Here is an 844,652-nt window from a genome sequence, read left to right on the forward strand (position 1 = left end):
CCCTCCCACAACATGTGCGTACACATTGTCAAGTACACTCACTACTCTTTTCAACACAGCCAGTTCCCTTTAGAAATGACCACTGAATCATATTTGTATGGATAATAATACATTTACATAAAGCAATTATTATACATAAGCCCCCATGTTAGACATTGGGAAGACAAAGACAAAAAAATGTGGTCCTTACCCTTTAGAACAGGCCTGCACAACATTCGGCCCATGAAAGGACTTTGGGCAGCCCACGAAAAACGTAGAGGATATAAAACAGGCCTGCACAACATACTGCCCACGGGCCACTTTGGCAGGCTGCAAGTAGACCACAGGCCATGTATATTGTGCAGGCCTGCTCTAGAAGTTTATAGGTTAGTAGAGGAAAGAAGGGTTGCACAGAAAAGTATAATGAAAGCTAAAATATATATGTGTATAAGGGAGGTCTGTGAAGTAAAATATCCAAGGAGAGAGGGAGTCATTCTAGATGTGGGGAGGGATCAGAGAAGGCTTCATAGAGAAGCTTTGTGAATATGCTTATGAGGACCAAATGAGACAACAGATACTACAGGTGAACATTTTATAGAAGTGTAAAGAAATAATAACAAAACAACAATACTATCTGGCAGTTACATAGCACTTTAAAGTGTGCAAAGTGCTTTTCACATATCACCTTCTTTGATCCTCACAATAATGCTGTTATCTCCATGATACAGATGAGAAAACTGAGGCTGAGTGAAATGAAAAAACATTCCCAGAGTCACATAGCTAATGAGTCATATCTTCCTCTTTATTATTAATTAGAAGTGCTATGGTACAGGGGAAGGAACACTAGATTTGAGTCAGGAGGCCTTAGTGCAACTTCTAGGTCTAATCCTTGTGTGACCTTGGGTAATTCACTTCACTTCTGTAGACTTTGATTACCTCATTTCAAAATAAAAGTTAGAATTCTTTCAGGGTCAGTACAATGATAAACTCAGACCCTCAAGGATGGATTTCTTAAGTGTCCTTCTGGATCTAAATCTTAAGGTAATGCAGATCATTCTTCACCAATAATCTCAATTCTGCCATTTATTAGCTGTGTGACTATTTTTGCCACTTAACATCTCTGGGCCACAGTTTGTCTATATTAAAGTGGAGATCATAGCAACATCTGTCTCACAGAATTATTAAGAGTATCGTATGAGATACTAACAGATAACATTTATTTAAGGCTTTAAAGTTTGCATATTAATTTTCATATATTATCTTAAGTGAAATAATGTATTAAAAGCACATTGGAGTCAGTCAGTTAATGAACAGTTACAAAGTGCTCATTATGTGCTAGGCACTCAACTAAGCATTGAGAATACAAATACACACAAAAGGAAAGACAGTCTTTGCCCTCAAGAAGCTTACATTCTAATGGGGAAAACACAAAAAGGGAAATAAATTGAGAGAGAGAGAGAGAGAGAGAGAGTGTGTGTGTGTGTGTGTGTGTGTGCGCCCATGAAAGGTCATGGTAGCCCACAGGAGAACCAAGGATGGATGGTTTGGGCCCTTCTCTGAAATTGAGGTTCTGGGAAGAACTTGCCCATGGGAGAAGAGACCCCAAAGAAGCAGAGTAAGGAGGAAGCTGGGCCATGGTGGCATGGATAGGAGAATTATTGTAAACCTTGAAATGCTATATAAAAATGAATTTTCATCTTTACAGTCATCATCATTGTCTCTGACTCTCCATTTCTACTTCTGTAGAATGGGGACAGTTCCAAGGTATTGTGAATTCAAATATGACGTATTTTATATTACAAATATTTTGTAACAAAAAATGACAAACTATTTCAGCTATTATTCCTTTATTATCCTTATTTTGTCCCAGGCCTGTTACTTTGTAAAATGCAATGGAACCCCAAGATGAAAAATCACTCTACTAATGCACTTTGGTCACTTGCCTTAGAGAGTTGTTGTAGAGCATTAAGAAGTGACATTACCTGCCTACAGTCACATCACCAGCAGCACATTACCATGGGGACATGTGTAAGAGGCAAAACATGAACAGACTTTTCTGACCCCAAGGCCAGTTATCAATCTACTACACAATGTTCCCTCCCCTTAATCATTATTAAAGAATAATAAAATGATTGTTGCCTAAAGGACACCAGTTGCAAGCTCAGGAGCCCCATTATAAATTCTGTCAATCTGGGTCAGCTTGCTATGGTATTTTTTGTTTGTTTGTTTCCCCCCCTCAGGATGCAGCAAAGAGATTATTCTGTGTTATTCCCCCAGTGGTCCCTTTCTCCATTCTCTCATTATTTAAATGGCTAAATATTTTCCTACTTTCCAATGTACCATGACAAGATCCAATGTATTTTGCTGTTGGAGCACACAATAAATATGGATGTAGATATTGGTCCTTATGATAAAAGCCATCTTTTCATCTTTATCTTAGAATTTCAGCCTCCTCTGGAAAAGTGACCACTTCTCGTTATAGAAAATGAATTTTCAGGAAAAGAAAGATATCTCTTTAACAGGGCCTCAATTTCTAACTGTTGGCCAGAGGCATATGGGGGAATTAGCTGTTTTCTGTATTCTTGGCTTATTCTTATTAAAACTCTGATTCCCCCCTCCCTGCCAAGACAGAAATATCTCTGTACGAATAACTGTTGGACAACTGCAAAGCATGAAATAGAGGGAAGCGTAACCAAAGCAACTAAGATTTTATTAACCAGGAGCTCTTCTACATAGAAATTGAATCTCTTTTTAGAAATATGTATCAAAAGGTCTGTGTATTTATTTCTGGCTGCTTCTGGGCACCCTTTTAATGCAAACGCAATTCGACATGAAATGCTGTTTTTGCAAAAACTGGAGCTTGGGATATGTGGTGAGGTCACATTTAAGCTCTAGCTTCCTGGCTGGCCATATGAAGAGTTACAACGCTAAATACTCTGGGTATATCTGTTTATCAGCACATCCCAATTATATAAAATGTCAGAGTTAGAACCCTGCCTCCCCCACATATGCACCAAAATATTTGTGGTTTGTGTTAGCAAAGAACTGGAAACAAAGTAGATGCCCACTGATTGGGGAGAGACTAAATAAATTATGGATCATGAATAAAATGGAATATTATTTGCCATAAGAAACAAAAAAAATATTAATTCAGAGAAGCACGGGAAGACATACATGAACTGATACAGAGTGAAGTAAGCAAAAACATAATATACAAAGTGACTACAATGATGTAAATGGAAAATCAAAAGCAAATATTGTAAAAGCAGATCAAACATGGCCTCCAAAAAGATATATGCGAATATACCCTCACTCCTTTGCAGAAGTAGAAAGCCCATGGGTGTAAAACTAACATAGCAGATTTTTCAGGGCGTTAATCACTTTTGCTGATTGCTTTCCTCTTTTTCAAAAATATTATTTATTATATGGAGTGGCTCTCTGGGAGGGGGATAGATAATGGGAGATATTCTGGGGATGTAAAGGAAAACATGTCAATAAAATATGTTCTTATCCAAGAAAATAACATGTCAAGCTGCCTTAAGGAATTTTCTTGTTCCTCTTTTGACATCTTCAAGCAGTTGACCATTTTGTCTAGTCTGGTATAGTGAGGATATGTGTGTATGTGCACATACACACATATATACATATATGTATGTGTGTGTGTGTGTGTGTATAATATATTGAGCTACGTGGCTGCTGAGCTCCCTTCCATCTCTCAATTTCTGTGATTCTATGAACTTGTAATTTTATGTTAGTGCCACCTTTCAAAGTAGTCCCCACTGGCAGACCTAACACTTTTTCCAATTATGCAGCAATAAGTTCAATCATGCCTGAGATCTTCTTGGAAATGGCTTTTTCAGAGTCAGTTGAGGGCTACAGAGAAAAGTGTGTCACTTAACCTTCAGCACCAGTTTTCTCATCTATAAGATGGAGATTGTTCTACTCGTACTCCTTATCTCTCAAAGTGGTTGTTGAGGAAAGCATTCATAGTCTTTGAAGAACCGTAATAATGAGAATGCTCATTACGTCAGCTGATAGGTTCTGAATGCCATGCTAGATTTTTTAAGTGGTTCTCCCAGTAAGTCCCTGTCAGTAGAGTTACCTATCTTGGCACTTGCCCTCCCAAGACCTCCTACTGAACTCCCCACTTCCAGTCCCAAGCTTGGCAATATCTGTCTCATGCCGACCTTAATAGTGTAGAATGGAGCTGCTAGATGTATAACCAACAGACCAAGTGCTGTCCAAGGTACTATTCACTTTGACTGCCGACAAGCTGGAGAAACCCTTCTGTGTCAATGCCTACAAGGTAAAAACCTACATCTTCCACAAGTAATCAGTTCCTAAAGTCGCATTGTGAAAAAAGTTGTGGGAGATAGACTAATGAAAATACGGTTTGGTATAGTATTAGAGTCCTGGATTGGGAGTCAAAATCCTGGGCTCAAATACTGCCTCTGATATCTACTCCTGTACAGCCCTGAAGGATTTATTTTGCATCTCTGATAATACATTGTGTTTTGGGTAAAACAGGGGTAATGATAGCAGTATCCTACCCCCCAGGGTGTATTTGTATGTGTGTGTGTGCATATACACATGTGTATGTGCATGCATGCATGAATTAGGTAGTATTACAGAGTATATTGTAATATATACATGTAACACTTGCATGTTAACATGAGTTAATACATACCCACATACACACATACATGCATATGGATTCACATGTATACACATACATATATAACACCCTCCTCTAAGTTCACGCTGGCAGGATGAGGTGTCCAGAGGGCAATGGCCACTAGCCCCATAGGGTTCTAGAGGCACCACCAAGGATAATTGGGGTTTTCCAATACTCATTTCCAATACTCCAATGCTCATGACTCTTCCACTCTCCAGTACTCACTGTGGATTACCTGCCAGAGTTTATGATCATGTAGACCAGCGATATATTAAGAACAATTGGTTTCAGACACATCTCCTACCAAAGGTCTGGGAGCCCCTCTCCCACAAGGCCCTCTCCCCCTCCTCCTCCCATAAGCACACAGGAAGAGATTCCTCAAGTTTAGAGTTCGATGATGGTAAGGCAAATGTGTAGGATATAAATATGCTAAAGAGGAATTTCACAGATCAAAATTACTGGAAGTCCTTTTCTTTCCCATTGTAGAGGCCTCATGAAGTCCCACTAAGTACATCTCTTGGCTAGACTCCGAGGATCAGTGCTCTGGTCCAGTCTGGAAGCTTCTTTTCCTTGGCAGTCCTAATTTGTCTTTTAGTGCCCAGTTGGATTCATTGTCTTCTACTGGTTCATTGTCTCCAATGACCTGGTCAGTGGTGGGACATGGGGTGAAGGGTATCAAATACTCTTGGAGTCCATCCCCTTCTTGCTTTGCTGCCCTCTGATATGGCCATGAGCATATTAGTACTCAAGGTGATACTGAGCATAGATACACAAAATTTGACTAGGACCTTCAGAACTGGCTTTCTGTATTACACAGAAACCTAGAGTAGAGATAACGTTCTTTCAGCCAAGCACAAAATATTTCCTAAATGGCATCACCTGCTTTTATCTAATGACCCAAGTCTTAAGGACTTTTTCATACCTAGTGTATGCCTTTGATTGGCTGATTCAGTGGAGAAGTCTGAGCCTACTCAAGTGAGGATAAAAACTGCAAATACTATGGATACATAAATCCGTATATGTAACTGAACAGTTAAGTGAGTTGTCCAAAGTCACAGTGCCTGCATTTTTAAGAGGCAAGACTTGAACTCAGGTCTTCCTCACTCTGAGTGAAACTCTTTATGAAACCACACTGCTGCCTGTGTATATGTATGTATACTTCTGTGCTTATGTATATAAATAGAGGGAGGGAGATAGACAGACACACACACAGCCAGCCAGAGAGAGAGCCAGCCAACCAGCCAATTTCCTCAACTGGAAAATGAGTGGTTGGACTATATGGCCTTGGAAGCCCCTTGAGCTCTAAAATCTATGATCTTATGCATGGAAGAGAAACAGCATATTATATCAGATGAAGAGTTGATCTCAAAGCCAGGAAGACTTAGGTTCAAGTCCCACTGTCACCTACACTGACTGTGAGACCCTGGATGAGTCACTTCACTTATCAGTGGCCCAGGCACCCCTGTAAGAACTAAGCAATAGAGAAAGTATGTTGTGAGGTGCATTGTCCCCAGGGTATTTCCTCATTTAGAAGCTCCCTATGCCAATGAAATTTCAGGTCCATTCTATCCTTTTCAATCCCCAAACCCATGAATTACAAGTAGCTGTTGAATCAGAATTTGTTTCCATTCAGTTTCATCCAATGAGTATTTATTTATCACCTCTTGTTTGTTAGCAGTAGCTAGCAAGAAAGTGCTAGAAGGAAAGAAACAAAACATGTCCAAATTTCAGGGAATTCCCAGATAAATCACTATATAATACATAGAAAGTCACTTTTAAGAGTGAAAAAACAACACCCCAGCAAATATGATGATAAAGAAAACTTTTTCATAGGAGGTTACATTTGAACTGACCCATGGATGGAACTTAAAGACCCGAAGAGACAGAGGTGAAAACAGAGAGAACATTTAAGAAATGAGAGGTGGGGGCGTTACAACATATGCAAAGCCAGAGGGGTAGGAGATTGGACGTCATCTGTAAAGGAATAATGGGGGATGCCATTGATGGGGAACAGCCAGTATCCAAAACTTTAACTTTTTGGTCTCAGTATAAGAGCAATGGTCCTCATTTGAGTTTCCACCAATTCAAGTCAAATCTCTGAGGGAGAATTCTGGGAACCTCTGAGGTAAGAGTTAGGTCAGAAATCTGGCATTCAAGACTTATTTCTGCCACTTCCTAGCAGTGCGTCATGGGGGAAGTCAGTTCTTTGCTAAGATCCTTAGTTTTAAAGGGAAGAGGCCCAGTGAATGGTACGGTCAGTGATTCAGTGTCTTCAGACATCCTGATTCGGTGTCTTCAGACAAGCCACTTTAAGAAATTCTCTAAGACCATGAAGCAGGCCTGCACAGCCTGCCACCATGGGTTGTTTGGAGCACACCAGAAGATTCCTTTATATTTTCTTTTATATTTCCTCTCCATTTTTTTGTGGGCTGCCTGAAATATTTTGGTGTGTTGCAAGCAGCCTGCTGGCCACAGGTTGTGCAGGCCTGCCATAAAGTCAAAACAAAACAAAACAAACAAAAAACCCCAAACAAGCGAGGAGCCAATGCTACATTGGAAGAGGAAGTTAGCTCACTGAGAATGTCCTATACCTATGAAGTTGTGGGTCTAGTCCAAAACAACACAAATATAATACTACTTGCCTCCATCTACCACACAGAGCTGTTGTAAGGTTCAAATGAGATGAGATATTTGAAGAGAAACGTAATGAGCTATGGTGACAATGATGATGAGAGGATGATGATGGAGAAGACTTGAGTTGAAATACCCTTTCTCACATACTGGCTGTGTGGCCCTGGGAAAGTCACTTAATCACTCAGTGCTCTAGACCATTATGTTTAAGACTCTAAATTGCATAGTAGGTGCTGACCTACATCAGTCAGGGGAGTTTCTGCATTTAGAAGTTTCATATCCTGGATAAGGCCCTACCTTTGTTCAGTTAGATGGCATAGTGGATAGTGCATAGCCTGGATTCAGGAAGATGTGAGTTCAAATCTAGCTTTAAACACAAGTCACTTCTAAGCCTCATTTTCCTCATCCGTAAAATGGGGATGATAAGAGCCCCTCCCCACAGGGTCGTCATGAGGGTTAGATGAGATCATGTTTGCAAAAAGCTTGGCACAGTGCCTGGCACACCCCAGAGGCTTATTGGGGTTTTCCTTCTTTCCATCCTTCTTACTATGGATACCGAAAAGGAGTATATTCAGTCTTCATTATTCGTGTTAACTCCAGGGGCACTATTCTCGAGAAATTCGTTATCTACTGCTATTTATTTGCCCTGGACGTTTTCTGAAGCTCTGTCCCTCACCGTGTTCCCTACCTCCAACTCTTATGGGTTCTCAGTTAAGAATCTACCATAAACGTGCCAATTGATTTGAATGTGCAGTGCCCATTCTACTTCTGCTGCCAATGTCCAGGGCACAGAGAAATTTAGGGGAGCTATGTCCCCAGGGCCATTGTCTGAACCCAGTAGTGTGGAGAATGCATGTCTCTTCTTTCTGGTAGCTTCAGCAACACTCCCTGACCCATAATGAATTCTGCAAATGGGTTCCCTAGGATACCCATGTGCTAGGTATTGCCCACTGCCAATGAGGCTCGGAAAGTTTAATCAGGCCTGGCCCGAGCCCGGCAAATATTTAAAACTTTCTCTGTGGCCAGATGGATTCATTAGAGATGCTATGTCGACTTAGCCTAATTCTTTCCAGTTCAGTGACGGAAATGTCACATATGAAGGCGCTTTGGTGCTAGCTATAAAAACTCATCTAAATGCCAAAGGTAAAATATTCATTTGTTTCCTCAGTGTGGGGGATTCATAATGGCCCTTTTTATTTAGCAAGGCCCAGACCGAAATGGGGTCCTGATTAAAAAATAATAGATATAAATTGCTCTTCTTTGATTGGCTGTTTATCTTTGAAATAGACTCTTCTTTTCAGTGTGTGTGGGGAGGTGGTCCTGGGAAGAGGCTGGCATTGGAAGTCAGGACACATGATACCTCCATGTCTTTGCATATGCTGTGACCAGGCCTAGAATGCTATCTTCTCCTTAATGTCTCTTGGAATCCATAACTCCCTTTAAGCCTCGACTCAATTGGCACCAGCTACCCTATCTGAAGAGGTCTTTCCTGGTCCACAACTTTGAATTCTAATTTCTCTCCACACAATTGCTCTGAATTTGCTTTCTATACATTTTATAGGATTGCAGCAAGGAGTAGCATCTAGCTTACTGACCTTGGAATGAGGAAAACCTGAGTTCACTTACTGCCTCTGATTGACACTGGCCATGTAACTGTAGGCAAGTTACTCTAAAGCCCCAGGCCATTTTCTAAGATTGGGGTTGCAGAAAAAGTGCCAACCTCCATTTGTAGAGGGAGTTTCCACACTGGGAGCTCTGTACACCAAAGGAATCATAGGTTACTTTAAAAAAAAGTTAATTATTTAGCTGGATAATATTTGTCTCCAGGAGAATATTAGCTATTTATTGTCAGGGAATGATATTTCCTTTTATCTTTATATTTCTAATTCTTAGCATGATGCTTAGATTCAACTCTGACTATCCATGAGACTAGAAGAGGGAGCAGGGGGAGTCAATTTACCTCTCTGAGCCTCAGTTTCCTAATTTGTAAAATGGAGGTCATCAATACTTGATAGTTACGTAGCTTGCTCAGCTTTTGCAAAGGATTTTGCCTTAATTATCCCATGTGTGCCTTATAAGAACCTTGTTAGATAGTCACTACCTGTGCTCATTTTATTATCTCTATTTTACCGATGAAGTAAATGAGAATTAGTAAGGATCAATGACCTGTGGTCACAATAGTAAGTGTCAGATGCAGGTTTCCAAGCCAGATGTTCTTGAATCCAGGTTCAGTCCTCGATAGGCTTGGCCTTCACACACTCAACAAATCTGAGATGGAACTCATCTTTACATGTGTGCATGTGCATGTGTACACACACACACACACACACACACCCATCCAAGACATCTTTTCCCCCTAAGCTTACTATTTATTTCAAGGGCACAACCATTCTGCCAGGCACCCTGGTTCATAACTTAGGAGTCATTCTCAACTCTCTACTCTGCCTCACCTCCCATTTCCTCTCAGTTACCAAGTCTTTTCATCGATTCTGCTTCCTCCATATATCTCATGTATGTTCTCTTCTCTCCATTCATATCTTGTACGCCCTAGTTCTGGCCCTCATCACCTTACAGGTGGAAGATTTCAGTTACCACCTAGAACCCTGTCTTTCTCCTCTCTCCAAAACATCCCCCACACAGTGGCCAAATAGACATTCCTAAACTACTAGCTTATGTTCTTCTCCTTCCTGAGAAGTTAGAATGGCTTTCTGTTACCTCCAGGGTAAAATACAAACTTCTATGTTTGTCTTTTAAGGCCCATCATGATCTGCTTCCAACCTCTCTTAGCTATTTCCACCTTCCCCATTCAAGTCAAACTAAGTACACTCTCTTTTCTTTGTATGGTACAATCCATGTCCTGCTCTGCATTTTTGCCTAGGCTGTCCCTCCTGCCTGGAATGCCTTTCTTCCCTATATCCATCTCTTTGAACTCCTAGTTCTCTCCAGCTTCAGCTTAAGTTCCATCTCATTCCAGAGGCCTTTCCTGAACCCTCAGTTGTTAATGCTAGCCCCAATTATTTGTATTAACTTTGTATATATTTTTTCCCAAACCAGGTCAGTTTCTTGAGCTTCCAATACCTCCACTCTGAGGTTACTTTCCATCTATGTCACGTGTGTCGGTGTTGATTTATTGACATATTGATGTCCTTTGTTATCTCCTCCATTACATTTCCTATGGGCAGGGGCAGTCTTTGCATTTCACCCTCAGCACTTAGCACAGACACCATATATGGTGAACACTGTAACAAATGCCCTTTGGTCAATTTACTTATCACTATACATGTTGTTTTCCCAGTAGAGTCTATGTCCCTTGAGGGTAGGGACCTTCATCATTCTGTCTTCATATACCCAGTACCTAGCAGTGTCTGATACATATTAGATGCTTATTTGCTTAATAAAAACTTTTTGAGTTGAGTTGTGTTGACCATACTAAATTTACCACCTTCGGTGTATTTGTCTATTGTGAGCAAAGACCCCCTGAAACCACAAATGACTATAGGAATGTGAGCTATTGTTTTCTTTACTAATATTATCAGGCTAAAAGATGCTGGGGATTCCAGAATTCAGCTAATCAATAAATGTTTCTTATGTACCTATTAAATGACAAGACATTGTGGATACACAGAGAAAAGCGACAAATCCCAAGCCTTCAAGAGGCTAAGAATTTATACAAGAGAAACATGATGCTCATATGTTGAATTATACAAAGTAGAGAAAAAATAGCAAAAAGAGGCACTAGGATTGGATGATCAGGAGAGATCTACTATAGAATAAGAATTCACTGGAGCTAAGCTTTGGAGGAAACTCAAGATTCTAAGAGTGAGGGGTTAAAAAGGAGCATATTCTAAGCATGAGGGGCGTGGGAGATGGACTGTAGAACATAAGGACAAGTAAGAAAATGACAGTCTGAACCATAATGTATTTGAAAGAGAATAATGGGTACTGAGTGAGGGAGAAGATGGGAGTGGGGTTTCACTCAGATTTAGGGCTGCCAGCTGCTTTGGGCAAAGGGGGTTTAGGAGAGAGGATGTTTTTATATATTGTTGTTATTATTATAATACCTCTGGAGGAACTTCTATGTTTTTAATTTATTCTGGAGTCTTCATTGTTTATTGGGCATGACATCTACTACCAAACCAGTCTATGAATTATCAATGAATTCATAGGACTCTGACTCCATAAATTCTCATGTTCTTCTCTAGAAGACAGTTGGGAGCTTGTGGTAAAGGGAATAAGGAAAAGGAGAGAGTTGTATTGTCCCCTCTAGTTAGGATCTCTCTTCTCAACCAGGAAACTTTCCTCATGCCAGAAATTAACCCTTGTGGACACAAGAAAAGTTGACTCCTTCCTGTGGATTTGAACTGGTGGAAAACAAGAAAAAACCCCAGCCATTATTTACTATGGACATATGACATCCTTAGCCTTGCCCACGTGGTGCTGATCTGGATTCTGTAGGATCATAGTTTTAGAGCTGGAGGGAACGTTGGAGATTATCGAGTCCAATCCCTCATTTTTCAGATGAGTGGTCGAAGACCCAAAGAAATGTACCAAGTTGCCAAACAGCTAATGAGTGCCAGAGCTGGGATTTGACCCTAGACCCTCTGACACCTAATTCAGTGCTCTTTCTTCTCAAGATGATGGAAAGGGCATTTCATCTATTCCACCATGGCCCTATTACCTACCTCTCTCCTTGACCACAACTCCTCCATCAGTGAATGTGAGTTTTTTTTTTTGAGGCAGGAGTGGTTTTGTTTTGCTTTCTATCCCCAGCAGTTCTTGGCACTTCAATCATTTTTCATAGACTCACTCATTCTATTGTATTAGTCTCACAGTTCTTGGCACTTCAATCATTTTTCATAGACTCACTCATTCTATTGTATTAGTCTCTTTTCATCCCAGAATAGAGGTGATTTTTTGAAAGATCATTTTATAGATGTAGACCTGGGAGGGACCTCAGAGGCCATCCAGCCCAGATGTCTCACTGTACAGATGAAGAAACTGAGGCCCGAAAGTTCAACTGACATGATATGAAACCTAAGTTGTGGCATACATTGTCTGGGCCCTGAGCTCACTTAGGTTTCAGCTAAGAGTCAAATATATCCAAGTCACTCAGACTGTAGTTTTTACCTGACTCTCTTTCATTCAAGAGTCCTTAAGGGATGGAAGAGGAAATCCCTTCCCCAGGGGTCCTGGAACAAGGTTTGCTGTGGAGAAGCCTCTGCCACTGGCTTTTCCCTCCTTCCCATGTGCTGAATACACTCCCCCTTGCCTAGCAGCTGCAAAGCCCATGTGCCAAATTCCATTCTGTGTGTGTACCCTCCTCCTGCCTAGTTCCTTTGTCAGCCTTTTCCTTCCTCCAACTTAAGTTTCCATGTGTGACTGATCCTTTTCACCCTTGTTTCTAAATAGGCCTTACTTAGATGAGGACTCTTGAGAGACAATTAGAAACTGAGGAGCTGTCCAGGGAAGAGTTCTGATCACCCAACTAAGAGCCAGGTTGTTTTAGGATGACAGGATTTTAGCAATTCATGGGACCTTGGAGGTGATCTAGCTTAATTCTTTCATTTTAGAATGGAAGACTGAACTATTAGTGAATTCCTGAGTGTAGCACTCTGTTTCTTACCTTGATGCATTTACATAATCCATATTTTTTTCCCCAAATGCCCTCTTCATCTGTACCTTTTAGTATTCTTGTTTGTCTTGGGTGTTTTATTCAGGTTCTATCTCTTCCATGAAGCCTTTCCTGATTTCCCCATTTGTTGGTGCTTTTCTCTCCCTCCTCAACTTTGCTTCTGCTATACTTACATGTTCATCCATCACATCTCACAAATAGAACATAATCTCCTTGTGGAGGGATAATTCATTTTTTGTTTTTATATCTCTAGCATCTAGCATAGTGCCTGACACATAGTAGTTACTTAATATATATTTATGGAATTGAATTTAATATCATATATATTTATTTATATTTATTATATATAATATATATATATATATTGAGGTAAACGCATCTTTGGAGAACTCTTTACTTCACTTTTCAAGGAAATATAAGAACTACATCCTTAGCATCGAATCCAGAGATATCCCCTGTGTCTTTCCTACTCATTGGTCCTATAAGGTGATAACTTATAGGGTATGATAATAGTTGATATTTACATAAGGCCTTAAGGTTTACATTAATATTTCACTCTTCCCAACAACCCTTTAAGGTTTGTGTTACAAGTATTGTATGCCCACCTTACAGATGAAGAAACTAATACTCTTGGAGGCTAAGTAAATCACTCAATGCCATATGGCAAATGTATGTTAGAGGCAAGAATCACAAGCAGGTATATCTGATTCCAATTCCAGCCCTCCATTCACTCTTCAATGCTGTTTCTCTGAGAAGGGAAGCAAATTTGTTGGTTGGGAGAAAAAAAATAGAAATCACATGATTACAGAATACAATTGAGAAAAGGAGTTTGCATTAATAGGCTATGTGGCTACCACTCTGACTAAATTCCATCCACAATTCCTGGTTAAAATATCCAAGTGGAGAAATAGTCACTTAGGCCTTCAAAAGGGCTCTTTTAGTTGTAAAAGGTTTGCAGGTATGGATTCTGGGTAGCAGAGAAGCCCTGGATAACAACCAGGGGTCAGGGACTCTGATCTCAGATCTCTTCCCACTCACTGTGGGTTGTCATGGGGAGTTTTATGAGCTGTGTCTTTGTGTCATTGAAACAACCAGTTGATTCTGCCACTTCAGAAACACACGCATCATTCAATTTAGTGAAAATGATTACTAGTATCATAGCTCAGGGTTTTTTCTTCCACTTCTGTAAAAATGAAAGGGTTGAACTGGATGACCGCTAAAGTCCTTTCCCTTGCTGTAACATTCTATAATCCACATTCCTACACTACATTCTGCATTCTAACACTCTATATTTTAAGGACCCTTCCTGCTCTGGCAGCTTCTATTCTAACTTGCTATGTTTTAAGGTCTTTGTAATGCTAACATTCCATGTTCTAACCACTTTCAGCTCTAAAATTGCATCTAATATGATCCCTCCCAACTCTGATATTCTTTTTTTTTTTAATAAATTTCTTTATTTATTTTTAGTTTACCACGCACGGATCTACATAGTTTTGAGTTCCAGTTTTTCTCCCCTCCCTCCCCCCTCCCTCCCCAAGACGGCATGAAGTCTCATATAACTGTCATGTATAACTTCACATTGAATTAATTTATGCACTAGTCAAGTCGTGGAGAAGAATTTTGACCAATGGAATGAATCATGAGAAAGAAGAAACAGAACCAAAAAAACAAAAACAAAAACAAAAAAACCCAAAAACAAAAACAAAAGAGAAGCAGAAAAGGCGAGCATGTAGTGTGCCTCAGTCTGTATTCAAACTTCGCAGTTCTTTGTCTTGATGAAGATAGCATTCTCCATCGTGAGTCCCCTGGAGTTGTCCTTGCCCCTTAGGTTCCTGAGAAAAGCACAGTTTGTCAGGGTTGGTCCTCACGGAATCCATATATCTGTGGCTGTGCACAACGTTCTCCTGGCTCTGCTCCGCTCACTCAGCATTATGTCGTGTAGGTTTTTCCAGGTTGTTATGAAGTCTGCATCATCCCCATTTCTTATGGCACAATAGTATTCCATTACCTTCATGTACCACAGTTGGTTCAGCCATTCCCCAATTGATGGGCATCCCTTTGATTTCCAATTCTTGGCTACCACATAGAGAGCTGCTATAAATATTCTTGTACATATGGGTCCTTTTCCCGCTTGCGTGATTTCTTTGGGATACAACCCTAGAAGTGGAATTGCTGGGTCAAAGGGTATGAACATTTCTATAGCCCTTTGGGCGTAGTTCCAAACCGCCCTCCAAAATGGCTGGATCAGCTCACAACTCCACCAGCAATGCAACAATGTTCCAATTTCCCCACATCCTTTCCAGCATTTATCATTCTCCTGAATTGTTATTTTAGCCAATCTGACAGGAGAGATGTGGTATCTAAGAGTTGTTTTGATTTGCATTTCTCTAATCAGCAGCGATCCAGAGCATTTTTCCATATGCCTGTAGATAGCTTTAATTTCTTCCTCTGAAAACTGCCTGTTCATATCCTTTGACCATTTCTCAATTGGGGAATGCCAACTCTGATATTCTGTGCTCAAAGTTCCCTTTCAGAACTGGTTCTTTATTCCAGGGCAGGGATTCTTAACCTCTTCTTTATTATGGACCCCTTTGGAGGTTTGGTGAAGCTTATCAAAGCGTTTTCCAAAAAAATGTTTTTAAATACATAAAACACCACACATAGGCTTATAAAAGAAACCAATTCATTTGAAATAAAGATGTGATTTTCCATCCAAGCTCATGGACCTTCTGGAACTATCAGGGGTTCATGGACTCCAAATTAGGAACTCATTTTCTAAGTCCTCTCTTAGTCAGTGTACTCTACCATTCTATATCAATAAAACAATTAGTCGATGAGCAGATGTTTGGTTTGGATATAGTATATAATAATACATAGACAACTTACTTAATAACCCATATTTTATAGCTACTTGACATTTCCCATTTTTTGGCAAATTCATTCTATCATTTGGTTTTCACAATGACTCTATGATGTAGATGCTATTATAATGAGTAATTTAAAAGTGAGGACATAGGCCAATTATCTTTCCCAGAGACTTAGAGTTCATTAGAATCTGAAGTGGGGTTTGAGCACAAGTGTTGATGACTGGGAGTCAGGAATCCACCATCCACTTCATCAGTCCCTGCTGCTTGAAGGCAGACTCTGCGTCTTTTTCATTTTTTCATCCTTTCAATTGTCTGCCATAGTGTACAGGAATTAAATTGACTTGAATCAATAAACATTTCCTTAGCACGTATTTCATGAAAATGTTGTAGTGGGTTATGAGGATAAAATATGAAAAAATAACATCCCTGCCCCCAAGAAGATTCTATTCTACTGTAGGAAAAATGCCACATGTCAATAAATAAATACAGAAGGTATACAAAGAAATTCAAAGCAAATTGGTGCAGATTGGGAAGTACAGGGAATAGAAAGTATTATCAGTTTCACCAGACTATTGAATAAGAATGGAAGCGATATATAATTAACTTGAAAATATGAGTCATAGCCAGAATTCATAACCTTTAAATGCCATATCAAGTAGTGATTAATAAATGTTTATTGAATTTTATTAGATGTGATTTCCCTTATATCAAATTATCATTAAATGTTTAGCACTGTAATAAGCACTAGGAATATAAATAAATACAAGGAAAGTAAGACAGACTCTTTGTTTACAGGGTTTACATTCTAACAGAGGATGACAACAAACCAAAAAGAGTTCCAAAGTAGGGATCTGGGGAAGGGTATATGTTCATGGACAGGGCAGAGAATCAATAGTGGAGCCCACAGAGAAGTAAGATGGATGGCCCAGGCATTCTCTAAAATGCTACTTCAGTCACGAATTTACCAGCTTAAGGAGAGGGACGCAGGGGCAGAGGCATCTCCAGAATGAGGTAGTTACTGGTTTAGAAGTGGAAAAATCCAGAGAGTACAGAGTGTAAAAAGCAATAATCTAGAGTTGCTACTACTATACCAAGTCTTCTGATAATGAAATAATATAATCCATCCTTCACCTCACTTCAGATCTAAGTCTAGTGCCATGCTGTCCATGAAACTTTCTCTGATCAACCCAACTGGAAAGTTTCAGTTCTTTACTTGAATCTCTCATGTTAACTGCCTGAACACTTCAATACATGTTGTCTCCTTTGTGTTGACTGGCATTATAGAGAAGAGGTTTCACTTGGTGGGCAGGGATATAGACTTGAAATGATATGCTTAGGCCAAAGTAATATCTAGAGCAGAAACCAAGGTCATGAGCTACAGTTGTTGCCCATGGAGCCACATGGGTCAGTCAATGGCAGTGTTCAAAGAGGGATTGAGTTCATAACCAAGACCATAACCATACTCATGGGAACCAGTTGGGAACAAGGTCCTAGGCTCAAGGATGCAGGATTTGGTGATGAGGAAACTACAGTATTGAGGTAGATAAGGAAAATTCCAATCTTTCTCATTCCTCATGCCACACTTCTCAGTTTGGACATGTAGAGGGTTGCAGCTCAGATACCCTCCATCCCTCCCTCAACTCTTCTCACCTTGAGAGATCCTTCCACAAATGGCAACCTCAAGATCTTCCATGCAACCATGGACTCTACATAGTTTCACACGAAGAATGCCATTTGTCCCTCGAAGTAATGATGGTAGTGATAGTCATACTAATGCTACCAGGACTATCCTAGTAGTATTTACATAGGGTAACTTTACAAAAATCATTCCATTTTAGCTTTACAATAGTCCTTTGAGTTAAGTCCTTTTTATCATCCCCATTTCCCATATGAAAAAGGGAGTCTCAGAAATAGAAGTATGTTAGCAAAGTCACACAGCTAATAGGTACTAAGATCAGTATTTGAACCTAGAGTTCTTCTAATTCTATCTCTAGTGCTTTTCCTCTACTAATTCAATGCTTTGAGTTGCTATAAAGGCTTGTGTAAAATGTGGACAGATTGACTACGTGAGTCCACAAGGTGCGTGCATGTGTGCGTGTGTGTGTACGCGTGTGTGTGTGTGTGTGTGTGTGTGTGTGTGTGTGTAAGTAACTTAGATGCATGACTTTTCAAATGCCATGACTGACTAAGCATTTCAGTTCTAATCAGGGTGGATTACTGTAGTTAATACAGTCTCCCTTAGTGGACATCATTGGGAATGAAGTGTTCTACATAGCAATGTTTTAGTTAACTAAGATCTACTGCTTGATAAGTAAATACTTTTCAAGATAGCATTTTGTGTGTGTGTGTGTGTGTGTGTGTGTGTGTGTGTGTGTGCATGTAAATCTTGCTAAATCAAATAGATTTCCTCGCCTTCTTAATCAGAGGATTGAGGCAGCCTATGCATAGCAGTCTTCCTCCCCATTCTCATTACCTGCCTATCATTAGTGGTCTAGGTAATTTGATAAAATCAATAATGTAAGAATTGTATGCCAACTAAGAGTCAGTAAATTCTGAGTGAGAAGCTGAGGAGCTTCTTATGGGGTACTTATGATATTGAGTAACTATGCTCTTATGACATCATCTTTCTACTTATTCACCTTTTAAAAACTCACTTTACTTCCTCTTTTGTAAATATGTTTCTTTTCTTGGTGGCACTACCGTCATTGGAGTCATCCCTAATTATCCCTTCACCTTCACCTTCATCCAGCCACATGCCATGCGATGAATTGAACTTTTGAAATCTGTTCTTTACATCTGTCCCCTTCCATACACCCAAAACACCACCACCCTGATCAAAGCCTTCAGCAACTTTCTCTTAGATCCTAAGATGCTTTCCCTATAGCCACTCTCTCCATTTTCAAGCACCTCTTTTTATAGGGTAAAAGGAATCTTTTAATCCATAGGTCTGATTAGATAACATCCTTGCTCAATGACTTTCCTGGGCTCCCCGTTACCAATAGGACAAAATGCAAGCTTCTCGATCTGTGACACCTCCACTTAGTTCTGCCCTAAATTCTAGTCATTTCATACCATTCCCTTTTACACACTCTACATTTTAACCAAATTGAACAGCTGATTCTTTCCTGGTTTTATCCATAAGCTTTCAGTCCAGTCATTCCTCATGCATGGTATATGCTCCTTTCTAAACTCTCCCTTTTGAAATTATTCTTTTTCGTCAAGGCTCTACTCAGGTTACACCTTTTTCATGAAGCCCACCATGATTCTTTAAATCAACCAATCCATGAACAAAAGAGCATTTATCAAGCATCTACTCTTTAGCAGACCCCGTCCTAAGCCCTGGGAATATCTTCAGCTAAAAGGTTTTTTTTTTCTTCTTCAAATTTTCTTAGAGCACTTTGTCTAGATCGCTCCTTTGCCCCATTACACCCAACCTTCTGCTACACTTTTCTGTGTACCATGTCATATCCCATCTTAGAGAGTATATGTTTTCAGTGTCTATTAACTCTTCATTGGCACACAATTATCACATCATAAATTATCTGTATTATCATATAACACTTTCCAATCCCCTGTCTAGAGTGATATGATCCCTCTAAAATTGTCATATATATACATATATGTATGTATGTGTACCTATGTATATACACATAAATATACATACACATATACATATAGAGAGAGAAAGACACACACACAGAGAGAGACGGGGGGGGGGGGAGAGAGACAGAGAGAGACAGAGAGAGACAGAGAGACAGAGAAGACTAAAGGTGAAAGAGACCTTAAGGGTTTTCTAGTCTAAACTCCATTTATAAAGGAGGTAACTGAGGCAAGAGAGGGAAATTGCCATCAGATCATGAAATAGCTTGGCTCAGTGGATAGAGGTCAAGCCCTGCTTCTGACACATACTGGCCATGTGAACCCAGATAAGTCACCTTATCAGCACCCCAGACAGCTCTTTAAGATGATAAATTATGTAGCAAGGTCAATCTATTTTAGTAGAGGCAATTTCTTCTAGGAATTTCCTATGCTAGATGTATCTTAGTCCAAAAATGAGATCCTAGCCATGGGTTTAGAGGAGAACTCAGAAAGTAATTAATCCAACTTTCACATTTCACAGATGAGGAAATTAAGGTTCCAAGACATTAAGTGACTTGACTAAGGTCATGCGGTTAGTGAATGACTGAAATGGGGATCTTCTGACTCCAAGTGAGGTGTTCTAATATAGCAATTTATCTAGCTGAGTTTGACTTCACTATAGAGAAAGATTTTTCTTTATCCACTGAAGTTCACTGCAAGCCATTCAAATACCCAAAATATAGCATGCATCCTTCCACCCTGAATGCCTCAGTACTCCCAGGCTTCTAATCTCTGCTCATGATATACTAGGGCAGAGAGAGAAAGCTACCTGGAGAAAGAATCCTGCCTTGCTTGGAAAGATGGAGCTTAGGAGGGAGGTGTGGTTCTATTGTCTGTCCCTGACCTGCACAGAATAGGTTCTTTCCTCTCAAATGGAGTCCTACAAAGAGAGCTATTTTACTGACATGTAACCAGAGCAATCAATTCCCCTTGTCCATGATCCAAGAGAGACCAGGGATAAATCAGGGCAATTTTATGGAGTCAAACTGCATTCAGTGATGCTGGCTAAGACACTTGGCTGAAACTTAGTGGGTACTTTGGTAGAAAAGAAGCTGATGGCTGTTGGGAGTGTTTTTTCTGTGTTATTGTATCAGGCCAAAATATTGCTAATAATTGAGCCCCTGGGTTTACAGACTCTCTATACAAATGAAGGACACTGCTATTGTTAGAAATACTTCAGATCAGATGCGGGTCTGTGCATAGAAGGCACTCAGAGGTACTGCTTGGAGCTTTATTTGTATGAGGTTGTGGGTGGGGGTAGGAAAGAGGTACTCTACCCACTCATTTATCAACTTCAACCCATCACATCTCAGGTCCCTAGTGCTCTAGAACCTATTATCTCTCCCCCCTCCCCCTTATGCCTTTTTTACCTTCTTATCCTCCCCACCCCAAACCCCAGGGAGATGTCAATGATTATGAACTAGAATTTACATTGGACTTTTAGATTTTCAAAGAATTTAAAAATTATTTCATTTTATCCCCACATTTATGCTGGAAGATGGGTGCTATTATTGTCTCCATTTACAAATAAAGAAACTGAGGCAGATACAGATTAAATGAGTTGCCCAGAGTCATAGAGCTAATACGTGTCTGAAGGTGGATTTGAATTCAAGTTCTCCACACTTCAGGTTCAGGGTTCCATCAGTGGCAGTGTTAGCCAGCTGAAAGACCTTAAAGATATTTTAGGTTAGTACCCTTAGGAGAATCAATACATCAGTGAAGAAGCATTGTGAAACATCTATGTGCCAAGCACTGGGATAAACATACAAAAGAGAAACAGTACTTGCCTTCATGTGGCTTGCATTCTCATGGGGGATGTGCAACATTTAAGTAATTTAGGAAGTATATACAAAGTACAGGGCAGCTAGGTGGCATGCTGGATACAGCTCTGGGGCCTGGAGTCAGGAAGATTCTTCCCAAGTTCAAATTGGTCTCAGACACTCACTAGCTGTGTGACCCTGGACAAGACACTGTTTACCTCAGTTTCCTCATCTCTAAAATGAGCTAGAGAAGGAAATGGAAAACCACTCCAGTATGTCTGCCAAGAAATCCCCAAATGGGGTCATGAAGAATCAGACTTAACTGAAACAACTGGACAACAAAAATACAAAATAAATATATAAAGATAAAATGGGGGGAAGGTGGAGGCACTAGCAGTTAGAAATGAGAAAACTGAGGACAGATAGTTCACAGACTTGACCAAGGTCATATAATAAGTTAGTGGCACAGTCCAGATCAGAAACACAAGTTCCCTGGTCTGAGGCTCCTTCCACCCAATCTCACTTGGCTGTAAGCTCTGCCCATCTTTGGGAACTAGTGCTCTATTTCCTCCTTTATCGAGTGGCAGATTGCCCTCCACTCCATATTTACCTAAGGTGACCAAGTTCATCTTATGCTGTGAAGACCAGAACTCTTTAGGGACCCTATATGAACTTGGTATGAGTCTTTAGGGAGATCTATATGAAGCCACAGTGATGAAGTAACTCCATATTATAACAGAATCTTAGATGGATTTGAAGAATTCTCCCCATTCCCTGTATGTTTCTGTTTCATCCCAGGAATTTTTTTACTTGTGGTCTGGGATGAAAACTGGACCATGGACATAAAAGGGAGTTTTCGCAGTAATGTTCCCCAAACCAGCAGAGGATGGATGGTATTATAACAGAATTTAAAATTTTAAAAAATGATAAACTGGAGGTGGTACAGAATTGCAAACTCACTGGGGTAGTGGTAAATCTGAGAGAGGGCTGTACAGGGTTAGAAGACAGAAGAAAGTATTGTTAATCAACAGTGTAGTCAGTGAAAGAGCTGATATTCGAACATCCCAGGAACAATGATCATGAGGAGACTGTTTTCATTGTTTTGCCTAGAGGCAGAATATTTTTCCATGGGAACGCAAAGTTTCTTCAGGATAACAATGGCTAGTCTTTCGACAGAGTTGCAACAAAATAAGGTTGATCTAGGGGTCTAATTAGACCGCTACATCAAGTGGCATAATGTTAAGAATGGGGAAGTGATAGAAAACTTAGAACATATATTGTTATAATGTAGAACCTAGAACTTCACCATTGGAAAACACTTAGAATGTAGACTACTGCCCTATAGAACATAGAAATTTAGAGTTGGAAGTGACTTAGGATGTAAAATGGTATAATGTTGAACATTAAATGCCTGAGTTAGAAGGGGCTTAGAGCACAGAGTGTCACCATGTAGAATGTAGAATATTAGAACTGGAAAGGAGTTAGAATGCAGAATAATGCAATGTAGAACAGAGAATATCAGAGCTACGAGGCCTTAGAATGCAGACTTCTACAGAGCAGGATATGGAATGTTATAGCTGGAAGGGGCAGGAAGATGGAGCTAGTGTGCTAAGGGTTAATTCCCCCAACCGATGGAGATGTGAAAATCAGGAGCCATTTTAAATCTCAATACCCCTGCTGCCTCCGGGATCATCATGTACTAAAGCCCAAGATAAAAAAGCCTGACAAAGATTATTGACGGTTTACCTTTTAATGAGCAGCAGGGATTGATTTTGGTCCCCTCTGGGACGGCTTGCTGTGTCCTTTTTCCACCTGAGAGGCCATGGTGAATAAGAGAGAGAGATTGAGAGAGAGAGAGAGAGAGAGAGAGAGAGAGAGAAGGGGAGAAAATCTTCAATTTGAATAATTATAGGGATGCATTGGCAAAGAAAGTTTCCGTTGGTAAGAAATGGCTCAGAGGCCCTCCAAAATATATACAATTATTATTATTGTTATTAAGCACTCCTGTTGCAGTTAATAGTTTCAAAGAGGCTGGCAGCCCCTAATTGGTAATTTCCTGCAAGATCCCTCTGGGTAGGTCAGCAGTGTTAACTCTTAATCACCCAAAGCAATTATAGGCTCATAGTTCTAGCCCGGCACCCAAGCTACTGAATTCTTAATATAATTATAATGATGGAGGAAAGAGACTGACACCCATCTCAGCACTCTTTGTGAATGTCCATTTTGAGGGGGATAAAGGCCTCAGTGGCAGAGAGGCCCAAGCCAAGGTCTCTCTCCAGGGCGGGGAGCTGTAAGGAATCATTAACAGCACTATGTTGCAGGTTGTCACACACTCCCACTTCCCATATTTTCACTCAGGTTGAGCCAGTGTAAAATTAACAGGCAGGAAGGCCTTTGGGTCTTCATGAAAATAGAGCCTCTAAGATATGTGTGTCGAAGAGAGGAGTGGTCATCCTGATTCTTTGTCTTGATGATTTTGTGTGTGTGTGTGTGTGTGTGTGTGTGTGTGTGTGTGTGTGTATGTTATAGCTTAAAGGATCATGAGATTTTAGATCGGGAATTTTAAAAGAGATCTTGTCCCAACCTCTCATTTTGCAGAAACAGAAACTAAGCCCAAGAGAGGTAGAAGTGATTTTTCTGAAGGCACAAGAGGAGAGGTGACAATGTAGTGGGTAGAATGCTATATTTGGAATCAGAGAGACCTGAGTTCAAGTTCTACCACAGGCACTTACTAGCTATGTAACCCTCGGCAAATCACGTAGCTGCCTCAGTTTCCTCACTGTAAAATGGAGATAAAAATCACATCTACCTCCCAGCGTTATTGTGAGGATCAAATGGGATAGCATTTATAAACAGCTTTGTAAACCTTGAAGAGCTACAAATGATATAAAAGTTCATTATTATTGTTATTAAAATCTAAACTACATCCCTTTTCCCAACTTGCAGTGAATAATTTTCGAGCAGAGAACACATTTGTAACTTTGCTATTCAAGTTAAAAGTGTGGAACACTAGAAAGAACCCAGGATTTAGAACCAGAAAACCTGACGGCAAATCCCACCTCTGACATTTACCACATTTGTGACCTTGGACAAGACACTTACATTTGCCGAACTTAAATCCATTTTCTCATCAGTAAAATAAGTGGGTTGGAGAAGATGGCCTCGGATGTCCCTTCCAGTTCTAGGTCTAGGATTCTTTGACCTTTACTGTTTTACTGCATCAGCTGTCAGGTTAAGCTTTGCTTGTAATCTTGGCAGAACTTTTTGTACCCAAAACAACCAAAGTGACAATACAGGTGTGTTGTTTGGTCCACATCTGAACGGGCATTATTCCTTTTAGGTATGGAATTCATAAGAAGATATCTCTCCAGAGGAATGTTGGCAGCACTGCCAAGGGTCGCAAAATCATGCCATTCAAGGTTGACTTGAAGGAAGTAGGAATTCACCCCCTGGAGAAGAAAAGACTGTCCTGACATATTTGAAAGGATGTCCTGTGGAAGTGGGATTGGAATTGTTTTGCTTGGTGAAGAGGGTATACAAGGATCAATGGGAGGAATCTCTGGAAGGCAGATAAGAGCTAGGAGAGTATGGAATAGGCTGGAAAAGCACAGAGACTCCTATATGTGTGTATTCAGGCAGCAGCTGATTGACCGCTCGTGGGAGATGCTCGTGGATATTCAGGCAGCAGCTGATTGACTGCTCGTGGGAGATGCTCGTGGAGTGGATCCATACCCTAGGTGAGGAGTTGAACTAGAAGATCTCTAAGGTTGTTTTAAGCTTTCTCAGTTCTCTAGAGGCCTTGGCACTCTTGAACTCCTCTTATGAAAGGTAAAGGAAATACACATTTATACAGTCTACTATGCTCCAGAGGAGGCAGCTAGATAGATGACTCAGCTGATACAGCAGTAGACATAGAATCAGGAAGACCTGAGTCAAATCCAGCCTCAGACACTTACTAGCTGTGTGACCCTTAGCAAGTCGCTTTATTCTGTTTGCCTCAGTTTCTTCATCTGTAAAACGAGCTGGAGAAGGAAATGGCAATTTACTTCAGCATCTTTGCCAAGAAAACCCTAAATGGGGTCATGAAGAGTTGGGCATGACTGAACAACTGAATGACAACAACTGTGCCTGGTACTGAGCTAAGCATTTTTACAAATACTATCTCACTTGATTCTCCCAATAATCATGTGAAGTAGGTGTCTTTAATATCTCCTTTTTACACTTGAGGAGGCAAACAGAGATTAAGTGACTTGTCTGGAGTCACATAGCTAGTAATCATCTGAGGCTAGATTCAAACTCAGATCTTCCTGACTCTAGCAATCTATCCACCATACTACCAGTTGGTTGGTTGTTCTCATGTGTGCTTGAGGAGTGACACCATTATGTTGGGGTACAGTGCGTCCAATGGTGAATAATCAGACAAATACGAGCTCAGAAGGTTCTACCACAAATTGAGAACAAGTAGTCCATATGAACATTTGGTGTGCAAATGTCTCTAAATTTGCACATCTCACATTTCTTTGGAACTACTGCAGTTCTGCATTGCTCAATGAGCACAGTGTCTTCTTTGTTGCAGGCATGCCATGCTGGGCAGTCCTTTGCCTGTGTCTCCCATGTCACGCAATTGGTTCCAAAGTTCTTCAGAGGGACCTTGAGAATGTCCTTATATCTCTTCTTTTGACCTCAATATAAGCACTTACCTTGTATGAGTTCTCTGTAAAATAGACTTTTAGGCAAACATACATTTAGCATTTGAACAACATGGCCTGCTCATCAGAGTTGTGCTCTCTGAAGTAAAGTTTGAATGCTGGCAGTTCAGCTCCAGAAAAGACCTTTGTGTCTGGTATCTTATCCTGCCTTCAGAATCTTCCTGAGACAATCCTAATGGAAGCTATTCAGTTTCCTGGCATGGTGCTGGTTGACTGTCCAGATTCCACAGGCATATACTAATGAGGTCAGCACAAGGGCTCCCTGGATCTTGAGTTTGGTTGGCAGCCTAATACTTCTTCGCTCCCACACATTCCTTCTGAGCCTCAAAAACAATGAGCTAGCTCTGATAGTGTGTGCATCAATCCCATCAGCTATGTGTTCATCCTTGAAAACATACTGCCAAGTTAAGTGAACTTAGCCATAACACTCAGTGTTTCTACATTTGCTGTAACTGATGGTTCCACATATGGATGCTACAGTGCTGGCTGGTACAGAACCTCTGTATTCTTGGTACTAATTACCAGGCCAAAATTAGCACAAGCAGCAGAAAGCCAATCCATACCTTGTTGCATCTCAGCCTCAGAGGCTGCATTGAGTGCACAATCATCTGCAAACAAAAAAATCATGAACTAACTTTCCCTCTGCTTTAGTCTTGACTTGTAGCCTTTTCAAGTTAAATAATTTATTGTCAGTGCAGTAGCTGACTGATGCCATTTTAATCCTTTTTGAAGGCAGCTGAAAACATTGTACTAAAAAAATAGGAGTAAACACACCCCAGCTTCACTCCACTGATGACAGCATCGTTAGTTCTCCAGCACCCATATAAGCAGGCTGTCATGGAACTGGCATACAATACTGTTAAATTCTCTGGGTCACCAAATCTTCTCTTGATTTACCACAAGCTGTCATGACTGACGGTATCAAATTCCTTGGTCAGATTGATGAATTCTCTGTACAGACCTCCTTTCTGCCCCTGGCAATTTTTTTCTGGAGCTGTTAGGCATCAAACACCATATATAGATCATTCCTTGGCCCTTTCTCAAGCCATTTTGACTCTTGGGTAGATGGCCATTTTCCAGATGAGGGATTACTCTGTTAAGGAAGACTGTGGCAATGATCTTCCTGGCAATGACTGAGAGAGAGAGACCCCTTGTGATTGTCACAGGACAGCCTATTTCCTTTTCCTTTATAGAGATGGACGATGGAGGCATCCTTAAATTCATTGGGGATAACTTCCTTTTGCCATATAACCCAGAAAATTCAATCAACTGTTGTATGAGCAGTAGACCCCCTGCCTTGTAAATATCAGCTGGAATAGAATTAACACCAGACATTTTGCCACAGGAGAGAAACCTAATGACATTCAAAATCTCTTCTTCAGTTGGAAATTTGTCTAGAGATAGGGATAGACTTTAACCTGAGGGAGGGATGGTCAGTGGTTTCAGCATTGGTTGATGATGGTCTGTTGAGAACGCTCTGGAAGTTTTCAGGTCATCTCTGATCACCCTAATCAATGTGACTCTATCAGCACTAATTAATTGAGATGCACCATAGGTCTTTGGCCCATAAATATCCTTTAAGGCATCATAAAATCACTTTGGATTTTTACCGTCAGTATAAAACTGAATTTCATCTACCTTCTTACTGAGGCAAGAATTCGGTATCTTTCTAAGCTTTGCTTCCACTTTACTTTTTATGGAGTTAAATGCTACCTTCTTAGAGATGGATGAACTAATCTGCTCGTAAACCCTGTAGAGTTCTTGTTCTTTGTTTAACATCTTCTGAATTTCCCCATTATTTTATCAAAGCAGCCTCGATGTTTGTTAGTGTTCTGGCCCAGATGCAGTGCTGTACACCAAACCTCTGACAGCTGCTCACTTCTCTTCTACTCCACTGTTGCCAACCACATGTTGGCTCACCTTTGCCTCCAAGTTAGTAACAAACTTTTCACACTCAGAGAACTGCTCTAATTTGCTGACATGGTCTTCTGATAGTCATCTTGTCTTTGAGCCACTGCTTTTGTTGAATGTAAACCTTACCTTGGAGAGGATAAATCTCTAATCAGTCTAGTATTCTGTGCCACACATTGCCTTTGTCCCTCTCACATCCTTTCTGACTCTTCTCTTTACAGTGACATAGTCTATTAAATGCCAATGTTTGCTGCAAGAGTGCGTTTATGAAGTTTTATTGTGTTTAGGTAAATGGAAATAAGTGTTGGTGATGAGATCATGAGACGCACAAGTCTTTAGTAGTAAGTAAACGTTGAGGCTGCTGTTTCTGGCTTCATTCCTCCCATGGAATCCTTGCTATGTCTGATAGTCTGTGCCTACTCTGGTGTTAAAGTCACCCAGAATTGTGATTCTTAAAAGAGCTCTTTAAGGGGGGCGGAGCCAAGATGGCGGCTGGTAAGCATGGACTAGAGTAAGCTCCGTACCCGAGTCCCTCCAAAAACCTATAAAAATGGCTCTGAACCAATTCTAGAACGGCAGAACCCACAGAACAGCAGAGGGAAGCAGGGCTCCAGCCCAGGACAGCCTGGATGGTCTCTGGGTGAGGTCTATTCCACACGGAGCTGGGAGCTGGGAACGGAGTGGAGCAGAGCCCAGCCTGAGCGGCGTGGACGATCCAGACCAGAAGCCGGGCGGAGGGGGCCCTAGCGCCCTGAATATGTGAGCTGCGGGGGTTACCAGACCCCTCGACCCACAAACACCAAAGACTGCGGAGAAGGTTAGTGGGAAAAGCTGCAGGAGTGGAAGGAGTTCCTGGTTCGGCTTCCAGCCCCGGGGGCAGCGGAGGTGGGGCAGCTACAGCTGTTGTTACTTTCGGCTCCAGGCCCACCTGGTGGGAGGAATTAAGTGGCGGATCAGAGCAGGAGTGCAACAGCCTGCGGATGATCTAAGCCCAGTCTGGACTGGGGGTCCTTGGGGAAGGAGGAGTGCGGCTCTGACAGAGCTGGCACCGCCCCCCCAAACGTAGAACATAGAACTCGTAAGTCTACAAGCAGTCATACCCCACTGAAAAACTCAAGGGTCAAGTTACTTGGTTGGGAATATGGCCAGGCAGCGAAAATGCACCCAGATTCAGTCTCAGACTTTGGATTCTTTCTTTGGTGACAAAGAAGACCAAAACATACAGCCTAAAGAAGACAACAAAGTCATAGAGCCTACAACCAAAGCCTCCAAGAAAAACATGAACTGGCCCCAGGCCATAGAAGAACTCAAAAAGGATTTGGAAAAGCAAGTTAGAGAAGTAGAGGAAAAATTGGGAAGAGAAATGAGAAGGATGCGAGAAAACCATGAAAAACAAGTCAATGACTTGCTAAAGGAGACCCAAAAAATACTGAAAAATACACTGAAGAAAACAACACCTTAAAAAACAGACTAACTCAAATGGCAAAGGAGCTCCAAAAAGCCAATGAGGAGAAGAATGACTTGAAAGGCAGAATTAGCCAAATGGAAAAGGAGGTCCAAAAGACCACTGAAGAAAATACTACTTTAAAAATTAGATTGGAGCAAGTGGAAGCTAGTGACTTTATGAGAAATCAGGATATTATAAAACAGAACCAGAGGAATGAAAAAATGGAAAACAATGTGAAATATCTCCTTGGAGAAACCACTGACCTGGAAAATAGATCCAGGAGAGATAATTTAAAAATTATTGGACTACCTGAAAGCCATGATCAAAAAAAGAGCCTAGATACCATCTTTCAGGAAATTATCAAGGAGAACTGCCCTGATATTCTAGAGCCACAGGGCAAAATAGAAATTGAAAGAATCCATCGATCGCCTCCTCAAATAGATCCCAAAAAGAAATCTCCTAGGAATATTGTTGCCAAATTCCAGAGCTCTCAGATCAAGGAGAAAATACTGCAAGCAGCCAGAAAGAAACAATTTGAGTATTGTGGAAACCCAATCAGAATAACCCAAGATCTGGCAGCTTCTACATTAAGAGATCGAAGGGCTTGGAATGCGATATTCCGGAGGTCAATGGAGCTAGGATTAAAACCTAGAATCACCTACCCAGCAAAACTGAGTATCATGTTCCAAGGCAAAATATGGAGTTTCAATAAAATAGAGGACTTTCAAGCTTTCTCAGTGAAAAGACCAGAACTGAATAGAAAATTTGACTTTCAAACACAAGAATCAAGAGAAGCATGAAAAGGTAATCAAGAAACGGAAATTGCAAGGGACTTACTAAAGTTGAACTGTTTTGTTTACATTCCTACATGGAAAGAGGACATGGATGATTCATGAGACCTCAGTATTAGGGTAGCTGAAGGGAATATGCATATATATATATATATATATATATATATATATATATATATATATATATATATGTGTGTGTATGTATGTATATATCTATGTGTATATGTATGTATGTGTATGTATGTGTATATATATATGTGTTTATGTATATGTATGTATATTTATATATATGTAAAAGAGAGAGAGCAGACACAGGGTGAGTTGAAGATGAAGGGAAGATATCTAAAAGAAATAAAATGAAATTAAGGGATGAGAGAGTAACATACTGAGAGAGGGAGATAGGGAGAGATAGAATGGGGTGGATTATCTCGCATAAAGGTGGCAAGAGGAAGCAGTTCTATGGGAGGAGGGGAGAGGGCAGGTGAGGGGGGAATGAGTGAACCTTGCTCTCATTAGATTTGGCCTGAGGGGGAATACCATACATACTCAGTTGAGTATCTTACCCCACAGGAAAGAAGAGGGAGGAAGATAAAAAAAAATAAAATAAAAAATAAAAGGCAGGGGGATGATGGAGGGGAGGGCAGATGGGGGTGGAGGTAATCAAAACAAACACTTTGGAAAGGGGACAGGGTCAAGGGAGAAAATTCAATAAAGCGGGATGGGTTGGGAAGGAGCAAAATGTAGTTAGCCTTTCACAACATGAGTATTGTGGAAGGGTTATACATAATAATACATGTGTGGCCTAGGTTGAATTGCTCAACTTCTTAGGGACGGTGGGTGGGAAGGGAAGAGGGAAGAGAATTTGGAACTCAAAGTTTTAAAATCAGATGTTCAAAAACAAAAAAATTTTTATATGCAACTAAAAAATAAGATACACAGGCAATGATGTGTAGAAATTTATCTTGCCCTACAAGAAAGGAAGGGAAAAGGGGATGAGAGGGGAGGGGAGTGATAGAGGGGAGGGCTTACTGGGGAACAGGGCAACCAGAATATACACCATCTTGGAGTGGGGGGGAGGGTAGAAATGGGGAGAAAATTTGTAATTCAAAATGTTGTGAAAATCAATGCTGAAAACCAAATATGTTAAATAAATAAATTGCATTAAAAAAAAAGTCACCCAGAATTATAAGCTTGTCTTCTTTCAGTACATTGATGATGAGGATCTATAGGTTCTCATAAAATTTTTCTTTGACTTCATCAGAGTTCATCACAGTGTTGCAACAATCCAGCTAGCAGCTGCTCTCGGGGTGTAAAACCAACAACAACCAGCTCACAGAACACTGCAAGCCCAGGTTCTTTTGGTCTGCTTTACTAAGGAAAGCAACATTAAGGGGTTAACAATCTTACTTTAATCCAGCATACGAATACCATTCAGTCAGCTCAGGGGGAAAAGCCAGCACCCTGAACTTCAGAGCAAATACAAACAAATTACAAACATGCATTTATGAACAGACCAAATACAATTCATAGTTTCCAAGGAATCATCAACATCTGGGTTCAGCTGGGAGCTCCACAAGGCTGGCTCAGAGTCACGTGCCACTCTTGCTGCGACTCAGAGCTCCGAAAAAAGAAAGCCAACCTCTGGTTTTGTATATATTGTTCAGGGTCAAAGGTGAGTCACACATGCGACTCACCCACGTGACCTAAAATCATCACAAAAATGCCACTTAAACCCATGTTATCTAAAAGCCTCTGATGTCACAAACATGTCACTCAAATCCATGTAAACCAGGCTTTCCCTTGAGGCAAGGAGGTCATAAAAGACTCCTAATTTAATCAAGGAAACAAAGGCCAAACTCTTCAAGGACACTTGGTTGAATAAGTGCTAAGAGCCCATCTTGATTGCCAATACACACGGTGGGATCATATGCCCTGATGGTGGTACGTACACTTTCCTGAAAGTGAAAATTGCATTGTCATGAGCCTATCATTCATACCTTTTGTAGACATGCAAGTTTGTTGACTAGATTGATTTTGATTGAGAAACCAATGCCAACTTCATGGCACTACTCTTCACTGTGGCCACTCCAGCTCCAACTTTGGTAAGCTGACCTTCATTTGCTGGGCGTGTTTCAGTCAGGGCTACTATGTGGATATGATACCTCCAGAGTTCTCTCACAGCAAATACTGTTTGTCTTTCAGATCTGCTGTTTTCTTTTGTGTGCGTGGTTCACAAATGTGCACATATTCCATGTACCGATAATGAATAGAATCATCTTTGCATGATTTTGTACATTTTTGTGTGTATTTTGACTGCAGGGTAGGATCCCCACCTGTTGTGGTAAGCAGGCCAGGGTTGGGTGAAGCAGATGATTTTTAGGGCACCTTTTCTAGCCCCATCCTCACACCAGAAAGTGAGCAGTGTGGTCCTTCAAAAAGGCTGCTCAGACTCCCAGGGGGCTAATGAGTGGCACTGGTGCTTCAGTCCGGTAAGAGGATAGCTCTGTGGTCTGGGCTGCCTATGTGTGGAGTTGTGACCATAGCTCTCAGAGTCTCTGCACCTGCTGCTTCATCACTTGTTTGTCACCACAGGACTTCGAGGAAGATAAAAATGGTAAAGCTGATATGGGTGATGTCTTTTGATTTGCTCATAAAGTGGATTTAAGTGAGGTAGAGCTACACAGAGTCATAGGCATCACACTCTCTTCTGGAGTCATCAAAGACCAGAGGCAAGACAGAAATCAAGACAACTGGTGATGGCTCAGGATATGGTGGAGTACTTTGGCATCTGCGATGTCTAACCAAGCTCTGCTAACCACAGCACCTGCTTCAGGAATCTTCGTGGCCATTGTAACAAGTTGTTCTCATCCACCCATTCTACCAGGGGAAGTCCTCACATGCTTGTGCTAGACACCTCCTAACTCACCAATGGGCTCAAGACCCCTTGGTTACCCCTCAACATGATTTAGCACATCTGCCACAACAGGTTATATGGGTGTGGCTGCTGCACATTCTGCAGCTTCTTGGAGCCACAGATGAGAACTGGATGAATCAGGTGGACAACAAAGGTAGAAATCAGCCCTCACAGCAGAGGTACTTGTCTTCCCTGGACACCCATATGCCCCCCCCACCAGGTACCACTTGATGGATGCTAGGAGTTAGGGCCCTAGGTTGATTTCATTGATTCCCCGTACTCATGAGACCGATTTCATCTTAGCCAACGCCTAAAACCTCTCATTTCACTCGGACAGTGATGGTTTTAGAAACCTGTTCCTGTAAAATAAGTCATCTAGTCTGGGGTAGAGCAGGGAAACTTGTTTGGAATTAACTTCAGACTACCATAAACTCACAGTACCATGCAGTTCGATGGATTTCTTCTTGGAACCATATTTTAAATCCCCATTGCCCACTGCCCCTGACAAATAAACTGTCCTCTTGTAGCCACTGCCTCCTATGTTACCACGAAGGTATTTGACAAATTTCCAGGTTTCAAGTTGGCACTTGAGAACCAAGTGGTACAATTAGCAGATCAAGAGTGAAGGGAGAATGGAAATGCGAGCAATGCACTGAGTCTGGCATCCTAACTAAGGGGGATCATGTCTACATGCTTTCAAATAATGAGGAGCTCGAATTGGTGGCATGTCACACAGATCTAGTGTTTGGATTGAGGTGTCACCCCCAAATGAGTACCCTACACTGGGAAAGCATGAGCATCCCTGTCTTCTTTCTTACAGACAGCAAAGCAGAGTACTAATTACATAGAGAGGAACAAGTCAGAAGCAGTCTGGATGGAACACAGTGAGTTATTAGATTATTGGCTCAAAGCCTCCAATGATGGAAATTCATTTCAATTCAACCATTCAATCGAATCCCTAGAGGAGGTAGTGTGGCATGGCAGAAAAAGAAAAAAAAACTTTGGATTTGGAATCAGTGGATCTTGGTATTAACCCTGCCTCTACCCTTTTTACTGAACTGGAACTCAGTTCCCTCACCTGTCAAAACAAAACAAAAACAAAACTGAGATTTGGAATAAATACCCATTATGTTCTAGTAACTGTATTAGGCCCTGGGGTACAAAGACAAGGAGAAAATATAATCCCTGTCCTAAGGTAGCTTACATTCTACAACAACATGTCCACAGATAAGTAAGTACAAGATAATTTGAAGAGGAAGAGCACTGACAGTTGACTTAAACCTGAAAGAAGGCTAAGGACTATACAGTATTTGACCTTAGCAATAAACAAAACAACACAGACATTCCAACACTTGTATTTTACAGATAGGACTGAGGTCCAATAAAACTATTCAGCTAGATGATGGCCGACCTAGGATTCGAACATAGATCTTCTGATTTCAGATAGAATTATTCTACAGTGGAATAGGATGCCCAATCTTTTCTTCTCTCCCTATTATACTACTCTAGAATTTATTCCAAACCTTTTCCTTTCTTCTCCAGCTGCCTATTCTATATGTTTACTCCTCATCTAATCCTTTATTTAAGGCAATAGAGGCCAGCCATCCTGATCTCACTCTCCACCCCAATCCTACACTTCAAATCACCTGAATGCCTTCTCCATTCTTTACTCTCTGAGGACAATCTTAATGGATAAGGTGGTCCTTCTCCTTGTTAACCCCAACTGTTCTATTTGTACCCCTGATCTCAGCCTCTTTCACCTCCTCTGTCAGCTTGGCTCTCTCAGTTACCACCTCCTATTCCCTAATTCTCAACCTCTTCTTAACCATGGATTCCTTTTTTATTATTTATTTATTTAGTATTTTTAGTTTTCAGCATTGATTTTCACAAGAGTTTGAATTACAAATTTTCTCCCCATTTCTGCCTGCCCCCCCACTCCAAGATGGCATATATTCTGATTGCCTCATTCCCCAGTCAGTCCTCCCTTCTGTCACCCCACTCCCCTCGTCCCCTTTTCCCTTACGTTCTTGTAGGACAAGATAGATTTCTATGCCACGTTGCCTGTATATCTTATTTCCCAGTTGCATGCAAAAATTTTTTTTGAACATCTGCTTTTAAACCTTTGAGTTCCAAATTCTCTCCCCTCTTCCCTCCCCATTCACCCTCTCTAAGAAGGCAAGCAATTCAACATAGGCCACATGTGTATCATTATGTAAAACCCTTCCACAATACTCATGTTGTGAAAGACTAATTATGTTTTGCTCCTTCCTATCCTATCCCCTTTTGTTCAGTTTTCTCCCTTGATCCTGTCCCTTTTCAAAAGTGTTTGCTTTGGATTACCTCCTCCCCCTATCTGCCCTCCTTTCTATCATCCCCCCTTTTTATCTCCTTCCTCCTTCTTTCCTATGGGGTAAGATACCCAGTTGAGTGTGTATGTTATTCCCTCCTCAGGTCAAATCCGATGAGAGCAAGATTCACTCATTCGCCCTCACCTGCCCCTCTTCCCTTCAGTCTGAGTCTGAATCTGAGTCCATTTTCACTGCCTGACCATGTTCCCAGCCAAATACTTGATCCTTGAATTTTTTGTCAGGGTATGACTGCTTGTAGAGTATAGAGTACTTTGTCCCAAGCTTGAGGGGCTGTGCTGTTGATTTCAGAGCTTTTTCTACACGGCAAGCTCTGCCGCACCAGCACTCCTCCTCTCCCAAGAACTGCCAGCCTGGACCATGACTCAGATCTGAGCAGGCTCTGCGCTCCCTCTCGAATCTGCCACTTAATTCCTCCCACCAGATGGCCCTGGGGCTGGAAGCAACTGCAGCTGTAGTTCTGTAGCTATACCACCTCCACTGGCCCCGTGGCAGTAGCTGAAATATTATATTAGGAAGGCAGAATTTATGATTTCAAAGAGAATCTCATATGTGCCTAAAAGGTCCAGAACCGCAGGATATAAGGAATTCTCTAGGCAGAAGGCAGGAGAACTAAAGCATGTATTTACACTCCACAGTAACAATCCCACAAACCAGCGTCCCCATTTTGATATTTTCATCAAAAGCTTCCAGGCCCAATAAGTCCGCCTCACAAGAGTAACTAGGAGGCCACAGAGAAGCGAGATGGTATAAGGCAAAATCGTATACATGCTTCCCCTCTACGGTAAGAAGATTACCCACTAGCCTCTAGTCAGCTCTGCTACCGGCAGCTCAGCTTCGGCTGTAGGCGTCTCTGGCTCCAACCGGAAAAGGAAAGGAGGATCTTCAAGCTGTCCTCTCCCCTCTTATAGAGTTTTTGACATCATCAAGTGCCGCCTGAACGACCAGGGCCGATTGGTTCTTGACTTGGCCCCTCCCCCAGCGTAGACCACGTTAACACACCTCCCCTCAGCCAGCGCCACGACTCATCACACAGGAAGCTCTGGTCCTGCCCCGGAAGAGCAAGCCCCAGCGTCCAGGGAAGCTCAACGAGGCGAGCTGAGTCATTCAAAGAAAACAAAGTCCATTCTGGCTACAAATATGAACTCTGCTGCTCTGTCCCTGCAGTTTTTTCCCACTAACCTTCTCTGTTGTCTTTGGTATTTGTGGGCTGAGAAGTCTGGTAACTGCCCCAGCTCACTGATTCAGGGCGCTAGGGCCTGTTCCACCTGGCTCCCAGTCTGATTGGGCTGGGCACAGTCCATGCTGGGCTCTGCTCCGCTCCACTCCCAGCTCCGTGGGATAGACCTTACCCAACAACCATCCAGGCTGCCTTGGGCTGGAGTCCTGCTTCCCTCTGCTATTTCGTGGGTTCTGCAGCTCTAGAATTTGTTCAGAGCCATCTTTATAGGTATTTGGAGGGTCCTGGGGGAGAGCTTTAGGCCAGTCCCTGCTTTCCAGCTGCCATCTTGGCTCTGCCCCCCCCCATGGATTCCTTTTCTATTGCTACTGTGTCCCTCATGCTAAAATAAAAATAAAAGTTTCCCTATTCACCTTACTCTGACATCCACTCAAGAAATTTAGCACTCCTCTATTTCCCAGATACTTTTTTAGAAAAAATCTCTCTACCCTTATTGATTCCTTTTTCTCAATTCCCATTCATTTAGCCCCTTACACTCTGGCCTCCATCTCCACCACTTGATTGAAATTGCTCTCCAAGGTCACCCATGATTTCTGTATTGGCAGTTTCTTAGTCCTTTGATTTCTTTATTTCTGTACAGCATTAGACACTGTTGACTGTGATCTCCTCCTAGGTACTCCACTCTGGATACATTGATCTGTCTTGGTTCTCTTCTAACTGGTCCTCCTGATTGTACTCAGTCCCTCTGCAGGATTACAACCTCTAGCCTGCCTTCTATTGGAGGGTGTTCCTTAGGCTTCTGAACTGAGCCCTCTTCTCTTCCTGTTCTATCTGCTCTCTCCTGGTGATTGCCTAAGTTCCCATGGGTTCACCTAGGATTTCTATGCAGATGATTACCAAATCTCCAGATGCATTCTTCCTCTCTTTCCTAAGCTTGGGCCCCACATCTCCAAATATCTGTTGGACATCTCCACTTGGGCAGTCTATTGTTATCTCAAGCTTATCATTCCCATATTAGATTAACCCCCAAACTCATAACTCCTCCAATTTCTGTCCAGTATACCACCCTGTGTCTGGCTAGTATATCACCATTCATAGAGTCCCTAAGATTTGAAACTTAGGAGTCATACTTCACTCTTTACTCTCAGCCTCCCTCCATATCTATCCATTTGCCACATCTTATGGACCCTACCTCCTTCTCATTTGTCATGTCCATATTCTTTGTTCCATTCACGGACCAACCGCCCTCATCACTTCAGGCTTTCAGGGCCTCTCATTGGGGCTATTTTGTTAGACTCTTCATTGTTACATTACTCTCACTTCATTCAGTTTCTTCTCTCAAAAATGTCCTCTACTCAGTAGACAAGTTGCTATTCCTAAAGCAAAGGTCTGAACAGTTCACTTTGCAAGCTCCAGAATCTTCAGAGTCTCCCTATTGCCTTTAGGATAAAAAGGCGCATTCCTCTGTTTGACATTGAAACATTAACTTTCTGGCACCAACATATCTTTTCCATGTTGATGACATATTAATCACTCACATGCAATATGCACTTCAGCCAAATTGTCTGCTTACTGTGCCATATGGGAAACATCCCATCTCTCAGTTCCAGGTGTTTGTACAGGTTGTCCTTGAACTAGGATGTTGTCCCTCCTCATCTGTATCTCTTGTGATCCTACTTCTCTCCAGGGCTCAGCTCAGGTGCAAGAATTTTTTTTGAAGGGGGGAAGGCAGGGCAATTAGGATTGAGTGACTTGCCCAAGGTCACACAGCTAGTAAGTGTGTCAAATGTCTGAGGCCAGATTTGAACTCATATCCTCCTGACTCCAGGGCCAGTGCTCTACTCACTATGTCACCTAGCTGCCCCATTTCTTTTTTTGTTTTTGGGTGTTTTTGGTGCCAGAATTTTTGAGCTGCCTTTGCTGATCCTGAACCCTGCCCCACCCCCAGAAAATCAGCTTGTACTTATTTTATCAATATGCTGTATTATTTGTGAACATATTGCATCATCTCATGGGTAGGAACCCTCTTATTTTTTTCCTGTGTGCCCTCCCACACACAATTAACACTTTGCCTGGCACATAGTGAGGGCTTAATAAAGATCTATTGATTTACTGATTGGTAGGAGCCTTCAAATGAGAACTCTGTGCCTACTGTTCAGGTACATTGTCCAGAGGATTCTCATTCACTTGTGGAACTTGTTTCAGTTAATTCAGTGCAATTCCTATCCTTGAATTGGTGGGTTCTTCCTGGATCCTTCATTTTAATGAAGTGCCCAGGCCATTCCCAGACTCACTCTTTCATTACTTTCCCACATCTTTTTCGTGACCCCTGCATGGACACTTTTTCATATCCACCTCCAAGGCCTGCTTTTCAGTTCCCTTTTATGTATTCTCTTTCCCCATTAGAAGGTAAGCTTCTTGAAGGCAGGAGCTGTCTTTATTTTTACTTGCATTTATATATACAGCACTCATCATAGTCTGACTTGACTTGCAGTTTAACTTATTGGAGAGGCAGTGTTGTCAAAATGATGTAAGTCAACAAGTATTTATTAGGCACTTGCTATGTGGACGACATTGCTAAGTGCTGGGAATACAAAGAAAAGCAAAACCTGTTAGCCCTCAAGAAGCTTGTAGTCTAGTGACAATTTAGCTGGAAACAACTATGTGCAAAGATCATTTACAGATAAATCATGGGAGGTAATCTGAAAAAGAAGACACTAGTGGAGGAATAAGAGGGGACCAGGACAGGCCCCTTGCAGAAGGTAGGATTTGAACTGAGTCTGGAAGGATGTGCTGTTAAGTAGAAAGGCCCCTGGACTTCCAAAGAGAAAAATCATTGCTTTGAATTCTGTCTCTCACATTTTTTAGTTATGTGACCATAGGTGAGTCTCTTCTGTCTCTGAATCTCACCTTCCTCACCCATAAAATAGAGATTATAATGCCATAGTATGAACCTCATAGGACTCTTGTACGCTCCTGTGGGATGTGTGTACAACAATTTGCCCACATTGGGGCATCATAGTAGTGTCAATTACTGCAACTGGATGGCTTTTAGGATTCCTCTCAATTCTGAGATGCCTCTGATTTTGTCATGCCTGGTCCACTGCCCTCAGGGCTATTTCAGACCTTAGGGGTTCTGTTCCCACCTGTAATTTTACTAGGTAAAGGAATCTTTTTGTCCTGGAAACCCCCAGGCAGGACCCTCATCTGGCCACTTTAGAGGGCTCACATGAAAACAGTAGTCAGAGTCATGAGGAAGAGGAAGAGGGGGAGGAGGAAAATGGAGATAAAAAGTAGAGGAAGAGAAGAAGAGAGAAATAGAGGGAAAAGGAGAAGATGAGAAGGAAGAGGAAGGAAAAGGAGATGAGGAAGAGGAAGATGAGGAGAAAGAGGATGGAAAAGAAGATGAGAAAGATAAGAAAGAGGAAAGAAAAGAAGGTGAGGAAGGGCAAGATAAGGAGAAAAAGGAAGGAAAAAGAGAAGGGCAGCCCACATTTTCATAAACAATTTACAGTTGGATGGTAGTATCATATATTATCTAATTTTATTCTTAGAACAAGCCTGTGAGGTAGTCACCATCATTATTCTCATTGCACAAATGAAGAAACCCAGTGTCTTTGAGGATGAAGATTGCTTTACTATTGTCTTTTTATCCCCAGTTCATAACATAGTGCTTAACTCACAGTAGGTGATTAATTAATGCTTTGGAATTTAATTAAATGCTGTAGAAGGGATTACTGTTTAGCTTTGAGTTGGAAGATAAGACCTCAGAGGAAATGTCTATCATTGGAGTAATGCAACTCTGGAGAGCCCAACACTTCCATGTTCAGAGACTTCTAAGAAAGGCTTCTTTAATAATGGCTCATAACGTTGTTAGTCATCTTCCAGTCATGTTTGACTCTTTGCGACCCCATGCAGGGTTTTGCTGGCAAAGATACTGGAGTGATTTTCTATATTCTTCTCCAGCTCATTTTACAGATTAGAAAACTGAGGCAAATGTAATTAAATGACTGGCCCAGGGTCACACAGTTAGTATGTGTCTGAGGCTAGATTTGAATTCAGGAAGATGACTTCAGATCTAGCATTCTATCCACTGCACCATCTAGCTGCCCCTGATTTGTAATATCTCCATGTCATTTCCAGCCATTGGCATTATTAAAGGGCTACCTTGGTGTTAATAATCACTCCTCAAATGTCTACATGTCCAGCAGCTTTGTAAAGTGCTTTCATTCCTTATCTCATGGGTCTTTAAACATCTCTTTGAGGTATATGCTATTATTTTCTGTATTTTAGAAGGAGGTGGCACAGTGGATAGAATGTTGGAACCTGGAATGTGGAAAACCTGAGTTCAAATCTGAGTCCCCACACTTGCTAGTTATGTGACTCTCGGCAAGTTATTTAACCTCTATCTGCCTCATTTTCCACTTGTAAGTAGGGACAATAATAGTACCTACCTCACAGGGTTCTATGAGGATCAAATGAAATAATATTTGGAAGGCGCTTTGCAATTCTTAAAGCTGTATACAAATGCTAGCTGTTAATATACAGTTGAAGAAACAGAGGCTCACAAATGTGTGTAGTCCATGGTAACATAGCTATTGAGACACCGTGGCTAGATTTCAGTCCAGTGTTAGGTCTGCATCACTCCAAGCCTAAGTATAGCACTATGGCAATCGAGCCCTTAACTAATGGCATGGTCCCTCTCCCCTTGAACTTGAGATCCATTGTGTGTGTGTGGAGGGGGTGGAGTCAGAATCAAGGATAGGATGACTACCCTTGCACAGCCACGATAAGCATGTCTATCAGGCCAGGGAGGAGATAGAGAGTCAATTTAAATTGACTTTGAGTGTTTGGAATCTTTGGGAAGACAATTTCAGCCTAGGTACTGGCAGAGGCCTTAGACAGGCAGTTTGGTGATGTAATAGATAGAGCACCTGGCCTAGAGTCAGGAAGACTCATCTTCCTGAGTTCAAATCTGGCCTCAGACACTTACTAGCTGTATGACCCTGGGCAAGTCACTTAACCTTATTTGCCTCAGCTCTTCATCTGTAAAATAAGCTAGAGAAGAAAATGGCAAACTACTCCAATATCTCTGCCAAGAAAACCCCAAATGGTGTCACAAGGAGTCAGACATGACTGACTGAAGAGTAAGAATGAATGAGAATTTGGGGGTATTTTTATAATGCTTCATCAGTGACCATCTGTTGAAGCCTCTTTGCCAACAAAGAGTATACATTGGGATATAGATGAAAGAGAGAGAGAGAGAGAGAGAGAGAGAGAGAGAGAGAGAGAGAGAGAGAGTTGAGTTAGAGAGAGACAGAGAGAAATATAGATATAAATGTGTTTCCATGAAGTGAAACTTTCCCCTGATCTGTCAAACCAAATGCTAATGGAAGGCAACAAGGCACCCTTATCCACCTATGGAGAAGCCTGCTATTCCCTAATCTTCACAGACAGTCTTGAATGCAAGCCCAGACCTGGAGAGATAAGGCAACTTGGAGTCTAGATTAATCTGGAGTGAAAGATTTAGCACATTAAAAATGTCCCATCCTTCTGCATTATTGTCAGAGAAGGGCATGTTTGATCCTGGTAGGGAAAGCTGTAATAGGAATTAGCTGCCCTGTTTATCTGGGGAGGATGCCGAGGAACCTGGAGAGTAATTGGGAGTGACTTGGAATATCTAATTTTCTGCAATCCAAAAAATTCCAGATGAAATGCATACTCTTGTTTTTTTCTACTATGCTGACAAACTTTTTTTTAAAAGGCTTATCCTTTGAAGAATCACTGAAGATCCGACCTGCTATCATAGAAGCCAGCTTGGCACTGCAGGGAGAACACTCAGGACCTGCAGGAAGGAAAACTGGGCTATCTGAGCAGTTCTATAATCTTCCATTCATCTCTGAAGATGAATTGTATTCATTGGTGCCATAGATATGTTTATGTATATCTAGCTCATAGAATTGTTGGGAATCAGTCTAATAGGAAAGAAATCTACAAACATTTAAAAATAGTTACTTATGCATTTGTTTAACATTCATTTAAAAAATCTGAGTTCCAAATTCTGTCCCTCCCATCCCTGTCCCATTGAGATGTCAATTCCACATGTGAAGTCATGCAAACCATATTTCTACATTAGCCATTCGACAAGCATTTATTGTGTCTACTATGTGCTAGGTACTAGACTACAGAGAGTAAGTGAAAAGTCCTCACTTGCAGAAAACTTTCATTCTAATGGAAGAGATAACACGGGCACCCACATATGTTTATATAGATGTATGCACACGTAGTATGTAAACACAGGTATAGACACATGTACATACACATATAGTATAAATATACATACACATATATAAATACATATACACACCACATACAGAATGAATACGGGGTAGCTTTGACAGTTTGGCATAGCCCTGGGCATATGACAAGCACTTAAATATTTGTTGACTTTTGGAGGGAAGGTACTAGTAGCTGGGGCTGCTTGTACATGAATTGGATTTAAATGAAGCAGAGCTAAACAAAGTCATCAGCTTCACTCTTTCCTCTAGAGTCAGTGGAATCCAGTGGCAAGACAAAAATCAAGGTAACTGGCAATGGTCAATGGGAAGGAAAGGGCTGCTTGGGCTGAATATTGGAGGAAATCAGGAAAAGCGAGAGTAGGGAGAGTACAATGGAGAGAGCCCTGGAGTTTGAATCCGAAAACGTGGGGTTTAGGGAAATGGAATGGAGAAAATGCTGGCCTTGGAGCTGGATTTCCACCTTATACAGGCATTGATTCTTTGGCCCCAGGCCTAAGTATGTTCATCTGTAAAATGGGAGGTTGGGCACAATGCTCTCTAGCGTCCCTTCTGGCTCTACATCTATGACATATAAATATTAGCTCTGTCACTTACCAATGTGTCATCTCAGACAGATCCTTCCCATTAAGTCTGTGGTTTGCATCCTCCTCTGGGCAGTGACTAGTACAATAATAAAGCATGTTACCTCTGCCTGCCAGAAAGGTGGTGGACTCAGGGAGCAGAATGAGACATCCATTTTTGTACATGGACAATGAGGGAATTAATTTTGCTTGACAATGCATATGTGTTTGATTTTTTTTAATTGTGCATACAGTGGAAAGGAGAAAATATAAATGATTGATAATTGAAAATAAAATGAAAGAAAAATAGAAAAGAAAGATGAGGATATTCAACTAAGTTATCACTAGAATGATTTGTGCATTCCAGCATTAACTTTCTGTGAAATGAGAGATTCTAATCAGCATGCTTTGTGATTTCATGGGGCTAGAGAGAGGCATTGTTCTTGGTACTTTTGTCCTAGCTCTATCAGTAAATTACTGTTGTGCATAGAGATGTATGTAGTGACGTTTGTATGCATCCATATGTATGTATATACTTATATATTCTATATCTATACACACATATGTATTATATATGTATGCACAAACATGTGTATCTATACATATATTTGTACAAAATATGCATTGTGTGTGTATGTATGTGTGTATATATGTACATATTCCATATTGTGAAGTGAGAAAGAGGGAGTAAGGGAGTGAAAAAGAGGTAAAGAGGAAGAGAGCAACAAAGACAAAGGGAAGGAGAAAGGAGAAACTAAGTAAGAATAGAGGGAGAATGAAGGGAGAGGAAGAGGAGGGGGAGTGAAGGAAGGAGAAATAGAAACAGAGAGAGGGAGGGAAGGAGAAAGGGAGAGCAAGAGAGAGAAAGGAAGAAAATGAGAAAGATATAAAAAGGTTATATACATGTATATGTGTATATATGTATATATGTATATATATATATATATATGTCTGTATCTGTGTATACATGCATATATGCAAACAGCATATATTGTTGGTGGTCATATTTCAAAGAAATGAACATATGTGAGATGCAGCCAATACAACAATACAATTTACTAGTGAAAGTAAGAAACATGGGAAGTTATTGGTGTCACCAGAAAGAGGTGCTTTTCCTCCTATGGACATGATGCCCACCCTCCTGTAGGCCTATTATATCAATTCCAGTCTGGGTCTTTAATCTTCCATCTCTGGTGCCTTTTCCTTCGTGTGTCTTTTGGTCCCTTTCCCCTTCCTTGTACCCTACAGGGTTACCCACAGCACACTTAAACTGCTGGCAAGGGCTTCATCCAGAGGCTGAAGGTCACTTTAGGACTCAGGTGGGTGGTGGGTGGTATAGTAGAAAAAGTAGTGGCTCAAAAGTCAAAGGGAGTTGATGTGACTTCCCCCTACCACCATGATGCTTATGACCTCAGCGAATGTGAGCAAGTCAATGAAGCTCCCTGGGGCTCAGTATCTGCTCCTACAAAGAAAAAAAAAACAGACTCTATAAGAAGGTTTCTGAGGTCCTTTCTCCCTCCAGATCACTGATCCTCAGTCTAAGAAGGTAATTGCCCTGCTGCACTTGGCCCTAATCAGACTACATCTGAAATTTATATAGTTCTGAGCACCATGGTTTAGGATGGCCTCTCACAACCAGGTAACATCATGAGGAAGGCACTCGGTATGGTGGAGGGTCTCAAATCTGTGCCATATAAGGATCTATAGAATGGAATAGGGATGGTTAGCCTGGAGAAAAGGACTTAATGGGGACATGGTACCTCTCTTCAATTATTTGAAAGCCAATTTTCACAATGAAAGAGGGATTTGATTTGCCCTGCTTGGCCCTAGAGGGCAATGGGCGGAAACTGTAAATAAGAACTTTAGACTTGCTGAAGGAAAACAAAAACAAACAAACAAAAAACCTTTCCTAACCAGAAGGGCTGCTCCACAATAAGGTCAGTTGCCTGAGGAGTTGGTGAATTCCCTGTTTTTAAATGTGTTTAAGCAGAGACCACTTGCTGAAAATGTAGGGGGATTCTCTTTCAGGCCTCAGTTGGACTAGTTGGGTTCCAGGGTCCCTCCCACCTCAGAAATTGGGAAGTCACTAGTGGAAAAATAAGAGAGTCTACATTCCTAATAAATTTCCCTATGAATGACTCACTCACAGGGTCACCTAGTGATGTCATCAGTCATCTACTATTCCATTGGGGAAGCGATAGGCAGAAACCCCATGTCCTAAGGTCACAAAGCTGAAGGGATTCTATCATAAGGTTATAGAGAACTCTGCTGGCAAAGCTCAGGATTCAAAGTCACTGTATCTATCATCTTCTTTTGTTTACTGTATCTTCAGGAAGTCTTAACCACCATAATAACTCACATTTCAATATCACTGTAATGTATACAAAGCACTTCCCCTACAGCAACCTTGTGATGGGGGGCTAATTCAAGCATTTCACCCCATTTTATAGATGAGGAAACTGAGTTTTAGAGTGGCAATTCACTTTCCCAAGATCGCACAGCTACTGAGTATTGGATCCAGGATTCCCACAAAACTCTCTTCAGTATGTCAATAATGTAACCAATATACTACATTGACACATTGGTTATTCATTAAGCTTCACATGCTCCATGCAGATAATGATGCCAGTGCCTGTCTTTCTTCGATCTACCAACTCCCCAGTCTAGTTGGATAATGCCCATTTCTTTTCCTCTCTTTGGAAGTTGTAAGTAGGCTGGATCATAGGATTATAGGGCAGCTAAGTGAAGTGCACAGAGCACCAGGTCTGGAGTCAGGAAGACTCATCTTCTTGAGTTCAAATCTGGCCTCAGACACTTACTAGCTGTGTGACCCTGGGCAAGTCACTTAACCCTGTTTGCCTTAGTTTCCTCATCTCTAAAATGAGCTACAGAAGGAAATAGTGAACCACTCCAGTATCTTTATCAAGAAAGCCCCAAAATGGGGTCATGAAGAATGGACATGACTGAAAAATGTCTCAACAACATAGGATTATAGATCTAGAGGTTGGAAACACCTTAGTGGCCACCTAGTCCAATACCTTCAGTTTACATATGAGGAGACTGAGGTCCATAGAGGCAAAGTGATTTGACCAGCATTACAAAGCAGTAAAAGTCAGAGGTAGGATTTGAACCTGTGTCTTAAACATAGATTGGCAATAGCAATCAATTAATCAGCAGTTATTAAGTGCCTGCTATGTCCCAGGAACTTTGCTAAGCACTGGGGACTCAAAAAGAAACAGAAGATGGTCCTGCCCTCAAAGAGCTTAAAATCTAATGGGGGAGACAACATGCAAACAATATATACAAAACAAACTAGAGATAAGATAAGAGGAAATAATTAATAGTGAGAATGAAGAGAGATTAGGGAAGGCTTCCTGTAGAAGACAGTATTTTAGCTGGGACTTAAAGGAAGCCAGGGAGGCCAGTAGTTAGGGCAAAGGAGTGAAAGTGTTCTAGGCATGGGAGTCAGCCAGAGAACACATCCCAAGAAATGGAGGGTCTTGTTTGTGGAACAGCCAGGAGGCCACTATGTAGGTAGATGGGGACTAGTCTATGAAGGACTTTAAACCCCAAACAGAGGATTTTGTATTTGCTCCTGGAGGCAATGGAAAGTATCATATTTATTGAGTTTATTGAGTCAGTGTGTGTGTGTGTGTGTGTGTGTGTGTGTGTGTGTGTGTGTGTGTGTGTTACATGATCAGACCTGTGTTTTAGAAAAATAACTTTAGGAGCTGAATGGGGGATGTATTGCACTGGGGAGAGACTGAGGCACCAGGCATGAGGCAATGAGGGTATGATGAGGGTACCAGAGCCCCCTACACTAGAATTATAGGACTACAAATTTTAGACTGAGAAGAAGTTTAATGACCATCTACTCATACCAAGGCAGCATGGTGAAGTTGGAGTCAGGAAGAACTAGATTTAAATTCTGACTCAGACACTGAGCTGCTACATGATCCTGGGTAAAAGGCAGCATGGTAGAGTGAAAAGATGACAGATTTGGAATCAGAGGCCCAGGGTTCTCATCTAGGCTCTGCCTCTTACCACCTGTGTGTCCTTGGGCATGTCACATCCTTTGGGGGCCTTAATGTCCTCAACTTTAAAATGAAGAGGTTGAATTAGATGACCTCAGTGTTCCCTCCCATCTCATGGTGCTGTGAGTCATTTAGTGTCTCAGTTGAACCTAAAGACGCTTAAGATCCTTTCCAGCTCAACAGCTCAAAAGCCATGGTCTTATGATCCTAAGTCACTTAACTTGAACTACAGTTTCCTCAAAGGCTCAAAGGCCTTTGAGGTATATTCCAGCATGAGATCAATAATCCCATGATCCTAGTCTAATTTTACAGATGAGCAAACTGAGGCAAGGAGAGGCAGAAATGACTTTATCAAAAGTTATACAATTCTCCAGGCTAAGCCTGTCTGGTTCCTTCATCCAACCAGTTTTCATGTGATATAACCTCTAGTCTCTTCTACATCTATATTTTTGGTGTCCTTCAGATACTTTTCAGCATACTGGTACTTGAGGAATTTGAGCTAAAGTTTCATGAGTGCAGTCCTCAGAAAAGAAGAGTGATAAAAAAGGGGAAGGAAAAACAGAGCTAGCAAAAGTACTCAAAGATAAAGTGATGGATGAGTAGAATTTATGTCTGCCATCCAGCAATAAATATGACAGGAATTAAAATAAATAAATCCAGCCTATACAAACAAGGAATAAAATAAAAAAGGAAAGAAAGAAGTCAGTATAAAGTTCACACCACCCAGAAAACCTGACGAGATTAAAGTAAATATAAGAGTGATTCCCCATGGATAAGCAGAAGCCAAAGTGAGAACTGAGAGGAAGGCTGGGCATAAGACAGAGATAAATAGTTTGAAGTTTTTCAAGTACATGCCAAATAAGTCCTGGGTGGAAGAGATGCCCAGTGTAATTTATTGGGAGAAAGAAAGTAGATATTCGCACACATTTATGTATATATATTCATTTTTCACTCGGTGACCATCAACCAATGCAGTTGGTAGATGAATGCTAGGAACTGACATAAATTTCCTGAGGAAGAAGGAAGGAGCCCTTGGTAAGAGATAAAGAGAATTCAAACAAGGACACATTGGTGTGCCATCCTAATGGACTGTATGCTTATCCATCCTTTAAAGCTCATTTCAATTATTCCCTTCTTCTAGAAGGCTTCCCTGATTGTCCAGGACACCCCTCCCCACCTTGGATGTTTCAGAGCCTCTTGTTTGTACATTTCAAAGTCGTGTTTTTGAAATTGAGTGTTATATATTTTAATCATCTTCATTTTTGTTTTATACTTTATTAGACTAATATTCTTACATTCAGGGATCAAGGCCTAAAAACGGTCATGCCATCTCTAGAGGATCATGGAAGTCTAGGAGAGATCTCAGAGACTATCAAGTCCAACCTCCTCAGTTTGCAGATGAGGAAACTGAGGCCCAAGGAAATGAAGGGACTTAGGAACATAAGATCATGGATCCACACCTAGTTGGGAATTTAGAGTCTATTGAGATAAAGCCTTATTGAAATGCTAAGGAAACAGGACCAGAGAGGTCATGTGCTTTGCCCCTCATCCTGTAGCTAGGAAGTGGTTAACTCCTTATGGGAAAACTTAGGTGTGGGACTTGAGGTCTCAGAAACTCTACTGTAGAGCAGAAAATAAGGATGGAGACATGGTGTGTGGATAGACAGTGTGCATACACCACACACATAGATGAAATTAATGAACATTTAATTAAGTACTTACTATGTGCCAGGCACTGTGCTAAGTGTTTGGGATAGAAGGAAAGACAAATACCATCTCTTTGATCAATGAGTATACAGTCAAATAAAGGAGACAGCATGTGAATGACAATGTACAAAGAAGGCATATGTGTATATATATATATATATGCATGTATATATACATATATGTATATGCGTATGTGATAGAAGGGAGGTTATCTCTTAAGGAAGCCACTAGCAGTAAGGGCTTCTGAGAAATGTTCCTTGAAGAAGGTTAGATTTTAGCTGAGACTTGAGGGAAGCCAGGAAGTGGCGATGAGGAGAGAGCATTTCAGGCAGCCAATTCAGACCCTAGAAATGGAGTGTTTTATAAGGAAAAAGGCAAGGAGGAACAGCAAGAAAAACATGTCACTGAATCATAGAATATACAAGTCAAGAATAAGGTATAAGAAAGAGGAAACAAGTAAGGAACTTACTAGCAGCAGGACAACTGAATCCATGATATGGCTAATTCTATTAAAAATGGGATTTTAATTAATTTTCAGATGTATCAAATTCATTACCGGTGTATAAATATCCAGTCTCTCATTCCCTTATTACTCCTATCACCAGGCTTTCTCATCCATAGTAATGGGCAGCTAGGTGACTCAGTGAATCATCAAACCTGGAATTAGGAAGACTTGAGTTCAAATCTAGCCTCAGACACTTACTAACTCTGTGACTTTGAGAAAGTGACTTAACTGCGTTTGCCTCAGTTTCCTCAATTGTAAAATGGAGATAATAATAGTGCCTACGTTACAGCGTTGTTGTGAGGATTACGAGATATAAGATTGTAAAGGGCTTACTACAGTACCTGGCACAGAGTAGTGTTTAATAAATACTTGTCCCCTTCCTACCCCTACCCTTTCCTAAGGGATAAGTAAGAAGTGGAGATCTACTAGATGGACTGAAATAGGAGGTGGGAAGCTCCCAAATAGAGAAGGTGTTAAAGCAGAATTTGGTACTACTTTGCAGCCCCTGTTCTCAGCCTTATTCTTGGAACTAAAAAGGCTAATGACACACCACCTGCTCTGTGCCAGACGCTGTCCTAGGTGCTCGAGATAGAGACTGAGAAATGAAATTGTCCCTGCCATAAGGGACAATCACATATTGATGCAGATAATAAGCACTTATTAAGTACCTACCATGTACCAGGCTCTGTGCTGAGTGCTAGCAATACAAAGATAAAAATGAAGCAGTCCTTGATGTCCAGCAGCTTTTATTTTACTGAAGCACAACGAAAGGGAGTTCTCCTGCAAAGTTTACAGCCTGTTGCTTACTATGCCTGACTACATCATCTCTACCTAGAGACTGCACCCAGGATACACTGAGGCATTATTTGGCACCCCTCGGTACATTCCTCATTGATGTTCCCGCCAGCCCCTTCCTTCTACTTCAGACTGACCTGAAAAAAGAAAAGACAAAAGTCTCCTCCTTTTCTTTGTCTTTAGCAGGGTGCATGCCTTGCCCTGGCTCAGGCCACCAGCTCAAGTTAGGCATGACAAGGCATCCCAGAAATCTACAAGAGGAAGCCAGTAGCTGGAGTTTGGCCCAAAAGGAGGTCCCAGTTCTTCTGGCCCATGGCCTGAAAGACCCGAGTTCCCCTCCTCCATCAGGGCAGCCTTTTCCCCTTCCAGGCTAATTGCAGTGGTGCTCCCAAGAGCTGAGGCAATAACCCTCAGGAGCAGCTGGCTTGGCCAGCCTGCATATATCCAAAACCACAGCAGAGGACCCTGGCAAGCTTGTGTGTGTGTGTGTGTGTGTATGTGTGTGTGTGTGTATTTATATGCATGTGTGTCTGTGTCTGTGTATCCCTTCTTATGCCTGTGTGTTTGTGTATATGTATCTGTGTGTGTATCTGTGTGTGCGTGTGCATGTGCATATGTGCTTGTGTGTTTGTACTCTTGTGTGGGCCATGGTAGGTGAAATGCTGTATGAGAAGGGCAGAATCTGATTCAGTCCAATGGAGAAAACAGCTCCCATTAGCATCTTGGTGATCTAGCCACACTTTTCAGCCCCTTTCACATGGTTTCACCCTCGCAGTATCTCTACCCCATGGAAACTAGGACTCCATATTTAGTGGAGCAATCCCTCTGTCCCTCCTCATTCCAGTCCCCTTTATGTGTGGTGTTTCCCCATTAGAAGTTAAGCTATTTGAGAGTTTAATTGCATCTGTATCTCCAGCACTTAGCACGGTCCTTGGCACATAGGAAACATTTAATGAATGCTTTACCTGTTTGTCTGTATGTCTTGTCTGTCTGCCTACCTGCCTATCTATCAGCCTGTCTGTCTGTATCTCTATCTAGCCATCATCATTTATCTATCTATCCATCCGTCTATGAAAGGAAAGGGCTTGTGAAATGAACTAAGAGAAGCAAAGCAGGTCTTTACAGAAATGGGTGCCATTGTGGAAGGCATCATCCTCCTCCTCTTTCGTAGTGCTGCTGCTTGTGGCGGAGCCTTTCTGCCCTCACTCCCCAGGGCCTTTCCCTCAATGAAGGATCAGCCTGCTTCCAGAATGTCTCAGGTCTTTCTCCTCTCCCTCAATGAGAGAACAACGGTCATGGAGTCATGATTTTAGAGCTGGCTGGGCCCTTGGAGATTAATTTAATAAGAGCACTTTGAAGTTTGCGAAGAGCTTTGTGTGTCTCATCTGATTGGGTTCTGACCACAATCCTATGAAGTAGGTGTTATCGCTATTCCCATTTTACAGATAAGGAAATTAAGGCTGAAAGAGGTGGACTATCTTGCCTAGGGTAATTCATGTAACAACTGAACCAGGAGTAAAACTCAGATCTTCCTGACACCGAGTCAAGCGCTCTGTTTATTATGTCAAGATCCCTCTGGTCAAAGTCCCTCATTTTATAAATGGGGAAATCAGAAACCAGGAGGGTCGGTGAATTGACCAAGGTCACTCAGTTGCTAAGTGTCAAAGCTTCTCCTGAAACCCGTATCTTCTAACAATTCCATGCGTGTTCTAACAGTGGACAAGGGGTTCATGATGTTAAGTTGCTAACATCAGTGGATAGTCATTGTCTGTACAAGACAGTGAAAAAAGAATGTGAAAAGTGATGAACAAAGATGAATAAGACACAGCCCCTGCTCTCAAGTCCATCATCTAATGGGGACTATAAGGCACATACCCAAAGAGCTGCCAAATGGTATTGCTAGGCTATTTCCTGTTACTTTGGTGATTCTAAAGCTAGAAGACAGACTTCCTCATTTGAGTAGTAGTTAAAGTGGACAATTTAGCCTTACACCAGGGCACTAGTACTTAGGAGTACTGATAGCATTTATGTGCCTTCTAAATCATAGAACAAACTGAAATTAGTATTTACATCTAGTTATCAATAATCCCTAAGAATAAAAAGCTAGCAAGTGATGATCTTCTATGTCTGCTACTAGTCAGCACACCATGGATGAGCTCAATAAAGTCAGCAGCAGACATTTAAAAATATGTTGGGCCCTGGGCTAGACTTTTATCTCTTCCTATCCAGGAAAGCATTCTCCATTTTGATCAGCACCCTTCCCAGCAATTACATCATGGTGTCCTGCAAAGTGTATGCATGGGAACTTATGTCCTTCAAGATGTTACCCAGATCCAATTGAATTTTTGTTTTTATAAAGTGTATTTTGGAGGTAGTGGCTCAGTGAATAGAACCCTGGGCCTGGAGTCAGGAAGACCTGAGTTCAAATCCAGTTCTTAGCTGTGTGACCCTGGGCGAGTCTTAACCTTTAATTGCTTGACAAAATGGATCCACTGGAGAAGGAAATGGAAAAATCACTCCAGCATCTTTGCCAAGGAAAACCCAAATATTGTCATGAAGGCTTAGTCATAACTGAACAAGGACAAAAATTCTATGACAACCAACTAGGTGGCATAGTGGTTAGAGTGCTGGGCTTGGAGTCAGGAAGATTCATCTTCCTAGGTTCAAATCTGACCTCAGACATTTACTATGTGACCCTGGACATGTCACTTCACCCTGTTTGCCTCAGTTTCTCCTCCGTAAAATGAGCTGGAGAAGGAAATGGCAAACCACTCTGGTGTCTTTAACAATAAAAACCCCAAATGGGGAGATGAAGAGTCAGACACAACTGAAAACAACTGAGCAAAATATTTTGTGAATTTTGCCCCTTGGCCCAAATTGATAATACAGTTCTGTCTCAAAATAAGTTCTGGCCCCTCATCTAAGGCTCACTTAAGGAAATACCCTTCTCTATTGACACAATTTGTTCATTTTAAAAAATAGGAATAATTGTGTTGCCTACTCCACAGCACTCTTTCAAGGATCCAGTTGTCTCAAATCCATCTGACAGACCATTATCTCTTTAGCCAAGGAGAGAACATTCACAGCTAGGAGTATTAACAAAAGGAGAATAATATGAAACCAGAGAGGAAAGTTAGTTGACAGTTGGATTTTCAAAGGTTTTAAATACCAGACTGAAATGTCTGTATTTTATCATAGGCAGGGAGTTCTTAACCTGGAGCAAATAAACATTTTTCTCTAATTTTGATAACTATATTTCCATAGAATTGGTTTCCTTTGTGATCTTTTGTGTTTTATGCATTTAAAACAATCATCCTCAGAAGGGATCTCCACTGTCTTCACTAGACTGTCAGACATATCCATGACTCAAAAGTTGTGAAGAACTTTTGCCCTAAGGACATAGTGAACCACTGAAGATTATGAGTAAGGGTCCTTTGTTTTAGAAATAGCAATTTGGTGGTTTTTTTTTTTTTTTTGTGTGTAGCTTATTGTCTTCACTACACTGGGAACTTGCTAAGGGCAGTCATTGTTTATTATCTTTTTAACTGCTTCCCACTCCAGTGTCTGGCACAAGTCTTTATACATCCTGGGAACTTAATACATATTTGTTGAAAAGGAATGAATGAGTAAGTGAGTGGCTGCCATATTGTTTCAGCTGTGCAAGTTTCCTCTTGAAATCTTGCCTCTTTTTTGAACTACTTCTGATGCCTTGAATACAGCCTGGTCTTTACTAATCGCCGCCCCCCCCCACCCTGTTGACTACACCATTTTATATTGCTGATGGTGGGTATTTGTGCCTCTGACAAAAATCAATCCATTTACTGTAATGATTTCTGGTTACACACACCCAATTACCACCATCATTAAGAAAGCAGGAAAGGCAAGTATTGAGTGAAGACACTGGAAAGGGGAACTCAATATCTGCAGCACCAAGGCATGACCTCCTTAAATGGAAAAGCGCCTCATGGCCTTTCTCCTTTTCCTAGTTCTCAGCCTCTTTAGGGGGAGAAAAGAGAAGGAGAAGGGAGGGGGAGGAAAGATCAATCTTAGCCACATTACTTTTGTACAATAATGTTCAACCAGAGAGAGGAAATCATGGAGATAAGTCAAGAATTGACAGAGGTCACTGAATTATAGCATGTTATTGGCATCCCTGCTAATTCAATCTCTAATATAATTGGGCAATTAATTCGATTTAACCAGTCTTTACAGAGCCCTACTATGTCCCTAGCACTGAGCTAGGTGCTGTGAGGGATATGAAGAATAGAAATCCACCAGCTCTGACCACAATAATCTCTTGATCTGGTTGTGAAGACCTGGCATAGACACATGGAAATGTAATCCTAGTATGAAACAGGATATGAAAAAATTCTAACATAGGGCAATAAGATTGAAAAGGCAGAGAAACCATGGTGACTTGGAGTCATGAGGGAAAGTATCAGAGAGGTGAGAATGAAATGGCCCTGGACCAGAAAGGATGAGCAATATTTGAACAGGAAGAAAGCATTTCAGGTAAAAGAAAGGTCTAATGAAAGGCAGAGAGCAGGAGTTAGTGATCATTGAATGCCAGAGTAAAATAAAACTTCAGCTTCAACTAGCCTCATTTTCCAAATGGCGGAATTGAGAACCATTTCCTCCTCTAGGAAATCCCCACATTCATACAGCTAATTAATAGCTATGAAACTTAAATGCAGTCCCTTGAATTCTGTCTATGCTTTTTTAACCAAGTGACAGCATTTTGAGTGAAATGCAAATAAATAGTTGAGCAAAGGCAGATCATAGAGGGAAGAAGGGAGAGGAAAAGCTAAAGAGTCAGGAACTGATTGTGAGAAGCATTGAATGCTAAGCTAAGGAGTTTAAATGTGATTCTTTATGGAGTGGGAAACCATTCAAATTTGTTTGCCTAACAGAAATGGGGTTCTAAATGATTGTCCTGCTATGATGCAGAAGGTGAGCAGGATTGAGATATTATCTACTTATTTAAAATTCAGAACATTTCCTTCAACCCAGTAGCCCCAATGTTTATAAGTATCGTTGGATATGAAATAGCTCTTGGATCAAATTCAGATAATGAAAATATTTCAATAAGAATAGATTTCTTTAAATAGAACTTATACTGCTTTTTGTTATCTTATTTCATCCCAGTATCTTTGCTTCATTTGCCAACAATCTTGGAGCAAATGGAGAGTAATTTGACTTCTGTCTTCTTCTGAAAGTTTACCTTGTATCCCCTTTATGTGTGATATAGATAGATATGTAGATGTAGATATAGATATATAGATCTATATCTATATATCACATACCCACACACGTATATATGCATACACACATATATATGTATATATATATATGCACATATATGCGTTTTGTATATTCCAATATTTGTACTCTTTGCCACCCCAGTTAAAATGGAAGTTTCCTGAGGTCAGGTATTATTTGACTTTTCTCTTTGTATCCCCAGTGCCTAGTACATTCCTGGCACATAGCAGACACATAATAAATAACTGTTGATGGATTGTCCCTAACGTAAAGAATTAATAGCCATAGACAGAAATCATAGAGTAGAAGATTGCCATTCAGTGGAAGTAACCACTTCCTGGCAATGAGAGCTGTCCAAAAGCAGGCTACTTCAGGAGGGACTAGATTCTCCTTCACTGGAGCTATTGAAAGGAAGGCCAGTTGCCTACTTTGTCAATGATGATATAAAAGGAATTCAGTTAAGGTTAGCTGAGATTGTGTGAAGGCAAATAATGCAGTATTATGCAATGGGGAGCACAATGGGTATCTATTCAGAATATCTGAGTTTGAGTCCTGTGGATGATTAAAATGGGGTGACTGATGAGTCTCTGCCCTGTGTACTTTCTAAAGTTATTGTGAGACTTAAATAAAAAGTAACCAATTCTAAAGGGGGAGGGTGTGAATTAAAGTTCTGCGTTGAGAAGAATGTGTGAAGAATGGGTTGGTAAGGTAGAAAGTAGAGAAAGGGATCTCATTTGGCCCTCTTTATCAAGACTGGAATCCCCATTGTGCAGATGTAATGACTGAGGTCTAGAAAAGCTGAATGACGTACCCTAGGTCAAACAACTGGTACTCAAGTATTACTAACTTCTAGATAAGTGTTTTCTCCCTACTTTATGCTGTCATAACCCTTTATTTGGGCAATGTGGACATGGCTTTAGTGGGGTTTATGATAGGCATGCATAGTAAATGGAACTTGTTATTCAGGTCTAATAAAAAGTAAGGGAAGCCATTCCCTTCTGTCATGAAGAAGGATAAGGAGGCCATTGTAGAGTTATATTTTGGGGAAAGACAGGTCATAAATTCAGAGAATGGGAAAAATGAGTCCTGGTTTTGGAGAAACTGAATTTTGCAAGAAAACAAATCTTCATGAAATGTGTCATATATTTCCTATACATAAATAGTGAGTCCAATGGAAAAAGAGGGGGAAAAGCATAAAGGGGGGGCAGAGATGAGATCAGACTTCTTTCTACATGTACACATAGCCCTCTGATAGAAGTAAAAAGCAGTAGAATTTGGGTAATGCTGGAGGGGAAAGGGGAATGGGGTCATTCAGTCAGTCAGTGAACAATTATTAAGTGCTTACTATGTGGTCCTTAAAAGGTGAGAGTAAAGATTAGAAATTGGAACCAATGAAATGTTCAGGTACACCCAGAAAACTCATATGCTGCAACAGAAGCAGAGATGGTGAGTTAAAAACTCCCAGCTTTGCCACTAATTGTGTATCCTTGGGCAATGACTTCAACTCTCTGGGCCTCAGTTGCCTTATTTGTAATAGGAAGGGATGGGAGTAGATGGCCTCTGAGGTTCTTTCCAGATTTAAATCAACAATCCTATGAATAACCTCTCTAGGCCTCAGTTTTCTAGACTGAAAAATGATGTGGAGGGTGACCCTAGAAGACTTTGATGGTCCCTTCCAGTTCTAGATATATGGTCCTAGGAGTCCCACTTAGGAAAATCTTCTGAATAGAGATGATAGCAAGGGCTAACATTAAGGGAGGCTCTGCCATTTGCAATGTGCTTAACAAATTGTATCTCTCTCTTTTTTTTCTCATAGCATCCCTGTGAGGTAGGAGCAATTAGTATGCCAGTTTTACAGATGGAAAAACTTGACCTCAGAGAGTGACTTCCCCATGGGCACATGGCTAGTAAATGTCAGAAATATGATTAGACCTCAGATCCTCCTGAATTCAAGTCCTGAGTACTTTCTATTACAAATTTGATTCAGAATAGTCACAATGTTGTCACATTTAAATGATCTTCACAACAACCCTTAAGGGGGATGTTATTACTATCCCCATTTTATAGATGATGGAACTGAGACAGAGGATAAGTGACTTGCCCAGGATCACACAGCTAGGAAGTATCTAAGGTCAGATTTTAATCCAGATCTTTCTCATTCCTGGCCTGACCCTTCCTCTGCTGCACCACTTACTATTTTCCCAGCTGACAATTGAGAGGGTAGTTATTCAAGTTGCACAAATATTTTTTATTTGATACAAGCATAAGAATGGATTCTGTCCCTATTCCCTAAATAATTAATCACGAAAGGCCCCCAACCCTCAATTTCATTGATCAGTTAACCAACAGAATGAACTAAGTAGTAAGATAAGTTCCCAAAACCTCACTCTGGATGTGTGAACAGTCCCCTAATCATTGTAAAAGTATTATATGACATTAGGCCATTGGATGAGAGCAGATGATGACTCTCAGAAAACATCTTTTGATTGGATGAAAAATCAGGTACACTTCTGGAACTATGTATAAAAATAGCAGTCAGTCCATAGGTGAGCTCAGTTGAGCAGTGAGCCAGTCTACCAGTAGAGGACTCTAAGTTCAGGAGCAGAAAATTCCAAATTCGAAGCTGGAACCAAGTCCCTGACAGGGAATCTGCTTGGACCTCCCCTTCTCTCTCCTTTCTCCTCCTCTCCCCTCCCACTTCCTTTCCTCTCCTCTATCCATTTCTCTCTTCTATTATAAGAAGTTTCAATGGCTCCTTGTTACTTTTAGGAGAAAATCAGAACTTCTCAAGTTGGCATTGGAAGCCTCCCATAATCTGGCTCCATCCCACCTTGCCAGATCTTTTCCATATTATTCTACTTTACGTACTTCATGTTTGAGTCTCATTTGTTGTTCTTCTAACTCAACCTCCACTTTTCTTCCTCTCCCACAAAAGCCTTTGCACAGCCTTTTATCAGCCATGCCTAGAATGCACTGACTCCTTGTGTCTACCTCATATAATCCCCTAACTCCTTTCAGCTCACAAGCCATCTCTCATATGAAGCCTTGCATAGCAGCAAAGATTTCTAGCTAACAGGGACATTAACAACCATCAAACCCAGCTCCGTCATTTACAAGATACTTTTCTTTCGATTTCCCGGGGCTCTGCATGGCACTTAGTAACATAATACATAAAAATTCTTATTGTCATTGTTTACATATGAAGAAACTGAGACACATAGAATTTAAGTGACTTACTCAAGGGCCATGCAGTTAATATTGTCCTTGTTTAGGATTTGAATACAAGTTCAATACTCCAGACATTATACCATGAAGTCTCTCAAGGCTGATGCTCCTAGTTGTTAGCTCCCTCTTTCTCTCCTCTAACAATAATAATGAGGGTAGTAGTGGTGGTGGTGGTGGTGGTGGTGGTGGTGGTGGTAGTAGTAGTAGAAGTAGTAGTAGTAGTAGTAGTAGTAGTAGTAGTAGTAGTAGTAAAATTCATATAGGGACATCTTTTGTCTCTTCCTGAAGAATCTAAGCTCCAAAGGGGCAGAAGAATCTCGCCGCACATGCCAGCACAATACCTGACATTATTTTTTTCTATTAGACTCATGATTTAATTGATAGAGGAAACTCCCTGTACCAAAGGAGATCAGCACTTGTTGTCCCATTTATGATCTGAGAAGAGTTGTTTGGGAGCACTTAGCAGCTAAGTGATTTACGCAGAGTCACACAGCCAGGGTGTATCCGAGGCAGGACTAGAACCCAGGTCTTCTTGAGTCTGAGAAACAAACCTTCACCTGTGCAATATGTTGTAGGTATTTCAGTACCTATGCATTTGACATGGGTTACTTTGAGTGGGAGGTTGAACTAGATGACCTCTAGAATTCAACTTCCCATTCACAGCAACCCAAAGGAAGAATCTTTTATTCTTTGAGTCTATTTTTCAATGACTGGCAAAATACTTCATTGATAAATTGCAAATTATTCCCTCTCAGGGAGAGCAATCAGAGTTGAGACTTCAGTTGTAGTGGATGTTTACATGTAAAACAGTTTTAAGCCTCAAAGGAAATGATAGCATAAGATACGTTGGGTCATGGTCTTCAGGGAAATGTGCCTTAGGTATACAAGGGCAAATTGAGTTTAGTGATTCCTTCCCAGATCTCAGTGCTTCAGGGACTACATGAAGCCATCTGGGATAGAGCCGCAGCTGTGGGGCCTGAGAGACTACAAGCTGTGGGCAATTTGGGCTCCCTCTTTGCTCTACTGTTTTAAATATATTGCTTTCAGAATTTGATTGCAGTTATTAGACATATTCTGATTATCCAGTTGCCACTGGAAGTGCTTTGCTTCAACCAATAATAGAGTTGGAAAGGGAGTTTGCTTTTTAAATATCAGGTCTGAAAGCGAGTCCTTATAGAATCTGAGCAGAAAAGTACAAGTGAATCACCCAATCCTGGTCTCTCAGAGCAGGAATGCTCCTCAGTAGCACCAAGGACAGAGTGAGAAGACACCTTAAGGAGGAGAAAAAGAAAAAAAAGAAAGGTACTTTAGAACACAGAATGTGATAGGCAGAAGAGATCTTGAAGCAGAGAATTTCAGAGTTGAAAGGGATTTTAGAACTCAAAATGTTATAGCTGGGAGGGGCCTTAGAATATGGAGTGTCAAGCCAGGAAGGGATTTTAGAGAATAAAATGTCAGTGCTAGAGGCACATTAGAAAATAGAATACCAGAACTAGGGAAGACCACATACCATAGAATGTCAGAGCTAGGAGTGACTTTAGACGTAGGACATGAAATATTAGAATGAGATGGCCCCTTCCCTGAACTCATGGAACTTATTTTCTCATATTTGGAAAAAGTAGCCAAAATGGTAGCCAAGGAATAAGTTTTGGTCTAAGAAGTCACAGGGATTGTGGGTAAACTAAATAAATAACTGACATTTCCTTTCCAGGAATATTTATTTGATTGATTTATTTCCAGGTAATGTTTATTTGATTGGGACCTTAGAACATAAATGGTCAGGCTCAGATGGAACTTAATGCATAAGACGTCAAATCTGGGAGAGACCTTAGAATATGGAAGGTTAGGGGAATCCCAGATCTATTCAATCCCATTTTCTAATAGGTCTCTTTGTTGAAACATCTTCCATGTAGTTAATAGAATGTCAGGGCTGGAAGGGACCTTGAAGCAATGGGAACTCATGACTTCTGAAACCATCCATTACATTTCTAGATAGCCTGAATTATTTAGAATGTTTGTCATGCATGCTGCATATGACATATGTTCTATTCACCTCACTCTCTTGATCATCTTTTATCCTTGTTCTAGAATCAAACACACACACACACACACACACACACACACACACACACCACAAAGTAAGGGGGAAAGAAAACTTACTCTGGATGACAGAAAAATTATTTTGTTTTTCTGTTTGGTCCTTTAAGGAGGAAAAAAAAAAAACCATGAAGTCATGGGTGGATGTTGAACAAAATGTTTTGTGTGGGGAGGATATAGCCATGATGTCCAGATAAACTTCCTGAAAACCTCCTCAAAGTGGAATGGGCTATCTCTGGAGAGAGTGGGTTTCCTCTCATTGGAGCTTATTCCACAAAGGATGGTTGGCCGCATTTCAGGTGTGTGTAAAAAGGATTATTTATGGGCTTATCAGCTGGAGTAGATCAGGGATTCTTACTGGGGTCCATGAGGCTTGTGTGCATATCTCTATAGATAGAGATATATATGAATGATATAGTTATTGATGTCACATAAATGAATGAGATAAATATAGATCATATATATCAATATAGATATAGAAAATGGTAGCGATATCCATATAGATGATATATAAATACTGATTTCAGTATAACTGTTTTCCTTTGTAATACTATGTATATTATCTTATGCATATAAAAACCATCTGAGAAGGGGTTCCCAGCTTTCAGCAGACTGACTGCCCAGAAGTCCGTGTGACAACAACAGTTAACACCCCCGGTCCATCTTAAGATGGACTCTGAGATACTTTCCATTTCTGCCACTTTGTGCTTCTATCATTATTTGGGGACATTTAAATATTCAGAAAATTCAAAATAAAAAAAAAAACCTTGCTCTATACCCCTTTTGAAAATCCTTATGTCAATAACAGCCAGGGTGAAATGCATACTCAGTCTCTAAGTACTTATTAAGTGCTAGGCACTTTAATAGATGATAGGAGAGAAAGACAATTTAAAAAGAAATGAGGAAAATTATGAGGGGAAAGGGTGTCTATCCAGAGCCAGTGGTTAAAACCAAAGCCTTACTTGGTCTACGTACCCAGCCCATTGCAATGGATGTACTGGCTAAAATGGGGAAGAAACATGAAGGAAAATCAAGCTAATGGAGGCTGTCTTTGCGATGTCTCATTGGGGGTGCAATGGAGGCTGCTGGCTTATTGTGCATGTGGCTGCTTTCTGTGCTTTGAATAAGCTCCTTTTACCACCTGCCCTACCCTTCAAGAAAGTGTCAAGCAGATCATTGAATATTTTGAGGTACTTTTGCTTATCTTTAAGTGTGATAGAGATTTGGGGGGAAGGCATTGACTCAATCCTTTCCTCCAGAGTAATGGGAATGTTCCACAAAGGCAGGGATATGAAATATCAGTTAGAAACATCCCCATCCTCCTGGGCCAGAAGGAGAAGCTGTTTTGCCAATAACCACCACAGGGAGACAAAAACCTTAGTGTTACTCTTCCCAACCCATTGTGGCCCTTTGCTGAGGTGCTTGAGTTGAATAGAAGCACTTTGACTTCTTATATCACCAGGGTGACATTTGGGGTGTTTTTAACTTGGAAAACTCTGGATTCTGTATTTCTGTGGCCTATTTTTACAATCGTGTCATGTGGCTTTGGAATATGAAGCAGGTTAATAAAAGCCATTGAACATGATGAATTCTCCAGGCTTCATAGATCATCTGTCCTGTGCTCTGTTCTCCTGCTCAGGAGCATTCAAATTACATTCCATATGATCTCTGGTGCTTTGTAGCCAGATTAGATATGGTATGTGTATCTATAAAAAAGGGGGGAGGAAGGTCATCTCTTTGCTACTCCAAGAGCAGCCAAATCTTTAATAGAAATGAAATTCTTGATTTTTCAGAAGAGATAGTAACGCAGTAGGTGCGTGACTTGGAGTCGGGAGGACCTGGATTTGAATCATGCCTTAGGCACTCAATAGTAACTATGCAATCCTGGACAAGCCATAATGTCTCTGAGCCTCACTTTCCCCAAGTGTACAATGGAGATAATAAGAACACTTTGCTCACAAGAGTAAAAGAATATACATATATGCATATGCATGTATGTATGCATACATGTATATGCATGCATGTGTATACATACACATACATATAGAGTGATTTGCAGCCCTTAATATGCCTTACGAATAGGAATACATCAATAGGTGTATTGTAGGTGACACAATGCATGGAGCACTAGACTTGGTGTATTGTAGGTGACACAATGCATGGAGCACTAGACTTGGATTCAGAAAGATGTGATTTCCAATTTCTCCTCAGATGTTTACTAGCTGTCTCATATGGATTGTCATCTTTTAGCCTCGATTTCTTCATCTGTAAAATTTAGATAATAATAGTGTCATCATCTAAGGGGTGTTATGAAAATCAATGAAGATAGAATTTAAAGATGCTTTCCAATTTATATGAACTGATGCTGATTGAGGGGAGCAGAATCAGGAGAACATTGTACACAGTTAGAGCCCCATTGTGCGATGACTGACTTTGATAGACTTGGCTCTTCTCAGCAATGCAAGGTTCTAAGACAACTCCAAAAGGCTCATGATGGAGAATGCTATCCACATCCAGAGAAAGGATCATGGAGTCTGAATGTAGATTGAAGCATAGTATTTGCTCTCTTGGTTTGGTTTTGTTTCTTCTTTCTCATGGTTCATTCCATTTGTTATAACTCTTCGTTACAACATGACTAATGTGAAAATATGCTTAATATGAATGTATATATATATAGAGTCTATATCAGATTGCACAGCATCTTGTTATGAGGGGAGGTAAGGGAGGGGAAAAATTTTTAAAACTCAAAAGTTTGTGGAACTGAATATTAGAATCTAAAAATAATTTTTTTAAAAAAATGCTTTCCAAATTTTAGGGTTTTACAGAAATGCTAGCTTTTCTTGATATACTTTCTCATGTTTAAAATATTGAGATGATATAATAACAACTAGCACAGATAGAATATTCATTATCCCATTTTATAGATGAGAACACCAAAGTTCAGGGAAGGGAGCTTGTAAGTGCCCTTCAGGAATGATACAGAAAAAGGAGGAATTCAGCCTAAGTCCTATAGGAAACCATGAGAAGAAAAAGAACACTGTCAACTGAGAGAATTAACAGAAAGGTATCAGCAAGAATCATCTTCCGTTTGTCCCTAAAGAAGTCATGAGCTGAGGCTAGAGGAAAAGATCAGCCTTGGTCTCTTTTGAAATTTCTTTTTTCTTTCCCAAATGATGCTGGAGCCTAAACCCTGCCTGGAGAACAAAGCTGACGTATTTGCTCTAATTGCTGTAAGTAAAGGCTATGATCTAATCACTAATCATATTCCTCTATTTAAGGAAGAAAAATGGCTAATTAGCTAAATCCAGATATGGCCAATATTAAGGATCAGAGAGATGCTTGTGGCAATCAGGTGATTGGGGCGCAAGATGTATATTTAGATAGTGGGGAAGCTTAAGTACAACCACCCCCAGCAGTGATGCCCAAGCAAAAAACCAACGCAAAATGAAGAGGAATGAGGCATTCTTACTAAGGAAAAAAGAATAGGAAGAAAATTCACATAGACCAGCAACTCTCCAGCTCTACATACAGCTATGTTCCTGTTAGCTCAAATAATGAATCCCCTGAAGAGGTCATGTGTATTTGAATTTGCACTATTCGAAATTATAGTTATATAAAGTATGGTAATCAGTTCCAGCCCAGTGGAAATATGCCATGTGAAATCAAATAATTTGATGACTTTAAGGGAATTTATTATTCATACTAATTGGGACCTAGCTGTACAGGGTGCTTTGATAAAGGCATAAGGGATTATACACACCCTCCTCAATTCAGCCTTAGGTCCCTTCAAAGTTAAGTTCAGATGGTACTTCCTAATAAGACATTTCCTGACTTCCTTAGTTATTGCCACTCTCTCTTTCTTAAAATTACTTTGTATTTACTTGTCTCCACATTGTACCCTCCCCCTATCATTCCCCCAACCCCAGGATAGTGTAATCTCCTTCAGGGCAGGGACTATTTTGTTTTAGTCTCTCTTTCCCCATTACCTAGTATGAACCTGGTGATTGTTGGTGTTAATGTAGAACCCCTCTTCTCCTCCCTACCCACTTTGTGTCTGGGGATTTCATCAGTCTTGTAATTTAAAAATAATTAGCTTTCTTTTTAGCCTAGAGGTTCCTCCTCCTCTACTGCTTTATCAATTTATATTAAAAGCAAATTTATGAGTACAATCACAGTAGCTCAGAGCCCCCAGTTAGAAAAAAAAATCCTAACATTTCATTTTCCATATAATTTAGTTACATGTTTATTTCTAGACAACTTCTGGCCTCTTTATGGTTGAGGCAAAAACTCAGGTTACTCAAAACATTGAGTTAAATAAATGAGTAGATTATGTTGCAGTGTCTGTTAATAAAAAGGCACCAGGAGAGGAAGTGGGGGAATTTTCTTGATTTTTCCATCAGACCCTGAAGACTTAGATGGCACTGATAGCTTCTACGTGAGTCTTCTGTCCTAGGATGTCTATAGGGGACAGTGGCCCTCCTTGACCAATCCTTTCTCACAGTTCAGCCCCATTTTTTATTTCTCCTTTCACCTGTTAGCCCTGTTGCTGATTCATTCCAGCTCTCACTTCTTTGTGTTCCCCTTCTTCTCAGTGTGCCTCTCAGAGACACTATGTGCCCCTTTAAAAACACAGAATTATGATTCCTCCATAATAGTCCTAAATTGATTTCAGAGTTGAAAATGAATATTTACTCGGATATTCCAGGATGCCAGTCAGTTATCAAACCTCTATTATACTAGCATGGTGTGTGGTGTATAATATATGCTTAATACATTTTCCAATTTAATCAGAGAGGTCTAATTAGCCCTGGCTTTGGAGTTAGAAGACTGAGAAACAAATTTTGACTTCACTTCTTATTACATGGGTGACCAAGGACAAGTAGGCACTTCTAGGATCCTTGGTAAAATAAGAATGATAATACTTGCACTGCATAGCCCTCAGCATGGCTGTGAAGGAAATCCATGTCCCTTAAAGCGGGATCCCATAGAAATATAATGATACAATAGCACCAGTATCCCTTCCCAGGTCTTGATTTTCTCCTGGAAACTGGGATAAGTGGTCTCTGAGGTCTTTTCCAAGTTGGAGATTTTAAGATTCTGGGAGTCAGAGGATCTTTGATTTCCCATCCCAGGTTCACTGTTTACTTCTAGAATGACTCTGTTTAAATAATGTTGCCTCACTGGGCCTCTGCTTCCTCATCTGTAAAATAAAGGGATTCTGCTGGTTGATATTTGGGCTTCATGGTAACTGTCAAGAGGAGAGTAAGTGAGAGATATTAAATATGAGGAAGCCAATTGGATTTTTTCATTATTCCAAGCAAGAAGAAACAAGGACCTTAATTAGGGTGGTCCCAAAGTTGGGGGAAAGAGCCAGATGCCAGATACTGGAGCATCTCTGTCTTTTCCATCACTATCTATTTACTTAGCAACACATGGTATAGTCCTCGGTATGACATATGATCCCCAAGAACAAGTTGTATCTTCTAAAATTTTCTTTTATGCCAAGATCTCAACACTGTACCTTATACGCAATAGATTTTGTTTAAACAATTGTTGAATTGCTGTCGTCAAGAATGAGCAAGTCGCTTAACCTCTTGGATTCTTAGTTTCTACATCTATAAAATGGGAACAATCATGGATTGAAGAATGGAACATTCTTCCCAGATATTTTAATGAGATTCAAATGAGACCATTTCTGTAAAGCATGTTGTAGATCTTAAGTCTATGCTATTTTCTCTTCCACCTTCTCTTCCCTCGTCCTCTCTCCCTCTACCTCCTCTTCTTCTTCCTCTACTTCTTTCTCTTCCCAGTTTTTCCTTCCTTGTGTCCCCTCTCTTCTCCCCTTCCCTTTCCTCCTACCCTGTTCATGAGAAATCCCACACTGTTCTTCTTGTATTGTCAGGAAAAATAAAGAAATAATCTTCAGCATATTGGTTGAATCTCTGTGGTAAACTCATGGGAGAATGTGGTTGAGGAAGTGGCAGGTAAAGACAAACAGGGATACATAAATGATCTACATTGCTGAAGGGAACATCCACATAAATGAACTTACAGATGCATTGGAATATTTGCATATGCATGCATCATTCACATTTGGCTTATGCAGATGTGGGCAGAACTTGGATTCCTGCATTATAGGAAATTCCCTCATAGTTGAAATCCAAGAAGAATTTCATTTCTTAATGGGCTCTAATAGAATAGAGGCACACAACCAATTAAATCAATCATTAGTTTGTTTATTTGAAGGCTAAATAGAAAATAATTCATTAATTTGCTCACTATCCATCCCTGCTGTGAACTTCAGCCCATAGTCTGCCTTCCATCTGTTATGTAAATTGAAAGCAAACAAGTCTTTCCACTCCTTGCCTCTCTCTTCCATCATTGGGTTCTGCAAAAGTATCTCTTTGATACATACATCTTCAATGTATTCATCTTGAGTATTTTCTCTAAATGATGAAGATCAAAACCCATCCCTGTCTGTCTTTTACAACTCTGGTTCATGTCTTCCTTTAAATCCACCAGAGAAATTCCACCCAACCTTCTGGGGGTCATCCTTTAGATATCCTAGTATTTCCTAGACTTAGGCTAGATGTCAAGACAAGCTTCCTAACATTGAGAAAAGTGGAGCAGCTGCCTTGAGAGGTAATCAGTTCCCCTTCCTTGGAGGTCTTCAAGCAGAGACTGGATGGCCACATGTGGGTTATGTTAGAGATTTTTACCCAACATGGCTCCTTCCTTCCCTTTAAATCTTCTTGCATTTTACTCCCCTTCAAAAATTCTATGGTCTAGCAACACTCACCTTTTCAATATTACTTAGCACACTTCATCTTCTAATTTTATCCCTTTTTGTTGGTTGTCTCCTCTTCCTGGAATGTTCTCCCTCCTTATTTCCAGTGCTTAACCTTTCCAGCATCCTTTACATTGTAGCTCAAACTCCACATTCTTGAAGAGGCTGTACCTGACTCCTTACCAACTTCTAGTCCATTTTGACATCATCTTCCATTTAGACTGTATGTATCTTGGATGAATTTTTTGTTGTTGTTGTTGTGTATGGTTTGTTCTATTAGAATGCAAGCTTTTTAAGGTCAGGGATTGTGGTTTTGCCTCTCTTTGTAAACCCAGACCTTAGTACAGTGCCTGGTGCTTGATAAATGCTTATAGATTGGTTAAATGATTGATTGAACTAGAAGCAATTATTGTGGAAATTACAAAGCAGCAGATTTAAGCTTCATGTTATGATCTGCTTCCTATGAATGAGAGCTGTCACAAAGTGCAATGTTCTGCCTTGGAATGTAGTGGGTTTCTCCTCATTGGAATTGTGTTTAAAAAAATATTTATTTTAAACTTAAATACACAATAATAAAAGAAAAAGAAACATATTATAGACTTAACCATTAAAACAAATACAAATTAAGAAAAGAAAGAAAGCATTATCATGCACAGCAGAATGTGAGAGAATACACAGCAATAAATTTCCATTTCAAGAAAGCCTGTATAACGAATACTACACATTGTGTTCCAAACTGTCCACCTTTTCTTTGCTTCCTTTTAAGTTTTCTTTTGTTCTCTGCTGTGCAGTTTCTTTTCCCCTCTCCTCCCTACAAGAAGATGCACTTAAAAATGGATACACACATACATATATAGATATGTACATGTATATATACATACACACATGCAAGCATATATACACAAAGATATATACATGCACATACACTTACACATGTGTACTTACATACATACTTAGATATCTATAATCATGGTCATATATAGACATATACATTCATACACATCTATGTAAGATCATACCATATGTGTTTCCTCATTGGAATTCTTCAAGTAGAGACTAGAAGAATACTTGTATTTCAGAGAGTATGGTAGAGGGGTTTTTTGGAGTCCTGTGTTGGACAAGATTGCTTCTCTGTTCCCGTCTACCTCTGAAATTCTGTGATTCCTTTCTAAGGAGCAGCTGAGCTAAGATTGTAGAGTGTTTGGAGAGGCAGTGAGGTGGCACAGTAGATGGAGCATTAGATTTGGGTTGGGAAGACCTGACTATGAATTCTGTCATAGACTCAAACTATCTGTGTGACCCAGGGTAAGTCATTTAACTGCTATCAATCTTGCTTTCTTCATTTGTAGAAAGGAGATAATAATAGTCCCTACCTCAGAAGATGATGATAAGGATCTAGTGAAATAATTGATGTGAGATACTTCACAAACCTTAAAGCAGCGTATAAATGCTATTATCTGTATCAGCTGTCATTAACGTCATCCAGAATCTTCCCAACAGGCTGCTTAATTAAATTCACTTAAACAAGTAGTTAATAACATTCACTATATTCAAAGCACCCTACGCAGCATAGGGAATACGGTCATGGAGGGATAGATCCTATAATTCAATCCTATTCTCATAAGGAACTTCCAGGTGAATAAATTCCTTCCTCTTGTGCAGGTTGCTGAGAAACAAAGTGACTAGCCTAGAGACACACAGTGAAGTGGGAAGTAAGAGGAAGGAGCTGAACCAAGTATGTCTGGCTCTGGGGCCAGATTTCCATCCACTACATCATGCTGATGATAGAAATAATTGAGTATCAATAAATCTCATACTCTTTGTCAATTTGTCTCTCTCTCTTTCCTTTTCTCTCTCCCAACCCCCACCCTCATATCAAACTCAATGCCAGGACCATAGAAGGCACTTAACTAAGCCTTCTGCAGAGCATCAGGGTCATATAGCCGGTAAGTGTCAGAGATGGCACGTGAACTCAAGTTTTCCTGGTTTTACGGCTTCAAGGCTGTTTTCCCAGCCCATCACACAGCCTATTGGGTATGACAGATACAAGGAAAAATACAACAAATGGCCCCTTCCTTCAAAAGAAATTGTTTGGGGGGAGGGGACACAGCATAGAAACAGAAGCAAGCACAAGATCATTTGAGGAGAAATTGGATACTGACAATTGGAAGGTGATTAGAAAAGGATTCCCAAAGTTGATGGTCACTGAGCAGATCCTTGAAGAATTTCAAGAAATTGTAGTTAGAAAAGAAGGAATATGCTTTGGCTTTGTGGTCCACTAGGAATGATGCTGTGTTGGCTCAGAGAAATAGGTCAGGCATTGATTCTGTTTGACTAAGTCACTTAAGGTCTCTGGGCCTCAGTTTCCTCATCCGTTAAATGAGAAGGTTGGATAAGATGGCCTCTTAGAGGTCTCTTCCAGTTTCAAATCCATGATCCTATGACATTATCTACTAAGCACTAGTAGAGGAGATAACCACACAGTTACACCATGGATTCATGAAAAATATGCTGTCTGTGCTCTCTCTCACTCTCTCTGTCTCTGTCTTTGTCTCTTTCTATCCATCTCTTGCTCCTTCCTCCCACTCTATCTCCCTTCTTTTCCCTCACCTTTCTCTATCTCTCTGTCTCTCCTTGTCTTTCTGTTTCTCTTCCTCTTACTTTTTCTGTTTCTGTCTCTATGTATCTGTATCTCTCTTTCTCCTTCCCTTCTTCTTTCTTCTTCATTTTTCTCTAGCCTCTGTCTCTCTTCTACCCTCCTTTTTCTTTCTCCTCTCCTTTCTTTTTCTCCTTTTCTCTGTCTCTTTCTTTCTCTGTATGAATGTGGATGTATGTATGTATATGCATGTACATATACATATATAAACATACATATATATCTATATATCTATACATCTTTCTCTGTGTATATGTGTATATAAGTACGTGTACCTATACATACATACATACATACATACACACACACACACACACACACACACACACACACATATATAATCTTGGAAAGAGGTTTCTTAGAAATGCACATGACCTCTATCCTGGGTGACCTGTATTTGGACCAATACAATATGAATAACATACACATGAATTTCCTGACTTTTTCAGGCACAAGAAGACAAAAACTGCTGCCACATGGGCGTCCCAAATTGAAAACGTTTATGAGAAATTAAATGAGCACCAGTGTCCAGATTAGATCTGATTATGGGTTTGCATCTGGGCCTGCCTTTGGTTATCCCTGCATCCTGAAAGATTGCGACTGCTGACGAAATTGGCAGTGTGACCAAGGCCGAAGAATGGAATAAAACGATTAGGCAGAAGGCCTTCAGAGCTGAAGTGCTTTTCTCTGCGATTTCTAAACCATCTCTCTTTCAGTCCCCTAATGTTTCATGAACACCATGAATTTCTCCAGGGGGATTTACACCCAGAACTGATTACATTTGAGAGACACTGACAGCAAGAAATAGAAAGGTTTCATTTATTTAAAATTTAGAAAAAAACAATAAGAAAGAGAGAATTGAATCCACTTGTTTTTATTGTGATAGTTGAGGCATTCAGATAAACATTAAATAACTGTCTAACCTGACTCAGTAACAGTTGCCTGCAGTTCTTTGTGGTCCTTAACACTGGGTTTCGGGAGAGATTTCTCTTTCCATCCTCGACTAACCCTCTCCTGTCCTTCTCCTTCCCCTCTTCCCTTTAGTCTGATCATTCTGTAGCCAAAGTAGATTTGAACTCATATTCAAATGGGCTTGTATAGATTCCTTTGTGATAAGGAGATCATTTGTATAGATTCCTTTGGAATAGGGGGATTTATTGGTTCTCACAATCGCAGAAACTGAGAGTTGAAAAGGTACCTCAAAGGTAATTTAGTTCAGCATGTACTAGAATATATTCTTCAACAGCCCGAGTACTTTTTATCCCAGCTTCTACTTTCAGAAGTCCCAGTGATGAGGAAGCACAGATACTTCTATCCATGTTGGTTATATTCCATAGGATGGGTTGTGGTTTATAGTATAGTGTCAGGTCCCAGCTGTGTCCTAACTGTTCTGTTAAACAGACATAGAAAGTCAGATCTGGAAGGGACCTTAGAATGTGGTTTATTAAAGTAAGAAGATATATTAGAACACAGACCACAAGGTGAGAAGTGAATGGGACCTTAGAAAGAGAATATCAGAACTAGAAAAGACCTCTGCATAGTGAATCACAGAACTGGAGGGGACATTAATACATAGAACGCAGAATATTAGATCTAGAAGATTCCACAGAAAATGGAATGGTAGAGGCAACAGGGATGTTGGAAGACATTTATTTTACTTCCTTCAGTTCCCAGGGAAGCAGAAGGACTAAAATCCAGTTCTGGATATCTCATAAGACAGTCTATGTAGACAAAGGTGCCACTCAGATATCAAAAGTGGTACAATAGAAAGCACCACAATAAATTGTGTTAGAGAACTTCAGATAATCTGTGGTCTGTGTCTTACTTACTTGGTGATCTTGGATAAGTCCATTTACCTCTTTGTGCCTCATCTGTAAAGTGAAGGATTCAAAGTAGACTGGTGCTGTCCAAAATAGAATTATCTATTTTGGGAGGTAGCTAATTCCTCACGTGTGGAAAGTGTCACACAGAACGGGGATGACCACTTGTCTGGGATGTTGTAGGAGGACTTCATTCTTAATACAGGCTATACTAAATGATCTCTGATATCCCTTTCACCTCTGGAAGTCTGTGATTCAATTTAATGCAGTGACTAATGTTTTAGGGAACCTTCTACATAGAAGGCCCTGTGGCAGAAGCTAATGTAGATACAAAGGTAAATATAAGATTTTGGAGAAATTATAAAGATAGATTATGTATTGTCCTTGACCTCAGGTATTTGATTTTTTAATATGCAGATGAGAACAAATACACAAATAAAATAGCATAAAAATAGCAACATCAGTAGAGATTTAGAGAAAAGAAAGCTTATTTCCAAGGAAGGACTAGACCATGGGACAGCTTCATAGAAGACACAATATTTCAGCTGAGCCATGAAAGATTTGTATGATTTTGACATGAAATAAGTGAGAATGATGGAATAATAGATTGGGAGAAGTCTGAGATCATCCAACAAGATCATGGGTAAAATTTAAATATCCTAAAGAGAAAAGGGATACATTTTACTGATGCCAGGTGGGAAGGAAGGGCAGCTAGGCAGTGTGATGCACAGAACACTGGGCTTAGAATCAGGAAGACTCTTCTTCCTAAGTTCAAATCTGACCTCAAGCACTTACTCACTTTGTGACCCTGGGCAAGTCACTTAACCTTGTTTACCTCAGTTATTCATCTGTAAAATGAGCTGGAGAAGGAAATGCTGAACCAATTCATTATCTTTGCTAAGAAAACCCCAAATGGGGTCATGAAGAGTCAGACACAACTGAAATGACCCAACAGCAACAGATGGGAGGGACTGGAAAGGTGTCTAAACAAGATAAAAACAGAATGAATCCATCAAGTCACTGATTCCAGGTGTGGAAAAGCATAAATTCACAATGTCTTTAGTATTTATTTATGACCTTGAAGATATCTTCCCATACTCAGATTTATTTGAAATATCACACATCAACTTCTATTTTTCCTGTGTATTGTTGCTGTATCTTCTCAGTTAAGAGCACACAGAAAAGAGTTCCAGGCCTTTCCCATGAAGGATGGGTAGTATTCTATGCCACCCACCACCTAGCACCATTACCACTTTTTCAGTCTTATTTGACATCACCCTTCATGGGCTCTGTTCTCCAACCAATCTAGCAAAGAGCTGTTTTTCCTTATTCCTAACTGGTATATATTACAGGCCAATCCTTATGCCTAGAGCATACTCCATCTTCATCCCAACTTTACAAAATCCTTCTCTCTTTTCAATATTCAGCACAGATACCACATCTTACCCAAAATCTTCCTAGTATTTCCAGCCAAGTTACCTTGAGGTAGATTTTAATTTTAATTTCTAACAACTATTACTGTACAAAATTGGAGCTGGCTGATATGAAGTAAAAGGTTCCCTGTCACTAAAAGTATTCAAGCAGATTCCCAATGGTCATTTCTCAAGGATTCAATAGAGAGGATAGTTGGAGTAGATAACCTCTGAAATCTTTTCAGCCCTTGTTGCTGTTCAATCATTTCAGTCAAGTCTGACATTTTGAGACCTTCTTTTGAGGGGTTTTCTTGTAAAAGATATTAGATTGGCTTGCCATTTCTTTCTCCAGCTCATTTTACAGATGAGGGAAATTAGACAAACAGGAATAAGTAACTTGCCCAGGGTCATACAGCTAGTAAGTTTTCAGTCTCACTACTTTAAAATGTCATTCCTTTTTTACTTTATACTGTATCAAAACTAGGTGACTCAACATTACCTGAAAATATCTACTGCTCTTTCACCTTTGTGACTTCATTCACGCCATCCTGTATACCTGAAATCTTCTCCCCTCTTCTCTCTACCCCATTTCCCTCTGTTGAAGTCATATCCATCCTTTTTCATAGATTAGTTAATAGTCTGTCTTCTCCAGGATGCCTTCTCTATCCTTCCCCCATCTCCAATTGATATCATTCTGAAATATCATAGGTCTCTGTTTCCACTATTCTTGGCCACTAATATTCTAACATTTACTATAGTTATATATGTATGTGTATCATCTACCTCACTAGCATGCATGCTCCTAGACACACATATATATGGATATGTGTATATGCATACATATACACATATTCAGATGTGCATATATTTATATATTCATACATTTACAATATATGTAAGTACACATACATATGTGTATAGTTCATATTTATATCCCCCGGCACTTAACATATTATGTTGCCAAAAAAGTCCCTGAAATGTATTTGATGACTAATTGGATGAATGAGTAAGTGAATGAGTAAATAAATATTAAGTATGTGAATGAATGAATTTTATAGGTGAATTAATAAATATTAACTGCATATATGAATGAACTTAATGGATGAATGAATAAATGAATTAATGAATATGAATTAAACACACAGATGAATGAATGTTTAATGGGTCATTGAATGAGTGAATAAATGCTAAATATACATGTAGGGGAAGATTTGGTACATCTCCCTCCCCCCTCACACACACAGCTAGTAGATGTAATCATACAAAGCAAGGGTTAGATAGAGATAATTAGATATGACTATGTCAGAAAAGCGCAAAGAAATATTAATACACTCTTATCCCTTCACAAAGTATCAAGTTATCTTCAACAAAATTAGATGAACTGGGCCCTTCATCGGACAAAATATTGGTCATGAATGCCACAGATCTTAAAAGCCATTCAAGAATTAATGGAGTTCTAGGCACAGTTGACATTCGTACAGCAGGAAACAAAGACACATATCTGTGAAGACATAGACACAAAGAATAGCAGAATTTAAGGCAGGCAACAGCTTCAAGAATCACAAACTCTGGCAGTAGAGAAAAGAGCTGGCTATATTCATGATGGAACCAGGTCCTGCTGTTGAGCTACAGAAAGAATCAGACCAAGGCAGCCAAGTGATTCACTCTCCCAGTAGGGATGTTGCGCCAGCTGGGAATAGCATGAGGACTGCCTAAGGTTACAAAGGATAACAAAGTGGTGGGAAGGGAGAAGTGGTAAGTCCTCTACCTAATCTACATCATTGTATAGCAAATTTTGTCACACAGTCCAGGAATTCCATTCCAACAAGAGCCATTCCATAGGCTCTTTAAAAAAAATAAATTTCTGTCATTTGGATTTTTTATAGCCTCTCAAATTCTAAAAAGAGAACTTGGACAGAACAGTTCTCAAAGAGGCACACTTGGGTTGAGGTAAAAAACAAAAACAAAAATAACTTTCTACAAATTAGAAGAGCTTACCTCAGGAGTTACCTCAGGCAGTGAGTTACCCTTTCACTGTAGGTCTTCAAACAAAAATCATGATCACTTGGCATGTATGTTATAGATGAAATACCTTTTCAGTAATGGGCTATGATAGATGCCCCCTGAGGTCCCTTCCCACCCTCAGATCCTGTGAGTCCACATAATCCTTCACAACATAGTCTTTTCCCAACTTTTGAGACTCCTGACACTTCCATCCATACATACACTCTATGATTGAGCCATTTGGTCTACTTGTTCCTCAAACACAATTCTTCCTCTCTCTTTTCCATCCCTTTCCTTTGGCTGCCTCCGTACCTGGAATATTCTCCCTCCTTATCATTGCCTCTCAGTTTGTGTGACTTCCTTCAAGATTCAGGTCAAAAGCCAATTGCAGGAAATTTGTTTGCTTGTATTTTCCCCCTGACTACAGGTCCCTGCCATATTCCCTTTTAGCTACTCTGCATATATCTTGTAGGAACCTAATTATTTATGCATTGATTTCCTTAATAGAATATGATATTCTTGAGAAGGGAAACTATGTTTTTGCCTTTCTTTGTATCCAGGATGTAGCACAGTGCTTGGCACATAGTAAGCTCTTAATAAATTGCTGTTAACAGACTGACTGATCCTGCCCAACTGAGGTCAGTCTCAGTCCATTCTAGGGTCATGCTAGTGCAACCCTGATCTGGCCCATCAAAAATTAAATTAACAGAACAATTCAAATGCTATCTGGTTTTAGCTTGGAATTTTGGCAGATAACTTGTGTGTTCATTAAGACAGATTACAGTCAGCAAAGCAATCAATATCTCAGCCAGAACAGAGAGCTGGAATAAAATGATTAATCAAAATGGCCCAGTAGCAAAATTTCTCCTTTGAAACGTAAAATCCTTCCCTCTTTGTATCTTACTAGAATGTGCCATGTTTCACAAGCAAAGTTAAAAGGCTGAAGAAGGTCATTATTGTGTTGTTGGGCTTCTCACAAAATGGCTAGACCAGTCTCAGAACCAGCTAGATGGTAACGATCTACTTGACCCTTTTCAAGAAAGAAAGATAGATAGACAAGAATATTGGGTTGTGTCTTCACTTAGGAAGCCAAAAATGCAGTTGCTGAAGAAACCATGAGTCTTGTGGTCCATGGATTGCTCAGGAAGCAGGAGCCTCCACAGAGGTCAACAGTGAATGATCTGGGGGTCAGAAATTGTCCATTCAGTGCTGAGATTGATTTGACCTGCCTGTAGGCAAGAAATTCTGTCTCACTGGTCCTCAGTTTACTCCCTATAAAAGAATTTTGAGGGATTATACTGAATAGTCTCTAAAGACTTCGTAAAAAGAGATAGTTTCCCTTTCCTTAGAAGCATAAGTATATGGCTATATGTTCCATACTTCCCCAGATTAATGAAAAATATTGAGGATCCTGAAAATCAAAGCTGGAATAGAATGTGAAATTCATCTATGGATGCAGCATGGTGTAGAGGGGAGGGCATTAGACTTAGCAGGAAATCCCAGGGTTAGAATCTGGACATCGCTGTTTACTAGATAGGTGGCTCTTGGTGAGTCATTTACCTTTCTGAGTCTGGGTTTCTTCTTCTGTAAAATGGAAACAGTGTCTAGTAAGCAGTATGGAATAATGGATAGAGGGTCATCTCTTGGAGTCAGAAAGGCCTGGGTTCAAGTCATAACTTTGATATATACTAGTTGTTTGACCAAATGTGACATAGTGAGCCTCTTATTGACTTCAGGAAAACCTCTTGAATCATAATTTATAGATGAGCTTCTGATTGACATCCATGGAGAGAGTGGAGATTCACACAGAATCCCCTACACAGGTGAAATTTTAGGCACCAACACTTTTCCTCTAACATCAAAAAATAAACAAAAACCCCCATCCTATCAGGATCATTACATAGTAGTTCTACACGATCATGTGTGTGAAGTCCCTTTCAAACGTTAAGATGCCGTGTAATTCTCAAGCAGCAGTATCTGATCCTCTTTGAGAGTGAAGGATGAATGACACCAGCAGTACCAAAAATTACTTGTACTGAAGAAAGAACTGTCCTTGGAATGAGGAAGAGCTGAGTAAAAGCCCTGCTTCTGACTCTTCCTGCCTGTGAGACACCAGGCAAATCACTTCTGTGTACCAGCAACTCTTGGAGAATTTAAGCTGCAGAGCACGTGCTTGTACTTACCTGAAGTGGCTGAGGGTGTTTGTGTTTCCTCACTGCTGGTTCCCCATACCAATGACATTGGGTCAACGTAAAAATTCTTTTAAAGGCAACTATCACTATTATCTAATCCAATGCTCTTTTTCAAAAGATAATGAAATTAGGGACATTAAGGTGATCTTAGCAAGGTAATAGTGGGCCCCCATTGCTGAAGCCAGGTCTTCTGCTGATCATCCCTCTGGTGCATGTTGCTCCAAAGGGCATCAGTTGCTTGTCAAGGCAGGAATGCTCAGAAGAGCAGTATTCTTTGATTTCGAAGACATTGAAGTTAAACTTTTTCACCATCTATTTTGCCCTTGAAACTATGAGAAATAAAATTGTATGTGGAACTAATAGTCTTTGGTTTGCAAACCTGCTATTTAGCTGTCAGTCCCACTGGGCAGTCACCATGTCATTGCCTCTATCTCATGCTGTGCAGAGGGCACTGGCAATCAGATGCGGACCACAACACCCTCCCAGGGATTGCACCTGCGAGTGGCTAATTGTCCTTCCAAGCATGGCTACTCTAGGCCTGACAAAGAACTTTCTGCCATGTTTGGAGGACATAAGTGCATCACAGCTAGTGGTTTGTACAATTCTTTCTAAATGGAAAGATGGTGTGGTGGGGAAATCCTAAGAGAAGGAAACCAGGATCCTGGATTTTCTTTAAATACCTGGGATCCTCTAAACAAAGTATTTATTGTCTCTGAGTCTTATTTCCCATCTTATAATGAGAATAATGAAGTGAATATTTGCCTCTCACATGTGATGCAGAGACCATGATTAATAACTCAAAAGGCATTTTTACTAAATACTATTTGCCAGAAGCCAATAGTAAAGGCATATAGTGCATCTGAGCAAGCTGCAATATATAACCAATGAGGAACTTTGAAGAACAGGAGTAAAGGATATTGGTAAAGAATTCTAAGATAGGAAGAGAAAATTGTCCAAGTACATGATAAGAGTGAGGAATGATGGTGAGATCCACTTATACCTTCTTAATATGAAGATAAAGTGAAGAAAGCCTCTGGAACATTGGATGGATACTAACTACATGATAGACTTTTAGGAAGACATGGATGAGAGCCACACATGACGGCAAAAATGGATGGATATAGAATCTCCATTGGAACCCTCCCAAATTGATAAGATCATAGCTACATTGAGCATTTGTGTCAATCACTAGACTAAGTGATTGAGACACAAAGAAAAAGCAAAACCCATTCAGTGTTGTCAAGGAATTTACATTCCCCTGTACATGCATGATTAAGTACATAAAAGATACATATAACTTGTACTTGTATCATCAGGCTTGCTTCTGGCCCCCACATAAGGAAAAATCCTGGTAAGTTCCAGAACATTCAGAGGAGGATGAGAAGTCATAAGGTTTAGATCTAACAGGGATCCCAGGGATCACCTAGCATATGAATTCATAAGCTGGGGGATCCTTGTATAGATTTGAAGGCTGGGAGGCATGGTTTTAGTTGGGAAAAAAGTCTTCATTTTAGTATAATTGGTTTTCTTGTAATTCTATGTATTTTATCTTGTACCTTCAGAAATATTCTGAGAAGGGCTCCTTGAGCTTATCACACTGACAAAGAGGGACACAACACAAGAAAGGTTAAGAACCTCTGCCTTAGACCAAATCCTGTCTTTGAAAGTTGAAGACACTGGACCTAGGAAAGTTAAGTGTTGAAAGCTCATTTTCTGAAGGTCATTTGAAGTAACTAAGCCTGCTGTTTTGTTTTCTAGTTCCTGGCAGCATTCTTGAAACATGATAGGCCATATAATAAATACTTGTTAGAGGATTAACTGTCAGCATTGAGTTTAAATGTATACATAGCAATCCATTTGAAGGAGCATTTTTTAAAATTAAATGTCTCTTAATGCCAAGGATCCATGTTAGGTGCTAAAGATACAAAAACAAAAAGGAACGATCAGTCTTTGCCTTCAGAGAGCTCAGGGTGTACATGATGGATAGAATATGTGAACAGGGAAGTAAATGCAAGGCAGCTTGAGGAGAGAGAGTGCATTTACACCTAAAGGCACCAGGAAAGAGAAATAGCAGCTAGAGGCACCTGAACTGAGACTTGAAGGAAGCATGAGATGCTTTCAGGTAGAGGTGGAATGGCAAAGGCACATAGTGGGTCTGCATTCCAGGCATGGGGTGCAGCCTGTGCAAAGGAATAGAGACAGGAGATGAGATACTGAGTTCTTGTAATAGCAAATAGGTCAGTTTTGCTGAATACAGTCTATTCTAGGGTGTGGGTTTGGATTGGACCTACAGTTTTATTGGTATAGAAAACTCCTGGGTGAGGAAAGCAATTCCCTGTAATGAGTTGTCTAAAGCAATGAAAGGTTAATTGACTTGCCCAGCGTCATACTTCTAGTTAGAATTTAGAGACAGGTTTTCTTCTGTATGATGCCAGCTCTCTATCCATTATACCGTACTGCATCCGCTGGCAGGAGGTAGGGAGAAGAGCATTAGGGGAAAATAAGAAAGTACTGTCGAAGATAAACTTTGGTGGGCTATGAATGCCAGCCTATAACATTTATATCCCACAACATCTCTCTTTTGAGTGGAGAAGTATCCCTTTTTTTAAATGCCCAATTTCATTAGGATTATTATACATTGTTCCAGATCACGAAAATAAAGTCAGACACATGGATGGACATCAAGTCTCCATTGTACCCCTGTTCTCAGACAGTTGGGAAGGTGGGCTGCAGGGCCATTATTGGCTCCGTTTAATCCTCCCACTAGCTGCAAAGTCTGCTTTTTCCAGCCAAATGACCCTCCAAGGAGGGAGAAATGCTGTTTTTACCTTCAGATCCATCTTCCACTGGGGCTTCGTAACCTAACTGTGCTCTTGCTGTTGAGTGTGACCTAGGGAGAAACCCATTAGTGGTAATGGTGTCACCCTTGGTAGAAGTTGAACTGGACCCAGTGGCTACAGCCTCCATATCAGTCCAAGCAGAAGGCAGGAGAAATTGACATCCAGCAGAGGTCCCTTCGCCGTCATCCATCACATGCCTCTTTTTCAATAGTGGCCTTTAATCTGCTTTTCCCTGCCCTGGTTCCCCTTTGTTTATTATCCATTCAGATTTATTATATTGTTTGCTGGTTTAAGTGGATAAACAATATCCCAAATACTTATTACCTCACAGCCCAGTAAACATAATGATTATGAGACCACGTTGAAAAAGCAGAACGGTAATGATGGAGCCTGTAATGTTAATATCTATTTGTCGGTTTTACCTTAACCACTTAACTTGTGTATTTTACAAATGACGGCATTATCCTCTTCATGTGCAAAGTGTTTCTAACCTCCAACAAAGGTAATTTAGCCTCGCTCTCCATTTGAATTGTAAAACTAATTGAACAATTCATTGAACTTAATGGCTTCAGAAAAGTCAATAATTGCCTCCTCTTATTGATACAGTGGAGGCACATGGAAGAGATTATCCAATAAAGGAATACACCCATTTAAATAAATAATTCAGCCCACTGTCTGGTGAGCTTCTCAAATTCTGAGCTTGAATGATTCAAGGGAGTTACTTAAATATAAGCAATAGAAGAAATGTGTTTCTTGGCAGGACTTGTGTGCTGCAAAGAAGTCCGTTTCTCACGTAGCTCTCCATTCCATGTGGGGTGTGGCCCTTGGAAATGAACAACTTGCTTTTTTGCTATTTGTAGGAATGGCATGTAGCTGTGGGATTAGTATTCACAGACAGTGAACCTGAGGGGGGCTGTCACATACATGTCTCTGATCCAGACAATGGAGCACAGAGCATGCATTCCAGTCCTTTGGGCAGGTATGAAGGAAATGTAAAATCTCAGTGGCAGAGCTAGGCCAGCCAATGTGTAAACAAGAATCAAAACTACTGAATAAACCACAAGTGACCATCTATGCTTTATTTAAAAAGTTTTAGTATTGGGGAACCTACTACTTTTAAGTCATTCTATTCCATTCTTTTTTTCACTTTATTTTATTTTTAAATTTATGGAATAAAACAAGCATTTCTGTAACATAGTTCTTGAAATACCCTATTAGGAAGTTGTTTGTTTGGAGTTTTTTCCTCTAACAAATTTACCTATTCACTTTCCATCTTACTCCTAGTTCTGAGGCCAAGAGGAGCAAATGCTAAGTCTTCTTCCACATTATAGCCTTTGAAGAACTTAAAGAGAGTATCATTTCCTGTTGCTCTCATCACCACCATTTTCCCATTCTAAATAGCCCTCGGTCCTTCAAATGATGCTCCAGTGGAATGACCTTGAGAGTTTTCACCATCCTGGTTGCCAGTCTCTGAACTCTTATCAACTTATCAGCGGGCTTTCCAAAATGTGGGTATATGCATCTTTATATGGCAGGTTATAGCAGAGTACTTTGAAGGCAAGAACATGATAGCTGCTGAAAATCCTAAGCCTAAAATTTGGTGGGAGGATCCAGGAGTAGCTTGAAATATTATAGGAGCTACATAAAGACATGACATTATAAGAGCCAGACATATATAATGTGATGAACCTAAGAATTCATGGTTCCCTACCAAACATGGAAGCTCCATGCAGATGACAAACCTGAGGTCAACAAAATGAGATTGAAGGTCTATTTAGCCATTAAGTTTATTGTTTTCAATTATGGTCAGACTAAGAACATAATATTCTACATATTTAATTTCATCTTATAGGGGTAAGATCCCCATGCTCTATAATTCGACATTTTTTAATTTTCAGGGCATTTATTTGTAAGGTTTTTCTCTTTCCCTCAAATGCTAAAATCTTATATTGAAAAGCCAATTCTGATTTTGAGAAAGCTCTGGAAAAACATCAGACAAGCATGTGAAAAAGGTATGTTCTACTGGCAACAGAAAGTTAAAGTACCTCACTTTTCTGTGGGCCTCATCCTGAAAGTCTCTTAGAAATGATCACATCAGTAAAGATCAGGTTTAATAATGTAACAGAGTGAAGGGCATTTTGGATCCATGATTTAAACACGTGCCCACTCTTCTTTACAACTGGTTCCCATGTGCATTTGTCCGTCTGTCAATTCATTCCACAAACATCTATTAATTGTCCATGTGGAAAACCCTGGCTAGGTACTGATAGAGATACAATGGAAAAGTAGGTCACCATTGTTGTCATCAAGGAGTTTGAAATCTAGGAGGAAAAAATAAGCTACAAGCAAATGCCTATTATACAAAATGGTATCTAACAAACACATGATAGGAGTATGACATTCTGGAGGAGAAGAGCAGGGAGAGGGAGATGAGGGAGATGGCATCTGAGGTGGGCCTGGAAATAAGGGTAGATTGTCAGCAGTCAAAGAGGAAGAAGCCATTTTAGTGTTGGGCAAGAACACGAGAAGAGTTCTGATGAGGAAAAAATAAGAAATGTGTTTGAAGGATAATGAGCAGTGCAATGTAGCTGGAGCATTGAACACAGGAGGGAAAGGCATAGGTGGAAGAGAAGGGTGAAGTAAGGCTGGAAAAGTAAATTGGAGCCAGAATCCTAGATGACCTCCTTAGCACATTAGGGAATGGTATTATAGAAGCATAAGATCTCCAAGGTGAGAAAGGCTGGCATTTCCTAACCAGGTAAGTGACTTGCCCATTATCATATGACTACTAAATGTCAGGGATATGAGAAGCAGAAGTTATAATGAATATCAGAGGTATTCATGACTGAATTTGACCATGCTACCAACTAGGATGAATGCTATGGATGAGGGTGAAGGGGAAAAGGAACAGAATCATCAAATTTCCTTCTTGCCTCAACCTGCATGACTATTATCAGGAAGTGATCCGCAGTTGTCTCAATCACTTAAAGAAGCCAACATTACATCATAGGTTTAGAGGCAGAATGGACTTCAGAGGGCATCTGGTCCAAGCTCCTCGTCTTACAGATGAGGAAACTGAGGCTCAGGAAGCTTAAATACCTTACCCAAGGTCACATAGGTAGGAACTATTAGAGGTAGGATTTGAATCCAGGGTCTCTGACCAAATACAGTGTTCTTTCCACAGCACCATCCTGCCTCAGGTATCAAGCGTATGAAAGTGATCAAGCAAATTTTGTCTTTGTGCTCCTGGTGGCTGCCATATGCACAGAACATAGTGGGTATCTAATAGATGGTGATTGAATTGAATTCAATAAGACTTTGGGATCTTTAGAACTGAAAGGACCTTCCAGGTCATGTAATCCAACCCTCTCATTTGTCCCAGAGATGCAAATATACAAGATGGCAGTCGATTTAAAAAATAATAATCTAAGAGGAGAACATTGGTTGATATCAAATAAGATGAACTTAAATAGGAATAAATGCAAACTCTTACACTTGGGCTCAAAAAATCACTTACGTAAGTGCATTTGGGGAGGCATGCTAAAATAATAGCTCATTGGGGAAGTATCTGGGTGTTTTAGTGACCTGCATGATAAATTTTAGTTGAATATTATATGGCAGTCAAAAGAGCTACATTTATAGAAGGATGATGACTAGAACCAGGGAAATGTTGGGCCCAATGTAATTTACCCTTGTCAGACAAGATCTAGAGGATCACATTGAGTTCCTTGTGTTACAATTTTAAAATTACACTGAGAAGCTAGAGAGCTTTTGGAATAAGGCCTTTGGAATGGTGAGGACTTTGGAGATCATATGGTAAGAAGATAAATGGAAGGATTTATGGATGTTTACTCTCAAGAAGAGAAGACCTAGCAGACCGTGATAATAGCTGCCCCGTGGAAGATAAACTAGGGTTGAACTAGGAACAATGGGGAAAAACTCTTTATCCTTTTGCAAGATGTATGCATTTCTACACCCCTACCTTGTCAGCTATTTTACGAGGAGTTTTCCTATTCAGGCATAAGCTGGACTAGATGGCCTGTGAGTTCTAAGTTGAGATGTGATTCTGGAAGCATCTAATGGTTGACCAATAGGGTTACAGCTTTTTTATGTTCTGCTAGCTTGCTTTGTATTACATGAATCCAGTAAGTAGGTGATTCCTTTAAATTAGAACTGAAAATGATGGTAACTATAGAGCAAGATTTTCAGATGAGAAAAAAGGACAATCGTTGTATCTGGGAATGTACAAGCTGGATATGCAGCCACTACCTCCATGCATTCTAATGACGCAAAGCCCCCTACTACATCTCTCTAGTACTCAGCGTATTGCTGTACCCCAGAAGGTTTTTAATAAATGTTTGTCATTGGCTGGTTGGGTCATAGATTTTGAGCGGGGAGAGATCTTGGAGGTCATCTTGCTCAATGCCCTTATTAACGGAGTTGGAAATTGGTGTACGGAGACATCAGGCAACTTGTCCAGGGTCTTACAGCTTGAAAATGGCAGAGCAAGGTTGACGACTTATGTTCTCTAATTTCAGATCCAGGATACTTTGACTCTACCGCATTGCCTTTGGTCTGATGAAGCTTACTCTAGAGTGAAATGGCATTTGGGTTGTTTGAAAGATTAAAAACAAACCCTCAATTTGAATCAAAAATAAGAAATCCTCAAACAGAATCAGAGGGTGTTGAATCCCTTGATGCATGAATCAATGAAGTTAAAGAGGAATGAATGACAGATATGAAATTAATGGCATTTAAATTTATGCAGTTACAATAGAAAACAATTCCTCCAGAATGCTTTAGCAAAGTCTTGAGCTGTCTAGGTAATTAAAAAATTCCCTTTAAATCATTTATTATACTTATGTTTTAAATGATCTGTTAGTGCATTCAGCTTTCTGTTGGTTACTACTCGTTGGTGACATTTGAAAATGACTTGGTATTTGCCACCATTTGATGGGTTCTCCTATACAGAAAGGAATGGAGTAGTATCTTTGGTTGGGACTGGAAAATAGCCCTGGCTCTGCCAAGGAAAGAAGGAGAGAAATGATTCAGATGAAAGAGATTTGCCACTGAGAATCAAAGAAGAATGACAGGTTATCATCATGCAGGCCTAGTCCCATTCAACTTAATTAATATTCATTAAATATTTATCATGGGAGGCAGAATATTGCAGTGGAAAGACTTCTGGCTTTGGAGTCCTAAGATCTGCATTCAAATCCTGACTTTGCCACTGACTACCTGAGTAGCAACCAGGGCAAGTAATTTCATCTCTCTGGGCCACATTCTAAGGGGGCTATTTGTTGTTGGCTGGTTGGGTCATAGATTTAGAGCTGGGAGAGATCAGGGAGATCACCTTATTCAATACTCTCATCAACAGAGGTGGAAACTGATGTATAGAAACATAAAGCAACATGTCCAGGGTCTTAGAGCTAGACAATGGCAGAACAAGGATGGAAGGCATGATTTCTAGTTCCAGATCCGGTATATTTTGACTCCACCACATTGCCTTTGGTCTGATGAAACTTGCTCTAGAGTTCAATGGCATTTGGGTTGTTTGAAAGATTATTTTAAAAACACTCAAATTGAACCTAGGTCTAGATCCATGCTGTTATTTTCCCATATTTTAGAAATGAGTAAACTGATTTTACAATGCATGGAGTCCTGGATTTGGAGCCCTGAAGAACTGAATGCAAATCCCACCTCAGAAACTTACCAGATGTGTGGCCTTGTGCAAGTAACAGTCACTCTTAGCCTCAGTTTCTTCATCTATAAAATGGGGCCATTAATGGATATGACCTTTCAGGGTTGTAAGGATCAAATGAGATGACATGTATAAATCTTGAAGTGCTACATAAATGCCAGGGGTGATTACTATAGTTCTAGCAGATTTGTGATACGTCATTCTGTTATTTTTGACCTGACTTTGGATGCTGGATTCACCCATTTCTACCTCCGTGATCTGGAACAGGTCTCTTTTCCTCATCTGTGAAGTCAGGGAGTAGATTAATGGCCTTCTAAGTTCTAGATCTATGATACTAAGTCATTTCCCTCCACGGGTTTTCGTTTTCTTAGCCATAAAGGAAGAAGGTTGGACAGCATCCAAGTTCTCTCAGCCAGTGACCCGTGCTTTTTCAAGTCCATACTCCCACACTGAATCCCACATTCAATGCCCCATTGTGATATGGAGATGCACTTGGGTCCATGAAGGTTGTGCTTACAGAACACCAGTTCTGATAAGTCCTCTTAGATTGGTAAGAGTTCAAGTCTAGCTTTGGATATTTGCTACCTAGGTACCGATCTGGGTCAAGCTCACTGAGGCCCATCAGTGGTTTGGCCATGGCTAGAGGGCTGGATTTAGATTTAGGAAGTCCTGGATTCCAGTTTCATCTCTTGATACTTACCTAATGCGTGGTCGTTTCATTTCTCTAAGCCTCAGTTTCTTTTTCTGGAAAATGGGGATAAATATAACGCCTGCTCACAGGGTTGATAGGATGTATGCTAAGTGCTTCGCAGACCAGAAAGAGCTGTAGAAATATGAACTGTTACTCTTCAGTTAGTACTTACTCAGTATTTTTACATAGAATAGTAAAAACAGTCCCTACCTTCAAGGGGCTTTACAGACATATAGGGGAGACAATATATAACTAACTAGGTACATACAGGGCAGCTAGGTGGCACAGTGGATAGAGCATCAGGCCTGGAGTCAGGAAAACCTGAGTTCAAATCCGGCTTCAGACACTTACTAACTGTATGACCCTGGGCAATTCACTTAACCCTATTTGTCTCAGTTTCCTTGCCTGTAAAATGAATTGGAAAAGACAATACCTACTCACACCAGTATCTTTGCCAATAAAACCCCACATGGGCTCATGAAGAATCAGACATGACTGAAATGACCAAATAACCAGGGTACTTAAAAGATACATAGAGTAGATGGGAGGTAATCTGAGAGGGAATGCACTAGCTTTGGGAGCACTGAGAAAGCCCTCTGATGGGATGTGAATTAAGCCACCATGACAGTTGGGTTTGAATGTATATCCAAACTAGTAGCCACCCATCTGTAAAGGTCAGTGAGCATTTCTGCCACAGGGACTTTATTTTCTCCCTATTAAAAGACAATGGAACAGAGAAAAATGGCAGATTCAGGACTAATTTCATTCTGATAATGAAGGATGTGTCCTGTCCCGGGGCAGCTAGGTGGTGCAGTGAGTAGAACATTGGCCCCAGAGTCAGGAGGACATGAGTTCAAATCTGGCCTCAGACACTTGACACACTTACTAGCTGTGTGACCTTGGGCAAGTCACTTAACCCCAATTGCCATGCCCATCCCCGAACTGAAAAAAAAAGAATGTCCTGTCCTCCAGGCCCATTTGCCTGATAAATAATAAATATTACATTTCACTACCAAAACTGCCCAGATATAAACCCCCTTAGATCGTCTACTCTCAAGGACAGATCTAAAACATCATTGCTGGGGTTGCCCCTAAGCAAGACAATAAAATTAAACAAACAAACAAAAACAGTTCAGATTTGTACATCCCTTCAGCATTGAAAAGTCAGTTGCTCAGGACAAGCCCATGCAGCAGGTAGAGCCCATATTCTATTGCTTCTTTTATGATAAGAAAGTATGGCTTATAAAGCTGTGAAGTGACTTACCTGTTATTTTTGAAAAGCTAGTGAGTCAGAAAAAGTATTCAAACCCAAATCTCCACATTCCATTTAGTTTCTCTAGGCAATGGAGGTGAATGGAATTGAATCCTTATTTCAATACGCTGGGCTTCTCTCTCTGTCTCTGGCTCCATCTCTCTGTCTCTGGCTCCATCTCTCTGTCTCTGTCTCCCTCTGTCTCTCCATCTCTCTCTCTCTTTCTCTCTGTCTCTATCTCTCTGTTTCTCTCTCCTTCTCTCTCTCTCTCTCTCTCTCTCTCTCTCTCTCTCTCCCCTTCTCTCTCTCTCTCTCCAGCTCTGTCCCTCTGTCTCTCCACCCAAAGTATTAACTTCTCTTCTTGAATGAAAGAATGAAAAATTATTAAATGGTACTACGGCCAGCCATCGTATTTAGCACTGAGGGTTGGAATTCGGGTGCTGATGCCAAGGAGCTTCTCGTTCCCATATATTGGAGAATGGCAAGCAAGGAAGGGCATTTTGGCCTGGAGAGTCACAGAGATGGTAAGCATAAGGCACTAAGTTAGAATGCTCTCTCCAGGATCAGTGGTAGTATCGAAGTGATTAGTGTTCTCAGATCAAGAGGTGGAAGGTGGAGAGGCCCAAGCATGCCATGGTTTCTTGGTCAGATGCAGTATGAAACATGATCTGGAGCCTAGACTAAGAACAGAGTTAGACTCTTGTTTGGAGGCAGAATCGGTTCAGTGAAAGAACACCAAACTCGGATTCAGAAGACCTGTGTTCAAATCCTACCTCTGATACTATCTTTTTTACTTTGGATAAGTCATATGACTTATCTGAGTCCCAGTGTCCTCATCTATAAAATGAGGAAGTGGAGCTAGACGTCCTCTGAGGGGTCAAGTGATTTGCCCAGAGACACACATCCAGTCTGTGTAAGAGGCAGGATGTGAAAACTGGTGTTCCTGGCTCTGAGATCAGCTCTATCCACTATGCCTGCTTGTGGCTCTAAGGTGGGGGGAGATATTAACAAAAAATGATAATGATGACAGTCATCATGCTTGTCCAGTCCTTGTCTACCATACAAGATTCCCCTACTTATACACACAATAGAGAATGATATAAACAGTGGTGCATAGGGAAAGTCACTCAGAAACACAAAGCCCCCAGAGTTGCCATGCTCTGATGAGATAAGGTCTTATATTGGTTCTCCCCTTCTTCAGTCATAGCAAACGAGGCAGTTTTGATAAACCACTTCATAGATCTCTCTGCTTTTTTTTCTGTTCTGTGTAGGTAGCTTAAGAGTGGGAGAGAAGCCAATGGCCTAGTTAGAACCATTGGCTGGAGCTTCTGTCTTCCTGCCCCCACAGCTCCTCTGCCCTGCCTCCCTGATGGTGCTAACACAGCAGCAGCAGAAGGAAGTAGAGATGGATTGAGTAATTCAAATTCCCTTCTTCTGTTTGTAAACTGTACTGTCTTTGATTGCCCAAGGCGGCTTTCAACATATGCTCCTGGAGCTCAGGAGGACTCGAGTGGGGAGCCTGCTGAAGATGGATAATTTGCTCATTTGCCCATCTTTACAGGCCTCTGTTCTTCCCACTGGCTCAGCAGCCATTTTCCAGATCCTGTTCCTAGACTCCCCTGCCTAAACTGAGCCTGGAATTGGGGCCATGTCTAGAGTGACAGATGGTTTGTGTTACAGGGCTTGGGTGGGGGGGGGGGCAAGGCATGTGGCAAATTGAGAGCTCAGAAGCTTAGACAGTGGCAGCAACAATCTCTCGCATGTAAAGCTTTGCCTTCACCGGCAGCTACAATGGTTCGCAACCACAGTGTATGGTACAACTGTGCACCTCTGAGGCTCAGGATTGGCTGCTGTGTATCCCAGATTAGAATCTAATATGTGGGTATGGGGCCAGTGAGGAATGGGGGCATTCCCACTGTGTTTTCCACCTGTTTGCTTGTTCCTTTTGCCTGTACTCCAGGCAGGCAGGCAGGCAGGCACCTGGATGTTGGCCAGGCTGAGTGATGGAAGATGTTCCTTTAGAAAGGAGGCCCTGAAAGCTCACAGGTCAACCCAGTAATGTGTCATTCCTTCCAAGAACCTAGCACAATGCCTTGTGTATCCTTAAGAAAGCTTCCATATTAATAAATAAGTAATTGCTAATATTTTAAGACTTACGAAGCAATTTACATTTATGATCTCACATAATCTTCATAGCAACTCTGTGAGATCAGCTGAACACTACAATCATTTATTAAGTAGTTATTCTGTGCTAAGATCTGATGCTGTAAAGAAAGGGAAAAAGAGTTTTTGCCCTCAAGGAGCTCACGATCTGATGGAGGGGTGATGCTGTGAGCATCCTTCCTTTAAAGACAATGACATCTAGGCTCAGAGAGTCTAAATGAGTTAAGCAGGGCCACAGAGCTAGTAAGTATGTGAGGGAAGATTTGAACTCAACTCTTGTATCTATTATGCCTTCTGTGTTCTAAAGTCTCTCCATGCTCTGAGTTTCTGTGTTCTAAACTCTCTTTTAGCTCTGATATTCTGTGAGTTTTTTGTTTGTTTGTCTGGTTTTTGTTTATTTGAGACTGGTTCTCCATCTTTCTTCTAGGTTGGAAATACATTAGCTCTCATCAGCGGGGAAGCTTTGACCAACTCCATGTCCAATTTGACCCAGTCTGTCCCTCCTTAGTCAACCTGGTGGCTATCTCCTCCTGGGGGCTTAATATATTGGTGCCAGACTTAGTGCAGCCACTCAATTGGCTTTAGTCTTACTGCATGTCAGAACTCCTGACGAGCATTGGCCTCCCTGTTAGCCAGAGATTACAGGTGTGCACAGGACACAGCCCATTCTATGTTCTAAGGTCCTTTCCAGCTTCAACAGTCTATCCTCTGGGTCCCTACAAGCTCTGACAATTAATACTCTACAGTGTCTTACAGGTCTGACATTCTCTAGTCTAAAGAACCTCTTAGCTCTGACATTCTGTGCCATGCTGTCTTCGAACATTCTATGTTCTAGTTCTCTCTCAACTGACATCTCATATTCTAACATTCTATGTTCTAACGTTCTCTGATTTAGAACTTAGTGTCCTACTGACCCCCTTTTTTGTAAATTGTGGAGGGCCTCTCCTGCTCAGGAAACCTAGCCCTTGTGTGTGTTAGAGGTACCTTGGCTCTTAATGTAAACACCATTGGAGAGGTGGATCTTAGCAGTTAAACAGATGTCCATGCACCACACTCCGTTAGAGGGGGCAGGGGTGGAATGGCAACTGTCTCAGGAGATGTGAGGGAAGATTTGTCTCTCTGTACATTATGAAAGTGGCCTCAATATCCTGCCGGCATTTGGGAAACATGCCCGGCACTCTAGTGACATGGCCAGAATGTCATCCATCAGGCTCCACAGTCTGCCACTGCCCAGCTAACCTGCGATGTCGCCAGATTCCCGATGCAATGGGCAGGGTATTAAGATGTGAGATGGGCTGGCTACTTCGAGCTGAGCTATAGCCCCAACACACGCAGCCTGCCATTCCTGAGGGTTTGGGCAAAGTCACAGAAACAGCTGCTAAGTTTAACACATCCATTGATGCTTGGGAATATGCTTGCTGGAGTGATATTTCCCCCCCTGTGATCCCTGGAAAATGGCAAGGCCTGCCTGCAGGCTTCCACCGCCCACAGCTTCCCTACTCAAGGAGCAGCTGTTTGCTTCGGGGGCAGGAGGCAGCAGAGAGAGAGATGTGAAAAGAGCATCTGACTGAGAGCCGAAAGATCGGGTCCGAGGACAGTTCTAATGTTTGCCAGCTGCATCCGACACTTGCTTGATGTGTAACCCTTCATAAGTCAATTCATTTACCTAGGTGCTAGTTTCAGGGGCAGCTAAGTGGAACAGTGGATAGAGTACCGGGCCTGGAGTCAGGAAGACTCATCTTCCTAAGTTCAAATCTGACCTCAGACTCTCCCTAGCTGTGTGTCCCTGGGCAAGTCACTTCACTCTGCTGGCCTCAGTTTCCTCATCTGTAAAATGAGCGGGAGAAGGACATGGCAAACCACTCCAGTATCTTTGCCAAGAAAACCCCAAATGGGGACATCGAGAATCAAACACGACAGAAAAGAACTGAACAACAAATGTGCCAGTTTCCTTATTTATTAATGGGGATGATAATTATGAGCGTAACAAGTTTTAATGATAGTGAGTGCATTAGAGTCATCTTTATCATTTTAGCCTATAAAAGCCCATGAGGTAATGCTGTTGTCATGGCTGCTCATTCATTTTCAGTGGCATGCTGCTCTCCACGATGCCCTTTGGAGCTTTCTTGGCAGAGATCGTAGAGTGGTTTGCCATTTCCTTTTCTACTTCATTTTCCATATGAGGAAACTGAGGCAAACAGGGTTAAAGACTTGCCCAGGGACACTCAGCTAGTAAGCTTCAGAGTCACTCTCTCCATTGTGCCATGCAGGGATTTCTATTTCTGTTTGCTTAGATACACACGTAGATGTACATGTGTGCGTGCACATACCTGCATGCATTCGTACATGCCTACACACATACATCCACTTGCATGCATCTATCATGTTCTCTCTTTTCATCCAACCACCACCTCTTGCCAGGACCTCATCCCCTCTCATGTGGACCACTTACTGCACACCAATGGTCCTCTTTGCCTCCAGTCTTTCTACTTTGTAATCTGTTCTCCACTCAGTTGCCAGTGATATTACATTCACTTCGATTTAAATTCCATGACAACAAAAAACATTTTTTTGCAGGGTGGAAGGCAGGGCAATTGGGATTAAGTGACTTGCCCAAGGTCACACAGCAAAACACGTATTTTTGTCCCTTTTTTGTACCTTCATTGCTTAGCTTAGTAAATGCTTAACAATTAATGTGTACAGGCTAAACTTCTAGAAGGAAGAATTTTTCTTTGAAATTTTTGACTTTGTTATTCCTGATCATCAGCACAGTATTTCTCAAACAGTAAGTGGTTAATAAATACTTGTTGATTGATTTATGAATACTTGGGGATTCATTATTTATACATTAAGGCCTAGCTGTATTTACTGACTTGCCCAGGGTCACACAGCTAGTAAGTTTCAGAGTCAGAATTAGAACTCATATCTTCCTGATTCCAAGTCCAGGATTCATTCTATGGACTACAGTAGCAGTTATGAAACTTTCTGATCTTGAGAGTCTTTCACACTTTTAAAAATTATTGAGACTCCCCACCCCCACTCCGCCAAGAGCTTTTTATCAATCAACATTTATTAAGTGTCTATTACATGAAAGGCACTGTGCCAAGCATTGGGGATTCAAAGAGAAGCAAAAGACAGTCTCTGCCCTCCAGGAACTTACAGTCTAATGGGGGAGACAAAATGTAAGCAAATATGTACAATGTACACTATAGGATAAATAGGAAATAATTAACAGAGGGAAAGTGCTAGAACTAATAGGGATTGGGAAAACTTCCTGGAGAAAGTAGCACTTTAGTTGGGAGTTAAAGGAAGACCCTAAAAAGGAAGAGGGAGAATGTTCCTGGCATGAGGGACAGCCAAGAAAATTACCAGAGTTGAGTGATGGAGTGTCTTCTTTGTGGAATAGCCAGGGAGGCCAGTGCCAGTGGATCAAAGAATACTTGTCAGAGAGTAAGGTGTAAGAAGACTGGAAAGGTAGAAGGGGGTTGGGTTATGAAGGGCTTTGAATACTAAACAGAACATTTTGTATTCAGTCCTGGAGGCTATAGAGAAGCACTGGAGTTTACTGAGTAGGGCGTAGCGCTGACATGGTTGGAACTGTGCTTTAGGAAAATCACTCTAGTAGCCAAATGGAAGGTGAGTTAGAATGGAGAGACTTAGGCAGGCAGACTCATCTACAGCTATTGTGATAGTCTAGGTTCGAGTTGATGAGGGTCTGCCCCAGAATGGAGACAGGATGAGATGAGACAAAATCTACAGGCCTTGGCAACAATTTGGAAGCGGAGGTGGGGGATGAGAGAGAGTCAGGAGTCAAGGATCGTGGCTAAGTTGTGAATCTCGGAGGGATTGGGAGTCTGTCATCAGTATTTGAAAAGCCATATCTGCCTCTCTTTGTCATTTTGATCATGTGATTTATCCACTTATGAAGGAGAACTTTTTGGATTTCCAGTGCCAGGATGGTAGAGGAAGGAACCCTCTGCAGCCCTCCCAAATTCCCCTCCAAACAACTAGAAAACCACCTCACCATTGATCTAGGAGTAGAGAAGCCGCCTACCAGCCTGGCAGGAAAGGTCTGTCTCACCAAGGTGGGAGGAGAACAAGGTTCAAGAGCAGCAGCAGCCAGCCTCACAGCAGGGGGCCTGCATCAAGGCTCCAAACCTGGGGCAATCTACCAGTGAGGGCCCACCCTCCTACAAACCATAAGCTCCCATGGCCAGTAAGCAGTCTGTGCATCACAACAAGGCACCAGAGACCCCACCCGCAGCACAAGTCACTAGTGAGGCCTTGACCCCATTGCTGAGTAGTAGTGAAGGCCCACCACAGGTCTGGCCAACATGAACACCCCACCCTTGGGGCCTGCCAGTAGGGGACCCTGTTTCCGTAGCAACCCATCAGCAGTCCCCACCCCTGGGGCAGATTAGCAAAAAGATTTCTCTTCCAGGGCCATCCAAAAGAAAGACACCACCCTGGCCATGCCAGCAGCTAAGCCCCATACCCAGGGGAGTCCTCACCCTCAATACAAGCCAAAAGGGTAGCCTACCTTCCTGTAAAAGCAAACAGCTAAGCCCTGAAGCACTGTGAAAGCCAGCAGCAAGACCCAGAGCCCTAGCACACAAAGCTTGGGACAGTGCAGAACCAGAGCCCATCTCTTGCATAAAAAACACTAAGTCAAAAAAGGCAGAAATAAATAAGCAAAAAACAAACCAAAAACAAAAAGAACTTCACTGTAGAAAGTTCCTGTGGTTACAGGAAGGATCAAGGCATAAACTTAGAAGAGGACAGTAGTGTCAAAATGGCTACATGTGAAGCCTCAAAGAAAAATGTAATTTGGTCTCAGGCCCAAAAATAATTCCTGGAATAGGAATCTTAAAAAGCAAATTAGAGAAGAAGAGGAACAATTGGGGGGAAAACAAGAGTAATGCAAGAGAATTCTGAAAAAAGAGTCAATAGCATAGGGAAAGACATACAAGGAAATGAACTCCCTAAAAAATTAAATTGGTCAAATGGAAAAAGAATTACAAAAGCTTACTGAAGTAAATAATTGTTTAAAAATTAGAATTTAAGAAGTGGAAATTAATGTCTAAAAATAGAAGAAAATATGAAATTTCTCATTGGAAAAACAACTGGCCTAGAAAATAGAACCAGGAGAGATAATATAAAAACTACTGGACTACCTGAACATTCATGATTTTAAAAAAAGCCTAGACCATATCTTTCAATAAATTATTAAAGAAAACTTCCCTGATATATTGGAACCAGAAGGCAATATAGAAATTGAAAGAATCCAGCAATCACTACCTGAAAAAAGATCCCAAAATGAAAACTCTCAGGAACATCATAGCCAAATTCTAGAGTTCATAGACCAGGGAGAAGGTACTGCAAGCAGCCAAAAATGAATAATTCAAATATTGTGGAGCTAGTCATCACACAAGATTTGGCAGCTTCCACATTAAAGAATTGGAGGGGTTGGAATTTGATATACTGGAAGGCAAAGGAGTTAGGAGTACAACTAAAAATCACCTGCCCAGAAAAATGGAATATAATATTTTTGGGGGAAATGGATATTTAATGAAATAAAGGATTTTCAAGCACTCAAAGTAAAAGACCAGAGCTGAATTTTAAAAAATACCCCCAAATACGAGACTCAAGAGAAACATAAAAAAGTAAAAAAGAAAGAAAACACAAGAAATTCAATAAGGTTAAACTGTTTATATTTCTATATGTGAAGATAATATTTGTAACTCTTAAGTACATCATTACTACAAAAGCAATTAGTAGTTTATGTAGATAGAGAATATGTATAGAAGGTGAATTTGATGAAAAAATATGCCCCCCCCAAAAATAAAGGGGTGAGAAAGAAAATTGTCCTGGAAGAAGAACATGGGGAGATAGAATGGGGAAAATTATCCCACATAAAAGAGGCATGAAAGAGTTATAATGGAGGGGAAGATGGTGGTGGTGGTGGTAAAGCTTAATCCTTACTCTTCCTCAAATTTGGTTCAAAGATGGAATAACATACACACTCAATTGGATATAGAAATCTATCTTACCCTAAAAAGAAGTAAAAATAAAGGATGGGGATAATAGAAGAGAGAGGGAAGACTTATAAAAGGGCGGGTAGATTGGAGAAAGAAGTGATCAGAAGTAACACGCTTGTGAGGACAGAAATGGTGCTAGGTAAGAGAGAAGGAGGATAGACAGGAGGAAAAAATATCCAGGAGGGAAATACACAGCTATTGTAGCTGTAGCTGTAAGTGAATGGGATGAATTCACCCATTAAGCAAATGCAGATAACAGAATGGATTAAAAACCGGAATCCTACAATAGGTTGTTTACAAGAAACACACTTGAAGCAGAGAGATACACACTGGGTGATGATAAGAGGCTGGAGTAGAATTTATTTTGCTTCAGCTGAAGCAAAGAAAGAAGGGGTAGCAATCGTGATGTCAGACCAAGCAAAAGCAAAAAAAAATAGCTCTAATTAAAAGAGATAAGGAAGGGAAATTTATCTTGATGAATGGCACCATGGACGATGAAGTCACATCAGTGTTAAACATATTTGCCCTAAATGGCATAGCATCTGAAATTCTTGAAGAAGTTCAAAGAGTTACAGGAGGAAATATATAATAAAACTATACTAGTGGGGGACCTCAACTTTCCTCTCTTAGAATTATATAAATGTAATTACAAGTGAATGAGAAAGAACTTAAGGAGGTGAATAAAATTCTGGAAACGTTAGATATGATCGATCTCTGGAGAAAATTGAATGGAAATAGAAAGGAATATACCTTTTTCTTTTCCCAGCAGTACATGGCACCTGCCCACCCAAAAAGACCATGTACTCGGACATAAAAACTTCGCAACCAAATGCAGAAAAGCAGAAATAGTAAATGTATCCTGTTCAGATCAAAATGCAATAAAAATCATATTCAATAATGGACAGTGGAAAGAGAAATTAAAAATCAACTGGAAATTAAATAATATAATACTAAAAATACATAGGTCAAAGAACAAATTATAGAAACAATTGATAATTCCATTAAAGAAAATGTCAACAATGAGTCAACATACCAAAATGTATGGGATGCAACCAAAGCAGTACTTATAGGAAAATCTATATCTGTAGTTGCTTACCTCAATTAAATAAAGAAAATCAGATAAATGAATGGGGCATGCAACTAAAAAAAAAAAACTAGAAAAAAAAAAACCAAATTTAAAATCCCCAATTAAACACTAAATTGGAAATCCTGAAAATCAAAGGAGAGATTAATAAAATTGAAAATAAGAAAGCCATTAAACTTATAAATAAAACTGGAAACTGGTTTTATGGTGAAATAAATAGATAAACCGTTGGCTAATTTGATTTAAAAAAGGAAAGAAGAAAACCATATCACTAGTATCAAAAATGAAAGAAGTGAATTCACTACCAATGAAGAGGAAATTAAGAAAATTGTTAAGAGATATTTTGCCCAATTATATGCCAATAAATTTGACGATCTAAATTAAATGGATATAACATAATGAATATGAAAAGTATCTGGAAAAATAGGAAAAGAAGGAGTCCTACCAAATTCTGTTTATGAAACAAATATGGTGCTGATACCTAAACCAGGAAGAGCCAAAACAGAGAAAGAACATTATAGACCAGTTTCCCTAAAGAATATTGATGCAAAATTTTAAATTAAATACAAGCCAGAATCATATACCAGTATGTCACAAGGATCACACACTTATGACCAGGTGAGATTTATACCAGGAATGCAGGGCTGGTTCAATATTAGGAAAAAAAAATCTCCATAATTGACCATATCAATAACAAAATAAATAGGAATCATGTGATTATCTCGATAGATGCAGAAAAAACCTTTAAAAAAAATCACCCATTCCTATTAAAAATAGTAGAAAGCATAGGAATAAATGGATCTCTCCTTAAAATGATAAGTAACATTTATTTAAAACCATTAGTAACTACCATCTGTAAGGAGGATAAGCCAAAAGCGTTCCCAGTACAAACACTATCACCTCTATTATTTAATATTTTACTAGAAATGTTGACTATAGCAATAAGAGTATAAAAATAAAGTAATTAGAATAGGCAATGAGGAAACAAAGCTATCACTCTCTGAAGACCAGAGTATGTTAGATTTAGAGAACCGACTAAAAAACTAATTGAAATTATTAACAATTTTAGCAAAGTTGCAAGATACAAAGTAAGCCCACATAAATCAGCAGCATTTCTATATATTACCAACAAAGTCCAACAGCAAGAGATAGAAAGAGAAATTATATTTAAAATAACTGCAGACAATGTTAAATACTTGGGAGTCTACCTGCAAGACAAGCCCAGGAACTATAGGAACACAACTATAAAACACTTTTCACAGAAATAAAGCCAGATCTCAACAATTAGAAATATGTTAATTTCTTGTGGATACACTAAGCCAATATAATAATATGATGACTTCCACCTAAGCTATTTATTTAGTGTCACACCAATCAAACTATCAAAAACTATTTTATACAGCTAGAAAAAATAATAAAATTCATCCGGAAGAACAAAAGCTTAAGGATATCAGGGAATCAATGAAAAACAATGCAAAAGAAGGTGGTCTAGCCATACTAGATATCAAGCTGTATTACAAAGTGGTCATTATCAAGGCAGTCTGTTACTGGCTCAGAATTTGAGTGGTGACTCAGTGGAATAGATTAGGTACAAATTACATTATGATAAATGACCATAGCAAGCTAATATATGATAAACCCAAAAGATCAGAGCTTTTGGAACAAAACTCATTATTTGACAAAAACTGCTGGGAAAATTGGAAAATAATATGACAGAAACTAGGTATAGACCAACATTTCACACAAGACACCAAGATAAAGTCAAAATGGGTACATGATTTTTACATAAAAGATGATATTGTAAGCAAATTAAGAGATCATGGAATAGCTTATCTTTCAGATTTATGGATAAGGGGAGAATTTAGGAAGAAAGAAGATATAGAGAGCATTATAAAATATAAAATATATAATTTAGACTACATAAAACTTAAAAAAATAGTTTTGCACAAACAAAACCAATGCAGCCAAAAGTATAAGGAAACTAGAAAACTGGGGGAAATTTTGCAACAAGTATCTCTGATAGTAGTCTCATTTCTCAAATATATAGATAACTGAGTCAAATTTACAAAATATGTAAGTCATTCCCCAATTGATAAATGGTCAAAAGATTTGAACAGTCAGTATTCAGATAAAGGAAACAAAGCTGTCTATAGTCATGTGAAAAATGGTCTAAATCACTAATGATTAGTGAAATGCAAATTAAAACAACTGTGAGGTACCACTTCACACATATCAAATTGGCTAATATGAAGAAAAGGAAAATGTTGGATGTTGGGGAGGATGTGGGAAAACTGGGACACTAATGCGTTGTTGGTGGAGTTGTGAACTGATCCAATCATTCTGGATAGCAATTTGGAACTTTGCTCAGAGGGTTATAAAATTATGCATACCCTTTGATCCAGCAATAACACTGCTAGGTCTATATCCCAAAGATATCAAAAATGAAAAAAGTACCTAATTGCACAAAAAAAATTATACCAACTTTTTGTGGTGGCTAAGAATTGGAAATCAAAGGCATGCCCATCAATTTAGGAATGGCTAAACAAGTCATATATGATTGTATGATTGTAACAGAATATTAATGTGCTATAAGAAAAGACAAGCAGGATGATTTCAGAACAACCTGGCAAAACTTACATGAACTGATGCACAGTGAAGTGAATAGAACCAGGAGAAAACTGTACACAGTAACAGCAATATTGTTCCAAGAAGAATTGTGAATGACTTAGCTATCTCAGCAATACAATGATCCAATACAATCTCAAAAGACTAATGATAAAACATAGTGCCTGCCTCCAGAGAAATAGCTGATATTGTTATGATACAAGACCAAAGCACGCTATTTTTCACTTTTCTTGTTTTTCTTTTATTTGAATGTCCTTAAACAAAATGACTAATATGGAAATGTTATACATAATTGCACATGTATAACCTATATCTGATTGTTTACCATCTCAGGGAGAGGGGAGGGGAGGGAGGGTGGAAGGGATAGAATTTGGAACTCAAAAACTTTAAATAAAAATGTTTTTATAAAAGGAGAAAGTTGTGGCATGTTATGTAAGAGACTTGGGGGAAGGGATTTTCATTTATTGTATACTATCCTAATATGTCCAGTAAAATTCTCCTTAATAAAAAGCTTCCAAGTGTGGATGTACTCTCCACCAATGTTTATTAATGTCTCTTTCTATAAATTATGGTCTTAGAAAGTGGTCTGGAGTCAGTGAGAAATTAAGTGGTTTATCTCTGCCCATATAGCCAGTATCTGTCAGAGACAAGACTTGAACCCAGGTCTTTCTGACTCTGAGTAGGGCCTTCTACCCACTATGCTGCACAACTCAACACCTAGTCATTATCCTAGAGAGGTGAGTAAAGCCTTAGTTTAAGTCTTCAGGTCCAAGGTACCTGGAAGGACCCCCAAAGGCCTCCCTTCATCTATTTCTTCTTTGCTAGAGTTCATCCTTCCCTTAATATTCTGAATTCAGTTTCTTCTTTCTCTGATGCCTGTATATAGGAGGAGCAGATTTGGTTTGGAAGAGAACGAGTCCTGTTTTAGGCATATTAAGGTTGAGATGCTGATGAATTATCGGCATAGTGACTGCCAGTCTTTAATTAACAATGAGAAATTGAGATGAATGAATTAGTGTCCCTGTGAAAAAGTCATTTCCATGCTCTCGACCCCAGGTTTCACATCTGTAATATGAGGGCTTTGGGGTAGATGAAATATAGAGCTCCTGCCAATGTCTAGCATTCTAGGTCCTGTGTTCCAATTTTTTTTTATTCTTGCATTCTGTATTCTATGATCCCTTCCAGCTAGGTCTTACATTAAATGCTGGAGGATTCCTTCCAGCTCTAATGTTCTGTGGTCTAATATTATATTATGAATGAAATGTAAGGATCAGTTTGTTACTGGTAGGGCATAGTTTTACCCCCCTCTATAGTTTTATAGTGAACGTATGGGTAAAGATGATAGCTCCGAAGGCAGCTTGTGCGTGGGAATGACTATGTCATGTGACAGCTGCCTTTTATGGCATCAGTTTTAGAGAGTGCAATATGTATTTTTTTAGAATGTGCTTTCCAACTCACTGGCCAAATGCAAGTGTTTATCTTTTCTGCAGACTAACACTGAAATATGTGGGGGAGGGATAGGCAGGGGAATAGAACAGGCATTTATTAATCACCTGCTATGTGCCAGTTACTGTGCTAAATTCTTTACAAATATCATCTCATTTGATTCTCACAGCCATCCTGAGGGGTAGGTGCTAATGGTATCTTCATTTTACAGCTGAGGAAACTGAGGGAGAAAAGTTAAGTGATTTGCTCAGGGTCACACAAGTAAGTGTCTGAGGCCAGATTAGAACTTCCTGATTCCAGGTGCTGGGCTCTATCCAGTGTGCCACGTAGTTGCCTATGGTCCTATTACAGGATCTCTGAATCGGAGAGTCAGAAGGACCGTTACTGTGAGAGGACATCTGGTCAAATGTGCAAATGAATCATAATCTTCCTCTATAACAACCCTGACATTTGGTTGGTGATTGGTGGTAGTAGTGGTTGTCCTTAATTCTTTTTTTTAATAAATTTATTTTTTATTTTTAGTTTATAACACTCGGTCCCACAAGTTTTCGGGTTCCAAATTTTCTCTCCCTCCCTCTCCTCTCCCCTACCCACCAAGACGGCATGTAATCCAATGTAAGTTCTACATATACCTTCACACTGAACTTATTTACCTAATAGTCCAGTTGTAAGGAAGAATTATAACCAATGGAATGAATCATGAGAAAGGAGAAACAAAACCAAAAAAGAAGGAAAAAAGAGAGAGCAAAAATTTTGCCTGGATCTGCATTTATACTCCATAATTTTTTCTCTGGATATGCATAGTTTTTTTTTTCATCATGAGTCTTTTGGAGCTGTCTTTGAACCTTGCATTGATGAGAGGAGTCAGGTCTATCAAAGTTAGTCCTTACGGATACTGTGTGTTTGTGATTCTGTATAATGACCTCCAGGTTCTGCTCCCCTCACTCACCATCAGTTCATATATGCCATTCCAGGTTGTAATGAAGTCCATCTGCTCCTCATTTCTTATAGCACAATAGTATTCCCTTACATTCATATACTACAGCTTGTTCAGCCATTCCCCAATTTATTGGCATTCCCTTGATTTCCAATTCTTTGCCACCACAAAAAGAGCAGCTATAAATATTTTGTACACATGGGTCCCTTTCCCACTCATATGATCTCTTTGGGGCATGGCTGTAGAAGTGGTATTGCTGGGTCAAAGGGTATGCACATTTTTATAGCCCTTTGGGCATAGTTCCAAATTGCTCTCCAGAATGGTTGGATCAGTTTGCAACTCCACCAGCAATGCAAAAGTGTTCCTATTTTCCCACATCTTCTCCAGCATTTATCATTTTCCTGTTTTGACATGTTAGCCAATCTGACAGGAGATGTGCTACCTAAGAGTTGTTTTGATTTGCATTTCTCTAATCAATAGTAATTTAGAGCATTTTTTCATATGACTATAGGTTTCTTTAATTTCTTCCTCTGAAAACTGCCTGTTCATATCCTTTGACAGTTTCTCAATTGGGGAATGACTTGTATTCTTACGAATTTGGTTCAGTTCCCTGTATATTTTAGAGATGAGGCCTTTATCAGAGACACTGGTTGTAAACATTCCCCATTTTCTGCTTCCCTCCTAATCTTGGTTGCATTAGCTTTGTTTATATAAAACTTCTCAATTTAACATAATCAAAATTATCCAGTTTGTATTTCATAACACTCTCTGTCTCTTGTTGAGTCATGAATTCTTCCCTTTCCCATAAATCTGACAGGTAAATTATTCCTTGTTCTCTCCAATTGCTTATAGTATCAGTATTATTCCTAAATCATGAACCCATTTTGACTTTATTTTGGTATACAGTGTAAGATATTGGTCTATGTCCAGATTCTGCCATACCATTTTCCAATTTTCCCAGCAGTTTTTGTGAAGTAGTGAATTCTTAACCCAGAAGTAGGATTCTTTGGGTTTATCAAAAATAGATTGCTATAGTCACTGACTACTGCGTCTTGTGTACCTGATCTATTCCACTGATCCACCATTCTGTTTCTTAGCCAGTACCAAGTAGTTTTGATGACTGCTGCTTTGTAATACAGTTTAATATCTGGTATGGCTAGGCCACCTTCCCTTACATTTGTTTTCATTAATTCCCTTGATATCCTGGACCTTTTGTTCTTCCAGATGAATTTTGTTATTATTTTATCCAGCTCTGTAAAATAATTTTTGGTAGTTTCATTTTTATGCCACTGAGTAAGTAAATTAATTTGGGTAAAATTGTCATTTTTATTATATTAGCTTGGCCTAACCATGAGCAACTGAGGTTTTTCCATTTATTTAGATCTGACTTTATTTGCGTGAAAAGTGTTTGGTAGTTGTGTTCATATACGCCCTGGGTTTGTCTTGGCAGATAGATTCCCAAATGTTTTATGGTGTCTACAGTAATTTTAAGTGGAATTTCTCTTTCTATCTCTTGCTGTTGAGCTTTGTTAGTAATATATAGGAATGCAGAGGATTTATGTAGGTTTATTTTATATCCTTCAACTTTACTAAAGATTTTTTTTTATTATTTCAAGTAGTTTTTTACTTGATTCTCTAGGATTCTCTAAGTAAATCGTCATATCATCTGCAAAGAGTGATAACTTAGTTTCTTCTTTGCCTGTTCTAATTCCTTTAATTGGTTGTCCTCAATTCTCTTGAAGAGGAATAAAATGACATCATTATGTTGGAAGCAAGGTAGAATGTTCGACTGTGGCTGATCAGACCACTATGAGTTTGGAAGACTTTACCCCAAGACAGCCACAAATAGTCCACATGCACATTTGAAGTGGTAATTTCCAAATTTGTACATCTCATAGTTCTTTTCAGCTACTGCAGTACTGCAATTCTGCTTTACTCATAGAGCACAGTGCCTTCTTTGGTGTGGGCACACCATATTGGGCAGTCCTTTGCTAGTATCTCTCATGTCACACAATCGATTCCGAAGTTTTTCAGAGACTTTGAGAGTGTCTTTGTATTGCTTCTTCCGACCTTCATGTGAATGCTTGTCTTGTGTGAGTTCTTTATAGAAGAGTCTTTTAGCCAAATGTATGTCTGGCATTCAAACAATGTGGCCAGCCCATCAGAGTTGTTTTGAGTTCTTGCCTGGTCAGCTCAAGAAAAGACCCCCGTGTCTCTTCAGGATCTTCCTAAGACAATTCAAATTGAAGCAATTGAGTTTCCTGGTATGACACTGGTATACTGTCCAGCTTTCACAGGCATATTTCAATGCAATCAGCACAAGAGCTCTGTAGACCTTCAGTTTGGTAGGCAGTCTAATACCTCTTCTTTCCCACGCTTTTCTTTGGAACCTCCCAAACATTGAGCTAGCTCTGGCAATGCACCCGTCAACCTCATTATCTATGTTTACATCCCTGGAAAGTATACTGTCATTAAGCTTATCCTTGAAGATTTTCAGGGCATAGAAAAACCCTCCCCCTCCAATTGTAGCTCATTCTACATTTGCCTTACTCTGATCATTAGGAGGATTTACCCCACAATGAATCTTATCAGTCTCTTATTTCTAGTCATTACTTTTTGGTTCAAGTAGAATGTCTATTCCCTCTTTTACATGATGACTCATCAAATATTCAAAGTTTGAAATCCTGTTTCTTACTCAACCTTGTCTCCAGGCTAAACATCTCTAGCCTAGGATGGCATGGTCTTCTTGTCCTTGGATGTCATGGTCTTGTGGGCCTTCACCATTCTGGATGTTTTGATCTATATGTTGTGTAGTTTATGCCTACTGTTTCTGAAATGTGGAACCCTGACACAACACAATGCTCAAGACATTTTCTTTCTAGTACAGAGAACTGGGCTATCACCCGCTGGACGTGATATCTCTCTTAATGTAGCCCAAGATAAAATCAGCTTTCTTAGCTCTCATATCACACTGTGGAATCATACTGGGCTTAGATTATGAACTGCCTTAAATTCCAGCCTAATGAATTTGTACTCTTACCAAAAGGCAATGCATAGCAGTTGGAGATTTTTGAACAGAGATGCCCTTTGGTCTGAAGGGCTGCTTTAGGAAGGTGATTTTTGTAGCTCTATGGAAACTGGATTGGTGAGGGGAGAAATGGAATCTAGGAGATAAATTAGAAAAGGCTTTTATACTGGTCCAAGTGAAGAGGGCTAAAGACCTAAACTAGGTTGACTGCCATGAGAGAAGGAGACAGGTATGAGAGAAACTTTGGAGGCAAGAAATGATCAGCTTTTTGGAAGTAAAGTTTTTCATTCTTTCTACTTGAACCCCAGGTTGAGCTGGAGTCTGTTCACACAGGCTCATGAGAGCTGATTGTTAAAAGTTCAGTGTGAGCATTTACACCATGGGAATTAGTAAATACTACAAGTCAAGGCTTAATCTATTGTTTTGTAGATTGCCTAGATTTAAAGTCTAGAAAATATTAATGATGTAGATGAAATTTAAAAGTGTGTCATGGCTTCTTTTTAGGGAGGCATGCCTGTTGTGAAACATTCACCAGCACATCCCTGCTTATATTCTCATCACCTAACACAGTGCTGACACATAGTGGGTACTTTAAAAAAAGTGGATTGATTGATTAAAAAAAATCGTATTGCGCTTACAGTGCAGGGTTTTTTCCAGTCAAACTGCTTTTTCTTCATATTTCCCCCTATTTGTACAAATGAAATGGATTTTTTGAGCCAAAATGTCAGATTTCACATTAATGAACAAGAATTTGCTGATTTTCCATTCCCTATAGTCATGTTTTTTTTTTTTATATTTTTTGTTTTATTTTCTATCTCCTATGCTTGTCCACTGTTTCCTATAGACCCAAACTCTAGTCCGGCTTTGCCCCTATTTCACTGTTCAATTCTGCACAAGTCACTGCCCCCCTCTGGGATTAGATTCCTTATTAGGAAATGAAGGTCTATGGCAGGGGTGGGGAACCTGTGCCCTGGAGGCCCTATGTGGCCTTCTAGGTCCTCAAGTGTGTCCCTTTGACTGAATCCAAACTTCACAGAACAAATCTCCTTAATAAAAGGATTTGTTCTCTAAAACTTGGACTTAGGCAAAAGGCCACACCCAAGGACCTAGAAGGCCACATGTGGCCTCCAAGCCACAGGTTCCCCACCCCTAGTCTAGGACTATATGACCTCTAAAGTGCCTTCATACTGTCACCTTCCATAGTCAGAGCTCCCTCCTAGTTGCAATATTCCACATCATAGCATTGTTCCTGAGATCCATTTCTGTTCTGACATCCAACTGTTCTATGATTCTCTGTATTCTGCAATTTAAGCCTGTATTTCTGCATGTGGCTCTCTGAAAGTATTTGTGTGTTTGTTAATGTCTGAATTTTGCATATGATGGGTGTGCACATATCTGTTTTCCTTTAAAAAATATAACAGCGCTATTAACCCAAGCTGAGAACCTGCTACTGTTGGTTTATTTTTTCCCCTGCAATGAGGAGTGCTCTTAATTTGCAAGACAAAGCCCCTGCCTAGAGCTCAGTCTTCAGTGAGAAGGTATTTCCACCACTAACTGCTCATGCACCTGCTGTTTAGAAAAGTGTGCATCAGCCCAGGCATGACAGCTTCGAAGAGCTTTTGCTCTTAAAAGCAGGAACTTTTCCAAGTCTCTGTCTACATCCTCTCTTCTCCTCACCTGTGTTCATTGACGCCAACATCCATTGGCCCCAATTAGCTGTTTATGGTTGCATCTCAGGGAGACCAATGCATTTGGTCTTTCTGTTCACAGTGTGTTGGTTTCAGCAGGGACCAAAGTTGTTCTTGGCCACTTTGAACTCAGGCCAATGAGTTTGTCATATTGACATGTCTTGGTAGGGAGTATCATTTGGGGGTCCATTTGGATTCAGCCAGCAACAGCTCCCAGTGGAGCAAAAGAAATAATTGGACTGGTTTTCAGTTCTAATTTGGGCTCAATTCTCTTCCTTGCCCCAACGCTGTTAAAACAATAACTTTGACTTTACTGAGACAAGAGAAAAAATTAGAAAACCATAGAGAATATGTGTAACTTGTTAGCATTCCTTGAAATTACTTAGTATATACTTTGCATTTATTTATATATGCACCTGTTTTAGCTTCCCAGTAGAATGTAAACTTCTCGAGGTCAAAGGTTCTTAATGGTTTATGCCTTCCCTAGTGCATAGCATAATGTTTTGCATAGAGTAAGCACTTAATAAGTGCTTTTGAACTGAAAAGAGTTATTCCACCATGGGCTCTCCTCTTATTAGGTCCCATGTTCTTAATTAAGTCATAAAGATGGCTTAGGCAAAAGAGCATTGGAAATCAAGGACATTGGATGACACAGATGGGTCATTTCCACCTCTCTGACCTTCAGTTTTTCTTATTCACCTCAATAATTCAGTTTTATTCTCATCTCTGCACCTTTGCCCAGGTGATCTCACATGCCTGTAATGCTTTCCTTTCTCACTTCTGTCGCTTGGAATCTCTAGCTCCCTCTATCACTCAGCTTAGGCATTACCACCACCTGGACAGGCTATGTCCTAGCTGTTAGTGCATTTGTACCAGCCATTGTCCATTCTTCAAATGCACTCCCTTCTCAACTCTGCCACTCAGAAACTGTATCTTTCTTCAAGAGTCAGCTTAGATGCCTCTTTCTACATGAAGCCTTCTCTGATCTTCCCCATTGTTAATGCTCTCTCCAATTTCTAATTAGTATAAGGTTGGAAGAGACTTTAGAGTCTTTGAGCCCAACCCACCCATTTTTTAGACGAGAACACTAAGACCCAGAGCTGTTGCAGTGGCTTGCCAGAATCATATAGCTAGGGGGTATCTGAGGCCAGATTCAAGCACAGAGCTCTCTGGTGCCAAGTACAGCACTGAATTCATCTCACCACTGCCTCTGTTATGTTGAGTTTACTTATGTTCACATGCTCCATCTCCCCAGTAGGATTCAAGATTCTTGAGGGCAGGGGTTATTTGATTGTTATAAATTTCATTCCTTGTGTCATTCACAGAGTAGGGTAAATATTCAATTGAATTTAAATTCATCCATTCTCAAAGATTTTTTGAGTATCTATAATGAGTACTGTTCTGAGAGGGATGCAAGGGTGGTCAAGAAATGGTCCCTCCCACCATGAGATATTCCAGCTAGTGGACATAAAAAGAAACAAAACATGGATAATCACAGCCCAAGGTTTGATGGGTTTGGTGCCATAAGAGTGAGACAAACTCATGAGACACTTTGGGATTTGAGGGATGGAAGGCAATTAGAGAAAGTTTCATGGGTGAGGTAGCACCTGAGCTCAACCATGGGAGATAATTTGGATTTTGATAGGCTGGATGGAGAGAAGAAGGATGTGTCAGGCAGTGGGATCAGTATGCACAAAAGTTAGGAGGTAGGGAAAATGTGACATGTATTTAGGAACTTGAAGGCAGACCAGTTTTGTTAAGTCAGATGGGAAGTAGTGAGAGAGAAAGCAAAAAAGGGTCAATCAGTCAGTTAATAAATATTTATTAAATGCCTACTATAGGCCAGACACTGTGCTAAACATCAGCGATAAAAGTCTCTTCTGTTGAGGAATACAATCTAATGGGAGAGACGGTGTGAAAATAACTATGTCCAAACTGAAAACATACAGGACAAATTGGAAATAATCAAGAGAGGGGAGGCATTAGTGTGTAGAGGGATTGTGGAAAGGCTTCCATCTAGAAGGTGGAATTTTCTTTTTTTTTAGTTTTTTTTCCTCTTTTTTATTTGGGAGGAAGGCAGGGCAATTGGGGTTAAGTGACTTGCCCAAGGTCACACAGCTAGCAAGTGTGGCAAGTGTCTGAGGCTGGATTTGAACTCAGGTCCTCCTGACTCCAGGGCTGGTGCTCTACTCACTACGCCTCCTAGCTACCCCAGAAGGTGAGATTTTCACTGAGACTTGAAGGAAATTTGATGAGCCAGGAAGTCAAAATGAGGAGAAAGGGCATTCCAGGAATGAGGAAAAGAAAGAAAATGCCTGGAGTTAGGAGAGTGTCCTGTTGAAGGAACAGCAAGGAGGTCAGTGTCATTGTCTCCAGGAGTACATGGGGGAGGGAGTATAAGGGAAAAGACTGGAAAGGGGAGCAGGATATGAAGAGCTTTGAACCCCAAGGAGAGAATTTTATATTGGAACCCAGAAGTGATATGGAACCACTGGAGTTTACTGAGTAGAGGGTGATGTGGTCAGATTTGTGCTTTAGAAAATCACTGTGATAGCTGAGTGAAAGAAGGCTTGAAGTGGGCAGAGACTTGTAGCAGGCAAAGAGCGTGCTTGGAATCTAATTTTAGAGGGCCTTTAGTACAAGGATGAGGAACCATGACTTGATACCATAGGCAACATGAATCCAGTGAAGTGTTTTCAGTAGCAGTGACAAGATATGAGTTTTTAATTAGGAAGTTTAACTAAAATATATATATATATATATATATATATATATATACATATATATATATAAAACTAAAATATATATATATATATAGATAGATAGATAGATAGATAGATAGATAGATAGATATAGATATGTAGGGCAAATTGAAAGGAAGAAAGTCTAAAAGGGAAGGAACTTAGTAGGAAACTATTTCCCTCCAGCCAACGTTCTCATCTTCCCCTCTTTCCACCATTAACCATGACCTTGGACCCTCCCTTTGGGGGCCTCACCTCTGAGAAGTGAGCTCTCAATTTATCTTACCTTTTCTTAGCAGGCCTCCATTCAACTTCTAGGTCCTCTCTGTGGGTGTGCCTATTTCTCCTATCCCTTTTATGTCATTTTAACCCATCAGAATGTAATCTCTGTGAAGGCAGGAAATAAGTGCTGGACCTAAAGTCAAGAAGACTCATCTTCCTGAGTTCCAGTCCAGCCTCAGACCCTTCCTAGCTGTGTGACCCTGGGCACGTCACTTCCCTCTGTTTGCCTCAGCTGCCTCATTGTAAAATGAGCCAGAGAAGGAAATGGCAAACCATTCAAGTATCTCTGGCAAGAAAACCCCAAATGGGGCTCTGAAGTGTTGGACATGACTGAAAAATGCCTGAGCAGTGATAGGACTTGGTGAATGATGTGATATGGAGGATTTACAGAGAGCAAGGACTGATGCGAGTACTCAGTGCCATAGTCAACACTAGAGTCTAAGTCTCTTCCTCCTTATTTTACTGATGAGAAGTAAGAGCTCAGAGAGGGGAAGAATTCGCTTAAGGTGATGCAGCTCATTACTGACAAGCCCTACTGATGACCCAGCTTGCCTAGATCCTACTGTATTTCTCTTTCCCCTACAATGCAAGGCCTCATTTCTTAGTTATCATGCTGTTACTTCTCTTGCAATTTGTTGCCTGCTTTCCTGAAGGCCAGTACTAATTTCTTTCAGACCCTGGACGTGGAAGTCCATTTTTATATATTGGCTCTCTTTGGGTCATCTGGCCTCCACATCTGGGGAACTCTTGAGACTATCGGGACAGGTTGTCAGTTGCAGAGGTGAGGCTCACAGGGAGGTGGGTGAGAAAATATGCTTGTCAGTGGCAGGGATTCACTGGCCCATGACTGTATCATGGCCCTGCCTTCAGCATCTCTGGCTGTCTGCCGCTCAGCAGTCTCAGCTTAGCTTGGCAGCCGTCACTACTCTGAGAAACTGAATGAGAGTCTTGGGTCAGGAGTGAAGTGGTAGGGGAGGACAAGGTGGGTGGAAAGTTGACTAGAAAATTATAATGTCAATATTGGAAGACAGTCTAATGAAGGATTATGTTTTTCAGATGTCTGTCATGGATTTTATCCCACTTAAATAAGACAGTATATGCTAATCATGATTTTCCTTGCCAATGTCATGACCACTGTCAGCAAAATCCACACAGAGAAGAAAGATCTTAGAAGTAGAAGAGGATTCTTTCTATATTTGGCTTCAGAGATCGACTTTGTGAAAAAAAAATGATTTTTACATGGCACCTAATGTTGCAAAGCATTTCCCCTGTGTTACGTTATTGGAGCTGCCCAACAGCCCTGTATAAGTAACTAGTAGAGGCCTGGGCCTGGAGGCAGAAAGATCAATTTAAATCCTTCTGTACACACTTACTACCTGTGTGACCCTGAGTAAGTCACTTAACCTCTATTTGCCTCAGTTCCCTCGACTATAAAATGAGGACCAGTATAGCACCCACTTCCCAGGGTTGTTAGGAGGATCAACTGAGATAAAATTTGTAAAGTGTTTGGAACAGTGCCCAGCAAACAGCAAATTCTATATCAATGGTAGCTGTTTTCATTGTTTTGTTATTGTGCCATTTACAGAGAAGGAAACTGTGATTACTGTCAAAGGCAGGATTTGAACCCAGTGTGCATGATTCCAATTTCAACAGTGTAATCGCTATCTCCCACTGCTTTGGAAGTGTGTCATATCTCTGGGTGAATTGGAAAAACTAGTCTAGTCTAGGCTTACAAAGGATTGGGTCTGAGGCTTTGAGTAAAGACAAAGCTTTTATTCACTCTGTGTTTTGATTTAAGTTGTTCATATACAAGAGACTTTCACTTTTCTCAACAGCTGAAGAATCACATGCAGGATTCTAGATCAAGAGGGAGAAGTGACCTCAGAGAGCATTTAGTTCAATATCTTTATTTTAAAAATTAAGACAGTGAGACCCAGGGAGGTTAAGTGACTTGCCCAAAGTCATTCAGGTAGTAAATGGCAAATCTAGGACCAAAAGCCAGATCCTGTAGGACTCAAAATGCAGCCCTCTTTCAACTAGCCTCACTATCAGCCAATCCACATTGACATTTTCTCTACAAATTACAGAATATCATAGAATACTGTAACAACACAGGGACTTGTGGCTGTTGTGGAGGTGTAAAACTAATAATGCCAGCACACAGGAGGGCTGCTAACACAGATTCTTTGATCTGCTTCTCTAAAGGAAAGCAACTTTAAAGGGGTCAACGATCTTACTTTAATCAAACTCTCTCTCTCTCTCTCTCTCTCTCTCTCTCTCTCTCTCTGTATATATATATATATATATATATATATATATATATATATATATACACATATATATATATACATACATACACACACACATATTTTATAGATATATATGTTTCTATACATGTATATATAACTATATACATATACACATATGTACATATACACATATACACACACGTATATGAGTGTATGTATATATGCATTTGTGTGTATACATATACATACGTATATACATACATACACACATATAGTTCAGGGGGAAAGTCAGCAACCGGAACTTCAGAGAAAATACAAACAGAAATTACAAGTAGAAATTATATAAACAGAGAAATAAAGACCAACAGACAGAACTTCTATATGACCATAGCAATACATTTTCAAAGCCGGGGGTGGTGGGGCGCTCCTTAATGGCTACCCAGAGTCTCATCTGGCTACATCACACAAACACTCTTCCCATGAGTGAGCCCCAAAGCAAAATGCCAACTTCAGAGTGTATATATATATACACTCAGAGTATATATATATACTTCTTCAGGGTCAGAGGGCATCACAACCCTCGTGACCCAGGTTCCTGTGACTCAGACTTCCATGTGACTCAGACAAGTTACATGGGCTTATTAATGGAGGAGAAAGATCTTTCCATTAAGCAACTCCCATTAAGCAAAAATTCATTAACAACACAAATACCAGGCCCTCAAACTTGTGAGAGGTCTCAGATATATTTGAATTCAGCCTATTCAGATTCAGAATCACCTCTACAATATCCCAAATAAGTGGCTTTCTGTGTACTTGAAGACTTTCAATACTAGAAAATCAAGTGCCTCCCAAATCAACATGTACCGTTTTTGAACATTAATTATTAGGAAGATGGGAGATCTCTGTAAATATTGTTATCAATATTTAGATATAGATATTATAAAGTTGCTTCTAACCATTTAGCTTCTCTACAGTTTCTACCTGTCATCATTCTCTGTGGCCAATCAGGTCAAGTGTGGTCTGTCTTCCATGTAAAAGTGATTGACTCCACTTTCTTCAGCAGATCCCCTTATGGTATGGTGTTCAATCCTTTTGACATCCTGGTCAGCCTCCTCTGGAGTTAATAAAATGTGGCACCCAGAACTGGGAAAATAGTCCTCCATATAAACTCTGACCATGGCAAAAAAAGAATGTGCTAACAGCTTCCTCACAGTTGGATACTCTCCATCTCTTAATGCCTCCTAAAATTGCATTATTTTTTCTTCTTGGCATATGAAACCACTGACTCCTATCATGCTTGCAATCCATTTGAATTTCTTCATTGCTTCTTACAGAAGCTATTGTTCAGCCATCCTGGCTTTGTGAAGTTGATCTTTTGAATGCAAATATAGGACTTGATATTGATAAACCTGGGCAAGAAGTACCTGCTAGGAAATCAAAGTATTTGAATTCTCTTCATTTACAAAAGTTGAGAGAACATCCAGAAGAAAGCTTAAGTGCTACACTAAGGAGAAAAAAAGGCCTCTCCCCACTAGATTCTACATGGGTTGATGGAAGACAAAAGGAAGTGCTAAAGAAACTATCCTAATGACTTTGGAGGCAAGGTCAAGTATAAAGAGAGGAGGAGAATGTCATTTGAGTCTGGCCTAATGTCTTCCCTTCTTGGACTTTAATCTCTTCTTACATACATTTGGCCACCACATCTAGGGGAAGCCAGGGGTCAGCTGTGCTGTCGGAGGGAATATTGAAGCAATTTCAATGTCATGGATATTTATGGCATTTCATCCGTCAACAATGTAAATTAAATTAATTAAAAGCATTGTACATCTCTAATTCCAACACTGGAATCGTTCAGTGGCCATGCAAATTTTGAAAAATGGATAATAGTCATCTCTAATTTCTCAACATATGTTTTTTTACTTACACAGCTGTGAAAAAAAATTATATTTTTGTTGATATATATAATTTCCAGTCTGAAAATAGAATTTATATTAGCATTAAGCTTCCAACAGGTGTCATCATTTTTTTCTGACAGTGTAGCTGAAATGATCTTGTTGGCAGGAAGTCAGTAATTTTGCATCCCTTTGAAAGCATTTTAGCATTATTATATATATGCTTTAAATTCTGCAAATGGCTCTAACATTATCCTCTTGGAACATTGCATTCTAGTGAATGGAGCACTGGACTTCACTTTGGTGTCCCAACTCTGCCTCATAACAGCTCATTATAGCCAAGGCAGGTTCACTTCCTGGTCCTCAGTATCTTATCCTATTAAATGAGGAGACTGGACCATGTAGTCTCCATGGTGCTTATTTTGCTAACATTCTACGCTATATGATTGAACATTTCAATCAAAATTCTTCCGAGAGATTTGTAGCTTCAACCTACACTCATGATTGAACAAGAATATTGGTGTGGGTGTTGATATGATTTTCGAGGGCACTGCTGAGAAAAAAAAAAAGATTCTTGTAAATGCCTGCAAGTAAACTATAAACTCTGATAGTATTTATTTTTATGTTTGGTTACAAGATATCAGATGCTCATATTATAATAAAGGCGAACCAAATTATTATTATTTTGAAGGAGGGGGAGTCAGGATCACTGTTTTCAAATATCTAAAGGTTGATCATGTGAATAAAAGATTATAGTTAATCTGATTGTCCCTATAGAACAGAAATGGGACCAATGAATGGAAGTTGCATGGAAATAGATTTCATCTCAACAGAAAGAAAAGCTTCCTAACACTTAGAGTCAGAAACAAGGGAGTAGGCAGCTTAAGAAAGTAGTCAGCTCCTTATCGTCCAAGATATGCAGTAGATAGCGGTTGACTACCTCTTGTCAAGGTTGTTATAGAGGGGAATCATACTTCAGATCTTGATTAAACTAGGTGATTTCTGAGGTGCTTTTGAGGTCAGAGATTCTACAATGTGAAATATAATCATCCATCGACGTTCTGTGATTGCACTCATATGGGGATGCCCTCCACCAATGCAGATCTAATCATGTCTGTAACTGAATAGGCAAATCTTAGAGAGTTACTTACAGCTCAAATGGATCAAATAACTCGCTTATGCTCCCACAACTAGTGATAATAATAAAAATAATTTATAAAGTGCTTTAAGGTTTACAAAGTTCCTTACAGATGACATGTTATTTCATCCTTACAACAATCCTGGGAGATAGGAGTTATCATTATCCCCATTTTATAGACCAAAAACTTAAGGCAAACAGAGGTCAACCAACTTGCCACAGTTGACACACGGTAAGCAATCATATTTTACAACAATTTCATTAGGGGCTGTTGTGGGGGCGAAAGACCAACACAAGCCCAACAACAAGAATGCTGCCAGAACAGGTTCTTTTGGTCTGCTTTACTAAGGAAAGCAACGTTAAGCGGTTAACAATCTTACTTTAATCCAACATACACATATAAACTCACTTGGTTCAGGAAGAAAAGCCAGCAACCTGAACTTCAGAGCAAATATAAATAAGTTACAAACATACACGACATAAACAGACCAGATCACAATTCACAGTTACCAAGAAACCATCAATATCTGGGTTGACAAGCTGGGGAGCTCTCAGCAACGGCTGGCCCAGAGTCATGTGCCACTCCTCTAGTGGCTCAGAGTCCCAAGCAAACAACTCTGTTCTCTCTTTTTATACAGTCTTTAGAGGCCATCAAATGTCATCTGAGTGACCAGAATTTCAGTGCCTAGTATTGGCTCTGGTCTTAGCAACTCCCCTTTAGGACCCTGAGGACTTCATACCCACTTCCTCTTAGCACCTAGTAATTAGGGGTTTGGGCCTGGGGCATTGCACCTAGTAAGGCTCAATCAAAGACACTTAATTAATTTAGCATTCTAAAACAGTAAAAAAAAAAGTCCCAACTTAATTAATATTACAGTGTGGAAGGCAGGATCTGAATGTAGGTGTCCTTGCTTGCAGGTCCAGCATTCTACTCACCATACTAGCTCACTATCATACAAAATACTTCTCCAAATTCTGAAAGTTTCTTTCTTAGAGAAAATGCAAGAAGCCATGTAAATGTCTCCTAAAATGTATTTCTCAGTACTTAAAGGATGTATTTTTCTAATTCTAGCAGAATTTATGCTTCATGAAGTAGAAAAGAGTTTGGGAATTATGCATTAATTTTGATCCAAATAAAAAGATGTGAGATTCAGGGTCTTCAGCTGATTTTTTTTTTTATTGCGGGTCATTAATTTGATTATCTTGGCTCTAACATAGGCTTTTTGACTTAGAGAGGGTTTTCTCTCTTATTTTCAATGAGTAAATGCACAAGACTGAGAATTGATTACACATGAAAAAAAATGTGTTTTATATATAGCTGGGTAGCCCAGACAGACTTTCAGCAATAGTAGTATGGTCCATGACTCTGACCAAGGTGGAATGCCAACAGGTTACTATGGTGCTGACTCATTTGAATCTGTACACTTAGGGCTATGCGTGTGTGTTTGTAGTGTTGGTTGTGTATGTGTGTGTTTGTATAAAATGTATCTGTTTCAAATATCAAACCAAATAACTCCTTTATATTTGGAAGGGAGGGGGTCAATATTATGGCTTTTGAGGCCTATCAGGCCTATCAGATGGGAGAAAGTATCACTTTATTCAGATTCTCTAATGTGGATACAATCCTAGAAACCAGAATGGGAGTCCTAATATTTTAGCTGAACAAATAATTATTAAATATCTTCTATGTTCAGGTCCTGCTTTTACGTGCTCAAGATGCGAAGGTAAATATGGTACATGCTCTGCTCCCAGAGAACTTAGAGTCTAGCTAGAGATACATACATACATACACACATGCATATATATATTATATATATATACATATATACATATATATGCATGTGTGTATGTATGTATGTGTGTATAATAATTCAGAGGAGGAGACAAATATAAAGAAGAGTACAGGTAACATGCTTTTAAAAATTTCATTAAGGCTTGTTAACATTTGCCTCATAGGAGGAGTTAAAGAAAGATGTATTGAAGAGATCCTACCTGAATCAGACCTTTCAAGAAGATTAATGATTCAACATATGGAATGAGACCAGCCTGGCCAATTCATTCCAAGCTTGGGATGTCATCATCTCAATGTCTTGGAGATCAATAAAGGAAGGAGAAGAACAGAGAAGGGACAGTCTCGGTGCCATTTGGCAGGAATCCAGAAAACACAAAGTGGAACATTATAAGATAGAATTCAAAGGGTGGATTGGTTCCAGATTGTGGGCTCTCTAGAATTCCAGGACCAGTGTGTACTTGCTGATAGATGCCCTCCATGTGCCGGTGCTTCCTGCAGAACAAATAACTCTGGCAAACAGATATGAGGATTCAGGAGTCAGTGTGCTGAGGGATTCTATCCTTGAAGCGTCTGGTGTCTCTGTCCTTTAGTTCTATCTGTGGGAGTTCTGATTATCTTACCTCTGACCCATCATAGGGAAACTGTGTCTTCTGTGTATCTATATGGGTCTGAGCCTTTCGTTGGTCCCACCACGGTCCAGGTACTGTTTGGAGATAGAGAACAGCAGAGCTTTACTGTAAGGCAGTTAGGCCAATTTTAGTCACAAGGTATGTGTTACATAAAAGGTTTATCAATGACTCGAATGAGAACATAAATGCCATATTCATCCACTTTTCAGATGATACAATTTGAGGAGGGGATTGAATACCCTGGATCACGAGTCAAGTTTCAAAAAGAGATTAATGAGCTTAGAATAAATCAAGTCAAATAGAATAAAATCGGGATAAATATAATATACTAATGTTGAAAATAAAAAGCTGTCATAAGTACAATGTGGAGAGGCACAACTATGCATGAGCATTTCTGAAAATAAAATGGGGTTTTTGGTGGAGTATAAGATCAATATTAGCCCAAAGTATGATATGGAAGCAAAGCAAAAGATCATGCAATCGGGGTGGGGGGTGGAGAGAGTGCGAGAAAGAGAGACAGAGAGACAGAGACAGAGACACAGAGACAGAGACAGAGAGAATGAGAATGAGAGAATTTCTAGGAATAAGAAAGTGATCACATGGATTTTGTTGTTCTTGTCGAGCCATTTTCAGGCACCTCTGACTGTTCATGACCCCATTTGGGGTTTTCTTGGCAAAGACACTGAAGTATTTTGCTCTTTGCTTCTCCAGCTTATTTTATAGATGAGGAAACTGAGGCAAACAGGGTTAAGTGACTTGCCCAGGGTCACACAGCTAGTAAGTGTCTGAGGTCAGATTTAAATTCAAGATGATGAACCTTCCTTACTCTAGACCCAGTGCTCTAACCACTGTACCACCTTGTTACCCAAGTGTAGAATACTGTGTTTATTTCTGAGTTCCACAATTTTGTAACATATTGATAATTTTGAAAACACCAAGAGAAGGGTAACCAGGGTGGTAAATGGTATCAAAATTATGCCATGTAAGGATTAATTGAAGAGCCTGGAAGCATTTATCCTGCAGAAGAAAAGACTTATGAAGCCGAAGTAGACATTTTCCAAATATTTGAACAGATGTCAAGTGGAAGATAAATTAGATTTATTTTGTTGGACACCAGAAGGTATAATGAGGTACAGTGGGTGGAACTCTACAAAAGGAAATCTTGAGCCTGATATAAGGAAACCTTCCTATCAATTAAAGCCATCTCCAAGTAGAAGAAGCTGCCACTGGAGATGGAGAATGCTCCTTATTGAACTTCAGGACATATTGGACTGACCACTTGTCACTATGTTGTAGAAGGGATCCTTTTTCGAAATGCGACATCCTGAATATCCACCAAAGTCCCTTCCGACTCTGAAGTTTTCCTGTTCTGTGAAAGTTGACTCTCAGTCATGCTATTTCCTGAACTCCAATCTGGATGAAATCTGCTGAAGCCCTGCCCCTGCCCCTGGTAGGATTAGAATTAGTGCTGGATGGGGAAAGAGCAGATTGTTTAGGAGAGGGGAGTAGCCTTACCTGATTCTCTCTCTCTGTCTCTCTCTGTCTGTCTGTCTCTATCTCTGTCTCTCTGTCTGTCTATCTCTCTCCCTTTTCTCTGTCTCTCTCCCTCTTTCCCTCTTTCCCTCTCTCTCTCTCTCTCTCTCTCTCTCTCTCTCTCTCTCTCTCACACACACACACACACACACACACACACACACAATGCAGAGGTGCTACAGGATTCCTATGACAACAGTAGGCAGATTGAATTGTTATACCATTCTCCTCCACATTGTCTTTCCAAAAATTAACTCACACTGATAAGGTTCATAGCAGTCACTGCATACAACCACCAGATGGGTCTGAGTATTATCATGAACACTCTCCAGGACATCATCCAATTTGGATTTTTCTAACGTTTCCAGAAGTCCTCATTTTTGCCCTCTTTTTCAGGAGAGCAAAGGTGGTAATTTTCACTCTCTTCTGGTGACCAACTGTTTCTGCAGTGTCCCTCTTCAGAAACTAACCAATAGAATGAACATAACACAACAATTCAAAGGTAAGGCAGGGTGGTTCAATTGAAGAGAAAACACATATAATAGAGAAAATACTAGACTTAGAGTTATAGGGTTGTGTTGCTGATATTTGGTTATTTTCAGTTGTGTATGACTTTTCATGGCCCCATTAGGTGTTTGCTTAATGAGGATAATGGAGTGGTTTGCCATTTCCATCTCCAGCTCATTTCACAGATAAGGAACTGAGGCAAATGAGGTGAAGTGACTTGCCCAGGGTAACATAGGTAATAAGCTTCTGAAGCCAGATTTGAACTCAGAAAGATGAGTCTTCTTGACTCCAGGCCTGGACTCTATCCACTGCACCATCTAGCTGCCCCCATAAGCAGGAATTATGGGTCGGATCATAGAATGTACAGCTGGAAAGGGCCCATCCAAAATTAACCTGGATTAGCCAGAAGGCTGAAAGCTGTACTTCCATTACGGGGGGAGTCCTTTCTGTACTGCCTTCACTCTGTGCCACCTCCACTAGTGCCAACCCTTTGACTACGCAGAGCCCATTCTGACTGCTTGACCACTTACATAGCTTGGAAGAAATAGACGTCGCCAGTTCCCTCCCTGTGATATAGAGGACCACCAGGTCTTACAACATGCTCTATTACTACCTCCAAAGATCTTGTAGATCTTACCATTTCCATTGCCTATACATTCCACATATCTCATGCTTTGTCATCTGGCCTAAAAGGGACCTCTAGGCTTTGCCCTCCAACCCTTCCCTGAATGCATAGGACTTTGGGGCCTTTCCGTACACACACCAATTAACTTTCCTTTTTTGCCTTCTCCCCCAGTTAGAAGTTCAGCTCTCTGAGAGCAAACACTGGCCTGCTTTTTCTATTTGTATCCTAAATGCTTAGCACTATTTAGTACCTACTAAGTGCTTAAGAAATACTTCGTTCATTTATTCATTGATGGGGCCACAGATATCATCAGGAAACCTGGGTTCCAATCGTGGAACTAACAACAGCAGTGTGCTTATGAGCAAGTCAAGTTCCTTCTCTGGACTTAATTTAGATCGTAGGATTAGCTGATGGTCCCTTGCAGTTTTAAATCGTATGATCCTAAAACAGGAATATAATGAGGTTGCCTAATTATGACTTGGCTGCTTACTCTAACTGCTCCTATGTAATCCAACAGGATTTTTAATTATAATAGTCTTTGTCAGAGAGCCACAAGGGCCTACGAAGCAATTTCGGTTCTTGTGTTTTCTCTGACTTTCGTCTTTGGGCATATACTGCCTAGGTTTCTTGGTGCTGGGGCCCAGAGCTCCTTATTAGGGCCAGTCTGTTGATTTTAGGCTCACATTTTGGGTTCTGTGGACGCTGATGACGAGTCAGTAATAAATTTGTGGCGGAGGAAATTGGGTTAGCATGTGATTACCATTCTGGCTGATGCCGATGAGTGTACCAAGGATGGAAACATGTGCTCATATCATGATGAAATGCAGATTAGTGGCCCTGGAGCGAGCCCAAGGATATCGGCCCAAAACTGTTTCATCTCTGTCAGCTTTAATCTGATCTAAAGTGAGTGTTCTCCAGTGCAGCAGGAGGGATAGGGACGCCAGAAATAACAGAATGCCATGCTCGTGTTCTTGTAAGGGTTATTAAAATATTCCCTTCCCAATCAGAGCGCTTGAGCACAAAGGACAAAGCCTGGGTCCTGAAATAGTGGGCTGCCCTATGAGGGAAAAAGGGAACTCAACAGTTCTCCTGCCTTCTCACATCGCAAGCTCAGTGTACCATTTGGCAGTCGATATTATTTTTCCCATCTGTCTCCTTTTCTCCATATCTACTGCTACCACTCTTCCTCTGTTAAATAATTCAGTGAGCATTTATTAAACACCTACTGTGTGCCAGGCACTGTGGTTAGTATTGGGGATGCTCAAATGAATTATGGTCTCCTTTATTAGGGCTTTCTTTCCAATAGTTTAAATCACAAGCCATCCAGAATTACTCATCCATCAGATTTCTTGTCCATGTCCCTCCATAAGTTCACCACAGAGGGTCCAGCTAGCATGATGGAGGCCTTCCTTGCATTTTTCCAGACACCATTAGAGTACCAGTGGAGCACTCTGGGAATATCCCTGCCATCCCTCATCCGGGTCATTTGGCCATCCCATCTTCTCTTCTTGTCATAAATTTCTTAATGCCATCTTCTACTCTGGTGTTGAGAGTTCCTCATTGATTTTGTGTTGTAGTCTATTCAATGCCCCCCCATGCCCCTTCCCATCACCCTCTGGATAATGCTCATCTTTGACTCCTCAGAGACAATGGTGGTCCAGTTCTCCCTTCCATCCATCAACACCATTAAAATCCTCCTGTTGAAATGGTGGGTGTCTGCTGTCTTAGGAAGTTTGAGAGTCAGGAAAGCAGCTTTGCAGCATCCCTAAAACAGTCTAACCATATTGGGAACTCCTTCAGGGAAGGGACTATTTTTTGCCTCTTTTTGTACCCCTAGCACTTAGCACAGTGCCTGGAACGTAGTAGGCACTTTATTAATGTTTATAGATTAATGATTATTATTCCTCCTATTCAACTCTGGGCCTGAAAATCAACCCATGAAACAAAGGAGCTTTAGTTACAAGGACAAAATAAAATATTGTTTGTGTTCAGCTGTTCCAGTCATGTCTGACTCCTCATGACCCCATTTGTTTTTTTATATATTTTTGGCAGAGATCCTAGAGTGGTTTGCCATTTCCTTCTTCAGCTCATTTTACAGATGAGGAAACTGAGGCAAAGAGGGTTAAGTGACTTGTCCAGGGGCACACAGCTAGAAAGTGTTTGAAGTGGGACTTAAACTGAACTTGAAGAACGGTCTTCCTAACTCCAGGCCCAGTGCTATATCCATTCTGCCATCTTTCTTTAAGGAGCTTAATTTCTACTGAGGATTTTATATTCTACTCCACCCAGTTCAGGTCATTCCTAGCTCTCACCTGGAGTCATGCAATGATTCCCAAGCTAGTTGCTGACTTCTAACCTTTCTTTACTCCAACTTATCCTGGAAATCTTCCAAAGTAATCTTCCTAATGCCCACCTGTGGTCATACCCAATCCAGTGATTCTCCATCGCCTATAGGTTGGATTCCAAACTCCTTAGCACCAGTGTAAGGATATTCTACATTCTATACCTACTTTTCCACTTATATTACTCACTTTAGCCCTCATTTGTCCAATGCTTTGACTAAACCAGTACCCGCGTGGATCTCTAAGCATATATTAAGTTTTTCTATCTTTGCTTACACTGTTCTGAAGCTAAGAATTCCTTCCAACTCATTCACAATTCTACTAAATAAAAGCCAGGTAGTGCACTGGCTAGAGCTCCAAGCTTGGAGTCAGGAAGACCTGAGTTCAAATCCAGCCTCAGATACTTGCTAGCTGTGTGACCCTGGGCAAGTCACTTAAACTTTGTCCCTCATCTGTGAGATGTAGATAATAGCAGTACCTACCTCCCAAGGTTGTTGCGAGGGTCAACTGAGAAAATATTTGTAAAACACTTAGTTCCTAATAAACAGTAGGTAATTAATAAATACTTGTTTCCTTCCTTCCTCCATAAACAAGTTCCAATACTGCTTCTTCCCTAATAGCCTTCCATGTGCCCCTAGCCTGACTGATCCCTCCTCCTTCTAGCATTTTATTTATATACATTCTGCTTTCTAGTTTAGTTATCTGTGTACATGAGGAGCAGCATCTTACTCCTCTTCTATTGTGATGGATAGTATTGGAGTTAGAGTCAGGGAAACCAAGGTTCAAATGATTCCTCTGATATTTAATAGCTCTGCAAACATGGGCCATTCAAGTAATTTCCCTGAGCTTCAGATGATGCTTTAAAACTTTATTTATTGTTGAAAAAAGAGTTGCAGTCTACATTGGTTCAGGTATTTCTCAAATAGATTTAATCATACATCCTTGGCTTGTTTATATATCTGTTTACATATTATATTTCTCCTAAAAATTGTTACCCACTTCACCACAGACACTCTCTCTCTCTCTCCCTCTCTCTCCTCCCCTCCCTCTCTCCCCATTTAAAAATGTGTCTTTTCTCTGACAAATCCTGGCTGTGTGACCCTAGGCAATTTATGTGACATCTCAGTGTCCTATGCAACTCTGTAAGACCAAGTTGCAAAGAAGACATGTGCCTGCATTGACAGAGGGAGTTTCCCCATCTCACATTTCTCTGGTGAATCACTGAAAGCACTGGTCTATTTTTTATACCTAGCCTAAAAAGTTCTTGTTATTGTTTTAATCTTGCCCATTGGTCACTACCTACAACTAACTCTAGTCAATACCCTCTATTTTTTTAAACTAAATAACATAGAGAAATTAATATCATCGGTTTTCCCTGGTACCTAGAAAGGACCTTGTACACCATCCCTGCTTAATAAGTGTTTTATTGAAGTAGGCTATTATTCTTATCTGCTCTGCTAGGAAACTGATGTGGAAGAGGGCTGACACGGGTCAGAAATAAAGGGGAGGGGAGCTGAAGCCGGCTCTATACCTTTGTAGAAAGGTGTGCTTTGGAATAGTCGAATTACTTCCTTATTGGAGAATTTGTTTTTGGACCATTAGAAGCCATTGATTGTGACTCTGAGGCAGAAACATACACTGAAAAAAAAACAAACCTTTCAACTAGCAGCCTCTCAAAGAGAATGTTAATTCCCAGTAGAAATAAAAGTCCAGGACCGCTAGGTGGTGCAGTGAGTAGAGCACCATCCCTGGAGTCAGGAGGACCTGAGTTCAAATATAGCCTCAGACACTTGACGCACTTACTAGCTGTGTGACCTTGGTCAAGTCACTTAACCCCAATTGCCCTGCCTTCCCCCCTTCAAAAGAAAGAGAAATAAAAGTGCACATATAAGGTGGAATTTCTAGATTCTGGGGAAAAAGACATAAATAGGGCCACAGGTATAAATTAAGCAATTTCTACATTTCTGCCTCCTCCCCAAACCAATGAGTTTGCCAGTTATTCTAAGTCAGAAACAACAGCATCAGTTAAATTTATAGATTACCAAGCATTTTATATATCCTACATAATGAGAAGATCAGATAAGGGAATGATGGGGAAGAGAAGGTTGGTAGGTGAGCACGGTCGTCGTTGTCAAGCATTTGAGGGACTGTGAGATGGAAGAGAGATTAGACTCCTTCAGTTCGGTCACTGTGGCATAACAAAGACCAAAAGATGCCATTGCTGTGTGGGAAATTTGGGCTTGTTCTCCAGAACAACTTCCTAACACTCAGAGCTATCCCAAAGAGAAACAGGCGGCATCCAGAACCTAGGGAGTGTATTTCTCTCCCCAAGAGTTGTGCAGACAGAGGCTAGAAGGCCGCTTGTGGGGATGGCTGTACTGGAACCAGTTCAAGGTCCCATTGTTAAATTTGCAACGAGAGCATTTACACCTTAGAAATCGGGTAAATGCTGCAAATCAGGGCTTGATCTATTATATAGTTGATTGTCTAGACATAAGAAAGTTCGAGAGAATATATTAATAACAGATTAAACTTAATGAATGCCCTGGGTACATTTTTATTTTCCAGAGAGCTGATTGTTAAATATATACTAGCGCACCCATGGACACTTGTGAGATATTCTACAGAGGGCTTTCTTATTCAAGCATGGGTCCAATTAGGTGGCCTCCTAAAAGCTCGTCCAGGGGTTCTAAGGTTCTTCTACCTACTTTTCACAATGACCTGAGATAGGGATAGTAGACGTGTTATTATCATCATTTTACAGATGAGGAAACTGAGTCACAGAGGTGGCCCACTTGATTAAGGTCACACAACTAGAAAGTGACAGAATCACATCTTGAACCTGGGACTTCAGATTTCCAGCTTGATTTTCTTTCCCCACTGCCACAGCCTTATTATTATTATAGATAAGAAGTTCAACATATCTATTGGGAATACTGGTTTAATCCAATCGGCAGAAATTGGAATTGTGTTCCATATTGAATTCCGCTGCCATCATCAGATGAACATGGAATTGAATATTGATCAACATTGGAATAAGGTTCATTTCCCTTTCTTGTCTTTGGGATTTTGTCAGTCGGTTGGGTGGCCCAGTGGATGGATGGATGGATAGATGGATAGATGGATAGATAGATAGATAGATAGATAGATGGATAGATAGATAGAATGAGCACTGGACCTGGAGTCAATAAGTCAAGATCAAGTCCTGCCTCAGACACTTAGTAGCTGTGTGCCCTTGCCCAAGTTATTTAACTTCTGTTTATCTCAGTTTTCTTATCTGTAGAATGGGCATAATGATAATATCTACTTCCAGGAGTTGTTGTAAGGATCAAATGAGATAATATTTGCAAAGGCCCTGGCACATAATAGGTACTATATGAATACTAACCACCACCACCATCATCATCATCATCATCATCATCATCATCATCATCATCATCATCATCGCCATTACCAAATTAGGATCTACAAGCAGAGAGCTGGAAGTTATCTCAGAGAACATTGAATCCACCTTCCTCATTTTTACAGATGAAGAAACTGAGGCCCACAGAGGGAAAGCGAGATGCTCAGGATCATCCTTGATGTTTGTTTCAGTCCTGGGCTTCGAGTGCAGCCTTTAGGTTTCTACATCATTTAGTCAGTCAATCATGAAATATTTATTAAGCTATCACTATGTACCAAAACAAGATACATGAGGATTTAGTTGGAGATAATCAAGATAAGGAACGGACCAGCATTGTGGGGAATTGGGAAAAACTTCTTATAGATGATGGGAATCTAGGAGAAAGCGGGGAGGGGTAAGAGGCTGAAACAAGAGAGAATGCTAGGCATGGGAGACATCAAGTGGAAATGCCTGGAGTCAGGAAATTAAGTGTCTTGTGTGAGAAACAGCAGAGATCAGTGTTTTTATATACCAAGATGGGTGGATAGTAATTGTTTCTGTGACTCTAACATTGTGACCGTGGAGTGGACTAGAGCTAAAAGACTAAGACTCCAGAGGGACATTTGCCCATTTCCACTAGTGACCTTCTCATCGGGATGAAGGGATGCGAGGCTGGTGAAAATACCGTTATATGGATTCAGATGCTCAGATTGGATCCATTCAGATCAGTAACAACTGACGTGTGATTTTAATGGGTGGGGGGAGAAGCACTTTAGTTCAGACCACAGAGTTTTGTCTTTGGACCCGATTTGTCTGATATTTTTATTATCAAACTATTAGGTGAATAATAATAGTGATGATATCGACAACGCCAACAATAGCGACCCACATTTTAGAGCAGTTTGAGGCCAGCTCCGAATTCTTCACATTGTTTCATTGGATCCTCACAACAGCCCTGTGGCTTAAATACTCTATTTTAATGTCTCCATTTTACAGATGAGGAAACTGAAGCAAATAGAGTTAAGTGACTTACCCAAGGCCACACAGCTAGTTAGTGTCTGAGGCCAGATTTGAACTCAGGAAAATGAGTCTTCCTAACTGCAAGTCTGGGACTCGCTACCACTGCACCACCTAGCTATCCTTATATAAATATAACAAATGTTTCTTTCTGTTATCTATCTATCTATACATATATATGTGTGTGTTATATTTGTTATATATATGTGTGTGTGTATGTGTTATATATACACATATAAATACATAGATACATACATGCATATGTACATACAGAGAGAGAGAGAACCAGTGACATCACAGGGTAATATCTTGACTTGAGCATGAATTGGATTTGAGTGAGGCACAGAGTCATCAGTCTCACACTTTCTTGCTGAATCATCAAAATCTATTGCAAGACAAAAGTCCAGATGATTGGCAATGGCCGGAGATACCGTGAATGACCTTGGTGTCTGCGATGTCTAACCTAGCTCTGAGTGTCTGAGTGCTTCACCCACCTGCTTCAGCTGCCTTCATGACCATTGAAACAATTTTTTCTCTTCTGCCCCATTCTACCAGGGGAAATCTTCACATGCTTGGAGGAGACATCCCCCTAATTGACTGATGGGTTTGAAGCCTATTGATCATGATGGACAGAACATTGGATTCTATGAAGGGTAACTCAATCCTTCCTAGTCATCCATATTTGTATCCTAAAAACCATTCATACACACACACACACACACACACACACACACACACACACACACCAGTGTAAGCATCCCAGTAGAGTATAAGCTCCCTGAAGTTAGGCATGGATTTTGTGTTTTCATTTTTATTATTGTATCCTCATATTCGTCCAATCTGTTGTGGGAAGTGGTAGACACTGTTCTTAATAAATGCTTGTTTTATTGAACGGGGGGCAGGGGATGTGTGTGAAACTAATGTGATCTTCCACTGTATTCATCTAAACCACTTAATCTTCCTTAAATGAGGATAATAGCCCACTCCTCACCTCCCTGCAGGGATGCTGTCAAGAGCAGTATGGCGTCCATTCAGTTAACCTAGCCATCCAGCACTGACTGCATCTTTCCCAGCCGACTGGCAGTCCTGTTTGTTAGAAAACATCTGTCCCTTTCCCAAATAAAGCTGGAAGATGATAACTCATAGGACAGGTTGAGACTGTGCAAAATTGAAGGCCTTTCACAACAAAGCCCCGTCCCCAGCTCCCCGGAAATCTTTCCAGTTCCCTAAGTTGAATTATCCTAGGTCTTGAGATGTTAACGACTTTGACTAATTGTCAACACCAGCAATTATAATGACTGATACCTTATCATTTCTCACAAAGAGCAATGCTAATTAAAATTGATTGTGCTGCAATTCTGGCACCACAGCAAGGCAGCCACCCCCCCCCCCTTCTTTTTTTTTTTGTTTAAACATGAGCCTATTGTGATGATTGGGGGATCTCAAGTAGAGCTGATTATGTCCAGGTTGATTTCCTAGTTCTGTTTGTAAAACGTGGGCCAATTAGAAAATGTCAAAGAAACAGGAGATGGGCATGTTTTCCAGGTTACGCAGCAGCCCCCCAACACTCCCTTGAATCCCCCTCCCTTTCCAGTGGGCAATTAAAAGACAGGCATCTAGGATGTCCCTACTGATTGTAATACACCCTTCTCTGGAATTCCACAGTCTCTTAGAGATCTATATTTTGTTAGGAGTCACCATTTTTAGAGGTAGAATAGAGCCTTGGTTTCCTCATGTACAAGGTACAATGTTTTAATTAGAGTAGAAAGAACACTAGCGTTGGAGTCAGAGGGCTTGGGTTCAATTCTCCCTTCTTATGTTTGCTACCTGTGTGACCATGGGCAAATCCTTAACCTCAGAAGGCTTCTGTTCTTTCATCTGTAAAATGGGCAGCTGGAATAAGACGGCCTCTGAGATCCCTTCTTTAATATCCTATGACCTGCGCCCTAGCATTCTATGTTCTGAGAGCCCTTCCCACCTAAGGTCGCTGCCTCCCCGCACCTCAGTGACAGTATCTTCTCAACATGGCAGAGAACCCTGGGACAAAGCTGACCTGATTGAAGCCTGGAGCCTCTATGCCTCTCCCCTCCATAACAACCAGACCCAAGGACTCCACAAGCCCCAGTCTGGACCATGAGGCAGGACAAGAATTGACTAATCATCTGTCTACCAGACGAAATCTTCTTCCCCTAAATCCTGCCGATTTTTCAGGGATTGGTAATCAAACCAGCATTACCATTTTACTGTCCTATGCCAATCTATTGACATATGAGTTGACTTAGAATTCAGTTTAATTTATTTCCACAGACGTTTAATTCAGATTCCAAGGCTGCCTCTGCTCAAAGTTCTTTTACTAGCCACCACTCCCTGATTTCATGTACTTATCTATACATGGTGACCCCATCACCCTAGTTTCCCCTGTTTCCTTCTACCCTTGTCTTCCATCATTCCCCTTTGGATCCCAGTTCTACCATTAATAAGCTGTTATTCATGTTAGATTTGTGCTTTCCCCATATAAATTACTTTAAATATATAGGATATTCAAAAATTTTATAGCTTAAACTCACATTAAGTCTTTTGGGATTCATTGTATTTCATATTTGATTTTATAAGTGCATGTTGACCCCCTCTCCCCAGCAAGAGGAATGTAAACTCCTTGAGAGCAGGGACTATTTGTATCCTCAAAGCCTAGTAGAGTGCCAAGCACAACAGGAGGTACTGGATTGATTTCTGTTCCATTATTTAGAGTCTCATCCAGCTCTTTCTACAGGGTGTTTCTAAAGTCTGGATACATAGGCAAAAATGCACATTTTCAAGAAATGAAATGAATGGAATTTTCAACAACATTTTATTTAATTGGAATATTAACAAATAACATCTTCAATATCATTTCCATCATTTGTGATGCAAAGGTTGATGCGCTTTGCAAGATGAACTCTATGCAATAACTCTGCATTTCCTATGTGTCCAGACTTTAGGAACATCCTGTATATTCTGTGCTCTCTTTGCTGCCTGTGAGAGCTTGGGCAAGTCCCTTCATCTATATGAGCCTCAGTTTCTCCAAATGTAAACTGAGGTGCTTGGACGAGATTACCTCTGAGGTTCCTCCAGCTCTCGAACTTTGACCCTATGATTCTTAATTGCTGCTTTCTAAGGATGCTTTCAACCAGAACATCTTCTCACTCATTGCCTCTTCTATGCTATGAAATTGTCCAAAGTCTAGTTTGGTCCCCAATTTTCCCCAGTCAGTTTCAAACTGGCTTCCATATGATGAACTCATCACAGCAAAGAAGAGGATGAAGTTCCAGCAAACCTTTCATAAATTAATGCTTAATTTGCATTTTGTGTTTTGGATTTTTTTCCCCCTACTAGACCTAAAAATGTGAAACATCCTGGAAATCTTAGAACTTCTCATCTTTGTGTCCAGAGCATTCAGCACAGTGCTAATAAATGCTTGTCAGTTTCAATTGATGTGATCTGAACTTATTATCATTATATTAAAATTCAATAGGATAAAAATCTAAGCATGAAATAAATTGTATTTGGCTGCATCTGAATATATATACATTTATTTATGTGCGATGTGCCATATTGTATGTGCCACGCGTAATATACATGTCATATATGCGTGTGTATAAAACAGGCATGACAATTAGCTCATATGATTAAAAGTCATATCAGAACTTATTCATCCCAGTAAATGATGTTAACTTCAAGAAAGACACCTCATGAAACCTAATCACGCTGCATTAAACAATTAATGTCTTAAACTCATCTTTGGGAACAGCCTCCTCACCCTTCTCTCTTCCGCGAGTCCTCCTTTCTGGTCTGTGCTCTTTGTTCACATAGTTGCCAATGGAATATTTGTAGTATGCAAATTTAGTCACATCATTCCAGTGCTCAAAAATGCAAATACCTTATTCTGTCATTCGAGGCCCTCCATAGATTGGTTCCCACCTACCTATTCAGAGAATGCTCTCCTTCATGTCCTTTACATTCTTGCCAAACTGGAGGACTCCCAATTCCGTACTCTCATGCTGCCTCTCCCATTCCCTCTCACACTTCCTTTTCCCATTTCAGCATATTTGTCTATACCATCCCCCAGCTCTGAAATGAATGCCCCGCACGTAACCTTCAGATCCATTTCATGTCTTTCCTCCTCCTTGAGCCCTTTCTGTGGGGTGCTAGGTGGAGCAGTGGATACAGCGCTAGGCCTGGAGTCAGGAACCTCTCAGCCCCAATTTCCTCATCCATAAATTGGGAATTATAAAAGCACCCACTTTCTAGGATCGTTGTAAGGATCTGGTGAAATAATATTTGTGAAGCACTTACCATAGTGCCTACCACAGAGCAGCTACTTAATAAACGTATCTTTTCTACCTTCCTTTATACCATAACATAGAGCTATTTCCCTTGTGGAAAAATCTGTAAGAATTCTTGACCATCGTGTGTGTGTGTGTGTGTGTGTGTGTGTGTGTGGGACCCCTTTGGAGCAGTATCTATGGACTCGTTCTCAGAATAATACTTTTAAATACATAAAATAAGCATCTGAGTGGCTCGATGGATAGAAGGATGGACTTTGACTCAGGAAGCCTTGAGTGCAAATCCTACCGGCCGCAAACACTTACTAGACTTTTGACCCAAGGAAAGCCACTTAACATATCTATTTCTCAGTTTTCTCCTCTGCAAAATGGGGATGATAATAAGAGTACTTACTTCCCAGGGTAGTTGTGAGGATAACATGAGATGATATTTGTAAAGCTCTCTGTAAAACAAAGTGCTATAAAATGCTAGCTAATACTACTGTTACTGGTATTGTTGTTGTCATGATCATCATAAAATCTAGAGCATTATGGAGGAAACAAATTATGTTGAAATAAAGTTATCATTTTTTAAAGTTTATGTATCCCAGGTCAAGAACTCCTGCTCAGAACTCTGATCTCTCCTTTCATCTCACTTGGGTTCACATTTGTGGGTGTGCCCATTTCACCTGTCTACTGAGAAAAACAGACATAATGCTACAGTGGAAAGACAATTGGATTTACAATCAGAGGATCTGGGTTTGAATCCTACTTCTTCCATTTACTCCTTGTGTTGTCTTGGTCATATCTTCCACCATTTCTGGACCTCATTTGTAAGCTATGTACAAGGTGTTCCTAAAGTCTGGAGACATAGGCAAAAATGCATATTTTCATGAAATGAAAGGAATGAAATTTTCAGCAACATTTTATTTAATTGGAATGTTAACAATAACATCTTCAGTATGATTTCCATTATTTGTGATGTAAAGGTTGATGTGCTTTGCAAGATTGACATGAACTCAATGCAATAACTCCATATTTCCTATGTGTCCAGACTTTAGGGACACCCTGTAGAGAATGGGATTCTGGGTAGTGAGAATGAAGCCCAGATGTAATGAGGGCTGTCTCTCCTCCTGTAACATGGCACTAGTTGTGTGGCTCAATGAGAGACAGAATAGGCATCTCTAGCCTCTTCTCTCTTTACTCTTCTCCAAAGGAGATCTAAATTACTGTCGGGAGGAGGAGCAGGAAGTGGGGGCCGCAGGCTACTCTGCTCTCCTCTGAGAGAAGGGAGAACTGGGCTAGGGTTATGTACATTTCCTCATCAGATGTTGTTAGTCTAGGGCATATGACCAGGTTCCATCTAATTTTTGACCACTGTGTCATTCTAGGGGAGAAGGAGGACCGCAAGCTTTGTATCCAACACTTGACCCCTTTCCCACCAAATACCAGTTCTAAAATGAACACATAATGAATGTGAAAGAGTTCATTCATCCAAATGTATAGCTAAGCAGAATTCAGAGGAGGTCTGCATAGGAGGATATGTACCAAATAATCCAGAGTGAAGGAGCTCTCCCATTACGAGTGAGATATCTCAGCTCAACCAAGAGAAAGAGGTCTAAATTTCACACAAGGGAAAGTTCTGCAAAGTCTCTACTGTTTCAAGCTAAGGACAAGGATGTCCTGGAGACCGTTAGCTCTTCTTGTATCTTCCTAGAGTCTTTTCCTTTAGTGACCAGAAGTGAGCTTGGCCTCTTCCATTTTCCTTCTTGAAGCTGGAAGCCAAAAGTGCCCAAAGCTACCAGAAGCTTAAAGAATCCCAAAGAATACTTGAAGCTTGAAGAGCCCCAAAGAGGACTGAAGAAAGCTGGACATCTCTCATCTCTTGCCAACTCTCCCCACCCCTCATGGAGGGCAGGAGATTCATCTCAACCAATAAGGAGAAAGTCCTATGTCATTGGGCTTTGGGACAGGGGTTAGAGATATAAGGCCTGGGCCAAGCAATCATTATGGTCCCTTAGAGCTTAAATATATAAATTTGGCAAGAAAAGCATCAGTTCAGTTGAACTCTCTAGCCTCTAAGATCTTTCCTAACTGTGAGGATTAATGATTGTCTTCGTATGTCTTTATTACTCCAGCACCTACCATCATGCCATGCACATAGTAAGTCCTTACCAAATTATTAAATTTAGTGGAATGACTTTCAAAACCTGTAGGACATTGTTAGGAAATCATAGGATCATAGACATAGAGCCAGAAGGAACCTCAGAGGCTACAATCCCCAATCCACTGATTTTTTCAGATGAGTAAATTGAGACACAAATTTATGTGACTTATTCAAGGTCATACAATATACACAGCATGTACTGATGAATAGTACATTTAGTGAAAAGTTTTCAAAGGCTATAGAACATTGCTGGAAATTATAGGCTCAGAGGTTTGAAGAGGACCATGGCATTAGGGAAATGATGACATGACTTGCAGTTGACCTTGATTTGAGTGAGGGAGGGCTGTGCAAGGTCACCAGCCTCACTTTCTCCTCCAGAGCCGTCTGGGTCCAGTGGCCTGATATTTTAGAACAGGAAGGGATCTCAGAGTCCATGTTTTTCAATCTGTTCCTTTTACAGATGAGAAAACTGAGGCACATGGGGTTATGTGACTTATCAGGTCACACAAAGAGTCTACTATGACACAAAAGCCAATGTTCTTGCCACTCTACAAGGCTGTCCCCATTAGTGGTGGCAAACCTTTATTATTGCGGTTTGTTCTGATTCTTGAAAAGAGCCAAAGGTCATTAAGAGGCATTTGTATGGTATAAATGAGGGTGGCTATTTGAGATTCAATGTGATATATTCCTTTAACTAATTGGAATTGCTTTTTGTGTTTTGTGGTGTATACTAAATAGGAAGTGGACCTTGGAGTCAGGAGGACCTTGTTTTGAATACCCATCTGATTCTCAGTGCTGGAACTAGGGTAGGGCAACTGGAACTTTGCTGCAGGGTGACAAAATTTAGAGGATACTAAAAGCACTAGTACTCCTTCAGCAAACACAAACAACAGACTTTAGCACCTAGTTAGCAAGAATAATTAATTAGAATAGGAGGCTATACCAGATAAACATTGGTTGTTAACTATACCCATCTGTAATTCACAGTAATAACTAATTTCACCTCCTATTTAATTGAATTTGTCTTAGTCACTTCTAGTGTTATTTTCATGTCATGAACTATAAAGCTGATTTGAGGGCACATCTCTCGCTACGTGCCCAGGGAGAAGTGGAGGAGGAAGGGAAGGTGATTCTACTTGGTCAAGGCACCATAACTACTGGTTTTTACGTTGATGAAACTCACTAGTAGTCTGACCTTGGCAAAATTTCTTAACCCAGGTAGCTTCCAAGGACAGAAATTATGATCCATGTCAGTGAATAGAGTTCCCACACCAAGAATTCATTATGCTGGTAAAATCATAGATCCTTCATGCATTCAAACTTCTAAATTAATGCTGAAGGTAGTCCCCAGGTTCCAATTCCATCTCTGGGAATTGAAGAATGACTGCAGAAGGGAGTGAGGCAACATATGTGGCCTCTTGGCATGACCACATGGAATAATGGAAAGCATGCTAGATTTGCAGTTATGAGCAATCTGGGTTCAAATCTTGCCTTTGTCACTTCCTTATTTGTATGACCTTTGCCTAGTTACTTCCCCCTTAAGTCTCAGTCTTCTCAATGCAAAGTGAGAGTGTGAGACAAGATGGCCTTGAGGTCCTTTCTAGCTTTAGAGATAGGACCCTATGACCTTCTCTGAATGTCGGGTTTCCCCTCTATAAAATGATAACAGTCACTCCTGAGCCCCCACCTCATATATTCAAATAAGATGAAATAGAGCCATTGTTTTGCAAACCATAAAGTGCTATCAAAGTAGCAGATATTATCCTTGGGGCCATAATAGTTAACATTACTCTTTACTCTCCGCATAATCTGCCGTCCAACAACACTGGTCTCTTTGCTGTTCCTCACACACCACATTCTATGGCCTGACTGAGCATTTTCACTGGCTAGCCTCTATGCCCGGCATGCCCTCCCTCCTCATCTCTACCCCAGCAGCTCTGGACTCCTTTAAGGCTCAGCTAAAGTCATTGTCTACAAGAAACCCTTCCCAGTCTTCCCTAATTCTGGTGCCCTCCCTCTCCTGATTGTCTTCCATTTGTCCTGTATGTAATTTGTTTGTACATAGCTATTTACTCATTGTCTCCCCCATTGGAGTGGTGAGTTTTGGGGAGCAGGGACCATCCCACCCCCTTTCTTTCTACCCTTAGGGCTTAGCACAGTGCCTGGCACATGGGAACCTCTAATAAATGCTAGCTGACAGACTGACTATCATTTCTATAACTCTTTGAGTTTTGTAAAACTCTTGACGTATGGCATCCTATTTAATCACCAGAACAACCTTGTGAATTAGCTGTTGTTATTATCCATTTTACAAATGAAGAAACTGAGGTACACATGGACTGCAGCTCATTCATGATCACACAGCTAGTAAACATCTGAGGAAGGATTAAAGCTCATGACTTCCTAATTCCAAATCCATTTGTCTATCCAGTATATTACCTAGATGCCCCTATAATATTAGGGATGGATAACCTCTGGTCTGTTTCTTTAAAAATCAATTGCATTGTCTTACAGTCATAGGAAAAATATAATTGGGTCTGTAAGAGTTTCCCATATGTGTTCTCCTAAAAAGCATTAAATTGTTGAGCATAATTCTGATCCCCAGGATTGTTTTAATGGAAGAAATGCAGAAATACACAAGGGAAAATACTCAACCTATTACCTTCATCCATATAAAGCTACTCCTGCTCCCCCTGCTTCTTCATGGCGAGGACGGGACATGATTAAGATAATGACTTCCAAGGACGTGGAGTCCCTGGAAAAAATGTTGCCAAATAAATGCTGATATTTGGAACTTATTTTCAAGATGTTAGGTCCTTGACTTGTATTAGTAACATCTTTTCTATGTCTTAACAACTGCAGGTATTTATTAAATATTAATCAGCTTAATAGATGCAAGAAGCATCGCTCACTCCACACTCCCCTACTTGGAATGCCCTCCCACTGCCTAGCCAAAGCTCACCCATCCTTTAAGATCTAGTCAAGTGACTGGAGGAGGCATTGTGGTACAGGAGAAAGAGAACTGAATCAGGATTCAAAGAATCTGAGTTTAGAACCTTCCTCTGAAATGTATTAGCAGTGTGGTCCTAGGCAAGTTGTTAACCCTTTTTGAGCCCCAATTGCCCATCGACATGGCCTCAGAGTCCATGATCCCACAATCTAGGTTTGAATCTTATCTCTGTCCCTTAATACCTGTATGACCTTTTCGAGTCATTTAGTCTCTTTTGGTTTCAGTGTCTTTATGTATAAGAGGAAGAGTTTGGAATTCTACATTTGAAGGTCCTTTTAAGCTGGTTACAGAATTCTCAAGTTGGAAATGACCTTGGAAGCCACGTGGTCCAACCTGTCCCTGAATAAAAAACAAAACCCGTCTACAATATGAGGTCATCCATCCTCTGTTTGAAGGTCTCTAGGGAGGGAATGGTACCTGCCCTTTCTTGAGTCAGGATGTTGCTCTTTGTGATACCTTTGAGTCTTCTTTCCTTGACCAAGTGATGACCTCCTGAAGTCTCAGTTTATTCACCTGCATTTGTAGAGTTTTGGACTCTGAAGTCCATCCCAGTATTCAGGCTAGGTTTTCTGATCCTTCCTAGTTAATGAGACCTAGATTACCCAGGCACAGAATCCCAGGATTTCAAGTGACCTCAGAAGCAATACAATCTACTCCATTCCTGGCAAAGAATCCCTTCTATGATATCCACAACAAGTGCCTAAAGCCCTCTGGTGTTGAAGAATCCATTACCATCCAAAGATTTCCCTCATACCACTGGGCTTCGGATTCAGGGCCACTCAGGTTCAACTTCTGGCTCTCCCACTGAATAGCTGTGTGACTTTATCCAATGCATTTTTTACCCATCTATAGAATAGGTAGACAAATCCTTTCATGATTGTTCTCTAGGGACTGTAGTGAGTCAAGTATCTTATAAACTGTAAAGTTCCCTGTAAGTGGAAATGATCGCTGTTATCACTGGGGCATATTTACAGAATATCCTCTCACTGGTCCTGGACACTAGAAAACTCAGGACTCGAGATCACTTTTGAGGATGCGGAATTTCAAATTTGTAAGAAGAAACAGGAATTGGAGTGGAAATAACCATAATAACAAGGATAGCATTATTTCCATGGTGATTTAAGGTTTGCCAAGCTCTTTAGATATTTCATGTGCTCTTCACAAAAACCCTGTGAAGTGGGTACTTTTATTATCCCCATTTTACAGATGAGGGAAATAGGCTCAAGGGAGTTTCCCAGGGGCCAATGTTTGCGACAGGATCTGATCCCAGGTCTTGCTGAAATCAAGCTAAATGTTCTCTCCCTAAGCCATGATGAGCCTAAATTGCAATTGGTTTCAATTTGGGCATTATTTGTTCAAAGTTGTTTTGGTGTTCCGGTATAATTATTTTTAAATAACTTTTAAAGCATGTTAAGATCTTTAAAGATCTTTCCTCATAAAAATTGGGCCACTAATGAACTGTTGGTGGGGTAGTGAAATGGTCCAACCGTTCTGTAAAACGATTTGGAACTATGGCTAAAGGGCCATAAAGCTGTGCATACCCTGTGACCCAGCAATGCCACTACTAGGGCTGTGTTTCAGAGAGATTAAAGAAAAGGAGAAAGGACCTAGCCGTACAAAAATATTTATAGAAGCTCTTTTTGTGGTGGCAAAGAATTGGAAATTAAAGGAGTGTCCATTAATTGAGAAATGGCTGAACAAATAGTGGTTTACAATGGCATTGAATACTATTGTGCTATAAGAAATGAGAAACAGGATGCTCTCAGGAAAAAACTGGGGAGATTTATATGAATTGATGCAAAGTTAAATGGCAGAACCAGGAGAACAATGTACACATTAGCAACAATATTATGCAATGATCAACCGTGAATGACTTAGTTATTCAGAAATATAGTGACTCAAGAGCATTCCAAGGGATCCATCATGAAGAATGCTATCCACCTCCAGAGAGAGGACTGAATTTTGAGTACAGATTGAAATATGTTTTTTCACTGTCTTTTTTTAATGTGTGTGCGTTTTCTATTGTGACATGGCTACTATGAATTTTTCATTACTTTACATGTATAATTTATGTCACATTATTTGCCTTCTCGAGGAGGGAGGGAAAACTTTGGAACTCAAAATTTTGAAAAATGAATGTTAGATTTACTTTACCTATAATTGGGAACTATTTAATGAGATAAATAAAAATATATTTTGCAAAATATTTTTTTCTTATAACAAGCCTGTGAGGCAGAAAGTGTAAGCATTACTATATTCATTTCACAGATTAATAAACTGAGGTCCAATCAGGCAAAGTGACTTGCCCAAGGCCATATAGCTATTAAAGCATCAGAGCAAGGAGTTGAACACAGGTCATCTGATTCCAAGTCCAGGGTCCTTTCCTTCTTACCATTTTGCCTTTAAATTTAAATGACTTTAAATTCGCAAAATGTAAAGAGCTGCATTTAGGGGAATGTTTTAAATAAATAGATTAGATAATGAAATTGGAAGCTTCCTGCCTGCCTCAGAGGGGATGAGCTTTAGTCTCAGCTGAATCTGGCATAAAAATATTTACAGCTCAGGAAATGTCAATATCAAATAATCATAATCAGAAATTAAGTCTTGCTGTATAATCAGCCGGCATTCAGTCATCTGTAGTATGCTCCGAGAAACACTGATCGCACTGCCTTTGACCACCTGGGTTCTCCAGATCTCTGAAAGTCTGTCTAAGTTTTTGGCTCTGCCATTTTTCAATCTGATGATGAGAGCATGTGTTGGGGGGCGAAAATGGGGGGGTCACCCTTTCATCCTATTGGATATCAGTTTAGGACAATAAAATCAGAGGACCAGCCGTTCTGGGAAATTCAAAGCCTTCTGGGATGGAAGATAGGAATGAAGGCAGATTTAAAAGACCCAAACTCAGTTGCCTACAGTGTGGTCTATTGGGAAAAGCACTGAATTTGGAGTGAGGAAGACCTGGATTCGAATTCCACCTTTGACACTTAGCTTTGTGATGCTGAACAAGTTCCTACAATTCTCTGAGACTGTCTTATCATCTGTGAGATGGAGGTAATGATAATAACCACATAGACCTCAAAAGTTGTTTTGAAAGTAAATGGAGGGAATGTCTGTAAAGTACTCTGTGACTCTCGAGTGCCATATAAATATGGTGCATGGTGTTCTACACGCAATGCCTCCTCTAGTGTTATTTCCTCAGCTCCCAATTTATTTGCAGGCAAGGTGCCCAGAAGGTAGCTCACCACTATTAATCCCAAAATTCTAGGAGTAAACCTGAGAGGCTGAGGTTCCTAGTACTATCATCCATGAGTCCCAATCAGTGTGATCCTCATTGATTATCAGCCAGTAACCTCAGTTAGCTTTTAGAAAAAAGGTATTTTCTAATGTAGCTATAGAAGAAGTTTCCCAACCAGAGGCATGCATATCCTCCAGAGGTAGAAGAAGCTTTTCAAGGGCATGGTATTTAGAAAATTACCATATTGTCCTATCCTATAATTAATCCTTTTAATTTCTTTTTTTATTTTTTTATTTAATATATTTAGTTTTCAGCATTGATTTTTACAAGAGTTTGAATTACAAATTTTCTCCCCATTGCTACCCTCCCCCCCACTCCAAGATGGTGTATATTCTGGTTGCTCTGTTCCCCAGTCAGACCTCCCGTCTGTCACCCCACTCCCCTCCTATCCCCTTTTCCCTTTCTTTCTTGTAGGGCAAGATAAATTTCTACACCCCATTGCCTGTGTATCTTATTTTCTAGTTGCATGCAAAAACTTTTTTTTTTGTTTTTGAACATCTGTTTTTAAAACAGATTCTCTCCCCCCTTCCCTTCCCACCCACCCTCCCTAAGAAGTCAAGCAATTCAACGTAGGCCACATGTGTATCATTATGTATAACCCTTCCACAAAACTCATGTTGCGAAAGACTCACTATATTTTGCTCCTTCCTAACCTATCCCCGTTTATTGAATTTTCTCCCTTGACCCTGTCCCCTTTTGAAAGTGTTTGTTTTTTATTACCTCCACCCCATCTTCCCTCCCTTCTGTCATCCCCTCTTTTTTTATCTTCTTCTTCCTCCTTTTTTCCTGTGGGGTAAGTTACCCAATTGTTTTAACAATCTGGCTAGCAGCTTCTGTGGGGGTATAAGATTCACCCACAGCCAGCACCCAGAAAGCTGCCAACAGCACAGGTTCTTCTGATCTGCTTAATTAAGGAAAGCAAGGTGAAGTGGTTGACAAGCTTACTTTTAATTCAGCATTCAAATATCATTCAGTTAGTTCAGGGGGAAAAGCCAGCACCCTGAACTTCAAATCAAAATGCAAACAAATTACAAACATCAACAGACTTTGTCTGATTCAATCCCAACACATAGTTACCAGAGTTCAACAAAGTCTCAGCATCCGGGTTTACAAGCTGGAGGGCTCCTTAGCTACAGCTGTCCGGAGTCTCCTCATTAACACCATCTCCAAAGCCCCGCACAAATGACTCTGTCCTCCCTTCTTATAGGGCTTCAGATATCATCAAACGTCATCTGAATCACCAGAGCTCAGGCTCTGGTGATTGGTTCTTGAGTTGGCCCCTCCCCTTAGGACCCTGGGAGGTTCACATCCACATGGATTAGGTTAACACCTAATGGGGTTTGGGCCTGGGGCTTAGCACCTAGTAAGGCTCCCTGAATTACTCAAAGAAAACAAAGCCTATTTTGCTTATCAACACACCAATTGAGTATGTATGGTATTCCCTCCTCAGGCCAAATCTGATGAGAGCAAGATTCACTCATTACCCCTCACCTGACTTCTCTTCCCTTCTTATAGAACTGCTTTTTCTTGCCACTTTTATGCGAGATAATATACCCCGTTCTATCTCTCCCTATCTCCCTCTCTCGATATATTCCTCTCTCATCCCTTAATTTGATTTTATTTGTTTTAGATATCTTCCCTTCATCTTCAACTCACCCTGTGCCCTCTCTCTCTCTCTCTCTCTCTCTCTCTCTCTCTCTCTATATATATATATATATATATATATATATATATACACACATGCATACACACACATACATATATACATACATACACACTCACATATACATATATATATACATAAACATATATCTATATATGAATATTCCCTTCAGCTACTCTAACACTGAGGTCTCATGCATCATACACATCATCTTTCCATGTAGGAATGTAAACAAAACAGTTCAACTTGAGTAAGTCCCTTGCAATTTCTTTTTCTTGATTACCTTTACATGCTTCTCTTGATTCTTGTGTTTGAAAGTCAAATTTTCTATTCAGCTCTAGTCTTTTCACTGAGAAAGCTTGAAAGTCCTCTATTTTATTGAAAATCCATATTTTGCCTTGGAGCATGATACTCAGTTTTGCTGGGTAGGTGATTCTTGGTTTTAATCCTAGCTCCATTGACTTCCAGAATATTTTATTGCAAGCCCTTCGATCTCTTAATGTGGAAGCTGCTAGATCTTGGGTTATTCTGATTGTGTTTCCACAATACTCAAATTGTTTCTTTCTGGCTGCTTGCAGTATTTTCTCCTTGATCTGGGAGCTCTGGAATTTGGCAACAATATTCCTAGGAGATTTCTTTTTGGGATTTATTTGAGGAGGCAATCGATGGATTCTTTCAATTTCTATTTTGCCCTGTAGCTCTAGAATATCAGGGCAGTTCTCCTTGATAATTTCGTGAAAGATGATATCTAGGCTCTTTTTTTGATCATGGCTTTCAGGTAGTCCAATAATTTTTAAATTATCTCTCCTGGATCTATTTTCCAGGTCAGTGGTTTTTCCAATGAGATATTTCACATTGTCTTCCATTTTTTCATTCCTTGGTTCTGTTTTATAATATCTTGATTTCTCATCAAGTCACTAGCTTCCACTTGCTCCAATCTAATTTTTAAGGTAGTATTTTCTTCAGTGGTCTTTTGGACCTCCTTTTCCATGTGGCTAATTCTGCCTTTCAAGGCATTCTTCTCCTCATTGGCTTTTTGGAGCTCTTTTGCCATTTGAGTTAGTCTATTTTTTAAGGTGTTTTCTTCAGTGTATTTTTCAGCCTTTTTGGGGTCTCTTTTAGCAAGTCATTGACTTGTTTTTCGTGCTTTTCTTGCATCCTTCTCATTTCTCAACCCAATTTTTCCTCTACTTCTCTAAATTGCTTTTCCAAATCTTTTTGAGCTCTTCCATGGCCTGAGACCAGTTCATGTTTTTCTTGGAGGCTTTTGTTGTAGGCTCTTTGACTTTGTTGACTTCTTCTGGCTGTATGTTTTGGTCTTCTTTGTCACCAAGGTAAGATTCCAAAGTCTGAGACTGAATCTGGGTGCATTTTCGCTGCCCGGCCATATTCCCAACCAACTAACTTGACCCTTGAGTTTTTCAGCGGGGTATGACTGCTTGTAGACTAAAGAGTTCTATGTTCCAAGCCTGGGGGGATGTGCCAGCTCTGCCACACCAGCACTCCTCCTTCCCCAAGAACCCCCAACCTGGACTGGACTTCGATCTTCAGCAGGCTCTGCACTCCTGCTCTGATCCACCACTTAATTCCTCTCACCAGGTGGGCCTGGGGCCGGAAGCAACTGCAGCTGTACTTCTGTAGCTGCCCCACCTCCGCTGCCCCCGGAGCGGTAGCCAAACCAGGAACTCCTTCCACTCCAACAGCTTTTCCCACTAACCTTCTCTGTTGTCTTTGGTGTTTGTGAGTTGAGAAGTATGGTTAGTGTTGCAGCTCACTGATTCAGGGTGCTAGGGCACGTTCCACCCGGCTCCTAGTCTGGTTGGTCCGTGCCGCCCATACTGAGCTCTGCTCTGCTCCGCTCCCAGCTCCATGCGGGATAGACCTCACCCAGAGACCATCCAGGCTGTCCTGGTCTGGAGCCCTGCTTCGCTCTGCTCTTTTGTGGGGACTGCAGTTCTAGAATTGGTTCAGAGCCATTTTTTATAGGTTTTTGGAGGGATTCAGTGGGGAGCTCACGCTAGTCCCTGCTTTCCAGCTGCCATCTTTCATCCTTTTAATTTCTTATGTGTACATGCATGGGAGACTTTAGAATTTATTTTCTTTTATATTACATAGAAGGTATGGAAAGTTTACTGAAAGACAAGAACTGTAATAGTAAGTGAAAAATATTTTGAAACTCGGGCCTAGGCTCATAATATAGTCTGTAGAATTAGAAAGTACTTTAGAACAGAGATGTCAAACTCACCACCAGCAAAACTTTCAAGTGCTATAGGAAGCAGATTAAAATGTAATTGGGAAATGTTTTAAAACATAAATAAAAATACAAGAACACATAGAGAGCGTTATTTTGTGATTTTCTGAGTCAGTAAGTGGCCCAATGGGATCTGCTTTTATTTGTCTGACACTGTTGTTTTTGTTCAGTGGTTCAGTCATGCCCAACTGTTCATGACCCTGTGGACCATAGCATGCCAGGCCTTTCTTTCCTCCACTGCCTCCCAAAGTCTGTCCAAATTTGTGTTTGCTGTTTCCATGACGTTATCTATCCATCTCATCCTCTGCCATCCCCTTTTCCTTTTGCTTTCATTTCCCATAGAGTTTGACATGCTACTTTCAAGCAGAGCATGTTAGAGCATGGAAAATGAGCAGCTGAAAGCAGTTTTGGCATTGAATGCCAGAGCTAGGAGAGAACTTGGAACATAAAATGTCAGTATTGGGAGCAACAACAGAGTTCTAAGTTTATTTCTACAGATGAGATAAAGGAACCCCAGACACATAAAATGAATTGTCCATCATCCTACAATTAGTGACAAAGATATGACTAGGATTCCTGTCTATTAATTCCATTCTTGTGCACTTGACCCTGTCCTCAGTTGAGAGAGTGCTAAATCTCTGCTCTCTTTCTTCCCCATCTCCTAGATGGATTCTCTGCACACTGTTGGCATTCAGTACATGTGTTTTTTTTTTTCTTGACTTAAAGTATTAACTGTCACTCAGTGGGACCCAGAATTGCCTCCGGCTTGGTGACCTTGCCTACACTATTAAAAGTTCCTAGTTTGTTTCCACATCTCTAAGCAGAGGGTAAATCCTGGCTATCTTCTGCCTACGGCCTTTGGCAGTTTAGGTCTAGAAAACAATACACAAGTCTAATGTAAACTGGAGCTGATGCACGGTAGCCTCCTTAGGTTGGACCACACTAATGGAATATGCTGTCTCCCAAAGGTCGCTGGTTCTGAAGCCAGAAGACCTGTGTTCATTGGTTATTAAGATGGGATGTTGGAAATATCATAGGAATGGACCATAAGAAAATCGATTCTGATCTGAAAGGAACCTCGGAAATCATCTAGAAAATCTCCCCTCCCCTCTTCTCCTAGATGAGAACGGAGGCCCATCGACATTCAGGTCACAGAGGCAGTACGTAGTAGAGCTGGAATACAAACCTAGGGTCTCTGACTCATAACCCAATGTTTTCCTGTGCATCAGAGGGCAGATCTTAGCTGTGTTACTCCCGGCTTGTATGACCTCTCCTGGTTGCAGTTTACTTGAAGGTGAGTTGGTTAAACTAGATAAGTCAATCAACAAGCAATAAGAACTGTTTTTTCTTCCCAATTATGAATCTTACAGTGTGGCTTTTTGTAGATTAACCATTCCAACATACATCTCTAACTACAGCAATTACCTATGGGAAAGTATTCAGCAGCAGCAGTAGTAGTGGCAGCAGTAGTAGTAGCAGTAGTGTATCTAGATTGCTTTGTATTTTTATGAATCACTTTGCATGTTGTCTCATTTTATCCTCACAATAGCCTCATGAGAGAGGTGCTTTTATGTTGTCGTTCAGTCATGTCCATCTCCTCATGACCCTGCGGACCGTAGAGTCCTTGAGGTTTTCTTGGCAAAGATGCTCGAGTAGTTTGCCATTTTCTTCTCCAGCTCATTTTACAGATGAGGAAACTGAAGCAAACGAGGTTAAGTGACTTACTCAGGGTCACACAGCCAGTAAGTGTCTGAGGCCAGATTTGAACGCAGGTCTTCCTGACTCTGAGCCCAGCACCCCATCTGCTGCATCATCTACCTGTCCAAAACTCCTTTTTTGGTGTTGTTCAGTGGTTCAGTCATGTCCGGTTCTTCATGACACTCTCTATGTGCTTTCTTGGAAAATATGCTGGAATAGTTTGCCATTCCCTCCTCCAGTGGATTAAGGCAAACAGAGGTTAAGTGACTTGTCCAGAGTCACCCTGCTAGTGAGTGTCTGAGGCCAAATTTGAACTCAGGTCTTCCTGACTCCATACCTGGTGCTCTATCCACTGAGTCTTCCTGACTCTAAGCCCAGCACTCTATCCACTGAGCTACCTAGCTGCCTCTCGGTGCTTTTACGGGTGCTCCCCATTTGCAGATGAGAAACCGAAGCAGAAAGAACTAAAGTCGCCTGTCAAGTGTCACACGGCTAGTAAAGATCTGAGACAGGCTATGGATTCACATGAATTCAGGTCTTCCCATTTCTAAGGCTGACACTCTTTACCCAGCTTCCATTCAGGGACTCTCCAGTGCCCACTGGATGGTAGCATCATGCTGTAGATTGAACACTGTACTTCGAATCCAAAATGGATTTGAATCCTCACTTCCGCATCCTAGCTCAGATCTGTTTGCACTTTGTACATACATAAAGTGTAAAGTGACATTATCCAAGAAAGCTCTTTCTGAACACTATTCAATGAATATGCATATCTTACATTTACATATTACTTTTACATAATAATAATATGTGGCACAGTGGGAAGGGGGCTGGATTTGGATCCAAAGAAGCTGGGTTCAAATTCTGGATGCCCCCCTCTTACTATCAGTGTGACCTTGGACAAGTCACTTAAATTTTCTGGGTCTCAGTTCTTTCGCTGTGAAATGTAATGGCTGAAGGAGAGATGAGTTCCAAGATCCCTACTGGCTCTAAATGGATGACCTTAAGTGTTATAAATGCTACCTGCAAGATTTCTGTTGTGCTTGTGGCTACAAATTATTCTTCCACACACTGACTTATTTGTTTCTCATGACAACTATATCACATCATAAGTACAAGTACTGCATTCTCCATTTTACAGATGAGGAAACTGAGTCTCAGAGAAGGAAAGTAACTCAGAGCAGATAAGATCAGTCAGGTATGTAATAAATACTTATGTGCTGAGAATATGAAGAAAGGCCAATGATAGCCAGGCCCTCCAAGAGTTAGTTTACATTCCAAAGTGGGGGTCCAAGGGAGGCCAGCGTAAATAATGAAGCACAGGCAAAATATATGCAGAGCAGCTGGAAGATCAGAGGCTCATAGACTGGGAGCTGAAAGCGACCTCAAAAGCAATCCTACCCAATGCTTTCATTTTTTAGACGAGCAAACTGAGACCCAGAGCGATGAAGGTACTTGATTCTGTCAACTTATATTCATTTAACCAGCATTTCAGGCGCCTTCCATGTGCCAAGCACAGTGCTAGACACTGGAGCTGAAAAGACAAAAGGAACAGCAAGAAGGGACAAAGGCAAGAAGGAACCTCCCTTGCCCAAGCAGTTGGCGTCCTATGGCTTGCCCAAAGTGGAGCAAGGTGTGAGTAACATTGTGGCAGAAATACCAGGTATCCAAAACAAGTTTTGAACCCGAGACATCAGACACCCAATCCAGCAGCCAGGATGCAAACCCTCATTCTTCCCAGCTCCAATCTGCTGGTCCTGCAGCAAAACATTCTCTTTCAAATACATCTTGATTTGACTGCATCCAATTAAATGAAATGAATTGGATTGCAGGGTAAATATAAAGATGATTTCAGATCTTTTCCATATTTCATCTGCATGCAATAACTGTAACACTATAGTCACACTTCAGAGAATTATTTTTTTGAATCATATATTGTCTTACAGCTTTCAAATCTAGTAAATTCACAGCTCCGATGCCTAAACCAAGTGTGGATTCCCTGGAATCCTCTGCCTTTTTTTCAGACGTTTTGCCTGTAGCCAAATCCTATTAAATATTTTTCCATGTCATGTTGTTCTTAAAAAATGTGGCAGGACAGGGCCTTGGCTTAGAAAATGACACACCTTCTCAGAAGAGACTTCTATCATAAGCATGCCATACAGAAATCACTTCATGCGTTTTGCCAGTCTGAAAATGGGTAGCATTATTAAAAATTTATTTTTTCCTGGAAGAAAATCTGATTGTCAGGTTATTGTGTTGAACAGCTGCTGGTGTATACTGCTGGACAGCTGTCCACCTGTGAGGTTCATATAAATTAATTTAACCCTATGGAATATTGCATAGGCAATTAGAGTGGTCCCAGTGGGTATAGTGGAGAGCAAAGGACAGAATTCATCATGGGGGGCCAGAATAATTTGATGATGCCCAGAATCCTGCAAGGAATCTTTTTTTTTTTCCAAATGGCAAGTTGCAGTGTGGCTTCTGCTTATGACAGTTTGAATACATATATGAGATAATAGTGCTGGAAAGAAATCATAATGATACCTAGGTATAGTATTACATTGTGAGCTATTCTGAATTAGTCAAAGCATTTGACTACAATTGTATTTGATCCCAATAATAAGAAGGATTCTTTTAAGGTTCAAAATATTTGCATCACTGAAATATAATTTAATTAGGTAGGCAAAGAAATCTCAAAGGAGACTGGCTAGGCAATTCAACCCATTTCAATGACGGTGGTCTCATAGAATTACATTAACATTTTTAAGATCCAAAAGTCCTTCTTAGGGTCTATAAAGAAGTTCTTCACTAAATGGGGCCCTGGGGTTTCAGAAAAAGATGCCATTTGTCTTCCAAATGGACAGTTTAGGTTTAGGCCAGATCAGGTTTTATATATATCACTCATTGTTAAGAAATTCTCCAGTAGTAGACAATAGCTTTAACTTTGCAAAAATTTTGCCTCTGTCTTTTGGACCACCTTGCTATTGCAGCAGTCCAGTCATGAGACAATGAGATTCTACACCAGGTTTGTGGCAGTGTCAGAGAAATGGGTATATGGAAAAGATGATATGAAGGTAGAATCCCAAGAAAATGACAAGAGATCAGATATTGGAGGGGAGGGGCGATAGGGGAGAATAAAGAGACCAGGATTATACCTAGAATATCAGCCTGGTAGACCAGGAGACTGGTGATGCCATTAACCATAATGGGAAAGTTAGGAAGAGGGGAGGAATAGGGCTGGAGTGGGGGTAATGAGTTCAATTTTGGATATGTTGAGTTTGGGGTGTCTTTGGAATGCCCATAATAGGTGGTTGGGGATGTGAGTCTGGAAGTTAGGAGAGAGTATGAGGCTGTATACAAAGATTTGAGAACCCATAGAAAACATAGAGATAATGATTAAATTCATGGAGCTGATGAGATCACTCGACAAAATTGTGTAGAGAGATAAGGGACGAGGGTCAAGGACAGAGCCTCATGGTTAGTAGGCATATCCTGGATGAAGATCTGGAAAAGGAGACAGAGAAGGAGCAGTTGGACAGGTAACCTAGAGAGAACAGTGTCAAGAAAACCTAGAGACAAGGGAGTCTTAAAGAGAAGGGGATGATGGACAATTTCAAAAGCTTCAAAGATATTAAGAAGGGTGAAGGCTGAGCAAAGGCCATTAGAGTTGATTAAGAAATCCTTGTTAACTTCAGAGACAGTTGAATGAGGTCTAAAGAAAGATTGCAGAGAGTTGAGAAAGTGGGGGAAAGGAAGTAAGTCATCAATTGTAGACATCATTCTTAAGGAGCTTAGACACAAAAGAGAGGAGAGATATGGATGGGATGATACTGGGTATGGATGGGTCAAGGGTGAGCTTTAGGTGGGGGGCAACATAGGTGGAAGAGACATAGGCATTTTTGTAGGCAGTAGGGAAACAATCAGAAGAAAGGGAAAGCTTGAAGGTGAAAGAATGGGAATGATAGAGGGGGCAATCTGCTGAAGAAGACAGGAATGGAATCGCTCATCCGTGTCAAGGGGCTTGCCTTGGCCACTTCATTATTGAGACAGGGGCAAGGAGAAGATAGTGGCAGAAGGCAAAGTCTTATTGTTGGCAAATGAAGAGGAAAGTGGACGGAGCTCTCAGCAACTGGCCTCATTTTTTAATGAGATGTGATATTAAGATGTCAACGGAGAAGGGAGGGAGAGAAGGAACTGTGAAAGAATTGAAGATGGGTGAAAAGGTTTAGAAGACACTGGTGGATGGATAGTGCATTGATTGGGGAGGAGTAGAATTATTTCCTTGCCATGGTGAGAGCCCAATCAAAGTTAGGTAAATTTGTAGTGGACTCAGCACTTGGTTTTATGATTTCCTCCTTTCAGCCATACGTGAGTAGGAGAGAAGGAGGCAGATGGTGAGAACAATCCCCAACTGAGGTTTAATCGGGCCAAATCCTCAACAGGGCAAGGGGAAGAGACGATCATGCACAGAGGCGAGGGTACCGTTGAACCAACTCAGCCCTGGTGGAGGTGAGGGATAGAGGAGAGTGCAACCAGTAAAGGAGAAATGACCTAGGAAATAACTAAGGGGTGAGGGATTGTAGGTGACAGTGTGAATGAAGACATTGGGGGGCTGCAAGATAGGGAGAGGTGGAAGGAAAACCATCAGATAAGGGAACTTCAAAATGCATGAAAGAATTCTCACAGAAGAAATCCTATATTCCTTGAAGCTTCACTCTTACAATTATTAAAATTATTTTAATGTTAACAAGCATCTATTAAAAGCCTACTGTATGTCAGACCCTGTATTAAGCACTGTATAAATATTCCATTTGATCTTCACAATAACCCTAAGAGGTAAATGCTATTATTTGACTCATTTTACAGATGAGGAAACTGAGGTAATCGGCAGTGAATTGACTTGTCCAGGGTCACACAGCTAGTAAGTGTCTCAGGTCAGATTTAGACTCGGGTCTTTCTGACTCTGGACACGGCCTGAAGTCAGGAAGATCTGAGTTCAAATCCAGCCTCTGACCCTTAGCGGCTGTGTGACTCTGAGCAAGTCACTTAACTCTGTTTGCCTTCATCTATACAATGAGCTGGAGAACGCAATGGCAAACCACTTCAATATCTTTGCCAAGGAAACTCCACATGGGGTCATGAAGAGTCAGACCCAACTGAAATGACCAGACAGCCCCTTCCTGACTGTGGGCTCAGATCTCTGGCTGCTGTACCACCTGGCCGCCGGTGTTGTCGTGGTGGTTATTATTGTGTTCATCATTGGATCGAAGCAGTGCATGGACAAACAGGTCACTATTCAGCTATTATTATGTTCTGTTTAATGTTTGGTAGACTTGCTGTACCGGGGATATGATGATGAGTTTTTTTACAGTGAATGAAGAGTCTTGAAATGTAGATGTCTCTTCCCTGGTGTCATCGAAGATATCTTCAATCCAACTGCAGTAGAGGACAGGGTGATAGGACTCATATGGACTTCTTTCTGATTCTACATGATTCTTATGTTTTTTCCCACTGGGGCCACCATTTTTAAGGCTATTCTTTTCATGTAATTGAAGATTGTAAGAATTCGTATTCTATTTAATATATATATTATAAATATGCATAATATGGGAACCTTTTGGGTCAGTGTTTTAGGGTATTTTTATGGGTCTCTGTTATGATAGGGCAATTGTGGGCATTGGATGTATTAGTTCTGCTTTCAGCTTATTGGTTCAATTCTCAAGAATATTTGGAGTAGGGGGTTTGTAATATGAAGATTTATTGTGTGCTGGTATATTAAAGATGGCAAGCATCTGGTGTATAATTCTACCCATCTGATCATACCTTTCTAGGTATTCAGTAGGCACTAAATTTTTGTAACAAGACATGATAGATTGCAGTCTTTCCTCCCATTATCTGCATCAATCCCTATTATTATTCTCATAATAAAAATCATTCCCCTCGTTGCCAGTGTTGTGAGGGCAGGCTTCTCTCCGTGTGTGTGAGTGGATCTCGCAGGTAGGCCTGAGAAGTCTGAGATATTGGCCCTGGAACGTCCAGCATGAAAATTCATTTGATTCCGCTCTCCTCCTAACTTTTTTTCGCCTGCATTTACATTTATATTAAGAATTGACCCTTGAGAATTGAGCAAGGTATTCTGATTGCTGCCTTTTGTCTCTCTCTGTTCCTGCTCATTTGTTTTCATTAGAAACCTATTTAATTGGCCTTAGCAATGCCGTCTGAAAGTATTTAATATTAGCCAGTATACATGCCGCGTTATTATAAAGATATACAAGTTAAACTTCCTTGTGGTTGTTTATATTGCTGGGAAGCAGGAAGCAATAGATCTCAACATGCCTCGAATCCTACATTGAGAAAATATGGAAATTGGTTAACATATGGTAGAAAATATTGAGAGGGGAAGATGTTCAGCCATAGTTAACATGGGCATATTTACAATATGTAGCAATTGCATGTGACAGAGAGCCCTGTAATATATTTCAGAACTTCAAGGCTCCCTGGTTTCCTCGGGTTGGGTACTCCCTTCCCTGACACAGATCATAGCCTCTCTACAAACAAGTCTCGGGCTTCTTGTAGCTGAAAAATTCATCACTTGTGGCCAATCTGAAAAGGGAGATATGTGTATATGTATATATGCGTACACAGAGATGTCAAGAATGTGTGAGTTCATGTGTGTGAAGAAGTCCTCTCCACAACACAGATTGTTTATACTTTATCTTAGAAAATTGTCTGAAACTCAGAAAGGTTAAGGGACTTGGCCATGGTTGCATGACTTGTAAAGAATATAGGAATAACGCCAATATAGGTCTCTTGGATTCTAGGGCCAACTCTCTATATACTACGTAAGGCTGCCTGTCATTCACACAGATAACAGTGCTATGAAGTAGAATTATTCAAATGAAGTGCTGGATGGAAAGAAGCATCAATCAGGCTTGGGGCCTCAGGGAATGGAAGAATTCATATCAGAGCTTGAGAGATGGGTATGGTTTCAACTGGTAGAATTGAGAATGGGTACATGGGAATCCCAGATTAAAGTGAACACAGGGAAATTCAGAATGGGATCAGATAATCATAAACATCGGTTTAGCCAAAGAATGGAGTACACGGAGTTATAATAAGGAGCTTGGAAGATACTTCCCACCCACTCCCTGTGCCTTCTGTCTGAGATGACCTCCCACTTATGCTCTCTGCATTTCTGTGTGTATATGACTGTTTGTGGTATTTCCTCCATGAGAATGTGAGCTTTTCGAGAGCAGGGACTGTGCTTTTGCTTTTCATTATATTTCCAGTGCTCAGCACGGTGCCAGGCACATTGGCACTGCTTAGTAATTGTTAGCTGACTGACTGCCCTTGCAGGCTCACCGTCTCATGGGAGACCCAATGTACACACAGCAATCATGCATACACCAAGATGTCCTCAGGTATGTGGGAGGTAAGAGCAAAAAGAAGGCTGATAGTGGAAAGACTAGGCAACACCTCCTGCAGAAATAACTGAGTTTTGTCTGATTCTCCAAGGAAACCAGGGATGCCGGGAGGTAGACGTGAGGAGGGAGAATACTACAGGCCCATGGGATAGCTAATGAAAAGAGACCTAGGCATAACCAGTTCTCCAGTCACCTTTTTGCATCCCTTGCTTCCTTCAAAGCACAGTTCAGATACACCCAGCCCCCTCATGCATGGCCTTTCCCATCTCCCCTGCCCCCCATGTATGGCCTTTCCAATCCTCCCATGTATGGCCTTTCCTACCCCCTTCCCTGATTGTTTAGGGTTTCTCCCTCTTGCAATAACTTTGCATAATGTTGTATTGACTTTTCTGCGTCTCCCCAGTAGAATGTAATAAACTCCTTGAGGGCAGGGACTGTGCAGGCCCCAGCATATGGCAAATCATTCATAAATGTTTGCTAATTGACTGGTAGATTGTAAGCACTTGGAGGCAAAGCCAATTATTATATTTCTGGCTGTACCCCTAGCAGCTAGCAGAGTGCCTGGCTAGTACCAGACTTGAGAAGCTTGAGAAAAATGTGAAGAATGGAACTGAAAGGTTGAACTGATTTAAATTGAAGTCCAGACACCATGTTCTGTGGGCTATTTCTTGTTGTAATCAGGCACCATTTCCATGTAGTCCCTCTCTGTTTCCTTGGGGCTAGGTGTTTTCTGGGCAGGGTGAGTGTTCTAAGGCCTCCAGTCACACTTAGACCAAAAAAAAATGTTTCTCTTTCCCTTAGCAAAAACTTCCCACTGGCCACTCATTCTCTCCTTTATCTCATCTTTATCTCATTCACTTAAAATATCCAGTGTCTAAAGCCTTAGACTGTTATTTCTCCAAGGAAGTATACTCAGCAGGGAGCCTGATTTTGCCCTCTCCAATCTTCCTTATTCACATTCTCCTCATTCATTTCAGTTCTTAAGCTACTATAATAAATAAAACAGAGAATCTATGAGGTAGTGAGATCCCTGTCATTGGTGGTATTTGAGAAAACTCTTGGATGAATGTGTGTACAGGATACTGAGGGAGCAGATGAATTTCTGCAGTGGGAAGGAGATTGGGCTAATTAACCTCTAAAGTCCTCTCCAAAGCTAGGACTCTTTGATGCCAGTCATTTTACTCTTGTCATCCTGTGTTGAACGCAGCCATATAATCCATGTTAATTACTCATCCGATCAGCTCTAGTGACTTCCCATCAGTAATGAACAAAGATTTTAAGATTTACTTTTCTTATGTTAACATTATCCTAGTATAAAATGTCTGTGTTTAAGGCAATGACCTGAGAAATAATTTTATTTCTCACACCAAGCTCACTGCCCAGGGGCTGTTAATTTCATTTATGCATTCGGTCTCTACAATGAAATAATAAACTAATTAACAGGACAATTTAGTGGCATACTCCATTTAGGGTGGTTTATGGCTGGTGCCCCCACCGGAGGAGAGCCGTGTCAGCAGCTCCGCTATCTGCTTGGCTGAACTTTATTCCAATAATCAGACACACATGGCAGCCCAAGCAGGACATGGGACAGGGCCACACCAGGACGAGGAGGCATGAGTTCATGAGGCCAAGAAGGGACTGGAAGGAGGAGTCGCTATGTAACCCTTCCCACCCCAATCAAAACTCTTTCCTGTGACCTCTCTTCTTCTCAATATAGTCATTGTAGAGAACCCACAGCCTGACTTCTAGAAGTGTACAGGATCCTAAACTTACACTTGGAAGAGATCCTCTAATCTAATCCACTCATTTTATAGATAAGAAGACCCAGGCTCAGAGAATTAAATAACTTGTCCATGTTCACACATGTGAAAAGGATTCGAAGTGAGATTTGAACCCATGTCTTCTTGATACCAAGACCAACACTCTATGCACTATGCCACGTTGTCTGGTTGTTGGCTTCTTTCGAGATTGGCCCAAGGTGAAGGTGCTGGATTTGTAGGGGAAAGGACTTGGGTTCAAATTCCAGCGCTATCACTTCATGACTTTGAATACCCTTGAGACCTCAGTTTCTCCATCTGTAGAATTAGAAGGTGATATTAGGTGAAACAAGATCCTCCTGAGAGCCCTTCCAATGCTAGAACTGTGACCTCATGATTTTGTATAGTCCAAGCTTTCAGATTAAGCCCCTGGCAGTGAAATGATCCATGCATTATGTGGCCCCTGCATCGATTTGAATAAACCTCATGTGTTATCCATCCACATTATTTATTCAGGCATCCTCATCTTTGTTCATAGTCTTCCTGTACTTGCAATGCTCCTGTCCCTCTCCCCATGTCCTCTCCATAATCGAATGCGCTCCCCTGCACGAAGTCTTCCAGGATTTCCCCCAGCTGGTAGCGATCTCTGGCTCATCTGAGCTCAGGGCTCTGTAATCCTCATGTTAGATATGACTATGGCTCAGGTGGCGATCTGTTCCGTGACTCGGTATACATGTGAATAGGCTGTTGTCTGTACTAATGTGCTAAGTGTTTACCACTATTGATGACGTTATAAATCCATCTAAGAATGAAAGGGACTCAGAGAGGCAACTCGGCCTAACAGAAAAATTGCCAGGACAAAGGCCCTTTGCCTATTTCCAGTTATGTGACTCTGGGTAAATATTTACCTGAAGAAAGCACTTCCTACGCCTTACAATGCTGTAGAAATAATGTGAGATAAGACACAAGTGAACATGCTGTCATGTGGCTTAAGAGACAAATGAAGATAATGGCAAACTAGGGGAGGAGCCAGGAAAGCCTGGGTTCAAATCCTACCTCAGATGCTTGACAGCTGTGTGACCCTGAACAAGTCATGGCAGCTCTCTGAGACTCAGTTTCTGGGTCTGTAAAATGTGGGGTTGGATTCTGTGGCCTCTGAGGTCCCTTCAGGTCTAAATCTGTGATTCTACAAATAATTGATCTCTGCCCACTGAGTACTGCAATTTCAATTCTCCTTCTTGAAGGTGGTGTTCAAGGTAGGGGAGACAGTGGAGAGATTCTGTTCCTAGAGACTTCAGATGAATTCTGAGCCCAAAGGGAAGGCTTTCCAAAAGAGCAATGCTACATTGCATGGAACCGATTGGTCTCCCTGCCTCCCTTTGCCAAATCCAGTCTATCCTCCATTCATCTGCCAAATTGATCTTCCTAAGGTGCAAGTCTGACCATATCACCACCATCCCTATTCAATGGTTTATAGCTCCCCTATTCCTTCCAGGATAAATAGAATCCCCTCATGGCCTTTCAGTCTCTTCATAGCCTGGCCCCTTCTTCCCTTTCTTGTCTTCTTATGCCTTACTCCTCCCTCCCCTCCATATGCTGTGATCAAGTGACACTGACCTCCTGGCTGTTCCCCACATGACCCTATATCTCCCAACTCTAGGCATTTTCACTGGCTTCTCCGCATGCCCAATTCCTCCTGTCCACCTCCTGGCTTCCTCAACTTCCTTCAAGTCCCAACTAAAGTTCTCCCTTCCACAAGAAATCCTAACACTCCCCTTCCATTGCTTATTTCCATTTTATCCTGACTCTAGCTTGTACATAGGTGTTCATATCTTGTCTCCCCCATTAGATTAAAAACTTCTTGAGAGCAGGGACTCCTTTTGCCTTTATTTGTATCCCCAGCTCTTAGCAGATTCCCTGGCACACAGTAGGAACTTAACAAATGCTCGTTGATTGACTGAAGACAGCATATGTTCAACAACTATGCATCCAGCTTTCACTTGAACACTTATATTAATGGCAGACTCACTACCTTTCAAGGAAGCCCATTTCAAGGAAGCGCATTTCACTTTGGGACAGTTCTAATTTTAGCAAGTTTTTCCTTACGTTTGCCCTCAGTTTCCTTCTTTGTAAAAAGGCAGTTATGTTGTGCAGCGTATATATCACTGATATATATTGGTGTGTGTGTGTGTGTGTGTGTGTGTGTGTGTGTGTGTGTATGTATGTCAGGAAGGTATGGATTCAAATCCAGCCTCAGATACATTTACTAGTTTTGTGCGATCCTGGGCAAGTTACTTCATGACTCAGTTTCCGCAACTGTCAAATGGGAATGATGATGGCATCTACCTCCTAGGTTTATCATGAGAATCAAACAAGATAATACCTGTAAAGTGTAAAGTGCCCAGTGCACAGGAGGTGATCAGTAAAGGCTTATTTCCTTCCTTTCTTCTTCTCATTGCTCACTTTTCTTATATAGAAAGGTTACATTGGATGTTTTTAAATCACTGAAAGCATCCAACCTAAAATTAGTCATGACAGATTTTTTTTTCCTTTAGTGATGAGTCAACTAGCCATAACTGATTAAAACTAATAATCGCCACTCTGCCAAGTTCCCTCATACACAACTTTGAAAACAGAAAATCTCTCTGAATTCATATGATGTTATGTTGTTACAAGATAAATGTCCCTTAGTGACCCCTTGTCCAAGCCCCTTGTTTTATAGGTAAGGAAATGGAAACCTGGAGTAATGAAATAGCAAAGCGACATACATGATCCGAAGCAGAAATAAGACTGGAACTCAGATTTCTTGCCTCTCAGGACAGTACCCTGCCTAGTTGGTCACAACACCAAGATTGATCATGGCATTTCAGAGTAGAGAGGGATTTCTGGGGTCATCCTGCCCATTCCCTGTACAGAAATGTTCCATACAACATCTCTGACAAGTGAATATCTAATTTCCGCTTGACCCATTCCCATGATCGCTTGTCTTTTATGGACAAGTAGGAGTTCCTTTTGTGTATGTGTTGCATTATATATTCAGTCGGGTCCTTTCTATCTCACAGAATTTGTGACTGTGCCTTTTTGCCATTTGGTGTTGGCAAAGTCACTATTTCCTTAAGCAGGCCATTTTCTTCTGGATAGTTTTTATTATCCAGTCAGTCACCCAATAAACATTTATTAAGTGCCTACTGGGTGCAAGGCACTGACCTAAGTGCTGAGGATACAAATATGAAAAAAAAAATCCCTGCCCTCAAAAAGTTTACAGTCTAATTCGGTAGAGCAAACCTAAGTGGACCACTCTGAAATAATTTTTTTTTTCCTGTTGCTTCTAGTTCTGTCTTCTGGGACCACGCAGAGTATATTTAATCTCCCTGCCATGTGACGGTCCCTCCAATGTAATCACGTCCCATCCCACCTCCATCCCCAAGCAGGCACCTTTTGTTCTCTAGACTAAACACCCAACTTGGTGGAGTCACAGATCCAGAGCTGCAAGGGACATCTGAAGTAGTGGAACTCAACCCTCTCATTTTACAGATGAGGAAACTGAGGACAAGAGGCAGCAAATGACTTAACAGGAAAGAGCAGAGGCCTAAGTTTAGAATGGACTCCAGAGGTCATGTTTCCCAACCTCCCCATTTGGCAGATAAGGAAACTCAGAGCCAGAGAGGTTAAAATTAGTCTCTCAAGGTCACATAGGCGATGTGCCTAGATCCTCATAAGGCATGGTTTTGTAACACCAAGGTTTGGGTCATGCAGTTTGGCTGAGTAACAGTTGGAATAATGACTTAAAAAAATTACTATTTCTTAAAGCGCTTTAAGGTTTGCAGAATCTTTTGCATACTATTTCCTTTGATATTCACATCAACTCCATGGAGTGAATCTTGTAATTATAGTGCGTTATGGTGAGAAAACTGAGAGCCAGATTCGTTAGCTTGCCCAGGCTCATACAGCTGATATATGTCTGATGTGGGATTTGAACTCACCATTAAATCTAGACCTCTATATACTACAACATAGGCATAGGTCCTTAACCTAGGCCCTGGGAACTTTTAAAAAATGTTGGTCTATTTTAATGTATTTTATTTTAAAATAAAAATATATCTTAAAATTGTATTTTATTTTACTTGATTATGATGTAATCCCAGCTACCAGGGAAGTTGAGGGTGGTAGAATGCTGGAGTAGCAATTTAGATTTGAAGATCTTTCCCACCCATTAATAGGCCATGTGACCTGTTTACATCACAGGAAGCCTAAATTACATATGGTGGGAGTAGTTTCCTGGCAGGAAAAGGAAGTTATGTCACAGAAGATGCTGTGAGAGAGAGAGAGAGAGAGAGAGAGAGAGAGAGAGAGAGAGACGTTGTGGCTGCTAATGGCCACCCTCGTGATTGTTAGAACTGAACAGGCTGACTTAGATATATTGTGAGTTTGTTTTGTGGAAGACCCCAGCAGGGGGCCGGAGAAGTTTCAGGATGGTGAGACTCCATGTTGTGATATTCTGTATTGAATGTTTTGGGTTCCTTGCTGTTATGATGAAGTGGACTGACTGGCTGCGGGAGCTGAGCATTTGGTTATGGGATACGGTTCTCTGGCGTCTGAATAAATGGTTTACTTCTTCTACCTTCTATGTGGAGAGTCTCGTATACTTTGTGATACTATATAGGCATTTTGACAATTATCATCTACATTGTTATTATTGCCTTACTGCTTGAGATCTAAGATGCGGGATGCTAAATCAATCAAGCATCCACACCAAGTTCAACAGCAATATGGGTGAACCAGTGGAGGAGGGGTCTGTGGCAAACCTAAGGCGGGGTGGGGCAAACCACCTATATTGGAAATGGACAGAACTCTCGAGCTGATCGCAAGTGGGATTAGGTCCTTGAGTGGCTCACTGCATTTTCAGGCTGAACAACATAGGGAGACCTTAAGGGAGTCTTTAAAAAGATCCACACAATTAAATGATAAAATTTTTAAATGGATAACAATTTCCATGTAATTGATTTCCTTCTTAATGGTAAGTATTATTTTGTTCATTAAATGCATAAATCTGCAAAGGGGTCGCTAGTCTGGACCACATCGGTTCATGATTTTGAAGGAACCTTCTAAATTTGAAGAACCCTAGTATTTCACCGAGATGCCTCAATAGAGCTGATATCCTATACCTGTCTCAAGTAAATATGGAAAGAAGAGAAAGAGACCTGTCCATGCTTGTTTTCCCTCTTAAAAATCTCAGTGGAATTCTGTGATGAAAGGACTTTTTCAAATTCTAAATAATTGTCCTCAATCAAAAAGAAAACACATTCCCTCAGTCCCTCTTGGGTTATGGCTTTCCCAACCACACATACTCGGTGATTTGAACTATTGAATGTTAGATCTGGCCTCCTCAGCTGGTACCTAGTCAACCTTCTTCATCCGGAAGGCTAGCATTCCTTTTCAGGTATCCATCGGACTGGATACTAATCAGCATGCTAACCATGGAGTCCTCTGGAACTGAATTTGAATGCTGTGTCAGACATTTCCTAACAATGTGACCCTGAACAGGTTACTAGACATCTTCCTGCCTTGTTATCCTTATCTGTAAAATAGGGTAATAGCATCTGTGTCACAGGGTTGTTGTGAGGAACAAATGAGATAATGTTTGTGGAGCACTTTGAAAACCTTAACATGCTATAGAGCCAATAGTTATAATTAGAGTAAGGTTATAATTATTAGAAGACCTTTAAGGCCTCTTCCAACTCTGAGATTCTGGGATTCCTAGGAACCTGTGGCCCACTGAGGCAATAGAACTTCAAGCTTACCCAGCTCACCATAAAAAGCCTTCCAGCTTAAGGTCCACAACTGCCAAGTCTCTCCCAGGTGCTCAACTGAGTGGAACCTTTTTTCTCTCTTTCTAATTTTGCCTTTGCTCTTTGTTTTCAACAGTGAGCAAGACATGGTGGCTGCCGTTGAGAATTAGACCTTTGTGACCCAGAGACATTTCCACGCGTCACAAAGGTAACTGACATTTACCATTTCCAGTGATGTGAAACTTCCTTCTTAATGTGTCCTGGATAGGTTGAGATGTCCGTCCTCATTTTTCCTCTTGGTTGAGGTTGTTGGGGGCTCTTCCCCTATAATTGCTTTATCTTGTCTGCTTTGCGTTGGTGACTGGGAGAAAATGAAAACAGTATTTCTTTATCAGTTGTTTCTTTCTTAGTGTGGAGTTGTTATTATTGGAGGACTGCTATATTTGTCAGTTGCCTTCAGCCAGTTTGGTAGACGGTTCTGACTCGAGTCATCTCTAATACCTCAGCGTTACCTGCATTCTCTGTCCCACTTTTTACTTAGTGAGGACACAGTGTTCAGCAGCAATGGGGCTGGGAGGATAGGGTAGGAGAGAAAATCACGTAGTTGCTAAGATGGATGCCGTCCTATACAAAAACCATTTGGGAATTTTCTAGCAGGGAGATGGGTTTGTTAAGAATTTGTGTCTCTGAACTTGAAAATGATGAGGGAATGTGTCCTGCATTGGCCAATTGGAAACACCTCTTCTTTTGACAAATTAGAAGTATTCAATCCAATATCTATTTCTTGTTTACTGAGTATAATGTGGAATGAATCATGGGCTGGTGGATGGATGGCCTTTCAAACACTTTTAATTAGTGTTGTGGGCTATTTGAATGAGCCTGGGTGGCTTCCTCTGTCATATATTACAACCCACCCCCTTTAAATGGAGGAGAAATCTTATTTTCCACAAGGTAATATTCATCTCTCCCCCAGCCAGACAAGCATAGAAAATTAAACAATGGTCCGTTAAAAAGCACAGATAATGTATTTATCATTCCAAATTTATGGGAGTTTTGCAAGGCAAATAAGAGTGAGCGCTATTTGTTAGCTGACCTTGGGGAAAATGTGGAGGGGAGGGGAGCACAGAGCCTCTGATCCTTGTAAAAATTCATAAAATACAAGAGTAGCCAGCATAGATGGAGGCCAGTGATGACTTACAGGGACCAGAATGTCACTGGTTTTTCAAGGGATCTTAGGGGCAGAACATTATGGCCAATCGCATTGCTGTGGATTGGGCCACTGAGGTCGGAGATTCTTCACCATTGCTAGTTTTTGCCCATTCTTGGGTATTTTCAAGTAGTCTATTATTGATAAATGAAGGGGACTCTTATTCTACACTTTCTCAGTGGTTGGAATTAAGAAACAAACCAAAGAGATCTCCCTCAGTGGGATTTGTAGGTAAGCAGATACAGCTAAAAAATGGAGTGGCAACTTGGAGAGATGGAGGTGCCTTCTCCCTCCAAGTCTTCAAAAAGAGACTAGACAGACACTCAATCAGGCATTAATATAACAGTAATTCCTTTTGTACAAAAGTTGACCCAAATAACTGCTGAGGTCCCTTTTACCTCTAAAACTCTAATGCTGTGAACCTGTGATTCAAATAGTTCTCTCATTAAGACTCTGTGTTATTCCTCTTTATTCTCTTTATTTTATCTCATATGGCCTTATATATTTATTTATATTTTATTCTTTATATACATAGATATATATATAGTGTGTATGTGTGAGCATGTATATATCCATTTTATATATATATATATATACATATATATGTATATGTATGTGTGTATGTATAGCTATCTATGTGTGTGTATATATATATATATGCTCTGTGTATTTTATTTATCTATAAAGATCTAGTCACACAAATATATGTGTGTGTATATATAAGCCTGTGTATCTGTGTATAGTGGTAGGGGTATAAACATGTGAAGATAGATAGACAGATAGATAGACAGATGTAGATGGATAATGTGTATACATATATATAATATGTATGTATATATAGATACAGATATAGATAGATATGTATTTGTATATATACATGGGTATACATGTGTGTATATATGTATATTTCCATGTATATCTATATCTATAGATTTATCTATAGCAATATAGGTCCTCACACAAATATGTTTCTATATATGCATATGCATATCTATATCTATAAATCTGTATCTTTCTATGAATACACTCACATATACATATACACACATATGCACATATACATACATGTATACACATGCATGTAAATACATCCACATCCATACATATATACATACACATATACGTACACATATGCATATATACACAGATATATACACATATATACACATATATCTACATAAACACACACACATATATATGTATGTACACACACATGTCCCCCCACATATATATGTAGGTATGTATATGTGTATATGTATGTATATACCCACACATGAATACATACACACATACACATACATAAAAGCACACAACACTTCTGTCTAAAAGGAGAAAAGACTGAGTTTCGATACAAAATGAATTGCGGTCTTTTCCATCTGTGGAGTCATTTTATAGCATAGAGGGAAATAGGCCAGGCAAATTAAGACTTTGTACTTTAAAAAAAATCACTATCTTCCTTTTTTTCTTCCTTCCTTCCTTCCTTCCTCTCTTTCTAGTATATATGTTGTGTATATAAACATACATGCATATATACAGACATATATACACATACATATTTGCACATACACAAAACATATTTGCACATATATTTATTTGTATAAATACATACATAAATATACTTTTTCTCTTAGAGCCACACAGCTGGGATGTATCAAGAGTAGGACTTGAAGCCCACTCTTCCTGGTTTGGAGGCCTGACCATTATCCACTAATCTGATATTGGAAAGAGAACAAACCTTCGAATCAGAAAGAACAAGCTTCGGATCTCACTTCCAATACAGGGTTGCTGTGTGACCCTGGAAATGTCCCTTAACCTTTCCTACACTACAAGCAATGGTATACACTGCCACTGACAGTTGGTCCGTCGATAAGCTGGTATGAATTGCTTACTATATGGTAGATTCTGTGCTAAACCAAGGGGAGAAGGGAAGAAAAAGCAAAAATGACTACTAGATCAAAGGAGCTTACAGTCTAATGGGGGACATTCACATATGTAAATATATACAAAATATATTCAAAATTAACATAGAGTTGTTTGGTAAAGAGGTGCACAAACAGCTTGGGAGATTAGGAAGGACGTTTACCAAAGGCTTAGTGAGAGTTTCCCATATTATAAGAAGGATTGACAGAAGGAAGAAAAGAAAGGAAGAAGAGAGAAAAGGAGGAAGGGAAAGAAAAATAATATTGAAGAACATGGGAGGTTAACACTGTGGTATTGTAAGCTGACAGCAGCAATTCAATTTAACTCAATCTACCAACAGGCATTTATTAAGAACTCACTCTATGCCAAGTACCGTGCCAGTTTCAGATAATACAATGATCCAGTATGATCCAGTCTACCAAATGATTTTGTCATTGCCTACCATATTCTAGATACTGTGCTAGGTGTCTGAGATCCAGAGACCAAAATAAACAGTTCCTGTCCTTAAGAAGCTTCTTTTATAGAGAGGGACAAAGAGCAGATGGGGAACTATCCTAGCCTTTCTCATTCATTGCCAAAAAGCCTATTTTATGGAGAACTCACACAGGGTAATCATTCACATGGTGGTCAGAAGAAGTGATACAAGGACACTCTCAAGGTCTCTCTTAAGAACTTTGGAATTGATTGTAAGACATGGTAGACACTGGGACAGGACAGATCAGCATGGCATGCCCTCATCAGAGAAGGGGCTGTGCTCTGTGAACAAAGCAGAATTTGAAGCAGCTCAAAAGAATTATGAGCTGCCCAGATTTATAGAGTCCACCCCAGGTGTCCACATGGATCATTTGTGTCTGACTTCTGGTAGAACATTCTGAGCTTGTATTGGTCTGATCAGCCACAATCAGACACACTACTCAAAAGAACCCTGGACCACTAGCTAGGAAACCTGTCTTTACTCCTCACCTCTGTCATAGGTGAATCATTTCGTCTTCCTGTCTGTAAAATGGGCATACTGGGATAGAGGGAAGAACTGACTCTATCACTTTCAGAGGTAAAAGGGTTTGTAGAAGCCATCAAGTCTTACTCCCTTGTCATACAGACAAGGAAACTGAGGTCTGGGGAGGTTAAATGACTTGCCTAGGATCATACTTTCAGTAAGTGTCTGAGACAGATTTTAAACTCAGGTCTTCCTGACTCTTAAGTCCAGTTCACTCTAACATAGCGATGCCATTTTGGTCCTCTTCAAGAATGAAAGACAACAACCAAGCAACTTTTCTGTGCTCTCACCCTACTGCATACCACACAGGGGGGTGTCTCAGAAATAGGCTCTGAACCTTGTAGAACCATGGATGTTGAGAATAATAAGAAGAAAGAATCTTATTCTGGCATCATTTGTTGGTATTGTCAGGAGCAAGAGTTACATCCCATCCTCCCACACATATACAGTCACACACTATGTGCTCATTCAGGCTGGAATGACTGTATTCAGGAAAGTTTACAAAATTTGACGTGATACTTTTTCCAGGAAAGAAATCACCAGTGTAATTTGTATGGTAGTGGGATGGTAGTTAGGGGTGAAGGTCAGCAAGGGAGGAGGGATTATCACAGAGTCATAGACTTTAGAATTGGAAGGGATCTAGGAGACTAAATAAATCTACTGCCAGTGATCCAGTGAACAATCATACAGTATTAGAATTAGAAAGGACTTTGGAGGTCATCTACTCCAACACCTTCATTTTGACAGGTGAGGAAACTGAGGCCAAGAGAAGTTCAATGACACTACTGACCTAGGTCATACATAAAGGAAGTGGTAGAATCGGGATTTGTGACCTCAGATTCACTGCTTATTCCACCATTCTGTGCTACCTGTCAAAAAACTCAAAAGGGTAAAGTTACTTGTTCAAGGTCACTTGGGCAATATATAGCAGTATTAGGATTTAACTATTCTGCACTTAAAAAGAAAACAAAGGACTGTTATTGATAGACATTAAAGATTAATATGGGCTAGAAGAATTGAATAAATTCAATAGATACTCTGAAACAGTCTCTGCCTTTAAGGAGCTTACATTCTACTGGGAACTAGAGAATTACTCAAAAATTGCTATGACCTACAATAGTCAGTGTTATGGGAAGAGGACAGCCCAAGAACCATCCATGTCGAAGAAGAGGATTTGAGTGACTTTACCTCCAAATCCTTAGGCTACCCTAAGGTAGCCAAATGGCCAAAATGGCCAGTCTGTCTGATTGGCTGAGGGCAGAGAGTAGGCAGAGACAGTGGCCCTGATCTTATCCATATTTGGTCCAATGTACTCATCTTAGGATCTCTAAAGGTCCCTTCTAGCTCTACCATTTCATGTCCTAATACTCTGTGTTTGCATTGTGTGCTGGCATCACTTTCAATACTGAGCTTAGTAAATGTGTGTAAGATCAGGGCCACTTTTTCTGTTGCAGGGGCCAGGGTGAGGCTCAAGGCCTTACAGGCATAATGACTCACAAAGTGTTTGTGGGATGTATTGATCATCACTCACACGTGGTGGTGGGGGAGGGCCTTTGCTGAGCAGAGGAGGAGGCCAATATTATGCCTTGTTATTAGAGACTAAAATGGGCTAATTGAGGACATATAAGACTGAAGGACCCTGTATAGGGGACTGGCAAGCACCTGGGCACAAGCATGAGTGGGAGAGACAAAGATCATGAGACCAAATTAGATGAGGTCAAAGATGGAGAAGCCATCATCACTTTAGAATATAAGCTTCTTGAGAGCAGAAACTGTTCAATTTTCATCTTCACATCCCTAGTACCTAGGACAAGTATCTGGTACATAGTAGGTACTTATACGCACTTGGTTGATTGATCATTTGAAGAAGGAACAGGTGAGCTTCTATGGAATAGGGAGAGAATGTAACTTAATTGGGAAGCAGGAGTTCTTTATTTTAGTCATGGCATGGAAACTTATTATCAGTATGACTTTCAACAAGTTATTTTGGACTTCAGTTTTCTCATCTGTGAAGTGATGGGAGACTAAATGATCACTGATGTTCTTTCTGGCTCTAACATTTTGTGTCCAGTGTTCTAAGATCCTGTGTCCTTAGGCTCCTATCAGCTGTGACATTCCCTGTTCTAAGGGCCCTCCCAGGTCTGACATTCCCTCTTCCAAAGTCCCTTTCAGGTCTGACATTCCCTGTTCTCAGCCCCCTCCCAGCTCTGACATCCCCTGTTCTAAAGTCCTCCCCAGCTCTGACATTTCCTGTTCTAAAGTCCTCCCCAGCTCTGACATTCCCTGTTCTAAGGTCCCTCCCAGCTCTGACATTCCCTGTTCTTAGCCCCCTCCCAGCTGTGACATTTTATATTCTCAGATCTCTTCAAGCTCAGGAATCAATGAGTCTAAGGATGTGTTCCTTCACTTAGCCTAAGATGAGTTTTCCACTGAGAGCGTTTGGGTCTTTGCAGAGGGAAGAAGGCATGGCCACCAAGCTCTACTTGGTGTCTTAAAATACTTATTGCCTTTGCAGTCTCAGATTTTGTCTAGATCTTTCCTCTTGTGGCTTTTTGCTGCAGCTAAGTCTAGCCTCAGTGCAGATGACATGCCTCTAAATGGATTCTGAGTGTTCCTATGGGGGTTGGGAGCTGGAGAGCTAAAGGCTGCTGGACCGAAGAGAAAGAAAGCAGTATTTTAAGCATCCTCGTTGACCACAGGTCTGCATGTAAGCACCTAGATGAAATGAGTTATTTTTGAACGCTTTCAAGTTGTTAGCGTCCTGCTAGACAAGTGGGCTGGGTAAACGGCCCCCTTCATCATCAACTCGATGCTCATACCAAAGGCTGCTTATTAGGCCAGTGCTAACTACAGGATGGGATAGTATCCCCCAGTGCCTACTTCAACTCCACCACAGCAGGCTTTGTTTCCGTCGGCCCCCGTGAATTTAAGCTTTTCCCCGTTTGGCCATTTTTAAATGCCTGAGAGCTTTCAGTCGACACGTACTGGTTATTACTTATTTGTTTATTGCCTTGATTATCCCTGACTGGCAGTCTTTTCACATTTGTATTGAAAATTCATCTATAACCTTAATGGTGTGTGTGTGTGTGTGTGTGTGTGTGTGTGTGTGTGAGTGTCTGCATGATTAGGGGAGGGGACAAGTGGTGGCTTCTGGAGGGGGAGACAAAGATCTATCACAGAGAAGTCAGAAAATGGGACATTGTCTTTCATTCTCTCGCATTTTTCCTTCCTTCTACATTACCTCTCTTATCTCTCCATTCCTCTAATCTACCTTCCTTTTCCTCCAATCTGTCTTCCCCTTCAATTCCCCCTTTCTCCTTCATTTTTCTTTTGTCCCCTCTATGCTTCCCTCTTTCATTCTCTCTTTTCCTTTCACCTCTGTCCTTTCCTCTTTCCTGGCCTAATCTACTCAGAAGAACCCTGGACCACTAGCTAGGAAACCTGTCTTTACTCCTCACCTCTGTCTTAGGTAAATCATTTAGTTTTCTTATCTGTAAAATGGGTATGTTGGGATAGAGGGAAGAGAACTGACTCTATCACTTCCAGAGGTAAAAGGGTTTGTAGAAGCCATCAAGTCTTACTCCCTTGTCATACAGATAAGGAAACTGAGGTCTAAGGAGGTTAAATGACTTGCCTAGGAACATACATTCAGTAAGTGTCTGAGACAGATTTTAAACTCAGGTGTTCCTGACTCTTGAGTCCAGAGCTTCATCCAGAGGACATGAATTCTTATTATACCTCTGACCCTTCATGGTATAATCTTTGTCAAATCCCTGGACCTCAGTTTTCTGTCCTGTGAAATAAGATGTAAGACCAAATGGTCTCTGGGATCCCTTCTAGCTCCTAATCTATGGTCTGGTCACCTCAACTGCTACTATTCCCACCTCTTGGGACCCATAATAATAACTGGCACATATATGGTAATTTAAGAATTACAAAACATTATACACACACACATGCACACATGTATATGACTCCCTTCGGGCCTCATAACAATCCTATGAAGCAGGTGCTACAGGTCTCATCTCCATTTTATAGACCAGGAAATTGAGCCTGAAAATGGTAAAGTGGACTACAAGTGATTACCAAGGTAGTTGCAGAGGCTGGATTTAAACTGAGGTCTTTCTCACCTTATGACCTAATATCTCAGGATACCTTTCAGATGAAATCATGGCTGTGAAAGAGCATTGTATCGATTTATTTTGTTTCCTCCCTCACCCTCTCCTTCATTCTGGGTGACAGAATACTTCAAGAACCTGTGACCTCAATTTTGTGGTTGTGAGATCTCCTTTACTCAAGGAAGAGTCTCTGTATAACTCAGGATATAAGTCCTAGAGAATTGTCTGAGATGCAGAGACACTAAAGGACTTACCAAGATCACACAGCTAGTGTCAGAGCTCCAGAGTACTAGAGGGCAGGTTTTCCTGACTCCAAGCCCAGCATACTATGCCATGTTGCCTCTTATTCTAGACCATAGGGAAGAAGAACAAAGACCATGTAATCAAACAAAGCAAAATAAATAATCCACCATCCTGGAACTTGCAGGGGATGGTGAACCACATCCACAATCAAACAATAAAATTACAATGATATAAATAGTAGAATGCAAGCTTCATGAGGGCAACGCCCTGGTCTTAGCCCAATTTAATACCTGTCCTGTGTCTACAGAAATCTTTATCTGCTATCAGACATAGCTGATATATCAATTTACTTTGCTTAGGTGTCTCTCCTTGTTCAGCTCAGAGATTTTTTTTCTGTTACTCTGGTGGAGGTGCGGATTTACTCCTCCATTTTAGTGCCTTCCTTTGGGGTCCCCTTTCTAAACCACATTGCCTTTTCTCTGGCTGCTCCTATTTTTCCTCAAACTATCTCCTTCTGGTTATATTATTGTCTATATTATTCAAGTTTCTTATCTGGATAGTTATGGTGACTTGAAAGTTATAATGGAAGGTTATTGCTCATTGCTATATGCTCTCTGACTCCTCATAACTCCCCATCAGGTCTTTGCAAATGGTGATTACTCCTCACAAGTCCTCTTCTTTGTTTTCTGAAGTCTGGCTTCTATACCTCAGCTCCATTGCTAGTTCCCACAGTTCTACCTCTCTCCAGTAGATGGGGCATGTCACCTCCATCAGGGGATCAGTTCATTAGCAGCCTGGTCATTATAAAGCTTTTTTCTCTTTTTTCATGTAATAAGAGCTAAAAACTCATGATAAAGCTTTTATTCTTTGAAAGCTTTTATTCTTTGAATCATTTTTTTCTGTACACCAAGACCCCACCTTCCCTACTCTTGCAAAGGAGTCTTAGCAGGATGATGGAAACACTCCCATCCTGCATCACTGAAATGAAGTTCTCTTTTCAGATCCCTTGTGGTTCATGGTGAGTCATCTATGTCTCCTTTTTCTCATGCCTGGGTTGTACACCTCTCACAGGGAAGATTAATATCTTCCACTGAGTCTTGGGTTTTGGAGCCAAGAGCCTATTGTTTCTAATTTACCGCCCCCCCCAACTATTACCTTCTGATTATGTTATTGAGTGTGTCATTCAAGTTTCCCTGAGACTACAAAATGAAGGGGAGATATGGAGCCTCCCTGTATGCCTGACATGAGGGAAAAGGAAATTTTGTAATCTTTGTTATAAAAAAATTCTATCATCTTTGAGCCTAGTATAGAGTTTACAGAGATACAAAAGATGCTTAATTATGTTTGTTGCGTAAAGGAATGTGTAACTGTTAGAGGAGAAGAGAATAAAAGAGGGTAAGGAAAGGGAGAAAAAAGGAGGAGAGGAGAGAGGAGTATGAGAGTGTCATACAGGTATTAAAAAGTGAAGGTTGGTTTGTAGACAAAAATATCCCATATGAACGTGGGGTATTATATCTAGATTATTCTAACTTCTCTTATATTTTGCCATTACTTCCCTCTTCCTCCTTTGCTTTCCCTTCTCCCTTCCTTCCATCATTCTTACCCTCTCTTCTTTCATTCTTCCTTTGTCCTGCCCTCCTGCCTTCATTACTCTTTCTCTCCATCACTCTCTCTTCCTTCTTTCTCTCCTTCCTTCCTTCCCTTCCCTCCCTCTTTCCATTACTTTTATCTTTCCTTTCTCCCTTCTTTTGTCTCCCCATCACTCCATGTCTTCCCTTCCTTTCTCTCTCCCACTTCCCTGCTGTCTTCTGTTATTCCCTCTCTCCCCTTTTCTCTCTCTCTTTCTTCCACCTCTTTTGCCCTGTCTTTCATATGCTTAGTGGAGGGTTTGTTGTTGTGGGGTTTTTTTTACCACTTGCACATTCGCACATCTCAATCTTCCAGGCCTCTGACCGGAAGCAAGGTGCTCTTGGCAGTTTGTGCTGTTGCTAAGGGAGACCAGGGTCTGGCTCTCACCTCATCTCACCACCTTCTCCCACTCAGTCTAACTGTGTCTCCACAGGAAATTAAGCTCTTCTCCTCTTGTGCCCTCCCACTATAATGAAAGGTTTCCTTCGAAGCATTTAGAATGAATGAGTACTGAGACACTTAGAAGACGGCATATTTTGTGCAGTGGTTTGTAAAGATGGTAGCAAATGGTGGAAGAGGGGGATACTTACAAGGGGATTTATCTAATCAGCACCTTCTTTCTCATAGCCCTTAAATATTCTTTATTCTGAAAAGCTTAAGTGAGCATCCCTCATATTCACTCTTGCTAACTTTTCCCCTTGGATATACCCATCCCCCTTCAAATGTAGAAATATTATTAATCATTATGTTTATAATAACTTGGGTACCAATCCCTTACATAAGCACCCCACCCCAAAAGTATTATTATGGACTACATTATCTACAAGTTCCTTCCTAGATATAATAGATAGAATTTACATAGTGCCTTGAATTTTGCAACGCCCTTCAAAAATACAATTTCAAGATGAGGAAACTGAGACAAACAGAGGTTGTGACTTGCTCAGAGTTACACAGTCAGTAAGGATCAGAGACTTGGTATGAACTAAAGTTTCCTTGACTCCAGGGCCAACACTCTACATACTGTATTTATATAATCCAGTCCATTCATTTTTTTGGATAAGGAACTAATATTCAAGGAGGTTAAAAGTAGATGAAGGACATTGTCAGGGGTAGAAATTGAACCCAGGTCCTCTGACTATAGAGCCAGTGTCCTTTCTTCTGTAACATTCACTAGGGAGGCATTTTAGTTGTGGCCACAGACTGTGGGCCACAATACTCAGGGAATGAGATGCTGAGCCAAAGGAAAGAGAATGCTTCCAGGCAAAGATCAGGTCTTTTAACATCCTTGTGTCTGAGGCTGATCTTTTTTTTTTTTACTTTATCCCAGACAATTATCTGACTTAGAGTTGGAAATGTTTAAGATTGTCTCTGGTGTGTCTTGGAAAAGAATCTGAGCTATAAAAAAGTTATATAGCAGGTAAAGACATTTTCCTGCAGCCTATTTGTCTTCAATTCTTGCATTCATTATCCAAATATCTGACAATAATCTTCCTAGACTCTGGGCTACCCTACACAGATTAATAGTGTTATTATTCATTGTTCATTATTGTAAAATCATAATTATGAAACACATAACCTATAAGCCCCCACATACACACACACACACACACACACACACACACACACACACACACGGGTTAACGTGTATGTTTATACACATGTGTATGTATGTGTGTGTGTGTGTGTATATCTCAGCAGTACTAGAAATATATGTGTATGTGTATATGTTACATGTTTTATTATTTGTTATTATTAATTATTTATATGATTATATTAATCGATTTGTGAATAGCTGCCTCTTTCCACCATTTGACATCAGAGTTTTGATCCCCCAAACGCTCCTCTGACTCAGTGTCCAAAACTCTTTAAGGCTAGTCTGGGAACTGTGAAAACAGAAGCAGCTGTATTGTTGTTGTTTGGGGAGAGGAGTGCAGGAGGTAAGGCTACTTCCCTATAAACCACTGCACAAAATATCCAGTCTTCTGGATTCTGGGGTTCAGAATCACTGAGGAGAGCATGATTTGGTGCAGCAGCAGCAGCAGTAGTAGCAATAGTAGAAGGTAGTGGTAGCAGCAGCAGCAGCAGAAGTAGCAGCAGCAGCAGCAATATATGTGTATGCATAATGAAATATCACAATTTCAATATTTCATTCATCGAGGGACCTCTCTCCTAACACAGACCACACTCTGTCCCCATACTTACACACTCTAATAGAATTTTTGTGAGATGCTGGATCTAATAAAAAATCATCATCTTGGGGCTAACCCTCTGAAGATTCTCTGCTCTGCATTTAAAAAGGATGGTTATTGGTAACCAACAAGCTTTCCCTCATTGGTTCCTAATGGATGCTTTTCCTTTGAATAACAACTACCAGAGCTTTTGTTCTTTTGACATAATGTTTGAGAACATATTTAGGGAAAGCATTTTAAATTCGTGTCAATGAGTAATAATATTTTATTTCTATAATTTCTAACATTTATCAAAGAATTCATAGGCGTTCAGGTTTAGCACAGGAAGGAACCTTAGAGATCTGTTAGAGGTACACTATAAGTCATTGGACATTGAACAAAAGTCGATTTTCTTTGTGTTAACACAACAAGGATATGAAACAAGGATACCGTGACTCTTAGCTTCTCTGCTTCTCATATCGGTATGGAAACACCTCTGGTCTTCAGGGCAAAGTACAGTGAAGGATATGGTGATTCGTTTGGTCTTCAGATATACCTCAAGTCTAAGAAACCCTGATTGTTTCTGGCTGGGACTGTTTATGCATTTAGGTGACCAGGATCCTGCTTCAGGGTAACCATGCCAATCAGAGCCAATCCTGGGACAGCTTTCAAAATATAATCCTTAAGGATTAGGACGAGAGAAGGGATATTGAATGTCCCATGTTGTGGGTGCAAGTAATGAAACTGTGTCAGTGACTCGATGGCAAATGTTATTCCAACCACAAGACCATGTATCCAACCCCCTCACTTCACCTATGAGAAAACTGCCCCAAAAGTCACAGAAATAGCAGCAGTGCTAGTAAATAAACAAAGATTCTTTGACTTAGAATGGAGTGCTCCTTCTGCTAAACTGTGATGTTTCTCATAGATCCCAACAAACAATTATTCCAGTTGAGACACACTAAGAAAGGTACGTTATCCACAGAAGTGATAGTCACACTATGTGCTTCCCACATCAGAACACAGCCAGAGTATTTTGTTTCATTCTTGGCATCACAATTTAGCAATGTTATTGATAAGCTGTGGAACCTCAAGAAACTAGCATCCAGGATGGTAAGGTGCTAGAACTGATTAAACAGTAGTATCATTGACAGAACGTAGATGAGATCTCTCAGGGAGGTGCATGTTAACTCTCCTCAATAACAAATTCTTGAACTGAAATAAATTGGAATTCAAGTACATTAAGGGCTCCCATGAGGAATGGGCATTACAGGAGTCTTATTTCTTCTTGACTTGAGTAAATATAACTAGGTCCATTAGGTGGAAGTTGGAAAGAAGTGAACTTAGGCTTGATGTCAGCAAACAGCCTCAAAGAGGGAGAGCTGTCCAAGGTGGCAATGCTTCAAGATGTTTTCCTTCACTGGAGGTCTGCAAGCAAAGGCTGCATGACCACTCGATGAGAAGGTTGTAGACAAGATTGTTTTACATTATGGGTAAGTCCTATTAAAATGATGTGCTGTAGTAAGAGAGTTATGGTATAGTAAAAACAAAAGAAACTGATGTCAGATGGTCTAGTTTCAAGTCTATATAATATTGCACAAGTCAATTTTCATTGCTGAGTGCCAGTTCCCCGTCATTGAAAGCAGAAATAGGGCTGCTTCTTTCATGCTAATGATCTTTTTTAATATTTGCCTCTGCCATGGGCAAGTAATAGCATGCTCTTAAGATTCAGTTTCCTTAGTTGTAATGTGGGGATATTTGCTCAGGTGAGGGAATTGCACAGAATAGTGTGGACTTGGAGGCAAGAGAACATGGGCTCAAATTTACCTCTGGATATGATGAGCTGGGTGATAGATAAGTCTCTACGGCAGCCTTTGGCAACTAAGATATAGCAACTAAATTACACGTGGGTTAGGACTGGGGTAAGGTGGGGGAGGGTTTCCACACCAAGAAAATCACCAATCCTTGGTAGAGTGATAGAAGACCTACATTGATTACTTCATAGGGTTATTGTGAATCACCTGAGATAATATGCTTAAAGTACATTGTGAATTGTAAATCACTGTCTGACTGTTTATATCATCATTATTATAAATAGCAACTCATGCCTACGAATTATTGAGTTACATATTAATTTATTATAAATAATATTAAGATTAATAATAGGATCTCCTTCATTTTGGGTGGATTTGGGTATATTTAAGGGATTACAAGGTCAATGATCACACAGAAGAGGAAAGTAGGACGAGGTTGAAATCTGTACTAGTGGATTGAGTGAGCACACCAGAGATGTCAGAGATCCGTCAAAGTGACACTTTCTTTGTTTCCAGCATTATGTTAAAATCTCAGAACTGTTACTCATTTGCTGTGTGATCTTAACTCTGCTGGGCCTCAGTTTCCTCCCTTGTATGATTAGAGTATTCTACTAAAAAGAATACTCTCTCTCCTTTTCTCTATGTCCTGACTGCCTTGGCTTTGTTCAAGGCTTCACCTCAAACATCACTTTCTTCAAGAGATCTCAACGCATCCCCTTCTGCTACCGGCTTCCCTCTCAGATTCGATTCTAATTACCCTGTATTAATCTTGTACATACTTAGTTGTCTGAATGTTGTCTCTCCCATTGGAATGTGCACTTCTTGAGAGTAGAGACTATAATTTTGCATTTCTTTATATCCCTAGTTCTTTAGCATAGTATTTGGTACCTAGTAAGCACTTAATAAATACACATGGACTGACTAATCTCTGATGCTGCTTCAAGCTTGGAATCACTGATCCAGTTAACGCTGAAAAAATAAACTAATAAAATGAAACATAATAATAAACATATATATAATAATATATTATATTATGACATATAATAATAAATAAAATAAACAATAAACTAGTAAAATAAACTAATGAAAAAGTGAGATATCATTAAGCATTAATTAAATTCCCATCAAATTATACTCTTCTCAGTGATTCGGAGCCCCAAAATATTCTTATTCAAACTCTGTTCTCCATCTCCCATTGGCCACTCCATTATTCTTCTCATCCCCATCCCATTACCTCCAAAGTCCTACTTTAAAGCTACTCACCCCTTTCAATGTGTCCTTGAAATGCTTGCTCCATAGGTAACAAACTTGCTTTTGTCTTCAATTTTTTTTCTTTCATTTCCCACTACTTCCAACTTCTCGCTTCCACTGAGACCTAGCTCCCTGCTGATAACACGGCTTCCCTGGCTGTGCTTTCTTGTACTATCTGCACATTCATTCACATCTCCAAATCAATGGTTGTCAGTGTTGGAATATTCCTCGCTTTCCATTGCCACTTCCAGGTTCTCCTCATGCTATCATCAATCACTAACCTTTCCTCCTATGAAATTTATTCAATCCATTATCTACCACCCTATCAAGACTGGGATGACTGTTATCCAGGGACCTCCAGGACATCCTCCTTCTTTCCTCAATGAGTTCAATGCCTGGCTCACAGACTCTCTCTTCACCAACTCCTACCCCCATACTAGGGAACTTCAACATGCATATGCTACTCCCTCAAACACATCATCTTCCCAGTTACTTAATTTATTCTTTTCCCATGACCTCCTCCTTCCCCCCACCTTAACTATATTCCAGAATGCTCAGACAATTGATCTTACAATTACTCACAGATCCTCTACTTCCATGTTCATTAACTCTGATGTGTCCTTATCCAATCACTATATATTGTCATTCCACCTCTCTCCATGCTTTGAAGCTGCAAACTTTCTCTCTCTCTCATCCTCACCACAACCTCCAGTCCCTCCAGCCCTGATTTCTTTCTCTGTCTTACCTGCACTACTAACACTCTCCTCTCTTCCACATCTTGACCCTCTTGTGAAACAGTTCAACTCCATACTGTCCTATTTTCTCAAGTTTCTTGCACCTTATCCTAAAACCAATCTTGCCTTTCCAAGCCATAGCCTTAAAGTACTCCCACCATGCTCTGCCTTCCATCCTACTCCAATGCTGTTAAAGGAAGCTGGATAAAAACACAAAACCATACTGACTAGGTCCACTACAAATTTTTACAACAGAATGTCAACTTGGCCCTCACTGTGGCAAGACACTCTTTTTATACATCACAAATTATATAAAAGTGACAGTGGCTTTTTCCAAACCTTTTAATCCCTCCTCAAATTACTCATGGCTCCCCCTCCCCCACCCTCTCAGTTGGAAAAACTTATGTCATATTTTGCAGAAAAAAAGAAGCCCTTCACCAAAATTTTCCTCGTATCGGCTCCTCACCTCATACCACCCTGATGCCTTCTGCCATTATCTTCTTCTTCACCCCTGTCTCAAATGAAGATGTGACCTTCCAGTCATTTCAGTCATGGCTGACTCTTTGTGACCCCATTTGGGGTTGTCTTGGCAAAGATACTGGAGTGATTTGCCATTTCCTTTTTTAGCTCATTTTACATATGAGAAACTGAGGAAAACAGGGTTAAGTGACATGCTTAGGGTCACTAGTAAGTGTCTGAGGCTGAATTTGAACTCAGGTCTTCTTTACTCTAGGTCCAGGGCTCTATCCATTGCACCACCTAGCTGCCTCCTTGCCAAACAAAACTTCTCTACAAGTGGTCCCATTCCATGCCATCATCTCAAGCAGACTACCCCATCCATACTCCCTACTCTCTGACTTATTTTGCATATTTCCCAGTCTGCCAGGTGTTTCACTTCACCTGACAAACACATCCATGTCTCCCCACCACCATCCTAAAAACTAAACTAAACTGAACTAAATCCCCTGACCTGGTATATCCATCCTCACTACCTATCATCCTATGTTTCTCCCCCATTTTGGAGATGAGATCCTTAAGATGGTCATCTGTATTTGATGTCCCTACTTCCTTTGCTCTCACTTCTTACCTCTCTGTAATCTGGCTTCTGACTTCATCATTCAACCAAAACTGTTCTCTCTAAAGTTGCCAGTGATTTCTTATTTGCCAAAGCTAGTGACCTTTTCTCAATCTTCATCTTTCTGGATCTCTCTGTAGACTTTGACACCAATGATCACTTTCTTTCCTTTATACTCTCTTATCTGTAGATTTTTGTGACATTACTCTGTCCTTATACTACTTATCCCTGTTTGACAGCATTTTTTTCAGTCTTCTCTGAAGGATCTTTATCCCAGTTATGCCTGCTAGTGGTGGATTTTCCCCAAGGCTCTGTGCTGGACCCTCTTGTCTTCTTCCTCTATTCTGTTTTCCTTAGTGGTCTTATCAACTCCCATGCATTCAATTTTCATCTCTGTGCTAATGATTCTCAGGATCACTTATCTAGCCATAACCTTTCTTTTAACATCTAATCTCAAATTTGGGTTGTGTTATGAGGGACATAACTTCTAGGAATAGGAAGGGGTTAGTCTCACTCTACTCTTCTCTCATCAAACTTCATCTGGACTATTTATTCAATTCTAAACACTGTGATTTAAGAAGGACAGTGAAAAGTCAGAGTACATGCAGGGGAGGTTAGCTAGGATGGTGAAGTGCTACAAGGCCATCATGCATAAGGATCAGGTGAAGCAACTGGGCATGGTTAGCTAGGAGAAGAAAAGACCAAGGAGGGGAGGGTTTATGTGAGCTGCCTTCAAGTATTTGAAAAACTGTCATGTGGAAGTGGGATGAGCTTTGTTCTCCTTGTCTCCAGAGGGCAGAATTAGAAATAATGGGTATAATTTGTAAAGAAACAAATTTATAATGGATGTTGCAAAAAACTTCCTACCAATGAGAGCTGTCTCCAAGTGAATGAGCTGCCTTCAGGTGGTGGGCTGCCCTTCCGTGGAGGTCTTGAAGTAGATACTTGCTGACATCTTATCATGTATGCTGTAGAGGAGATTCCTTTCATGTATGGGTTGGATTCGCTGGCTACTGACATCCCTTCCAGCTCTCACCTTCTAAAAGAAAGGAATATGAGCTTGGAATCCAGGTACTGGCTGGATTGTAGAAAGGAGAGACCGGAGGAAAGTGAACTGCTAAAATCATCTTGTAATACTCTAGCTGAAAGGAGTTTGATGCTTGAACTAGGATATTGGCACTAGGACATCAGTGAAGAGAAGAGGGGTATCATAGAGATAGACTCAGCTCATCAGACATGAAAGGCAAGGGAAAATGGAAAGTTGAGAGTACTTCCTAAACTCCAAAACAAACTGCCTGGATATGGTGTTTTAGACAGAATTGGGGGACTTAAAAAGAAAGGAATGCTTTTGAGGGAGATGCAGAGTTCAGTTTTAAGTGTATTAAAATTAAGATGCCTATGGGACGTCCTGGTGGAAATGCCCAAGCAGGCAGTAGGTAATATTGGGATTAACTTCAAAAGAGAAAACTATACCTTGAAGGATAGTCGTTTCAGGAATGAAAATGGGGATGGGCGAAAGAATCCCTTGCAAAAGGATAATGTTGGAAAACTCCAGTTCAACAGGAAGCTAGACGGAGTAGAATCATATGGAAGGCAGATTAGACTTTTTCTGCTTTGTTTTAGAGGACAAAAGTAGGGGTAGCTGCCATAGAAAGGCAGATTTTAGCCCATGAGAATGAAGAACTTAATAGCACTTAGAGCTTTCTAGAAATGGCTGCCTCTTCAGCCAGTGAGCTTTTAGTTGGTAGAGTCACTCAAGCAAACATTAAATGGTCACCTATTGGGGCTGTTATAGAGATGTTTATTCTTCAAACAAAGCTTGGTCCAGTTGACCCCTGAGGTCCTTTCCAACTCTGAGATTCTATGATTCTGTGAATTCAATTTGTCAATTTAGGTTCCGTCATGCATTGCAGGGGAAAAATACTTTAGGGACTTAGTGTTCACTGAGGCAGAATCTGAAAGCCGATGAAAGGTCTTCATTGCCTGGGAGAGCTCCTCGGTACTCAGGCTTTAACATGGCGAAGCTCAAAATATCACACCTGCCAAAGGTCATCAAATTTCAAGCTGAAAGTGTGATCTTAAAAACCATGTTGCCTAGGATCATGGATTTGGAGTTGGAGACAATCCTCAACCACCCAATCAAAACCTCTCATTTTACAGGAAAGATAGCTGAGTCCCAAAGAGACAATAATGATTTGTCCAAGGTAAGCGCCAGAACCATGGTTCTAGCCTAAATCATTGGGCTCTGCATCCAGAATTTTGTCCCATGCATCATGCTGCTTCTTCCCTTCTTTAGTTCATCTATCAAGCATCTATTAAGTGCCTATTGTGTACCATGCACTGTGCTAGGCACTAGGGACAAAAAAAAATTAAACATGAAGTCATCTCTCTCCTCAAGAAACTCACATTCTCTTGGGTGGGTAAGGGAGATAAGATGTATGCATAAAAGTAAAGGCAAAATTCCTATAAAGGAAATACACAATAACTTCAGGGGCAGCAACTGAGCGGTGTGGATGAGCACATACTTTTTGTAAGATGTATCCTTTGAGCAGCAGCTAGGTTGTACAATGCATAGAGTGCTGGGCCTAGAGTCAGGAAGACTCATCTTCTTGAGTTCAAATCTGGTCTTAGACAATTATTAGCTGTGTGACCCTGGGCAAGTCACTTAACCCTGTTTACCTCAATTTCCTCATCTGTAAAATGAGCTGGAGAAGAAAATGGCGAACCCCTCCAGTATCTCTACCAAGAACACTACAAATAGGGTCATGAAGAGTCAGACATGACTGAAAATGACTGAACAACAACAAATCCTTTGAGTAAGTCAGGGAGTCTCAGAGGAGTAGGGAATGCATTCTAGGCATGAGACACATTTTGTGCAAAGGGATAGAGACAGTTGGTGGAACATTGCACATGGGGAGCAGAGAGTGGACCAGTTTGACTGGAATTTAGAGTGTATCTTCAAGTATATGTCTAACCACCATGTTACTCTTTTGCTCAAGACCTTTAATAACTCCCTATCACCTTTAGGATCAACTAGAGACTTCCCAGCTTGCCTTTTAATTCTAAGGATTCAATGTAATCTTTATACATCAAAATATGATAGAGATATGAATTATCATATCTGAGACTTGCAGAAAAACATATTCAGAATCTACATCAGATCCAAATCTTAGTATCCAAAAATGGAATGCACTTCCTCAAGAAGAAGTGAGTTCACTGAAGCTTTTCATGGTGAAGCTGAATGATTTGTTAGATATATTGCACAGAACATCTTCCCTGGTCATCTTCCAGTGCATCCTCCCTCTCCAAGGTAACTGCACATCACCACAACCTTCATGCCTTTTATGTTCCAGGAAAATGGGCCTTCTCACTATATCCTAAACTCAGCACTCCGTTTGCTACTCTCATGCCCTTGCATGAGCTGTGAGCCATGCCTGGCATGCCTTCTTTATTCACTTTCACCTCTTAAGACCCTTAGTTTTCTTTAAAGCATAGTTCAGATGTCATTTTCTGTGGAAGTATTTCCTAATCCCCTCAACTGTCTGAATTCTCTCCATCCCCCTCAAATATGCTATATTTCCTCTGGAGAATAAAAACTCCTTGAGGACAGGGATTCTCAGATTGACTCATCTAGCAATAACCTCTCTCTTAACATCTAATCTCAAATTTGGGTTGTGTTATGAGGGACATGACTTCTATGGAATACTTTTCTTTTGTCTTTGTGCTGCCCAGCACAAAGCCGTTGCTTAATACATAGCTAGTGGATTGGATTGCACCTTGGATTCAGAGTCCCACCTTTGTACAAGCCATCTGGTCCAAGCCCAACCTTGTGCTGATGAAAAAATAGTCTCTGAAGTGGATAGAATTGCTTAAGTAGAGGTGGAAGGGGCTTGCTAGGCAAGCTAGTTCAACCCCTGCATTTTACAGCTGAAGGCAACTGAGGCCCGGGAAGGCTAAGGGCTTTGCCCAAGATCACGCAGCCGGCAACTTCCAGTGAGATTCCTGAGATCACACAGGTGGTATACAGTCAGACCAGGATTTGAATTCAGATCTTTTGACTCCAAAACCCATTTTCCACCATATTGTACTGCAAAGGCATTTCAAATGAGGAAAGCAGGAGGAACATAAGCTCAAACAGGTATACCTGGGGGAGATCTGCAGGCATATAAAGTGCTGAAACTTATCTCTAAGCAACTGACTGGAGTTGTAATGTGTGGATTATTATTTTTAGTTTGGAGGTAAGAAAAAAATTGAATTTGATCCAAGAGCCATCCGGTGTTGATACGAGAAGATCAGGGTTTGAGGAAGGAAGCCAGGATATAATAAGCTCAGGAGGAAAAGGTCGAGAAAGAATTGGAATAGGGAGGAGAAATAGAGTGGGGGAGGGAGAAGGGAGAAGGGATATGTGTTTTTTTACTATATGAGAATGACACCAAGAAGCTTAATGAGGTTTGCTCTGGCACATGGGTTGACATGGAGCCTGTGTGTGCAGCCTGGGAGACACTAAGCAAGATTTGGAACAGTTCCCGGAGCTGTGAAATCGACTTCAAGGAGGTGAATAATTTAGACAGCCACTCAGATCTGCAGGAGAAAACAGGCTCAGAAATGTTTGAAAGCCTCCCAGCCCAGACTTTTCTGACATGGGGAAGTTCCCACAATTGGTTAAGTATATACTGAGTGGAATACTATGACAGAGCTGGAAGGGACCCCAGAAACCAACCTGAACCTGGACAAGAACCCTCTTGCAGTTAGATGGTGCAGTGGATAGAGCCCCAGGCTTGGAGTTAGGAAAACATTTGAGTTCAGATCTGTCCTCAGACCTTTACTAACCATGTGACCCTGGGAGACCATGTGTCAGTTTACTTGTCTGTAAAATGGGGATAATTGTAGCACCTATATCACAGGGTTGTTGTCAGTATAAAATGAGATAACATTTAAAAAGTACTTTGCACACCTTAAAATGCTATATAAATAATGGGTATTTTGTGGTTACTAGTAGTATAGTAGTAGTATCCTTCAAGATAATTTGTCATTTAGCCTTTGCCTAATAAGCTTCACTGAATCAAGATTCGCTTCCCAAAGCAGCTCTCCCTAATTCTGGATATCTCTAAGCACTAGGAACATTTTTTTCTTAAAGCAAGCTTAAGTATGTCTTCTTTCTCAACAAAATATAATCACTATGTACAAGCTGGGCAGAGATGGAAATTGGAGATAAGTAGTTTGAATTTCAGTGTCCCATAACTCTTAATGATTAGAGCTATTGAAAAGGAGAATGGATTGCCTTGAAAAGTGGTAGCTTCCCTTCTTTGGAGGTTTCAAATTAAAGGCTAGATGGTCACTGGTCAGCAAAGTCATCAACAGAATTCTTCTCCAGGCACAGGTTGGACTCAATGGGCGCAGAGATTCTGTGATCCTGTGGTGGGCAAAGGCCTGGAGTTTAGAATGAAGGTGCTAGGGGAGGTAAGTTGAGATAGGTAGGAGATGAGATTGGGCAGCAGCAGATAAGACTGGTTATCAAAAGATGAGATTGGGTTGATGGAAGAAGAGCATGATAACAGTTTGAGGATTCTGTGATCTCACTAATGCCTGCTCTTCCTTCCATGCAGATCAAACCCTCTCCGTAAATGTTCATCTTGTGCAATTCTCATCCCTTAATCCACCTTAGAGAATCTACCCCAAATGCTGAAGTCCTTCCTCGGGGTTTATTAATATTTTATGTATACCAGGCTCACCATCTGTTATTCTTTGCACTTGCTACATAAAACAGACCCATGAAACTGATGCAAAGTAAGATTAATAGCAGTAGTGTGGGATCTGTGATTTCATTGGTTTACCCAACTCCTGAGAATGAATTCCTTTGACCAGGAAAGGTTGGCCCTTTCTTTAAAACTGATAGGCTTAGAGAGTTTTCTAGTGTTTTCTTGTCCAGAGTCACACAGCCTATGCGTCTAAGGCAGGACTTGAAACCCTAGGTCTTTTCGGCTCCAGGACCAGCTCTCTACATACTACTTGCATCTTTGATTCTAATAATAATAATAATGATGATAATAATGGTGGTGGTTATTATTGTATCATAATTTGACAGCTTTAGATAATGTATAGTGAGAGATAAGGTTGCATATTGGGATGTTAATTTGGAGAGATAAAACAGCCAAAGGAAAATAAAGTTAATATAATAATAATAATTCATACTTATATAATACTTTGATATTTGTAGATAAAGGATAGTAGGAGATAAGTTTGGATATTGGGACAAGAATTTGGAGAAATAAAATAGCTACATGAAACCTAAATCGAATAATTCATGTTTATGTTGGTATTTGTAGATAATATTGTAGAGTAAAAGATAAGGTTGGGTATTGGAATATGTATTTGGAGAGATAAAATATCCCCCTGAAACAGAGGCCAAATAATCAAAATAATAACTCATTTCTATGGCACTTTAATAGATGGTGATGATGCTGAAGAGTGAGACGTGGTTCATTATAAGAAGATGAGTTTGGATAGGTAGAAGACCAGGCCTGACCATGCTTCATATCTCATACACTTGTCCGTGCCAGACATCTTAACCAGGACCCTACTCTTGCCCTATATCTCCCCACTTGGAACGTCTGCTCTGGACCAGACCAGAAGGAAAAAAAAATGCCCCCATTCCTTTGGGGGAATTAATCCACTCAGCATTGGAACTCACACCCTGCACCAGGATATGTTGATTGATTGGGGAGTAAGTGAGCACAAACTCTACTATCCCAAAATGTCCAGCCACCTTCAGATCACCAGAACTCTGTTTCACATCCCATAGAATTCTCCCCACTCCTCAGTAATCACACCATCTTGCTCACCCCTGATTTTCTACTCTTGCTCTGGGCTCAGTGATAAAAGCAACCCAAAGGTAATGCCGTTGTTCCAATATAGGGAATGTCAATTGACTATTCTGTGAATCAGTTTCCCATCCCTGCAATTCCTTTGACACTTTCTTCTCTGGCTACCAGTTCCATAAATATGTTTACCCCCATTATTAAATTTTAGATTTTTTTTTGCAGAGATGCGAGAATCCACAAGTGTTGAACAATAGATATAATGTCAGGTCAGGTTTTTTCCTTCAATATATTGGTTAGTTTTGCTAATTTTTCTTCCTCTTCCTTGTAAAAAAGACAGTCTTTTTCATAATGGATGGATCTATGGGAGGAAAAGGGAAGCAATATGAGGGAAAATCAATTTTGATGCAAAAGCAATAGATGTCAAATTTATTTTGTAAAATGTTATCGCCTTGAAGTCAAGGACCCTCACAGTATCCCCAAAACTTAGTACAACATATTAAGTAATTAATAATTGCTTATTCCATTCAGACATTCATCCATTCATTATTAATTTTTTTAATTTATTAAATTTATTTGTTTGATTTATTCATTTACAGGACTATAATGTTTTGCAACTTGAATATATGGATGAATAGAAGGAAATAAGTTGGGGTGTGAAGAAGATAGAGTTGGTTAGACCCAAATTAGGTTCTTGTTCTTGAGCTTTTCTTTCTTTAGAATTGGATCACTAGTGATGCCTGAGGCCCCAGAGGCCTAGGCAGCTTTGTCTTTTTTCTACTAGTAGAGGAGTTCTTAACCTGGGGCATATGAACTTTGAAAACAGAATTTTGATAACTGTATTTTAATACATGTTTTTCCCTTCATGATTAATTTTTTTCAGTCATATCTGCCTTCTTCATGGCACCATTTGGAGTTTTCTTGGCAGGGATATTGGAATAGTTTGCCATTTCCTTCTCCAGATCATTTTCGAGGAGAGGGAACTAAGGCAAATAGGGTTAAGTGACTTGCCCAGGGTCACACAGCTAGTTAAGTGTCTGAGGCCAGATTTGAACTAGGAAAAAGTCAGGAAGACTCAAGCCCAGTGCTCTGTCCACTGTACCATCTAGCTGCATACTCTTTTATGATACATAATACTTTCTATTTTGTATTATGCATTTAAAACCACGATTCTAAGAATCACCAGAATAACTTCCAACTGGAGTCCGTGACACACAAATTGTTTAAGAACTCCTGTACTAGAAAGCTGAATTTAGTACAATTTCCCTCTTGGGTTTTTTCATCTTTTCTGGGAGTTTGGTGCCAGGCAATATTCGCCTTTGGTTTCTTCCTTTTATCTCTGTAAGCACCAATCTCCAGTATTCTTCCTCTCTTCCCTGTTCCCTCTACAGAGGGAGGTGAAATACTGGTTTTGAGGGAGGCCTGCAGGCTCTCCATATGTGAATCCACTTTCTTTCTTGGCCTTAATAAAAGTATTTTTCTCTCTCATTTTCTCTTTCTGATTTCTGTCCCTCTAATGCTTACTTTTAATCACTGTTTTTCACCTTGGAGCTGGCAGCATTGTTTAGTGGGGAGAATGCCGCACCCAGTATTAGAGAAATAGAGCTCAGATTATGTTTCTCAGTGCTATATATTTGTATGAGCTTAGACAAGTCACTTAACCTCCACAGATCTCAGTTTCCCTGTGGACTAGAAAGTCTGTGAGGTCCTTTCTCAGTTAGATCTCTGATTCTATTAGCAAATAAGCTCAGGCAAGAAGAATCACTGGTGTGATTCTACCTCCCTTAGGATGCACCCTCTGAATATAAAGTCTCGTGCTGGCTGAAGCATGCAATGTTGAATTCAGTAAACACTTACAAACTGTCTACTCAAGGCAGCTAGGTGGCTTAGTCAATAGAGTGCTGGCCCAGGAGTCAGGAAGACGTAAGTGTGAATTTGGCCTCAAACCCTCACCAGCTGTGTGATCCTAGGCAAATTATTTGACCCTGTTTGGCTTAATCCATCGAAGAAGGAAATGGCAAACCATTCCAGTTATGGTTATTGTTGTTTGTCCTTCATTCTAGAAGAAGACCGTGACATCAGGGAGGTGATGCCATGGTTTGCAAGTAAATTGGATTGAGGGAGGGCTGTGCAAAGTCACCAGCCTCACTTTCTCCTCCAGAACTATCTGGGTCCAGTGCCAAGATATAGATCAGGATGATTGGGGATGGCCCCACCATTCTAGTATCTATGCCAAGAAAACCCCATGGACAGTATTGGTGTCCTATGGTCCACGGGTTCAAGAAGAGTAGAACAAGACTATCTATTGAGCAACAACCTGTGCCAGGCATGATGTTAAGTACTGAGAATAGAAACAAGAAAAAAGACACCCCTGCCCTCAAGGAGCTTGCAAGTCAAATGGGGGAAGACAATACACAAAAGGAAGCTAAAAGCAGGGAGGGGAACCAAGCGGTTTCCAGTATAGGGGCATGCTGAGAGGGGAAGTCAAGTAAAAAAAATGAAAGAAACCTGTTACCAAGAAGGTTGTGAGCATTCTGTAAAGGAAGGCTTTGGGAGGAGTTTAGTGCTCCACCCTCCAGCTCTTCACTGGGGGTAGAGAGTCCAAGAAAGTGTAAAATATTCAAACCTGAGTCATTCTTCATGGTGATGAAATGTCAAGTGATCAGTTTATCCCAGGGTGGGAAACAACAGGGAAATACTGTTCCACAGAGTCAAAGTCAAGCATGGAAAATGGTATACTTAAAAAAAATTACTCCCTACTGTTAATTAAGGGAAATCTGGCACGTTCTTATATGAATGAATGTGATTCAAAGCGCTTGAGAGAGGCAAAGAAGAGATAAAGACAAAACGCTGATGATTTGACATGGGAAAGGACACTTTCGTTGTAGGAGAAAAGCAGAATATCTATGAGGGCTTCATGGAAGAGGTATCACCTGAACTAAACTATAAAGGAAAGACCACATTTCCGTAGGTAGAGTGGTGTAGGGGATAGCCACGATCTAGGATAATAGATTTCGATCTAGGATCTAGGTCTGGGATCATAGATTTAGAGTTGGATGGGACCACATCTAGTCCATCGAGTCCTTCTAGTCCAATTCCCTCATTTTTCAAAGGAGGGAAATGAGACATGGGTTTAGTGACCTGCCCAGGGCTAGGCTTCTAAGATCAGGATTCAAACACACTTCTTCCTGACTCCAAATCCAGTGCCCTATTGACTACAACATCATGCTATTTTCATCCTCTGGGAAGACATCTTCCCAAGTTCAAATCTAGCCTTAGATACTTATTAGCTGCATGATCCTGAGCAAGTCACTCAACTCTATCTGCCTCAGTTTCTTCATCAGCAAAAATGATCTGGAGAAGGAAATGGGAAGCCACTCCAATGTCTTTACCAAGAAAATGCCAAAAGAGGTCACAAAGAGTTAAACACAACTGGAATGATTGAACAACAACAAAAAGTCTATACCATGAAATGGTACAAGCAAAAGCCCAGAGAAGGGATATGGTCCAGAGGAGTGGAATGTCAAGAGTGCTGGCATTAGATACCTGAGGTCAAGGCTTGACTCTGATCCTAGGTATGGGACCATTCACATCCCCTGTGCCTTCGTTTCCTTTTCTCTCAAATGAGGACAGTTATACATATTATATACGTATATGCATAACTGTTGTGAAATTGTTGTGAAAATTGTTGTGAAAATCCAATGGGATCATTTTCATAGAACATTTCTTTAAAACTCTTAAGCACCGTGGATTCATAATGATAAGCCAAAGAGTTAAAAAGCAATAAGCATTTATTAGGCACCAACTGTATACCAGATACTGTGCTAAGCACCAGGGATATGGAAAAAAAATAAATTAGTTCTGCCCTCAGGAAGGTTTCATTTTTAAAATGAGAAATAACATCTAGAAAGCAGAACAAACAAGATAAACAGAGTAGATGGAAGGTATCCTTAAAGAGGATGGCACTAACTATTGACAGGACCAGGACAGTCTCCTGGAGGAAGTGGCCTTGCTCTGAGTCCTTAATGAAGCCAGGAAATATAAAAGGCAGAGGGATGCTCTTCCTCCTCACCACCACCTACTGGCTCCGTTGGTTTCCTTCAAATCTTAGCTCATATCCCACCTTGTGTAGAAAGTTCTTCCCTGCCCCTCTTCATGCTAAGGCCTTCTGTTGTCAGCTCCTTCCATTCCTTTACTGTGCTCATATCTTTTACATACATATATGTTTACATGTTATCTGTCCCATGTGATTGTGGGTTCAATGAAGCCAAGGACTGCTATTGTGTTTCTTCCTATCCCCAGTATTTTAGCACAGCATGTGGCACTTAGTAAGGCCTTACTAAATTCTTGTGGATTAATTGATACCTGCTGCACTCCATCCTGGTTAGACTCCATCTGGAGTACTGTTTTCAGCTCTGGCCACCCCATTTTCAGGACATTGAAGAACTATCATGTGTCCAAAGGATGGCGTCTGGAAAGGGGAGAAACTTAGAAACCTCGACCTATGAAGACTGATAGAAAGATCTGGGATGTAGTTTGGAAAAAAAAAGAAGCCATATAGAAGATAGGAGAACTGTCTTGAATATTTGTAGGACAGCAGTTACACTGAGACAGATTAACAATTCATGTCCATTTTACAGAAAAGCATGGAAAGTCTTACATGAACTGATGCAAACCGAAAAGAGCAGAACCTCAAAAACTATAGGCTCAATGAGTACAACGTTGTAAATGGGAAGAACAGCAAGCACCAAACAGTGAAAAAAAGCGAATGTTACAAAATCACAAAGAACAAGTATGACCTCAAAGAAGATATAGGAGAAGACACTTGCCTCTACTCCTTTGAAAAAGTGGGGATCCACCATTATGGAACCCTGCATATAATGGCAGAATTTTATAGTATATCCTTTGGCTTGGATAACCTTGTATTTCCCTTCCACTTTTTTCTTTTCTTTTTAAACTCAAAGAGATGTTGGGAATGGGGAGGAGACAGCACAGTCTCATACCTGGGCCACATGGCCCTTTCATTTTCACTTGGCATGATGTCCCTTGGAAATCTTGGGTTTGAAGAAGGGAATTGTAGGTATTACTACCCCCTGCTGTATTTGCTGAGCTGCCGTTCCATGTTTTAGGGAAAAGCTCTGCCATCTTCCTCTTCTGGGGTCCCTTTCCAGAATCCTCCAAAACTCCCCTTCTTAGAGAAAAACCGTAACCTCTAATCATGACCTCTCTTTAGCTTCCTCTCTTTCTAAGATGGAAAAAAATATAGCAGCTCCCTTTCCTGTGATTCGCCCAAGTCTTAATAGAAGGACTATAACACTTAAAAAATCTTCTGGTGCACCAATTGATAAATGGTCAAAGGATATGAACAGGCAGTTTTCAGAAAGAGAAATTAAAGATATCTATAGTCATATGAAGAAATGCTATAGATCTCTGGTGATAAAAGAAATGCAAATCAAAACTACCCTTAGGTACCACATCTCTCCTGTCAGATTGGCTAACATGACAAAACAGGAAAATGATAAATGCTGGAGAAGATGTGGGAAAATTGGAACACTACTGCATTGTTATTGGAGTTGAGAACTGATCCAGCCATTCTGGAGAGCAATTTGGAACTATGCCCAAAGGGCTATAAAAATGTTCATACCCTTTGACCCAGCAATGCCACTTCTAGGGTTGTATCCCAGAGAGATCATACAAGGGGGAAAGGACCCATATGTACAAAAATCTTCATAGCAGCTTTTTTTGTGGTGGCAAAGAATTGGAAATCAAGAGGATGCCCATCAATTGGGAAATGGCTGAACAAGAAATGTAATGGAATACTGTTGTGCTATAAGAAATGAGGAGCAGATAGACTTCATAAGAACCTGGGGAGTCTTATATGATCTGATGATGAGTGAAGGGAGAAGAACCAGGAGACATTGTACACAACCATAGACACATTGCTTCTGTAATGACTAACTTTGATAGACCTGGCTCTTCTCAACAAAGCAAGGCTCTGAGACAGCTCCAAATGACTCATGAAGGAAAAAGCTATCCAAATCCAGAGAAAGAATCAAAAACTTGTGGAACTGAGTGTGGTAAACAAAAAAAATAAAATAAAAATCCTCTGGTGTGAGGGATGGCTGCGGTGGAGGGAAAAGGAAAGTATATAACGGGAAATGTAAGAGAGAAAAACAAAAGATATCAATAAAACTATTTAAGTAAAAATTACTCTGGTCAACATAGTTGCTGAAGCCAGGTTGAATGGGCTGCCTAGCAGGAAATGATTTCTCCATTTCAGCAAATTATCCCTTAGAATGTAAGCTCCTTGAAGGCATGGGAGGATTTCTTTTTCTTCATTCCAAAGACCCTCTCAGCTAGAATGCTGGCTCCCTCCCTCCTTCAAAGCATTATTTTGTCTGTACTCCTTGGTTTATACTTTGTATTCCCCCAGTAGAATATAAACTTCCTGAGGGCGGGGACTGGTTTTTTGTCTTTGAACCTCTCCACCACCACCACCACCCCCCATGCCCAGTCTGGTTCTTTGCACATAGTAAATGCTGAGTGAACATTTGCTGAACTGAATGGGGCCAAACTGAACTGCATCGAAGTGAGTCTGGATGGCACTGGCTCGGTCGTTGTTCAGATTACAGATTGGGCTCGCTGGCTTCTGGGGTCACTTTTCAGACTGATTGTGTGCCTCTGTTCTGCCCTCCCATCATTCACTTCTGCCTCTTCTCCTTTATTTCTCTCTCATCCAGGAGAGAGTTCTGCCCCAGCCCTGCTCCCTCCGTTGACAAGGTCTGCTCTCAGTCTTTTCCTTTATTCAATGCTGTCTCTCAGCTCTGAATTCATTTTTCCCCTGTATCCTATTGAAGGTAATGATGTTCGATGGCTCACAAATTAGTTTCAGTGAAACAGAGTCCCTCATCCCCTGCAGGATGCTGCCAGGGCCTCACCCCACTTAACTTGGTTAGGCAAAGCACTGAAACCTCTTTGACTCTGTAAATTCCTCTAAATGTAATGGTCTCAATTAGAGGAACCAGCTACCAGGGGAGTACAAAGGGGAGGGGCAAATGGAAGGGAACCTAGTAGGTTTGGTTCATGGGTCTGTTTTATGTCTAGAGAGAGTGATTTTAGGGAACTGAAAATTCAAAGCACGAGAATCGTAGAACTCTATACTGTATATAGAATTAGTATATGCACATATAATTCTGTATAGTATTTTTCTGTACTTGCTATGTCCTTTGAGAATGTAAGCTTGTAAGAGGAGGAGAAATTTTGCATTTGGCTTGGTAATTCTAGCAAGAAGCCTGGCACATAGTAGGTGCTTCATAAAGGCATGTTCACTAATAGCCCAAACTCATCATTTTACAGCTGAAGAAGCTGTGGACCAGAGAGGGAGGAAAGGACTTCTTTTAAGTCACCCATAAAGTTAGAAGCTCCCTATTATAGAGTCCTTTATGAGGTTATGAATTCCTTGGCCATATCTTTGGAGACCAACAGTGTAATGGTATCACTGGCATTTTACAGATAGGGAAACTGAGGCTAACAAGATTAAGGACAGTGTCTGATCCAAGTTGGCATCAGGACCAGATGGAGAACTTAGGTTTTCTGACTCCTAATTGAAACCAATTGCACATTCATCGATGTTTTAACTATCCCTATGAGGTATGGTGGGTAGAGTGATAGATTTGGCATCAGAGGACCTGGGTTCAAATCATCTCCTCTATTCTTGCTAAGTGGGTGACCATTGTCCTCAGGCCTTTCATCTACCCAATTATATAATAATTCTTACAGTATAGGGGAGCCACGGAGATGACCTGTGATAAGGTATGAAAAATAATGTTATAACACATAAAGTTCTGTATATTTTGAATGATCCCTGGAACTTGGAGTTAGAAAACTTCAGTTTAAATCCCAGGTTTTCAGTTTCCTTCCTGTTTGGCCTTGGACAAGTCCCTTTCCTTCCTTTGAATCTCAGTTTCCTCATCTGTAAAAATGGAGATATTATAATAATGCTTGTATTCTCTATATCACACATGGTAGGCACTCAGTAAATGTTTGTTACTTGATTGTGGTTGCAGTCAGAATAGGGGGCAGGGCTGAACCCTGTTGATTTCATAGTATTTGGAACTTCTCTATGAGGGAATTCTCTCTACCAGTGGAGGTAGGTGCCTTCCTAGGGAGCTGCTTGAGGTTGCCTGGGAGGTCAAGGGCTTTGCCCAGAGTCACACAGTTAGTATGGGTCAGAGGCAGGATGTGAGCCCAGATCCCCCTGGTTTCTAGGCTGCTTCTCTGTCTATTATACTTTGCTGCCTAATGCTCATCATTGGTCTGAGGTATGGAGATACACATGAGGAAATGACCTTGAGGGGGGTCATCTTGGACAGTCACAAATTTGGACTGTCCCATTACAACTATTGATGACAAGGATGGCAGAAATGAGAGTTCCCTAACCTTTCTCCACAAAATGTTCATGGCCTGGGCAAGCCTAACCCTCAGGAAATTCTGCCCATGGAGAACCAAAGTGAAGCCTGTTACTGAAAGAAATGAGTTAGATCAATCATCTCTGTGCAGACAGCCAGGGGAGCTGGGCATCCTGGTCATGTTTATTCATGAAGAATCAGGGTATTCCTCTCTTAATCACAGCAGCTCACACTTACCCAGCACTTCTCATGTGTTATCTCCATGCCTTCTCCCAGCAGCCCTCTGCCACTCCCATGTTAGACTAAAGGATGTGTGATCTCCTGGATACAGCAGTTATCCCCTCCAACAGTGCAGGCTCTAGCCCATCCATGGCTGCCCATCCTGGGCTGTTCTCCTCTGGGTCACCCTACAGGTCTGCCACAGGAGATTCGCCCAATGGGTTCAGGCCATTTGCCACTTTCTCTGATCACTGAGAGGAGCCTGAGAAAGAACAGCAGTCCTGTAAGGTAATATAATGACTGATATTTACATAGCTTTACAAAATAGCACAGTGCCTGGCACAAGAGTAAGCCTTAACAAATGATTTTTTAAAAATTTATTCATTCATCTAATTTGAAAGACAGTGTGGCATATTAAGAGAGAACTAGATTCTGGGTTGGGAAGACGACCTGAGTTCAAGTCCAACCTGAAATACAAATTAACTGTGTAACCATGAGTAAGTCATTTAAACTTAGAGGGCTGTACCAGGCTAGAGCAGGCAGGGACCTCCAAGGCCATTTAGCCCAACCTCCACATTTTACAGATGGAGAAACTGAGGCTCAGGAAGCAGAAGTGGTTTAGGATCCTAGGGTCAGACTTAGAGCTAGAAGAGATCTCAGAAGCCATCTAGTCCAACCCCTTCCATTTTACAGATAAGAAAACAGAGGCTGAGGGCTACTAAATGACTTGCCTAGAGTCCTAAAGGTGATCAGAAGTGGAATTTGAACCCAACTCCTCTGACTTCATACAAGGGGAATTTCTACACTGAGAGTCTCCCCTAGCCATGAAATCCCAGATTCTTTCAGATCTCTCCCCCCACCAAATAATGCTTTAAAGTTTGCAACGTGCTTTCACACATATCTTCTTTGACCCTTCTGCAGTGATTGTTATAGATGTAATAATCCCCACATAACAGATAAAGAAACTGAGGCTCTGAGTCTCTCTGAGAACATAAATGATATACTCAGAACCACAAGCTGGTATGTTACTGAGGTGGGATTCAAATGCCAGTCTTCACATTATTCAAGCATGCTTTTAGTTTAGACTGGGAGAGACTTTCTTTGGAGCTAGACTGAGAAATAGGGTTTGACACACTGGGGTTTGACAAAACGGGGACTAAGAACATTGTGTATGACTGATTATTGAATGAAATAGCATAATATTAATTTTCTCACTCTATACGTAAGCGTACATGTATATGTATATATGCATATATACACATGCACACATATACATAAATATATAAGGGTGTAGATGATAATTAAGCCATAGAAAGAGTACCAACTGAGAGTAGAGAGAAGCAAGAAAAGAAGGTCCAAGACAGAGCTTTGGGGATCATACACTATTGAGTTGCATGATGCAGACTGGACAGTGTGTTTGGAAAGATAGAAGGAAACCCACGAGTCAGTAGTGACCTGATTGCTCAGAGAGGAGAAAGCATGAATATAGAAGGATTGATCAACAGTGTCAAATGGAGCAGAGAGGTGGAGAAGGCTGGGGTACCAGGGAAAGATGATAAGACAAACTGTCAATTAAGCTATCATTGGTAATTTGGAGAGAACAATTTCAATAAAATGATGAGGTCAGAAGCCAGCTTCCAGAGGGTTGATGGGTGAGAGAAGACTGAGTTGGAGATGGTTTTATCTGGCCATTTGACTGAGAAGCGGAGAACTATAAGGTAGTGATAGTTTAAGGTAATAGTTTAAGGGACTGATGCTGTCTAGTGGAAAGTTTTGTGTATTTCTTTTTAAAGATATGGAAGATGAGGGTGTAGAAGTCAGAGAAAGAAGCAGTGGATAAGAGGTCAAAGATGAGTGAGTGGGAAGGTGCTTGAGGTTGTAATTTGCTGGAAAAGACTAGAGGCAATGGAATCTAAGGGACATATAGAGAAGTGGGCTGTGGCAAGATAAAGAACCATGTCATTGCCCAAACCTGAGAAAAAAGGATGGAAGAGTTGGAGGTGATGTCAAAGGATTTTGAGATGAAGAGAAGGGGAGAAGAAGGAGCTCACCTTGAACATTATCAATTTTCTCAGTAATGTAAGAGGAAACAGGAAGCTGAGATAGCTGGGAAAGAAAGTGTAGAAGCCTGGAGGAGAGAAGATTACCAGCTGCTCTAGGATTTTTGGTGCTAGACATTTGCCTGGGGCATTGGGAAGTGGCTTGCCCAAGGTCATACAGCCAACATATTCTAGAAGTCATACTTGAATCCAGGTCTTTCTGACTTTGAAGCGGTCTCTCTAATCATTGTGTGGGGTGCGACCACCAGCCAGCAATCAATTAAAAAAATCAGAGGTCTCTCAAATTTAGGAACAGAAAAACTTCTTTATTACGATCCCACGGGAAAGGGTGGTCTCCGAACCCACAGAGGATAGGTAGGGAGAGGCAGGGCCCAAAGGTCAAAACCCAGCCTTATACTCTAACATAAACAAGCTCCCATCCCACCACCACTGGTCTTTTACTCTCATTGGTGGAGTCCAGGCTCATAGTTTTGTGGAAATCTATTACCCCAGGTACAATTTAACCTATGCTAAACTCTTAAAGACACTTTTCCCCTTATTTGGCAAGGACCCCAGTTCAGGTGATTTTTAGTAACTTGAAACTTAGGCCTAGCTGTCAATCAGAAGCCCTGAGCCATACTGAAAGGTCCCCACCCCCATTCATTCCACTCAAATCACAGAAAGGCCTAGATCCAGATTCCGTGAGAGGGTTTCACCATCCCACTCACCATTATTTCACACTGCCTTTTTTTCATAACATGTATATGTATTAAATCAATGCATTACCTAAAAAATCTTTAAAATAAAAATATCAGAGAAAGAAGGCTATTAGAGGTCATTTAGTTGACCAATCCAACTTCCAGAGGCAGGAAGGAATAATTTCTGCATTCTTCCTTAGGTCCTCTCACCCCAAATCCAAGGCTCTTTTCCATACAAGCTACTTTGTGGCTATTTTTTGCTTATTTAACTGTTTGCATATTATTACTTCCTCACTCTACCATAGTCTCAGGATGTAAGGTCCTTGAGGGAAGGGACTGTTATGTGTTGGTCTTTGAATCTCCAGCACCTTGGACAGTATCTACTATAGCAGTAAATAAACGTGTGTGTGATGGAATGGAAATGAGTTTAAATGAAACGACATTGAATTATGGTCCTATAAAAATATGGTAGGCATTTTAGATGTCTTAATGGTAGAGTATAGGTAGAGATAAGAGAGAAAAGCATTCTTTGAGAGATTGTAGGGCCACCTCCCCAGCTGCCATCTGGATGGCCCTATATATTTCCTGAAGCTGGCATTCTAATGCCTTTTAATAATCTCCCCGATCGGCCAAACCCTCTCAGCTCGGTTGTAATGGCTGCTGCTCAGCCCTTTAATGAAATGGACCTGGAGTTGCCTGATGCAAGCCTGAAAAATATATGCAATTACATTTCCTTATGATGGAACTCAGGGCTTGTCAGTGGAGGGAGTGGGGAGAGGGCTGAGTAAAACATACACACCATCGGCCAGGTATCTAATGAGAAGGAGAAAGAGATGGAAAGCAACTGTCAGGATTAGGAAGAACCAGCCTCCAAGGAGGCTCATTTTGTCTGGAGCCCACATTCATATCCCACAAGGTTTGAAACCAGAGGATAAAATTGTTTCTTCCCTCTGGCTCTGGGGCTCTCTCAAATGCATAGTTATGTGGAGATGACACCAGTAAATAGAAACCTAAGTAGCCTGCAAACTGTGTGTGTTTTGTCTGCCTGTGTCAGGCAGTCTGACTGTTTCTCATTCTGTTAGTCCTGATTATACAGGCTATTGCTTTCATCATTTCAAGGCAGTTAGGTACAGCAACAGAGCACAGGAGCCTGGAGGCTGGAAGATGGAAGTTTCCATCCTGCCCCAGCGACTTCCTAGCTTCAGGACCATAGAAAGGTCATTTAGACTGCCTGGGCCTCAGTTTTCTCTCGTGCAAAATGAGAGGGGTTGGCCTTGATGGCCTCAATGACCCTTTCCAGCTCTAAGGGTATTATCCTGTGGCCTTGGCCAAATTACTTAACCTCCTCTGGCTTCAATTCTCTCATCTCTAAAATGAGAGAGTCACACCAGAGGCAAGCCACTTCACCATTGCCTGCCCCAGTTTCTTCAACTGTAAAGTGGGGATAAAAATAACACCTAACTCCAGGGTTGCTACTACTTCCTGCTTTCATCATTTCTCATTGACTGTCTCCTTGGGTAAGAAGAGTCATAGCTCCTCTGACACCACAAGTGTCTTGCTCCTTCTATCTCCTACTGGGCACAAGGTGTCTTTCCCCTGAGGGCATGGCTTCAAGGAACCAGGTTTCTTCCACTTGTTTTATTGTTTAGTCAATTTTACTTGTATCTGACTCTTCTCGATCCCAATGGACATAGATACTGGGGTGGCCTGCCATTTCTTTCTCTCAGTTCAGCTTACAAATGAGGAAACTCACTTAAATAGGATTAAGTGGCTTGGCCGGTAAGTGTCTGAGACCAGATTTGAGCTCAAGTCTTCTTCACTCCTGGCCCAATGCTCTATCTAGCATTATCCACTTAGCTGCCCCTCTTTGCTCAACTCAGAAATAAAGACTTCTGCCATTCAAATTCTCCTAGCAATACATTCTGCCCTCCTGTTATAATGTAACCTTCTTGAGGGCAGGTCTGCCTTTTGCTTATGTGCCTGACACATAGTTGGGCTTAATAAATGTCTGGTGACTGATTACAGGTTTGTCCACCAGGTCCTGAAATCATTAAGGAGGGAAAAGAAGATTACAGAAGAATTTCAAGGAATAGCCAAGAGTCTAGGCTCTAGGTCCCTTTGGGCTTTAACATTCTGTGACTTGAGGGTCCTTTCAGCTTGAACATTCTACCATCTGGGACTCCAGCCTTGCAAACTTATGTTATAACTAACACACTGGGCATTCTCATAGCTTTTCCAAGTGTCTATATCTCTAAGTGCCAATTTTTTCCATTTTGCCCTTATGTATTCTGGGGTCTAGGTTAAAGAAATCTTATCCCTCCATTCATCTCTCTGCCCTCAGAATTATAACCAGGGAAGGCTTTCTGGAGGAGGTGGTACCTTAGCCAGAGTTTTGAAAAATGGCAAGGACTCTAGTTGATGTTTCCAAGATTTCATTTGGAGGTAAACTCACCCCATTCAGTAGTGCATGGTATCATGGCTTCTGGAAGAAAATCACCATTGAACAAAAGCCTCTTCCCCAGAGCTCAGGCAGCACGTCTTTCCCCACCAAGGGAGCTCAATCCATATTGTTAGCATGAGTTTGTTGTCCATTTGTCAAACTATAATTATTTGAATACATTTGCATTAAATTATATTTAGATTTTCATTATCTCTGTAATTTCCCAGGCTAAATAAGAAATGCTATGAAAGGCAGAGAATGCTACAGAAAGATGCATTTAACCTTAGGAGATTGGCAATTCATTACCAGGCTAAGGCAATCTGTTGCTTAACAAAAAATATTTGAATTTGTAAGAGAGTTTTCCTCTGGAAATGTGTTAAGGGCTCCCAATGAGGCTCTGCTGGGAGGTGTTCTGATTTTCTGAGCCACAATTATAAAGGTCTTTAGGAGCAGTTTAAGACTTCTTGGAGACGTCTCCTGACCTTAAGACAAGAGTTCTTTTCCCTATACCACACTCTTTTCTTTCAGTTAGGGAGATATCAATACTTATGGTGACATGGCCCATAAAGTCACAGCCAACATGTTGCAAACAGTCAGAGGACCTAAATTTGAATCCAAGATCTACTTTCTTCTACTTCTTCTTTCTACTACTTGTGTGATCTTGTGTCATTTCCTTCACTGAAATAGATGATCTCTGAGGTCCCTCTCATTTCTAAATCCTATGACCTTATGATCCTATTTCATTAAATATTGGAATTAGCTGATGATTTTTGGAAGCTAGAAAAGAGAATCATACTTGTAAAGCAGCAGCACTTTGAACCCCCTCCCCCTCCTCCTAAGAAACCCAGGAGAAGAGAAGGAAATGGTGTGGATACAATAAAAACACATTAAGGAAATACAATTAGTGTTAACATGGAAATCCCTTTATACAGACACCTAGGTGGCCAAGAAGACAGCCTTCTATACTTCCAAGTGTGATCACAGTCTCTGGCTTCTTTCACTTTCCCTAATGCATCTGATTTTTGTTTTAATCTGTTACCTGTATATGAATTTCAGGTCAGGGGCAGCAAAGTGCCCCCCCAAAGGGTGATTAACCTTGCCCACCCACCCTAAATGAATGGCTCTTGTTGGGTACCTCGAGCCACCAATTTCAAGAATCACAGTCCTGAGAGCAAGACGTACCTCTGACGCATACCGACTGACTTTAAGCAAATTGTTTAACCTCCACCAAGAAACTCAGTAAGACCATAAGGAGCAGAGCAGGTGCCAGGCTGCATTGGTAGGAGGAGAGCCCTCATTGGGAGCTTAATTTACCCATTTAATCACAGGTCCAGACAAATATAAATTAATGAATAATGAAATATAAAATCTCAGAGTTGAAATGAACCTGAGAGGGCATCTGGTCTATTTGTTGCTGAGCAGGAATCTCCTAATCTCAACCTGAAGACCCCTCAGTGACGGGGAACCACTTCCTCCCAATACCAAGGCAGCCATTTTCACTTTTGGACTGCTCATTGTTATGATACTTTCACTGTACATTCAAGTGAAATCTGACTCTCTTGTAATTTCATCATTGTGAAGGAAGAGGTATGGAGGATGAGAAAGTCAGAAGGAAAGAAACCAGAGAGTTTAGAAGAAGGAAGGAAGGAAGGAAAGAGTGAGGGAGGGAGGGAAGGAAGAAAGGTAGGAAAGAAGGAAGGGAGGGAGGGAAGGAGGAAGGAAAGAAGGAAGGAAAGAAGGGAGGGAGGGAAGGAAGGAAGAGAGGGAGGAAGGGAGGGAGAGAGGGAGGAAAGGGAAAAGAAGGGAAGGAAAGAGGAAGGGAAGGAAGGAGGAAGGGAAAAAGGAAGAAAGGAAGGAAAGAGGAAAGGAAGGAGGAAAGGAGTGAGGGAGATTGTATTCTCTGGGCCATTAAAATCACATTAGTAGCCACTGTCTAAGCAACAATGTGAAACTTGAGGAATCATAGATTGTCACCCAAGAATAAAGTAGACCACTCTATTCAGACTGGCCCTGTGGACATATGCAATAGGGCAGAGGTGGTAGGAGTCCAAGTCCAAGGATAGGATGAAAATGGCACAAAGCCCAAGGGCACAGCATTCCCTTCTGATCCCCTGCGTCAGACAATGCAGTATTTTCTTCCTTCCTCTTCTTCATCTCCGTTAGCTAGATGTGGGGGGGAGGGGAAAGTAGGAGGGGTGGGTCAGGGTTAGGACTGGCTCTGATTACCTCAACATTTTTCTCTTAAATACACTTACCTGAGCAACTTTGGTATTCAAAACTCATTTATTCAGCATTCTCCTGTAGTATCTGCACATGGTGACCATGTTATTACAAGGACCTTAATTGTTATTAATTGCTGTTCGAGGTGATGCTAATTAACACACAGTAATGAAATACTCACAGCACCATCCGCTGCTATCACTGTGTGTATGTTAACCTGGCAATGGGAAACAGATTGAAAGCAGCGGTAGCCCGCAGTTTGGCATGGTAGAGAGGACCCTGGGCTGTGCCTCTAGAGTCCTGGGTTCAAATCCTGCTTGCCCTTTTTATTTAACTGTCACACAGACTCATCACTTTCCCTCTTCTCCAGGACCTAGTTTCTTCATCTATAGGAATGAGAGGCTTAGATAGTCTTACAGAACCCTCTTAGGGGAAATTTTCTATGATTTCGAGATCTCCTATGACAGAAAATAGAATTTTCAAAGGAGGCAGTGGTACGGCGCCAAAAGTGCAAAGTCTAGAGTGCCAAGACCTGAGTTCAAGTTCTGATTCTGCCACTTTCTGCCTCTGTGACATTGGGTAAAGCACTTAACCACTCTGGCTTCATTTCCTTCACCTGTAAATGGAGGAATTTGGGCTCTGTGCTTTTTAAGTTTCCTTCCAGCTCTAAATCTATGATCAAATAACAACTAAATTCATATAACACTCTAAAATCTGCAAAATGCTTGACTTAGATCATTTTACTTGAGTAAACAAAGCCATATATTATTTTTCATACACTACTTATCATGTGACTCTCATATGGATTCACTGAGAATAAAGTCAGATGGGATCAGGACTGACGACATGACCGGACTCAAATAGGAGTTGTTAATTAATCAATGTTAACATGGCAGAAGGTCTCCAGCGAAGGACCCCAGGGATCTTTGCTTAATCCTGGGTTATTTAGTATTTCTTATCATTGACTTGGGGAAAAAAAATATAGATGACACGCTGAGCAAATTTACACAGAATAGAGAAGCAAGAAAGGTAGCTAATATGATACATGAAAGAGACAGGATCCAAAAGGATCATTACAGGGTAGACCTGGACTGAATCTAATAAGACTCAATGGGAGAGTCCAGAGGAGGACATCCAGCCTGGTAAAAGGCATTGAGTTCAGTCCATATGAGGATCAGTTCAAGAAAATGGGGAGCTTTACCCTAGAAAAGGGAAGACTCTAGAGGCACATGATGGCTTTCTTCAAGTATTTGAAAGTCTGTCCCATGGAAGGGGGATCATTCTGGCTCTGCTTAGCCCCAGAGGGTAGTACTAGGAACAGTGGGTTGAAATTGCAAAGAAGTTAATTTAAATTTAATACCAGAATGCTTTTCCTAATAATTAGAACTATTAAAAATGGCATTGCTATCCCTGCAGATGTGTTCCACCCTCACCAGAGGTCTTTAAACAGAGACCAGATGACCATTTCTCAGCAATGCTGTAGAGAGGACTCTTGTTCATATATTGGTTGAACCACGTGACTCCTGGGACCCCTTTATTCTCAAGTTCTGTGATTTTGAGCAGCATGGAATAATGCTGGAAAGAGGGTTTGGGAACAGACTGGAGAACTTTATACATCCCGAGGCCTCGGACTTTTAGTCTATAGGTAACAAGGAGCCAATGAAGGTTTTTTAACAGGTTGAATGATACCATCTGCCTAGTGCATTAGGGTGATGTTTTATGATGGATATATGGAGACTGAAATGGAGAGTAGAGAGATTGGAACCAGGGTAGCTGATTAGGTGGCTATTACAATAGCCCAGTGGACAGACGAGGCTTGAGGAAAGTGGGAGAAGTGAGAGTAGAGAGAAGTGCAAAATGTGTTGTGTACTGGAGGGAAGAAAATTGACAGTGTTTGGTAACTAATTGGATGTGGAGGTGGGTGAGAGAGTGGGGAGAATCAAAGATGATTTGGAAATTGCTGACCTGGGTAACTCCAAGGCTGGTGGCTCCCTCAGTGGAAACAGGGAAATGGAAGGGGGATTGACAGATCGGTGAGATCAGCAGGGAAGTTGATTCATTAGGTTTGCGATATGGTCAGTCTAAAGTAGCTGTCCAGGTGAGGATGTGCAGGTAGAAACTGGATAGACAGGAATGGGGCTGAAGGAACCAACCCACCCTAGGGATATCCTTTCAGGGGTCTTCTGAATAGAGGTGGACAATGAAGTGCCGGTAATGGCTCAGATTACTGAAAGGCTAACAGGCTGAGGTGAGAGGAAGGCAGGGTTTGGGGATCCCTTTGCCCTTCTAGAGCTTCTCCTTGCAGGCTCCATGCAGACCATCCAAATCAGCCCAACAGCTTTATTTAAGCATCGGTTATGTGTCAGAAACAAAGCTGGGGGCTCTGGCTACAAAGACAAGATCCACAAATCAACAAGTGATGATTGAGGGCCAGGATAAGACCTGGGCACTGGGGATACACAAACAAAAAGAAAAACATGCAGCAATTTCTATTCTTAAGGAACTCACATGGCAGGTGGGGTAGGGAGCAACAGAGACAAATGAAAATAGATGTTTTAGGTGGTGTGGTGGATGGAGCACTAGGTCTGGAGGCAGCGAGACTCCTCTTTGTGAGTTCAAAAGTGGACACAGGTTCTTACTAGTTGTGTGACCCTGGGCAAGTCATTTAACCCTGTTTGCCTTAGTTTCCTCATCTGCAAAATGAGCTGGCAAAGGAAATGGCGAACCACTCCAGTATCTTTGCTAAGAAAACCCCAAAATCAAGTCACCAAGAGTTAGATGCCACTGAAAAATGCCATATTAATAAGGAGAACAAGTAGGTGTAGAATCAATGTAAGGAAAATAAACAGAAATAGACACACACACACAGACACATACACACACAGACACACACACACACACACACACACACATCCCCTGCTCTCAAGGAACTTAGTTTCAACTTGGGAAATGTGAGGCGTAAACACAGTTAGATAAGTGATATTTGAAGGAGGCCCTGGGCTAGCTGAGTGTAGCAGCAAAGGTTTCCTGTAGGAGGCTGCCCCTTGAAATGATGCTGGAGAGGTGAGGAAAGAATATCACAGGCATGAAAAGCATTGCAGCAAGGTCCCCAGGGGGCTTCCCAACCTTCCCCTGGGGGCTGATTGTAACACATTAAAAACATTATTGCAAAAATGAGGGTTGAGACAAGGGTCTATAGAGTGTGCCTATGTAAATGTTGGCTACTGATATTGTTCCCCCTGCTATCAATAGCTGCTCCTCTGCAGGTGGGCCATCATAATAATAGCTGACATTTCCCAAGCTCATTTAGGTTAGCACGGCACATTACGTAATTGTCTGGGTAAGCCACACAATGACCTTGTGTTATTATCCCCATTTTCCAGCTGAGAAAACATGCTCACATAGGTTAAAGGATTTGCTGTATCTTTGACACTCTCAGTTACACAGGTGGGGTTGGAGATAGATGGGGGTCAGTTAAAAGCCTCCCCAATTCTCAGTCTAGCACTGTCTCTACCACCAGCTGTAATCATGTAATCATTTGTTCCTTTCCCACTTTTCCTCCTCTGGCTCTGGGAACAGTACTCAGATTAGCCCCATTCCTCCAGGAAGGAACCAAAGAGTCCGTGGCCCTGCCATGCCCACCACAACCTATCTGCCCTCATGTGAATGTAAGCTCATTGAGGGTGGGGTTTGTCTTCTTTTGTTATTTGCACCTCCAGCCCTTAGGACAATGCCTGAACATGGTGAACAATTCCTTCCTCCCTTCCTTCCTTCCTTCCTTCCTTCCTTTCTCTCTCTTCCTTCCTCCCTTCCTTCCTTCCTTCCTTCCTTCCTTCCTTCCTTCCTTCCTTCCTTCCTTCCTTCCTTTCTCTCTCTTCCTTCCTCCCTTCCTTCCTTCCTTTCTCTCACTTCCTTCCTCCCTTCCTCCCTTCCTCCAACAATGACTTACCCACCTGCCTTTCCTCCCAAGCTTATTGTGCAAAAGCAACTTTATATTGGAAAGGGAAGGAAATGAGCCCCGGAAGCATGTTAAACAGTTTTCATTGCATTTGTCATTGTCTTCAGGGATGAGGCAGTCCCATGACCCACTTTGGGCCTCCTGTTTCCTCCATCTGTACAGTGGGGATGAGAGTAAAGATGTAGCTTCCAGGCTAGAGAAAACAAGGCAAACAACTGCTCTGCAGCTTCCCAAATCAAAAAGCCTGGAGAATGCCTCAGGCTCAGAGACTTTTCCCAAAACAACTGTTTTCTGAGGTCCGTGTTGTTTTCCCAACATTCTTGGCAGTGCTAGTTGAAACTCAACACGTCCCTGAACCAGACGCCCTCCTTGGGTGAAGGAATCATACAGATTTCTGCATTGAGAAAAGGAATGGGAGAGAGAAGAGTTTTTGTTTTTCCTGCCATTTCCATAGATCAGAAACCCTAGTTCTGGAACAAGAATTAGTTGTCTTGTTGAGAGCTCCTGGCTCAGCTCAGCCGACCCAGGGAAGGAGAGAAGTGTGGCATAGCAGAAAGAAAACTAGACCAGGAACTGGAGGACCTGGATTCAAATCCTGAATCCCCTTGGAACGCACTGTGGGACAGTTGTTCAGTTGTCCAGTCATATTTCAGTTGTGTCCAGCTTCTATTGACCCCATTTGGGATTTTCTTGGTAAAGATTTTAGAATGGTTTGCCATTTCCTTCTCCAGCTCATTTTACAGATGAGGAAACTGAGGCAAACAGGGTTAAATGACTTGTACAGGGTCACATAGCTAGTAAGTGTCTGAGGATCTGGAAGATGAGTCCTCCTGACTCCATCCTCTGCACCATGGATTTTTAATAAGAGAAAACTTAAAATGTGACCTGAGATCTAACTTTGAAAAGTCGTTATGTAGGAGAAATTTCCTGATTCTCTTGCTCCCCATGGCCAGGACTAGGAGAATTTTGATAAAGATGCCTGTGGACAAATCTTCTATTTGATGTCAGGATCAATAGCAATCACAAATATCAGCATTATGGGACCTCAAAAACCCCCTTCATTTCAAAGATAAGGGAACCGGGGAAAAGAAAGAGGTGAAATCACTTGCCCAAAGAAAAAATTCTAAACAATTGAAGTTGTCCCCAAGAGGAATGTCCTCCCTTAAGAGGTGATAGCAACTCCCTCACTCAAAAGAGTCAAAGGTACGATGAGCATTTATCAGAGACATGGAAGAAGGAATAGTCATTCAAGGACAGGTTGGGCTAGATGGCAGCAGCTATGATCATTTCTAGCCCTAAGATTAGTGACTAGCCCCTTAGTTAATTATTTCCTATCCATCCTGTGTAGAGCTTGCTTGTACACACTTGTTTGCGTTTTGTCCCCCAGCTAGACTTTTAGCTCTTTGAGGGCAGGGGCAATCCTTTGCTTCTTTTCATATTCTCAGGACTTAGTACAGAGCTTGATGGATCATAGGCACTTAGTGGATGCTTACTGACTGACTGACGTAACTAACACCTAGAATTTGAGGACAAAGAACATAAAATGTCAGAGCTAGGAAGGGACTCAGAGATCAGAATAAACTCTAGGTAGATTTCACCTGAAGTCCAGAGACTGCCAAGGGGTCTGTGGATACATTTCAGGGAGTCCATGATCTTGGATGGGAAGAGTACATTTTTATTTTCACTAACGTCTAACTGAATATCTCCTTTAACTATTAAAAAAATAAACCACAACAACAACAAAAACTTGTGATTCCAAGAAGGAATCCATAAGCTTCACCCAACTAACTACGAAAGGAGTGCATGGAAAAAAAATTATTAAAAGTCCCTGGTCTAATCCAATTCTCACATTTTTCAGATGAGGAAACAGGACCTGAGAGACTATATCACCTTCCCTAGGATACAGACAGAAAGCAATAAAGCCAGAATTCCAAGTGGGGTCTTTTATGTCCAAATCCAGGACTCCTGCCATTAGACCATAGCATCTACTGTGGTCTCTTCCAGTTTCAAGAGACTCGGAGAGAATAGCAGGGCCCAGCTTCTTTGTATCCACAAAGCAGGTATCCCAACTCCCCTGAGTGAATGGTGACACATAGAAAAAAACTGGCTGTATTTTAATGTAGTTATAATGATGAAGAAAACAATCGTGTAGCAGGACAAAAACACAAACAAAAGCTCACCATATGTTGTCGCTAATGATTTACACTGGTAGGTGTGTTTGTTGGTCTGCTGTCACTTTCCTAGGCCAGATGCCTCTGGCACTGCAGCTGTTGGTTCCCCCCTCCTCCTCAGCCCCTCCTGTCTCTCAGGCTCCCTTGTTTTTTCCTTCCTTGGCTGAATATTCTGATAGAAATTATGCGGAAAGGACATGGAGATGTCTGGCCTTGTCACTGTACATGGGGAATATCCAAGATGGTGAAGAGCCTTGAGTCCATGCCATTTGAAGGAACTGGGGTTTTAGCCTAGAAAAGAGAAGCCTGATGGAGGTGGGGAGGGAAAGTACTTAATAACTGTCTTCAAGGGGCAACTAGGTGGCATAGTGGATAGAACACTGGGTTTGGAGTCAAGAAGACCTGAGTTCTAATCCTGCCTCAGGCATTTTCTAGATGTATGACTCTGAGTAAGTCATCTGACCTCTCTAGCCTCTGTTTCCTCAACTGTATAATGAGAGGGCTGGACTTGATGGCCTTTCAATGTCTCTTCCAGCTCTAAATCTATGATTCTGTGTATTTGAAGGGCTATTGAGTCAGAAAGGATTCTGCCCCATTCTGTTTGGTTGGCCCTGGAGAACAGAACTAGGAACAATGGGGTGTTTCAAAGAGATGTCAGAAGAGGCTTCCTAATAATCATAAATCCAGTGGACTGCTTTGAAAGATGATGAAATCCTGCTCATTGAAAGTCTTCTAGAAAATATTGGGAAGCCTATGGAGAGGATTTCTCTTCCAGAGACACTAAGGAACCTCCACCTCTGCATTCCTGTGACCCATATGGTCAAAACAATTACAGAGTCATGTTTCCTTGGTTTTTCTCCACATACCTCATGGCTCTTTTATTTCTCAAGAGCTACCATCTTCTTCTCTGGGAAATGACACTAGCTTTCACAATCTGGCCTATCTTTCCAGACAGATTTCACATTTCCTGCCTCCATACCTATGCATAGACTGTCCCCCATTCCTGGAATCCTTTCCCTCCTTCTCTCTGCCTCTTGGAACCCTTAGCTCCTGTCCAGACTCAGCTCAAGTGCCATGACCTGATTCTCCCAGATGTTGGTGTTTCCTTCAAAAATTCCCTTAAAGAGGCTTTGTTTTTAGAAAGCAAATGAAATGTTAGTGCTCAGGAAAGGCAGTAGGGTGAGGGAGGACTCTTGAGTTCTCCTGCCTTTACTCTATTCCTTATTGATGTGGGGATGGCCTCTTTCTCCTCATGCTTGGAAGGCTAAATGGAAGAAAGTTTTTTATTCCTCCTTCCCTGTCCTGGATCCCCAGCAACTTATATCTCATTACCGATGTACAATATTTTATAAAATTTGCATAATCAGTGTGTTTTGGATTCAGAATAGCACAAACTCCAAACCCAAGAAAATAAACCCATGGGGCACTGTGGTTTTTAGGCTCAGAGTTAACATCCCCTTGAAAACTCTAGTTTTTTAGAGGGGGGAAGGCAGGGCAATTGGGGTTAAGTGACTTGCCCAAGGTTACACAGCTAGTAAGTGTGTGAAGTGTCTGAGGCTGGATTTGAACTCAGGTCCTCCTGACTCCAGGGCCAGTGCTCTACTCACTACACCACCTACCTTCCCCCCCTTGAAAACTCTTACACAGCTTCAGCAAGCTGACCTCTCCTTCTACTGTTGAGATAAGAGCCTATCTCTGATATCTGGTCATTAAAGCTTCAGCCCTAAATGGTGAGACCAGGTATGTGTGTATGTGTGTTTATGGTGTCTATGAGAGAGAAAGAGAGATACAGAGACAGACAGACAGAGAGACAGTACACACTGCTGCTCAGATTTGCCCTTTGTAACCTCTCCATTGAAATTGGGTCAGTGGTGGCCTTGCCTGTTTGTATATCCTTAAGTGGCTTCCTCTCAGGGAGTTGGGGTTCAGATAAATGGCAGAACAGTAATAGTATAAGGCTCAGATATTACCTGTGCCCTCTTTTCAAACATTTCCAGAGCCCATAACTAGCCCCAGCTGCTCTCTCTAGTCTTTGTTCCAGGGCAATAACCTCAGAGGAGGGTGTGCTTCTTCTTGCAGCACCCTGTGTCTCCCAGCCTTCTACTCGCCTTCTACCTTCTTCCACCTTTGACCACCTGCAGGCAGCATCCTCCCATTCCTTGCCCCAGGACCATCACTTTCTGAGAATCCCCTCACCAAGCCCTTCTCTCCTGTGAAACAATCAATGATTTCTCAGGTTTTTTGAGAGCCAAATCCCCTTTGCATCCAGTACCTCTTCCTTTTGCCCATCCTGTCCCCAGCAGATGTTGTGGCAGAGTATCAGAGTTGGAAGACCTGGGTTTGAATCCTCAATCTTCCATTTAAGAAGTGTGCCTTTGGGCAAGCCACTTCACCTTTATGGGACAAAGTTTCCCTGTATGAGATGAAGCTTGTGGGAGTATCAAGCTTCGTGGGAAGGATGAACAATCCCCAATGAGGAAAACAAAGTAGGTTAAACTGTCTGTACCAACTAGAATTGGGCTCTGTGTTCCAGGTCAGGTGAGAGAGGATACAAAATCTCCCCCCAAATGTTGTGTTTCATCCGCTTTAAGGTCCCTTCCAGCTCTAAGTCAGTGACCATAGTTATGATATCTCACCAGACCTCAGTTTCCTCATATGTCAGATGAGGGGGTTGGACTCCCTGACCCTTCTAGTTCTAATACTTAATTCCCCAGACCGTGAGGAGGAAGTGAAAATGGTAATAGAAAAATGTCACCTTCATCCACATCCTTTCTCTGATCCCCTCTCTTTTGTATTATTCATGGGATTCAGGCCCTTCTTGCCTCTAACTGTGATGATCTGTCTAACTTGGGTGGTATAGTTTGCAGTGACCTTTACATACAAAATCCCATTAAATACTCACAACATCCCTCAGGAGCAGCTAATTACTTCAGGTTGTATATGCATCTTCTACAGCGGAATAAAACTGAGGCAAAAGAAATGAATTAATCTGCCCAAAGTCCCATAGCTATGAAGTGTGAAAGGTAAGGCTAGATCTCAGGTCTTCTGACTCAGGGTCCTTCCTGTGTAATCTATAGGCTCCAAATGCACTTTATAGGAAGTCTTCATTCGTGTGTGTACTTATTCATTTTAAGCAGAGGCAATGTTGGACAGGGGACAATGCATAGAACTTGACCCCTTAAGAGTTTAAAGCCTGGCCAGTTCATGTTCTGCCTTTGTTAACTTCAATGAATCAGTGAACCTTTAGAACTAAGTTTCCTTATTCGTAAAACAGTGGATTTGGATTGGCTGATCACTCAGATCTCTTCCAGTTCTGATATTATATGTTCTCTAATCTAGAGACCTTTCCAGCTCTAGAATTCTATGTTTAATATTCTAAGAACCCTATCAGCTCCCAAATTCTATGTCCTATGGTTCCTCCAAATACCAAGATTCTGTGTTCTAGAGTTCCTTCCAGCTCTGACATTCCATTTGAAGGGTCCTCCCAGATCTCACATTTCATAATCTGAGGTCCCTTTCATTTCTAACCCTCTATTTTGCATGTTCCCTCCAAATCTAACATACTATGTTCTAAAGTCATTTCTAAATCTAGTGTTCTGGGATGCTGGAATTTTACCTCTAGTCACCCCAACTGTGGAATGGGCTGTATTGTATCTCTGTATTGTATCTGTGGCCCTACAGCCTCTATTAGTATGTTTAATTTGCTGCCCGCAAACTCAGGGCTGATATTTCTGAACTCACTCCGTTGTTTGGCTTCTCTCCCAGATCCCTCTGCCTTCTGCTGATGCTTGCATTTCTTCAAGGTTCATTCCCTTCAGAGAATTGTAGAGACCTGGTGCAGAGACCAGTAGTCAATAGAACTGTCAACATGCCTTTTCTCATGAAACAGATCAAAACTCTAGTCAATGCAATGCTCCACCTCACTCTAGTTTAGGAGTTGTTTGGTATTGAGACAAACTCTTCAATGGACATAGGCATCTCCCATCACATAACGTGTTAAAGCTGGGAGGGACCTTAGAACAGGAAATGTCAGAGTTGGGACAGGCCTTAGAACAGGAAATCTCAGAGCTGGGACAGGCCTTAGAACAAACAATATCAGAGTTGGGACAGGCCTTAGAACAAGGAATGTCAGAACTGAGAGAGGCATTAGAATAGGAAATGTCAGAGCTTAAAGGGGCCTTGGAACAGGAAAAGTCAGAGCTGGAAGGGGCCTTAGAACATGGAATGTCAGAGCTAGGAGAAGCTCTAGAACAGAAGAAGTTAGAGTTGTGAGAGTCCTGAGAGGTCATATAATTCAACTTTCTCATTTTATAAATTCAGCCTGACTTAAGAGGGTTAGTGATTTCAGTCAGTCAATCAACAAGCATTTATTAAGCATGTATGATATTTACAGGCATACCTCGGAGATATTGCAGGTTCAGTTCCAGATCACCACAATAAAGTAAATATCACAATAAAGTGACTCATGTGAATTTTTTGGTTTCCCAGTGCATATAAAAGACTTGTTTACACTAAACTGTAATCTATTAAGTATGTGATAGTATTATGTCTAAAAAATGTATCTAGCTTAATTAAAAAATATTTTATTGCCGAAAAGGCTAACCATCATCTGAGCCTTCACAAGTCATAATCTTTTTTGCTCATGGTGGGCTTGCCTTGATGTCGATGGCTACAGACTGACCAGGGTGGTGGTTGCTGAAGGGTGGGATGGCTGTGGCAATTTTTTAAAATAAGACACCAATGAAGTTTGCTGCGTAGATTGATTGTTCCTTTCACTTGAACACTTAGAAGCCATTATAGGTTTCTTAGTTGTCCTAATCTCAATATTGTTGTGTCTCAGGGAATGGTGAGACTTGAGGACAGTAAGACAGATGGGACGGGGGAGGCAGCAGGTCCATGGAGCAGACAGAACACATACAAGATTTATCAATTGAATCTGCTGTAGTCTAAGGGCATAGGTCGTGGAGCCCCAAAACAATTCCAATAGTAACATCAAAGATCACTAACAACTAATCCCCATAACAAATATAATGGTAATGAAAAACAGTTAAATTATTGCAAGAATTATCAAAATGTGACCTAGAGACACCATGTGAGCACCATGTTGAAAAAATGGCACTGATAGATTTGCTCCATGCAGGGTGGCCACAAACCTTCAGTTTGGTAAAAAATGCAGTCTCTGTGAAATGCAATAAAGCAAAGCACAAAGAAAAGGTGTGCCCAGATTTATGTTCCTGGTTCTGTGTCAACTGCAAGAGTTCTGAAAACAAAAAAATGAGAGAAATCCCAGCTCACAAGGAGGCATTCGCCCCAGATTCCACAGCTCTTTTGTGGCAAAGATAGGGCTTGTACCCTAAGGCCAGCACCTTTTCCACTCTATCAGAGTGCCTAGAACATAATAGTCATGTAACAAATGCTTGTTCATTGAACTGCCTTTGTCTCATAGTCCCAGAATCTCCTGAATGTAGGGTCTATTTGTCCAGACAGTAGTGTTTCCTGTGGATTTTATAATTCCAATGTGTCACACTCAACTAGGTCCTTCCTTGAGAAGAGCAGCCTCAATGTAATGAGCATATAGAATTCAAATATTCCAGGGCTGGGCGTGGGGTTGAGGCTTTTAGCTGAAAGGCAAATATGTTCATCAATAATGGAAAATTATCTCGATCAGATAACTACTCTGAATTGGGAGTCTTACTTTAATGCCATCTAATGTTTACTACAAACAGGCAGAGAAGAATTTTAAGAAAGTAAATCATTCAGCCTAAAGGGCAGGTCAGAGACATGAGTATATGCACACTTACTTATACAATCATATGTGCACACACATGTACACAAAGGAAAAAAAGGAATAATCTACACCTGGCATATATCTTCCAGGGGGAGAGCTAGAGTGATTTGGGGTTGACACAACACTTTCTCCCTCATAGCCCTGTGAGATAAATGGTCCAAGTAATTTGATTTCCAATTTATAAGCTCAGACACCTTGGTCAAGGTCTCGTAGCTTGTAAGTGGTCTAGACCCAGATCTCCTAATTTCCAATACAGAACTCATCCCAGCATACAATAAAGATGCAAAATGAAACCATCTATTCCTCAGGGAGTTTCTATTTTACTAGTGATCTCATGAGTTTCTTTGGATTCCATTACCATTTCCATTCAGATGATGGAGGTCTTTTTGCATTCAGCCCTCATCTGTCATCTACCAACTGCATACAAAAGCAATCTGGAGTAATGGATAGAGCAGTAGACTTGGAGTCGGGAAGACAAGTTTAGATTCCACTTTAAAAACTAGCTATATAACCCTGGACAAGTCCCTTCATCTCACTGGGCATCAGCTTCCTCATCTGTAAAATCAAGGGGTTGGACTTGATAACCTCTAAAATCCATTTAACATCTATCTAATATCCTATGATACAGCAACTTCTTTTCTTGATCTCATATAGGCAACTCAAAATTAGTATGTCCCCAGTGGAATTCATCATCTTTCCCTTAAAGCCTGTTCCTCTTCCTGACCTTCCCATTATTATTGAGAACGCTATCTTCCTTCCAGGTAGACACTGAAGCACCAACGGAGTCATCTTCATTCCTTCCATCTCCCTCAGCCCCCATTTCAAGTTATTTGGCATTTGGTCATTTCAGCCTTTACAACAGCATCTCTTGAAACTATGGTCTTGTAACCAACCACAGCGACCAATATGGCTCTTTCAGGCCCTTTTTATCATCTCTTACCTGGACTACTGCAGTTTTCTCTGAATGGTCCTCCCTGCCTCCTCCCCTCTGCTCACAGCTCCAACCCGTCCACCATACAACAACTGTCTGGTATTTCTAAAGCACAGACTGACCTTATCATTCTCTATTATTTTGCTTTACTTGGGGTGACCCAGGGGATAGAATGTTGAATATGGAGTAAGGAAGAACTGAGTTCAAAGCCAGCCTCTGACACTTATTGGCTATGTGACCCTGGGATAGTCACTTAATCTCTGACTTCCTCAGTTTCCTCATTTGTAAAGTAGGAATAATGGCACTTTGCAACAATTCAGCTAGCAGCTGCCATGGGGGTGAAAGACCAACACAAGCCCAACAACAAGAATGCTGTCAGCATAGGTTATTTTGATTTTCTTTACTAAGGAAAGCAACATTAAGGGAATAACAATCTTATTTCAATCCAACACACACATATCATTTACTTAATTCAGGGGAAAAAGCCAGCACCCTGAACTCCAGAGCAAATACAAACAAATTACAAAGATACATTATAAACAGACCAAATGCAATTCATAGTTACCAAGAAGGCATCAACACCTGGGTTCTCAAGCTGGAGGTCTCTTAACTACAGGTGCCCAGAGTCTCCACATCAACATTCCTCCAAGAGTGAGATCCCCCAGCAAATAGCTCTGTTCTCTCTTTTTGTACAATCTTTGGACATCATCAAACTTCATCTGAGCAACCAGAACTTAGGTGCATACTGTTGGCTCTGGTCTTAGCAACTCCCCTTAGGGCCCCAAGGTCTTCACGCCCAACTAGGCTTAGCACCTAGTAGACAGGGGTTTGGGCCTGGGGCTTTGCACCTAGTAAGGCTCAATCAAAGACATTTAATTAATTTAGCATTCTAAAACAGTAAAAAAAAAATCCCAACTTAATTAATATTACAAGCACCTACTGTCCAGAGTTGCATCAAGCATTCCTTCCCCAGCCTAGCTTAGTGCAGAGTACTCCTTATGAGTGAACAAGACCTTTATTCCATGGATGCCACCAAAAAGAGAGAGAACAAGATTGTCCTGGTCTGGTAGTTTTAAAGACTCAGGCAGTTCCTACTTTGTAGCCAGTGAAAGGGGGCTACTCTCACCCATGTCACTGGGGAATCCAGAATGTCTTCTTCCAGAAGCTGGTCTCTGGTCTCTCCCACATGGGTGCTTCTATCTTAGGAGATCTGTAAATGGACCAAAGTTTAGTTCCAGTCGTATTACTTTAATATTTATAAATCACTAGTCATGTGAGGGAGAAAATGTGAGGGATTATCATCTCCATTTTCCATTTTTAGAAGCCTGAGTTCAGAGACATTAGTAAGAGATTTGCCCAAGGTCACACAACTAATTTGCAGAATGAAGATTTGAACACAGCTCTCTTTTAAGTCCAACTTCAGCACTAGACCATGCTTCTGATACAGCCTAGTACAAGTTGCCTGTGCATCTGTCCCAGCTTAGATCACCTAAATGAGACCTGTAGCTATGTCCTGTTAGACATCTCCCTTACAGATTATGATATATATTGCTTACGATATAGATCTCCCTTACAGATAGGCTTGTACATCCCAGTGCAGAGAGTCTGTTGGCCTGCTCCATCCAAGTACATGCTATCTTGCGGTCTCTCATTCCCCCTGTCATTATTATGGAGGGTATCCTCCAGCTCCATGACATCATCTGCAGGTGCCAATCCTCTTCATATGTATTGTTGGAAGCATGTGAAACATTCTTGAGGGATATCCCCAGATTCTAATTTTAGGCAGAGTGTCCTAAAATAGGACAATCCTTTTTGGCCCCATGTTTCAACAATCCGGCTAGCAGCTTCTGTGGGGGTGTAAGATCCACCCACAGCCAGCGCCCAGAAAGCTGCCAACAGCACAGGTTCTTTTGATCTGCTTAACTAAGGAAAGCAAGGTGAAGGGGTTGACAAGTTTACTTTAATCCAGCATACAAATATCATTCACTTAGTTTAGGGGGAAAAGCTAGCACCATGAACTTCACAGACCCAATACAGAGTCATAGTTACCAACATCTAGGTTCAGCCCGGGAGCTCATTCCCACAGCAGTGGTGGCGCCAGCCCTTGTTCTGAGCTCCCAAGCTGAACCTAGATTTTGGTAACTATGAATCTGTATTGGGTCTGTCTGTTGATGTTTGTACTTTGTTTGTAATTTGCTCTGAAGTTCAGTGTGTTGGTCTCTTCCCCTGAACTAAGTGAATGACATTTGTATGCTGAATTAAAGTAAGCTTGTCAACCCCTTTAACCTTGCTTTCCTTATTAAAGCAGATCAAAAGAACCTGTGCTTTCGCAGCGTGCCGGCAGCTTTCTGGGTGCTGGCTGTGGGTGGATCTTACACCCCCACAGACGCTGCTAGCCAGATTGTTGAAACACCCCAGCATCCTTCAGTCCTTACAATGCCTGCTTGCTAGACAAGTGACTTCAGACCAAAAGCTTAGGGCCAAATGATAGAACTGCTAAGATACACCTTCCTAGGAAAGACAGAGTTCAAGCGATAGAAACTGACTTGGGTAAAAATACCCTAACTTGCCAGTTTAAGAAAAAAAGGAACTTCGCATAAGCCATCAATGGCCCCTTAACCCATATAGTTGGCAGGGAGGCAAAACACACGATGATTTTTTTTGCACCATCTGGGCTCATGATTTCATCTGAAGGAAGATGAGCTGAGTTTTCAGTTGCTTCCCACCACAACCTTCCTTGATCCACAGTATTATTTTTGCCTTCTTTTGATGTTTATTTTAGATTTTAAAAATCCTTGGGCAGAAATGATAATTCAGAGGAGGACATGACCATTTATCTTGGAGACACACAGTTAAGCACCTCCAAGAGTATAAATTGGTTACTTAATCAGCCCTAGCCAGTCCATGGAGTGCACAAGCCAGATTGTATTATGGAAAACAGCTACTTCTGTATGTTGGGTGTCTGAAGTCTTTGCTCATGCAAAGCCAGTGGGACTTGGGACAGCTGCTGAATGTTGCAGACATTCATTATAAGAAATCAGGTCCATCAAGGTCATTGCCAATAGGTTGAACTGATACCCAGGGCTTGGGTGATAAGGGACATAGCCAGATTTTATTAGCCAATGGCCATGGCAGTGTCCTGCTCCCCCAGTACCATCAGGAATGGAAAACCTTGTTGTTTATGAGTTATGCCTGTTACTATTTCAAGAACCTGTGATTTTTTTTCCATGTGGGGGTGTCCTCCATCATACAAATTATGGCTCATGTCTAACTTGAAGTCTTAGAGTTGGATAAAGCTTGTCTGTGAAAAGTGAAATGACTTCCCTATGGTCACACAACTGGTGGTATTGATGTAGGTCTTGCAATTCCACTCACAATACTCTGGGCACTCTGCTAGATTTCCTTTCATAAGTTCTATTTTTGTTTGTCTCTCTACCGGATCTGTGGTTTCATCAGTGAAGGGAACTCCTAAGGAGCTTTCTCTTTCCATGTCAATTGACTCCTATCAGCTTATAGGCTCCTAAGTTATAGCATCATAAAATGAGAGCTACATGGGACTTTGGAGGTCATTGAGTTCAAACCCCTCTGTTTACAGATGAAGACACAGAGGCCCACAGAGTGGTATGACTTGCCCAAGAATCATACAACCAGAATGTCAGAAGCAGGACCTGAACCCAGACTCCCTGACTTCAAAGCCAGCTGTCTCCATCCTCTCTCCATGCAGACTGTCTAATTCTACCAAGATAGCTTAAATCAAGAAAGATTTCATGAAGGAAGTTACCCTGGAGGAAATGGGGCATAATGGATTGCACTCTGGACTTGAAGTAGGAAAGAATGGAGTTCAAAGCCCACTTCAGACACACTGACTATGCGATCCTGGGCAAGTTACTTAATCTCTCTGTGTCTCATCTAGAAAAAGAAGGAATTGTGATAGATGGCTGTTAAGGTCTCTGAGAGAAGGAACCTGCTTTGTCCTATGCATCAAATTGTACCTTGATGGAAAATGAGGCTCATAAAATCAAGAGACTTTTCCAAGGTCACATCAGTAGCAGGACTTGAACCCTGGACTCTTCCTGTCTCATGTTCATCACTTTTGCTGCTACTGCATGCCATGGAGAGATACTGGTACCATTATTTAAATCATAGACTCTGAAAGCCATAGGGGAACTGAGAGGTCATCAACCCTTGTAAAAAGCATACATGTTCTTCTTTCACAACATGACTAATGTGGAAATATGTTTAATATGATTGTATATGTATAACCTGTATCAGATTGTTTGTTGTCTTGGGGAGGGGGGAGAGGAGAGAGGAAGAAAAATTTGGAACTCAAAATCTTACAAAAATGAACATTGACAACTATCTTGACATGTAATGGGAAAAAATAAAACACTATTAAGAAAAAAAGGCATGGATATGCTTTATGCAATATCCCTATCAAGTACCCATCTAAAATCTATGTAAAAACCTGAAGTGATGGGGAACTCGTTATCTGATGAGGCAACCAAGAATTTTAAAAAAACAGACTTCTCCCAAAGTAGTTTACAGTGTACACAAAATATGGTCCCCTGAGCTCTGCTCTTTTAATTTTCTTCAACAACCTTAGTGATTTCTGTAAACATTCGCAAATTGTGCCATCTTTGTGTGTGTCCAAAGTGAGGAATTTTCATGACTTTCTAGGCTATATTTTTATTCTAACATAATCATCAGATCAAGTGACTCCATTTAGATGATGGGCTGGGGGAAGAAACAAAACCAACCCTGGACACAGAAGTGGCTGCGCAGTATGTTCAAACATCTGGAGTGTAAAGAATCGGTTCAGCAAAGAATTCCAGGCTTCCCATATTTAACTTGACTAACTGCTTAAACTTGAGGGAAATATCCTGTCTTAGTATCCAAAGAAGTGAGAGGGGAGAATAGTGAGAGAAAGGCAAAGAGAGAAGGGGCATTTCCTCCCGAATGGAACAGAAGAGAGCTGCTGGCTGATCCCAGCACCTCTGACCACACTCTTGTTCCTTACCAGCCGCATCTATGGCTGAGACACAGAAGAGGTGGAGGGCCACACCACACTGGCATGTCAGTGCCAAGCAGGGACAGGGCATGCAAAATTCCAGGACAAAAAAGATGCAAGATTTGGGGGAATCAGGTTGTCAGACAAACTGCCAATGGGCACTTCCTACATCAGGCTGCCCTGTCTCCTGTGGATTCAAACTTCTCTAAAACACTATTGTAGATGGTAGCACTTTACACAGAAGGAAAGCATGCCCCAGAAGTTAAGTGACTTACCCAAAGCTGCACACAGGAGTAAACTGGTAAATGTCTAACCACTGACTCTGCAGGAGGAAAAAAAATGTTTGATACCCTTTTAAGTTTAATCTGCATTACTAACCTTTTCCCATCATTTTCTTAGGTCCAGACAAAGCAAAACAGCTTGTAGGATTTGTAGCTACCTGATTTGTGCATTTGCTGATTTCTGACGTATAAATGCTCACACTGAAGATTTAACAATCAGCTCTCCACAAGGAGTAGGTACAAACCAGCTCCAGAACAATACTGCATGCAAGAAGTAAATAGCCAAGCCCAAGATTTGAAGCCAGGTCCTCTGACTCCAGAAAACAGTTCTGTTTCCACCACATCTGCTAATGGCTTAGTCATCTTGTATCTCAAGTACTGAGATTCTCCAGATTCCCTGGCAATAAATCCAGCATGAATTTTCACTCATAATCCTCTCATCTCAGACCTTGCCCTTCTGCCAAAGGAAGGGATTAGCCCATTCTGGCCCATCCTCACCCAGCTCTTTCCAAGTCCTGAGGAACCTGAGCCTTTCTCACCTCTCTAGGCTTCAGCTACACCAGCCCTTCCCTCCTTTTCTTGCCCCTTCCTTCTCTAGTTTATGACCCCTCTCAACACCTTAAGAAGTGTGTTCCTCAAAGTTAAACACTTGGCCTATCTTCTCTTTGTACATTCTCTCCCTAGGCAAGCTCAGAATCACAGAATTTCAGAGCAGAAAGAGATTGCAGTAGCCATCACAAAGGCCATTTAGCCATTACAGAAATTCCTCTAGTGGGGGCAGCCCAGGCCTTCCAAGGCAATGCATTCCATTTACTTTAATAAAGCCCTCATTTGACATCATGGGTTTCACATTTGTGACTTTGGTTATTCATGGGTTGGCCATTGAAAACCAAATGAGAATTTTCAGAGATTTGTGGTATACTGCAAAAAATCACACAAGATGAGTATATACAAACAAAAATCAGTAAGTCATAAATGCATAAATATTATATTTTATTAATCTGTTTTATCATTTTCTAGCATAAGTATACATACATAAATTTATCGCAGACTGTTAAATTTTATTAAAAGTTTCAGTGCACCATGGAACCACTGGCTATGCACTCTCTTTGGGAATGCCTCTTCTTTCTCTACCATCCAATGATTTTTCTCCCATAGTGAGCATTGTATCTTGTGCTTTTTCAGTTGAAGGGAATCTGTACAGCAGTTGTAGCAGCTTCAAAGACTCTGCATACTGACTGAGAAACCAATCTCTCTCAGTAGAAACTGAAAAATTTTTATGAGTGTAGTGAGTTGTTTTACTTATTTTGTGTGTTAAATAGGATAAGAATTATTTAAAATAAAGTTCTGAGGTGGGGCCTAGAGTTATTTGTGGTTATTTCACAGGGGCTTTGCTCCCCTAACCCTCAGGAAGACTGTAGTTAGAAAGCTGTGACATCAAACCTTGATTTGCCTCTTTCAGCCTTCCCCCCATTTTTCCTAGTTCTGTGCTCTGTGGCCCAGCAAAACAAGATTAATCCCTTTTCCCCATGACCACCCTTCAGATACTTGAGGATGGTTCTCTTCTTCACATTTTCACTGAACCTCATTTAGCATGAACTTGACGAGATTCCCCATCTAATCACATACCTATCCATGAGGAATGTTGCATAGGTGTAGGTGCCTCCTGAACCTATATATTCAGTCTTTCCTTATGTTCTGAGCTTTGAACAAATATCCAACTATTTGTAGTTTATCTTTGCTGACACATTTCCCTAGCAACTCAAAGTCATCATGTCTAAAAGATACTTGCTTTCCTTTCTTCTCCTTCAGACTTCACTATTTCTGCATGGATACATGTTCTGGTCACAGAAGACACTCAATGGTGGTACTATCATTCATCCAGTCTCACATGTTCAGATACTTATACTTGATTATCTGTGACTCTGCCATCTCCCTCATTTTCGTGGGTCTCTTGCATCTGTCACCTCTTCTCCAGTCTCATAATCACCTCTCTACTAAAGGCCATTCTATATTATTGCTCTTAGGGCAGCTAGGTGGCACAGTGGATAGAGTATGAAGACTGGAGTAAGGAAGACTCATATGTATGAGATCAAGTCTGGCCTCAGGAGCCTCCTAGCTATGTGATCCTGAGCAAGTCACATCACCCTGTTTGCCTCAGTTTCCTCCTCTGTCAAGTGAGCTGGAGAAGGAAATGGCAAACCACTCCAGTATCTTTGCCAAGAAAACTTTAAATGGTGTCATGGAGAGTTTGACATGACTGAAACAACTCAAGAATGCCAAGTATTATCATAGTGGCTTCCAGTTCTCCTTGTCTTCTCTCTGCCACCTATAGTATGCTCTTCATACCAGCTCCTGGCCAGAATGACATTTCATGTCAAAATATTTGATCATATCACTCCTCTGCTCAAAATTCTTTGGTAGTTCCCTACTGCTTACCAAATAAATTTCAAATGTCTTTGATGGCCTCCCATGCTCTTTACAATTTTGTGCGAGCCTTTCTTTTCATTCTTATCTCATGTTGCTATATACTCTACACTCTATATTAAATTATGTTGGGGGGGGGGTCCTGTAGATGTCCTTCATGTCCTCACTTTTAGGCATTTGCCCATACTGTTTTACATGTCTGGAACATCCTCCCTGCCACTCTTTCTCTGTTGAACTCCTACATGTCTTTTAAAGCTCAGATCAAATGTGACCTCCATAAAGCCTTCCCTGATGGCTCCATCTATAAGGATCTCCTAGTATTTGGCTTCATGTTTCTCTAATGCACAATAATATTTATTATTATGTGTTCTAAGAATCTTTGTTTAGGTCTTATCTTCTCCTGGAATGGAAGCAGGAGTGCAGCAATTGTATCTCACCTCTCTTTCAATATCTCTTCCAGTTTGCAGATCCAAGCTCTACATGAAGTAGGTGAGCAAATGAGATGAAGAGTATAGCATGCTCTGAAAATTGAAGGTGCTCATAAAAATACCAGTGATTACTGGTTGATGCTGTCATTGAATATTTATTGAATGGATTGTCAACAGTGGAATAAAGTGTATAGAGTGCCAAAAGGTCCTGGGATTTGGAAGAGGTGGGTTCAAATTTTGACTCTGACACTTAATATTGGATGACCTTGACCAAATCCATGACTATCTCTGAGCATCATTTTCTCCTTCTTTAAATGAAGGGGTTAGACTAGCTGGACTTGAAGGTCCTTCTAGAATCTGGATTTCCGATCTTCTAATTCATGTTTGGGGAGCTCTTGATCCAAGACTTCACTTTGATATCCCACCAGATCCTGTAGGAATAGGTAGTCTGAATATCCCTATTTCACAGATGAGGCTCAAAGAGGTTGTGACTCTCTGAGGATCATACAGATAATAAGTTTCAGAAACAAAATTTGTACCTGGGTCCCTCCAAGCAGATTGCTCTTCTATGGCTCTGTTGTAAGTAAATCCTTTTGTAAATCTTCAAGCACTCTTTGTAAGGGTAAGGTAGAGGCAGATGCTACAGAAGCAGTGGCAGTAATATTTAGGTCTAATGCAAAAGATAGCATGCAGGAGTGGGCTAGAGGTGGTGGGTCCTTCTCTAGTCACACATCTTTATCTGGATGCCTACTCTTCATGTTGGCACAGGTAAGCTGGACAGCTCCTGAAATCATCTAGTAATTGTATAATCAGGAAAAGAGAGGGCTCCATCACAGTGAAAATGAAAGGTAATAGATGGACAGCCTGAGTGCTGCAATGGTCCTCACAGATGGTGTAAAGAAATGACCTTGAAGAAGGGCTGTATGACAGTGGTTCATCTCTACAGGGGATTTATTGGAGGTTAGGGAGCAGGATTGCACAGGATAAAGAGATTTAGGTAGATTGTGAGCTCTATCACTGGAGGAAGCACCATCATTGGTGAGATAATAGTCCCATCAAAGCATTAAAGTATCATCATTATTATTATCCAAAGTCACACATCTCAAAAGTAGGAAATCCATGGCTAGAATCTCTATATTCTGATGCCACAGTCAGGGTTTGCTCGTTCCATCACCCAACAAAAGGTTGTTTCCCATATATGAGTTTTAAAATGTCAAAACCACAGAATAATTTGTTGGCTAGTGCACTGAGTAGCATGACAACTATAAGTCCTATAACGCAGGACATAATTTGGAGAATGAGCATTTAAAAATCAAACCTGAAGAGTCTGTAAAGAAACCCACCTGACTAGTCAACAGTGCATCTGGAAAACCCCAGAGGGATGTGAAAGGCTGAGATTGTCTGGCTGAAAAACAGAATACAAGTCTATGACAGAACCATCATTCTGATTGGACTGTAGGGATCAGAGTCTGAGGATGTGGAGAACCAGTGGGTGAGGGGCGACAGAAAGAATGAGATGCCTGAGAAAATGTTGGTTTTGAGACTGCTGAAAATAAAAAAATAACAGGGATGTGATCAGAAAATGGAAATAGATAACTAAGGAAGGCTGTTACTGTAGGTAGGGGCTGGACAGCTGTGATAGTTTAGACATATGTCAAGAATGAGTGGGTTGGGAGTGGGGAGGAGGGATACGGGGAGATGATGATGATAAGTAAGCAAAGAACTGGGAATGGAAAGAAAAAAAAACAAGGAAAGATTGAGGATTCCTAATTTAATTTCCTCTTGGCAAACATTTATTAAGCTCCAGTGAAACACTAGAGTCTTGACTTCATCAGCCACCAATAATTTATTAAGTTTTATTAGGCAACTATAGTGTTCAACTTGGCATCAGGAAACCCTGTGGGACTATGGATGGGCACAAGGTCTTCCAACATCAGTTTCCTCAACTGTAAAATGGGGCTAATTATAGCACCTACATCCAGAGGTTGTTAAGAGAATAAAATGTGTTAATTCACATACGCCAGTTAGCAAGACTTGAAGTGCTCCATCTATTTAAGCTGTTGCTGCTTTTATCACTACTATTATCATTCTTAATATTATTAAGCACCTCCAATGTGCCAGGTACCATGCTAGACTCTGAGGATACAAAGACTCTTTAAAAATCTTAAATCTATGAGAATTAGGCTTTTTGCAAATAACTTTTCTTCATAAGTGACTATGTCTGACTCTCCACCAGCTCTCCCATACATCTTCTCTTCCCTTTATGCCCTTGCTTTCCAATTAATTTCTTCTTCTTTTGCATCACTTGTGGCACCAGGAAGCCACTGATGTGCTTCCAAACTCAAACATCACCAATTTTTTCTCACTGCCCACCCAAAGCTTTATCTCCAGTTTTCCATGTTCACCATCTTCTTACATCCTTTACATAAGAACGTTAGAGCTAGTTTCTGGCCCCATGCTTTTCTTGATTCTATTTGGCCTTTCTCCCCCTCAAGCCTCAATTTCTTATACACCAATTTCTCTAACTGGCAAATTGAAAAAAAAATCCTCTCTCTGGCAGAGTAACCAGCTCTGATTCAACAGAAGACAAATCTTGTTAGCAATAAGAGCTTCCCAAAGTAGAATGGGCCATCTTAGTGTGCCACAGAGATCAAATACCCAGACTACCCGGGTGATAATCATCATTGTCATCATAGTAATAATGGTAACAGCTAGAATTTATAAAGAATTCTAGGGCCGTGCTAAGCATTTTGTGTGTGTTATCTCATTTTATTAATTTTTGTAAATAGTATTTTATTTTTCCAATTCCTTGTAAAGATAGTTTTCAACATTCATTTTTTTTAAATAAGATTTTGAGTTCCAAAGTGTTCTCCCTGCTCTGCAAGACAGCAAGCAATCTGACATAGATTATACATGTGCAATCATGTTAAACATATTTCCACATTGTGAAAGAAAATTCAGAATGAAAGGGAAAAACCACAAGAAAGGAAAAAAAGGTTGAAAAGAGTATGTTTTGCTCGGCATTCAGGCTCCATAGTTCTTTCTGTGGATGTGGACAACATTTTCCACCATGAGTCTTTTGGAATTGTCTTGGCTCATTGTTTTGCTGAGAAGAGCTTAGTCTATTATGGTTGATAATCACACAGTGTGGCTGTTACTGTGTGCAGTATTCTCCTGGTTCTGCTCACTTCACTCAGCATCAGTTCATGTAAGTCTTTCAAGGTTTTTTTTTTTCTGAAATCCGCCGGCTCCACATTTCTTCTAATCGTATAGTAGTCCATCACAATCATATACCACAACTTGTTTATCCATTGCCCAGTTGATGGGCATCCCGTCAATTTCCAATTCTTTGCTATCACAAAAAGAGCTGCTATTTTTGTATATGTAGGTCTTTTTCCCTTTTTTCTGACCTCTTTTGGAAAGAGATGTAGTAGTGGTATTGCTGGCTCAAAGGGCATTCCCAGATTGATTGTCCTTTGGGCATAGTTCCAAATTGCTCTCCAGAATGGTTGAATCAGGTTACAACTCCACCAGCAATGCATTAGTGTCCCAATTTTTCCACATCTTCTCCAACATCTATAATTTTCCTTTTCTGTCATATTAGTCAATCTGATAGGTGTAAGGTGTAACCTCAGAGTTTTTTTAATTTGCATTTCTCTAATTAATAGTGATTTAGAGCATTTTTCATATGTCTATAGATAGCTTTAATTTCTTCATCTGAAAACTGCCTGTTCATACCCTTTTACCATTTCTTAATTGAGGAGTGGCATGTATTCCTACAAATTTGACTTGCTTCTCTAATATATTTGAGAAATGAATCCTTTAGCAGGAATGTTGGCTATGAAAACTGTTTCCCAGCTTTCTGTTTAGCTTCTAATCTTGGTAGTATTGGTTTTGTTTGTGCAAAAACTTTTTAATTTAATGTAATCAGAATTATCCATTTTTGCATTTGATAATGTTATCTGCCTCTTATTTCATCTTAAATTCTTCCCTTCTCCATAGATCTGTCAGGCAAATTATTCCTTGTTCTCCTAATTTGCTTATAGTATAAATCCCATAGCCATTTTGACTTTGCCTTCATATGTGGTGGGAGATGTTGGTCTATGCCTAGTTTCTGCCATACTATTTTCCAGTTTCCCCAGCAGCTTTTTTAATAGTGTATTTCATTTTATTCTTACAACAGTCCTGGGATATAGATACTATTATTAGCCCTCTTTTACAGATGAGGAATAGAGGGAGTCATTTAAGGTACCAGTTGGGCCAGATGGGTATGATTTTCCATTCTTTGAGAATTCATATTTCTGTCACCCCTTTTTAGGAAGGTAATAGAGGAGATCTCTGTTCCTAAATTGGTTGGAAAGAGAAGAGAAGGAGAAGGTGGAAGAGCAAGGCAAGGCAGGGAAGGGCAGTGAAGGGAATGGAAGGGAAAGGAAGAGACAGAAAGAAAAAGTAAAGAAGTTTGTTTTAAAAAAGTAAAGAAAAAGTAAAATAAAGAACTTTCATAGTTAAGACTTTGTTTCTCTTTCTGATGAATATGTAGATGAGGCCAGCCTAGCCCAGTGAACAGGAGCCAAGTAGAAGAAGTGTTAAGCTACTTTGAAAGGGGTGGGCCCCAAACCTCTTCACAAGTGAATGATGTTTGGGTAACAGCCAGATATTCCTGATGGGAGATGACTGCTTTTAGCTTCTTGTATAAACTTATTAAAGGTGAAGGAACTTGGGAAAACTCACAGCAAAATAGAAGGTGCTGAAACTAATCTTGGCAAGTGTGCCTCATTGAAGGCTGGGACAATAAGGCTGCCTGGCCCCGGCCTCCCCCTTCAGGAGAACTAGGCCAAGCAGGCCCCAGGTTGCTGTGGGGTAGAGGGGTGACCAGGTAACGCAATAGATTTGTCTTTAGCAAGTGTCATTGAGCTGAGGATACTCAAAGAGACTGACTTGGCCTATTCACAGTTTGGTTCAATGATCACAGCTATTTTCATCCAGATATGGAATAGAAGGAATGTTGTCTACTTGTCCCTCCTCAGCTTCAGACAAATAGAGGCACTGTCACACTGGCTCAGAGCCTTGCTCTGGATGTTAGAGATTCACAACTAGGAGCAAGCTTAGAACACTGGATATCGAGGCTGAGAAGGACCACAGAACAAGGAATGACAAAAGTGGGAGGGATGTCAGAACACAGAATGTTAGAGTAGAGAATGTAACAACTGGAAAGGACCTTAGCATGCATTGTTGTTGGAGCAAGAAGGGATCTTAGAACACACAATGTTAGCACATAGAATTTCTGAGCACGAACAAGTCTAGAGAATAGAAGAGTCTTCTGTTTCTTCTAATAAGCCATTGGAAGAACCAAGTCTAGAAACTAGGTCTCTTCACTTTCCTGCCTGAATTTTTGGATCCATCCATCCCACTGCCTCCCATATAAGATATGGTCTCTGTTTTCATGGATCCTACTGGCTGCCTGATTAGATAAGGCATGAAACAATTAGAACTTGATGGGTCTTAGTTCCACAGTGCGTGATATGTGAGGCTAGGTGACCTTTACCATCCTTCCAGCTTAAACATCCTCTCAGGACTGTGAATACTTTAAATCTAAAGCAGCATAGAATTAAATGTGCTTCAGTGAGGGACCAGACTCTGCCGGTTTGGGAGAAAAGTATCACACACAGATCACAGCCTGAGAGATGGAAGGGACCTGAGGCCACGATTTAACAGATGAAAAGATTGGGATGCAAAGAGGCTCAGTAACTTGTCCAATGTTCACACGGATGGTAAGGGTCTGAGCCAAGATCTGAATCAAGGCTTCCTGACCACATCCAGTGCCTTAATTATTGGATTATACTTCCCATAAGGGAAAGGTCATGGAGATGTGGGACAGGGAACGTGAAGTGAGCAAATGAGACATGAGGTGGGGCCATGGAGCAAGGGACTGAGACTTCCATGACAGCATCCAACGTTAGAAAACACCCAATCCTAGTAATGGAATAATAGCAACCGCCGGTTATTCCTAGGGAAGTTGAAGTTTGGCAGAGCACTTTATAGACTCATTTAAGCTCATTTAAGCCCTACAAAAACCTTGGGAGGATCCTGATTCCTCAATGTAGTACTAGTAGTAGTGGTAGTAGTAGTAATAGCACTAAGGATGATAGTAGTAGTGGTAGTAGTAGTAATAGCACTAAGGATGATAGTAGTAGTGGTAGTAGTAGTAATAGCACTAAGGATGATAGTAGTAGTGGTTGTAGTAGTAACGTTACAATAGCCAGTGTTTCTGGAGCACTTCAGTTTTTGCAAAGGGCTTTATATCTGTTACCTTATTTGAACAACCCTGTGAGGTAGGTGCTATTATTACGTCCATTTTACAGATAAAGAAACTGAGGTCCAAAGAGTTTAAGTGACTTGCCCAGGGTCGCACAGCTAACATCATGTCAGTGGAAGGGTTCAAACTCAAGTCTTCCTGAATCCAAGTCCTCAGTTCTATCCACTGCACCAACTAGCCCCCACCTACACTGCTGTAGTCAAAAGAACATTAGATTTAGTCAGGCATCTGGGTTCAAATTCTGCCCCTGCCACTTACTGCTGGTATGATCTTGGGCAATCCATTTAATTTCTCTGAGTTTATCTGCCTCATGTGTAAAAGAAGAGTCTGGACGAAGTGGCCTCTAGGGTCCTTGGAAGTTCTCAGTTTATGACCCAGTCCAATTCACCTCGTTGCGTATTGCAAGCATCTGCTCATCCAGACTCTTCCTGAGTACCTTGACTTAAGAATCTCATTTCCTCCCCATGTAATCGATTGTGGGCTGATCTAGACCCTAGAAAACTACTCCTTGACTTATGTTGTTGCTGTTTCTTCTGTCTAGCCGTACCCAACTCTTCGTGACCCTGTTGGAGGTCTTCTCGGCAAAGAGTGCTTTGCCATTTCCTTCTCTAGCTTGTTTTACAGATGAGGAACTGAGACAAATTGGGTTAAATGACTTGCCCAGGGTCACACAGCTAGTAAGTGTCTGAAGTTGGATTTGAACTCAGGATGATGAGTCTCCCTGACTCCAGGCCCAGCACTCTGTGCACTATGGATCCTCCTAGCTGCTCTTCCTTGGCCTCTGCTCTGCACTGATCTCACTTCTTGGTTATTTCTCTTCTATTTGACGGGAAGCTCTCTGAGAGAAGAGTCAATGTTGTGGGGCATGGGGGAGACACTAGGAGCATGAGGAAACAGCAGTGGCTTTAACATGAAGGGAAGTCTTTGTTCAAACAATACCTCTGATGCTGGCTTTGTGATCATGGGCCAGCCACTCAGCTTCTCTGAGGCTCTATTTCTTCATTTGTAAAATGGCCATTATCACTGAGTACAAAGTACCTTGTTGGCTTCCAGGCTCCATGCCCCTGTCCTCAGGAAGCTTGAATCCAGCTGGAAATTGGATACTGTGCTAGATGGCCGTCATGCCTCATATGAAGATTAAAGTCATACAGCTGGAGGCAAACTCAAAAACCATCTAGTCCAGCCCTCATATTTTACAGATAAGGAAACTGAGGCCCAAAGAGTATAAGTTACTTGGCTCCATAGTGGAGATCTCCGTGCACACAGGTAATAAGCATCTGAAGTAGAATTTGAACCCAGGCCTTCTGGCTCCAGGGAAAGTGTTTTTTTTTTTTGTTTTTGTTTTCCCATCATTCCACATTGTCTCCTTTTCTTGTAAGATGATATCCCATAGAGGAAACAAAGTCTCGTGGAGGTGTTGGGTGAAGGTCATTACCACCAGTGTGAAATAGTGGAAATGATTACTGATTTGGAATCAAAGGACAAGAATTCAAATCCTGGGTGTTATCATCTGTGTTAGCTACCTTGGAAAAGTCAATTTCCCTCTGTGTGCTTCAGTTTACTTATTTATAAAATGAGAAGGTTGGCCTATAATAATTTGTAAGGTCTCTTCCTGATGTCACTTCCCTGTTCCTATTTTGAAGTGTAGAAGCGAAGGCTTCTTGGAGGAGGTGTCATTTGAGATGAGAGCCATGTGGGGTCCTTCAGTAGATGTTTTCAAGAGGAAATGAGTTGGTTCTTTGTCAGTTATGTTATATCGGAGGTTGGTCCTCTTCAAGAATGAAGGATGAACAACAATAACAATATAGGAGACTGCTGTTCAGGATCTCAAGGCTCCTGAGGTCTATTCCAATGCTGACATCATGTGCTTCAGCAGCAGAATCAATTAATTTATCAATAAAATATCAGCAAGTACTTATTAAGTGCCTTCTCTGTACCAGGCTCCCATGTTCCTAGTACTAATGCAAGCTTCTTGAGGACTGGGTCACTTTTCTCTGTCGCTAGTATTTAGGGCCTAGTCATTGCACATCTGTCCTCATTAATACATATTTTTTAATGAACTGAATTCTATGATGGGCAAGGAAGGGAAGGATCATCATACCAAGTCTAGCATCTTGAGCAAAGGCACTGAGGTGGGAACAAAAAAGGTTTTTTAAAATTCATGGAATATTTCCTCATTTGTAGCTCTCCAGGGTGGGGAACACAGAACTGCTCAGCATGGAAGGAGAACCAGTTGACAAATACCACGGGTAACCAGAAGTAATTTTAAAAACTGCCTTTTTAATTAAAATTAAATGTCCACTGTGAGAAAAAGCTGAGCCACAAATGCAAGTGGCCGTGTTTAATCACCTGTGATGAATCATAATTAAGATTGGAAAATTATTGAACTTTTTTTTCCCCTGTTAACCTTGGAGCTCTGAAGGTGAATTTCAAAGATGGAGAAGAAATGAATATTAAAAAGTTTGTTTTCAACTGGAACGCCATGGCTCAGATCTTGGTTTTCCATTAAAGCCGAACTTTTCAAATGTTCTCAGATAATTGCATCTTCAGCCTGACAAGTCATTACATGACAAAGCTTATGCAAATAGCTTCTGGTGTGTGCCCCTATCCAAGGTGCTGGCTGGGCCTGTCACTGATTTTTTTTTCCTCTCTAAGGAAGGGGAGTTGGTCTTCTCCCACAGAATCATTTCTTCCCTCCGCTTTCTGCCTCCTCTCCGGGATTAAAAATAATCCTTAGTCACATCACTTGAATCTTGATCCAACATTCTTGTTTCTGCATGACAAAGGACCTTCCTCCTGTCCTTCTGTTTGGTTACACATTTGAATTTGTTAGAAATCCCATAATGGAGATCTCCAGGCCCACCAGTCAGAGTCAAAGTTTTGATGACTTTCCAATTCAACAAGTATTTATTAAATCAAAGATATCTTTCCCCATTGATCTCTATCTCCTTCTTATCTTCATTGCATTTCCAAGCTTATTGTCCATTCCTGGACTTCACGTACTCTGTGTTCTAGGCTGACCCTGGTATTACCTCAAATGGCTATATTGTTCTGAGAGCCCCAGGGCATGTTGCAGAATCATTGCAGTACATGTCAAAGATGTCAGATTAATGCCAGGTCAAAAATATGGTAACTTCTCACCGCTTTTGACTTAGCATTCTCAAATGGTTCAACACTTGACCTTGATGGAGACAGTCTAGGACTGTGAACCTGAGAGCCGTGGGAATGGCAATGCTTCCAGCCCTGTGCCCTCAGCCATCATCCTGGGAAGAAGTCCCTGTGGAGAAGCAGCCTGGGACTGCACCTGCAGGTGCTATACAGTCACATCTATTGAAGACATGGAAAAGAAAATTCAGAAAAGGAAATTCTGGCCATCAGATTTTTGGCACTGTTAAAGAATTTAACATCAGAAATTGATAGGATTTTATCAGTGAAAATGTTGGTAAAGGAAAGGTCTGACCATCTGCTTTGCTACTGCACCCTAAGGATCATGGGAACTGTCCATCTGACTTGCAGCTGAAACATTCCCTAAGTGCTTTCTCCCCCATTAGATGGTGAGCTCACCAAGAGCTGGAACTGTCCGACTTCTCCATTTCTTCCCCGTTACTTAGCGCAGTACTTTACACATAATAAATGCTCAGCGAGTATGTTTTTTTTGATTCATTCCTTCATTCGTCTTTGAATTGGATTACTTTTCCTTCCCAATTAATGGGATCCTATTTATTTAGAATTTTATAGTTTACGAAGGGAATACTGTGCCGTCCATAGTGCAAGTCTGTATATTGTAAGCATCCTCATTTTAAAGGAGCAATTAAATATCCAGCCCAAACTCATAGCTGACATGAGGAAACACCAAGAGAAGTACAACCCAAAAGATGCAGGGCTTTGCTAAAGGCCATGTGAGGCTCAGGAGAAGGAGGTCCCTCTCGGCTCTGATGTTCCCTGTCCTAATGTTCCTCCCAATTCTGTCACTCTGTGATCTTTGTATCATGTTAACATTTCCCTGGAAAAGCAATCTCCAAACAGATTAGTAATTAAGCAGCAATGTGACTATTTTAAATAATCATTGTCAGTTTGGAGGGGGGGGCATTTATTTCTTTAAAATCATTGTTCTAAGAAACCAAGAGTTGCCATGGAATCTATAGAACAAGAGGTTCACAGATAGATTTCAAGGCATCTGTGACTTTAAAAATATTTTAATAAATGCATTTCAATATAAATGGTGCCCTTTGTGATCCTATGTATTTTACTTTGTGCATTTAAAAACATGACTCAGTGAAGGGATCACTAGGCTTCACCAGACAACCAAGAGGGCTCAGGACACAAAGCAGTGGAGGATTCCTGGACTAGATGGGAACAGTAGCATTTAAAGTTGTCATTTTCTAGGAAATGTTACAATACTTTCCTAGAACAGCTCCCTCCCCCCTCCACAGTTGACTCCTTGGGGATCCTAGGTTTTGGGGAGCTATTCATTGCTCTCCCATTTGCAGGGGGGAAAAAGGTTTACTCAAGAAAGAAATGCATGTTGATTTCATGTATGGTTTCTTGATTAGAGGGAATATTTGTAACCGAGGGTGGATATGACAATCAGGAAGACTTTGATTAGCCCTTTCTGATATGTAAATCCTGGTGGATGAGATGAGTGGCAAATAGGCGGGGACTGGTGACAATGGGCAGAAGTATTCCCAGGTGACTGGGATGGAGCTGAATGTTGGTGCAAATGATGTGAATTTCAAAGAGCTGAGGATAAACAGGAGCTTTCAGATAGGCTAATTTATTCAGGATGTGGCTTGAGAAGCCAATTCCACTAGGCTCCCAGAGTGCACAGAGCCAGCAAGAAATAGTCAAGCACTTGAAAGCAAACATTGATAATTGATAATTAATAGTCAGGCCGGCATGGAAGGCATATGCCCGAGTAAGGCCCTTGCTCAATTTTGTTCTCATACAATGATAGGATGGGAAGGGACTTTATAGATAACCAGGGCCAGACCATCCCCCCTCATTCAACAAAGGAAGAAACTGAGCTGCAAAGGGATTATGGGATTTGTTCCAGGTCACACAGCCAGGAAATGGCGGAACCAAGTCTGGGGTTCTTTAAGGACCCCAAAGAGATCAGAGATGCCTTGGTGGAGTAGGCAGATGTCTGTGAAGCTTAGAATAAGCTATGGCTTTTGTCAGTCACTCACTGTGGGCTAGATGCTAAAGGTTAGGAATAAGAAGAAAGGGTTACCTGGTCCTGCTCTCACAATCCCAAACTTGAAACATAAGATGCTAGATCTGGAAAGGGCCATAAAATAAAGAATGTCAAGGGCTGGGAGGGGCCTAAGAAGAAGGAATGTCGGAGCTGGGAGGAGCATTAGAACAAAGAATGTCAGAGCTAGAAAAGACCTTAGAATATGGAGTGACATAAGATGTTGGGGAACTTAAACATAGAATATTTGAGTGGGAAGGGACCTTTGAACTTAAAATATCTGAAGGTAATGTTAGAAGTGGAAGGGATTAGAACCTAGAATGATCTAGCTAGAGAATGTTGTATGTTACTATAAAATGTTGGAAGTGACAGTGCCTGAGCTGGATGAGGTCTTAGAACACAAAATGTTGGACTATTAGCGTATCAGATATTAGGTCTGGAAGAGCCCTTAGGCTGTGTGAGGTCCAAGCATAGAATGTCTCAAGTAGAAGAGGCGTTAGGTTGTGATAGAATGGTTGCCCCCAAGCGCTAGATCCTGGAAGTGTTGAATGTGAGAGCTGGAAAGGCCCTTGGAAATTGTTCACTCCCTCGCTCTACTTTTTCAGGAGATAAAACTGAAGTCTAGGAAAATGAAATGACTTGGCTGTCGTAACACCTTGATAACCTCCCCGTCCTGCTAAATGAAAGACAGGCTCAAATCCCTAAAGTTACCAGGCCAAAGTCATGCCTTTAGTAATGATAGAAAGTCCCTTTTGTCTCTAGCAGGGAGTTCGAATATCAACTAGTTGCCAGTTGCCCAGTTATGGTCCCTATCTCTGACCAGCATGACTCAACACTGGCTTCCAAGCCTTTCTCTGCACCTCAGGTCCAAACTGCCAGCAGCTCCATCCTTTAATGCATGGGTTCATCTGGGGCATGCTTGCCCCAGATAAGAACCCTAGAACAATCCACAGGATTTTAAAGTTTGGAAGGTTCCTTCCACAGGCATCCAGTGGGTCCTCCCTTTTCTATCCTCCTGACTGGCCTTTTATTGTATTTCTAAATTAGCTACCTTTTCTTTCTCTCTGTCTTGAGCTTCATGCTTCCTTGTAGGGCACTTTGGAGTTCCCAACCTCACCTTAAACTGCATGGATTCTCATGTTAGCAAGTGTAAAGGAGATCTGAGTCTAAATCCTAGGTTTCCTGACTCTAAGGACAGTGTTTTTCTACAATATTGTAATGTCTTATTTCATATGCTGATTCTCTAATAGGTTCCTGGCCTCTGACGGTCAGTCTATGATTATTTGAAATGAAATAATGTAGAGCACTCTTCTGATTAGAGTTTTAATTATAATTTTCTTTTTACAGTTTTTAGAAGTAATAAGTCAGGAATCCTAAATCTCAAAAGAAAAGGGGGAACCAAAAGATAAGATATCCAGAGTCCAGAGGTGACTCTGATCAAACTAAATGACCAGACCGTGGTAATGTAAAGGTGATACCAGGGGTGTTCAGAGCAGCAGAAGGATGACAGAGGGCTGTCATTCCTTATCCTGGTTAAGGATTAAGGAGCTGTCTTCAATTGTGAAGTCAAGAGCATTTGTGATAATCCTTAGGATACTCATAATCATAAGTTCTTTAAGGTTTACAAAGCACTTTACATATAGGGAAACTGAGGCACATAGAGGTTAAATGACTTGCCCAGGGCCACACAGCTAGTGTTTGAGGCAGTAATTGAACCTAGCTCTTCCTAATTCTGAGTGCCTTACTCTATCCTCCATACCACCTAGCTGCCTTGCTAGATCATAGATTGAGAGCTGAGAAGAGCCTTGGAGTCCATGTGGAGTTGACACTCACTGTGCAGTTCATCGTTCCATGGATCTAGAGCTGGAAGGTACCTTTGAGGACATATACTCTAATGCTTTCATTTTATAGATACGGAAATGGAAATTTATAGACTTTAAATAACTTGCCCACAGTCACATGCATAGTAAGCAGCAGAATTAGGATTTGAACCCATATCTTCTGAATGAAAATCCAAGACTCCCCTATATATAATCATAAGTATTTGATGTATTTCCTAGTCTCTTACTCCTGTGCATTCATCATTGGACTGCCAGCACAGTGCATAGCATGCTGGGTCTGGAGGGAAGAAGAACTGAGCGGATGCTGTCTGCCTCAGTTTCCCCATCTGTAAAGCAGGATCATAATAGCACCTACCTCACAGGGTTGTTGAGAGTACCAAATGAGATAATAGATGTAAAGTCTTTGTAAACCTTAAAGCACTGGGTAAATGTGAACTATTATTGGCTGATGACATCACTCCCAGCAGTAAGAGTCTGTACTGAGAAATCTATTAAATTGTCTACTTATATTATTCTAACTTTAATAATTTAATAATAATGTTACCTATATATAATCATGTACATATCTGTATATGTGTGTATATATGTGTGTGCGTGTATGTGTGTGAATATGTATGCATATGTGCGGGTGTCTGATTTTATTTTTGGTTATAAGATGCCTTTGTCTTTTGCTGAGCAATGCAAGAGTGAGCCATACTCCTCCTTCTTCCCACCCCCAGCAAGAATAATCTCAAAATTGCTATGCTTATCTGGCTGGTCTTGTTAAAAAAGATCCTTCTTTGCTTTCTGCTAAACTAGTCTTAATCCAAAACACAGAGGGGACACAATTGGACGATTTATCGTCTTTCAAGACAGGTTTTAGTAATCATTTTTGAAACGGGGTAAGATTTCCTGCTAAGGATTATACCAATTAATTTGCAGTACTCCCATATGCCTTATGGTGTGTATGATTTTAGTCAGAAAAAAACCACCTATAATGGACCAAGATAAATAGGGTTTCACACACGCATGTATACACACAGGTATATTTTAAATATTATCATCATTATTATATTTGCTCCAGAAGCTCCATGTTCATCACTGACTTTGAATTCTTAAGATTGAGCTGGTCTCCACCCCCTGGCATTGTGTGAGAAAAGCTATGAATTCATCTCTTATGGTCCCATCTAAAGGTCCTTCCTCTTATTTAGCACCAAAACATGTTTGTATGCTTTCACAGATTCAGGGCAGGACGGCCAAATTTGACCACTGACCCCAGACACCAACAAATGTTGCATGGATTGTTTTTGGAGGGGGGAAGGCAGGGCAATTGTGTGACCTTGCCCAATGTCGCACAGCTAGTAAGTATGTCAAGTGTCTGAGGCCAGATTTGAACTCAGGTCCTCCTAATTCCAGGGCCGGTGGCCTACTCACTGTGCCACCTAGCTGCCCTTGTTACATGGATTTTAAAAGTGGAGAATATGGAAGGGAAGCTCATAGCCCGCATTGGAAGGTTAGATTCCTTAAGTTTGATTGATTCTATGTTCCCAACATGTTCCAAAGTATCCTTTTTCCCCACTCACAAAACTTCTACCTTTGCTTATGTCCTCATTCTCTCTCCGCTGGTCTCTTAGGAGGCTTTAATGTTTGAAAAGTGCTTTAAATATGTGATCTCATTTAGTCCTGATGATAGCCTTGTGAGGTAGGTACTAGAATTATATCCATTTTACAGATGAGGAAATTGGGACTGTGGGAGGTTAAATGGTTTCTCTAGTTTTACGCAATTACCTAAATGAGAAATGATTCAGAGTTAATAAATCCACCAATCCGTAAGTCATTCAATAAGTATTTATTAAATGCTTACTCTGAACATGGTGCTTTGGGTACAGTGCTGGGCATGGAGTCAGGAATACTCTTCTTCTTGAGTTCAAATTCAGCCTCAGACACTTACTACCTGTGAGACGCTGAGCAATTCACTTTTCCCTGTTTGTCTCAGTTTCCTCATCTGTCACATGAGCTGAAGAAGGAAATGGGAAACTGCTCTAGTATCTTTGCCAAGAAAACCCTAAAAGGGGTCAGGCAGAGTGGAACACAACTGAAAAACAACTAAACAACAAAAACATGCAAGGCACTGTGTTTAAGACTGGGCAGTGGTTGGGCCTAACAGGGGAAGGCACAGGAGGCTTAAGGGAGGAGGAGTCATACAGAAGGTGATGTTGGAAGAATTTGGGAATTCTAAGGGATAAAGTAAAGAAAGAGCCAAAAGCTTCCTTTCAAAAATGAGAACTCTCCCTTTGAATCTGCCCAAGCCAATTTCCAGATGTCCCTGCTCCGAAGCATCCCTTATCTGCCTCTCTAAGTGCAAACGCTCAGGAAGGTCCCACTAGTCTTGACAGCCCCTGAGGCTTCATTGTAAAGGGATTTCACAGTATCAGGAATAACACCTAGGCCTATTAGATTGCTGGAGCCCTTTGGAGGCGAGCGCTGGTGTGTTTGCAACTTATCGGAGAGAAACATCAGAGATGGCATTTGTAGACTAGAATCCTTGAGCCAGAAGGGAGCAGATTAAGTAAGTTTTATTGGTTCTCTTCCATTGCAGGCATCTATAAAGATCGCAAGGCTCCAATGTGCTTTAGCTCTAGAAGGTTTCCCCAGAGCCACCTGCCCAATGCTCCGTCTCTCCAGGCTTGCATCAGTTGGAGCCAATCCAGGCTTCCCTCAGAACACGCCTGCATCCCTGGCTCCTCCATGAAGGCTGCCCTAGCTTACAGAGTTCATTTGTTCATTCACTCATTCAGCAAATAAGAGGGGTCAGAGACTAGGAGGCTATCAATAGTACCAGAGGGGCATAACTAGGGACTTTCCAGTCTGCTGGAGGATAATCCATCTTCAGAGGGCAAGAAGCAGGGGTGTGCTGATGAGTGCTTAAAAAGAAACTCTCTGAGAATTATTTAAATGTACACATGACACAGCTTTTAGTTTGATCTGCATTATACCGATGATGATAATAACTAAATTTATTTATTTAATATTATATAATAATAATATATGATTATACATGCAATATCTAATAATAATATTCCTACTCATGCTCACTCAATAATACTTAGCTCAGTGGGAGATCTATAGAAAACACTTGATCCTTATTCAATAAAATTAATTGGACGAAGGCTGGGTTTACCTTCATATGCCAGCCTAGGGTGTTGTTATGAAGTAGATGACCTTAGTTAATTTAGGCAGAACAAAGTTCTGAGCAGAATCCTGAGTAGATCAAGCGTACAAGCTCTCTGCTCATGTAGCTTACTTCACTCTGTTCTGTTCCATATTCTTCTACTCTTCCCTCATCCCTTTTCTGTCAAACAGCTTCCTCCCAGACGCTTACTGCAATTTCACCAAAAGGAAGTGGGTGAAGGGTGAATGGGAAAGGAAAAAAGGAAGGGAGGGAGGAGGGAAGGAGGGAGGGAAGGAGAGAAGGGAGGAAGGAAGGGAGGGAGGGAGGGAGGAGGGAGGGAAGGAAAGAAGGGGAAGGGAGGGAGAAAAGAAGGAAGGAAGGGAGGGAGAGAGAGAGAGGGAGGGAAGGAAAGAAGGGAGGAAGGAAGGAGGGAGGAAGGAAGGGAGGGAGGAAGGAAGGAAGGAAGGGAGGAAGGAAGGAAGGAAAGGAGGGAGGGAGAGAGAGAGAGGGAGGGAAGGGAGGAAGGAAGGAAGGAAGGAAGGGAGGGAGGGAGGAAGGAAGGAAGGGATAAAGGAAGGAAGGAAAGGAGGGAGGGAGAGAGAGAGAGGGAGGGAAGGAAAGAAGGGAGGAAGGAAGGAAGGGAGGAAGGGAGGGAGGAAGGAAGGAAGGAAGGAAGGAAGGAAGGAAGGAAAGGAGGGAGGGAGAGAGAGAGAGGGAGGGAAGGAAAGAAGGGAGGAAGGAAGGAAGAGAGGAAGGAAGGAAGGAAGGAAGGAAGGAAGGGAGGAAGGAAAGAAATCAGCATGTATTGAGGACAAGACACTGTGCTAAGCATTTTACAATTATTATCTGATTTGATCCTCACAAACAATCCTGAATGGTAAGTGCCATTATGACCCTTATTTTACATTTGAAGAAACTGAGGTATAGGTTAAGTTCCTTCCCAGAGTCATGCAGCTAGTGTCTGAGGCTAATTTTGAATTCAGGTCTTCCTGATCCAAGTCCAGTGCTCTATCCGCTAGGCTGCCTAACTGGGGTAAGCTGTCCTCTGAATCATCCTATATTCAGACTCTATCCCCCCCCCATGTCAGAATTCTGAATATGGCTCTATATGTAGGATTTGTTCCTTGAGTATCTCAAAGAAGAAAGGCTCATCTGTGGCTGAGCAAGTTAGAGAAGGCTTCTTTTCATGGATGAGGAGGAGGAGGAGATTGCTGCTGGGTCTTGAAGGATGGGCAGGTGACTAGCAAAGCACTGCCATGGCTGTTGGGTCAATAACTTAGTATTATACAGAGTCATAATGCCATTTTTTATATGAAGCATATCATTTGCAAAAATATTTTTCAGGCTGAGTTGAATATAATGGATGTTTGTTTTTTCTCTAGTATGAAATAATAAGATTGTAATGCCTCCTTCAATAACCCCACATAATGAAGGTACTTGATAAATACTGTGTATTATTTGGACTATGCACACCTGAACTTCCATTCCTCAAAAATTTCTGATTTCTTGGAGAGAGTTAGCATTTCTGCCTGCCCCAGGATCTATACTCTGGTCACATTTTGGAAGACCTTTTGGAAGACCAATTGTTCACATAATCTAATGTCACCAATCTGATGTCACCAATTCAGAATTTTCCTTTCGATGATGCAGAATGAAATCTTTATGCCCATATATGTGTCTCATGTCCTTGTCTTCTAAATCTGCCATAGCAACTGTTCAGCATTCTGGAGGTCTGACTCACTTTCTCTTAACATGAAAATGGAAACAGTGAGACACTTTGATGTCTACCTGTCATCTCTCACCCTCACCATACAACCAGTCCATCTTCTCTTCCCAACATAGTTCCTTGATACATTTTCTCCCTTAGACTTCCCCATTGGTCATACAGTACAATCTACTCATCCTCACCATGTGCTACCTCATTGTCCTCTATGTTCCATTTAAATTCTTCAGAACCCATTTTATCCTGTTTCTTCCTACTCTACAGCAATGTTGGTAGAATATTACTAGTAAAAAGATGGGACTTTATTTTCACAAGAAGCTTGGGGTCATAAATTACTATTGCTGGAAAAAATTTGATTCATCCTATGGTGAGCAGTCTTTCTGATAATGAGCTCCTCCACATAGTCCATGGATTCTTGTTACATTGTCCAGCAGCTAATCCATACTCAAAATCTTTTCAACTTAGTAGGAGCTGCGAGAGCCAAGAACACTTCTATGTCACTCTGTATTTTGGGTGGGTTTTAGATAAAGCATTGAACTGTGTAGGCAGAGAGTATAGGCCAAAAGGTCCCAATAATTTTCCATTTGGGAAGCCACCATACTGCTGACAGGCAGTGTGAGTTGTACGCCAATCACAGTGCTATGAAGAATGGTGGCTATGAGTGTCCAGCTTCATTCAAGGCTCAGTTTAGGCATCCCCTACTGTAGGAAATCTTGCCTGATGTTCTACTTATTAATTCCCTCCTCCCCACAAGACTTTGTATTTGGGGTCACAGGATCATAATTATTAAGCTAGGAGGGACCTACACAGTCATCTAATTGAACTCCCATACTGCATGGGGTCACCAGTTATGAGACAATGTGTCCTTCACTCCTGATGTGGTCAGAAAAGAGAGAGGGAGAGCATCCCAATCAGATAGTTTTAAAGATCAAGCCCATTCCTCCCACACAGGAGGCCAATGCATAATGTCTACACATAAGCCAGTTTTCCCATCTCCCAGAAGCATATTCCCAGTGCTTCCCATATGAGTGATACCATTTTGGGTGGTCTGGGTATGCACCAACCCGTGTAAAATTAATAAACAAACAAATTAAGTAGATAGGTAAATAAATAGACAGACAGAGACAGATAGATGGATGGATGGATGGATGGATGGATGGATGGATGGATGGATGGATGGATGTATGGATGGATAGAATTATTCAAAATAGTATTGTTTGGGTTCACAATAATAATAGCTAACATTCATACAACACTAAGGTTCACACAATGCTTTTTTAGGCATTATCTGATCCTCACAATAACCTTATAAGGTGGGAGCCATTATTCTCCTCATTTTATAGCTGGGGAAACTGAGTCAAGAAAGATTAGATGATTTGCCCAGTCTCACAGCTCCTAAGTATGTGAGGCAAGATTCAAACTCTGGTCCTTCTGACTCCAAGGTCATCATTCTAAGTACTATGTCATCTAGTTAGTTAAGTGACTTTCCTAAGGTAGTAAATATCATAGCCATGTTCCTCTCACTAAGTCCCACACACTGCCCATGTTATGTGCATATTTGCTTGTAGTTGCCTGTGTTCATGTTATTTTTCATCCAATAGACTGTAAAGCTCCTTGACAGCAGGGATTATTTCATTTTTGTCTTTGATTTTGCATCTCCAGTATCTGGCACATAGCAGACACTTACTAAAGGCTGTATGAATGAATGAATGAATGAATTTGTTGGTGTTGTCTAGTTGTAGCCAACTCTTCATTTTGGGTTTTCTTGGAAAAGATACTGGAGTGGTTTGCCATTTCCTTCTCCAGCTTATTTTGCAGATGAGGAAACTGAGGCAAGCAGCATTAAGTGACTTACTGAGGGTCACACAGCTACGAAGTGTCTGAGGCCAGATTTTAATTCAGGAAGATGAGTCTTCTTGTCTCCATGCTGTGCTCTCCATAGTCACTGTACCACTTTGCTCCCCCACATGAATGAACAGCACATCATGAAAGAAGAAATAACCTTTGAAAATGGGCTCTAAAATTTCTGAAATTCCCTTGGTTTCAAATGCTATCCCCCCGCTATTTTCCTGGCACAACTAGAGGCAGAAACACTCACTTTTGCCTTTATATGTGCTTGTGATAATAAGACTTTAGCAGCCTTTGTGTTGGGGATTTTAATTTCTCTTGTATTTACTGTAATATCATTAATCATTTTAATCACAATAAACTCATTTGATGGTAATGTGGATGTCATAAGAATTTAGATCGCACTTTCACTCTAATTCACCAATAATTAACTGTACCATTATTTTATGGTGTTAGCAGCCCAAGAATGGAACCTTGACGATGAGCTCTATGAAAACATTGTTCCTTGGGGGGAGGGAGACAAGAATTACAAAGTCCTTCACTTGCACATGTTTTCTTATTGGCCTTAATGTGGAAGGCAGCTGTAGGAAGCAACAGCATCAGGGAGCAGAAATGATGACGTTCGGTAGAAAGAAGTCTGGGATTAGACTCAGAAAATTTAGGTCAGAGGATAATTGGCTTTGAGCTGGAAGGGGTTTTTGAGGTTATCTATGCCTGGGCCTTCATTTTGCAGTTATGCAAACTGAGGCGTAGAGATGTATAGCAATTTGCCCAAGGTCACAGACACGGTCAGTGGCAGTGCTGAGTTGTATTTCTGAATCTGCAAGTAAATGCATGTGACCTTGGGCAAGTCACATCAACTCCCTGGGCCTCAGTTTCCACATTTGTACACTGAAGGGAATGAACTAGATGGGCAGCTCGACCACTCTGTGGTTCTTATATTGGGTCATACTACCATCCCTCCCACTACCAGGCCATGGGCCCGGGTCTCAGGTTTACTGTGTCATAGACAGGGGCCATTCCTGGTACTGACTTGATGCAGCAAGATCTCAACATTCTCTCACCCTGGAAATTCCCCATTATCCTTCTTTGCTGAACTTCCTCCAGTTAGATGCTATCTCCCATCGCTTTCTCTTTGTACAGCCTGTCTCTCATGCCCGGAATGATTTCCCTCTTCATTTGCATGTCTTGGAAACCCTCCTTCCCTTCCTAATCTTATTCTTCCAGGTATTAAGGACACCCCTCCCCTATTATCATTGTTTTATAGTCTTTCATTGAAAACTTTATATTGAACATAATGTAACTACTTACATTTAGTCACTATTAACAGTTAAATAATTTCTTTTTTGCATGTCTGTATCAATATATTTATTTTACAAAAATGCATTGACAAAAGTCCGTTGACTGGGAGGGCTACTGTATTTCAAACAAGAGGGGAGTGTTTTAAAAGACTCCTTTTTAATAAGTTTATTTATTTTTAATTTTCAACATTCATTTCCATAAGTTTTAAATTTTCTCCCCCTCTTCCCTCCCCCTCCCCAAGACAGTGTGCAATTAAATCATTTCAATGAGTAAAGTATAAGCTATATGTTAGAACAAACTTCCCAGCCATCGTCACCATGACCATCATCTCAAAGTAGAATGTGTTGCTCAAGGAAATGATGACTGAGGCCAAGGTCTAGTTATCACCAAAATGCTCCTTGATCCAGTAGAAAGGCATCAGAAGACCTTGCTTCAAATCCCAGCTCCGTCACTGTCACCTGGGAAAAAAAAAGCCACTTCATCTACATAGATCTCAGTTTCCTCATTTGTAATAGGAGCAGGTTAGGCTAAATGGGCTCCGACTTCCCTTCTAGCTCTAGCTTTGCGACCCCAAGAATCTGGTGTTGTGGGACAAGCGAGAGAGCACCTGAGCTCAACCTGTCACTCTCAAGAACTGCTCATGTATATGTGCATCAAGCTTATCCATGTGCTGAATGGCCCCATCTTCCCATTCACCAAAACCCTCCTTTTCAGAACTGGCAAACTTCAATCCTTTGGCCTTTCACTAATTCTTCTGAGGTTTTGAGGGAATATGACTCTCTTTTGCTTTCATCGGATGAATGGTTATATTTGTGCCAGGAGAAGAAAATGTCCTACTCCCACACCCGTGCTCCCCAACCCTTGGCAGATATTTAATAATAGTACTAACAACAATAATAATAACAACGGGCATCACTTATGTAGATGTTAAGGTATGCAAAGTCATGAAATATATTATCTCAGTTGATCCTTATATTTATGCCAAGAGATGGGTGCTATCATTCTTTTCATTTTGCAGCTGAGAAAATGAGGCAAAGATTGGTTAAGTTACTTGCTCAGGATTTTAATCCAGGTCTTCCTAACTTTCAAGTCCAGTATTCTCTTCACTGTATCATGTAGTGACCTTTCATTCAGGAAATGAGCTCAAGCAATGGGCAGTACCTTTGTCAAGGAAACCCCAAATGGGGTCATGAAGAGTGGGACACAACTGAAGTGATGCCACAGCAACCACAATGACCTAAAAGGTGCATTAGGAAGATGAGACCAGTGGATATGGGAAGGATGGATCAGAGAGAAATTCTGTGGACTGACATCAGGGAGAATATAATAATACTCTCCTCCTGAAATAGCCTACAAAATACTGACCTGAACTATTGTTTGGACTTACCTGGCCTACAGCAGTGGTCCACAAATGATGATCTTAAATAAAGTAAAAATGGCAGAGAGGGCCAGTGAGATATTGAGTGTGGGTGTTGAATCTGTAGCATGTGGCTACTTGATAGATACGAAGGGTGAGGAAGAAAGAATTCCTAGGTACCCAGCCCCAGACCAAGTTTTGAAAATGAAGAGTTCAGGGGTGGAGCCAAGATGGCAGCTGGAAAGCAGGGACTTGCCTAGGGCTCTCCCCCAGAACCCTCCAAACACCGATAAAAAATGGCCCTGAACAAATTCTAGAACTGCAGAACCCACGAAATAGCAGAGGGAAGCAGGGCTCCAGCCCAGGACAGCCTGGATGGTCGCTGGGTAAGGTCTATCACTCACAGAGCTGGGAGCGGAGTGGAGCAGAGCCCAGTGTGGGCTGTGCCTGGACCAACCAGATGGGGAGATGGGCAGAATAGGCCCTAGTGCCCTGAATCAGTGAGCTGTGGCAGTTACCAGACTTCTCAAGCCACAAACACCAAAGACAACAGAGAAGGTTAGTGGAAAAAGCCGTGGGGACAGAGTGAAAGGAGTTTGCGGTTCAGCCACTGCCCCAGGGACAGCGGGGGTGGTGCAGCTACACAACTACAGCTGCAATTGCTTCTGGCCCCAGGCCCACCTGGTGGGAGGAATTAAGTGGCAGATCAGAGCAGGAGTGGAGAGCCTGCTTAAGAACTGAATCAGGTCCGGGTTGGCAGTTCTTGGGGGAGGAGGAGTGCTGCTGTGACAGAGCTTGCTGCATAGAAATAGCTCTGAAAACAACAACACATCCCCTCAAGCTTGGAACAAAGTACTCTCTACAAGCAGTTTTACCCTAATGAAAAACACAAGGGTCACGTAGTTGATTGGGGAACACGGCCAGGCAGCGAAAACTGACTCAGATTCAAACTCAGACTTTGGAATCTTTCTTTGGTGACAAAGAAGACCAAAACATACAGCCAGAAGAAGTCAACAAAGTCAAAGAGCCTACATGAAAAGCCTCTAAGAAAAACAGGAACTGGTCTCAGGCCATGGAAGAGCTCAAAAAGGATTTGGAAAAGCAAGTTAGACAAGTAGAGGAAAAATTGGGAAAAGAAGTGAGAATGATGTGAGAAAACCATGAAAAACAAGCAATGACTTGCTAAAGGAGATCCAAAAAAATACTGAAGAAAACAACACCTTAAAAAATAGACTAACTCAAATGGCAAAAGAGCTCCAAAAAGCCAATGAGGAGAAGAATGCCTTGAAAGGCAGAATTAGCCAAATGGAAAAGGAGGTCCAAAAGACCACTAAAGAAAATATCACCTTAAAAATGAGATTGGAGCAAGTGGAAGCTAGGGACTTTATGAGAAATCAAGATATTATAAAACAGAACCAACGGAATGAACAAATGGAAGACAATGTGAAATATCTCATTGGAAAAACCACTGACCTGGAGAATAGATCCAGGAGAGATAATTTAAAAACTATTGGACTACCTGAAAGCCATGATCAAAAAAAGAGCCTAGATATCATCTTTCAAGAAATTATCAAGGAGAACTGCCCTGATATTCTAGAGCCACAAGGCAAAATAGAAATTGAAAGAATCCACCAATTGCTTCCTGAAACAGATCCCCAAAAGAAAACTCCTAGGAATATTGTCACCAAATTCCAGAGCTCCCAGATCAAGGAGAAAATACTACAATCAGCCAGAAAGAAACAATTTGAGTATTGTGGAAACACAATCAGAATAATACAAGATCTAGCAGCTTCTACATTAAGGGATTGAAGGGCTTGGAATATGATATTCCAGAGGTCAATGGAGATAGGATTAAAACCAAGAATCACCTACCCAGCAAAACTGAGTATCATGCTCCAAGGCAAAATATGGATTTTCAATAAAATAGAGGACTTTCAAGCTTTCTCAGTGAAAAGACCAGAGCTGAATAGAAAATTTGACTTTCAAACACAAGAATCCAGAGAAGCATGAAAAGGTAAACAAGAAAGAGAAATCACAAGGGACTTACTCAAGTTGAACTGTTTTGTTTACATTCCTACATGGAAAGATGATGTGTATAATGCATGAGACTTCAGTATTAGGGTAGCTGAAGAGAATATACATACATACATACATATATATATATATATATATATATATATATATATATTATATATAATATATATATAGAGAGAGAGAGAGAGAGAGAGAGAGAGAGAGAGAGAGCGAGCACAGGGCAAGTTGAATATGAAGGGATGATATCTAAAAAAATAAAATCAAATTAAGGGATGAGAGAAGAATATATTGAGAGAGGGAGAAATGGAGAGATAGAATGGGGAAAATTATCTTGCATAAAAGTGACAAGAAAAATCAGTTCTTTTGGGAGAGAAGAGGGGGCAGGTGAAGGGGGATGAGTGAATCTTGCTCTCATCGGATTTGACCTGAGGAGGGAATAACATACACACTCAATTGGTTATCTTACCCCACAGGAAAGAATGAGAAAGGAGATAAAAAAGGGGGGATGATAGAAGGGAGGGCAGATAGGGGGAGGAGGTAATCAAAAGCAAATACTTTTGAAAAGGGACAGGGTCAAGGGAGAAAATTGGATAAAGGGGGATAGGATAGGAAGGAGCAAAATATAGTTAGTCTTTCACAACATGAGTATTATGGAAGGGTTTTACATAGTGATACACGTGTGGCCTATGCTGAATTGCTTGCCTTCTTAGGGAGGGTGGCTGGGGAGGGAAGAGGGGAGAGAATTTGGAACTCAAAGTTTTAAGAGAGGATGTTCAAAAAAAGTTTTTGCATGTAACTAGGAAATAAGATACACAGGCAATGAGGCATAGAAATTTATCTTGCCCTACAAGAAAGTAAGGGAAAAGGCAATGGGAGGGGAGTGGGGTGACAGAAGGGAGGGCTGACTGGGGAACAGGGCAATCAGAATATATGCCATCTTGGAGTGGGGGGAGGGTAGAAATGGGGAGAAAATTTGTAATTCAAGCCCTTGTGAAAATTAATGCTGAAAACTAAAATATTAAAGAAATAAATAATGATTTAAAAACAAACAAAAAAAGATTTGATGAAAGTTTTATTATACACATTTTTCCTTTAACCTACTTAGGTTATTGAGTCAAAATAACAGTACAGTACACAATATCCTCTATACACACAACATAAATAAATCTCTAGTTTTGCTCCAAGTTCATCTTGAGTGGTACCCCTCACATGAGGCCTTTTCTGATGATCCCAAACTATTAATGAGTTGCTTCTAAAATTAACCTAATATTTATTTTGTATATATATGTATGTGCATATGTTGTTTCTGATAAAATATAAGCTCTTTGAAGGCAAAAATTATTTTATTTCTGTCTCTCTATCCCCAGCATTTAATACAATGGCTGATATACAGTAAAAAAAAAGAAAACTAGTTCAGTTTTAGACATGTCCCACAAGGATAGTAGGGGGAAATGCCCCGTCTGAAGGTAGAGATAAAGGACAAGAACTCAAGGGAGCCCTGAAAAATAGACAAAAAGATCTGACTCATCTGCATGGAGTTTGATGTTGAAACCACACAACTGAGTGAGAAGCCATAGGCAAAAATGGAGAGGAAAGAAAAGGAATCTTGCTAAATGAACCTCAAACAAAGTCTGTAGGCACTCATATTATGGCCATGCCAATACCAATTATCAAGTGTTCCACCAATAATTGCTTAAATGACCTACCCAAGATATTTAGGGGAGTTATTTTGGAATGATCCCAGGTCTCTTGACTGCTACTCCTGCCGTTGTCTAGCTGTTACCCAGAAAGAAATTCTTCTTATGTCAAGAAAGCTAATGGAACTTAGTGAATGATTTCAATTTTAGAATATTTAGTAAGAATAAGAAATGATGAGCCCAGTGATCTTAGAAAGTCCTGGAAAGACTTATGTGAGCAAAGTGAGCAGAACCAAGAGAATGCTGTGTGTGGTAACAGCAATGTTGTTTTAAGAATGACTTTGAGTGGCTAAGTCATTTTGACTACTATAAATGTACAGATTAAAAATAAGGGGCATGTGAAGAAAGATGCTATCTGCATCCAGAGAAAGAACTGAGAAATGTGTATGGAATTATACATATATGTATATATGTATATGTGTACGCACAAACACACACACATACCCCTGTTTGTGTGTAATGGTAGCCATCTCTAGGGCAGGGGTTGTTGGAGGGAAGAAAAAAAAGAAATTTACATGAAAGCTTTGTCATATATTTGAGGGAATAGCAAGTTGTACACGGTAGATTGGCGGTTTCATGTGCAATCATGTTTTAATGTACTGTGCTATGGAAGTGCTTGTTTTGTTCTGTGAATTGAAAATAAAATAAATTTCTAATAAAAAAGAATAAATGGAATACTTGATTTTTCAATACTTCTCAGCAGGAAGTGACCCCCTGAAGCAACATGGAATGCAGACCCCTGTCTTTGCTGCTTCTATTTTTACAATTGAATCTCTTGCAAGCTGACATTTAGGGATTCACAGAATCCTTGAATTAGAAGGGGCCATAGAATATTGATGTCAGGGTTGGAAAGGACCTTAGGACCTAAAATGGAAGTGAGTTGAGGGACCCTAAAATATAGAATGCTAAAGATGTAAAGGACCCTAGAACAGAATGATAGAGATAAAAAGGTACTTTAGAACATAAAAAGGGGGAACTGTAGGGAACTTTAGAATGTTTGAACAGAGAACACAAAATGTCAGGAGAGGAACCCTGGAACTTGCCATCTTAGGATGATAATGATGTTAAAGATGATGATGAAAGCATTTATTTAGTTCTTTAAGGGTGGTTAGCAGAAGAGGTGTGATTTGAACGTTGGTGCTCTGACTCTAAGTTCAGTCCTGCTTCCATTTAATTCTGTTGTTGTTGTTCAGTTGCTTTAGGCCTGTCTGATTCCTCATGACCCCATTTGGCATTTTCTTGGCAAAGGTACTGGAGTGATTTGCCATTTCCTTCTCCAGATCATTTTACAGATGAAGAACTGAGGCAGACAGGGTTAAGTGACTTTCCCAGGGCCACCCAGCCAGTACGTATCTGCGGCCAGATTTTAATTCAGTAAAATGAGTGTCCCTGACTCTAGGCCTAGCACTCTAGCCTTTGTACAAAGAAATGCCAGGATCAGAACAGAAGTTTGTACACAATGTTTATCAATCTGACCAAGGCCTTTAATACCGTAAGTCTTGAAGACTTCTGAAAAGTCTTGGCAAATTTTGATTGCTCAGAAAAGTTCATTGGTACTGTACACCTATGCACGTGTGCATAGGTTCTGGATTATGGACCATACTCTTGCATTTCCCCAGTCACCAATACAGTGAAGCGGGGCTATGGGCTTGCTTCCATGCTTTTTAATGTGATTTTTTCAGCAATGTCATCAGATTTCTTCAATGAGGATGAAATTGGCATCAAGGTCAGTTACTGCACCAATAGTAAGTTATTTAACTTGAAAAGGCTACAAGCCAAGACTAAAGTTGAGGGAGATTTGGTGCATGATTTTCTGTTGAAAGATGACTGTGCACTCACTGCAGCCCCTGAGACTGAGATGCAACAAAACATGGATTGATTCTCTGCCTCTTTTGCTAATTTTAGTCTGTCAATTAACACCAAGATAAACAGAGGTTCTCCACCAGCTAGCACCCCACCATCCATATGTGGAACCACTGGTTACAGCAAATGGAGAAATTTTGACTGCTGTGGATAAATTCACTTACTTTGGCAGAATACTTTCCAAGGATGTGTGCATAGGTGATGAGGTTGACACATACATTGCCAGAACTAGCTCAGTTTTGGGGAGGCTCTGAAGAAAGTGTAGGAAAGAAGAAGTATTGGGCTGTCTAGCAAACTGAAGGTCTGCAGGGCTGCTGTGCTGACCTCATTGTTGTAGGCCTATGAAACCTGGACAGTCTACCAGCACCGTGCCAGGAAACTGAACCACTTCCATTTGATTTGTTTAGGAAGATTCTGAAGTTCAGCTGACAATATAAGGTAACAGATACTGGGGTCCTTTTGTGAGCTAAACTGCCAAGCATCCAAACGACTGCAGAGAATGTAGCTGTGTTGGGCTGACCATGTTGCTGACTGTCAAACTTATGTTTGCCTAAAAGTCTATTTTACAGAGAACTCACACAAGGCAAGTGCTCACATGGAGGTCAGTAGGAACAACACAATGACACTCTCAAGGTCTCTCTGAAGAACTTTGTAATCACTTGTGTGACAGGGCAGACACTGGCAAAGGACTGCCCAGCATGGTGTGCCTGCATCAAAGAAATCACTGTGCTCTGTGAGTAAGGCAGAATTGCAGTAGCTCAAAAGAAATGCGAAATGTGAAAATTTAGAGATTTCTCCACTCCAAAGGTTCCTGTGGACTATTTGTACCTGACCTGTGGTGGGGCCTTCTGAGCTTGTCTTGGTCTGATCAGCCACAGCAGGACCTGGACCCTGCCACAGTGATGTTATTTTGATCCTCTGAGCACAAAGGACGGCAACCACCAGTTCTGTGAAAACCGTTACAGAGATTATCTCATTTAATTCTCATTAGAACCCTGGGAGGTAGCTACTATTATCATTCTGATTTTACAGATGGGGAAATTGAGGATGCCCAGGGTCCCACATCTAGCAAGTGGCTTTGTACTGAGGAATTCTTGATCCCAAATCCAGCACTCTATTTACTGTGCCACCTTCTACCACAGGTTTTAAATTGGAAGAGACCTTAAGCATTACCTAGCTCAACTCTGTCACTTTAGAAGGGAGGAGCCCGAGGTCTCCTTGGCATGGTAGGGGAGTTGTCCATGGTTCCAGGGCAGCTGAGTAGGAAAGCTGGAATTTGAACCCAAGCCTCCCAAATTCCCAGTCTATTGGTCTCTCTATTGCCCTAGTTAACACTGAAGTCCTTACTATATCACGTGGAACAAGATTCTAAATGCAGCGAAAGTCGTTTCTGGTGTGAAGAAATTCCCCAGTTTTTGAAAGCGATAACCACTCCACTCCCAACTCTCTAGCTTTCCCCCGGTTTCAGGTCACCTGAAAACCTTCAAAGAAGCATTCTATATTTTCTGTCATTATCGACAGTGCTGGGGTGATACTTTGTCAAACATGAATATATGTATTTGCCTCCTTTTAAAATCTAAGCATTTTCTACACTTGACAAAGGAAAAATGAGTGTGATCCACTTAAAGGTTGGGAGGATTGGGAAGGGGAATAAGAGAGACATTAATAGGATGACATATTTTCAGTGTAACACTTTATAGAAAACTCTGGGGGAAGAAAAAAATAAAATGACGACCTAAATCTCTCTCTTCTCTGGGTTCTAAGAGCTTCGGAAGCGGAGGTTGCACCCCGCTCTCCCAATGCTTCCTGATTTTAAAATGATTTGAATACAATGGGAAACCCTGGGGACCTAAGCTCTGCCTTTCAATCTAGTAAAATGCTGTCCCTGCCTGCAGAAGAAATGGTGTGTTTCCAAACAGCTGGCACCATTTGTCACCTGTTCTCATTCTCTGAGGGGCAAGGGAAGGCAAACTATTTCCATGTGGTAATTGACTAGGTAATTTTTATCATGGATGGAATCAGTGCAAGTTAATGGTTAGACCCTGAACTTATAACCAGAGCTGGATTTGAGTCCCCCTTGGTTTGTGGTTTAGTGGAGTGAGCCCTGAGCTTAGCATCAAGAAACTTGAATTCAAATGTGACTTCAGGCATTTTCTAGCTGTGTGACCCTGGGTATTAACCTCTTTCTGCCTCAGTTTCCTCAACTGTAAAATGGGGATAGTAAGACCTACCATCCAGGGTTGTTGTGAAGATGAAATGAAATGATATTTTTAGAGTTCCTGGCATTACATGGTGGGTGTTTAATAAATGGCTTTTCCTTCCTTATTTTCTTCGTTCCCTTTAGAATTTTATTCCATGTGACATAGTAAGGACTCCAGCGCTAGGTAGGGTAACAGAGAGCAATGGACTGAGTATTTGGGAGACTTGGGTTCAGTTCCCCCTCCAGAAGCTCTGACTCTAACCCATTATTCTAGGTTGGTGGACTAACTCTATGTTCCAACCAAACTGGCTACTTCCTATTTCCCAAGCATTGGACCTCCCACCTCCAGGCCTTAGTGCCTTCCATAACTTCCATAACAGCCCCTTCACACCTTCGTGATTTCCATAGCTGGAATGTTCTCCCTGTTCCTTTCCCCCTTTTAGTACTCCTAGGTTCTTTGGAGGCTCAGTCCAAATGCTTTCTCCTTCGTGAATCAGTCCCTTCCTGATTTTCCCAGATGATAGCTGTACTTCCTCCAAAATTACTTGGTTTTTATTTGGTACATCTTATATTTACTTATCCATCTACATGTTATTTCCCTCAATAGAAGGTAAGTGCCTTAAAGGCAGAGACTTTTAATTTGTTTCCTCCTCTAAATACAAGAGGTCAAATGCATGAAGAAAGTCTATTGCCTAGATTCCAACATGAATCTGAATAAAAAAGTGCTCAGAGGAGGATGGGTAGGATCCCATGGACTAACATGCTTCAGGAAAAGCATGATGGTCAAGAATGAAATTCTGAAAACACAAAATAAAAAAAATAAATGAGAAGGAAAAATGGAATAGGTATGACTTGACCAAGATGGATGTGCAAGCAACTCCCTAATCAATTTGGATTTTAAAAAAAATTAAAAGGACTGAAGATGGAAGCAAAGTCAGATAACAGAGAATGGTCATTAACATGGCAGGGTCCACTTAAAATAACTCTCTCTGGAGGTCATAGGTCCCTCTTGCTAGAGGTGATCAAAAGTGGAGTTCCCCAGGGATCTGTGCTTTGCTCTTTGTGGTTTAACATGTTTATCAATGACTTGGATAGAGGCATTGGATAGAGGGCTCATCAAATTTACACACAACACAAAGCTGAAAGGGGTAAAAAAAGTCTGTGGCCCTGGCCAGTTATTACAGATGTTGTAGCAGGCATCCTTGTTTAATTGTGCGATATGTGCAGTTATGGGAAGGTAAGACACTTTCCAGATCTGAAATTCTAGGGTGACAGTGTAGAGCCAGAATCAGTCATCACACTTACAAGGTCAGTAGCAGCAGCAGCAGCAGCAGGAGAAGGAGAAGGAGAAGGAGAAGGAGAAGGAGAAGGAGAAGATGATGATGATGATGATGATGATGATGATGATGATGATGATGATGATGATGATGATAATGGAGGGCATTCAGGCCAGGTTGATACTTAGGAGGAGACAGAAAAGAATGAAATCTAGGACAAGCAAGAAGAGAAGAGACAAGGAAGGAAGGTACGACAGAAAAGCCAGATCAGGAAGGGAACTCAGAGCTATCAATGAAGGAAAGGAGAGCATGCTGTGCTCCATGACCGTTCAGCTTCTTCCAGCCTGTGTCCTGCTCTCAGCCATGGCCTCTTCTATAACTTAAAGGATGTACCAATATCTGCTTCCACCAGAAGAACAATATATACTGTAATAACAACATTGGAAAGACATCCACCTTGGAAAGATATGAGAAATCTAATCAATGCAGTGACCAAACACAATTCCAGAAGCCCTCCCCCTTCACCCCATGGAGCAGCATGCCCACCTCCTAACAGAGATGAAGGACTCAAGACTTAGAAGGAGACATACCCATTTTAGACAAGGGCATTGGGGGAAATTGTTATCCTTAACCATGCACATAGGTTACAAGGTTCTCTTTTTTTTTCTTTTAAATGGAGGAGAAAGTGCATGTGTGCATGCGTGCATGCATGCGTGTGTGTGTGTGTGTGTGTGTGTGTGAGAGAGAGAGAGAGAGAGAGAGAGAGAGAAGTGATAGTTAATTGAAAAATAAAATAAAGTGGGAAAAGGTGGGGGGTGGCATGCTGATGGAGGAAGTAGTTCTATGGGGTTTGCAAATTTGGCCTAGATGGCCACCATTTATTTTTTTATTAGCTCTTACATAGACCATAGAGTAAGACTAGGTAAGTATCACTGCTGCAGGTTTTGCAGTCTTCATGCCTTTCATGTAAGATATGCAGAGGAATCTGGCCCTGGGAAGGTATAGGACTCAATACCAATGAGGGGAAAATAGAAATAGGGGACACGATCTCTGAGCAGCCCTATAAATTCCCTTGGGATTAATCCCTGGACCAGCTTTGCTGAATCCATACCTGTCATGACCTAATTTAACTTTTTTTCTTAGGATGATTAATGAAAAAGCCGGACTGATGACAGCAGGACTCAGCCTCCCAAACTTGCAGGGTTGAGTCCCTGGCTCCCTTTCTCTGTTGTTCTGCCATTCCATTTTTCAGCCATGTCTAACTCTTCGTGACCCCATTTGAACTTTTCTTGGCAAAATTACTTCAATGATTTGCGATTTCCTTTTCTAGCTCATTTTACAGATGAGGAAACTAAGGCAAACATGGTTAGGTGACTTGTCCAAGGTTACACAGCCAGTCTGAGGCCTGATTTGAACTCAGGTCTTCTAGGTCAAACACTCTGCCCACTGTGCAACCTAGCTGCCCCAAAGGTGGGATTTTCGGGGGGGGGTCTTATTTTTTTAAAAGATTAATTTATTTTTAGTTTTCAACATTCATTTCCACAAGATTTTGAGTTACAAATTTTCTCCCCATCTCTCCTCTCCCCCCACCCCAAGATGGCATGTATTCTGATTGCCCCTTTCCCCCTCTGCCCTCCCTTCTATCACCCCACTCATGCCCCTTATCCCCTTGCCCCTTACGTTTTTGTAGGGTAAGATAGATTTCTATACCCCATTGCCTATATATCTTATTTCCCAGTTGTTAGTTAGGTCTTAAAGGAAGCCAGGGAGGTCAGTAATTGGAGAGGAGCAGGTAGAGCATTCTAAGCTAGGGAGGGGAGGGGCACAGCCAGAGAAAATGCCTGGAGCTGAGACATGGAAGGTTTTGTTCATAGAACACCCAGGAGGCCAGTGTCACTATATTAAAGGAGATATGTTGAGGAAATCAGTTGGGAGAATACCAGAAAGGTAAATAGAGGCAGCTTATAAATAGCTTTGAATTCCAAATGGAACATTTTGTATTTGATCCTGGAGGCAAAAGGAAACCACTGTTCTTAATCGTGTGTGTCTGTGTGCGTGTCTGTGTGTGTGTGTGTAACATAATTGAACTTGCTCTTTAGGACAATCACTTTGGTCAGTGAGTGGAGGATGAGTTGGATTGGGGGGAGACTAGAAGCAGGCAGACCCCCTACCCCAGCGGCAGTTGAAATAATCAAGGCATAAGGTGATGAGGGTCTGCACCAGAGTGGGGGCACTGTCAGGTAAGAGAAGGGGCTTATTCAAGGGATGTTGCAAAAATGAAATGAAAGGCCTTGTGAGTAGCTTAAGTGTGGGGGTAAGAGAGAGTCAGGAGGCCAGGATGATAACTAAGTTTCAAGGACCGGAAGGATAATGTTGCCTCTACACTAATAGAGAAGGTACAAGGGGTGGAAGGGTTTAGGGGGAAATAGAATGAGTTCTGTTTTGAACTTATCGAGTCTAAGATGTCTATTCAATGTCCAGCTCAAGATGTCTGAAAGGCATTTGGAGGTGTGAGATTGGAAGTCAGCAGAGAGTTTGGGGCAGGAGAGGTAAATTTGAAAATTGTCAGTATAGAGACTGTAATTAAAGCCATGGGATGTGGTAAGATCACCAAGGGGAGTACTACAGAGGGAGAAGAGAAGAGAACAGAACCCTGAGGGACACCTGCAGACAGAGACATGATGGGGAAGAGGATCCAGCAAAGGAGATCGAGAAGGGGTGATCAGAGAGGGAAGAGAACCAGGAGACTGCGGTGTCCTGAAAACCTAGTGAGAAGAGAGTATCAAGGAAGAGAGTGATTCACAGTGTCAAAGGCTGCAAAGAGGTCAAAGAGAATGAGACTGAGAAAAGACCATTGGATCCAGCAGTTGGGAGACATTGGTAACTTGGGAGAAAGAAGTTTCGGTGGAATGATAGGGTTAAAGACCAGATTGTAAGGGGTTATGAAGAGAGGGGGAGGAAAGAAGCAAGAGACATTATAGATGGGCCTTTTTAAGGAGTTTAACTACAAAGGGCAGAAGAGATATAGGATAATAGTTAGTGGGGATGGAAGGAGGTGGATTTTCTCCCTGAATTCTTGTTCAAATATGAATTTGTTTCATAAATTCTTGCTACTTATGGCAACACATAGGTGAGAGCTAGAGCCAGGGAAAGTTGTGGCCACAGAACTTCTGGGTTTGGAGTCAGGAGACCTGGATTCAGAGCTTCTCTCAAACCCTTATCTACAGAGTGATCATGAGACTCTCTGCTTGTGGTTTTTCATCTCTAAAATGGGAATAGCAACGTCCTCACTGTCAGCCTCACAGTATTAGGAGATAAATATTTTGCAGACTATGGTGCATTATAGTAGCTCATTAACAATGGAAGCCTTTGGAGAGAGGGGCATTAGGAAAGGCTTCCTGGACTTGTAGAGAAGGAATAGATCAGCAGGGACAGAATTAAATGGAAAAGGGCATTCGTGGCAAAGCAAAAGACCATAGGTGGGCATACTACTAGACTAGCATATCCTGCAATGGTAATTACCATCGGTATTTCTCTTCCCAGAAGGGGAAAGAAGTGGTGGCCACAGGGTAAGCTGGCTTCACCCCTACCTGCACAGGCTATTGAGAAGGTGATATTCACAACAGAATAGGGAGTTGTCAGGTTGACTTGGCTCACAGAGCGCAGGAAGTGGAGAAATTCCAAACACGCTTGGGAGGGCAGTGTGTTTGCAATTGTATGGTGAGCCCTGAACACCAGGCAGACAAGGGGAAACTGTACTTGGGAGACCATGGGGAGCCACTGAAGGATTTCTTAGGGGAAAACATCAGATGACTGCTTTTGGACTCTGGGATAACAAACTGTGTGATCTTGAGCACACATGTTATTGAATTTTCTAGAGCATCATTTCCTCAACTCTAAACTGGAGAGAATAATCCCTGGTCTCATTATATTGGACTGGGCTGAGGATCAAATGAGTTAATGCATAGGAGAGTGCTTTGAGAACTCCAAGATATATACAAATGTAAGATAACAAATCTTTAAACTACCAAAGGGGATCCAGGGAGACAGTGAATTCACTAATTTGTTACAAAATGTACTTATCAATAGTTGTTGTATGCAAAGCAATATGCTAGGAATACAGAAAGGTGCATGAGACAAATGCTTGGCCTCAGATTCTTGTAATCTAATAAGGTCATGATATTTGTAGGACAAAATATTATAAGTAGTTAAAAAGAAATGGTCTTGAGTATCTGAATTCCAGAAGATGATGGATGAAGCATGTTACCTACCTCTTGACAGAGAAAAAAATGGACTCAGGGTACAGACTGGGACATGTGTTTGGATATAGCCAATGTAGGGATTGCTTCTGAGTGACTATGCATATCTGCTCCAAGGATATTGTATTTCTTTTTTCTTTCTCCTTTTTTAAAGGAGAAGTGAGAGAGAGGAAAAAGTCAATGCTTATTCATTGAAAACAATAAAATTTAATTTTAAAAAATAGCTTTTTATCTATAATATTTTAGAATTTACCAAACCCATTCCTAAGGACAACACTATGATGCAGGTCAGGCAAGGAATATCATCTCTATTTTCTAGATGAGAAAACTGAGTCTCAAAAAAATCAAAGAGATTACCTAAGGTCAGATAGGGAGTACATGGCAGAGTCACAACTCAAACCAAGACCCTCTACTGAGTGGCAAATCCGGGGTTTTCCTCCTCTACCCCCACTGTCTCTCCAACTGAATGAGAAAGGGAAAACAAGAAATGAGAGTTTGGAGTATTGTAGGATCGTAGGCTTCAAGGTGGAAGGGATGATAGAAGCCAGGAAGTCTAAACACCCTTCATTTTCTTTCTTCTTCGTGTGTGTGTGTGTGGGGGGGCTGTTGGAGAGGAAATCTGGGTTAAGTGACTTTACCAGGATCATACAGCCAGTAAGTGTCTAAGACTGGATTTGAACTCAGGTCCTCCAGACTCCAGGCAAATGCTCTATCCACTGCACCACCTAGCTGCCCCCCATCCCATTTAGGGGGAAGGGTTGTAGCTTTCATTTTCCAAATGATGAGGAAACAGATATGCTGTGACTTGTTTGGGATCACAAAGCTAGTAAACATTTGAGGCAGGATTTGAGCCCAAGTTATCTTGACTCCAACCCCCCTGCTACATAATGGCCCCCTGAGATGACGCAGGACAGCTCCATCACCCTTATGGGAGCATAATTCACATGTAGGCTCTACAGATAAATGGGGTCTTTCAGAATGGTCTAGCTCACATAAACCCTATTATCATAGGAAATGAGCTGAGCTTATGTCTAACTTCATTCAAGAAACATTTATTAGGCACCCACTATTTGTGGCCGCCCCCACATCCCCCAGAAAGAGAAACCCACTCCTGGTTCTTGAAGAGCTTCCTTTCTAAGGGAAAGAAACAATTTACATTTAAGACTATTGTTGTTCAGTCATTTCAGTCGAGTCTGCCTCTGCATGACCCCAATCTGTTTTTTTCTTGGCAAAGATACTGGAGTGGTTTGCCATTTCCTTCTCTGGCTCATTTTACAGATGAGGAAACTGAGGCAAACAGGGTTAAGTGACTTGTTCAGGATTACACAGCTCGTAAGTGTCTGAGGCTGGATTTAAATTCAGGTCTTCCTGACCACAAGCACGTCGTTCTATCTACTGAGTCACATATAAGTGCATATAAAACATCAATAAATCTAGTATAAAAGCTTTTCTGGGGATGTGCTGAAAGAGCCTTATCTGAGGGGATCTGGGAAGGCCTTCAGTGGAAGGTGTCATCTGAATGAAGCCTTGAAGCCTTGCACAAGGGTTCAACATCTTGTATCTTTGTTAGCTTTGAAGTGCTTCCCTCTCCTCCCAGAGCAAGCGAGCAGTGATGAGGTTTTGCACCGATTAATTTTGTCAAAGCACAGAAAGGTTATAAGATTTACCAAAGATCATAGAGTTACTTGTAAAGATAAGACAAAGTCTATCAGCTGCAGGCACCCCAGTCATCTGGCTCTCTGTTCCTCAGCTCTGCTCTGTGATCCTTCCTATGCAATGAAATAGTATTTTTTGAGGGGGGAAGACAGGGTAATTGGGATTAAGTGACTTGCTCGATGTAACACAGCTAGTAAGTGTGTCAAGTGTCTGAGGTTGGATTTGAACTCAGGTCCTCCTGACTCCAGGGCTGGTACTCTATTCACTGCACCACCTAATTGTCCCAAAATAGTGTTTTTTACACATTCATATAAAGATTGGGGGAAGGCAAATAAGTGGACAGGGAAAGGATTGGACAGCTCTAATTAGATCATTTCATAGCTCCTTCAGAGGCATCCTTAGAAGGACCAAAAATAACATCTAGTCATAGAACCTCGGAAACCAAAGGGTTCTCAAAGTGCATCTAGTCCAACATATCCATAAAGTAACTCTGCAGCATAGGTGATCAGTGGTCATTCACACTTTTCTTAAAGACCTCCAAGGAGAGGGAATGTTTCACTTCGTGAGGCAGCCTGGTCCATTCTGGGAAAGTGTGTGTAATTTGCTTCTTATTGTGTCCATTTCCAACTACCTCCCCCCATTTCTAGCTCCCCCTTTCTGTGTCATGTTCCCCATTATAATGTAAGCGTCTCGAGGGCAAGGACTATCTTGCTTCTTTGTAATTCTGTCCAGGATGTTCAGTGCAATGCAGGGCATGTGGTAAACACTTAGTAAATGGTGGGTGATTGATTTATTGATGCTAAAATTCGATGTTCGGCGATGTCTTCCAACTCTCACATTCTGTGACTCCGTTGAATTGAATTTGGATGCTTGGCAAACCTAGCCATTCATAAGCAGGAACAAACAGATTCATTTAAAGGAGTAGCTTGGATGGGGTGGGGGGGTGACATTTTTGCATGGAGACTAGAGGAGGTGACAGAGGGGATTTTTGGATGGGAAACCATCTATCTTGCCATTCTTGCCAAGGTTTATCTGTCACACTGCTACGATCCCACTTCTCCCTGACATTTCTGTTGACAATTTTCTACAGAGGAGGGTGTGGGGGAGGGGTCGATGCCTTTTGTTTATTTGCTTCTTTAAAAAAAAAGAATAGAAAAAAAGATACCAAATGTTCAAAAAAAAATTCTTTTCAGATAATATCTTATGGAAATTTAATCTACATCCCGCCTGACCCGTTGGCAATGCCTTGCCTCGGTGGAATGAGTTAGGGCCAAACTAGCAGTCGGCTCTGAACTTTTTCCTTGTGATGGATAACCTAGTTTTTGAATTTGCATATTAGAATATGTCAGCTTTGAAAAGCATTTCTGGAAGGCTTTCAAGTCTTGTGAAAAATAACTGTGAGCGGAACACAGCAGGGGCTGTTCTGGGTGTCTTGTATGTGTATGGGGGGGGGATTATTTTTTTAAAGAAAATACCAAAAATGTGTGGTCAGAGTAAGCAAGCTAAGGAGTGGGCTGAGACAACACAAGAATAGAGATCTTCATTCTCCATCTATTCTTGGAGTCCCAGGGCTTCACACATAGGCTTTTCCCAGGAATCCTGAGGACAGACAGGCTGGCCCCATTTTAAAAGCTGCCTGCATTACAGATGTTTATTTGCACTCTTATTATCTATAATTCCCAGTATATTTAGCTGTAGGTGAAAAATCTTTAAAAGGGTGACTTATTAAATTGTCCATGCCCTTTGATCCAGAGATAGTACAACTAGGCCTAAGTATACCAAAAAGAGATCAGAGAAGGAAGAACAGGATGAATAAGTACAAAAATATTTATAACAGTTCTTTTTGTCATGGTAAAGAACTGCTGATTGAGTGAATGAGCATCATTTAGGGAGTGGCTGGACAAGTTACAATATGTGAATGTAATAGAATCTCGTTGTACTTTAAGAAATGATGAAAGGGATAGTTTCAGAGAAACCTGGAAAGACTCACAAGACTGATGCTGAGTGAAGTGAGCAGAACCAGGAGAAGAATTTATTAAATAATAGCAACATTGTAAAATTTTTTTAATTGAAAGACTCAAGAACCCTGATTAATGTAATGACTCACCAATTGCTAGACAACTGATACTGACAAATGTTCCCCACCTCCTGCTGCAGAGGGGATGGGCTAATGCACAATTAGACACAGCTTTGTTCGAGTGTTTGTTTTTCTTGACTGTGGTCATCTGATACAAAGGTTTTCTTTTCTTTTTTTCCCCCAGCACATAAAGGGAGATAAGGGAAGGAGGAAAAAAAATACTTTATAACGGAAAATAAAATATTTTAAAAGGTAATAAAATACAAGGCTAGCTCACAAGCATCAGAGTACACTATGATGGAATTGGACTTGTTAGACTAATGAAGTTTCCCCCTTAGAAGGCAAGCTATCTGAGGACAGGGATTGTTTTGTTTTTATCTTTGTTGTAAAGCAAAATAGCTGGGAATTAGTAGGTGTTTGAGAAGCACTTATTGCCTGATTAACTCTAGATATCTGAGGACATTTTAGCCTAATTTGAGAGACAGTTTGGTGTATTAAAGGACAGTGGTATAAGGTCATATGGCCATACACTAGGCCCAAACATCTTCAAATACATATTTCGCTCCAGCCATCATTGAACTCACTTCTCAGATCATCTCAAGTCTTTCCTTGGTAGCTAAAAGTAGGAACAGAGGACAGCATTATGGGTAGTAGCTTCAACAAGTATTTATCTATGCTTTGTGTATGTGCAGAACTAAGCTTAAAGGTCCTAGATTACAAGGGCGAAAATGATTCTTTTTAGTGAAAAAGGCCTTAGTGACTAGACCAGGATATTATGCCTTCCTCTACAGCAAAGAGAATCCCAGAATCCTAGGTGGACGTGTGGTTTCCCCAAAGCAGTCCTGAGCTAGGTCTTATACATAGTTTCCCACTCTCCATAATCACCAACTAATTTAACTCCTCGGTTACCATCACATGATTGGCTAATATTGTATTTCCTACCATGTAACATTCTATATTCTAAAGTATCTGCCAGTTCTGACATTCCATGTTCTAATATTCTAGGTTCTAATAATCTCTATTCTAAGCTCCATTCCCACTTGGATATTCTATATTCTAACATTCTTTGTTCTAATAATCTATATTTTAAGGCTCCTTCCAACTTAGATGTTCCCTGTTCTAAGGTCCCGCCCAGCTCTGACATTCTGTGTTCTAAGGCTCCTCCCAAATCTGATATTCTCCCATAAATTTTATTCCAGCCATGATAGTCTACGTTCTATGGTTCTTTCCAGCTCTACGCTCCATGATCTTTGTTCATCTTGCTCTGCTATCCATTAAAAAAAATAATTAAATTCAGATCACCCATGCTGTGGAAAGTTGACCTCAGCCACACTGTGGGAGTCACAATGAGTCCCTCAAGCTTTTCCCAGTGATGAGAGAAGACAAAGAGTCTATATTAAAAATGAACATTCCTCCTTGGAAACGGAAATGTGCACCCTCGACCTCTCTCCTTCTTGGTGCTTCTTCTCAGTCAGTGTCGATGACGTCCATTGGAACACTTTCAGCTCTCTCAGAATAAGCCCACTGTTGGTCCATCTCCCATCTCCGAATGTGACCTCAACATTTGGCCCTGTGGTTCATCACCAGGCCTGCACAGTTCCAGTCTTGGCAGGGAAAGTTCCCTGCAATCTTTCCTCTGCCACTTTTTGCCTCTAAATTAATCCATCAAGATGATGGTATTTCCTCCCAGCTCTTCGGAGGTCCAGAGCACTTATGCAAACTCCTGCAGCCCGGAGCCTGGGCTTGGATTACCTAATGAATACATCAGTGGAGCTGTTTCCATGTAACAGCCTGGTATTTGCATGGCGAATGAATGCTGGAGCAGGGACGGAGGGCTGACAGACAGGGCTTTCATTTGCTCAAGTGGTCCTGGTGCCTTTCACCCAATAGAATGAGGCTCAAGTGGCTTTTTTAGTCGCCTGAGCCCCATTGGTTAAATTCCCCTGGTGCAGAGATGGGAAGGGGAAGATCGGTGACAAAAAATGTGGGCCTTGGGGGCAGAAGCCCTGGCCTTTAGGCCTCAGGCTTCTCCTTCCTACTAGCACCACTACTAGTAATTAAGATATAGGGGACATAGAGATATCTGCAAAGTCTTTTGTATCTATCATCTCATTTGCTCTTCACAGCAATTCTAGAGGGCAGGTGGTATTGTCATATTCATTTTACAGATAAAGAAACTGGGGCTGAGAGTGGATGTGCCTTATCCAGGGTCACACAGCTATTAAATGAGGCAGAATTTGAACTCAGAGCTTCCTGATTTTATCTCCAGCATTCTATCTATTGAACCACCTATCTGGGGCTTCAGTTTTCTCCTCTGTAAAATAAGAAAAGCTGGCACCAATCTGGTAGGAAGCCCTATACAGCCCAAAATGCCAGTCATCGGTCTGCTTAGTCTCATCTCCTTCCCCTCCCTAGAACTCAGGATTCATGCAGATTATCCACAGTACCCTTAATATCCTCAAATCAATGAGCGACATCGCTAGACACCTCCTCTGAATCTACGATTCTGTGAAATGCTTTGATCCCATCCCAGGCCCACTTCCAGCACACTCACTATTCCAGAGTTTTTCAAAGAAACACTGGAAGGGAATTCAGCAGGCATCTAAGCCAACCCACACTCCCCCTAAGGGATCACCCCTATAATGTCCCTGACAAATGCCATCCAGGCTCTGCTTGGAGACTTCCCAGGGGGGAAGTCTGCCCCTACCCAGGCCCGAGGCAGCCTGTTCTCCTTTGGGACAGATCTCATGATTAGGGATTTTTCCCTGACATCAAGCCTAAATTTGTTTTTCTCATTTTCCATCCCTTGTTCTTGGTTCTACCTTCATTATCCCAACAAAAATCTAATCTCCTTTCTCCATATAAGACCTTCAAATAGTTGAATACAGCCATCATGAGTCTTCTTCCAGCTACATTTATCCCTTCCACATTGCAACTTTCCCCATCATAGTTTCAATATATCATGGGTCAGCATAGTTTCAATATATCATGGGTCAGCATAAGAAATCAAATGGGAATTTTGTGGGAGTTTTGTAGAAGCTGCAGATGATACGTGAAGGTCAGCAGATGACATAGAAAAAGTTTAGAAATTCAGAAATAGATAAAATATATGTATAGTATTATATGATATCAATCTATTTCATTTTAATACCATAGTAATTCAGACTTCTCTGGTATGAAGGGAGGAACCAAAAAATTAGACACAGATTCCCAGATTGAGGGGGTGCCACTCCCCTAACGCCCATAATGTGGAAAAGAATAATTGTAATGCTTGCTGGACTATGCCCCACCCCCTCATCTGCAAATTCTCCTCCAATTAAAAACATATTTTCTGAGAGGAGAAACAAACTAAGCTATACTCAACTATTGACATTTTCTTTCAAATTCTTTTCAGTCATTTTAGCAAAGAATAAGGAGCGGGGGGAGGGGGGAAAGTACATAGGAAGAAAGTGCCACAAAATTGGACAACTTTGTATGATGGATTCATTTTCAGGTAAGCTGCATACATAGGCAGAGACACATATGTATGGAGAGAGAGAGAGAGAGAGAGAGAGAGAGAGAGAGAGAGAGAGAGAGAGAGAGAGACCCCAACTTAAGCAAATGTGTGGAAGTGGGAAAGTGCAAGATGCATTCAGTAGATATAATGTTCTACATTATCCAGAGCATAGAGTGAAGAAGGACAGAGTCATATGAAGCCCCAGTGGGGCACTCCAGGTATCTGGGATGCCCAAAGAACTTGATAGAGTTCTCCAAATGGAGAACAGAGCGCAAAAAGGGAAAAGGAAGGACATAGTGGACAAAATTTATCTCATTGGTACTCTTGTCATAGTCTTGTCCTAGCAATGATATAGGTCTTTGAATGTCAAATCTTACCATGACTCTTTTAATCTAGGACTATCTTATAACTGACCCAATCTTCATGTGTCCAGCAAACCCTTTTTTGAAAAGGGGGTTTGTTAGAGAAATATAATTTGTTTTAGGTTCCCTTCCATTTTTTTGTGCAGTCATTTTCAGTCATATCCAATTCTTTGTAACCTGATTTTGAGTTTTCTTGGCAAAGCTATTGAAGTGGTTTGTCATTTGCTTCAGCTCATTTTATAGATGAGAAAATGGAGGCAAACAGGGTTAAATGACTTGCCCAGGGTCACACAGCTGCTAAGCATCTAAGGCCAAATTTGATCTCAATAAGATGAGTCTTCCTGACTCCAGGCCTAGCTCTCTATGCACTATGGTGCCACCTAGCTGCCTCTCCCATTCCATAAATCCTGGCTCTAAGGGTGATGGAGGAGAAAGGTTGTCCTTTCTGTGGAGATTTCAGAGACCCAGCTTCTGGTCTCATCTTGGTCACTAACTCATTACACTAACTCATTACTCTATTACTCATAACTCATTACTCATGCAATTAGTGGGAGTCCCTCAACTTTTCTGCTCCACAATTTCTTCATCTGTGAAATGAGAAGATTGTATTCAAATAGATTTCATGTCCCATGCAGCTCCAAAGTTCTCCATTCTAAGATTCCTCTCATCTTTAACATTCTATGTTCTCAGTTCCTTGCCCTTTGTCCCGCTCTGCTCCCCAGATCTGTTAAGCCCTAACCATGCACCCAGTTCACTGTTCTAAGAACTGGGGGTAAAAAGAATTGTAGAAGCTGTCTCTGCCTGCAAGGAACTAAGGGTCTAATGGGAACAGGCAGAGGGAAAAGCATGTAATAGAATCATAGACCCAGAGATGGACCTCAGGAGGTATCTATATAAACCTCTTCATGTTACAGAGGAGGACATTGAAGCTCGCAGTAGTTAAGTGACTTGCCCAAGGTCACGCAGATAGTAAGTGCCTGAGACTGGATTTGAACTCTATTGAGTCTAAGTGAATACTATCTCCTTCACCACCCTTAAAGGGACCTCTCCAACAAGGCTTCAGGTACCCAAAATGGTAAATCAGAAGAGCCAGTGTCTACTGGAGAAATTCCCATAACAACAGATTCCTCTAAGGCCTTGTTACTGAAGGTGTAGATTGCATCCGGTGGCACCAACTTGGAAGAGAAGGAGATGTGAGGAGGAGTGTGGGTGTGTGGGGGGGGATACAAGACTGAGAGGAGAGGTGGGAGGACACAGCATTCAGGTTTTCTTAGGGTCTTCCTGAGCTAGAGTGAGCTAGAGGCAAGTTAGAGGCTACAACTCAAATTTTGGAGAGACAAAAAGAATGAGGAAGCAAAGTGGACAGAATGGGCCTGCCATAGCAATTCCAGCCACAAGGGTCCCAGAAAGTCACCAAGCACTAATGAAGTACCTCCCATGTTCCAGGCCCTGTACTGGGGAAGAATCTTGAACTTGGAATAAGAAGCTAGGGGCCCTAGAGCTATAGTTCTCAGAGACTTACTGAGAAATGGTGAAAGAGCACCTCATACTTAGTGATGGGGATCTCAGGCTGGGGACAGGGGACAGTGAGGAGACCAGCCTTACTAGGGAAGAATAATCTGGCGGGGATTACGGGAAGGTAAACCAGAAAAGTGGATTGGGGGAAGACTGTCCTATGACTTTGCAATTTATGTGGGGAGAAAACATCTTAGATTCAAAGTCAAGGAAATGTTGTCCTTTAAATTCTCTCAAAATAGTAAGGAAATATGGGCAGTTAGGTGGTATAGTGAGTAGAGCTCTGGCCCTGGAGTCAGGAGGGCCTGACACTTGACACACTTACTAGCTGTGTGACCTTGGGCAAGTCACTTAACCCCAATTGCTCTGTCTTGCCCCCTCCAAAAAAATTATAAGGAAATAAAGATGCTCTTTATTGTCATTCAGTCATTTTTCTTTTTGACCCCATTTGGAATTTTCTTGGCAAAGCTACTAGTGTGGTTTGTCAATTCCTTCTCCAGCTAATTTGACAGATGAAGAAACTGAGGCAAACAGGGTGAAGTGACTTGCCTAGGGTCACACAGCTATGAAGTGTCTGAGGCCAGAGTTGAACTCAAGTCTTCCTGACAACAGGTCCTGCACTCTATATGCTGTACCACCTAGCTGCTGTTTGCTGATTTTTTCTCTAGTTTTAAGGTCTTAAAACCATCCATTTAAAACATACTTGTCTTTGGATATTGTTTTACAAATGGTTTCTTTTTTTGTTTCTTTCTTCAAATTACAAAGAGCTATCAAACCCTAATAGAATCTTTAAAGACCTACTCTCCCTGCCATCAATGCTGACCAGCAAAAGGTCCATTATCTGTCCCACTGCACAAGCCAATATCTCTCCTCAAAAAGATGTATTGGGTTCTTTAGCCATTTGAGGGATCCGACCGACTGAGCCTCGTTGGGTAATTTTCATTTGATTTATCTGACTCTGAAAGAGTGTCCTTGAGAGGCTCAGCCTCCATGCCAGTGCAGCAAATGCTGGTAGGGCTTATGCTTGTGGCTGTACGATGTGACCTTCAAGCCCAGAAGAGGAGCGGAGGATGGAATCAGGCTTGCCAGGCAGACTCTGCAGGTACAAAATGGCACGTGAAATTGTGGGAAACCAGGATGAGGTTCTTCTCTCCAGAGCTCCCAGGCATCCTAGAATGCCTAGAAAGGCCTCTGTTCCCTTTCAGTGTTTTATACCCACTGGCTCATTTAACCCTCAAAACAATCATAAGAAGTGGTTGGGACAGACATTCGTACGACCATTTTATAGATGCATACACTGAGGTGCAGAGTTAATACTTTCTAGACCTGAAACATTAATAATAATAACATCAGTGATGGTGATATAATGAATACATACAGTGTGTTAAAGTTTGCAAAGTACTTTCTGTGGAGCTAAAAGGCTTGAGCTAAAGCCTTCAAATGCCACCAACAAGCTGTGCGACCCTGGAAATTCACTGAACCTCTGTAAGCCTCAGTTTTTTAATCTGTAAAATAGGAAGAATTGCATTACTTGCCTCACAGACTTGTGAGAAAAGGACTTTATAAATTCCCTTGTTAAAGTGAGCTGTTACTAGTATTATCAGGAGTACTACTCAATTACGTCGTACTATAGCAATACGATTGGTCGATACTTTGGTTATCGTCAGCAGGCTGCCCACCAGACAATGAATATTTTTTTACCACAACAATTCATGAGGAATCACCTGTGAGAATCCCAGGATCCCAGATCTGGAGGTGGAAGGGAACTCAGAGCTCATTTATCCGACCTCCCTCATTTTACAGATGATGAAATTAAGGCCCAAAGAATAAGGCCACAAGATAATGAGCAGTAATTTAAACCCAGCTCTCCTGACTCCAGAACCAGTTCAATCTCCACTAAGCCAACCACAAAGTAGTTTTGAATTACACAGATTGAGGGAGTATTCAGAATGTGAAATCAAAATAATAAATATTTGAATATTTTAATTGTCATGGACATTTTGGTACAGTGAAACCTGCCTTGGAATGCAGAAACCCTTGATTCAAAACTCTCCTATGACACTCTTTGCCTGTGGCACCCCAAACAAGTACCTGTGGAAGCAATTTACAACTGTAAGTTAGAGAGAAGATGCTGATCAGCAGTGGTAAAGGGATTTTCCTCCTAGGGAATTCCCTAGGCCAATGAAGACACATCCTTATCCGAGTGGGCTCCATGAAGTAGCTAGTTCCATTCATAGTTTGTAGTGGCCCACTCAGCTTCCCACTTTCTGTAGTCTTTGACTCTTCCCTTCCCCCAGCTCCTCCCATCCAATCACGTGCCAAGCCTTTGGTCCCTCTTCTGCCTCTCTCAGACCATCTCTTTTTCTTCCCTCAAACAATCTCCACCTTGGAATCCTTCAGTCTTTTTGATCTCCCTACCTCCCAACTGTTCTCTTTCCAATCCATCATCCACGCAGCTGCCAAAATGATCTTCCCAAAACATAAGACTTACCAGACCCTTTGCCCACTAAGAACTCTTCAGTGATTCCCTATTTCCTTCAAGATACACAAAGAGCTCCTTGTCCTGAAACCAAAAGTCCTCCACAGTCTGGCTGCTCTTTGCCTACCTTCCCAGTCTCCCTTCCTATTACTCCCTTTGTGCGAATTCTGCGTCAGCCCGACTGCCCTGCTGGCTATGCCCATACCCCAGTGTGTGTCCGGACTCTGTATCTTTGTCCAGTTGGCCTTGTGGCTCTAGAATGCCTTTGAGCCTCACTTCCCACATTTTTTGTCAAGTTATCTCAGTAGTGTCTGACTCTTCATGACCCCATTTGGGATTTTCTTGGCAAAGATATTGGAGTGGCTTGCCATTTCCTTCTACAGCTTATTTTCCAGCTGAGGAAACTGAGGCAAACAAGGTAAATGACTTACTCAGGGTCACACAGGTAGGAATTATCTTGTGGCTAGCTGCCTTACCTAGCTGCCAGAATCCCTAGGATCCCCAGCTTCCTTCAAACACATTTCGTGTGCATCTGCAACATAAGATCCTTCCTGAATTCCCCCTCCCTTCATTGTTAGTATTCATTCCATGTTGAAATTGTTATCTTAATTTGTGTCTATGCTGTATTTACTTCTACATCTTGTATGTATTTAATCGTTTACTTCTTGTTTTATCCTTACAATATAAACTCCTTGAGGGAAGGGATGGTTTTTGCCTTTCTTTGCACCTTCAGCATTTAGCACAGTGCCTAGCACAGACTGTTCAATAAATGTTTGTTGATTAATTTACCTTATACCTCCCAGTGGAGTGTAAGCACCTTGAGGGCAGAGGCTTTTTTGATATAGAAGCCATATGGCATAGTGAATAGACAGCCACCCTTAGACTCTGAAGGACCTGGGTTCAGTTCTTGCTTCTGATGCATTTTGGCCTGTGTGCCCTGGACAAGGATGGCCTTTCAGTGAGGCCCATAGGCTACATGTGGCCCACACTACTCCCCAGTATGGCCTAAACCAGATTAAAATTAATTGGGAAATACTTAATGAAATAAATAAGAATACAATAAAACACTATAACATTACATTTAAAGACTAAGTCAGTATGTGGCCTGTGGAGATCCTTACATAAGGGTTAATGGCTTCTCATTTCTAAGTCTGCTACCAAATCTTTAAGCATGTCTCTGAGAAAATAAGTTGCAGGAGGTAATGATCTGCATGAGTAAGGGTATTTCCCTATGCCAGGGAAATGACAGGCCCCTTCTCTTGTCCTGCATGCCTAGAGCTCTCTGTGCCCTTTGTGACAGAGTACCTCTGTCTCTTTCTATGTCCCTAGCACTTGGCACATAGTAGGGTGAGAGAGTTACTTTATTAGATAGACTGAAATTTGAATACTTGTAACCCGCTGGGCCTAGTTGTACCTTCTAGAGCTATACACCATCACCCTGACTCAGACAGTGGGGTAAAATGTTACAGAGTACTAAGGGAAGAATTGGAGTAATGAAAGCTGTTGTCCTTTATATATGAACATGCTACCAGCCCATCTCTGGTAAGCTGAAATGTGCTTGTTCAGTGTCAGTAAAAGGTGGTTTTAACCCAGGGCAGGATAGCCATGAAGCCAGATCACAGAGTTAGTGACAAAACAGGTGTAGCTCTCAGTCACAGTGAATCCTATTCATCCCACTTGGGCCAGGGCTGAGCAAAGCTAGCCATCATAATCTGGGACAGTCAATACAACCCTCACTGATGTATTGGAGACTGGCCTCCCCTCTAGAGCTGAGCTAGAGGGAGGCTGTGCAGACAAACAGGGCTCTTGCTGCAGAGATAAGGCATGATATGACCATGATCCTTTAGGTTCCTTGAGTATTTCCTCTGTCAGGTGCCTAGATGGCATGCGAACCCTTCCCACCAAGTATCCAGATGGGCTATGACGGATATGTCTCCCTGAGGGTGCCTGGTATGTCTGCCACCATGTTACTAGACTGCCTCAAGGTCTGGACACAAGAAACAAGCTAGGAGGTAGTCTAGAATGAATCTTTGCCTTCAGGCACAGTAGAAGTTGCATATATAATCAGGGCCTACTGAGGACACGCACCAGTAGTAGCTATACATGTGATATAGTTGGCAGCTCAAACGATAGTTTAAGGTTTAATTTTTTGTGTGTTTTTCATGTAGACTAACCGTAGGACACACGCCTCCATCAGACTTGTATAAAACCTCAGTAAAGCTTATATAATTCTCAGAGTGTGTGTGTGTGAACCAGCATTTATTATGTGCCTACTATGTGCCAGGAATTGTGATAAATACTAGAGATACAAAGGTCAAAAACAGTCTCTGCTTTCAAGGAACTGGCAACACAATGGGTATTTAATGAATATATACATTTGTATGTATATACACACATACATACATGCATGCAAGTATATATAATGTATTTAATGAATATGTAGCATATACAGACATGTGCATATGCACACATAGAAACACATGTATTTTCAGTGTCTGTATGTGTATATACATCTATGTCTAGAAATGTGTGTATTATGTGTTTATTTTTCCTTTAAGAGATTTCACATTAGGAAAAAAGCCTGTATTTGGGAAGACATATATTTAGGCCAACATAATATCTGGATGACTTTATCTAAGAGTTGAATTTCTTTAGGAAATTAATAATAACAATGAAGTAAATGAGAGAAGTTGATCATAAAAGTTGATGCTAGAATGGAAATGGACCTCAGATGCTATCAACCTATACCTGAACAGGAAGTAATGGAGAGAGTGTTGGGCCTAAAACCACATAGACATGAGTTCAAATCCTGCCTCAGGTGTTTACTAATTGGATGACTATGGGCACCTGTTTTCTTCAGTTTCCTCAACTATAAAATAGGGGGATGAACTCAATGGCCTAAGTCTCTTCCAACTCTACATTTATGATCCCATGATCCTTCATTTTGCAGATAATGTTAGTATTTGAAATATTAAAATATTATCACCACTCAATTCATGTTTTATGTATGAGACCAAATAAAAGTTGATGTTTTGGAAGGAGTGCTGGCTGGGAGTCCGAAGACTGAGTTGTAGTGTTGGCTCCACCACTAGCTAGAGTATGACATTGGGCAAGTTGGACCCTCCTGCCCAGGCCTTGATTTTCCCATCTGTGAAATGAGGAAGTTGGATTTCATGGGATCCCTTACCTACAGCTGCAAGGGACCTTGGAGATCATCTGCTCATTTTCAGATGAGGAAACAGGCTCAGAAATGTGAGGTCTCGTCCCTATGTTACACAGGTGGTAAGTATCAGAGGTGGAATTGGAATCCTGATTCTCTTACTTCAATGTCAAGGCTCTTTCCCCTGTCCTAGTCTGCCTCATGATTCCTTAAGGTTCCTTCCAGGTCTGTGCTCCTATACTCTATTTACCAAAAGGAAAGAATCCAAGCCCTTATAGAAAAATAAACAATTTACTTAAACCCAGGTCTGGAGGTATTATTTTTGAAGGAGTCAATCAAATTAGCAACAGCTACTCTATTCTGAAAGTTCAATCATTAGATTAAGTCAGGCTGTAGGCTCTGAACTTGCTTCACCATTTTTTTCTTTCCCTTTTGAAACCGAAAATCTCAATTTGGAAGTGATTCTAAGGGGATTCAAAGAAAAAGAAGCTTGAAGCTTGGATTAGTCTAGAAAGCTGTTTTTCCACTTAATCCAGAAAATAAAAGCCGATTGTGGCTGACGACTCAAACATTACTCAGCTAATGAACTGCCTGGGAGGGTGATTTATGAAGTAAGGAGGGGGAGTCAGCTGTGCTTGCTGCTAATGGGGTAATAGCTTGGTTTGGAGGCTTTGGGCATCTCATTTGGGAGCTTTGGGCTAGATCTCTCTTCCTGGCCAGGTCAGCTGCTGCTCAATCACCAAGTCGTCAGTTAGCTTGACTCCCAGCTCACTCAACTTCCATTGTGAGCATGACTAGCAACATTAGTCATCTGGAATCACTGGGCTGCCTCTTGATTGAATGAGAAGCCTGTGCTCAAAGCAGGAGTCCCATACATGGAGTCAGGTCTGGTTTCTGTTCCTGATTCTGTCACTTGCTATCTCTGGGATCTTGGCCAAGTCATTTGATCTCATTGAGCCTCAATTTCCTCATCTCTTAAATGGGAGATAATTATATGGGAAAAATACTTTTCTATACAATAAAGTATTACAAAACTGAGGCTGAGAGTTATTAGTAATAAGACATCTGGAGGAATGAGGTGGAGGAAACACACAGAAGTCTATCCAATCCAATCAACATTTATCAAACATCTACTGTTATTGCCAGGAACTGTCCGAGGTCCTGGGAAAACAAAGAGAAAAGCAACTCTCAAAATGGAACTAATACTACACTGGGGGATAACAACATATACTCAGCCAAATAAATACAATATATAAACAGTAAATACAGTGTAATTTTAGAGGAGTAGCACTAGCCCCTGGGGGAATCAAGGAAAGCCTTCGACAAAAGGTACGTGTGAGCAGATCTTTGAAGGGAGGTAGGGGCCAAAAAGGGAGGGAAATTTAAGGCATGGAGGAGACACATTTTGAAGACAGAGGTAATTGTTGTGCATAGGCAACAGAAAGTAAGCCAGTTTGGAGCCTAGAGCACTGAATTTGACATCAGTCCAGAAAGATAATTGAGAACCAGTTTAGGAGGGACTCTAAATGCCAAACGGAGGGGTTTCTATTTATCAGAAGCCAGAGGGAGCCAATGGAATTTCTTGGGCAAAAGAGTGAAACATTCAGAAGTCTGCTTTTAGGAATGCAAATGTTATAGCTATGTGGAAGGTATCTAGAAAGTAAAAAATCTGGAAGCATGGAGAACTCTTAGAAGGTTATTTCAGTAGTCCAGGGGGCAAGTGATTAGAACTTGAAGCAGAATGGTTGTTCTAAGTGAAAAGAAGGGAAAGATACAAGAGATGCTGGGGAGAGAGAACTGACAAGACTTGGCAAATGATTGACTGCTGATGATGATAGTGGTGATAAGCAGCATGTATTTAGTGCTTTAAGTCTTGGAAATTGGCAAACTTCTTTACATATGTCTTGGGGAGGGACAATGGGGAATCCAAGATGACGCTGACATTGTAAATGGAAGTCTGGTGTTGTATGATAGAATGTTTCCAGTTCCCCAAATGATGACTTCAGAATAGAGGGGTGGTTAGATAACACATTATCCTTAAGTTAACCCCAAGCTGGGCTTTCTACAGGGCATTGGCATTCCCCCCACCCAACAAGCCACATTCTCATAGTACCCAAATTGCACCATCTGTTGCCACTTTCAGGAATCCAGGGCAGTTGAACAGCAGGCTAGGCAAGCATCAGCTGCTGCCAATAACCCTGATAAGGGCATCACACTCTCTCTCCCTTAGAGACTGACTCCAGCCTAGGTTTCTGTACCCATGCTTCCCAAGAGACACCTTTATTGTTGAAGTGAGTTTGTTATTAAGAGCTAGAGAGCCAAATGAAACCATTTTGTTTAAGGGCAGTGAAGCTTTGGGGAATCTGGTTGTCTGTATATTTCTTTGTGTTCCCTTGTGTTATTTGTCTATCTCTGGGAAGTCTCATGTAATGGGTTGTACTATAAGTTTCCTGAGGACTTAGGTACAGTATTCACCAGAGTTGGGTAATGACAGTAAATGATTAATAATGCTTTCTGAACTACCCCCCCATCTCTCTGTCATATCTGTGTCTGATCCCATACAAAGACAGCATCTGTTGAAGTAAAATGTTTCAATCAATAAATCTTTTATTAAGAGCCTACTAAAGACCAGACATTGGGGATACAGATATAAAAGTGATATAATCCCTGCCCTCAAGGAACTTATAATTAGGTTGGAGAAGACAATCATGTACCCATTTATGTCCATAAAAATATATATGCAAGATAATTATGGAAAGGTGGTTCTGGCAGCTGGGGCAACTGGAAAAATGGTTTTTGACATGAACTTTGAAGGAAACTAAGAATCCTAAGAAGTCACTAAGATCCTACTATCAAATATACATTATTCACATCTCAATTATCTACTTTTTGGAACTTTTTTAAAGATATGCTTCATTAGAGGAAGGGCCAGGGATCCATAGTCTTGGAAGGGAGTGGTCCCCTATTCAGAAACTGGCTCCCTAGTAGTCAAAAGTTTCTTTTTAAGTGCCAGGGACTTTGATCTGAGGGACCAAGAGACAGTGACTTTCCCAGGATCACCTAGCTAGCAAATATTTAAAGTAGAATTTTAACTCAAGCCTCTACATAGAGACAGCTAGGTGGCACAGTGAGTAGAGCACCAGCCCTGGAGTCAGGAGGACCTGAGTTCAAATCTGGCCTCAGACATTTGACACACTAGCTGTGTGACCTTGGGCAAGTCACTTAACCCCAATTGCCCTGTCTTCCTCCCCTCAAAAAAATAAACATAAGAGCATGTGGGGGATAGGGGAGGAGGCTGGGTTGACTTAGTGGCCAAAAAAATGAAATTTTAAATCTCCCCCAAAAATAGCCATTGTGAGCCGAGGTTGGGCAGGCTCCAAGGTGCCCAGAGTTGATCACAGTAGATCTCTCACACAATGAGCCTACAGGTTTCACCAGGTCCAATGGAAATTGGAAGTCACATCAATCTGACTGGACAGCCTAGACTCACCATGGGCTTGGAGTGAGGAAGACCTCAATTCAAATCTGAATCCAGATTCTTGCTAGCTGTGTGACCCCTGGGGAAGTCACTTATGCTTTAATGGCCTCAGTTATTCTCATATATAAATGAAGATAATCATAGCATCTGACTCACAAGGTTGTTATGAGGAAAGAATGAGATGATACAATTAAAACATTTAACAAACTTTTGAAAAAGCTACATTTTCAGTTGTTGTTCACTCGTGGCCAGTCCTGTCTGACTTCATGACCCCATTTGGGTTTTCTTGGCAAAGATGCTGGAGTGGCTTGCCATATCCTTCTCCAGTTCATTTTACAGGTGAAGAACTAAGGGATGCAGGGTTAAGTGACTTGCCCAGAGTCACGTAGCTTGTCTGAGGCCAGATTTGAACCAGGAAAAAGGAGATTTCCTGACTTCAGTCCCAGTGCTCTTTCTACTATGGTGCCACCTAACTGCCTCCAAAAACTACACAGATATCAGCTATTATTTCTTACTCGTGATCGATCGATGTGAGAACTCAGTCAGAAGCTCACTGACAGCTGAAAAGCAGCAAGGTCTAGTAGAAAGAGCTCTGGAATGAATTAGAATCCTCCCTCTGGCTCTCTCCCAGGGTTCTTGGACACATCTTCTAGTCTCTCTTGGTGTCAGTTTCATCTACACTGGGAGAAAGCTGGATTAACCAACCTTTAAGGCTCCTTCCAACTGAAATGGTGTGAACCTAAGATAGTCTAGTTCAGTTTGGGTCAATAAGCACTCTTCAGTATGCAGAGCACTTCCTCCTAAACTCTGACTCTACAACTTTCTCTTCCTTTAAGCCTTAGCTTGGGAGGCAGTTGTGGTACAATGGAAAGAACACAGTCTCTGGAGTCAGAAGATGAGTTCAAATCTCACCTCTGATGCTTCCAACCCATATGACCTTGGCAAATCCTCTCACATTCTTGGATCTGAATTTCCTCCCCTGTTAGATAAGATGACATCTCAGGTACCTTCTACCTTTGGAGCCTTCCCTCATTCTAACCCTTATCATACCTAGTGCCAGATATTTCTCCTTCCTCTACCTGGCACAGAGATATGATGAAAAAGTATGCTGTATTTAGAATAACAAGACCTGCATTCCAACCCCCTCACTACCATTTATCAGCCTTCTGACCATTTTAGCCTGAATGGGCCTCAGTTTCCTTAGCCACAAGATGAGGGATGGCTGCCTTCCAGCCCTACAATTTTCATCCAATGACCTTAGATTCCTTTTTCAATGTTCCTACCTCCACCTCCCGTTGCCATGGTTGGTTGTTTGGTTGGTTGCTTGTCCTTCATTCTTGAAGAAAACCAAAATGGCATCACTATGCTAGAGTCAAGTTTCAATGTGTCTGACTGTGGCTGATCAGGCCAATCTGAGCATGGAATGCTCTAGCACAGGTTGGGCACAAATAATACATGTGAACATTTGAGGTGCATTCTCTAAATTTGCACATCCTGTGTGTCCTTCGAGCTGTTTCGATCCTGTTTTGCTCATAAAGCACAGCCCCTTTTCTGATGTGGGCATGCCGTGCTGCGTGATATTGTGCCAGTGTTTCCCATCTCACACAATCAATTCCAAAGTTCTTAGGAAAGATGTTGAAAGTGTCCTTGTATCTCTTCTTCTGACCACCACGTGAACACTTGCCCTATGTGAGTTCTCCATAAAAGTCTTTTTGGCAAGTGTACATTTTGCATTCGAACATGGCTAGCCCATCTGAGTTGTGCTCTCTCTGAAGCAGAGTTGCCATAGACTCTAAGCCAAGAGAGTCTGGGTTTTGTCTTTGTATGTATAGTCCCTAGCATGGCACTAGGAACATAATAGAGACTTAACTTGTTTTTCTCTAAGCCCAGAATTCCATTTTCCATTTCTCTGTCTTTGAACGAACTGTAACTCATGGCTGGAGAGCCTTTACAGCTCTTAAAATCTCCAGCTTCCGGTGGGGCAGAGCCAAGATGGCGGCTGGAAAGCAGGGACCAGCCTGAGCTCCCTGCCGAGCCCCTCCAAAAACCTATAAAAAATGGCTCTGAACCAATTCTAGAACGGCAGAACCCACAGAACAGCAGAGGGAAGCAGGGCTCCAGCCCAGGACAGCCTGGATGGTCTCTAGGTGAGGTCTATCTCGCATGGAGCTGGGAGCTGGGAACGGAGTGGAGTAGAGCCCAGCCTGAGCGACTTGGACCATCCAGACCAGAAGCCGGGCGGAGGGGGCCCTAGCGCCCTGATTCAGTGAGCTGCGGCAGTTACGAGACTTCTCAACCCACAAACACCAAAGACTGCTGAGAAGGTTAGTGGGAAAAGCTGCGGGAGTGGAAGGAGTTCGCGGTTCGGCTTCCAGCCCCGGGGGCAGCGGAGGTGGGGCAGCTACGGCTGCTGCTGCTTCTGGCTCCAGGCCCACCTGGTGGGAGAAATTAAGTGGCGGATCAGAGCAGGGGTGCACAGCCTGCCGAAGATCTGAGCCCAGTTCGGGCTGGGGGTCCTTGGGCAAGGAGCAGTGCTGGTGCGGCAGAGCTGGCACCTCCCCCCCAAACGTGGAACATAGAACTCTGTAGTCTACAAGCAGTCATACCCCACTGAAAAACTCAAAGGTCAAGTTAGTTGGCTGGGATTATGGCCAGGCAGCGAAAACGCACCGAGATTCAGTCTCAGACTCTGCATTCTTTCTTTGCTGACAAAGAAGACCAAAACATACAGACAGAAGAAATTAATAAAGTCAAAGAGCCTACAACAGAAACCTCCAAGAAAAACATGAACTGGTCCCAGGCCATGGAAGAGCTCAAAAAGGATTTGGAAAAGCAAGTTAGAGAAGTAGAAGAAAAATTGGGAAGAGAAATGAGAAGGATGCGAGAAAACCATGAAAAACAAGTCAATGACTTGCTAAAGGAGACCCCAAAAAATACTGAAAAATACACTGAAGAAAACAACACCTTAAAAAACAGATTAACTCAAATGGCAAAAGAGCTCCAAAAAGCCAATGAGGAGAAGAATGCCTTGAAAGGCAGAATTAGCCAAATGGAAAAGGAGGTCCAAAAGACCACTGAAGAAAATACTACTTTAAAAATTAGATTGGAGCAAGTGGAAGCTAGTGACTTTATGAGAAACCAGGATATTATAAAACAGAACCAAAGGAATGAAAAAATGGAAGACAATGTGAAATATCTCCTTGGAAAAACCACTGACCTGGAAAATAGATCCAGGAGAGATAATTTAAAAATAATTGGACTACCTGAAAGCCATGATCAAAAAAAGAGCCTAGATATCATCTTTCAAGAAATTATGAAGGAGAACTGCCCTGATATTCTAGAGTCACGGGGCAAAATAGAAATTGAAAGAATCCATCGATCGCCTCCTCAAATAGATCCAAAAAAGAAATCTCCTAGGAATATTGTCACCAAATTCCAGAGCTCCCAGATCAAGGAGAAAATACTGCAAGCAGCCAGAAAGAAACAATTTGAGTATTGTGGAAACCCAATCAGAATAACCCAGGATCTGGCAGCTTCTACATTAAGAGATCGAAGGGCTTGGAATGCGATATTCTGGAGGTCAATGGAGCTAGGATTAAAACCTAGAATCACCTACCCAGCAAAACTGAGTATCATGCTCCAAGGCAAATATGGATTTTCAATAAAATAGAGGACTTTCAAGCTTTCTCAGTGAAAAGACCAGAACTGAATAGAAAATTTGACTTTCAAACATAAGAATCAAGGGAAGCATGAAAAGGTAATCAAGAAACAGAAATTGCAAGGGAGTTACTAAAGTTGCACTGTTTTGTTTACATTCCTACATGGAAAGAGGACATGGATGATCCATGAGACCTCAGTATTAGGGTAGCTGAAGGGAATATGCATATATATATATATATATATATATATATATATATATATATATATATATGTTTATGTATATATATAAGTGAATGTGTATGTATGTATATATCTATGTGTATATATATGTGTGACACAGGGTGAGTTGAAGATGAAGGGAAGATATCTAAAAGAAATAAAATGAAATTAAGGGATGAGAGAGCATCATACTGAGAGAGGGAGATAGGGAGAGATAGAATGGGGTGGATTATCTCACATAAAGGTGGCAAGAGGAAGCAGTTCTGTGGGAGGAGGGGAGAGGGCAGGTGAGGGGGGAATGAGTGAACCTTGTGCTCATCAGATTTGGCCTGAGGAGGGAATACCATACATACTCAGTTGTGTATCTTACCCCACAGGAAAGAAGAGGGAGGAAGAAAAAAAAAATAAAAGGGGGGGGATGATGGAGGGGAGGGAAGATGGGGGTGAAGGTAATCAAAAACAAACACTTTGGAAAGGGGACAGGGTCAAGGGAGAAAATTCAATAAAGCGGGATGGGTTGGGAAGGAGCAAAATGTAGTTAGTCTTTCACAACATGAGTATTATGGAAGGGTTATATTATACATAATGATACACATGTAGCCTAGGTTGAATTGCTCGACTTCTTAGGGAGGGTGGGTGGGAAGGGAAGAGGGGAGAGAATTTGGAACTCAAAGTTTTAAAATCAAATGTTCAAAAACAAACAAAAAAAAGTTTTTGCATGCAATTAAAAAATAAGATACACAGGCAATGGGGCGTAGAAATTTATCTTGCCCTACAAGAAAGGAAGGGAAAAGGAGATGAGAGGGGAGGGGGGTGATAGAGGGGAGGGCTGACTGAGGAACAGGGCAACCAGAATATATACCATCTTGGAGTGGGGGGGGGGAGGGTAGAAATGGGGAGAAAATTTGTAATTCAAACTATTGTGAAAATCAATGCTGAAAACTAAATATGTCAAATAAATAAATTTAAATTTAAAAAAAAAATCTCCAGCTTCCTTGAACACTCAGCTGATTTGCCGCTCCCTATAGGAGGCTCCTCATCTCTCTCTCTGTCTCTCTCTGTCTCTCTCCGTCTCTCTCTCTCTGTCTCTGTCTCTCTCTGTCTCTGTCTCTCTCTGTCTCTGTCTCTGTCTCTCTCTCTCTCTGTCTCTCTCTCTCTCTGTCTCTGTCTCTCTCTGTCTCTGTCTCTGTCTCTCTCTGTCTCTCTCTGTCTCTGTCTCTCTCTCTCTCTCTGTCTCTCTCTCTCTCTCTCTCTCTCTCTCTCGAACTCCTTCCCTCCCTCCTTCTGTCTCTCTCTCTCTCTTCTTTCCATATGTACATAATTATCTGTTTGCATGCTGCATCTCTTTAGTAGAATGTAAACTTCCTGAGGGCATGTAAACTATATCAAACTTTTGGTTTTGTATAATAAGCATCTAATAAATTATAAAGGGTTGATTACATGCTTCTCTTCTCTCCTTCCCTTCTTCTCCCTCAACCCCCTTTTTCTTTTGTTCTCCCAGCTTGGTCGACCCTTAATTCTCATGCCTTCCCTTACATGAATTAAAACATGTTAAGTAATGACATATTGCTTTTACCACCACTGGCCAGTCCAACTCTTCAGTAAGGGTCCCAGGGAGTAGTTCCATCTGGAAAAAACTCCTGTTGCTTCCTCTAGTCCCCAAAGCATGACCTGGGACTTGGATTGAGTTACTGTCCATCACTATAATGGAAAGCTTTCCTATGCCATGAAATCAACAAGGTAATGTGGTTACTGCATGAATTCGCCTCTGTTGTTGATAAATGATACACGTCACCTCATTCTCTTCTATTTTCTTGGACATTCCCCTGCCTCTCCATTTCTCATTGATGACTTGTCTGTCTGGATTTCCTGCATCCAATTTATGGGCTGCACATTTTAGTCATATGGCGTTATAGCGCTACTTAATGGGCTAAGACCCACAGCCTTAGAAAGAAATTGAGTCTTAAAATAGTATTGGTGGTGAGCAGAAATTTTCAAATGACTGTTTTGGACACTATTCTTTATTTGGGATTTTAGCTTACTCAAGGGTGTTTATTGATTTAAAGTCAAAGCCTTTGGATAAAGGGAGCTGGTGTTGTGGGAAGACGGTTGAGCATGGAGTCAGTAGGCCTGAGCTGAATTTCTGGCTTTCTTTCTTCCTAGCTCATCTGCAATGCAGATTTTTGTTTTCAATTGAAAGGAGGGGAAAAAAAGAGTTTGGCATTCCAAAGTCTGCTGAGTTCTTTCACTGAAAAATCAATCAACGAACACATATAAATGGATTTTAGGTGACAGAGACCTAAATTCAAATCCAGTATCAGAAAATCAACCTCTTTCAGCCTCTATTTCCTTATCTATAAAACAGATGAAACAAATAGCATTTGCCTTATAACATCATTGTGGGGAATCATATGAGAACATGTATGTAAGATGCTTTGCAAACCTTTCATTTACATTGGGGCAGCTAGGTGATGCCGGGGAAAGAATGGTGGGCCTGAAGTCAGGAAGAACTGAGTTTAAATCTGGCCTCAGATGCTTATTAGCTGTGTGACCCTGGTGTTTCAACAATCCGGCTAGCAGCTTCTGTGGGGGTGTAAGATCCACCAACAACCAGCACCCAGACAGCTGCCAACACGCAGCAAAAGCACAGGTTCTTTTGATCTGCTTTAGTAAGGAAATCAATGTTAAGGGGTTGACAAGCTTACTTTAATCCAGCATACAGACAGCATTCACTTAGTTCAGGGGAGAAGACCAGCACCCTGAACTTCAGAGCAAAATACAAACAAATTACAAACATCAACAGACAGACCCAATACAATTCATAGTTACCAACATCTAGGTTCAGCCCGGGAGCTCAGAACAAGGGCTGGCCCAGAGTCATGCTGTGGGTAAGAGCTCCGAAGATGAGAAAGCCAACCCCTGGTTTTATATCTTTTTCAGCGTCAGGGGTGAGTCACACATGTGATTCACCCACGTGACCTAGAATCATCACAAAGAGGCAACTTAAACCCACTTGGTCTAAAAGCCTCTGCTGTCCCAGACATGTCACTCAAACTCGTGTGTAAACTAGGCCCTCCCTGGAGTTAGCCCCACCTTAGGCCCTACCTTAGCTACCAATCCACACCCACATAGGTTTTACGCCCAATAGGGGTTTGGGCCTGGGGCTTAGCACCTAGTAAGGCTCAATGAAATACACTGAATTACTGAAAGGGAACAAAAGCCAAACTATTCAAGGGCACTTGGTTGAACTAAGTGCTAGGAGCCCATTTTGCTTAGCAACACACCTGGGCAAGTCACTTAACCTCTGTTTGCCTCAGTTTCCTCATATGGAAAATGGGGATAACAAGAGCACCTACCTCCCAGGGTGGTTGTGAGGATCAATGAGGTAAAAATCATGAGGTGCTGAAGCACTTAGGGAGTGCTTTGTAAATATTAGTTATTATTGTCATAATTATTACTACTGCAAATCTTAAAATGCTGTCTCAATGCTGCCTACTCCAGTTATTATTAAGGACTTACTGTGTGCTGGGCATTATGCCAGAGGCTGGGGGTACAAATCCAAGGAATCCAAAGACTCTTTCCTCTGAAGGAGCTTTCAACCATCTGACACATTTATGGAGTGCCCACTGTGGGCATCAGTGCACTAGAAGAAGTGGCAATATGCAAAGACACGGTTAATTTATGTTGATTATTTTATAGCCTGAAACACTGCTGAAGCTGTTAATTGTTTCAATTTATTTTGTAGTTGTTTCTTTAGAGTTTTCCAAGTAAAACATCTTATCGTCTGTACAAAGTGATAATTTCTTTCTTTCCTCTTCTTCTGTGTGCTCATCTTTACTTCTACTCCCAAGGCTCCCTGGTGTGATGGCCTCTTGCCCTAGTCTTCCCACTCTAGTCACAGGCCCCCTCCTCAGTCCATACTGGATCTGTGACTGTATCCAGCTCTGGGGTGTGAACAACAGAGCTTCCATGTGGAACTTGTTCTTGCTGCCCCCACCATCAGTCCCCTCTATGCCATCTAGGACCTCTTCTTCCCCAGGTGCAATGCCACAAGTAGGCTGTTGGTCAGTCCCCATGCTGGAAGGCCCTTTGGAGTTTCCTCCTGGCCAGAGCCTATACACTGACCTTTCTGCTTGTTATGTTATGCTCACCTGGTCTAGAAAAATGATTGATTTTATCTTGGATTTTCCAATCAAGACATGGCTCTGGTGCTTTCTCTAGATCTTTGTAGAGAAAACCTGACTGGGGAGCTGGGCTCTACTTCTTCCCAATCCTCCATTGTCATCATTCTGGGTTTCCTGTGCTAGAAGTGGAAGAGAGCAATAGAGAGAACAGCAGTGTAGACATAAACTTACTAAAGACTTGGTGCCCAGCACCAAGCACGGGGCCTTCACCATGCTTGTTCAATCATGTCCACCTCTTTGTGACCCCGTGGAGCCTACTGTCTGCAGGGTTTTCTCAGCAAAGATACTGGAGTGGTTTGCCATTTCCTTCTTTGACTCATTTTACAGATGAGGAAACTGAGGCAAACGGGGTTAAGTGACTTGCCAAGAGTCACATAGCTAGTAAGTGTCTGAGGCCAGATTTGAACTCAGGAAGATGATTCTTCCTGACTTCAGGCCAGGCACTCTACTGCACCACCTAGTTGCCCTATAATATTCTTAGAAATTTATAAAGTACATAATATATATCATTTCATTATTTTTCCCTATAACAATACTGTGAGTTAGTGTCAGCAAGACTGTCATGCCCCAAATTTGTTGGGAAGCCAGGACTCATCCAGTCTTCCGGGCACTGGACATTACAGCTTCTGAAAAGCTTAACCCCACACAATAAAGGCACGATTTTTCTCTAGACAGAGAGATAGAGATATTTAATGGGAATTGTGAAGGACACAGATGAGAGGAGATTTTTTTATCTCAAGTACAAACATAAAGTACAATCCCACTAAAAGTGGGGAGCTGTTGAGGCCATGGACTGTCACTGGGGAAATTCCTGCTCAATGCAAACATGCAGCTCCATCAAAAATGACTTATAGGTAATGAAAGTGAAAGCCTTAACAATAATCCTAAAAAATATAAGACAGACAATTATTCCTGAAAGGAGAATGGCAGTAGATTACCAATCAATTCCTGTCCTAGGGATAGTGGGGCCTTTGATGTGGTCACCTGAGAAGGATATGAGTGTGCCAAGGAGATCTCTTTTTTCTTCCGAAAAGACAAAGAGACAGACAAATGTAGGCAGGCAGATAACAGAGAAAGAGTGAGACAAAGATGGAGACAAGAAGAGGAGGGGGGAAGGAAAAGAAAGGCAAGGGCAGAGAAAGGGAGAGGTGAGACAGAGACACACAGAGACAGAGATAGAGAGCAGTACAGAGAGAGATAGAGGGAGAGAGAGGAGAAGGAGAAGAAGAGAAAGAGAATACATGTATGCCTGCTGGGAGAGGAAGGATAGAAAGGAGGGAAGGAGGAGTAAAGCAGAGACAAGAATTTGCTTCTCTTCTCAGCCAGAAGGGAAGCAAGTTAAGTCAAAGAAAGGTCCTTGAAAACCGATGTACCAAACCATACCTACTCCCTCTACTCCACTCAGGCCACTTGTCCCAGGACCTGGTCCTGGTCACCAACATGCAGCCCTTTTTGGCCTGACTTGCTGTAGTAAGCAGCATCATACCTTCTGTCTTCCATTGCTACCAACTTCCGAGGTCAGTGAGTGTCCGCCCTGTTTTTCAAAGGGAAGGTATCAATGGGAATTGAGAGGGTTCTGCTCATTAATAGTGAGAAAGCTGCCTCTTTGATCCAGTCCACATATCTCATTGGGAAATATTTTTGAGTCAAGTAAGCAGGGAAGAAGAGGTGTGCTCCATTCCAAAGTCACCTCCCCAACTCATATCCTGTTGGGGATCCTCTTTCCGGAACATTATTGTCCTGGCTAGAAACCAGGATGAATTACTCTCCCTCCCTTCATTTTGAGACAGCTAAAGATAACTTGGTCTCACAACTGTAAATTTAAGGCATTAACAAAGATGGTACAGAAAAAAGTTCCCTTATATGCCCCCGCCACATTGGTGGGTTGATTTTGCTGCTCAGCCTTTCCTGACTCATCACAGTGAAATAGGTACACTCTTAAAAGTAGGTAGAATGGCTATTGTCGTCTCTATTTCCAAGATAAGGAAACTGAGGCACCCAAAGAAGGGACTTTCCCAAGGTCATGGTAACTCTTTTTTTTTCCTCTCACACAACAATCCTCTGAATTAATATAGGGGGCTTTTCACTCCTTTAATCTGTTGGGCAGTCTTTTGACCACCACTCTGGCACAACTGCCTCACTATTTGCCCAAGGCCCTAGCTTCCCTACAGAGAATGGCTTTTTGGTGAAAGAGATGCCATATCCTTGTGGGCTTGCTGAGAATGGCAATCTGAACTGGGGCTTCCCATTCAGGCCTCCTCTTTTCATGTCTCCCACTTTCGCCAACTGCAGGGCTCACAGCTTTGCCCAGACGTCACCTCTAGAATCTGTCAGAAGTCTTTTAAGGAGCATCCACTCTAATTAGGCTTTGGGGTGGGATGATAATTAGGCCTCGACCTCACCTAGGGAGCACCATGTGGGCCCAACCTTTTACTATCAACGCTACAGCTCCATGCCTGCCTGCCATCATCCTACACAGGTTTGCAGCGAATGATGCCCTCGGAGTGTTCATCCTTCAACTCGTGTATCTTCATCATTTATATACCCGTCAGCGATGATCTTTGGCCTTTTGTTAATTACATTTATTTTTATCGTCCTCCATCCATAATACTATCATCTTTTCAATTACCCATTTATTCATTTTGAGCCAGAGATTTTTTTCTCTCTCCCCCCCTTTCCACCTCCCCTCCCAAAGAAGGTAATTTTACAAAGTAGCTCCTGTGTCTCTGATCCAATCAGACTCAGACAGGGCAGAAATTCATCAGACCAGCTTCTCGGACAAGGCAGCTCCTTAGTTAACAAAAATCACACACTCTACTCTCTGCCTTGTCAGTGGCACACACAGTGACTCAAAATAATTTGAAATCATTTATTATTATTCTTGCCAATGCTTTGAAGAATAGCAGGAAATAGCTTTTTTGAAATAACTGCTTGATTCAGCTCGTTTATTCAGCCTGGATTACAATTTAATTCCCTGCTTCAAAGAGAGCTCCAATTCAAAAAAATCCTCATCATTTAAGATTTCATTATTTTAAAGCTTCAACATGACTTTTTGTTGTCTATGGTAGTGTGTTTTTCCCCCGGTTCAGCAGGTCCCACAAAGCGAGAGGTCAGTGGAATTTCCCATCAAAACTGTCTCTGAATAAAATCAGAGGGACGGTAATTAATTAAACGAGCTCAGTCTCGATTGTGGGCACAAAGGTTTAGTCCTTAGTCTGGCAACTCTGCAGTTAAGGAAATGAATTATGTGAGCGCTGGAAAGCATCCTAGCCGGAGAGTTAGTAGCTAGCGTGTATGGAGACCTCTTGAAAGAACACCGGTGACATCACGATGGAAATGCTGAACCTGTAGTTTCTAGGAACAAATGTCTCGCGGAAGGAACTGTGAGCAAATTGAAAAGAATGCACCAGCCACAGTGGAACCCATACTGCCCAAATTCAGAGACAGGATTAATGGCGGAGCCAGAAAATACCTTAGAGAAAATCTAGTCTAATCCCTTTTCTTTACAGATGAGGAAACTGAGGCATAAAAGCAGAAGGGATTTGCCCAAAGTTACACAGCTAGCTAATACAGCCTCTATCAATTATGAAAGTGCAGTAGCAAAGATTGCTTCCTATGATGTCTTTTACCAAGCTTTTCCCTTAGAACAATTCTACAAGCCTTTTTTTAGCCCACTTATATTTGCCTGCTGATGAAAGATACCCCAACGGATTAAGGGGTGATTAAAAGCCCTGAATAGGAGCTGATCTGTTATAGTATACTTTAATGTTTTGAGACTGGCCCAGGAGAATCAGCCAACAATAGTGAATCGGCATTTATTAAACTCATAGTATGTTCCAGGCACCTGGCTGTTGCTAAGCACCAGGGGTATGTAAATACAAACAAAACAAGACACCCCCTGCTCTCAAGGAGATTACATTCAAAGGTGTGGGGTGGGGGAGAGGCAACCCACAAAGTGGAGCTGAAATAAAAAAAACTATCTCTCTTGAGGGCAAAATAGAGAAAGAAGTCAGCCAGGAAATAAGCAAGATGCATCTGGTCTGGGAGCTCTCCTTAAATGGAGGTTCTGGGAAGAGCTATCCAATCAGAGGGAGAGACTATAGGGGCCATGGGCAAGCTTAAAGGTCACTGTGTTTTTTGCTTTGTTTTGTTTTTTTGTCTACTGTTTGCTGCCCTTTAATACCTAAATCTTGAGTTTCTTTGTTCCAACTCCTGGCTAATTATAGCTGTATATATCTACTAATGTCCTCCCTACCAAACCACTTTTCACTTAACTAACAAGAATCTGCTTGTGTTTATTTATGATATATGTGTCTGTCTGTCTGTACTTGTGCGTGGCCCCATTAGAACAAAAGCTCCTTGCTATGAGGAATTCTTCATTCATTCATTCATCTCCAGCACCCAGCCCAGTGCCTAGAACATCGTAGACTTTTACTCAGCACTTTTTCACTTATTAAGTAATAGATGGCCCACTATGGGCAGAGATAAGGCCCTTAACTCTGGGGATATGAAAATAAGGGGCTCCCAGGTTCTAGGTCCAAGGTCTAAGAAATACAGGGGTTTCTATGAGGTTAAATTTGAACCTCCTCAGTGACGCAGTACATGGAGCACTGGGTCTGGACTCAGGAAGACTCCTCTTCCTGAATTCAAATCTGGCCTCACTTACTAGCCCTGTGACCCTGGACAAGTCATTTAACCCTCTTTACCTTAGTTTCCTCACCTGTAAAATGAGCTGGAGAAAGAAATGGCAAACCAATCCAGTACCTTTGCCAAGAAAAAGCCAAATAGGGTTATGAAGAGTCAGTCACAACTGAAATACATGAACAGTAGCAAATAAGTGAAGGAATTAGGGGAACCTGAAAAAAAATCATGGTATACTCCTCTGTAAAGAAGGAAGAGTCAGAAACTCCCATCTTTAGGATGCTGCTTTCTTCTTGGCCCTAAATCCCAGATGTTGACACTTACACTAAAGGCCCCAAAGCCAATAAAACAAAACAAAATAAAACTCACAGGCCAGTAAGATCATGTCCCATGGCCTTGTGTGGGATGTAGATCCTCACCAATTATGAAAAGAAATTAATTTTAATAAAGAGGCATCTCAAGACAGGAACAGAAATCAAATTTTATTCAGTTCTCGAGAGAAAAGGACATCCTCAACCAGATTGGGACTAGCAGGAGGAGGCAAGGCACAAGGAACAAAGCACCAGTAAATATACTCCCAACGCAAGAAAATCCTGCCCACCTCTATGCCTCCTCACCAATGGCTGGGAGGCGGGCTTACAATCTGAGCTCAAAAAGCTAGACAAGAACTGGGAATCCAAGCACAAACAATCTAACCCCCACTTTCTCTAGTTAATGATTGTTGCTAAGGTGGCATCTATAAATCTAAAGAAAAAAGAAGAAGGGAAGGGGGAGACTCTCTCCTTTTCCTTACAGTAAAATAAAAAGCAGGTCATAGTGACCTTATTCTCATCAGGTAAATCTTTAAACCAGAACCAGAAGAAAGAACAGGGACTTCAGGGAAGAAGGGCATTCCTAAAGGCTAAGTAACCAAATTCTCATAGACTCAAACTTACCCCATTTCCCTTTTTCTGCATATTGATTCTCAAACATTTTAGATATAGATATATGTATGTATATAAGTGTATGCCCTGTGAAGTCTTCACACTTTATTCTCTCACTGTCTCACTCAGCCTCAAACACCAATTGTGTTCCTGGGCCTTTCCAATAGACGAGGGACAGCTAACAATAGGCCAAAGTTTTATTCACTTAAATGTGGTTTCAGACTTGTAAGTTTTGTGTAGGAATCTCCTTTCTTCTCTCTGACATATACTTACTAACTTAGGACAACATCGTCCATTTAGAAAGCTTTTACTGCTCAAGTATAGGGAAACTGGCCAGGAGAACTTGGTTCATTCTTTCGTCTGCAGTAAGCTCCTGAAATCCTTCCAAAAATGACACCGAAAGTATTACTGTCTCCATCGGGTAACAAGGTTAGGTAGAAGAGACAGACAAGAGACTTGTTTATAATGACATAAATAAGGGAGAGCCAGGATTTAAACCCAGGGTTCTTAGCTTTGGTTCAAGCATCCTTTCTACTCTACTCTGTTATCTCTCCAAAGTCTGAGTATAAATCTGTAATAAATGATATACTAAGGATCATATCTCTGGTAAAGACCTTAAACAAGCAGCTAGTTGGCTCAGTGGATAGAGCACTTGCCTTGGAATCAGGAAGACTCATCTTCACAAGTTCAAATCTGGCCTCAGACGCCCTTAACCCTGCTTGCCTCAGTTTCCTCATCTGTAAAATGAGGTGGAGAGGAAAATGGCAAACCACGCTAGTATCTTTGTCAAGAAAACCCAAAATGGGGTTGCATAGAATCAGACACCACTGAACAACAACAAGAGACTTTAGACATCATCTAATCACCTATAACCTCATTTTATAGATGTGGAAACTAATATTCAGAGAGAGAAAATAATTTGTCTCAACTGCATAGTGGGAGAACTGGGATTCTTCTCAAGATCTTCTGACTTCCTATCCCCATGCTGCTTTCTTCCTTAAATTGAGTTTCGTATCTTAGGACTCCAGTAGAGATTCTTCTTCATGTGGATCTTCCTTAGCTCCAGTCACTCCTCAACGACAGTCCATTAGACATTTCAGGCTGGATGTCCTGTAGGTATCTCCAGCTCAAAACATCTAAAACAAAGCTCAGGATCTTTCCCCTTGAAACCACACCCTTGTGGAACTTCCCCATTTCCATTGAGGGCACCACCGTCCTTCTAATGGCCTGTATTCAGAGCAGCCATATTGTACCCAACGCCTTATATCCATCCAGTTGCCAAATCATCATCATCTCTAAGGTCCACAAATAGTTGATTTTAGTATAAATGTTTGTCATTGACCATAGAAGTATAAACAGGAACCTATTTCATGAAATTTGCTAATTGTTCCTCCATATAATGGGCATCATATTCTAGGTCAGGAATTTTTTTTGGTCACAGCCCCTTTGGGAGGTATGGGGAAGCTTAAGGACCCCTTCTTAGAAGCATGTTTTTAAATCCATAAACAAAAGACAAGGGATTACAAAGGCAAGCAATTATATTGAAATATAACCATCTATCCACATATGTACATACATACATGTATCTTTAAATATATATGTATTAAAAATTATACATACATACATACATTTTAAAAACAAGTCCAACAGAATACCAGATAAAATATCTATTATAAGTGGTCTCTTGGGTCCCTTCTGCCTCTAAATTCTCTCATCTTTTACTTAGCATCAAGAGGGAGAAACAGATCGTTTTTTTGAGGCTGAAGTTATTTCACAGACTCTTAGAGTGACTGGACCAGAAGGGATGATGGAATTGGCTGAGCTATGGGTCCTTGACCCTGTTTGTGTGCCAGAGATCCCTTTGGAAGACTGATGAAACCTATGACCTATTTCTGAGAACATCATTTGGAAACTCACAAAATTAAAGCATACAATTCCAGAGGAAGTCAATTATAATAAATTGTTTTTCATAGAAGTTCACGGGCCCCCTGAAATCTCGAGCTTAAGAATTCCTAAGTTAATCCAGTGTTCTCAAGATACACTCCTGCCCAGAGGGGAGAAATAATTTTCCAATGGTCTCACAGCTGTTCAGTGGCTTAGCCCAGGCTGGCACGCAGCTCTCCTTGTTCCTTGTCCATTGCTATCTGTGTTACCACTATTTATCACTCTGCATGCTACAATGGGGAGATGAATGAATTAATAAAACCTTTATTCAGCCCTTACTCTGGACAAAGCTCTGGGGAAATGAATAGGAAACTTAGATAGTTCCCCCTCTCAACGAGGTCACATTCTTATGAGGTAGATATCATATATAGAAGGTTTCATCTGGAAGTCAAATGGAAAGGTCCCATGGTCCTTAGGGTGCACCATCGAAGCAAATATTCCTGCTTCTTATTTAATGTCATTTCCACTGATAAGATCCTATCAGTTTTGATATTGACCCATTTGACATGGCCAGTGACTTTGGTGGCAAAAATAAATTTATATTCTGGTTTTTCAGTAACTATAGCTGTGGCGCCTTCAAGAGCCATCGCCAGGTTGTATTTCCATAGGAATTGCTTCCCAGGATGGTGGTTGAGGGCACTGGGCTGGAAGGGTGGTTATTTCCAAGGCTTTGGGGTTCAAGGTCCCAGGCTGTCTCCATCAGGATCTGAGGAAAGATTGTGACGGTGGTTTGTCCTGGATGGTTCATGTTGCCTCTTGCCTCTCTCCCAGTGTGCCTTGCTACCTTAACTGGACTAACTTGCTTGTCCCATAACTGGCACCTAGTTGGCAGTTGGTGGGAATGGCCTCTTTTTCACAGGTATTGCCTCCCTAGATAATGGCTAGACCAGAAGTTGGAGAAGTAGTTGGAGGGATATTGTTAACTAACCCCCAGGGCTCTCACAACTAATGAGATGATCGATCCAATCCAATTTTTTTTAAAAATCATCCATAAAGCACCTAATGTGTTCCAGGTATTCTATTTCTTGCTTGAGATAGGAAGACAAAAATAAATTAGTTCCTCCTTCAAAGAGCTTTGATTTCACTTTCAAATTAAATAAATACATATGATACATACATAGGTGACTAACTGTTAAGTATTCAGAGTTTTTCATGGGACAAAATTCATCTGAATAATAAATTGAAAAAAAAGTTGATTTTGCCTATGTCAGAATCTCCAATATTTACTTTTTTCAATCAATTAACAAATATTTTTGGCCTCCTGTAGTGCCCAGTGATAGGCAAAGTTGTACAAGGTAGCCTGAATCCTAGCTCATAAATCCACCTAGGCCAGGGGTGGGGAACCTGCTGCCTTGAAGACACATGTGGCCCACTAGGTCCTCAAGTACAGCCCTTTGACTAAATCCAAACTTCATAATTCTTGGCCACACCCAAGGATGTAAAGGACCACATTTAGCCTTAAGGCAGTAGGTTCCCCATCCCTGATCTAGGACCAAGGCAGTGGGTCCTAGGAAAGAACAGAGCTGGGTTGGAGAGTAGCATGAGATGGCATTTGAATAACCTGGTGACATGAGAGATGTCTTCAAGAATCTGAAGGGCTGTCCTGAGCAAGAAGGATCAGACTGCTTCTGTTTGACCCTTACTGGGGCAGAATCAGCAGTAAAAAGTAGGAGTTGCAAAGAGATTAATTTCAGCTTGATATCAAGAGACTCTTCCTGACGTTGAGAACTGCCCCAAAGTGGGATGGGCTGCATTGGCCCATGATGGGCTTCTCCTTATTGAGGTCTTTGAATGAAAGTTGGATGACCACCTGTTGAGAGGTAGAGGGATTCACGACTTCATATGGATTGGATGAGAGGGCCTTGGAGGTGCTTTCCAATCCTGAGATAGGAATATGGTGCTGAAAAGTGAATCAAATGGTAACAAAAGGGGAAACAAAGCATATCCAGGAATGGGCACGAATCCAAGGCTTCTTACTTCAAAGCTTCAAGGACCCATGGCTTCATCCACATTGATATTTCTTCCACTTGCCCTCTGCAACTTGGTGGATGGATCTCCAAAAGCTGCTTGGCTAGTCTGCCTCTAGCCCAGAAGTGAGCCTCTCCAAACTTCATTTGGTTAGTCCTCAGGCAGCAAACACACAGGTTAGAAGGGGGAAGCCATCCAGGTTTAGAGGACCAGTTTAGGTTGTACTCTACTGGAAGAGCCTTCAGAAGCCCGTGGTTATTCCAAGTCACAAAGAAATACTGGCATGTAGGTACTAGGTGACATCATCTCCCAGGTCCCATCCAGCTTGCAATCCTATAGGTATGAAATCTTCATAAAGTTTTAAAACACAGAGTGGAAGAAAAGTCAGTAGATAATAGGGGGAGTATGGTGCCTGCTGCCAGAATGGAGAATGTATGCTTGTTCCTGAGGGAGCCCTACCAGGGGTGTGTTTTCATCTGTCTGCCCTGTGTGAGCTGCCAACTCAGTGTGATTAGCGAACAAAACAATATATAATAAAGAACTAAATTGTGTGTTCAGGACAATTAGAAAATCAGATTGTATATAACAACCTGCTAATTGTGTGGGTCTACAGAGTAAATGCCAAAGAAATTCATGGAACAGAGCTCAACAAATATTTATTATGCTTCTACTATGGCTTGGGACTGTGCTAGGTAATGTGTAGGAAAGACTATGGAGTAGTAAATATACCGCTAGACTTTGAGTCAAGGATATCATGAAAGATCACAGTAAGTATCTGGGTTCAAATCCTACCTTGGACATATAATATGAATAGCTAGCATTTAGGTGTGCATAGTGATTTACTTATATAATTTCATTTCATCTTCAAAACAATCCTAAGGGGGAGGTGCTATTAGCTCATTTTACAGATGAACCAAATGAACTTGCCCAATATCAAATTGCTAGCAAGTCTCTAAGTTAGGATTTGAACTCAGGTCTTCATGACTCCAAGTCCAGCACTGCAAGTGAGTGAGTGCTGTATACTGTAGTACCTAGCTCTACACACTAGTTCTGTGGCCTTGGTCAGGTTATCTCACCTCTCTGTGCCTCAGTTTCCTCAGCTATTAATTCAGGACAGTAATAACACCTCCCACATAAATTTGTGATGCTTATGCCAGAGTACTTTCTAACTCTGACTCCCTATATATGTTGTCTCCCCCCATGAAGAATATAAGCTCCTCGAAGGCAGGGACAGCCTTATTTCCTTGTATTTGTGTCTCTAGAACATAGGATAGTACCTGGCACATAGCAAGCACTTAATAAAAACTTTTTTGTTCTCTTCATTTATTTGACTCTAGGCCCAGAGCTAATGAGAAAAGCAGAATTTGAGCTGGGTTCCAAAGGATATGTTGGATTTATAATGGGTATAAGGCAAGGACAAAGGTATCCTAGCCAGGATAGCGGTAAAAATCACAGAGACAGGACAGCAAGATTTTTATTTGTGGAGAGTAAGGGGGATCATATTGGAATAAAGGGTTGGGTAGGGAAGCATGTATCTGGAACATAGTAAGTACCCAGACAATTGGATAGAAGTTACAAAGAGGGAAAAAATGAAGCTTGATGTCAAGAAGAGCTTAGGATCCTCGCTCTTGGAGAGATCTTGGTGGTCATCTGTTCCAATCATCTCCAATTTGAACTATCGAAACATGGAACTAGGATGGTTTGGGAGTTAGTGAGTTCTTCCTTCTTTGTATGTCCCCAAGCAGAGGCTTGAACATGTTCTAGAAGGCATTCTTCTTCAGGTCAGGGTTGGACTAGTTGGCTGCTCAGGGCCCTTAGAATTACAGGATCTGGAAGGGACCTTAGAGTTCCCCAAGTTCAATGCTCCTCATTTTACAGATAAGGAATCTGAGACACAGAGAGCATAGGTCTCTTACCTAGGGTTACAGAGCTAGTAAGTGTCTGAGGTGAGATTCAAACCCAGGTCTTCCTCACCTCAAGCCCAATATACTCTCCACTATACAAGCTTGGAAATCCTTTTATTCTAGGTGGTATTTCATGTATTTTTTCTCCTTCAGGAACCCACCACCAGGTTCTCTCCAGGTTGAAAGGTGGGGTTTCTAGCTCTATTCACCTGGCAGTCCAGAACCAGGGGGACTTCTAGCACTTAGTATCCACTCTTTGTTTCATAGAAACTTTTGTTGTACACAAGGGTGACTGAGTGGGCATCTCCATGTTGGGAGCATAGTAGTAGTTAGGCAAGACTCGGCTGGCATTCAGAATTTGTTGAACATATGCTTTCAAACTCAATTCCTCCTTCAAATTGTGCCCACATCCTCAGAAGTCTCAGCGTGGGCATGTTAGATAAATCAAAGACAAAATTACAACTGATCACAGTTTTCCCATCTGCTAAACTCCTTAAAAAACCCAAATCTTCCTAGTCACTTGACATTAATCATCTGATCTGTGATGTGATTCAGGCCCTTCTAAGGTGATTCACCATAGCCTTGCTCCTGAAGACAGAGACCATCTTCTATCTGGTCAGCTCATGGGATGCTCCTCTGTCATCATCACCATTCTTGTGACTCCCATTTGTATCGGGTACCATTATGCTATCTTGTACATTATTTCATTAACATCCTGGAAGCCACCCTGGGAAGCAGATAGTATATATCTACATGCCAGTTTTGCAGAGGAGGAGGCTATCGCTCATAGAGGTGACTTCCCTAGAGGCTTTCATACTAGTCAATGGTAGGAACCAAACTCAAGCCTTTCAATTCAATGTCCCTCTTAAACTCCATAGGATTCTATCCTGTTAAATTACCATGAGAGGATATGAATAGGGGCCATCCTTGTACTTTCCTTGGCATAGGCAGTACCTACATGAGGAAAGTCCATGTACTAATACAGGCTGACACCTTCTCTTCAAGTTCTAGTCTTAGGACAGGGGTTAGTTCTTTACCTTTTTGTGTATAATGGATCCCTCTGTCTCTCTGAAGTCCCTTCTCAAAATGATATCTTTACATAAAATTAAATGCATAGGATTTCAAAAGAAACAAATTATATGGAAACCTAGTTACCAACATTAAACACAAACAGCTCACAGATCCTGGATTAAGAACCCTTATCTTAGAGAGTTGCCTAGAACACAGATGTACAGTGACACATCAAGAGTCACACAGTCACTGTGTATCAGAGGTAGGATTTGAGGCCAAGTGCTCTTGTCTCCCAGACTATTGACAGCATGTTGAGTCTTGTAGTCCAATGTGAAATTAGACTCCAGCCCACAAATTATACATACATTTCTGCAGTGGGGTGATTTTTGATTTTCTTTTGTGGAATGGAATCTCAACATGGGGAGTAATCTCAAGGCCCATTGAGTCCAGTCTATATATGATTGAGAATCCCCCATAGAAAATATTCAGCAAGTGATCATACAATGTTTGCCTGAAGACCTCCACCAAAGGGGGATCCCACCTTGTGTCAAGGCCTCCCTTTCCATTCTGAGACTCTTCTCCCAGTGATGGAGTCTCTCGACATCAGACCTCAATCTGTCTCTTTGTAACTTGCTTCTGCTACTCCTCCATCTGTCGTCTGGGGTCAAACATGACAAATCAAATCCTTCTTCCACATGATGGCCCTTCAAATACATGAAGACAGCTGTCTTGTGTTAGAGGGACTTGTCATCTGACCCTGCTAGTCTCTAAGAAGGAATGCCATTTCCCATTGGTTTTGAGACAAACAAGACCAGTGACTTCTTAGAAAGCTCCAATCTAGGTTTCTCTCTTAATTTCATTTCTGAGCACTCAGGGATAATTATATTATCGAGATCTGGGGAAGATTGCTACAGGAATGAAAAGATCAACAGAACAGATGGAGCACATTACCCGTATTTCCAGCCCATTCCACCTTGGCCAGTTAGTGTGGTCTATGACAAGGCTGTCCAAAATACAACCCACAGGCTGCATGCGGCCCACAGTGCAATTTTATGAGGCCCACCTGTGGGTTTTCATTTTCACAAGTGAAAAAATTAAATAATAATTTTCATGGAATGTGTATTAGATTTTTTAATTCCATCACTAATAAATAACCTCATTGATGTTAATTCTTTTTGGTGTTTTTAAGCCGTATTGCAGATGGAACATATCGCATGGAATTTTCAATCAATCTGTGGGATGCATTCCATATGTATGATGCAGACTAGTCAATACGCACCTACCTTTATGCTGTTGTGTTGTCACTTTGTTGTTTTGTGTTTGCTTTCACGCTTCGCGCCTTTGCCTGTCCTATTGATGACGTGCGTTCCCCCACTTTCTATTAGTGTACTGTATTTTTTATTCTGGGTGCGGCCCTCAAACAATTATTTTATTTTAATGTGACCCTAAGATAATCTAAAGTGGGACAGCCCTTATCTATGACATTGTGTGGCTCTAGGCAGGTCTCTCACCAAGCCTCATTTTCTTCATGAGATTCATGTTGCTTATAGTATCTACCTCAAAATGGTCATTGTCAGAAGAATTGGCAATGGGCAGCTCCAGGAGTACGAACTACTTTGGAATGGTTCAAGGCAACAAGTCCAGATGGACGACATCCCAGTGTAGAAAAAGCAGCACCAGAACCATTGGAAGGATCGTGGAAAACAGGGAGGATACTATAGAAGTGAGAAAGGGTTGAAAGGAAGCAATGGCATGAAAACTCTGGAAGGAAAGAACAGAAGGCGGGGTGGTGGTCAGTAGAGTCAGATTTTGGAGAGAAGGCAAAACAGACAAGCACTGGTAAGAGACCATTGTATTTTACAATTCAGAGATCATTAGTAACATCACTTGGTTAACTCCTATCCAGTTCCTTCAGGGCTGACCTTATATATTTATATATAATATATATATATAATATATAATACGTAATATATATATTATATATATATATATATATAATATATATATATATTTATTATTTTTTTTTTTTTACATTTTACATTTTGTGTTGTTCAGGCATTTTTCACTTGTGTCTGACTCTTTGTGACCCCATTTGTGGTTTCTGTGGCAAATATGTGGTTTGACATTTCCTTCTCCAGCTCATTTTACAGATGAAGAAACTGAGGAAAACAGAGTTAAGTGACTTTCCCAGGGTCATGCAGCTAGTGACTAAGGCCAGATTTGAACTCAGGAAGATGAGTCATGCTGACTCCTAGACCAACACTCTATCAACTGCAGCGCCACCTAGCGGCCCTGTTAACATTTTGCACACCCCCTTTTTTCTAATACCCTAAGAGAGTTTGGGTTGGTCCTTTACTTTTCCCTTTTATCTCTTTCCTCTATCATCAGCTTGAGCCCTTATTAATGGTGTTCATCATTGTCTTAAGGGCTCAGTGACTGGTACCCCACTTCCATTTAGCCAAGTAACATTAGATTAGCTTTCAGAAGATAAAGGACAAATATAGAAACAATTTTCCCCAAACCCTTCCAGGGATGCAATCCCCCCTGCACCACATTGGTCTGGGGAGCTTGGGGATTAGGCTCAGTTTCCTCCAGTTCCTTCATTGCAGTAGGAACACCAATTTTAAGTCTGAAGGCCAGCAGTGTTGGTTTCTGCTGCGCTCATGACCCTGGACTCATGTTCCTTTGGCTGCTGGCCTGAGCTGCCAGTCAATCAGTCAGCTAACATTTGTTAATCACTGACCCAAGTTGTGTGCTAACCACTGGGAATGATCAGTCCCTGCTCTCAAGGATTCCTACTTCCCTGGTGATCTCCCCATGCCTCATGATTATTGGCTGGTCCTTCCACTTAGAATGGAAAAGAACAAAAGAGAAGGCCCAAACTCTAGGCCCATTTCTCACAACTACATGGCCTAATGGGGGTAAGGAGATGAGGGTAACCATCAGACCTTCCCCAGTTACTACATAATGTCACCTGTCTGAGTGAAATAGTCCTTCATCCTCCAGTTCAAACTCAGAGAAAAGCCCCAGCTCAGTTAGGAAGTTCTAAAGTCTTAGATAGCTCCAACTTTGTAGCCAATGGAAAAAAGTCTGCTCCTTACTACATGGAAAGTCAATTCAGAATATCTATATCTGGTCCATTGGGTGATACCATCTTAGGTACTTAGGCATACACTAAACCCACAGTGTAGTAACTCTAGAGAGAACAATTTCAGTTGTTGAAAGGCCAATTGGATGTCTGTGCCATATTGATTAAGGGAAGTATGGAGAATTAACCTGAAGAGGAGAAGTTGCAGAGAGGTCATGGCAACTGTCTTCAAAGATTTGAAGAGTGGACAATGGAAGAAAGATCAGACTTGTTCCATTTGACCACAGGGAATAGAACCAGGTAGAAGTTTGGTTGAAGCCTATTTAGTCTCGATTCAAGGAGAAATCCTGATTCTAGAGCTACCTCCAGAAGCATCAAATCCCCTCATGCCCTCTTCACTCCTTGAGGTCTTCAAGCAATGACTGGATGTCCACTTCCTGGGTGTGTAGTAGAGGGAATTGTTTTGCAATGTCATTTTGACTTGACAGCCTTTGAACTCCCAGATTTGAGGTTCTGTGATTGTGTGTCCCTGATTCCACAAATGTGGAATCGAAATCATTACTTTTCAGTGGGCAGCAGAAGGTTCTCTTCTCCCCATACAAACTGGAAAAGGCCAGTTTTTGGCAGCTATCCCTGAGCTCCCTGCCAGCTGAATGAATGAATTTAGAAGTGCTTTCTTTAATTGGCTTCCCAACCCTCACCATCTCCTCTAGTAATCCTTTTTATAGATTTATAACACGTGGGATTTTTCAAAGTTTTCCATAACCATTATTTCGTTTGATTCTCACATTCCTTTGGAGTCCTTATGGTCATTATCCTTATTATCATTGCTATTTTATTAATAGCTACCATTTATATACTGTTTTAAGGCTTGCAAAATTCTTTACAAATATTATATCACTTTATCCTCACAATAATCCTGGGAAATGTATGCTATGATTATCCCGTTGTATAGTTGAGGAAACTGAGGCAGACAAAGATTAAGAGACTTGCCCAGAGACACACAGCTAATAAGTGTCTGAAGGACTATTTGAACTCAGATCATCTTGATCCCCATGGCTGCACTCTTTCCACTCCACTGGGGTAGAGTATAGACAAACTTTAGTTCATTTAAACTCCACTAGAGTCCTATGAGGCAGGTAATGCCAGTTTTATTACCCCTATTTTAGAGATGAAGAAAATCAGGCCTGGAGGAGGGAACTAACTTGGCCATGGTCACACTGCTAGAAAGTGGTTGAGGGTGGATCTGAAGACAGATCTCACCTAACTCCAAGGCCAGCATGCCCTCTTTCCCCCAAATGCATGAGGAACTCTCCCCCTTTCCTCTAAGACTAGTGCCTCTTGCAAGTTTCTATTTATGGTCATGAAATCCCCTTTCTAGGCTCCAAAACTTGAGTCATCTGACTGGAGACCTGGAGAGGAGCCAGAGTCAGAAACCAGGCTACTCAAGCCTTCATCCTTACTCTGAGTCACCAAGGGCCACTTCTCTGTTCACTCCCTGACTATTTTATATCACCCATCAACTGGGTAATTGGATCAAAATAAGTTAAAGGTTGAAAATTAATTCCATCTGAAGTTGGAGGCTTATGCTTAATGATGTGCCAGTGTCCCTCTTAATGGACATTCTGTTTGGCATGCTTTGCCAAGAACGTCATCCCTAGAACAGGAATCAGGAGTTGCCTACTTCCCTGGAGCAGGTAGGGGGTGATTTCCCGACACTGGAGAGACTAAATGGATAACCCACCACAAGTCTTTTACAATTTTATGCCATTATACCTTAACATCCATTCAATTATATAAGATCTCTCTGAGCTCCATTATAAGATGCATTTTCTCAAACCCTTCCCCTAAGTGTGCAAGTGGCTCACATTCATCCATCAAGCCCCATACCAGTTCAGCAACATATTGTAATGATAAAACAGCCCCTTATTTGTCTAAATTGCCATACAAAGGAAGGGATCCTCTCCCTAGATACTAGACAGGTTTGTGCTGCACAGACAAGCCTGGGGTATATCCAGACTTTGGGAGTGCTGTGGGACTGGGAGGTAGAAGGATCATGAAGTCATAAATCCATAAATCCAAGACACCTTTCTGCGGCTTGGCCTGCCCCCATGGGCAGTATCTGGTAAAGCCTACGATCTCCTTAGAATCATGTTTTTAAATGTACAAAATAAAATACATAGGACTACAAAGGACATGAACTGTATTCGGATAGTTATTGTTCTTTTTTTAAGTTCATGGACCCCAGGTTATGAATCCTTCATTTAGGGGTAAAATAAACTTCAGAAGTCATTTAGTGCATCCCCCCCCCCCATTTTATAGATGACAAAACTGAAACGCAGAGAAGTTGTGACTTCCCCCAATTTCCCAGGTCAAACATGGATTTGAACCCATATCCTCTGTTTTTAAAGCTGAAGCTCTTCCCATGACTTTTGGCTGCATCACATACTCTCATTTAAAGCCATGCTGCTCCAATGCCTCCTGCGGACGGCTCTTTGCTTGAGGAGTCTCTCCTGGCCCCTTCTGTGAGCTGCGCCGAGGGGGATATTTATGCCACAAGTTGAGCATAGGGACAATGAGGCACAATTGTCTTGATTAGATGGATTCATGAGTCAGAGGCGGGGGGCACAGGAAGGAGGTGCTTCTGGGCAATCAGCCACACTAATAGGCCCTCACTTGGAGTGCATCGTTCAGCAAAGCTACATTGCATTCTCTCATTACTAATATTTGTAACTTCACAGAGGTTGCTAAAGGCTTAAGAGATTGTTGGCTGGCATTAGTAAGCCTTTCAAACTCATGGAGGGCCGTTGGTCCTCTTTGGAACCACTGTATGGCAATCAGCTCTAACAAGAAGGTCTGTCCGAAATGGCTGCCTTCTGGCTCTGCTCTAGGACCAGGAGTACATGCCAAGGAATGATCCTTGGTGTCCCTTTGAATCAAAATCTTTGCGCGTTTACTGAAGGCACCTAGACGTTAAGTAAAGTGACTTCCCTGTAGTCATATAGCTGTCTTGTGTCAGAGACAGAACTGGAACCCAGGTCTTCCTGATACCAGGGCAAGCCCTCTAAGCACTACATCACTTTCCTTATTCTGACCAATGAAATTATAGGATCAGTAAGAACAGTCATGTTTTATGCTTCTTTAATGTCTCCAAAGAGCTTTCGTCAGCATACCCAGCAAGGCTTGCCTTCTGCCACATGAGAGGGAGGTGTTACGCCCTCATCCATCCTGGGTGCCTTAGCACAATAGACACCAGTGAAAACTGTTTAATTTGGGATGGGTTTAATAGGAATTTCATAAGGAAGCTCTGCCATGCATCGTTTCTTGTGAAAGTCAGTTTCAGATTTAGAGTTAGTGAGTTGGGGTCTTAAAAATTGATCTTTTCAGCTCTTATATATTAAAAGCAATTCCCTTAGATCAACTTGAGCGCCCCAGGATTTTTATCACTTGGAACAGCTAAATGTTAATTAGAGGGCACCTTATTTTTGATTAATGTGCAATAGGATATGGGATTTGGGCTATTTCACCAAATTACTCATATAAGCTGTCAAACAAACCTCCTGGAAGACCCAGGGCATGATTCAATTCTCCTGTGTGAAAGAATCAGTATCTTTAAATACTGCTGGGTGCCTGGATCTGGGGATCTTGTATGTTGTCTTTGACTAAACAGCTTTCTGCCCAGTATGCTCTAGGCTAGTAAGAACGTAACTGTCCAGTTTGGAATGATGCATTGACAAGCTTAGGGGAGGAGATTTGGATGACCAAAAGACTGGCAGCGCCATCATATGAGGTGGCAGCTAGATGAACTGGTGAAGAAGGATGTTTCTTATTGCTTCTCCTGGGCCAATGGCTTTCTCATCTGCCCTTTTTTTGCCTTTGTATCCCCACTGCCTTACACATTATACTGCACATAGTAGGCATTCAACAAATAATTGTTGGTTGACTTTGACTCATTGATCATTCTCACATATGCCAGCCTAGTTCAGGCCTCCATCAGCTATATCCCAGACCCTTGAAATAGCTTCATAATTGTCTTCTTGCACCTAGTTTCTCCCTTCTCTAATACATTCTCCAAACAGCTGTCAATCTTCGTAAAGCACAAGGCTTACTATTGTTTCTAGGAAGTAAAATACAAATTTCCATCTGATATTTAAAATATCTCATAATCTGGTTCTAGCCTCCCTTTCCAGGTTTATTGTCCATTTCTCACTTCCACACTCCCTATAGTCCAGTCAAACTGGCCTTTCTGCTCTTCATCCTTCAAAATGTTTGCTCCATTGCCTCTATGTCTTTGCAAGTGCTATGCCCCATGCCCAGAACGTCCTCCTTTATTATGCCCATCTTTAGGATCTTCAGGTTCTTCTATGGTTTAACTCATAGGTCTTCTTTTACATGGAGTTTTTCCTGACTCCCCTTAGCTGCTAGTGTCAGCTGCCACAGATCATTACATAAACTCCTTGAGCACAAGGATTGGTTCACTTTTGTCTTTTCCCCTACACCACGCACAGTGCCTGGCTCACAGAATGCTCAGAGGTTCTCCTAGAAATGGAGTTTGTAGAATCACCAGAGCTGGTTTTTTCATGTATCCAGAGGAAAGAAGAAACATCATGTCATGAGACACTTGATATATTTTGTTGCTTAGTGCATAGTAAAGGCTCAATACTGACTTGTTGAATGAATGAATGAACAAACGAATTAACGAATCAGTGAAGGAACGAATCAATGAATGAATGATGGATCCCAAACCCACAAAAGTGGAGTGTCAGGTACAACATGCTAACTCCCATCGAATTTATGAAGAGGTATAACACAGATTCCAGAAAGGAGAATGATGACAACCGAGTGGAAATCACCAGGAGAATGTGTTGATTTCGAAGAATCAGAAAGTCTTTTCCCAAAACAGGAAGAATTTTCTGTCAATTATAATCCTCCAAAAAGAGAGAACTATTTGAGGCAGAAGTGAGTTCCCTGCCACTGAAGGTCTTCAAGGAGAAACTGGATGGCCATTTGTTTGTGAGGGCCTGGAGAGCATTCTTGCCTCAGGCAATGGTTGGCCTAAAAAGCCTCTAGAATCCCTCCCAATTTAAGGAGTCTGCAATTCTAGCTGAGGACCAGATTAAGGGTCGGCATGATGTCAGACCTTGGATATGTTTGCACTGGTACGGGGTAGGTCAGAGATCAGACTCATTGGTGGGGTTAGGGCTAAGTGAATGATGCATGTAACACCTGCCCTCCACCCCACTGCTTTAAGCTTCAGTTTAAATTCCACCTCCTGCAAGAGGCCTTTCTAAGACATAAGGGTACTAGTGCCTTCTCTGCTGGATCTCTCTCTCCATTGTCTTCCCTGTACAGTGTAAGCTTCTTGAGCACAGGGCTAAGTTTTGTCTTTCTTTGTAACCCTAGCATGAAACATAGTGCCTGATATATAGTAAGTGTCTAATAAATGCATTTTTATTGATTAATTGACATGCCCATTTAGGTATGTATTGCCCCTCAATGCCCTGGAATATCAAAGCCAAGAGTAGCACATTCCCTGCCCTCGAGTAGCTTGTATTCCATTGGTGGAAGGATCATATACATAAATAAGTTTATCTGTCAATATATCATGATGAAGACATAGCAGGTATTCAATATATGGTTATTAACTAACGGATCAAGGACTGAGAACTTGTCCTTCCCCTCTGTACTGGATTTTCTCCTTGTTTTCTCCTTGTAGTGACTACTTTCAGAGCCCCTGTCACTGTGTATCCCCTTATGGTCCCTTGACTCAGTTTTGGCCGTTCTTGCAATCGCTTTGCCTCCTCTCCATCATCCAAATTCTACCCCTTCCAGCCCCAGCTCTGACTCCACCTACCCCACGAAGCCTTCCTTAAGCAGCCCACTGGAGTAGGAGCACCTTCTCCTACATTTTCTCCTTTGGCAACATTTACTCAGGTTCATTCATAAAGAAATGATCACCTTCCCGCTAGTGGACGTGTGGAGCTCTGTTCTAGGCACTGGCAATCCCAAGATAACATCATGATGATAACGTTTACACAGCACTTTAAGGTTTGCAAAGCACGTTATAAATATCCCTTCATTTTATCCTCACAACACTGTGTCCTACCTGAGAGGTATGTGCTACCATTACTTTCCTTTTACAGATGTGGAAACTGAGGCTGAGAGACATTGAATGACTCGTCCAGGATCACGAAGCTAATTGGTGTCTCAGGCAGGATATGAGTCCTAGGATCTGGCCTTCACAGGGTCTTATGGCTCACACAGCATCCTGTGCCATAGGGATCATGTTATCAGCACAGGGCTTGGAGCACACCCATGAATAAAAAGGTCTGCGAGACATCGTTTCTGGGTGATTTAATGATTTTACTTACTAATTAAGGCCAGCACGTTATTCATAGAAGGATGGCCACTTGGCCTTCTCTCTCAGACCGAAGACCCTTGGTGCTTGTGGGATCACAGTTTACGTGCCTTCTGAAGAGATGTCCTGAGTGTTGACTGAGAGATAGCGATCAGCTCAGAGCGGTCAGTGCAGTGAGAGGTGCGGGCTACATTAAAGTGAAGGTCTTGGGGTGTGTGACTTAGGTCACTCAAATCTTGGTCAAAGAGACATCAGTTCCCATATCTCCTGTGCTGATCATGGGGACCTGTCTGAGCAAATACAATGAGCAGGAATACACCCAGTCAGCCCAAACTTTGAATTTCTTTTACCGTCCAGTTAGATGTTGGTCAGGATAAATCTTTTTGGGGGGAAGGCAGGGCAATTGGGGTTAAGTGACTCACCCGAGGTCACACAGCTAGTAAGTGTGTTAAGTGTCTGAGACCGGATTTGAACTCAGGTCCTCCTGAGGCCAGGGCCGGTGCTCCACTCACTGCACTACCTCGCTGCCCCAATCTGGCTAAATCTTTAAGAGAGATTTCCCACATGGGTTGATTTCTGGATAAGAAAGTAGAAAAGGGGAAAAAAAAAAACCTTGGTCCTACTACAATAATTAATTTTTAAATATAAGACAGAAATATTAATTCGATAAATGGGCACTGGATTAAAACCTCCCCTTTTTTTCAGATACATAACCTGAAGCAAAGACACAAAATTATTTGACCCGGGTCGTACAGCTGGATATGTCAGAGACAGGATTCTAACCCAGGTCTTCCAAACCAAATACTCTGCAGGACATCACTACCCCACTTCCCCTCAAAAAGCTTGCCTTCTAATGAGGATCAGACTTTAATAGCAGAAATCACGCCCTGGCACAAGTGTTTGAGTTCTCGGAGTTCCCTCCCAGGGTTCCTTGACTTCTTATTAACAGCTTATTTGCATGGCAAATTAGGGTTGAAAGTAATGCAAATAGAAAAGCTTATTTGCTCAGATAAATTTACTTTAGAAACCTTGAGGAAACAATAAGGCCTCCAAACACAGACACCAATGGCCTGCTTTTAATTCAACAAACATTTATTAAGTGACTACTGTGTGCAGAACCCTGTGTTCTTAGATGGGGGTGTAGGCAGAAGGATGAATAAGATATGGTCCCTCCCCTCCCCACTCCTTGAGTTGGCAGTATAGAAGGGAGATAAGATATGTTCGCAGATCACTGACACTTCAGAACTAAGAAGTATCAGTGTGGATGCTCTCTTACCAGGTGCAGATAGCCATCCATTCTGAACCATTCCAGTCCATTCCCTCCCATTAATCTTGCACATAGGACCTACCCAGTGGCTGAAGGTGTCCATCTGTTTCTTGCAGCATACCAGTGATGCAGATGTCTATCACTTATTGCTCTAGCTCTCTCTTCCTTTCTCTCTCTCTCTCCCTCTCCCTAGCTTTCTCCCCCTCCCTCTCTGTCTCCCCCTCTCTCCCTCTCCCCCCTCCCCCCTCTCCCCCTCCCCTCCTCTCCTTCTCTCCCTCTTCCTCCCTCCCTCTCCCTCTCCCTCTCCCTCTCCCTCTCCCTCTCTCTCATCTCTCTCTCTCTCTCTCCTCCCCCCCCGCTCTCCCTTTCCCTCTCCATCTCCCTTTCCCTCTCCTTCTCTCCCTCTTTCTCCCTTTCTCCCTCTTCCTCCCTCTCTCTCTCTCTCCCTCTCTCCCTCTCCCTCTCTCCCTTTCTCTCTCTTCCTCCCTCCCTCCTTCTCTCCCTCTCTCTCCCTTTCTCCCTCTTCCTCCCTCCCTCTCCCTCCCTCTCTCCCTTTCTCTCTCTTCCTCCCTCCCTCCCTCCCTCCCTCTCTCTCTCTCTCTCTCTCTCTCTCTCTCTCTCTCTCTCTCTCTCTCTCTCTCTCTCCCTGCCTCTCCCTTTCTCTCTCTTTCTCCCTTCCTCTCCATTTCTCTCTCTTCCTCCCCCTCTCTCGTTCTCTCTCCTCTTCTCCCCTCTTCCTCCCTCCCTCTCCCTCTTCCCCTCTCCCTCCCTCTCTCCCTCTCTCTTCCTCTCTCGTTCTCTTTCCCTTTCTCTCTCTTCCTCCCTCCCTTCCTCTCCCTCTCTGTCTCTCCCTTCCTCCCTCTCTCTTCTCTCTTCTTTCTCTCTTTTCTCCCCCTTTGCTCTTTCTTTGTCTCCTTTGTCTGTCTCTGTCAATACTTGATGCCCCTTGCCTTTCTGATGCTCCAGTTCTTGATTGATGGCTCGCTCTCACCCATATGCCATCATTAGTAATATATTAGGTCTTCTGCTCACCTTGAGTCTCTCCATTGCCCTTTGATTCCTCAGAAATTCTGACGTCCCATAATCCTTTGCCTCACGTATATTTACATAGCTTATACGCACATGCCATCTCCCGGTAGAAGTAAGCTCTTTGAAGGCAGGAGATGTTTTCCTCCTGGCTCACTACCCCCAGGCCCTAGCATGGTTCCTGGTACAAAGCCAGTGTCTAGTACATACTTGATTGCCCAAATGATTTAGCAACATGGGAGCATATAAGGGCTGAAAAGTTGACCTATGGGGTAAAGAAGCAGTTTGTCACCATCAAAATAATTATATGATTTCCCAAATTCAATGCCAGCTTACTCTCTTTCTCCTACTCCATTATGGGCTCAACTCATGCTCCATCTGCAATGCTTGTTCAAAATAAATATCCCTCAGTGGATTTTCCACCCAAATAGATGCCACAATATGGGCAATGGAAGTTCTTCATCAGCTTTGTTTTTCCTGTATGGATTGTCAGGCTGACCCTTTTTGAATGACAGAGGAGAAAGACACCCTCTAATATTCTAGTATTTGATTCAGTCAGCGTAATAATACATTCAGAATCTATGATTTCCTAAGTGAAAGAATTCTCTCTACAGACTAATAAATAATAAAAAATTTGGGAGTCACACCTGAGATACAGGAGGGTTATGACTTGTCCAAGGACACGTGGCCAATCACTGTCTCAGGGGAAGGCTCAAACTTCTTCCTGACTCAAAACCCAAATATACATCGACTCTGCCAAGCTCACTCCATAGCTAATAACATTTTTTAACGGGACCTGAGAGTTCATTGACTCAAGGAGCACTCAGTGAGGAACCTCCCTAGATCAAAGCAGATTGGCATTTTAAAATTTTTAATATTTATTTTTAATTTTCTTTTTTTTAAATTTTGAGTTTCTAATTTTCTTCCTTCCTCCAGCCCCTCCCTCACTCATTGAGAAAGCAAGCAATTTAATACCAGTCATACATGGGAAAACATGCAAAACATATTTCCATATTAGCCATGTTGCAAAAAAAAATAAAATAAAGAGCAAGAAAAAAGTGAAAAACTCATCTTCAGTCTGCACTTAGGGTTCAACAGTTCTCTCTCTGGAGGGGGATAGCATTTTCCATCATTAGTCCTTTGAAATTGTCTTGGATCATTGTCTTGATCAGAGTAGCCAAGTCATTCACAGTTTATTGTTTATAATTATACTGTCACTATGCACAGTGATCCCCTGGTTCTGCACACTTGGCTCAGCTGATTGGCATTTGCTTTGCCAGTCTGATTTGCCTGGGGCAATGAGAAGTTGATGACTTGCCTAGGGTCATACAGTCAGTATGTGTCTGATGCGGGGTTCGATCAAAGGTCTTCCTAATACCCAGGCCAGCTTTCTAGCCACTGTTATGCATAATTAAATAGTGGTAAGAAATAATGAAATATATATAATCAGGCTCCATTTTCTGGATCTTTGCTCTTCTGGAAAGAACAGTTCTCAAGCAAAAGTACCCTTAAGAGATAAGCTTACAAAGTATGTTTGAGACAAGGAGCATCTTTGGCCCCCATTCTGTGGATCTGGCATCTGAGAGTTCACCCATCACATCTACTTAAGCCTCTCTAGCCTTCAGCATGGAAGGAGTAGTGACATTGCATATGGCTGAATTGGAGGTCACATGGAAAAGACGAATGAGTTTAGAAAGCTCCAATATGGTCTCTTACTTCTTGCCCTTGTCGCTCAAGCTTCAGCTTATTGTCTGGGGGAACGGGAAGAATGCTGAATTGGACCAAGTCTGAAAAGCGAAATCCAAGGCCCATTTCTTCCACTTACTGGTTCTGTGAGCTCTGGCAAGTCCCTTCGTTGGCCAATTAATAAGCACTTATTAGACATTTACTTGATAGCTAGATGCAGGTTTAGTACCGAGGAACATCTCTCTGAGCCTATTTCTTCATTTATAAAATGGGGAAGAACAATGTTCATGTACCCTTCCACATTGGGGCTTTTGTTGAGTGGTTATAGAAGTGACTTCTTTAAGTTTAGTGAGGGACATATACTGGCCTAATTCTTGTTTCTCACGTAACACTCCATCTCCCATCCACATACCTTTGAGCTGATTGGCCCCATACTTGGAATACTCTATCTCCCAGGCTGCTGTTAAGACTCAGCTCAAATCCTGCCTTCTGCAGGAGGCCCTTCTTGGTCCTCCCAGTTACTAGAGAATTCTCTCGTAATATAGTCTATAATTCTCCTACACACACACACACACACACACACATACATCTTTATATATACTTATATATATATATATATATATATATAATTACATGTGTATATAACTATATATATGTGTGTGTATATATGTGTGTGTATGTGTGTATGTATGTATAAACTCAATGTGTGTGTGTGTGTGTGTGTGCTGTCTTCCCCATTAAAATGCTTGCACCTTGAGGGCAGGTACTTTTGCTTTTCCTTTGTATTCCCCAGCCCGTATTACAGCATCTAACACATAGTAGGTGCTTCATAAATGCTTGGCAATTGATCGGTCTTCATTTCTCTTCTTTTCCATTACTTCTACCTTGGTAGCTTTCATACGCCAAGCTAACCTGCCAGCCTGGCATTCAAGTTCCCTCTATTAACAATATCCATGCCCAATACTCCACTGTCTCTCTAGCCTCATGTCTCAATATGGCTTTTCTCCCCATCTGTGGCTAGTCTTTTTCATATCTGCTTGGTTCCTATCCCAGGACCTTTGCTTAGGTCACTCATGTTGTAATGATATCCAAGTGGATTGGTATCCCCCTGTTAGGAATCCTCCTAGATACTCCCCTGGTTAGGAATTCATAGGTGACTCATGTTTCAGAAAGAGCTTGGGCTAAGTGACTTCGAAGGGCCCTTGCACTCTGAAATCCCAGAGAGGGTGGGGAACCTGTGGCCTGAAGGCCACATGTAGCTCTCTAGGTGCTCAAGTGCAGCTCTTCAAAAGCTTCATTCAGTCAAAGGGCTGCTCTTGAGGACCTAGAGGGCCACATGTAGCCTTGAAGCTGAAGGTTCCCCACCCCTGTTCTAGGACTTCTTATTTTTGAGGTACTAATTCTTGTATTTCTTATTTCCTTCAGGTGCAAATCTCATCTCTCTTGAGGGGATTAGCCCTTCTGCTTTCTGATCACTCTGTTAGAGTCCTCAGCACCGTGTGTAGTTAAATTGGGGCCTGTGATGTCATCAGCATAGGAAGCTTCTGGTGTGGGAAGTCACTTCACTGGTGCAGATTAGAAACTTATCTACAACTCATAGATTAAGTGACTTGTTGAAGTTATCACAAATCCCCCCATACTTTTATCCCCACCCCATGCTTTTCACTTCCCTTTTGTGTTTTTTTTTCCTTCCTCCATTGGAATGTAAGGCCCTTGAGGACAGGAACTATCTTTCTTTTTTCTTTTCTCATATATGCATCCTTAGCACTTAACACAGTATTAAGGAGACACAAGAAACACTTAATACATATTTGTGGATTGATTGATTCCAGATGCTGCTCTGGGGTTTATTAAAGAGAAGGGTGGCATAAGTCTTAAATCAGACAAAGTGTGGCAACATCCCCTAATGAAGAAATAACCCCAGGTGATCAATCCTCCTCTGAAACCTGGCCTTCTCCACCCACTGCTGGGCAAGGGCATTTATTCATCCATTCAGCTATTCATCCATTCAACAACTGTCTATTGAGCATCTGCTATGGGCAGAGTGTTGTGAAGGACAGTGGAGCAGATAGTGGAGGACCTTAATTCTCATTCTCTCTCTCTCCCCCGTGTCTGTCTGTCTGTCTGTCTCTCTCTCTCTCTCTCTCTCTCTCTCTCTCTCTTGCTCTCTCTCTTGCTCGCTCACTCTCTCACTCTCTTGCTCTCTCTCCCTTCCCCACTGTGTCTGTCTGTCTGTCTGTCTGTCTGTCTCTCACTCTCTCACTCTCTTGCTCTCTCTCCCTTCCCCACCGTCTCTCTCTCTCTCTCTCTCTCTCTCTCTCGCTCTCTCTCTCTCGCTCTCTCGCTCTCTCTTTCTCCCTCCCTCCCTCCCTCTCATTTCCTCCCTCCTTCTCCCTATCAGTAATGATGGACCATCTTGGACATGACAGTAATATGATCCACAGATTTAGATCCTGCAAAGACTTTTGGAGAATTTTCCCCAAACTGCTAGTTTCACAGATGAGGAAACTGAACTTGCCTTAGATATACAAGAAGACAGAAACAGAGGCAGACTTGAGCCCTCTGATTTGACATCACTAGCTCTGTTCCACTCACCATTGAGACAGGGGGGCAATACAGTTTTATGTAACTGGGAAAAGAAATGGTTAAAAATGACTAAGCAGCAAATGACAATTTCATACAAGGGAAAACCCCTCCCAAACAATGAAAGCTATTGAAAAATTGAATGGACTGCTTACCTTCAGAGGTAATGCCCAGGTGGTCCCATGGATAGAGAGCTGGTAATATAGTCAAGAAGACCTGAATTCAAATCCAGGTGCAGACACTTACTAGCCATGCGGTCCTAAGCAAGTTATATAACCCGTATTTGTGAGATTCCTCACCTACAAAGTGGGGATGACAATGATAGCACCTACCTCCCAGGGTTCTTGTGAAGGATAAAATGGAATATTTGGAAAGGGCTCTGCAAACCTTGGAGTACTATATAACGGTTATTATTATTAATTATTTTCAAGATGAGGCTAGATCATCCCTCCTGGTATTGGGGATTCTGGCTAAGGCCTAGACTGGAATGGATGGTTACTGCTATGTCTTCCAACTTGGAGATGCTGTAATTCTCTGGAAATAAAGGGAAAGGGGGGTTCAGGTGGGTTCACCCCTTTATTCTTAAATATGATGTCATACTGGATACAGTATTCTATGGACAGGTACGTTTTTCATGCTACTCAACCCCATATCCACCATTCCTTCCACTCTAAATGTGAATTCATCCTCTGCATTGATTCATTCATAAAATGCTTATTGAATGTCTCTCCTGGACAGAGAACTGTGAGGGTCATAAGGATATATGACCTGCACTTATGTATTTATCAATATTGCTCCAGCCTCCAAAGAGGTTATAGCTGAATAGAAGGGAGACAGCATTGATATGAACAGCTATGATTGTACCTGAATGCAGCATTTAAAAATAAAGGAGCTCAGGGATCAGACAGGTCATTTCTAGTGGAGAAAAAATGAGGGAAGATCATGGCCTTTAGGGCTGGATGGGACCTTAGGAATCTTCCAGATGAACTCTTTCATTTTACAAAGGACTCTGAGAAGAGAATCGATTTGCCCAAAGTCACATAATTAATAAGTAGGAGAGCCAGAACTTGAACTCAGTCCTGTAATGGCGACCTCAGTACTTTTTCTACCCCACTGGGCAATGGGTAGCTTTGGGGATCAACCTTGAAAAAATCAGGTAGGTTTCTGATGTGAAGCTAAAGGTGCCAGGGAGCATGAGGCTTGCTACCTCCCTTTCAGAATCACAGTGGAAACAGTTAAGCAAGAGGCACAGAAAGTATTGAGGTCCCTGTCACTGGAGGCAAGGGCTACTACCCAAGAACTCCTGGGTGGGAGGTTAGCTATGGTGGCCTCAACTGCCACACTTCTACCCTCTCTCAGGTAGTCCAGCCTTGTGGCATATTTCTGATTGTCCAGCACTGGTACAGTTTCCAGTTTGATCTGCAATCTTGTTTTCCTTCGTATTCAAGTCTCAGTGCCCTCTTTAATGAACTCTTATGTGATTGCACATACATTTGTTCTAAATTAGCTTCTGGAGAGGTTCCCAACCTCGGCTACTCGTGGCCTTGATTACAGGTTACCTCACCTGCAAAATGAAGCTGTTGTTTGTACGTGGGTTCAGAGTGCTTTTCCGGCTGTAACATCCTATAGTCTAACACTTTGTAGCCTGTATTCTTACTGTACTGAGTCCTTCTTCTTCTAGCATTCCATGTACAAAGGGCCTTTCCAGTTCTAATGATCTACATTTAATATTCGATAATCCCTCTTAGCTGAAATATTCTGTTCTCTTTTTCAATTTCTCTCTCAGTGCTAAAAGTCAATGACATATAGTCTAAGGTTTTTCCCAGATGTACCAGCTCATATTCTATGTTCTAACATTATGTGTTCTGAGGGCCCACACAGTTCTAGCTTTCAGTGATCCTATGAAGCCTTCTTCATATTTGTGAAGAACATCTTAGCTCTAGAATCAGTTTCCTAGTCCACCATGAATCTGAGACACTTTTCTCAGTGTCCATCATATGATGCAGTAATACCTGAGTATCACTGTTATTTTCACTTAGCAAATATTTATTAGGGGCATACAACATGTCAGAGCCTGTACTAGTTACTAGGAGATGTGATGAAAAAAGCTCAGGAAGAACTTGGGTTGAAATCATAGCTGTGTACCGTGCTACCTGTGTGACCTTGTCGAAATCACTTCTCTCTCTGGGCTTCAGTCTCCTCTGTAGAATAAAAGTGTTGAACCATATCATATGATCATTCAGATCCCTTCCAGTTCTGAAACTATGATGTGATGTCAATGTAATTAAGGCATGTCTCCTCCAGAATGACATTTTCCTCTCTAGGATCTGACCCTCCAGACTTCACTCCCATGCTTCACCTGTCTTTTCATTTTGGAAGTTCCCTCAGCCCTCTGTGGCCTTCTTATCCTGGAACATCCCTCACCCCCATGGCTTCCATCTCCCAAAACCTCCATTTTGTGCTAGGGCCCAGGCTAGCCATTCGTCATTTCCTCTATTTCCTCTGGCTCACCATGACACCATTCCCTTTCCACCCTCGTCTCTGCTTTTGGCCTCCCTTTTTTGTGTTGTCCTCTATCGTTGTACTGTGAACTCCTTGAGAGCAGGAGCTGTTCTTATGATTAGTTTTGATCTTTTTCTGCATTCCCAGAGCTTAGCACAGTGACTTACATAACATAAGCATTTAATGAATGTTTGCTGATCTTTTAACCCATGTTGAAGACACAGTGTAGTAGGGAGAGACACAAATACATGGATGATAATAATACAAATTAGAGTGTAATAAGTAAATAAAAAAGAATAATGCATTTAAAAACAAATGAAAGCTCTTCTGGTTTTCAAAGTCCTTATCATGGTGAGCTGCCATACATTCTACATTCCTTCAATGGGAGTTAGCATTTGAAATGCACTGTGGGAATCAGGGCAGGCTTCAGACAGGAAGTAACATCGAACAACGTCTAGGATGACAACAGGTTGACAAAGGATGGAGTGGTGAAGTGGATATTCATGGCCAAGGAAATAAGTTGATCCCATTAGGCTATATCTATTCGTTATCATCAGCCCATGGGAACAGACATGTCTCATCAGAGACAAATTGGATGGGTAACTAAATCTCTCTGACTTCTGGAATAACAGTGCTCTTGAAATGGTTTTCAGGATGTCAACTCAGACCCATCCATCACCTGAAATGTTATTCTTTGCTGGAGGGTGAGTCGACCAGCTACTTCCCCGGTGTAGAAGAAGTAGAGAATGTGAGTGGTAATCACTGCCCTAATAAAAGCCAGGATCCTCTGTAAATAATTAAAGTGATCCCTTTGCCAGGGCACTGGGCTTCCTTTGTGGACTCCTCACACCTTCGGAAAGTTGTGAGGCTGTAAATTGAGTCCCACAAGGAGTGACGAATAAGCCTTCGAATAGTGACAAGTCTTGAAATTACTTTTTCCCCATTGCATCCAATGGTGATCAGTAGCAGGGGATGAAGCCTTTTGTGGTGAGATTTTTTTCTTCAGAAATATCCCTGCATAGACAGGTGGCTTTGGGGGTGTATGTTGAGAATCACGGCTTGTTCTGGTCAGTCCAGTCAGGAAATTTCCCAGGTGAATGTCTCGAAAGCAGCAATGATAAGCTGCTTTTTGGCCTGGCCAGCATCAACTCTGGCTTTTCTCTCATGTTTCTTTTACAAGAAGCACTAGCTCCATCAATCAATAATTAATGAGCATTTATTAAATGCCGACTCTGGGTAGGCAGTCACGGCATTAATTTCTGAGGAAACAAATACAAACAACTGAAATGCACCCTGCCCTCATGGAGCTTCCAGTCTATTAGGGGGAAGACAAGATGATATGGCCATAGTCACTCCCTATCCACTCTGCTAACCTCCTTTTCTGTCATTGAATCCAATGCCCTCATTTTGCAGAAGAGGAAACAGACCCAGAGAGAACAAGTCTTGCCAAAGATCAGCTAGAGGCTATCTAGAAGAGCTGGGATTTGAGCTCAGACCCTCTCACTCCGGATTCTCTACCAACCCTACTATTGCATGCTTCTACTAAGTCGCCTTGGATGACATTTGTCAAAAGCACTTAACATAGTTCCTAGAACATTGTAGGTCATATATAAATGCATACCCTCTTCCAGCTTCTTAATTGAGAGATCTCCAGAGAGCCCCCTGATGTCAAGCTGATCCCAGTGACCCCTAAGTTATGGTCAGAACAGCTCCAAAGCAGAAATTTTGCTTGTTTGCAGAGGGCAGTGCTCTGGAATTAGGGCCAATGGGAGCAGCTGCAGAAAAAACAGGCACATCATGACATAAGGAAAAACTTCCTGCCAATGACAGCTATCTAGTCTTGGGAGGGGCAGTTTTATACTTTTGTCCAAACAGGGAGGCCGTGAGGTAGCTAGATTGCATAATAGTGTATTGGGCTTCCAGTGGGGGGAACGTGAGTTCAAATCATGCCTCAGATACTAGGTTCGTAATTCTAGGTAGGTAAATCAACCTCTCAGACTCAACTTCCTCAACTGAGGAATGAGGGTAATGAGAGTCCCTCCCTCATAGGATTGTTGTAAGGCTCTAATGAGACAAAATGTGGAAAGTGCTTTGGAAAATTAGAGTACTATTTAAAGCCGAGTTATTGTTATTGAGAAAGATAATCCAAATCAGCATCACATAAGTATTATTATTATTAAGATCACACTTGAATGTAGTAACAGTGTCATATTTTTGGGTCGTGTTATTTAATCAGATGAGAAAATATGTGTCAAACCTTTAGCAAACTGTAAAAAGCACTGCGCAAAGGAACTATGCTGTTCTTTTCACTCAGAGAGAGAGGGAGTGGGCTGCCTGTAGATGTGGTGGATGCCCCCTCACCAGTGACGTTTAAGTACTGGCTCGATGACTGTTTCTAAGTGACGTTCCCTTGAAGACCCTCCATCCTGTACAGTTGAACACTGTGCCCCCCAAAGTCCTTCCCAGCTCGGTGGCTGTGGGATTTTTGTTTCATCACTGCACAGTAGATGTGCTTTGAAGAAATGTAATGATGATGATGATGATGAATATTTCCATCAAACTCCAATAAATGCAATACCTCCATTTGACAGATGAACCTAAACCTTCTCCTCATCTAAACTTTCCTATTACTGTCAAGGGCATTGACATCCTGCCAGTCACCCATGCTCTCATGCTTGGTATCACCATCCACTCTTCTCTGGAAGTCATTCCACATATCCAATCTGGTGCCAAGTATGATTTTATTTTTACCTTTGAAATATCTCTTCCATAGATCCCTTAATCTCCACTTACCTATTACCCTACTTCAAGCTTTGATAACCTCTCGACTAGACTTGCAGTAAACAGCCTTCTACTTGGTCCCCCCACCTTGAGTCTCTCCCCACCCCTGTCTATGCTCCACTTAGCTGCCAGAATGATTTTCCAGGTCTAATCATTTACTGTCCTGTTCAGTAAACTTAATTGGTTCCTTACTACCTCCCGGATCAAACTTACCTCTGATTGGCTTCACCATTTGGGCACTTCTTATGCCTTATTCCCCTCCAAGCACCATCTGTTGTTTTATCTATGTGTTCTTAACCTAAGGTCCATGAACATTGTGAAAAAAATATTTTAATAGCTATATTTCCATATGATTGATTTTGATTGAAATTCTTATATTCTCTGTTATGGATTTAAAAGCATTAGTCTAAGAAGCAGTCCATAAGCTTCCCCAAATGACCAAAGGGGTACAGGATTTTTTTTTAAGTTAAGAGACCCAACATGACGCTGTCTCCTGACTGCATTTTCTCTGGTTGTTTCCCATGTTGGGAATGTTCTGTCTGCCCCCATCTCCTAGTTTTATTGGTTTCTTTCAAAATTCAACTCAAATTCTACCCTCTACAGGCCTTTCTGGTTCTCTTCCCCTCCCTATCTCACTGAGAATACCTTCCATTTATACTGTTTATATCTGGTATGTACATCATTATTTTCATCTTGTTTACCCCATTAGACTTGAGGTTAGAGGCTGTTTTTACCTTTCTTTGTAGCCCCTACACAGTTCCTGGCACATAACAAGGGCTCAATAAACATCAACTTACTCTTTATTGTCTGAGGTTCAGTAGAAGTAATGACTTACTGAGGATCACACAGCTCATAAATGACAGAGTTGAAATTCAACCCCAGGTTCTTATATGTATTATTTGTAATTCCCAGATTCTTCTGCCTATTACTAGCAGCTTTAAAGCACTCACTTAGAAGCGGGGATCTATCCTTTATTCCTTAAACCAAAAACAAACTTCCTAATGAAAAGTCTGACTTTGAAAACTCTTCTCTGAGAAGCTCATTTAAGAGCCGTTCTCAGCAAACTAATGGGACATGGTCTGTAAGAGCCAATCCCCATTAGGAACCTTCCCAAGAAATGTCAGTCATGTCAGAAGAAAAGAAAGAATGGGCTTTACTTCAACTGTTTGACAGATGGAAGGCTTCCTCCAATATGATTCCTTGGAGAGGTGGCGGGGGAGGGTGCCGAGTGTAAGAGGAACTTCTGAAATATCAAAAGTGACAAAAAGTAAGCTTGGGGATTTGTGGGTGCACCTCTCTACTCTTCTCTAATTTGGTAAAAGAGAAGCTCTCACTCTTAAGTGCCACATTTTAGGAGGTATGTTTGTAAACTTGAACACCTTCCTAGGAGTGTTAGGAGTCCAAAGACTTAGTGTCATGTCTTGTGTCTACCCTTTGCTAATGGGGTGACCTTGGCTAATTCCTAGAACTCTCTGAAAGTTTCTTTCTTCTCTAAATTGGGCAGGGTAGCCTCAGAGGGTCATTTTGAGAATTAAACAAGATAATGAATGGGAAAGATCTCTGTAATTATCAAACCTTCATGAGTGTAAGCTTTTATTATGTCAGAATGTAAATCCTCTTCCCCTCCTACCTTCTTTATTCCTGCAGAGGACAGCACCATACTCCCAGTGTCTCAGGCTTACAACCCAGAAGCCATTCTGGATTCCTCTCTATCTCTAACCATCCCGATCCAATCTATTACTGAGGCCTGTGGATTTCACTTCTGCAGCATCTCCTGAACATGTCCCCTTGACTCCCCTGACACTACCACCATCCTCTCCTCCCCTGTGCAGACCCTCCTTACCTCACATCTGGACTATTACAACAGCTGCCTGTGGGTCTAAAGTTTCTCCCCACACCAATTCATCCTCCATTCAGGTTTCAAAGTGATTTTCCTAGAGCGCAGATTTAACCATGGCACCCTCCCACACACCCACAAACTCATTAAAAATCAGTGGCTCCCTAATGCCCCAAGATCTAATGCAAAATCCTCTGTTTGTCACTCAAAGCCCTTTTTAACCCAGCCCTGTCCCACCTTTTCAGTCTTCTTCTACCTTATCCCATGTCATATACTCTTTAGTCCAATGACACTGGCCTTCTGGATGTTCCATAAACATAACACTCCATCTCTTGGTTCATGGCATTTTTTCTGGCTATCCTCATGCCCGGAATGCTCTTCCTACTCATATCTTTCTATTGTCTTCCTTGGCTTCCTCCTAGGCCCAACTAAAAATCCCATCTTCCACAAGAAGCCTTTCCTGATCCCTCTTGATTATTTCATAATTCTCCTAGATCTAGCTTATCTGTATGTGTTTCTTTGCTTATTGTCTCCCCCACTAGACTAGGAGCTTCTTGGGGGCAGGGATTGTCTTTTGCCTCTTCTCATATTCCTAAACTTTACCACAGTTCCTGGCACAGAGTAGGTGCTTAAGGAATGTTTATTGACTGATTGATTTTATAAAGAAGGAGCAAAAGTAAGGAAGTGCTATTAGTAATTGAGGAAGAGGCATATTTAGACTCAATGTCTTTTTGGTTGTGCCATAATGGGGATTCCAAGTCAGGTTTGGGTCATTCTATAAACCTTCCTTCAAATCCCCCTCCCCTTCCAAGGTTCTATAGTTCTGGTTTGGTCCTAGGGGACACTTCCTACAAGACTCCATCTGTGCCAAGTCCAGAGTGATTCAAATGAGGCCAAATCAACAAACAAAGGCAAAGCATGCCAGACATGGGGAGCCATTTGTTTGTGTTTGCAGTGACATGAACAGAACATGCCAGAGTATTCCCATTTAAAATTCTTCTGTTGTGTACCCAATTACAAAATATTAATCTTCCTTGGTCCCCTCCTTGGTATCTTCTGAAGCAGGCGGGTGGGGGTGGGACAAGAATGAAGGGGAAGAGGACACCTTCGAGGGGATCCCTTTGGATGCATGAGCATTTAACGTATTTACCCCTTCTTGCTTCTTACTACAATTCTTCAAGCAAAGCCTGAATAATGATGATGACCTATCTGGCATGTTGGAGTAGAGATTTATCTTTGAATATAGTTCAGACTACAGGATGTCGATGGTCCCTTTGAGCTCTGAGAGTCTATGGTCCTCTCATTCTGGTGAAAATGTAAATAGGCTCCTAAAGGGGTTAGATTGCTTCATGGGTAACAACTCCATAATAGCTGATGAATGCAGTGGCTCCCTATTGCCTTCAGTAATTTCCTACTACCTTCCCCGTAAAGGTCAAACTCCTCTGCTTGGCATTTGATGCCTTCCACAATTTGTCCCCACTTCTGTCCGGTTTTGACGTCACAAGCTGTGTTCAAATGCCAGCTCTGTTGTTTCTAGCTGTACAACCTTAGGTAAAGTATTTCATTTCTTCAGGGTTCAGTTTTCTCCTCTGAAAAGTGAGGGTCTTATATTAGGTGATCTGTGGGGTCCATTCTAGCTCTGGACAGGGGATTTTAGAAGGGACATTTTAAAAAGTATTCCAGCATTGATCAAAGGCTAGGATAGGCTGATCCCTTAAGTCCTTTCTATACCAGGCTAGCATTTTGTCAGAAGCGAAAGAGGCAAGAAGGAGAAAGTTGGGCAGCATCAGCAAGGATGGTCCCCAGGGAAATCTGTTGTTTGAGGACAATGGAAGAAACCCTGGATATGCCTGTATACATATGTCCAAAATGGTCATGATGTCTCATCTATTTATAACCAAAAGCTAATAAGCAAGGAACGTGGAGTAGTGTGGTCTCTGTTAACCAATTAATGTCTTATGTCTGATGGGAGAAGAATCATGATATAGTGGAGAGAGTCGGGCCTTGGATTCAGGAAGTCCTGGGTTTGAGTCTCTCTTCTGACACATACTGATTGTGTGTCTCTGTGTGAGTCACTAATTCTCAGTATCCCGGGCACTTCTCTCATACTGTAAGCTGCAGAGAAAGTGCAGACCTGCATCGGTCAAAGGAGTTTCTTTTTCTATCCAGGAAAGAAGGAAACAAGTACTTAATACTTATCTACTATGCACCAAATGTTGTGCTTTATAAATATTATGCCATTTGATCCTTACAACATCCTAGTTAGTTACTACTGTCATTATTCTCATTTTTCAGTGGGGGAAACTGAGGTAGACATAGGTTAAGTGACTTGCCCAGGGTCTGATGTATGATTTGAACTCAGTTCTTCCTGACTCCAAGCCTAATGCTCCATCCACTGTGCTGCCTTGCTACTTTTACATAGGGAATTCCAGGAATTTCCTAGGCCAGTGAAATCCCCTTCTCTATCTCTTATCCTCATGGGTAAAAACTAGTGTGAGTCACTGAGTTTCCCACCCTAAGAATAGGTTCCAGATGAGTTTTCAGATTAGATCTGGGTAAATACCAGGGACAGATTAAGCAATGGTTAATATCAGTTGCAGTTTAGTGAGGAAGGTGCCTAAGTGTTCGTAAGTCTTTAAATTTTATTCTAATTTATATCTTTATTTTTAAGTATGCAAATGTTAATAAATTGGTGGGTAATTGTACTTGGTATTTTAATGAAGAATATATTTTATAGAAAAAACATATATTTTCTATACTCCCCCCACCTCAATTATCCACATCTCGAGTTGGTCTATCAGCAGATTGGCCTGCATGTAACAGATCCCCCAATCCCAGGTAGCAGGCTCTCCTTTCATTCATTCATTGATCCATCCATCCATCCCCTCATTCAATCATTCTGCCAATGAACAAGCATTAATTAAGCCCTTACTATGTTTCAGATGCTATGCTAAGAACTAGGTATACAACAAATGAAACAATCCTTATGCTAAAAGAACTTACATTCTACTGGCCAATCAACATTTATTAAGTGCTTACTATGTACCAGACACTGTGCTAAGCACTAGGATTTTTTTTTTTATTAGATTTCCTGCCCTCAAAAAAGTTATGTTCTATCAGGTGAGATAAATATATACAATATATAGCTGTGTCTACAGAAACCTTATTATGCCTCTGCTGGGGCAGATCCCTGCGCTAAGGGCTAGAGAAGACACGAGGATTCATGAGAACATGACTCCTAACATGGTATAGAGTTAGCCTTTTACAATGACATTAGGTTCAAATAGAAACAGGGGCTGCTGAATCACATAAGGTTTCCTTCAGGTTCTCAATTTCACCTTCCCAGCATCTCTCTAATGCATCTTTTTCTCCTCTTACACTGCCACCACCCTGGCACGGTCCCTCATCACCTCATGCCTGGAATATTGCGGTAGCTGCTGGTGGGAGTACCTGCCCACTCCAATCTGTCCTTCATTCAGTCACTAAAGTGATTTTCCAATCATGTCACTCTCCCCACCCCTACTCAATAAACTCAAGTGGCTCCCTATTGCCTCTAGGAGCAAATACAAAATCTGTATGGCTTCTAAAGCCCTCAATAACCTAGCCCCCATGCTACCTTTCTGGTCTTCTTACATCTTATTTCCTGATATGTACTCTTCAATCAAAATAGCCTCCTGGCTATTTCATCTCTCAGCTCTAGGACTTCTCTCTGGCTGTCCTTCATGCCTGGAATGTTCCCGTTCCTCATGTCCTCCTGTCTTCCATAGCTTCCTTTAATTCCCAACCAAAACCCCACCTTCTACAGGAATCCTTCCCCACCCCCTCTAACTGCAGCACTTTGCTCTTTTAATTATTTCCTGTTTATCCTGTATGCAACTTGCTTTGTATATATTTGTTTTCGTATTGTCTCTCTGCATTAAAATGTGAGCTCCTTGAGGGAAGGGTCTGTTTTAGTCTCTTTTGTATCCACAGTGCTTAGCACGGTATCTGGCACATAGTAGACACTTAAAAATGTTTGTTGATTGAGTGAATGAATTACAAACCATATAGATGTATATTTCTTTTTTATTACTGCATCTACACATTAAAATGAGGTAGGAACACATTTCAGTCTGGTTTGACCCACACTAGAGAATGTTGTGGGCTACGTGCAGCCTCTTTGACACCTCTGGTCTGGTAATAGAAATGCAGATAACTATAATAAAAAAAAATCACATGAACGAAAGACAAAAGCATGATGTGAGGTCACAAGGAAAAGCCATTGCCAGCATGGGGAATTAGGGGAGGCTCTGGAGAAAGTGCCTTTTGAATTGGGTTTTAAAGGACAGACAACTCAACAAACAAAGGAGGGGGAGGATATTCCTGGTAGAAGATATAAAATGAGTAGAGGCAAAGAGACAGGAGATTGTACCATGTTCTGGGGAGCCAAGAAGAAATTGAGAGTACACGAAGAATTTATTACAACACAAGGATGGAAAGGTGAGATTGGCAGCAAATTGTGAAAGGGCCTTGAATGACAAGCAAATGGCTGAATTTTACAGGATTACGAACCTAGAGCTAGAAAAGACTATGGTGGCTATTGAGTACCAACCCTTTCATTTTACAGAAGAATTCAAGGATCAGAGAGGTCAGATCTTGTCCAGGGTCACAACGGAGGCAAACTGTGAACTAAGTACACTTAACTCCAGAGGCAGGACCACCAAACCACACTGTCAGGAAGGAGGCAGGAAAGAGAGCCATGGATGTGTGTATTTTACAATTTCGTTGACAGCTAGGTAGCACAATAGGTAGAGGGCTGAACCCAGGGTCAGAAAGACCTGACACATGAGACCCTGGGCAAGTCACATAACCTCTTCAGCCTCAGTTTCCTTATCTATAAAATGGAGATGATAATAATAGCACCTACCCCTGCCCAAGTTGCTGTGGTGGTAAAATTAGATAATGTTTGTGAGACATTTTTCAAACTTTAAAGTGCTATACAAATGCTACCTTTTATTATTGTTACTCATCCCTATTACCTCCAGGATCAAATATAAAGTTGGCTGTTCGAAATTTAGAATTCTTAAGAATCTCTTCCCAACTTGCCTTTTCAACCATTTGCATGTTACCCTCCCTCATGCCCACGATGGTCCAGCCAGATCGGACTTCTTATCGGTTCTCATGCACGGCATTTGATCGTGATCTCCCAAGTGTGTGCCTTTGCAATGACTGTACCGTGCTTCAGGAATGCCATCCTTCCTCACCCCTTAGAATAACTCTTTTCCTTCGAGGCTTTGCTGTAGTATCACCTTTGACATGAGGCTTTTCGTGATGCCTCTAACTGCTGGTTGATCTCCTCCAAATTCTCTTCTCTTTGGCATTTACATATATATGTATATATGATATACACACGTGTATGTGTGTGCATGTGTGAATACTCTCTTCCCAAGCCAGTTTGTGAGCTGTTTGTTAGCCAGAATTTGGCCCTTTGGCCTTTGATCCCCCCGGTACCCAGGAAAGTGCCTAGCACAAGCAGGTGCTTAATAATTGCTTGTTGTTTGATTGGCAGAGGGATAGAATCCATTCCAGACAAAGAGGACAGCCCGTACAAAGGTGCAGAGGTGAGAGAGGAAGGGGAATACCAAGTGAAGGGAACACCAAGTGGGCAAATTTAGTGTCTCGTCTTTGCAAGTAGACCGAAAGCTCCTTGAGGGCAGGCGCCATCACATAAGCTACTTTGGAGAAATAAAGGGAGGGGGAAAGGGAGGGGAAGGGGGAGGGGGAGGGGAAGGAGGAGAGGGAGGGGGAGAGAGATATCCAAATATGTTCAAAGCAGATAGATGAATTAGGAAGATAGATGAATAGAGAAGTAGAGATAGTTACATATAGATCTATATAAATATTGATATGGATATATAGATACAGAGATATTTACATCCATACATCTATGTGTGTATGCATTATACAATATATGTGTGTATACATATATATATTATATATATATATATATATATGCACACGCACACACACACACACACACACACACACTATTTCTTTCAATAGATTGTAAGATCCTCAAAGGTAGGAGCTGTTTCATTTTGTTGTTTTGGTCGTTGTATTACCACCAACTATGACGGCGTCCATTACTAAATGGGTGTTTCATTAATAACTGATGAATGAAAAGTTAAATGTTTACTCCATAAGTAACTTGCCAAGGCTAGTACATATATGGTCATTAAATAAATACAATAGTTGTCCATCATTTTATTAATAATTTGATGAAAATGCCTACCTGATGGTTTGGCTCTCCCTGCCTAAATATAACATTGGATTAAACTCATCCCCTTTCCACAAACAGTTTCTAAATACCTACTCATGTCTTGTGCTGGAGGAAATACAAAGTTTAGATGAGACCTCATAATGCTCCTGGTCCAGGACTGGACTATGAAGTAGAGGGTACCTTTGATCTCTTCCAAGTGAGATGCTGTGACCCAGTTTGATGGGTCTGGTAGGCCCTCAACTAGTGATTTTTCTGATGATTCTTTCCTGACCTGTGGCAAAGGTGAAATTTGATTAGCTGCCCCTGCACTATTTCATTAGAGGCAATGTTGAAGATTTCTCTTTGGAGGGACGTAGCAACCCAGATTCAAGGGGAAGTGTTTCTCCAATTGGAAATGCCATCCTTTTTAGCACAGATGAGAGTGAGGGTGAGGAATGAGTGGAAAACCTCTGATCCATTCTTGGAGAAAAATCCCTAGTGATTTGAATTTCCCGAGATTTACTGATGACCACAATATCCTTTTCCATTAGCCAGGACAAAAACCAACCAGGTGGGGATGACATATGTGTGTATGCATACACATATATAATTTTGTACATATATAAATATATATTTGCGTGTATATCTACACATATATGTGTGTGTGCACACGCATATGTATACACACATTGTTTAGTTTTGTTTAAGGCCTCTTTTATATATGATTGAATTGTTTCATCCAATGCTGTATTCATTAGGAAGAAATCAGTGAAATTTCTGCCACTGATTTTATATTTTGAGACGTTGACCTTCTCTATCTCAAAACATGTTGTGAGATTGGCAGACAGCTTTCTGTACATCAAATGCAGATAGGGCTGAGTGTCGACCACCAGGCTCAGGCTGCCACAGTCGAAATATATTCAGTGTGGAAGCTAATGAAGAATTGAAAAGTGATCCAGTCTGCTTCTTTCCTCTTTTTCTCATTTCTCGTTGAGGTTTTGGGCACAGGAGGAGGGGGAAGTGTTTTCTTAATGCAGAGAACTGATTAAAAGAGTGACAGCTTCTCTCATTCAGAAGATCGTCTCATTTCCAAAACACACTTTGCGCTTCTATTTGGGGATGTGGAATTTGGGTCGGGAAAGTGTATATCTAAGGTTTAGATGTAAGCCAGTGAATCAGCAAGTATATATTATGCCCCTACTGTGTGCCAGGGACTGTTTTAAGCACTAGAGATAAAGTGATAAAACTTAAACCATCCCTACTGTCAAGGGAAACAATTTGTACATATATAGATGTAACAGAAATAAATATAGGTCAATTTGGAAGGATACATAAATAGCTAGAAGGATTAGGAAAGGCCTTATGTGAACCAAATTGGCCCAGCCGGTCAGACCAATTTGGACCCATATACCACAGTTGTACTCTCTCTTTTCATGGTGAGAGTGAGGAAAGCAGGTATTCATGAAAGCCTAGGCAACACAGCAGAGCTGAGAATGGCTTGTCTGCCAGGCAGAGACAGGAGTTCCAAGTACTGGGTTCAAGCCCCTCAGAGCTAGTGTGTGTGTGTGTGTGTGTGTGTGTGTGCGCATGCGTGTGTGCATGTGTATATCTTTGTGTATGTGTGTGTACATGTGTATTTATGTGTGTGTATTTTGTTAAGTAAGATAAGAAATGACCTGGTGATCTGATGTGGTAAGCTACTCTCCGTTCCCGTGCTGTCTTTGCCCCCAGTGGCCTCCTGAACAGCGGCCTCTTGCTAGTATATTCCAGGGTCACATTCCCCCCAGTCCCTCAGTATCAACAGAGGTATTTCACTCTTCATAACCGATCTCCTTTGGTTTGAGGTTACAGTTGCTTCTTAATGAATGCCTGTTAATTGGTCACTGAATTGCATGACCAGACTTGAACATAGCATTTGGTTTTCACTCTCTTTTATGCATTTATCATGAACGATTGTCTTAAAGTTTCTCATGCCCATGCCTCATCCCCTGCTTCAATGTAACCTCCATGAAGGCTGAGTCCCTTCATGGCTCAGTTTCTTTCTCTGTAAACTGGGGATCAACCCATAATCTCCACCTCACTGGGTTGTAAGGGCCAATGAAATAATTTATGTAAAAGCCTTTGCAAACCTTCAAGTGCCGTATAAATGTTAGAAGATTTTCTTGCTGGGTGCAGAGTGTGGACCTCTGTGCTGGAGAACATACAAAGTTTAGGTTAGACAAGATTAGCCACTGTCCTGGTAGGAAATGGGGATAAGATTGTGCTGGGCCCCCTCCTTAAATGGAAGCCCTAGAGACCATGGCTCCATCCTCCATTCAGAGGGGCAGAGAGTAATGATGGATGGGACATGAGTCCCAAGGCTGATTAAATTGTGCAGGACAGTGAGATTTAGGCAACTCACCTTATCTATCTGCCTGGGTTTCCTGATCTGGAAAAATAGGAATAATAGTTGTACCCACCACTGGGGTTGTTGTGAGGCTCAAACGAGATGAGATGAGATGAGATGAGATGACAGAGAGAGAGAGAGAGAGAGAGAGAGAGAGAGAGCATGTATTAGGAAATCTTAAAGCACTTACACAAATGCCAGATATCATCATCTTCTTCATCATTATTGTCATTGTCACCATCATCATCACCACCACCATCATTACCATCACCATCATCATCATCACCACCATAATCATCACCACCATCATCATCACCACCATCATCATCATCATCACCACCATCATCATCACCATCACCATCATCACCATCACCATCATCATACCTATCGTCACCACAACCACCATCATCATCATCATCTTATATCTTCTCTTCTCCAGTCTAAACATCCTTAGCTCTTTTAACTGATCCTCCAAAGGCCCAAGTGCTGAGGCTTTACTGCCCTGCACTCCTCTGGATGCCCTCTAGTGCTTGTTTGGCAGGACTTCGATTTTAAGTGGGGAGCCCAGGATGCTCCAGATGCAGCCTGAGCAACAGAGAGCACAGAGAGAATATTACCAGCTTCTGGACAGGGAATATTTTTATGTAGTTAAGGATGCTCACATGTCAGAATGTAAGTTCCACTATGCCAGGACTCTTTCCCTTTTGTCTTTGTATCCCCAACCTAGCATCGTGCCTAACACATAATAGGCCCTTTCAGAAAAGCTTCTAGACTGAGTGATTAGATGTTTTACTGCTTTAGCTGAGGCATCACGCTGCTGGCTTATGATCCTCGAAAACCCCCAGGGCTTGGGGAGTTTTGTTTGGTTATTTTTAGCGAACTGCTGTCAAGTCAGCTCGGTCCCTCTCAATCCCGCACTGGTAGAGTTGATTTTAGGAACAATAAATGTAAGTTATCCCTCATAAATTCCCCTTACTTGTTTTCGGCCCATTGCTTTAACCTACAGAAATAATTTTGTATTAGGATTCTTTCTAGTATGTCAGTCAGGTCACTTCTCCCCATACCCTCCCTGTCCAAGCTCCAATGCCATCAGCCAAAGGGTGGAGTGCATAAAGTTCTGGACTTGGGCTCCATCTAAGTTGGAATCCTGCCTCAGATACTTACTGGCTATGTGACCCTAGGCAAGTCACTTACTTTCTGTTTGTATCAGTTTTCTCATCCATGAAATGGGGGAAATCACCCCATCTTCAAGCTAGTGCCTTCCTTCTGATACTATCTCTAATAATTTCCTTAACAAACAAGATTCTGTCTTGTCAATAATATCTTGCATGTGCAAGGTGTCCCCAAAAGACTTAGTGCAAGTTTAAACTTCAAAAGCTTAAAATTTCACTTTAAATTTCAGTTTAATAATTTCATTTTTTAGGGTTAAGGCTAGTAAAAGATTTGTGGGATACCCTGTAGTTGTTTACACGTTGTCTCCCTCCTTAGACTATGTGCATCTTCTGGGTAAGGACCATGCCTTTTTCTGTGTAACCAACAGTGAGCACAGTGTGTGGGATGTAGTAAGCACGTAACAAATGATTGTTGACTGACTTAACAAAATATTTCCCTTCTAGAGTGATTGCAGAGCTTAAAACTTGACACAAATAGTCATTGCAGTTTTTGCTGTTGTTTCTGGTCACCTAAAAATAATGACGAGACCTTGGTCTAGTTATAAGCCTTTGGAGGGTTTCAGTTTTCTTATCTATAAAATGAGAGGGCTACACTATATGGAATGTCAGAGTTCGAACCGATTTCTAATGTCATCATATCCAATCCTTGTAGTTAAAGTGTAAGCAAGGGCTGTTTGGCTTTTGTCTTTCTATCACCAACACTTAGCACAGTACCTGGCACATAGTAGGTGCTTAATGCCTGCTGATTGATGGATCATCTGAATGAGAAATCTCTTTTAAAACACCGGGTTGATCCAACCTTCATTTGTAGATTTCCAGTGACAAGGACCCCAGACCAACCCTCCTGAGATAACCCTAAATGACCAGCTGCCCCCTAACATCCCTTCCAACTGGGAAATCCACTATCACCTTCCTACATTTTTTTCTGGGATTGCAGCTTTCATCAGGTACTTCTCCCACTGAGTTGTACATGTTGGACTGTCCTAAAACAAGCACTATTAACAGGGTTGGAGCACAGCCAGAAGAAGGAACAAGGTTGTTCCTGGCATGATTTTTAATAATGATAGACAATTAGCCAAGCTTAATTATATTGAGAAAGAAAATGAGAATGAGTGGCAGTAATGAATTTCTCTGGTCATTCTCTTGTGCCTCAAACTCCAACTGGATGACCTAAGAGAGGGGAGAGAGAGAGGGAGAGAGAGACAGAGAGAGAGAGAGAGACAGAGAGACAGAGAGAGACAGAGACAGAGACACAGAGATGGAGATGGAGACAGAGACAGACAGAGACAGAGAGACAGAGACAGACAGAGACGGAGAGACAGAGAGAGAGATATTTGCCCAGATAGGCAGCAATGTTTACCCCCAGGAGCAGCTCACCAGTGGTGAAAGGGCCCTTCGACATCTCTGTTTTGTGAGGTCTTGTCTGAGTGCTGATGACATTCTCCTTCAGAAAGAAGAGACACAAAAGCTAGGGGGAAAGAGGAGATTTTAGCTGAACTCCAGAGTATTAAATGTTAATGTGATTATGCAGCTGAGGATGTTTTTAGATATTGCCTGTGGCTGGAGCCTTATTGGCAGGAGGTGTTAATGCTGTTTGATGCTGGGAAAGCTCAATACTTTGAGAGACTGTCAAAGCAGAATGGAATACCCTTACTTCAATTGCATCCACAAATGATTAAAATGTAAGAAAAATCAGTTAATTTGACCCTACCAGCCCCTAGGATGGGGAAAAGGGATTTCAAAAGAAACCTTTCCTAACTTGAAGTACTTTTCCCCATTACAAATTAGAATAGGTTCAAAATAATTGAGACATTTGTGAGCTAAAATTTGTATAGAGGAGAGAGAAAAGTCTCAGTTATTCAGCTTGAGCTGAAGCCTAGCACAGCAACCAAAGAGCCTGGCCTTCCACCACCTTAGGGGAGTCACCTACTCAGGAGATACAGTTGTGGTCTTCATGTTCCATCAAAGGAACAACAAGCACCGGTTGAACACCTCCTATATGCTATATGCTGGGGATACAAAGACAAGAGGAAGAGTTCCCTAACCTCTAGCTTCCCCCTCTAATGGAATACACATGTATGCAGATAAGTGTGTATGTATACTTGTATATAAATATAGAAGTATATATACCTATACACACATATACATACATACTTGTATATTTATATATAAATATATGTTTACACATGTGTGTATATAGATATGTGTGTGTGATTGTGAATTTGTTCTTTCAGTCATGTCCAACTCTGTGAGCCTGTGGACCACAGCATACAAATGCTATCCATGGGGTTTTCTTTGCAAAGATACTGGAGTGCTTTGCCATTTCCTGCTCCTGAGGATCCAGTGGATCCTTTTGTCAGCCCATCAGAGATTGAGTGACTTGCCCAGGGTCACACAGCTAGGAAGTATCTGAGGTCACATTTAAACTCAAATCTTCCTGACTTCAGGACCATCGAGCCACCAACTACGACCCATACATACCCACACACACTCACACACACACACACACACACACACACATGTATGTATACAAACATACATACATGTATTTATTTACATGTTCTATTTTGTGTATATGTGTCTTGTATGTGATGGTTTGTATCATATACACGTATATGTGTGTATACATAGATGCATGTGTATACGTGTATGACAATTTCGGGGAAATATATGATGGAAAGAGAAGATAACAATATATACATACATACATACATACACACATAATAGATAGAAGGTTTTAGAGTTGAAGGCACTTAGGTGGTGAAGGGGACTCGGAAAGACCTCTGGCAGAAGGGTTTGAGCTGAGTCTTGAATGGGGCCGGCCGAATATACGAGAGGCCTTCCTTACTTTCTCCTGACTTCTCAAATGTACCACCTCATAACAACCTCATGAGGTAGGCAGTATAGCTTTTGCTATCCCTGTTTCACAGATGAGAAAACTGAGGCTTTTTGAGGTGAAGTCACTTTTCTGTGATCACACAGCTCATCCGCAGCAAGAATCAAACCTAGGTCTCTTGACTCCAAGTCTGGTGCAGTGTACCCTAGTTCAAGTCCCAATGTAGGACACTGGAAAGCAACTAATGGTTCCGAGTCTGAGGAGCTGACTTCAAATCCTAGCTTTGCAACATTTTACCTGCCTTTGGGCAAGAAATCTCTGAGCCTCAGTTTCCTCACCTGTAAAATGCAGTTGAATATGACTCCCCTTTTTATACTCTACATCTCAGCTTGTTCCCCATACTGGATATGTACTCCCTCCTTATCTCTACCTTCCAGAATCTTTTATTTCCTTCAAGATCCTCCTCAGGTGATGTCTCCTTCCTAAAGGAGTCCTAAATACCACAGTTGAAGGTGTTTTCTCTCCCTACACAAATTTTCCTCAAGTATATTTTCTGGATCTCTCTTTTGCCCTTATCACCCTCTGCCTTGCATTATACTTACCTGTTTATATGTTGAATGTTCATCAGCAAACTGTCAGCTCCTTGAGGTCATTTTTTTTGTTGTGCCTAGAATAGTGCCAGGCAAATAAAAGGTGATGAATAGATACTTGTTAAATTGAATGTAAATTAATTGAATTAAATTGACTGGATGGTAACTAAGGTTTCCTCCTGCTCTAAATTCTATACTTGGCCAAAATTATTGCAATGTGCTGCTAACTGATATTCCTATTTTAAGCTTCTTTCCAGACCCAAATTTTTGTACCCTCTGGGCCAATTTAATCTCATCAGATCACTTAATGTTCAATCTAATAGGCTTTATAAAGAGGCAATATAGTAGACAGTAACACAATAATAACAGGAGATTTCCATGTCCCTCTCTCAGAGCTGGACAAATCTAACAGAAAGACACACAAAAGAGAGACTATGGATTTGAACAAACTGTTGGAAGATTAGAGCTAAAAGATTTATGGTACCATTTGAATGAGATCACTAAAGAAAATACATTTTAACACCAAATGCCCCTTTTACAAAAATAGAACATGTATTAAAACGGAGAAAATGCAAATAAATGTAAAACAGACTAAAAATAAACCATATAACAATATAAATAGTAATCAATTCAGTGGACACAAGCAAAGGTCATAGACACAAATGGAGGCAATTATTTGTGAGAAGCTTTTTTAAATTTTTAGATGAAAACTAACTTCCTCTATCTCCCTTTAGAGAATGTGGAGATGAAAAGTATGAGATCTGCTCCCTCCCTCCACCCCCCAAAAAAACCCCACAAACAAACAAACCTATAGAAACTTCATAATGTGGAACTAGATTTATTTGCCATGGTGTTAGATCCCTGTACTAGAGCATAAGCTGCATAAAGGCAGGCACCATGCATTATTTAAACTTTCCATCTTCTGTAGAGCCCAGCACAGTAATCTGCTCGTGGAATGAATTCCATCACTCTTCTTCATCCGTTTTATACTCCAGAAAAGCTATTCTTACCATTTGTGAGTGTGAAACTTAGTTTGGCTGGTTCGGCCTCAGCCTCCAGGATGCTTGTAAGCAAAAGCTTAAGGGACACCAAAGACCAGGTATCTCCCCATTCTATCCACTTTTATGCTTTGGCACAGAATTAAGCTCTCTGGCTTTCTACCCCTCAATGCCCATTCCTTTTAACATAATTCAGAGATTACCCTCATTTCAGCTGTCTAGACTACCCCACTGCATTGACTCACTGGTGACTCAGCAGTCTTCCATTAATGTGACATCAACTTTTTTTCTGTTCTGTTTAAGGCTGAGTCCTGAGTGGCTTTAAGCCTTAGATCAAAATGCACATATTGCTTCCTGTCTGACCCACCAGCCTGACTGTGGAGCTAGAGGCTATGGGCGATACATTGATATGCTGTTCCCAGTTAGCATCTGCTCTCCCATAACTGCAGTCAGTGTGTGTTAATGTTACTCTTCAAGAGTGACTTCCTCTCTTTTTGCACCATGCTATTTGTCATACATAGTACTCCATCTTCTATCTCTGTATCCTCATGCCAGTGTTCCCCTTTATCTGGAACGTATTCCCTTCCTTGCCTTCATCTGTAGAATCCCTAGTTTCCTTCAAAACTTGGTGCAAGAGCCACATTCTCTGTTAGACCTTTTCCTGACCTTCCCAGATGCTGGTGCTTTCCCCCTTCAAATTACCTCGACTATAATTTTGTGTCCATTTTATATATAGCAATACGTGTACCTGCTTGTTTCCTTAAAGAATGTAAACTCCTTGAAAACAAAAGCAGTCTTTCCCCCCTTTGTATTTCCATTAGCACAATGTCTTCCACATAGTAGCCATTTAATAAATGCATGTTGGTAGACTAATTGGTTTCAGAAGAGGCAGAAGTTCTGATTTGTATGAAAGTCACTTGTCTGTATGTCTTATTTTAATGAGCAAGCATAAGCTCCTTGAAAGCAAGAACTAGCTTTTATCTGAACTTTGTATCTCCGTAGCACCTTAGACAGAGCTTTGCTCACTTTAGGTTTAATGACCAGCCTTTGAATTGTGTTAAATTAAATTGAATTGTCTACCTTCTGCTAGTCTCTTTAAGTACGATAATTATGTCCACGGTTTTCCTTGGCTTTGAAAACATGACAAAATAAGAGGGAGTCTCTTACTTTCCAACAACTCTTACAGAAGCTTATGCTTATACAATACCATGTAATGTACATCCACTTGGATAAAGGCAGAGATGAAATGATAATTGAATGAAATGATAATTAAATTTTTAAATGTGCAAATAGCACAAACCTGGGTGGATTAGCTAACATACTGGATGACAAAGTAAGGATTAAAAAAGATCTTTAAAGGCTAAAACAAATTAATAAAGTTCAATTTAGTAAGCATAAAATGTAATGTCAATCTGGGTTCTTAAATATCAAATTTGTGAGTAGCTGATGGCAAGACAGTAGCCAGTGTAAGATAGATCTGTGGGTTTTAGTGGACTTCAGACTTCATGCGACTAGTGATATGTGGCAGATAGAAAAGCTAAAGCCATCCAATGCTGCAGTGAGGGAGGAATATTCTAGTCCAGTCTCATTGAAATGAGAATGCTTCTATCCTCTCTCTAGTTCAGATTGCATCAAGAGTATGCTACATTGGAAGAAAGACATTGATAAACAGGAGGTCATCTTGTATAAGGTGGGATAGGAATAAATGTTTACATAGCACCTATGCTATATAGTTGTTTGTCATTCAAAGACCTTCGTCACCTAGCCCCCTCTTACCTCCAGTCTTCTTGCACCTTACTTCTCATCATGTGCTCTTCAAACCAGTGACATTGGCCTCCTGGCTGATCCATGAACAAGACTCTCCATCTCTCATCGCCAGGCATTATCCCTGTCTGTCCCCATGCCTAGAATGTTCTCTCTCCTCAACTCTGTCCACTGACTTCCCTGGCTTTCTTCAAGTCCCACTTAAAATCCCATCTTTCACAAGAAGGCTTTCCCAACACCTCTTACTTCTTGTGCCTTCCCTCTGTCAATAATTCCCTATTTATCCTCTGCATTGCTTGTTTGTACGTTGTCTCACCCATTAGCACAGGAACAATTTTCTTCTTCCTTTTGTGTCCTCAGCACCGAGCACAGTGCTGGATACGCAGCAGGTGCTTAAACATATTGATGGGTTACTGTAAGACAGGCACTGTGCTAAGTGCTCATAACAACTCAGTGAGATAGGTGCCACTGTTATTTTGATTTTACAGTTGAGGAAATTGAGGCAAATAGATATTAAGTCACATAGCTAGTAAACATCTAAGGCTGGGTTTGAACTCAGATCTTCCTGACTCCAGACCCAATGCTCTATCCACTGTGCTACCATATGTTTTCATGAGGTGACCAAGAAGGTGATATTTTTTCAAAACTATGTCATGTGATGGTCCACTGGTATAACTAGTAAAGTTGAAGTGGTAAGGAATTAACATGGGTGGGGGGGGAGACCAGAGATCTGTCTTCAAATATGTGATGCATGATCATGTGGAAGAAAAATGAGAATTTGTCCTCTCAAACCCAGAGGGAGAACCAGGAGCCCTGGTTGGAAGATGGAAAAAAGCACATTTAGGCTCAATATCAGGAGGAAAAACAAAACAAGACCTAACTATGAGAGCTGTCCCAGTGCTGAATGGGCTACCCCGGGATGGAGAGTGTTCCTCCTCACTGGGTGGTCTCAAGGCAAAGCCTGGATGACCACTTGTTGGAAATGTCATAGAGAGGACCCTTTTTCAGGTACAGCTTGGAATTGATGGCTCCCAGAGTTCCTTGCGTCCCAGAGCATCTCTCATTCTGTTCATGAATTTGGACTTTTCGGATCATATTGCCAACTTGTAGTAAATGTTAGTTGAGTTGAAGTGGTGCTGTTGAATAGATAATAGGGACTGCATGTCAATGACAGTCATCTCTGCTTCAGATAATGCTGAGCCATGTGTTATGTTCATTTGCATTCAGCCAGCATTTAACAAGTGCTTTTTCTTCAGGGTGGCTCTGTGCTTGGTGTGAGGGAGATACTAAGATGAATACTAAGAAGAGATCATATGTATGGAAATTTGCATAGTTCTGCCTTTCACACATATTGACTGTGTGACCCTGGGTTAGTCATCTCACCTGTGGATATTCCAGGAAACTGTAAGCCTATAAGTTGTGGATAACAGCAATAGCAAGCATTTATAAAGGGCTTTAAGGTTTGCAAATTATTTTGCATATGTTCTCTCATTTGATCCTCACAAGAACCCTGGGAGGGAAGGAGTATTATTATCCCCACTTTACAGATGAAGTAACTGAGGCATAGAGAGTTTAATCAACTAAGGAACCAACCTGCATTGATAGAGGGATTTTCCTCACCTGATTTCCTCATTATATGTGTACCTGCCCATTTCCTTAGGTGAGGATTTATTGAGTGAACAAGATACGACCATACAATTGCAAGATCGATCTTTCCAAATAGCTTATTGAAGTTGCTTCCATTAGAATATGAGCTCATTGGGGATGGGGCTGTCGTTCGTCTTGTTTTGTCTTTGTATCCTTAGCATCTAGCAGAGGGTGCTGCATGTAATATGTGCTTAAAATGCTTGGTGGGATACACTTGAGTTCCCATCTTACAGGGTAGGGAAACTAAGGATCAGAGAGGAATAGAAATCTTGTGATATTACTGAGGGGTCCCTTCTGATCCCATACTGCATGGGAGCCATATGTGGTTTCCACCTTCAAAGAATGTGCAGTATCTTCTTGTAACTACTATGTGATTGAGGGAGGGCTAGTTCTTTCATGGTTCTGGGCCTCAGTCTCTTAGAAACTGGATTAGATGATCTCTAACATCCAACTCATTCAATCAGTATTGCTCACATGGCTTCTATGTGCAAGACACTGGGTTACATGGTGGAAGTACAAAGATCAAATATTCCCCTGCCCTGAAGAAGCTTACATTCTTCTGTAGGTATGCAATATGGATGCCAATGGATCTCTATCACCTCTAGAATAAAATATAAGTGCCTCTATCTGTCATTGAAAGCTCTTCAGCCTTATTATTCATCTCCACACACTCTGTGGTATCGCCAGACTGAGCTCCTTATCATTCCTAGTGTACCACACTCAGTTGGCCATCTCTGGGACTTTTCACTCACTGCCAATCATCCCTGCTGCTCTCCCTACTCATCTTCCCACCTCAGAATTTCTTGTTTCCTTCAAGGTTCAATTCAAATGCCACCATTTGCATGAGACCTTCCTTAAACCTTTCAAATTCCCCTAATTTTGTAAATACCATTGTATATACATGTTGTCTCCAGCTAGACTGAGCTCCTGGAGGAAGGGTTTGGTTTCAATTGGACTTATTAGAGCAAGACAATCCTGTTACTACTCCCCAGTATATTCCCTATTACGTTCACCATAGCGACTGTTTTCTTCTCTTCTCAACATTCCCATACCACTGGCTCCCCTTATTGCCTTTACTGAGGATCTCATCTCATATCTCATCTCAAGTCATTCACCAAGTTTTCCCTCTTCTCCTTTTCTCCTCATCTCACATCCCTCTGAAATTGTCCCTCATTATCTCCACCTTCACACCAGTCTCCCAAAAAACCAAGCAACCCATTCCAATATCAAACAATTCTAATCTTTAGCAAGTTTTTTTTTTTCCTTTGTTGAATTAAATCTATACCCCTGTAGCTTCAACTCATTCTTTGGGCCAAGGAGGATAAATCAAATCTGTCCACCCCTGAATGGCTCTTTAAATCGTGAGCAAAGTCATTATGTTCCAATGTCTCCCCGTATCTTCTCTGTCCCCTGTACCTCTGTTTGTACAAGCTTCCCACCATGCACAGAATGTTCTCCCTTGGTATCTCTGACTCTTGGAAGCCCTAAGTACTGTCACAGATAACCCCAGGGCCACTTCCTATACAAGGGCCTTGCTGAGCCCTACCTCCAGTTGTGACTGTTCTGTCTCCAAAACTTTTGAACTGATTTTGTATAAATTATGTGTTTACTTATTTCTTCCCATGTTATTTCCTTCAACAGAATGTAAACTTCTCAAAGACAGGGATTTTGTTTTTTTCTTCATATTCCTCATCTCTAGCAAAGTACCTGATATATAGCAATGCTTATAGAACTGAATCTATTCGATTTCTCCAGCTTCAGCATCCCTCCTTTTTAAACTGATAATCACATATAACACAATCTCCAGGTTCTTCACCATCCTGGATGCCTTCTTCTGGATGTGGCCATTTCTTGATTTGGTTGCAGATCAGCTACATGTTATATTTTTCCTATCCTGATAACATGTGAACTCTTTGAAGGAAAAGATGAGTTATTTTTTGTCCTTCTATATCCAAAACCTACTACAGTGCCAGGCACATGGTGGATACCTAATAAATGCCTGCTGGTTTCCATAAACCAATCCCTCTTAATGCTAACACATTTCTGGGCACATATCCACGATGATGAGATCTCTTCAATAAGCTATTCCGAAAGATTGATCTTGCAATTTTATGGTCATATCTTGTTCACTCAATAAATCCCAGGTAAATTTAATTGATTTGAATGTAGTGACAGAAAAGGAAATCATTGATTCAAGGAACCCTGACTATATTCAATACTGTTACTTAATTGTTGGTTGCACCAAGGGAGTGGGGGCAAAGAGCACCCAGACACAGAGTTTCCTATTGCCCAACAACTACCACCCCACTAACTTCCACCTCCACTTGTACTGGCTGTTTGCTCAGCTTTGGAGAGAGCAATTCAGTGACTTTGATGTACAAATTATTCATTAAATATATACTTGCTGAGTCTGATCTATGGACTTTGGGATAGTGATTTATTTCCTTGAGAAGCTGCTTTACAGGTGGCATCACATCTAGTATTAGTCCAGGACTCCAAATCAGAAGACATTGGTCCTCGTCTTGGCTCCACCAATTAATAACAAGACACTAGGCATGCCTGAGTGACAGAGAGTAATGGAATTTATTTGGGGCATAGGCTACCTAAGGTGAAAGTTGTGTAAGAGGTAGATTGTAGAAGGCTTTGAATGTCAAATTAAGGTGTTTGGCCAATATGTTATAGGCAAATAAGAGCCATTTTAGGGAAATGATGCAACCAGATCTGAATGTATGAAACAGTACTTTGGTAGCTTGTGTGGGATGGATTGAAGAGGGAGAAAAATCAAGGCAGGAAGGCCTTTTAATAAGGTATTTCAAGAGACACAACATGGCATACTGGATAAAGAGCTGCCTTCACAGTCAGGAAGACATGAGTTCAAGACACTTTGACACATACTGGCTGTTTGATCCTGCGCAATTCATAATGTCAGTTCCCCCAGACAACTCTCTAAGACTGTCTTGGAGAGCAGGGAGTTATCTACATTGGGATAGAAAGCTTCCTTCCTGGCAGTTTTCCATGCCAAAGAAAATCTGAGGTCTGGTCCAAAGGAATGAGAGAAGAGGTTGCTACAGAAGTCCATGTAAAAGAGAGGGAGTGCCCGAATTAGGGTGATGGAGGTGGGAATGGAAAACTAGAGACAGATTTGAATGGTATTAGATAGACACAATCAAGAGGACTAATTGGATAATGATTTGATAAGTTTTCTTGTGTATTTTCTAACAGTTTCATGTGTGTTAGCTATGTCTTTCTAACGAGATTCAACTGGAGTCAGATAGGTGGCACAGTGAATAGAGCACTGGCCCTGGACTCAGAAGGACCTGAGTTCAAATCAGATCTCAGACATTTGGGCCTTGTCAGCTTGGGTAAGTCACTTTATCCCAATTGCCTTGCCTTTCCCCCTCCATAAAAAGGGAAAAAACAAACCCAAGATTCAACCATGGCATCATCACTTGTGTGTTCTTGGAAAAAATATATTATGTTGATTGATTGTAGGATACTGTACAGTGCCCAGTGTGCAGTAGGTGCTTAATAAATACTTGCTCTCTTCCCCTTCTATGGGCTCCAGAATAACAGATCAAAGCCAGAAGGGACCTCCAAAAGCATCTGGTCTCACTCCCTCCTTCTACAGAGGAAGAATTGTCGGCCCCCAGATGTGGTTTAATTTACATAAGGTAGCATAACTGTTCAGTGACAGGACTGTGAACCCACAGATTCCAAAGTCTGAGTTTTATCTTGAATTTCTTCACCAGGAATTTCTTCTTGTTTTGTAGAAAAGGCTCCAGATCACACTTTTCATACATGCATTTAACCTCTCTGCATCTCAATTTGTAAGTGAAGTGTTTAATCCCCATGTGTGATTGAGAAGTTAAATCATATTTGTAAAGCTGTTTAAAACACTTACAAAAAAATAGGCGCAGCAGAAGAAAGTAGTTTCTTTGGCTTCCTCATCTGAGCGATGTGGTCTACACATTTAAATGTTAGGCCAAGCCCCTCTTCTCAGAGTCAGGGAACGTGATGACCAGAGAGCTGTAGGGATTTGGTAGGTCATTTAGGTAGAAAGTGGAGGAGCTGGGGTTTGAACCCAGGTCAACTGACCCCAAATCCAGTGTGCTTTTGTGTTGATTCCTGACACTCTTGCCAACCAAGACTTGGCCCACATTACTTCTATAGCTACCTGTGCTGTTCAGGGTGAGAGGTGTTGGTACATCACAGCTCTAACTAGAGCTGTGGTTAATTAATTTTAGCCCCTTCTTCAACCTGTCTCTTTAGGTGAGGGCTTTGAGGTAATGATTTAAGCATTCTTGATGGTTCATCTTGAAATCTGTCATTTTGAGAATTTGGGTGAACATTCAGTGATGCCTGTGGGAGCTCTGCTCTGCACCAAAATGTCATTTCAGATTCTTAGCTACATGCCACCACGTACTTTCCTCTTATAAATGTTTCACAGCCCCTACATTTTTTATCAGCCCGTCTTCCTATGAACTTGACTTTCCAATGGCTTACCTACAATGTCGGTCTGAAGGGGAGAAAGTTATATATATATATATATATATATATATATATATATATATAGCCATTTTATTCTTTGTCAGAGAAATGAAAACAACCCAATTATTTCCACCTTGGACATGATATTTATATTAATGTTTGAACAAACTGTTTCTTAATCATGTTACCCATGTAGTAAAACAAAAGTGTGTGCCCCCTGTAGCAGCTGAATTTACTGAATTTAAAGTAAAGATTTGACTTTACTTCCTTAATAGGAAGAAGAATCTCATGAAATCCCTAACAAGATAAGGTCCCAACTCAAAGAAGGCTAGAATTCTAGGTTTACTTTGCACTGGTAACACCTTTAGTGTTCAAAAGAGAACTCTGGCCAGAGATCTCATTAAAAGAAAGGAGCAGCAGATAAGGCCCTGGATTTGGATTCAGGAAGAGCTGGGTTCAAATTTTACCTCAGATATTGACTAGATGTGTGACCTGAAGCAATTCACATAATTTGCTCAGACTTAAGCTTCCCTACAGTTTCCTATAAAATGAAGGGGCTGGACTCCATGAGCTCTAAGATCCCTTCAAGCTCTAGTCCAGTGACCATGTGATCTTATGAGTGTGTGAACGCAAGGAAGATGGACTGGCCATGTGGTAAGCCTGAAAGGGATTTCATGGACAACTCACATGTTCTACTGATATCTTCCTGCTATCAACAGAAAGAAAGGGAAGTGCCCAGCACTGAGTGACTCCAGGTCTGTCAAATTTATAGGAGAACACAGAGAGAAATCGCATAGGGTTTGGAAAGGCATGGATGGGTTGTGTTCTGCATTGTTGGAAGGAAGATCGACAGGCATGAGATCACAGACACAGATAAGTAATTAAGTATACCCAGCTCCTATTGATCAATCAACCAACAAGCATTTATTAAGCATCTGCTGTATGCCAGGCACTGTGCTAGGTGCTAGAGATAAAAAGAAAAATCAATTACTGTCCTCAAGGATCTTATATTTTATTAGGGATATACAAATAATCAAGAAAATAGATAGATAGACAGAAAGACAGATAGATAAATAGATAGATGATAGATAGATATCTAAATGTATATATGCAGCATATTAAAATGAATAGAAAAGAGACAGAAGAGGACTTGGGATGGGAGCATGCTATCAGCCGAGGAGGAATCACCAACATTTGAAGAGTGTATTGAGGTTCACAGAACATTTTATATCCATCATTTCACTTAATTCTCACATATCTGAGAAATAATGAATAAATGAAAAAAGCATGAAGTACTTACTATATGCCAATCACTATGTGATGAGCGAGGATACAAATGTTTGGGAAATACAAATACAAAAAAGCAAAGACCTTAAGGAGCTTACATTCTAGTAGGGGGAGACAACACATAGGAACAGGGGGATGCTAGTAAATATTTAACAACTGACTCCCCCCCAAATGAATATATTATATGCTTTTCAATTTAATCTACATTATCAGCCTTTTCTCCATCACTTTCTCAAGTCTCTAAGTCAACAAAATATTTGATGAAATTCTGATCTATAGTGTTTGCCAGTTTTCAAAATGTCAATTTTCCGGATGAAAATTTTACAATCAGCTCTCACAAGCAGGTTTGAGTTGATTTTCCAGGGGAATAGTGGCCAGTGAAGGGTGTTTTGGGTTGGGGATTCCATGCAATGGTGAGGGGAGAAAAAGGTCAATTGCCTGACATTTCCTTCAAGGAATGGTGTTGTCAATGTGATTCACTGTTCTAAGGACATGAAATAAAGATGATGAGCCCTCAGCTCACTCTAGGGAAAGGCTCTAGGGCAAGAACTGAAACGCCTTTTGGCAAAGGAAGATGGAGAGGCAGCATTTCAAGAAGAGGGCCAGAGTGCAGCTTAGGGACTCTGGGCCTGGCAGATAAGGTGAGGGGACATTCTTCAGGGAGGCTGATAGATGTTACATGTATTACCCATGGTAACACAAGTAATAAGTGTGTAAGAGCTCCACTTGGCCTCATCTTCCTTGACTCCAAAACCATCTGCTTCCACTACAACCAAGCTAACCCTTGTACACACTTGGTACCTAATGGATGTTTGCTGAGTTACCAAAAGCCAGCTTCTGGGCAGTTCCAGGATCTCATTTTGCCGTAGCTATAGGGAATCTTAAAGATCATCCATCAAACAGCCGCAGATGCTCAGAGCCCTCAGAGGCCATATTCATAGCTCTGATTTCTGTAGTGATTTAAGGTTTGCTGAGTGTTTTTTACAAGATTATCCATTTGAGCCTCACAACAAACCTACAAAGGTAGGTTCTATTATTCCCATTTTACAGATGAGGAAACAGAGGCAGGCAAAGGTTAAGGGACTTACCCAGGGTCATGCCACTATTAAGTGTAAGAGTTCAAATAAAGGCAGAATTTCAACTCCGGTTCTCATTCCAAGTCTAATGCTCCATACCCTGTGACACATAGAAGATTCTAATTCATTCTAATGGGAATCCAACTTCCTTCTGCAATATACCCAAGAAATGCTCATCTAGCATTTGCTTTACGACTTACAGTTAGTTACCCATGGAAGAGCCTTCTGAGCTTGTATTTGTACGTCAGCCACAGCCCTTCACACAGGGCATCGATCCCGACATCATAATGTCACTTTGGTCCTCTTCCAGAATGAAGGACGAACAACAACAGTCAGGGTAGCCCCTCTACTTCCTAAGATGATCCCTTGTTGAGTCCTAATTGTGAGCACATTTTTCTGATACCAAAGCTTGATTTGACTCTTCAGCTTTTTCATTAGTAAGTCCTAGTTCTGCCTTCTAGAGCCAAGAAGAATGGGTCTACTGAGCCCTTAAAATACTTTCATACCACTCTCATGCCCTCCAAACCTTTTCTCCTCTCTGCTAAACAGCCCAGTTCTTTCAAACATTTCTCCCATGAGATGAAGTTGAGATTCTTCATTCTCCAAGTTGTTCTCTTCTGCGCTCCCCAGCTTATTGATATACTTCTTCAACTGTGGCGAACACAGTACCCCAGATGGGGGCTTAGGAGAGGGAGACCATCATCTCCCTATTGCTGGACACTGGATCTCTTAACAGAGTCTGAGATTATATGCTTTTTCAGCTACTACAACAGACTGATGACTTATTGAGCTTGGAGTTACCCCAAACCCCCAAACAATTAGCACCATGTTCTTTGTCAGATAAAGCACTGCCTAAGCACAACTTCTATGTTTAATACTAATAAAGTTGTTTTTTAACCTATTCTAGCCCTCTTATTGTACAGAAAAGGAAACTGAGGCCAAAGGGGAAATTGGTTCTTACCTGAACACCATCCCTCTGACATTCGGCCAAAGATTTAGGGCACTGCACCCTCCTGTTGTTTACCCTAGTTCTGTCCTCCATCTAAATAGGCCAACAAAGTTGGGTACAAGAGTGGGAGGAGGGAGGAGGCCCTCAGCTACCACCAGGAAGGCCAAGTTTAATGAAGTCATTCCAGAGAGAGACAGACACACATACATACATACACAAACACACACACATACACACACACACATATGCATATATATGCATATGTGTATATAGGTGGGCATGTATGTGCATATACACATGTACATATACACATGTGAATACATACATGCATATACATGCATAGAGACATGTACATATGTGTGCACGGGTGTGTATGCGTGTGGATGAATAGATGCATATATGTATACGCATGTGTGTATGTACATACATGTATCGTATGTGTGTGTGCGCATGCATGTATAGTGTGTGTACACATGTGTATGTATATATGATATATGTCTGTGTATATATGAGTATGTACGTATGCGTGTGTGTGTATATGTGTGTAGGTGTATGTGTATATATATATATATATACACTTACACACATAACAGAGAAAGAGAGAGAGATTCACAGATAGATGCATAGACACACGCTACGTAGAGAGATTATAGAGTTCTAGATCTATACATATCTGCGTGTATATAATATTGCTATATATGTATTTAACATTGCTATATATATTAATAGATGATAGAGAGAGATTCAGATAGGGATAAATATATAGATAATAGATACATTGTTACATAGACATGCACATAGATATGTGCATAGATGAATATTTTATTATCATTTGTTTCCTTTGTAATACCATGTATTTAAGGTTTTGCTTTTAAAAACATTCTGAGGTTCAGGGGCTTTAGCACCATGTGAAAGAGTGGGTGGGGGAAGAGAGATCAGAACACACTAAAGGGTAAGAACCCCTGCTCTCTATGATACAGGTTAAGCAACTAGGTGGTACAGAGGATGGAGCACTGGACCAAGGATAAGAAAGAATTGAGTTCAAATTGGAACCAAGACACTTATTCTGTGTCCTTGGGCCAGGCACTTAACCTCTATCTGCCTTGGTTTTCCCATCTCTGAAGCAGAGATAATATAGCCTCTACCTTTTGGGTTGTTATGAGGATCATTTGTAAAATGTTCTGTAAGCCTTAAAGTGCTATATTGACTATTAACTATTAAGACCGTCATTGTTGTGAATATCAGAGCAAGGGCTAGAACCCAGGTTTCCTGACTCCCCATCCCAGGCTCTTTCCACTCCACCAAGGCTATTGATTACCACATACCAAGGGAAGAATCATATGCTCGGATAGGTTATGATTGCTCTCTATATATCATGCCGTCAAAGAAAAATTCCCTACATTGCTCCACATATGTTATAAAAAACATCATTCCCCATAGGGGAGAGTTCATCTCAGGTGCATAATACCTCCCAAATCATTTTTTAAAAATAAAATGCATTAGGGCAAGACCATGGGCTTCAGTAGCCGTTAAATGCATTTCCAGTTAAAAGGCAAGCCTACTAATGTAATCCTGAGACCCTGAGCCTCTTATCCCCACAGGCCAAATCTTTGGGCAGCAGTAAATGAGATGCAGTGTTCTAAGCCCAGGAGAGGCCAGGGGATCTGCAGATGATGTATATTATTTAATATAAAGTTTATCATAATACTGCTTAGCAGATACAGAGAGCTTTTATCTAAGCTTTTTATCTGTGGCACCCTGAGAACTAGCTCTGGCGCCTAAGGAAATCAGGCCAGAGCATTTAATGAAGATCAGGCATCCGAGTAAAAGAAACTAACGATGCGTGTGGGCTTTCCCTTTTCCAGGAGCATCCTCTTGTTGGGTTTTTCATCGGGTCGTATTATATGATCATCGAGAAGGAGCTGGAAAAGCCTTTCAAGGTCATAGAGTTACCAGCTCAGAAGATTAGAAGTTTGGAGCTGGAAGGGATTCCGAGGTCTCTCTAGGCAAACTTCCTCATTTTCCAGAAGGTGAAACGGAGGCCTTGGAGTCTAGGTGTTTACCCAAGGGCACACTGGAGGTGGTTGAGGCAGCATTTGAACCCAGGTCATAGAATCTAGAGCTGGATTACAAAAACCATCTACTCTACTTCCCCAAAAAAATTACAGATGAGGAAACTGAAGCCCATAGGAATTAAGTGACTTGGCCAAGGCAATAAGTAACAGAGGCCAGATCTGAAGAAAAGTCCTAGAATCATGAGTCTGTTGCTAAAAACTATTTTTTGGGTTGCTCATCCTTCGTTCTTGAAGAGGACCAATGACATGAGGAGGGCGATGTCTTGACTCGTGAGTGAATGGAATTTAAGTGAGGCAGGGCTGTGCAGGCATCAGCCTCACTGTCTCCTTCAGTCTTCTGAGTGCAGGGGCCAGACTGGGTCAGGATGACTGGCAATAGCCCTGGATGCAGGGGGAGACCTGGGTCTTTTTAAGCCAAGGTCTTTCCCGGGTTTCAGCTTGTCAAAGACAACATCCATTCAATAATTAAAGGCTGGGTAGGAATGGAGGCCACAGGTGGCCTAGTTTGCATTCACGAAGAATCAGCCTGAGAGGGGAAGACCGTCAGAGTTCTGGCCAGAGCAGAAGCAGTCGCTATTTACCCTCACTCTGAGCCATCAGAGGCTAAAGGATGAGTAAGTGAGGCTCGGAGTGGGACCTATGTTGGCCACTTGTCGAGAGCCAGAGTGACTGAGGTTTAAAGGCATAGTCCAGTGCCTCCATTTGAATCCCAATGGGCTTTATCAAAACCTGGTTTTCTGAGCTATATATCAAGAGATCCTAAGTAAAAAGTACATGAGGCAAAAGAATTAATTGTCTCAGTTTTTTTTAATAATGAAAGAATAAATAAATCAATAAGGAAGAAAGAAAAAATATCCATGACCATATAAGCTCATCTCATTTTACAGAAGAGAAAACTGAGGCCCATAGACATGAAATGATTTGCCTAAAGTCACAGAAGTGTCAGAAGCAAGATTTGAACCCAGAACATGGTAGTAATAGAGCTTCGTAGGTCTAAGCTAGAAAGGACCACAGAAGCCATTGAGTTGATTCCCTTTGTTTTATTGTTCTTGTTCAGTCGTTTCAATCGTGTCTGCCTCTTTGTGACCCCACTTGGGATTTTCTTGGCAAAGATACCGGAGCAGTTTGCCATTTCCTTCTCCAGCTTATTTTACAGATGGGGAAACTGAGGCAAGCTGGGTGAAGTGACTTGCCTAGGGTCACGCAGCTTAGTGTCTGAGACTTGATTTGAACTCTTCACGATGAGTCTTCCTGACTCCAGGCCAGGTACTCTATCCACTGTGTCACTCACCTTTCCACATTTTAAAGAGGGGTAAACTGAGGATAAAGAAGTCCAATAACTCAGTCTAGGTCACAGAGAAGGAAATAGCAGAGATGGAATTCTTACCCAGTTCCTCTGATTCCAATCAACAAACATTTATTATGTAGTTGTCATGTGCCTGGCACTGGAAATGCAAAGAATGAAACAATCCCTCCTCCTAAGGAGCTTCCAATGGGATGGGGGCAATGCGCCCTCTTTCCCACTTCTCATTCTCCTGCCCTCTCTCTGCTGATGATCTCCAGAGGAAGCGAGGTGGCCCAGCAGACAGAGGGATAAAGCAATGGAGTCAGGAAGAGCTGGTACCAAATCTAGGCTCAGAAGTTGCTAGCTGTGGGACCCAAGGCAAGGGACATTAAAAAAAAAAAACTTTGCCTCAGTTTCCCCAAATGTAAAATAGTGATAATAATAGCACCGACATCAAGTGAGGTAATGTTTGTAATGTACTCAGCACAGGGCCCGAAATATAGTAGGCACTTAATAAATGTGTATCTCCTTGCTGCCTTCCATTTTATCTTACCTGTGTGTATGTATAGACATGTAAATACACAAATATATACACATATATACATGTATACATATACGCACAGACATACATACATGTACATACATTTGTGCATGTATCTATATATTGATATCGATATTGACATCAATATAGATTTAGATATAGAATCAGACATAGACATCTTGTTTATAGAGGTTTGCTTATTCCTCCCCCATTGCTCTCTGAGGTCTTTGCATCCTCATAGCTTAGCCCAGTGCTTGGTTTATAGTAGGCATTTAATAAATGTTTATTGACTATTGACTGATGCTCTGAGCCTCCAGAGGGAGCTTCCCACACTGACAAATTCCAGGTCCACGATATGTTAACAAGATACCAAACATTTATGAAAACATCTCATGTTTAAGACCCTCTGTTAGCACTTTGAGGGCATGCTCAGAGGAGTCGTATGTTTGAAATAAATTCATGCCACCTCGTAGACTGCCTGGCTTGCTTTGAAGGTCATCTTAGGTGCCACTTGCTGGTGTTCAGTCATTCAGTCATGTCCAATTCTTCGTGACCCCATGGACCATATTGTCAACGAGGTTTTCTTGGCAAAGATGCTGGAATGGTTTGCCATTTCCTTCTTCAGTGGATTAAGGCAAGCTTGGGTTAAGTGACTTGCCCAGGGTCAGACAGCTAGCATGTGTCCAAGGCCAGGTTTGAATTCAGACCTCCCTGGTTCCAGATCTAGCTCTCTAACCATTAAGCCACCTAATTGCCTCCAGGTGCCACTTAGATAAAGCCATTTCTTTCTTATCTACTTGATTATTTGTGGTCTCCCCCCTTGAAATTTGTTTGTAATTTGTTTGTATTTACTTATATAGATGTCATATTCCTCACTACAAACAAAAAAGAAAAAAATAAACCTCCCTAACCTCAAGGCACTACAATTCTAGGTAAATTTAGGACCTGGAAGGAATAATATTGGAAAGGTCTTGTGTCATAGTAGAAAGCCCACCAGATTTAGTAATCATATCTGGGTTCAAGTCTTACAAGATAACCATATTTGCCTTGCCTACTTTTAAGGGTTGTTGTGAAGAAAATCTTTTGTCAACTGTATAGGTCAGATATTATTGTGTAACCAATGTGTGTTTGTGTGTGTGTGTGTGTGTGTGTATGATTTAAAAAATAAAGATAAACTAGTAATTAGAATGAGGGATAACTGACCATGTCCACAGAATTTATCGATGTCTAGATGAAGCTCCCTACATGTTTTGGGGGAACTCTCTGCAGTAGCTTTACAGTAGCACATGGCCAAGCCTCACAGAAGATGGGCAAACATGACTAGGTTGTTATCTGAATCACTGGAGGGACTTCCACATTGAAGAAATTACAAATCCACCCAGATATTGGAGGGTATGTCTCTGAGACATCATCAAGATGTTCCACCAGCACATCAAACTGAATGTGTCCCAACCTGAACGTCTCAGGAGCCTCCTTAGCCTGTGCTTAATTCAGCCTATGAGAGGTCCAATAAATCAATCAATCAAGAAACATTGTTAAGTGCCTACCTTTTGCCAGGCACTGTGCCAGCTGTTTGGGATGCAACAATAAAATCAAAATAGTCCCTGCCCTCAAGGAGCTCGCATTTTAATGATGGAAACAATATGAAGACACTTTTAGATATATGCAAGATGAGTATGCAATGAGAGGCACTAGCATCTGAGGGATCAGGAAAGGCTTCTTATAGAAGGTAGCACCTGAGCTGAGATCTGAAAGAAACTAGGGATGCTAAGAGGTAGAAAGTTAAGGAGAGAATATCTTCCAGGCATGATGGATAGTATGCAATGAGAGGCACTAGCATCTGAGGGATCAGGAAAGGCTTCTTATAGAAGGTAGCACATGAGCTGAGATCTGAAAGAAACTAGGGATGCTAAGAGGTAGACAGTTAAGGAGAGAATATCTTCCAGGCATGATGGATAGTATGCAATGAGAGGCACTAGCATCTGAGGGATCAGGAAAGGCTTCTTATAGAAGGTAGCACCTGAGCTGAGATCTGAAAGAAACTAGGGATGCTAAGAGGTAGAAAGTTAAGGAGAGAATATCTTCCAGGCATGATGGATAGCCAGGCATGAGGATAGCAAAAGCATGGAGAAAGATGATGGGAGTCCCTGTGTTCTCAAAAACACATCATCGTCATCATCATCTTCAGATTTCTATGTTATACTGAAATTTACTAAGGACTTCATCACAACTACCCCCTAAAGTAGGCAGTGAAAACATTAACATTCTTATTTTAAAAATGAGGAAACTGAGGCTCAGAGTAAAAACATTCATCCTCACAAAATTCATAAATGTCCAAAGTGAAAACCAAGCCTCCTGACTGCAAATCCACTGGTTACTTCACTCTGCCAAGGTGTCAAAGCATTGCTGTCCAAATTGATTCTGTCCAATGAGAAGTAGAACAAGTAGCCTGAAGGCTTATTATATTTCCATTACTGGAGGTCTTCTAGTAGAGGCCAGAGGATCACTTAATGGCGTCAATGTCAGAAAATCAACTCTAAAGCTATAAGAAAATTTTTGGATTGGACTTCCCCAACAAGAGTCTCCAACTATGATAAAATCAAAAGCCTGGTCAAAAACAAAACAAGAAAAAAAACATTATCTGAAATCCACATTTCCTCATCTGTACATGAAGAAAAGAGTAATACCAATAGTATCTGCCTCACAAGGCTGTGGTGAAAGCCAAATGACAGCACACAGTGTCCCGAAAGTCTAAAGAGTTGTTTTAAGCTATTAAAGCATCACTAAGACTTTTGGGACCCCTTGTATATGGCAAGTATTATACAAACCTGAAAGTGTTATTTGGATGTCAGTTGTTATTAGTGTTATCCTGGAACCCACCTTTGTGCCTCCCACCTCTTGTCTTTAATTTTGCAACAAAGAACCACATTATTAGACTACAGCCTCTTGGCTAATAGAGGTAGGTATGTTTGAGTCTTCTTGTGAGCATAACCTTCTGATACTGTAATCTTTCATTAAAGAGTAAATATTTTAAGGTCCTGAAGTTCAAGTGAATATCTCGAGGTAATAAATAGTTATAGTCAAATAAAGCATCCGTTCTTCTTTGGCCACCATAAATCTTAGGCTGCAGGAATTTGTCATGATGGAGGACCAAATCCTGGTTTAGGGCCATACCAGAGAAAGAATAGTGAGCAAATTCTTTCTACAAGATCTTTGGTTTATATTCCTATTATGGTCGTGAGCTTGAAGAGAGATCATGTGCCATAATTAAATGATGGCTGTTGCCATCACGAAAATGATCTCCTTTTAAATTTCACTGTGTTTTGGAACTCCCACATGTCATATTTCACAATAGAACCTTAAGTTTAGGTAATATTTTTCGTAGCGATGCCTACATTTAAGGCAAAAGGTTTTACTTAGCTTCTTTCCATGATTATTCTTCATAAGGGAAATATAATTCAGGAACTGATTGGCTATTCTCCCTGATGTGGTCAGATGTATTTGTTCCTTACACAAATTTGGAAAATGAGACTTTGTGAGATATTTAGTTATTAAGAATATTTCCTTGAAGGATGTTTCCATGGCCTTGCCTGTAGTAGAAAGCCAGACATATCAGTCATCTTGAGAACAGGACCTTGTACAGGATGTCCCTAAAGTCTGGACACATAGGCAAAAATATTTATTTTGAAATATTTGGAATATTAACAGCCCCCTTGACTTCTTTTTCTGGGGTATGCTGAAGGAGAAGGTATACTCAATGAAAATCACAAATGCAACACACTTGATTGAACACATAAAGAGTGAACGTGCTAAAATTGATGGCAATGTGGAGTTATTGCATCGAATTCACGTGAATCTTGGAAAACACATCAACCTTGGCATCACAAATGACAGAAATCATATTTAAGATGTTATTTGTTAATATTCCAATTAAATAAAATGTTGAAAATTTCATTCCTTTCATTTCTTGAAAATATGCATTTTTGCCTAAGTGTCCAGACTTTAGGGACACCCTATACAGTGAAAAGAACAATGGACCAGGTGTCAGGAGATGGAGGGTCTACACATTGCTTTTCTACAAATATGTTGTATGACCTTGGACAAGTCATTTAAGTCCCTCTGGAGCTTAGTTTCATCCTCTGTAAAATGAGGAAGGTGGAACTAACTCTCCTATGAGGCCCCTTCCAGCTCTAACATTCTCTAAGGCTACAAAGGTTAGGTTGGGGTTATAACATAGGGAATAAAATTATAAAATTTCGTGGCCTTGTATATGCCAGCATGCTTGGGCAACATGCTTACTGCTTCCCTCACGGGGATAATAGAAATGAGAAAATTATGTGCTTTCCAGGCCCCTGGATTCCTCTGATTACAGGCTCCATATTCACATTACTACAATAGTATAAAGAGGAAAAAATAAGATACAATTTGAAATATAACAATATCACATGAATCGCCTTCCTTATAAATAATGACCTATAAATAGTTTAATAGATTCCCCTTAAAATAATTCTGCAACTCTAATGATATGCATTGTTTCCTTATGTTGCTCATAATTCAGAGGAGCCAATTTAAATTTCTGTAGAGTGGAAACCACATTTTCTCTCTCCCCAGTAAAGTGCACTCCACAGAGCCTCCTAACTGTGGGTGTTCAGCAAGTGTTATTTGGGAATGGTGATTTGATGAATGATAATGATATGGAGATTTTTTTTCCTTCTCCGATTTAAATTGCACAGGACAAATACATACGTTATACCACAGTCAGTTTGTATTGGGCAAGGAGTCAACAGACAGGCTTCGGTCCCAACTCAGCTGTTAACTTACTGAGAAGTTAAGAAGCTCTCTAGTCAATTTCTTCATTAAACTCTTTGGACCCCAGTTTCCTCCTCTGCAAAATGAGGACTTGGAATAGGCAATCTCTAAGGTCTTTTTCAGCATGAGCATTCTATGTTCTGAGATCTCTCCTAGCCCTGACACTCAGTGTTCTAAGTTCCCTTCAGGCTGTAACATTCATTGTTCTAACATTCTATGCTCTAAGAAGTGTCAATTTCTATGCTCTGAAATTGTGTGTTCTAAGGTACTTCCCTGCTCTAACATCATCCATTCTAACATTTTGTGTTCTGAGGTTAGTGTGCAGTGCTGACATTCTGTGCTCTGAGGTTCCCCCAAATTCTAACATTCCATGCCCTTAGATCCCTTCCAACACTAAAATTTTATGTCCTAACATGTTCTGCTCAAAGGTTTCTTCCAGTGCTAATATTCATGAAATTACAATATCTCGTTGGCAATCCAGTGTGGCCCGTGCCCAGAAGGAATCCTCGCTATATCATTTCTTATGAGTGGTCATCCAGCCTCTGCTAAATGTCCTCCGGTGAGGGGAATGCAGTAGTTCCCAACACAACCCATCCCACTTTTGGACAGCTCTTAATTTTAGGCCATATTATCCTAATCCCATGCCCAAATTGACCTCTTTATAACTTCCTACCGCTGCTTCCAATTCTGCTTTCTGGAGTCAAACAGAACAAATCCATTGCCTCCTTCATTCAACACTGTCAAATGTTTGAAGCCAGCTTGAAAGGCTTCGGATCTTCTCTCCAGGAAAGATATTCCTAACTCCTTCAACTGATCTCCTTGACCCTGGAATCAAAGCTCTTTGAGGTCCTAACATATGATAGTCTAAGTCCCTTCTACCTCTAATATTTGGGGCTCTATGCTCTAACATTTTACATTCTGCATTCTAATGTCCTATGGTCTAAGCCTCCTTCTAGCTTTCTCTATGATCTATATTCTAATATTCTGGGTTATTAGATCCTTTCTTGCTTTCAGATTCTAACTCTGTCATCTTATCACACAGCCTCAAAGAGTATGAGATGCTCTCCAGGAGACTTAAACAACAACAAAATAATCAGGCATTCTCACATGTTTCTTTTCTCAGCACAGTTGTTCCTAGCCCTACCAAGGAACAGACAGAAGTTCTGGGCTAGGCCTAGAGCTGGGACAGATAGAGGTGGTGGTGGTCTTCTATGGAATGGACTAAGAATTTCCAAGCTTGATAGAAAATTTTAAAATGGTGCCTGGAAGGGTCCTCCTGACAGTGGGGCAAAAAGAACTGGGTTGGTGAGAAAGAGCCAGGGCTGAGTGACCAAAGTCATCAGATATTTACTAGAGAGGGCAAGGGAATGAAGAAGGATTGGTTAGTACTTGACTTAATATCAATGGATCCAGAGTCTGAGGAGGAAACAAATTGACATGGCTGAGGGTCAGGCAAAAGCTCCTCGGATTCTTAATTTATCAGTGCAGGAAGGGGTCTTTGAGATTCTTTAATCCAAATCCCTCAGTTTGTGGTAATTTTGGGTGGGAAGAAGCTAAGACCCAGAGCAATTATGTAACTTTCCTTAGGTCACAGAGTTTGTAAAGGTTCAAACCCTCAACTAACTCCACATTTATCACCCTTATCTCTACACCAGGCTGCTTCTTTCCTAATACCAGAAGGAAAAAACAAGAGGTCAGGAATGATTCTTCCTCCTTTGCTCTTCATTTGGCAAATTGTGCCACATTTGAGCTCTAATTCTATTGCATTCTATGTTGTAGCTAGAGCAAAATTATCATATCACAGAATTATCAAGTTGGAAGGGACCTGCCTTGGATGCCACCAGTCAAGCTCTAACAGAATAAGCATACTCAATAGACCTCATCTACCTGGTGGTTATCTCTTCTTCAGTGAGCGCAACCTCCCTCCTCCTGAAGCAGTCCTTGACACCTTGGGCAGCTTTCATTGTTGGCAAGTTTTTTTTTTCTTTCTAGCTCTTAAATAGTCGAACAAATCTTTGCCCTCATTGATTCAGGAATTATTTCCAATGGTGGCCCCTCACACGTATTTGGGCCCACACTGCTTGTGTGACTCTTGCCCATCTTCTCCCAAGGGTTTGCCCCAGGGGATCGACCCCTTGGGCTAGAGGCTCTGTTTACTTTCTCCCAACGTCGTGAGGATACCACTGAAGGGATCCGACTGTCCACTCATTATCTGACTCTCTCATACCATGACCAGCCCATATTCCTTTCCCATAATCCATGAGACCTAAAGGTTTTCTGACATTAAGCTAAAGTTATCTCTTTAAAACTTCTATTCATTTCTTCTACTTCTGCCCTCGAGAACCAAGAGCAGATAAGTGTACTCCCTATCCTGTGTGACTGCCTTTCAAATCCTTGAGCACGCCCAGCATTTCACTCCTAAGGCATTGCTTCTTTAGGCCAAACATTGCCTTCAGTAATCTTTACATGGTACAACACAATCTTTAGGCTATTCGCCATGCTGGTCGCCATCCTCTGGGCACTGTCCAGATCATCAGTCTACTGTGTCTAAAGTGAGGCTCCCAAAATTGACAATGTCCCAGATGGGGGCTCTGGCAAGAGCAGAATATGGAAGGACTTTGTTGTTGTCCAGTCGTGTCTGACACGTTGTGACCCAATTGGAAGTTCTCCTGGCAAAGTTATTGGAATAGTTTGACATTTCCTTCTCCAGCTCATTTTATAGATGAGGAACCTGAAACAAATAGGGTTAAATGACTTGACCAGGGTCACTAAGCTAGTAAGTTTATGTGGCCAGATTTGAACTCAGATCTTCCTGACTCCAGATCTGGCACTCTATCCATTGCCCTGGCAGGACTATCACCTCTTTATCCCTGAATGCTACACATCTCTCCTATGGTCCCAATAGTTTTCTTGGCTGTCATATTATACTTCTAACTTATATTGAGCTTATGGGACAGTGAAAATCCCAGTTATTTTTCAGATAAATAGCTGCCTCTCCCATCTTGAATTTGTGGAGTTAGTTTTTGAAGCCAAATATTAGCATATAGTTTTCATATGTAATGTTATTAAAATTGTAACATAAAAATCAGTCGACAAGCATTTATTCATCACTGAATAAATGATAAAAAGAAATGACCCACTAAATTCTGTCCTAAAAAGTCAGTTGGCCTTACTACTGTTTGTCTTTGTATCCCCAGTGCTTAACACAGTGCCTCATTGTCTGGTAGTCAGTAGGTCTTTAATAAATGTTGGTTGACCTGCCTCATTGGCTTGTCATTTGCCACTGCCTAATAATAATGATATTAATACAACCATAGTTTAGGGTTTACGATTTTTTTTCTTAGAACAATCTTAGAAGATAAACTGTATTATTGTCCTTACTTTATAAAGAAACTGCATCTCAAGAAATGACCTAGGCGGCTTTGCACAGCTAAGAAGTTTTGGAGCTAAGATGGAAGCTTAGGTCCTCGGAATGTAATCCCAACAGCCTTACACCACAATGCCTTCTGTCTCGTAGCTTATAGGTTTCACCAATATAGGAACTATGCCTGGCTTGTCTTTGTATCTCCCACAGGCCCCAACATGGTTCTTTGAATGCGGTGTTTGGTAAATGTGTGGGAGTGAATGAATGAACTTATCCCACTTGTTAAATGTTCATAACTGGGTTCTCCATTCTCTCTGCCTCTTTCCTATGGAAACTGTTAATCCATCGCAAGTCAATAAATATTTATCAAGCCCTTTTTATGGCAGTCCCTGTACTAAGTGCCAAGGATACTTGGGACCATATTTTGGGAAGAGTAGCAAAAGGAGAGCAGTCAAGTTCGCAGTGGGCCTCCGAGTCAGTAAAAGATAATGAAAAGAACATTGGGTTGGCAGTCAGGGAACCTGGGTCCAAGTAATTCCACTGCCTCTTTCTACTTTTACAATCTTGGTGATGTCACATGCTCTCTGAGTTTTCCTCATCTGTAAGGACAAAGACTGAAGCTGGGGCTTAAATACTTTGGCCACGAGGTGAGAAGACAAGACTGATTGGAAAAGACCCTGATGCTGGGAAAGATTGCCATCCCCTTTTCCTTTTGATTTCAGAGGATGAGATGGAGAGATGGTATCATGGAAACAGTGAACGTGAGAGAGACTTTGGGAGACAGTGAAGGGTGGAAGGGGCTGACGAGCTGTGGTCCGCAGGCTCACGAAGAGTTGAACTAGATTTCATGACGGAACAACAATGAAATGAAGGGGATGGACTAAGATATCTTCTAAGTTTCCTTTCAGCTCTGGGTTTATGTTCCTATGGCTCATGCCACATGAGTATTAGTTAAAGGAATTGGGCATGTTTAGTCTGGAAAAATGAAAGGGTTGGGGAGAGAAATGGGTAGGTGTGGGTAGCTGAAGATAGCTTCAAGTATTTGAATGACTGTTGCATAGAAGGGGGAAAAACTGGCTCTATTTGGCACTAGAGGGAAGGACGAGAAACAGTAGGTGGAAACTGCAAATAGATAGATACGGGCTTGATGTAAAAAACGAACAAACAAAACCCACCTTTAGAACAATGAGAAGTACTCCAGAGTAGATTGCCCTGGCTCAGAAGCAATGGGTTCCCCTCCCCACTGGAGGCATTTAAGGAGAGTCTGGGAAAGTCATTATAAGGAATCTATAGAAGTCCTTCTTTACCAAATATGGGTCAGATTCAATGGCCCCTGAAGTACTTCCACCTTTAAGATTCCATGACTCTGTGGCACACAGATCAAAGTCCCCATGCTCAAGAGTACATTACAAAGGCCCATTTGCCTTGTTTCACAACAAGTTCTTTCTAAAACAAAGCTTTCTTGTGATGCCTGGCGTTGTGCTGGTGGGCTTCAGAAGGCAGAAGCTGTCCAGGGGCAGGCTTGGTTAATTACTGTCTTGATTTTCATGTATATGAAGTGAAATGCTGGGAAGCCAAGTATTCAATTACATTTCCTATAAGCTGCAATTTGACCTGTTCGGAGAAATTTCTGTTCATACTTTGTACATATAATGGTTTCAGATGAGAAGAGTTATATTGTACGAGTGAATCGAATTTTAGAAGGCAGAGTGTGAAGGCTGGAAAGCACCTTAGAACAAAGATGAGTAAATAGGATGTCAGAACTGGTGGGGACTTTAGAATGTAGAATGTCACAGCCTGGCCTTCCTGCGGCATAGTGGGCTCCTCTGAATTAGATAATAAGTCCCAGTATGTAATATGATTATAATATTTATTATCATAACAATACCAATTAGCATAGCCATAATACTGATAATACCTTGCATTTTATATTACTTTCAATATGTAAAGTGTTTTACATGTGCTATCCCATTTAATCCTCCCAACAGCCTTGTGAGATGGATACTATTAATCTTCCCTATTTTACAGATGAGGAAACTGAGGCAGACGGCAGTTACGTGACTCGTCCAGCATCATACACCTGGTAAATGTCAGAGGTCAGATGTGAATTCAGGTCTTCCCAACTCTAGTGGCCTATTCACTGCCCTATTTAACTATTAGGACATAAGAGGTTAAAACTGGTTTGAAGTTAAGAATTAAGAATTTCATAGCTGGAAGGACCTTACAGAATGTTAGATCTGGGAGGGACCTTAGAACAGAGAATGTCGGAGAGGAGAGGCACTTTCTATAATAAAGACTGTCACTAACAGAGAGGGCCAGGGAACCTACAATCTTATGGCCAGAAGGCCGCCTCAGGGCCCCAGGGTTAGAACCTTTCATGGCTGAATCATGTATTCAAGAGGAGCCCTGCTCTTCCCAGCAATGCAAGTTTCTGAGACAACTCCAAAAGGCTCATGATGGAAAAAGCCATCCACATCCAGAGAGAGAATTGTGGAGTCTGAATGCAGATCAGAGCATACTATTTGCTCTCTCTCTTTTGTTATGTTTTGTTTTGCTTCTTTCTCATGGTTCATTCCATTGGTTATAATTCTTCTTTGCAACGTGACTAATATGAAAATATGTTTAATATGAATGTATATGTAAAGCCTATGTCAGATTGCAGGCCATCTTGGGAGAGGGGAGAAAATTTGGAACTCAAAAGCTTGTGGAACTAAATGTTGTAAACTAAAAATAAATAAATAGATTTAAAAAAAGAGAGTCCTGATCCCCCTAGTCATAATGACCTCCTCCTTCAAATGACTATGTTTTTACTTATCTCTTTACGTATTATACCTCTCCTCCCACCCAGATTGTGAGTTTTGAGGCCACAGATTTGTCTCATTATTCATAATTTTATCCCAACTTCTAGCGCAGCTCCTGGCACGTAGCAGGAGGTTAATGAACACTTTTAAAACTTGAATTGAGAAGGAAAATATTTTTTTAAGTTTCAAACACTATGTGTATGAGCCATTATTATCACGTGACTTTCTCAAAATCTTATATTTATTAAATAGGGAAGCTGGGGTTAGAACCTAGATGTTCTGAGGCTTAACCCAAGCAAGACACTCTGTGTGTCCCACAAAGTCGCATCTGCGGATCATCTCTTTCAGAACTCCAAATTCCCAATGTCGTCCCACCCCCTTGCCTCTGTCCAGCTTAGTTATTGGGGAAATGATTTCCCTTTCCAAAGCAGAGGACCAGCTGAAGGGAAACATGCCTTGCTCACATTTCCATGAAGTTCAGCACCCAAGGTTTTGAAACAGAAATCTCAACTGAAAGGAAAACTGTGAAGATGTGAAATTCTGTGGGTGAAAAACTGTAGCTGCAAAAGACACAAAACAAGCCATTCCTGAGATTTTTCAACCCAAACTGCCAAGATTTATCCTGCAAATCCCTGGGTGCAAGTTGGAATTAAACTTGGATGAGTGAAAAAAACAAGGCTGTGCCTGAGAAGTGTATTGAGGCTGAATCCACCTGACGCCAGAATGTTGGGATGAGTCAGAAAAATGCAGTCAATCATCTGAATGTTCTAGCTACAACCAGCCAAAACCTAGGTGATTCCAGATAGCTGGATGTGTAGTCTTGTGTAGACAAAATATACTTGAGCTTGTTGAAGACACATCAAAGAATAATCCAAGTAAGATCATGTATGTGCACGCTGTCTACACATTAAGAAATGGGACACCCATGGCAAAAAGGTGGTCTGTGACTCTCTCTCTCTCTCTCTCTCTCTCTCTCTCTCTCTCTCTCTCTCTCTCTCTCTCTCTCTCTCTCTCTCTCCCCTCTCTCCCTCTCTCCCTCCCTCCTTTTCTCTCTTCCTCCCTCCATCCCTCCCTCCCTCCCTCCCTCCCACCTTCTTGAAGAAGGTTCATAGCTGGCTCATATATTTAAAGCTCAAATGGACTTCAGAGGCTTTCTAGTTCAACCCCTCACTTTACAAATGAAAAAAACAGGCTAAAGTGGTTGAATACTTTCTCCAGAATCACTCCATCATTAAATGTTAGAGGCAGCTTTTGAACCTAGATCTTTCTGAATTCAAATACAATGCTTTATTCACTTGGCTTCCTGGAGGCCTGATATGGAAGAGCCCTTTTGGGATAATCTAATCCAACTCCCTTTCTTTACAGATAAAGAAAATAATGCTTAGGGAGAAGTACTTTGCAATTCCATTCTGGACCTGATTCTTACCAATAAGGAGTTATTGGTTGGTAGGGATGAGAAAAATGAGATCCCTGGCAAGAAGTTAGGCCTTTCTCCTAGAGTTTATGATTAAGAAAAATATTGGGCCTAGCCTGACACACACCCTAGATTTTAGGAAAGCAGATTTCAGAGGGTTCAGAGGAAATATAGGAAGGAAATAGAAGAAATGTCAGATGAAGGAGGATGGGAAAGCCTAAAGAATAAAATTCTGAAGACACAAAGAGAAAATATTCCAATGGTCAACCAACTTGGGTTGTTTAAAAGATTCGACTGAAGATGAATGCAAAAGTGTGGCATACTACTGTTAGCAAATTATCAGTAGTACTAGATCTCATAATGAGAAGAAATCTAAGGAGAATCTGAGAATCTAAGAAGATGGTTGGGTTTTGAAAGCTATATTGAGCCAAATTGAAGAAGGAATAGGACCAGAACTCAGAATGCTCAGGGTGTTAATGACTGTCAAAAGAAAGAATGCAGAGAGCTTCCTCACCTTTATTTTGTTTTGTTTTCTCCACATAGGAGAATGTTCTTTGAATGGATAGAACACATGTGTCAGGTAGGTCACACGGTGAATAGAGTGCTGGGCCTAGAGTCAGGAGACTCCTCTTCCTGAGTTCAAATCTGGCCTCAGACACTTGCTAGCTGTTTGACCATGGACAAGTCACTTCACCCTTTTTGCCTCAGTTTTCTCATCTGTAAAATGAGCCAGAGAAGGAAACAGCAAATCACTCCAGTATCTTTCTTAAGAGAACCCCAAAAGGGGTCATGAAGAGTCAGATGCAACTGAAAAATAACTGGACAACAAAAAAGTAAGGGGATTGTCAGAGGGCACCAAGCTGCCCTTGAGTAATTAAATTTCCCTGGCCCAGAGGAACTCTGGTCTTGAGTACGGGCATGATTGGTGGATAGGATTCAGAGTCAGTGATGTTTGAAATATCATGGAGAACAAGAGAGGCGCTGTAATACAAAGGTACATATGCCACCCTGATTTTCAAAAAAGGGGGAGAATAAAGTCTGCAAACCACAGACCAGAAAAACAAAATGTGGATTGGATTATTAAAGAAATAACCAATGTTCCTCCAATAAAGGAAGGAATCATCACCAAGACAAGTGTGTCCACATGAGCAGTAGGTCCTGCCAGAGTCAACTTCGGTCCTTTTTGATAAGATCACTACATTAAAGGTAGTATAATAGAGTACAGAGAGCTTAGAAGGCAGAAAGCCCTGGGTTCAAATCCTGCCTTTGATGTATAATAGCTATGCAACCCTGTGAACCTCTCAGTACTCTAGACATTGTCTGATGAGAAACCTGCTTGGGCAGAGGGAGTTTCCTCACTAGTTAGTGAGTTCACTGTAACAAAGAAATCACAACGCTAGTCCCTGTTGTGAGGCAGCTAGGTAGCAGAGTCCATAGTGCAAGCGGGGAGTTGGGAAGACCTGGATTCAAATCAGGTCTCAGCCAACTTAATAACTGTGTGACCCCAGACGAGGTATTTTACCTCAGTTTGCCTGAGTTTCTTCGGCTTTAAAATGGGGATAATAACGGTACCTATCTCGAAGGATTGTTAGAAAGATCAGATGAGATAATATTTTTGATGTGCTTAGCATAGTGACTGGAACTTAGTAGGTCTTCAATAAATGTTCATTCTTTCTGCCTTCTTTTCTATTCTTACTAAGCTGGTAGATCTGGGGATTCTGGAGAGATAATTTAATTGAATTTTTAACAAAATATTTCATAAATTATATCACAATGCTATTATGGAAACGATGGTGAGTTGTAGCTTGGACAGTGGTATAGTTAGATTTGGGACTAGTTATTCTCTACATACTTTGAAGGAAAGTATTGGAGAGAAGAGGTATTAGAGTGATTACCAGACTGAAGGTGTACAGAGCTGTGGTGCTGACCTCATTGTTGTATACCTGTGAAACCTGGACAGTCTACCAGTGCCATGCCAGGAAAATGAACCGCTTCCATCTGAATTGTCTTAGGAAGATTCTGAAGATCACCTGGCAGGATGAGGTACCAGATGCTGAGGTCCTTACTCAAACTGGAACTGCCAACTATTCAAACTCTGCTTCAGAAAGCACAACTCCGAAGGGCTGGCCACATCCTGCCAATGCAAAACGTACACTTGCCAAAAAGACTATTTTATGGAGAACTCACACAGGGCAAGCGTTCATGTGGTGGTCAGAAGAAGCAATACAAGGACACTCTCAAGGTCTCTCTCAAGAACTTTGGAACTGATTGTGTGACATCAGAAACATTGGCACAGGACTGCTCAGCATGGCATGCCTGCATCAGAGAAGGTGCTGTGCTCTATGAGAAAAGCAGGATTGAAACAGCTTAAAGGAAATGCAGGATGTGCAAGTTTGGAGTATCCACCCCAAATGTTCACACAGGCTATTTGTGCCCAACCCGTGGTAGAGCATTCCAAGCTCACACTGGCCTGATCAGCCACAGTCATCCACATTAAATCTTGACTCAAGCAGAGTGATATCATTTGAGTCCTCTTCGAGGACAAAGGACAACAACCAGTTGAATCAGCAAGCTTGAAGAGTAGGTGTTAAGGGTTCAATGTCAACATGACAGGTGGTCTCCAGTGGAGTGCCCCCGGAATCTATGGCTGGCCAGAAACTATTGAACATTACGATCAATAACTCATCTAACAGGCATAAATAGCATCATTATCAGATGATCATCCTTTGCAGATGATAGAAAGATGAACAGATTAGCTAGCAAACTATACGACAGAACTGAGATCGGAAAAGATCCCTGAAGTCAAGGTAATATGAATATTAATAGAAAAAAATGTTAATAATAGTCTATGTTGATTATTCACCTATACATGACACATTTCCATCAATAATCATTAAATATTATTTTTGTTTTAGTATTTATAATTATACTATATATTATATAAATTAATTATATTTATTTAATGATTTATATTTATATAATATTATATTTATATTTATTCATAAAATATTGTTTTTATGAAGTAATTATGATACAGGAAAGAGGAGTGGGCCAGTACAGGGGCTCTAGGAAAATTTGAGGGGGAAGAGATATCATCTCCCATCTAGGTGGTGCTTTAATATTCACAAACATTCTTTACAATAAGCCGTGAGGTCTATCTGTGCTAGAACAGAAGCTTCATAATGGCAGGAACTGTTTCACTTCCTCTAGAACCTCACACAGAGTTTGGCATGTAGTATATGTTGATTGATGATTGGGGAATTGAGTAATTGTATTTATTCTAAATCTTTATTGCAGAAAAGAAAGGTGAGACATAGAGAAATTAAGTGAGCTGCTGTAACTAATGAGTATCGTTGTTTGGATCAGAACCCGGATTTTTGGAGGCAGACTTTTAATATGATTTCCCACCTTGCGGACAGGGTTGTTCTTACAGAATGGCTTTTTGGGCAGTTAGAGGAGTCATGAAGACTTGAGTCTGCTTTCAACTTTGTATGTTTAGTAGCCATGTGACCCTGGGCAAGTCACTTAACATTTGTTTCCTCATCTGTAAAACGGAGTTAATAATTCCATCTGCCCTCCGAGGTTCTTGTGAGCGTCATTATAAAGCGCTCAGAACAGGGTCTGGTGCAAAGTGATACGTAAATGCTCTTTTTACATATATATATATATATATATATATATATATATATATATAATTTATAATATATTTTAACTATTATTTCATTTCAATTATATATTATATAATTAATAGTAGTAGTAGAAGTAGTAGAATCAGTAGCAGCAGCAGCAGCAGTAGTAGTAGTAGTAGTAGTTGTAGTAGTAGTAGTGATAGTAGTAATAGTAATAGTAGTAGTAGTGGAGTAGTAGTAGTAGTGGTAGTGGTGGTGGTAGTAGTGGAGTAGTGGTAGTAGTAGTAGTAGTAGTGGAGTAGTGGTAGTAGTAGTAGTTTGGAACTGAGAAGTGAGAGTAGAGGAAAGCTAGTTAGACTCAGAGGTGTAATTGGCACCCAGGTCTTCTGACTCCCAAGTCAGCGCTTTCTGCACTGTCCAGGCAACCAAACAAGGGGAGAAACTCCAGTTCAGAGGGGATAGCAGTGAGAAAACAATAGAGGGCGCCACTGTGCCATGACAACAGGAACATTCCTTAAGCAGAAAATGGACGGAGCCAAAAGCCAAAGTGGCTCTGGGGCATCAACCGCAGTGACACGCACAATGGGACTCTCACTGGCATATTGGCCTTGGGGAGACCGGGTGTGAAATCGGTCTAGGGAAGCAGCCCGAGACCGTGGGAAGAGCCAATGTTGTCCTCTGCATCTGGGGCCAGCATCATGACTAATTGTATGACCATGGACAAGGCACTTAATCTCTCAATGTCCCGTTCTGCTCTCTGACACAAGTTGTAGAGCTGGTCCTAATTTCTATTAATAGAAGCCGTTTCTTCATTGGAAGCTGTCTACACTGATGAAATCACAGATCTGGGCCACAATTTTTTAAAAAGCACATAAGGAAAATGAGGCTGATGGGGGGAAAAGTGACTTGGCCACAATCACCCACATCGGGAATGGCAAAGCTAAGACTATCTGCCTCCAATCAGTGCCCTTCCCTCTATAACACAGCACAGCTGACCGTTGCTTCTCCTCACGCATAACATTCTATTTCCTGACTCCTGGTCTTTTCGCAGGCTGTATCATCCATGCCTGGGATTGCACTCTGTCCTCTACTCAAGTCAACAAACATTTATTGAATACTTATTATGTGTCCAGGCATTGTTCCAGAGATTTAAAAATAAAACAAAAACAGTCCCTGAGCTTACATCCTAATGTGCTTCTTAAACTCCCTTTGTCGTTGTTCAGTTGTGTCCAACTCTTTTTGGCCTCGTGGACTGTATCACAACAATACTGTCCATGGGGTTTCCTTGGCAAAGATCTGGAGTATTTTGCCATTTCCTTCTCCAGCGGATGAAGGCAAAAAGAAGTAAAGTGACTTTCCCAAGGTCACACAGACAGTAAATGTCTGAGGCTGGATTTGAACCCCAGTCTTGTTGACTCCAGGCCTAGAGCAAGCTGCCTTCTTTTAAACTTGCTCACTGCCTTCAAATCTCTGCTCGAATGGCACTTCCTACATGAGGCCTGTCCTATGCTCCCCCAACTATAAGTGATCTTCCACTCTTTTACTTTGTGTGTGTGTGTGTGCGTGTAAGTATGTGTGTTTTCACCTAGATGTTTTCCATGTTGTTTCCTCTGATATATTTTAAGGTGCCTGAGGTCAAAGGCTGATTCATTTTTGTTTGTGTCTTTAGCACCTAGGGCGGTCCCTGGCACATGGCATGCACTTAATAAATGCTTGACACCTGTGCTCCATCCACATCACTTCAGTATTTGGGCTCAGCTGAGTCTTTGGTGGGGGTCTAGCCTGTAGACCAGGGGGCTTATAAACACTCAGCTTTGATGTTTCCTTCTCACCAGATGCCTTTTTCTCTTTAGTCAACTCAAATGCAGCCCTCCACCTGCCAACTCTCCACCTCTTCTCCCCTCCCTGCAGGAATCTGTAGGGAGGGGAGGATGTGGGGCTGGTTGGGATGCAAACGCCGTTGCTACTGCATCGTGCCTTCGGATTCCTCCTCTGACAAGTGTTTGGCATCTGCTAGCAGCACTTCTCATCTTCTGCTTTGTAATGTTGCCAGATTGAGAACCCGACTTTGAAAAAAGGAAGATACAGAGCTGTTAACAAATGCCTTTGTCATCTTGGGAATTGATTATTGTCGTGGTTTTCAAAGAAAAGTTGATGAGCATCTTGTCTCAATATTTACCTGATCCTCCAAGGAAATATCATGCTAAGAGAAATTCTTGGCAGCATTTCAAATGCCAAGCACCCAAGGGACCTGGACTTATTCATCGATTGCAAGTGCTTTTTCTGTTTTGTTTGTTTTGTTTTGATTTTTCTTTCCATCTGTAAGATGGGGAGATTTCTAGTAAAGCACTTGAAGAATGCAGATAGAATGACACTGTGCTAATAACAGTAGTCCAGCTTTGACACTGACAAGCTGGGTGGGCAAGAGCAAAGCAATAGTGGACCCCAGGTGTGAGTAGAAGAGTCTTGATGCACTCTAAATGTTGTAAAACACTTTACAAATATTACCTCATTTTATCCTTCCTAAAACCCTAGGGATCCTTCAAGACTCAGACAAAATGCCACCTTCTGCATGAAATCTTTTTCCTGTCTCCTCCTCTACCTCAAGTACTCTTTATGTATGGCACTTGGTGGGAGGGAAGAGACAGGAAAAGTTTCATATAGAATGAGGTATATTAAGTGCGTGTGTATACATATAAAGAGATAGACATGTCTCTTGAGAGAGAGAGACAAAGACAGAGACAGAGAGACCAAGAGACAATAGTCCTGAAACATAATAAAACCTCCTTTTTTATACTTAATAATGTTCCATTTTCCCCCAATTACATGAAAAGATCATTTTCAGCTTTATTTTTGTAGTATTTGGAGTTTGAAATTTTTCTCCCTCCTTCCCTTCCCCCCAAGACAGAAAACAATCTGATATAAATTATACATGTACAATCATATTGAACATATTTCAATTTTAGTCATGTTGTGAGAGAAGAATTAGAAGAAAAAGGGGAAAAACATGAGAAAGAAAAAAAGTGAAAATAGTATGTATTTTCTGTATTCAGACTCCATAGTTCTCTTTCTGGACGTCGATAGCACTTCCATCATGAGTCTTTTGGAATTGTCCTGAATCATTCTGAGAAAAGCTAAGTCAGTCACAGTGGATTATCACACAATGTTATCACTGTTCTGCTCACTTCACTCAGCCTCAATTCATGTAAGTCTTTCCAGGTTTTTCTGAAATCTTCCTTCTCATCATTTCTTACAGCACAATAGTATGCCATTGCATTCATATACCATAACTTGTTCAGCCATTTCCCAGTGGATGGGCATCCCTTCAATTTCTGATTCTTTGCCACCAGAAAAAGAGACGCTAGAAATATTTTTGTGCATATGGATCCCTTTCCCTTTTTTATGATCTCTTTTGGATATGGACCTAGAAGTGGTATTGCTGGATCAAATGGTATGCAAAGTTTTGTAGCATAGTTCCAAATTTCTCTCCAGAATGATTGGATCAGTTCACAGCTCCACCCACAATGTATTAGAGTTCCAATTTTCCCACATCTCCAACATTTATCAATTTCCTTTTCTGTCATATTAGCCAATCTGATAGGTATGAGGTGGTATCTCAGAAATGTTTAATTTGCATTTCTTTGATCAATATTGCTTTTGAACATTTTTTAATGTGACTATGGATAGCTGTGATTTCTTCTTCTGAAAACTGCCTGTTCATATCCTTTGACTATCAACTGGGGAATGATTTGGGTCCATTAGTTTTATTTGTGCAAAAGCTTTTTAATTTCATGTAATCAAAATTATCTTTTTTTTTGTAATTCTCTCTATCACTTATTTGATCATACATACCTCCGTTATCTACAGATTTGACAGGTACATTTTTCCATACTCCTGTAATTTACTTATATTACCATTTATTTCTAAATCACTTATCCATTCTAACCTTATCTTGGTATACAGTGTGAGATGCTGGTCTCTGCCTAGTTACTCTCAAACCGCTTTCTAATTTTCCCAGCAATTTTTCTCAGATAATGAGTTCGTAGCCCTAAAGCTTGGATCTTTGGGTTTATCAAATACTAGGTTACTGTGGCCATTTACTACTGTGTGTTGTGTAACAAATCCATTCCCCTGATCTACCACTATTTTTTAGCCAGTATGAAATTGCTTTGATGATTACCACTTTGTAATATACTTTGAAATCTGTAACTGCTAGGGCCCTTTCCCACACATTTTTCATTGCTTAAATGTATGTGTTTGTAATGTAATCTCTCATTTGAAAGTTGTGGTTTATTATAGTGTTTGGTGTGAAATACCTGTGTGCCTCCCACTTCCACAAAAGGGTGCATTGGGGGGGGTCCTTCTCATATCTTTCCATTTTGGTACTGGTCTTTATAATTTTATTACTTTACTTTTGACTTTTTGGTGGGTGGTTGTTCTTTCCATTTACATTGTTGGAGTTACTTTGTATACCATTTTCTTGGCCCTGCCAACTTAATTCTTCATCAGTTCCTACAGATTTTGTCATGCACTTCTGTATTCATCATTCACATTGTTACTTACAGCATAGTGATATTCCATTATACTCATGAACCACAATTGTTGTAGCCATTCCCCAATTGATGGAAACCCACTTTGTTCCAATTCTTAGTACTATAAAAAGTATTGCTATAAATATTTTGAATTATATGGGGATTTTCTTCTTATCAATGGCTTCCTTGGGATATAACCTCAGAAATGGAATCTCTGGTCCAAAGGATAGAGATATTTTAGTAACTTTATTTGCATAAGCCTAAATTGCTTTCCAAAATGGTTGTACCATTTCATAGCTAAATAATGTATCACTCTGTCATTCTACAACCCCTCCAATATTGACTATTATCATTTTTTGGTCATTTTTACCAATTTGTAGGGCGTGAAATGACAAATGCTGGAGGGGATGTGGAAAAATCGGGACACTAATTCATTGTTGGTGGAGCTGTGAACTAGTCCAACCACTGTGGAGAACAATTTGTGACTATGCCCAAAGGGCTAGAAAACTGTACATACCCTTTGACCTAGCAATACTCTATATCCCAGGGAGATAAAAGAATAGGGAAAAGTACCTATTTTTACAGTAATTTATGGCAGCTCTTTTTGTGAGAGCAAAGAATTGGAAATTTTGGGGGGCCTCATCAATTGGGAAATAGCTGAACAAGGTGAAGTTTATGATTGTAATGGGGTATTACTGTGCTATAGGAAATGATGAGGGGAGGGGCAGAGCCAAGACGGCAGTTGGAAAACAGGGACTTGCTTAAGTTCTCCCCCAAATCCCTCCAAACACTTGTAAAAAATGGCTCTGAACAAATTCTAGAGCTATAGAACCCACAAAATAACAGAGGGAAACAAGTCCTCAGTGCAGGATGGCCTGGATGGTCTCCAGGAAGGGTCTATTGCACCATGCTGGGAGCAGGGCACAGCCTAGAGTGGGCCACACCAGGATGGACCAGACCAGGAGTCAGGCAGAGCAGGCCATGAATCACTGAACTGTGGCAGTTGCCAGACCTCTCAACCCACAAACTCCAAAGGCAATGGAGCAGGTTACTGGGAAAACTGCTGGATCTGGGTGAGAGAAGTTCATGGTCCAGCTCCACCCCAAGGAGCAGCAAAGGTGGCATAGAAGCAGCAGCAGCAGCAGCAGGAAGCTCCTGTGGCTGCTTCCAGAGCTCCAGAGGCAGCTGCTTCTGGCCCCAGGCCCACCCAGTGGAAGGAATCAAGTGGTGAATCAGAGCAGGAGTGCAGGGATTGCTTTGCTGGCACAAAGGCAGGGTTCTCTTGCTTTGTCCTGCTTGGATCTGGGTCGCAGTCCTGGTTGGCAGTTCTTGGGGGAGGAGGAGTGCTGGTGTGGCAGAGCTTGTGGTGACTGGAGTAGAAGTAGCTCTGAAAACAGCAGCACAAGGCCCCTAAAGCTTGGGACAAAGTACTCTCCACTCTGAAGGCATCCAAACCCTGACAAAAAGCTCAAGGGTCAAGTAGTTGGCTGGGAACATAATCAGACAGCGAAAATGAACTCAGATTCAGACTCAGACATTAGAATCTTTTTTTGGTGACAAAGAAGATCAAAACATACAGCCAGAAGAAGTCAACAAATTCAAAGAACCTACATCAAAAGTCTCCAAGAAAAAATATGAACTGGTCTCAGGCCATGGAAGAGCTCAAAAAGGATTTGACAAATCAAGTAACAGAAGTAGAGGAAAAATTGGGAAGAGAAATGAGAGTGATGCAAGAAAATCATGAAAAACAAGTCAATGACTTGTTAAAGGAGACCCAAAAATACTGAAGAAAAGAACACCTTAAAACTAGTCTAACCCAAATGGCAAAAGAGTTCCAAAAAGCCAATGAGGGGAAGAATACCTTAAAAGGCAGAATTAGCCACATGGATAAGGAGGTCCAAAAGACCACTGAAGAAAATACCACCTTAAAAATTAGATTGGAACAAATGGAAGCTAGTGACTTTATGAAAAATCAAGAAATTATAAAACAGAACCAAAAGAATGAAAAAAATGGAAGACAATGTGAAATATCTCATTGGAAAAACCACTGACCTGGAGAATAGATCCAGAAGAGATAATTTAAAAATTATTGGACTACCTGAAAGCCATGATCAAAAAAAGATCCTAGACATTATCTTTCAAGAAATTGTCAAGGAAAACTACCCTGATATTCTAGAACCAGAGGGTAAAATAGAAATTGAAAGAATCCACCAATCTCCTCTTGAAAAAGATCCCAAAAAGAAAACTCCTAGGAATATTGTTGCCAAATTCCAGAGCTCCCAGGTCAAGGAGAAAATACTGCAAGCAGCCAGAAAGAAACAATATGAGTATTGTGGAAACACACTCAGGATAACACAAGATCTAGCAGTTTCTACATCAAGGGATCAAAGGGCTTGGAATATAATATTCTGGAGGTCAAAGGATCTAGGATTAAAACCAAGAATCACCTACCCAGCAAAAATGAGTATAATACTCCAAGGCAAAATATAGATTTTCAATAAAATAGAGGACTTTCAAGTTTTGTCAATGAAAAAACCAGAGCTGAGTAGAAAATTTGACTTTCAAATACAAGAATCAAGAGAAGCATGGAAAGATAAACAGGAAAGAGAAATCATAAGGGACTTAGTAAAGTTGAACTGTTTTGTTTGCATTCCTACATGGAAAGATGATATTTGTAACTCATGAGACCTTTCTCAGTATTAGGGTAGTTGAAGGAATATACATATGTATGTAGATATAGATATAGACAGAGGGCACAGGGTGAGTTGAATATGAAGAGATGATATCTAAAAAAAATAAAATTAAGGGGTGAGAGAGGAATATATTGGGAGAAGGAGAAAGGGAGAGATAGAATGGGGTAAATTATTTCACATAAAAGTGGCAAGAAAAAGCAGTTCTATTGGAAGGGAAGAGGGGGCAGGTGAGGGGGAATGAGTGAATCTTGCTCTCATCAGATTTGACTTACATACATACATACTCAATTGGGTACCTTACCCCACAGGAAACTAGGGGGGAATGGGATAAGAGAAGGGGGTTGATAGAAAGGAGGGCAGATTTGGGAGGAGATAATCAAAAGCAAACACTTTGAAAAGGGACAGGGTAAAGGGAGAAAATCGAATAAAGGGGGAAAGGATAGGAGGGAGGGAAATATAGTTAGTCTTTTACAACATGACTGTTATGGAAGTGTTTTGCATAATGATACGTATGTGACCTATGCTGAATTGCTTGCCTTGTCAAGGAGGGTGGGTGAGGAGGGAAGAAGGGAGAAAATTTGAAACTCGAAGTTCTAAAAACAAATGCTCAAAAAATAGTTGTTTTTTACATGCAACTGAGAAATAAGATATACAGGCAATGGGGTATAGAAATCTATCTTGCCCTACAAGAAAGTAAGGGAAAAGAGTATACAGGGGGTGGGGGGAATGGGGCAACAGAATGGAGGGGAAGAAGGGAGGGTTACAGAAGACTGGGGAAAGGGACAAAAAGAATATTTGCCATCTTGGAGTGGGCGGAGGAGGGTAGAAATGAGGAGAAAATTTGTAACTCAGAATCTTGTGGAAATCAATGTTGAAAACTAAAAACGTTAAATAAATAAATAATACAGACAGACAGACAGACAGACAGACACACACACACACACACACACATACACACACACACACAAGAAATGATGAGGAGGATGGTTTCAGAAAAACCTGGGAACACCTATATGAACTCATGCAAAGTGAAGCGAGAAGAACCCAGAGAACATTGTGCACAGTAGTAGCAATATTGTAAGAATGATCAACTGTGAAAGACTTATCTATTCTGATCAAGACAATGATCTAAGATAATTCCCAAGGACCCATGATGAAAGATGCTATTCACCTGCATAGAAAGAACTGATAGACTCTGAATGAATATTGAAGCATACTTTTTAAACTTGATTTTAAGTGGTTTATTTTGTTTATTTTGTTTTCTTTTACAACATGACTAACATGGAAAAGTTTTGCATGACTTCTCATGCAAAATAGATACCAAATTGTGTGCCTTCTCAAAGTGGAAGGAAGAAGAGAAGAGAGGGTAGGAATTTGGAACTAAAAATTTTTTACAAGTGTTGATTTTTTTTACCGTGTAATTGGGAAATGTTTAACAAAATAAATAGAAATACACTGAAAAATAACACTGATTAGAAAAAAAAGTATTACCTATAGTTGAACCAATATCATAAAATAATAGTTAATCACCTTGTATTTACTATATTTTTAAAATCTATTTTAATTACCTATTTCTTGTTACTTTGTCAGTTGTTATTACTTCCCTCTATATAGACTAAAGTCCAGTCATACTGGACTCCCCTTGTTCTATACACATGACACCCCACCTATACCTCTGTGCCTGTGCACTAGCTATCCCCCTGTTCCACATTTGGAATTTCCTCACACTTCCAACACTTAGAATTTCTTGTTTCCTTCAGGACTCAACTCAGACACCACCTTTTACCTGAAGCCTCCCTTGAACTCTTCAGCTACTAGATCACGTGCTCCCCAAATTGTATTGTCATATTGTATGGATTCTGCATATAGGTGTGTACATTCTGTCTCCCCTATTAGAATGTATGCTCTAAGAGGACAAGGAATTAATTACTTTTGTTTTGGCTTGGCTCTGTATTCCCAGTTATTAGTACATTGCCTGGCACATTAAGCTCTTAAAAAACATGCTTGTTGATTGATTGCAAATAATTTTACATAAGGTATCTTGTGCAAGCCTGGCAACAACCTTGTGAGAAGAGTAACATAAGTCTCGTTAAATCCTTATTTTGTAGATGAGGAAATAAGATCAGAGAAGCAACATGACTACCTATGGTCACACAGCTAGTTAGTGTTGAAGGCAGGATTTGAACCCATATCTTCTTGGTCCTGAATTCTATTCACTGTACCACCTGCTATTTTGTAGTTACAAACACTGCCAATAAAAAGTAGTTATTTAATAAAGGTTGAATGAATGCTGTAGTGACAGTCAGGATGATGCTAGACTTGTATTTCTTCCAGGGACAGTCAATTAGCGGATGTGTACTTGACATGTGGGTTGAGTTTCAGAATCTATGGAATATTTTTTGATCAATGAAATGATTTTGACTTGTGATGTTTCACATTTTAGGGTGGTGGTGGCAGAGACTGGAAGGCCCCTGTGTTTTCCTGGTCTTGGCATTAATTTTATTTTTTGAATTCCTCCATTTCAGTATAAATAGTAAGGTAAATCTAATCCTTAAAGTTTTCCTTCCTTTCTCCCAGTTCTTGTGCATGGACCACCAAAGAACAGAACACACCCTGTCTGAAACTCCTGAAGCCAGTGACAGACTAACAGATTAGGAGATCTCTTTCCCCTTCCCTGAAAAACTACAGATCTGTACCCCGCCCTCTGCCCCCACCAATGACCAGCAATTGACTTGATTTAAACCCAGCATGACTGTAAGTACCTGTGGGAAATGACTCATTTTCAGAAGTCCTTTTACTCCGTAGAGACACAGTTCTCTATGTGCCAATCGATGTTTCTCCCTACCTTGGCTTGTAACTACGGACCAAATAAAGCCTTTCACTCATTTGCACCCTGTATTATTATAAAAAGTTTTCTTCCTGTGACAGACCTAACTTTAATAGCCGATCATTTCAAAAATATCAATATTTCCAAACGGAAATCAAATATATTAAATCTCTAACCTGCTTTGGTACCTATATGAAGGAGAAATCTTAAATGATGAGGGTTGTTTGGAAGGTGTGCTGAGAAGAAGCAAAATTGAATGATTTTTTTTCCTTTGGTTTATCGCTATTATATGAAGCCATTTTTGATAAATGGAAACCCAGCTGGCCCAGCTCATTACTGCCTGTCTTTCAGAACCCCTTTAGCTGGAAAACAGTCATGTTCCATTTTTAACCAAGAACAAGTTGTTTCCAATCATACACGGGCCTCTTGGCCATATTAAGTTGGATTTCAAGAGACAATTAATTTGTGTGCTTAACTTATGCCAGATGTGTGAGCTGACAGGTTGTGATGCAACAGCCGCTCTTGTGGTCTCTGGGACCTCTCCCATGAGCTCATAGGCTGCAGTTGCTGTGGAGCGTGGCAGGAGGCTGTGTTGGATTAAAAAGCAGAGGGTGCATTTGCCGGTGACATCGGGGAGACTTGGCAGCAAAGGATGAACCACAACTTGTTTATTAGTATCTCTACTCCTCCCCTGCTGTTATATTAATATAATGAATTGTTCACAGGTGCTTCAAATGAGGTTTAGATGATCACTGGGAGCTTTCCTACCAAAACAGGCCAAATTGGGAAGAGCAGATGCGCTAGCAACAGCCACAATTCCCCAGCAAAAATACAAAGCATGAATTAATGAAGGTCATCACACACATTTGGCCTGGGTGGCCTCATAAACAGAGGAAGGTGTATCATCATTTAACTCTTTCATGGCACAAAGGGAGGTTGTTTACTTGAGTCTTTTAAAATGAGTTTTCTAAGAAAAAAAAGTCCTAGATCAAAATTGATTCCCTGAAACTTTCCCCCATGGATCAAAGTGCTACTCTTTGGAATCATACAAAATAAATCATATCTCTTTTCCCCAGGACAGACTCAGATCTCTAATACAGCTCTATGTGTCTCCTAAGTCCTTTCTGCCATAGGCTGTCCTGCTAGCTGTGCTCTTGTTGGGAGAAAGGAGAAATGTTAGCAATATCATTCTCAGATATCTATGTTCTATCCTCTTCATTTTTCAATATTTCTTAATTTTCAATTCCTCAATTTTCGGTATTTTCAGCATCATCTTTGATTGTAATGTAAGAAGCACAGTTAAAGTAACTTAGTTTATGGAAGATAATTGTAGCCCACATTCTTCTGTGTGGCCCACTCCTCAGCTATCCCCCCAAATTAATGTTAGAAATAATTGTCTATTCAAATTCCAGCTATGAACTCCCACAGATATGCCTTCTTATACCAAAGTAAGCCAGATGAGACATGGATTCATAGCAAAATCTATTTAGTGTCAAACACAATAGAGAAGTGATAGCTACTGTTCATGGTGCTCCTTCCCAAATGCCTGCTGCTATGTCCCATGTCTCCTGTCAGTATTAGCCTCACCTCCTAAGTAACCCTTCAGTCTCTTTAACACAGCAGGAGAGGAACAAATCACCTCATTTGTTGTGCTAGGTAGATTTGCTTCAGTGGCCAACTTGGAAGTGTCAGATTTTTAGCACAGCAATGAGAGTTGTATAAGATGCTTTTGACTTCTCTTGGTGCAACAGCTGCAGCCTATAGGGTGCTGATTTTTCTCAGCCCTTCAGGCTACGGGGTGCTGACTTTTCTCAACACTGCAGCTGCCTCTCTAGGTCTCAGTCTCATCCTCTTGCAAATAATGGAGTTGGATAGGTGGCACCTTATGGATCTATGACTATGACCCTTTCATCTAGGCAAAAAGGGAACAGAGTTGCCCTATATTGGAGTATAGGAAGACCTAGAACCACTGGGCAAAATTTATAAGTACTCCAATTTTAACGCAATGCAAGGAAAAACTTCCCATAAATTGGAGCTTCTGAATAATGGAATGGGCTAAGCTGATGGATAATAAGCTTCCTGTCAGTGAAGGCATTTAAGCAAAAGGTAGGGCACCATAATGATAGGAAGCTGTAGGAAAGACTTCTGAATTGGGTGGAAGATGGACAACTTTTTTATATAATTTCAAACCAGAAGGGACTTCAGGAACCATCTATTCCAACTCCTTCATTTTCCAGAAAATAAAATTCACCCCCAGTGAGGGGAACTTATGTGTCCCAAGACACTCAGAGAGCAGAATAAGAATTTGAACCTAAATTCCAGAATCTCAGAGTTGCAAAGGATAACAAATGCTTCCTACTGGTGCTTAAACAAGAATATGCTCTATAATCTTTTGACTTCAAACCCAATGCTCTCTCCACTACGCCACCCTACCTCTAAAGTGTCTTCCAATTTTCTTCCTCTATTATTCTGTCCCCTGAGTGAAATCCTTCTCTTAGTACTAGAGATACCCACAGTTGCATTTCCAAAGACCTACATTCTACTCCCAGCAAGACTCCAGGTGTCAGGTATAATGAATGTCTAGTGGCTGAATATAGGTCAACTCTAAACTCCAAAAATGGCCCATAGAGTGGAACCCATGAAGATTCAAAGCACAGTGTGACTCACCTGATGATGATTCATGAGAGGGAGATGCTAGATTCCTATTATTTGGCTATTTCAACATTTCACCTCCATTCACCAAGCACTTATAAATGCCTGCAATTCCATCTGAGGTATCTACGAAGAAACAGAATGGCGACTTGTCAGGAATGTAATACAAGGGCTTCAGGTTTCTGCTAAGGATTAACTAGAAGAGGTCAACCTCAGTGTTATATTCTATTATTTTTAAACTCTCTCATTTGAATAGCTTCTTCTTTCCCCTACTCATGTCAATGACAGTCGAGAGTTATATGGACAAAGGAGGAGAGTAGCAAATGACAGAATTAACATTCACTCATTAGAAAGGCTGAGATGCAAAAGGTTATTTGGTTCACTTAAGCAGAGGCTAATTGGTGGCACAGTAGAGAGCAACTAAAGCCAGGAAGACCTGAGTTCCAATCCAGCCTCAGATACTTACTAGCTGTATGACCCTGGGCAAGTTATTTAACCATTATTGCCTCAGTTTCCTCATCTGTAAAATGAGGATAATAACTTTTATCTACCAGAGTTATTGTGAGGATAAAATAAATTTTTGCAAAACATTTTGTAGAGCATAACAGTGATATATAAAGGCTAACTTTTTTTATTAAGGTGGTGATTTGTGTCTTCATTTGTGTCTTCCTTCAACGGAATTTTCTGTTCAGGTATGGCTATAAATTAATAGATAATATTCTGTAAGATGAAATTGAAGAAGCTAATAATCACAGTCACAAAGAGGTAACTTCAGTTTACTGTCAGGAGACCTTCCTACCAATGGAAGCTGTCCCAAACTGGTACCCACTGCCTCAGGAGCCACCTCAGTCTGCATACTTGGACTTCATCAGTGTCTCCAGAAACTCATTTTCCCACAAGATCAAATAAAATCTGAGATTCACACCTCTTCCTCCTCTCCTACCCCTTAGGCCCCTCGCTACATGTGACTGGAAAGGGTAAAAGAAGGCTATCACAGAGTTCCTCCCATACCTTCTATTTAAGGAGGGAGACCAGGGCAGACACTGCATAATTTTCTTACCTTGCTACAAGACTCCATCATGCCCCCATAGTGAGTACCCTGCTTCCTGCTGTGTAGCATGGTCCCTGGCATATAGTAAGTTTTTAATAAATGATTCTTATTCAATGGAATTGAATTGACTCCATAGATATTCAAGCACCAACTGTGTTAAAGCATCTCTCTTCTCAGCAGACCCATTCTTTCTGTTAATCAGGACAATTTTTTTTCTCCTCCTGTATGCCTGAAGAAATAAAAAAAAAGCCATGCCTACCCTGAGCAAGTATAACTTTCTTTCATAAGATAAACTAAAAATACATACAATATGCTGGGAAATGCACTTAAGTCTAAGGCTGTAATTAATGTAAATTATGCCAGATTCATATACAATATGATTAGACTCCTCTAGTTCATCATTTATGGTTGAATTAACAAAGAAGTTGATTAAATGGAAAAATTGATTTCTGTCGTTATCCTACCTCCCCTCTCCTTTCCTGCCTCCCACCATCCCTTCCCAGTTAAGTTGGTAGTAAGAAGGTGTCTGAGAACCCCCAGACAGCAGATCCCAGAGTTGGAGTGCGGCAATTAACCAGGCGCAGACTCCACAATGTTGCCTTCTCCCAGGTCAACAAGGGTTCTGAAACAGGTCATAGTCATAGGAGTGTGGGAGGACAGCGGGTCCCCTCCAGAGGCTTAGAATGCAAATGGATAGCTTTACCAGCTAACTGAGAGACAAGGTCCTCTTCCTGGGTTTTTGGCCAAGAATTTTTTTTCAATTCCTGCTTTGGGGGATTTCCAACCAAAGCAATTGAAGTGTTAAGTGAAGGCGGGATGGTTCTCTCTCCTACACACACACTATAGTCCAGCCAAACTGGTTTCCTTGCTCTTCCTCAGCCTGACACTGCAGCTTTCATTTCTACACCTTTGTGTAGACTGTTTCCCATGCTTAGAATGCATCCCTGCCTCCCCTCTGCTTCTTAGAGTCCCTTGCTTCTTTCAAGCTCTGCTCAAGTACCACCTTCTGTCCGAGGGCTCTCCTGATGTATTCCAGCTGTTTGACCTGGCACTATTTTGATGATTTTTGCCCCTAGTACCAATAGAGAGCTAGGTGGAGAAGGGCTGGGCCTGAAATCAGAAAGACATCTTCCTGAGTTCAAATCTAGCCTCAAACACTTACTAGCTATGTGAACCTAGGCAAGTTACTTAATCCTTTTTGCCTCAGTTTCTTCATCTATAAAATGAGCTGGAGAAGGAAAGGACAAACCCCTCCACCGTCTTTGCCAAGAAAACCCCAAATGGGGTCACAAAGGGTCAGAAATGACCGAACAACAACAAACACAAGTTTATTTTGTATATTCTTATGAGAGGCAGCGCAAGGTCATAGATATTGAATTAGATAAAAAGAACTGGGTTCTAGTCCTGACTGTGACACATAGTGGCTACTTGGCTCTAGACTAGTTACTTAATCTCTCCGTGTTCTGGTCAAGCCTCTAAGACTGTAAGCTGCAGAGAAGGTGCCGACCTACATAAGGAGATGGCCTTTCCTAACCCCTTATGTGTTCCCAATACCAGTGAAATCCCAAGTCCCATACCTCTGCCTGGCCTTTGTATATATTTATATATGGAATGGTGCCTTCCAGTAGAAGGAAGCTCCACGAGGGCAGAGATCGTTTTGTCTGTATCACCAGTGCCTAGCAAAGTGTCTGACGTGTAACAGATGTTTTGTAAATGTTATCTTTTGTTTGATTTGTACTTCTAGCTCCTTTGCCAGTGCTTGGCAAATGCTGTGGTAGCTGCCCAATGATGCTAATGGATAGGCTAATTGATTGATTGTCAAGAATCTTGCAGAGGCTCCTGCTTTGGCATGGATTATTCGGGTTAGATGTCCCTTCAGATTCTTTGTGGCTACTGCTAAGAGTCTACAGATCCTCATGTGGCTTCCTCTTTTCTTTGGATTCCAACTTCTGTTGGTTGGCATAACTATAAATATAAATGAAAAAAGCAAAGCATTTTCTTTTACAAAAGTAAATCTCTGAAAGGGTTACATTTAAAGATAACCACACTTGCCTGCATCTAGGACTGAGGTGTACTCAGCTGATTTCACTGAAAAAGGGCCAAATTAGAAGTGTAGAGCCTTGGGCTCATAAGATTCAAAGCTCAAAGGAGTTTCAAAGATCATATAGTCCACAGAACTATAGAAAGTCAGATCTAGAAGGGAACTTACAGGTCATCTGGTCCAATGTCCTCCTTTTACAGTGAAGACACTGAAACCCTGGATTGGCCTTCATTCACACAGGTTTGGCAGACCAAAATGACAGCATTCTATCAGGGTCAAGGTACAATATGTCCAGCTGTGGCTGATCAGACTGATACAAGCTCAGAGGGCTCTACCACAGGTCAGGCACAAATAGTCCAGATGAACATTTGGAGTGTAGATGTTTCTAACTTTGTTCACCTCACGTTTCTTTTGAGCTACTAAAATTCTGCTTTGCTCATGAAGCACAGTGCCTTCTTTGCTGGAGGCACACATGCTGGGTGGTCCCGTGCTAGTGTATCCCATGTCTCACAATTGATTCCACACTTCTTCAGAGAGACTTTGAGTGTCCTTCCTTGTATCATTTCTTCTGACCATCATGTGAGTGCTTGCTTTGTGTGAATTCTCCATAAAATAGTCTTTTAGACAAATGTGCTTTTGGCATTTGGACAATGTGGCTGGCCAGCCCGTCAGAGTTATATTCTCTGCAGCAGAGTTTGAATGCTTGGCAGTTCAGCTTAAGAAAGGATCTCAGTGAAAAGTACCTTATCTCGCCAGGTGACCTTCAGAATCTTCCTAAGACAATTCAAATGGAAAAGATTCAGCTTCCTGGCATGGTGCTGGTAGATTGTCCAGGTTTCACAGACATATAACAATGAGGTAAACACAACAGCTCTGTAGACCTTTCGCTTGACAGGCAGCCTAATATCTGTTATCTCCCACGCTTTCCATTGGAGCCTCGCAAAAAATTGAGCTAGCTCTGGCAATGTGGGCATCAACCTCATCATCTACGTGTGCATCCCTGGAAAATATAGTGCCAATGTAAGTGAATTTGTCCACAGAATTCAAAAGTTCTCCATTTGCTGGAGGCAAATTTCTGTTTTATTGTTGTCAATTGCCTGGGCAAAATTAGCACAAGTGTCAGAGAATTGATCCATACTCAGTTGCATCTCAGCCTCAGAGGCTAAATTGAGTGCACAGTCATCTGTGAACAAAAAGCCATGCATCTATTCTTCCTCCACTTTTGTCTAGGCTTCTAGCCTTTTCAAGTTAACTAATTTACCATCATTATGGTAGTTGACCTCGATGCCCTTTTCATCCTTGTTGATGGTGTCCCACTGGAAAGATTATGTTAAAAAACATGGGAGCGATCACATAGCCCTGCTTCACTCCATTGGTGACTAGGAAAGTGTGAGAGCATCATCCGTTATATCGAACTCGTGCAAGCATACCATCATGGAACTAGCATTCAATAGTAAGGAACTTCTCCGGGCAACCAAATTTTGCCAGGGACATTTAAGCAGAGGACAATTTCCAAGTCTGACATTTGTTCTACTACCTCATTCTGGACCAAAGTCTCAATAACTCACTTTGTGTCTTTAGAGAAATTACCACCTCTCTCTGGGGCTACTTTTGTTTCTTTGAAAAAAAACAAGTGGGTTAGAGGTTGACTCTATTTCTTCTGTATGATTTGATCCTATGACAATCACAGGAAACAATTGTCTTCTAATGTCTCATCCAGCTTAAACAGTCGCATATTATTATGCTGTCTTCTAGTACCGGGACAACAGCTAGCCAGATTTGGAACTCAGACAAGGATGGCAATATTTCTGAGTGTGAATAGATATGGAGCCCAAGTAGCAGATAAGGACAGAGCTTTTGCATTGTGTCAAAAAGCTAAGCTATCATTATTTTCCTAGAAAAGATGAAGAGAATGGAATGAGACTTAATCCTACATCTTTCTTTAAAAGCTAGGTATTTTAATCCCTTTATCTTCCAACCTCCTTTTCCAAGCTCTTCTCACATTTTCCCCCTTCATACATTCTATGTCCTGCCCAATCTGGCCTATTTACAGATCCCTAAAGTTGACATATCATCTCCCACCTGTGTGCCTTTGAGTGAGCCATGCCCCATGTCAGGAGTGCCCTCCCTCCTGATCTCCACCTCTCAGCTTCTGTCAAGTCTCAGCACAGGCAAGAAGCTTTTTCTGATCTTCCTAAGTGTTAGTGCTCTCTATCTCTCCTTCAAGTGACCATTTACAATAATAATAATTTCTAATGGCATAACAGTAATAATAGAATAACGATAATGACAGTGCTTTAATGTTCGCAAAATGCTTGACATGTGTTGTTCCATTTCATCCTCACAAGCACCCTGGGAGCTAAGAGCCGTTATCGTCCTCATTTTATAAATGATGAAACTGAGGCTGAAATAGGGGAAGTGACTTTCCCAGGGTCACACAGTGAGTTTCTGAGGCAGAGTTTGAGCTTGGAATTTCCTGAATCCAAGTCTCATACACTAACCACAATGGCACCTGGCTACTTAAATAGGAGATAGAAGTAAGTACTGAGGTAGAAACAGGTAAAAACAGTGTCTGCCCCCAGGGAGCTCACATTCTTTAAAATTTCAGAACACAAACCAGAAGCAGACCTGTATGGCTGGGTGATAGCATCCATGGAAGGGAGTAAGAAAGCATAATGCAACTGGAAACCCTAATCCTGTTATCACTCTGAAGGATGATAATAGCCAAAGCTAGCATTTATAATTTATATACTGCTTTAAGGTTTGCAAAGTGATATAGACAGATAGATAGCTAGATAGATAGAAATAGAGACATATACATGGCTATATATATATATATATATATACATATTTATACACATATACATACATACATATGTGTGTGTTAACTCATGGATCCTCCCAACAAGCTTGGGCTGGGGAGGGAGGTGCCATGATTTCCTCCATTTTACTTATGAGGAAACTGAATGACAAGGTTAAGTGACTTACCCAGAGTCATACTGCTAATAAGTGTCTGAGGCAGGATCTGAACTCAGGTCTTCCTGATCCCAAGTCTTGTTTTCTGTCCTCTATGATACCTAGTTACCTTTGTTATTAATTTCCTTTATTATTGTTATTATTTGAAATCATAAACATAATAATCAATTTAGTCCTGCTTCTCATAATGGTAGCATTGATTTGATTAATATATTTGGGATTCAAAGCCAGGAAGACCCAAATTAAATATTCAAGTCTTACCTCTGGCATGTACTAGCTTTGTTATCCTGGGCAATCACCTCACCTCTCAGTGCTCTGGGCAGTTCTACAGAACTCCTTGAAGAGAAGCTGCAACCTGCTTTGGTAGGAGGAGTTTCCTCAGTCAGGAGTTCCCTACACCACTTTAATCCCAGGCCCAGGTCCTATCCTAATACTATCATTCCTTCTGGAAAAGCTGCAATATTTACCCTCCCAGTGTCTCCCAAGATACGAACACTCCTCTATTTCCCTATGAGTGTTGTCTCCTTCCACACCCAGTAGAATATAACATGCTTAAAGGCAGAAACTGTGTTGCTTATATATTTGCATACTATGCCTAGCACAGTGCCTGGGACATTCATTCATTCATTCATTCATATTTATAATAACCCGAGCATTGACAGATTTGGGGCCACGCTAAGGAAAAATCATAAATGGGCAAAACCTTTCTTTCAACCTCTGTGTGTCTTTTTTACATAAGTCTTCACCCATCTCTCTTCTCTCTTCAAACCCCAGCTTCCCTTTTTAGAGGTTGCCTTAGCCCTTAGAATGGAAGCTCTGTGAGGGCAAGGACTCTTTTGCTTCTTTGAATCCCCGGCACTTAGCCCAGTGGCTATCATACAATAAATACGTACTGCATTTTTACCTTCCCATGCCTGTCCATCTTACTGCTCTTCTCCAAGGTCCTTGACACCCCTGTGTTTTCACCCCCTCCCATGACCAAAACTCATCCCAGGAAGAGATCTGGGTAACTGACAATAATGATGTTTCCTCCCCCCAGAGTGGTTTAAGATGGATGTGGAGTCCTATGGACGGGAATGTTTAGTCCTAACTTTGCCAGGAACTAATTTTATGACTTTGAATGGATGGCTGGTAGGTCTTGCCAGGATGTAAATGGGGAAAGATCTATTTTACACTTCATCTGACCCAGAGGAGACAATGACTTTACCTTTCTATTAAAGGAATGCCATGTACTAATGACTAAGTGGGACTGATTTTTCTCCAGTCAGAGACCCTTTTCCTAAATCTGCAAAATCACCTGCTCTTCATATGTAGGGCCAGGTGTATTCCATTCATCCGTGTAATTATTAGCACTTTGGGGATTACAGTGCAGAAGGGTCATTGGGATAAAAAAGGAGCACAGAGAGTATGTCAACCTCCTACCAACACTGGAAGTACCTTTAGTCAGAATAATTAGGTAGAGAGAATGGAATTACCAGTGCTGGATTTTGAATACTTACCAACTTCCGTACAGAGAGCCCAGTAGCGCTTAGGAACAATAAACAACCACCCAAAAGCTCACAGCAGTAGATCAGCACAGTTGCAGTGGTCCCAGGCTCCTTTCATGTCTATTAATGTGTCATCCTTGTCCTGTGAAAGGTCATCTGGGGTTGGGAAGGCAGGTTGTAAAAGAGTTGCGAATTGTGTGTGGCTTGCCAAATGGACAATACCGTAAAGCTCTAGTCATTCAGTGAGTCAAAAGGAAGCAATTTGTGGCGAGTGGGTGCCCTCAAAAGAACTCTACCTATCTGGATCACACATGGAGGTCACTCACTACTGGAAAAGATGCCTAGTTTAAAAAAATAACTGAAAATGAATGTGCACAGTTTTGCAAACTGTATTAGCTTCTTCTGTGGCTGCTAGTGCGAATATGAGAAAGTGAGCATTTGGTGCAAATCAGGAATAGTCCAGTAATGCCACCTCAAACCAGAGTGTTTGCCCCCCTTCTTGACCTCCTCTTTCATCTCTTACTCTGAAAACAGTAGCCACATCAACACTACCATCGCTTCTGGAAAGGGTGAGTCAATAGACTATCCTATGGCACCATTCACTAATTCCCTTCCTCCCCTGTCCAAAACTCTTTACTCCCCATGACTTCCTACATGCGTTGTCATACCCAATAGGTTGGAAATTCCTTAAGGTCAAAGACAACCCAACTCTCTTTTGCTTTTTTGTCCCCAGAGCTAAGTACTGTGCCTGGAATATAATAAGTAGTTCATTCATTCATTCGTTTGTTCATTCAGTCATTAAAAGATTGATAGTAGGTTTAGGTGCAAGGAAGTTATTTGCCTTCAGAATGATAAATGTATCAGTTAGCATCAACCAAAGCCAGATTTTTTTTAAATGGCGGCTAAATCACCCTCAAAGTAAAGTCCATTGTTAGGGAGTAAGATTAAAAAAGAAAAAAATGATCTCGAGACTTGAGTTAAGTCACCTGGGTAATGTACCCCCACTTTGTTTGCTATGGAATCAGGGGATGGCACAGTTGGAATGGGCCTAAGAAAGCCCATTTTGAACTCTAGTTTGAACTCCACCTGAAGCATGAATCCATCTGACAGTATGAAGAACAGTGGTCAACTAACCAGTGCTTGAGGACTTCCTGGGCAAGAAACATATTCTCTTCTGAAGCAGTGACTTGAACATTTCCAAATAAATTGATTGTTTGGAAGGTTTTTTTTCTTATTTTGAGCTAGAATCTGCTTCCTTCTAGCTTTTATGGCGAGTGCTGCCCTCTGGGGCCAAGCTGAACAAGTAAGTGCCTCATCCAGCCCCCTTCACCTACCAGGAGATAAAATTCAAGTCTTAAGTTCACACTAAGATACTGAAATGCCATAAAGAAAAATGAATTTTCTGACTGTTTTGCACTTGCTAGTTGTGTGACCCTGGGCCAGTCACTTAAACTCTGTTCATCTCTGTTTTCCTTTTCTGTAAAATGGAGCTGATAATAGCAGCCACCTCCCAGGATGGCTTTGAGGATCAAGTGTCATAAGACAAAGACCTAGCACAGTGCCTGACAAACAGTGAGTAGTATACAAATACTGTTGCTGCTGCTGCTGCCTCTGTTGTTATTTTGCTAAGGATATCACCACCTCCAATGTCTGATGTAAATTAATTCTTTTGAACAACCAAGATGTCGTGCAGTGCAACATGACAGAGTAATGGGCTGCTGGCTTTGGGATCAGGAAGTCCTAGGTTCAGTTTTATCTTTGACACTCTCCATGTGACTGTAGCCAAGCCAGTCTTTCTTAGCCTTATTTGTAAAATGGTGGTAAGATTGTTGTGACACTCACAAGTATATGTGTGTATGTGTGTGTGTGTGTATACACACACACATACACACATATACGTACATTTCAGATTTTAGTGCATGCAAAGCATTATATGTACACATATACATATGTATGTATATATAGATGCATACATTTATATCCTTAATGCATGATATTTGTTATCGTTTGGTCACATCTGACTCTAAGTGACCCCATTACGGCTTTATTGGCAGAGATACTGGAATGGTTTGCCATTAGCTTCTCCAGTTCAATCATTTCAAATATGTCTTCCCATTTTGTCCCATTGCCACACTGAAGCAGGCACTGTGCAGTGCTTAGAGCTGGGCAAGGAATCAAAGACACCACGGTCATCCACTGCATCCAGAGCCATAACTAGTCATCTTGACTTTTGTCTTCATAGGTGAGGAATTGAGACAAACAGGGTTTAGTGACTTGCCCAAGGTCACACAGCTAGTAAGTATCTGAGGCCAGATTGGAACCCACAGAGATGAGTCCTCCTAACTTCAGGCCCAGCACTCCATTCCACTGAATCACCTAGTTGTCCTCATGCATAATATGCTTGTCAACTATTATAAATATTTCTCTTTGAAGGCCTAGAAAGGAACTTTGTCAATAATATTGCATTTATCGTGGAATCTTTTGGAGGGGGATAAGCACTATGGTTAAGGATTACTTAATACATAGAATTACTATAGGTATGAGTGAATGTCTTCAACAGCCACAACATAATGATCATACTCATGTCATTCCTAGACCCCTATGCCAATGCATGTTGGAGCTTTTCTTTCCCAAATATTGGGTTTCTGAGTTTGAAAGTGTATCCAGGTATCTAAAATCTCTAATTTAGTCTCACTGGGAAAGCTTTAGATTTCCTGCAAAATTGCCATAAACGATAGCATCTTTTATTTTTTCAATTGGGTTCCAAAATTTAAGTTCAAAAAACCTTTAATAAGCCTCTACTCTGTGCAGAGTCAAGTCAAACATTTATTAAGTGCCTGTTATGTTACAGGTGCTATGCTAAGTATCAGGAATAGTAACACAAGCAGAAAGAAAGTCCCTGACCTATGTGTGTGTGTATATATATATATATATATATATATATATATATATATGTATATATATATGTATATATATATGTAAAGAATCTGTTGGTTTGGAAAAACAAAAACAATGATATTGCTTGATTTCTCCATCCACTTTTCACATATAATAAATAGTCTTGCCTTAAAAAATAGCCACATGCCTAAAATCATAATGGAGGGGAGAAAAGAAGGGGAAGCATTTATTCCATGCCTACTATGTGCCAGATGTTGTGCTAAGTACTTTATGAATATTATCTCATTTAATCCTCAAAATATCCTCCTTCAAGGCAGGTTGTATTATTATCCTCACTTTAGAATAGAGGAAACTGAGGCAAACAGAGGTTAAATAGATTTTCCAGGATCACACAACTAGAAAATATCTTCAGCAAGATGTAAACTCAAGTTGTTGTTTTTTTTTCCTAACTTCAGGCCTAGTGCTGTGGTAGATGGGGCAGTCAGGATTCTAGTTTGGAGTTAAGTGAAGACAGGGGTGGTCTAAGTGTCCTTAAATGCAAGTCCTCAGAGGAACTAGACAATTTAAGGAGAGAGAGGCCCCAGTGGGGTAAGTTACTTCCAGTATGTTAAAACAAAGCACAAAACAAAAACAAACAAACAAAAAACCTGAAAAGTCATGAGTGCTGCCTAGACAGTTATAGTTGCTGGGGGAATAGTTAATTTTCGATATTATACAGAGTTGCTTTGCCTGCATAAGTCTCACAGTCTAGTAGGGAATATGAGAACTAATAATTCACTAATTTATTTTAGGAACTGTCTGAGGTGCTGAACCACTGGCTAAGAGAGAGCTGTCCAGGGGTAGAAAGCTCACCTCTTGGCAAGCAGTAAACACCGCTAGTATGTTAGTATTGGAAAGGCACCTTAGCTATCATTTAGTCATATCCCCTAATTTTACAAATGGAGAATCTCAAGACCATCGAGGGACTTCCTCAGGATCACTCAGGTAGCAGATAATTAGTTATAAAGGAAGCAAAGCCAGAGCATCACCATCCTGATAATGAGCTGAATAATTGTAGTTACTAAGTCCCAGTGAGGAGCTCCAAGGCTTACTGTCTATCTCAATGCTTGCCAGCCTCCAGAACTGCTGGCATATTTTAGGAGAACAATTCCAAGGGTGGACACTACAAATAATCTGAACTTTCTTCTAATCCTTCCCTTTCTTCCTCTGGAAACATGACCCTTTCTCTGTTGTGAGAATTCTAATGGGATTTTGAGTTCTAATGGAAGTTTGAGACTATCCTTCTCTCCTATTCCATTTCTTATACCTCCCACCATTATCACCCACTTTCTTCTCCTTCGCTTTCATTGCACAGAAGAGGTATATCTATTTCCTCACTAAGACTAATATTTCCAACAATTCCCTAGGTGCCATTCTTTCCAACTACCTCCAAGCCCTTACTCTAGCAATTGTCCCTCCTTAATTATGCATCTTTAATCTCTTTTCTCTGCTATTCTACTCTCTAAACCTGACCCCTTAAGACTATGTCTGATAGAAGTTAAGTCACTCCATGCTGCTTTCCATGGGACCATGCAGCTACTTTGTCCTGGCCATTTTCTGGTGGCCCTATACCATCAGCACTAGTACTACCCATTTCTATTTCTTGCTTTCTAAAAGGTAATAAAAATCCACATTTCCATTGCCTCTGGAAAGGGTATGTCAATTAATTCATCTGTTGTTTGATTTATTATTTTGCTAAGTTGAACTCTCTTTCATGACCACTTACACCCTCCCCTTCCCAGTATGTGTTCTCTCATTCATTAGAATGTAACGTCCTTACAGGAAGGTATTGTATTTATTTTTATTTATATGTTCTCTTTTTAGCACAGTACTTGGCACCTAATAAGCATTTAATAAATCCATCTCATTCATTCTTTCCAGTGGGAATGAATTTTCCTTGTGAAGCTTCAGTTTGTCTGTGTCTCAGTGTAGATTTGGGGAGAACTAGGAATGATTCCACAGACAGGTTTTCAAGGGAGTATTTTGTAGATTGAATTGCTGTTGAGTTAGGACTTCAATAAGATGCCTTTTGAGATTATTTTGCATCTTGATTCTTCTCTGTAATTATTTAACTATCCCTCTCAGTGTTGTACCAACTTGGAATTTGATGAGTATGCTGTCTGTGACATTGACGAAATCACAGATAAAAATGTAAATCAGCGGTACCAAGGAAAGAGCTCGGCGGGGCCCCAACTAGAGATATTGCTCTACCTTGCCATTAATCTGCTACCCAACACTTTTGGAATCTGGTTAGTGAATCAATTCCACATCCACCTAAGTGTACTATCCTCCAGTCCACATCTTTCAATCTTGTCCAAAAGGATATAATGAGATTATTTGTCAAATGTCTTATGAAATGCAGGTATTCTCAGCCTGTGGCATTCCCTTGATGGTATTCTCTCAAAAAAAGAAATGAGGTTTGTCTGACAGTAAGTTCTTCTAATGAGGAACTATGCTGACTCTCAGTGATCACCTATTCTTTTTCTAAGGGTTCACAAATGATCCTCTTAACAAGCCATTTGATAATTGTACCAGGAATCAGTGTCAAATTTATAAAGCTGTGGTTTTAAGTATCTTCCTCCTCCTTTTGAAAAATAGGACATTTCCCCCATTTTTAATCCCACAGCACCTCTCTTATTCTCCATGATTCTTCATCATCTCAGAAATTACACAGCCACAATATCTCATAGCATCCTGGAGTGAAGGTTATCAGGGACTTGTGACTTATCCTCAAGTTTCTGAGACCATAACAATATTAACAATTATAGGGGGAAACCAACGGATGAAACAGAACATACTACATTGCAGTCAAATAAAACCAAATAATAAGTGGCATAGTGGATACGGGGCTGTGTTTGGGATCAAGAAGAAGTAAGTCCTGATCTCATCTCTACATTTACTAGTCGTTTGAATATGGGCAAATCACTTCAGTCAGTCAGCCAGCCAGTAAGCATTTATTAACCACCTACTGGTAGCAGCACTGTGCTAAGTGCTAGGGATACAAAAAGAGGCAAAAGATAATTATTCTCCTCAAGAAGCTTACAATCTAAGAGGGAGAGAACAATCAAAGAAATGTACAAAGAAGCAATAATACGCAGGTTAGATAGGAAATAATCAACAGAGGGAAAGCATTAGACTTAAGGGAGTTTGGAAAAGGCTTCCTCTAAAAGGCAGAATTTTGGTTAGGACTTGAAGGAAGCCTGGGAATCTGGAAGGTGGGATAAGGTGGGATACTGTTCCAGGTATGAGAGACAGCCAGAGAATCTGCTTGGAGCTGAGATGGTATGTCTTATTTGTGAAACAGCAAAGAGTGCAATATTGCTGAATTGAAAAGTATGTGGTGAGGAATAAGGTGTAAAAAGATCGGAAAGGTGGGAGGGGTAGGATATGAAGAGGATTTTGTATTTGTTTCCAGAAGTAATTTTTGGAGTAGCAGGGTGACCTGATTATAATTGTACTTAAGGAAAATCACTTTGGTATCTGGATGAAAAATAGATTGGAGTGGGAAAAGACTTGAGGCAAGCAGACCCACCAGCAGGCTATTGCAGTAGTCCAGGCATGAGGTGTTTGAGGGCCTGCACTAGAGTGGTGGCAGCATCAAAGGAAGGAAGGAGGCATTTTTGAGGGGGTAAATAGCATTTTATTTTTTAATTAGATGTAAAGATTGTTTTCAACATTCATTATTTATAAGACTGTGAGTTTCAATTTTTTTCTCCCTCCCTTCCCTACCCCCTCCCCAAGACAGCAAGCAATCTGATATAAGTTATATATGTGCAATCACATAAACTTATTTCCACATTAGTCATGCTGTGAAAGGAGAACAAAATGGAAAAGCCACAAAAAAGTGAAAATAATATGCTGTGATCTGCATTCAGATTCTGTAGTTCTTTCTCTGGATGTGGATAGCATTTCCTGTCATGAGTCTTTGGGAATTATCGTGGATCATTATATTGCTGAGAAGAGTGAAGTCAGTCATAGTTGATCCTCACACAATGTTACTGTTACTGTGTACAACGTTCTCCTGGTTCTGCGTACCTCACTTTGCATCAGTTCGTGTAAGTCTCTCTAGTTTTTTTTCCCCCTGAATTCCACCTGCTCATTATCTCTTATAACACAATAGTACTATTCCATTAAATTCGTATACCACAACTTCTTCAGTCATTTCCCCAATTGATGGGCATTCTTTCAGTTTCCAGTTTGAAAGTAGCATATTTGAGAGATGCTGCAGGGGCGAAATCTACACTCCCTGGAAACAGATTGGATATGGGGGGCGGGGTTTGAGATATTGAGGGATTGAGGATGACTGATGTTGTGAGCCTGGGCAACTGCATAGATGATATCACCCTTGATAATAATAGGGAAATTTGAAAGGGAGAAAGATAAAGAATTAAGTTTTGGCATCTGAAATTGAAGATGTCTAGTGGCCATCCAAGATGTCTGCAAGACAGTTGGAGGTCTGAGATTGGAGGTCAGCCAAGAAATTGGTACAGGATAGATTTGAGAATCTTCAGAATAGAAATGGTAATTAAATCAATGGTAGCTGGTTATTTGTGCCTAACAGTGTCTGGAATATAGCAGGTGCTTAATGCTTGCTCTAAATAAAAAAATAGATTATTACCCCTCCCCCATTAAGTTTGTTTTGAGGGTCAAAAATAGATAACTTATCTAAATTACCTTATAGACTTTAAAGGTTGTAAAAGTGTTAATGTTTATAATGTCAGTACATATTTTTCACTCATTCAGGGGACAGATTAATTAATACCAAACTAGAGTTAGTGGTGTATGACCTTTTATTATATATAGTCATTGTTTCTAGGGTTGTTATTCGATTTCTAATTTTGGATCACATGATCTCTAAAGACTCTGGCCACTCTGAATCTTATACTCTCATGCTCCTATTAGTTATAAAATTGGGTAAGAGTTCATGAATGGGATTAGGCTTAGGGAATAGGGTTAGCTAATAGCAAATAATGTCACTGCATAGGATCAGTGAACATTCAAATCTGAAATAATGAGCAGGATTATAACAGTGTTATATTCTCCAAAAGTCACTATACAGCTTTTATAAATTGTTTTAAAGTAGTCTTTAAGGCTCCCAAAGTGCATGTAGGTCCATGGAAGGAGGCTATGATTTCTCTTTCTTGGCTAGCCTCCACAAGTTTCTGGGGACAAGGCTCCGAATGCAGCAGATAGTCAGGAAATAATGCTGGCTTTTTTCCTGAGACAGCAAACCAAACTGACAGTTATCCTTTGATATGACTGGCCCATCTAACATATAGCATTAGGTCAACATCATGAAATAAAATTCTGGGAACCCAATCCAGTTCCTTACTGACCTTTCTGAGAATGAAGAAAAGAATGTCCTAAGGAGTAAATCCTCCTTCTAATATGGGATGAAATATTTTGATGATGCTGTGAAAGATTAAGTGGAAATTGTGTGCGCACGTGGGAGTACAGGGCTTGCATTTTATAAAGGCATTAGCTATGTTGCCTCCCAGAAGCAGATACTTATTAGGCTGGGCTCTTATCTTGTGAAATTCCATGAGAATCCTAATGGAGTTTCTAATGTCCCTAGGAAGGAATGAGATGGTTAGATTCTTTGAATTGGAGGTAAATAACTAGGCAAGCTGTGAGACAATGAGCAGGATGCTATTTAAGAAATATAAATATCAGTTACAGACTGAATACAGGGCCCAGTTTCTCCTGACAGATATGCATGGATTGGGTGCAGAGAATGCTGGATTTGGATTCAGAATACCTGGGTTTGAATCCTGACTTGCCACTTTACTACCTGGTCTACATGTAACCTTCTCCTCCTGTGAACTCCATTTACCTTCCCCTGCCCCTAGCATAATGCTTTGAATTCACACAACTTAATAAATCTTTCACAGAATCATAGCATTTCCCAGATGGATAAGACATCAGGGAGCATATAGACCAACTGACACCTGGAGGAGGGAAGAGATCAGCATTTCTATAGCACCCATTATGTGCTAGGGTCTGGGTAAGCACTTGACAAATATCATCATTCTTGTTCCTCACAAGCACCCTATGAGGTAGGCTTCTTTTTTATTAGCCTTAATTTACAATTGGGAGAACTGGTAAACAGAGATTAAGTGACTTGTCCAGTGGTTACAAAGATAACAAGTGTCTGAATTTTGACCCATTCTCAGGTTTTCCTGACTCTAGGTCTAGCATTCAATCTATCGCACCCTGAATCCCCTCTCTAACATCCCAACAACTGGCCAATAAACCTTTCCTTGGATGTCTCTAATGATAAGGAACTCGTTACTTCCCAATGCAGTGCATTTCAGGACAGCTGTAATCATTAGGAAGGTTTCGGTTTTGTTTTTGTTTGATTGATTTTTATATAGAACCCAGATTTGCCATTCTCTGAAACTTCCATTCATTGGTGCCCTCCAGAGCCTATCAGACTGAGTCTATATTATTTTCTTTATGGGTTTTGAAGAGTCATATTACGTGTACTAAAGAGTGGAGTACAGTATGATGATATTGCCTAGAGAGGTGGATTTAGAACCAATAAAATCTAGCTTCATTTCCTGATTCAAACTGGCTGTGTGACCCTGAGCAAATCATTTAATTTTTCAGTGCCACACTGTTGTTCAGTTATGTCTCATAATGACCGCCTTTGGGGCTTTCTTGGAAAAGATACTAGAGTGCTTTGGTATTTCCTTCTACAGCTCAATTTTACAAATAAGGAAACTGAGGCAACCTGAGATAAGTGACTTGGCCAGCGTCACACAGCTAGTAAGCGTCTGAGGCCAGATTTGAACACAGAAAGATGAGTCTTCCTGATTCCCAGCCCAGTGCTTGATCCGCTACACCATCTAGCAGCCCCAAATGCCACAGGCAATTCTTAATGCTATAAATCGTTGCAGAAAAAGCATCGACCTGAATTGTTAGAGAGACTTCCCTCACTTGGGAATTGCCTACAGAGGTAAAGGCATAGGTCCACTCCCTAACCTATTCAATGCTTACAGTCTTAGCTGATGTAGGGCAGAAGAGGTTGAGCTAGATGTTCTTTTAAGGTCCTTAAATTCTATTTTTATCCTATATTTCCAGAAAAAAATAAGATTATCTGTCCTACTGATGAATGATTTCTTTTCTTTGAGATTAGTAGAGCTCTGGGCCTGGAGTCAGGGAGACCTAAGCTCAAGTACGACCTCAGACACTTTTGTCTCAGTTTCCTCATCTTTAAAATGAGTTGGAGAAGGAAATGGCAAGCTAGTCCAGTATCTTTTCTAAGAAACCCCCAGATGAGGTCACAAAGAGTCCTACATGACTGAAGTAACTGAACAGCAGCAACAACAAGGGTAAGTACAGGTCACTACCACTGCTGAAAACACATGCTCGAAATGAGGAGCAGCAGAGTAAATGAGAGTGGAAAGGGAGGCTAGCTAATTCAATTCTGTTCTGAACTTGAACCCCTTCCTTGTAAAACTACTGGCAGGTGAGCCAGGAATCTCGAAAAAATCAAGGGGTGGGGCACAAGATTAGACAAGGGCAAATGTTGCCTCAGCTTTCCAAAAAGATGAAAGAAGAGAGTCTGAAGCCTCTAAGCCAGTGAGTTTGACTTTGATTCCTGAGAAATTCTAGAATGCAACATTTAAGGGATGGTTGCTGAGCCTCTGGAAAAGCACTCTGTGATTACAGAAAGCCATCCTGGCTTCAAGAACAGCCCATTCTTTATTTTGACAGGATTACTAAACTGGTAGATAAGAAATCTGTGGATATAGTTCACATAGATTTCAGCAATGCTTTTGGTCCAGTATCCCATGCTATTCTTAGGAGAAGGTGGAGAGAGAGGGATTAGACAGCAACATAAGAAAATGTCTGCAGAACTGGGGATGTGGCCCAAATCAGCGGTTGTTGGTGGCAGGACATTTGCAGTGGTGTGTCCCAGGGATCTGTGCTTAGCCCTGTGCTGCTTATATATATTTTTTGTCAATGACATAGATGAAGGCATAGATAACATGTTCGTCCACTTTGCAGAGGACAAGTTGAGAGGCATGGGTAACAAACTAAATGACAGAGTCAGGATCCAAAGACTCTTGGCAGGCTGGAGCACAGGACTGCATTTAATTAAATGAAGTTCAGTAGCAACAAATGGAAAGCCATGCACTTGGGTCCAAAAGTAAACTTCACAAATACAAGACAGGAGAGGAAGGGATAGGCTTCCATTGTTCTACAAAAGACTAGCGGGTTTAGTGGACCTCGAGCAAGCTCAATAGGGGTCAGCACTATGACAGAGTAGCAAGAAAGTTATACTGATGCAGAGCATTTAGAGAGAGACTTGGCTTCCAGGAATAAGGAAGTGAGAGTCCTAATGCATTCCACCATGGCCAGGCCTCATCTTGAGCACTGTGTGTAATTCCAGGCACTACTGGATAGGAAGGGCATTGATAAGCTTGAGAGTTGCCATAGGAAGGCAGGCAGAAAGGTGAAAGCTCTTTAGTCCATGCTTTTTTTTTCATTTTTTAAATTATTTTTATTTTTAGTTTACAGCATTCAGTTCCACAGGTTTTGGGGTTCCAAAATTTCTCTCCCTCCCTCTCCTCCCCTCGCCCCACCAAGATGCCATGTAATCCAATGTAGGTTCTATATTTACCTTCACATTGAACATATTCACATAGTAGTCCAGTTGTAAAGAAGAATTATAACCAAAGGAATGAATCATGAGAATGGAGAAACGAAACCAAAAAAGAAGGAAAAAGGAAAAAAAGGAGAGCAAATAGTTTGCCTTCATCTGCATTCAGATTCCACAGTTCTTTCTCTGGATGTAGCTAGCTCTCTCCGCCATGAGTCTTTTGGAGCTGTCTTTGAACCTTGCATTGATGAGAGGAGTCAGATTATCAAAGTTAGCCCTTACAGATACTGTGTGTCTGTAATTGTGTATAATGATCTCCTGGTTCTGCTCCCCTCACTCAGCATCAGTTCATATAAGTCATTCCAGGTTGTAATGAAGTCCATCTGCTCCTCATTTCTTGTAGCACAATAGTATTCCCTTACATTCATACACCACAATTTGTTCAGCTATTCTCCAATTGGTGGGCATCCACTTGATTTCCAATTCTTTGCCACCACAAAGAGAACTGCTATAAATAATTTTGTACATACGGGTCCCTTTCCCACTTGTCTGATGCTTTATGAGGAATAGCTGGAGGAACACAACATTTTTATTGGAGAAGAGAAGATTTTGGAAAAGGTGGGGGCCATGACAACAGTCTTCAATCATTGGAAAGATTCTTTGGTTTTGCTTTTAGGGGGATAGCCTCCTAAGTTTCAGATTGCTCCTTAACAGTTAACTTTTTTTTCCTGTCATCAGGCCATTTGTCTTGCTTTGACTTCTACACATTGCTCCTGGTTCTGTCCTTGGTGTCTAAACAGAAGAAATCCAGTCCTCCTACCACAGGGCACCCCTTCAAATACTTGAAGTTAGTTACAGTGTCCTCTGCTCCCCATCCCAGTCTTTTATCCCCTCCTCTCCCTTGGCCTCTCCTTCTCTCCCCTCCTCCCTCCTTCTCTCCTCTCCCCTCTCCTCCCCTTCGCTCTCCAGTCCTTTCCTCCTCTCCTCTCCCCTCCCCTCTCCTCTCCCCTCCCATCCTTTCCCCTCCTCTCCTCTCTTCTTCTCTTCCCTCCTCTCCTCTCCACTCCTCCCCTCCCCCTCCTCTTCCCTCCCTCCTCCTCTTCCCTCCTCTCCCCTCCTCTCCTCTCCACTCCTCTTCTCTATGTCCTCATATGGCATTGATTCAGTGCCCCTCCCCATTCTAGCTACCCTCCTCTGGATCCTCCCCAGATTTCCAAATCTTCCTAAAGTGAGTCATTCACAACCCAAAACAGTGTTTCAGGCACAAGCAGAGGACAGTGGGACTTTCATCTCCCTAGTTTTGGACACAGTACCTCTATTAATGAATTTCCCAATATTTCCCCATCCTTGGCTAGAATTAGAGGGCTGTCCAGCATCCAACCAGCCCAATTTTTCTTATTTTCCATTTGAGGAAACTTCGAGACCTGTAAAGCTTAGGAGTGATATTCCCAAGGTACCAGGTTAATAGGTTACAGCACCAGAATTTGAACTCAGGTCCCTGTGACTCCAAGATGAATTCCACTTCCATTCTATCACTTAGCAGTAATCAGAGGCTTCTCAAAAAGAGCATTCCCAAAGTCAAAAAAAAGGAGAAAAGGGGATTGGGAAGAGCCTGAAATGGACCAGTGGTGGGGAACCTGGGGCCTCAAGGCCACCTGTGGCCTTCTCAGTCCACAAGCATGGACCTTTGACTGAATGCAAACTTCATAGAACAAATCCCCTTAATCGAAGGATTTGTTCTGTAAAACTTGGATTCTGTCAAAAGGCTGCACTCAAGGACCTAGAAGGCCACATGTGGCCTCGAGGCTGCAGGTTCTCCCACCACTGGAATAGATTCTTCTATGCATTTTATTACATCTGAGCATCAATTGTTATGAAAAGAGACACCAGCTGATGATAATCTATCCAAATAGCCGAACGCTGGCCTAGAAATCACAACTGAATCAAGCAAATGCAATAGGAAATGTCTGTCTTATTTTGCTATTCCCCTCTTGGATTCCGGGAATTGGAACGGCTATTCTCCTTATCAGCTGATCCTTAGGCTTCAGGAAGATGTGCACTTCATTACCCCTCCAGTCCCACCATTGCTAACTAGCCCAGTGACAGAAAGCAGCGGAGACTGACTCTCCAGAGGGGGCACACAAATAGTAATACTGATTAGAATTATGTATCTGAAGAGTCAGTAATGCTGCCCAAAGTGCTGAGACAATCCAGAGCCACGTTAATAGAAGCCTAGTGTCCAGAATGAGTGGTGGAATCCCTCTTCTCTAGGTTGGTCAGAGCCCTTTTGGAGTCATGGGTTCTAATCTGGACACTGTAGTTTATTCTAGAAGAGATGCTGATGAATGCTCAAGCCCCGAAAGGATGGCTAACAAGCTGGTGGAGGGAACAGGAGCCGGGCCATAGGAACATAATTTGAAGTAGCATCGTTTGAAAGTAATTGAAAGAGAGCTAGATTTGAGTCAGTTGTTCAATTGTTTTCAATCATGTCTGACTCTTCACGACCCTACTTTGGGATTTTCGTCATGGTTTGCCATTTCCTTCTCCAGCTCATTTTACAGATGAGAAAACTGAGACAAACAGGGTAAAGTGACTTGCCTAGGGTCACACAGCTAGTAAGTGTCTGAGGCCAGATTTGAACTCAGGTCTTCCTGACCCCAGGCCTGCTGCTCTCTCCATTGCACCATCTAACTGCCCTGGAGTCAGAAGACGTGGGTTCAAATCCTGGCCTGCAACTTACTACCTGTGTGATCTTAAGCAAGTGACTGCACCTGCCTAGCACTCAGTTTTCTCATCTCTTAAACAAATGGGTGAGACTAGATGGCGTCTAAGGTCTCTTGTAACTCTTTCAATTTCCAATTCCGAGTCTAGCACCCTGAGTCCCCAGGACTGCGTCTTACACAGAACACAGCAATACACAATACACAGCATGTAATATTCATATGTCTATAGGTGTATATGTACATACACATATGTATGTGTGTACATATATATATTCATGTGTATATGTGTGTATGTGTGTGTGTGTGTGTGTGTGTATATTTCTTGAATTGATAGGATGATCATCTTCAGATGTCTGAAGTGGAGCAGAATATCTGTGTGTATGATTCTCTTGGGTACATCAGGACCCAAGGGCTGGATGTTACAAATGAAAATTTTGTCTCAATGTGGGGAATAGGTCCTTCAGTTCAAGCTGAGGCTGGTGCAGGAGGAACCATTAGACTAGATGTTCTCTAAGATTCCTTCATGTCAGTTTCATTTTTCACAAGCCTTTATTAAGCACCTACTGTGTGCCTGGCACTTGGGACTCCATGGCAAGAACAGGATTTTCATAAACCCGCAAGGAGCCTACACTTATCTTTCATTTGGCTAACTCTCTTTTGATGCCAGAAGGTACATCATGGGATTTAGAGTCAGCGGACCTGGACCCCAATCCCCCAGCAATACTGCTTACTGTCTGGGTTACCTTAGGCAACCCCCTTTATCCAGCCCCCGGACCTTAGTATCTGCATATGTAAAAGTAAGGTGTTGAACAAGATGACCTCTGAGGTATTTTTTTGCTATAGGTCTGTGGTCTCCAATTTGAAGGGCTCTACCAAAAGGTCTTGATGCCCCCCCCAAATATCTCTTTTGCTGTTTGCCACAGTTTTAAATTCAAGTATCAGAAATGATTTCTTTGTATAGGTATTCCGTTATATTTCTAAGAAGGCAAAACTAATGATACTTTACATTTAGGTAAGTATACAGGAGACAGACAGATAAAAACAAAGACAGAGACAGACAGACAGAAACAGAGATAGAGAGATAAAGGCAGAGATAGAGGCAGTGATACACAGAGACAGAGGGAAGGAGAAGGAGAGGCAGAGAGAAAGAGAGAGTAGAAGATGGAGAGACACAGAAACAGAGATGGAGATGAGAGAGGGAGGGAGAGGAGGGAGGGAAGAGGAGAAGGAGAAGGAGACATACAGAGACACAGAGGGGAGAGAGGGAGAGACAGAGATAGACAGAGAGGAGACAGACATAGATAGACAGAGAAAAGGCGAGGGAGAAGGAGTAATAGAGACAAAGACAGAGAGAGACACAGAGAGAAGGAGATGGAGGGACAGAAAGAGAGACACAGAGAGAAACGGAGACGGAGAGATAGAGAGATAGACATAGAGGGGAGAGGAGGAAGAGAAGTGGGAGGAGCAGAAGGAGGAGGGGGATAGAGACAGAGAGACAGACAGAAACAGAGACACACAGAGAGAGACAAAGAGAGACTGACAGACAGAGAGAGGCGGAGTTGGAGAGACAGAGGCACAGAGAGAATGACAGAGCCAGAGAGAGAGACAAAGAGATACAGAGAGAGAGAGAGAGAGAGAGAGAGAGAGAGAGAGAGAGAGAGACAGAGAGAGACAGAGAGAGAGAGAGAGAGAGAGAGAGAGAGACAGAGAGACAGAGAGACAGAGACAGAAAGAGAGAGAGAGAGAGAGAGAGAGAGAGAGAGAGAGAGAGAGAGCGAGAGAGAGAGAGAGCGAGCACATTCATTAAGCTGTGGGAACAAATACAAACCAAAACAACTCTTGCCTTTAGCACGCTTACTTTCTAATAGAGAATGAAAGCACATAAAAAAAGAGCCAAAAGGGGGAGGGTCCAGGAGAAGCATGAACAGCCAATCACAAGAAGAGGCTAGTTTTCATATAATATTTTACTCCTTAAAAAGCTTCAATTCATTTTCATCTGGACAGTCATTAAGTACTCATTGAGTATTAGAGTCAGAGCGCCATAGTTAATAGGGAGTCATCCTTGTAATCAGATAGACGGGTCCAATTCCTATTCCTGACTCTGTTGACCATAACAGGGTCACATTTGACCTCTCCAGTTACTGGCTGGTTGCTAACCTGTAGCTGTGGTGGGAATTTCCACTTCAGGGATACTTTGTGCTGATGAAATCAGACATTCCTACCAAACAACAAACAAAACCAAAACCTCAGGCAGCTTTATGTATGAGTGATCTTGAGGAAGTCCCTTTTCTTCCTCAGTCCTGAGCTTCCTCATTTGTAAAATTAGAGGGTTAGACTAGATGACTACTAAGGTCATTCTATTTTGAATGTACGATCCTGAGACATTGTTTCAAATCCCCTTCTAATGCTGATTCTCAGTGGGATTTTGGCCATGAAATTTAGCCTTCTTGGGCCTCAGTTTCTTAATCCATAAAATTAAAGAGTTGGATGTTCCCCAGTGATGCCCTTCCATTTCCATCCTACCTATGATCCTATGTAGACATATGAGTATACACAAAATAAATAACATGCAATTGGAGTGTGGGGGGAGGCCTTAGCAATGCTTTCTCCCTCCCCCCTTTCTGTGGTGCTATGCCATCGTGAGCACATCACTCAACTTGTGTGCATCTCATTCCTCCCACAAACCTGCAGTGCATTAAGTGAAGCCCAATCCCCATGACTATTAGCATGTAAACAGGTAATTATTTTTCGTTACGTTTCCATCATCATAGACGATCTCGATGTCAGCCATTTCTCTGCCCCGAACGCCTGAGTGGGTGAAAGGCCCCTCGGTTCTTTCAGCTGGTCATTAATTCTAAATATGAAATTCATTCCCCATCAGTCAGATTGCTGAAACAACACACTGAGGCTTATAGTTTACCCGTGTTCAGTTTAACATGGACTCTATAAAATAGAGCTAGGACATGGACTGAAGAGACTTGGAAATTCTTCCAAGTTCCTCGATAAAAAATTTATTAAGACTCCCTCTCAAATTCCTTTATGCCACATTAATTTCTTATCTTGATTATTCCTCCATTGTACTTGGGGGGTTGGAGGGGGAGTCTGTGAGTGTTGAATGTCCTCCTCGAGTACCTGCAATGTAAAGGTATGAACTCCAACGTTTTACATTAAAACAGAACAGATTGCTTACGGTAACCATTGCATAATGAACTAGGGATACAATGAGGAATTACAGTTCAAATTACTTATCAGGTCTTTTCCATTTTCCGAGTTTTTTAAAGTAGAAAATTACTCAGGATAATTACTGCAAGTTAATTTGCATTCCTATTACAATTCCGTGAGCAATTACATTCTTTTTATTAAAAAAAATGTTATAAAGTGTGATTTGCATCGGTATGTTTCAAAGGAGAAAATGGAATTAGCCACCTCTTCCTTGTGAGCCATGTGGACTCTAGGTAGCTATCTATAGCACTGGCTGCTATAAAGACTCTTAGGACCAAGTGGGGTGAGAACAGTTGGAAAGGGAAACACAGTGGCTTCAGGAACTTCTCGAGAAAAGAACAATGACTGGACTTTAGATAGCCACGGCAAGTTTGCAAGACCCTTTCCACAAATAATCCCCTTTGACCCAAACAACAGCTAGGTATTATGGGTATTATCACCTCCATTTTCCAGATGAGGTAACCAACGAGAAAGGCAGTAGATGGTCTAGCGAATAGCATGCTGGACTTAGAGTCAGGAAGAACTCAGTTCTCGGAGCTCTGGGACCTTGGACAAGAGCCTTATCCCTGGGCCTTAGTTTCCTCACATGGGGAAAAGCCAATGAAGAGTAAGGGCAGCATCCACAATACAGTGTTTTTATGAAGATCAAATGATAATATATGAAAAATGCTCTGCAAATCTTAAAGCCCCATATGAATATTAGCTGCTATTGTTAAATGACTTGCCCTTGATCATACAGCTGGTAAGTGGCAAAGGAAGGACTTGACCCTAGGTGCCACTCCCTGGCACCATTCTACACTTTCATTAATGGCTTGGATGAAGCCATTATCAAATTTGCATGACACAAAGTGGAGAGGGATTTTTTATACCTGAGGTGGCCAAATTGGAATCCCAAAAGATTACAAGTGTCTAGAAAGATGAGTCAGATATCATAGGATAAAATTTAACAGCGATAAGTATAAACTCCTGCCCTTGGGTTCAAATATTTACACACATAGAGCAGGATTTGGCAAACTATAGGCCATTTGCCAAATCTGGCCCGTCAGCTATTTTTGTATCGCTTGCAAGCTAAGATTCATCAGACCACACCATGTTTTAGAAAAGGTACTGAGAAGATTGGATGCATGCAGAAAATGAGATCAAGATGGCAAAATGATTCATAGCCATGCCACACAAAGATCGAGTGAGGAAAATATTTAGTTTATAGAAGACCCTACTTGAGGTATAAGATTGTTGCCTTCATTTAAAACATTCAAATACTATTTATTAATGGCCTATTACAGGCCATCTCAGAGGCCAATCAATCTAATCGTCTCATGTTACAGATGAGGAAACTGATACAGGAGACTAAATGTGTTCCCCAAGCCAGACATGCTGCTAGGTGCTGAGAATACCAAGACAAGAATAAATAAATAAAACAGTCCCTTCCGTCAATGACCTCACACACTACTGATGGGAAACAGCATGTACTCCAATAAGTAAGTACAAAATATTTACCAAGTCAATGCAAAGTAATTGCAGGGGGTAACACATAAGCAAATAGGGGGATCAGGAGGTGGTCCTAGATATAAGTTCTAAAAGATGAGGAGAAAGTACATTCTAGGCCTGACAGAAAGGCTTATCTAAAGCATGGTTATTTGAAAGACATTGGGCTCCTGATCTACTTGACACCAGAGGGCAGAACTCATAGGATCATATATCTAGAACTGAAATGAATTTTATAGGCCAACCTGTGCCTTCATTTATAGATGGGGAAATATAAGTGCAGGGCACTTTCTCAAGGCCACACAAGGAGGAGGTATCACAGGCAGAATCTGTACTGAGGTCTTCTGACCCCAGAGATAATCGTCTTTCTGCAGCAATTTGTTACCTCCTTTAAGCAATGCATGGAAGCTACAGAGAGGAAAATTGTCACTCAATATATGGAAATATTCACTAAGAATTATAGCTATCCAGAAGTAGGATCCTAGGGGGGAAGGGGCTTCCCATCACTGGAGGGCTTTAAGCAGAGGCCGTGGATGACCACTTTTCAGGTATGTTGCAGAGGAAATCTTGTTTTAGGTGGGAACTGAACTCACCCACATCTGAAATCCTTTCTAATTCTGTGGCTATATCTGTAATTCATTATGAATCAGAAGGAGGAAGGATGGGCCATGTTCATATTATCATGTAATCACTAGAGAAGGGATTTTTTTTAATCTTTTCTATGTCATGGAACCCTTTGGAAGTCTGGTGAAATCTGCATTCCTTCTATGCGTGCCTCAGGAAAGAGAGAAAGAATATGAACTCCTCAGAATCTTGTTTGCTTTTTCAAAAAAAAATCATAATTGAAGAAAATATTAAATTATAGTTAGTTAAAATAAAGATGTATTTTTTTCCATCCAAGTTCATAGATGCCTTGAAATCCATGTGTGTGGATCCTAGGTTGAGAACCCCCATGCTAGAAGCTGTTGTGGCTAGTCCTTGGTCTTTTTTCAGTCATAAGAATTAGGTACTGTCAACCATGGTCAATGTAACCTAACATGTCCACCATCCAATTCCTCAGGTTGCTCTGAGGGAACCACCAAGCTCTCTCTGGCTCTCAGAGAGCTGGATACCTCTCCCCCGTCACATAGTATGTGTTTCTTCTTTCCTCTTTGGCCTGGGCGGTGGGGTGGTTGTGGCACGTGTTTCTTAACTTGGAGTCTACAGATCAGTCAGTGTCCTTAGATAGATTTCAGAAGGTCCATGAAATTGAACAAGAAAAAAAATGTTTATTTTCACTAGTCTTTGGTTTCCTTTGTATTTCAATAAACTTTATTTTAGGCCTTTAAAAGCATCACTGAAATATGTCCAGAAGCTTCACCAGACTGCCAAAGGGTCTAGGACACAAACAAAGATTAAAACTTCTCTGGTCCAGGGTTTGTTTGTGTGCAAAGTACCCTAATCTTGATCCCTAAATATTCCATCCTACTGACCTTCCCCTTCTTCCTTTCACCATCCAGAGTGCTGTGAAAGAACAATTATTCTGGAGTGAGAGGATCGGGGTTCAGATTCTATCTCCGATGCCCTTAGAAATGTCAATTTCTTCCCTGTCAAGTGAAGGGGTGAGATTAGATCTTTGAAGTCTCTCCCAGCTCTAGATCTTTCACCCCAAGATCAAGTGTCATAATATTAGCACACTATTTCATCAGCATAGACAAAAAAGGGTAATAAAATGTAAACAAACAAACCAAAAAAAAGAGCACGTTTTCAGAAACAATAACCACTAATAATTCACATCCCCCTCTGAAACAGAGCTTCCCTCTGACTGGATTCTACCTCAGTTTTCAAAGAATCACAGGTCAGAGGCTGAATTGAATTTTCTCAACTCCCCCCCCGCCGTTCCAAGGAGCACAAGGAGGAGAAAGAAACCAGTCACTCCTAGTGTGCAGGGCCAGGATTGAGGTCCTGCCAAAAGTCCTGGCTTAAAGGTACTGTATCCCTGCTCATTGTCTCTAGCCACTGTGACACTGCTAGGCACCTGGATCCTCTTCGGGAGTCCTCCCTGAATCTTCCTGGGGATTTCTCCCTAAATGCTCCCCTGGATTTCTTGCTGAATCCCCAATTCTCTCTCATTGGACAAACAGGATAGCACCTTAAATGTTCCGATCTAGTTCCTTCAGGATGGGGGCTGTTCAGTGCCTGGTTCAGTGCCTGGTACTTCCTGAGTGCTTAATAAATGTTCGGTGATTGATGTGTAGATGTCTAATAATGATGAAAATGTCGATAATGTCAGTTGCCATTTATACAGCGATATAAGGTTTATAGAGAAGGAAAGCCCTTGGAAGGCAGGGATTGTTTGATTTTTGTCTTTGTATAGTCAGCACTTAGCAGTGTCTAGAACATAGAAGATACTTAATAAAAGCTTCTTGATTGATGGATTGCCAGTCAGATTCTCTCCTAGTGAAAAGTGGGAAGCAGCCAGCCATAGCATGGAAAGGATCTTTCATCATGGCTGCCATCCCCACTTCATGCCCTTCCTTCCCTGACTTCAGTACCCCCTTTTCCAAAAGTTTTCCATTTCCCTACCTGTGACATCACTGCCCTTTATCCTTCCTTTGAGAATAATGAACATCAAGGTGCAGATCAGCCAGATGAAGCCTGGACAGAATGTCAAGGGAAGGCAGGTACCTGCTATAAAAATCATATCCACTGTGACCCCCCCTCCCCATTTCTGTCCCATCCAAGTCACAGAAGAAGGAAATAGAAAAAAATGTGTCTAGGACTGGGATGATTTCAACGGCCTACCTCTAAAGTCAGAAATTCCAGGGGAACAGAGGAGGACAAAGCCTCTAGTAAGACGTCTAAGCTCCTTGAGAATAGGTGTTCTTCCATTTTTGGTTTTGGATCTACAGAGCCTACTATAGTACATGATATAGAGTAGGTCAGTAATAAAGTCAAATTCATTGATTGATCCCGTCTTGAAAATCTGTATTTTACCCACAAACTCCAAGAAGGCTGACTTGCCCTGGAAAGTTGCTCCCATCCCACCGGACGCCTGAGATTCCTTTAACAAAGGAACAAGGAAAGAAGATGCATTAAGTTCTTCTACCGTGAAACTCAGTAAAGTTACTGCTATCTGACATCCTGATGTTTCAATGGCTCCCCATGCCCTCTAGAATAAAACACAAGTCCTTTCATTTGCCATTTAAAGCCCCTCACAATCTGGCTCCAACTGACTTTTCAAGATTCAATGGTGCACCATTCACTTGATATTCTGGCCAAAGTGTCCTATTTGCTGTTTCCAGAGCACAACATTCCATCCCCTGCGTGGCATGCTCTCTCTCCTCAGCTCTGCCTCTTGGTATTCCTAGCTCCCATCAAGGCTTGGCCCAAGAGCCACCTTAAGCTACTGGACCTTCCTGATCATCCATGCTGGGCTCTGAAATGACCATGGATTTGGGACTAGAGGCTATCTCAAGAGCCTTTTAGCCCAACACACTCATTTTGCAGATGAAGAAATTGAAGCACAAAAAGGTTAAGCACATTCCCCGTGGTCACACAGGTGGCAGAAGCAGGACAGGCTCCTAAAATTTCCCTCCTATATTTCATTTTATTCATTTGTTCCAAGGTGTTTCCCTCCAGCAGAAGGTAAGCTCCTTTGGGGAAAAAGACTGTTTTGTTTTTTCTCCGTGTATCCCCAGCCCCTAGTGAAGCAAAGGGCACATAGGAATCTGTGAGTCAGTCAACATGCATTAATAGGTACTTATTTTTGTGCCAGCTACTTTGCTAAGCATTAGGGATACAAAGAAAGGCAAAGATAGTCCCTGCCCTCAAGGAACATACATTCCAAAGTGGAGACAACATGGAAATTACTATGTCTCTAAAACATATATAAAATGCAAGTGGAAGGTAATTTGAACAAGGAAGAAATTAGCCCTTAAGTTTTGGGGGCGAAAAAGGCTTCCCGTAGAAGCTGCGGTTTTGTTTGGGCCTAATGAATATGCATTAAATCGAATTGGATTGAAATGAATTGAATTGGACTGGACCGAATTTAATTGAATCAACTAAGGTAAGGAAGGTTGTGATCTGCCTCGGTCTATATTTGTCCTGATAATATCAACTGTTTCTTTCTCTCTTGGAGTCTGGACTTTTGAAGATTACAGATGGGCATTGGCCAGCAGTGGCTGGGGATGCTAACCCATACTTTTTCCTTTTTTTCCACCAGGAGTGTGGGGAAGACCCTGCCATGCCCTGCTGCCTCTGGCCTGGCTCCAAGGGAGTCTGTGCAGTGAACTTTAGGGCCCTTACCCAAGCCTTACCAGATCCAGCATTCTCCTAAATCTGCCCCCTTTTCCAGTTCTTTGCCAAGCTAGTGTCTTGTGTGTCCCTCAGAGACCAGAATCATGATGTCAAGTGAAAATGGGACAAGGTGAAAGGCAGGTGAAGGAGGTATTTCATAAGAGCAAAGCTGGGTCTTTTAGGAGCTTAAAACATTTGAGTGTTCAACCCTGTCCTCAAAACATTTTACAGTCCCCTGAGGAACAAAGGCTGGCCTTGGATTCCAGTTGGAGCTGTGATATTTACTATCTGTGTGACCTGGGGAAGGTCACTTCTCCCCTCTGAAACTCAGTTTCTTCATCTGTAAAATGAGGATAGGAATACTTTTATTCTGTACCTTACAGGGGTGCTCTACATTTTTATAAAGTAAATTTATTATTTATTGATTTTTAATATTCCCTTTTAAAAAAAAAAGATTGAATTCTAAATTCCCTCCCTTCAGTCCTCCCCCACCCACTGAGAAGAAAAGCAATATGATCTACATATTAAGGGGAATAACATATATGTTGTACTATAGGAATATAGAGGATTTAATTATTATCCTTAGAGTTAGAAGACTCTCTTAAGGAAAATCCCAAGCAGAGAAGAAGCTATCTCTTGTAAGGTTTTGAGTCATTTTTTATAGGAAGCAGTATGGTTACAATGGACGGTTCACTCATTTTAGAGCAGGAATTCTTAATTTGGGGTCTGGGAGCTTGTTGAGTGTGTGTATGTATACACACACACACTCACACACACACATATATACATACACATACATACATATGCATATATACACACATAAATTTACATGTACATACATATATATGTTGCATGTGAATGTGTGTGTACATATATACATACATATATACACATGTATATATGTATGTATATATATTTGGAAAACTGTTTCAGCATAATTGGTTTTCTTTTTAACCTCGTATATTTTATTTTATATATTAAAAACATGATTCTGAGGATGAGTCCATTGGCTTCACCAGTCTGCCAAAGAGGTCCAGGACACACAAAAGGCTAGAGGACCCTTGATCTGGAGTCTCAGAGGACTGGGTTGGAATCCCAGGGTCCGCTGTTCATAATGACAGTAGCTCAATTTCATGTCCTCTTTCCGTGGATTATCTCCTCTTATTCTCACAACAAGCCCTGTGAGCCAAATGCTGTCATTATTATCCCCACCTTCCAGCTGAAGAAACAAGATCTCAGAGAGGCCAGATGAGGTTCCCCAGGTAACACAGATAACATGCATATGAGGCAGGATTTGAAAGCAGATCTTCCAGGCTACGAGTCCAGCAATTGATTTAGCGTGTGAATGTAGGATCCTTTCATACCTTAAAGCATGACAAAAGTTAGTAGTTTTTGTTATTATTATTAATTATAATACCAGACTGCCTGTAGGCCTATTCCCTGTATGATCCAGTTTCAAATTTATGTCAAATACTTATTACCCATATGACCTTAAGAAGTCACTTACACTCTTAGGTTCTTAATGTCATTATCTATAGAATTGAAGGCATTAGGTAAGAGGGCTGTTAAGGCCTCTTCCAGTCCTAGCTCTATGATTCTATGACTCTGGCAAGTCATTTAACCTTTCCGGCCCTCAATATTCAAATCTACAAAATGAGGGGGTTAGACTAGATCGCCTCTGTGGTCCCTTCTAGCTCTTAATCTACTACCCCCAGCCTCCCCTACCTCCAATTCTCTCTTAGCTAGTCATGCTACCCAAGGAAACAGAGCAGCAGCTGGAATGAGAGTGCCATTCCACCTTTATGGGAGGTTCTTCTGATGAACCAGTCTCCTAAGATTCTATCCTGCCAATGACCTCACCCATTTTTTTCTTGTCTATATGTAAATTGCTATCTTTTTCAGGAGGTGTGTGACAGCCTCCGTTTGCATCGGCCTCCATTTGTACAGAAGCTGTTATTAGGGAATAAGTTTAATGGCTCGTGAATTTTGTGTAGAGGGGAGGCTCTCTCGATGGCTCGCTGTGTGCCAGCAATGGACCTCTTGGCTCTCCAGCAAGTGCATTAGGCAAAATATGCTTAGCCCATTGACTCCAGACGTAATGGCCCTAAATGCCTCATTAAATTTTCATGGGTGAGTGAGAGAAGCCATGAGAAAACCCACTACATTAGTGTTATTATGACACAGCTGGAAGAAGAAAAGACTGTAACCAAAAAGAATAAAATAAAACTTTTCAAGAAACTGTTGCCTATGAGAGAAACTTCCTATCCCCAATTCCCAATGCAGTAGCTGCTAGATTTCTTTTTTTTCCTCCGTTTAATGATAGACCATGAAAGACATTCAACTAATCTTGAAATACATATTAAGTACCTACTATGTGCGAGCCACTTTGCTAGAGATTGTCAATACAAAGGAAAAAAATTAGTCTGCCCCCAAGGACCTCACTTTTTTTTAATGAATAATCAACCAAGCAAGCAATAAGCATTAATTAGTCACTCAATTTATGCCTGCTACTGTACTAGGCATTGGTGATACAAAGACAAAAATAAAAAGTCCTTGTGTTCAAGAAGCTTACATTGTATTGGGAGGACATACTGGATAGAGGGTCAACCATGAACCAGGAGGACCTGGGTTCAGTCTTTGTCCCTGGCACAACTAGCAGCGTGACCTTGGGCAAATCATAGCTTCTCAGTGGCTTTAAACAACTTGCTAAAACCCTAAGTTACAAATACATTGCTGGTTGGTATTAAGGGGAAGAGTGCTACACACTGATAGAAAACACATACCAGTACCAAAATAAGAAGAAGAAAAATGGTCATAATAATTCATATTTCAGCCAGTCAGCCAGTCAGCAAGTATTTATTGAATTCCTATTATGTGACAGGCACTGTGCTAAGGGCTAGGGGTACAAATAATGGCTCAAACACTTCCTGCCCTGAACTCTAAAGGGGAGACCACATGGAAAGAACTAGGTATAAATGACATATAGGTAGAGAAAAAGCTATCTATGCCTCTATGTATCCATATCTATTGATCTCTGTGTATATGTATGCACATAGGTCTGCACGTGTGTGTGGAGAGAGACAGAGAGAGAGGTAATCTTAGAGGGACTGTACTAGCAGTTGGACCAGGAAAGATCTGAAGAATATTGAATTTGATCAGAATCTTGAAAGAAGGCAAAGAAGCCAGAATGCAGAAGTGAAGAGGGAAAGCATTCTAGGCATGTAGGACATTAATGGGAAGTAGTAGTAGTAGTAGTAGTAGTAGTAGTAGTAGTAGTAGTAGTAGTAGTAGTAGTAGTGGTAGTAGTAGTAGTAGTAGTAGTAGTGGTAGTAGTAGTAGTAATAGTGGTAGTAGTAGTAGTAGTAGTAGTAGTGGCAGTAGAAGTAGTAGGAGTAGTAGTAATAGTAGCAGTAGCAGTAGTAGTAGTAGTAGTGGTAGTAGTAGTAGCAGCAGCAGTAGCATCAGCAACAGCACCACCACCACCACCAGGAGCAGCAGTAGTAATACATCTTTAACAAGTCTACAAAAGATGAGCTTAGATGTCTGCTTTCTTGTGCAATTACTAATAGCAATCATTTTATCCCCTTCAGCAATAGTCCACAGAATATTGAAAATAAAAGAGTAGCAACTTGTCTGTGGATCATTTCTATCTGAACCCCACTTTAAAAGATAAAGAGAATAAGATAATTTTTATTGTAAGTCCCAACCCATTGTCCATATTGTGACAACTGGAAGAGGAAGGTTTGGAATGGCAAAGTAAGGAAATGCTGGGCAGGCCACTAAATGGTAGGTAGGAAGGTGGGACAATAACCCTTGAAATATCATATAATTAGGCTCGGGAAACATCATTCCTTGGGTTAGCACCTTGAACAGTGTGATTAAACTGTTCCTATTAATCTTAGAAATAAATGGAAAAGCATAGATTTGTAGACTAGCTCTATTAAACCTATCACAATGATCTCTTTTATGTAGAAATCAGAGGGGTGGAGGAATTGGAGTTCTGGAACCACAATGAAACAAGATCCATGGGAACTAATAAGAAATACCAATATCATCCCACACGTATCAGATTGGCTAAAATAATAGAAGGGAGAAGTGATAGATGTTGGTGGGGATGTGAAAAAATTGAGAATTAATATGCTGTTGGTGGAACTGTGAATTAATGCAACGATTCTGGAGAACAACTTGGAATTATGCTCAAAGAGTTATAAAGCTATGTATATACTTTTCCCCTTTTTAAAAAAATCATTTCTTTTTAGTTTTCAACATTCACTTCCATAAGATTTTGAGTTTTAGATTTTCTCCCTCTTCCTCCCCTCCCCCCCGGGACAGCATGCAATTTGATAGAGGATCTACATATACATTCATATTAAACATATTTTCACATTAGTCATGTTGTAAAGAAGAATTAGAACCAATGGGAGGAACCACAAGACAGAAGAAACAAAATAAAACAAGAGAGAGAAAAAGAGAGAGAGAGAGAGAGAGAGAGAGAGAGAGAGAGAGAGAGAGAGAGAGAGAGAGCGCAAATATTATGCTTTGATCTGCATTCAGATTCTATATTTCTTTCTCTGGATGTGGATAACATTTAACATTTTTCATCAGGAGTCTTTTGGAGTTGTGTTAGATCCTTGCATCGCTGAGAAGAGTTGAGTCTGTCAAAATTAATCATTATACAATGTTGCTGTTACTGTGTACAATGTTCTCCTGGTTCTGCTTGCTTCACTCAGCATCAGTTCATATAAGTCTTCCTCATAGCACAATAGTATTCTATTATGTTCATAAACTACAACTTGTTCAGCCATTCCTCAATTGATGGACATCCCTTCAATTTATAATTCCTGGCCACCACACAAAGAGCTGCTATAAATATTTTTGTAAATGTGGGTCTTTTCCCATTTTTATGATTTCTTTGGGATACAGACCTAAAAGCAGTATTGCTGGTTCAAAAGATATGCATATTTTAATTGCTGTTTGGGCATAGTTCCTAATTTCTCTCCAGAATGGTTGGATCAGTTCAGAACTCCACCAACAATGCATTAGTGTTCCAATTTTCCCACATCTTCTCCAACATTTTTCATTTTCCTGTTTTGTCATGTTAGCCAATCTGAAAGTGTGATGTGGTACCTCAGAGTTGTTTTGATTTTCATTTCTCTAATCAGTAATGATTTAGAGCATTTTTTCAGCTGACTATAGCTACCTTTATTTTTTTTCATCTGAAAACTGCCTTTTTATATCCTTTGACCATTTATCAATTGGGGAATGACTTGTATTCTTATAAATTGGACTCAGTTCTCTATATATTTTAGAAATGAGGCCTTTATCACAGATACTGGATATATAAAATGTTTCCCAGATTTCTGTTTCCATTCTAATCTCAGTTGCTTGGCTTTGTTTATGCAAAAACTTTTCAATTTAATGTGATCAAAATCATCCAGTTTGCATTATGTTCTTTATCTCATCTTTGGTCATAAATTCTTCCCTTCTCCATAAATATAACAGGTAAACTATTCCTCGATCTCCTAGTTTGCTTATAATATCAGCCTTTATATCTAAATCATGTACTCATTTTGACTTTATCTTGGTATATGGTGTAAGAAGTTGTTCTATACTTTGTTTCTACCATAGTATTTTCCAGTTTTCCCAGCAGTTTTCGTGAAATAGTGGGTTCTTATCCTAGATGCTGGAGTCTGAGTTTATAAAACAGTAGATTACTTGTATATGTCCTTTGACTCAGCTATTAAGTCTGTTTCCCAAGATGATCAGGGGAAAAGGAAAAGTGCCTATATGTTATAAAATATTTATAGTAGTTTTCTTTGTGGTAGCAAAGAATTGGAAACTGAGGGGATGCCTACCAACTGGGCAATGGCCAAACAAGCTCTGGTATATAAGTATGATTGAATACTACTGTGCTGTAAGAAAAAAAATGGAAAGACTTGTATAAAATAATGAAGAATGAAATCAGCAGAACAAAGAGAACATCGTATACAATGACAGCAATATTGTTTGAAGAACAAATGTGAAAGACTAAGTTATTCTCAGTATTATAAATACTCAACTACAAGGGACCTATGAAGGAAGATACTATTCACCTCCCAAGGCAGAACTGATAAATAGAAGTATGCATAGTATGGGGAAGGAGGAAGGGAGAAAGTTTGGAACTGAAAATGCAATAAAAAATAAATTATTTTTTAAAGAAATGCCAATTTCTAACATGCTCAGAATGCTTCATTGCCACCCTTCCCCCGCCATGAGTAAACCACAAGATTACATGAAACAGGCTAAAGACATCCATACTTTACTACGTACCAGGATTATACTATAACCAATCTGGAAAAGTGATTTTATTAATTACAGGCAAAGATTTTTTGTGCTTTTTGGTGAGGTTATCCTCAATTGCAAGGTGCATGATAATGGATTATAGACCAAAGGAAAGCAATAGTAAGAAAAAAAAAATCATTCCTATGTCCTGAGTAGATTAAGAATAAAAATTGAGGAGTTACTTAAACAGAAAAGAAAAAAAGGTTGAGGACTTTGAAGGCACTGGAAATCTATATTTAACAAAAATTCTCAGGTATTACCTGATGAAACATATGAATGTATTCTTAAATTTATTAACTTACTTATGTTAATAAAATAATGCCAATTTGAGTGATGTTGAAAAGGAGATAGGTGTACTTTAGATTGGAATTTCTGAAAGCTGCTTTTGAATTTGATTGCATGAACAAAACTAATAGAAACATAACATCATAGATCATAGATTTAGAATTAGAAGGGATCTTAAAGGCCACAAAGTCCAACTCCATATTTTTACAGATGAACAAACTGAGGCTTTAAAAGTTTAACTGACTTTCCTAGGGTTACACAGGTAGTAAATACCCAAAGCATGATTTGAATGTAATTCTCCTTGACTCCAGTTTCAGTGGCCTTCCTTCAAACACAGACACTAGAAATATTCCACATCCTCTTTCTTCCATATCTCTTTCTCTTTGTCTCTGTCTCTCTGTCTGCCTCTGTCTCTATATCTCTGTCTCTATTTTTGCCTCTCTGTCTCTCCTTTAATGTGTCTGCATTTCAGACATCTATAATGTATATTTTTAGTTGATATTGAATATATTATTTCCTGGATTCCATTCTGCATAAAACATTTTTCATTGCCTTTAATTGAGCAATTCTGTGTCCAATTTTTCTATTGCCCATATTGGCTAGACATTGATGTAACCTTTTAATATTTTTTTTGCTGTTCTTTAAAAATATTGTCTAATACATTGCTGTAGTTTTACTATTTAACTGTCTTTAAGAATATTCCAAAATAGCTCTATGTTTCCTGCTCTGCTCCTTACCATGGCAATGGGTAAAGCATATACTGTTGCATTCATGTTGGTAAATGTTTGCACACTTTCCTACAAATATTATAAGAAAATATATTCATTTATAGTGGTTAGAGCAGATGGCTAATGCTTTTTTCAATTACTCTGCTTTGGTACAATTAATCAAAGCATCTAAGTAGTACAGTAGATAGTGTGTTGGGCCTGGAGTCAGGAAGATTCATCTTCCTGAGTTCAAATCCAGCCTCAGACACTTACTAGCTTTGTGACCTAAGCAACTTAACTCTATTTGCCTCAGTTTCCTCATCTCTACCATGAGTAGAGAACAAAATGGCAAACCACTCCAGTATCTCTGCCAAGAAAATCCCAAATGAGGTCAAATGAGTTGGACATGTCTGAACACACAACAACAATGGCTGAGGGAAGTCCAACACATCAAAACTCATTAAATCAAATGAGAAAAAGAAATAATAGTATAATGAATGATAATGATTACATGAAGGATGGTGCCTGGCACTCTAGCTGTCCTATGAAATTATGAAGGGAAAGATCCAATAAAATAAATGATCACTGCCTCATGTCCATAGCAGTGTCCGAGTTAGTAGCAAATCACTTCAAAGGCTCCCTCTCTTAGGGCAGGCTGATTGCATCATTTTTAATGGAAGGAATAACAGGCGCATTTCTAAAAAGTGTGAATGCCAGTGACTACTCCAAATAATAGGCCAAATATATGTTTACATATGCTATACAAAGCATTCACAGGTTGCATCAGGGAAGGGAGGAAGGAAAGAAGGAAGGAGGGAAGGAGGGAGGGAAGGAGGGAGGGAAGGAGGGAGGAAATGGAGGGTGGGAATGAAGAAGGAAGGAAGGATGTAAGGAGGGAAGGAGGGAGGTAAGGGAGGGTGGGAATGAAGAAGGAAGGAAGGAGGGAGGGAGGGAAGGAGGGAAGGAAGGGAGGGAATGAAGAAGGAAGGAAGGGAGGGAGGAAGGAAGGAAGGAAGGAAGGAAGGAAGGAAGGAAGGAAGGAAGGAAGGAAGAGGGGAAGGAGTGAAGGAGGGAGGGAAGGAAGGAAGGGGGGAAGGAGGAAGGAGGGAAGGAAGGACGGAAGGAGGGAAGGAAGGAAGGAAGGAAGGAAGGAAGGAAGGAAGGAAGGAAGGAAGGAAGGAAGGAAGGAAGGAAGGAAGGAAGGAAGGAAAATATATTGACTAAGGAGCAAAAGGAGTGTACCAAAATGCCCTGGGGAAATGATAGCTCCTGATCAATTTGACAATTATTGAACAAGAACAAGCCACCTGCAAATGCCATTACATTGATACTGCCTTTATTAGTTATCACAAAGCCTCTGACTCAGCCACTGTCTTAATCATCCCTTACAAACATATGAATAAATGATTCCATGCATAGCGTGAACATGAGCGCATTTGATGTCCACATGGAAAACTGTATTCCATTTCAAACATGTCACATTCCACAATAATACTGGAAATAAAATGTGGCATCAGGAGGAAGACCCTTGAAGGTCACTATTGATCTGCCCAGACTTAAGTCCAATATCATTATTCCCACATAGAAATGGGCATGGCTTTCAGAGCAAAAAATCCCTTGATGTTCACAGACGGCACCGAGTTACATGGCAACTTCCTCAAAACACATTAAACTGCTGCTCCATCTCATGGATGTTTTCCCTTAATGTTTCAGATTTTATTTTACTACATTTTGTTTCAAATTTATTTTTTTAATTTAATAAACAGGTTTTTTTGCTCTTCTCCCAACCTCCTTTATTGAGAAAAATGAAAAAGAAAACCTTGACATGTCTGTAGATGGCCAGAATTTCTTTTGGTGGACTAAACATTTATTACTCAAGTTTTCTTTTTCTTTTTCCCCCAATGGAGAATTTGGAGGGAGAAAAAACTGTATGTTTATTGTAAGCATGACTTTCAAAAAGTGAGGTACTCAGGGCACAGAATATATACACATATATGTATATAGAAAGATATAAATATATACTTATATTACATCAATTTCATGTAGCTATATACCTTCTGCTCCCTGAGCCTATTGCTTCTCTGTCAGGAGTTTGGTAGCATGCTTCATCACTGGACCTTGGAATCACAGCTAGTCGTAGTGATCAAAGTTTTTAAGGGTTTTTTTTCAGTTGTGTGTCCTTTTGATATCAATGTTATTGTATGAATTTCTTCTTATTTTGCTCACTTTACTCTGCAACAGTTTATACAAGTCTTCCCAGGCTTCTTTAAAACCATCTTCTTTGTCATTCTTAAGGCACAATCATATTCTATCACCATAATTTGAAAAGCTATTTCCCAATGAACGAGCGCATTCTTGATTTCTATTTGTTTGCCACTATAGAAAGAACTCCTATAAATATCTTTGTACATATTTATCTTTTTTCTCTTTCTTTTACTTCTTTGGGGTAGGGCTAGTGGATAAATTCCCAGCATATAAAATGTTGTTTCTACTTGATGAGTTCAAAATTCTTAATGTGCACCAAAGAAGTGACAATGAAGGCTTAAGGCTTGAGTCCGGAAGTCAAATTGAACTAATGAATGAAGGTGGCACTTAAAATATACTTAAAATACTTAAATAAGAAAAGTTTTCCATAAAGAATCTTAATTACCTTCAGACAGGCTATATTTAGCATATGCATATCAAAATTAAAGCTGAAACTGAATATGTTAGGGACAGACACTCATACTGAAGCTGAAGCTTAGTAGGAAGAACACATTTAGAATAATTAATGCCTATACAAGACTCATATTAATGTTTACTTTTGCCAGAGTAGACTGGATGATAATAGATATAGATTTTTGTATCCAAACAAAAATATATGAAACACAGGGCTCGTTATCTCAAGGCAGTACAGAAAGATTAAAGTTTCCTCGTCAAAAGGGAGGGTAGGTTTCAATAGATGTCAGTAAATACATAAGCATTTATTAAATGCCTGCTATCTGCTAGACACCATGCTAATTGCTGGAGATTAAAAAAAAGCAAAAGATAGTGCCTAACCTTGAGAACCTTGCAATCTAATGGATATTCTCATAGAAGAGGATAAACTTGGTAAAATTTTCAGAAATCTTTTTTGGAACACAAACTTCATTTCACAGAGCAACAGTAAAGGCTGACCACGGGTATATGCCACTGCATTTGTTGATTGTAATTGAACATGGCTTGCCTCTAGACAGAGTCCAAAAGATTTCTAAGATCCAAGAGAAGAATTAAAAGATCTCTATGGACAATATCCACGTGAGGCCAGCCAACAATTTGTAAACAGACATGTTGGCTAAATGGCCAAACCAGTCAAGCAGATTTGTTTATAGAAATGGAAGGATTATATCCACTCAGGATATAGATACTGCTACCAGAAACTACAGCAATGCATATCAAGATGAATGAGCATATAGATAATGCAGATTATGCAACAAAGCGGTGGAAACCGCAAAATATCAATGAAGACTACAAAGACAGAGCATGTGCTAGATACCGAGAAGATACAATCATAAGAACAAACTACAACAGGTTCACTTTTTCATAAACTAATGGTTGACACATCCCTCTACATCAAAAACAAACTAAAACATCCTTGAAAATTCCACAAATTAGTTATCCTGAAACGAGAACATCATCGAAGATAAAATTATTTTTTTCCTTTGGCCTCAAAAATGGACATTTATTCAAAGTCCAAAAAAGGGAAAAAATGACAAGGGTGTCCATCCCTTGTTGCCCCTTCCCACTCAGCTCCCCCTCCCCCCATCCCAGAGAACAGAGCCCTGGGTTAAATCTGGTGGCGAAGCCCCTCAGATGTGGTCAGCCACAAGATTTTGAGTTACAAATTTTCTCCCCATCTCTACCCTCCCCCACCCCAAGATGGCATGTATCCTGATTGCCCCTTTCCCCAGTCTGCCCTCCCTTCTATAACCCCACTCCCCCCATCCCCTTCCCCCTTACTTTCTTGTAGGGCAAGACAGATTTCTATACCCCATTGCCTGTATATCTTATTTCCCAGTTGCTTGTTCATTTGTTTTTAGAACTTTTGGTGAAATTGTTTTGATAGAACATTGATCCATAAAAGTTAAGGAATAATCTTTAAAATAGGGATTGCTATACTGAGTACAAAGAATCTCCAAACTGCATGGAAAAACTTTTGAAAACACAGAAACTTAGTAGAAGAGCTTAAAATGAGGGACCAAACTAAGAAACATAAGGTAACTCTTTTGTTCTGCTATTGAAGTTGCATCCAGATGTCTTCAGCAAGTTTCAGCAAGACAAACTTACATCCCAATGTTTTTCCCATAACAAAAAACAATCATTTCCTCTACCTATGCAATAGAATAATGAATATTAAATATAAAAAATGATAATAGAAAAATGGTAACTCGTCCTTGGACTGTTTTCATTTGAACTCTATCCAAATATGGAAGGAATGAGCCAACCGTAATAACAACTCTGAGATGGTCTCAGATGGCATGATAAAGAGAATAAAAATTTAGAGAACTTATTATAGGGCTACAATAAAGAAGCATAAGAGCGATAAAAAAGCATTATGTACTTACTGAACATGACCCAAAGTAGTTTACCTGCAGATAGAGGCTATAAAATGGCTAAGATTTGCAAGTTGAACCAAAAGGCCCTTGGTGTGTGACATCAGACATGGATTCATCCAACAAAGAATCAAACAAATGAATGAACCTAAAGTATTTGTTTTAAAAAATGGAAAGATTGTTGATAGTTATATGAGATCACATAACTGCCAACAAAAATTACAAAAAAAAGTTCATCCTTAAGGAACATTTATTTCTTGCTTGATGTTCATTTAGCAAGGAAATCATAGAAACTGCAAAGTACGCCCAATTGCAAAAATACAACATCCAACAAATACCTAGAAAGACAAAATCAACTAGAATTAAACCGCTGAAGTTTACTCATGAACCAAGAGAAGACAAATTCCCAAAGTATAAATACCAGTCCCTAAATATCCCTGTGAATTCTACAGATAAATTACTGGAAGCAAAGAATTATTATAAAGCAGCAGATACAATATTGATACACAAAACTTTAAGAACTTTAAAACCAGCTGTCTGCATGCCAAAAACTCATACTCTCCAAACTAAGTATAGATGGCAGAGTGGATAAAGGTGCTGGACCTGGAGTCAGGAAGACTTATTTTCCTAAATTCAAATCTGACCTCAGATGTGTGACCATAGTCAAGTCACTTAACACCTTTGCCTCACTTTCCTCATCAGTAAAATGGGCTGGAGAAAGAAATGGCAAACCACTCCAGTATCTGTGCCAAGAAAACCCCAAATGGGGTCAGGAAGAGTCAGACAGGACTGAACAACAAGCGTAATGAAAAGTTCTCAAAACATAGAGCTCCTTGGGGCAAGAGATCACAGTTATGTAGGAAAAGGATGAGGTATCTCCATGTCACCTGCATCGTCCTGCTATCCTTGGAGTCGTCCCCAGTATTTAACGGGTGAATGAGTCTACAGAAGATATTTCCCTCCCAACACTTTCATTGAATTACAAAAAGCCCATCACTGTATCCACCTGTATGCATGTAAGGATAACAAGAGGATGACTTATTCCAGAACCATTTCTATTCCAATTTAACCAAATATAAAGAAAATAACAACCACCGCAGCAGTGGCATTTTATACTGTTGAGGAGTCTGTAATGTGCTTTACACAAACCGTCTCAACTGAACTTCAATCACAAAAATGTCATTAACTAGGTACTATAAATATTAGTGACATTTAACAAATTTGTCGACTAAGGCTCAAATGGGGAGTGACTTCCCTATAGTCACTCAGTTTTTAGCTTGAAGCTAAATGACAGACTCAGTTCGAACCCCAGTCTTCCTGTATCACACCCAGTCTGTCATTCAGCTTTCGTTTATGTGCCAGGCAGTGTGCTAAGGGAATGCAAAGAAAGGCAGAAGAGAGTCCCTGCCTGCTCTCAAGGAGTTCACAGTCTAATGTGGCAGGGGTGGGAGGTTAGCTCTGCTGGGCGCCAGATGACGATGACAGGAATTAGGAAACAGATCGGGTCAGAAGTTGGAGGAAGCCACACTTCAGCTCCATGGGAGAACTTCCTAACCAGAAAGGCATTCCAAAAGTGGACAGAGGGACCTTGTGGAGTAGTGAGCTCCCCATCATTGGTATTCCTCAAATGGAACTTGAATAAGCATTTGTTATCACTGTTGTAGAGGGATTTGGGTTCAGTCAGTGGGATGGTGATGTATGAGGTTGGCTCCAACTGGAGAATTTTGTGATTCTTTTTAAAATTCTTCCCCTACCCCCAAAGTTTGCAGTGCAGGGGTAAACGCAGTACCACCAGCCCGAAGCACAGAATATGGGGGAAGGGAGACGGGCCAAAGAGTTGGTGATTTGAGTCCTCCGAGTGAAGAAGGGGCGGGAGGAAGAGTTCTCCCCTCCCCCTCTAAGTGAGGGAAAAGGGAGTGGGCCTACGGAAAGAAAAGCCCACCTTCTGCTCTGGAATCTGCCCCAAGCTTCTGTCAGTCCAGAGGGTCCTTGTTTCTCTTACGTACAGAGCCTGGACAAAAGCGCCGGCCAAGGCAACCCTTGGAAAACCCGAGGGGCGCCCGGGAGTGTGGGGGAGGGATGGAGAGCTGAGGGGTGGGGAGAGCCGAGGAAGACACTGGTTACTTTGTGAGCCGCCCCTGCCCCTGCCTTGGAGACCAGGGGCACAGGGTAGCCTCACAAAAGGCAAGGTCCTCGCAGCCCCTCCTCTCCCCTCTCCGCTGTGCCTAAAGCTTACAGGGCCCCCCCTTCTATCCCCCCCACGTGGCTTCTTCCAGTGAAGGCAGGGAGCCAGGCTCAGCTCAGGCTGGGAGGCTGCACAGCGGTCGCTTGGGGGTCTCCCTCCGGTGTACTGCCCCGCGGGGGCTCCACCCGGTCCAGATCCTCGAGCCCCGGTGCCCCCCCGCCCCCGCCGGCTGGCCGCCGCGCACCGCGTGGGGCCAGAGTGAGGATGCCAAGGAGCCGCCCGGCACAGCCGCCGACGCGGTTTGCGGACGGGTGGGCAGCGGGCAACGAGCGCTGGGCGAGCCGGCTGCAGCGGCGGCGGCGGCGGGGGCAGCAGCTGTAGAAGAGGCAGCAGCAGGTAGGTGAGTACCGGCCGGCGCTCCACTCGGCTCTAGCCCCCCACTCCCCGGGGGGTGGGGGCGGGGAAGGGGGAGGGGGACGGCAAGCCTGCGCGCGCCGGGAGGAGGGGGCTAAGGGGCTCTCCTCCCCTCAATCCCCCCTCCTCCCCTGCCCGCCCTCCTCGGCTCTTGGCCGCCCAGCCCGTGGCACGCACGGCATCGGAGAGAGGATGGAAGCAGTCGCTTGGTGCGCGCCGGGGCTGGCCCCGAACCCAGCGAGCTAGCTGGAGCCGGAGCCGGAGCGGGAGGAGGGCTCGCGGGCTGGCGGGCGAGGGAGCCGGAGCCAGCGTCCGAGTCCCGCCGCCGCCGCGGCAGCCACCACCACCACCACCACCTCAGCAGCCGCTGTCCTGGGCATGGGGTTCTGGTACTTGGCGGCTGCCAGGAGCGCAGGAGGGCGATCTCCAAGAGCCAGGGGAGGTTGGTCTGGGGACAGTGCCGGCGGGCATCGCAGGGCGAGCTCCTAGGAAGTAAGTTCGGCTTGGCCCCGAGACTGGGGAGGGCTGGTAAATGCGGGGAGGAGGAGGAGGGAAGGAGCAAGGAGGAAGGCAGGAAGGATTCTTTAACAGGATACCCCGAGCCGGGCTCCCTGCCTGGGAAGGAGAGCTGAGCTCTTTGGGCGCTCCGCAACCTCGGCTCCAGGAGTTTGGCTGTGCTGCCAGATTTGGGGGCGGCTCTCAGCAGCTGGCAGACACACCTGGCTACCAGGGGACTGGGACGGGGGCGAGAACATTCCACATTCCTCCACCATGCCTTAGGCTGCTTACTTCCCTACCCCGGACCTCTGCCTTTCTCCAGTTCTCTTTCTCTGTATCACCGACCTGCAAAGAAGCAGTGCTCCTCCGCCCCCTCCCCTGTGCCTCTTACTACTACCCCGACCGACTCCTTGGTTTCTTCAGGATGCCTTGCCATTCTGCACCCTTCCCAAGCTTTCCCAAGCTGGCCCCTCCGAAGATTACTTTACGGTGTTCCTTATTCTCTTCCTTTCCCCATCCCCTATTTAAGAGAGAGAGAGAGAGAGAGAGAGAGAGAGAGAGAGAGAGAGAGAGAGAGAGAGAGAGAGAGAGAGAGAGAGAGAGAGAGAGAGAGAGAGAGAGAGAGAGAGAGAGAGAGAGAGAGAGAGAGAGAGAGAGAGAGAGACGCTCTCTTGCACAGCCCCCTCGTTAGCATCACTGTTTCTCCCAACACTCTCCATACTCGATCCCTTCCCTAGACATCCCTGTCTCTCTTCTCCCCGGACCTTCTCCTTCCCCAGACCTGTCCATTTTCGTCTTTGCCAAGCCAGAGAAACTTTCCGTCCCCCAGCCTCTGCGCTGGCCTCCCAGAGGGACAGCGCGGGGTGGAGTGGGGAGGGGGTGTAAGGTCCGAGGAAGAGGTAGAAGAGGGCAGGCGTCAGAATGCGGGGGTGGGGGGGGTGGAAAGGAAGAGTCCATAGGGAGTAAAAGAAGGAAAAAAAAAAGAAAAGAAAAAGATGCTGTGCCACAGGAGCAACTGGAGGCTGTAGCCTGGGGAGGGGGCTTCGCTCTGTCCTGGTGGCCCCCTCCTCCCCCCAGTGCGCCCGGGGCTAGAAAGGCGCTCACCCCCACCACGGTTTACTTTTTTTAGAAGCTGTTGTTATGTTAATGAGTGGTTGGGCCTGGGTGGGGGTGGGGAGCAGCGGGCGTCCCTGGGGGTATAACTACCAATCAGGTGCACCCACCTCCTTCTCCGACTGCTTTCCAGTGTGTTTGCCAGTGTTTGCCAACGTGTGACCAAGCTGAGATATTGGTGTCTCTCTTCCCCATCCTCTTTTCCGAACCCCGAAGCACAAGTCCTCATTGTTGGGGGTCGGTGTAGGCTCCTCCGGCGGGCGGGGCTTGGGGTATGGATGGAAGAGGGGTGGGGGTGCGGCGCTGGGGTCTGAACGTGCAGGCGTTTAGCCACGACTGGCGATCCGTCACCGTCCTAATGTTCCCCTACGATTCGCCAGAATGAAGAACCATAGACGCTTGTTTATATATTATTTATCTTCATGAAAAAGAGGGATCCCCAGAGCAAGAGGGCGGGCGGGGCGAGGGCTCGGAGAGGAAAGCAGAGCAGCTTCCCTCCAGCTGGGGACAGTGTGTGCCTCCGTGTCTGCATGGCCCCTGCTGCCCTGCTTCAGGGAGGCTGGGCTGCCTCTCTCGCCGAATCCCAAAGCTGTGAGCGGCTGCCAGAGGAGGCCCAGGGTGGGGGTAGGATTCGGGGGTGGGGAGGGGCAGTTAGAGGACAACGCCCCCCCCCAACCACATACCTTCCCCACTTTAGCAGTGTTGATGCTTTTGAATAAGGGCCTGGTGGGGGTTCCTCTGATACTTCATAACACTTAACACATTTTCAAGTAATCATATAAATTAAAGGTGGTTACTTCCAGAACCCCCTAATTATCTAGTTCACGTTTGCACATTTGTGTGCCAATTATAGGTCTGTGTTAAATCCATAAAATTATAAACCTTCTCCACCCTCTGAATTAGCCCCCATTGTTTTATTATCCCAATGATGAGGGATTCTGGATGGAGCTTGAAATGTGCCTTCAAGAAAGCTAGATGGGGAGGGATAGTTATGAGAGAAGAGGAGAAAGAGAGAGAGGAAGAGGGAAGAGAGAGATTGGCAGGGAAGAGAGGAGGAGGGAAAAGACAAGAAAGGGAAGAGAGGAAGGGAAGGGGAAGAGAAAAAAGGGAGGGGGAAGTAGAGAGGGGAGGGAGCAGGAAAAAAGAAGTTGAGGGATGCAGAGAATGAAAAATGAATGGAGAACAGGGGAGAAGAAAGGACTCAGGAGAGATGTAGTGGAAAAAGTAATAATAACTTGAATTTGTAGCCTTTAAGGTTGCAAAGTGATTTGCATGTATTAGTCCAGGAAAGATAGGAGATGGGAGATGTGAAAGAAAGAGAGGAGGGAAGAATCAGGGCAAAGCTGGAGGTCCTCTGGGGCTCTTTTCCTCCCAGTCTTGACCAGCTTTGGGTGACTGTGGTTGAAATTGGCAGGATGAGAGCAGATCTTGATTTCCTATTGAGAAGAGCAAGGCCTAATCAGAGTCCTATGAGTATGAAAGTCAACTTTTAAGCAATCAGAACATGGACTGAAGAAGTCCTTGATTGAATCCCAGGATGCAAACTAGTATACATAGGATCTCAAAGTAATGGCTTTTGAAGCTTCATTGTTCCCCACACAGATAGACCCAAAGCAACCCTTGGGAAGGCTGCTGGAATTTCACATGCTGGGGGAGGGAAGGATTTTCTCTGTAACTCTGGCAGGAGAAACCATAGGAGAGTGAGTCACTCACTGCTGAGTGGGGGAAGGGACTGGGAATGTGAAATGCAAACATTTTGTAGCCAGAGAAATAGCCGGGGCTATTTGGGAGTTTGGAACTAGGGGGAGCATCTAAGAGTGATGGGGAAAAGTTGGAACTCGGTTCTGTACATTAGAATGGTAATTTCTCCAAAAGCTGATTTAGAAGCTTTCTTATTTTTATTTTTTGAAAGTAGATTTCTTTGGTGGCTTCCTTCAGGTCTGAATAGGCCCAAGTGAAACATTCAATCATGTTCATTGTATTCGACAATAAAAACTGAATAAAAATTACTTCTCCTTGATGGGACTCATCTCACAAGCTGTTTCCCAGTATGTCTCATCTGCAGGCTAGGCCATTGTGTGAAGCTGCTGAGGATAAGCCTTGTATCACTCTGTTCATTTCCTCTCCCCCAAACCAGATACCAATATGTTTCTTGTGCCACTCTGCACTGGACTGTGATTAGGTATAAAGATGTTTGGATTGACACTTGTTGAAACAGAGCGTTTTTATTCAAATGCCTTTGATGGACTTCTAAGGTCTCAAGCCATAATTAAAGGCAAATTAATTTGAGACAACCAGCCATTAATTTCAGCCATTCATTTGATTACAGAATACTAGAGCTGGAAGGGATGTTTGACATTAGAATGTTTGAACAGAATATATTATGTAAGAATGGGAAGAGACCTTAGAACAGAGAATATCCTAGTTGAAATAGACCTTAGAACATTAGAGATGGAGTGTAGGGGGAACCTTAGAACACAGAATGTCTGAGTTGAGAGAAGGGACTCTGGAAAAGTCTATTAGGATGCAAAGGAACTTTAGAATGTTGAGTGTTAGAGCTGGAAAATGGGCATCCAGTCAAGGTGATTTGATGGTCTCAATAGCACTGATGTTGGGTTTTGCAAAAGATGGCCCAAATGTGTAAAGCACAGTGTGCCAGGTACTTTTTTCTCTGTAACCCCCAGGGTAGGTAGGTACTAAAGAGGATTCTTTATTTTACAGATGAGAGAAAATGTTAATTCAGAGAAGCTAGATGACATTCAAGCCTAGAAAACTCACCCATTGTTAAGTGAACTAGGGTGTGCTGGGGCTTTGGACACATTTTGGGAAATGGAGTATGGAAATACGTGTGACCTTGAACAAGCCCCTTTCTTTCTCTGGGGTTTGATTTCCTGCTCTGTAAAATGGGATTTTGGCCCAGTTGAGATCTCATATCCCTCCCAGCCTTATTATCTTATGTTCTGAGGTCCCCCCTCTTCCATTCTATGTCCAAAAGTCCCTTTTGGGTGCCCTATTCTATGGTCTCTGACCCCTTCCAACTCCACCATTCTGTGTTTGAAGGTATCTTCCAGTTCCTGATCCCTTGTGGTTCTTTGTTCTATACAACCTCAGTGAAACAGTCATTAAAGCAATCACCTAGATACTTCCTAGCTGTTGGATTAAAAATGTTCAAGTCACTATTTTTATTTTGCCATGTATATTTTCTCCATTTAGATTCCAGATAGGGGAAAGTTTTGGTTCGGGAATCATAAAGCTCCTCTGGCTTCTTTTTCATGAAATATGTAGCATAGTCTATAGGAAAGAAATTGCCAACTTTGCTTTTATTATTATTATTTTATTTTATTTGAAACCAACATACAGCCAATCTATGATGCCAGTGGGGGATTCTCATAAAGAGCCAGGCAAACAGAAATAGAATTCTGCTGAATAAAGTGTGTACAGTTAAAATTATGTGCAGTTTTTTTTTGGTCTGGTGAAGGTATGTTCAAATGCTTGCTTGGTTCAGACTCAGCCACCTCATTAGTGGTTGAAATGATTGTTCTTCCATTGGCTTATATTAAGTCAGGAAAGCAGTGCCCCTACTCAGCTCTTGAGAGTGCTAGAGTCTCTATGTCTGCTCTGACTGCATTTGGCTGTCTGTCTCTCTTCACAACTGTCATAGAAAATGAAAAATAATTCTCAGGCAGGCTACTGAGGTAACTGGTCAACCGCAGGATAGAATGACAGTTCATAAAGCCTTCACTCGATCCTGTTCCATCTTCATACCACTCCTAAATCAGTAACAATCTTCCCTTGGTGACCCAGATGTAACCTACATCTAACTAATCCCTGAACACTGAGACTGTTTTTGCTTTTTCTTTGTATGTGCCGAACTTAGTAGACTGCCTGGAATACGGTAATTACTTACTAAATGTATACGTCATTTTATTTGTGACTCAAATGCTTTGCGTTTATGCCATTTTATAGTTCTCTTTGTTAGTGTACCAGATTGTATGTTCTATGGGGGTGGTGAGCATGTTTTATTCAAATCTGGGGTTTTTAACCTTAGATCTGTGATCTTATCTTCTTAACATATATTTTGATATATTTGATGTATTTTCACATACTTGTTTTCCCCTTTTAACCCTATGTATTTTATTTTATGCATTTCAAAATATTGTTCTGAGAAGGCATCCATAGGTTTCACTAGACTGCTGAAATGGTCTAAGACATGGTAAAGATGAAGAACCTGTGATCTAAACATTCTGTGTCCCCTAGCACCCAGTACATTGTTATAGACACACGGGACAGTTAATAAGTACATATTATTCACAGATGTTTACCCAGTTCTTTTCTCCTATACTACAGTCCTATATCACCAACTTCCTGTTGGACATTTCAAACTGTATAGCCCAGAGACTCAACATATCCAAAGCAGCAGTCATTAGATTTCCCCTTAAATCTTCTTGCCTCTTGAACTTCACTGTTATGGTTAAAGGCGCCATCTTCTTGTTCCCCTCACATATCTAATACATTGCCACATCTTCTAATTGCTTTCTCTGTAAAATCTCTGGCAATTGTCTCCTCTCCATTTCATTGCTACCACCCCTCTTCAGACTGTCGTTACCTCTTACCTGGTCTCCCTGCCTTAAGTCTCTCCATTTCCCTGTCTTAAGTCTCTCCCCATTTCATCCTAGTCTCCTCTTGGCTGCCAAAGAGATTTTCCTGAAGTCCAAGACTGACCCCTTATTCAAATAAACTCCAATGATTCCTTATTGACTCCCCATAGCTAGCCCTCATTTAACTCTAAACCCTAAAGACCAGGACTGCTTTTTCGTTTTTCTCCCTATGCCCCAAACTTAGCATTTGCCTAGAATACAGTCCTCACTTACCAAATATTAGCCGATTGAAATGTACGTATGAGTAAAAGAATGTAAACTCCTTGAGAGCAGGGATTGTTTCATTCTTTGTATTTGGATCCTCAGAGCTTGATGCATAACAGATGCTTAATGAATGCATGTAGCTACCTGATTTAGAGGTAGAAGGGACCTTGGAGGCCATGAAATTCAAACTGTTCAGTTTTCAGAGAAGAAAGATGAGGAACAGAGAAAGAAAGAGAGTTGCTGAAGGTCAAATAGCTAGATAATGCTTGAAGCAGGGTTGGAATCCAGGTCCAACACTCTACCCACTTCCTCTTGGATGGGAATGTTCACAAACATGCCCATCTTCACTCAAAGTCAGGGACTGGGGGGCTATTTTGAAAGTGAAAAGTCTTGGTTGGTGAAGGTCATTTGAATAGTCACTTTAATGAAGAAATGCTTTCCTGGAGCCTATTTTCACATCAACAGCTAGACTGTGTTTCAGTTGGAAGGGGACATGTTGACGACAGAGCAATTGATGAAAAAGAAATGTTTATATGTTTATCCAACATCTGTTCCAGGACTGAGAACATCTGTAAATGTCCTCAGCCCCCTGTGTCTCCCTGAGAATGAAGACATCAAGACAAATTCATTGTGTTCTACAATTTAATTTCACATTATGAACCACCTACAAAGTACAAGACTCTGTAGATACAGCAAACAAAAATGGTCCTTGCTTTCTGGGAACTTTATTTTTCCCTGGATATGTGGCATATACACAGAAAAACAAATACAAGATAATTTGAAGGGGGAATTTGGAAAGGAGGAGGGGGTCCAGCAAAGATTTCCCCTTAGGAAGTGGTACCTGAGCTGAGTCTTTAGCAAACTACGGATTCTTAAGAGGTGAGGACCAGGGGGGAGTGTATTCCAGGCATCATGAGAGCTTGCACAAAGGCATTGAGGTAGACAAGGGCATATTATAGGTGGGAAATCACAAATGGACCATTTTGACTTAAAGATAGACTCAACAAAGAGGTGCAAAATTAAAACAAAAATTAAAAAGGAGCCTAGTGTCTGATAGTTACGGGCTTGAAATGCCAAGCTAGGGACTTGTTCCTTCTTGGAAGCAATAGGGAACCATTGAAAATCCTTGAGCAGAGGAGTGGTGTGGTCAGAGATATGCTTTAGGAGGCAGTTGTAATAGTCTCATTTATAGCTAAGTGAATAGAAAACAGGCCAAGAATTACTCTAAGGATTATCCTCCTTTTCCCTTTCTTATTTTCCCCTCCCTTCTTCTCTCTTTCTCTCCCCTGATCCCTCTCTCCTCCTAGAATGGAAAGCATACTAACTCAGGAGTTTGGGGATCTCATTTCAAATACTGCCTCCAATTCCTAATCCTTTTGTAACCATGGGCCTTTCATGTTACTTCCCCGGCAATCAGTTTTCTCATCTGTAAAGTCTGGACTCATTGACCTCTGCTATCCTTCCCCACTCTAGATATATGATCCTATCTGCTTTTCAGCTCTCTTCCTGTCCATCCAACAAAACCGTGACTCACAAAAGCTTTCTGGGTTTCCCAGCTGAGGTCAGAGCACATTCGGGGTTTCTGGCAAGCTTCTTTGTTGCAACAATTTCCCCCCATCTGTTGAGTTCAGCATTGTTACCTGTTTCGCTTCTGTCTAGAACCTGACTCGGAGCAGACAGAGGATTGAAGCTGGAGACTCCATTAAGTCGGGAAGCCAATTCTGAATGCTAAATGCCTGGGATTTTTTTTTTCTTTCATGAATTAGGACACTGAGGCGGGGAGAGAGGAAATTACACCTGGGGCCTCCCGATCACAATATTTTCTATAGAGGCAAATTCAGTGAAGGTGGGGATGTCATAATAATGGTACCTTACACATGGAGCACATTTTATGCTTTTCAGAAATGCTTTCATACACATTGCTTAAATTGATCTGCACAACAGCCCACTGAAGTGGGAAGAGCATGCAAGGATCATTAGCCTCATTCTAGAGGTGAGGAACCTGAGAGTGCAGAGGGGCAAACGTTTTACTCACACAGCTAGGTAGTGGGTTGAAAACCCAGTTCTTGGGACTGTATTAGATCAGGGTAGGGATAGGGAACCTGCAGCCTTGAGGCTGCATGTGGCCCTCTGGGTCCTCGGGTGCAGTACTTTGACTGAATCCAAACTTCACAGAACAAATCCCCTTAATAAAAGGATTTGTTCTGTAAAACTTGGACTCGGTGAAAAAAAAAGGCTGCACCCAAGGACTTACAAGGCCACATGTGGCCTTGAAGCCATAGGTTCCCCAACCCTGGATCAGGAGGTCTTCACTTTGTTCTGAAATCATAGGACCTTAGATCAAAAACTGAAGGAAACCTCAAAGACTAGTGAGTCCAACTTCCTCCTAGTAAGCCTCTTCATTTTACAGAAAAGGAAACTGAGGCCAAGAGAAATGAAACATGCTGCCCACAAACAGCTAGGTGGTGCAGTGGATAGAGCTCTGGCCAGAAGTCAAGAAGAAGTTCAAATGTAGCCTCAGATACCTACAAGCTGTGTAACCTTGTGCAAGTCACTTAGCCCCGGTTTCTTCCACTGAAACGTGGGATAGTAACTAACTTGCAGGGGTTGTTGTGAAGATTAAAAGAGATGTTGTTTAATGAGCCATTATTTACTATTATATATTGTACTTAGAGATGACGTAAACGCTTATCCCCTCTACCTTCCTTTCCTTCCCCTGAGGACACACAAGATACTAAGTGGAAGAGGTAAGAATTGAACCTGAGACTGTAGAGTCTAGTACCTTTCCACTCCATCCCTCCTTGTTAGAGAAAGCACACTTGGAGTAACAGTCATAGGCTTGTTAAGTGTAGCATTGGAAGAGAGCTTAGAAATCTCATGGCTCAGCACCCGCATTTTAGAGGTGAGGAAACTGAATACCGGAGAGCATGAGTGACCTGCCACAAGTTCTACCATGAATTATTAGTTGAACTGAGAATAGCAGCTGGCCTCCTCCCCCTTCCTTGGCCTCCCCACTCCAGCCCACTGCCTTCCACTTGTGAATAGGCAGCCGAGGAAAGACCGCTGCCCGTGGAACTAAAAGAACTGCATCAAAACCCTGGCTTCACTATTCTTTCATCTTGGACAAGTCACTTGACTTCTCTGAATTTCAGTTTCCTCATCTGTAAAATGGAGATAATGAATCTTCTTTTACTTCCCAGGGATATGATGAGGAAAATAGGTTCTAAATCCTAAAGCATGAAATAAATTTAAGGTATAATAATCACTAAAGATGCAGGGTGGATGGAAAAGTGGAAGATCTGAGTTCAAATCCTGTCTTTGATACATACCTACTGCATGACTCTGACTGAGTCACTTAACTTCCTGGTGTTCCAGGTAACCCTCTAAGGCTCTGGTTGCCTAGAAGTTGCAGGCTTGCATTAATAGGAGGAATTTTCCTACTGGAAGTTACTTACATATTATTATTCATTACTGCATGAGAAGCAGTGAGGTTCTGTGCAACCGGCAATAGATTTGTGTGTGGGTGGAAATCCCATTTCAAATCCTGCCTCTGATGCTTGTTGTCTGACCATGTATGGAAGATGGCTTTAACTCGGAGCCTCAGTTTCCTCCTCTGAAAATTGTGGATAATAATATCTATATGTTCTAGTCCCTCTCCCCCACCCATTCCGTGTTACTCTAAAGCTCAAATGAGATATTGGCTATAAAGCACTTCGCAAACCTTAAAGGCCCATGGACAGGCCAGCTATCGTTTCTTCATTCATTCAACAAACAGTGATTAAGTTCCTACTGTGTGTGAGGCCGTGTGCTCAGCACTGGAGATAAAAGCATTTTCTGTCTCTAACAGCTTACATTTGCTTATGTTCTACAAAATATAAGTACAGATAAGGATGGTCCACTAGGTGGCTCAGCGGATAGAGCGCCTGGCCTAGAGTCAGGAAGTCTGATCTTCAAGAGTTCAAACCTGGCCTCAAACATTTAGTAACTCTGTGTTGCTGGGCAAGTTACTTCACCCTGCTTGCCTCAGTTTCCTCATCTGTAAAATGAGCTGGAGAAGGAAATGGCGAACCATTTGAATATCTCTGACAAGAAAAACACCAAGTGGGGTCTCAAAGAGTTGGACAGACTGAAAAACACCCAAATAACAAGGATGGGGAGCTGTGTCTTCATCAGTAGAAGGAAACACCTCCATCAAAGCAGGTCAACACCTTCTCTCTACCTTTTGGTCTTTCAGAGCTGCCTGAGACACTGAAAACTTGCCCTGGGTCACACAGCTATTAAGTCTTAGAGGCAGGATTTGAACCCAGCTCTTCATGGCTCCAAGGTATTCCCAGTGGCCTTTTACATGTGTGTATGTACATATGTACAAGTAGGTATCAAATGAAAACAAAAAAAGTATTTGGGGATTTCATTTGTTACTCATTAAGCATTTACTGAGTGCTTTCCATCTACCGCACAAAATGTACTTGGGATTTTAGAGAAAAATTGGGGAGACATATATGTGAATGTTGGCATCCAAGATACATAGAGTAGATAGACTTTAAGAAAGAGCAGCTGGGAGGGGGCGCTTACTTGCAGTTATTCTGTGAATGGCAAGACAGCCACCATGTCAGCTCTGTGTCATCCAGGTTGACTTTGCTGCTCTTCTCCCATGCAGCAGTCTTTACATGACATGCCATGTTCCATCAGGCCCCATGATTGTTTTTGCTTTGTTTGTTTCTTTTTGAAATTGAAACAAAAGATGTTTCAGCCAATATCTGATTGCATTTCTAATGTAGAAATTTAAGTGTCTCAGCTTCATTCTCTGTTGCATACCTACCAATAATGGGAGGTTTTGCTAAACATAACTGAAATAAAATTACATTTCATGGTTAGCCCCTAAGAATTTCATCTGTAAATCAATTTTCTAATTCTCCTTGGGATGAGCAGCATGGTTCTTGGTCTCTTTTTGGTGAAATAAGAAATGAAAATGTGAAAATAGTCTCTGTTTTCCATATGGTTGGGACTTCTCTTTGCAATGGCGAACAATTGACTGTGAATGAATTATTGTGATCCTTTGGGGGATCTCTCTGTTGTCTTCAGATCTTCTGGAAAGATGATGATCCTTTTGGACATCGGTGGAAGAGGAATATTTTCTCAGTCAGCTCCAAATCTTGCTCTGGATTCAGTGTAATTGGGACACTTTTGGCAAAACTGGGAACAAAGGCAAAGCTTTGCTTTGGTACCTTCTCTTGTTAATGCTTCCTAGATGTGTGAGGCTTTATGTGTGAGTTACTGCTCCATTTCTCCAAGTCTCTGATCATACAGAAAGTACATTCTACAATCTGTTCTGGATACCGGATTATATTCACTGGCTCATCTTACATTACCTTTCTTGAATCTGCTTCATATGTATTAGACCAGTTGCTTTCCAGATACCATGAGGTTTGTGAAGACAGGATTTGAGGGACATATTTGCCTTTTGTTTTCCTCTTGAGTGCCTAGCATATCACAGGAACTATTGGAGGTGTTCAATAAATGCTTGCCAGGATTTCTAACTTTGAAAATCAAGGTAGCACATCTACCCCCGTCTTATCTTTAAGCCTAAATGTAACCCTAGAGACGAGAGGGTGATGGATTTACTGCCTATGCGACTTTGAGCAAGAAACCTTACTGCTTTTGTCACAATTACATGTTATACAATATTTGAGGATTAGACTAGTTGGCCTCTGTGGTCTCTTCCAGCTAGAAACATGTTGTTCCCCCAGTCTGTGAGTCCCAAATTTCTGCTTTTGCACAAATGAAAACTTGTATCCTTTCAAGCTTCTGATAAATTTTGTGACATCATGCACAGGTCTTCATCTCCCTCATGTCCTGTGGCTTCCGCGTTGTGATAAATGCCTTAGAATTTGTTCTCGAAACATAGATTTGGCACTGGGAGAATGTGGCAAGGAGTTTTGCGCCATGTTACTTGGCGTTCCACAGACATTGTTTCTGTGTTCTCCAAGGACAAGTCAAGACAATTCTCCCTAGGAAGTCTTACTGAGAAAGTTCATTGGCGAGGCATTGACTGCAGGGCAAATCTGAATTCCTTCATATCAAAGAGGATAGCTCAGTTTCCATTGCCAACACAATATCAGCTTGACAGCTCCGACCAAGCTGACTCATGGTTTTAGACTTATCTTCAAGTCTAGACCCAGAAAGTCACGCCATCTATGATCTAAGGACCAGGCTCCCTAAGCATGGAGAGTATCATCACCATATGGTTGTGCACCTGGGTGCCCTTGGTCACAGCCCCTTCTGAATCCATCTCCTAAGGGAAGCAGAGGTTGTGGTTTGTATCTATGAAAAGCACGTCCACAGGAATAGAAACTGGGGACCCTTGCAGTGTTAAAATGAAAGAAGGGTGAGTTTGAAACCGCTTTGTTGAGATTTTAGGCTGAAGATATAGCAGCTGAGTTCTGATTCATGTATGGCTGTCACAAAAGGGATCAGAGAAAATGCAGTTATATTTTCACTAGAAGGTCTGATCAAAAAGTTTTCAAAGTGTATCCCCCAAGGCACTTACCATAAGATAGCATGTGATCTTTCTGGCTAACATTTGCCTAAAGAATAATAGATTCATGGATTTATAGTTGGAAGGGGACCACAGAAGCCCTTGATTTAAAATTTTAATTAATTTTACAGATGAGGAAAATGAGGCCCATGGAAGTTAAGTGACTTACCCAGGGTCATACAGCTAGTTAGTACCTGAGGTAGGATTTGAATTCAGATTTTCCAGACTCCAAATTCATAAGGAATTCTGCAATCTTTTTTTTCAGTTATATACCCCTTGGGCAGTGTGGTGAAGCCTATGAATCCTTTCTCAGAATACTGTTTTTTAATGCTTAAGATTAAATTCATAATAGTCTGGAAACCAATTATATTAAAATGCAGTGAACAGAACATTAAAAAAAAAATCTTAACAGACCCTACATTAAGAAAGTATGGGCTATACCAAGTTGGGATATCTTGGAAGATGGCATAAAGATGCAAAGTTTCTGAAAATAGGAAGAAGAGGTGGTTCTATCTCTCAGGAGATGGACCATTTAACTCTAACATATTCATATACATATAAACACAAAACAAATATCACACTCTAACAGTTTACTTCAAATATAAAAGTCAGGTCTGGTGAATAAAAAAAATAATTCCAAATGTATGTGTGTGTATGTGTGTGTCAACTTATGTCCACATACACACATACGTACGGATAAATTCAAAAAGTCTTAGGGGAATTCTAAACTTTAATAGCTTATGTACAAGGTTGTTGGTGCATCATTTCAATTGTGTCTGACTCTTTGTGACCCTACTTGGGATTTTCTTGGCAAAGATATTGGAATGGTTGCCATTTCCTACTCCAGCACATTTTCCTGATGAAGAAATTGAGGCAAACAAGGTTAAATGCCTTGCCCAGGGACACAGAGCTAGTAATTGTCTGAGGCCAGATATAAACTCAAGAAATTGAGTCTAGCTAACTCCAGGACTGGCACTCTATCCACTGTGCCATTTAGTTGCCCATACTTAACACTCCTGGAGAATAAAAGAGGTGAGTATACAGGATGCTAAAGGAACTGGAGATGATCAGGTTGGAGAAGATCAAACTTAGCAGAGATTATGAGAGTAACCTTCAAGCATTTGAAGAACTGTTCACATGGAGCAGGGATTAGACTTGTCCTCCTTGGCCCCATGGGACAGAATCAGGAACAATGGGAAAATTGTTTTAAAAAGAGAGATTTTATCTCAATATAGGGGAAAAATAAAACAAAAACTTCCTATCAATTAGACCTATCTCAAAGTAGACTAGGCTGCATGAGTTCCCCCTCACCAGGAGTGGTCCCTTGGAGCCTGGAAGGCCATTTATTAGGGATGTGGGAGAAGGCAGTTTTGTTCCAAAATTGTTTGCACTAAGTAGTTGGGAAGTTCCTTCCACTTGGCATTCAGTGATTCTGATCATTCCTGCTTTAGTGCAGGAAAAAGTCTCCCACTAGTGGTATCTTTTGAATATACGAGGACAGTAGTAATGGTTTCCGTTGTAATTTTAAATGTTCCCACTTGGGAAGTGTTTTTAGCTCGTTATTATTAGAATGTTTGAGCTCTTCTTTATTCACAAGATATCAGTAGTTTGAAATAAATTGGAAGTCGCTGCCCTCTTGTCTGGTGGGTAGGGAAAAGTTAAGGAAGTTGAATTTCAAAATGGGGCTTTGCAGGTAGCTATGTGAAATCTGCTGTTTGAGCCACCAGACCTTAGATTTAGAGCTAGAAGAGACCCAAGAGCTCAAGTCCAGCTCCCTGGTTGTGAAGATGGAGGAACAGAGGCCTGCCCTGGGCCAGGAGGTATTCAAACCCAGGTCTTTGGAACTCAACTTCATCACTCTATCCCTTATACCATGTTGTATAACTGCAAGGGTCCAAATGGGGGAAGATGTTCTGAAGAATATCATGCTGTAGGTATTTTGGAAAGAGAAGTGATTAGGAGACCTGGGTTCAAGTCCAGATTTTGGTTATTTGCTGGCAGAACTTGCAAAAGTAATTTTTCCTTTCTAGATCTCGGCTTCTTTGCCTGCAAAATGTGGGGGTCAAACATTTTGATCCTTTTCTGTTGTAATTTTATAACAGAACAATCCATTCCAGTTCTAAGATTCTGTGCTTTACAGCCCCTTCCACCTCCAACATTCTGTATTCTAGATTCTCACATTCCCCATTCTATAGTTCCTTGGGTCTAACATTCTATGTTCCATGACATAGAGATTCTTGTAGTCTAGTTCAGTATTAATGTAAATACGTTAAGCTCTTACTCATTCACTTTGGGGATTATTATCTGAAGCCAATTTTTAAATTTCAGGCTGGCTTCCTTCTGCTACCCAGTATGCTTTTGGGCTGCTGCCCATCCTCTCTCTCTTTGCTTCCCCCCACCCTAAACACACATACTCGCACGCACAGGCTGCCACCACCATCAGGCATCCTGGGAATGTAAAGCTCTTGAAAAAGAGGAAAAAAACCAGCGCATGCCAAAAGAAAAGAGAAATCATTTTGAATTCTCTCTGAGATTGTTACCCATCTCTCCCTTCTCCCTTCTGTTGGTGGTAATGAGCAAGAGTGGATCGATTAGTGGTTTGTTCTGACTTGTCAGAGCACACCATTTCTATGTCAGTTGTTCGAGGGGCTTAGACAGCAACAACATGTTCAGGATGCCTTATCCTTTTCTGTATGTCTAGTCAAGTCACTATACAGCTCAAATACCTCCTGTGGCTCTCTGTTACCTCCAATATAAATATAAACTCCTTTGGCATTCAAGTACCAATTGGTGACACCCAGCCTTTACAGCCTTGACTCATATTACTCCACCCGCTCTTGGATCTGGTTAAATGAGACATTTCCTTGCCTTACATGCTCTTTCTTCTGTCCTGTGTAGGCCTTTGTTTCGACTATTCCCTGGGCTTGGAATATCCTCACTCTCCCTCTACTCCTATTGAATTCCCATCAGTCATTTAAAGGCCAACTCCTAGGCCATCTTTTCCAGGAAACCACCATTGATCCCCACAGTCAGTAATGACCCTTTTCCCCCCAGTCCTGAGTACTTTGTGGCTCCCTAAGTCACTTAGGTCGTATTATTTCTTATCTGTGCTTGGGGCTTATTCTCCCCTCCTCCCCACCAACTAGACTGTAAGCTTCATGAGGACCGAGCCAAGTCTATGGAAACTTGTCTTTCCTCCATTTCTAAGTACAGTATGTTTTACGCCAGGGCTGTCCAACATTAGGTTTTTACTGAAACAATAGACAATATATTTTGATTTGCCATTTTAGTGAGAGCTCTGCAATAGCTCAGCTTCCTTTATTAAAGCATTTATGTAAATGTCTATGTTTGTAAGGGGGTCTCATAAATTGCACCACTGACTGTATTTTGGACAGCCCTGTTGTACACAATAGGTTCTTAATATAATTTTGTTGATTTGGACTGAGCTTCTCCACCTTGGCACACCAACCGGTGTCCAGTTTGTACCAAATATGTACCTCTTGAATTGAACTAGGACAAATGATTGAAAATCTAGTGAGCTATTCAACTGAGGGGGTCCTTGACATGGAAGGCTTCTGGAACCCTTATGCTTATTTAGGGCTCTAAACCCCATTTGGTGCCAAATCTCTCCATCTCCATCTACTTCTCATCTCCCTCCCCTACTCAGTCACTCCCTATTGCAAACCTTTCCCAATCTGGCCCCAAACTATTTTTCTAGACTTATTGGTCATTACTCCTCTTCATTCTTAGGTACAGGCACCCTGGCCTACTTGCTATTCCTCTGACTTGACACTCAGTCTCCAACCTCTCTGCCTTTGCATCAGCTGTGCCTCTTCCTATAATGCCCTCTCTCCTCATCCTAGCCTCTGCAAATATCTAATTTCCTTCAGTACTCCCCTCTGGTGCTCCCTTTTACATGAGACTTTTCTAGATTGCCCCACCCCTACCACCCCATTCCCACTTCTATATTTTTTAATAGATACCTACGTCTGTACTTATAGTCTTCCTTCCTGGAAAGAAAGCTCCTTGAGGACAGGGAGTATTTCATTTTTGTCTCTATGTCTCTGTCAGCTAGCATGGTTCCTGGCACACAGTAGGCACTTAGTAAATGTTTGTTGATTGATCATTCCCTTCAATGCTTACCACAGTGTCTGGCACATAGTAGGTGCTTAATCAATGTTTATTGACTGACTGATTGACTTTAATTATTTTCACAGCTCCGTGAAAGTGGGCAGAGGCTCAATGACCACTTACCAAGTGTGATATATAATGCCAAGTAAGGGTTAGACAATATCTGAGAAACTTTCTGTGTCTTAGGTTCTTTCAGAAGACTGACAGGGGCAGTAGGACCTTAAATCAGTAAAGGGTCTTCAAGATAATCTTCAGTTCCTTTATTTTACAGATGATGAAACTGAGGCACTGATAGGAAGTGACTTGTCCGAGGCCACATAGTGAATCTGTGATGAGGAAGCAGGATTGGGGAGAGGCAAGTAGGTGCCATGGAAGGTGCTGGATTTTGAGTGGAAAGACCCAGATTTCAGTTCTGGTTTCTGCATATTATATCTTCTGTGACTATGGCTAATCATTTACCTCCTCTGGCCTATAGTTTCCTTCATTGTAGAATACTAGGGTTGAACCAGATGATTTCTGAGGTCCCTTCCAACTCCAAGGCTAGAATCTTGTGATGCTTCCAATTGGAAATTAACTCTCTATCCCACACTAAAACCCCATCAGAGACTAGACTGCTGATTTTTGACCCTCTAGTCTTTCCATTGAGGCATGCCTTGATAGCCTCAGCTGAAAATGCATGTACATTTGTATTCCAGTTCTCAGTGGAAGCTAAAATAACCTTCACCTCATCAATAATAAACTTAACCCCATCTGATGGTGGAAGGAGCAGTAATTTACAGTCAGGTCAATAGTTTGCTGGTCAAGTCAACCATAAACTTCGGTTCATAGATCCAGAGTTGGAAGGGACCTTTTGGTCCATCTAGTGAGCAGGACTTCTCAATGGGGGATTATGAACTTGTTTTTGAAGGATACTCATATACCCATATTTTAATATAATTGTTCCTTTATAATTCTATATATTTTCTCTTATTCTTTATTCTAAGAAGGAGTCAACAGGTTTTACCAGAGTTTAAAAACCCTTGACCCAGCCCAACCCCCTGATTTTATTGATGAGGAAAGAATACCTTGACCAATCCCTCCGGTCATCAGAGACAAGCTCTTAGATCTTGGATACATAAGTCTCCTCCCCCACGTACAGGGCTCAGATTATTCACGTGTAAAGTGGAGGGAAGGGGCATTGTAATTGGACTGTTATAGTTGCAAACATCTGAGATTCTAGAATCCTCCCTGAGAATATTCAGAATACTTTCCTTTGACCTTGGCAACAACTGTCCATCCACATTGTCTCTCACTGCTATTCTGCTTACTCTGAACAAGCCTTGAAGACAGGGGTCGGGGGGGAATGTAGTTTATAGGCAGAAAAGAACATTATTTCTTGTCAGCACACTTGGGACATGGTTTATCATAATTCACTTTGGATGGCAATACTAAAATATATTCCTCTTCTGAATATGTGCAAGATTAATCAAGCTGCATATTAGGCAAGGTTTATTAATCCATAATTTATGGACAAAGGAGGAAGAGATGAGTGATGCAGCTTAGAAATCTTTTCATGTTGCTGAGAATTATGGGAAGGCATTATGATGTTCATATTGAGTGTCTGTGCATGCCCAGTGATTCTATGATTCCAAAGACTTGTTGACATTGGGGTAATTAGTAGGAAGAGCACTAGTCTAGGTGTTAGAGGGACTCTGCATTCCACATCTTGCCATTTATTTTGCTGTGACATTGGACAAATCACTACCCTCCGCTGGTCATTGGTTTCTTCAATTGTAAAAAGGGATGTGTTAAATTCTGTGTTCCATCATTCTTTGCTCTAAGGTCTCTAACGACTAATGTTTTATGTTCTAAGACCTCTCTTGGTTTTGAATGAGCTCCAACATTTTCTGTTTTATATGCTCTTTTAGGTCTCATATTCTATGCTTTAAGATCACTTCTAGCTCTGAGGTTCTATGTTCTAGGGGCCTTTCTAACTCTGATATCTTGCAGTATTTGTTTACATCCAATATTCTAAGATCACATCTAGCTCTGAGGTTCTGTATTCTAAGTTTCCTTCTAGTTCCGTCAGTCATGGTCTATGGTCCATCCTAGCCCTCACAATTTACCTTCTATGTCAAACTCACAAAGGAATCTCAGGTTTGGAAAGCATCTCACATTTCAAGCTATACCTGACCAAGAATCCCTCTATATCACAACTGACAAATGGCCAGCCCACCTTTGTTTGGATTGCCTAGAATGCTTACAGCATTCTCTATTCTAAGTCTCATCTAGCTCTTACTTTTAAAGCTCCTTCTATAGTACTTTATCCTGCATGGTAACATTCAATAGTCTGAGGTCTTCCTAGCTCAGATGTTCCACTTTCTGAGGTTCTTCCCAGCTCTGATGTTCTCTATTCTAAGGTTCTCCCAGCTTGGGCATTCCATGGTCTGCCATTCTTTCCAGCTCTGACATTCTATGTGCTGGCATTTGATGATCTTTTCTAGCTGCAACATCCTGTGATTTTGTGATGGTATCCTTCTGCTGGCTTTGGCAGACTTGAGGTATCATGAAGGGAATACTTAAACGCTTTCCTCCTTAACCTCACTGCCCCGAATCACTCTACCCTTTTCTACACAACTGCTTCTATGCCTTGGTGAGAGGGGAGGTGCAGATTAGGCAGGTTCAAGCAAAGGAAGCCAGTAGCAATCAGGTGCCTTCTGGTTCTGGGGTTCCTATGTCAGAGCTTTGGATCGGGCTTCTTTTGTCCATGGTCCTTACCAAAGGAAGGCTACTGTTGACTGAGAGATTGAGAGTTGGATGTGCATTTAACTGTTTATAGCATGGCCCCAGGGTGTGGATCTATCCAAATCTACAGCTGCTGTAATTAAACTTCTTATGCTGTACTGTGAGGGGGCCTTGGCTTGCAGGGAGTGAGATGAGGTGTTTAGGGTCTGGGGATGAGAACCGGCTGGTCCCCAGCCTTCTCCAGGAGGAGGCAGAAACATAGCAGCCCAATCAGGCTCATTGCAAACCTGAGAAAGAACACGCACAACTTAGTAGTTACTGTGGAATTGAGTGAATGTCATAAATATTTATTTATCTTTTTCATGGCTGGCATAAAATGTTAGGATATAAAAAAAGTTGTTCACTATAAAAACAACAGAAAATATATTGGCTATACATCTACTGAATGCACATGTCTCTCTGAGTTTTCATTATATAGTGTAGCAATATACTGAGAGAAATTAAATTTTGAAAAACTGGTTCTCTTGCATCTAAAACCCTCAAGTATTCTAATTAACCCATTTTTAGCCAGAAAACACTTTCCTGTACATTTCTGACTAGAACCATATTGTCCCCTGCAGTGGGGAGAGTTATAGTATAACATTTTCTGTTCTGGGAAATCAGAATTGGAATATTAGCAGAATATATTTAGATGCTTTATATTGGAAACAAGGAAATCTCATTTATGTAGCCTTCAGTCATGTGTGTCTGCCAGTTATCCTGTCCATGTTCCCAGGCAAGCCGGCTCTCCTCTCCAGTCCATTCAGAATTCATTCATTCATTCCAAAAACAGTGATTGAGTTCTTAATATATGCAAAGTACTGTGGGGACATTCAAAATAAATAACATAAGCTAACATTCATCTAATGCCTTATGATTCGAAAGTGCCTTGTAGATCTACATTATATGACTGTTCATAACAACCCTACGAGATAGGTGCTATTATGTCCCCATGCTACAGATGATGGGCCTGGGGTTATTAGCATTCTTACAGTTTCCTATGCTTGACTCTCAGTATCCCAGTTCTTTGGCTTGGCACTGACCATTCCCTTTACCCACAATGCCTTCTTCCCTTCAGAGTCCCACCTCTTAGAATCCCATGCCTTTCCTTCATACCTCCATGTCCCAGAATCTCTAGAGTTCTTTGAGACTTAGTTCAAGAGCTGCCTTTATGTGAACCTTTTCCTAATCCCACCTCGCAACCCTCACCTTTCCTCCCTTCCTCATATTATATTTTATCAATTTTTACATACCTAAATATGTTCACGTCAGTTCACCCAATAGAAGGTAAACTCACTAAGGGCAGGGACTACTTCATTTCTGTTTCTGTGTCCTCAAGAGCTAACATACTGCCTCTCTCAGAGGATCCTCAAAGGTTCTCCTTGGAGAGGCAAACAAGGAATTGGAAGAGTTGTCCCAATTGGTTTTATGAGAAACATTGTATCATGAAACTCTTGGTTATTCCTGTTGCCTGGCAGATAGGTGCCAAATAAATTCTTTCTAATCTATTTGATGGTTGAAGCAACTTGCTATTAAGTGTCAGAGGTGGGATTTGATGTCATGTTCTCTTGACTTCCCATGTTTAACACCCTTTCTAAGGAACCCTCAAGCCTTTTTAAATACAAACTTCTCCAACAAGAACTAAAATCTAATAGGAATGCTCAGATCTAAACTCTAATAACTTTCATATACAGCAAAATGTGAAAAAGACAAGGAAGAAATCTCGACACTGTGTCACTAGAGGTCTGAAAATGAATGATCTCTATCAGTTGGGTAGAGATGACTAAGATATTATCCCTTTCTCCTGGGAACTCACGTTTTGGTGGGAAGAGCTAGGTATACACAAGAAATTGCCTTAGAAAATGGAATATGATAAGTGCATAGAAGAAGTACAAAGAAAACACAGGGAAAATCAGATAAAGAGATAATTTCTGGTTGGGAAGGTCATAAAAGACTTCATAGAGAAAATAATATTTAATCATAGGCTATAACAGATAACTAATAATAGTAGTAATAATTGAGGGATTCTGTGGGGTATTGGAAAGAATCCTGGAGATGATTTCAGAAGGTCTCTGTGAATTCAAACTGAAGAGCTCTGAGAACTTGGGCAATTAAGTTAATCTTTTTAAGCCTCAGTTTCTTCATCTGTGAACTAGGGAAATGCTTCCATAACAAGAATGAACAGAGGACTTTCTGCACTGAGCCCACCGGATTGTACTTTTCCTGTGTACTTACTGAGCCCTCCTAGCAAGGCCCTCATCCCTCAGCAAGGGACCAAGTGTGCATATCCAGCTCTGTGGGACATGGGGAGTGCTCCAATATAGCAATCCAGCCAGACCAACCTGCTTACTGGTTTCAAAGCAGAATTTCCCACTTCTCAGTCTGTGTAGTCACTCTTCCCATCCCTCCCCATCATCACCACCACCTCTTAGAATGCCTGGTTTCTTTCAAGACTTTGCTCCTTCTAAAAGAAGCCTTTCCTAGACTTGTTAAGTGTTTGGTTCTTTCTATTCTAAGGTTGTTTCTATTTTGGATGTACCTTGCATTTATTGTCCCTTTCATTAGAATGTAAGCACTTTGAAGGCATGGACTATGGCTTGTCTTTTCTTCATGCCTCCCAGCATATATAATGAGTGTGGAGAAGAATGCTTGTAGGTTGGCTGATCCCTGGCACATTTGAATTATCGATCCCAAAGACAGTTGTCATAAGAAATCAAATTAAATAATGTTTTCATAATAACAACTGCTTATATTTCCACTGTGTTTTGATACTTACAAAGCATTTTCCTCGCAACAACCCTGTGAGGTAGGCCATGCCAGTATTATTATCCCCAATTCACAGATAGGGAAACTGAGGCCCACAAAGGGTAAGTGACTTGCCCAAGTTCACACATCTAACATGAAGCAAACCCAGGAATTCACGTCTAGTACTCCTTTTGCTGTTTCCCATCTTTGACTGTCAGACTCTTCTGTCAAGAATTAAGAAATGAATGAAATTGATGTGCAAATTGAAGACCAAAACTCTTTACAAACATGGCCAAATGAGTTGCCAGAGTCCTTTCTTAAAAAAAAATGCATCAGCACTGCTAGGATTTCGTGTTGGGCTGTGGGTAATGGAAGAATCCCATGGAGAAACAGTGTTTCAGCCATAAGGCTATGTAGCGGTGACGGCGGCAGCAGCAACATCTAGGGAGTTATGGGTGTAATTAAAGCCTTCCTATTAGTAATTACAAGATGAGACAAACTGCCCTTAATCTTCCCCATAATCCATCAGCTCTTGACGAAACCCTCCTGCTTTTGAGTTAATCAACAAATCCAGCACAGGAAATATTTTATTAATATTTCAATTCTCCAGTTCAGCCCTTTGTGGTGTAAAATACGCCAATAAAGTTGACTCCCTTCTTTATGGCCCTCTCTCTGGAGCTGAAGTGGGCGTAAAATCCCCGGGTCTCATTTATGCCAATTTCCCTTTAAACTCATTCACATAAAGAAGATCAGCAAATTAATATTTCCTGGCTGCAAGATGAGAATGACCCCTGAGGTGCAAGTTCATCTCCTGTCCCAGTATCTACTGTACCGTGAAATTAGCTATATATAGATAGATATACACAAACATATACATATATGTATGTAACTTATGTGTATAACATGTATATAGATAGGGATAATGTTTGTGTGTCTGTGTAGTTTTCAAGTCATCGGTCCCCATTTTTCATTGATTTGACCAATACCATGATACTATGCACAGACTTGCATTTTTAAAGTTATACTATTTGTGTTAGCACTGCATTGGGGAAACCATCATGATTAATAAGCCTCCCTCCCTACTTTATGGTACTTTTAGTCCAACCAAACACTTATTTCTCTTTTAGCAGTTTTGGGGTTTGGGCAGTACAGGAATCATGATCCCATTTTCCAGATAAGTACATCAAGGCTCAGAGAAAGGAAGTCACTTGGGCCAGCATCATTCAGAATTAGGATTCTGCACAATGAGAGCTGTCTAGAAATGGGCAGCCTTAGGAGGTAGAGAGCTCCCCAACTTTGGAGGTCTCCAAGCAGAAGCTGGATGAACAATTGTTAAGGATGTTATGGTTTGGAATCCTTTAAGTTCTGGGTTGGACTACATGGCTGGTGGGCTTTGTTCCTTCTCTCAAATGCTAAGATTATGTTAGATCCACTGAGGTCCTCCACCTGGACGTATAGTATTCCTTCCACTATGTAACAATAACAGCCAACATTTCTATGGTATTTTGTGATTTACTAAGGGTTTGACATACATTGTCTCTCTGGAGCCTGACCACAGCTCAGCAAAGCAGGTAAGATAAATATTATCAACTGCATTTTACAGATGGGGAAGTTGAGGCCTAAGAGATGTTCAGTGAGTCCTCCGAGATAACACAGCTAGGAAACATTTCACTTAGGATTTGAACCCAGATCTTCCTGATTCCCAAGTCCAGCAATCTGTGCACTATGTCAGGATGTTTTTCTCCATGGACCTGATTCTTAGCATAGTCCCTAGTCCCTAGCACATAGTAGAGGCTTCATAAATGAAATATGTGAAAGTCCATCATACGTACAGCGTGGCTGGGTGGACAATTTATGCCAGGGATTTGACTAACTCCAGTCAAAGGGCCATACTTCAGGACCTAGAGGGCCACATGTGGCCTCAAGGCTACAGGTGCCCCACCCCTGCTCTATGCCATGGAGTCATGAAGATCTGAGTTCAGATCCCAATTTGGACCCTTGCTCTGTGACCACAGACAAGTCACTTACTGTCTCTGAGCCATAGGTAGTATAGTATAGTGAAAAGAACACTGGATTGAGTTTCAGTCGGCTTAGTTCCAAATCACCTATTTTTTACCTGTGTGAATGTGGGTAAATCACTTAACCTTGCTGTACCCCAATTTCCTCACCTGTAAAGTGAAGGGATTTGATTAAGTGACTGCCCAGGCCCCTTCCAGCTCTAAAATCTCTGATTCTATGATCTATGGTGATAAATTATAGTTAGAGTAGCAATCAGCCTCAGTGGAATAGGCTTCTTCATGGAGGAAGTCATAGGTCCTTGACATGAGTTGACTTGGATGTAATTAGATATTTAAATAAGAAATCCTAAGTAATGAAACATTTTGGAGGCAGTGTTGCCGAGTGACCTCCCTGACGAGCTGTAACTATAAATGGCGTTGCATGATGTAATGTTCAAGAAAAGTTATCTTGACTCTCTGACATTGTATAGATTGCACCATCATGGTCGAAAATAAAAGATGTGTCAGAAGAGGGAAGGAAGCTCTTGCTGTTATTTTGAGCTTGTTTGGACACATTCATCACAGAGACTGTAAATTCAATCGTTCCTCTGGAAGATTTCCTTTTAATGTATATAAAATGCCAAAATTTTGCAGTTGAGTGGAGAAGGAAATAATTTCATGCACCTAATGGAATCCCTTTATACATTTCAGGCAATTCCACTCTTTACAAGAAGATTACGCTCACCTCCATCCTCCAATATCACACCAGGGCCATTTTGTCTCTGAGGTCATTTGTGTCTTTAAACCAAATACATAAACAAAAGGGCCTTCTGGAGACCTCTCTCTCTCTCTCTTTTTAATAGTCATTTTCAACTGGAGTCTAGAAAACTAGTCTGCATAGGAAACCAACATGACTAGAATCACTCCCCCTCCTCCACTCCAAATCAAGGGGAATTGTGCTGTCCTCTAGAAAATTAGGTTTGGGTCACATCAACATCAGTGTCTGAGGCTGAATAAATCCCATCTCGTGATTGCCGAGTCTATGAATTGTGTAATACGTCTGGCTCGGCATCAGCAATGATCGCCTCTCTTTCCTACATCATTTCTAAATGGTAATGCGATGGAGTCTTGTAAGGAGGAGGAGAGCCTCAAATAAACATGGCCACAGCGAGATGAGACAGTTTAAGGGCTGTGCTGCTGCTGGAGGCTCGATGGGTAGATATGATGAGTAGCGATTAACCAGAGACAATTTAGTGACTGCTCTCTCTTTTAAAAATGGAGAGAAAGAATTGACCAACTTTGATATTAAGCAGTTTTGTTTAACTTGCTTGGTACAGTATACTGGCTGGGCAAGTAGATAGATAGATAGATAGATAGATAGATAGATAGATAGATAGATAGGAAGGAAGGGAGAAAGAGGGAGAGAGAGAGAGAGAGAGAGAGAGAGAGAGAGAGAGAAGAAAGAATGAAAGGATAGACAGATGGATAGATAGATAGACAGCAATCATTTGTTGAGTGTTTATGATGTTCCAGGTACTGTTGATCTAAGCAGTGTTTGACAAGATTTGTGCTTTAAGTGCTTATGAGAGGCAACTTGAAACAGATAAATTAGACTTGGAGCAAGGAAGACCCAAGTTTAAGCTTTCGTGCTGGCTTTGTGAACCTAGGAAAATCCCTTTTCCTTTAAGTTCCCCAGTCAACTTTATAAGACTAGTAGTGTAATATTAGCTGCAGAGAAAGCACTGATCTGAATTGGTGAAGAGAATCTCCTCGCCTGAGACTTCTCTCTATAGGTGAGATGACAGATCCAATCCCTAATAATTGTTTGTTGAGTTGACTTGACTCTCATTATCCATTTAAGGTTTATAATATTGAGAGGTAAGTGGCAAATGGATTTATTGCTCTTACTTTACAAATGAGGAAACTGAGGCAGAGAGTAATGAAGTTATATCCATCCATATTTGAACCCGGGTCTCCTGTGTTGTGTCTTTATGATGGTTATTTTAGTAGGTTTCAGAGACGTTTTTACCAAATTATTGGTTCAAAACTTCTGATCTTTCCCTGAATAGGGATCTCTTGGCATTGGTCCTTCTCTGCTCCCTGGTAGTCTCTGCCCGATCCTGATCCAGAGAGACTTTAATGGAATTCAGGTAGTCAATTGTAATCCATTGGGGGTACTGCAGGGCAAAAGGAGCATAAATGTTTGGGGACCCTCAGCCTCCTTCCCCCAAATGCCATCAAGTTCTGGGATCCCTTGCAGTCATCATAGGGATGTTGCTTTGGACCCAAGCAAGACTGAAAGATCTGCTTTATGTCAAAGATGCAGGTAACCAGTCATACCAGCCATATAGAGATAAGTGTGTTTGCTCCCTCCCAATACACCTTGTTGTGCTCATTGCCCTAGTGATTCTGAGTAGCCACTCACTGAGTAAATGCTGTCCAGAAACCTGGGGGTTTAAGGCTAGCAAGTTGGGCAGCTTATAAAAAGATGGCATCTTTAGGGTGCTTATCAATGTTGATTACTTAGATTGACCACTTTACTCCAGAAATCAGAACATCTTTCTGAGGTGAATCTAGGAGTCAAGAGTAGTTTTCCGGTTTATGATGGTGACTGGTGCCATCCTTCAGTCTTGTCACGTGAGTTTTGGTGTGTTATATTCAATCTGTGTTGGTCTTCCCATGGAATTCAAACTACAATGCCTTAATTTTATATGTGTGTATTCTAGGACCATGAAAAATCTCTGAGGAGACCTCACTGTAATCTTCTGTTTGTGGGTGGAAGGAATGAAACCTAGAACTTCTTTTGTTTTGGTCAAGACTGCTATGAGACTTGCCCAAGGATACCTGACCCCAGCCTCTCCTGCATTACTTCAGGGAAGGGGTGGGGAACTGGCATTCTTGAGGCCACTTGTGGCCCTCTAGGTCCTCAAGTGGAGGTTTGGATTCAGTCAGAGGGCTGCTCTTGAGGACCTAGAGGGCTACATGTGGCCCAGAAGCTGTAGCTTTCCCACCCCTCCTCCAGGGTCTCTCTCCTCTTTGTTTTGTTTCCTCATTCCTTGAAATTCGAATAGCAGGAGGAGAGGAGAATCATAGAATCAAACTTGTAGGGGAACTCAGAGGTCACATTGTCCAGGCCAAAACTAAACAAGAATTTTCATTATATCTTATCTTGTAAATGATGACCTAATCATTGAGGAAAAAAAATTCAGCAAGGAGAAACCCATTATCTCCTTGGGGGCTGAGGGTTATATCTGCATGGGTGGGGGGGGGAGGGGATGAAGTCAGAGGAGTGTCTTTGGGACCTTTCAAACAAATTTATCTCCCACTTTAAAAAAAATCATATACCTCTACTGTATTAGCACAGTGTTTGCTACACGGTAATGGCTTAATAAATAGTTGTTGCCTGCCTCCCTGAATATTGGTAAAAGGTTTTTGAGTATCTCCACCTGATCTACATATGTAGATTTATTTAGAAATTATATACATAGACTACTTTGTTCATATGTTACATATACTATCAAACATACATTAAAGAGAACAAAAAAGGTTAAGAAAAATGACAGAAAATATTCATTTAAAAAAACTTTTTGGGTACCAAAAAGCTTCTTGATCTTACTAAAATATCATTAACAGTTTTTAGTAAGGGCAACTGATGGAATATGGTTCATGTATCTTTGGAAAATCCTTGTGTACGTCCTGGGATTTTTAAATATTAAGTATTTGCTAATAATCAGCTAATTCTATGAATGTATCTAGTCAAGCAGGTGAATTTCTTTGATTTTTAGGCTCTTATTATTAAATGATAGAGATGACAGCAGCACATAGTAGGACATAGCAGCCAATGAACTTAATAGTTTTTTCCCCAGGGATTGAGTTTCTCTCTGTGTAAATATTTGGCATACATGGAGCAAAAACAGCAAAGAAAAATGAACTGTCTCCAATTTTACCTCAGCAGAAAGTTTTCAGTGGCAATCCATTTCTTTTTCTTTACATGGTCCCCCTTAAAGAATAAACTTGTATCTTAATTTCCTAGTCATGTTTATAAATTTAGGAGGGTGTTTATAATTATAAAGAACATGAAGAAGGCCATGGTGGCTCGTTCTAGAGGTTTCTTGTAAGCAAATGGATTTGGGGAGATTCAAGGAGAGATTCTGAACTGTTCTAGTCAATCCTCCCTGGCAGTTCCAAAGCCAAATGAACCAGTCAGAATTCCATCCCCAAGGGCCAAAAAGTTAGGAATTGTAATTTCTTTGTTGTTGTGGTTGAGTTGTGTCCAACCCTTTATGACCCCACTTGGGATTCTCTTGGTGAAGATAATGGAGTGGTTTGCCACTTCCTTCTTCAGCTCATTTTATGTATAAGGAAACTGAGGGAAACAGGGTTAGGTGACTTGCCCAGGGTCACACAGCTAGCAAGTGGCTGAGGTCAGATTTGAACTCAGGTCTTCATGAGTCCAGACCCAGAGTTCTATCCAGTGTCCCTCCTTAGTTGCCAGCATCAACTCTGTCAGCATATAAAATAACTGATACGTGTTGGAATAGACCAGATAATTTGGTCTGGATTTGGACCATTTTATTATTGTGGTAATAATAAATAATGTGGCAAAGTGAACATGTCATAGAGAAACCTATGATTCATTATGAGGGAGATGCTAATGGAAAGGAGTTGAAAGTCCAATTTACAAGCTTTAGCCTTCGGGCACAGATAATGCCTTTAAATACAAACAGTTTGTTGTAAATTATGTCATCTGAATTTAGATTTTCTAGGTTTAGGGTGTGTAAAAATCCCCAGATACCAAAGGTTTTGCTGGGTGTTTTTTAAAAGCAAGCAAACAAACAAAACTTTCATTTTTTCATGTCAATTCTCACCCTTCTTCCTGCCCTGGATCTCTCTTATGTGATAAATGGATTGGAGGCAGCAGGAAGATAATTGGATAAATGGATCCAAAGCCCACAATGTGATGGAGAGAGAACTCTCTGAGGTGGCCCGGGTTCTAGCATCAATTCTACCAAGAGGAACTTTGGGTACTAGCCACTTCTCATTTTAGGGCCTTAGTTTCCTCCTGCGTAATGTGGCAGGGGTGGGGGTGGCTGAGGAGGGGTGGACTAGAAGGTGATCCATCAGTTCTGAGATTTAGGGCTCTACCATTCTAGTTAGAATGGACCAAGGATATCCTATAGCCCAACAGTCTACCTTCTAATGTTCTTGCACCAAGAGCCTACTGAGACCTAACAGTCTGTGTTCTGTGTTCTAGCATTCTAAATCCTGAAGTCTTTCTAGCCACAGCACTGAATGTTCTGTTTTAAGGTCTGTCTCAGTTTTGATATATGTTCCATATGTTCTGAGGTCCTTTATAACCCTTACATTCTATGTTCTATGTTCAAACATTACATATTATAAAGCCAGTTCTTCCAGGTTCTTCTGTTATATGTTCTGTGTTTCAACATTCTGACGCCCTATTCTCTAAGTTATAAAGTTGTATGTTCTAAGATCCCCTCGAGTTTTCACAGAATATCTTCCATATTAAAACATGTTACATTCTGAAGTCTTTCCTAACATTCTATGCTCTATGTTCTAACATTGAATATTCCAATGCAGGGGTGGGGAACCTGTGGCCTTGTGGCCACTTGTGGCCCTCTAGGTCCTCAAGGGTTCTTTGAGTTTAAATTTGAAGACCTAGAGGGCCACATGTGGCCTTGAGGCCTCAGGTTCCCCACCCCGTTCCAAGGTCTCTCCCAGATATGACATTGTATGTTCTGTGTTCTAACATTCTATCCTCTTACTTCTTTTCTCTTGCCAACGTTTTATGTTTTTTGAAACCTGATGGCCTTTTTGTTTGTTTGCCAGTGTAAGCAGCTAGTAATAGGCTTTCCTTCCCACTGACCCCCCCTCCCAACCCACCTGCCCCTGGCAAACATTTATCAGTAAACATTTAACCCTAAAAATAAATGCTACAATTGTAACGGGCTGTTGAATTTCTTGCAGACACTTAGTAATGGTGTTTCAAACCCGCAGCAATTCATATCAGGAGGCGAGCTCTCCTGCGGAGGAGTCTTTGGGAGCCATCAAACACTGCCAGGGCTATTACAAGTCTGAAAGAAATTTGAATGATAATTCCAAAAGGCTTTCTTATCTCATAATCCAGTGGAAACTATCCACAATTTGAATAAAGTGACTGCCAGGCATGGCCAGCCATTCATCCCGCTAGTACCACAGGAGCTCAGAAAGTAGGCAGCACCATTATATAGCCGAGCTTTTTATTTAGACCAATTATCATTTTCAATTCAGGTGCAGCCCCGATGTCTTAGGCTTACCAGGTCTTCACTGGGACTTAGGAACCTTGCAGTTAATTGAGTCCATTAGTTGTATTATGACTAGGGCTGATACATTTTTCCCCCCATCTTGAATATGAATGAGCAGCTCCGTTGGTGAAATGGGAGAGGGGAAAGCAGATACAGCTTGAGGTCTTGTCAGCATCCTCCCTATGATGGAAGAAAGTGAAGAGCCATTAACTGATCTTTGAGAAAGCAATTGGACAGCATGTAGTGAACAGAGCTCGGGGATTTCCAGTCTTGGCCCTCATTCTGTTTGTTGTGTGAACTTGGCCAAGACAGCTAATGTCCTCGTGTCTTAATTTCTTGTGTGTGTGTGTGTGTGTGTGTGTGTGTGTGTGTGTCAGACAGAGAGAGAGAGAGAGAGAGAGAGAGACAGAGAGAGAGAGAGAGAGAGGCAAAGAGAGAGACAGAGAGAGAATCAAAGAAACATCCAATGTTAGAGCTGGAAAGGACCTTAGAACATAGAATATTAGTGCTGGAAAGTCAATAAATCAGCATTTATTAAGTAGTAAATATGTATGTGTGTGTGTGTGTGTGTGTGTGTGTGTGTGTGTGTGTGTGTGTGTGTTGGAGGGGGCATAAGAAAGGGAAGCTGTAAGAATTCTGGAGAGAAGTTAGAGGAAAGGCAATTAGGATGTCCAACTCCATGCCCCTAGAAGACTCTAAGTGCTCTGCATCACCAGCTTTCACAGAAAGCTTTGTTGGGCCTTAATAGGGAAGAATGACAAGAAGCAGAAAGAAGAATCCATAGAACTTCCCTTCGGTGTGTCAGCACTGTCCCCTGTGCCTCCTCACTCCCCAAGTCTTTCACATTCTGGTTGTCAATGTTCTATGTCAGATCATATCTAGACATCACATCCCTGAATCCAGGGTAGGGATCTGAAGGCCCAAGATAACTTTTCTGCCATATTCTAGGTTGGCCAAGTCATTTATAGGAGATTTCCATAAAGATGCCTTCCTCCAGGTGTTAATTGTTGTCTATGTGCTCCTCAGCTTCCCCTGGAGTTAGAAGATAAAATAGAATATTCCGTATTCCAGTGCAGCACCAGACTTTGTTTCATTCATTCATTCCTTCAACATTAGCCCTTACAGACTTGGGATGCATTTTTATAGTTACTAGGGTTGAGTCAATCAATTCTTGATAAAATCATAATACATGTAAATAGTGCACATTTCTCATATTTTTGTTTTCAGTTTTCTTCCTTCTTTCCTTTCTTTCTTTCTTCCTTCCTTCCTTCCCTTTTTAGACAAGGCAAGGCAAGCAACTGACATTTTTAAAGCACTTTACATGTGTGGCAGGCACCATAATAAATTCTGGAGATCTAAATGTGAGCGAAAGCAAAGATTGTCTCTGCCCTCAAGGAGCTTACATTCAAATGGAGGAAGCCAGTACAAAAAGGGAGGTTGGGTGTGTGTATGTGTATGTGCGTGTGAAGAAATCCAGGATGGGAGCTTGGAGCTGAAGTCAGAACCACTGCCAGGATTGGAATAGTGGAATGGAGGTTGGTTGCCTGATGTTCCTCTCTAAAGTGGAGACACCTGGAAGAACTCAACAGTTGGAAAAGTGGGCAGTTAGGCAAGGATGCCCCAGGGGGGAAAGTCTGCAAAGCAGTTTGGATGTTCCAGGCAAAGAAGGCCCTAGGAGTAGAGGAAGGTTCGAGGTAGAGATTGCAGCTGAAGCATGGTGTTAAAGTCCAGGAAAAAATAAGTCTTATTGATATTTTTTAAAAAGATCATTATTTTAAAAAAAATCAAAATAAAGCAGTCTTATTTGTTGGTAATCCTCATGAACTTTCCTTTTTAACAAAAGAAAAATAAAACTGTTAACAGACCCAAAGCATCATGGTACCCCTGCCTGACAGCAAATGTAGCATTCGACATTCCCAGACCATCATTCTTTGCCCAGAAAATTAGGCTTCATTGGTACCTCTCAAGAATCGTGACTGGCCATTGCATGAGTTTGACTTCTGATGTCTTTTAGCATTTTCTTGCTTCATACTTTGGAGATTGGCTCTTGTATTGATTTTCCTCTGGCTTCTGCTTCTTTGCTCTTTGTCAGTTCATAGAAGTCTTCCTAAGTTTTTCTGTATCCGCCATCTATGTTAATCCTCAATCAGTGGGTGTTCATTAAACATCAACCTTGTAGGAGGCACTGTGCTAGGTCCTGGTCATAGAGAGACAAAAATGAAATAGTCCCTGCCATAGAGGAGTTGATATATGGGGGATGTGCACATCTAGGAATGTTCAAAACACTCCAGGTAAATTGAAGCACCAGAGGAGGCACTGGGGGGCATTGGGAGCTGAAGATTCATCATGTGGTAGATTTCATGGCATTCATAGATCACCTTTTTTTCTTCCTTTCTTCAGTCAGTTAGTATCCAGTGAGTTTTCAGTATCTAGTGAGGCAGGGTTTTTTGTTTGTTTTTATTTTTATTTTCTATTACAAAGTGTCTCAGCCCTTATTCAAAAAGGTTCATCTTTATGTTGGCCCTAGGGTGATACATGTTTTTGGCCACAACATTCTGTCAAAGCAGAGGTTATTGGTGAAGGGAATGAGCATACTGATGAAATCACAAATGCTTGAAATATTTAACTGACTATCATCCTAACAGAACCTTGGAGGCCTGTGTATATATAGATACAGGGTGGGCAGAGAAAAAGACTCACTACCTGCCTCATGTTATGAATGTAATGAAAATTCTTCTTAAACCTTTAAGAGGTATATAGAAATGGGAGCTCTTTATAGTCTGTGCCTTCCATTTTAGAGAAGACTGAGGTTCTGAGAGGTTAAATTTCTTGTCTAAGGTCATAAACTTTCTTGCAGAGTTGGATGGGTCCTTCAGAGCTATCCCATCCAGCCGTATCTGAAAAACAAGCCTGAAATATGCCTGACAAATGGTTATCCATCCTCTGCTCCTACGTGTTCAAAGAGAAGAGCCCCAGGATGGCTCCAGTTTTTAGGATGTTGATTCTGACATTCAGCAGAAGTTGCCTCTTTTCAGCTCTCCACTCCCTACCCAGCCCACCAATGCTCCTAATTCTGTTGTCTAGGGACAAGGAGACCAAATCTAATTGCTCATCTACATATCATCTACTTACCAGACCTTCAAATACTTGAACACAGCTATCGTGTGTCTTCGGCCACACCCCCAAACTTTTCTTCTCTACATTAAACACCCCCCTTTCAAGAAATCTTTGTGACATAAACTAAAGGCTCTTGACTGTCCTGGATACCTTCCTCTGGATGGTCTTCAATTTATCCATGTCCTTGATAAAATTAGGGGCCATTTAAGGACTGTTTTGCACATGTGGGTTGACCAAGACTACTGTCTCTGTTGTCAGAGGATCTAGGTTCACATCCCACCTCTGACACTTACTATCTGGGATCAGGGGGAATCACAGAACATCCCTGGGCCTCAAGTTTCTTTATTTGTTAAAAGAAGAGCTTAGACCAGATTATCCTATGACAATTACCTCCCTATGTTTGAATGTTTTTGATGCAGGATCATACCAACTTTTCTACTTCAAGCTTCTTTCTATTCAATTGTGATATCTTAGTAAGCTAAAGATACCTACCTCTGTCTTTCCTCTCTTCAATACTCTCTCTCCCCATAAAAAAATCTTTAAAAATAAAACCAACCCTAAATTACATTTCTTGTCTTCTTTGATCCTTATGGTAAGTTAGATATTGGCCCTCATTAGAAAAAGGTTTCCCACCCCTGGCCTTATAGTCTGAGGCTTTTGTGAAGAGTCCTTTCAAGCCAAAGAGGGGATCTGAAATTGAAAGAAAGAAAGCTGTTTATAAGCAAAAGCCCAGCCAGGAGTCAAGTGCATGGCCCTTGATGTAAGACTTCAAGATCTGAATGAATGAGGGTCTGACAACCCCAAAGTCAGCACTCAAAGCAGTGAAAGGCCAGACCGAAATTGGAACATAATTGGGCACCCTGCAGGGAGCCCAAGAAAACCCAGAAAGGATCCCTGGACTTCAATCAGGAAATGGTCACAATTCTGGAACTCAGCCTTGCAGATTTGGTCAGTGGCATTCTGAGGAAAGGAGGAAATGGCTTTGTGTCCAGCTGGGGAAAAAAGTAGATTCATCACACGTTCTGAGATGGAGGAAAGAAAGTGGAATGGGGTAAATCACTGAATGGGTGAAGCTTGGACAGTGATGTTGTCATAGAATGGAGAATACTAGAAGTTGAGAGGGGAGGATGGAAAATGTTAGAGCTGTAAGTAAGCCTTTCTTGAATGGTGTAGTTTAACAATCTGGGGAAACTGATAGACCTATTTTCAGAATTATGCTTTAAAAGGCAAGAATTTTCATAAGTAATTGATAAAGTAATTTTAATAAATAAATTTAATTTAATAAATGAATTAAATAACTTCAATAAATAAGATTACAAAAAGAACCAATTATATTGAAATAAAGATGTAATGGTTTTTCTCACCCAGATTCATAGACCTCTAAAAACTAATGATGGGGCTGCCAGGGTTGTTGTGAGGATTACATGAAATAATATTTGTCAAACAGTGTAGTGTAGCACATAGTAGGCACTTGGTGAATGCTTGTTTTCTACTTTACTTAAAAACGGCTGACATAGTACATAGAGTTGAGTTAGGAAGTCCTAGGTTTAAATGCTGTTTCTGATTTTTACTAGATGGATGACCATGAATGAATAAATGAATGAATGAAAAGGCATTTATTAAGCACTTACTGTGTGCCCAAATTCTGTGCTAAGCTAAGTGCTGGGAATATAAATAGAAATGTTGAGGTAGTACCTTCTTTCAAGGAGCTTACACTCTAACTTAGTACAATGACTGGCCCATAGTAGGCCCTTAATAAATGTCTGTTTACTAACAGAAGAGTAGAGGGTTTTGGAGAAAAGACAATGATTTCTGCTTTGAACATGTTGAGTTCAATATGACTGAGAAATATGGTTCAAAATGTTTAATAGATGATGCAGGTCTTTTAGAAGAGAGACCTGGGCTGGGTGTGTAGATCTGGAAATTAATCTGCATGGAGATTGTCACTGAACCCATGGGAGATGATGAAATCACTAAGGGAGGTAGTTCAAAGAAAAAAAAAGAACAGATAAAGTAGGATAGATCCTTAGTTGACATCTGTAATTAATGGGGATGACATGAATGAAGATCACACAAAGAGCAGTCAGAAAGGTGAAGGAGGACAATCAGGAGAGAACAGTATCAGGAAAACCCAGAAAGGAAAGAATATGCAAGAGAAGATAGTGAGCAACAGTGTCAAAGAGGGATGAAGACTGAGGAAAGACAAGCAGATACAGCAATAAAGAGGTGAGCGGTGACTTTGGAGAGCACAGTTTCAGAAAAATGATGAGACTGACAGATTACAAAAGGTTTAGATTTTACCGGGGGCGGGGGAGAGGTAAAGAGTATGGGCCACTTTTTCAAGGAGTTTATCTAAGAAGAAAAATAAATAGGAGGTGATAACTTGTTAGTGCAGGGATGGTTGGATCAAGTGGGGATTTTTGAGAAGGGACACAAGCATGTTTGTTGGCAACAGGGAAGGGGGCAGTAGATAAGGAGAGATGGATGATTAAAAAGGCAGAGGTGATAGGGCATTCTGCTAAAGACAACAGGAGGAGGTAGAAAAGCAGCTGCAGACTGGTTGCCTTTGCTGAGGAGAACCACCTATTTATCAGAAATTAGAGTGGAGAAGGAAATGGAGGAGAATGGCATCGGCAGGTTATGAGGTGAGGAGAAGCGGACAAGAGGAAACTCTTGGCAAATGGCTTCCATAATTTTGGTGGCCGGGGCAGCTAGGTGGTGTAGTGAGTAGAGCACTGGCCCTGGAGTCAGGAGGACCTGAGTTCAAATCCGGCCTCAGACACTTGACACGCTTACTAGCTGTGTGACCTTGCGCAAGTCACTTAACCCCAATTGCCCTACCTTCTCCCCTCCAAAAAAACAAAACAAAACATAATTTCGGTGGCCCATGAAACAAGAGCCTCAGCTGAGAGGGAGAGGACAGGAGGCAATGTGAGGTTAATGATAAGACAAGAAGTTTAGAACAGCTGATGAGGTAAATGTAATGGAAAATTGCCGTACTGCAGTGAGGGCCCAAATGAGACTAAATGAACTTAAATTTGAATTGAATCCAAATAGCACAATTTCTTGACTTTCTCCAGTATCACAGAGTAAAGGCGGCAGATGGTAGGAGGAATTAAGTATGGAAGTTTGGCAAAATTTTAATGGAGATAGGACAAGAGGACAAAGGCATTGAAAAGTCAGTAATGGTATAGAGTTGAACTAATTCGCCAAGAGTTGGAGAATGGGAAGGGAGGAGAGTATAGCCAGTACTGGGGTGATGATCTGGGTAAGTATTAAGGGATGGAGGGATTTGAACCATTGGTAAAGATGAAGAAAAAGGTTGGGGTCATAAGGTTTAGGGAAAGATGAAATGATAAAAAGATTATTATCTGATAAAGGAGTTTCGAATTTGATCAACATGGAAGTGGAATATTTCTGGATTGCTCAACCAGTAAGTATCTGAGATGAAATTTGAATCCAGGTCTTGGGTTTAAAAAATAGACTTCTCAAGTATTAGTTGGGGAAGGAATGAATATACACCAGTTTGTCAGGAAAAAGATGATCTAAGAGTTTTAGAGGATCACAGATTCAGTGAGAGTCAATAGTGTGATACTGGAACCCAGAGAGCTAGTGTAATCAGAAGCTGCAGTAATAAAGCTATAGTATCTAGAATAAGGAGATGTTACTGTTGTCGTTTGACTGGTCATGGCACCTCTGAGAGACAACATGCAGTTCAGAGGTGGATGCCACATCTTGGGTGAGACAGTGATCAGATAGAGGTTGTCCAAAGGAGGGCAGCCACCATGCTGAAAGGCCTTGAAATCATGATTAATCAGCACAGATTTATCAAGGGCCATTTTTATGCCAGGCACCTTGCTGCCCACTAGGAATACAAATTCAAAAGTGAGACAGCCCTGGCCTTCAAGGAGCTTACAGTCTATAGGAGAAGACAACTTGTACAGTATCCATATAATGTCCATATTATATACAAAAATGGTTGAAGAAGCTGAAGGTATTTAGCCTAGAGTAGGAGATGGAAGTGACAGATGTAAGTGTTCCCTGAGTTGTCAGAGAGAAAAGGGATACTCTTGTTCACTTAGCCCCTGAGGACTGAACAAGGAGCAGTGCTTAGAGGCCCCAGAGAGGGAGCTGTAAGCTTCATGTTAACAAAAACAAATGTAAAAAATGACTTCCTAGCAATAAGTGCTTTTCATGGGTGTTGGGGGCTGCTGGCAGGAAGTCACAACATCATAGAGTTAAAGGGAACTTGGGTCCAAGCACAACAGAAAGGCATCACCAATGTAACGCTCTGACATCGGCTGCTCCTGCCTCTGTTTGAGGCTGCCCATCCCACTTTGGGGCAGAGAGTGTTCTTTTTCTTTAGGTGAAGGCTAAATGGTCACTTGCGTGGATGCTCCCATCGGGCTTCTTTTTCAGGTATGGGTAGGACTAGATGATTGCTGATGTCGCCTTCCAGTTTTGGGTCCTGTAATTCTGTAGATTCTGTAATTGAGAGAGAGCTGATGGGGATCTTAGGGTTGAGAATATTGGGGCTTTAGAACAGGGAATGTCAGAATTGGTGGGACCCTTAGAACAGAGAATATCAGAGCTGAGAAGGAGCTTAGAACACAGAATGTCCCAGCTGGGAGGGGCCTTAGAACAGGGAATGTCATTGATTAGCGGGGCCTAAGAACAGAGGATGTCAGAGCTGGCAGGGAGCTTGGAACCAAGAATATTAGTGATTTAGGTTGTAGATTGTCAAGCTAGAATGGACTTTAAGAATTAGAGTGTCAGAGATGGAAGAGACTTTAGAAATCACAAAACCCCTCATTATACAGATGAAGAAACTGGGGGCTTGAGAGATAAAGTACCCTGCCCCAAAATGTAGTAGTAGGTCTGGGGCAGAAACCCAGAGGTCCTGACCCCCCAGCCTGAGTTATTGTCTACCACTTCTTGTACTTCTTCCTGCTATATTCTCCCTCAGTGAAGCCCTTTGTTATTGCTGCCCCAGGCTGTTAAATACAAGATTTGTGCCAATTCAGACTTTTATGTACTGTAAGCAGTAAACATATTTAAATAAGACTCACAGCTTATGTCAGAAAAATAGATCAGAATTCTCAACATAAGTTGTACATATAGAACAATATTTCAGAAATTCACTTCCCTGATTTGGCATAAAATGGAATTCAATATGTACTCTTAACATATCTGAAGAAATGTGTATAGAGATGTGTCCTGGGAGCCCTCAGAGAGAGTCATAGAATGAAAAAGTTTGAGGTTGGAGGAATGTATGAGCAAGAACTTACTATGAGCAAAGCACCTTGTTGCCTGAACCTTTGGCATAGTACACATAGTAGGCACTTAATAAATGCTTCATGTTATTGTTGATGATGGTGGTGAAGAAGATGAGCACCAGTGAAACCAGTGAAAATGGGAAGACAGTGTCTGTTCTCAAGGAGCTCGTATGCCAAGAAAAGGAGACAACACGTAGGGGATGTTTCAGCTGCGAGTCAGGTGGAAAGTTCCCATGATCCTTATGGTGCGGCAGAGCAGATGGTCATGACTCTTCTTTTATGTCATTCCCATTGACAAAACTATATGTTTCTAATAGGGAGCCATTTGACAGTGTCAAGGACTTTGATGGGGAGAATCATCATTTCTCTTCTGCGGAGGAGGGAGAGGCTCAAGTGTTTTCAGAGGCAGTTGCCAGGATGTACATCCATAAGCATTTATTTCCTGGATTATGAGGACAAGTTTTCCAGCAGGACTGGAGGCAGGGCTTGTGGTCTTGGAGGACTTACTGTTCCCAGAGGTCTTGAGCTTACTCAACCATCTATGGCCATTGGTCCACAGTTAATGTTGGTGGTCCTGGGGATGATGGGCTTTGAAGTACTTGGCCCATGCCAATATGATGAGTAGAATATGTAGAGAAAGAGGGAATCACATTGGGCTTCCCAATCCTTGTCTCTCAACCCTAGCTACCCAGACTTCCTTTAAGTATCAACTCAAATACTGCCTTCTACCAAAAAGCCTTTCCCAAGCCTCCTTAATGCTAATACCTTCCCTATGTTGATTATCTCCAATTTTCTTGCTTGTATATAGTTATTTTCATGTTGTGAAATGTGAGAGAAGAGATTGCCTTGTACCTTACTCTGTATCTCCAGTGCTTGGCACAATACCCAGCACAGAGTGGGTATCAATAAATGCTTGTTAACTTGTTATGCCTGGAACTTACTTCTCTAAATTGGCCACCTAGGTTCCTCCCACCAAAAATCTGAGTATCAGTAAATATTATAGGTGCTTAAGGCGCCTACTAGGTTTTTCTTTTTTCTTTCTTTTTTCATTGGTGGAGGGGAAGAAAGAAAGATAGAAAAGAAATAGTCTTTAATTAAAATAAAATTGTAAAAGAAGCTATTCGAAAAAGAATATGCAGCGTGTCCCAAACGTCTTAGTGCAGTTTTAAATTTCAAAAGCTTTTGGGACATTTGGTATTTTCATGTCTTCTTGATCCATTTAAAAAGTTAGTAGGTCAAATAAACTTGAAGGCAAAGCATCTGCCTCATATTTTTATCTCCTGAAGCACACAGTGAAGTGCCTTGTACGTGGTAGTTGCCCTATAAATATTTGTTAAATCAAATCGATGTTGAAGAGAGTAGAGTAAGGAAGCTTGGGATAATGCATCAGATATATTGCCACCAGAGTAAGTCTTGGTATTAATGCTGTATTTTACTTTTAAACTTTTAAACAGCTTCAAATGCATCACAATTAATGATGTATCTGCACGTTGTCATTTGCCTTCAGACTGGCTTTGCATAATGAATACATCATTTGCATGAAAGATTAATGCTGTCGTTTTAAATGAAACGATGCAAATCTGGATATTATAAAGATGCAACAGAATAGAGACTAGACTAAAATGAAATATTCCCAGGGAAATTATTAATAGGATTGGAAAATTTTTAGTCTGTTGATGAACATGGCTTACCTGAGCTCTTCTCTGAAATGCTGTCCCCTGGACTTTGGACATTATCTGCTGTGACTTTCTTGTTTTGCAAATGAGGGAGCTTCTACCCAGAGCAGGGAAGGTTTTGCTGAAGTTCCCACAGGTAGTGAGTGAAAGCATTGAAAAGAAAATGCAAGTCTCTTATGACATATTAACAAAGCCGTAGAGGTCACTGCCTAGCTTATCTTATTAACAACTGAAGACCAATAATCCAGAGCTGGAATGGACCTCAAAGGCATAGAGGAACCTCCTCATTTCACTGATGAGGGAAACTGAGGCCAAGGTACATATACTGGTTTAGGATTCTCAGATCATAGGTCTAGAGCTAGAAGGTACCCTAGAGGCTCAGAGGGTTAGGTGACCTACTATCATACCATCATAGATTGAGAGCTCCAGGTGACCTGTGGCCTCTCATGTTACAGATAAGGAAAGTGAGACCCAGGGTGGAGGGAAGTCATTGGCCCAGAGTTATACAGGTAGTGAGTGGGTTTGAGTCCAGAATATAATATAAACTAGCTATGTGATCTCAGTCAATCTCTAGGCCTCTGTTTATTTTATAAAAGAAGATTGGCTTAGGTGAGCATTAAGCGGTCCTTCCATCTTTGCTGTCCTTGGAGGTGATGGAAGGAGTCAATTCAGTGTGCTAGAATGAAACATAGATCCATAGCAAGGGGAGAGGGGGACTACCTACTGACTGGTTGTTTTTCATATAAAGGCAGAGGAGGGTTATGGCCAGTTCATTCAGGGGGCATTCATTCAGACTTGCTACAGATGAGACTTAAGAAATTATTGGAGCAAAATATGCAGTCTGGAAAAGCATCTTAGGTGTGGAGAATGAAGCCACGGTGATGCTCCCTGCAAAGAGAATTGTCTGTAAGCTTTGTGGTGAAGAAGGGCAGTAGATGCCAACTGGCTGGGAGCATGTCACATGAATGGGAGTCACAGCTGAGCCCACGTCAAAGGTCAAAGATGAAAAGAGAGAAACAGCAGAGCTTGGAACATCTGCCCTCATGAATACAGAGGTTTCCCCTGGGGTTGGAGGAGAAAGCGCTGGCAAAATAATGCAGCGGGGAGGCTAGAGACCTAAAGGGTGGAAAGCAAGAAGATGGAGGTCAGGTGGATGAGACTGGGGGGAAAGGAGAAAGGAGCTAGGGATGGATCAGTACTGTAAGCACACAATGGGGAGAAGCTAGCAAAAACAGAAGGGAGGGCCCTGAGCAGGAGGGCCTTAAGAGAGAAAGGAGCTAGGGGTGAATCAGTACTGTAATCACACAGTGGGGAGAAGCTAGCAAAAGCAGAGGGGAGGGCCCTGATCAGGAGGGCCTTCAGAGAGAAAGGAGCTAGGGGTGAATCAGTCCTAGTGGGGAGAAGCTAGCAGAAGCAGAAGGGAGGGCCCTGAGCAGGAGGGCCTTCAGAAGGGCCTGCTTTGCCAAAAGTCCACAGAGCGGGAGAAGGAGAATGGGGATCATTCACCAAAGCCAATGAAGAGAGCAGGAATAATGGATGGGAAGCAAATGGGAGCCAGGTCTCAGAAGGAGGGTGAGGGAGGGTGATGGAAGGTGAGGAGAAGGAACCAAAGGGGCAAAGAGAAGAGAGATTTCAAGGGGGAGATCTTGAAGCACTAAAGAGATCCTGTACATGAAAGAAAATCACTGCTGAGATAAGGCGTTAGCAATAATAACAATAGCTTACATCTTATAGCATGCAGCATGTGCCAGGCCTTGTGCTAAGCATTTTACAAATATTATGTCGTTTGATCTTTACAAGAATGCTGGGAGGTAGGTGCAATGATTATCCCCCTTTACATAGGTTAGGAAACTGAGGCGAATAGTTCATAATGGAGAAGATTAGAAATGGAGCTCAGGGGACTTCGGATAGAAGAGAAACTGAGGCAGCAAGCATGGTGCAAAGGATCCTGGACTTGGAGTTACTAGAAAGGGAGTACAGGGGCCATCTGGTCCTGGCCTCTTGTTTTACAGATAGGGAAACTGAGGCCTGGAGAGGTTATGTGTCTTATGGTCAAGGAGTCATAAATCTAGAGCTTTGAGACTTGAGTGGCCATCAGTCCAATTCCGTTATTTCATTGATGTGGAAACTCAGGCAAAGGGAAATAAAGTGATTTAGGGGCGTAGAATTACAGGTTTAGAGCTGGAAGGTACCTCACAGGTTATCTAATCCAGATTTAAAAAAAAAAGATTTATTCATGTACATCTATGGCTATTTGTAAACTTTCAAGTGGCACAGACGTGTTAATTATTGCAAAATGTAAGGTCCTTGAGGATAGGAATTTTTAAAATCTTCTTCTCCCCAGAGGCTCACCTGCTGCCCAGCACCTGGAAGACAGCAAATACGTGGTAGATTGGATTGGGTCCTAGCAGGGCTTTAAAGAAGGAATTGACCAGTGAATCATTTGCCTTATTTTTCCTCTTCTATCCAAGCCACTGAGCTCAGCCCACCTGCCAATCAGAGGGGCCCTGAAATCTGCCAAGATCAATGTGTGGAGTCTGGACGAGTTGTTTTCTAAGAAACAGTTTATGGCCTTTCCGCACCCACCTCCCCTTTCTTGTGATTACTTCTTGAGTATTAGTTTCAGGATTTACCTAGGAGCTGACACCTTAAGATTACGGTCCTAGCTTGCTGCCCTCACTATACTGGGGACAGGAACCACTCACAATATTCCCCTCCCCAATCGATGTTCAGAACGTTGCCCAGGTGGTACAGTAGATAGAGTGCTGGATCCAGAGCCAGGAAGACCAGAGTTCAGATGTGGCTTCAGCTGTGTGACCCTGGGCAAGTCCCTGCATGCCTCAGTTTCCCCATCTGTAAAAATATACATAATAGTCTGTCAGGTTAGTCCAATGCCCTGGGCCTAAGAAATCCTAAGAACCTGAACCAGAGATCCTCTGCCTTCCCCTTGCTCGCCAAAGAACATCAAACTTGGAACTGGAAGGGCAAGGCTTGAAGGCCTCCCCAGATCTTGCAACTTTTGTTGCCCATGATTTTTACACTTAAGTGAAACCTGTAGAGATGTGGACATCAACCTCTTCACCCCTGAAACTTCTCCCCACAGACTGAAGGATGCATCTGGGAGAAGCTTTTTCGACTTGATTGGCTTCCTATCCTTCCATTCTCTGCCTCAGAAATTCTGAGGTCATTTGTCAACCACTAGTTTTAGTGGCCAGGTCTTAAAAAAGATCTCCTTGCCATCTTCAGCCTTTAACCCAATAATAAAAGCAAGTAGTAGGGGGAAGACCAGGCCTTCGTGTTACTACTTGACCTGGAAGAAACTTCAGGGTAAAAACCCCTGCCCCTCCCCCCATCATAAAACTGAATTTACAACGACTGTAGGGATTCTTCGGCACTTTGGAATATATTGGCCACCTCTTTGATGTAGCAGCAAGTTTGACTGCCTTGTAACAAAGCAAGGTAAAAGAGACTTCATTCAAATTCCTACCAATGAAACAAAATAAAAGTCTTCTACATGTGGTGTGTGGAAAAAAAAAATATAGATAATAATAGCGCTTACCTCCCAGGGCTGTTGTGTGGATCAAATGAGATACCAACCACACAGCAATTGCTAACTGGCACATAGTAGGCACTGCATTAATGCTAAATTCCCTTCCTTACTCTTGTCTCTCTATTTCTGTTTATGGTCATGACCACGACACCATGTACTATTTAGCATCCTATATGACTAAAGTATGCCTGCTGTGGGTGTATGTGTATGTGTGTGTGTGTGTGTAAGTGAGAGAGTTGTGTGTGTGTGTGAGAGTGTGCAAGTGTGTGTGTATGTATGTGTGAGTGAGAGTGAGTGTGTGTGTATGTGTGTGTGAGAGAGAGTGTGTATGTATGTATGTGTATGTGTGTGTGTAGGTAGGTGTATGTGTGCGAGTGAGAGAGTGTGAGAGTGTGTATATATGTATGTGTGTGTGTGTGTGAGAGAGTGTGTGTGTGAGAGTGAGTGTGTGTATGTGTGTGTGTGTAAGTGAGAGAGTGTGTGTGTGTGAGTGAGAGTGTGCAAGTGTGTGTGTATGTATGTGAGAGTGAGTGTGTGTGTATGTGTGTGTGTGTGAGTGAGAGAGTGTGAGAGTGTGTATATATGTATGTATGTGTGTGTATGTATATGTGTGTGAGTGAGAGTGTGTGTGTATGTGTGTGTGTGAGTGAGAGAGTTGTGTGTGTGTGAGTGAGAGTGTGCAAGTGTGTGTGTATGTATGTGTGAGTGAGAGTGAGTGTGTGTGTATGTGTGTGTGTGAGAGAGTGTGTATGTATGTATGTGTATGTGTGTGTGTAGGTAGGTGTGTGTGTGTGAGTGAGAGAGTGTGAGAGTGTGTGTATATGTATGTGTGTGTGTGTGTGTGTGTGCACGTGCAGGTGAAGGTCCACAGTGACCCTGTGAGGTAGGGAGTATAAAAGGAAGCTCAGATGAAGAAAGAGTGAATGCTTTGCCTACAGTCACGTAGCTGTTGAGCATGGGAGTTTGAACTGCCACAACTCAGAATCTGGAGGAGCCCTGGCATTTGCAGAGCACCTTACCGAGGTAATCTGTGATTCGATGGTTGTCTCCCAACCACCCTGTGAGGTAGGTGCTATTATTGTCCCCCTTTTACAGACTTGGGAACTGAGGCCGGCAGAGGGTTAAATGGCTTGCCCTAGGTGGCAGAGCTCCCGAGTGCTGGAGGCAAGATTCCTGCCTGAGCCAGCCTTTCTAAATCCAAAGCTGAGCCTTTACCCGATGTACCAGGTTCCTCTACTTTGATTTTCATAAAAACACAAGACTCTAAAGCTTATGACAGCCCCTCCCCCCGAGTTCATTCAGCCCTTCCCCAGCCCAGCCCACCCTGGGTGCGGTACAGAAATCTGAGGAGGCAATCTCTAGGGGAAGCAATACTGCGACCTGAGACTTAGACCCTCCTCTTCCACCCGGCCGCCTGGCAACTACATGGCACGGCAGATAGACCTTTGGACCTGGAGCCAGGAAGACCTGAGTTCAAATCCGGATATCGATATTTATTAGCTATGGGATCCTGGCCAAGTCACTTAACTTCTCTCAGACTCAGTTTCCTCATCTGCAAATGAATCTGTTACAACAAAACAAAACAAAAACAAATGAGTGGTGTGGATCAAATGAGAAAATATCTCTAAAGTGCTTTGTAGACCCTGAAGTACTGTATGAATGCTAATTTATAACCTATGTGATCTTGGGCTGATCATTTCCCTTCTGAGCCTCAGTTTCCATATCTAAGGGCCCTTCCAGCTTTAATATTCTCTAAGGTCTCTTCTGTGATTTCTGTGGCGTTCTAGATCTGCCTTCAGAAGCCAGGTGCCTAATGCTGTTGACTGGTAACCTAGAAATACGATATTAGGTGAAATATCATCACGGGGGGTGGGGGGTTATTTCATAGGGACCATTTCTGTACGTGGGAATCATAAATCAATGACTAAGAATTCACTTAAGAACCTACTATGTGCCAGGCACTGTGCTCTGTGCTGGAAGCAGTAGTGTCAGCTGACGCTATAGAGAATTAATGTCAACAGGACTCAAGTTAAGAGCCTCTCCCTTCAGGAGAATGGGCCACCAATGGCAGGCTGATCTGCCTCACATACTTCTGCCCTCAGAGCTCCTCAGGGGCTGCCTGTTGTTCACTAAATAAAATGCAAAGTCCTTTGTTAGCAATCGATGTTCTCCACCATTTGGCATCTCCTTCCCCTTCCAGCTGGTTTGAAGGTCACTCCCTCTGTTCTGCCAGCCATTCCCCGGTTAGATTTCAAACTTTCCTGTATTTCCTTCCACTGTTCCTTGAGTCTGGAAGCCCCCTGCATCCCAACAATTGAATTCCTACCCATCCTTTAAAGCCCAACTCAGAAGAGGAACTTGGGCTCTTATTTCATAGGAAACAAACCTGGAGAGGTCCCTTTGTCTATATTCCTTGTGTTGCTTTAGTATGGGCTTCTTCTTGTGTGTGTTGTGGTTTTTAGCCAAATCATTCCCATTCTTCGAGCTCCCTTCCCTAGCTTCTGAGCTTCCCGAGGGCAGGAGCTATGAGTTTCTTGAAATTTTCGTCTTTCCTAGCTCTGATCAAAGGGCTTTGTATCCAGCAGGTGCTTAATGTATACATGAAGTGAATTGAACTGAATTGTACTGTTAGCTAACAATACAAATCCTGAATAACCATGTGGGTATTTAAAGGGTCCCTTGAGATTTATAAAGCATTTTCTATACGCTATCTCATTTGAGCTTCGTAAGAGCCCTGTGAGAGAGCCTAAGAGCTAAATATGGAGACAGGAAAACCTGGTCTAGATTCTGCCCCTGACCCATACTGAGCTATGCGGCCCTGGGCCTCTCCGAGTCCCAGGCAACCTTTTTGGACTGTAAGCGGCTGAACGTTTGCTTATCTTCATTACCAAAGGGAGTTTCCACACTAGTAAGTCTCTAAACCTTTGAAATCAGAGATGCCGTTACATATTGGGAGAGTGCCCATGTATACATACATGTGTGCATGTATGACGTGAACACGCACACACGTGAGCACGCACAACCCTCTGAGGAGGGGGCAACTGGTATTATCGCTGCTATTTGCGGATGAAGAAACGGAGGCCCAGAAACGCTCAGTGACTTGGTTTGGGTCACTCAGCTCATGCCTTTTGGAGGCGGGATTCATAACCAGATCATCCGGATTTCAGCGTGCTACTCCCACCTGACATCCTAGGGTGGACAGGGTAGCCTAGTGGGTAGAATGCTGGACTTGGGAGTCAGAAAAATAGGAGTAGGAGTAGGAGTAGCAGTAATGGTAGTGGTAGTAATAGTGGTGGTAGTACCAGTAGTAGTAGTGGTAGTAGTGGTAGTAAATACCGTTTATATAGTGCTTACTGTGTGCGAGGCATTGTGCTCAGCAGTTTACAGATACTATCTCTTTGGGTCTTCGCAGCATCCCTGGTAGGGAGTTGCTGTTATTATCCCCAATTCACAGGTAGGGAAATTGAGGCAAATCAAGGTTAGATGACTTGCTCAGGCTCACACAGCTGGTGTCTGAGGGCAGATTTGAACTCAGGTCTTCCTGACTCCATTCTCAGTACTCCAAGCGAGTTGGCTATTGCAGAAATGGCATTCTTGCAAAATTAAATGGGACGGAGCATCATTCTGAAGGAAATTCTCACAGCTTGGCATGCAAAAGCTAAATTTTAATCTGAGACTTTAGAACACCATAAATATTTTAAAAGCAATATAGTTTATGTGGCAGTGCCTACGGGTATTATATATTCCTGATTAAGAAGTCACTGACTTTTGTCCCTGGCATTTCATCTCCCAGGCCCCACTCCAAACTGTCTCCACCCCATCCCCACCCCTCAGCATTGCACAGTCTGTATCCTCTGCCTAGAAAACCGTCCCTTGAGTTGAGGATCTGTGACTTCTTACGAGGAGGCCAACGGCCGACGGGAAATCTATTCTCTTCCTGAGAGGCAAATGAATTGTGCTCTGGCTCAAGCATGGGACTTGGAGGCGGGAAGCCCCGAGTTAAACTCCTGTCTCACACTTAATAGATGTATGATGCTGACTTAATGGCTCAGCTGTTTCAGCCTCAGTTTCTTCCCCCATAAAATAAGGAGAATAATCATGCCTACTTTCCTGGGTTGTTGTGATGAGCAAATGAGATAATTGTTATATGTAAATCGCTTTGCCAACTTTAAAGAGGTATAAAAGCTCGTTATTATTTCCAAGTTAAGTTATTTGTCCAAGGCCATGCCTCTCAGTATGGGTAAGAAACAGAATCAGTACCCCCCTCCTAGTTTGGGGGGAGGGGCTTTCCCTCCGTAGATTACTGTCAGGAGAGTATCTTTGGTTTTGGTGACCCGTTCTCCCTATCTTATTGAGAGTGGAAGTGCAGTGGCCTCTCATGGGACAGATTCCCTTGCTAATCAACATGAAAGTTTTAATCTGCTCTGATTGCAAGCCAGGCCAGGCCATTCTTCCTTAGGCAGCCTTGTGGCCACCCGCTCTTCCACCTAGGGGCGTGACATATTGGTGCTAACTCAGTGTGGATACCAATGGTGTTTAGTCATAGTTAGTGTAACATAGATGGCATATTAGATAGAGGGCCAGACCTGGAGTCAGGAAGACCTGAATTCAAATGTGGCCTCAGAAGACCCTGGACAAGTCACTTAATCCTGTTTGTCTCAGTTTCCTCATCTGTAAAATGAACTGGAGAAGGAAATGGCAAACCCCTCCAGTATCTCTGCCCAGAAAACTCCAGGTGGAGTCATGGAGCATCAGACATGATGGAAACAACTTAACAACAGGCAGCTTAGAACTCCGTAACTCAAGTGATTCCTCAGCCTCACACTCCCTGGGGATAAGGGATTCCAGGCATGGGCAGCCACCATGCCCTATTTCTAAATTGTTTCTCCTCTCCCCACCTTCTGTGGAACGTAAGCTCCTTGAGGTCTAGGATTATTTCATTTTAACCTTTGCATCTGTCCTCTGTCTCCAGTGCCTAGCACAGTGTTCAGCCTTGAGAAGGAGCACTAGGTGTGGGAGAACCATCTGTTTGATCACAGTAGTGTTGTTTGCAGCCTGTCTGGTAGAATTCCGAATGACAATTGCCCATCTCATCTCTTTTCTTACAAGGTAGGAATTGGAAGAAGCTAACTGGGCAGGTCTCAATTGTGTTATGCAATGATATTTCTGATGGATTTGCTTAGCTAGAAAAAAATTTAAAAAGTTTCTTATTGAATTTTTTTACAAGTTATTAACTTGTCAGGCAGATTAATCCCTTTGGGAGTAGAAAACCATGTTTTATTTTTTTCCTTCTTCCTTCCCTCCTCTCTTTTCTTCTCTCATTCCCTCCTTCTCTTCTCCTTCCTTCCTTCCTTCCCTCCTTCCTTCTTTCCTTCCTTCCTTCCTTCCTTCCTTCCTTCCTTCCTTCCTTCCTTCCTTCCTTCCTTCCTTCTGTATTAGGAGGGCAGAGTTTATAATCTCAAAGAGGATCATAAACATGTCTGAAAGGTTCGGAACCGCCGGATATAAGAAACTCTCAAAGTAGAAGGCAGAAGAATCAAAACATATATTTAGGCTCCACAGTAACCAACCCATGAACCAGCAACCCCATTTTGATATATTGATCAAAAGCTTCCAGGCCCAATAAGTACGCCTTGAAAGAGTAACCAGGAGGCTACAGAGAAGCATGATTGCGTAAAGCAAAATCATGCTTCCCCCTCTATGGTAAAAAGATTACCCACTGGCCTGAAGTCTTTGTTCAGCTTCCTCCCGTAGGTCAGCTCTGCTACTGGCAGCTCCTGCTTCGGCTGTGGCTATAGCTATAGCAGCCTCTGGCTCCAACAGGAGCTGCTTTTAACCATCTGGCTTTTGCGGGGGTGTAAGGTACGCCGGGGAAAGCACAGGTTCTTTCAATCTGCTTAAGCAAGGTGAAGGGGTTGACCGGGAAAGCACAGGTTCTTTCCATCAGCTTAAGCAAGGGAAGCAAGGTGAAGGGGCCGACAAGCTTACTCCAGTCCAACATACAAACAGTATTCAGTTCAGGGGAAAAAGCCAAACTAGTCAAGGGCACTTGTTGACTAAGTGCTAAGGAGCCCATATTTGGTTGCCAACACACTTCTCCACCCCTTGTTATAGGATACATAATCTAATCAGCCATGTATCCTAGAACATACATTGTGATCCAATTACAAAGGAAACTAAAACATATCATTCATAATAAAGCAAAACATATCATTTGGTGACATTCCTAAATATTGGTTTATGATTCAAATGTGATCCACCCCTAGGTCCCATAATGTCATAACAATAAAACAACACAGCAAGGATAACACAAAATAAGTAAACAGAACACTCTCATCATTCCCACCCCCCTTGAACGATTGGGGCTCAAAATCTTGGGGTGAGGGGTGATGGTCTCATTTTCCATAGCTTCTTCATGCTGAAATTGGATGTAGAGATGGCCCTGCCCCAAAAAGTCCCATTCCAGAGGTCAGTTCTTTAACGAGCTGGCAGGAATTCCAAGAATGCTATGTGCTTAGGCAGTCACCAGAAAGTGCAGGGTGCTTAAGCCTAAAGGAAACAAAACTAGCAACAATGTTAGCCAAAACAAAGGACAAAAAGAGTAGACAAGTATGGACTATTATTCTTCAAATAAAATCATCTCAAGTTTGGTTGAGATTTCAGTTATGCAAAGATCCAACATCAGAGCCAAACTCAGGTAGGAAATGTTTCTTTTCAAAAGGAACATAATGAGGAAGCCAAGAGGATCCCACCCTAGATAGAGACTAAGATTGTCCTCTCAGCCTTTCCCCAGATGTACAAGGAAACACATTGGGAAAATTAAACTAAGAGGATCCCATCCTAGATAGAGACTAGGATTGTCCTCCCAGCCTTTCCCCAAATGTACAAGTTTTCATCCATTAATCACACAAGGTTACCTTTCCTCTGAGTGGCTTATGGCATTTGCCAGCATCAGCCATACCTGTGGAGTCTGTGAATCTATTATTATAACCTATTCACGGTAAAATATATGGTTCAGGGGTACGATTTGGTAATTATTTTCCCCTGAATAGACAACTGTTACAGTGTTGTCCTTCCCATGGGCTATAACTTCTGCAGCCTTTGGAATATCATCTGGCTTCCGTTTTACCCATACCTTAGCTCCTGACTTTATTCTATCAATGGAGCAAGACCCTTTTGCCCCTCTAGTAGTTATTTTGGGAGGAGGGTCAGTTTTCACAAAGGGTATTTTTTCACAGGGGATAATAATCACTTGAACCATCCTATCATTTCTACAAAATTGTACAGGTTTTTTACCCATATTCTGGAGTGTCACAACAATTTCTTTTTGATAATTAGAATCTATCACTCCAGCCAATACATGTATTCCTTGAGCCGCTAATCCTGGTTTAGGTAATATCCGTCCAAGATGATTCTTGGGGATTCTCATACATACTCCAGTAGGGGTTTTTCTTATCTCTTTCCTATTTAACCTAAAATTCTCTATACAATGTAAATCATATCCTGCTGAACCAGGTGTTCCTGGACTTGGTAGTGGGACATCTTCCCTCACAGTCCAAAATTCAATGTTTTGGATCTCACATGTTTGCTGTTCTCTGATCTGCAGATTTGGGGTCATCATTCTGGCTAGAGGTGTACTCCCCCCTAAGGGCCTATTATTCAAATTACGTAAGGCAATAGACAAATTATCCTTCCAATGTCGATATGAATTATTTGAGCTTAATTTTCTCAGCTGTTCTTTCAACAATCCATTCATTCTTTCAATCAGCCCAGATGCTTGTGGGTAATATGGAATATGATATATCCATTCTATATTATTCAACACACAATATCTTTTCACTTCTTTGCCCTTGAAATGTGACCCATTGTCACTTTGAATCTGCATTGGGGTTCCATAATATAAACTTACAATATCTAGAGTTTTACAGGTGTTTTTCTGAGTTGCGTCTTTATAAGGACAAGCCACTAGTACACCTGAATAGGTGTCAACACACGTACATACATATTTACATCCTTTATCCTGGGGTAGTGGGCCAATATAATCTATCTGCCAAATTTGGGCTGGAACTTTTCCCCTTGCTATTTCTCCAGTAACTATCCTAGGAAGAGTTCGTTCTTTTTCTAATTGGCATATACAACACTCCTCTGTTATTTGTTTTAACAACGCATGAGAAATACTGATACCTCGATCCTGTGCCCATCGATGGGTGGCCTGGACCCCTAAATGGCCAGCAGTCTGGTGGACCCATCTTGCTAAGGCTGGGTCATCAGTTGGAGTCGGAGTAGGGACAATACATTCAGTAGCAATCTTTGCTAGTCGATCCGCATGTGCATTGTACTCACGTTCTGGTGTGGTCAGGGTTGCATGAGCATCAACATGAAAAACTGACAGATCTGTAACCAAAGACATGTCCCATATATTTTCCCATAACTCTTTACCCCAAACTTGTTTGCCATGAATCTCCCAATTCTGATTCCTCCATATAGGCATCCACGTAGCTAATCCATTAGCTACCGCCCACGAGTCAGTAAATATATGACACTGTCCTCCTTTCTCTGCTCTGATGGCCTGATGCACTGCCATCAGTTCAGCATATTGGCTACTTCCACCTATCCCAGAACTTTCCAGAGTTCTCCTTGTACAGGGGTTATAGGCTACTGCTTTCCAATGTCTCTTCTGTCCTAAATATTTTGCTGTCCCATCAGTAAACCAAGCATGTTTCTTCTGTTCTTCATTTAGTCCGTCATATCCATTATTCCATTTCACTAAGGATGGTACCATCTGTTGCTTAGATTCAAGGGGCTTTTCATTGCTCTCAGTATCAATGTTCGCCACAGATTCATGTAGAGCAGAAACTCCATTTTTGCCTGCTCTGGACCTATTCTGAATATACCACTTCCATTTGATTATGCTTGCCTCTTGTGCATGTCCAATTCTGTGAGAAGCTGGGGTACTCATTACCCAAGTCATAATTGGAATTCCAGGCCTTAATACCACTTCATGACCCAGAGTTAGTTGCTCAGTTTCTACTAAAGCCCAATATGCAGCTAACAGCTGCTTCTCAAAAGGTGTATATTGCACTCCAGATGAGGGCAGTTTCCTTGACCAAAAGCCTAAAGGTACACTTCGGCTTTGTTGTTTTTGCCACAGACTCCAATTTGCATAGTCATCTTGTACAGTCACTTGTAACTCCACTGGCCCAGTTTGCATAGGCCATAAGTCTAGAGCTAATTGGATAGCAGCCTTTGCTTCCTCAAAAGCTCTACTTTGTTCAAGTCCCCAGTCAAATTCATATTTCTTTCTGGTGACTTTATACAAGGGTTTTAAAATCTGTCCCAAATGTGGGATGTGGTGTCTCCAATAACCAAACAGCCCTATGAACTTTTGGGCCTCTTTCTTATTGGTAGGGGTGGGAAAATCCTGGATTTTTTGTCGAGCTTGTGGGAGAATTTCTCGCAGTCCTCTATTCCACTGTATCCCCAAGAATTTTACAGTTTGAGCTGGCCCTTGAACCTTTGCGGGGTTGATTTCCCATCCTTTGCTTTTCATATGGTCAATTAATAATGCTAAACTCTCCTCCACCTCCTTTATATTCTTTCCCTGTATCATGATGTCATCTATGTAATGTGTAAGCTGTACACCAGGTAACTTTAATTCATCCAAATGTTCAGCTACAATCCTGTGGCAAATAGTTGGGCTATGAATATATCCTTGCGGCAGGCGTGTAAATGTATACTGTCGGCCTTGCCAAGTAAAAGCAAACTGATTCCATTGCTGGGGTCTATTGGGATTGTAAAGAAGGCATTGGCCAAATCAATAACTGCATACCAAGTCCCTTCATGTTTTTGTATTCTCTCTATTAAAGTAACCGTGTCTGGGACAGCAGCATACAAGGGAGGAGTCACTTTGTTCAGCTGTCTATAATCTACTGTCATCCTCCATGTCCCATCTGACTTTCGGACTGGCCAGACAGGGTTGTTCCATTGAGTAGTTGTAGGGACTAACACTCCTGCCTCAACACATTCTCTTATAGTGTTGGCAATTTCATCTTGCCCACCTGGCACACGATATTGCCTCAAAGTAATTATTTTAGAAGGTTCGGGCAAAGTGATTGGATCCATCTTGATTTTCCCCACTAAGACTGCATTAATGCCTATTTTCCTCACAGCAAATTGGTATTTCCCTTCGGGTAAATTTAAGGTCATACCCTTCAATATGTCTATTCCAATGATGTATTCGGGAATAGGCACAATAACCACACTATATTCTTTCTTGGGCAACTGTCCAATTTTCATCATTAATTTAACTTGCCTGGCTGATATTTCAGTCCCTCCTAGTCCTGTAATGGTAATAGGAGTTCCATGGCTGAACTTGTCTGGATTTCCATAAATAAGGGTGGCCTCGGCCCCAGTATCTATTAATGCCTCAGGTACCGTACTTGACCCATTTTTCCAATATATGGTCAAGTTAATGTGAGGTCTGCAATCCAGCCTGTGTATTTCCTTAATTTGGACTGGGGCTCGGCCTGTTCCCTAGTATTCCCTTTCATGTGATTCACTTGGGTTTGAAGGTTCAACATCTGTAGCATTTGCAGGAGCAGTTCTTATTTCCCTATCTCTCCTGTTATCAAGGCCTTTATCTCTATACATTCTATATAATTCATTGGTTGGAATTCCATCTATCATTTCAAAACCTACCCCTGCTCTCAATAAAGCAGTAAACATTTCTTTCCTTGTTACTCTCCTTTGGCGCCAAGTTTGCTGGTTATTCACCCTTCTCTCTCGAGGAGATCTATCCCTTCCCCAGTCACCTAAGTCATGTAACTGTAAAATCTTATTTATCACTGTTGTAAGACGGCTCCCTACTTCTCCAAGTAATAAATTCAAAATTAGTTGTTTATAAGCAGGGGGAGCTGTCCTAATTATTAAATTCCTATGAGGCAGTCCCATTGGACCATTGTAATATTTGTCTGCAGTTCCTATCATAATGGCAGTCTTCATCACCTCCTCCTTTAGTCTCATGATACAATCTCTAAGTGAATACCAGGGTCTGTGCTCAGTGGGCCACATAGAATCAGTAGCATATCTCTTATTGCATCCCACAGTGGCTAATGCCAACAGAGTAGTCCTGCTATCACCATCTCCTTGCTGATGATGTTCCCTAAAAGCTTGTTGAACTAGAGGATCATGGCTGATACCTATGAATCTCATACAGTCTGTCCTATCTACTGATATTCCACTGGCACCTTGATCACTGAGTCTTACCATCCAAGATATCAATGGTTCTCCTATTCTTTGGCTGAATCTACTCAAAATATCTGTGACCTCTTGCGGTGAGAAATCTTCCTGAATTTCCCTTGTAACTGAATCTTCACCTCGGGTTTCTGTCTTCCTCCTTTGTATGGGTCGAGCCCTTGTCTGATCATTTAACCATCTCCTATTCTCTGTGTGAGGCACATCCTGAACCCCAGTAGTGTTTTGTGCCTCAGCCCCTAACATTGTCTCATTTTCCCCCCACTCACTTCCTCTGCCACCATGGCTAGGACAAAGCAGGTAGTCAGGCTCTTTCTGGGCTGGGTTGAAATGCACTCTGGGCTTTTTTGGTCTCCTGTTGCTCTTAGCCACATTAATAGAAAAGTTCTCATTTGAGTCAGTTTGGTCTCCTGCTATCTGAGATTCCCCTTCTTCCTGTGGGGTAGGAGTGCCCCCATGTCTTTCACTTAATCTCAATCTTTCGTATACTAGCCGGTAGGCTGATAACACTATCCAGCTTTGCCTAGATAGTGATGCCCCTGACTGAATCCCAACTTCTCGTAAACACTTTTCCAAATCCCTAGGATCTCCTCTCCGTAGCCTTGGTTCCCAGTTTTCACAGGGTCCAGCTTTTTTAGCCAATTCTTTTGCTAGGGAGGAATAAAATGGATCCTCCCATCCTGGGATATTCATCTCTTCCTCTGGAATTGTTCTGCTTCTAAATAGAGATCTTATACCTAGCGATCCCATCCTGGTCGCCAAATGTATTAGGAGGGCAGAGTTTATAATCTCAAAGAGGATCATAAACATGTCTGAAAGGTTCGGAACCGCCGGATATAAGAAACTCTCAAAGTAGAAGGCAGAAGAATCAAAACATATATTTAGGCTCCACAGTAACCAACCCATGAACCAGCAACCCCATTTTGATATATTGATCAAAAGCTTCCAGGCCCAATAAGTACGCCTTGAAAGAGTAACCAGGAGGCTACAGAGAAGCATGATTGCGTAAAGCAAAATCATGCTTCCCCCTCTATGGTAAAAAGATTACCCACTGGCCTGAAGTCTTTGTTCAGCTTCCTCCCGTAGGTCAGCTCTGCTACTGGCAGCTCCTGCTTCGGCTGTGGCTATAGCTATAGCAGCCTCTGGCTCCAACAGGAGCTGCTTTTAACCATCTGGCTTTTGCGGGGGTGTAAGGTACGCCGGGGAAAGCACAGGTTCTTTCAATCTGCTTAAGCAAGGTGAAGGGGTTGACCGGGAAAGCACAGGTTCTTTCCATCAGCTTAAGCAAGGGAAGCAAGGTGAAGGGGCCGACAAGCTTACTCCAGTCCAACATACAAACAGTATTCAGTTCAGGGGAAAAAGCCAAACTAGTCAAGGGCACTTGTTGACTAAGTGCTAAGGAGCCCATATTTGGTTGCCAACACACCTTCCTTCCTTCCCTCTCATCCCCTCCCCTCCCCTTCCAATGGACCAATAGAATTCCAGCACTCTACTCCTGTCTCTACCATTAACTGTATGTATGCCTTTGGCCAAGAGATTCCACTTCTCCAGAAATGTTTCACTGAGAGACAAATTAAACAGAAATATGTTAATTTGCTGGACTACCTTCAATGAATGATGGATGTGTTATAAAGGAATGTTTCTTTTGTCTGTGTATGTGTGTGGGAGTCAGAGAGGCTTGGGAAAAAAGCATTTATTTAGCATCCACTGTGGACAAGACACCAGCTAAGTGTTGAGCATTTACAGAGAGGTAAGACAGCCCCTGCTCTCTGGTGGGACTAATGCAGAAGACAACATGTAAATTATTATGCAGAAACAAAAGACACCCCGAATAAATTAAAGATAATCAACAGAGGAAAGGCATTTAGAATTAAGAGGAAGTAGGAGAAACTTTGCATGAGATGGTAATGTAGCTGGAACTTGAAGGGAGAAGAGTTGAGGAGTCAGAAAATGGTAGCCTTGTGTCTGATGTGTTTGTTAGTAACTTGGAAGATGGAACGATTGGTCGATCGATGTGCATACAATCTCCCCAACAGAATGTAAGCTCCTTGAGGGCAAAAACTACTTCATTTTTGTGTTTGTATTTATCTCCTAGCAGAGTACCTAGAAAACAGCAGATATTTAACACATACTTGCTGATTTGCTGATTGCTAGGGCATCAGATGTCACACTGTTCCATAATTAATGTGAATATTGATTTGATCATTGAGCCGGAATGAGAGGTGGCAAAGCAGGGTAGATGACAAAAGCCTAGTAATGTTATGGCCCTGGTCCCTTGGTGGATGGCTAGATGGTCAGATCCCGAAGTCCCTTCCAAAATCTGAATTACACTGATTCTGGGATCTCAGAATCAGGGGAAAAAAAGATTTTAATTTTATTTTTTTACTCGTTCTTAGAATCTTGAAGTAATTTCAGGACCCATTTTCCATGACATGTGCCATATGACATTTTCCTCAGGAATCCCTTCTGACTCTATCTGAAAATGGCCTTTCTCTCCCTTAAGTCCCTGATAGAATTTATATTTCTTCAATAACTAACTTCTTAAATAAATGAATAAACAAACAAATAAACAAATGACTTAAATTCTGGGAGGAAGCATAGGATAATTGAAAGAACAGCCCTTCTCATTTCTTAGGACATGAAGGTTTGTAATTTGCTCTTCTCAGAGAAACCTTTTGACACAGATAGAATGAGTCTAATTATCTCCTTGTCATAGGTAATGAAGCTATGGGTCAGAAAGGTTAAGCGAATGAATGGCAAAACAAGAATTCGAACCCAGGTCTCCCAAGGTGTGTGGTGTTTCCATACTTGGTGGCAATTTCTAGATCCAAGTCCTCAATCTACCAGTTATGGTTGATACGAACGTGGTCCCTCACTGGGCTTCAGCTACCTCCATAATGTTAGAGAACTGGAATAGCCAATCGCTATGTCTCCTTTTAGCTGTGTCCCATTCTGTGGGATAGAGTGGTCCTGCCCATATTGGGTATCTTCAGGGGCATGATGTGGTAGATGGGATGTCAGACTTAAGGACAGAAAGTCTTAAGTTCAGGTGTAGCCTCAGATACTTCCTAGTTGGTGTGATCATGGAAAAGCACTTTACCTCTCAACCTCAATTTCCTCTTCTGTAAACTGGTGATAATAATAGCACCTCCCTCAGAGGGTTGTTGTAAGGATCAAATGAGATGGCATGTGAAATGCTTTGCCAACTTTAATCCATATAAATATTAGCCCTTGTTTGTATCTCTGTCTTATTGTCTCTACTAGACTATGAGCCCCTGGAAGGTAGGGATCATGTCGTATACACCTTTACATCCCCTAGCACCAGAGCTTTTCACATAATGACTGTTTAATTGAGACTTTTTTGAATGAATTAATGATTGAAGCTAGTCTGTTTGGGCATCCAGGATTCAGTTGACCAGGAAAGGAGATGACCTATGGAGCCATGGGTTACTTGTCCCTTTGCTAGATGTGGAGACGTTACAAACTTCACTCCCCGCTTTCCTCCAATATAATTCTATATTAGATTTTATGTTCCTTGAGGGTAGTAATTATGTCTTATTTATTTTTGAATCCCTTTCCTGGAGTGAATTGATGAGGCAATTAGCTGCCGTTGTAGATAGAGCTAATGGACCTGAAATTGGGAAAGTCTGAGCTCAAATCCTGCCTGTCAGAAATCAACTAGATGTGTGATCCTGGGCAAGTAAGTCACCCAGACTCTCTCTGTTTCTTCCTCCATCTACCTCCACAGTCTTGTCTTAGAGCGATCCATATGAAATGCTTTACAAACCTTATGGCTCTTTGTAAAGGTTAGTTGAGAATCAGGGTGATGTAGTTATTAGAGAGCCATCCTTGTAGCCTGGAAGACCTGGGTTCAAATCCAGGCTGTGTGAACTTGGGCAAGTCTCTTAAGCTCTTACTGTCCTTAGCCAACTCTCTAAAATGATCACATTTCAGAGATGGTGCCCACTTGTGTTGGCAGAGGGATTTCCTTACCTGGGAGCTCCCTGTCACAATGACATCGTGGGGCTCCTCCCTATCCCAGGGAATGGCATCTATTATTAGTGTTGCGGTTGTTATTTTTATTATGCATTTGCTAAAAGCCTGTGAACGTGTGTCGGGCAGCCACTTAAGGCAAGCACTCTCGACCCCTCAAAATACTCAATTGAATACTCTTCAGCTACTCATTGAATAACGTCCTGGGCCGACTTCTGTCTGAGCTGTCAGGAGGGCGCCTGTCCTTCTGTCCTTTGGAAAATGATGTTCCAAGACTGAAAGATAGAAGCTAGAGAGATAGAATAGTGTATTGTGGAGTCCAGAGAACCTGGGTTCGAATCCCAGTTCTCCTATGTACAGGAAGTACGCCCGTTGGCAAGTTTTCTTCTCTAGGACTCAGTTTCCTCAACTGTTAAATGAAGGGTCAGACTAGATAACTTAGAAGGTCCTTTCAATCTCTAAAGAGTCAGCAGAGAAATATGTGACTGGAGGGACTAACAGATGGGCTGGTCACATAGCAAGAGGGAGGGATGGTCCATGCATGGCTGGCATTCTTGTCATGACAGGGGATGTATGGGAAAGCCCCCAACATAGTGGCCGCCCCTCCTCCTCACCCACCTGGAGGATTGATGAGATGACATAGACGGGAGTGGAGCAGGATGGACAAGCGTGGATGGCTTGTGATCTGCGTCACTGGAGGGTGACATTACCAATCAGTCCAATTGATTTATGATCCATGTTAGATTTCACAATTAGGGGCTGAGTTCCCAGACTTAGAGGATCCTGTTGGAAGGCACTTGTGGGGTGCTCTAGTTAATAACCCTCTTCGTTAACGGAGTCATAGCCTGGGACTCAGAGAGCTCAGGTGCTTTGCTCAGGTCCCATGACTCCCAATCTGGCTTTGTTCCCAAAGTGGCTAAATGGTGCATAGAAGAATGTAAGACACAGAGGCAGGAACACATGAGTTCAAATCTGTTCTCAGACTTAGTAGCTATGTAACGCTGGGTAAGTCACTTAGCCTCTGCCTGCCTCAGTTTTCCCATCTGTAAAAATGGTTAAGTAAAACACAAATCTCCCAGGATTCTTGTGAGAATAAATCAGAAAATACTTGTAAAGTGTTTTGCAAACCTTAAATTGCTATATAAATGTCAGTAATTAGTAGTAGTAGTTTTATATTCATCATTATAATATTACAATTTTCATAATTACATATTATAATGGCTCCACAATGAATGTTAAAACTAGAAAGTATCCTGGGTGCCCATCCAGACCACACTGGATGTACTGTGATTACTATGTAGAACAGGCACAATGGATATTTATTGAGTTTAATATGGGGGGGGCTCTTTTTGATGGAGATCTGTGGTTTCATTGATGTAGGGGGCCCCCTATATTAATGGAAAAGAGAAACTTTCATCAGTGAAAAGTAGATACTCTCTCCACCAAGGAAGATTTGGTAATTTGTCTGCAGTTTATGACCTTAGAGGGTTGCTTGGAATCTTTAAAGGGTAAATGACTTCCCCAAGATGAAACAGTATGAGTGAAAAGCAGGATTTGAACTCAGGTCTTCCTGATGCCAAGGCTGGCTCTAGCCAGTATAGTACACTACCTCTTGAATTCAGTTTTGCAGATCAGGAAATAGTGTTCCAGAGAGGTAGAGAAAGAGTGTGATACTTGAAAGAATCAGGTTTGAATCTGGGTTCTGCCAGTTAATGGCAGTTTATCCTTGGGAAAGTCCCTGAGGGCCTCAGTTTCCTTGCCTATATATTGAGGGGACTGGCTTTTCCAGTTCTGAGTCTGATCCTATGAGGTTTACCAAGATCACGAAGGACATCGTTGCCAGAGCTGGGTATAAAATCCCGGTCTTTTTTTTTTGAATCTTTTTTTTTTTGGAGGAGGGCAATTGGGTTTAAGTGACTTGCCCAAGGTCACACAGCTAGTGTGTCAGATGTCTAAGGTCGGATTTGAACTCAGGTCTTCCTGACTCCAGCGGCCATGTTCTACTCACTGCGCCACCTAGCTGTCTCAAAATCCAGGTCTTATGAAGCCTCTGGGTACGCTATCAGAGTATCATAGATCTGGGCATGCAAGGGCCTTCAGGGACTGTTGAAACTAGTGTATTAATAATATAAGGATGATGATGATGATGATGATGGTGATACACATAGCATCCACATCACACATTAAGATTTGCAACTTGCTTTACAGATAGGATCTCATTTTAGCCTAGAAATCAAGTAACTTGGCCAAGTACCAGAAAGTATCAGAGTCAGGATTTGAACCCAAGTCCTCTGATTCCAGATGCTGCTAAATGCTAACTTAGTTCCAATGAAGGAAAGAACAAGGCAGGGGCCAGCGCTGCTTAGAGTCTGTATGGGATCTCATCAATTCCACTTTTGAGGCTCTCAAATAAAGGCTCTGCAATATATATTCTTCCTCAGAGTGACTTATCAAGTCTGTGCAGTGAAGCTGACTTCACTCCAGTTCAGTGACTCCCCTACCTCACTACATGTGCTGCTAAAAATAAGAAATTAAATTCACATGTGCTGTACATTTGCCTAAACTTGGCTGTGGCTCAGCCAAGTGTGATGTCCTTGCATCCCCAGGACACTGATGTATGTGCGTGAAGGCATTGGGGTGAGCAGGAGAATACGAGTGTCTGAAGAGTGGAGTCACCATAGTGTCATTCCCTAGGGCAGCTAGGTGGCATCACAGCGAATAGAACGCCAGGTGTGCCGTCAGGAAGACTCGTCAGCCTAAGTTCAAATCTGGTCTCGGATATTTTCCTAGCTGTGTGACCCTGGGCAAATCACTTAACTCTGTTGGCCTCAGTTTCCTCATCTGTAAAATGAGCTGGAGAAGGAAATAGCCAGTATCTCTGCCAAGAAAACCCCAAATATGGTCACAAAGAATCAGTTGTAACTGAAAAACAAACAGGTATCATCATTAAAACCCTGGCCTGCTCGTCCAGATCCGAGGGTTCTAGGTCTCTCCCTATTTAGTAGCTGGGTAACATTGGTCAAGGCATGTCACCTTTCATTATACTATTGATCTTATCCTCCATTCCCCTCTCTGAAAAATGGGAGGGAGGGGCCAGGCTGGACAGTCTCTAAGGCGCCTTCCGGCTCTGACTCCCGCCATCTTAAGCCCGAATTCCGTCCGCAGTGTTTTTGACCAATGGTCATCCAGCTTCTTCCCTTTGGGAACCATCGCTGATTCAGGAAGTGGGCATTCTCTTCTTGGACAGCTCTGATTATGACAGAACTTTTATTATAATGAGCCCCAGTCAGCTTCTGTTGTGCGAGGTTCTGTGCCTGGCTCTGAAAATAGAAAGACGAAGTTGATATTAACAGTGATAGAAAGAACAGCAGCTGACAATTATGCAGCACCTACTATGTGCCAGACACGGCGCTAACCACTTTACAAACATCATCTCGTTTGAGCCTCACAACAGCCCGGGGGGGGGGGGAGGGGTGCTATTATTATCCCTGTTTTACAGCTGAGGAAACTGAGGTTAGGCGATTTGCCAAAAATCACACGGCTAGTCATTCTGAGGCTGGATTTTCACTCAGATCTTCCCGGCTCTAAGCCCATTGCACCCGTCTACTGTACCACCTATCTGCTTCTACATATCAATAAATCAGCCAATAAACAGTAATTAGCACCTGTCCTGTGCCAGGAAGTGTGCTATGTGTCGGATCGCCAGATTTTATATACTTATATATATTTATATATATAATATATATATTTATGTATATAATATATATATTTATATATATAATATATTTATATAATATGTAACATTTTATATATATAAATATATATATAAAATATATAAATATCTATATTTATATATACAAATAAATATATATTTAAAATATATATAAAAATATATACATATATACATATTTATGTGTGTATATGTATATATATAACTGTAGCTATAACTCACTGTATGTAAGTATATTACTATATGTATAACTATATAACTATAACCGTATAACTATATATAAAACTATATCCCTACCCATATATAAAACTATATAACCGTAACTATATATGCATTTATATAACTCTACATAGTTATGGTTATATTTAGAATGGAGTAGGATCATAGATTTGAGTCCGACCCTTCATTCTACAGATGACAAAGATTCTAGAGAGATTCCGTGACTTGACCAAAGTCATCCAAATAGTAAAGGGCAGAGCCAGAATTGAACCCAGCCCTCTCCTTCCAAATCAAGTCTTCCTTCACTTTCCCTCCATCACAGCGCTGCTGGACATTAAAACTCAGACACCTGACCTTCAAGATAAAGTGGGACGAATCCTTTGGAAGCACCAGAACAAATGATCCATCGTTTCTTCTGCTTATTTAAGCCCTTTGTAACTCAAAAACTTTAAACAATCATGGATGCTTATTTGCTTTACTCTGTAATGATCAGGATCAAATTACCCCTCTCAGTAAACAAGGATGGATTTAGATAAAGGCCATTCCGTGGGTCTCCTTCCTAGGCTTTTGCTCTCTCCAGGGTCATGGTTGACTCTTAAATTTTTTTTTTCATTTTTTAATAAACGTGCATTTCTCTTTATCTCCTGTGGGAGGGCGCTCCTTCCCGAAGGGGACTGAAGTCAGGCTGGGAAAATTCTCTTCATTCTTTAATAATCCCTTCAGTGCCTTCTGATACGCATTTCAGAATCAGGCCTCCAACATATAATTTGTAATGAAAAAAGATGAACTTGAATTTTATAGGAAAGTAGCGATTATGTTCTTGAAGCGCGTTCCAGGGGACGCTAGTAGAGGGTTCCCCAATCTCCCGGATTTATTCTGCACGTGCCACGGTGCATGGCTGATGAGTGCTTTTCTCCCACTCCTGCTAATGGATTCAGGAAGTCATTTTCAGATGCAGAAACAGTAGATCTTATCTAATAAAAATGGTGCAGGGGTAATTTGGAAGGCAGACCAACTGGGAGCCTAAATCCTTCTCACTTTCCAGCGACGCCAATATCGCATCCTTATCTAGTGTTTCTCAGTTTACAAACCCTGTTCCTTGCATCTCTGGTCAGTAGCACTACTCATTTGTTCCCTATCATATGAATGCCAATAGAATTTAAAACCAAGCGCAAATCAGACACTAAATGAATGGGTGACCCTGGCCAAGTCCTTCTCCGTAAAATGGGGGTAATAAGAATGTCTATCTCCCAGGCTAGTTGTCAGGATCAAATGAGTGTGTGTGTGTGTGTGTGTGTGCACATACATACATACATGTGTATGTATACATATATGTGTGTGTACGTGTATATGTAGGTATGCATATATGTATATGTAGTGCTTTATATACTTTGAGCCATTATATCTATGTTTGTTGTTTGCTGTTTTTATCATTGTTGGGGGGAGGGGGTGGTGGTTGGTCTTCACTGGGAGCTCCCTGATAATGGTGAAGTAGTAGTGACAGCCCCGTTTTGTCCTTGAAATGCTGGGGTAGATTATGCATCTTTTGGGAGGGGACTGAACTTCTAAATTCATTGATGTAGGGGGTTCTTAATGAGGAAACGCTCTAGACCAAGGCTGATGAGCACCTGTTTGTTCTGCAACAGACGATTGCCCAGAGATGCTCACAGGTGAAGTCACTTGCCCGGGGTTACAGATCCAGTCTATGCGTCAGAGGCAAGACTTGAACCCAGTCTTCCTGACTCTGAAGCCAGTTCTCTGCCCACTGACCATGCTGTCTCTCCAAACACAGATTGGTCATTTTCTCCTTTTTTTTTTTATATGGATGGGCAACTCAAGCCGAGACAGTTTCAGTGACTTGCCTGAGATGGGGCAGTAGACCCCCACGTTGAGAACCAGAGGGGAGTTTAGGGACAATCTAGTTTAATCACCTCATTTATAAATGGGAAAAATGAGGCTCAGAAGGATGAAGTGACTTGTCCAAGTCAGATAAGTAGTAAGGACACAATCATTAGCTGTGTGTCTCTGGACCTGTTTCCTCATATGTAAAACGAGGTCTTAGGTGTCCTTTGGTACCTACCTCATGTCTCTCCAGTGCTTGGCACAGTGGTACCCAATCCATAGTATTCACTTACTAAATGCTTATTGATTGATCAATTGAACTGAGATCAGATATAAAGAGCTCATTGGGAGCCTCAAAGGGCTATGTTGACATTGCTTAAGATTGCTTCTTTCACACCACATTTTCTCTCATATGTGGTTACATCCTGCGGTCATATAGGGTCATGGATTTAAAGTTGACCATCTAGTTCAATCCCTTATGTTTATGGAAGAAGAAACTAAGACCCAATAGAGTAGCTTTTCAGTCAAGTTCATCCAGATAACAAATGGCCAAGGGAGGATTTGAATCCAGGTCCTTTTACTCCATAGGTATGGGCTCTCTCCATTGCACTGCTTTTTTTTGAGAAAAGAGGGTTTTAACTTAGACCTTGGAGTGGATTGGTGTGGGGAACTCCCAGTATGGAACTTTCTACCAGTGTCTAACCTATAATTTTGAAGAGTTACCTGGAACATTGAGAGGTAAAGTAACTTGGCTGTCATCACAGAATTAAAATGTGTCTGAGATAGGACTTGAACCCAGTTATTGTGAGTGTCATGGCCTCTCTGCCAGTGTGGGTAAGCACCTTCTCTGCAACTTATTAGCATGGAGTTACATAGGGCAACAAGGGACTGAATAACTTACCTAAGGTCTCACAGCCAAAATGTGTCATTTGGAATTTGACCCCAAGCCTTCTTCAGTTCTGAGGCTAGTTTTCTGGTCACTACTCTCTCTTTTTATATCTGATCTCTGTGTTTGTCTACCTCCCTCGTTTATATGTGATATATATATATATATATATATATATATATATATATATATATATATATGTACATATATATATATTTACACACACACATATATATACACATACACACACATACATACATATATATGTATACATATATACATACATATTCAGAATGCATATATGTATATACATATATATGCATATATATTCAATCCATGTACTCACACATATGCACCACATGCTCAGAAGCAAGCCACCTGCTTCTTTCTCTCCAACTCAAACCGTTATTTGTTCATAACTGCTCACTTGGCTTAGCACTCCAGGGGACTATGTGTTGTTAAAATTTAATCACTGCTCAGTATCACGGAGGGTCACTCATGCTGACCAGAAAGTATGGAGGGATGGAGTGATCTGACTGGCAGTTAAGTATTTCAATCAGTCAACATTGTGATTTATTTCTTTAAGGTAGGAACACAAGGGGAAATGAGGTCGTGCGTTTCTTGTAACTGAAGCACGAAGCAGTGTATATATTAGTTGGAAAGGTCATCTGTATGAGTAGAAATAGTTTTTGAGGACAGTATCATATTACTACAAGATAATCTACTGTACACACAGAGAGTGTACCTAGTCATTCTGAAAGCAAAATGACATTTGGTGGGCGCTTCAGACAAGATAAAAAACTGTGATGGGCTTCCTTGAAGACTGGGTTTGCATGAAGTCTTTTATGGGACTTGCAGTGAAAAAGTCAGCCGGAGGTCAGACCAGATCTTATTAGACGCTTCTATTATAAACACCACTGACGGATCCTCTGTCACCAGCTGAGCTTTCCTGTGTTTCCAGATATTCCAGCTCCCAAGGGTAGAATTATAGTCCAATCCTTGATTGTCTGAAAAAGGGATGCCCAACACAAAGAGAGGGGACTCTGGGAACAGGTGACACTCTGGAGATAAGTTTTTGGTGATTGGTTGATATTCAGTCTTATTAAAAGTGTTGTGGCTCCCTCTATGAATAACCAGGTGTGGAACATTGAGGGAGAAATTGCCTTCATTTGTAAATTTCTCAGAATCCTCACTAAACTCAGGAAGTACCTTATACATTGCAAATATTTAGCATTTCCTTGAAAATCAATGTATTAAATATATGTATATGTATATACATACATACACACATATACATGTGTAAGTATATATAATATAAAATATATAAAGGTATAATCAAGGTATAAGATATAGGTATACATAGATACATAGACATATGTACATGTAACGTGTGTGTATGTATATATACATAAACATGCACAGATATATCTATATCTATCTACCTATCTATCTGATTTTCCTTTGTGGCTCTTGGTTGGAAGTGGAATATGGACCAGCACTCATCATGGCCTTTCCTTTATTCTTCGTCTATCTTGTCCCTTCTGACTTGCTTACATTTTGCCTCTTTCATTGGGATGTGAACTCCTTGAGGGCAGGGACTATGTTTTTGCCTTTCTCTATGTCCCATGCCTTAGGACAGTGCCTAGCACATAATAAGTACTTAACAAATGCTCATGGACTTGGAAGGAATCATAGAATCACAGATTTTGAGCTCGGAGGGATCTCAGAGGTCCCATGACTGGGCTGGAGTCATAGTGAATGCAGAGACTCATGAAAAGACTTAGGATCGTCGAAATTTGAGCTGGATGGGACCTTAAAGGTCATTTAGCCCAACACCCTCATTTTACAGAGGAGGAGCCAAGTGACATCGGCCCAAGGTAAAGAAGAATAAGTGGCTGAGTTGGAACTTGAATGTACATCTTTTGCTTCAAACTCCGGCATTCTTTCCATTGTGCCATGATATTTTCCCATGTTCCTGTTTAGGTTGGGGTTGATTCCCTTTGGATTTCTGTTCTTCAGCATCCTCCACAATAGGAAATTAGGAAAAGTGCAAAGGAGCCAACAGCTGGAGGTACACAATTCTATTAGCACGTCTGCTTTGATTTGTGGACCTGGACAACACCCTTCTCTCTGTGTCTCGGCTTCCTCCTTTGAAATAAGGGAGGCCACTGGAGAGAGAGAGTGGTGTCGTGCAAAGTACATGAGACTTTGGAGGTGGAGGATGTAGGTTCAAATCTGGCCTTGCCCCTTACTAGCTATGTGAAGTCATGGAATCCCAGCTTTGGAGCGGGGAGGTACATTTGAGGCCAGGCTTCTCAGAGGGAAGAAGTTACAGAACTGAAATTCAAACCTGGGTTGTCTAACTCCAAATCCTAATATCTTTCTACTTTAACAACATTGCCTTCTCATCCTGCACAAGGCCATTCATTTCTGGATCTCAGTTTTCTCACTTGAAAAATGAGATGATTGGGCAAGGCTAAAGTCCTTATTTAATGGTAACAGCAGCAACAATGAATAGTTAACATTTGCATAGCCCTCACTATGTGCCAGGCACTGTGTTGAGTGCTTTACAGTTTTATTCAGTTAATACAGCAACCCTGGGAAGTAGGTGTTTTTATTATCCCATTTTACACATGAGAAAACTGAGGTAAACAGAGTTAAAGTGGCTTGTCCAGGGTCACACAGCTGGTAAGTGTCTGTCTGAGGCAAAGTTTAAACTTAGGTCTTCCTGACTCCAGGCCTGAAGCACTATCCACTGTAGCCACAAGCTGCCTCTATAATCCTAAGAGTCGGGAATCTCTGGTTTATCTCTGAGATTCATCTGAGATCTGAATTTCTGGGACTCTATATGAGCACTCATAATTATTGCTGGTTTTCCACCATTAGTCTCTGATGTTTCAGCAAGGACCGATGACTTTTAGAAACAAAGATGGCGCCATACCTTAGTGTGGCAAAATGAATGCTGGCCTGTGAGTGTAATCTGAAGCTCCTGTCTTTTTCGCTAAGTAGGTCTGAAAGCATGGGCAGCCACTTGACTTGTAAAATGAGGGGATTATAATACAAGACCTCAAGGTCCCTTCCCAGCCTAACATTCAGTGCCCTTCCATTCTGTGTTCTAATATATCTTTCTGCTGTAATATTCTGTTCCATGTTCAAAGGATCATAGATTTAGACCTGGAAAGGATCCTAGAGGTCATGTATCCCAACCTTCTCATTTTAAAGAAGAGGAAACTGAGGCTCATAGAAAGTGACTTGCCCAAAGTTACAAATAACAAATTTGGGATTTAAACCCAAGCCCGTTACTTCCAAATCAATTTCTTTTTCAGTGGTACCATATCCCTTCTAGCTCTAACATTCTTTGTTCTAATATTCTATATTTAAAGGTTTCTTCCTGTCATAACCTTCCATGTTGTAATGATGCTTTCAGCTGTCATCCTTTATATTCTAAGCTCCCTTTCAGATCTAATGTTTTATGATTCCGACAAAGAACCTTTGCATTGTCTAAATTTGGAACAAAGTGAGTTGCTGACAGTAACATGAAACAAACAGTGGGACTTGCTCCCAAATCCAGATACCTATGAAGATGCCTGACTCATCAGGGCATATGTATGAGATGCCTCTTTACATACGATATTCTGCTGGTTTGATCTGGGCTGCTCTCCATAAGTGGACCCTGGCTGGTCTCTTCTGGGTTACATCTCCTTCTACTGAATTTATTTCCTTGGGACGTTTGTGCATTGCACATGGTAGAAAAATCAATAATTCCTTGATTACAATATGATCTAGGAAGTCTATGTTGGACTTCTACCTCATTGGGTCAGAGGACCTGGTAGAATTGAATGCCTGCTCCAACACTTATTGCCTTATAACCTATAACCTTATAATCATTTATCCTCCATGAATTTGAGTTTTCTGCTCTTTCAGAGGAGGAAGTTAGAACAGATGGACTTAGCTTCTTTTTAATTCTAAATCTATAAACCTAGATGGGGGATACAGGAGGGATCATCACGTAGTAGAAAGACACACAGTTTTGACACAGGAGACCTTGGTAGTCTTCCCAATAGGTTTGTGTGACCTTGACCAAGTCCCACCACCTTTTCTAGATCTTTGAGGTCTTTTGGTTCAAATCACTTCCAACTAGAGGATAGTGATGAAGAATATCACTGTGGTATAGTAGAGTCATGAAGACCTGGGTTGAAGTCTTGCCTCACACACACATAAGAAAATATAGGTGGCACGGTAGATAGAGTTCAGGACTTGGAGATATAAGACCTGAGTCCAGTTGCAGCCTCAGACACTTAATAGCTGTATGGCCATGGACAAGTAACTCAGCTTCTCTGTGTGTCAACATCTGCATCTATAAATGGAGCTAATACTAGTACTTAATTCACAGAGTTGTTAGGCTCCAATGAGTTAACATATGTAAAGTTAACATGTGTAAAGTTAACGTATGTAAAGTTAACATACGTAAAGTACTTTGTAAACTTTAAAGCACTCTAGAATTGGTAGCTTTATTTATTATTGTGGCTATTGTTTCCTAACCTGGTGGAGGCTGTTTCCTCTTTAGGGATTCCTAATACCAACAAATCAAAGGTCTAGACCAAATATCTCTCAAAGCACCAGTGTTAACTGGCATTGACCTAGTGCTTTAAATTTAGCAAATCAATTTATATGCGTTATCTTATTTGTGTCTGACAATAGTCCTGTGAGCTAGGTGTTATTATCCCAGTTTTAGAGGTGAGGAAACTGAGGCTTAAATACAATAAATGATTGGTTCAGGTTTACACAGTATGTGTCAGAGATTGGCTTTGAACCTACATTTCTCCTGCCTTTGAATACGCTTTGAAAAATTGGAACCAGGTGCATTGAGAGCCGTGGTAGGAAAAGCACATGACCCTTGATCCAGTGTAAGCTAGAGTCTATGACATAGGTGGGGCATGGGTTGATCATGGGACTCTGGATCAATGGAGTCCCCCAGGTAACCTAGACAAAGAGGTGTTAAGTTTGTGTTCCTTGGCCTTTCTCAGCTTTTAAAGGGTGTGAGACCTTGAGTGGCTGCTGCCCAGGGAGCTCACTTCCATTCACAGTTCATAAAGGAAGGATAAAGAAAGGTTTCCGCTTAGTAACACCTTTAAGAGATATGAAGATGCTCCTCCATCAGCTTTCTGGAATGGCAAGGCTGCTGGTCATTGGGTGACTGAAAGTTGAGCCATTGCCCTGCTGGGCTCTAAAACATCACCTCTTCACCACGCTCATTTCCAGCCAAAACATGTTCTATCAAGAGCCAGTTCAGGGCAATTGTCTCTCGTACCTTCTTAGGCAGTAATTTCTAGAGTTGAAAGAGATTCATCCCTGGCAATTGAGAAGAGTGCGTTCCATGGAAAAAGGCCATTTCTTGAGAGATAATTCCTCATCACCATTTCCCCTCTTCTCCTGCAGTCCAGTGGGCTGATGGGAGGGGTTGTCCCTCTTCTCTTTTCCAATCTGCACTATAATGAAGCACCTCACCTAGTAAGAGATCCCAAATCCATCAGAGGAAATACATTGGAGTCATGCAGTTGCCTGAGGAGAAAAGTCGTCTAGACCATGTATGTCCTTGACAATGTCTCCTGACCAGTACAGTCTCCATGTGTGCCCACCCTTCCCTCTGATGCTATGCATATTTGTGGGAGGGATCCTCCCAGCTTTAATAGAGCCAGGATTTTGCTCCTTCTCTCCTATAATACCTTGACTTTGAGCTAATTGTGAACATTGACTGACTATTGAAAGTAACTTAGTAAAGGGGACATGTGAGTTGTAGTTTCAGGAATGTAGTTTAGATGCTTTAAATTTGGTTTCTAAGTCACAAAGTGTGTGTGTGTGTGTCTGTGTGTGTGTGTCTGTGTGTGTGTGTGGTCATTCACACGTGAGGACACTTGCCTGGGTGTGCAGAGATGCAGACTTTATTGATCCTGTAGGCAGAATTTATTCGGCAGATCCTTTTCCCAAGCTTCTTTTTAAACCAGCTTGGAAGAGCTTTCCTTTGGCTCTGGCATTCTCCTTAGGGTGATGGCCCTAGTCTTTTATCTGGTCCTCAGAATTCTACCCAAATGGAGCTGGCCAAAGTTAAATGCTATCTGAAAGAATTTGAAGGCACTTTTTTCTGATTTCAGATATATAACTTAGCCTGTCATTTTCCTGGTGGTGGCATGAATTTTAAAAGGTGTGTATAAAAACATTTACAGGGTACAGTGGATTTCTAGGTCAGGACAGAGTGCTGTAGGAAGATTGTGGTGTCCTTAAAAGGATTTTCGATTCAGATCATAAATATTTTAGGGCTAGAAGGGATTCATTTATCACCTAGACCCACCCCCTCATTTTATAGAGGCAGAAACTGATGCCCAGAGAGGGGAAGCAATTGTCCCAAGGTCACACAGGCAGAAAGGGGCACAGCTGGGAGTAGAACCCAGCTGTATGTGTCTAGTGCTTCTGTCATCACACTGCACTGTCTTTCTACATAATAACCAGTCTTTAAATAATGCTTTGAAGTTGGTGAAGTACTTCTGTACATATGATATGAGCCTCATGACAACCCTGTGGGAGAGTAATTACAAAGATTATCCTTCTTCTTTTACAGAAGGGGAAACTGAGTCTCAGAGTGCTGACTTTGTAGTCAGAGGACTTGAGTTGAAATCTTAGCTCTTCCACTTGCTACCTGTGAGCTATTTGGGCAAGTGTTCACTTTTCTTCTCTGTAAAATGAAAGGGGTTGTTGAACTACATGGCCTCTTGGGGCTCTTCTAGCTCCAATTCTCTGATACCAGAATCCCCCAGGAGCCAGTGGTGTTTGTATATACCTCATATAGCAGGAGATAGGAGTGCGAACACATCTCAGCATTTACCTGTCCAAATTCTCTGAGCCCTGTGGTGACCCCAGCACACCTGTGCTGGAAGAGGAGCACCAAGGAGTCCTGCTCTCACCTGTACCTCGGTAAGAGTGCCCTCTGTAGCTTCCCTGATGAGTTGTTGAAGGGCATGGGCATCTCCTTCATACACATAAGTGAAAATGAGGATCAGAGGCCATTACTCCTCTATGCCTTGTAAATGTCAGATGTGGGATCATAGAGCATAAAGGGGACTGATAGTCCAGCCCCTACAAATGAGGTACCTGAGGCCCAGAAAAGGGAACTGGATTGCTTAGGGTCATAAAGGTAGCAAGTGGCAGAGGCAAGATTTGAACTCGTGACTTTGTATTCCAGAAATGATGCTCTTTGCATTGTGCCACACTGTCTTTAATTGAATCCAGCCAAATTTGTGACTTGAAGATTGGTCCTGTATCCATTATGGCCAAACAACACACACACACACACACACACACACACACATACACACACACACACACGAAGTATATATTTAGATATAGCTCAACACACACATGCACATGTGTGCACACATACACATATATGTTCATATATGTATCTACTGCCATATATTTTATACACAATCAGAGTAAGGCCTTGCATTTCTGATGCTGACCAAGCTGCTGATTTTATTGTCTGGAAGTCAGGGCAGTTGGAGGCCAACTAGTCTTTTGGGATTGAGGCTCCATAGAGAAATTGTCTGAGGTGGATGGAGGAAGGGTGTGTTTGAATTTCAGATGTTTGGCCAATGTGTCCAAACTGGTGTTTTCTCATCCTATTCATTTTTTTCAGCACACAGAGCAAGTTAAACTGGGGTCGCCTTTTTCTCTGGGGTTGTCATCTACACAGAATCCCGGGAATGCCAGACGTGGAAGGGACCTTAGAGGTGAAATAGGGCAAGCCCTCCATTTTTATTTGTTTGTTTTACGGATAAACTCAGACTCAGATTGGTGCTGGAATTGGACTAAGGTCCTCCAGCCTCTTAGGGGCAGAAATGAAAACTGGGGTCCAGTTTCTCCTGAACAGATTCTGATACAAGCTACTCCTGTGGGGAACCTGCTCTCACAATATCTGCGTTGATGTGTTTAACTGAGTCGATGCTTATAGACTGTTACGTGTGAAATGAAAATCACATTTTACCAATATTCCCTTTTAGCCGCCACATGCTGGAGGTGGATTGTATTTTAGTAGCTAATTAAGAATAATGAAAAAATGGAAGGCAACACATTTGTAACATGTTTGTGGGCTTGAATTTCCCAGGCTGGGAAGCAATCTCATAATTATGGAGGGAAATCAAGTCTTTAAAGCAAACCCGTTGGTGCCAGGATGGGAGCTCAGGGGGTGGGGGAAGGATTCTTGCAGCTTGTCAGAGAAAAGGAAGCCACCAGCAGGCTTTGCACATATTTCATCTAGAAGAAGATGGGGCTGAAAGCAACTTTTGACCCTAAGCCCATGATGTTTTCATTGGTCCAATAAACCCATGCTTCAGAGGAGTCAAAGAATCTTGGAGTTGGAAGGGAATGCAGTCCCTTCCATGCCTAATCAAAAGTGTCTTCTGGAATGTACTCAACAAGTAAACCAATGATTGGAGTCAGGAAGACCAAAATTCAAATCCTACCCTTAGAAACTTAGTATATTTGTGACCCTGAATTAGTCATTTAAACTCCCTGTTACTCAGTTTCTTCATCTGTAAACTGAAAAGGTTGGACTAAGTGGTACTAAGTTCCTTTTTAGCTCAAATCCATGGTCCTATGAATGTCTAGTAGGGATGGGGGCAGGGCAATGCCTTCCTAGTCAGCCCATTCCACTTTTGGAGAACTTTGACTGTTAGGAAGTTTTTTTTTTTAATCTGGAGGCCAATACTGTCTCTTTTCAGCTATGACCCAGGTGCCTAGTACTGCACTGTGGGACCAAGCAGAACAAGTCTATTTATTTTCCCCCTCAACCATTTGAGGTGACTACTATGCCCCTCTTAAGTTATTTCTTTTCTAAGATGAAATCATTTTCATATAATATGGGCTCAGAGCCAAGCACCATCCTGATCACCTGCTTCTCTATTCATTCCAGCCCATCAGAGGCAGGATTCAAATGCAGGTCTTCTAACACTTGTTTTTACAAATACCAATAATGTATAGTAAGGTTGGAACTAGATTGTGAAGGACAGTGCCAAATGAGGAGTTTTGTATTTGATCCCAGAGGTCATAGGGAGCCACTGGGATTTTTTGAGCAGGTGAGAGATATGGTTAGATTTATGCTTTAGGATTGCAATTGTGTGGAGCTTTGACCAGCCAAGGGATGGTACTTGAGGCAAGCAGAGTCACGAATCCAGCAGGGGCCCCAAAGAAAAGTATAGTTTTGATTGGCAAAGGACAGGGAGTTTCAGCTGGCATCTTGGTGATTAGAGGCAAAAACTGGATGTGTGATTTCATGGATATGAGGAATTCCTTGATATGAGAAAGCACATTATGCCAATTCAGAAACAGCAACTTTTCTATAAGTTCTAGTCTTAATAATCTGATTAGAGAACTGAGAGGTTATTTGACTTGTCTAGGGTCACACAGCTGGGGTGGAGGTCAGACTTGAGCCCAGTTCTTTTTGGCTCCAAGGTCAACTCTCAACCTCCTACTCTACCAACTCTCTTGGTGCTTTATTAGATGATGAGCTAGCTGGCTGTGCTTATTTCGATTCAGTTGGGGATCTTGGGATGTCATGCGCCTTTGGAGTACCATAGTTCTTAGTGCCAAGAACCTCCTTCCTTCTGTCATGCAAGTAGCCATTGGGCTAAGGGAACTTCTACCAACTCCTTTCCCTTGAGAGATCTCTATGCTCTAGGTTACTTTCAGCCTCAAGCTCCCACCCAGGAGGCTGAATGGGCATAGGCTGAATGTGTATATTATAAATACCTTGGAAGTGATTGTGAACATCTGTTCAATACACGTTGTCTCCACCATGGGAAGAAGGGTGCCTTAAGAACAAGGACCATCTTATTTTCTATATGTATCCTCAGTGCTTGGCACTTGTTTTTGTTCAGTCATTTCATTTGTGTCTCACTCTTTAAATTCATTTGGAGTTTACCTGGCAAAGATAATGGAGTGGTTGGCCATTTCCTTCTCCAGCTCATTTTACAAATGAGGAACTGAAGCAAACAGGGTTAAGTGACTTGCCCAGGATCACACAGCTAGTAAGGGTGTGAGGCTAGATTTGAACTTGGGAAGATGAGTATTCCTGACTTCAGGTCTAGCACACTATGTGCTATGCCACTAAACTGTCTCCGTTTGGCACATAGAAAGTGTTTAATAAAAGCTTTGTTCATCCATCCATCCAACCATTCCTCTATCCATTTGTACAGATCCAGGCTTCAGTATATCTTAGCAGGGTCATGAGGATTAATTGAATGAAATAATGAAAAGCGAATGAAAAACATTTATTAAGTATATGCCATCTACTGCGATTAGACCAAAAAACCTGATGCCCTGGTTGTTGCAGCTCTTCCCCCGATTGCTTTGCATTTATTTTGTGTAATGTATTTTTATTGTGTTTTATGTATTTTAATTATTCTTCTGTGTTGTATTTGCTTTTTTGGGTAGTTTTGGTTTTTTGTTTACTCTTCTGTGAACTCATTCCTCCCAATTGAATGTTTTCTTGAGGGCAAGGATTAAATAGAGTTTGTCTTCATGTCCCCAGAATATGGCATGGAATAGGCAATTAATAATACTTGTTTGATTACATAAAATTCAGGATCAAATGTAAAGTGCTTTGATAACCTGGAAGCTATGTGAATGTCACCTATAGTTTTCATCATCATAAGAACCTTAAAGGCCATCTGGTTCAATCATTTCATTTTCCAGATGAGGAACTCAGAGGGGTCACCCTGGATTACACATCCTCAAAAGTGGGATTTGAACCCAGGGTTTCCAGACTCCCAGTCCAATACTCTACCAACTGCACCAAGTCATCACCATCTCTTTAGCAGTGGTCAACTACTGAGGCATTTGTGTGTGTGTGTGTGTGTGTGTGTGTGTGTGTATTAGGGAAAAAAATAGACCCAGGAACTAAACTGTGAAAGTGAAAAACTGTGATGGAAAGAGGAACCATCGGCTTACAAAGCACTTTCTTAGGAAATATGCCTTTGGCTATAAATAGGGAGAGATATTCAATTTTAGGCCTCCCCCACCTTCCCGCCTCTCTCCCTGAAATTAGATTTGGAGTTGGTGGGGATGAATATAGAATGGGGTGATTCTGTGTTGTCAGTGCTGGCGCCTTTCTCCTCATTCTGAACAGCTGGTGTTAAGAACAGCTGAGCTGAAAGCAAATGTTGGCCAAGTCGATCGTTTCTCCTTTTCAGATGGCCTGGTTTCGTAAAGCTGGTAGATTGCCCTTGATCGAGACCTACCATGGACTCCATTGTCTCCCACCCTTGATGGGAGGAGTGTCCACATTCATATGTGTATTAATATGTGTAAGCACAAGCAATGTCCTTTCAACAAACAACCCTATACAAGTGAGGTAGTAATAAATCTTAGGGCCCACATTTTATAGAAAAAAGAACTAAGACCCAGAGAAGTTAAGTGACTTGTGTAAGGTCACACAGGTAGTAAGTATTGGGGTCAGGACCCTGCTAAGCTATGGCCTCTCATATTTCTCAATGCTTTAAGGTATCTTCTTGCTCTCACATGCAGTTTTTTAAGGTTCTTGCCTTCTCTAATATGCTACGTTTTTAGGGTCCTTCCAGAAGTAACATTTTATGTTCTCATGTCTTTTCCAGCCCTGATAGGCTGTGTTCTAGGGCCCTTCCCATCTCTGACATTTTCTGTTCCAAGGTCCTTCCAAACCCTGACCTCCTATATTCTAAGATCTTACCCAGCTCTCACATCCTGGACTTTAAGGTTTTTCCCAGCTCTGCCATTTCTATGTTCTAAGGGCTCTGCCTTTTCTGACATTCCATCTATTTCAATGTCTTTCTGGGAGACAGAGTGCTACTGGGATGCTGTTTAACCCTTTGGTAGGGATGTCAGTAAAAGCATGTCAGTTAAGATCAGGGAAGTTGCTGGATTTCCCATTGATCTTTGGTTATTCAGCTTTGTGTAACCAGACAAAACACCATTGGATAAAGATGTAGTGATGAGTCTGACGTGAAGTACAGGCTTCAAGCAGGGGCTGTATTGTTCGTGTGGGGGACTGGGTAGAGATTGTGTGAGGTGGCTTCAGAGCTCACTCCAGTGCCACGGTTCTATGAGCTCTTTGCCTAAGTAGCCTATTTTCTGTGGTGTTCTGCACCCTGATTTTAGGCTCCAGAGCAGAGTAACTTCATAAAGATGAGCTAGAGGCATATTGGTTTGAGAAGGATTTGTACTTGTCAGTCAGATTGGACACCATTTTGTTTTCATGCTTCAGTACTTCAGAGATGGATGATCTCAATGTCTGTTGGTCTCTAGAAGGGATCTTAGAGGCCATCAAGCTTCATTTTATAGTAAAGACAGGCATAGAGAGGTGGCATAACCTTTTGCCCAAGGTTACATAGCTATTAAGTGTCTGTGGTGGGATTTGAAACTAGGTCTTCCAGATTCCAACTCCAGTGCCTTTTTGTTACACCAGGTTGCCTCCCTTGGGAGGTCATCAAACAAATGGTGGATGATCTCAATATCTGTTGGTCTCTAGAAGTGATCTTAGAGGCCATCAAGTCCACCCCCCTCATTTTATAGTAAGGACAGGCATAGAGAGGTGGCATCACCTTTTGCCCAAGGTTACGTAGCTATTAAGTATCTGTGGTGGGATTGAAACTAGGTCTTCCAGATTCCAACTCCAGTGCCTTTTTATTACACCAGGTTTCCTCCCTCTGGAGGTCATCAAGCAAATGGTGGATGATCTCAATAGCATACATATTGTAGGGAATCATTCTCACCGCATGGATATACATCCATCCCTCTCTATGCCTTCATCAATAGTTCATAAGTTAATTTTGGCCAAAAGGAGATATCCCCTTGCAGTCAACCTTATGGTGAGGAACCCTTCTGCACCTAGTTGGCTCATGGCCTTAGTTGGTAGACATGCATGTCATCCCTTGGTCTGTACTCAAAGCCTTTCCCAATTTGCCATGACCTAGCTGCCATATATTGTTCTGTGTTGACATCAGCTTCAGGATCCTGGGCCATTAACACCAACAGTTCCCATCAACATAACACCCCATCCCTGAAAAATGGGCTGGTCACAAAGGGAGGGATGACAGACAGACCACCCAGATGCTCCTCTGGAGTCCTTGAATGCCAGAGAGAAAGTCACAAAGGCTTCTTTCTTTGGGTAGGGCACTTGTGGTAGGGTCTAGGCCAAGAGGTATCCAGGATGGTTAAGCATTGGTTGATTGCAATCTTCAGCTTTCATGAGAGCTCTCAAATCAGTGATCATGGGATTCAGGATTTCATGCTGGAAGGGAGTTCAATCCCCACTTCATTTTAGAGTCCCTTCCCCATTTCATTTTACAAATGAGGGAACTGAGGCCCAGAGAAGTTAAATGGTTTGCCCAGATACCTACAGCAAGTGTCTAGATCAGTATTTGAAGCCTGGTCTTCCTGACTCCAAATCTAGCACTCTCTACTGCACCGTGCACTAGCCTGTTTGAGTATCCCTGTTAGAAAACCCTTCAAATGCCTTGAGTCATTCAGTCCTAACAGCAGGTCTGTGAAATATGTGATACTAAGTTTGAGCATTTCTATTTAATTGATGAAGAAATGGAGACTCTAAAAATGTGAGGTGACTTTCCCTGAGGTCACAGAGTAAGAAGAAGAGAATCAAGAAATTGGAGAAGGCCAGAGCTAGAAGTGACCCTGCTGTCATCTCATCTCCTCTTTCCCCACAAGCCTACGGGTGCTCAACATCACGTGGCAAATTAATAACAGAGCCTGCCATCTCTCAGCATGGTTGTTGGAAAGGATTTGTAAACCTCAAAGTACTTTTCCAAATTTGAGTTGCAATGGACACTGGATATGAACGGGTAGAGCCACATTTTCTCCTGGAGAATTACAGCAGTTTTACCAGGGGATGGTTATGTGTCCAGAGGATTCCTGTTTAACTATACATTGGACCAGATGACCTTTGAGGTCCCTTCTGTCTCTGAGAGCATACAGTTGTGTAAATGGAGGAAGCATTGGGTGTTTGAATTCTAGCTGTGCCAATTACTATCTTTATACCTTTCTTCTCTCTGAGACTTGGCACCCTCTTCTGTTCAAAGAAAAGTTCAGGCTTGAATTCCTAAGGGCCCATCTACCTCTAAGGCCATATGATTCTATGAAATATTTAGTTTGTGGGAACTTTAACCTTAAGAGAGACATTTCTAGTGGAGACTAAGAGAAAATGGAATTTACCAGATCTTATCTTTAACAGATAAATGTTTGCTGTTCATGTCATCTACAGGAGGATTTGGGACATTTCCTCTTTAATGTCAAATACATTTGTCCTAGCTATAAAGATTCCTACTCTTTGATACTAGATGAGATTTCACGTTGTAGGGTTCCAAAGATGTTTCTTCTTTCCATCTTTTTTTTGGGGGGGCAGTAAATATTGGACATAACACAGAGCCCAATTATCCCCTTGAATTAAGTAGTTTTATTTTATTTAATTGTTTCTAACTCACTGGAGTCTCTGGAGACATTTTGCATGTTTCCAAATGAAGCCAGGAATAAAAAGCCCATCTATTATTCCCACAAACGACTTTAAGTGTATTAGACACGATACATATCAGACATGAAATGCCTAGTCATCCTGGCCTGTCTATCTTGTTATTACTGATGGCTTGTGTTAGTTATTGACACAGGTTTACCCAGATTAGATCCTTCAGAGAGTGGTTGGAATTTCATGCATTCAGCCCAAGGCAAAGCTTTGGGATAGCACTGGCTTTTGGAAACATGCCTTGGTTGAATGATTCCTCAGTTTGTCTCTCCATATTCTCAGGACTTGGTTCACTTTTAAAGGGGCTACAACAGTGCTAGTTAGACATGGAAATAAGATGCTAGAGATTATAAGGGACCTTATAACAAGGAATATAGAACATTGAAGTTGAAAGAGATCATATAACATTATGAAGTTAGAACACTGAAAATTGGGACTAGAAAGTATGGCTGAATGTACTTTGTTGGACATGTTACTCTAGCCACTCAATGACCTTAGAATATAGACTGTTAGAAGCAGAGAGGTCTTACAATTTAAAATGTTAGAAAACAGAATCTTAATGAATGATTAATGATAACACATTAAAATGTTAGAACATAGAATTGGAGAACTAGAAAAAGCCCTGGTATATACTGTTAGAGCTAGATGGGACCTTGGAACCGAAAGTGTTAGAATTTAGAATTTTAACAAATGATTAATGATAAACATTAAATTACTCTGTGCTAGGTATCATGCTAAGGATTGGGGCACTTAAGGAGCTTACATTCTAATGGGAGAGTACAAAACAGAAAAGGGAGCTTCTTTGTTGGGGGAGGAAGTAGTGGATGGTGCCATAGTTTGGAAATGGATGTGATGTAGAAGCCTGGTCCATGCAAGATAATGGGACACCACTACCATTAACCCAAGTGGTGCCCATAAACCCAGAGCCAGAGTCCAGGGTTCTAGTGGGAAGGAGAACTCGGAGATGTAATGTTAGTGTCAGAGTGCAGGAGGCAGAATTTAGAAATGGCTGGAACACAAGATGTAGAATATCAGATCTAGGAGGAACCTTAGAACACAAAATGTCAGAGCTAAATGTGACCTTAGAAAAATATCCTGCAAACCCTGGAAATGACCTCAAGAATGGTCTAAGACAGAGGTGTCAAGCACTGGGCTTGCTGTATGTATGTCCCTCCCAATACTCCCAAGTGGAGCTGAACCTGATTAAAACATACCTGGGAAATATGTAACAAGATAAATAAAAATACCATAAATCACAGATAATATTACATGTTAAAACTAAGTCAGTATGCTGTGTATATTTATCCTAATGTACCAATAGGGATTGGTGACCCTTGTTTCTATTTGAGTTTAACGTAAATGGTCTAAAATTTGGCTGACTGAATAGAGAAGCAGCCTCATGGCCAGGAAGACTTGAGTTCAGGTACCACATGTGCCACATGCTGATTGTATGACCCTTCTTCAGTCAGTTCACCTCAGAATGGGGAGCCATATTCTTAAAGACCAGGAGTTTGGGAACAATTGCAGAACTGCACTGATAGGCTCAGATTCCTCATTAGTAAGTATTTTACTTGGTTCCAAGCATTATATATAGACAAGTCAGATCTTTCTTCCATGTGGAAATCCTTTGGATATTTGAAGATAGGTATCTCATTTTTTTCTCTCCTATCTTGTAACAGAATCATGAAATCACAGATTTGAGGAAGAAACCTCAGAAACCATGTGTTCCAACCCGTAACCCAAGGGGTATGGTGCCCTCTACCACCTAAAATGATCTTCTCTTTTCCAGGCCAAATTTCCCTAGTTCCTCATGTAGTTGAAGGCTCTTGGTCCTTGACCACTCTGGCTCCCCTCTTCTGGAATTCTTCAGCTTACTAACTGTTGTTTCAGTCATGGTTGGCTCTTCATGACCCCATTTGGCGTTTTCTTGGCACAGATACTAGAGTGGTTTGCCATTTCCTTCTCCTGTTCATTTTGCAGATGAGGAAACTGAAATAAACGGGGTTAAGTGACTTGCCCAGGATCACACAGCTAGTAAGGGTCTGAGGCTCCATTTGAACTCAGATCCTCCCGACTCCAGGCCCAGTGCTCTGTTCACTGCACCATTTAACTTTCTTTACTCCCTTGCTCGCATCCTTCCTAAGATGTGGAAATTGAATTCAGTTCAGAATCAGTGTTTACCAAGTGCTATGTTCGACCCTAAAAACAATAACGATGATAATAGTTTAACTTCCTGTGGTGCTTTTGGCTCTGTAGGATGCTTTCCGTAAGTTTGTAGTATCCTTGATCCTAAGCTGGAAGGAATCTCCAGAGTCACACAGTCCACGCAGAGGAGAATACTGAGGCTGTGTCATGGAGGCAGTGATTGTCAGAGTTGGGATTTGGGCCCAGATCCTCTGACTCCACAGTTAGACTTCTCTCTGCTGGACAATGTTCGTTTGACTACTCACACAATAACTGACCTTGTAGGTCAGGGGTTCTTAACCTCAGTCCATGGACCCATGGATAAAGGTCAAGGGGCCCATAAACTCAAATGGGAAAAAATTACATCTTTGTTTCATACAATTGGTTTCCTTTGTAATTCTATGTATTTTATAGTATGGATTTGAAAAAATGTCCTCCTGATAGGGGTCCATAGGCTTTAGTAAATTGCCAAAGTTGTCCATGAAATGTGAAAGGTTAAGAATCTCTCCAGTGGGTGCTCTGTTAATTGCCATTTTGCAGATGAGGAAACTAAGGCTTAGAAAAGCTAAGTAACTTAATTTGGCTATTGAATGTTAGAAGTAGGATTTGCATTCGGATCTTCCTGACTTCATTTCCAGTACGCCATCTTTCAAGAGATAAGCGTTGTCAAGGGATATAGAACAAGGCTAATCAGATAGAGAAATTACACCTGTCCTTCTCTTTGTGGAGCCTGCATTTGTAAACCCCAGGAAACACTTCATGGATATTGTATTTCCTGATAGGAGGAATGTGCCCATCCTATTACTAAATCTTCCCGATGCACAGACCCTCAGCCCACCTGATACCCCCCACCTCATTCGCATATGAGTGGATCTCAGTATAGCCCCAGGGATGAAAGGAGGACCATTCCCAAGAAAATCCTAACTTCTCAGGCCTGATCTCCCTCTCATGATGGATTGTGGGGCCCCTGATTGAAAATTCTAATCAGATCCTTGCAGTCCTTCCGATCTCCACCAGTGACAGTTGATTCACTTCTCTTCATGCTGGCTGCCTCTTACTGCTTATGGGGCCTCTTATGCATGAGTCTATCATTAGCAGACAAAGCATGATGGATTGTCCACAGTCCCCTCCGCCCTTCGAACCTGGGAAACCCTGCTCTTTTTTTCTGACTCTCAGGACCCGCGTGTGACATCGTCATGAATGAAAGAAGAAAAAGTAATACAATATTGGATGCGCCTGTGGGCTGCCACTTTCCAGAACAAAAATGATCCATGATGGGCAGCGTGAGGGTATGGCCTGCTTCCCGAACCCTTGTGACATCCCTTCCCCCAAAGTACCCCAGCAAAGGATGTGGAAAATCAGTCATTGCAGTCAGTGGACTGACTACGTCTGGTGAATCCAGGGGAGAGATAACAAATGTTGTTTTAACACTCATGTAATGAACAATTTCCAAAATTCAACCTTGGGAAAAAAATAATTGGTACCCCTAAAAGCTTCAGATTATCTATTCTTTAAGGTATTTTTAAAATTGTGAGCTTAATAATTGTCAACAAAGGTTTCAAAATTTACCAATAATGGAAGGATTGGGGTGAATCAGGTTGCTTTTTTTCCTTCACTGTGTATTTACTGCTCTTTTCATGTTGCCAGTTAGTCTCTCCAGATGTGAAGAACTCCAAACACTCATATGTACTTTTTATTTATTTACTCCTGTCCCCTTAGATTTGCTCCCTGGACTCCATGCCTGTATTTAATGTTCCGGCAGAGCAAAGCAGTGACGATGCAAGATTGATAGGGACAATTTTCAGATGTGGATCAAAACTGAGTGAAAATATGTCACATTTAAATAAAATGCAGCCTTTGGATGCATCATGTGGCCCCGTAATGAATGAATTTGTGGGACGGAGTTGACAGACTTGGAAGGCAGATTTTTTTTCAGGATTTGAGGTGATTCATTTTGATGATAAACTGCAGCAAAACCAATTACCAGGGAATTTTTAAAGTGAACAGCAAAAGAAGCCTTTCGAAGGGTGGGTGTGTGTCTTCTGTTTTTCTAGCTGAGCTTTGGAAAAACTGGTCAGGGAGATGGAAGGAGGTTTGGCAAGGGGCCATGGGACCCAACTCTGGGAGGATGCATTAATGATTGCCCTCATTAATTGGATTATAGATTTGGAAAGAAATCATCAAGTCCAGAGCTTTCATTTTACAGATCAGGATACTGAGGCCCAGAGAAGGGCTTATAGTGACTCATCTATTTAGAAATAGGAGGGAGGGCCCTTTGAAATATTACAAGTGAGAGAATAGAAACCCAGAGAGGAGAATTCCCAGTGATAGTTATATGTGGCAGAGCTGGGATTTGGAATGAAAATGCTATTGCAGTTATCTTTTAAGTACTGTTAGTAATCATAAGGTCCATCTCACTAGTACATTCAGTGCACAAAGTGCATTCTTCAAACAACCCTGTGAGTTATGTTGTGCGTGTATTGAGCACCAAAGGTCCCTCCTGAGGTTGACTGCCAATGAGGACTGTAGCTACTCCACCTAGGTTTTGTGGAACTGAGGGGCTCCATAAAGGTAAACAGTGGCTTGTGTTGGATTCCACATAGCTTTAATCATACTTCTGTTCAATAAAAGTCCAGCCTTGCCTTGCTCCACTAGACACTGCATGGAGAAGCTTTTAGTGGACAGGTAATTTTGCCCACAACCCAGGCAGACAGCAGCTGGACTGCCTGGCCAAGCTCAGCATAACCTTTCATTAAAGCAAAATTGATTTTCATCTTAGGATTTGGTCATTAGACAATTGCAGCAATTTTTCTTCCCTGAAGGCTCCCTAAGCCAGCTGTTTCCACCTCAGCATCAGAGTCCATCCAGTCTAGTGGGAATCTGTTTGCACCTTCCTTGTTTTTTTCAAGGTCTTCAATAATAATGGCTCACAACTTCATGATTGTGAAGCACCATTGTGTCTGTCACATTACATGAACCTCATAAGTATACTTTCAAGCACAAAGTATAAATATGATTATTCCCATTTTATGGCTAAGGAAAACTGATGCTTTTTAGAGATATAAATATTACACAGCTAGAAAGTTGGGGAACCTTGACTTGAACCTATGTGATCCAAATCCAAGTCCAGTGCTGTTCATCATACCACACTCCCTGCAGAATCTCAGCAAAAGCCATCAAATCATATAAGATGGTCTTAATGCCAGGCAAGTAATAAACGTAAAGTTCTCTCTATTTAATGAGCAGGAAAAACTGAGGGTCTGAGATGCAGACATTACTCAAGCAATCAACAACCAATCGTTAACTGGGTGGTGATTTGAGTATACAAAAAACAAGGCAAAACCCTGGCTGCTGCCCTCTAGAAACTCAGTCTAATGAGGCAGATGGCATCTTGATAGACAAATAGGTATTGAAGCAATACAAAAAAAAAGAATACAAGATAGTTTGGGATGGGGTGTGTACTGGTAGTTGGAGCAAGGCATAACTGTACCAGAAAAGGCTTCATGGAGAAGTTTCTGGAAGGTAGAGGAGCCATCCAAATCTAAGACCCAAGCTCTGTCCACTCCACTACATCTCTTGAAAAAACCATCAAACCCTTAAGTTGGTCATAACATTACTCCGTTGGCTTTGGACTACTAATGGCCAATCATGTGTGTGTCTGTGTTTTGCGGAGCTGAGCCGAGGAAAGAGAGATCCCTTTGAAGTCAGCTTGACCCACATTCAGCTCAGCTCCAAAGGATGGTGAGAATTGGGTCATGCTTTTCTAGTCTTATAGTGGTTAACCATGCAGTGTGATCAAACAAACTGAAAGCATATGGCTCGTCATTATGCATATTTGTATAGATTGTAGGTCAGATGATGTCCCCCAGAGGATAATTGCATACAAAAATTATGAGGTGGAATGGAGTTGGCCTATGTGGTAGCTCTGAGAGTGTAGATTGGTAGGTCAAGGGCAGCCTGGAGGCCTATCTCCAGTGACAGTCACAGGGCTTTGCCCTAGTTCTCCTAGTTCCCTTTAAAGTTTTTATCTGGTACATCAGTCAGTCAATTAACATTTATTGAGCAGCTACTGTGTGTCAGGCACTATGCTAAACATGGGGTGTACAAAGAAAGGCAAAAAAAAACAGCTTCTGCTGCCAAGGAGCTCCCAGTCAAAGTGGGATTATATGGCAGACACTGTGTACAACCAAGATGTACACAGGATAAGTTGAAGGATAGTCAACAGAGGGAAGGTGAAATCATTAAGAAGGACTTGGAAAGGTTTCTTGCAGAAGATGGACCTTTAACTGAGTCCTGAAGGAAGCCTGGGAAGCCAGGAGGTGGAGATGAGAAGGTATGGAGTTCCAGGCATGGGGGACAGCCAGGGAAAATGCCTGGAGAAGGAAGATGAGGTGTCACATGCTAGGTACAGCAAGGAGACCAGTGACAATTACCTTTCTGAGGAAATGGAGCATGAGAAAGAATCATGTATTTATATATTCCAGATGAAGGACCTCAGAGGCTGTTTAGAATAGCAACTTGATCATATTTATATAGCTAGTAAACATCAGATCTAGGATTTGAATCCAAGTCCTCCCCCAATTATCTCTCTTTCTCATATACCACACTGCTTCCAGACTGAAGAGGGGCCATGGCCCTTCTTAAGAAATTCATATACCCCCTGAGATGGAAAGGACCTCAGAGGGCATTTAGCTCAATCTAGACCTGACCAAGACACCCTCTTGACCACGTATCCAAGGGGGATAACTCAAGATCTTGCTTAAGACTTCATAAGGGGGTGAGGAAAAGCATCCTAAGGTGACTCCCCTCCATTTATGAAGACCTTTTGTTGTTTGGATGTCTTACCTGATACCAAGCCTGAATTTGCCACTTTTCAGGGACCTTCCGTTTTTCCTCGTTCTACCTTTTTGGGCCAAACAGAACAATTCTAACCCTTCTAATCTCAATCTTTCTGATACCCAAAGATGCCCGTCCCCTCAAAGTCTTCTCTTGAGATGAAACCTCTCCAGTTCCTTCAGTTGATCCTCATGTGATTGGAGTTTGGAGTCTTCTGCCATCATGATTCCCTTGCTCTCTAGGTTCTCAAGGTTCTTCCTAAAATGTGTCACCTGGAACTAAACATAGTATTCTGAAGGTCATCTGTCCAGGGCACACAAGTGTAAGATTATTTCCTCCTTCAGTCTGGTCATTCTCTCTTACTCATACAAACCCATGTTTGTGTATTAGAGAAAGAAAATAGAGAAAGCCTTAAGTAGGATTGGAGTCAGGGCTCCATTTGAAGTGCAGGCTTCCTGCCTGGGTCATTTCCAGGAGGTAATATAAAGTACTGGGCTGAGTGATTGAGAAAATAGAAAGCTCCTAGACTCCATAGACTTAGAGGCTGGAAGGGGCATAAGGGGTTATTAAATCCATGCTCCTCATTCTAAACTTGTGTTTGCTGAGGTCCAGGGAGATGAAAAGGCAGTAACTGGCAGAGCTGGGATTTGAAAATAGACTTTCTGACTCTAAAACCTACTGAAGCAGATATGGGATTTAGGGAATAAGAGAAACTTGATGGAGGATTGTCAGTCCAAAGACCTAATAGAGTGATGTTTAGCCTGGAGAAACAACAACAAATGGAGAAGGGTAGATTAAATGACTCTCATCTCCAGATAGCTAACAGGCTGTGGTGGAGCAGGATCAAGGTGCCAAGAATGTACCAAAAGATTTGTCACCAGAAGGAAAAGCTAGGACTGATTAGTTAAAGTTGCAGAGAGGGACAGTTTAGTTTACTATAAGAAAAAAACATCCTCAAAATCAAAACCATCCAACAATGGAAAGGGGTGTTCTAGTAGACAGTGGGGTTTCCCATCACTAGGGGTATTCAGAGGCTGGATGACTGCTTACCAGAAGTGACATTGAGTAGATTCTTGTGTCAGCTGTGAGTTTGCTAGTTTGACTAGATGACTTTTGACTGATGCCCCCCCATCCCACCCGCACCAACTCGACGCTCTTATGAGTCTATGGGAGCTTTCATGGATCCTTTCCAGGTTTATTCTTTGTAGATAAGAAACCATGTTGTGACACCCAGGGACTTTGGGGCCATAAAAATAGGGGATCATAAAGTTTGAATTCCCATCAAGTGACTAAATGTAACTAGTCTTAAACTGTATGACTCTTGGAATTTCCAAGAAAGGATAGAACACTAGAAGCTTTGACCAGAAGTCAAAGGTAGTGCGCAGGAGGTAGAGGGCCCCTGGTCCCACTAGCTGCATGTGTTTTTCTTTCTAAAGTTACCTCACTTTTACTTTGTTTTTGTTTTGCATATTCCTACTTATTTAAATGTTATCTCTCTCATTAGACTGTGAGCTCCTTGGGGGGCAGCAACCATTTTGGCTTTTCCTGAGCACTTAGCATGTAGCAGGTGCTTAATAGAGATTTCTGATTGATTGATTTCTTACTCTTCACCATCCAATCAGTTGTCAGGTCTTGCCCATTCTATCTCCATGGCGGCCCTCAATTCCATCTACTTCTTTTTATTCTGATGGCCACCACTCTCGTGCAGTCCCTCCTCACCACAATAGCCCAAGGAGCCACTAGGCCTCCCTCTCTCAAGTCTTTCTCCTTTCCAATCCACCCTCCACACAGGTGCTGCCACCATACTCTTCCTGAAGCACCTGGTCTGACCTCCTCAAGAATCTTTGGAGTGTCTCTTCCATAAAATACAGACTTCTTTGTTACTCAAAGTTCTTCCTGGATTAGATCCACTCTAACTTTATGGACTCATTCCCCATTGCTGCTTTTCACCCACTCTCAGTTCCAGACAAAGTGGACTTCTTGTCAGTACCCAATCTCTTGGCTCTGTATCTTTGTGTAGGCAGATGTGTATACCAGATGCTTGGCATGCATTCCTTCTTCGCCCTCTACCTCTCAGAATTCTTTACTTCCTTCTAAGCTCAACTCAGATATGACTTCTTATGGGGAGCTTTTCCACATCCCCTTGGTTCTTAGCTCTTCTTCCTCCAGGCGGATCCTCCTAATATAAGGTCAACTTGTTGGGGACAGGGATTGCTTTTCATCTTGCCTTTGAATTCTCAGGGTCTAGCCTAATCATCATTCGCTTTTACAGAGCATTTTAAGACTCACAAAGCTCTGTCCTTTTGTTTGATATAATGTCCTTGAAAGGGAAATGTGATTTTTACTGCAATTTACAAATGAAGTCATTGTGGATTGAGAGAGATTAAATGACATTTTCACCAAGCTAGTATCAGAAAAAGGATTCAAATTCTGACTCCAAGTCAGTGATCCACCCCTTATGCCATGTTTGCAGATGGTATGTGGTCAGATGAAGCCAAAAAAAATTTAAGTGTCAATATATGCCAGGCAATATGATTTAGTTAATAAATTCTGGAAAACATGTGCAACTTGGGGTAAAAGGACCTGGATTTAAATCCCGTCTCTACTGATTACTACCTCTATCACTTTGGGCAAGTCCCTTCAGCTTCTGGACCTCAGTTTCCTTATCTGTAAAATCCAGTGGATTTGTCAGGTCCAACCTCTGAGGTCCCTTCCAACTCTGAATTTATGGCCCTATCATCCTATGAATCGATGATGAATTACCCGTGGTGATTCAGGGCTACCAAAACTCAGGGTTTTGTTTTCATTTGTAAAATGAAACTGGTATATGAGAGATACCCTGCCAACTTCCCATATGTTCTCAACTTTAGCTTTATTTCTTGTGAAATTCCCTGACTTGATGCAAAAATAGATGTTGAAAAAAAATGATAGGACCTGTCTCACTCATCACTGATTTAGTTGTCTTTTGATGTGGTCTCTGTCTTTATGGGCACAAAATAGTAAACTGTTCTCTGTGTTAATCATTTGCACTGAAAGCGACCATTTACAGGAGGGGTAGATTAGAGAAACGGGGCTAACAGAAGAGGGATATTTTCTAACATTTTAAAACCCAGAGGATTTCTTTCAGGGAAACTGAATTTCTACATTTTCCCTAATAAAACATGGAAAGTACCATGTCTTCTTAGTGAGTGTTTTGACCTTGGGAGGGAGCTTGGGACCAGACCCATATCCACCCACACACACCATGCTGAGGCCTGATGTCTAGTGGCCCTGTGCCACTTTCCTGGCCACTCCCCAGGATTTCTTGACCATGAATTAAATTGGGCTTTTGTTTCATGAGAGCAACATAATGTAAGAATTCATGGGGTGGGATGGAAAATCATAACCAAAATTGAGTGTGTATGTGTGAGTGTGGTTGGGGAGGGTGTAGGCTCAATGAAATATGAAGAAGGAGGCTGGAGCCAAGGAGAGAGATGGGCGTGGGAATGTCCTCCAGTTGAGAAATGGCCTCATTGTTCCTAAGCCTGGTGGTATCTGTTGATATTAAACGTCTGCCCAACATCAAACGAACAACAGAAATTACTTGAGTGGTTCTTACTTATTTGCAATGAATAAAATCAGTTTTCAGTTGTCTAGCGAGCTGTTGCTGGGCTGGCTGCCTGATTTCCAGAAGTCAGGCATACCTCCCTGAGACTTCAGACTTTTCCTGTTAAGGAATCCTGAGGTCTCTCTTGCTGCCCCCTCGTGCCCCTCTGCCATGGCCCCATGCAACTGATCCTGGGTTTTCTCCATGTCCATTTAACACCCGACATATCCCTGACTAAGGTCATCTGACTCCCTCTGTCCCAATATCTTATCCTCTCTAGAACACTAATATAGGCTGTGTAATGTAATCAATAATCACTGATTAAGGATCTTTTGCCCTTCATTGAATGCTATGGACTCTACTAGGTGCTGGGTTTGTAAATGCAAAGAATGATATGGGCCTTCCTCTCAAGCACCTCATATTCTAATGGGGGAGACAAAAAGTACATATGTAGGTAAGTACAGAATAAGTGAAAAGAACCTTATAGGTCATCTAGGAAACTGAGGCACGGAGGACTTGAATGCCATACATAAGGGCACGTGGGTAGTCAGTGACCAAGAATCCCAGTCCTCTGATTCTAATCTAGTATTGTTCCCTATGAACCACACTTTCTTCCTAGCTGCACTGTGGCAATTCTGGTGTCAGATGACCTGAGGTGAAATTGTATCACTGACTAGCTATATGGCCCAGTCTTTTCATCACCCTTAGCTTGTTTCCTTATTTAAAAAATGAGGTGGTTGGATTAGCAGACCTCTGGGGTCTTCATTCATTCAACAAACATGTACTTAACACTTAACTGTGTTGTTAATCGCCTGCTGGAGGAGAAGTTTAGCAAAGACACAGTCCCTCCTGCTCTCATCCAACTCACTGCCTCATGGAGGGATCAGAAACTCACAAAATAATTGTAACATACCTTTGTAAATATTATTGTCTTTTCTGTGTCCATGAAATGTCTCCTCACTAGAATGGAACCTCCTTGAGGGCAGGAACTGCCTTTTTTTTTCCTTTGTATGTGCAGTGCCTTGTGTTCGTGCAAAACAAACCCCAATAAGTGTTTATTAAATTGAACTGAACATTCCATGACAAGTACACTGGAGGGAGACTGAGTGCTGTGTGAGGTCTGAGGGAGAAGTGTGGTGGGTTCGATTAGGGAAGATTTCATAAAGGAAATAAACCCCACAAGGGCAAATGGAATTACTTCCATTTCCCGTATGCTATTATCTCCCTTCTACATATGACAGAACAGGTACCAAGAAGGAGCTTGCCCAGAATCACATGGCTACTATCAGAGCTGGACCTTGACCTGTGTTTTCTCAGTGGGCAAAGAGAGGCAGCATGCATGTTCAGTATTAGTTGGCAGCCCCCTAACTCTAACAGAGGGATTTGGTGGAAAGAGTGATCAGTGTGTGATGTTTTCACTTAACCTCTATAGGTCTTCATTTCCTCATCCATAAAATAAAATGTTTGGATTGGTCAACATCTGGGGTTTCTTCTAGCTTCAAATCTGTTATCTGATGAAAGTCAACTTCTATGTCAATGCCCTTCACTCAACACATGCATTGCATTCCTTCATGCTGATAGTTTGAGGACCTGGTACATCATGGACAGGTTGTTATCTCCTGAGTGCCTTGTGACTGTTTGGACATGACTGGTGAGCAGATTTTGCCCTCAGAGCATAGGTTAGGCATTGAGGGAAATCCCAAGTCTCTCATAATGTTGTTTCAGGTGGAGGTGAGATGATCTCAAACAGGAATTCACTGAACCTTGTTTCTCTGTTCTTCAAAGACAAACCAAGACAATGTATTGAGAAACTTCACTGATAAGGCATTTCCTCAAGAGTGAATCCCTAAATCCTTCTCAGTTCCATTTTTAGAGGCTGGGTAGGAATTCACCAGGCACAAAATAAAGAAGGAAGGCACCACCTGTATAGGAGCCAGCATAAGCAAAGGGTAGTTAAACGGTGTGCCCAGTGTGAAGAGGACAGCAGTTGGATTAGAATAGAGATAGTAGCGAATGGTTGGTAGAGAAATGCTTTGGATTTGTGAAGGTAGCATGGCACTACATTGTAGGGAGGCTTTCAGTGCTGGGTAGGGGCAGGGGCAGGGGTGTTATAAAGTATGGATGTAAAACACTTTGCAAACCTTAAAATGCTGTATAAATGCCAGTTCTTGTTGTGATCCAGGCATCCTCCAGTCATCAAGCCTCCAGTCTAGTTATGACTCCATTCTCTAAGCTTTTTACTGCCCTGAAGCTGAGCTCAAGCAATGTTTATAGAGAAGGAGCTTGAATTTTACTTTGGACGTACCAGGGTCCATGCCATATGAATGAATGAACTGGGGATATTTACCCTAAAGAAATAAGGATGTAATAGACATTTGATAGCTGTTTTCAAGTCTTTGAAAGGTTTTCAAATGGAGGAGGAAGTAGATTTCATAAGATCATGGATAGAGGTCTGGAAGGGACCCCAGGCGCATTCAAGCCCAAACCACATTTTTCATAGGTAAGCAAACTGAGCAAAATAGGAAGCGAGGGGCCTTTCCCAGTGCCACATCACAGGAAGGATTTGAACTCAAGTCAGTCAGCTGCAGAGACCACTCTATATCACTCAGCCATAGGGCAGGATAAGGAGCAGTGGGTGATGGAAGCCAAAAACAAGACTTAAAATTGATATCAATGAAAAGTTCCCCCAAATAGGAACTGTTCAGAAAGGGGGATGGGCTACTTCTAGGATGGCAAGTTCCCCTTTACCTGGGCTATTTACTTGAAGATTGGATGGCCACCCAGCATGAATATTGTAGCCAGGGATTCTTGTTCCGGCTAGGGCTCAACTGGTCTCCGAAGCTCTTTCCATATGCAAAATTCTGAGATTTTCCTTATTCCGGAATGGTCCTTGTAGCCTTGACTGATTCTGCAAGTGAGAATCTATCTTCCCTTTCTTTGGACCCCCATATCACTTTATTGCCCACTCTGCTTTGTACTATGTTTATTTTTGTGATGTGTCTCTTTCTCTTGCTAGCTCCCCAGATCAAATACTATGTCAGAGAAGGAAAGATTTCCTTCCCCAATCCAGCTACCTGGTTCCTTCCCCCATCTCCTAATAATATTGTTTTTACTTTGTGTGTGTGTGTGTGTGTGTGTGTGTGTGTGTGTGTGTGTGTGTACATATATATGTATATGTATATGCATATATGTAGAGAGAGTATATATCTAGATGTCCATGTCATATCCAATGACAGAATGCAAACTCCTTGAGGGCAGGGGCTGTCCTAGTGCCTGGTATAGTGCCCAGCATGTAATAGGTACTCAGAAATGTTGTTGATTGATTGAGAGTAGTGTCTTGGATTGTTCTTGGAAGACATGATATGCATGTTTGCTTAGCCATAGTTCTTATAAAAAGTCATCCACGCTTTCTACTAGGATAAGCTGTAAAGACTTCCATGACTGTATCCTGCTCTGAGATCCTGGGATTCTTTAACAAGTGATAACTAAAGCCCATTTCCAGCCTCAAAATCGTGTTATTTGATTTTATTTAATCAGTGATATACATTTTAACCTGGAGACTAAGCAAAGGTGATTACCTCTTGTTGCTACCTGATTTTCTTTCTTGCCTAATTTCAGTTTTTAATGTCACTTATGACCATATGGAAGTGGATTGGCTCCAACGGCATTTATTCATATAACACATTCATATGTTCTTGGTATTTTCCATCCGTTGGTTGTACAGGATAACATAGGGACTGAAGATATGGTTGTGTGGGGTAGGATAGTGATCCGTGATGTCATTGGTATAGGGTACTCACAGGTAAGAAAACTCTCCCCTAATGATGCAGTATGGTACTTTCTCTTCAAGTTTCTAGTCTTACCAGAATTTCTTGGAGCACTAAGTTAAGCAACTTGCTTAGCCCAGACAGCCAGCATGTGTTCACAGTGGGACCGAAGCCCTGGTCTCCCTGGCTTTGAGGCCTGCTCTCTCTCTCTCTCTCTTTCTCATGCCACCACTCTGTGAGGGGTGAGTTCTCTCAAAGTGGAGGGCAACACCAAAGTGGAGCATGATCAGGAGGAAGCGGTGGCCTCCAGAGAGTGTTCCGGGGACAATGAAGACATTGGAAGTCTGAGCTGGTTTCGGAGCCACAGATTGTAATTGGAGAGCTGTGATAACCATCTAATCTGCTCAGCTCATAAATGATTGTATGCTGTAATCAGATTGTAAATATTATGATGTTGCCGTGTAATTACACAGTTATTTGTTCCTTAAACTGAGCTGATGTCAATTTTCCCATGTATCTAATCTCTTTTATACATGGGAAGAATTAAAGGATGTCAGTGTAAGAAGTGACCCTAAAGGCAGTGGAATTTCTTCTAGCACAGACTAAAAGACTGGACTAGATGGTCTCGGGAGCCTCTTGTGGCTCTGCCTTCCACGTTCTTTGTTTTCATCCTAAACGTCGGCCACCACTGACATTCCATGTTCTAAAGTTTCTCCCTGACTTGATGTTCTTTGTTCTAGCATTCTATGTTCGAAGGTCCCTTCCGGCTTATGTTCTGTGAGAGACAGTGTGGTACAGTGGAATATGGGCCAACATGGATTAACATGAATTCAACAGACCTGACTTGCCCAGTGAGTCAGTCAATAAATGTTTATTAAGTGCATACCATTTGCCAATTACTGGGGATAAGAAAGAAAACGCAAACGACAGTCATTACTTTCCAGGAGCTCACCAGGTAAGCTCTGTCACATACTGGCCGTATGACTCAGGGAAAATCACTTGACCCCTCTTTGAGGGTTGGTTTTCTCTTCTATAAAATGGAGACAATACCTCACAGGTTTGGCGTGAGCAAAATACCTTGTAGATCATAAAGCGTTACATAAAGGCGAGGAATTCCTTCTGTCCAGATACTCTGTCAAAGTCTCTTCTGGTTCCACTATGTCCAATGTTCTAGAGTTGTTCATCACATATACCATGTGTAGATATCCCTTATGGCTCCAACATTATGTGTTCTTTTGTTTTGTTTTGTTTTTAGTATACTATATTCTAACATGCTCTATTATTATAATACAGCTAGGTGGTTCAGTGTGTAGAGCGCTGAACCCGGACTCAAGCAGACCTGACTTCAAATCAAACTCCATATACCTACTAGCTGTCTGACCTTGGGCTAGCCACTTCAACTCTCTTTGCCTCAGTTTCCTCATCTTCAGAATGTAGATTATAATAGCCCCTACCTCCCAGGGTCATTATGAGGCTAGAGGGAGATAATATTTGTGTAGTTTGTTGTGTAATTAAAACTTCTATATACATTCAGGATTGTTGTTGTTTTGATTGCCCATCCCCCACTGTTTTCATAGCTATCATATGATCAGAAGTCTTGAGAGATGGTTGTTTCCAGCATTGGTGGCTATCTTTAAGGTTGAGAAGTGTAGAATCCTTGAATAAGGTGCCGATTGCCCAACAGGAAGGACTGCCTCCAACTGGAGAGAGAATCTCATCATTAGGAGGATGAGCCATGGCCTGGCTGGAAATAAACACCTGTCAGGATCATGCTTCAATCCCCTCTGATCAGGGAAAGAAAGAAAAATGGAGGAGTCAGCCAAGGCCAGTTTCTTGCTCACCTAGGCAAGACCATGTGCTCCCAGTAGTGTGAGTGTCATCATCATCATCATCATTATAATCTGTGTGAATAAGGGGGAAGGGGAGAGCAGAGGAAAATGCCCTCCCTGACCCTCCCTTTAATGGAAATTCAAGGGAGGGTTTGTGCTGGTGGTGTTCCAACAAAGAAGAAGCCCCCTCCTAAGAGCCTGGGACCTGCTTCTCTATCGTTGTAGCCCACAGATCAGGGAGCTCTTCTTGACACCATTCCTAATCCTCTTTGACACAATCCCTCTGACATGGGGACCAAGGGACCAACTGGAAGATGCTGGTCACTTCTTTTAGAAGGGGCCAGAACCTTCTCCTCACTGGAAACTGCCAGACTGGGCCCAGTTTTCTGGAAAGTACCCAAATGTATTTCCCAGAAAGATGGGACATCCTTGCTAGCCTCTATTCTGAAGACTTTTCCAACTTTGACTTTGGTGCAGCCTGGTATTGTGGGATGAATGTTTGCCTTGGAGTCAGATGATTCATCTGGGCCTCTTGAATATGGCGTCTAGGTGGTACAGTGGCTAGAGACCTGGATTTGGAGTCAAGAAGAGCTTGGTTTAAATCCTCCTGTGACACTGAATGTGTGACCCTGGGCAAGTCACTTAGCCATACTTCCACACCTGTAAACAAGGTTGATAATAGTACCTCTTTGACAAGGTTATGGGGAGGGTCAAATAAGGTAGCATTTATAAATACATTGTAAACCTTAAAACCCTACACTAATGCTATCTTTTTACTTTACCTTTGTTTACCTCAGTTTCTTCTTCTGTAATGTGGAGATAATAATAGCATTTCCCTCTCAGGGTTGTTGTGAGGATCAAGTAATAACAAAGATATTAACAATCATAATGTTGATGGTAACTAACATTTATCAAGTTACCTCTATGTGTCAGGCACTGTGCCAAGCATTTTACAGTTACTACCTCATTTGGTCCCCACAAAAAACTCACAATGAATAATATTTGTAAGGTGCTTAGTACAGCGCCTGGCACATAGCAAGGGCTACATAAATATTAGCTATTATTATTATCATTTGTTAATTAAATTATGAAAGCCAATTTAAAAGCCTTCACACTCGGCTTGAAAGAGGGTGGTTAGTCAGCTTCTCTGGGGCCTCCATTTCCTTAAACATAAAATGTAGGGTTGGACTCAGTGGCTTAGAAAGGGCCTCACCCATCTCAAGATCTTTCATACTCCGAATTCATCTTTGGCATTGTGTGAGTCTGTGAATCCCTCCAATGCCAACCCCTTATTTGACAGATGCAGAAACTGAGGCTCAGAGGGGTGGGGTCCCATGTCATACTTGCACTGTTGGCTAAGGGTCCAATCTAGTCAACAACCCAGGCATCCTTGTTCCCAGCCCTGTGCTCTGCCCTAGGTGAAGGCCCTTCCTTTCCTTTCTCAGACGAGCTGTCTCTGGGCCCAGATCTACAGGATGAGATGATCAAGGTTGACTGATGCCTAGGGGGACAACTTGCTGGGAGAGAACAGAACAGAAGCTCTCGTCTGGCCCCCCTCCTCCCCTGCTTAGATCCTTCTTCCTCAGCCACCGCCATGCTCAGGAGTCCTCCCAGGAACCTTCCTGTTAGTTCATCAGCATGCTCATTACTGCCTTGGCGCTCCAGCCGGGTCTGACGGACACACCCAAGCCAGCTCCGTTTGGGGCTAATTGTGTGCAATTTACCATTCTCCCAGCACTGCCAGGCCTCCTTCAAGCCAAGTGTGAAAGTTTTTAAATTAGCTTTCACAGTTTGATTCACAGGCAGCAAATGCAAAGAGGCACCGGATTAATTTTTTCCCTACCGCGGGCTCTGCCACTATAGCATCGCCCAAAGGCGATTTGAGTTCATTTTCCTTAACTAGGAAGGAAAATTCAGAAGCTGGGCTGTGTTCCAGGGGAGATGTTGGCTCTCAAAAAGATCAGATTCAGTATCATGGGATCATAGCAGGAGAGCTGCAAGGCTCCTTAATGGTCAGCCAGCCCAACCCCTTTATTTTCTGGAAGAGGAAACAGGCTTGGAGAGATGGAGTGAGTCAGGAAGGGAGTGGAAGATCTGGAGGTTGAACCTCCCATTCTTCCCTAACCCCCCCCCCATTCCTACAGATGAAGGAACAGACCTAGTGAAGGGACATATGGATTGTTTCATCCCCAGTAACCAGCGCTGTGCCCAGCGGCCACGCAGCTACATTTATTAAATGCCTACTCTGTGCCAGGCATTGTGCTAAGTGCCAGGTAGAAACCTAAGTAATACTTGATGAATAATTGAATACCCTGTAGGTAACAAAGCTAGGATTTGATCTCAGGTCTCCTGACTGGTAGTCTTGTCAATGTACCATGCCTCATCCTAAATTGCCCCCCATCAGTGCTCATGTTACAATAATGTTGGGTCACATATTTGTGATGGGGAGAGCAGCATGGGATGCAGAAACAACACTGAATTTAGAGAAAGAGGAAACTGTGTTAATATTCTTAGTCTGCCATTAACAAACTGTGTCTTGGAACAAAATACTTTTCTTTTCTTTTGAGCCTCGGTTTCCTCATCTGTTAACAAGGAGATTGAGCTTAGGGATCACAAGATCCCTTCTAGGTCTAAAATCTATGGTCTGTGTCCTATTATCTATGATGAAGGTTAATGTTTGTCACCACCTACCATCCATTATCTTATTTTATCTCCACTGTAGTCGTGGGTAGGTAAGATGGGTATTATTGGCCTCTTCTTGCAGTTGAAGTCAACTGAGGCCCATAGGTGCATGGTATTGACTGTTGGAAAGAACCTTATCTCAGACTAACACTGATAGTCTAATTCTCTAAGTTTAAGTCAGCTTTTGCTCCCTTAGAATGTTCTCTTTGTCCATGTAGATATTATATGGAAAATACAACATTTTACAGGGACCTGAAAATTGTGTCAAACGGATGTAGCATCTGTTAGGACTTCTCATCCTTGTCCCCAGATGCTATGGTTGCTCACTGGAGAGTGGCCGGGGCACACCCAAACCTGTTGCCTGGATGGAGAGATTGGAGATGCTTATCATTTCATCTTTTACAGTCTGTTCCAACTCAGACATTCCCTTTTTTGAGGTTCCCCCAACCGTGACATTCCCTGTTCTAAGGCCCTTCCCAACTCTGACATTCTTCCTTCTAAGACCCCTATCTATTCTGTGTTCAAATTCTATACTCACTCCTAGTTTTGATGTACTTTGTTTTAGGGTTCCTCCCAGTTCAATTATTCTTTGTTCTAAGGGTCCCCTAACCCTGACATTATACCCTCTCCTAACATTCTAAGTTCCTTTCTAGCACAAACATTCTATATTCTTAGGTCCCTTAAACCCTTAAAGTCCATAATAAGTTGCCCCAAGCAATGACATCCCAGTCAGAAAGGCTAAGGCTTCAGGAGCAGTGAACAGGATTTACAAAAGAAAAGTTTGATGTTCTCTAAAGAGACAAACAGATGTTCTGCATTTGGCATGCAAATTGATATCTGCATATGCATGTGCGAAATTATTTCAGGGGGCTAAATAAAGGAATTATTTCCTTTTAAGACGAAAATCTTATAACTGGAGGCTGTGGTGAAAGTAACTTTAAAAAAGAATCCAAACAGTGTAATGTAGAATTGTAATCACTGAGCCAGATGGGACCTCGGAATGTACCTCCTCTAATCCCAAACCAAAGGGAGCATTAAGATAGCCCTTCCAATTGATCAGCTAGCTTCTGCTTGATCTCCTTCTAATAGGAAACTCACCCCCTCAATAAGCAACTGGGATAAAGGGAGGAGGGGTGGAGCAGAGAGGTAGATAGCTCCTTTGGTTAGGAAGCTTTTATGTAGGTTGTGATGAAATCTGCCTTGGAATTCAGAGCTATTAGTTCGGTTGGGCCCTCTGGAGCCCAGCAGAGAAACTGAGTGGTTTGCCCAGATTGGCACAGTTAGTGGCAGAGTCCTGACTCTAACCCAGGTCTCCTGACCCACTTTCCATAGAGCTTTGTTCTCTCTTCAAGGTAGGGACTAAAGCAGCCATCCTCTAAGTCCTTCTTGCTCCAAGCATTTTGTGATAGGAAAAACAAACTAATTATTTTGAACTGTTGGTTCCTGATACAGACAGGACCTATGAATGCAGAGTATCAGCATCAAAGATGCTAGCCACAGATTTTGTGTGTGTGTGTGTGTGTGTGCGCGCGCGCGTGTGTGCGTGTGTGTGCATACGTGTACATGCATACATGTACAAATAGAGACATTAGACAAGATCCAAACTCTTACCTGCCCCTTGTACTTGCTTTCTGTGTGACCAAGAGGAAGTCACTTAAACTCCCTGAGACTCCATTTCCTAATCATAAAGTAGTCATAATGATACTTTCATCTCCTCTTTCCCCCATCTGCTGGGGGAAAAAAAGCACTTTGCAAATCTTAAAATGTCATAAAAATGTGAGTTGTTGATAGATAAGGTCAACTGCTAGTCAATGTCAGAACAGATATTCAACTTCAATGAACTCATTGACAGCTAGGTGGCACAGTGGTTAGAGTGTCAGAGTTGGAGTCAGGAAGACCTGAGCTCAAATCCTGCTCTAGATACTGGCAAGTTGTGTTATCTTGAGCAAATCACTTGGCCTAATTGTGCTAAATTTCTCTATCTGTAAAATGAGGATGTTGGAGTTGGTACCCTCTGGGTTAGGTCCCTTCTAGCTTTACTTTCACCATGATCGTGATCTTTCTCATTTGTTCATTTCACAAGGATGTGGTACTACTTATTCCATGTGTAGCCTTGGGTAAGGCAATTAACTTCTCTGGTTCTCACTTTCCTTTTCTGGAAGATGATGGGATTTGGTTAGATGACCTTTCAGGTCTTCTCTGATTTGAAATCCTATTTTTAGTTCTAGTCCTAGGATTAGTCCTATCTAGTCCCTACATTGTTGGGCTTCTGCCTTTGGCATTTTTTGGGCATTTTTGAATGGCTCCTCGGCATTGACAATTTCTCATGAAATGGTCGAATCCTGTCACCAAACCATCTTTTTTGTTATTCAATGATTGAAGTTACTCCTTTCCCAGATGGAGTCTTCTTAGAGCTCTCCATCATTAATTATCAAATGGGGTAGGGTGGTACTTCTATTCCTCTTCTTTCCCCAGGTCTACCACGTAAGCCCCAAAAGCTGATGGGGTGGGGGAGAAAGAAGAAAGGGAGGAAGACAGAGAAGACAAAAAGAGGGATCATTTGAGGGTGACTGGGGATGTTGTTCCTACTAGGGTCTACACTAAGGACCATTCCGATAGGTACATTTTTACCATCTTTTCCCTTGGATCAGTAAATGACAGTGATTATTCATGCCTCTTTACAGGTGATGAAGGTTCTGCTAGGAGTTCTTTCTTGCCCTATCCTGGAAGTCAGCCAGTTGACAGAATCTGTTAACTTAGGGTGGTCAACTCTGTCTCTTTATTTTATAGCAATGGGGTAGTTTGGAAAGGCTTTCACATCTATTTGTCCCTCTGCCACTATCTACCTGGACAGCCTGAGGGATTCTTTTTTTCTGGGACTCAGTTTCCCACACTGTAAAATAGATAGGACTAAATTAATTCTGAGATATCTTTAAGCTAGAACATTCTATGTTCCAGTGTTCTGTGTTCTAAGGCTGTCTCTAACTCTGAAATTGTCTATTCTAAAGCTTCTCCCAGCTCTGACATTCCCTGTTCTAAAGTCCCTCTCAGCTCTGACACTCACTGTTCTTAGTTCTCTCTCAGTTCTCACCTTCCATTAGCCCCTGATCAGACTTCCCATACTAGAAAAATATAAACTTATTATGAATAATGATTTAAAAAGGGGAATTCATTTCTTAACAAATGCAATAGAATTGGTCATCCCTCCAACTGAATCCCATGGTCCTTTTAAAAGTTAATGGGGCTGCTCATGTATCACAACCATGTGTCCATTGCTTGGACCTTTTCCTTGATTACTCTTTGGATATCACCTTAAAATAGTTTGCACTTAAAAAAAATCTCTGTGGTTGTGGCAAATCTCAGGCTACTGAAGGAAGAGCTACTTTCAGTAATGAATGAATGAATGAGTGACATAAGCATTTATTAAGTGCCTACCATGTGCCAGTCAAACCTAGAGCTGCAAATATAAACAAACAAACAAATATAAGCTTACATTCCAGTGTGTGAATATACTCCAAGAAGTGGGATTAGAAAGGGGATGGAGGATAATTTGGAAATGGCCCAGAATCAAGTGGCCTAGAGGTCTGGTTCTGGGCAAGATGAGTTCCCCTGTTCAGACCCTGACCAGCTTCTTAAATCGAGAGTCTAAGGTTCTGGTGGGAGGGGGTAAAGGAAGATCAAGAGGATGGTCAGAGAGGAGTCAGTATGGGTTATTAATGACTGGGAAGAAACAGCTAAAAGTTATGTGTTGCTGAGTCTGGGGAATGGGCTGCTGGTGCTCAAGGTGAGGTCAAAAGATGAGCTATGTAAATAAAGTCAGGAAGCTGTGCTTCTTGCCAACTCTATAAACTCTGTGAAAGTGAGACTCAGAAGGGGATTCAGACACATTCAGAGCAAGGAGCATCATTGACATTTGCGTGTTTCTGTTCCCCTCCACCCTTCACCCTTCTATCCATGTACATGTACAAAGCACATTCACATTGAAGGGTATTGTTTTTATTAAAGGATGCTCTTCACTGCGCCACACATGACATGTTCTATTTGTGAAGAAAGTTGCCGTATGCCTTTGTGTCTCTGCGTGGCCCTGTGTGAGACAGCGGGGTTGACTTTTCCAGCTCTCTACTCTCAGAAGGCAGTCTGAGTGCTTGGAAATTAATGAGCTGCTCCTATAAGTTATTTGCCTTCTCTTCACTTACTGATGACTGATTAACGCCTAGAAGTCAATGACATTTTGAAGGAAAAACTACTTTTGATGGGTCTAGGCAGGGCCCATCCCTCTACTTCTTCAGGGAGATTAAGAAAATAAGAAAAAAGCTTTCCCCTATTAAATATAATTTCTGTATTTCCAGGCTACTTTTACATTTGATAATGGCATATGTTATAATTACATATTTTTTTCTTTAAAGTATTGAGTTCCAAATTCTGTCCCTCCTTCCCTCGACCCTCCCTAAGACAGTAAGCAAACAGATACACGTTATACATATGTAAGTATGTAAAACATTTCCATATTAGTCATATTGTGCAGGAAGACTTGAACTAAAGAGAGAAAGGGAAGGGGAAGGGAGGGGAGTAAAGGGGAGGAGAGGAGAGGGAGGGGAGGGAAAGGAGGGAGGGAAGAAAGGAAGAAAGAAAAGGAAGGAAGGAAGAGAGAAGGAAGGAAGGAGGAAAATAGTATGCTTCAGTCTGTATTCAAACAATATCAGTTCTTTCTCACATACTAGATTATTATGCTCATTTACCATGAATGTAATTTGTACCTGACCTATTCCACTGATCTACCACTCTATTACTCAGCTTGTACCACATTGCTTTCATAGTTACCACTTCATAATGCAGTTTGAGATCTGGTAGGGCTAGACTATTTTGTTTTCCTTTTTTTTCCATTGATTCCCTTGATATCCTTGAGCTTTTGTTCTTCCAGATGAAATTTGTTATTATTTTTTCTAGCTCTATAAAATAGTTTTGATAGTTTGGTCTGGCACTGAATAAGTAAATTAATTTAGGTAGAACTGTCATTTTTGTTATATTGGTTCAGCCTATATGAGCAATTGATATTTTTTCCAATTGTTTAGATATGACTTCGTGTGAAAAGTGTTTCATAGTTGTGTTTCTGTGGTTCTGGCTTTTGTCTTGGCAGATACACTTCCAATTATTTTACATTGTCTACATTATTTTACATGGAATTTCTCTATCTCTTGCTTTGTTGGTAATATATAGAAATGTTAATAATATGTGTGGGTTCATTTTGTATCCTTCAACTTTGCTAAAGTTCTTAATTATTTCAAGTAGTCTTTTAGTTGATTCTCTAGGGTTCTCTAAGTATAACATCATATCATCTGCAAAGAATGATAGTTTTGTTTGCTCATTGCCTGTTCCAATTCCTTTAATTTCTTTTCCTTCTCTTTTTGCTATAGCTAACATTTCTCATACAATATTAAATAACAGAGGTGATAATGGGCATATTTGATTCCCCCTGATTGTATTGGGAAGGCTTCTAGCTTATCCCTATTACAAATAATGCTTGCTGATGGTTTCAGATAAATATTACTTATCATTTTAAGGAAAGATCCATTTATTTCTATGCTCTCTAGTGTTTTTAATGGGTACAGTATTTTGTCAAAGGCTTTTTCTGCATCTATTGAGATAATCATATGATTTCTATTGGTTTTGTTATTGATATGGTCAATTATGCCGATAAGTTTCCTAATATTGAACTAGCCTTGAATTCCTAGTATAAATCCCACCTGGTCATAGTGTGTGATCATTGTGGTATATTGCTGTAATCTCTTTGCTAGCATTTTATTTAATTTTGTTGCATAAATATTAATTAAGGAAATTGGTCTATAATTTTCTTTCTCTGTTTTGGCTCTGCCTGGTTTAGGTATCAGCACCATATTTGTGTCATAAAAGGAATTTGGTAGGATTCTGCCTATTTTTTTTTCAAATAATATTAGGATTAATTATCCTTTAAATGTTTGGCAGAATTTGCTTGTGAATCCATCCGGTCCTGGGGATTTTTTTTTAATCAGAAAGTTCATTGATGGTTTGTTTAATTTCTTTTTCTAAAATTCAGTTATTTAAGTAATTTATTTCTTCTGTTAATCTGGTTATTTTTATTTTGGTAGATATTCATCTATTTCATTTAGATTGCCAAATTTATTGGCATATAATTGGGCAAAATAGCTCCTAGCAATTGTCTTAATTTCCTCTTCATTGGTGGAGAATTCACCTCTTTTATTTTTGATACTAGTCATTTGATTTTCTTCTTTCCTTTTTTAAATCAAATTAACCAATTGTTCATTTATTTTATTTCCTTTTTCATAAAACTAGCTTCTAGTTTTATTTATTAGTTCAATGGTTTTCTCACTTTCAATTTTATTAATTTTTCTTTCAATTTATAAGATTCTCAATTTGGTGTTTAATTGGGGATTTTAATTTTTTTCCTAGGTTTTTTTCAGTTGAATGCTCAATTCATTAACATGCTTTTTCTTTACTTTATTGATATAAACAATTAGATATATAAATTTTCCCATAAGTACCTATTTGGTCGTAGCCCATAAATGTTGGTATATTATTTCGTTGTCATTTGTAAATGAAATTTTTGATTGTTTCTATGATTGTTCTTTGAACCACTTATTTTTAGGATTAGTTTATTCAATTTCCAATTAAAATGTAATCGCTCTTCCAATTGGCAATTATTGAATGTAATTTTCATTGCATTATGATCTGAAAAGGATGTATTTGTTATTTCTGCTTTTCTGCATTGGCTATGAGGTTGGTGCCATGTACTGCCAAAAAAAATGATATATTCCTTTCTATTCCCATTAAGTTTTCTCCAGAGAACTATGATATCTAACTTTTCCAGAATTTATTCACCTCCTTAACTTTTTTCTTCATTTTTTGTTAGATTTATCTCTTTCTGGGAGGGGAAAGTTGAGGTCCCCTATTCGTGTAGTTTTATTATCTATTTTTTTCCTGTAACTTATTCAACTTCTTCAAAAAATTAGATTCAATACAATTTAGTGCATATATGTTTAGCATTGATATGACTTCATTGTCCATGGTGCCTTTCAGCAAAATATAGTTTCTTTCCCTATTTCTTTTCATTAGATCTGTTTTTGCTTTTGCTTTGTCTGAGATCATGGTTGCTACCCCTGCTTTCTTTGCTTCAGCTGAAGCAAAATAAATTCTGCTCCAACCCCTTACTTAAAAGTGTGTATCTCTCTGCTTCAAATGTGTTTCTTGTAAACAGCATATTGTAGGATTCTGGTTTTTAATCCATTCTGCTATCTGCTTCCATTCAATGGGTTAGTTCATCCCGTTCACATTTATAGTTATGATAACTAACTTTATATTTCCCTCCATGCTATTTTCCCCTTCTTTATCCTCCCTCTCTCTTACCCCTACTCTTTCCCTCCTCACAAGTGTTTTGCTTCTGATCACTGCCTTCCCCAATATACCCCCCCTTCTATTGTCCCCATAGATTTTTACTTCCTTATAGGGTCAGATAGAGTTCTGGGTCCAACTGAGTGTGCATGCTATTTGCTCTTTGAATCAATTTTTATGAGAGTAAAGTTTAAATTTTGCTTATCACCTTCCACCCCATCCTCCCCTCCATTTTAATATCTCTTTCATGCAACTTTTATGTGGGATGATTTACCTGCATTCAGTCCTCCCTTCTTCCAGTTTTCTTTCTCATCCCTTTATTTTGTTTTTTTTGGGTATTATCCCATCAACATCACCTTATATCCACAGCCTCTGTCTATGCATGCTCCTTCTAATTCTTTTTATAGTAATAAAGTTCTTAACAGTTACAAATATTATCTTGCCATATAGAAATATAAGCAGTTTAACCTTATTGAATTTCTTGTATTTTCTCTTTCTTTTTTGACTTTTTATGTTTTCCTTGACTCTTGTATTTGGGAGTCAGTTTTTGTTATTCAGTTCTGATTTTAATTAGGAATACTTCAAAGTCCTCTATTTCATTAAATGACCATTTCCCCCCTGAAATATTATATTCAATTTTGCTGAGTAGATGATTCTTGGTTGCAGTCCTAACTCCTTTGTCTTTGATAATTATGTATGGTTAGAATGGTCTGATATAGTGGGTAGAGAGCCAGCCTGAAAGCCAGAAAGGCCTGAGTTCCAGTCCTGCTCCTGGTCCATCATAGTTGTGTGATCCTGGCTAAGAAACTTTACTTCCTAGTGCTCTAGTCAGCTCTCTAACAGTATTAATTGTAGAGAAGGTCACAGGCTGCATTGGCATAGGGAATTTCTTACCTGGGAGGTCCCTATACCAATGGAATCAGGCCCTGACCCTGCTCTATAATGATGACAGTCAAGTCAAGTCACCAAACATTTATTAAGCACCTACTATGTTCCAGACACTGTGGAGTTCTGGGGATTCAAAGAAAATCAGGACCAGTTCCAGCTCTCAAGGAACTCATGGTCTAATGGGAAGATTGTAGCAATGTTTATATTTGATTTTTAAGTGTTTGCAGATGTTAATTTGGAAAGCATTTGCTAAGCAATGTTATATGCTAGGCACTGTACCCTAGCACTGAGGAAACAGAGACAAAAATCAATCTCTCAATTGAATAGGGTTATACTATGCAGGGGAACAATGGGTTCATATATAAATATATTTAACATATTTATAAAGTGAATGTAAGCCAATTTGTAGGTACTAATAGAGTGAGGTTTAGATAGGAAAGACCTCAGGCAGAAGGTGAAGCTTGGCTTTGAAGGCCAAACTAAAACTTGAAAAGACATCCTGTGTACTAAGACCAAACAGGTCTGTGACAGTTTTATGAAGGTGTCTTGACATTCATTATCTCCTTTATTTTACAAAGGAATTATTTAAGGAAAGTGGGATGAATTGACTTATACAACATGAGAACCATAAAGAACCCTAGAATACAGGATTTCAAAGCCAGAAGAAACCTTTAAACGTGGAATGTTGGATGGGGCCTTACAGCTACCTTAGTCTCAAATTTCCATTTTACATTTGAGTGACCTGAGTCTCTTCACATATCTATTTTGTGGCAGAGCCAGCACTAAAACCTAGGTCTTCTGAATCACTGTCTAGAACTCTTCCTAATGAAAACATACATTTATTTAGTACCTACTGTCTGCCAAACACTGTGATAAATTCTGGAAAATACAGATAGCAAAGCAAGACAATGCTCTTCTCAAGGAGCTCACACTCTAAATGTTTGAGACCACACGTGCTGGATGGCGTAACATCAGGGTGGGTAGAAAGGTCTTGAAGTCCTAAGGATACAGTGGCAGGGTAGAGGTCAAGTTCCATGTGTCTTTGGGGTTCTTGGGTCCTTGCTCTTTTCTTTAATTTTTTTTTTTTTGTATTTGACCGTGAAGATGTGTCGTACAAAGGAATTAAAGACCACCTAGGTTGGGTCTTGATGTGGCTGAAATAGACCTAGTAGGGGAATTAAGACATTTTAGAGGTAGAGTGGAATGCAAATTAACCAAGGGCAAGTTAAATAATTAAATTCATTTATTGACATAAAAAATAAACCCTACATTTTTTACATATTCAAACGCTTTTCATATGCAATATCCATGGGCTGTAATAATTTATTTTACATGCTTTGGCATTGAGTTTACCACATTTTTAAACATGCTCTATAATGGTTCATTGTGAGACCTCACCCTATCACTTTGCATATTATGAAAATACCATTAATGAAGAGTTGTGTTTTTTTTTTTCCAAATCTAGCCATTCCAAATTATAGTCCATTTTATTGCAGGCTTTAAATCAGAAAAATTCCAGGTCATCAAAAAATCCTTATCTCCATCCCTTAGATAAATGTGATAGATGTGTAGATAGATATGTACTGTGGTACATGGTTATGTTATAGTAGTCCATCTCCACTTGGGAATTGATGTAATTCCATAAGAATTCTGTTTCTCAATAAACTGATAGATTTAAGAGAGTTTATCATTCTTTCAATTGAGATAAGACTTCTAGGCTTACTGTAAGTTTTAAAAAGTTGGGGGACAGAGCCAAGATGGCAGAATAAAAGCAGGGACTTACTTGAGCTCTCCCCCAAACCCCTCCAAGTTTAAAAAAGTCCCCCATACACTTTAGGCAGTTGAACATTTTGTAGTCTGATGAAGAAATTCAGTTCTTACCTATATTGCTCTTCTGGACTTCTTATGACAATGAATTTGGTTTAACTTTGAACATGAAAAAGTGAGTGTCATATGGTAAAAAATACTTCTCAATCTTCAGTATTCCAGTTTTTTTATTGTCTTGTACATGACAAGAATAGCAATGGCTAAAACCTGCTGTGTTTGTTTTCATTATCATTGTAATTGTCAAAGCCAACATTCGTATATTTCCTTAAGGTTTGTGAAGTGCTTTACAAATGCTTTGTCCTCATAAGAAGTCTGGGAGGTTGATGTTATTATTATCCCCATTTTACAGGTGAGAAAAGTTGAGTGATCTGCTGAGAGTCACACAGCTAGTAAGTGGCAGAGGCTGGATTTAAACTCGTGTCTTTTTAAACTCCAAATCCAGTGTTATCCCTCATACCACCAAACTGTCTTTTTGCTGATCTTAATGTTCTTCCATCAAAAACATGCTATGCCACATATAACAACTCTTCAAATGTCAGGTCACTCTGAAGGTATTTGTTTATATTACAAAGATGAATTATGGTCCTGAAAATAATCATTTATCAGGTTTTTGCATTTTTAAAAAAAAATTATTCTTTCCCTTTTTTTCTTTAGCATAAGAGATGTATCCTGTTTTACTGTAATCTTTGATGGTCCTTAAAAAGTTGATTTTCCATACTAACATCCACTGGACTATTCAAAAGTCATTGAGCTGTTACTTCTGCATATTTATTAGGAGGAACATCTATTCCTTAAAAATAGAATTTTATTAATATTCTTTGTTTCTATAAAACCTAGATTTCCTCTAGTATCTTTTATTCTCTTCTTGCTCCCTCTCCCACGGGGCCATGTCTTCGAATTTGTTGTTGTTCAGTCATTTTAGTTATATCTTGTCATTATATTGTCATTTCCTCCTCAAGCTCATTTTACAGATGAGGAAACTGAGGCAAAGAGAGTGAAGTCACTTATGCAGGGTCACATACGTAGCAAGTGTCTGAAGCCAGATTTGAACTCAGAAAGATGAGTCTTCCTAACTTCAGGCCTGGTGCTCTATCTGCCCTGATACCTAGCTACCCCCCTCTCTTAATAGAGGTTTTAAATTTTTTTTAGAAGAACATGAAAAAGATTGAACAAAAACAATCAATACATTCAGAAAATTTTGATGTTGTATGTAATGTTAGACACCCCTGGACTCAGCCTCAGCAATGGAGTGAAGGAAGGTGTCTTCTTATATTTCTTTTTTGGGAGCAAGGTTGCTTTGGAAAAAAATGCAATAATCCGTTTCTTTTGTTTTGTGATTCTTTACCATTACTGTAGTTGTTGTAGGTTTTTTTCCCTTGTTTTTTTTACTTAATTCAATATCAGTTCAGAAAAGTCTTCCCATCTTCTCTATATTCATTACATTCATCATTTCTTACAGCACAGTAATATTTCATTACAGTCATGTACCACAATTTGTTTTAATATCCCCCAATCAATAGGAATCTACTTGGTTTTCAGTTTTTGGCTATCACAGAAGGTGCTGCTAAGAGGACTCCCCTTCTTAACTACAGAATTAAAAACACAAGAGACCAGTGAAATACTTTTGTTTGGCGCAAAACCCAACACTCAAATGCCAGAATGAACAAACAACCAAATGAAGGTTGGGAAACCACGTCCAGTCAGTTTCATCTGGTCAGGTCTAGAGGGTATGAGTCAACCTGGTGTTAGGAGAATTGCATGCCCATAACCATTGTAACAAAATGAAACCACATCTAAAGGATTGCTTGCTTCAAGTAATTTGCACAACATTGTTGAATAGAAAAGGACTAAAGAGCTAAAGTGACTGCCCACTTTCACACAGGATGTTTGTGGCCTTTCTAGGACTGGTAGTGTTCTTTTCTGTTCCTGTTTCCATTTGGTAATCCATTCAGATACCTTTGGGCTATATTCTAACTAGTAGCTCAGAGGGACCAGCAAAACCAGGTTTGCTGGTTTAACAGTCAAGGTTCAGGTGATAAAGCGGTAAGATATTTTTCAGTGCTTTTTTCATCTTAGATTGAATCTGTAATTTCCAGCACTAGACAAGTACAAATTAATGGTGGATGGAGGAGTTAAGTGCAATCAAGAAAAATGAGGAGGCACTCAGGTCAAGTCCCTAATTTACCTTAGCTAAGCAACAGAAGCTCTGTAGTGTCAACTGCACCTACTGCGTGGTTAGGGCTCTTTGGACACTCCAGTGACATAATTAGTGTAAAGAAATACATGAAATTTAAAGTATGCTATACATTTCAGCTCTGGACTTATTTGGGTCTTGTCTCACCCATGAGAATGTGAGCACCTTAAAAGCAGAAACTCTTTTACTTTTCTATTTGTATTCTCAGCACTTGGTATGGTACTTTTCACATCAAGGCAGCTGACATTGCAGTGGATAGAACTCTGAACTTGGGGTCAGGAAGTCTTGAGTTCAAATCCAGCCTCAGACACTTACTAGCTGTGCCAACCTGAGGAAATCATTTAACCTCTCCTCAGTTTCCTCAGCTGTAAAGTGGGGATAACAATAGCCTTTGTATCACAGCATTTTTGTGAGGATCAAATGAGATATTTGCAAAAGGTGCGTAGCACAGTGCCTGACACATACTGAGTGCTGCATAAATGCTTATTCCCTTCCTCTCCCCTTTAACAATGCTTCCCTTTACTTTAGTCATTTATTTTATGCTGCATCGTACTGGAAGAGGGACAAGAACAAATACGACAATGGAAGAGTATCATGCATGGTTCAGTGGAATGGCCCCAGACTTGGGTTCAGAGAACCTGGCCTCAGAATCCTGGCTTTGTTACTCACAACCTGTGTGATCCTGAGGAAGAAACTGACTGTCTCGGGGTCACCATTTCTTTGACTATAAAATGAAAGACTTGGACAGATGATGTCCCGGTACTGTCCAACATTACATCTGTGATCCTCCAAAATTCTAGCAGTGTTACTTACTAGTTAATTCCCAAGTAAAATCCCATAATCTATAAGAGGCCTTTCCCAACTTCTCTTAATTCTAGTGACTTCCTTCTTTTAATTGTTCCTATCTATCTTGTTTATTTCTTGTTTGTTACATATTTGTTTGCTTGCTTCTCCCCTATTGGATTGTGAGCTCATCAAGGTCTGGGACTATCTTTCATCTCTTTTTGTAACTTCAGCACTGAACAGGGCCCAGCATGTAGTGGCTCTTCACAATTGTTTATTGGTTGACTGGTTTTGTGATCCAAGGAAAGCTTGCAAAACATTATTGGTTTTATAGAGTAGGTTATATACATTATCTCATTGGATGGACCAAGTACTGCCAGTGCCATTTGACGTCTGAAGAACTGAAAGCTCAGAGACATAGAGGGATTCACCCACAGTCACAGAATAACTGAGAGGCAGAATTGAACCTGTCTTCCTGACTCCCAGTCTAACACTATGCCCCTTTCAGTCTAATAAACATTTATTTTGCTTACACTGCGTGCTGAGTACTGTTCTAGGCGCTGTCCATGGTACCATGGGGGGGGGGCTCTTGGTTTAGCTCTAAGATAGGGGTGATAATACTAATTTCTCCACACACCTTAAATTAATTTTAGAATAGAATCCAGCTAATTCTGTGTGGTACAGTTGGAAATAATATTGTCTCCAGAGTCAGAAGAGGGACTTGAAATCCCCCTCTGATAGAAGCCAACTGTATTGAAATATAATTATTAAAGTATTTTAAAATGTTAAATAAGCTCATAGTTAAGATCCCCTGTTCTAGATGGACTCCAAGCTTCCTTCTAGCATTGTAATTATAATGTGCTCTAAGACAGAGATACATGGTTGGTATTGGTATTATTTTGCAAAATGAGTAGGTTATAAGAAGGGGTGGAATCCTTTGGAGCTTGCTCAACGTGGGTCATTTAATTCCCTTCTGGCCAGAAATCTCAGAAAAACTGCCAAGAGCATCCCTAGAGTTAGTGGGGATTTTCTTTGCTTTGTGGTAAGGGTTCTAGCTAAGTGGCCACCATCTTTGAATTAATGAAATCCTTTGAATCTAGGGACTGTTTACAGGATCCCAGGCAGTCAGAAAGTCTTTTTGATTTCTCTTTGAATTAATCGTGTTTACCAACAATTCTTGAAATCCTTTCCAACCTTCAGAAAGAAGATGACAATAGTTGTAACAAGGTATTTAGACTTGCCTCTCTTGGAGCTAATCTGCAAAAATGAGAGGGGGAGAGGAATTAAAAGGGGGGAAATTTGGGGAATTGAGCAGTCCTATTTAAACATTGTCACATGTGTATCTTTGAATGTAAATGCACAACTGTGCTAGCATGTGGGCCTCTGCCTGCCTGCCTGCCTGAGGTTTGATCACAGCATAATGCAGTGATGAGCGATTTCTTTAGAGTTTCAGTTTTTCCACTCGCAGATGCCAGCAATGATTATTCACAATTTTAGAAATCGGGATGCTCTGCTCCAACAGCTGTGAGGCTGTATTTTTCAGTGAGATCCACACTGCAGTTTCAAAGGGGGAGATGCTTGTAAGCTGGTATTGCCAAGTGGGGTGGGAAGAGAGTACAGTTTGGGCAAAAGCATGGGACAGGAAGTTGGGAGGCCTGGGTTCAAGTCCCAGCTCTCCCACTGATTGACTGGGTGCTGTGGGGAAAACCCATTCTTCAAGCTGAGTCTCAGTTTCCTCACCTGTAAAATAAAAGGGTCCCCTCAGATAAGACTCCCTCTTCTTAATAATGTCTAAGGCCCTTTCTAGTTCTAACAGTCAGTGTTCTGAAGTCTTGTGCCACTATAATAGTCTTTATTCTAAGGTCTCCTTTGAATCTAACATATTCTTTTCTAAAGTCTCTCCCAGCTCTGATATTCTAAATTCTTTGGTCTGAAAATTGAGGTTCAAAGTTTGCTTTCAGCTCTGACATTCCATGCTATCAGATTACTCTCAGCTCTGACATTCTGTATTCTAAGGTCTCTCCCAGCTCTAATGTGCTCTGCTGTAAAGTTTCTTGCTGTATAAACACTCTATGTTCTAAGGTTTCTTTCAGTTGACATTGTAAACAATGAACTCTAACATTCCATATTTCAAAATTGTCCCTTCTACATCTAACATTCTGCATCTGAAGGCCCTTTTGAGCTCTAACATGCTTTGTTCTAGTTCTAACCCACTATGTTCTAAAGCAGTGATTCATTGATTTTTTTTTTAATCTCTGGGCACAGTTTTTCTTTGCTGTGAGGAATCAGGGCACACTGAATGTTTTCATTTGCAACAGTACAGAAGACTCCCACACTTGTAGTTTCCCCAGTCTCTTAGAACAAACACTTTTTCTTGGAGATCTTTGCCAATTCAAACTCTGATGTATTTTGAGGTTACTGTGTTTGCTTATTTGTCAATACTATATTTACTGGGTAAGAAAAATTCATATTAAATAACATATTTATAAATTTTCTTTATCTAGAGTAACATACCATCCAGAATTTTTTGGCATGCCTATGGAAACTCATGGGTGAGCCTTGGCACACCCACTGAGAGCTGCTTTGCCAAGATCTCTTTCAGCTGTGACTCTAGAATTCTTTTGTGGTAGAATCAGTCCTAGGTCAGAATGGCAAAACTCTCGAAATAGCCAAGGAGTTGAGAGCGACTGTGTCCTCTTGACCTCTTAATCTACATTCGTGTTTGAGTATGTTTTAATACAAATGGAATGGAGTTCCTCAATTCATTCAGATTAGTGAGTATATTCCATGTAAGTAGCAAGGGATTATGGGTTTCATTTGTCCTCCCTTCCTATTTCGGGGATTACAAGTAGCTCTCCACTAAGAGAAACTGGCCTGGTTTCTCTTTCAGTTTAAATGGCATCTGCTGGAAGGTTATTATAATGCCCTCTCTCCTATGTCCTGGCTTGTTCTCCAGAGTCCCAGGGCCTTGGAGGGGGGTGTTCATCCTGAATGTGACCTCACCACTTATGCTAGAGATGCAATTTAATCCTGATATGTAATGTAATATTTGCCAGTAAAATAGTCATTTGCATTTCTTATTGACTATACAAATTGTGTTTAATCAGGCGGGAGGCTTGTTAGCATTTCCAAGTCCTTAAAGCTACAGGCCCCTCCCTTTTCCACCCCCCCACTTCCCCCTTGCAAACTGAAGCCATGTTGGTGTATCAGTAAGGCAATAATAACAACATAGATGATAATTGTCAAAATGCCTATGTGGTTCTGTATCGCAAAGTATATGAGACTCTCCACATAGAGGGCGGAAGAAGTAAACCATTTATTCAGACCCCAGAGAACCATATCCCATAAGCCATTCATCCAATCTATCAGAGCAGTAAAACATTCAATACACAATATCACAACATGGAGCCCCGATCCTACAACCTCTCCGACCTCCTGCTGGGGTCTTCCTCAAAACAAACTCACAGTACAGATAAGTCAGCCTGTCAGGAAGTTCCTCCACCGTATGTGACTTAGGCTTCCTGTGACATAAGCAGGTCACATGGCCTATTAATGTGTGGGAAAATCTTCAAATCTAAATTGCTACTTCAGTTGGTTGATGTGAGTTTGTTCATGTGGATGGTTTGGGTGCTAAGTGTGGCTTCAGGGTGCCTGTTGGGTTTTCTTCAAAAGTCCAGAAAGCCCTCTTAGGCCCTTCTAAAAGGAAGAATAAGGCCAGGAAGTCAATTCAATTCATATGGGTTTTGGATATAGTCCTAGAAGGGACTTGGGATCATCTAGCCCAACCTCCTGATTTTACCAAAAAAGTAATTAGTTATGAAATTGAAGTGAGTTGACAAAGTCACATAGGTAGTAAATGACAGATCTAGGATTTGAACCTGGGTCCTTTGACTCCAAATCCAGTTCATTACATCATATTGCCTCATTGATTAAGCTCATTGGATCATAGATCTAGAGCTTATCAGGTTCTACCCACTCATTTTACAGATGAAGAAACCAAGTGCCAAAGAGCCGAAGTGACTTGTCTAGGGTTGCCCAGAGATGGGATGTGCCCCCCGGTCTTCTTGGCTCCACAGTCGGTCTACTCATTCCTATTATAGACAAGGCACTTTCATCCGGGAGCTCGAATGTATGTGGTAGAATCACAAACCCTGCATAAGCCTGCCTTTAAAAAAAGTATTCTTATTTCCCCAAATAAAATCATTCCTCATCCCATGCTACCCCCAGAAACCTAAGAAATAAAGCTAAGAAAACTGACAGACAAATTTTAATAGAGCAGTGTTTCCAAACTTCTTCACCTGTAGTCCCCCACTTCTCTACTGGGAACAGGAAAAGATGTCTCAGAATAACCTTTCCAGAGCTAGGACTGGTCATTGCTCTAAGACATTTCTTCATCCTGAGAGATAGGATGCACAGTGGACTGAGTCCTAGAGTTGGAGTCAGCTTCAGATATTTACTAGCTGTGTGTGACCCTGAGCAAGTCACTTAACCAATCTCAGCATCATTTTTTTTATCTGTGAAAGAGGGATAGCCGTAGTATCTGTCTTACAGGGCTGTTGTGAGTGAAATCAAGCATTTGGCCTATCTACGTCTAGTTATCCCTTGTACGCTGTTGGGCTTCCGCATCATTGTGTGGTGCCCCAGCGATTTGGAAAATCTGCATAAAATCTTTTGGCCCTCCCTTCATACCAGAGAAGTCTGAATTATTATATTATGTTATTAAAAGATAAAATGTGTTGATATTATGTAATACTATGCCTGTGTATGTGTAATGCATTTCTGACTTTCTAAACTTTTTCTGTGTCATCTGCTGGCTTTTGTGTGTCATTTGTGGCTTCTTCAAAGCTCCCCCAAAATTCCCACTTAATTTCTCATGCTGACCTGTGAGATATTGAAACCACAGTGGGGGAGGTTGTTGTGTGGAAGGGATAACTATATATATGAGCTTTCATTATTATACAGTGTGGCTCATGTCAGTGAGCTTCCTCCCTATACATCCTCCCTGGAGGATCTAGTCAACATTCTGGAGATATTCCTTTGTGGGTCTTTTAATATTCTCTGGATACCAGGGCAATCCCTGGTTTGCCAGTGGGTTAGCATCCCCTCTGTCTACATGCCTGGCCTACTGTCTCTTTTTTTCCTATTATATGTGTCTGTGATAGCATTTTATATATAAAGATTATAGGGTTAATGCATCCATCCACCATCTTTGGTTCATGTGATAGCCTGGGACATGGAGCCATTGAAGGAGTGGAAGTGGGGAGAAGGAGGTAGGGCCATATGTTACAATGATGAATACAACATAGTCCTTTCTCTGAAACAGATGACAGCTTAGTAGAGTTCATAGGATATGAACAAACATAATTAGAGCACAAAATAGACTATGAAAAGTGTGGGGGGATGAGCAAAGTGCTGTGAGCAGTGTGGGGAAGGTGATGCCACTCCTGGCTATGGCCTTTTACATTCAATGCCTGGACATTCTATCTTCTGGAGTCCTCAGCTGGGATACCTTCTGTTCTATGTCCTCCCCCCCCCCCATTGGAATTTTTCTGTTCTAAAGACATCTCAGCTGTGACATCCCCTGTTCTAACAACCACCCAGCTCTGACGTCCCCTGTTCTAAGGTCCTCCCATTTTTGACTTTCTGTTTTCTAAGTTCCTCAGAAGATAATGGGTTCTCTGTCACTAAGGGTCAGTAAGGAAAGACTGAAAGGACACCTATTAGGCACAAAGAGATCTGTCTTTGGATATGAGTTTGACTAGGCAGGTTCTGAAGTTGCTTCCAACCCCTTGAATGGCTTTGTGGCTTTGATCCTGGGGTAAGAATGAAATAAGATAATGAGTATGCATTGCCCAACCTTGATGCCCTAGTCAAACCCCATGCCTAATATAGTGTTGGGTTTTTCTTAATAAAAGTCAGTCAGTCAATAAGCAGTTATTAGGAGGCTACTCTTTGCCAGCTACTGTGCTAAGCCCCACAAATACAAAGAGAGGCAAAAGACAGTCCCTGCTTTCCTAGCGCTTCCAGGCTAATGGGAAAAAACACAGTTGATAGCTTCCAGGAATAAAAAGGTGATAATCCTGTTCTATTCCACCCCACTTAAATGAATTCAGGAATACTGGCTCAGTGTTAGGAAGGTCATTGATAAATCAGGCATCTAGGTAAAGCACCAGGCCTACAGTCAAGAAGACTTGAACTCAAATCAGGCCTCAGACACTTACTAGCTGTGTGCCCCTTGGCAGGTCACTTCACCCTGTTTGCTTCAGTTTCCTCATCTGTAAAACGAGCCAGAGAAGGCTCTGGTATCTTTGCTAAGAAAACCCCAAATGGAGTCACAAAGAGTTTGACATGGCTGAAATGACTGAACAACAAAAACTGATACTTTGGAGAATGGTACTGATGGTGAAGGATGGTAAAGGCCTTGAGTCCATACCATCTGAGAAGTGGATGAAGGAAGTTGGGGGTGTTTAGCCCATAAAAGAAAAGATTTAGCAGAGCCATGAAAGCTATTTTGCAATATTTGTAGGGCTGTGGAGCTAGGATTAGACATTTTTTGCTTAGTCCGAGAGGGAAGAACTAGAAACAACAGGTGGAAGATACATAGAGGAAAATTTAGGCTCTGGGAGGAAAACCTTCCTATCAATTGGAACTGTCCAAAATATGAATATGCTGCTTCTGGAGCTCTTTGATCCAAGCTGTATGACTGCTTGTGGGGTTTGTGGTACAGGGAATTCTCCTTCCAGAGCAGGTGGAACTACACAGCCTCTAAGATACCTCCCAATTATGAGATACTGTCATTCTATAACTGCCAAACAGTTGCAGCTCCAGAGCTGGAAGGGACCTAACGAATCACCCCCAAGTTCCTGCAAATATTAAGTATCAGTATGACTCCAAAAATTCTCTGACTCCAGAACCAACCCTCCATTCTCTTTCTTTCTTTCTTTCTTTCTTTCTTTCTTTCTTTCTTTCTTTCTTTCTTTCTTTCTTTTCTTTCATTCTTCTTTCTCTTTCTTTCCTTTTCTTTCTCTCTTTCTCTTTCTTCCTCTTTCTTTCTTTCTTTCTTGCTTCCTTCCTCTTTTCTTGCTTTCTTCTTCCTTTCTTCCTTCCTTTCTTTCTCTCTCTCTCTCTCTCTCGCTCTCTCTCTCTCTCTCTCTCTCCCTCCCTCCTTCTTTCTCCTTTCTTCCTTCCTTCCTTTCCTTCCCTTCCTTTCCTCCCCTTCCTTCTTTTACATTTCTATGTTATCCTTTTTTATTTTTCCATATTTTTTCTTGTCAATATGTTTGGATGATTATAACAGCTTCCTAACCATCTCTCCTTCCCAGGCTCTCCTTTTTAGTTTCTTGCCTTCCAATCCATTATTATACATCCTGTCTGAGTAATAGAGCCCAGCACTGATCACATTTCTTCCTTAATGAAATACCTTCAATGACCTCATCTTCCCTGCTGAGCCTGCCATTGAAAGCTCACCACAGGTTGGCCCCAATATGCCTTTCCAACTTTAACTCCCATTCTTCTAGCCACACTACTTGTTGTTGACTTGGTGACAATAGATGAGTGGCTGATTTGGAACTCCTGAGATTTGGATTTGAATCCTTGCTTTGATGCTTACTACCTCTGTGACAATAGGCAATAGTTCCCTTCTAACACTAGAATTCTGGAATTCTGTCACCCAGCATCCTCACATTCATTCACACAGACCCCAAGCCTTAGCTCTATATAGCTTTTTCTTTTTCCTCAAACACCTCTTCCACATATAATCACCACATCCTGACCTGCTTACCTCCTCTACTAACTCAAACGTTCATCACCTATTTTCAGCTACCACTGCTTCTGTCCATTTGGGGCCTCAAGCCTCTAGTCTGGACTACTATCATAGCCTAAGTTTTTCTACCTTGCCTCGCTCCCTTCCTGATTGCAGTCCCCCCACTTTCCAGTTCGTCATTCACACAATTGCTAAAACATTGCACGAATCTTACCCAATCATTCATCCACTCAAAAAATCTAATCTCCCTATTGTCTCTTAACATGAACTACTTAGCCTGGCACCAAAGGCCATCCACAATCTGCCCCCTGCCTTATTCCATGCTCCTCCTCATGTACTCTCTGGACTGCACTACTCACTATTCTTCAAATCAGCATTTTCCAGACCTCTTTCAATTGGGCCACATCATCTGTTCTGTTGGACCTTCTCTAGATTCCCCCAGTTAATGTTCAGTCCCTCTTGAAAGTTACTGTTATGAAGGGTAAATACTATTGCATTTTAGATGAATACCAGAAAGCCTCACATGTGAGAGGTGCCTTGGCCCAGCACTATTTCTTGATGAGTTAATGAATATCATAGGTTATCTTTTAACCTAATGTAGGGCCATAAATCATTGAGTTATTTCTATTGATCGACCTCTCTATATTGCCTAATGCCAGCAATTTCACAATTTCAGCTGTTTTACTGTGGGAAGGATCCAGTCTACCCCCTTTTCTCCCTCCCTCCCTTTCCACTTCTTATTCCAAAAGTGTCTTCAGAACTTCAGGTCCGATTCACATTTATAGCTATCTATATTTTTTTTTTGAAAGAGAAAAAATGCCCATCATTCTAGAATAAGTGAATATGGAACACATTAGCTTTTCTGAATCTAAACATAACAAAGCAGTGAACTGTTGATGACACCCAGGGAAGGTTTTCAAAGAGGAGGGTAATCAAGCCAGGGTAATTAGAGTGACTGTTTAAATATGCAAGTGCAAGCCTGTAGAACTGTGATGCTGAGTGAGCTAATGTAAAAATGAATTATGATTCCCCCAAATCAAACCTATCACAGATCTTTTAACCAAGCAAAAGAAGGTGATAGGAATGCTTCTCAATAGAGTGGAGTTACTCTCAGAGCCTCCATATCCACATTTTTCACATGTAGCTAAAGCTCCCTGAAGTAGTTACCTCAAAGGATTGTTGTGAGGAACACTGATGTCATGTATATGAAGCATCTTACAATCCTTAGTGTGCTTTAGAGATGAAAGCTAATGTTGTTATTAGACTTACTGGAACTTAGGTTGGAAAGGACCTATGGATCCATGTCAGGCATGGCCTCCATGATGTGTGGATTCTTTGTCTTCCTTTCTGTGTGTGGCTGCTTGGTTGAGTTAGGGAGGGCTTGCTGGTAGTGATTCAGTGCCTTGCATAGACCAGGGACTAGATTGAATTAAAGTGAATGGCATTTAGGATCCTAAGCCTGATCATGTTGTAGGCCATTTGCCTTCATTCTGATGCACAGAGACCATGCCTCAATATCTATCCAATGGTTATCTAGATGTGTTCTCTGTGTATTCTATGGCTGTTGGCCACAGAGGCTGCAGATCAGCACAGACCCATTTTATTACCTGGTGAAAATGTCATCACTATCTTTATAGATTGCCGATGCAGATGGACAAATGATATAGAAGGCATACTAGATTTCGAGTGAAACCAGTTGGGTTTGAATCCTGGATCCAAGCCTCACTAGCTTTTTGGCACAGATTAATACTTTGAGCCTCAGTTTCCTTGTAAACTGGGATGATGATGATGATGGTGATGCTGATGGGGATAATGATGATGATGATGATGATGATGATGATGATGATGATGATGATATTCATATTGTACATACTATGTGCCAGACTCTTTCCTAAGAACTTTACAAATATTATCTCCTTTGACAATTCTGGACATAGGTGCTCTAATAGTCTTCATTTTATAGTTGAAGAAACTGAGGCAAACAGAAGTTAAGTAACTTGCCAAAAATCACACCACTAGTAAATGTGTCTGAGGCTGGATTCAGTGCCACCCATCAGTACTGAGCCACCTGTCTGCCTCACTTAGCTCCATAGCTCATAGGGTCGTTGTGAAGAAAATGCTTTATAAAATTTCACGTGCTTTAGAAATGTATTCTTTTATTATTATTACTGCTGTCACCATCATTATCATTATTTTTATTGTTTTCAGTCTTGTTTGATGAGATTAAGGTAGACAAAAACCATCAAGGCACAGATTGTTCTCATAGGCTCGAGAAATGATTGTATAGGTGAATTAAAAACTGCTTTTCTTGTTGTGTTGTTATTGAATAATTTTTTAATGTTAAGTCATCCTCAGGAAGATCACTGGAAAGACCCTCAGCACAACTCAAATAGAAGACCAGACAACATACCTGATCTAGTGCCCACTTTTTTTTTCAATATTCTGTCAGTCGGTCAATAAATATTTAACAAGAGCCTACTGTGGGGCAGCTGGGTCACACAGTGGATAGAGTGCCAGGCCTGAAGGAGTCAGGAAGATTCATCGATATAGTCACAGACAACTCCTACCTGTGTGACCCTCGGCAAGTCACTTAACTCTGTTTGCCTCAGTTTCCTCACCTGTCAAATGACCTGGAGAAGGCAGTAACAAGCCACTCTAGTATCTTTGCCAAGAAAACCCCAAATGGGGTCTCAAAGAGTCAGACACAACTGAAACGACTGAACACACATACACACACACACACACACACACACACACACACGTCTACTATGTGCCAGGCAGTGTGCTAAGCATTGGAGATACAAATACAAAAAGGAATATGAATCCATGCTGTCAAGGAGGTTACAGTCCAACGAGGAAAGATAACACACAGAAGGTATCTCAAAGGGAGGAGGGGGCCAGGCAATATACTTCCTTCAGGGGTATAGTGGAAAAGTTATTGAAATCTCAAAATAGTGTAACCAGGTCCAGAATAAGGAGATTATTTGAACAGAGCTCCCTCTTTAAATAACCTTTTCTACATGTAGCAACGCTCTGAGGTTAAACCTCACTCCTGATGGTAATTTTGGTTCCCAGAGAGCAGATGTTACTTCTCTACTCAGGCTTCTAGGGAACCCTGAAGGGCTAGGAGGTAGTTTATCTGCTAGCACATTTCATGAGCCCCCACTGGTGGGTTTTCCCTGCTGATTATCATTTAATATCTGTTAGCTACAAAGGCTTACTTAGCTTTTAGAAACAGTTACGATAATACAGTACAAATAGTTGATACAAAACATTTCTCTCAGATTTCTCAGGCATAGTCTTCCTCAAGTATATACATAGTCCAGAGGGAATGTGGGCTTCAATTTAGAGTACATATGGCCAAGTGGATAACTCACAGCTCCTGTATTTCTCCCCCTTGGAATGTTTTTTGCATTTTGAAAGCTTTTTGTTCCACATTCCTTAGAACCGTGGGGCTATTTATAAAAGAAACTCTTTGTAAGTTTTTACGTGTTAATGTTATGTCATGGCAATTGTGAACAACAGTTCTATATGGGATAATGTTTGGGTTCCACTTTAGTGACTGAGTTATTTGCAGTATAGGAATTTGTCATTTTCAATCCATGAAAGATAACAGGGTTCTAATGTGTGCTTCTTACCTAGTCAAATCTCAATAGACATGTGCTGGGTGCTTAATTTTTGCCTTCTGAAGTCACACGTTGCATATTTGCTAAGATTTCCTTGTATAGTTGTTATTGACTGCTCAGTTTGAGTACCTAAGAATAACCATTTTGTAATTACTAGTGGTGATTACCTGCTCCCCAAATGCTGTCCTAAACCCCTCTGTTTCTATTACATGATTCAGCCATTTGGTGGAAGTTTCTTTGCAAACATGTAGTTGAGTTTATACAGACATTGCCCACAGAGAGTTTTCGATTGCTTTTTTGGATCTGAAATATTTTGCAGGTTCCATCAGGACAAATGCAATGACGTACATACCTCTTGCTAAGTATCACCATTACTCAGACATGTCTGCTTTTTCCAAAAATTTTCCCCCTGTAGTTTTTTTGACTTGTTTATCATGTATTCTGGGAATACCCATCTTCATCTCCTACGTTACTGTTGTTATTATTATAACAATCAATGATACTAATCAACTAAACTGCCTGTTCACTCTCAATATTCCCCCAACCTTTACTAAGCCAGCTAAAGTATAGAGTGTCAGAGAAATTGTGATTATCTTAATAACTACCTATTTTAAACTCATAACTCTGATATAATTTAATTCTATCAGCTAAATGTCTTCTAAGTGCGTATCAGTGGGACAGTGCATACATTGCAATTATCAACCATTAAATGTCCCTTGGAAAAATGATTTAGCTTCATCTAGTCTCAAGTTCTTTATACATAAAATGGGTACAGTAATTCCTGCCTGACCTAATTAATGAAGATAATCTATGTGAAGGTGCTTTGTAAGTGTGCACGGCAGATTTTATAATGGCTACTCTTACTGATCATCATTACCCTTCTGAATAATCCTTTAATTTTAGGTGGTTTTACATTTCCCCCATTACTGAGGTTTCATTGTCTAGAAGACCAGAGCATCAAGCTAGATGGCCTCATTGGCCTCCTGGCTAGATGACCTCACTGACCTCCTGGCTTCTACAGTTTTTACACTGGATGGTCCTTAGGTGCTGCGTAGCTTTGAAGGCCCTTTCCACCTCTGACATTCAAAGCTATGCCTTCACCTTCTACCTTCTATGTACCACTGTTATACCTTCCACCTTAAAGTATCCTCTAATGTCCCTCCCAGCTCTGACACTCTGTTCGGAAGTCCCTGCTAGGGCTAAAATTCTGTATCGTGAAGTCCCTTCCAGCACCAGCATTCTGTATTCTCAAATTTCACAACTCTGCCATTCTTTATTATGAGGCCCCTTTTAGATCTGCCCTAACATGCTGCCAAGTCTTAAGAAGCTCTAGTCTTCTATACTCTGCGTTTCTGCTCAGCACCAACACTCTCCTCTTTGGCTGAAGGTCCTGTCTACTTCCGACATTCCTTGTGGTCCTTTTCAGCCTTAACATTGGTAGTGTATGAGTCTCCCCCCTCTTAACCACCAGCCATCAAAAGATCTCTTTAAAGGGGAGTGAGAGGAATGGCATCATACCATAGCACAGAGCCAGAGCTTGAAGGGACCACCATGGAGACCACCTAGTCTGGCCTTCTCATCATTTTGTTGTTCAGTCATTCCAAATACTTCTTGATGCCGTTTGAGGTTTTCTTGGATACTGGATATTATTTGCCATTTTCTTCTTCAGCTCATTTTACAGATGAGGAAACTGAGGTAAACAGGGTGAAGCAGTTTGCCTGGAGTCACACAGTTAGTACAAGTCTGAGGCTGGATTTGAACTCAGGAAGTTGAGTCTTCCTGACTCCAGGCCTGGCTCTCTGCCGACTGTACCACTTACCTGCCTCTCATTATATAAATCTGTTAAATTTGTTTCTTTGTAATTTGTGGAGGGTGGGAAAGAGGAATAGAGAGGAAAACAATGGTTCAAAGTAATGACCACCGTCAGGGAAGGTGTTTATCTGCAGATTTTAGTTTTTAGGGGGATTTGCACTTTTTTTCCCAGAGTTACTTCTTGGGCAGGAGGGAGAAAGAGGAAACTTGGAGATGTTGACTGCCAGGTTATAGAAAGAGCTAAGAGTTGCTCTAATTCGGTTCCTGTCTCCTTCATTCATTCAGTAAGCACCTTTAGAAGTCACCACATTGGGAAAATTGGAACTCTAATATAGTGTTGGTGGAGTTGTGAACTGATCCAATCATTCTGGAGAACAATTTGGAACTATGCCCAAAGGGCTATAAAATTGTGCATACCTTTAATCCAGCAATAGCACTGCTAGCTGTGTATCCCAAAGAGATCAAAAAAGGGACAAGGACCCACACATTCAAAAATATTTATAGCAGCTCTTTTTGTGGTAGCAAAGAATTAGAATTTGAGGGGATGCCCATCAACTGGGAAATGGCTGAACAAGTTGTGGTATATGCATGTAATGGAATACTATTGGGGTATAAGAATGATGAGCGGGTGGATTTCAGAAAAACTTGGAACGATTTACATGAACTGATGCTGAATGAAGTGAGCAGAACTGGGAGAACATTGTAAGCAGTAACAGCAACATTGGGTGATGGCCAACTTTGATAGACTTAGCTCTCAGCAGTATAATGATTCAGGACAATTATAAAAGACTATGATGGAAAATGCTGTCCACATCCAGAGAAAGACCTGTGGAGTCCGAATACAGATTGAAACATACTATCCCCGCCGCCTTTCTTATTTTGTTTTCTCTTTCTCCTGGTTTTTCCCTTTTGTTCTGATTCTTATTGGACAACATGACTAAGGTGGAAATATGTTTAATATGATTGTACATGTATAGTGTATATCAGATTGCTTGCTGTCTTGAGGAAGGGGAGGGGAGGGAAGGAGAAAAAAATTGAAACTTAAAATCTTATAAAAGCTAATGTTGAAAAGTATCTTCACATGCAATTGGAAAAAAATACTATTAAGTGGGGGAGGAGAAGTCCCCACATTTCTGTATTGTATGGTTTACAAAATGTCTTCCAATAACCCCACAGAGCAAGTTTTATTATTCTCTTTTTACAGATAAGAAAAGTGAGGTCCAGAGGGGGAAATGAATTGCCTGAGTTCATGTGACTCTGAAGGGTGCCGAGCTAGGAACTAAAACTTCAAGTATGGTCCAAGGGGCCTCTGCACCAAGGTCCCTAATCCTCCTACTGTGCTTTTATTTCTCTTGCAAGATGCCTTGATAATCAAGCCCTTTTTGATTGACTCCCAAATGCATATTAATACCGTTCTACTTTTAATTCCTAGCTGTGGAGAGGGGAAAAAAATCACTTAGGTTTATTGACTGCTTCTTTATCTGCCTTTTCTTAATTAGAAAATAAACAGATGAAATGATACCTTTCATGCCGATGAATAATGCATGCCCACTTTGCCTTTTGTCAGAAAAGATAGCGCTGCAGATCTCACTTTCAATGAGCTGGTTGGGGAGATGAGAGGGGGAAAATATTTGAGCCATTAGCTCCAAATTGAGTTCCTTGTGAGCTCCTAAGGAAGTAAGGGGAGCCCTTTTGTGTAATGAATTTGAGTTATACTCACTGATGGGGTCACCTGGCACCAGCAGAGCCCAAATTCAGAACATACAAGTGCTATTGACCTGCTCCCTGGAAATGTTTTCATCTGCATGAAAAATGGAATGTATTAATTGTCTCACATTAATGAGGACTGACGAGGATGTCGGGCTGAATTAAGCTGTATTTTCCTGATCTTAGCCCTCTGTGTTTGATTTGACCCCAACATGTGTATCTATTTTCCTTCCGTGTCAATCATCTGTACACTGTATTCTCAGAGGATGAGGTCAACTGTAAACCTTTGTATTCTGATAGAGGGGATTGGGGGTTTAGAGGAGTCTCTAGACATGAGCTACTATGATTGATTCCTTCTTTTACAGAAAAGGAAACTGAGACTCACAGAGGCATGGGATTTGCCCACTGGTTGAACCAGTAGCAACTGGAAAGTTCTCTCATTTCAAACCCAGATGCCCTTTGCATGATATCTCCTACTTTGCCTCCAAATAAATCATTCCTGAAGGATTTTCACCTTTGGATTCTGTTGCCTTCTAAGCTCTGTTATTTGACATTGCCTTCACATTAGCAGCAGGGGGCTTGTTCAGAAGAAAGGGGAGCAGAATCACAGAATCAAGGAATTTCAGAATTGGAAGAAACAACTTGGACCATCTAGTCTAGCCCATACCTGAAGAGGAATCCCTGACTGTGGCTGATCAGACCAATACATCTGAAGATCAGCTCTTATCTTTACCATGTAGTCAGCCCTCTTTTTTAAAAAAAATCTCTGACATTCTTTTTCATAGATACTTATTTCTTATGTGTTGCAGCTTAGTCCCACCTACCATTGACTTCTAAGTGATCCTTATTTTTAATTCTTCAAACACTGTAGGATCCTGGAAAGTTATGCCTCTGAACACAGCCCAAGATCACAGTAATCTTTTGTGGTAACTTCTTTACACTGTTGATGCCTATGGAGCTTGCAGTCTCTTAAGACCCCCAGATCTTTTTCCTATAAACTATTGCCTGTCTCTGCATGCCTCCCAATCTGGTATTTGTGAAATTGATGTTTCGTAATTGAATGTAAGACTCTAGATGTATCCTTATTGAATTTCATCCTATTACATTCAACTTAAATTCATTCTATCCTGCCTAGATCATGGTGGATCTAGACTTGGGACTCTCATGTACTAACTGTTATCTGCTTTCTGTTATCTGCCTTCCAGTTCAAGGAACAATGATGAGTACTGGTCTGGTCCTCAAGTGTGTTGTTCAATGGTGCCCAGGTCAGTCATTCCCTGCCTTGGACACTTTTCTCTGAATAGTATGTCAACAACCCCACGCCATAAGCAGAGGACAAGATTTGGAATCAGCTGATGTGCACTCCAACTCCAGTTGCAAAACTAACTGGCTTTGTGACCTTGCAAGTCACTTACTCTTCTGAACTCATTTCATCATCTGGAAGAGAAGTGAATAATAATACTTGGTGGAACACTCTGGGGCCATTCTCCCAACTGGGCATGCTCAGCCACATCAGACTGGGGACCCTAGAGGGCAGCTGACTACTAGCAAAGGTTTCTAGGAAATGATTGCTCTTCAGAAAGTCAGTCTTCGAGTTGGACAGAACCTCAAGAGCCCATGCATTCTAACTCATCCCTGTATGGGAATCCCATTTACAACATCCCCAATAACTTTATGCAGTATTTTCTCATATCTCCAGTGCCAGGGAACTGACTACTTACCAATGCAATCCATCCTATGTTTGGACAGATATACTTGTGAGGAAGTTAGCTAGATATAATTTTATACAAAGATATTTCAAGTGGGAAAGTCCACTAGTGACTGGTAGGCTCAAGAAAGCCTCATGTAGGCAATGGTACCCAAAGATGTGCTTTGAGGGAAGCCAGGAATTCTAAGAAGCAAGAAAGGGGTGCCCTGGGAAAAGGCCCCGAGGCTATCTAAGCTAGGGAGATAAAGATGCCCATCTCAATACAACTCTTCTCTCTAAAAACAAGCTGTTCCCTGGAAGGGAAGGAGCTGTGAATACAAGACTAACACCTCCATCCCATAATTAACAACAGCCCTGGGGCCTTGAGAAATCTCTAAAAAGACAAGGTGAACTAATCAGCTCAGTCACTAGTTGCTACCCTCAGCTTTCCAGGCAAGAGAAACAGGGGAGGGGAATGGGGATTCTAGCACTAATGAACAGTCCTGAGTTTGCCAGCAGGAGTCAAAAGGTAGATATTGGAAGAACTGGGCAATGATACCAAACAGGTGGAGGGGGGAAGCCACATGATTGCTGCATGGTGCTAATGGAAAGCCTACTTGTGTGGAATATCTTGGCAAAATGGTAAAGTCCAATTTACTAGTGGTTTAGTCCAACAGAAGCAATGGTCCAGACGCCTTTTTAGAGCCAAGTTTGGGATGATACAGCCAAATTGTGTGTGCATGGGAGTGTGTGTGTGTGTGTGTGTGTGTGTGAGTGAGTGCTTTAAGGGCACATTTTTCTGTTGGCTAAGAAAACAGATTCTTCACCCCCACATACACCCACCTGTTGAAATTCCTCTCCTTCAAGGACCCACACAGGGCTACCTCATTTCATGAAGCTTTCTCTAACCACATCACCTTCTAGACAAAAGGGATGTTACCCTCTTCGATCCATCGATCACCAAGGATTTATTAATTGCCTGCTGCTTCAGGAGCTTTACTAGGCTCTGGAGATGCAAATACAACTGAACAATTCATTTTTCTCATCACACTTTTTCTCTTATTAAGTTAATAGTAATCTGTGAAGTTGGCTATCCAAATACAGTAACTTGGACAAAAAAGAGGCTACCCATGAAACAATTGTACCTTACGGAATATTCAGTTCACAAATTCTCTTTTACAAGGTAGAAACAAAATTGCCTTGTTTGCTCCTCTGTCTCTTCTGAACCCTTCCCCCCCTCCCTTTTTTCCTACATTTTTCTAGCTTTTGTTGCTATAACTTTTTATTGGACTTCTGATTTCATTAGTGTAGGGAAAACTCCCAGTGAAGAAACACCATCTACAAATTCAGATCAGGCCCCTTCTCCGCAATGTAGAGTCTTAGATAGTTGTGTGGACCACTAAGAGATTGGACAGCTAGGTGGCAGAGTGGATAGAACCCTAGGAGTCAGGAAGAACTGAATTCAAATCCAGCCTTAGACACTAGCTTTGTGACCCTGGGCAAGTCACTTAAACTTGTTTGCCTCAGTTTCCTCATCTGTAAAATGAGCTGGAGAAGGAAATGGCAAACTACTCTTGTATCTTTGCCAAGAAAACTCCAAAAGGGGTCACCAAGAATTGGACACGACTGAAAGGAATGAACAACAACTGAGAGATTACCAGGGTCACACACACAGTCTGTAACAGAGGCGAGATTTGAACCTGAGTCTTTCTGACTTAGAAAGCTGCCACTACTACAGGCTGCCACTGTCATTATTAAATTCTAAACATCGTTGGAGTAGCCTAGTACCTCATATAACTTACTACAATGAATGTAGCCCAGTGCCTGGCATGTCATCACCTTGTAATAAATGCTTATTGATTTTTCTTCATTCTGTCCAACCACACCTAAGAACCCCATGCTTCTTTCCATTCTAAAGATTTTTCTGGCCTCTTGTCCCCTTGGATCATGATATTTGTACACCTGTCTTATCCCTGTAATTAGAGTATATACTCCATAAGGGAAAGGATTGGAAAGGGTGTAAAAATGACTAGTAAGTTTAAACCAATAATTATTCATTTTCTTCTGAAAATGGGAGGAGCCCTAGGCAGCTAGATGGGACAGCGGTTAGAGCACTGAGTCTGGAGTCAGGAATTGCTGAGTTCAAATCCTGCCTCTGACACTAGCTGTGTAACCCAGGACCTGTTTACCTCAGTTTCCTCATCTGTAAATTGGAGATAATGGCTCCGACCAAGCAGGGTTGTATCATGTGGATCAAGATGAGATAATAATTATCAAGCACTAATTCCCAGATATTGCCTACGTACTTGCTTTACATATATATCTTTGCATGTTTTCTCCCCCTTTAGATTATAAGCTCCTTAAGGGCAGGGGCTGCCTTTTGCCTTTTTGTATCCCTAGTGCTTAGCCCAGTACCTGGAACATGTTTATTGATTGATTGTTAAGAAGAGGTTAAGTGACTTGTCTAATGTCCCACAGCTACTAAGTGTCTGAATGAAGATTTCAATCCAGGTCTTCCTGATTCCAAGTGTAAGACTTCATTCACTATGCCTGGTAGCTGGTCCTGTGAGAAGAGCAGTAGCTTTGATTTCCAGAGCGTCTGGGGTTAGATGGTCTTGGGTAAGCTGGTTCACTGTCCTGGGCCTCAGTTATGAGGAGGTTGAACTAGGTCACATCTAAACATGCCTTCCAGCTCTAAGTCTAGGCTCTTTTTATCTTGATCAGCATGATAGAAACTGTCCTGTTGTGTCTTGACTCTTTGTTTCAGTTATTTCAGTTGTGTCTGACTCTTCGTGACCCCATTTGGGGTTTTCTTGGCAAAGATGCTGGAATGGTTTGCTGTTTCCTTCTCCAGCTCATTTTACAGATGAGGAAACTGAGGCAAAGAGGGTCAAGTGACTGGCCTGGGGTCACACAGATAGTAAGTGTCTGAGGCCAGATTTGAATTCAGGAAGATGAGTCTTCTTGACTCCAAGTCCAGTGCTCTATGGCGCCACCTACATAAACATCTCGACCTTAAGCTGACTAGCTCATCTTTGCTCCAGACTTTTCCTTTTTGTGGTATGGGGGACACTGTCCTACAAGTTTCATTGCCCCGGAGTCACACCAAACTCTTCCTTTCCATCATGCTGCAAACCCAGTTAGCTTCCATTTTGCCAGCTCTACCTCCAAAGCATCTCCTGCATTTGTCTCCTTCCCTCCATTCACAAGGCTCCCAACTGTGTTTCATCACCACTTGCCTAGAATATTTCATCAGCCTCCTAATTGGTCCCCCTTCTTTCATTCTTTCCCCGTGCAAGCCATCCTCTACACAATGCCAAAGTAATCACCTTAAAGCTCACGTCTCACCGTGCAGCTCCCCTGCTCAGAAATCTTCAATGGCTCCTAATTGCCTCCGGGTTCAAATATGAGATGTTTGACAAGGCATTTAAGGCCCTCTGTGGTCTGGCTCCAACCAACTTTTTCAGCCTTTGTTAAAGTATCCTGTTCCTGAACTCTACATCCTGGCTGAATAAGAAGCACTATTGGGTGTCTGTCTTTGCAGGATCTGCCTAGCTAAGTTATCAAAGGTTTATTGTAAGAAAGTGGGTCACCAGTTAGTGAATGTTTAGGGTCATAGCAGCTCATGAGAATGGTCTTCTTAAAGCTTAAGAGGGTTGCCATTTCTCATTGCGAAGGGGCTGTCTATACCAGTGCCATCAGAACTTTTGAAGAAGTGTCATTATATTTGGGGAGTATTAAAAGCAGAACTAATGCCAGCTGGATCTTAGTTTAGGCTTGGTGTTGGGATAACATGAGGCACTTGCAAGTCATGGAGCAGTTAATAAAAGGAGGTTTGCTTTGCCCTAATGGATCAAGAATATTAAAAATAAGGGGCAGCTAGGTGGCGCAGTGAGCAGAGCACCAGCCCTGGAGTCAGGAAGACCTGAGTTCAAATTCGGCTTCAGACACTTGACACACCTTACAAGCTGTGTGACCTTGGGCAAGTCACTTAACCCCAATTACCTCACCTTCCCCACCTCCAAAAAAAAAGAATATTAAAAATAAAATGATAGAATGCTGTTTAGTTTCTCTGGACTTCCCTCCCCCTCCCACCTTCCATCTCCATAGGGAAATCTGACTAGTTAGGGCAGGGGATGATGACTTAAGTGTTGTGCAAAAATCCACCAACTTCTTATGCATGGGGCTTTTTATACCCTTAGGTACCCAGGAAAGTGCCAAGAGAAGAAAGGACCAATCAAGTCCCAAGGCCAGCTTTGTTATAGTTTAATAAAAACATATTCCTATGAGGAGATGAGGGAACACTGGTCCTATCCTGGGGGGGTGGGGCAGGGAAGGAAGGGAAGGGAGAGAATATTCTTTACTTCCCCCAGGAAATAATCCTTATTTACCCTACTAGATTAGACACTCATTGCAGACAGAATTTGTCTTATTTTAATGTGTCCTAGGTAATGCAACCTAATGCCCTACTTTGTTGCCACCCTCATGTAAGGCCTCAGAGCTGCATCCTAGGTCAGAGTCTTTCTCATCATTGTCTTACCAGTCTTTCCACTGGGAAAAAATGCTGGATGCCTGCTTCTTGAATATGACATAGAGGAAATTCATCTTGGGTTGTGGGTTGGACTAGATGGTCCCTGCCATCCCTTCCAATACTAGGATTATGTGTGTTTATATGTGTGTTTGTGCGTATGGATGGTATCCACATACATCGGTCTAAGTGTGTTACTTCTCTGTTCAAATACCCTATGGCTACTCGTAATCCCAGTGAATAAAATTAAGATTACTTTGCTTGGCATTCGGAGACCTCTTTGATGATTCTGGAAGAGAGGGTGAGGCTGATGACTTTATACAGCTCTGCCTCAATTAAATCCAATTCACTCACAAATTAAGACTTCACCCCATGATGTCATTGCTCCTCTTCAAAAACGAAGGATGAACAAAACCTCACCAGCCGTAGCACGTACTCCTTGATGTACTTTTCCGTCCTGGTCTTTGGATGACTCTCTATTGACCAAGCTTGTGCCCTCTCAATTCCCACCTCCAGACTCTTATTCAAGCTGTTCTTTAGGCCTAGAATGACCTTTCTTTCCCTTCTCCCCTTGAGATCCCCCACACACGTTCAAACCCAAATGAAGCATCATCTTAGGCTGCTGCTCTTGCTGATTGTTTGAACAGAAGGGATGCTGGGAGTTCTTTAGGCTTCCCCACAGGACCTAGGATTGACTCGCAAGTTTTGGAGCCATTGCTCAGGAGCGAGCTTAGTGGGTTTTGTCAGTTAATATTTCTGAAGTGGCCTTAGCCCAGTGGCTCTTTACAGAGTAAATCAGAGGCTTGAAAGCTGACAAGGATAATGGGTAGTCAGGTCAGGACGGGATAGGATGGGAACGGCAGGACAGGAGCCAGCTAGCTCCTGGGCAGTATAGCTATGGCTGACCCCCGGCTATTGGAAAGCTGCCAAGGCAGCTTTCTGAGGAATCGCCAAGGAGCCAGATGCTGCTGCTGGAAAAATACCTTCTGTAGGTTGGCACTTGTCCTGTCCCTGCTCTCTGGGAGAGAATAAGTAAAACTGTACCTTGGAGGTATGAGGGAAGTGAATGATTCGGAATTGCTGAGTCTGAGAAGAAACTTAAATCATCCCAAGAAATCCAAAGTCAGGGATTGGGAAGGTGGGGGAGAATCTATCAAAAACAAGTTTTGTTTGTCACCTTTCAAATCTGTTCCCTATCTCAGGGTTTGTTTTGTTTTGTAGGCATAATTTAATGCCACTTTCAGCAAACTCAAATAACCTTTCCTGTAAGTTACCATTTCTATTTTCACTTAAGATTTATGGAGTGATTTCTCAATTGAGAGCCCTATAGGCAGTGCATAGATTATTATCCCATTTTATATGTGAGAAAAATGAGACTTGGAATGCTTAAGTGCCACAAAATGACTGAGCCAGGACTTGAACTTAAATCTTCAGATGTTTAGACCATGCATACCTCAAAGACCAGTGCATTGAACAGTGCCTGGCAAATAGTAGGCACTTAATAAATGTTTGTTTATTAGACAATTGCTTCTTCTACTATACCACACTGCTTCTATATCACTAAGCTGCTAATCTCAAATAACAAGCATTTATTAAATGCTTACTGTATACCAGACACCATGCTAGGCACTTGAGATATATGGACAAAACTGAAACAATCCTTGCCTTTAAGGAGCTGACGTTCCCTTGGACAAGTCCCTGTGATGAGTGTTGAAGTAAATATGATGGCTGATAAACCACAGTCCCCTACCCTCAAGGTGCATACAGGCTAGGAGGGGAAACCCAGATATTTGATGGAGAAGCATCCTGGTGAATGGAGTCAGAGACATGGGTTTGAGTGCCTTAGGACTAGATTCCCCAGTACCTGGAATGGACTCTGTTTTCACCCCCTCTTCTAAGAATCTCCCATATCCTTCAGAGCTTAGCTCTAGTGCTCTCTTCTACTAAAGCCTTTCTCAACCTCCCCCCACCCCCACTCCAAGAACATACCCCTACCCTCAATTCCATCTTTTGCAATCCTTTTATATCTGTTTTCATATAACTTTATAAGGACATGTCTCTCTTGGTTAGGTTGTAAGCTTCTCAAGGGCAGGAACTGTGTTTCACTTATTGACTCTGTCCCCCTTGTGTCTAACAGTGTCTGACACATAGTAGGCACTTAATAAATGCTTGTTTGCTTGGACTTTCTAATGCTTTCTTTCCATGCAAACTGACAACAGACCAATGAAGCACATAGTAGGTATCACTTTTAGGATTATGGGTGATGGAATTAGAAGGGAGTTCAGATCAGGTCTGATTTCTTTTTGCTGCTGAGAAACCTGAGACCCAGCAGGGGCCTTGTCAATAATCATTTGTTCTCCTGAGCCTCAGTTTCCTCATCAGTAAAAAGAGTGAGTGAGATGAGACCTTGTTATAAGATGGGGATCAAAATGTCTTCCTACCCTCTCCCTCCCAGGGTTGTTTTTGAAAGTGGAGGCACTCTTCACACATGAACCACTCTACCAACATCAGCTGTTTTTATTACAAAGCAATGAAATACAGTGTAGACAGCAAAAGCCAGGGGAGGCACAGACATTGCTATGAGTGGTCTCAGGAGGGAGGGAGCGCAGTAAATCAAGTCCTGTCTCCGTATCACAAAATGGGCAAAATACACCCCATGCCTTGAAATTTACGTGTAAATAATCGTGTTTCCTTCACAATGGCCAGAGCTGCTGTTTCACATCTCCATATCCATCTATGGAAAGTCCCATTTAGTAACCCCATCATTCAGCCCCTTAACCGCAGGCTCATACTCTGGGAAGTCAATAAAAGTGGCCCATTCCCATTATCCTGAATAACAAATAAGGGCCATTTTGACATAGAAGAGAAAATCTGGTGAGAAAATGTTTGCTTTGAAGTAATTGTTACTATTAGCAATATGCATTTATCGAACAGCCGGGCTGTCAGAGCTTGGGAAGGTTTTGAAAAATGGGAAAGGGGAAAAACAGCTAGTAATAGAACATGTGAAAAGAAAAAAAAATCATATTTCTAGATTTGGAATGAGAAGACCTGGGTTTGAATCCCAGTTCTGATGCTAATGAGCTCTGTGATGTTGGGAAAGCAATTTCTCCTGCCAGATTGCCTCACCTTTAAAGGGTCCAGGGGTGAGCTAATTCCTTCCCAGCTGATACATCTCATGGAATAATGGTGAGGATCAAACTACACCAACAGCAAAAAGATGTAATGCATTCAAAGCCTTTCAGAACCTGACTCCTACCTTTCCAAATCCCTTATACCTCCCTCACCTCCATCTACTCTTCAGTCCAACAACACAGACCTTCTTGCAGTTCCTGGAGCAGGACACTCTTCCATCTGACTCCAGGCATTTTCACTGCCTGCCTCTGGAAACTTAAATTCCTTCTCTCCTGGTTTCTCTGGCTTCCTTCACCCAACTCAAATCTCTCCTTCTACTAGAGGCCTTTCTTGTCCCCTTTAATACTCGTGCCTTCCCTATGTTGATTATTTCCAATTTAATTTGTGTGTTTCTTATTTGTATATAGTCATTTGCATGTTGTCTCACCCATTAGACTGTGAATTCCTTGAGAGTAGGGAATATTTTTCCCCTTTCCATGAAACCCCATTCTGCATATAGTAGGTACTTAATAAATGCCCATTGACACAATTGTTGACTAAATGACAAATGTATATAGTTTCATCAGAGCTATAAAGGATCATAGATCTGTACCTGGAAGGGACCTTTGGGGCCATCCAATCCAACACTTTTATATTACAAAATCTAGTGGAATGAAATTACTGGCCCAAAATTGCATAGAAAATTAGTGACACTCCCAGTCCCGGGCTTTTTCTATTACACCATGTCATGTCATCACATGTTACACATCATGTTTATCATCATTGTCACCATCTTCCTAATATTTAGAGCTCCCACCCCCCAAAAGGTATTGGTAGTGAGTTCCCCATAATTGGAGGTCTTCAAGGAAAGTAAGGATGAATAAGCACCTAAACTGGTATTTGTCCAGCAAGATCTCAAACTGCAGCTTGTATATCTGCTACTGTCACTACCTAATATTTACAAATTGCATAGATTTTTAGAATTTACATTATCTCATTTGAGCCTTAAAACAACCTTGGAGGTAGGTGTGGTTATTTTCTCATCTTACAGATGAGGAAACTGAGCCACAGGTTAAGTGACTTGTTCAGCGTCACACAGCTAGACTGCATCAATGGGTGAGATTTCAGGTGCTCAACTCTCTCCACTGAGTCACTTTATTAAGCTGTGATAGTGGAGTCTTTATCTCTGGAGAGGGTTCCTACCCCAATAATTCTTGTTCGGATGTTCAGGATTAAGACTCTCCCATTGAAATCCCATAAGCCCTGCACTTTCTTGCCTCCAAAGGCCCCTAGCCTAATAACAAGTAAAACAACTCTGAGCTTAATCATTCCATTCTTGCAAACAACCAGTTCTCCCCAACTCTAGTAGGCCAGCTTTCATTTGAAGTCTCCATCTGTTCCATGATAATGAGGCCTGGAGTGCCCAGAGCCAGCTTTAGGCTGAGGTGCCCCTTGCAAACATGGAACAGACACATAATGTTGGTGCTGGACTTCCAAGCAGTGAGTGCAGCGGAGCTCAAGCGGTCTGTTGCTGGCCTTGTTAAATAGTGTGGGGCAGCTCAGCAGAAGCCTTCTGCTTCCATTTGAATGTAGATGGGGAAGCAATCTCTTGGAAGCTCCAGCTAATGAGCAAGTGAAGGAACGAGCGAAAGGGGGCCAGGACTCTGGTTGGCTGGCCACCATCTAGCTCAGCAAATGAGAAACTTGGGAAAATTTGGCTGGAGACCCGGAGTGGTGATTCACTGATGTTTTATATTCAAGGCATGAGGTGCTATGACCCACAATCTGTAGAAGGTGGGTCTTGAAGAGGCCCCTTGTCACAATTTATATCTTAAAATGAAGGATAATAGCAATGGCTGGTCTTTATATAGTACCTACTCTGTGCCAGGTACTGTGCTTAGCCCTTTGCAGATATTTAGTTTGATAATATTTAGATGACTCTTTGCAAGAGTTGGCATGATGTAACAAAGGGAGAATTGGTGATGGAGGCTGGAACACTCATCTCTGACACATTCTGGCTTAAGTTCAAAGATATTTAAAGTTGCAAAGCCATGGAGGGGTGGGTGGGGGGAGAGAGAGAGAGAGAGAGAGAGAGAGAGAGAGAGAGAGAGAGAGAGAGAATGAGAGAGAGAGAGAGGGGCCTAGACAGAGAGGAGAGAGAGAGAGAGAGAAAGAAAGAGAGAGAAAGAGAGAGAGAAAGAGAGAGAGAGAGAGAGAGAGAGAGAGAGAGAGAGAGAGAATGAGAGAGAGAGAGAGTTCCTACATCATGAAGTAAGAAGGACCTGCTACATGGAATGGGCATAATTTGACAGTGTTGATCATGCATTTATTATGTGCTTGGTGCCGGGGGGCACAATCAGAGGTCCCACTTCTTAGGGCTTACAGTGACATGCAGGCAGGTTAAATAATATAATAATATATTCTAAGTACATTAATAATATCTTCCATTTATATCATGCTTAAGAAAGGTAGTACCAATGATTTAGATATAAAGGCAGATACTATAAGCAAAGAGGAGCAAGGAATAGTGTGTCTGTCAGATTTGTGGAGAGTGGAGGAATTTATGACCAAATGAGATTGAGAACATTATGAAATGCAAAATGAATAATTTCGATTACATCAAATTGAAAAGTTCTTGCACAAAGCCAATGCTACCAAGATTGGCAGGAAAGCAGAAAACTGGGAAAGAATTTTTATAACCTGTGTCTCTGATAAAGGCCTCACTTCTAAAATATATAGAGAACTGAGTCAAATTCATAAGAATACAAGTCATTCTCCCATTGATAAATGGTCAAAGGATATGAACAGGCAGTTTTCTAGAGGAAGAAATCAAAGCTATCTATAGTCATATGAAAAAAATGTTCTAAATCACTATGGATTAGAGAAATGCAAATCAAAATAACCCTGAGGTAACACATCGCACCTATCAGATTGACTAACATGACGAAACAGAAAAATGATAAATGCTGGAGAGGATGTGGGAAAACTGGAACATTGTTACATTTCATTGTTGGTGGAATTGTGAGCTGATCCAGCCATTCTGGACAGCAATTTGGAGCTCTGCCCAAAGGGCTATAAAAATGTGCATACCCTCTGACCCAGCAATACTGCTTCTAGGACTGTATCCCAAAGAGATCATAAAAATGGGGAAAGGACCCACATGGGCAAAAATATTTTTAGCAGCACTTTTTGTGGTATCCAAAAACTGGAAATCGAGGGGATGCTCATCAATTGGGGAATGACTGAACAAGTTATGGTCTTTGAATGTAATGGGATACAATTGTGCTATAAGAAATGATGAGCAAGTAGACTTCAGAAAAACCTGGAAAGACTTATATGAACTGATGCTGAGTGAAGTGAGCAGAACCGGGAGAACATTGTATACAGTAACAGCCACATTGTGTAATGACTGACTTTGGTAGACTTAGCCCTTCTCAGAAATGCAAGGACCTAAAACAATTACAAAAGACTCATGATGGAAAATACCATCCACATCCAGATAAAGAACTATGGAGTCTGAATGTAGAGCGAAGCAGACTATTTTCTTTTTTTGTTTTGTTTTTTTCTTTCTCATGGTTCTTCCCATTCATTCTAATTCTTCCATACAACATGACTAATGTGAAAATATGTTTAATAGGAATGCATATGTAAAGCCTATATTGGATTGCGTGCCATCTTGGGGAAGGAGGAGGAGAGGGAGGCAGAGAAAATTTACAACTTATGGAAGTGAATGTTGAAAACTAAAAATAAATAAAGTTGTTTAAAAAAAAAAGGAGAAAAAGGTAGTGGCAGCCTTGAATTAGGAAGGCCTGGGTTTATAAGCTCTGGCTTTGCATAGTAATTATGACAATACATAACTGACCTCATCTCCCATTGGTTCAACAATGGGCTAAGTCTCTAAGTTACAGAGCAGTTGGGACCCTCTTGGGTGAAAGCTAGTGGCAAACCAGGAGTTCCCTATGATCAATTAGCAAGTTTTTTTTTAAATGCCAACCAGGTGCCAGACACTTGGCTAGCTGCTGGCAAAGACAAAAATGAAATAATACCTGCTCATGCCAAGGAAATCATGACTCTAGACCTCCCCTCCCAAATGTTTGCAAATAACTTTGTTGATGTTATCTGATTGGGGCTCAATAGCCCTGGGAGGGGAGGGGTAACACAAGTATTATTGTTTATAGATATTATCTGTTTCTAGATAAGTATCTGAGGCTCATGGAAAGGTTAAGTGATTTACTTATGGTAACATAGCTGGTGTTAGAAGCAGGATTAGAGACTCAGTCTTCCTGATTACAAATCAATGTGGTGGGCTTGTAAGGAAAACACAAAACAAAACAAAACAAAAAGAAGAACCTTCCTTCCAATGAGTTGGCCCTCAGTAGAATGGGCTGCCTAGGGCGGGGGTGGGGGTGGGGTGAGGGGGATGTGGGTGTTGGGGGCAGAGAGTTCCCCATCCCCAGAGGTCTTCCAGTAGAGGCTAGCCAGTCCCCTGGGGTGCTGATCACATGATTCTCATTCAGGTTCAAATCAGACTATGGTCTCTGAGATCCTCTCCCAGCTCTGGGGATCATGTGATTCTTAAATAAACGTGGAGACTCTTCATTTTCACTGTTAGCTTCATCTCAAGATCAAAGGGTGTCCAGAGGCCTCAAGCAGGCAGTGAACTTTGCCTGGAGAGGATTTCTCTTGGCAGAATCAGATGCACGCTGTTCTAGCCAGGGGCCGACCATGCCCAAAGTCTGAAAGTCCCCTCATTAGCTAAACTGCATCTGCTTTACTGGGAGCAAGGTTCGGGGAACTGTAAGCCAGCCTGGGCTGGCCCACCATTACATGTCCTCTCCTTGTTCACAGACCTGCTGAGGAGGATGCTTTTCCAATGGTTTGTGTATTGCATCACCCATAGTGGGTGCCTCAGATATCTTGGCTGAGACATGTTGAATCTTTTATATTGGTCATTTTGTTCCTCAAAGATAAACATTTGGTCTTCCTCCTTGCGTGCTTGCCAGCACCAACCTAATACAGCCTGTCACACACCTGGTGAGCTGCCCTTCCAGCCCCAGCCTGGTGGGGGGGAGGCACTTAGGGGCCTTTCAGTCCCTTTCATATGATAGTGGCTCATAGCACACAGCATATTATTACAGTATAGTGATAACATTTAGCCAAATGTTTGCAGACATTTTGTAGAGACCATAGACTTAGATCTGGAAGAGGCGTTTGAGATCATCTAGCCCATACATCTCATTTTACTGAAGAGGAAACTGAGGCCCAGAGAAATTGTGACTTGTCCAAGATCACAGAGATAGTAAATGAGGGAGGTGATAAGGTTAAAGAAAATGAGGTCAGGAACCGTATGTTTTTAGGGGTGCTTAAGACCCCAAAATACTGACGTGCCAGGTCCTGCTGAATGAATTCCACTCAAGCCTTCTCAGCCAAAGAAAAGACAAAATTTATTAAAGATTTGCCATAATGGGTTGACTCTTAGGGAGCCTGAGTATTTGTGATGCTAAGGGTCAGACTAATCTGAGCTGAGCTAGATTGAATCTGAGCTCCTTCATGGAGGCAAGATGGAGATTATATACAGAAAGATTGTGGGAGGGATCTGGGGTGGTCAAGTAGTCTGGGGTGACTAGAGGAGGGGTTTAGGGTGGGTCTTGAGGAGGAGTCTAAGGAGGATCTTGATGGGACTGGGGTGACTAGAGGTCAAGACTCCAGGAAACAAGAGAATGGGATTTTGATGGGATCAAGGGTGGGAGCAGCTGGACCAGAAAGGGCTAGGCTAGGTAGAGATTTGGGCCTAGATAATAAAAGGCTTATGGCCTCAGGCGAAGGCCAGATCTACTGGGAAGATTCAAGGAGAGTTCAAGGGGGTTCCCAGAGACTGTGCCCCATCAGGTTCGAGGGGGTTCCCAGAGACTGTACCCCCATCAGAGGCAGAAGTGGTGGCCAGGAAGACAGGTGTTTTGGTAGTATTGCTTTGATGGCTGTTCTCCAGGCTAGAGTGAAAGGGGCCAACATCAAGAAGTCTCTGCTTGTTGGCCATAAAGAGGATGGTAGGTTAGGGTCAGAGTTAGGGTTCAGGCTATTGTAATGGGTCCTCACCAGTCAGAAGCCCAGAGTTCCAGAGCAGGAGCTTAGAGTGACAGGTCAGAGGTAGAAGGCAGAGCCCAAGAGTGGGAGAGGATGAAGATACTACCCCAAATGGTGCCACCTTTGGCACTGAAAGGGACCTCAGAGGCCAGTTGTCCAGCTCCCCTCGTTTTTACAAAGGCCATGAGGTGATTCACCCAGCATCATACAGGTACTTGAGAGCTGATATTTGACCCCCAAGTCCTCTGCCTCCCAATCTGGAGCTCTCTCCATTGCACTACCCAACATAATTAGTGCAAAGCGCTTTGTAGTCTCAGTGTACAAAGGAAAACAAGCATTTATGGACCAATTAATTGCTAGTTTAAAGAGTCTTTCCTTCTGGAGAGGCACCCCCAACATTCAGAAATCCCCTGATAAGTGATTGAGATCACCACATTGGCAGTCAGAGGACAGATCCTAGCTTTTACTTACTGCATGTGTGATCTTGAATAAGTCACTTATCTATCATTGAATCCATAAGTATTTTTATATTTAACAATTGTATTGATATCTTTTTATATCATCTTTATCTCCAATTAGATCCTGCCCTCTTTTTCCTAGTAAGTCATTCCTTAGTGATAAAATATTTTTAAAAGAGAAGGGGGAAAGGCAGCTCAACAAAACTAGCCAAGAAATTAACTTATCTGATAATATATGATAATATAGGATTCCATATCTTCATTCCCTGCCCAGATACAAAAAGGAGGGAGGTATCTTTCTTCAACTCTTCCCCAGAGTTGGGCAGGCTGGAGGGCTTTTGAAGAATTATGAAGTTCAATTATTTATTCCAAGCTTCCTCAGAAAGCAGAGGGCCATCTTTGCAATAAAATAATGTTTGTCTAGTGCTGTATGTGGCATCAAGGCATGTTATACACATCATCATCGTCATCATCTTCACTACCACCTTGGAAGATTTGAGAAATGTTCATCACAGAAATAACAGCGGAGAAGCACATGTTGGGTGTGGGCAGCCTACACCTAGAACAGGGACTCTAAAGGACAGGAATAAAGAAAGTCATCAAGGAAGAGAAGATAGGCTGGTCTCATATGGCAAGAATGAGGAATGCTAGGTGGACAGCTCCTGATCTCCACGGGTACCATCACAGTGACAGAGAAAGGAATGGATTCTTCCAGCATGTTGGGTTGACCCACTGTGATAAATTTATGGGAAGACATGGACAAGAACTATCCAAGTCTAGATGGGTTAGACTCTGCACCTTTGGGTATTATCTCTTTATCAATGAGATCCTAGATCTGCATTGGAGTATTTCGTGTTGACTTCCAAGGCTTTTTGGTCATTAGTGTTACTCAGAATAAATTTTGGTTGTTGTTTCGCTGTATCAATAGGCATTTATTTATATATCTGTTTATCTTTTGGGTGTGCCCAGTTCAATTCTTGGTGCTGAGAATATGGAGATCAAGATGAAATAGTCCCTACCCTCATAAAGCTTACATTCTATCAGAGGGAACAATATGCACACCATATGCAAAATACATGCATTGCAAATTTGAAATAATTTTTATAGACAGGCATTTGCAGCTGGGAGAATTGGGAAAGGTTTTGTGGAGAAGATACAAATATCTTCATTTTGACATATGAGAGGACTGAGGTCCTCAGCAGGGAAATGACCTGTGCAAAGTTACAGTCAGCTTAAGTGGGAAAGTCAACAAGTCCGCATCTAAGATCTTCCAACTCAAAATCCAGCCTTCTTTCCATTGTCCCTGGATATTCACTGCCTTCCCTATAGAACAAATTGTCTCCTTCAAAGATTTCCAGGATTTCACCCCTACAGCTGATAGTATTAAGCAGTAACAACAGCTAGCATGTATATAGCACCTACTGTGTGCCAGGCACTGTGCTAAGCTCTTTACAATTTTTATCTCTTTTGATCCCCACACTAACCCTGGGAGGGTGGGGTGTAGCAACAATCTTGCTAGCAGCTACTGTGGCTGTGAGACCAACAATAACCAGCACACAGAAGGGCTGGTGACACAGGTTCTCTGATCTTAGAAAAGCAACTTGAAGGAGCTGATAATCTCAATTTAATTAAACTTACATATAATCAATCACTTAGTTCAGGGGAAAAGATCAGTCCCCTGAACTTCAAGGCAAATACAAACAGAAATTACAAACATCAACAGACCTTGTCTGATTCAAATCACAATTCATAGTTACCACAGAATCACCAACATCTATCTGGGTTACAAAGCTGGGGGTGGGTGGTTCAACAGCTTGCCCAGAGTCTGTCACCCACATCCTTTCGGTGACTGTACCCCAAAAAGTCAAACTCCAACCTCGGATCTTATATACCCATCTCAGAGCCCTGGGGCACTTGAGGCTCACCATTTAGAGGGGCAGGCAAAGTTCCAACCACCCGCACCACAGCATATACAATTCAGTGACTCCCTATCGTCTTAGTGCTGAGAACACTCCAAGGCAAAAGATCCCACAGCACCTGCCCCATTCAAACAGAGAACAGTGAAAAGTCCCATTATGCTTGCTATTACATTTGAAAGGCAAGAATCCTTAAAAGCACTTAGGAGAAGGTCAGAAAACCGCCCTGATTACCCTTACAGTAGGTACTATTATTATCCATATTGAGGAGAAATTGAGGAAAACAGATTAAGTTTGCCGGGATTAACAGATAAAAAGATTAAGACTTGCCCGGGGTCACACAGCTAGTAAATGTCTGAGGCTGGATTTGAACTCAGGACTTATTGATAGAAGCCCAGCTCTCTATCACTGGAACACCTAGCTTCAGCTTCACTGACCTATGGCAAAGTGTGGGTGCTTAATGAATGCTTGTGGCATTGAATTGTGCCTCTCCCTCAGTTACCTAGGTGACCTAATGGGATGAAAATTGGTGAGTTTAAAATAGTAGAAGGACATGCTATCCTATGTTCTATTGGAAATTGAGGAAAGATGGGGAGAGAGGAGAATGTCAGAGATAGAAGGAGAAAATGAGAGAAGATAGAGGAGGGAGAAATGTGAGAGGCTGAGAAGGGGAGGGAGAGAGAGAAAAGAGAAGAGGAGTGCAGAGGGGAACAGAAGAGAGGAAGGGTGGGGAGGGGAGGGGAGGGGAGGAGGAAAGAGAACACACAGGCAAGAGAAGAGATTAAGGAAAGGCCCCGTGTAGGAGGTAGCACCTGAGTTGTTTGAAGCCAGCTGGTGATTCAGAGAGGCTGATGGTGAGGAGGGTGCACATTCCAGACATAATTACGATCCCAGCTGTGTACTTTGTCCTTCCTTCTTTGTAAGGCCTCTCCCCATTCGTGAGAGGTGCCCAGGCTTTGCCGACTGTCAAAGGCTGTTTGCTGGCTTCCCCAGGTGGGTAACTTTGTTTCTTGTCATTGTCTAATAAGAGAATGCTTGAAATTAATTTCCATGGGTTGTTGGGTTTTGTTTGATCTTAGAGGCTGAATTTTGAGGTTTTGTTCTCCTGGGAAAGTCGGCTTCTCTTTGAGGTGAATTTTCCAGTGGAATGTCAGAGCTTGGAGGGACCTTACAACAGAGCTAGAAGGAGCCTACAAACATTGAATGTGAGCCGTGAAAGGGACTTTAGAACGCAGACTATCAGACCTGAAAGATATCTTGGAATGTTAGAAAGTAAACAGATTGGAAAGGATCTTAGAACATAGAACATTAGACCATAGAATTTGGCTGCCAGTTTGTAAGTGACTCTTAGATTTTAACAGCGATCTTAAAACATAGAATGTTAGAAGACCATACAAATAGTAGACATTAATTCAGTTTAACAGTCATCGGTGCCTCTTAAGTGGCAGGGATACAAGTCCTTGTCATAGAGATGATAAAACTTAAAGCCACAGCACAGCTTCCTAAAACTCTGTGAGTTGAACACCATGGCATTGTTTAATGATTTTTTTAGTTGTATCCAACTCTTCATGAACCCATTTGGGATTTTCTTGGCAAAGATACTGGAGTGGTTTACATTTCCTTCTCCAGCTCATTTTACAGATGAGGAAACTGAGGCAAACAGGGTTAAGTGACTTGCCCAGGGTCACATAGCCAGTAAGTATCTGAGGCCAGATTTGAACGTGGGAGGATGACTCTTCCTGACTTCAGACCCACTGTACCATTGTCATCTTTTTTTCAGAGGCAGGCATCAAGTCTGCCTAGGTCATACAGCCTTTTAATAGACTATAGAATGTCAGATCTGTGACTGACCCAGAACGCTGAGCATTAGCATTGGAAAGAAACTTAGAATATAGAATGCCAGATATGAAAGGGACCTTAGAGGAGAGGATGTAAGACCTAGAAGGGACCTTAGTTCAGAGAATGTTAGCTCATAAAATGTTAGAACTCAAGAAGGAGTGACTCAGAACCTAGAATGTTATTAATTGGAATTTTAAAGCTTTATGGGACCTTTCCATTAGAGATACCTCTCCCAACCATCTCATTTTACAGAGAGGGAAGTCAAGGCCCAGAGAAAGAGCCATGACTTGCCCTCAGTTCCATTTCCTAGAGGTCCGCCTTTATGCCCCTGGGGAAGTGCTTGCTAGAAATGTCACTGCACAGTCCCAAATTTTGTGGAATTGGATCTGGCCCATGGCCTTCTTTTCCAGTTCAGTAAAAGATTTCAGAAGTACCGTGTTCTTTAGCATGCATATTGCATGCTCCTTCTAAGAAAGGTTGGTTTCTATTGGAGGCAGGAGAGGAGGGGGTGGCATTTCAATAAGCAAGAAAATTGGGCCTTGGAGGAATTGTAGCCCAGTTGGGAAGCATGTGAAAGTGCTTTTCTCAAGCTTTGACACAGGCATGACTCGCCCAGAGGAATAATACCACGGGCTTTCTGGTATGGGGAATCTATTGCTTTTGTCACTATTAGAAGTAACATGTTTCTTTCCAGCTGTTTTCTGTTGTTGTTTTGTTATTCCTGATGTGAAGAGCAAATAATGAAGAAGAAGTCAGGGGAACTGGAGGTCATGCCTCATCATATTGACCATTTAAAATTGAATGGAGTTCGAGGATTAAAACTGGCATTTGGTTTTCCTTGTGAAAGGCTGCTTTGGATTGTGGGTGATGCCCCTTCCTGAGTGACTGGGCTCCTCAGTTATTTTAACCTAGCTTCTTATGGAGAGTGTTTTAGAACGTCAGTACTAGCTGGGACTGTAGAATGTAGATTTGCTGAGCTGGAAGGGAGTTTAGAATACTGAAAGTTAGCGATGAGACACAGAATGTTAAACAGTGGAAGAGAATTTCAAACATGACCTCTGACAGGGTTTCAGCCCTGGTTTAAGCCCTCAACTCCTCACACCTGCACTAAGCTTCTGTTTGGTCTCCCTGCCTCAGGTTTCTCCCCACTCCCATCCATCCTTCACTTAACTGTTAAACTGAACTTCCTTAAGTGAGGTCTGACAACATCACCTGTCTCTCTGTATTTAATACATTCCAGCAGCTTCCTACTATCTCCAGGATCAAACATGAAATTTTAGCAGTCAAAGCCCTTCCTTACCTAGGCCTCCACTTTTCTGTCTTTCTTACATTTTACATGTCTTCCTCCCATCCCACCCCTACACATACACTATGATTCCAGTGACACCATCTTCCTTGTTTCTTGAACCTGACACTTCCATCTTCTGATTCTGGGCATTTAACTGGCTGTCCTGTGTTTGTCACTGTCTCCCTCCTCATCCTCACCTCCTGGCTTCTTTGGTTTCCTTCAAGTCCCAGATAAAATTTCACACTAGGCAAGAACCCTGTACCAACCCTCCTTAACTTTGGTGCCTTCCCTCTGGAACTATCTCAGATTTATCCTGTATGTAGCTTGTGTATACACAGTTATTTGCATATTCTCTCCCATTATGTTGCAACCTCCTTGCCTGGCAGGAATTGGTTGCTATTTCTTGTTGTTTTGCCTTTCTTTGTATCCCCAGCACTCAGCACAGTGTTTGGCACATAGTAGGCCTTTAACAAATGCTTGTTGACTGCCTGACCCATAAACCATCCCAGCATCATGAAGGTGGTGATCCTGTTCCTCTCCATTCTGTGCACCTTTCTTATGCTGGGCCCCTCACTTTCAGGGGTTCTTTTTGCCTTTTAGAGCTGTAATGGATGTTGAGCGTGGTGATTTTTATTGCTATCTGTGGGTGGTGTCATGATTCAAGCAGGAACTCAGGACTCAGAGTTGGCTGAGTTCCTATCCTACCTCTTGACACTTCCTAGCTGTGGGATCATGAGCCAGTTCCTTGACCTCTGGGCTACAGTTTCCTCAACTATGACATGGGACAAACTCTAGGAAGATTGTACGAAAATGCTTTATCCGCAGTCATTCCGTCTGCACTTGAAGACCTTCAGTGCCACCCTGGGCAGAGGTAACCCCTTTGGAAACTTCTAGTTGTTGGGAAATTTTTGTTTTGGTTTCCTTTTTTCCCCTAATCAAGCCTAAATCTGCCCCTCTGCAACTGACATGCGGTGTTTGTGTTTCTATCCTCAGTTCTTCTTCCATTCCATAGCCTTCAGATCCTTGAAGGTGGTGTACAGTGCCTCATTGGGTGTTCTTTCCTCTAGGCCAGATAGTCCCACTTCATTCATCTGATCCTTGTATTGCCTGATCTTGAGACCTCTCACCAATCTCATCTTGCTACTGGATAATCCTCCATTTGCCGATATCTCTTTTCTTTCATATCTCATCCCGGTTGCTATAGATACTTGGTTTTCCTTTGGCAAGAGAACTTAGCTCCTTAAATCAATATAGTCTGTCTGACCACCATTAACTGAATGAGTGAGCAGAGAGCATCCATGGTAAATGACCTGTCCATGAGAACTGCATGAGGCATATTCCTATACCTGTTATCTTTCTGCCTGCCCCCTAGAAATCTACTGTATGGAGGGACTAATGCTGTGTCCCCTCTAGCAGGCCTGGTGACCAGTGTAAGGCTATCACATTTGTATTTCTTTCAGCCTGGCATTTCCAACATCTTGTCCAAGATTTCAGATTTAGGGCTGGAAGGGAACACAGTCTCAATCTTATAGTCCTAGTGATGAGGGTTTGGGGTGAGAGGTGCTCGACACCCCAAACTACCGACACACCGGGTCCTGCCGAAAGAATTCGACTCAAGCTTTCTCAGCCAAGGGAAAAGATAAAGTTTATTAAGAGTTAGCCACACTGGCCTGCCCTAAGACATCCCACCCCTTCCGACGCCTGTAAGGAAAGCAGGCCAGACCAATCTGAGCTAGATTGGATCTGACCCCCTTCATGGAGGCAAGATGGAGATTACATACACAAAGGTTGTGGGAGGGATCGAGGGGTGGTCTGGGGTGACCAGAGGAGGGGTCTAGGGAGGGACTTAAGGAGGAGTCTAAGGAGGAGCTTGAAGGGACTGGAATGAGGTCAGACTCCAGGGTGGGGGAAATAGTTGAAGGCTACATGGAAATGACAGACAATAGAGGGCTGGGGTAGCGGAGCTAGGGTATAGATATTTTGATCAGGGTTAAGGATGGGAAACAGGATTAAGGGTGGGAAGCAGCTGGACAATAGAGGACTGGGCAATGTAGGCATTAGGGCCTAATGGTTATAGCCTCAGGCCAAGGCCAGGTCAAGTGAGAGGATCAAGGTAGGCATTTGGGCCTTAGATCAAGTGGGAAGATTCAAGGAGAGTTCAAGGGGTTCCCAGAGACTGTGCCCTCATCACTAGATGCTATATCGATCGCAGATGGGTCATCTAGGCCAAACCCTTCATAGGTCATAGAGGTTGTGAGTGACCAAGTCTAGATTTGAACCTCTGATATCTGAGCTAGTACTTTTTTTGAGGTCCAGAGAAGGCAACAAGCCTTTATCAAAGACTTACTCTATGCTAGATGTTCTAGATGGCTCCGAAGGAGAAAGTGAGGCTGGTGCTGATGAGGTTTGGGGTTGTGGGGTGCTCGAGACTCCAAAATACCAACATGCAGGGTCCTGCCGAATGAATTTGATTCAAGCCTTCTCAGCCAAAGACAAAGTAGACTGTTAGGGAGCCTGAGCATTTGTAATGCTAATGCCAGCGGGCCAGATTAATCTGAGCTGAGCTAGATTGAATCTGAGTGCCTTCATGGAGGCAAGATGGAGTTGTGGGAGGGATTGAGGGGTGGTCCAGTAGTCTGGGGTGACTAGAGGAGGGGTTTAGGGAGGGTCTTGTGGAAGAGCCTAAGGAGGATCTTGATGGGACTGGGGTGACTAGAGGTCATGACTGCAGGAGGCTAGGGTAGAGAGATTTTGATGGCTTCAAGGGAGGGAAACAGCCAGAAGGCAATCCAGAGGTAACCAGACAATGGAAGGCTAGTTTAGGCTATTTGTGCTTGAAAAGCTAGATCAAACAGGGTGGGGGGGGCTCAAGGGGTTCCCACAGTCTAAATCCCAGCAGTTCCTTTGCACCACTTAAATCCAATTCATTTTCAAGTCATGCCATAACCTGCCTGATGCCATGGTCCTCTTTGAGAATGAAGGACAAACAACAACAACAATTCTGTGCTAGGCATTTTGGTGGAGAAAGTCCAGTGAAAGATTAATCAATATCCTTCTGAAGAGGTTTTGGGTTGAGAGGTGCTCGACACCCCAAAATATTGACGCACTGGGTCCTGCCGAAAGAATTCGACTCAAGCCTTCTCAGCCAAGGGAAAAGACAAAATTTATTAGGGATTTACCACAATGGGCTGTCTTAAGAAATCCCCCCCACCTTGCGACGCCTGTTTCCACAAGCGGGCCAGATTCAACCTACTGAATTAGATTGAATCTGAGCACCTTCATGGAGGCAAGATGGAGATTATATACACAAAGATTGTAGGAGGGATTGAGGGGTGGTCTGGGGTGACCAGAGGAGGGTCTTGAGGGGAAGTCCAAGGAGGGCAAGGTGAGGTAATGGGATTAAGGGTGGGAAGTAGCTGAACAACAAAGGGCCAGGCTAGGTAGTGATTTGGGCCTAACGATAATGTGAGGCTTGTGGCCTTAGGGGAAGGCCAGATCCAGTTGGAAGATTTCAAGGGCAGTTCAAGGGGGCTCCCAGAGACTGTATTCCAGATTCAAGGGGGTTCCCAGAGACTGGGCCCTCATCACTTCTGTATGGGATGGAAAATTCAAATAATGGGTGAGACATCTTTAGGACAAGCAAAGTGAATTTATTTTATAAACCTCAAGAGATTTGGGAGGGAGGCAAAGTACCAAGGAAATGCAGCACTAGATATACTCTTCCCACCCATCTCTATCCCTTCTCACCATTGGCTGGGGGGTGGGCTTACAATCTAGGCACGAAAATACAGAGCCAATCCATACCTACTTCCCTTATTTGGCTACTTATGTGGCCATGAAATGGCTAAAGAGAAAGAATGAGGAAGGAGAGGGGGATCTTCCTGGAGCAGAGAACAAACAGCTCACAAGTAGTCCATTATCTCCCTATTTGGTAAAATTCTTGTGCTGGCACCGAGAGAGGGGCAAGGGAAGGGGCACCTGCAGTTTCAGGCCCTGACTTTCTAGAAGTTAGCAAAGTCAGTACAAGGTTAAATTCCAAGCCTCAGACATTCCCCGTTCCAGAAATATGAGAAGAGAGTAGCCCCTATATTCTGTGAAGTCTTAACAAATTATCCTTCTCACTCACTTCCTAATATGTGACACCCTGAGCTGAACACAATTCTTCAGATGAGGTCTGACCAGGGCAGAGGACTATCCCTCCCTAGTCTTCTGACTTTCCCTCTCTTAATGTAGTTTGATTGCTTCCACATTTGTGGCTGCTGTATCTTACTGTTGACTCACTGAGCTTGGCAGTCACAGACAATCAAAGTCAAGAGAATGAGAATCTCAGTGCTGGGCCCTGTTAAGGGACTCTCTGGGCTCTTGTCCTCTCCTGGGTCGAACATTCTGACAAGGCCAGCTGTCCTCCAGCCCTGAAAGAAAATCACAGGTATGTGGGAAAAGGAAGGTAAGATTGTTTAGGCCGTAGGCTTTAGGTCCCTTATGGTACTGACACCAAGTAACCTCTCTCTATCTAACTAGAGAGGTGAAGGGATTAATGAGAAAGTATCTGGAAAGGACTTGGAGGCTTTTGGGAAAGACAGTCACCATGGAACACCCCGCACACTCACATGCTGAGAATTGATGTTACTGGTTATTAGTCAGGCCCCTGCTGACCTACAGAGTCTATTTTTAAATGGGAATTGAGTTCACTCAAATCAGTTAGGCCAATTGTGTTCTGTTTAGCCCTCTGGTGAGACTTTGGGTAAAAAGAAATGACCGAATAGTGTGAAACTTGCCCATTAAGAATCAAGGTGAGAGAAGGTAAATATTTCACAAGTATTTTCTTACACCTAAGTGAAAGAAGTAGCTTTTGTGAATCAGGAATTTTCATATTTTATTTATTATTCTTATTCTTATTTTGTGAGTGATGAGTTGTGAAACCCTTAAATCAGTGGGAATAAACCCTTGGCACCTTTTAAAAAGGAGAAGAAATCCTTGTGATGTGCAGTGCAGATTCTTTTAAACTGAAAGATAGGAAAAGTGTGTGTTTCTAAAAGTTTATGTCTTTATTTATCAGATGCATTTTTTTCTTTTTTTTTTTTTTAAAGATTCTTATTTAAATTTTGAAGTTCTAAATTCTATCCCTCCCTCCCTTCCCCATCCCTGAGATGGTAAGCAATCAGGTATAGGTTATACATGTGCAATTATGTAAAATATTCCGTATTAGTTATTTTGTACAAGAAGACTCAAAAAACAAAAGGAAAGAAAGTGAAAAGTAGCATGTTTCAGTCTATATTCAAACAATATCAATTCTTTCACCTGAGGGAGATAGTATACATGCTTCATCATTAGTCCTTTGAGATTGTCTTGGATCATTGTATTGCTGAGAATAGCTAAGTATTTGACGGTTCTTCATCAAACAATATTGCTATTACTGTGTACAATGTTCTCCTGGTTCTGCTCATTTCACTTTGCATCAGTTCATGTAAGTCTTTCCAGGTTTTTCTATCAGATACATAATTATTAAGCACCTGGTCATTCATGAATTCAATGACTATTTCTTGAGTGCTTGCTATGTGTTAGATGGTAGGGATGCAGAGGCCAGAAAAGAAATAAACTTTACCCTCAAGGAGTTTATATCCTTCTAATGGGGGAAGACAATATATACCTTGAAATGGAAATATAAAATATGTACTAATATTGGATGGAGGAGTGGTGATAGCTGGGAGAACCACAGAAGGCTTTACATAGGGGTCTATGCATGAGCCGAACCTTGAGGAATACTGGAGATTTTAAGAGGGGAAGGTGAGGAGGGAATTCATTTCAGGGATGGGGGATAACCTAGGCAAAGACTCGGCGAGGAGAGAGAGAATGATAAGAAAAAGAGAAATCAGGACAGTTTGCTTGGAACAAGGCATATATGAAGTAATATTCAGTAAGTCTGGGAAGCCTTGCTGTATTGGAGCCAGGTTGTGAAAGGCTCTAAGGACCAGGAAGAGAAGTGTGTAGCTAATCTTTCTAAAATTTATTATTTATTTATTTTGAAGCATCTGTTTAAAAAAAATTTGAGTTCCAAATTCTCTCCCTCCCCTCCAGACCCTCTCCAACCCTTCGAGAAGACAAGCAATGTGATATCAATTATATGTGAGAAGTCATGCAAAGCATATTTCCATATTAGGCATGTTACAAACAAAAAACCAAGAAAAGCAAAGCAAGTGAAAACATACTTCTATCTGCACTCAGAGTTTGTCAGCTTTCTCTCTGGAGGTGGAGAGCATTCATTGTCTTTTCTCTGCAAGGAAATAGGGGGCCAGTGGAGCTTCTGGAGAAAGGGAGTGACTTGGCCAGAAGAATTCTTTGGGGAAATCACTTTGGCAGCTGTTCGGAGGGTGGCTTGTTGTGGGGAAAGGCTAGAGGCAGGGGGTCCAATGAGACTGTTGGCAATAGTCCAGGCAAGAAATTATGTGAACTATGTGCACATCTCCATGGCAGATATGCTTTAGACTTCAAGAAAACTTGAATAAACAACAATAATAAAGAAATATTTGTGTAAGAATAATTTATTAAACAATGCCTAAACTGAACAAGAAATAAGTAAATTAATAATTCCAAGAGCTGCCAGTTGCATAGCCCTTTAAGGTATTTATAAACTGTTTTGTTGCTAGTTAATTGTTCAGTCGTGTTCAACTCTTCGGGACCCCATGGACCATGGCACAACAGACCCTTCCATCCTCCACTGTCTCCCAAAGTCTGTCCAAGCTCATGTTTATTGCTTCCATGACACTCTCTATCCATCTCATCCTCTGCTGTCCCCTTCTCCTTTTGCCTTCAATCTTTCCCGACATCAGAGTCTTTTCCAATGAGTCCTGTCTTCTTCTTATGTGGCCAAAGTATTTAAGCTTCAGCCTCAGTATTTGACCTTCCAGTTAATAGTCTGAATCCGTTTCTGTGTGTTGGCTGATTTGATCTACTCGCTGTCCAAGGGCCTCCCCAAAGTCTTCTCCAGCATCACAATTCAGAAACATTGACTCTGCAGTGCTCTTATATACCACATGTGTATAGACAGAGAGTATATAATACGTTACATACATATACACACATTTTTATACCATTTATGTGCATTATGTAAATGCCTTATATCTATATACATTGGCAGTTTATGTTATTTTTATTATTTCTATACATTTTCTATATTAGCTCATTATTGAATTAGGTGCTTAAAGTTAACCTCATTTTGAGAAAGAGGGAATTGAGATTCAGGAGACTTACTTAAGGTCACACAGCCAGAAAGTGAAAGTGAAGCAGTGTGACATATTAGAAAGAGGGAGGGAATTGGGAATAATAGCACATCATAGAAATTCACATGTGATAGATGTGTGATACATACATGATCTCCTGGTTCCACAGATTTAGAGTTGGAAGAGACCTTACAGGAGTCTAATCTAATGCCTCATTTTGCACATTAGCAAATTGGGGTGAATGGCTGGCCCAAGGTCTCATAGATAGGAAATAGAAGAGCCAGACCCTGAATCCAGATCCTTTGACGTCTAATCTAGTGTTTGAAACATTACGCTACCCTGTCTCTTCACGAGGCTTGCACAATCAAATGCTAGCTCTTGTGTTTTTTTAACTGTCTTTTGGGAAGCGATTTGTACTTTGAGCCTCAGTTTCCTCATCTGTAAAATGAAGAAAATATTTTTGCTCTCTACTTCACAGTATAAAATATACTCTTCTCAGCAAACAGGAAGGTCCCACTCGAGATAGCAGACCTCATACAAACCATCCCTAACTTCTCTCAAGATCGCGCAGCATCATGGATGGGGGATCAGATTGGGAGCTGGGAAAGCCTAGCTTTGAATTCAGCCCCATAGTAGCTGTATGACTCTTGACAAATCACGTAACCCTCTTTGTCTCTGCTTGCTTGCCTATAAAATTAGGAAACTGGACTCTGTAGGCTTGAAGGTTCATTCTGGCTCCTCTGATGTCTATGTGGTCTTCTCCCCCACTGCTTCTCCAGAGAAATCTTCACTCCTGCCCGGCTAATCCTCTCATGGCTTTCGAAGTAGATATTGATCTGTCTCACCTCTAACCTTTTGCTAGTAGGGTCCACCCCTTCCTCTCTGCCTTCCCTAGCAAATCTTTCAATGTTAGGGTCAAATCACTCCTTCTCTGTGAAACCTTCCCATATCTTACCTCCTCATGCCTCAGTTAAGTTCATAAATCAGTAAGGATGAGCTTTGTTTTTCCTTGAGTTCTCTTTGGATTTTTTCTTTCTTGGACTCTGCATTCAAATTTGTATTTAGGTCTTCATGTTGTAGTATTGTGTCTCCTAAAAGATTCTAAGCTGCTTGGGAGCAGAGACTCTCATGACCATCGTATGTATGGCTTAACAGAAAGAGATAGTAAGACTCGGACCATCTGCCTAATGGAGTGCTTATCAGAGCAGTACTTTGCTTGCCTTAAAGTCGTCTGGAAATTAACTGGTTAAGCAACAAGCATTTGTAAAGCACCTACTCTGAGGTCACAGGCTGTGTGCTGGACATTCAGCCTCAGTATTTGACCTTCCAGTTAATAGTCTGAATCAATTTCTTTGTACTGACTGATTTGATCTACTTGCTGTCCAAGGGCCTCTCCAAAGTCTTCTCCAGGAGCACCACAGTTCAAAAACATTGATTCTGCAGTGCTCTTACATACTACATGTGTCTATAGAGAGAGCATATAATATGCTATATACATAGACACACATTTTATATACCATTTATGTGCATTATGTAAATGCATTATATCTATATACATTTACATATTATATATGACACCTCATGGGGCACTGGACTGGGAGTCAGGAAGTCCTGTGTTTGAATCCTGCCTCAGACACTTGCTGCCTGGGTAATCTTGGGCCAGGCCTGGCACCTGCTCAGCCTTGGTTTCCTCAGATGAGGACAATGACGACACCTTTGTCTCAGTCATTGAGACATTCAAATGTGATAACGTGTGAAGAGGTTTACAAACCATAAAGCACTACATACATGTTAATGATTATTAGATTTTATTAAACACATGTTACTATTTCAAATAAGTTGCTCCTATCAAAGAATCTCAGGGCCCTCCTTCTCTGGGGTGCCCTTTGTCCTGCCTGGAGACTGGCTGACCACACCCTTAACTATCCCTGTAAGCTCCCTAACTAAATATCTCCTCCTAATTGAACGTAAGCTACCTGAGAACCAGAAATGGTTTTCTATCTGTATCCCCAACACTTAGCACGATGCTTTGTGCATAAAAAATGCCCAAGATATTCAGATCATTAAATAATTCTTGGAAAAGACCCTAATGTTGGGAAAGATTGAAGTTAAAAGGAAGGTGGAGGATAGGATAGACTGATAGTGTCATGGAAACAGTCAACATGAACTTGAACAGGCTTTGGGAGGTAGTGGAGGATTGAAGGGTGTGGGGTGCTATGGTCCATGGGGTCACAGAGTCAGACACTACTGAGTAACTGAACAACAACAACATTCATTCATTCATTCATTCATTCATTCATTCATTCATTGTATCTCTGGCCTCCATTCTATACGCTTCTACTATAGACTTCTGTCCTTCCAATCTTAGCCACCCCATTTGTGGACACCTGCCCTTGGCTTCCAAGGGGAAGGAGGCAGTCATGGTGGTTTACTCTAGAAAGATTTTTTTTTTCCCAGGCTAGGTAAGGTGTTTCCACAATCTGGCTAGCAGCTTCTGTTGGGGTGCAAGATCCACCCAGAGCCAGCACCCAGAAAGCTGCCGGCACGCCGGGAAAGCACAGGTTCTTTTGATCTGCTTTAATAAGGAAAGCAAGGTTGAAGGGGTTGACAAGCTTACTTTAATCCAGCATACAGACAGTATTCACTTAGTTCAGGGGAAAAAGCCAGCACCCTGAACTTCAGAATAAATACAAACAAACTACTAGCACCAACAGACAGACCCAATACAGATTCATTCACTTACTTCAGGGGAAGAGACCAGCACCCTGAACTTCAGAACATTCATTTAGTTCAGGGGAAAAAGCCAGCACCCTAAACTTCAGAACAAAATACAAACAATTTACAAACATCAACAGACAGACCCAATACAATTCATAGTTACCAACATCTAGGTTCAGCCTGGGAGCTCAGAACAAGGGCTGGCCCAGAGTCATGTGCCACCACTGCTGCTGCAAAGAGCTCCAACAGAAAAAGGATCTTCAAGCTGTCGTCTGTCCTCTTATAGAGCTTTTGACATCATCAAGCGTCATCTGAATGACCAGAGCCCAGGCTCTGGTGATTGGTTCTTGAGTTGGCCCCTCCCCCCAGGACCCTAGGAGGCTCACATGCACACAGATTAGGTCAACACCCAATAGGGCATGGCTCTGGAGTCAACACCTCCCCCTAGCCAACCCCATCCTGGGCCCACCCCAGTCACCAGTCCGCACCCACATAGGTTCTACACCTAATAGGGCTCTGGGCCTGGGGCCCAGCATCCAGCAGGGCTCAATGAAATACACTGAGTCACTCAAAGAAAACAAAGGCCATTTTGCTTACCAACACATAAGGGGAATGTGAACTGAACACTAAGCACAGTACGTTACTGAGTATGGTTTAGAGGCCCCATCTTCCTTTATGAAGGAACCTGTGTTATCATTATCACTGGTGCATATATGCTCCATCAGGATCATAATTGTGGAAATTGGATGGGTTCATGGGGGGTAGCATGTTTCTTTTTATGAAGGAAATCAGAAGTATGTATGCCTCACATACTACAGTAATTGAGATGAGGCTCCATTTTCACTATCAAATTATGACAGACATAAAGGATGATGAGGTGGAGTTGCCTTTTAAAAAAATAAGGGTGATAAAATGCTACATTGGGAATAAGGCTGATTTGAGTTAGGGAGGCTCAAAGAAAATAGGACACCAATACAATACTTGCTAGAGTCCATTCCTGAGTTGGGAGAATATGGACTTCTTAACTGCACCCAAGATTGGAAGAGGTCAGAGAAGCCATGGTGGGGAGCAAAAGTCTGACTGCTAGTCTGAGCCAGATAATGATCCACAGCTTAGGAGGCACAAGGCCTGGCTTCTTGTCCTGGCTCTGCTCTGTGACTTTGGCCAAATTGCTTCACCTCTCTGAGGCTCCTCTGTAGAATGGGTATATTATAATTTGCATGATTAAAATGATTGAAAGGATCAAGTGAGGGGCCACGTGTGAGGCTGAAAAATATCCTGGAACCTGAGTGAGGGGAGAATTTGGTTGATAGGGTCAAAAGGTAGAAGGGACATCAGCTGGAGATTCCCTGGGTCCACAGCTTCCAGATGAGGTAAATGGTACCCAGAGAGGGGAGAAATCTTACCAAAGTTACGCAGGGAGTAAGGAGCAGCTTGGAGGGATTTTGACTCATGTCCTCTGATCCCAAGGCTCGAGCTCTTTCTGCTGGGTCTTGGGAATCCTGACTGTGGGATGGGGTAGTTGCTGATGTATGAGTGGCCCTCCCTTTGAGGTTATTGCCAGTCTGTCTTCCCTATATATCTGCTTTGTATGTAATTGTTTGCATGTTGTCTCCTCCATTAGAACTCACATTTTAAGGAGGAAGGGGGAGGCAACATGCGTCCGCGTGTGCGCGCGCACACACACGCACACACGCACACTTACACTCTGTGTATACAGAGTGTGTGTATCTGTACTGCAGTAAATGGAATCTCAGATAAACAAATACCTTGACCGCTTCACCTGCTGATTTCCCTGCGAATCCACAGGTATGATTTACTCTTTGCTTCCAAATGGCATTTCATTATCTTCAAAGTTGGCCATATAGAAGTGAGGAATTGTATCCAAACAAACATATGTAAATGGTGAGTTGAACAGTATTTGTGTACGCACATACATGCACACATACATAGACATGCATAAGTGTGTATGTACACACATGTGTATGCATACAAATGTATATGTGTAATCTCCACATTAGTGTGTAGTCACGTATGTACAAACACACATAAAACAGGCGTATATATTTGCACACATGTACTATATATATGCTTATGGCTATGTGCATGTATACATGCATACTACATAAAATGAATGCCAGGTATTGGGAGGAAAGGGCACTAGCAGTTGGCGGGAGAGATTAATAATAAATAAAATGACAACAAGAACTTTGTCTAGCCCTTACTAAGTTAAGTACTTTATGATTATCTCATTACCATCTCATCCACAACCATGGGAGTGGCTGGTATTGTTTTCCCCATAATGAGGCAAACTCAGATTCAAAGGTGAAATGGCTTGCCCTGAGTCACACAGCCAGATAAGTGTCTGAGTACAGATTGGAACTAAGGTCCTTCATCTCTCAGCCAAGCCTCTCAAGCCAGCCTCTGCCCCTCCAGCTGCCCTGGTCCTTGAGAAAGTTTGAGAAGATTATCTTAGTGTTGTAAAAACCAAGTTCAAATGAGACTCTGACACTGAGCCATGATCACATAGCTTATAAGTTGCTTCCTCTGTCTGAGCCTCAGTTTCTTCATCTGTAAAATGAAGGAAATTCTACATGCACCCTCTTCCTTTTAGACTTGTGAGAAGAGTACTTTAGAAAACAAAATACCGTTGAAATGTGAATTATTATTATGCAAACGGCTTTGTAAACCATGAAGGGCTGTAGACATGTAAGTTATCATTATTATAACTGGTAAACTACTGTTCAACTCACCGTTTACAGATGTTTGGACACAATTCCTCACTTCTACATGGTTAACTTTGAAGATAATGAAATGCCACTTGGAGGAGGAGAGAAAATAATGCCTGTACATTCACAGGGAAATCAGTGGGTGAAGCTGCCAAATAAGGCATTTGTTTATTTGAGATTCCATTCACTGGGAGAGCCTCATTAAATCCCTGCCTTTCCTTCCCATGGTTCCCAAAGGACTCCCTGACACTGAGGATTACTCAAACACATTCCAGAAGGCACACGGACCAGAGAGAACAAGGTGCTGGGGCGGGAGAATGAGGCAACCTTGATTTCACTGTATCTTGGACTTTTTTTTCCTCAATGTTCTCAATCAATCAATTGATCAGCAAGCATTTATTAAGCATCTACTGTGTGACTGGCGAGAGGCAGCATGGTATAGATTGAGAGCTTTCAGAAGATCTGGGCTCATTTCCCACTTCTGACTTGTTGGCTGTGTGACCTTGGCCAAGTCACTTAACTTCTCAGTGCCCTCAGGAAACTCCCTAAAACTTTACATTTCAGAGCCCATTTGTAGAGGGAATTCCCTTATCTGGCAGGTCCTATGCCCATGGAATCACAGGCCAGTCCTTATCCACGTGCTGTGACAGTCACAGTGAACAGAACAGCAAAAGGGACATAGTCCCTGACCTCAAGCCTTATGCTCCATGAGAGAGACGCCTTGTACATATAAGTATATACAAAATGAGGTAGTTTAGAAAGGGAAGGACGCTGGCCCTTGGAAGTATATGAAATGAACAATTTCACCTTACAACATCCATGCTCAAAGATGTTCAAAATAGCTTTGTGTCCCCAGGAAAGTATCTTTACTTGCAGGAGCCTCTGTTTCCTCATCTGTAAAATGGGTGTGAGTAACTTCTCAACCCATATCATGGCATTGGTGTGAGTATCCATCAAGTTATCTCTGGGAAGTATAACAGTAAAATGTTACAGAAACATCAGGGGAGCATTGTTTTCTTTGAGAGGCTAAAGGTGGTAACTAGAGGAAAAAAAACAGGGAAAACCCTCATTATAGCTGTTGTTATTCACTCTCCCTTTGCCGCAATTTGCTCACCTGTGAAATGAGGGAGATGGCTCCAGTGGCCTGGAAGGACCCCTCTGGTTCTCTCTGTGCCCCGCCCCCATTCTCTAAAATCATGTTTGGTCACAAAAAGGGCAGAAAACTAGCACCAAGGTGACTGACAGCTCTCACAGGAAGCCAGGTTTCCATATACCCCCATTTTCTGTAAAAAAAAAAAAAATTACCCCTATGCTCATCCTTTGCACCATAATTTGATGTAGCCATCTAGTCTCATGTCAGTTATTATAGCATGTGAGGTATGTGTGCATCTGATTTTTTTTTCCATAAAAAGTATGCAGGTACTACTTTTCATGAAATTCACAGGTCCAGCTCTCCTCCCTTCCACAATATTTTTTTTTTTCTACAAAGAACACATACGAGGGATATGTTGTTAATCAGTCACATCTGACTCTTCATGACCCCTTTTGAGGTTTTCTTGGCATAGATACTGAAGTGGTTTGCGGTTCCTTCTCCAGCTCATTTTACAGATGAGGAAACTGAGGCAAACAGGGTTAAGTGACTTGCCCAGGGTCACACACAACTAGTGAGTGTCTGAGGCCAGATTTGAAGTCAAGTCTTCCTGTCTCCGGACCTGGTGCTGTATCCCACTGCATCACCTAGCTGCCCTAATATGAGGAAAACTCCTTTTAAAAATAGTTAATGTCAACCCAGCTCAGCTAGCATTTTTCAAGGACTTAACTGTAAAGGTAATATGGGGAGAGTAGGAGTGAGAGATGTCCAGTAGACAGCCTGTGCTCCCCTGGTATCCTCATGATGTTAAGGGAACACAGGGAGGAAATCGAGGGGGCTGCTGTTAGCCGACTGCTTTGTAAACTTTAAAAGAAATTAGAGATATTATGAATAATAATCTATAACACTAAGAATAATGGGCAAATCACTTAATCTCTCTGTGCCTCGGGCATCCATCTGTCTAGGACTTCAGGTTATGGAAAGGTTGACATCTTACATATTGGTTTTGTGACCCTGGGCAGGTTACTTTACTCTCCTGTGCCCTGTATACTGCAAAGTAAATGCCACTCTGCCTTGGCGAATACTAGTAGCTCCCCAAATTAATGAAATGACAGGTCTAGTAGAAGGGAAGAGAGACAGAGACAGAGAGAGAGAAAAGGAGGAGGAGGAGAAGGAGAAGGAAGAAAAGAAAGGAAAGGAAGGAAGGAAGAAAGAAGAGAAAAAGAAAGGTTGTGATGTACATTGGTGAATGAGTTCCCTGTGATAACATCACAGGTCCGTGATGTAAAACAAAAAAGTAAGAGAAGATGATCCAGGAAATGATGGGGTTGATTCAGACGTTGTTTTTTCTCATTTGTGCTAAGCTTCCCTACTGTGTCCAGAGACACAGAGGATCATGGTAATGAAATACCATTGTGCTATAAACATTTAATGAAACAGTATGATCCATTAGCTAAATGAAATGTTGGTAAGGATGCCTAATCGCTGCCTAATAAATTTCTGTAATATTACTAAGCCCGGCTTATAACTTTTGGTGTATTTGGTTTGCTTAAAGTAACACACCTCATTCCCACCCTCGTCATCTTGTTGGGGCTTGATGAATATGAGGGTGATGACAAGAGCTTACGTTTGTCTGGAATTCCCATGATTCGTGTTCTTCAAAGGGCTCTCTTGGAGATGATGTTTGGGAATAGTGACTGTGCTGGATCTGGAATCCCAGGATCTAAGTTCAAGTTCTGACTTTGACATTGACTGGATTTGTGACTGTGAGGCAGTCATTTCAGTTCTGTGGGCCTCTGTTGCAATCACTGTGTCTACAGACAGGATGGGGTTCCTGGTGGTGATCTGCACAGTGTGTAGGAGATTACCCTGAGATGCTCTCCAGACCCAGGGCTTTGGTGAATCTAGTAGAACTTCGGATAGGACAAAAGGATCGAGTGATTTTTACCTTTCCTGTAACTGTCCCCTCATTTTCAGTGTATGGAGAGTTATTATTCAACTGTAGTACTTAAGGAAGCTCTTGCTGGAAACTCTAAGAATGGACACAGCCACATTGCCTGTGAATGCCATCTTCTCGTGTGGCATTTTAGCTGTTTGTTCCATCATCTTTATTTGTTTTTAAGGTGCCGGTGGATCTCCAATTGAATCTGTCTTCAAGTTCAACTCCTTGGTTTGGAGATTCCTCCAGCATTTCCTCAACTTGCCCGCCTTTCGATTGTGCTATGATGTTTCTTATCATCTCCCTGTACATTTAGCCTCCATCTTTGCTATTCTCTGCTTTCTTAAGATTTTCCACTACATCTGCTCAAGGGAGTGTACAAAATACTTTCAGCACACCTCTTCATTTGATCTTTGGGACAAAGCCTTTGAGAGGAGGCTTTGAAAGAAGTAACTTTCAGGCCAGTGACATGTAAACCTCCATTGTCCCAGCTGCTAGACTTTGGTTACTTTGGCCCAACATGACCATTGCTCTTTGGGGCCTTGTTAAACCATTGCAGGCCACTAGAACCAGCAGCACTTTTGTCTTGAGAATTTCTTCCTTTTTTTGTTTTTGGAGGGGGGAGGGCAAGGCAATTGGGGCTAAGTGACTTGCCCAAGGTCACACAGCTAGTAAGTGTGTTAAGTGTCTGAGGCCAGATTTGAACTCGGGACTCCAGGCCCAGTGCTCTACTAACTGCACCACCTAGCTGCCCCTTTCTCTTCCTTTTTTGAAAATCACATTCCCTACATTTTATACTCATGAACTTGAATACTTGAGCCCAAGCGTAGGACTTGACATTTATTCCTCTGTAATTCTATTTCATTAGCTTTAGCCCAACATTTCAACCTGTTGAGGTCATCTTTGATCCTAACACTGTCTTCTGGTATATTAGCTGTCTTTCTCATCTACTTGCTGTCTGCAAGTATATATGTTTGTTTGTGAGGTGGGGGTGGGGGTGACAAGGATATAGAGAAAAACAGAGACAGAAAAATAGAGACACATTCAGAGACAGAGACAAGCAGAAGGAAAGACAGAGATACTGACTGAGACACAGAGAAATGGAAAAAGAGATGCCAAGGCAGAAGCAGAGACATAGAGATAGAAAAATGGTGGGGGGGGGGGGGGGGAGAAAGAGACAGAGACCCAAAGGTAGAGATAAACAGGAGGAGAAAGAGAGAGAAAACAGAAATAGAGAAAAAAAGAAAAATAGACAGACGGAGATGGAAAGAAACAGAGAGACAGTGACAGAGAGGAGAAGGAGAGAGAAGAAAGAGGGAAGAAGAGGGGAAGGAAAGCAAGAGAATAAATGACGGAGCAGAAAGAACTCTGGATCTAGAAGGAGAAGATTTTATTTAAGCCTCAGCTCTGTTCCTTCAGTGACCCTAGGCAAGTCACTTGTCTTTCCTCCATTTCTTCCTCTAAAAATAATGAATTGGACTAACTGCAGGGGCTCGAAGCCTTTTTCTGTGTCATGTCCTCATTTGCCAGTTTGAGGAAGCCCAGGAACTGCTTCTCAGAATCATGTCTTTAAATGTTTCAAATAAAATGCATTTAATTACAGGGAAAAAAATACAATTATATATGGAAATACATTATCAAAATTAAAAACACCAAGTTTCGGACCTTGGGGGCAAGAACCTTCCCACTAAAGGATTTCTGAGGTTCCTTTTAGCCACAATATTTTATGTGATATTATTTGTTTATATTTGTGTGCCTGTGCATTATTTTGTGTGTGTGTGTGTGTGTGTGTGTGTGTGTGTGTGTTTTCTTTCTGTTCCAGAGCTTTGTGCTCCTCTTTCCTCCTGGCTTGTTTATTGTTGGGGGTTGAATTCCATCCTCTGCAAGCCAAGGCTTCCCCATTGCTCAACCCTCATCCCAGACAGCCAGAGTGTCTGTAGTGTACATCTCGATGTGAAGAGCTCATTACAAAAAACCTGACACACTTCAGGAATATTAAATTACCAGAGATTGCATGGCACCAAGAAACGTTATTGAAGCTTTTCAAAATTCGGGGAGAGTCTGAATTTCTCTGATAGAATTTCACAGCTTCTCCTGCAAGGGGTGGGGAGAAAGAAAAAAAAATGATTGTAATTGTCACATTGTTCCAGGTTGTGGTGGACTTGATTCTCCCTAATTACAGATAAATGTATTTCTGAAATAATTTGAGGTTCCTTCTCAGACTTGGCCCAGGCTTCTTGACTTCTTAAAAAATCAAGAAGGGACTGTGGTAATGGCATTATCTTGCTAAGCTCCCATGGCTTGTTTCCCTCTTGAATAGGGACCAAGGAGACTTTACTGTACATACATACGTATGTATATACATGTATGTGTATGTATGTTATTTCCTTACTCCTGAAATTCATAAGTCATTTTTGAGGCTCTTGAATAGAAATATTTTTTGTTGAATGCAGGGAGGGGTGACTTAAATTGATCAATGACAGCATGGTGAGGAAGGAGGGAGGGAGGGAAGAAATGAACTAATGAGTGAATGAACAAGAGAAGGAAGGGAGGGAGGAAGGAAGGAGGGAAGGAAGGAAGAAGTGAACAAATGAACAAGGGAAGGAAGAACAGGAGGGAGGAAGGGAGGGAAGGAAGGAAGAAAGAAATGAACTAATGAATGAATGAACAAGAGAAGCAAGGGAGGAAGGAAGGGAGGCAGGAAAGAAGGGAGAGAGGAAGGTTAGTTATGTCAAGTGCCTAATATATTCCAGGTACCCTTAATAAATATTGTCTCATTCGATCCTCACTCCAACCCTGGGATATAGGCACTAGTATTATTCTGATTTTAATCAATCAATTAAACACTTATTTAGCCCCTGATTTGTGCCAGGCACTGTGCAAAACCCCGAAAATATAAAAGAGGCAAAAGACAGTCCCTGTCCTCAAGGAGCTTACAGTCTAATGGGAGAGAATAGGGAAACACATGTACATCCAATGAGCTACATGCTGAATAAATAGGTGGTAATTAACAGAGGGAAGGCAGTAGAATGAAGAGCAGGTGAGGAGGGTGCCTTCTTTTCATTCTTTCTTTCTCTCCTTAATCCTGTGGCCAAGTTCTCAGATCTACAAAAGCACTATCATATTCACGCTAGCTATCAATATTCAATAAATTAACCTCTAAGTTCAGGTTCATTGAAGCTTTCAGTAGCATAACCATCAGCCTCCATGTTGTTCAAGCGTGCTCTGGCCCCCTCGCTTTTTCTTCTTACCTACCTCCATTGCCTTGCTATGGTTGCCCAACTTCTCTGGGACCTGGCAGACTAAGGCCTCTGACATGGTGGAAAGAAAACTCAAACTGGGGTGGAGAGAGGGAGACAGGCTGGGGTGGAGCAAAGAATACCCATGTTGGAGTGGTTGGGGCTGGGTTCAAATCCCAACTCAGCCACTTACCATTCTGTGATGCTGGGCTACTTACTTAATGGCCTCAGACCTCTGTTTCTTTGTCTCTAAAATGGGATATTCAATCAGGTGGACTCCAAGGGCCCTTTGGACTCTAGGTCTGTCATCTGTGATTCTGTAACTTGGATTGGATTCTGGCTCCAAATGCTTCTTCCTTGTGTGACCATGGATGAGTCACTTAATTTCTCTTAGCCTCAGTTTCCTCATCTGTAGTGCATCCCTCAGAGGGTAATCATGAAGAACCTGCTTCGTGAATGGGATTTGCTCTTTTCCAGCAATATGGAATCAGCAGCTCTTGTGGTTGTAGGAATTACAGATGGTCAAAGAGGACGTGGGGTTACAGTTATGACTTTTGACCCACACGGGCAGTTCAGAGGCATCATGCCTAGGGATGTAAACACTGGAGTTGGAATCAGGAGACTTGGTTTTGAAAGCAAATTCCCAGGCTGTGGGACTATAGGCAGGTCACTTCTGAACCTTGGTGGCTTCATCTGTGAAATGGGCATACAACTTTTCCTAACTACTTCTGAGAGAGCTGATATGAGGGAAGTACTTGGCAGACTCTAAACTGCTATCTAAGTGTGAATTATTGTTATGATCCTACCTCTGAGCTCCTAGAACTAACAGTGGTCTTTTTTTACTTCCTCTATGTGCTGTTACAGATAGGCTTCTTGACAGCAATATTCAGCTAATAAGTTCTAGTCTGTGTTTATGTGTATTTATTCCTCCATCCTCTCCTCTCCTGCTTCCTCCCTTTCATTTTCCTTCCTTCTTTATTTCTTTCCCTTTCTTTCTTCCTTCTCTCCTCCTCTTTTTCTCCCCATCCCCCCATCTTTGTGTATCTCTTCTTCCCTCCTTTCCTCTGGCTTTCTAATCTTCACTCTCCTGTGTTGGTTATTTCTTCTCCTTTTCCTCTGTCTCTTTCCTTTTCTTTCCCTTTCTCAGCTTTTTTTTCTTCCATCTCTTATTCTTATTCTTCCCCCTCCCCCTCCCTCCCTGTTTCTCTCTCCCCCCTTGCTCTCTACTCTGTATTCCTGCCTTCCCATTTAGCTAGAACCACAGCATTCTCTCAAAAACTGACACCACAAATTGGCTTGCTAGAAAGTTTTATATAGCTCACATTTGTCACCTAACCCTCAAAACCCAATTGTGTGTCAGCTCCATAGCCCCTCTGATCTCCAGCAGCGAAGGAAAGGCCATGGGTCACTTCTCAGCAACCCCTCTTGGCTTCTAGGACACTGATCTAGCTTGCCTGATGAATGCCCTCCCCTTAGAAAAGTCCTCCATGATTCTGTTCCAGAGTCATTCCTGGCATATAATTTGGTGTCATCATCAGGCAAACAAAGGATGCTAGAATTAACAAATTGGAAAAGAAATCATTGGACTCCCAGCACCATCTTGCCCACCCTCTCATACCTAGGCCTTTGATCTCAGTCTGGCCTTTCCCATGTTAAGTTTAATGAAAGATGTTCGCATCTCTTGACTCGTATGACCCCTGCCTATTATTTTAAGAGAACGAGGCTTCCTTTGCCAATGACTTATTTCCTCTTCTCCCTGATTTGCTTGGACTACCTGACCATTAAGATCACAATGTTTGTTTTGTGTTTCAGCACTCTAGTGGAGTGAGTGAGATGTGCTGTCGGTGGGCATAGTATCTGAAGGGAGAAGCCGTTCTCTGGGAGAGGAATTCTCAATGAGCCTGCCCAAGACACTGGATCTGTGTGAAGAGGACTAAGGATATAATAGGATGTCAACGGAGACAGACCTGCAAGTGGCTGTTAAATCCAGCACCAAGAGAGACTCCAGAAAGAAAGGTGGGAGAATTTGCATCACTTCCCTTGCTGCCTTAATGAGCTTTGCCAGGTTTGGAGATGACAGGCTATCTAGGAACAGATAAAATTCCGAGTGAGGCTGGGGGAAGAAGCGTTCCAACTGGGTCTGTTGTTGAGTTTCCAGCAATGACTTACAGTATGGCGTCGTTTGGGCTGTTGGGTTGTAAGGGAGGGAGGCTGGCCTCAGTCCTCTGCCCTGACAAAGGCTGTGGCCTGGCTGAATCCTTCTTATTGAGTGGGCTATCATTTCTGATTTGTTAATGGGTTGTGCTAAGAGGCTGAATCTTACTATAAGAGTCTTCTTTCTCTTCTGTCTATTTGTTGCATTCCTCTTTCCAAATTGTAGGTGAAGACTGTGGCAGCATGCCTTGGTGAGTGGGAGAGAAGAAACTTAGACTAAGAAAAGGGTAGCTCTCGTGGGAGAATGGGGCTATGGATGAGAGTAGATTTGTTAACTTGTCACACACAGACACACACACATATACACAGATGGGAGGCATCAGCACCAGGAAGATAGGGGTTCACATCTTGCCTCTGATAATATGACTACGTGAACCTGAGCAAGTCACAACTCTTTAAAAGTATAAATTACAGATAAAATCCCAAGCTGTGTTGGTGGAGGGAGCTTCCTTAACTGGTCATTCCTTATATCAGTGAAATCACATGTCCCGTCCCATTCTTGTTTCTCACCCCTTCCCTTCTACTCCTTTATTCCCTATCCTCTACTCCATCCTTCATTGCTGTGCACATTGATGGTAATGCATTTGTATCATTTCAATGGACTCACAATAACAAACATGCAGCTACTCTCTCCACCAATGCAAATTCTAATCCAAACCATAGTAAAATGTTCACTTTCATAAGGTTCATATACCCCCATAATATAATGTGTGCCCCATAAATACGTATTCATCTGCTGCCCCATCAATACATATTGATCTGCATATATATGAGAGCCAACATGGGGCGCTGGATAGAGAGTTGGTCTTGGAAACAGGAAAACTTGGCATTAGATCCCACCTTGGATATATATTTTCTATGTGAACTTTCTCAAGTCACTTCTCCATCAGAATCTCAGTTTCCTGAGAGAATAATTATGTAATTGTACGTGCAGAAATATATATATATATATATATATATATATATATATATTATATGTATATATATATACACAGAGAGATAGAGATAGAGATAGAGAGAGAGAGAGAGAGAGAGAGGAGGAGGAGGAGTAATTCCTGATTTCACTGGCAAAGGGAACTCAGAATGTGGAGATTCCTTCCACCATTGAAAATCAGTAACTGTTCTGAAACTTATGATCTTAGAGAGTTGTCTAGAACACTGTTAACTGTCTTGCCTAGATAACCAATTTGAAACATAACGATTACAGATTTGTATGGTGGATAGACTGACTGGCGCAGAGTCAAGAATATCTTTGTTGAAGTCCTTCCTCTGACATACACTGATTGTGTGACCCTGGGCAAGTCATTCAACTTTTATGTACCTAAATAAAGTCCTCAGAGTTTATCTTCTAAAAGAAGTCATAGACAGATAGGTAGAGATCCATATTGGGGGCTGGGGGGAGGAGTGGAGTTCCCAAACTGAAAGTTCTCTTTGCTCACAAAACCACAGATCTGTCATGAATTTGCAAATGGTACTCTGCCCAGGAGTAATATAAGCATCATATCTAGGCCTCCTGTGCTTTTGCAGGGAACCCATGCTTAATCCTTTTAAGGGAAGAAAAGAAGACTAAATTTATCACAATAATGCCATGTACTGAAATACTATGGAGAAGGAATTTGCAGGCAGGTGGGCTTTTAAGTCTTTCTCCTGTCTTTAAGTGAAGGCCCTGTGAATTGGGACTTTGAGGAACTTGACTTGTCTCTCTCAACAAAATGCTCATCTGAATCAAAGTCCAACCCTGGAAAACCTTTAACCAGTTAAAATTAGAGGTCAGACACATATCAATGAAATAGTACCTTGAAGTATTGATGGGGTAGGAGGAAAGGCAGTGTGCTGTGGTTCGACTAACCCAACCAACTACAGAATCATAGACTCATGGATGGGACTTTAGAGGCTATCAAGTCTAATCTTTTTATTTTACAGATGAGGATAGAAAGGCAGGGATATCTTGCCAGGGATATTACTACTAGTGTCTGGGACAGAATTTGAACTTGAGTCTTCCTAACTCAAAATTTGATACTTCCTTTAGTCTGCTGCATAAGCAAGTCGTGACTTGAGGGTTTGAAGGAACCTCAGATGCCATCTATTGCAGCGCTCTCCTTTTACAGATGAGGTTCAAAGATGCCAAATCACTTCTTCCAGGTGATACAGATAGCCAGGGGTCGATCTGGGAATAAATTTGCAAAGGCTGGAAAGATGGGAAGGCATCAGGTTGTGATGTGGTCCCATGGCATTGGCTTCCTTGCTGTTCCCCACATGAGGTACTCCACCTCCAGTCTCCAGGCATTTCCTCTGGAATGTTTTCCCTCCTCATTTCTGCCTCCTGGCTTTCTCCAAGTTCAGCCAAATTTCTACCCTCTACAAGAAGCCTTTTCCTACTTTTCCTTAATGTTGGTGTATTCCCTCTGAGGATTATCTCCAATTTATCCTAGTTTTAAACTTGTTTGGATATAACTGCTTGTTGTCTCCCCAATTAGACACTGAGTTTCTTGAGGGCAAGGACTGCTCTTAAACTTTTCTTTGTAGCCACACTCTATGGCCTATACTGTAAGCACTTAATAAATATTTGTTGAGAGAGAAAGGAGGAGGAGGTGGTGGTCGGGGAGAAGTGAAAGCAGACAAAACAGACATGGAGCTTTTGAGGGGGTTAGGAATGGATTCTGTTGAATCCATCAGATTTCTTCACTAATGTTAAAATTGTTCAGTTCAATACATATTCATGAAGGGTTTGTCCTATTCTCTTATTGGGTATCTTGCTGGCTGTGAGTTTTGAGTTGTCCTCTTGGAGGCTGAACCCACATGACCCCAAATTGAAACTGAACCTCCAGGGCCTTTTTCTAGATTGAAGTTTTTCTTCTCTAAATTTTGAAATAACCTTAGGGCCTAGGTTTTGTTAACTAAAAATAGTGCCCCCAATATGATACTGGGCCCCCTCTATCCACAAAAGAAGAGATATTTGACAAGGATTTTAAGAATTTGCCTTGCCTTGCTTAGCTTGAGAGGGCAGAATTGGCAGCAGGGGGTGGAAGTTGCATGGAGAAAAATGTAGGGTCCGTGTTAAGAAATAATTCCTAGTGATTACAAGTATTTGAAAGTGAAACAGGCTTCCTGGAGAGATGAGAGGAGGTCCCCTCCTTCCTTAGAGGGCTTCAAGCAGAGGCTGGGGATGTGGAGGGGAGAGGATAATTTTGGTCAGTTACTTGTTGGACTAGATTGCCTCTGGGATCTTTTCCATGGCTGAGGTTCTGGGATTCTGTGAAACAGTCCTGGAGGATGACTTCCCTTCTCCCAACCCCCTTTCTGTGTTTCCCTGTCTCCTTTCGTCCCTTCCCTCCCTCCCCCTCCTCTCTCTTTCTCTCTGTCTCTCTCTCTCTCTCTGTCTCTCTGTCTGTCTGTCTCTGTGTGTGTCTGTGTCTCTCCTCTCCTCCCCAAACCTGTTGAAAACAAGCAGAGATGCTTCACATCAAAGCTAACCATAAGCATATTTCACAGGAGAATGAGTTTTCCGACAGGCTGTGTATAAACTTTAACTAGTGTATTCGCTGTTCAAATAAGAGATGGATGAAGTCAGAAATAAAGTCATTTCCCTCATTTATTTTTTATTGGATTGTGTCACAACATGTGCATCTCCCCCAGATGGGCTTGATTCCACAAGTGGGATTTGATGGATGACTGGAAAGAAGCGTGTGCTTTTCAGGTTCATTACCTGTCACGAGGAATCTGTGCCAGTGACTCCTGGGCAGCAGCGGGAGGAGGTTGAGACAGGGCTCACTGGCCTGGGCTAGAAGGCCTGGGCTCCAGCTGTGGATCCTTGGGGAGTCACTAGACTTCATGAGCCTCAGTTTTCTTATCTGCAACATTGGAAAAACAATCTGTAATCTGAACCTCCCAAATGACTGGCCAAGGCATTTCAATCTAACCCACATTTATTAATCATCTATTCTGTGCCAGGCATCGAGCAAGACCCTAGGGATTCAAAATGGAAGACAGCCCCTACCCTCAAGGGGGCTTATATTCTACTGACGGGAAATAATATATTCATAGTAAATAAAAAAATAGCATATTCATTTTTGTCATTCAGTTGTTTTTCAATCTTGTCTGGCTCCTTGTGACCCCATCTTGGCAGAGATACTGGAGTGGTTTGTCATTTCCTTCTCCAGGCCAATGGGATTAAGTGACTTGCCCAGGGTCACACAGCTAATAAGTGTCTGAGGCCAGAGTTGAACTCAGTAAGATATCTTCCTGATTCCAGGCCAAACACTCTATCCATTGCTCAGAGGGCCATTGATCTAGAGGTAAAAGGAATCTTAGAAGCCAACTTCCTCATTTTACAAAGGGAGGAAACTGAGGCCCAGAGTGCCCCCCCACCCCCAGTCACATAGGTGCTAAGTAGGAGAGTAGAGAAGGGAAGGGGAGGGGATAAACATTTATATATCACCTACTATATGCCAAGCTAAGTGCTTTACAAATATGATCTCATTCGATCCTTACAACCCTGGAAGATAAATGCTGTTATTTTCCCATTTTACAACTGAGGAAACTGAAGCAGACTGAGGTTAAGTGACTTTTCCAAGATCACACAGCTAGCAAGTATCTAGGGGACTTTTTAAGCTTAGGTCACCCTGATTCAAAGTGCAGCTCTCATAGCATTTTCTTTCTCTGTATTAAAGGGCCCTGGACATGCCCATTCGGGCGCAGGGCAGTAAGTGTTCTCTTGACCCTGCTGCCTGATAGGATCCTACATGTGTTATCTCTTACTGCGTGGGTCTCTGTCCTGGCTTTCACCCTTGGCCCTGAGAGGCTCTGATGCCTCAAGCCTCCACTTACTTAGGAGGGTGAAGAACCCACTTGCATAAATGTAATCTAACTTTTTTTTTTGACTAATTGTCTCATTTATTCTTGGGGAAGACACGGCTTCCATGCTTCTTTGAAAAAGTTTAGCTAACATGCCCTCAGTAAGTAAGTGCTCCGTGCTCTGTGTAATGAATCCTGCTAAGTGCTATAGATGGCTTATCAGAGGTAGTGAATGCCTTAGAAGAGCATCCCAGGGGAAAAGATGCTGGTGGGGATGTGGCTGAGGGGCCAACATTCCTTTTGATGAGCAGAAGCATCAGGTGCCTAGTCTGGGACCTTGGGGGGTGAACAAAGATGAAGAATGACACCTGTATTGGTCCATTATTCAACAAACATTTATTTCTTCATTTTCAGGTATAAAATTTGGGAGTTGTGCCAAATTCTCTCTAAGCTTCTAACTCCAATAGTGTGTTCTAATGTTCTAAATTCTAAGATCCCATCCAGCTCACAAATTCTCAAATTTCTGTTCATTCTATGTTCTAGGCTGTTTCCCTACATTGTGCTGTTTTCACTCTCCTCTCCCTCTTCTCCCTCTCTTCTGCTCTCCCTCCCTTCCTCCCTCCCTCCCTCTATCTCTTTTCATCTCTCTCCCCCCTCTATCTCTTTCTTCATCTCTATCTCTCTAGTCTCTCCTTCAGCAGTTAATTATCATTTTTGTGCCAATGCCTCCCAGGTCTTTATATCCAGCCCCAGCCTGCTCAGCTTCTTCAATCCCACATCTCCCTTTTAGAGTGAAAGCTCTGTGTAATTAGAGAGAGTTTTGCATTTGCATCTCCAGTGCATAGTTCAGAAGTAATGGGCACTTAATAAGTAACGGTGTATTAATTGACTGGTTGACTGTGTTCTAAGGAACCTTCCGTCTGTGAGGCATCTAAGTGGTGCAGTGTATGTATGTCTGGACTTGGTGTCAGGAGACCAGTTGTTTGATCCTGAGCAAGTCACTTAACCCTTCTCAGCCTCAGTTTCCTCATCTGGAAAATGGGGATACCAGTACTGCCTACTTTTGAAGATTATGAGAAGCAGATGAGCTAAGGCATGTCGAGCATGTTGCAGACTTTCCAGGACTTACTGTGTAACTTCTGCCATGGTTATTATCACCATTACCAGTCTGTTAGTAGTAGGAGCAGTAGTAATGATAACAATGACATGAGTAGCTTAGGGGCACGGTGGATTGAATGCCGAACCCGGAGTCAAGAGATCCTGAATTTGAATTTAGCCTGGGAAACGTAGGCATTGTGTGTGACCCTGGGCAAGTCACCTAACCTCTGCCTGCCTCAGTTTCTTCTTCTATAGAATGGGGATAATAATAGAACCCATTGCTCAGAATTCTGAGAGTAAAGTGAGATAGCATATGTAAAGTGCTTTGCAAAGCGCTGTATAAATGCTTATTATTATTATTTATTGTTGTCGTTCTAACATCACATGTTCTGAGTCCCTTTCCGACCTTGGCATTCTGTGGTTCTGAATGGAAAGGGAAAATGAGCTTTCTTAAATAACCCGGCTTCTTGTGTTCCCCTACTTAATGGTATTTTATTTTTTTTCCAATCACATATAAAGAGTTTTCTGCACTCACTTTTCATAAGATCTTGAGTTCCATTTTTTTACCCTTCTTCCCTTCCTCCTCCCCAAGATGGCGAACAGTCTGATATAGGTAAATAACCTGACTTCTATCCTTTCCAGTGGTTGCATTGCTCTATCTCCATCTGTTTGCTCAGTCTGTCCCCTGTGTCTGGCAGGAATTCCCTCTTCATTTCTGCCTCAGAAAATCCCTAAATTGCTTCCATGCTTAACTCATGCTCCATCCCCTCCATAAGGCCTTCCCTGACCTCCCAAATGCTTGTGCCACCCCTTACTCCTCCACTCACTTAGTAACTAGAGCAGTTGATGGCACTGTGAAGAGATAATTGGAGGTGGAATTCAAATCCAGCCTCAGGCATTTACTTGCTGTGTGACCTTGAGCAAGTCATGTAACTTTTCTCAGCCTCGGTTGGCTCACCTGTGAAATGGTGATAATAGGAACACATATCACAGGGCTTTTGAAAGGATCAAATGAGATAAGAGGCAAAGCTTGTAAATGTATTATTATATTTATTGTGTATTTATTTACCCAGGTATATTTTTGAGGGAATGCAGGCCCCTTGAGGGTAGGAACTCTTTAAGTTTTAAATCCTTTGGATTCCCAGGGCTGGGCATAGGACATTCCAATTGGAATATCCTTAGGGACACATGGAATGGTTAATAGAATCTTAGCCAGAAGCATGTCTTGCCTGAGGTCGTAAGTTGTAGGGGTGCTGGGGATCTATATTTGAGTTCTAGCTTTTATTAATCAGCTTGGCAACCTTGAGGAAACCAGCTACCTCCTCTTGGCTTTGGTTTCTCATCAATGAAATGCCCGAGTTAGCCTGGCTAATCCCTTAAAATCTGTTCCAGTTCTAAAATCCTGCCACTCCATGAACTGCAAATGGGAAATATTTAACCTGGAGAAAAGAAGACTTAGGGGAGATTTAATTCAATTCAACAAACATCTCTGATGTTTTAAGTTCTACCTTTGAATATTTAAAGGGCTGTCATCTCAAAAAAATAAATGATTAGACTTATTCTATTTGGCAGCAGGAGAGAACTGGAATTCATGGGCTGTTGTTGTTTGTCCTTCATTCTCAAAGAGGACCATGACATCAGGGAGGTGATGCCATGACATGCAAGTTAATTGGATTTGAGTGACAGAGGACTGTGCAAAATCACCAGCCTCACCTTCTCCTCTGGAACCACCTAGGTTGAGCAACCAGATATAGATCAGGATCACTGGGGATGACTGTAGGTGCAGTGGGAGACTAAAATTTAAAAGAAGGCCAATATAGAATTAATATAAGAAAGAGCTTCTAAAGAATTCAGTTTAATTCAATTCATCAGGCACTTATAAATGAATGAAAAAGAATTTAATTAGCACATATATGTGCCATGAACTGTGCTAGGTACTAGAATGCAAAAATAAAAACGGAAAGTCTCTGTCCTGAAGATGCTTACATGCTACTGGAAGGAATATGTACAGTCGATTAATAAGCATTTATTATGTGCTTCTTGTATACTAAGCACCATAGCAAGCACTGAGGATGTAAAGAAAAGCAAAAACAAGATCCCTGACCTCAAGGAGCATACATTCTAATGGGAGAGACACCATGAAAAACATCATATATCCAAGATATTTACAGGGTAAATGGAAAGTTATATATCAAGATAAGAATAAGAGTTATCCTCAAATGGAAATGACTATTTTGGGAAGGTAGCATCGACCACTCCTGGAGGAGTTAGGGTAGAATCGAGAGGAGCTAACTTGTTTAGGGATATTGTTGGGGAGATCCATCCATTGGATGCACTTTGGCCAAGCTGACTGCTGAGGTCTCTCAGAATTCTAGCATACAAAGATTCTAGAGTCACTGGGCCAGGCTTGCTCAGTCTCAGGCAGAGTGGAGTTTGGTTCACAGGCCCAACCGTAAATCTCCCAAGTAAAGAGATGTGGGGTTACTTTCTTCAGGAGTCACATTTATTAGGGAAAACAGGCAGGCCAGCACTGTTTGGGGCAGATTTATACCCGGGCCCTGTCACAGCTGGGGGAGAGAACTCACCCAGCTAATGGGCCTCTTCTGTCTCTAACTGTGATTTGCAAGCTGGAAAACTTCAAAATCAAGGATTTTAATTACGTTAATACATAAATTTCCCTTTGGTTGATAGGGGAGGCTCTTCTTGGGGAGACAAGGCAGTTATCTATGGTAAAATTGACCATCAGATTTTATTATGCGGGCCTAATAGAGACCTCATTCCTTTCTGTGAGTATATGTTCTTTAATTTATTAAGGAATACCTCACTCAGCAGGGTCATTTTCAGTAAGAATTTTCATTTCAAGTTTAAATGGTGACATAAATGTTAGGAGGGAAATGATACACATGATTTTTTTTTTTGGAAGTTGCACATATAAGCCCTGCCTGGGGACTCTGAGATGTTCAGAGCAGCAATTATAAGAAGGATTTTGCCTTCTTCTCTGTAGCTGCTGTTCAGTAAGCTACTTATCCTTTCCAGATGTGTGCCTGGGAACATCTGGGGATGTAATTTACCATCCTATAGGGCATGTTTTGACACTTTGATGGATGTATCTGAGATCTCACTGCCATGGGGATTCCTTTCATTCATTTGGCTTCAATATGGCAAACATTTATTAAGTGCCTGTTGAGTACCAGGAACTCTCCTAAGCCTTGAGGATTGAAAGATGAAATGGAAACCATTTCCTGCCCTCAGGGACCTTGTATTCTCTGGGGGGAAAGGAGGAAAAGGTGAATGCAATCTGTATACAAATAAATAAAGTTAATTAGGAGAACTAAAGCAGGGATAGACTGCCATTGTACCATCTTATTTCTATTGGTGTATAATCCTGTGTCTTTCATGAATCCTCCATAGAGCTCTTCCCCAAAGCCTTTGTAGAACCCAGAGCTTGGGACTTTGAGTTGAAAATGGCTATTAGACCAACCCATGCTTGAAAGGAATCCTTGTTGTAATATACTTGGCTAATAATAGAAAAGAACAGGCCTCTGCCTGAAGCCCTCCAAGGATGGAGCACTATACTTGGAGTCAGGAAGACCTGGGTTCAAATGTTACCTCAAATGCTCAGTGGCTTTGCAATCCCAAACAAGTCACTTTGTTCTCTGTGCCTCAGTTCCCTCATCTGTCAAATGAATGGGTTCAGCTTGGTGGCTTCTAAAGTCCCTCCTAGCTCTAAATCTATGACCTCTCAAAGCACTTCATTCGACTTTTGGATAGATCTAATTGTTAGGAAGGGCAGCAAGGTTGCTCAGTGGTTAGAGCGCTGGGCCTGGAGTCAGGAAGATCTGAATTCAAATCCAGCCTCAGACATCTCCTAGCTATGTAAATCTGGGCAAATCACTTAACCCTGTTTGCTTCACTTTCCTCAACTGTAAAATGAACTGGAGAAGGAAATGGCAAACCACTCCAGCATCTTTGCCAAGAAAACTCAAAATGGGGTCACAGAAAGTTGGACATGACTGAAAGGACTGAACATCACAAAAATTGTTAGAAAGGTTTTGTTTTGTCTTGTTTTGTCTTGTTTTCCAGAGGTTAAGCCTAAATTTGCTTCTTTTCAGCTTTCACCTGTTACTCATAGATTTTCCCTCTGGGGCCAAATCACACAAAAAAACATGCCTCTCACCCATGATTTCCTTTGATACTCAAAACAAACTAAAAACTACAGGATCCAAACAGTCTGACCCTTGTGGTCATCCAGTGCCTGCTAGAAAACCTCCAGCAGAGTGAAGAGAATGCTGGATTTGGAATCTGCAAGACCTTAGCTTTCTATCCCACCTCAAGAACTTAGTCATTGGCCTCACTGATCTCAGACTTTACTCCTCTGAGTCAGTGTGTCCTCATCTTTAAAATGAGGAGGTTCCATGCAATGGCCTCTAATATCTCCTCCACTTCCACACCTATGATCATGTCATCCTTGGATGAGTGGGAACCAACCACTTTCCAAGGCAGCTCCCTCCATGTTTGGACAGCTCCAGTTCATGAGGAACTTTTCCTCACCTTACCTCCAAATATGTTTCCTTGAAACTCCTGCCCATCATTGCTAGACCTGCTTTAGGGGACCCCTCTAGTAAGTCTAATCTCTCTTCTTCAGATAGTTCTTTAAGTGCCTGAAGACAGCGATCATATCTACCCTCCCCCTCCACACACCACAACAAGTTTCTTTTTTTTTTTCCCTCCAGGATAAATATGCCCAATTTCTTTATCTGATTCTTCAGTGGCATAAACTCAGAGTCCTTCACCCTCCTGGTCACCCTCCTCTGGACACTCTCCAGATCATAAATTTTCTTTCTAAAAATGCATTCCCACAAATGGATCCTTCATGATGATTGAAGGAAGATGTTCCCTAAAATGCCCAAACTTTCCTAAAAAATGCTATGTAGGTAAGTCAGGGTAAGAAGAAAAGGAATGTGGATGAAATGGACTGAAGTGGGATTAGTTCTTGAATGCTTTGATCCACCACTGATCTCACAAGTATGGGTATTCCCTCAGATCACCACCCACTAGGCTTTCTCATCTTTTGTGACTCTTGTCTCTCTCCTCCTATAGATTCTCCAGAGGAAGAGCCCTTCCTAGAAATCCATTGATATTTTGTGGCTTTCATTAGAACACATGGTGTAGGGGTGAGGAAGTGGCTGTCTTCTGGTTGTCTCATTGTCAAGGAAAGTGGCTTTTAAAGACAGTAACACTATCCCATCACATAGAGGCAGTGTCGTCTAATTATAGATGCACTAGACAGATTTAGGAGAAATCTGATTTTCTCCTCTGCCCTCACATTTCCTGGGCAGGGCTGTCCCAGAGTGCAATGGGGCACCTTGTGAGATACCAGGCTTCTCCTTCCTCCTGGAGGCCTTCAGGCAGAGGCTGGTTGATCATTGTTAACATGTGTAGTAGAGGGAAAGTCTGGTTAGGGATGGAAGACATCTTTTATACTCAGGGAGGATTGGAGAAGATTTCCTGGAGTCGGCATTAGAGCAGGATATCAAAGTAAGGAAAGGGTTAAAAGATGCTGATGTAGAGGGAAGGGAAGGAAAGAGGGAAAGGATTCTGGCCATGGAGATCAAGGGTTCCAGAAAGGGCAGGACAAATTCTGGGAATGGTGGACACTCCGACTGGGTTGGGACCTAGAATGTATGAATCCTTTGGTTTTGTAATTCTGTATATTCAGGACCAGATGAATGATGTCGAGTGTAAATCTCTAAGGATTTAGAGGAGACCTCTCTGAGGACTGGGTGCGAGGTGAGCCAGAGCCTGGGCACAGAAAGAAGGGAAGGACTCATTAGGAGGAAGAAGAGGGCAGAAGGAGTGCCCAATTGGGCCTGGAGAACGATGAATCAACCAGGCTGCAAGGGGACATCTGTGAAAGGGAGGAGATACAATGGGAGAGGAGTACTGGAGCCATGTTGTGGCAGGCCTCGAATGATGGACTAAGGAGTTTGGATTTTGTCCTGAGGCAGCAATTGTTCTCATTATGGTAGCTTATGTTTCTGCTGTGCTTTAAAGTTGACAAATAGTTCTTTGGGTGACTACCCTGTGAGGTATAGATTAAAAGTGTGTGTGTGTGTGTGTGTGTGTGTGTGTGTGTGTGTGTGTGTTTAATTCACATTTTACAGATGAGGAAACAGATTTGGAAAAATGATAAGGCTTCCCTGAGGTTAAGCAGCTAGGAAATGTTGGAGCCAGAATTTGAACCCAGGTTTTGATTTTGGTTTTTGTTTTTTTGACTCATTTTCAAGTCAATCCTTTGGTCACCAAATGGGAGATCTTAAGGGATTTTTCAGCATTCATTAGTTAAAAAAAAAAAAAAAAAACTTACTAAGTGCTTACCACATATAAGTATAAGTGCTCACCATAGGACCATTCTGGTCCTAATATAGGATTGAATAAGATATAAGCCTTGAAGTCATGAAGCTGATATAGTCCAGTAGGGAACAGTGCAGGGTGGAATGGGCAGTGTGATATGCCCTAAGCAATAGCATATAAGATCCTTTAGGGCAGAGATTGTCTCACTTTGGTCTTATAACACCATTGTCTGACACATAGTAGACTCATATACTTGTTGATTGGAGATATGCAAGCCAAATATTCCAGGGTTTTAGAGGGAAGACTCGTTTGTTCACTCATTCATTGATTTTTTTTTCTTTCTTCCATTCATTTGACAAATGAGTTCCCATTACTGTATTTGGAACCCAGTGCTTGGGAGAGATGGTAACCCATGGCCCCTGCCCTTCTAGAATTCACACCCTAGGAGGAAGATAGGTACAAACACAAATTATTGCAGTATTCAATATTCTATGATGAGCATCCCAGAAAGTTCCACCCAAGGTGTTCTGCAGCCACTTTGGGAGTCTCAGAATAATGCTTGTGGAAGCCAGGAAGGTGGATGCCCTCAAGGCAGAAAGGGAGGAGAGAGAAGAAAACGAATGACAGAGCATTGGGAACCCCGACACATAGAAGGAAGAGGGATCCCAAAAGGGGAGAAAGCATTGTGTGGTTAGTGGGATGACAGCAGATCTTTTCTACTTCAAGTTGCTTGACAGATTAGTGGGAGGAATGCTGGGTCCCTGAGTTCTAGCCCCAACTCTACATTTGTTTAACCATGATCTTGGGAAAAGCATTTAATCAACCCTTTGGCCTTAGCATCAAGAAGACCTGTGTTTAACTCCTGCTTATATTTCCTTTTGTCAGTTATGATGAAGTGGGGATTCCTTTGGTGGGTGGGTTGTATTAAATGGCTGTGCAGGGTTCCTCTGATTCTGTGTCATTCTCATGACAGTTTTTAGCTGGGTGACTATGGGCAATCATCACTTACCCTCTCACCTACCCTGAATCTGGAATACAGAGTTGGAAGCCCTTACTTTGTCTAGTTGTGGTAAGACTCAAAAGAAATGTTTGTAAAATTCTTTCTAAACCTTCAAGTGTTGTTTCCATAGTCTTTATTATTATTATTGTTTGTGTTGTTTGTAATAATCATAATAACTCCCCAGATCTGAGAGAGAAAACAAAGCTGCTCTCTCATCTGACCAAGGATCTAATTGCCAACTCTAATGACTTCATCTTAGCACTCAACCTTCTTGACCTCTCTCCAGCATTTGCCAGTGTTGACCTTCTTCTCCTCCTGGAGACTCTCTTCCTTCTGTGTTCTGTGTTTTCATGATTCTGTTAGCTCCTGTTTCTCCACCTGACTCCTTCTCAGTCTCCTTTGCCGATCCACCATCCAGCCTATACCCTTTTTGTGGGTGTACTTCAGGGGTCTATGTTGGATCCTTTCCTGCTTTCTCTTTATGCCAGGGCTTGGCAGCAATCAGGCCCACCACCTGTTTTTGTTCATCCCTAGTATAAGAATGGATTTTATGTTTTTAAATACAGGTTATACAAAAACAGGGGGCAGACCATATTTGGCCCTTAAGCTGTAGTTTGCCAACCCCTGCTGTGTACCATGTTGCCTGATGATCTCATTAGCTCCCACAAATTGAAGTACTATCTCACACAAATGTTATTCAGATCTATTTCTCTGTCCCAAGTGTCTTTTGGAGCTTCAGCCATTGCCGTCTAAATGTCTTGTGGGTACCTCCAATCCAGCATATTCAAAAGAGAACTCAGTCAGCCAGCTTCGTGACCTCGACTCCATCTTTGACTCTGCTGTCTCATTCAGCATATCCCATCAGTTTCCAAATCTTGTCACTTCCATCTCCACAATGTCTTTTTCGTGTGTTTCCCACTTGCCGTTCATGTAACCACCATGTTGGTTTAGGCCCTCACCTCTCACTTGGATTATTGTAATAACCCTAATAAGTCTCTCTTCCTCAAGTCTTGCCTCATTTCTGTCCAACCTACAACCACCTGCCAAAGTACTTTTCTTAATATATTCATCTGCTCAGTGGGTTCTAGTGATACCCTCTTATTTCTAGGCTCCCATACAAAGTCATTCTAGGTTTGGCATTTAAAACCTTTAACCTGGTTCTACCTTTCTAGTCTTCTCTAGAAAACTTTTTTCTTCTTTGTACTCTATATTCTAATTCTATTGGCCTATTCACTTTTACACACATACACACATGTGCACGTGGGCACACGCGCGCACACACACACACACGCACATACACACTCACCTCCAATAAGTTATTAATGTGGTTGAACTTCATGAAGAATACAAGCGGCATCATTTGGCCTTCTTCATCTTCAGAGAGATGACTTGGGTTTGTCGCCTTCTCCCAGTTGGTGGAGAGGGATGTGGCGAGTGTTCCCTGTGGCAGAGCTTGGACTCCAGTTCATAAACTTGCTTCTACAATTGGAGAGAGTTGCACCAAATGATGAATAGCAGCCCTGCATCTTATCATGTAATTCAGGATGATGTACGGGGCTGTTGGAAACTACGTTTGACGAATGTGCCCGGGAAAGGGAATTATCTCCAACAATGAAAAATGTTCTTATTATAGGATCCTAAAAAAGATCAGGACCCCTATCATTGGGAAAATGATCAGCGCTGCATCTCCTTATTAATAGTGATGTGGCGGTGCGTGCTAACGGCCTTGGGAGCTGGGTGGGAGTGGTGATGGATAGATGGGTGTGCAGGAAGCGGACTGAAATTATGAGCGGCAGCTTGATTGTGGATAGTGCCAGGAAAGTTTACAACTTGCTAATAAAATGAGAGTCCATGTTATAGCTCCATCAGCCAGCACCCAACAGCCTTTGATAAGGCTGAATTGTAGCTATGCCTATTAGGCTGTGACGACAGGTTATGGGGAGAGGAACTGGATTAAATGTACCTTAATCGCCCAGGTCGTTTCTGTGGCTATGCTGTGAACAGAGAATCTCAAGGCTGAAAATGTTAGAGGGAAAGTTTTTGGTCCTGGTGATCCTTACTCTAGTTTCATCCTGGTTAACCAAGACCATCTTTATTGGGCACTTCTGTCCTTTTCCCTTTGGCAGAAATCAGAATTTCCCAATTGGAAAGGACCTTAGACTTCACCTGGTCCACCCCCAATATCAACAAAAGTATTTTTTACCATTGCTGACTTACTGATCCTCAATGATGGGGGACTCATCACCTCCCATGGTGCCATGGGAGGCATGGTGGCACCTTGGTCTGGACAGCTTAATTTTTTTTTTTTCCTTATGTGTCAAGCCCAAATTCTCCTCTTGCTGCCTTCAATCTGTTTCTCCTAATTCTATCCTCTGGGGCCAAACAGAAAGAAGTCTATTCTCTTTCCTGCCTGGTACCTCTTAGTATTTGATGGACTTATCATTGATTCTCTGTCTTAGAATCTGAAGTTCGTAGATTTGGAACTATAAGGGCCTCAGAGGTCATTTATTTTACCCTGCTCATTTTACAGATGAGGAAACTGAGACCTGGAGAAGTAAGTTGTCTTGTATCACCCCAAGGACTAGCATAATGCCTGCCACATAGTAGATGTTTAATAAAGGATATAGATTGATTGATTGTCTTCAGGAACAAGTATCAGCATTGGGATTTGAACTCATATTCTCTGATTTGTTTCCAGTGCTTTCTCCATTCTAACATCTTATCTCTCGTCACTGTATTTGATCCTCACCATGACCCTGTGAGGTGAGTTTTAGAAATGTCATCATCCCCTGTTTATAGAGGAGGAAACCATGGTTCTATAGATTAAGTGGTTTGCTTACAGTGGTCCAGCCATCAAGCATCAGAGTCATGATATGAACCCAAGGCTTCTATTGGTAAGCCCATTTCTCTACAGTCAGGGGCCTTCCTGTGTTTCAGTGGCCTAATTCATTCATGGCGCTCAGCCTATCCAAGACTGGGGGGGCTCAGTTTCTGTCATGGTTCTCGAAAAGTCTGGAGCCCAGTCTTTTCTTTGTGGTTTCTATACTTCTCAGGACCCTCTCTCCAAAGCCACAGGATCTTGCTGATATTATGGTGCTTGGCTAAGCATAGGCCTGGCCTCTATTACCACCTTTGGACCTTGGCTGCAGACTGAGGATTCCAATGTCCTGCCATTGGACTCTCCCAACTGAAATGCTTCTTCTCCATAGCCTCACACCCAACACTCAAGAACACCCTTTTATGCTTTCTTGCTCATTACACAGCTTGAGTCTCTTTTAAGCATTTGTCAGGGATTATTTGTGTCATTCAGTAGGTGATTAATAAGTGTTGGTTGATTTGCTATGTAACTGTGAGACATGGGACCCGATAGTCTCTGAAGAAATGAGGAAGCCAGCTGGAATAGTGGCCAGAGGGCCGAATTTGGAGACAGGAAGATCTGAGTTCCAGTCGTTGTTGTGTTTGTCCTTCGTTTTTGTAGAAGACCATGTCATCAGGAAAATGATGACACGACTTGCAGTTGACTTTGATTTGAGTGAGGGAGGGCTGTGCAAGGTCACCAGCCTCACTTTCTCCTCCAGAGCCATCTGGGTCCTGGGGCCAGATATTCATCAGGACGACTGGAGATGGCCCAGGATGCAATGGGAGACTCTGGCCCTTTCAGGCTAAGGTCTTTTCAGGTTCTCACTTTGAGTGAGGTAATGCCCATTCAGTGAATAGGCTTCTTTAAGAAGTGAGTCAAGGGATGGCCCCTTTAATTAGAAAAAAGAAATTAAAAAATCAAACTGGGAGGGGAAGACCCTCAGGGCTGCTCCTCAAAAGAGAAAATCCCTTAGCAACTTGTTAGCTGCATGGCCCTTAGCAAATGACCCAACCTCTCTGAATCTTACTTTTCTCATGTGTGATCCTGCCCACATCACAACCCATCTGGTCCTCAATTTCCTTATCTGTAAAATAAGGTAATTGAACTCAGTGGTCCTTAAAGCCCCTTCCAGCTCCTGTGAGACTGTGAAATGACAGTGAGCACCTCTTAGGACGTGGTGGGTCTGAGCAGGCTGTAAGTCAATGAGGAACTTGGAAGAACAGTGGGAAGAGAGGTCACCATAGAGATGTGTGCTAGGAAGAGAAGGGTCAGAGATCATTTATGCGAATTTGCCCTGGGCTGTGCTGCCCTAGCAATAGGTAATCCCATGGTGAGGGTGGGGAATGACAGGTGGACAGAGTAAATTCTCCACAGGGACCTTTCCAATTACTAGAGAAGTCAGACTCTTATCATGTTGAGTGGACCTCCTGTGGTGGGCTTCTAGAAGGACATGGATGAGAGTCACCCAGCATGGGCAGGTGTGGATGGGTAGTGTTCTGTATCAGCATAGAGAACATTCAAATCAAGGAGATCCCAAAGTCACCGGCATCTTAGAGTGGGGAGCTTCTGTGACCATATCCAGCTCGAGATCTTGAGAGTGTGGAGTAGCCTGTATTACCTCCCATTCAGAAGCACTCTTATAAATACTAAATAGTAACTGTTTCTCTTTTGGCTAGGAACCCTGAGGATCTGCTCCTCCCAGTTTGATTTTTTTTTCTTTTATGACTTTTGATTAAAGGAGCCATCCCTTGATTAACTTCTTTTCTTAAAGGCCTATTCACTGAATGGGCATTACCTCACTCAAAGTGAGAACCTGAAAAGACCTTAGCCTGAAAGGGCCAGAGTCTCCCATTGCATCCTGGGCCATCTCCAGTCATCCTGGGGAATATCAGGCCACTGGACCCAGATGGCTCTGGAGGAGAAAGTGAGGCTGGTGACCTTGCACAGCCCTCCCTCACTCAAATCAAAGTCAACTGCAAGTCATGTCACCATTTCCCATATGTCATGGTCCTCTTCAAGAACAAAGGACAAACACAGCAAAGCTGTGCTGCTTTGGACAGTGCTGCACCAAAGTGGGACGAAAGCCAGCCTCTGAGTCAGGCAGGCCTCTGCCTAATTGTGCAACACTGCACTGGTGAGTTCTATTCTCGGGGCCCCAGTTTCATTATGTGACAACAGAAATGAGCATATTGCTCATACCAGGGTTGGGGAACCTGTGGCCTCGAGGCCACATGTGACCCTCTAGGTCCTCAAGTGTAGCCCTTTGACTGAACCCAAAATTCATATTAAAAAAATCCCCTTAAAAAAAAGATTTGTTCTGTAAAACTTGATCTCGCACCACACCCAAGTCATGTGGCCTCAAGGCCACAGGTTCCCCACTCCTGGGCCTGACCCCCTTAGACCCCCTCGTGACTCCCTTAGAATTGATAAACACATTGTAAGTACCTACTGTGTATATGGCACTGGGGATACTCCTATCCTCAAGGAGCTTATATTCTAATGTTAAATATTTATTTACTTTTGTTATTTGGATCTGAGATTCCTTCAGTATAGGGATGTCAGAAATTCCATCCGCTAATGTAGATTGGCTGCTGGTCTGTATGTTATAGACTTCAAATATTGCCTGCAACATTGAGCGGTTATTGCCTACAGCTCATAGCTAGTGTGAGTCAGCCAATCAATAAGCTCCTATTAAGCGCTTACTGTGTTCCAGGGGATACACAGTGAAGCAAAAGCATGGTCCCAGTCTAAAGTAGCTCACGGTCTGAAGGGGGAGGCAGTATGCTCAGTACTAGAAGATATTTCCAGAGTATAAGATCTCTCTCTGTCTGTCTCTCTGTCTCTGTCTGTCTGTCTCTCTCCTCCTCCCTCTCTCTCTCTCTCTCTCTCTCTCTCCCCCTCTTTCCCTCTCCCCCTCCCTCCCTCACTGCCTCTCTCTGTGTCTCTCTCCCCCTCTCTCTTTGTGTCTCTCTCCCCCTCCCTTCCTCCCTCCCTCCCTTCCTGTCTCTTATTCTCTCTTTGTTTCTCTCACATAAGATATAAACAAGATAGAGAGAAGGCAGTCTCAAAGGGAAGGGACTAGCACCACCTATGCCTCCTATAGAACATAGGATTTGAGGTGAAGGAAGCCCAGGAGATCAAGGGGAAGGAGGGAGAAGGAAGAGCATTGCAGGCGTTGGAGCCAGTCAGCGTCAATGTTCTGGGTCAGAGGTGGGAACGATGCATCCCTGCTCTTCTTGACTCAGTTAACTAACACCTGCTCTGTATATGGCACTGGGAATACTCCTGGCCTCAGGAAGTTTCCATTCTAATATTAAATAGCTTTGTATACGTGGTTTGCTTTCCTCTGTATACGTGGCCATCCGCCTCTTGGTCATAATAGGGTTTGTGAAGTGTTTCACGTCAGTCAATGAACGTTTATTAAACATTGACCTCCGTATCAGGCCATGAGCTAGAGTGTCTTGCTTGATCCTCACAGTGATTCCATGAGCTATTACACCCATATTCTAGATGAGGAAAGTGAGGCTGGGAGAGGTGACTCACCCAGAGCTAATGAATGTCAGAGGCAGAATCTGAACCAGAGTCTTCCTGACACCGAGCCCAGGGCTCTATCTATTACAGCACATTTCTTGGCTGGGAGGTATACCACATGTGCTGAGAAGTTATAATGAAAGCATTCTGTCACCCTTAAGATGCTATCGCAATGTGAGTTATAATTAAGCCCGGCTCTTGGAGGACACTTCAGGCCTATCACCCAAAGAAAGAAGCATGTTTCTCTTTGCTAATGGCCGCCTCGAAGCCCTGAGTGCTTTTTTTGCAGCTGGAGTCTTTTAACCTCAGCTTATCGACTTGATATCTGGTCCCCTGTGCTGTGATTTCTTGGTTCATCTGTTTTAATGTGCTGAAAAGTAAACACTGAACACTGTTTAGTGCCCTCTTGGTGACTTTGGGGTGGGGGTTGGGTGAGATGGGGACTAAGCCTCCAGCCCTGCTCCTCTGAAGAAGTCAACTTGGAAACCACTGAGAATATATTTTCCCAGTATCTCTCATCGAGTGATTAGCGCAGCTCTTTAGTTCTGGTCCTCTCCTCGATTCCTGGTAGATTTATTTTTCCCCTCTTAGAATTCTCCTGCCGCTCTCTCTGTCTGAGAGGCTGGAGATGCCATTTAAACATGGCTTATTAGGATTCCATTATTTGTCTCCACTATACAGTCAGCGGAATCAAGAAAGCAGACAGTGTTTTTAAATTGCAAATTTAAATGACAATTTATAGGGCAGGTCTGCTGGAAATTTTCTACCGTATGCATCTATCATTGTTGGTGTATGGATATATTTTATGCTGGTTCTCGCCTGTGCTGTCTTGCTCCCTCTTTTTTTCTTCTTCTTGAGAACACAACACATGCATCCACTGGGGAGAGTCAAGATTACCTGCTGTTTAACAAGCTGCAACAAGGTATGTATGGCTTGAGCACATTGGAGCTGGGAATTCAAAAGACAGGGACCTGAGTGCCAACTCTCTTGCTAATCTACATGGCCTCTAGCAAGTTATTTCTTGGTTCTGTGACCCAGGTTCATGGCATCACAGATTTAAACATTTCTATAAGGTTGACAAATAGTTTTGCCAACATTTCTCCTTTCCCTTCCCTTACCTTCCTTCTTCCCTTCCCTTCCTCCTTCCCTTCTCTTCCTCCTTCCCTTTTTCCTTTCAGTCTCTCTCTCTCTCTCTCTCTCTCTCTCTCTCTCTCTCTCTCTCTCTCTCTGTCTCTCTGTGTCTCTCTATCTCTCTCCTCTCCTCTCCTATTCCCTCCTTCTTTTCACTGCACTGTATGTCCTTTCTTAGTTGTGTATTGTGATTTATTTCCTTTCTTGACTGTAAGCTTATTGAAGGCACAAACTAAGGCAGTTTGCAATGAGCCACATAGCAGACACTTAATGTGTGCTTGTTGGATTGAATTAAATTAAATTACATGAAGACTGTAGTTTGAACATCCATATTTATGGTATGTGTGGTAAGCACATTTATATAATGAGGCTTTCCAATGTAATCTGAATTTGAAGAGTGAATCTCCATCATTTCTCCACTGGGGAGTTTGTACCTATGCCAGCCTCTTAGCAGCCTTGTGCGATGCTAGTGAGGCATCTTTCACAGGGCACTGGTACTACCCTGGCATATAAATTGTCAGATCTGGAAAGGTCATTAGAAATAGAATATCTAAGCTGGGAACATCAGAATGTGGAATGTGAAATCTAGAACACAAAATGTGTTCTAGTGTCAGAGCTGGGAGGACTTCCAAGAGCACTCAACTTTTAAATGAGCAAGTTGAGGGTCACTTTGGTTAGAGTACAAGGCAGGAGGGAACAGGATGTGGAATTTGACTCCATGGAAACAGAGCTGGTAAATACCATTAGATTATCTAATTTAGCAAAGCCAAAGGATCATAGGGTCATAGTATTTCAGCTGGAAGGGAACTCAGAGGCCATTTAGTTTAATCCCTCCATTTTATAGATGTGCAACCTGAGGCACAGTGTTAAATCACTTCTTCAAGGTTAACAGAGCGACAGGGCCCAGATTGGACACCAGCCTCTCTGGCCCCCAGATTGAATGCCCTTTCTACTATGCTATAGTTCCTTACAAGAGAGGGCCAGGGTCATAGGATTAGCTAGGCCCAAGGTCAAGTTCAAGAAGCTCACCCAAGGCAGAGAGAAGGAGACAGACAGATAATAGGGGTAAAGGAAATAATATAGTGTCTAGGAAGTTAGGTAGCAGGAATTAGGAAACCAGGTGCAAGAGTGGGGTGGCAAGAAGAGCTCAAGATAGAAGCAGAGATCAGAAAAAGGTTAATAGCCCTTTGAATGGGGGCGGGGCATTATGTATGTATTGCCTCTACTGGAAGACCTCCAGTGACTGTGAACCCACTAGCTGCCATGACTGATGGACAGCTCCCATTAGTAGGAGGTTTGTTCCCTACACCAACCCTAAATTTATCTCTTAGAAATTTCTCCTCATTGATTATAGTCCTGGGCTATAGGGTCAAGCAGAGCAAATCAAATCCCTCTCCTGCACAACAGTCTGTCACATATGTGACAAATGCTATTGTGTCTCCAATAAGTCTATCATTCTCTAGGCTAACACTGTCATTTCCCTCCATTATTATGGATACTGTTGGGATGGACTGTATCTCAGCGAAGGCAGGCTAGTGTGGTAGAAGGAGCATGGGTTTGAGAGTCAGATGCCCTAGCTTTTGTGCCTCGTGTGTGGTGTTAAGCAAGTTTAACCTCTCTAGGCCTCGGTTTCCTCATCTGAAAACCAAGGAGTTCAGCTATATGACTACTAAGCCCCTTTTAACTCTGCAGTAATGATTCTATGATGGCCTATTATGTTCTTTACAACTCAGAGTGTGTGATCTGTGAATGGTAGAAAAGGAAGTGACTTTACGACATAGAATGCTAGATGTGGAATGGAGCGGTAGAGTATAGAATATTCAGAGTGAATTGGACCTTAGAAAACAGAAGGTCAGTAGTCAAAAAGATGACTAAGATTAAAGAAAGCTGGAACATGGAATGTCAGAGCTGGGAAGATGAATAAATGCTACTTCCTCATTTACAAGGGAGAGGAGAAAGGCAGAATGAGGGGAAGTGGCTCACTGCTGGCCCCTTATTCTCCCTAACTGGAACTTATACTGAGGCTTATGATAGAGAAGACAAAGTGTTCAAGGGTCTCGTGGGTCAGAAGGTAAAGTATGGAGCCCACCTTCACATGATCCCATGGAATGATGAGACTGAAGCTGATCAGATTGACAGCTGCCTGTCCTAGCGAAAGGAGACCTCCATCTATATCTTGTGAGGCCTATTCCACATCCCAGAGCCAGCCATAAACCAGGGAAGAAAAAAATGCAGGAAGTTTACCCAAAGCTCAAAGTTATTAGGTTAAAAAAATAATCTTGTGTCAATTATCAATTAAACTGAGTGTGTGTGTGTGTGTGTGTGTGTGTGTGTGTGTGTGAGAGAGAGAGAGAGAGAGAGAGAGAGAGAGAGAGAGAGAGAGGCAGACAGACAGACAGACCCAGTCTGCTTATCTGGGAGAAGAAAAGACTTGGGGCATGATAGTTATCTTCAAGTATTTGAAGGGCTGTCATTTGGAAGAAGGATTAGGTTTGCTCTGCTTGGCCCCAGAGGCCAGTACTGTTAGCTAGGAGCAGAGATTTCAGAGAGACAAATTTAGGCTTGATATAAGGAACAAAGCAATCATCGGAGCTGTCCAGAAGCTGAATGGGAGATAGTGGGTTTCCCCATCAGTAGAGGCCTTTCAGGGAAGGCTTGAAGATTACTTCTAGGTAGGATGCAGGGAGAATTCTTCCTCAGGTGTGGATTGGGCAAGGTGGCAGCTAAAATCCCTTCTAATCCTGAGAAATATTCTTTTTAAAGAAATCTTCCTTTCCAAGACATTTTCTCAAAAATTCCCTGGGGTATTTTATCCCCTTCCTCTACCTTTGCTGTTTTCAATAACAGTGAGAGAAGGAGTTGTGAATATCACCAACAATCTTTCTTCTACCTCCCCCCCACCCCCCAAGTGGTCCATAGATAATTTACAAGTGTCTCTGTGCCATGAGCTGAAAAGGATTCATTCAAACATGATGCTAATTAAGGTTGAAGTTACTGATTCTCTCACCATATGGACCAGTTAGCCCACCAATTATCACAAAGATTTAATCCTTTAGAAATGGAATATGGTAAGAGAGGAGACCAATGGAGCAAAAGTAGTTGGTACATCTATTTTTTTTTAAATTCAATTTATTTCCAACAACATTCTCCCTCACCACTGCCCATTCCAGGTTAAGTTTTTGAATAAATTTAGAATAAAGGATTTGAGAAAAAAAAATCCTGACAATTGGAGTTCTTTAGGGATGGAAAAGGCTGCCATGGGAGGTAGGGATCAATTCTTCCCTGTGAAGATCTTTAACTAAAGACCAGATGACACATCAAAGTCAGGTATGTTAAGGAAGGTATCCCAGTTCAGGTTGATTAGATGCCCTCTGAGATTCTGGGGCTTGGATTTGAATTCTCATTCCATCAGTTGCCATTCCTATCTTTTTGATTTTGAACATTCGGTGTACCTGTTGAATATTGTTTCTTTATCCATAAAATGGAGGTGATGGTAATCATACCACCTACCTTGTGATCCTCCTTCCTCTCTTCCCCCCCACTTCTGTGAAGAGCTTTGGGAATATGGGTATATCTGCCAGACTTTTTATATATTGGGTTATTTTGCTGACCTTTTCTTTTGTTGTTGTTATAAGGGATCACTCTCTGGGAGCAGGAGGGGACAGGACATGTTGGAAAATGTATGTAATGCAATAAGTCACTGAAACTTGCTTAAAAATAATAATTTTATGTGTGTGTGTGTGTGTGTGTGTGTATCATCTATCACAAAAGTGTTAGAGAAAAGCCCTCAGGAAGTTGTGAAACTTGGCACAGATTTGCCAGGTGTACTGTAGTGGAGAAGATGCGCCTGATATTTATTTGATGTGAAATAACATTTGTGTGTGAAAACTCCCTTTACCCATGGAGCTTTTTTGTAACATAGCTTTAGATTTTTGCTAGGACACTGAGAGGTTGACTAGCTCGCCTATGGTCAGATGGCTGGTACAGGCCAGAGGCAAGATTTAAACTTGTGTCTCTCTGACTGTACTTTGAGCTTTCTCTCTCCTGTGTCATTATCATTTTCTTATTAATTGGGGCAGGGGGTAATAGATCCAGAACTAGAAGGGGCCAAAGAGGGTTCCTAGCCCAACCTCTTCATTTTACTGATAAAGAAATCGAGTCTTAGGGAGGTTAAGTAACTCGCCTGAGGTCATAGAGGTGGTTAGCAATAAAAGCAATATTTGAATCCTTGGACACGGATTCCAAATCCATTCTTTTTAATTGTGAGGTTTTTTTTTTAAAGGCATCGTGGTTCAAAATAAGCTGACCCAAGCATCCCTCTGCATAATGGGATAGATCCTGTTTGAGAGTGGACCAGTGGGTGTCATGGCTGGCCCATCTGACTAAGTCATGGTACCACTGGATAAAGGGCATGGAATAGAACCAAACTTTCCCATCTTAGCATATCATTAGCATGCTTGAAGGTTTGAAACAAGCTTATATGGCTGTTCTCCTTGTTTTTATCTCTCCAAATACTTTGAAGCTTGGGTAATGAAGAATCTGCTGAATCTCTCCACTTAGGAGCCATCTGGTACCTACCGCATTAGTGCCAATTAGCCTCCTAAAGATGAAAACTTTGGGGGACTTAATGAGATAAGTCAGCACCTGCTCATTCATTCATTCAAAAGGCATTTATTAAGTGACTACTATGTACGAAACCTTGTACTAGGCCTCAGGCCTTGCACAGAATTTCCCTGACTACATCCTCTTCTGTACTCACCTCTTAAGATGTTCACTGGGGATGATGTTTAGTCTTCTACCAACCACCATGCCACTGCTAGTCACTCTCTGCTATGTGTTCCAGGTATTCACTTCTGTCCTTCAATATGGCACCCCAAACTGAGAGGCAACATGGAACTGGGCTTTGAGGAAGAATGCTTGGGATAAAGTCTTAGTTTGGGCATTGACTCGCTCTATGAGCTTAGGCAGATGCTTTCATCTTTCTAGCCTCAGTTTCCTCATCTGTAAAATTATGGGGTAAGATTAGAGTCCATCAAGAAGATGTTGCAGATTTATTCTGACCTACTGACCTTTGGGGTCCTTTCTGCCTCTTGGGCCTCACAGGGTTTTTATGAGAATCAAATAAGACAATATTTGTAAAGCGCTTAGCACAGCCCCTGGCACATAGGGGATGCTATGCAAGTGTTATTCCCCTCCCCCACCCCTTCCCTAGGTTGGGATACTTTACTGCTGGGAGACGGATGGAGGCTTGAAGTCTGGACCTGGGGTCATTGAGGTGATGATGATGATCTCAATACAAGTAACAGTATAGCAACAGTAGCTGGTGGTGTTTGAAGGCTTGAGAAGCACTTTACTTCTCCAATACTTCTGAATGAAAGTGAAATTCTTGGAGCATAATAGCCCTGGAATCACAAGGGGACCTTGGAGGAGGAGAAAGAAGGAAGAATTCTAGGATCATACACGGAGAGCCAGAAGGGTCTTCTAGAGGCCATCTTGGCCAAACTCCTTGTTTCACAGAAGGGGAAATTGAGGCCTATTGAGGAAATATGAATGCGTATTATACACGATAGGTCTATAGCTATAAGGGATATCGGCGGCCATCTAACTCAACCCCCACCATTTACAGGTGAGGGAACTGAGTTCCGGAGAGGCAAGTGGCTTCCTGTAGGTCACACAGATCTAAGCGCCTTATCATCAAACTGATTTCCTCTGACACCAATCCTTTTGCTTTTTCCACGGCTCCACGTGCCTTGTCATAAATAGTCAGGCATTGCTGGGCAAAGCTTCAATTTCCCCACCTGAATAATGGAGATGATAACAAAACCTACAGTATTAATAATAGCTATAATAGTTAGCATCAACATAGCACTTTAAGATTTAAAAGTCACTTTACAACTATTGTGTCATTTTATCTTCATGACAACCCAGGTAAGGGAGGGTTCTTATCCCATTTTACAGATAAGGAAACTGAGGCAGACTGAGGTGGAGTGACATGTTTAGAGTCACAAAAACTACTGGTGTCGTCTTGCTTCCAGGCCCAGCGTTCTATCTATTGTGCCACCCAGCTGCTTATACTGGAGTTGATGTCAGTCCTGAAAGCCCTTCGCAAACCTTAGATCGTAATAAAAATAGTGAAAGCTAAACCTTGTGCCATTGGCTTTCAGCACTGGTGTATAACTGACTCATGCTGAATGGCCACTAGAACCCCAGGATCTTTTTCCCAGAAGCCCTGTGATCTCAACATCTTTGGTTTTGTTCTCGATCATCTCCAGGCCACGGTGAGGCATCAGTGTCACTCACATAATGTAGCCTGATGGAAGCAGCCTGTGTAGTGGATAGAAAGCCTGTTTCAAAGCCTTGAGGTTAGGGGTTCAAGTGCCTTTGACCCAACACTGGCTGTGTGACTCTGGACAAGTCCCTCCTCTCTTAATGCCCCAGGCAACTCTTTAAGGCCTTAAGTGGAAGAGAAGACTTTGACTGGCATTAGGAGAAAAAATTTCCTCATCTGAGAGTCCTTTCTGCCAACGAGGTCCCAGGGCTCCCAATTCCTATCCCTGTCCCCTAATAATTTTTGAACCACCTACCTTACTCTCGGTTAGGTTCTTTGTGTACATAGAAGCTGTTCTCTCTCTTTTAAAAAAAAAAATCATTTTTCTATTGGCTTTTACAACTTAGTTGAAGAAAGGGCTTTGCCGACAGCCCCTGGGCCCAATTTCCAGCCCTCACTCCACTGGACAACTTCTTCTTTTAACTAGACCTACATAATCCCCATGGTCAAACATTATCCTTACATCTTGACCTAAAAACCTTAATCCTTTGAGCTTGCTTCAGACTGAAGAAATGATTGCATGTCACAAATGATTGGGAGAGGATTATCCCCACTACAAATGGAGGCCAGCTCTCCCTCTCCCCTCCCCCCTCCCCCACTGGCCAATCTCTTCCCGACACGAAATCCGCAATACCATCCTTCGATGCTCCTGGAAGCGGGGAGGGGGGGTGGGAAGGGTCTTTAAACCAAGGCTGGAGGATGGAATTATTACAAGAGCTGCATGTGGAGGGTAAGTTTCAGATCAAAGGAATGTGGGATTCAAACTTCATTTAACAAGCATTTATTAAGCACTTACTGTGTGCCAGGAGATCAAAGGAATCATAAAAAGAGTTAGCACTTGAAACATCATATAAATGACAGGATGGCTTTATCTAGAAATGTGAGGAGAAAGACAGCCTGATTCTTTGGTCTCTTTGACAGGTGAGGGAAAAAAGAAAAACAGATGATATTTTGATAGTTGTTTGTGGCTTAAAATCAGTGCCTTATCTGTGATTTCATTTGATTCCATTTCCCACCATCATACCTTTGCCTCGGCTGTACCTCATGCTAGGATTACACTCTCTGCCATCACCCTCTTACTGACACCTCTTAGGATCCCTAGTGCATTTCAAGGTTCAGCTCATGGGCCTTTTCCTCCATTTTCATCTTGATTATAAGTACTTTCTCTCTCTTCCTCAAATGATCATGTGTCCTCATGTAGTACCCTACCCCCCAGTAGGATATAGGTGTTTTGAGGACATCGGTGGTTGTGTCCCCAATAGCTACCAGTCAGTCAATGAACTAGCATTTATTAAGTACCTACTGTGTGCCAGACACTGTGCTAAGTGGTAAGGATACAAAGATAAGTATAAAACAGGCCTTGCCCTCAAGAAACTCAGGTTTTCCTGGCTTAGAGACCAGCTCTCTCTCCTCTACACCACACTTTCAACTTAATAAATGCTTGATGCTCTGTATTCCTTGGATTCTTTGACAATCCTATGAGAAAGACTAGTATTCTACCCATTTTACAGGTGGGGAAATTGTAGTTCAGAAAAGTAAAGAGCTTGTCCAGGTCATAGACTTTTGGTTTGCTTTTGTCTTTGAATCCTGAGCACCTCACACTGCAAGAAGTACACAGGGGATAGAGAACGGGCTGTGGTTTCATAGATATCAAGGACTCACAAGTAAGGAAGCTCCCTTTACCTAGGCAACTTTATTTGAAATTTATAATCTTGGAGCCTTGCCCAGAGCATGTGGAGGTTATGTGACTGGCCCAAGGTCATAGAGTCAGTATGAGTCAGCAGCCAGACTTGAACTCAAGGCTTCCTGGCTTTGAGGCCAGCTCCCTCCCTGTCCACCACATCATAGTAGGTACTAAGTGAATGCTAGACCACATGATTGCTAGGCTGGGAAGTGCAGAGCTGAGATTTGAACTCAGGTTATCCAGCTTTCTCCCAGCACCAGAACTGCCTTCCTGGGGCCTTAGCTATAGGACTCACTCAAAATGCATCCTCCTCAGAGACCAGTGAGTCTGGAGTGCAAGGAGTGCTTGTCTTCTTGTTACTGGTTAAGAAACTGAGGTTCAGGAAACTTCATGGGCTTACCTAAGGCTATCTGGCTAGTAAGCCCAGCTGAAACTCAGATACTGTGATGCTCCCTTTCCTACTTATTACACAGAACTTTGATTAAGTCAGTACTTTCTAGTGGGGGTTGGGTGTAGAGGCAGAAGGATGACCAGTGTAATAATGTCAGATTGGGAAATGGAGTGCTATGTATGGGCATGAGCAGGTAGGCTAATTTGATTGGCACATAGAGGACATGATGGGGGATAATTGGAAATTGGTTCACAAAACTAGGTTGGAGCGAGACTGTGAAGGGCTTAAAGGGCAGCCAGCAGATAGAAGAGTTTGTAACTTATCTTAGATCCACAACAGAGCCATTGAAGCTTCTTGACCAGAGAGGAGTGATGTGGCCAGGCCTATACAGTAGGAATATGGCAGCTTAAGTATGTCATGGATTGAGAAAGGGCAAGATTTGAGGCAGTGTGCCCATGTAGAAGGCACTTTCAATGAGGCAGACAAGAGAGGATAAAGGCCTGAGCGGGGGCTGGCCATGTGGAAGGTGATATGGGAACAGATGCCAGTTATATCACTGAAGATCAGATGGAGAAGTCATGGAAGTGTATTGACTATGGAGGGTGAGGGAGAGGAGAAGAGCTACCTATGACTCCTACATTGGGACTTGGGTGACTGGAAGAATATTTATGCCCTTGACAGAAATAAGGAAGTTGGGAGGAGGGATGAGTTTCATTTTGAACATGTTGACTTTGACATCCAGATAGAAATGCTTAGCAGGCAATTGGCGATGTTGGCCTGGAGGTCAGGGGTGACAGAAGGGCTGGGAGTGTGGATGTGGTCGTTAGCCACCAAGAACCCAAACATTATGTATAACAAGATCATTTCCTGGATGTTTCCATTCTGAAGTTATCTCAGAGGGTCCATCAGGTCCTTGTTTCTGCTTCCACCCTCTCCATCACCTTTAGTCCCCAGAACTGATTGTTCTAGAGCAAGAGACGTTGAAGATTATTAATGGTGCCTTTTGTACGCTACTTTAGAGTTTGTGTCTGGGCTTTTGCAAGAGCTGGCTTTCAGAGAAACTGGTGGGCTAACCCAGCCTCTGCCTTGGAGTTGGGGAATTGCCAGGTTTCATTAGTCACACTTGCTAAGAGTGGCAAACCTCTGGTGGTCTTGTAAAACACAGGGAAAATCTCGATGTGTAAATATTTATGGATTAGGAGTCAAGTATTAAATATTTACTTCAACCTCTTGGAATTGTCAACTTAATAAACTCATAATGGAGGGAACTTTTGATGCCTGGAGAAGGAAGCAGACACGGTCCAAAGGATGTATGCTAACATTGACTGTACTTTTCAAATTGATTACCTGATACCTAATGATGATAAAGATAATAATGACAATATTAGAGAAGTATGCATTTGGCCACAAAGCAGGAACCCAGACCCAACTGTGACATAATCCCGTGGACCTATCATCAATTCAGAAAATTGTTAAAACATTTTTTAAAGATGTCACTGTGCAAAACGCTTATAATCCCAATGAAAAGCTAGAGAAAGATGTCAAAACTACCAGATAGTCAGATTTGAAAATGTACATACATACTTAGAAAATTTCTTTTTTAATGTTGTAGTATCTATAGATATTCATAGCTCTTGCCCCCTGAATGGAACCATTTCTGTTTGGAAAAGAAAAAAACAGAAACAAAAAATAAAACCTAATGTTCTTAGGCTTCTGAAAAGGATGTGTAAAATTTTAGTTCCAGAACCAGTAGGGACATCTAAGGCCAACTGAGTCTAGCCTCCTCATGTATAGATGAGAAACTGAGACCCAGAGAGGATCAATGATTTGCCCAAAGTTACATGCATAGTTAAGTCTCAGAGTTGGGATTTGAACCCAGATCCTCTCATCCATGTCTAAACAACCAAGAAATGGCCGAGGTGGGTTTGGAGCCTCGATCTTCCCCCATCACTCCGTCTTGACTCTTTATGTGCAGCTGTGTCCTTCTATGAGGAAGCAAAGCTCCCATCTGGCACCCCAAATTGCACCCACTTTTACAAAGGAAGGATCTGAAGCTCAACATGGAGAGACATTTCTAGAGGACGTGGCTTTGATTTCTGGGAGGGTCAGGGTTTGTACCTCTGCTCATCTCCTGCTTTCTTGGAGTCCACTGCTTCATGTCAAGTTAATTTAAAAAGTCACTGAGACAATCATATTGTGTTCAATAGGCTTTCAGTGGAGGCCGAGTAGACTGGCAGAGATACCTGGATTTGGGTCCCAGTCAGGAGGCTGGCAGGTTGACATTGGGTGGGGGAGGGAAGAGAGAAAAGAAAAATACATTCTTTTTAATAATTAAGAATAGTCAAGTATGACAAATTTCCTCATTGGCTGTGTTATATATACACATGTACGTGTGTGTCTATGTGTGCATATACATATATGTACACATGTATACATACAAATCCATACACCTATGTGTGTATATGTATGTACATATGTCAGGTGGCTCAGCGCAGACTGAGTTAGGAAGAGCTGAGTTCAAATCCAGCATCAGGTACTTAGTAGCTGTGTGACCCCATGTAAGTCACTTCACCTATTTGCCCCAGTTTCCTCATCTGTAGAATGAGCTGGAGAAGGAAAAGGCAAACCTCTCTAATATTTCTGCCAAGAAAACCCCAAATGGGGTCACAAAGAGTCAGGCATGACAGAAAATGACTGACTAAAATATATACATACATACACACATACATGTGTTTATGTATATATGTTTATGTATGTGCCTCTCATTTTGTACCCTAAGTCCATTACCTCTTTATCAGGAGGTGAATAATATGTTTCATCATTGGTCCTCTGGAATCATGAATGGTCATTATTGGTTTCTCATAGTTTTAAAAATTATTTATTTGTATAATTGTTCTCCTGGTTCTACTTCCTTCATCTTACATGATTTTCTAAAAGTCTTCAAAATTATCCATTTTTATAATATTGCTGTTACAGTATAAATCATATAGTTTCCTGAATCTGCACCTTGGACCGGGCCCCCAAGGCCATCGAGTCTAGTCTCTCCCCCAATATGTGAATCCTCGATTTCCTCGTCTGTGAAAAGAAGGGTGTTGAACCAGATGGTCTCTGAGATTACTTCTAATTTCAGACCTAGAGTGCTAAGAATTAATTCAAAATTGACATAAGCTCTCTGAGTTGGAAGGGACCTCTGAGGCCACCCATTCCACAGTCTCCTGTCTTATTGTTATTTTTTTTTCCCTTGGGGTCAATCAGAATACAAGTCTTAATTTCCTTCCCCTTAACAGCCCACTACATCCTGGAACACAACTACCATGTCTCCCAGTAAATGTTTTCTTTTCCCAGTTAAAAGGCTCCATTTCCTTCTTCCAACCTTAAGGTGCCAAGGGATTCTGGACCCTGAAGAGCCCTGCTTGCCTCTGCTTGGTCACTGCCCACTCCACCCATGACTGTCCTCAGCAATAGCACTCAGACCTGAATGTAGAAGTTCATACAGGGTCTTACTAGGACAGAGAAGCCAGTCTAGCCCCACTCAACCCATTGTACAGATGAAGTGATGGAGAGTTAGAGTAGGAAAATAACTTTCAGCAAACAAACACCAAAGCTCGGCCTCAGTCCAAGGTCCTCTGCCTCTGTTTCCCTTTTTCTGTGCTTGGGTCCTTGTTTGCTGCTTGGCATCAACCTTCTTAAGGGCCTGGACCAGACCCCTCCAAAGAGAGTGTGGGTCACACCCATCACCATTCACACAGCCCAGCTCTCATCGCAGTTACTACACTCCTGTTTCAATAATTCATAGAAAAATGGAACAAAATTACTATGTGAGGAAACTTCAGCCTGACTCTGCCAGGCAAAGAGGGATCTGTGTTCCTGATCGTATCTCAGCCATTCTTCTCTGTGGTTGTAAATTGGAGGCCTCCTTTTAGTGGTGCGAGATTGAGGAAATCATTAATCTCTGACAGTTGTATAGATATAATTAAAGATAGATGAATATAAAAATACCTGCAAACCCAAATTACTTCCTGGAGTTGGGGGTAGTGGGGTGGGGGTGGGGGAAGATGCTGGAAGGAGGCTTCTATTTATAATGTTGGATGCAGACACATTTGGCTACGTAGTCAAATCGGGGCAGGCCTGTCACTCAGGGAAACTGACAGTTGGGCCCATAAATAGATTTTTCAGGCTTCTATATAAGGAGACACATCCTGCAGGTCTGCAGCTAAGAACAAGGAACCTGGTTCTGCCCGATGAGATATGGGCTATCCCCAGAAGAGAGTGGAGAAGAGAAAGAGATAGATAGGAAGGAAGGAAAGAAGCAAGGAAGAAAGGAAGGGAGGGAGGGAGGTAGGAAGGAAGGAGGGGGAAGAAGGAGAAAGAAAAAAGAAAGATAGGAGGAAAAGGGGGAGAGAGTGAGAGAAAGAAAAATAGGAGAGCATGAAGAGAGAAAAAGAAAGGAAGGAGGGAGAAATGGAGGGAAAGAAAGAAAGACAGAGAGAGAGAAAGAAAAAGAAAGATGGGAGGAAAGGAGGAAAAGAGTGAGATAAAGAAAAATGGGAGGGAAGGAGAAGGAGAGAAAGAAGGAAGAGAGATAGAGAAAGAAAAATAAAGATAGGAAAGAAAGAAAGAAAAAGGATAGAGAAAGAGAGGAGCAAAAGAGGAGAGACAGAAATGAAGAAAGATAGGAGGGAGGGAAGAAGAGGGGGAGGAAAGAAAGGAAAAGAAAGATGGGAGGGAGAGAAAGATAAAGAAAGGGAGTGAAGGAGAGAAAGAGAAAGGAAGTGAAAAAAAAGAAGGAAGAGAGGGAGAAAAAAGAAAAAAAAAATAATAGTTTTCCATGTGATGGCCACTGAAAAGTATTGGGGCTACCATGAAAACAAGCATGACTCTCTGTGCCCTCAAAGAAGTAGAACTTAGATTCTGATGGTGGGGTGACCACATAGCTGGAAAGGGAGGAGGAGCAGGCTTCTGGTGAGCAGGAGGAGCAGGCTGAGGGGCAGCTCTAGGAGAGGTGGGAAGCTTGGCTTGAATCCTCCAGCAGTCAGAGCAGGCATCACCCACAGACAAGATGATGAGCTGGAAGAGGAGAAGATGCCTGGAGAGGAGCTGGGAGTGATTTGAAGCATCCCTGAGGGGCTGGTTCTGGGGCCAGAGCAAGTCTGGATGAGTAATCTCTCCTGGTCAAGGAGAACGAGCCCTGTGTTTGCTCTGTTTTCTGATTGCTCGAACAGGATGGAGACCCAAGTTTCAGAGCATTAGCCGAGGTGGGTGATTAACCTCCCCACAGAGGAGATGAGCAGTTGCATGCCCTTCCTCTACAGAGGTGAGGGACTCTAGGTATGGATCATCATAGGATTTTTTTTTCTTTAAAAAAATCTTTCTTAAAAGGATGACTCAATGAGGAGAGTAGGGATATATTTGTAAATGAATGTCATTGAAAAAAGTTTTTTTTTAAAATAATCCAAAGAAATGTTCTACAAAATATAGATTTTGAAGTAGGCATCTTGAGTTTGAACCCCTGCTCGTCCATGTGATAGCTGAGACCTGGGACATATCCCTTAACCTTATGCCTCAGTTTCCTATTCTCTAAAAATGAGAGCATTCAATAGATGGCAGACTCCTGACCTGTATTAGATTCCTTTGACAGTCTGGGGAAGTCTAACGACCCCTTCTCAGGATAATATCTTCATATCTTCAATGCATCAAATAAAACATATATGATTACAAAAAGAAACCAACTGCATAGAATAATTTTAATAATTAAGAATAGTCAAGTATAACAAATTTCCTCATTGGCTGTGTTACATATACACATGTACGTGTGTGTCTATGTGTGCATATACGCCCACATGTACATATGCGTACTTATGTACATATATGTACACACGTATACATACAAGTCCATACACCTATGTGTGTTATATGTGTATATGTATGTACATATGTCAGGTGGCTCAGCACGGACTGAGTTAGGAAGAACTGAGTTCAAATCCAGTCTCAGATACTCAGTAGCTGTGTGACCTCATGTAAGTCACTTCACCTATTTGCCTCAGTTTCCTCATCTGTAAAATGAGCTGGAGGAGGAAATGGCAAACCACTCTAATATTTCTGCCAAGAAAACCCCAAATGGGGTCACAAAGAGTCAGGCATGACAGAAAATGACTGACTAAAATATATATACACATACACATATACACACCTGTATACATACATACATACATATATATATATATATATATATATATATATATATATATATATATATATATATATATATATATATATACACACACACACACACACACAAACAAACACAGATAGACAGATAGTATGTGGACCCAGAATTAAGAATTCCTGATGATCTCTACTTTTCTCTCTGGCGCATTTGTCTATAGATTATAAGATCATATATAGGAAGGGACTTTAGATGCCTTTAGTCCAGACTTCCCATTTTATAGATGTGGCAATGGAGCCCTGGAGGATTTGAACCCAGGTATTGCTAACCCTAAACCCAGTCCTCTTTCTACCTTGCCACTTGGCTGCTTCTTTTTCTTATGGCTCCATTGCCTAGGATGGAATTCTAGTTTCTTCACTTAAAAGCAGCACCTCCTCCAAATTCCCTCAGTGGTTAGTCCACTTCTCTCCACCTGCCCCAGTGACCATGTGTATTGGTCTAGTGAAGAGGATGAGAAAGACCAGGCTTAAAGTCCCCTTCAGCTCTGACTTGCTGACTGTGTGATGTGGGTGAATCATTTTATCTCTCCGTGTTCCCATGTATTACCCCAAGACTTTGTAAATTTAGGAACAATCGCTCATCTGCAGGATCGAAAGTTGGGCCCGGGCCTGGGTGGGGGCTCGTCCCAGCCTTTAAGAATCTTATCTAATCAGCTGCTGATCCCAGTGGGGAACAGGCTCAGCAGAACTGAAACCCCATGACCGCGGGAGTTCCTGGTAAGCACATTTTAAAGGGGTCACTCCCCTGAAGCCACATGTGACCTGTGAAGATACGAGGGCTAATAGAACATTTATGCCATTTGTGGGGGGGGGGGGGGTGGCAGGGTGGAATAAGGGTCTTTATCTTTAAAACAAGAGGGTTAGATCTTAACATCCTTGAGGTCCTTCTTGCTCCAAATCCAAAGTTTAGTCTTCCAGGTTGTTAGTTTAGAGTTGAAAACTGTACCTTGTCCCTGAAGGGAATAAAACACGTGTCATGTGACAACACCGGCTCATTCTTCCCAAGGAGGCCCGGGAGCCAGCACCCCTCATTGGGCAGGTGAGGGGGGAATGAAATGGCGCATCTGAGGGAAACTAGCAGTAAGGGATGAGGGCAGGATTTGAACCCAAGCTGTGTTTCGATAAGCACAGGGGACTGGCCGAGGCTTCTGCAAGTGGCCTCGGTGATGATGGCCTGACTTTCTTTCATTCTTGCTTAGCTGGGTCTCTGCCTCTTGGGTTACTCCAGATTGGGGCAGTAAAGCCAGAAAGTTTCTAGCGGCGTGCCCAGGCACTAGCAGTGTGTACGTGTGTGTATATGTGAATATGTATAGAAATAAACCATGCAAGGCTTCTAGTATACTGTCTGCCCAGGGGCTGGTGCCTTCCATGAAAGGGTCATCCTCTGTATGCCCTGCGTGTGTCGTATGTGTGTCTGGATGTGTGTATATATATGTGTGCTTTACAATGCACATGCGCGTATATTGGGTGAATGCATTGTGTTTCATATTGGATATATACATGTATATGGTCCAGGCATGCATCCATTTGCATTGTGTGTGTACCAATATGCACACAGACACACAGAGGTACAGTCGTGAACAGACATTAAATATATAAGACAGGTGTAAGATCATCATGGAAGGCATCTGGGCAGACCACTAGGAGCATTGTATCATTACACACACACACACACACACACACCTTCCTGTACATATGCTCTTGCACATATCTATGTCCATATGTCCATATCTCTGTATGTAAAACATACAAGACATGTACCAGAGGGCCCTGTCACATACAGTACTAACATCTGGGCATACCACCAGGTGCACTGTATTGTTTATGTCACATATACACACATACATTCATACATGAAGCAACATATTAACATATTTCATGCATACATGGAAAATGCAAGACATGTACAAGATGGCCCTATCAAACACATATATGTATGTGTAGATGTCTGTGTATATGTGCGTGTGTGTTTGTGTGTATGTAATGTATTGTATCCCCTGAAGGAATGTAAACTCCTAGGGCACAGGAAGCGGTTCTCTGGTTCTCTTCTGCCTTAGCCCAGCGGCCAGCACAGAGGGAGAGAGCCCTGGAGGTGTGGACTATGAGGACCTTGAAGGCCGAGGGAGGGACGCTCTCTGCTTTTCCTTGTATCACCAGTGAACACTTAGCTCAGTGCTGGGCACACAGGGAGCACCTTATAAATGGTTGCTAGTTGACCTCTCCATATGTGTGTGATATGGACTGATTGAGTGGACGTCTCTTCTGCTCCTTCAGCAGGACAGATGCTGAATGGTGACACAGACATTGTCAAGATCAGGTATTCACAAAGCCCTGTGTTTTATGTAGGAACGTGTCCGGGGGTGTTCTGGGGAGGAAGCAGATGAGTACAAATGATGAGTGCCCTGGGAGGACAGGGCTGGGGGATTCTCCGGGAGGCTCGGAGGTGGAACGGAAATGGGGCTCCCAGCCTGGGGGATCTGAGATCTGACCTCCCCAAGTGCAAGTCCTCGGTCTCCCAGCAGGCTCTGTCAAAGGCAATGCAAATGAGCTCCTTAGATATGCAAATGACTTCCCTCTAAAGAACCCCGGCTTTGAGCTGAAAGGATGTGTGACTAAAACCTACTGCTGGAAAAGAAAGGAGAAGGGGGATTTGCCAGAAAATTAGCCTTGGGGGAGAAACTTGGTGGCTTCCACTTGGGGGGCGGGGGCCCTTAAGGGCAGTCCCAGGCTGGCTGCAATCCTTCTGAGGAAGGCTTTGTTTCCAGGCACAGTGGTCCAGGAGGATGGGAGGCAGCAGCAGCAGCAGGAGGGGTGGGTCCATTGGGCTGAAGTGAGTCACAGGTAAAATATACAGGAATGGAAAAAATAAAGTAAAATAAAAAAATTAACCCATGTTTTCTGACTGTCTGGGATGTGAATGCAAAGAGGCGTAGTCTTTTTGTCTTACGCAGCTGTGCGGCCCCTCCCCCCCACTCCCAATTTTAGAATAATTTTAAGGTTAACAACAACAACAACAAACCTCAGTAATAAACAGTAACAGCTCACTTGCCTGGTGCTCTCCACAACAACTCTGGGAGGCATGATCTGTTATCATCCTCATTTTACAGACGTGGAAACTAAGGCAAGCTGAGGTTGCATGACTTGCCCAGGGTCACACAGTAAATGTCTGAGGCAGGATTGGAACTCGGGTCTTCTGACCCTGAGTCCAGCATTCTGTGAAGACAGCGCTGACAGTTATCCCCATTTTAGAGTAGGAAATGGAGACTGAGAAAGCCTAAGTGACTTTCCCAAAATCATACACCTAGTACATAGCCGAGGTGGGATTCAAACTCGGGTCATCCACACTCAGCATTCTCTCTACTTACTTGCTTTTCGTGGATTACTGTGGGATTACCAGTTTTATTGTTACAATGGAGGAGTCAAGAAAAGAGCTGGGCTCGTCTTCAGCCTCTGGCACACGCTTCCTCTATGACCCTGGACAAGTGCCCAAACTTACCTAGAATGATCATTAGAGGCAGCTAGGTGGCACAGTGGTTAGTGTTCTGGATCTGGAATCAGGAGGACCTGTGTTCCAACCTGGCTCACACCAGCCGTGTGACCCTGGGCAAGTCACTTGACCCTGTTTGCCTCAGTTTCTTCGTCTATAAAATGTGCCGGAGAAAGAAATGGCAAACCCACTCCATCGTCTTTGCCAAGAAAATCCCAAGTGGGGTTACAAAGAGTCAGATACAACTTAAATGAGTGAACAAGAAAAATTAAATATAATGTATTTTAAATGTGAAAGCTCCTATATTATTACAAGCCACCTCCCAGGGACATTGTGAGGACAGGGCCTCATAAAGTATAAACTGGACTAAAAATGGGATCCATCAGTATGATTAAACTCCGGAGGCCGGAACAAGGGGGCAGCGCCGGCTCCTGTCACCGCTGCTTTCTTCACCTGGCTCTCCTTACTTTCCAACAGTTTGGCAGCTGCCAGCCTTCTTCGCCGAGCCCCTGTCCTTGCCCAGGTGTTCGAGGCCTTTCCTGGCCCACCCACCCTTGGCCCACTGCTAGCCCCTTCCCCCTGAGAGGCCCTCCGATAGGCCACAGAAAGTACATGCTGGTTTGCACATTGTCTCCCCATCAGAACATCCCCAGCTTAAGAGCAGCGACTGCTTTTACCATTCTTTGTATGGCCCGTGCTTGGCACAACCCCCGGCACAGAGTAAGCACTGAGTAAATGCTCACTGATCTCCTGATGACTAATCAATCCTCATTGGTAGATGGAGTTTTCTGGCCAGAAGTTCCCTACACTGCTAAAAATGACAGGTGTGGACCAAAACAGGACCACACAGAAAACCACAGCCACCAATAACAACAGAATGGTCCTGAGTGAGTCTTAAGATCTATCCTCTGGGTCATCTCTATGCCCTAAGCAATACGCATTTATTAAGCACCTACTGTGTTCCAGGCTCTGCAGGGCATCACCCCCAAGACAAGCCTGGGAGGTCAGGAGCACAAATGTTATTGCCCCATCTTGCAGAGGAGGATACTGACAATGAGAGATTAAGTCACTTGATTAGTACCACACAGTTAGAATGTGTCTGAACCAGGATTTCACTTGTTTCCAAACCCAAAACTATACCCACCATATTCCCCTGCCACTTACATCACCATGCTTGCTGTTGAATCGGGTTTTAGATGAGGTTTCTCAATAATGTTGAACCAACTTCATCTAAAAAAAAGAATTTGTGATGTTGGTAACAAATGAAAGGACCAGTTTCTTACGTTAGTGAAAGTGAATCTTAGGATCATGAATTACCGTAGGGATCACATAGTCCTTAGCATTTTTCAGAAGGGTTAACTGAGGCCCAGAGAAATACAGTGAGGTGTCCATGGTTGTGACCAAGACCAGAAGTAACATCCCTTGGCTCAATGCTCTTTTCTGCCCACCCCCACACCCAACCTTTGTTTTCACATCACAGATGCTGATGGTGTCCATTTGGAGATAAATATAATTATGTGCCTTTGCTGGTGGCCTCAGCCCAGCATGTGGGTCTCCTGCCTTGAAGTCTCAGATTCCACTGGAATCATCGCTTTGATACCTCTGCTCTTTTCGCTGCTCACCTCCTACCTTCCCACGCTGTGGTATTTATAGCTGAATGTGTCACATCCAGGTTTACGGATGACTTTAGAACTGGAGACAGAGCAAATAATGAGGAACCGTTTAAGCAGATTCAGAAGGATTTGGATCATTTGCGTAATTGGGCAAGCAGATGGGAAGCACAGTTCAAAGTACAAAAATGTCGAATAATTACTTTGGAAGCAAGGCATGCAGCTCATGGATTAGGAAGAAAAAGCCCACAGAAGCCATTCCTACAATCTTCCGGCAGCCGGGGACAGGCAGGGTGACCAGAGTGAGGGACACAGGGCCAGGCCGTCAGACGGACCTGATGTTGTCTCTTTCTGCGCTGGTTCCCATGCCACCCTTTTCTTCCTCCCCCTCCGTTCTACTTCTCACATTCTACCACCATTTTGTAGCAGAATCATGAAGTCATAGAGGTGGATGGGAGCTTAGGGGCCCTCTAATTGGTCCACCACACTGCCTAAAGCAAGGATCCCCTTTTTTACTTCCCCAGACTCAACTTGACATTTGAGGGGTGCATGTTTAAAAAAAGACTCATTCTACTGATTTTTTTTTTCCTTTGAATTGCCTGAAACAGTAGGTTTTGGTGGAATCTGGAGATCATTCAAAGGAGAAGAAAAGTGAAGAATATTGTTAGTGATTTTTGATTCCGCATATACATGTATGCCATATTGAAATAAGGAGAGCTGGGTTTGAATCCTAAGGCTGACTCTAGCTGTCTGACCATGGACAAGAGTCACCCATCCTCTCTTGGTCTCAATTTCCTCTGAAAATAATTCTGCTCTTATCTCACTCCAAGGGATGTTGGAAAGAAGTGTCTTGTTCATCTTAGAGGATATTGTGTGTGTGTGTGTGTGTGTGTGACATTCTTTCCAGCCAAGCCCAATCCCATTTGGTAGAACCTTTTGTGCATCTATTAGGTCTAAGTTTTCTCATCACACTGAAGCTCACGCTCTAGCTGATAGGCCAGAGGATTATCGATTAGGGGGTGACCTTAGAGGGGACCTAATCTGCTCCTCTGATTTCATATATTGAGAAACTGAGGGTTGGACAGAGATAAGTGGCCTATTTAAGATCATATAGGTGGTTAGCAGAGTTGGGATTTGAACCCAGGTCTTGTGAATCTGGAATCCAGCAATCTATCCACTATACCGTGTCCCCTCCAGATTCCAGGTTAATGCTTTCTTTCCATCAGTAGCCAGTGAAGTAGATTATTAATAATGATGATGATTATAATAAGAATAATAACTGAAATTTGTGTGACCCTTTGAGGTTTACAAAGTATTTGTATTTATTTGACAGGGGCTATTATGATCCCAGTTTTATAGTTAAGGGAAATGAACATCAGAGACATGAAGGGATTGGTCGGGAGTCCCACAAGCTAGTGAATGGCTGAGATAGGATTCATGAGTCCAAATCCCATGTTTTATGGGACACTGTGCCCTCCTGGGTGAGCACTGGAGAATCTGGCTTTGAATCCTGGCCCTGTGTTTCCTTCCATTGGGACCCTACTCAAGGCACGTGCTCCCTGGGCCTTATCTTGGTCCCTAGGGTCCTCTCCTACTTCAAACTTTGTAATCTAACCCTGGCAGCCCCCCACCCCCACCCCAGTGCCCAGGAACATGTCTGTCAGTCTGTTTTTTCTTGTTCCTCCCCCCTCCCCTTGCCTGGATTGTTTTTCATAAGCAGGCAGGGTTTCAATCAGCAGCCGCCTTCAGTTGCTAATTTGTGTGCTCTGATTACACCTCAAGTTTTTCAGCATCGTTTAAGGAGAGACTGAGGTGGAAAGAATGATTCGGGAACAAAAAGTAATTAAACTTAATAAGTCTTTTGAGATTAGCCATTAATTTAGTTTTGAAATGTAAAATTGCTTTTACCGTAATAAGGGATAATAATATCATGCCAGGGTAATATGCGGGATGGGAAATAACATGCTGATAACACCAGACAGGGGATGATAACGTGTGGCTGAGCCCTGATTGGGGACAATTGATGATATGGCTGGTCCTCCACCTCCCATGGAAGATAAACATTTTGTATGATCAGGGAAAGTTAGAGCTGGGAGAGGCCTTAGAACAGAGGATGTCAGGGTGGGGAGGGGCCTCAGAACAGGGAATGTCAGAGCTGGAGGGGGGGCCTTAGAACAGGGAGGGCCTTAGAACATGGACTGGGGAGGGTAAGGAGGGAAGCTTAGCTATTGTCCAGCTTAAGCACTTCATTTTACATAGAAGGAAACTGAGTCAAAGAGGGGGGCAGTAAATTTTCTGAAAGTTCACATGGGAGTTTTGTAGCAGAACCAGGATTTGAATATCATCCCCTTAGATTCTTTAGATCACAGATTTCCATGTACTCTAGCACCTTCATGTTACACATTCTCATGTTATGAGAAAGGATCGTGTAGATTAAATTGTTCATCCAAGGTCACCAGGGTAGAAAGCTTCAGAGATGAGATTCACCCCAGGGAGGTCTTTGACCCCAGAGCCAGCCCAACCATTGTCCTCGTCTCCTAATTGTGCTTGAGAGGATGCGTCAGGGGATGCTCCAATAAGTGGTCTTGTGAGGTAAAACAGAGTGTCCATCCTGTCTATCATGGATCTTACCTTCAGTCTTTTGATGAATTGCAGAACACCACATTTAACTTGGGAAGGAACCTTGGAAGTCATCAAGTATTAACTGCTCCTTTTACAGATGCTAAAACTGAGGCCAGCAGAGAAGTGACTTCCCCACAGTGACCCAGTAGGTAACAGAGCTGGAATCTGACCTCAGCTCCTCTACTATAGACCCCATCTCCTTGTCGCTATTTGGCCACATCTTTGCCCTCAAACACTACACAGATCAATGTGGACTTTTCCTGGTGAGCCACAGAAAGCCGACCTTTAAGCAAGGAGGGGTTCTTTGTCATATCCTGGTCTCGAAGAAAAGTCTCCCCTTTTGTTTCATGTACCCAGAGGTCCTGGTTAGAAAACAAGGGCTTCTAAAAACAATTGAGAAGTTTCCTGTTCATGAAATTTTATTTCCTTAAAGATGCCTTTGCTGATTGCTCAATTTTGTGTGTACTCTCATGATGCTCTGTGGGAAGTTCTCTTCCATCCTCCCCCCAATCCCTTTTCTAATCCAGCTTTTAGCAATTCAGTGGTGCATAGAGGGGCCCCCCGCCCAAGGCTGGCCTTCATCCTTCTCTTTGGAAGGGCCCTCTTTGGAGGCTGATGGGGGTACCTCACCCATGGGCACAGGTCCCCCTCGATAAGAAGAAGCAACCTGAGACCACTGGAATCTCTTGGCTTGGAAGCCATTAACAAGGCGGGTGATTTCATTATTTATTCCCTTCAAATAATCCCAGGACTGCTTTCAGGGACATGGCTGCCTCAGCAAATACTGAGCCGTCCAAGTCCCCAGGTACTCCAGGAAGGGAGAAAATGCCATAAATTAATTCCGGAATTAAATAATTCTCTGGTATTTGTAATGTCCCGTGCATAAATTGGCAATTTTCTAGAGAGATCAAAAAAAAATGATAAAGGCTTTTTTTCTCTTTTTCCTGGTAACAAGTGCTGAGGCAGCTACAGGGATGAAAGAAGTGTTTTATCCTTAACAAATGTCCTATCAGTTAAGGAACTCAGGAAAGGTGCCCCGAAACATGTGTGCCCCTTCTCTCTCTCACTCTCACCATTCCCCCCTCCCCAAGGTCTGGGCAATTATATTCTCACCAAGCCCATGGGCTCTGGAAGGGACAGATACAGCTTTTCCAAGGGAGCTGACAATATAGGCCCTAAATCCCATGATCAGAACAAAAGGACACAAAAGTAAGAGGGCCGGCTTCTAGACTTCCCTTTGGAGATCATTGGGTCCATCCTGAAACCAATGTGTTTTTGAATCTGAGGGCCTCAGGCCTCATTGAGTCCATGTATGGAGGTCACCTCTGTCCATAGTTCACTGTATTCTTTGTCCCTTCTGCCCAGTTACTTGTATGTACTATACACACACACACACACACACACACACACACACACACACACATGCACGTGCACACACACGCACATATGCTACCCTTCCCCCAACTATGATTTTGAATTTCAGAGCAGAGGAAAGCGTATGTGAGAGCAGGAGCTGCAATTGGAACAGTTGGGAGGGACCTTAGAACATGGAATGTCAGAGCTTGAAAGAGCCTTAGAATACAGAATGTCAGAATTAGGAGGAGCTTTAGAATGAAATATGTCAGAATTAAGAGAGGCTTTAGAATGCAGAATGTTCAAGCTGGGAGGGACCTCAGCATATGTAATGTTAACGATGAGCAGGACCTTAGAACATGGAATGTTGGAGAAGAGGGACCTTAGTACATAGACTGTTAGAGATAGAAGGGACCAAGGCTATTAGGAGACGGACTTATACTTGGAAAGAAGCCATAGAGGAAAGGCTGGTCATATTTCCCTTAATATAGCCAGAAGGAACTAGGGTTCCAAACCCTTCATTTTGCAGAGAAGAAAATCAGAGCCCTGAAAGATAAGAGAAGCTGACGGGGTCACAGAGGCCAGGGCCAGGCCTAGGCACCAAATCTTCCTCTTCTTTGTGGGGGGGTTCTTTCCATTAGGCCATATTTCACTGCAACCTAGAGAGGCAATTAATCCCTCACTTTGTAACGGAAGCCAAAAGGAGGATTCAGGCTAGGTTCCTGCTCCTTGAACCACAAAAAGCACTGATAATTAGTGATCCTTGGTGATTTCTCTACTTCAATAGAAGAAGGGCAAAAGAAGATATCTTTACATTGGATATAAATGGAATTTTCCCCCTATTATTAAATTCTCCCTTTTAAGTTATAAGGGACTTTTCTTTTAAGTCCTTGACTCCCTAATAGCGAGTTTTAAATGGCTCCGATTTAACTGAGAAGATTAAAGGCAGGCAGAGAAGTTTAACTTTTCATCTTGCCCTGCAATGTTATTCAGCAGCAAAGGCATTTATGTTCAGGGCTGGGCCCACAGAATACTTCTTCCTGAAGGTTATGGTCCTAAAATATATTTGCTCGTCCTTGTCCTCCACCTACATGGTAGGTCTTGAAAACTCTCCAGTCTCCTAATAGCAATAATTATAGGTCTCATTTCTCTGTCGTTGTACAAAGGCTATATGTACCTTGTCTCCTTCGAGCCTTCAAACCTCCCTGTGAGGTAAAACTATATAGATGTTATATCTCCACTGTGCATATGAGGAAACCAAGACGTGAAAAGGTTTGAATGCATAAAGTGATACACCACCAGGAGGTTTGTGTGTGTGTGTGTGTGTGTGTGTGTGTGTGTGTGTGAGTGTGTGTGTGCGCGCGCATGTGTGCAGGGGGCGGGGTGGGGGCAGCAGGAGGTGTCCAGGACTTAGGGTCAGAGAAGCTGGAGTGTTAGAGATCAAAGGCCCATGGATATAGAGCTAGAAGAGCCCACAAGCTTCTGGTCCAACCCCCTTATTCAGTACCTTTGGAAACTGAGGCCCAGGGAGGTGTGGCTAGGTGAACAATGAATTGGATTCAAATCCTGACTCAGACACTAAGCAGCTTTGTGAACCTGGTCAAGTCACTTAATGTCTCTCAGCCTCAGTTATCTCATATGTGAAATGCAATGGATAATGGCACCATCTTCACAAGGCTGTTTTGAGGATCAAATGAAATATGATATGAGAAGCCCTTTGAAAATCTTAAAGGCAGTATAAATGCTAGTGATGATAACAGCAGTGATGATATGAAGCTAAGTGACCTTCCCAAAAGGCAGACATATTTCCTCCGACCCCCTCATTTTACAAGTGGGTAAATGAGGCCCACGGAGGAGGAGAGATCTATGACACTCAGCAAGCAATGTGCACATTCTAGCACAGACACACACACACCCACACTTTACAAAAGAGGAAACTTAGATGCAGAAGGAGGAAGTGATGTGTTCTCTCTGTTCCCTCCTAAGCTCTTTGTGAGTACTCTACCATGGAGGCTGAGTAGAATGTACAGATGGCACCTGTTAAATCCAATTGTTTATCATTAAATTATTTTATTTAATACTAATATTGACTAAAATATTAAATTATTAAATACAACAAACATTTATTAAATGTCCACTGTGTGCCTGGCATTGGGTGCTAATCCCCGGAGATTCAAAGAAAAAGGAAAAGACTGCCTTCAAGGAACACACGTTTCAGGGTTCTGTCTCCTTCTTGCTCTGTTGAGGAGGTTTTCTGCTTCTTTTCCTCAAACCATTATTGTTGTTCAGTCGTTTTGGGGGTATGTTTGACTCTTTGTGGCCCCATTTGGGGTTTTCTTGGCAGAGATACTGGAGTGGTTTGCCATTCCCTTCTCCAGCTCATTTTACAGATGAGGGACTTGAGGCAAACAGGGTGAAGTGACTTGCCCAAGGTTACATAGCTAGTGAGTGTCAGATTTGAACTCAAGCAGATGAGTCTTCCTGACCTCAGGCCTGCTACTCTGATCCCTACCTGCCCCAAGCAATCACTGACAAACAAAGGATGAGTTGTGTGTTTTTACAGATTTAGGGGCTGGGTAAGAATGATCCTCTTTCCGTTTCTGCCAGTTCAGTTCAATGGGAAAATTCTCTTGTGATTTCCTTTTGAAGTAGAAAAAATAAAAACCAAAGATTGGAAAATAAAGTGGCACAAGGCTCTAAGTATATACCCAGTGATGTCTCTTTTCCTTTCCTCAAGAGGGCACTTACATCCCCCTGCCAAAGTTTTGATGTGGCCAAGGTCATTGACCTGTATGGAACTAGGGAATTTTGAATATTTTTTTCCCAGCGGAATGATTCTGCTGTGCCAATCTGTGAGAATTTTTAGCAGAAGACTTCATCTCTGATCATTTCATAAACCATCACCATTGGTGGATTATTCTGAGGAGCACTTGTGATAGCCATCGGTGAAGCCTCATTCTCTTGTCTCTCTTTGTGGTAGCCATCCTGCTTGTTAGCCAGTCACCAATCTCTGGCTTTTGTTTGTTTCTTTTTTTTTTCTTTCTCAATCGCAAGAGCTTTTATTTAATACAAAAGCCACACAAAGGAACAGAATGACCCCCACCATTACCAGTGGTTGAAAACTCCAGCAGGCTTTTATTCAGTCTGTGCTGAATTACTTTGATGATGTCCAGATGCCTTCCTCCTCTCATGCTTTGGATGTTGCTCACCTGTCCAGGTGACCTGTCCAGGAACATGAAAGCTGTGTGTGGCCTTCATTAGATGACAGTCCATTTTAACCAAATAAATCATTTTTATATCAATTCTGTGACATTTTCACAATTTACACTTTCATTCAATTAGTTCCTTCTCCCTCTGGACCCATCATGTTTCCTTGGGTGCTGATCAACTTCCTCCCTTCCAGTTGCCCCACATTCCTTCTGAAATCAGTTGAAAAATATCACATCTCTATTGGCTGATGAGTAATCAGTGGCTTAATAGGAAGCAGAGCTTAGATTTTTATTAATAGTTAATTCTTAATATATTGTCAAAATGACACTTGAATGATAATTACAGACTGAATTTGCATAACCCATTGTAATTGGCAAACAATTCTCACGCCCAGTATCTAGTTTGGTCCTCAGGACCACTCTGAGGCTGATAATGCAAATATCATTATCATCCTTTTGCAAATGAGCAAGCTAAAGTTGAAAAAGGGATGTGAGCCAAGGTCGGACAGCTAGTAAATGGAAGCTGTGGGACTCAAACCCAAACCTGCCAACAAGTATTAGGTTACTTAAGGGCAGAACTTTGGGAGAGGCAAATCTGATATGAGATGAAAGCTTCTTAAAGATGAGAGTTAAGCCAGCTGGCAATGGGCAGCCTAGAGAGGCAGTGGATTCGCCCTCACTGGAAGTCAGGTGACCTGTGTGTACAGTGAGCATCTCCAACGAAACCTGTTCAGAACTGAGCCCATTGTCCCCTCCCCTCTTCCAAACACTCCTGTCACTGTTGAGGACATAACTATCCTGCCCATCTTGAAGACTTAACACCTTGGTACCATCTCTGACTCCCCTTCCACTCTCATCCCATATATTCAGTTTGTTGCTCAGTCCTATCATTCCTACCTTCCACTCCTATCTTTCTGATAAGGTTAGATGATAAGATGGAAGTGGAGGGGAGGATGTGGGAGTTGGCCAGGTCCCATAGGAAGAGGGAAATTGTTCTAGGGAAAGATCATCAGAGATCAAATAACACCCTGTGTACTGTAATGAGAACCTGAGCCAACCCAGATCTCTATGGTTAAGGAAAAATCACAGCTTCGTCATAATTCACTGTTTGACAATGTAATTGTGGTGGCCTGCTAACTCCCTGTTTCATTATTCCCAGGAATGGCATTAACTGTGAGCTCCCAAATCAATATGGTCTGAAAATTATCACTGCAGGGTAGCAAGGAGCTTTGACAAAGCACACTCAGTTTTTTGGTTTTTGTTTGTTTTTTCCCAAGGGATATAGGAAAGGTGTGTATGTATCTTTAGTAGAGCACACGGGGGAAAGAAGAGGGCCTTGGAGTCAGAGGACCAGAGTTCAAACTGTGACTCTGACTCGATATTTATGTGACCTAGAAGCGAATCACTTCATCTCTCTGTTTTTGGTTTCCGAATTCTTATATGAAGTTGAACCCATTAGAATGTAAGCTCCTTAAAGGGAGGGAGACTTTCACTTTTGTCTTTGGATCCCTACCCTGGAGATAGGATGTAATTAATGCTTGGCCATTAGTTGGGGAATGGCTAAGCAAATCACAGTATGTGAATGTAATGACATTCAATACATAGCACGTGACAATTATGATGAATACAGAGAAGCATAGGAGGACTCAGGGAACCATTGAAAACTGATCTGACCTATATGACCTTGAGCAAGTTCCTTGACCCATGAGCCTTCCCACCCTAGAAGACCACTTGATCCTTGCAGATCCTTCCTCTGATTAGTCAGTCCTTCTCAGCACCTCCCTTTTAAGGAATGTGCCCAAGCCAGCCATATTCACTCTTCCATTCCTTTCTGTCTCTGATCCTGGCTCTCTGGACTTCTTTCCTTGCCATATATGCCATGTACCACCCCCATTCCCCACCTTCAGCTTCCTCTTATTCTTTTCTTGCCTATTAGAATGGAAATTCCTTGAAGGAAAGGGCTGCCTTTTTCTTCTTCTTGTACTGTATTCCCAGCATATTTCACCATGCCCCTCTTACAGTAAACACCTAATAAATGCTTCTTGACTTACCTTGCCTCTCTGGCCGTCGGTTCCTTCATTTACACACTAAGACAGTTCAGCTAGATTTGGAAATTCAGAATGTAAATTGGCAGCAACCTTGCTATTTATTCACAGTCAGATGCTTAGCAGTAGAGGCACGACCGATGCAAATGCTCCAGCTAGCTCAATGCTCTTTTTTTTTTCTACAAGTAGATTTATTTTTAAGAGATGCTTATTAATATTATCAACAAAATAATTCACATTTAATGAATGAATGAATTTAAAACTACTGAAATGCTTATTGTATACAAAGCACTGCTGTCGATTTTTTAAATGACTCAATTTCAATTTCCTCGGAAAAATTGCTGTGGAGGGGTAGTATGAGCATTATTCTCACTTTACAGCAGAGGAAACTGAGGCTAATGTAAGTCTGGTGACTTGCCCAGGGTCAGACTTCTAGTAAGGCCAGTGCTTGGATTTCAACTGGGTTTCCTAACTCTAGAAACACTGAGCTTTCCGTTACACTACCATGAGGTAGAATTTATGTGGTAATCCAAGGGGTGATGGAGATACAGCTCTCTACTCCTGAGAGACAGTTAGGTGGCAAAGTCATAGGTACTATACTTGGACTCAGGAAGACCCAAATTCAGATCCTGCCTCAGACATTTCCCATCACGTGGGGACAATAATTGCAACCACCTCAGATTAAATAAGATTTTATTTGTAAAGCAATTGGCATGCCTTGAAATACTATGTAAATGTTGGTGGGCATCACTTCTGCATAAGTAATTGAGCAGGCACTCACCCTCTTTCTAGGGTCTGCAAACTACGGACTCAGGCTTGTTACACACCTATCTGTTCGTGGTCTCTTCTAACCTAGGAGGTACTGGAGAACTCTTATGTCATGACCTTGCGCGTTGACTTTTATCTCTTCTTTGTGTCCAATGGAAAGAGACACTTGGATTCATCAAGCCCTGGATTTAAAGTTGAAAGGTACCTAGGAGGCAATTGAGTTCAACCTCCTTGTTTTATAGTCGAGGAGACCGAGTCACAGAGAGGTGAAATCGTTTGTCCAGGGTCTCATGGCTAATGTCTGAGGTGAGGTGAGATTTATACTTGGGTCTTCCAGACTACAAGCTCATTGTTCTGTGTACACTGCTAAAACTTTATCTGCTGATTTTATTTGTGCATGTATGTGTGTGATCGTCTCCTCCCAGAATCATACAATCCCAGCATTGGAAGGCACCTCAAAAGCCATTTGGTGCAACCTTTCCCTGAACAGAAATCCCTAAAAATAAGGCTAGCAGCTACAATAATCGCTCCCATTTACATAATTCTGGATGATTTTCAAAGTGTTCTGCATACATTATTTCATTTGCTGAGGATCATCCTGAGAAAGTGGCCACTCATCCATCCTTTGCTTGGAGACATCCAGCAAGTGTCTGGAGACATGTCTTTAAGCAGCCCCTTGAATTTTTAGACAGCTCTCATTGCTAGAATTTTTTTTTCTTTCTATCAAAATGAAATTCTCCCGCCTTTATTCTCTACTCATTTCTCCTGGATCTGCCCTTGGCAAGAGCAAGTCTAATCCCTTCTCCATATGACAGTTCTTCATACTGTTGAAGACAACTTTCTCATCCCCTTTGATCTTTCTCTTCTTCAGGCTAAATTCTCAGTTCCTTCAACTAATATGGCACAGACTCAACACCCTTCACCATCCTGCCTGCCCTTCTCTGGACACTCCCCAGCTGAACAATGTCCTACTTTATCCATGGTGCACAGAACTAAATATGATATTTCAGATGAGTTCTGCCCAGTCCAGAGGGCAAACAGACCATCAGCTCCCTAGTCCTTGAGATTAAGCTTCTCTTGATGTGACAGAAAATCAGATTCACTTTGTTTTTCTCACTGTCGTATACACCTTTATTGACTCTTAGATTTTAAACTCCATCGGATCAAGTTTTCTGTTATTTCTTTTTTATCAGTCAATCAACATACACTATATGCCAGACATTGGGCTAGGTGCTGGGAATAGGAGGAGGGTAGGGAGAGGAGCTGTGACTTCATTGGCAAAAAGATCTCTCAGATGAGAAAGCTCCCTCTACTAATTAGGAAAACCCTGCCCTACTTTACAATTTAGCCAACTACAGCACTGAGCACTGAGAATGCAAGGCTCTCATCCACCGTCACATAGCCAGCACAGTGTCAGAAGCGGAATCTGAACATAGGTCTTCTTGGGTTTGAGGTCTGCTCTTTTTCCATCAATCGATCCTTCTACTGAGTGTGGTAGAGAAAAGAGCCCCTATTCCCAAGGAGTTTAAACTCTATTGGGGAAGGTGAGCAACAGACACCTATTTATGTCTCTCGGCATTTACGCTAAGACTTTTGGGACACCCTGTGCTTTTTAACATCAATCAATGGGCACGTGGATGGATGATTGGTTGAAATAAAGGGGCCCTAGTACTCCTGCCTGTCCCTTGGGGTCGGTTTCAGTACTTTGAGTGGTTCCCTACTTTAATGTTTGTACTGTGCTTTCTGGGTGAGTACTTGTGTGGGTAAGTCATGCGCTCTCTTCTCTACTGTGGGAATATCGGTGGTTGGAGGGTGGTGGACAGGTACATCCAGTTCCCTTTTCAGCCAGGGCCTTTGAAACCCTTGCTCCCTGGAGATGACGAATGGATGATATCTTGCAAAGGGAAAAAATACTGCTTATGTCTATGAAAATCCAGTTGCATTTCATTTAAGTGCATTTTAAAATGTTCTGGGGGGAAAAGGGAAAGCTCTGACCTTTTAAAAAATTAGAAGGTTTGAAAGGAGCTGGGGTCCTCCACAATTGGTTAATGGATTAGCGTAGGATTTGATGAAGACTAGAATTTTTATATCCACCGTTGGCTTAAAAGGGCAAATAGCAGTGTTGGAGGAACTTTATGTAATAATTATAGCCGTATAAATCTAAGCTTTCAGGTTTATAGTGTTCTTTATTTACACGGCATCCCAGAAGTCTTAAGCTATTAAAGCTTCAATCTGCACTGAGACTTTTTGGACACACTGTCTACTATGTAATAATAACAATGATAATAATGAATATTTGTATAGTGCCTACTGTGTTCCAGGAACTCCGGTAAGTGTTTTACAATTAGCTCATTTGATCCTTACACAAACCCTGCGAAGGAGGGGATATTATTATCCCTATTTTTACAGATGAGGAAACTGAGGCAAACAGATTCATTGGCTTTCCTAGGTTCACACAGTTAATGTCTGAGGCAGGATTTGAACTCAGGGCTTCCTGACTCCAGGCACAGTGCTCTATCACACACACACCCTGCTGGGCCTCCTCCTGGCTGCCTTCCTAACAAAGGTTGTGAAACATGAACTATAGGTATTCTTCATCTTTGTTTCACAGATGAGGATACTGGGGCTCCCTGAGAGTAAGTAGCTTGCATGTGGCCACATGGCTAACATGTCAGAGGTATGATTCACACCCAGGTCTTCCTGATTCCCAAGTCTAGGGCCTGTCTCTCTGAGCCTGTGCACAGCTCTCGCTCCCCACCTTTCTCAAGCCTGGAATTATGGTTTCCATACTCACCTCTGTCTCTCAGCCCCACTCCCCACCTTCTGCCAGAGGCCACTTCTGTTTGCCCCAGCTACTGGGGCCTTCCCTCTACAACTACCTTCCCACCACTCTCTCTTGACGTTGTATGTACCTGGTTGTTTCCGTGTTGTCTCTCGAATTAGATTGTGACCTCCTGGAGGGCAAGGGGTTATTTTGCATTGTCTTGGAATCGCCAATACCTAACACGGTCCTTGGCACATAGTAACTGTCTAAGGAATGCTTGTTGATGGATGAAGATATACTTTAATAAATGCATTCAGTTGTATTGTGTAACTCACCACGTCCCTGGGGAGACCCTCCCATTTTCCTGTAGCTCTAATAGTTAGGAGGTTGGCTTTAGGCCCATTTGCAATTTCTTTCCCTGTACCATCTTGCCATTGCTGCTAGGCTAATGCCTCTATGGTGTGATCCTTAATGAGCTGGCTGCAGAGACCCATCCTGTCCCTCTGTTAAGTGTTCTCTTCTCCAGGCTAACAAACCCCCAGTTCCTTCACCTCAGCCCTGACAGCCCTCTTGTAGGGCTCAGACCAGAATGTGAAGCTCCAGATGTGGTCTTACTAGGCCAGAACAGGGAGTAGCTAATCCCCTCCCCCAGTCTGGACTCCAGAAATCATCCATGCACCTGGAGCTCAGGACAGATGAGAATTCCAGAAGCTCAGAAAGACCCTGGACCCAGACTGACTCTCTCCAACCTTCTCAGTGCCAAGAGGTGCTGACTAATCACTCCATGCGCTGAGGAGGCGACCTTTGAGCTCAGCCTGTTAACCCAGATGCCGTGTTCCTGGGCCTCAATACAAGTTAATCATCATAGGAATAATATAGGTCAGGTGATAATGGAGAAGCCTGAGCTTCTCGTTAGACAGATGTTCTTAACAGGCCCTGCGTGTGATGCTAATAAAATGGGCCATAAATCCCACCTCATGTCAAGTTGAAGCTAGGTGGGATGCACTCACTGGGTCGAGTGCACGTTACTCAGGCACTCTTGTGCGGTGGAGATTCAAACCTGAACCACTAAACGTCCTTACTATTGTACATCCGGCTCGACCAATTCATCTACACTCAGGCTAGTCACAGGGTATTGGGAGCTGAAGTCCCAGGTCTTGAGTCTGAGTTCTAATTCTGCCCCTTAATAGTTGTGTGACCTTATCAAGTCCTCTCATCCTGCTGGTGTCACTGCTTTTCTTTCTGTGGATAAAGCACCTGGTGTTGGACTAGGTGAATTCTGAAGTCCCTTCCAGCTCTCAGTCGATGATCCTGTGATGCTAAGATCTCTCTGTGCCCCAGTTTCCACATCTATAAAATCAGGGCATTGGACTACATGACCACTTTATAAAGTCGATTCTAAATCTATGATCTAAATGACTCATTGTGTCAAGTGCTGGAATGAGCCAGGAGATTCAGTTCAATTCAGCAGGTATCAGTGAAGTACCTACTATGGACCTGGAAGGAAAAGGAATGATAATTTTATGTAGCACCTACTGTGTGCCTGGCATTGTGCTAAGGGTTTTTTTTAATAAGTATTATCTCATTTAATCCTCACAACAGTCCTGGGAGGTAGATGCTGTTATGATGCCCATTTTAAAGGTGAGCTAACTGAGGCTGTAGTTAAGTGCCTTGCAGTGGCGGTATGCTGGATTTGGGGTTAAAACTGCCTCAATTCTGAACTCTACTATTTACCATTTATGTACTCATCTAGTCTCTCCTGCTTTTTCTCTGTGTTCACATGGACACCAACCTGGTTCAGGGTCTGTCTTTTACCTGCACTATTAAGGCAAAGATCTAATTGCTTTCTTCACTTTCACTCTGTCCCTTTTCCACCTGACTGTCCCCAGAGCTGTCAGAATAATCTTCCTAAAGCACAGGCCTGATTATGTCACTGCCTTGAACACCCTCCCCCTGCCCATGGCTCCCTATTGTCTCTGGGGTAAAATGCAGACTCCTCCTCCTGACATTTAAGATGTTCCAATTCTCTAACCAAGTTTGAACCAACCTTCCCAGTCTTATTCCTTTACTTCTTATTCTCTATCTTCCAGCCAAACTGGAGCACTGGCTATTTTCTGACCTCCTACCTCTCACAGCTGGCCCTCATGTCCAGAATGTCTTCTGTTCTCACCTCTGCTTCCCAGAGTCCTTAACTTCCTTCAAGACTCAATGGAGGTGACATCTTTTCTTGGAAGCTTTTCCTTGTCCCCAGTCACATGTGCCTTTTCCTACCTCAGTTTACTTTGCTAACTTGCCCACAAACATTTTTATTCTACTGTGTCCCAATGAGTCCAAGGAGTTTCATTTTCACTTGTGTTCCCAACTTCTACCATTGTTCTTAGAAGCCACTTAATACAGGTTTCTTGAATTGATTTAATTGATTTGAATTATGCGAAGGAGAAGAAGAAATTTCTCTGTTTCTTCCAGTGAAAACCTCTGGCATGCAAGTTGGAAAGCAGCATGAACCAAGAGCTCAGGCAGCCTAGCCCAGGCAAAGAGCACAAGATTTGGAGAGGGACTCCCTTGGTTCCAAATGGACTTCCCCACTTACTAAAAGCAGTACCTTGGACCAGTCACAGTCCCTCTGGACTTGTTTCCTCTGAATGGAGGAATGAAGGAGATGCATCATGTGGCCTCTATCATCCCCTTTCAGCCCCAAGACCTGAGCTAATTTTAAAATGATAAAATGATGATGCCTGAGCTGATGAGTCAGCTTCTCATCCTCTACCTCGCCCACTCCCGGGTACATTGTCCTGGATTCCTTTGAGTCTTTCATGGGGAAGTTTGTCACTCACCTGCCAAGCATAAAGTTAAAATAAGTTCTATTAGCTGCCAGCGCCTTCCTAGGAGCAGCCAAGCAGAAACCCTCCCCTTGGGGCAGTGACTCTGGAGAGCCAGGTTTGGAAAGCACGCCGACCTCCAAGAGGGCTTCATTCAGGTCTGGCTTCCAGCTCACAGGCCTGTCACTCAGTGTTTGCCTTCTTACAGGAGAAATGGCAGTATTTTTGCTATTTTAAGATCCTTCCTTACTCCTGATATCCCACTCATTGTAAATAAGAGCACAGGAGATGGGGGAAGCCTGTAGGCAAGAGGTGGAGGTGGCTGAAGGTTTCCAGGAGGATCAGTTTTTAGCATAGAAGATTTTCCTGGACAACTTCGTGTTAATATCAGTGGAATCAAAAAAAAATGTGCCTTGCTACCTTTAGCTTCTATGTAAGTGGGCTGAGTCTTTCAAATTCGTTCCTGCTGTTTTCAGTCCAGCTGAGGATGAAGCTATCGAGGAATGACAAAAAGTAGCTAAGCCCCATGATGCTCAGCCTTGCGAAATGGACCTAAATTTTTCAGTGCCTAATCAACACAAACCCACAACTTCTTCCCAAGTCTTTGTGGAGACAACGGTAGTAAAAACATTCATATGATAAGCGCTTATTAAGCACCGACTGTGTCAGGAACTGTGTAAGGTGGTGGAAAAGCAAAAACAAAAGGGAAATAATCGCTGACCTCAAGCAGCTGACTTCATAATGGGCAAGAGCATGCTTGCATACACAATATATGCACAATGAATACAAGATAATCCAGTCATGAACACTGAGTTTTGGGGGCCGCAGCATAGATTTAACGTTAAAAGTGACTTCCGGATCATAAGATTATACAGTGAAAGTGGGAAGGGACCTTCCAATCCAACCCTCACCCTTGTTTTACAGATAAGGAAACCAAGGCCTGGAGGTAAAGGGACTTACTTAAGGTCACGCAAATGAGGTAGCAGAAAGTGGCTTTGAATCTAGAACCTCAGCTCTGAGCCTTGCTACATCCCATGGTGTCATTTAATCTGACCCCCTTCATTTTATAGAAGAGGGAAACTGAGACCTAGAAAGAAGAACCTATTTGGCCAAGGGCTTGATGGTACTACAGAGCAAAGCTGACAGTTGAATCCAGGTTCTCCAGGCCTAATCCAGACCTCTTCTCATGATGCCATGCCAGCCCTCTTGACTTGGGATTGAAATCCTGGTTCTGTCAATAATCTCAAAGCTATATAACTTGAGTGAACCATCCCCCACCCCACCCTGCTCTGGGCCTCAGTTTCCTCTTCTGTAAATTGACTGCCTTGGATTGGATGATCTTTCAGTTATGCTTGCTATAGTCCTATATATTCCTCCTGCTGAGCTGGGTGCCACATCAGAGAGGAGAGACATCTCTGTATGTCACTTATCCAGATCCACCTTGGCCCTCCCACCTTGGACTCTGCCTCTCTGTGCTTTCTCTTCCCAGCTCCCTCCCTTCTTTTCTTGCTGGAGCTACATCGCAGCTCAAATGATCTTACCTTTCAATTTCAGCTAACCTTTATACAGCCCTTTAAGGCACTCTGAGTACATTAGCTCATTTTTGCCTCCCTAATACACCTTGTGATGTTTTCCTTGGTCTGGGGAAACTGAGAGAGATTAAGTGACTTGCCATAGGTCACACAAGTAATGATATCAGGGGTGGGAGTCAAACCCAGTGCTTCCTGACATCACGTTCTTTCTGTCACCATGACTTGATTCCTTTACTTGTCTCTTTACAGAATCATATGGAAATTTAGAGCTAGAAAGAGCACTTAGAGGCCGTTTAGCCCCACCCTCTCATTTTACAGATGGGGAAACTAAGGCCCAAAGAATTTAAATGCCTTGCTTCGGGTCACTGTCAGAAAGATTCAGCCAGAACTCAGATCTTTATTTACCCAATAACTGAAATCTATGAGGTAGCAGATGCCTGCCCTCATCTCATGATTTGGACTTGGCACATACCTGCACGATAAAGAAACATGTTGCTTTCAGAAGAGCACCAGGAACAATGGCAAAGGAAGCCCAGCCAACAACCACCTGCCCCCCCCCCCCCCAAAAAAAAAGGAAAAAAAGCTAGAGAAGTGCCATCACCTTCTGTGTTCAGGCAGTGAGTACCAGCTTCAAGAACAAAGCCCACATTACAGCTGAAATGGATCAAAGAAGCCAGACATGCCAACTGTCCAAGCAAGTCTGTATTCATTTTCAGTGAGGAAAAATGGGTGGAAACTGCAAAGAGGGAAATCTAGGTTTGATGTCAGGGATTTAAAAAAAAACAAAAAACAAAACCCTTCCTAACTATGAGAGGTCTGAAACGTGAATGGAAAGCCTCAGGAGGTAATACTTCCCCCTTCCCTTTACTGCAGGACTTTGATCAAAGGCTGAATGACCATTTGCATACATAACAAAAGGGGAGGGAGATTCCTGTTCAGGTATGAGATAGACTGGGGATTTGTTGAGTCATTTCAGCCACGGGTGACTCTCTGAGACTCCATTTGGGATTTTCTTGGCAGAAATACTAGAGTGGTTTGCCATTTCCTTCTCTGGCCCATTTTATAGGTGAGGAAACTAAGGCAAACAGGGTGAAGTTGATTTGCCCAGGGTCACACAGCTAGTAAGTGTCTGAGGCCACATTTGAACTCAGGAAAATGAATCTTTCTCACCTCAGGCCCAACACTCTATCCCCTGTACCACCAACCTGCCCCCAACCATTACTGATAAACAAGGAGTAAGTTGTGTATTTTTCCAGATTTGGGGGCTCAATAGGAATGATTTCCTTTTCATGTTTAGAGTGTTAGAAGGCAGCTTGAATAGATGGGAGTCATATAGAATGGGGCTTGAAGCTTAGATTGAGAAAAGGTTGTGAAGAGCTTTCAATGCCAAACAGAAGATTTTATATTTGATCCCAGAGGAAATAGAGGGACACTGGAGTTCATTGAGAAAAGGAGTGAAATAGGCCGCCTTGTACTTTAGAGAAATCATGGTTGTGTGGAGGGTTAATTGGAGTGGGAGAGCCTTGAAGCAGTAAGCAGCCTATGACACGGTAATTCAGGTGAGGTGGAGATTTAGTTTCAGTGTCAAGAAAAGGGAGAAATAAATGACCAACAAAAAGGTGCCTTATAATACTGAGATTAAACGATGCCGTGATTTTCTGAGGTGTTGACTGAGGCTAGTTCAGTAGGTGAGTTTTGTCTATAAAGACCGTGAGAAACACAGATGCTCAGATGACTTCCCAAAGGAGTTCGGGTTTTTATAGTGCCTTCTCATGTCCTCATTTGCCAAACAGACCCATTTCAAATGGCCCATCAGACTTCAGGGGTTGTTGAAGGGTGCCAAGGTTCGGCCAAGGTCCTGAAGTGGCCAGGATTCTCAGCCACTTGGCATTTATGCTGCTCATGCCATTATATTCTCAGTGATGCTTCTTTTAAAACAGGGGGAGCCAAGCCGATGAGATGTTGGCCCCCTGGCAATCATTCCATAGAAAACTATTTCTACTGGGACATATAAAACAACCTCTTTATTCCAAACAATGAAAGAACTTGGCAGGGGTGGCAAATCTGACATAGAGGATTTCAGCTCATTTTATGAATTTCTGCAGGAATGACTTAATTTTTAATGGTTCTAGTTTTTCATTCTGCAGCACCGTCTTTGGGTGCTCCATAAATATGCTAGGTTCCTTTGTTTCCTTTACAGTCAAATTCCCTTCTTCCAAGCCCTGGTGGTTTCCCTCCTGACCATTTGGTAGTGTTGGGGGTAGGGGTGTGTGGGGGGGGAAGAGATATCCAGCTTCCAGCTTATACCTCTCCAATGTTGAAAACAAAACTGTGGGTTATAAAAATATGTGTGTGCCACCCCACACAACTCCAGGGTAGCAGTTAGCCGGCTCCTACTGGGTAATCCAGCCAGGCACTGAATGAGCGTTAAAGAGCTCAATTTGATGTTGCTAGAGGAAACCATATATAATGAGAAGAAAGCCGTCTTAGGTGGTTATTGAGTTCAGAACTGAAATATAGAGGGCCAAGCACCATCAATGTATTTTTCATGCATTAAGCTGAAGAAATGTATGCTTCGATAAACAGGTCTTGATTACAGGCACCAAATAAGGAAAGCAAATCCCAGGCATTAACTCAGACAATAACCAGCCCTTCACTGATCTTCCCGGTGATGACTGGGGAAGCTGATTTGGGGCAGATGTGAGACAGGCCTGGTTTCAGACACATGCCAATGGGTAAGCGTTCTTCTTGCCCAAGTGACCTCAAATGGACGTGATAAAAATATAAGACTTCAGAAAGATGCAGCATCTAATTGTTCTTTGTTTTTTAAGTGAAAGCTGTCTTCGGGGAAGCAGTGTTGGCTGGGTCACTCTTGATAAAAAAAAAAAAAAGTCTCTCCCCGCCCCCAACTCCGTGCAAGAAAATTATTCCAATATTTTTATATCCTAGTCATTAGCCTTCACATAGGCCATTGCTAGACAGACCATTTATTCCCAGATGGTCACAAATAGCCTGTACATGAGGTCCTGAGATGATGACATGGGTCTTTCTTCATAGAAAAACACAATCTCTGGGGTGCTAGGAACTGCAAAGGCATCTCCCCTAACCATGCCTTCCTTTTCCATAGTCTATAACAAGTAGAGGCAGGAGGCCATATGGAGTAGTGGATTGGGTTTTAAATGCAGTTTATTTATTTAACATATTTGGTTTTCAGCATTGATTTTCACAACAGTTTGAATTACAAATTTTCTCCCCATTTCTACCCTCCCCCCCCACTCCAAGATGGCTTATATTCTGGTTGCCCTGTTCCCCAGTCAGCCCTCCCCTCTATCACCCCCTTCCCCTCTCATCCCCTTTTCCCTTCCTTTCTTGTAGGGCAAGATAAATTTCTACGCCCCATTGCCTGTGTATCTTATTTTTTAGTTGCATACAAAAACTTTTTGTTTTTGAACATCTGATTTTAAAACTTTGAGTTCCAAATTCCCTTCCCTCTTCCCTTCCCACCCACCCTCCCTAAGAAGTTGAGCAATTCAACCTAGGCCATACATGTATTATTATGTATAACCCTTCCACAATACTCATGTTGTGAAAGGCTAACTACATTTTGCTCCTTCCCAACCCATCCTGCTTTATTGAATTTTCTCCCTTGACCCTATCCCCTTTCCAAAGTGTTTGTTTTGATTACCTCCACCCCCATCTGCCCTCCACTCCATCATCCCCCCCCCCCGCCTTTTATTTTTTTTTTTTTTATCTTCCTCCCTCTTCTTTCCTGTGGGGTAAGATACCCAACTGAGTATGTATGGTATTCCCCCTCAGGCCAAATCTGATGAGAGCAAGGTTCACTCATTCCCCCCTCACCTGCCCTCTCCCCTCCTCCCATAGAACTGCTTCCTCTTGCCACCTTTATGCGAGATAATCCACCCCATTCTATCTCTCCCTATCTCCCTCTCTCAGTATGTTACTCTCTCATCCCTTAATTTCATTTTATTTCTTTTAGCTATCTTCCCTTCATCCTCAACTCACCCTGTGTCTGCTCTCTCTCTTTTACATATATATATATACACATAAACACATATATATATACACATACATACACATACATACATATACACATAGATATATACATACATACACATTCACTTATATATATACATAAACATATATATATATATATATATATATATATATACATATATATATATATGCATATTCCCTTCAACTACCCTAATACTGAGGTCTCATGAATCATACTCATCATCTTTCCATGTAGGAATGTAAACAAAACAGTTCAAATTTAGTAAGTCCCTTGCAATTTCCGTTTCTTGATTACCTTTTCATGCTTCTCTTGATTCTTGTGTTTGAAAGTCAAATTTTCTATTCAGTTCTGGTCTTTTCACTGAGAAAGCTTGAAAGTCCTCTATTTTATTGAAAGTCCATATTTTGCCTTGGAACATGATACTCAGTTTTGCTGGGTAGGTGATTCTAGGTTTTAATCCTAGCTCCATTGACCTCCGGAATATCGCATTCCAAGCCCTTTGATCTCTTAATGTAGAAGCTGCCAGATCTTGGGTTATTCTGATTGGGTTTCCACAATACTCAAATTGTTTCTTTCTGGCTGCTTGCAGTATTTTCTCCTTGATCTGGGAGCTCTGGAATTTGGCAACAATATTCCTAGGAGATTTCTTTTTTGGATCTATTTGAGGAGGCGATCGATGGATTCTTTCAATTTCTATTTTGCCCTGTGGCTTTAGAATATCAGGGCAGTTCTCCTTGATGATTTCCTGAAAGATGGTATCTAGGCTCTTTTTTTGATCATGGCTTTCAGGTAGTCCAATAATTTTTAAATTATCTCTCCTGGATCTATTTTCCAGGTCAGTGGTTTTTCCAAGGAGATATTTCACATTGTCTGCCATTTTTTCATTCCTCTGGTTCTGTTTTATAATATCCTGATTTCTCATAAAGTCACTAGCTTCCACTTGCTCCAATCTAATTTTTAAAGTAGTATTTTCTTCAGTGGTCTTTTGGACCTCCTTTTCCATTTGGCTAATTCTGCCTTTCAAGGCATTCTTCTCCTCATTGGCTTTTTGGAGCTCTTTTGCCATTTGAGTTAGTCTATTTTTTAAGGTGTTGTTTTCTTCAGTGTATTTTTCAGTATTTTTTTGGGTCTCCTTTAGCAAGTCATTGACTTGTTTTTCATGGTTTTCTCGCATCCTTCTCATTTCTCTTCCCAATTTTTCCTCTACTTCTCTAACTTGCTTTTCCAAATCCTTTTTGAGTTCTTCTATGGCCTGGGGCCAGTTCATGTTTTCTTGGAGGCTTTTGTTGTAGGCTCTATGACTTTGTTGTCTTCTTTAGGCTGTATGTTTTGGTCTTCTTTGTCACCAAAGAAAGAATCCAAAGTCTGAGACTGAATCTGGGCGCGTTTTCGCTGCCTGGCCATATTCCCAACCAACTAACTTGACCCTTGAGTTTTTCAGTGGGGTATGACTGCTTGTAGACTAACGAGTTCTATGTTCTACGTTTGGGGGGGAGGTGCCAGCTCTGTCAGAGCCGCACTCCTCCTTCCCCAAGGACCCCCAGTCCAGACTGGGCTTAGATCTTCAGCAGGCTGTTGCACTCCTGCTGTGATCCGCCACTTAATTCCTCCCACCAGGTGGGCCTGGAGCCGGAAGCAACAACAGCTGCAGCTGCCCCACCTCCGCTGCCCCCGGGGCTGGAAGCCGAACTGTGAACTCCCTCCACTCCCGCAGCCCCTCCCACTAACCTTCTCAGCAGTCTTTGGTGCCCGTGGGTCAAGGGGTCTGGTAACTGCCGCAGCTCACTGAATCAGGGCGCTAGGGCCCCCTCCGCCCGGCTTCTGGTCTGGATCGTCCACGCCGCTCAGGCTGGGCTCTGCTCCACTCCGTTCCCAGCTCCCAGCTCCGTGTGGAATAGACCTCACCCAGAGACCATCCAGGCTGTTCTGGGCTAGAGCCCTGCTTCCCTCTGCTGTTCTGTGGGTTCTGCCATTCTAGAATTGGTTCAGAGCCATTTTTATAGGTTTTTGGAGGGACTCGGGTACGGAGCTCACTCTAGTCCGTGCTTACCAGCCGCCATCTTGGCTCCGCCCCTTCTGGATTGGGTTTTATACTTTATAGAAATCATAGTTGTGTGGATGGTGAATTGGAATGGGAGAGCCTTGAAGCAGGATGTGACACAATAATTCAGGTGAGATGGAAATTTAGTTTTGGTGTCAAGAAAAAAGAGAAACAATAAAAGAAACTTCCTTACATTCTGCACTGCAAGAGAAAGCTGTTCAGGAAATCAGGAAGATCTGGATTCAATCCCTCTGCAGGCACCCCTAGCTATATGACGTTACCTATTCTTTCACTTTCCTAATCTGTAACATTGGTGTTTAGTCTTGATGGGCTTTAAAATGCCTTCTGACTTTAAATCTTATAATCCTCTGATCACCCAGGTTTGGGTTGAAGAGCTCAGGTAAAACAAACCTAGTGAAGCAGAGGCAGCCCTCTCTGGACTTTGAGATAGTTCTCATGGTCAGGAAGTTTGTCAAGATGTCAAAGCTAGGTGTAGCTTATTATCCCCTCTGCCTTGGAGACAAATAGATTAAGTGGAACCCATTTTTCCCAGGATGGAGGCATGTTTCCTAGCCATGCTGTTGTGTGATTGAGAGCTATAGAGTCAACAGTTTTTGACATTCCTTTGTATCGTGCTCTTTGGTTCATGGCTGCCAGCCCATTCCCTGATACAGTGACTTCTTGAGCTCTTCTAAGGCTGAGTGCCCGTCGTCCGCCATCTTCATGGGCTGGTGCTGCGCTACTAGGAGAACGTGGCTAGTTAAGCGTGTTAGCTCTGCTACCAAGGAGCAGAGATCAGAAGGCTCTCGTTAATGGTGTAACGAAATGCATGTGTCTTCTGTGCCTACACACCCAGAGAAAGGGATACAGTCTGGTCATTGGTGATTTCAAGGAAAAGTGACAGACTCCAAGTGACAACGACCTGCTGTCAATTTCTAAACAAGGAGGGCAGGCTTCCAAATTTTCTGTGAGCAGCTCAGCCCATGTGGTTCTAACAGAGTCTGTCATGGACAGGAGAGTGACTGTCACCATAGCTGGAAGTACTTCTGTAACCCAGTCAATCCGGTGACATCCAACAAGCTTTTATTAAATATTTACTGCATGCCAGGCACTGTTCTAGGTCCTAGAGTTACAGAGATTACCTTGCCTTCAGACAGCTTACAATCTACTAGATGTAGAAGATAAGCTGGGGGGAGAGATATGGGTACATCCAGAGTAATCCAAAATAATTAGAGAAGTCCCTCCCAGCTTCAAAATGTTAGAGTTCTGTGAATGTAAAGAAATAAGAGAAGTCCTTAAATCACTTTTTGTGATATCAGCTGTAGGGAGCAGAACTCCGTCATTCCTTCTTGTCCCCATCCCACTCTCGTCACCTCCTCCCCACCCCCGGTGTAATAATGTCACACCTGAAGAATTGCATTCCATGTTGCTTGGCCTTCAAAACAAGAAGATTTAGACATGGCCTTCTTTGATCTTTGGCCTCTGGACATGTTTTAATTTAGGCTTAGAGAAATCAGCTAGAGATGACTGCCCAGGTCGTAAGAAGCCAGGAAAGGTTGTGTAATGTAGAAGGATAAGATTTTAGACTTCCAAGGTAATCCAGATATCCTATCATTCAGCTCCCTCATTTTACACAGGAAGAAACCAAGGCTTAAAGAGACTGTAGGTTGCCTAAGGTGGCAAGTACAAGATTTGAATTTGAGTCCCATGATTAAGTTTCACTATTCCACATCAGCATGATCATGATCGTCATCATCACCACCACCACCACCACCACGACCGCCACCACCACTACCACCATCACCAGCACTATTTATGACTACTACTACTACTACTACTACTACTACTACTACTACTACTACTACATTTGTATGCATCTTCCATCTTAGGGAGGTATTAAGAGAAAGGATTGGAACCCAGGTCTTCTAATGCTAAGTCAGTGTTCCTTTTGATATAGCATATGACTAGATCAGTAGTAGAATTGTAGAGGGCAATGATAGAGAATGAAATTAAAGGGAGTGTTAAGGAGCTCAAACGTTATTATACAAATGCTAACTTATATTATTGTCTAGACCAATCCCTTCATCTTCAGGGTGAGGTAATCTATTCTGCTGAACTCATTTAGCAGGTAAGGAAATTGAGACCTGTGGAGGACAAATGACTAGCCCAAAGCCACATAGGTAATGATTAACAAAGACAACATGCTAGCTCAGGGTCCCCAACCCCAAATCCTGGATTTTTTCCGGTATTTGGTGCTTATTTTCTTATTTTCTACATCATATACAGGAGGACACTCTTTGTCTCCATGTAGAGAATATATTTGTAGTAGGATGCTGCTGCTGCAAAATCCCAGCATAGTGTTAGTATGTTCATCCCAGCTCGAATTTCTAAGGACAGCATTCCAATAAAAGTCAGGTGATCCATGGCTTTCTCATGCACGTCTTGTGTGGGACCATTCGAGTTCTTAGGGTTCTGAGGTTGGGTGGGAGTTTACAAGCCTTTAAGTAGAGCCACTGAGCCAATAGCATTCCTCACTGGCCTGAAGTCATCCAGTCTCTGCTTGATCATCACCAGTGACAGGAAATCGACCATCTCTTTGGGCAGCACCACTTTTTGGACAGTTCCTACTTGTTAGAACATTCTTCTTTGTACTGAGCCAAAATCTGCCTCAGTGTTTTGTATTCAATATCTAGTTCTACCATCAAAACACAGTCAGAACTCCTCCAAATGATGAAACGTGACCAGAGTAATGGATCAGGGAGATAATACTCTGGCCTAATTAGATCATAGCAGGGAGTCACTGCAGACTGGGAGGCCAGGGAAGAGTTAGCTTCCTTTGGTGCCAAAGCCCCAGGCTGCCCACGACATTCCAGCCAACTCACTTAAGTCTTGCCTTTGGTTCAAGAGGAATCACAGAACATTGGAGCTGGAAAGGGTCCCAGAGGCCGCTGAATCCAACCTGTGCCTGAATAAGAATCCCCTACCTAACATCCCCGATAAGTGAGCCTCCAGCCTTGGCTTGAAGACTTTCAACTAGGGAGAACTCATTTACCTTCCAAGAAAGACATCCTCCACTTTTGGATAAGCCTCATGTTTAGGAAAATGTTCCTTATGTCAAGCCTAAGTCTTCATCTTTGTAACTTTTGCTGTTGCTCTTGAGTCTGCCCTTTGGGGCCAAACAAAGCAAGACTAATCCTTCTTCCCTTTGAGAGGCTTTCAAGTAACTGAAGACAACTGTCATTTCACCCCTGAACCTTCTCCTATTCAACCTTCTCTTGTTCTTTAACTGATCTTTATATCATATTAATTCAAGAACTTTCACCATACTAGTTCCCCTTCCCTAGACATTTTTCCCATTCATCACTGCCCTTCCTGAACTAAACATGATATTCCAGATATCAATCAAGGCCAGGTGAAGCATGAGTATAACCACCCTATGCTTTGCCTACTTGAACACAGCCTCTGATTGGATCAGCATTCTTGGCTGTCATTTCCACATAAAGTGTCAGGAAATGGAACGATTTTCCAAGGATGATAGGTCAGTTATGTTATTTGCTGCCCAACACCAAAGATCATCTTAAGGTCATCCAATTAAATGCACTTTTATTAAGTTTCTAGATTTCATTTTAGGATTTTAGAACTAAAAGAAACCTTTGAACATATAATGGGAGAATTAGAAAAAATATTAGAACACAGAATGGAAGATTTTTGGAGGGACTTTAGAATATATAATATTTGAACTTGAAGGAACATAATAGAATATTAGAGCATAGGCTGTCAGAGTTGGAAGGAATCATAGAATAAATGTTAGAACACAGTTTGTCAGAACTGGAAGAGACCTTAGAACATTGAATGTTAAAGCTGGGAAGGATCTTAGAAAATAGAACATTAGGCCCAGGATGGACCTTAGAATAAACACAGTATCAGAACATGGACTATTAGCATTGGGAGGGTCCTTAGAATATAGAAGGTCAGTGCTGGGAAGGATTTCAGTACAGGCAGTGTCAGAGAGAGAAGAAGCATTGATATCTAGGCTCTTTTTTGATCATGGCTTTCAGGTAGTCCAATAATTTTTAAATTATCTCTCCTGGATCTATTTTCCAGGTCAGTGGTTTTTCCAATGAGATATTTTATATTGTCTTCCATTTTTTCATTCCTTTGGTTCTGTTTTATAATATCTTGATTTCTCATAAAGTCACTAGCTTCCACTTGCTCCAATCTAATTTTTAAGGTAGTATTTTCTTCAGTGGTCTTTTGGACCTCCTTTTCCATTTGGCTAATTCTGCCTTTCAAGGCATTCTTCTCCTCATTGGCTTTTTGGAAGCTCTTTTGCCATTTGAGTTAGTCTATTTTTTAAGGTGTTGTTTTCTTCAGTGTATTTTTCAGCATTTTTTGGGTCTCCTTTAGCAAGTCATTGACTTGTTTTTCATGGTTTCCTCGCATCCTTCTCATTTCTCTTCCCAGTTTTTCTTCTACTTCTCTAACTTGCTTTTCCAAATCCTTTTTGAGCTCTTCCATGGCCTGAGACCAGTTCATGTTTTTCTTGGAGGCTTTTGTTGTAGGCTCTTTGACTTTGTTGACTTCTTCTGGCTGTATGTTTTGGTCTTCTTTGTCACCAAAGAAAGATTCCAAAGTCTGAGACTGAATCTGGGTGCGTTTTCGCTGCCTGGCCATATTCCCAACCAACTAACTTGACCCTTGAGTTTTTCAGTGGGGTATGACTGCTTGTAGACTAAAGAGTTCTATGTTCCAAGCTTGGGGGGATGCTCCAGCTCTGCCACACCAGCACTCCTCCTTCCCCAAGAACCCCCAACCCGGACTGGGCTTAGGTCTTCAGCAGGCTCTGCACTCCTACTCTGATCCACCACTTAATTCCTCACACCAGGTGGGCCTGGGTCTGGAAGCAACTGCAGCTGTAGTTCTGTAGCTGCCCCACCTCCGCTGCCCCCCCGGGGCGGTAGCCGAACCCCAAACTCCTTCCACTCCCGCAGCTTTTCCCACTAACCTTCTCTGTTGTCTTTGGTGTTTGTGGGTTGAGAAGTCTGGTAACTGCTGCAGCTCACTGATTCAGAGCGCTAGGGCACACTCTGCCCAACTCCTCGTCTGGTTGGTCCGTGCCGCCCACGCTGGGCTCTGCTCCGCTCCCAACTCCATGTGGGATAGACCTCACCCAGAGATCATCCAGGCCGTCCTGGGCTGGAGCCCTACTTCCCTCTGCTGTTTTGTGGGTTCTGCAGTTCTAGAATTGGTTCAGAGCCATTTTTTATAGGTTTTTGGAGGGACTCGGTGGGGAGCTCATGCTAGTCCCTGCTTTTCAGCTGCCATCTTGGCCGAGAGAAGAAGCATTGAGATAGAGTGTCCATCCACTCATATGGGAGGGGATAGGGGAGCTGAAGCCAAGGCTGGGATAGGCTTGCCAAAGGTGACATAACAAGTTACTTTTAGAGCTGAGATTTAAATACTGTACAGTAGAATTTTATTTGATCCTAAAACAATAGGGAATTGCTGAAGCTCTCTGAATGGATGACTGACATGGACAGACCTATGATTTATTTATTCACATGTTGGTAGCTGTGTAGAGGATGAATTGGATTGCGAAGAGAGTGAAGGCAGTGAGACCATTTAGAAGGCATGAGGTGAAATGATGAGGGCCTGAACTGTGGTGGTGACAGCTGTGTGAAGGGACAGGTGCCACTTTTTCTTCTAACAGTATCTAATCTGAGGTGTCATCTACTTCTAATACTTCCGAGGCATCATCATCATTGTAATAATAGCTCCACTCTTCTATAGCATTTGAAGGTTTACAAAGCTCATTCCTCACAGCAGCCATAGGATTTATTAGTCAACATAAGCCTGATGGCCCCTTTTTACCCATAAGGAAAATGGGTTACCAAAGAGAAGAAATGACTTGTCTAATTCGGTCACACAGCCAGTTGCCCAAGGGGGCCATCCTCAATTCATTTCCACAAATCTTTACTGAATGCCCCTTATGTTCGAGGCACTGTGGTGGAACCCAAGTGCCTTACACAGTCACAGTCCTCCACACATCTCAGGCACCACCTTCTGTAGAAGGCCTCCCCTGGATCCTCAGCCCTTGGGGCCTTCACCTCTGAGGCGCCTTTCATCTAATCTGCCGTTATCTTCTCCATTAGAATGTAAACTCATTGCCGAGAAGGGCTGTTTTTTTTTCTTTGGGGGGGCGATGTGGGGGGGGTGGATTTTGTTTTGCTTTTTTCTTTCTTTTCATTCCTATCATGTAGCAGTATCTGGCCTATACTAAGAGATAGAGATTATATGGAAACGGGGAATTCCCAGCCTAGGAAACTCCCTCTTCTAATGCTGGTTGGCACCTTCTCTGTCACTTATCATTTAGATTGGGGTTCTTAACGTGGGGTACCCTGTCACTGCCCAGGAATGATGGATAATGGCTGGTATTTATATGGAGCTTTAAGGTTCACGAGTCACTTTATAAATATGATCTCATTTCATCCTCACAATAACCCTAGGTGTAGGTTCTATTATTTTCCCCATTTTACAGATGAGGGAAATGAGGTTGACAGAGGTTAAGTGACTTGCCTAGGGTCACACAGATTTGAACTCCCAGAATTCCTGGCTCCAGGCCCATCCACTTTACCACCCAGCTTCCTGGTGAACGCTATGGATCCCTTTTCAGAATAATATTTTAAATGCATAAAATTAAATATATAGGATTACAGAGGAAACAATTTATATTAAATATAGCTACCTATATCTTTATATCTATATCTACATCTAGATCTATATAGATATAGACATTTTTTTTTACAGCTTCACAGACCTTAAGAATCTGTGTCTCAGGAGTCTTTAACACCACCACCCCAGATGCCTGAGACATTGGGAGACATTGGGTGATATACCCAGGGTCCCACAGTCAGTACGTGACTGAAGTGGGATGCAAACCCAGATCTTCCTCTCTTTGAGGCCTGTTCTCCTCCACTATGCCCTGCTAACTCTTGGCCCATAGTAGTTGCTTATTTGATTTTGTCAAACCATCGCTGAATAGTAACTCTCCTGTGACCTTCCCTGAAATCAAGATGTTTCCTCTCTCTACTTGAAGAGTCACACCACGACGCAGTGTGATCCAAAGGGAAAAGGCCTGAACCTGCAATCATAGGAGCTGCCGTACATCCGCCTCTGCCCCTTGGGACTTTGGGAAAGTCTTTTCTTCTCCCCAATCCTTAGCTAAGTTCCCTTCCTTCTCTAGAGCTTTATTTTAAGAATTTTATTAATCATGTTCCCAGGAATACCATATTCACTCTAATTCTGAGCTAGGTAGCACGGAACATAGAACAGTGGGCTTGGAGTAAGGAAGACTGGGTTCAGATCCAGCCTCAGACACTAGCTGTGTGACCCTGAGGAAGCCAGTTAATAATGGTACTTAACTCCCAGAGTTGTTGAGAATATTCAGTGAGATAATATTATGTAAGATTAAATAATATTTTCCTTCCTCTCTCCCTCCCTTTCTCCCTTCCTTCCTTCCTGCCTGCCTGCCTACCTGCCTTCCAGCCTTCCATGCCTTTCTTCCCTCCTCCTTTTCTGCATTCCCAACATTTACAGAAAGTGGGACCTAAGTGTAAAATGTATCTAAATGGACTCTAATCTTTGGGGTTGCTTAAAATTCTTACTTCTTTCCCTGTTAAAACATAAGACAGGCATTTTATATGTAATGTTTCCCTTAAGGGTAAGAGGGGCCTTACCTCCCAAACCCCTAGTGAATTATATTCTCTTCCATTCAGGCCAAGCAGTTTTCTTATCTCCCAGTCCTTCCAATATCCATTTTTGTTGAATGCTAGAGTAGTATAATTTTATAGGGAGGCACTGAGAGATAGAGGGGCTTGTCAAGAACTTTCCATTCATTCATTGTGAAGAATGGAAAGGAAGCCATTCATTTGATCATAAGATTTTCCTTCCTTCCTTCCTTTTCTTCTTTTCTTTCTCCCTTCCTCCGTTCTTTTTCCCTCTCTCCCTTCTTTCTCCCTCTCTTCTTTCTTTCCTTCTCTTTCTTTCTTTCTTTCTTTCTTTCTTTCTTTCTTTCTTTCTTTCTTTCTTTCTTTCTTTCTTTCTTCCTGCCTCCCTCCCTCCCTCCTTTCTCCTTCTTCCCCCTCCCTTCCTTCCTTCCTTCCTTCCTTCCTTCCTTCCTTCCTTCCTTCCTTCCTTCCTTTTCCCTCTCTCTTTCCTCTCTCTCCCCCTTCTTTCCTTCCTCCTGCCTAACTGCCTTCTGAGTGCTAGAAGCTGAAAGGGATTGTAGAGACCATCTAGTCCCATAACTTCATTTTTCAGATGAAGAAACTGAGGCCAAGGAAGTTAGATGATTCAGCTGTTCTCCATGCCTCAGTTATGACATCCTATTCAAGCCATTGTCCAGCCTTTTCCTGAAGACTACAGTAGGGGGAATCTTCTGGCCCCTGAGGCAGGTCTGGATTCCCTTGGGGGAGGGCTCTGACGTTGGTCAGATTTTCATTACACAGAGCCTACATCTGCCTGTCCCCAATTTCTACCCATTGTCCTCTGGTACTGCCTCCTGTGGACAAGCAAAACAGATTTATCCCTTCTTATGTGTGAGAGTCCTTAAATATTTGAAAACAGTAATCATGTTCTCCCTAATATTGTTCCTCTCAGAGCTAAATATCCTCCCTTACTTTAGCTAGTCCTTTTATGGCACCTTCGCTAATCCTCTGAACTTTCTTCTCAGTGCTCTCCATGTTGCCCAGAGCTTTCCTAAATTCTAGTACCTTTCCTGCTGTAACATTCCTTCTTCTAAGGCCCCTCGCAGCCCTGACATCCCCTGTCCTAAGGCCCCTCCCAACTCTGACATGCAATGCCTGTTAAGCCACAGAATGTGAAGGTATCTTAGAACACAAAATGTCAGGACATGGAATCGTAGATCTTGAAAGGACCTTAGAACAAAGAACATTAAAAATGACAGGGAATTTAGAACACAAAATGGTAGAAACCGGAACCATAGAGAAGGCATCCCCATTCCTGATATACCTCCTTTGCCACTTTTGTTTTACAAATGTGGGGATTGTGTTTGAGAAAGGAGGGGACTTTCTGTCTCTCAGGTCCCTGCCAACATTTGGAATCTTGAGAATAATCCAGTCCTCCAAATTCTGAGGCTCTGTGACTGAATGGGCATCGTGAGGAGACAGTAAGTGGCCAGTAAAGCCCAGGTCTATAACCTGTTAGGGAGGAAAAGGAGAGAGAAGAGGAGGCGATATTTACTTGCAGTGATCGTTATGTTTCCATTAGACAGTGAAGTGACCTAGTAAGAAAGGTTACAAAATCATTATTAGAGATTGTCAAAGCTGACTAGACACTGGATTAATGGGGATTTTGTAGATTTCTATAAATAGCTCTCAAAAGCAAAATCCCGGGATGAACCGAAAGCGGCCTTTTTAACCCTCCAGTCGGCCGCTTGACGAAGGTCTTTGCTTATCTGGACTAATAATGATGGCAGACCTTGAGAGAGTAATATAAAACTAAATATGGCAAGGCTAATTTTCTCTTTTTTTGGATGGAGGGCAAGGATTTCTTGGAATATTTCAGTAAAAAAAAACAAAAACCGACAATTCATTCTAATGAAGTCTTTCTGGGAACTGAGGCAGCAGCCAGTGCCTGGTTTCTTCTGGTGCTCTTACAGAAGCCCCTTCTTCCGACTTTTTTTATAAGTTTTATTGTTGCCTTTAAGTTTTACTTCAGAATCATTTTGGGACACTCCCCCCACCCCCATACCCATGCACAGCCCCTTTTTAACAAAGAAAAACCACAGAATGACCCTAGATATCATGTACAACACTCCGCTCCCATAGTCCCCGGCCTTTTGGCTGTATTGGTACTGTTTTTGTTCAGTCATTTCTCAGTCACATCTGATTCTTCATGACCCCATTTGGGGTTTTCTTGGCAGAGATACTAGAGTGGTTCGCCTTTTCCTTTTCCAGCTCCTTTCACAGGTGAGGAAACTGAGGCACACAGAGTTAAATGACTTGCCCAGGGTCGCACAGGTAGTAAATGCTTGAGGCCAGATTTGAAGGAGACTTCTCAACTCCAGGTGGGGCACTTTATCCACTGTACCACCTAGTTGCCCGCGCCCGCGCCCATGACCTCCATTCTATTAAAGAAAAACAAAAATGTTTTATTATAACAATATGGCACTTGAGACTTTGCCAAGTGCCCTCTATCTGGTATCTCCTTTGCTTCTCCTAACAACCCTAGAGAGTGGATAGATTAGATACTCCAGGAATTCCAGCTGGATTCTAGTTCATAGGATCCCAGGACAGCTGTCTAGTCCAATGTCCTCATGTTACATATGGTCAGGAAACCAAGGCACAGTGAAGTTAAGTGACTTGCCCAAGGTCACACAGATAGTGAATTGCAAAGCTGGGATTCTCTCTCATCCTGTGACTCTAAGCCCAGTGACCTTTCCCCAGCACCACTTTGTAGTCAACAAAACTTAGGAACATGAATGTGGGGTCGGCTGATTGAGGGCTACCCAACTTGGAATTACGAGACCCCCTGGTTTGAGCCTCATCTTGTCAGGCTTCCTTCTTCCAACATTCTATCATGTAAGATCTTTTGCTGTTCTCTGCTTCTGTGGTTCCTTGATTCTGCTATGAGGAAGTGATGGGAAGGACTTTGGTAAGTGGGCAGCAATGCAGCATCTGCCCCTTACGCTGCCACAGCTCTCCTGAACAGTTTGTCACTTGGCATTGCCTATGGGATGCAGCTACAGCTGTTGACAGAGAGGCTCCCTCACTCAAGGGCCGGAGCTCACTCCTCTTGTTTTCCATTGACTCCTCTGATCTCTCAATCCGAGTTAAAAGAAGCATTTTGCTCAACTGTCACTCAGCTTCACTTTTGTAAAAAAAAAGTTAAAGCTGGATCCGCCCTGGAGGTGACAGTCCCAGCCTGATGTTGTCACTCCAGTGCTGTCATATTGAATTCTGTCACAGCACAAGAGCAGAATGAAAGGCGCCCAGGTACGAATGCCTGCTCTCACTTCCCTGGTATCAATTCCGGATTAGAATGTCACCATCAAATATTTAGAAAAGTAGATGATGAAGATTGACAGTTTTGCCTTTCGTGGGATGGAACTCAAACATATGACTCATATACCTAGACACAGGCACGTGAAAATGGCCTCAAACTGGTTCAATTGTTGCTTTTTAATGTTTTAATCAGGAATGAGACACTATTCCTATTGACAAATTGAAACTCAGCTCTTTTGCATTTCTTTCAATACTCAATGAGTTTGATTGCAGCTGCACGTTTGGTTTGTCTGTTTGTTTTTAAATTACATTTGCAGTTAAGATGTCTGGTTTCAATTTAAACATTTCAGAGAATGTTGAGGTGAAATGTTTGGGGCAGAATTGGCCATGGCAGATAGAATGTTTGTTAGAAGAGATCTTAGAAAGTGGGTGGTTAGAGCTGGGAGAGACCTTAGAGCAGAGAAGGTGGGAGAGGTCTCAGAACACAGGGGTGGGGGTGGGGGTGGGGGTGGGGGTCTTAGAACAGAGGATGTCAGAGCTGGGAGTGACCTTAGAGCAGAGAAGGTGGGAGAGGTCTCAGAACGCAGGGGTGGGTGTGGGGGTGGGGGTCTTAGAACAGAGGATGTCAGAGCTGGGAGGGACCTTAGAACAGGGAATGTCAGAACTGAGAAGGGGCTTAGAGCAGAGAATGTGAAAAGTGGGAGAGGTCTTAGAACACAAGGCTGGCTTAAGGATTAGAATAGGGAATGTCAGAGTGGAGACGAGCCTTAGGAATAGAAAATGTTGGACCTGGAAGGACTTTTAGAACAAAGAATGTAGAATGTTACCATTGGGCAAGTTTTTAGAACTTAAAGTTTTATAGTTTCATCCTCCAATGGATCATAGAACTGTTAGTACTAGAAGCGGGGAATCAAATTTAGTGCTGTCATTTCAGAGATGATGACTCTGACATATGGAGATGGCAAATAAATTGTCAACTAGGTGGTAACAGTGGATAAAACTATTGGACTTGGTATCAGAAGGATCTGAGTTCAAATCCTGCCTCAAACCCTTAACTATCTTCATGACTCTAAGCAAGTCACCTGACATTCCTCTGCCTTAGTTGCCTCACCTGTAAAATGGAGGTGATAATGGAGCCCATGCTACAGGGTTGTTGAGAATCCCATGAGATAACATGGAGAGTACTTTACAAACCTTGAAGTGCCATAGAAAGGTTTGTGATTATTGTTTATTACCCCTAAGATTTTACAGTTAATTAGTGGACTGACTAGATCCCCTTTCCTCTGTCTCCCCATTCTTTCCTCTTTCCATTAAGCCCCCCAAAGTCTTGTTCATCTCTGGGTTTTGAAGTTATTCTGGCCTTGGCCTTCTTTCATCTACTTTCCTTCATCTGCATCCTTCAGGCTGCTTTCAATCAGCAAGCTGCTGAAGAAAGGCTTTGGTCTACAAGCCCAAAGTCCGAGGGCAGTTGTTGTGAACTCAGCATTAGGCATTTCTGTTTGGCCTGCTTTTCCAAAAGCACGTTTATTCAGTAAAAAGAAGCCAACGTTGAAAAGCAGATTGAGGTCAGATCGAGCTGCGCGGTGCCGACTGTCAGATCTGCTCAGCTCTTTGATGAGAGATGGGGAGCTGTGTTAGAGGGTCACCTCTTGGATGGCCCAACCAGGGCAGGGAGGGGAATTGAAACTGACCATGGAAGCAGCCATCCGTCTTTCCCCTTGATTGAGTACAAGATGTGGTTGCCAGCAAGCACCAAAGAAGACAGAGCAGAGGGGGAGTTTTCACTCGGAGATATCATCGCCAGACTGTAGATACACTCTGGAGTGTACAGGGAAATACAATCCAATGAATCTTTTGTTAAGCACCTGCTATATGCTTATTAACAATTGATAGTGCCCACTCTGCCAAGTAAGGTGGATTTCTTCCTACCCCTCTACCCACCCCTGTGCTCTTTTTTACTTCATAAAGGGCAGAGAACTTTGCATGTTAATAGAAGAGAAAACAATCCAAATTAAAGGAGGATTACAAAGTACTTTCTAATCAGATGAGGTAAGTGCTAACTTACTACAGATGAGGAAACTAAGGCACAGATTGGTTAAAAGATTTACCTAGGGTCATACAGCTGGTAAGTGTGAAACTAGATTTGAACTCAGGTCTTCCTGGCTCCAAGTCCAGGACTCTATCCACTGTATCTCCTATTTGCTTTCTCCTAGGACTTTGTTAATCAAAGCTGCAGAATTATGGTCAGCATTTCATGGTTGTTGGTCTGCTCAGATGTTAGTAATCCATTGTGTGGTGCTAACAACAAAGCAGTCGATGGCAGACCTGCATAGGTATTTATCCTAACTGTGCCATGACACAGGACCACCTGGCATTGAAAAAGAAGGTATAGTGCTCTGTGAGCAAAGCAGAATTGCATTTGCTCCAAAGAAACACAAGATGTGCAGTTTTAGAGACATCTGTACTCCAGTTGTTCATCTGAAGTAATTATGCCCAACCTGTGGTAGAGCTTTCCACACTTGTATTGGTCTGATCAGCTACAGTCAGACACACTGTACCTTGACCCCAACAGAGGGCTGCCATTTTGGTTCTCTTTAAGAACAATGACCTTGGGAAAACCTCTTCTCTTATGTGGACTTGAGTTTCCTGCATTCTAAAATGTAGGGTTGGATTAAATGACCACCCTTCCAGCTCAGAATCTCAACTTTGGTCTTTCCGTGCCAGCATAATAACTGGAGAGCGCATAAGTACTTTCCCAGTGTATGATGAAAACTTCTTGAAAAATGTGCATCCTTTTTCATTAACATTCAATCAAATAAATGCTTACAGAAAAGAATAAAATGATTTGGTTGTAGAAGGGTAGCATTTTTTAAAATGAGCCAGCCACAAATTTTGTTTCCAAATTTAGACATGCTAATTCCTCCATGCCTCGATAATTTTGTCTGTGCTCTGGGACTCTATTTGGAGAGGTTGTCCATATTAATGAAATTAAGTTTGCGATGTTGCTTTGCTTTCCCTCCTGAAAGATGCTTTGTAAGCCAAAATACTGTTTATTTTTTTAAATCTAAAGTTTAATAAAAAAAATTCACATGTCTTTAAGGAAATTCTGCTATTGCTACATTGTACATTTGGGAAATTTGAACCAAGGTCTGGATTTATCAATTCATGCTAATTCTGGGTGGCTGAAATAGCCAGTAATTGATGATGCCAGCTTGCTGCTGAAAGCCCGCAAGGTTTTAAAAACAGATGCGTTATTTCAGGTGATCAGGGCATCTCCTTTCCTGCCTAACCCAGCAGCCATTAAGAGTAGCATGGGGAAGATTTTCCCACATGCTTTATTACAGGCAATAATAGAACAGGTCAACAAGTGGGCTGAAAAATGCCACTATAAGAATGAAACATACAAAGACAATCCCTTGCCTCCCTTGCCTACCCGTCTCATCGTGTTCACTTTAATGGCCTCAGAAGTGTGGGTTTTAATTCCCAGCCAAGCTGTGTGATTTTCCCCTTGCTGATAAGATCGCTGCAAAAATCATTCCCTTCATCTACTGGTCCATGCGTTGATGACTCTTTCAGATAATAGTTTTGCAGGCTTGTATCATAGCCCAGAGCACTCATGTCTCTAACTGCCCACTATAGGCAGGACTATGTTCACCATCCCCCCACCAGTAGAAAAGGCTTGTGATAATAGCCTACCCTTCAAGGGCTCTTGAGAGGAAAACACCTTGTCGAGTTTAAAATGCTATATAAATAGAATTTGCTAATATTATTATTATTTTTATTAAAAAAAAAACATTGCCCAACTTCTTGCTCTCTGTCTCACTCACGCCCTTCTGCAAACCTGAAAGGTGCCCCTTCCTCCCATCTGTACCTACCAAAATCAGAACTTCATGGTGTTGTCAGGAGTGTGCCAGTAATGTTTAACAATCAGCTTTCTGCATGCATGAAACACTTTGAAATTTCATCTATGTCGTTAATATTTTCTCTATCACTTTCTTATATCTAGGTGATCAACAAAACAATAAATTAAGCCCTGATTTGTAGCATTCACTGATTTCCAAAGTGTTAATGTTAATACTGAAAATTCATTAATGGGCCCCTAAGAGGCCATAGGAGCTATATATGTGTGTGTATCAAAGAGCTCTAGAATTAGAGCCAAAAGACACAAGTCCAAATCCCAGCTCTCTTTCTTCCTCACTTTGTGGTAATTAACACAAGCATTCTGAGCCTCAGTTTCCTTATCTGTAAAATGACAGCAGTAATAACTTTTGTACCTTCCTGCAGGATGCAATATGATTCTATCTGTAAAGAGGTATGTAAATGTCTGCATTTTTGTTTACTGAATCAGGAGGCTGTGTGTAACAGCTAAAAGGACATGGGATTTGAGTGAGAGCGCCTGTGTTTAATTCTGACTCGTAATGACTCCCTGTGTGACCTTGGGGTGTCACTTTCCTCAACTGCAAAATGAGTTTTATCCGATGGCCTCGAAGGTTCCCTCTAGCTCAAAATCTAGCTGAATTGAATCTCTGGTGTTTCGGTTCTAACTCCTAAGCTCCTGGAATCTTGTCTGTCTTTGAAGACCCTCTTTGAAAACTTTAAGAATCCATAAAACTCTCTCTAATGTCTTTGATAGGAAATCATCTTGCCTTCCATGTGTCCTGCACAGTACTTTGTCCGTCTTTCTTGTATGTACTTTCCATGATGTCTTTTGTATGAAGGTTATTGATCAATACTCCCCAAATCCCCTAGAAGACTAAACTTCAGAAGGGCACAGATGATATCTTCGTCATCTCTGGGCAATCTCCAGAAGTCAATCAGAAGATAGAAAGATCGGAGCAAAGGGTGGGCTTTACTAAGGTCCTAAGGCTTGGGAAATGTGCTTTGCTCATGTCTTGTCCCCTGGACTGTCCCTCAGAACTCCCAGGCAGCCATGTCTCTTTTAATGCCTCCCCTAGAACCTTAGCTTGCTATTAAGCATTGTAGAGATTGTCACTCTAGGCTTCTGTAACTTCTTTCTACTCTATCCAGCTCTGCTATCCTTGGGGATGAAATCACAGATAAGTCATTTCACTTTTTTTATGAGTCACCATTTTCTTCTGTTATATCCCTGGGGCCTCCAGCCAGTTGATGGTCTGTCATAGAGCCAGTTAATACTGCCACTGTGGAAGGTATCTTCCTCACAGCTCAGAGGACTCCATTCATGAAAGATCGTGATTGTTGGCTGGAACCTCCCTAGCTAGTAACTTGTGCTCTTACCAAATTCCCATCTTCTCTTGGGACTGGATTTGTTTGTTTGGCACCACTGACCTGCCAATTAGTGACTGATTGAGACCCTCTATGAACCCCACTCACTCTGTTATCATTGGTGTTAAGTCTTGATGTTCTTAAGACTCAGAGTCTGAAGATGTGAGTTCTTCATGTTGCCAAGCAAACTTGGGCAAGTCATTTGAACTTCTATGAATCTAATTGTTTCCTCTTTTATGAAATGAGGATGATGGCAGGTAAGTTGGTTAATTAACATCTCTGAGACTTCAATAAAATGGATTAGCCTGTTGGTCTAGATGACCTGTAAAGTTCCTTCCGGCTCTGTTGCTATGATGACTAAAGTTCTTCTTGTCTCTAAATAATAAACAATTAACATGTTAAATTGACTTGAATTCAATTCCAAGGGAAAGGGTGTTGGCTTCGGAGTCAGGCATCCTAGGTTTGAATTCCATCTCTACCCCACCTGGGTGAGCTTAGGAACATCACTTAAACTCCACACACCATCATAGCTTCCTCATTTGTAAAATGAACAGTTGAGATTCCCTGGCCTCTGAGAACCCTTCTGGCCCTAAGCTGTTGGCTGTGTAACTTACATGACCTTGGGAAAGGCAATTAATAACCAGCCAATTAGTATTCATTAAACATCTACCACATATAGGTGCTGTGCTGGGCTCTGGGGGTATGAATACAAAGGGTGAAGCAGCTGCTACTGTTACGGGGCACACCTACCCATGAAGGCAATAACATGGATGTATATGTTATATAGAATGTAAGTGAAAAGGATAAATAAATATATTCACAAAGTAGCTGGATATAAGGCAGCTTCGGAGAGAGGCACTGGCAGCATCATGTAGATGGTGATGCTTGAGTTTCATCTTGGGGGAGAGGGGACTTCTATGTTGCAGAGGTGACAAAGGATGGGTCCTTCATAAGGATGGGCCTATCATCTATGACCTTCATTTTCTTTTCTGTAAGATGAGGAGTTTAGACTAAATAACTCTGAGGGCCCCTTCCAGGTCTGAAACTTTGGCCCAATGTTCATCTTTTTAGCTGGAAGACCATGATCTGGTAAGGATTCCTTTTGGACTATGGGGTGTGCTAGATAGCTGCTGTGCTCCCTCACACTTCTCAGTAGAAAGCCTGCTGGATACAGAATTGTGTCCTGGGTTCAAATCGCAATTCTGCTGTTTCGTATCTATGTGACCATGGACAAGTCACTTCCTTTGTCTGGGACCCCATCTGTAAAATGAGGGTGTTGGGCTAGATGATCTCAAAGGTCCCTCCATCTTGAAATCTATGGTCCTGGGATTCTATGAAGCATTTTTATCAGCCAATACCTAGCTCACTCCATGGAGGCTGGCAATTCTTTGGTTAAATACACACTGTACATTTTTCTCTTTTTCCCTAGTGAATACAGGTAAAGCATTCCTAGTTAGTTTTGGCCTCTCTTTGCATTTCAATGATTACCCCAGTCTAGCTGCCAAAACCCTGCTATGCTATTAAGGCAGGCAGCCTACTCACACAATCGACTCTCATCAAAAATTCTGAAAAATAAATAAAATAAAAAGATTTGGGGCCCATTTTTCAAAGCGATTCAGGCTGACCCCTTGAGTGTTTCCTTTCCTCTTGTTTTCATTTTTGTTGTTTGGTTTTTTCCATATTTTTTTCTCCTTTGAAAAATGTATTTCTTTTTTCTTTTTTGCACCTGCAGCCCCATAAGGCAGCTCCCTCCCAGCTCCAGTCGCCTTGTTCTGGGAAAGGAACAGGGTTCCCTTTAAAATTCAGCTCAGAAACATGGTATTGAAATATTGAAAGAGGGGTGGGGTAGAGAGCCAGTGGAAACTAATTATAGAAATATCGGGTGAGATAATTACCACCTCATGGCTCATTCAGAAGTCCCTATGCCAGGCAGCCACATTCAGGCCTCTCGTCCCAGAGGGGAAGGTCCCTCCTGAAATGGGAGTCAGCCAGATCAGGTGCTGGCCAGCACTGACTACATCTGCTGGCTGTGAAGCTGGTTTCAAGTGTATATTTCTCTTCTGATAACCTGGCTAAAACACAATAATTGGGTAAGTCAATTCCATTCCTGGGGAGGATGTCTCAGCTTTCCAATCAAAGAAGTGCATGATGGATAAAATAATGAGTCAGAGTCAGCACTTGCTGACTGTGATTCTGGGCAAATGACTCCTGCCAGCCTCAGTTTCCTCATTTTGGGGGGAGGATAACAATAGCACCCATGGTATAGGATTGCCCCAAATAAGGTAAGATGTGTAAAGTGCTTTGCATTTGAACTCCCCCACACTGTAATATTGCAATTGAATCATGAGAAGCCATGTACCTGAGAGTCAGACCTGGGATCAGGAGCCCTGAGTCTAGTTTAGGCTCAGCCATTAGCTGGCTCCTCAACCTGGAAAAGTGACATCACTTCCCTTTGGCCTCAGTTTCCTCATTTGTAAAATTAGGAGGTTGAATTAGATAACATTAATAAAAATAACTCACTGTTTATAGCACCTTAAGGTTTACAAAACACTGTCTTTCCACAGCGCACTCAGGTGGTACAGTGGATAGATCACCAGACCTGGAGTCATGAAGACATTTGAGTTCAAATCAGCCTCAGACACACTTACTAGCTGTGTGACACTGGGCAAGTCACTTCTCCCTGTTTGCCTCAGTTTCCTCATCTGTAAAATGAGCTGGAGAAAGAAATGCAAACCACTCCAGTATCTCTGCCAAGAATACCCCAAATGGGGTCACAAAGAGTCAGACAGAACTAAACATTGACAACATCTCATCTGTAAAACGATGTATTTGAAATATTAGATTTAGAGCTGAAAGGGATGTTTGGAGTCACTTTATAGATGAGAAAACTGAGGCCTAAGGAGGTCTATTTGACTTGCTCAGAGTCATACAGCTCGTCAGTGATTATAGTATGATTTGAATCCAGGTCTTCTTGAATTTCTGTAGTTTCTAGTCCACCACCATGATTGAATTTCACTTTCATCTCTGTAGCTTCACCTTCCATGTGGGTAGTTACTCAGTTGCTCTTTATCCAGTTGTCATTGAGAGAAAAGAGTGACTTGAAGAGTGTGAAGAACCTTGTCCCATAGACAGTGACACTCTCCTTTGGGATGGCTGTCATTGCTCGAGGTTGATTTCCATTGTCTTGCTCCCTGGTGTCCTACAGATTTCCATTCCAACCAACTGCTGTTGAGGCTGGCAGGCCAGCCAATTGCAACTGCCTTCTCAACCCTCTAAGCCAAGGTGACAAAATCCTCCTTTTCTCCAGATGTGCACAATCTGGGGGCAGACTGTGAATAGAGTTGCATGTGTCTCCTTGTATTTCTTGTGGAGCTGTCATTGTTAAACTCCCCATTATAGACTCTTTAAAGTGTCTATTAGTTAATGCAGAAGCTTTTAATAACCTTTTTTTTCATGTCACTGCTCAGAACCTTGCACTTTATGGATGGAGGGGAGTATTAACAAAGCTTGTGTTACATCTTCATTGGATGCCAGTTTAAAGGGAAGACTTTTCACAATGCAACAAAGGGTTTCTTACCAGCAGCCCTTAGTTTTCTCTTGTGAAGCTGGGGAACAGGAGAAGGAAGGGAGGGAACCTATAGGAGAGAGGGCTTTGGCAAATGTGAGAAGCAGGCGTTATTAGGTAGGGGATAGAATCACTGTGAAAATCTGTGATGCTTACAAAACTTGTTAGGCTCTTTCTGCTCTAACTATAAGTTAAGTAATTCATGATCCTCCCACATCCAGGGAGGAGGAGGTCACTGTCTGCCATCTGTCTGGCACTTTCTAGAAGACATCCCTGCATCAGGTCAGAGCTTTGACCAGCTGCCCTCTAAGGTCGAGGGTTTAGAGATTTGGAAGAGACTTTAGTTGCCATCTTGTCTTTACAAATGAGGAAACTGAGGACCAGAGAGGTTCAGTGATTTGTTCAAGGTCACACATAGTAAGCATCAGAGGTGATATTTGAACTCAGGTCATTTGACTCTAGAATCAGTCCTCTGTCTGCTGTACCCTGGAGTCAAACTCAGTGCTGTCCCTTTAGACTCTGAAGGTGCAGAATTGCAGCTCAGAAAGGGATGCTGAGGACATTTAGTCCAATAGGTAGCTGACCAAAAATTCCCAACCAATTTATGTTCCAGCTAGAGAGGTGTGATTGCAATTCCTCCTACATGATATTCCACCACCACACCATGTTGCTTTTCCTCAGATAGTCTTCATATCCAGAAGGATTGCCCTCCTCACTTCTGCCTCTTAGAACTCCTTGATGCCTTCGAGGCACAACTCAAGTGCTATCTTCTTTTAAAAATGGTTATTTTTTTAACGTTTATTTTTTAAAAATGGAGTTTCAAATTCTCTTTCTCTCTCATATTTATCTTATATTGATCAAATATGGAATGAGATATTGGTCTATACCTATTTTTTGCCAACTGCTTTCCAGTTTTCCCAGAGGTTTTTGTCAAATAGTGATTTCTTGTCCCAAAAGCTTAGATCTTTGCATTTTTCAAATACTAAGTTACTGTAGTCATTCACTATTGTGTATTGTATACCTAATCTATTCCTTCTCAACTACCACTCTTTTTTTAAATTTTTTTTTATTTTTCTTTATTTAATATATTTAGTTTTCAGCATTGACTTTCACAAGAGTTTGAATTACAAATTTTCTCCCCATTTCTACCCTCCCCCCCACTCCAAGATGGCGTATATTCTGGTTGCCCTATTACCCAGTCAGCCCTCCCTTCTGTCACCCCACTCCCCTCCCATCCCCTTTTCCCTTTCTTTCTTGTAGGGCAAGATAAATTTCTGTGCCCCATTGCCTGTGTATCTTATTTTCTAGATGCATGCAAAAACTTTTTTTTGTTTGTTTTTGAACATCTGTTTTTAAAACTTTGAGTTCCAAATTCTCTCCCCTCTTCCCTTCCCACCCACCCTCCCTAAGAAATCAAGCAATTCAACATAGGCCATATGCGTGTCATTATGTATAACCCTTCCACAATACTCATATTGTGAAAGACTCACTATATTTTGCTCCTTCCTAACCTATCCCCCTTTATTGAATTCTCTCCCTTGACCCTGTCCCCTTTTGAAAGTGTTTGTTTTTGATTACCTCCACCCCTATCTGCCCTCCCTTCTATCATCCCCACTTTTTTTATCTTCTTCTTCCTCCTTTTTTTCTGTGGGGTAAGTTACCCAATTGAGTATGTATGGTATTCCCTCCTCAGGTCAAATCTGATGAGAGCAACATTCACTCATTCCCCCTCACCTGACTTCCCTTCCTACAGAACTGCTTTTTCTTGCCACTTTTATGCAAGATAATTTACCTCATTCTATCTCTCCCTATCTCCCTCTCTCAATATATTCCTCTCTCATCCCTTAATTTTATTTTATTTCTTTTAGATATCTTCCCTTCATCTTCAACTCACCCTGTGCCCCCCCCCCTCTCTCTCTCTCTATATATATATATACACACACACACACACATATATACATACATACACACTCACATATACATATATATACATAAACATATATCTATATATGAATATTCCCTTCAGCTACCCTAATATTGAGGTCTCATGAATCTTACACATCATCTTTCCATGTAGGAATGTAAACAAAACAGTTCAACTTTAGTAAGTCCCTCACAATTTCTTTTTCTTGATTACCTTTTCATGCTTCTCTTGATTCTTGTGTTTGAAAGTCAAATTTTCTATTCAGCTCTGGTCTTTTCACTGAGAAAGCTTGAAAGTCCTCTATTTTATTGAAAGTCCATATTTTGCCTTGGAGCATGATACTCAGTTTTGCTGGGTAGGTGATTCGTGGTTTTAGTCCTAGCTCCATTGACCTCTGGAATATCGTATTCCAAGCCCTTCGATCTCTTAATATAGAAGCTGCTAGATCTTGGGTTATTCTGATTGTGTTTCCACAATACTCAAATTGTTTCTTCCTGGCTGCTTGCAGTATTTTCTCCTTGATCTGGGAGCTCTGGAATTTGGCAACAATATTCCTAGGAGATTTCTTGTTGGGATCTATTTGAAGAGGCGATCTGTGGATTCTTTCAATTTCTATTTTGCCCTGTGGCTCTGGAATATCAGGGTAGTTCTCCTTGATAATTTCTTGAAAGATGATATCTAGGCTCTTTTTTTGATCATGGCTTTCAGATAGTCCAATAATTTTTAACTTATCTCTCCTGGATCTATTTTCCAGGTCAGTGGTTTTTCCAATGAGATATTTTACATTGTCTTCCATTTTTTTCATTCCTTTGGTTCTGTTTTATAGTATCTTGATTTCTCATAAAGTCACTAGCTTCCACTTGCTCCAATCTCATTTTTAAGGTAGTATTTTCTTCAGTGGTCTTTTGGACCTCCTTTTCCATTTGGCTAATTCTGCCTTCCAAGGCATTCTTCTCCTCATTGGCTTTTTGGAGCTCTTTTGCCATTTGAGTTAGTCTATTTTTTAAGGTGTTATTTTCTTCGGTGTATTTTTCAGCATTTTTTGGGGTCTCCTTTAGTAAGTCATTGACTTGTTTTTCATGGTTTTCTCACATCCTTCTCATTTCTCTTCCCAATTTTTCCTCTACTTTTCTAACTTGTTTTTCCAAATCCTTTTTGAGCTCTTCCATGGCCTGAGACCAGTTCATGTTTTTCTTGGAGGCTTTTGTTGTAGGCTCTTTGTCTTTGTTGACTTCTTCTGGCTGTATGATTTGGTCTTCTTTGTCACCAAAGTAAGATTCCAAAGTCTGAGACTGAATCTGGGTGCGTTTTCACTGCCTGGCCATATTCCCAACCAACTAACTTGACCCTTGAGTTTTTCAGTGGGGTATGACTGCTTGTAGAGTAAAGAGTTCTATGTTCCATGTTTGGGGGTGATGTGCCAGCTCTGCCACACAAGCACTCCTCCTTCCCCAAGAACCCCCAACCCGGACTGGGCTTAGATCTTCAGCAGGCTCTACACTCCTGCTGTAATCCACCACTTAATTCCTCCCACCAGGTGGGCCTGGGGCCAGAGGGAACTGCAGCTGTAGTTCTGTAGCTGCCCCACCTCCGCTGCCCCCGGGGTGGTAGCCGAACCCCAAACTCCTTTCACTCCCGCAGCTTTTCCCACTCTCTGTTGTCTTTGGTGTTTGTGGGTTGAGAAGTCTGGTAACTGCCGCAGCTCACTGATTTAGGGCTCTAGGGCATGCTTCGCCCAGCTCCTGGTCTGGTTGGTCCATGCAGCTCACGCTGGGCTCTGCTCCATGCCACTCCCAGCTCCGTGTGGGGTACACTTCACCTAGAGACCATCCAGGCTGTCCTCGGTTGGAGCCCTACTTCCCTCTGCTGTTTTGTGAGTTCTGCAGTTCTAGCATTGGTTCAGAGCCATTTTTTATAGGTTTTTGGAGGGATCTGGCAGGGAGCTCACACAAGTCCCTGCTTTTCAGCCGCTAACTTGGCTCCACCCCCCAAAAGCTACCACTTGTTTTTTTAAGCAGTAGTAGATTATTTTCATAATTAGCCCTTTTAAGTTTTGAGATCTGGTACTGCTAGGCTACCTTTATTCACATTTATTTTTCATTGATTCCCTTGGTATTCTTGACTTTTTTTTCTTCCAGATGAATTTCATTATTTTTTTCTATATCTAAAATAATTTTTATTGCTTTATTAGTATAACACCAAATGAATAAATTAATTTCAGTTGAATTTGGATTCGTTTTTTATTGGATTGTCCTACCCATGAACAATTAATATTTCTCCAGTTGTTTAGATGTCTTTATTTTTGTGAAAAGTATTTTGTTATTGTGTTCATATAATTCCCAGGTTTGTCTTGGTATTTTATATTGTCTTCAATTATTTTAAATTGGATTTATCTTTTTATCTCTTCCCACTGGACTTTGGTGGAAATGCTAATGATTTATGTGGATTATTTTATATCTTTGAAATTTGCTAAAGTTGTTCATTTTTTCAACTAGGTTTTTAGTTAATGCTTTTAAGTATATCAGGTCCCACTTGCTATAAAGACCTTTCCTGATAGCTTCACTTATTAATTCTCCTCTCATCTTGAAATTATATATATACACACGTATATACATGTATATATGTACACACATATGTATACACACAAACTTATGTGTATGTGTATATATGTGTTTATGTATATATTAAATGCATGCGCTACATGTACAATACAAGGACACTCTGATGAACTTTGGAATCAGTATGAGAGGGAGGGAGACACAGGCAGAGGACGGCCCAGCATGACACACTTCCATTAAAGAAGGTGCTGTGCTGTATAAACAAAGCAGAATTGCAGTAGCTCAAAAGAAACGTGAGATGTGTAAATTTAGAGCCATCTCCATTCCAAATGTTCATATGGACTATTTGTATCCAACCTGTCGTAGATCCTGCTGAGTTCTTATTGGTCTGATCAGCCACAGTTGGACACACTGTACCTTGACCACAACATCATGATGTCATTTTAGTCTTCTGTGTGAATGAAGGGCAAAAACCGTATGTGTGTGTACAGGTATATAAATATACATACATATGTCGGTAAGCATATTTAAACACCAACTATGTGTCGGGTACTTTGCTAAATTCAGGGCCAGGGATGCAAAGAATGGTTATATGTACACACACCTGTGGATTATACATGTATTTGTATATATGTGTGTATGTACTCTACATATGTATATATATGTTTATATGTGTGTGTATATGTTTGTGTGTGTGTGTGTGTGTGTACACCCATGTACACAGAACATAATTCTTTATCAGTATGCATATTTTCTTCTCTGATGGACAACAAGCTCCAGGAGAGCAGAAACACTTTTACTTTTTTACTTGGTATACCCTGTGTTTAGCATAGTGCTTGGTATATAGTAGATGCTTAATACAGATTTGCTGAATGGAAATGGAAACACAATAAATAATCCACCTTTTGCTTCTTGCTCTCTGGTAAGGAGAAACTTACCACATGTGAAGGCAGCCCATTCCATTCTGGGAAGGCTTCAATTATATGAGGCATCTTGGTGTTGTTGTTGTGTTTGTCCTTCGTTTTCGAGGAGGACCATGACATCAGGGGGATGATGACATGACTTGCAGTTGACTTTGATTTGAGTGAGGGAGGGCTGGGCAAGGTCAGCTGCCTTACTTCTCCTCCAGAGCCATCTGGATCCAGCAACCAGATATTCATCAGGATGACTGGAGATGACACAGGGTGCAATGGGGAGACCCTGGCCCTTTTAGGCTCAGGCTATTTCTTGTACTCACTTAGAGTGAGGCAATGCCCATTTAGTAAATAGGCCTCTTAAGAAGTGAGTCAAGGGATGGCCCCTTTAATTAGGAAACAAGAAAAAAAAATCAAGCTGGAAGAGGAAGACCCTCAATGCTGCTGTTCCAAAGAGCAACAGTTACCATTGACATTCACTCTGAGCAAGGAGGGCCCAAAATACAGCCATTAAGTGGAGCTTGGGCCAGGACCTTTGTGGTCCAGTCTATGAGCTTCACAGTGAACTGGCTTTAAGTCAAAGAAAGAAAGAGTGAGAGAGAAAGGAAGGAAGGAAGAAACAAACAAAGAAAGAACTCCAGCCACTAAATCCCAAGTTAAGTAGGCAGCTTCTAGCCATCAAAAATTACCTTCCTTTAGAGAGGAGGAGAGGGAGAGGGAGAGGACGAGCTGAGTTACCCAACTAGTTGAATCCCCATTCAGGCAAGTCGCTCTCCTCACAGGTTGTGTTTGTCCTTCATTTTTGAAGAGGACCATGGCATCAGGGAATCTACGCTTGATCCCATGCCCAGTCACTAGCTTCTCCATTACCCAGTAGAGATGAAATTCCCAGCTCTGGTTTAGAAAGGCTCCATGCTGTGCAGGTGGAGGATGGGTGAGTCACTCCAGGAGCAGGCTCCCTTAGGACCCTTCCAGCCCTAAAACTCTGAGACAATCCAGTTTTCCTTCCAGAGCTGAGTTGCCTAGTTCTTCTCGAAGTTCCTCCTTTGTTTACTCATTGGCCTATCAGTAGTACTCACTACCACTTCATTGTCTGGATAGCATACTCTGTTTATGCAAGGAGCCAGTTTTCATTTGTATTGTTTTATGTTTATCCAATGCCTTATATTCTCATTATTTTATGTTCAATGAGTGTTTTGAGGCAGCTACTCTTTAGGGAGAACTACATGCAAAGAGAGCAACTGTATCATTTTTACGAATGCTGCCTCGGTTTTCTAAATCATTGCCATCAAACTATAGTTTAATTTAATATACTTTATTGCCTCCCAAAGCATTTCCTATAAGTAGGATTTCTTTTCCTAGGTTTTAAAAGCAGCAACCACTTAAAAAAAATTGAAATGTTAAATTGAGCGGGGAGGGGCAGTTCCCTCTCCATGCATCTGTTGCTTCCCAGACACTAAGCTCATCAGTTGAGTTTCAGTCTGTTGATGCTGGGGTGGGGTGGGGTGGAGAGAGATGGACCAGAGATGAAGTGAAACAGAGATGAGGAGACAGTGTGTATAATGGCTCATTAGGGTTTAGGGCCTGATTAAGAATGAATTTACATGTTTTGGAAAGGTTAATGGCCTTCATGCCTTGAAGAAAAAGGAAGATGTCATCGGCTGTGTCACAGAGTAGCCACATAGCTTGGTCCCTGCACATCAAAAGAGTTAGCATGAATGCCCACTTTTGATTTATCAGGGTGATTATCTTTGTTGTTTTTGCTGTTATATTCCAGCATCTTCATTAGCATGGCTGACCCTAATGAAAGGTGCCAGATGACTCCAGTGACAAAAATTACCTTAATTAAACTTAATTGTCTAGATGAGTGTTGGGGTAAGACCTAGAATTATTAAAGTGCTTTCATTAATGACAGCTTGTCCTCATTAGGGTGTCCAGCGTTTCATCAAACGCTCAAATAATATTTGTTAAGCTCTCTTGCATGCCCAGAACTCTCCGTGGCAAATTGCTACTTGACAATCTTTCTTCTCCCAGCACATAATGGACCAAGAAGAATGGATACATTTATTTCGACAGTCAGCTCACCAAACCAGGAATGCCACACTGGAATTTAGTATCTGGGCTAAGACTAATCATACATGAAATGGCGCCCACTCTATTCCTCATTACTGTAAATTAGATACTGTAAATTTTAAGAAGTCGGGATGAAGAGCTAGATCACCATGACACGAGGCTTGGCCATGACTCAGGATTGGCCCCAGCATTTACCACGTTGAAGAAAGCTATTCAGGTTGGATGCTGTGCTACAGTATATTTATCAGAATGAAATTAAAATAAGTCTTTATGGCATTGTGTATAAGATGATAAGAATTCATTTTCACACGTGTGAACTTTGTAATAGCTGTGAGAATTTTGTTAATAAATTGAATAATTCCATTTTAAAAAAATACTCTATTTCTGATTGAGCACCATACATGAATGAAGTGTACATGCATGGGTTGTGGTGATATCAGTGTGTGTTATCCTTCTGAGTGCACAAATATATGGGTAAATGACAGGAACCCTTCTCTAAAATTATAAATTAATAACTGGGAGAGAAACTGAGGCCCAGGCAAGTGAAGTGACTTGCCCATATAGTAAGTCTCAGACACAACATCCAAATTAAGTTCCTCTGAGTCGAGAGCCAGAACTTTCACTAAAGGAGGGGCCAGGATTTGAATCCAGGTTTTCTGATTCTACATCTAACAATTACATGAGCTCTGGGACCTGGGGTTCATCACTTTTCTTCTAGGATTTTCACCTTGCTTCACCTGTACAGTGGGCACAGAGGTGCCCACCTTGCTAACCTGCCCAGGTTTGCAGGGAAGAATAAAACAAGGATGGCTTTGAAAGTGTTTTGGAGCCATTGCAGGCTGTTGAACTTTAGCAGTTCTGCAGCAAAGGCATTTATTAAATCTTTTATTTAATTAAGTCAGGGTATATTAAAATGTGGACTCTTCCATTGGCCATTTGTAGGTAAAACGTCAGCTCATCTTCATATGGGAATGACAAAGACCTCTCCTCTGAAATTATTGAGCAGGAGTTGCAAGAGACCTCCAAGGCCATCTGGGCCGACCCCTTCATTTAGATCACCCAGCTAGCAAATGCCTGAGGACCCAAAGCTCCCCGAGATCACCCAGTAAGCGAAGGAGGCTGTACTTGAAGTTTGATCCCTTGGGGCCATACCCACTGCACTTCCCATTATTTTGCTCTGCTTTTCTTGGGCTTCTGGTCGTTTGTTTCTGGGTAATCTTATCTCAGCTCCATAATGCTCTTAGGTTTTCTGAGGTTGTGCACACATCTCCTAGAAATGGGGCCTTTGGGCTTCTGTTTTATAACCAAAGGTCTTGTCCAGTGCCAGTCTAACCTTTCAATTGGATGTGGAGAAGGCACTGGTTTCTGTAGCTTTGTCCAAGCCTCAGCCCTTCAATCAACAAGACTTTACTGAGTGCCTGCTGGATGGGCATTGCTCTAGGTGCTGCACGTCTAAGCACAATGAACAAGGCAGTCTCTACTCACAAGGAATTTAGATCTTTAAATTCCATCATGGTTGGGGAGTGGTAGAACAAATTATGGTATATAAATGTGATGGAATGTCATTGTACCATAAGAAACGATAGATACAATGGATTCAGAGACACGCAAGAAGATTTGTACGAACTGATACAGAATGGAGGGGACAAAGCCAGGACGACAATGGTTATGTTACCTATAACATGAAGGAAAACGATGCTAAAATCTGTGCTGTTAATTATAGCTTTGTACCATCTTGGCCCCTAGAACAAATGAAACCTTTGGTTGGAGAATTACGGGTAGTGGTAAGAGTAGTAGTAGTAGTAGTAGTAGTAGTAGTAGTAGTAGTAGTAGTAGTAGTAGTAGTAGTAGTAGTAGTAGTAGTAGTAGTAGTAGTAGTAGTAGTAGTAGTAATGGTAGCATTAATACAGTTGCTGTTCGGTCAGTTCCGTCGTGTCTAACTCTTGGTGACCCCATCTGGGGTTTTCTTGGCAAGCACACTGGCATGGTTTGCCATTTATTTTATTCTCCAGTTCATTTTGCAGATGATGAAGCTGAGGCAGAGTTAAGTGACTTGCCCAGGGTCACACAGCTCCTAATTGACCGAGGCCAGAGTTGAACTCAGGCAGAGGAGCCTTCCTCCGATCGGGGTGGGGGGCACCCTGTCCACTGTCCCCCCTAACTGCCCAATACAGTGCTCACTAAAGTACTCTATAATTACTAATTCACCTGATCCTTACAACCACCATGAGTAGGTGCTATTCTCCCCATTGTACAGATGAGGAAACTAAGTTAAGTGACTTGCTCAGGGTCACACAGCTGGACAATGTTAGATTGAACCAGGTTTTCCTCTTTCCAGGGCCAGTGCTCTATCCACTGGTGCTACACCTGGGATGTGGAATGTTTCATAGACATGCAACACTATTTTTACATGGTTTTTTACTTACTGGTTTTTCCATTGTTACAAAGGGATGATTTCTTAGGTCTGTGGGACTCTAGCAAGAAGTGATTGTAATGTAAAAATCAAATGGTGAAAACCCTAGTAAAGTTTCTCACCAAAAGCTATTAGTTCAGGAGATCTTCACTGTTCAGGGTTCCATGAATTTGTTCTCCTGCTCCAATATTTTGATAGCTATATTTCAATATAAATGATATCCTTTGTTATTCCATGTATTTTATTTCATATATTTTAAAACATAAATTTTGAGAAAGGGTCCATAAGCTTTCCTAGACTGCTAAAAGAATACTTTGAGAAACCCTGATCTACAATCAGAAAAGCCTTCAAGAGATCTTGGGCTCATTGGATATAGATCTATGAAGTGCCTAGATATCCTGTAGTCAAATCCCCTAATTTGAGAGAGGAGGAAATTATGATTCTGGTGTCTCTGACTTTAGCAGAGTTCAGTACTGTGCCTTAAGGCAGGGAAATTCATTCATTTCACAAACTTTAGCTTGTGCTAAACACCAGGGATATAAAGATAAGGAAAAAAGGAAACACTCCTTTCCTTCCAAGAGCTTCCCTTCTGTTGGAATGTCTAAATCATTCATTAGATCCTAGGATCTTTGCTCTCTTTCCAGATCTGAAAGCACCCTCAAAAACCATCCAGACCATTCCGATTTATTCCCTTCCATAAAAGATTTACTTATTTCCTGCTGTGCACTCATGCTGTCTGTGTTGCCAAGTTTGTATAGCCAAGTTTCCCCATCATCTCGTAATTCATAGTCAAGTAGGATATTAAGTAGAAGGTGATGAACTGGGAAGTTATAAAGGCTCCTTTGAGCTCTGAAATTCTATGTATCTATGAGATAGAAACAATGGAAATTCTTCCGGCTTTTCTTTTGATCATTTCTATATTATTGTCATTTTGATTATGCACATAGGAGAATCATCACCACCAGGCTGATCATGGCAAGGTTGTGTCTAGTCTGCCTGACAAACTCCTACCTCAGGCTGAGTTTGTAGGATGTCAAAATGTCATTTGTTGGAAGGGACCTTAGAAATCATCTGGGTCAAGTACCTTGTTCCAGAGAGAGTATGTGACTAGTCTGAGGTCACTAGGGTCACATGGCCTGAGGCCATTTTGCACCATATCAAAGCCAAATATGGTACCCAGCCCACTACTTCCTCTTCCCCCCACCAGTATTGTATGCTGCCAATCCTATTTCCTCCCTCCTCCAGGACATGCATATTGCCATTTGTCTTCCACTACATGCATGCTAAACCATTCACCTTCTGCTCTTACAACAATAGTCAAATCTCTTGTTGTGGTTCAGTCCTCCAGTCATGTCTGACTCTTTGTGACCCCATGGACCATAGTCCTTCAGGCCCTTTTGTCATCCACTATCACCCAAAGTTTGTTCAAGCTCATGTTTATCTTTTCCATGGCACTATCTATCTATCTCATCCTCTGCCATCCCCTTCTTCTTTTACCTTCAATCATTCCCAACATCAGGATCTTTTCCAGTGAATCCTATCTTCTCATTATGTGGCCAAGGTTTTTAAGCTTCAGCTTCAGCTTCAGCTTCAGTTTTTGGTCTTCCAATGAATAGTTTGAATTAATTTCTTTCAATATTGACTGATTTGATCTTCTTGCTGTCCAAGGGACTCTCAAAAGTCTTCTCTAGCACTCTGCTTTGTAGTATATTGTCCATTTGTTTTTGCCATAGATTTGCCATAGTTTTCCTTCAAGCAACAAATGTCTTAATTTTGTGGCTGCAGTCACCATCTGCAATGAGCCCAAGAACATAAAATCTGACACTGCTTCGTCTTCTTCACCCTCTATTTGCCAGGAAGTCATGTGACCAATTGCCATGATGTTAGGTTTCTGTTTTTGTTTGTTTGTTTTTGTCTTGTTTTATTTTTTTTTTTTTTGTGATAAGCTTCTAGTTAACTTTTACACTCTCCTCTTTCATTCTCATCAAGAGTCTTTTTAATTCTTCTTCATTTTTTGCCATTAGGGTAGTATCACCTGCATATCTGAGATTGTAGCTTTTGATTGGTTCAGCCTGGCATTGTGCCTGACATACTTTGCATATAAGTTAAATAAACAAAGTGACAGTGTACAGCCTTATCCCACTCCTTTTCCAATCTTAAAGCAATCAGTTGTTCCATGTTCAATTCTAATTGTTGCTTCTTGACCCACATTCAGGCTCCTCAGGAGACAAGTCAGATGATCTTGGTATTCTTATCTCTCTGAGGACTTCCTACATTTTGTTGTGATCTACATAGTCAAAGGCTTTAATGTAGTCAATGAACCAGTAGATTTGTTTGTTTGTTTGTTTTTCTGGAACTCTTGCTTTCTATAATCCTGAGAATTTTGACAATTTGGTCTCTAATTCCTCTGCCTATTGAAAAACTAGCCTGTTCTTATCATAATTCTCAGTTCACATACTACTGAAGCCTAGCATGAAGAATCTCAAGCATAACCTAGCTGGCTTGTGAAATAAGCACAATTGTTCAGTAATTTGAACATTCTTTGGCATTGATCCACAGCCTAATGGGTCCACTCAGAGTTTCTTTGACTCACTAGGGCAAAATGCCCTTCCCTAGCCATCACTTCCTTATATGCACAGCATAGTTTGAGATTTTTGTGGGTAAGGTCTGCCTTGTTAATAAATATTTCATATTTATAGGCTTTTTGCCTGGGCACTTAATAAATGCTTGTTAATAGATTGGTATATTAGTAGATCCACAGCCAATGAATGAATGAATGAAAGACAAAGCATTTATTAAGCATTGTAAGTCAAGTAGGCACTACATATAAAAGTTAAAAGAGCCTACCACTGAGGAGTTTACAGTCTAATGGAGACAACTCATAGAGGGGAATGGTGGCCAGGAGAATGTGCTAAAAGATCCAACTCTGAGAGTTCTATTATTCTATAATTGATGGCCAGTCATTTATCCCATTTTACCTTTAGTTTTTTCATCCTCATTACGGGGACAATAATACTTGTACTTCCTACCTCGTAAGATTATTTATTGTGAGAAAGTGATTTCATTGTGAATAGGAGCTGTTACTACTATGACTACTGTCTCTACTACTACTACTACTACTACTACTACTACTACTACTACTACTACTACTACTGTTGCTACTACTACTACTATCACTACATCATTTATTTTGTCTGTTTCAGGGGTCTTAATGAGACCAACAACAGCGCAGGCTCACAGATTTAGAGTTAGAAGTAACTTTAGAGATCATCTACTTCCTAATTTTTACAGATGAAGAAACTGAGGTCTAAAAAAATTAGATGATCTTAAAAGTAATCTAATAGTACAGCCTCATTTTATAGAGGAAGAAATTGCTTCAAGAGAAATAAAGTAACTCGTCTAAGGTCACACAGGTATCAAGGGACAGACATATTTTGAGCCCAGACCCTTTGATTCTGGAGTCAGTTCTTTCTTTTTCTACTGTACTCCACTAGTCAGTGTCTCTTATGGGATCTGAATCTACACACAGACACACAGACACACACAGGCACCACTTTCAAATGAGGCCTTATCTGTCATTACAGTATTTCAAATTTCTGACATTCTTGTTTCAAAAACATATGCAATTTTCTCTCTCCTCTTCCACATACCATTTCATTTTTCCTTCCTCTAAAGCCTAAGCAGATGTGGATGCCCCAGGTAGACCTTCGAAAAACTCCCTTGCACCCTGTTGGGTGCTATTTGAATAATTTTATAAACTTGGACTTTTATCAACATTTATCAGCAAGAAATCAGGTCAATCTTTTTCTTCAAATCCAAGTTCTTGTAACCATAGTCCAGGAGACTATTCTTTTCCCTGGGGCGCGCACAATCTACTTATCCTCCCAGATTATACTGACCTTGGAATGCCAAGTCCTGTTAACGCTTCCTAATCCAAAAATAATTACTGTGTAACAGACCAGGCCTTGTCAAGACAAAGAGTTATTTGTGGGGAACTTCCTGTCTGGAGAAAATGATTTTGTGCGAAATCACAAACCCTCTAACAAATTCTGCAGAGCTAATGCTACCTTTTTTCCTGGAATGTCCTTCATCCTTGATGCTAATAGTACAGTTAGGTTGTGCTTCTGAGTTGGGAGGAACTCAGCAGCCATCAGTAGTGATACTGAATTGTCACCCAAGGGTAGAAATGAAGCTCCCATCCCATCTTGCCATCCAAACACAAATGCAGATTGGGTCCTCGAATTCTGAGGAAGTGAGGATGGGGCCCCTGACAGCCCACAGAATGGCATCCCAATATGCTGACAGAGCTACACATATTAATAATCTTAATTCTGATTAGAAAATTGTCTTGTAAGTGTTTTCCTTGTAGCAGTCCTTTGTCTTAAATATCTCCATTATCCCCATTGTGCACATGAGGAGATCAGGACTCAGAGGCAGTGACTGACTCAGCTAAGAAGTGGAAAAAGCAGGAGTCAAATCCACATCTCTGAAGACAAATCCACAGTTCTTTCATTGCTAAGTCATTTTCACATTCGAGTAGAATTTGCTAGCCTCCACCTAAAGAGAACCATGTTTACATCCTAGCTTTGTCACTCTGTGACCTGGGTCAAGCTCTTTTTGCCTCAGTTTCTTCATTTATAAGATGAGGAAATTAGACAGCACTGGTTCTTAAGGACCCTTCCTGCTCTCAGTCTTGGCGTACAAAGCCCTTCATAATCTGACTGCTTCACCTTCCAGGCTTCCTGCGCCATATTCCTCACTACATACTCTTTGATCCACTGCCACTGGCCTCTTGGCTGTCCTTTACACAAGACTCACCATTTCCTGACTCTGGGCTGTCTCCCATGCCTACAGTGCTCTTCTCCACCTCCTGGCTTCCTTTAAGAACTAGCTAAAATCCTACCTTCTATAGGAAACCTTTCCCAGTATCTCTTGGCTTCTCTCTGCTGATTATCTCTAATTTATTCTGTCTATGGCTTGTTTGTACATAGTTGTTTGCATATTGTCGCCCCCTTTAGACTTTGGGCTCCTTGACAGCATGGCCAGCCTTTTTTCTTTGCTCCAGTGCTTAGCATAGTTCCTGGCACCTACTAGGCACTTAATAAATGTTTGCTGACTGGCTAAAACTATGATTGCATCATGATTAACTTGATAATGCAGGGACCTGAAGAAATGGTAGAATCTCAGAGCTGGGTGTGACCTAAGTTACCATGTAGTCTATGAAATAACATGGACCAGTGGAAAGGACAGGGGTTCTGCAGTCAGAGAACCTGAGTTCAAATTCATACCTCCGATGCTTACCACATATGTCAAGTTTTACAAGTTCTTACATTTCCATGAGCCTCAGCTTCTCCATTTGTAAAATGAAGAATTTGGGACTAAAGCACCACTAGGATCCCTTCTAGCCTAAATTTATGACCTTCTACTCCCACAAAATTAGAGGGTATTGAGTCTAGCTAGGTCATGTAGCTGTTGAGGACATCTTGCTCAGAGGATAAGTTGATTTACCCAAAGATACACAACTATGGATAGAATTGGGATTCAAACCCAGCTTTTCTAAATCCTACTCCAGTATTGCTATTAGATAGCTGTGGATTGATCACTATAAATACCTGTTTCACTTTATTATAGTTTCAACTCTCTTTAGGTCTTGAATCCCATAATATGCCAGAATTGGTTGCCATCCAGATCCCCACACTTTCCTTCTTTCTCCTGGTCATTTGGCATTTTTGTTTTGTTTTCCTAAAACTTTCCTTTAAATTTTCTGTGAACTTCGCTGAATTCTGGAAGACCCCATATAGAGCTAATATTTCTTATAGAAGATTTATCCTAAGGCTTTTTTGTTGGCAAGTAGAAAAACACATTTCTTGGGTACTTGGTGATGAATCAAGTCATGAGATCCTCAAAGCACATACCCAGCCATAGCTTTGGCTGAATTTTCAGGGAATTGTTTAAGGCTTGTGGGTCCCTGGTAGAGGGCCCAGGGTAGAATTGCTCTGATTGGAAAGGGATTTCTCAGCTCCAGCCTGACTCCCACGAATATGATAGAGATGGAGCGCTTCAGTGAATTGGAGCCAATCATCAGATCCAGAGACCAGCTGCCCAGTCACAGACACCTTATTGATCTCATTGCGTTGGCCAGGCAGCTTTAAGCTACAGAATTGGATACACAGTGATTGAGAAAATAAAGAAATAGTGGATTACTTTGTTGAGAAATATGCCCATTTTGCTAAATTCCTCTCCAAGCCAACCCTACTCAAAACAAACAAGCTAAGGAAGTTCTCTAATTAATCAGTCATTTAAAGAAAACCAAGCATCTGCTGTGTGTGTGGAACTGTGTTCTGGAATTAATAACACTAGTAGCTGACATTTACATAGCACTGTTATCACTCAATAAGCATTTATTAAGGGCCTACTCTGTGCCAGACACTAGGCTAGGTTATAGGGAGCTTACCATGTATGTACACACATTCGTGCACACACACACACACACACACACACACACACACACACACACACCCACAATGTCTTTGTATTTACTTTGCATATACTTTGTATTTCCTTTTGTTAGATCCTTCTGGGAGAATTGAAGCTTGTTGAGGACAGGAAATTTCTTTTCCCTTTGTTTTTATATCTCCAGCACCAAGCACTATCCATCTCTCTCTCTCTCTCTCTCTCTCTCTCTCTCTCTCTCTCTCTCTCTCTCTCTCTCTCCATATGTATATATATATATATATATATATATATATATATATATATATATATATATATACATACACACACACACACACACAAAGACAGAGGCAGAGGGAGGCAGGCTCAGAGACAACTGGCTAATCTGAGGGGCACAGTTGCTTGAGAGACTAAGTTGAGAATACTTTCTTGCTTCTACAAGCAAAGAATTACACAGTTTAGTTTAAAAACAAAATTTTCCTTTTATCATAATGAGCAATCTTCAATTGCCAGGGAGACTACCCGGCGGCCCCTGATGTGATTAGATGAGCAGAGAAGGGATTTTTCTTTTTTTCCCAATGCATTTTTTGTATTTCTGACTCCCTGAGTCTCTGTCAGAAAGGAAAGGAGCTCATTTGTTCTTTATGGAAATCCAGCTGTGTACCCATTCCGTTCCCAAAGCTCTGCTGGATGCTCCCATTTTGGCCGCCTTCCTTTCTGCTACTAAAGGGGTGACGTGTCTCCTGAACATTTCAGTGAAAGATAAATAGGTTTTTAAATTAATTTAGCCATTCATTCAAGAGCATGGAGCCCCATTACATCACAGGGACCAGTGCATTAGTGTAATGCTGCATTAAGCATTAGTTTTGGGGAAGTTTTAGAAAGACATCCAATCAGTTTTATTTGTCCTATGGAATAATCATATCTAGTGTATATAACAAAAATGAATTTTTTTTTTGAGATGTGTTATACAGTAAAAGCCCCTGGCTCTGGATTTGAAACCCAACATAATGACTTTGTAACTGTGTGATCTTGGGCAAATCACTTCTCTTATTTGGACAGCCTCAGTTGGACAGCCTCAGTTTCTACATTTGTAAAATGAAAGGGTTAGACATGATGACCTCTAAATCCCCTTGAAGAGCTTCTTGTCCCTAACTTTTACAAAGCATTTCCTCTGTGCAAACCTGTGAAAGGTGTAGTGTTTCTGTTTTGTGTTTGTGCCTTCAGTACCTAGGACAGTGACTGGCCCATAAGATAATTAATGCTTTAACTAGGGAAGATCTGAGTTCAAAATCCCGCCTCAGACACTTAGTAACCATGTGATGCTAAGTAAGTCATTTAAGCTGTTTGCCTCAGTTCCCTCAAATGTAAAATATGGCTAATAACAGCACCTGCTTTGCGGATTGTTGTGAACATCAAATGAGATAATATCTGTAAAATATTTGGCACAGTGCCTGGCCCATAGTAGGTGCTATATAAATGCTAGCTGTTATTAGTATTGATTGAGCAGTAGGGCAAGCATTATTATCTCATTTTACAGACTACAAACCAAAGACTCAGATAAATTCAGTGACTTAGAGGACCACAAAGTAAAGAATTAGACAAAAGACTCTAGAGACCACATAGTCCAACATTCTCCTTGGAAATAAAAGTAAATTGAGACTTCTAGAGAAAAAGTTACTTAGTCAGAGTTACAAGGGGAACACATTCCAAAGCTGGGGCTTGAACCCAGCTATCCTGCCTGCATGCCCAAAGCACTGTCTTGGACATCAAGATGTTCCCAGTAAGTTCTAATTTTGCCTTTTATTGAGCCATACATTCATAAAGATTGTTAGTCAACAAACATGATTGAGAGCTGTGCCAAGTGTTGGGGATGGAAAGGTAAAAACACAATCCATATCCTCAAGGATCTCATCAAATCATGAAAAAAAAAACCTGAAAAGTCCCTTGGAGGTTGTCTGGCCCAACACCCCCCTTACAGATAAGAGACCCAGGGAAGTTAAATACTTGCCATAGTTCACAGACATATTTTATAGGTGAGAAACTGAGGTCAGGAAAGTGAAATGACTCACTCATGGTCATAGAGCTAGTTAGTGTCTGAGGTAAGATTTAAACTTGGTTCTCCTAACTCAAAGCCTGATATGCTAGCCATTAAGCCAAAATGTAGAATGATTGTGATTAGAGATTTTTTTTTAATGCACCGGTGATTTCATTGACATAAGGAAAACACTGGTTGGCATGAACTCTGAAAAGTATAAACAATCTTATCGAGTTGGCCTAGACAGGGAGAGGTTAAATGACTTGCCCAACTTCACATGATCAGTAGATGTGGCTAGGATTGGGCAGGACTTCTCCACAGTTTCCCTTGCCTTTGAGGTCAACTATCTACCCACTATGCTGCACAGCTTCTATGAAATGCTCCAAACATGTGAGCTATTGTTATGACTTCCTACCCCAGTGGCCTTGTTCCTCCTTCCTCTTTTCAGGGAGACAGCAGGTTCAGTAGAGCCCCTGACACAAAAGTGGGAATCAATTCATTTACCACTGTCCACATAATTCAGCTCCTCTCCTGACCCACAGGTTGGCTTGCCAAGATTTTTCTCAAGTCCTCTGGATGAAATACAGCCTGGTATTCAATTAAGGAGCCCATTTTATTCCTCAAGTAATTGGAATAAGACTCTAAATTGCCAGGAAAGTCCCTAGTTTCCTGGTAATCCTTCATCTTGCTAGCAATGCATCTCCTCTTTTGGTAATAGAACTCCCTTGCTACTCAGCTCCCTAGGTGGTGTGTGGAGGGAGAAATAAAGTTTTGCACACATTAAAGATGTGTGTGTGTGTGTGTGTGTGTGTGTGTGTGTGTGTGTGCTCGTGTGTGTGTGTATGTGTGTCGATTGCTGATTTCTGGGTTTTGGCTGGTTTCATTATTCATAGGGGCATTTCATCAGGCAGCCCAGAATGTTGATCATGTCAGGAAAGTCTCTTTATTGAATTATGGATTGTTTATTTAATCAAGGCTTATATACTATTATTATACAAGTAACTTTCAATAGTTTTTCTAGGAAATAGAAAGACTAAATATGATTCATAGAAGAAGAAGCTAGTGGTCTTCTCATAAATAATAATTTATTACTGAATCTCTTTTATGTCCCTATAAATGGCGATGTGTATTTATATATATATTTATATATATATGTATAAGCACATGTGTATATACACATATGCAATTATATATGAATATATGTGTGCGTATACATGTGTATAGATGCACACACATACATAACCTAATGTAACGTAACATAACAGCATAACATAACTACATTATATCAAAATGTAAAGTAATGTAGTATAATACAATATATGGAGATAGAATATTTTGCAGACTCTTTAAGAGAACATAGGATCCTAGAATTTCAAGCTAGAAGTGCCTTCAGAGGCAGGGAAATGAGGACCAGAGAGTGACTTAAGGTGGCCAGTTGGCACAGTGGTTACATCCCAGGGCATGAGTCAGGAAGACCCAAGTTCAAATGTGACCTCAGACACCTACTAGCTGCGTGACTCTGAACAAGTCATTTAACGTTTCTGTCTCAGTTTCCTCACCTGTAAAATGGGGATCATAATAACCCCAACCTCAAAGAGTTGTCATGAGGGTCAAATGAGATAATGTTTGTAAAACACTCAGCACAGTTCTTGGCACATAATAGGTGCCATGTAAATCCTTATCTCCTCCCCCCCCCCCCATTCAAGGTCACAGAGATAATGAGGAGCAAAGGCAAAAGTGAAGTCAAGGTCTTTCATCACCAAGTAAAGGGCTCTCTCCCTGTGGGAGGGGCTTTAGCATTGGCACTGGACTTGTGGTCAGGAATTCAAACCTTCCTCACCTGTTTGTCTGCTATAGGGCTCTGGGCAAGTGTTTTAACCTCTGAGCTCCAGTCTTTTCTAAAATGAGATTCAAATCCTGGATCTGAAACTCATTGCTTGACTCTAGGCAAGTCATAGCCCCAAAGAATTGGTAGCTCAAAGTACACCTCAAGATCACTTAGTTCTGCCTCCTAGGCTCACAGATGAGGAACCCAGAGGGCATGAAGGTCCAGGGTTTGCAGGAAGGAGAGTATGCATTTGAAACCAGGTCCTCTGACTACAAGTGCGGTGAGCTAGCCATTGGAGTGTTCAGAGAGATGTGTTCTCTCCCCCAGTAGAGCATAAGCTTCTTGAGGGCAGAAGCTGTGGTTTGTTGCTTTGGTTTTCATCTCATCATTTATACTTTTCCCAGTGCCTAGTCCTGGAAAACAAATCCAAGTGAATTGTTGTGGAATTGGCATATAAGCTACTGATGCTGCCTACCTCATAGTGCCTGGAGAAGTGCCAATTTGCTTGGAGTGCTTTGTAATAATAAACCAGTGTTGGGCATTAGGAATGTGATTTCTTGTCACAAAGAACAAACTCTAAATGTTGAAGTAAACCATGAAATAAAGGCTGGATGAGCAATTGTTGGGTATCTTTTAGTGGGGATTCCTTTTGGATGTTGGTTGGACTCAATGAAGTCCTTTCCAGTTGTATATCTATGATCCAGTGGCCCTACTATATGCCAGAGACTGTATTAAACAGTGAAGATGTGTAGTTGAAATATAAGTGGAGGCATTAGGGGAGTGCATTTGAGGCAGGTGGGGTAGCCCAGGCAATAGTATGGAGAAGGAAGATGAAATCAGTGCCTGATAGAGGAGTTTATATTTGATTCTACAAGAATCTAGAATTTATTGAGTAGAGAAGTTACATGGTAAGAGAAGTTACATGGTAACATCTAAACTTAAAATAATTATTTAAGCAGCTTATTGGTGAAGGTGAAAAGAGACTGGAGGCAGGAGACCGATGAAAAAGCCATCCTTATAGCTGAGGAGAGGAGAGATGAGAGCATAAACAAAGGTACAAGCCTTGTGGTTAAAGAGGAGGGGATGTAGAAAAGATGTTTATGTGAAATCAACCAGACTTGGCAAGCGATTGGATATGTGTGGTGTATCAGAGTGAGGAGGAGAGTTTGGCACTATAATCATTAGGAAGATTATTGTACCCTGGACAGAAATTATGAAGTTCTAAAGAAGGGAAGACAAAAAGATCATTACTTCTACTTTGTATGCGATAAGATTGAGATGCTTACAGGGTGTCAGATTCATTATCTCCAATAGATATTGTTGGTCTATTGTTGGTCATGAAGGACTGGTATTCAAAACCAGGGTTAGAACAGGTGTGGCAGAATGATGGATGGAGATGACCCATTTCGATAGAGATAATAATTAAATCTATGGAGGTTGATGAAGTCATTAAATGAGATGCTGTAGAGTTAGAAGAGGAAGGACTCAAGACAGAGCCTTAGGACAGACTCCCAGTTAGTGGGCACCATGGCCTGATGCACATTGGGGGCTCTCATGTCTGCTTGGTGGAGTTTTTCTATTGTTACAGTTGTGGCTTGGTTGACAAGGTGGCAATTTGTCTTTGCTGTGAATGTGGCTTTCTGTAACTGCCCCTTTCTCCACTTCTGATTTTCTGAGGTGGGCAAGGAAGCCAGACAAGTGGCTCATTTGATCTGTCTCTAGAAGAATAATAGAGAAGCTGTCAGTGACTTTTTGTAATTGGCTAAAGGGGAAGCCACAGATGCAGCAGGCGATCCAGATGTGGCTGGTTGAGTACTTGAGCCTGAACAGGTGTTGAGATGCTCCAGTGCTAACTTGTAACCCACTTCCCTGAAAAAAAGTCCCTAAACTGGTTTTGTTTCCTGTTCCTCTGCATCTCTATCCCCAAGGTGGCAGGAATATATTCATCCGTGTGGCCTGCACATGCCGGCCGCCTCTCTGAAAAATTAATGATCAAATCAAAGCCCGAAATGTTCTTCTCCCAAGTGGTTCTTTGCCCTTCAGAAAACAGCCTTCCCAGGGTCTTCTACCTTGTCAGCAGCATCCAAATCTTCGCTTCCACTTTCTGCATCTCTAACACAGTGGCCCTCAGGTCTGTTATATCAACTGTGTCTTGCTGTTTCTGAGCTCATAAAACTCTCTCACTGTTTTAAGAATTTAAATTTATTCTCAATTGTTTGGGCAAGGCCTGCTTCCAAACCTAAACATTTTTCTTTGTCTCCTCTCTGCAAACCTCCTTCCCCTATCTCTCCCTTATCCTTCTTCATTCTACATGGGCCTCAGTTTCCTCATTTGTAAAGTGAGGGATTTGGACTAGATGACCTCTAAGGTCCATCCCAGCTCTGGATTTGTGGCACCATAAACCTTTTCTCTTCTCCCGTTTTATGGTTTATACAGAAATTTACAGTATTCTGAGTGGTTTATCTATGTTATCTCATTTGATCTCTATACCTTCAGGGTGGCATAGTATTTTGGGTGCTGGGTTGGATCCCACCTCAGACATTTACTAGCTGTGTAACTCTGGCCAAGTGACCTGACTTTTTGGGACCTCAGTTTCCTCCTCTGTAAAATGAGAGGGCTAGAAGCTATGGGCTCTACAGTTCCTTCTAATGACAAATCTGTGCTCCTATAACTTTGTAAGCCAATGAATGACCTTAGCTGGGAAGTGGAACTTTTTACATCCCAGGAAAATGGATGTCCAGAGAAGGAATGTGATTAGCTTGTGGTCATACAGCTAGGTGACAGAGAGGGGAGGGGGGGGGGGGGAGAGAGAGAGAGAGAGAGAGAGGAGAGAGAGGAGAGAGAGAGAAAATGAGAACACACCAGGATACAGGCCTAGATCTTCTGACTCATCCCAATACCCTCCCACCCTCATATCCGTCACCAGCTCACCATGACCCTTCTGCAGAAAAGATTCCAATGCCCAGTTTTCACCAACAGCTCTTTAGAGTTTGCGATTTCAGAACATTGCTGGAATAAGCCACATCAAAAGTTGTGTTTTGAAAGAAAAGCTGTGTCTTTTGTGTTCTAAGGCTAAAGTCCTCTTGTAGGGTCTTTACAGTAGATTAACATTCTAATGATGTCACTCCTTTATAAACGTTTCATATCCTGAATAGCACCCTCTTTCACAAGGTGATTAAATGGGAAACATCAGCAGGTAGGAAGGTGAAAATATTATGAGAAATGCCCCCTGCTCCCTCAGAGTGAGCTCTCAGGTTGTCTAGCATTAGAATGGCTTTTCCTATCCTCAGTTTTGTTTATGGTTCTAAAATGATTTTTTACTGATGCCACACAGAGATCATAACACCTGGCAAACTAAAACCAAGCTGTCCATCTCTATCTTGGCTTTTTTTTCTGTAAAGGAGCATGTATATAGTTAATATCTTTAAAAGTTCAAAGAAGATTAAGTTTTCTGATTCCTACTGTATTATAATATTTTGCTGCCTTACCCCATCCTGACCCAAGACATTCAAGAAACAATGTAAGATGGCTGGACAAATGCCTGGCATCACTGGGTGTATCTTACCCTCCTTGCCTCCTCCCTTTTTCTAGAATGGGATGGCTGGGCAGCAGGAGCACCCAATGAGGCACCCCTCTCCTCCTATCCCCACCCATTTCCTAAGTCTCTGAGAAGTCACCTGGGTTGCTTGACTGCTCATTTGGCTCTGATAAGATGGCCATCATCAGCTCCATCCCTTCTGGCAAGATTCAGGACCACCAGGCTTTCCCATGTGCCCTATCTCTCCATCTTGCAGACCCTTGGTGCTGTCATCTGACCCATGTGCGTAACCTAATGACTCCCAGATCCTGCTGCTTTGAGGATTCCTGGGCCTTTCCACCCACCCTGAACATGAAGCTTCTTTCATGTGTTGACTCCTTCAATTCCAATGTGAGTTCCTTGAGGTCAGGCACTCTGATCCTTTTTCCTACTTGAATCTTCAATATTTAGCACAGACATTAGTACATAGTAAGCACTTAATGAAGCCTTTTTAAATTTTTTTTCCCTTATTCATCCAAGAGAGGAGACAATGAACCAGCCTGGGAGTCAGGAAAACCTAGGTTCGAATCCCCCTTCTGAGGCCTACTGACTGTGACTGGAGGTGTTTAATTTGTCAGTGCTCAGGTTAACAATTCAAGACAATAAAGTACAAAGAAGTTACCCAATCTGCATCTCCAAGAAAACCTTCAGATTCAGTCCAAAAGAATGAAATGAAGAATTGAGAGAAAACTGGGAAGATTTTATTTAATGATAGTCTCATACAGGGGGATATACGGTGTCCTACACAGAACCAAAAAAGCAATACATGCTATGACTCCAAACGTAAATGAAAAGAAGCCAAATAATGAGTAATTGTTGGGGACAGTTTTCTCCTGTGATGAAATAAAGAAATGCACTTTCCTCATTTTGATGGAGAAGTGGGGGACTTCAGGGGAGGAATGGTTCATATACTCCCATTTAATGGTCTGCTTTTGTTAGGAGGGAGGGCGCCTCAGGCAGAGGAGTGGGATATTTCTGGAAAGGCTTATCAAGCAAAAGCTAAAAACATCATTAATATGTAATATTTTTTTAAATAGTTCGGACAGTAAAGTTGGACAAATGGCCTGATGTTAACGTGCTTTTCTTTCGCTCATTGAAGGCTCCCTTAAGTTTTGTGCCACATTATTCTCCTCAGTCGTAACCCAGGGGCTCTCATCAGATGTTTGATGGCTGTTTGCTTTCGGATTAAACCCCATTTACTGCAGTGCCATTAAAGCAGTGACTTAGCCCATTAAAAAAGGTCCACCAAGGAGAAGGCCAGGCTCCCGTGACTGTGGGCCGGACTGCGGGAGAGCTCACTGCTTTACTAGGCAGTTAATGGGAAGTCGAGCCTGGAGAGGATGTCACATAAAATCGGCCTTGAACTTTACAATAAAGGCTGTGGGGAGTAATTTCAGAAAATACTGCCCAATTGAACAACCCCATATTTTATTTTTTTATTATTATTTTCCAAACAGTCATGAATTCTTAGAGAAGTAAACTTCAGGCTCTCAACTGGATGTGCTCCTTGGCCTAGGCCCGGGCTGGCTACAGGCAGGCTAGACTGGACAGGCCTCTCACAGTGAAACAACACCAGAGCCTGCCTGATGTACACAAGGGAAGATGCTCGGGGCCACTTTGGGAGGTTTGGTCCCATATTCTGTTTGGAGGCTCCAGATGGAGCTTCTAGCTCAGGCAGGATGAGGGTCTTACAGTCACAGAATAAGGCCATGAAGTTACAGAAATGACCACGTTGAATCAGATCTCTGAAGACCCTTCTGGTTTTGGCATGCTGGGGACTGAGGGCTAACATTCTGTGTCTCTTCTAGTTCTGACTTTGTGTGCTCTGAGACATAGTACCCTATGCATAGTAGGTCCTCAACAAATGTTCAGTTAAGTTGAATTGAAATATATGTGTGTGTGTATTATATATATAGATACACAAATATCTGTATATATTTCTATTTTGTTGTTTAGTCATTCCAGTCATGTCTGACTCTTCTTGACCCCATTTGGGGTTTTCTTGGCAAAGACAATGGAGTCGTTTGCCATTTTCTTCTCCAGCTCATCCTACAGATAAAGAAACTTAGGCAAACTGGGTGAAGTGACTTGCTAGGAGTCACACAGCTAGTAAGTGTCTGAGGCTGGATTTGAACTCAGGTCTTCCTGACAGGCCTGGTGCTCTGTGTACTATGGCACCACCAAGATGAGCTTTTCTTAAACATTCCTTCAAGTCTGTGTGTGTGTGTGTGCGCGCGTGTGCGTGCGCGTGCATGCGCACATGCCCCCAGTTCTTCAGTTACAGGTGCCAGCTTGACCTATAGAGTTCTCCTATTGAGCTACTTGGGGGCAGAAATTATCTCCTTTTCAATATTTGTGTCTCCCAAACTAAAATAAAATGAACACGGTATTTGGCAGTATACTAAATGTTTAATGGGTAGTTCTTCCTTCTCTCCCGTCCCAACTAATCCAATCATAGGATCATAGATGTAAAGCTAGAAAGCACCTTAGAAGCCATCAAGGAGACAGATGGAGAAATTGAGGCACAGAAAGGTTAAGTGATCCCAGATCCATGATACTATGAACTTCTGAGAGCAGGGATTAACTTTTGTTTGGGGTAATGATGGGTTGGGGGTTTGTTTGGGTTTTGTTTTTATTCCTCCAGTGCTCAGCACATTGCCTGGCCCGTAGTAGGTGCTTAATAAATGCCTATTTACTTGACACAGTGAATGGGTCTCAAAGGTGGGATTTGAAGCCAGATCTTCTTCCTTCCAAATCCAGTGCCCTACCCATTGCCCCACAGTGCCTTTCAAATCAAATCCAATTAACATAAATCAAGTCCCTTCTATGGGTTCCATATTGGGAACCCAAAGATATAACAGAACCAAAGTAGAAATAGTTCCTTCCCTCGAGGAGTTTATAGTCTGCTTAGGAGAGTGAAATCATGCATCAACCTGTTTTCCTGCATTATGAACTTACATTGGGCCTACCTGTTGCCTGTTTGCATATTCCTTCCTTTCTTGTGTACCAGGTGATTCTTTTCACCTATGGCCGGGAGGCTCACGGGGAGAAGTTTCTTTTTCCAACTGGCATTTTAGTTCCCTGAATTTTGAAGTGTTTGGGTGAAGATGGCAGAGAAATTTTTTCCTTGATTGTAAGAGCTGTGTGTTTATGGTAAGTGGATGGTGTTGAATCCAATCAGCTTTAATAACTCATGTCATGAATATTTAAAAGACTGCTTTAAATAAAATGCTGCCAACACCACAGTTGTTGGTATCTTGATTGTTAAACCATCGGCCACCAACATCAGCGCTCTCATGTTCTTTCCTTCCACCTTAACTTGGCAAAGGCCATGCCCCTAGCCCACTCTCCACCTGAATGTAGTTCTTATCTTCTCTGCCTATGTGGCATCCCCCCCAACCCATGCAAGATTAAAAATCAGATTTTAAAGGTAGCTCTTGTCTCATGAGGTTCAACTCAGATGATGCACCTTTAGGAAGTATTCTTTGACAGTTCCAGGTGAAAGTGGTCTCTCCACTGCTCTGATTACCAGTAGAGCTTATTGTCTGTCCTCCTAACACTAGGAAAGGAAACCCTTTACCTGACAGGGAGAGGATGGACTTGAGACACAGAACAAGCTGTATATTTTAGAAAAAAAGATGCAAGAATTAGTTTTATTTAATCATCCATGTTTGTTACATGTTTTTTAATGGGCCAAAGGGAGAGAAAACAAATTCTTGTTAATTGAGAAAAGTAAAGTTTAGCTTTAAAAACATTAAAAGAGAAAGAGTTGTACTTCATTCATCTTTGTATCTTCCTCAAAGCACACCCCACAGGTCTTTCCTTAACACTGGGGCTCAGCAACTGCGGAAATGCAGAACCTCGTGCTATATTTAAAAGAAGACAAACCTTGGTGTCGGGAGCCTGGGTTGCAAGCTAGACCTACCTCCCTATCTGTACTAAAAATAATAACACAATCTAGTTATAATAATGATAGCTAGCATGTATATAGTGCTTTAAGGTTTGTGAAATGCATTTTCAAATGCTTAACATATACTATTTCATTTGAACCTCATGACATCTCTGTGAGATGGGCGCTACAATTATGCCCATTTTACAGATGACAAAACTGAGTTATAAAGAGGTTAGATGAGTTTCCCAGGATCACATAGTTAGCAAGTGTCTGAGGTAAGATTTGAACTCAGGTCTTCCTAACTCCCTATTCCACACTCTGTCCACCGTGCCACCTAGCTGCCCAAATCTCTAGCACAAAGGGACACTGAGGGGATCTCTAAGGGCCCTTCCAACTCTGGCATTTTGTGCTAATCCAACATCAGGGTCCTAGTCCAGGGTTTTGTTCATCCTTGACCTGGTTCTAGGTCTTCTCTGTGATTTTAGTGTCCTTGCCTATAAAGTGATGTCATTGGATCAGACTCTCTCATTTCGTTGAATGGATTGGAAGATAAGGACCAAGCTTTATCTGTAATCCCACCCCAGTGCCTGCATGGTAGCTGGGGTGTATTGCAGAGAACCAGGAGTTCAAAGACCCAAAGTCCTGGACCTGCCCATGACCCTTTGGACAAATTGTTTTAATTTCGTAGTCTTGGCTTCTTTGTTTACCATATGGGTTTGAGTGATAACTCTCTGTGGTACAGTGAATTGAAGTCTGGAAGACCCAGTTCAGGTCCTGCCTCTGACGCTTCTGGCTGTTTGACTCTTAACCTTTCAGTCCCTAAGACTGTCAGTCAGAGGGGCCAGGTGGGCACCGCTAGGGGCAATCTCACTCTGAACTACCCGGATTAATGAAGTTACAAATCTGATCCCCTCCCCTCTCAATAAAATGGAGATAGTGATACTGAGCTGGCATACCTTCCCAGATGTTGTGAGGAGAGTGGAATTGTCTAACAGGAAGCATTGACTTCAGAGTCAGAGCCTGGGGTTCAGGGTTCATCTCTGCCTCTTACTGCTCGTGTAACTTCAGACAAGTGGCTTTACCTCTCTTCTTCATAAACAGGGATAAAAATCCTTGTGCTTAAAAAAAAAAAAAAAACAATTCTTGGGCTCCCTAGCTCATGGAGCTGTTGGAAGAATCACTGCATGATGGAAAAAACTACCAGGTCTGGACTCAGAGGCCCTGGGTTCTAATCCCAGTTCTTCTCATTTTTTATCTGTGTGACCTTGGTTAAGTCACAACCTCTCTGGTCTTTGGTTTCCTCTTCTCCAAAATAAGGAGGAATCAGAGTGCCTGTGTTCAAATCCTGTCTTTATTAGTTACTAGTTGTGTGACATTGGAAAAATCGCTTCACCTATCTGTTCCTGGGTTTTTTCACATGTAGAATGAGTAGTTGGACCATATGGACTCTCAGTCACCTTCTCTCTCTAGGAGTGTGATCTTATGACCTCCAAGGGCTCTTCCAGCTCAAAGCTGATGATGATGAATGAGAGATGAAAATACTTGGGAAGCTGACATCATTATTATTATTGTGGTTAAAATCCAATAGATCAATCCCTCAGCAATAATTTATTATGCATTCGGGAGGTGTCAAGCACTCTCCTAGCCACTGGGTACACAAAGACAAGAAATGTTTGTCCACTGGGTCTTGTCGCCTTCTCAGCAGCAGCAGCCTGGTTCTGCTTTATGTGCCTGGTTGCACTGAGAGTGCTATTAGCCCCCATCCATATGGAGAGTGCTGATCTTGAGTTGTCTGGGAACTGAAAAGTCTCTAAGAGGACCCAGCCACAAATCATGTGTGGAGGGCACAGAGTGAAGGCTCCATAAACATTTCAGCAAAGCCTGTGACTCGAGCTTCATCATGACCCTCAAAGGGGGAATTGGGAATTTGGGAGCCGGGGGTGTCAGACCATAAGTCTGGCCTGTCTGTCTTGTCTTCTGCACCAGTCTATCCCTCACCTTGAGACTTGCGATTATAATGGTGTGGTGCCTTGCAAGGATGTGATATGCCAGGGCCAGGGAGTTTGGCATAAATCTCTTTGCTCTTTGAGGTTACTGCATACAAGGAGGGAGAGCAGTGGATGCCTCTTATTCTGAAAATGTCAGAATGTTTTCAATCTATGGAAGGTGGAAAAGGTGGAAAGTTGTCATTTCGGTTCGTGGCCCATCCGAGCAGGAAGGGAGGAAGCTTGCAGACCATCCCCAGGGGTTCTGAACCTTTTTTGTGTCATGGAGCCTTTTGGCAGTTGGGTGAAGCCTAGGGGACCTCTTCTCATCAGCACGTCAGCAAGCATTTATTAGTCTATATAGTCTATGCTCCCCATCTTTGGCTGTGCCTGCTGGCTTCCTTAGCCCCCTTCAAATCCTAGCTAAAATCCCACCTTCCATTGTCAGCCTTTCATGATCCCCCTTAAAGGTAGTGCCTTCCCTCTATGTCTGTTCACCTGTTTGATGTCATTTCCCCCATTAGACTATAAACCTCTTGAGGGCAGGTGCTAGCTCTTGCCTTTCTTTACATTGCCAGCACTTAGCACAGTGCCTCGCACATAGAAGACATTTAATAAATATTGATTGACTTACCCATTGACTGTGTGCCAGGTACTATCCAAAGTGCTGGATTGAGAGTCAACAAATTCTGATTCTCTAAATGATTTTGGACAAGTCATTTCCCCCAACAGGCCTCAGTTGTCTCATCTGTAAAATAAGAGAGTTGGATTAGATGACCTTTCAGCTCTTTTCTCAGTCTGAAAAAAATTAAGATTGATTTTATTATTAGGATTATCCTTCTATTCTCCCCCTTTGATGTGTCTAAGTAACCATAAATGCAGTCAGTTCTAATTTGTTGCATCTAATTAGGAATGCAATAAGCCAGTGTCTGGGAGATTCTCTCCTCCCTTTGCTTTAAGATGTGAACATTATATTTCCAGGTACGGTAAGTGTATCCAACTGCATCTTCAGTTAGTAAGTAAAAGATAAGGAAGCAGTTAATCCATTTCTCAATTAGGTCGGGTAAAAGATTGTCATGGGCATTTCCATGATAAGTGTTTGACGATGGTCTTCAGGAGTGCATTGATCAACCACCACAAGGACACCTTGATTTTGATTAGCAGAGTGTATGATGGGAAACGGAAATGTTGTAGGTGGGTTATCCTTCCTACAAAGGAAATTTGAACTTCAGCTCTGACAGTTAATAGGATAAGGATTGGAAGGCTTGGTTTGCTCACTCAGGTAGAGAATACAGTGGGATGAGGAGGTATTGCAGCCCCACTCCCACCCCCAGCTCTAATTCACAATGCTGAATTATCCCTTCTAGCACTAACAGTCCCTGGTCTAACGTTCTGTATTCTAAAACTCCTTCTAGCACTAAGGTCCTTCCCAGCTCTGACGTTCTCTGTTCTAAGCTCCGTCCCAGCACAGACATTCAATATTCTGAAAATCCTTCCCAATTCAGACATTCTGTGTTCTAAAATCCCTCCCAACTCTGACATTCTCCAGTGTAAGGATCCTCCCATTTCTGATGTTCTATCACACTGGTGGGGAATCTGTGGCCTCAAGACCACATGTGGCCCTCTAGGTCCTCAAGTGAGGCCCTTTGACTGAATCCAAACTTCACAGAACAGATCCCCTTAATAAAAGGATTTGTTCTGTAAAATTTGGACTCAGTCAAAAGGCCGTACCCAAGGACCTAGAAGGCCACATGGGGCCTGGAGCCCGCAGGTTCCCCACCCCTGGTCTTTCATACATGGTCCTTCCCAGTGGTTACATTCCATGACTTAAGGCTCCTTCTCTGTCTGGCAGTCTCATTTTTAATGCTTTTTCTAGGTTTATTATTTTGAATTCCAAGGTGCCATGCAAATATTATGTTGTCTTTCTTAATATTTTATTTTCTGAGGTCCCTTTCAGCTTTGACACTTTTTACAAAGACATCTATTCTCTTTCAAGTTGGGCTATGTTTCAAGGGTGTCTATGCTGGCCAAGGTTAGGATTTAGAATTTACTAATGTCAATTTGCTTTTTTTTAAAATTGCAATATCTAATTCATTTATCATACAGAAAAGAACAGGCAAATATTTACATTATTCACTTGTTCCTCCGTTGTCATATTAGTTTAGGACTTTCCAAAGACATGACAATAATTTTAATCACAGCATCAATATAAATCCTAATGACTTTTTTTTCCACCTTCTGTAATAGACCATATCTGGATGGTGGTTTTCAATTCTGGGCAACTGCATTCACAAAACTTAGCATAGTACCTGACATATAGTAGGTATTTAACAAATGCTTGTTAAATTGAATTTGGGGAGAGACACTGATGGAGTGCAGCCAATTCTGAAGAGGGTGATGTGAATAATGGAAGGCCTCGATGCTGTGCTATATAAGGATCATCGAAATAAACTTGGGATATAAAGCTGTCTTCAGATATTTGAAGGACTATTGTATGGCAAAGGGAGGAGACTTATTTGGGTAACTCTAAGTGACAGGAGTAGGAGAAATATGGAGAAATTTCAGGAAGGCAAATTTCAATTTAGAAAAAAAATTCCTAATGATTAGAACTGTCCAGCATTAGACTGGACCTGTCTCCCAAGGCAGTGATTTTTTCCTTCAGTGGCTGAATGACCTGCTGTCAGGGAAGTCACAGAAGGGCTTCTTAGAGAGCTCTGAAGAAGCCCGTGCTGCCTCAGTTCCTTGGGTTGGCCCCTCTATTTTACTGAAGCTGTCCTCTTCAGGCTCTTCCATGAGTTTTCCCTACTGGAGTCATCCAAGATTCTGGAGCCCCTGTTGGCTTTCCTTTAGAACTGGAGCTGGAGGTTACCAGTGAAGCATGTGGGCTACCCATTGGTTAACCCTTACTCTCATCTCGTGACTGGCTGATCTTTCTCACTCTTGCATGAGGCTTGGATTGAGGGTAGAGGGTGGTCACTGGCTTTGGAGTCCGATGACCTGGTTTCAAATCCTAGCATTGCCTCTTACCAGCTCTATGACCCTGTAAAATGTGGGGTTGCATAAAGCCATCTCCACCCATGTGAGGACTAGAAAGTTTCTGCCCAGGTCTCAATCTCTACACCTTTGACTTCTTAGTTCACATCCTCTGTTCTGCTTTTCTGTTGTGTTTCCTTGTTTGTGAGGGGTTAGAATAGCCTCATTAGCATCATTATCACCATATCAAATTTGCAGAGTTGTTCTTCCCTGCATATTGGAGACCTGAGTACAGAAAGGCAAGGTTTGGGTGATGGGGGAAAAGATCTGAATAGTGCTAGACCTGTGGTATCAGTGCCTAGGGAAATCCTGGATGGGGAAATTCTCTCCACTAATGCAGGTCAGCACCTTCTCTCTCATTTAGTCTTCCAGAGATACCTAGAGCGCTAAGAGATTAAGTGACCTTCCTGGCATCACACAACCAGTGTGTGTCAGAAGGACAACTCGAACCCTATTTTCCTGGTCCAAGGTCACCCCTACCCCCCCCTTCCCTCCACCTTCCTTGCCAATCCATGTTATTTATGACTTTTGATAGGCATTCCTCATTATACTCCCCCAGTCCCCACAACCACTGAATACCCCTCCCCTCAGTAAGCAAGGTCTTGCTATGTGATGGGTGCTGTGCTAGCCACTGAGAACATAAAGATAAAATGAACCAGCCCCATCCCTGAAGAATATAATGTAGACAATATATATGCAGATAAGACAATCCATTTCCCAAATCAAAACTAAGTAATTTTATAGTATGAGAAAGACTGGGTTTAAGTCTCCCCTCTGATATTTACCAGCTTTGTGGCTATGAATAAGCCACTTGACCACTCTGTGCCTCAGTTTCCTCATCTGTAGAAGGAGGAAGCTAGACCATGTTGTCTTTAAGGTCCCTTCCAGCTCTAAATCTGTGGTTCCAGCTTTAGCCATGTAATAGCTGTGCCACCCCGGACAAGTCACTTACCCTTTCTGAGCCTCAATTTCTTCATCTGTAAAATGGAGACCATAATAGCCCCTGCCTCTAGGGGTTGTTGTGATGCTCACAGGAGATAATGCACAAAAAGGTACGTTATAAATCTTAATACGCTATGCAGACGTTGCTACCCTTCTCCACTTATCTGTTCTTGGCCAAATTGACTTCTGAACCGTTCCGTAGCTTTGTTTTCCTACCTTTTGATGATTAGAGCACTAGAAAGAGAGAAAGAGGGAGAGAGGAGGGAGAAGAGAGGAGAGGGAGGAAGGGAGAGGGGAGAGAGAGATAGTGGATAGTTCCCACTTCTCCGGTTCCAAGCTGAAGAGCTGCTCAGTAGTCTGGAAGAACCCTTCAGTGTTTTAATTTCATCTTTGACAAGCAGCTTTCATTCAGGGTTTTGAGGGCTATTGTAGGGACCACAGGTATTGTATCTAAAGACTTAGCAAAACCCTATAGAAATGTAAGCTACAGAAAGTTTCAAAATCAACTGATGTTTAATCTCGCTTTAGTCTCAGTACAGACTAAAGAAGTGGTATTGTCATCCCTAGTTTACAGATGGGGAAATTGAGGCATAGGGTGGTCAGTTGGTTTCTCTAGAGTCGCACAGTGCTTAAAGTCAGAGATGAGATACAAAAGTTTGCCCCAGAATCCTCCGCTCTCTCCACTCTACCAGAGACATCAGTTTCTAGTCTTTAAACCGAGCTGGAATTCAGGAAATCTGGTGATTTATGTGGACTCTGTCAGCAATCAGATCTCCAGGGGTGTATGTGTGGTGGGGATGGCAGGGAGGGGATGGTTTGTGGTTTCATAATGAGCACAGAGGCTTTGCATTGCAAAATCAGGTGAAGACCTTGGAATGAATATGAAATGGAGAGGAGATCTGCCATTTAAATCACAGTTAGCATTGAACTCAAATTCTCTCAGGCCCAAGCTGAGAATAGAAATGACCAGTTGGCCCCTCCTCCATCCTTGTCTGTCCCTAAGCTCAGCCCTCCCGGGGAGGGCTGCTGGCCTCTTGGTCCCCAAGATGGGCTATAGCTCTTAGGGTGTACAGGGTTTGTGTGGGGGAGGGGTTTGTAGAAATGTTTCAGTTTCAGCTGGAGGGTCTCCTACACCAGGGGCCATAGACAGATACGCTTCAGTAAAGGAAAGGATGGAGAGACCTCGTACAGGCAGGAAAGCTAGGCCAGAGAGCTAAATAGAGAAAAAAACAGCCTCTCAGCTTCAGCCCCACCAGCAGATTTCCCTTTATCCTAATGGGCCACACCCACAGAACTGCCCAAGTGGCTTTAAAATCGGATTCCATTGGATTGCTGTCCAGTTGGACAGGCCATCTAGTCCAGCCATGTGACTGCTCTCTGAGCCTCACTTATCGCATCTGTAAAGTGGGGATACTAATAATGCCCACCTAATATGAAGAGTAGGAGGCTCAGTGGATAGAGGGCTCCACGTAGAGTCAGTAAGACCCGAGTTTAAATCCAGCCTCAGACACTTATCAGCTGTTTGCTGATCCACTGGAGAAGGAAATGGAAACCACTCCAGTGTCTTTGCCAAGAAAATCCCATGGACAGCATCGGAGTACTACGGTCCCCGGGTCACGAAAAGTTGGACATGACCGAGCAGCTGAAAAACGGCAGTAATGATATGGACAAATAACAAGTGCAAAGCACTTTGCAAACTTAAGAGCCCTATGTAAATGCAGGCTGTTAATGTTACTGTTCTGGTTTTGCCGTTTGGAAAGTCAAATTGGCAAATATGCAAACCATGAACCGATCCAGCATTGTGCCTTCATTGTCACAGAGAATTCCCAGGTGGAAACTCTGTCCAGGTGCATGTGGGCCGCCCTCCGTGATTCATAGTTCTAGAGTCTGGAAGACTGAGAAGTCCAGTGACTTTTCTAAGGTCACACAGCCAAAGTGTGTCAGAAGCGGCACCGCTTTTCCCTTTTCCCCCTCTCTTTGGGGATCTCTTTGGGATCCAGCCGTAGGAGTGGTATTGCTGGGTCAAAGGGGATGCACGTTTCTAAAAAGATATTCTGCTAGGACTTATTATAGTGATGTTTTTTTAAAAAATCAGTTTCACAAATACAAGATGGCAGGATGAATCAGCATTGCCGTGTCAGTCACTGAGCATTCATTAAGTGCTTACTAAGTGCACAGCAATGGGCCAGCCTGGTGTCGTGTATGTACGTGTGTGCACATGTGTGTATGTGTGTGTGTACATGTGTGGGTATGTGTACAAAATAAGGCATAATAATAATAACCCAACCTCTGCCTTCAAAGAGCTTATGGTCTAATGGGGAAGAAAGCATGTAAATAACTATTCATAAATAAGATTTAAATAAGGTAAATAGAAAATAACATTATTCTTGGGAACCACTTTTTTTACCTTGATGAAGCCCACATCCATATAATAGCTTTCTTTTGGCTGCAGTAAAATAAAATAAAAACAACATTTATGGATTGTAAGATCAAAGACTAAGAACTAGAAAGGAGCTTAAGGATCAACAGCCAACCTCCTCATTTACACATGAGGAAACTGAGGTGCTGTAAGTGGCCTAGCTCACAAAGGGAACATAGCGCAACACAAAGATTGGAACTGAAGTCCTCTGACTCCTTCTCTGGGATTCTCTCCACTATCTACTACTACCTCCCATGTGCAAAACACTATACCTGGCTATCAATCAGTCTACCCCAAGCATTTTTATTAAATGCCTACTATGCACCAGAGGAGTGAATGGGGATTCCAAATAGCCAGTCCAGGTAGGTAGGTAATTCTGACCATGGATTGTGTCAAGGACACTGGATACAGCAGCAGGCTGGTGATCAGAGTTCTACTGTGTGCTAGGCGCCATACTGGGTATTTGGGATACAAAGATAAAATTGAAATGTTCCCTACCTTCAAAGAGCTTGCCTTCTTTTGGGAGAAACCCTCTGAGTACATATAAGTAAATAAAAAATATAGGCAAAGTGAAATTTGTCAACAATAGACAATGAAGATTTATTATATGTAGAATAAGTATGCCTACTGTGTGCCAGTCACTGTGCTAAGTGCTGAAGATAAAAAAAATAAGTCCAAAACAAGGTCTCTGCTCTCAAGGACCTCCCAGTCTAACGGAGAGAAGATACATAAACAACTTGGCTCCAACAACCTCTAGAATGAGGTAAATAGAAGGTCATTGCAATGGAAAGTCTCCAGCATATAACTTCTCTGTGCCTTAATTTCCTCATCTCTAAAATGGGCATAGTTATTGCACTTACTTCACAGGGTTGTTAGGATCAAGTGAGATAATATGAGCAAGGCCCTTTGCAAATCTTAGGCGCTCTGGAAAAACAGTGATTATTTGATTATTCAGCACATAAAGTGCTATTTCAATCATAAAATGATAGAGAAATGTAAGCTGCTGTCAATGACGCATGTATGTGTTAATATACAGTAGAATAATGTATGTATTAATAATAATAGTAACATATTAATGATGTCTGTTGTTTTCTTGGCTCTGCTCGCTTCGCTCTGCATCAGTTCATGTAGATCTTTCCCTTCTTCTCTGCATTCACCACACCCATCATTTTGAACAGCATAGTAATATTGATAACATTCCTGTGATGTAATTTATTTAGCCGTTCCCTTGGTGATGGGCACTGACTTTGCTTCCAATTTGTAGCTATCACAAAGCATGCTGCTATAAATATTTTGGAGCTTATGAGGACTTTTTTTTTCTTACCTATAGCTTCCTCCTGTTATAAGCTCAATATTAGAGTCTGTTTCAGAGGGTGCTTTATTCGTATAATTCCAAATTGCTTCCCAAAATGGTTGTACCAGCTCCACCAATAATGTATTAGTGTGTCTATATTCCATAATTCTTCCAACATTAACTTACCAGTTTTTGGTCATTTTTGCCAATTTGTAGGGTGTGAGGTGAAACTTCAGGATTGTTTTGCTTTGCATTTTTCTTATTATTAAGGGTCTGGAACATTTTTTTTCATGTGATTGTGTAAACTTTTCAGTCCTTTTGAGAACTGGTCATTTATATCCTTTGACTATCAGTTGGGGAATGGCTATTAGGACCTGTGCTTTCCTTGGTATTCATACGACACACCCTCTAGCAATGCAGGAGACCACCTTATCTGCGGCTGAGAAATTAAGTGACCTGGGTCACACTCTTAGTGTATTTCAGAGTGGGGACTTGAACCCAAGTGTTCCGGGTGCTGAGATTAGCTCTCTATCCACTAGGTTACACTGTACATATGATCTTGGATAAGTCACATCTGTTCTCTAGGTCTCATTTTTTTCCTCTATAAATTGAAACCCCAATAATCTCTAAGGCTCCTTCTAGCGCTAAAGCCATCATCCATTGAAGGGAATGCCCATTATTCCAGACCCTAATCTGTACATCAGATTGTAGCTTTTACCCACAGATTTTATTTCAGACCTCATTAGTAGGACCTTTGCCATATGTCAGTGAATTTTTTTTTTCAGGGAACGAATTCTCTCTTCTTTCTGAGATATTCTTTGGGCCAGGGTCATTGTTAAGTAATCCCCCTCCCCCAGCCGATTATTTTCCAGCGCATCTGGGATGTCAGTGATTAATATTTCTAAGCTTACGAAAGAGCCAAGCATGAAGGCTGCAGTTGTAATTTGGATGTAATTTTTTTTGTAACATAAATATGACTTATTTGAAGTAGGTTAAATTAGAAAACTCATGAATAAATGCTTTGACATAATCAGAATTATATGGCAAGAAATTGACCTACTTTGCATGAAGGCTCCCCCAGCGTCTCCCCACTAATAGCAGACACACTAACCTAATGGAGCCACCACTGCCTAATGGCAGCCCCATCTGCATGCACATGTGCCATTGTTAGCCTTACTCCCAGAAGGGTGGGATTGGTCAATTTCCATTGGAAACATAGTTGATGTGGGTTAATGAAAATAGCTATAGTGGAAACTGAATCTCTGCCCCTTGATAACCAACCCAGGGATCCTGGTGAGCAAAAACTGCCCATTCTAATCAGTGTTTCCCTGGCCCTAGTCAGGGGGCAGAGACTAGGTACTATTTCTAGAAGGAGAGCCAATGGAATCACCAGGCATTGAAAGGAGAGGGGAAGCCCATAGCACTCTGCTGGAGGTAAGATGGTATCTTGAGCCCAGTGTGCCTTTAAGGTGCCACTATGGAGGAAAGCTGTGAGGGAATACCAGAGAATGTTTATAAGAGGAAGAAAGAGGCGAACAGGACACACAAGAGGATATACTTTACTGTACCAAAGAGATAAGATGAAAGAATCTAAGAGGTAGATGAGGTGTAGTTAAGTCATGGCACCCGGGTTAGAGTCCTACCTCAATTCCTGATCAGCTGTGTGATGCTGGGCAAATCATGTTTCCTCTCTGGTCCCCATTCTCTTAATCTGACAAGTGAAAAGATTAAACTAGACTTTTTAACTAAGGAAATTATGTACTCCCACATTCTCTTGTTTAATGGTGTACGTTCTACAGTCTTTCCCCATTCTAACATTCTGTTATCTAAGCAGGGGTTCTTAACCTGGGGTCCTTCTAAAAATACTTTGATAACTATAGTTTGATATGATTTGGTTTCTTTTTTTAATCCTATGTATTTTAGTTTACATATTAAAACACATTATTCTTAGAAGGGTCCCTAGGCCTCACTGGGCTTAAAGGGCTCCAGGACACAAAGAAGATGAAGAACCCTTGGTCCCAAGTCTCTTCAGCTCTGATGTTCTATGGCTAATGGTTCCTTCCGGTTTTCCAGATCTAAAGATTTCTTCCAGTTTGAACATGGTATAGTCTAAAGCCTCTTCTGGCTCTAATGTTCTATGTTCCACAATTCTATATTCTTAGGTTCCCTCCAGCTCGGACATACTATGTTTTAAAAATCTTTCCCAACTTTAATGTTCTGTTCTGAGATTGCGTCCAGATGTTCTGTTCAGTTGTGTCTAACTCTTCGTGCCTTCATGGCTAATAGCATATCAGTGCTGTCCATGGGATTTTCTTGGCAATGATACTAAAGTGGTTTGCCATTTCCTTCCCCAGTGGATTAAGGCAAACAGAGGTCAAGTGACTCACCCAGGAACACACAGCTAATAAGCGCCTAAGGCTGGATTTGAATTTAGGTCTTCCTGACTTCAGATCCAGAACTCTATCTATCCCATGACTTAGCTACCCTCCAGATATTACATTCCATTTTCTAAGGCCTCTCCTAGCTCTAACTTTCTATGTCTTGAGGTCTCTTATAGCTCTGACATCCTGTGACCTAAAGTACCTCTCCCAGTTCTGACATTCCCTTTTCTAAGGTAGCATTCAGCTCTACTGCTCTAAATCTCCCTTTCAGCTCTTATATTTTGTGTTCTATTGCTCTCCCCAACTCTAACATTTTCTATCCTAAGGCTCCTCTGAGCTCTGAAAGGCTTTAATTCTACAAACATGCTCATTTCTACCACCTAACGAACCATTGCATCCCCTGGTTAGTGGGTGTGATTTGCCTTGGACGTCTCATTTCTCTTCATCATATCTTTCAAAGATTGTTCTATTTCAATGTCATTTTGACAAAAGGAAGTCACATTTACAAAACATAGGGTGTGTGTGTGTGTGTGTGTGTGTGTGTGTGTGTGTGTGTGTGTGACTGGGGTCTTGATTCACTAGGATCCCTTGAAGATCCCTTGCTAATGGGTGCTCTCCACGGAGCCTGCTCTCAGCCTCTCTCTGTCTTTGTCTGTTTCATTCCTCTCCAGACCTCCTGGCTGTACCAGGGCTTTCATGGGAGAGTGTTTTATATTTCAGTCAGGTTTTATGTGAGGAGCTGGTGCCCAAAGTGTTTTGTTTTCTTTGATCCCAGCTCCTACAGTGGGACAGAAAATGCTGTTTTTATTGATTCTTCAGGTTCAAGATGAAACTCAGGTGCCTCAGCTCGGTCTGTTGTTGGGCAGGGGATGAAGCATACTCAGGACACTTCTGCATCCTGGACCCTGAGAGCCAAAGATCTCAAAGCTCAGACTTTCAGAGTTAGGACCATCAAAGCCACCTTGAGGCTCATGGCATAATGGACAGCGTGTGGTGCTTGGCAAGAGGAAGACTTGGATTCAAATCTTGTCCACAAACTTACTAGCTGGATGACTCTAATTAATTTGTCCTTCTTGAGCATCACTTTCCTCATCCATGAAATGGAGACAGTCATAACATTCACCTTATAGGCATATTGAAAAGCAGGAATGAGGTCCTCTATGTAAAGTGGTTGTCTAAATGTCTTCTCTTCTTAGACTTGGTACAATATCTATTGAAACAGAAATCCCTTCTATAGCTTCTCTTAGAAGGGGGTCTCTGAGCCTTTGACTTGAAGATTCATACCTCGAATGTAGTAGGTGCTTAGTCAGTGCTTGAAACCTGAATGACAGGACCCGACCTCAGACATTCAGTAAAGTATGATGGGAGGAATGCTGGAATTGGCTTCTGCAAGACCGGGTTAGCATCCGTCCTCAGACACTGTCTGTGGGACCCAAGCATTTGTAAAGTGTTTTGGCATTTGTAAAAATATGTATGCATACATGTATGTGTGTGCACACACATGAATAGACACAAACACACGTACACATTTCTGTTGTTGTTTACTCTTGTCCAACTCTACGTGACCCCATTTTGGTTTTTCTTGGTAAAGGTATTGGCACGGTTTACCATTTCCTTGTCTAGCTCCTTTTGCAGGTGAGGAAATTGAGGGAGACAGGTTAAGTGACTTGCCCAGGGTCAACAAAACTAGTAAGTGACTGAGTCCAGATTTGAATGCAGATCTTCCTGCTCCAGGTACAGTGCTCCATCCACTGTACTACCTAGTTGCTCCATACACACATGTGGATATATAAATATAACAGACACATATGTGTATATTTACACATATGCCCATATATGTATATATATATAATCTCAATGGAAACTTGCAATAACTCTCCAGTAGTTGTTACTATTATCTTTATTTTACAGATGAGGAAACTGAGGCAAAAAGAGGTGAAAAACCTTCTCAGGACCACAGAACTAGGATGTGAAGGAGACAGGATTTGCACAGACTTATTCCTGACTTGATGTCCAGCACTCCGTCCACTAAGCCACCTAGTTGTCCCTCAGGCTGTTTACTCTTCTGTAAAGTGGGCATAATGATAGCATATACCTCACAGGGTTGCCATGAGCCATAAAAGAGATAACATACCTAGTGTTTTGCAAATCTAAAAGAACAAGTGGCATGCCAGCTCTTACTCTCCTTACCTTTCACCCCTTCCCAGCACGTCCTTAGGTGTAGATCACCCGCCTGACTTGGTGTGTGCGGTGGAGCCATAAATGGAGAATTGCGGAAGGAAAGGACCGTGATTCCAAGGAGAGCCGTCCCTGCTCGAAGATCAATGGCAGGCCACGCTTGACTTGTCAGGGATGGCACTCTGTGGAGCAATAGTCCTTTGCCAGCCGGAGTGACCTTGGGCAGTTAATTCACTTAACATTTCCAAGTCTCAGGTTCCTCATCTGTATGAGGAATAAGCACTGTCTCAGTTTCCTAGCTGGAAATGTCCCCCTCCTCCTCAAGACAGAGGTAGCCCTTGCTAGATTACTCACAGGCAGTTTCATCGTGGAGATAACCACAAGAACGCCAATTGTTATAATAATGAGCAACAGCCATTCAGTTATAATGAGAACATCACCAAAACATCACCATCAACAAAAACAGTAATGATCATTTGTGTAGCATGTTAAGGTTTGTAAAGCATTTTACACATAGCTCATTTGACCTTCATAGCAACCATGTGAGATTTGTGCTATTATCACATCCATTTTATAGATGAGGAAACTGAGGTGAGAGGGTAAGTGTCTTGCCATGACTCAAGATGTAGATTTAGGTCTTCTGTGACTCCAAATCTAGTTCTCTGTCTGCTTCGTCACCTCCCTGCCTCTAGGATTTGTCACCTCTTTCTTCCCTTGCCTCTCTTTCACTCTCTTCTCCTTTCTTCCTCTTCTGTCTTCCATTCTGCCTTTCCTTCTCTTTAAACCTTTAAGCTTTATTGATCATAATAATGGTGGCTAAGATTTATAAACCACTTGGGTTAGGATTCTGTAACCAAAGAACATGTTGGAAATCACTTAATCCTCACAACAACTCTATAAAGTATGTGCCATTTTTGGCTCCATTTTACAGATGGTGAGACTGAGACTTGGAGAGGTTAAATATCTTGTCACACAGATAGCAAGTTCCAGAGAATTTGAATCCTGGTCTTCCTGAATCCAAATCTAGCATTCTATCTAAAATACCATGACGGATTCTACAACTGACACCTATAAGGTCCCTTCCAGATATATGGGGCAAGTCTGTTAGCCACATGGGACCTCACTTTCCTCATTTATAAGATGAGCAAGCTGGAGTAAATGACCTCTACATCCCCTCTGGATCTATGAGCTTGTAACCTCATAATAAGAAACCCAGCATGTTTCTCACTAAAGCACACTGGCAATAGGATTGGCATTTAGAAGACACCTTACAGCTCACCGATCCCAACCACCTCATTTTAAAGAAGAAGAAACCAAAGGCTAGAGAAAGGAAATTACTTAACCAAGGTTACTAAAATAGGAAATTACAGAGCAGGAATTTTAATATGTCTTCTTGCTCCCATCTCTTTGTTCTTTCCCTTTGAGTTGAGGGGGTCTTATTTCATAGCATCCATGAACTTGGACTGGGAAAATCCATCTTTATTTCAATACAGCTGGTTTTCTCTGTAATCCTTATTATTTTATTTTATGCTTTTAAAAGCATGATTGTGAGAAGCAGTCCATAGGCTTCACCAGACTGACTGCTAAGGGGGTCCAGAAGAAGTGACCCAAAAAGTGAAGATCCCCTGCCCTAGACCACACTGTTCAGTTGTTGTAATCTCCATTACTGTTGCTGCATATTTGATGAGAGGAGCTGCCCCGTGAGGATGACCTGAAAAGTAGCCGTAGCTAGCAACACGATCTTATTCTTGTCAAATGCAAGGCAACGTATTTTTTGCCCAAGCCCAACATCAGGGAGTGGGGGGAAGGGACAATAAATAAAGGCTCCTCCTTCTTTTCCAAAAGAAAAAGGTATTTAATGGTATGGAGGAGATAGCAAGAGGTAAAGGGAAGAACTTTTTTATTTTACCCTGAAAACATTCCTAGATTTGAAGTGTTTGTTACATTTTATTAGAGAAGGAAAACATTTGGTTGATTAGACGTGGACGTTGGTACTAAAATGTTTAAAATGTAACCGGTTTCATTATTCTGGCTAGCTGGTCATCACTGTGTCAGAACTGTCCTAGGTCCTAGGACAAATCTGCTAGTGTTTCTGTTACACCATCTTGGACAGAGCATATGCTAACCAGGGAGGAGTAGCTGAAGTGCTGGGGAGGCAAGGAGGAGCAAGACCTCCATGAGCCCAGTAGCAGTTACTACTGTCCTCTGAACCTCAGTTTCTTTATCTGTAAAATGGGAGAGTTGGAGTAGCTCATCTCTGAGGTACCTTCCAGGTCCAGATTCTTTGGATCTCAAAGACTATATGCCAGGCACAGTACCATGCACTGGGGATACAAAGAAAGGCAAACATTAAGTTCCTGTCCTCCAGTAGCTCACAATCCAGCAGGAAAGATAACAAACAAATATGTACAAACAAGCCACATACAGGATAAATAGAAAAGAGTCAACAGAGGGAAGGCTAGCAATGGTCTTTCCATATAGTCAGCATCACACAAATATCTGCTCATTCTATTTGGAGATGCAATCTGATTAGTGAGTTACTTAGAGTTGCACTAAAAGCTTTGGCTGTGAAGGTTACACAGATTGCCTGGAATAAGATTGGGGTGTTTGGAATATCAGGATCTTTGGGCGGGGAGTGATCTCAGATGCCATCTGGTCTCTGAACTAGCATTCTTTCTACATATCCTAGAGAAGGGGCCATCCAGGCCCTACCTGAAGATCTCCACTGATGGGGAACCCACAGTCTCTAGAGATGGTCTTTTCCACTCGCTACTTCTCATCTACTCCCGACCTCTGAGTCCAAGAAAAGCAAGACAAAACCCTCCCCCACATGAAAACCTGCCCGAGACACTCCCTAGCTCTATGACTCAACCGTTCTGGGTGTCAGTTTTCTGGTTTCTGAAGTGAAGGGCTTGGATTGAAGCTGCTGAGATCTTCTGTTGGCGTTGTCATTTAGTCATTTTCCAGTCACGTCTGCCTCTTCTTTACCCCTTTTTGTTTGAGGGGGGCAAAAATCGTGGAGGGGTTTGCCAGTTCCCTCTCCTACTCACTTTACAGATGAAGAAACTGAGGCAAACAGGGTGAAATGACTTCCCCCATGTGACACGGCTAGTATATATCTGAGGGCAGATTTGAACTCAGGAAGAGTTTTCTTCACTCCAGGTCTGGCTCTCCATCCCCCGTAGCTGCTCCAAGAGCTGAAATCCTACCTAGATCTCAATCTGTGATTCTGTGATTCATGAACTACTTGAAATCTACTGTCATGTCTCCCCTTCTCTTCTCAAGCCCTTCCACCCTCAATTCCCTTTCTCCCATGCCCACAGTCCTCCTCAGGACATGATCTCCAATTTGCCTCTGTGCTTTATAGATCTGTCCTCTGTGCCCCAATTGCACAGGGCATCAGGAAGGTGGCTTTAAAATGTCTCTGGCTGTTAGTTTTCCTTGGAAGGTATTGGGAAGAACCAAATCCTGCTCTCAGGTCACATGTTGCTCTCTGGAAGACAGGTGCTCTGTGGGAATCAGCAGGGATGTGTGGGTGTTCTGTCTTTGTTATCTGATCAAAGAGACCTTTTGGAGCTGTGTTGCAGAAGGCAAGAAAAAATACCAAGGTGTTTCAGAGATAATTGGCTTTTATACACTGAATGCCTTAGAGTTTCAAAGATGTGGGAGAAAGCAAAACTACAAAAACAGAGTTTGTGCCCTGAGACCTTGGGCCTGGAAGTTGGGGGAAAAGGTCATTCCTGGCCAGACTAAACCATTTTCCCTTTTAACACTAGGCAGGTAAGGAAGAATGTTCAGGGAGACAGAATCTAATGATGAAGTATTGTGAACCCTTTCAAGTGTGGCTGCTCAGATATATCTGGATGTATTATTTATCCTAGTAACTAATCGTCAGAGTCACAGAAATAAGTAAGGGTTTAGGGAAAAAGCCAATTTCCTTGCTTATTCCAGGGAGGGAGTTGTCCCTTCACAGATCTGGAAATTATCCGTTAACCCAGTCTTTGTTGTTGTTCAGTCATCTGTTCTTCTTGACCTCATGGACTATAGTCCATTGGATTGCCTTGGCAAAGATGCTGGAGTGATTTGTTGCTTTCTTCTCTAGCATGTCCCCATTTTATAGATAAGAAACTGAGGCGAACAGGGGTTAAGTGACTTGCTCAAGGTCACACTAGTAGTAAATGTCTGCATTAGCAACCACACTGGCACACAGGGTGGGCTGCTAGCACAGGATCTTGATCTGTTTTTATAAAGGAACAACAGCTTCGAAGGGGTTAATAATCTTACTTTAATTAAAGGTAACAAAGTGATTACCTAAGAGAGACTAACATCATCCACTAATTCAGGGGTAAAGGGGTCAGCACCTTGAAAGTAGAGAAAATCAATTCCCAATAAGCAGAGAAACATAGAGGAATTAGCACAGAGATCCAATAGCCTGGGCTCCGGCTGTCTAGTAACTTTGCTACACACTTCACCATTTACAAACATAACCAGAGCACTGACATATGGGTTCACAGCTGGGGGGCTCCTTAACAACTACTACCCAGAGTCCCAGGAAATCAAAAGATTCTTCCCATGAGTGAGCCCCAAGGCAAAAGATCAGCTCCCAAATATATAGGCTCAGAGCCAGAAGGCACCAAAGCCTATGTGACTTAGCACCTGATTGGCAGGGCAAAATACCTGGGAACAGGAGATTGTTGTTACCATGGATCATGGGAAACCAAACTCCAAGAAATAATAACAAATCCACTTTGTTTATGTTTACAATGTCTTAGGCTAGATTTGAACTTGGATCTTCCTGACTCAAGGTCTGCTGTTTTAGGCAACACTCAATATTCTAGTCTACTGGTGTCAAACTCCAATAAAAATGCAAGCCACTAAAGCATACATAAGGAACTTTAAAGATACATGTTGACTTAGAAAACCACATATTAACATTATCCATGTTTTATTGTAATTTTTTAAAAAATATTTTCCAAATATGTTTTGATCTGGTTTCAGGGGCACACATATGCATAGAGGGAGTTTCCGCATGTGGGAGTTCCCTACACAAGTTATGCCACAGTTGTAGGTCTAACCCCCCACCTACAACCTGGGAAGGTCCTGACTAGGGGTCACCACTCCCAGGATTCCAGATGGACCATACTTACCAGATCGGAGTGGATGGGCCAACTCCAGAGAAGCCTCAAAACCACACCACATGGTATAGTGATAGGTAACATTTTTAGACTGATTTACAGACATTGTCTCCTTCTGTTATCATGACAATCCTGTGAAGGAGGGTGTTATCATTAGAATCACCCCCATTTTACGGATAAGGCAAGTGCTTTGGATCTCTAGGACCTTGTAACAAGTCACCTACCCCCTTTGAGCCTCATTCAGCTCATCCATAAAATGAGGGCCTTGAGGGCCCCTTCTAGCTTTACACCGACGATATCATGAGTCTCAAAGATGTGAAGTAATTCTAAGTTACTTATATGTACCCCTTGTTGGGATGCTGAGTAAGGCTGTGGCCACACAGCTAGGAAGTGTCATAGAGGGACTTGAACCAAAGTCTCCCTGGCTCAGTCTGTGAGTGGTGTCTTCCTGTAGGGAGTAGAGCCCTGGATCTGGATTGGAAAAAAACAAACCTGGGTTCAGGCTCTAGCCCCAGGCTCAGGCAGGTGACCGTTCTGGGCTTCAGGACTCATCTGTCAAATGAGAGGACAGCAATAAATGCCCACCAAGGTCCCTTCCAGTGCTAAATCTATTATTCTGTGACTCGTCATTCATCCTCAGAGCTCCAGCCTAAATCTCCAACTCATATGGCACTTTCTGACAGAGCTTTCCTATCTCTAGCCACCATTCTCCTCCCCCACCCCTGACCTAGCCCCAGATAACTTAACCCTGTCACCCCCAGATCTGGAACCATAATGAAATCAACTGGCTGTGTCAATCTACTCCCTCATGTCCTCCCTCACCATTCCTGGAACTTTCCAAATGAAAATATTCCTCTCTGGCCATCTTTCCCCTATATGTTGTTCCCTCCTGTTATTAGAATCTAAGTTCCCTGAGGATAGGGAATGATTTTACTTTTGTATCACATCCCCAGGGCTTGTTCAGTCTGTCAGTATACATTTATTAAGCACCTACTTTGTGCTGGCTACTGTGCTAAGTTCCCGGGATGCCAAGAAAGCAGGGGAAAATAAAGAGTCCCTGTTTTCAAGGAGCTTACAGTCCAATGGGGAGCTAAGTGTTTATTAATGCTTTTTGATTCACTAAAAGTCTAAAATTTTTTATCTACTGCTTTATCCTGCTGCCTGGACTAGGAATTAAGTTGGGGGGGGGGGGCTTCCTGGCTTCTCTTTCTAGATAAGTGATTAACTTAATAATAATAATAATAATAATATATAACACATTCTATACAATATATATTTGTTAAATTCTTACTGCATGCTAAGTGTTGTGGTTACAAAGAAAGGTGCTCATGGGGCACACAGCCATAGACATACAAGCTGCCTGCCCATTAGATGACAGAGAGAAGACAGTCACAGCCAGGGGACCAAGAAAACCCCCCTGAGGAAGGCAAGACTTGAGCTAAGCCTTGAAGGGAGTCTGGGGGAGCTAAGAGGTGAAAGTATGACCTTAATTAATTCCTCCCTCCAGGCCTCAGTCTCCCTCTCTGTAAATTGAGGAGTCTGGCAATGCTAACCCTCAAGGTCCCACCCAGCTCTTGAGTTTTCTGATCTGAGGCCTTGTGCTGGGGGTGGATTTGTCTCTGTTTCTTGTTGTGACAGCTTAATATTAGGCTATTCATGTCACCAGAGGCAGTTTAGAAAACCAGAGGAGTCCGGGCTGATCTGGGTGTTGTTCATTCATTATCAGCGGTTGGTGGGGCCACTCAGTCACTGTCTGTTCTGGTCCTTTCCACTTAGACTCTCTATCACTGAGATTTATCTGGGAGTTTAATCAAATGTAATTTGTATGGCGGCCTCCTCAGTAAATAATTGATTTGCCCTCTCTCTTGTCTTAGTCACAAATACTTCTTTGTACCATAAAGAAATAATTTAATCAGTCCAGAGCACAGGCAGGCAGGCAGCCCACTTTGGTTTAGAAAAATAATGAAGGATGAAATCAGGCTCTACTCCCAACCCCAGGATGCTAGCAACCAAAGGATGCCCCTTTAAGAAGAAAAGACACGAAAAAAGTGGGTGTTGGATTGGAGATCCCCAATTACATTCCCTTGTTTCTATTTAATAGGGGTGACCCCAGAGAAAAGCATCGCTACCATGAATGGAGCCTTGAACACTGGCGGCCGATAGCGGAGAAATAGGCAGTGTTGTTCATTTGTGTTTTAATTAACCTCTGCTAGGGGCCAGGAGCCAGGCTTTTGGGACCAAGTGCTCATGCAAATGAAGGAGACCCTCCAAATTGGGGGAGGGTTCATCAGCCCAGAGCTGTGCTGAGAATTCACCCCCACCTCTCCAGCCAATCAAGCTCGGCATGTTCTCACTTCCTCCTCCTGGAGAACATGAGGGTGACTTGGGGGAATGGATCTGCATGCTAAATGGCATACCAAGGATGTTTTTTTTTATCTTTTCCTATGAATGTGCTTCCCTTCTTGTGTTGAGAAAGAGAGAGACAGAGAGACGGAGAGAGACAGAGACAGAGAGAGACAGAAGAGAAGGAGGGGAGAAGAGAGAGAAGAGAAGGAAGGGGGGAGGGGAAAGAGAGAGATAACAGAGAAGGAGGGAAGAGGGGAGAAAGAGAGGGGAGAGAGAAGAGAAGGGAGGGCAGAGAGGGGACAGAGAGAGAGAGAAGAGAAGGAAGGGAGGAGAGAGAGGAGAAGGGAGGGGGGAGGGGAAAGAGAGACAGAGAGACAGAGACAGAGATAGAGATAGAGAGAACATAGGAGAGAATGAGAGCACTTGAGAATGGGAATTGGGGAGGCTATTTTCACACCTGTATTCAACTGTAACCCTTCTCTGAGAAGAGGGAATTGACTGAGAGAGGAGAGAGAAAGGAATTACGTCTTCTGTGCGTAGCAGGGCTGCCTACCTTGTCTGTCCCATCTTCTCTCTGCTGTTGAAGTTGCCCTGGCTGGGCATTGCCAGTTCGCCCCACACTGCCCCCAGCTGTCCTCCATCTCCGGTATCCGTCTTCAGTCTTTGGGGAGCTGATCACTAACACGGTGGTGGCAGCAGCAGGTGGTGCTGAGTCCTTTACTGAGCCCTTTCAGTCATGTCCGGCTCCTCATGACCCTTTTGGGGTTTTCTTGGCAAAGACACCAGAACAGTTTACCATTTCCTTCTCCTGCTTATGTTACTGATGAGTAAACGGAGGTAAACGGGGTTAAGTTACTCACCCAGGGTCTCACAGCTAGTGAGTATCTGAGGTCTGATTTGAACTCAGGTCTTCTTGACCCTAGGCCTGGCTCTTTATCACCGGTGCCGCCTAGCTGCCCTACAGCGGTATGGAGGGTGATGACTCGGATACAGTCGACATAGGTTTTAGCAAAGCTTTTGATTAAAATATCTCGCCCTGTTCTTGTGAAAAAGATAAAATGAAACAGATTTGATAAGATGGTAGTGAAATGGTTCAGAACTGGTTGGATGGTGCGATTTAACGAGTTGTTGCTAATGGTTCAGTGTCACTGTGGGGGGTCGGTCTCCAGTGGAGTACCACAGGAATCTGGCCTTGGCCCTCTGCTGTTTAACCGTTTTATCACTGACTTGTATACAAGCCTAGATGGCCTGCTTATCAAATTTGCTAAAGAAGCAGAGCTGGGAGGGACAGCTCCCAGACCAGACTAAGTCTAAATGACAGGCTGGAGCACTGGTCTAACCTTTATAAAACAGAATTCAATAGGGAAACACGCAAAGCTTACACATGGGTACAAAAAATCAACTTCACAAATACAAACACGGGCGTGATGGTTAGACATCAGGTATCCTAAAAAAAGTTTGGGGGGTTAAAGCTGGCGCTTAATGCTTTAGCCCCCAAAAGAGTGTAATCTGGGGCTCCATTAATGAGGAAGAGCTCCCAGGTGAAGAGGCGATAAGCCTGCTATGCTCTGCCCTGTGGGCCTCTTCTCACAATCATGTGAAAGGAATGTTAAATTTCAGTTAGAAATCAATTTTAAAAAGATGCATTTTCCCATCCAAATTCATAGATAATCTGAAGTCTCTCCATGGACCCGTCTTGGGAAAAGTGGGGAGAGGAGGGGTGAAGAACTCTTGATTTAGGTTAAATGCTTTATTTTCCATGTGAGGAAACTGAGGCCCAGAGGCAAATAACTACCTTACTTATATACCTTATATATATATATATATATATATATATATATATATATACCTTATATAGTTACTTCATACCTTACTTATGATGCATCCAGGTCCTGTGATGTCAAATCTAGCAATCCTGTAAGCTGTGTGACCTTGGGCTTGTCCCTTTCCCTCCTGAAGCCTTGGTTTACTGCATCTGTAAAATGGGGATAGCAGTGACTACCTTGCCTCCCTCCCCAGGTGTGCTGGAAGGACCAAAGGCCATGAACAGGTGTTGGATCCATTCCATCCTTTAGAACACGAAGCCATTGTTTAACTGCCACCGGGCGGGGGGTGGCGTTAAAACGTCTGCTCCTCCACTGGCACCTTGGGGCTCGAATGCCTGGACATCTTCATCTGGAAACCTCTCAGTTCTTCTCCCTGCCAATTTCTCAGTTGTCTATTTGCTGTGTGTGTTTGCCTGATTTTCTAGAGACACGTTACGAACTTTAGAGAAGAAATCCTCATGACACCGTGGGAATCCCCAGGCCCTGGGAATGGGGGCCTTGGCTGGAGCTGTCCATGCCAGTGGCCAGTCCACCCTGGCTACCCGTGGCTTTACATGGCGTCTCTGGGCTTTGATGTCTGCAGGTTTCTGCTCCTCATTCTACCTGTCTTCATCCTCTGTGAGAATCAGCCTACACCCCCTGAATACCCAGGACCCTCCCTGGCCAGGCCCTCATCACTTCCCAGCCAGAGTAGGAACTGGGAAGCTTGCCTACATTCTTTCTCTGTTTCTCTCCCAAATAACTTACTTGCAAGTTTTTATTACAGAATTCTGCTAGCCCCGGCCCTGAGACCAGAGCCCTTATTGCTCATTGTTTTAAATCAGATCTCTGTGACCCAGCTGGCATGGAGAGCCACACACCAATAGCCGTTCATTCATTCATGCATTCGCTTCTTACAACTTTTTAATAGCATCTGGGCTTTGTGTGTCTATTTATGATTAAAAACCATTTAACCAACATCAACTTTGGTGTAGACAGAAAAGCTCAACCTCAGTTCAGGAGACCTAGGTTCAAATCTCTCCTCAGATGACTGAAGCCCCTGCTTGCTAGTATCCCCCCCTCAAAATTCCTTATCCGAGGTCAGTAATAGTAAGGTTCAGAGTCAGTGTTATGTAATGTATATTTGACCTTGGTAGACCTGGGTTTGAATCTGAATTGTTCTCCTTAGTAGCTATATAATGTGAGCAAGTCAATTTACTTGTCTAAGCCTCAACTTTCTGATCTGTGAAATGGACATAATCATCTTTACACTACCCTCTCCTGAAATTCTTAAAAAAAAAAATAAGGCCTTTGTAAACCTTAGGCTATAGGCTATAAATGTGGCATCACTGAACTGGCCCAGTGCTCTTTTAGCCCATTTACCTCCTTTCGGGTCTGTTATTACTCTTAATAGTTTGTTGACTAAGCAACAAACCAGTTCCCTCACTTTATAGACTGAGAAATTGAGGCCCACAGAGGCTGTCACATTCTCTAAGTTCATACAGCCAGTGAGCGACAGAAGCAGAATTGGAACCCAGGACTTGTAATTCCAAATCTAGGGTTTTTAAAGCTTGGGTTCTTTCCTTTGCATTTTTGATTCCGAAGCCTGTGCTATCCCCCATATGTCATCCCAGTTTCCCTTAGATATCTTCTTTTTTTCCATCCAAAACACTTACTTCAAGATCGACTCTCTTGAACTCACTCAGTTCAGTGATTCAGAGCACCTGGTTGCTATCTTTTGTGAGTGGATTAATTAGAGTAAGCTGGGGGAGAGACAGTGATTGGGAAACATTCACTATAAAATATGGCACTAGAGAATGAGGACAATCATCCTAGGACGGAGCTTGGTGCTGGAGCTCCTTCCTCAGAGATCCCATCACACTTTATACTTCCCTTATGGGATTTTTCCATTTTGTGCCCCATATTTATGTTCATGGATTTCTCTACCAGATAGCAAACTGCTTGGGGACCAGGGCTAACTGGTTTTCTGCCATGGTTATTTGGTGTCCTGTAGTATCTCACACTGAGTGGTCACTTAGTTAATGTCTGTAGAACACAAGGTGATTACCACAGGAGGGAGGGGATTGCTTCAGGAGACAGGACTGAGCCAAGAAGAGACTGACCATATTGAGCAACAAGAAGAAATCATAGCAGATGAATTTAAGTGAGCCGTTGGCACCATCAGAGAGTTCGAGCTATACAGAAAGGCAGCAGATGTTGCTGGCAGACCTGAGAAGGATGTCTATCTCTTTTCCACCTTGAGGCTGCTCACAGATAATAAATATAAGTAGAAGACCAAGCAGCTCTGGGTTTGTATTTCCAAACCAGACTTTCTATTCTAGATGCAAATTACATTGGGAGGGAGAGGAAGAGATCCAGCTGGGACCCTTTGGTAAGGGTGCAGTTCATCTTTGGAGAATTAGGTTACCTTTCCCTCAGTCTGGATGGATGTCTGTGTTGCGGTTCTCCAGGATTATATGTATTTCAAAGGGAAAGAAGTAGCCTAGACATTTCTGTGAAGTGCCTGAGGTCTTCGAGGCAGAGTTTATCACTGGTCTGGACAACAGCGTCCGAGGCCTTAGAGCCAGAGTTTATCACTGGTCTGGACAACAGCGTCCAAGGTCTTAGAGCCAGAGTTTATCACTGGTCTGGACAACAGCGTCCGAGGCCTTAGAGCCAGAGTTTATCAGTGGTCATAATGTCAGTACCAGCACCACCCTTGACAAGTCCTTCTCAGCCCCTCATTATTCCTTTTGGAGGGCTCATGCTAGAGCAGGGGTCTTAAATTGTTTTTGTATAATGGTTTCATTTGACTGTAAGGTGAAGCCTTTGGGCTCCATTTTGAAATCCTGGTTTTAAATGCATAAAACGAAATCTATAGGATTGGGAAAGAAGTTAGTTACATGAAAATACAGTTATCAAATTTTTTTTTTAAATACAAGTTCATAGAGTCTGGGTTAGGACCTCACATCATAGAGGTGTTCAAGGCTTATCTGTTTAGCAATGGGCCCCTTCCAAGGGCCATAGAGGTATTCAAGGCTTATCTGTTTAGCAATGGGCCCCTTCCAAGGGCTGGCTGAGCCCTAATGGCACAGGGTGGTATCAATATGGGATTTAAACACTGAGGTTCTAATAGCGTATCACCTGAGGAGCCCCTGTGGTTTAGAAGATATCACACAGTCTGTGATGGTGAAAGACTCACTCCTAAAATAATGACTTGGTTGAAAAGTAGGATTAACAGTAACAGGAACTGATTTTCTCTCACATGTTAAAGGTTTCGAAGGGTTCTGGGGAGGCAAGCATTGTAGGTATTATTATTCCCCATTTTACAGATGGGTGAAGTGAGTCTGGGGTTCAGAGTCACAGAGTCAGTGTCATCAGTTGAATTTTAGAAGCCAGGCCTTCCTGAATGTAAGCCCAGCCTCTTATCCACTCTATAACAACCTTGAGTACCCAGAATTCCCACATCCAAACAGGTTGAAGCCCTTGGATACCATTGGCAAGGAGGAGGGAGGGGGTCTGCCGTCTCCTTCCTTTGAGCAGTGGCTGCCACAATGTGTGATGTGTTTATAAAAATCATGAGCTCTCTTTGGTGTGAAATATCTTACCAAGCTATTAACAGTCTTAATGCAGGCTCCATATTAGAGGTCACTTATGACTTCAGTGGAGTCAGACTTCTCCACGTCTTGGGGCCATAAAAATGTTAATTGTCTTCATGATTTAAGCTATTTACTGCACTGCAGGCTTTTGACAGAAATTCCATGGAGAACCGAGAAGATAAAACATTCTACATTTGTACTGGTTCTGTCTGTTTTATTGTAACATTATAGACAAAGATATTGGGGGGGAAGGGGGCCCTTGTCCCTGCTGGGGCCTAGGGTCAAACTTGGATGTGTTGTGTTATTGACAAATCCATAATAAGAATGGAGATAAGGACCAGACCTGTTATTGTTATGTTATGTTATTGTTAAAGGGAATTCCCAGGGGAGGAAAGTCCCTTCATCAATGCAGATCAGCATCTTCTTTACAACTGAGCATTTAAAAAGATAGGACTTGCACCCAGGTCATCTTGTCTCCAAGGCCAATTCTGTGGCCAATAAGGGACATGGCCTCTCCTGTATATTACCATTAGTCAGTCAGTAAACACTTACTAAGTGCGTACAATGTTCCAGGCACTATGCTAACTACTGGGGATACAGAGAAAGACAAAACACTATCCCCTCTCTCAAGGCATCAGGAAGACTCATCTTCATGAGTTCAAATCTGGCCTTAGACACTTAGTAGCCGTGTGACCCTGGGCAAGTCAATGAACCCCGTTTGCCTCAGTTTCCTCATATGTAAAATGAGCTGGAAGAGGAAGTTACTAACCAGTCCATTACCTTAGCCAAGAAAACCCCAAGTGGGGACACAAAGAGTCAGACAGGACTGAAACAGCAACGACAAAGTAAAAAGTGGCATTCGTTGTTGTGTGGGGGTGGGGGAGAGGCACTTTAGATGAATTCTTAAAGGAGCTAAGAATGCCAAGAGGAAGAAGCAGTAAATGAGAGTGGAAAAGATAAGGAGAGAGGAGATGGAAGGTTGTATGCAGGGAACAGCAAACAAATCAACTTAGCGGAATGATGGAGAGAGGAATCTGTACCTACTGAAGAATGATGGTGGGTACCAAGTTGTGAAGAACTTTCTTTAACTGTCTAATAGATGAGTTTGTATTTGATACTGGAGAAAATTGGGAGCCATTGAAGCTTCATGAGGAAATGAGGGACACCATCAATGAGGATTTCAGCTTTGTAACTATAAGGGTGATGGACCAGAGAAGAATTTGTCTGTTTTAATGGATACCAGCTAGTCCAAGTGAGAAGGAATAAGAATATGACCTAAAGTTCGATGTGAGGAGAGAGAAGGGGATGGAAGGGAGGGAGGTCGTTCCTTGAAGAGCTAGGATCTCCTTGGATTATCAATACCCAAGGATCTGAGAGCCCTGTAATCCACTTTTGAAATACTGGGTCCCACCCATGTAGATATTCCCCCCAGGCAGATAGACCCTCTCCCTACACATGCCCACCCATGCCCCCATACCCCCTGCAGGTATATTCAGTTTGCTGGGAGCCCTCCTTGAGCTCTCCAAACACTCCAAGGACACAATTGGAACTCACATTTCTCAATTTTGATCTGATTTGTGGTTCTCAATTTATTAAAGCCAAAGACCTGCTCAGAAATTCCATGTAAAAAATCAGATTCAGACAGACCAGAAATTAACGAAGGTCAAAGTCTTTTCTTCTCTGGTATAACCATCCCCATTTCTTTTGATTAATCTGGGTTTTATATCATTTTGGGTCCCTTCCCTATCCCAGTCACTGCCTCCATGGATGTACCCCACATGGTCAATGTTCTCTCCAGAGTGTGCCAACCAGAAGTGAGATTAATTGGTCAGATAGAGTCTTAGGTCTGCAGAACCAGTATGATTGTCTACTTGGATTTAGGTCAGCTTATGTGAATTTGCATTTTACCACCCGAATTTATGATGCCAACTTTAAGTGTGTATTTTATGATTACTGAAGACAGTGAATTTGGAGCAAAAACAGCATCCTCTAATATCCATGCAGATTAGCTGGGGCCCAAAGGCCCAAGATACGGATAAAATAAGGCTGACCCACAAGAAATGTGGGCATATGTTACTTTTGTTATGAGTCAAATGAATGTGTCTATTGCACAAGACTAAATTGTAGTTTTGTTAAAAAGTGCAGCTCTGTGTGTTTGTGTGTGTGCGCACGCGTGTGCGTGTGCACGTGCACGGGCATACAGACCTTGCCCCCTTCCGTATGAACTAATGAAACCTTCACCTGGGGTTCAAGACACATTTTCAGTCAGCATCCATTTAAAATTATAGTTCATCAGTCCTCATTTGATGTTTCCTTTTGCCTCCCAGTAGCCAATAAACTCAAAGCAAAGACTGATTAAACAGAAAAGTGAGGTAAATAACAGAGACACCCCCTGTCTCCACACCACCCAATACACATACAGACACTCTTGCCTACAGATTCTTGCACCACCAATGAGAATAGTAACACTAATTGCCTGGGTAGCCTAAGTGCCTAGGGATGCATTCCAGCTACAAAACCCCTTTTTGACTTCAAATCTGCTCCTTTCTGCTTCCCTGCAGAGATAATTATGTTTTGTTTTGTTTTCTTAGCTACTTTATTCACTGAGCTGATATTATCAGATGGGTCCATTTTCTGTAGTGAGGTACCATTTGTTACTTCTCTACCGAGCTACTAATGCTGTCTCTTGTTTCTCTTTGGGTTGCTATTAGGCTTCCCTTTTCCAGGCAGGGATATAGAGAGCTCTTTTAGAAACTAGTTCATAGCTGCAGAGGTATATATACTCCTTTGTGAGACAGATCCATGCTGCACCTAGCCAGCAGAACAGAAAGTCCCTTAAGTCAACTGTCTTTTTGGCATTTTTCTTCCACTTTAGTGAAAAATCCTTCAGGGTTTGGGTATGGGTAAGTAAATTTCATTAAACTTTCATAATATCCCTGGTACTTTGAGATAGTATCATGAGAACTTCACCTAGCAGCACTGGAAGAGGCAGGAAGAAACTGGTGACCTCAGACCTCCAGTCCTATCATTATTCTCAAGTTAATGCTTTCCCTAAATGGGGCTGAACTATACAGTACATGTGCTTCTGGGACCTAAAACCCAGTAGAGATAAGCCAAGAGTCACAGAGTGCTACAATTTGAGGGTAACTGAGGAGTCATCTAGGCCAACCCCGTAGCCAGATGATCTCCCAAGTTCCTTCCTTCTCTGAAGTTACAGAATGTCAAAGCTAAAAAGGATCATATAGTCTAACACCTTCATTTTGTAGATGAGGGGAAAAAAAGGCAGTGACATACTTAAGGTCACACAGCTACTAAGTGGTAAAACTGAGACTTGACTTGGGGTCTTCAAGTTCTCTGCTCTTTCCAGTAGCAATATAGCCTTCATTGGACTCACCATGGGTTATCATAACAATGGGGGGCTTATTCTATTTTAAATGTGTGTGCTTTTTTAAAGGTTGTTTTATATTTTTCATACTATAGTCATCTATCCTTAGCCACTCAGTATAGCCAACCTATATGACAACTATGATTGACTATGTATGTGGCATTCTATGTCCACAACCTCCACCTTTATACTGAAGATGGAAGCATGGCTCCCTATTATTTCTCCACTATCAAGATTGGTCATTACGGTTCACTAGAATTTGACAGTTTGGTTTTAGCCTCATCCTGGTTTACATGAATGGAGCAGGTCTGTGTGTTATATGGCGTTCTCTTGGTTCTTCTTTCTTCCTGCTGCATCACTTAATGCAAATCTTCCCTCCCATAGCTCTCATAGGGAATTTCTCATACTGGTCATTTCATAAGGTTTAGTAATATTCCATTGCATTATTCATATATCATACTTTGTAGAGCCTTTTTCCAAACTATGGCAGCCACCTTCTTTCAAGGGTGTTGGGTTTTTGTCTCTATTAAGAGTTGTTTTAACATCACATCATTTTGTATATTAAAAATTAAGACTAGTCATTTCCACAATTATTTCTTCAATCAATGCCCAATGGCATGCCCTGTTTTCATTTATGTCAAGCATTTGAACAAAGGTCCAATAAAAAGGTGGAAGGAATGTTTGATGTCATGTCAAAAATTAATTTATTGTGCCCTTAACTGTAAGTCACAGGAAAACCAAATCAATTTGCATTTACTTCTATTTACATTGGACATGAATTTCAATGTAGTCATGTCGTTATGTACACAACTCAGCTGTGGCCTGCTTTAAACCTCCCTAGACTGTCCCCCTTCCCCCACCCTACTGGTCTCTCCCTCTTCAAAATAGCCTCAGTTACTTGAACTGATCTTTCCCTTGGGACCAGCCCATTCCTCCTGACATTGGACACATCTGTGCCAGGTCTTATGTCTGGAGCACAGGGGATGTTGATGGTGATGACGATGACAACTAGCATTCCAATCATTATTATATTTTATTGTCTGTCATTATTAACATGTTTTAGTAACTATATTATTATTACCATCATCATCATATTTTATTTATCATTATCATTTAACATCTTCTTTTATTTACTTTGTTATTATTATTTCTAATGGCCAGCAGAGTGTCTTGTGCATACCAGGTTCTTAATAAATATTTGTGGAATCTTCTTTTTGCTGAATTAGATTGAATGAATCACAGCTTCTGAGTTACTGCCTCTGTGTCCTCTTCATTCTCTGCTCCTTCATTCATCTCTGGATTTCTGTACCCCCTTCCCTTTCATAGAGTGAGAGTCAGCATTTCGCTCATCCTTCATGTTTTGCTTCCTTCACATGGTAATGCTTCATCTAAGTCTTTCCAAATGTCTTTATATCCCTCATTCATCATTTTTAATGGCATCCTAGTATTGTATTACATTCCTCTACCACAATTTATTCAGCCATCCACCAACTGGTGGACATTAAGGCTGTTTCCCATTCTTTGTGATCACAGATATCCACGGAGTAGTGACTAGAGAGTCAACCTCCAAGCCAGGAACACTTGGGTTGAGAGTCCCACCTCTGACCCACGCTGTCTGTGGAACCCAGGGCAAATCACTTAACTTTGCCACATTGTAGGCCACAGCTGTTAAACTCTAACCTGCAGAACAACTTGGGCAGGAATCAGATTAAATGAATTTTAAAATAATGTTAATTTGAGGTTTTCTAAGTCCATATGAGGTCTATAGGATCCTTCTGTGTTTGACACCATTGGTCTTGAGACTTTTCCTTACAGAGAAAGCACCAGCCTGTTTTGTTGAGGATAATTTCCTCATCTTGGTGGGTCACATACCAAAAAAGTGATGGGTCCACTTCCTCTGCCTATCACTGATGGATGTGTGTATGTATACATATGAAGATATATATGTACACACATACACATGTATACACATGAATATATGCACATGTATATACAGCTATAAATGTACTCATAAAAATACAGATATGCGTGTGAAAATAGATTCTATAAATGTGGCCATGTGTGAATTCACACACATACAACATAACTTTTGTTTCTTTTCTGATGGTTCCCTTAGGCCAGGATTTATTAAACTCTTTTTGTTTCATGGACAGACCCCTTTAGAAACTTGTCAAAACCTATAGACTCTTTGGAAGAATGTTTTTAAATGTTTAAAATAAAATACATAAGATTACAAAGGAAAGCAATTATACTGAAGTGCAGTTTTATATAGATATAGATATATAGATATATGTATGTATATATATATGTATATAGATAGATCTATGAAAACAAACAGTTTAAGGACACTTGCCTTAGAATATATTCAAATCAAGTCAACACGAGCATTTATTAGACTCCTGCTATGTACCAGGCACTGTACTAATTTCTGGCAATTCTTTAAAGGTAAAATAAAAGGTAAAAAAACCATCACTCCCTGCTTTCAAAGAGCTCACAGTTATGACTATGTATATATAAAGATACAGGCCAAACTTGAGATAATCTCAGAGGGATTTCCTAAAAATGATATGATAGTACTCAAGAATATGATTTGTTTTGTGACTTGTTTATTGTTAGATAGCTTAGCCTCCAAGAATGCATTCATTGGAGATTCCACCAGGAATGTTTATGTATCTCTTTCTCCTCAGCCCCAGCAGCACCGAGCTTTGTCACTGTTGTGTGAGAACCTCAAAGCCATCTTCTCTCTCTCTCTCTCCTCTCTCCTTTCTGTCTCTCTCTCTCTCACTCTCCCCCTCCCCCTCTCTTTCTGTCTCCCTCTCCCTCTCCCTCTCCCTCTCTCCCCCTCATCTCTCTGTCTGTCTTTCTATCTCCCTGTCTCTCTGTCTGTCTCTCTTTCTCCGTCTCTCTTTCTCTCTCTCTCTCTCTCTCAGTTTAGAACTAGGAAGCCACAGATCAAACTCCAGTTCTGGCTCTGACTTACTGCTGTATGATTGTGGTCGAGTCATTCCCACCGCAACCCCTGGCCTCTGTGGGCACCGCATCTTCCCTGATCTCCAGGCTCCCTTCTTGTTCACAGACTCCACAAGCCTTACTCTTGTGGCTAATGACATCACCCAAACCTTCTAATAGAATTATAGCCCTAGTGGTTCAGCTGCCTTTTATTTATCCTTTTACTAATATCACTGAGACCTTGTTCCAGATCTCCTTATGAAAAATGACCCTTTTAATGGTAGAAAGTTTAATGAGAACGAGGATCATCTTCTGCATAAGTGCCCTTCATACGAATTAGCTGTGCCCTGGGTCCCAGTCTAAATTGGACACCCCACTTTCATCCAGATGGCCTAATATTTTTCTATTAATCCATGCCCTTGGTCCACGCCCTATGGTTGACCTGTCTCCCCTCTAGCTTGGGCTGGCCAGTGGCCCTTGGGAATCCCTGGAGAGGCAGGTGTTGTATAGGCCCCTGTTTAAATGCTTTGTGCTTAGGGAGCCTGGATTTATGTATGTTGCATAGGAGCTGGAAGCTGTTTACCCAATTTCCAGGCTTTCTGAGACATAAATTGTGCACCAGAAAGTGCTTTTAATGCTATGAATTCGTTGAGGTTCAGCGGAGCTGATCTAAGGCTTGAATACGTTCAATATGCATGTATGTGCAAGGTGGGAAGCTGGGGATGGGGGGGAAATTCAGACAGAGGGGGTGTTGGTTTTTTTTTAACTCTCAGCAGTGAAAGGCATATTATTGGTAAACAGAGCATGCTGCTATATTGAAGATGTGGGGCTGAGAGCTGTCAGAGGGGATGAGTAGAGCCGGATTTTTATTGGTGGAAGAAAATGCTGACTAAGTTATGTTTCTCCTCAGCCCCCTTTGGAGAGAGGGTTGGGGGATGGAGCCACTGACACCATTGTGCCTGCTTCCTCTGGCAGATGCTGTTTACAGGACCCTGGCATGTCAAATGGACCTCCCTTAGCTTTTAGCTATAGGTACCAACATCTGCCTCTGCGTTTCCCTGAAGCTTAATTTTAACATTAGTTACAGTTTCTGACTCATCAGCCATGTGCCATGCATCTCTCATAAAATATTATTAAACAAGCATAAATGGTCTAGTCACTGCTTAATCCCAGCAGGGTGTAGAACACTAGAGGAGGCAGCCCAGAGGCCTGGGATCCTCCAGCTCTACCCTCCATCATCCCTGCCATGCACTGGCTGGGTGATGTGGCCAGTCTACAAGACCTGGAGAAGTCCTTGGCCATCTGCAAAATGATCTACTGTTTTGCCTTTCCTGCCTAAAGGCAGGCAGGGAGCTGGACCAAGTGCAATGAAATTCACTTCAGTTCACCAAGCATTTATTTATCAGTAACAATAGCAGTGGCTAGCATTTAGACAGCATTTTAAGGTTTCCAGAGTGCTTTCTATACCATGATCTCATTGAATCTTTATAGGCAGGTCCTATTATCATTCCCACTTTACAGCTCAGGAAACTGAGACTATGGAAGGCTAAGTTACCTGACCAGGTCACCCAGCTAGTATGGATCTGAGGCCGGAGTTTTGCTAACTCCGAAGTCTAGCGTTCTACCCCAGCATGCTACGAGCCAGGCACCATAGGCGTGTACACAGATAAGTGTAACCCCAGGACTGTCCCTCCACCAAACTGACCCTTAGTGGGTAGAATACAGGGTCATATGAGTAAATGGAAAGGAAATACAAAGTAATCGATGATCATTTCAAGGTCCCTGGAGGGTCAGTTATCATATCAGAGATGTTATCTGAGCTCGAGATTACCAGGAGACCCTTGGAGGAAGCCTTGCACTCCATGATCTGGGATTCTGTGCTGCCCTGGGGGCAAGAAGAAAAACAGCTTTAGGGGAAAGAGAAAATCCCATAGATAATAACCCAAAAAAGAAAATAATTCTGTCATTATGGACTTTATATCTGTGTACCCCTATTAATGGCAGCAAAGCAGTATCATGTCTGTTCTCTCATTCGATACATACCATGTCCCCATAATGAGGGCACATGTGTCCATGACGTCAATGGAAATACTCCCGAGATTCTGGTGGGGCCTTTGTATTTCCAGTGTCCAGCCCGCCCCACTGTAGGCTCTCCTCAATGTTTGTGGAAGATGACTTTGCAGTCAGAGGACTTGGGCTTTGCTACTTTGAGTTGGGTTACCTTGGCGAAGTCCTTTCCAGCTCTCTCAATCTCAGTGTTCTCTTCTGTAAAAGTGAAATGCTTTTTTGGACAGAGTTGTTTGCTTGTTGCCTCTGCTGTTAGACCGTAAGCTCTGTGAGGCGCCTCTTTTTTCTTTCATCTCTTCATATCCTCAGTGCTTATCATACAGCCTGGCAAATGGAGCATGCTTACTGTGTATTTGCTAAGTATATTAAGTATATTAAGGACCTTCCAATTCGAAATCCTCTGATTCCTTTGAGGAGAAACAGCTTGTTGAAGGCCACAAGCTATTGCCCGACCCAGGTCTGGAACAAAGATCTGTGGCTTGCTCTTCTAGTATTCTCCAGAGAAGTGGAGCAGGGGCATATTTTAGAGAGCAGTGTTGGACTTGGAAGATGGAATAAGTGAATTCATTCATCTACACCTCAGTTTTCTCATCTGCAAAATGAGAAGATTGGGCTCGATGTCCCCAAGAGGTAGTGACTTGCTCAAGGTCATGTAGATAAGAGATGATTGAGGCAGGATATGAACCTGTCACCTGACTCCAAATCTCCTGTTCCTCCACTGTACAACCCTTTCTTCTATCCAATCTAAAGCTTTTGCTTTTATAATGAGGAAACATGATGCCCGAGAGGGTTGGTGGTTTCCTCAGCATCACGCAGGTCATAAGTGGTCATCAGGATTTGAACCCAGGTCCTTTGAGTCTCTGCTATTTGTTATATTACATTCTTTCTCAGGCTCAGGTACAAGGACATTTAACCATGTGTTTACTGATGATTTTGGCATCAGGGCCCTTCAGGTTTTCTTAAAGAAGGATCAATATCATTCATTTTGCATATCGATGCTTTTTCCTTGAATTATATACAATCAATGTGTCTGCCTGCCTCAGAAGGCAAAGTATCATTATTTAATGACCACAGAGCAGCAGATGCTTACAGAGGCCTTATGATGAAGTAGCTTCTATCTGTGCTCAGAGGAATTAGTGATGTTCATTCATTCATCAAGCATAAAGTAAATACCTACTATATGCCAGGTGCTGTACAGGGAATAGAAATACACAAACAAAACACAGTGTGGGCAGTCTAGCAACCAAACTGGAGTCAGGAACCCCTGGGTTGAAGTCCTGCCTCTGATCCATGCTGACTGTGCAACTCTGAGCAAGCTCAGGGAGACGGAGACCCTCATTTGTAATGTGAGCGGTGTGGACTGAGCAGGCTCCATGGGCTGTTCCAGCTCTAAATCTACATGCAGAGGAGCTTATCACAAGGAGGAAATGGAAAAAGGAAAGACAGACAAGATTTGAGGAGCCACGGCCTTCTTCTTGAAGAAGTCTGGCAAGGCCACAGAGCTCAGTTAAGAGCTTCTGGGGCAAAAAACCTCAACCTCAGGGGGGAAGGAGGGAGGAAAGGAAAGAAAGAAGGAGGGAGAGAAGCAAGGAAAGGAGAGAATTTCTATCACAATATATTCCAGACCACAACCCTGTCATATAGAAATGCAATTACTATCATTTTTATTATTATCATTATCATTATTACTCTTATCTTACAGAGGAAGAAACTGTGGGCCCAGAGAGGTTAGGTTAATTAACCCAGGTTCCCACAGCTAGTAAGTGTCAGAAGCTGAATTCAAACCTAGGTATCCTTGTTCCATCACCTGTGCTCTTTCCTCTGTCCCACCACAGCCTCTTATATTGGATAGTGTGTTATACTTAAGAAAACCTAGGTCCTAATTCTGACCTTATCTGTGTGGACACCTTACTTCACTCTGAACCTCAGTTTCCTTATCTATTTTTTTTGGCAGGGCAATTGGGGTTAAGTGACACTTGCCCAAGGTTACACAGCTAGTACATGTGTCAAGTGTCTGAGGCTGAATTTGAACTCGGTCCTCCTGACTCCAGGGCCAGTGCTCTGCTCACTGCACTGCCTAGCTACCCCCAGTTTCCTTATCTATTAAATGGATTCACTGATACCTAGTTCCTCACAGGGGTAGAGTGAAGCTCAAATGAGGCAATGTAGGTAAAATGATTAGAAGAATGGAAAGGGGGCGTGTTAGAGTCAGGTATTTCTGGACCATAATGAGTCTAAGAGTCAGAATGAAGGGGAGCATTTGTAGGAGCATGGGTCTAGTGCTGGCAGATACCTCAGAGGCCATCTAACGTCATCCTTTCATTTTATTAAAAAAAAAGAAACTGAGACTGAGAGATTTGTTGACTTGCTTAAGGTCACATATAAGATCATAGATCTGCAACTGGAAGGCACATCAGATCCTCCATCTCATCCACTCCTTCATTTAACAGATAAGGAAACTGAGGCCCCAAGAAGCTAGTGACTTTCCCAGGGTCTCTCATGGGGTCATAAATCAAGCACCATTGTCCTGTTTTCCATATTAACATGACTAAGTTTCATCTTTCCTAATAGACTCTGAGTACTGTAGAATGAGAGAGGCCCCGTCTGCTTTTCTCTTTATAGTTCCCCATATTCTAATTCATTTCCTTAACTTAGCAGACCACTTAGTAATTCATCGAATATCAGAATTGAACAGGACCCCCAAGATCATTTAATCCAAACCCTCAACTTGACCAACAGGGCAACTGAGGCTTAGAGAAATGAATTGCCTGTTCAAGGTCAGACAATAAGCTAACGGCTAGGCCAGGACCAGAAGCCAAGGATCTTCGTGTTTCCATCTACAGATGAAAAAAACAAATTATTTACAGATTTATTATTTATAGATGAAAAATTTGAGACCCATTGAATGGCTTGGCCAAAGACAGAGAATAAGTTGCCCATCCAGGCCTGGGAGCCAAGGACCAGAAGACCTTTGCGCTAACTGCATGTGTCCTTGTTACACTCTTCTCCACTTCTGACTAAGGCCAACGTCTTTCTAATGGACCATGAGCTAAGGCTAAGGATGGGTTGGTCCCCAGCTTCCCCAACCCTGTTCCCTGTCTGATTATCTAAACCTTGATTTGTTCTTTCTCCCCAGGTCAGGATCGCAGTGAAGCCACTTTGATAAAGAGATTCAAGGGTGAAGGCGTCCGGTACAAGGCCAAGCTGATCGGCATTGATGAAGTTTCTGCCGCACGGGGAGACAAGTTATGTCAAGATTCCATGATGAAGCTCAAGGTAGCTAGAACTACACGGGGTGATCATTTCTACCAACAGGGAGTGGGAGAAGGTGGAATTCTTTTAGATGATGCCAGGTCATTTGTGGCCATGACAATCCAAACAATGTGGATTCACATCCACTTTCTAAGGTTTGCAAAGTACTTTGATGGAACTCGTGGTTTTAGGGAAATTAACACAATGGAGAGCTGTCAATTTTGAGCCACAGGACCTGAGTTCTAATCCTGGCTTTCCTTCTTTCTTCCAGGTCACATAACCTTTTGGAACTTCATTTGTGGCCTTTGTACAGATAGTATAGTAGTACGAATAGTGAATCCTGGGAAGTGGTCACATTCTTCAAATTCAAACTGCATATTTCTATTGGACTGAAACCTATGACCATATTTCACAAAATTATAGCTTTGGATACTACAAATCTGAATGCCTGTGACCACTTCATGGGATTTATTATTGGCACAGATTGGGATGGGATTAGACTCAATGGTCTCTAAAGACTGTGAGCCCAATATGGATAGTGTAAATATGCTGCAGGGTTAGATAAGGGAACTGAGGCCAATGAGCCTTCAGTCTCCTGCAGGCCCTTTCGCTACCATATGGACTGTGGTAAAGTGAAGTCATAAAGGAATGACTGTTACCACTGGAGGAAGAGGGAGGGAGGAAAGAACCAGGGTTTATGGTGGAGGTGGCATTATTTGAACTGGACATTAAAGGTTGAGTAGGAAGGTGGCCAGTGAAGAGTGAGAAGAATGTCATTCCATGTATAAGTAACAGCATGAGATTAGGAAACTCCAGGGCTTTCAGCATAAGAAAGATAGGCCAAGAAGAGAAGGAGTGGAAAGAAGTAATAGGAGACAAGGCTCTTAAGGCACCTATTCAGTGATTGGGCGGGGTTCTGTCAGGGAGCTGGGAACTTTGGATGTTTGTATTTCTATATAATTGGTTTCCTCTGTTTTGTTCTATGAACTTGAAAAACTTTATTCTGAGGGGTCCCAAGGCTTCCCACAGGCCCAAAGACTTCACTCCCGTAGAACCAGAACCTTTGAGGGAGATGATGCCTAAGGTTTTTTCTAACTCCGACATTCTGTGTTCTAAAATCCCTTCAGCTCAGACATCCTTTCTCTCTTCCAGCTCAATCCTTACATGTTTTAAGATATTTCTCACCTCTGACTTTTTTATATCCTAAGGCCCCTCCAAGCTCTGAAGTTCCCTATTCCAAGGCCCCTCACAACCCTGACATCCCCTGTTCTAAGGCCCCTCCCAGCTCCGACACTCCCTGTTCTAAACACTGTCCCAGAGGTGACATTCCCTGTTCTAAGGCACCTCCCACAGGTGACATGCTCTGTTTTAAGGCCTTTCCCGGTTCTGACATCACCTTTTGTAATGCCCCTCCGAGCCCTGACATCCCCTGTTCTCAGGCCCCTCCCAGCTCTGACATCCCCTATTCTAAGGGCCCTCCCAGTAATATCATTCCTTGATTCTAGTATCTGTGCCACATAATGCTGATCTTTTTTCTGAAGCATTATTATATAGTAAACCAGTACAAACTCCTTACATTCCAGCACTGAGAAATAGTAATTTCATGCTCACCAGAATCCTAGAAGGTAAAAGCCAAAGCTGCTTAACTTGAGCTTTAAAAAAAGAAAAAGGAAAATCCATCTGATGATGCTAATGATGATGGCATCTTGACATGAGACTCATAACTCTTTACTCAGAGATTTTGACCTTAATTTACATTCCATCAGCACTTAAGTCAGCTCAGCCCTTCTGGGCTAGATTAACAGACAAATGCTCATTATTCTTTTGTTTCAGGTGGAGATGGCCTATCTCCCCAACAGCTTTTTAATCTATTCCGGAGAAGGGTTCATGGTGCCTCCTTCTTTGCATGTCTAGAGTGCTCAATATACCTTTGTCAACACAAAGGAACCATTCAATAAATGCTCTCTCAATGACTTAATTAGTGGATGAATGAATAAATGAGTAAATTGCTCACTATCCCATGAAGTCTAGGAGAGCTTTTCTTGGGTCTTATCTGGGACTCCTAATCTCTACCTGTTGGTATTCTCTAACCATTCTTCAAGGCCAAGCTCAGATGCTACCTATTCAGGAAGCCCACCAGGACTCCTCTCTGTCCCTCTCCAGCTAGAAGTAATCTGTCCCTCCTATTAACTCATTACAGCACCATTGTCCTGTTTTCCATATTAACATGACTAAGTTTCATCTTTCCTAATAGACCCTGAGTACTGTAGAATGAGAGAGGCCCCATCTGCTTTTCTCTTTATAGTTCCCCATATTCTAATTCATTTCCTTAACTTAGCAGACCACTTAGTAATTCATCGAATATCAGAATTGAACAGGACCCCCAAGATCATTTAATCCAAACCCTCAACTTGACCGACAGGGCAACTGAGGCTTAGAGATGGGATTGCCTATTCAAGGTCAGACAATAAGCTAACGGCTAGGCCAGGACCAGAAGCCAACTTTCCTGTTTCCTCCCTCGGTATGCCTTTGGGAAATGCCATGATGTTTTCTCAATGAAAAAAGTACATGAGTGAATAACCAAATGAATTAGTGAATACATAGATTATAATAATAGTTGCTGAGAACTATATAGCATTTTAAGGTATTCAAACTACATACTGTCTTATTTGATGGAAAAAACATGAATGATAGAACAATGAATGATTGAAGACTGAAGGAATTAGCCAACGCACATGATCTGGTGTCAGGTTAATAGAATCCTAGATCTCAAACTAGATGGGAATTTAGTGGTTAACTAGTCCAACTATCTCATTTTACAATGAGAGAAACTGAGACCAAGAAAGGTCGAGTTATTTGCCCAAGATCACACACTTAGGATGTTGCAGAGCCAAGGTTTAAAACCCAGTCTTCTCATTCCCCATACAGCTGTGTTTCCATCAGACTAAGCTGTCAGCGTTTTAGAATTTGGAAAATGGGCCATGAGAGAACAAAGGGGCCAACAAGACTGGTACTGAAGTCGAGGATCGTTGTCCATGGGTTGACGGTATCTGACCTACCTTAGGGGGCCCCTATGCAGCAAAGCTACCAGGGAAGAGTTGCGAAAATGCCGAACTCAAACCCTGTCCTTTCTCTCCACAGGGAGTTGTCGCTGGAGCCCGTTCCAAAGGAGAACACAAACAGAAAATCTTTTTAACCATCTCCTTTGGAGGAATCAAAATCTTTGATGAAAAGACAGGAGTAAGTAAAAGAATGATATGACGGAACAGGATTGAATTTATTGACAGATGTGCCCTTAAAAGCTTTCTCTCACTGCTCAGCGATCTCCAATCCGCATAAACACACATAAGGCAGCTGACAAACTTGATAAGCTGGGCTCGTCCATCACAGAGAGCCTCTTTGCTGAGTGGTGTGGGAGGTGATTGCCCAGAATCGGGGTACCCTGGGTTGTGCTAAAAATGCCATCACACCCCTGTACCCTAATGGGAGATTGATAGAATTAGATGAGCTTGGGGTAATGCTACTGTTGATAGGAAATTTCCATCCATATTTGCCATATTAACCATGGATACTCAGCAAGGCCTTTCGTCTCAATGTCAATGAATTCTGACATCTAGGTTTAACCTCCAGTACCTTGAAATTGGAGTAATTTCAGCAAGGGAATTGGGCTCTTAATCTTTAAAATCCCCAAATCCATCACTCTGTGACCAGGAAAGCAGAGAGTGGATGTGTTCTTTGGGCCTGCCAAAGATGGGGTGAGGTACATTTCTGGGTGTGTTTATTTCAGAGTGACATTTTATGCTCAGACTCACTGATCGTTTTTGACTCAGTGGCTCCTAGAATCATAAATTTGGAGCTAGAAGGGACATTAGAAGCTATTTGGTACAAGCCACTCATTTTTATAGATGAGGAAATGAAGTCACATAGGAATTAAAATGATATGTCCAAGGTCACAGAGACAATAAATGGCTAAGCCAGCATTCATACCCGGTTCTCTGACTCCACATCCTGTGCTCAAACCAGAGTTTGTCCAAGGAAGGCAAATAAGTCAAGATGAAATTTTCAGAGTTTTTTTGTAGGTGGTTTTTTGGATAAAGAACCAATAGCAACAGAAACTGCTTGCTCTTGGTCTCTTGGAAAAAACAGAGGGTGATGGAAAGGTGAGGGCATCTGGAGGATTGGGGGAGGGGTAAAAATGGCAATGAAGAAGATCTGGGCACAGTTTGTCTGCTATCCAGTGAGGTCCAAGGACCCCTCAGTTAGATTTTTATCTAAAAAATATCCATTTGTAATCATCAGCAAGCCAAACTTCTGTATCTTTGAAGGTGAGAAATATGTCCGGGGTGTGGACTGGAATCACATTTTCAGTGGAGGCTTTTTTTCCCCCAGAGATACCTTTGGCATCTGGAATGAGATCTGCCTTACCCCTGCCCTTATTCATCCCCACAGTGGCAGGAGAGTTGGTTGTTGTTGCCTACCCCCAATAAGAAAAAGAAAAAAGAAAAAAAAAAGAAACATTAGCAGAGCAGAGTTCTCCCTAGAATTTAAAAACAAAAAGCTGTCAGAGATATTGATCCCAATTAAAGAGATTGGTTACAGCAATTTACACCCTGTCTCAAATTTCAAAGGGCCTTTGATCCGAATTCTTATATGATTAACTTTCTTTTTTTGAATTGTTAACATGGGGTGGAAATGCCTCTCGATTGAGGGCTATTCATATTATCGGATGTCTAGTTATCACTAATATCAAAGGGATTAAAATGGCTGTTAGAGTTCTGCCACACACCAGAAAAGCTTCCCAGTCCATGCTTATATGCATCCACACTTGTCTAAAGCACTCCCAACAACATTTTGATTGGCTTTCTGCTTATTGGTACACATGGCTTATCTCCCCCTACTGGACTGTGGAAGTTCCTTAAGAGAAGGGACTTGTAAAAATTAACCTTGAATTATCTCTCTGATGGCCCTCTCAGCACCTGGCACAAATTTCAGAGGCTACAGAACCTCAGGGCAAAATGACATTGTGGACAGAGAGCCAGTCTTGGAATCAGGATGGCCTGGGTTGAATCTAGGCTTTAGATTCTGGTTGGTTGTGTATCCCCCTTAGCCTGTCACTCAACTCCCCAGGACTCCAGGCAACTCTAATAGGCACACTTATTGACATTGGGAGAGGGAAGTTACTCGCTGAGAGATCCTTATGCTAATAAAATAACAGGTCTAGACACCTCCTCCCCAAAAAAATCTTATAGTTGTCTCTGATCCCTTCATTAAAGGTGAAAAAATCCATCTACATGTTCTCATGCCTTCCCCTAATTATCCTTAAAAGACCCACCCAATTTTCTGAAGACTTTCCACTGTTTTTTGTAAAGTTTCATAGATCTTTGTGCTGGGCCCATTACAAATGATGAATGAATGCATATGTACAATTGACTTGGTATCAAGTCCCCATTGCCATCCTGACTGCCCATCTCTGGGTGCATCAGTATTTGTACCTCAATGAGCCCATGGTCTTGGTCTTATCAATGACTATATCCCCTACAGTGTGGCATCATCTGGTCAAAGGATTGTAGATTCATTGATACTGTGGAGAACATCCAGAAAGAATAGTGAAGGGCCTTAGGGGATGAATGGATGTTTGAGGACCTAGGGATGTTTAATCTGAAGAAAAGAAGACATAGGGAGGAGAAAGCTTTCATTTATTAAAGTACTTGAAAAATTGTCACATAGAGAAGGAATTCTTCTTCTTCTGACTGATCACAGTGGGTAGATTTAGGAGCAATGGGTAGAAGGGGCCCAAAGACAAAGGAAGAGCTTCCTAACAGTGTGAGCCATCCCAGAGAGAAATGGACCACCATGGGAGGTAGTGGCTTTCTCCCCCACCACCACTAGAGATCCTCTAGAAAAGATGACCTCATGTGGGCCATGTAGGGGGGGTGGCATGGGTATTATTGTCCATGACTGGGCTGAACCTATGGCTCCTGAGGTCCCTTCCAAATTTGAACATCTTCAATTCTGGGAATTTGAATGAGGCAGTTGTAGGATCACTATAATAGGGGCTGCATGGGGTCACGGATGATCTTGGAGTCAGGACACAGCTCTTAACTCTGATGTTTTCTAGTGCCTAGCACAGTAGGAGCTTAATGACCACTTGGTTAATTACTTACCCTATCTGAGCCTCCATCTCAGAAGATGGGAATGGTCCACGTGATCTCTGAGGTTGCTTCCACCTCTCAATTCCTGGGAATGTAAGAATGCTGGAGGGTTTTTTTTGGTTTAGTTTTTTTGTTTTGTTTTGTTTTGTTTTTGGGGGGGGGGGGGCATGGTCCCTTATTTGCATGAAATTTCCATATCCTGTCGTATCTGCTATCCACTGACAGTGCTTACTCAGACTCAGCGGCCGCCAGAGATTCATTTTCATATAAAAGAGACAAAACATTGAAGAGGAAAAATAATTTAGGTGCCTGTGTGTTTAGTGTCTTGTTGGATGATATTGGATTTTAATTTATCACAATAAAAAATCAATTTGCAGCTCAAAACCCACACATTTTTAAAAATTGGCCCTGTCAGGGACCTGACAGCAGAGAGATAATTCAGAGGATCAGTTTTATAATTCATTGTTAGAGAAAGAGGTGGATTTGGATTACTGTTGAACCTCAGTGGGCCTGGAAGCTGAGATACTAAACTCAAAAACTCAGTGATAAGCTGGAACACTTCAGTAGGAGTGCACCCAGCAGCGGGATGGACCTGGAAACTTTGTTATATGAAAGAATGGCCAAGGAAGTGGAGACCGCTGGCCAGGAGAAAAGACTCCATGGTCAGGGGGTGCCAGTTGGTAGAAGAGAGGACACAATGATCCCTGTCTTTACAGTTAAAGGGCTCCTCTACTTGGGTGAGGGACAGAACTAGGAGCAATGAGTGTAACCTGCAGAGGTAGATTGTGATTTGATATCAGAGCAAACTTTCCTATCATTAGAGACATCCTAAAGGGCAATGGGCAGGCTTGAAAGGTAATGAACTCCCTGGTGCTGGAGGTCTTCAAGCAAAGATTAGCTGACGACCTGGTGAGAATGTTGCAGAGGGAATTCCTTCTCAAGAATGAAGTTGGCCCAGGTGTCATCCAAGACCTTTTCCTGGTCTAACATTCTGCTTTGTTCCATGGTCTCCAACAGTAGTCTTTACCCAGTCAATCAAAAGGAACAGGAAGCTCATTACCACCAAGTCGGGGACCAAGGTTCAAACCCAGGTCTTCCAGGCCAGTTTTGTAGGAATAAGTTACATTTATGCAGCCCTTTAGGGTACTGATGCCTCCTTCCTAACAAAATTTCTATGAGACATGGAGGCAAATGTTTCTACTTCCATTTTACAAATGAAGAAAATGACGATCAGAGTGGTTAAGCCATTTCCTCATGGACATACAGCCAAAAATGAGAGAATTGGAATAAAACATTGCCACTTAACCCAGGGTTCATGGACTCCAAAGGAGTCCATGGATTGATTTAAGGAGGAAGGATTCTGTGGACTTCGATGGGAAAAAAAAAAATCTGCATCGCTTTTTTTCCCCCCACACTCCATTTGGGGTTTTCTTGGCACACATACTGGAGTGGTTTGTCATTTCCTCCTCTAGCTCATTTTACAGATGAGAAAATTGAGGCAAACAGGGTTAAGTGACCTGCCCAGGGTCAAACAGCTAGTAAGTATCTGAAGCCAGATTTGAACTCATGAAGAAGTCTTCATAACTTCAGGCCTAGCTCTCTATCCACTGAGCCTCCTAATACCAGCCTCCAAACCTAGCCTATCCAGGCTGAACATGGAGCCTGTTGATTTATTGCAAGTGCTGCAGTGGCTGAGACCAGATAAGCTTAGGTTACTATCTCCTCACTCCCACTAGCCCTTATTATCCACAGAGACAGACCCATCTCCAGCTACCTAGAGTTTGCCTTGACCAATAAAACCATTGCCGTAGACATTAGCTTTGAAGAGATCATTTAGATGTCTATCACAAATAAACATTGAAATAGTCTAAACGTTAAATAGTCATAAGTCTATGAAAATATCTATTAACTAAATCTACATGATTGAGTCTAGAAGAGGCAGTGACCAGAGTTGTACGGAAACAAATCCTCTAAGCAGTGGGACTCAGGGTCAGATTGGCCCAGGGCTGGATTGGCCCTGGGTAGTAGTAGTATATAGGGAGAGGAAGGTTAACCAAATAATAGAGAAATAAACTTTGAGTTTCCCCCAAACTCAGGAAGCTGAGGTATATTATAAATCATTGCTGTCCATTTGGCTTTTTCTGGCTTTATTTCAGCACCTGATTGCTGTATCTGGAGCCTGGGGTTTATTGCTTTGCTATCGGAGCCATTTATTTTAAATTTTAATTTAAAACTCATTTTCATTGACTGTGTCTTGGTTACTTAATAAGAGATTCTATTTTTACAGATTCGTTTGTTAAAGGATCTGTTTGTATTGAAAAAGTAATACTGTAATTAGACTGAGCACTAAGATAGCTCTTTGTGGTTTTTTCCCCCAAGTACTTTACTTTGGCTAATTTGCACCAGTGCTGCAGGAGCCAGCAGGATTTTTCTCCTTGCATTAACAAAGGGGAAACTTTGAGCACAGAAAAGTTGAGAGTCTTAGTCAAGGTCAGGGCTTGACAAAGCTGGATGGAATTGGGGCTTTATATCTGGACACAGCTTTGAGAAGGAGGTTTTCTGTGATAAGAAAGCATTGGTCTTATGGGATGAGAGACACTGAACTTTAGGAGGGAAAAGATCCTTAGAACATACACTATTAGAACAAAAGACATAGAACACCAAACTGACTTTAGACCATAAAATGTCAGACCTGCAAGGAACCTTAGAACATAGAATGTTAGATCTTGCAGAACCTTGGAGAACAGAAATGTCAGAGCTGGGAGGTACATTAGGACATAGAATGTCAGAGCTGGGAGGGACCTTGGATGAGGCAATGTTGTCATACGATAGATTGTCAAATTGGAAGTGCCCCCATCTTATGATGGGTAGTTCTTACCCTGGGATCTGTGAACTTCCCTCCAAAAACATGATAACTCTCTTGCTACATAATTGATTCTCTTTGTAGTTCATTGTACTTCAATATATATATTGAAAAATATTCAGGGAAGGGGTGCATAGATTTCACCAGACTGCCAGAGAAGCCTGTCACTCTCTCACACACACAGACACACACACACAACAGGACACCTGTCTCTGAGTACCAGAGCTGGGAGAGGCCATAGGATTTGATAACTGGAGACATGTCGAAACACAGAAAATTAGAGTTGGAAGGAGCCTTCTAGCATACAGTGTTATAAGATGGAATGTCAGATTCAAAGATACTCTCGAGTCTAGTACATTGAATGCTAGAGCTGAGAGGGAACTTCAGACACAGAACACAGGATATTAGAGCTGGAAAAAACTTGAGACTCCACAATGTTAGAACATTGAATCCTAGGGTCAGCAGCAGCAGGAGCAACACTTTAGTACCTTAAGATCTTTGAAGCGCTTTACAAATATCACCTCCATTTGAGTATCACAACAACCCTATCATTATCTCTATTTTACAGATGAAGAAATTGAGGCAGATAGAAGTTGAGTGACTTGGTCAGGCTCACAAGACTGCTAAGTATCTTAAGCCAGATTTGAACTCTAGTCTTCCTGACGCCAGGTCTCTCACTTGGTCCATTGTATCATTTATAATATAATGTTAGAATACAAAATATAGAATGTTGGACCTGAAGGCATATTAATATATAGAATGTTAAAGATGAAAGGCATTTTAGAGCAGAGAATGTTAGAACATTTGAAATAAAATATCATAAAAGGGCAAGATCTTAGAGATAATCTTGTTCGCTTTAGGAGAAACAGGGTAGTCAGGAGGAAGATTTTATTTAGGGGGTAGGGAAGATGATGATTTCATTACATGACTTTACTGTTTCTTTCTTTTTTCTCTGCCTGCAAAATGGTTGCTGGGAGGCTAACCCAATTATACTCTTGGGAAATGGGATTGGATTTGTGTTGTTGTTGTCTGTAAAATTGAATTTTAAGCAAAAGAGGCTCTCAGGGTCCATGCTGTTCCTCTTTCTGACCAGCACGTTTCCCCTGTACCCCAAGATCAGCTGTACTGCCTAAAACCTTTGACCACCTTTGGTCATCACTCTGCCAATCAGCATTACCTTTGGGTCACAACATGGGAAGGCCCCCAGCCTCATTAGCTGTGCCCGGATGACACTGCCACAGGGTTCCATCTGTAACCTTCTTTCATGGTGGATTGGCTTAACCTTCCAGTTAGGAAGACTGTTATGCAAATGTTTCTAATGAGCATAAGAAGTCCCTGGTATGAAATTAAACCATCAGTGCCTAATTCTTCCTCATATCATGTGTATATTTGTATGATCATATGATATATATATATATATATATATATATATATATATATATATAAATATTTTGCATAACATATTTATGTATCACTTATTTAATTTATATAATGTATTCTATATGATATATAGTATATATGTTTATGGGTGTGAGTTTATACACACATGTAACCTAGATAATCTTAAATTAGCATACCTAGACATATAAGGCATTTATTACGAGTAGGCGGGTATGCTGACCTTGGAGATCTGAGGGATCCTGAGGGAAAAGGGAGCCCCACCGTGATGAGTAGGGTCACTCTAACCTTCTCAAACAGGACTTGCTAAGATTCTAGGATGTGAGTTCTTTGAGAGTAGGGATTGTTGCCTTCTATGTATTTGTGGCTCTTCCAGGCCTGGCATATAGTCAAAACTTAATGAATGTCTGATTGCTGGGTCCAAACAAACAAATGCAGGCCATGTTTGGAGGTTCACTTAATCTCCCTTCTTAGTTCTGCCCTCCAACTTTGGATTAGGATCAACATTCAGGCCCTTTATGTGTTTCTCATTGATTCCCGTGACCTGAACCGGTAGCCATCTTTAAACGCCTTTTTTACAGATTAGTGAGCTTACTCTGTGCTCACACTAGTCTTTGCTCAGATACTTTGGAAAACTTGGACGCTCTAGCCATAGATGCAAGGACAGTGTGAGAAGTGTTTACGCTTTCACACTAACATACAGTAGATTTGTAGATTGGTACAAATTACTACAATTGATACAAATTAGTACATTTGTATGTTAGGTAAAGTACAGAAGGATGCTAGATTTGGGGCCAAGGTCCAGGCTATTACACTGATTGTACGATTTTAGGAAAGTCACTTTGCCACTCTGTACCTCAGTTTCCTCATCTGTAAAATGCGCAGATTGGATCAGATGGTTTCTGATATCCCTTCTAAATTTGTGATACAGATATATTTGGAATTGTACCTGAAATTATATTTGAAAATGTGAACACGAGCAAAGATGTTGCCAGAGCCTTTCCAAATCTAAGAGTCTATGATTTTGAATTCCTCCTGTCTGAGGTGGGGGATGACAGCTTTCTGCCCATGACACCCTAGCAGTGCCTTGGTTCATTATGGCTTCATTACAGGGAGGGGATAGGATGTATCATCATGCTGATCATACTTATTTCTAAGAGATGAAGAGGATTGACTGGAGTCAGAGAACTTGGGTTCAAATCTCACCTCTGTCCCTGGTTTCCATTTCCTCTTCTGTAAAATGAGAGGGTTAGCCTAGTTGGCTTCTGAAATCCATCCTACCTCTAAATCTCTGAACCTGTGAAGTCAATTCATTGTAAAAAGCATGAGGTCAGGGGTGTGGATTGCTCACACAATACTCCTAGCAACCTATGCTCTCATCCATTTGGATGCCTTCCCCTCCAGCAACACAGGCTCCACCCCATTCATGGCTGCCCATCCTGGGTGACTGTCATCAATGTCGTCCCATGAGTCATCATAGGAGGTTTACCCACAGTGCTAGGGACCATCACAACTTTCTCCTAATCTATGAAAATCTCCAGTGGGCCAGGCTCATTCTATCAAATTTCTCTCACTTTTACCATGTGACCAGCCCTCCCCAATTATTTTTCAAGCATCTGTTTCCTTGGTGACCTCCTCTTCTCCAATTCCTTACTTTCTTGCTTGTTCCATCTTACAAAAAGAACCTTGAAATGAAAATGACTTTACCCTCCTTGAACTTACAGTCCAATTGGGAGACAAGTTATGGGCACACATAACTGGACCACAAACTGGAACAACATTAATATACATAAGAAGGCAAGCAGTTTTATCAACATCAGCACCTTGAGGACAAGGACCATTTTTCTTTGTATCTCTAGTATCTGGCACATTTGGACACTTGAATGTTTCATTGGCATCTGGGTGGCTTAGTAGGAAAAGGGGCTAGAATCAGAGTCTGGAAAAGTGGAGTTTGAATCCTGCCTCAGCATTCACTAGCAGTGGGATCCTGGCCATGCTCCTTAACCTACTTCTGCCTCAGTTTCCTTATCCATGAAATGAAACATGGGTAGAGTATGTAATGGATAGAATTGGAACATGGAAGACCTGGCACTCAGGCACTCACTAGCAAAGAAAGTCTGGGTATACTAGTTAACCTCCTTCTGCCTCAGTTTCCTTAGCTATAAATTGAAACAATGGGTAGAGTGCTTGAATTGGAGGGTGGAAGACCTGGGTTTGATTCCTGCCTCAGTGCTCTGTAGCTGTGTGACCCTAAGTGTTCTTTAGTCTCTCCCTGCCTCCGTATCTTCAGATGTAAAAGGAGGCAAATTGAACTTGATGGTCTCCATGTCTGATTCTGCATCTATGATCCTTTGAATTGGATAAAGAAAAACAAAGTGATTTGAGTGAGGACAAGAGAATATTTTTGTCAGTCTGTGGATTATGTGCGTATTAAAGAAAAACCTCCCTAAAGATGGAGCTTTTCTTGTGGCTTCCTCAAATACAGTGCTGGATGCATACCAGCAAATTCAGATAAGATAAAACATTAATCACCTTCATATATTTCAAATAGAAAATATTTTTGAAAAAAACAGTCACTTCTGTTTGGAGTACCAGGAACCAGACAGGGGTCATATTCCTTCCAGTCTTATTAACCTATCCCCCAAAGAAAATGGATGACTTTTGGAAAGATTATCTCCAGAGTTAGTGCACCTGGGTTCAAATTCTATCATTGCCTCTCATTATATAGATGACCTTGACAATCATTTAACTTCCTTGTGCCCCATTTCCTTGCTTGTAAAATGATGGCCTCTGAGGTCCCCTGTAGCTCAAGATGCTACTGGACAATAGGGTAGCTTCCCAAGGGCAGCGCCCATGCCCACACAGAAGGCCTCCCTCACTGTTACCGCAGTAGCAGCTCTTGGAAACATGGCAGCCTGGTGGAAAGTGGATAAGATGATTTAATAGGCCCATTCTTAACTCTAATTGCTAATCTTCTCTGCAGGGAAGTCCCTCTCATTTGCCTGCATTATAAACTCCATCAATTTGTTTATCTATCCATTAAAACTGCCTGGGTGCTCTCAGGCTGCTGGAATAAGCTCTGTGTTCAAAGCCTGTGGCTGGGGGAGGGGAATGCTCTATTAGGAGGCTATGATAACAGGGATGCTTTTGACACTTTATTACTCTGTATATAAAGCACGTGGGACAACAGTGAAATAGGTGCCTGGAGAGTGTGAATAAATGTCACTGTAATTGATAAAGTCTCCTTTAATAAAAGGGGCTGGAAGCAGCTCCCAGGAAGACTGCAGGGTACATTGTGAAGAGTCTTGGGTTTTGAGTCACAGGACATGGGTTCAAATCCCAGTGCTGTCACATATTACCTGTGTGACCTTGGTAAGTACTTTAAAGTCTCTGGGTCTTGATTTTCTCATCACTAAAATGAAGAACTAAATGAATAAAGGGAAAAAAAATTCTTAAACTCATTATGTTCTAGGCACTGTGCTAAGCCCTAGAGACACAAACATTAAAAAAAAAAAAACAGGCAGCCCCTGCCCACAAGGAACTTATATTCTAATAAGGGGAAGACAGCATACATAGAGTAATGGTGACCACGGAGGAGTGTCCTTTAACTCTAAAGATTTCATCTTCTTGGCCCAAAATAAGATGGATTAGAAGACTTAAATCGACTTATGTTTCCCTACCTATAGCAATTCTCCAGTCCTAATAGTTCTAATTTCTGGAGCACTTTTAAGCTTTGCCAAAGACTTTTCCTTCCAACAAAACTGTGAGGTAATAAGGGTGAACAATATTGTTCCCATTTAAATGAACAAACTGAGGCTGAAGTGGGGGTTGGCGGAAAGTGATTTTCCCAGGTCATAAAGCTACCATGTGGGATGAATTGGGGCCAAGATTTGGAGCCAGGTCTGTGAATTCCCAGTCTCAATTCCCTTTCCATGGCTCCGTACAGCATTGCCCAAACTCCATTGGGATGCTATGAAACTCCATTTTTAACTTTATTACTCTGGGCCTCTCACATGATAAGCATTTAATAAATGCTCTGTCTACATCTGCCTATCTGTCTGTCTGTTCATCCATCCATTTATCCATCCATCTGTCTGTCCGTCTGTCTGTCCATCTGTCCACCCATCAATCTGTTCTGTCTGTCTATCTGTTCATCCATCCGTCTGTCCATCCATCCGTCTGTCTGTCTGTCCGTCCGTCCGTCCATCCATCCATCCATCCATCCATCCATCCATCCATCCATCCATCTATTCTATCTTTCTTTCTGTCTGTCTATCTGTCCGTCTGTGTCTCTGTCCATCTGTCCGTCCATCCGTCCATCCATCTATTCTTTCTGTCTGTCCATCTGTCCATCCATCCATCCATCCATCCATCCATCCATCCATCCATCTATCCATCCATCTATCTATCTATCTATCTATCTATCTATCTATCTATCTATCTGTGTCTGTCTCTCTGTCCAGCCGGCCGTTCATCCATCCGTCCATCCATCTATTTTTTCTATCTATCTATCTGTCCATCTGTCCAGCCATCTAGCCTGTCTGTCTGTCTGTCTGTCCATCTGGCTCGCCGGCCATCTGTCCGTCCATCTGTCCATCCATCCGTCCATCCATCCGTCCATCCATCCATCTATTCCGTCTGTCTGTCCGTCCGTCCATCTATTCTATCTGTCTGTCTATCTATCTATCTATCTATCTATCTCTGTCCATCTCTCCATCTGTCCATCCATCCATCCATCTATTCTATCTGTCTGTCTGTCCATCTGTCCATCCATCCATCTGACAATGAAAACAACAACAATAATAAACTGTACCTGCCCGGCACTGTGCCAAGCACTTTACAATTGTTATCTTATTTAATCTATCTAATCAACCTGGAACTACTAGCAGTTTGGATATGTACACACACAGTCCATACATACACATGTATATAGGGATACATGTGTACACATATGTATGTGTATATAATATATGCCTACATCTATAGGAAATGTTCAAGTATATGTAAATGTCAGTTCTCATACTCATCTCATCGTGGTCATATATCATGAGGCCTAGAGAGGACCCTAGAGATTAAGCCAGGGAGACCTGAGCTGTTTCAGCAAAGGGGTACCAGGAGCAGCAATCACAATGTATAAGGGCCTCACAAAGATTTATTGATAGTGACGACGAAGCATAGTCTGTTAACTCTCTCAAAACATGCAAATAGCAGTAATGCAACGTTAGCCTCCTCCAAAAGCTTAAGCACCTTTGTACCAAATTCGGTAATTAGAAACCTAATACTTGTCACTGATGAGTTTTGATCAACTCTATGCAATTATTGGCTTTGGGCATGCAGAACTACGCTCAGGAATTCATCCAGTATGTTCAACAAGGACACATTTCAATTCTGTCTCCAGGATTTCATCCCTAAATGGTCTGGACTTTCAGCTTCTATTTCTACAGTTTTCATGAAAGAGAACGCACTGAGATGGAGAATAAGACATACTCTTTTGGACATGGCCAATAGGAGAATTGTTTTGCTTGACTATGCATTGACTGTGCATATTTGTTACAGGGGTTTCTTTTTGTTTTCTGAGAGGTTCGGAGATGGAAAGGAGAGAAATAAATGCTTTTTAACTGAAAAAAATCACTATTATTATTTTCCTAGAAGGAGAAAGAAAGAGAATGTCCTGTAGAACCAAACATAGACCAAGATTTGAGAACAGAACCAGATGTCTTTCAGACTACTATTCCGCCAGTGAAAATGTGCTTGTTTTTCTAATTAATCATTTAAGGAATATTTGAAGTTCTATAGTCCAACTCGCTTATTTTGCAAATGAGGAAATTGAGACACAGAAAGGTGAAATGATTTGCCTAGCAAGTGTCCGAGGAAGTATTTTAACCCAGGTATTCGTGACTCTCAATCGACTTCCCCATCATAAAACTCTCCTTCAACAAACATTTATTGAGTGACTTCTGTGGGCCAGCCACTGTGCTCGGTGTTTGAGATATAGAGACAAAAATGAAATGGCTCCTGATCTCAAGGAGGTTACATTCCTTTGGGGGCATAATAGCATATAAACATATAACTGTATATAACATGCAAATAGATATGAAATATATACAAAGTAAATACAAGGTAATTGGTGGGTGAATTCAGTAGCATCTAGGGAGATCAGAACCAAGGGCTTCACCCTTCAGTCGAGTGTGCTGTGTTAGATCTGGCAGATGTGCGGTAAACTTATAAAATCCACTCCAAACCCTCATTTGACAGATCTGCAAACCTGAGGGAGCCCATAGTGAGTGTAAATGAGAACCACATTCCAACCCAGGACTCCTAACTCTTAATATTAGAGAGCTTTACATTATGCTTCCTAGGACTTCCTAGAAATTAGGGAGGGTGTTGGAAACTTGTCTGTGTGGTTTGGGAATGCACTCCAGGCAGGATGGTGGAATTAAGGGAATGATCTTGAGTATGGTGCTTCCCTGGGCCCCTGGAGGCTTGGCCTTAAGTCCAGACACCGCCGCCTCCTTCTCCTCCTCCTCTGCTCTCAAGTGCTAATCGATAACACCAAATACATCTGATTGACTTCTTGTCAGAGTCCCATTTCATGACAATGGAAAGCGTCTCCTCTAATTTGAAACCTGATTACTGCATGGTAGTGCCTCGGTTTTTTTTTTTTTTAAGAAATGGGAAAAACATCTTTTTTTTTAAATAAAGGGGGGAGCTTTTAGGGTAGGTTGTCTTGGATGGGGGGAGCTCTCTCTTTGCCACATCATGTGCGCATTTCCAAGGAGCTGTTTCTGCCAAGCTCCTCTTAAGTTAATCTTTTAAATTACAAGGCCCAAACTTGAAAATACAGCAAAGACGAAAATAACACCATCTGCATTCTATTTTCATTCATTAGGAGCTCTGGAGGAGCCTAATAAAAAAAAATATGAAAGTTCCTAAACAGTATTTATTCCATTTTCTGAGAGATCTGGCATATCCTCTCTCCAAATAAATCCTGCCTGCAAATTTGGTGCATGTAAAACCCCAGCTCCACCATTGTTAGGAGAGAATAAATGAGAACAGTATTTGGCTCGTGGTTCTGTGTCCACAGCCGAGCCAGACGAGGCCACTGCAACAAGGCTTCCCAAAGCAAGGCCAAGGGGTTAGTTTCCATAGAAACTCCCTGAGCATTGAACATGTAAGTTCATGTAAGTTCACCACCAGTAAGGCAATAGATATGTGCATCCTTTAAGTAGCATATACTCCCTGTCAGTGGCCACTGTTCAATTTTGTCTTCGTTGTTGTTAGTGGTGATTTTCTTAACTGTTCAGAGAAGAACATCAGAGATCTATTTCCTTTTTTTTTCTTCAAGGAAAACTGTGGTAATGACCTAGATGATAGATCTCGAGCTAAAATGGACCTCAGAAACCAGCAAGTCCACCCCCTACCTTCTACAGAGGAGGACGCGGCCTAAGAGAATTTAAAAGTTTTGCCTAAAATCATAGAGGCTTTAAGTGACAAACTTGGGATCGAAACCCAGTCCTCTGCCTTGAAAACCATCTTTTGTTGTTCCATCATTTTCTAGTTGTTTTTCACTCATCTCTAACCCTATTTGGGGTTTTCTTGGCAAAGACTCTGGAGTGGTTCCTTCTCTAACTCATTTTACACATGAGGAAACTGAGGCAAGTAGGGTGAAGCAACTTGCCTAGGGTCGCACAGCTAGGAAATATCTGGATTTGAACTCTTGAAGAGGAGTCTACTGGACTCCAGGCCTGGCATTCTATGTAGTTATGGCGCCACCTAGCTGCCCCCTCCCCAAATCCATCTGGCATCATAGAAAGAGAACTGTATGGTAAATCAAACTTGAATTTAAGTTCTAGGTTAACCATGTATTCACTGTATGACTTTTTGACAAGGCCTTCCCATGTTCCTGGACTCAGTTTCCTCCTATATAACATGAAGAGGTGGAGGCAGAATCATAGCATAATAGATCTGGATCTGGAGGAGACCTCAGAAGTCATCTAGTTCAACAGCTCCCATTTACAGAGGAGGAAACTGAGGCCCCAGAAGCTTAAGTGACTTGCTCAAGGAGGTTAAAGTGTCAGAGGTAGAGTGATGCCTACAGAAAGAAAGCACCAGTTAAAACTCATTAAGTCCTGGGTTCAAGTCCTGATTTACTAGTTCTTTGACCACACCATTTTATAGGATTTAGAAGTAGACGGGAGCTTGGAGATCATTAAGTCTGGTCCTCTTGTTGTTGGTGAGGAAACTGTGAGAGAAGAAAGGGAAGCTGTGCAGGGTTATCTAGCCAAGGGTGTGTTGGATCAGATGGCCTTTGAGATCAATCAACAGGCATTTACTGCTTCCAAAGAAAGGCAAAACAAGGCAAAAGAAAAACAAACAAGTAAAAATAGTCTCTGCCCTCAAAGAGCATTAGGGTTAAAGTATTAGGGCAGCTAGGTGGAACAGTAGATTGGGCACTGGGCTTGGAGTCAGGAAGACTCCCCTTCCAGAGTTCAAATCCAGCCTCAGACATTTACTAGCTGTGTGACCCTGGGCCAGTCACTTAACCCTGTCTGCTTCAATTTCCTCATCTGTAAAATGAGCTGGAGAAGGGAATCACCCCAGTATCTTTGCCAAGAAAACCCCCAATGGGGTTATGAAGAGTCAGCACTGAACAGTGACAGCAGGAGGAATACCCATTACCATTACAGCAGCAACAGCAACAACAACAACAAAGAGGTTTGAAATAGCGCTTTAAGATTTGCAGAGTAGGTCTTTACAAATATCACATTTCATCCTCACAACAATCCTTGGGAGATAGATTGTAATGAGACTCCGGGGAGTGGCAGCAGGAACAGGGCATGGCCAAACAACCAGCAAAGTATACAGCCTTCTGCCTCAGCAAACCCTTACCTCTCTCCTGAATTGGGGAGGTTGCTGGCGGGGAACAACTAATTTTCTGGGACCCTTTCTAATTAAGGAATTCTGCTACCTTTGAGTCCTCTTTTCGTGGACATTTGTGATCATTGTCTGTCTTGTTCTTTTGGTTCAGTTACTTTGCTTTGCATCAGTTCATAGAAATCTACCCAAGTTTCTCTGACCACACAACTGTCATTTCTTACAGTGCAGTGATATTCTTTCGTGCACCCGATAAGTGGCCACTTAGTTTATCTCCAGTTACTTGATACAATCCAGATCATAGAAGTGATAAATTATTGAGGGTTTTTTTTTGGGGGGGGTGGTTGGAGGGTTGGAAATGGGTATGCAATTTCAGTAGAATGGGGAAATTCTCTCTCCCTTTGCAAGTCACATGTCATCTGTAACTCTGACTTAGACAGTCTTAACTAGTTACCTAGACCACCAAGAAACTAAGTGACTTTCTCAGGATCCTAAAACTAGCATATAGCAGAGGTAGGATTGGAACCCAAGTCTTTCTGTCTCCAAGGCTAGCATTCCATTCTTAAACTCCTCTCTAAGTACTGATTCTTTTCCCTCCTAATTAGCAAGCAATAATTTTTTTCTCCCTCCTACCCTCACATCCAAAAAAGAGTCAAACCAAGTCTTTGTAACACATATGCATAGTCAAGGTAAGATTCCCTGGGTAGCCATGTCCAAAACACTGCATTTCATTGTGTACCTTAAGCCATTTCTCAAACCATAGTCACCCTATCCAGGAAAGAGCTTTGCTGTACACTGCGGCCCTAGTCCAAAGGGCTTCAAAATTCTTGCATATTTTTATCTCAGCTTTCAATAGACAACAAGGGTTGCATTTTGCCTCTTGCCCTTAGTTATGTGTCCTTTCTGCAAATCAGTGTTGAGGGGTTTCTGTTTGTTTTGTTTCTGCTGGCAGCCATGTGCAAAGGCGAGGGGGAGGGAGGCTGAGCGGCTGAGATCAGCCTAGCTCCACGGGGCTCGGTCTGCTTGGCCTGAATTGAAGATAGCATGTGCACGGCACCATGGCCGGCCACGGGGGAGCTGGGATAACCTCTCATGCTCCAATTCAGTGGCCCTGAACTTGTTCCACAAGATGATTCCCAGATGGGGTGACAGCATTTATTCTGAAGTTTATCATTTTAGTCCAGGTTGGAGCTCCAACACGATCTCAACACATGATTTTAGTTGCTCCTAAATAAGTGTAAGGCAGAAAAAGAGCCAGATTTCTGAATGACAAACCACTTTTTTTCAGTGTATCAATCGAATTGTTTTTTTTAAATTCTGGTCAGCTGAAATACTACCGAACCCACCCCTAGTCTAAAATAGAAGGTTAAACACAATATAGGAAGAAAAGTCAGCTGACAAACAGAATGCCTACTGTGAATCAGGTGCTGTGCTTTATAGATGCAAAGAAGGGCAAAACATATTACCTGATCTCAAGGAGGTCACAATCTAGTGAGGGAGACAACAGGAAAATAATTATAAACAGGATAAATAGGAAATAATCAACAAAGAAAAGGCACTAACATTAAGGGGGGGTCCCTGTAGAAGATCGGATTTGTGCTGGAATTAAAGGAAAGCCGGGAATCCGGGAGGCAGAGATGAGGCGGAAGGAGAAGGTTCCAGGCATGGGGGGATGGCACAAGATGGGACACATGGCTATTTGTGGTCAGATCTCATTGAACAGATTGAAGACCTCTTGCCTCTAGCATATCATTACCAACTCAAAGTCCTTCCCAGTCAGATTCCCGCTTTTACTTTTCTAGGCTTATTACACATTGTTCCCCTTTACACACTCTACATTCCAGTCAAACTGGCATCTTTAGGCTCCTTTTTTTTTGTAGAAGCAGCTAGGTGGTACAATGAATAGACTCCACTGGGCTTGGAGTCAGGAAGATTTGAGTGCAAATCTTGCCTCAGATTTTAATTGCTGTATGACCCAGGGAAAGTCACTTAACCTTTGTCTGCCTCAGTTCCCTTAACTTTAAAATGAGGATAATGGCCCCTGCCTCTAAGGGTTGTTGTGAGGATCAAATGAGATAAGATTTCCAGATGAATTTTGTTATTATTTTGTCCAGCTCAGTAAAATAATTTTTTGGTAGTTCGATTGGTATGGCACTGAATAGATAGATTAATTTAGGTAAAATTGTCATTTTTATTATATTAGCTCAGCCTAACCATGAGCAACTGATATTTTTCCATTTATTTAGATCTGATTTTATTCGCGTGAAAAGTGTGTCATAATTATGTTCATATAGGCCCTGGGTTTGTCTTGGCAAATAGACTCCCAAATATTTTATAGTGTCTATAGTAACTTTGAATGGAATTTCTCTTTCTATCTCTTGCTGTCGGGCTTTGTCAGTAATGTATAGGAATGCTGGGGATTTATGTGGGTTTATTTTATATCCTGCAACTTTGCTAAAGTTGTTTATTATTTCAGGTAGTTTTTTACTTGATTCTCTAGGATTCTCTAAATAAATCATTACATCATCTGCAAAAAGTGATAATTTAGTTTCTTCTTTGCCTATTCTAATTCCTTCAATTTCTTTTTCTCCTCTTATTGCTACAGCTAAAGTTTCTAGTACCAAATTGAATAGTAGGGGTGATAATGGACATCCTTGTTTCACCCCTGATCTTATTGGGAATGCATCTAGCTTATCCCCATTACAAATAATGCTTGTCGATGGTTTTAGGTAGATACTATTTATAATTTTAAGGAAGGTTCCACTTATTCCTATGCTTTCTAGTGTTTTTAATAGGAATGGGTGTTGTACTTTGTCAAAGGCTTTTTCTGCGTCTATTGAGATGATCATATGGTTTCTGCTAGTTTTGTTGTTGATATGGTCAATTATGCTAAAAAAACAATCTGCATAGTGCCTAGCACATAGGAGACACTTATTTCAGTCCTTCCTGACATTGGATCTCCCATCTCTGAGTCTTTGTACAGGCTGTGCCTATGCCTAAGAACACTCTCCCTCTTCACTTCAACTCAAGAACACCTAGTTTCCTTCTGTGCTCAGCTCAATTAACTACTAAAGGTAGCTTGTGATTCTCTTCCTCCCCTTACTAATTACCTCTTCCTAGGAATGATCTTTGATTTTACTTCGTGTGTGTTTCTCACTTGTCTGTGATTATCTACTTTTCCCTCAATAGAGTGTAAGCTTCTTGAGGACAGGGACTGCTCTCATTTTTTCTTTGTAACTTCAGTACCTAACACAGTTCTTTGTACATGAAAGGTGTTTTAATAGGTGCCTTTGAGGAGAAAAATGAATAAATACTTATTAATTAAATTGAATGGAATTTTCCTAAGCCCTAGAGCACAGAGCTAGGACTCATGCCTGCTATGAGGAGAAACGTCTCAGCAGTTAGCTATAGTCTGCCCTGCACAGCAGTGAATTCTGTCTCATTGGAGATCACAAAGCAGAAGTCAAATTGAGGTTTCCTTCAATTTTAGAATATAGATTCCCATACCCATTTTAGGGAGTTGAACTGTTCTTTTTCAATTCTTCTTTCGTATGATCCTTAGATTACTAAATCATCCCTTGTAATAACTTCCATTTTTCTAATATTTGAGGGATTAAAATCAAGAGTTTGCAGAAAAAGCAGATTTAGTCTGCGGGTTAGGAGGTTGCACAGCATAATGGAAACTATTACATTTAAAGGCAAGATATGAATGTTAAAATCATAGCTCCAACAAGATCACAGTTGGAAGGGACCAAGACAACCATCTAGTTCAATGCATACCTGAAAGGAATCACTGCTTATCAGCTGTTTGACTAATGAGCCAATCACTTTTTTTCTCTGTATCTCAATCTTCTCATCTGAAAAATGGGCTCAGTGAATTTGCACTTCTTACCTCACTGGGGTTTGTTGTAAGGACAATGTTCTGTAAAACTTAAAGTATCCTATTTTTATTTCTCGAAGCAGCCTATAATTATCGTCATGCCATGAAATTACTTCCCTCATTGTAATTTGGCTCATGTCTGGCTTGTAACAAGCAGTAAGAAAGAAGAGCTATCCAGGGTCCTGAAAACTCATATTGGATTTTGCACTATAGGATTTAGTGATTTCCTTTCCTCCACTAAGGCAGATTGCAAACCCATCTAGAGCTAAACAGATGGGTCTTAAAAGTATTGTCTGAGGCTGAGAGGGTCTAAGGGATTTGCACAAGGTTAGTTTCATCATGTGTGTTAGAAATAGGATCTGAACCCAGATCTCTTCAACTCCCCCACCCCTGCCAATCTATTCATAATTCCATTCTGCCTCTCATAAATGTTCTGTCGTTCTAAATAAAAAGGCCTTAGTGTGATCAATCTGGGAACAGTGTGAAGCTCAGAGTCAAGCCCTGTTTATTCTAATTGGCTTTTGTAGGCAAGAGTCTGTCCCTGTCCCTGTGGCCCATCTGTTAGGCAGGGAGAGTAATAACTCAGCCCTCCCTGGGAGGTGATGTGAATTCACCCATCCATGATTTAGAGTATTCTGAGCATTTAAATGACACCTGGGGTTATTGATCTCTGAAGTGCAGCAGATTGTGTTCAGAAATTGCTTAATGAGATAATGCTGCTCTTAGAGTTGTGGGGCCTGAGGAAGCAGGTGAAGTAACTGCTTCTCAAATCTATCACCCTCCCTCCTCTGTCCTCCCTCCCTCTCCCCCATCTAAATTACAAAATTACTGACCTGACCTGAGAGACCTTGCATTTCCCCACTCAGCTTTTCATTCAAGCCTCACTGCAACATCGAAAGGTTGTCATCCCCATTGTATATTTCTGCAAACTGAGGCTTATCCAGGTGAAGAGATTTGACTAAGGAGGCATCAGGACACACTAGAATGATTACTGGAAGAGATGGGGAGAAATTTGGGAATTTAAAATCTTGTGGAAGTGAATGTTGAAAACTGAAAATAAATAAAACAAAACAAAAACCAGCTTCTTACCTCAGTTAAAAAAATATAAAGGACAACAATAATCAATATGTGAGGGGTCATAGAAAGATGAATGCACTAATACATTATTGGTGGAGCTGTGAATAGTGTAGTCTAACCATTCTGGAAATCAAGTTGTAATTATTAAAAAGAACACTCACTCAGGAGCCAGTGAACCTCAGTTTGATTGCCACCTCTGACACTTGTTACCTCTGTGACTTTAGGCAAGTCGCATGAACTCCTTGGGCCTCCATTTCCTTACCTATACATTGAGGAATTGGATTAAATGGCCTGGAAAGAAGGAAGGACAGAAGCACTTACATAGTCCAGCACTCTGCTGATATTATCTCATCTGATCCTCACAAATAACACAATGCAGCCAAGTAGGTGAGTTGTCTTATAGTTGAGGCAGACAGGCTATGTGACTTGTCCAGGGTCCCACAGCTCTCAAGTGTCTGGGGCCAAATTTGAACTTCCTAACTCCAAGATCAATGCTCTATCTACTGTGCCACCTAACTGCCTGCCCCGAGGGCCTTCAGGCTCTAGATGTATAACTCTATTATTATTATTCATGGATTAATCATTGATATAAGGTGGAAACATTTCTTTGATTGAATCTTTCACACTTTAGTTGTATTGGTTTTATGGGAACCCGGCTTGCCAGCATCCACAGTGAGAGGCCTGTAGGGATCAAAGAGGAAGATCTGACACCACCTGCTCTGGGTGTAATGACATCTGATTGTTTTTAAGGACTCCTTAGGAAAAAGGAGCAGGGGTACCACTCAGATTTCTGCACCACCGAAAAACTGATGGCAGAGCTTGAAACATACCACAGGACTTCTATTGAGAGTGGTAGGACTCTCCAAATACGTCCTGAAACTTGAGCCCAGCTTGGCCCAAGAAACTATATAGAGGAGCTATAATGACAGGATACTATCCTCCTTGTAAAGTACCAGACAGTAAGCAGTCACACTGTGGTGGCCCAGAGGTGAGTATTATTCAGGGTCCTGAGAGTTTACAGGATCGTAGGATGGAGGTGGGGAGGGTTCTTAGGAAGGGAGGAAGGGAAGGAGGCAGGGAGGAAGGGAAGGAGAGAGGGAGGAAGGAAGGAAAGAAAGATGGATAGATAGAAATGTGGATGGATAGAAAGATAGATGATAAATGGATAGATGAGTAGATGGATGATCGGATGATAGATGAATGGATAGATATATGGATGGCTGGATAGATTCCCTTACTCTCAGTTTCTTATCATAAAAATAGCTCATGTATGTTGTGTTTCAAGATGTTATCTTATTTGATCAATCCCATAATGTGAAGTAGGTGTCATTATTCTCATTTTCCTGAAGCCAAAGCAGTCCAGTGATACAGAGCTAGTAAATGTCCAAGGCCAAATTTGAACCCAGGTCTTCCTGAATCCAAGCCCTTGCCCTAGCCACTGCCTTCACTCTTGTTGGAAGAATTTAGGGTTATTGGCATAGAAAAGAAAAAATATATATGTATATTATATATGTATGTATGCATATACAGAGAGAGAGAAAGAAAGTGGGGAGGAAAGGACGGAGGGGGAGAGTGAGACAGACAGAGGGGGAGAGGGAGGGAAGAGAGAGAGAGAGAGAGAGAGAGAGAAAGAGAGAGAGAGAGAGAGAGAGAGAGAAGAGAGGAGACAGAAGGGAGAAGAGATCACTTACTTCAGAGGGCTTTTGTGAAGCTTGAGTAAACCAGTGTATATAAAGTACTTGCCAAAATTCTGTATCAATGTCAGTTTTAAGAGCTCGGATTCTAAAGTCAGAGGACCTGGGTTCAGATTTTGCCTGTGATGCTTACCATGGTGTCATGTTAGGCAAGTCATTTTTATTTTCTTCGCCTCAATTTCTCCATCTATAAAATGGGGTGACTTGACTACCTGGTCTCTGGGTTCGTTCTAGCTCTAGATCTATGATTTTCTGGTCTCCAAGATCTCTTCCCATTCTGTAGCTATAATCCTGTCACTTAATCTCTCCCAGCCTCAGCGTCTTTATCTATAAAATGGGGGTAATGATACCTATAATACCAACCTTACAATGTGAAGAGTCAATGAGATAATGTTTATAAGGTGTTTTACTAACCTTATTAAGTACTCTGAAAGTATTAGGATCAAAAGTGGCACCAAGACTGTGAATTTGGGAGAAGGGAATGAAGGTAATACCCTTGGTAGTAAGAAGGAAGTTCAGTAGAGATAAGGTTTGGGGGAAAAGCTGATGAGTAGGTTGGGACATTTTGAGTTTGAGATGCCTATTAGCTGGTATTCCTAGGAGATCTATTGATGAGGGTGCTTCATGAGAACAAAGCTCTTTCCCCATTACCTCCACTGTTGTGAACACAAATCGAGAATTCAGTTAAGTGTGACTTCATTCCAAGATGGAGAGCCAGGTCACTTAGGTGATAATCTAGATGCAGGTAATTAATAGGTTTATTATTGTCTCATTCCCAAGGAGCTGATTGACCTAGAAAAGACTAGAAACACCTTAAAATTCCCATAAAGAAGAGGTTAATTAGATGTTACAGTTGATAGTACACTGAATTTGGATGTAAAGGATCTGGTTTCAAATCCCATCTCTACTCTTTAGTGACCTTGTGACCTTGAACTGGTCATTTCTCTTGTCTAATCTCTAGTCTCTTCTTCCTTACAATAAACTGTTTGACTATATGGTCTCTAAGCCGTTCTATGAATCTATGAAAATCAGTCAGGGGCAATTTCACTATGTACCTAGAACATAGTGGTCTTGCCAATTTCCTGTCCTGTTGTGGAGCAAGACTCATATCTTCAGGCCAACAATTTAATTGGAGTTACATTTTAAGGGTTTTCATGAGAGGAAGGAGAGCGAGACAGTATTCAGCCTGATTTGCATGAAAATGAGGAGAAAGGGAAAAATGGGGGTATTAAGCCCTGTGAGTGGGCCCCTCAGATCTCCATGTAGGCAGTGGGACTTTTAAATTGGTTACACTGCTTTAATTGAAATATAGAATTGTAATAACCCAAAGTGACAGGCCCCTCCTGTGTGAGCCCAGGATTGCTCCCCCCACCTCTTGTTAGAGCAGCAAACAACAGGGGAGAAGAAGCAAACCACGAAAAGCTTGCTCACACTTTGTTCTTTCCTCTTCTCTTTGAGCGTTTGCCTTTTGAAAAATGTATTTTTCTCATTCCCTCCAGGGTTCAATTAGTCCACCCCCCCACCCACGTGCACACCAGGCTCTTGTCACCTATCTGTTTTTTGCCAATTAGGGTGTTTAGTGTCTACCTAGTGGAAGAAATGTTGAAGGGAGGGGGTGATGGAGATGACCCAGAGTCCCTGGTTCACTCAGAAGAATCCCTGCCTGCTGCCTAGACATGATATATCATAAATAGAAAGGACCTCAAGGGATCCCCAACCACTCATCTTTTTAAAAATGATTTCAATGACACTCAGAGTTTGAAAGACATACCTGGAGTCACAACACAGAGGTAGTAAGTAGCAGAACCAGGATTTGCACCCAGATCTTCTGGCTTCAAATCCAAGGTCTGTAATTGAAATATAAGAGCCCCATCAAGACTTGCTGATTGACTGATGAATTTTATTTCCTAGGTTTTCTTCTGGTTCTGACATTCTCTGTTCTAAACTCTAACGTACACTCAATCTATCAATCAGGGGATGTTTACTAAACGCCTAGTCTGTTAGCCACTGTACTAGGTGCTGGATCACAAAGAGGAACATGAGCCAATCTCTGCTCTCAAGGAGCTGGGGAGACAGTGTCTGCATATGTATGGATGGAGGCAATAAATTGATGCAAAAGAAATACAAAGAGAACACTAAGGAGTTTGATACAAAGTAGATAGTAAAGAACCAAAATCACAGTTGGGAGAATCAAGAAAACGAAAGACAGCAAATTGGAGTCAGGAAGACCTGAGTTTGAATCCTGCCTCATAAACTTACTGACTCTGTGAAAATCACTTAACTTGTCAATGCCTCAGTTTCTTCAGCTTTAAAATGCAAATAATAATAGCCTCTCCCCCACAGTGTTGTTGTGTGCGTCAAATTAGATAAGATAGATAAAGTGTTTGGCAAACCTTAGAGCATCATATGAATGCCAGGTAGGATTTTTATTGAACTGAAGAGTGAGGTGGTTAGTTTGATCCTTGAGAAAAATCATCTTGGCAGCCATTTAGAGGATGGGGTGGCAGGCAGAATGATTATCTGGCCAGCAGGAATCCAGGTGAGAGTTGAGGAGGCCTTGAACTCGGGTGGTGGCTGTGAGTGAAGTGGAGGGGGCAGGTGTGAAAGATGCTGTGAAGGCAGAACAGGAAACTGATTGAGATATGGGGATTTGGAGGACCAAAGGTGGCACCAAGACTGCGAATTTGGGAGAAGGGAATGAAGGTAGTACCCTTGGTAGGAAGAAGGAAGTTCGGTAGAGATAAGGTTTGGGGGAAAAGCTGATGAGTAGGTTGGGGCATTTTGAGTTTAAGGTGCCTGTTGGGGAAATCCATTTTGTGAAGGTATCTAATAGACAGTTGATATGGGGACTAAAACTCACTGGACATACCGGACATCTTCATAGGGAGGGCAGTTGTATCTATGAGTGCTAGGAGAGACAGAGAGACAGAGACAGTTAGTGACAGAAAGGGAAAAGAGCCAAAGCAAAACAGAATGACAGTAAGGGGTAATGATAAAGGTGGTTATCCAGCAAAGGTGACTAAGAAGAAGCAGTTAAATAAGTCAGAGAACAAGCAGGAGAGATCAGGGAGGCTGATGCCAGCAAGTGTAGTAGATAGATCATCATACCTTCTAAGGCCTCTCCCACCTCTGACATCCTCTGGTCTAAGGCCCCCTCCCGGCTCTGACATTCTCTGATCCAAGGTATCTTCATGTTCTAACGTTCCCAGTCTCTACATCAGGGCAGTGGAATACCATTTTAGTATACTATACTACTATATTACCTGTACCTTATCAGATAGATTTTGTCAGATGGGCTAGAACCTTTTAGAAATTCACAAAGCTGAGCTTTAGGAATTTTTTCCCCATTCTAACTGGCCATGCTGCCTACTCTTTCAGTCCTGTCAGCCCTATGGCATTCCTTATGGCATCTGTCCAAGCACTTGTTAGTCACATTGTCCCACACCCAGGATATGTCCATCCTCAAGACCCATCTATCTCTTCTGATGGAAATCCAACAGTGGAGGCAGTGTGTCACATGATCAAGGTGTGATCATTGGGGAAACAAGGTGGTGACCACTCCCAGTGAGAGTGGGAGGTGTAGGACTGAACCCTGCCCTGATGATAGTATTGCCCAAAGCAGGAACTGTCAGAAGACCCACCTGGGTTTAGGGAAAGCTTGTCTCTTCTGTACAGTAGAGCTGGCTGAATAAGGACCTGACATCTAGAAAGAGTGAACCCACAGGCATCAATTAGGAAGGGGGATCCAATGCTTTGCTTCCTCAGAAAACCACTACAATGCCAAGCATCCTCACTTGGCCCTTTAGCTTTGCCAGTTGGGCCGTGTACAATCTTGCTAAGAAGTGTACTTTGTACTGTCCTTGGCAGGAAGCTTTGTGCTACGTGAAACAGGGGCCTCTTCATCTTCTAGACATAGAATTGTTCTCCCTGTCTTCCCTTTTGTAAGTCACGATTGCTTTCATGTAAGCTGCCCTTTGGGTTCTGGGCCCTGGAGACAGGGTCTTATTTCCAGGCTTCCCAGGAGAGTAGGAATCCAGGGTCAGGACCCTTTAAGTCTGTTCTTCTTTGAGGGCAGCCAGGGAGGTGACTATAAGCAGCATAGCCCAGTGAACACAGCACAGGACTAGGAGTCCAAAAGATGCTTTTTCAAATCTCACCTCCAATTTTTATTAGGTACATGGCCCTGGGCAATTTAATTAACCCCTCAAAGACTCAGTTTTCCATTCTGCAAAATGAGGACAATGAGATCCAATGGTAGACAGAGTCAAGCAGGCCTGGGATTTATGTTGCACCTGTGTCACAAATGAACTCTGTGACCTTGGTCAAATCACAGCCTTTCAGCACTCTAGGCCAGAGATGGCAAACTAGATTAAATTGTAATTGGGAAATATTTAACAAATTAAATGAAAATACAACAGAATATAGATAATGTCAGTATGTGGTTTTCTAAGTCAATATGTACCCTACAGAAAACGTTATGGGAGATTTAGTGGCCTATGTTTCTATTTGAGTTTGACACCACTGCTTTGCTGTTAAGACTATAAATTGTAGAGCAGGTGACAGTCTGAACCAGCAGAGGGAGTTTCCTCATCTGGGAGTTCCCTGTACCATTGAACTTGTGGGCCCTTTCCCTATCTCTATTATTGGGGACAAGAAGATCAAAGTCCAGGGAAAGACAGTACTTCGAATGGATTGGACCATGAGAGCAGATGATGATGATGGTGATGATGATAAGAAGAAGATAAGGCACAACTACTTAGCTATCATTTTGCATTATATTCTTCCCCAGGACAAGAAGTGTGGCCTAATGAATAGAGACCCGGCCTCAGTGGCAGGACTACTTGGATTCCGCCGTACTCCAGGAGCATGAGCAGGGAACTAGGCACTGGGTGCCCTCTGTGCTTGAGACACCACTCCGAAACTCAGAGAATGTGCCCAGTGGGATGAGCGACATTGTTAGGGATCAGTCCTCACCCAGGACTCTTCGATGTGCCAGTGAAATGATCAGTCAGCCTAGCACCTACCTCTGATATCTATAGTACCTACCCACCAGGGTTGGCACAGTCAATATGGGCTTGTTCGTGCTTTTCGAACTTCAACGGGCCACATAAGTGGCAATTATTTTTATCTTAGAAGGTGGCCCGAGTGGGTCATATTATTGAGGAAGGTGATGCTGATTTGAATGGGCTTCAGACCTGGCCAGCTGGCTAGTCATCAGTTAGTCAGTCAACATATGCCTCAGAGGTATCCTCTATTACCTTTAAGGTGTCCTACAGTAGGCAAGCAGAACTGGGAGCCATGGGGGTGTGTGTCTGTGTGTGTGTGTGTGTCTGTGTCTGTGTCTGTGTGTTTATTTCCCAAGTAATTAATGCCTTCCTCTTAGAGCCCTACCCTCATTGAGTCTGCTAAAACCTCCCCTTCCTAGGCAATATCTTTTCCCCCCATTTAATTAGTTCATTGTAGTAGTAGCACTAATAATGATAATAATTGTTAAATATCTTCTCATTTCTGTAGCATTTAAAGGTTTGCATATTTTACATCTATCATCTCATTAAATGAGATCCCAAGCTCCACTGAGATCCATTGGTATTAATACTAATAACTAGCATTTCTATAGCATTTTAAGGCTTGCGAAGACTTTGCCCATGTCACCTCATTTTGCTTTCTCAACACCCCTGGTAGGTAGGTGCATTGTCTTCATTTTACAGCTGAGGAAATTGTGGCACAGGGAGGTTGTGACCAGCCAAGCCTCTCCATGTCATGAGGGTGACACCCCATGTCACATGCAGCGATATGCCTTGCGTATGATACAGAGAGGGTGCTGTAGTGGCAATAGTGTTTAATTTGGAATCCAAAGACATGAGTTTGAATTCTGCCTCAAATACTCATATCATGGGGCTCTCATAGCTTGTATCCTTGTCTGGAAAGTGGGATGATGAGACTTCACTTGCTTCAAAAAGTCTTTATGCAGAAACCACTTTCCAAACTTCTATGAAGTTCTATGAACTATACAAACATGACTTATTGTCCCCTATACTCTTCTTATGGGGGAAGATGACACCTGTTCTCAAAGACCTGAAGAATGACCATAGGGAAAAAGGATTGCACTTGTTATTCTTGGCTTCATGAGCTCAAACTAGTGGGTGGAATCCACGAAGAGTCAACTTTCCACTTGATAGAAGCAAAGACCCCCCCCCCCAACAATGACAGCAGGCCCAAAGCAGTGTGTATTGCCTCAGAAGTAATCAGTTCTCCATAACTGGAAGTCCTTGTACAATTCCACTTAATTAATTCAACAGTCATATATTAAGTGTCTGAAGCACTATGTTAGGTTCTGGGGATATAATAATAAAAAGACCATAATCCCTGTCCTCGGGGAGATTCTGTTCTATTTTTGAGAAATAACGTGTATATGAAGAGCTCAATACAAAAATAAATACGAAGTTTCTGGAATTCATACCTGGGGCATGAGGAAGGACCTCTTGGAAAAGGAGAAACTTGAGCTGAGACTGAAAGTAGAGGTTCTAACCTTTTGTGTGCCCTGGGCCCTATTGGAAATCTGCTTCTCCAGACAATGTATTCAGTGCATAAAATAATCATAGAATTAAGAAGGGAACCAATCATATGGAAAGAGCTGTCAAAATGTTAAAAAGAAAGAAAAAACAGGTAATGAGAATCTGAGCTGTTAGGTTGGCTGCCATTTAAATCGAGAAGAGGGGATAGCTTTGAGGGATGATGTGGAAGGAGGATGAACACAGCAGTATGAGGAGAGAGGAGTGTGATGGACAGTGATGGCTTTGAGGTTGTGCATGGGGTGATTTGAAGGATGGTGGTGCTCTAGGGAGAAATGAGGAAGTTTGGAGCAGGGTGGGGTTTTGTGACTTGCCCAGAGTCACACAGCTAGTAAGTGTCTGAGGCTGGATTTAAACTTAGGTCCTCCTGACTCTAGGACTGGTGCTCCCTAGCTGCCCCCCACTCACCACCTAGCTGCCCCAGAGTGGGTTTTGGGGCAAAGTAAATTCTACATCAATCATGTTGAGTTTGATATTTAGACACTGAGTCAAAGCTGTGTGCTATACAGTGCTGGACTAGGAGTCAGGAAGCCTTGGGTTCATATCATGTCTTTGATACTTACTATTAGCGTGACTCTGGGAAAGTTACTTTACTCCTCTAAGCCTCAGTTTCCTCATTTGTAAAATAAGGATGATGAATGAGAAGACCTAGCTCTGAATCTAGGATCCTGGGCTTTTGTAACATCCAGGTGGAGATGGCTGATGGGAGGCGGAGAGGGAACTGTAGCTCAGGAGAGAGAAGAGAGTCAGAGATGGGAGTCTGGAGTCTTCTGTATAGCCATGAAAATGGAACACATGGGAAGCAAGGAACTCACTGACAGAGTATCATTAGAAAAAAGAGAAAGCTCTAGGACAGAGCCGTGGGGGTCAGCCCATTGGGCATGGGGCAGGAATGACTGATGGTCTCACAAAGGAGACAGAGGACAGTTGGATAGCCAAGAAGAGAATGAGGAGAGGATAGATGGAAGGAAACACAGAGATTAGCTGGTATGCTCAGCATCACTCAACTAGTAAATAAGAGAATGAGGATTGAAAATTATGTCTCCTGCCTCTGAGACCACTGATCTTTTTATCACAATGCTTGGAACTCCTAGCCTTCCACTGACAGATGACCAAGGTCAAGGAGTGTTCATGCCAGACAGGATTCCTATCCCATCTGCTTCAACCCTCTAATTATACAATTAATTGATTGATTGAGTACCTACTATGTGCCAGGCACTGTGCTAAGGACTAGGGATATAAAGAAAGGCAAAAGACATTGCCTGATGTCAAGGAGAGCACAGTCTAGTGGGGGAGAGAACATGCAAACAACCGTATACAAACAAGATATATTTGGGATAAATTGGGGATTATCAGAAATGGGAAGGCTCTGAGATAAAGGGGGATCAATCAAAGCTTTCTTGCAAAAGGTGGGACATTAGCTGGGACTGAAGAAAACCAGGGAAAGCAGGAAGCAGAGAGGAGGAGGGAGAGAGTTCCAGCCATGGGGGACAGCCTGGAGTCAGAGACGGATTGTCTTGTGTGAGAACCAGCAGAGAGGCTGGTATCACCACAGCACAGAGGACATGGAGGTAAGGTATAAGAAGCCTGGAAAGGTGGAGGGTGTAGGGGAGTTTATGAAAGGCCTTCAACACCAAACACAGGATTATATAGTTTATGCTGGAGGAGATGGGGACCACTGAAGTTTTTTATTTTTATTTTTTTTAATTTTTTTCTCTTTTTTCTGGAGTTTATTAAATTGGGGGGCGAGGGGGAGTATGACCTGATCAGACCTGCACTTTGAGAAAGTCCACTTGGCAGCTTGAGTGGAGGATGAACTGGAAAGAAGAGAGATTGGAAGTATGCAGATCCACTGGTGGCTATTGTTGTAGTCCGGGTGTGAGGTGATGAGAATCTGAACCAGGGCTTGTCAGTGTTAGAAGAAAGAAGGGGGGATGTTGTGAAAGTACAGAGAAGAACACTGAAGCTTGGAGTGAGTGGTTCAGTGGATTGCGCAATATTACACAGCAAATTAGCAACAGAGTCAGCATGAGGAGCCACACCCCCTAAATCCCAGTACAGCATTTTTAGTATTGGGAAGGATCTGTTTCTAGTTTATCAGCCAAAGGGTTTCTCAAGTGGGAAGATCATAGACCTGGGTCTCAAACATAGGATGGTGGATAAGGCATTACACTTCAAGTCAGAAAAATTTCAGTTCCAATCCCACCTTAGACACTTGCTGGCTGTGTGACCCTGGGGAAATCATTTAATTTTTCTGTGCTTCAATTTTGTCATCTATAAAATGAGGGGTTTGGATTTTGTGGTTTCTAAGGTCCCTTCCAGTTCTAAATCTTTGATTGGATGATCTCTATATGGCTCTCAAAGGAAATGTTTGTTTGCCTTCCTAGTCAACACATTTTTCAAGCCACAATTTCTTCTTTTTCCACTGATCCTTCCTTCATTTCAGTTTTGCAGCTCATTTGGTACATAATGTGGGTCTCTAGCAGGGGGCCAGTGTTAGTCTGTGCCTGAAGAGCCTCTAAAAATAGCCAAATTTTGTTTACTTTCCCAGGAAAGCAAGGCCAGAGGAAAATCTCAGTGGGGGGTTGTTGGAAGCCTGAGGGCCAATAGCAACCCACAGCTCCATCCCTTTATCCAGCTGTGCCCTCTTCCTATCTCGGTTTCCATTCATCCCCGCCTCCCTTTACTGGAATGAAACAAGTTGGTCAGAGAGATGCTTGCTTAGTGCTCTCCCAGCAGTCAGTGAGTTTCAGTGATGCTGACTGGACCAATTTCCATCCAACCCTTTGTCAATTTCAGCCCCTTAGTTTTGGAATCCTCAAATCCTGCCTTGGGCAGAAAACTATTCATAGGACACATTCTAAAGGCCCCTAAGCATATTATGGGCTCTCTATGCATATGAATCAATCACCTTTTGAATATGCAGAGGGAAAGCATTTACAGGAATAAATGAACTATTCATGAAATGAAACCCTCCTTTTTTTTTTTCCTTAGAAAAGGAGAAAGAGAATCCCTTGAACTTTGCAACTTCTCTATATGGTATCTGAGGGTGTCACCAGCCCTCCCCCACCCCACATGTTCCCAACAAGGGCTCTGAAAAGAGTACAGGATAAAAGCCTTCTTTATGAAAATAATTGAGCAGGCATTGGCAAGGAGAGAAATTCATATGCTGTAATTATAGATTTTTGTTTGTTTTAAATCCTGGTGTTCAATCTGTGAGTGCCGTTTAATAATAAAATATGGGAATTATTCATGGAAGTGCAAATTTGGTGTCTTGTCAGTCAATTTTCTACAGTGTTTACAGAATGCAATCATTACAATGCATTATCATAATGAAGAGGGCAGTATGTATGGATATATATATGTGTATATATATATATATATATACACATATATATGTATATGTGTATATGTGTGTGTGTATATGTGTGTGTATGTATATAAAATATTGCATAGTCGTCCTAACTACATTCCTAGAAGACGACTGCTCAGCACCACTCTCAAGAGCTCAAACTGGCTTGGAACCAAGATAAGCTTGGTTATCAGCTTTGATCAGAAGGAGCATTCTGGCTCTTAATATCATTGGTCACATTAGCTGTGGTCCCCCTTCTGATTCTTAGTGGATGTGTGACCCTGAACATCATAATAAGTCAGTGCTCTAGGCAGTGATGTCAAACTCAAACCACTAAGCCATACTTAAGGACCCCTGTGGGCCTCATATTGACTTAGAAAACCATGTAGGAGTGTTGAGGGCCATATGCGGGCCCACATGTTCAGCATCTCTGCTCTGGACAGCTCTCTAAGAGGATATGTTGCAGAGAAAGCACCAACCTGCTTTGATTGGGGGTGGGGGGGACGGGCAGTGTCCTCATCTTGGAAATACCTAGACCAATTTCTGTCTCATTTACCTGTTGTTCATGTGGTTATTTTTATTGTTCTTCATGTTGGTAGCTTTCTCCCTTTCTTCATTGAGGAAGGCCCTGGCATGTTAGATGGATCCCTGTGTCGAGTTTATAGCAGAATACTGAAAAGGTTTGCGTAAGAGGGGCATGCATAGTAGAGCTGCAGTCTGGATCATTGAAGGGAATGAATAAATCACTCAGATCGTAGGTGGTTTGAAATCCATCTGAATAATAATAGTTTACTCTACCAGCTGTCCCAAAAGTCTTTAGCGGCTTAAAATGACACTAAGACTTTTGAGATGCCTCGAATAGTGAGATGATGCAAACAACATAGTGTGGTGGATAAAGGGACTACCTTGGTGTCTGGATGACCTGGGTTTAAGTTTCACCTTAGAAATATGCTGGCTGGGTCACTTATCCTCTGCCAGCCTTAGTTTTCTTCTTTGTCAAATAGAGATGATAATAATAAACACCTTTCATATAGGGTTGAAGTGAGGATCAAATGATCTTCGAAACAGAATTTTGAAAAGTCTTAAAGTGACTGCTAGCTATGAAACCTCTCTGCCCCCACTTCCTCCCACCCACCTCTGGACAAATTCTCTAAGATTGTAAGTTGCAGAAGAGTTGCCAACATGTATTAATGAAGAGAATTTCCATACAAGGACTTTCTTAATATTGGAACCACAGGTATAACTTAGCACTCAACAATTAGAACCATGTATATCCAAAGAGAAGCCTTCCAAGGCTGGAAGGGTTATGTCCCCTAAGGCATGGTCTCTGGTCTGGTAGAAAGTAGATTTGTAAAAGGCTTTATGCCAAACATAGGGTCTCACATTTGAACCTAGAGCCAGTAGGTGGCTAGAACCCCTTAAGCAGAAGAATAACATGACCATTTTGGGAATATCATTTTTGGCCGTCGTATGAAATCACCTTCCAGCACTGACATTTATTGATCCCCTGCTACGAAACTTGTCCAAAGTCTTACAGCTTGGGCTGTTGGCAGAGCTGGCTGTCAAACCTACATTGTCTGATTCCAAGAGAAATGTTCTTTTCAAGGTATCACACACATTACTGAGTATTTGGATAGGCCAGAGTCTACGTTCCTGCCACAAACACTTACCTTTTCATTTCTCTTTCTTTAGACTCTTCTACCCAAATGTCAGCGTCTCATTTCAGGGGCCAGAGGGGCCTCCCACTGCCTCTTGGATCAGGTTCAGATAGCTGTGGGCTAGACACAAAGATGGTTTGCACACAACCAAAGCTGAAGCAGAGCTTTCGTAAATGTGCAAGATTGAGGGTTGATGCTGAAGTTGTTATTAACTCAAACATCCAACTGGATGTTTACCTTTCAACAAAGGGTGACTAATTAATGTAGCAGTTTATTATTGAGCTCCTTTAATTTGTTACTGTTTTTCAAATACCAGTGTAATTATATCACTAAAAGGGGAGCCTGTGCTAGAAAGTTAACCTACAGAGAGAGTCCCGTGGTGTCGGCATTGTCGAGAATGTTTAGCTATACCCATCTTATAAAAAGCCTGCCAAATACATGCCATTGAAAAACTCATACCATCATCATTATTCTTATAAAGAATGCTCCTGGGCTATAGTTTGTGCACATACTTAAGTGCTATGGAACTAAGCATTAAATGTTGTGAAATAGCATTTTCTTTCTGAGATACCCTGTAATCCTCCCTTTCAGATATATAATATCAGCGTCCATAATCACTGATCCACAGATGGTGCTTTGCCTACTACAGGAAATTGCAAACTCTTCAACCTGGTTCTCAAAGCCCTTTGTCACCTGGCCCCCAAACTAGCTTTGCCCAACCTTATTTCTTGCCTTGTTTTCTGTTCATAAACCCAGCCAAGCCTTGGGCTCACTATTCTGCACCTAGAAAATACCTGAATAGTACTGATCCTTAAAGAGATGGTTTAGGATCATTTAGATAGGGAAACCTTGATCGCTAAAGTCCAGCATGACCTCAGCAAGACCAAATCATACTAGATTCACTAAGTTTTATTTTTAACCATATTATGAAAGATTAGTAGATTAGGGAGATGCTGTAGATGGGCTATGTCTGGCTTTCAAGAAAATAGGAAAACCAAGAGGAAAGACAATATATTATGTGGGTCCTCTGAAGCAGGTAATAGAAGGGCATGAGTGAAAAAAAAAAGACTCAGCATGAGTAGGCAATGATGCATTGTGATCTGGACCAGTGGATGCCATTGTAGTATTGACATGTAAGTGTCAGGGATGCTAAACTCTGCTCTGGCCAACCCACATCTGGGCACTTCATTTTAGGAAAACCATAGATTATCTGGAGAGCATTAGGTAAGGAGAATCCAGGGGGATGAGAGCACTTGGGACTATGCTATGTGAGATTCACTTGAAATAAACTGGGCGTTTTTATGCTAACGAAGAGATTTAGGCTAATACCTATTGGAGGCCATTTCACTCACACTGTATGTGTGTGTGTGTGTGTGTGTATGCATATCTGTACACACAAACACGTGTAGTTATATCTTTACATAGTCTATATATACTGTATAGAGAGAGACTGTAGTGGCAGCTACTTGGTACAGTCGATAGAGCCCTAGGCCTGGAATCAGGAAGACCTGAGCCTCAAGTCACTTAACCTTGTTTTCCTCAGTTTCCTCATCTGTAAAATGAGCTAGAGAAGGAAATGGCAAACCACTCTCGTATGTTGGCCATGAAAATTCCAAATGGGGTAACATAGATTCTGACATGACTGAAATGACTGAACAACAACATATATAAACACCTAATTTATATGTACGTGTACATATGTATATATTATATATGTGTACATATTTTTACATATGTATGTATATGTATCGTACGTCCATAGTTATATACATGTTTTCTCTCTAATTAAAAGCAAGCTTTTTGAGGCTGGGTTTTTGCCCTGCTTTGAATCCCCAGATCTTAACACAGTGTCTACCCAATAGGAAACACTTCCTAAGTGCTTACTTACTAAGGAAATGCTTAGTCATTTGACTGATTGATATAATAGCTTCAAAAATTGGAAGGATGGTCCCGTGGAAGAACAATCGCTCTCTAGGAGAAATAGATAGAATTTGCATCGAGCATAAAGTTCGAGCTGGCAGGGGACCTAAAGGCCTTCTAGACCCAAACCCTAATTTTAGAAATAAGAAAACAGACCCAGGGAGCTTTAGTCACTTGCCTGGCGTCATACAAAGTCCTTAGTGTTTGGGATAGCATTCTACCTCCAGTCTTTCTGACTCCAAGCCCAGAGTTCCAGATACTATGTTAACTCTGGTCAACACCAGGAAAATCTTCAAGGACTATTTTTATGTTTTATCTTTGCTTTGTATCGCCAGGACTTAACTAAATTCCTGGCATATTTTGTTGTCATTCAGTCATTTTCCAGTTGTATCTGACTCTCTGTGACCCCATTTTCCTTGGCAGAGATATTAGAGTGGTTTGCCATTTCCTTCTCCATCTCATTTTACAGATGAAGAAACTGAGGCAGACAGGGTGAAATGACTTGCCCAGGGTCACATAGCTCATAAGTTTCTGAGGCCAGATTTGAACTTAGGGAGATGAGTATTCCTGACTCCAGATCCACTACTATATTCACTGTACTACCTACCTGGCACACAAGTGCTTAATAAATGCCTGCGTAGATTCTCCTAAAAGCAGATCTGGTCTTTTTACAAGGTAGTAAGCTTCCCTCCATGGTGGCGTTCTATTTGAGACTGAGTGAACATTCATGAGACATTGTACTGGGGCCATCTGTTGAGGAATGAATCACACTAAGTGATATCTTGGTTACCTTCAGACCCTGGGATTCTATGGTGCTCTCTTTTTTTCCCCAGAATCCCCCACCTTTCATATGTTCCTCATCTCCTCTTCGCCTACATCCCAGACATTATTCAAGGCTTGAGCAGGGCCTGCCCCCAATGTGAATTTTTCTGAAGTTGCTAAGCCATTCAGTCATTTTGACCTTCTCCAAACTCATGAGGCAAAGGAATTATGAGAATGTAACCTGGAGAAGAGAAGACTCTGGGCAGTAAGACAGTTATCTTCACATATTTGAAAGCTGAACATATCGGAAGAGAGATCAGCCATGTTCAACTTGACCCCAGAGGGCAGAACTAGAGACAAAAGGGAAAATCGTAGTGAGGCCAATTTAAACTGAATATAAGGAAAGAATGTTCCAATAGGCAGGCATCCCACAGTGAAATATGCTCCCTTCTTGGGTAGTGAGTTCCCCATTACTGGAAGTTTTCAGAGGAAAACTGAATAACCACTTGTCAGGCATGTTGTTAAGGGGATTCATGCTTCTGATAGGGGCCTTCTGAGGTCCTTTCCAACAACGAGAATCTGTGATTTAATGATCTCCACTATTATTGTCTTGCTTCATCATTTGGAATAAAGAAAAGCTGCATTCAGTGTCCATCTCTGATAACAGCTCTGGGAGCCTTGCCAAGTCACTAAATCTTTATGCCTGAAGCAATGATCTAAGACTTACCTACTAAGTGATAGGTTGCTATGTGCTTTAGTGGAGAGACTCCCCCTACCAGGAGTTTCTCTCATGCTGCTGAAATCACAAATCCTTTGAGTATTCACATATCCTTGTTTAACTTTTTTTATGTTTTATCTCCACAAGCATTATAAACTTAAATGATAAATTACAGGCCTTAATTATAAACATTATAAGATGGCATGCTGTTGGAGAGAAATGCTTTCAACTCCTTTGCATTCCTCACACTGCCTACCTTAGGACTTTGCATTTATAGGCACTTAATAAATTTTGATTGATTGATTCATGCACCACATCTGCCACTCATACCCTGAATTAGCATCTTGGAACTAAAAAGGAACTTTCATTGCAACAAATAATTCAACCTATGAAAAATAAGACGTGGCTATAAAGTGTATTATTTTTCCCTTCCTTTTTCATGTTCAATTCAATTTATTTCAATCCATTTCAACAGGAATTTATATCTGCATGTATAGATGGTACAGGAACAAAGAAAATAGCCCCTGCCCTCAAGAAGCTTGTAGTCTACAGAGAGAGGACACCACGCATACAGAGAAATACAACATCTATACAAAACAAATAGAAAAGAATTTGAGGAAGGGGCTAGCAACCAGGCAATTAGGGAAAGCCTCCATAGAAGGTGACCAATGAGCTGAGCCTTGAAAGAAGCTATGGATTTGAAGAGGTGGAGGTGAGAATGAAATATGTTCGAGGCATGGGCAACTATGCAACAGTGTGGAGGCAATAGATGGAATGACTTTGGAAGGACCAGCTATAAGGCCTGTTTGTCAGGACTCTGGAATGATGAAGGGCTCTAAAGGCAATCTGGAGCCAAACCGTGTGGGCCTTTAAATGCTGAACAAAGGAGTGGATTTGATTCAAGAGGCAATAAGGAGCTGTCTAAATTTATTGAGCAGGGAGTAACATAGTCAGATAGTCATTTTGTTGACTAATTTGAGAATGGATTGGAGCAGGAGAGACATCCGAGACCAATTAGGAGGCTATTGCAATGATCCAGGGCATAGGTGATGAGGGCACGAACTGGGGGCGGCTGTGGGAGTGCAGCCAAACTTGGCGTAAGAGGGAGATGCTGTAGAGAGAGAATCAGCACCATGGAGAGTGATTGGATATGGGAGGTGAGATTGAGTGAGGGGCTGAGGATGTGGTTGGGGCAGGAAGATAAGGAGTTCTGTTCTGGATGAGTTGAGAGCCCCAAGCCACTTACTGGGCCCTGAACTCAAAATTCTGTCTCCTTCCCTTATTGCTTTGAGTGTGCTAGGCCCTAATGCCTAGCATGCTCTCCTTCCTCACCTCTGCTTCTCACGAGCCTTCACTTCTTTCAAGGCTGAACTCAGGTCTTATCATCTACAGGAAGTTCTTCTATAGGTGACACAGTGGATGGAGACTTCTGGACTTGGTGTCAGGAAAACATGAGTTTGAATCCTGCTTCAAACACTTACTAGTTGTGTGACCCTGGGCAAGTGACTTAACTTCTGTTTGCCTCAGTTTCTTTATCTGTAAAATAGGAATAATCATAGCATCTAGCCCGTGGGGTTGTTGTGAGGACTAAGTGAGATGCTATTTGTAAGATTCTTTGCAAAGCAATATGTTAATATTATTGCTTATATTTATATTATTATTTAATAATCATTAATAATAATTTCTTGATTCTCCCAGTTGTTAGTATTCTCTCCTTCCAATCACTTTAAATTTACTTAACTGTGTATTTGTGGTTTTCCCTTTTTGAATGTAAGCTCTTTGTAGTCAGAAACTGTTTCATTCTAGTCTCATTATCCCCAACACCCAGTGGTAGGGCCCTGAATACAGTTGCTTAATAAATGTGTGACTGAATTATATTGAACAAAAATGAAATCTGTAGAAACCAACTGGGCAGAACTTTCCAAGGGAAAAAAAATTCTGGGATGCTTTCTTTAACAAGGCCTGATATTTCTTTAAGAATCACTTTGGAACAAGGATTTTAAATATTTATTGGCAAACTGGGACATCTATTGTTGGACTTGCAGAGCTTTATTTTGGGCACTGAAGAGAGCATCTCCTGGGATGAGAGCCTCCCAAGGAGTGAAAGAGCAGTGGGCGGGGTGGGATTGCAGACAAGGGCATGGAACCCAATGAATCCAGGTGTTCTGTGGGTTGGGTGCATGGATTTGTTGTGTTAAGTGGAGCTATTTTGGGTGAACAGAATGTTTTCTTCTCTGGCCTTTTCTGGGATTTGGTGGGACTTTTTGATAGCTGACTTGTTTTATTCATTTACTTTTTTTTTTTTTCACCTGAGAGGGCATTAGGTTTCTAATCTAAGTTTTGCTACTGAAAAAAGGCTGTTCCTTTGGACAGGTCTTTTCACCTCTGATCCTCACCTGTAAAATGAAGAATGTGGGTAGATGACCCCCAAGGGCCATTCCAGCTCTCATCCCATGATCCTCCCTGTCTTGCTAATATTCAGTGTTTTGAGGTCTCTTCCACCTTCGATATGTGATACTTCTTTGGTCCCTCTTATTTCACTCTCTGTCTCCTTATCCCTTCATTCAAGCCCCCTTCTTATCTCTCCAGTGCTCTTCCTTTAAGTTAACAACATTTGAAAGCAGTATGGCTTAATAGATAGACTGCTAGACTTGAAATTCAAACCAACAAAAAATCTGAGTTTGAATAGTATCTCTGATCCTTTCTATGTGACTGCTATCCTACTTAACATCCGAAGTTAAGTCTCACCACTATAGAGTCTTCTCTGAGAGCTCCAACCCACAATAATCTCTTTTTTCTAACTGCTTGTAGCACTTACAGTCTGTGCCACATGCAGGACACAATAATATAAATGGTATTTCTTCTTCTGTCATCCATACATGAATTTTTGTGTTAAAAAGCCCTTTCCCTCTTGAAGTTATCTCATATTTAAAATGAAGTTAGTAATGTCTTGCCCTAGCTCTTTGTCTGAATTGCTATTGGGCTCCAACTTCTCCCCACTCCAAGTATCTTTACTTGATGCTCTCCTTCCTCAACTCCCCATCCTGGCTTCTCTAGCTTCCAGTCCCAGGTAAAACCCCACCTTCTACAAGATGCCTTTCTAGTCCTACTGAGTGCTAGTGCCTTCCCTCTGATCATCTTGAATTAGCATGTTTATAGCTTGTTTATACACCATTATTTGCATGCTCTCTCCTTCATTAGATTGTAAGCTCCTTTGAGTACTGAAAATGTGGGTTTTTTTTTTACTTCCTTGTATTCCCAGCACTTGACACATAGTAGGTAATTAATAAATGTATGTTGGCTCACTAACTCAAGATTGACATGTGAAAGTGTTTTGTCAACTCAGTTAATACAAATATATTAATACATGTAATATATTTAAATGTATGCTACTATGAATATTGTAATTTATTTTGAATCTATTAATTTATTGGTACAGGGAATTGCATGTGTGGAGAGTCCCTTTACCAATGTGGGTCAGCAACTTCTCTGAAATGTATAGCTTTGAAGAGTTTACTGAGTTCTGAAGAGGCAAAACGGTTTATCCAGGGTCACACCGTCAGTGGGTATTACAGGTAACACTTGAACTCAGGTCTTCCTGACTTTGAGGTTGACTTTTTTCCCACTACACAAGGATCCTTGAAGGAAGCCACGGATTCTGTGTAGCCAGTCATCAGATCTGAACAAAAAGAGACTACTTTGAAAGTAAAATGGGGGATGACAAGGGCACAGCAGAGATGTCGGCCCATTGGCTGAGCTCTTCTGGGCATTGTTTCTCCATGAAGTTGTAGCTCTTTGAGGTTCCTGACATAGGATTTCGCTTACTGGGGAGGGGGTAAGAGAGCTGAATTAAGCGCTGTGTGTGTTTCCTTTCCTTTGTTTACCTGTGAGCAGGTGCAGTTAGCGTTTGAGGTCTTTGATTCTGCCTGGGGTTTTGTTCCAATGCAATTAAAGCAAACTGTCTAATGGGGATGCATTCTTTGGCTTCCCAGATGCAATCCGCATCGGAGGTATTTTTAGCATGTCTCTTTTCTATGCTTCACTCTGAAGACATCTTATTATTCATTTCAAGACTTGACAACTCCCATCACGCTGTGCCTTGGGCTTTATTACAGTGCACAACAGAAGAGGGAGGCTGAGAGGGCTCCAGTAAACTTGGCATCTCCAGAGAACAGTGAGTGTTGGCTCTAGCTGTGTGCCCTCTGTAGGATGGATGATGGGGCCCAGGAAGGGTTGTTAAGTGTTTAAGGACTAAGTGTTCTGTCTTGTCATTATATCATTTGTAAATTGTCCCACTGTGCATACCTTTATATGAGCCAGCAATGGGATGCAAGGTCATCTGGGCCGAGATTGATGCCAAGAGCTGGAAATGATGCTTGAAGGAAGCCAAGGATTCTAAGAGGGAATAAACATCAGGTATGAGGGAGGGGTCAACCAGTAAAAAGGCAGAGGGATGAGAAATGGAAAGCCAAGCTTGGGAAACAAATTGGCCAGTTTGCCACGAAGAAGGAGTAAAATAGAAAACCTATTATGTGCCCCAGAACCTTCCAGACCACTCCATCCCGTTGTTGACCTCTTCTTCTTCCATCTGTATTGGGACCACCATGGAATCTTAGCCACATCTTGGCAGGGATTATGATGTTATTGTCCTTGTATTCTTGGTGCCTGGCATGAATCAGACCCCTAATAAATTCTAGTTAATTAACTAATGGACTGAACCTGTAAGTTACTTCTTGGTTTAGTGCCTTGAACTCTGGTCCAGAGGTAGTGATCTGGTCCATCATGGCCTCAGGCATGCAGAGCTCCTGTTGGGCCTTGAATTGTCTCTGGGCATCTTTGTGTGGCTGGGGCGGGATGGTATCCACACACTTGGATCTTGTGCTGGAGGTTTGACTAAGAATTGGTAAATGTTGAAGTTCATGTATCTCAATTCATCCTCACGTCTGAGAGTTTGTTCTGAGGTCTTTGCCCAGCAGCTGGAATAACCAGGAAATTTACTCTCACCATACACTTTTGAATGTTTCCTGGTCCACTTGACCTGCTTTCTTGTCACTTACCTGGCTCCTGCTCACTACTCCTTCATTGCAGTCCCCCATAGTTGATGGACCTCATTCCCTACCTCTAGATTTTCCCACAAACTATGCACTTCCCCTCTGCCCCATTATCTTGACCTGACCTCTTCATTGGTCATAGGATTTTTGGCTCCAACAGGTCACCCTTCACCCTGGCATTTCTCATTAGTGGCTGTACACTTAAACTTGACTCTTAGTTGGCCCTTAGTGGCCATTGTCTCTGCCTTCCTTCCTAAGGTGCCAGCAGTTGCCTAGAACCAACAATGAATGAGATGGTGGGAAGAATGGAAGGATTCACCTTTAATATCTTTCCAGTGAGGGATAGTGGTCAATAACTTTTCAAAGGGCAGGGCATTGTTATACTAACTGTTGACAGTCTGGGTTCTAAGGAACAACAGTTATAAACTAAAGGGTCAGTTAGTGTAGGAGAAGACATTTGATCACTTGGCTCAGAGAGCTCATCCCAGTACTCATGAATCAGCAGTGTGCAAGATGCTGTGTGGTGCTGAATAATCCATCACTTCAAAACTGTGGTGACATGTTGCATAAGACTATATTATCCTTAGATCCTTCAATTAAATTAGAAATTTCTCTACAAAGTGATTCATGACTGGGGAAAGCGTGGTGTTCTGGAAAGCTATGTACTTTTGGGAGTCAAAGGTCCTGGCTTTGAATTCTGTCTATGCCATCCCCCACCTGTGTGACCTAGTGCAGGCAGACCCCTGTCTGGGCCTCAGCTTCTCCATCTCAATTTGGATTCTTCAAGCAGTTGCCCAAGAGATTTTCCTTAAGTAGAGATCAAAGTGTGTCACTTCACTGCTCAGTAAACTCCAGTGGCTCCCCATTTCATCCAAGACAAAATAGAAATTCATTTATTTTGTTTTCAAAGCTCTTCACAACCAAAATCCTACCTAGCTTTTTTACTTTCCTTCTCATAAGCACTCTGGGATCCAACCACATTGGCCTTCCCTCTGTTCCTCACACAGGGCAGTTTATTAGCCATCATCATGCCTTTCCACTTGCCATCTTTCTTGCCTTTAACATATTCCTTCACCTCAATTTCAGATAATTCTTCTCTTCTTTTGAAGCATCACCTTCTATGTAAAGCCTTCTCTGATTCCCCAAAGTAGTATTACCCTCTCTCCCAAACTATTTCATTCAGATGTGTGTGTGTATACGGTGTGTGTGTGTGTGTGTGTGTGTGTATGTATGTGTATGTGTCTATATATGTGCATACACAGACACATATACTGTACCCGTGTCTCCTCTGTTCAAACAAAATCTGTTTGGAAACAGGGACAATTTCATTCTATTGTTTGAAATATAGTAGATGCTTATTAAATGCTTGTTGATTTATTTATTGGTTCAAGAGTTTGGATTCTTAAGTCTCTTCTAGCTCTAAATATGATCCCTCTTTGGGTGTCAGTTTCCTTCTGTGTAAAATATGGGGTGGAACTAACTGACCTCTGAGGTCCCTTCCACTTCAAACTCCATGATCATTAGTAATGTTTGCCAACTCTTTGCCTCCATGATCTCTATTTTCCTTCTTGAGATTCATAAAGCATCAGATTCCCATTGGCTGCTGCTGCCATCTTCCATTCAGGGGCTTGCCTGAGGTTGCACTGCCAGTTAATGATGGAGGCAGAAGCAGACACTGGCTGTTTGGTTCCTCTTTCTACTTCACCATGCTTTTCACTTTATTTCTACTTCATTTTTTCCTATTGACAATTTTTTTTCTTTAATATAGATTCTTGGAAAGAATTTTGAAATGAGATCAGGTATGCATGGCCCCATCTACCATGTCCTCAATACCTGGTTCTTAGGGGAATCTGTGCTTGGCCCTACTCTTTTTAACATTCTATCGTTGACTTGGATGTGGATAAAGTGAAGAGGCTCTGTAGGTCTGAAGATGACATAAAACTGTAAGGTTCCACTGGAGTGTTAGATGATAGTCAGGATCCAAAAGGATCTCAGAAGACTAGATGGACTAGAAAAGACATCAATGTAAATTCTTGCATTTAGATATAAAAATGTTAACTTCAGGTGGGGAAGTGTGGTTAGACAGCCATTGTTTTGGAAAAAGTAAGATGTGAGCTTACCGTGATTCAGAAGCATAACATAGGAGCCAAAAATGTAAGTGTAACTTTGGGCTGCAGTAAGAATGATGTGGTTTCCAGGCAGGTGATAATCCCATTCTCCTCTGCCCTCCTCAGATCTCGTCGGAAATGTGGGGCTCAATTCTGGGCACCGCAGCTTAATAAGGACAAGCTGGACTGTACAGACAAGGGCAACCAGAATGGTGAAAAGCCCTGGTCCATGACATTTGGGGATCTGCTGAAGGAACTGGGAATGTTTAGCCTACGTTAGAGAAGACTCAGAGGGAAGATGATCCCTGTCTGTGGAGGAGAGATTGGGATGGGATTCATTCTGGTCCTTCTCAGAAGACAGAGCCAGGATCAATGGGATAAGGTCACAAAGAGATCGAGTCAAGTTTGATGTCAGGAAAACATCACAATGAGTGTCCCATAATGGAACAGACTGCCTCTGTAGGTGGTGGGTGCCTCCTCAATGTGGAGTCTTCAAGCAGACTGCTATATAGTCTACATAGCTTCAGACTCCACTATAGTGGAGATGCCTTTTGTCTGTGGGTTTCCCTACATGGCAAGTAAAGTCACTTCCACTTCCTGAATTGTGTGATTCTATTGAGGGGGTATTATATTGACCTGTGATTGCCATAGTTATGCAAGGAAGTTGTTATGAGGATGCTTGTCCTTGATTCAACAGGAATTATATCTCTGATTATTATTAATCATGTAGCCATGGACAAATCACTTAACATCTTTGAGCTTCAGTTATCTTATCTGCAAAATGGGGTGATATTTATAAATGAAGTCCCCTCTTCATCGGGTTGTTTGGCTGATGAAATGAGATCATAGACATAGAGTGCCAACTGTTGTGTCTTTCATGCTTGGATAAGGGGAAGCTTTTCTGAATTTCTTTCTGATTGTACTGAGAAATGTAACTACACCCCACTGTTCCCCTTAACCTTTGACATGGTTGTGACATTTTCCTTTGCCCACTTCCTTTTACACCTCAGTATAATCCATGATAATTGTCCCTCTCATCTCGACCCTAGAGATCAGTCAGAGAACAACTTTCAATCAATTGGCTCTGAGGTCAGGGAAGCCCTTGAATGGGAGGCGGCAGCTGCAACCAATGGGAATCCAGGTTCTTGTGGAGTCAGATTTGACCCATGTTACTCCCCAACTCAGTAAATTTCAGTGACTTCTTATTATCTCTGAAACCACATATATGTTCTTATTGGGCATGGAAAGTGCTTCCCAACCTGGCCTTTCCTACCTTCCCAATTTGTTTACCCATTACTCCCCTTTGTAAACTCTACGGTTCAGTAATTGGCCTCTTTACTGTTACTTTTCCCATCTCCATGCCTTCCCTCACATGCCCGTAATGCTCTCTTCTCTTACTTCCACCTCTTAGAAACCTTGCTCAACCCAAACATCCCCTTTGGCAGGAGCCCATTCCCATTCCGCCTGGCTGTTAGTGTCTTCTTGTCTAAGGCTACCTACTCTCCTAGTATCTGGAAGATACTTAGCTATTTATATTTTGTTGTTCAGTCGTTTTCGGTTATGTCTGATTCTTCATGACCCAGTTTTGGGTTTTCTTGGCAGAGATATTGGAGTGGTTTGCCATTTCCTTCTCTATCCCATTTTACAGATAAGGAAACTGAGGCAAACAGGGTTAAGTGACTTGCCCATGATCACACAACTAGTAAGTGTCTGAGGTCAGATTTGAATTCAGGTCTTCTGAATCTGGGCTTGGCGCTCTATCTGCTGCACCACCTAGCTGCCTATCACTTATATATCATCTCCCAAATTAGAATGTCAGTTGTCTGAGGGTAGAGATTGTTTTTCTTTTTTTTAAATCCCTGCCATTTAACATGGTGTTTGATACACACCATAAATGCTTAATAAGTCCTTGTTGGTGGATTGAGAAGAGAATTTGCGAAACCCTTCTCTGAGGTCTCTTGGTCGTATTATCCTACAATGGCCCAATAGTGATTTACTCTAAGACCTACAGCTTAAATTCAAAGAAGAGATTTTTTTTCCTTTAATACTAGAAAGAAACTTCCAGAGAAGATCTAATTTAACTTCCTCTGCTTATGGGTCACATCATCCCAGAATCCCAGGATTGGAGGGTATTGCAATGAATTTCTTTCTAGCCCAGGACTTCTCTCTCAGGCTTTGTTATCACAGACAGAGGTTAATGCCAGATCCTTTGCCATACAAGTAATTTCCCCTTCGATGGGGTGACCTCATCCAGGCAGTTTCTTACTTACTTTTTGTCTGTCCATGGTCCCTCATTCCAGATGCACCGTTGTAATCCCCTTTGTCAGCTGAAATGCTGAAATCATCGATTCTGTGGCTAAATCCGCACCATGTTCTTTGAAGTCCTTCTCAGGAGATAAATAAAGAATCTGAAAAGAAGAGAAAGATATGCCTTTCAAATGAAAAGGCCATATTAATAATGTCTACTCAGAGATTCCCACTACTTAGTTTTTCCTCCAAAAGTCACTAGCATAAAATCTTTTAGCTTTTATTCACCCTAGATGGGGATTTTTTGGAAATACAAACCATAGGGTTTTACTGGTCCTTCTCTCAGCTCCTGTTTTGTGCAGTGTAGAAGAAATATCACTGGATTTGGAGTCAGGAGTTACAGTTTATTGTTGTCACTGTTATTACTATCTGTGTGACCTTGGGCAAGTCACTTAACCTTTACCTGCCTCTGTTTACTTGTCTGTAAAATGAGGATATTAATAGCATGTATTTCCCAGAGTTGTTGTAAATGATATGTAATATGTGAATCAAATGATAAAATAATTGTAAAGCCCTTAGCAAAGTGCCTGAAACATAATAAGTGCTATATAGATGTATTACTATTATAAATTATTTAACCACTCTGGACCTCAGTTTCCTGAGAAGGCTGGACCAAGTAATCTCTTAGATCCCTTTTGACATGAAATCTGTGATTCTAGGATCCTCTGGTTGCAATTATTAGTAAGAAAGAGACTTCACAAAAGAAAGTCACACATTAATTTAATGCAGGTGTCTTTCTGCGTTTGGGGCTTATGTGATAGGAAGGAAGGCATGTGGTATAGTAGGAAAGTCTCAGACTTGGGAGTCAAAGGAGCTGAGCTCCCAGGGCCTGTCCTCTCCCATGGTCAGGTGACATCTGGAATCTGGGGTCCTGCTCTCAGAACCTGTCATGAGTTGGAGAGTGGGCAGAGGACAGCAGCCAGGAGACTGATTCTTCTGTGATCAGGAATATTTAGCTGCATGAGAGACTCGGGAGGGAAGGCTAGCCTTGTTCAGATATTTGGAAGGCTGTCATGTTGAAAGGGTCTGGATTTCTTTTGCTTGCCAACAGCCACAGCAGTGACAGTAATAACAGCTCACATGTATATAGCACCTCCTCTGGGCCAAGAACCGTGCTAAGCATGTGACAGTTATCGTCTCATTTGGTGGTCACAACAACCCTGAGAGATGGGTACTGTTGTTATCCCCACTTTACAGGTGAGGAAACTGAGGCAGAGATTAAGTGTCTTGCCCAATCTCCCAGCTGCTGAGTACCAGCGGTCAAATTTGAACTGAGTTCTTCCTGACTCCAAGGCTGGTCTCAGAGGCAGATAGTTTGGAGCAGGGAACAAAGAGGCTATTTTAGGCTTGGTGTCAGAAATATCTTCCTAAGCAAGCTAAGCCTAGGTCTGGCACTGTGTCTACTGTACCACCTACCTGCCCCATAGGCACCCTAGAAACACCAAATATTACTTTGTATTTAGGATGATAGAGTCCAAGTCCTTTCACCTGAGGCAGGACTTTAGATGAGCCATTTAATTTCTTGGAATCTTGGACATTCTAGCTTGGTCAATGCCACCTCCTTCAGGGAGCCTTCCGTGACCACCTAAGCCTATAGTAATTTACCCTTGCTCAGACTTCTCCTATAGTCATTGACTTCAGTGCTCATTCAGAAATCTTTCTTCTAACAACTTTAGCTTATTGTCCTGGTATTTAAAGGATCACATGTTAGCTAGGCTGGGAACTCTGGCAGGCCTGGAAGTCCAAGTACTGAGTGACTTAGTCCCTCCTGGGCAGGGTTTCTTGAGGTCTGGTTTGGAAGGAATGAAATTGCTTTGAATTCAAATCCCACCTCATATTGACTTTGAGACGTCACCTCTTTGAAGGTCAGTGTCCTGATCTTCAAAACATGGATAGCAATGGTACTTACCTCGCAAGAGTGTCATGAAGTACAAATGAGTTATCATATCTAAGTGATATGCAATCCTGTTGAAGCTTTTTATAAAACTGGGAGCTGTGATTATAATAATCCTCTAGAACTTTCTAAAACTTGTAGCTTCTTGGGATGCTATCAGGCCTACCATGGACCCCATTCAGTGACCCAGAATGCCGTGGGTTACAACCACTACATAAAAAGCCCCTACACCCAAATTCATGGAACTGGGGGCACTGTTCTTGAGCCAAGGGTGTACTGTTCCCAGAGTTGATCCAGCATCCTGAATGCTCCAATTGCAGCAGTAGAAAAAAATGAAAAAGCAAAGTAATTTTCTGCGTGCAGCCTGCATTCTGAGTTAGATTCAATCAATTCTATAAAAAGTTCCCCCAAAGACAAACAAATCCTTTGGGCATTTTTGATTTGATTGTATCTTGATGGCAGGGTTGAACTCTGCAAAGGGAGAGATAACCTGACATGGAGAACATGGTTCTGGGTAAGGTGTGTCAGGGCTCAGGTCTGGGACCACTGGGACATCCTTTTGACATCTGGCATATAAAAATCTTAATGACATACCCTTTAATCCATGCCCAGGATATCTAATTATCTTCTTTTCCTTCATCCTTGGAACATGTAATTCCAGGAATAGGAGTCAGACACCATAGATTTGGAGCTAGGAAGGACCTCAAAGGCCATCTTGTCCATTCCAGAGCAGAAATCTCTTCAGCACACCTGACAAGTGGTCACCTAGTCTTGGCCTGAAACCTCTCTCTAGGGGGAGCCTTCTAAGGCAGCCTATGGCCCTGGTAGACAGCACTAATTGTTGGAATATTTTCATTTGCATCTTTCTCTGCAACTTTTACCCATTTCTATCCTAGTGGCACTTAGAGGGCACAGTAGATAGAGCACTGGGCACAGAGTCGTGAAGACCTGAGTTCAAATCCAGCCTAGATATTTACTAGCTGCGTAACCCTGGGCAAGTCATTTAACTTGTCTTCTCAACTATAAAATAGGAATGGTAACAATCTCTACCTCTCAGGGGTTTAATGAGGATCAAATGAGATAATATTTGAAAAGTGCTTAGCACAGTGCCTGGCACATAGTAGGCACTTAATAAGTGCTTCCTTTCTTTCTCTTCCCTATTGTTGATAGCTCTTTCCAGCCAAGTCTAGCAGAACTTGAGCATATCCCATAGCATCCTTGGTCCCCCAGCACATCTTCTCTTAGTGCAGGTTAATCATCCTGAGTTCTTCCAGGAACTTCTTATATTACATGGCCTCAAAGCTTTTCACCCTCTTTTGGACACTCTCCACCTTTTCAGTGCCCTTCATTTCACAAAAATCCTGCAAATACTTGCACCTCCAACAAATCACTCCCAACCCTCTTTTCTCTAACTTAGGCAGCCTTATTCCTTAAATCTTTCTGGAGAGTGCCTCTTTTCCTTTTTCTGTGAATATCCCTGTGGCTCATCTCTGAAATCTCTCCAGATTGTTCAGGGTAGGAAAAAAAATATTCATCAGTTCAGAAAAACCTTCATTGACATTAGGGATATGAGTGAATTCTGATTGCTTTAGCCTATTCAGGAAAACTTTTTTATGGTAAATATTTTAAAATTTCACTTCAAAAGGTGGATGGATGTAATCAGGAAAAGATGTGCCACTCATGCACTATGATTGGCATGGAGGTAATTAGGGTTAAAAGTTGTCAAGAAAATGAGACGACTTAGAAACAAAGGAAGTGAATGAATAGGAGGAAACAAGGCACATAATAATGTAGAATGAAAAACCAGGACATAGAATTTTCCAAGCACCTTAGGATATAGATTACCAAAGCTAGTGAGAACTTTAGAATTTAAAAAATTAGAACATAGAGTACAGTATGTTAGTTCAGAAAGGGATTATGGAACAGAATATTAGAGTCAGAAAGAACCTTAGAACATGCAGTGTTAGGATTGGAAGGGACCTTAGGATATACAATTTTAAGATTATGAGAGATACTAGAGCATACACAGGAAGGTATCTTAGAATGTACAGTTTTAAGAATTGAAGAAACATTAGGACATACCGTGTTAAGATTAAAAGAGTCCTTAGAACATATATAGGAAGGGATCTTAGAATATTCATTGTTAAGAATCAAAGGAACCTTAGAACATAGTGTTAAGTTTGGAAGGGATCTTAGAATGTACAATATTAGGATTTGAAAGGGTCTTAGAAAATGTCCTGGAAGGGACCTTAGAACATGTAGTGTTGGGTTTGGAAAATACTTTAGAACATATGTAATGTTAGTATTGGAGGGGACTTTATAACATACATTGGAAAGGTCCTTAGAATATATGATGATAGGATTGGAAGGGACTTTAGAACATACAGTGTTAAGATTGGAAGAGATCTTAGAACATGAAGTGCTAGAGCTGAAAGAGATCTTGGAACAGAGAATCTTAGAACCCAGACTAGGCTCAAGTAATGCCTCCAGTATGAAGTCTCTTACAATCCCCTCAGTTGCTAGTTGCCCCCACCTTGCCCAAAATCTTTGTGTCTATTTTGGATGTGCCTATATCTGTACGTGCTGTCTTTCCCAACTGAATAGACATTCCTTAAAGGCAAAGACTGTTCCATTTTTTTTCCTTTGTATTGCTGGTTCTACCACAGTACCTAACATATAAGATTTGCTTAATAAATGCTTGTTGAATGATTTCAAAGTATAGAATGGTAGACCCAAAAGGGACCTTAGAAAATAAAACCCAGAATGTTAGGGCCGGAAAAAGAACTCCAGACCTAAAACAGAGATTGTTACTATTCAGCGAGAACTTTGAGGTGATCTTTTCCAATGCCCTCATTTAAAAAAAAAAAAGATAAAAATGAATCTTCATGACTTGCCTAAGGTGACACACCTAGCTAGTGGAATCAATGGGACTAGAAGTATCATATGGCTGGAATAAAGGATAGTAACTGAAAATGAGATTTTAAACAAGTAGAAACAAAGTTCACAGTGGTCCCATTAAGAGTATCATCTCCCCCAAACCCCCTCTTGAACTTTCAAAAATTCAAGAGTCTTTGGCACAGTCTGAAATGAGATCTATTTGTACCAACAAGGCATTTTAAGATCTTGATACCCTGTACCAAAGTAGGCTGTGTTATCTGATGCTCTCTAAGGCTCAATCCTCAGCTTCTCCATGAACCATTTACCAATTTTTAAATGGAGTATCAAATTGTTTGGAGGGTTACCATCTGACAGAACAAATTACAGAGAAGACTTAATTTGTGGTACGGTTCAATACAGTCAATTAAATACTGTATAGATTAGAAAGTAATTTGCTTAACACTTTACCATTAGTTGTTTTTCAAAAAATAAATTCCACACTATTTAGCTTTCATATTGTTTTTCCCCCCTGAGGCAACACTATTCACTGAGAGAAAGAGAGAGGGAGAGAGGGAGAAAAAGGAAAAAAAAGACCCAACACAACACAACAGGATTCAAACACATGAAAAAAGGAATAAGTAGACAGACTCAGAATAAAAATAGATACATGGAAAATACAAGACTTCACACTATGAGCAATTACAGTAGTTAAAACCCAACTACACAAAGGAGGCACAGGCTCATTAGAAGTGTCTTTCTTTTCCTAACATATTTTTGGACGTGTTTTCTGAATCGCAAAGCCAGGGGGGCTGGGAGACAACAATAACATGCTCCAAGCATTCCACTAGCAAATGTGGAGTGGAACAGGTTAGAGTGAGCGCCCTTTCATTTCTCATGCCGGCAGGCCAGGGGTCTTACAGGAATTTAAGGAAGGAGAACACACACACACACACACACACACTCACACACCCCTTTGAGGTAAGGGTCCACAGGTGTAGAATATTGAATATCACTTTAGACCTTTTCTATGGCTTGATCAGTCATACTGATTTTTTATCTTTCTCTTTGTCTTTCTTTTATAACATTCTTTTTTTTTTAAGCTGTAGCTGTCAAAGAGGTGGAAAGGCACAGGGGAAATCTAGGTGGTATAAAAATAAAAAAAGTTAATGAAAATCTATTAAAACAGTAATATAATGATCTGTTACTTACCAAAAATCTAACAAAACCAAAAACATGAATCTGTCGCTCCCTGTTACCACCTGGTAAAGTTCACATTCTTCTGCCTGGCATTCCAGTCTCCCCTGTCCCAAGTCTGTACCTCCTTTCCTTTCTAGTCTTTACTCTTTTCACTCCCCTTCATGCACTCTAACCTTCCAGACAACTCAGGCTATAGACAAATATGTAGCTATATCTCTCTCACCATATGCCATACCCTGTTCTCCCTGACCAACCATGTACAACACACACCATTATTTCCATTCCTACGTTACCTATCCTTTCAAGCCAAGCTAGACTGCCATCTCCTCCAAGAAACTTTCCCTGATCCATACCTTATTTCTCAGCAAGGATTTTTTCTTTCAGACTTCACAAAGTACTGTTTTGATTTCTTAGATGGCCTTATCATATTGTTTGTTTTACTTTGTCTTATCTCTGTACCTCTTGATACCTTCTCTATCTCTCCCTAAGCCCAGAACATCACTGCATACTCTATGCAACAAACATTTGCTCATAAAGGTGTTATCTACATAGGAATTCGCAAAAGATGAGGCTAGTCTGGTAGAGGGAGAAAGACTGTCCTGGGCTTAACTTTCTCCCTGTACCTTTGCATCATCTTTTTATTATTCAGTGATTTTCAATAGTGCCTCACTCTTTGTGACCCCATTAGGGGTTTTCTTGGTAAGGATACTAAAGTGGTTTGCTATTTCCTTCTCTAGCTCATTTTACTGATAGGAAACTGAGGTAAATAAGGTTAAGTGACTTGCCCAGGGTCATACAACTAGTGTCTGAGGTTAGATTTAAATTCAGGAAGATGAGTCTTTCTGACTCCAGGCCTAGCACTCTAACCACTGTGCCACCTAGCTTCCTTTCTTTGTCTGTTCATCTACATTGAGAGTTGGAGGGGTTTGAAATTCAGAATCTGAAGAATCACAGAACTTCAACAGGCACCAGTAGTCACTGGCTGATGACCAGTAAGTTAACCTTCAGAAATTAAAACTGCAAGATATATGGAATACTCACCATAAGCTAAAGTGGAATCAACCATACCCAGCACTCAGAAAGTTCATTTCAAAAAGAAAGGTATGAGCTTATTGACACTAGCTGCTTACTACCTGTAAAAGGCAAGAAACTCCATAGACAGAATTCTGAAGTGAATAAGGCAGACTATTTGGTAAAGGAAGAAATTGAAAAAGTTCACCTCACCTCCTTCCCACTCCTGAAAGAAGATCTATTGCTGAGGCAGCATCTTTTATAACTTATTAAAAAAATAAAAACTCAGGGAGGAAAAGCTGTCAAAATCTTGTGACTGTCAGTTTTTAATTGATAATGCAGAATCAAAATAAATATCAAGCCTCTTGAAAAAAAACTCTTCTGTCTTTAAATTAAAAGAGCACGGCAGAGCCTGCTCTTCTCGTGATAGCACCATACCCAAGAACTTCACCTGAAATCAGAAACTAGGATTAGAGCTAACCTTCACAGCCATGTTCTCAGTGGTAACTTGCTTGGCAGAGACTGAGGGACACTCCACAAAACAGCATCCGATGGAGCATTGGCTGGCAGAAACTATTTCTGACTCATAAATGTAGCTCCAGAAGAGAACTCCAAGGGCTGATGGTCCAATCTTATTTTACAGAAGAGGGAACTAAGGCCCAGGAAGTAACTTGTCCAAATTTATAATGTGATAATGACCAGAAGTGGATTACTACGACCTCTGACTCCAGAATCAGTGACATTTATATTACTTCATACAAGGCAGTATAGAGTAGAAGAATGTCCAGAAGAGCAGCATCCATCCAAGACTGCAAGTACATGTCCGGTGGTGCTGTCCAGCAGAGACTCTGCTATGGCTGGTGGGACAGTGTCCAATAAAGGCTAACACATCCAGATAAGACTGCATGTATGTGTCTGGTGGTGCTGTCCAGCAGAGACTCTGCTATGGCCAGTGGGACAAGGTCCAATAAAGGGAACACAACCAGCCCAAGACTGCATGTACATTTCTGGTGGTGCTGTCCAGCAGAGACTCTGCTATGGCCAGTGGGACAGGGTCCAATAAAGGCTAACACAACCAGCCCAAGACTGTATGTACATTTCTGGTGGTGCTGTCCAGCAGAAACTCTGCTATGGCCGGTGGGACAGGGTCCAATAAAGGCTAACACAACCAGCCCAAGACTGCATGTACATTTCTGGTGGTGCTGTCCAGCAGAAACTCTGCTATGGCCGGTGGGACAGGGTCCAATAAAGGCTAACACAACCAGCCCAAGACTGCATGTACATTTCTGGTGGTGCTGTCCAGCAGAGACTCTGCTATGGCCAGTGGGACAGGGTCCAATAAAGGCTAACACAACCAGCCCAAGACTGTATGTACATTTCTGGTGGTGCTGTCCAGCAGAAACTCTGCTATGGCCGGTGGGACAGGGTCCAATAAAGGCTAACACAACCAGCCCAAGACTGCATGTACATTTCTGGTGGTGCTGTCCAGCAGAAACTCTGCTATGGCCGGTGGGACAGGGTCCAATAAAGGCTAACACATCCAGCCCAAGACTGCAAGTACACGTCTGGTGGTGCTGTCCAGCAGAGACTCTGGTATGCCCAGTGGGACAGGGTCCAATAAAGGCTAACACAACCAGCCCAAGACTGCATGTACACGTCTGGTGGTGCTGTCCAACAGAGACTCTGCTATGGACAGTGGGACAGGGTCCAATAAAAGCTGACACATCCAGCCAAGACCTCAGCACAGTGTTATCAGAATCATCAGTGTGGTATGCTTCCTATGTGTGTGCTCTGGCCTGGCCATTTGTGTTTCCTACAAGTGCACCCCTCCACACATAGTTCCTATATGTATCTATTCTTCCTACTGCTAGTAGGAAGTATTTGTGCAAAATGTGCCCTAGATTTATAGGTAGATATATTTTATTACACCTTTTTTGTGCTATGCTCTTTTGCTAGATGCTTTTGTTTTGCAATAATTGGGTCCTCTGGCTAACTAGTAAATGTAAATACATTAGAAGGGGCCTGTCAGTTATAGTTTGGAGAGGATACAGACCCACAGAGTGCCATGATTCAAAAGTAGCCTTTTCTAAGGGATCCACTCTATAAATTGTAGCAATGGGAGAGGGAAGGTCCACAGGTGATATAGTTGGGTGAATAAATGATTCATATGTTATGAACAAGCTTCCTTCTTGTATTTCAGGACAGTATTTAGGCCAGTCTGATTGGTTATTTCTGCCCTGTCAGTCTGCCCCATAACCCATTTCCTGTAAGACAATGTTTGCTCCAGGGACAGAATTCTTGAATGGAGAAGTAGTATGAGCAGGTTGATGAGAGGCAGTATTGCCTAGTAGAGAGAGTGCTAGACTTGGACTCAGGCAAACCTGGGTTCAAATCTCATTTCACCCCCTGACGCTAGCAGTATGGCCCTGGGCAAGTCACTGAACCCTTTTTAAAGACTCATTTTGCTCATCTGTAAAATGAGAGGGTTAAATCTGATGACCTCTAGTGCCCCTTCCAGTTCTAAATCTATGATATCCCATGACCTCTTTGTAAAAAAGCTTATCCTGGCAGAGATATTCAGGATGGATTAGATTGGTGAGGGAGATTGGTAGAGGTAGAATCCTCAGGACTTACTATGTGATTGGACATGGCAGGTGAGGGAGAGAGGGAAAAGCCCTAGTGAGCTTCTGAGTTTTCCCTGGGCCTTTCATGTCTTCTTGCTATGAATCATCTTGTCCATTTGAGTCAATTGTGAGGCCTAATGGATGGGTGTTTGCAGGTATTTTGAGAGGCGGGGATGAAACACAGCTACCCTGCTGTTGCATTCACTACATTCTGAGGCATTTGCGATCCCCACCATCTGCATTACACCAGCATAATACAGAGGTGGCAAAGACAGTGATAGAACAACCCACAAAGAACCTTTTTCAAATGGATTAGACTTCTTAAGAAATATCTTCAATGCAGCAAAAATTAACTCTGGGATAGGGTAAGATTACAGATATATCTTTAAGCATGGAAGGCACATGCAGATGCAATTTTCCAGGCAATATTAGGTATATTTTCAAATGTTTTGATTTTAGAACACTTAATGAAGGCTCCCAGAAAAATTAAAATGTCTCCATCTGTTATCTCATAAATTAGGTGAGATTTTCCCATCATGCAATAATCTCTGGATCTAATTCCACAAGGAAGACTTCTAATCATGACTTAATTTCCAAAACACAATTTGATGATAAATAAGACAGAGTGAACTTCAATAGGAGAGAGGCCTCCTCAAGGTGCCGTCTTTCTTGACAGCCAGGCAAAGGAGAGCATTCAGGAAAGGCAAAGAAAGGAAATGAGTGGCTGGTCGCCACCTACTTTCCTTCCCTGCCCATATGGGAATGAAATTCACCCAAGCTCCTTCAACCAGTACTTCCCAGTTGTGTGAATACATGCTGCATCTGTTTCACCCCATTAACACATTGACAAAAATCTGTCATTTGCTCTTTGGCATCACTGTCATACACATTCTAAAAGCCCCTTACAATTCATTGAAAGGCTGTTCTGTTTCATGAATAAAGAACCCAACAGACAGTCTGATTTGTTAGAACAGACAGTCAGAAACACCTGGATTCGGGTCCCATCTCTGACACATACTGGCTATGTGACCTTGAGCAATCAGTCAAACCACAGGTATTAATTAAGCTTCCTATTATGTGCATAGGGTCTGGCCTAAGTTCTGGGGATACAGCTGCAAAGTATGAAACAACCTTTACTATCAATGCATTTACATTATAATGAGAGAGATAAATACATATAAAATATATACAGCATTGATGTAATGTTAGTAAATACAAATAGATAAAAAGTAGTTAAGTACAAATTAATTGACAAGGCACTTAACTTCTTTCTGCCTCAGTTTCCTCATCTGTTAAATGACAGACTTGGGTGATATGGCCTCTAAGGATCCTTATAGATAAAAAAAATCCATGATTTTGTCCATTATCTATACTGGTGATGTGTATTCCAGTCAAATCTCTAAGACTATATATTGCAGAAAAGATGTGAATCTCTATTGTCAGAGGGAGTTTCCTCACTAGGAGTACTCCTTGATGATGTCACAGAACCAAACAGAGACAAGCAAAGTTTCCTGAACATATACTATCCCAATGATACTGGGTCATGCAGAAGGCCATCTGTGCAAAAGGAACAAAGCAGAGGCACCTGGATATTGGCCAAGAGTATAAGGCGAGAGAGTGCTCAGAATTGAAGATAATAGGATCTCCCATTTTAGGTGGAAGGAACCTCAGAGGTTACTACTCTGACCCCACCATCTTGTACAACTCAAGGACCAATTTTTATATGAGCCTTTCCTGATGCCCCCAGTCATTGGCACCCTCTCCCTCTTGAATATACTATATTACTTTGTATCTACTTTGCATTTACTTCCTTATGTCAATGCTGTAGTCTCTTTGGTAAATTATAAATTTCTCAAGGACAAGGACATTTTTGCCTTCATATTCACTTCTTAAATGTTTGTTAAAATGAATGGAATGGAAGTACAGCCATCAGAGGTTGAATGATGTGTCCAGTATCACATGAATCCAAATCCTTTGACTCTGAATGAATTGTCTTTTCCAAACTATCTGAATGCTATCCAGTGTTCCTGGTGGCTTCCATCAGTCTACAGATCAAGTCAACAAGACTTTATTAAGCCCTAAATCAAGGATCCTGTGAGGCAACTGGGAGTGGCAGGGTTGGGCTTAGAGCAGCTAAGAGAGAGTAAAGTCACCAAATCATAGTCTAGGGTCACAAGAGACATCACCATCAAGGCCCTGTAACATCATGGGTAGAGGACTGACCTTAGAGTTGGGAAGTCCTGGATTAAAATCCTACCTTTGGTAGATAATGACTGTGTGACTATAAGCAAGCAGTCATTTAACCTCTAAGAGCCCTAAGAGATTCTTTAAAATGCTTGCTTAGAGGTTTTCAGTCTGACGTAGTGGAAGGAATCTCCACACTTGGAGGTCCCTGAACAGAAGATGTCATACCTCTGGACCAAACCAATATAACCACCACACATTAACTCAACAGAACTTTATAATTTACCCGTGCTTTCCAACGTGCTGATATAACACCTGTTTTTTTTTAAGCAGATCATTCGGCAATCAGCAGCATGCATTCATGAAGTGCTTACTATGTGTCAGACGCTGGATGATTCAGAAAGTATTCAGAATATTCCCATTTCCCTCAACCTGATCAAAAATGTCAAGTCCACAGTATCATTTCAGATTTCCTCTGAGATTCTCTTCCTCCTGTCTGATCCCCCGAACTTTGCTGGATTCCTTAAGGTCCATTGTCAAGGAAGTGAAAACCTTCCCATCATGACTTGCATATCAGATAGGCTGCTCTCTGAATGAACCTTTCTCTCCTCTTTTAGGCACTCCAGCACCATCATGCTGTACACGAAATTTCCTACATTGCAAAGGATATCACAGACCACCGAGCCTTTGGATATGTCTGTGGGAAGGAAGGAAACCACAGATTCGTGGCCATCAAAACAGCCCAGGCGGTGAGTATTTTTATCAACCAGCAACTACCTAGAAGCATCAGTGCCTTTTCCTTTCACTTTGGGGTCGGCAGGATGGTGCAGATTTAAGAAAGATGGACTTGGAGTCCAGGATCCTGAGTTTGAATCCTGGTTCTGCCGCTTACTTCCTGTGTGACGTTGGGGAAGTCACAACAACTCTGGGCCTCAGTTTCCTCCTATGTAAAATGATAGAGTTAGACTGACCTCCCTGCTAAAGTTCTCCCACCTCTAAATACTTGAATTTCAGTCATTGATTGAGTCTTGCTTCGAATGGACGTATTATTGGACTTGCTGAGTCGAGTGATCATAGATCTAAAAGTAAATGGGATTTCAGGGTCCATCTCATCCAGCCTTCTTGTTTTCCGGGTGAGGAAGTCGAAGTCCAGAGAGATTAAGTAACTTCCCCAAGGTCACACAGGAAATAGGAAGAAGAGTCAGAATTTGAATTGTCACCCTGAGACTTCAAATTAAAATTTCTTTTGCCTCTAATATGTTGCCTCCCAAAGCTGGAGATTTGGTTGGACCTCACAAATCATTTAGTCCAATCCATTCATTTTGCAGAGGAAGAAGCTGAAGGTTTAATAATGTGTGCAACGTCACAGAGGTAGCAGAACTGGGGTCTGATCCCAGGTCCTTTACCTCCACATCCAAAACTCTTTCCCCTTCACCATATGATATGTGCCACTGCCCCACCCCCCCCAACCCTCTATCCTCTGGGGCTCACCCTCACCAGCAGCAAAGCACCCCTCCCCAGAAGAAACCATTCTCTTCCCACCTCCATTTTTTTCTCCATTCACTTCTCCTAATGACTAATTATTTTCTTTCTAATTAAACTGCATGTACTCATTGTATACAAACAAATTTGCTTCTGTTCACAGTCTCCCACAAAAAATGGAAAGCAAGAGAAAATAAATAATTCTTTTACAAAGAGCACATGCTCATTTCATTGTATTAAAAGATACTACCAAATAAAAAGCAACACCTTTTATGTATATAATTATAATTATTATTAATTTGCAAATATAATTAGCTAGCAGAATGAACTTTCACCCAGATGCAATTTGCTAAGCCAATATAAACAAGGTAGAATTAATTTGGGGTGAAGTGCTTTCAACTTCATAATAAAATGAGCTTAGGGAGGTTGCAGCCAGCAGGGAGGGAATTTGATCACTGCCCAAGGGCAGCTATTCCATCCTTAATGTGGGCCTTCTACTTTGTCTCTCTGCAGGCCGAACCTGTGATCCTTGACCTGCGTGATCTCTTTCAACTCATTTATGAATTGAAACAGAGAGAAGAGCTGGAGAAGAAGGCACAGAAGGATAAACAGTGCGAGCAGGCGGTATACCAGGTACATCTGCAAATCTGGCCTGGTGCCCACAAAATGGAAGCTCTAAGTAAACAGATGTGAAGGTGTCAGTTAGTGCTTCCAGGGCCTGAGGAGAGCCTTGGTGTAAATAACTTGGGCAGGAGCAGGCTGTTATAAGAGGGCTGTCCACAGCTCCACGATCTCTTTCCTGTTGGCGATTGAGTTTTGAGATAAAGTCAAGAGACCAGTGAAATCTTCCACCCAATTTGTACTATTAGTGAGGAGGAAATTCAATTGTCACAGCTGTCATCAGGAATGGAGTGGGGGTGGGGGTGGTGAGAAGAAGGAGTAGTGGGGAAGGTCCTCAGTTTTGACTTTCCCACAGCTTTCCAGCTGCTCGTTTTCAGAAACACCTCTCCTCCCAAAGGCTGGTTTCTTCGCAGTCCCTTAATTTCTTGCTACGGTCTCACATCTCTTCTTTTTTCATTCTTTGCTTTTCGCCCTCCCTTCTCTGACTCTGCGGTAGACAATTTTGGAGGAGGATGTAGAAGATCCCGTGTACCAGGTAATTTGGGAAGCTTTGTGGGTTTACAAAGTCACCAGTAGTTAGGCTAGACCAGAGTAATTCCACTCTTGCTATTTGTCAGTGGTCCAGAGGGACCCCTGCTTAGAAACAGTAGAGCTCATCTAAAAACTCTTCAGGGAGCTCAAGAACCTGCCAATATAGAAAAAAGGTGGCTATTAAAAATGAACATATCCAAGTATCAGTAATGTAGGACTGAGTGCAAGAGATTTCCCTTTCTTCTCTCAACCCCCATATTGCTTTAAAAATCTGTACCAGGAGCTGAATATTTCTAAGAGTGGGGTGACCATTCCTTGTTCCTTAGAAGAACAATGAAGGTGATTCACTGAGGCAAAGATTGGCCAGTTGGCTCCCACAAGCCACAAAGGGTAGCCCTGGTGAGATTGTTCAAGTGAAGAAAGGACAATCACCTGTTTCCCAATAGATCATTGCACTGGGCATGGTTTCTTTGGAGTCTTTCGTTACATAGCCTCATGCCATAACGGGCACAACAGCTCATAGGAGCAGAGAAAACCAATAACAACACTAAGGTGGATGAGTTCTCCTCTCCTGCATCCAAGTATGAAATTGATTGTATGTATTCCATACATGACACATGGATTTGATCATTTTTTTAAATTGCTTTAGAATTTGTAGATGCTTTTATCAGTGATATATTTGGCATGACTCCCACTGTCCAACCTGTAATTCATGCTAAACACAATTGGGATCTTATAGATTAAGAAGCAATCTTTTTTAAAAATTTATTTTATTTTTAAATTGTGGAATGAAAATCATTTCCATAATATAGTATAATAAAAAGATGATTGCAAATGAAACTGCAAATCTACTATGTACAACTTGCTGTTCCTTTTAAATATACAACAAAGTTATCATGTCAATTTCCATTTTTTTCCTTTTTTCTTCCCCCTCACCAGACCTCGAGATGACCACCGTTAGACACATAAGTGTGTGTGCATGTATACACACACACACACACACACACACACACACACACACAAAATACATATATATGTGAAATTATTCTATACATACTTCCATTTATCAATTCTTTCTCTCGATGCAGATAGCGTCTTTCCTCATATGTCCTTTATAGTTAATTCAGGCAATCGTTTTTTGAAAGCTATATGATAAATTGAGGATGTAACATTGATGTACAGTTGTTCCATTGGTTGATACATAGGTTTTATTTTTTTCCCCTCAAAAAACTTGTGTTTTCCAAAAGTGAAATAACAAGTATAAAAGCTGTTAGTGTTAGGTTTATACCTATAAATCTGTTTTTGTTTTTCTTTCAAAGAGATTGCTCTTTGACAATGCAGGCTATTTTCAGGGGTACCCTATTGCCAGTTAATGCTGTATTTTCAGTTTGGAAGAAGTAAGAAAGTGACATTCAGAGGACTGGAGTCACTTCAGATTTCTATATGCTTCCTTATTGCTCCAGAAGCTCATACCAGAAATAGTAACAAAGATGGAGGGGGCAGGAGAGGACTTTTCTTTTCCCCACGTTAAAGATAAATGTAAGTGTGCCACCAAAGTGCGCAAACTTGCCTGGTGGTGACATAATGTCCCTGTTCAGAATCCCAGGAATCACAACGCTAGTGAGGGGACCAGGTTGAATCTCAGGTGAGAGGGCAGCAGGGGATGGATTCTCCTCATCATTTCAAGGGCTGCCAGGACTTTGCAACTGCTTTTATTTCAAAGACAAGCTGACTGTTGTTACCCATTCATTGATTGTGCTTCTCCCTGGACCACCTGGTCTCTGTTAAGCCTTTGCTCTGTATCTATATCTTTAATGCTTGCCTGATTGATCTCCTGTTCCAAATGGTCTTTTTCTCCCTTTCTTTTCCATCTCTGACCTTTCTTCTTTGGATGACGATCCAATAGTACATTGTGTTTGAGGCTGGACATGAGCCAATTCGTGAGCCTGAAACGGAAGAGAACATTTATCAGGTATCCAACTACTTGCTGTCTCACTTACCGCTGTTGCAGAGCCCAGACTTCAAGAACTTTGATGCCCCCCCCATTGGGGAGGGGTACCTCTCTCTCCACAAGGCACAGGCACCCAGAGATCTGTCGCTTTAATATTCTGATGCATGGTTTAATTACATAAGAGTGAGTTTGGGGATGATTTGTTAATGGTTCATCTGAAGCAGCACCCTGGTGTCTTGGTCAGAGCACCAGACTGATTCAGGGCATATGGATTCGAGACTGTAGTTTGTCACTCACTCACATGGATAGGTTGCTTACCTTCTGCTGTAAAATCAGAGGAGTGGGGCATTAGAATAGAAAATCTGTTAGATCTTTTTTACTCTAATAGTCTAAGGTCTTTGCCAGCTCTGTCATGGGACATTTGATGGTATGATAGTCTGTTTTCCAAGGTGTTCCAAGGTCCCTCACAACTCCAAGATCTTTTATTCTGTGTTCTAACATTCTGTATTCTAAGATCCCTTCCGGTTCTAAGGTTCTAACTTTCTATGATCAAAGGACCTTTACTAGCTTTGTGACCCTGGGCAAGTCACTTATTGTCTTCCAGCCTCCATTTCACTGTCTGTAAAAAGGGAATAATATCCCTACCTCTCAGGGTTGGTGTAAGGATCAAATGAGATAACATATTTAAAGCATTCTATAAACCTTTAAGCAATATATAAATGCGTGCTAGCCGTTACCATTTTCATCAGTGCCATAACAGTCATAATAATAAATGTTCAAGGCCCATTCCAGCTTCAACATTCTGTAGTTTAGCAGGTTGTGTTCTACATTCTCTTTTCTACAACCTTTGCTAGCCATTGCATTCATTTTTGCTGTCATTCATACGAGTGTGTCCCACTTTAAGCAGATTTTCTTGGGGCAGATATCAAGGGCCACACCTGCAGTCAGGAGGACCTCATTTCCAACCATAGTTGTGTGCCTGGGTTACTGTGCACCCCTTGGGTGCATTGTTTAACTGGTCTGGGCTTTTCTTTCTTTACTTCTAAAATGCAAAGGCTGGACTAGACGGCTCCTGAGCTCTCTTCCAGACCTACTTCTGAGACCTGGGGTCATAGGAAGTCCCTGTAGAAACACCCTGGTGGATAATGAGTATCAATGGCTGTACCATCGGGGCTCCTTCACCCCACAACAAGAATGTACCTCCCTGTTCCTTTGCAGAACCCAGTGATTCCAGTTCATTAAAACAAAAATGTTCAGTTTCCAGACCATGCAGTTGACATCCAACTCTTCAGCCTGTATGTGACGTAAGCAAAGCCCACTCGAAATCCGGTAGTTTTAATAAGAGCTACCAAGGTACAGCATCCCTCAGTTTGAGATTTAAGCAGGGGGTTTACACCCTAATTCTGAAGCCCGAGCAGCTGAGAAAAATGAATATGAATATGGTGTATTTTCAGTAACTAACAAATGATTTGCTTCCTCCATCTTATTAGTAAGAGACACAGAGCTGAGGACGCAGATGTGTGAGTCTAATCTTAGTTCAATCCCTAACAGTTTGGCATCAGGCAGGTCCCTGCTGGGAAAAGGAACATGGCTTTGCTTCAGTCTGCCTTCAGAGAAGCAGTTTAATATATTGAAGAGACAGCGAACATCAGAGCTAAGAAAACCTGAGGTCGAATCCTGATTCTTACACATGTTGGCTGAGTGACCCTGAGCAAGTCACTTGAATTCTCAATACTCTAGGGCAGAAATGGAAAAATGCATGGCCCAAAGGCCACAGGCAATGTTCCCCAGCATGATCCAAACCAGATTAAATTACAATTAGGAAATATTTTTAAAAATTAATAAAAATAGGTAAAATGAAGCTGTTACCTTTTAAAATTAAGTTAATAGGCAGCCTACAGAGATCGTTACATGTGGATTAGTGACCCACATTTCTATTTGACTTTGACATCAGTGCTCTGGGCCACCTTCTAAGACTAGGGTGCAGAGAAGGTACATACCTGCATTGGTAGAGGGCCTTTGTTCACCTGGGAGTTCCCTGTCTCAATCACATCCCAAGTCCATAACCCACTCTTACTTCAGTCTGGTATCTCCATCAGTTCTCCTCAAAAAGATTCATGCTAACTGTAGCTAGAACCCAGAACCCTGAAAGAAGGAGTCCCATGCTCTATTGATTGAACCAGCTGGGCCGTAGGGATGGTTGAATGACATGGTGGCCAAAGTCCCTTCCAGTGGTCAACAAAAAAATCAACAATTCTGTGACCCAAGATAGAGCTAAAAGGTATCTTGGAGGCTACCTTGTCTAGCCCTGTCGTTTTTCAGATAAGAAACCTGGCCAGAGGGATGAAGTAATTCGCCTGGGGTCCCATAGGCAGTTAATAACAGGGGCAAGATTTGAACTCAGATCCTCTGACTCCAGAACCAGAGCTTTTTCCATTGGACCATTTTGCCACTCAAGACAGGTAGTGAATATACATACACATTTACAGAGAAGGAAATGGAGGATTAGCCAGCTAGAAGACCAGCAGTTCTGGCTTATCCCTATTTGCACTGTGCCTAATTACCTGCTAATCCTAAAGTGTCTTTCTGATGAGGCCCAGGACACCGGAGCTTTCTCACTGGGCCAACAGAGGCTGCAGCTTAAGGGGGAGGGAGGTGGAAACAATATGCAGTGCATAGGTATATTACTTTCCTTGTCACCTGTCATTTGTGAGGTAGGCAGGGCTGCAGTGTAGACATGAAGAAACTGAAGCTTAAACAAGTCAAGGGGCATGACCAGGATCACAGGCACCCAGAAGTGCTGGGACCAGAGACCAGAGACCAGAGTTACAAATCCAGAGCTTTCCTCACTGCCCTGCAGGGATGCGTGTGTGTGTGTGTGTGTGTGTGTGTGTGTGTGTGTGTGTGTGTGAGAGAGAGAGAGAGAGAGAGAGAGAGAGAGAGAGAGAGAGAGGAGCAAAGGTGGAAGGGAGAGTGAAGGAGGGATATATATGTGTGTATGTGTGTGTTTGGGTTTGTTAAGATTATATTTATTCTGCTTATATGTACTCATTATCCCCTCACCATTAGCATATAAGTAGTTTGAGAATAGGGTAAGATGAATGAAAAATCCCAAGAGACAGCATTTCTGGGTAATTAATGATCAGTTTATTAATTAGTCTAGTTAATAATAAACTGATAATCAGTGCTCTCTCTCAGTAACCAAGACAAAGACGTGAACTTACTGGAAGCCTTAATATACTGACACAGACTCCTAAAGTCTTGAAGTCGGAAGGGACCTGAGATGCCATCTGGGCCCAATGTATGTGTTGTATAGACCCACTGGAAGAGTTCCCATTTGTACCAGGGCACAGGCCATTCACTTGATTTTGTCTAAACCCTAACATTTCTTCCCATCCTTGATAAGTTAAGGGTCTTTTCTCAGAATGACTTTGAGTAAATCACTACACCTCCTGGGTGTCAGTTCCTATACCTTTGAAGCAATTGTGATGGCTCTATTGACCCTCCTTCTCTGACCCATTGACTCCAGTAAAAGTGCAGGACCCTAAAAGAGCTGGTCCAGTGAGCTGCGGAGGGCATTGGACCTGGAGTCAGAAAGACATGGGTTCAAACTCCAGTACTTATGGGAGTGGGCTGGACTCGGTGGCTTCTAAAGTCCCTTCCAGCTCAAAAGCTGTGATGCCTTGGGGGTCTTCATTATCATTGTCATTATCATCACTAACGTTTATACTGTATAGATGTACTCTCTCTTTTTTTTGGAGGGGAGAAGGGAAGGCAATTGGAGTTAAGTGACTTGTCCAAGATCACACAGCTACTAAGTGTGTCATGTGTCAAGTGTCTGAGACCAGATTTTACCTCAGATCCTCCTGACTCCAGGGCTGGTGCTCTACTTACTGTGCCACCTAGCTGCCCTGCCCCACCCCGTCCCCCCAGAAGGTTTGCAAAGGAGGTAAATAAGGCATCATGCTTGGTCCTTTTAACAACTCCATGGTAAATGCTATGATTACCCCCACTTTACAGGTAAGGAAACTAAGGCAAAGGGATGTTAAATGACTTGCCCAGAGCCACACAATTCGTTAGTATCTGAGGTCAAATTTGAAATCAGGTCTTCCTGACTCCAAGTCCAACATTCCATCCACTATACTACTTAGAACACTTTGAGGGTTTAGCACAATGTTTGTCACATAGTAGGCTCTTAGTAAATGTTCATTGATTGACTAGCCACTTAGCAGTTTGCCCCTCACCCGCATTCTCTTGGGGAAGACCAGCAGCCTCTCATAGCAAGACATCTGTTGTTCCTTCTTCCTTCTTTGTTGTAGCTGAGCATTGAGCCTTCATTTGGGTGTTTGGAAATAATCATTGTTAATATTTTTATAGCTCTCATTTACATAGCACTTGAAGTTGTAAAAAATGCTTTTTTTAAAGTGTGTTCTATTTTCTTTGGTTCTTCATCAGGTTCCTACCAGCCAAAAGAAGGAGGGAGTTTATGATGTGCCAAAAAGTCAGCCTGTGAGCGTAAGTATCCAATGGCCTCTTCCCATTTCCGGGCACAGAATGTTTCTAGAGCATTTTGGGTGGCAGGGTCTTTGGCCAAGAAGTTTTCATACCACAGGGTGGTGGTTGACAGGTCCATATAGCTTGATAATGAGGTAGCTAAGGGTCAGATGTTCCCAGGAGGAAGAGATTGGTCCTCATTTAGAATGAAAAGATCCACAGGTCTGGGAAACTTCCTGTTAGTTAATGAGATAACACACCCAAATTCTGAAGTCTCGCCATCTTAACTGCCTTAAAAAGGTCAACACTCAGATGGAAGTAGTTTAAGGCACATATCCATGTGATTGTCTATGTCCTGAAGTTTTAGTGATGTGTTTTCCCATTCACTCTGATAACGTAATGAGCCCTGGTTTCACTGTTGTGGAGACAGAGCAGCTTCACCCACCGATACAAATCAAGGTCTCCTAAGCTCATATGGGTGGTGTGACTCATAAAAAAATTCCCACCCCCTCCACCCAAAAATTATCACCCAGTGACCAACCTTCTGGCAACAGGCCTTACCAAACTTCTCCACTGGTATTCACAAGGTGTTTTCAGTTGCCTTATACAGACTCATGGGCTCTCCAGATTGGTAGGACCTGGCACTGAAGTTGAAGAACTTTGGTTCCACTCCCGTCTCTAATGCTTACTCTGTATGTGGGGTTGATCTAGATGGCCTTGGTGGTCTCTTCCAGCCTTTACTGTGACCTGCTGAAGCATATGTTCTTAAGGCAATCTTCAGGACTTCAGGGTCATCTTACTGTGCTGATGAGAGGAGGACTTTTATAGAGGTCTCCTGTAGCCTACAATGGTCACTGTCTTGTTATATATACATCCACCCTTTTATTCCTAACCTTTAAAGAAGGAAGGAGGCAGTGAAAAAATGGCTCTATCAGGTTGGGCTTAGATGAGCTCTAATGTTCCATCCTACACAGTATAAGAGTCTAGGATTCTAGGACAAAGCAACTTCCAGTTTTAAAATTCTTTATGCATATGTATAGACATATATGTGTATGTATATATATATATATATATATATATATATATATGCATGTATATGTATATACACACATATGTGTGTATCCATGTATGTAAGTATATGTATGTGTTCATAAGTATATATACATATGTATGTATCTATACATATATATATATGTGTGTGTATATATATATATATATATATATATATATATATATATATGTACATACACACATAATATTAAATCCCTCTGCAGAGAATCTTTTTTCTCTTTATTCCCTTACTGAGGAATTAATTAAACATTCAATAGGAAGAGGAAGTGCTTTCTTTCCTGAAATGATCAGCTTTAGTCTATAGGAGACATCAATGTATGTCCCATATCAGCACAGCATCATTGTGTTGAATATCATTTAGAGAGATCCTGGAATGGTATGTTCTAGGCTTGGAATCAAGGAAGATTTGTGTTCAAGTCTTATCTTTGGCAAATTCAAGCTCTGTGACCCTGGGAAAGTCACTCAGTCTCTCAGTAACCCCAGGAAGAGCTCTTTTAAAGAGCTGCCAAACTACATCCCTAGAAAAGCTGCCAATTTCCATCCCTAGGGTATTTCTACAACAGGTGGTCCACAGTCCAAACAAAATCGCAGATCTGGATGGAAATAAAAAGAATTAGCATTGATTTCTAAATCATGTTAACATTGTGTGAATGGGTTTGCTGACACATTTACATAATTTGGAGTGAAGGCACCCAGAATGACTTCAATCTCTAAAGACCTTCAAGACCAACTCTATGCTGTTAGTTGACCTATAAGTGGGAAAAGAATGATGATGTGGAAAACCTCCTTGGGTAGCTGTATTCCATTGGAAAGATTCAGGAAAGGATCCTTTACATCCAACCTGTCACTTCATTCATTCGTTCTACAGCTCCTCTTAAATCACCCCCCAAACCATGACCCCATCTAGTGTTGGGACCGCTGTTACCTAACAAGATGGGTAAAAGCTGGCTCCTTCCACCACTCTGAAAGTGAAGATCATCCATCCAAATGCACTTGTATCGTGAATGATGCATACCACTTTTCTTCTTTCTTTCTTCCTTCCTTCCTTTCTTCTTTTCTTCCTTTCTTTTCTTTCTTTTTTTCATTCAACAGCTAGAATTAGAAGACCCAAGTTCAACTGACTGCAGCAGTTGTTAGCTGTGTTACCCTGGGAAAAAATTACTTAAACTCTCACTGGCTTATACATAGAAAGACTTAATAAATGTAAATTGGATGTAATTGCCTCAGTTTCTTCATCTGTAAAATGGAAATTATGATACTTACATGTACTCAGAGTTTCAGGCTAGGCAACAGGATAGATATATGGACTTGGAATGGCCCAGGCTTAAGGAGTGGTTGCATTTGGCTCAATATCTATTTGGAAGATGCCCCAAAGGGGAGCACCCCCACCATGCTTGGCTCAGTGCTACTTAAACACATCTGTCATTGGTTTGGATAAAGGCATAATAAGTGTTCTAGTTGAATTTCTAGGTGAGACAAACCTGGATGGGATAGCCAACATGATTGACAATTGAATCAGGATCCAAAAAGAAGTCTTTTTGCAAGAAAGGGAAGAAAATTGATATGAACCAAATAACCAGAAAGAAATAGGGATAAATGTAAGGTCTTACATCTTTTTTAAGAACTAGAGGTCAGAAGTGCAGAATGTGGTTGGTGTAGCCAGTCAGGAATTTATCTGAAAAAGATCCAGGGCTTTTAGTGGCCTCCCAGCTCTTTATGTACATTGGCAAACACAAGGCTCTGTCCATCTGAGGTTGCATTCGTTGAGGCTCAGCTTCTGGCAATAAGGGGCTGATAGTCCTTCTGCACTCTGTACACGGGCAGACCACATCTGCAGGATTGTTTCCAGTTCTGGACACCACAGTTTGAGAAGGATAACGATAAACCAGAGAGCTGTCCACAAAGGAGGCAACCAGGATGTTGAAGAGTCCTGAGTCTACGTCATGAGAATCAGTTGACACAACTAGGGATCATAGGCCTAAAGAAAAGAAGACTCAGGGGAGACGTGATAGCTGTCTTCAAGTATTTGAATATGTGTCATGCAAAACTGGGCTCAGAAATATTTTGTGTGGACCTGGAGGACGAGACCAGAAGCAATGGGTAGAGGCTGAAAGAGCACATTTTGGAATAGATATTGAGAAAAACTTCCTAAGAATTAGAAGTGTCTTCAAATGGAATGCTTGCATCAGGAGGCAGTGGGCTCCTCCTCCCTGGATGTCTTCCAGAAGGCCATTAGGTGGCCCATTGTCATGTATGCTCTGATGTGGATTCTGATGTGGATAGAGGTGGGACAAGGTCTGGCTTCCCACCCATGTCTCAATTGCAATTACAATTCTGTAATTCTGGCTTCACAGAGTTGTTACTAAGAAAGCAGTTTGTAAACTGTAAGGTCCTATGTAACTATATGTTTGTTGTTATTATCCTAGAATCATATATTATCATAATATTAATATGGATAATTATTCATCTTCTTAACAATAAGCATTTACTATTGTAACTCACTATGTGAGTCAGGAGAGGAGACAGTCTTTGATGGAGTTGTGACTATAAGACACACAGGATTAAGATGTGTACCCTCCAAAGGCAAACAGAAAATCACAAGGCTGCCAGTAATGACTGAGTAACGTTCTCCTGCTCCTGGGGAAAAAAAACAAAAAAACAGAGTTTCCATCCTCACTAGTGATCCATTTAATCAAGTCCCTTTGTCATTGAGACACTTGTCTGCATTTTTCTATTCGATTTTTTGCAGCCCCTATTATACAAACCTCCACAATTCAATTTGGCTCCAAATTGCCCAGCTTACCACTAACTGATTTAGATACACAGAGAGCCTTCGCCATTAACAGCCTCAGTGGCTACAGGGGATATTTATTAGGGACTATGCCCATCAGGCTTGGCGGTGCTCTCTGGGAATGTAAATACCATGGCGTCTCTTTTCTAAATCCACCACTTCTGGATAGTCTGGTTTCAACCAGGGGTGAGGAACCTGTGTCCTCAAGTGTGGCCCTTTGAATCCAAACTTCACAGAACAAATTCCCTTAATAAAAGGATTGGTTCTATAAAACTTGGACTCAGTCAAAAGGCTGTACCCAAGGACCTAGAAGGCCACATGTGGATCTCAAGACCGCAGGTTCCCCACCCATGGAAGATATTTGCTAAAATGAAGCCTCTCCTCTCAGTGACTGGTGTTATTGCAAAAGTCAGTGTGGCCTCCTGGTTAGCCTGCTCACCTTAGAGTTAGAAAGACACAAGTTCCAATCCTGCCTCTGACACTCACTGGATGTGTGATCTTGGGAAAGTCATTTGACATCATCAAGCTTCAGTTTCCTTAACTCCAAAACAGAGATAATACTAGTTAGAGTGTCTACATCACTGAGCTCTTAGGATACTCAAGTTAAATTCTACGAGTGTATGTGTATGTATGACTGTAAGTACACACACATACATAATATAAATACATACATAGAGAAATATATATATAGAAATATAGAAAGATATAGATATAGATATAACTTGAGAAATGTTCGAGCATTGTAGAAATGACAGAGATTATTGCCAAAAGCAGATGGAGCCACATTTTGTAGAACATTTTCCATATTCAAGTCCTATCTTCCTTGCTTCTCCTGGAAGAGACAGAATAATGTGGTACAGATGAAGGGTCCCTGGCTCGAGAATCAGAGCCCCTGGGTTCAAATCCCACATTTGATGCTTCCTACCTCTGTGCTATTGAGTAAGTCACTTTAGATGGACCTCAGTTTCATCACCTATAAAATAAGAGAGTTGAACTTGATGCACTCTGAATTCCCACCTAGCTCGACGTCTGCAATCCTTTTTCCCCTGGTAGATTTTTGTTTCTAAAAAATGTTCTTTTATCCGTACCTTTTGTTTTTATATCATAGTTTTTTCTGACTCTCCTCCTCTCTCCACCTTGCTGTACACATGAGTAGATGCCTCCCTTATATCAAAGAAGAACAATTAAGCCCAAATGCCAGACAGTGACCTCTAACTAGGGAACATCTAACAAATGCTTGTTCACCCCTGTCCAGCTAATTTGGAAAATCTCTTGTCACTGATGTCTGCATCTGCTTGCTCTCCTGCTGCAACTAGGTCTGCTCACATGTGGAAGAGCAAGCAGATGGGGCCAGCTTCATCCCTACAGCTTTCAGGGCTCATTGAGAGCAGTAGTTAACAATAGGGCCTTAACCTACAGCTGTAATTTTCAGAGTGTGGTCTGGGGAGCTTTGCAGATCCCCACAACCCTTTCAGAGTGTCTATGAGATCAAAACTCTTTTCATACTAATACTAATTCATTTAATTCCTGATAGTTTAACTATTAATAGACAACCCATGTAAACAAAAGCTCATGGCAGGATGCAGGGGGGTGGTCAATAGTTTTTAAGAGGGTAAAGGGGTCCTGAGACCTAAAAGGTCATAATCAGTAGCATCGTCCCACCAGGGGATTTCTTCACCTACTTCCCTCTCTTTTGGCTTCCTTCTCTGACCCCAAAAGGTTTGCAGATACAATCCTTTCTGTATCTCTAGCTTGTTACCAGTAGTCGTGAGCCCTCTTCCAGCTCTGTTCACCCTGAGACAGGGGCAGGATTTATCCACACGCCTTTGGTAATACTTAGAGGTTAGCTCAACACTTCATGGGATTTGCCATCACATCAATATGAGAACCTTTCCTGGAACCATTTCCAAGCTAGAAGGAACCTCAGTGGCCTTTTAATTCATATCATTCCTGGGCAAGAATTCCCTTCTTCTATGATATCCCCGACCCAACAAGGAGCCATTGAGCACTTGCTTGAAGACTTCAGTGGTGGAGAGTCCGTGTTTGTTCTCTCATCCGCTCGCACCCATGCAGATCCATGTTAAAGCATGGGAATGATCATTGTGTAATTGAAGATCTGCTCATGATATGCTTCTGTGTAAATAACTTCAGTGCCTTCCTGTTGTCTAGCAAATAAAGTTCAGACTCCTCTTTTGGACATTCATGGTTCCTGACAATCCACCTTCTCAGACACCAGCCTCTTCTCAAAGTGGAAGTACTCCATGCCCCCTACCCAAATAAGGATCATAGACTTAGAGATAAGAAGAGCCTTAGAAGCCATCTCCTGATTTTATAGATAAGGAACCTGAGTCCAAGAAAGTTTAAATGACTTGTCCAGTGTAAGCGGCACAGCCTATATTCAACCCAAGTCCTCTGATTATGAAAGCAGTTCCTTTTCTTTGGGATGCTATGCTATGTGGCCTCTTCAGAAGAAGAGAACAAAATTCATGCATATGCTTAAGCTACTTCCCAAGCCTGGAATGAGTGAACAAATGGATGAATGAGTGAGTAAGTGAATGAATGAATTTTTTAAGAGCTTACTGTGTGCCAAGTGCTATACTAAGTCTAGGAATACAAATAGAAAAGCAAGGCAGTCCCTGCTCAACGGAACTTACATTCTAATTGGGGGAGACACACATATGGGACAGTTGAGTTGCAGGACAAATGGAATGTCCTCCTCCCCCCTCTTTGCCTGTAGAATTGCTACCCAACATTTAAAGTCCAAATCAAAAGGCACCTATGCTATGAAGCCTTCCCTTTATAGATATCTTCACATCTATGTAGGAATTTAAGTTGTGAATTTAGACTGTGCTACTGGTTTGGGCCCAGTGAGATCTAGCTTCGAATCCTTACTGAGACATTTTCTAGCTGTGAAACTTTGGGCAAGTTACCTCTCTTATCTGGCCTCAGTTTCTTATTCTGTAAAATAAGCAAGTTGGACTTACTGGCCCCAAATTCCCTTTTAGCTCTAGATCTAGGCTGTAAAGATACAGTAAATAGTATCATCATCATCATCATCATAGCTACCATTTATATAGTGCTCTAAGGTTTGCACATTGCTTTGTACAAAGTAGTTGCCTAATAAATGTTTGTTGGAGACTGTATTAAATTCCTGTCCTCTTGTCTGGCCATCTGACTCCCCATCATGCTTTGGTTCATCAACTCTGGAGGCCTGATCAGTCACCCTTTCCTGGGCTTTGTGGCCAAGAACCAATGTAGCAAATCCAAGAGATCATTGACTGAGTGAATCCAGACCTGGGGAGGTGGGAGGAAGAGAGGAGTTTGAATGTACATCCCCTGGTTGATAACATTCACAGTTGGACAACTAACTCTTCCTCTAAGTTACACTGGCGTTGGCATATACTTCCTTTGGAAGGAGAAACTGGTATGACCTATGGAGAGTTCAAATTTGAATTAACTGAAGGAACAATTCCTTGTCTCTGAGAACTATCCAGAAGTGATTCAGGTGGCAGTGTGTCCCCTCTCTGGAGGTCATCAATCAATAAACCTATCATCATGCATTTATTAAGCCCCTGTGGTGTGCCAGTCATCATACTAGCCAATGGTGATACAAGGAAAAGATGGCAAGTTGACTATGTAGCCAAGAGAGATGTGTGTATATGAGGCAGTACAAGATGTTAGATGAGCAGAAGAAAGGATTGTGGACCTCTTGCTGAGGGTGCTGCAGAGGGAATCCATTTACAGTTACAAATTTGTATGAGATGGCCTCTGAAGGCCATTTCAATGCAGAGATTCTGTGATAAATTAAAGGACATTCAGAGGAGGTGGGTCAGGATGGTGGAAGGCCTAGAGATGCTGCTAGGCTGAGGAGCAGTGCCAAGGAGCTAAGGCAGCTTAGCCTGGAGAAGAGGAGACACAAGATCAGGCTTCAGGTGGTTGAAGAGCTTCCACATGGAAGAGAACTAAGGGTTATTCTGCTTGGCCCCAGAGAGCAGAACTAGAACATGGCAGGTTTGAAATAGGTGATCAGGAAGGCACCCTCCAGTGAAGACAACTGCAGAGAGGCAGGTTTTGGTTCAGTGGAAGGAAAAACGTTACACTTTGAGCTGTCCATAAAATAGAGTGAGTTTCCTCAATGGCTAGTTGGTTCCCCATCCCAGAGGGTCCTCAAGCAGACATTCAGTGACCACTTGTCAGGGATGATGTAGATAGGATTTCTGCTCAGACATGCACTGTAGTCTTTGACTTCTGAGGGCTGTTCAAACCCTGAGAATCTGGGATATGAGGCTGACCTTTGTCCTATAGGAAGGCCTATTTCTAGGCTGTATCTGTTTCACTTGGGGTTTTCCCCAATGGCATTGCCCACCTATTGAGGTTTCTGTAGAGTAGATTTACACATCAGATTGGACTAGTCAGGAATGAGTGGATCAGAAGAAGAAGTGGTCCAGAACTATTCGGTGGCCGAATTGGGCCTCCTGACCCCTAAGGCTACTGTTTATTTTTCCTACCTAAAGTTACCCTAAGATTTTCCGAATTATCACTTGGGTACTTAATGAATACTTTTTTTTACACTATATAAATGCATCCCTCTTATATCTTGGGTTCAATAGCCCCCTATGGGCACCAACACTTAGCATAATACCTGGCACATAATAGGTGCCTAATAAATGCATGCTGACTTGATCACTCTTTCACATCATTATATATAGGCACGCTATATGCTGGGTGTCTCTGAAGTATTAGTGAAATCTTAAAAATGCACGAAGATTTTTGGGACATCTTATAGTTAACTCAAAACAGGCAATGTTGCTTAGTGGTTAGAGAGCTAGATTCAGCGTCAGAGGGACTTGGCTTCATGCCCTACCCCTGCAGATTCTGGCTCTGTAACTAAGAGCAAGTCACTTCTCTCTAAGAGCTTCCTTTATAGATAAGTTCCCGATCTGCCTTGTGGGCTGGCAATTGGAGCCTACCATCTCTCAGTTGGCCTGGTGGAAAAATCTTCAGGAAAATATGGTAGCTGCTCCATCAGTATCATCATGGCTTTGCATTTATATCCTCACAACTGCGCATTTTACAGATGAGGAAACTGATGCCCAAGCAAATAACTCACCCAGGGTCACATAGCTAATAAGTGTCTGAGGCACAATGCAAACTTAGGTCTGACTCTATTTCCAAAACTCTATCCCCTGTACCACCCAGCTGCCTATGTGTCCCCATCCCCATCTCTGAGGTGAGAGCCAATCATGTGCCCCTGTAAGGTAGGCAAGTTGTTATTCCATACTCCTTGCCTCAGGTTCCTTGCCTCATCTCAGGGTTAATAGTTCTAGGACTGGAGGGAGTTTCAGAGGCTATCTAGTCCAACCCCCTTGTTCTACAACTGAGACCCAAAGAAATTAAGTGACTTCTTCAGTTTCATGTATATAGTAAGGGACCGAGCCTAGATTTGAACTCGAGTCCTCTAACTTAAGAACTACTTCCTTTTCTATTAGTCCAGGCTGCCTCTCCAACTCCTTTATTTGATAGTTGAATATAGTGACAGCCAGGCAGGTAAAGTCACTTGCCCAAGGTCAAACAGGTAGTAAGCAGAAGAGGCAAGATTTGAACCCAGGTCATAGGGCCAATGCTCCTTCCATTGTATCTCCTCCCATGGGGAGTTTACTTGGCTTCTGTGTGACTCCTGCTGTTATGCCTTAGATCATTGATCAGTAGCTGACACTTCATAGAATTACAGGCCTGGAAGAAGCCTCAGTGATCATGTCATTCAGAGCTTCTCTGACTATTTAGAGATAAGGAGCCTGAAAGCCTAAGAAGGGAAGTAACTGTCTGAAGATCTCACCATCAAGTGGCTGAGTTAGGATTCGAACCCAGATCTCCATCTCTGAATCTGAGACCCTTTTCTAATACCCCATGCCTCTCCCCCAAAATGGCTTCAAAGGACAGAACCTTATTTTCCCCTTCAATTGCATTATCAAGTAGACAGATGGCTTTCAGAGGAAACATCTGCACCCACTCTTGCCTCTCATCAGAATCTGCAGCATCCATTGGGGCTGAAACACTGTGCCCACATGGCAGGATTTTGTTCTGTCACCAAAGGTCAAGCTTCCCCTTGCCTAGTCCCCAGGAGAGTATTTGGAGTCGCCAGAGTGTTCACTACAGAGATGCCTCTGCAGTATGGAAATGAGATGGATGTTTTATTGAGAGGAGGAATCCAATTGTTCCTTCTGTGATAGAGCCCCTGGGGCTGGCCCTATAATGCTCAAGGTCCATGAGGAAAGGTTTAGAGGTGGCCAACTTAATGGACATTCAGTTCTGTGAGTAACAAAGCCAGGAGGAGCCTTGGGAGGGATTTGGTCAGAGCTTCCAGTGGTCTTGACCCTTTTAGCTTAGAAAGCCTATGAATATGGTGAAATCAAGTCACGTCACTGCCCTTTGAGTAATTCATTTTGTAGTCTTTTAGTATTTCCAATGCACTTCCCAATCATAGGTACCATGAAAGGAACTGTTATGAATAATGGACAGATCAATTTTAATTTTTTTTTCTAAACAATGATAAAAAACTCCTATCTACACTTTCAACTTTTTCTGCTTCTGTCTTCTGGGACCAAGCAAGACAAGATAAGTCACTTCCACATGGCAACCTTCAAATGCTTAAACACAGTTATCTTGACCCCCTTAAGTCTTTCTACAGACCGGACCTCCTAGTGCCGTGTATGCCATGGTTTCTAGTCCCTTCATCATCCTGATTGCCTTCCCCTGGACATGTCCTACCTTGTCCTTGGCCCTCCTGAAGTGTGGTGCCCAGAAAGGAATACAGTGTTCCAGATTTGGGCTGGAGGGCAAAGGACACCAAGACCTTCTTCATTCACTCCCACTGGTCTCTTTCTCTCTAATCATATAGCCCTTTATGGTCCCTTCATGCCAGGTTTCGTCAGGATAGATCTTCCCCCCATGGACACAGTATTATCTCCATACTGTCATAGGCAGTTTTAAGGAGTTGCTGTGGATAAGTCATCACCCTTTTGATTCTTTTACAAAGGAACACTGTTTTTGTTGTTTAGTCATTTCCAGTTGTGTCTGGCTCTTTGTGACCCCATTTGAGGTTTTCTTTGCAAAAATACTGGAGTGGTTGGCCATTTCCTCTCTAGATCATTTTACAGATAAGAAAACTAAGGCAAACAGGGTTGAGTGACTTGCCCAGGGTCACACAGCTAGTAAGTGGGTTGAATTTGAACTCAAATCTTCCTGATTCCAGGCCCAGTGTTCTATCCACTGTGCCACCTAGCTGCCTACAAATCATGATAGCTAACAATAGTGTTGCTTTGAAGTGTATATAGTCCTTTACTTGGGTCATATTATTTAAACTTTGCAATAATCCTTTTGGAAATAGATGTTCCAGATTTTTCTGCTTCCATTTTCCAAAAGGAGAAAAGCTAGCCCAGGTCAGGGAAAGGACTTGGCCAAGACCACACCAGTAGAATGCATCAGAGCCAAGGTTCAAATTCATGCACCTTGACCCCATGTCCAGCCCTCTTCCCTTCATGCCCAGTTATCTCCTTTCATTCTGTCCTCTGATAATGGGCCTCCTGATGCCTGGCTAGGCATCTCAACATTGCTCAGTAATAGCCACTATTTGTATAGCGCCTTAAGACTTGAAAAGTGTTTTCCATATTATCTCAGCCTATTATCAGAGCAACCATATGGAGCACTATTATAACCCCCACTTACAAATAAGGAAACTGAGGTACAAAGATTACATGATTTGCCCAAGGTCCCATGGCAGGTGTGCAGTAGGATTTGAACCTACGTCTCCCAGACACCAAATCCAGTGCCCTGTTCATGATGTCATGCCCAACACATGGCAGAGTCTTACTAGATACATGTTAAATTGAAATGAATTGGTCTTATCGGTGTGAGGCCCTGTAGTTGTGGCAACTCCTTCCCCTGCTGCTCATCTGCCAGATATAGATTAGGCATGTGTTAGAGAGATTATGGGCATTTAGCCTGGTCATGTGGTCACAGTTATTATGTGCCTGAGACATGACTTAGACCCTCATCTTCCTGACTGCACAGTAGGCTGTGTAGTAAGCCACCTTGCTCCTCCTACCTTGTATTACATCTGTATTTTTATCTGTGTATATATCATATCATCTATTGTAGGAACATAAGCTCCTTGAGGGAAGGAATTCTTTCCTGCATTTGTATCTCCAGCACCTTGTACAATGTCTAGTATGTGGCTGAGACATGCAAGTGTTTTCTGAGTTGAAATAAATGAAGCCCAAACTGCTCATCCCTGGTGTGTCTTCTGGGCACGGTGGAATCTCGCCTTTGGTCTCTGAGCTCCCAGTGCTTTGTCAGCCTCCAAAAGAGTTTCCCTTCCGAACCTAGGAGTCAGCCTTGAATGGTGCATCCTGAGAATGCTGACGTGCCCAATTCAGACCAGGTCCTTGACATTCTCTGCAGTGATGAACACGATCCGGATAAAAACATACCCCATGAGATGGACATTTTGATGGAAAGAGAAAGTCATCTCCTTGAGCAGCTTCCTTATGTCAAAAGCCTGGCTTGCCATGGCCACACGCCTTCCTCCTTCCTTAGCTCTCTCCAAATCAGGGATTCTCATGGAAGGACAATCTCATTTTTCATTCCTTGGAGTCACCGGCTTGAAATTTGGTGGGCCAAGTAGAGGCTAGAAGAGCGGTTCTTAGGAATCCATAGCTGAGAGTTCAGAGCATGCTATTTTTTCCACTTTCCTTTCATTCATTCAGCCAGTCAGTCAGCATTAATTAGTCTCCTTCAATTCTCCAGATGCTAGTAACTTCCCCTCCTGGATTTCCTTCCATCTACTCTGTGTGGATCTCATATATTCCTAGGTTTTGCATGTTGTCTTCTCCCATTAGACTGGGAGCTCCTCGAGGGAAGGCTTCCTTTGTATTCCTCATGCTTAGCCCAGTGCTCTCCACATAGTATCCTCTTACTAAATGCTGACCGAGAAATCGCCAGGTCCTTTTCTAGGCCTTTGGGATGAACCATGAAAAAGCCCCTTCCTCAAGGTGCTCATATGTTTGCGTTACAGTTGTGGAGGAACAAAACATAGCCATAAATCAGTAAATACAAATTACTTTCAAAGGGAAGAAGAGGGCACTAGCAGGTGTGTGTGTGTGTGCGTGTGTAGGAACAATATAGATGAGCCAAGGGTGAAAGACAAGTAACTCCCTAGTCAAGTTGCTAATGGTAACAGGATTTTGATTTTTCTCTGGAGAAAAAGGATTTATTAGAGAAAAAGCAAAGCCCTGGATTGGGAGACAGGAGACCTGGTTCTGAGTGTGTTATGTGTTTACTCTCCATGTGAACTTGGGCAGATTATTCCCTTTCCTTTGGCCTCAGTTTCCCCGTCATCAGTGTCATAATGATAATATTTGGTGGTTTAAGGTTCACGGAGGCTTTATGTATCTTACCTCATTTGGTTCTCACAACAACCCTCAGATCTATGTGCTATTATTATGACTATCTTGCAGATGAGGAAACTGAGGCTGAGAGAGGTTAAATGTTGCACAGTTAATGTTGGAGGGGGAATTTGAACTCAGGTCTTGCTAACTCCGCAGCCAGCATTCAGTCCACTCCAACCACTCCAGGTGGTTAGATGAGATTATCTGTTTCCTTCGAAATCTAAATCCTACCATGCTGGGAATCAAAGCTGATAAATCTCTGTAGTTTCCCTAATTCTTCAACCATCCACACAATAGAAAGGCTTCACACCATTAGCTGAAGATGGGAAACAGAGCATTCGAATGAAGAGGCAAATTTAAGTTTATATAAGGAAAAGCTTGATCCCAGAGCTCTACAGAATTGGGAGAGTATCTAAGGAACAAAAAGATAAGAAAGATGGCCAAGTTGGGGTGGGATGGGGGAGGGCACAGTGGGTAATGAAATGCTCCAAATGCCCAAGAGGAGTTTTTATTTGATCCTGCCCGGGGATTTGGGGGAGCCACTGAAGTTGATTGAATAGGGGAATAACTTGGTGGCACCTGTGCTGTAGGAAGATAGGTTTATGTCTGGGATGTCCCCAACTCAGAATTCGAAGAGGTGAATTTAAATATTAAGGGGAAAAACACCACCACCTTCCTCACAGTGAGCTCCATTTAATGAGGAAGTTCGATATTAGCTGTCTATACTCTGTCCTTGTAAAATAGTTTGGGATTTTTTTTGGGGGGTAGGGGAAGGTCTGAATCTGGGTCAGGAATTCCCAGTGTGGGAACTGTCTCCATCAACACCAGTCATAGATCATAGACTTGGAACTAGGAGGGACCACAGTGGCTGTGTAATTCACATCCTTCTGTTTAAGGAAGAAGAAGCTAAGCCTTGGGTAAAATCAATTGCCCGGAGTTACACAGGTACTAAATCTCTGGGGGTGTATTTGAACCCATGGCTTCCTGACCCCAAGTCCACTGTTCTGTTCAACACGTCGCACTTCCATCAAGCCCTCTCTGATTTAGAGTCTTAGTTGCCTGGAGCCCTGGGGGGCTAAGTCCACAGGCTCACATGGGGGGTGAGGAGCTCCCCCTTCTCATAGATTACCAAATAGAAGCAAGATGCCTGGTAGTCAGGGGTATTATAGATGAGATTCCTCTCCAGACACAGTTGGGGCTGGGTGGCCTCTAAGGCCCCATCTAGCTCTGAAGCCCTCGGATCCTGTGACTCCAGGGCCAGCATGCATCTCACTACCCTACTAGCTAAGGCCATAAAAGAAGGCTGGGGACTGAAGATTCCCAGTAAATCACCGCCTTTGGGCCCTTGCTGCTGCCCTCGCCTGCAAACACAGGCATCTGCCTCTCCTCGTTTATTTTCCACGCTCTCGTCTGCATCCTGACTGCAAAGTTAGACCCCTGAGCTATTCCCATCCCCCTTGGTTCTTTGAGCATCCTCCTGGCTCACAGCCCTGGCTGCTGTGAATTTGCAGACACAGGGTTTCCTTATTTATTGCTGCAAACACTGAGACCTTATTTATTCGATCTCCTGCAGATGGGGAGACCTAAATTATCTTAATAGCCCTGTTGGTTTTCAGAACACTTTTATCCTGACTTTGCCTCCTTGGTGAGAAAACTGGCCTGGAGAAGTTGAAAGAGTCCTGGATTTGAAGTTAGAAGTCCTAAGTGAAAGTCCCTATTTGCCTCCTTATGTTATGACTTTGAACGAGTCACCTAAATGTCCAGTGGGCAGCTTAGTGTAAGTAATCTCCCAGATTTCAAGGCCAATGCTCTGAGATCTAGGGATCTATGATCTTTTCTGGATTTCAAAATCTTTTAAAGCCCAGGTCAAATGCCACCTCCTCCATGAAGTCCTCCTTGATCTTCCCACCTGGCAAGAATTTCCCCTTGAGTGTCATTTTGGACATCCTTTTGTCCTCTAATTAATTAATTAATTTGGGGCAGCTAGGTGGCACAGCGGATAGAGCGTGAGGCTGGAGTCAGGAAGACTCATCTCCTTGAATTCAAATCTAGCCTCAGACATTTACTGGGCAAGTCACTTGACCCTGTCGGCCTCAAGTTTCCTTATCTGTAAAATGTGCTGAAGAAGAAAATGGCAAAACCACTTCATTATCTTTGCCAAGAAAACCCCAAAGAGGTGGACATGCCTCAAATAACTGAACACCAATTAATGTGTGTACCAATAGTAGCAATGTATGGGGGTGAAAAAAGCCGAGCTCTACGGAATGGACACTTGAATTGTGGCGCTGGAGAAGACTTTGGATGTCCCTTTGACAGCAAGGAGATCAAATTAGTCAATACTTTAAGAAATTAATTCAGGCCATTCTCTGGAAGATTAAATACTAAGGATGAAACTTAAATACTTGACCATGTAATGAGAAGAGGAGAGTCATTGGAAAAGACCTTTCTCTCTTCTAAGGGCCATCACTAAGGGCTCTGGCATCCCCTGTTCTCAGGTCCCTCCCAGCGCTGACATCCCCTGTTCTCAGGCCCCTCCCAGCCCTGACATCCCCTGTTCTCAGGCCCCTGCCAGCCCAGACATCCCCTGTTCTCAGGCCCCTCCCAGCCCTGACATCCCGTGTTCTCAGGCCCCTCCCAGCCCTGACATCCCCTGTTCTCAGGCCCCTCCCAGCCCTGACATCCCCTGTTCTCAGGCCCCTCCCAGCGCTGACATCCCCTGTTCTCAGGCCCCTGCCAGCCCAGACATCCCCTGTTCTCAGGCCCCTCCCAGCCCTGACATCCCCTGCTCTCAGGCCCCTCCCAGCCCTGACATCCCCTGCTCTCAGGCCCCTCCCAGCCCTGACATCCCCTGTTCTCAGGCCCCTCCCAGCCCTGACCGCCTGTTCTCAGGCCCCTCCCAGCCCTGACATCCCCTGTTCTCAGGCCCCTCCCAGCCCTGACATCCCCTGTTCTCAGGCCCCTCCCAGCCCTGACATCCCCTGTTCTCAGGCCCCTCCCAGCCCTGACCGCCTGTTCTCAGGCACCTCCCAGCCCTGACATCCCCTGTTCTCAGGCACCTCCCAGCCCTGACATCCCCTGTTCTCAGGCCCCACCCAGCCCTGACATCCCCTGTTCTCAGGCCCCTCCCAGCTCTCACATCCCCTGTTCTCAGGCCCCTCCCAGCCCTGACATCCCCTGTTCTCAGGCCCCTCCCAGCCCTGACATCCCCTGTTCTCAGGCCCCTCCCAGCTCTGACATCCCCTGCTCTCAGGCCCCTCCCAGCCCTGACATCCCCTGTTCTCAGGCCCCTCCCAGCCCTGACATCCCCTTTTCTCAGGCCCCTTCCAGCGCTGACATCCCCTGTTCTCAGGCCCCTCCCAGCCCTGACATCCCCTATTCTAAGGCCCCCCCCAGCTCTCACTCCTCAAATTCCATGATTCTAGGAAGGACTGGCCATTTTTTTTTCCTTTTTCCTTCCAAAGGACCAGTTATTATTTCATTTCACTCATCCCCTAGAATTCTGTTGGCACTCAGCTACATATACCCAAACATATACATGTACACACACAGTATAACTGGACTCATGAAGAAGGGCACTCATTCTGGCCAGCTCTTCTTTGCTTTCTTCTGGCATATCAATTTTCATTCACATTGCAGTTGTTGACTTTTCCTTGGGTTTGAAAGCTTGATCAAGATGCTGTATAATAGGATTTAATCTAATCTGAACATTTGTCAGTTTCATTTCCTCGTTAAACACCACGATTGCAGAGAAATGATAGTCATTCCAAAGCACTGTTTAACAGAGATGTCATCAATGATGAAGTCATTCTGCAGTGAGGAGGAAGGCAAGGGGAATCCCAATGTGTAGCAACTGAAATGTTAGAGCTGGAAAGAACTTTGGAAGAGACACTGTCCCTTAACTACATGGTGTCCTACTTAGCTGTGCTTTCAAAAATTGGCCCTGAAGGGAAATCGTATAACCCTAAAATTCTTGCTTTGGGAAGGTCCTTAGAGGGCATTTCTAGCCACAACCCAATGCTAGAGTGCCTCTGATAAGTGTGTCTCTAGAGGCAAAATTGGGACAGTGGGAAAATTATTCCACTCAGAATCAGGAGACCAGGGCTCAAAGCCTGTCTCAGATATTCAATAGCTGTGTCATCCTGGCCAAGTCATTTTTCCCTCTAAGAACATTCATTTCCAACTCTGTACCTTTTCACTCATTGTCCCAAATGCCTGGAATCCTCTCCCTTGTCCCCTTTGTTTCCTGGTTTGCCTGACTTTCTTCAAGATTTTGCTCAGGAAACCTTTCCCAGAGTATCCTCACCTTGCAACTGTCTTCTCTTTGAGATTGGTTTCCATCTACTGGATGGATGGATAGATAAATAGATAGATGATAGATATAGATAAATAGAAAGACAGATAGATAGATGATATATGAATGGATAGATAGATATTTAGATGATAGATATTGATAGACAGATGGACAGACAGCAGAAAGACAGGTAAATGGATGGATAGAGAGAGAGATGGATGGACAGGTGGATGGATAGATAGATGGATGGATAGATGGATAGATCATAGGTAGATATCCTATGTATCTGTTTATTTAAATGTTGTGTCCTCCATTAGAATAAGAGCTTCTTGAGGATTAGGACCATTTTTTCTTTTCCATTTTCTTGTATTCTCAGGGTTTAGTAAAGTGCCTCTCATGGAATAAGTGCTTAATAAATGTTTGCTTACTCACTGACTCATTTTCCTCATTTTAAAAAAAAAGAAATGACATAATCCAGCAAACATTTATTAAGCACTGGGGATGCAGAAACAAAAATCAAAGATAGTCACTGCCCAACATCCCTTCTACTGAAATATGCAGCATGAACACCAATAACTGGGGCAGCTAGGTATTGGTATACATCTGTTAAATGAGCTGGAGTAGGAGATGGTAAACCATTCCAGCATGTTTGCCAAGAAAACTTCATATGGGGTCATGAAGAGTAGGGCATGACTGAAACGACTGAACAACAAACACCAATAACTATATACGTGATTACTTGTGGAGAAAGAGTATGCTAACAGCCAAGGGCAATCAGGAATAACTTCCCTTACAAGGTAGCACGTGGGTTGAGCCTTGAAGAGAACCTGGGTATTCCAAGAGATGGAGCTGAAGAGGGAGCATATTCTAGGCATGGAAGCTGGTCCAATCAAAGACATTGAGATGGGAGCATGAACACGAAGATCAGAGATTAGCCATTAGGCTAATTTAGCTGCAAGCATCCTCATTGGCCATCCCCCTGGCTGGAATGCTCTCCCTCATCTCCACCTTCTGGCTTCCCTGGCTTTCTTCGTTTCCTAGGTAAAATCCCACCTTCCATAAGAAGTCTGTTCTGATCCCCCTTAATACCTTCCCTCTGTTGATTATCTCTAATTTATCCTGCTAGTAGCTGGTTTGTACAGAGTTCTGTATATGTTATCTTTCCCATTAGACTGTGAGCTTCTTGAGAACAGGGAATTTCTTTTGCCTTTCTTTCTGTTCCCAACACTTGGTACAATGCCAGACATATACTAGGTACTTAATAAATGTTTACTTACTGACTGACTGGCAAAGAGTATTTCTGAAATAAGCCAAGAAGATGTGGGACGGGCTTTGAATGACAAAATCTTGTTGGACATCTGCAGCAGAACAGTAACAGTCCATCTGATCTCCCTCTTAATCCTTGATTCATTATCTAAAATTGGAGTGGTCACCTTGTTCTGTGGAATGATGGCAGTTTTTTTTCTCTCCTCTAGTCTTGGTTAAAAGAAAGAAAATGAAGCTGTCTCCTAACTCAGAAAGATTATCTGGAGTCACTGAGGTGGTTTCCTTCACTCGTTTTCCCCAAAATCCAAACCACTTTAAACAAGCATGCAGGCTATTGACTGTATCTATGAGCCTGGTGGCATGTTTACCCAGGGCTAGAGGAGGAGAAAGGATGTCAGGGTAAAATTTATTCTTTGGGGCCTGAACTCAGTGGCTTCCATGGACCCTTCTAGATCTCTGATCTGTGTTTGTCAGATGAGAAGACTAAAGCTCAGAGAAATGTAGGAACTTGTTCAATATCGTGAAGCCAGTGAGAGCAGACCTGATTCTCAGAACCCAGTCTTGCGATGCCAGAGTCCAGGGCTTAAATATCCCTGCTATCCTTCCCGTTAGCAAAGTTATAAGTTCAAGAGCCAGTAGAGACCTTAAGAGATCACATATTCATAGTCTTTTCATGCAGCATCAAAGTAAGCAGATCTTCTCACTCCTACCCTAGACAGTCCTCCACATATGTCTGTCCTCCCAGTCTTCCTAGAGATGAGAAGTTATCATTGGTTAACATTATTACTACCATCATGCCTGGAAGAGAGTGTCAGTCAAATGCCTATGGCTCCACTCTCCCTTCCCATGACTCCCTAGAATGTAAATCTCTTCTTTGGTTACCAACTTCCTGTATCTGTTGTTTCCTCCTGTTAGAATGTACAAGGACTAGCTCACTTTCCTATTTGTGCCCCTGGTACTTATTACAGTACCCAGTATGTTTTAAGTATTGTACTTAAAAAATGCTTTTCATTCTTTTTCCCCTGAAGTTGGCTTTTGTGGGAAAGAGACTTTCACCCTTCAGTTATGCTAAGTGAGCACAGCACACCAGCACCATCACTACCACCCTTCTCTCCCATTGGCCAGGACCTGTGCTAGATTTCCTTGGAGGCTGCAAAGCACTCCAAGATGCGGTCCCTGCCCCCAAGGAGCATCCAGTCTTGTTAAGAAGGCAAGTTCAGAGAAAGTGGGCAGATATTGTCCTTCATAGAGGCAAATGGGTTCAGTTTGGCAGAAGAAGGTGCCGTAGCCTTCTGGGAGGACATGGAAGGCAGGCAGGTAGAGAAGAAAGATTTTGGCTCTACCTCAGAGACACCTGGCTTACCTCATTCCACCTCTTTGCCTCTAGGATCCAGATTCTGTGTTGCTAACCCTGGGCTCAAAACCTGAACTGGTTTCTTTCTTACTGATTCAAGGATGTACTAGAGTACATTCCCTGGATGGAAGAGAACTCAAAACACAAGTCATTAACCGGTGTTTAAAATACTGAGCAAGCTCCTAGGCTGTCAGAGCTGGAAGGGCCCTTAAGGAGAGAGACCCATAAAGATTGCCTCATTTGGCCCATCATTTGCAAGTGGAGACTGAGAGGGAAGGGAAATGACATTCTCCAGCTCACCTGGCTGGTTAGTGATACAGTTAGACTCACACTCACGTCCCCTGTCCCTGGATCCTGCTCCCAGATTGTTTTTCATATATTCTCCGCTCCCCCCGTTTCACCCCCCTGGGCAAATTGGACTTACCCAGGGTTACACAGCTAGTACATATCTGAGGCTAGATTTGAACTCAGTTCCTCCTGACTCCAGACCTGGAGGTGCTGTATCCACTCTGCTACCCAGCTGTCCCTGTAGTACATTCCTGAATCAGTAAGAAAGAAACCAGTTCAGGTTTTGAGCCCAGGGTTAGCAACACGGAATCTGGATCCTAGAGGCAAAGAAGTGGAATGAGGTAGGCCAGGTGTCTCTGAACTAGAGCCAAAATCTTTCTTCTCTACCTGCCTGCCTTCCATGTCCTCCCAGAAGGCTACAGCACCTTCTTCTGCCAAATTAAATCCATTTGCCTGTATGAAGGACAATATCTGCCCACCTTCCCTGAATCCTACCCAACTTCATTTCAAACCTGAAAAAATGTTCTTCTATCCATCTTATCTCAGTGCTATTTGGCTGTCACATCACCCAAGGCTTCAGTACTCCCTGTCCCCAACTCCCCTGCCCCCAGATGCAGGTGCACTGATATATTCATGTACCTTCCTTGGACATAAATCACTTTGCTTGGAGATCTGTTCCTTTGAAAGAAAATGTGATGCTGAGGTGTCTGCTAACTACTGCTGCTTCTAAGAGTCTGTCATTACTCCTTTAATACAGATCATTAACATTCACAGAGCCTTAACTACAGCAGCCCTAACGAGCACGGCTGTAATATAGAGTTTTCACATAAATATCCATCGACGCTGACACTCCTTCTCTCTTGGTACAGTAATTCGCCTTTTCTAGATAAATCATCGCATTATGGCTTTCTCTTTCTCCCTAACTGCCATTATTAGAGGTTGTGGAAGAATAATGAACAAACTCTGGTTTAGAAAAGAAGAAGAAGAAGAAGGAAAAGATAAATGAATGTCCTTTTGGAATAAAGAAATGGCATTCATGGCCCTGCCCAGATAGAACCAAGCGCAAGTCACATCAGAGCTTCAGTTTTCTCACCTGGAGAAATGCTTCCCACTCTAAGCTAGGATTTGAAGAAATATTTGAATATATTTATGTCATCATTATTATTAATTTTCTAAGTCACTTGGGAAATAGAGCAAGCTGAACCAAAACTAGGTGTCCTTGGTAAGTCGAAAAGTGTCAAAGGAAGGCAAGCAGGATAGTGAGGGACCTTGCATTCAGACCACATAAGGATCATTGAAGGCAATGGGCTGTTCAGCCAGTGAAGACTCAAGGGAGACGTGTTGGATTTCATTAAGTGTTTGGAAAGTTCTTCTTCGAATGAGGAGCTAGACCTATTCTTCTTGGCTCCAGAGGCCAGGATGAAGAATATTGGATATTAGAGAATTGTGAATCAGAGAGAGACAGACCAGGTCCAGATGTCAGAAACTCCCTAAGAATGAGCACAGTCCCTGGCTGCCTGGGGAGGCAGCCTCTCAGTGGAGCCTCAAAGCAAAGGCCATAAAGGACCACTTCTTATATATATCATAAAGGGGATTGTCGTTCAGGTACGGGTCAATGGAACTGACCTTGGAGCTTCCTTTTCATTCTGCAATCTGGAATGAAGCCAGAGCTGGGGTGAAGCGCAAGAGGAGACTAGGGCGGATTTAGTGGCTGGTGCTGGAGGGAGACTGAGGCTTGAACCGGAGCATCCCTTATGACTGCTACAGTGTGTTAAGCAGGAGATAGGACTGCGGGAACAGGGAGAGGTCATTCATCAAAACAAAGGGAGAAGTTACAAGCAGGAGAACCAAGTTAACCAGAGCAGGCAGCCAAGAGGGAGTGTGTGGAACACGCAACCTGAAGAAGCCCAGGCCACAGTCGGTAAGAGTGCCTTTGAATATGCCAGGGACAAAAAAGCTGGCACTCTGCATGATGGACTGGGCATTCCCCTGGGGTGGACACATCAAGAGCAAGAGGCATCAGCTGGGACAGGGGGCAGCATGGAGGCATCATCACTGCCAGGACCATGGTGTGAGAGCTGCAAGAGCCCTTAGAACATGGAAGGCTTGAAGAGAGTATTAGTGCTGAGGGAATCTTGGGTCTTTGTGCTCAATTGCTTCAAACATGTCTGATTCTTCCTGACCCCATTTTGGACTTTTCTTGGCAAAGATACTGGAGTAGTTTGCCCTTTCCTTCTCCAGCTCATTTTGCAGGTGAGGAAACTGAGGCAAACAGGACTTAATGACTTGACCAGGGTCACACAACTAGAAAGTGTCTGAGGCTGCATTTGAACTCAGGAAGATGAGTCTTCCTGACTTCAGACCTAGCAATCTATGTATGATGGTTCCACCTAGCTGCCCTAGCAGGGAATCTTAGAACAGAATTTCAGAGCTAGACCCGCCTTTAGAACAGAAAATGTTAAGAACAGAGTATCAGAGATAAGCCCTTAGAACATGACTTGTTAGAACAGTGTTGGAGTTAGAAGGGATCTCAGAACAGAGAATGTTAGAGTCAGAAGGGCTCTTAGAACATAGAATTTTACTATAGAGAGTGTCAGACCTGGAAGAGCCTTCAGAACAGGGGGTTTTAGAACAAGGTGTTTGAACTAAAGGCAATCTTAAAATATAGAATGTTAAAACAGAAACTGTCAGAGCTGAGAAGGCTCTTAAAACATGGGGTGTTAGAACCAAGAATGTCAGAGCCCAGAGCGACCTTGGAACATGGGATGTTAGAACCAAGAATGTCAGAGCCCAGAGCGACCTTGGAACATAGAATGATAGAAAACAGAATATCAGAGCTAGAAAAGACCTTAAAACATAGAACATTAGAAGAGACTGTTAGAGAGAGATGGGACTTACAATACAGCCTTAGAATATGCTGTGCAAAAGCTAGAAAGGACTTGACTTCTACCCAGAACTGTAGTTATCCAGGACATTTAAGGAGGCTAGATGGGGGAGCCAGAGCTGGCAGTTCGTTGTCCAAATTGGACCATGCTGCTGGTAAGCAGAGAAGACAGGTGAGGTGAGGAAGAGTGGGCAATGGCAGCCCTGCGGGGTTGGGGCTCCTTGGGGTTTCTCCCTCTTTGGGTCATCCTTAGGGTGAGTGTGGAGGGTCCTTGGGTACATGTGTAGTTCAGTGGCCTGTGTCAGTACTTCTTGGTCCTCCTTCCCCAGCTGCCCAAACCTTGTTCTTTCAAAATACCTTTACATGTTCTGTATGGACCCAGTTATTTAAGTGTCATCTCTCCTTTTAAATATAAGCTCCCTGGGGACAAGGATTAGTTCACTTTTTGTCTTTTTAGCCTTAGCTCCGAGTCCAGTGTAAGGGCTTAAAAATGTTTGTTGACTGGTTGACTGATTGACTGCAAGCCCTAGACAGGGACAGTGTGTACCAGAACAGGGGGCTTTAAGCAATGATAAATCTCTGCTGGAGATTCGGCCTACATCTGCATATCTGATTGTCCTGGCAGAGCTCACTCCTCACCTTCTAAGGGATTAATGCCCAGTGATGCACAATGGAGTGCAGCAGAGAAGACGAATGAGGTCCTAGGAAGACAAGACTTCTGAGTCTAGTCATCAGTTGACAAATTGTAGCAGTCTGAGGCCTCTTTTTGGTTGGCTGGAATAGCCAGCCTCTTAAAGGGAACAGCCTGGAAACCCGGAGTCCTGAGGAGCTCAGTGCAGCTTGTGTTCTCAGCAGGCCAGGGAAGCTCTCTCATGGTCTAGGTGCTCAGACTCGGCCTTCTGACAGTGCTTTCTCCCCACTCCCTTCCCTCACGTATCATGCAGTTCTGTCAGCACATCACCTCGTTTCTCTCCGGTAGCTTGGCAATCCAGCTTTCCTTATCTCCAGTATTATTCAGCCTTGGCAAGCTGTCATCTGAACGTCTGCCTCTTTTCCCCCATCTTTTGTAATCCCAGAGCCTCAGCTAGTTATGTTTCTTTCCTGACACTGGAGGTGTCCCAGCCTCTCTCCTTCCTGTCAGTAGGGTCGGACATGCACCTGTGCTCTGGGATGGCTGCAGTTCTACCAGGCAGGAAGACGAGTATGGGAGGCTGTCGCCTTAGGCAGGCAACTGCCCTTGGGACTCCACACACTCACCTGTAGCCCTCATCACTAGGGTATCAAGGTGATGTATAGAGTGGAGTTTAGAATCACAAAGACCTGAGTTCAAATCCAGCCTCAGATAACTAGTTATGTGACCCTGGGCAAGTCACTTAACCCTGTTTGCCTCAGTTTCCTCATCTGTAAAATGGGGATCATTATAGCACCTTCCTCCTCATGTCGCTGTGAGCGTCAAATCAGAAAGATAATAGTAGAGCATGTGGCATAGTGCCAGACACGTAGTAAACACGGTATAAATAATTTTAGCAATTATTATTATCATCATTGGGATTCTTTGTGACAGTGGGTCACTCTAGCCAATGTGTGGTAGGTAGAAAGCGGCTTTACTAATAAGTCAAGAAGCCCATATTAAGCATCTAATAGGAAGAAAGGAAGGAAGGAAGAAAAGAGAGAAAGAGAAGGAAGGAAGGAAGAAAGAAAGAAAGAGAGAGAAAGGAAGGAAGAGAGAAAAAGAAATAGAGATGAAAAAAGAAGAAAGAGAAGAGAAGGAAAGAGGAGAGAAAGAAAGCAGGCAGGCATGCATAATGTACTTTAAGGTTTGCAAAGCACTTTACAAATATATCTCATTTATGTTTTTAATCCTCACAACCACCTTGGGAGAAAGGTACTATTGTATTATTATCCCAATTTTACAGTTGAAAAAACTGAGGCAGACAATGGTTAAGTGACTTGCCCAGGGTCACACAGCTAGTAAGTGTCTGAGACTGTACTTGACCTCAGCTCAACTTCAGGTCCAGGGCTTTACCCAGTGAGCCACCGAGCTGTCTTGTGCCAGACATGGTGCTAGAGAAAGAAAAAACAAAACCAGTCTCTGCCCTCAAGGAGCTTGTAATCCATATGGAATAAAACGTGCACAGATATAAACACATACCAAACATGTAAGTGTAGGTGAGTATGTAAAAACACTTACATTTTAGGTAGCTACAGGGATTTAGAGGAAAAAAAGAGTCCAGCCGAAAAGCTTAAAAAAAGTCCCAGGAATTTTTGGAAATACCTCCCTCCTCCACCACCTCTAAATTGAACCCTCCTTTTTTCTTAAACTGCACCTGTGATTTCATCAGTGTAGGGACCTCCCAGGTGACAGAAATCCCTCTACTTAAGCAAATCAGTACCTTCTCTACAACTCAGAACCTTAGAAAGCTGCCTAGGACCCTGGGGTTACATGATTTGTCTAGGGGGGCACATCATGAGATGGGACTTGAACCCAGGTCTTCTTAACTCTGCGACTAGCTCTCTGTCCACATCATGTGACCTTTCAAACCTTCTGTGATACCAGAGAAAAAGAACTATGCAGGCTGACAATGTGTACAGTATTCTGCCCTGGTAGTACCCCACCTTTCTCTTGAGAGGAGGAGTAAATGTTTCAATACTTGTCTGAGAGAACCATTATTGACGTTCAGCTGCTCAGGGTTTAGCTTCTCTTAGTAATTTTTCATTTACCTGGATGTGGTTAAGTATATTTTTCTCTCCCTTTCCTTAGTTTACTCTGCATCTGTTTATTTAAGAAAATCCCATATTCTCTTAAGTCTTGTAGTGATTTCCTATAGATTTTCCCTGGTCATTGAACCTCTATCCATTTTCCTAAATTCTTTCTGCTCTGAGCTCAAGGTTACTCTATTTGAAGTCTGTACTCATACTTTGATCAAAGCTACAAAGAACCATTTCCTCAGTAAACTGCTAAATCTTGCTTTTCTCAGAGTTTGTCATTTTTTTTTTTCATTCTGGTCATTGTATCCAAATGCCACCATGACTGGCCTACATACAGTAAGTGCCTAATAAATGCCTACTGATTGACTTCTCATTACTAAAGCTTCTTTTCCTCCCCCAACCTTCCTTAAGGCCTAGTGCTTATTGAAGACACAGAGAAGGAAATTTCGGCATAATGTAGGAACTATCCAACAGGTAGTCTAAGCTACCTCATAATGAAGAAGGCTCCTTGATAGGTAGTGAGTTCTCCATCCCTAGAGATGTTCAAGTGAGGTTGCATGACCATCAGTCAAGAAAGTTTTAGAGATGATTCATGCTTTAGGCATGGGTTGAACATGTTGCCTTATGAGGTGCTTCCTAGGCTAAAGATTCCAGACTTTAAAACCAGAGAGAACTCATCTTCGCTGGAGGAAACAGAAATGCTAGATTACAACACCGTTCACCATTGAGAGAGGTTAGGAGTTTGTCTCACCAGTCTGTAACCCATCACCAATGGTGGAGTTTAAAAAAAAAAGCTGATAATGCCCTGTTGGAGTGCCTGGCATCATCGTATTGCTCTAAGCTGACCATTACCCAAACACTTTTTGGGTAACGTAACCAAATATGCAAATTTAAAGACTCAGGAATGAATTATTAGCCTAATAAATGATTCCTAGAAGTTTTCAATAGTTCATCAAATAGGGTTCAGAGGAGCAAGCCCTAGATTGGGAGTGAGAAGGTTTGAGGGTCCAATCCTCCCTTCCAAGAGTTAATAGCTATGTGACCTTGGACATAATACTCCCCTGGTGACTTCACAATGTCAAGGAAAACCAAAGAAGGCCTCCAACACATTGAGTGGACCACCTGTGCTGACCTGTGGAGAGAAGATACTCGGGATGAATGGGTGGGAATAGGTGACTTGAGCATCAGATGGAATTTCCAAAGGACGAGCTGCTTCACAGATCTATCAGTCGGAATATATTTGTGAATTTGTGACATCAGCCATTCTTGTGCCATTTCAGAGTTGAAAATGTTATGCTGTTTTAAGATCTGTGCCATTTGTTAGTATCACAGAACCTTAGCATTATTCAAAGGATCCCCAGAGGTCATCTAGGCCAAATCATGCCTGAAGCATGAATCCTAACAAGTATCAGAACAGGGGGTTTTTGTAGTCATTCATAGCATTGAATGGGAAGCTGGTTTGAGTAGCGTACTATGTTAGGAGATCATAAGAATCTCCTAATTTTGTAGAGCGCTTTTAACTCTTCCAAAGCATTCACCCATCTGTTCTCTCATTGGGTCGTCACAGCAACCATGGGAGGAAAGTAGAATGGGAGTTATTATCTCCCCATAGTACGGATGAGGCAGCCAAGCTTCAGACATCTGAAGTGAGTTGCCTAAGGTTGCACAATAAGCTAGAGTAGGCACTAACATTAGGACACAGGTCTCAGGAGTCCAGGCCCCAGAGGGTTCTTTCCATTAGGCCCTGATGCATGGCAGCTGAACAAACAAATTCCAACAGGGAAAGGAGAGGGGAAAAAAATCACAACCCAAAAAAAAAAAGAAGAAGAAGAAAAATGTGGCCTAGAACGGCTGTCAGAGCAGCCGGCAGATCTCTCCTCACATGGTTTTCCCTTTGATGTCACATCTCTCCATGTATAATTTCCTCCAATTTGCTCCAATTTCAGCGTCTGCCTGCGCTCTCCAGGCTCGGTTTTACCTCCATCCAATATTTCTTATTGGCGCTTGAAGGCCATCTGGGCCACCAGAGCATCCTTTCCCAGAGAAGTATTGCAGAGAGAAGGGAGGGCCCCCCTCCCCTCTGTTTGCACAGGCTCCTCCAAGGGAGTGGTGTGCAAATATTCTCATCCCATTGATTGCAGCCAATACCACTCCATGGTGGTTTAAGCTTCCCAAACTTTTCATAGATAGGACCAGTGCCAGATTTTTTAGTGTTTTGTAAAGCGCCTGAATGTTCTCCAGTGAATGAGTTGACAGGCCTTTAATAAGCATGAATGGGTCAGTCAACAAGCATTTGTTATGTGTCACAGAGTCAGGAAGACCCGAGTTAAGACCTACCACAAACACCATCTGTCTGAGTTGATAAGCCGTTTACCCTCTCTCAGCCTCAGTTCCTGCATCTGTAAAATAGGTGTAATGATAGTGCTTCCCAGGGTTGTTGTGAGGATTAAATGAGATAACGTATGTGCAGTGCTTTGCCAAATGTAAAGTACTATGTAAATGCGATGTTGGTGAAGATGATGTAGAAGGCAGCTAGGTGGCACAGGGAATAGAGTGCCGGGCTTGAAGTCGGGAAGGCTCATCTTCCTGAGTTCAGATGCGACTTGCTAGTTGTGTCACTTCACCCTGTCTGCCTCAGTTTCCTCCTCTGTAAAATGAACTGAAGAAGGAAATGGCAAACCACTCCAGTGTCTTTTCCGAGAAAACCCCGAACAGGGTCCCAAAGAGTTGGGCACAACTGAAAGGGCTGAAGGACAATGACAACAGCACGAAGGATGATTGCCAAGCACTGTGGGAGACCTTACCAACTCATTTGTCAACTTAGTCTTAGAGAGCTAGCGCAAAGGTTACACAGCTTGGCAGTGGGCACAGTCACAGACCTTGCAGGTATCGGGGGCACTGCTTGAAGCTGGGTCATCCAAATTCCAAGACCAGCCCTCTATGGACCGTGCTACAAAGCCTCTGCTCATGCTCCCCCTTCAGCCAAAGTAGCTGTAGTCAGACAGCTTCCGCTACCATGGCCTTTGTTGTTCTCCAAGGAAAGGATTGCCTCTGAGCATCAACTTAGGAGTTTGTTTCCCTTTCTGCACAATGGGGGAAAAAAAGTTTCCAGACCTTTCCTGATGTCTAGCGGAGGATTCAAGCTTCCCCTCATTTAAGGAACACAGATTGAAATATTTCATTGCTAAGAGATTTGTAGCTTCCTGTTGTCATTGATTTAAAGTTAGAAGGGGTTTCAGAAGGCATCTACTTTGTTTTACAGATAAAGAAATTGAGGCCAAGAGTGATTTATATAAGGGCATAGGGGGACACAGTAGAGGAGCGAGGAGACTTTGGAGAGAGAAGACTTGGGTCCCCTACCCCTGATGCTACATGACCTTGAGCGGGACTGCTCAGTTTCTCCATCTGTTCAACGAGGAGGTTAGGCTAGATGGCCACTGAGGTCCCTTTCACATCTAAATCCAGATCCTCCATGCCTGGGTCCACCATTCTCCAATGGGATACAAACTCCTCGAGAGCAGGGACTGTTTCGTCCTTGTCTCTACCCACAGTGGCTGACGCATCGCAGAAATGGTGAGTGGTCACCATGGTAGGATCATAGACTTAGAGCTAGAAAGGGTCATCTAATGCAACCTCCTCTTTAACCAATAGGGAAACTGAGGCCAAATCAGATCGAGTGACTTGCTGAGCATGGAACAGCCAATAAATGTCCAAGGCACATCTGGACTGACATCTTGATTCCAAGCGTAGTATTTCTCTTTAGCAAAAAAGACAGTAATGACAACACCTAGGTCTTACATGGTACTTGAAGCTTTGCAGAATGCTTTACATACACAGGTCATCCCAAAAGTCTTAGTGCAGATTTAATCTCATTTGATCCTCAAAACAACTGCATGAGGCATGTTCTATTATTATCCGCATTTTACAGATGAAGAAACTGAGACCAAGAGAGGTTAAATGACTTGCCCAGACCTGAAGTAGAATTTGAACTCAGGTCTTCCACACTCACATATGGTTTAGAGGAAGATAATCACATTTTTAAAGTGCTTTGTTTTGCAGATCTCTTTACATTCATTATCTCATTCCAGCCTTTAAAACAAATCTTGGTTACTTTATTTCAATGTAGGTGTTTTTTTTTTTCTTATAGTCTTATGCATTTCATTTTATGCATTTAAAAACATGATTCTGGGAAGGAGTCCAGTAGACTTCTCCAGACTTCCAGAAGGCTTCATGACACATACACAAGGTTCAGAATCCTTGTCCTAAAGGCAGCAGGGAGCCTTGGAATGTTCTTGAGAAGGGGACTGGTGTCATCTCACCAGAGCTATGGAATGCTTACT

The 844,652-nt window shown here is 41.8% G+C and overlaps 1 protein-coding gene and 1 pseudogene across 1 annotated transcript; both read left to right on the forward strand.

Annotated features, from left to right (window-relative positions):
* Positions 1–160,966: 160,966 nt before the first annotated feature.
* Positions 160,967–814,699, forward strand: DAB1 (DAB adaptor protein 1). Its single transcript, XM_036754288.1, has 10 exons — positions 160,967–161,038; positions 592,604–592,807; positions 742,845–742,984; positions 746,102–746,200; positions 805,751–805,882; positions 807,129–807,248; positions 807,733–807,771; positions 809,674–809,739; positions 814,174–814,233; positions 814,643–814,699. The coding sequence occupies exons 2-10, from the start codon at positions 592,741–592,743 to the stop codon at positions 814,697–814,699; spliced, it is 780 nt and encodes a 259-aa protein (XP_036610183.1). The 5' UTR covers positions 160,967–161,038; positions 592,604–592,740.
* A 29,043-nt stretch (positions 814,700–843,742) lies between these two features.
* Positions 843,743–844,652, forward strand: part of LOC118846103 — a 51,507-nt pseudogene continuing 50,597 nt past the window's right edge.

The sequence above is a fragment of the Trichosurus vulpecula genome, chromosome 4 (assembly GCF_011100635.1).
Source record: "Trichosurus vulpecula isolate mTriVul1 chromosome 4, mTriVul1.pri, whole genome shotgun sequence".
Lineage (NCBI taxonomy): Eukaryota > Metazoa > Chordata > Mammalia > Diprotodontia > Phalangeridae > Trichosurus > Trichosurus vulpecula.

Bases quoted from the DNA above. Each gene is read 5' to 3' on its own strand.
- DAB1 (XM_036754288.1), top strand. From the start codon at position 592,741: ATGTCAACGGAGACAGACCTGCAAGTGGCTGTTAAATCCAGCACCAAG. The intron at 807,772-809,673 runs GTAATTTGGGAA...ACGATCCAATAG, and splicing joins TAGAAGATCCCGTGTACCAG to TACATTGTGTTTGAGGCTGG. The intron at 809,740-814,173 runs GTATCCAACTAC...GTTCTTCATCAG, and splicing joins CGGAAGAGAACATTTATCAG to GTTCCTACCAGCCAAAAGAA.